This window comes from Odocoileus virginianus, chromosome 5 (genome assembly GCF_023699985.2).
Source record: "Odocoileus virginianus isolate 20LAN1187 ecotype Illinois chromosome 5, Ovbor_1.2, whole genome shotgun sequence".
Taxonomy (NCBI): Eukaryota; Metazoa; Chordata; class Mammalia; order Artiodactyla; family Cervidae; genus Odocoileus; species Odocoileus virginianus.
This window is the reverse complement of record NC_069678.1, coordinates 75,755,826-76,665,426: the sequence shown is the minus strand read 5'-3', so window position 1 is coordinate 76,665,426 and position 909,601 is coordinate 75,755,826. Positions and strand designations below refer to the sequence as shown.

At 38.8% G+C, this 909,601-nt stretch overlaps 6 protein-coding genes, 3 long non-coding RNA genes, 1 other non-coding gene and 3 pseudogenes across 28 annotated transcripts; 9 read left to right on the top strand and 4 right to left on the bottom strand.

Moving 5' to 3' along the window:
- Nucleotides 1-29,018: 29,018 nt before the first annotated feature.
- DMRTA2 (DMRT like family A2) lies at nucleotides 29,019-34,938 on the bottom strand. 2 transcript variants are annotated; one of them, XM_020907233.2, is made up of 3 exons: nucleotides 34,590-34,938; nucleotides 32,493-33,056; nucleotides 29,019-31,174 (listed from the first exon to the last, which is right to left on the bottom strand). In XM_020907233.2, exons 2-3 carry the CDS (start codon nucleotides 33,046-33,048, stop codon nucleotides 30,123-30,125), a joined length of 1,608 nt encoding a protein of 535 aa, XP_020762892.1. In that variant the 5' UTR covers nucleotides 33,049-33,056; nucleotides 34,590-34,938; the 3' UTR covers nucleotides 29,019-30,122. The 2 variants fall into 2 exon arrangements, with proteins under 2 accessions (XP_020762892.1, XP_020762893.1); XM_020907234.2 differs by having other exon boundaries at nucleotides 34,594-34,937.
- A 217-nt stretch (nucleotides 34,939-35,155) lies between these two features.
- LOC139035240 (uncharacterized) lies at nucleotides 35,156-36,232 on the top strand. Of its 2 annotated transcripts, none has more exons than XR_011487879.1 (2): nucleotides 35,156-35,226; nucleotides 35,882-36,232. It is a non-coding gene; the product is annotated as an uncharacterized lncRNA (long non-coding RNA). The 2 variants fall into 2 exon arrangements; XR_011487878.1 differs by lacking the exon at nucleotides 35,156-35,226 and adding an exon at nucleotides 35,356-35,602.
- A 15,121-nt stretch (nucleotides 36,233-51,353) lies between these two features.
- FAF1 (Fas associated factor 1) lies at nucleotides 51,354-552,164 on the bottom strand. 3 transcript variants are annotated; one of them, XM_070468181.1, is made up of 20 exons: nucleotides 538,742-538,874; nucleotides 495,020-495,091; nucleotides 492,154-492,222; nucleotides 407,244-407,290; nucleotides 392,272-392,477; nucleotides 354,488-354,579; nucleotides 345,124-345,215; nucleotides 320,567-320,672; nucleotides 275,676-275,762; nucleotides 221,438-221,533; nucleotides 201,255-201,381; nucleotides 200,247-200,310; nucleotides 199,046-199,127; nucleotides 183,922-184,076; nucleotides 162,302-162,438; nucleotides 155,737-155,825; nucleotides 118,921-119,001; nucleotides 117,322-117,399; nucleotides 101,594-101,809; nucleotides 51,354-51,606 (listed from the first exon to the last, which is right to left on the bottom strand). In XM_070468181.1, the coding sequence occupies exons 1-20, from the start codon at nucleotides 538,745-538,747 to the stop codon at nucleotides 51,523-51,525; spliced, it is 1,986 nt and encodes a 661-aa protein (XP_070324282.1). In that variant the 5' UTR covers nucleotides 538,748-538,874; the 3' UTR covers nucleotides 51,354-51,522. The 3 variants fall into 3 exon arrangements, with proteins under 3 accessions (XP_070324282.1, XP_070324281.1, XP_070324283.1); XM_070468180.1 differs by lacking the exons at nucleotides 495,020-495,091; nucleotides 538,742-538,874 and adding an exon at nucleotides 551,677-552,164 and having other exon boundaries at nucleotides 200,247-200,385; XM_070468182.1 differs by lacking the exons at nucleotides 492,154-492,222; nucleotides 495,020-495,091; nucleotides 538,742-538,874 and adding an exon at nucleotides 551,677-552,164 and having other exon boundaries at nucleotides 200,247-200,385.
- LOC110146395 (uncharacterized) lies at nucleotides 485,662-488,734 on the top strand. Its single transcript, XR_002316538.2, has 2 exons — nucleotides 485,662-485,797; nucleotides 488,353-488,734. It is a non-coding gene; the product is annotated as an uncharacterized lncRNA (long non-coding RNA).
- Nucleotides 514,913-515,783, top strand: LOC110146394 (succinate dehydrogenase [ubiquinone] iron-sulfur subunit, mitochondrial pseudogene; annotated as a pseudogene).
- Nucleotides 552,165-552,292: 128 nt separating the features above from the next.
- On the top strand, nucleotides 552,293-554,948 carry LOC110146396 (uncharacterized). Its single transcript, XR_011487877.1, has 2 exons — nucleotides 552,293-553,503; nucleotides 554,218-554,948. It is a non-coding gene; the product is annotated as an uncharacterized lncRNA (long non-coding RNA).
- Nucleotides 554,949-558,738: 3,790 nt separating this feature from the next.
- Nucleotides 558,739-564,773, top strand: CDKN2C (cyclin dependent kinase inhibitor 2C). The gene is made up of 3 exons (XM_020907235.2): nucleotides 558,739-559,980; nucleotides 560,435-560,574; nucleotides 564,019-564,773. Exons 2-3 carry the CDS (start codon nucleotides 560,446-560,448, stop codon nucleotides 564,394-564,396), a joined length of 507 nt encoding a protein of 168 aa, XP_020762894.1. The 5' UTR covers nucleotides 558,739-559,980; nucleotides 560,435-560,445; the 3' UTR covers nucleotides 564,397-564,773.
- Nucleotides 564,774-686,225: 121,452 nt separating this feature from the next.
- LOC110124938 (proteasome subunit alpha type-3 pseudogene) lies at nucleotides 686,226-687,080 on the bottom strand (annotated as a pseudogene).
- A 1,196-nt stretch (nucleotides 687,081-688,276) lies between these two features.
- C5H1orf185 (chromosome 5 C1orf185 homolog) lies at nucleotides 688,277-731,724 on the top strand. The gene is made up of 5 exons (XM_020907237.2): nucleotides 688,277-688,332; nucleotides 698,984-699,089; nucleotides 703,800-703,935; nucleotides 729,385-729,421; nucleotides 731,005-731,724. Exons 1-5 carry the CDS (start codon nucleotides 688,317-688,319, stop codon nucleotides 731,397-731,399), a joined length of 690 nt encoding a protein of 229 aa, XP_020762896.2. The 5' UTR covers nucleotides 688,277-688,316; the 3' UTR covers nucleotides 731,400-731,724.
- Nucleotides 731,725-751,817: 20,093 nt separating this feature from the next.
- LOC139035301 (U6 spliceosomal RNA) lies at nucleotides 751,818-751,924 on the top strand. Its single transcript, XR_011487972.1, has one exon. It is a non-coding gene; the product is annotated as a U6 spliceosomal RNA (small nuclear RNA).
- Nucleotides 751,925-757,327: 5,403 nt separating this feature from the next.
- On the top strand, nucleotides 757,328-790,405 carry LOC110146405 (serine/threonine-protein phosphatase 1 regulatory subunit 10 pseudogene; annotated as a pseudogene).
- Nucleotides 790,406-802,550: 12,145 nt separating this feature from the next.
- RNF11 (ring finger protein 11) lies at nucleotides 802,551-843,511 on the top strand. Its single transcript, XM_020907251.2, has 3 exons — nucleotides 802,551-802,858; nucleotides 840,229-840,398; nucleotides 841,565-843,511. The coding sequence occupies exons 1-3, from the start codon at nucleotides 802,736-802,738 to the stop codon at nucleotides 841,734-841,736; spliced, it is 465 nt and encodes a 154-aa protein (XP_020762910.1). The 5' UTR covers nucleotides 802,551-802,735; the 3' UTR covers nucleotides 841,737-843,511.
- Nucleotides 843,512-850,868: 7,357 nt separating this feature from the next.
- Nucleotides 850,869-900,789, bottom strand: TTC39A (tetratricopeptide repeat domain 39A). 15 transcript variants are annotated; one of them, XM_020907239.2, is made up of 18 exons: nucleotides 900,683-900,789; nucleotides 884,007-884,111; nucleotides 876,380-876,511; nucleotides 875,433-875,509; nucleotides 874,144-874,211; nucleotides 871,894-871,958; nucleotides 869,723-869,822; nucleotides 868,344-868,409; nucleotides 866,319-866,427; nucleotides 865,833-865,900; nucleotides 865,691-865,750; nucleotides 864,582-864,743; nucleotides 859,478-859,641; nucleotides 857,470-857,590; nucleotides 855,315-855,426; nucleotides 854,783-854,897; nucleotides 853,183-853,299; nucleotides 850,869-852,669 (listed from the first exon to the last, which is right to left on the bottom strand). In XM_020907239.2, exons 1-18 carry the CDS (start codon nucleotides 900,733-900,735, stop codon nucleotides 852,546-852,548), a joined length of 1,818 nt encoding a protein of 605 aa, XP_020762898.1. In that variant the 5' UTR covers nucleotides 900,736-900,789; the 3' UTR covers nucleotides 850,869-852,545. The 15 variants fall into 15 exon arrangements, with proteins under 15 accessions (XP_020762898.1, XP_020762902.1, XP_020762903.1 ...); XM_020907243.2 differs by lacking the exon at nucleotides 900,683-900,789 and adding an exon at nucleotides 900,391-900,548; XM_020907244.2 differs by lacking the exon at nucleotides 900,683-900,789 and adding an exon at nucleotides 893,857-894,061.
- Nucleotides 900,790-909,601: the final 8,812 nt, after the last annotated feature.

Sequence of the window (909,601 nt, the reverse complement as noted above, 5' to 3'; positions counted from 1 at the left end):
CAGAACAGTGAGGCTGGTGTAGGAAAGTGAGCTTGGGGCTCCCTCAAGGAGACCCTGCTAAGCTCTGCTGAGCCCGCTGGTGGCCAATGGCGCACCAGCCCTCAGTCTCACAGATGATTTCAGACTCTGCCTGTCAGCTGTGGCCCCAAAACAGATGGCCTTCCCCCACCCCCGCCCCCCTGGCTTTCCCCTTCACCAGTTGCCAACATCCTCCACCATCCTTGCCCCTGTCCTTCTGTCCCTCCAAAAACCGGGATCCTTCGTCCTGCCCAAAGTCACCCCGCAATCCATGCCCCTCTTCATCCATCAGCTCCTTCGTCTCTGGACACCCCCTCACACCTGCCCCCCAACACCAGCAGGTCACCCTTCCCTGGTCTTTGCCTCCTCCACACAGCTTGCAGCGTTGCAGCCCACACTCTCTTCTCCCGGTTCCCTCCCTCGGCTTCCATCCCCGCCCCTGACAAGAGTCCTTGTCCCCTCCTGTCTCTGACCCTCTCTGGAAAGCTTTGTGAAGTTTTTCAAACAAGCAAATGAGACAAAACCTGGTTTCTATTTGCTAAAGCAGCCCCTTGGCAGCCTGTGGCAGTGATGACCTCCCTCCTTCAAGAAGGTCCCATGTCCCCTTGATCAGGTCACCCCAGGTTTCCCTCCTTCCTCTCCAGTCACATCTCTGCTTGGTAGACTCTTCCCTGCTGACAATTTCCGAAATCTCTGTCTCCAACCCAGAGACCTCTCCTAAGCACAGATTCACATGCCCAGATGCCCCATCCATCTCCACTTGTGTGTCCCACAGAAACCTCCAACTCAAAAGGTTAAAACCTGAGCTGACTTCCACCCAAACTGCTCCTCCTCTCTATCTCGGACATGGCCATCTCCACACCCTCTATCAAATAAGCCCCAAACTTCAGCATAACCCAGCACTTCCATCTTTTACTTGCCCCCAACCAATTCACCTTTACCTCCTGACAGCTCCTCTCCCCAACTCCCTCAAGTCCCTCTTTCCCCAGACAACCGGGGACTCCCAACCCCCCTCCCGTGGGAAGTCTTTCCTGCCACTCCAGGAGCCACTAGCAGCTCTGCCTGCAGCTCCCCTCCCCTCTGTCATGCAGGTCCCAAAACCAAGGGTGCAAACTGGCAACTCAAGGACCAGGGTCAGCCTCCAGAAGTGTTTTACCCACCTCCACGGACTCAACACAAAGCTTTTAAAAATGAGCCACTGTCAACTGTATTACTTTCTGAAGGCTGCCAACAGAGTATTACAAACTGGTTGGCTTAAAACAATAGAAATTTATTCTCACAGGTCTGAAGGCTGAAGTTCAAAATCAAGGTGTTGGTAGTGCCTTCCCCTCCCATTGCCCCACCACCAAAGGCTCTAGGGAAGCCTCCTCTCTGAATTAGGAGGGGTGGCAGCGTTGATCTCCCTCCTTCAAGGTCCCACGTCCCCTTGATGATGTTGCTCCAGGATTCCCTCCTTCGCGTAGGGCTTCCCAGGCGGCTCAGTGGTAAAGAATCCGCCCGCTAATGCAGGAGACACAGGAGAGGCAGGTTCCATCCCTGGGTCGGGAAGACCCCCTGGAGAAGGAAATGGCAGCCCACTCCAGTATTCTTGCCTGGAGAATCGCATGGACAGAGGAGCCTGGTGGGCTACCGTCCATGGGGTCGCAAAGAGTCAGACACAACTATGCACACGCTGGTTGATGCTGACAATCCTTGGCACTCCTTAGCACGTGGCTGCACAGGTCCAGTCTCTGCTTCTGTCTTCACGTGGCCATCTTCCCTCTGTGTGTCTCAATCCTTGTTTTCTCTTCGTATAAGGACACAGTCATTGAATTAGGGTCCGCTCTAAACCATAGGACTGGGACTTCCCTGTTGGTTCAGGGGCCAGGGCTCCACATTCCTGTTTCATTCCTGGTCAGGGAACTAGATCCTGCATGCCACAACTAAGAGTTCGCAAGCTGCAACTAAAGACCCACAGGCCACAGCAAAGGTTGAAGATCCCACATGCTGAAACTAAGACTTGGCACTGCCAAATAAAGTAAATAAATAAAAATAAATATTTAAATAAATAAATAATAAACCATAGGACTCCATCTTATATATGCGAAGCCCCTATTTCCAAATAAGGTCATGTTCAGAAGTACCAGATGAACACGAATTTGGCAGGGACACTCTTCAACCCAGTGTATTTAAAATTGGGAGATTATACATAAATATCTAGATCACCACCTTTCTTTTTAAAAAAAGATCTGACCCCACATCATTCTCATACATTACTTTGCCAACAAAGGTCCATCTAGTCAAAGCTATAGTTTTTCCAGTAGTCATGTATGGATATGAGGGTTGGACTATAAAGAAAGCTGAGCACTGAAGAATTGATGATTTTGAACTGTGTTGTTGGAGAAGACTCTTGACAGTCCCTTGGACTACAAGGAGATCCAACCAGTCCATCCTAAAGGAAATCAGTCCTGAATATTCAAGTGGCCGGAGCAGAAAAGTCTTCTCATTCCCACATATACTGGGCACATGATCTCCACCCACCACAGTCCCTCCACCGAGGGGTCTAACAACTTTACAGCAGGCCAGGATTAAAGACCACTCCCCTACACACACCCTACCTCCTTGAGACTAGCAGTGACGTTTTATCAGAGTAAGAGGGAGTAGCAAAGCAGAAGGTATACAACTGTTTAAGAGGCAACCACCCTCCACCCAAGCATTTCTCTCACTGGCATTACCTATCTGCTCCTTGGAGTTTTCAGCTGGAGCCTGGCTGTACGTTAATGACATGGTTATGTGAGTGTCCATGGCTGGAGGTGCCACTCTCTCTGCACACCCCCACCCACAGCCTTTGTCCTAACTCCTCCGCCGCCAGCATCTCCACCGCTTTCCCGAAGGGCTTCCTCTGGCTTCCGGAGCCCATTTCCCCACCCCACCCCCTTGCTGGTCCTCAACTGCCTGACTGAGCTCCTGCATAAAACTCCAGCCCCCTCACCCTCAGCGGAGCGCTCTAAGGCGCACGTTCTCCACGGACTTCCCCAGGGTTTCCCAGCTCGGAGTGAGCCCAGCTGCTCACTGTGGGGACAGGGGCTTCAGGGACACACGCCCAGGGGGCGCCCCGCCTCACTTCCTCTGTGTCCCGGGGAAGTGCCTTCTGGATCTCCCCTCAGATCGCCTGTCTACACGAGAGCCCTTACCTCAGGGTCAGCTGCGGAGGAACCCAGAGTTGAGGGCGGAGACGTGGTCCGTCTGCTTCGTTCGTTCAGCTCCACCGCGCGCGGCACAGTGCAGGCATACGTCTCGTCCGTCAGCCGTCTCCTTCCGGCCGGGCCTGGCTTCGGTGCTTCGAGACAGTGATGCGAGCCCCACTGTGTTCCGCCCTCCGGGAGCTTCGATCCAAGGAAGAGATCAGAGATGGCTGCCTCCCTCGAAGCCGACCACTTGGCCATGGAAAAAACTTAGGAATGTGGAAAAGGGGGGAAACAGCACAAACTAGCAAAGAGTGAGAACTAAGATGAATGAGCTGATCCTTCATTCACCTGGCAAAAATCCACCGAGGGATATCCTGACAGGTGCACAAACACACGAACAGGCCAACAGAACACCAAGGGGGCCATGGCCTGATAGGAGCAGGGAGACTGCGGCAGCACCAAGGGGGGCTAACTCAGCCTGGCAGGGCAGGAGGACTCCCGAGAGGAGGTGTCTCCTCAGCTGAGCCTTAAAGGATAGGAAGATATTTGCAAGATATTAAAAGGAAAAAGCATTCTAAACAAAGAAACCGCAGAGAATGGAAAAAGGTATGAAGACGGTTCTGTTTAGGGAAACTGCAAGTGGCTTCCTATAGCTGAGATAAGGGGCGGGGGGGGGGGGGGGCGCTCAGAGGGAGGAGGGGCCAGGGGTAAGATTATGGACACGTTTCTCTGCGCTAGACAGAGGCATTCAAACCTCTTTGGGACACAGTCTTCCCCTCAGTGGAATAAACATGACGAGGCTCTTGTAACGATAAGACGTACTAATGCAAGAACAGACCTTTATACAATAGCTGGCATTTCACTGGCTCTCAGGGAACTGCAGCTACTTCATTCTGAGAACCATGAGAAGTCACTGTAGGATCTGAAACAGCACAATGGCGAGGTCAGCAGGAGCCCTGGGAGGCACCAGGGAGGACGTTGCTGGGATCACAAGGGAGATGTCAGCTGCCTGTTGCCCTACCCTACCCTAAATAGTGCCAACAGCCTCTTATGTCTCTGCCTGAGAACTCTCTAGCACTGCAGTCTTCCCGGCTACAGGCAGGGTAGGCCAGAAATGCTGAGGAGTTAATGCCCTGGAAACAACCTAACCCAAGAAGAGTTGGGAGTTTCTGCTAAGTCCTCCTGCCTCCTGGATCTCAGAGGGTCTTCATTTATTCTGAGCTCCAGGTGATGCCAGAGGCAACTCATTATTAACTTAACTTTTATTAGCTTTCTCCATTTCCTGACTCATTTCTGTATTCCCTCATTGTGTCTCCTATAATCATCTTCCAAATAAATGACTCACACCACAATTCTTGTCTCAGGATATACTTTCAGGGAAATCCAAACTGAGTAGTTGGTAACCGACCACCCCCCCTCCCCAGAAAGCAAATGTCAGCAGGAAATTCCAGAATTAAATGGCTAGCCAGCCAGATGGCAAAAAGAATCCCATTTCTGGTGGGAAGTGGGAGGTTTTAGCAGCATCACAATTCATGGCTCTCACCTGTGATGGGTGGGCTGGACAGATATATAAGTGGAAAGGGAATCCAAGCTATGTAATAGCTCCAGCAAGTGAAAGATATGGAGGCAACGTAACTATAAGGATCATGGAGTTGATTAATTTTTGTTAGCTGCCACAAGCAGCCTCAAAGAAAGATAATCTGACAGGCTTAGTAAAGTCCACTAGCAACTCAGAGCATATTATGAAAACTAGAAGGACTCCATGGCACAAAGAAACATTTATCTCTTACAACTGGAGGATGGACTATGCCAAAAATCAGCCCAAAATTTGATTGTAAGCAAGGCCAGGTTACAAAAGAGGCTGAATCCACAGGCCCAGTAAGTTGTAGGCTAAAGTTAGGGTCCAAAGGGCAGAAGAGACCCTGAGACTTGGGATTCAGATTTAAGAACTTCAGACTGCCACATTCTCCTGAACCTTGTAATGGTGTCACAAATACCTCCCTTCCCCTCATAGACAAGGGAAGCTTCCCATTGCCAGGAGACCTTGCCAAGTCCTCACCCAAGACAAATACTTTCCAAGATAATGGTCTTCCTCCTGCCTCCCACTACCCCACTCCACCCCACCCCACTGCCCATGACACCCAGTCCAAAAACTCGTCTGATCTCATAGTGACTAGATGGAGTAGTCAGTCAGTTCAGTCGCTCAGTCGTGTCCAACTCTTTGTGACTCTATGGACTGCCGCACACCAGGCTTCCCTGTCCATCACCAACTCCCAGAGCTTGTTCAAACTCATGTCCATCAAGTTGGTGATGCCATCCAATCATCTCATCCTCTGTCATCCCCTTCTCATCCTGCTTTCAATCTCTCCCAGCATCTGGATCTTTTCTAATAAGTCAGTTCTTTGCATCAGGTGGCCAAAGTATTGGAGCTTTGCTTCAGCATCAGTCCTTGCAATGAATATTCAGCACTGATCTCCTTTAGGATGGATTGGTTTGATCTCCTTGCAGTCCAAGGGACTCTCAAGAGTCTTATTCAGCAACACAGTTCAAAAGCATCAATTCTTTGATGCTCACCTTTATTTATGGTCCAACTCACACATCCATACATGACTACTGAAAAAAATCATAGCTTTGACTATACGGACCTTTGTCGGCAAAGATGGAGTAGTACTGGCCCTTATATGGAAGATAACAGATTATTCATCATCAAAGCTACAGAACTGACAAATAGTTTCAGAAGCAACTAGAAGATGAGGGTGTTGGACCATGGTAGAAGAACACTGTAAGGCTGGGTAGGAGATAGTTGTTGAAGTGGGTGATGCTGTTACTCAAGACTTCATAGCCTGACAAGGATGTTCAAAGTCAACCTTAATATGTTGCTAGAGGTGACAATGGCCTCCAATAAGTGAGGTGTAAATACTATAGCTACCTTGGCAGAGTGTTGTGGAAGAGGTCAGAGGCTCAGAGAAGTGGGCATTCTAGAATGGATTTATGATGTAAGGCCAGACAGCCACCAATGGACTAAGTCCTGTAGGAGGGTTAGAAGACACTCACTTTACTAAGAGGAGGGGCTTCCTTGATAGCTCAGTTGGTAAAGAATCCACCTGCAGTGCAGGAAACCCTGGTTCAACTCCTAGGTCCGAAAGATCCACTGGAGAAGGGATGGGCTACCCACTCCAGTATTCTTGGATTTCCCTGGGGGCTCAGCTGGTAAACAATCTGCCTGCAATGCAGGAGACCTGGGTTTGATCCCTGGGTTGGGAAGATCCCCTGGAGAAGGGAATGACTACCCACTCCAGTATTCTGGCCTGGAGAATTCCATGGACCGTATAGTCCATGAGGTTACAAAGAATCGGACACGACTGAGCGACTTTCACTTTCACACTTACTGCGTGGATGTACATTGTAGAATAATAAGGGATGTACTGGAAGAAACTCAGTGGTGGCTTTCCTCTGTAAGCCAAGTTGATAGTAAGGATGCAGCCATGGAACCGGTCTACCTAGTGGTGGCAGGAATATAGAAATCTGAACTCTCAGAGGCCAAATGGTAGCATTTAAACATCAGAGGCAAGGTTGATGGGCCACTAAAGTAGAATGGTAACCCAAGACTCTGACCCACCAGGGGTATGTTGTGATGACTAACAGATCACAGTGTTCCCAGAGATGAGATAGATGGGCAGCCATATAGAGTATAGACTTACAAATAAAAAAATACAAGAGCATGGAAGCTGGAGACTGATAATCAGTTGTCATGGTGAAAACTGATGGTCCCTTATCTGGTTTCTAGACTTGACTAGTCCATTAATTTAATGAGAGGCCAGATCCCTTTGAGGAAGGAGCTGATGTGTCATAGCAAATATATATAATACATATTACCCCCTTTCCCCAAAAGCCCTATAACCAGTTACAAGACTAACTGCATATTGAAGAAAGGGAACACTCAAGTCCCTTAAGAGCTATTGAATAAAGTGCCTGAACAGGCACTCTTACCAGGGAACCCAATATGCCATAATGGCTCCCTTGTTGGACTGGGATTATTTTAAGGCCAGATGACACAGGGAGTCCTGGCCCAAGTTCATCTTATAGTGAAATCCATCCTACGAGAAAAGGTCAAGTGACATCCCCTGAAACTGCCCCCTGCTCTGGCCAAGAAAAGGAATCAGAAGCAGTGCTACATCATGGGTAGGATGGCAGGAGTTAGTTCCACCCTCAGTGAGTTAAAGGCTGCCAGGTGGTGGCTTTTACTACATGTGTGTGTGCTCCGTTGTGTCTGACTCTTTGTGACTCCGTGGAACTGTAGCCCACCAGGCTTCTCTGTCCATGGAGATTTCCAAGCAAGAATACTGGAGTGGGTTGCCATTTCCTATTCTAGGGGAATCTTCCCAACCCAGGGATCAAATCTGTGTCTCTTTCGTCTCCTGCATTGGCAGATGGAGTCTTTACCACTGTGACACCCTGGGGAGCCCCATTTTTATCATCTCTCTCTCTCTAATTTACCATTACATCCCCTGCAAAAAAAAAAAAAAGATCACGGTAGACAATAGTGGACTATCGGAAATGTAACCAACCACAGCCATCATGCCAGATATGCTACCTCTGCTAGAAACAATCAGTACCTGGTTATGGAGCTACTGGTTCCGCACATGTATTCTTTGCAGTCCCCATCAAAGAGGAAGATCAGCAGTTCACAGTTCTCATTTCACAGTCACCTAGGATGAGCAGCAGTACACCCTGATCTTCTAGCTTGAGGGCAGTGGTAATCCTCCCTTCTGTCTCAATACATGTCAGGGGAACACAGATCATTCTGACACTGCCACAGAGTATCATCATACCATCCACCCTGCTGATGGCATCATGTTAATCCCATTACAGAGGCACTCTTGGAAAGATACTTGTGTGCCAGAGAGTGAGTAGATTAACCCTACAAAGATTAAGGGGACTGCCACATCAGCAACACTTTAGTAGTCTAATGGCAAAGGGTATTGGAGGACATCCCACCACCCCAGAGTAAAGGCTGTTATTGTACTTTTACCTCCTACAACTAAGAAAGAGTCATAGCCCTTAGTAGGTCAGCCTACACTTAGGTAAACTGCTCTAATCTGTTTCTGGGTGACTTAGAAGGTTACCTACTTTGGGGATTCTCTGCCAGTGAAGAAGACACAGGTCTGATCTTTGCTCCAGGAAGATCCCACATGCTGTGGAGCAACTAAGCATGTGCATCATAACTGTTGAGCCTGTGCTCCACAGCCTGGGAGTCATAACTACTGAGCCCACGTGCCTCAACTACTGAAACATCAGGAGGCCAAAGTATTGGAGCTTCAGCTTCATCATCAGTCCTCCAATATTCAGGACTGATTTCCTTTAGGATTGACTGGTTTGATTTCCTTGCAGTCCAAGGGACTCTCAAGAGTATTGTCCAGCACCACAATTTGAAAGCATCAATTCTTTGGCACTCAGCTTTCTTTATGGTCCAACTCTCATATCCATACATGACTACTGGAAAAACCATAGCTCTGATTGTATGGACTTTTGTCAGCAAAGTGATGTCTCTGCTTTTTAATATGCTGTCTAGGCTTTTCATAGCTTTCCTTCCAAGGAGCAAGCATTTTTTAATTTCATGGTTGGAATCACCATCTGTGGTGATTTTGGAGTCCAAGAAAATAAAATCTGTTACTGTTTGCACTTTTTCCCCTTTAATTTGCCATGAAGTGGTAGGACTGGATGCCATGATCTTAATTTTTGAATGTTGAGTTTCCAGCCAGCTTTTTCACTCTCCTCTTTCACCCCATCAAGAGACTCTTTAGTTCCTCTTGGCTTTCTGCCATTAGAGTGGTATCATCTGCATATCTGAGGTTGTTGATATTTCTCTGGGCAATCTTGATTCCAGCTCATTATTCATTCAGGCTGGCATTTTATATGATGTACTCTGTATATAAGTTAAATAAATAGTGTGACAATATACAGCCTTGACATACTCCTTTCCCAATTTGGAACCAGCCAATTGTTCCAGGTAAGGTTCTATCTGTTGCTTCTTGACCCGCATACAGTTTCTCAGAAGACAGATAAGGTGGTCTGCTTCTTCCATCTCTTTAAGAATTTTCCACAGTTTGTTGTAATACACACAGCCATAGGCTTCAGCATAGTCAATGAAGCAGGTTTTTCTAAAATTCTCTTGCCTTCTCTATGATCCAATGAATGTTGGCAATTTGATCTCTGGTTCCTCTGCCTTTTCTAAACCCAGCTTGTACATTTGGAAGTTATCTGTTCATGTACTGCTAAAGCCTAGCTTGAAAGATTTTGGACATAACCTTACTAGCATGCGGAGTGAGTGTAATTGTATGGTACTTTGGACATCCTTTGGCACTGCCCCTCTTTGGGACTGGAATGAAAACTGACCTTTTCCAATCCTGTGGCCACTGCTGAGTTTTCCAAATTTGCTGACATATTGAGTGCAGCACTTTCACAGCATCATCTTTCAGGATTTGAAATAACTCAGAATTCCATCACCACCATTAGCTTTGTTTATAGTAATACTTCCAGTCAATCCTAAAGGAAATCAACCCAGAATAGTCACTGGAAGGACTGATGCTGAAGCTGAAGCTCCAGGACTGTGGCCACTTGATGTGAATGGCAAACTCATTGGAAAAGACCCAGATGCTGGGAAAGACTGAGGACAGGAGGACAAGGAGGCAGCAGAAGATGAGATGGTTGGATGGCATCACCGACTCAGTGGACTTGAGTTTAAGCAAAATCTGGGAGTTAGTGAGGGTTTCCCAGGTAACTCAACTGGTAAAGAATCTGCCTGCAATGCGGGAGACCCTGATTTGATTCCTGGGTCGGGAAGATTCCCTGGAGAAGGGATAAGCTACCCACTCCAATATTCTTGGGTTTCCCTGGTGGCTCAGATGGTTAAAAATGCACCTGCAATGCAGGAGACCTGGGTTTGATCCCTGGCTTCTGAGAATCCCTGAAGGAGGGCATGGCAACCCACTCCAGTATTCTTGCCTGGAGAATCCCCATAGGCAGAGGAGTCTGGCGGGGTACAGTCCATTGGGTTGCAAAGAGTCAGACACAACTAAGTGACTAAGCACACACAGGGAGTTAGTGAAGGACAGGGAAACCTGATGCACTGCAGCTCATGAGGTCGCAAAGAGTCAGACATGACCTAGCCACTCAATAACAACAATGCTTCCTGAGGCCCACTTGACTTCACACTCCAGTATTATATTTTTAATTTATTTTTATTGTAGTAAAATATACATAAATGCTACAGTTTTAACTATTCTTAAGTGTACAACTCAGTGGCATTAGTCCCATTCATACTGTGGGGCAAACATCACCGTTATCCACCTTCAGGACTTTTCATCCTCTCATACTGAAATTCTGTACCCATTAAATAGTAACTCCCCATTCTCTCTTCCCCTCAACCCCTGGTAGCAATTGTTCCACTTTCTGGTTCTACAAATTTGGCTATTCTAGGTACTTTTTATAAGTAGCATCACACAATATTTGTCCTTTTGTGACTGGTTTATTTCACTAAAGTACAGTGTCTTGGGCTTCCCTGATGGCTCACTGGTAAAGAATCTGCCTGCAATGCAGGAGACCTGGGTTTGATTTCTGGGTTCAATCCCTGGGTCCAATCCCTGGGTCAGGAAGATCCCCTGGAGAAAGAGATAGCAACCCACCCTGGTATTCTTACCTGGGAAATTCCATAGACAGAGGAGCCTGGTAGGCTACAGTCCTTGAGGTCGAAAAAGTCAGACACAACTTAGAGACTAAAGAACAACACAGTGTCTTCAGGCTTCTTTCATGTTCTATCATGTATCACAGTTTCATTATTTTAGTCTTTTCATTTTCTATTTATTATTGAAAGGGAGCTATTGTAGTCTCCCACTATTATATAGAACCGTTTCTCCCTTTGATTCTATCAAGTTTTCCTTCAGATATTTTAAGGAACTGTTATTAGGTGCATAAACTTATTATTATTATTACTATTATGCCCTCACAACAAACTCTGAGGGAAGACTATTACCATCCCCATTTTGCAGATGAGGAAAAGAAGTTAAAGTAAATGATTCTTTTTAAAAATGTATTTTTAAAATATATTTATCATAATTGGAGACAGCCAAGAAGACAGTGAAAAAGTTGGCTTAAAACTCAGCATTCAGAAAACTAAGATCATGGCATCTGGTCCTGTCACTTCATGGCAAATAGATGGGGAAACAATGGAAATGGTGAGAGACTTTATTTTCTTGGGCTCCAAAATCACTGCAGATGGTGACTGCAGCCATGAAATTAAAAGACACTTGCTCCTTGAAAGAAAAGCTATGACCAAACTAGATAGCATATTAAAAAGCAGAGACATTACTTTGCCAACTAAGGTCCATCTAGTCAAAGCTATGGTTTTTCCAGTAGTCATGTATTGGATGTGAGAGTTGAACTATAAAGAAAGCTGAATGCTGAATTGGAGAAGACTCTTCAGAGTCCCTTGGACTGTAAGGAGATCAAACCAATCAATCCTAAAGGAAATCCGTGCTGAACATTCATTGGAAGGACTGTTGCTGAAGTTGAAGCTCCAATACTTTGGCCTCCTGAAGCGAAGAACTGACTCATTTGAAAAGACCCTGATGCTAGGAAATATTGATGGCAGGAGGAGAAGGGGACAACAGAGGATGAGATGGTTGCATGGCATCACTGACTCGATGGACATGAGTTTGAGTAAGCTCCAGGAGTTGGTGATGGACAGGGAAATCTGGTGTGCTGCAATCCATGGGGTCGCAAAGAGTCGGACACGACTGAGCAACTGAACTGAATTGTACCCACTCCTAAGTCTGAGTACTGTCAGTTAACAGGAAAATATAAGGCTTTTAGCCTGCTTGTTCTACTCAAACTGCCTGTCAAATTGCAGACAACCAAGTACCCTTGGCCAATAAGGAAAGGTTTTTCCTTACAAAAGAATTTCAACTAGAAAATGTTGATGGAATGATGGGATTAGAAAAACACTTTTTGCAAGTCCTCATGGACTTGAAAAAGTCATCATATTCTAGATGATGATGAGCAATGGATAAAAAACATTTGATCAAAGTTTGGTAGATGTATTTTCTATTGCTACTGTAATTACAAATAGTGGCTTAAAGCAATATACATTTTATTATTTTACAGTTCTGGAGGTCAGGAGTTTGAAATGAATCTCAACGGGCTGAAAATCAGAGTGTCACAAGGGCTGCGTTCCTTACAAGGCCCTAGGGAAGAATCTGAGCTGGGTTCTAGAGGCCACCTGCATTCCTTGCCTAGCTGCCTCTTTCTCCTTCAAAGCCATCAGTGTAGCATCTTCAGAGCTCTTTCAGACTTTGAGCCCTCCCTCCCACCCCTCCCTCTTCCACTTTAAAAGACCCTTATGCTTCACTGGGCTTGCCTGGTGGCCAAGACAGTAAGGAATCTGCCTGCAATGCAGGAAACCTGGGTTCGATCCCTGGGTTGGAAAGATTCCCTGGAGAAGGGAATGGCAACCCACTCCAATATTCTTGCCTGGAGAATTCCATGGACAGAGGAGCCTGGCGAACTATAATCCATGGAGTGGCAAAGAGTCAGACATGACTGAGTGACTAACACTTCCAACTTTGTGCTTACACTGGACTCACCTAGATAATCCAAAATAATCTCTTTATCTTAATTTCAGTTGATTGACACCCTTAATTCCATCTGCAGTCTTTCATCTTTCTAGGTAACATATTCATGAATTCTTCCTATCACAATAAGGAACTAGATGCTTGCAATATATCAAATTATCAACTTACTTAGAGGTCATAAAGGGGGAAAACACATCTTATCAATGAAGGAGTCAGATTGTCTCCAACTAAACCCACTGATCAATTTTAACATCATTAACAGATGTGGTATGCATTTTGATGTTACGTGGCATGAAATAAAAGGCATCACCTATGAAATATTCTTAACAGGAATGTTTTACATGACTTTAAACAACCTTTTGTAACTAACTTCCAGTTTATCAGAAATACTAGGGATGGAGGACAAAGTTAAATGACATCACGAAGAAGCAGGAAAATTGTCTCCGTTTCTTTAGTAAATCACTGACCTAAAAAAAAAAAAAAGGCCCAATGGCTGTTTAGAATGGAATAATAATGGTTCCCCCGGAAGCAGACCCCCATATATGTGGGAAGTACTAGAGTACCAGTAGAGATGCAAGGAAGAGATACAGGGAAGGAAAGGTGTTGATACTGGGTTTACCATTAAGCCAGCTACCACAGTGGGCAGCTGAGTCTCAATCTCATGGGGAAACTCTTGGAAATGACACAAAACAAGATTCAGAGTTACCACACCCCCTCAAAAAAAAAAAAAAAAAAGAATTACCACACCCAAAGTGCAAGGGAGCTGGCATAGCTATATAGCAACTGGCAAAAGTCAGTTGTAGAGAACTGGTCCCTGGGAATGTTAATTCCTTGGCATGCAGCAAGCAAATAAAGCAATCTTGTACAGTGGTATACCTAATATATTTAATACATGCAATGGATCACATTTAACCTCTTTCACAACATGAAAAAATTGTTTTCAATAATTAGTATGGAATAAGATGAAAAATAATCAGATGGTAAATGCAGTGAAAAGTTTCTTCTGTTGAACTTTGTACAACCATGCCATTAAAATGTAAAATAATAAAAAATTAAATAAATAATACAGTAACAAGAAGGAAAAAGAAAAATAAAGGCTTTCTAAATATATCAACATAGTTTTTGAGAAAGGGGGAAAACATACACCCTATTGATATATTGAAATAATGAGTAATAACAATAAAATTTATTTTTAAGCCTTAACTTTTACAAATTTGCCAGTGACTTCATCAAAATTATCTTCTTCACATATACATGTCAAATAGACAGTATAATCTGTCAATCTGCCTTTACTCCTTTATATCAGTTTTAATTTTGACAAATCTCTTTTACATGAAGTAACCCATAAATACTTCGATGGAGATTCTTAAAAATCTATTTCACAACAAATTCTGGAAATTGTAACATCACATACTACTTTGATTTTGGAGAATGATGCTAGTGGATTCTAATTTGTCTCCAGAGTCAAAGTTTTCCACTAGAGTATCTTCACTATTCTACTATGCTTGGTAATTTCCATTTTTGTCCTGCAAAATAAGATGACGTGGCTAAACAACAGAAAATATTGATATTACTTGAGTCATTGTTTTAGAATGAGTGTCCAGTTATTGGTCAAAATGATCAAAATATTCAAACATTGACTTTTTGTTTCTTCTGGCATCTCTTGTCATTTCTCCTGGAATTCTTCAAAATTTGATCCTATTTTTCCATGTAAACGTTCATTCCTTTCATTTTGTGTTGTATAGTCAGTGACTTTCTCCATGATTTTTATGTGTCAATATTCAATCGTGAATTTTACCATACATTATTCAAGGTTGATTCTGGACCTTTGCAAACATTAGTTTCTTATTAACCTCATCTAAAATTTCAAACCAAATAATAAAATATAATTCAGAAAACAAGTCATGTAGGACAGAGAACAAATTATGAGTTGACCCTCTTATGTGGATGCTTTCTTTTAGATTGCACAGTATCTCAAAAGTTAACATTAACTTTCAAACTTTGTCCTTATTGTGGACACAGCTTCATTTGCCTAGAATAGGCTGTTTCACTGATATCCTCACATGTAGCAGAATTTTTAGTAGATTAGGTGATATTGAAAAGAAAGAATAATTTTTCCCCAAAGTTTATTAAAAAAAGTCACACATTAAAAAGGACTTCCAAAAGTGTGAACTTCATAAAAGTTCAGAGAATATTGTAAAAAGCGTAAATAAGGATTTGGAATTAATATCTTTGATTTTTACCTGAACTACACTATGCTCACCAAAAAAAAAAAAACACACCTCAAATTTCACACTTTGTTTTACTGTTTTAAATTTCAAACACAAACAAAAATCTCCAAGAGATCACATGAAGTGACAAAATTAACTCAAGTTCTGATTATTTTTTTATTTTATCATCATTTATTTCAAATCTGCTGTTTAAACATGGGAATATGTAGTTCTACAGAAGTTGGAGTATTGAACTACACCCTAAGTAAGATCCAATGATTCAAAACCTTTACTAACTTAGTTTTGAAACAAATGAAAGTAGCTTTGAGTTTTCATTTGTTGGGGACTAACTGTATACCTTTAATTGCTCTGAATTAACTTACAAGTAGAATACAAGGCTTGTTAAAATAAATAATTAAAAAGAAACTATTTGGTTCTGGTTCCAGTTTAGTTTAGTTCCATTTCACCATCTCTCTCCCATTGTATGTAACCAAAACTTCCCAGAAAGGACACATGGACCTGTTATCTGTGGACTCTGAAAAGTAAATAATAACAGGAGGGTTGAGGAAGGAAACCAGAACATGAAGAACCACTAACCCAGTGGTGGGTTTTCTTCTTTTACTCCTCTAATACCCACCCCCCCAACCCCCACCCCCAGCCTGGACTTAAAGTTAGCCTGAAATCTAAAATAGTACATCCAGAAATAATGGTAAAAGACTAAATCTTTCCATCCTAAGATTAAGATATGGCAAGGAAAAAAAAAAAGATATGGCAAGGATCTCTACTCTCATAACTTCCATTCAACATTGTAGTGGAAGTAAAACTATCCCTACTTAAAAGATGAGATAATGATTTATGCAGAAAATCCCAAGGAGTATACAAGAAAGCTCCTAATAAGTGAATTTAGCCAAGCTGTAAGATACAATGCCTGCTTATAAATATCAAATGTATATATAATAGTAATGAATAATTGGAAACCAAAAATGTTTAAAAGAGCACTTTCGATGGTTCCCCCCACCCCCCACAAATGAAAGAGGTATAAATCTAACACAACACATTCAATATCTGCATGCTGAAAACTATGAAAAGCTGGTGAAAGAAATGGAAGGAGAGCCATATCATGATCATGGGTTCAAATACTCAATATAGTTAAAATTCAGTTCTTCCTCGAAACTGAAATTAAACTATCAGTTCAACACAACTCTAACCAAAATTCCAGCAGGAATTTTTGCATATACAGACAAACATATTCTAAAATTTATAAGGAGAGCTAAAAGGAACTAAAATAATCAAAGCAATTTTTAAAAAACTGAATAAAGTTGAAGGATTCATGGCATTCAGTTTTAAAGCTACAGTGAGGAAGATAATGTGTGATTAACAATAGGATAGATACATAAATCAATGGAACAAAATAGAATCCATAAATAAATGCACATGGACATGGCCAATTGTTCCTTCAACAAAGATACAGAGACAGTTCAATAGTGAAGCAACAGTCTTTTCAACAAATAGTGTTAGAACATATGTTCACCTGTATGCATAAGCATGAATTTCAACCTGAACTTCATGCATTTTACAAAAATTAACTCAAAATGAGTCATGGGTTGAAAGTTAAAATGTAAAGTTATTAAAATTTTAGAAGAAAAGATAGAAAATCTTTATGACTTTAAGCAGTTTATAGATATGATACCCCAAAAACAATTCTTTAAAAATTGACAACTTGAACTTAATGAGAATTTGAAACTTTTCTCTGTGGAAGGTACTGTTAAGAGAATGAAAAGATAAGCTACAGACTGAAAGAAGATACTTACAAATTACATATCCAACAAAGGACTTGTATCCAAAACATACAAAAACAAATGCTCAGTCTTGTTCAGTGGCTAAGTTGTATACAACTCTTTGTGACCCCATGGACTGCAGCACACCAGGCTTCCCTGTCCTTCACTATCTCCCAGAGTTTGCTCAAATTCATGTCCATTGAGTCAGTGATGCGACCTAACCATCTTATCCTCTGTCATCCCCTTCTCCTTTCACCTTCAATCTTTCCCAGCATTACGGTCTTTTCCAATGAGTTAGCTCTTCACATCAGGTGGCCAAAGTATTGGAGCTTCAGCATCAGTCTTTCCAATGAATATTCAGATTGATACCCTTTAGGACTGACTGGTTAGATCATGCAGTCCAAGGGACTCTCAAGAGTCTTCTCTAGCACCACAGTTCGAAAGCATCAATTCTTTGGTGCTCAGCCTTCTTTATGGTCCAACTCTCACATCCATATATGACTACTGGAAAAACCATAGCTTTGACTATATAGATCTTTGTCAGCAAAGTGACGGATGTCTCTGTTTTTTAATACGCTGTCTGGATTTGTCATAGGAGCAAATGTCTTTTAATTTCATGGCTGCAGTCACCGTCCACAGTGATTTTGGAGCCAAAGAAAACAAAATCTGTCACTGCTTCCACTTTTTCCCCTTCTATTTGCCATGAAGTGATGGGACTGTGTGCCATGATCTTAGTTTTTTGAATGTTGAATTTTAAGTTTTAAGAGTTTTTATGTTTAAGAATATATAAAAACAAATGCTCAACATTCAATAATAAAAAGAACAAACCAAACCCAAGGCAAGTAGAGAAAGGAAATAATAAAGATTAGAGTGAAAATTAATGAAACAGAACATAGAAAAACAACATGCAAAATAAAATTATACATTATTTTGAAGATAGATAGAGTTGACAATCTTTTAGCTAGACTGGCCAAGAAAAAAGACTAAAGATTGAGGAAAAAGACTCAAATTACCAAAATCTAAAATGAAAGAAGGGCATTGCTACTGGTCTTACAGAATTCTTTTAAAGGATTATAAGGGAATATTGTAAACAACTATGTACTAACTAATTAGATAACTTCAATGAAATGAACACTGAAATTGACACAAGAAGTAACAGAAAATTTCAATAGATCAATTATAAGTTAAGAGATCAAGTTAGTAATCAGTAAACTACCCTCAAAGAAAAATCCAGGCCCATGTTGTTTCACTGATGAATTCTACCAAATATTCAAGGAAGAATCAATACCAATTCTTCACAGACTTCCAAAAAATAAAAGAGGGCACAATATTTTTCAACTTATTAGTTTCCTATGAAACTAATATTACCTTGATACCAAAATCAGACAAAGACATCACAAGAAAACTACAGCCTGAAATTCCTTATGAAAATGATGCAAAATTTCTCAATAAAATGGGTTGAATCCAACAACATACAAAAAAGGATTATACACCATGACCAAGTGGGATTTACCCCCAAGAATATAAGGTTGTTTTAAAATCAAAAAATTGATTAATATAATAATTAACAAAATAAATGATAAAACCATATGATTATCTCAATTTATGCATTAAAAGCATTTGAAAAAATTCAACACCCCTTCACAATAAAAACACCCAACAAACTAGAACCAGAAGGGTACTTTCTCAACCTAATTAGCACATCTACAAAAAATGCACAGCTAAGGTTGTATTTGGGCTGCCCTGGTGGCTCAGATGGTAAAGAATCTTCCTGCAGTGTGGGATACCTGGATTCCATCCCTGGGTTGGGAAGACCCCCTGGAGGAGAGCATGGCAACTCAGTCCAGTATTCTTGCCTGGCAAATCCCACGAGGAGCCTGACAGGCTACAGCCCACGGGGTCGAAAAGTCGGACACGACTGAGCGACTGAGCACAGAAGGCGGTAATTGATGATGAAGGGAAGATGAGGAATGAAACAGGAATGGCCAGCCTGGTGGCTCTATCCAACATTTTGTTGGAGATTCTAACCAGGGAAATTAGGCAACAAAGTGAAATGAAAAGTGTTTACATTGGAAATGAAGAAGTAAAACTATCTGTTTACAGATGACATAACCTTACATAGAATACTCTGAGGAACTGACTACAAAAATCTATTAGAACCAATAAATGAGTCAACAAGGGTGCAAGATACAACATTAATATACAAAAATCAATTGCACTTCTATACACTTGTAATGAACAATCCAAAAATGAAATTAAGAAAGCATTTTCATTTACAATAACATTAAAATAATAAAATACTTAGGAATAAGTTTAACAGAATAAGTTCAAAACTAATTTCTTAGAAACTACGAAACATTGTTGAAAGTAATTTTAGAAGACCCAAATAAACAGAAAGATATCCCATGTTCATCAATCAGAAGACTTAATATTTTTATGATGGGAACGATTAAATTAATCTAACATATTCAACACAATCCACATCAATTTTCTGGCTTTTTTGTAGAAATTGACAAGTTAATTCTAAAATTTATATGGAAATTCAAGAAACACAAACTAGAAAAAGACAACAAAAGTGAAGGACTCACACTTTGCAATTTCAAAACTTACTACAAAACTGCAATAGTCAAGACAGCGTGGTACTGACATAAAGATAGACATATCAACAGAATAGGACTGAGAGTCCAAAGTAAGTCCTCACATTTATGGTTGAGTTTTGACAAGTGTGCCAAGATAATTCTGTGGGAGGAAGAAAGGTCTTTTCAACAAGATTGGGACAGTTAGATATCCACATGCAAAAGAATGGGTTTCCAAGGTGGCACTAGTGGTAAAGAACACTCCTGCCAATGCAAGAGACATAGAGACACCAGTTTGGTCCCTGGGTCGGGAAGATGCCCTGGAAGAGGGCACGGCAACCCCCTCCAGTATTCTTGCCTGGAAAATCCCACGGACAGAGGAGTCTGATGGGCTATAGTCCATAGGGTTGCAAAGAGTTGGACACGACTGAAGCGACTTAGCACTCACGCACACAAAAGAATAAATTAGGACCATTATCTCAAACATATACAAAAATTAACTTAAAGTGGATCAAAGACTCAATGTAAGAGTTAAACCATAAAACTCTTTGAAGAAAATAAAAGTGTAAATTTTCATGATCTTAGTTTAGGCAGTATTTCTTAAATATAATACCCAAAACACAAACAGCAAAGAAAAAAACAGATGAGTTATCCCTTATCAAAATTAAAAACTTGTGCTCCAAAAGACACTGTCAAGAAAGTGAAAAAATAACACTACAATGGGCAAAAATACTTGTAAATCATCCAGCTGATAAGGGGCAGTATCTCGGATATATAAAGAATTTTTACAACTCAATAGCAAATGGACAACCCAATTTTAAAATGAGTGAAGTACTTGAACAGACATTTCTACAAAGGTGATATACAGATGACCAAAATGCATATGAAAGATGCTCAATATTATTAGTCATCAGGAATATGAAAATCAAAACCACAATGACATACCACTTTCACACCCACTAGGGTAGCTAAAATTTTAAAAAAACAAACAAACAGATAATAACAAGTGTTGTCAAGGATGTGGAGAAACTGACACCCTAATGCAATGCCGGTCGGATTGTAAAATGGAGCAGTGGCTGTGGAAAACAGTTTGGCAGCTCCTCAAAAAGTTGAATAAAGAGCTATGATCTAGCAATTCTGCTACTAGGTATCTAATCAAGAGAAATGAAAATGTATATTCACAGAAAAACTTGTACACAAATGTGCATAGCAGTATTACTCACAATAGCCACAAAGTGGAAGCAACTCTTAACTTCATGGCTGCAGTCGCCATCTGCAGTGATTTTGAAGCCCCAGAAAATAAAGTCTGTCACTGTTTCCATTGTTTTCCCATCTATTTGCCAGGGAGTGATGGGACCAGATGCAGCCATGAAATTAAAAGACACTTGCTCCTTGGAAGAAAAGCTATGACAAACCTAGACAGCATATTAAAAAGCAGACATGTTATTTTGCTGACAAATGTCTGTGTAGTCAATGCTATGGTTTTTCCAATAGCCATGTATGGATGAGAGAGTTGGACCATAAAGAAAGCTGAAAAAAAAAAAGAAAGCTGAGCACCGAAGAATTGATGATTTTGAACTGTGGTGTTGGAGAAGACTCTTGAGAGTCCTTTGGACTGCACGGAGATCAAACCAGTCAGTCCTAAAAGAAATAAGTCCTAAATATTCATTGGAAGGACTGATGCTGAAGTTGAAACTCCAATACTTTGGCCACCTCATGCGAAGAACTTACTAACTGGAAAAGACCCTCAAGCTGGGAAAGACTGAAGGCAGGAAGAGAAGGGGAGGACAGAGGATGAGATGGTTGGATGGTATCACCAACTTGATGGACATGAATTTGAGCAAGCTCTGGGAGTTGGTGATGGACAGGGAAGCCTGGCGTGCTGCAGTCCATGGGATTGCAAAGAGTAAGACATGACTGAGGGACTGAACTGAACTGGAAGCAACTCTAATGTCCATCAACAGATGAATGGATAAACAGATGTGGTATATTCATTTGACGGAATATTATTCAGCAATAAAAAGGAAGGACATATTTATCTATGCTACAATGAACCTCAAAAACATTATACTAAGTGAAAGAAGCCAGACACAAAAGATCAAACATTGTATGATTCCATTTATGTAAATTTTTCAAAACAGACAAATTTATAGGCAGAAAGTAAATTAGTAGCTATGTAGAGTTAGAGAGTTTGGGGCAAATGGGTAGTGACTGTCAATGAGTATAGAGTTTCTTTGGGGGATGATGAAAATATTATAAAATTGATTATGGTAATGTTTTCATAACTATGGGAATACACTAGAAACCATTGAATTGTGCACTTTAAAAAGTGAGTTGTATGGTACATGAATGATCTCTCAAAAAGCTATTATTTAAAAATATACAATTGTTAGAAAACAACTCAACTTTTAAAAAACTGGGCAAAATAGTTGAACAGACAATTCAGCAAAGATATATATGGATAAAATATAAATACATGAAAAGGTGCTTAAGGTCATCAGTCATTAGGGAAATGCAAATCTAAACCACAGTAAGATACCTCTACACTACAGGGAAGCCTGGCGTGCTGCAGAAAGGCTATCAGAAAGGCTTAAAAAAAAATGAGCCAGACAAAGCAAGAGTGATGATGCAGCAACTCTCATATGTTGCTGGTGAGAATGCAAAATGGTTATACCCCTCTGACAATATAAAGTTAAACATACACTCACCATATGACTTGGCAATCATACTTCCAAGTATTTACCCTGGACAAATGAAAACTTGTGATCACGCAAAAGACTGTTCATAGTTTATAGCAGTTCCATTCATCCATTCAAAATCACCAAAAATGAATCCAAACGTCTTTCAACACTGAATGGATTAGCAAACTGTAGTACATCCATTTAATTTGATACTATGCAGCAATAAATACGAATAAACTACTGGCATATGCAACAACTTGGTTGAACCTTAAAGGCATTATGGTGAGTGAAAGAAGCCAATCTGAAGAGGTCATATACCGTATGATTCATCTATATAACACTCTGGAAAAAAAAGAACTGTAAGGACAGAGAAGAATGGGGGCCAAGGGCTGGAGGTTGAGGAAAAGGTTTGATCATAAAGGAGCAGTGTGGGCAGTTTTCTGGGCTGATGGAGATGCTCTGAATCCTGACTGTGATGGTGTTTATGCAAATCTATTTGTGCGTTCCACCACTTAGCAATGTACCACAGAACAGTCAAATATTAAAAAGTAATAAAAATAAAAAATTTTAAATAAGGAAGAAAGAAATACATGAATATACATGTGTGTATCTATCTGTATACACACATAGTCACTGCAAGGTTTGTTTAGGATTTTGACCACCAACAAATTTTTTGAGGTAAGTAATATTTTCTTTCTGACATTTTTCAGAATTTCTGGGCTCTGGTGATAATTTAAAAGGCTGATCAACTTGTCAGTATTATTACTGTTTTGAACTCTCTACAAATCATGTACCCACTCACTGCCTACTCTGGAGAAAAGGCTCTCACTACCCCAACCCTGGTGTGCCACTTGCTTCTGTAATTCTGAACTTAAAGCCCTTACACATAGAGAAACTGTTTCTGGAAGCTGGAAATAAGTGAACTAAAAGGTCCAAGGGATATAAGTGGGACTCTGACAGGATCTGCTATAGATAATCAAATCCTGGTTCAAACAATCAGTAAGTTATATGTTATATGTATGTGCATGCATGCTTAGTCACATCTGACTCTTTGCAACCCTATGGACTTAGCCCACCAGGCCCTTCTGTCCATGGGGTTTCTCCAGGCAAAAACAGTAGAGTGGGTCACCGTGCCTTCCTCCAGGGGATCTTCCTGATTCAGGGATTCAATCCAGGTATCTTATGAGTTCTGCATTGGCAAGCAGATTCTTTACCACTAGTGCCACTCTTTACCACTTAAACAAACAAGTAAGTCTATCCCCAATGGGGTAATTGGGTAAATCTTAGTACATATTGAGTATTAGATAATACAAGGGAATTATTTTTATTATTGATAGTGTAGTAACAATACTGCAGTTGTGTAAGAAAATGTCTCATGCTTTAGAAATGCACACTGAAGTATTTCACAATGGAACTACAATGTCAGTAATTCATCTTTAAATACTTCAAAGAAAAATTTAGACCAAACAAATATGGCAAATGTTAGTAATTAGTAAAGTTCTGTGATGAATATGTAAAGACTTATCATATTCTTCTCTCAACTTTATTAAATGCTTGAAATATTTCATAATAAAAGGTTTTCAAAATAAAAGTGCACCAGAAAATCCCAGAAATGTTGTCTCTTAGTCCCTGAGTCAATGAACTCTGCAATTAGACCCCATGGTCAGATCGTGGTATATCCTGAGATGAGTTTGAATCAGAGAAAGTTTAGAGTACTTCAGTGTCCCTTGGAAACGAAAACGGAAAAGCAAGTAGCATGTTTTATATAGCTCCTACCCTAAAATGTTAAAACAAAAACTAGCAGGGCTAAAATAGACATGTAACTGTCCTGAAAGCTTGGTTTTCCAGAGGCCCTATATCCTGCAGAAGCCTTGGTAACTGAGGACTGGTTTCAAGGTGGATGTCAATTATCTCTTTTAAGTTAGTGTGACTTGGGTGTCAATCACTTGCATTAGTAGAGTCTTGTTACATCCCTTGATATGTAAGGCTAGATTGTAAAGGGCCACACAGCTTTCACTTTGTTCACTGAAATACCTGCTCTTGGCACCCTGAGTCAACTTGTGAGAGTCTGATACCCTGAGGCCACCTTGACAAAGGGCTGCAGGTAGGTGCTCCAACCAGTGTTCCAGCTAAGCACAGCCTTCCTGCCATCCATGCAAAGGCACCAGATGTGGGACTGAAGCTGTTACCCTCCAGACCAACACATCCGCCAGCCGAATACCACTAAGAGATCTCCATCAGCACTGCACGGAACAGTTTTTAGGATGATCCAGCCATGTACTTAGTCGCTCAGTCATGTCTAACTCTTTGCGACCCTTCGGACTGTAGCCTGTCAGGCTCCTCTGTCCATGGGATTTCCCAAGCAAGAATACTGGAGTAGGTTGCCATTTCCTTCTCCAGGGAATCTTCTCGACCCAGAGATCGAACTAATGACTCTGGTGTCTACTGCATTGCAGGTAGATTCTCTACCCGCTGAGTCATCAGGAAAGCCCAATAAAATAAAACAAAAGACACTGCATATTTTTACCGGAGGCCACGGAAGAATTCCAAGCTTAGATGTGCTGTGTTATGATAGTCGCTCAGTTGTCTGTGACTCTGCCACCCCATGGACTGTAACTCACCAGGCTCCTCTGTCCATGGGGATACTCTAGACAAGAATACTGGAGTGAGTTGCCATGCCCTCCTCCAGAGGATCTTCCCAACCCAGGGAGTGAATCCAGGTCTCCCACATTAAAGGCAGATTCTTTACCCCCTGAGCCACCAGGGAAGCCCATGCCCTGTCCAAATTCCTGACCCACAAAATTATGAGGTAATAAAATGATTACTGTTCTAAGTCACTAAATTTGGGGGCATTTGCTATGCAGCAATAATTAACAGAAAGAGGAAACCAGAAGGTGTAACCAGTGTTGTGCAGTAGCAGATGGAATTTTTAATGGAGCCTGAAACTTTAAGACAAAGAAGCCACTTGACTATGTGCACAAAATGCAAGACCTTGGAAAGAATGTGTACAGGTGAAGAGTCTTAAAGTTTAAGTTTTAAGCTCCATTGTGTCACAATAGATCCAGGACTGACTGCCCAGGGCTCTGCCCCAGGACAATGACCTTTAAAGGGTGCAAAGTTTTAAGAGAATAATTTTAATATGCCGGGCTTCTTGGCATGAACACAAATGGTGAGAGGCAGAACTTCCAATGTCTGGATCTTGACACCCTTCCCTGGTCCATGGCCTCTACTAAGAGAGTCCTGTGTCCTATGGGGTTGGGGGTGGGGGGGGAGGTAGTGCTGACCCATTCATCCTCCCAGGCCCTGCCGCCACTCAAATGTTGACTCTACCATTTTGGTGTCCATTCCTAGAGGCCCGATAAGTCCTTCCAAGTCCTGTAGTTTGAATATTGAAAAAGTGTTCCTCACCCTCCAACCTTGCCTCTGTTTCAGAAGCCCACATTCTGAGTATCACCCTCAGTGAGTCATCCAGCCCAGACATCTGCAAATCAGCCATGAGCTCTCCTCTCGGCTTACTCCCCACATTGGATCACCAGTGGAGAGTCTGGCCCCAGCAGTGCTTGCAGTCAACCTCTCTCTCCCTGTTCCTGCTCCCTCTAGTCATTTTTGGTGCTACCATCTCTCACAGCTCCTCCTCAGAGATGTTCAGCCTTCCTCCTAACAACCTATCCAATCCAGATATTCCCAACAAAGGTTGAATCTTCCCAACACAGGGATGGAATCCGGGTCTCCTGTATTGCAGGTGGATTCTTTACTGCCTGAGCCACCAGGGAAGCCAATACAAATGCAAATCTCACCAGGCTCTGCTATCTGTGTCTGCCGGTACCGCACTCTGAAAGCCAGGCCCCTTAGACTGGAGTTCAAGGATCTCCATGACCTAACTTCTAACCTCTAATCAGAGCCTGCCCCCAACTCCTTCCTCTCCACCTGCTCCTTTACAGGGACACTTCACTCCCTCCCTCACCAATTTCCTTCCATGAATTGCAATGCTGCCCCTCATCAAGCTCCTTGGAACCCAGTTGCAGCCTTCCCCTGTCTCAGAAGCATCTCCAGAACCCACTCTCTTCAATCTGATGACCTTTCTCTGTGGCCCCTTGCCCTGGGCAGAGTGTCTCCCATAACTCATGACACTTTAGAGAACTTATAAGCTGAATTTGTCCCAGTCACTCGATCCCTCTGAGCCATTTCCTCCTCTGTGAATTGGGACAACGTCCATACCAAAGAATCTGAGAATTACAATAACAGAAGCCTAGGGAGTAGGCACTGCGCAGTGAGTTCCTACAGAGCTAAGAGTTTTGTGCACAGTATCTCATTTAATCCTCACAGCACTCAACGTGGCACAGGCTACCACAGCCCTATTTAACTGAGAAGGAAACTCAGGTGAAGCACCTTGCCTAGCGTGCCTTTCATTGGCAGACCTCCCTGAACTCCCTGGCAGACCTCCTTGGCACTGGTCAGCACACCCTCCTTGCCTGCTTAGTTGTCTCCTGATTCGCAACACAATTTTTATTGGGTAAGGATGGCACCTGTCTTGCACTGGGTTTGGCACTCAGTAAGCACTGAGTAAATACTTGCTGACTTCAGTGATCTGTGAATGAATAGCCCTGGCCAACGACAGCCTGGATCCCAGCTCTTGGCTCTTCCTCACCTTCCCCAGCCCTGCAGGGTCCTTGGTTAGTACAGGTCCTTGCTTAGTGCAGGTAACTTGCTTAGTACACGTTCTGGCACACAGCCATGGAGCTGCTGCTGTTGGGCTGGAAGTGGAGATAATTTTTAAAGACTACTATTTCAGTGATGTTTCCCGCAAGGAAGTCCAGCCCAGGGTCGGCTCCAGCAGGCTTAGAGGAGGGTTTGGAAATAAACAGCCAGTATAGATCAAGAAGGGAACTCCTGTCCCATCTTCCCCTCCCGAGAGAAAAGAGGTTATGCTCCCATCTTTGTCCTCTCCATCAGGGGAGAGAGCACCGCCCAACTCGAGAACCCCAAGCTCTTCCCCAATGCGGATCCCAGCGACCTCAGGCCCCAGCCCCCTCCAGCCCACCGAGGAAGCTCCCTGAATCCGAGGTGCCTCCTCGCCCACCCCTGCCACTCCCACCGGTGCAACGCAGCAACCTGGCCTGGGCGTCCTGGGCTCCTCGAAGATGTCCGACCCTGAAAGGGTCACTGTTTAGTCTTCCTGACTGCTCAGTGGGCCGTGGAGTCTGGAGCGCCAAAAATATAGGCCTTGCCAGGCGCCGAGGCCGTGGCTGACTGTCCTGGGTTTCCATCGGGCCAGCGAGAAGAGGAACCTTGAAACCCCACTACCCCACCCCCTCTAACTTCCACCGCCTGAGAACCGTTCTGAGCTCTATGAGAGAAGACGTTTGAACCTAACGGAGGCCCCGCGGCCTCTCTGGGCGCTAGCAGCGAGTCGTTTCTCCACTCTGGACCGCGTGTGTACACAGGAGCGCGATTTCCGCATAGTCCCCACAGTCGGCCACCTGAGACCGCTTCAAGAAGAGGAGGAGGAGTAGGCCCAGTGGGAAAATGAAAAGGAAAAGAGATCCAAGGTCCCCGGATGGGTGGACAAGTCCCTGGACTACTCTGGATCTCAGTTTCCTGATGATTTGCCTGTGAGGATGAACTAAAACAATGACTTTGGAATCTATGAAGTTCTAGGTATTTTAGAGAATGGGTAACACGGGCCCCTAGGCCTGGCTTGAGGACCATCAGGAACCAAAAACTTCAGAGCACCCAGTATAGATCCCTTCTGAAACCAGGAGATCAAGGCTGATCTTAAGTTCACCTCGAGTGGGGATGAGGGCAGATGCTGAGGAGGGGTGGCTGGAACCCGGAATGAGAGAGACCTGAAGGCATCCGAAAACCTGGAGTTGGGAGGCAGGAGAGCACAGCCTTGAAGCACAAGCAAGTTCACACTTCTAGAAGCTCCGCTCACTTTCTCCTGCCTTCCTCTCTACTGCCTAGGTAACTCTTTCCTCTTTCTTTTCTTTTTCCCCCCTCTCTCCTTTCCTTATCTTCATTGCCTGTTTCGAGCGATCTCTCTCTTGCCCCATCTTTCTTCTCTCGCTCCTTCTCACCGCCCCCCACTTCCAGCTCTCCCTCACCCTCTCACTTTATAACCAAACAGCGAAACCCCTTTCCAATTAAAGTGGAATTAGGCAACTCAATCAAATTAGTTCCCTATTAAAGCCCTTCTTTATTAAACCGTTTTCTTGTCCTGCTATTAAGTTTCACCGCCTGGCGGAACTCGAGTCGGCCCCAGAAGTTTACCTTGGGAAGTCGCCGGCCCAGCCTAGGGGAGGGGGCGCGCCCGGTTTCTCGGAAAGGGGGAGTCACCCAGCTGGGAGCTGAAGGGACGCGGGAGGCCGGAGGAGGGGGTCGGCCCGGAGCCGCCAATTTCCTCCGCTCCGCTAAAGCAGGGAAGGAAAAAGGGGTGCGGAGTGAGGACTGAGGTCGGGTTGGAAAGCGCGTCATCACTGCCGCTCCCACATTACACTGCCTAGGGCGAAGGCAGCACCCCGCCACCCCAAAATAACTCCCAGGCCTCTGACGGAACACGGTCTTAGCCTTCCCGCCCCAGTCGCAGGGTTGTGCCTCGGCTGCAGTACGTTCCAAAACCCAGCAGGGAGGCGCGCGGTGGGCGCCCAGATCTGCGCCCAAAGGAGAACAGGAGCCGCTCTGCCAGCCTCGCAGGATTCCAGGAACAGACAGCACTGGCCAGGCGACCCCGCCGCGGGAGCTGGAGGGACACCAGGTGCCACGCGAGCAGCGGGCGCCACTCCTCCTGGAGGGCTGAGCGCACGCCTCTCCCGGGCGCGGCTGGAAGTCTCCTCGTCCCGCACCCCCGAGGGTCGTAGCACCCGCCGGACCTCGGCCGAGCTTCTCCCGGGCACCGCGGCTCCCGCGAGAAATTAAGATTTCTCAACCCGGCCGCCCGAGAAGCGGGACGGGATTCGATGTTGTTTTCTTAGAAAATAACATTTATTTCTAGCTCATGTCTATGCAAAGGAAAGCACAAAGTGAGCCGTTCTCTGCAGCAGCGTTTCCCGCTGCCGGCCCTTCGGCCGAGGTGTTTGGCGAGTCCGGGGAGGCGGGGATGGGCTCCAGCGGGCGGCTCTGGCTCAGTCACACGTCACTCCGCTCCTGCTTTGGGGCGCACCTTGACCGTTCCTTAGCGAGAGACCGGCCGCAGGCAAGAGGGGCGGGTGGGCAGGATTCGTCTCAAGTTTACGATATATTTCATCTATAAAACCTGATAAGTACAAAGCGCGCATAGTCTAATTTTTTCCGTTTTGTCCTTTTTTTTGCTTGTTTTTGAATATTTTTCACGTTAATACCGAGGTCACCTACAGATTACAATTAATAACTTAGAATTCCATTTTATAACATTATACACTGGCTTGTATATATATGTATAGTTTATATATAGATTTATACATATATAAAAACTCACACTGCACCAAGGAAACCCATGCTTATCGGCATAAGCAACAAAGAGAGCGACAAATACCGCAACGAGGAAAGTGCACCTTAGAATTTGTTTCCTTTTTTTTTTTTTTTACAATTGATATCGATATATATGTGTGTCCCAAAGACTCGACTCAGTGCCAAGAGATTTATACATCCTAAATTTATATTTGTTAGAATATTTAAACTTTTTTAAGGAAAGGGGAGACACATAAAGACAGACTATCCTGCCATCCTTTTGCGAGCGTGTGGGCAGGTGGTACGAGCATAGAGACACGAGAGGCAGGAGCTGGCGCGGCGGCTGCAGCCTCTGAATTCGCAAGAATTCCTGGCCTTTCGAAGGGCTGGGGAGCCTTGATGAGGGGGTCGGGGTCGAGGATCTGGGCGGCTCATCCCCTCCTAGAACATCTGCACCCGAAGCTGCTCCTCTCTACTCGGCTCTCCCCACCCACTGTCCAAAACAAAACTGAAAACCACCATGGAGCGAGAGGACCCCAGAAGGGGCGCAGAGCGCGCGCCAGGCGAGGACTGGCCGGCGGCCCGCGGGGACCAGGGTGGTCCCTGTTTGGGGGCCGACAGGCTCGGGGCCGCTCGCCCTACTGCTTCTCAGGGGCGCCGTTGACCATGGGCCCGTACAGGCCGCTGCCGTAGGTCGGCTCCTTGTGCACGGCTGCGGCGGCGGCCGAGCGGTCGCGCATGAGATCGCTGAAGGCGTAGTCCATGGGCGGGCGGAAGCCGAGGGTGGGCACCAGGCCAGCGGTGGAGTAGGGAGCCATGAAGGCCAGGCCGCGGCTGTGCGCCGCCGCCGCCGAGTAGGCCAGGCGCAGGGGGCTGAGGCCGAGCGGCGCGCCCAGCGGGTAGGCGCCGGCATCGGCGCCGAAGTGACTGGCGTTGGGCTGCAGTGGCGAGAAGGCCGAGCGGCTGCTCAGCGAGCCCAGAGCCCCGGGCGCCATGGCGCCGGCCAGCAAAGGTCTGTGGTGCGGAGGTGCGGCGGGGCCCGCCTGCAGCGGCGCGGGGAGCCCCGGGCCCCCGGCGGCCGCGGCGTCTACGCGGCCTGGCCACGCGTCGTCCGCGGCGCCTACCGCCCCCACTGCGGCCTTGTCTGGGGGCACGGTGGGGCCGAGGCTGGCCGCCAGGCCCCCGCGGTGGTGGTTGAGCACCTGCTCGATGGCCTGCACCACGTCGCCACCGCAGCCCTGCAACACCAGCTCCAGGACGCCCCGCCTGTGGCCCGGGAAGACGCGCGTCAAGATGTCCAGCGGCGTCCGCTGCCGTGGACCCGGGCCCCCGCCCAGCCCTGGCGCGGGCGAGGCCTCCGCCTCTTCTTTGTCGGCCTCGGAACCGGATTCTGAACCCAAAGGGCTGGCGGATCCCGGGCTGTCCTCCTCGCCGCCACCTCCGGGGCCAGCACTGCCTGGGCAGCTGCCACCTGCCTCTTTGGAGGCCCGGGCCAGGGGTGACCCCGAAAAGGACTCTCCGTCGCCGTTCTCCGAGCCCGAGCCCGGCCGCACCTCTGGGGACGATGTCCCAGGACCCGAGTCCGCGCCGTCGGGTGATAAGGGCTTTCCCGGCTGCGGCTGCGGGCTGCCTGGGCGGCCTGCCTGAAGCAGCGTCTTGGGGAACAAGTCAAACTTCTGTAACTTGGCCTCTAGGAGGGGAGAAAGGGGTATGTAAGGAGGGGTTAGCACGGAAATGACCGCACCCTGTGGCACCTGAGCCCCAGCTTCCTTTCCCTCTGAGCCCCACGACCCTCATTCACTGAGCTCCAAAGCCCGTCTTTTTGCTCCAACATTCCTTCCCCTCTGAACTCCTAGAACTCTCTTTCCAGGCTGTTAGAGCACTCTCTTTCTGTACCCAGAACCCCAACCACCTATGCCCTGTAAACTTAATGTCCAGGGACCCTCTTCCTACGACTGTGCCTAACGTCTTCACTCTTCCTAGTCTTGCTCTGCTCTGGAGAAGTGGCCTGACCCAAAGTTCAAAAAGCAGCCAACACATGCCGCACCTGTACCAGCACGCTGTACAGAAAGCCTCACTCTATCCCTGTGATTCCAAGAGCCAACCCAGCCCCGGGTGCTCTCTGGCCCTGGGCAGCACAGCCTGTAAGGGAAGGTACCCTGGGCGTTCATAAGATCCCAAACCTCTCTACAGGCAAAAGTAGAGCCTCTGTTTCTAATCCATCCTCTCCAAAATCAAGAGCTTAGAAGTTCTTCCCTCCCAAGCTGGAAGCTGAAACCCCCACTGGCCTAATTCCCAGCCCTACCAAAACAGCCTAAGGAGTCTCAAAAAGAGTAGGGCTGGACAGGGGGTAGAGGGGGAAAAGGAAACGGGATTGAGAGAAGGGAGAGGGCGCATACTCTGAGAAAAGGGAGACAAGTGGGGAAAGAAGCTGGAAAAAAGGAGCAGGGTGGTTGATCAGGGAACACTGGAAACAGAAGAAAAGGAATCTCGCCCCGGGGACTGAGGGGTGGAAAAGGAATTCGGTGTCTTCAATACCTAGAATAAACGAAGCGGGGCGGGGGAGGAGATTTGGAGACAGTGGGATTTCTGAAGAGAGTTGGGAAGGAGCGGGGCGAGGGCGGGGGTGGGGAGATTGGGGGTGGGGTGGGTAATCTGCGGCGTGTAGAGAAGCGCAGAAAGAAGGAAAAGATAAGACGCGTGGGTTTTGGCGCTCGGGAGATAACCCAGTGAACTAACCAAGGAAGCTGGGACATCTTTGCGTTTGAGTAGAGGCGTTAAGATTAAAACCTTTACCTGGGGCCTGGGGTGGGAGAAAGGAATAAAGTGCAAATGCTTCAGAATGGGGAGAAAGGAGAGTTTTGTGTGTTTATGCCCCAAATTAGGAGCTGGGTGCGCGGCCAACTCCAGCAGTTTGGGCACTTGGAGAACGGGATTCTTCTCTTTCAGTACCGAGATTAAGTCCCTAAGGCCTCGCACCCGTGGACCCATCCCTGCTCCCTTCTCACCTGAGCTCCCCGCGCCCGCGGCGCCGCCCCCGGTCCCCGCGGGCGCTCCAGCTCCCGGCCCCCCGCCGTCGGCTGCGCACACAGAGCCAAAGACCTCGTAGGCCGGTCGCGGCGGGATGATGCCATTGGCGGCGGCCAGCGCCAGGCCCTCGGCGGTGCCGTAGAGCAGCTGTAACTCGCGCGCCTCGTTCTCTTCCTGCGCCTGTTGCCTGCGCAGCGCCACCTGCGCCGCCATGACGCGCTGGCGCTCCGCGATGAGCGTGCACTTGGCGCACAGGCAGTCCTTCCAGCGGCAGTAGCGCTTGTGGCCCTTGAGCGCAGACACCACGCCGTGGTTGCGGCAGCGCGCGCACTTGGGCGTCCGCGGGTACTTCTCCGTAGCCCGCAGCAGCAGCGGCGGCGCCCGGAGCAAGCCGCCCGCCACGCTCACCGGTAGCGAAGCGGCCGCCGCCGCCGCCGCTGCCACCGACGCCACCGAAGCCACGGGCGGCCCCGTCGCTGTCGCCGCCGCCGTCGCCGCGCCGGGTACGCTGGGCAGCTCAGAGCGCAGCTCCATGGCAGGACCTGGCGTGGAAGACCATGGGAAGAGAGGAAAAACTTGCGGTGAGGAGCGCACGGTGCATTAAGCTAAAGCGCACCCTTGAGGAATCCAGGTTTAGAGAGGGGCATTTCGGCAGCGGACAGTTTGGCTAGCAGTTACCAAATTGCTGGGAGGAGTTGCTTTGTAGCCTCCTGGTAAATGCCCAGCTCCTTCACCCCACTCCCTTCAGAGTTCTTCTTATAACTCATTTATGCACTGTGGGTAGATTTCATTTGAATCAGTGGTTCCGCTGGGGAAAAAAGTTTGAAAGTCACTGGTTCAGATGACTGTAACGTGGGTTCTTTTTTAAAAAATACCCCCAAACTTTAGCATAACAGGTTAGTCGGGTAGAGAAGAATGTTTGTTTGATGGTACTCGGATTAGAGAGAAAAATTTGACCCAACAATTAGACTGATGCCAAGACCAACCAAGACAGGGAAATCCGGAGCGAAACGTTCTGTTTTGTAGAAGGGAGAAGAGGAGGGAGGTACTAAACCATGGAGATCAGCTGGTGGGGCTGGAACAGTTTTCGCTGGTGAGGGGTGAATGAGAGAGAGAAAAAAAAAATCAAGAATAGAAAGAACAAGAAAAAAAAAAAAAGCTCTAGGAAGTGGAGTGAAGGCGAGGAAGTAAACTCAGGGGCAAAGTTAGGCCCAGGGGCCCGTGGGAATGTGGAGGCTCCAAATTCCAAGGTACGAGCCTCCGGAGAATAAAAGAAAATGGTTGTGAAGCTGAGTTTAGGAGACCTGGGGATGAGGATTAAAGAGAAAATTCAGAGCAAGAAACTTCTCTTCAATAGGCAAAGAAGATTACCATGAGAAGCGAGAAAAACAGCGAGTAACAGGTGATATTGGGGTCTGGGACCGAGGGTCCACGCGGGAGAGAGGTGTGTGAGTGAAAAAAAGAACCCTCAGGCATAGGCTGGGCTGGGGGATCGAGTAAAAACAAGTTTTTAGCCTTGAAGTCCGGAGAAGTCGGGGAAGAAAAAGTATCTTGCAGAAGTCAGGCATTGCAGAAGAGAGCCTTTTCGCTGAGCCACTCACCCAGCCCACCCCTCCCCTCCTGGTTTAGGGATCCAGTCGTCAGACACGCCCTCCCCATCCTGGGGCCCCGTGGGACCCCGCTCGGGAGCAGATTTCCCAAGTTCTGGTCTCGGAGTTGGGTTCGTGGGACTTGAACGGCCCAAGCTGGCAGGACCGAGGCGTTGGGAGTCGCCTCTGGAACTGGGTCTCGGAGAACACAGGAGTCCCCCCTGCGCCTTGGCCTCTGAAGGCCCAAGAAGGCCCAACTCTAAGCTTCCGCCGCGGCCTCCTCTGGGTCTCGGGATCCCGGCCTGAGCCCAGGACCGGATCCTGGTGTCTCCGCGCAAGAATTCTGGACCCCGTTCCAGTGAGCGTTGCCTCTTCCCTCAGGCCCCTCGAGCCGCGAAGTCCCTAAAGCCAGAGTGGCCCGGGTTTCGTCAACAGGGGCGGAAGGCCGGGCCGCGTCCCCCCGCCCTCCTTGAGGCCCTCAACTACCTGCCTTGGGCTCGGGGATCCTCCTCCGCGGGCGCTGCGCGCGCCTTCCAGCTCCGCCCGCGACGCTGGCGCTCTCAGCCTCTTCCCCTTGCCCCCGGCCCTTGATCTGACCACGTCACCCTCCTTCAGTCACCATGTCCGAACTTCCGGACCCCTCTGAACGCCGCGCAGTCCAACCCTTCCGTCGGAAATCGGAGCCGGGGGACCGTTTAGGGACCGACTGGCTGGAACCCGCGACCCGGCCCTCGCCGCGTCCCTTCACGGAGCGCGCCGGACGCTGCGCACAGCCGGGCCGCAGTTGCCCGGCTCTGCCAGACTCTCAATGAGCCGCTCGCCCGCTCTATTGTTGCTCCTTAGGGCTCCATTAGACAGAATTGGACAACAATGTGGCGCCTGCCATTGGCCAGGGGAGGCAGACGGCGCTCTGATTGGCCGGGCCCGCGTCCGGGGAGCCCCGCATTCTACAGTGTCCGAAAGATTCGAAACTCCAAAAGCTTCTCTGAGCGCCTCGGGGAGGGGAGGGGGCGCGCCAGGGAAGGAGTGGAAAAAAGTGGGCAAGGAGGAGCGTTGAAAATACCGTGACAAGTAGTTTCCGTGTGCCCGAGAGCGTGTGAATTGCGCCTAATTACCGTGTCCGGTGCGCCTCTACGTAGACGTGTGTAACCCTTCGGTTTCTGGGGCGCGGGCTCCGCAGCGCCGCTCTCACTGGCTAGGGGCGCTTGGCAAGGCCGACATTCCCAAGTAGCCCTGGCGGCCGGGGGCGGGATGGGGGCAGGTGACAATTCAATTACCGCGGCCGGGGTGGGGGTGGAACGGGAGCACGGGGGTGGAGAAGGGAGGGTGCTCATGGCATAAATGCCAGGACGATTTTTCCTGCCTTTATCCCTCTCTGTTTCGGCTTGCTCCCAAGTCCGAGGCGTTTGGGGTAGCTGAGACAATTTTTTCCCCCTTTGCCGCCTTTAAAATGCAGGTCCTTTATTTTAAAAGTCCTGATACGATAGGCATCACGGAGGGTAAGTGTGGCTTGACGATTTTCGTTTTTAGAAAGGAGCTGGGAGAGGAGAAAGATTGCGCTTCCTGTCGGCGCCCGCCCGGGCGGTGCGCTCTGCGCCTTTCCCCTCCCAGCCCCCCTACTCCGTCCTTCTGCCCCATCTTGCGCTTTCTTTTCCTCACTTTTGCAGCATCCAGATACCTTTTCCGTGGTGGTGGGATTATTTTCGTCGTTGTTTTAAGTTAGCAGTTTGATTTTCTTTTTTAAACGAAAGTAAAAAGTGGCCTCTCCGACTCCCCAGATCCCCTTGGACGCAGGACGCACATCAGTCTGTCCTTCCGGTCCGGAGACAAGGTCGCCGCGGGCCCCCAAGAGTAGTTTTAAACTTTGGTCACACTCTCCCGTCCTGACGTCACGGCTCTGAGGAACTGCTTGGTGCGCTGAGGTAACAGGTTTCGGATTTTATTTCCCTTTTGAATGGCAACATCTGGAATTAATGCCGCGGTCCTCGGGCGGGATCGCTTCGGGTTTTTCTGGCTCTGACTCTTTCCCTTTTCTTTCTGTCTTTTCCTCGTTCTAATGTTCTATCATTCTTTTTTTCTCTTTACTCCGAAAGTAAAGAAAATTCATTTAATTCATGAAAAAAGAAAAATGAATTTCCTGTCGTTCTCTCCACTCCCGACCAAGCGTTTCCGCGTTGCTTCTTCGAACTTACAGGGCCCCAGGTTCTGGCCCGCCGTCCTGGGCGCGGAGATTCGTCCGGGAGCCTCCGGACGCAGCCCTTCCCACCTGCAAGGTCAACTGCTGCCAGCGCAGCCGCCTCTGAGCCCGGGGCTGGGCAGCTGGGGTGGGAAGGCTAGACGCGCGGGGTTGCCACCGCAAGGCGCAGAACATCGCGCAAGCTCCTCCGCGAAGCCAAGCCGGGGACCCCGGCAGGGGAGGGGCTGGTGCGGGAAGCATTGCTTCCAGAAAGTTGACCAGGCCCGCGCGCGACATTCTCAGACCTTGACGGTCTTTGATAATGACAGAAACCGGGCTGTTCGCCCCCAGCAAATTCCACTCGCTGGAGCTGAGAGAGAAAGGCGTCAGCCCCCGTTGGGTCTCCCGCTCCGAGAGAGAGTAAGGGAGTGAGTCTGGGCTAACAGTTCCGCAGGGGCGTGGGACCCAGACCCCCACCTCCAGCACCTTGAGGTGGTGAGGTTAAGGAAATCTGTGCGTTAACTGCCCCCTAGCAGGGGGGGGCGGGGGTGGCTGGAGGAGAGAGAAGAGAATCTGGCCCCGGAGGCCAGGCGCCTCTCAGAGCTCCCTTGGATAAAGTTTTCGAGTCATTTTTAAACCTCAAACGAAAAGAAGTATAGACGTCCGCCTAGTTTGGGAGGGGGAGGGGAGGGCGTTGAGGCCAGGCCGCTGTGAGATTCCCCAACTCCCGTCCCAGTGATCCTGCGGCAGCCAAGGGTCAAGCCACGGGGTTTGGGGTCCCCGTGTTTTATCCTGCTGGTGTAGAAGGAATCTCATTTCCTTAAGAAGGGGAGAGGACACAGCCTGGACCCCTTCTCAACCAGAGGGAACCTGCCCATCCGGAGAGCCTGGCCTCTCTCCTCGCATTCACAACCCAACAGGTCCGGGACCACAACCTTTTCTTTAGATGTCTCTGAGGCTCTGATGTCCCCCTGTGCTCATGTGAGTGCGTGTGTCATGGAAGGAGTCAGAGTAACCGTCCTCCGACGAGGTGGCTGTACTCACACCTCCATAGGCCACTTCGAGCTAGTCCTGATTTGAGCTATGCTCTCAGAGGGGAGCAGACCGGAAGGTGGTCACTGGACCTAACCTCCAAGGGTGGGGAAAGCATGCCCAGATTGAGGCATTGGGGGCCATGCCCGTAACACGTGCCAGAGTATGGCTTCACAGCTGGACACACAATCTGCACGTGTGACCTCATTCTGCACAAGTCTTGGACACACCCTCACACCTGAGCACCTCAGGTGGTGGTGGTGGTTTAATTGCTTAGTCGTGTCCAACTCGTGACCCCATGGAATGTAGCCCATCAGGCTCTTCTGTCCATGGGATTTCCCAGGAAAGAAAACTAGAGTGGGATTGCCACGTCCTTCTCCAGGGAATCTAAACGCATCTCTGACGCTGCTCTCCCACCCCAGAGGACTCGTTCCGAAAGTTTGATGGACTTCACAGGCCTCTCATAAGCATGTTCTCATTCTGACACATCCACTCGGTGTGTGACCTCTCACCCTGAGGTCCACAGACTCCCACCCAGGTGACTGAACACTCAGATCGGAGCATACGAACTTGCACCTGGCTCGTCCAAGGACCTATCCCAACTACTACAGGGCCCTGCGGGCCGCCAGACCCTGGGCAGAGAAAGTCAGACCTCTGGGACAAATGAGGTGCGGAGAGCAGAAAGCCCGTCTTCACACAATCGCACACAGACACACTCGCTCACACATGTCCTCTTAGCTCAAACTCTTTTGCACACAGTTCTGCTGTGCCAAGATGTGGGGGCCCCGGGTGAGCCTGTCTGAGACTGGCCCCCAACCTTCGCCCCCGCCCGGGCAGCGGTGGGGTACAGAGGGATGGCCCCGCTGGGGGCCCAGGGGGAGACCGGGGGTGGGGGCTGTAGGAGGGCGCCGAGAGGGCTGGGGGCGGGGCGCGCTGGCGCTGAGTAGGAACCCGGCCGGGACGCCGCCGATGGGGGACCCGGAGGCACTGACTTTTGCGCTGTTTGCCCTCGGCCGCGGAGCGAGCAGACGCCATCTGTTTGCCGGCTGCGGCGCGTCCCGTTTAATTACCCTCCCGGCAGCCTAATAGAGATGATATTAAACTAAATCTTTCTGACATTAAAAGTAATTATCCCCAAATCAGTGGCTTCGGGACGGAATAGCCCCTCCCGTCCCTGCCCCTCCCCTGGCCGCGCCAGATTCCGTTAGTTTGGCTGAAACTCCTTACCGGGAAGGGGGCGCGGGGAAAAGAGGGAAAGTGCCTTCGGGAGAAGGAGTCTACGCGGGCCGCCCCAAGCACGCTGTTTCCAGCACAACTACAGACGCTCTTGTGCATATGACCTGCGCATGGACACACACACCTGCACACGCACAGACACACAACGACATCTTCCTCCGGATCAACTCGCGAGCTACGTTCATTAAGACTGTCTGCCGCGTGCACCCCCAGATGGACAGGGAGAAGCGCAGCCTGGTTTGCAGTCCTGGTCCTCAGCCCCTAAAATGGGCTTTTTGCATGGTCGAGGCCTCGGATCTGGCCTAGGCCAGGACCAAAGACCCAGATACAGGTTTGCAGCCACAAAGACCCTCTGCCATCGTGGCGCTTGACTTCTCAAGCTTCCTTCACGTGCGTTCGTGAGTCACAGCACGCTCTGCCTCTGAGAGGCAAGTCCTGTTATCCCACTTGACAGATGAGAAGACAGACTCAGAGAGGTGAGGTAACTTGTCCCACATCTTACAACCAGTACGGGACATAGCAGAATTCGAACTCGGGTGTACCAGGGAAGCCAGAGTCCAGGTTCTGCCGGATTCCAGGCGCGAGCTGGGCACTGTGGATGTCTGGGCCTGAGGCCCCTCTCGGAACCCTTACCCTGGCGCCCGCAGGACTGGCCTCTTCCCGGGCTCTCAACTCCCCCAGGGAAGGCGTGAGTCGGGGACCTAGCTGCAGGCGGAGGGAGCGAGGTCATCCACGCGGAGAGCGCGGCCGGAACCCCAAGGCAGAGCCTCAGGCGCCGCCCTCCTCTGGTTCAGGCCCTTGCCTCTGCAGGTCGCTCCCAGGAGGGGCGGCTGCCCTTTGCCGCCTAGCTTCCTATCTCCACATCCTTCTTGTTGAGCGCATCTGAGCCGGGGACAAACGCGCAGAGTGATGTTCATCACCCTCCTACTTGCTTCTAGTTTTGAGTGCCTACTATGTACCGCTACTCTGCTAAACGCTTGGTGTGTGCTGTCTTGCTTGTTCGCAGTCCCTGGGGGAGGTGGGACGTGCCGCCTTTCCGGATGAGTCGGCCGAGGTTCCAAGGTTCGGCGAGGCGACATGACTTGCACGGGGTTGTAGTGCTGCTGAGCCCAGAGGAAGACCGGCACCCAGATCCGACTCCCATTCCCAGGCGTTTTTCTTCTCACCTTCAGTTCTGGGCTGGTAGGGTCAGACCTGGGAGCTTTCAGTCGATTCCATTCTGTTCAACTCACTGGTTATTCACGGAAACGTGAACGTTGGTCATTCATTCATTTCATTCATATCGAGCACCTTGTAGTGCCTGGCCCTGAGGACTGGAGATAAATCAACCGCGATGGGCCCTTAAAGAGTTCATTGGCCAACTGTGGACCCAGTCACCCAACATTGACCTCGCAGGGAGGACAGGGCTGAGGTGTGAGTGGGCCAAGAAGGGTGAAAGGAACCTTCTGAAGACAGGGACCCCTGCTGCAAGACTTTCGCTTTCCCAGATGGAAACATTATTGCCTGTTCTGATAAGTAAAACATTTTAGACATTCCAGCAAAGTGTATCTGAAATATTTTTGTGTGCCTCCATTTACAACAATATACTTTTTGTTATTTTTTAAAATTTGCAAATATGATAAGCACTTTTCACACCAATCAATATATCTACATAATCTTTTAAAGAACTGCTTAATATTTCATTGTATGAATATACCCTAATTTATTTAGCCAGTTCCCTTTTAATAGGTATTTAAGTTTGTTTCCAATATTTGCTATAATAAAAAAATACAATGGACATCCTTTATGAGTTTGCCTAATTATTTTCTTAGGATAAATTCCTAGAAATGAGATTGATTAGTCAGAGGGTCAGAGGCTTTTTTTCAGTTTTTGATTGCTACCTGTCTGCACTCAGGAAAAGTTGTATCAGTGGACACACCCAACAGCAGTGCATTTTGCTGATCTTTTTAATCTTTGCCAGTTCAAGCAGGAAAAAGGGATCTTATTGTCACTGTAATTGGCATTTCCTTAGTTTTTCCCATATGAGTTATTCACTCATGTTTAAAAAATATGTGTATGTCTTTACTTATTTTTCTAACAGATAGCTTCTCTTTTCCTTAATCTGTAATTGCTTTATATAGTAAAATCAGCAGTATCCTCTTATCTGGACATATGCTGCATTTCTCCATTTTTGTTGATCCTATGTTGCTATTGTTATACCAAAACTAACATTTTTCATGTAGTCACATCTGTCATTTTTTCTTTATTCTATTTACAGATCATACTTAACAAGAGTTTTTTCAAATCCAGCTATCCAAAAGCATTTACTTATATTTTATATTAGCACTTTAAAATTTACATTTATTTACATTTTTGAAATTAATTTTCAAATATTAATATGGAATACGTGAAGTGAGTTTGTGGGTTAATTTCCCCCCAATGATTCGTCAGTTATTATAGCACCGCATAATGACTCACCATGTCCCCACTGACCAGATACCACACTCTGCCTTCTCAGGTGAACTCAGGTCCTCTCTGCGCTTTCTCATCTAGGGAGCTATTTCCTTTTGCCCTAGTCTCACCCTTTTAATTATGGTAGTTCTGTAATGCTTGAAAGGGCGAGTCACTTTCTGATTCCTGATTCTTTCCTCCCTCCCCAAATTCTCATAGTTATTTTGGAAAGACAGTCTTCTAAATAAATATTTTAGAATTTTTAAGGCTAGTTCCAAAAAGAAAGTGAAAAATGTTAAACCCTTTGGAAATTTGATTTAACTGCCTTTAGACATTACTTTGAGGGAGATTTTACATCTTCCAAATATGCTATTTTTTCATCTAGGACCCAGAATGACTTTCATTTATTCACAACTTTTACAGTCCTTTGTAAATTGTTGTGTCCCCCCTCCCCCCGTAGTTCTGTTTCTTAAGCATTCCTTGGCATTTTATGTGCTCTTGTGAATGAAATCTTTGCTTGCATTACAATGTCTAACTAGTTATGACAGGAGCACAAGAAAGTTGTGGGTTATAGTATATTTATCTTGAAACCAGTCTCCTTTCTGACCCCTCCCCCCTTTAAATTAGTTCTCACAGTTTCCTGGAGCTGAGTTTGGAAGGACCTGGAATTGACCAGGCTGAGGAAAGGAGGGAGGGAGAGGCAATTTGGCAGAGACAAAACAGTGCAGAGGCCCATGTGATTTGCAGGTCTTCCTGGGACTTTGGAGACGATGTTCACCCGCAGGGTGGTGTCGGGAGCTTTTTTCTCCTAGTGTCCATCTCCCAAGACGGTCTTTGGAAACAGCAATTGGGGAATCAGCCCCAGGGGCGACAGGTGGCCCAGAGTTAAGCCACTGCTGTGCTATGTGACCCACTCTGGGCTCGCCTCCTGGCCACCCTAGAATCAGACTACCTGGAGGAGGGTAGCGGCCAGGCCACCTCATTTCACGGGAAGAGAATTTGAAGAGGACGGGCATTAAGGCTAGGATGTCGCCTGGATCTCTGTTCCGACTCCACTTCAGAAATGTGTGGAGGAACATGTGTTAGCCGGCGTATGCACCAAGCCTGTAATCCCCAGGTCTCTGACCAAAATGAAGATATGAGGGAGAGATGGGGCTTGGAGGAAAGAGACCTAACCCATTCTCACTGGCAGCCCCAGCCCCCACCCTGGGCCTCTTTCCCTCAGATAAAAAAGTTCTGCTACTCTAACTTCCATCCCACAGCCCCACTGCCCATTCCCTCCACCCCTTCTTTTGCGCTAGGACCGCCCTAGTCTTTAAACTGTGTATGGTGGGTGAGTTCCAAGCTGCATGACTGGCTCAGGACCCAATACTGGTTGGCCTGGAGCCCAACATGTTAGCTCTCTTTCCTGGCGGCGGTGGTGGCAAGGTCGGGGGCAGGAAGCTGGCTCACAAATAGGCCTTTGTGCCCCAGTGGGTGGTTCAGACTCTAGGCTTGAGGTGATAACTAGGTACAGACCACCAACCCCACCCTCCCCGCTTCCAGGTTCCTAGGCCCAGGCCAGTAAGTTACCTGGGAATTTCTACTGATGCTCTAGTACCCAGCCCCTTGGATGCCTTACCGTCCTTGTCAGAGGCACAGTAGGCACAGTGTGACCCTGCAAGCTCTCCAAGCGCCTCTGCATTCCCCTCTCCCCTCTCTGAAGCAACACAGCCACATCATCTCATATCAGAGGAACCTGAGAGGGGAAGTGACTTTTCCAGGCTCATCCAGCTAGGCACAGGATGGGGAAGCAGGGTTGGGGAAGCAAACTCTTCTTTGCCTCTACGGAAGACTGGTTGGTGACTTGGAGGAGAGTTGAGGCCACTTTTTTCATCCTCATTTCTCTGAACTGATCCTCTGGGGATGGGGGAAGGGGGGGATGGAGGAAGGTGTTGGGAGCCCCTTCTCTTGGAGCTTTCTTCACTCCTTTCTGTGCACCTAGAACCCCCCTTCACCCCTCAGGATGGACCACACTGTGCCTCACTGCTGGGCAAGACTCCAGCACCACCTTTCACGCATCTTCGGCACCTTTGGTCACAAGGCCTGGCTGAGCAGGGCTGCCAGTATGGAAGTGAACCTAGGCTGGAGTCCTGCTTTTGTCACATTTCCTCCTTTTTGTCACATGCGAGTAGAACTAAGGCTTTCATGGGAGCATGGTGAGGCTTCAGTAACACAAGTGATGTAAAGTCCTCAGTGTCTGACACGTAGTGGACACTCAGGTGTACTGGATATTCTTATTCGTTAGCAGTTGTTGGATGAATGATTTTCTCTGTCTTCAGAGAGGAAACCTGTTCCTTTTTCAGTACTTTTTTTTTTGCCTCCATCAGAAGGACGACTGGGGAGCTGGAAGTTGGTGACAGGAGGTGCCTCCACACTTGAATCAAAATCTGAAAACCCCCTCCAGAGTCAGAATTCTGATGGATCTGCATGGCTCAGAGAGCTTGTAGCAGGCCCCGGTATTCCCTTCCTCAGTCACTTCATCCACTCTGCCCACCACCTTCTCCTGGGACTCCATTAACCACAGCATGTCTGCTACAAATCACAATGTGGTACAGTGTCAGTAAGAAAGAAGCAGCCCAGCTCAGGGCACACCCCCAGCCTCTGGAAGCATCCCCACCTTTCTCTTCTCAGGGGCCTCCACTATTTGGAGCACGCCTGGCACTGCTGATTCCTAGGAGAGCTCCCCTAGTAGGGCTCTGGACCCCCATGGCACACGACCATTCTTATTCCACAGAACCTGTTCTTCATTATGTGTTCATGACTTCCCATAGCACATAAAAAAGCTCATAAAATGTACTCCTTTTCGTATGAAGAAATGGAGGCATGTAGGCAATAACTGTGCAAGCCAGTTCCCTACTGATGCTTGGTGTGGTTGAGGAGGCCAGAAGGGAGGCCTTGGCCGAGTCACTTCATTGCTCTGGTCCTCCATTTTCTCATCTGTTAAATGAGGAAAGGTAGGCCTGCTGGTCTGGAAATGCTCTGAAATGAGAAAAGGACTATGCAGACCCTGCTAGGAAGATGGTGATTCCCACGTGGGATGCGCCATCCTGCTGAGGCCCTGGCATCCACCTCAGGAGCAGAGCAAATTTCCTGGCCTCCACACCTGGTTTCCCATGCATGTGCTTCCACCTGACCCCCCAAACAGAAAAGTTTCAGTAAGACTCTCCTTGTTGCCACCTCCTTGGAAAAGTCCTACGCAAATGTTACAGTGTGTGCCCTAGGAAGGCAAGAACATTTCCAGGGCCTGGAGACCTGAGCCCAGAGGGGCAGATCTGATCCCTAGGATGCCTACCTTCCGTAACTCTGGGATCTGACTCTTGGGCTTGGGCGGCCCATTCATTACAGAGGGGACTCTGGCCAGAGCTCCTAGATGGGGTTCACCCCTCCACAGAGCCCCTTTGACTGCCTGCATGAGGGCCTCCTCTGGGGTCCCAAATCTCCTGGCACTCCTCTAAGCATTGCCCACACTGCCCTGGAATTGGTGGCCCCAGGCCAACCTGGGACTTCTGGGTCAAGAGTAGAGGCTGCAAATCTGTGTTTAACAAAAAGCCTAAATGAATGGATGTGTGAGTCAAAACTGACCCCATTTCCATAAGGAAAAGGGCACTTAAGTGCCCTTAAAAGTACTTCAATTAAATGCTGGTTTGATGAAAATGCATAATGGAAAAAGCATTTATCTTAGAGCTAGAGTATGCTATATAGTAGTTGTGAGACTTTGGGCAAATGATTTAACCTCACTAAGCCTCACTAAGTTTATCAATGTAAGAGACAGGGATTGTAGATCCTGTATATTTCACCTCAGAGGGCAGTTTTGTAACTCATTCATGCATATAACATTGACTGTGTCGTATGGCAGGCCCAGTGAGGACACACCTGTCATGGTCCACAGAGGAGACTTCTGTGTAAATAATCACAATAATATGATAGGTGCTCTACTGGGGGTAAGCACAGGGATTAGAAGGGACCCTAACTTGTCCTGGGGATTCCATGAGGCTACCTGGAGGAGGAGTAGTGGGGTGGAGTGATCATTGCCTGAGTTCTGGAGACAAACTGCCTGTGTTTGAATCTGACTTCTTGGTTTACCAGCTGTATGGCCTCGGGCAAATTACTTACCTAATCTCTTGTGCCTTAATTTGCCTACCAATAAGTGGGGATAGTAATATCAATAGTTCCTACTTCATAGGATTGCTGTGAGATGTGAATGAGTTACTACAAGTAAAGCACTTAGCGCCTGGCCTAGTGATATAAATATTCACTATCGTAACAGCCATCTATCAAGCACCTACACAGTGCCAGGCCTGTGCTAAGGGATCAGTCAATGATCAGATTGACACAGACTCTACCCTCATGGAGGCAAAATCTGAACTGAGTATCAAAGTACAAATTGCTTCTTATCTAAGGAAAGTTTGGAGCATCAGAAGGCAAAGGAAGGAACTCAGTGGGTGCTGACATTTCGCAGGCAAGCAGAGCAGGAAGACTACAGAGCGGACAGAGGGGGCCTTTTAGAGAGGTGGGAGGGAAAATAAAGAAGTGCAGAATCCTGGAAGGCAGAGGGGAGTGGGTGAGAATGTTCACTATATTCCACTATCTGTGGGCTAGAAGTCACAGCTATTGAAGGGGCTCATGGAAGGAGCCTCCCTGATGAGGGGACGCAGAACAGGCGTGAGGGTTGGGCTCCGATCCAGACTGGAAGGTCAGCTTCATTCCCCACTTGGATGGGGTCACAGTGTCTCCGAGCCTCAGTTTTCCTGTTACATAAGGGGCAGTAACCGTAGGGCCCTTACAGTGACGCTAAGGCACTCGTGGGAGGACAGTGCACAGAGCCCCCCGCACCATGCAGGGCTCACCTGTGCACTCAACGCCAACTTCTCTACTCTTGTCTCTCCTCATCAGCGCCAGTTGGTTTTGCTCCAGTTCCAATTAATTAACTGCTTCAGTAACTACTGGGTGCACGACAGCTACGTGCCAGACCCTGGGCTGGCTCAGGGAATAAACAGATGACTATGATCTGGTCTCTACTCTCACAATGTTCCCAGAAAGGCTGGATGTTAGAGATGGAAGTGACCGCCTTATTAGTATTGATACATGACCATCATTATTTCTTTGTTTGAAGTTGGTTAGTAAGTCCAAGTTTACTGTGTGCTTACTTCGAGTCATTCTGCTAGGCCTTGAGGATATGAAGTAACTCAGACTCTTTGGGGAGCTCACAGTCTGGGGTCAGGGGGAGGGAGAACATGTGAGCTGAGAGTTTTAGTTCAGAGTGATTCAGTGCTGCAACAAATCCAGTCTAGCTCATCACAGACCCTAACCTAACCTGAGTTTGTGGGGATGTGGCTATGGTCTGGTGAGCCATCATGGAGGAAGTAAAGTGTAAACTCAAAGTGAGGGCTGGATGGATGGGTGGTGCAAGGCGTCTCATGGTGATATAAGAGCAGTCAGGGGAGAGGGACTAGAAAGGTGATGCTTTTAGGAAACTGCAGGTATTTCAGGATGTGTGTTGAGGGCGTGGCTGGAGATACAGATGGGGGAGGGAAGTAGGGACATATGACAGACGGTTTAAATCCAAGCCAAGTTTGGATTTATTTGGAGGGCAATGGGAAGCCTTTGAGGGGATCGAAGCAGGGGTGTGGCTTGGTAAGGCAGGTGTTTTAGAAGGCTCTTTCTGGCAGTTAGGTGGAGACTGGTCCAGAAGAGAAAGGACTGGAGAAAGGGAGATCAGTTAGAATGTAGTTTTATAAGCTAAGTAAGAAATGAAGGTCAGTAGGGACAAAGGATGAAGGAGTAGGGAGTGGAGTTTGGAGATGTCAGAGGCAGAAGCTATGGAAACCTTCTTAAATCACTGCATGTACTTAAGAGGCAGTGTTTAAATTCTGGCTCTGACGCTTTGGGGAATGAGTCATTTTGGAAAGCTGAGTTTTCTATAAAAATGTGACTTTTTAATCCCTCTTGGCATCCACCAACATTTAAAAGATGTTATTATTGTAACTATTATTTGAAATGCTTTAGTTGTATCATACTTCATCTGAAGGTGGCACTGAACTTTCACAAGCATAGAAACTTTGGCATTGAAGATCTGGGTTCCAGACTTTTCTCTGCCCTAGCTCTAGAGCTCAGCCAAGTCACTTCATCACTTTGAGTTCGCTGCCTCTTCAAAGTGGGGTCAAGATCATCCACCTAGCAGGTTGTTGTGGTCTTTGGGGAGGTAACGTACACAAAGCTCTAGGCATAATATGGGCATATCCTGAGTGCTCAGCAAGTTAGTCCTCCTCCCTCGTCTACCTTCTCGTGATGCCCTGGGCTGATCCTACGAACACTTTGTGCAGGGCTCTCTGACCTTCTCTGAAGGACCCCGGAGCAGTGCTTCTGGACTTCTTGTGTCTGCTTTTCATGTTTTCTTTCCATGTCTTCCCCCATAACCTGCCATTTCGTACTGCTGTCATCACCCAAATAATAGTTGTTCTCTAACTCCCTTACATGTTAGTTAAGTGTTAATAATTTAATCTTTACAACTTTATCAACCAGGTACTTTTATTATACATTTCGCAGCTAAAAAGCTGAGGCACAGGAAGGTGAAGTGATTCCCAAGGGCACACTATTAAGTAGGGGAGTGACTTGAATTCAGGCAATATGTCTTCAGAGGCTATTCTCTTAACCACACATTATGCCACAGTTAGTTGACTGAAGACTGGAGAGCAGGTCTCTTTTACTGGTGTTTCCTTTCAGGGCACTTTCAAAATGCAGGAGATGTATGGCCAGTTGGGGTTGTTAATGGCAATCTTCCAAAGCAGACTGAGACAAAGGAGAAGCATTCTAAAGGTAGAGGCAGGTTCAAGGCAGGAAGCCTGGTTGTTGCATCTTATCCTCTTTGTGGCTTTTAGATTAAAAATAAAAGGCTTGATGAGAAGAATGGACAGATTCAACTTCCCAAATGGTCTGATGTTGTTTGCATAATGTAAGTGGGGGGGGGGGGGGTCGTCAATCGAATCCACTAACTATCTGATACAGATTCTCCTTCCAGAATAGTACAAATTTAACTTTTTGTATACAATTGTAGGGAATTCCAAGGTCTGTGTTTGGACATGAAACTTAGAGGTTCTTTATGGAAGAGCTATGGACCTGAAAATCAGAGCCTGGGGCTTGAGTTTACTTTTCTACTGCCATTCTCTGCGACTTCAGGCAAGCATCTACCCTCTGAGCCTCATGTATAAAATGGAATGATCATGCCTGGCCTGCTTCCCTCGCTGCAGTGGACTGTAATGATGGCTGTGGAAGGTGTGGTAAAATGAAAAGTGCTGTGCAAATGTTATCAGCACACTGAGGTTCAAAGAGTACTCACCTTGGGTCACATAGCTATTTAGTGGCAGAACCAAGGTTCAAACTGAAAGACACTGTAGTCTCTGGAATGTGTGTGTGTGTGTTTAGGTCTCCTCCAAGAATCTGAAAAAGGATCAAATGAGATAATGCACATGCAAGGGTTACTTAGACTGTAAAGTGAATTACTCCTGGACTGAATTTAAGATTTCACATCCCATCTGCCTGTGGGATTCAGGACTGGTCGAATGAAGGGCTGAGGGGGATGGTGGAAGTGTGTCAATCAGAGATGCTGCTTATGGAGACAGTTAAGACCCCCCTCCCACATCCAGATGAACTTCTGGACTTTCAGGGAAATCTGCTGGAGCTCTGCAACCTCACTGACCAGCACATTTGACTCAGCATGTCAAGCTTTGAGAGTAGAAATTTTAATACAACTGCAGACTTATTTAATGTTTTTAATGTCACCAATAAAATCTATAAAAACCTGAATCCTCTTACACTGAAAAGTAAAGACTCTATCAAAGAACTCAGAACTTGGATGCTTGCAATTCAAAAATGAACACCTGTGTGTCCCAAAAAACTAGTGGTGCCCGAGCACGACACCATTGTAAACCAGCAAACTCCAAGCTGCACCTTCTGAGAGGTAGCAGGAAACTGGCAATACTTCCTTAAACCTTCAAACAATTTCTCCAAACAGAAATGATAATCCAAGAAATACAAAGGAGTGAACTGGATTGAGGCAGGGATGACTACAGCCCTGGAATGTCACTCTAGACAGCTGGGCAAGAACAGAGAACACGTGTTCTGACTGACACACTTCTGTGTCTGGAGGCTGGGGTATAAAGCCCAAGGAAGCAGTAAAGCCAATGGTAGGAGGAAGAATTACAAAGGACACTGCTGTCTCTGTGGGGACAGTAAGTCACTTAATGTTTTTCTTGGATCCTAACTTTATATGTCATTTTAACATTGTGTTTGTAAGAAAGGACTTAACATTGCTCTGGCCTCCTGTTCTAAAGCTCAGTAGAACAGAATGGCATGAGTGGACAGTGATAACTAGCTGAGGTGTCTCCTAGCAGAGGGACCAATACGATAGGATTTCATGAGACCGAGCAAGAACTTTTCAAGGCAGGGTTGAAAAAGGGTGTGTAAACTTCATACAGGTTCAAGTAGCATTTAATAACTTTTATGAAATCGGTTTCAGAGTAAAGTCTATATTATTGGAATACAGAAGTGAAGGTGATAGAGGGGAACAATATGATGAAGTCAAACCCAAATCAGATGGAACAGGTCATACATGAGAGTGAACTCAGAGTCACCACCCTCCAGTCCCCACCCACACCATTGCTGCTGGTCCTGAGTGTGGCCTGAGTTCAGGGCTGTTGCTTCTCCACAGCAGCTACAGAACATGGGCTCCCTGGAGAAAGAAGAGCTGGCACCCGAGTACATCTGTAGCATTGGAAATGATCATCTTGTGGGGCCATCAGTTTAGGAAGGTGGGAGTGGAGCTGGAGAGGAAGTGCTCAGGTTGAACTACCCCGCTTTGGGCCTCTTTTCCTTACAGCCTCCCTTGAGAGACCCCTGGGGCCAGAGAAGGCCTGTACACAGGCAGATGTGGCACTAGTCTGTTAGGAACACACTTCTCTTAAGAGAGTGTTCAGGGGAGGTCCCTGGTTTGCGTGTCAGAGAAAAGACACAACGTGGAATTTTCCTGGCCAATGCCCATTTCTGGGCAGAGGGAAAATGACCAGGCATATCTCAGGCTGTTGTTAGAGTCTCCTGAGAACCCCTTGGTTTGGGTCAGGGGGATAAACCCAGCACTTAAGACTCTTCTGGGCATGTACAAAATGTCAAATCAGGGTCCCAAATCCTAGGATAGAGACCACAGGTGATACAAAAACAGATACGGAAAAACATTTCAAGACTGAAAAGAAATCACTAGTGGTGAAGGTATAAACAGTTCTTGCAAGAACTAAATTCCCAACCCCAAATCCATAGATTATTAAGAATCCACATTTACTAAATCATCCCAAATTATTATATGTAAGTTCAGGCAATACATGTCTTCTGAGCTGAGCCCCCAGGTTTGCTCTCTTAAATAAATAAATGAAATCAGAATTTTCAGCCACAGAATCCCTTTCATTTGAGATAGGAGTCTACAATCTACTACTGAAACATTAAAACAGTGAAACAGTGGGGCAGGTTCCTTATTAAAGCCAGGCTCAGAGTCCATGGGGTGGCTGATCAGATTTTGGCGACAGTCAAGGTGCTTCAAACACCAAGTGACAAGGTCCAAACATATGATGGAGTAGAGGGAGAAAAGAGCAAGAGAGAAGTTGTGTTCACTGACCGACCAGCAACCTGGGGGCTGGTGTCCATGAGGCTCTACCTGCCCAAGTGCAAACCTAACAGCAGCTTCCTGCAGCTGGGCCAGACACTGCAGTCCTGGTACTGGTCCTCTTTACACTATCTCACATTCACATGGGGAGCTTAAACAGTTTCTCACACTGCAATGGAACAGCAAATAACTCCCAGATGGAACCTGGGGATCCAAGGCAGCAGCAATAAATAAATATCTTGCTATATATGTCAGATGCAGTCCTCGAACACAACCTTACATCTTAGTAAAGGAGTCAGGAAGTATCAACAAAAATGATATGCCTTTTGTTTTCCTACAACAATATTTAATCTCCATACCAAGAAGTCCCATTTGACTTTCTCCCCCTGCCTCTTAAAATTAGGTGACAAAGTAGAAATCCAGTCATGAAAAGAAAAAGGCAGGGGTGTATGAGCCCTGGCTCAAAGAGACATATCATGTACACCTGGTGGCACAGGTCAGGCAGAATGGTTCCAGACCCTGTGTGGAGAAGATGGGTACTGGAGAGGTAAAAATCCTACTTCATGATCACTCACACTTTAACAGCGCATTAGTCATTGAACAAACGTGAGGTGAACGGGGTCAGGGTGGAAGAGTTGTAATTCTCTACAATGAGGATTGGGAACATATACTCGTGGATGGGAAATTTTAAGTAGCTATGTTTATTATTACTTTTTTCCAGCAATCTTGCAAGAGGCAGAAGTGTGACATTGAGTTGAGTGAGACGAGCGTGTAAATGGGTTGACGAGGAGCCCTCCTCTTGATGCAGGCCTCTGGCTTGTCAAGGAATGGCTGGTTCCACCGCTGAGCCATGTTTACTCTTTTGCTTCAAGGAAAAGGGTTTCTTGAGGGAACAACTTTACCTCCAATAATGACTTATTTGGGTCCAGCTGGGTTACCTAAAAAGAAAGAAAATATATACTCAAAAGACTGGAAGAAGCACTATTTTCTCTCATGGCATTCAGATCCTGTCCTGAACTTTGACTCTGAGCCTACTATGTACCAGCACGAGCATTTTCACACCTACTATTTCATTTGATTCTCAAAATAACCCTGTGAGGTAGGTGGTGGTGTCCCCATTTTATAACCAAGGAAACCAGGGCTCAGAGAGGCCAAGTCTCATAGTTTAGTGGAAGAACTAGCATTTGAACTCATGGTGTTGCTTCAGAAGCTGGAACCTCTTCCTGGGCAGGTGGAGACCCACAGCTCAGCTGGGGCGGCAGAGCAGGAGGGCCTTCGGAAAGGGTGCTGGTTAAAAAACCGACTGGCATTCCAGAGGACACATACTTGTTTAACTCTGAACAGCAGGGAGGGCCTTTTCTGTTTGGTGGGAGAGAGCCAAGCTTTTGGGGTTGATCTTCCTGCTGAACACACCTGCAGCAGAGACTACATGGTGCCCACCCCACGGGCCCAGTAAGGAGCAGCTCCCCTGCTGAGGAGAGGCTCCCTAGGGAGGCATATCAGGCTCCCTGTTGGTGGCGTTGGTGAAGATATTTAGTTCCAAAAAAAGGAGGAAGTTGATGCCATAATATGACTTTATATTTTAGAAATAAAAATTACTTTATAAAATGAACTAGTACAGATAATAAATCTAGACAGAGTCTTCTCGGCTCATTGGGGTATGTTAATCATACCCAAATCAAACCCTATATTAGGTTTTATGGCTTCCTTGGTCACCAGCAGGGATGTAATGTAGAGGTTTTCTGAATCCAACAGTGAGAGAAAAAAAAACCCCAAACTTTCCTAAAGGAAACATGAATTTTAAAAAACTGAGACATACTAATACTAATCTAGTGATGAGGACAATGGGCTGTGACTCCAGAAAGATTCTGGTTTAAACCACAACTGCGTAGCTATTAACTTTGTGGCTTTGGAGTTAGTATCATCCCTGTAGGACTGATATGAGGATTAAGTGAGGAAAAACATAATTAGCACAGTGTCTGGTACAGAGCAGGTATTCAATGATGGCTGCCATATATGTGAGTAACTATAAGGGTGGATGATGGCCACAGAGATAAACGGACAGCTCCAAGTGTGTGTGATGGGAGGCCGGGCAGTCTGCTTTGGGTACAGTCAGATTTGTGCACAGGAGCTCTGGGCCCCTAGGCAAAGACTACAGCACCTGAGATGGGCAATCTTGTCCTCTGCTCAACTCAAGCCACACCTAATGAGATGGCTCTGCTCTCTTCTCCAAGGTGATGGGGAGGGGACACCCTGGGGGCCTGAGTGTCACAGGCAGGCTGGTGAGCTGAAGAAGGGAACACTATCTTTGACTGTATCCAGATGGAAACCTGGTATGCCCAGGAGGGTCACTAAGGAGACACATCCGCCTCCGGAATCCTCCGTGCTTACAAGGAGCCCACTGCAAGGCTGCTCTACTGATATCTCTTGGGCTCTGGGCAGACAAGGTGGTGGGGAGGGCCTAGCCTGCTGTCTGTCTTCCAATGCACAGGGGGTAGGGTGGGGGGTGGTGCGGAGGGGGGGCAAGCTGCAGGCAAATGTTTACCCACTTCCCCAATTAACGTACAACACTGCGCTGGCTTCTGTCAACAAACAGAGCTATGCTGCCTCTGCTTCTGACTCGTTGGTATTTTCTGCCCAGCTGCTTCTGCTATTGTTCTTAATTAACAAGCCAGAGCTCTTCCGGCATCTTCTACTTTGTTATTTGTGGTTTGTAAATATGATGTTTGCTGGGAGAAACCAAAATCATAAAAGTGCCAGAGCTGTGCATACCAGCAGAAAGATAGGCTAAGAAGCAAAAGAGGCTGGGAGATTGGAGCCTCGAGGCTGTATTATCAGTATACAAGGTTAGATGTTCGGAAAACACACCCAGTCTTCACTGTGTCTGATAAGTTGAGTGATTTTTCCCAGTCACTTTAAATGGAGAGCTGGGATTTGAGAAGGAGAAAACTAATTTCTTGAACACCTATTACATGTTGAGCACTTTAAATATGTTATTTCATTTAATTCCTAAAAAACTATGCAAGGTAAGACGGAGATGACAGAATTGAGGCTCAACATGGCTGCCACTTGTTTAAAGCTACATAGTTAGTGAAGGTCTGTCTATATAGTACAGTAGTTAAAAAGAGTGAAGTAATAGATTCAAACTCTAGCTCTGTTACTTACTACTTATATGACCTTGAAGAAGTAATACAACCCAAGAGTCTCAGTTTTCCTACCTATAAGATGGGAATAGTAAATTTCTCTTTTATAGGTTGTTGTCAGATTGATTATATTCTTTGCAGCCAAAGATGGAGAAGCTCTATACAGTCAGCAAAAACAAGACCGGGAGCTGACTGTGGCTCAGATCATGAACTCCTTATTGCCAAATTCAGACTTAAACTGAAGAAAGTAGGGATAACCACTAGACCATTCAGGTATGACCTAAATCAAATTCCTTATGATTATACAGTGGAAGTGAGAGATTTAAGGGACTGGATCTGATAGACAGCCTGATGAACTATGGATGGAGGTTCGTGACATTGTACAGGAGACAGGAATCAAGAGCATCCCCATGGAAAAGAAATGCAAACAGGCAAAATGGTTGTCTGAGGAGGCCTTACAAATAGCTGTGAAATGAAGAGAAGCAAAAAGCAAAGGATAAAAGGAAAGATATTCCCATTTGAATGCAGAGTTCCAAAGAATAAGAAAGGACAGATAAGAAAGCCTTCCTCAGTGATCAGTGCAAAGAAATTGAGGAAAACAACAGAATGGGAAAGATTAGAGACCTCTTCAAGAAAATTAGAGATACCAAGGGAACATTTCATACAAAAATGGGCTCAATAAAGGACAGAAATGGTATGGACCTAACAGAAGCAGAAGATATTAAGAAGAGGTGGCAAGAATACACAGAAGAACTGTACAAAAAAGATCTTCACGACCCAGATAATCACAATGGTGTGATCACTCACCTAGAGCCAGGCATCCTGGAATGTGAAGTCAAGTGGGCCTTAGAAAGCATCACTATGAACAAAGCTAGTGGATGTGATGGAATTCCAGTTGAGCTATTTCAAATCCTGAAAGATGATGCTGTGAAAGTGCTGTACTCAATATGCCAGCAAATTTGGAACACTCAGCAGTGGCCAGAGGACTGGAAAAGGTCAGTTTTCATTCCAATCCCTAAGAAAGGCAATCCCAAAGAATGCTCAAACTACCACACAATTGCACTCATCTCACATGCTAGTAAAGTAATGCTCAAAATTCTCCAAGCCAGGCTTCAGCAATACGTGAACTGAGAACTTCCAGATTGTTCAAGCTGGTTTTAGAAAAGGCAGAGGAACCAGAGGTCAAATTGCCAATATCCGCTGGATCATCGAAAAAGCAAGAGTTCCAGAAAAACATCTATTTCTGCTTTATTGACTATGCCAAAGCCTTCGACTGTGTGGATCACAATAAACTGTGGAAAATTCTGAAAGAGATGGGAATAGCAGACCACCTGACCTGCCTCTTGAGAAACCTGTATGCAGGTCAGGAAGCAACAGTTAGAACTGGATGTGGAACAACAGACTGGTTCCAAATAGGAAAAGGAGTACGTCAAGGCTGTATACTGTCACCCTGCTTATTTAACTTATACGCAGAGTACATCATGAGAAATGCCGGGCTGGATGAAGCACAAGCTGGAATCAAGATTGCTGGGAGAAATATCAATAACCTCAGATACGCAGATGACACCACCCTTATGGCAGAAAGTGAAGAATAACTAAAAAGCCTCTTGGTGAAAGTGAAAGAGGAGAGTGAAAAAGTTGGCTTAAAGCTTAATATTCAGAAAACTAAGATCATGGCATCTGGTCCCATCACCTCATGGGAAATAGATGGGGAGACAGTGGAAACACTATCAGACTTTATTTTTTTGGGCTCCAAAATCACTGCAGATGGTGACTGCAGCCATGAAATTAAAAGACGCTTACTCCTTGGAAGGAAAGTGATGATCAACCTAGACAGCATATTAAAAAGCAGAGACATTACTTTGCCAACAAAGGCCTGTCTGGTCAAGGCTATGGTTTTCCCAGTGGTCATGTATGGATGTGAGAGTTGGACTGTGAAGAAAGCTGAGTGCTGAAAAATTGATGCTTTTGAACTATGGTGTTGGAGAAGACTCTTGAGAGTCCCTTGGACTGCAAGGAGATCCAATCAGTCCATCCTAAAGGAGATCAGTCCTGGGTGTTCATTGAAAGGACTGATGCTGAAGCTGAAACTCCAGTACTTTGGCCACCTCATGCGAAGAGCTGACTCGTTGGAAAAGACCCTGATGCTGGGAGTGGTTGGGGACAGGAGGAGAAGGGGACGACAGAGGATGAGATGGCTGGATGCCATCACCGACTCGATGGGCATGAGTCTGAGTAAACTCCGGGAGTTGGTGATGGACAGGGAGGCCTGGCATGCTGCAATTCATGGGGTCGCAAAGAGTTGGACACGACTGAGCGATTGAACTGAACTGTGCTAGTTAAATGGAATAATGGTGATGAAGGCTCTGGTACAGAGACTGAGCCAGCAAGTGGTAGCAGCCATTACTAGCTGGAGCACTGCCTTGGGTGGGGACTGGATCTGCCTAACTTTAGCTGAAGCTCTTTCCCCAAAGTTTTCTGGAGCCGAGGCCTGCACTAGTCTCTCTCTCTTATTTCCGTCTTGTTGCTCAGCAGAAGGGCTCTCTTTTCTCTGATAGATCAATGTCTCAATACTTGGAGAACCCCTTCAGTAGGGTTGTGCCACCAAAAGACTGCTCACATTAAATGTGGTTGTGTTGGGGCTGCTCCTTCTGGTGCCCCATATCACAAGCAATTTTTTTCTCTGAAGGTCATTTCAGACAGAAATTTAAAGTGAACAAGGACAATTTTCATTTCCATTCTCATCTGCCTGGAGTAGACAGAGACTGTATGGAACCTAGCGAGATGCAGGATGCCATGCCTTTCCCCAGCAGGAGTGGCCATACTGTGAAATGATCCTGAAGTGTTCTGGGCCCCATTCAAGAAGGACTGGGAGTGTGCTGGAGGGACCTCCTGTTAGGGAGGAATCTAGAAACCATGTTTCCCAACACACATCTGAAAAATGGGGTACACCTTCCTGCTGCAGTAGGGGTGAGGAGGGGGCTGTGTGCCCCCTTGGAATATCTGCAGGGCTGGCAAGGAGGCCAGGCAGACAGAGCAGATGTGCTCTCTGCAGCTCCAGTGAGCAGAGACGGCGATGATGAGGTGGAATTGTAGGGGAGCAGAACTCAGCTCGTCAGAAAATACTTTTTAATAGAGCAGCAGGTGCTGGTGTGGCCACTACTTCTTTTCCATCTTTCTTCACTCCCCTCTTGTCCTGTAATTTTCTTTTTTTTTTTTTCCATTTATTTTTATTAGTTGGAGGCTAATTACTTTACATCATTACAGTAGTTTTTGTCATACATTGAAATGAATTAGCCATGGATTTACATGTATTCCCCATCCCAGTCCCCCCTCCCACCTCCCTCTCCACCCGATCCCTCTGGGTCTTCCCAGTGCACCAGGCCCGAGCACTTGTCTCATGCACCCAACCTGGGCTGGTGATTTGTTTCACCCTAGATAATATACATGTTTCAATGCTGTTCTCTTGAAACATCCCACCCTCGCCTTCTCCCAGAGTCCACAAGTCTGTTCTATACATCTGAGTCTCTTTTTCTGTTTTGCATATAGGGTTATCGTTACCGTCTTTCTAAAGTCCAAGAGGGTGTGGAGAAAAGGGAACCCTCTTACACTGTTGGTGGGAATGCAAATTAGTACAGCCACTATGGAAAACAGTGTGGAGATTTCTTAAAAAGCTGGAAATAGAACTGCCATATGACCCAGCAATCCCACTTCTGGGCATACACACCGAGGAAACCAGATCTGAAAGAGACACGTGCACCCCAATGTTCATCGCAGCACTGTTTATAATAGCCAGGACATGGAAGCAACCCAGATGCCCATCAGCAGACGAATGGATGAGGAAGCTGTGGTACATATACACCATGGAATATTACTCAGCCATTAAAAAGAATTCATTTGAATCAGTTCTAATGAGATGGATGAAACTGGAGCCCATTATACAGAGCGAAGTAAGCCAGAAAGATAAAGACCATTACAGTATTTTTGTTTTTTTTATCATCATCATCATAGTAGCAATCATCAGTTCCAGTCAACTCTTGAACAACCTGCGGGTTAGGGGCATCACCTTTCTAAGAAGTGGAAAATCACATAATAACTTGTAGTCGTCCCTTCATATATGCAGTTCCTCCATATCTGTGGTTCCTCTGTATGTGGTTCTGCATCCACGATAAAACTGAGAATGGCATATTACTGAGTATTTGTTACTGAAAAAAAACTCTGCCTGTAAGGGAAACTGTGTAGTTCAAATTCATGTTGTTCAAGGGCTAATCATATTCAGTACCTACAGTATAGCTGGAACCACGCTAAATACTTCATATAAAATGCTTTTGAAGTAGTCCTCAAAACAGCCAAATAAAGTATGTATTATTACCATTTTAAAGTTGAAGATACCATGGGTTATCTTACCCAAGGTTGCAGATTGAATAAGGTTGAAAACTCAAGTCTGCCTGACTCCAAAGCTAATCATAACCAGAGTGCTTCTGGCCTACACGTTGACAGGCTGCCCTGGGACAATACAGGGGTCAGGAGGGGAGGGGAAGTGTTCAAAGAGGGGTTTATTTGAGGAAGAAGAAGATCATGATGATAAAGCTAACATTTATTGAGCATTTAATTTGTACCAGCCACATTCTAAGCACTTAACATTTATAAAACAATTTAATTTTCATAATAACTCTCTGACATAGGTACAATTGCTATTTCCATTTTATAGATGAGGAAACTGAGCCATGGAACATATTACCACTTGCTTAAGTTCTCAAAGTTGTTAAGGGCAGAGCCAGAATGTGAGTCAAGGCAATTCAACTTTGGAATCCATATGTTTAACTATTGGACTATTTTGTCAGAGGTGCTGGTAAGCGTAGAGTCCACACAGAGAAGAAGTTGGATGACATAACCCTGAGGCTGTTTCTAACCAAGCTTCTAGGATATAAGATCTTCACTTTAAGAATGGCAAAAGGTCAAGGGTCAAGGAAAAAATCCTGAAATGTTTATAAAATACGAATACAAAAATGCAATCTGAGCTTATGTCCTGCCATTTACTTGGGATTTTACTGAATTATTGACTTTCTAAATCAACAGAGAAACCCTCCCTTTGGGACCCTCTGGGGGAGGAGGGCCATTCTCAGATAAGAATTATGGCCTGACTTTGTCTATGTTAGAAAAGGAAAGTCAACTTTCTTGATACTTTATTCATTATATTTAGGAAACCTGAAAAAAAAATTCTCATTAAGTTTACACTTTAGCAAACTGGCTTTTGTTTATGTTAACAAAAATGAGACATGCTTTCTGCCAAAGAGAGTTATTCTTTTCTAGGTCACTTTTCTCAGCAGTTTGAACTTTCATGTACATTGTACTTCTATTATTTCCCTGGGCTTTATTTTTTTTTTTCCTGAAAAAATATAATATCGCTGCTGAAAAAATGTGAATCAATATGACAGTTTTTCATCCTTAGGCCATACTGAGTGAGTCCTACAATGTTAGGGTGGGAAAGCTCCTTAAATGCCAAATGGTCCAAGCCCTTCATTTCTCTGTGGGCAACCTGAGGCTCAGAGAGGTCACGTGACATGGCCCAGATCACATGGTTGATAAAGCACAGATACAGTGCTCTACCTGTTTCTGACTTCTGATTTGAGGTTCTTTCTAGTCACACTATTTTGCTTCTGATTTAACAAAAATGCCTGAGCACAAATATAACACTACTACTAGTCTGGGAGCTACCTGAGAGTAGGGGCTGAGTAATACTAAAAATAACAGTAACTGCAATATATGAATAGTACTTTATAGTTTGTAAGATATTTATACAAACATTAAATGAAAATCTTGTAGGGTTGGTATTACTAGTCTTTTATGTTTTATTTAGCTTTCCTAAGGTAAGCTTTTATTTTAAAATTGAGTAAAGGAAAGTCTGGATCTAATATTTTCACAGTTAGAAAAAAATGCTAACTTCAACAACTGGTTTTGGAACTGAACATCTGCATGCAAAAAATGAATCTAGATGCACAGACATTACAGCCTTCACAAAAATTAACTTGAAATGGACTGTGAACTTAAATGTAAAACACAAATATATAACATTCCTAGAAGACAACACAGGAGAAAATCTAGATGACCTTGGGTATGGTGATGGCTTTTGGGATACAACACCAAAGGCACGATTCATGAAAGAAATAATTGATAAGCTAAACTTCATTAAAATTAAAAACTTTGCAAAAGACATTGTCAAGAGAATGAAAAGACAAGACAGAGACCAGGGGAAAATATTTGCAAAAGACACAACTGATAAAGAGCTTTAATCCAAAATATACAAAGAACTCTTAAAACTCAACAATAAGAAAATGAACAACTTAGTTAAAAAATGAGCCCAGAACCTTAAAGACACCTCAGTAAAGAAGACTGACAGATGGCAAATAAACATATGAAAAGATGCTTCTCCAACAGTATATGCCATCAGGGAAATGCAAATTAAAACAATGAAAACCACACACCTATTAGGATGGCCAAAATCTAAAACACTGACAACACCAAATGCTGACATTCATTTACTGCTGGGGGAATGCAAAATGGCATAGCCACTTTGGAAGACAGTTTGATGGTTTCTTACTAAATTAATCATATTCTTACTATATAGTTCAGTAACGGCACTCCATAGTATTTACTCAAAGAAGCTAAAAACCTAAGGTCCACACCAAAATCTGCACACAGATGTTTAATAAGCACCTTTATTCACAACTGCCAAAACTTGGAAACCACCAAGACATTCTGCAGTAGGTAAATAGGTAAACAGATTGGAACATTTTATTCAGACAATGGAACATTATTCAGGGCTGATAAGCTCGCCAAGTACCCTACCATATATTATCTAAACCTTAGAGCTATCCTAAGAGATCGGACTAAATTATCCTCATTTTCATGGATGAGAACACCAAAGTTCAAATAGGGACATTACTTGCAGGTGGTCATACAGCTAGAAATTGGTGGCGCTCAGGTCTTCTCATTCCAAATCCTGATCTCCTTCTATTCTATGAGGTAGCACAAAGGCCACATATGTAAATCCCCATATTATATTTAGTAAACCTGAATACATCTGCCCTTGGTTTTGTTCAAAATTAGCATTTGCTTTGAACTTGGAAGAACAACTTGTCTTTCAGGTAAGCTATGAGTAACATATTCTGTTAGCTATGTATGTGTGCTCAGTTGTGTCCAACTCTTTGCGACCCTATGGACTGCAGCTCGCCATGCTCCTCTGTCCATGGGATTTCCCAGGCAAGAGTACTGGAGTGGGTTGCCATTTCCTCCTCCAGGAGATCTTCCCAACCCAGGGATTAAATCCCCGTCTCTTGTGTTTCCTGCACTGGCAGGCAAGTTTTTAACCATTAGTGCCACCTAGGAAGCCCCAACATGTTCTGTTACCTACTCTATTAAAAAACATGCATATTAATTATTACAAGTTTAAAAAATAATTGTCAATGTCATCACTATCAAAAAATTTACCATTTATTTGGCAAAGTGTCAGGCACTATACTACCTGTTCTATATATTACCTAATTAAATGGTCACAACCTATGAGGTAAGTGCTCCTGTTATAATGCTCATTTTATAATGAATTCTCTGAGGTGAAAAATGGTTAAGGGATTGGCCCAAGATTACACAGGTAAGTAGAAAAGATAATGCTGGAATTTGCAGCCAGGTTTGTGAACTTCTAGCCTGTATCTGATGCACTGCACTTCACTTCCTTTTAACTTCTGATCCTTCTTCTAAACAGGGGACAGCTAATGTGACTAAATGGCTTTTCTTGGCCATAAAGAAAGCAGGCATTCTGCAGCTGTCCTGGCTCATGTCCCTGTTGTGGCACAGGCTTTGTTGTTCCCCAAAGGAAAACAAGCTAACTTTTGTTACTATCAACTTGGTCCTAACAGCTAATTGTCCATTTTCTTTAAACACCTTTTGATGAGATGGGAATCCTTAAAGAGGGCAATTATACCCACAAAGTATCAGAGGAAGAACTTAAGACCCAATCTGCTGGTTGTGTGCTGATCAGGGTGTGAGAAGGCTTTGGTAACTGTAAAGTCTTTTGCAAACGTAAGGGACTGATCATCAACATCATCCACAACACCAGTTGTTAGCTCCTAGCAAATTCTCCTCTACATTTGCTGCAGGTGGTAATGCAACCTCAAAAAGAATTTCCATTCTGGAACGGTTGCACTATGGGGCTGGGGCTTCACTATGGCTTACTTACATCCCAGCTTCCAGTATAGTTTCTGGACCAATCTGTCTCACAAGATCACAGAAAAGAGTGGCACTGGGGTGAGGATTTCCAGGAAAGAGTGAGAGATGCTATTCTTCCCATTATTAAAGTGTGGTAAAACAACTGGGGTGCTAGAAGTGAGGGTGGGTGGTCTTCTGTGGCTGCAAAGCACAGGAATGCCTATATGACACCTTATCTTGATGTTTTTAGGTGGGAAGAAGAGAGAAAGAAAGGAAAGTTAAAGGAAGAACAAAGGGAGAGAAAATTAAGGTTCAGGCTGCCCTATGTTTTTTTAATAATATTATAATGATAACAACAGTTAACATTTATGGGAACTTACTAGGTGCGAATTGTACCAAGTACTTGATAAGTACTACACAACCCCATGAGGGAGGTACTATTATCTCCACTTTAAAATGAGGAACAGAAGCTCAGAGAGTTTATATAACCTGCCTAAGATCGCACAGGTGGGAAGTAACAGAGCAAGGATTGAAAACTAGGTCTGGTTTCAAAGTCTGTTTTCTTAACCACCACATTAGGTACTTCTAGTACTGTAGTCATACAATGCACTATTTGTTCTTTGTGTCTTGCTTGGAAAGACTAAACCCTTTGTGTAACTGAAGCATAAATTTCCCCACAACGGAGTATATTACCAACTCAGGCACTTGGGCAAATTTCATTCATAGCTCCTCAATTATCACAGAGCTAGCGATTGTTAAAGCTGGAGGGCCTTTAGGAGTCCATTTCTGTAATAGATGGGGAAGGAAAAGCCCAGTGAGTGGAAAGAACTTACCCAAGGTTACTCAGCACTCTCAGCAGATCTGGGACCAAATCTGGATTCTTCATTCCCAGCCTGTGCCTTTAGACAGGCTATTTAATGAGGATACCAATTCTAAAGTGTTCCAAGTAATAAATGACCTCAAACTTGGTGTACTGTCAGGGAGATCCTAGGCACCAAAACAAAAAATGTGACCCCCTCCTTGCACTGCTATTCCTGACAGTGGTTTTGGTCACTGTACCTTTTTTTTTTTAAGTTTAAAGCAGGTTTTTTGAGAGAGACACATATTCCATAGGCAGAATGCAGTCCATCTCATAAGGCGAGAGTGGCCTGGTCACTGTATTAAAGGGTAGTGGGGAAGACCCACAGGGAACAGAGGGACTTCTATCAGGAGAGGTGGGGGGTGGGTTGGGGAGGGGAAAGTCTCTTCAGTCTAGAAACACAAGAAGATCCAAATTGGCAGAATGAATATAAAAAGCATAAAAAGAATAGAAGAGGCATGCCTCCTCACCCTGGGAAGCCTAAGATTAGTCCTGTCCCTCCTGGGCTCTGGAAGACACAATTTCAAATAACTAAAAGAAAGTACTGCTTTACACAGAGGTTTGCAAGCTCAGTTTCTGAAAGCTTAATAAACAGGGTATAGGCAAATTCATTAATGAGGATTCTGGACTGTGGCAAGAGAAAGCCAGAGCCATTCAGCCTTGCTGGTGTGGGTTATAGGTGTACCAGGACATGGGTCTCATTCCTGAAAGCAGCCAGGATCCTGAGGGGTGGGTTACCTTTGACCCTGAGCGCCTTGTGTGATTACCCCCAATGAGGTGCACAAACATTTGCAATGCATGTTCTGATCTGAAACAGTCTGGGAAACACTGATGGAGGGGACATGCCTCACTTTCAGAGGCCCATATCATGGAAGGCAGCCAGGATCTTGCACAAAAAGCTCCTGGTATAGAAGCTCACAGAGTTTGCCTCTGATAAAAGATGGGTCCACAACACTAACCACTGTGTTGAAACATGGCACTAAGAGGCAAATGAAAGGAGAGAAACCTGTTAACTGTTTAGATTTAGAACTGCTACTTCGGCTTAAATACTCTTATAGAAACTCTGATTATTGTTCTTTAGTAGACATGGATTAAGTGCTAATTAGGGAGGCAGTAAGAAAAAGGTCTGGTGGGTTTTGAATATTGGTTCTGCAATGGTGCTCTTGAGCAAGTCACTAGACCTCCAGAAGACCCAAATTTCTCACCTGTAATGACAGTATCATTCAATACCTAATAAGCTCTAACAGACCATTTCTCTCTGGGTTTCTCCTGTCACTCGAGAGAGAGTTGAACAAAATATCTGAGCCCGTCTCCCTCCTACTTAAAACACCTACAAGATTCCATACTACAACAGGATAGTTCCTTTTTGCTTTGATCTCTTTCCCCCCAATTTGTAAATGGGTAAGTTTCCTGGCAAGGCTCAGAGTATGCCAATAGTGGAAGGAATGGCTGGAAAGACAGTTTGGAGATAGACTGTGAGGGACTCAAACGCCATATTATGTTTAAACTTCTTGGAAAAATTTTTCTCTCAGGCGTAAGAGAGACCTGGAATAGCACACTAGATGCACTCTTCAGGCAGAGTGTCTGGGGAGAATGTAAGCATCTTGAATGCATTTTAATACTCAAGCAGAGCCATGCGAGCTGGTGTGTGCGTTAACTCTGCACGCCAACACAGCTCAAGAGCTGGAGCTTTGAACAGGAGTTAAAAGAGTTGAGTCCCTAACGACATACAAAAGACTCGCTGGTGTGATTTATTCTGATGTATTTACTTATCCAATTACCAAAACAGCAGGAGATCATTAAATTTTCTAGTTACCAGATGCAGCACGTTCAATATCTTAAATGTTACCAAGGCTCTCTCTGAGCTATTTTGATATTACATTTCATCTGCCCAAAGCTTATGAAACTGGAAAGCAAGAATCATGAAGAGAGCAGGTGTTTTCTTTGAAGGCTGGTACAGTGGGTGTTTCTACTGCACCAAACTTATACCAGCTCCCAAACTCATGGATTTAAGGAAAAGTACTCTGATGAGAAACAAAAGTATTTAGGAGGGAAGATGTTAAGAAAGTGGAGATATGCATTTTACCTGGCCAGAACTTTCTTCATGCTCATTTCCTATCACTTCAGTTCCAAGTCCACAGAGGGTGAGTCAGGCCTCAGAGCAGAGGAGAAGAGAATGGAATGAACACCCTCTGAGTGACTAGAAACTTCACCACTAACCTTAGCATACCCGTGTGAGCTTGAACAAGTAACTTTTCCTTCTCTGAGCTTGATACTGACATCTGATGCAGCATCTTACACGGCTGTGATGAGCGTCATCACAGCTTGTCTTCACACAAACATTTCCTGTGTAAGACTGAATAACTTAAAAAGGCAGGACTGTTTCCAGTTTCTGTTATTTCCAACATCCAGCAAAGAATCTGGTATATTATATGCTCTCAATAACTGCTTGTTGAATAAATGGCCAAACCAGAGAATGGACATTATGGAATATGAAAAAATACATAGCAAGACTTTATTAATGATATTTTAGGAGTAAGTTGCAAAATAGACATTCTATTTTCTTTTGAAAAAAATATCAACAAGTAGAATCTGGGTCTACACTTTTTGAAAGGGTGTGGTGGCTTGGCCCCAACATTCTTTACTATTTTGATCTCTAAATACCATCCCTTCAAAGATGTTATGCTCTGGTCAACCAAAGCAGTTTGCTATTCCCCATTTATAGCTTTTGCTTCTCTTCCCTGAACATTTGTTTATGTTGTTCCCACTAGTGGACCATCCTTTCTCCTCAGTTTCACATGTTGAAAGCATCCTTCAAAGCTCAGCTTAACTGCTACTTCTCTCATGAAACCAGATCTAGGTGACAGAGCGTCTTCTCCCGTTCATGGGGTCATGACTCCTGTTGACAAAGGGGCCATATATGTTCACTGAGGTCTCTCCTTCATATTCCTACTCCACTGCCCTGCACCTGATGAATTCACACTTGCTTAACTAATACTTTTGTTTCCCCTTAGGTTTCTCAGACAAGGTGGCTTCAAGGGTCTGCTGGCAGACAAGGTTAGTGTTTAAGCTGGAAAACAGGCACAGGTAATGCCAACCTTGTCCTTTGTTAAAACAGTACTCCTATACATGGTATGCCTATACTTTAACCAACCCACTTCTGAAGGACCTACCCCAAAGGATCAGCTCCTGTCTCAGACTAAGTTATCTGTCTCTTCTGTCTTTCAAGCTATACTGCAACTGTCTATGAGTCAGTCTCTCCAGTTATATTGAATTCTGAGGGCATAAAATGAGGTCTTACTGACTTTTTATCCCCAGGGCTATTCCAGTAGTAGACTACTGGAAACAGTGTGAATTCAACAACTGTTGGCTAAAAGACTGACCTACTGAATGACTGAGTGGAGGCTCCCCACTACCCGCTAAAGCTTCCACCAATCCAAAATTAAAAGAAGCCACATCCTCAGACCTCTTCCCCTAGACTCACTCCAATGGCAGGGAGAGCCTGCCAGTGATGCCACCAGAAGGTCACCCAGGCAAGTCCTCTAGCTCTGGACTCTCTCTGGCCTTTGCCTCAGTCAGCCCTGCTGCATAGACAAAGGGAATGAAAATAAGTTTGCATCTGTTGCCCTTTCAGAAGGGACAGATTTTTCCCTGCCTATTTAAACTGCTGTTGGAATTGCATAATTAGAAGGATTTAAAAAATCTTAATACTCTAAACAGAGAAAACAGGTTCTGAATTATTAAGCAACATTTTCAATGCATGTGAATAACCTTAAGTGACTTAACTGCCACCTGATCCTAAGCTCTGGCTCAGATAAATAAATGTGAAATATTGTCAAAGCCCCAGCTTATAGGAACTTCCAACTACAGTAAATAAAAGCTTAAGTCCCCATAAACTGCTGGGGACAGAGACATTCTCATATAAAAGGAGTAAGAGAAGATGATCTTAAATAAAGCCAGTAGGACTGGGAAGCCAATGGTTTTGTTTTAGTTTTCAGAAGACAGTTGTCAACAGGGTAGGTATTATCCATATCCAGGTCATTTAATTATAGAATCACATAGTATCAGAGCTGACAGAAGATTAAGAAAGCACTTATTTTAATCTCTTCATATTTCAGATGAGGAAAACAGGACCCAGAACTTACTTCTCTAGTAATTACCTTCCTTGAGATCATACAACAAATGGCTGGAAGAGTAAAAATTCTGTTCTAGGATACATGACTCCCAGCTCAGTCCCCTTTCCATTACATTCCATTCATCTGAGACTATCCTACTGGAGATGTCAAAATAAGAGGCTGACTTAAAAAACACCTGAAACATTTTTTCCATCTCTTCATTTTTAATCTGTGTGGATGGTGCTAGTGGTAAAGAACCAGCCTGCCAATGTAGGTGACATAAGAGATGCAGGTTTGCTCTCTGGTCTGGGAAGATCCCCTGGAGGAGGGCATGGCAACCCACTCCAGTATTCTTGCCTGGAGAATCCCATTGACAGAGAAGCCTGGCAGGCTGTGTCCATAGGGTCGCACAGAGTTGGACACAACTGAAACAACTTAGCACGAACATCCTTTGCCCTAAAATGGGTCTCTTGTAGGCAACATATTGTAGACTCTTGTCGAAGGTTCCTTAAAAAGGTAAAATAGAGTTATCACATGACTCAGAAATCCCACTCCTGGGCATATATCTGGAAAAGATGAAAACTCTAATTTGAAAACATACATGCACCCCGATGTTCACAGCAGCACTATTACAACAGCAAGACATGGAAGCAATTTGTGTCCATTTGACAGATGAATAAGATAAATAAGGTGTGGTATATATACACAGTGGAATACTACTCAGCCATAAAAAGAATGAAATAGTGCCATTTATAGCAACATGGATGGACCTAGAGATTATCATACTAAGTGAAGTAAGTCAGACAGAGAAAGCCACATATTATATGATATCACTTAGTTGTAGAATAAAAAAAAATGATACAAATGAACTTATTTACAAAACGGAAATAGACTCACAGATATAGGAAACAATCTTATGGTTACCAAAGGGGGAGGGGGGTGTGCGGGAGGGATAAATCAGGAGTTTGGGACTAACAGATATATACTATTATATGTAAAATAGATAAATAAGAAGGACCTAGTATACTGCACAGGGAATTACATTCAATATCTTGTAACAACCTATAGTGGAAAAGAATCTGAAAAAGAACATATGTATATGCACATCTACATGTCTGAATCACTTGCTGTATACCTGAAACTAATACAACAATCTAAATCAACCATCCTTTAGGAAAGAACAAACAAACATGGGGGAAAAGTAAAAAACAAAACAAAACAAAAAACAACTAAAAATTTAACTACATGCGTGACTTCTTGAATTCCAGAGACTCCAGGCTTTGAAGTTCTGCTTCCATGACTATGCGGGGGGAGTGGGAGAAAACCAGAGAGGGAGAGGGAAAGAAAGAAAGGGGAGGGAGAAGAAGGGAGTGAGTGAGTGAGCAAGTGTACAGCAATGTAGAGGGGAAAAAAAAGGAATAAGTGAGGGTGAATGCCACTATAATGTGGTCCCTCTCTTGCCTTCCTCAACCATGAGGATACCATAAATTACACATGAGTTTCTGCATGGTGAGATGAGAAATACAAAAACCAAACAAAAACAGTAGATGCATGAATGGGTAGGAATATTTTATTTTCTCTCATTTATTTACTAGACAAATATTTCCTGAGTGTTTACTATGAAGTCAGAAATCATGCTGGGCACTGGGATAGAATGGTGAACACAGCACTACCTCTGCCCTCAAGGAATGCAGCATCTAGGGCAGGATGTGCAAGAAATCAGCCCACTGCAATTCAGAACAGTAAAGGGCTACAGTATGGAAGAAGGCAGCGGGTAGCACAAGGAAGGTAAACACCTGACTCAGTCCTAGTGTGTCAATTAACTCTGTATTGCTCTCTCTTCTTTGTCTTATTCCAGTATGCACAACTGTTTCCCACAATCTAATTAACCATTCTACTGACTTTCAGATACAATAAACTAGTATTACTCACTTAGTATGTGCTAAGCACTGTACTAGGGAAAATTCAGATGAATCAAACATAATCCCAAATAATTTCAGATTTCATGTGTACAAATTTCTTTTTGTTTAAAAAACGTACATTTTTGCTGTTATTGTGTCTGACTCTTTGCCACCCCATGAACTGCAGCACATCAGGCCTCCCTGTATCTAACCACCTCCCAAAGTTTGCCCAAGTTCATGTCCATCGCAATGGTGAAGCTATCCAGCCATCTCATCTACTGATGCCCTCTCTCCTTCTGCCCTCAATCTTTCCCAGCATCGGGGACTTTTCCAATGAGTTGGCTGTTAGCATCAGATGACCAAAATACTGGAGCTTGAGTGTCAGCATCATTATATCTTACGCTAATTCTGTGACTATGTAAACTAGGGTTAACCATTTCTGCTTTTGGTGTCTGGTTTTTCGAGGCCTTGATCAAATTTTTTTTTTCTCAGCATCTTGGTTTTCTTATCTATAAAATAAGGATTTTCTGCAGTTCTCACAGCCTAAAATGCATGCATGAGGAAAGCCTGTTCACACAAGGAAGGAAAGTGGAATAAACTTGGAAATATCAAGAATCTTCAGGTTTGGGATTCAGCCACAGACACTAAACCTGAAGCCTGCAGGGCTAGATTCTGGATGAAAAGCAGGGTGTGGTCCAGGTGAGGTAGGCTAGGCCTGCTGCCAGAGCTGTAACAAGCACTACAGTGAGGCCCAGGGGAACTGGTATGTTGATGCATGAGCTACTGCACTGTGAAACTCCAGCACTAGCTTTGAAAATTACAAGGAGTGTCTAGAAAAGGTTAATCTGCGCATATACACGTTTGCAGTTGTTTGTATTTACAATGGGGTTATTATACAGACTTTAAGTGAGCAAAACGTGTCTGCAGAAGCACCTGGAATACTGAGCACAGAACTAATGATTTTTTATTTATGGCCGGATGGAGCCAGATTGGATTGTATGTACAGTCTTCTAAAATTTATTTTATTTCTGATACTGAATGGTATAGTGCTTTATAAGCACCTTATAAAATTAAGTTCTGGGGCAAAGTAAGTTAATTTTGGAAAGGTTTAAATACATCAGCCTATCTACACACAATCCTAACAGTCACTGCATTTTATGTTCAGCATGGTATAGGGAAAGAACCTGGATTTTATAATAAAATACTGGTATTGACATTTACTATGCAACTTTGAGAAACTTAAGCTCTCTAAGCTTCTGTGTCCTCATCTGTAAAATGGAGATGATACGCATCTTTCAGATAACTAATATACTTGATTGTGCATATAAGTGGCATAAAATAAATGGCTTTATTCATTGTTATAACCCCCTACTGTTCCAAGTACTTTGTAAATGAGTTAGAAAGGGGCAAGGGCAGATTTTATTAAGGTTTTGAATCCCATTCAACTTTCATAAAATGGCTGTAATCACCTCAAACATATTTTAAAAACTCTTTTGTGTACCCCTTTGATCTGGTGAGGAGCATTCAATGATGGGTTTTCTTACAGAGTATCACTTGGTCTCTCAATTCTTTTGTGGGTTAGCAAGATCTTTTCTGCTCCTTGCCATCAACTTCATCACAATGGCTTAGGTATACTGAGCATTTACTACATATTGATACTAGTGCTTTATAAGTATCATCTCATTGCATTTTTCCAAAAGCGCTGTGAAGTAGGTACTAGCATTATCCTTCTCTTATAGATGAGGAAATTGAGCTACGTAGAGGTTAAGTAATTTGCTGAAGATCAAAAAGCTAGGAAATGCAGAGGTGAGAATCAGCTTGGGACCCCAGAACCCAATCTTTCAACTACTGCCTTATACTGTCTCTCTGTCCCTTATCTCCTTCAAATCCACTCCAGTTACTGCCAGGGCCAGTTTTTGGTACTGAGCCAGTTTCAGTTTAAATCTCTTTGTCCTCATCAGAAAGCACCACCTAGACTTTCTCCTGGCACCTCAGACTTAACAAATTCTAAAGTGAACCTGCATCTTCATCAGTCTTCTCTGATTTGCACACGGTACCTCTAAGCACCTTTGACAACTCCTTCTTCCTACCATCCCTATCCTGATATAGCTAGATAATCACCAAATCTCATGGATTTGTGTTTCTTCTTGATTCTGTGTCTCCTCTTCATCTCCACCTCTGTCATCTTAGTTCTAACTCCCATAAACCTGTTGTCTTGTATACTTCAAAACAAGTATCTGGTTTCCCTTTCCCAGGCTCCCACTACTCTGATCCTTTCTGATACAAATAATCAACAGGTTTGAGGCAGTAGGGGAAAAACACAGAAATATGTAATCAGATGAGATCAGGCATGGTTAGGGTGGCATGATGTAGACAGAAATGTGGACTCAAAAGACCTAGCTGGAGCCACTGCTCTGCAACTTATTAGCAACCCAATTTGTTAGCCAACTGACAACAGCTCTAAGCCTAAATTCTGCATCCTTACACAAGGGCCAACATCTACTTTAACTAGTTAAAATTTCCACTAGAATTGGTTTCATGAGGGTAAAAACTTTATTTAGGCTATTCACTACTGTATTCCCAATGTCTTATGATAAATCAGAAGTACTCAAGTGTTCGTTTAATGCAAAGAGAACTCTCCAGTATTTTTTACCTCCCATCTCATTTTTCTCCACATCCAATTTCATATCCTAAAATCTAGTTACAGCAAACTGTGAGCAATTCCCAATCAATGGCTGCTAAGCATAGTGCTGAGGTGTTACTTAGCATTCCTAAGTGTAGGAAGGCTGTGTGTAGGAAGGAGAGACTATGTCTATGTTAGATAAGCTGTGCTTAGGCATGAGTTGGTCACAAATTCAATGTTAACTAACCAACATTATACGTCAAGTAAGTTGTCTTTAAAAAGAAACACACATAAGACAAGGTTATATATTGATCAGTTGATGAAAATTTGTGATGAGAGGCTCATAGTAATTTAACCCTCTACTTCACCTAGGGGCAACAATTGAGTATTTGCTTCTTTAGTGCTTGTGACAACTTTATACAACATAACTACTACAAATTATAAGAACTGGCTACACCTCTCAGTTCTAAAACTAACAGCCCCATGGCCTACAGAATAAAATTGTTAATTTCTTAGCTTTAGTTACCTCTCTAACCACAACGTGCACTCCCGACACAGGTATTTTGTTTGGTCAAATCAGGGTATGCTTCTGTGCCTCGCTTGGTGGTATGTGCCCTATGCCTGCTAAGGTGATCTCCTGCCTTATCGCCCCTACAGACTTGGTCTTCTAGACAAAGGCCATGTTATAATTGTCATTACATTCTCCCCAGTGTGTGTCATCCACCTACACTCCACCTACCCACAGGTCAGGGAGCCCCTACTCTGAGATAGGCCTGTGTGGTCAGAAACAGGGGTCACAAAGGCAAATAAGACAGTACAGCTACTGTCCGATGTGAGTTTACACAGAGTCAGCCCTGGAGGACCCTGATATAAATGTCATCATGAGGAAATAAGCCTGTCTCTCACCCTTGGAAAGATACCATAAACTAATTCAGGAATGTTTCCAACTATGAAAGAAATCTGCTGTTTTGGTAAAACAGAATGCAGATATTAAACTCTATATATTTCTACCTGAACACTCCTTAACCTTATGTTATTGGTCATGCAAGGTAGACTGTTAAACATCTTTCCTGTAAAAGCTGATAGTTTCTAAACAGTTAATATTGGATAAAGATTTCTTGTCTTCTTAAAACCAAAACAGAAAAGAAAAACTAAGGATAGGAAAGAGGGTGTGGGAGTGAAGTGAGAAATAATCACCATTACATCATATCAGTTACCATTATTAGATTCTTACCCCGTTAAATGCTATATCTTTATTAAACATGTTACATTTATTTTTTCACTTAATGTTCACAACAACCCTTTAAAGTAGACACTGTAACTCCCATTTTACCAAGAGATTAAGTAATCTCTCTAAGATCACTCAGCGAAAAGTTGATCTAGATTCAAGACCAGGTCCATTTCACTCCAGGTCTATGCATGCTCTTGTTTCAGGCTGCGGTGCCTCAGAAATGTGACTGAAAAGAAGTAGTGTTAAATAAATCATCCTTACAGTGTTGATTTATATTTACTTATAAAACAAGCAAGGAAAAATAAATACCAACAACTCCCTCTATATTTTAAGTAGCCAGTTTGAAGAAAGTAATTCTCCCTCTGTGGTGAGGAAGTGTAGCTGTAATCTCAAGAACAACTGCGGCCGCTCTGAGCAGACCAGTACAGATTTGGGGGCAAGTTTATATTGAATATGTTGGCACTCTAGAAACTAGGTGACGACCATCTCTGGCTCAGGTTCTCTTAAAAATCTCCTTTGAAAATACAAGGTTAACTGATGCCTGTTTGTATTCTGAGGTTACTTTTATCCTTCACTACTGGACCAAGTTCTGCTACAAGTAAAGATGAGAGGCAAAGTCAAATGCTTAGAAGTTTTCCAGTTTATGGAGTTCTACCTACATATCTACTAGTAAACCCCAGAAGTAAACTTGAGATGTGACTATCTTAAAAAATAAAATTATATGTGCAGAGAAGAGGCCTGATGACTTTGAAAGGTTTGCTTACAAGGTTGGCATCTGGGAACCTGGCTTTTAGGAGGGTTTGTACGATTCCCAGAACTGATAATTGTGGCTTACTGTGCCTAAACAGTTTGTACAAAAACCATGTTAACAGTTTATGCTGAACATATTCTTTTCTTCCGGGATTCTGGATTTTTGGTGTATACAGGCAGAGTATCTACGTGATCAGTTTCCAGTGAAACCCCTGAACACTGAGTCTCTAATAAGCCTCTGTGCTTGGCAACATTTCACACATGTTGTCTCAAGTCATTGCTGGGGGAATTAAATCCATCCTGTGTGACTTCCCTGAGAGAGGACCCTTAGCAGCTCTGCCTGGTTTCTCCTAGACTTCAATCTATGTGCCTTTTCTCTTTGCTGATCTTGCTTTGTTTCCTTTTGCTGTAATAATCACAGCTGGGAGTATGACTACATCCTGAGTTATGAGTTTTGCTACGGAACCATGAAACTCTGGAGTGGTCCTGAGACCTCTTCCCCAGACAGTGTCAGAAGTGGGATTCAGAAGCCCAACCAGACTCATCAAAATATGGTAGAAACACTGCTTTGGGGGCGGGGGGGGAAGGATGAAGAAGCAGAGAATGATGAACATTTTGTGCTTGAGTGGATACAGAGTCATTTATACATGGTATGAAACAGAAGCTGAGCTGATGGTCTGTTGTGAGAGGTAAAAGCTACCTTAACAGATCCAACCCAGGAGAGTTGGCTTACTGGCTCCCCTGACTGCTTTTGGCTGTACTGGCTAAAGTGAGGGGAAAAAGGTGAGTCTTGTATGCCTTCAGCTTTTGTTCTCTCTTTCAGGTGGCAAGAGATTGGATGGGCCAAATATGTTAAAAGTTTGTACTGTTCTCACTTTTGAGTGTGAGGGAAGAGAAAGTTATGTGAGTTCCTGGAACTGGAGCACAATTTTAGATAAACTAGCAGGAAAATTAAGGGAGAAGAATATTTCAGAAATTTCTTGTTTGGCTGCTGTTACCCTTGTTGGGCTTCCTTGGTGGCTCAGATAGTGAAGAATCTGCTTGCAATGTAGGAGACCTGGGTTCGATCCCTGGCTTGGGAATATCCCCTAGAGAAGGGAATGGCTTCTTATTCTAGTATCCTTGCATGGAGAATTCCCTGGTGGGCTACAGTCCATGGGATCACAAAAGAGTCAGACACGACTGTGTGACTAACACAACACACCCTTGCTGCAGCAGCCTAGTATGGTTCCCTTCCTGACTTCCTTCATGTTGTATAACAGGTCTTCCCCCAGTAACTTTAACATTCGAATTTTTGTGGTGCTGGAAAAGACTCTTGAGAGTCCCTTGGACAGCAAGGAGATTAAGTCAATCAATCCTAAAGGAAATCAACACTGAATATTTATTGGCAGGACTGATGCTGAAGCTCTACTATTCTGGCCACCTGATGTGAAGAACCGACTCACTGGAAAAGACCCTGATGCTAGGAAAGACTTAGGACAGGAGGAGAAGGGGGCGACCAGGGATGAGATGGCTGGATAGCATCTATGGACACAACTCAATGGACATGAGTTTGAGCAAACTGTGGGAGAGACTGAAGGACAGGGAAGCCTGTCACGCTGCAGCCCATGGGGTCACAAAGAATTGGACACTACTGAGCAACTGAACAAAATGCTAAATTTATTGCTGGAGGGTTAAGTAAATTTTCAATGAGGAAAAAAAGGAGAGACTAAAAAATAATGGTTTTGTGGCTACTATATTTGGGTATATAGTAAAAATTGATATAAAACATTATATACCTCTAATTTCATAAATGCTAGCGGAATGAGCTTAACTGGGGAAAGCTGCAAACAAAAAGTGTTAGCAGAACACAACTGCCTTGCTCTTTGCTGCTGGTGAGTGGGTTAGAATTTAAACTCTTTGAATAACAGACCAAATCTCCAGAACAGTTTTTGCCTATTAGAGCATCTGGAGAAAGAGAGACAACGTAGAAAAGAGAGGCAACCTCCAGACAGAGATACACATTGGGAATTTTTAAAAAGTAGTTTTTAGTTTACTCATCAGCACTTAAAAAATCAGATGTTTAGTCTTTAGAGGCTTATGATTTTCCAGGTAAACGGTGCATATTTTGAGTAGGTAAATTTGGACAAGGCCAAAACAGCGTAGGAAAGTCTTGCTTGCCATTTGAACTCGGAACACAGCTGTCTGTCCCTATAGCATCTTGGCTTTGCTGCTGCAGAAGAAACGTTGCTGGCTTCTGTTGTTCAGTTGCTAAGTTGTATCCAACTCTTTGTGACACCATGGATTGCAGCAGGACAGACTTCCTTGTCCTTCATTATCTCCTGGACTTTGTTAAAATTCATGTCCATTAAGTTGGTGATGCTATCTAACGATCTCATCCTCTACCACCCCCTTCTCCTCTTGCCTTCAATCTTTCCCAGCATCAGGGTCTTTTCCAATGAGTTGGTTCTTTGCATTGGGTAGCCAAAGTATTGGTGCTTTAGCTTCAGCACCAGTCCTTCCAATGAATACTCAGGGTTGATTTCCTTTGTGACTGACTGGTTTGATCTCTTTGTGTTCCAAGGGACTCTCTAGAGTCTTTTCCAACACCACTACTGGAAAGTACTCAGCCTTTTTTACAGTCCAACTCTCACATCCACACATAACTATTGGACACCATAGCTTTGACTAGATGGACCTTTATCGGCCAAGTGATATCTTTGTTTTGTCTAGGTTTGTTGTTGCTTTCCTTCCAAGGAGCAGCTCAGTTCAGTTCTGTCTCTCAGTTGTGTCCGACTCTTTGCAACCACATGGACTGCAGCATGCCAGCCTTCCCTGTCCATCAACAATGCCTGGAACTTACTCAAACTCACGTCCATCAAGTCGGTGATGCAGTTCAACTATCTCATCCTCTGTCGTCCCCTTTTCCTCCTGCCTTCAATCTTTCCCAGCATCAGGGTCTTTTCCTATGAGTCGGTTCTTCACATCAGGTGGCAAAAGTACTGGAGTTTCAGCTTCACCATCAGTCCTTCCAATGAACATTCAGGATTGATTTCCTTTAGGATGGACTGGCTGGATCCCCTTGTGGTCCAAGGGACTCTCAAGAGTCTTCTCCAACACCACAGTTAAAAAGCATCAATTCTTTGGCACCCAGCTTTCTTTATAGTCCAACTCTCATATCCATACATGACTAGTGGAAAAATCATAGCTTTGACTAGATGGACCTTTGTTGGCAGAGTAATGTCTCTGTTTTCTAATATGCTGTCTAGGTTGGTCATAACTTTTCTTCCAAGGAGTAAGCATCTTTTAACTTCATGGCTGCAGTCACCATCTACCAGTGATTCTGGAGCCCAAAAACATAATGTTTTTGTTTCCATTGTTTCCCCATCTATTGGCCATGAAACGATAGGACCGGATGCCATGATCTTAGTTTTCTGAATGTTGAGTTTTAAGCCAACTTTTTCACTCTCCTCTTTCACTTTCGTCAAGAGGCTCTTCAGTTCTTCTTCGCTTTCTGCCATAAGGGTGGTGTCATCTGCATATCGATCTTACTGATATTTCTCCCCACAATCTTGATTCCAGCTTGTGCTTCATCCAGCCCAGCACTTCTCATGATGTACTGTGCATACAAGCTAAATAAGCAGGATGACAATATACAGCCTTGATGGACTCCTTTCCCTATTTGAAACCAGTCTGTTGTTCCACGTCCAGTTCTAATTGTTGCTTCTTGACCTGCATACAGATTTCTCAGGAGGCAGGTCAGGTAGTCAGGTATTCCCATCTCTTTCAGAATTTTCCACAGTTTGTTGTGATCCACACAGTCAAAGGCTTTGGCGTAGTCAATAAAGCCGAAGTAGATGTTTTTCTGGAACTCTCCTTGCTTTTTTGATGATCCAATGGATGTTGGCAATTTGATCTCTGGTTCATCTGCCTTTTCAAAACCAGTTTGAACATCTGGGAGTTCATGGTTCATGTACTGTTGAAGCCTGGCTTGGAGAATTTTGAGCATTACTTTACTAGCGTGTGAGATGAGTACAATTCTGCAGTAGTTTGGGCATTCTTTGGCACTGCCTTTCTTTGGGGTTGGAGTGAAAACAGACCTTTTCCAGTCCTGTGGGCACTGCTGAGTTTTCGAAATTTGCTGGCATATTGAGTGTAGCACTTTAACAGCATCATCCTTTAGGATTTGAAATAGCTCAACTGGAATGCCATCACCTCCACTAGCTTTGTTTGTAGTGATGCTTCCTAAGGCCCACTTGACTTCACATTCCAGGATGTCTGGCTCTAGGTGAGTGATCACATCATTGTGGTTATCTGGGTCATGAAGATGTTTTTTATACAGTTCTTCTGTGTATTCTTGCCACCTTTTCTTAATATCTTCTGCTTCTGTTAGGTCCATACCATTTCTGTCCTTTATTGAGTCCATCTTTGCATGAAATGTTCCCTTGGTATCTCTGATTTTCTTGAAGAGATCTCTAATCTTTCCCATTCTGTTGTTTTCCTCTATTTATTTCTTTGCACTAATCACTGAGGAAGGCTTTATTACCTCTCCTTGTTATTCTTTGGAACTCTGCATTCAAATGGATGTATCTTTTCTTTACTCCTTTGCTTTTTGCATCTTTTCTTTTCTCAGTTATTTATAAAGCCTCCTCAGACAACCATTTTGCCTTTTTGCATTTCCTTTTCTTGGGGATGATCTTGATCACTGCCTCCTGTTCAATGTCACGAACCTCCGCCCATAGTTCTTCATGCACTCTATCAGATCTAATCCCTGGAATCTATTTGTCACTTCCACTGTATAATCATAAGGGATTTGATTTAGGTCATAACTGAATGGTCTAGCAGTTTTCCTTACTTTCTTCAATTTAAGTTTGAATTTGGCAATAAGGAGTTGATGATCTGAGCCACAGTCAGCTCCCAGTCGTGTTTTTGCTGACTGTATAGAGCTTCTCCATCTTTGGCTGCAAGGAATATAATCAGTCTGATTTTGGTATTGACCTTATGGTGATGTTCACATGTAGAGTCTTCTCTTGTATTGTTGGAAAAGAGTGTTTGTTATGACCAGTGCGTTCTCTTGGCAAACCTCCGTTAGCCTCTGCCCTGTTTCATTTTGTACTCCAAGGCCAAATTTGCCTGTTCCTCCAGGTGTTTCTTGACTTCCTACTTTTTCATTCCAGTCCCCTATAATGAAAAGGACATCTTTTTTTTGGGTGTTAGTTCTACAAGGCCTTGTAGGTCTTCATAGAACCATTCCAACTTCAGCTTCTTCAGCATAACTGTTCGGGGCATAGACTTGAATTACTGTGATACTGAATGGAATGCCCTGGAAATGAACAGAGATCACTCTGTCATTTTTGAGACTGCACCCAAATACTGCATTTTGGATTTTGTTGACTATGAGGGCTACTCCATTTCTTCTAAGGCTACTCCATTTCTTCTTGCCCACAGTAGTAGATATAATGGTCATCTGAGTTAAATTCACACATTCCAGTCCATTTTCGTTTGCTGATTCCTAAAATGTGGATGTTAACTCTTGCCATCTCCTGTTTGACCGCTTCCAATTTGCCTTGATTCATGGACCTAACATTCCAGGTTCCTATGCAATATTGCTCTTGCAGCATCGGACTTTACTTCCATCACCAGTCATATCTACAACTGGGTGTTGTTTTTGATTTGGCTCTGTCTCTTCATTCTTTCTGGAGTTATTTCTCCACTGATTTCTAGTAGCATATTGGGTACCTATTGACGTGGGGAGTTCATCTTTCAATGTCCTATCCTTTTGCCTTTTCATACTGTTCATGGGGTTCTCAAGGCAAGAATACTGAAGAGGTTTGCCATTCCCTTCTCCAGTGGACCACATTTTGTCAGAACTCTCCACCATGACCCGTCGTTTTGGGTGGCCCTACACGGCATGGCTCATAGTTTCATTGAGTTAGATAAGGCTGTGGTCCATGTGATCAGATTCATTAGTTTTCTGTGATTGTGATTTGAAAAGAATGAAAATCCAAGGAGCAAGCATCTTTTAATTTCATGGCTGTAGGCACTATCTGCAGTGATTTTTGGAAAAAAATTCAAAATCAAAATCACTAATGCCTTCTATTGGAATCCTAAACCACAAATCCTAATGGCCCAGACCTGATTTTAACCTAAAACCTGACTGTCTGCTATGAGCAGCTTCAGCATCAGAATGTACTACAAGTGCTGAACTGCAAGCAAGCATAGGTTCAATGAACAGGACTCTGAGTCTGGGACCATTGTAGATTTAGGATACCTCTGGGTAGGGCCTGAAATTGTGGAACATTATGAACATTGTCTGTACCATCTGGGTCACATACAAATGCCAACGGCAAAGTGTTTGTTTTTTGATCGGACCATCCAAAATCAAGCTGCTGATGGGCTTATATTTGATACGGAGACAGAACTATCACAAAGAGTGTGACCCCTTTGCCCACTCCTGACAGAATGGACTCCTGACTACCTCTGGGGGATATCTCATCACTGTTGAGTGTGTTCAACTTCCCAGAATAGTTGCAGTGAGAAACAATGGACTAGTAAATAGCCTGACTCTGCTTCTCTCACTTTCTCTGGGAGCACACACCTTTGAAAGACAATTTGATTATTAAATGCTACTGTTCTCAGAAAGGGATTGATCTTTTCCAGGCTGCTCATGGGATAAATGAACAGGACAAAAGAGTGGGAGGTTATATAAAGTCACTTTGAAAATTTTTCATAATTCAGGATTTTGTACTAACCAAATCCTAAACATGACGTGTCTTTCTGGTTTAGTTGTATAAAAACGATATTCTATAAAAATCTTTTTTCCCTGTTGCATATACAGTCCTTCCTGAGGAAGGGTCTGGATGAGAGCAGGGGATAGTTTTTTAAAAAAAATTATGACTGCTGAGACACATCAATTTTAAAACAAAGAAGAAAAAACGAAACAAAAACCCTGACACCTGCTGGTGGTGGTGGTGGGTTTACAAAGGAGGGAGAAACCATTAAAGATCTTTGCTTTTAAAAACTGTTCCTGGATGCTTTCCCTTCTTCCTGAAGGAAAACTCTCCATGTTGCCTTTGCGAGCTGCTGCAAATGCTTTGAATTCAAACTGACTGCTGAGTCTACAATCACACATGGCAGTGGTGACTATGAGACAGCAGGCGGTGGTCTCAGCTCCGTAAGTTCCAAACAGAATGTCTCCAGATGCCATCCACGTTCAGTAGGTGAATGAACTGGTGTCTCGCATAAGCAAAACTGTTTGAGACAGCCTTAGGCAGTCCCTTTGAAATCAAAGGCTGAACTAACTGACTGCCTGAGAACCCAGCGATGGGAGGTATCACAGTGGGCCCAGCTAATGCATGTCCTGCTTGGGGTGCTCTAACACTTGTAAGCTTTGTTTCCAGGGGTATCATGACCGTCCTCTGTGATTGCACTTCTGGTGTGTACCTGGATATTGTGACACTGCCTCATCCCTGGAAGGAGCTTCATGTCGGCTTCAACTAGTTAGTTGTGCTGTACCTGAACCGATGCCTTGGGCCAGGTGAGAGAAAGGGTTAACACATAAACTTAAGGAGGAATCCATCTGGCTTTCTAAGACAGACTATAATGGTTAATGGGATTTGTTTTAACCGGCTAAGTCCAGGATCCCTAAAAAGCATAAATAATTGAGATCAACAACTATAGGTTTTTCTCACCCTGTGTATAGGTTTCTACTGATCATAATTTTTCTGTAAAGATGCCTTGGACAGGAGCAAAGGGTGATTTCTGCAGAAAAGAGTTAACATAGCAGGCCCAACTTCTATTCTTTGAAAGGTTTGCTTACAAGGTCGGCCTTTGGATGGTGTCTGGGAACTTGGCTTTTAGGGGGGGTGCCCATTATTCCCAGAACTGATAAGAGTAGCACACTAAAGTTACTTAAATGGTTTGTGCAAACAATATAGGTATGCTAAACACCTGCTTTCCTTCTCAGATTCTGGAATTTTTGTATGTACCAGGCAGAGGGTCCTTATGCAATCAGACCCCTATTAAGCCCCTAAAAAGCTTCCTTGATTGGCAACATTTCACATGTGCTGTCCCAAATCACTGCTGAGGGAATGAAGCTCATCCTATGTGACTCCACTGACAGAAGACCCTTGGAAGAAGCTTTGCTCGATTTTTTCTGGACTTGGCCCCATGTGCCTTTTCTCTTTGCTGATTTTGCTTTATATTCTTTTGCTATAATAAGTCATAGCTGTGACTAGGACTATGCTCAGTTCCATGAGTCCTGCTAGAATATCACTGAACCTGGAGGTAGACCTTGGGGACCCTCCTGACAGGTTATACGAAAAAGCTTTCCATTTAGGATAAAAAGCATAGGTTTTGGATGTTCAAATCCCAATTATGTCAGTAACCACGTATATGACCCTGGAAATAATACTAAATGTCTTGTAGCCTCAGTTATCTTATTTGGAAAAGAGCCATTATCTATACTTTAGGATTTGTATAAAGACTGAGAGAATACTTTCTAAAGTGTCTAGCACAGCATAGCACAATAATAATCATTATTATCCTTGACTGAGTGAAAACTGGGAAAGGCTGTAAGAACTGAAGAGATCACCAAATCAGGCATAAACATTTCAAAGAAAACTTTTACATCAGCATCCACTCACTTTCGGAAGGCTCAGCTCACCTGAAACTAAAGTAAAAAATTGTGCCAACAGTTTTTACTAAAAACCTCTCTGTTGTTTAGTCACATTTCCATGCAGTCCTAACTAACAGGATTCTGCTTTATGGAAACAGTGGTGTGGAAGGAGGAGAAGAGAATGAATATACTTCCCTAAAGGAAAGTCTGACTAAAAGTGACATGGTGTGGTTTCATCCTACACACAGTGCCTTACCCACGGGGCATGGCCATGGTGAGCTATGTCACTTCTTCCCAGCATAAGGTCTACACATCTTGGAGCCTCACATATCCTGAGTATCTACTATGTGCCATGTCTGTGCTCTCAAATCACCTCATTTAATTCTTAAAACTGCTCGGTAGGTGGCTATTATTATCTACCTTCTTATATGTGAAGGAACCAGTTTACAGAGGTTATGTGACGCATCCAAGGTCCACCTGATAATTCGTTCTTTATACACTACAGCATCATGCTGTCTCCCCCACTGTGACTGTCAATGCTCCGAACACATTTTTCCTATACCAGGGGAACTACAATAAACAGTGGACTTTTTTTTCCAAGAAAGGGTCTGTTATAATCCAAGTGACAAAGTGCAGGTCACCCTCATATTAAGAATGAGGAATGTGTCTGTAAAAATTTATCTTTTAAAAGTTAGAGACAGGTCAAAAGCAATGACTTGCCGGAGATGGATCAAAGAAACTCAGCATTACCAAATCAAATGGCATGGCCCTCTGCCGTCTACCAAGTGTTCTCATTATCACTTTTGATCTTATCATCACAGTGTATCTGTGAAGATGCACCTTATCCTCACTTGAAAGATGAAGTAACTGAAATATAGAAAACAAATCATTTACTCAGTGTAACTCAGCAAATGGACAGAAGTGCCAACATGAGAACGAAGATCTGTCTGACTCCAAGTACAGAAAAGGCAGGAAGAGCTGTGGAACCATTTATCACAATACTTACAGTCTAAGCATTAGACTTTACACAAATACAACCATCTCTCTAGTCTCCCCCTGTTTAGTTGCATTTTTATCAGTCTTATTTTAAGTATTGTGACATCCCCTGACTATTCTTCTGGCTTCAGTTTTTCTCCATGTCAATTCATCTCTCCAAACTGCCAGTGAGATACGTAAGAAAAAGAATAAGGACCCTCATATTTAATTTCCAGCTCTGCCACTCTCTGGTTATGTGATCTTGGTCAAACACTTAAAGAATTTCAGTTTCTGTATCTATAAAACAGAGATAATATATGCTTGATATAACATATTCTGGACCTGGGTTTTTAACTTGGTTCTTTATGCCTTTAATTTTTTCAATTATAAAATAATGATAATAAGCAGTCTCATAGGGTTGTTGTAAGGATTCAATTAAATGATATCTGTCCAGCGCAGAGCATGGCTGCCCAACACACAGTGGGAACTCACACAGTGGTAGACAGTATTATTATCACTTAACAGGTTGTTTGTCTGCTTTATTCAATATAGTTATTTACTGAGTACCAATTAACTTCCAGGTACTGTTCTAGGTGCTAAGTATACAGCAGTGAACAAGTAAAGTTCCTGCCTTCAAAAGCTTTCATTCTGGTAGGGTGTAGACAGTAAACAAGTAAATACCTATTATTATCTATGTCAGATAGTGATCAGTTCAGTGTAGGAGGAAAAAAAGCAGGGTTAAGAGGCATAGGGATTGCTATTCTGGAAGCTTAGGGAAGGTGGGGACAGAGAAGAGGGAAGGAGAACTGTTGTTTTATGTAAGTTGGTGAGAAAAGGCCTCAATGGAAAGGCAGTATTTGAGCAGAGATCTAGAGGAAGTAACAGCATGAGTACTATGGATATCTAGAGGAAGAAAACACAAGTGCAAACACCCAAAGTGGGAAAATGTTTCATGGTTTTAAACAAACAACAAGGATGCCAGGGTGACTGCAAAAGATTGAGTGGGGTCAGAGGAATGCCAAGGAGTCGCATCAGAGAGGGCCTTTCAAAAACTCAGAACTAGGTGGGAAGCCGTTACAGGGTTTTGTAAAGAGAGATGACATGATCTGCCTTATATTAAAAAAAATAATAACTGTTACTTTTTTCAGAAAAAGAGACTGAAAGGGGGAGGGTGCATAGGTGGAGGCAGAATGGCCAGTTAGGACACCATTACAGTAAACTAGACAAGAGGTGATAGCGGTTTGGACTAACATTTATTTGTAGAAGCAGTGAGAAGTAGATTCTGAATGTATTTTGAAGGTAAAATCAATGAAATTTGCTCATGAGATGGATAGCAAAATGAGAGAAAGAGAAATCAAGGATGAATCCAAGGTTTCGGGACTAAACAAGAAAAATGAAGTTGTCATTTAATGAGAGAAGGATGACTATGAGAGAAGCAGGTTTGGGGGAGGGAGGAAATCAGGAGTTTAGTTCTGATTGTTTAATTTGAGATGCCAATCAGACATAAAATAGAGATGTTGAGCAGGTTTAGGAGAAAGCCTGGGCTGAAATACGCACTTCAGAGTTGTACCTGTATACAAAGCATTTGAAGCTACAAGATGAATGAGATCACTTAGATATTGAGCATAGATAGAGAGATTTGACACTTACTGAGGAATGCCAAAGAATGCTCAAACTACTGCACAATTGCACTCATTTCACAATTGCACTCACCACCTCACGCTGGTAAAGTAATGCTCAAAATTCTCCAAGCCAGAGTTCAGCAATACGTGAACTGTGAACTTCCAGATGTTCAAGCTGGTTTTAGAAAAGGCAGAAGAACCGGAGATCAAATTGCCAACATCCGCTAGATCATCAAAAAAGCAAGAGAGTTCCAGAAAAACATCTATTTCTGCTTTATTGACTATGCCAAAGCCTTCGACTGTGTGGATCACAATAAACTGTGGAAAATTCTGAAAGAGATGGGAATACCAGACCACCTGACCTGCCTCTTGAGAAACATGTATGCAGGTCAGGAAGCAACAGTTAGAACTGGATGTGGAACAACAGACTGGTTCCAAATAGGAAAAGGAGTACATCAAGGCTGTATATTGCCACCCTGCTTATTTAACTTGTATGCAGAGTACATCAAGAGAAACGCTGGGCTGGAAGAAGCACAAGCTGGAATCAAGACTGCCGGGAGAAATATCAATAACCTCAGATATGCAGATGACACCACCTTTATGGCAGAAAGTGAAGAGGAACTAAAAAGCCTCTTGATGAAAGTGAAAGAGGAGAGTGAAAAAGTTAGCTTAAAACTCAACATTCAGAAAACTAAGATCATGGCATCTGGTCCCATCACTTCATGGCAAATAGATGGGGAGACAGTGGAAACAGTGGCTGACTTTATTTTTCTGGGCTCCAAAATCACTGCAAATGGTAACTGCAGCCATGAAATTAAAAGATGCTTACTCCTTGAAAGAAAAGTTATGACCAACCTAGACAGCATATTAAAAAGCAGAGACGTTACTTTGCCAACAAAGGTCCGTCTAGTCAAGGTTTTGGTTTTTCCAGTGGTCATGTATGGATGTGAGAGTTGGACTGTGAAGAAAGCTGAGTGCCGAAGAATTGATGCTTTTAAACTGTGGTGTTGGAAGAGTCTTGAGAGTCCCTTGGACTGTAACAAGATCCAACCAGTCCATCCTAAAGGAGATCAGTCCTGGGTGTTCATTGGAAGGACTGATGTTGAAGCTGAAACCAATATTTTGGCTTCCTCATGTGAAGGGTTGACTCATCGGAAAAGACCTTGATGATGGGAGGGATTGGGGGCAGGAGGAGAAGGGGACGACAGAGGATGAGATGGCTGGATGGCATCACTGACTCGATGGACATGAGTTTGGGTAAACTCCGGGAGTTGGTGATGGACAGGGAGGCCTGGGGTGCTGCGATTCATGGGGTCGTGAAGAGTTGGACACGACTGAGTGACTGAACTGCGCACCTACTATGTGCCAGGGAATGTGAATTTATATATTATGGAGTAATGTAGGGGTAATCTTACATTGAAGATAACCATGACTACCAAGTCCTTCCTTTGTTCAACAAACTACTCATGGAATAAACTCCCTTTCTTGATATTTGAGGTTTTGTACAATCCCCCATCAGTCTTTTCTTAGAACTTTATGATACAAACTCCATATTTCAATCTGTTCTATGTGCCAATGCCTAGCCATGCATTGAACTTTCCAACATTAGTTTCTCTCTTCAAGCTGGCCCAAGGGCCAGAATGTTTTCTCCCCATCAGCCTACCAAAAATCCTATCATCTTAAAATTTCATTTATCTGCTTCCTCCTTTACAAAACTTTTCTTGGTCATCTAGGCCAGCTCTGACTTCTTTTGCCCTTTCAGTCTGAAATACTCTTAGGACTTACTATGTGAACCACACTGTGAGGATTATTTATATGAGAGGTCAGAGTATTCTCAAAGGAAGGACTGTGCTCCATTCCTTAGCATTTAATGCAGTGCCTGGATAAACAGAGTAAGAAATGCAACTAAGTGTATATTTTACCTACATCTGGCTGTGTCTCAGGAATAAAAATTACAAGGATAATATAAAGAAATCAGAGATAACGAAACTTTCCCAAATGTATAAAACCTGGCTTCATTTACACGTCGGAAGCATTTTTTAGACTATAAACTATCTCACTAATTCATTCCTTACTTGGCTCAGGAGGCATGAGAGCAGTTTCTAGAATCATACACACTTAGGTTTATATTCGGTTCGGCTATTTACTATGACATTGGGCAAGGTACATAACCTATTTTGTGTCTGAGGACAGTATGAATACTGACCTTTAGAATAATTTTTTGGATTAAGTGATAATGCATACAAAATTGGGAAAGGAGTACATCAAGGCTGTATACTGTCAGCCTGCTTATTTAACTTATATGCAGAGTACATCATATGAAATGCTGGGTTGGATGATTCACAGGCTGGAGACAAGAGTGCCAGAAGAAGTATCAACAACCTCAGATATGCAGATGATACCACTTTAAGGGCAGAAAGTAAAGAGGAACTAAAGAGCCTCTTGATGAAAGGAAAAGAGGAGAGTGAAAAAGCTGGTTTAAAACTCAACATTCAAAAAACTAAGATCATGGCATCTGGCCCCATCACTTCATGGCAAGCAGATGGAGAAAAAGTGAAAACAGTGTCAGATTTCATTTTCTTGGGCTCCAAAATCACTGTGGATGGTGACTGTAGCCATGAAATTAAAAGACGCTTGTTCCTTGGAAGAAAAGCTATGACCAATCTAGACAGCGTATTAAAAAGCAAAGATATCACTTTGCTAACAAGGTCCCTCTAGTCAAAGCTATGGTTCTTCCAGTAGTCACGGATGAATGTGAGAGTTGGACCATAAAGAAGGCTGAGTGCTGAAGAACTGATGCTTTAGAACTATGGTGTTGGAGAAGAGTCTTGAGAGTGCCTTAGACAGCAAGATCAAACCAGCCCATCCTAAAGGAAATCAATCTTGGATATTCATTGGAAGGACTGATGCTGAAGCTGAAACTCCAAAACTTTGGCCACCTGATGCGAAGAACTGACTCATAGGAAAAGACCCTGATGCTGGGAAAGATTGATAGCAGAGGGAGAAGTGGGTGACCGAGCTTGAGGTGGTTGGATGGCATCAACGACTCAATGGACATGAGTTTGAGCAAACTCAGAGAGATAGTGAAGGACAGGGAAGCCTGCTGTTCTGCAGTTCATGGAGTGACAAAGAGTCAGATATGACTCAGCGACTGAACAACAATGCATATAGGAATATAGGACATCGTTAGCCCTCAATAAATACTATTAAAATGTTTTTATGCTGAACACTTGGTTACTGAAGAATCATCATGATCATCACTATTTTTCATATTTGGACAGGATCTCACAGTTTACAAAGCACTTTTATACACATTGCCTTATTTGATTTGCTGTGGTCTGGGAAAAGCAGAATTTATTGCTTCTATTTTATAGAGAAGAAAACTGGTATATAGAGAGAGGGTGTACTTTGTTGAAGGTTGTGTAGCTAATAATCATGTGACTCCTAGTCCAACGTTCCTTATTCTATACCACTGTTTTCCCTCTATTTCTATGTCTTCAATCATTCCAATGATAAAGTAGAAGCCCCTAAAAGCTATGAGTTTTCAAATTGGTTCAGCATGGAAGGTACTGTTAAGGCATAGGATGTTTCATCTCATTACTCAAAAAAAAAAAAAAAAAAAATTAAAACTTACAATTTAGAAAAGAACAGATTTCTTAAACAAAATGATTAATCTGAAGAAATAAAACCACCTTTGCTAGAAAGAATATTTTTCCCTTGAATTAGTGTGCTGTTATGCCAGATTAGAGATTCATATATATACTGATTTAAGAAGCAGCTATACTATTATTTTAAATCTTTTGTTATTTAGTTTCTTTTCTTGTAAATATTATGTAAACAGTTTACCAAATGACTTCAACCTATAAACTCAAGTGTCCTGTGGTCAAAATATTCCAGAACCATTTTTCCTTACAAAGTTACTTTTGGACATAGAGCATTTGAGAGGCCTGGGCTGCAGTCCTGAGTGGTCATTAACTGAACGTGTGCTCTCAAGCAAGCCACTGCACGCCAGGCCCACACATCTGTGAATGGCCCAACTACTGCCTATCTTGGTACCTCCCGAAGCTGATAAGAAGAGGAGTGAAATAACTGTGAACATATTTGCATCTGAGTAAGATCTCTTGGTTTCTTTCAGTCAATAAACCAAAGTTTATTGTAGCTAAATGGTGGGATGCATATGGCAGTAAAGTAATGGAGGGAGTGAGAATTGAGGGGTAGGGGATGGAGAAGGAGATGGTATGAGACTATGTAGGCTTTCATTTGCTTTGGTAAGGAGTTTTTTTTTTTCTTTTTCCTACAGGTCATTAGAATCACTGGAGGCTTTTAAGTAGGAGAGAGAGATGTGTGTTAGTATGTGCTCAGTTGTGTCTGACTCCCTGCGACCCCCTGGACTGTAGCCTTTCAGGCTCCTCTGTCCATGTAATTTTCCAGGCCAGAATACTGGCGTGGGTTGCAATTTCCTTCTCCAGGGGATCTTCCCAACCCAGGGATCAAACCAATGTCTCCTGCATCTCTTGCACTGGCAGGTGGATTCTTTATCACTGAACCACCTGGGAAGTCCCAGAGACAGATGAGATATCATCAAACATTAAGTTTCAGAAAAACAACTCGAGAAACAGTAGAAGGACTGGTAGGAGGCGGGGCAGGTAAGATTGGAGTCAGGGAGATGAATTAGGATGCTGTGAGGTTTCATCTGGGCTATGAAGACTTGGCCAGTATTGTGAGGGGAAGGAAGAAAAGAATAGATTTGAGAAAAGTTTAGAGGCAGGTCAAGAAGCAACAGTTAGAACTGGACATGGAACAATGGATTGGTTCTAAATTGGGACATAAGTACATCAAGGCTGTATATTGTCATCCTGCTTATTTCACTTATATGCAGAGTACATCATGCGAAATGCTGGGCTGGATGAAGCACAAGCTGGAATCAAGATTGCCGGGAGAAATATCAATAACCTCAGATATGCAGATGACACCACCTTATGGCAGAAAGCAAAGAGGAACTGAATAGCCTCTTGATGAAAGAGAAAGAGGAGAGTAAAAAAATCGGCTTAAAACTCAACATTTAAAAAACTAAGATCATGGCATCTGGTCTAAACACTTCATGACAAACAGATGGGGAAACAGTGACAGACTTTATTTTCTTGGGCTCCAAAATCACTGAAGACGGCGACTGCAGCCATGAAATTAAAAGATGCTTGCTCCTTGGAAGAAAAGTTATGACCAACCTAGACAGCATATTAAAAAGCAGAGATATTGAGAATGTTTGTTGTAGGTTTATTATATATGGCCTTTACTATGTGGAGGTAGGTTCCTTCTATGCCCATTTTTTTCAAGAGGTTTAATCATGAATGGATGCTGAATTTTGTCAAAGGCTTTTCCTGCATATATTGAGATTATCATTTGGTTTTTATCTTTCAATTTGCTAATATGGTGTATCACATAGATTGATTTGCCTATATTGAAGAATCCTTGCATTCCTGGAATAAATCCAACTTGATCATGTTGTATGAGCTTTTTGATGTGTTGCTGAATTTTGTTGGTTAAAATTTTGTTGAGGATTTTTGCATCTATGCTCATCAGTGATATTGGCCTGTAGTTTTCTTTTTTTGTGTTGTCTTTTTCTGGTTTTGGTATCAGGGTGATGGTGGTCTCGTAGAATGAGTTTGGAAGTGTTCTTTCCTCTGCAATTTTTTAAAACAGTTTTAGAAGAGCTTAAGAGTTTTTAATCAAACATTCTCTAAATGTTTGATAGAGTTCTTCTGGGAAGCCATCTGGTCCTGGGCTTTTGTTTTTTGGGAAATTTTTGATCACAGCTTCAATTTCAGTGCTTGTAATTGGGTTGTTCATAATTTCTATTTTTTCCTGGGTCAGTCTTGGATGATTGAAATTTTCTAAGAACCTGTCCATATTTTCTTGCTGTTCATATAGTCTGTTCATGAAAGTCTCTTATAATCCTTAAAATCCTTTGTATTTCTGCACTGTCTGTTGTAATCTCTCCTTTTTCATTTCTAATTTTGTTGATTTGATTCTTCTCTCTTTTTTTCCTGATGAACCTGGCTAAAAGTTTGTAAATTTTGTTTATCTTCTTAAAGAACCAAATTTTAGTTTCATTAACCTTTACTATTGTTTCCTTCATTTCTTTTTCATTTATTTCTGCTCAGATCTTTATGATTTCTTTCCTTCTACTAATTTTGTTTTTTTTTCCTTTTGTTCTTTTTCCAGTTGTTTTAGGTGTAAAGTAGGTTGTCTATTCTGTGTTTTTCTCGTTTCTTGACGTAGGGTTGTATTGCTATAAACTTCCCTCTTAGGACTGCTTTTGCTGCATCCCATAGGTTTTGAGTTGTCATGTTTTCGTTGTCATTTATTTCTAGCAATTTTTTAATTTCCCTTTTGATTTATTCAGTAACCTGTTGGTTACTTAGAAATGTGTTGTTTAATCTCCATGTGTTTGTGTTCCTTACACTTTGCCCCTAAAGATCAGGAACAAGACAAGGGTGTCCACTTTCATCACTATTATTCAACACAGTTCTGGAAGTCCTAGCTGTAGCAATCAGAGAAGAAAAAGAAATAAAAAGAATCCTGATCAGAAAAGAAGAAGTAAAGCTCTCACTGTTTGCAGATATCATGATACTGTACATAGAAAACCCTGAAGACAGTATCAGAAAATTACTAGAGCTAATCAGTGAATTTAGCAAAGCTGCAGGATACAAAATCAATACACAGAAATCACTTGCATTTCTATATACTAACAATGAAAAATCAGGAAAGATAAATTAAGGAATCAATCCCATTCACCACTGCAACCAAAAGAATTAAATATCTAGGAATAAACTTAACTACGGAGACAAAAGAACTATACAAAGAAAATTATAATACACTGATGACAGAAATCACAGATGACATAAACAGATGGAGAGATAATCCATGTTCCTGGGTAGGAAGAATCAATATTGTGAAAATGACTATACTACCAAATGCAATCTACAGATTCAATGTGATCCCTATTAAAAAGGGCATTTTTCACAGAACAAGAACAAAAAATTTCAAAATTCATTCAGTTCAGTTTAGTTTAGTCGTTCAGTCATGTCCTACTCTTTGCGACCCCATGGACTGCAGCACACCAGGCCTCCCTGTCCATCACCAACTCCCGGAGTTTACTCAAACTCATGTCCATTGAGTCAGTGATGCCATCCAACCACCTCATCCTCTGTCATCCCCTCCTCCTCCTGCCTTCAATCTTTCCCAGCATCAGGGTCTTTTCAATTGAGTCAGTTCTTCGCATCAGGTGTCAAAAGTACCGGAGTTTCAGCTTCACCATCAGTCCTTCCAATGAATATTCAGGATTGATTTCCTTTAGGATGGACTGGCTGGACCTTCTTGCTGTCCAAGGAACTCTCAAGAGTCTTCTCCAACACCACAGTTCAAAAGCATCAATTCTTTGGTGCCCAGCTTTCTTTATAGTCCAGCTCTCACACCCATACATGATTACTGGAAAAAATCACAGCTTTGACTACATGGACCTTTGTTGGCCAAGTAATGTCTCTGCTTTTTAATAGGCTGCCTAGGTTGGTCATAGCTTTTCTTCCAAGGAACAAGCATCTTTTAATTACATGGCTGCAGTCACCATCTGTAGTGATTTTGGAACCCCCAAAATAAAGTCTGTCACTGTATCCACTGTTTCCCATCTATTTGCCATGAAGTGATGGGACCAGATGCCATGATCTTAGTTTTCTGAATGTTGAGTTTTAAGCCAACTTTTTCACTCTCTTCTTTCCCTTTCATCAAGAGGCTCTTTTATAGTCCTTCCTCGTTTTCTGCCATAAGGGTGGTGTCATCTGCATATCTGAGGTTACTGATATTTCTTTCTCCTGGCAATCTTGATTCCAGCTTGTGCTTCATCCAGTACAACATTTCTCATGATGTACTCTGCATATAAGTTAAATAAGCAGGGTTACAATATACAGCCTTGATGGACTCCTTTCCCTATTTGGAACCAATCTGTTGTTCCATGTCCAGTTCTAATTGTTGCTTCTTGACCTGCATACAGATTTCTCAGGAGGCAGGTCAGGTGGTCAGGTATTCCCATCTCTTTCAGAATTTTCCACAGTTTGTATGGAAACACAAAAGATCTTGACTAGCCCAAGCAGTCTTGAGAAAGAAGAATGGAGCTGGAGGAATCAACTTTCCTGACCTCAGATTATACCACAAAGCTACAGTCATCAAGACAGTATGCTACTGGCACAAAAACAGAAATATAGACCAATGGAACAACATCGAAAGCCCAGACATAAACCCATGTACCTATGGCTACCTTACTCTTGACAAAGGAGGCAAGAATATACAATGCAGCAAAGACAGCCTCTTCAATAAATGGTGCTGGGAAAACTGGACAGCTACATGTAAAAAAAATGAAATTAGAACACTTCCTAACATCATACACAAAGAGAAACTCAAAATGGATTAAAGACCTAAATGTAAGACCAGAAACTATAAAACTCTTAGAGGAAAACACAGGCAGAACACTTGATGACATAAATCAAAGCAAAATCCTCTATGACCTACCTCCGAGAGTAATGGAAATAAAAACAAAAGTAAACAAGTGGGACCTGATTAAACTTAAAACCTTTTGCACAGCAAAGGAAACTAAAAGCAAGGTGAAAATACAACCATCAATGAGAGAAAATCATCTCGCACTGGTCAGAATGGCCATTATCAAAAAGTCTGTAAACAATAAATGCTGGAGAGAGTGTGGAGAAAAGGGAATGCTCTTGCACTGTTGGTGGGAATGTAAATTGATACAGCCACTATGGAAGACAGTATGAAGATTCCTTAACAAACTAGGAATAAAACCACCATATGACCCAGCAATCCCACTCCTAGGCACATACCCTGAAGAACCCAGAGTTGAAAAAGACACATGTACTCTACTGTTCATTGCAGCACTATTTACAAAAGCTAGAACATGGAAGCAACCTAGATGCCCATTAACAGATGAATGGATAAAGAAGTTGTGGTACATATACACAATGGAATATTACTTGGTCATAAAAAGGAACACATTTGAGTCAGTTCTGAAGAGGTGGATGAACCTAGAACCTATTATACAGAGTGAAGTGAGTCAGAAAGAGAAAGGTAAATATTGTATTCTAACGCACATATACAGATCTAGAAAAATGATACTGAAGAATTTATTTTCATGGCAACAATGGAGAAACAGACATAGAGAACAGACCTATAGACATGGGGAGAGGGGAAGAGAGGGTGAGGTGTATGGAAAAGAGTAGCATGGAAACTGACATTACCCTATGTAAAATAGATAGTCAACAGGAATTTGCTGTATGGCTCAGGACACTCAAACAGGGGCTCTGTATCAACCTAGAGGGATGGGATGGGGAGGGAGATGGGAGGGAGGTTCACAAGGGAGGGACTATATGTATACTTATGGCTGATTCATGTTGCACTTTGACAGAAAACAACAAAATTCTATAAAGCAATTATCCTTCAATTAAAAAAAAAAAAAAGCAGAGACATTACTCTGCCAACAAAGGTCCGTCTAGTCAAAGCTATGGTTTTTCAGTAGTCATGTATGGATGCGAGAGTTGGACCGTAAAGAGTTGAGTGTGGAAGAATTGATGCTTTTGAACTGTGGTATTAGAGAAGACTCTTGAGAGTCCCTTGGACTGCAAGGAGATCCAACCAGTCAGTCCTAGAGGAAATCAGTCCTGAACATTCACTGGAAGGACTGATGCTGAAGCTGAAGCTCCAATACTTTGGCCAACTTATGTGAAGAACTGACTCACTGGAAAAGACCCTGATGCTGGGGAAGATTGAAGGTGGGAGGAAAAGGGGACAACAGACGATGAGATGATTGGATGGCATCACCAACTCAATGGACATGAGTTTGAGCAAGCTCTCGGAGTTGGTGATGGACAGGGAGGCCTGCTGTGCTGCAGTCCATGGGGTCACAAAGAGTTGGACACGACTGAGCAAGTGAACTGAACTGAACTAGAGGCAGAAATAATATTATAACCTACTAGATACTAGATGCATCCCATTCCACAGTCATAGTTCTTATTCTCTGAGTCTCGATTACTTAGAGATACTAGAAAATCTCAAATTAGATATGGTGATGTAAAGTATCTGAAGGGAATGGAACAAGCTCAGCATTGCAACCTTCATGCATTTCATTGATTAGAAGCTTCATCTTGCTTTACCATGAAATCGATCCTTTTAAGATATATAGATAGTTAAATGGCATTGAGGTTTTTCCTTCTCTTTTTTGGTTTATTTGTTTGTTTGTTTTTAATCAAACTCAGTCTAACATAAAGTGAAAATCGACTCAGCTACAATGTTAGAGCCACTTACATATGAAAGTCACTGAAGTACAGAATATTTTAAAATATTGGTGCTTGGAGTTAGAATTTACTGCATTTACTAGGTGGTTTCTAATGTTGGCTTTTAAAAGTTCTAATGTCCTTTGGCTCTAATTTTAAACTGGAACTCTATAATCTATGAACAGATTTATAAAAGGAGCCCATGACCTTAAAGAACAATGGCCATAAGAAAACATGGGTTTTAGTGTCAGATATGTTATTATAATTGACCACTGACTTAAGGAAAGTGTGTAATTTTACCATGCTCTGATTCTACCATCTGTAAAATGACAGTTGGCTTTGATATCTCTGAGATGCTTTTCAAATATGAGCTATTATAACTCCAATGATACATTCTTTTGTCTGGTTTAGAGCATTTGGTTATTTTAAATGGAGACATCCATCATTGCTCTAGAGGAAAAATTCACTGCTATCCTGCTTACTTTAGCTGTAAGCCTTTCCCACTCTGCCTCTCTCCACATAGGACAATGATTTGAGCAAACTCTGGGAGTTGGTAAAGGACAGGGAAGCCTGGCGTGCTGTAGTCTATGGGGTTGCAAAGAGTTGGACACAACTGAGTGACTGAATAGCAACAACTGTTTCTTACATGGTAGGGATGCTGTTTACATTCACTTATTTAATCACAGTTCTCTGAGCCAGGTATTATTATTCTCTTTTAAAAGTGAAAAAATAAAATTTCAGCAGGGCCATGTAAGTTGCTCAGTGTCATAAAACAAGTACGTGATGAGGTGGGATTCAGATACAGGTCTAACTACCACTAAAATTTTTATTAAAAGCATGACTTTTAACTAATATACTTCATGTTCATTGACCCAACAGCTCTCTGTGAAAGGCTCAGGTCAAATTCATTTCCTTTATGAAGTCTTATCATTGCAGGCTGAAATTACCTATCCTTCCAACTGCTGGTATGATCTGTAATGCAGTTTGCTTTACATGTGTGTGTTTTTACTAGAATGTGAACTCTTCATGGTCAGTAACAATTCCTTTATTTCTATGTCATTAGTGTCTGGTATGGAGGCTGGCTGAGTGGTTGCTCAGCAAATGTTTTACCCTATGCAAGAATGAATAGAAGAATGAAATGCCAATTAACCTATTTTTATTTCCTTATGGTGGTAAATAGGATATCCTTGTATTATCAATAAAGTCTAAAGCCATCTAGCAGTAGCTTGTGGATACAGACTGTTAAGTTTGATAAGGGTAAGAATTATGTCATTGTTTTTTAATACTGTGTTCTCAGTACTGAGCTTAGTGCTTGGTGCTTAGTGTAGTAAAGGGGGATGGGTGACGGAGAAAGGAATCTGTATACCCTAAATTTGTAAGGCTTTCCTCCCAGCTCATTTAAACAAACCTTCACTGGGGGATTCATAGCTACAGATCTAGAGGAAGAGATGTTCTTGGGGCAAAAATGGGGGCTGTGTGACTATGTAAGTGGCAAGGCCCACAGGTCACCAGTCCTGAAGCTCCGCTGGCATCCCCATCCTCATTTTGCAGTAGTCTGCACTCATCTGATAAACAGTAAGACCTCACATTCAAGTTGCAGGTGGATATGAGCAGGGAAAAGAAGGAAAATACAGGAGGCAGGAAGGAGAAGAGCTGTGGGATTAAGAAAACAAAAAAGAAGAAAGGGAAGAGTGAAAACAAGGAGGAGAGGGTAATAGGGGTAAAATGTGATAGGAAAGAAGATGGAGGGGTGGGAAAGAAAGGAGGCGAGAAAAAGGAAGAGGAAGGCTGGGGGATACTGACAACTTTACCCCGAGTGGTGCCAGACAACTGCAGAGGGCAACGGGGAGCTGGCAGGGATCCCTTACTTCGATTCCAAGGCAGGGTGAGGAAGAGTGGGGGTCAGAGTCAGTCTTCAGCATTTAGACTCAATTACCTCACTGCCAGGATATGCCTGAGTAAGGCAAATGGACCAATGATGTTCATTTGGCTCAAACATACCCATGAGGTAGGGCCTAATGATGGCAGCTCGGAAATGAATATTACTTCTCTTAGTAACTGCCATTAGCAAGATGGAAGACAACACAACTAAACAAACAAACTCAGTGTTCTCAGCATCTTGACAATCAGCTTCTCCCAGGAAGGCCTCTGTCTGCTGCTGTTTTGATTGTCCCACAGCACTCGGTTCAGCGGTATACCCAGCAGACATTTAGTAAATAGTTGGGACAGCTGGGAAATCTTAACATGAAGTGTTGTTTTGATTGGGGGAGCGGGGTTGCAGAAAAATGTTTAACAGGTCCTTTGGTGAGAAACCCATCTCTGCTTTGTGGAGAAAAGGCTGAAGACACAATAAGACTCCTAGAGTTAAGTCTTATGTTATTTGTTATTAAAAAGGCAAGGTCTTAAGATGTGCTTTTTAACAGTCTTTAGTTTGGCTGTAATTTAAGATGACTTTTACAAATTAGATCCTAATCCTTGCAGACACAGATGGCTGTTACAGAATAGCCTTGCAAAAACACTAGTCATTTGACTTGAAAGAGCATTCAGAGAAGGATGAAGGGCCATTAGCTCTCATCCCACCCCTGGCTCTAGGAGGTCTAATGAGTCCTGGGTGGGCTTTCTGGGTTTAGGTGTGGGTCTGGAATCTGGGTGGGCCTATGGCATCTGTTCTCATTTGGAACAGCCTCTCTAGTTCACTCTGGAATCAGGGATTTAGGATAAATTATACTTGAGGTCATTAACACTTGACAACATTAACTTGAATGCTTATGTGTGAGTCATCATCATGCTGGTAACTTCATTGGGATAGATACAAACATGATAGGACAGTCTCTGTATAGAATTATAGAACAATAGGACAAGTCCTATAAGAGAGGAATGTATAATCTAAACTGCATTGGCTACATTGGTGAGGAGCTTAAGAGAAGGGGAGGGCTTCCCAGAGGAGGTAACATTTGAACTAGGCATTAAAAGACAAGTTCAAGTGGGTCAGCAAGTGGGAAGGGTGGATATTCAAGGGAAAGAGAACAAAGTATATACAAAAGCACAAAGGCATGACAGTCTCTTGTGTCTTTAGTGAAAAGTGAGCAATATCCTATCTCCTGGTGACAGAATTAAGTAAGGTGAGGCAGGATTTAAGATGGCTCCAGAGGTAGGATTGTTGGCCAGATTGTGATGAGTTTTTAAAAACCATTCTAAAGGGTCTGTACTTATCCTAAGGGAGTAGCGAGCTACCAAAGATTTTTTAAATAAGAAAAAGAATGATCAGAGTGGGGTTTTAGAATAATCATTCTGTGGCAGATAATTTCAGGTTGACTAAGGACCATAAAATGGACTTTTGATGAATACTGGGAAGCTCTTGATTTCTTCAATAAGGAACAAGCTTTTTTGGTTAGACATTTTCTCTGAGCAACTAGGCCAAATTTAGTCTAAACTGGCCTTCGGATGTAGAAAGGGATCAGGGAGAAGAGACTGTTAACCAGATTGAACAGTGTTCTTCAACAGAGTAAAACAAATGCGATCTAAGAATAAATTTTTTCTAAGACCAAGTGACTGACCCTCCATTTAGGGCAAATATATACTGACACTTAATATGGTCTACACTGAAAAGGTTGAATGAATGGTGACTAGAGCTCAATGCAGGCAGGGGGCAAGCCTAAGAACCCTCTGCATTTCATGTCTCAGTTGCCCTGATTCTTTTTAACAGAAACTTTTCACAGTCCACATTTTTATCCTATGGGAAGAAGTTATTAGTGTTGATCATAAGACCCAGCTCCTTTTAAGAGACTCTTCCTCTCACCCCACTCCCAGTAATCAGGTTCAAAAATTAATCTGAAAGAAAGGTTACTTTTAAAAGCTAGGAAGGTCCATAGATTTCATTTCTTCCAGTACTTTCATTTTACAGATGAGGTTCAGGAGGGTGACTTAAAACCAAGTGTTGGAAGGGGCTAATTTGACCCCTATGTCATACAAGTTCTCCAAGGTGAGATGTTCATGGTCCAGCATAGCCTGAAAGATGCATGAGAGCCAGGCTGATCTTGAACCCCTTGACAGTGCCTCTTTTCTAAGTGTTCACCCATTTAAAGTTCAACTTCAGCCCTAGAATTTAAGGTAGTTTCTTACTTGGCCATGTGGTCCACTGAGCATGTGCATGCATGTGTTCCATTATGCATATTTTGCATCTTATATAAGAAAAAAGAAGAGGTTGGAGTAGTAGGTGAGGGCAGTGAGAGAAGGGACAATGTCCAGCACATGAGGTCCACTTTAGTCTCCTTGGCTTAGAGATAGTTGTTGGATCTTTATCCCACTTAGGAGATTTGTGGCAGTGGTGGAGCTAAACATATACTACTAGCTTCTGTTTCTATCCTGCAAATCCAACAGCTAATGTGAGGGACTAAGTTGGTGAAGGACAGGGAAGCCTGGCGTGCTGCAGTCCATGGCGTTGTGAAGAGTCAGACATGACTGAGTGACTGAATGATGATGATGTAGATGAACCTTACCAAATTCTTGGTTGAAGTCTATGCTATTAAATCTCACATTAGCAGATCATAATGTCACAGAATATCAAGATTTAAAATGTATCTTAGAGATAAGCTAGTCTCAGCCCCGTTTCATATAAAGTAGGAACACCAGGAATGACTCCATATATATCCAAAGAGGGATAATTCAGTAGTGCTTTGTTAACTTCAAAAATAGAAAAATCACTACCTCACAACACAAAATATTCTTTTCTTAGAAAGGCCAAATTTGCCTCCTAATAACTTTCAACTTACTGGTCCTACTTTATTGTTGAAGTCACGCAAAATCAGATTCCAGTTTTTATTGGCAGGCTTTCAAACAGCTGAAGACAACAATCACATCTCCCATGGCCATTCCTTCTCTAGAGAAAAATATTTCCCCAAATGATATGATTTCCTGTTTCCTTGTCTTCCTAACTGCCCTGCTCTACATAAGCTCCTATTTCTTCAAGTGACAACAAGAAGTTTCAGCATGGAGTCTAAGGACTACTCAAAGGTAGTTTATTTTTGTGCAGAGTTGACTAGGACTTAAGTTATTCTTTTTTTTTTTTTAATTCATAGTGCACTTTTGTTTTTTTTTTCCCCCATTTATTTTTATTAGTTGGAGGCTAATTACTTTACAATATTGTAGTGGGTTTTGTCATACATTGACATGAGTCAGCCATGGAGTTACATGTATTCCCCACCCCGATCCCCCCTCCCACCTCCCTCTCTACTCAATCCCTCTGGCAAGGATATACAATGGAAAAAGGACAACCTCTTTAACAAGTGGTGCTGGGAAAACTGGTCAACCACTTGTAAAAGAATGAAACTAGAACACTTTCTAACACCATACACAAAAATAAACTCAAAATGGATTAAAGATCTAAATGTAAGACCAGAAACTATAAAACTCCTAGAGGAGAATATAGGCAAAACACTCTCCAACATAAATCACAGCAGGATCCTCTATGACCCACCTCCCAGAATATTGGAAATAAAAGCAAAAATAAACAAATGGGACCTAATGAAACTTAAAAGCTTTTGCACAACAAAGGAAACTATAAGCAAGGTGAAAAGACAGCCCTCAGATTGGGAGAAAATAATAGCAAATGAAGCAACCGATAAGTTATTCTCTTGATGGGATTATACCTCTAAAAATGCAGCTGGCTTTTTGATGGCAGTCATAACACATTATTAACATATATTCACCTTAATTTAACCATAATAACCTCTATTCAAGCATGATTTTTCCATCTCAAACTTCAGCAATTTGTTTTCTAAATCTATGCAGGCATCTCTTTCCATATGTATATATTTCTATAAAATTTTTCTAGGTTTTACTATTTTAAGAGTTTCCTGAATCTTGTTTTTCATAATTTATAAATATGATAATGTCTTCGTTTAAGTTGCTGATAAGTATGGTGAATAATTAGATGAAATATAGAGCCTTTTGGTTCCCTCCAGAGAGAGGACAGTCTCTTAGTCAGCAGTTTCTGGACACATCTATTTTAATCAGTAAAGAATCTACCTAACTGTCGATTTATATCTCCCTACTTTCCTCCAGAATATTGTGAGAGACTATCAAAAGCCTTACTGAAATACAGATACACAGTGAATTCAGGTCACCCTCCCTGACTTCCCAGGCTAATAAGAACTATCAAATTACAAAACAGTCTTGGTTTAGCATGACTCTTTCATGGTGAACCTATACGCATTGACCCTGATCTGAGTGTTAAGGTGTTCAGCACATACTTCTCAGATCTCCTATGGGATACAGTGATGAGATCTTGGGAAAGCCTGTATGAGTGCTGGAATAGGGGGAAATAGGAAGGAAGAAAGACCTGGTACTTAATTCCTTACCTAGGCTACTAGGCACATGTCTGCTGGCCTGTGAAGCCATATCTTCTCCAAAGGCTGAGGAGAGAATGGTATGCAGAACAAAGAAGGACTCACGAGTGCTTGGTTTTGTGGTAAGGTGTGCCATGGCACTTTGCTTGGACTACTTTGTCCAGGCTTAATGATGTGTTATCTCCCATCTGGACGTACTTCCCAAGACAGCTGTGGGAACTTACATCTCTCCTAGGAAAGGTACTCAGTAACTTGAATTCATCCCATGGAAATCCTTTGGAAGCTACGAAATCAAAGACGATCTGGAGCTTATTGCTGGCTAGGAAACGCCGCTCGAGGAACTCGCCGCTTGGGGTCCGGATCCGCAGTTTGCTTACAGGCTCAGCATTTTCTTCCTTTGGCTCAGGAGGCAAGGCCTGCTCTAAGGAGAGCCTGATGGCCTGAAGAAGGCAAAAACCAGGTGTTAAACTGTTGATAGATGAAACTGTGGAGGGTGGGGGAGGGAGACACTAGAAAAACCTGCTGGCTTCTAGAAACCCATCAAAAAGTCATTGCCCATTTATTAACTGAGCCTAATACTTGAACAACAGAATCATGTGTTTTTCACCTTTTAAAATATTAGCCCAATATGCAAGTAATTAAAATAAATCCCATCATGATGACATTAAATTGATAGGTAACAACATAGAAAAGAAATTAAAATTTTTACTGAAAGGCTCAGTATTTGTGATTGAGGAAATAGTTATCAAACACCCAATTGCTTCCTTTCTGTGGTATGAATTAGGCTATTAGAAGCATTTGCAAAAGCATGCATGTGTGTGTGCACGCGCATGCACACACACACAGATGGGGATGTGGAGGTGCGGGGAGAGAGAGAACGAGAGAGAAAACATACATTTCCCAAGTAGAAATGGCTGAAGACTTTGTAGAATTCTGGATAAGATATTAACAATGAAATGGAGGAATGATTCTGCTTGGGGTGATGAAAATTTTTGGAAATAGTTGTGGTGGTTGCAAAATTGTGAATGTAATTCATGCCATTTAATTGTAACCATTTAAAAATGGTTACAAAGGCAGATTTCTGTTATATATATTTTGTTTCAATACAAGAAAATGGAATGGAAAGAAAAGAAATTAAAATATCAAGTTTATTGGAGCAGACTATGGTCCTAGTTCCAGCCTTGCCACTAAATTGCTGTCAGATTTGGCCAAGTCCAGATCTCTGGATCTAGAGATGGCAGATTCAAACACCTGAGGGTAAACTGTTGGGAGATCTCATGGCTAGGGTTAGGCTCTAGTTCCTAACCTAGTGTTACGTTGTTGCACATTCAAGATACTCTAGCAGAAGGAAGTTAGAGGTCTCTGATATCCTTGCCTATGGCAGAAACCCACTAAAACCATTTTGTTCCTAGCACTGGGGGAGGTTCCTTAGACAAATAAGCCTGGAATTGGCATGCTTAGCTTCACAGAAAGTAACCAGTTGTGTTCCAGATTACTCTCACTTTTTCATGTTCCCAATTTTCATCAACAGGAAAAATAAAAATTTCCCCCAATTAATTTACAACTATTATAATCAAGTAATGTGAGAGAGAGAAATTGGGATATACATTTTCTAAAATCTCAACACAATTTTCCAAGTTGGTGTCACTCTTCCCTTTGGAGAAAGAACAATCACAAAAAAAGACTCTATTAAACAACTCTCAGGTAAAAGGGGAAATGTAAATGAAAACTACAGACTATCTAGAAAACAATGACTATTGAAATTTCATATTTATATTAGAGTATATGGGATTCAGTTAAATTAGTGCTCAGAGGAAATTTGTAACCCTAAAATTCTTATATAATTCAAAAGGAAAGAATAAAAATAATTAAGAATGAGGCTTAAAAAACTAGGAGAAAAAAAAAAAACCCTAGTAAGACAAATGGAAAGTAAGCTGAGAAGAAAATAAAACTAAAAGCATAAAGTAATTGCATTAGAAAAAAAGAAGAAAAACATAACTAGTAACCAATAAATAGGCTGCTACTTTGGAGAAAAATCAATAAACTTACAAAGTAATAAAAGAAACACAAAAATGGTAACCTACAGAGGTGGGGTAAACAGGGTGGAAGAAGAGACAGCATTTTCTGAATACCCTGTTTAATATTTTTACTTCTGACTTATATAAATGTATTACCTGTTAAAATATATTTAAAACAACTAATAGCAGAACAAAATCTGCTCAGACTCTAGTATGAATAAAAAATTACTTTCTGTGTTATTTAGACAATCTGGTTGGGTCTTACATTGAAGTATTTTCAAAAAAAGCATTCTGTACTGTACAGAAAATCCAGTCTTTTCTATGATACTGAGGTCATTTTCCTCCTGGAGGCACTGAATTAATATCACCTACTTCATCCTGTGTGCTCAGTCATGTCTGACTCTTTGCAAGCCCATGGACTGTAGCCTGCCAGGCTCCTCTGTCCATGGAATTTTCCAGGCAAGAATACTGGAGTGGGTTGCCATTTCCTTCAAAGGGGATTATAAACATGGGATTGTATACACAACATATGCAAAGTTCCCAGTGTTGTGTCTGAGACTTAACAGGTTTTGGTTAATGGTTGCTTAGGGTTACACAGGGGGACTTCCCTGGTGGCTGACAGTAAAGCGTCTGTCTACAATGCAGGAGACCTGGGTTCGATCCCTGGGTCGGGAAGATCCCCCGGAGAAGGAAATGGCAGCCCACTCCAATACTCTTGCCTGGAAAATCCCATGGATGGAGGAACCTGGTAGGCTACAGTCCATGGGGTCGCAAAGAGTTGGACACGACTGAGCGACTCCACCACCACCAGGGTTACATGGAGAAGGCAATGGCAACCCACTCCGGTACTCTTGCCTGGAAAACCCCATGGACAGAGGAGTCTGGTGGGCTGCAGTCCATGGGGTCGCTAAGAGTCAGACACGACTGAGCGACTTCACTTTCACGCACTGGGAAAGGAAATAGCAACCCACTCCAGTACTCTTGTCTGGAGAATCTCAGGGATAGGGGAGCCTGGTGGGCTGACACGTCTATGGGGTCGCATAGAGTAGGACACGACTGAAGTGACTTAGCAGCAGCAGGGTTACACTGGCTAAATAGTCCTACACTCTCATTTTTTTTTTCCATTTATTTTTATTAGTTGGAGGCTAATTACTTTACATCATTACAGTAGTTTTTGTCATACATTGAAATGAATTAGCCATGGATTTACATGTATTCCCCATCCCAGTCCCCCCTCCCACCTCCCTCTCCACCCGATCCCTCTGGGTCTTCCCATACACTCTCATTTTTTATATGGTGAAGTTGATATTCAGAAATGGAGCCAAAAATATTGTTTAAAAACCAGAAGAATAGAAAGTTAACTCAGTTACTTCTTTTTTTTTGATACCATAAGTAGAAGTTTATCTAATATTAGTGTTCTGAGTCAGCAATGAGTTTCAGCAAAATATTTTCAAATATTAAACTATTTTAGTAACACTGTCATATGTTAAAAACCCAATGAAAAGATGAACCTATGTACATCAAAATTAAGTTCCAATTATGTCTATCATAGCTTTCAGTATACTGTGTTATTGATACTTGTTTGTTTAATGTCTGGCTTTCCCACTAGCCTTCAGGCTCTGTAAGGATGTGAGAATATATCTTACTTTTTATTATAACTATAGGGCATAGTACAAAATAGATGCTCACTATATGTATTTGATAACAGAAGCAATAAACTAACATGTTAACTGAAATACTGCATGTAAAAGTGTTTAGTATGGAGATAAGCACATAGTAGGTGCTCAGCAAATGCTAAAAGAATCTGAATATCATGGCTTCTATTTCTAGGAACCAAGAACTGAACACCCTGAGTTTCCTTTCTTTGAGGTTGACTTCCTCCAGCATCAACTGTTCAGATTAAGTTTCTACATGTGTCCTACAAGGGCCAGCTAAGCAAGAGTTATTTAAAGGGTAAACTACCCTATGGATTAGCTATATACATTTTCTAAACTATTTTTCTTGATTATTAATATAATATACATTTACTGTAAAAACTAGAGTAAGTGATAAGAAAACATTACTAATTAAAATCTAGATTCACCACCAAAAGATAGCCACCAGTGGCATTAAGTATATTCATAGTGTTTTGTTGCCATCACCACTATCTATTTCTAAAACTTTTCATCACCTCAGAATCTCTTCATTAAGTTTCATTTAAATACACATTTTAAACTTTTAAAAATAAATTTTGAATCAGTGTTATACACAGCTGATACACAGTATCTTTTGTTAAGTATACAACTTGATAAATTTTCAGTAAGTGAACATTTCTGTATAACTAGCACCCTGATCAAAGTTCTCAGAATCCTTTTGTTCCCTTCCTGAGAATTACCTTCCTTAAAGTTAATCACCATTTTGACTTTTAACACTGCAGTTTAAAAAAACTTTAATCTATTCAATGTAATATATGGTGAGAAAACAGGCTTTTGGTATGACAATCAGAGGTTCAAATCCTGGCCAATAGGCATATGACAGTCTTTATGAACTTCAGCTACCCTGTTTAACAGAGCCAATAATATCTTCCACATAAGGGTTCTTGTATAAAACGCAGTCAAACTTAGCAAGTGCTGACACGTGGTCAGCACTCAAATTAGTCAGACGTGCCCAGCAGTGAAGCTCGTGCCATCACACTGTGCACAACAGATGACAGTCACTGTTGCTGTTGTTATCATTATCCCTTTGCATCTACTTTAAATCAGAACTTAATGTGATATTTCCTGGTTTTTCCTCCTGTTTCTCCTTTAATCCACCTGTCTGCCTGCTTTCTATTTTGACATTTCCCTGCACAGTATAACAACAGATGCTACATTATTATCTGAACTCAACCAATTATACTATAGACAAATAAACAACAGTAGCTCATTACCCCATTCACTGTGCAGACAATGTCTGCTCCTCAATGCACCCAGTCTCCAGGGCTTTTCCCCAGAATGAAAACAGACCTCAGATATCCCTCACCAGTGATCCAATGTGGAAAACAATGGAGAGATACTAGGTAAGTCAGCAACATTGGGATCTGAATACCCAAGTTTTACTGGCAAAAAAAGAACAAAAATACATCAGTAGCTCAGTTTCAAACTGGCTAAAAGCAAAGGCCTTGTGTAAGTAAATACTATGGTAAAACAAATGACATAAAGGACAGCTACACTTGAATAGCAGTCATAGTAAATATTATTGTTAAACTTTGGTTTGCTCAACAAATACAGTTTTTTATTTGCATTATTTTAGGTTTGTAACAAAACAAGGAAACCTAGTGTAAGTTGGAAATATGAACTGATCTTGGGTTTTTTGTTTCACTAAAGTCAAATGAATATTCAAAGCATTCACATCTGAGGGATGAGAAATGAGGACTTTTTGAAGTGAAATTAAGCAGTGAAGATAGATATAAAAAAAAAAGATTGTTTCTATACAATTATGTTTTTTAAACAGAAAGCGTAGGATACACCTACACCTGCAATGTTGTAAAGTAATTAGCCTCCAACAAATAAAAAAAAAAAAAGAATAATTCAAGACTGGCATAACTTACACCCACACATGCATACATAAATACATGCACATGCACACTCTCTTCTAGTCAGTTATGAGTACACATCAAATAACAATTTATAGCTGGCTGAAGCAGTGTGTGAAATAAGGTAAAGCTAACATTCATTAATTCCATGAACTCTTAAAATGAGCACCTCCTGTGTGTCACCTCCCATATAGAGGATGGGAAAATAAGAGGGAACAAAACAGATAAAATATCCTGCTTCCACGAGGCTGACATTTTAATAGGGTGGAGAAAAACAACACATAGGAAAATACAATTTGTCACATAATGATGAGTACTATGGAGAAAAGGGCAGGAAGTATTGGTAAAGGGAGGAAGGGGAACATTAAACACTGTAAACCTCGGTACAAATATAAATACAAATACCATAGGTCTCAGTGAGTGGAGGCCTAAAGGAGAGAAGGAGTCATACTTAGATCTGAGAGAAGTATTATAGGCAGAAGTCACAGTAAATGCGAAGCCAGAATGATTAGGTGAAGAGGGGTAGGAGTTGGAGTCAGAAAGGAAGTAAAGCAGAGGAGTGATTAGATCGTATGTCTTGAGTAGCCCACTTAAATGATTTTTTTCCCATTTAAAAAATTAGGTATAATTTATATATAGTAGCTCAGTTGGTAAAGAATCCGCCTGCAATGCAGGAGACCCCAGTTTGATTTCTGGGTCAGGAAGATCCACTGGAGAAAGGATAGGCTACCCACTCCAGTATTCTTGGGCTTCCCTTCACCTGCAATGCGGGAAACCCGGGTTCAATTCCTGGGTTGGCAAGATCCCCTGGAGAAGGGAAAGGCTACTCACTCCAGTATTCTGGCCTGGAGAATTCCATGGACTATATAGGCCATGGGGTCGCAAAGAGTCAGACACGACTGAGTGACTTTCATTTTCCTTTTCCTTGAAGAAAAGCTATGACAAACCTAGACAGCATATTAAAAAGCAGAGATATTACTTTGCTGACAATAGTCCATCTAGTCAAAGCTATGGTTTTTCCAGGAGTCATGCAATGATGGGAGAGTTGGACCAGAAAGAACACTGAGTGGCAAAGAACTGATGCTTTTGAACTGTGGTATTGGAGAAGACTCTTCAGAGTCCCTTGGACTGCAAGGAGATTAAACCAGTCAAACCACTTTCATACACACACATATATAGTAAAACTCATCCTTTTAAATGCATAATTCGATGAGTTTTGATAAATGCATTTGTCTAACCATCATCACCCATCAAGATAAAGAACAATTCTATCATCTACCTCCCAAATCTCCCAATCTCCAGGCAACCTGTTTTCTATCCCTGGTTTTGCCTTTTCCAGAATGTTATATAAATTTGGTTATAAATGTCATACAAATGGCTTCCTTCATTTAATGTAATGCATTTGAGATTCATCCATGTTGTTGAATATATCAGTAGCTCACTCCTACCTATTGCTGATTGGTATTCCATTATGTAGATATATTAGTTTGATTACTCTTTCTCCAGTTGAGGGACACTTGTCAGTTTGGGGTGATTACAAACATCTGAGTACAGACTTCTGCATAAAAACACATTTTTCTGTTAGTTTCATTTCACTGATATAAATACTTAGGTGTGACTGCTGGGTCATATGGTATGTATATTTTAACTGTATAAGAAAGTGCCAAATTATTTTCCAAAGTGGATGTGCTATCATTAATGATTCCATCATTTTATATATGAGCATTCCAGTTGCTCTTTATCTTTGCTACTACTTGGTATTGTCCTTTTTTTTTTTCCTAAATGCTATTCTATTGATAATTGGTATGTATCTATTGTGGTATTAATTTGCATTTCCCTAATGACTAATAATGTTGAGCATCTTTTCACATCCTTATTTGCCCTGATGTATATCTTCCTTGGTGAAGTGTCTGTTCAAATATTCGGCCCATTTTTAAACTAAGGGTTTAAAAAAAAAATTATTGAGTTTTGAGAGTTCATTATATATTCTGCATATTAGAAAACATACATTTAGGTTTATGACCCATTTTGAGTTAATTATTGAACATGATGCAAGATATGGATTGGAAGTGTTTTTACTGTTTTGTCCTCAATTTTGTTTTGCATATGGATATCCACTAGTTCGAAGCATCATTTGTTGAAAAGATCATCCTTTCTCCATTGAATTGTCTTGGCACTTTTATCAAAAATCAACTGACGATCCACACATGTGGATCTACTTCTGGATTCTTTGCTCTGTATAATGGATATATGGGACAATCATTTTGGCAATCCCCACACTATCTTGATTATACTGTCTTGAACTCTAGTGGTGTATATCCACTGATCTTTTTCTTTCAAAAATGATTTTTGGCTATTCTAGTTCTCCTGGCTTTTCATAAAAATTTTAGAATCCATTTGTCAACATCTAGAAAAAGAAAAAAATCCTGCAAAGATTTTGATTGAAATCACTGTAAAGATTTTAGCTTTTGAGATATGAAAACAGGTGACATGAAATGATATGATATGCCAATTGTGTTAAGAAGAATGTATCAAAAGACATACAGGAAAGGCAAAATGGAGGCATGGAGTCAAGTTGTGAGGATACTAAAGTAATCCAGGTAACAGAAAATAGTTGCTGAGGTGAGGGTAGTGAAGTTAGTGAGAAGCATCTGAGCTCCACATATATTTTGAAGGTAGAGTCAACAGGATTTGCTCATTAAATATGGACATGAAAGAGAGAAGTCAAGAGTAGTTCCAAGGTTTTTGGCTCAAACAACTGGAAACATTTTCCACTTATTATGATAGGGAAGACTGTGGAAGGTAAGATTGGGTGGGGAGAGTAAGATCAGTTGTTCAGTTTAAGACATATTAAGTTTGTGATGCCTATTAGACATCTAAATGGAGATGCTGGGCTGGCAATTATACATTCACGTCTGGAGTTTGAGCAATGGGAGGAGATGGAGATATAAATTTGGGTGCCAAATGTATAGACAGTACTTAAAATCATGATAATACGCAGCACTGTTTATAATAGCCAGGACATGGAAGCAACCTAGATTCCCATCAGCAGATGAATGGATGAGGAAGCTGTGGTACATATACACCATGGAATATTACTCAGCCATTAAAAAGAATTCATTTGAATCAGTTCTAATGAGATGGATGAAACTGGAGCCCATTATACAGAGTGAAGTAAGCCAGAAAGATAAAGACCATTACAGTATACTAACACATATATATGGAATTTAGAAAGATGGCAACGATAACCCTATATGCACAACAGAAAAAGAGACTCAGATGTATAGAACAGACTTGTGGACTCTGGGAGAAGGCGAGGGTGGGAATGTTTCAAGAGAACAGCATCGAAACATGCATACTATCTAGGGTGAAACAGATCACCAGCCCAGGTTGGGTGCATAAGACAAGTGCTCGGGCCTGGTGCACTGGGAAGACCCAGAGGGATTGGGTGGAAAGGGAGGTGGGAGGGGGGACCGGGATGGGGAATACATGTAAATCCATGGCTAATTCATTTCAATGTATGACAAAAACCACTGCAATGATGTAAAGTAATTAGCCTCCAACTAATAAAAATAAATGGAAAAAAAAAATAAAGGTAATTACAAACAAACAAACAAAAAAAATCATGATAATAAATGAGATCATCAAACTAGGGTAATGGATCTTATACAGGTACTGCTGATCTGACCCAATCCTGTAGCTATTCTCTGCTCCTGGCAACCAATCATCCATCTAGAGGGTATTAAAAGCACACTAAAAATACAGCCTCACTGCTGGATAAAGTAAATCAAGGCAAATGATCATATTTCATAAACTAATATTCAGATATATGATTTTGGGGCTGCTTCTGCATATGAAGAACAGGCTGCAGGTAGTAGTTTGGGTACCATGAAAATGAAATTTCTAGTTTAATGGTTCACAAGGCTAGCAGCAGAATACTTTTAATTGGAACTACCTAAGCAATAAGTCTCTATAATTATAGTAAGGTGTATTTATATATTGGTACCTTCCTTATTAAGTTGTTGCAGAGATTCAATAAGTTAATATCTGTAAAGTGCTCAGCACAGAGTTTAGGAAACATTAACTGCTCAACAGATAGTGATATGCTGATGGCAAAACTGATTATCATTATGGCCCAGTGTAATGGTATTATCTATGTGAAAAGAAGCAACTTACCTAAGATGAAAACACAAACTATAAAAAACAGTTTTAGTTTAATAACCTATTCATGGTACCACCTTCATTCTTCCTGTGTAAAGTAATAGGTAAAAAGAATACTGGATCAGAGTTCTGGTTCTGCTTTTGCTAGACAAATGCTAGGTAAGAATTTTAAAATAGGCTTTTTAATCCTGCTACAATCTTATTTTCTTCATCTGTAAGATGGTAATGGTTGTATCGCCCATAATCCATTTTGTAGGAAGGTTGAGAAGATTAAATCAGAGAATTGAAGAGAAGTGCCAATGTTTCTAATTCCATGTTCTTCTGTTCTCTCATCTAGTGGTCTTTAATATTGCTTAGGATTTTCTACTTGAAGAGGCATAAAGATCGAAAGGAACCAACTCTGGGTAGACAGGCAAAAACACAACGTTAAAATTTTCTGTTTAAGGAAACCATCAGCAAAAGGGAACAGCTTTGTGTCCATTCTTTCCTACCCACGATTCCCTAAAACTTGGCCTTCTAGCACTTAGCTCTAATGATTAAGACTGTGTTCCAAATTTGCCCATTTACAGTTCTGAGGAAGTCCTATGCCTTTTTCCCTTTTTTCATGATTATCCAGCCCATACCTTTTGCCATTCGTCCAACCACCCACCTATTCAATCCACCCAAAATACTCTTCTACTTCATCTTTAACCACCAATGTATTATCAGTCCTCCAAAGCTTTCTTCCTCTGTTAAGTCTTCCTCGTTGCCTTCCTAGTCAGAGGTCATTTTCCTCCAAACCTGCTATTCTAATGGTTTTTACAGTGTATATTATGTTTTTCTATAGTTATTTGGTATTCATCTACCCCCCTGTACTAAACGGTGAGTTCCTTGAGGGTACAGGCTGTCTCACACTTGCTATATAGCACCCACAGTACCAGATTCGTTGATCTGTACACACAAAAACCTTAACAAATATTTGCTGAATACTGGCTGACTAAAAGACTCGGAAGTCAACAATCATAGTTGAAACCTTCTCTACTTACTCCAAACTCAGTGGCAAAAAACAATATTCAGGAAAGATTTCTTAAAGGATATGTAGTTCACACATTTCTTTAAAAAATTTTTTTTAATTGATTTTTTGGCTAAGCTAGGCCTTTGTTGCTACACAGGCTTTCTCTAGCTGTGGCATGCGGGGGCTAGTCTCTAGTTGCAGTGGCTTCTCTTGTTGCAGAGAATGGGCTCTAGGGTGCGCAGGCTTCAGGAGTTGTGGCACGAGGGCTCAGTAGTTGTGGCTCCTGGGCTCAGAAGCACAGGCTCAACAGTTGTGGCACATGGGCTTAGCTGCTCTGCTCCATGCGGGATCTTCCCAGATCAGGGATTAAACCCATGTCTCCTGCATAGTTACAGAGTCTTTACCACTGAGCCACCAGGGAAGCCCCATACATTTCTTTAATTATGATAAAATCCATTCTTTAAACTGAACTATCAGAAAAATATATTGTTTGATCTTTTGCAGAGATGCTTTCATTAAATTGTGCTCTGGTCTTATGGCTTTAAAGTTGAAAGTTGTAAGAAGCTGTTATATATGACTTGCTGTTGCTATTATAGCTACTGGATACAGTTGAGTACAGTATTCACTATACTGCACAGTTTCCTCTTGGACAGGAACCGCATGGAACACTGCTCTACAGTCTTTGTGCTTGAAAAATCTAGGCACCTTCTGAAGGACTGTAACATCAGCTTTTATCTGATATTATAGACAGAGTAACACCTGTAAACAATCATATTTTCCTTTAGCTCAAGAGAAGCAAATAACAAATTCTGTGGCAAATGTACAGAACTCAGTCATATGCATTTGGTGTCTCTGCTGGATTATCTGTTGTCAACATATTAATCTTATCTTTGGCTTTATCTTCCTTAATTTACCTTGTCTTGATTTCTTATCTTTTCTTTTGCTTTTAATCCATTTGAACTGAATTGCAGGTATTTATGTCAGTTACTTGAAATTCATTTTGGAAAGAATAAGTAGATATATAAATTAGCAAGACAGCACAAATTATTGTTGTCATTTCTCTTTGTTCCCCTTCAGAACAGTCTTACAGACTTTCACCTTATCATGGCCAAGGACCAGATCAAAATGCATTCCTAGATTTTACTTCAGGACTTACCACAACAAAATAAAATCAATCCCAAAGGAATTTTCCTGTAACCAAGGTGATCTAACTATTCAGTACTTAATTTTTCTAAAGAATTTTGTAATACTTAGAGATAAAAAAATAATAAAACCATTCTTGTTCCTCAGTGCAATTACACAGGTTAGGTTTTCTGGTTAGAAAGGGATGCAGTGTTTTTCAGAGGTTTCAAAATACCAGCTTTTACCAAAGAGATATTTGTTATACACTAGTGTGCTGAAAGGAGAAGGCAATGGCACCCCACTCCAGTACTCTTGCCTGGAAAATCCCATGGATGGAGGGGCCTGGTAGGTTACAGTCCATGGGGTCGTGAAGAGTCGGACATGACTGAGTGACTTCACTTTCACTTTTCACTTTCATGCACTGGAGAAGGAAATGGCAATCCACTCCAGTATTCTTGCCTGGAGAATCCCAGGGACGGGAGCCTGGTGGGCTGCCGTCTGTGGGGTCGCATAGAGTCAGACACGACTGACGTGACTTAGCAGTGTGCTGAAATATGTTAACTGGTGCTCCACAAAAAAATAGGAACAACTGAGTCTGGATAGCACTGAATTAAATTGAGATAGGTGCTCGTGCTCAGTTGTGTCTGACTCTTTGTGACTCCATGGACTGTAGCCCACCAGGCTTCTCTGTCCACAGGATTTTCCTAGCAAGAATACTGGAGTGGGTTGCTATTTCCTCCTCCCGGGGTTATCTTCCTGATCCAGGGGTCGAATCCGTGTTTCCTGAGTCTCCTGCGCTGGAGACAGATTCTTTATCCCTGAGCCACCAGGGAAGCCCAAACTAAGATAAGCAGAAGATTAACAGTTTCTCAGTGGTGGCATTTATAAAAGCCATTAATGCAACTCTCTGAGGGAGAGTATAGTTTAGCATTACCTGAAGTTGGTTTTGGGAGTACACCAAATGACAAGTTCAAGTAGTGACTAGCTGCAAAGTATGACTTATTCTTTCTCCCCCTGCGTCCTTCCTCACACATGTTTACAGCTGAAACATACTTTCACTGTAGTATGCTAAAGGATATTTATGGGGTTTTCTATGAGAGGACAAGCTTTACCAACATTTGGAAAGAGAAAATTTTAGCCAAGGGTAAATATGGTAAATCATCAGAAGAAAGTATATGTATATGCTACCAAGCTCAAGATCCCCTGAAGATGGGAAAAGCTACCCACTCTAGTATTCTGGCCTAGAGAATTCCATGGACTGTATAGTCCATGGGGTCGCAAAGAGTAGGACGTGACTGAGCGACTCTCATTTTCTAGGTCTAAAACAGGCAGTTAATTGTGTACACTTGGCATCTAGCAAATATATGTTGAAAATATACTATTAGAGAGAGAGAGAGCGAGCACATTTATGAAAGAGCATGAAAGTACTAATATTTTAAAACTCTATTTCTTGGGACTTCCCTCATAGTCCAGTGGCTAAGACTCCACATTTTCAATCCAGGGTTATGCTTAGTCACTCAGTTGTGTCTGACACTTACGACCCCATGGACTGTTGCTTGCCAGGCTCCTTTGTCCATGGAATTTTCCAGGCAAGAATACTGGAGTGGGTTGCCATTTCCTACTCCAGGGCATTTTCTGGACCCAGGGCTTGGACCCAGGTCTCCCGCTTGGCAGGCAGATTCTTTACCAGTGTGCTACCTGTGAAGCCCTCAATGCAGGGGGCCTGGGTTCAATCCCTGGTAAGGAAACTAGATCCTGCATGCCACAACTAAAGATGCTGGAATTAAGACCCTTTGCAGTCAAATAAATAAATACTTTTTAAAAACACTGTATTTCTTGAAATAGCCTAAAAGTATAGTGACAAATATTTTATCCAAACTTTTATGAAACTCTACACACATGATTCCTATGATCATACACAATGAAAAATGACCTTGTACTGGAATGGAGCAAGCAAAAGAGCATGAGCTTGGTACACAGTCATAAAGACCTAAGTGAGAATCTCAGTTGTTCCCATTTCTATGTGTGACTTCTCAATGAGCTTCAGTTTTCTCACATGTGAAGAGAAATCTCTAACCTTGTAGCTTGTTTTAATGGTCAATAAGTAAACACAGGTAAAGTAGCTGGCAGAGTACTTGACACACAGAAGATGTTCAACAGTTATTTCTACCTTCCATTATTGAGAGTCTTCAGCATGTACAAAGACTAGAGTTTGTCAGGTATAGTATCTTGCACATATGTGATAGGCACTCAATAAGTGTGTGAACATGAATAAACTCTGATTTCCAAACAGTGAAATCTTACACATTTCTCAAGACCTACCTCAAATATCACCTCTTCTATAGTGTTCTCTGATTTCAAAAGCTGTGAAAGATTTTTATTTTGCCCCTAAACTCGTAAGTATTTTGCTTTTATTTCTCTTATGTTATTTAGCACCCTTTTCCTTGATCTGCTGTTAATTGTAGACATGTTGCATCTTCCTTACAACGTGTAATCTCTTCTTGCAGGCAGAAAATGTCTTTCTGGCCTTTGTTTCTCTTTCAGTGCTAAGCATAATTCTTATTCAAAAATCATCTGTTGATGCTGGAGAGGGTGTAGAGAAAAGGGAACCCTCCTACACTTTTGGTGGGAATGTAAATTGGTGTATTCACTATGGAGAACAGTATGGAGGTTTCTTTAAAAACTAAAAGTAGAGCTACTATATTATCCAGCAATCCTACCCCTGGGGATAATATTCAGAGAAGATTAAAAACTCTAGTTTGAAAAGACACATACACCTCAGTGTGTTTACACTGAGGTGTAAACAGCAGCACTGTTTACAATAGCCAAGACATGGAAGCAACTTACTAAGTGTCCATCAACAGATCAATGGATAAAGAAGATGTGCTACCTATACACAATGGAATATTACTCAGCCATAAAAAAGAATGAAATATTGCCATATGTGGCAACATGGATGGACCAAGAGATTATCATACTAAGTGAAGCAAGTCAGACTAAGAAAGACCAATATTATGGTTACCAAAAAGGAAAGAAGGGGAAAGGGATAAAATAGGAGTATGGGAGTCACACACTACTATATAAATAATAAACAAAAATAATTTATTGTATATCATAGGGAACTATATTCAAAACCTTGTAATTATCTATAATGGAACAGAATTTGAAAAAAAATGCGTGTGTGTGTGTGTGTATCTGAATCATTTCTCTGTATACCTGAAACTAACACTATGTTGTAAAATCAACTGTATATCAATTTTTAAAAATCTGCTGAGTAAGTTATGAGGCAGCATCCTCTGACAAAGAATGAAGACTAATGGAGTTTTCCTCAGCCCAAGTTAGAGTCCTCCAGGCTTTTCCATCACTTGCTTCCTCTTTTTATAAATGAATCTGGCCATTAATTTCATGTCTAGCAAAAAGTTCTAAAAGTCCTTTTCTGTGAGCCATCCAAGGAAGTCATTTGATATCACTTCCTTTTTTTCCCCATTGCACTTCAGGTAAATCACTAGAATAACTTTTACAAATATTATATAATTTTATAAGACTATGAATTTCTGGAGGGGAGGACCCATATCTTTATCCCTGTTCCCAAAGATTTCAGACACATACTAAGTAGTCAAAAAATATTTGCAAAACGAGTGAATGAAAAATTCTCTGTTATCACAGACATGATATGAACTCAAAGGGGAAAAAAAAATCAGCCAAGCTAAATGGACTTCTCATAATTAGGGGCCCAGTGCAAGATGTTGCAGGAGTAACTCTGTTTCTTTGGGTGATTACAGTGAAGCCTGGGAAAAGGGAAGAAAATATAGTCTTTGTGGGGTGAGACAATATTTAGGAAGGATGGGAGTATCTGTCAGGCAAGAAACGGAGAGGAACTGAGAAGAATAGAAAACCATGAATCTAGTACAAGGTAAGTTTTCTAAGAGTTCAACAACGTAACAGATCAGAAATGATTCTTCTTAAAAAAAGGTTAGTTTTCCATACTAAAATGAGTTTGGGAAAAGTGGAAAGAATTAAGTTATAAGAAATATTAACATCCTTAGTATCAAATGCAATGGAAATATATGCATTTTAATAACTTTTCTAAAAATTATGTCTTACCTCACGTTCTTCTTCTTGTTCTTTTCGAATCTGTTCCAAACGAAATTGTTCTGCCATCTCTCTCTCATGAGCTTCCCTCTGTTGATAAAAGAGAATGAAATTCAACACTCAATAAACACTGATCTACTTAAAAAAAGAAAATATCCATTCTCAGCATGGCCCAGAGGTATACTATAGTAATGAAAATGTTTCTCTCTGGAACAAAATGGAAATTAAAGCAACAACAAAGCATAGGTCTCTGTTCATGTTTAGGTTCCTACTAAACTTATGTTTAGGTGCCCTGGGTAACACAGCATTCAAGATCCTTTAGAGCCTTTCTCTGGTCATCCTTTCTGCTACCTCAGTTCAGTTCAGTTCAATCAGTCGTGTCCGACTCTTTGCCACCCCACAGACTGCAGCATGCCAGGCTCCCCTGTCCATCACCAAGTCCTGGAGCTTGCTCAAACTCATGTCCATCAAATCGGTGATGCCATCCAATCATCTCTTCCTCCCTTCAATCTTTCCCAGAATCAGGATCTTTTCAAATGAGTCAGTTCTTTGCATCAGGTGGCCAAAGTACTGGACCTTCAGCATTAGTCCTTCCAATGAATATTTAGGACTGATTTCCTTTAGGATTGACTGGTTTGATCGCCTTGCAGTTCAAAGGACTCTCAATAGTCTTCTCCAACACCACAGTTCAAAAGTATCAGTTCTTCGGCACTCAGCTTTCCTTATGGTCCAACTTTTACATCCAGACATGACTATTGGAAAAACCATAGCTTTGACTAGACGGACCTTTGTTGGCAGAGTAATGTCTCTGTCTTTTAACATGCTGTCTAGGTTTGTCACAGCTTTTCTTCTAAGGAGCAAGTGTCTTTTAATTTCATAGCTGTAGTCACCAACCTCTCCTATACCCAAATATCAAACCAGCCTCTGTCATGAACCCCTGCTTTGTGCCCTTCCTGCAAGCATATATTACTTCCTCTCTTATCTCTTTCTCTGTCTGGTTGGAATAAACAGCCTTTTCTACAAAACCCTTCCAAGTACATTCCCACTTCTTGGCTGTCCATAAAAGTTTTCCACTGGAAATTCTGTTCATTGAACTCTGACAGAACTCAGGGCTTCCCTTTTGACATTTAGGATCCTTGCCCAAGTGTTCCAGCTATCTGTGCTCTTGAGTTAATCTACTCTCCACCACAATGACCCTTCTTTTGAAGGGTAAGAAACTATGGCTTATTCATTTTCCTCTTGTGGAAGTGTATGCTCAAAAGCACTAAATAAGCCAGTGATTCTCAACCCTGACCGCAAATTAAAATCACCTGAAGAGTTTTTAAAACATTGCTAAATTTTACCATAGGCTGATTAAAGAACAAATGAAGTACATACTAGGCCCACCATTTGTGTCTTCATGTCTCATGATTCTTGAAAAAGCTGTATCTTGTCAAAATGAACCATGCTTTAATAACCAGAGGCAGAATTATATTCTTTCTGTTAACTGAATCCAGCTTTTTCCAAGGCAAAGCCACTTCTCATGGATCAAGATGATTAAAGGACTGGCACTTAAATAAAGACTATTTAGGATTGATGTCTTTATCCCAGAAGTCCCTTGACCAAACCTACCTTTGCTCTGTCAGCCTCAAGTGAAAGGCGATAGGCCTCATCTTGTTCTCTCTTCACATTTTCTCTGGCTTCTCGTTCATCCTTATTAAGAAAGGAAAATATTCAATGCATTTTACCACATTACTGTTTTTTAAAGAAAAAAATAATAATCCCTTGTCTTATCCCTGTATAAATTTATTATAATTAACAAGGTACTTATAAAGTGTACAGCATAAACAAGTAATAAGGTGCACAGCACAGTATACAGTGAAAATAAAAAGTTTGAAGCCGAGTGCCAGCACTTACAAATTGTGTGACCTTGGGTAAGTTATTTAAGTTCTCTAGGTCTCAGTTTTCTCAACTATAAAAAAGAAATAACACTTGTCTCATAGGGTTGTTGTGAGAATTCAATACCATATTATATGAACTACTAATATCTAGAAAAGTACTTGACATTTAGTTCATTTTCAGTGATTCGTTCGTTTCTCTTTTCCTCCTGATTTTTCTAAGATAAACCTGGAGACTGTCAGAACTGGGCCTAAGGGCTGGGAGACAGAAACAGACTAGGAAGTAATCCCCTGGTCAGCACATAAAGAGGCTGAAATCTCACCGCTAAAGCTTGGTTGTGCTGTGCTGTGCTGTGCTCAGTCGCTCAGTCGTGTATGACTCTTTGTGATCCCCTGAACTGCAGCCCACCAGGCTCCTCTGTCCATGGAATTCTCCAGACAAGAATACTGGAGTGGGTTGTCATGCCCTCCTCCAGGGATATTCCTGACCCAGGGATCGAATGCAGCTCTTACTCATTGCAAGTGGATTCTTTACCATCTGAGCCATCAGGGAAAGTATTTTCCCATAACATTCACACTCATGAAGTGTACATAATGTAGAAATTATTTGAGTTGAAGATCTTTTAGAATACTTTTAATGTCAGAAGTTATTATGCCATCTGCCTACATTTAAACTGTGATGTTATATGAAGTTAAGTTAATTCAACTACCAGAATTTATTTGTTAAATTCTGGAGTATAGCCAATATATCAATGTGCTGTGCTGTGCTTAGTCGCTCAGTCACATCCAACTCTTTGCGACCCCATGGACTGCAGTCCACCAGGCTCCCCTGTCCAGGCAAGAATACTGGAGTGGGTTGCCATGCCCTCCTCCAGGGGATCTTCCCAACCCAGGTCAAACCCAGGTCTCCCGCATTGCAGGTAGATTCTTCACTGACTGAGCCACCAGGGACATATATATCAATACATGTACTTAAATTTAATAAATACCCACATTGGTTGACATTAGAATATAGCTTCCTTTTATGGTTATTTTGCAGGGTAGGTTAAATCATATACAGTCATCAATATTTGCTGGCTTTTGACCCATAAAAATGGACATTTCATACGGTTTCACTTAATTCTTCTTTTTGTCTCCTCAATTCAATATGTGTTTACTCAGGCTGAGTATATGCTCAGCACTGTCTTAGGTGCACCCTCTGATATCTACTCACGGTTGGCCTTCTCCCTGAAGTCTCATACGCCTTTTGGTCTCAATGATCCCATTAACTCTACAATCTCTGGTATGAATAGTAACATTTAATTGATTCCTAGTCTTTCAAATAAAAAATTATAAAGAATTAGATGTTGCTGTCCTGAAGTTAATTGCAATACTATCTATGATGAAGAAGTATGCCAGGGAAATTTAATGTTACAATAAAATATCAGGAACAATGTTTAACCTGAGAGATCACTTAGATTGCAAAGTAGTCAGAATAATTTACAAGCCATGTAATATTACCCATGAATAAAACTAGGTTTTAAAAACTTCTACTTGGAAACTTAGTACTTAGCTATTAGTATTTTCATTTTAAAGAAATAGAAGCATATTCCTTTAAAGAGATTTTCATTGATTCCAATGGGTATTTCCCACTTTGGTCTACATACTACAGTTTTACTATGACCAGGTACAACCAGCCTGATAGGACTTATTTTGTATATTTCTGTTTATATTTACATTTGTCTAATTCATTACTCTGTAAGCACCTCCCTCCCCCAGTATACAAGCTTGTACAGAGTGGACACTTAATAGCTCTTTTGGCCATGGCAGATCTATACTTGATGTATAATATCTTATCTTTTTACCAAGAGAGGTAATGAGAAGATTAGTAGACCTGTGTTCAAGTTCCAGCCATGCTATTAGCAAGCTATGTATTCTTGGGTAAACAGTGTCTCCCTTTTCAGTCATTTATTAAGTCGAAGAATAGAATTTTTAAGGATTCTGTGCCTTTCTGAACAAGTCTATCTTTCCAAATTTAGATATCCCTAATATTATCAACAACCTATAGGTGTTCTCTTTTAATATTTCAAATAGGGAAATATTTAAGATGCTTAAAATTTTAACTGTAACATACTTTTTGATCCCATCAGCAAATTAGTTTAGATTTCTCTTGTAACATCCTGTACTTTCCCTTTAAAAACATTTATCACAATTGTACTGTCATATGATTGTTTATTTAATGTGAGAGTCCCCCATGACAACTGTAAGCACCATAAAGGCAGGGACCTTGTCCATATTACATACCTTTATATTACAAGTGTTTTGCACAATGCCTAACTTTTGTGAGGCATTTAACAAGCATCTGTTGCATAAATGAACTGCCTTTCCAGGCATAAAACATTTATTGTCTACTGTAAAAATTAGGGAGGAAAATGATACAGCTCATTCACAAAGCAGCTCCATCTGAGTCAATGAAATTGACTAGCTGGGCAGAAATGACCTGTTACGACACTATGTACACACCACAAAGGGATCTTCTAAAAGCTCTCTGAGCACAAATACAGTTTATAATAGAAGTGTTCTAGGTGAACAGCTCTGTTTTAAAACAGACTGTTGCAGATATGAAAGGTCATTGAATACAGGGATTCATGGCATAAAATGTGGCACCTGTTGTGACAGGACTTCCTAAGCCAGCTAACTTTCTTCCTTCCCCCTACCCTCTTCTCCCTTCTATTTCTCTGCCCTTCTTTCTTTCTTACAAATATTTACTAAGCACCAATTTTACTTTAGGCATCACACTAACAGTGTAAAGCAGGAATACAAAATACAGAAGCAGGACACAGTTTAATAGAGGAAGACAGATAATTATACATGGACCACCTTCATCATTATTTTAGGCATCTACTGATTTACTGTGACAAGTGCAGTGTTCAAGTTTTGCATTATTTTCCTTTTGTTTCTTAAATAACATCACTCTTACCACCTGGAAAACGTCTTGTTCCATTGGCTGTATCCCTCAAAATCACAACAGCTTTTCATATATTTTCAGAAATATAAGAGACCAGTATACAGATAAAGAAACTGAAATCACATAAGGGTAAATAATTTACACAAGACCATTAAATTAGTGGCAGAACTTAGATTTGAATCCAGATCAGCAATATTTTCCTCTCTTCTTCTCTGGTAATTCAATGTTCCTTTCCTTACTCACAATGTCCCTGAGTATCAGACAGGGAGACAGAAGGACTGGCTCAGGGTCAATTTTCCTAAATTCCATCATGGTCATAGCTGCTTGCATGCTTGGTAGTTGCTTGTGAATGACTATCATCCACTTTTTTTTCTGTCTTGTAGATTTTATACTTGCCTCTCCAACTGTCCTACTCACAGTCATTTACAATTTGGGGATATAGAGAATGTTGCTTAGCCTTTCCCCCCATTATCCTATGTTGCTGTTGTTGTCCAGTTGTTAAGCTGTGTCCAAATCTTTGCAACCCCATGGACTATAGCCTGCCAAGCTCCTCTCTCCATGGGGTTTTTTCAGGCAAGAATACTGGAGTGGGTTGCCATTTCCTTCTCCAGGGAATCTTCCCGGATCAGAGACTGAACCTGCATCTTTTGCAATGGCAAGGAGATTCTTTACCACTGAACTACCTGGGAAGCCCATATTAGGACCAAACTTTTAGGATAATTTCAGGTACTGTGGTTAACAGTTCATGTATACATTTGTTTTCATAAACTGTGCTTCTTGGAACTTCTGTGTCCTACAAATACTGTCTCTTGCTACATCTCAGGGGATGCATCAGACAAAGCGATTAGAAATACACTGTTGATTAGGTGGAGGCAGAACAGCTGGATGATCTGGTTTAGGAACAGGTTTCAGGTGCTGCCTGATCTATGACTTGGGCTACTTAATATAAAAATACTTCCTGTTATAGGAAAATGAGAAGCTGGATTGCTCAGAACTAAGCAATAACCTCTGCTGGTGCTTTCACCTGTAGCATACTTGTCACTGCTCCCATGCTGCTTTGTGGCACACTCAGCTGTGTATCTGTCTCACTACTCCCTACTTGAGCTGTAAACTCCCTAAGGGAAAGGACTCTATATATTCTATAGCATCTAGGCTACTATCTTATACACAGCAAGCATTTGATACATATTTGGTAGATGAATGAGTGGAATTATCAGTGTTCACCAGTTTTACATCTGAAGTTCTTGAACTTCTAAGTATTCTTTAGACTAGTGATTTTTTTTTTACATAAGCATTTTTTTTTTCTGAGTAGTATAATTACTTGCAAAGAAGTGCTAGAATTCAAATTCAAACCCAGTCTTCTCCTTCTGAAAGCCTATGCCTTTTTCCCACTGTGGCTCTCTGAGTTGCTCAGCAGAGTTTTATATCTCTGAAACAGTGACCACTGAATTAGATGTCTCTACAACTCATCAAAAATAATGAACACATTTTATGAGCTATCAAATGGTTCTTAAATGAGGAAATGAACCAGACATGGAATTTAAGTGCAACTTGTTACTCTTCCTTGTTTAAAGTTAGTAATCATCAGTTAATTCTCAAGGACTAATGCGAAATTTCACATTACCAAATTGAAGCAAGCTATAGTGATTAGGCTAATTTCAAATAATAACCAAGTGTATACACAAATACCCACATACATATATACATATGGTATTTATTTGTTCCTCTGAAAGCCCAGGTTAAAATGTACCTTAATAAGAAGGCCTTTGAAAACAAGGAAATGATGCTGGTCTGTCCCTAAGGAGATATGGACCAAGATAATGTGAAATTCTTTCAATATAAATACTTAGAAATAGTATATAAAATATAGCAAAAATGTTAAAAAATATTACTTAGCATGTGAGAAAGGAAAGACAAAGGAGAATTCCTAAGTACCAGAAATAAAGAGGAAATTATATATCAGCACTGTAAACAGTGAGGTAATACGGAACCTGACAGGTAGATTATCCATCTTGGTAACCTAGAGGCCCAGTTGGAACCAGAAGATTTTATCTTGCACTCAGCAAGGTAGCAAGTTGGAAAAGTTATCTATGGGATAACTTTTGGTAATCTAACATAAGTGTAATTGGAGGGTGGAAACAGGTGCAGGGAATAGGGAAAGAAAAATTATTTTAAGAAATAACGGCCAAAAATTTTTTGAATTTGATAACTATAAAGCCACAGATCCAAGAATATAAATGAATATGAGACAAAATAAAAATGAAGAAAGCTACACAAAGGCACATGATAACCAAATTGCATAAAAGTAATATTAAAATGAAAGTTCTTAAAATCTATCAGAGAAAAGATATAATATGTATAGGGAAAAAAAAAAAAGATGAGATCAGACTTTTTATCCAAAACAGTGCAAATGAGAAGACAGTGAAGCAACATCTTTAAAGCACTGAAAGAAAACAACAACAAAACTTGTTAACTTAGAATTCTATACCCAGTAAAAGTATCTTAAAAATTGAAGGTGAAATAAAGACTTTTTCAAATGTATAGAGAAGCTGAATTAACTACTATCGTATGTACTACAATAAAAGTTAAAGGAAGTCCTTTAAGGAGAAGGAAAATAAGTCCAGTCAGAAATCTGGATCTACCCAAAGGAATAAGGAGAACTGAAAATGAGCATTTCATGCATAACTTAATAGACATTTTCCCCTTACTATTTAAATCTCTATAAGGAACAACTGAGTGTATCTCAACAGCATTTGTTACAGAAATAAAAAATCCATTCTAAATTCACAAGAGAACTCAGAGGCTCTAAATAGTAAAAAAAAAAAAAAAAAAAAAAAAAAAGAAAGAAAAGAAAGAAAGAGCAGAAAAAGGAGAACAATTTTGACAACTCACATTTTCAAAACTTACTACAAAGTTAAAGTAACCAAAACCTTCTGGTCTAAACCAATGCAACAGAACAGAGAGCCCAGGAATAAACTTTCATATAGGGATGCCAAGACCATTCAATGGAGACAGGTGAGTTTTTTCAATAAATAGTTCTGGGGAAACTGGATTTCCATATGGGAAAGAATGAAATTGGATCATCACTTTACACCACATATAAAAATAGCAACTAAAAATGAATAAAATATCTAAAATTAATAAGTTAAAACTATAAAACTCTCAGAAAATAAAGGTAAAAATCTTAATTACTTTGGATTAGGCAATGATTCCTTTAGTATGACATAAAGCTCAGGCATTAAAAAGTAAAAATAGATATGTCAGATTTCATCAAAATTAAAAACTTTTGTGTATCAAAGGACATTATAAAGAGAGTGAAAAGACAATCCACAGAAAGGAAGAAAATATTTGCAAACCATATACTTAGTAAGAGTTTAACATACAGAACTCCTATAACTCAACAACAACAAAAAGAGCAAACAATCCAATCAAAAAATAGGCAAAGGATTTGAATAGACGTTTCTCCAAAGAAGATATATAAATGGTCAATAAATACATATTCATAGTAGCATTATTCACAATAGCCACAAGGTGGAAAGAATCCAAATACTCATCAGTGGACAAACTGGATAAACAAAATGTGGTATATATACAATGGAATATTATTCAGCCATAGAAAGGAACAAAGTTCTAATACATACTATAATACAGACAAGCTTTAAAAGACATTATACTAAGAAGTCAGACACAAAAAGACAAATATTTTGTTTCCACTTACATGAGGTACTCAGAATAGGCAGATTCAGAGAAAAGAATTATTAGGGGTGGGGGGAAAGGGTGAGATCATTTATTAGACTGGCTAGAATCTCCAGTTTGGTGGTGGTGAATAGAAGGGACAGGAACAAGCATCCCTGCCTCTTTCCTAATTTTAACAGGAAAATATTCAGTCTTTCACCAGTAAGCAAAACATCAGCTGATAGGTTCTTTAACAGATGCCCTTTATCATGCTCTAATCTATTCCTATTTACCGAAAGTTTCTATCAGAAATGGATTAACTTTTTGTCTAATGCTTTTTCTGCATCCATTGAGATGATTGAATGTTGAACATAATGACCGATTTTCAAAAGGAAGGCAAGAAAAAGAAATAAAAGACATCAAGAATGAAAAGTAAGAAGAAAAACTCACAGATAAAATGATTATGAATCTGGAAAATACTGTGGATTCTACCAAAAAACTATTAAAACTAATAACTGACTTTGGTAACAATGCAGGATATAAAATTGACATACAATAGGCAACTGCACTTCTATACACTAACAACAAATAATCAGAACTTACAACTTTTAAAATGCCATTTATAATAGCATAAAATATATGAAATACTTAGGGATAACTTTGAAAAAAAGATGTACACTGAAAAACTAAAACATTGCTGAGAGAAATTAAAGACAACCTAAATAGATGGAGACATATAACCTTTTTATGGATTAAAATAGTTAATGTTTTCTTTGTCAATTTTCTCTAAACTAGATTCAATGCAACACTAATAAAAATACCAGCAATATTTTTTTTAAATAAATTCACAAACTGATTATAAAACTCATATGGAAATGCACAGGACTTAGAACAGCCAAAACAACAATGAAAAGAGGAACACTTAGAGGACTTAACTACTTGATCTCAAGATTCATTATAAAGCTAAAGTAATTGCGTGTGGTATTAATATAAGACAGACAAAAGAATAATAAAATAGAATGGAGTCTAGATATATACCTACACAAGCAAAGGTAATTTAGCCAATAGTGCTAGAAGTACTGAATACCTATGTATCCTTTTACCTCCCAAAAAAACCCTTCAGTCCCTACTTTATACTAAATATGAAATTTAACTCAGATGGATCACAGACCTAAGCATACTATCTAAAGGTATAATGCTTTTAGAAGAAGCATAGGAGAAAATAGTGACCTTGGTTAGTCAATATTTCTTAGATATGATGCAAAAACAGAATAAAAGAAAAAATTCTAAGTTGAATTTCATCAAAACTAAAATCTTCTGCCGTACTAAAGACAGTTGAAAATGATAATGAAAATTAAGCCACAAGTTGGAAGAAAAATCTTTGAAAATTACATATCAAATAAAGGACTTGTATCTAGAGCATATAAAAAACTCATTTAAATATAAAATAAAGAACACAATTTTAAAAATAGGCAAAAGGTTTGCAAATATTTTATTAAAAAGATATGGGTAGCAAGTGATCACATGAAAAGGTGCTTGATCTCATTAGTCACTGGGAAAATGCAAATCAAAACTACAATGAGGCACCACCAAAAAGGTACTATAATATCTAGAATTAAAAGAGACTAGTTATACCAAGTGTTGACATACAAACTGGAGCCACTGGAACTCTTACACAGTGCTGGTAGAAAAGTAAAATGGTATAACCACTTTGGAAAACACTTTGGCACTTTCTTAAAAAATGAAGCATATACCTACCATACGATTCAGGTAATTACCATGCATATTTAAATTTAGAAAGCACTGCTTAAGAAGCTTTATTTAAAAGTAACATATATTGCTTAAGTGACAAGTGGTTGCGATGTTACTTCTGCCTTTAGAAAAACCATAAATGGAGAAAGTTTATCTATACTAGTGCAGAAGAATGGTTAAACACTAGGACCAGGACCTAATTCTTCAGCAGTCAATAAGTCTGGGAGACAAGACCTATGCTTCTGAACAGAGTCCTATAATAGGTTCCCAAATGGACACATAGATTTCTCCTACCTGTCTACTGAGAACATAAACTCTTGAGAAAGGTAGAGAGAGAGAGACAAACATATTTCCTTTCCAGTATGGCAGCCCTGTTACATGGAAAATCCAACTAAATGCTGTGGAGATTTTTTTGGTGCATGTGTGTGCATGCACATGTAAAACAGAAATGATGTAACAGTCTTTGAAAAAAATCTAAACACTACAGTCTATGGCCATTCTTTCTTGAAGGCAGACAGATAAGGAGGAGGAGGAAGGTTACTTTCAATCACAGGTCAGCAAACTGTGGTCTTTGGGCCAAAGCTGGTCTGTGGCTTGTTTTTGTAAATAAAATTTTTAGTGAAACATAGCCATGCCTATTTGCTCATGAAATGTCTATGGCTACTTCTGTGCTGCAGAGGCACAGTTGAGTAGTTGTGACAAAGAGTATACAGCTCCCAAAGTTGAAAATATTTACTATCGAGCCTTTGCAGAAAATAGGTGCCAACCCTTTAAAATCATTATAAATGTTGGTTTCAGCCTTTTTAATTTTTAGTAAGCTGAGAATAAAACCCTAATGAAATTTTAAATTCATAAGTCTAGGGAAAGCTTCAGGAAAAGGTCAGATGGAAAGAATAACTAATTTGTTTATCACACACAAAAAATCAGAAGCCATAAACTAGCTCTGACATCAGTATGAAAGGTTTAAAGTCAAAGGTCTCACAGCAACCTATTACAAGGACTAATAATAAAAGGTCTTGAAGGTGGATCATAGATAAAAATAACTGTATTAAACGTAAGAATCAAAGAGAATTACATACTTGGACAGGTTTTCAGGTATCTAGGAAAAGTAGAGGAATGATTTCTAACTCCAGGCATATTTAGGGGGCAAATCATCTGTCTTAGAGGCTTAGATATAGAACTTTTTGTTCTGTACCACTTGGTATCTTGGCTTAGTTTCAGGCAATGACTCTGTTGAACACAAGGTATGAGTAATACACTAGGCCAAGTATTGTAGGAAAGAGAAAGATGGTAAACTAAACTAGTAGTTGTTAAACCAGTCCTACTTTTAAAAAGTATTTTAAATTTCATCTAAAAGAAAGGGACAAATGATTTCGGGAAGTTATTTTTATGGAGATTTTGTAGTTATATATGGCTGTTATAAAATTTTTATTGTTGAAAGCACAATGTCAAAGACTTACCTTTCTAACATATAAATCACAGTATAATACTCCTTTTTCCTAACCTTCAATGACTTTCCCACACCGTCAGGATAGTCTAAACTTCCTAGCACAGGAGCCCTCAATTACGTTATCAGCTCCGTTACCCACTTTGCCCTTCATACCCTATGTTCTGGCCCTCTCACTGCTCCCTCAACAGACTGGGCTTTGCATCCTTCTGTGCCTTTGCATGGAGAAGGCAATGGCACCCCACTCCAGTCCTCTTGCCTGCAAAATCCTACGGACGGAGGAGCCTGGTAGGCTGCAGTCCATGGGGTCGTGAAGAGTCGGACACGACTGAGTGACTTCATTTTCACTTTTCACTTTCACACACTGGAGAAGGAAATGGCAACCCACTCCAGTGTTCTTGCCTGGAGAATCCCAGGGACGGCAGAGCCTGGTGGGCTGCTGTCTATGGGGTCACACAGAGTTGGACATGACTGAAGCGACTTAGCAGCAGCAGCAGCAGCTGCCTTTGCATATCTTTATCCTTAGCCTGGAATATTCTTCATAACCCCTCCTATGGCAAAATCACCCTTACCTTTCTGGCCCAATGTAAGTCTCCAGGCATTCACAGGTACCTCACCCTGGGTTGAATGGCTTCACTTCTGTGTTCTATTCACACTGTATTATTATAATTATATATTTACACATGCCTCTCACTCAGCAGACCAAGCATTTAGAGGACAGGAATACTGTCCTATTAATTTCTGAATTTCCAGCATACATGAACACTACCATGTTGGCGTTTGATAGTAAAAGTAAACATCCAGTGAATGCTTAGTATATGCCAGACATTCTTCTAATTATTATTTTATTGAATCCTCAGATATATTAAGGGAAGGAGGAAAGAAAAGAGATAACTATACAGATAAAAAGAGAAAGAGACCTAAGGTATCTGCTCCAGGAACTGTCATGGACCTCAGAAGTGGCAAAAGCCTTTGCAAGCGAAATGCTCTTATTTTACTTTCTTCTTGCTACCATAGGGCTTCCCTGGTGGTTCAGATGGTAATGAATCCGCCTGCAATGTGGGAGACCTGGGTTCAATCCCTGGGTTGGGAAAATTCCCTGGAGAAGGGAACAGCTATCCACTCTAGTATTCTGGCCTAGAGAATTCCATGGACAGAGGAGCCTAGCAGGCTATAGTCCATGGTGTCATAAAGGGTCAGACACAACTGAGTAATGTTCTTTCTTGCTACCATTATCCTAACAGGGGTTCTGAGGCTATGGCTAGAAGCATTGAGAGAAATAATAATATAGGCAGGATGGGAAAATGCAAATAGCTCTCCTGAGGAAAATTACAGCATCCTCTTGTAGGGTGCTAGATTATTTTAGGACATGCAAGTTTTTGAAACCTGCCTCTAAAGCTAAATTGATTATTTTCTATAAATACTTGGTTGGTGTGAGACCAGAGGAAGCAGAGATTTTAACATTTAAATTATTCTTAAGGGGCTAATTCATTAGGTACCAAAAAGATGTAAGACTGCCTCAGTTTCTTCTTTAGTATTTGAGAAGTAAAAAGCCTCTGTCTCTCTTTTTTTAAATCTCCAACTTATGGTTTAATCAGGACAGAATTGGAGTTCAGATATTTAAGATCTTATTTTTGAAAATTTCTCAGACCACAGGATATCCTGATAATCTTGTTTATAAACCAAGATATTTAAATAGTATCCCATATTTTAAAGTATCAGAATTAGACATTTCTCCAGAGAAGATGTACAAATGGACAACAACACATGAAAAGATGCTCAACATAATTAGTCATCAGGGGAATGCAAATCAAACCACAAGGAAATACCACCTTATATCCACTATGATGGCTATTATTTAAAAAAAAGAGAGAGAGACAACAACAAGTGTTGATGAGGATGTGGAGAATCCTTGAACATTGCAGGTTGGAATGTAAATGGTACAGACACTGTGAAAACTGGTGGTTCTTCAAAAAGTTAAACAGAATTACCACATGACCCAGTGATCTACTTCTAGGTATATATCCAAAAGAACTGAAAACAGGGACTCAAGTAGACACTTGGACACGAATTTTCATTCCATTATTACTCACAACAGCTAAAAGATGGAAATAGTCCAAATGTCCATTAACAGATGAACAGGTAAACAAATTGTGATGTAGCCATACAATGGAATGTTATTCAGCCATAAAAGAAATGAAGTACTGATATATGCTACAATGTGGAGGAACCTAAGTGAAAGAAGCCAGACACAAAGGTCACATGTTGTATGACTGCATTTGTGTTAAATATCGAGAACAGGTTAAGTCCAGAGACAGAAAGTAGCACGGCAGCTGCCAGAGGCTGGCAGGGAGCCAAGAGAGCTAGGGCAGGGAGCCAAGACTGCTTAATAGGTTTGGGGTGACTAGATAGAGGTAACGGCTTCCCAGGTGGCGCTAGAGGTCAAGAACCCCTCTGCCAATGCAGGAGACATAAGAGATGCGGGTTTGATCCCTGGGTTGGGAAGATTCCTTGGAGAAGGAAATGGCAACCCACACCAGTATTTTTGCCTGGAAAATCCCATGGACAGAAGAGCCTGGCAGGTTATAGCCCACAGGGTCACACAGAGTCAGACGTGGCTGAAGCAACTTAGCACATTTACAGATAGATGTAATAGGTGCACAACACTGTGAATGTACAAAATGCCAGTGAATTGTATGCTTTAAAATGGTTCATTTTCTGTTACCTGAATTTTGCCTAGCCGCTGCACCCCACCACATATCAAATTACAGAGCCAAGAACTAAATAGTGACAAAGTTCTCTATGTGTAAAATGGAAGAAGAATATTTTAATTTTTCTGCATGTTAAGTATAAATGATGAAGGCACTACTTGAAAAGATGTGTTAAGTTAGCATTCAAAAGAAGTACTGACTGGGTAGCATTGGCTTCTCGGTGTACTATGGCCAGGACATTCATCTTCCAGCCAACTTGGATTCTAGTCCTAGTTTCACCTCGATGGCAGAGCAGTACAAGGAAAAAATACAGCTTCAAACACAGATATTTTAGTTTGGTTTGAATTTCAGGTTGGTCACTTAATTTCTGTGTCCTTGGGCAAGTTCCTTGACCTCTTTCAACACTTATCAATTTTCTCTCTAAAATGGGAAAATACCTCCTTGTTGGATTGCTGGAAGGAGGTAGTTAAATGATGAATACCTATCACCTAGCATAGTGGGCATTTGATAAATGTTACCCTAATAATCATCACTATCATCATCACCCTAATAATATTAGTCCTCTTCCTTGTAATAACTAATGTGTAACTTTAGGCCAAACAGTTGTATTTCTCTGAATTTATCCCAAGGACTTCCTAGAGAGAATCTGGGGCAAATCATCCTCATTAATAGCATCATTTTTCAACAGGTAAATTGGCAAAGGTGGAAGAGGATAAACAGGGGAACATTCATAAATGATTATACAGACATGAGCCTCAGGTCTCTGAAGCATCTTCCCACTGTACCATAGCTGAATGCTGTGCCCTACTCTAGTCACTATCTGTGTACCAGGGCTCTGGCAGGGACCCCAGGGGCAAAAAAAAAAGAACATTAGAGGTCTAAAGCAGCCTCTAGAGGTCTAAATTACAGCCTATGTAATTTAGAGGCAATATTAAACTGTGTTCAGAAGTCTGACAAAATTCTAATTTTTCTTAAGACTACTTTGATTTTTCCGAAATAATAAATTTCAAAAAGGTATCTCTCTGTGTCTATATATTTTTCCTATTTGGTGAAACTACTTTGCTTATTTTACAGGTCCTTGGGCTGCCTTTATATAATCACATTTTAAGCTGCAAAGGAGGGAGGTTTTTAATATGAAGGCCCAGGACAGACCCTTAAGTTTGCTCTGCTTCCAAGAGACCCAGGCTGCGAGGATTAAATAGAATACATGGTGGGACAGCGCTCTGAAATGGACTAAGATTCCAGACTGGAAGGAATGATCAATTTGTTAACAGAATTAGGGATGACTTAGAAGGCCTCATGTACTCTGTGGTTAAGAATGAATTTCTTGGCACTAGGCCTAATTTATCACTGATTTCCATTCTGTAAAAAGCTCTCATTTCCTTGTTAATCAAAGTGACCATTAACTAAGTATTTGCAAAGGAAAACATCGTAAGTATTAATAAATATCCCCCTGCCTATATCTTTTATCTAAGATTTTTAATCCTTTAAAGTCTTATATTTCAAGGTTTACAAAACACTTTCACATGTGATACTTAAAATAATTAGGCTGGCCAGGAAGGGACTTTGTTCCCCATTTAGAGAAGAGGAAACAGACTAAGAAAGTTTAACTGATTTTCCCAGGGACACTCGGCTTATTAAAATGTAGGCCACCCATTCTCATTTACAGTTCTTTCTGTCATTTCACCTCTCTTCAACCAACACACCATGTTTCTCCCTCTCTAAATTTTCTTCCTTCCAAACACTGCAAATATATTTCTTGAATCAGTACAGGAATGGTTATGGTATGATTTTCATGGGAATAAACTATTTTTACTTGCTGAATGAATGAAGCAGGAAAAACAGATACAGGTTTAGCTCACTTCATTAACGGACTCTCCACAGAGAAGAGCAAGATACTATAGAATGGATATGTGCCTCCAGTCTTGTATTATCCTGTAGAGTTGTCATCATCTATTTATTTGTCTATTTCTCTCTTCAGACTCTAAATAAACTGAAGAGACTTTCCTTATTTATCTCTGAATCCCTGGTTCTAATCTCCAGCAGTACCTATTACTTTCTAGAAACTTAAAAATGGAATAATGAATGAACATTTTGAACCCACAGACATGTGCATTATAAGTTTAGACTTATTAAGCTGAATTACTTGTAAAATCATCAATGACAGCTCAAAAACAGTGAAATGATTATGGCTAACCTGACACTGGACATTCTTTCAGGTTCCTGAAACCATAAGTTTGGTACCTATTATATCAACGGTAGAGCCTAAATGTTAGACTCACTGGTTATTTCTAAAAATCCAGTTATCAAAAGTCTTAAGCAGAGAAATTTGAAGATAGTTGTATCTGGTATTTATATCATAGTCTTACCATAAGGCTATGAAAATAGAGATGAATTCACAAATGGAAAGTAACTTCCAAGTCCTAACTAAGACTGTCTTGCTTTGCTAGAATGTAAGTCTCTGGAATTTCCGGCGGAGATGTTTAGAAAAGATTCTCTTTCATCTGGATAGAAGTGGTATGTGGGAGTGAGTTGAAAAGCTGGATTTAAGACTGATTTGCTAATTTCTTTAGTGGCAGGATTTCAAATGATGAACTGCGTCTCAGAGTCTGTTTTAGAGGAAGTGGGACAGCTTATGAAAGAAAGAGTTCATGTTAAGCTAAAACAATCCAGAGAATCTACCTACCTGCCTGGTAACCCGGGATGAAACCTGCATATTTTCCAAGTATGATGCCTCAGTTCAGACCTTGGTCATCTCTTGCGACTATGGTATTGGCCTCTTAGTAGATCTCCTAACTTCCAGTCCCTTCCTATAAAATTCATTTATCCAGTCATTCACTTACACATTTGTAAATCATTTATGCTCACCTACTATATCTTAAGAATTTGTGTCAGGAAATGGAAACAGTAAGTAAGAAGTTGTTTCCTTCTCTCACTAGTTGCTGGAAACTGATGTATAAGATTGGAAAGGAAGGCAATATGAGGGCCTATTATGGATTAGTTATTTTATAATATGCTGTTTCTTTTCATCCTCACACTACTACAATTATTATTTCCACTTCACTATGGGAAAACCAAGACTTGACTTGGTTACATAGTGGTTACACTACTTGCCTGCAGTGTCTAGCTTGTATGGGACTGAACTGGCTTTAATACTTAGGTCCGTCTATCAGTTTGTAAAGCCTATATTCTTTCCACTAAACTAATGGTCCTCGAATTTCAAGAGACACAGGAATCACTTGTGAAGACCCAGATTCTCTGGCCTAACTGCAGAGATTCTGATTCAGTAGGTCTAGCATGGAAACTCAAAAGTCTGTACTGTTAACAAACATGTGCTCAGGATCACATTTTGAAAAGCAACGCATCTCAAAAAGAAAAAAATGATAAAATTATAACTCCAAAATAAGTATTATCATAAAGATATGAACAAAATGATTAGCAAATAGCATAGACATCAGAATTAATTGCCTAAATAACATCTAATTAGGTCAATGTCCTGCTTAAAAGAAGAGATGAATACTCACTCTGCCCACAGTTTAAGGTTCAAATGCTATAGCAGAACATAAAAGTATAGTGTGGTCCTAAAGCACATTTTTAGCCTCTTCTTTTCTCTTTTCAAAATGTTCATGCTGTTCATGGGGTTCTCAAGGCAAGAATGTTTAAGTGGTTTGCTACTCCTTTCTCCAGTGAACCATGTTTTGTCAGAACTCTCCACTATGACCCATCTGTCTTGGGTGGCCCTATACTGCATGGCCCAGTTCCACTGAGTTAGACAAGGCTGTGATCCATGTGATCAGTTTGGTACAAGAAGGTGGAGTAGAAGGATGTGTGCTCTTTTTCTCCTGTGAGTGTCTGGAGTCACTGGCGGAGGCATGGGTCAACAGTGGCTGCTGGGTCAGAGGCACTAACTACAACTGTCCTGGGATCCGTGGCGTGCTAGTCAAGACACTTGCTCCTTGGAAGAAAAGCTATGACCAACCTAGACAGCATATTAAAAAGCAGAGACATTACTTTGCCAGCAAAGATCTGTCTAGTCAAAGCTATGGTTTTTCCAGTAGTCATGTATGGATGTGAGAGTTGGACTATGAAGAAAGCTGAGCACTGAAGAACTGATGCTTTTGAACTATGGTGTTGGAGAAGACTCTTGAGAGTCCCTAGGACTGCAAAGAGATCAAATCAGTCAATCCTAAAGGAAATCAGTCCTGAATATTGTCATTGGAAGGACTGATGCTGAAGCTGCAATACTTTTGCCACGTGGTGTGAAGAACTGACTCATTACAAAAGACTCTGACACTGGGAAAGATTGCAGGGCAGGAGGAGAAGTGGAAGACAAAGGACGAGATGGTTGGAGGGCATCACCAACTCAACGGACATGAGTTTGAGGAAGCTCTTGGAGATGGTGAAGGACAGGGAAGCCTGGTGTGTTGCAGTCCACGGGGCTGCAAAGATTTGGATACAACCGAGTGACTGAACGACAACAACAACCTTCCCCTTTCCTCTACTAATAACACCTTCTTGTCTTACAGAACTACTTTACATTTCCCACAGGTCTCAAGTCATTTGATAATCTCCAAGCTGTAACACATTTCCACATTTTTTCAACGTACTGCTTCCTTAATCCAAATGATTACTTACTACTTCTTCAAAACTCAATTTATACATTATTATTGAAAAAATTTCAAAACTACTTACTAGATACCAGGTACCAATCCAAACACTATACATGTATCAACTGATTTAATCCTATCAAGTAACTACCAACTACTAATTGAGGAAACTGAGGCACAAAGTGATTGAGAGTTTTCTCAAGGTTATACAACTGCTAAATGGCAGAGCTAGGGCTTGAATTCAGGCTACATGGCACTTTATATGAAGATAAAGTAAAATAATTATTTTTAATGTATGTTCCTATGAATTTTAACACATGTATAGATTCATGTAACAACCACTGAAATAGGATACAGAACAGCACCATCATCCCACAAATATCCCTGATGCTATCCCTTCATTGTCATCCTCTCTCTTGAGTCTTAATTCTCAGCAACAACTGATTGGTTCCCTGTCCCTAGAGTTTTGTCTTTGCAAAAATATAAAATGGAACTCTATAGTACGTAACCTTTAGAAACCTTTTTTTTACACTAAGCAAAATGCCTCTGTAATATATCCATGTTGCTGTACGTATCAGTAGTTATTTTTTTTTTCTAAATTTGAGTAGTATTCAACAGCATGGATGTAAGCAGTATATTTATTCACTCACCCACTGAAGGTGAACTGAAGGATAATGAAGGTCCTATTTGTTTCAGCTTTGACAATTATGAATAGAGTTTTTATGAACATGTACAGTTTTGCTGTTAACATAAGTTTTCATTTTTCTAGGGATAAGACTGCTGGGTCGTATGTTAAGTATATGTTTAACTTCCTGGGAAACCATCACCAACTGTTTTTCTGAACGGCAGAACCATCTTGTATTCCCAGGAGCAATGAATGAGAGTTCGTTGTTCTTCATCAGGCACCTCAGTTTTCTCTCCCTAACTCACGGGTAATAAGCAGTCCTAGTCCAAGTCCCCAAAACTATGCAAAGCGGTCATGAGTATTTTAGCACATAAACAGTGAATTGCTTCAATAAGACAATGTGTGAAAGTCGCTAAGTTGTGTCTGACTCTTTGGAAACCCATGGACTATATAGTCCATGGAATTCTCCAGGTCAGAATACTGCAGTGGGTAGCTGTTCCCTTCTCCAGGGGATCTCCCAACCCAGGGATCGAACCCAGGTCTCCTGCACTGCAGGCAGATTCTATACCAGCTGAGCCCCAAGGGAAGCCCAAGAATACTGGAGTGGGTAGCCTATTCCTTCTCCAGTGGATCTTCTCGACCCAGGAATCGAACTGGGGTTCGAACTGGGGTCTCCTGCATTGCAGGCAGATTCTTTACCAGCTGAGCCACCAGGGAAGCCCCCAAAAATGGGTACAACTGGGAATTCCAAAAGCAAATCCTCTATTAAAATAGTTTTCTCTAATTTGCTTTTTTCCTAGGATATTTTTCTACATATGTCGAGACATGAACACACACACAAACACCCCAAACAACAACAAAAATTTATAAGTGTGAAGTGCAGAGGACCACTTATCTTTGTGGTATCTACTGCTAGTGTACTTTATGGTAAAAATGGTCTGCAAAGACAAGATGAGTATAATAGGATATGGGAGGTATATATGGTTATTATTAGAGTGAAATATTTAATCTGAAATTAGAATCATTCTTCCCAATAAACCAAGCAGCCCTCATTTACTTATAAAGTGTGTCTCTTCTGGCTGATGATGTAGTCTTCTGATCTAGCCATCTACTAGAAAAGTGCCCTTCTGCAAGACACTGCTCTATAAGTCTACCTGCTACAATGTTGCTTTTTCCTTTATTAAAGTTTCAACTTAAAAGAATTTTCCCTGATGGGCAGATTTAACATCCTACATCCATCTCCATCTCAGAATCATTATATAATTATATATAATTATACTGGGATCCTTTTGCCAACATGTCACCAAACATCTAAAGGATTGTGTCATCCTTATATCTATCTACTGGTGCTTAGCACAAATGTGGGTATATGCTGCTGCTGCTAAGTCACTTCAGTCGTATCCGACTCTGTGCGACCCCATAGACGGCAGCCCACCAGGCTCCCCCGTCCCTGGGATTCTCCAGGCAAGAACACTGGAGTGGGTTGCCATTTCCTTCTCCAGTGCGTGAAAGTGAAAAGTGAAAGTGAAGTCGCTCAGTCATGTCCGACTGGTAGCAACCCGATGGACTGCAGCCTACCAGGCTCCTCCGTCCATGGGATTTTGCAGGCAAGAGTACTGGAGTGGGGTGCCATTGCCTTCTCCAATGTGGGTATATAGTAGGTCCTTAATAAAAATGTGTTGATTTAGAGGCCAAACTAATGAATTAATGGTGGTTTTCCGGGTGAACATCTACATGTCATGTTTTAAGATTCAAATGTTTCTGCCTCTAAGAATTCTTTGTCTCACCTCTGCACTGTGTGTGTGTGTGTGTGTGTGTGTGTGTGTGTGTGTGAAGTTGCTTCAGTTGTATCTGACTCTTTGTGATCCTCTGGACTGTAAGTCCACCAGGCTCCTCTGCCCATGGGATACTTCAGGCAAGAATACTGGAGTGGGTTCCAAGCCCTCCTCCAGGGGGATCTTCCCAACCCAGGGATTGGACCCACATCACATACATCTCCTGCATTGGCAGGAGGGTTCTTTACCACTAATGCCATCTGGGAAGCCCTCTGTATTATTTACTTATTGTCACTGCTGTTTTACATACTATACCATAATTACTGTTTGCTGGTAGAAGTAACTGAATAGTGTAACTGGAGTTAAGGCAAATTTGTAACTATAAGAAAGGTATTTCCCCCATGAGAGGCACAAAAACCAGAGAAAAGTAATTTTGAAAGGCAAAGGTGACTTGTTGAAAATACTAATAGTAGGCAATTTAATTTTCCCTCCTGCTATTCTTTCTACACAAATTCTCTGTTTTATCTAAAATGACTAACATGCCGTCAACTTCTTTACACTATGCCTTTGGTCATATTTTCTCCATACTGTAATGCTCTCTCCTCTTATTTCTGAACAGGCAAGCTGCTTTGTCTTTTCCAGTTTCAGATTCAATCTCACATCTTCAGAGAAGTCTCTTGTGACTACAAATTTCACTCTTTCTGAATTCTTTCAGGTCATATAACTGTTTACTTTTGTAAGGATGTGCTTTAGCTTTCAAACTGTAGGAACTAAGTCCCTTAAAGAAAAGTACTGTCCCTCACGATTTTATTTTTAAAACCTCTCCAAAACCAAACAGTGATAGGCCCTCAATCTGGTAGCATAACACTTCAAGGTAAAGGAAGAATGAACATGTACTTTCAGCTCCTAAATTCCTTCTCACAAACAGCCATATATTTCCTACTGGGAAAGAACAATTTGTGAAGGATATGACTATCTCTAAAGATAGGGATTTAGGTATCATTAAAGATATGAACAGTTTCTTCTGAATCTTTTGAAACTTTTTGGTGCCTGTCAGGCTTATGACATTGGGAAAATCTTAACAGCCACTTGAGAAAGACTTTGGAAGTAGTAGAAGGCTTTAATTTTTATTTAGAGAACACTAAGATAGCTATTTTGAAAACAATGGTACATAAAAGAAAATATAATAACTAGATATACTTCCCCCAAAGCTAGCTAACATTGAATAACTAGAAAAATAAACATACTTTGTTAGACTCTACTGCTACTAAAAACAAAAACTGGACAGGTTGGGCCAGTTGTTTAAAAATTAGTGCCTTTATAGTAATAAATGTTGACAGCCCAAATCAAAAAAGAATGCATTACTGAGATATCATCAATTGTGTTCTGTCATTACAAGGCAGCTCCACCCAGTCTGAGCTTGTCAAAAAGTGTTACTGTAATCCATGAAGAAGTCTCCACCTCAGGCAAAGGAAGGAAAAATGTGATGGGCTGGTTCTGAACAGGTGTGTTGAATTGTAACGCCAATGCTGAGTCATAAATCTCTTTACATTAGCTTCAAAAATGACAAATTATTAACTTCTACACTGAGGTGTCAAGCATGAATGAACAGATCTGTCAGTAGGCACTTTTAAGAGCAACAAATGTAAATAAACAGGGTGTGGATATAACTTTTTAACAGTGAGCATTATTCCATGCTCAAGACAAATGTTTTTATCCTGCTCAAGTGAATATGATATTTGGGAATCTCTGAGTGTCTGACCTATTCTTTGGGTCAGTCCCCTGATTCTCCATAATCTTGATAAGAACACTGCTTCAGTCTACCTCCTGCATCTTTAATGTGAATGTAACTCAGCTTTACAAGGGATGATGAGTGTATGAAAAGCACGTAAGTGTGTATTCTGGTTTTGACACAGCTGTGTGACTTTGGGCAAATTTTTAACTTCTATAAGCCTCACTTTCTTCCTCAATAAAACAGGGATAATAAGTAAGTATCTCATAAGATTACCATGAAAGCTAAAAGAGAATATTTACAGAAATTATCTAACAGACACTCAACACATGCTTGTTCCCTTCTTGAAGGTACTTCAACTGACACCCTTGCTTCCCTAATACGTAGAAGTTAGGAATTTAATCTAGAGTAATAAACTGCTCAGGATGAAAGTTCATGAAGGTGAAGACTGAATCTTTTCCCCTCTATGTCAGTCCCCAGGAGTGTCAGCAAGTATTAAGCCCAAGAATCAACAAGATTGCCAGTCCACAGAATTCTGTATTCCATGCACTCAAAAGTACTAAACATGCTTGTGTATTGTTTTCTTTTATAAAACATTATTACAGTATTTCTTTTTTTAAACAATATTCATTAGAGGGACTGATGCTGAAGCTGAAGCTCCAATACTCTGGCCACCTGATGCAAAGAACTGACTCACTAAAAAAGACCCTGATGCTGGGCAAGAAGGAAGGCAGGAGGAGAAGGGGACAACAGAGGATGAGATGGTTGGATGGCATCACCAACTCAATGGACATGAGTTTAAGCAAGCTTTAGGAGTTGGTGATGGACAGGGAAGCCTGGTGTGCTGCAGTCCATGGGGTCGCAAAGAGTCGGACATGACTGAGCAACTGAACTGAACTGACAGCAAGATATATATAATATACAATTTTACTATTTTAAGTATTCACTTTAATGGCATTAAGTATATTCACAATGCTTTGCAAACTATCACCACTATTTAGTTCCATAACCTTTTCATCACCCTAAACAGAAACTCTATACTCATTAAGCATTAAGTCCCTAATCCACCCCATACCTCCACTCCCTGGGGCTCTGATCTACTTCCCGTTCTTAGGAATTTGCCTATTCAAGATACGTAAGTGGAATCATATAATATTTGACTTTTTGTATCTGGCATTTTTCATTTCAAGATCTATAAGGTTCATCAATGTTGCAGCATGTATCCACACTTCAATCTTTATTGCTGCTGTTGTTCAGTCGCTAAGTTGTATCCGACCCTGTGTGACCCCATGGACTATATATAGCATGCCAAACCTTTCTGTCCCTCAGTATCTCTCGGGGTTTGCCCAAGTTCATGTCCATTGAGTCAGTGATGCTATCCAACCATCTTACCCTTGGCCACCCTCGTTTCCTTCTGCCTTTAATCTTTCCCAGCATCAGGGTTTTTCCCAATGTGTCAACCATTTGCATCAGGTGGCCAAAGCACTGGAGCTTCAGCTTCAGCATCAGTTCCTCCAATGTATATTCAGGGTTGATTTCCTTTAGGACTGACTAGCTTGATTTTGCAGTCCAAGGGGCTCTCAAGAGTCTTCAGGACCACAATTTGAAAATATCAATTCTTTGATCTTTACTATGACTAAATACTAATCCATATAACGCATATAGCACATTTTGTTTATCCATTCATCTGTTACTGGACATTTGGATTGCTTCCACTTTTAAGCTTTTGTGAATAACGCTGCAATGAACATTCATGTACAAGTTCTGAGTCCCTGTTTTTAATTCCTAGAAATGGATTGCTGAGTAAAGTGATAATTCTGTTTAACTTTTTGAGGAGCTGCCAAACCATTTTCCATGTACCATTTTACATTCTCACCAGCAATGTACACGGTTCTGATTTCTCTACATCCTTGTTGACAAGTGTTATTTTCCATTCTCTCAGGTTACAGATATCCTAGTGGATGTGAGATGGTATCTCATGGTGGTTTTTATTTGCATTTCTCTAATGACTAATGTTATGTTGAGCAATTTTTCCTGTGTTCACTGGCTATTTGTATATTTTCTTTGGAGAAATGTCTATTTAAGGCCTTTGTCCATTTTGAATTGTGCTGTTTGGCTTTTCATTGTTGAGTTGTGAGAATTCTTTATATTCTGGATATTAAACCCTTACCATATATGATTTGGAAGTATTTTCTTCTATTCCATAGGTTGTCTTTTCACTCTCTTGATAGTATTCTTTGATGCACAAACATTTTCAATTTTTATGAAGTTGAAACTTACCTATTTCCTTGTTGTGTTTTCTGCGCTTTTCATGTCAGATTCAAGAAACCATTACCAAATTCAAAGTCATAGTGATTTCCCTCTATGTTTTATTCTAAGGGTTTTATAGTTTTAACTCTTAAATTTAGCTCTTTGATCCATTTGGAGTTAAGTTTTGTATATGGTATTAGGTAAGGGTTCAACTTCATTCTTTTGCATCTGGGTATCCAGTTTTCCGGCACCATTTGTTGAACAGACTCCTCCTTCCCATTGAATGGTCATGGCTCTTGTTGAAAAACATTTGACCATACATATGAGGAATACTTCTGGGTTCTCTTTTCTGTTCTGTTGGTCCATATTATTATGCTAGTGCTATACTGTTTTGAAACTCTAAGTCTGCAGGAGTTTTAAAATTAAGAAGTGTGACTCCTCCAACTCTGTTGTTCTTTTTCAAGAATGTTTCAGTGATTTGGGGCTCCCTGAAATTTTGCATGAATTTTAGAATAGATTTTTCTATTTCTGAAAAAATCACCTTTGGGATTTTGATAAGGACTGCACTGCATTCGCAGACCACTTTGAAGTGTCATCTGAAAATCATTTACTCTTTCAATTTCATGAACAGGAGAGGTATTTACATTTATTTAGGTCTTCTAAATTTCTTTCAGCAATATTTTTAGTTTTCAGAGTACAAGGCCTAGGCCTCATTGGTTACATTTATTTCCAAGTATTTTATTATTCCTAATGCTATTGTAAATAGAATTGCTTTCTAAATTTCCTTTTCAGATTATTTGTTGCTAATTTATAGAACTGCAACTGATTTTTAGTTTTATGTTTGGCAACTTTGTCAAATCTGTTTATTAGTTCTAATAGTACATGATGTGTGTGTGTGTGTGTAATCTTCAGGGTTTTCTACACAGAAGATCATGTCATCTGTGAACAGAGATAATTTTGATTCCTTTCAATTTGAATGCCTCCTATCTGTTTTTCTTGCCTAACTTCCCTGTATAGAACTACTACTACTGAAAAGCAGTGGTGAAAGTAGGTATCTTTGTCTTGTTCCTGATCTTAGGGGAAAAGCTTTTCAATGTTTCACAACTGAGTATAAATGTCAGCTGTGGGTTTCTCAAATATGGCCTATATAATGTTGAGGAAGTTCCCTTGTATAAATATTTTTGTTTTTGTTTTTATCATGAAAGACTGTTGGATTTTCTTAAATACTTTTTCTTCATCAATTGAGTCTCAACAATACCATATTTACAGATTATGGTGTATAATAGTATGAATGCACAATATTTGAGGGCATATTTCCAGTTCATTTTTTCTCTTAATTTGTGCAGCTCATAATTCACTGGCAAAGAAATTGACTTTAATTCTTTTAAATACTGAGTTTATGATACTGGCCCATGTGTAAACCATCAACATTAGGAAAATTTCTAAGATCATAATTTTTAGATAATAAAAATAAGCCATAATATTTAATTAAAACTAGTAATAGTTTATTGTCAGTTAAAAGGTAATTGATATTGTTTGCAATATTTCACCAAGGTTATTTATATCCAGTTTGATAACTCCTAGGGCAGCTGTAGTGTAGCTTTCATATCCCATTTATTTTCTTTATTTCTAATAACTTAGAAAGTTCCAATTAGACATTATATTAAGAATGGAATCTAGCTGCTGTTGTTCAGTCACCAAAGTCATGTCAGACTCTTTGCAAACCCATGGACTGCAGCACACCAGGCCTTCCTGGCATTTTAGAATCTAATGTTTATTGACATTTTCAGTTATATCTAAATATCTGGATCAAATAAAGACTCAAATTATAAAGATATTTCTCAAACAGGGCTACTTCCCCTCCACCCCATAAAAAGTGGCAAGTGGGATCTTAGTTCCCTGACCATAGATTGAACCTGTACATCCTTCAGTGGAAATGTGGAGCCTTAACCACTGGACTGCTAGGAAAATCCTCATACATGCCTACTTCAAGTTAGGTCAGACTTGAGTCAATCAGTTTATCACACTTAAAAGATAAAGAGTTGATTGTTTACCCTTGGGAAACAGTGATAAGTAGATTCCTACTTCATTCTTTGGTTGCTCTTGCCCTAAAAAGTATTTCTTCATCATCTGCTGAAGCTTTTATTAGGTATTTGAAATATCCTCTACTACACATAATCAATTTCACTAAAGAATGAAGAAAATTATCAAGTTTTTGGAAAGAATCAAACTCTTGGTAATTAAAGCCATGTGCACCACAGCTCATTTTCTCTTAAGAAATCTTCAAAGTTTATTTTCAAAATTAAAAATTATATTTTTAGCTCTGAAAAATAGGTTTAGGCTGCTCAAGAATATACTGCTGATTTTTGAAATCTGAACAAGACCCTTACATTTTTACCTGTATTATTAGTGTCATGAAAAGCTTTTATGACATGCCTCATTACAAAAACCTATGCTCATACCTTTCCCTTAGAGCTGAGGATTGTGTACTTTATTGTGCAGTAGAATCAGCTACTGGGCTTATTAAAACTGATTACTGGGTCCCACCCTCTTAATTCTGATTCAGTAGGTCTGGGGCTGGGGCTTGAGAAACTACATTTCTAGTAAGCTACCAGGTCACACTCTGAGATCATTGACTCGGTAACCTGTATACTTGTTTGAGAAGGAACGTCTTAGACTCTTTTTCCATTATTTACACGGTCTACCAGAGAGATATCTACTTAAAGCTACCTAAAATATTAACAATTTTCATTATTTTCTTCAATACCATAACAAGATTTGAGGAGAATATTATTAATTATTAGCTAATCATTTCAGTAAAGCAGTGTTTAGACTGACATGCAGTTGCAATCCTTTCATTCCAATAGTCATAATCTTTCTTGCTGTACTTAGTTATTTTTTAAATAGCTTGAGATATAATTCATTCATATCATACAATTCACACATTTAAAGTATCCAAGTCAATGCTTTTTGATATATTCACAGATACATGCAACCATATTTATTAAGATATAAATCATATATAACATATACTTCATACATTTAAAGTGTACAAGTCATAGATGTATGCAACCAACAACATAATCAAATTTAGAACATTTTCATCACATCAAAAAAGAACCACATACCCTTTGGTTATCACTCTCCTATCTTCTAAAATCACTCATTCCCCACACCTAACCATAATAAGCAAGCACAATTCTACTTTCTGTCTCTACAAAGTTTCCTATTCTGGACTTTTAAATGAGTGGAGCCATATAATATGGGGTCTTGTATAATGAGTTCATTAAGCATAACGCTTTCAAAATTTATCTGATATTACAGCATGTATCAGAATTTCATTCCTTTTGGACTTGACTGGTGGTCCAGTGGTTCAGACTCTTTATTTCCACTGCAGGAGGCAAAGGTTCAACCCCTGCTAGGAAAGCTAAGACGTCACATGCCTTGGGGCATGGCCAAAAAAAAAGAATTTCCCTCCTTTTTATGGTTGAACTACATTTTATTGTCTGTATATACTACATATTACTAACTCATTCATCCCTTGATGAATATTTGGGTCATTTTCATGTTCGGGCTATTATGAGTAATACTGCTATAAACATTCATGTACAAATTTTTATATGGACATATCTTTTCACTTCACTTAGGTATACAGCTAGGTATATAGCTATGTTTAATCACTTGTGGAATTGTAGACTGTTTTCCAAAGCAGCTTCACTAACTTATATTCCTACTAGCAGTCTATGAGGGTTCAAATTTCTCCATATCCTGACCAACACTTGTTATCTAACTTTTTGATTCTAGCCACTGTAGTTGGTATGAAGTGGTATCTCATTGTTTTGAATTGCATCTGCTTGATGACCAATGATGTGGAACATCTTTTCATGTGATTATTGGCCATCTGCTTTTTTTCCTTGGAGAAATTTCCCACAATTTTTAATGGGGCAATTTGTCTTTTTTTATTATTGAGTTGTTGGTGGTCTTTTATATATTCTAGATACAAGTCCCTTATCAAATATATGATTTGCAAAGATTTTCTCTCAATCCAAGGGTTGCCTTTTCACTTTCTGGATGGTGTTCTTTGAAGTAATGTTATTCGGTTATCAATAATGATTTTACCTTATCTTTTAAACTCTAACTTAGAGCTTGCAAAATAATTACTGACTAAGTTAAAACTTCTCTGGTAATATACATGTCTCACTAATGAACTGAATGAAAAGTGATGACTATTTCTATCTCGTGTGTGTGTATATAGTTATATATATAAAACAATATACCAAGAATCAATTCTTACTTTGCACTCAATAGTGGTTCATCTAACTGCAAACCAAGATACTGATAACCACATGTAGAGTCATATTCTTGGACTGTTGAAAAAGCGTGTTTGCTATGACCAGTGCATTCTCTTGGCAAAACTCTGTTAGCCTTTGCCCTGTTTCATTTTGTACTCCAAGGCCAAACTTGCCTGTTACTCCAGGTATCTCTTGACCTCGTACTTTTGCATTCCAATCCTCTATGATGAAAAGGACATCTGTTTTTTTTTTTTTTGGTTGTTAGTTCTAGAAGGTCTTGTAGCTCTTCATAGAACCAGTCAACTTCAGCTTCTTTGGCATCAGTGATTGGAGCACAGACTTAGATTACTGTGATGTTGAATGGTTTGCCTTGGAAACAAACTGAGATCATTCATTCATCTTTGAGGCTGCATCCAAAATGCACTGCATTGTGGACTCTTCTGTTGACTAAGAGGGCTACTCCATGTCTTCTAAGGGATTCTTGCCCACAGTAGTAGATATAATGGTCATCTGAGTTAAATTTGCCCATTCCTGCCCATATTAGTTCACTAATTCTACTATGTTGATGTTCAATCTTGCTATCTCCTGCTTGACCATGTCTAATTTACATTGATTCATGGATCTAACATTCCAAGTTTCTATGTAATGTTGTTCTTTACAGCACTGAACTTTACTTTCACCACTGGACACACCCACAACTGAGCACTGTTCCCACTTTGGCCCAGCCACTTCATTCTTTCTGGGGAGCTCATCTTCCAGTGTCATATCTCTGTGCCTTTTCATACTGTTCATGGGGTTCTCCAGGAAAGAATACTGGAGTGGGTTGCGATTTCCATCTCCAGTGGACCACTTTTTATCAGAACTCTTCATTATGACCTATCCATCTTGGGTAGCCCTGCACATCACAGCTCATAGATTCACTGAGTTACACAAGCCCCTTTGCCACAATAAAGTTGTGATCCATGAAGAGAAAATCAGATTGATTGTGTTCTTTGTAGCAAAGATAGAGAAGCTCTATAACAAGTCAGCAAAAACAAGACCAGGTGCTGACAAGCTCAGATCATGAGCTCCTTATTGCAAAATTCAGGCTTAAACTGAGGAAAATAGGGAAAACCACTAGGCCATTCAGGTATGACCTTATTAAAATCCTTTATACAATGGAGGTGACAAATAGATTCAAGGGATTAGATCTGATAGACAGAGTGCCTGAAGAATTATGGACAGAGGTTCATAACACTGTACAGGAGGTAGTGGCCAAAACCATCCCAGAGAAAAAGAAATGCAAGGAGGCAAAGTGGTTGTCTGAGGAGGCTTCACAAATAGTTGAAGATAGAAAAGAAGCTAAAGGCAAGAGAGAAATGGAAAGATATACCCAACTGAATGCAGAGTTCCAGAGAATAGCAAGAAGAGACAAGAAAGTCTTCTTAGGTGAATAATGCAAAGAAATTGAGGAAAAAAACAGAATGGGAAAGACTAAACATGTCTTTAAAAAAAGACTGGAGATATCAAAGGAATATTTCATGCAAGGATGGGCATGATAAAGGACTGAAATGGTAAGGACCTAACAGAAGCAGAAGAGATTAAGAAGAGGTGGCAAAAATACACTGAAAACTATACAAGAAAGGTCTTAATGACCTGTATAACCATGATAGTGTGATCACTCATCTAGAGTCAGACATTCTGGAGTGTGAAGTCAAGTGGGCCTTAGGAAGCATTACTACAAACAAAGCTAGTGGAGGTGATGGAATTCCAGTTGAGCTATTTCAAATTCTACAAGATGATGCCATTAAAGTGCTATACTCAGTATGTCAACAAATTTGGAAAACTCAGCGGTGCCCACAGGATTGGAAAATGTCAGTTTTCATTACAATCCCAATGAAGGGCAATGCCAAAGAATGTTTAAACTACTGAACAATCATGGTCATTTCACATACTAGCAGGTTATGCTCAAAATCTTTTAAGTGAGGCTTCAACAATATGTGAACTAAGAAATTCCAGATGTACAGCTGGGATTCAAAGAGGCTGAGGTCAAACTGCCAACATTCAATGGATCATGCAGAAAGCAAGGGAGTTCCCCATAGCCATCTACTTCTGCTTCATTGACAAGGCTAAAGCCTATGCCTGTGTGGATCACAAAAAACTGTGGAAAATTCTTAAAGAGATGGGAGTACCAGACCACCACCTTACCTGTTTCCTGAGAAACCGGTATGAGGGTCAAGAAGCAGCAGTTAGAACCAAACATGGAACAACTGACTGGCTCAAAATTGGGAAAGGTTGTGTATTGTCATCAAGTTTATTTAACTTATTTGCAGAGAACATCATGCAAAATGCTAGGCTGGATGAACCACAAGCTGGAATCAAGACTGCTAGGAGAAACATTAACAATCTCAGATATGTGGATGATACCATTCTAAAGCCAGAAACTGAAGAGGAACTAAAGAACCTCTTGATGAGTGTCAAATAGAAGAGTGAAAAAGCTGGCTTGAAACTGAACATTAAAAAAAAAAAAAAAAAACTATGATCATGGCATCTGTTACCATTACTTCAAGGCAAAGATAGGGGGGAAAGTGGAAGCAGTGACAGATTTTATTTTCTTTGGCTCCCAAATCACTGCAGATGGTGACTCCAGACATGAATTTAAAAGATGTTTGCTCCTTGGAAGAAAAGCTTTGACAAACCTATACAGAGTATTAAAAAGCAGAGACATCACTTTGCTGACAAGGTCCATACAGTTAAAGCTATGGTTTTTCCAGCAGTCATGTACAAATGTGAGAGCTGGACCATAAAGAAGGCTGTGCACTGAAGAACTGATGCTTTCTAACTGTGGTGCTGGAGAAGACTACTGAGAGTCCCTTGGACTGCAAGGAGATCAAGTCAGTCAATCTGAAAGGAAATCAACCCTGAATATTCATTGGAAGAACTGATGTTGAAGCTGAAGCTCCAATACTTCAGCTGTCTAATGTGAAGAGCCAACTCATTGGAAAAGACCCTGATGCTGGGAAAGACTGAGAGCAAGAGGAGAAGGGGGCAGCAGAGGATGAGACGGTTAGATAGCATCACCAACTCAACAGACATCAATTTGAGCAAACTCTGGGAGATAGTGGAGGACAGACGAGTCTGGCATGCTGCAGTCCATGGGTCGCGAAGAGTCGGACACAACTTAGGGACTGAAAAACAACAAAGCAAGACAGTGAGCACAGTGTGGTCACCGCTCTTCTACAGACCATCCTATTGCCACTGCATGCCATCCAACAGTGCCATATGATGAAGCTACTTCTTTCAGAACTCATTCTGCTTTATTGTTTGGGCTTCTCTTTTTCTTACTGTTAATTTTGTAGTAGCTGGATTTACAAGTTTCTTGGCAACAGTAGAATTTGAATCCATTTTTACCTCAAAGACTGCCATTTGTAAGCAACTTCTCCTCTGTGGTTTGGTTACTTTCCTGAGGTAAGCAATATGATTTAAAAAAATGTGTTAATGGTAAGTATTACTTTTTCTTTTGTCCTGAAAAAAATCTATTGCTTTAACAGAGTGGCAGGTCACTGGACTTTACTTGAAACAAAAACTTTGAAGGCTTTGTGCTTTTAGGAAAAATTTTATAACAGAGAAGCAGTGGCATCAGGGTAAACAGATTGTTACCTATACAATCTATAGTCATATATTTACTTTTCAGTGAAAAGTTTCTTTTATCGAGGCCAGTATGAAATCAATATCAAGAGTCAGTTCCCTTGCATTTTCTATGCTAGCATTAGAGTTCTCTCAATTATGTTTACACTGATGTTAAACTAGTTTCAACTGTCCATACTGATTTACAGCATTTTTAAATAGTTATTTTTATTTTTAGCTAAATTGGGCCTTTGTTACGGCACATGGGATATTTGGTGTGGCATGCAAGATCTTTCATTGCAGCATATGTGCTTCTCTCTACCTGTGGTGTGTGGACTCCAGAGTCTGTGGGCTTCGTAGTTGCAGCATGTGGAACTTAATTCCCTGACCAGGGATCAAACCGGTGTTCTCTGCTTTGGAAGGCAGATTCTTCAGGACCACCAGGGAAGTCTCCTGATTTACAGTATTCATTTATAGTATTTTCATCATTATCTTTATGCTTCAATGAAGCACATGTAAGCCATGAAAAGTTATATTCTGGTGAACTAAGAATATAACTAATTTAAGCAAGAAAATATGAACATAAATTTAACAGTAACACATGAATGACATGAAAGTCCAGAAGCTGCAATCAACTGCCACAGTCAAATGAGTATTTGTCAAGACTAAACAACCAATACAATCCTTGTAATACATGAGGAATTTAATAAATTGTAAAAGATACGATGAATGAAACAGGATTTGGAGGGATACTGCAATTTTCTTACATTTCAAAATAAGAAATAAACATGAACAAAACTGACTACGTTGCTTGTTCAAACTAGCTGCCTGTAATCCTTGACAGATAGCTGAGTACACCAGTAATCTGGGAAACACAGTGAAAAACATCGCTTTAGAGATTAGAACTATACCTGGCATGTAGAACAAACCTGGAGAATGACTACTATTATTACCTTATTTCTTGTCTCTTCTACCTGCCTCTTAGCTTGCACTGGCAGTATGCAAGAGCCCTTCTGTGTGCTCCACGTCAAGCTGCCTACACAGCATGCCTAGCTCGCCCTGGATAGGTGCTCCTGGGGCTTCATCTACCTGACAGCACCATAGACTTATTGGAAATGCTGGTAAGTCCAAGGACCCTGTCTGTCTTGCTACAGCTGTGTTACTGGTACCCTACATCTGGTGCATAGAAAAAGAATATGAAATGAATATACAAGCAACATGACACAAAACATCATCTGCTGTGATTGGGGACTAACTATGTAGAAAAGTCACTGGATGAAGAACCCTTTTAAAGTATGTATCCCAAAAAAGGAGCACCTAAATATTCAGTTGGCCAACCCAATACATAAAACAAATATTAACAGACTTAAAGGAAGAAATAGATAGTAATATAATAATACACTACTTTATTTGTAGATATTTTTGTTAATGGTATTAATTTGGTTTTCTAAGTGTTTACTGAGTATCTATGAAAGATACAGCTCCTCACTAGAGCAAAGTACCTCTCTGTCCCCAGGACCGAGCCCAGTGCTGTACTTTTCATAGATGCTCAGTAAACACTTAGAAAGTCAAATTAATACCATTAACAAAAATATCTACAAATAAAGCTATGAAGAGGTAGTTCTGTCAAAACAGAGGCTCATGTACTTTATACTTCCTGGTTAGAGACAGAACAATTAATGATATAAAGGTTAGTTCCTTCTGAGCCACTGAAGAATGAGTCATTAATATATAGTTTGTGCTTGGTTCTATTTAATAAAAGCTTTATAATATAGGCATTTCTGGTTGTACTAATACAATGGAATCATTGAAGTGATGAATGTAAGTGAACCAAAGTTAAGTTTAAATAAATTCAGGCCTAGGAAGTCATCCTTCAAACCTGCTCACAAATTCCATTTTAACTGTATGCTTAAGTCTTATTTGAAACTTTTAAAGAAGTAAAGCCAAATTCACAATTACAAGAGACAGTGTTTCTTATCACTCACTCAGCAGATACCAAATCATGATCTGTGCATAGTTCAAGAGAAAATTTTAAACTTCGAAAAGTTTTTCTTAGGAATTCTATTTATGACCTGAAAGATAACTTTCATGAAGATACCCTAAAAACAAGAAGAAACCCTTATCTCTTGCAATTAAATTTCAATAAAAAATTTCAATTATATGGAGTCTTAGACATTTCCTGTAACCTTCATATTAAATTTTGTGCTCAGTATTAAAGGAATTAAAGTCAATTTTCTTACCAATGAATTATGAGGAACACAAATTAAGATGAAAGCATGAACTGGGAATATGCATGCAAATATTATACATTCATATTATTATAAGCATAATCTGTAAATCTAGTACTAATGAGACTCAAGATTTAAATGGCTGAAGAACGCATTTAGTGCATTATTGTCAATCAATGCCTCTATTCCAGGATAAATGTACTCTTGAATGGCAACACACCAATTATTACAAATTCCTAACTAAGTACAGTACTTCATAATTTCAAAATGTCAGTGTCAATTTGTAAAGTAACAAACATCTTTCTACCATATATCCAATTACCTTTCCCTCAGAGTAAATGAAACACTATTAGGAAAAATTACAAACAAAATTTTTACAGCAACAAAAGGAACCTATTGAGTATTAAAATTCTAGTTATAGCACTCTGAACTTTCATATTTGTTAATGTGGATACATCAGGTTTTATACCACCGTAATTAAGTATTATTCTTTCAAGTCACATTATTTTATATAAGTTCTTTCAATAATTTATTTATTTAGTCATTTAACAAACATTTTTTAAGTACCTACTAGCGACTGAACCGAAGTGAACACTGTGAGAAGTTTGTTATTGTTTAGTTGCTAAGTCGTGTCCAAGTCTTTTGTGACCCCCATGGACTGTAGCCCACCAGACTCTTCTTGTGGGATTTCTCACAGAGGAAATGGGAATTTCCCAGGCAAGAATACTGGAATGGGTTGCCATTTCCTTCTCCAGGGGATGTTCTAGGCTCAGGGATCAAACCCATGTCTCCTGTACCGGCAGGCAGGTTCTTTTATCACTGAGCCACCAGGGAAGCCCAAACTGTTACAAGACAGAGTTACAATATGAATATGATATAACCCTTGCCTTTAAACTCAGTCTAACAGAAGACAGAGACAAATAAAGTTAAACACAATATTAAAGGTTATACTGAAATTGTTCACATGTTTTCCATTTGTAATAGCCAAAGGGTATTGTATTGAAAACACTCATTATACCAATTTACATTATTGCTCAAAAATCAAACTCTCCTTTATTTGTTCTATGTAACTCTTTCTTTAAAAATTAAAAACAAAGAAAAATTAAAAATAATTTGATATATGAATTTAGCATCTCAAATTAATATGATAAAATTTGTTTCATATTTTACCTTTAGATTGCTTTTCAAATCCAGAAATTTCTTGACTGATAAAGCACTAATAATTACTTGAGATTAACATAGATCCTACTAGCTGTGTGACCTTGGGTAAATTAACCTTTTTGATTCTCACAGTTTTCTCATCTGAAAAGTAGAGATGACAGTAGCAATCTGTGTTGGATTATGTTCCATTTGGCCATCCAGTTCCTGATGGCTCAGATGCTAAAGAATCTGCCTGTAGTGCAGGAGACTCAGGTTCAGTCTTTGGGTGGGAAAGATCCCCTGGAGAAAGGAATGGCAACCCACTCCAGTATTCTTGCCTGGAGAATTCCATGGACAGAGGAGCCTGACGGACTACAGATCATGGGGTTGCAAAAAGTTGGACAAGACTGAGCAACTAACACTTTCACTTTTCTTTCACCCATGCTCTACCTGAACTTCCCTGATAGCTCAGCTGGTAAAGAATCTCCCTGTAGTGCAGGACCCAGTCAATTCCTGTGTCAGGAAGATCCACTGGAGAAGGGACAGGCTACCCACTCCAGTATTCTTGGGCTTCCCTTGTGGTTCAGCTGGTAAAAAAACCCAAATGCAATGTGGGAGACCTGGGTTTGATCTCTCAGTTGGGAAGAGTCCCTAGAGAAGGGAAAGGCGACCCACTCCAGTATTCTGGCCTAGAGAATTACCTGGACTGTATAGTTCATGGGGTCACAAAGAGTCAGACATGACTGAACGACTTTCACTTTTACTTCTCACTTTAATGCTCTACCTAGTTTTTTGCCCAGGGAGGTTCTCTTGCCTGCCTTTCAGTTGCTAGTTGGGTTAGGTCAATAGAAGGTACTAGCAGGAGATCATAAGTATAAAAGGGAACAGAAGCTATTCCTTAGTTTCCTCCTTACCAGCTCAAAAGGGCTGACCCTGAAAGAAGCAATCGTCTCCACATACTACCCTTCCCTAGGCCTTCAGGCCTAAGCGTGGTAATGGCTCCCTTTAGCCCTAGAGCATAGTATCTATTGATGACTCCTATAAACTCTGCCCATATCTTTATAAATAGTCACCTTATTAAACTCTTCTCAATAATCTAGTTTGAAAGCATCACCTGTTCTAGCCAGAATTCTGAATTATATACAACCTCATGGGATTGTTTTAAGAAAATCACATGAGATGATAAATGAAAGGTGCTTTGAATAGTGCCAAGTATTAATACATTATAAATATTCAGTAAGTGTTGACTACTATTGTATTATCAATATTGCTGTTATTATTATTCTATTTTATTTGAGGTTCCATGCCCATGTCATCTATGCCATCTAAATGTTTGAGAGACACAGAAATTCTGGTGATCTTTTAACTAATTTTCACAGTGATTCAAAAATATGTTCAAATGTAAAATGTGCTTATTGGTAATCAATCTCAAAAAGAGTAATAGGACCTTAAAAGGGAGTGAAATACCCATATAATAGTACTGGACTATATAGCTTCTCCTGTAAGCATGCTTCAGAGTTTGTTTCCTATAAATTGCAAATCTAGCAAAGTATAACTTCATAAAGTTAAACAAACTGTTGGGTCTTTGGGTCATGAAAAGAATGGACTGAAAGGTAAATTCAGTGGCATAAAAATCCTTGATTCATGTAGAAATGCATCTTCATCAATGCCTTGTTTATCAATCATGACATAGGCAAACATCACTATTTGACAAATTATCTCATCAAAATCCTATTAAAGGTCCACTTAACCTTTCACCTTACCTCATCCTTTATATCTTCCTGTTGCTGGGCTGTGAAGATCTCCATTGCAGCCATGAGTCTCATCATTAACTCATCCACTGTTGTGTTACCTAGCAACACACCGAGATTGCCAAACTTTACATCAAGGTTAGAAAATGGGAAGCTGCTCTAGAATTTATCAGTATGGAACAACTACAGTCTAAAAAATTACAGATTAGCATGTCAATAAATGAAGAAGGAAAGGGCAACCCTCTCCAGTATTCTTGCCTGGAGAATCCTATGGACAGAGGAACCTGGTGGGCTGCTGTCCATGGGGTTGCACAGAGTCGGACATGACTGAAGCGACTTAGCATGCATGCATGCCAATAAAGACTTTCATGCTTGCATTGGAAAGTTTATTTTCAATAACAAAGTAATGCAGTACACTGGCAGTTGAAATTTCAGAATACTTAGATTTGTGAGAACAGTCTCTTCATAAAGATTTTTTGGCACTATTTAGAACATCCAAGTCACAAGGAAAAAAGTATCTTTCAAATTAGGAAAACATATCTACTTAACAACACTGGCAACTACTACCATTTGTTTGTAAGCCGGTGATTAGGTTAAATGATTAGGTTTATATATATATAATCTCATTTAATCTGTATAACAATTCTATGAAGGCTCATTATGATTTTGATAGTAAAGAGAAGGAAAATGAGGCTTACAGAGCTCAAGTAACCTGACTAAACAAGGTCAAGTTGGTTAAGTTATAGGACCAGGATTTGAAACCATATGAGTCTGACTCAAAAGCTTGTCTTCTTTGCCACTTTAGCACACTGTTTACTTAGAATTATCTCCTATTACTAAAATTTCTTTAGTGAAACAAACAGTAATTCAGTTTCTGGGGAAAAAAAAAAAGGTTTTTTTCCCCTGAATGTTATTTTTCCTTTTTAGCTGATTTCAAATAACTATGCTATACAATCTTTATGGACAGGATATTTAAAATGCTTGATCTTCTTGAATGCTATTTTATTCTCTTTCCAAGTCCATAACAAACATATAGCACATATATGCCATTTTTTGCATTCATTGAGTCTTGTTATTTGCTTTGGATGCATCTACAAGAGAGAAAATCATGAAGATCCATAAAGATATAGCAATTTTTCTCTTCTTTCAAACCAACAGGCAAAAGAGCCTGTCTTTCTCCAAGGCCTCAGAAGGTGACTTCTAGTCCCACTAATGGAATGGCTACCAATGAGACAACACATAACAAGCATTCTTGCTTGTATTATTCCAGAGTACCATCTGCCTAACATGATCCTTCAATGGTCCTTTCCCAGTTTTCTTTATGATCACTGGCAACATGGCAGTTTTGGTCTCTAGTCAAAGAAATAATCTAATCTGGCCACATCGAGCACTACTCTCTCCATAAATCAGCTAGAGAACAAATATTATCTTGGTGTGATATAACATTACCAAGAAGTAGAATTGGTTTTAGAGTCAGAGTTCTAACCCTAGTTCTACTTCTTACATGATCTAGTACCTAGAAACTGCCTAGCACATGACAAGGGCTTAATAAATACTCACTTAGTAAACAAGTGAATAAGAAAAGAGGGCGTGACTAGCTCTGAAACAATCAATTTTCTTATCTGCAAAATGAACATAAGAACCCTCTGTAGGGTTCTTAGAAGGATTAGAGATAATATAAAGTACCTGGTACCAAGAACACACAGTATCACTGTGTGTGATAGATACAATAAGCAGTAGAAGTTTAATAAGAGTAACTTCAATGTAGATTTCCATACTGGGAAAATCTTTGGGTTTCCATTTCTTATTTGTAAACTATAGTGACTAAGAGAGCATGGGGCATGAATACTTTGTAATGGTACCAGAACCATCATTGGGGAAATATAATTTTATTGTTGTTGTTCAGTCGCTCAGTCACGCCCGACTCTATGCGACCCCATGGACTGCAGCATGTCAGGCTTTCCTGTCCTTCACCATCTCTTGGAGCTTGCTCAAACTCGTCCATTGAGTCAATGATGTCATCCAGCCATCTTGTCCTCTGCTGTCCCCTGAACAGGTGACTATATCATGGTCATTAATTTTAGGCTTAAACACAGTCATCAAGACAGTATGGTACTGGCACAAAGACAGAAATATAGATCAATGGAACAGAATAGAAAGCCCAGAGATAAATCCACGAACCTATGGTCACCTTATCTTCGACAAAAGAGGCAAGGATATACAATGGGAAAAAGACAACCTCTTTAACAAGTGGTGCTGGGAAAACTGGTCAACCACCTGTAAAAGAATGAAACTAGAACACTTTCTAACACCATACACAAAAATAAACTCAAAATGGATTAAAGATCTAAATGTAAGACCAGAAACTATAAAACTCCTAGAGGAGAACATAGGCAAAACACTCTCCGACATAAATCACAGCAGGATCCTCTACGACCCACATCCCAGACTTTTAGAAACAAAAGCAAAAACAAACAAATGGGACCTAATGAAACTTAAAAGCTTTTGCACAACAAAGGAAACTATAAGCAAGGTGAAAAGACAGCCCTCAGATTGGGAGAAAATAATAGCAAATGAAGCAACAGACAAAGGATTAATCTCAAAAATATACAAGCAACTCCTGCAGCTCAATTCCAGAAAAATAAATGACCCAATCAAAAAATGGGCCAAAGAACTAAACAGACATTTCTCCAAGGAAGACATACGGATGGCAAAAAAACACATGAAAAGATGCTCAACATCACTCCTTATCAGAGAAATGCAAATCAAAACCACAATGAGGTACCATTACACGCCAGTCAGGATGGCTGCTATCCAAAAGTCTACAAGCAATAAATGCTGGAGAGGGTGTGGAGAAAAGGGAACCCTCTTACACTGTTGGTGGGAATGCAAATTAGTACAGCCACTATGGAAAACAGTGTGGAGATTCCTTAAAAAGCTGGAAATAGATCTGCCATATGACCCAGCAATACCACTTCTAGGCATACACACTGAGGAAACCAGATCCGAAAGAGACACATGCACCCCAATGTTCATCGCAGCACTGTTTATAATAGCCAGGACATGGAAGCAACCTAGATGCCCATCAGCAGACGAATGGATGAGGAAGCTGTGGTACATATACACCATGGAATATTACTCAGCCATTAAAAAGAATTCATTTGAATCAGTTCTAATGAGATGGGTGAAACTGGAGCCCATTATACAGAGCGAAGTAAGCCAGAAAGATAAAGACCATTACAGTATACTAACACATATATATGGAATTTAGAAAGATGGTAACGATAACCCTATATGCAAAAAAAGAAAAAGAGACTCAGATGTATAGAACAGACTTGTGGACTCTGTGGGAGAAGGCGAGGGTGGGATGTTTCAAGAGAACAGCATTGAAACATGTATATCTAGGGTGAAACAGATCACCAGCCCAGGTTGGATGCATGAGACAAGTGCTCAGGCCTGGTGCACTGGGAAGACCCAGAGGGATGGGGTGGAGAGGGAGGTGGGAGGGGGGGACCGGGATGGGGAATACATATAAATCCATGGCTAATTCATTTCAATGTATGACAAAAACCACTGCAATGTTGTAAAGTAATTAGCTTCCAACTAATAAAAATAAATGGAAAAATAAATAAAAAAAAAAATAAAATAAAATAAAATAAAAAAAGAAAAAAGAAAACCCACTTACAGTTACCAAAGAGGAAATGTGGGGGTGGAGGGATAAAGCAGGAGCTTGGGATAAACACATGCACACTGTTATGCACAGAGATAAAGCCTGAATATTCATTGGGAGGACTGATGATGAAGCTCCAATACTTTGGCCACCTTATGTGAAGAGCCAACTCATTGAAAAAGACCCTGATGCTGGGAAAGATTGAGGGCAAGAGGGGAAGGGGGCGACAGGATGAGATGGTTGTATGGCATCACCAACTCAATGGACGTGAGTTTGAACAAACTCTGGGAGATAGTGAAGGGAAGCCTGGTATGCTGCAGTCCCTGGGGCACAAAGAATCTGACATAACTGAGCAACTGAACAACAACAATCACTACAATATATAAGACAGATGACCAACAAGGATGTACTGTGTAGCACAGGGAACTCTACTCAATATTCTGGGATAACCTATATGAGAAAAGAACCTAAAAAAGAATGAATATATATATAACTGAATCATTTTGCTGTATATCTGAAAATAACAGCACTGTAACTATACTCCAATAAAATTAAAAGAAAAATTGTATATGCTGTCAATTATGCAAATAAAAATATTCTTTTTGATGATGAGAAAAAAAAAAAATAATTTTAGGCTTAAAGCCACTGCCTATCAACTATGCTTCGACCCTAATTTACGGATTCATTGCCAAACTACTTGAACGTACTTTATACCTAAGTCCTTAATGATTCAAGATGCAGAAAAGTATCAGTTAATGCAGTTCAGGGACAATTTATTTGTTATAGTTTATTGCAAAAGAATTTATTTATATACTTAAAAGCTGTTGAGATCCCTGAAGAAATTTTTACATGGATATGGTTACCAACATCCACTGTGTTGGACATTAAAACTGAAATATCTAAAACATAGTTATCCACCCATTTAAAAGTAACAATAATAAACTCATAATTTGCTAATATAAACATCATGTTTTATGAAAAATGACTATATGTTCCAAAAGGAAAGATTTACTGAGAAGAATGTCATTGTTTTAACATTTTTGCAAATTTCTCTAATGTTAAGCTTAATAGAACACAATTGGATTCTCATATCTATAGCTACATTAAACTAGCTATGTGTCATCCTGGTTAAAATTTATGAAGCAATTGTGGCCTCACACAGATACGTAGTTCGAAAAGAGGGGAGTGTTTTAATAGGTAATTATAGATTTTTTTATTTAATATTCCCAAACTGACAAGTGGGATTTTTTTTTAAGATTAAGTATGTGAGGAACTGGAAACTGTATCAGTGAACTTACTGTACTGTGTTATATTAAAATCCATTGGTTTATTTTGCCCTTTGAATAGGTCTGTTACCCATGCATGAGTTTATAACATTATGCACTGGTCATCTGGAAAATATTGGTTCACTGAGTCATTCATTTCTTTTGAATGCTGACACAGCTAATTTTATGATAAAAAAAAATCACATTTATTAGTACCACCACTGATGTCACCAGGAAAGTATTTAAGCTGTCAGTCTTAAATGGTGGAGGACATTCTAACTTTTTGCTTAAAAAACCAAATTTCTATCATTGGCAACAAATGTTAGTTCTAAAGCCTGAAGTAACAGGCTGTCGCTTTGTTCATTTTAGAGAAATGTCTGCCCAACTATGTCACATAAACTATAAAAAGGTTTAATATTTAATAAAATAATTTTTTAAAAATGTACATACATGGAGGTGGAAAATATGACCACTAGTACAGTTCTGGGTCATGGCCCTGATTTGTGCTAAGGTGCCAGCAGTTTCAAATGGCACTGACTTTGTGCCATCAGTGCAAATGTCAACACAGTAAAACACACACACACACACACAAGTATACTACTATTATGAAAACATTTTTGACCCTGTAGATGCCCTCAAAGGGTCTAGGGGACCTTCAGGGTCCATGGACCATGCTTTGAGAACCACTAGCTATTGTAACATTGCCCCTGACAGGAAAACTGAAATGAAACATTATCTATTTAATCTATGTAATTTGTCCCTCCAGCAGGTCTTCTTTAACACTGTTTACAAAAGTGAATGCTCTAGTTATAGAGAAAACATAAAATACTGGAGGTTTTGTTTTATTTGAGTTTGAATGGCACTAGAAGTTATATCCCTTCCTTATTGCATTATCTACTATCGAACTTTTAGCTTAAATAGGGGCAGAAATTAAATATTTCAGACAAAAGCTTTAGCTTGGAGCACTTGAAACATCGTTTTCCCTGTGGCACAGAAAAAAGAAACTGTTTTCAATTTAAGCTTTGCCATGAATAAGGTAATTTTTTTATGCTAATCTTTAGGGTATGTTAGTAACATATATGTTAGTAACACTCATTTTTTTGGTAAAGAATGTGCACTGTGATTAAATTGACAGGCATTCTATAGCTTCACACCTCAAGGTTGCATTCTAGACATAGATTCACACAAATAAGGAAAAATAACTGCTACAGTGAACTATTCAATTCACAATACCCAGTCACAAGTTTTTCCAGATAACCAAATATAAGGATTTCCTTCAACCAATGAAAATTAAAGAAAGAAATATACATACGTATACATAGACACACACACGCACACAAATGACATCATCTTTGATGACTGATTATGACTTAATTTCTATTTTAGAAAACTTAGCAATTTTGAATATTTAACATGATTAACCTATATCCCAAGGGCTGTGCAGTTTTATTAAGGTGTTTCGATTGGATTTTCATGTAGTATATTTCATATTTCATAGCACCTATACTTTTTGAAGATATTCTTCTTCAGGATGTTCTATATTTCAAAATGCAAAGATATTCACCAATACAGAGAATTTAAATATTATAAGGTTATTACATAAATAAGGAGACACTCTACTCCTCTTATGAATGTACTTTACCTTGTATCACATTTAACACTTCATTAGATGATCGCTTTCCCATAATAATCAGAAAAAGTGGAAACTGATCTGTTTTTTGAGTCCGAATGGTTTGTGCAACAACACTGCCAAAGTGTCTATTGCACATTGTCAGAAATCTAAAATGAGACAAAATCCAAAGTTAGCTTCATTTCAGAATTTAAGAAATTTACTACTACCCAAAGAAAAAATTCAGTCTTATTATAATTGTAATATTATAACTGAAAAAATTCAGTTATATTAAATTAGACAGTCTGCCTGATATAAATACATAAAATCTTACTGTATTAAATTTTCAACTACATCATAAATGGAATAGAAATGATTATCAGAAATCAATATGAGAAATTATTATCAGAAAACAGAAAATCAGGCGGCACACCCTAAGTGCTGAGTAGGACTGACAGCATAGGATCCTGAGTTTTAAACACGACAAGCTGTATTACCCTAAACTATCAGAAAAACAAACAAAAAGAATTTTATGAAGAAAGAATTTCTTCAAGAGGACAAATACTGGGTGGTAAAAGTTAAATTGACCAGCTGCATCCTAGTCTAAACAGGATTCAGCAACATTTTTGCAGGTCCTTAGAATAAAGAATTGTACTTTAGAATTGTTGTTTTCTCCAGTAGTAGCAGGTCTTCTAGTTTCATACTTAGTATGGGATAAAAATAATAATTCTAAGCTTTTGACCAAAAAAAGCTCAGAGATATTAGCATACCGAAGTCTAGCATTAGTATTCTTAACACGATCTGGAATAAATGAAAAAACTGATAAAGCTTTTCTCTTCTATTAGAGGACTGTTTGAAATTAGCATTTCTTTCAAGAGAAAAGGGTAGCTTATGATATGTTTTCAGATCTGATGGTAAAAAGTAAATGTCATAATAATAATGAATTATGAAAGACCAAATGCAAATATAGAATGCTTTAATAAGATCCAATTTAATAAAGTCTGTAAAAATAATGGACTTTTAATAACACAGGTCACAAAAGGCAAAACAGTGGAAATTCTGGGGACTGGCCACTGGTACTGGCTTATTAATTCTTAATTATGTTCATGAAAGGCAACTTAAATCATGTGTTTTCTCATGCCTTATGATAATATTTTAGGTAACAACTCCTCTGAAATGTATGTTCTAGCTGATGAGCAAAGTTCTGTCGTCACATGCATTAGAAAGTAAATCCATTTGAAAAGACAAACGGCATTAAAATGTCATGTGCTCAGATTCATTTGATATCCAAATTCAAAACAGAATCAAACCACTTAATTTTTAAAGCCAATATATTTCTTGTGTATAGAAATTTATCCCAGAAATTTAGGCTGAATCCTCCACAAAAACCTGTGCTGTGACTACACACAGGGCCACAAGAACTGTTGGTAAGAGTGTCAAGACAAGTTAGCACCACTGCAATAAGTTCATTGGGAGTTAGGTTCATACACACGTTTAGAGCAGCAATAACCAGATCTCATGGCAATCTGAAATGACAAGGCCTTAAAAAACCCATTGTTGACCATGAAATATCAGTGCCCCCATGAAAATTCAGATCTTCACATTCCACACCTATTATGGGATAAAAGGTGCTGATGCAGCCTAAGCCTCTATACCAAAATTCACACCCATACAGCTTTAATTCATTAGTCAAGATGTGTAGATCAGGAGACTAGAAAGTTAGATCTCATTTTTCTTTCTGCTTACTACTAAAATATTTCAAAGTCAATCTTGACCCTCATCTGATCACTGGCAACCTCTGAAATTAAAGATGTCAAAAAACAGTTAGAATGCTGTTTCCTACAAAAGGGAGAAAATAAGTCCTTGTTGCTTTCACACTAATGGATTAAGTGGATATTACAGAGTAGATGCCCATCACAGCATTTGCCTCATGAGTGATATTAAATACTAGCTAAAGAGGAGACCTGGCAAAAAGTGAAGGAAGGAAAGAAGCCAGGAAGGAAGGAAGAAAAGGGAGCCAGGCAGGCAGGCAGGTTGGCTTAGTAGTTTTAGGAATTCGATTTCAAGACAGTTTTGCCTGGAAATTGTGTATGTCCCAAATCCTCTTTTTGTGAAAATGGAGATGGGAAAATAATTATGAAAATATAGGTATTTAATTGGGTTTAAATTTACAACATAAATTTCAAAACTATATAAAATATTCAAGGGAGGTACAGACTTCAAGGTCACATTAACCATTAAACCATTCAATTACTATAAAAAAACAATCAGTTTTCTACCAGGTATTAGCAAATCATTCCAATCATTTCTCAGCAGGTGAGAAATATTAAGGGATCACATAGTCAGTTGATGCTTTCTACTGGCCTTAACTAACAATTTGTTGAAATCAGAGAAACTTTGTTAAAACTTTAATTAATCTGATTAATCTTCCTAAGAGCTGAATTATGCAGATATTAATTAAGAATTCAGATCTTGGCTCCTAAGATCTTCCTAAGATTTGAAATTTTCAAATTGCAATCATCAAGAGACCATAGTGCCAATGGACAGCCCCCAATTAAAAAATTCCTACTTGCCAGTTCCTTCCTTTACAATTTACAAGAACTTCACAATGCAAATATCAAATCTTTCTCATGGGTGGGAGGCCCTGCTTCTTCTCAAAATCATTCACAACACAAAGTTACCATTCACATCACACTATGGGTAGCAGAAATCTAGTTCAAAACCTTACAGCAAAATCAGACATGGGAAAAACAAGTGGTTTTAAGAGAATAAATGCAGTTCTCTCATAATTGTGGTATTTTCTTCCTTTGAAAACACAAAAGTATGTCAGTACATCTAGAGGCATGCAGTTCTCTCATAATTGTGGTATTTTCTTCCTTTGAAAACACAAAAGTATGTCAGTACATCTAGAGGCAGCAGCAAACTTGTCTAACTACCAATAGTGCTCATCAGAGTCAGGTGCCATGAAGAGATAAATGATTTCCACAGCAACTGAAATGCTGCAATCTCAAACACCAAAGGGGGAAGCAATGGTAACCATTCTGTGGCAAGAAGAAATGACTTTGTTTTTTGATTGTAAGATATTTTAATAAATCAAACAACCTATGTATTACAGACTGACTTGAGGAATGGGAATAACAAATTGCAAAATCAACCCCCCAAAGCCAAAGGCTAAAGTAACAAATTTGAAAAGACAAAGAATGTTCTTATTAAGGGGGTAAAATGAGGGAAAGAGGGAAAGAAGAAGGGCAGGTTGAGAAAATGAATGAAGTAAAATGGTTAATAACAAGTCAGAATTAATAAAGCAACTCACTGTTCCCTGGGGCATGGGTGGGTAGGTAGTGGTGGAAGTGGTGGGGATAGGAAGTGAAGCCTTAAACTCTGGCCTTGGTAAAGAAAGTGTAAGTGTTCGTTGCTCAGTTGTGTCCGACTCTTTGTGACCCCACAGACTGTAGCCCACCAGGCTCCTCTGTCCAGGCAAGAATACCGGAGTGGGTTGCCATTTCCTTCTCCAGGGGATCTTCCCCACCTAGGGATTGAACCCAGGTCTCCTGAATTGCAGGCAGATTCTTTACCATCTGAGCCACCGGGGAGGCCCAAGAAAATACAATCAGAAGCTTATATTCACCAATCTTGCTATTAGGGGTCTAAATTGGAAAGATAAGAGGCAGTGGTTTTAATCTAGAGTTTGAGGAGAAAAATAAACAGAACATCTGATGGCTAGCATATATTAATCATTAGTAAAATTTTCAGTCACTGAAGCAGAGATCTTTTCTATTTTGTTAATGGAAACCAGGATTACTAATAAATCAGATATGAAAAAAAGTAATCTCATTTTAATTCAAAACATGATATTATAATTACATATGTCATCAACTTTAAACTGTATTTCAACAAAAAATATATACTAAAAGAAACACAAAGTTTAGGGAGAGGGTGATGAAATTCTACATCTACTGTCTACCTACTGTATATCAGGTAATGTAAAGAGGCACATTTGCTTAAAAAAAAAAAACACTGCTAAATACTCCGTGTGAGGCTTCCTGATTATTACATTTCAATGTGACATCCATAAGTTTAAAGAAGCCTTGTATATAAAGTGGAAAAACACATCTTTAAAATACTTAACACTCTTATGATATACAGAAAGCACTCAGAACTGTGCTTAGAACATGGTAGACCCTTAAAATTGGTAGCTATTTGATCATTATTAAATTCATAATTATATTTAAAATTTTTATCATTTTTTCCACGATTAAAATGATAACTCATACCTATGGGCCAACACTAAAAGATATTTTTGTGTATTAAGACACAGCATAAAAGAATTGTTGACGAAACAAATACAACCACTGGTATTACTCTCAGAGAACAAAAGGGCAGGTAATGATATCTGGGAAATAAGGAAGTACAACTATAAATGCTGCAGTTGTGTAGTACTCTAAAACTTTACACACTTAAAAGGGAATATGATTTAAATAATCTGGAGTAAGAAATGGCAACACACTCCAATATTCTTGCCTGGAAAATTCTATGGACAGAGGAGCCTGGCGGGCTACAGTCCATGGAGTTGCAAGAGTCATACTTGACTGACAGCGTTTACGCATGCTTGTGTGCATGCACCTGTGCGTGCGCGTGCACACACATACACACACACACAATGTTAACTAATTTGAAACCAAGAAGCATCACAATTTCTGGCTGCTTACCCTTGAACTATTAAACACATTAAATGTCTTTCTGATAATGTGTGAACCATTTTTCCAAAACAAAAGGTTATCAAGTAGAAGAAATTCACATTCAACAGTAATACAGGACTTTTCCAGTATGGGTTGCTGAGTGGTTTTTTGTTTGTTTGTTTGTTTGTTTTTTTATATTATATCTCTTGAAATCACTTTAAGGAGGCTCTTCTTTTTAAAGCAAGCCAAATTTGGCTTTTGCTATAGTAGTAAGCCTCATTAGTTATACATATTCATTCATGTGTTCAGGGTTTGTTAAAAAACATGTATACAGCTCAGCAGAAAAACCAGAACACAAAATACACAGAAAGGACCTCAGAGATCATCTACTATCTAGCCAATACAGAATTCTCCCTTCTTTTTTGCCCTTAATAGGGAAGTTAAAGCCAAGGGCCTATAACATGTCAAGTGAGACCTAACAATGTTGCTAGCAATGTCAAGCATACGAAAAACAGCCAAAGACTACTGTATCCTACCACAACATCATTTCTCCAAGTCTGCATGCCTATCCATTGTGCAGCTCATTTCAGGAGATGATCTTCAGCACCACTGGCATATGAACCTTTGTCCTTTAAAGGTGGCTTTGAGGTTTTGAAATAGTTCTAAGTCTTTGGGTCAAAATAAGTTAGGTAAACAAGCTGGGAGACACTGACTATAAAGGCAGTGATTTTCAAGCTTTAAAGGCCTAGGAATCATCTATGAAGTTTATTCAAAAGGAAAATTCCTCGGTCCCATCGCTGAGAGATTCTGATTCAATAGATCTGTGGTAAGGACCAGGAAATTTTCTTTTTAATAAGCTCCCAACTGTCTCCCTCCAAGGTGTTTCTGATTCAAATGTTTAGTGGGACACACTTTAAGAAACACTGCTTTTAGGAGGCAGGACTTCTTTCTTTGAGAGCCTTTAAGCTTTCTCTGAAGGCAGCTCTTAAAGAAGTGTCCCCTAAATGTTTTGGGCAATGGCATATTCACTGGACCTAGTTTCTAGGTCTAGTCTCCTGAGGTAATGACATTGGAGATAATTCCCACTTGTTTCATCTGTACACTGCTGCTACTGCTAAGTCACTTCAGTCATGTCTGACTCTGTGCAACCCCATCCCTGGGATTCTCCAGGCAAGAACACTGGAGTGGGTTGCCATTTCCTTCTCCAATGCATAAAAGTCAAAAGTGAAAGTGAAGTCGCTCAGCCATGTCCGACTCTTCACAACCCCATGGACTGCAGCCTACCAGGCTCCTCCGTCCATGGGATTTTCCAGGCAAGAGTACTGGAGTGGGGTGCCATTGCCTTCTCCGTCATCTGTATAGGTGAGGTGTAATATGATGTGAGACAAAACTAAAGTCTGTGAGCTCCAGGTGATGGAGGAAAAACAAGGCAGGGAAGAGGTGTTGCAATATTACATAGAGAAGTCAACTTAAAAGTTGATGCTTGATCAAAGATTCAAAAGAGGTAAAGGATGAAGTGGAACACATATCTCTGGGAAGAGAATTCCAGGCAGAGAGGACAGCAAACACAAAGACCTTAAAGCTGGAAAGCACCTAGCATATTTGAAAGGTGAGTACAGTTGAAGCAGAGTGAAGCATAAAAGAGAAAATTGATAATTTTGAGTTTTTACATGGTTAGAAGAAAACCAGAGCTAGGCCAAAAAATAAATTATGAACTGGAAAAAAATTCTGAATTTGAAACCACAGAAAAAGGGATATATTTCCCTAATGTATAAAGGACCCTTAATAACTGGGAAAAGATCAACAAAGAATATCTGTCTGCTTCCAGAAACAGAAACAGTAATGGCTCATAAACATGTGAAAAGATACTCAAAATAATTCCTAATGACTTCAGTTCAGTTCAGTCGCTCAGTCGTGTCTGACTCTTTGTGACGCCATGAACCACAGCACACCAGGCCTCCCTGTCCATCACCAACTCCCGGAGTTTACCCAAACTCATGTCCATTGAGTCAGTGGTGCCATCTAACCATCTCATCCTCTGTCGTCCCCTTCTCCTCTTGCCTTCACTCTTTCCCAACATCAGAGTCTTTTCAAATAAGTTAGCTCTTCACATCAGGTGGCCAAAATATTGGAGTTTCAGCTTCAACATCAGTCCTTCCAATGAACACCCAGGACTGATCTCCTTTAGGATGGACTGGTTGGATCTCCTTGCAGTCCAAGGGACTCTCAAGAGTCTTCTCCAGCACCACAGTTCAAAAGCATCAATTCTTCTGAGCTCAGCTTTCTTTAGAATCCAACTCTCACATCCATACATGACCACTGGAAAAACCATAGCCTTGACTAGACGGGCCTTTGTTGGCAAAGTAATGTCTCTGCTTTTTAATATGCTGTCTAGGTTGGTCATAACTTTCTTTCCAAGGAGTAAGGGTCTTTTAATTTCACGGGTGCAGTCACCACCTGCAGTGATTTTGGAGCCCAGATAAATAAAGTCAGCCACTGTTTCCCCATCTATTTGCCATGAAGTGATAGGACCGGATGCCATGATGAGTTAGCTCCTAATTAAGAAACCATTTTTTATCTGTCAAATTAGTAAAGACAAAATAAAATTTGGTAATATCTTGCACTGGCTGGGTTATAGGGAAACAGGTACTACTGCTCACTGTTAGTAGGAGTGAAATTGGTACCCACTCTCTTGTGGGAAATTTGCCAGTGTCTATTAAAATTAAATACACTAACTCTTAACCCAGTACTCCTAAAACTGGGAATTTATTCTATAGATATATTTTCCAGATGGAAATATATGTGCATAGTTATTTACTGTAAGCTTGTAATAGAAAAATACTGGACATGACCCAAATGACAACCAATAGGATCTGGTTAAATAAATTATAGTATATTATGGAATTTAAAGGAATATTATGTAGCCATAAAATAGAAAGGATTTTTTATGAGCCGATAAGAAGTATCTTTTAAGATACAACATTAGTGGGAAAAGGAAGGTGTTAAATACTGTTTACCATTTGTGTAAAATGGGAAAATAATGATATATTTTATACATAAAATAATCTCTGGATGGATAAGTAAGAAGCTTAAGATACTACTCCTGAAAAAGTTAACTTAGAAACAAGGATAAGGAGGAGACTTTTCATTATATACCCTTATATGACTTTGAGTTTTTATTAATATGAAGGTATTACCCAGTCAATAAAGAATCTGAACCTAAGACAGTAACTCTCTTACAAAAACAAAGAAAAATTGCACACAATCCCTAAATTTACCACAATGTTAATCACATTTGTCTATTTCTTATCAGTCTTTTGCACAAGTAACATCTTTTTCTTCCTGTGGTAATCAGTGTTTAGTTGGATACAGTCCTTTGGCCACCTACACAATAGTAATGAATCAGCAAGTTAGATGGCTGAATAACATTCCATTGAGTAGACGTAACATCGCCATATTCATAACTATTCACCTACAGCTAGATTTTTCTTTTTAGTTTTTTTTAATCAGTATAAATAATACTGGGATAAATTCTTAAAGTATTTTTAAGAGAAAAGTCTGTCTGTGAAGTGGAATTACAGGGTAAAAAAGTATAGAATCATTTAATGACTGGTGATACATACTGTCAAATTGTTTTCTAAAAGAATACTGTAATGTCTCTCTGTACAAATGCAAATACTGAATGTGTGCGTGTTAAAGAACACAGCCAAACTAAAGGTGAATTTAAGAAAACACAAGATGAAACTTTGTGAAAATTTAATCTGAAAAGCATCTTTCACTTGTCTGTGGTTTAAGACTAACCAGTAATAGTAAACTGCTAAATCGTCTCAATAGATTAGTAGTCAGAGTTTTTAAAAAAACAAGTATCTCCTTGCTGTCATCTATAAATTATTCAAGTGGAAATGCTTTGAGACACTGACAGTTTAATGACAGGGCTGTAACTAATCTACAGGGACCAATTTATACTAATTTTTTGGAGGGACAATAATCAGATAACTGGCTGTCTTCTCACCATGAGTAAGAATATAAACATTTATTACTCAAAAACATTTAAGTACCCCATTTTAAGTTGGGTGAGAGAACAGAGAACATTTAACTCAATAGCTTATCAAATGCATACATTTCTTCTCTAGCAATGTAAAGAGAAGATTCATTTTCCAGGGGCTATACAAGAGAGCAAATTTATGTTAAATGGCAGATAATATTTTTTCTGTGTTCTGCCCTTTACCAATTGATCAGTATTTATGAGGGTCTACTAAATATGCAAGATAAGACATGGTCTTTGTTCTTAAGATAATAAGACTATTTCGGGCTTGATAAATCAACACTGCCAAACAGGAAACATAATCTGATGTAAAACTGGGGGCGAGATAGAGTGGCTCAGATTAAGGGCTGGAAAAAAATCAGAGAAAGGAATGGGAGCTTAGAAATCATGGAGAACTTTCTGTTCCAAGATAGTGCCTGGAAAATTCCATGGACAGAGGAGCCTTGTAGGCTATAGTCCATGGGGTCGCAAAGAGTCGGACACGACTGAGCAACTTCACTTCAATTGTTTCTTTGGATATCTTAATCTTTCTGAGTGAGTGAGTGAGTGAAAGCCACTCAGTTGTGTCTGGACTACACAGTCCATGGAATTCTCTAGGCCAGAATACTGGAGTTGGTAGCCTTTCCCTTCTCCAGGGGATCTTCCCAACCCAGGGATGGAACCAGGGTCTCCTGCACTGCAGGTGGATTCTTTACCAACTGAGCCACAAGGGAAGCCTAATCTCTCTGAGCCTTTGTTTTCTCACACAAAAAGTGAAGGCAATAATATCTACTCTGGGAGTTGGTCTGTGGATTAATCAATATTACCTCTTTTTCCTCCCTATTATAAACTTTAGAGTCAAAATGGGCTTTTCCTTTCTCTTCCCTTTCCCCCAAATTAAAGATAAGGCAAAATGGTTCCTAAAGTAAGTTATAACAGCACATCTTAGACTCTTATCACTTAAACAAGAAGTCATACATACAATATAGTGCTAAGCACTGTATTAAAAGTTACAGTGCTTAAAAAAAAGTTTCAGTGCTCTCTAACTTCTATGGAATCATCATAAAGTAAGATTATGCCCTACTCTAAGGTGGGGAATGAAGATATATATTTTTTTTTCCATGTTATAGTCTATATTTTTTTTCCCTGCAAAATTTGGAGATTTTGTGATTTTATTATTATGTAAGATTCACTCAGCATTATTTTATAAAAATTTTTCAGAGTTGGCTGGCTTTTCTTGAGACCTTGATATTTATATACAATTTCCTTATGTTTTTGAAAAGAACTATTATTCTAACGGATTAAAAAAATGTAGAAGAACATCAGGCGAAGTCTTATACACAGGAGAAAAGTCTTTAAAAGATAAATGACCAGTAGCACAGAGTATTAGCACTTTAGTCACTCATCAAAGCTTTCAAGTAAGAATTGATTACAACGCAGCACTCGACAAAGGCTCATTTGAGACAGCTGATGTTTGACAGAAAGTTGAACGGTCAGGTTTACTACAAGGCTTTTTCTAAGCTCTATGCCTGTTATGAGTTAGATCATGAAAAGGAGTATTTCAGGGCCGTATTCACTGAAAGAATTACCATCTCTGAAAAAAGACTTAACACAAAGCCCTCTGTTTTTACAGGGGATTAATATATGAAATATCTATTTAAAGTGATTCATCTTTCTACAATAGTAGAAAATAATTGCTTTTTATATTTTATTATATTTCCTAATGTTTCTCAAATTGAAAATCATGCAACAAAATTCTTTGAATTCAGTGCCAGGAAATTTTGACACAAATGATTAGGCTACCTTTTATCAGACAATGAAAAATTTAAATGGTAAATCATAAACTCTAAGGCATAGTACCTGGCACATAAAATAAATATACATTGGATGGATAGATGAATGAATGAGGATATGCCTATCACATTTCCTCTTTCTCCTTTAGCTGCCAGAACTGAACTCAGAACTGAATTCAATGCTTATGTACAAAACCTTGCTTGCACTTATTTTTTTAAAAAATCAGTCTGTGATTGTCTCCAGCAGTGTTCAACTGCAAGGCATGGGCATAGAGAAGGTGAATAGTTTGGGTCAACAAATTGAGTGCAATGGAGGAAGACAGAGATGAAGGAATTTCAAGTACTACAAAGAAGTGATAATGATGAACCTTGAAATTTAAATAGGACAAGGAAGGAAATGAAGACTGGACACAGGAAAGGGTGGATGAGGTCAGGTGGTGGGGCTCAATAAACTGAAGGGCATAATGAGATAAAAACAAAATGAAACAACTTTAGCACTGATGACACTTGAGGTGAGTGGAATAGGATGTGTTCATCAGTCAGATGTTTGAAATAAAAATATATAAGGTGATACAGTTTCTATTGATGACCAGATCTAAGTGTGGTAAACAAAGAGAAGAAAAATTTTTTTTCTCTGGTTGGACAAGTCTGGGAACTGAGAGAATTATCAAGAATAATAACAGGAGTGGAGACAATAAGAAGTTCAGGTATTGTTTACAAGTGATAAAATTTGGGAGAGTTAATAGAACCAAAGCTTCAAAAGATCTTGCCAATCAACTGCATTAGTAGAGAATGGTAGAAATCTGGTTTAATATCAGTAACAACTCAGACCCAGTCCATTCTGGACCACCCCATACCTGAAAAACTGCTGGGGGATTTTAGTTGACTTCCTCAGTTCAATAAAAGCCAATAATAGAGTTATAGACTACAACTGAGCACAGCATCAGACAAATTTCCAGTGAAGTATTATGCTTGATTCTGTGTCCCTTGAGAATGGGCTATGTCTAGATACTCTGTCATATGAGGAACAACGGAAGAAATTAATATACTTAGTTGGAAAGGCAAGAAAATTAAGGCAAACAAGACAGTCAGGGCTAAACAAATAAAAGACTACAATGCAGAAAAGAAGCTAGTCTTATTTCAGGTAATTCTAAGGCCAAAACTAGAACCCAGAGGGAGCAAGTTGCAGAAGTTCTCTATGGGAAAAAGTACATTGCAAAAACCTCTGCCACTCAAAATCTTTTGAAGCTTTCATCTCTCTGTCTCTAGCAGGATTCATGTAGCAGAGTGAAAGTGAAAATGTTAGTAACTCAGGTCATGTCCGATTCTTTGCTAACTTATTTGGGGCCCACCAGGCTCCTCTGTCCATTGAATTCTCCAGGCAAGAATACTGGAGTGGGTTGCCATTTCCTTCACCAGGGAATCTTCCCAACCCAGGAATCAAACCTAGGTCTCCCACATAGGAGGCAGATTCTTTACCATTTGAGTCATCATGTAGAGACTGTAGTAATATCAGTTAGACATAACATAGGGGAAAATGCCTGCACAGTTGCAAAATGGATGTTAACTAAGAATGTTTCTAACCCCCAACTCTTTAAGATTTGGTGAATTTGGTGTTTATTTGTTCCCTAAGCAAAAGATCATGTCTTATACTTCTCTTATACCTCCCACAGATCTATGCACAGTTTTTGTACAATTTGTTGGTAATAATCCAGCCTGACAAGGTCAAGGGACAAGAAGGATGAGGCAGAAAAGCACAGGTAGATCTAGGATTTATATCTGGAACAACCATTTACGTAACCTTGAGTAAGTCACAGAATCTGAGTCAAAACAGCTTCCTAACGTGTGAAATTGGACTTTACCATTGACCTTACAGAACTATAGTTAAGTGGGGATAATGTGTATATAGAGTGAGGATTAAGTGAGCTTATATATAGTGGTGTTAGAGAAGACTCTTGAGAGCCCCATGGACTGCAAAGAGATGAAACCAGTCAATCCTAAAGGAAATTAACCTTAAATATTCATTGGAAGGACTGATGCTGAAGCCAAAGCTACAATCCTTTGGCCACCTGATGGGAAAAGCTGACTCATTAGAAAAGACCCTGATGGTGGGAAAGATTGAAGGCAGGAGGAGAAGGGGACAATACAGGATGAGATGGTTGGATGGCATCACCAACTCAATGGACATGAATTTGAGCAAGTTTCGAGAGATGATCCATGGGGTCGCAGAGAGTCAGACACGACCGAGCGACTCAACAACATATACAGCATCTGACACGCAGTTGGGGCTTAAATAGTGATTGCAATTGCTATGTGTGTGTGTGTGTGTTTTAAAGCAGTATTGATAATCTTGATCTTAGTTACTGACACTCTGTCAGTAAGCAGAAGCTCCCATCACAAATGGCAAGAGTTTGAATGACAGTTCTAAGAATAAGGAAGATGCCTTTATTGGTAAAAGAGATGGGAAATGGTTGTGGTTTCCTTAGCTAGACCCCACTAAGGTCACTCTGATTGCATCACAAGCTGGTAAGGGCAGTATGCTACAATCTACTTACAAATTTTATTAACATTAATTTTTAAAATGAAATCTTGCTTACCTCTCATTTTTCTATTGAAAATTGTGTGTTCACATCATCAGAAAGTTAGAATTTTAGAGGTAAAAAGTTCAAATAGGGTTAGGTCCCCCACATTTCCACAGAAGAAAAAAAAAGGTACAAATATTATACCACCTGCCTAATAACCCCTTATTCCTCATAATCCCAGACTAACTGAGTCTTATTCTTAATTTACCTACATTTTATGATTTACGTATGACTGTCTGCATAAACAGCGAGGAAACAGTTGTATTGAAAATCAGTCTTTTAAGAATAACAGTTAACATATTTAAATGTGAATAGGATTTGCTTTAAGAACTAATAAATAATAGTTGCATAGCTTTCATAATATCCAAATAATAAATTTTTGTTGCTGTGGTTGTTAAGTAACTTATTTGAGAACACCTTATTTGATACTGGGACTGGGAAACATAATTTCTCAGATTGAGACATAAAAGTCACAGTCTCTTTATTGTTCATATAAACTTGCCTCATTCTTTCTGTCGAGAAGTATGTTAAAGAGGACTTTCCTGGTGCTGATCACATACTGAGGAAAGGAAAGATACATGAAAGGTGACAACTTATTAGGAGGATTTTAAAAATTGTTGTGGCTACAGGCTGAATCAGTCAATAACAGATAAACTAACAGATGGCTGTTTAAAAACCACTACAGTTAGCTCTTTATTTGTAAATACATAAAATTGATACTTTTCTCTATTATAATGCAACCAACCAAGTACAAAGATATAAATGTATGCTGAAGTAAAGGATACCAAACGTATTCCCTAAAAAGCTACTTAAACATCTACAAAATAGGAGTTCACCTGATCCCTCAACTCCAGACAAGTAGTTATTTCCTCTTTCAATTTTTGGTGGTATGTTTGGCAGATTCAATCACTAAGATTATTGGGCACTAAAACCTCTTTTGAGCACCTATGTAGACTGAAAGGCAAATAGTGGAAAAGTATCAAAGGAATCAGTTTCCATGGGTGGTTTTACATGGCTGACCTAATATGTTTCTTTTATAGTTTCTCTCAGCATTTTACTATCAGCATTTATGAAAGAGAGAAATATGCTACCAATTTAAATGGCATAGATGACATGATTAGTAAAAATTCTTCAGAAACAACCACGAAAATAGAAATTATCAATACTGGCGAAGCAATTAAGAAAAATCTCTTGAGATCTTATCAATTTCAGGAAAGAAGAAAAGCAAATGATATGAGGGGGTATATTACTTTAAAAATATTTTATTTGGGGAATGTCATCATTTTAGAATTTGTTTCATTTAATAACTCAGGTTTAGTAATCTATATATATAAATTGAATCTAGTTATCTCTGGTAGTTATATTTATGTGAACCTGTATTTCCTAAAATACAAAGATAACTAGCCATTGGAAGTGAATATTTGCACAAAACTATACATGGGAGTCACACAAGAGGTATGGATTTGGCAATACAGCACAAGGGGGTGAAGGCTTGGTATGAAGCTCAAACTTTATATATCTTGAGAATGCAACAATTCTTTTAATTCTATGACTCAAAATCAAGATCCCTAGGATACTCAAAGCACAGAGTTTAGGAGAAAGACCAAGGAAACCGCCAATAGAGTAATAAGAAAAGTCTAGTGCATGAGGAAAATGGGATTTGATAAAAACTTAAATGTGCTTTCGGACTGCCATGTCAACAGTATCACCCTGCAATGTTCTTTTATAATAGTCTTCATGTAGACTGTGAAAACAGATAACTGTATCTGAGTTAAACACATATTTCTTGAATACTATTAATTATTAATAGATGAATGTCAAGGAAGTAAAATTGTTTTTACACAAATGCTTGATTCAGATACAATGCATGCACCACCAGACAGTTATGACTGCAGTACTAGGTAGCAGTGTGGGAAGTATCCAAATCAGAGTTTAAAAAGCTTGTAAAGTGGTAATTTAAAGTTATATCAAAGAACACTTTTAAAAGGATAACTGTCTATTTTAAAAAGTAAAAAATGAATTGTGAACAGTTTAGCCATCATCTATATACAGGCTGGCTTCTTCTCAATTGTAAGAGGCCATCACCTTTTATCCTCTCCCTCTTTTCCTTCCTTTCAGTACTATTAGGAAACTATTTACAAGAGCACCCTTGGACAATGCTGAGCAGTAATTATGACTTGCTGACGAAGAGATATGAACAATTACTGAGCCCATTTTGAAACCCTACACTAATAAAGTCATTAGATGCTGCCCTTGCCATGATCCTTCTAAAAGCTTCTGAAGTTACAAGAACACACAGCATTGTTTGCAGGGACAATTGCTGCTGGCAGAATGCAAACCTTGAGTTAAACCATGCTGCAAATTGATCTTGACATTCTGTTAAGACCGCCACTAAAAATCAAAAGCAGAGGAGAAAAGGAGAAAATGAGTGGGTAGGATGTAATCATGGAACAGGAGGGGTTCCTCCTCACCTTCTCTCCTCCTTCTTCACAAAACAAATCAGGGAGAAAATGACAAACTCTCCTGGTGTTTTGGAACCTTTATTTTAAGGCATTAATTAAGCCTTGACCTGGGATGTTTAGGATGGCAATACATTTCCTTTCTAAGGATTTGGAAGGAAAATGTGTCACAAAGGAAATAAAGGAGTTTGGGGGAAATTATATGGAAATCTGGCATGAAGGCACTCTGGAAGTCTTAATACTCTGACCATAACATGTCCATCTGTTTTTATCAGCTACTTCTGCAGAATCCATATCTGCTCCTAGGGAAGCAGCTGGAAATTAACACTCCTTGTGTCTCCCAAGGAGACACCACACCTGGGCTATATTTGCTGGATTAAATGGAAGCATAGGGTTAGAGTAACATGGTCAGCTAGCTTCAGCCAGGCATGAACCAGCAAGCAGTCTGGAATTAAGAGTAAGCCACTGTGATATGGCTAATTACTGAGATGGAAAGAGCAGGCAGGCAACCTACTGATAATAAGAGATTTAAGCCAATTAACTCTTGCCAAAGATTAAGTAATGTGGAAAACTATTACTTGAATATCAAGGCTAACAAGTACCTGTCAGCACAGCGGCGTAAGTCTACAGTGACCTGATATACTGCACCCAAGGACATTAAGTTCAAAAGCTAACATTGATAGGCAATAGAATTGTCTGTGAACACTGGTACTAACTGTGTAATGCTACATATGTTACACGTAACCTGTGTAACCCAGGCTCTGTCAGTAATTCCTAGGGTTTCTATTTGCAGCTACTCTGAACACCACTTAGAAAGAGCGTGCAATGCCTAATTTAACACTTCGTGGCATATACACTGATGTGCCAAACATTTTCATCTCAGGAAGTTACATATAAGAAGCTCATTCTTCAGCACTCATATATTGTTGATTACCCAGTTTGCACTATCCTAGTCAAGTTCAATGTTTAAATTTTCTATGATGAGATAATCTAAAGCAATATCTACACTGGATGTACTAAGATATTAGCCACGTGGGCCTATTCAGAACAAGTGATACCCATTAACCTACTTATTACTGGTTAGTATGGGTGGTTTATTGTGCCACACGTGTTACATGGCTTTCCCTGATGAAACAACTTCAGTCAAGAACTTGTAGTTCAACACCAAGGGCACTCATGTGTCAATGTCCCCACTACCAGTCCCAAATAGCTCTAATAGAGTTTTTTATATAGTTCTATATATATTTAATTATGATGGTGCCCAGATGGACCTTTGCCTAGCTTCTTGACATACTATACCACCATTCTTATATATCCAATGGGCATATTTATTTTAATCAGTGTCACTACCAAAGCAGAAGGTTCAGAGTACCATCCCAAAGGCCCAATTTGAGAGACCAATTGCTTTAGAGGTATTACAAAGATTTGGTGAGTCTGGGGGAGAAAATTTGGAACCAATGGATAAACTCATCTTGGTTAGAATTCAATCCTCTTTCCAGATGGCCAGTGGGTGACACGAGCTGAGGCCATGACAGCCTGGGGTACTAATGTTAGCAGAAGATGAGGTACCCCTTCTAGTTATTTTTAGTTCATTCTGCAAGGAGAAGACTTTTGAAGGCTTTTGCTTTATTATTCCTATTAACGGCTGTTGGGGAAAATCATACAATAAGAGGGACATGGTAGCATTTCCAATGATATTTCCACTATCCGAGCTGATCTCTCTTATTCATTACGTTTCAAAAATCCTATTAGAGATTATTGGTTTAATCTATCAATATAACACTTATATTTTAAAAGGTGCTTTAATGCATTGACATTACAGACATATCTCCCTTGGGAAGCTGACAACCTAACAGGGAGACAGACAATAAACATTCCATATAATGAATGCCATCAATACAAGTTAGCACAGTGATACTATGGCAGTATACAGAATGTGCATTTTTCCCCAGACTGAGGCAAGGGAAGAATGGGAGTGGATGCAAGGCTTCCTAGAAGTGATATGTGTTCTGAATTTCAAGAAATTATTCTCTCATAGACCATCCACTCACTATATTATGCTAAAAATATTTTTGCTGTTTATGTTTATTAGTTAAATCCACCATGGTTGTTTACATGTTACAAGTCCAAAGGGGTCCTGATCTCTGTTCACTGTCTGTCTATAAGCATATGCCAATCCCAGCATGAATTATTGACAAAACAACTTCTTGAGATCTGTCTACCCCGATTGGTTGGCCTTAATTTCAATTTGGTTCATATCACACAGGATTACATTAGCTGGCCAACTCCTATTTTTTCTCTGCTCCACAGTTCAGACAGGTAATTATGAAGTTTAAAGTACCAATATCCTTTTGTAAGAATAGCAAGTATCTGCAACTCAATAAAGTAAGAATGCTGCTAATATTAAAAAATCTCTGAAGAGAAAGAGTGAAAATCTATTATCACCTTCTGTGTGCCATCTCCTTCAAGTCCTTCCCTGGCTCACTCAGGTAGAGTGACTTAGTATGAATTTCATCTATACTCCCAAGGCATCGTGTATATATTTCATATTACATATTAGCTCTTATGTCAGTCTTACCTACTAGACTATGAGAGTCTTAAGCATTAGCACTGTGTCTTTTTCAACTTATCATCCTCAGTGCATAGCACTGATCCTGGTTCATATTAAACATTCAGTAAATGTCTGAAAAGTAAAAATGTTAATCGTCCAGTCATGTTAGACTCTTTGTGACCCCCTGGACTGTAGCGTGTAGCCATTTCCGTCTCCAGGGAATCTCTCTGACTCAGGATCGAACCTGGGTCTCCTGCACTGCTGGCAGATTCTTTAAAACATCTGAGCCACCAGGGAAGCATCGATGTTTAATAAGTGAATAAACATGGAGGAATATATACCTTTCTTAAGATATTTTAGCCACTTCCACTGGTTTACAAGATCTCTTTGTTTACTATTATCTAGTTGGTTTTCGCTTTTTCTTTACAGTTATATCCTACTGTTTTTATCAGTATCATTGTTTTACTGGATATTTGGGAAATTATATCTTCTAGCACCTTTCAAGACTAACAAGGGCTTTCTGCCTACTGCTTTAAGAAAAAATGGCTCTGAAATGCAACTATACCTGGCAGCCAGTAAGACTATATAGAATTTTCTAAGAGAGAAACTTCCATTTAGACATACAATACTGAAATTAAAAGCAACATTCTTAAGTGTAATTAAATGAATACATTCATTTGTCAAATTCTTATTGAGTTTCTTCCGCAGAATTTTGTAAAGTGCTTTGTTTAATGAGACAAATTAAAAAAGGCCATCATGATTTAGTGAGGGAGAAAAAAGGCAAGTAATCACTACTGTTAAAGTTTGATGTTTTAGTTAATATTTGGACTGTTCCATGATCAATCGAGAAGTTATTCTAATCCATTATACAGATATAGATTGGATAACTTAAGTATTCAGCTTAGAAAGTTACTAGAATCATTTTGGAAGGAGGAAATCCAAACCATCTATATCTTCAGTGGTGTATATCTGTGACATTCTATAGAAATCTGTTTCTTATTTATCCTAGTTTGTTACCGAAATCAGGCATTCTGGATTGTTAGCAAAACCAGGATATCTAACTTATAATATCAATTTACATTCATATTCTTGTGACTTAACCAAAGCATTCACTTAGTTCAATATCCTTCACTTAAAACAGAAGAGATTTACAGTAAATTATGGAGGATTGATGTTTCTGTAGGTTTAATCCAAGTATTTCTTAAGCAAAAATTAAACAGTTTGGCAAGTCCTTTCCTGTCCTGGGCATCAGTGTCCCCAGCTATCCCATCAGAGGACGGTCTCACAGAACCACTAAGAAAGCATCCAGACCAAACAGCTTATAGACATCCTGGAGATGGAAACTCAATTAGATAATTTTATTTAGATGAATCTATGGTAAATGGTAAGAAAACTGTGGCTAAAGCCAAACTCTTTTGGGGGGCAATACATCAGTCTAAGTAATTCTCTCATAATTTTGTATATCAAAAGGAAATCTACTTTTACTCTTTATTAGGAACATTCCATTCCAGCAAATTTTCATCTTGTGTTCATAGAATGTGAATTTTACCATAGACCTTAACTGTAAAAATGAGCAGCTGTACACAAACAGTAGCAACATAATTTTACTTATTACTTTATAGAGATAAATGTAATACCTTAAAATAGTATTTAATTTGTAATATGGATAGAATTTGACTTTGAATAAGGATGCCAAATATTTTAAATCCCAGAAATTATGTTTTCTCCCCACTGCCTTGTTTCTTGTTCTATAAAAGTTTATTAAATTCCTAGATGTTTCTATTTAGTCTTTAATATCATTTCTTTTTATTTTCATAACAGTAACTTAATAATGAGATACCACATAAATGTAGATTGAAATATCCTATCATACTTCATAGTTGGTCTTGCAACTCCTTGAGAAAGAGTTCTAAAACCTTAAACAAGGTCTTTATTTTGTGTTCTAAAAAAGTGTCATAAGGAGTTAATAGGACACAGCTGTACTGGCTCTTTCTAATAAGCAGCTTCTGTCGCTTTGGTCACCACAGGTGTCTCTGTAACCTGCAAACTCTTATTACTAGTGTATCAAAGTTGTGCTACTTAACAGACTTCTTTAGTAAAACATAACAAAGCAATTACATGGCTGTTGATTGCCAGTCATAAAAAAAACCCTCAAACACTGCTTTTCAAAAGAAACTACACTGCAATTTTTTGTCATTGTAAAATAAAAGGAACTAAGGAATTAAATGGAGGATAGAACAAAATAACAGCAGGTAGCCTGCTGAACTTAGCCACTACAGATGGTTTAGAAATAGTGTTTCCTTCTCCATCAAGTTGTGGATAAAAGGAAAGGAGGAGATTCCTTACTGCCAGTGAATGGCAAAAGATTTAGCCAAGTCTCCAGTCTATGTATTTTGCCTCATGAAAGACCTTCGATGCTGCATTTTTATCTGTTTTTGGCACTGCTTTTCATCACCTTTAACTGAGTGTGAATAATAGCCTGATTTAATTTAAACAAATACAGGTGCTAAAGGTTCTTTATTTATGTATAACAGGGAATATTTCCAAGGCAGAACGAAGTCATCCTATGAAAATTCCTAACCATTTACTTAAAGAAATGAAGTATTAGATGAAGAAATTGCTTCAACATTCTTTTGCTTCACTTTTAAGGGAAGAATCATCTTTCTTTTCAGATTCAGATTACATAAGACAAAGTCTGAATGATGAGCAAAAATTCAGTGAGCCATAAAATAATAAAAAGACAAATCAGATGATTTCCAATTGTTCTACAGTCATTTAAATCATGTACCTACAATAGGATTGCCTTGAAATGAATTAATTTAATCTCCCTGTTCATAAATCAGCAGGCTGTGATTATGACTGTGTTAACACCACCCAAAGTTGCATCACAGGATGTTATGGCCACATGTGTAATTAAACAAGATGAAATATATTTCAGATGGTAAACTCAAATAGGCAAAATATGAAGAATTATTCATTATTTACAGATATTATGATTAACAAATTAAGTAAATTTATCCTGACATCTCATTTTTCTACTGAGAATATGGATGTATTGCTGGCTGTGTGCAAAAGAATGTGTGCAATAAAGCGATTACATCAATTAGCATATGCTAGAGTTAAGCTATTACCAACTCCACCGGACTAGTCCAGAATGTCCTGCCTTCATCACTGGAATTATTAAGAATGTAAACTTAGATTTTCCTTGTCTTTTCTAAATATTTTTATTAGAAACAGATTTTAATGTTCAGCAACATATTAGAACATTAGAATATCAGTACAAAGAAATGTATTTTATTAATGCAAAAAGACAAGAACAATGTATTTTGGTTTTGGTTTTTGGGTTATTCCTGAATTTAAGAAATCTTTTATTAGTTAAAGTATTTTTTCACAACTGTAAATAACTGCATACATTAACTACAACAAACAGTTTTTATCTAATTAAATGTAATAATAGAAAACTTAAGCTGAGGATGAAAATGTTTATGATGGTAAGAAATCAAATACAATGATGACTTAAAAAAAAATAAAAACCCAACTTATAACTTATAAACAACAGTATTACCTTGCTCTGTTGGCATCCTTTGTCAGATCCCAAGCCCAGGTTATAAAATTTTGACTCAGATAAGAGACAATAGATTCAGCACAAAGCATTTGTGAGCAGAACACGTTGGTTAATACACTTTCATCATGGTGGAGGTAGATAGCAAGAAGCTTTCTCTGAAAAGAGGAGAAAAGATTGATGAATTAAAATATCCACTAATGTAACATTTCTTGAATTTTGAAAGGCACAGTCAATACAAGCAACAAAGATAAAAATTAAATGCTATTCCCTAAAAGTATCTGACACCTGGAGCTCCTAAAGCATCTACTAATATGAATATGTTTTGCTTCAGATGATTATACTCTTGTCTTACAGACTGCTGTCATAGATTCCTGTTAACATGTGCAAGCCTATCTCAAGCATGAATCAAAATAGGATTGCATTTTCTTTAAAGGAAATGTAATTACAATTCTTCATATTTAGTACATACTATATACGTAAAGGGAAAATTAATTCTGAGCTATTCAACAATACAGAGAAAAAAATACTGATTAAGATTGAATGCCAAAATCTCCTCTTACATAGTTTTTATGTTTTTAACCTGAACACTGAAGAGTCTCTTCTACTTGAAAGAAAAAAGTCTGAAATAACTTTTGTTTTAGTTCCACAGGTAATTTCAAAGTCCTTAATGTTTTCCCATGTCAAAGTCCTTACTTCAGAACATGTGATTGATATCTACTTGCCATTTGAAAGGATGATAGAAAAATGTTTACTTCACTTGAGTTCCTTCTAGTTTATATTTCAGAAAATATCCAATGTAGTTTCTCATACAGAAAATTATTCTTTGCTTTTTGCCTGATAAAACTTGCTTTCAAGAAATGACATTTGCTCTTTTAAACGTACCCTTTGTCAGAGCTAGATAATCAATAAAATAACTGAAACTAAAAACTGATATTGAGCAATATAATTTGCAAATGTCAGCTTTAACCACAGCAAAGATGGTTAAAGAACCTAAATTGTCCTTAACTAATTTTCTGGTGCTACCCTATAGAACACCTGAGTTTAAGAATAGCCAGTTACCAGGAAATGGAAAGGTAAAGTATTATGATAAATACACAAACTAATCTGTGAAATTCTGGTGAAGGACAATTTCAAGGAAGCTTAGAGTCCTTCCCCTCATATTGAAAAAGAATGTGATGATAAGGAGAAAATGCTGTGTAGTAAGATGAACAAAAGAAGGGTTTTTATTCACAACATAGGGTTTTTATTTATCTAACCCATTTATAGAAGAAGGGTTCACGCTGATGAACATCTGAGGCTTGGAATTATGTTGATAAACAATCCTAATAACAACAGTCATCATTATTTTCTTCAAAGGAAAATTTTGTATTAGATGAGGGTAGCCAGAAGTAGATGCTTCCAAAATGAGTGTTAGTCACACACCCATTATCTACTTTAATCCCTAGAACAAACCTGTAAAATAGTATTCTTAACTTTATTAACCTATGAGGAAACTGAGCTTTAGAAACCTGGCTTATCCTAAATTCCACAACTAATAAGTAAGTAGTATATCTGGGATTGGAATCCAGATTGGCTGACTCCAAGCCTAGTGTTCTGTCTTTGATACTACAGAAGTAGCAAAGAACCCAACCACACTACACTCCAGGCTTAGAGAGCTTGTAGAGTATTAAGGCACCAGATGCTCACACATCAGTACTTCTGGGGCCTCAGAGAACAGCATGTAATGTGAATAAGGGCAGAACTTCCGAGTGTAAGTAGCTCCAACAGTAGCTGCTTCCAGGTGTCAATTCATTCATTCAACAAGTATTTGTTAAAATAATCTTTGTCTCAGGGTCAGCAGGAAGCAGTAGTGATGAAACATCGAATAAGATGACACCTGCAGATAATAGTAGCTGGTATCTAGGAAGTCTGTAATCAGATATATTGTGGGAGATTTATTTGGACGATTCCTACTCAACCTTTAAGGCTCAAAGTAAATGCCCTTATGAAGCCTTCCCTAATTCTCCAAGGCAGTGTCAAGCACTTCCTTTTTGGGCCTCTATCTCTTCTGTTAGTATTGTAATTGTTAACCAGTTTCCCCTCTAAACAAAGTCTCTCAAGGGTAAGAACAGGGTCTCTTCTGGTCTTCTTTGCATCCCTAAGTTAGCACAGGTCTTAGCATATTTGAGGAAAGAAACAGGAATGCTGGTATCAGCGACAGCCCTCTGGCCAAGATACCAAATGGTAGCCAAATCACTCTTAGTAAACGAATCTAGAACTACTGCTTTAGGGATGAGAATGTGAACCTGGCAGCACTAACAAGTTCAGCACTAACAAGTCCTCTTCTTAGAGGCTCTCTAGCCCAACCTCTAATTCTGCTTGACTGTATTTCAGCAACTACATTTAAAGAGACACTGGGAACAAGAGAGCCATCCATTTTTGAATCAGCATATTTTTAACCAAACAATAGCAATGGCTAAATCTTTAAAATGCTTATTTCTCTCAAGAACACTGCAATGGAACATTTAGACATTAGGAAAGAGATTAGCAATTTACATTGCTATTTCACTGATTTAATTTGAATGCTCTTCCAAAACAAACACACATATACTGAAGAGGCTACTAAGAAACCCAACATGGAGAGTTCCCTATAAGTGCAGCCGACAGTGTTGACTGAAACTAAACTTGGAAATCCAGGGCACTAATGCACAATATCAAGCAATAAAAAGCATCTCTTTGGTAATATTTAATTTAAAAAAAGAAGAAAGAGGCAGGCGAAGATCAGGCACTGTCTGTTTTGGAGGATCAACCGTTCTGCATTTCAAAGCATTGGTCCCTGCAATATCCAGGTTACTGTGCTAGAATCTCGACTATTATATCGCAGTTGTGAGAGGGAGGGCAAAGATGTGTTTACTCAGTGATTAGGCCCTTAGAATAAGCCTCTAGCTCCTAGAGAGACAGCTCACCACTTATTCATTTGGACCAATTCACAAAGCCTAGGAAGATTAAACATCCATGCTGAGAAGACAAGCGAATGCAGACGGTGAAAAAGAAATAAAAATTCTTTAAAAACTCTGAGATGACTTCATTATTTTTCCACAAGGAAACTTTAGGAAAGTGTTTAGTTAGAGAAAAACCCACATTGACCTCTCTCTAAACCCTTAATCTTTCCTTTGTGGTGGCACTGCTTTGTGGTAAGCGACTGGCTCGCCTCGCCCCTCTTTTCACTGGAAGCTGAGAGAAAAAAGGCTCTGGAGAAACAGTTTTCGTTCCAGGGACATAAACCCCTGACACTGTTAAACATGAGATGCCAGGAAAACATACTTAAAAAAAAAAAAATCTCACTTTAAGCTCTAAACTGTGAGAAAGGAGATGATACAAAGAGTATCAGAGAAGGATCTTCAGGTTGGGGGTACTCCCATAGCAGCTTTCAAAAGAAAAACTGAAAAATCTTAAAATAATCTTTTCTCCCAAACCTAATAACACTTTCAACTTTCAACGAAATTTTTTTCTTCTGTTATTATGACAGTAAAAATAGGTAAAATGTTAAGACTTAATAATATGAAAATGCTACTAAATTTGGGTTACCTAAACCTCTGATTAAATTATAGGCACACCTAAATGAAACCCCCCAGTCTCAGATTTCTGATTACTTTATTGATTCAACTAAACACAGGCCAAAACAGTGAGAACTGGGTTGAGCGTATCAGAAAACTGCTTTTGTGAAGAAAGGGCATTTAGTACATAGAAAAAGCATAGGAAAATGTTTTGTTTTCCATTACTATAACCATTTTTCCCTTTGGCGCATTAATAATTCAGTTCAATAACATTTACAGAGTGCCTATGTGTTAGGCATTGAGAATATAAAGATGAATAAAACAAAGTTCCCTTGCTCTCTAAAAGTTGGGGATCTGGAGGGGATGGCAAATGCGGAAAGCAAAAAATTTAACTGCAGTATCATATGAAAAGCAATAAGATCAGGGCATTTAAAGAATGTACGTTTTATTTGTCCTTTCTAATTTGGCAGAGAGACTGTAAGTCTGGTTGAAGAACAAGGCAAGCAGCCTAGCTATAGTCTCCTCAGACTCCCTCTTTGTGATCTAGGTTTTGGTAACACAGTTAAAGGAAAGCCTCCAAGCATTAAAGTAACAGAAAGCTCTGTGCTAAACCCAGTTTTGCCACTTGCCAGCTGTGTGATTATGGGGGTAAGATGTAAGGATTGTGGATATAGTAGGTAAAATACTTATTTACAATGTGTGGCCCATAGTAGGTGCCAAATAAAATGCAGCTGTTCGGATCAAGATTCTGGAAATATCCATGCAAAATAAAGGATTTAAAGGTCAATTCAAGATAAATTATAGCCATAAAAATACACCTTCTTCATTTCTCCTACTAGTGTTTGGGATGCTTAATTGTGTCCACAATTTCAGGGCTTCACTAATCTTCATATTCAAATCCAGGCGCTAAGGTACTAAGTTGATCCTTAGAAAATGCCAGGCTGACAGCAACCAATGTGACCTGGCCCTGAGCTACAGTAGCTATTGTATTTAGACACTCAGCATCACAGAACTACAGAACATTAGAGCTGGAATAAGCCAGGCACAGAGCAGACACTCAGAAAATATTTACTGATGGACTGAAAAGAAAGTTGTCCAGTTTCTTTTTAGGTACCAGAATATCCATAATTTGTGTGTTCAATGATTTTGAAGTTGATATGACAAATGATTTCTAGAAATGGTATTTCATAGTTTTTTTAGTATAAGAATTAAAACAAATTAAAAATAATTATCTTTGTGTAAATTGGGACCCAATTTTATTTCTCCATTTTCAGTTTCCCTTCTCCTTTTATATTATCACCATAATAGTCAGAATCATCACTCTTGTTTTAAGTTTGGGGATGGTTTACTGATACAAGGCACTGATAAACTGATACAACAGTAAACGCTCTTTATATTTTACCTAGATTGATCAATTATTAACATTTTGCTGTATTTGCTCAATCATTCTTTTCATGCTTCTTTCCCTGAAACATTTAAAGCTGCACATATCATGACACCTCCACTTTACTTTAGTGTCTGTCGCCTGAGAAATAAGGATATTCCCTTACACAATCATTATTTCTTTAATCACACCTAACACATTTAATATTGTTTACAATATTTACAACTTAATATTGTACAGTTATCTAATATAGAGTCCATATTCAAATTTCTCCAGTACCTCATAATGTTGTTTGTAGCTATCTTATTTATTGTTTTAAATCTAGGCTCTAATTAGTTAATGGCCAGTTCTAATTAGTTCATCCCAGTTCACAGTCCATTTCCACAATCTTGTTCCTATATATGGGTATTCACAGATCCAGCCAGCGTCCAACCAAGACTCCAGCACACAGTAAGAACTGTGGCACAGCAGCATGAAGCTACATTGTCTGGAAACAAATTCCTGCTTCGCCACCTCCCAGCTCTGTGACGTTGAGAAAGCTATTTCTCTTTTCTATGCCTTGGTAACACATAGCTTTGGAAGTCCAACACTCTTAGATGGGAGTGGTGACATAACTACTATAACAGAGGGGGTCCTTGGGTCTAGGCATGAACAACAGACAGGTTGCTTCTTTATGAAGGTGATATTTGAGCTGAAATTTAACTTTAGGTGATAGCGGAAAAAAGGAAGAGTGAAAAAAGAGTAAAAGCAAAGAGAAAAGGTTGGGAAAAGGCCCTGTGATGTCAATGGCCTGATGATGTATTCAAATAACTCCAAGCTAGTAATTTTTGAACAGTAAAGAATCAGAGTGCAGACTGATTTTGGAGTGAATTGTGACACTTTGCCTTTTTTTTTTTGCTCCTAAAACTGAGTTCAAGGACCAACTGATAGCAACCAACTAGAGAAGTTCCAAAAGAAAATAGCCACCTAGTGAAGATGAAGAGATGCTAGGATGGTATCTTTTCCCTCTTACTTCCTAAAGCAGATGTTGGAATGGCACTCTTGAAGACACAGTATATGTCTGAGATGTATTTGAATCTTACACTGGGAGATCACTCCTGTGAAAGTCATAGGTTACACAAACCAACCAACCAAAAAGCCTAAAGCAAAATTAAACTGTCTTTGTAAAATAAGCTGGCAAGTGTTCATTGGGTACTGAGCTTTATCAGTTTGCATTGTTCAAACTGTATTACTCAGGTCATAAAATATCTTTGAGAAAGATAGACATGTATCTAAAGTTCTTATAAATAAGGAAATTGGAAGCCTGGGACTTCCCTGGTGGTCCAGTGGTTGTGAATCTGCCTTCCAATGCTGGGGACACAGGTTTGACTCCTGGTCAGGGAATTAAGATCCCACAAGCTGTGGGGTGACTAAACCCACAAACCATAACTAGAGAGCCAGTGTGCTGAAACTAAGAACAGCCAAAAATAAATAAATAACTATTAAAAAAAAAATAAACTGGAAGCTCAACTGATTGGCTGTTACAGCAAACTGACTGTTTTTACTCTTCTTTTCTGTGAAATATTTACTTATATTGCTTGCCCCCACTGGGTCATTGTCCTCTTTTAACTGATTCTTTAGAGTTCTTCATGGGGCTTCCCGTCCTTCTTAAGTGTATATGCTAGAGAAATTAAGTTCCCAATACTTCTAATAAAGATACTAGGCCCTACTTAACATCAGAAATACTTTGATTTTCTTAGTATAGTTATTTATAAAAGACTGTAAATGACAAGGCAAATATAAAACCAACAGATTCTATTGAAATGCTTCAGAGGAAAGAAAGAAGAGAACACATTAGTGTAGGTCTATGACAAAAGCAGTATTATTCTGTTTTGTTAGGCACTCCAAGAAGGGTGTGGGAGAAACAGGATACTAGAAGATACACATGTATAAAAAGGTATACAAAAGCTAACAGGCTGTGAAACACAGGAGTCAAAAAGTTTGTAAACTACACTGCTCTATTATTGTACTATGATTTTCTAATCATTGCCTGACACTCCACAATTACACATATACAAACACACACAGTTGCTCAGTCTCTGCCACCAATTTCTCCCTTTCCATCCATTCTATTGACACAAACTGCCATCACAATACTTATTTCTCTGACAGTGTCACCCTCTTCTTCAGCACTTTCAAACGCTAACTACTACCTCACAATAACAATAGTCTTTAGCTGGCATTCACGGATTTCCATGTTGAAACCCCAGTCTACTTCTCTATTTCAGTCTGATTTCCTACTGCTTCTTTACCTGTACCAATTATGTAGGCCAATTCATCTTCCCTAATATGTTCATCTGAATAACTTGGTTACTATGAAGGTAAGGATTCATTATTCCAAGGTAGGTTAATTGCCAAGATATTTTAATCTCCATTTCAGAGAAAATGTTGGCTTATATAGTCAGTTTCAGGTTCCAGGTTCAAATCCAAATCTGCCTGATTTATTCAATGTCCATCAACTAAAAAGCAAACAATCTTAAAGATGTTTCACAAACATTTTGAAGATGTTTTACTTATATTAATTTCTTGTTAACCTTGTGAGGTATGTACTACAATACAAATTTTTAAGTTGATGCTCAGAGAGATTGAGTAACCTAATTTTAATAGCACACGGCAAGTAAATGGGGGCTCAGAATTAAATATAAGAATTCCCATTGTTTCTCTTTCTACTATATTCTTTATATTTAAATGAAAATGTTTAAGATTAGATATGGAACAAATTTGTTAAATTTACAAATGGAATACTTAAGAGATCCAATTTAGCTTTTTATCCTTTACAAATAGGTAGTATGAGTAACAAATAATTTCTAGGGACAGAGAGGGCTCCTTAAGAGAAACGATACAAATATGACTAAAGCCCACTAATAAAAATCAGCCTTGCTTTTCATATTTTAATAAATTTTACCTATATAGCTTTTTGAATACGGTTATATGGCTCTCAAAAAATGGAGAACAGCAATAAATTGAGAAGAATGTTTCACACAGCAGCATATCTTAAAACTAATTAATTTTAACTAATTAAAAAAATAATTTTATTATAAACATGAATGATTTGTACAATTTTAATTAGGAAGATCTGGTAACTCGGAGAATAAGAGGCAAATTCTAGATAAGGTGCTAACTATATACCGTTTAGTGGAAATATCTAATTACACAACAGCATATTTAGTATGGCTGCACTTCTATAAAACTCAGCAACATTTTTACTGATGTGTATGTTTGGAGATTTTTCTATTTTAAACCACATTTAAAAGTAAAAACATTTAGTAGTGCTTATTTTCAGGTTTAGGATTATGAGGTAACTTAATTTGCTACTTTAAATGTATTTGTATTCTTTTCTTTTAACAAACATTTCATTTATATGAAAACATACTTCAAAAATTATACTAGCATCAATAGTTCTTATCTCATACATGTGCCAGATGCTATCCTAGCTGTCATAAAAAATTACTCTAAAAACACTGTCTGCCTTTAAGGAATTTAAATTGAAAAGAAAACAAAGACATGATGAACAAACTGTGCATATTTTCCAAAGCACAGATAGGTCTGTTTGGCTGATTTTTCTGGATGATAGAGTGCTAGAAGCTTATCAATTGCAGTTCTGGCTTCATATCTGATTAGAGCTTATTTCTTTTTAAAAAACATTGACCAGGGATGGTATTTAGGTTCTTAACCTGACGAAGTAGAAACAGCATTACTTTGTTGTTTCATTGCTCAGTCGTGTCTGACTCTCTGCGACCCCGTAGCCTGTCAGGATCCTCTGTCCATGGGATTTTCCAGGCAAGAATTCTGGAGTGGGTTGTCATTTCCTTCTCCAGCACTACTTTAAAATGGCCCAATTTTTAAAATGAGTGTAATAAAACCTGATAATGAACAAAGTACTGTTAAAGCAAAGCATTCATTTTAGAGCTATAAATGCTCAAATGGGTTCTCAAAATTCCTTTATGGAACTGTTCTTAAAGTTAACAACAGTTTTTTATTATTTTTTTATTGATGAACTGCATAAAAAAACCAGTTCTGGTATTTTTCAGATTATTTTCCATTGCAGGTCATTATAAGATATTGACTATAGTTTCCTATGCTATACAGTAGACTTTATTGCTTGTTGTGTATTTTTTAAATTAGAAATCTAGCATTCTATTCATATTAAGTCAAATCTCTGTATATGTATAAATGAATCACCTTGCTGTGCACCTGAAACATTGTAACTACACTATACTTCAATAAAATATATATATTAAACTAATATATAAATAAATGGACTGAAAAAAACCAAACAGAAAATCGGTTTTGCTATTTTACAAACATTTCTGAAATTTGTCTAAAACTATTTAAAAACACCTTAGCCATGATTCTGGGTACATTCATGAAAATATCTTGAAAGTCGCTCAGTCGTGTCCGACTCTGCGACCTCATGGACTATACAGTCCATGGAATTCTCCAGGTCAGAATACTAGAGTGGGTAGCCTTTCCCTTCCCCAGCGGATCTTCTCAACCCAGGAATCGAACCAGGGTCTCCTGCATTGCAGGCAGATTCTTTACCAACTGAGCTATCAGGGAAGCATTTATGAGGAGATCCCACTTAATCCTTAAAACAACCATACAAAGTAAATACATATTATCATCAACCTTCTTTTTTCTAGATTAGAAACAGGCTCATTACTTGTTTGGGAACACAGCGTTACTAAATGGGAAATCAAGCACTGGTTTCCTTAATTTATGTGTAATATTTGGAAACAGCACTGGATCTGAAGTGAAGATCTAAGGAAGTGTAACAGGATTACTGCTATCAAAGCCCAGTCTCCCAAAGGGTGGCTGGGAAAGGAACATTCTTTCACATGGGACATAAGCCCTGGCACTGGGATTTTTACTGCTGTTGAATTTTAGTCACTTACAAATGTCTAATCATTCTCTGGGGGGCTTTTTGTTGTGAAGAGATCTCAGGGACAGCAGAACTGAGAAGTGGGGAGGCTATAAGGAGAAAAATAAACTTCTTTAGGGGAAGAAAGTCCCAGGGAATCATGGTGTGGCTGGTGGTAACTTCTGCAACTATAATTAAGGAGGCAAACAACTGACTCTTCCTTATCTATAGATAAAATGTAAGCTTCTTTCAACAAATATTTTTTAAACACCAGGTAATGTCAGGACATCACAGATCCCTCTATGCTCCTGTTGATGTTCTCAGCCTCATCATACCAGGCAATCCAACTCTCGGTCTTGCACTGTTCTGCTGTCTTATTTTTTTTTTTTTTTTGGTTGTACCTCCCCTGGTAGCTCAGATGGTAAAGAATCCACCTGCAATGCAGAAGACCCAGGTTCGATCCCTGGATCAGGAAGATCCCCTGGAGAAGGGAACGGCAACCCACTTCAGTGCTCTTGCCTGGAGAATTCCACAGACAGAGGAGCCTGTTGGGCTACAGTCCATGGGGTCACAAACAGTTGGACACGACTGAGCTACTTTCACCCTCAATTACAATCTTCTGGTATTTTCTTATGACCTTCTTTTTGTTTAGAATTCTGTTTGCCTGTGTTATTTATCTTACAAGATTTAGGTCAGAGGTACTTCCTCTAGAAATTTCCGTGAACTTCTAAGGCAGATGAAGTGCCTCTCCTCTTTGCTCCTACAGCATTTTACATTTATGGCATTTTATAGATCTATTTATATATTGTTTTATCTTCCCTACTAGGGCTTCCCAGGTGGTACTAGTGGTAAATAACCTGCCTCCAATGCTGGAGATATATAAGAGATGCAGATTCAATCCCTGGGTCAAGAAGGTACCCCGGAGGAGGGAATGGCAACCCACTCCAGTATTCTTGCCTGGAGAATCCCAAGGACAGAGGAGCCTGGAAGGCTATAGCCCACAGGGTTGCAAAGAGTCAGACATGACTGAAGCGACTTAGCACACATCTTCCCTACTAGACTGTGGACATGTCAAGGACAGGAAACCTCTATATCCTAGGTCCTTAAATTGGCATACAATAAATATTGATGGCCTTCAATTCAATCAATATCCCTAACAGTTAAGGGCAAAGAAGAGATCAAAAAGTGATCAGTCCATTATCAGAAGTCAAAACTTTCCACAGTACACTTAAACACAAGAACTTAGAATAGCTGTTTCACTGAAGTTGGAACTCTGCTTTGAACAGTATTGTAAATTTCTCATGAAAAAGGCAGAAAAGAACTGTGAGTACCCTCACCAAGTGCTCTCAAATGAAATCAGTTTGAAGCAGTTTTCATTAAGATGGATTGAATGTGTATCGTGAGAAACACTTTATCAAATGTAGTGTTTTACTTAGTGATTAACTATATACCAGTTGATGAAGCTCCCCAAATCCTTTGTAATCCCACCACTCCAATAAACATTTAATGAGTATATAAGTTCAAAAAGCCTAGCAGAGGATTTAAACCTTCAATCTTGTTTTTATTTACTCTGGGAACTCAATTTCTCACTTCAAGTGAAGATTGCTGGTACTCAAGGCTCATCTGTTGCCCTGGTAAAATTAATGTGTCTCCCACAGTTTAAATTAAACATGTGATATTTAAGATGAAAGAAATTTAGTAACAATCCCACAGTATCGGTCATACTTCCCTTAAAATGTTTGAACATAATAGGAAAACTCTTTTCTTAAAAATGATTCATTCAGAAGTTTAAAAAAAATATCAAAAACAATTTCTTTTAACTTTCAAATGTGCAGTCTGAAAGAAGAGATGAAGTTTGGTAACTGAATACAGTAGTTTAGCAGTTAGCACTGAAAAGCTTTGGAAGTAAGACGGTGTAGTATAAAATACACTTTTATATGTTAGAACAACTGCACTTTTACTTGGCCTCTACTGCTTACCCTTGATTTGCCTTTGGTTAAGTCATGCAGCTTTTCTGAGCTTCCTCATCTCTACAATTGGAATATTGATATTATGTATCCCTATCTCACTGGTTTGTTGTGAGGTTGAAATGAGATATGCATAAAGCTTCACAAACCATAGTACACCATACAAACCTAAAGCAGTAGTACTATTTCTATACTTTCCAGACAATTGTTTTTAATTTAAAAGAATATGTATATAATTAGGTTGATGACTAAAATAAATGTTCCTTCTCAGATTTAATTTTGAATAACTTATCCACTATGCAGAAAAATCTTAAGTTTAGAGCAATGTAATAAATGATACATAAACTGCTATTGATCTTTAACTTGGAAAAGAGAAATGAAGAAAGAAAAAAAAACCCTAGACAAACAGAAAAAGATAAAGATATTTTAGGAGTCCAAAGAAGTCAGTGGATTTTGGTATTAATCTAATACAAAACAACACACTTAATTACATGAACCAATGACTTTCAGTTGTTAAAATACTAATTCAGTAATCAAAAACAAACAATTGTTTCATTAGAAATACCAGAAATTATTAAGAGTTTATGCTCCTCTGGGGATCAGCAGTCTGAAGAAAACCAAATGCCAATTTACTGTACAAAGACACTCAGTAAAAAGTTCTTTCATCTATTATATATTGTATATTTAAATAATATACCATCACTGAAAATTATAATGTTTCTAATAGCTTTTAAAATGGAATTCAACAGATAACTATGCCTATTTGGGAGCTATATTTAGGTTATAAAAGACCCTTGTATTTTCTGGTTACTCCAACTGCTTAGCAATCTTGCTGGAAAGCAGAGACAAATTAATCCCAAATACATTTATACCCAGGAATGAACTGAAAAAGAGATTACTTTAAAATTATAAATATTCTTTCAAACATATTTATGTTCAACAATAAGTGATTGTTTAAATAGAATAACAACACCATACAATGATGGACTCTAACCATTAAAAATCTGATTATAATAAAGTACTCAGCATTACTTAAAAAGCATTCTTGCAAAAAAAAGAAATTCACCTGAATCTAACAAAGCTTTAAGCCTTAATATCCATTTCTCAGGAAATACAGAGATAGAGGAACAAGTTAAATAATATCACAAGGAAACAATCACACAAATCAAGAATTTAGAACAATCTGTAATCATCCAACATGATTTCCTCAAAAGCAAATGTCATAAAAAACAGGTGGTGGGGAATAAAGGGGGCGTTTGCTTAAAATGGTATAAGAAATCTAACAAACAAATATAATTTGTTATTCTTGAGTGGATCATGGTTTCCCAACCAACCACTGAAGTTTGAATATGCACTGGATACTAGATGATGTTAGCAAATTATTGTTAATTATGTTACAAGCAATACTGGTATTGTGATTCTGTAGGAGAATATCATTATTTTTGAAAAGTGTATGCAGCTGTTTTTATGGGTAAACTATGACGTCACCTTGAAATAGCTTAGCAAAAATAATGAATATTTAAGGGTATCCTAACTTCTGCAGTTTAAGTTTTAATAATTTGAAAAGTTTAACTGCTAAAACTTAAAAAAAAATTTGCAAATTTATATTTCTTTTATATTTGCTTTTATGAATTTTGAATAATAAATTCAAAATTATTTTCTATTCCAGTCAAAGTTTGCAATTTTCAATCAGAGGGACTGAAACAAATATTTACCATAAAAATTTATTAATCAAAATCATAAATCTAATAGCATAAATAATGTAAATAATTAAATTTCAAATGTTGCTTCTTTTTAAGTATGTAGCAGTTAAACTTTTCAAGTTATAAGGCTTAAAACTCTATTAAAACTTTAGGATGTCCTGTATATAAAGAAGCAAATATGGGGTAAAATTTTAGTGATTATTAAGTCTAGGTATAGGTGATTTGAGTGTTTACTGTACTATTCATTTTTTCTTTATTAAAAATTGTTTTAGTAAAAGTTGAAATATTATAAAATATAGTTAAGGGTATGATCATATAATATTTAAAAGGTGAAAATAAGCTGTTTGAACAGGATTATAACATGACCAATTTCTTGTTAAATGTGGGCTCCACAAAATATATATAATAAAAATATGGAAAGAACATGTATCATAAAGCTAATCTGTGTTAGAATGTATTCTTTGTGCTTTTCAGTATCTTCCAAAACCTGTATAGAAACTATAAAACTGTATTACTGTAAATCTATGTCTTCAAAAATAAAATCCATTTAATATAGTTTTAATAGTTAAAAAATTGATAGTTAAAACAGACTTTACATGGGCTATTCAACTATTCTTAGGGTAAAGAACAGTTTATGTTTCTTAATCTACTTCACTGAGCTGTCAATGACAGATTTAAGTTGATCACTAATGACTGTCTTGGAATTCCATTTTTCAAAGTTGTTTTAGATGAATTTTTCTTTAGGTCGTAAGAAGAACTAGAAATTCCAGAGTCATCCTTACACTCTACTCTCAAAATTTCTAATTCCAAAACTTCTAACTCCATCTACACGTTAGTCCTTCCTTCCTCCCTTTTTTCCTTTATTCATTAAACATTCAGAGTGTTTAGCTAACCAGGTAAAGAGCAAGATGAAAGGTATTTTTAACACTAAGGCAGCATTAGAAAAGAGTAACATTATGGGGAAATACAAATGGTACACTGCTGCTACATTAATTAAGTGTAAGGCAGGAAATGGGAAGAGCTGAAGCTGTACAGGTAGGCAAGAGCCAGATAACTGAGGCCTGGACTGCAGTGTCAACATATAAATAGAACAATCACATGGAATCTTCTTGCTCAAAATATAACTATTGATTTCTTGTTACATATTTCAATCTTCTTGATTGTAAGATCACAAAGCTCATTTCTGTATTTAAAGAAAAATCTTATTCTCTAAAATGACTTTTAGGAAAAAATATTACAGTTATTAGATACATACTATTAGATGGAATAATCATTTGGGGAAAAGATTGAAGGACAAATCTCTTAGCAAGAAACTGTCAATCACATAACTAAAAAGAATACAGGTACACAGCCTGGTCCCTTCCAAGCATGTCCACCCCTTTTACCCCCTTAAAAAAAAGAAAAGAAAAGAAACCCTGTTTCAAAGCTTGACAAAGTCTTCTGCAAGAGCCGGTAGTACCCTATCATACTACTGCCCTGTGGCTGAAATGGGCATCTTGGTGATGGTTAGGTTGGGAAATGAACCAAAAACAAAATCAAGTCTTCAATCTGAAAAAAGAGGAAAACATTAAGCACTGCCTGGTGGTAAACCTATGAGATGCACTGTTTAATTAAAAAAGGTAAATTGCACTTACATCTCGGGCTTTCACATAGAAGGCCTCTTGAAAAGCTGCTTCTAATGAGCCAATAAAAAATACAGGATGGCAGTCACCATATCTATAGGAAAAATTGCATCTATTAATTAAAATACATTTCAAATTTACTTCAAGTTTCACAAGTCTAACCAAAGCCTTTAAGTAAATGTTGGGGCTAATGTCTCTTTAAGTATAGAAAAAACATTAAATCATTTCTTTAAAGCCTTCATTAGTTTTTTGAACTCTTCTTGGCCTCTAGATCACAACAGTGGAATTTTAAGTACATTGAGCAAATTACCATTTATAAGTAGTAATTCCTGGTTACCTATTTCCCTAAGATTTCCTAATTACAACAGCCTTAACTTTCCATTTTAGTTCATTTATTCTGGAAGTCCAACACAGAGAGAAAACATGGTCCCTTGTTAAGTTTCCAAATTACATTACATCAGAAAACAGAACTAAAGAAAAATATCATTTACATGAAAATTTAGGTTTAAATATTTAAACACCTTAGGAGAATCTCAAATACACAGAAAAATTTGTATTAGACTATTAAAAGAAGAAACGCTAAATGATTCAAAAAAAAATTAAAAGATTCATTTACATTTAAAAACATTTGTCTTTTTATCCAATATTTGAAAAAATATTTTGTCTGTCCTAGGATATACTAAAAATTCATGTCCTATATACCTAGTCCTTTTGGACTTCCCTAGTGACTCAGCAGTAAAGAATCTGCCTGCAATGCAGGAGATGTGGGTTTGATCTCTGGGTTGGGAAGATCCTCTGGAGAAGAAAATGGCAACCCACTCCAGTATTCTTGCCTGGGAAACCCCATGGTCTGAGAAGCCTGGCAGACTATGATCCATGGGGTCACAAAAGAGCTGAACATGACACAGCGACTAAACAACAACAGCCTAGTCCTTTTGCAAATATCGTCAAGATATTAAATTAGTAATCCATTTATTATGCTTCTATAATGACACAGAGATAAGACAAATACATCTCTGAAGTGGCATAAGTAGTTTATAGTTATCTGATTGGAACACTCTATATTCACTATCAGGACTATATGTATAGATAAATGTATACTTTGAACACTTTAAGGATAAATTTTAAAACAATCTACAATTAAAGTTGTTTCAAAAAAATCATAGTAGCATTAAAAGAACATCAATTTATATAGTTAATGTCCTAACCCTACCTTGAAGAAAACTCTGCTGTAAATTGTAATAAGGCATCTCCTTCATTTTCTGCGTTTTCTGGCACTAAAAAACAAACAAAAGAAAAAACAAAAACAAAAAACCAAAACAAATAGACACAAAAAACAAACCACATAACATCTAATCCCACATATAAGAAATATATTTAATCAATAAAGAGGAAATAAAATTAAACTTTCGCTTCTGTGATTTATCTGAGAAGACATTTTAACTCCAGCTACATTAGAAGATTTTATCAAACCTTAAAAAAGAACCCCCCAAAATGTCATGTTCATGAATTTTTGAAAACTAACTGACACAATCTTGCTAGGTGTTCAAAATATGTGCCAGTCATCAATTATGATTTCAAAGTTTTCTTGAAAATGACATCTTGTAATTAAATTATATAAAAAGGCTCTCAAATTATTTAAAGACCTAATGGGAAAAATCAACTTTATGTAAATATCACATCTATTTCTGCCCATAAAGGTTCCCTAATTTCAGAGTAAACGAGTCATTTATGGGCTTAGTTTAACTATCATCTTGTATGCAGTATCCCTTAAGATCCTACACTATGCATCCTGTCAAGTGCAAGTGAGGGAGATGGTACAGTTTACTTTTTTCCCTCCAAAGATGGGTGAATGGAATAATAATATAACTACTGATAAAACTGGTATCTCCAATAAGATGTGTGGTGATTAAATACAATCACAAAAAGTACAGCTATTTTATCAACTTCCAGGCTTCAAGTAGATAGACAAATTCATACATGTGAAACAAAAGTTATATTCCCTTGAGTTTTTAATGAATTTTACTAAAGTATTGGGAATGGTTGGGCTTAAGATCAAAACTTAAGAGGCTCTAGTTCCAATGCATAATGTCTACTTGCTACATTTTATCTCTTGAAACCTGGAAGTCAGGAAGAAATTTTTAAGTTCATCGTTCCTCATAAGTTTCTGAACTAGGAGGGAGAATCATAATGCTGGACCCAAGGAGCTATTAATACTCACTCATTGGAGATTTTCTCAGGGCAGATGACGCCATGCCGAATACTTCTCCATCATCCACCCCAAATTCGGAAGCATCTTCAAAGTCATCTCCATCACTATCACTAACCATATGAACATCGGTGCTTTGCTATTTAAGAAAAGTCCTATAATTAGTTTCATATTGACTTTAGGAAATCAAATTCCTAACATACAAGTTATATAATCACAATAGGGCATTAGAATTATAAAAATTTTATTAAATAAGAAGCTATTTGCTAGAGTGAAGCTTAATATTTCTCATTTTAAGGCTTATATATATATATAATACTAAATATATTTCTACTCTTGCTATGATACCCCTATACTAAAGGATGGAGGCTAAGGGAAAATGAAGGATGCTTACAAAATCAATAAAGACTGGGGTTTTTTAAATCAATTTTTATCCCCAGCCTATAGTACACAATTAAGAGCACAATAAATGAGGAAATGGGTAAAATCTAAGAGGTCAGAGATAAATAAGCTATACAGGTTATCTGACTTCAGGAAATCAAATTCCTAACATACAAGTTATATAACCACAATAGGGCATTAGAATTATAAAAATTTTATTAAATAAGAAGCTATTTGCAAGAGTGAAGCTTAATATTTCTCATATTAAGGCTTATACACACACACACACACACACACACATATATATAAAATATTCAGTTCAGTTCAGTCACTCAGTCGTGTCCGACTCTTTGCGACCCCATGAACTGCAGCCTGCCAGGCCTCCCTGTCCATCATCAACTCCCAGAGCCCACCCAAATTCATGCCCATTGAGTCGATGATGCCATCCAACCATCTTATACTCCATCATCCCCTTCTCCTCCTGCCCTCAATCTTTCCCAGCGCCAGGGTCTTTTCCAATGGGTCAGCTCTTCACATCAGGTGGCCAAAGTATTGGAATTTCAGCTTCAACATCAGTCCTTCCAATGAACACCCAGGACTGATCTCCTTTAGGATGGACTGGTTGGATCTCCTTGCAGTCAAGGGACTCTCAAGTGTCTTTTCCAACACCACAGTTCAAAAGCATCAATTCTTCTGCGCTCAGCTTTCTTTAGAGTCCAACTCTGACATCCATACATGACCACTGGAAAAATCATAGCCTTGACCAGATGGACCTTTGTTGACCAAGTAATGTCTCTGCTTTTTAATATGCTGTCTAGGTTGATCATAACTTTCCTTCCAAAGAGTAAGGGTCTTTTAGTTTCATGGCTGCAATCACCATCTGCAGTGATTATGGAGCCCCCAAAAATAAAGTCAGCCACTGTTTCTACTGTTTCTCCATCTATTTGCCATGAAGTGATGAGACCAGATGCCATGATCTTAGTTTTCTGAATGTTGAGCTTTAAGCCAATTTTTTCACTCTCTTTTACTTTCATCAAGAGGCTCTTTAGTTCTTCTTCACTTTCTGCCATAAGGGTGGTGTCATCTGCTATCTGAGGTTATTGATATTTCTCCCGGCAATCTTGATTTCAGCTGTGCTTACTCTAGCCCAGCGTTTCTCATGATGTACTCTGCATATAAGTTAAATAAGTAGGGTGACAATTTACAGCCTTGACGTACTCCTTTTCCTATTTGGAACCAGTCTGTTGCTCTATGTCCAGTTCTAACTGTTGCTTCCTGACCTGCATACAGGTTTCTCAGGAGGCAGGTGAGGTGGTCTGGTATTCCCATTTCTTTCAGAATTTTCCACAGTTTATTGTGATGCACACAGTCAAAGGCTTTGGCATAGTCATATATATATACATATATATATATATATATACATATATATATATATATGTCATACATATATATATGTATATATATAATCTTGCTATGACACCCCTACACTAAAGGATGGAGGCCGAGGGAAAGTGAAGAATGCTTACAAAATCAATGAAGACTGGGGTTTTTATAAGTTTTATCCCCAGCCTAGAGTACACAATTAAGAGCACAATAAACAAGGAAAGAGGTAAAATCTAAGAGGTCAGAGATAAATAAGCTATACAGGCCTTTCAAAAAGCTTGTGGATACTGTAATGGTCTTTATCTTTCTGGCTTACAACTACTGGAAAAACCATAGCTTTGACAGCACAGACCTTTGTTGGCGAAGTTATCTCTCTGCTTTTCAATATGCTGTCTAGGTTTTTCATAGCTTTTCTTCCAAGGAGGAAGCGTCTTTTAATTTCATGGCTGCAGTCACTGTCCATAGAGCTTTTGAAGCCCAGGAAAATAAAATCTGTGACTATTTCCATTGTTTCCCCATCTATTTGCCGTGAAGTGATAGGACGACATGCTATGATTTTAGTTTTTTGAATGTTGAGTTTTAAGCCAACTTTTTCATTCTCTTCTTTCACCTTCATCAAGAAGCTCTTTAACTCCTCTTCACTTTCTGCCATTAGGGTGGCGCACTGGCAAATATAAGGTTATTGATATTCTCTTGGCAATCTTGATTCCAGTTTGAGAGTCATCCAGGAGTAGATATTATGGTCATCTGAATTAAATTCACCCATTCTGGTCCATTTTAGTTCACTGATTCTAAAATGTCAATGTTCACTCTTGCTATCTCATGTTTGACCATTTTCAATTTACCTTGTTTCACGAACCTAACATTCCAGGTTCCTATGCAATATTGTTTACAGAATCAGACTTTCACCACCAGACAAATCTACACCTGGGTGTTGTTTCCACTTTGGCTCAGCCTCTTCATTCCTCCTGGAGCTGTTTTTCTGCTCTTCTCCAGTAGCATACAGACACCTACTGACCTGGGAGGTTCATCTTTCAGCATCATATCTTTTTGCCTTTTCATACTGTTCATGGGGTTCTCAAGGCAAGAATGCTGAAGTGCTTTGCCATTTTCTTCTCCAGTGGGCCACATTTTGTCAGAACTCTCCACCATGACCTGACCATCTTGGGTGACCTTACATGCCGTGGCTCATAGTTTCATTGAGTTAGGCAAAGTTGTGATCCATTTGATCAGCATGATTGGTTTTTTGTGATTGCTGTTTTCACTCTTTCTGCCCTCTGATGGATGAGCATAAGAGGCTTGTGCAAGCTTCTTGATGGGAGGGACTAGCTATGGGGAAAACTGGGTCTTGTTCTGGTGGGCAAAACTAGGCTCAGTAAGTCTTTAATCCAATCTTCTGCTGGTAGGTGGAGCCTCAGGCCAAATGCAACCTCTTTCAAAAGGACTTATGCTAGCCTGAAACAAAGTATGTTGACTTGGTAGGCCTTTCCTCCTTGGGCATAACCAAACATTAACGCCCAGACTTGTAACATTTTCCTTCTTATCTTAAAAACAATTTTCCCAATGGTTTGAATAGAGAAGGTACATAATACTTATTGGAAGAATGAAATGAATGACTCTTGCCCTAAGCCTATTCTATTCTGACTTTACCACTATTTCTCACAGAAGCCTTGGTTCCATTTGCAATCCTAATGTTTCTTAAGTGTTTTTGCTTTGTGGAGCCAAGATCTCCTCTTTATTTCAGCAATTCAACAGCTTAAAAATTTAAACCCTTTCTCATATCAAAACAGCGAGGGAGCCTACTCTTCAAAATAACACATTTTCTAGGACCATAACTGTACTTGAATTCCATCTGTGCTTCAGGTAGGCAAATACCTGGAGCATGGACTGCCTTTGAATTTTGAGGCTCAGTCTTTAAACAGATAAAGGCTCAGGATATAAAAGGTCACTATACATTCCTTTAGAGTACTTAGCCAGGCTCACAGGCAGGTGGAAAGAAACAAAAGTCCAGTATGACAAACTTTCTCGTATTCTCAGCCAGCTAAGCTATCATCTCAGCCTTCATTTAGTCTTGCCTATCACTTACCCTCCCTTTAAGAGGCATCAGATTAAGAAGGAGGTTTGGAGGACAGAAGGATAAAAAAGAAAGAAATTATTCTATATATTATCTACCCCCCCAACCACTGTTTTACCTTACTCTCTCACATCTATCCTTTCTCCTAATCTAGTTTTCAGACAAATAAAAACCTCTTTTCATAAAAATAGGACTTGACCTCATACTGGGAAGATGATTTTAATTTTGTGCCTATGTAATGCATTGTTTTTTCTTCACAAAGTACAGAATTTCCAATTCTCTTAAGAGACAGATCCTAGAAAGACAAACCCTACAACAACATCATCTTCAAAGGAGGATATCTAAAAAGCCGATTTTGTTGAAAAAAGTATATTTCAAATATAAATTATTGAACTATCTGCAAGAATGAGCTACTTAATTATGTATAAGGAACTCCCAATCTCTTCACATTTTCTTATCAGCCATCTAACAGGTTAGGAAAAGCTTTGTCTAAAAAATGAGATAAATAATCTTTTCTCTTTAATGTTTGCTGATGAGAATAGATAATCTCTTGGTTCAGTCAAGGGTGCCCTAAAATTCTTTGAATCCAGAGAACTATTTATTCAGAATTTTTAAATAAAGGTAAAAAAAAAATAGTGATTCTATTTTGGCTTACTGCATTCACTTATTTCCTTTATCATTTAAAATATATCCATAAGCCCTACTAAGTGCTACACATCCTAGACTTGGATGAAAGATATATAGTGCATGTTCTCTCATGAAATATAATGTAATATATTTGCGACCCCAAAGACTGTAGCCCGCCAGGTTCCTCTGTTTATGGGATTCTCCAGGCAAGAATACTGGAGTGGATTGCCATTCCCTTCTCCGGAGGATCTTCCCAACCCAGGGATTGAGCCCAGGTCTCCTGCATCACAGATTCTTTACCATCTAAGCTTCAGGGAAGACCCAATGTAATATATAGTTACAGGTAATTATAATAACTAACAATAAATGTAAAAACTAGAGATCTCTTCAAGAAAATTGGAGATACCAAAGGAACATTTCATGAAAGTTGGGCACAATAAAGGACAGAAATGGTAAGGACCTGACAGAAGCAGAAGAGATTAAGAACAAGAATACACAGAACTCTAAAAAAAAGGTCTTAATGACCCAGAAAACCACAATGGTGTGCTCACTCACTTAAGAGTCAGACATCCTGGAGGGCGAAGTCAAGTGGGCCTTAGGAAGCATTACTGCAAACTAAACTGGTGGAGGTGACAGAATTCCAGCTGAGCTATTTCAAATCCTAAAAGATAATGCAGTTAAACTGCGGTACTCAATATGCCAGCAAATTTGGAAAATTCAGCAGTGGCCACAGGACTGGAAAAAGTCAATTGTCATTCCAATTCCAAGGAAAGGCAAAGCCAAAGAATGTTCAAACTACCATACAATTGTGCTAATTTCAAAGGCTAGCAAGGTAATGCTCAAACTCCTTCAGGCTGGGCTTCAACAGCACGTGAATCAAGAACTTCCAGGTGTACAAGGAAAGGGCAGAGGAAATAGAGGTCAAATTGCCAACATCTGTTAGATCATAGAAAAAGCAAGATAATTCCAGAAAAACATATATTCCTGCTTCATTGACAATGTTAAAGCCTTTGACTGTGTGGATTACAACAAACTGGAAAATTCTTGAACAGATGGGAAAATACCACTTTACCTGCCTCCTGAGAACCCTGTAGGCAGATCAAGAAGAAACAGTTAGAACTGGACATTGAACAATAGACTGGTTCCAAAGTGGGAAAGGAGTATGTCAAGGCTCTGTATTGTCATCTTGCTTATTTAACTTACATGCAGAATACATGATGCAAAATGCTGGGCTGGATGAATCACAAGCTGGAATCAAGACTGTGGGGAGAAATAGCAAAAACCTCAGATTTGCATATGATACCACCCTAATAGCAGAAAGTAAGGAGGAATTAATGAGCCTCTTGATGAAGGTGAAGAGGAGAGTGAAAAAGCTGGCTTAAACCTCAACATTCAAAAAACTAAGATCATGGCATCTGATCCCATCACCTCATAGGAAATAGATGGGGAGACAGTGGAAACAGGGTCAGACTTTATTTTTGGGGGCTCCAAAATCACTGCAGATGGTGACTGCAGCCATGAAATTTTTTTAAAAGACACTTGCTCCTTGGAAGAAAAGCTATGAAAAACCTAGACAGCATATTAAAAAGCAGAGACATCACTTTGCTGACAAAGGTCCATAGTCTTTCCAGTAGTCATGCATGGATGTTAGAGTTGTACCATCAAGAAGGCTGAGTGCCGAAGAATTGATGCTTTTGAATTGTGGTGCTGGAGAAGACTCTTGAGAGTTCCTTGGGTGGCAAGGATATCAGGCCAGTCAACCTTAAAGGAAATCAGTCCTGAATATTTATTGGAAGGACTGATGCTGAAGCTGAAGCTCCAATACTCTGGCCACCTGAAGCAAAGATCTGACTCATCAGAAAAGACCCTGATGCTGGGAAACATTGAAGGGAGGAGCAGATGGCGACAGAGGTTAAGATGGTAGATGCCATCACTGAATCAATGAACATGAGTTTGAGCAAACTCTGGGAGATGGTGAAGGATAGAAAAACCTGGTTTGCCGCAGACAAAGAGTCAGACACAACTTAGTGACTGCACAACAACAAATTTTAGCTTCCCTGGTGGCTCAGAGGGTAAAGCGTCAGCCTGCAAAAAAACGGGAGACTCAGGTTCGATCCCTGGGTCGGGAAGATCCCCTGGAGAAGGAAATGGCAACCTACTCCAGTACTCTTGCCTGGAAAATCCCATGGACGGGGGAGCCTGGTAGGCTACAGCCCATGGAGTCACAAAGAGTTGGACACGACTGAGCGACTTCAATTAAAAAAAAATGCTTGAGACAAAAATTTAGAACTCATATATACATAAGGGAAGCTCATAATTAAAGCTGATATTTCTTTCACCAACTACTCACTATGTTAAGAATCTAGTTAAAAGTCTGGGATACAGAGAAAATCCATGGTTCCAGTTTCCCATTTTAAAGCAAGACATATTTGGTTGCAAATATGTGTTTTTCAGTGTTAAGGGATACAATAAAAGTTTAAGCAAAGACTACTGAAGAACAAAGGAGACTGTGCAGGCCTCACACAAATGATAATATTTAACCTATATCTTTAAAAAAGATTATATATTAATGAGATTATCTCTTCAACCATTACCCATTTTGCAAACATTTTCCCCATTTACATTTTCATTTTATTGTGCTTTTGGAGACATGAACTTTTTTATTTTTACACTATTGGACTTTTGCTTCATAGCTTTTCTGTTTGTGGTTAGAAATCCCTTCTCATCCTGACATATCTTGCAGTTTTTGTGTTTCCCAAAGTGCTTAACATAGTGCCATACACATATTGGTTTTAACGTGAATATGAGGTTTTAGGACTGCTGTTGCTGCTGCTGCTAAGTCGCTTCAGTCGTGTCCGACTCTGTGCGACTCCGTAGACAGCAGCTCACCAGGCTCCCCCGTCCCTGGGATTCTCCAGGCAAGAACACTGGGGTGGGTTGCCATTTCCTTCTCCAATTCATGAAAGTGAAAAGTGAAAGTGAAGTTGCTCAGTCATGTCTGACTCTTTGCGACCCCATGGACTGCAGCCTACCAGGCTCTTTCGTCCATGGGATTTTCCAGGCAAGAGTACTGGAGTGGCTAGCTGCTTTATTTTACAGATATGCTTGGGCTTTCCTGATAGCTCAGTTGGTAAAGAATCTGCCTCCAATGCAGGAGACCCTGGTTCGATTCCTGGGTCAGAAAGATCCACTGGAGAAGGGATAGGCTACCCATTCCAGTATTCTTGGGCTTCCCTTGTGGCTCAGCTGGTAAAAAGTCCGTCCACAATGCAGGAGACCTGGGTTCAATCCCTGGGTTGGGAGGATCCCCTAGAGAAGGGAAAGGCTACCCACTCCAGTATTCTGGCCTGGAGAATTCCATGGATTGTATAGCCCAAGGTGTTGCAAAGAGCTGGACATGACTGAGCAACTTTCACTTTAAAAAGATATCAATGTTGTGGAATGTGTGTAATGGAAGATTGTTGGGGAGGTAGCTGTACTCTAGGGAGAGAAAAAACACAAGCAAGAAATTGGATATCTTAAAAAATCAATAAAAAATTACAAAAAATGAACTAAATCATCAGCTCGATGTATGGAAGTGGAATGTGGACTGGCTACAAGGCAAGGAATTTTTTGGAAACTAGATTATAGTACTCAAACTGGCATACCTTAGAAATTTGGACTTTACTCTGATGGCAATAGGGAAATCACTAACGATTTTCAAGGATGGACTGTTCAGAGAACAACTCTGATGGATGGATGGATATGTGTGTGTGTGTGCACGCACGCATGCATGCGTGCATGTCCTTTTGTGGTGATTTGGTAGCATATGGCAGATTAGATCTGAAGACATGAGAAGGGATACTTATTTCATACCTTTTTTATAACTTAATAGCACTGAGAATTTAATAAAGGGGACAAACTTAAATATACTTCAGTAGAACTGATAAGAATTGTTCATCATTTAGATTTAAAGCTTAAAAAACCAAATTTCTAGTTTGGGGAACAGAGTGGTAGGGAAGGTCAGGTCTGGTAAGGAAGAATATTGAGGCCAGTTCTCAGAATACACCTGAGGAAGCTGTAGGACATCCAAGTAAAAACATCTAATAGGCAACTTGAGAAAAAGTCTTTTTAGGAGCTCAAGAAAGAGGTCCAGAAGAGATTTAGATCTGGAAGTAATCAGCAGATAAATAATAGCTGAGGTTATAGAAATGAATAAGATCATTCAGTTGAAAGATAAAAAAAGAACAATGATAAGGATAAAAGTTTACAGAATATATTTCAACTGGTGAAGAAAAAGAGATGAAGTGAAAACTATCAAAGATTAGAAAGGCAATTAAGAGAAAGAATCTGAGATATAAGATCTGAGGAAATCTCAGTGAAGACAAGAAATGTAAACGGATTCAGAAGGATGAGAATTAAGTAAAAGGTAGTTATGGTATGACAAAAAAAAAAGGATAAAGGATCCTGAATTTATAAACAAAAGAACGGGTGTTGAATATTTTGCCATTTTCTATATGACTCTAGGCAACCATCATTACATCACTACTGTAGAGGGTGACTTACATTGACACAAAGGTGGCTGTGAAAATATAAATTTATATTAAAAAATAGATGGTGTAGTATCGCATTTATAAAATAGATTTTTTTCTGTCCCAAACTGTTTTTTTATTGAAGTATAGTTTATGTACAGTATTATAAAAGTTATAGGTGTACAATATAGTGGTTCACAATTATTAAAGGTTATATTCTATTTATATTTGTAATATATTGCCTATATTATAAGATATATCTTTGTAGCTTATTTTATACATAGTATTAGGTTGATGCAAAAGTAATTTAATTTCTGAAAATAAAATTGCCTTTCTGAATATGAGTTCCCCATCACTGGAGGTAGTTACGTAAAATCTCTGTTATAATTTGTTGAAGAACTTCATCAGGAATTAAAGTATTTATGGAAAGTTTTAGTAGAATGTATTAGGTTGGTGCAAAAGTAATTTTGGTTTAGCATTGCTGAACTTTGCCATTTGATATTGGAATGAATATGTTTTTAAATAAGTGTGATTATGTTATACATCATTTTAATGTGCATTTCTTGCTTTATCTGTTTTGCTAATGAATTATTACTTTCTGTTTATTTTATATGCATTTTAGACTATGGAAATGATGTTAGATAAAAAGCAAATTTGAGTGATTTTCTTATTTGAGTTCAAACTGGGTCATAAAGCAGCAGAGATAACTCACAGCATCAACAACACATTTGGCCCAGGAATTGCTAATGAATGTACAGTGCAGTGGTGGTTCAAAAAGTTTTGTAAAGGAGACGAGCCTTGAAGATGAGGAATGTAGTGGCTGGCCACTGGAAGTTGACAACGACCAACTGAGAGGATCATCGAAGCTGATTCTCTTCACAACTACATGAGAAGCTGCTGAAGAACTCAACATATACCATTCTAAGGTCATTTGGCATTTGAAGCAAATTGGAAAGGTGAAAAAGGTCAATAAGTTGGTGTCTCATGAGCTGACTGCAAATACAAAAAATTGTCATTTTGAAGTGTTGTCTCTCTTACTCAACAATGAACCATTTTTCGATCAGACTGTGACCTGTGATGAAAAGTGGATTTTATATGACAACTGGTGACAACCAGCTCATTAGCTGGACTGAGAAGCTCCAAAGAACTTCCCAAAGCCAAACTTGCACCAAAGAAAGGTCATGGTCACTGTCTGCTACCCGTCTGATCCACTACAATTTTCATAATCCCAGAGAAACCATTACATCTAGGAAGCATGCTCAGCAAATCCATGAGATTCACCGAAAACTACAATGCCTGCAGACAGCACTGGTCAACAGAAAGGACCCAATTCTTCTTCCAACAACACCTGACCGCATGTTGCATAACCAACACTTCAAAAGTTGAACAAATTGGGCTAAGAAGTATTGGCTCATCCACCATATTCACCTGATCTCTCACCAACTGACTACCACTTCTTCAAGCATCTCAACAACTTTTTGCAGGGAAAATATTTCCACAACCAGCAGGAGGCAGAAAAAGCTTTCTATGAGTTCACTGAATCCTGAAGCATGGATTTTTATGTAACAGGAATAAACATATTTCTCACTGGAAAAAGTGTGTTGATTGTAATGGTTCTTATTTTGACTAATAAAGATGTGTTTGAGCCTAGTTATAATGACTTAAAATTCATGGTCCAAAACCGCAATTACACTTGCACCAACCTAGTTTCACCTCTTAGTCAGCTACCTGTATTTTGGTCCTCGCTTCTCTCTACTGGAAGGGAAAGGCTACCCACTCCAGTATTCTTGCATGGAGAATTCCATAGACTGTATAGTCCATGGGGTCGCAAAGAGTCAGATACGGCTGAAGCAACTTTCACTGCCCTCTTCCCACTGGTAACCACTAGTTTGCTCTCTTTATCTGTGAGTCTGCTTCCTTTTTGTTATATTCACTAGTTTGTTGTGTGTTTTAGAATACAGACGTAAGTGATATCACATAGTATTTGTCTTTCTCTGTCTTTTTTCATTTAACACAATAACTTCCAAGGCCATCCATGCTGCTGGAAATGGCAAAATTTCATTCCTTACTATGGCTGAGAGGTATCCCATTGTGTGAGTACACACATGTGTACTAAATACTATACATATTAATACATATACACACAAATATATAATGCCAGGACCCCTGGCCTGGGGACCCCAACATGGGGCTCAGAACTCTCAGTCCTATGAGAACCTCTGCAATATAATTATTCTCCAGTTTGTGACTTGGGACTATGAGACTTGATCATATCATGAATCTGCCCCTCCTACCCATCTCATTTTAGTTCCTTTATGTCTTTAGTTGGAGGAGATCTTTTCTGGTAGGTTCTAGTCTTTTTCATCAATGGTTGTTCTGCATATAGTTGTGATTTTGGTGTGCTTGTGAGAGAGGTGAGCTCAGGCTCCACCATCTTAAATGATCTGTCAAAGACTATTATCTGACTCTAACGGTTAAATTCAATTTTAGTCACATAGCAGAAAGAAGCCACACTGTAGTGAGTTAACAAAATAAACAATGAAGAAGAGTCATTCAGTACAGATTACTCTAAGAAGTTTGGCTCTGAATAAAAGAACAGATGAGTTAAAGCTTGAGGGGGAAGCTAAATTTGAAGGAATGTAATATATATATATGTAATATATATTTACAATACAATAATATAAATAAATAAAACATAATATATATTTTTATATAATATGTTTATATATTACATATACATTTAGGATTAGAATATATATATTATACATATATATATTTAGAATGAAGAGAAGGAACCAATAGATAGAGGATCAAAAATGCAAGAGCGAGTTCTCACCCTTTCCATGTTGTAGGGAGAGGCTAGTTGGAGTAGGATCAAGATAATGGGCAGAACACAGACTCTAACAACAAACACTTCAGCTAACAAATTAGGGTAAAAGAATCTGATGCTGATAGAAAAATAACCTAATTTGAACAGTCAAAAGGATCATAAAACACCTTGATGTAGCAGATCAACTGGAACAGTTTCAAAGAATAGCAGGTCCCTCAATGACTGGAATAAACAGATTTTGTCTTAGATTAGCCCCCTCCCTCACTTCCTGCCTGGCTACCCAGTCCCAGTGTGGAGCCCAACACAGCTACCATAAGCTGTTTTTAAGTAATTGCCTTGCCTTGGGAGTGTGGAAAATAAGAAAGAGACTTTGTTTCAATAAAAACCAGTGTGTCTGGTTGAAACTTTTTAGGCATTTCAGTTGTATGCAGAGATCAAAACCTGACTAAAGAGCCAGTTTAAGATGGTGGAGTGCTCATCTCCTCCTGCTAGAGCACCAAAACTGCAACTAGCTGTTGAACAACCACTGACAGGAGGACACTGGAACCCACCAAAAGAGATACTGCACGTCCAAAGGCAAGGAAGAAGCCACAGTGAGATAGTAAGAGGGGCATAATCACGATTAAATCAAATCCCATACCCGCCGGGTGGCTTCTTCATAGACTAGAGAACAATAATACCAAAGAAGCTCTTGCACTATTGTGAAGGTTCTGAACCCCACATCAGGCTTCCCAGCTTGGGGATCCAACAAAGGAACTGGGAATCCCCAAGGAATCTGGCCGTGAAGGCCAACAGGATTTGACTTATAGGCCTTCCAGAGAACTGAGGGAAACAAAGACTCCAGTCGTGGAGGGGAGGCATAAACAAAATTTTGCACACACCAAGACCCAGAGGAAAGGAGCTGTCATCCTCACAGGAGACTGAACCAAAACTACCTGCTAGTGTTGGAGGGCCTCCTGTGGAGGTGTGGGCCGGCAGGGGCTCACCACATAGCGACAGGCACTGGAAGGTCCTCCTTGACATAAACTTTCTTGGCGTTTGCCATTAACCTTACCACAGAGCCCATAACACCAGGGCTGGGTCAAACAACTACCAGGGAGGGAGTGCAACCCTCCCACCCATCAGCAGATAATTGGATTAAAGCTTTACTAAGCTTTGGTTTCCTCAGTGTGTATGCCCAGAAGTGGAATTGCTGGGTCATATGGCAGTTCTATTTCCAATTTTTTAAGAAATCTCCACACTGTTCTCCATAGCAACTATACTAGCTTGCATTCCCACCAACAGTGTAAGAGGGTTCCCTTTTCTCCACACCCTCACCAGCATTTATTGCTTGTAGACTTTTGGATAGCAGCCATCCTGACTGGCGTGTAATGGTACCTCATTGTGGATTTGATTTGCATTTCTCTGAGAATGAGTGATGTTGAGCATCTTTTCATGTGTTTGTTAGCCATCTGTATGTCTTCTTTGGAGAAATGTCTGTTTAGTTCTTTGGCCCATTTTTTGATTGGGTCATTTATTTTTCTGGAATTGAGCTGCACCGAGGAAACCAGATCTGAAACAGACACGTCCACCCCAATGTTCATCGCAGCCCTGTTTACAATAGCCAGGACATGGAAGCAACCTAGATGCCCATCAGCAGACGAACGGATAAGGAAGCTGTGGTACATATACACCATGGAATATTATTCAGCCATTAAAAAGAATTCATTTGAATCAGTTCTAATGAGATGGATGAAACTGGAGCCCATTATACAGAGTGAAGTAAGCCAGAAAGATAAACATCAATACAGTATACTAACACATATATATGTAATTTAGAAAGATGGTAATAATAACCCTGTATGCAAAACAGAAAAAGAGACACAGATGTACAGAACAGACTCTTGGACTCTGTGGGAGAAGGCGAGGGTGGGATGTTTTGAGAGAACAGCATCAAAACATGTATATTATCTATGGTGAAACAGATCACCAGCCCAGGTTGGATGCATGAGACAAGTGCTCAGGGCAGGTGCACTGGGAAGACCCAGAGGGATGGGGTGGGGAGGCAGGTGGGAGGGGGGATCGGGATGGGGAATACATGTAAATCCATGGCTGATTCATGTCAATGTATGGCAAAAACCACTACAATATTGTAAAGTAATTAGCCTCTAACTAATAAAAATAAATGGGAAAAAATAAAAAATAAAGGATGAATTAAAAAAAAAAACAAATAAAGCTTTACTAAGCAAGGCCCTGTCTACCAGAGCAAGAACAAGTTTTTCTCATTGCCAGTCCCTACAATCAAGCTTATACAAGCTGCTTAGACTAATCTATCAGAAGGCAGACAGAAGAAGCACAGTATCACAGTGGCTAAAACAAAAATCATATTATAGAAAGTTAATTACAATGAAAAAGTAGAAAGTTAAGTCCCAGATGAAGGGACAAAATAAAATTCCAGGAAAACAACTAAATGAAGTGGAGACAGAACTCAGAATAAGAATTCAGAATAATGATAGGGGAGATGATCCGGGATCTCAGGAAAAGAATGGAGGCAAAGATTGAGAAGATTCAAGAAATGTTTACCAAAGACCTACAAGAACTAAAGAACAAACAGAGATGAGTAATACACTAGAAGGAATCAACAGCAGAATAACTGAGGCAGAACAGATAAATGGCCTGGAGGACAGAATGGTGGAAATCACCACCACAGAACAGAATATAGAAAAAAGAATGAAAAAAAAAAAGAAGACAGCCTAAGAGACCTCTGGGACAGCATTAAATGCACAAACTATTGCATTATAGAGCTCCCAGAAGGAGAAGAGAGAGAGAAAGGACCTGAGAAAATACTTGAAGAGATAATAGCTGAAAACTTCCCGAACATGGGAAAGGAAATAGTCAACCAAGTCCAGGAAGAAGAGTCCCAGGAAGGATAAACCCAAGGAGAAACACACTGAGACACACAGTAATCAATCTGACAAGAATTAAAGACAGAGATAAAATATTAAAAGCAACAAGGGAAAAATGACAAATAACATACAAAGTAACTCCCATCAGTCTATCAGCTGATTTCTCAATAGAAACTCTACAAGCCAGAAGGGAATGCCAAGGTATATTTAAAATGATGTAAAGGAAGAACCTACAATCAAGAATATTCTACCCAGCAAGATTCCCCTTCAAATTTGATGGAGAAATCAAAAGCTTTCCAGTCAAGCAGAAGTTAAAAGAGTTCAGCACTACCAAACCAGCTTTACAAGAAATGCTAAAGGAACTTCTTTAGGCAGGAAACACAAGAGAAGGAAAAGACCTACAGCAAATAAACCCAAAACAATTAAGAAAATGGTAATAGGACCATTCATATCAATAATGACCTTAAATGTAAATGGATTAAATGACTGGGTGAAAGAAAACATGTCATGTATGCACTTCCACTTACAACATCACTCTGATTGATCTGCCCAAACTGAATGTAATTATTTTATACTGTTAAGCTAATCATGTTCCAATTATTGTTTGCATTTGTAATTCTTTTATTTTTTGTCTGCCTATAGATTGTGAAAACTGATAAACATGTTCTACTACTGTGATTCTGTAACTATTACTCACTTAATACCATTGTATCATGATTGGTCAACAGAAAAATAATAGAACTCTATATCACCAAAACTAGGATAAACTAGGATCTAATAGAAAAACCTGTAATTACTTTTTAAAATCCAGATGCATATCAGAATTATCTTGAAATTTTCTGAAAAATACAAATGTTCAAGTATTACTTTTTCTCCAGAGCTCCAGATTTATGTTTCTAATGGGCAGTCATGTTTAAAACTGGACTATATGATGATCTTTTGCTTTTATCTAGTTTGTTTCACTTTTTCTATTTCATATTCAGTGTTTACTTTCATTTAGTTTATGTTCTCCACTTTCTCCATTTTTTTTTTTGATGTTCTTCTTCAAGCCTTTATCAAATGTAGTAGAAAAGCTTTTGTACACACATACACACATATATAAATATGTATAATATATGTATTTTAGAAAGCTTATGAATTTTTGCCTAACTAAGAAAATTATGACATTTTGGCTGCACTTGTTTGACTTAGTATGAATAGAATGTATATTTCTTATTAAAAAATAGATATGCAACAAGAAACAAAGGTTTACTATATAGCATAGGGAACTACGGTCAATATCCTATAGTCGCTTATGATGGAAAAAATTTTCAAAAATAATATATGTATTTGTATAACTGAATCACCTTGACTAGCACCTGAAACGCTGTAAGTCAACTATACTTCAACAAAATACATATATTAAAAAAAAAACTGAAACACAAATTTTGGGCAATTTATGTGCATTCAATTTCATTTAGTTAGGAACAAGCTCCTTCATGCAAAGACTGTTTTTGTTCATAGCCATATTCCTAACACTTGTGCCAGTGTCAGGGGTAGAATAAGGATGTGACCAGAATTCACTGAATAACTACTGAATAAACCTTTTCTGCCAATTAAGCCAAAATATAGGTATTCTTATCCTCTCCCTTTCTTCTCCCACAGATCCTGTCTGTCACCAGTCCTACTGATTTTCCCTCCAAAATATATCCTGAATCCATTTCCTTCTCTTTTTTGACTAGTGATGTTCTAGTTTAGGATCTCATTATCTTCTGCCTATACTAGTACAACAGATTCATATCTGATTTCTCTGTCTCTCGTCTTGCTTCCCTTACATGTAGCCTCCGCACAGCAGTCAAAATGCTTTTCTCTAAAATGTCCACTTGGGAGAAAAAAAAAAAAATCACCCTCCAGTTAAAAGTCTTCTGGCTGCCCAGAGTTCAAGTTTCCAACTTGAGATATAAAAACCTATTCACCTTTGTCTCATCTCTTATCTTTCTTTGTCTCCCCCTTTATTTTGCACGAACACCAAGCTGCACTTAGGTCTCCCCATTCACTACATCAAGTCATGCTATTTCCTCTGAATGGAATACTACATCCATGTTTCTTCATTTGGCTGTGACTCAATTCTTTTCATTTTCATTTGATTTGAATATAAATTGCTCTAGTTCCCCCTTTCCTTCTCTTTTTTCTTAAAAAAATAAATCATTCACAAAGTATTTATTCTGTGGCTGGTATATACCAGGAGCTTTACTAGGTATTAGAGCTACAGAGGTAGCTACAGAGTTAGACAAGGCAGACAAGGCTTTTGCCTACACACATTCTTCAAGGTTATAGCACCCCTTTCCCTGTGTGTTTCTCTAGTATCTTATGCTTATCTCACCTTTCTCATTAATTACATAATATGAAATTTTCAGTTTATATTCATTTGATCAGCACAGTAAGTATTAGATGTCTGCTTAACTGAAATTACAAATCAACAGCTTTAACATTAACTATATTTTAAATTTGGGATTTTATTTTTGTTGTTATTCTGGGAGTATCCCTCCTACTCTTACACTATCAACTGAGGATTGGCCAACTCTCAAAAAACCTGGGTCTAGGTGGGGTCCCTGTAATGTTCCACCCAAGCAGCCTGGATAAGGAGAGATAGATACCTAGCTAAGGTACCTAGAAATATGGAAAGGTCATTGAAAGGGAGGGGCTTCCCAGGTGGCACTAGTGGTAAAGAACCTGCTTGCCAATGCGGGAGAGATAGGAGATGTGGGTTCGATCCCTGGGTTAGGAAGATCCCCTGGAGGAGGACATGACAACTCACTCCAGTATTCTTGCTGGGAGAATCCCATAGACAGAGGAGTCTTGTGGGCTACAACTCATAGGGTCGAAAAAGAGTCAGACACTATTGAAGCGGCTTAGCATGCACATAAGCATTGAAAGGGAGCTTAGGAACAAGGGGAAGATGGGAAGAAACGAGAAAATATTAATTATAAGGAAAATGTATTTGCAGGGCTAGAGGACGATGTAAGAAAAAAATTCTCCCAGTTAAAGAACACATAAGTACAATGCATAAAATTCAAAACCTGAATTTAACCACTGGTCTCAAATATCTTCTTCCTAACTCAAGGCTGAAGACAGTCAACAGCAAAGTGGTAATTATCTTGAAACACACAAAGTCATGTAAGAGAAGGGTTAAAACAAGAGGAAAGAAGTAGAACCACTGGATTATATACAGTTCCACACAATCATAGCTTCCGATTTAATATAGGGTAGATACCAACAGACATGCTCAACAATGGAACTAGTTGCCTCATGAGGACAGAACCCTGCCATTAGAGATAAAATGCAGATATTATTTTGTGTGAGCTCTTTCAGCACAAAGACTGGGATCCTAATGTTTGGCATGTAGAAGACATTGAAAAAATGTTTAAATAAATGAGGAATAAATGGATGGGCAAGTATAAATCAAATAAAAAATTCCTTCCAGTTTCATAATTCTGTGACAACATAACAATCAAGTCACAGCTCCGTTCCCATTTCTCACCAGCACCCTGGAGGAAGTGGTATATTTACTTAGCCAGGGAAGGAAAAATAATGGACTCATCCCAGAAAATCAGATTTAAAGATATCCTCAAGGCTGTGGCTCTCTTAGTTTTACAAAGCTCCCTAACCCCACTCTACTTTCTTCCTTAATTAATCTAAAGTGTATGCCACCCTCTAATATGCTTTTCCTCAATTTATGGCATTGAATTCCTTCCACTGAAAGTAAAAAATGAAAGTGGAAGTCCTGCAGTCATGTCTGACTCTTTGTGACCCAATGGACTATACAGTCCACGGAATTTTCCAGGCAAGAATACTAGAATGGGTTGCTGTTCCCTTCCCCAGGGGATCTTCCCAATCCAGGAATTGAACTCAGGTCTCCTGAACAGTGGGCAGATTCTTTACCAGCTGAGCCACACACTCCACTGAATGGAATGCCCAAATAACACATATAATGGTGAGGGTGAGAAAAGGAAAGAAAATGAAATGAAACAGGTAACTGTCACCTCTTAAGAGAATAAAATCATTAAGAATTCTGGGTGGAGCTAGTTGGCTTCCTTTTAATATTAGCAGATTTATTCATTAACGGGTTGAAGCATAACTTACTTTAGCCATTAAAAATATACTCAAGCAGTAGAAGGAAATATTTCAATAAATTGTTTTTGGCAGTTTCTGCCAAGCAGTGAAACTCAATATTATTTTTCCTTTCATGAGGAATTAGCGAGATAAAGTGTTGGAAAAATGGTGTGGGCTCTTTAAAGGAAATTAACATTTTTAGAAACCTAAAGAAATAGTATAGTAGTATTTGCGGTGGGGGGAAAACCTCCCTTCTTTATGGATTTCCAAAAATTGAGTAGCAAATTATCATTTTCCCAAGATGATCACAGATTACAACTTTAGTTATTCAGTCCCTTTTCTTTTTTACATATTTAAATGATGCAATTACATATTCAGAGAATAGTGAGAGAGATTTTGTGGCAGCTTCCATAATAAATGTCCAAAATATCTAAGTTTAAATAAAAATTTGCAACCATATTTTGTATAGAAAGTAAATGGAAAAGGTTTTACTGTACTAATATAAACTTTGGGGGGACTTCTCTGGTGGTCTAGTGGCTAAGACTCCATGCTTCCAATGCAGGGAGCCTGGGGTATGACTCCTGGTCTGGGAATTAGATACCACATGCCAAAATTAAGAGTTCCCATGCTGTAACTAAAGATCGAAACTGCCCCCACTGCACTGGAAGCACAGAGTCTTAACCACTGGACCACCAGTAAGTCCCAATAAATACTTCTAAAACTGATAAAGTGCAATGTCCAGGCTGTCTTTCTCATTCCCTTATAACCGAGTCACAGCTGAACACAGTGCTACTGTACCCAAGGAAAAGATTCTGCCTTTTAATACAGTTTCAGACCTGCAAAGACACATGCAGGCACACCACGTATACACACATGTTCACTCTCCTTGCCCCTCTTTGTCTCTACAGCACCCGGTGATGCACTGTTATCACTGCATTGATTACATTTGCCATTATTATTGGTTTACTAGTGTATCACCTTTGAATCTGAGCACCTTGGTATAGGTACACTGTTATTCATCTTTGTTCCCTAGTACTAAGGACAATGTTTGGCACATAGAAAGTGATCCAGCTCTATGAGTTAAAGGACCTTCAGGATGAATTCTAATAAATGTAGTCTACTATTTAGTCAGCAGCTAAAAACTTCCTTTGTTAACCAGAAAATTCTAAGTAAAAATCATTTAAACTGATCCACCCCAGTTCTGTCTGTTTGAAATATGAAACTTATAGAACAAGAAGCAGCACATTAGCAATAATCTTGCTTGGAAAGTTTCTGCCTTTAAGTATTTACTGAGATGTTATTCATGCCACATTAACTCTACCTATTCTTTGCTGTGGCAAATAAAAAAGAATAGTGGGCAGGTGAGCAAGGACAGACATTATGTTTGATGAAAAGCTAGCAAACATGCCTACCTCTTCAGATTGCTCCCGGGTCTGTGCAGGTGAAGATCTTCTTCCCACTGTAAGTCGATGGCAGGGATAAGAGAGCCCTGATTCAGCAAGACACATCTGCAAAACGTAGAATCCACCATTTGTAAACAAAATGAGGTCATATTTTACAAAAAAATTTTTATTTAGACATTTTCTGAAGCAAAATTGAAGTTCAATCCAGTAGTCTAAGCATTACAATCAAAGGAAGGCTTTAAAAATCTGAAATGATTCCACATATGAATGTTACATTGTTCAAGGCTAGTTTTTATCAGACAATAGGCTGGGGCTTCAGGAAACTGCAGCAAGCCTAAAATAAAGTTAATCATATACACCTCCCGATCCTAGCACATCTGCTACTTTTCTGAGCAGGAGAATAACACCTCCGTTTCCCAATTCCCAAGGCAATACTTCATAATCTTGTTTGAAAGTGTATCTGGAAGACTGTTTGCTGAAGGCATTAAAAAACATTTCTATACAATGTAACAATGTCATTTATGATCAAATCAATATTAACCCACACAAGTTCAGATCATTATATGTGATGAGTCTATAATATTTATAAAGTACCTAGCACAGTACCTGGCAAGGATATTTAGTTTTATTACCATTATGATCTAAAACATTAACCAAGTTTAGCCAAACCAATGAAATTAACATATATTAATTTCTCTTGAATTTTATAGTGGGTCAGATATTAAATAACTATTTTGAGATTTAAATTAAATTTAGGGAAATGGGAACATGTTCAGTTCATGTTCAAGTTTAGTTCCATTGCTCAGTCGTGTCCGACTCTTTGCAACCCCATGAACTGTAGCATACCAGGACTCCTTGTCTATCAGCAACTCCCAGAGTTTACTCAAACTCAAGTCCATTGAGTCAGTGATGCCATCCAACCATTTCATCCTCTGTAGTCCCCTTCTCTTCCCGCCTTCAATCTCTTGCAGCATCAAGGTCTTTTCCAATGAGTCAGGTCTTTGCATCAGGTGGCCAAAGTATGGGAGTTTCAGCTTTGGCATCAGTCCTTCCAATGAATATTCAGGACTGATTTCCTTTTGGATGGACTGGTTGTATCTTCTTGCAGTCCAACGGACTCTCAAGAAGTGATTTTGGACTCTCCTCCAAAATCACAGTTCAAAACCATCAATTCTTAGGTGCTCAGCTTTCTTTATAGTCCAACTCTCACACCTATACATGAATACTAGAAAAACCATAGCTTTGATTAGATGGACTTTGGTCAGCAAAGTGATGTCTCTGCTTTTTAACAAGCTGTCTAGGTTAGTCATAACTTTTCTTCCAAGGAGAAGAAAAATTGATGGCTGCACTGATCTTGGGAGCCCAAAACACTAGTCTTTCACTGTTTCCACGGTTTCCCCTCTATTTGCCATGAAGTAATGGGACCAGATGCCATGATCTTAGCTTTCTGAATGCTGAGTTTTAAGCCAACTTTTTCACTCTCCTCTTTCACTTTCATCAAGAGGCTCAAGTTCTTTGCTTTCTGCCATAAGGGTGGTGCCCTCTGCATATCTGAGGTTACTGATATTTCTCCCGGCAATCTTGATTCCAGCTTGTGCTTCATCCAGCCCAGCATTTCTCATGATGGACTCTGCATATAAGTTAAATAAGCAGGGTGACAATACATAGCCTTGACATACTCCTTTACTGATTTGGAATCAGTCTGTTGTTCCAAGTCTAGTTCTAACTGTTGCTTCTTAACCTGTATACAGACTTCTCAGGAGGCATGTAAGGTGGTCTGGTGTGCTCATCTCTTTAAGAATTTTCCACATTTTGTTGTGATGCACACAGTCAAAGGCTTTGGCACAGTCAATAAACCAGAAATATATGTTGTTCTGGAACTCTCTTGCTTTTTCGATGATCCAATGGATGTTGGCAACTTGATCTTGGTTCCTCTGCCTTTTCTAAAGCCAACTTGAACATCTGGAAGTTCACGGTTCACGTTCTGTTGAAGACTCGCTTAGAGAATTTTGAGCATTACTTTGCTAGTGTGTGAGATGAGTGCAATTGCGCAGTAGTTTGTGCATTCTTTGGCATTGCCTTCCTTTGCAATTGGAATGAAAACTGACCTTTTCCAGTCCTGTGGCCACTAGTAAGTTTTCCAAATTTGCTGGCATACTGAGTGCAGCACTTTCACAGCATCATCTTTAAGGATTTTAAATAGCTCAACAGGAGCTACTCCACACCTGAGGTCAGGGGTGGCGGCCGGGAGGAGTTACCCCATGTTCAAGGTAAGCATCAGCAGCTGTGCTTTGCTGGAGCAGCCGTGAAGAGATACACCACATCCAAGGTAAGAGAAACCCAAGTAAGACAGTAGGCACTGAGGGAGGGCATCAGAGGACAGACAGACTGAAACCACAATCACAGAAAAGTAGCCAATCTGATCACATGGACCACAGCCTTCTCTAACTCAATGAAACTAAGCCATGCCATGTGGGGCCACCCAAGACAGACGGGTCATGGTGGAGAGGTCTGACAGAATGTGGTCCACTGGAGAAGGGAATGGCAAACCACTTCAGTATTCTTGCTTTTAGAACCCCATGAACAGTATGAAAAGGCAAAAAGATAGGACACTGAAAGATGAACACCCTAGGTCAGGAGGTACCCAACATGCTACTGGAGATCAGAGGAGAAAGAACTCCAGAAAGAAGGGATGGAGCCAAAGCAAAAACAACATCCAGTTGCAGATGGGACTGGTGATAGAAGCAAGGTTCGAGGCTGTAAAGAGCAATATTGCATAGGAACCTGGAATGTTAGGTCCATGAATCAAGGCAAACTGGAAGTGGTCAAACAGGAGATGACAAGAGTGAACATCAACATTCTAGGAATCAGTGAACCAAGATGGACTGCAATGGGTAAATTTAATTCATATGACTATTATGTCTACTACTGTGGGCACAAATCCCTTAGAGGAAATGGAGTAGCCATCATAGTCAACAAAAGAGTCTGAAATGCAGTACTTGGATGCAATCTCAAAATGACAGAATGATCTCTGTTTGTTTCCAAGGCAAACCATTCAATATCACAGTAATCCAGGTCTATGCCCTGACCAGTAACACTGAAGAAGCTGAAGTTAAACAGATCTATGAAGACCCACGAGACCTTTTAGAACTAATACCACAAAAAGATGTCCTTTTAATTATAGGGGACTGGAATGCAAAAGTAGGAAGTCAAGAAACACCTGGAGTAACAGGCAAATTTGGCCTTGGAGTACAGAATGAAGCAGGGCAAAGGGCAAATAGAGTTCTGCCAAGAGAATGTACTGGTCATAGCAAACACCCTCTTCCAACAACACAAGAGAAGACTCTACACATGGACGTCACCAGATGGTCGACACCAAAATCAGATTGATTATATTCTTTGCAGCCAAAGATGGAGAAGCTTTACACAGTCAGCAAAAACAAGACTGTGAGGTGATTGTGGCTCAGATCTTGAACTCCTTACTGCCAAATTCAGACTGAAATTGAAGAAAGTGGAGAAAACCACTAGACCACTTAGGTATGACCTAAATCAAATCTCTTATGGTTATACAGTGGAAGTGACAAATAGATTTAAGGGACCAGATCTGATAGACAGAGTGCCTGAAGAACTATGGACAAAGGTTCATCACACTGTACAGGAAGCAGTGATCAAGACCATCCCCAAGAAAAAGAAATGCAAAAAAGCAAAACGGCTGTCTGAAGAGGCCTTACAAATAGCTGTGAAAAGAAGGGAAGCAAAAAGCAAAGGAGAAAAGGAAAGATATACCCATTAGAATGTAGAGTTCCAAAGAATAGCACAGAGAGATTAGAAAGCCTTCCTCAGCGATCAATGCAAAGAAATAGAGGAAAACAATAGAATGGGAAAGACAAGAGATCTTTTCAAGAAAATCAGAGATACCAAGAGAACATTTCATGCAAAGACGGGCTCAATAAAGCACAGAAATGGTAGGGACCTAACAGAAGCAAACGATATTAAGAAGAGGTAGCAAAAAATACACAGAAGAATTGTACAAAAAAGGTCTTCATGACCCAGATAATCATGATGGTGTGATCAGTCACCTAGAGGCAGACATCCTGGAATGTGAAGTCAAGTGGGCCTTAGGAAGCATCACTACAAACAAAGCTAGTGGAAGTGATGGAATTCCAGTTGACCTATTTCAAATCCTGAAAGATGATGCTGTGAAAGTGCTGCACTCAATAGGCCAGCACATTTGGAAAACTCAGCAGTGGCCACAGGACTGGAAAAGGACAGTTTTCCTTCCAATCCCAAAGAAAGGCAATGCCAAAGAATGCTCAAACTACTGCACAATTGCACTCATCTCACACGATAGTGAAGTGATGCTCAAAATTCTCCAAGCCAGGCTTCAGTAATACGTGAACTGTGAACTTCCAGATGTTCAAGCTGGTTTTAGAAAAGGCAGAGGAACCAGAGATCAAATTGCCAAAATCCACTGGATTATCAAAAAAGTAAGGGAGTTCCAGAAAAACATCTATTTCTGCTTTATTGACTATGCCAAAGCCTTCGACTGTGTGGATCACAATAAACTGTAGAAAATTCTGAAAGAGATGGGAATAACAGACCACCTGACCTGCCTCTTGATAAATCTGTATGCAGGTCAGGAAGCAACAGTTAGAACTGGACATGGAACAACAGACTGGTTCCTGGAAAAGGAGTATGTCAAGTCTGTATATTGTCACCCTGCTTATTTTTTTTTTTCCCATTTATTTTTATTAGTTGGAGGCTAATTACTTTACATCATTACAGTAGTTTTTGTCATACATTGAAATGAATTAGCCATGGATTTACATATTCCCCATCCCAGTCCCCCCTCCCACCTCCCTCTCCACCCAATCCCTCTGGGTCTTCCCAGTGCACCAGGCCCGAGCACTTGTCACCCTGCTTATTTAACTTATATGCAGAGTACATCATGAGACATGCTGGGCTGGATGAAGCACAGCTGGAGTCAAGATTGCCGGGAGAAATACCAATAACCTCAGATAGCAGATGACACCACCCTTATGGCAGAAAGTGAAGAAGAACTAAAGAGCCTCTTGATGAAAGTGAAAGAAGAGAGTGGAAAAAGTAGGCTTAAAGCCCAACATTCAGAAAACTAAGATCATGGCATCCGGTCCCATCACTTCATGGCAAATAGATGGGGAAACAGTGGAAACAGTGGCTGACTTTATTTTTCTGGGCTCCAAAATCACTACAGATGGTGACTTCAGCCATGAAACTAAAAGACCCTTACTCCTTGGAAGGAAAGTTATGACCAACCTAGACAGCTTATTAAAAAGCAGAGACATTACTTTGCCAACAAAAGTCCATCTAGTCAAGGCTATAGCTTTTCCTGTGGTCATGTATGGATGTGAGAGCTGGACTATAAAGAAAGCTGAGTGCAGAACTGATGCTTTTGAACTGTAGGATTGGAGAAGACTCTTGAGAGTCCCTTGGACTGCAAGGAGATCCAACCAGTTCATCTTAAAGGAGATCAGTCTTGGGTGTTCTTTGGAAGGACTGATGTTGAAGCTGAAACTCCAATACTTTGGCCACCTCATGCGAAGAGCTGACTCACTGGAAAAGACCCTGATGCTGGGAAAGACTGAGGGCAGGAGAAGAAGGGGACGACAGAGGATGAAATGGTTGGGTGGTATCACTGACTCGATGGAAATGAGTTTTAGTAAGCTCCAGGAGTTGGTGATGGACAGGGAAGCCTGGCGTGCTGCCTTTTATAGGGTTGCAAAGAGTTGGACAGAACTGAGTGACTGAACTGAACCACTAGCTTTGTTCGTAGTGATGCTTCCGAAGGCCCACTTGACTTTGCATTCCAGGATGCCTGGCTCTAGATGAGTGATCACACCATCGTTATTATCTGGGTCATGAAGATCTTTTTTGTACAGTTCTAGTGTGTATTCTTGCCATCTCTTCTTAATATTTTCTGCTTCTGTTATGTCTATACTTTCTCTGTCCTTATTGTGCCCATCTTTGCATGAAAAGCTCCCTTGGTATCTTTAATTTTCTTAAAGAGAACAGTTCTATGAAGACCTACAAGACTTAGAACTAACACCCAAAAAAGATGTTCCTTTCATTGTACGGGACTGAAATGCAAAAAGTAGAAGTCAAGAAACACCTGGAGTAACAGGCAAATTTGGCCTTGGAGTACAAAACAAAGCAGGGCAAAGGCTACCAGAGTTTTGCCAAGAGAACGTATTGATCATAGCAACACCCTCCTCCAACAACACAGGAGAAGACTCTACACATGGACATCACCAGATGGTCAACACTGAAATCAGATTGATTATATTCTTTGCAGCCAAAGATGGAGAAGCTCTATACAGTCAGCAAAAACAAGGCTGGGAGCTGACTGTGGCTCAGATCATAAACTCCTTATTGCCAAATTCAGACTTAAATTGAAGGAAGTAGGGAAAACCACTAGACCATTCAGGTATGACCTAAATCAAATCCCTTAGGATTATACAGTGGAAGTGACAAATAGATTTAAGGGATTAATTCTGATAGACAGAGTGCCTGAAGAACTATGGACAAAGGTTCATCACACTGTACAGGAAGCAGTGATTAAGACCATCCCCAAGAAAAACAAATGCAAAAAGGCCAAATGGCTGTCTGAGGAGGCCTTACAAATAGCTGTAAAAAGAAGAGAAGGGAAAGGCAAAGGAGAAAAGGAAAGATATACCTATCTGAATGCAGAGTTCCAAAGAATAACAAGGAGAGATAAGAAAGCCTTCCTCAGTGATCAATGCAAAGAAATAGAGGAAAACAACAGAATGGGAAAGAGTACATGTTACTTTTGTCTATAAAAAGGAACTCACACAACACTGAATAGCCAAAAGATGCATTTTTTCCTTGGTGGTAGTAAAATGACACCTATTTAATGTAATGATTTTATAAAGTTTCTCTATATTATTATTAGAAATAAAATAGGGTATCCATTAGCACACTGGAAACATCCACTGTAACTTTTGGAGAGCTGTGAGTTAAACTGACATATGAGGAAACCCAAATATCTGCTAATTCATAGGTACCAGACTTAATAGTGGGTTAGTTCTAACTACAATTCAAACATGTGTTATAATTAGGCTAATTATCTGAAGACAAATACTGGAATGGAAAACATAAATGTCACCTAAATATCTACATAGTTTCAATCATGTGCAGTGCATGCTGTCATATGGATTATACAAAAATCGTGTCTTTGATTATTGTTATCTTTCTCTTATCCTCATTAGTGGTTTTGTTTGTTTGCCTTTGCATCTAGATATTTTGGCAGTGTACTTCACAAATGCTAGAAGGCCTGATTAACACAACAAACAAATAAAACTTCATTGATTCTGTCATTTTTATCCACCAACATAATTATCACAATTAGCTCAATTTATTTCATTTCAGTACAAATAAAAGCAAAGCTAAGTTGGATAAGAAGCATAAGCTAAATTTCAAGCCACACTGCCTTCATTTTTTCATTTGAAAAAAGTTCTCCTCCCCCACTCTGAAATCCTCTGGTAATGAAATAGTAATGACGGTAAATGTCACTGTTAATCAGAATCAGTGTAGTGTCATGGAAAGAGACCTGGAGGAGCCAGAAAAATCTCAATTTAAGTACTGCCTAGCCTCCTGATCTTGGAATAGTCATTTCTCTATTCTAAGCTAGAGTTTCCTCTTTTATTAATTGAGGTGAGTAATCCCTACCCTAACTACCTCAATGGACTCTTGAAAGGGTTAAATAGGATAAAATAAATAAAAGACGGCTTTGAAACTATATTGATATAGCCAAAGAGCTTTTTATCACTCCAACAGTCATTATTTTTAGGACTGAGGGAAGAAAAATAGTGATTAACTTCCACTGTGATTATCACTGCATACAGTTCAATTGTAAATCAAAAGAGGATATATTTTAGGAGGAACTGGAGAAGGCACTCACTAACAGTACCTGGCACTACAAATGGACTGGCTCTTTAATGGGCTTGTCTCCACAGTTATCAACATTAACCTTCTCCATTATTATTTGTTTAGTCGCTAAGTCTTGTCCGATTCTTTTGCAAACCCATGGACAGTAGCTCACCAGGTTCATCTGTCCATGGGATATTCCAGGCAAGAGTACTAGAGGTTGCCACTTCCTTCTCCGGGGATCTTCCTGACACAGGTTCGAATCTGAGTCTCCTGCATTAGCAGGCAGATTCTTTACCACTGAGCCACCAACTTTCCCCATAGCTACTAGTAATTCCTGAAGATAAGAGGACAGTGGTCAGTACTTTCTCCTCAGTCTACAGGTGACCAGGTAGGCCTCACTCTGCACTGAGGAAATTAAAGGGTCAGGAATTTTTAAGTTACTAGGTGCCCAGTGTTGATTAAACATAAGGCATGATGTCTATTTTAAAGGAACATATATACCAGTTGGGGAGATTTACATAGGAACAGAGACAGAAAAAGGATAATTACTGCAGTCTTAGTAGAGCTGGGGACCCCGTGGAGGGACAAGTTACTCAGACAGTCATTTCAAGAAGTTAGCACTACAGTTTTGTTATGTTTCATGACAAAAACTTATAACAGAAGTTAGAAGGCTGAGGTTCCAGCCTAGCTAAAGCCCTCAAATCACCCAATGATAATGGGCAAAATCACTTAGAATTTTTGTACTTCAGGTTTCTTACTTAGAAAATGATGTAATACAATCTGTCCTTAATTTATAAAATAGGGTAATACAATCTGTTCTCTCTCTCTCACAGATTTGGTATGAAGATCCAGAAAGATAATGTATGTGAAATCAAAGATAATGTATGTGAAATCAAATGTGATATCAATATTTTATCACTGGAGTATTTATTTTGCAAGAAACTGGAAAAAGAAAAAGATTAAGGCTGCAGGTTTGTTTGACTTTATAGTTTAAAATTTTACATTTAGATATACATACATCATAATAATTAATCAACCTCTACATAAAGGTAATCTTTCAATCACAAGATTGCTTTAACCTAATACAATGAAGGATTGTGACTCATTTCAAAATCTGTTTCAAGTCTTTATTCAGTTTTTTCTGGTTATGTTAGACTTAACTCTCTGACTTTTCATCATGGCAGATGAAGAGATTCAAAATGGGTTAAAAAATTCAACACAGAATAAAGTCAAGAAATTTTTATTTTATTATTTAATTCTATACAATTGCCACAAATACACTAAAGGATTGAGAAGACTGACAGAAAAGTAGAATTTTTATGACTAAAATATCACTGGTATCACTCATTGCATATTTTTATGCTAAAATGGGTATGTTGTTGAATGGGTTTTGTTGAAAGGGTTGAATGGGCATAGGATTTTGTTATATATGTATTAAGACTTTTTTTAAAAGAGTAATTTTAGGTGTACAATAAAATGGAAAGCAAAGTACAGCAGTTGCTCAAGTTATTTATATAAAATGGCATAGTATAGTCAGTCATATATACAGTCTTTTATCTGCAGGTTCAGCATCTGTGGATTCAAACAACTGCAGATTGAAATACACAGACGGGAAGGCTGATTGTTTGCACTTCAAGTTCATCTATGTCTTGCTATGTCTTAAAAGTTCATTTACTTTCAATGTTGAATGGTATTCCTGGATTTGCCATAGTTCATCCATTCACCTATTGAAGGACATCTTGGTTACTTCCAGGTTAAGGCAATTCTGAATAAAGCTTATATATAAAGTGGAGAGGACAAAAAACTTGTTAAGTCTACCACTGCAGTAGATTCTATGAGGGCAAGAATGGAGCCTGTTTGTCTAGTTATTGCCTCAGTTTATCATTAAGAAAACTGTCAATAATAATTGAGTGAAAAAAGAAAAATGTCTCTGAGATGAAAATAAATGGCTATAATGCACATGGGAATCAGATATGACTATTATAACACCTAAAAAAAACCAAATTGGAGGAGAGACACAATTAAAGAAATTCCATAAGACACTTATATCCCTAAAACAACAAAGTACACGATTAGGTTTTATATAAAATTCTCTCACTGAAAAGGTTTACAAAACTTCTCATATTTCAGGGTGCTTCCTCAAATACTTAAATTTTAACAACAACAGAGTATTTGGGAAAGATGAATTAGCCTGAAATAACACTTCCCCTCTCCTGTCAATGATGCTTGAGATGCTTACAGAGCTCTGTCAGAACTGGTTACTAAGGGCGACAAGGATACTTAATACCAACTTCATGATTATTCTTAGAGGTATGATCTCACAACTGCAAGTGTTGGAAGTCCTTACAAATAAGTCTTTAAAAGATATTTTGAAGAATGTCTTGGCTTCCCTGGTGGCTCAGACAGTAAAGAATTCACCAGGGTTGGGAAGATTCCCTGAAGAAGGGAATGGCAACCCACTCCAGTATTCTTGCCTGGAGAATTCCTAGGACAGAGAAGCCTGGTGGGCTATAGTCTATGGGGCTGCAAAGAGTCAGACATGGCTGAGCAACTAACACTTGGGAAGATGATGATATATACCTAATAGGACAGATGATAACAAACAAAAAACCCACAGTTGCCCTAACGATACATAATAGAAATGGTATTAGACTAGCACTTTTTCACAAGGTAGGGATAAGGCCGAGCTAATATGTGTAAAGCATTAAGAACATTGTCCAGCCACAGTAGATGCTCAACAAACACTCTTTTTGTGTTCTGTGAATGAGGACTTGTAGTTTGGGATAAAATGACCAGAGAGAGTATGAAAACAATGATTCAAAATAATGTTAAATTAATGAGTTAATTTGACAAGTATATATTCTACTACATTAACACAAACAGTTTATATATTTAAACTGTTCAACAAACTCTCCTCTTTTCAAAACTAAGGGATTTCACAGTACTTTTATTTCAAAAATAAGATCACATTTTTAAAGCATGATAGCCACAGTAGGCAAGAATTGAAGCTGATTCTTCCTGTCAGCTGATGACAAAAGTGTAATATGGTAGAACAAATGCAACTCCATATTGGATCTGTTTCTTTTACTTTAACCTCTGTATTCTATTGCTTTTTTTAAAGTTAAGAATGTTGCCTATAGCCTGAAAATATACAGGAAAGAACATTCTCAAGGTTCTGACTTTCAAAGGTATAGTATTTTTCTATTCATATAGAGATAAAAAACAGCAGAACAGAGAGTAACATTTGTCTTGTTGGAGGTTTACAGGAATATTGTAACCTGACCTACCTATGTGGATAGCTGCAAGAACAAAGGATTCTGGCACCAAGAAGTTCGCAACAACCAATCACATGCCCTCTCCTTTTAGTATAAAAGAAGCCTCAATTCTAAGTCAGGTACGATGGTTCTTTGGGACACTAGTCCACCATCTTCTCAGTCTGCTGGCTTTCTGAATCAAGTCACTATTACCTGCTTCAACAACTCAACTTATCGGCCTGTCATGTGGCAAGCTGTGTAAGTTTGAACTTGGTAACACTAAAGACAGCAAATTTGTTTTTAAATTAAAGAAAAATGACCCAAATCAAATAAATCTGCTGTGTTAATGTTAATAAGTAATCCAAGGAAAATGCAGGCATTTAAAAATTCTGGTGAATAGTTAAAGGAACTCATTCAATTTAACAACAGGGGAAGGTTGAATGTACCATGGACTTTTTAAATTAATAATACACATTTGAAGTTCATCTATGTCTTTTCATGGCTTGAGAGCTCATTTCTTTTTAGAGGGGAAGAATGATAACCCATTGTCTGCATGTACCATAGTTTATTCATCCATCCACCTACTGAAGGACATATTGATTGCTTCCAGGTTATGGAAATTAGGAATAAAGCCTCTATAAACATCTGTGTTTAGGTTTTTGTGTGGACATAAGTTTTCCACTCCCTTCGGTAAATACAAAAGAGCACAAATGCTAGATCATATGGTAAGAGTATATTTTGACATGAATCAGCCATGGATTTAAAAGAAACCAAAAAATAATAAAAAGAAAAGTATATTTATTTTGGTAAAAAACTGCCTTCCAAAAAACTGTCTTCCAAAGTGGCTGCACCATTTTGCATTCCCACCAGCAATGAATGAGAGTTCCTGTCACTTCACGTTCTCACCAGCAGTTGGTGCTATCAGTGCTCTGGATTCTGGCCATTCTAGTAAGTGTGTAATGCTAGTAAGTGTGTAGTGCTATTTCTTTTAATTTGCACTTCCTGCTGACATATAATGTAACATCTTTTCCTATGGTTATTTGTCACTTGTGTATTTTCTCTGGTGAGGTGTCTCCTAGGGTCTTTGACCCATTTTTTTTGAGTTGTTTGCTTTCTTGTTGAGTTTTAAGAGTCCTTTGTATATTGTGGATAACAGTCCTATATCAAATGTATCTTTTTGAAGATATTTTCTTCCAGTTTGTGGTCTGTCTTCTAACTCTCTTGAAAGCAAAGACTTTAAGAATAAGAGTGTCCTCTATGACCCACCTCCCAGAATATTGGAAATAAAAGCAAAAATAAACAAATGGGACCTAATGAAACTTAAAAGCTTTTACACAACAAAGAAAACTATAAGCAAGGTGAAAAGACAGCCTTGAGAATGGCAGAAAATAATAGCAAATGAAGCAACTGACAAAGAATTAATCTCAAAAATATGCAAGCAACTCCTGCAGCTCAATTCCAGAAAAATAAATGATCCAATCAAAAAATGGGCCAAAGATCTAAACAGACATTTCTCCAAAGAAGACATACAGATGGCTAACAAACACATGAAAAGATGCTCAACATCACTCATTATCAGAGAAATGTAAATCAAAACCACAATGAGTTACCATTACACACCAGTCAGGATGGCTGCTATCCAAAAGTCTACAAGCAACAAATGCTGGAGAGGGTGTGGAGAAAAGGGAACCCTCTTACACTGTTGGTAGGAATGCAAACTAGTACAGCCACTATGGAGAACAGTGTGGAGATTTCTTAAAAAACTGGAAATAGAACTGCCATATGACCCAGGAATCTCACTCCTGGGCATACACACCGAGGAAACCAGATCTGAAAGAGACACGTGCACCCTAATGTTCATCGCAGCACTGTTTACAATAGCCAGGACACAGAAGCAACCTAGATGCCCATCAGCAGACGAATGGATAAGAAAGCTATGGTACATATACACCATGGAATATTATTCAGCCATTAAAAAGAATACATTTAAATCAGTTCTAATGAGATGGATGAAACTGGAGCCCATTATACAGAGTGAAGTAAGCCAGAAAGATAAAGACCATTAGAGTATACTAACGCATATATATGGAATTTAGAAAGATGGTAAAGATAACCCTATATGCAAAACAGAAAAAGAGACACAGATGTACAGAACAGACTTTTGGACTCTGTGGGAGAAGGCAAGGGTGGGATGATCTGAGAGAATAGCATTGAAACATGTATATTATCAAGTGTGAAACAGATCACCAGCCCAGGTTGGATGCATGAGACAAGTGCTCAGGGCAGGTGCACTGGGATGACCCAGAGGGATGGGATAGGGAGGGAGGTGGGAAGGGGGTTCTGGATGGGGAACACATGTAAATCCATGGCTGATTCATGTCAATGTATGGCAAAAACCACAACAATAATGTAAAGTAATTAGCCTCCAACTAGTAAAAATAAATGAAAAAAAAAAAAGAGTGATCACTTTTGCTAGTCACTGTGCTACTATTTACTTGAATAAATTTTACATCTCTAAGTTCAGTTTCTTCTTCTATAAAAATGGATAATATTAACTCTCCTAACAGACTCTCTGAGAGGATACATTTGTCACATGTAGATACTCCATCATCTAGTTCAGCTCAGTTCAGTTGTTCAGTCATGTTCAACTCTTTGCGACCCCATGGACCGCTGCATTCCAGGCTTCCCTGTCCATCACCAACTCCCAGAGTTCACCCAAACCCATGTCCATCGAGTCGGTGATGCCATCCAACCATCTCATCCTCTGTTACCCCCTTCTCCTCCTGCTCTCAATCTTTCCCAGCATCAGGGTCTTTTCCAATGAGTCAGCTCTTCGCATCAGGTGGCCAAAGTATTGGAGTTTCAGCTTCAACCTAAGTCCTTCCAATGAAAAGTCAGGACTGATTTCCTGTAGGATGGAATGGTTGGATCTCCTTGCAGTCTGAGGGACTCTCAAGATTGAATCTTCTCCAACATCACAGTTTAAAAGCATTAATTCTTTGGTGCTCAGCTTTCTTTATAGTCCAACCCTCACATCCAAATATGACTATTGGAAAAACCACAGCCTTGACTACACAGACCTTTGTTGGCAAAGTAATGTCTCTGCTTTGTAATAAGCTGTCTAGGTTGGTCATAACTTTCCTTCCAAGGAGTAAGCGTCTTAATTTCATGGCTGCAATCATCATCTGCAGTTGTCTTGGAGCCCCCAAAAATAAAGTCTGTCACTGTTTCCACTTTTCCCCATCTATTTGCCTTGAAGTGATGGGACCAGATGCCATGATCTTAGTTTTCTGAATGTTGAGTTTTAAGCCAACTTTTTTACTCTCCTCTTTCACTTTCATCAAGAGGTTCTTTAGTTCTTCTTCGCTTTCTGCTGTAAGGGTGGTGTCATCCGCATATCAGAGGTTATTGATATTTCTCCCAGCGATCTTGTCCAGTCTGTGCTTCATCCAGCCCAGCATTTCTCATGATGTACTCTGCATATAAGTTAAATAAGCAGGGTGACAATATATAGCCTTGACATACTCCTTTCCCGCTTTGGAACCAGTCTGTTGTTCCATGTCCAGTTCTAACTGTTGCTTCCTGACCTGCATACAGATTTCTCAATAGGGAGGTTAGGTGGTCTGGTATTTCCATCTCTTTAAGAATTTTCCACAGTTTGTTGTGATCCACACAGTCAAAGGCTTTGGCATAGTCAATAAAGTCATCATTTAGTGAATACTCTTAAATCTACTTGAAGTTTTTTCTTTTCTTCTTACAGAAAGTATTTAGTATTTTCTTCGGAAGACATTAACTATCCCAATTAGTTCTCAAAGTATGGTGTATAGACACAAGGTTCTCTTTAGTTTGGGTTTTTTAAATTTCTACAATGTTGTGTTGGTTTCTGTCATACAACAACATGAATCAACCATAATTATACACATATCCCCTCCCTCTGGAGCCTCCCTTCTTTCCCCTCATCCCTCCCCTCTAGGTCATCACAGAACACCAGACTTAGCTCCCTGTGTTATATAGCAACTTCCTACCAGTTATGCATTTTACACATGATAGTGTATATATGTTGATGCTACTTTCTCCATTTGTTTCACTCCCTCCCTCCTTCACCGTGTTCACAAGTCTGTTCTCTACATCTGCATCTCCATTCTTTCCCTGAAAATAGGTTCATCAATATCATTTTTCTAGATTCCATATACACATATTAATATACAATATTTATCTTTCTCTTTCTGACTTAGTTCACTCTGTATAACAGGCTCTAGGTTTATCCACTTCACTAGAATTGACTCAAATTCATTCTTTTTATGGTTGAGTAACATTCCACTATATACATGTACCACATATATTCTTTATCCATTTATCTGTTGATGGACATCTGGGTTGCTTCCATTTCTTGACTACTGTAAATAATACTGCCATGAACATAGGGTTACATGAGACACACGATTTTCAAAAACCTTTCAGGGTTTCCATTAAATCAAAATAACTTTTTAAACAAACACACAGATAGTATTTGATTTTTTCACTGTGTTTACACGGATAGTAAAAAATCAATGGTGTGAAAACTGCTGATGTGTGTGTTAAGTCGCTTTGGTGTGTGCTAAGTCACTTCAGTCATGTCCAACTCTGCACAACCCGATGGGGTTGTAGCCTGCCAGGCTTCTCTGTCCATGGGATTCTTCAGGCAAGAATACTGCAGTGGTTTGCCGTGCTCTCCTCCAAGGGTCCTTCTTGACCTTGGGATTGAACTTGCGTCTCTTACCTCTACCAGCACTGGCAGGCGGGTTCTTTACCACTAGTGCCACCTGGGAAGCCCCAAAACTGCTGATAATCTTAGCACAAACCAAAGTAGTGATACTATATTGTGTCAAAGTCTTCAATGCCATGTATTAACTGTAAAAATGCCTCTTTCCCTTAAGAATGTTCCTGTTGAATGGGCAAATTTTATTAGTTTTAATTAAGCCTGACTTGAGTACAAGCCTTTTAATATTCTCTGTGACAACTAGGAAGCATGCATAAAGCACTCGTGCTGCACAGCAGAGAATTATGATTGTGCAGAGGGAAAAGCACTTATGTATTATCTGAGTTGTGTTCTGAATCAGCTACTTTTTCCATGGAACACTATTATTACTTAAATAACTGGCAAATGAACTACGGTTATTCAGATTTAGGTGTTAGGATTTTCCACCAAAATGAACAAAGCAAGTTTGTTATTTCAAGTCACGAATCTGACAATATTAAATGCCAATGACAAAATCTGAGTTTTCAAGATTAAAAATTAAAATTTTGTAAAACCACCAGGTACCATGCAATCAATATGCTCCTTAATGCCTAAAGACTTTTCTAATGAGAGTGGAGGTGATGTTAACAGAGTGATTTTTTTGACATTATATAATGTACTCTTTCAACATTAGAAACTCTGTGTAATTCAGAGGACCAACACCCTCCAAATAACAATGAATGCATGACATTACAAAATTATGCATGGATAAAGGATATACTCAAAGTGTGAGACTGATCAACGGCTCTTGTAACAAAGTACAAAAAATACACTGATATGGTTCCAGATTCCACATTGAAACTAACCTTTAGAAAACTATCACGTGTCAAGTTCTAGTTTAGTATCAAAGAAGAATATCCACAATTGTCTGAAAAGACTATTAAAATACTCCTCCCTCTTCCAACTACAACTCTGTGTGAGGCCAGATTTTCTTCATATACTTCAGGGGTCCCCAAACTCAGGGATCTAATGCTTGATGATCTGAGGTAGACCTGATGTAATAATAATAGAAATAAAGTGCACAATAAATGTAATGTGTTTGAATGATCCCCAAACCATCACTTCCCACCCCTCAGTTCATGGAAAAATTGTCTTCCACAAAGCTCCCTGGTGCCCAAAATGTTGGGGAATGCTGATCATACGTCAATGAAAACAACATATCAGAATAGGCTGAATTCAGAAGCTATGAGAATCTAATTGTCTTCAATTAAGCTAGACCTTAAAGAGATTTATAAAAGTGTAAAACATCACTCTACTCATTAATTCTAGTTTTTTTTAAATATAATTACTTTTCATAAAAAATGCTATTCATACCAACATGTAATGAGTTTATTACTATCTTAAACATTTAATTTTTCTCAATTTTAAATATGGCAAATGTCAGTAGATATAATTCTGACTTTCTTAAGGGTACAAAAGGATCCTGAGACCAAAAGTTGTGAAGTGCTAGACTATGCAAGGTGTACAGGTGAAACTAATTTTCATAAATAATCGCAATTATTTGAAACAACTGAGAAGGCCCCAAAGCATATTCTTCTGTGAAGTCTGAGAATCTTCTCAATGTTTCCTCTTATATAATTTCCTTTTAAATAAATTAAAATGAAATACTAAAACAACATGTAAAAGACAATTCCTATAACCCATCATAATTGATCACTGGTTATTTCTGACAAGTATTCTTATTGTTTCAGGGTGTTTATTAGGCCCTTCTTAATAATGCTTTTTCTAAATATATGAATTAGTTCTTAAAAGTAATTTTGTTTTGCAGCCAAATTTTAGCTTTTCCCCAAACACCAACTTGTAGCCTTTCTTTACTCCTTACCATTAATGACAGACTAAGACATTTTTAGAGTACTGCACAAGAATTTAGGAGACCAAATTATGGGACCTTGGGATAGTCATCAGGAGAACCAACATTCTCTTTTGTAAAATGTAAGAACAACCCACATGATTTATCTCTCAGATCCCTTACGATTCTAATGGACTGTGATCTTAGTAAGAGACTGAGAAAATTCAGTTCAGCCACCAGCAGGATCTTCACCCTGCATGTGACACACTCAGTAACAAAAACAACAACAGTTCTGAAAGCATAGCTTCACTTCACTATGTGCTGTGCTTAGCTGTTTAATCGTGTCTGACTCTGCAACCCCGTGGACTGTAGCCTGCCAGGCTCCTCTGTCCATGCAGATTCTCCAGGGAGCAATACTGGAGTGGTTTGCCATGCTCTCCTCCCGGGGATCTTTCCAATCCAGGGATCGCACCCATGTCTTCCACGTTGCAGGCGGATTCTTTACTGTCTGAGCCACCATGGAAGCTTTACTATATGTATCTTTAAAAAATCAGTTTGTAAAATATAATTCTCTTGTGCTTAAAAAAAAAAAAAGAAAGCTTTTTAAAAACTATGTTTTCAAGCTTGTCATCATCTTGATACTAGGATAATTAATTTCATCTGGGTCTGGGAATGCTACTGGGCACCAGGCACTGAATACAATCAACACTATGCACACACACACACACAGATGCACACACATCGTTGAGTACTGCTCTGCTGTTGTTCAGTCACTCAATCCTGTCCGACTCTGTGACCCCATGGACTGCAGCACGCTAGGCTTCCCTGTCCTTCACCAACTCCTGGAGTTTGCTCAAACTCACGTCCACTGAGTCAGTGATGCCATCCAACTATTTCATCCTCTGTTGTCCCCTTCTCTACCTAACTTTAATCTTTCCCAGCATCAGGGTCTTTTTCAATGAGCTGCCTCTTTGCCCGTCCATGGGATTCTCCAGGCAAGATACTGGAATGGGTTGCCATTTCCTTCTCCAAAATATTGCTTTATTGAGGTAAAATTGATCTACAATAACTACACATACTTTGAAGAGTATAATTTGGTGTTCTGAAATATGTATATTTACCCATGAAACTACTCAGGAGTTTAAAAATTATTTTTAAAATAACAGCTATTATTGAGAGTTTAATATGTATTGGTATTATATGAAGTTTTTAGATGCATTACTCCATTTAATTCTCACAATAACCCCACCAGATAGGTATTATTATAATCCCCCTTTAAAAGATGAGGCTACCAAACCTTATATAGATTAAGACGTTTGCCCAAAGTCATACAGTTACTAAGTAGGAAACCAAAATTAAACTTAGGCAGTCTTACCTCAGAGCCATTTAAAAATAATTCAATCAAACAACTATTAATGCCCTACTATATGCTGTCTCACAGTCTGATAAACAATAATCATTTTCTTTGTCTTATTTACAATAGCTGCTTCTCGATATCATCAATGTGCCAGGCACTATATAGAAAATGCTTATCATACATCTACCCTACATGACAATCCTGCAAATCAAAGGCAATCATGATTGTATAAATCACAGCCTTTTGAGAGGCAGAACAACTTATCTAAGATGAGTCAACTACCAAGTAGCAAAGTAGATTTTACTCCAAAGGCCATGGGGTTTTCGACTACATCATATTTCTGAGCAACACAAAGCCTTTTTATGGAGTCCTGAAGATGACTGCTGGAACACTCCTTTAAAAATTTCAGATGCTCACTGTTTAGCTAGACAGATTATTAACATAGTTTAAGCCAAACTGAATCATGAGGCTGAAGTTTCATTTATTGCCAACCAGAGTGCAAATCAAAAAAGCTTATTTATTTCACAATTCAAGCTTTTTTTTTTTTTAATCACTTATGTGCTAGAAAAATCACAGAGCTTTTAATTTGTGCAGGTTGAAGCAAGCTTATTAAGAATGTTAGTTACCAAGTGCACCTCCACTTGTCTGGACTAGTCCACTGTCACATTCTTGTAGCAGGGTTAAATAGCAGTTTAGTCACCTCATAAAAAAACACACTGTTAAAAAGGATGTGACTAATAATAAGCTGGAACCAATGGAATATCATAAGCGATGTATAGGTCAAGATCAATTATCTACAAAACTCCTGTGTAAATAGCTAAAAAACTGTATTCTTTGCCTGGCCTTGTTGTGCTAATAGTACTTAGTTGATTTGGCAAGTTAGTAAGATTTAATGAGATAAACACCAACAGTAACAAATTGTGGTTTTTTTGTTATGTACATAAATATGAATGCTATCAGAAAACCACAAACAGAGCTGGAAGAAACAAGGAAGGCTTCCTACAGACGGGTTCACTTTAGACTCATAAGATACGAGAGTTGGAAGGGTCCTCAGAATTCATCAGATGGCATTCCAAGCAGGACACCACAGATCTTGAAACCTTAACTGTGTTAAGCATTGCTGCCATACCCTCCCTGTCAAGCATCCCCAGCTCCCTTCCAAGCTAGAATTGAGAATCTCCAGAGAGAAATGTATCAGCAGCTGATTCTTAAACTTCTTCTATCAGGAGTCGCATCATCCCCAAAAGATTCCGAATGAAAAGCAGTTTTTTCTCACAAGAAGGTCTGGTCTAACTCTCCCATTTAACTGGGAAAGAAACTGAGATGCACAGAGGTTTAAGTTGCTTGTCCAAGTCACATATTACTTAATGACAGCATAAACATATTTTCTTGACTCATATTCAATATCTTTCTACTAAATAATGTTAATTGTGTGTTCTTCAGATGTTACAGGTAGTTGTAAAATACTAATAACTATCTTGATTTAATAACATCAAATTTCTAAATAATTTTAGGAATATGTATGAAAATAATTTTAAAAAAAGCTTCTGACTTGTTCTTTGTTTGCTTATTTCTTTCAATCTGCTAGGGAGCTCCAAAACACATTTTAACTGCTCACCTTTATGCTTCTTTGAACTGCTCAAAGATTACCTTGAGTTCTATTGAAAAGAAAAAAAAAAGGGGGTGCTCCATATACAAGTTTTTTTTTTAAAGAAAAAATCTTCTATTGCACCCCAGCCCTTAAAATCAGATTACATCATAGAGAGATAAAAAGTTGCCCACTGCACCAGAATTAGATGTATTTTTATTTAAACATGTAGTATTTTTATAAACTAGATATACAGGCAATAGCAGCATTCTTGAACCCTTTTATTGATTCTAATAAGTACACTTGGAAGAGCATCTGAAAAACTTCAGGATACTAGAATAAAACCAAAGAGCATTAAGTTATGCAAGAAATATTAACCCTCCATAAAGATACTAGCACAGGCAGGCAGACAAGTTGTTATTTGCAAGGCAACTTTAAACCAAAGAAACTATTTCAGCTGAATTCTGTTTTTTTTTTTTTAATCTTTATTTTATTTTTTTTTTAATCTTTATTTTATTTATTTTTTTTTTTAGTTTTTTTTTTTTCAAATCTTTATTTTATTTATTTTTTTTTTCATTTATTTTTATTAGTTGGAGGCTAATTACTTCACAATATTGTAGTGGTTTTTGAATTCTGTTTTAAAGTCAGCTATTTTGCACAGGGGCCAATAATCCATGCTGTAAATTAAAATGGTACTGATTTCTCAGTTTCCCTTTCTATGGCTTTCTGTCATTTAATTGCTTATGAGCACCCTCTGGTGGAGGGCAGAAGAGAGAAAATATTGCTTCTAACCCACAAGACTGGTGACGGGGAGAAAGTAATCTGAGATAAGAGCAGATCTCTCTTGACTTTTCTCTTCTTCCTTATAATTAGTTTATAATTTAGAGTTAGCTGTTGAATAAACTTCATTAACCATATAATCATCTAGAGTCTACAACTTAGTCATTCAATAAACACTTATAAAGTTCCTATTATATGCCAAGCACTAGGATGCTTGGCATCCTAGATAACCTGGTCTAGGATCCTGGTTTTGATATTTACTTTCATTTCCCAGGTAAGCTGTTTAACCTCAAAAGACCTCAGTTTCCTCAAATGAGAAATAAGGATAATATCTTGGTTGACAACATTAAAAAGACGAAAAATGAAAAGGTACCTTAGAAGAGTGGACTTAATTTTGCAATTTGAAACACACACACACACACAACTTCATCTTTGGCTCTTTGACAGAGGAAAGGAATATCATATGGGTGTTTTCAAATGCATTACACAATTATTTCTTTTAAGAAATTTAAGCCTACTCACAAATATAGGGAACAAACTAGTGGTTACCAATGGGGTGCAGGGCAATTTAGGAGTGAGGGAGTGAGAGGTACAAACTATTGGGTGTAAGGTAGGTTCAAGGATGTGTTGTATATCACAGGGAATATAGCCAATATTTTGAAATAACTGTAAATGGAAAGTAACATTTAAAATTGTGTAAAAAAATTTTTTTTTTAATTTTAAAGAATTTAAGCCTAGATGCCAGTGTTGGAGTTTATTGGTATATGCTGTTTTATAGCACCTTATGTCAACTATGTATAGCTTAGTTAGTATGTATCCTGAAACATACACAGAGCAATAAAAAATATTAATCTTTTCCACAGCAAAAATATCCAGAGGTTGATCAATACTTGGTAAACTACTTTTTTCCTAAGTGAAAAAAGTTTATTGAGGTATTTCTCATCTCTTCTCAAGAGCTTATATGACATTCTTTTACGTGCCGCCCAGTGGCACGCAATAAATATGTTTATTTAGATGTATTTTGGCTCTCAGTTTGTCTAAGAGTTCATCTCTGAAATTCACTATCTGCTTATGACTGGTATTTTTAAAAGTATATCCTATAAGTGATGTCCAAAAGTGGAACTTGTTTAACTCATGAGATGAACTTAATGAAGACTGAGAGATAGGAAAACAGGTTATTGAGGGTACAGAAAAGTCACTGCTGCAGTGAGTTTAGGAGGCCAGTTAAGCCTACTGAGAACTTTCAGCTTAAATACACTTAACTTAGAAGAGCCTGTAAGCAACTTCCTTTCTGTCACCACCATTAGAGCAAAGCAAGTATTGTTCTTTTATGTCTTAAGACTGCAATGGTGACTTTTTATGACTTTCTCCCATCAATACTGCCTGTGATATGATTCCATGTGTGTAAAAATATTTGTGGAGCACTGTGGAACACAGATAAAAGGACCTGGGTAAAAATCCTAACTCTGCCTCTTACTAAAGTTATTTCCAAGTTCTTTTCTCTTACCCTCAACCAATTTTTCAAGGCTGTGACATGGCCCACTTTTCCAGTTATTATCTCCCACTATTTTTTATTCTATATACAGGTGAGAAGGAAGGAACTACACTACTGAATAAGGAAGGAGCCTCATCCCCTATATGTACCCAATATCTTCTGAATCATTTATATCTGTGACAAGGAAGTTTCTGGAAAAAAGTATGTCACTGTAGGGTAAATTCTTTGCTAATTAGGTGTCACTATATTTACTTGGAGAACTATATAAGAAGAGTGATTATGAAGTTGACTCCAAAGCTACACTGCCAGTGTTTGAAAGCCTAGTTCTGTATGCCTCTGAATAATTCTCCTATCTTCCAAGTGCCTCAATTCCCTCCTCTATGAAGTTCTTAAGTCAAAATCTTGTAGTGAGGCAAGTAGTAGACTCGGATATATAGAACAAACTAGTGCTTACTGGCATGGGAGGCAAGGGGAGGGACAAACTGCTGGGTGTAAGATAGGCTCAAGAATGTATTGTACAACTTGGGGAATACAACCAATATTTTGAAATAATGGTAAATCATAACAAATTTTATAAAGCATTCAAAAGAAAAAATTAAGATTACTGTGAGGATTATAGTCTATATGTATACATTACACATATGTAGATAGATAAAGAAGCCTGGCAGGCTACAGTCCATGGGGTCACAAAGAGTTGGATATGACTGAATGACTAACACTTTCATTTTTTCATGCTGCTGCACTCAATACATCAGAGACTTAACAAGACAGCCAGGTTGGCTCACATCTAAAGTGGAGGTGAAAAAAAAAAAAGTGGAGGTGATACCACTTTTTTTTAAAGAGCTAAGAGTCAACATACGTTAGTCCTGACTCTGCTCTGTTTATTGGCTCTGAGATATGGGGTGAAAACAGGAGCTTGTTTTCTTTTCTATAGAATAGGACTGTAGCAAACTATGCCAAACGCATTCTCATTTAGGATATAGCAAGGACCAGGCATACCAAGGATTAGGTATACCAAGGATGAGGCTGGACAGGGAGGCCTGGCATGCTGCAGTCCATGGGACTGCAGAGTCAGATATGACTAAGCAACCGAACTGAATTGAACTGAAGGATTAGGTACAGCAGAATAAAATACAGGTAACATAGTCTACAGTTCATTCACAAACCTATAGCCTAGAAAACCATTCACTTCATCAAAGTAGATACTGTTCACCATTGGTGGTATTCTTGGCAAGCAGCTGAGATCTAGGCACATACTAGATGCTCAGATATGATTAGTGAAGTGAATTTTTAATATATTTAGCACTTTGCTTGAAACAAATTCAGTACCATCTATTTGTCTTTTCCTCAGAATTATATTCTAAAATCCTTACCATCGACCATATATCTATATATATCTTTACTTATATCTGCTGCTGCTGCTTAGTCACTTCAGTCACATCCAACTCTGTGAGACCCCATGGACTGTAGTCTGCCAGGCTCCTCTATCCATGGGACTCTCTAGGCAAGAATATGGGAGAGGGTTGCCATTCCTTTCTCCAGGGGATCTTCCTGTCTCAGGGATCAAGCCCGAGTATCCCGCATTGCAGACAGATGCTTTACTATCTAAGCAACTAGGGAAGTCTCACAGCAACATGGTAAAGTTGAATTATTAAAAAAAAAAAAAAAAAAAGGTTTCTAGATGTCATTAGATCACCTGAAACCATAACTCTAGAAAGGCAATTAAAATAAAGACAGCAACTTATATTGCAAAATCTCATCTGCTTCTTTGCAGTTAGCTTCTATAGTCTGGAAATTTATGAAGAAGAACCATACTAAAACTTCTCTATATTTCTCAGGTTAGATAAACAAAGTCATATGTCATTTGAATTATTTTGTAAGTAAATTAAAGGTCTCCTGCGTTGCAGCACGGACTCTTTACTGATTGAGTCACTAGGGAAGCCACCTTAAAAATATTACTGTCAAAAGAAAATGACAATGGATGGTGCTTGAAGAACAGATGAAAAAGATTGATCAAATCTCACCTGGGTCCTATTTCACTCAGGAAGTATACTGCTGCTATACTTCTCCAAGGAAGCATGTGCAGCACTGCTGATATGATAACTTGCATTTCATTCACCTCATTTCGCTTTGTATGGGCAAGTCCAATATACTGAACACCTCTCAAAGTATCTGAAAACCAAACTTTCAAGTAGTTTTTGGTGCTAGTTGTAAAAGTATCCTTTCCCAGAAGACAATATTACTTTCTATAAACTACTTGAGGTTTCAGACCATAATGGCTTGCTAAAACAAGAAGCATGAAAAAAATTTACCAAGACTACTAAAAAAAAAAAATCCCAAAGAAATCATGTGTTAACCTAAAGAAGCAAATGCATGTCTTCCAGCAATTTATATTTCATTATAATAATTAAGTTATTGTTTAATTAGGCTCCATGAAAATACCTCTTGAAAGGTATTCAGCAGTTTATGTTAAATGGATGAAAAAATCTATCTTGGGCCCAGTGTGTTCAGGTTATAAAAGCACCAGTGCTTATTTTATCTCCCCACAAAGTGTTGCTGAGATAATTACTGCTGACAGCTTTATTCAAGGTTCATTTCACTTTTTCTGCTATTTTTCTCTGGTTAGAAGTTCAACAGAGCCCATGGGAAGCCACACCCCTCACACCTGTTAGGCTTCTTCATGTTACGGAGGGCCAGTATGGACATGTCACTTCAAATTAGCATTGTACCAGGGCGCTAACTGTGACAATTACTTATCACAGGTTTAACTAAAAAAAAAAAAAAGTTTCTAATTCAACCACAAAAACAGTGTGACAGAATGTAATTTAAACCTGTAAAAGCAGGTTGCATTAAAAACATTCAGAGAGCAGCAGCAAAAGTTCCCAGGGTTGAGCTTTGTGCCATATCTGAATCATGCAGGAATGCTCTGCAACTGAACATTTCCTTTAAAACAAAACCAAAAAGGTAAACAAGGAAGACTACCAGTAAGCAATGGTGGTAAATGGGCCTCTTCATGTTTCTCTCTCAATCTTGAATATTTTATTCATTTTGCCAATTCTTTTGTCATGTAACTAAATCAATAATGAAATTTCCAGCTGAAGCAAAGCTGCTACTTATAGATTTACCAAAGGAAAAACATAGCTCGATAACTTGGTAGGAAAGAATACTCTCTTCAAATATTTGCTTTTTTTTTTCCCCACTTGCAAACCATAAAATTATTAGGGAGGGCAGACATTAACTCAAAAAGAAAAAGGAAAAAACTCACACTCTTAAATGTGTTTCAAGCTAATTATTATAAGTCTCTCTGTTTCAAGTGCAAAATAATCTCAGAATCAGGCCACCTCTGAAAGACCTGGGATGGTTGGAGGTGGTTAATATGGACTGCTGGGAGGCTAATTGTGGATCTTAAGTTAATTACTGTCTCCTCATAGGGGATTTTAAAAATAAATAAAATGGTCTTTTACTCAATTTTTGCTTCAGTTTGGAGTTAAGGAAACACCAATGATGATGGTTAAGCTCTGGATACTTCACTATTTGCTGCTGTTATTTAAATGAAGAAAGTCTGTGAAATAAATATGTCCACATCATGATCAATTCTAATGTGCACTAACAAAACAATAGAGAATGTATCTGTACTTGCCACAGCGTGCATGACTTGATTCACAAATGCCCAGTGTCTGTTACCTGGGCACAGTTAAAAGGAACTCAGTGTTGTATCTCACACACATACACATATCCTCACATGCATGGATGCACATATATACATGTTAACAATCTGGCTGGAGGATGCAAAGCCAAAGCTCATGGAGACTTCTTTGAAAAAGAATTTAGAAGTATTAAACACTCATAAAAAGCAAAGTACAAAATAATGATGCTAAGCAGGAATTCAATAGAAGAAATCAGTCGCAAATTTATAAGAAATTACATCTATTGGTGAATCCATCATAATTTTAGTACGGCAACATAATTTCAATACCTTAACACTTCCAGAAATTAAAAAAACATCATATACATTAATGGTGCATTAAAAGTATAGAATTTCTCTCCATCTAAAATACAGACAGGGTATCTTATGTAGAAGAAAAAAAAAAAAGAAACTCCTCAAAACATTTTTCTTCATTTTTCCAACATTTAGAAAGTTAACAAAAGCATATAAAGTCAACATAGGAAATATTCATCATAAGGATCCAAGATCTTATCAAAACAAGTTCTTTGCCTTATTCTATAATCAGAACATATTCACAGGCAATAAAGACAAAATCTTTGGTTAGAAAGGTGCTTTTTACCTCAAGCTGTCTCCTCATTTAAGTTTGATGAAGAGGTACCATTAGTAGAAAAACCTCATTATTTTAGAGAGCTACTGTATTAATCAGTGGTGACTTCAGCTCATCATAACCACAGAAGCTTTAAATATACAAGGATACATCTCAAGTCTGTTTTGTATGCATAGAGAGTACTAACCAGCCATTTGGCACATATCTAGTCAACAGTGGGATGCCATTTACTCCACAACACTGTGGAACTCTTTGGATAGCAAACATAGTAACTCTGGATATTTTTCCAGCAGCATCTAATTCCTTGGCAAACTTGGGCAGTTATGCTAACAGCTTTGGTCTCAGCACATGGACATAATGCTCCTGGGCATCTTGTCACGGCTCTTCCTCCTTGGAAAAATAGCCTGAATTAACTACACAAAGTTAGACACAGCACTATAAATGGGTGCTATCTAGAAACTAGAAAGAATGTCCCCTCGCTCGTTAATGCATACCTGGCCCATCCCAGCCAAGTGATTTTTCTCCTTTTGCTCAACTCCTATACCCTTATTGTAAACTTCTAGAATTCTTAGTCTGTGGTCCTTTTAACTCTGCTTGTGTCTATGTTTAGATCCTAAAGTCCTTGAAGAAAAATCAGTGGTCTCATTTTCAGTCCCCATTGGGCTTAGTAAGTTGCTTTGATAGGCCAGCCATGTAATAAATGTCTGGCATGGCATGTGTGCTCAGTTGTGTCCGACTCTTTGTGATCCCATGGACTTTAGCAGTCCAGACTCCTCTGTCCATGGAAACTTCCAGGCAAGAATGCTGGAATGGGTTGCCATTTCCTACTCCAGGGGGTCTTTCTGACCCAGGGATTAGGGTTAGGGTTAGGACTGAGTGATTAACACTTTCACTTTCAGCCTAAATAAAACACAAAAAGATACTTGTAATTTTCTGGAGAAAAATTTATATCTACCTGGGGAGGGGCTGTGCCTGGAAACTATTTCAAAGTGAGATGAGAAATGCTAAAACTATCACCAGAGTACTGTTTTAGTGATCTCTGGGTTTGAGTGAAAAGTATAAGGCTCAAAAGGATTCTGACATAAAATAGGTTAAATTTAATTCAGTAGTCACTGATAACTTGAAACAACTAGTCAAAATAAGTAAAATACAGACCACTTAAATTCAACATCAATATAATTTGAATTTAGACATTTTCATTTTTTTAATATAAAGGCACATTAAATAGCCAAAGTAATCTTGAGAAAGAAGAAGAGAACTGGAGGAATCAACCTGCCTGACTTCAGGCTCTACTACAAAGCCACAGCCATCAAGACAGTATGGTACTGGCACAAAGACAGAAATATAGATCAATGGAACAGAATCGAAAGCCCAGAGATAAATCCACGAACCTATAGACACCTTATCTTTGACAAAGGAGGCAAGGATATACAATGGAAAAAAGACAACCTCTTTAACAAGTGGTACTGGGAAAACTGGTCAACCACTTGTAAAAGAATGAAACTAGAACACTTTCTAACACCATACACAAAAACAAACTCAAAATGGATTAAAGATCTAAATGTAAGACCAGAAACTATAAAACTCCTAGAGGAGAACATAGGCAAAACACTCTCTGACATAAATCACAGCAGGATCCTCTATGACCCACATCCCAGAATTTCAGAAATAAAAGCAAAAATAAACAAATGGGACCTAATGAAACTTAAAAGCTTTTGCACAACAAAGGAAACTATAAGCAAGGTGAAAAGACAGCCCTCAGATTGGGAGAAAATAATAACAAACGAAGCAACAGACAAAGGATTAATCTCAAAAATATACAAGCAACTCCTGCAGCTCAATTCCAGAAAAATAAATGACCCAATCAAAAAATGGGCCAAAGAACTAAACAGACATTTCTCCAAAGAAGACATACAGATGGCTAACAAACACATGAAAAGATGCTCAACATCACTCATTATCAGAGAAATGCAAATCAAAACCACAATGAGGTACCATTACACGCTAGTCAGGATGGCTGTTATCCAAAAGTCTACAAGCAATAAATGCTGGTGAGGGTGTGGAGAAAAGGGAACCCTCTTACACTGTTGGTGGGAATGCAAACTAGTACAGCCACTATGGAGAACAGTGTGGAGATTTCTTAAAAAACTGGAAATAGAACTTCCATATGACCCAGCAATCCCACTTCTGGGAATACACACCGAGGAAACCAGATCTGAAAGAGACACATGCACCCCAATGTTCATCGCAGCACTGTTTATCATAGCCAGGACATGGAAGCAACCTAGATGCCCATCAGCAGACGAACGGATAAGGAAGCTGTGGTACATATACACCATGGAATATTATTCAGCCATTAAAAAGAATTCATTTGAATCAGTTCTAATGAGATGGATGAAACTGGAGCCCATTATACAGAGTGAAGTAAGCCAGAAAGATAAAGACCAATACAGTATACTAAGGCAAATATATGGAATTTAGAAAGATGGTAATGATAACCCTACATGCAAAACAGAAAAAGAGACTCAGATGTACAGAACAGACTTTTGGACTCTGTGGGAGAAGGCGAGGGTGGGGTGTTTTGAGAGAACAGCATCAAAACATGTATATTATCTATGGTGAAACAGATCATCAGCCCAGGTTGGATGCATGAGACAAGTGCTCGGGCCTGGGGCACTGGGAAGACCCAGAGGAATCGGGTGGAGAGGGAGGTGGGAGGGGGGATCGGGATGGGGAATACATGTAACTCCATGGCTGATTCATGTCAATGTATGACAAAACCCACTACAATATTGTAAAGTAATTAGCCTCCAACTAATAAAAATAAATGAAAAATTAAAAAAAATATATAAAGACACATTAGTTTCACTTCATATTTAACATTTCTGCATAATTATCTTTCCATTCTAAAGTATTACATTCTATGTACTACATGGAAAGTAGAGTAATTCAAATGTCACTTAAGCTCTACTCTGTAAACATGGTAACACTCAAACTTATGAGGATACATAATACAGCTAATAAAAACGTTTTCAGGTGTAGAAACTACTCAGTAATGCATACTATAAGCCAAAATGCTATAATACATTTTAAATGTCTCATATAAAAATAATAATATACCATAATTATGTTACTATTATATTTTTTAAGACTTGCACTAGATAAATACAAGAACCAGTAAGTCATCCCTCTCTTATACATGTGTTTATGTTTCTTACTGGTCATTGGTTCTTCTATGTACACACACAAGCTCACACACTCACACACACACACCAAGAATAATATTTTGTATTAAAAAATAGGAAAATCCTCAAATTCAATAATGTTTAAAAAAATATGTGAAACATGATAGTGTTCCTTCCCTGAGTCAAGCACGTCTTCTGTGGGCAGATTCATACCTGCAGCAGTTACTTATAGCAATGCCAAAAAAATTACTGTAAAATGAAACTGTGCTGAAGTGTTAATTCTCCAAACAGGCAGTAATCACTGTAGGATACTAAGTCTTATTTTTCAAATAACTACCTGTGAAAAGAAAGCGAAAGTGTTAGTCACTCAATCATGGCCAACTCTTTGTGATCCCATTGACTATAGCCTGCCAGGCTCCTCCGTCCATGGAATTCTCCAGGCAAGAATACTGGAGTGGGTCGCCATTCCCTTCTCCAGGGGATCTTCCCTACCCAGGGACTGAGCCTGGGTCTTCTGCACTGCAGGGAGATTCCCTACCATCTGAGCGATCAGAAACTTCACTTTAAGCTAAGTAAATTTGCTGAAAAGTACTACAGTTAAAAATAAGTAAATAAACTTTAAATAAATAAAAAATTATTTACTTTAAACAAATAAATGTATTAATAAATAAACTTTAATGTGAGTATAACAAAACTAAACAGTAAAGATTTTTCTCCAGACTAGGAATAGTTCATTTTATACAAAATTAGTTTGATCAACATATCAACATACAGTAATAACGTTAGCAAAATGAAAGCAAGAAATGATTAAAGAATTTAGGAAAGTCTTATTTTTAAAAGAACATTAACACAGTTGTCACTCGGGAGTCATTTATTATTTGAAATTTACCTACTTTCAGTTGATCTATTTCATTTATTGAAGACTTATGTATAGAATTGCCTAGAATTAGAGAATTTTAGAGTTGGGGACACCTTGGAGTTGGGGGTAGGGAAGATGATGGGAAGGTAGAGGATTCCAATATTTATTGAGCATCTACTATGCACCAGGCACTTTAAATTCATCTTCCCACTTCCCATTAATACAAGGGCTCTATGAGGTAGAGCCCTTTCCAGTTTCAGGAAATAGAAGTCAGGAGGGACTATATACTCCTGATGGGGTTGAGATTTAATTTTAATTAGAGATGCTCTGATTCTAGAATCTGTATTTGTTCACTCATATGAAAGAAACTGACTTTTATTCAGCCAAGCAATCCATATTCATTAACACATTTAATCCTAAAGCTGCTAATATTGACACATGACAGATGAAGAAATACAGGCTTTGGAAAATTAGTAGATATGTCTAAAGCTACTTTAAGATCTATTATACCTGATCACATACATATTTTCTAATATATCTAATTTTTCTGCTCAGAAAATCAACATTCAGAAGACTTGCATGACTTTTCCTAAGTCAGTAAGATGGCAAGTTACAGAGGAAAGACTATGACATGGCTCTGTGAGCTTCAATGTGCCACTTTTTCCTTTCTTTGTCATTCAAGATACACATTCCACCACCACTTAATCCAAGAGCCTCATAAATGATGTCATATAAACTCTTCCCCAGCAAAAATGACATTCAAAACTATCTGACAAGATCAAAATCACACTACCCAAACTTAGTTATCTAATTTCCTAACACTAAAACTTTTACCCAGTTATGGCCTGGGAGAAAATAATACCATGCTGAAGCCAGTGTTAGGTGAAGTCTGCTAGGAAAGCAGGATAATGTAAGCCTCCTCCTGCTTTGCTAACTCAGGAGGCATTCATCAAGGTTGGCTCCTTGGAGCTTAATAACCAGCAGGCTGCCATTTTGGACACAAACAGGAAGCTAAGAACAAGTGGCAATGAATGATTCCCTTTCTAGAGTTGAATGTCCTCAGAGATACCATGAGGGGAGGGGAATCTGGTTCTCCTGGGGAACCTTTGACTGTACAGCTGTGTCTATATGGGAGCAGTGTTAGTCACATTTGGGCACAACTAGGAGGTAGCCTAGAACTTCTACAGTCTATCCCTGTCCCCTAAATCCCCTTCTAGGATCTGGATCTCTCCTTCATCATCTTAGACTTGGTAACTCCGTACTGTACCCTCATCTCCATACCTTCAGTTCAGTTCAGTTCAGTCGCTCAGTTGTGTCCAACTCTTTGTAACCCCATGGACTGCAGCATGCCAGGCCTCCCTGTCCATCACCAACTCCCGGAGTTTACTCAAACTCATGTCCATTGAGTTGGTGATACCACCCAACCATCTCATCCTCTGTCGTCCCCTTCTCCTCCCACCTTCAATCTTTCCCAGCATGAAGGTCTTTTCAAATGGGTCAGCTCTTCGCATCAGGTGGTCAAAGTATTGGAGTTTCAGCTTCAACATCAGTCCTTCCAACGAATATTCAGGACTGATTTCCTTTAGGATGGAATGGCTGGATCTCCTTGCAGTCCAAGGGAATCTCAAGAGCCTTCTCCAACACCACAGTTCAAAAGCATCAATTCTCTGGCACTCGGCTTTATAGTCCAACTCTCACATCCCTTCATGACTACTGGAAAAACCATAGCTTTGACTAGACGGACCTTTGTTGGCAAAGTAATGTCTTTGCTTTCATAGCTTTTCTTCCAAGGAGCAACAGTCTTTCAATTTCACATCCATACATAACTACTGGAAAAACCATAGCCTTGACTAGAAGGACCTTTGTCAGCAAAGTAATGTCTCTGCTTTTTAATATGCTGTCTAGGTTGGTCGTAACTCTTCTTCCAAGGAGTGTCTTTTAATTTCATGGCTGCAATCACCATCTGCAGTGATTTTGGAGCCCCCAAAAGTAAAGTCTGTCACTGTTTCCATTGTTTCCCCATCTATTTCCCATGAAGTAATGGGACCACATGCCATGATTTTAGTTTTCTGAATGTTGAACTTCAAGTCAACTTTTTCACTCTCCTCTTTCACTTTCATCAAAAGGCTCTTTAGTTCTTCTTCACTTTCTGCCATAAGGGTGGCATATCCTTATGGATGCCACTTTCTGCATATCCAAGGTTATTGATATTTCTCCCAGCAATCTTGACTCCAGCTTGTGCTTCATCCAGCCCAGCATGTCTCATGATGTACTCTGCATACAGGTTAAATAAACAGAGTGACAATATACAGCCTTGGTATATTCCTTACCCAATTTGGAATCAGTCTGTTGTTCCATATCTAGTTCTAACCATTGCTTCCTGACCTGCATACAGATTTCTCAAGGGGCAGGTCAGATGGTCTGGTATTTCCATCTCTTTCAGAATTTTCCAGTTTTTTGTGATCCACACAGTCAACGGCTTTGGTGTAGTCAATAAAGCAGAAATAGATGTTTTTCTGGAACCCTCTTGCTTTTTCGATGATCCAATGGATGTTGGCAACTTGATCTCTGGTTCCTCTGCCTTTTCTAAAACCAGCTTGAACATCTGGGAGTTCACAGTTCACATACTGTTGAAGCCTGGCTTGGAGAATTTTGAGTATTACTTTACTAGTGTGTGAGATGAGCACAATTGTGCAGTAGTTTGAGCATTCTTTGGCATTGCCTTTCTTTGGGATTGGAATGAAAACTGACCTTTCCAGTCCTGTGGCCACTGCTGACTTTTCCAAATTTGCCCTTTTAATATTATCTTCTCCTACACCATGACCCTGCTCCTCTTACCATCTCCCAACTGTGCTGAACCTTACATGTGTTGAGTTTCATCTTTTCAGTGTTTTAAGTATCAACTAACTCAATAGATGCACCAAGCTTGAACCAGCCTATATCAAGTAAATTGTTGCACCTGGAGACTTTGCTAGATTTACATTCATTCATTTAGACTATGCCTGATTAAAAAAATATGAAAGAAAAATAAGTCAGTTCATGTGAAATGACTTTAAAAACCAGAACAAAAATAGATGATTGATTTTATTTCTCAACATTTACTAGGTTCATCCTATGTACTATATAACATGTGGCTTCTCAGGTGGCTCAGTGGTAAAGAATCCGCTTGCCAACGTAGGAGATGTGGGTTTGATCCCTGGGTCGGGAAGATATCCTGGAGGAGGAAATGGCAACCCACTCCAGTATTCTTGTCTAGAAAATCCCAAGGACAGAGGAGCTTGGCAGGCTACAGTCCATGGGGTCACAAAGAGTCGTATATGTCTGAGCGTGCACACATGTACACACACACACACACACACACACACACACACACACACACACTAAAACATGAGCATTATCATATCTGTAACTTTTGGTATGTGCTCACCTGGTTACTTTATAAGCCCTCAAAGTAAAACTCAAGTGCCATACGGTAAGCATATGTACAACAAAAGCATACGACTGTTAAGCTGATCTTGATGACGCAGTAAGAACTCTAACTAAAGTTCAATGCACTATAACTACCCCTCGTACACAGCACTAGCATCCTGCAGCTGACCTCAGTCTTCACAACAACAGTAGATGAAATCCCCTATGCAACATGAATTAGGCCCTACATATGTTCCCATACTTTAAAATCTGACCATTCCTTATTTGTCTTGGTCATTGTTCTCCAATCACCCTATAAATAAAGTAACCGTTATATGTCTATGGATAGAGTTTAAAAAGAATAGCATCCCTGCCCTTGAAGGGTTCAAAACAAGCAGTCAAGTGTACTTGTACATAAGAAGTGTAAATAACCTATTTTCCCAATATGGTAAGTCCCTTAATAGGTGCTTTGGGAAGAAATTACTAGTTTGCCTGAGAACTTAAGAGAAAATGTCACAAAGGAGTACCAGCTGAATCTTAAAAGGATGATATGATTAAGGAATAGACCAAGAGCTGTACAAGCACCTAAGAAGGAATGTGATATAAGCAATGGCAAGAAAGAAGGTAACACATCTAATAAATAAGTAGTCTAGTATTGTTGGAGAGCAAGCAAAGTAAAAAATGGTGAGGGAGACAAGTAGAAGGGAAGGCATAGGTCAGATCACGGAGAGTCATATATGCTCCATTAAGGACCTTAGACATTATCCTATAAGCAATGGAAAACCATACAGTGATATGAAGCAAGGGAATAACATGATGCAAATGCATTTAATAAAGATAACTAACTGAAGAAGGGAGAAAGGACTAAGGGAAGCAAGAAAGGAAGATCTGGAACAGGGAAAGCAGGAGAAAATGATGAGAGTCTGAACTATGGCAGGAATGATAGAACGACCATGGAGACAGATCAATAAACCAAAAGAATGAGAACTGAAACCACAATAATTTCTGCCATTTATTTGCATAATCCTATATCATAGCAAGATTTAACATTTGAATCTTGAGTAGCAAGAATCTATCTGCTTGGGCATAATAACATCAATTCCTTACATTTCTTTAGAGCGTTGTATTTTAGGGTGTGTTTCCACATATATTATCTTATTTGAACCCTACAACAACTCTGAATAGCTGCTAAGAATTGGAAACTGAGGCTCACAAAGGTTTATTCATTCAACCAATATTTACTGAGCACCTTCTATCAGAAGGTATTAGTTATATAAAGCTGAACAAAAATAAGATATTTTCCCTATGAAACTTAAAACGTATGTGGTAGATAATCACGTAAATGAAATGTAAAATCACAAACATGGGAAAAAGGAATGAAAAAGCAGCTTCCATGGAGAAGTGACTGAGTTTGAAGAATGAGTAAGAAATATACAAAAGAGACTGAAGGGAAGATGACTGTTCCAGGTAGAGACAATAGCATTGCAAAGATCCAATAATGGTAATTAGAAGAATTGATAGAAGACCAGTGTAGCTAGGGAAGAAAAGGCAGTGTAATATAGACAAACACTAAAGAAGCAAGCAGGAATCAGACTATACAGTACCTAGTGAGTTATGTTAAGGATCTTGGTGCTTATAAGGGAAAATTTTAACACGGACATTGCTTGAGTAAATATATTTACTCAATAAATATATAAAATATATATATATATATATATATATATATTTTAAGGATTATCCTGATTCAGTATGAGGAGTAGTTTGAAGGGAAGTGACAGCGGTTATGGGAACCCAGATTGGAGATTGTTGCAACAGTTCAGATTCAAAAAGTTGGTACCTTATATTAGGGTGATGACAGTGGAAATGGATAGCAGAGAATGAATGAGAGATATATGAGCTAATATTGACAGAACTTGACAATTTGGATATGGTCAACATGGGAAAGCTACGGAGAGTAGCTCCTATTTGGCTTGCAGAGCTGGTGGGTGGAGGTGCCATTCATGGAATTGGGGAACTTTAGGAAAAAACAAGGTATGGCCAGGGAAGAACATGGATTCAACACTAGTCCCAACACTTATTATTATCACTCGATGAGGCAATCAAACAGAACGCCTAAACGCAGGCCTTTACTTCCTATTTTATACACTAGCAGGTTCTCTTCCACTACTTGTTGCACTAGTTTATCTTCAAAATATTACTGGATCTTTGGATATGTTGAACTTGAAGTCCTTTGGGACCTTTAAGTGGAGATGATAAGGCTCTTCCGGATCTGACGTGGGATGACTGGGCCAGAAATATATTTGTTAATTGCCATCACATGGGTGATAATTTAAACTATAGCTGTGATAAGAATGTCAAGGAAGAACACACAAAGTAGGACAAAATGATTGCATGGGGCTGAGCCCTATGGAACTCCAATATTTAGTGACTGGGTAGAGAATGATGATGGCTCCCCAGATGACTCAGTGGTAAGAATTTGCCCACCAATGCAGGAGACGCAGATTTGATCCCTGGGTCAGGAAGGTGCTCTGGAGAAGGAAACGGCAACTTGCTCCATTATTCTTGCCCGGGGAATCCCAAAGACAGAAGCCTGATGAGCTACAGTCCAGAGGGTTGCACAGAGTCGGACACAACTGAGTGACTGAGCACGCATGCAAGCAGAGAAGGATGAGCTTCCAAAGGAGATAGAAAAGGAAGGAGCATCATGAGGGAAGGGGAAAAACCAGGACAGTGTCATTTCCTGGGAGCCAAGGGAAGAGCACTTCAGGAAGGAGTTTTCAACAGGGTCAAACCCTGCTGAAATCTCTTTAAAATAGCCCAGCAGTAGAAACTACCCAAAGACCCCATCAACAATAGATGAAATGAATAACATGGTATATCCACATGATGGAATACTATAAAGCAATGAGAATGACTGAACTATAACTACATATAAGAGTATGAATCAATCTGATAAACATAAGGTTGAGAAAAAAAGGAAGGAAGGAAAGATGGAGAGAGGAAGAAAGGAAAGAAGAAAAAGCTAGACAAAGAATATATACTATAAGGCTCCATTTACATAAAACAAGACAAAACTAATCTATGGTCTTATCTCCTAGATAAAAGAGACATGAAGGAGTTTTTAGATGCTAGAAATGTTCTTTTTCTTGGTCTGGATCCTGGTTACCTAAAGGTATTTTCTTTATGAGGATTTATCAAGCTGTACATTTATGATTTCTACCCTTTTATGAATAAATGTATTTCAATAAAAAAGTGGTTTTTTGTGTTTTAAAATGGTGCTAAGAGGCCAAAAACAATGAGATAGCAGTCACTGGTAACTGAAGAAAAACTATTCTGGTGGAGAAATGGACTGAGGGCCAAAGTGGCATGAATTGAGGAATTACTGGAAGAGAAAAAATTAAAGATATTAAGTACAGATAATTCATTTAAAATTTTGACTGCAAAGAAGAGAGAAAGTAACAGCTAAACTCAAGAGAGGATTTTTGTCTTTGTATTTACTGCGTGTACATATGTGTTTCTTTCAAGGCACGAGGCTTTTCATGTTTAAATATGGACAGAATATCTACTATGGATTAGTAAAAAAATATTAAAGTAGAGATTATTGATCACAGTAATTGATAATTATTAACAGTGCAGAAAATACAAAAGGGAGTGGGGCACAGAGCGCAGGTAGAGGAATAGTCTTACTCAGCTTGGACTAGAAACAAGATTTTCTGTTCCCCAAGTTCAGTATTCTTTTTCTACACATAGTTATCTGATTGGAAGTGTGGGCTGGGGCTAGAGGCAATAGTCTAATCTTCAGTGTAAAGGAGTTTCCAAGTTTTAATCCTATTTCTGTGGCCTTAGACAAATTTTTAAATAACTAGCCACAGTATCTTCCACGTTTAAAAAGAGGATAAATTTAATAACATTTCTGGAGTCTGATGATCAATTTGTAAACCATCAACCAATATTGCTTTACAGATGAAAAAAATGGAATGATGATACTTTCTCCTTCTTGGAAGTTAAAGGGTTATTAGTAATTAAACAACTGTCTCTAGACCAGTGACACAAAAAGAAAAATGAAGAGAATAGGCAGACTTGGTGCATACTATGGTTACGCTGCATTGTAAATTATAGAAGGATCCAGTTTCCATTTCACATTTCATAAAAGTGGAATTATGGCCACAGTGAACGTGGTGAGTTTATCCTTGAGTTGCTCCACAGTGAACATTACAGCATGGTGAAGAACAAAGATGATGGATAGGTTTTCACATATGTCCTGTCACTGATCTTCCTCTGCTATTACGAGAGGCATAGAGTAAGACCATGAACTCTGTTGTACCTGAGTTCAAATACCATTGCTACTGATTATAAGGTCATAGGAATATGCCTCAGATCATTCATGTGTAAAATGAACAAATAATAACCTTTACTTCATGGGGTTGTTAGGCAGATTGAGTCATATTATTAATTGTATATTGCTAAGGTAATATATATACTTTGTATATAGTAAGTATTTTTAAGTACTCTTTACTGTTATTCACAGAGACATACGTCTAAGATGAGCCTAAGGCAATGGAACAAATCTTATGGGGCTAAGATAGAGTAAGGAAAATATCTAAAAGTTCCTAATAGGTAAAACTGAAGAATTATGCTGGGGAAGGAAAAATAAGTAACTGGGGTTTAAGGTCCACAAGGAAATCCCTATGGTACAGTGCAAAGAGATAGCCTTTAGAGTAAAACTTGGGACAGTATTCCCTTCCCACCACTTCTCTGTGCGTTGCTGGACACTAAGCCACTCTAAGCTTGAGCTCCTTCATGTGCAAATGTGAGATAATAACATCTACCTTTCAGAACTGATTAATACAAAGACTAGAGATAAAAACATACAAAGGTCCAGAAAAGTACATAGACAAAAGCAGGATAAATAGATACTATTCCTGTTATTATTATTAACAACAAAATATTTATAGAAATAAAGAGAAATGGTTAAATTTCATCTAGACTTTTTATTTTACTTCCTATAGTCAAGTCACAAAAGTATGTAATACTGCATCTTAAAATAAAAAAACTGCAATTTTTGGAAGTTATTTTAGTGCACGATAAAATTTGTGATGTCATACTGCAATGGCTACTTTTCACTGAATTATTTTTGACTTTACAGTTACCTGAAAACAGATAAACATCAAAGACAAAAACTATGATGAAATTTTTGAGATTCTGAATTCAGGGGACAGGGTGTTATGTTAGTAAGAAGAACCAATCTCCTTAATATAATAACCACTTTTTAACACGCAGTCAGCATACTTTTTGAGAGCCAACATGCCCTTTTCCTCTATTCTGTAGGTTTCATTCCTTTGGTTTGTTTGTTTGCTTGTTTTGTGTTTTTTTAAAGTAACAATTATAAGCTGATATTTATCAATTCTAAAACACTGTGGGAATGATATGGTCTTAAAGACCATTTCAGTGGATGACTAAGTTTTGAGAGAGACTCTTAAGTGGATAACCACAGCACCAAAAAGCACATGACATAATAATACAACTCTTAAAAATTTCTCTTTTCTTTTCCTTTTAACATAGCTAAACAGATAACTGAAGATCAAGTTAAACCATAAGAAGGAATGCAATGAACATCACAGGGTAACACAGTGTTAATAAAAGTCTACTAAATATCATTTGAAAATGTCATATTTATTTGTCACTAGTCTGAAGGTTACCCTTTTTGTCTGACAAATATTTGAATTTTATGAGTGAGTTTATATCTGCTCAAAATGAGCCTAAAAGGTCAGAAAGTAACACAAAGTAGAACGCCAGCTTTTCAACTGTACAACTAATCTAAGATTTTTTAGGCCAAATTCTCTTCTGAGCCCTCATTCATGTGCTGTCTATTTGCCGGTTCATCTAGCATGGTTCACCAGCAATTCTGAAACTGAGGAACACATCTATTGTTTTTCATGTCTTCGTATTCTCAAGTTAACATCTCTATTTGGCTAGTTCTACTTGCTCCCTATTTAGCCGCAAATTACATTTCAATTTTAGGAGTAGACATTTAAGTGTTTCATACCTCCTTTCAGATTTGCATAGTTTAATTTAGGTTAATGTTCCTCTTCTTTTTGGTGTTGTTTATTGGCCTCTTTTAAATAGTATCAACCATACAGTCCAGGTGTCAAAGTATCCTTTACTTACCCAGTGTTTCCAGAGTTCTCTTTCTTGCAGAATAACAAATATTAACTCTCCTAGCTTTAAGAGTCTGGGAGGATGGGGGATGGCTTCTTAAGACCTCTGTGTTGTTCCAGGTAAGATTCCGTTTTCTCCAGTTATTTCTTGAAATGTACCCTCCCTTCAACCCACCATGTTTCATCATCATAGTGTTTTCTTCTGTATAAGCTTCTGAATAGCTTATACCATGATATGTTATTTATAAAACATTGATTTTTAATTATTACACTGAGAATGCTGAAAAGAAAGTATAATTATAATCCTAAGAATGTGTCCTAATAAACCTACCTGCCTCTAAACTACAAAATGTGAAAGCAATGGTTTCAAATGGGAAAATGATATATAGAAATGAAAGACAACTTTTAAACGCTGAGATGTAACAGCTTCGAGATGTAGCATGGTTCATCAAGTAATTTAAGTCAGATGCATTTACTTAGCAAGTGCCTAACTACATCATCCCTAATAGCTGAAAATGTCCAAATTAATTTGTTACATATGGTTGTGAAACATGAATTAGCACTTTAAAGTTTTATTTGTAGTATCAGTCCTGTATTTTCTAACCTGTTATAATTAATTCACTCCCCTTGCACTTTGAAATCTCCACAATAATAAGAACTCTATCAGGCTGGTGTTGGTATGAAGTGGCACAGCAAACTGAAATCCCACCGGGAGCAGTCCACAGACTTCTCTTCTAAGCAGCAAAAAGCTGTTATCATTTTCTGAATTACAGGAACTATAAAAGGACACTCTACTCAAGCTGCCGCTGAATGTCACCTGAAAAGCAATCACAAAAGGGCTCTGTCTTGGCTTATCTCTGAGCTCTGTCACTACGGCAACCAGCAGGGAATAAGTATCTGTGGGTCTATGAATTTCAGAATCCCATAAAAGCCAGGGCTAAAAAGGCATGTGCAGCCTCTCAGAGATTGACTGCATTAATACATTAGCAAATACTGTGAAACACTGGATAAATGTCAGCAATTATGGAAAAAGCGTCTAATAACGATATTCGTTGCCTGTCAAACCCCCGTGAGGTTTGATATGTAACTGCCACTCAAAGCTGTCTGTAATTTTATCTCTTTTATACATCTGAATCCACAGCATTCAAATTTGTACTTTGAAAGTAATAAACTGTAAAGCAGTTCATTCCGTGTTGATCACAACTGTCAACAAACATACAATAAAAGAACAAAAAGACTTTCTTTGGCTGTGGGAACAATCAGTACCAGCAATCTCTTGTGGCTGTTTATCAAAAACACCCTTATATATTCTACATGTAGAATATCAAACAAAGTCATGATGTGGGGGCAGCAATTGATTCGACTGTTGATCAAGGCACCTGGAGCTCAAATGGCTACTTTAACATGCATAAATTTTCATTTTAAGCCTTCTCTTCGGGCTACAAAATTTGTAAGAATTTAGCCAATTAGACACAGTTGCAAACATCCTTTTAATTGCACATCAAAAAATGCCATGGAATCTGTGTTAGCCAAAACAGGCTGTAATGCTCTCTTTACGATCTTTCTCAAACAGAGAATTATGGACAATTGATTACATCTAAACCCAAGGATCTAAAGTCCAACTTAACAAGCTGGGAATACTGCCCTTCATATTCGTATTTCTATTGCTCAAGAAAAAGACTTATTAAGAAATCTTATCACATATGTTACAGCTGTTCAAATGTAACAGACAGCATGTTAACTTCAAAACACAAATGCCAGAGATTAAGTACTGCACATATGTATTATAAACAACCTTCCATTTCTCAGTAATAGAATAGGGTCAAGTACAAGAGTTCCAACAACTTCTTTCTCAGTTAACAGAGAAAAAGAGCTTGCTTTCTTGAAAAAGAATAGGGGTGTCTCCGAAGAAATTAATGATATATATTGGAGAATTAAACTAGCAGTTGTTTATTGCAATTTAGCGCCAATCACTTGACTTTTCATTGTTAAGTTTAACATAAACACAAGAAACCTTTACTGAATGTTTATTTTGTGCCAGGGGCTTTGCCAGGCACTTGAGACACAAAAATGAATAAGACATGCTTTCTAAGAGGTAGCTATTAAGAAAATATGGTTTGAAGAAACTCTGAAGAAAATTTCTCAGATAGTAACATATTCCACTGTACACTATTTCTATCAAAAATTATTTGTAACCTATTACTTGGCTCAAATGAGATCATGCATATGAAATATGCTTTGTAAACTAAAATCATTACATAAATGTCTGTTAATATACTCACCAACCACTATATTAAATAACTATGAGTACCAAACTATGAATAGAATCCTGTTGCTCATTCTCTGCCACATTAATGATATGGCTACTATTCAAGAAGACACAAGCATATAATCCAAAGTGCTACAGTGAAAATTTTAAGTTCACTTATCTTCAAAGACTGCTAGTGTCAACTTAACAAAGGAAAATAAAGGCAAAGTTTGTTTCTCTGTTATTGTCTTTTATGAATAACTTTAAAACTTCAAACCAGCATGAATACAATTCTGGGGAAAAATTAGACTGAATATTTCAAAATTGGAACTATTTTGAGCAACATGGAACATACAAGGACTAGCATGGTACAAGAGAAAGAACATTGGCATCAGAGAGCAGGCAGATTGCGAGATGAATACTGGTTCTGCATTTCACCTTCTCATGTACCAGTTACAGTTTTAGATCAACATGTTCATCATAAATCACTAGTTAAAATTAATTGAGATCTAGTTACCTATAATAAAATGCACCCATTATAAATGTACAGTTCAAGAGTTTTGGCACTTCTGACTACCACCACTACAATCAAGATTTCAAAAAGCTCTATCACTCCCCTAAATTGGCTTGTGTTATTATTTATTTGTAAGACTTTTTTATGTAACAGGATAGAGGACCTTTGCCAAATATGTTTTCAGATATTTTCTCCTTACTCTTGAAAAGCAGAGATATTACTCTGTCAATAAAAGTCTGTCTAGTCAAGGCTATGGTTTTTCCAGTGGTCATGTATGGATGTGAGAGTTGGACTATAAAGAAAGCTGAGCACAGAAGAATTGATGCTTTGGAACTGTGGTGTTGGAGAAGACTCTTGAGAGTCCCTTGGACTGCAAGAAGATCCAACCAGTCCATCCTGAAGGAGATCAGTCCTGGGTGTTCATTGGAAGGACTGATGTTGAAGCTGAAACTCCAATACTTTGGCCACCTGATGTGAAGAGCTGACTCATTTGAGAAGACCCTGATGCTGGGAAAGACTGAGGGCAGGAGAAGAAGGGGACGACAGAGGATGAGATGGCTGCATGGCATCACTGACTCAGTGGACATGGGTTTGGGTGGACTCCGGGAGTTGGTGATGGACAGGGAGGCCTGGCGTGCAGCGGTTCATGGGGTCGCAAAGAGTCGGACACAACTGAGCGACTGAACTGAACTGAATAAATCAAGGAGAAAGTAAGGGAATTCCTGAAAAACATCTACTTCTGTTTCTCTCTCTATACTAAATTCTTTGACTGTGTGGATCACAACAATTCTTAAAGAGTTGGGAGTACCAGATCACCTTACCAGTCTCCTCAGATATGTAGATGATACTAACCTAACCTAAATGCAGAAAGCAAAGAGTCTCTTGATGAGGGTGAAAGAAGAGAGTGAAAAAGTTGGCTCGAAGCTCAACATTAAAAAAAAAAAAGCTAAGGTCATGGCACCAAGTCCTATTGCTTCATGGCGAATAGAAGAGGAGAAAGTGGAAGCAGTGACAGATTTTATTTTCTTGGTTTCCAAAATCACTGTAAACAGTGACTGACTACAGATATTAAATTGAAAGACACTTCTTGGAAAGAAAACTATGACAAACCTAGACAGCGTATAAAAAGCAGAGACATTACTTTTCTGACAGGTCCAAATAGTCAAAGCTATGGTTTTTCCAGTAGACATACACGGATGTGTGAGATGAATCATTAAGGAAGGCTGAGCGCTGAAGAATTGATGCTTTTGAATTGTGGTCCGGAGAAGTCTCTTGAGGGTCCCTTGGACAACAACGAGGTCAAACCAGTCAATCCTACAGGAAATCAACCCTGAATAATCATTGGAAAAACTGATGCTGAAGTTGAAGCTCCAATACTTGGGCCACCCTATGCAAAGAGCAAATTCATTAGAAAAGACCCTGATGCTGGGAAGATTGAAGGCAAAAGGAGAAGCAGGTAGCAGAGGGTGAGATAGTTAGATAGCATCATCGACTCAATGACATGAATTTGAGCAAACCCCAGGAGAAAGTGGAGTACAGAGAAGCCTGGTGTGATAGAATCCATGAGGTCTCAGAGTCAGACATGACTTAGTGACTGAACAACAACAGCAATCTGATACTAAGTTCATTGGTGAAATTATCATTTCAGATATTATTTCTCTATCCTTTATATATTCTATTCTTTCATCATTAAATTCATGTTTTCCTTTAAATCCTTGAGCCTATTCACAATATTTATAATAGCTAAAGTCCCTATCTGTCAATTTCATTATGTAACTTCTATGTCTATTTTTTTTTTAACTGATTACTCTCCTGGTTAAGGATTAGATTTTCCTGCTTGTTTGTATATACAGTAACTTTTAACTGGATGCTGGACTCTGTTCTTAGAGGCATTTACCTATTAATCCTTTTAGTCCTTTTGGAAACTGTTTCTAAGCTTGTGGAAGGGAAGTCCTAGAGTAGCCTTCACGCTAAGCCTTGTTTATACACTGCACCAAGGTGTGATTCTCTTGTGAGTATCTCCTATGGTGCTCCATGTATTCACTGAGGTGTCTCTACTATGGCTGGTGGAACTCAAACTATTCCCAGCACTGTGTGGGCTCTAAGTACTGTTTGCCTTACAGCTCCCAGTTAATTGTTCTTTTTCCAGGCAGTAGTTCTTTCCCCAGTCTCCTGGAATTTCACTCTATGCATGGCATGCATGGATTGGTATTCAGCTAAAAATCAGGAGAACCATACAGATTTCTGGAGTAGTTTCTCTGCTGGTAGTTTTATCTTGCAAAGTCTAGCTGCCTTGACCTCCCTAAACTCTATTTCAGTCTCTTCAACTGCAATATAATCACCAGATTCTGTTTTAGCTTTCTCTCCCTGTTACGGGGTCCAGGAACTGCTTCCCGGCAAGGCTCATTTGCTTCCTTCTTCAGAGTCCAGAGCTACCTGCTGTCTAACATCTGAGAACAGCTGTTTCACACAATATATCCAGTCTTCTAGTTGTTCACAGAAAGAAGACAATTCCCATAGCAGTTACCTCTTCATGGGCAGAAGCAGTATTGTACACGTTTGAGATTTTAATACAATGAAGTCAACATTCACAACATCAGATCTTAGTGTTTGTAAATTTCCTGTTGAGGGCTGTCTCACTTTGTGTTCTCCCTCTTATTTACCAAGTAAATACGTCCCTTGAGTGCTTCACCCACCCTCCTGAACTTCTCACTCTCACTCTTCAGAGTATAGTCTATTTTACAACTTTCTATTCCTTTTAAACTTAAACTTTCTTCTACTGCTTTTAAACCTGTTCTTTCTGTCTGTTTAGTCTTTGCCTGTGTTATTTGTAAAAGAATCTATATGTTGACAAGGGCAGTGAACCTTCTGAAGCCACTGAGTCTCACCACTGTTAGAAGCAACATTATCTATGACCTTGTCAAATAAAGAAAAAGCCAGTGAAAATGTCCAAAGATTGCCTGAATCTGTCTGACCTAGGACAGGCTAACAAAGTAATCTAAATAGCATAAGATGACCCTGAAGCTACTCAAAGAATACTTCTGATTCTGCATGCATATGTGATATAAAGAAGATGCTTATTTAAGGGAAAAGAAGCTAACGTTTGTTGAATGGCTACTCAATGCCAAACATTACACCACAGATTAGCAAACTTTTTCTGTTAAGGGTCAAACAGTAGATATTTTAGGCTTTGTGAGCCATGTAGCTTTGTTGCAATTAAACATCCCTGCCACTAGTTATACTGTAAAAGCAGCTGTATATAATACAGAAGCAAATGGTGTGACTGTGCTCCAATAAAACATTGTTTACATTCATCTCAGTGTTGAATTTTTTTTATCTGACTCTAAATGCAAAAATAAAAAGTGGGACTACATCAAACTAAAAAGTTTCTCCATAACAAAGGAAACCATCAACAAAATGAAAAGGGAATCTACTGAATGGAAGAAAATATGTGCAAATGACATATCCAAAAAGGAGTCAACATCAAAGAGTAAGAACTCAAACAACTCAACAGCAAAAAAAAAAAGACAAACAAAAAAACAACATTTGACAAAAAAAAAAAAAGGGCAGAGGATCCAAACAGACATTTTTCTAAAGAAGATCTACAGATAGCCAACAGGCAAATACAAAGCTGTTCAACAACATTAATCCTCAGGGAAATGCAATTCAAAACCACAAGGAGATATCACTTTACATCCTGTTACAATGGCGATTATCAAAAAGGCAAAAAATAACAAGTTTTGGTAAGGCTATGGAGAAAAGGAACCCTTGTGCACTATTGGTGGAATGTAAATTGGTACAGCCACTACAGAATGAGGTTTTGCAAAAAATTAAAAACAGAACTACCATATGGTCCAGCTCTTCCACTTCTGGGTATTTACCCAATGAAAACAAACATACTATTCAAAAAAGACATATGCAACCCTACGTTCATTGTGGCATTATTTACAATAGCCAAAATATGGAAGTAACATAACTGTCCATCAGTTGGTGACTAGATAAAGAAGATGTGGTGTGTGTGTGCGTGTGTGTGTGTGTGTGTGTGTGTGTCTAATACTATTCAGCCATAAAAAAGAAGGAGATATGGCCATTCGTAACAAGATGAAATAGACCTTAAGGGTATTATGCTAAGAGAAATAAATCAGATAGAGAAAGACAAGTAACATCGCTTCACTTATATGTGAAATCTAAAAAAAGAAAAAAAAAAAAGAAGAACAAACAAAACAAAATGCATAGATACAAAGAACAGTCTTCTGGTTACCTGAGGGAAAGGTGTTTGGAGGGTGGAGGGGGAAATGGGTGAAAGGGGGCCAATTTTATGGTAATGGATGGTAACAAGACATTATGGTGATCACTTTGTAGTGGATACTAATATCAAACTGTTACACCGTATATCCAAACTAATATAATGTTTTATACCAATTTTGGGGCTTCCCTGGTGGCTCAGATGGTAAAAGATCTGCTTACGATGCAGGAAAAACAGAGAGTAGAATTTGGGCTGAACTGCTAAATTCTGCATTATATAATATAATAAGCTATACATATTAGGTAAAACCATATGGAATGGCTAGTCGTGTCCTTTAAAAATGGCAGTTTCATACAGTTCAAACTATTATGTTAATCCATTTAATCTTCACAATAGACTTTCAAGGGTGTTAACGTCATCTTCATTTTGCAGATGAGGAAAATGAAGGTCATACAATAAACAACTTATCCAAGTGATAGCAATGTAGGGATGTGATGAACTTGGACTGGTCTGCTTGTTTCTTTCACATACACATGCACGCACACAATTAAACACATGCTAATATAAATTCTCTTGATATAGTGGCTCCTCACCTAAATTTGCTAGTCTACTTACCAAGAAATACTGAGTTTTGATCATTTTTATTAGAAAGAAGATAAGCCTGATTCTCAGTTTATAAAGTCACTATATCATACCAATTCATCATTTAGTTCTTTATTGTCACAGATATCAACCTTGAGGAGCTCTGAACAACTCAGATGAGTGAATGTATAAAACACTATATTAAAAAAAAAACCACTACACTTTATCCTGCAGTGCATACAAAAATGAGGAAGACAGTTCTTACTCTCAATTTTTAGAATTTACATAAGCAAGGAACACAGGATACAAATTAAAATGTAGTTTAGACTTGTTTAATTTAACTTAAGGGGTATTTGGTTCCTTATTCTGGGGAGCCATTTTTTCACGACACCATCTGCTAGAGAAATTAGTTGTTTCCTCTTCTATGATTCTATGTTTTGCATTTATATAAACTTCAATCATCACTGTTTATATATCTGTCTCACATTATACTTTGCAAACCCTGAGGAACAGAACTTCATCCTTGGAACTTTAAGGTCCAGTGTGTTTACTGATGTAAAAGAGTTTTTTTCACAAATGTCAAATGAATGAATAGATATATGGATGAAAAAAACAGTAATAGCCAAAGGTTAACCATGTATTGGAGAAGAAAATGGCAACCCACTCCAGTATTCTTGCCTGGAGAATCCCATGGACAGAGGAGCCTAGTGGGCTACAGTCTACGGGGTCGCAAAGAGTCGGACACGACTGAGAGACCTAGCTTTAACTAACTAACCATGTATTAGACATTATCTAGTACAGACTACTTCAATCTTCAAAATAAATAAAAAAGTAACTATATTTGTAACTACTGGCTCTTAGTTTTTACAAAACTCTAGTAGGAGTATTATCTGTGTTTATGGTTACAGAGACTGAGACTCAAAGAGGTTAATCAAGTTATTTGCAGTTACTCAGATAAGTAATGGAGCCAGGTGGAAGGGAATGAAAGATGAAAATAACAAAAATAAGGAAAAATAGAAATAATTTAAATAGAGAAACAAATAGAAACTAATTTCTAAGATGGTTGGAGATGGTAGCATGGGATACAGGCAAAGTTTCGGAAGGAAAGGTCTTGAAGAAAAGAAATAATTGTTGCAGATATTGTGGGTAGAAGGAATAATATGATTAAATACAGGAGTAGAGAACCAAGTATATCAGAACAGCAAAATGAATATTTAGCTTAAGTGGAGATATATGTGGTATCATATTCAGTACTTATTCAAGAAACATTTATTGAGCAATTTCTCTAGGCTTGTAAGGGAAAATAAACCCAGAAGGGAAGTTTCACACTAAAGAATGAAGGTTGTGAATGACAGCATAAAAATCTGTACATAAGTCAGCACATACTGGGTTGCCATCGAATATAAGTAAGTAAGGCTGATAGTGTGGTAGGTATGTGGTAATAGGGAGAGTCTGTACTGGGACAGCAGCTGCTATACAGTGGAGGGTAGGGATCCGGTATAAGGGGAATGTTTATAATTTGACACCTGCCAAAAACAAACCATTAGGAAGAAGTTACAGGAGAAAATAGCCTCCATCAGAAGGATGAAAGTAGATGGCATTCCTTCATTCACAAATTCTTTTGAATAGTAATAAAAAAGGAATAAGTCATGTGTGTGACTTTTGTTTTATTGTTATTTCACAGAAAAGTCACTAGGTTTATTCTGTTTATAAATGATCTCACTTTCAATGTTAAAATATTTAATATTTAGTAAGTAGTTTTCTGACTCCTAACATATACTTAAAGACCTCTGGTCCTAGAATTCCTAATTTCTCAAAATCTGACTTAACACTGCCTAGCCAATGACGAAACTACAAATAATTACTATTAAAGAAAAAAGAGCAGGGGAGCACAACACAAAGTATTGAAAATGAAGGATTTTTCTTTCTTTGTATAAGTATTACTAAAACCTGGAATTTTAAAAACTACATCTATTCAAATTGTCTGCATTATAATCAGGTGCCTTGACATAATTCATAGAGTTAAAATCATTTCTACTCTCTGGAAATCAAGAGTGTCCCTGTTAAAGTGTAAAATGAGATTTTGCCTACTTGCAACTCCTTGTTCTCACAGCTGAACTGTCACAGCATGAAAACATTCCCCTACTGGTGAAGCTTTAGATACCTATTTCCCTGGTGAAAGAGCGCAAAAAGGAACTAAAAGAATTATTGACAATTCATACAGTATCCCATGTCCCATTAGAGTACAACTATAAGCAAAGAAAATATTTTAACTCTGAAGAGAGATGGGGCAACAATGCTTTAAATGACTGTTAAATTCACTGAGTAGTATTGGAAATATCAAAAGACTGTAGTCTATCACGTTTGTAAGAGACTCAAGATTATACAAGAATCTAATTATAAGAAGTCTCTTTCTTTGTCCTGTTTGTTAAGTCAAAGGTTAATGAGAAGTACATTGAAGAAAACACCTTCTGCATTACTGCAAAGTATTTCTCATGGAACATACAAATGTAAACCAAGAAATATTTTAATATAGCTCTTCACTAGTATCCTTTAAAAAATAGCTTTACTGAGATATAATTTACATGCCATAAAATTTATTTTTTGAAATGTTTAATTCCATGATTTTTAGAAAATTTACACAGTTATACAGTCATCATCACAATCTAATTTTAGAACATTTCCATCATCCCAAACTATTAATTTCTTGATCTCAGATATTTCCATTAATTCACAGAAGCCACTGTTTCTAAAACTATTATATATTCAAAGCAACAGAAATTTCTGCAACTGAGCAGGAAAAGTATAAACTAATCTCACCTTTAATGACCTTTATAACCAATCCTCTACTCTGGCATTGGGAAGAAAATGTTCAGGTGCTTTCTCTGAAAGTTAAACCATCCTAAATATTCAGTTATGGCACACTGTCTTGGAAAGAAATTAATTATATTTTTGTTGGTAACACATTTCAGGCTGTTTACACAGCTGACATTTCTCAGCTGCACCCAATTCATGCCCTAAGCTGTGAGGACGATCTTATTTTGTAGCAGATGCCTCCACTTGAGTGATTTAAATAAGTATAAAAACACCATCGCCTGCAACAATATAGATTACAGGCACCAGCTTTATGAGTTTTTAATAGTTCTAATGAAAGAAAGGCTGCATGACATTTCTTTGGCTAGGATCTCCTTAAAAGACTACAATTATAAGCATTTTTTGTCAAGACTCACGCACTGGAGCTAGAGGATCTGCTATCACACCGATTAAAAGCAGCCTGGCCTTAAACATCTTTGTTGTATCAAATCATGCAGATCAAGGCAACATCTTGCCAATGTGGCAACATATGCTCTGGGGAGGTACAGGCAGGCATCACTTCACCGGTTCTGGGACAAGGTGCAAATATGAGAAATGAGGCAAAAAGAATCAGGCTTCTTAATGGAGACTCCCTCTTTACTGGGATTTCTAGTACCAGGTAGAAGCACAGACGGGAAAAGAATGGTCCAGTGGTAAAAGGCGGTAAAAATCTGCCTACCAAAGCGGGGGATCCAGGGCAGGCAACTAAGCCCATGCTCCACAACTCCTGAGCCGGCACACTTTAGAGGCCATGCTCTGCAACAAGAGAAGCTTCTACAGTGAGAAGCCGGAGCACCGCAACTAGAGAGTAGCCCCTGCTCATCACAACTAGAAAAAGCCAGTGCATAGCAACTGGCTATGCCAAAAATAATATAGCCAAAATAATATAAATAAATTAAATTAAAATATATTAAGTACTATGTTACAGAGGAATATGTTGCATTTCACTGAAATGCAAAAATAATAGCCAAAAATAATATAAATAAATAAAATTAAAATATATTAAGTACTATGTTACAGAGGAATATGTTGCATTTCACTGATTTGCCTACCACTCTTGGAACTTGCTCTGATAAGTCCATTTCAGCTTGGTATCCATAAAAATGGGGCACATGAGCAACTAACTTTTCCAACGCTATTAAGTCCCACATTTCTGGACTTCATTATCTTAAACCAGACAAGTATTTCTGTTTTAAACTTGCAGAAATTTTCAAATGTATACAAAACTTGAGAGTATAATATAAAAAAATCAAATATACACATTAACTACCTTCAACAATGATCAGTTTGGATTTATGAATATCCCCACTCACTCTTCCAACACAAGAGGTTATTTTGAAGCAAATCTCAGGTACCATTTCATTTATGTAAACCAGTCAACACTTGCCCCTGATCACTCTGAGTTATGTTAATATTAAGTTACAGTACTGACTCTCATTTATTGTCTACTATGAAGAGAGTATTTGTATTATTGCTAATACTCATTACAATGCTTTAAATAAGTGAGGTATCTGAAACTCAGTGACATGCTCCATCTTAATAATTTTCTTCTATTAATGTTATAAATTGTAGCAGGAAAAATAAATAAATTGTAGCAGATTATTAGGCAATGCTAAGAACATTTCTGGTTTCTTCATATCTTCTCAGGTAAACAAAAAGCTACCATTTATATACTTAGTTTCTTAATTTTATAAAAATAAATGTATCATATTTTCCATCAAATTTCTCAGTCTAACAGGAAAAAAACACTAAAAACAACAACCACATTCTTACCACTTAGCTATGGACAACCATCAATAATTATAATGACATACTATAATGTCAATGTCAAAATTAACAGTTTATAAATAAGTGTATGTCCCTATATATAAATAATCTTTTTCTGAAGGGTTCACTTAAAAAACAAGTTTTGCTATTTTCTGGTTATTTTTGAAGTTTCATAATCCACAAAGCATTTTCCAAAGGCACAATGTTTAGACTGTGGAATAATTAGACTCAAATGGCATCTACATAAACAAATTGTTTAAAAATGTTACTGTCTTCTGCAAAGAATTCCTTTAGACTAAAGTATATGATGGTGGTGCTAAGAGAGAAGTGGTAATTATTATTATGACAAAATGTAATATTATTCTGACAAATATAATATTTAGAACATAAGAAAACATAATTAAACTCCTAGCCATAATCATTATTTGGATATTTATTATTGTAAGATGTTTACAAAATCTTAGCATCTTTTTAGCCATATTTATTTTAAAAATAACTCACTTCAAAATTCTTGAAAGATTCTAATTTTTTCCTTAAAAAAACTGATTAGAACAATCAAGATTGTGGATAAAAGTAGCCAAATGGCCTCCTCAATGATAAAATTTACTCTCTTAGAAAATAATCACTGGAAACAAGATAGAGGTAGGAAAGGTTTCAAAATTTACAATAGGAAATTATTATGAGTAGATGTAATAATAATTAAAAATTACAGACTAGGTCTTTTCTTTCAATTTTTTATGGCAGTGGAAACTATGAGAGTGTTTAAGAATAGAGTGCTATTAACTATAAAAATTAACTTTTTAAAGTATAGGTCTAACTGGGAAATGTAGTTATAAAATTAAATAAAATGATTAAATCGATTTTGAAGTATCTGTAATTTAGGAAAAAAATTATTGTGTTTGGGACATTTCATTAGCAATATCTGAATATTTGTATTTTTTTTTCATCAAGGAAAAACTTAAGTCAAATCAAGCAGCATAAAGTTCCTGATACTGATATAACATTATCAAGAGAATGCTGATATATTTGGCTTATGACACTAGTTCTGCAAGTGAATGCAAATGATTTACAAAAATTACTTCCATGGATACAAAGCATTTGATTTCTGCTTAATATCACTGCCAATTAGGCTGAAAGTGGCAAAAGAGAGAGGAGGATATAAAACTGACAATTCAACTATCACTTACGGAGTCATCTGTGGCAGAAGTTGGCCAGCCCTCCCATAACTGATGGCGAACAGGGATACTCGTGAGGTCATACACATTTCTCTTTACCTATAAAAAGGAAGAAAACAATTAAAATAGGGCTTCCACATGACTTATGATAGCTGCTAGTCAATTTATGGGATACACTGTTTCCTCTATTCTATTCTAGAGTTAAAACAGTTAGAATTTGAAACTAGGAAAACACAAATCATAAAAAATTTTATTAAAAAAAACTAAACCAAATTTAAAAGCAGATTCTCAATGAAGGTTAAATGAAATAACAGTTCAAGCCATATTCTCCTACCTCACCCTGCTGATTATTTTTATAATCCTGGATGGCTTCAAGTTTCTTCAGTCAAAAAAGGGTAGTAGTTTCTTACCCAACAGGGTGAAAGGAAAAACCTGGAGTTTCCTTCACTGTTTTATGTACATTTCAAGGATACAATAACTTAATAATAAAGCTGTACAGGATATATTTTTCTGAAATCACCCCAAATTAGAAACTATTTTAAGAAAATATTTATTAACTGAGGGCTATCCATTAATATATTATTTAGGCCCTTCCCCCAAAGAAAATATAGTACTGCTAGTTTTTATTTTAAATAAGACAGAAGTTGAAAAACTATTTCTTTCAACATTTAATATTATACTTTGAAACTACTTATTTATTTATAGCCATACCACACAGCTTGTGGGATCTTCTCCACCAGGGATCAAACCTGCACCCACAGCAATGAAAGCATGGAGTCTTAACCACTAGACCGCCAGGGAATTCCCAATACTTTTTAACTTTAAAGGAGAGGACACAAGTAATTATCAGAATGAAGTGTTGGAAGGTTAAACTCTTATTCAGTAATTACCATATCCTTTTTTAGCTTTTTTCTCTAAATAGGTTACAAAAATTCTCTTTCATTCCATATTTCCAAATAAATGATCAAATCATAAGAATGAATAGATCATCCATCTTAGCTAACTCTTCATGTAAGTTCCAGGCTTAACATATCGTAACAGTGAAACTAATTTTGAAATGTTGCACATAATACATTCTATAATATGATTCCCATGTGGAAAAGAAGCAGTGTTCATTCATGTTTTTAAAATGCAGAAGCCTGAAGTATCACATGGTCCAATTGCAGCATTTCTGTATCACATTACTGTTTGTTATACATAAGCATATCTAAGTTACACTTCCAGTGAAATGGAGAAATATATTCACTGGGGAAAGAAAGAAACAAAACAAAACCTGGAACTCAATCTATTTTTATCTCTAATGTACACCTGTGAAAAAAAGACTTAGTAAATGAGAACTGTGGAGCTTGGGGGCATGGCTTGATCCCCACTCAATTCAAACAAACAGCTTTTTCCCCCAAGATTCTTAGCAATGGCCAGTCTACCATGCAGTATTTTGTTTATGGTCAGTCACATCAAGTTTGGAAATTTTCGTTAGTCATTATCAACCCAACAATTTAACCAAATACAACTGGACTAACCTCTTACCACCTGCACTAGCTAAGACTATTCTGTCATGCTTAAACATTAGTGCTCTTAAGAGGAAAGGTGTTTCCTAAAGCCGAAGTATTATTATTATTGTTTATTAATAAAAGAAAGGGAGAGGACAGAAGATGGGAGTATGAGGAAACTTTAAGCCACAAGGCAAAAAATTCCTTTCTTAAAGTTAGTTTTAATTATGTTGTCTAGAGACACCAAGGGTCAGCAGTTATTCTTGAAGGTAAAAGGGAAGGCAGGGCAAATATTTACATCTGTTGGAAAGGTGGCAAGGCTACCTCTGCACTGGAGAATATACACAAATACTATGAGTGAATATATAAACGAATAACTCTGGAGTGGCATTCTTTAAATTCCATCTTAATTCCAAAACATAACAATACGGTATTATGAAATAAACAGTATTTTTCTTCTTTCATTAACTCATCTGTAACTGCACTGAATGAATAACATTCCTTTGCTATTCTAAGCCTGAAAAGCATGTTCTGGCTATAGTGTTATGTTGGTATAAAGCACAACGCCAGACTGATGTGCTGAACAAAAGTGATCAAAGTTAGAGTAATGTTAGCCATTGCACAAGTATTTGGCTTCATTGTTCTCCCCAGAATGACATCTGCTAAGCAACTTGTCATAGAATAAACTGGTTAATGCAGAAAGAACTTGGCTGAGAGGGTACAACATAAAGCATATTAGGCTAATGTTTGATTGTTTCAACGGAAAAGCTAAGTTCACAGTGTTTCTGAAATTAAGCCGAAAGAATCTTGTGTTAAACCATAATCACTAAACAATATACCTGAAAACAAATTAGTTTTTCAAAAACAATTTCATGTTCATCAGTGCTAAAACCATAGGCAGATTTTACTAGTATATGGAAGAGAGACAAGTGATGAGACAGCAAAGGTACAAAATGAGTGATGGTTTTATTAATAGAGATGAAAAAATTCTATTGTCTTTATTGATGACTTTAAATTTTCAGTGACAATCCTGCAGGAAATAAAAAATCAGAAATATATACAAAGTAAAAATTATTCTTTTAAAAAATTAGTATTCTAGGAAAGCTGAAGGGAAAAATATACCTAATTATAAAATGATGCAGATGGATTTAAGGTCATCATGAATCAAATGCAGGACAGTTTTCTCAGAGAGAGAAGGATGAAGGAATGGAGGAAGGAGAGAGGAAAGACTAAAAGCAAGGGGAGAAGTGAGGGGCGAGAGGGGGGAAGATTGAGAGACTGACTGATTTGAGAGATTTAAGAGCTCTTCAGAGAGGTAGAAAGAACACACACACAGGCTAAGTTGCTGTGGCTGGCATGCTCAGCTGCCATTACTGTGCTACTTCTGATGGAGTTTCATCTTTAGAGATTTGTGTTAAATTCCAGTTAAGGACAAGTGGCACTTCACAGGGTAACATTTCCTAAGGGCCCTTTTGTCTTACATACTTTCTTTGATCAGCTTTGGCTCAAGAGCATTCTGAATCTTCATAATCTTTTCAATTCTTGTTATGCATTAAGCTCTAAATCTATGAGATTTTAGGCTGCTGAACTACGTAAATGCTTCAATTAGTTCTGAAAAAATTTAATGAAAGCTTTGATTACCAGCTGAACATTAAAATTATGTTACAAACTACACTGTATTTGGATCAAAGGTTCTAGATTGACAACAGATTTTCCACAGCTTATTTTCCAGATTTTCTAAAAGAACAGTTTCATTTCTCCGCCTTCAGTTGTTTGTGACTAAGAAAAACATATTTCAATCAGATTACCCTGAAACAGTACAGAATTAAAGCAGTATTGATTCATTTCCTTATTAGTGCTTTTCACTGTTAATAAACATCTATTTATATATAATAAATAATGTAAGCAATGATCTCCACTTCAAACTTCATATTTCCTCACTGTGGAAACTTCCATGATACACACAGCACTGGGAAAAAAGATTATTATGACCTGTTCAATATAAAATTATATAAGACATTCATCTCCCACAAAGCTTTGAGTTCCATATATTTTTAAACAGTTTTATACTTTGGTTAAATTTTATCAGAATTTCTTAGAAAATAATTCTTAGAAAGTTCCTCTTCTAAAGGCTAGATTTTGAGGTTGAGGTTTTAGATTAGCCTTAAATGAGCCGTTTGCAGCTATTCAAACTGAAAAATATAAAAACTGGTAGACAACTTTGTCAGCTATATTTTATAGCAAAATGTTGTGAACTATATGTTAGACACACTACTGAAAAATATTTTAAGGAATTTTAAATTTCATTCAGGTATTATTCAAGTGAAAGAAGATTCTGATAATGTTATATAAAAGTCACAAAATTTGAGTTACTGTGGCATAATAAGAGACAGAAAACTAGATTTCTAGTCCCAATTCTACCCAGCTGTTACTGTGGTGCAAACTGGTAGAAACTGAGACCTAGTTTATTCAATATTAGAAGAGAACAAAATGAGCTCACTGCTAACTTTCTAAGCTCTAAAATTCTTTGATTTTTTTGAAAATACTGGAGTTAATCCTAGGTACAGGAAAAGAAGAGCTAACTATATTTAAGATACGCAAGTAAAGAGGGAAAGTTTAAAACCATTAGGGCTAGAAAATGAAAGAAAAATAGTAAAGAGTTAATAAATACAACCCATCAAAAAGGAAAACTGCAAATAATTTCAGTTAAGAAATCCAGACATATAATAAACATTTTAAGTGAATTTTTTTCTTGAGTAAAGAAAAGTCTTAGTTTTATACTAAAAACTCTTAGTGTTTTTTTTTTTTTTTTTTTAAAGAAAAGACTCAATAATAAGAGATCTGATTTAAAAGTCAAGCTTACTGGTTTACTTACATACTGGTTTCCCACATAATTATTTCATCAACCAAACAGGATAAGTGTTGCCTGAATACTAAAAGCGGAGTGATACAACTGCAAAGTTCTACTAATTTATTTCAGCATTTAAAAAATTTTGAAATCTGGCCTATGAATTTTCACATATCAAATAGTTTAAAATAGCCAAAAGAAACAGATACAAAATATTGAATTGCCATGGGTTTAGAACAGTTATCGGTTTGTTAGCACTTTAGTTTCTAGATTTTCTGAATTAAGAATACCTTGACAAATTACAGCCCTTACAAAAGAGCACCCTGAAACTACATACATTTATCTCATTCTCTTATCAATCTTAGAAGAGAAGGCCTTTGGAAATATTAGAACCTAAGCTTATTCAAATGTTAAAAGTATCAAAATCTGAATTGCAAGTAATTCACACCATCAAATGATGTTCTAGTTGAGTTTGCTAAATAATAACTGCACCAAACAAATAAGTATCTGTGTGTGATTAAAATAAGACACACAGACCAGGCTTAGTTCCAGTTTCTTAGCAATCACTGGTGCTCAGAAAGGCTTATAATAGGAAACCAATCACTTCTGATCCAGACTGAGTTTTGAACATGTACTTCATATCTAAGGACTTTTTTCTTTCTTTTCTTTTTTAATATACTGTACACTTGATGCAGTTGCACATTGATCTGTTTTACTATGACGCAAATTAAAAATCCTCCTAAAAATACTTCTTGAACAAAAACACTTAAAACCGGATGGTGCAAGGGGAATGAGAAGGTGGCATCAGTAATCAAATGTTAATTAGCAAGCTTTTTTCCCCTCTTCCCTCAGGGCTGGCCTGTGTTAGAGAATTCAAATCAGAAATCAATGCTCCAAGTGTTTAACTATTACTTCTTCTCATTAACCATTTAAGAGACTCAGCAATTCTTTCCTCATAAAAAAAGTAACTCGAGACATTTCTTTTTTTCAAATACAATCTTTCCAGAAGACAATGAAGATGTTGTTTGAAGAAAACTATAAAACTGGTGGCTTTCCATCAGGCTTTGGACTGCATTCTGTTCTATTAAAACATTTTTTTGGCTGTAACTGAATTCTTCATTCCAACAACTGTAACTAAGTTTTGCTTTGTAACATACTTTAAAAACTTATTTCACCTCTTATTTGTTTGTAAAGAAATCTAATAACTGGCATCTTAAGCAATTACTGGGAATGATGACAATAAAGCTAATCAAATATGGAAACTAATTTGAATACATATAGTTAGACAGATTTTATCCAGCCTGATAAACTATCAAGGGTAAGATTTAACACTTTCAACATGATTATATTCATAATATCCTATTCTAAAAGTTTGGTGTGGGTGAAAATGATACAAAAATTGCAGTGGTAGATCATAAAATAAATGAACTAATGGTCATAAAGTTATTAAAATTAATTCATATATATATATATTTAGTGTTCTTGCCTGGAGAATTCCAAGGATAGAGGAACCTGATGGGCTATAGTCCATCAGGTCGCAAAGAGTCGGACATGACTAAGTGACTATATATACATCTTTAGTTAAAGGGTAAGCCTGGATTTTAAAAAAAGAGAGCTTGTAAAGAGTGAAGAAAATGTTTATAAATGACCAAGGTTAAGTATGTTTCACAAATAGAAAAGATGCTAAATTTTAAGTCTTTTGGGGGGGGAAAAGGTTTAGAGAAATTGTGAAGTTACAGAAGTTGAAATTATAACCACCACCACAAAGGGGAACAATCATTTTTCTGCATTTGTGACTCTAAATGTGTGGTGCCTGATACTATTAGTATCACCTGGAAACTATTAGCAATGAAAATTCAGGGAATCCACCCAAGGCCTAGTACACTGGAAATGCTACGACCCTACAGTACATGTTCTAACAAGCACTCTAGGTAACTCTAATCAAAATTTGAGAGTTACAGGCTCTCCTAGATGGCCATACCTTTCTAATTTACTGATTCTAGAGTTCTTTGAACTCCTGCCTGAGGTAGCTAGTCCTTTTGAAAATGAACATGATTAATAATGATTTGTTACAGAAATTCTAGAAATGCTATCATTTTTATGGTGATAAAATAATTACTTTTAGTCTAAGAAAGTAATGCGAGATGGTACTATGTCACTACAGACTCCACAGCACTGAAATAATGGATAAATAGTAATCTTCATCATTGAAAATCTGTGTTAATCTTCAGTTCTTCTGCTTTAAGTTTAAGTGTTATTGCTTATTGCAATATAATATATATTTGGGCACTATATATAATTATTATATGCACTATTATATGCACTATAATATATACTTGGGCATTGCAATAAAACTGCAAATCCACAATAAATGAGCTACTGGTCATACTAAATAAACTCGGGAGGCACCTGTACCTGTCAGTTGAACTGAGGACATGCCCCTGAACACCAGAGAACTGAAGCAAAGGAAAGACTAAACAGTTTTTGGTTTGTTTTTTTGGTCTCTCTCGTGGGCAAGCTGAAATAAGACCCACAGGAAAAACAGTGGGAGGTTAACCTCATATCAGTCAGTAAAGACCTTATCCTAGAAGGTAGTATTTCCTCTCTGTACCTTATGGAAACAATGAAAGAGCGAAATCTTTCCAACAATAGCCTAATAGATACCAGAGAGGTGAATGTTTTTTATTGTCCTCAATGAATAAAACATCAGGCACTCACTGAATGCTCTTAAAATTTCTCCTTTTAAAATGAAGTAAATTAATTTAAAAATTCTTTCATGAAGAAAAACACTAAGTAAAAAGTCAATCTTAGAAGTAATGGAGTAATTATAAGAACATTTTAAGGAGTCCTACTTTAATCTTAAAATGTTTTTACAAAGTTCAATTTTATGTACAACTTTAAAAATTGGTCACATAAACCAAGAAATACTTGTATATCAGCAACATTTTGATTTTTAAGTCTGAACTTTAGTAGATAAACCATTTGCTATGTCAGAAGCACTATATGAGTTAATGTTTAAGGACATAATCATACATGTAAGCCAAATATTTAACTACAAAGATATTCATTGCGGTCTGTTTATTATTACACACACACATACAAACAATTGGCACAAATTTAATATCTGATAATGAGATAGTTAAATAAACAAATACCATGCAGCTATTAAAATGATGACGTAGAACTAGGGTCAGCAAAGTGCAGCCTATAGGCCAAATTCAGCCTGCTGTTTGTTTCTGTAAATGAAGGTGTATTGGAACACCAAGACCTCCATTTGTTTACATACTGTCTGTGGATGCTTTTGGCACTACCAAGAGGGCAGACTTAGTAGATGCAACAGAGATCACATGCCCTGCAATTCCTGAAATATTATCTAGCCCTTTGTAGAAAAAGTTTACTGACCCTACCTAGAAGAATACTTAATAACATATAAAGTTGTTATGTATTAAAGAAAAACCAAGTTACAAAATTATGCCCATTTCTGTCTATTAAGTTATACACATTCATATATGAAAATGAAAAGTGAAAGTGTTAGTTGCTCACTAGGACTCTTTGTGACCCCATTAGCTGTAGTCCCCCAAGCTCCTCTATCCATGGAATTCTCCAGGCAAGAATACTGGAGTGGGTTGCCATTTCCTTCTCCAGAGGATCTTCTCTCTCCAGGGATCAAACCTGTACCTCCTGTGTTGGCAGGAAGAGTCTTTACTGCCGAGCCACCAGGGAAGCCCACCTGACACATGACTGTAATGTGCAAGAATTCTCCGCTAAGACCACTTACACTTACTCTAAATGGTGAGCATCACACAGTAACAAAAGGGATCAACCGAGGTTACTCTCTCTCATAACTGAGCCTTTTCACACCTGTTGTGCTGTAACAGGCAACGAAGAGCAGTCACAGGCTGTCAAGGCTGTGCTCTAAGTGCTGCAGAGGAAGGACAATGCAAGAACTGTGCCTTATTGTTTCAGTGACTGAATGCTGCCTTCACAGTAAGAGGGCAGTTCCTGGTGTCACACAGCTGGGAAAGAAATAGCAAGATAAAACATATTCAAGGAAAGTAAGTCAAGGTTAAAGAAGAAGAATACTTAAAACAGTAAAATAAACTTTATCGTGTGAGGGTTGGCAAAGACTTCCTTATATAAACTTTTGCTGAATGCCTTCTGAGTTTCTACCCAACACTAATGTTAAGAGTTTTGTCTGGAATAATATAGGAAGACTACTGCTTCTACTTTGTCTATATACAGTAAGTAAATCAATTACATCCTATCTTGTTATTCCAGTTTTTCCTTCTGTCAACAACTGGGCACTGTTGCCAATTCCTCTTCTGTGCTTTGGATCTGGACAAGTGAAACTTTGATCAGATATTTATTTGCAACCTCATTAAGTTCTAAAATGAAATTGCATCTATAGGGAAGATGATATAGGGCAATGCTATTAATCTATTCTGCCAATTTGTTTTTCATAGAACTATATTTTCTTTTATATTTTACACACAGATAGATTAAACTACTTGCCTTGCAAATGTCATTCACTTAGTTAATGCCTACGTCAAGATGATAATGCAAACTTAGAAATATCTTTTTAATCTATTTCTTGTTAACAAATTTTTTTTCCCCCTTTAAAGAACCAATGCCTCTATAGAAACCAAAATTTTTCAGATGCTGGCAACCTTACTGTTTTGATGAAGACTCATCTTTATATTTTGATAAAGACTGTATGTATCCTCCCCTACTCTGGTAGCACCAACAATGATGCTTAGACATAATGTTTATGTTTGCTTTGCTGCTTTCTGTTGCCTATCCAGGACTTTGCCTTTCTCTGAGACGCTGAAAAAAAGTGGTGGGAACTATCAGCAATGGAACCTCAGTCTATAATCAGGTCTCTTATAATTTTATCTTTTCTTGTTAACAAAAAAATTCAAAAAACAAAGGCAACAAAGGGACTTAGTGTTGGGGTCTGCCATGAATACTAAAGTGCCTGGGGGTGTGGCTCATCAAGGGAAAATAAACCATTCAAGTCACCCACATCAAGGAGAAAGTTTGGGAACAACTAGGCCAGTGTTTGCATTTGAGGCCCTGGAGTCAGGAGACTTACATTTCCCTTCCCTCTGCTTAACCAAGGCACCAGAGACAACCTATTTAACCTCTCCTTTTGGAAATATTAAGCAGTCACCAAAGAACAGCTCTGTGAAATATTTTAAAATGAGTCTAGTCAGGTTTTCTGATTTTAACTTGCTATTCTCCAAGATCAGCTTAATGCTGGCATTACTTTCTCTGAGAGAAATGTGGTTGGAAGAGCAGGAAGTGTATCTTAAGAAAAGTAGCTGCCTTGGCCAAGAGCAAAGTTACATTAAGAGCATAGCCACCAAAATCACAAAACTAGTTAACTGTAGATGAATGAGGAAGAGTTAGAAACTGGTTCCAAATAACAATTTAAATAAACCTTTCAAAGTGAATTGACATCATGAATGAAAATCTAATATAGTACAATAAACTTTAAGGACTGATGATGCCAATGCTCAGACACTCCATACAATTGGCTTTTAATTAAGGCAGTTAAAATCGCACCCCAATGATTTCACTGTTAGGACTGACCCTGAAATGTAAATGCAATTATTTTATAAAAAATAAAACAGGGATACCTTAATGTATTAAGATCAGAAAATCTTTAATCACATGATTTATTAAATAAACAGGCATTCTAAACAGCCTGAAGTCTCTTGTTTAAAAAAAAAAATTTACTCCTATTTATTCATTAACAAAGCTATTGCTTAGCTCATCCCTGCCATAACCTACTCTATTCAAAACCATATGGGAAAGGACATTAAAAAACCGCCACAAACCATGGACTTCTGGTATTAGTGCTACACATTGCATACCCCCATTCATTATTCTACCTCCCTTGTTTAATCTATCATTAAGATTCAGTGACCCTACACTAAATTTAAAGCAGATCCTTCCTTCCTCCCATGCCTAAATTCACATACTTTTCTAGTTGGGGATGCCCTCAAGTATTAACAACTCTACGGGGTTTCTCTAATCTCAGCTCTGAACTATGTCATGCTATAGAACCAAGAAATTGCTGTTTTACATCTCTAACTATGAAGACTTCCATAAAAAAGGACCATATAATTTACTTAATAAGATAAAGGGAGAAAAATCACCATTTAATAAGTATTTTTTTTCATTGACTATAGTAGAAAAGGCACATGGAGACATTATTATACACTGTGTTGTCTTAAAAGTGAATAATACTTCAACTGTATTCATCATTGAATTTAGAGATTTAAATAATGATGAAAATGTCAGGTATTGACTATCTTAATAAATGTGAAAAATATATTGTTTTAAATTTATAGTTGATAAAATAATCATTTTGGGGGCAAAGAGATTTCATGAAATTAAGCGAGATAATATTTCTAGGACATATTCAATTTCATTTTCAAATTACAAACAAAATATCTAACATACAACGTGGCAAAATAAGGGATAAGGAATTGTGTATATGATAGCCTACCAGCTGCTAACAGAACTTTTTGTGATGACAGAAATGTTCTGTATCTGTCCTATCCAATAGGGTGGCCATCAGCCCCATGTGGCTACTGAGCACTTAAAACACACCTATTGTGACTAAGAAAAATGACTTCAAATTTCATTTCATTTTAATTAATTTAAATTTCCATATGTGGCTATTAGACAGTGGATTAAGAAAGTAGAGAACATAGACCCACACAAAAATGTACCATTGATGTTTACTATACTATATATAGGGCTTCCCTGGTGGCTCAGTGGCAAAGAATCCATCTACCAATCTAGGAGACATGGGTTTGATCCCTGGGTCAGGAAGATTCCCTGGAGAAGGAAATGGCAACTCACTTCGGTATTCTTGCCTGGGGAATCCCACGGACAGAGGAGCCTGGCGGGCTACAGTCTATGGGGTCACAAAAGAGTCAACACAACTTAGCGACTAAACAACAACAACATACTTTATATACAATGTATACTATGTATACATACTATATACTTAAACATGCTTTAACACATTATTTCCTTACAGTCGTTTAGGCATAAAGGTAGAAACATTGTGCTAAACTAATTTTTCACTTATTCTTTTATTCTTTTTAATAGGAATTATATGCATTAGTACCACAAAATTGAAAGAGTAATGACAGAATACATGTAATCATAACTTGAGAAAAAGAGCAATAATAAAATACATAATAATTAAACATCAAAGACAGTAAAAATACTCTGTAGTTAAATAACTTTATAACTCACATAGCTGCCACATTATATTGGTCTAATTATTCATCAATTCATGCATTCATTTACAAATGGTTACCAGGGAACAACTACAATGATGTAGATGTTACTAAAATAATTCATGTTAACTGTGCATCTGGCAGGTTTTTTTTTTTATTTAAGTGAGTGATGATTCAAACTTAATCGTTCTTTTGGGAGGAATTCATAGGAGCAGAGCAGGAAAGACAGGTGTGATGGACGCCCTAACAGTGCCAGTCACACTCTGCCCCTGACTGACTCAGCAAGTTCTTACCAGCATCTACCACTTAAGTCCTTACAACACAGCAAAGAAAGTGGTGGGCAGACAAGATGCAGACTTCCACATTCCCTTCAGGGACCAAATCTAGTTGAGGAGAAAATGTGTAAACAGTTACGTACAACTCAGATACACTTGCTACAGGATTTTTATTTTCAAGGTAAGACTTTTATTTTACAAGTGAATAACTGAACATATGAGTGAAAAATTACAGATGGGACTGAGAGTTAAGATATACACATAGAACTCTTGCCTCCTTACAAAAAGCACTTCATTCCTTATATTAAGTGCTAAAAATTAGGGTGTCAGTGAAAAATATTTTAAAAGAAATACGTAATCTACTGCTAACAAAGTGCCAGGAGAATCTCTCACTGAACTTATAAGCAATAGATAAACAGGTTCTAGTCTAACAAGTACATTCACTCAGTGCTAATAATTCATGAGCATTCATTTAGTTGGCTACCCAGTCAACAAATATTTATTGAGTGTCTACTAAGAGGAAGGCACTATTTTGTAGTGGTTACTGAGAAAACAAAGTCTCTGCCTTCACGGAGCTTACATTCATTCTATATAGTAGGTGTAAGGTGAAGGGAGTGGTGAGAAAGGAGAGAGAAAGAAATATGAATATATAAACAAGATAATTTCAGAATTAGGTAAGTTCTATAAAGAATGACATTAGACTCCTTCCAGTCATTCTCTATTTCTTGGATGGGTTGAATCCTGAATGAGAAGGCACAGATCCCAGAAAGAATGTTCCAGGCAGAGAAAACATGAAATGCAAAGGTTCTGTGAGTTGTTTTACATATGTGTATATATTCTCTAACTTTTACTATCAACTTCAATGCAGCTTTTATTTATTTTCTTTACAGAAAATGCAACTGAGGGTAATAACTCTTCAAGTAAGAAGCAGAAGCAAAACTCAAAAGGGAAATTATGAGATGTGAGGCACCTACTCTTTTTTAACTATTTATGATATTTTCCTCCAAAACTAAAACTAGACAAGTTTTCCAGCACATCATTACTCCACCACGACTCCTTACCAAAGAAATGTTACCCACACTTTTCACTTACTTGGCTAACTCTTCCTTCACAGATTTGGGACATGCATCAGTACAACTAAATAAACATAAATCCCAAACTACTGTCAGGTATAAATAATAAAGTTTATTATACTAATACTAATTCAAAGGGATATTTCAGAGTTCTGATCAAAGATTCCTTGTCTTCAAACACAGCTGGGTGTTGTTTGTATGTTTTGCTTGAGTGGAAAAGATATTGCCATGCATTCCAAATAAAATGGCAAATGCATTTGATCATATTTTACTTTTTGTCAGGTTTCAGGGCACTACACCAGTAGTGAATACATTTGAGGATGTCTAGTTTTGAAAATGTGGCAGTCTAGTAATCACATCCAACGAAAGCCAGTTATTTCAGAGCATCATTCTCTGACCATCGCCAACATTACCATTACTTCCTCATGCTGTAAATTGAAAAAGGTGATGGGGATAGTTGTTGTTAAAGCACAGCTAGATCCTCATCACTGGGGCATTTTAAAGTAGATCGAGTAAACCTTCTATACTTGTTTATGCTTAAGGTTCTTTCAATCACTCATTTATTCAACAAACATTTGTTGAGCGCTTTCTAAGTTACAAACAGGCTTCCCTGATGGCTAAGACGGTAAAGAATCTGCTCGCAATGCAGGATATATCCGGGTTCGAACCCTGGGTTGGGAAGATTCCCCTGGAGAAGAAACTGGCAACCCACTCCAGTATTCCTGCCTGGAAAATCCCATGGACAGAGGAGCCTGGTAGGCTACAGTCCATGGTGTCACAAAGACTCAGACATGACTAAGTAATTAACAAAGTTACAAACTCTCTGTCAGGAGAGCAGCTTTCTTAAACACAAGTATCTAGAAAAGCAGACAGAAGATGAGTGAAACTTAATGGACAAAGGGCATTCAGCTTTAGTCCTGAGGAAGCAATGTTCAGGTGTTGAGGACTATGGCAAACAAGACAGCATGCCTCTTGAAGGAGGCAGCTCTACTCCGGAACAATTCATCACTGCCACAGAAACTCTGGAGTTCAGTATTGCTGAATTTTCTGATTCTTTGAGAAAAGCTAGAAGCCAGGAATCCTGTAATGTTCTGCTTTATCTTGAAATGTGAAGCTTTTAAACTTTTAAATGTTGGCAACCAGTTCAAATTTAAAACACTCTGGGACAAAAACAGGTAGCTGAACAAAACAGTGTTGTATTTAGTAGTTGGCAGTTGCAAACTCTGCAGGAGAGATATGAAGATAGAGGTGATACTCTTGCCTTTAAGAAAGTCACAGCCCAGTGAATATCTGTCACACTCAGAAACAAATACTCATGGTACAATGTGATAATTATAATGATAAAGATACCAATAACGTATTAGGAGGGTAGAGAAGAGACAGCTATAATAGCTGCAACTATCATTTATTGAGTGCCAAGGCACTGATTACCCATTTTGCATGTGTTACTACATTTCATGCTCACATCATCCCTGTGTATACAGAAATGACTTTATTAAAGTGGCAGACCTAGATTTGAACTCCATTCTTTCCAACTGTAAAAATCTGTTTTTGTCCTACCATATTACACTGGTACCCACTGCTCTAAGTAAAAGTCTTAGTTTCTAAAGAACAACCACATGAACATGTGAAAATGAAGCAAATTACTTTTTCACCCATTCTTCCTCATTCCAGAAAAAAAGAGAAATCTTTTTTCTTTTCAGTTTAACAATCACGCTGGAAGATACTTACAAAATGCATTCTTTAAGATGTAATTTTCAGACATTAACATTTGAGTTGTAATATATTTGCATCAGGTTTTATCAAAAATGCTGAGATTCAAGTGTTTGAAGAATTACATGTACTCAATATGGAATCAATTTAATTAATTTATTTAGCAGATATTCAAATAGTACTTACAGGCACTAATCTAAGCACTTTGAAAATGTTAACTATTTTAGTGATTTTTCTTTTATAAACCATTTTACTGAAGTATGATTAAAATATAAAAAGCTATACATATTTAGTATATACAACTTCATGGATTAAACCTGTGAAACTATCACCAGAATTTACACCATAAATCTATCCATCACCTCCAAAAGTTTCCTCCTACCCTCTTTATTTATTATCATTATAATTACCATTACTTTCTGACAAAAACACTTAACATAAGATCAACCCTCTTAGCAAAATTTAAGTATATAATACAGTACTGTTAACTATAGACACTGTGTTTTACTGTAGATCTCTAGGATTTATATATTTTGTATAACTAAAACTTCATATCCTTTCACTAATACCTCCCCATTTCCTTCTTCCTTCAACATCTAGCAACCACTATTCTATTTCTGTTTCTATAAATCTGATTATCTTAGATTCCTCATATATGTAGTATCATGGAGAATTTGTCCTGTGTCTATTTCACCTAGCACACTGTCCTCCGGATTCATCCATGTTACTGCAAATGGCAGCATTTTCTTCTTTGTTAAGGATGAATAATATTCCATTATATTTATAATTTATCTTTATTTATTATTTATTTTTAATAATCTATAAATATATTATTATTATTTTGTTTATTAATCTAGAGATAAGGCATCTGAGGCACAGAGATGATATGTAACTTAACCAATATCACATAAGTTCTGGAGGCAGTATTCCGGTCCAGGCAGTCTGGCTCAACGATCCATACTTTTAACCACTATGCTCTTCTGCCTCTCTACATTTTATTTCAGTAATGATATATTGAAAAGGGAACTAAATTAAACACTACAACATATCCTTGCTCTAAAGCAAAATTAACAATGTGAATCAAGGGTGGCAGTGTCATTGTAGTTTAACCATTACTATACACATTAACTAATCACCACTAATTCAATAAATACTAAAATAACCTGACTTGGAAACTACTATAGTATCATTAAGATAATGACACAGAAAGAAAAATGTTTACTTTTTGAGTAATTAAGGAAATGCATATTAAAACAAACACCATCACACCTTTCAATTCAGTTCAGTTGCACAATCATGCCCAACTCTGTGACCCCTTGGACCACATGCAGTATGGCAGGCTTCCCTGTCTATTACCAACTTTGGAGCTTGCTCAAATTCATGTCCATTGAGTTGGTGATGCCATCCAACCATCTCATCCTCTGTCACCCCCTTTTCCTTCTGCTTTTAATCCTTCCCAGCATCAGTGTTCCTTCCAACGAGTCAGTTCATCGCATCAGGTGGCCAAAGTATTCAAGCTTCAGCTTCAGCATAAGGCCTTCCAATGAATATACATGATGGATTCCCTTTAGAACTGACTGGGTTTGATCTCTTTGCAGTCCAAGGGACTCTCAAGAGTTTTCTCCAACATCACAGTTCAAAAGCATCAATTCTTTGGTGCTCAGCTTTCTTTATGGTCCAACTCTCATATCAATACATGACTACTGGAAAAACCATAGCTTTGACTAGACTCACTCTTGTCGGTAAAGTAATATCTCTGCTTTTTAATATGCTGTCTAGGTTTGTCATAGATTTTCTTCCAAAGAGCAAGCATCTTTTATTTTCATGGCTGCAGTCACCACCTGCAGTGATTTTGGAGCCCAAGAAAATAAAGTCTGTCACTGTTTCTATTGTTTCCCCATCTATTTGCCATGAAGTGATGGGACCAAATGCCATGATCTTTGGCAGTTGAATGCTGAGCTTTAAGCCAATTTTTTCACTCTCCTCTTTTCACTTTCATCAAGAGGCTCTTTAGTCCTTCACTTTCTATCATAAGGGCAGTGTCATCTGCATATCTGAGATTACAGATATTTATCCCAGCGATCTTGATTCCAGCTTATGCTTTATCCAGTCCGGTATTTCATATGATGTACTCTGCACAGAAGTTAAATAAGCAGGGTGACAATATACAGCCTAATACACTCCTTTCCCAATTTGGAACCAATCTGTAGTTCCATGTCTAGTTCTAACAGTTGCTTCTTGACCTGCATACAGATTTCTCAGGAGGCACCTAAGGTGGTCTGGTATGCCCATCTCTTGAAGAACTTACCACAGTTTGTTGTGATCCACACAGTCTAAGGCTTTAGCATAGTCAATAAAGCAGAAGAAGATTTTTTTATGGAACTCTCTTGCTTTTTCTATGATCCAACAGATGTTGGCAATTTGATCTCTCGTTCGTCTGCCTTTTCTAAATCCAGCTTGAACATCTGGAAGTTCACGGTTCACATACTGTTGAAGAATCATTTGAAGAATTTTGAGCATTACTTTGCTAGCCTGTGAGATGAATGCAATTGTGCGGTAGTTTGAGCGTTCTTTGGCATTGCCTTTCTTTGGAACTAGAATGAAAACTGACCTTTTCCAGTCCTATGGCCACTGCCGAGTTTTCCAAATTTGCTGGCATGTGGAGTGCAGCACTATCACAGCATCATCTTTTAGGATTTGAAATAGCTCAACTGGAATTCCATCACCTCCACTAGCTTTGTTCATAGTGATGCTTTCCAAGGCCCACTTGACTTTGCATTCCAGGATATCTGGCTCTAGATGAGTGATCACACAATTGTGGTTATCTGGGTCATGAAGATCTTTTTTGTATGATTCTTCTGTGTATTCTTGCCACCTCTTCTTAGTATCTTCTGCTTCTGTTAGATCTATACCGTTTCTGTCCTTTACTGTGCCCATCTTTGCATGAAATGTTCCCTTGGTATCTCTAATTTTCTTGAAGAAATCTCTAGTCTTCCCCATTCTATTGTTTTCCTCTATTTCTTTGCACTGATCACTGAGGAAGGCTTTCTTATCTCTCCTTGCTATTCTTCGGAACTCTGCATTCAAATGGGAGTATCTTTCCTTTTCTCCTTTGCTTCTCACTTCTCTTCTTTTCACAGCTATATGTAAGGCCTCCTCAGACAGCCATTTTGCATTTTTGTATATCTTTTTCTTGGGGATGGCCTTGATCACTGCCTCCTGTAGTATGTTACAAACCTCTGTCCATAGTTCTTCAGGCACTCTGTCTATCAGATCTAATCCCTTGAATCTATTTGTCACTTCCACTGTATAATCATAGAATATTTGATTTAGGTCACACCTGAATGGTCTAGTAGTTTTCCCTACTTTCTTCAATTTAAGTCTGAATTTTACAATAAAGAGGTCATGTTCTGAGCTAGAGTCAGCTCCCGGTCTTGTTTTTGCTGATTGTATAGAGCTTCTCCATCTTCGGCTGCAAAGAATATAATCAATCTGATTTCAGTATTGACCATCTGGTGATGTCCATATGTAGAGTCTTCTCTTGTGTTGCTGGAAGAGGATGTTTGCTATGACCAGTGCCTTCTCTTGGCAAAACTCTACTAGCCTTTGCCCTGTTTCATTTTGTACTCAAAGGCCAAACTTGCCTGTTACTTCAGGTATCTCTTGATGTCCTACTTTTGCATTCTAGTCCCCTATGATGAAAAGGACATATTTTTTTGGTGTTAGATTTAGAAGGTCTTGTAGGTCATCAAAGAACTGTTCAACTTCAGCTTCTTTGGCATTAGTGGTTGGGGCATAGACTTGGATTACTGTGATACTGAATGGTTTGCCTTGGAAACAAACAGAGATCATTCTGTCATTTTTGAGACTGCATCCAAATACTGCATTTTGGACTCTTTTGTTGACTATGAGGGCTATTCCATTTCTTCTAAGAGATTCTTGCCCATAGGAGTAGATATAATGGTTATCTGAATTAAACTCATCCATTCTGGTCCATTTTAGTTCACTGATTCCTAAAATGTCGATGTTCACTCTTGACATCTCCTGTTTGACCACTTCCAATTTACCTTGATTCATGGACCTAACATTCCAGGTTCCTATGCAATATTGTTCTTTACAGCACCAGACTTTACTTCCATCACCAGTCACGTACACAACTGGGTGTTTTTTTCGCTTCGGCTCTGTCTCTTCATTCTTTCTGGAGTTACTTCTCCACTCTTCTCCAGTAGCATATTCGGCACCTACCAATCTGTGGTGTTCATCTTTCAGTGTCATATCTTTTTGCCTTTCAATTATGAAAACAACTAAAAATACTGATATAACCCACTGTTTGGCATGAATACAATGTAACACTCATACTTAATAGTGCTGATAGGTGAAGAAGTAGGTAAAGATTTTTTGAGGGGGGCAATCTGGCAATATCTATCAAAATAAAGTGAAAGCAACCTTTAACAGCCACTGCATTTCTAAGAAGCTATTTTAGAGAAATCCACACAACTCACAAAGTAGGACTGTCATCTTTTAATTTTTAGACTCCTGAGTTCCTGAAAATATTATTTATTATTTTATTATTATTATTATTTTCCATGAAAATATTATTCATGTACTTTTTGAGTAATTAAAAAAATAACATTATGATGGAAAAACTGCTGTTTACTTCTCAATGTCAAACTTAAGGGATACTTTCTTCACTTAATTTCACACTAGTAGATTTTAAAAAGTATGAATTATAGAACAAATCTAGGCCACATATGTAGACTACAAAATGAAAATAATTAACTTGTATTTTTTGATAACTTAAGACTATTTGAGACAGCCGCTATCCATTCAAAATTAAGACCTGACATCAGGCCCTTTCCCTTCTATAAGCAGCTTTAAACAATCCCCAACCCCCCACCTCATCCTATAAGATATTTCAAAATACACAATCTAAAAGCTGCATTAAAAATGGAATTTCCCCAATCTCTCATAAATCCAAATAGCATTAGCCTCATAAACAAGCATACAGGGACTAAGTAACCAGGCAACTCTATACTATTGAAACCACAATGTCATTTTTATTTAACTCACGGGTCAGGCAATGTCAAACATATATCTAAGGGCAAATTCATTAATATTTGACTGGGGTATTATAGGGACTCCTTTTCAACTCTAGCCTACACATTTCACGAAATTCACTGATTCTTAACAGTAAAAACAGAAGTAAGCAAGAACTAGACAACCTGATAAATTAAAATTAGTTGCTTTTTAAAAAATACATTTTCCTACAGCAGATTCTTTATTAACCAAATACGATAAATCAACACAGGGTACAATTCTTTGTAACTGCTAAATGTGGCAACAAAACTACAGAGGGAGAGTAAGCCAGTTGCAATTTGTTAAAGGGTGCAGTTATAAGGTTTTAAATATCAACTTCATTCATTTAGTCCTTCATTCATTCAACTAACTATTAAATGCCACATGTTCTATACATTACCACATCCCTCAGTATCCCTATTAAATATATAATATTTCCACTTTAAAGATGAAAAAAAATGACATCTAAGGATTTGTCCAACTGATATACCTGTTTATCCACACATTTTAAAGACAATGAAAAGGTAACAGCCAAAGCTAAATTATCATCACATTCAGTCCTCTTTATTTCCAATAAATGACATTACCATGCACTCAGTTACTCAAGTCAAAATTTCAGGAATCATCTTTCATTTTCCCCTTAATCTCACCATCCATTCCCTTTTAACCCATATTCAAAACATGACTACCATAATCTATTAGCTGGACTATGGCAAGAACCACTTCACTAGTCTAGGTGCTTTCACTTTCATTTTCTGCAATCCAGTCTACACACAGAACAAAAATAGTATTAAAAAAAAAAAATAGGTCATACCATTTCTCTATGTAAAACTTCTAAAAGCATCCCATTACACTTAGAATGATTTGGTCCCAACTTACTTTTCCAAATTAATAATTTATCCTCTCTCCCATCAAGTTATTTGTTTAAAGATGAATATATGACCCAAGCTGGGCCATTTAATTCAGCAGCAAGAATTCTGCCGTAACCATGAGAAAGGCAAACTTCACTGAAGTTAAAACTCAGAGCTCTATAGTAGCCACTGTATCAGTACTTTGGAAGCTACTGACTATGAATAAAAATATTTCAGAAGAAAATAGAAGCAAGAGATGGACACAGAGAATCATTTATGCTGACTTGTACTAGACTCACATCACTTCATTTATTATTCAAACATTAACAACTTACTATATGTTAAGCATATGTGTTGTGTGGACCCTGACAGGATCTGAAGATAAAAGAAATCTTTTATATATATATATATATATATATATGTATCAGAAAAATAATGTTTCCTTAAAACACAGTTACTTTCATGCCTCCACACTTTTTCCTCTTGTCCCTTAGAAAATTCTTACTCATTTTTAGAAGTTCACCTCAAATACTGCCTCCCGAGAAGGCTTTCTTCAATCCTGCAGGTAAAGTTAATCCCAGTTCCTACAATTCTTCAACACACTTCATTATAATACTTACTAAATCATCTTTAATATGTATGGGTTTATCTCAGAAAGTCCACATGCAAACTATCTTTGTGCTGTCGGCTGTCAGAATGGTGCTTAGCATGTGGTAGAAGCACCAGGAATATGTGTTGTATATATATGTGTGTGTGTATATTACATGAGGAGATGTTTATACAAATGTCAGAAATTGCACTATTAAGTATCAAAAGAAAGTAATTCTATCTCTATGAAAGATCAGCAATAGTTTTATAGAGGTGGCACTTTTCAGCATGGATCTTAAATACTTTCTAGGTATGGACATGGAATGTAAAAACAATGAGAGCAGAAACAGTGTGAGTAAACAAAAGTACAAGGACTTGAAGAAGTGTGTGTCAGAATGCAGAGCAGCCCGGCTCAGTCAGAACCTCTGGTGAACAAGGGAGAATAAAGGTGAAACTGTTACTAGCTCGTTACAACACTCAGACATGAAGACAGCAATTATCGTTACAATGTAGATACTTAGGGGATAGAATCAAGCATCAAATGGGTGTTGAATTAGACTTTAAATTGCTACAGAACACTGTACAGTAAATCCCCTATATATGAACCCCCGAGTTGCAAATTTTCAAAGATGAAAACATGCACCTGTATGTCAGCTGTTGTACTGTACTGCTGTACTTTTCAAGGTACTGTACTGTAAGATTAAAAATGTTTTATTTACTTTTTGTGTGTGTGTTTTATGCATTACTGGTATGAAAAGTATTATATATCTATTACATTACAGCACTATATAGCCAATTGTATTAACTGGGTACCTAGGCTAACTATTTGTACAATTTGGACTAATAAATGTGCTCTCAAAACATAACTCATTTGTATATAGGGGACTGACTGTACTAGATAAAGTAATATATACAAGTAAGTAAGACACACCCACTATCCTCCTGAAACTTACAATGAAAGAGAGTAATGGATACAATAAAAAAAAGAGTTTCACACAATCCAGGCAATAATACATCTTAAAATAACGTTATAGCATGTATTGAGTGCTTATTACATTTTAAGCATTGTTACGAGTTTCAGATACACTAGTAAAGTTAATCTGCATAACATACCCGAGACTGATCATCATCTCAGAGAGAAGTAAACTGAGGCAGGAAGAGGCTAAATAACTCCCAAGGTCACAGAGTTTCTAAGTGGAGGGTCTAGTACAAAGTGTTACATCAGTATAGGAGGCTAGATTTGACTGGAAATGTTTCTTAGAGGCAGTAAAACTGTGTTGTAGATATTGAACTAGGTGCTTGGATTATGCCAGGGAATGGAACAACATGGTTTTACTCCCGTGAAGCCTACAGTCTAATAGGAAAGACAAGTAAACAAATATTTAATTACAACTTGTGATCAATCCTATGAGGGAAATAAACTAGATTTAGTAATGGAAACTAACAAAGGAGTGGAAACCTACTTAGACTGGGGGCAGGGAGGAATGGTGGCAGAGAATGTCAGACAATATTTAAACTGAGACCTGAAGAATGAAGAGCCAATCATAAAAAGAATGTTTCAGACAGGACAGTAAGAGGCAGGCAAGAGACTTATGTGTTTAAGTAAAGGAGGCAATGTGATAATTCTCAGTAAATAATTTCATAGTAAATTATACTTTATTTCTATTAGTTATATTTCAATTTAGTATTGCTGAAAACATATTGCTGATTAACAAACTCATAACTCTATGTAATTAAAATGTAAAGTACATAGTAGGAAAATAGAAAATAAAAAATACTGCTAATTGCTGTATCACTCCACATGTATTTGTAGGTCACAGATATTCTAAATGCAAATACTAAAAAATAGTTCTGTAGCATCTGAACCACACATCTTGGCAGTTAATACATCTAATAACAACATCAAATAGATCAACAATATATTCCATATATGATTAATGTCCTAAACAGGAATAAGTTCTAGAGCCTGGAAATTATATCTTTGCTTCAAAGTAAGTAATGTTTTGCCTTGAGATAAAATCTAGCTAAAAAAAGGAAAATAATTTTCACTGTGATACAGCTAGCACACATAGTAGGTGCTCAAGAAATCAGTTCTGTTTCATACCAAATTAATGACGATACAGAATTAGGTAATGTTAAAAGATTAAAATAATGTCTTCCAAGTTGAAGCAATGTCAAGCTCTGATGGTGTACAACAGAGTGGTAATATGGATAGCTAATTAATGTTTTCTAAAACTAGTGTTCAACTGTTATGACAATTAGTTTTATCACTTGAATTATATTTTTTAGTCTGTTCCCTGCTATACATTATTTAGATTTTATCAAAAGTATGCCTCTGAAAGAGAAGTTATAATGCTCTATCACATTATTAAGAAAACACTTTGAAAATCAACAGATTAAGCCAAAAGTAACCTATGGGATCATCTAGTCAAGACATCTATTCAATGCAGCAGTCTCCATAATGAAATTATCTAACTGATGAGAATTTTGAGAGAATTTCTAACCCTCTCCAAGACTCTCAGGTCAACTTAAGGTACTTCTAATTTTCCCATTCTTGCAGTGTAGAACACTTACCGAATTTCAGCAAACCCATCATATGCAGACTCTGCCGAAAGCTCTTCTCTAATCTCAACAGTTGCTCTACAGACAGAAACTGACTATGTGTTACAAACTACAGACACTACATTAAGATTTCCAATTATTTCAATGAAATGCCTGAAAAAAACGAAAACTCTGAGTTACATGCTTAATTTGTGATAACCATGACTTCGTCAGAAAAAAGTAGTTAACTTTTTGTTTTGATTTATTGTAAATTTCAAGTATTCTAAAAATGTTTCACAAATATTCTCCCCTACATACACTTCAAAAGAAATCCTAACACAGTAAAGTTTTTAATCCAAACAAGAATCTCCCATTTTTCTGAACAGCTTGTATCTCTTAACTGTGCCATACAAATAGGTAAGGTTTTATTAAGATGTCATCACTCCATTATTATTATCCTTGAATCAAACATCTTCAGTATCTGTGGTACATTAACTCCATAAAGCACAGAATTTCAACGTGCAACTGAGTAGCTGATGCTGAAGATGTACCTCCAGAGATAGAGTGCACTTGCACCTAATTAAAACTGTTTGAAATTTTTCGCACATTCAATAAAACCAACAAATATGCATGTTGTCTAATGTCATCTTCTGTTTGTCTTGATTTTAACCAACAAAATATTTAACTTTTTGTGTAAAGTGAGAGCAGAATGTGAAAAACAAAAAACTTTGTTGATAAGTCTATTTATTTAGCTCCTTGATCAAAAGAGTGAATCTGTTACACATCTAATAAGTACTGGGACTTTCTATCTTTCTAAAACATATTAAAAGTACTATGAGTCACATAAAATACGGTGTACAGAACATAAAACTTACAGAAATCTTTAAAGAGTAAGTTGCTATATTTCTATTCTTTTAATGATTAGTGTTGAGATCTTAATATAGTGTTGATAAATCTTCAAATTTTAAAATAAATTAAAAATGGTTTCAAGTTTAGATGGTAACAGATGGCACACAGAATGGCCAGAAAGCTAGCATTATTTTTTTAAAAACTTCCATACAACATCATTATGAAGGATGTTTTATGAAAAAATTAAAAAGTCAAGTGACTGTTAACATCTTTAAATTTCATCTTATATACTACTTTTGATAAAATCAACAGAAAAATTAATAAAACAGTAAAGCTGTATTAATATAGAATTTTTAAAGTAAAATTTTAAGGTCCTAAGACACTATATTTGCATTTGTTAGTATCTGGAACATGTGACTAGAGAAAAATCAGTTTGTTACCTCATATAAATATGAAAAAAAAATTTCAGCTAATTTGAGATGGTTCACACTCTTGGCTTTCAACTTGGAAATTAAAAAGTTAGTCCATTAAGCAATAGATGCCCTAAACTTAGTAGGTAGCAAAGTCATAGCAAAAGTAGCTTAACAAGGTGATAATGGACAGAAAGGCCATCCTAACTGTGCTATTGAAACATGTGTGTTTAACAGCCTTGATTTCCAACAGACACTTTTTTCTGGTTTAAACTATGAAGCAGAAAGAACACTGCAGTCCATGACAATGGGTCATTTTGGAACTTGGTCTCAAAAAATATATTAGATTCTGAAATTTAGTTTCTTACTAGCAAGAGTTAGCAGTACAGGAATAAGGCAGTTGATATATTCAATCACTTATTTATTCACTAATTCAGCAAACAGCTTTCCTATCACAGAACAGGCACTGCAGCAGAGATGAATCTGAAGGAGTTCATAATCTGCTGGGGGTTAGAGACACACAACCAGCAGTGTGCTGATAAACCTGGATCTCCAAACAAAAGACTGTGATTTGAAAAGATTGCTGATTTCCATGGTGTAAATACTCTCACTGTGGCTGATTTCAAGCAAGCAACAGTTTGTCAAGTTCACAAAATTCCTGAGTATCTCAGTTAATTTCAACAAATACCTTTTCTTCTACTACTATTCTAAAAGCATTCTGTTCAGTTCTATATAGAGGAAATAAAAAGATGAGAAGACATATTAATAGTATAATCCCTCTCTTCTCAAAGAGCATATAGGCTGGACAATGGGCTAAGGCATCTACACGTTAAGTATGGGACACAGTGACACTCCATGGCATACGAGGACAAAATCAACAGGTAAGGAAAGGTTACATTCACAGTAGGACAGAGGACTTAAGGTTTCCCACAGGGTGTATAAGCTAAGTGTTGTCTTCCTGAAACATACAGGGGTGGCTGAACAGTGTGAAGAGAAGGGGTCAAGCAAAAAGAGAAGAGTCAAAGGAACCTTTTTAAAAGTAGTGGGGTGTGAGACAATATTTAGTAAAATCTGAGGTACATGGAAAGTAAGACTAACTCCTTTAAAAAGTATTTTAGAATGAATAAAGTTGTATTCAACCTTATTATACCACTTTCATGCTCACAATTAAATATCTGCCAGGCAAGTAATATTATCACTATGCTAATTTTAAAGATGAGGAAAGAGTTTATGTAGAGACAAAAGTAGGGTGAAGTAGGTTATTCCTCAAAACACACACTGCTAATGGATTAAAGATTTAGGGAATGGAATCACTGAAGGCACTACAACTCATACAGTGAGGAGAAGTAATGATTTTATTGGAGACTCTTAAAGACCACTTATCTACAATCTGCATTAGAACCTCTCTTTATTCAGCAGGAAGAGTTGCCATAAAATCCTACATTCACATGCTCATTAAGACCACAGCTTTCAGGAGGTGCCATTTTCAACCTGTGTAACTATATGCACTAGGCCTGACACTAGTAGAGTCTATAAGAATCAAATGAACTAAGGCAGAAAGAAGAGAATTGAAAACTGTAAAACACTAACCCAATGTGAACTTCCTCCTTCTTCCTCTAAAGAAGTTATCAACAACTTTAAGGTTAATAAGCAGAATATCACTGACTAGAGGTGTCTCCACAGAAATTCATCCAAGAATTTGAAAAAGAACAGACACATGTATATATTTAACTGAATCACTTTGCTGTATGCCTGAAACTAACACATTTTTATTCAACTCTTCTGCATTATAAGTGTTTTAAAAAAGAATTAAAGCCAGTTACACTATTGAAAAGAAAAATACACAAACAAATCCAAGTAACACTGGGGAAAGTTGAATAAGGAAAAAAAAAAACAAGACAGAAATTCACTCAAATTACTGTGAAATAAAAACCATTCTAGTTTTTAATGAGGCTCTACTAGATTTTAGATGACAGATAATAATTTCCCACAAGAATGTTTAACAGACTAACAAATAACAAAGAAAGGAAACATCAAAGAATGCTCAAACTACCACATAATTGCACTCATCTCACATGCTAGTAAATTAATGCTCAAAATTCTCCAAGCCAGGCTTCAGCAATACGTGAATCATGACCTAGATGTTCAAGCTGGTTTTAGGAAAGGCAGAGGAGCCAGAGATCAAATTGCCAACATCTGCTGTATCATCGAAAAAGCAAGAGAGTTCCAGAAAAACATCTATTTATGCTTTATTGACTATGCCAAAGCATTTGACTGTGTGGATCACAATAAACTGTGGAAAATTCTGAAAGAGATGGGAATACCAGACCACCTGACCTGCCTCTTGATAAATCTGTATGCAGGTCAGGAAGCAACAGTTAGAACTGGACATGGAACAACAGACTGGTTCCAAATAGGAAAAGGTATATGTCAAGGCTGTATACTGTCAACCTGCTTATTTAACTTGTATGCAGAGTACATCATGAGAAACGCTGGGCTGGAGGAAGCACAAGCTGGAATCAAGATTGCCAGGAGAAATATCAATAACCTCAGATAGCAGATAATACCACCCTTAGGGCAGAAAGTGAATAAGAACTAAAGAGCTTCTTCATGAAAGTGAAGAGGAGAGTTAAAGAGTTGGCTTAAAGCTCAACATTCAGAAAACTAAGACCATGGCATCCAGTCCCATCACTTCATGGCAAATAGGTGGGGAAACAGTGGCTGACTTTATTTTCTTGGGCTCCAAACACTGCAGATGGTGATTGCAACCACGAAATTACAAGACGCTTACTCCTTGGAAGGAAAGTTATGACCAACCTAGGCAGCATATTGAAAAGCAGAGACTTTACTCTGTCAACGAAGGTCCATCTACTCAAGGCTATGGTTTTTCCAGTAGTCATGTATGGACGTGGGAGTTGGACTACAAAGAAAGCTGAACACCGAAGAATCGATGCTTTTGAACTGTGGTGTTGGAGAAGACTCTTGAGAGTCCCTTGGACTGCAAGGAGTTCCAACCAGTCCATCCTAAAGGAGATCAGTCCTGGGTGTTCATTGGAAGGACTGATGTTGAAGCTGAAACTCCAATACTTTGGCCACCTGATGCGAAGAGCTGACTCATTTGAGAAGACCCTGATGCTGGGAAAGATTGAGGGCAGGAGGAGAAGGGGACGACAGAGGCTGAGATGGTTGGATGGCATCACAACTCAATGGACATGAGCTTGGGTAGGCTCCAGAGTCGGTGATGGACAGGGAGGCCTGGCATGCTACAGTTCATGGGGTTGCAAGGAGTCAGACATGACTGAGTGACTGAATGGAACTGAACAATTAATAATAATAATAATAATAATAAATATTATTATTAATAATACTAAAGAATAATCTTTATTCTAGATACAAAGTATTCACTCCATGCTCAAAAATGCATCAACGTAACAGAATAATACTGATGGGGAATTTCCTGGTGTCCAGTGGTGAAGACCATGCACTTCCAGTGCAGAGGCTGCAGGTTCAGAACTAAGACCGCATACGATGTGTGGTGTGAACAAAACAATACTGATGAAAAAGTTCTATGAAAAATTAAGTCACAGAAACTCTGCATGATGAAATCATCAGGACCACTTAATAGTACTGTTCATGTTACCACCATGTAAAGAAATTGGTATTAATCCACTTGGGATATTGTTCTAGTCATGGCAATAGACTTGCCATAAGGACAAAGTAAGAATCTGTTCCCTTTTAAATATTTACCAGAAATGCTTATGTGATTCCATAAATCTCTCCAATCCTTAATAATATCAAACTCAAGGAAAATTCTCTCCAACATTACCAAGTCTGTCTGTTTCCTCTTGACTTAACTTCAATAGAAAGGGGGGCATGGAGGGACATTTAGTTACTATCTCAAAAATAGTTATTTAAATTCTCAGCAAACACCGGTAAATCGAAAACTAGTGTCTCATATATTGGGTTGGCCAAGAGGTCAGTTTCTTTCTCTGTAAGATGGCTCTAGTAGTATTCAAAACAATTTTGTTAGAGTATAGTGTGATGGCTGTCGTATCAGTGTACATTTTAAAAAAATAAAAACTGGTGAATTTTTGTGTAGTTATTTTAATAGAAGAAAAACTGAAGACAGAAGAAAAAGCAACACTTCAACATATTATGCTTTATTATTTCAAGAATGGTATTAATATAAATGCAACCCTAATGCAAAAAAAGATTTGTAGTGTGTGAAGAAGGCACTGTGACTGACTGAATGTGTCAAAAGTGGTTTGCAAAGTTTCATGCTAGAGATTTCCTGCTGGACAATGCTCCAAGGATGAGTAACCAGTTGAAGTTGAGAGAGATCAAATCAAGACATCAATTGAGAACAATCAACATTATACCATATAGGAGAAAGCCAACATACTCACAATATACAAATAATGCGCTGAAAATCACTTGCACTAGTGCGGTTATGTTCATCACTTCGATGTTTGGGTTCCACATAAGTTAAGTGAAAAAACTTTCTTGACCATATTTCCACATTCGATTCTCTTAAATGTAAATATTCTGTTTTTAAAACAAATTGTGACAAGCAATGAAAAGTGTATACTGTATAGACACGTAGAATGGAAGAGACTGTAAGGCAAGTGAAATGAACCACCACCAACCACACCAAAGGTCAGTTTTCATCCAAAGGTGATGTGTATATGGTGGGACTAGAAGGGAGTCCTCTAGTATGGAGTGTCTTCTGGAAAACCGAACAGTTAAGTGCAACAAATAATGCTCCCCAACAGATCAACTGAAGGCAGCAACAAAAAGTGTCTGGAACATAAAAAGGATAATCTTCCATCAGAGTAATGTAAGAACGCATGTTTCTTTGATGACCAGGCAAAAACTATTATAGCTTGACTGGGAAGTTCTAATTCATCTGCCATGTTCACCAGACATTGCACCTGCAGATTTCCATTTATTTTGATTTTTACAAAATTCTAATGGAAAAAATTCCAATTCCCTGGAAGACTGTAAAAGGTACCTAGAACAGTTCTTTGCTCAAAAAGATAAAAAATTTGGGGAAGATGAAATTATGAAGTTGCCTAAAAAACAGCAGTAGGTAGTGGAACAAAATGGTGAATATATTTTTCTGTGAAGTTCTTGGTGGAAATGAAACATGTGTCTTTTTACTTTAAAATTAAAGCAACTTTTTGGCCAATCCAACACTTTATCCTGGTGGCATCATCCCCAGTTCTTTAATCTTCCTTTTTGGTACAATATTTCAATTAGTAGGTGTTGCATTCTCATAGGCTCTCAGTTCTTGATACTCATTTTTGTTTAGTTTACTTTACTATTTTTAAATGTACAGTTCAATGGGTTTCAATAAGTTAAAAAACTTGTGCAACCATCATCAATAATGAATTCCAGAGTTCATCACCCCAAAAAGAACCTCCCCCAAAATGGATAATTTCTCCAAAGAATATGATATACAATAGCCAATAAGCACCAGACATAATGCCAAGTCAATATCACCAGCCATTATGAAAATGTAAATCAAAAACCAAAATGAAATACCACTCTACATTTACTAAGATGGTTTTATTAAAAAGACAGAAAATAACAAGTGTTGGTGAGGATACGTTGAAATTGGAGCCTTGTGCATTGCTGATGGGAATGTAAAATAGTGTAGCCACTACAGAAAACAGTATGACAGCTTCTCAAAAAATGTAACCCAGAATTACCATATGACCTAAAAATTTCACTTGTGATATACATCCAAAAGAATTGAAAGAAGGGGCTTGAACAGATATTTGTCCACTCATGCTCATAGCAAAATTATTCACTATAAGTAGAAGGTAGAGGCAACCCAAATATCTTGTCAATGGATGAATGGATAGAACAAAATGTGGTACAAAAAATACAATGAAATATTATTCAGCCTTAATAAAACCATAGAAAAATCATATATATGGCAAATTCATATATTTTTAAATTTTTATCCTTTTAATTTTTTTTAAATTTATTTTTTAATTGAAGGATAATCGCTTTATGAAATTTTGCTATTTTCTGTCAAACATCATCAGATTTTTTTTAGAAAGCAAAAAATACTTTAGAACTCTGAAATTTCACTTAAGTAGGAAGAGATATGCACACAAAAGCAAATGTGTACACAAATAAATATGAAGATTTAAATTGGCTTTCCTAATTTCTTAAATATTCTATGGGTACCCATATGAAGACCACTGTGTTGTATTTAGATTATATTATATTTCTCATCATGAAAAGATGTTGCATGTAAATAAATACACAGTTAAAGATATTTAATATTCTAATGGACTGTTGTATACCTAGTAGTTTATTAATAATGAAACACAAAAAACAAAAACAAGACAAAGGAAAACAATATCAAAACACCTAAGTTCATTAGTAGCCATGACCCATTCCCCTTTCTTACTCAGCAAGGTGTCCCTGACAACCATAAATCTAATTAAAAAAAAATTTTTTTTTTAAATAGGCTGTAATTTTTAGAGAAGTTTAGGTTCACAACAAAATTGAGCAGAAGGTAGAGTTTCCACATACCCCTTGCCCTGACACATTCACAGCCTTCCCCATTATTAACATACCCTACCAGAGTAGTGTATTTATTACAACTGATAAACCTACACTGACATGTCATCATTACTCAAAGATCATATTTTATGTTAGGGTTCTCTTTGTGCTATACAGTCTATGGATTTGGACAAATTTATGGCATGTATCCACCAATATAGTATTATACAGAGTAGTTTCAAGCCCTACTAACCTTACGTGTTACCTCTATAGATTTGCCTATTTGAGGCACTTCATATAAATGTAATCACACAGTATGAGGACTTTTTGTATTTGGCTCTTTCATTTGAATAATTTTCTCTTTTCTAATTTTTTTAGCAAGTATTGGTATCTCATTATGATTTGGGTTTGCAATTCCCTAATGACTAAAGAAAGTGAAGTGACTAGTGCCTAAAGAAGGCAGAAAGTGACAAAAGAACTAAAGAGCTTCTTCATGAAAGTGAAAGAGGAGAGTGAAAAAGTTGGCTTAAAAATCAACATTCAGAAAACTAAGATCAAGGCATCTGGTCCCATCACTTCATGGCAAATAGATGGGGAAACAGGGGAAACAGTGGCAGACTTTATTTTGGGGGGCTCCAAAATCACTGCAGATGGTGACTGCAGCCATGAAATTAAAAACGCTTACTCCTTGGAAGGAAAGTTATGAACAACCTAGACAACTTATTAAAAAGCAGAGACATTACTTTGCCAACAAAGGTCCGTCTAGTCAAGGCTATGGTTTTTCCAGTAGTCATGTATGGATGTGAGAGTTGGACTATAAAGAAAGCTGAGCGCCAAGGAATTGATGCTTTTGAACTGTGGTGTTGGAGAAGGCTCTTGAGAGTCCCTTGGACTGCAAGAAGATCCAACCAGTCCATCCTGAAGGAGATCAGTCCTGAGTGTTCATTGGAAGGACTGATGTTGAAGCTGAAACTCCAATATTTGGCCTCCTGATGCGAAGAGCTAACTCATTTGAAAAGACCCTGATGCTGGGAAAGACTGAGGGCAGGAGGAGAAGGGGACAACAGCGCATGAGATGATTGGATGGCATCACCGACTCAAAGGACATGAGTTTGGGTGAACTCTGTGAGTTGGTGATGGACAGGGAAGCCTGGCATGCTGCGGTTCATGGGGTCGCAAAGAGTAGGACACAACTGAGCGACTGAACTGAACTGAACGACTAAAGATTTAGAGTAATTTTCACATGCTTATTGATTGCACAGTCTTCCCTGATGGCTCAGTAGGTAAAGAATCTGCCTGCAATGTAGGAGATGCAGAGACACTGGTTCAATTCCTGGATCAGGAAGACGCCCTGCAGGTCTTCAGTTTACCTTCAGTACCCCTACTCTAGTATTCTAGCACATAAGCATGAACTTTTCCTCATTTTACCGTTGGGTTATTTTTCTTTTTGAGCTGTAAGAGGTTTTCACACGTTTGAGATAAAGTCCCTTACCAATGTATGATTTGGAAATATTTCTTCCACTCTGTGAGTTGTCTTTTCACTTTATTGATTCTGCTCTTGGAGGCACAAAAGTTTTTAATTATGATGAAGCTCAATTTACCTACTTCCTTTTTGTTATTTATGGTTTGGTGTCATATCTAAGGAACCATTGCCTAACCCAAGGTCACAAAATCATTTCTATGTTTTCTGTTATAAGTTTTATAGTTGTAGCTTTTACATTGAGGTCTTTGATCCAAGTGCATTTATTTTTGTATATGATGTGAAGGAATAAGCCAATTTTATTCTTTTGCATGTAGATATCCAGTTGATTCAGGTTATTTCTGGGCTTTTAATTCTATCCCACTGATGTATATGTCTATTCTCATGGCAGTAACTTAGCCTTGATAGTCACATAGAATTTTTTTTTTTAATTTTTTTCTACTAGTTGGAGGCTAATTACTTTACAATATTGTAGTGGTTTTTGCCATACATTGACATGAATCAGTCATGGAGTTACATGTATTCCCTATCCCGATCCCCCCTCCCACCTCCCTCTCCACCAGATTCCTCTGGGTCTTCCCAGTGCACCAGGCCCGAGCACTTGTCTCATGCATCCCACCTGGGCTGGTGATCTGTTTCACTATAGATAATATACATGCTGTTCTCTCTAAACATCCCACCCTCGCCTTCTCCCACAGAGTCCAAAAGTCTGTTCTGTACATCTGTGTCTCTTTTTCTGTTTTGCATATAGGGTTATCATTACCATCTTTCTAAATTCCATATATATCACATAGAATTTTAATTCTCTTACTACTCTTAGGTAGTTAGAATAGGGAAAAGGAGTCCAAAATGGCGGTGGCTAAAAGACAAGGAAAGGAAAGCCCATGAAAATAGAACAGAGGAAGGTCAAAAGGTCAGAGGACAGAAATGAGGACTTCAGGTAGAACAGTACTGCTGTCTAAGCCCAATTTGCATAGGACAGGCCCAGGGGAAGGGGAAAAAAAACACAAAAAGAGGCGCCAAAGGGCTCTCTCTCTCCCTCGTGTGTACACAAAAGCTTTCTCTCTCTCTCTCTCTCTCTCTCTCTCTCTCTCTCTCTCTCTCTCTCTCGCTACCCCCCCACCTCCCACTCGCCCCAATCATGTTCTATTTTTTATAGATGAACCACCCAGAGTAGTTAAATGAACTACCCAAACTCATATATGGAGATAGCAAAATATCAGATATTAGAGTCTAGGTTTCCAAATTTCTTTTCAACCACTGAATGCTAATTAATGTAAATATTTGCTCATTCAACAGTCATTAAAAGGCACTAGGCACTAGGCTTAGTGCTGTAACAGGAAGACTAAATGACTGAGATCCTGCCCTCAAGGAGCCTACCTTGAAAAGGAAAACAAACATAAGGCAAATAGAAGGACAAAAATGCTACAAAAGAAGTGTCTAACAAGTTCAATGAGACACAGAGACTTTACACATATTTTAAGGTTCATTTTATATTTTCACTAGCAAAAACAGCTTCTGCAGTCTTACACTGAAAAATCCAAACAAACGAAAAAGAAATACCAGGCCACTCAGGCCGAGATGATCATATAGCTTTCTAGTGGCAGGGGGTTGAGACCTCAGATTCACTATATTATAATGCAATAATCTTTCCACTATCACAAGTTAATTAATTGCCAACTGAGAAATACGGTGAGATTAAAACCTATAACACTGAATCTTGGATAGACATTCACTGTACTTAACATTAGGCTCTATCTCTACCAGAGAACAAAAAGAATTACATAAATGGATACAGAGTCATACTTTCACAGTATGACATATTCAAGAGGTACAGCAGGTATGTAAAAATTCCAGAGTTGTTTGGGTTTAAAATCTACAAAATGGAAGTTTCAGTCTCTTTCATAATACGGTTTTTCTCCTTCAACTTCATGGCTTTCTTTCTTTTTTTTTTATTTATTTTTAACTCTCTGCTTACAAAACAAGGAGAATTTTATCAGTATCAATAAATATCTTCCTTATGGACAACTTGAAAGCAATTCAGATTATTTCAGTCAAATAGGAAGTCATGGTTCCTTGATCTCTAATAATGAAAGAGAAATTACATTTATAAGATAGTTTTATTTAGAACATTTTCTTGTCTTCTCACTCAATAATTTAATCCTGGACTTCCTATGGTATAGAATTTATGCTGTCCTCCCAAAAAACATAAATAAAAGTTTGTACTTTCTCAAATGGAGGTTATTTAATCCTAAATATCCCTCACAGATATAAGCCCAGTATTTGTTTTGGAGACAGAAAATAATTCTCTCTTGGATGCCTACAATCATTTCTAGTCATTCCTAGCTAAAAGTTTAACTAGGAAGTTCCTCTCTCACCTTCTGAAATTGGTGCAATCATTTATTTCTTCACTGTTTTTTTCCCACCTAATGTCTCAAAATCAAACAGAACAAACATCTGGTTTTTATACTAATACTTTTAATTATTTCTAATTTGTGGGCATCTGACTTTTGTAGCATAAATTTTTAGCAAATTATTCTATAATCAATGTGTGGAATAGCTGTGGCTAAAAAGGGAAAGATTTCTGTCTTGTGTTCAGTCACATGGATTCCATACCTCTAGACACCGAAGACTAAAACTCTGCTGGCATTTTAAAAATTCTATTTTGCACTCTATGTGCAAATCTAATTGGTTTTCCACTGTCACTTATAAGTCTTTCCCAGCATTATCCTTTTCCAAAGTACCTTCCTTCCTCTTGTTTCCTTCATCCTTTTCCATCAAGTGTCCATGTTCAATATTATTTCTTCCCCTGCTCTCCCTCCACCCCCATGTATTAGCTGTAAAATAGATGTAAAGCTTGGTGTAAGTCCAAAAATTTTATGATCAAAATACATACTTAGCAAATTGTTTGGCTAAATCTTTCATGTATGATGAAAGATTATTACCACAATTCATTAGCAAATTATAGACTTTGAAATGTAGGCAGACAAATATTTGGCCCTGTATCAATCAATTTGGACCAGCTGGGTAGAAATTCACACAATCCCAGGAAACCCAGAAAGTGAGGTGCTCTTTCATTTTTCATTCACTTGAAACATTAAAGAAAAATTATCATTCTATAAAAATGTCCACTTCTCAGGATTTTAGCAGAGCTATTTTAGACTGAGTTTTATTTTCAGTCAATTACTACTTTAGTGGCCAATAAACTGATCGTTTTCCCTGCAACTGACTGCAGAATAGTGCCTAATGCATACACAGGCATCTTGACTATTTATATTTCGGTTTAAAACCTAAATATTTAATAATGATTCTATTGCCCTAAAAAGCAGGTGGGGGGAGAAGCTATGGGGATTCTACATATACTAAACCAGCCTGGAAACTAATTTTGCAGTTATTCATGATAAATAATATCATTAACATTCTTCTTCTGAGCCTCTCTTGCCTAGTGAGGTGACCCTTGTACAAAGATTCTGATTGATCCTGTGTGTCTGTTTTATGGGGACAGCTGCACTTTGGGAGCAACTTAAAACAAATTTCATCTGAGGGGCATCTAATCCAGTCCTTGGTACAAGACACATGGAAAAGTCAGTGTCAAAATTAAACAATGCCGTCTTTGCAATGAGCAGATGCTTTTGCCTTGCAGCTGTAAAAACCTTACAACAATCCAGTACTCTACTGTCTGGTCACGCAATGACCACAAAGCAAGGAATACATTTTGTCATTTACAGAAAATGTTTGCTATGAGCTTTTAAAGTCTTTTTCTTCTAAAAAAATGTTTAAGAAAATAATAGTAGGAATACATTGAGGGTAATAATAAGGTAATACAGCCCTAGACTGAGCAACAAAATTTTTTAAAGTATATTTGCTAAAATAAATATGTTTGAAAAAGGGTAATGACTTGCTAAATAGTATTAGGCCACACACAAGACACATTAGGACAAAAGAAAAATTACCATACGCAGACATTTTAAGAGGTTATAGACAAATAATGTTTGGTAAATAGATAAACATGTAAATATTTCCTATATGCAGACCTTATTTTTATACACCTAGTCTTAGTCTAGCTTATGTATAAGCACTTTATGTTCATTTACCTACCCACACTTTGATTTGCTTCTTTGTTTTTGTTTATGTTTTTGTTGGGGGGAGAGTGGGGTGAGGAGGAAAATATAATTCTCTTTTATATTTTTATAATTATATAAAGGAGGCTATATAATTCTCTTTAATATTTTTATATCTATATAAAGGAAGCTATATAATTTCTTATTTTATGGCTAGAGGATAGGAAAATGTTAAAACACGTCTCAGCTTAAGTAATGTGGTATTTACCAAGGTATATAAACCACAGTATTTTCCAACCTTTACCCATAGAAGAGAATCTTGTCTCTGACATTCAGGAATCTAGGGGTTAATATTTTAAAACTGAAATAAACTCTTCTTCATGAGGAGAAAAGCTCCAACTACTGTGTGTGTGAAAGCAAAGACTGAGCCCCACCTAAACAAATGACTGCATGGTCATGATCAATCCACTTCTGCTAAATGAGGGTCTGGCTTTAAACACAGCTTTTTATGGTACCTACAAGAAACAGAATCTAATAGTTTTACCTTTATTTTAAATAGTCTACTGCAAAAAAATTTAGTCTACTGCATAAAACATAGGTTTTTATGGTACCTACAAGAAAGAGAATCTAGTAGTCTTACCTTTATTTTAAATAGCCTATTGCAAAAAAATTTTTTCAGTAAGTTCCCCTAATCATTCAGATTTTTTCCTGAAATCTCTTTCCCCCCAAGGATATCAATTCATTAACACCTCATTGCTTATAAATTTCATTGGATATTTTGTCAGTTGAAAGTCTGGGGATTTCCCCTTATATTCCTCTCCAGCCTACAATTTATATTTGAATGAACAAGTCCCAAAGTAATGACTGCATTAATAGGAAATTAATTTAATTTAATTTAAATATCAAGCAGCAGGCTATCCTCTTCATTAAAGGTCTTTGAAAAGTAAAATTCTAAATGATTTTGTGGTTGTTTTTATATTTCTATATTTTATTTTCTAAGAATATAACTAAAACATATTGACATCTAAAGCATATTGGCGCATTATGCCAAAATGTAAACTCTAGGCATTTATTTTTTTGTAAAATGTTTATAATTATCATACTATTGGTATGATTCTGTTGTTCGTTGCTAACAGCTATATTTAAAATAAACTTGATTACAGTGTAATATGTGCCATTAAACAAAAGTAAACTGTGGAACAAAAATATATCATAAGAGAATTATGCCTGAAAAATAAAAATGCATAAAATAATTTGCATGTGATCCTTTGTATTTAAATCCATATACCGTAGAGTAGGAATTATTTTACACTGTCAGTATTCCAAGTTACAATTGTACACAAACAGCTTTAAGAATAAAAAATAACTATAAATTTGCACAAACTGGGTTTGCTTATACTTTCTCTTTTATTTTATGATAATTTTGGTTACTAATCAGAATTATGCTAAGCAGAGCTGTGCAAAAACAATTTATTTGGAAGTCCATTTGAACTTAAGGTTATTAATTACACAAGTCCAATTTACATTTAATGGATTTTAATATATTATATATTTTTATGGCACCATGTGGAGATTTGGAAAAATGGTTGGCTCAAATAAATGGTTCTCTTTTAAGTGCATTTTATCCTTTTGGGTTTACTCAGTAACAGCGATATATTTTTAAAGTATATATTTTACTCAAAAAATTCATAAGTAAGTCACAAACCAAAAGCTAACAGATGTGTGACTTCTAATTAGTTATAATAATCTCTGCTTCAATGCCATTAGAATGAGCCTTTCTTTTCTTTTGAAAACTAAAAAAGCTTTCCTTTGAATTTTAAACTGTCAGGGTGCTTCAAAGTCAATGTACAAAATCTGCTTTGATTAAAATTTTAGACATCTACAGTGATAACTTTATGAAAGGAAAATATTAAATTATAATTATCCTAAACAGACACAGTCTTGTGAAACTAACCCTACATTCATGTTAAAACACAAAGAGTTGAATATAATGAATTTGATTCATCCTTGAACACAAAGCTTCACCACAGTAAACTCAGTCAACTGTTGCTCTTGCGCCTATATTCATAGTGCTTAAATAGCGCACTTTAAAACAAAAAAAACTCCAATTGGCTTTTCAGACATCCACCCTCCCCAAAAATAACGCACTTGAAAAACTCAAATGATATGAAAGGCTTCAAGGCCTCTTTTCTCCCTTTCATACCCTCTTTTTTTTTTATTTCTGTTTGCAGTAATCTGCCTTTCTCTTTCTCTCTCATTGCTACAGAGCAAGCGAGGAGGCTCGGAGCTTTGAAAAGGGGGCTCAGTGTGTAATGGGTCTACTAGAATTAATTTACTTGCACCAAATCCATTGAGCACAGAGGGATTTTTTTCCCCCCTCTCTCTCCCCCTCTCTCCTCAAATCATTTGGAGTCGAACGCAGCCCCCCAGCCTTTGTAATTCTAGTAAAGCACTTAAAGTGCACAGTAGGTGTTCATGAGGACCATCTGGTCAAAAGCAAAACAAGCTGCTGATTTTGCCTTTGAATAGAATGAAGCAAGTGTGAATTAGTCTCTTCAATTAGCACTATTACAACCTGTCAAGTGCATATTGTAAAACAGGATTATTACAGTATTGGTCACCAGTGCAATTATTTACTCTCTGCCTTTTCTTGCATATAAAAATGTCTTATGTTTATTAGTTTCTGATAACTGAACATAATATCTCTTACCCCAGGCATTTAAAACCTACCAACACACAAATCACAGATTATGAAATACAGTTGGCCAAGTTGTTAGGATACACGTACCTTAAGTAACAAAGGTCTAAAGCACTGTCAACTTTTTAACAAAATTTCATTGTTTCTATCTTCTTGAAATGTAGGAGAAGAAATACTTACATGGGCTAAAAAAAAAAAAAAATGCCCAATAGAGATTATTTTATAATACTTTCAGAGGGAGAGAAAGACTTGTCAGTTCCAATGGCTGCATTGTAAATATTAAATGTATATCCTAAGGAGATAATTTATTAAGCATCAGAGAAAACCCCAATATTTATAAACTGATCATTACTGATTTGTTCATTCGAAATAACATAATTGCAACACATCTCTGTTATAAAATGCAACTTGAAATTTATACATGCATATTTAAAAGAAACTCATAATCTCCTTTTCTGAAAGCTGAATAAAGGCTTGAATTCATTGCCCAGTTGCTTAAGAAATTATCTTTTATTCTTGCTTAGATATCATTTGTGATTTCAAATTTTAAAAAATCAGACTATGATACATGCTAATTAAAATGGGTTCATTCTAATTGAGCTTATATGTCATTTATCTTGCAATAAAAATAAACCACTTAAACTTTTAATTAAATAAGCACACAATTTAATTTATCCTATTGCATATGAACATTTTCATCTCCCTACTCTTCAGTTCTGTTCCAGCCCCTACACTCTCCATACTGGAAAACAAACCAACCAACAAATAAACAAACAAACTATATCTAAAACATATATAGAAAGGGCATATTAGTTAAGAAGTTACAGTCAATGCACTACTAGAAAATTGCTCCTTAGTATAATCTGTAAAAGACTACATATTTAATTACTGGTACTAACCTCTAGCACTAAAGGAGGAGAGTTTGAAATATATGTTAGTCAAGCAAGTTGAGAAAGTAGGAAAAGAAAAATGCACACAAAACCCTAACAGGAATTTCAAATTTGCAGAATCAGAATTAGCCTCATGATTTCACAGTTATTTAGCTGACATTATTTTCAAGGACTGGTATGAGTTATTTAATTTACTTCTACTTGCTAATTCAAACTTGTAGCTTCCCACTTAACAATCACTAGTATTAGTAGTAAAATGTTCTACTATTTCATATAAGATGTATCTTTATGGGTTGTCAATTTTTCCCTTTAATTCCCATTAAGAAATATATCAACATTAACAAGAACAGTGAGAATTTTAGGATAAAGTGAAACTCAGAAAAGAATGTAAATAATTCCAATAGCTATTCATCATGCCTTCTGCTGTAAGAGACATGGAATACTACTCCATGATTCAGAACCAAAATTACTTAGTTCCCTTAATTTTGTTATCCTGGGTCATATGTATATTTCTTAAGTTTGTATGACATCTACAAAGCAAAATGGATATTTTGTCTAACAGGAGCTTCTGCAATAGCAAGATGGACAACAAAGAATTAGTTTCCAAGAAAAGTTGGCTTGATTTCAGGGACTTTTCATCCTTTTCCACACCTGGGATTAGGATTTGCAGTAGGCAAATCAATCTTTTCTTTCCCTTAATTTAACCAATCCCAAGTGCATTTGTAACCATAGATCTTTAATAGTATTTGAAGACAGAATTATTTAGATCTATACAATTAACTGTTTAAAAAAATCTAAATTCTCAGGGTAGAAAATTCATTAAATTAAGGTAAGCTTGTTTAAATTTTCTTTTTTTTTTTTTAGCTTGTTTAAATTTTCAAGGAAAGTCACTACGGTGTGCCAACCAGCTAACTGAGGACCCCAAAAGTAGAACTGTCATGAAATTATTGTTACATTATTTGATAATTTTTATAAACTATCTTGTCATAGTGGAAAAGGATAATGGATTTTTTATTCTTATGACTACTTGCAAACCTCATTTTGACCTTTTTATACTAATATTGCCTTTTCCTCAAGTAGGAGGATAATGTAAGTGGAAGGATTTGTAAAGAGCTTAAAAAAATAACCTCAATATCTAACTAGCTTAAATTAAAATCTAGAGCACCCAAAGGACATAAGTCATGCATTGTGAGGCAAGAGACCACAGAGCCAGAATGAACAAACACTTGTACAACTATTGGTTTATCACCACTAACTTGCAGGAACATATGGTCAGTGAAGAGTTATTTAAAATTCAAACTGCATCTAAGTTCTATTTTCCAAGTCAGTATTTTTTAAAATGTATTTTGTTAATTAAAAGTTGAAATTATAGTGCCTTTTTCGACCCTATTTCATTTAACAGAACTTTCCCTTTAGAGGGTAAATATTACAAGAATTTTCTTTTTAAAATACAAGACTTTCAAAATGCACCCAAAATGACATTTTTCCCACCTAAAACAAAAATAATATACTATTAAGTGAAAAATAAAATCAAGTTTTAAAAAAATTTCCTTTCTCTCATATGTTGCTTAGAATTCTTCTTGAACCTTTTAAATACTGAAAAGAGATTTCTGAAACTGGTGACAAAAATTAGTTTACAAGTTAGAATATATGATATCATCAAGCTTCCACAGTAATAGCAAAATTTCTAGCATTTATAAAGTAACATTGTAAAATCATTTCAAGATTATATTTTTGTTGTGTTGCAATCTGATTTTCCATCAGGCTACTGCAAAAAAATACATGTATTAAGTGTCACTGTGGGTTGCAAGGCTGTAGCATAAGAGCATTTTGTCCTCCTGAATCCCCCTCCAGGTGTTCCACAAGTTGAAGAAAAGTCTTAGGGTTAGGCCTACAGAGTAGGACCCAAGGCCTAAAGAGTATAATCCACGTTCCTTTCTAACCTGTACAGAATAAAAGAGCCTATGTGTACCTGTCTGCCCACAGATATTAGAAATGAAAGTATTTATTTTCTTCCTGGCAACTAGTATTTCAAAATATTATTTTAGGTCAACTTTTTAAAAAGAAAACAAAGAGAGAGAGAGAGAGAGAAGGAAAAAAAGAAAAAACCAAACTCTTGTTAAGAAATACATTTAAGAACATCCATCTGTAAAAATATTTTTGAGACATTTTTCATTTAGAAAATGATGTAAAAAGATTTACTGTTTTCAAGTCCTTGAAGCTAAAATATATTTGATAATCTTAATAGCAGGCTACAGAGAACAGTTTCAGCCAACTGTGGCATACAATGGCACATTTACAGAATTTTAAGTATTTCTTTTAATAATTGATGTAGTCATTTTGAATCATTCTGCATAGGATATCAGGTGTGAGCAGATTGCATTAACGCTGCTTAAACATTTCAACTTGTCAGTATGGCCAACTCGATTTCGGAAATATTTGCAGTATTTTCCCATCGAAACAGTAATAAAGGCAAAATAAATATATGCCACTACTTTATAATCACCGAACATTAATGAATATTTTATGTCTTTTTAAATCTCCCTGTTTAATTTAAAAGGGTGAAATTAAGTCTCCTCCCTGCAATGTGCCAATTATCTGTAAATCAAACAATAACTTGGCCATTATGCTCCTTTTTGTTAATATAAGAGAAGCTAATTTGAAAACACTGAATGGCATTTTTAGACTATCAGTTTAATAGTCCTCTCTGCCCTCTTGTGGGAGAAAGTTGAAACACACTCAAACTATAAAGACTGGGAATGTTAAAAATACAAAAAACAAAAAAAGGTAAAATTTTGGCTATAAAAATCTCAATCAAAAAGAAAAATAGGGCAGTCTATATTTATCCTCCATGTATTATACTAGTCTTCAACTTAAAAAAGTAAATCAATAACAATGAAATTTATCTCTCATTATCTGTGCTTTTCTTCATTAAATTGAGGTTATTTATTATCAAACTGAATTTCTTATTTAATTTTATTCAATATATAATTTAAATTTCATAATCATGAGGTTCCAAGAATAACTTTCCAATAGGGCCAGAGTTATTATTTTTATTTTATTATTTTTAACATAAAAACAACAGTGATTCTTCAAGGAATTAAAATTTTAAATTCAGAGAACAGAACATCCATTTTAGAGATTTTAAATGAAATGGCAGTTACTGTATTTAAAATCTTAGAAAAAAATCAAATAATTTAAACCTAAAATTCAAATCAGGGGCCAAAAAAATTTTTAAATATTAGTTACTGGTCAATAAATTATTCAAGTGATAAACAGAGAAAATAAACTTCATGTAATGAGTTATTTATGCCAAACTCAGCAGTTGAAATTTATTGATAAAATGAAAAAAGAAAATCATTAACTGTCCAGCCATTTTGGAAACAATTCATATACTTCTGAAATATGATTAGGGTGGAAACTTGTTCTTTCAATATGACATTAATAATTAGTTTAAGCAATGTAGTCCAAAAAAAAAAATTTATGAAATAATCCAAGATTAAACATGATTAATAAAAACATGATTAGACACATGATTGCTGTCTTCATATCCTACAAGAGGTAATGTGACATAATTATCATTCCACTGTTTCTAAACACAAGTCTCATCATAGCCTTACACATATCTGCCCCGCCCCATCCAAGGAGATAAATTACTAGCTTTTAGGTGGGTGGGGCCACAGACAAGAAGTTACCTCTTCTCTCTTGGGGAAGGTTCTTTTTTGAAACAGTGGTGGTGGTTGGCTCCACTGAAGAAAATATTGACACTATAAATAGATTCTTATTAGACACTCTGAGCGAAATGACTGGGTTCCTACAGCTTCTCTAGAATACTGCCCAAGGCTGGAATTCAGCTGCTTAAGAAAAGCCTCTTCAATTCCTTTTGGAAGCAGGCAGATACACATTATAAATAATATATTTGAGAGCAACCATTCAAATAAAATATAAGCATGTCTGAAAATGCATGCTATCAATAATTTCCAAATTAGTATTCTGAATAATTACTATAAAACTGTGAAATATATAACAATGAGTTATTTTAAGAACGATTTTAAAAGTTGACTATTTTAAGAATTATCAAGAGCTTTCATTTACGACATCTATCTTTCTAGGTCAAGTAATATATCTACAGTAATCATTGATGCTCCAGTTAATTAAAATTAAGAAGCCAATAATGAAACATAAAGAGAGTTTCCAACCAGAACAGATAAGCCCTCTTTAACAGGGTCAACATTAGCTATAATGAGCTACCTTTATTCCTTAGCTGTGAGACATAACTCACCTCTTGAATGGTACTGCTTCCTGAGAAGTTCAGGTTGTACTCCCGCTGGACTTCTCGGTGGGTGATGATCAGCATGAAGTTTTGATTTAATGACTCCTGCAGGGCACTGAAAGGGTTGAAAGAAAAACAAGGAACTCTGAGATGAACAAGTTCTAGCTTGCTTTACAGTTAGCTGCAAAAACCCCAGGAGTACCATAACCTCCACACAGGCATGTCCGGGCCCAATGTTATCATCTTTTCAGCTCCTAAAGGCAAGATAGCATGCTGAGAACAACCAAGGGGAGCTAACTTGTTAACTCCTTCTCTACCAAGGTGTTTTTAGACTTCAATTATAAATACATTGCATACATAAGAATTTCTACAAGTCATATGCTATTGCCTACATATGTATTTTCACCAAGAGAAGCAAATGTGTCAACTATATTAAATTTCAAATATGCTACTAAAATGTACACTCAAAGACTCTGGTTTCCAAGAGAAACAGCAGTTCTGGAAGAACAGAAATTTGAAACTAAACTCATGAGCATTGTACAGGAACAGAAGTACAGCTTCAGTAAAAATTGAGAAAGCATTGAAATCTACAGAATTTTAATTGCTATACCATAATTCCTTCAAAATAACATGCTTTCACTAGGACTCAGAAAACCCCAGTATTTAGAAACTGGAGAATTCAGAGAAACATTAAACTCTGTGCCAAAGTTCCAAATAGTAAGAAATGTGCCAGAATCACAAATAATAAATACACTTAGCCACATAAATTAAGAAACATAAGCCATGGTTCGATTTGTTTATGATAATATTAAAAAGCACTAACAGCAATAAAAATTTTTAAATGTCACCTTTACATATGAACAATCTGTATTGCTAGTCTCAAGTGTAATTATGCCATGCTTATGGAATAAAAAATAACATACGATTCTGGCATTCATCACTCCTCCTTTGCCAATATGTAACGATGGTATAGATATACGTACAAAGTAAGATTAGAATTAGGCAGTTATCTGTATCTTGGTGTCTCCCATAGGGTTCACAGGTTAATTACAGATTCAAAATATCTAGGAAACACCAATATACAGCATGAACTATTTTAATCAAAATCAAAGAAAACAATACAGTTTCTTTGGGCAGGGACCTTTGTCATTGTAGCCTTACCACTTAAGCGTAATGTCTGGCACACTGCAGATAAATATTTGTTTAATAATGAATAAATTATAAATTCACAAGGCAAAAGCAATGTTATCTTCTGGTAAACTACCATGGGAATCAAGATTCTGATTTTTATTCACTTGTTTATCAATATTAACTGAATGTGTTGCATTATTCCAGATGCTAAGGAAACCAACCCAAATAACATACAGTTCCTGTTCATGAAAACCTTCGCAATCTAATGAGGGCAGACAGATACATAAACAGCTGTAGTATAACGTAGTAAGTAAAACTAAGAAATCGAAAAAAGTACAATGAAAACTGAGAAGGAAGTGCTTAATTGTGCCTTACTGGAAGGGTGAAAGGGCTAAGGAAAAGCTTCAGAGGAGAAGAAAAATATACATAGAAACTTAAAGGGATTATTAATTTATTAATGAAAAGGGATGAAATATTAGGTTTGGGGAAGAGAGATGGGTAGCACTTCTTGGACAATGAAATAACACATGGAAGAAAACAGCATGTTCATTCATTCAGTCAATATGTATTTATTAAGCACCTACCTACGTTTATGACACCATTCTAAGAGCTAGACACATGAACAAAAAAAACCATGGTCCCTGCTTTCATAAAACTTATATTCTAATAAAGGAAACAGTACTCAAGTAAATGAATAAGTAACTTTAGAAAATGCTATAAACAGGATTGTAAAAGGCAGCAGAGGGGCAGGGGGAAGGGAATTATTTTCAGTAGAATAGCTGGGGAAGACATCTCTGAGGAAGTGACATTTAAGTTGAGGCTGGTGTAAGGAAGAGATAGCAGGAGTCTGATCATGTAGGTCCTTATAGACCACAGTAAAGAACTTGATATTTATAGTAATTGCAAAGGAAGGCCATTGGAGAGTTTTACATTGGGAAATGGTTAAGATCTGATTTACACTTACATTTATACAACATCATTCTGGTTGCCCTGGCTACAGTGTGGAAAGAGTCAAGGTACTGCTGGTCTCAGAAGAAACGCTGGTGGCTTATGCTAATGAGGGTAGTAGAGGCAGAGACAGTGAAGAGTTGCCAGGTTCAGCTGTATTTTAAAGGAAGAAACCGGACAACTCACTAATGAAATATAAGAGAAAAACATAACTCCAAGGCTGTCTAAGCAAATGGAAAGATGAAATTGAACTTAACGAAGAATCAGGTTAAGAACAGGTTGCATGGAAAAACTGAGTGAAATTTTGTATATTAAAGTTTAAGGTACCTACTTAAGATCCAAAAAGAGATATGATGCACAGTTGTGTATAAGAATTGAGTGTCGAATAAGACAGCTTAGAGCAGGAATCAAGATTGCCGGGAGAAATATCAATAACCTCAGATATGCAGATGATACCACCCTTATGGCAGAAAGTGAAGAAGAACTTAAGAGCCTCTTGATGAAAGTGAAAGAGGAGAGTGAAAAAGTTGGCTTAAACATTCATAAAACTAAGATCATGGCATCTGGTCCTATCACTTCATGGGAAATAGATGGGGAAACAATGGAAACAGTGACAGACTATTTTTGGGGGCTCCAAAATCACTGCAGTTGGTGACTGCAGCCATGAAATTAAAAGATGTTTGCTCCTTGGAAGAAAAGTTATGACAAACCTAGACAGCATATTAAAAAGCAGAGATATTACTTTACCAACAAAGGTCCATCCAGTCAAGGCTATGGTTTTTCCATTAGTCATGTATGGATGTGAGAGTTGGACTATAAAGAAAACTGAGTGCCAAAGAATTGATGCTTTTGAGCTGTGGTGTTGGAGAAGACCCTTGAGAGTCCCTTGGACAGCAAGGAGATCCAAACAGTCCATCCTAAATGAGATGAGTCCATCCTAAACAAGATCAGTCCTAGGTGTTCATTGGAAGGACTGATGTTGAAGCTGCAACTCCAATACTTTGGCCACCTGATGGGAAGAACTGACTCATTTGAAAAGACCCTGATGGTGGGAAAGATTGAAGGCAGGAGGAGAAGGGGACAACAGAGGAAGAGGTGGTTGGATGGCATCACTGACTCAATGGACGTGAGTTTTAGTAAATTCCAGGAGTTGGTGATGGACAGGGAGGTCTGGAGTGCTGCAGGCCAAGGGATAGCAAAGAATTGGACACGACTGAGTGGCTGAACTGAACTGAACTGAGAGCAGGAAAGTTGATAGCACACAAAATAGCATCCCCCTATCCTCAGTTTCCATTTCTTCAATCCTAGTTATCTGCAGTTAACCAAGGTCCAAAAGATATTAAATGGAAAAATTCCAAAAATAAACAATTTCTAAGTTTTAAATTGCAGGTTGTTCTGAATAGTGTGATGAAATCTCATGCTCTCCTGCTCCATCCCACCTGGGTCATGAATCATCCCTATGTCCAGAAGTCATTCAGCAGTTATCTTGGTTATCAGATCAACTATCATGGTGCTTACATGCAAGCAATCCTAATTTTACTTAATAATAGCCACAAACCACAAGAGTAGTGATAGTGGCAATTTGAATACGACAAAGAGGAGCCATAAAGTGCTTCCTTGATGTGAACAGGTAAAAGTTTAAAAAAAAAAATGTATACTGAGTTTGCTAAACTCAACAGTAAGAATGAATCTTCTATCCATGAAATTGTAATGAAGGAAAAAGAAATCATACTAGTCACAGTCTCACCTCTACTTCCAAAACTTATGGCTACAGTGTGTGAAAGCACTTAATTAAGATGGAAAAGGCATCGTATTTACACAATAAGATATTCTGAGAGAAAGTCCACATTCCTGTAATTTTTAATACAGTATATATTGTTATAATTTTTCTATCAACATTTATTGTTGTTTATCTTTTACCTAATTTAATACTGTGCCTAATTAATAAATTAAACTTTATTATAGGTATGTATGTACAGGCATACCTCATTATATTGCGCTTTGCTTTATTTTGCTTCACCATGCTTTTTTTTTTACAAATCGAAAGGCTGTGCCAACCCTATACTAAGCAAGACTATCGGCATCATCTTTCCAAAAGCATTCTTTTTTAATTAAGGTATATATATTGTTTTTTTAGACAGAACTCTTTTATATACTTAACAGACTACAGTATAGTATAAACATAAGTTTACATGCACAGGGAAACCAAAAAATTCATTTGACTTGCTTCATTAGTAGCTCACATGGTACAGAATCTGCCTGCAATGTGGGAGACCCAGATTCAATCCCTGGGTCGGGAAGATCCTGTGGAGAAGGAAGTGGCAATCCACTCTGGTATTCTTGCCTGGAGAATTTCATGGACAGAGGAGCCTGGTGGGCTAGAGTTCATGGGGTCGCAAAGAGTCAGACATAACTGAGTGACTAACACTTTCACTTTCATTTCATTATGATATTTGCTTTATAGCAGTGGTCTGGAATTGACTTTAAAATATTTCTGAGGTGTGTGCCTGTATAAGGCAAAACACAGTATATGTAGAATTTTGTACTCTTTGTAGTTTCAGGCCCACCATGGATGGCAGGACTACTATAGACAGTATTTAGATTTTGTAGCCCAGCCACCCCCCAAAAAAGAAATCACCTAGGGAACCAGAGAAAGGAGAAAGGCCAAGATGGAGCCCTGTGGCATTCCAACAATTCAGAATCAAGCAGAGGAAGAGAAATCAATGAAAAGGAGATTGATAAATGGCCAGTGAGGTAACAAAAACCAAGGTAGCCAAAAGACATAACTGCTTCAATTAGGAGGGCATAAACAATTATGTCAAATGATACTTGAGTTTTACATGCAGTAAGGCCAGAAAAAATGATCATGTTCAGGAAATTGCAGAAAGCTCAGTGCAACCACAATAAAGGGTATACAAAAGGAGTATGGTGAGGCTCAAACAGTAGGCCTTAGGTCAATGCTGGAATGGGTAGCCATTCTCTTCTCCAGGAGATCTTCCCAAGCCAGGGATTGAACCCGGGTCTCCCACATTGCAGAAGGATTCTTTATCATCTGAGCCACCAGGGAAGCCCCTCAATATACATACATATGTCAAATGAATCTGGAGTCGAAGTGGCAAGACTGGAAAGTCTACTTGGGGTTTCAAGGTCTTGCATGGGTAAACCTATTTCACAATTATTCTCTAGAATTCAGCTTTTGCTCTAGAGCTTGGTTGACTTCCCCTCATACCAAAAACTTTACACCAAACTCACTTTGATCTCGATTCATATTGTTTGCATCCTTCTTTACACCCCTCTTCTCCCAAATACTACACATATACCTTATTTAATATTTATTTATAGTGTGTTTTGTAAGGTTTGCTTTGTTTCATGTGTGGAAGGCCTGAATTCAAGACTGCAACCCTTTTGAGGGTAAGTATTTTACCATTCATCTCTATTTCCCTTGGCATTACCATCTAAAAAGTGATTCAATGAAATCCTATAAATATATTTTTTTTAATTTTTATTAGTTGGAGGCTAATTACTTTACAATATTGTAGTGGTTTTTGTGATACATTGACATGAATCAGCCATGGATTTACATGTATTCCCCATCCTGATCCCCCCTCCCACTTCCCTTTCTACCCGATCCCTCTGGGTCTTCCCAGTGCACCAGGCCCAAGCACTTGTCTCATGCATCCAACCTGGGCTGGTGATCTGGTTAAGAAATAATTCTGCATATAGTTTAAAAACCATATTTGATTCTATGTTCTTTGTATACCAGCATTCTATCTCCCCAATAGCTAGGCTGTTTTGAGGATGTAGGAGTTCACAACTCCTCCACTCTTTCTATAATTATTTGATTCTTATTTGTAATAATATAGGAATCAAAGACATAATCACTGACCTCAAAACAGACCAGTCTGAGTTATAACATGTGAGGGAAAAAAAAAAATAAAACGTGAGGATTTTGGAAAAGTGAATGAGTACTTTGAAGTACTATGAAGAATAGATGGTAATTTTATCAAGTAGATAGATAATGGAAGTGATTTCAGACATAGACTAGTTTGAGCAGAGACAGCGACTGGAGAATATAGGGAAGGGTGTAGAAAGCAGTGAGGAAGAAGTATAAGAGTATGTAAAGAAGGGTTTCTGAAAGAGGAAACTTGAAAAACATTAAAAACCAACATTATGGGAGCTTCAAACGCTAGGCTAAGGAATTCAAAATTCCAGAATTCTTGATTATTATATAGACAGATCCTCTTATCTTTACATATGAATCTACACAATGCTTAATACCCTTAGTTCTTGCCTTTATGCAATTCCTTAGATACGTTTCTTGATCTTGATTTGCAAACTTGTCTAATAACTTTGGAAAAAGGTTTGCCAGGACCAGCACTGACTGCCAGAATAGATTAGACACCAATTTAGTCTAGTGCTACAATTTTCTAGTAGCCCAGGGGAAGGGTAAGTTTGGCAAGAAAAAATATTTATGGCTTCCAACTGTTTGAGAGTCAGAGAAAGATTTGAATTCCTGCTTCATTACCTGCTAGTTGTTGTGAGTTGTCCCCCACCCCCACAATAACACATTCTCTGAATAATATTATTATGGCACCATATACAAGGCCTGTAGTTGAGACACTTAACTACTCTATAAATTTTCAGTTTCCTCTTCAGAAAAAGGAAAATAACTTTTACTTGATAAAACTATGAATATTAAATTTTAGAAAGCCAAGTCAGAATTTTTATTACATATAAGAGTTATGGTGGTCTATTATTAAAAACTAGAATACTTTTGAGGGGTACCCACAATTTAAAATCTTACAATGACAGTAAAACATTGACCAGAGGATCTTTGGTACTGTTGAGGCAGCTATTTTTCATGTTTTAGTTCTATTTTTCTGTAGGAATTCATAGATGGTAAAACTTTTTAATAAATTTTTATTTTATGTTGGAGTATAGTTGATTAGCAACGTTATGTTAGTTTCAGGGATACAGCAAAATGACTGTTACATATGTATCTTCTTTTCCAAATTTTCCCATTTAGGTTGTAACAGCATATTGAGTAGAATTCCCTGTGCCATACAGGCTATTTATTTTAAATACAGCAGCATGTACATGCCATCGCTTTCCTGATGGCTCAGATGTAAAGAACCTGCCTGCAACGCAAGAGGCACAGGCTCAATCCCTGGGTCACAAAGATCTCCTCAAGGGTATGGCAACTCAATCCAGTATTCTTGCTTGGGAAATCCCATTGACAGAGGGGCCTGGTGGGCTACAGTCCATGGGGTTGCAAAAGAGGTGGATATGATTTAGCGACTAAACAGCAACACATGTCAATTCCAAACTCCCAGTCTTTCCCTCCCCTCCCAGGGAATACTGGAATGGCAGCCTAACCCTTCTTCAGGGAGCTTCCCAACCCAGGAATGGAAACGGGGTTTCCCGTATTGCAGACGGATACTTTACCAGCTGAGCTACCCATATGATAATCTCCAGGTAAAACCATGTCTGATGCATGAAATATAAGTGCATATTATGCCTAATATTATATAAGCTTATAGGTTCTTTTTAGCACAGATCTTGTTTAGTATTGATACACCACATTCATGTTCCCTGTTTATTATTTGAACCTCAGACTCCAGCCTGATTCATTCACTTAGCCATCTGGCTATTCTTCAATGAGTGTAGACAGTAAAGAATCTGCCTGCACCGTGGGAGACCTGGGTTCGATCCATGGGTGCAGAATGTCCCCTGAAGAAGGGAATGGCAACTCACTCCAGTATTCTTGCTGGGAGAATTCCATGGACTGAGGAGCCTGACAGGCTACAGTCCATGGGGTCGCAAGGGGTCGGACACGACTGAGTGACTTTTCATGCTAGGATAGTTAGCCACAGTTAATCTACTTTCAAGCAAGTCTTCTTTCACCTTCAAAATGCAAAGTCATTCATGCTACTTCAACTTGACCTTCAGAATAGCTATAAGGGTAACTGCCAATCAAAGTAGGTGGATGAGAAATAACACAAAACAGTCTTTTGTTTCCCTTAATGGCATGTTTTCTCTTCAATTAGAGGGAGAAGGAAAGTGTTAGCAAATGTAGAAAGTTTTCAGAAGCAGCTGAATTTTATCTCAGTGCAAGAATGGTTTTAAATAGAAATCTATTCTCTCCTCACTGGTTTTTAATGTATTCTTCTCCATTGTGATTTTCCTTTCAGTTTTAATAGCTGCATTTACCAACAAGGAGATGGCTGTTTCTACAAACAGACAACAGTTATTAAAACTTACCATTACTCTACCTTCAAATACAAACTGAAATTAATGTTTAAAATATAATGAAAATCATATACATCGTCCCCAAGCTTCAAACTGGTGAGTATATGCAAAAACTACAACACAATGTTAATATTTTAAAGCAGTTAGTGGCAAAGTGCACATTTACCATCTCATAATTTTCCAGCCAGTTTCTTAATATTCAAGTTGAGGGGAAGGACAGAAGGAGGGAGGTACATTCTAAGAGAGGGAACTATAAAAAGACAGGTGAATAAATAGATATCCACCTCCTTATAATTTTCAGTATGATAACTAAGCATTAGTATCTAATACCAACAAAATTCTAGAAGTAGTTTCAATAGAACATCCCTTCTCTACTTTCATTTTTGTCCACAAGTCTTGGCCTTCCAGTGCTCTTTCATTTGCAGAATGTCCATCTCTACCTGGGGGGGAAATCCCATTCCAATTTAATTATGAGCATTTATCAGGAACAGTGAAGTCATCTGTAAAATATCTGCCTTCTAGTGAATAACAACTTCATTTTAATTCACTGACTTAGTTTAATACATTTTATATTCCTTTCTAGTTTTTTTGGGGGGCTGGGGGGGGGGCATGGTGGAGATTGACCATAAGGAGAAAATAGCATACAGCAAATCTTAACACAGGCCCCAGTAAATAAATCTGAAGTTACAGACACTTTTATACCTGTGAACATAAAAAGTCATAAATTACTGGCTTCCATATGTCAAGTATGGATAAAACAACATTAAGAAAATATATATAACAGCCTTTGCTGTCTTGACTTTATTTCACATTGAGAGAGCACTTTAATGATTCACTAATACAGAAAGCATATGGATACTTTAATATATATGCCACAGTGATTTTTCAAGGTTAACTTATGGTTGAATTATGGTAGCAAAACAATCATTTGATCATCATGTCACTATATACATGTCATTAATTCCTGATTAAGAAGAGGAATGGCTTCTTTATGACAAAGAGCAGCAGGCCCATAGGGTGGAACAATAGAAGGCAGGGTGTTTTGCATCAAGGATATTAACAGTAATTTTAAGGATTTCTTCTCCAGAAATTCCTTGAATCAAGAATTTCCTCTTAAATCTTCAGTGGACAGAAGATTTGGTCAGGCTAAACCATAGCCTTTCTCTTATTAATAAAACATAAACAGTTCTGTGAGAAGCCCTCATTGTTATAAAGTATAAATCCATCAAGATTAAACAACTAGACTATGAAGAACAACACATTTAGACTTGGGATTCAAGGCTGTTACAGAATGAATGTTTGTGTATCCCCTCAAATTCACATTCTGAATACATAACACCCAACATGATGGTATTTGGAGGCAGGGTCTTTGGAAGATGATTACATTTATATGAAATCATGAGGATGAGACTCCTAAAATTAGATTACTGTTCTTACAAGAAGAAGAGAGAACAGAGCTTGTGCTCTCCCTCTGTTAAGTGAGGACACTGAGAAAGTGGCCATCTGCAAGCCAAGAAGAAGCTCTCACCATGAACCAAGTCTGTCAGCATCGTGGACTTTCTAGCTTTAAGAACTGTGAGAAAGAAATGTCTGTTGATTAAGTCACCCTGTCTACGGTATTTTTTATAGCAGCCTAAGTTGACGGATACGAATTTTTAGGAGTTCTGTATTCACAGCACTCAAGTAAACAGACACCATCAATTCAGCACAGGCTATCTGTTTGTTAAATACCTGTATACACACATCCAAATTAACATCCCACTCATTAAAACCCACTGTAGAAAACAATAAGCATTTGTCAAATCTCATGTAACTGGGGGGCACTTAAGAATTATGCATTTATTGTATGTAAATTATATCTCCATAAAAAATTATAAGCCATAAAACATACTTCAACAATTGGATAACTACTACTTGCACAATCAAATAAGTCCTGTATTTTTAACCTCAAAAACACACTTTTAATCAAGGTAAACGGAAACTATGGATTTTTTTCTCCAACACTACTTTATAAGAGTATGTGACCACTGACAGATACTGGTTGTTGTCTGTGAAATTAAGTTTCTCAAATCAATGTTGTATAAGTAGTTCAGACGAGTAAAATATTAACATCAGTACAGAGATAGAAAATCTTCTGTTTCATTTCTGCTCATGTGTGTATGCTATTTCTTTTCTTGCATTAGATATTTTAAACAAATATCAATGAAAAATAGGTTTAGAAGGTTCATTTCCATTAACTTTTTAAAAAATATGACCTAATACTGAAGCCAAAAAATTAATTTTTTCAAATTACTGATTTCTTTTTAAAAATAAAATAATCTTAAGAGTGTGTTACTGAATTTTTCATTAATATTTTACAATTTATGTTTTTCTAAAAAGCTCTACAAAATTTTCTCTTCTTTGTCTCTTTGGGAATATTTTATGATCTACAATGATCTTTTTATCCTTTCAGATATAGCAAGCTTTTAAATTAAAAAGCATGACACATGGCAATTTAAATTTCCATTCTAAACTTACAGAGTCATATGAGCTCTTGTCAACAAAAGCCCAAATTTACTATAATTATGGATTATTTACACTAAAACAAAATAAGAAATCAATATGTAAATGTAATGTTTGTTGTAGCTAATGCAGCCAGCAATGACAGATTAGGTTCAAATAGCAATCAGTTTGAAAATCTGGCACATATGTAAATGAGCTAGGGACTTGATGTTTACCTTTGACTGTATTTCATTCAGGATTTTTAAATTGTCTCAGGAACAGCACAAAAATAAAATGTTAATCTTTCTACTACAAATACAACTTGAGCCCTCATCATAACTGAAATTAGGTTTTGTTCCTGTCCGGCTAAACTAACATGTGATATTAATAATTCTGACTTGCAGATTACATCATTCTTAATTAACACTCTGCTACAGTTGTTAACATCCTCCAAGACACCATGTTATCATCACCACAAGTTCTGTAACAATCTTAAAACCACATTTAACAAAGGTTGGCCTCTTACTCTGGAGCTACTTTTAATTGCTTTCTTTGCTGGCAATTAAATATGTCTAGATAAACAAACATTTGGTTTCACATAATTCTTAATAACATTTTTCAGGAAGATTTCAAAGTTCAGGTGTCCTTATGTCTATAATTACTGTTTATCAATATAGAGATATATTGGATTCAGCAAAATGTACTAACCAAGGTATATAAGATTAATCAAAATGTGGTAATTAGCAGTGATAGTGATATATTGTGATCCAGCAAGTAGTTCATAGCAAAACTGTCAAAAGATAATTCTATCCATTTAGACAAACCATGAAGAAAGAAAAAAAATTTACAGATACATCGATTTTTGTTTCATGATTTAGTGACCAAGTTCCCAACTTTCCATTAAATCAACCACAGAGAATACCTGTAGTTCTTTTTCAAGGTGTGATTTTAACAAGCTAATCTCAGTAGTCACTGACCTATCAATAGGCAGTTAACTATATATATGGGTTTGGTACATCAATCCAATTAGATGTGTTGTGATCTCCATCAATGCTATAATTGGGGACAAGTTTCTTTTATCCAGAATGCATAACTTTAGGGAAATGTTGTCTTCTTAAAATAAGTCACTTTTTAGTACCCTTTATTAAGACACACTGACTAATCTAATACTTCCTAATATCACTTTTACAAAATGTAATAAAAATGCTCACGAGAATTGAAGTTAAACAGTAATCACAATAATATACTTGAAACATTGATTATACTATATTAAGAAATGATGAGTTGCTTTAAGAATGATATACATCGAACTGTTATCAAATATCATAATTCTTACAGCACCAGTAAAACATTTTCACAGATGAATATCATTTGTGAAAACAACAAAAAAGTTGTTTTGTAAAGCATTTTGGAAGGAAAAAATTAATCAACCCATTCAGAACATTTACTTGCACATGGAAAGTTACATCTTTCTGTACCTCAGTTCTCCCAGTCATAAAATGGGACTGGATTTGATGACTGCTTTAAATCCTTCCAAAGATTATATCCTAGAGCTGTCACCTTATTCTAAGTCAGAGATCTCAAAACTGTGACTACTGCATTAAAGGAGAACACCAAAAATTGAAATAGCAGGACACAGACAAAAAGAGTGAAAAATATTACAAGGATTAACATCTGTGCAGAGATTGTGAGGTGGTGGGGAAACAGAAGTAGGATGAGAGCTATCTGAAAGCATCCTTAGAGTGTTCTTATAATAAGTGGACCCCAAGTAGTTCTATGAGACTTCTCAGTAATCTTTTTAGTTGGGATAATGAGGGTGCATGAGTATCTTGAATGGCCTCAGAACAGGGTGGGAGATATAGGGGGGAAAAACAAAAAGAAAAAAGTAAACTGTCTGTGTAAGTATCCATATCCATACCACCCAGAGGTGTCACCTCTTAGTTAAGACCAAAGCTAGGAACATAGCTGCATGCTTATTACCACAGCTAGTTATAAGAAGCAGGGGCAGAAGAGGAATACTTCCATTTTCCCCTTGTTAATGCCATTCTTAATGGATGTGGGAGGGGCATATCCCAAGCACATTGGAAGAGGCCTCAGGGATCATGAGAACAGTGTTCATTTGCTTTCCTTTAAACTTCTGCCTTTGCTCACAGGTAAGTACTGTTTCTGTCCATGCTGCTTCTCTTCACAAATGAAAACTTTTAATAAGAACACTTGTGGCATTCTTTCCAGATTCTAAACTTTCTTCTTCCAGAAGAAGAGAAAGGACTACTGCAACTATTCACACAGTCACCGTGTACTAGGTTAGGTTTCACAGAAGGTGAGGATGAGATGAGCAGCTTTGTCCCCCATTTCCTATGCCCTAGTGCACTAAATTACCTTCCACCTTTTATCCTCTGTCGTAGATAGTCCTGGACAAGGTTTGCCATGAGCTCTCTAAGCTATGTATCCTGCTGTGACCAGGTCAGTGAGGCAGGCTGACTGCATCAGTCCTTAAGGCTCTGAAAACCCAGTCATAACTTTCTGTAGGTCACTTGAGGGCATGCCAAAGTGAAAGTGTTAGTTGCTCATTTGTGTCTGACTCTTTGTGATAAGCTCCTCTGTCCATGGAATTCTCCAGGTAAGAATATTGGAATGGGTAGCCATTCCCTTCTCCAGGGGATCTTCCCGACCCAGGGATCGAATCTGGGTCTCCTGCATTGCCAGGAGATTCTTTACCATCTGAGCCACCAGAAACGTGCGTCCTAAGATTTAGGTCTGGAGTGAAAGGTAAAAGACCTCACGAAGAACTCAAGTCAAAGCCACATGATCTACTTGGTGCTTGTCTGGTTACTAAAGCAGTTTCTTTTTCCCAATCATGGAGCTTCTTTATTTTCTGGTAGCATCTGAGGCCCAGAGCAGAAGCGTGATCTGCCCTATCAAACAGTGATTCTGTGGGAGAGCTGGGGCTAGAATTCAGACGGGGCTGCAACTCAGATATCTTGACTCACTACTACTCAATTTTCTTCCACAGTATCCACTGGAAAATATAATACCCTACTCTAGATAAATTCAAGGCTATTGTTACCTGATTTCCCACCAATGGTTTTCCAAGAACAAAGAAAGGCCACGTATTTTAACACCAGTGGTTTACTTAACTATCACAAGAGTCTCAATTAGTACCCTGAATTTACTCAAGCTTGCACAAATAGCAGCTAACTCAAAGCCAGAGGAGGCCACACAAGAGAACCATATGCTAGACTGTATGATCAGAGTTCAACAACACCCTCACAGAAACCATCGAAATATTAATGGGAACCATCCTCCCAGTATAAAAAGGTCAAAGTTCAATAGCAAGACTCAATTACTACTTGTAAAAAGGGACAACTATATATAAGGGATACCTTATTTTCTGTCACCCTGCCACAAAAAAATTGAGACAATCTATGTAATTATAATGGAGCTGGACATTTTTATTACTGAGCATAAGACCGGGAAAAATATCAATAACCTCAGATATGTAGATGACACCACCCTTATGGCAGAAAGTGAAGAACTAAAGGGCCTCTTGATGAAAGTGAAAGAGGAGAGTGAAAAAGTTGGCTTAAAGCTCAACATTCAGAAAACTTAAGACCATGGCATCCAGTCCCATTGCTTCATGGCAGATAGATGAGGAAACCGGCTGGCTTTATTTTTCTGGGCTCCAAAATCACTGAACATGGTAATTGCAGCCATGAAATTAAAAGACGCTTACTCCTTGGAAGGAAAGTTATGGCCAACCTAGACAGCATATTAAAAAGCAGAGACATTACTTTGCCAACAAAGGTCCGTCTAGTCAAGGCTATGGTTTTTCCAGTGGTCATGTATGGATGTGAGGGTTGGACTATAAAGAAAGCTGAGCACCGAAGAATGGATGCTTTTGAACTGTGGTGTTGGAGAAAACTCTTGAGAGTCCCTTGGACTGCAAGAAGATCCAGCCAGTCCATCCTGAAGTAGATCAGTCCTGGATGTTCATTGGAAGGACTGATGTTGAAGCTGAAACTCCAATACTTTGGCCACCTCATGCGAAGAGCTGACTCATTGGAAAAGACCCTGATGCTGGGAAAGATTGAGGGCAGGAGGAGAAGGGGACGACAGAGGATGAGATGGTTGGATGGCATTATCGACTCGATGGACATGGGTTTGGGTGGACGCCGGGAGTTGGTGATGGACAGGGAGGCCTGGCATGCTGTGGTTGATGGGGTCGCAAAGAGTCAGACATGACTGAGCAACCGAACTGAACTGAAAGCAAACTGAAAAGACTATACTTTATTACCAAGGCACCTATTCAGTCACTAGTTATTTGGCACTAGTTATTTCCCTTGCTTAGAATACTATTCATTCTGCTCTTCACTTTAATAGTCTTTAATCATTCATGTCTCAGCTGAAATAGTACATCTTCTGAGAGGCCTTTCCTCATCATACAACTTACAGGAGTTCCCCAGTTACTTCTTATCCAGTCATTCTATTTCAGTTTTCTGCAAAGCACTTATTACCATCTGATGACTCTTCCTGTTTGATTTATAGTTTGGTGCCTGTCCTTCCACACTACCCCCATGTCTACACATATATTGTAAATTCCATGAAAGCAGGTACCCTGTCATCTGGCTTCTCATTGTATCTCTGACACCTAGAACAAGGAACTAACACACTGTAAGCAAGATGGTACCCAATCTGTATCTGGTAAATGAATGAATAATTGACATCCTATAAGAATAAAATGAGATGGACTCTCTGTATATCTGAAAAACAAAATTAACAAAACAGCCAATGGAGAGACTATATGTGTATGGATGAAAACTAAATCTCTCAATTTGTCATGAAACTTTTCATATTCATTAACAACAAATGTTTATTAAGGGCTTCTACATAGATGGCCATAAATGAGCTGAGGGAGATGCTCTGAAAGAATGCTCTTGTTTTCACAGCTTGGGATCTGGCTGGAGAAAGAGTACAGCCATTTATGAAATAATACCGGGGAAACTAAGACTCACAAAAGAAAGGTGTTGCTGGAGGCCACAAAACCAGTGGGACAGACACAGTATAAACAGTGTCTGACTATAAAGCCAGAGTTCCTTCCATTATCCCATACTTCAGTGGAAAAAAAAAAAATCAAAAGGAACACTGGAAAAAAATGCTAAACTCAGGCCAAGGAGTGAAGACTGCCTAGTTTATTACACTTATGAAACACTTGTAAGATCTTCAGCTCCCCAAATATCTTCTATCTGTTCTGCATGATGCTTGATATTCCACACTAGACCTTTACTCATTAGCTTTGGTCTCTCTTAGGAGGCAAACATTCTCAGGGATGTATTACTTCACAGTATTCATTCCATTAATATTTCTAAGTACTTACAATGTTTCAGGCACTCTTTCAGCTGCTGAGGATACAAGAGTAAACAAAAAAGGTCCATAATTTCTTGTAGCTTTATACTATGATAAGGAATACAGATAACAAATATGAATATATTACTAATATAATGCATTTTGTAATAATGTAAGATAAAGGGAAAGAGTATAACAGAGGGGCTATTTTAGCCAGGGGAATCAAGAAAAATCTATCTGAGAACGTAACATTTGAGTAGAGGACTGAATAAGGTAAAGGAGTGAGTCAAGTTGATAACTGATGAAAGAACATTCCAGGTAGGGGAACAGCATAGTGCAAGTGTCCTGAAGTTGATGAAGCACACTTAGAATGTTTAAAGAAGAACAGGGAGGCCAGTGTGGCTGGCAAGAATCAAGCCAGAGATGAGAATGATAAAAGATGAAGTTGAAAAAGTCAGGGACAAGAATATGCAAGTCCTTAATATACTTTGATAAGAAATCCGAATTTTTCTAAGAGTAATGGAAAGCTAATGGTGGGATGTGAGCAGGGGAAAGACGCAATCAAGCTACGGTTTTGATTCATGTGTATCTTAGACCATTTTAATACAGGGAGAGCTGCCATTTGAAGGTAGTGGAATAAGGACAGGGGAAAGAAGAGGTCATTAAATGGTAAGACTGAGAGAAAGTAAAGGAAAATTTAACTACTCATTTTTATTATCTATGATTATAAGTAAGAAATACACACAATTTTTTCTTTATTTTTTTCCAGTTTTGATAACAAGATTACACAAACATTATAAAATAAGATAGGTAGCAGTCCCACAGGGAAGTTTGTGTAAGATTTCTTTATGGAAATCCTCTGGGCTAGGGGAAGAATATAGCATGCAAAATTTTATACTGTAAGTTCAATTTCTGTAATGGTTATTACTTTTTCAGGTTATCTAAGTCTTATATTCATTTTACTACCTGATAGTTTATACAAAATTCTCCACTTCAACTAAACTTCAGATTTTACTGCCACAAAGATAAGTTTATTACTATTCATGTACACTTTTATTTTAGAACAATTTATTAATTTTTTATGTTTAGCATTAACTTATTTAATAACTATTATACTAATCCAAAAATCTCCTCTGAATCTGTAGTTAAGTCCTTGTTTTCACACCTAATATTTTTGTGCTTTCTCTTATCTTTTCTTGGCTAGCTTTTTCAAGCAGTTATTATTTGTTGATTACTTATATCATTAATTGCATGCGTGCTACTCATATTTGACTCTCTGTGATCGCATGGACCATAGCTCGCCAGGCTCCTCTGTCCACACAATTTTCCAGGCAAGAATACTGGAGTGTGCTGCCATTTCCTACTACACTATCACTAATTATTGCTTTTAAATGTTTCTTTCCTTCTATTTTCTTCAGACTTATTCTACTGTTATTTCCATAATTTCTTAAGAAGAACATAAAATGCAATTATTTTCTATCTCTATTATCTTCTATTTAGTGGACTTAATATTACAAATTTCCCTCTAAGTACCACTTCTGCTGTATTCAAAGTTTCAATGTATAGAACTCTTAACTGTTCAGTTCAGTTCAGTTGCTCAGTCATGTCCGATTCTTTGCGACTCCATGAACTGCAGCATGCCAGGCCTCCCTGACCATCACTAACTCCCAGAGTTCACCCAAACTCATGTCCATTGAGTCTGTGATGCCATCCAACCATCTCATCCTCTGTCGTCCCCTTCTATTCCTACCCTCAATCTTTCCCAACATCAGGGTCTTCTCAAATGAATCAGCTCTTCGCATCAGGTGGCCAAAGTAATTGCACTCATCTCACATGCTAGTAAAGTAATGTTCAAAATTCTCCAAGCTAGGGTTCAGCAATACGTGACCTGTGAACTTCCAGATGTTCGAGTTGGTTTTAGAAAAGGCAGAGGAACCAGAGATCAAATTGCCAACATTCGCTGGTTCATCAAAAAAGCAAGTGAGTTCCAGAAAAACATCTATTTCTGCTTTATTGACTATGCCAAAGCCTTTGACTGTGTGGATCAAAATAAACTGTGGAAAATTCTGTAAGAGATGGGAATACCAGGCCACCTCACCTGCCTCTTGAGAAACCTGTATGCTGATCAGGAAGCAACAGTTAGAACTGGACATGGAACAACAGACTGCTTCCAAATAGGAAAAGGAGTACATCAAAGCTATATACTGTCACCCTGCTTATTTAACTTATATGCAGAGTACATCATGAGAAACACTGGGCTGGAAGAAGTACAAGCTTCTTCCCAGGAATCAAGACTGCCGGGAGAAATATCAAGGACCTCAGATATGCAGATGACATCACCCTTATGGCAGAAAGTGAAGAAGAACTAAAGAGTCTCTTGATGAAAGTGAAAGAGGAGAATGAAAAAGCTGGCTTAAAGCTCAACATTCAGAAAACTAAGATCATGGCATCTGGTCCCATCACTTCATGGCAAATAGATGGGGAAACAGTGGAAACAGTGGCTGACCTTACTTTGGGGGGCTCCAAAATCACTGCAGATGGTGACTGCAGCCATGAAATGCAAAGACGCTTACTCCTTGGAAGGAAAGTTATGACCAACCTAGACAGCATATTAAAAAGCAGAGACATTACTTTGTCAACAAAGGTCTGTCTAGTCAAGGCTATGGTTTTTCCAGTATTCATGTATGGATGTGAGAGTTGTACTGTAAAGAAAGCTGAGCACCGAAGAATTGATGCTTTTAAACTATGGTGTTGGAGAAGACTCTTGAGAGTCCTTTGGACTGCAAGGAGATCCAACCAGTCCATCCTAAAGGAAATCAGTCCTGCATGTTCACTGGAAGGACTGATGTGAATGGGAAAGACTAGAGATCTCTTCAAGAAAATTAGAGATACCAAGGGAACATATCATGCAAAGATGGGCTCGATAAAGGACAGAAATGGTATGGACCTAACAGAAGCAGAAGATATTAAGAAGAGGTGGCAAGAATACACAGAAGAACTGTACAAAAAAGATCTTCAAGTCCCAGATAATCACGATGGTGTGATCACTCACGTAGAGCCAGGCATCCTAGAATGTGAAGTCAAGTGGGCCTTAGGAAGCATCACTATGAACAAAGCTAGTGGAGACGATGGAATTCCAGTTGAGCTATTTCAAATCCTAAAAGATGATGCTGTCAAAGTGCAGCACTCAATATGTCAGCAAATTTGGAAAATGCAGCAGTGGCCACAGGACTGGAAAAGGTCAGTTTTCATTCCAATCCCAAAGAAAGGCAACACCAAAGAATGCTCAAACTCTTATTTGTGCTCACTTCTAAATTACTAGTGGTTGTTATTATGATTTCATTTTTACCCATAAATTATCTGTAGTATCCAAATGTCTGGAGGACCTCAGAGATATCTTTTTATTACTGCTTCATTTTTAATTTTACTGCAAAATGGCCAAAGAATGGATCAGCATGACAGTGATTCTTTGGTAGTGATTCTTAATCATCCTACTTGGAATACACTGCAGTATTTTGTACCATTACCACTGTATATTTGAGACAAAAAATACAGGTAGTAGTACAGATTTCTCAGGATTGTCTCAATTTAGAGATGTAAGACTGAATTACAAATAGGACACACATACCAGTGAAAGCTCAACTGGCAACTAGGAAACAGATGTTTATAGAGATTTATTATTTATATATATTTGGAAAAATAAGCACTGAGAGGAGATGTCAGGGAAAATGTACAGTAAGAGGGGCTGCTGAAAACAGAACTCTAGGGGACACCAACTTTCCAGCAGATGAAGAAAAGAGGGGCTTACAGGATGAAACAACCTGAGTGGCAGATAGAACACCAAGAGTGTTGGAAAGTTTCTTAAAAGAGATTAATTTTTTAAAAGTCACAATATGTCAATGACTAGGTTGTAAGTACCTAGAGGACTAGCATGTTTTCATCTAGTAGTTAATCAATAAATCTTTGATAGACTGACCCTTTCCTATGATACGAAACAGGTGTAATTAACAGTTCCCCTCTTATAATTTTATTGTGATTGACAGTACAATCTGAAATTGTGCCACAGGGGTAACTGCATCACCTTTGAATTAGTAAGTGAAATCTGATCTATTTTAAAAAGCTTAAAAACACTTTTCAACTGTTAAAAGGATTATGATTAAAGAGTTTGCTCTTAAATTCTCAAAAAGCCTGAAATTCTATTTTCTGAAAAACAAAAACATAATTTACTTTAAAATAGTTCTAAATATAAGGTTATAGACACTTATATGGTAATTCTGCTGCTCTTAGCTTTTTAAAAAATACTGTAAATACAAAATGAGATTCAATTACCAGGCACCCCCTAGTGGCAGTAAAATCAAGTTAAAAAAAAATTTCATAAGGCATGGTTTAATATATAGCTCTCCCCAAACCTTGAGAATAAAACTGTTTGCCAATAAACAATTTAAGAGCATGTTATTTTACATCTATATTTTACTAGATGATGAATAGTATACAGTAACTAAAAAGTTCATTCACACACTAAAATTTCATCAATATTCTTGAAAACTACAGTAACTGAAATACATATAAATGAACTTCAAGGACTATATAATGAAAAATTACAAGATTTTAAAAAAAAATGTCATTATAGAAAACAGCTTCCAAAAAAGAAGTCATCTTTGGAACAAAGCTTTATAAATTTCTGTCAAGAAACTGGAAGCTAGACAGAGATTCAGATGAAGATATCAATAACAGAAGTATTATTCACTGTTGACCTTAAACCAGTTGCAAAACTCTCTTAAAAACACCTCAATTTCCTACTTTATAATATAGATATCAATATCAGTCTCTGTATTCTTACAGAGGTGCTATAAAAATGAAGTGAGAGCTGAATGAAAAAGATTATTACTGGTATTTACTAACATAAATGTTTTAATAATTATGCTTTGCAATTTGTGCTTTTGCATATAAATGTACCTCTTCTGTTTAATGAATTTTTATAACCACCCTGGCAACTAAAATCAATGTTTCCTATTTTATATAAGGAGAATCTAAGACCCTAGATAAACAGGGATTATAATCTGGGATTTTTCTCTCTAGATCTTACCTTTTTTGCATGGATAGATTATAATCACATTACTTTTCTGATTTGGTTATAATAAACTTTGTTTAGGAATGACACCGTAACATCAGTATTACCCAGTTCACTGAGAGAAGACTGATACTCTAGAGAAAGAACATAACCTTTGCCACTGCACTGAAATTGGAATGGTGGAACCCAGCAGCAGAACCTTGTCATAGTTCTGCACTACAATTAACAGGCAGTTTACTACCCAATTTCTCTCAGTCTTTCTACATCCACTGACTTGTGTCAGAGAAATAAAAGAATAAAATCAATTTAATATCAAACCAACCACCTAAATCAAATATACCTTTAAAAAAAAATACCAAATCTGAGGAAAAGGATGGGGTGGTATGTACATAAAGTTTGCTATTTTCCTCTATCAGTTTTGAAGTTTTTCTATTTATTTGCCAATTCTCAAATATAACAATCAGAATGATATTTTCTCCTTTTTAGATCATAAAGTGGGTTACAAATTACAAATAAGGCTTGTATGAATCCACCAACTATAACAAAATTTTGCAAAAACCAATCAACTTGATTTATTATGCAATTTAGTGCACAGATATTGTCTCCCATATTTGATAATATGATATGCTATATAACTCAATATTAAATTACTTTTGGGTTCCATTATACAGTTATGATATAAAAATTATTTTTGTTTGATAAAACACAAGTAAAAATCATAAGTTAAAAATAATTATTATCATTAGCTTTTAAAATTCTGTATGGATTTTTTTTTGTCTCTCATGAAATGAGAATTTAAGATATATATATTATAGATTAAAAAAAGAAAAATAATCTCTAGCTTTATAGAAAGATATCTTAGATTAACATATCTAAAAGAAATACACCATAACTTTTATGCACATTAATAAACTTCTTCATCAGCAGGAGTCTCTATGCTCCTCCTCTCACTAGCCAGATACACTGTGTTTTTTCTATCTTTTATTTGAATTTTTATGTCTTTCTTATCATTCCAACATAGGAAAAAGCACCATTATAACTTGCTAAAAATCCATACAGCCAACTAAGGAAGACTACTTTGAAAAGTGAAAGTGAAAGTCACTCAGTCCTGTCAGACTCTTTGTGACCCCATGGACTGTATAGTCCATGGCCAGAATACTGGAGTGGGTAGCCTATGCCTTCTCCAGCAGATCTTCCTGACCCAGGAATCGAACCAGGGTCTCCTGCATTGCAGGCAGATTCTTTACCAGCTGAGCTACCAGGGAAGACTACTTTAGTATATAAAGTAGTCATTCTCCAACAAACACTGCATTTCAAGAAACACTGTAGGCCCCTGCCTGCCTAGGGACTGAGACACATGGCAGTGAACATTTCCATTAGCCCAGGAAGACATTTTTGAGAAATCCATTTAAACATACTACTGGAAAGCAACAGACTATAACCAATGATGTCTCCTATCTACATTTAATTATGTGGATTACATACTGGATGACATTCTTAACTAACCTAAAAATAATGTTGTACCTGAGTAGATACAGAACCCATACCTATAATCTCATCTGGCATTTAAATCAACATTACTATAAGCATAAGGACTGTAACTACTGTTTCTCATAGTATGTGAATGCAAATTCCCATTTATATATGATCTGAACATAAGATACAGAGCAACCCAAGAAATCTTTAAATTCTCAGCCTAAAACAAACCATTAACAGACTATCAGATACAATTATATCAGATTTAACTTTCTTTAGTTCAGTGATTTCTACTTTGGTAAAGTGAAATTTACTTTTCTTTTTGTTACTATCTACCTGTGATGGTATGAGCTATCAGAAATACACATTTGGTTTTCTTCCCCACACAGAGCTCCTAAAATCTTTGCAATTTTTTAAGTAATAAGAGTGATACTCTAATGAGCTTCTATCCTGGTTGCCAGGGGAACCAACCTCATGATTAGAGGGTTAGAATGTTTAACCACTTCTCCCTCCCACCCTACTCTGTGAAGAAGAGAGGAGCTGGAGGTTGGGCTAATTACTAATAGCCAATGATTCAATCAATCACGCCTATATGATGAATCTCCATAAAAAATCCTAGTTGAAGAGCTCTGGAGAGCTTCCAAGTTGGTAAAAAAGAAAGCATCCATGTGCTGGCAGGGGAGCACACCTTAAACATTACAAGCACTCCTCTGCTCGAGACCCTTCCAGATCTCATTCTATACATCTCTTCATCTGGCTGTTCATTTAAAATATGTTTTACAATAAACTGGTAATAGTACATAGAGCATTTCTGAGTTCTATGAGCCATTGTCTCGCAAATTATCGTACACAGAAGGGAGTGGTGGGAAACTCCAATCCACAGCCAGTTGGTCAGAAGCACAGGTGACAACCTATACCTGCAATTGGGTCTGATGGGGGGCAGTCTTATGGAGCTGAGTCCTAAACTTGTGGAATCTAATGCTATCTCCAGGTAGGTAGTATCAGAATTTTGTTAAACTGAAGAATATCCAGCAGGTGTTGGAAGACTTGGCAGGTAGGGGACACATTTGTTAGCCAGAACTGTTCCATGGGTAGTACAGTAAAGAAAACAGGACTTTTTTCCTTTCACTACACTAATAATAAAGATAGTGGTGGGAAAAAATTTGACAACATTTGAAGTTTAGAGACACCAAGTTGTATTAAATTTTAAAAAAAAGAAAATGTGCAAAAACTTGTGAAAATCTAAGAACAATTTAAAACACAGTTCCAGAAGGATACTGTGCTCAGGAAAATTATGACTCTATCACTAGCTTAATGATTCACTTTAGATCGGGTTGCTTCATTAGGCAATAATAATACAATATATAATTAAGTATTGAAATCACTTATCATTCTACAAATATACTGAGTTTCACTGTAAAAACTGAAAAAAGAATGTGGCTCTCTATTCCAAAAAGAAAGAAAATCTTAAAAATTTTATATCAATGTATTTCAAGCTGTATTCTCTAGAGCACAAGAAATTTCCTCAAAGATACACTGCTTCAGCCATGGGAGAAACTAGAGTTCCAGTTACTCAGTCTCTTCCCTCCAACTCCCGTTCTTCCCTTCAAACAGAGAAGCACCATTTATGACTCTTTTATTATATAACAAAGTTTTGCTAGCCTTTCTTTGTAAAAAGATTCCATCATGAAAATCAAATAAACATCCAAACCAAATAGTTTGAAACTTTATATAGTTAATAGTTGTTAGTAAACTAAAACTTCAACAAGATTTTGATTTGACTTAATTTTGATATTTATATGCAGCTTAAAGAAATTTAACAATCGAACTTTTCATTTCCTATTTCCAGGAAAAGTAAACACCTTACCCAGCATGACTAGATGATGAAGGTGGCGGCAAATCTGGTGTAAGGACATAAAGACTGTTGTTTTTTGGCAAGTGTAGTGATTTTAAGACCGTCTGAAAAAGAAAAAGTAAAAACAAAAAATAACTATTAATTGTGCATTATTAATCTTTTCCTATAATTCTTAGAAAATTATTGCCATTGCAGTTTGACTTTTCATCTTTTGACAATTTCCTAAATAGGATAATATAGAAGAATTATTGATTCCAAATAAATTTGTTTCTCCCATGTATAAGTTAGCATAAATGAGTATTAAAATAAAATACAAATTCTTTAGCTCACAAAGAGATACAAATATACACAGTTATATACACAGTTGAAGATTATTAATTACTTCATTGAAGCAGCATAACCTTGCAACTAATATCTGTTTCATTCAGGATCATTATAGCAAAAATTAGCAAGTTATGTTTTCAGAGATCATTAGACCTAGAAAAGATGATAGAGAATCTCTCAAACCAAAGATTTTATAAATGAGGAGCTATAGCCTAAGAAGTGAAAGGACCTGGATGAGGTCTCTACTGAGTGTTACCTGGGTTACTTAACTCTTCCTCCAGATAATCATCATCATGTGTTTGTGTGTGCTCAGTAGTGTCCAACTCTGGGACCCCATAGACAGTAGCCTGCCAGGCTCCACGGTCCATGAGATTTCCCAGGCAAGAATCCTGGAGTGGGTTGCCATTTCCTCCTCCAGATCTTCTCAACCCAATGATCAACCCATGTCTCTTGTATCTCCTGCACTGGCAGGCAGATTCTTTACCACTGTACCACATGTATGATAAAAAAACATTTTAACATGAAAGTCAGTGCTGAAGGTTCTTCAGAGAGGAAGGACTGGAAATGGAAATGAGGAACAAGGAGGACACATATTTTACCAGTTAGTCTAGTATTATAATGGCTACTAGACTTTTAATTTAAAAACAATTAAAACTGAGAATCCTCCAGAGAAACAATATCCTCAGGAAGGCAGATTTCAGTCAGAGGTAGATGGTGAAGAGAATGTATAGGCAAGAGTTTGGCAATAGAAGGAATTTTGCTAATGATGAAATTAGTTCCATAGGGCTCAGGAAAAAAGTTTCAAGCAGAGGAGAGCAAAATGAAGAGAGACAGATATGGGCTGTACAGAGGCTATGGAGATTTAAGTGAGGGATAATTTGGGAATCTGAGACTCCTTGTGGTGACTGGCATAAACAGTATAAAAGGCATAATGAAACTGGTTCTGGTTGAATCAAAGCAAATAATAATGTCAAGGCTGAAGGTATTGGAAAGAAAGGTGGAGTGGATATCTAGGAATCACTTTTAACCCTGCATATGAAAGCAGGAACACCTGCGGAGAGCTGATCTTATCCTAGCATATGACCTAACGAATTTTTTTTTGACCCTCCATTAAGAGGACCCATCTTATCTTCCTTCACAAGCTTTGGGACTTATTTGTCATGCCTTAATACTCATTATTTGCAATATATTCTGACATCCTTTATCCTATTTCCTTTTCTTTTAATGCTGGATATAACCCACTCAATTAACTTTACAACTCACTAATGGTTTGTGACCCGTGGTTTGAAAGAAACACTGTAATAGGCAATTAATCATAACTTCACAATTATCCAGGAAGCCTTGAAGTTCTGAATCTTTTTGTCAAATATATGCAAATTATTCTGAAATCGATATGTGTTGCCTTGCAAGAGTTAACATGCAAACAAACAAAAAAAATATGGCATACAAACACAGGAAAGTTACTTTTACTATTTTTTATTTCATTACCTTACTTTGATGATTACTGATAACAGCTTGGTCTTACCACTTGGTCATTACTGTCATTACTGTCATGATCCAAAGATTTTCCAATAAATCTTCGTTCTCAAACCACATATGATATGATTAAACATACTTTAAGTAGGTCAGTCATTCCACAAACATTTGTTTGATGCTTATTATATCAGGCACTGGATATCTAATGATGGAAGAAACACCATTTTTTATGGTGTTGTGATAGAAAACGCAGGGATGGGAGCCATTTTACAAAATACAAACATCTGTTAGAGAAACTAACATTTAAGCTGACACTTGAAGGATGAAAAAGTCACCCACGTGAAGAACTGAGGATAAAGCATTCCAGGCAGCTAAACAGCATCTGTCAGATAAAGATGTAAAGAGCTTGAGCATTTTAGAAGAATTAAAAGGTTCTATGATTGCAGCTTGGAAAGTGAAGGTATGAAAGGTTGAAGATGAGGTTGTAAAGGTGAATATCAGGTAAATAATACAATACCTTTTAAACCATGGTGAGTAGATTGAATTTTATTCAACATGCAATAAAAAGTTATATTTTACCAGGAGAGTGATATAATTTGAATTATGTTTTTAAAAGAACACTGTGGCTCCTCTATGGAGAATGCATAGGAAGAATCCCCCCAAAAAAGCTGGAAAAACAATAATGAAGCTATTACACTGGTCCAGGCAAGATATGCTAACAGCATGGATTAGGCCGTGCGATAACAATACTGTAAAGTGGCTATGGTTGAAATATATTTTGAAAACAGACTCTATAGGAATTACTAAGGATTAGGTACTCTTGAAATTTAAAAAAAAATTATTTTATTGAGGAACTCTCTGGCAATCCAGTGGCTAGGACTTAATGCCTTAACAGTCATGAACCAGGATCAGTCCCTGGTTGGAGAATTAAGATCCCGCAAGCTGCAGAGCATGGTCAATTAATTTATTTATTAAAATTTATTTTACTGATGTATAGTTGATACACAATGTGCTGTGTCAGTTTCCGAGGATTAGGTGTTTTTCAAATGGGAAATGATTAATGTCCACATTTTTGGATTTAGCAGTGGTGATATGGTTCTGCCATTTACTGGGGAAGACTGGTAGAGAAATGGCATGGGAAGAAAAATCAAAAGTTCCATTTTAAATATATTAAGTTAAAAATGCCAATAAGGTATGCAAGAATAAAAGTGAACTACCAATTTGGTTATATGAATTCACAGAATTATAACCCAGCAATACATATTTGGGAGCAATCAGAAAATTAATGGCATAGAAATGGCAAATATCACTTAGGGAGAAGAGCATATAAACAGCCCTCTGGATCCAAAGGTTCCACACCCAAGGATGGAAAATACTCATAAAAATAAAAATTCCAAAAGCTCCAAAAAGCAAAACTTGAATCTGCCACACATCAGCAATTATTTACATAGCATTTACAATGTATTAGGTATTATAAGTAATCTAGAGATGATTTAAAGCATATAGATGATGTATAGGTTATATGCAAATATGGTGCCATTTTATATGGGCCTTGAGCATTCAGAGATTTTGGTTTGAGGCGGGAGATGCTGGAAGCAATCTCTTACGACTACTGAGAAACAACTTATCAGAACACATTGCTTTAAAAACATTTTGAAAATGTTTGCCTTTCTTTTCACAAGGTACCAAAAATGCCAGGTAGGTAATTCATATCCATGGGGTTCCCAATAAATTAATGGATAAAAGATATAGCTATGTAAATTAATGCATTTTGCTGTTTTATTTCTGCCAAGGTTGTTGATTTACTCAGTCAGCACTTCTTTTCATTCTTTTTTTTTCCATTTATTTTTATTAGTTGGAGGCTAATTACTTTACATCATTGTAGTGGTTTTTGTCATACATTGAAATGAATTAGCCATGGATTTACATGTATTCCCCATCCCAGTCCCCCCTCCCACCTCCCTCTCCACCCGATCCCTCTGGGTCTTCCCAGTGCACCAGGCCCGAGCACTTGTCTCATGCACCCAACCTGGGCTGGTGATCTGTTTCACCCTAGATAATATACATGTTTCAATGCTGTTCTCTTGAAACATCCCACCCTCGCCTTCTCCCAGAGTCCACAAGTCTGTTCTATACATCTGAGTCTCTTTTTCTGTTTTGCATATAGGGTTCTCGTTACCATCTTTCTAAAGTCCATATATATGTGTTAGTATACTGTAATGGTCTTTATCTTTTTGGCTTACTTCGCTCTGTATAATGGGCTCCAGTTTCATCCATCTCATTAGAACTGATTCAAATGAATTCTTTTTAATGGCTGAGTAATATTCCATGGTGTATATGTACCACAGCTTCCTCATCCATTCGTCTGCTGATGGGCATCTAGGTTGCTTCCATGTCCTGGCTATTATCAACAGTGCTGCGATGAACATTGGGGTGCATGTGTCTCTTTCAGATCTGGTTTCCTCGGTGTGTATGCCCAGAAGTGGCATTGCTGGGTCATATGGCAGATCTATTTCCAGCTTTTTAAGAAATCTCCACACTGTTTTCCATAGTGGCTGTACTAATTTGCATTCCCACCAACAGTGTAAGAGGGTTCCCTTTTCTCCACACCCTCTCCAGCATTTATTGCTTGTAGACTTTTGGATAGCAGCCATCCTGACTGGCGTGTAATGGTACCTCATTGTGGTTTTGATTTGCATTTCTCTGATAATGAGTGATGTTGAGCATCTTTTCATGTGTTTTTTTGCCATCCGTATGTCTTCCTTGGAGAAATGTCTGTTTAGTTCTTTGGCCCATTTTTTAATTGGGTCATTTATTTTTCTGGAGTTGAGCTGGAGGAGTTGCTTATATATTTTTGAGATTAATCCTTTGTCTGTTGCTTTGTTTGCTATTATTTTCTCCCAATCTGAGGGCTGTCTTTTCACCTTGCTTATAGTTTCCTTTGTTGTGCAAAAGCTTTTAAGTTTCATTAGGTCCCATTTGTTTATTTTTGCTTTTGTTTCTAAAATTCTGGGATGTGGGTCATAGAGGATCCTGCTGTGATTTATGTCAGAGAGTGTTTTGCCTATGTTCTCCTCTAGGAGTTTTATAGTTTCTGGGCTTACATTTAGATCTTTAATCCATTTTGAGTTTATTTTTGTGTATGGTGTTAAAAAGTGTTCTAGTTTCATTCTTTTACAGGTGGTTGACCAGTTTTCCCAGCACCACTTGTTAAAGAGGTTGTCTTTTTTCTATTGTATATCCTTGCCTCCTTTGTCGAAGATAAGGTGACCATAGGTTCGTGGATTTATCTCTGGGCTTTCGATTCTGTTCCATTGATCTATATTTCTGTCTTTGTGCCAGTACCATACTGTCTTGATGACTGTGGCTTTGTAGTAGAGTCTGAAGTCAGGCAGGTTGATTCCTCCAGTTCCATTCTTCTTTCTCCAGGTTACTTTGGCTATTCGAGGTTTTTTGGATTTCCATACAAATTGTGAAATTATTTGTTCTAGTTCTGTGAAAAATACCGTTGGTAGTTTTGATAGGGATTGCATTGAATCTAGATTGCTTTGGGTAGTATAGCCATTTTGACAATATTGATTCTTCCAATCCATGAACACAGTATATTTCTCCATCTGTTTGTGTCCTCTTTGATTTTTTTCATCAGTGTTTTATAGTTTTCTATGTATAGGTCTTCTGTTTCTTTAGGTAGATATACTGCTAAGTATTTTATTGTTTTTGTTGCAATGGTGAATGGTATCGTTTCCTTAATTTCTCTGTTTTCTCATTGTTAGTGTATAGGAATGCAAGAGATTTCTGTTCGTTAATTTTATATCTTGCAACTTTACTGTATTTGTTGATTAGCTCTAGTAATTTTCTGGTAGAGTCTTTAGGGTTTTCTATGTAGAGGATCATGTCATCTGCAAACAGAGAGAGTTTCACTTCTTCTTTTCCTATCTGGATTCCTTTAACTTCTTTTTCTGCCCTGATTGCTGTGGCCAACACTTCCAAAACTATGTTGAATAGTAGTGGTGAGAGTGGGCACCCTTGTCTTGTTCCTGATTTCAGGGGAAATGCTTTCAATTTTTCACCATTGAGGGTGATGCTTGCTGTGGGTTTGTCATATATAGCTTTTATTATGTTGAGGTATGTTCCTTCTATTCCTGCTTTCTGGAGAGTTTTAATCATAAATGGATGTTGAATTTTGTCAAAGGCTTTTTCTGCATCTATTGAGATAATCATATGGTTTTGATCTTTCAATTTGTTAATGTGGTGTATTACATTGATTGATTTGTGGATATTAAAGAATCCTTGCATTCCTGGGATAAAGCCCACTTGGTCATGGTGTATGATTTTTTTTAATATGTTGTTGGATTCTGTTTGCTAGAATTTTGTTAAGGATTTTTGCATCTATGTTCATCAGTGATATTGGCCTGTAGTTTTCTTTTTTTGTGGCATATTTGTCTGGTTTTGGAATTAGGGTGATGGTGGCCTCATAGAATGAGTTTGGAAGTTTACCTTCTTCTGCAATTTTCTGGAAGAGTTTGAGTAAGATAGGTGTTAGCTCTTCTCTAAATTTTTGGTAGAATTCAGCTGTGAAGCCATCTGGTCCTGGGCTTTTGTTTGCTGGAAGATTTCTGATTACAGTTTCGATTTCCTTGCTTGTGATGGGTTTGTTAAGATCTTCTATTTCTTCCTGGTTCAGTTTTGGAAGGTTATGCTTCTCTAAGAACTTGTCCATTTCTTCCAAGTTGTCCATTTTATTGGCATAGCGCTGCTGGTAGTAGTCTCTTATGATCCTTTGTATTTCGGTGTTGTCTGTTGTGATCTCTCCATTTTCGTTTCTAATTTTGTTAATTTGGTTCTTCTCCCTTTGTTTCTTAATGAGTCTTGCTAATGGTTTGTCAATTTTGTTTGTTTTTTCAAAAAAACAGCTTTTAGCTTTGTTGATTTTTGCTATGGTCTCTTTAGTTTCTTTTGCACTTATTTCTGCCCTAATGTTTAAGATTTCTTTCCTTCTACTAACCCTGGGGTTCTTCATTTCTTCTTTCTCTAGTTGCTTTAGGTGTACAGTTAGGTTATTTATTTGACTTTTTTCTTGTTTCTTGAGGTAGGCCTGTAATGCTATGAATCTTCCCCTTAGCACTGCTTTTACAGTGTCCCATAGGTTTTGGGTTGTTGTGTTATCATTTTCATTCATTTCTATGCATGTTTTGATTTCTTCTATGATTTGTTGGTTATTCAGAAGCGTGCTGTTTAGCCTCCATATGTTTGAATTTTTAATACTTTTTTTCCTGTAATTGAGATCTAATCTTACTGCACTGTGGTCAGAAAAGATGACTGGAATGATTTCAGTTTTTTTGAATTTACCAAGACTAGATTTATGGCCCAGGATGTGATCTATTCTGGAGAAGGTTCCGTGTGCACTTGAGAAAAAGGTGAAGTTGATTGTTTTGGGGTGAAACGTCCTATAGATGTCAATTAGGTCTAGCTGGTCCATTGTGTCCTTTAAAGTTTGTGTTTCCTTGTTCATTTTCTGTTTAGTTGATCTATCCATAGTTGTGAGTGGGGTATTAAAGTCTCCTACTATTATTGTGTTACTATTAATTTCCTCTTTCATACTCGTTAGCATTTGCCTTACATATTGCGGTGCTCCTATGTTGGGTGCATATATATTTATAATTGTTATATCTTCTTCTTGGATTGATCCTTTGATCATTATGTAGTGTCCATCTTTGTCTCTTTTCACAGCCTTTATTTGAAAGTCTATTTTATCTGATATGAGTATTGCGACTCCTGCTTTCTTTTGGTCTCCGTTTGCGTGGAATATTTTTTTCCAGCCCTTCACTTTTAGTCTGTATGTGTCCCTTGTTTTGAGGTGGGTCTCTTGTAGACAGCATATATGGGGGTCTTGCTTTTGTATCCATTCAGCCAGTCTTTGTCTTTTGGTTGGGGCATTCAACCCATTTACACTTAAGGTAATTATTGATAGGTATGGTCCCATTGCCATTTATTTTGTTGTTTGGGGTTCACGTTTATACCACCTTTCTGTGTTTCCTGTCTAGAGAAGATCCTTTAGTATTTGTTGAAGAGCTGGTTTGGTGGTGCTGAATTCTCTCAGCTTTTGCTTGTCTGTAAAGCTTTTGAGTTCTCCTTCATATCTGAATAAGAACCTTGCTGGGTAGAGTAATCTAGGTTGTAGGTTATTCTCTTTCATTACTTTAAGTATGTCCTGCCATTCCCTTCTGGCCTGAAGGGTTTCTATTGATAGATCAGCTGTTATCCTTATGGGAATCCCTTTGTGTGTTATTTGTTGTTTCTCCCTTGCTGCAAGAGGCTCTTCAATTCCTCTTAGTTTTCTGCTATTAGGGTGTTGTCCTCTGCATATCTGAAGTTATTGATAACATTATTATAATATCAATAACCTCTAATATAGCATATCACTAATTTGTACTTAAATTTATAAATATCTTGCCAACCTGAAATTCCTATAAATAACTAAATGAAGTACTCAGAATATCTCCATATATCAAATGAACTCACATACAAATATTTATAAGCACAGTGTCTACCAGAAGCTGTTGACAGAGAGTTGAACTGAAAGTTGAAGATTTTAAGTTTATGCCTGGTATTTAAATATCAACTCAGTAACTAATGTGAAAAGATTTAGTTATTTCTATTTCAAACACCTAAAGCTTTAGTTAACTCATTTCTTTCCATCCCTTACCACTCTGTCAGAAAAAGAATGTGCATAAAATATTTTATGCCTGAGGCTGCAAATGGGTGCTTGAGAATAGCAACTACTAGCTTAAAATTGCAACATTGTGTGCAAATTCTTAAAACATAACTCATCCATGCACCTGACCCTATCCACAGAACAAAGAAATACTCTTACCATTTAAGTGTCTAAGTTAAAAATATTTCCTATTACCTTTTTTGTTCCATATAAATACTTGATATAAACATATATGGGCTTCCCTGGTGGCTCAGATGGTAAAGAATACACCTGCAATGCAGTGGCCCTGCAATGCAGGGTTCAATCCCTGGGTTGGGAAGATCCCCTGGAGAAAGGAATAGCTACCCACTCCTGCACTTATATATAGTATTATATATGTACAGTATTCTTGCCTGGAGAATTCCAAGGACAGAGAGCCTGGTGGGCTACTACAGTCCATGGGGTTGCAAAGATGGAAACAACTGAGTGTCTAACACTCACTTTCATAAATGTATATATACTGGGTATGACTTCTTTCAGGCCAACAAGTAACTGTTTAGAAAATTATTATTCCAAATCAATTACTGACAGCATATGAGGTTTGAGAAAAGGATAAAATGCTCTCAAAAAAAGATGTCAAGTTGACATCTATAAAATACTTATAAATAGGAAAAGTATGACAAAGAGTGATTTTACTTACATACCTAACGAATGTTGCTGATTATGAAATGTTTTAACTTAAAAAACATTGTTTACTGTATTCTTAAACTAAGTTACTATTACAAAATCTCCATCTGTCATATGTAACATTAACAAAAAACAATTTTATACTTCAGCCAATAGCATAACTTAATTTTATTTCTAGGTAATTATGAAACTCACACTGTCTTCCACGTCTCCAGTCTTCCAGCCTTTTAACAGCATTTTAGACATAGGTATCTGAAGTTCATTTTCTAAGATCTGTTTAATTTCTCCTGTACAAATAAGAAGAGACCAGATATTACTAACAAAATAATACAATCAATATTTATTCATATCCAAAGCTAGTACTAATATCAGGCATATTGTCCTCAAGTCAATGACATTTGTTTCATGAATGAATATGAAAAATTTCAGTAGCCCAAACTTCAAATCTTGATTATACAACATGATGTCCCATTGAAGAACTAACATTTCAACAGTATAATAAAAAGTTAACAATTAATTAATTAAGCAGCTTTTAAAAAAGAAACAGATATCAGTGACGGGGTTTTGAATAGAAACAATCTATTTCAAACCAACCAACAAACCAATATGTGATGAGCATATGGTGGGAGTAGTCAGTAAAGTATAAAACTTGAGGCATTATAGTATAAGGAAAGCAAATTGTTCAGTGCAATTTGGGGTTGAAGTCTTAGCTTAAAGAAATAAAATAACTTGTCTATTCTTAGTTTCTGTATCTGTAAAATGGGGAATAATATTGTCTATCTTATCTACCTCTAAGGTTCAAGGATAAGAAGAGACATGAAAGTAGCTGGAAACAAAAAAAAAAAAACAACCAATGCATATACTCTAGAAGACAATTTAAACTGTCTTAAAGAGAAAAGGAATAGAATTTAAGAAAAGAAAAAAAAGTTATGAAGGATCAAATAGAGAAGGCTTTGTGAGACAGATGCAATTTAAACTCAGTTTCAATTGTAGCTGGATTAAAACCAAGCATGAAGTATATTAGAGTTGTGAAGGAGAACCAAATCAAAGGAAAGGATATGCTATTTGGTGAAGAAGAAGACCAAAAGGTAAAAGCAAAAGTGAAAATGATGCTAATCAGAAACAGTAAGGAATCACAATTTTTCCAGTATGCTACAAAGTACTTTCCAGGAATCAAGTCTACTAATTAATTAATTAACTGGCTCATTTCTGGTTCTACAGTATAATAAACAGATCATTAAATCAGAATGTACAAATGTTTCATGTATATGCTTTTATTAGATTGGTTAATCTATATTTTAGATTAACATGTAATCCAATTCCATTTATAATAAGTGATTAAACACTACAGAAAATGATCATACTATACATTAAAAGAAAAGTAATTCCATGCTGATAAAGGAAAAGAAGGAAGGTGGACCTTACCCTACATAAGTTATATGGAATCACAGTGGTCTAGGTAAGCAATGCTACAATCGAACCCTTCATGGCCTTCAGTTCAGTCAGTTCAGTCGCTCAGTCGTGTCCAACTCTTGGTGACCCATGAACCGCAGCAAACTAGGCCTCCCTGTCCATCACCAACTCCCGGAGTTTACTCAAACTCATGTCCATTGAGTCGGTGATGCAATCCAACCATCTCATCCTCTGTCGTCCCCTTCTCCTCCTGCCCTCAATCTTTCCCAGCATCAGGGTCTTTCCAAATAAGTCAGCTCTTCGCATCAGGTAGCCAAAATATTGGAGTTTCAGCTTCAACATCAGTCCTTCCAAGGAACACCCAGGACTGATCTCCTTTAGGATGGACTGAATGGATCTGCTTGCAGTCCAAGGGACTCTCAAGAGTCTTCTCCAACACCACAGTTCAAAAGCATCAATTCTTTGGCACTCAGCTTTCTTTATAGTCCAACTCACATCCATCCATGACCACTGGGAAAGTGTCCTTAGTGACTTTTTTTTTTTTTTTGCTTTCCTAAGAAAATTCTTATCTGGGCACTTTGGATAGTGATTAAACATCATAAGAAGAATTCTGATTCAACATTATCTTTTAGAAGCACAAAATACATCAACTTTGACCTTCAAAAATATCACTGTTGAAAAAGGATTGTTCTCTTCATAGAAATAAGAGAAAGGTGAGCTATATTTCTTATATGATTGTGATTATGCTAAGTCACTCAGTTGTGTTCAATTCTTTGCAATCCCATGAACTGTAGCCCACCAGGCTTCTCTGTCCATGGAATTCTCTAGGCAAGGATACTGGAGTAGGTTGCCATTCTCTTCTCCAGGGGAGCTTCCTGACCCAGGGATTGAACCCAGGTCTCCTACATTTCAGGCAGATGGCACTGCCACTATAGTACCCCTATATGTGAAAACTGTGATGATATGTAGATTTCATCAAGGAACACTCCACTGACTACCAAGCATATATCTGATATGGGTTTAATATCCAAAATATGGAAAGAATTCACATAACTCAATAATGAAAATCCCCAAATAATCCAACTAAAACTGATTAGACAGCTTTCCAAAGAAGAAAAAAAATGGCCAAAAGGTACATGAAAAGATGCTCAATATCACTAAATACTACGGAAATACAAACAAAAAGCCATAATGAGGTATCATCTCACATCTGTTAGAATGGCTACCATCAAGAAGGCAAGAGATAAGTGATGGTGAGGATATGAAGACAAGAGAACCATTGTGGGGTTGCTTCCTTTTATTTTTATTTTGCTTAATTTACTTAAGTTTAATCACTTAAAATTTTTTTAAAAATAAATGCAATTTTAATTGATTTTTAGTCACTAAGTCATATCTTTTGCAACCCCAAGGACTGTAGCCTGCCAAGCTCCTCTGTCCATGGGATTTCCCGGTCAAGATTACTAGAATGGGTTGCCATTTCCTTCTCCAGGAGATATTCCTGACGCGGGGATTGAACCTGTATCTCCTGTATTGGTGGTGGATTCTTTACCACTGAGTCACCAGAGAAGCCAAATATTGTTAAATATTGTCAAATGCTTTTCCCTCCATCTATTAAAATGATCAATATATTTTCTCTCATTCATTGTACTAATATGGCGAATTAATAATGGGATTTATATAAACTGTTAAACAAGCCTTGTATTCCTGAGTAAAGCCCACTTGACCATGAGGTATCATTATACATATCTGTATTTTTTTTACATTTAATGAGTTCAATTTATAAATATTTATAAAGGATTTCTGCCTCTAGACTTTAAGAAATATCAATCTATAATAGTTTCCTTTTCCTATGTCTTTGGTTTTAGTATCAGGGTTAATGCTGATTTACATAAAATAAATTAGGTAATAGTTCATCTTTCTCTATTTGTGAATGATTTCTAACACTGCTTCCTTAAATATTAGACAGACTCTACCAGTGAATCCATCTGGGCTTGGGGTTTGTTTGTTTGTTTGTTTGTTTGTCTGAAGGAGGAGGAAGTGGGGAAGGGAGCAGGGAAGGCTTTGATTGTTATAGCTTTATATATTAGACATAGAGCAATTAAGATTTTAAATTTTTTCTCTGTCAGTTGTGGTAACTTACACCTTTAAAATAATTTTTCTAGCTTTTAAAGTGTTTTATGTAACTTTTAAATTTTCTAGCATGAATCTATTCTTAATGTTGCCTTATAACCCATTTAATGTTTGTAGGTACCTTTCATTCTCAATATGATTAACTTGTGTTTTCTCTCTTGTTCTTATTCGCATTAATAAGAGAATTACCACCTTTATTGATCTTTTCAAAAAAAAAAAAAAGCTTTAGGTTGTATTCATTTTGTTCATTTTCTCTATAATGTTTATCCATATTCTGCTTTATTGATTTCTATGCCTGTGTCTATGTATGTATATGTTTTTCCTTCCATACTTACTTAGGGTTTGACTTGCTCTTTTCAAAAAAATTTAAGTGTTATTATGATTGGTAAAAAACAAAATACACATATTCACAATCTGTGATTTGGTAAGTTTTAACAAATATATAAAGCAGTGAAACCATCATCATAATCAAGATTATTAATTTATTCAGCAACCCCAAAAAGTTTTCTTATACACCTTGTTAACTCTTCCACACTACCCCTTTCCATATCCTCAGGGAACCAGTGATTTGATTTTGGTGATTATGAATTGGTTCAAATTATCTAGAATTTAAGATAAAAAGAATTTCAGAATATACTTTTAAAATATGGCTTTCATTCAAAATACATTGTCTGAGACTCTTCCGCATTGTTACATGTAATGACAATCTGTTTCTTTTATTACTAAATAGTATTCCATTGTATAAATGTAAACAATTTGTTTATCCATTCACTGGCTTATGGACATTTGTTGTTTTCCACAATTTGAGAGTACAAATAAATATTTGAGGTTACAAATAACATACATGTCTTTGATGGGACATATGATTTCATCTCTCTTGGGTAAATACCTAAGAGAATAGTCAGTATATTTTTAACTCTGTAGCAAAGAGTCAAACACTTTTCCAAACTGAGTTTTACTGTGATGCCTTCAAATTCACTAATCTTTTCTTCTTCAGTGTCTAATCTTCTGTTAATCCTACTTTATACATTTTTCATATCAGACATCATATCATGGTCTTAACCTCTAGACATTCGATTTGGGCTATTTTTACATTTTCAGTCATTTATGATTTGAAATCTTTTCTCTCTCTTTCTGAACTTAAGAGTTATAATAATTGTTTTAATGTCCTTATTAGATAATTTCAACATCTAAACCAATTCCAGGTTGTTTTTGGTTAACTGATTTTCTTTATGGGCCAGGCTTTCCTCTTTCTTGTATGCCTGGTAATCTTTATTGGATGCCAGACACTAAATTTTACCTTGATGTGTGCTAAATATTTTATTTTTCCTATAAATATATTTGAGCTTTATTTTGGGAGACAGTTACTTGAAAATAGTTCTGTGCTTTTGGGTCTTTGCTTTTAAGATGTTGTACCACATGAGTGGTATTTAGGACTAATCTTGACACTACTAAGACAAGAGCCTTCTTAGTACAGTTAACTCTTAAACAACACAGGTTTGAACTATGAGGGTTCACTGATACGTGGATTATTTTTCAACAGTAAACACTACAGTATTATATAATTTGCAGTTGGTTGAATCAGTGGATGAAGTACTGCAGACAGAGAGGAAAAGGGTATACAGAGGGTTGACTATAAGTTATATGTGGATTTTAAGTAGTGCAAACGGTTGGTGCCCCTAACCCCTGAGTTGTTCAAGAATCAACTGTACTCTACCCAAAGCCTCGTGAATTATGAGGTTTTCTAGTCCAGTTGGTAAAGGTATATTTGGTTCTCGAAAGCAGAAGGGTGGGGTAGAGTGGGGACACTTTCCTTGTTTCTCAAGTGGAAGCTTTGATCATAGATTTCAGAACTTCCTTCTTATATAAATAAGCATGTGAACCATAAATTTCCCTTCCATACCAAATGTTGATATGCAATGTTTCCATCATAACTAAAAATATTTTCTAATTTCCTTTGTGATTTCTTTGTTGACCCTTAGTTTACTTAGAGATATACTAATTACCTCCAGTATTCTTGCCTGGAGAATCCCATGGACAGAGAAGCCTTGCAGGCAAAAGCCCATAGGGTCCCAGACAGTTGGACATGACTGAAGTGACTTACAATGCACACTTGTATGTTAATTACCAAGCATATCAGAATTTTCAAGTTTCCTTTCATTTCTATTTTAATTCCACCAAGTCAGAGAACATACCTCACATGACTTTTTAAGTCACTTTGGGTCACTTTCTGTGACTTGTTTCATGGCAGAGCATTTTTTTTAACCTTAATGAATGTAGCAAATGCAGGTGAAAAGAATATAAATTTTCCTGCGGTTATGAGAGGGCTTCCCAAGTGGCTCAGTGGTAGAAGAATCCACCTGCAGTGCAGGAGACCTAGGTTTGATCCCTGGGTCAGGAAGACCCCCTGGAGAAGGAAACGGCAACTCACTCCAGTATGCTTGCCTGAAAAACTCCAGGCACAGAGAAAGCCTGGTGGGCTATAGTCCATGTGGTGGCAAAGAGTTGGACATGAATGAGTGACTGAGCATGTATGCATGGTTTTAAGAAGCATTTTATCTATTTCAAGTGAGTCAAATTGGTTGATATGCTATTCATATTTTCTATCTGTTGTTCTGAACATTACTATGAGAAAGGAGTGTTTTTATGCCCAATTACAACTGTAGTTTTTTTCCTTTTATCATTGCAGTTCTAGTGATTAGTTTTTGGTACACAGACTTTCAAAGTTGTTATTATATATACACACATTTAGGATACTTATGTCTTTAAGATTAACTGACATTTTCACCATTATGAAGTGTCCCCATTTAGCCTTCATAACAGTACTTGAACAGAATTTTAGTTCAAGTATTAACATAATATGTGATTAATAGAATACATATATTGGTTACTATTTTCTTACTTATATTTCAATCTTATATGTTATATTTAAAGTGGATTTCTTATACATATATAATTGGTTTTCCTAGTAAATGACCCAATCAAAAAATAGGCCAAAGATCTAAACAGACATTTCTCCAAAGACATACAGATGGCTGACAAACACATGAAAAGATGCTCAACATCACTCATTCTCAGAGAAATGCAAATCAAAACCACAACGAGGTACACAGCCCAGTCAGAATGGCTGCTATCCAAAAGTCTACAAGCAATAAATGCTGGAGAGGGTGTGGAAAAAAGGGAACCCTCTTACACTGTTGGTGGGAATGCAAACTAGTACAGCCAATATGGAGAACAGTGTGGAGATTTCTTAAAAAACTGGAAATAGAACTGCCATATGACCCAGCAATCCCACTCCTGGGCATACATACCAAGGAAACCAAATCTGAAAGAGACACGTGTACCCCAGTGTTCATCACAGCACTGTTTATAATAGCCAGGACATGGAAGCAACCTAGATGCCCATCAGCAGACGAATGCATAAGGAAGTTGTGGTACATATACACTATGGAATATTACTCAGCCATTAAAAAGAATTCATTTGAATCAGTTCTAATGAGATGGATGAAACTGGAGCCCATTATACAGAGTGAAGTAAGCCAGAAAGATAAACACCAATACAGTATACTAACACATATATATGGAATTTAAAAAGATGGTAATGATAACCCTATATGCAAAACAGAAAACAAGACACAGATGTACAGAACAGACTTTTAGACTCTGTGGGAGAAGGCAAGGGTGGGATGTTCTGAGAGAACAGCATTGAAACAAGTATACTATCAAGTGTGAAACAGATTACCAGCCCAGGTTGGATGCATGAGACAAGTGCTCAGGGCTGGTGCACTGGGAAGACCCAGAGGGATGGGATGGAGATGGAGGCGGGAGGGGGGATCGGGATGGGGAACACATGTAAATCCATGGCTGATTCATGTCAATGTATGGCAAAAACCACTACAATATTGTAAAGTAATTAGCCTCCAACTAATAAAAATAAATGCAAAAAAAATAATTGGTTTTCCTTTGTTATACAGTCTCACCATCTCTACCTTCTCATAAGGATGTGAAGGAAGTTTAATTATATGCTTATTATTTTTTTCTATTTGTCTTGATTTTTATTTCTTTTATCATCTTTCTCTACCTTCATTTGCAAATATTGAATATTTTAGGTATTTTCATTTCATTTCAACTCTTGATTTAATTATTTTTATGTGTGTTTCATTGTTTTAGGGATTGGTCTAGGGTTTACAATATGCATATTTAATTTCACACAGTCCATCTTCAAATAACACAGGACTTGTCTTACAAAAAGATACTTCCATTCCCCTCTCCTGTTCATTGTGTTCCTTCCATACCTTTACATCTATAAAGCCAATTATCTTTTAAAGAAATTTAAATGAAAGAAAAAATATACCCATACTTTTACCATTTCTCTTTGTTTCTTTGTGTTAATCTAGTTTCCTATCTGGTACCATTTTCTTCAGCTCGAGGAACTTACTTTGATAGTTTAATAGTTCTTGTAGCTTTTCTATGAAAAATAAAATCTTAATTTAGTTTTCATTTCTGAAAGATACTTTTGTTGAATATAGCATTCCAGGTTGACATTTTACTTCTTTGGCACTTAGAAACATCATTACATTGTCTCCTGGCTTGCACTGCCTCTATTAACGAAGAGTGTAGTCATTATTTTGAAGGCTTCCCAGTGTCTCAGTGGTAAAGAATCTGCCTGCCAATGCAGGAGATGCAAAGATGGGGATTTGATCCCTGGGTCAGGAAGATCCCATGAAGTAGGAAATGGCAACCCAATCCAGTATTCTTGCCTGGAAAATTCCATGGACAGAGGAGCCTAGCAGGCTCAATGAATGTCTGTATTCAATGGTTTGCCTCTAAGGAGTGTAGAAGTTTATTTTGATGGGTTCTTAAATTTCATGCATATCAGGTGGATCCATTTGAGACTTCTTTACAACAGTATTTTGGTGGGTCTAAAGCAGTGATTCTCCAAAGTATAATTCATAATTTTGGGGAACTCCTTGAGACTGTATAAAATTAATGATCATTATGTTAAAAAGCATTATCTCAATTCTATCACTAAGTGACTATTAGTTACTGACCCAATTTATAGGCCCTCTCTGAGACTTGAATTCCACATTAAAAAAAAAAAAGCTAAGAATGTATTTCATATTAATGTCACCTGTTGCCATTTTTTAATGAAAAAAAAAAAAAAAACTTAACACAACATGGCACCAAAAAGTAAAAACTGCCCCTAAAGAAAACTGAGACTTAGTCTCCCAGTAAACACAAGAGAATCAAACCTGTCACCTAGAAAATGAGAAATAATATGTGACTTTCTCTCAAGCACAAATCTCAAAAGTGAGTTTCTGCCTCCTTTGTTCAAATTACACTTTTTTTGGTAATGTCAGAAATCTTCCAGTGCCTCCATTCATTTCCTTATTTTAAATACTATAAGCCATCAACACCTACAAACATTTGTTTCAACTATGAAACTGCTCTTTTGGAAAAAATCTGACTAAGATTCTGTAGCAGAAGCAGCATATTACATATTAGATATTCAGGGCTAGAAAGGACCCAGCTGACAGGCTGTTTAAAATCATCCTGGGATACGACTTACCCACAAACAACTTGTAAGTTAACGGCAGAACCTACAATGCAATGTTCCATTGCTTTTCCCTCTATACATTTTCACCTCAGATATTCAAAGATGCAGTCCTTGTATATTTTGCTGCTCAAACATAAAATTTAAACAAAAAGATCACTACTGTAACACCTATAGTCATCAACAGAATCATAAATATGTGACAACTTACAGAGTCTGAGACAAGAGGGTTCCAGAAAGTGCTACTCAGTTTTAGGTTATTCACAGTATATCACTGGGTCCTACAGGATTTGAGGTTACAACCAACAATGCACACAAAATACTCTATCAGATCGCTCTAAAGACCAATGTTTAATTGTGTCTGTAAGATTAAAAGGCCTTTTTTCCTAAACATCTTTTTTTTGTTTGTTTAGTTGCTAAGTCGTGTCTGACTATTTTTGACCCCATAGACTGTAGCACACGAGGCGTCCCTATACTTCACTATCTCCCAGAGATTGCTCAAACTCATGTCCACTGAGTTGATGATACCATCCAACAATCTCATCCTCTGTTGCTCCCTTCTCTTCCTGCCCTCAAATTTTTCCCAGCATCAGGGTCTTTTCCAATCAGTCGGCTCTCTCTATCAGGTAGCCAGAGTATTGGAACTTCAGCTTTAGCCTTAGTCCTTCCAATGAATAGTCAGGGTTGATTTCCTTTAGGACTGGCTAGTTTGATCTCCTTCCTGTCCAAGGGACTCTCAAGAGTCTTCTCCAGCACCACAGTTCCAAAGCATTAACTCTTCAGCACTCAGACTGGTCCAATTCACATGTGGCTCAGACGGTAAAGCATCTGCCTACAATGCGGGAGACCTTGTTTCAATCCCTGGGGTCGGGAAGATCTCCTGGAGAAGGAAATGGCGACCCACTCCAGTATTTTTGCCTGGAAAATCCCATGGATGGAGGAGCCTGGTAGGCTACAGTCCATGGGGTCAAAAAGAGTCGGACATGACTGAGTGACTTCACTTTCTTTTCTTTCTTTCACTGGAAAAACCATAGCTTTGACTACGCAGACCTTGGTTGATAAAGTGACGTCTCTGCTTTTTAACACACAGTCTGGTTTCCCAAGGAGCAAGCGCCTTTTAATTCTGTGGCTGCAGTCACTATCCACAGTGATTTTGGAGCCCAAGAAAATAAAGTCTGTCACTGTTTCCCCATCTATTAGCCATGAAGTAATGGGACCAGACACCATGATCTTTGTTTTTTGAATGTTGAGTTTTAAGCCAGCTTTTTCACTCTTGTCTTTCACCCTCATCTAGAGGCTTTTTAGTTCCTCTTCAGTTCAGTTCAGTTTAGTCACTCAGTTGTGTCCGACTCTCTTTGCAATCCCATGGACTATAGCACGCCAGACTTCCCTGCCCATTACCAACTCCAGAGCCTACTCAAACTCATGTCCATCACGTTGGTGATGCCATCCAACCATCTCATCCTCTGTCATCCCCTTCTCCTCCTGCCTTCAATCTTTCCCAGTTATCAGATTCTTTTCAAATGAGTCAGTTCTTCACATCAGGTGGCCAAAGTACTGGAGTTGCAGCTTCAGCACCAGTCTTTCCAGTGAATATTTAGGACTGATTTTCTTTAGGATGGACTGGTTGGATCTCCTTGAAGTCCATGGGACTCTCAAGAGTTTTCTCCAACACCACAGTTCAAAAGCATCAATTCTTCAGCACTCTAATTTCTTTATAGTCCAATTCTCACATCCATATATGACTACTGTCTAATCAAAGCTATGGTTTTTCCAGTAGTCATATATGGATATATGGATGTGGGAGTTCCTCTTCACTTTCTGCCATTAAAGTGGTATCATCTGCATATCTGAGGTTGTTGATATTCCTCCCAGCAATCTTCATTCCAGCTTGTGATTCATCCAGCCCAGCATTTTACATGATGTACTCTGCATATGAGTTAAATAAGCAGGGTGACATTATATAGCCTTGATGTATTCCTTTCCTACTTTGTTCCATGTCCAGTTCTGTTACTCCTAAACATAAATGTTCCATTAATTCTAACAGAAGCCTAATAATTATAACTAGAAGGGGAGTATTCAAAATAACTTTACTATGAGCAAAAGTTCCAGTCATTTAGGAAGCATAATGATCAATAATGATTGTCAAATAATTTTCATTGGCAACTGTGTTTTCTGTTTACCTCTTTGCTTCTTATATCATTGAACCTTTACCCAACTAAAGATACTCTGTGTTCACCATCCATAAAGCAGAATTATTTTAAGTTCAGTGGAGAACAGACTGGGCTAAAAGTCAAAAGACAGCGACTGGCTGTTCTGGAATGTGCTACTAACTACCTTGGCAGGGTAGCCTCCCTAAGCTTTAAGTTCACAAACCTGTAAAATAAAGCAGCTGGGTTAAACACCCTAAGGGCTCGTCCAATCCTAAAGCCTCATGCTCACATTACAGCCAGTATGCGTATGGCGCTATGTTAAGCACTTTGGGAAATAACAAAATCTGAAAGATATGCCAAGATGAGAAGGGCTTCCTAACCACAAACAGAAAGAAAAGCTATAAAGGTATAAGTCAAATAGTGTAAAAATTTTAAAAATTCCACGTCTCCAAAAGCACAATAAAATGAAAATGTAAACGAGGAAAATATCTGCAAAACAGGTAATGAATAGGTAATGAATGAAGAGATAATCTGATTAATATATAAGAAGTTCTTATAAATTTTAAAAAATTTTAAGGAAGTCACAGTAGAAACATATAAGCTTACATAGAAAAAAGCCAATAAACCAAGTGTATTAATTAATTAAAAAAATTTTTTAAATTGAACTGAAAACATAACATTTCCAAACTGACAAGACTTTTCTTTTTTCTTTTTTACTGTAATAAAATATTCATACCAAATGTACCATTTTAAAGTATACAGTTCAGTGACATTAAATACATTCACATTATCCAACTACAACCACTATCCATCTACAGAATGTTTTATCAATTCACAATGCAACTCTTTATTCATTAAATAACTCCCCATTCCCACCCCCTCCCAGCCCATAATAACCTCTATTCTACTTGCTGAAATTTAACCATTATAAGTACCTCTTACAAGTGGAATAACATGTATTTGTCCTTTTCTGCATCTGGCTTATGAAACATTTAGCCTAATGCCTTCAAGATTCAGCCATGTTGTAGTAAATAGCAGAATTCTGTTTCTCTGTAAAGCTGAACAATATTCCACTCTATCTACATACCACATTTTGCTTATCCATTCATCAGTTGACAGTCAGTTGGGTTGCTTCCACTTTTTGTTCTGCTTTTCTGTAAAAGCTCTCACTTTCCATTATTTTGGATATATACTCAGAAGTGGAGCTGATAAGATTATGTGGTAATTCTATGTTTAATTTTTTAGAGAACTGACATACTATTTCCCCAGCAGTTGTACCATTTTGCATTCCTACAAACAATGCACAACGCTTCCAATTTCTTCATACTCTCCAAAAAAGCAGATTTTAAAGCATCGAATTGCCAACATTTGTTACTTTTTGTTTGGTTGGAGTTATTTTTTATATATATATAAGTCATTTTAATGGGCATGAAGTGGTACCTCAGTGTGGTTTTGATTTCCACTTCCTTAATGATTCATGATACTCAGCATCTTCTCATGTGCCTACTGCTCATCTGTATCTTATTTAGGGAAATACCTAGTCAAGTCCCTTTGCTTATTTTAAAAAATTTTTATTGTGATATAATTGACATAGAACATTGTATAAGTGTAATGTATACATGTGCTGATTTGATATATTTATATACTGAAATACAGTTACAACTATAGGATTAGCGCTATCACATCATATGGTTTTTTGTAGTAGGAACTATTTTAATTGGGTTTTTTGGTTGTTGTTAAGTCATAGGGGTTCTTTGTATTCTGGATACTAATCCCTGATCAGATATATGATTCACTAATATTTCTGCCATACTGAGTAGCCTTTTCATTCTATGGACATTGTTCTTTCATGCATAGCTTTTTAATTTTGATAAGGTCTGATTCACTTGCTTTTTCTTTTGTTCCTGTGCTTTGGTGTCATAAATAATAAATCGTTCCCAAACCCACTGTCATGAAGCTTTTTCCCAATGTTTTCTAAGAGTTTTATAGTCTCAGTTCTAATGCTGAAGTTTTAGCGAGAGTTCTGTTTTTTTTTTAATATCACAAACTACTGGCAAGACTACAAATTAGTATATTATTGATGGCAATTTAAAATAAGATTTCTCTAAAGAGTAATTTGGTAGAATATATCTAAAACTTTTAAAGTGTGTATCACCTCTCATGCAGAAGTACACCCCTAGGCATCTTAACAAAGAAACATAATCACTGAGATTCAACAAAGTTCAATACAGCATACTACAGTGAAAGATCAGAAATGAGAGGAGCTCAAAATAACCAGCAAAAATAAAATGGTATAAGTCACAGTACAGGTTTTAAAAATTATATGATTCAATGGTATTTTAAAATACAGAAAATGACCATGATGTAATATTGCAAGGTTTTTTTAAAAAAAGCAGATTTTAAAGCATCAAACATAGTCTATCTCAATTTTATAAAACATTTATTTATACAAAAGACATAGAATGAAACTGGGAATAAATGCAGCAAAACATTAACTGTAGTTAGAAGTAGAATTAGTGGCAATTTTTACTTTTTCCACACTTTTATTCAATTCATAAACATTCTATAATCAACATTAGAGCAGGAATATGGTTGGAAATGAATTATTTCAAAATATAGCAAGGCAATTTCTATCCCAGGGTTCAAGAAAGAAAGGGGAGACAAAGAAATTACTATCTACTGAAAGTCTCTCTTTTAAGTGCCAAATCTCAACCACGTATATTGAATAAGGAACTTGTTACTTTTTCAAACAAGAAAATCTAGCAGTAGAGCAAAGAATTAAAAAGGAAACAGAAGAGAGGAAACCTATTAACCAAGGGTATTAAAACAGCAAGATAAGAAATAGTAAAAGAAGGCTTAAACTGCTTATGTTGAAAATGGAAAAGGTGATGCACAAGACAGTAAGCTGAAAAAAAGACTCTTTAAGCAGTGTTTCTTAAGATGTATTTCTTCAATTTCATCAGAATAATCTACTATTTGTTTCTAAAAATGCAGATTTGTGGGCTCTACCTTGTTACAGAATTAGAATCTTAATCTATGGAATGTAACCCAGTACTTATACATTTAATCAACCCCCATCCCCTTTCCAAGGTGATTTTTATGCATATAAAATTAGTAACGTTCTTATGGAATTTAATAACTAGTAGAACCTGAGGATGACAGGGATGAAGGAACAGAAGAAAAGGTTGAGCTATCAAGCATGCTGGTACCAGCTCCATGTTGCTGTAGACTCTTCATAATCCACAGCCTTGGCACAAAACTGCTGCTTTATACTTACTTTACCCTGACAATCACTTTTGCCTAAAGTCAGTTGCTTTCCATCATACTACCTAATCACTTAATTTGTTCTTTAGGGAGTACATTTTATTAATCTCTGAAGTTGTTTACCTTAAAACTTCATAAGCATTTTAATGTCAAGCCTATCCTTAAGGGACTAGAAGAGCACTTGAAGGCATACAATGAAATCAGAACCAGGTATTTATAAGGTAAGGAAAGCAGTAGGGCTAGAAAGGTAGGATAAGACCAGATAATAAAGGGTATATGTTTCCATACAAACTATGAAATTATTTGTTCTAGTTCTGTGAAAAATACCATCGGTAGCTTGATAGGGTTTGCACTGAATTTATACATTACTTTGGGTAGTACACTCATTTTCACTATTTTGATTCTTCCACGAACATGGTATATTTCTCCATTTATTTGTGTCATCTTTGATTTCTTTTGACAGTGTAGAGACTCCTTAAAAAACTGGAAATAGAACTGCCATATGACCCAGCAATCCCAGTGCTGAGCATACACACTGATGAAACCAAAACTGAATGAGACACATGTACCCCAATATTCACTGACTCACTGTTTACAACAGCTATGACATGGCTGTTGACGCACTGTTTACAACAGCGACCTAGATGTCCAGCAGCAGACAAATGAATAAAGAAGTTCTGGTACACATACACAATGGAATATTACTCAGCTATTAAAAAAAAGAACACATTTGAGTCAGTTCTAATGAGGTGGATGAAACTGGAGCCTATTATACAGAGTGAAGTAAGTCAGAATGATAAACACCAATACAGTATATTAACACATATATATGGAATTTAGAAAGATGGTTATGATGATCCCATATGCAAGGCAGCAAAAGAGACACAGATGTAAAGAAGAGACTATTGGACTATGTGGGAGAAGGCGAGGGTGGGATGATATAAGAGAATAACATTGAAGCATGTATATTACCATATGTAAAACAAATGACCAGTGCAAGTTTGATGCAGGAAGCATGGCACTCAAAGCCAGTGCTGTGGGACAATCCAAAGGGATGGGGTGGAAAGGGAGGTAGGAGAGGGGTTCAGGGGTGGGGTGGGGGCAGAGTGCACGTGTGCACCTGTGGCTGATTCATGTTGATGTGTGGCAGGGGCCCCCACAGTGTTGTGAAGTGACTGTCCTCCAATTAAAATTAAAAAAAAAAAAAAAAGGTATACGTATGCTAGGCTAATGCACTAGAACTTAGCTGCAGTTAATCTCTTAACTCCGGACCTGATTTTTTTTCACTAGTTTTACCTTTTCAGAACGTTATATAAATGAAATTATAAAGATTTCCTTCTGTATCTGGATCCTTTTACTTAGCACAATATTTGAGATTCAACCATGCTGTAACCAGCATCAGCAGTTCATTCCTTTTTATTGCTAAATAGTACTCCATTGCATTGCTGTACCACAAGCTAAGTAGAGATGGACAGTTGAGGTATTTCCTGTTTGGGGTCATTATGACTAAACCTTCACTGAACATTCATGCAGAAGTCTTTGTAGGGAAATGTTTTCATTTATCTTGAGTAAATATCTAGAAATATAACCACTAGGTCATATGGGTAAGTATGTTCTAATTGATAAGATTCTATCATATCAAACTCCAAAACGTTTTCAAAATTGTATCTATCTGCATTCCTGCAGCAACATATGAAAATTCTAGCTGCTCTGCCTCCATGTCACCCTTTGGCATTCAGTCTTTCTAATTTTAACCATTCTAATAATTGTCTGGTTGTTTCTCATTATGATTGTAGTTTTCATTTTCCTAATAACTAATAGTACTGAATTTTTTTCACGAGATTATGTTCTACCTCTCCAACAAAAAAAATTGTTTTTAAGATTATTTTTTACCTATGTATTCTTTGATAAAGTGTTTGACAGCCTCTTATGCCCATGTTTTATGAGCTGTTTATCTTCTTCAGATTGAATTTTGTGAGGGCTTTCCTTGTGGCTCAGCTTGTAAAGAATCTGCCTGCAATGTGGGAGACCTCAGTTCAATCCCTGGATTGGGAAGATACCCTGGAGAAGGAAAAGGATACCCACTCTGGTATTCTGGCCTGGAGAATTCCATGGATTATACAGTCCATAGGGTCCCAAAGAGCTGGACACAACTGAGCAACATTCACTTTCACTTTAGATATCCTGGATATAAAACCTTTATAAGGCATGTGTTTTGCAAATATTTTCTCCCAATATTCTTCAGCTTGCCTTTTCATTTCTTCAAAGAATATCTTTCAAAGATCAGAGGGTATAATTTTGATAAAGTTTAATATTTCAAATTTTCCTTTAGATTTGTGTTTTTCTGTCCTAGGGAACAAAGGGAACTTGGCCTAGCCCAAAATCACAATGATCTTCTTTCAGAAATTTTTCAGTTTTAGCTCTTACATTTCAGTTGAGTTTAGTCACTCAGTCATGTCTGATTCTTTGCGACCCCATGAATCTGTTGATAAGGTACATGATTTCCTAAAGCAAATCAACCCTAAATATTCACGGTAAGGACTGATGCTAAAGCTGAAGCTCCAGTACTTTGGCCACCTGATGTGAAGAGTTGATTCATTGGAAAAGACTCTGATGCTGGGAAAGACTGAGAGCAGGAAGAGAAGGGGGAGCAACAAAGGATGAGATGGTTGGACAGCATCACCAACGCAATGCACATGAGACAGTAAAGCACAGCAATGCCTTGTGTGCTGCAGTCTATGGGGTCTCAAAGAGTCAGACACAACTCAATGACTGAACAACAACAAGGTACATTAAATTTTTTTCAATCACAGGAGTGACATGATTCTAATTCTATTCGTGATAGGTAACTTTTCATAGGTTGCAATTTATTTTTAATGAATTGGTTATGTCTATATCCCTTACTAAATTCTATGAAGATAAATGTTATGCCTGTTTTTTTCTCCATCTTCTATCTAGGATCAAATACAATACCTAGATCAAAGTAGAAAACACATATTGAGTGAATAAACAACGTGTAAGCAAATGCAAGATCAGCAATTGCTATTAAGAAACAGCCAGAACGGAGAAAGACCAAAAGTGGAGAAAATAATGAGATTATCTCAATGAGGGTTGATATTTCCACAATATCAAAGAGTAGTTAAGGGGTAAAGGATCTAATCTGATTAGGAAAACAAAAAACAAAGAAAATTTTCAAAATTTCTACATGCCCAAGATATCTGGAGAAATTTAGGCTGATACAGCAGTCTATATCAATCAGGGTGTGAGTTTTGTCATCACCAAACTAGGAAATGAAGGCCAGAAATCTGTTCTATTTCTCTTTGGTTACCACATATACTTGAATTAACCTAAAATTTTAAGTTTCCTTGATCCTCTCCAAACTAGAATTTATTTTCCAAGCATATAAAGGAATTTCCAAACCAAATCTGTTTGTGTATCAGCTTGAAAAGTAAAAGTGAGAGTTGCTCACTCGTGTCTGACTCTTTGTGACCCCATGGACTATACAGTCCCTAGAATTCTCCAGACCAGAATACTGAAGTGGGTAGCCTTTCCCTTCTCCAAGGGATCTTCCCAACCCAGGGATCAAAACAGGTCTCCTGCATTGCAGGCAGATTCTTTACCAGCTGAAGCACAAGGGAAGCCCAAGAATACTGGAGTGGGTAGCCTATCCCTTCTCCAGCTGATCTTCCCAACCCAGGAATCAAACCAGGGTCTCCTGCATTGCAGATGGGTTCTTAACCAACTGAGCTATCATCAGTTTAATATCCTATAATAGCATAATTGCCTACAATGGGAGAGAATGTCAGAAGAAGTATGCAAAACAAAGGATAAGTTCAAAAGTACAACAATCCTAAAATACCAAGATATACTAAGATTTTTATTTTTATTGAAGTATAGTTGATTTACAATGTTGTGTTAGTTTCTGGTGTATAGCAAAGTGACTCAGTTTATACATATACAAATATTCCTTTTCATACTTTTCTCCATTATGGTTTATTGCGGGATATTGAATATAGCTCTCTGTGCTATATAGTAGGATGTTACTGTTTATCTATTTTATATATAGTTATTTGTATCCTCTAATCCCAAACTCTTCAATTATCTCTCCCTCACCTCCTTTCCCCTCTGGTAACCATATGTTTGTTTCCTATGCCTGCAAGTATGTTTCTGCCTTGTAAATAAGTTCATTTGTGTCATATTTTAGATTTCAAATATAAGCAAACCATCACTTGATAACTGTCTCTGTCTGACTTACTTCACTTAGTATGGTCATCTCTAGGTCCATCCATATTGATGACAATGGCAACGTTTCATTCTTTTTATGACCGAGTAGTATTTCATTGGATATACCACATCTTCCTTATCCATCCAAGATACATTACATTTACAAGAGATTGTTGGGCTGATAGAAGAGGTAATAATTAAAAATGCCTTACATTAAGGGCATATTCCTTTTGCTTTTTCTTCTCCAGACTTTAGCCCACTAAGATGGTAAACAAGTTGGCCTTTGGAAAGGCAAGAGAATGGTCTGAGCAAATCAGAAATTAAAGCTGCATATGGATTAGAGTTATAGGAAAGGAAATTCTCATCAAAAAAAAAAAAACCAGAAGAAAAGGAAAATGGACAGGAGAAGATACCATTAAAGTTTAAGTATCATATCAGTATCATATCATTATCTGATAAATGCACTCAACAAACATTTAACTAACACCTACTATTGCCAAGCACCAAGGCACAATAAAGATAAGAAATTATGTCCATCTTCAAGGAACTCACAATGTAACAGAAAGATAACTTGTTAAGAAACCATAAAACAATTGCTATATATAAATATATAATGGACAGAAAGAGAGCACAGGGCAAGAACCAATCACCATCTCACTGTGAAACTCTGAAACACCTGAAAAGGAGGTTCCAAAAGATACATCCTAAAATGAACCACGGATCTAAAGTGTGAAGCTATCTGGAAGTGATGCCTCACAAAGAATGTGCTATTTCCAGTTTTACTGAAATATAATCATTATATAACATTATACTGGTTCCAAAGTACCCAACATAATGATTTGGTATGCTGCTGCTGCTGCTGCTAAGTCACTTCATCGTGTCCGACTCTGTGCGACCCCATAGACGGCAGCCCACCAGGCTCCCCCGTCCCTGGGATTCTCCAGGCAAGAACACTGGAGTGGTTGCCACTTCCTTCTCCAATGCATGAAAGTGAAAAGTGAAAGTGAAGTCACTCAGTTGTGTCTGACTCTTAGTGACCCCATGGACTGCAGCCCACCAGGCTCCTCCATCCATGGGATTTTCCAGGCAAGAGTACTGGAGTGGGTTACCATTTCCTTCTCCAATGATTTGGTATATGTACTGCAAAATGATTACCACCATATGTTTAGTTGGCAATCACCTTCTTAAAATTTTTTCCATGCCATGAGAACTTTAAGATCTACTCTCTTAGCAAATTTAAAATACAGTGTCACTAACTAGTCACAATGCTATCCATTATATCCCCATAAAGCACGCATTTTAATTTCAACACAATTCTATGCAACGGCTGAATGAACTGAAGATGTTTAGCCTGAAGAAATGGGGGAAAATAGAACTGTCTTTTAATATCTGGAGAACTGTCAGGAGAGGAAATGTATCACTTTGTGTATTCTTTCTCTGAAAACAGAATGAGATCAAAGTAGAATGAGGTCAAAGTGGTCACTTAAAATAAGAAAAAATTAATACATTTAGCTGATAGCTCTGTTTTGCATGTGGTTGATGAAGTGTTTTTATTTATAAAATTTTAGTCAGAACTGCTGAACAATGGAATTACTTCCTTAAAGTTAATGAGCATCCGATTGCTAAAAGAATTTAGGCACACACTAGATAAACCTAAAACAAAAATGTGGAAAAGACCACTTACTTAGTGATCAGCTAGACTAGCTTTTACAGATCCTTCCAAAACCATTAATCTCCATGAACCAATAAGTCACTTACTCACTTATGTCAGTTCTCACATCTATAATGTGGGGATCCAGGTTCTGGCTATCTGAAAGTTAACATGAAAATAAGTAAGTCAATGAGTATAAAAGGGCAGGGGCAGAAGCGAGGCAGGATCAGGAGAGGGAACTACAGAATGAATCTGTCATTGGTAAAAAGGAGAGGTTCTATACTGGGAGAAAATCTGTCACTGGTAAAAAGGAGAGGTTCTATACTGGGAGAAAACTAACTTCTCAGCTAACTGAAGACCACAGCCCCACCTTTATGCTCACGATTGTATATTCCACCAGACACGCCATTGTTATTCCTGCTTCTGTGCTCTTCCTTGCCTAGAATAAACTCCTATGTCCACATGACATATTTTAACTCATAGCCTGGTTATTTCATTTCCTGAAATATTTCATAGCCTGGTTCCTCTGTAATCTTTCTTAATCACCCTCATAACTCTATTTATTCCCTTTCCATATTTCCAAGTCACCAAATAAAACTGAACTGCTTCTTTTTTAACAGTCTCACAGTACTCTGTATGTATTTTCATAACCGACACTGTTTTATTGGAAAGATCATGAATTCTAGATGTGTTTAACACTAAATCTGTGGTTCAGGAACTCTCTGAGCCTCAGTTTATTCCTCTTCAAAACAGTTATAATAACATCTGCCCTACAGTATTGTTGTAAGGGTTGTACAGGAATTGAGTATAGTCAACATAGTAGCTGGTGTACAGTAGTTAATTATGTTTGTGTGTGTGCATGTGTGTAAATGAATGAATGAATAGATGAATGTCCTTTTTTCTATGTCTTCCTCTCTTTATCCAAATAGATGATGGAGTTTTCTGGGGTAAGGAATTCCTTATTTATACATAGCCTAAGACCTTAGCATAATAGTAAGCATAAAGTAATAAGCAAACATCTATAATAAAATGACCCATTCTAATTGCACAAAAGTTTTTTGAAATTTACTTCCTAATTTTCAGCAGTAATTGCTAAACATGAGACCCTGGGAAAGTACAACATTATTTACTATTGCTATTACCTCATTTTATTGCACTTTGCAAGTTATTTCCTTTCTTACAAACTGAAGCTCTGTGGCAACCAGGAAATCTACTGGTGCCATTTTTCCATCAACATTTGCTTATTTCATTCCTATGTCATATTTTGATAAGACTCACGAAACTTCAGACTTCTTCATTACTCCTTCATTCGTTATGGTGATCTGTGATTAAATAACCTCTGATGTTACTAGAGAAATTGTTTGGGGGTACTAGGAACAACGCCCATATAAGACTAGGAACTTGATAAATACTGTGTGTACTCCAACTGCTCCACCATTAGGCCATTCCCCTTTCTCTCCCTTTCCTTGGATCTCCCTAATCGCTGAGTCACAATAGTATGGAAATTAGAAGAATTATTAACCTTACAATGGCCTCCAACTGTTCAAGTGAAAGAAAGGATCATATATCTCTCACTTTAGAATCAAAAGCTGGAAATGATTAAACACAGTGAGGAAAGCATGTAGAAAGTCAAGACAGGACAAAAGCTAGGTAGGCCTTTTTCACCAAGCATTATCCAAGTTGTGAAAAGGAAAAGTTCTGCAAGAAAATTAAAAGCACTATTTCAATGAATACACAAATGAAAGAAAGTGAAACAGCCGTTATCTGTGACACAGAGGAAGATTCAGAGGTCTGCACAGATCAAACTAACCACAACAATCCCTTAAGCCAAAGCCTAGTTCAGAGAAAGGTCCGAACTCTCTTCAATTCTAATAAGGTTGAGAGAGGTGATGAAAGTACAAAAGAAAAGTAGGAGGCTAGCAGAGCTTGCTTCAAGAAGTTTAAGGAAAGAAGCCATCTCCATAACAAGAAAATGCAAGGTAAAGCTGCAAGTGTTGAGGCAGAAGCTAAGGCAAGTCAGTCAGAACATTAGTTAAGAAAATTAATGAAGGAGGATACACTAAACAAGATTCTCATATAGACAAAACAGCCTTATATTGGAAGAAGATGCCATCCAGTGCTTTCACAGCTAGAGAGAAGTCAATGTTGTTGTTGTTCAGTCACTGAGTCATGTCCAACTCTTTGGGACCCCAGGGATTCTAGCACACAGGCTCCCCAGTGCTTCACTATCTCCTGAAGTTTGCTCAAATTCATGTCCACTTAATCAATAATGCCATCCAACCATCTCAATCTCTGTCATCCCCCACTCCTCCTGCCTTCAATCTTTCTCAGCATCAGGAGCTTTTCCTATGAGTCAGCTGTTCGCATCAGGTGTCAAAAGTATTGGAGCATCAGGTTCAGCATTAGTCCTTCCAATGAATATTCAGGGTTGATTTCCTTTAGGATTAACAAGTTTGATCTCCTCATAGTCCAAGGGTCTCTCAAGAGTATTCTCAGTCAGTTCAGTAACTCAGTCTTGTCAGACTTTTTGCGACACCATGGACTACAGCACAGCAGGCTTACATGTCCACACCAACTCCAGGAGCTTGCTCAAACTCATGTCCATCAAGTTGGTGATGCCATCCAACCATGTCAACCTCTGTCGTCCCCTTCTCCACCTGCCTTCAATCTTTCACAGCATCCCGGTTATTTCCAATGAGTCAGTTATTTCCACGAGGTGGCCAAAGTATTGGAGTCTCAGCTTCAACATCAGTCCTTCCAATGAACACCCAGGACTCATCTCCTTTAGGATGGACTGGTTGGATCTCCTTGCAGTCCAAGGGACTCCCAAGTGTCTTCTCCAACACCACACTTCCAAAGCATCAATTCTTCAGCACTCAACTTTCTTTATAGTCCAACTCTCACATCCATACATGACTAATAGAAAAACCATAGTTTTACCTAGACTCACCTTTGTCAGCAAAGTGATGTCTCTGCTTTTTAATATGTTGTCTAGGTTTCTCTCTGCTTTCTTCCAAGGAGCAAGTGTCTTTTAATTTCATGGCTGCAGTCACCATCTGCAGTGATTTTGGAGCCAAAGAAAATAAACTCTGTCACTGTTTCCATTGTTTCCCCATCTATCTGCCATGAAGTGATGGGAACAAACGCCATGATTTTAAGTTTTCTGAATGTTGAGTTTTAAGCCAACTTTTTCACTCTCCTCTTTCACTTTCATCAAGAGGCTCTTTAGTTCTTCGTCACTTTCTACCATAAGGGTGGTGTCATCCGCATATCTGAGGTTATTGACATTTCTCTTTTGAGATACTGATACTTCTTTGCATAGTATCATGCGAAATGCCAGGCAATCTTGATTTCAGCTTGTGCTTCATCCAACCCAGCATTTCACATGATACTCTGCATACAAGTTAAATAAGCAGGGTGACAATATACAGCCTTGATATACTCCTTTCCCAATTTGGAACTAGTCCATTGCTCCATGTCTGGTTCTAATGGTTGCTTCCTGACCTGCATACAGATTTCTCAGGATGCAGGTCAGGTGGTCTGGTATTCCCATCTCTGGAAGAATTTTCAACAGTTTGTTGTGATTCACACAGTCTAAGGCTTTAGTGTAGTCAATAAAGCAGAAATAGATGTTTTGTAGAACTCTCTTGCTTTTTCTATGATCCAACAGATGTTGGCAATTTGATCTCTGGTTCCTCTGCCTTTTCTAAAACCAGCTTGAACATCTGGAAGTTCACGGTTCGTGTATTGCTGAAGTTTGGCTTAGAGAATTTTGAGCATTACTTTACTATCATGTGAGATAAGTGCAACTGTGCGGTAGTTTGAGCATTCTTTGGGAAATTCTTTGCATTTCCTTGGGATTAGAATGAAAACTGACCTTTTCCAGTCCTGTGGCCACTGCTGAGTTTTCCAAATTTGCTGGCATATTGAATGCAGCACTTTCACAGCATCATCTTTCAGGATTTGAAATAGCTCAACTGGAATTTCATCACCTCCACTAGCTTTGTTTGTAGTGATGCTTCCTAAGGCCCACTTGACTTCACATTCCAGGATGTCTGGCTCTACGTGAGTGATCACACCATTGTGATTATCTGGGTCATGAAGATCTTTTTTGTACAGTTCTTCTGTGTATTCATGCCACCTCTTCTTAATATCTTCTGCTTCTCTTAGGTCCATACCATTTCGGTCCTTTATTGAGCCCATCTCTGCATGAAATGTTCCCTTGGTATCTCTAATTTTCTTGAAGAGATCTCTAGTCTTTCCCATTCTGTTATTTTCCTCTATTTCTTTGCATTGATTGCTGAGGAAGGCTTTCTTATCTCTCTTTGCTATTCTTTGGAACTCTGCATTCAAATGGGAATATCTTTCCTTTTCTCCTTTGCTTTCCACTTCTCTTCTTTTCATAGCTATTTGTAAGGCCTCCTCTGACAACCATTTTGCCTGTTTGCATTTCTTTTCCATGGGGATGGTCTTGATCCCTGTCTCCTGTACAATGTCACAAACCTCCGTACATAGTTCATCAGGCTCTCTATCAGATCTAGTCCCTTAAATCTATTTGTCACTTCCACTGTATAGTCATAAGGGATTTGATTTAGGTCATACCTGAATGGTCTAGTGGTTTTCCCTACTTTCTTCAATTTAAGTCTGAATTTGGCAAAAAGGAGCTCATGATCTGAGCCACAGTCAGCTCCCAGTCTTGTTTCTGCTGACTGTATAAAGCTTCTCCATCTTTGGCTACAAAGAATATAATCAATCTGATTTCATCAAACAAGCAAGCAAGTTCCAGAAAAACATCTATTTCTGCTTTATTGACTATGGCAAAGCCTTTGACTGTGTGCATCACAATAAACTCTGGAAAATTCTGAAAGAGATGGGAATACCAGACCATCTGACCTGCCTCTTAAGAAACCTATATGCAGGTCAGGAAGCAATAGTTAGAACTGGACATGGAACAACAGACTGGTTCCAAGTAGGAAATGGAGTAAGTCAAGGCTGTATATTGTCATCCTGCTTATTTAACTTATATGCAGAGTACATCATGAGAAACGCTGGGCTGGAAGAAGCACAAGCTGAAATCAAGATTGCCAGGAGAAATATTAATAACCTCAGATATGCAGATGACACCACCCTCGTGGCTGAAAGTGAAGAGGAACTAAAAAGCCTCTTGATGAAAGTGAAAGAGGAGAGTGAAAAAGTTGGCTTAAAGCTCAGCATTCAGAAAACTAAGATCATGGCATCTGGTCCCATCACTTCAAGGGAAATAGATGGGGAAACAGTGGAAACAGTGGCAGACTTTATTTTTGGGGACTCCAAAATCACTGCAGATGGTGACTGCAGCCATGAAATTAAAAGACGCTTTCTCCTTGGAAGAAAAGTTATGACCAACCTAGACAGCATATTTAAAAGCAGAGACATTACTTTGCCAACAAAGGTCTGTCTAGTCAAGGCCATGGTTTTTCCAGTGGTCTTGTATGGATGAGAGAGTTGGATGGTGAAGAAAGCTGAGCGCCGAAGAATTGATGCTTTTGAACTGTGGTGTTGGAGAAGACTCTTGAGAGTCCCTTGGACTGTGAGAAGATCCAACCGGTCCATCCTAAAGGAGATCAGTCCTGGGTGTTCATTGGAAGGACTGATGCTGAAGCTGAAACTCCAATACTTCGGCCACCTCATGTGAAGAGCTGACTCATTGGAAAAGACCCTGATGCTGGGAGTGACTGGGGGCAGGAGGAGAAGAGGACGACAGAGGATGAGATGGCTGGATGGCATCACTGACTCAATGGACATGAGTTTTTGTTTTTGTTTTTTTTCATTTATTTTTATTAGTTGGAGGCTAATTACTTTACAACATTGCAGTGGTTTTTGTCATACATTGAAATGAATTAGCCATGGATTTATATGTATTCCCCATCCCGGTCCCCCCTCCCACCTCCTCTCCACCCCATCCCTCTGGGTCTTCCCATTGCACCAGGCCTGAGCACTTGTCTCATGCATCCAACCTGGGCTAGTGATCTGTTTCACCCTAGATATACATGTTTCGATGCTGTTCTCTTAAAATATCCCACCCTCGCCTTCTCCCACAGAGTCCACAAGTCTGTTCTATACATCTGAGTCTCTTTTTCTTTTTTTTGCATATAGGGTTATCGTTACCATCTTTCTAAATTCCATATATATGTGTTAGTATACTGTAATGGTCTTTATCTTTCTGGCTTACTTCGCTCTGTATAATGGGCTCCAGTTTCACCCATCTCATTAGAACTGATTCAAATGAATTCTTTTTAATGGCTGAGTAATATTCCATGGTGTATATGTACCACAGCTTCCTCATCCATTCGTCTGCTGATGGGCATCTAGGTTGCTTCCATTGGACATGAGTTTGAGTAAACTCTGGGAGTTGTTGATGGACAGGGAGACCTGGCGTGCCGCGATTCATGGGGTCACAAAGAGTCGGACACGACTGAGCGACTGAACTGAACTAGCATGAAATGTTCGCTAGGTATCTCTAATTTTTCTTGAAGAGATCTTTAGTCTTTCCCATTCCATTGTTTTTCTCTATTTCTTTGCATTGATCGCTGAGGAAAGCTTTTTCATCTTTTTTGGTAAGAGTCTTCTCTGGTACCAGAATTCAAAAGCATCAATATTTTGGCCCTGAGCCTTCTTTATGGTCCAACTCTTACATCCTTACATGACTACCGGAAAAACCATAGCTTTGACTAGACTGACCTTTGTCGGCAAAGTGTACCCTCTGATTTTTAACATGCTGTCAGGGTTTGTCATAGCTTATCTTCCAAGGAGCAAGCGTCTTTTAATTTCATGGGTATAGTCACTATCCACAGTGATTTTGGAGACGTCACTGCCTCACTACAAAGCTACAAAGGACAGGCTGACTCTCTTGTTGGGAGCTAATGCCACCAATAGTCATTTTATCATTCTGAAAATCCTAGTACCATTAAGAATCACAGTAAATCTACTCTGTTTGTGCTCTATAAATGGAACAACAAAACCTGGATGAAAACACATCTGATAACATATTTGCTGAATATTTTAAGCCCACTGTTGAGTCCTACTGTTCAGAATAAAAAGATCCCTTCCAAATTATTTCTCTCCACTGACAACGCACCTGGTCTTAGAAGAGCTCTGATGGAGATGTACAAAGCAATTCATGTTGTTTTCATGCCTGCCAACACAATATTTATTCTGCAACCTATGGATGAAAGAGTCATTCCAAATCTTACTTTTTGAGACATACATTTCATATGGCTATAGCTGCCATACGTAATAGTTTCTCTGATGGATCTGAGCAAATTAAATTCAAAGCCTTCTGAAAAAAATTCACCATTCTAGATGCCATAAAGGATAGTCATGATTCATGGGAAGAGGTCAAAATATGAACATTAACAGGAGTTTGAAAGAAGTGGATTTCAACCATCATGGATGACTATGTGGAGTTCAAGACTTCAGAAAAGGAAGTAACTGCCAATGTGGTACAAATAGGAAGAGAACCAGAATCAGAATTAGAGCCTGAAGATGTGACTGAACTGCTGCCATCTCATGGTAAAACTTGAACAGATGAAGAGCTGCTTCTAATGCATGAGCAAAGAGAGTAGTTTCTTGAGATAAAATCTACTACTAGTGAAGATGCAGTGAAGATGCTGCAATGACAGCAAAGGACTTAGAATATTACATAACCTTAGTTGATAAAGCAGTGGCAGGGATTGAGAAGATTCATTCCAATTTTGAAAGAAGTTCACTATGGGTAAATTGCTATCAAACAGCATCACACACTACAGAGAAATCATTTGTGGAAAGAAGAGTTAATTGATATGGCAAACTTCACTGTTGTCTTATTTTAAGAAACTGTCACAGGCAAGCCAACCTTCAGCAACCGACACCCCAATCAATCAGCATTCATCAGCACTGAGACAAGATCCTCAACCAGCAAAAAGATTATGACTTGCCAAAGGCACAAATGATGGTTAGCAAATTTTAGCAGTATTTTTAAGGAATGTGGATTATTTTCTTAGAGATAATACTACTGCACATTTAACACACTACAGTACAGTATAAACAATTTTTTAATGCACTTGGAAAGCAAAAAAGTCATGTAATTTGTTTTATTGTGACAGTCACTTCATTGCAGTAGTCTTGGAACCAAACCCACAATATCTCCAAGGTATGCTTGTATATGTATGTGCAAGCCTTTACTATGTATGATTATTCCTTTAAAAAGGAAATAAAGCTATTTTATAGTCTTTCAAAGGAAGATGATAGGGAACTATCAGAGGAAGAGGAGATTGAAAGATGAATGGAAGAAAATAAAGATGTTAGAAAACTAAACCCTAAGCTTCTGATCTTCACTGCCTTGCTATTAAAATATGACAACAAAAGTCACATGAAGAATGAAAGTTAACTGAGTAACCATTATTTCCTGATAAAGACATTTTATAAAATGTCAAACTTAAACCACAAACCAAACTGACAATTGCATGGATTTAAGAATCAGAGGTGGCTCAGACAGTAAAGATTTCACTTGCAATGCAGGAGACCAGGTTCGATCCCTGGGTCGGGAAGATCCCCTGGAGAAGGCAACGGTCACCCATTCCAGTACTCTTGCCCGGAGAATTCCACGGACAGAGCACCTGGTGTGCTACAGGCAGAGTTGGACATAACTGAACAACTAACACTTCGACATTTTTACTTTTGAAGAATTAGAGAGAGGGAAGGTACTTTTTGTTCTTTATATACATCTCTATTTTAAAAATGTTTACTAAAGTGCAGTATCTAAAAATGTGAGGCTAAATTTTTTTAAAAGTGCTAATGCATAAATAAAAATAAATTATGCACAGTAAGACCAGTCTGGGATGCTGCTTATTTAGATTTTAAATTGACTTTATATGATGTATGTAACTCAAATCATTTATGTGTCACACCTTAAACAGTGCTCTATGTCAATTATAACTCAATAAAACTTGAAAAATGATTTTATAAATAATTTGGAGTACATAATTATTAACATGTTGACAACAGACATGAGTTTGCTGATGGACCAAAGAATACTACTACTAATAGACAACATTTGCTATCTTTCCTCTTCAAAAGTACAAGCTATGATCAGTTCTTTTGCTTCATGATGATTCATATATGTGAGGTAAAAAAGATTGCTACTATTTCTTTCCACATGTACTGACAACAACTAACAACAAAATTACAGAGTTTATCTGCATTTAAGAGTCAAGACCAGAAAACAAATTCATATATTCAAGACAAAAACTGGTTTGAAAGATTCCAAACTATTTTTTTTTAGGTTCAAATGCACTTGGTAATGTTTTAACTCTTTCCATACTCAATCAAACACTTTTACACTAAAATGGCAACCAACATAATAAAAGGATTAAAAGCTCTTTAAGAAAGAAGAGTAAAAATAAAGCATATGGTTCAACTCACAACAAACCTATTTCTGCTACACTCCAGAAATGGAACTTAAGGCTATGCTGAACAGGCCCAGCAAAAGTAGGTTTGCAGACAGATTTTACTGAACAAATTGTATTGAACAAATACCTGTTTGTCCATTGCTAGATTTTAGACATAAAAATATACAATAATTCCTATCTTCAAGGTGACACTACTTCAACTAGATAGTATTAGTGCTTTAAAATAATTCTTTAAATTTATTCAAGAAAATCCAGAACAATTTTGTAATAAAATGAAACTACAAAGGACACAAAAATATTAACAGATCAATAAAATTACCACTAGGTGTCACTCTGATATAAAGTTCTTGGCTGCCTTTAGGCTTACTTTTATATTTTGTAAAGTCTTCCTGGTAATAACATGGGAATGGCATTATCTTATTTAGCATCTCTCTGTACTTTAGTATTTATTTACATATAGATAGACAGATAGATAGATAGATAGATAAACAGATAGACAGATACAGGAAAAGTAGTATTTATCCAACTCCTTAGTAACAGTAAGATGGACAACAGCTGAAAACTAACAATTACATTGTAAGTCGCATAAAATTTCATGTGTCTATTTTTTAAATTTCCTGCAGTAGATGAATTAATGTGCATACAAATTTATACACATGCTCATTAACTGAGACATAGATTTTCTCAACTGATGCTACTCTATGCCAAACATTGCATTTAGAGGAAGAATTCAGAGAAAAAATAGAACTTGGTTTCTGAGTTTGAAAAGTTAACATTCACAAGGGAAAACCAAAACACAAAAAAAGAGTAAGATGTTTTAAAATCAATTTTGAAAGTATACACAAAATTTTATTATATCAATAGGAGATGAATCAAAGTAACTATGTCCATGGTGGTTAGGAAGGGCTTCATAAAGGGAGATATTTACTCATGGTATTGAAAGATGAGTGTAAGCTTTCTAGAAAACTAAAACAAGAAAGGACAAAGTCAAACAGAATATAGAAAGTAAGGTACCAACAAAGGATATGAGGAGATTTAGAAAGATTATAAAAGATCACCATAGGAAAACTATGTAAGATACAGATTAGAGGAAGGAAGAAACGGAAAGAAATCGAGGAAGGAACTGTTACAATAACTAATGAAAGAAATTAATTCTTGAACTGCAACATAAGGGATCAAAATAAAGGAGGAATTCAAGTGATACCATGAAACTAAGAGAACTTAATCAAAAGCAGTGAAAGAAATCAAAGAAAAAAAACTTCCAACAATTCCAAATATCCCTGAGTGTGCCTTCCACAGTGATGCATATCAACAAACCAACAACGAACAAAGCAAAAATGCATGATGTGATTCTTTAACTGGTATATAATTCATAATAAGAGAATAACTATAATCCAGAACAAGTCAAAAATTGGAACAGTGTGGACAAGTAGGAGAAAGATACATATCACACAATAATAGTATCTAGCTTACAATTTATTTGGAACCAAGTTTCATTTACAAAATGTATGTAGCTACTTAAATTGTATTTGTTTTCAAAATGAATGATAACACAAATGTTTCTACTCTATCATACTTCAGCAGAAGTCCATTTTTACAGTAAATTAAAAGACTGAGTTTACAAAATGTGACTCCTAGAAACTCTATCATATATTTCTATAACAAAACTTTAAAATAGCTCACATTCTCCAAACTAGGATAGAATTAAAGTATAATCTTAAAATATATAATCAAGAAGTGAACACTTTGATCACCATCTTTGAAATGAGCAGGGACACGAAACTGACTCCAACTGAGTGAACCAATAAAAAGTGGTTCAAGTGATTTAAATATCCATGAACTTTCACCATATCCCAAATACTTCAACAACAAAAAAGTGAAGTCGCTCAGTCATGTGTGACTCTTTGCAACCCTATGGACTGTAATCGGCCAGGCTCCTCCTCTATCCATGAGATTTTAAAGGCAAGAATACTGGAGTGGATTGCCATTTTCTTCTCTAGGGGATCTTCCTGACCCAGGAATAGAACTCAGGTCTCACAACAAAAAGATCAGGTCAATTTGAAAGAAACACTATTAACTACTCAGTCACATGCTATACAATAGAAGTTAAATTTTATTTAATACAGAACTCTATTCTAGTATTCTTAAAATAAAAATTTGAGACAATTTTATGATTTAAAAGAGGAGAAAGTTGGCTTAAAGCCAACCACCCTTATGGCAGAAAGTAAAGAACTGAAGAGCCTCTTGATGAAAGTGAAAGAGGAGAGTGGAAAAGCTGGCTTAAAGCTCAACATTCAGAAAACTAAGATCATGGCATCTGGTCCCATCACTTCATGGCAAATAGGTGGGGAAACAGTGACAGACTTTATTTTTGGGGGGGGCTCCAAAATCACTGCAGATGGTGACTACAGCCATGAAATTAAAAGACACTTGCTCCTTGGAAGGAAGTTATGACCAACCTAGACAGCATATTAAAAGCAGAGACATTACTTTGCCAACAAAGGTCCGTCTAGTCAAAGCTTTGGTTTTTCCAGTAGTCATGTATGGATGTGAGAGTTGGACTATAAAGAAAGCTGAGTGCCAAAGAATTGATGCTTTGGAAGTGTGGTGTTGGAGAAGACTATTGAGAGTCCCTTGGACTGCAAGGAGATCCAACCAGTCCATCCTAAAGGAAATAAGTCCTGAATATTCATTGGAAGGACTGATGCTAAAGATGAAACTTCAGTACTTCGGCCACCTGATGCAAAGAAATGACTCATTTGAAAAGACCCTGATGATGGGAAAGACTGAAGGCGGGTGGAGAAGGGGACAACAGAGGATGAGATGGTTGGATGGCATCACCGACTCCATGGACATGAGTTTGAGTAAACTCCAGGAGTTGGTGATGGACAGGGAGGCCTGTCATGCTGCAGTCCATGAGGTCGCAAAGAGCTGGACATGACTGAGTGACTGAACTGAACAAAAAGAGGAGAGACTAAAGCAGCAGAGGTTTTGTATATAATTGGTTAGGTTAAAACAGATTGTAGTAACTGTAAGATGTCTTATATAAACCCAATGGAAACTACAGAGAAAATACCTAAAGAAGACACACAAAAGAAAGTGAATCAAAGAATGACACTACCCCCCCCAAAAAAAAAAATCAACAAAGGAAGACAGTAAAAGAGGAAAATAGAGATAAAAAAGCTACAAGACAGAAAGAAATAATTAACAAATGGCAACAGTAAGTCCTTTCCTATCAGTAATTACTTTAAGTGTAAATGGATAAAACTGTCCAATCAAAAGACATAGACAGGCTAAATGGATTAAAAACACAAGGTCCAACTATATGCTGTCTATTGTGTATATGGCTCAGCTGTGTCCAACTCTTTGCAACCCCATGGACTATAACCCATCAGGCTCCGCTGTCCATGGGATTTTCCAGGCAAGAGTACTGATGTAGTTGCCAAGGGTATCTTCCTGACACAGGAATCAAACCCACATCTCAGGCATCTCCTGCATTGGCAGGTGGATCCTTTACCACTGAGCCACCTGGAAAGCTCATATACTGTCTATAGGAGACTCTAGATTCATGAACACATACAAGATGAAACTGAAAGAATGAGAAAAGATATTCTGTGTAAATGGTCCAAAAACAGACAGCTGGATGAATGAGATCCCTCACTCTCCCTACCCCTCCCTCCCGCTCCCCCCAAACACACACACACACACACACAGACACACACGAGTACTACTCAGCCATAAAAAAGTACGAAATGCTGTCATCTGCAGAAACACGGATAGATCCAGAGACTATTATACTTGGTGAAATAAGTCAAGACAGAAAAAGACAAATAATATATGATATCACTTATATGTGGAATCTAAAAAATTTAATACAAATGAATGTATATACAAAACAGAAAGAGACCCAAAGACATAGAAAAACTTATGGCTAAAACTGGGAGAGGGAGACAGGGAAGAAAAATTAGGAGTATGGGATTAACACACTAATGTACATGAAATAAATAAACTGTATAGCACTGGGAATTACACCCAATACATTTTAATAATCTATAGGGGAACATAATCTACAAAAACACTGCAACACTATACGGTACACCTGACGTTAACACAATACTGTAAATCAATTATACTTCAATTTAAGGGGAAAAAAGGGGAAAATGTAGCAAGAAAATACTATATAATGCTAAAAGAAGCAATTCACCAGGATGATTTCTCAATTATGAGCATATATATACTCAACAGCAAAGAACCCAATTTACAAAGCAAACAAGGAAAGAATGAGGGGGAGAAATATACAACACAAAAACAGCAGAGGATTTCAATAATGGATAAAACTTCCACAGAGAAGGTCAGTCAGGACTTGAACAAAAATTGTAGACAAAATGGAACTAACAGACATGTACAAAATTTAACACCGAACAGCACCATAATACACATTCTTCTTAAGCACATATGGAACATGATCAGGACAGATAATAAATTTAAGAAGAAAAGCATAAAGGAAAGTGCTGCTGACTTTCAGTTTCATTATACAGTGGTTGGAAAATATACGTGGGAAGATTTCAGTCTTCTTTAATCTGTTAACTTGTTTGTAACCTAATACGTCAGGATACCCTGGCAGCTCAGAGGTAAAGAATCCACCTGCAAACACAAGAGATGCAGGTTTGATCCCTGGTTCGGGAAGATCCTCAGGAAAAGGAAATAGTAACCCGCTCTAGTAATCTTGTCTGGGAAATCTCATGCCATAAAGGAGCCTGGCGGGTTACAGACCATGGGGTCACAAAAGGTGGACATGACTTAGTGACTAAACAACCACCACCACCTAATATGTCCTCTATACCAGAAAATTCAAAAATATGTAGATATTAAACAATTTAATGCTTGAACAACCAACAGGCCAAAGAAGAAATAAAGAAAAGTAGAAAATATTATCAGACAAATGAAAACATAACATTACCAAAACTTATGGAAAGCAGTACTAAGAGGAAAGTTTCTAGCAATAGATGCCTACATTTTAAAAAGTAGAAAGATCTCAAATAAAACAATACTAAAATTCATATGGAACCACAAAGGGCCCTAATAGCCAAAACAATCTTGAGAAAGAATGAAACTTGAGGCTTCACACTTACTGACTTCAAGAAATTTTACAAAGTAATCAAAACAGCCCAGGATGGCATAAAGAGGAGAATAAAATAAAGTCAAAATAAAACCCACACGTAAGTCAGATGATCTTTGACAAGGGTACCAAGTCTACATTATACGAATCTCTTTAACAAATAGTGTAGGCAAAACTGGATAGCCACATGCAAAAGAATGAAATTAGACCTTTATCGTACACCATACCCCAAAATTAACTCAAAATGGGTTAAAAATCTGAAACTGCAAAATTCATAGAAGAAAACATAAAGACAAAACTCCATAATATTGACCTTGGAAATGATTTCTTGGATATGACACCAGAAGCATAGACAACAAATATAAAAATAGACTAGTGGGACTAAATTAAACTAAAAAACTTCTGTACAGTAAAAGAAATAACAGAATAAAAGGAACCTAGAGAATGGGAGAAAATATTTGCAAACTACGTATCTGTTATGGGGTTAATATTCAAAACAAAGAAATTCACAACTAAACAGCAATAAAGTTAAAGAAACCCAATTTAAAACTTGGCAAAGGACTTGAATAGACATTTCTCCAAAGACATACAAATGATCAACAGCTATATAAAAAGATGCTCAATCATCATGAACTGCAAATCAAAACTACAATGAGATATCACTCATACATGTTAAGATGATCATTATAAAAACAGAAACAAAATATCAGAAAATAACAAGCGCTGGTAATATGGAAAAATTGGAAGGAATCCTTGTGTACAATTGCTGGAAATGTAAAATGTTCAGCCACTATGCAAGAGTATAGAAGCTGCCCAAACATTAAAAAGAGAAATAACATATGATCCAGCAAGGCCACTTCTGTGTATTAATCCAAAAGAACATACCTAAAAGTCTATTGACAGAGGAATGGATAAGGAAGATGTGGTACCTATATACAATGGAATATTTGTTGTTGTTTAGTCCCTAAGTCGTGTCTGATTCTTTGCGATCACATGGGCTGGAGCCCACCACGATTCTCTGTCCATGGTTATTTCCCAGGCAAGAATACTGGAATGGGTTGCCATTTCCTTCTCCAGGGGATCTTCCTGACCCAGAGATTGAACCCATGTCTCCTGTACTGGCAGGCGGATTTTTTTACTGCTGAGCTACTAGGGAAGCTCTAGTACAATACTATTATTCAGCCATATAAAACAGTGAAATAATGTCATTTGCAGCAACATTGATGGACCTAGAGATTATCATACTAAGTGAAGTGAGGCAAATATCATATGATATCATTTATATATGGAATCTACTTTTTAAAAAAAAAGAAATGAATGTATTTACAAACCAGAAATGAACTTACAGATACTGAAAGCAAACTTATAGTTAGTAAAGGGGAAATGGGGAGGGGTGGCAATAAACTAGAACCCTGGAATGAACACACATACACTACTATATATAAGATATTAACAGATAACCAACAAGGATCTACTGTATAGCACAGGGAACTCTACTCAATATTCTGTGATAGCCTATATGAGAAAAGAATCTTAAAAAAAGAAAAAAAGAATATATATATACACATATAACTGAATCACTTTTGCTGTACACCTAAAACTAACACAACACTGTAAATCAACTATACTCCAATAAAATGAAATATAGAAAACAAAAACAAAAAAACAGAGGAAAAAACCAACACACACACACAAAGAATTGAAAGTAGTGTCTAAAGAGATACTTGCAACCCCATGTTCACGGCAGCCTTATTTAAATAGCCAAGAGGTGGAAACAACCTAAATTCCATAAACAGATGAACAGACAAAGAAAATACGGTACATACACACAGTGGAGTATTACTCAGCTTTTAAAATGGAAATCCTGTAATATGCTACAACTTGGATGAACCTTGAGGATACCATACTAAGTGAAATAATCCAGAAACACAAATGCTGCATGATTCCACTTATATAAGGTATTTAAAGTAGTCAAACTCATAGAAGCAGAAAACAGAATGACACCAGCCAGGGAACTCAGCAGTAGGGGAAAATGGGGAGTTGCTTTTCAGTGGATACAGAGTTTCACTTCTACAAATGAAAAAGTTATAAACATCTGCTGTACAATGTAGCTACTGTTAATGAAACTATACTGTACATATCTCATTTACATGTGGAGGAATTTAGGCAAAGAAAAGAACAAGTCCAAATACCCTATTGGGTATAACCTATTCAGTGAACCAAAAAAAGTCCATTACAAGTTCGGCATGGTGAGTAAGAAGGGGTGATAATAGATGAAAACTAGAAATACAGCAGTATCTGGTCAAGCAGGGACTTACAAGCCATGTTACAAGACTTGAATTTTATCTTCCCAACAGTGGAAAGTTTCTTAATGGATTTAAGTGAAGGACTGATTAGTTTTAACAGCCTTGCTTTTCTCTTAATGTATTTCAATTAATAAAATTAAATAAGAATCTCCCCAAAAAGGAACAAAAGCAAAATTTCAGAAATATCTAAAATTTTAGAATTAAGGCAAAACTCTTATTAAAATAGAAATTAATACAATTTCTGGTTCTGCAAGAAACATGGATCAAATAATCTGAATCGAATATGAATTCAACATAGTTTCTCTACAGAATTTTGGTAAAGTTTGTCTTAAAATGGCAGGCATACATTTTGAATCTCCTTTGAAAGAATAACGCTAAAGCATTTATTCAGCCGCCATGTATTAAAAATGAGGGCACTTTAGCTAAAAAGTCTGATGTCAATGTACTTAATAATTCTGTTGTCTTTTTAAGCTCTGAGATGTTTGATTTGTATCTTCCCTGAAACAGCTTCATATACCATTCTGTATATGTAGAACAAAAAAACTTTCTTCCCAAACTTACCTCAATCTCAAGACAGTATTTAAAATTAGAACACAATAATCTATATGGAACAATATCAATCTGGTTTCTTTTCCCATTCTTGGTATAGCAGTCAACTCAAAAGGAAAGAATATGAGCTGAATGTTTACCTAATAAATTTTTTATTTGTGAAGGCTATGTGGTAGGAAAAACCTTACCAACAGTACAGCTGTCTTCAAGTACCACATCAACATTCCTGTCTCTGTACTCAACCCTGAAGTCCAGCATCCGCGGTTGCCTTTCTACAATTTGCCTAGATGGCATTACAGGTCGAAATGCTGAAGAGGAAGAGGGAGCAGGAGCTGGAGCTGGATGACTTGCTGGATCAAATGCAGGTCCTGATATAGTCTCACCTCCATAGTCACTGAAATATTGACAAAAAAGGATTATCATCAACCAAATCACTACAAATTACCACTTAAGACCTACTCCATACTTGGCTTGTGTTATTCTTCACATCAAATTTAACTACCCTTGCATCAAGGACTAACTTAAGTTCTAATTCTTTCACATAATCTCTCTCACTGACTGAAAGCCACCTTACTTTCCCTCTTATAATAGTATCACACATATCATTCAATTATTTTTTTGGCTTGTGCTCTTACTACATTGGTAAAACATCTTGTGAATTACAGTGTTTTCTTAACCCACTCTGATTTACTTACCCAGTCATTAACTAACTACACTTTACACAAAAACTATTCTGAAACTTTCCCATTCCTAAACCAAATAAACAAACAGCCTTAACCATTCCTTCTAAGAACAATCTTTCCTTCCAATCCCATCCCAAAATTTCACGTTTCTTCTAGCTAATTAAATTTATCATTCATATCTCAGATTGAATATTTTTCAACTCAGAGCATGTTTTACTACCTCAGACTAGTTCTAACTTCTCACCACTGCCAATAATTATGAAGCTCACATTTGTGTTTTTATTGGCTGTATCATCTACCAAGTTCAATACTTTATCACAGAAGATACACATTCAACAAACCAATGAGAGGAGAAATAATTCTAAAGAATTTGGATTACTTTCTCTGACTTAATGTATATTTTACATATATATTTTTTTTCCCACTGTTTTTCCCCCTCAGTAGGAACAGTAGTGGAGGAGCATAAGAAATGCTCCTGTTAAATATCAATATTGTATAATTTTTCTCCAACATCAGAACTATAAGCTCAGTTCTAAAATACCTTTCTTCTCACCCCGAAGTTAAAGTAAATTAATGGGTGGGGGGCTCAAATACAAAGAAGGACAAGAATGACCAAAAACAAGCTAGGTTAAGTGTTGTTTATACAATTAAGGAGGAGAAAATATTTACATTTACTTCACATTTTAAAGGACAGAATTAGAGTAAGACTAAGAATAGACTGGAAGAGAATAGAATAGAAAAGAAATTATCAGTATGTTTAATAGTTAGAACTAAGTATTGTTTCAAAAAACTTTTGATACTGGGACATATTTGTAATATGTGTTTTGGATTCCAAATATTTCTCACTGTAGGTCACTCAAAAAATCTTAACATAACTAGTTTAGATCTTAACTGAGTTCAGGCACTCTAGTAATCGCTGATTCAAAGACAAAAACCTACCCATTCTCCCAGTTGTTACAGTCAAAGAAAGTAATGTGGGAAGGAAGACCTGAGAATAAAATGTCCAAGCAGGAAGAATGTCACTGCTGGAATCCAAAGTGAGTTTCTAAGTATCTAAGAAAAGAATCTGTGCAACAACTACACCCATCTAAATGTTGTCACAATGTCTCAGAACTTAAGAAAAACAGTAGCTTAGTCACTGACTTATTGTTTCTTAACTCCAAATTAACCCTTGTATCAGTTCAGTTCAGTTCAGTAGCTCAGCCTGCCAGACTCTTTGCGACCCCATGAATCACAGCATGCCAGGCCTCCCTGTCCATCACCAACTCCCAGAGTCCACCCAAACCCATGTCCATCAAGTCAGTGATGCCATCCAGCTATCTCATCCTCTGTCATCCCCTTCTCTGCCTGCCCCCAATCCCTCGCAGCATTAGGGTCTTTTCCAATGAGTCAACTCTTCCCATGAGGTGGACAAAGTATTGGAGTTTCAGCTTCAACATCAGTCCTTCCGATGAACACCCAGGACTGATCTCCTTTAGGATGGACCGGTTGGATCTTCTTGCAGTCCAAGGGGCTCTCAAGAGTCTTCTCCAACACCACAGTTCAAAAGCATCAATTCTTCGGTGCTCACCTTTCTTCACCATCCAACTCTCACATCCATGACTACTGGAAAAACCATTGCCTTGACTAGACGGACCTTTGTTGGCAAAGTAATGTCTCTGCTTTTAAATATGTTATCCAGGTTGGTCATAACTTTCCTTCCAAAGAGTAAGCGTCTTTTAATTTCATGGCTGCAATCACCATCTGCAGTGATTTTGAAGCCCAAACAATAAAGTCGGACACTGTTTCCACTGTTTCCCCATCTATTTCCCATGAAGAGATGGGACCAGATGCCATGAACTTAAGTTTCTGAATGTTGAGCTTTAAGCCAGCTTTTTCACTCTCCTCCTTTACTTTCATCAAGAAGCTTTTTAGTTCCTCTTCAATTTCTGCCACGAGGGTGGTGTCATCTGCATATCTGAGGTTATTGATATTTCTCCTGGCAATCTTGATTCCAGCTTGTGCTTCATCCAGCCCAGCATTTCTCATGATGTACTCTGCATATAAGTTAAATAAGCAGGGTAACAATACACAGCCTTGACATACTCCTTTTCCTATGTGGAACCAGTCTGTTGTTCCATGTCCAGTTCTAACTGTTGCTTCCCAACCTGCATACAGGTTTCTCAAGAGGCAGGTCAGGTGGTCTGGTATTCCCATCTCTTTAGAATTTTCCACAGTTTATTGTGATCCACACAGTCAACGGCTTTGGCATAGTCAATAAAGCAGAAATAGATGTTTTTCTGGAACTCTCTTGCTTTTTCTATGATCCAGCGGATGTTAGCAATTTGGTCTCTGGTTCCTCTGCCTTTTCTAAAGCCAGCTTGAACATCTGGAGTTCATGGTTCATGTACTGCTGAAGCCTGGCTTGGAGAATTTTGAGCATTATTTTACTAGCATGTAAGATGAGTGCAATTGTGCAGTAGTTCGAGCATTCTTTGGCAGTCCCTTACTGTGGGACTGGAATGAAAACTGACCTTTTCCAGTCCTGCAGCCACTGCTGAGTTTTCCAATTTGCTGGCATATTGAATGCAGCACTTTCACAGCATCATCCTTCAGGATTTGAAATAGCTCAACTGGAATTCCATCACCTCCACTAGCTTAGTTCGTAGTGACCCTTGTATAGTCTTCTGTAATTTAGGAGCTAGGATTTCTGAAAAATTTTATTTTTCCTTTAAGGTTTCCTGATAGACTTTGTCAAATAGAGGATACTAGATACAAATTAGTAACTAGGAGGAGGGCAAGAAAGATTTCCTCCTTCCTGTTTACATGCATTTCCATTAGCATCACCCTGCAGCTTTCAGTCTCATGCTTTTTTCAGCATTCTTACAACCAGCTTCTTGTCATTCCCTCTGAGATACCAGTTAATGGCTAGACAATAAACATCCCACAGAAGTCTGATCCTCCATTCCAAAGAGCCCTTCTGAGATTTAAAGTTCTGTTAATTCCTTACACCTTCAAGTGGTACCTTCCGAAAGCAATTATTATACCTAAGTTACTTCAGTTTTACTTTTTTGCTCTTTTAGTCCTCCCAAACCTGTTTAACTGATCATACACTGTGTGCTTAGTCATTCAGTCATGTCCAACTCTTTGAAACCCCATGGACTGTAGCCCACCAGCCTTGTGGAATTCTCCAGGCAAAAATACAGGATTCTTGGATTCTGAATTCATGGGATTCTCCAGGCAAGAATTCTTAAGTGGGTAGTCATTCATTCTCCAGGGGATCTTTCTGACCCACAGATCAAACCTGGGTCTCCTGCATTGCAGGCGGATTCTTCATCATCTGAATACCTCTGTTAAAAATACCCTGGAGTGTGGTTTCATTTTCTTGACAACGAAGGTGTCCCAGGAAACACAGGATTCAGGAACTGCCTTGATTATGGCCTTGACCTTCAATGCACTATTTAGCTCCTTGCCAATGGAAAATGGGATATTAGTGATTCAAGCCATACATTGGCATAATGATTAACTATCACTATTGAAACAAGTGCCTGAAGGAACCAAATGATGATCTGACCTGACCATTATGGTAGTAATAATGATAAGAAGAACTGTGAGTAGGCTGCTTCTGACTCCAAGGGAGAGCTTACATAACAGAATGACACACTAGGGGGGTTTTAACATTTCATTCATTCATGTTAAGAATGTTACAGAGTTTCTGAAGTGGCACTTTTAAAGAAGTTTCTTATTTCTTGTAACCAAAGGTATGAGTCTCCTAAAAATCAGACTCAAAATTTAAGTTTTCAGCTCGCATAGCTATAGTGAAAGTTGAATATACACGCTTTTTAAGTCTCTCTTGTGAAAGTTAAGGCACTGTTGTGGAAGAAGTAAGGACCTAAGATGTGGAATGGGGATGAAAGTGCAAGCTGTTCAGTCATGTCTGACTCTTTGTGACCCCATGGACTGTACAGGGGTCGTATCAGTTCAGTTCAGTTCACTCGCTCAGTTGTGTCCAACTTTGCGACCCCATGAACCGCGGCACACCAGGCCTCCCTGTTCATCACCAACTCCCAGAGTTTACTCAAACTCATGCCCATTGAGTCGGTGATGCCATCCAGCCATCTCATCCTCTGTCATCCCCTTCTCCTCCTGCCCCCAATCACTCCCAGCATCAGGGTCTTATCCAATGAGTCAACTCTTCTCATGAGGTGGCCAAAGTACTGGAGTTTCAGCTTCAGCATCAGTCCTTCCAATGAACACCCAGGACTGATCTCCTTTAGGATGGACTGGTTGGATCTCCTTGCAGTCCAAGAGACACTCAAGAGTTTTCTCCAACACCACAGTTCAACAGCATCAATTTTTCGGCACTCAGCTTTCTTCACAGTCCAACTCTCATAGGGACTGTACTCTCCAGGCCAGAATACTGGAGTGGGTAGCTGTTCCATTCTCCAGGGAATCATCCCAACCCAGGGATCGAACCCAGGTCTCCCACATGGCAGGAGGGTTCCTGACCAGCTGAGCCACCAGGGAAGCCCAGAAAATGCGGATACCTGGGTGGATTCAGATAAAGGTTGGAACTGTGAATCCCTTGAGTCTCTCTGAGCCTCTTTTGTAAGCAGAAACAGCTCCTCCTCCCATGGCTGAGAAGACTATTAATATTATTACCTGAGACAGTTCCCTTGAAAGTAGATGCCTATTCTTAAAACCTACCTCCACCATTCCTTACTACCTCTAAAGTTAGATGTAGGCATGCACCACAAAAACAAGTACAACATATTAACTGAGAAAAGATAGCTTATATCCAAAAGTAATCATAAGATTTTGATAAATTATATCAGCAAAATCCTAGGGAATAATTGTGGAAATAAATTTGAAGTGAGTTTGACAAAAAGAGTTTGGATAGGGCCAAATATAATATGTTTGCTTAAGCAGCTGTAAGAACCTCTAATAGTTTTCTTGTTTACTGAAGGAAACTTAAATCCCAAATGAGTCTACATTTAATGAGGATGAAATGCCCTGGCAAAATGTAGAAGAAATCAAGATGCTTAGAAAAACACGAATGCTGGAGTGGACTGATTAATCATGTACAACCTGAATATATACACATCATCCCACGATATTATCCATGAGGTCCCAGAGAACACTGCCCTAAAGCATTGAAAAAACACATTAGTAAGGAAATCTATATCCTTGAAAAACTCTGTAGTAGCTATCTTCTGTGGGTAGGGAACAAAACAGGTGTTTCAGGGCTAATGACACCACTGAAAAAGATTCCCTAATAGGCATGATGGGATCCCAAAGTGCAGAGGTCACACAGCAGAGTTCAACAAGAAAAAGGTGGAAGCAATGATGTTAATAGACAGCATGGATGAAAAATAAGAATCAGGAGATTTCAACCTGCAGAAATCTTTAATAATACTTCATTCAATGTGGTACTTCTAAGAAACAAAATTGAAAGTCAGCTGACTAAAATTACTTCATCTATAAACAGTAGAAACCTAGATCTGACAACCTAGATCCTAACTTCCATAACTACACTGGAGGGTCATAGTTACTCTCAGTTTCCAAACACAAAGGAAAGTCCTTGGTCCCCTAAAAACAATGCAAGAAAGCCACCATAAGTATTGTAAAATTTCCTCTAAGAATTCCCCTAAGAGACCTGTAGCTATTTACTAAGGGTTGGTGTACTGATTAAAGGAAAATCTAGATCTTTAGGAGATTACTAGATGCTAACTCTAAATTCCGGGAATATAAAAATGGAAGATTATAGTGGTAAATGAAGTTTTGGCCTAAATCTAATCACACAAAGTTCATTTACTCTCTTCAACCTACCCTGCAGTTTTCTCCCCAGATCCCGATAGATAGCTCATATTGACTTCCTGATCCATGAAATCAGGGATATTATGTAGGAGGAGAGAACAGGAACAACAACTCCTTGTTTTGTTTTTATTTGTTTTAATTTGCAAGCACCATGACAAGCATTTTGCTTCCTCTCAGCACGGTAAACAACATGCCTTCACTGTCTTTTCCTGAAAATTAAATCAACTCTTGCTCTTTGTCATAATAATCTAGTGGACAGATCTTGATCACCCAGGTATCCCACAAAACATTATAGTGATGACAATGCAGACTGGCCCTGAAGCACAAAAGTAGCAAGCATTTTGATGCTTTGGCAAGATACATGGGCAACTTCCCTGGTGGCTCAGACAGCAAAGCATCTGCCTACAATGCAGGAGACCTGGGTTCCATCCCTGGGTCAGGAAGATCTCCTGGAGAAGAAAATGGCAAACCACTCCAGTATTCTTGCCTGGAAAATCCCATGGACGGAGGAGCCTGGTAGACTACAGTCCATGGGGTCACAAAGAGTCGGACACGACTGAGCAACTTCACTACTCACTACTATGGGCATGCTAGACATTAAGAGACACACATCACAAAAATGCAGGGCCCTTCACCTTGGTGAAGTTTCAGGGTCCAGGGGTCAGAAGCTGGTTACTGTACCTTATACTCCCATCAATGCCTAAGAGATATCTAAATTAACTGAGAAAGAAAAAATTTGGACTGGGAAAGGAAAAAATGATTATGTTTAATATGCTGGTATCAATCAAAAATAAACTGCTGAAACATTACAACCCTAATCAAAGATATCCCTGAAAGACTTCCCTAGTGGTCCAGTGGTAATGAATCTGCCTGCCAACGCAAGGGACACAGGTTTGACCCCTGGTCCGGGAAGATCCCACATGCCTTGGAGCAACTAAGCCCAAGCACCACAACTACTGAGCTCACATGCTACAACTACTGAAACCTGTGCAACTAGAGCCCATGCTCCCCAACAAGTGAAGCCATCACAATGAGCAGACCACACACTGCAACGAAAAGTAGCCCTATTCACAGCAACTAGAGAAAGCAACTAGCACACAAGCAACAAAGGTACAGCACAGCCAAAAATAAAAAACAAAATTTTTAAAAAGATGGTAGTGAAAGTGAGGAGAACTTAAGGTTGTAACACAGGATGATCACTTCATTTAGACAGAGAAATAACTTGAGATACAAATCTACACTGAATCACATGAAGTAGTTAATGAATTGGCCAGTTGATCAGAACTTGGAAAACATAAAAAGAAAACTGACTCACACAAGAGTCTGAGGAAGAGGAATAGAAATGGATCATTTAGAGTGGACACAAAATGTGAATATACGTTACTGGGTGACTGCTGTCTATGAAAATTAAAGTAAAAGTCGCTTAGTCATGTCCGACTCTTTGCAACCCCAGATACTAGTCCATGGAACTTTCCAGGCCAGAATACTGGAGTGGGTAGCCATTCCCTTCTCCAAAGGATCTTCCCAACCCAGGGATCGAACCCAGGTCTCCTGCATTGCAGACGGATTCTTTACCAACTGAGCCACCAGGGAAGATATCCAGTTTTAAAAAAGGGGGGGGACTCTCAACACAGATAAAATGGCATTGTTCTGCTGATGTCAGTGAGCTTTATTCATTTGTACCCCAGGACTATTCAATGCTTTAAGGTACAATCTGACCATGCCGGTAGGAGTGATGGTTAGGCACAACAACATCAACTTACCCTCACCAGGTCTGAATCTGGCTAGGGAATCTACAGAATGCCTAAACTGCAAACAAGAGACCAATACGGAACCCTCAATACAACCCCATTCCTCAGGGGTCTGGTAATGGATCATTTCTACCATGGAGGGGGCAGTCAGTGATCTGTTACCACCTAAGATACTTTTCTTGATACATAGTTGACTTCTCTGACAGCAATCCTTCTGCCAGCACCACCATTCATGGATTTAAGGAATGCCTTATTGATCTATGGCTTTCCATGCAACACTGGTTCTAACCAAGGAACTCATTTCACAGTAACAGAAGTTCAGCACTGGTATCACTGGCGTATATCATTACCCAGTTTGAGATGTCCCACCAAATAGAGAACCTTGACTATTTGAGGTACTGACAGAGATGAATGGAAGAACAAACCAACCACGGCTATATGACCAGGAAATAGAAACAAGGACAGTAACAACATGTGTGTACACACACAAAATTCTGTTCTTACAAGTTTACAAACTGATCCTATCAACACTACCCTAGCAGTGACGGCACCATCAATGGCACCCACTTTGTTTCAGTCAATCACTGATGTTAGCTTCTATTTTCTTTCAATACTTTGAAACAAACTTCTGCATCCTGTCAGAAATATCAGTATCAGCTGAGCAAGATTTCTTTCTCATGCCTGGTGCTAAAAGTTCCTAGGGTCCTTCCTCTGAGTTCCAAAATTCTGCTAACTTCAACCTCTCCCAAAATCTTTCTTTTTTCCCTCCAGTACAAGGAATGACCTTGTGCACTTCAGTGGTCAATAGGGGGTTCTTCTGGGTAGCCTGTCCTAGAGCAAGCTCTCTGGAGTGGGTTCCACAGATCTGCCCCATACAGTCCCAGCTCTGCCCACCCTTCTCAGAGGATGCCACAGCTTTAAGTTTTCTCTGGCCCTAAGCTCCCTTCCTCATTCACCAGGAGAACACACCCAATCTGGGCCTAGTGGTGCAGTTTTTTCCTGCAGTTGTTACATCCAGATTGTTTTAAGTATCCTTTTTTGGCTCCTTCAACCTACACCACATCTGTGTAACTATGCACTACATGAAAGACCCTCAGATTTGAAATTCCTAGTGTGCTGCTTTTTTCTCTTTACCAAACCCTAACTCAAGGACACAGTTTAATATTTCTAATCCAAGCAGGCTATTTGGTATGTTTGCTGGTCACAAAGGACTTTTTTTAAAGTGACCACTTTAAAATTTCCTTATTAGCTATAATTTTTCTATTTCAAGATCAACAAAACATAATGAATTTACATTAGAGTTTCTTACTAGCAATCAAAAAAAGAGAGACAGAGAGGAAAAAAGGTCCAGTTAATGAATGATCTTATCAGTTGTGACTAATGTTCAATAGCATCCAAAGAGTGCAAAGGTATCCAAAACTGTTGCCTCAAAAACTGTATTTGTAAAATTTTCATCTATGAAGATGTCAATCCTATAATCTGACCCTCTCACTACTCTAGTTAACCAATAATTTAAAAGAAGAAGAAGGAAAAAAAACAACATACACACACAAACACACTGACTGGTTAGGGAAACTCTATGGAGAAAACTATTTTAGATCTAAACTTCAACTAAAGTTTTTTTTATCCTTAGTCAACTTTCCTCTACAAACCACACAGGTCCAAGGCAAAGCAAACAGAGACTCTAACCTTGTTATTTTCATTTTGAAAAGTTCACCCCTTGATAAAACTTCTAGGTACAAGATAAATAAATAAAATGTGCCTTAAAGATAAATGTCTTTAAAAAAAAAAGCCAGATTTTTTAAAAATCTAGCATCAGAAAAGATAATAAGTAGAAACTAATTAGCCAAAATGGACACTTTCTAAATCAGAAAACCTCAGCATCTACCTATTCTGAAAGCTATTTATAATAATGCTCAAGATCTGAAAACAAACCTCTCTTCTCTAGGCTTCCTCAATGAATAAACAAAGAAACATACAGTACATATGTCTGGATCACAAAATAAAATAGTTGATAAATACCATTCAATCAATGAGCAAAATTACACAGAATTAATTCAAAAAATTTTTAGAAAACATAACATATACTGGCCAAAAATACAAGTAATTTATTAGTGCATATTTCTAACAATAACTATCTCCAAAAATACTTTTTTAAAAGTGCAGAACAATATCCTGAATAAATAAAATACTTTAAGAAGAAGGATTAAATATACATGTATATATTTGATGTTTGTTAATGAATAAATGAATGGTTTAGACTCTGACTGCATTAGTTACAAACTTTATTCAGTTCAGTCACTAGTTGAGTCCAACTCTTTCCGATCCCATGGACTGCAGCACGCCAGGCTTCCCTGTCCTTCACCAACTCCCGGAGCCTGCTCAAACTCATGTTCATCGAGTCGGTGATGTCATCCAACCATCTCATCTTCTGTCATCTTCTGCCTTCAATCTTTCCCAGAATCAGGGTCCTTTTCAATGAGTCAGTTCTTTGCATCAGGTGGCCAGAGACCGGAGTTTCAGTTTCAGCTTCAGCATCATCCTTCCAATGAATATTTGGGACTGATTTCCTTTAGGATTGACTGGTTTGATCTCCTTGCAGTCCCAGGGAATCTCAAGAGTCTTCTCCAACATCACAGTTCAAAAGCATCCATCTTCGGCGCTCAGCTTTCTTTATGGTCCAACTCTCACATCCATACACAACTACTGGAAAAACCATAGCTTTGACTAGACAGCCCTTTGTTGGCAAAGTAATGTCTTTGCTTTTTAAAATGCTGTCTAGGTTGGTCATAGCTTTTCTTCCAAGGAGCAAGAGTTTTTTAATTGCATGGCTGCAGTCACCATCTGCAGTGATTTTGGAGCCAAAGAAAATAAACTCTGTCACTGTTTCCATTGTTTCCCCATCTGTTTGCCATGAAGTGATGGGACTGGATGCCATGATCTTAGTTTTCTGAATGCTGAGTTTTAAGCCAGCTTTTTCACTCTCCTCTTTCACTTTCATCAAGAGGCTTGTTAGTTCCTCTTCACATTCTGCCATAAGGGTGATGTCATCAGCATATCTGAGGTTATTGATATTTCTCCCGGCAATCTTGATTCCAGCTTCTGCTTCATCCAGCCCAGCATTTTGCATTATGTACTCTGCATATAAGCTAAGCAAGGTGACAATATACAGCCTTGATGTACTCCTTTCCCAATATGGAACCAGTCCATTGTTCCATGTCTGGTTCTAACTGTTGCTTGGACCAACATACAGATTTCTCAGGAGGCAGGTAAGGTGGTCTGGTATTCCCGTCTCTTGAAAAATTTTCCACAATTTGTTGTGATCCACACAGTCTAAGGCTTTAGCTTAGTCAATGAAGCAGAAGTAGATGTTTTTCTGAAATTCTCTTGCTTTTTCTATGATCCATCGGATGTTGGCAATTCGATCTCTGGTTCTGCTGCCTTTTCTAAATCCAGCTAGAACACTTGAAGTTCCCAGTTCACATACTGTTAAAGCCTCTCTTGAAGAATATTGAGCATTACTTTGCTAGCGTGTGAGATGAGTACAATTGTGCAGTAGTTTGAACACTCTTTGGCATTACCTTTCTTTGGGATTGGAATGAAAACAGACCTTTTCCAGTCCTGTGGCCACTGCTGAGTTTTCCAAATTTGCTGGCATATTGAGTGAAGCACTTGCACAGCATCATCTTTTAGGATATGAAATAGCTCAGCTGGAATTCCATCACCTCCACTAGTTTTGTTCGTAGTGATGCTAACTAAGGTTCACTTGACTTTGCACTCCAGGATGTCTGGCTCTAGATGAGTGATCATACCATCATGGTTATCTGGGTCATTGAGATCTTTTTTATATAAATTCTTCTGTGTATTCTTGCTACCTCTTTACATGAGTTCAAAAGTAGAAATTTTCTTTTTTTTAATGTACCCGTAAGTTAAAGACAAAGAAAACTTTTTTTTAATGCTTAAGGTATTATGTTAGGTAATTGACATAGTTTTCTTTATTAATGCCCATTAAAACTCTTAAGAACCAAATGCTCATATATCATAGATGAGGAAACTCAAGATTAGAAAATTTATAGATTCACCAAATGCCACAAATGTAATAGGTGGTAAGGTCTGGATTTTCTCATTTTAAAACCATGCTCTTTCCTTTATACCACTCTGTCCTCTTGAAGTTATTAATCTAGTCATGTCATAACTTTTAAGACTTTTTTTCCTTGGGATAAAGAAGGTAAAATTTAATGCATGTATATAGCATCTTTCTTCTACAGCTTTGTTTTTACAGTTATTATTTTAGTTGTAAGCAAGCATATTCTGTATTAGCAATGTATTTTTATTGTTATTATTATTGTTAAATAAGCCTTGGAGGATGAGGCAGAAGACTTGCTTATGTTCCTGACTCCATCAACATCATGCTGTATTATCTAGTCAAATCACTCATGCCTTATTCTCTCTCCTTTAAAGTGAGAGATAATAATACCTGCATTTACTTGCACAACTGAAATAGTGAGTGTAAAAACAAAGCTCTAGAAGAAAGATGCTATATACATGTGTTAAATTTTAACTTCTTTACCCCAAGGAAAAAATTCTTAAAAGTTATGGCATGACTAGATTACTGACCTTCAAGAGGCCAGATAGGTATAAAATAAACAGCATGGTTTTTAAAATGAGAAAATCCAGACCTCACCACCTACTACATTTGTGGCCTTCAGTGAGCCTACAAATTTTCTAATCTTGAGTTTCCTCATCTATGAGATATGAGCATTTACTTCTTAAGGGTTTTAATGGACATTAATAAAGAAAATCATATCAATTACATAGCAAAATACCTTAAGCATAAAAAAAAACTTCTTTGCCTTGAACTTACGGGTACATAAAAAAAAATTCCCACTTTTGAACAAACGTGAACATCTCATTTCAAGAAAAACTATAAAGTACAGAGATCAGGTTCTTTTCCCCAAAATAATTTACATATTTTAAAAAACACCCTTTCTTGGTAGCTCTTTTCTCTGTTGAGGTATAAACTGACAAATTGAGGTAGTTGTTTTCACAGACTATTGTCAATTTATTACAAAATTCAAACACATAAAACAAAGATTCTGCCCATATATACCATTCCTAGCATCGTATCTTACACTTTCAGTGTTAAATCCATGAGAAAGTACAAAGAGCTCTCTTTCATTTCCTCTGGTTGCAGACATACAAGAATGTTCAGTTCTGTCAAATCCACAGTGATTTGAAAACTAAAGAACAAAGTTAGGAAGGAAAATAGTTGAAAACTATTACTTTCTTCTGTGGACATATGATTCATTCCCTTAACAAGCAAACAAATCAAAATAAAATCCATTCTGATGAAAGTTAAACCCCAAATATTATAGTAACTTTATTAGAAATCAATTCAGTACTGAATTTCTAGCTATAAATATATATTAAGCAAAAAGTATATTCTGTGACAGGAAGTTGGGATGTTTCCAGGGATGAGGGAATTTCTACAGTTCACCTCTAGCAAATACTATTAATTATAAGATATATCCAATATGTACTCAGAACCTAGCAGCTGAATCCACAAGGGTTTAGCAAGCAAAAATTCTGGCACAAAAAGTGACATAACATTTACTCAAGAATAAAACTGGAGCCATATTTAGCAGTCTAAAACTTTCTAAACCAAGGGGAAAAAATAATCTTGAAGGAAGCTCTTGTAATCATCTGGTTTGCTTTCTAGACAAGGGTTTCAATAGAACCGAATGCTTGTGAACTTAAAAAAAAAAAAAAAAAAAAACTGAACAAACCAACAAACAAAAATTTGGTACAGACTGTGGAAATCAGCCACATTTACTCTGGATGAAATTCTGATAGTCTTCCAAAAAAAAAGAGAGAGTGGGGAATAGGTCTGTTTATCACTGCTTTGACCTAAAAACCATTAATCACAAAGGGTGGTACAGGTATCAAACAGAATTTTTCTTCCTTTCTAAATATACACAGTTTCCTATAAAGTACAGCACATTCTGCAGTTCATGGTGAATTTTTTGATGTTTTTGCAACAGTGCTTTTCTTCCTCTCCAAAACAACCCTCATTCCTAGTCTGCTGTTTCTGTTTGCCTCATCTGCACTTAGCAGATCATGCTTCAGTGACTTACAAATCCCAGCCACCAAAATTCAAGCCAAAGTTTGAACTGCAAGGAGAGAGGAGGAGTAGGGGGAATCAAGTAATTAAACTATACTTGGAAGGGAGAATCGTTTACCTCCTATGACTTTGTAATGTGCTCTCTCAATCCACAACCAGTCTCCAATTTTAAGAAAAGAAAGTTATAAATTTATTTTTAGTTTAGGGAATTATTTTATAACTACTATAGTTCTCTTGGCATCATCTTCCAATTTTACCTTTTGGCAATGACACAAAACCACGAAGACTATTCCACATGTTTTACAGTGGATACTTCAGGCAAAATAGTTCAAAGCTCTGGGAAGTTTCATTATTAAGGACTTACTCAAATTGTTGCAAATTAACAAAAATTTAATTTAGAAACCAAAGAGAAGGGGGAAAAAAAAGAATTAGTAAGGCTGGAGATAAGCCTGTATAGTTAAATGATAACCATGCCCTAGAGTTACTGAGCCATGTCTGATTTTCTCACCACTAACTAAGCTTGAAGGATTCAATGCCTTTCATCTTATGAATTAGAAGATGACCTTGAAAAGTTTTCCTAAAAATAAAATCATCTTTAAAATTGGTATCACTCAATCTGAAATAACATTACAGTTAAACACTAGAGACTTTCAGAAATTAATATAACTAATCAAATGTCTGAAAGAAGAACAACTGTATCAATAACTTTAAACACCAAAGATCAAATGCTCTATGAAAAAGTGAAACAAAAAAAAATATTAACCACTGTCTCTTTTTTTGCTTTAAATTCTCATCATCTTATAACATACCTTTGCAGAATGCCGTTTTCCTGGGGTATTACACCATTAATAGCTGCCTGTAAACAAAAAACAGAGAAGACATTTAAGGAAATAGAAAAATGCTCCGGGGGGGAGTGTAATGGGGTGGAAAACACTATAAAGAAAAATAAGTATACTTTGAAATTTTAAACAAAATACTAGGTGTTTCCTCAGTGATAAAAAAATTTTCTATTAAATATTTTTTATACATTTCTATAATAAAACTGTATTTCAGAGAATTTTTTAAAATGCATTTGGCATATAATATTCCCAAATCTTGAGTCATAAAAGCTTAATTCCATAGTCCTCATTCAGGCAAAACACCCACAAAATGAAGGATGTTTAAGGATGTTAGAACAAGTAAAATCAGTACCTTAAAGTTATCTTTCAATATTATTTCCTTCCTCAGATTGAGAGGAGAAAGATACAGAATCACAAATGAAAAATGCCAAGAATTTTAAAATTTGCTCAGGAATTAAAATTCATTGTGTTGTTACAGTCATTATTCCTAAAGAAAAGAACAATCAGGAAAAAAAAAAATGTAGGGGCATAAGGTGTCTGATAAACACACCACAATTTACAAAGGAGCAGGAGCATCACTGGGGAAGTCTCCTTACATAAAACATTTCTGAAATTAGTCTCTAAGCTAACAAGTCACCAGTCACTTAAGAGACAGAACAAATGTGACATGATATGGACATTTTTAAAGACTACTAAGCAAACAGGTTGTTACATCCTGGATTGTGGGCAGATCATTACAGGGTAATAGAGAAGATTCTCTGAAGGAAAAAAAAAAAATGATTCTTTCAACTTTGCTTTTGCATCATAACGACTTCTTCCCTCCCCTTTCCCACACATCCACATCAAAATGCAGATAAACACTTCGATGTTTTATCAGCTGTGTGGAGATCAATTGCAAAAAGGAGTTTGTGTGTTTTGTGAAATATGAGTTTAAATACTTGCCAGAGGTAGGTCAAGTTTACAAAATTATACCATTGAATAGAAACAATGTAGAATATAAGACACTTGCTATGAATTTTCAAAGTTTTAATGCTTCACAGGCAAAAGCCAAAGAAATCCACATATTAATATAGATAGTGGATACCATAGAACCCTGACAACTCTGAAGGCTCATAAATCCTTTGAGTCAAGCAAACCCTAAAATCAGTTCTGAAAGCCACAAATTCAATAGAAGCACCTCTTCCTGGTGCCAGGTCAATTATCCCTTTTCTGTTGACAGCAATGGTTCCACATACAAATATCTTCTTTGTTAAAAAACAGAAAATGGTAAGAGAATGTTCTGTGATGTTGGAAAAGAAACAAAATACCAGAGTTTGGAAAGATTTTGTTCAAATTTTCACTAGAGAATGCCAAGGTATAATGGAAAGAACACTAAGGATTTATAAAGTCCAAAGTTTGAATCTAGATTCCCTGACTTATTGCTTTGATGACCTTAGTATATATTCTTCATTCACTGAACTTCCTTGAGCCAGTTTCCTCATCTGTAGAGTAAATACTACATCTTCAGTCAAAGTGGACTTGCCTTTTTGTTCCTTAAAGGTATCAAGTTTTTATATCTTGGGGCCTTTTAAGATATTGTATCTGCTTGGAATGCCCTTTTCCCTATGCCTGTCTGGCTGAATCTTAATTAATCATCCTGGCTTCTAGCATGGAAAAAATTCCATCCAACAATTAATTTTACCATGAGAAGTTCTGGTAATATCCAAAGGGAGACAAAAAGTAATTTTAAAATTACCTCTCTTTAAATTAAAAATCAGAGCTAGATTAAGAAAAACATCTGTTTAAAGGCAAATAAAATGAAGCTCTGGAAATATTTTAATTCCCTCCCTCTCTTTCTTCTTTGGTGAAGAGAAGTGAGACAAACAGAATCCTGGGGAATTCATATATGTAAGAAAAAGAGAAGAGAAAGCTAAAACCAAAAACAAAACAATAAAAATGGAAGGGTTAGAAAAGAGGGGAAAGAGTAGGTATATGTCATAGAGAGGGCAACAAAGATACAATAAAGAGGGATTAGACAAAATAAAAAAATATGAAGTCAGTCTAATATAGTGAGGCCTAATAAGAGACTGTTAGACATATGTGAAAACAGTTTTGGTAAAAACTGTATTATGAAAGACTAAGAAATATATAGGAAATAAGAAAGTATAACTGATCTTGAAACAACACAAAAAGTAAAAATATAGGACCTGCAAGAAGAATGGCTACAATAAATTTTTGTTTGTGTTAAAAAGAAAAAAAAAAGGAATAGTGATTTATTGAGTTCAAAGAGAATTTGTTAGAAAAGGGAACAGTAAAGAATGAAGAAATAAAGAGTAAAGTTAAAAGTTCAGTTCAAAAAACTTAACAAATGCCTATTCATTTCCAGGCACTATGCTAAACTATGGGAATGCCTGGGATCTATCTAGGGCTCAGGAGAGCACAGATAGAAAGGATACCTTTAGGAAAGAGACTAGATTTAGAAAAACCTACATTAGAGGCTGGGCTTCCTTAGTGATCCTCATCAGACTGCAATATATTTCAAAAACAGCATCTTGCCTTGATCTAGGTTTTGGTAGTTTGAAAATCCATTTTGGTATAACTATTACTGCTTTTATGCCATTATGTCAATGACATTTTTAATCCACTAATTTACCACAATCAGAACCCAGCTTCTAAGTTCTCTTTAGCAAAACTTGATGACACTTGAAACATCATTTCTCAGAGTCCACTGGAAGATAGGTGAGGTTATGTTTTAAGTATAATGGAAATCAACGTCAGAGGTGGCTGTAAGAAATTTATCTTCAGCTTTAACAGATGGAGAAAATGATGAGTCATGGTGGGCCTTAGACCTTTTGGGGATGGGAAACAGAAAAATTCCTGTAGATAGTTTTACATTGTCAGATATGAAAGAAAAACAAGCCACTGGTAAACTGAAGGATTATAAAACTATGGCATCCAATAAATAAATAAATTTACAGCATCTAATGCAAATCATCCCCTACACATACAGTAAATCTTGACTTTGGGTTTCTTTATATTTAAGAAAATGCTAATAAGATTTCTTCAGAGGGGAGGGAGATGATATTATCCAAAAATTTCAGTGTCAACTTCTGCGTAAAAGAGATGCAGCAATAATAAAGGTAGCTAACATTATGTATTAACAGTTCTTACTAGGTGTTATGCATTCTCTAGGTGCTTTACTCGTGTGTGTGTGTGTGTGTGTGCGTGCGTGCGTGCATGCTCAGTCATGTCTGACTCTTTACAACCCCGTGGACTATAGCCTACCAGTCTCCTCTGTCCACGGAATTTTTCAGGCAAGAATATTAGAGTAGGTTACCATTTCCTACTCCATGTACTGTTACCTACCAGGCTCCTCTTGCTTGGAATTTTCCAAGCAAGAATAGTAGAGTGGGTTGCCATTTCCTACTCCAGAGGATCCCCCCGACCCAGGGATACAACCCTCATTTCTTGTATCTCCTGCATTGGCAGGCTCAAACTAAATCATTCAACTTTCATATTACTCCCTCATTTTACAAATGAGGATACCAAGAAAACACAGTAGAAAATGATAGGCAAAGATGAAAGAAAAAAATGATGAATATAAAATTTTTAAATGTTTGCTCTTTGAAAGACACCATTAAGAAAATGAAAAGGTAAACCACAGTCTGGGAAAAGTATTTGCTACATATACATGTCTGAGAAGGGATTTATATTCAGAATATTAAAAAAAAATTCTTATGACTCAAAAATGACAAATAATAAGATTTGAACAGAAAAGTCTCAAAAAAAGATGTATAAACAGCTAATAAGCACATAAAAAGCTGTTCAAATTAAACACTCATCAGAGAAAGGCAAATTAAATCCATGGTAAATGACCACCACATACCTATTAAAATGGCTAAAATTAAATCAGATGATACAAGTTTGGACAATAATGTTGAACAATAGGAAGTCCCATATATTGTATAATCACTTTCAAAATTGTTTTGTATATAAAGGTAATAAACATATAAGCTAGCAATATTACTCTTAAGTATTTACCTAAAAGAAATAAAAACTTTTCCCCAAACAAAACAAAAACTTGCATACTATAATATTCATAGCAGCTTTAATCAAAATTCCCAATAACTGGAAGTAGCCCAAATGCCCAACAACAGGCAAATGTTGTTTGGGGTATAACACATTGTCTGGATACAATGGAATACTACCCAGAAATTTAAAAAAAAAAAAAAAAGAACATACTACAAATACTTTCAACTATACGGGTACATCTCAAAAACATGATGCTAAATGAAATCAGACACACATGAGAAAATACTACATGATTTTGTGTATATGAAATTCTAGGAAAAACTAACAATATCTAGTAAAAGAAGGCAGATCGTGGATTGCTTAGGATGGATGGGGAATGACACAGCATTAACAATAGAGCAATTAGGGATAATGACTTTAGTGGTGGTAGTAATATAGATTCATACAAAACTCATCGAATTGTACATTTAAAATGGGTCCATTTTACCATCAATAAACTTAATTTTTGAAAAAGAACAACAAAGAAATCTGCTTCAAACACACTAAAATGGGTGAAATTAAAAAGACTAACGTCACCAAATGGTGGTGAGGATTTGACGCAGAGGAACTCACACACTGCTGATGGCACAACTACTTTGGAAACAGTTTGAGAGTTTCATATATAAAGCTAAACAAACACTTAACATACAATACCACTTAGGAATTCATCCAAGAGAAATAAAAACATGTCCAACAAATACTAGCATACAAATATTCATAGCCACTTCATTCATAATACCAAAACACTAGATACAAGCAAAAATGTCCTGCAGCCAATGAATAAGCAAGACTGTGGCATATTCACACAAAGGACTGTTACTCAATAATAAAAATGAGCTTCTAATACCTGCAACAATATTGACTCATAAATATCATGTCAAGTAAACAACGCCAGACACAAAGACTACATACTATAGGACTTCTTTTACATGAAGTTTTAGAACAGACAAAACTTTCAAAATGTAGTGATACAAATCAGATCAGTGACTGCCTGAAACAGGGTTAGGAGTTACTGAGGAGAAAGGAAAAGATTTTCTAATGACAGAAATCTTAAAGGGATGGGGACTGGACACACAATGTATACATAAACAATGTAAACATCATCAAAACTCACAGAACTGTATACAATTAAAGTTTGCATATACATAGAGTCATTTTCAAAGCTGATTTAACAAAAGAACAATAAAACTCTAATTCAGTCTCATGGAACACTAGAAAAATGTCATCTCAGATGTATATATTGTCCCATTAGCTACTATTGTACCCTACCTGTGGTTTGTACCCACCCATCATCACCTCCCTCTTTATTTTTGATTAAGATCATCTGTTTCCTTTAGAGAACTACGCATGCCTCATCCCATGTGATACTGAAAATGTGTTAATCATGGTGACCCAATTTAGACCAATCAGGCTCTCCTGGGAATGTGGATCTTGAACAAGTAACTAACTGGTTGAAGCTGTGTCCTGACAATAGTGCTCAGAGGCACTTTTCACAATAAGCTTCTGACAGAGCAATTCTGTTTACTAATTGTCCTAAGACTTGGTTGGTCAAGCTTTCTTTCAAATATGTGAGCAACCTTCCAATAAACCCTGCTTCTTATTCTCCCTAATTCTACTTTGCAGTCAAAGACTGATAAACCAAGATTCAATGAGGTTACATGACAAACTCAATACACATTAAGTTATAGATCACCATTTTTCCAGTCTTCAACAACTGTCAGGATTATTAGCTTAATTCTTGTAGCAGCCTCCTCAGCTGGTCAATCTCCAGATTAACTATTAATTACAAATCAGTGACACTAAATACATTTCAAATACAAGAATCTATAAACAAGTAGAAAAAGAAAACCTGTTAAATTTTAAAATTTATGAAAACAGAAATGACATATACATTTTCATTATATAATCATACACACACACACATACACACACACACAATCTCCAGATAGACTAGTATAGGCGATCCTGTATATTTTACATGTTTGGGAAGCCTGTGAACTAGGGTAATAATTATGATCATAATATTAGCATTGTTTCCATCTCCTGAAAATAGTTAGAGTATAAAAAATGCTTTCTAAATTAGTGCACTTTTGTTAAACTTGAAATCATTACTCTACGGTATGTCAGATTTCAGGTATTTTCAAAATATCTTAATAATAGGTGCCAGACCCACAAAGTACTCGTATTTTAGCATTCACAACTCTGATCTTGCCATCAAATGAATTCCTCCAACAAAATCCAGGCTTTCTCTTCCCCATTATCAAGGCAGTGTTTTAGACACTGGAAGGAATACAAGGATGACAGACACATTGATCCCAAGTTGACCAGTTAAAAGAAACAATTAATGGCAGCCCAACCTGAGAGACAGTATGGAATTTAGAAAGGAAGGAATGCCTATTATTGATTATTAGAGCTCAAGACCAGACCTGAATCATTTTCTCCAAGAAAATTTAACTGACTCACACTACATTTTTCTCAATTTTTCCACTGTGTTGTACTTACATAGCAATCATTCATCTTATACATGCATTTGAATATTCCATTCTTTCACTTCACCATTAACCCATTCAACAAATATTTAATTATTAACTTGGAACTATTCTAAATACTAACTAAGGAAATGACTGTTGTGAATAAGACACAATCATTCTCCTCTCATGTTCTGCCGTAAGTTGAGTCAATGAAAAATTCTGAAAAGATCATCATTCTACAGCTCTGAACTGTGGAATTCTCACCTCTGACCTTGTACGGGGGGGAACATGCTCCTTGCCCTGTGTCTCCTCTATTCTCAAGAGTCTACCACAACTCTTACTTCATTTCTGACAGCCTTTGTGTAGATTTGCTATACATCAAGCAATTCTTTAATACCAGGAAAGTATCCATACAACTTAAGTCTGACACCATCTTCCTGAAGATAGATCCCACAAGTTAACGGTTCAGTCCCACAAGACAGTTTCTACTTCAGATGCTAATCACAATTGCAAGTTGTCATCTGTGCTTCTGATCAAACGTCTATAAATCAGGTTTCCATGATCCTTTCCTCAATTCAATTAATTTGCTTAAGTGGCTCACAGAAATCAAGCAAAGGTTTTACTTACTAGATCACTAGATTATTATAAAAGGATATAACTCAAGAACAGCCAGATGGAAGAGATGCATAGAGTGAGGTATTTGGAATGGGACATGGAGATTCCATGCTCTCTCCAGGCATGCCACCCTCCTATGCATTCACCCAGAAGCTCCCCCAACCTATACTACTGAGATTTTTATGAATGCTTCAACATGTAGGCATAATTAATCATTAATTAACTCAATCCCCAGTCCCTCTCCCCTTCCTAGAGGATACGGCTTGGTCCTTCTAGTGTCCAGACCCTTTCCTGAAGCTGTTCACAAACCCATGAGTTTCATTAAAACAAAAGACACTCCTATCACCCAGGAAGTTCCAAGGGATCTGGTAGCTTTATGTTAAGAACCAGAGTCAAAGATCAAATATTAGAACAACAACAACAAAAAAAAAAATGCTAACTCTTATCACTTGGGAAGTTACAAGGGTTTCAGAAGCTCTGTGCCTGGAACTAGGATAGACCAATACCAACATCTATTACTTCACAAACCTCATTAGAATTATGTTAATCAAGTGATCTATTTTGGGATGAAAACTTCCCCAGCTACTGGTGTAACAGATCAAAGAAACAATAGACTTAAATGTCCACACTAAAAACGGCTGTAAGATTATGGCTGAAAGCCAATGAGGTCTCAAAAAGATGCTTAATACCATTTCCTTCTCTTTCTGAGCAGAGAGAAAAGTCATGTTTAATAAATATTTAATTTTTCTTATCCGTAACAGCTATTTCCAACCATCTACTATATTAAGGAGAAGGAAATGGCAACCCACTCCAGTATTCTTGCCTTGAAAATCCCATGGACGGAGGAGCCTGGTAGGCTACAATCCACGGGGTCGCAGAGTCAGACATGACTAAGCAACTTCACTTCACTCACTTCATACTTTATTACTGGAGAAGGAAATGGCAACCCACTCCAGTATTCTTGCCTGGAGAATCCCATAGACAGAGGAGACTGGCGGGTCATGGTCCACGGGATCGCAGAGAGTAGGGCACGACTGATGTGACTAAGCACGCACTGTATTTAAATGCTTCTAAATGTACCTTCAAATTCATATTTTCCAAATACGTTAATCATTATGATATTCTTCTCTAAAATTTTTCTAAAGGACTCCACTGCAAAGCTAATCTCCATTTATTATGGACTTCAATGGAGAAATACATAAGATATTCTAAAGGCAAAACAGTGGCAATAATCTGAATGTTAGGAGAAAAGCTGGGAAGAAAGGATGATTATTTGAAGCAAGTATTAAAACAAGGCTCTTGTAGGGAAAAGGAAGCTGAATGAAAGCATTCAGGGACAAATTTTCTTTCTTTCAAGTGAATCTACTTAATTTACCCAGGAAGGTCAAAGTAATTCTGTGTGGCTTCAGGAACAGTTTACATTAGGAGGCAGTGAGAGGCCAGCTGGAAAAGTAAGCAAGAGTTAGATTATGAGATGTGGGATAAAGGTATTAAAAGTTTTGTTTAACCTGAAGATAAGGGGGAGGCAACTGCTGCAACTCAAATTTGCCCTTCAGGAAAATCATTTTAGTAGCATGTGAGATATGAACTGAAAAGGAAAAAACTGCTGAAAATGAAATCTGGGCTTCTGACTTGAGTGAGGAGAATGCTCCTGTTACAGTTCTCTCAATCACTAAAAATCACAAGCAATTCTAATGATTCCACTGTTCAATTCAAATATCATACAATCATCCTCGATTCCTTTCTTACTCTCTTACTTCACATTTAAGCTACGAGGAATTCTTCATTATATGTCTAAAATGCAGATTTCACCAATGTTCTCTGCTATCATCCTGGTCTAAATCACCATCTTTCCTCTGGCGTAGTATTCCAACAGTCTCTGAACATCCTTGCTCCACACTGCCTATTCACACAGCAGCCAGCATGATGTTTATAAATGTCAAACCAAATAAAATCCCTTTCCTACTCAAAACTCTTAGGCCTTCACATATCATCAGACTCTAACTCAAAGTCCTTATTTGGACCTTAGAAGACTCTATATGTTCTTGCTCCAACTCTCTCTCTCTGACATCATCTTCTACTAACCCTACCAAGTTGTTCTGGTTTCCTTACAATTTCTTGCACAAGCTAAGCATGCTCCCACATTAAACTACTTAACTTATTCTTCCCTTTGTGTGGAATGCTATTCCTTTAGATAGCCACATATCTCACTCCTTCACTCCAGTCAAGTTTCTACTCAATGATCACCTAAGAGAGGCCTTCCTTAACCAACCTACTATTTCCTTGTTTGTTATCTGTCTTCCCTCACCAGAATATAAGCTCCAAACATCTTTATTTTGTTCACTAATGCACCATCATCAGGATCAATGGTACCTAGTACCTACGTAGTATGAGTTAACATATACTAAATGTTCAAGTGAAAAAAACAAATGAATGCCACAGAACATGAGCAAAGGAATAGGCTAGTAAGGATAGGGAGGTTCAAGGCTTTCAGGTTTAGGCATGTTGATTTTGAACTACACATGGAACATTCATAAACAGATATCCAACATATCGTTAAGAACCTAAAATGTGTGAGTTTGAGATACTGAGTTTGGAATCATGAGACAATCATGTGTGAGTTTGAGATACTGAGTTTGGAATCATGAGACAATCACTTAAAAAGTATCTAGGGGAAAACAGTGCTACCAAATGATCCAGCAATTGCACTTCTAGTTAAATATAAAAAAGGTCTCAAAGAGATAGTTTTATACTGACATTCACAGCAACAATAACCAAGAGACAGAAGCAACCCAAATGTCCATCAATGGTAATAGATTTTTTTAAAAGTGTTACATAAAAACAATAAAATATTATGCAGTCTTAAAAAGAAGGAAATATTGTCACAGACTACAACATGGATAAATCTTAAGACATCATGTTAAGTGAAATAAGCCAGTAAAAATTAACATATACTATCTGATTCGACTTACATGAGGTACCTAGAGTAGTCAAATTCATAGAAACTGAAAGTACATGGAATGGTAGTTACCAAGAGCTGGGGGAAGAGGAGAGGGTTATAATTTAATGGGTAAAGATTTTCAGTTTTGCAAGATAAAAAAGTTCTGGAGATCTACTTCTCAATAATGTGTATATATTTAATGCTATCAAACTATATACTTAAAAGTGGTTAAGATAATATATTAAGTCTTTCATATCTCAATATTTTTTTTAAGTATTTGCAAAAGTCCTAGGAGTGAAGTCTACCCAAAATGAGAGGTAGTGTGGACAAAGAAAATGCCTCAAGATGGAACCTTTGGAATGCCAACATTTTAAAGTAGTATGTAGGAAAAAATCAGAGACAATATTAAATAGAAGTATCAGAGTAGAAGGAGATAACATGTACATCTGAGCTTCAATACAAACTTCAGCTACAGTTATATAGCTATGCATCACAGTTATATATATATATATATATATATATATATATATATATGCATGCATCAACCAAACTGTTAATACTGAAATGCTGGCCTTAGAGAAAATGCCAGTATGGTAATTTACTGCCATTAATAGAAAACGCATAAAAGGCAGATGGCATGCAATCACTAATTTTTATATTATTCATTTTATATCTTTGTTTCTAAGCAAGAAAAAAAACTACAGCAACAATTCATATTTGGTATTTAGTTCTTTATGACCTGTGATCTACTATAATTTAACTAGATCAATTAAGGGAATTCCTGTGTTCCATAGTCTGAGAAGTCTGTTCTCAAACCCTGCCTCTATCATGTACTTATTACCTGTGTGACTTCCATCATGTTAATTTGACTACTGTAAGATTTAGTTTCCCATCCATAAAGTAGAGACATAATAATATCAACTTATTTCACAAGGCTGTTATAAGGATTAAATGAGATAATACAAGAAAATACTCCACAAATATTAGCCACCATAATTATCCATCCGTATTACGTGGTTTTATTTTAATCAGTTTTGTTATGTTATGTGCAATACATCAGTGGTACATAAATGTCTGCCTTATGCTAGACTAGAAATTCAGATACATAAAGTCCTGATCCCAGTGATCCTACTTCAGGTGGTTTGAAATAAGACCCAGAAATCTTTCTTCCTGCCACAAACTCCTCAAGTGATTCTGATACACAACAAGATTTGAGGACAACTATAAAGTATTTGTGGACCTCCCTGGTGGCCCAGACAGTAAAGAATCTGCCTATAATGCAGGAGACCCAGGTTCGATCCCTGGGCCAGGAAGATCCCTTGGAGAAGGTAATGAATATTCATTCGGTCCAGTATTCTTGCCTAGAGAATTGCAGAGACAGAGGAGCCTGATGGGCTATAGTCCATGGGGTTGCAAAGAGTCAGACATGACTAAGCAACTAACACTTTCACTTTTTCACTTTTCATAGAGAATAGAATCTATTATTTCCCCCAACCCCCTTATTATTTCAGAAATTACTTAATGTCTAAAAGAACAGATTCTTCATAAACTTTCACATGTTGTTAAATATGCAAGAAGTGAGGGCTCTTGAGCCAGAAAGCCACATATTCCAGTGCCATCATTACTAGTTGCATAATCTTGAGAAAGTCTACTTCTCTCTGGTTTAGTTCTTTCAGCAATAAAATGCAGTGGGGGAGGGGCCAGCAGTGATAACAGTACTTGTTCACTGGGTTTTTATGAAACTTGCTAACACACATAAAGTGCTTAAATGATGCTTGATACATAGTAAAATACCCAATGAAGGTGAACTGCTTTTAATGTAACTGCTGTCATATTGAAAGCTACCCTTGTTTGAAATCACAGATTTTAATCAAAAAATTCTGAATGCAAGGAAAGGACACTATTTAAAAATAGAGAATTTCCCACTCATAACACTTACCAATTGCAGACAACATATTTCTGGAGATGCTTCCTCCCTCTCTTCACTGTTTACATAACGATCCACCATCATCAAAATACTCTAACAGTTACAGATAAGATGATCAGACCAAAGTAGAAGCAAAAAGTTTAACATCCTTACCTAACTCTAAACTCAATTTCTTTTTATTAACCTTGCTGTTTATTATTGCAAATAGAAAAGAATTCCAACTGGCAATCCTATAATAGATCTTAACAGCTAAATATTTGGTTTTAATAAGTTCTGATTTGATTTTTTTCAGGGGAAAAAAATGGAAAGCAAAACAATTTAAGAAATGTAACCACTCTACAATTTGCTCTTAGTCTAATACAAAAAGAAAAAAAAATGCTCACTGAATATTTCCAAACAGATATCACTAACAACAACCCAACATGCAGAATCAAGACTGGTGCAAATCAAAGTAAAGACAGAGGAATACAAGGCAAGTCCTAAGACTAATAATGGTACCTGAGAGACTCACCCTTGTCAAATATCTATAGATGAAAAAACAAACAGCAAAAACAACATAGCTAAGATCAAAACAAATGGAACACTAAGATCTCATTTACTAAAACTGAAATGTAAGAAAGGTGGTTTCTGGTACAGTCACTTCCCTTCCCTGGATTCTTGACTCTTCCTTAGGCAACTGGATGGTACTTAGACTTTAGTCAGCATCACATAAAGGGCTACTCAACCTCTCTCTCCTGCCTATTACACAATAATTATTTTCAGCTCTATCCAATGACTGTGGAAAGAGAAAGGGCAAGTTCATTAATCTGCCTTTTCTAGACTCAACTGGCAAGCTAAAACCTAAGAGACAGAAAGTCTTAAGGTTAGCAGTTTGAAAGTTTTATAAAGGTAGACATCCTACAGTATTCAAGGGAAGACTTTCAGTTGGTTGAGCAAAGCCAACAAACCAGATACACTTTATACTACAAGTAGCAACATAAGGAAAACACTTTCTGGTTACTAGCAGTCCTGAATACAGCTACCTCCATTTTGAGACTGATGTTCATCTAAAAAAATCAATTTAATCCAGGAAGTAGATTGCAATTACTCTGTACAAAGAATTGTGCCAGATACTACAGATAACAAACAGGCAAGACAGCCCCAAACTTTTGGAAACCAGGAGGACAAATAACAAAACAACATTAAGAATATAGAAAGTTTCACAACCTTAATAAATGGCAACTCCATTCTTCCAGTTGGTCCAGCCAAAAACCTCAGAACTATCCTTGACTCCCTTTTTGTCTCACTATTCCCTCCTTCTCTACTCATTAGCAAATTCTGATTTCGGAAAAAACATTCAGATTCTGATCATATTTCACTGCTACCACATTCCACTGCCACTCTGGTCCTAGTCTCCATCTTCCTCCTCCATTATTATAATAGCCTCCAAACTGATTTCTGAGCATTGCACTTCCTCACTTCCAATGTATTCTTATTTAATAGTGAAGTTATTTGATCAAATAAAAGCTCTACTCAAAATCTTCTACTGATATGCTCCCTAATATAAAAAGACAACATCCTTAAGATGCATTATTCCTCCCTCACTCTCCTAATCTCTCTAATTTGTCCATCTCCTCTCTTCCCGAGCCATACTTGTGTCTCCTTGATGTTCCTGGGAAAATGTCAGACCTTATATCTCACTTCAAGAATGTTTGTGGTCACTATTACCCCAGCCTGAAATGTTCCTGCCCCCAGATACAAGGATCATTTGTTAACTCCCTTCTTCCAGGTCTTTATTCAACTATCACTTGTCTACTTTTTCTTAAAAAAACAAACAAAAAAAAACACTGCAGAGCACCATCCAACATACTTTAGCCTTCTTCCCTGTTTTATTTTTTTTCCCTTAGAGTTAACATGTTCTGATACACTGTATAATGTTATTTATATCATTTATTTCTGTCTCCCATTAACAATATGTAGTTCCATCACGGCAGGGATTTGGATGAAACTATTATTTCCCTAGCACTGAGAGGAGAACTTCGCATACAGTAAAAGCTCAAAAATATTTTCTGGTGAATTTCTGATTGAGTGTCAAGTGAATAAATCTGCATTATTATATGTGTTTTGGGACTTAAAAAGGAATGAAGAAGAAAGGGAGCATCTGTCATGTGCAAGGCATAATTACACATCATTACCTATCTCGTTTAATCCTCACTCTATGAAGTAAAGCATGGTAACAGATGAAGAAAAGGACATTCTGAAAAATTAAGAGATTCCTCCAAAATCACATAGAGTAGCACTCAAACTGGGGCCTCTTTGACTCCAAAAAGTCTATCTCTTTCCATCATAAAGCAAGCTGGGGTCTATTTCTTAACAACATAGAAGGGAGGAGGTACTTTTGAGTATCAGATCAATACAGTACAGATCTCTATGATTTACTTGCAATACTAAAATTTACTATAGTTCCTTAGGTCACTAAGTCTGTTTTAGGAACTGGGAAATCAATCTACCTCTCATCTGTGTCTATGTGGAGGAAGGGAAGGTGATGGCTGGGTTGGACGGTGAGGTGGAGGGGGGACATGGAACTGACTGCTACCACCAATATGATCATTCCGAGAAATCTCTGAATTCCTTAAGGCTACAGAACACCTTTCCAGAGTAGTGCTATCCCACAGAACTTTCTGTAATGATGGAAATATTCTATATCAGCACTCTATGATATTGTAGCTACTAGTCCCATAGGGCTATTGATCATTTGAAATATGGCCAGTGGGACCAAGGAATTAAATTATAATTTAAATACCTACATGGGGTTAGTAGCTTCTGTATTGAACAGCACTGTTCTAGACTCTCCATTCCACTTCAACCACCTCCTTCGCCTAACTCACTAGCTGACTTGTAATACTTTGGTCAATTTTACATGATGACACTGAATATAGGGTTAAATTTGTCCCCCAAAACTATCCCAAAGAAAGGAGGAAACTGCCCTATAGCTGAGTCTTTACATTATTTTATTTTTTAAGAACAAAAAGCGATTTAGAAAAGACAGCCTAAAGCAACTGCAGAAAATACTAGTTCTGGGCAATGAAGGCAGGTTACCATTGAACTCAGTCAAAAAGGACGGCAAAGAAACTCAACAGATTTCATATTTATTTGGCAGAGTGGGGGAAGGTATTGGCTCAGAATTAAAACTTCACATATCATTATAAATAAGCCTGTTAAAGATTACTTGAAAGGGTTTCATTGTAAAGCTCATGAATAGCAGATAAGTTCTGGCTTGATACTAAAATTTCCAGAAAAAGTATCATATCCAGATTTTTTAAGTGCTCTAATTTAAACCACTTAAACAAAAATTAAGATCAGGCGTTCTGGAAAAATACGAGACTAATTTCAGTAATGGGGAAGACACTAACATTTAAAATGTGTGTGAAGTGTTTGAATATCATTGTTTCATTACATGAGTATTTTTTAAAAGCAACATTTCTAAAGTAATATTTTATATGACTTAAAACATGTATATACAAGTTAATAAGCTAACTTAATGACTATTTCATATACAAGCTTTAAAAAGTTTATAGGGCTTCCTTGGTGGCTCAGTGGTAAAGAACCCACTTGCCAATGAAGGACACACATGTTCAATCCCTGGTCTGGGAAGATCCCACATGACACAGAGCAACTAAGCCCATGCACCACAACTACTGAGCCCCACATACTGCAACTACCAAAGCCCACATGGCCTAGAGTCCTCGCTCTGCAGAAAGAGAAGTCGCTATCAAGAGAAACCCAAGCACCACAACTGGAGAAGAAGCCCCACTCACTGCAACGAGGGGAAGTCCATGCAGCAACGAAGACCCAGCACAGCCAAACACAAAGAAAATTATTTTAAGTTTATATATTCAGGCTAGCAAAACTATTTTTATCTTGTCACTGAAAAATGAGAATTACGTCATATTCAGACATATACAATAAACCCCCATATTTATTTTAAAAGCTAAGCTCACCCACTCCAGTCAATAGTCATGAGACCCAATTCAAGTCTCTGTTCCCTACCCTGAGCATTCTCATGCATTCTCACATTCTTTCAATTTTTACTGCCAAAATATATTTGAATATGGTTATTTTCATATTCATATGGTTATGATCCATATTTTGAATATGGGTCACTCACTTAGCACACAGTAATATGTTTTGCCTTATAATGTTAATCCTTTTTCTCCCAGCTATATGCTCTATATGTTCCAGATATTCAAGCTGGATTTAGAAAAGGCAGAGGAATCAGAGATCAAATTGCCAACATCCGTTGAGTCATTGAAAAAGCAAGAGAGTTCCAGAAAAACATACTTCTGCTTTATTGACTACACCAAAGCCTCTGACTATGTGGATCACAACAAACTGGAAAACTCTTCAAGAGATGGGACTACCAGATCATGAAATTTCTCCTGCCTCCTGAGAGATCTATATGTAGATCAGGAAGCTTCAGTTAGAACTGGACATGGAACAGCAGACTGGTTCCAAATTGGGAAAGGAGTATGTCAAGGCTGTGCTGGATGACACACAAGCTGGAATCAAGATTTCTGGGAGAAATATCAATAACTCAGATATGCAGAAGTGACACACCCTTATGGCAGGAAGCAAAGAAGAACTAAAGAGCCTCTTGATGAAAGTGAAAGAGGAGAGTGAAAAAGCTGGCGTAAAATTCAACATTCAAAAAACTAAGATCATGGCATCCAGTCCCATCACTTCATGGCAAACAGATGGGAAAATAATGGAAACAGTGACAAACTTTACTTTTTTGGGCTCCAAAATCACTGCAGATGGTGACTGCAGCCATGAAATTAAAAGATGCTTACTCCTTGGAAGAAAAATTATGACCAACCTAGACAGCATATTAAAAAGCAGAGACATAACTTTACCAACAAAGGTCCATCCAGTCAAAGGTATGGTTTTTCCAGTAGTCATGTATGGATGTGAGAGTTGGTCTATAAAGAAAGTTCAACACTGAAGAACTGATGCTTCTGAACTGTGGTGTTGGAGAAGATCCTTGGGAGTCCCTTAACCAGTCCATCCTAAAGGAAATCAGTCCTGAATATTCACTGGAAGGACTGATGCTGAAGCTGAAACTCCAATACTTTGGCCACCTGATGGGAAGAACTGACTCATCCGAAAAGACCCTGATGCTGGGAAAGATTGAAGGCAGAAGGAGAAGGAGATGACAGAAGATGAGATGGTGGGATGGCATCACCAACTCAATGGACATGAGTCTGCGTAAGCTACAAGAGTCGGTGATGGACAGGGAAGCCTGGCGTGCTGCAGTCCATGGGCTTGCAAAGAGTCGGACACTGAGACTGAGTAACTGAACTGAACTGACTGATAAGTTCTATGTCCTCAATTAAGAGTTTAAGCTCCCACAGGCAAGGACAATGTATTACTTCTTTGCATTCATCATAGCACTTACAGCTGACTGATTTTCTAGAAGACAGAGGGAAAGCTGTGTATCAGGTACCCCAAACATACTAAGTAATGACAAAATAAAATTGCCTTCAATCTATTACACAATAGATCTGCAAGACAATTACCTCAAGTTCAGTAAACTTGAGTAATTTGCACAAGGTAAGTGCTACTAAAATCTAGGGTCTTTCCAATCCCAGTTCCCAACTGTTAATCCTTTACTGACTGATCACCATCTTATTTGTACACTTTAAACATTAGCACTCAAAAATCAAAATGCTAAAGGAGCACAAACCATTGAATTGGTTATATTTTTTCCTTTTTTAGTCCTATAAACTAATAATGAGAAAGCTCCCTTTGTAACTATATGAAACTGAAAGTAATATGCAACTTAATGCTCTGCTTCAGTTTAGTTCGGTTCAGTTCAGTCACTCAGTCGTGTCAGACTCTTCACAACCCCATGAATCGTAGCACACCAGGTCTCCCTGTCCATCATCAACTCCCGGAGTTTACTCAAACTCATGTCCATTGAGCCGGTGATGCCATCCAGCCATCTCATCTTCTGTCGTCCCCTTCTCTTCCTGCCCCCAATCCCTCCCAGCATCAGGGTCGTTTCCAATGATTCAACTCTTCGCATGAGATGCTCTGCTCACTTTCACCTAAATTAAAAACTTCTTCCCACCACCACCCTCTCCCCTTAGCCCATTCTACTGGCACTACAGGAAGGGAGAAAAGGCAAGAGAAATAAGATGGAAGAGAGACAATAAGGGTTAATGGCAGCAGAAAATTTACATGTGTCCATGGAATATAATTTCATGGTAGAAGCATCCACTGCAGAAATGTCTTGACTACCAACAGTCAGAGAACAGCCTAGATATTTTCACTCAGGAAAGAATCAGTATGAACAAAAGATATGGGATCATAAATAATTAACACCTAAAGGTAAGCTGTATGAAATCACTTATCGTGCCAAACCAATGAAAGGAAAAGGCTCCAGGCTGATGAGAATCAAGAGTTCACTAAATCCAAATCACTTCTTCCTTGCTTATTATTAGTAAGTGATGGGTATAAAAGAAATATGCAGAGAATGTAGCACAATAATTACAAATCCCAATCCCAGATACAGAGATCTAAATTCAGATAACAGGTCTGCAGCTGACTATGTGTGTCATCTTAGGCAAGTCATTTGTCCTCCAAATATGCAAAATTAAAGACAATAATAATAATAAGACTTATTTCCTAAGGCTGTTGTGAAATTTAAAGAGAAAGAAAAATACAAACTACTTAGGAAGGACCTGATGAATGGAAAGTACTCAACATGCTTATTTTTTATTTGAAGTAGGAGAGGGTGAGCTTTTCCACCTGGTTTTATAGCTTTAGGCACAGTTGTTTCAGGTAATAAGACTGCTGAATTGGAAACCAAGAGATGGATTCATATTGTGGCTTTCTCAATAACTTGATGTTTGATCTTGGTCAATTTCTTTCTCTCTCTGAGTCTTTATGTTCCCAAATCTATAAAACCAAAGGGGTTGGCCTAAACGATCTTGTATTACTCAGAGCTCTCCAGAGAAAGATAATTAATAGGATGGGGAGAGAGAGAGAGAAAGAGAGAAATTAATTTTGAAGAACTTGCTCATGCAGTTATGGAGGCCGGCAAGTCCAAAATCTACAAGATGGGTCAGCAGCCTGTATACCTATGAAAAAGTCAATGCTGCAGTTGTCATCTACGACATAATTCCCCCTTGCTCAGGAGATGTCAATCTCTTTTCTGTCCAGGACTTCAACTGACTGGATGAGGTCCACCAATGTTATGAAGGGCAATCTGCTTTACTAAGTTCACCAATATAAATATAAAGCTCAACCAAAAGCATTCTCACAGAACATCTAGCATGCCAGATCAAATATCTAGGCACTATGGTCCAACCAAGTTGACACATAAAATTAACCATCACAGATTTCCAGGGTCCTTTCCAGACCTAAGATTCCATAACCTCTGACTTCTGCATCTGTAAAAATATTTACTTCATAAAGTCTACTGATGTATCTCTATGGAATTCTGAAATTAATAACAATAACTACACATACATATATATACATACATATGCATGGATACATAATGGAGGAGGGCATGGCAACCCACTCCAGCATTCTCACCTGGAGAATCTCAAGGACAGAGGAGCCTGGCAGGCTACAGTCCATAGGGTGCAAAGAGTTGGACACAACTGAAGCAATTTAGCATGCATGCATGCACATATAAACATACATAATTTGTTAAAGTGGTTTTAACTTGAACAGGATAACGGACAAGAATTGAAACTAGAATAGATGTAAATCTCCAATGACTGTACACTTTTAAAACTAGCCACAAATTCGTGGATAATACTCCCATCAAGCAGTGGGCTCTTAAATCTATGTAGGGCCGTGTGAGTGCCTTGACCATCTAAGTACAGTAGTATACTTTGTGATTTCTGAAGCTAGGTAATAAAGGGCTACAGATGGTAACTTTCCACATGGTTTTCTTAAAAGTTCACTCTTGGGAAACTCCTTTTCAGAATTTAACCCCAAGCTATGAGAAAAGCAGATACCACATGGAGAGGTCATGTAGAGATGATTTGGTTTACTATCCTAGCTGAGCTCAGTCTTGTAGTCATCCCAGCACAGGTTCCAGACACATGACTGATGAAACCATCTTGGAAGCAGATCCTCTAACCTCAGATATTCCAGCTCCCAACAAGGAGTCACTCTAAGCCATCCCAGCTAAAGCTCTGGACATCATGGAGCAGACATGCCATTCCTACCATAATCTTTTAAAATTTCTGATCCATGGGATCTGTGAACATAATAAGGTGTCCATTTTATGCCACTGAAGTTTTGGAATAGTTTATTTATACAGCAATAGTAACAGGAACACTTTTTCATATCTAGCACTCAATATCAAATCAGATTCAATATGACAAACACATTGCTAGGCACTTTCCATATGTAATATTATTTATTAATCCTTATAACCTTGTGAAATAATTATGATTACCTGAGGATTAAAGTAGTTAATTTACCCAAACAGCCATACACTTACAGTAAATATCAGAACAAAGACTGGGATGACTACAAGACTGAGCTCAGCTAGGATAGTCTTTAGGCATTATGTCTACTATTATAATGCCACCATTTTCTTAAGCATGATGTTGAGAGAAAAAGTAGAGCTAAGGTACTGAGATAGATACGTGAATAAGTGAAACAGAACCTCAAAAAATAGGAATGTCGACTTAAGGCAATTATAGACTGAATGACACAGTGAACCAACACCCTTCAACTTCAACGTATTCTCTTTAGTGTTCTAACCAGATATTGAAAGAAGCTCATAAAAATTACAACTTGGTTGGAGGTGCAACAGGGCTCTGCAACAAGTTCCCCAGGTGATTTTTAGCTCACTGAAGTTTAAGAAGCACTGATTCCCAAACTAATTAGACAATGTCAAGGAACATTGTCTTGAACATTGAACCAATATGCCCATGGTTTCAAATTTCACCAGGGAAATCTATATCTTCCCTGACATGATTTAATGGCTTACCGAAGAAGTCCTCAAAACAAAATACCAAATACTACAGGTGAAGGAGTAAAAGTGATGCTCATTTGAACTTCACAAATTACTCACACAGTATATTTTTGTAAGGATGAAACTATTACACTGGATTAGGGTAGGATTGGAGTGATTTTAAAAAAATATTAAACCCTAATGATTAAAACTCTGATAATCAATAGATATAGGTAAACAGACTAAGCAAAGGCAAATGCTGTCTTTTCCCAACTAAATAAATAATACAATCATTTTATATATACATAAAATATAGTGAAACTATTCAACATTTGAAAACGTCCTGGCCACACAGAATCAGTTCAGTTGCTCAGTCGTGTCCAACTCTTTGCGACCCCATGAACCGCAGCACGCCAGGCCTCCCTGTCCATCACCAACTCCCGGAGTTTGCCCAAACTCATGCCCATTGAGTCGGTGATGCCATGTAACCATCTCATCCTCTGACGTCCCCTTCTCCTCCTGCCTTCAATCTTTCCCAACATCAGGGACATTTCAAATGAGTCAGCTCCTTATATCAGGTGGCCAAAATATTGGAGTTTCAGCTTCAACATCAGTCCTTCCAATGAGCACCCAGGGCTGATTTCCTTAGGATGGACTGGTTGGATCTCCTTGCAGTCCAAGGGACTCTCGAGTCTTCTTCAACACCACAGTTCAAAAGCATCAATTCTTTGGCGCTCAGCTTTCTTTAGAGTCCAACTCTCACATCCATACATGACCACTGGTAAAACCATAGCCTTGATTAGACAGACCTTTGCTGACAAAGTAATGTTTCTGCTTTTTAGTATGCTGTCTAGGTTGGTCATAACTTTCTTTCCAAGGAGTAAGCGTCTTTGCATTTCATGGCTGCAGTCACCATCTGCAGTGATTTTGGAGCCCAAGAAAATAAAGTCAACCACTGTTTCCACTGTTTCCCCATCTATTTGCCATGAAGTGATGGAACAGGATGACATGATCTTAGTTTTCTGAATGTTGAGCTTTAATCAACTTTTTCAGTCTCCTCTTTCACTTTCATAAGAGGCTCTTTAGTTCTTCTTCACTTCTGCCATTAGGGTGGTGTTATCTGCATATCTGAGGTTACTGATATTTCTCCTGTCAATCTTGATTCCAGCTTGTGCTTCATCAAGCCCAGTGTTTCTCATGATGCACTCTCCATATAAGTTAAATAAGCAGGTGACAATAAGCCTTGGCGTAATCCTTTCCCTATTTGGAATCAGTCTGTTGTTCCATGTCCAGTTATAAATGTTGCTTCTTGACCAGCATACAGGTGTCTCAAGAGGCAGGTCAGGTGGACTGGGTATTCCCATCTCTTTCAGAATTTTCCACAGTTTGTGGTTATCCACACAGTCAAAGGCTTTGGCATAGTCAATAAAGCAGAAATAGATGTTTTTCTGGAACTCTCTTGCTTTTTCGATGACCCAGCAAATGTTGGCAATCTGATCTCTGGTTCCTCTGCCTTTTCTAAAACCAGCTTGAACATCTGGAAGTTCAAGGTTCACATATTGCTGAAGCCTGGCTTGGAGAATTTTGAGCATTACTTTACTAGCGTGTGAGATGAGTGCAATTGTGCGGTAGTTTGAGCATTCACTGGCATTGCCTTTCTTTAGAATTAGAATGAAAACTGACCTTTTCCAGTCCTGTGGCCACTGCTGAATTTTCCAAATTTGCTGGCATATTGAGTGCAGCGCTTTCACAGCATCATCTTTTAGGATTTGAAATAACTCAACTGGAATTCCATCACCTCCACTAGCTTTGTTTGTAGTGATGCTTCCTAAGGCCCACTTGACTTTACATTCCAGGATGTCTGGCTCTAGGTGAGCGATCACACCATTGTGATTAAGGTTGTGAAGATCTTTTCTGTATAGTTCTCTCTGTATTCTTGCCACCTCTTCTAAATATCTTCTACCTCTGTTAGGTCCATACCATTTCTGTCCTTCATTGAGCCCATCTTTGCATGAAATGTTCCCTTGGTATCTCTAATATTCTTGAAGAGATCTCTAGTCTTTCCCATTCTATTGTCTTCCTCTATTTCTTTGCATTGATCGCTGAGGAAGGCTTTCTTATCTCTCCTGGCTATTCTTTGGAACTCTGCATTCAAATAGGTGTATCTTTCCTTTTCTCCTTTGCTTTTCGCTTCTCTTCTTTTCATAGCTATATGTAAGGCCTCCTCAGACAGCCACTTTGCTTCTTTGCATTTCTTTTTCTTGGGGATGGTCCTAATCCCTGTCTCCTGTACAATGTCACAAACCTCTGTCCATAGTCCATCAGGCACTCTGTCTATCAGACCGAGTCCCTTAAATCTATTTCTCACTTCCACTGTATATTCATAAGGGATTTGATTTAGGTCATACTTGAATGGTCTAGTGGTTTTCCCCACTTTCTTCAATTTAAGTCAGAATTTGGCAATAAGGAGTTCATGATCTGAGCCACAGTCCGCTCCCAGTCTTGTTTTGCTGACTGTATAGAGCTTCTCCATCTTTGGCTGCAAAGAATATAATCAATCTGGTTTCGGTGTTGACCATCTGGTGATGTCCATGTGTAGAGTCTTTTCTTGCATTGTTGGGTTTGCTATGGCCATAAGAATAAATAGCTGCAATTAATAATGCTGAATTCATTTAATTGAGCTGTGATAACAGAGATATTTTTCAATCAATAAGAATATAGAGTACAATTCTTTAAGTTTTCTTTAAATTTATTTAGTTATTTATTTTTGGCTGCAATGGGTCTTCGTTGCTACATGGGTTTTCTCTAGTTGTGGCAAGTGAGGGGCTATTCTCTAGTTGCAGTACACAGGCTCTATTGTACTAGGGCTTCAAAAGTTGCAGCCTGTGGGCTCGAGAGTACAGGTTCAAAAGTTCTGGTGCATGGGCTTAGTTGCCCTGTGGCATGTGGAATCTTCCTGGACCAGGGATCAAACCCACATTTCCTGCATTGGCAGGCGGATTCTTAACCACTGGACCACTGCTAAAGTCCTAGAGTACATTTCTTTACAGGAATGTGGAAATTCTATAAATGATTTCATAAAACACTCAAATACACTTGTTCAGGCCTTAAAATTTTTTTGTAAAGCTTCTTGAACTATAATCCATACAAAACACCATGACATTTTTGCTTCATCTATCCTTTTAACAATACAAAAAGACGGCAAAACCTTATCTGCCAACTGGTACACAGATGCTAGTCACAACAGCAATGTAGCACACCTGAACATTTAACCACAGTCTTAAAACACAAACAACATAAACTGCAAAATGCCCAAATGATACTCCTGGAGCATGCTGAAAAAAGTAGCTATCATCTCCCGTATTTTTGGCACATAAGGAAAAATTAAAAATTGAGTTAGCTTTTCCTCTAGTTGCTTTTCAATCACACTAACAATTTTACAGCTTAAGTCTCATATCAAAGCACTGAGATAGCAAAAATTACAACCAAGCATTCTATAACACTTGGTTGACATTTGATCTCAAATCATCTCTAAAGGACTTCCAGCCACTTTTTCTACTTTCCCAGCTGGTGCCATCTTATCACTGGGCATGATAAAAGAACAAAGTAAATCAATAAGATAACCAGCAAGGACCTACTGTATAGCACAGGGAACTCTACTCAACATTCTGTAATAACCTAAATAGGAAAAAGTATTTTGAAAAGGATAAAGGTACTTGTATATATATAACTGAATCACTGCTATACACCTCAAACTAACACAACACTATAATCAATTATACTCCAGTATAAAATAAAATTTTTTTAAGTTAATGGTAGAATCTAGGTGACAGGGTGATAGGTGTTCACTGTAAAATCCTTTAAATTTTTCTATGCATTCAAATATTTTCATAAAAAATATTGAACTTTTTTTTAAAAGAAACCAAATTGAAGTTCAGCAAAAGACACTTCCTCCCTATCTATTACTGCGGGCAAGAATCCCTTAGAAGAAATGGAGTAGCTCTTATGGTCAACAAAAGAGTGCGAAATGCAATTAAAAGTGAAAGTGAAGTCACATAGTCATGACAGAATGATCTCTGTTCATTTCCAAGGCAAACCATTCAATATCACAGTAAGTCTATGCCCCAACCAGTAATGTCAAAGAAGCTGAACGGTTCTATGATGACCTACAAGACCATCTAGAATTAACACCAAAAAAAATGTCCTTTTCATCATAGGGGACTAGAATGCAAAGTAGGAAGTCAAGAGATACCTGGAGTAACAGGTAAGAATGGCCTTTGAGTACAAAATTGAAACAGGGCAAAGGCTAACCAAGTTTTGCCAAGAGAATACACTGGTCACAGTAAACACTCTTTTCCAATAACACAAGAGACAGATTTACACATGGACATCACCAGATGGTCAATAATGAAATCAAACTGATTATATTCTTTGCAATCAAAGATGTAGAAGCTCTATACAGTCAGCAAACACAAGACCGGGAGCAGACTGTGGCTCAGATCATCAGCTCCTTATTGCAAAATTCTGGCTAAAACTGAAGAAAGTAGGGATAACTACTAGACCATTCAGGTATGACCTACATTAAATCCCTTATGACTATACAGTGAAGGTGACAAATAGGTTCGAGGGGTTAGATCTGGTAGACAGAGTGCCTTATGAACTATGGACAGAGGTTTATAACATTGTATAGGAGGCGGTGACCAAAATCATCCCAAGGAAAAAGAAATGCAACAAGGCACACTGGTTGTCTGAGGAGGCCTTACAAATAGCTGAGAAAAGAAGTGACAGGCAAAGGAAAAAGGGAAAGATATACCCAACTGAAGTAGAGTTCCAAAGAATAGCAAGGAGAGATAAGAAAGCCTTCTTAAGTGAACAATGCAAAGAAATAGATAACAATAAAATGGGAAAGACTAGAGATCTCTTGAATAAAACTGCAGACATCAAAGGAACATTTCATGCAAAGATGGGCACAATGGACAGAAATGGGAAGGACCAAGCAGTAGCAGAAGCAGAAAAGATGTCAAGAATATACAGAAGAACTATACAAAAAAGGTCTTAATGACCCAGATAACCACAATGGTGTGGTACTGGAAAACCTGTTTTCATTCCAATCCCAAAGAAAGGCAATGTCAAAGAATGTTCAAACTACTGCACAGTAGCACTTATTTCACACACTAGCAAGGTAATGCTCAAAATACTTCAGGCTAGGCTTCAAAAGTACGTGAAATGAGAATGTCCAGAAGTACAAGATGGATTTACAAAAGGCAGAGGAACCACAGATCAAATTGCCAGCATCCAACGGATCATAGAAAAAGCAAGAGCATTTCAGAAAAACATCTGCTTCAGTGACTATGCTAAAGCCTCTGACTGTGTGGATCACAACAAACTGTGGAAAATTCATAAGGAGATGGGAATACCAGACCGCCTTACCTGCCTCCTGAGAAACCTGTATGCAGGTCAAAAAACAACAGTTAGAACCAGATATGGAACAATGGACTGGTTCCAAATTGGGAAAGGAGTAAGTCAAGGCTGTATATTGTCACCCTGCTTATTTAACTTCTATGCAGAGTACAGCATGCGAAATGCTGAACTTGACTCACAAGTGGAATCAAGATTGCCAGGAGAAATATCAACAACCTCATAAGTGCAGATGCTACAACTCTAATGGCAGAAAGCGAAGAGCAACTAAAGAACCTCTTAATAAGGGTGAAAGAGGAGAATGAAAAAGCTGGCTTAAATCTCAGCATTCAAAAAACTAAGATCCTGGCATCCAGTCCCATCACTTCATGGCAAATAGAAGGGAAAAAGTGGAAACAGAGACAGATTTTATTTTCTTAGTCTCAAAATCACTGTAGATAGTGACTGCAGCCAGGAAATTAAGATTTAAAGGAAGAAAAACCTAAACAGCTTATTAAAAAATAGAGACATCACTTTACCATATAGGTCCATATAGTCAGTCCATGCTATCATTCTTCCAGTAGTCATGGATGGATATGACAGCTGCACCATAAAGAAGGCTGAGTGCTGAAGAACTGACGCTTTCAAACTGTGATGCTGGAAAAGACTCCTGAGAGTCCCCTGGACAGGAAGATCAAACCAGTCAATCCTAAAGGAAATCAACCCTAACCATTCACTGGAAGGATGTGATGCTGAACCTGAAGCTTCAATACATTGGCCACCTGATGCAAAGAGCCAACTACTTGGAAAATACCCTGATGCTGGGAAAGGCTGAAGACAAAAGTAGAAGGGTGTGACAGAGGATGAGTCAGACAGCATCACCGATTCAATGGATATGAATTTGAGCAAACTGTGGGAAATAATAAAGGATAGGGAAGCCTGGTGTGCTGCAGTCCATGAGGTCACAAAGAGTTGGACATGACTTAGCAACTGAACAACAACAACAACAAAATTATGCCTCAATTTAAAAAAATGTTTTAAATTATAAAAGAAGCCAGAGAAAAAGAGCAAATTAAAATCACAGGAATGCCATGAGACTGGCCCACTAAAAACAAAACAGAAAGGCCAGAATATAATGGAAGAATGATATCTTCAATTAATGTGTTAAAGGAAAATAACAACTAATTTAGATTCTATACCCAGGGACAATATTTTTCAAGAATAAAGGAACAAGGGGAAAATGATGCTTCAGACAAACTAAACTTGGAACCTAATCATCAAAACGACATAATCACTTTATTGTTGTCACTCACACTTGACAGAAGGATACTAAACAAGTGCATGAACATATAGAGGCAGAAATCACCAGGTGCCATCTTAGAGTCAGTCTGCCACCAAAAATATCAATAAACTGCAAAGGACTGAAATCATACAAAGTGCACTATCCCATAATGTTATAATTATAGCAGAAAACAATAACAAAGATTAATTTCTTAAAAAACATATATTTGAAATTTTATACATATATGCCCAAATATATCCATTTGAACTCTAAATATATCCATGTTAATTCTAAATAAATCCATCTGAATTTGTTTCTATGTTTTCATTGCACTGCTTAAACATTCCAAAGTGTCATATAATAACACTTTTTAAAAATTCTTGCCTGATCATTGAAATACATGGATACCCCATGGATCTGTTTCTATCGTGTTTCTCTTGGTCTTCAGTACAAAGTTTACTTCTGGGGAAAGAAGAATGGTACAGAACCTTTCATTTAAGGGGACAGTACTAGCATTTCCTAAAATTGACAGACATCATCAAGACACATATCAAAGAAATCCTATGAACTCCAAGCAAAATAAATAATAAAAAAGCCACACATAGGTACATATTAGTAAAACTGCTAAAAACCAAAGACTATCTTAAAAGCAGCCAAAAAGAAAAGTTTTCCTTTCAGGAATAAAACTAAATCTATAGTTGTTTTCTTCTGGAAAGCAAAAGGAAAATGTTTTCAAATTAATGAAAAAGTAGATAAATTTTCCAATCCAGAATTCTATATTCAGTAAAAAATACTCTTCAATAATGAAGGAAAAATGAGATTATAAATACATTTCTGAAAATATTCTTTTCTATTAATAGACCCACAATAAAGTAAAAACTAAGAGGTGTTCTTCAAGCAGAAGAAAATGGTACCAGATGGAAGAAAGGAAATGCAGAAAGAAATTAAAAGCAACAGAAGGAGTAATTAGAAGGTAATTCTATAGACACATTATAGTATAAAACAATAATAATAACCTCTTATAAACTATAAATGCATATAGAATTAAAGTAAATAACAGAACGGGCTTCCCAGGTGGCACTAGTGGTAAAGAATCCACCTGCCAATGCAGAAGACACAGTGATGCGGGTTCAATCCCTGGGATGGGAAGATCCCTTGGAGTAGGAAATGGCACCTCACTCCAGTATCCTTGCCTGGAAAATTCCATGGGCAGAGGAGCCTGTCAGACTACAGTCCGTGTGGCTGCAAAGAGTCAGACACGACTAAGTAACTGAGTACACACACATACAACAAAATACCTAGAACATAAGAAGCAAAGAATGCACGTCGTGTTGCTCCACTGTCACTGCTTTGTTTGGAAAGAGGTAAAACTCTTCATATATATTATGTTTTAAAAAATCAGGGTTACAATGTTTAACCTCTATCATAATCAGGTTAAAAAGAATAAAATACCCAATATATAAGATTTGAATATCCTTGCAGGATATAGGTCAATATATAAAATTAATATCTGTCCTATATACCATCAATGAATAATCCAAATTTTAAATTAAAAACATAGTATAATTTACACTAGCACACTCAAAATGAAATATTTAGCTCTAAATCTAACAAAATTCCAGGCATAGATTGCTTCACGGATAAATTCTACCAAATGTTCACAGAAGAAAATACCAATATTACACAAACTCTTCCAGAAGAAAAGAGAGAGGCAACATTTCTGAACTTACTTGTGCTGCCAGATAAAATACAGTACACCAAATTAAATTTAAATTTCAGATAAAAATAAATATTTTCAGTGTATTATTCATGGGATTTTTATTTGCTATATATGGCAGGCCTTTACAGTCAGATAACCTTGATATCAAAACATGTTAACATTATAAGAAAAAAATTTTTTACTTTACTAAGTTACTTTCTTAAGCACAGATGTAAAATTCCTAAAACATTAGCAAAGTATATCTAAAATTAAATGGAAAAGAATAACATAACAGCCAAATATTAATCAATCAATGCACAACATTAATAGAAGAAGAAACTGTCTGCCACCATTTAAACCTATGAAGAAGTATTTAGTCAACCTCAATACCAATCATAATCACTAAAAGATAATTTATTTATAAGAGAAAAAAGAAATTTCATTAGGCTGATAAAAAGTAGCTATAGAAAACCTATAACTAACACCACTTTTAAACACTCACTGAAATCTCTACCTCTAAGAATGGGAATTATTCAAGGATACTCACTAAATTACTCCTTTCAACAGTATAAAAAAAGATCTTAACCAGAACAATATGCAAAAAACAAAAGTCACAGTATTAACAAACAATGAATAAAAATTTTAAAACACAGCATTTATATCACAATCACAAACTTGAAGTGTCTAGAGACTCTCTAATGAAAAATGTAAAAGACAGCAACAACAACAAAAAACCCAGAACCCTGAGACATTGAAAACAAGTTCAATAAATAGGAGTGATATTCTACATTCATGGATTTGAAGATTTCATGATGTAAAGATGTTAATTCTCTCTAGATTAGCCTCTAAATTCAATATAAACTCAACTATAATCCTGGCACAATTCTTTGTTAAAACTGATAACCTGACTGTAAATATATATGAACATGCAAAGATTCAAGGATAGCCAAGACAACCTTGGAAAGAACAAAGTTCAAGGACCTATTCTGCCAGATTATCAAGATTTTTTAAAAATAAAATATAGTAGTAACAAAGCAAGGGTAGATGAATATGGCAATGTAACAAAATAGAGTTCAGGAAACAGGTCTACACATCATAGGTGTAGTCGATTTATGACAAAAAAGGCACTGCTAAGAAGCAGGGAAAGAATAGTATTTTTAATAAATGATAGGATGCAGGAGACAAGTGCTCGGACCTGGTGCACTGAGATGAGCCAAAGGGATCAGGTCGAGAGGGAGGTGGGAAGGGGGATCGGGATGGGGAATACATGTAAATCCATGGCTAATTCATGTCAATGTGTGACAAAAACCACTACAATATTGTAATTAGCCTCCAACTAATAAAAATAAATGAATAAATAAATAAATAAATGATAGTCAAGCATATATTTGTAAGAAAAAATAAAACAAAAAACTTGAGCCTATCTAATACCACACACACAAAAATCAACTCCAGATGAAATATAACTCTAAATGTAAAAAGCAAAAATGGTAAAACTTCTAAAAGAAAACATCTGTAAGAACAATTTCATTAATTTAGGATAGGCAGAGATTTAAAAAAAAAAATCAAATTCAATAAAGGAAAAGATTAATAAACAGAGCTACATTAAAATCAGTCATTCCTGCATTAAGGATCCCACAAGAAGAGCAATAAGGCAAGCCACAGAATGGAAAAAGATATTTATAATATATACAACAAAGAGCTTCTAAATTGAAAATATGCACAACTCTTAAAAAGCCAAGCGGAAAAAGACACAATCCAATTAAAAAAAAATAAGTAGGTTTGAAAGAGCCAAATGGCCATCAGTAATCGGGAAAGTGTAAATTAAAACCACGGTGAAATGCCCTTATATGCCTAAGGCAAAGATAAAAATTAAAAGACTGATAACACCAAAGTACTGGCAAGTACGTAGGACAACTAAAACTTTCATACTCTGCTACCTGTAATAAAATTGGTGCAAACACTTAAGAGGTAATGTGACACAATCATTATGTAGAGGGGAGTGCGATATGAAGGTGCATTCCTACAAGGAGCTTTATTCCAACTTGAAGGTGAAAAATGGAACCAAGCCAGTCAGAAGGGTGGGACAAAATATACCTAAAAGGTCCTATCCTTATGCACTTTGTCAACAGTCTCACAACTTGGCTTTCACAGTGTTTGCTACTATGAAACACTAACACCGTATGCTGTAAACTATAAATTGATTCACCCTCAGCTAAACAGCCTCTCATTAGAACCTAACCTCGCCAATGCTGACACCCATCTGTTGCCTTCCTCAACACATTCCCAAAGTGGAAAACAGACATGTGTGCCAGGGTAGGTAGGAAACTGAGACTGCTGCTCAGAATTAAAAGCAGTCAACGGCAACAATCCTTCCCAAAAGTCCATTCCTCTTTCAGAGTATTTTGTACTACTGAGTGGAAACATCAGGAAACCAAGAAACTACCCACACACCATTCTCTTTTTTCCTGTTCCACTTGTTTCTTCTAAATCTGGGCAGCTCCACTGCATCCTGTAACTGAGCTGCCAATTATTGACAAACCAAGGGCCAGCATTTCAGTTGTTTAAACCTCAGGAGCCAAATTACTTTTGCAAGTGAGTTAAATAAGGGAAAAAAAATTATTACAAATAAAAGGCATTATTAGTAGCTTGAAAGAAACTGTGAGGTTACAAAAGTAACAACAGGTTGGTCATTAGAATCTGCCCTGCACACAGCACAAAAACCTTGGTGACACAGACTATTTTTTTTAAAGGTTGTTCTTACAAATTTGATCATTAAATCAAAAGAGAATCAGTACTTCAGCAACCATTTTTTATAAAACATTTCCAAGTTTTACCAACGTACGTTTTATGATCTGAATAGAAATTGATACTAGTTTATCATAAGTTATTCTATACTGCGACTTTCTCCAGGGCTCAAAGTCTTATTTACCAATTCCAATGGCTTCTCATATCACTTTAAAATATGAAATAAATACAACTAAAACTTTACTTAAGAAAATAAAAAGAAAATTTGAATATGTGGAAAGCTACCCTGAATGGAAATATTATTGCAGTGATGCCAGTTCTTCCCAAGCTACCTTACAAGAATAAAGATATCCCAATAGTAATAGCAGTTTTCCTTTTGTAACTTAAAATAATTCTATATCCAATCCAAAGAAAAAAGAGTCTGCTGAAAACAAGCAAAACATTTTATAAGAGGAGTATAAGGAAAATATATTTGTCTATCAGATGTAAGTACACACTATAAAGCTACCTTAAGGAAACCAACTTGAATCTACTTCAAGAATAGATTTAAAAAATTAAAGGGACCACCATATGTTCCAACAATCCCATTCCTGGGCATATACCAGGAAAACATCATACAGTAAATCCCACACATACAAATTTCCAAAGATGTAAATGTGTTTTCATGTAAGTTAGTTCATGTGTCTAGCATACATTGTCACATGCATGCATCCTCTACAAGTGGTTGTGCTTTTGCATACTGTACAGTACTGTATAAAGTACAATAGTACAGAATTTTTATTTGAAGCCGAGGATGTCCAGAAGCAAGTATAAAAGAAGCAGTGATACAGCTGGTACTGGTAAGAAGCACTAAGAAATGACAATGGAAACAAAAGTGAAAATAATTGAGAGAATGGAGCAAGGCAAAAGGATGGTAGACATTGCTTGTACTTGTACAATGAATCATTCAGCCATCGGAACGATTCTAAAGAACAAAGACAAGATCATGGAACACATAAAGTCTGTTGTCTAAAGAACAAGGATGAGATTGTGGAACATGTGAAGTCTGCCATTTCAATGATGTCGACAGTAACATCAAAGATGCATGGAAAAGTGATGGAAGAGATTAAGAAATTGCTGTGTGTGGATGTAGGGTCAGCATCACTGTCAGGCCCCACCTGGGTTAATACTGATTCAAGAGAAAGCTAGAAACTTTTATGAAGATGGGAAGAAGAAATATGGCGAAGAATCAGGGGGCACATCTTTAACACTAGCCACGGCTGTATCATCAGTTCAGGTTTACAGCCAACCTTCACAATGTTAAAGTAAGTATTGACTGCAAAAACAGTTGCTGCCCAGGAATTTCCTGAAATGCTTCAAGAAATTGTTGATGAGAGGCATATTCACCTGAGCAGGTTTTTAATGTGGGTGAAACAGAACTGTACTAGAAGAGGATGCCAGACTGAAGTGACATCAGTAAGGAGGCAAACTTGATATCAGACTATAAAGCACCAAAGAATAGGCTAACTCCAATATTCGGAGGCAATACATCTCTGCAAAAAAATGTACAAGCCAGAAGGCAGTGGCATCATATTTTTAAAGGGCTGATAGGATAAAACGTAAAGCCTAGGATATTCTACTCAACAAATTATTACTCAAACCTGTCCCAAGAGATAAACAAGTTCTCAGACAAGCAAAAACAAAAAGAATTAATCAACAGTAAACTGACCCTGGCTTTGTAGCCATAATGGGTGTCATCACTCACCTAGAGTCAAACATCTGGAATGCAAAGTCAAGTAGACCTTAGGAAGCATCACTACTAGTAGAGCTAGCAGACCTGACGAAATTCCAATTGAGCTATTTCGAATCCTAAAAGATGATGGTGATAAAGTGCTGCACTCAATATGCCAGCAAACTGGAAAACTCAGCAGTAGAAACAGGACTGGAAAAGGGCAGTTTTCATTCCAATCCCAAAGAAAAGCAATGCCAAAGAATGTTCAAATTACCGCACAATTGCACTCATTTCACACGCTAGCAAAGTAATGCTCAAAATTCCCCAAGTCAGGCTTCAACAGTACGTGAACTGTAAACTTCCAGATGTTCAGGCTGGATTTAGAAAAGACAGACGAGCCAGAGACCAAATGGCCAACATCCACTGGATCACAGAAAAAGCAAGAGAATTCTAGAAAAACATCTGCTTTATGGATTATGCCAAAGCCTTTAACTGTGCAGATCAAAACAAACTGTGGAAAATTCATCAAGAGATAGGAATACCAGACCACGTCACCTGCCTCCTGAGAAACCTGTATGCAGGTAAAGAAGCAACAGTTCGAACCAGACATGGAACAGACTGTTCCAAATCAGGAGAGCAGTATGTCAAGAAGGTATATTTTCACCCTCTTTATTTCACTTATATGCAGAGTACATCATGCAAAATGCCTGGCTGGATGAAATACAAGTTGGAATCAAGATTGCCAGGAGAAATATCAATAAACTCAGATATGCAAATGACACCACCCTTACGGCAGAAAGTGAAGAGGAACCAAAGAGCCGCTTGTTGAAGGTGAAAGAGAGTGAAAAAGCTGGCGGAAAACTGAACACTCAAAAAACGAAGATCATGGCATCCAGTCCCATCATTTCAAACAGATGGGAAAACAATGAACACAGTGACAGACTTTATTTTCTTGGGCTCCAAAACCACTACAGATCGTGACTGTAGCCATGAATTTAAAAGACGCTTGCTCCTTGGAAGAAAAGCTATGACCAACCTAGACAGCATATTAGAAAGCAGAGACATTAGTTTGCTGACAAAGGTCCATCTAGTCAAAGCTATGGTTTTTCCAGTAGTAGTGTATGGATGGGAGAGTTGGACCATAAAGAAAGCTGAGTGCCAAAGAAATGATGCTTTTGAACTGTGGTATTGGAGAAGACTCTTGAGAGTCCCTTGGACTGCAAGAAGATCAAACCAGTCACTTCTAAAGGAAATCAGTCCTAATTAGTCATTGGAAGGACTGATGTTGAAGCTGAAACTCCAATACTTTTGCCACCTGATATGATGAACTGACTCATTGGAAAAGACCCTGATGCTGGGAAAGACTGAAGGCAGGAGGAGAAGGGGATGACAGAGGATGAGATGGTTGGATGACATCACTGACTCGATGGACATAAGTTTGAATTTAGCAAGCTCTGGGAGTTGCTGATGTACAGGAAATCTGGTGTACTAGAGTCCATGGGATTGCAAACAGTTGGACACGACTGAGGGACTGAAATAAACTGAAACTGACCCTACATAAAGTGTTAAAGGGTCTTCTCTAAGTGGAAAAAATGGCTCAACAATAAGTAAGACTTTATAGATATGGAAAAATCCAACTATCAAAGGCAAATATATACTAACGTCTATACTTCAATCACTTAAAGGACTGTAGCTCTCAGGCTCCTCTGTCCACAGAATTCTCCAAGCAAGAATACTGGAGTGGGTTGCCATTCCCTTCTCCAGGGTATCTTCCCTACCCAGGGATCAAACCCAGGGGAAATTCTTTACCATTTGAGCCACCGGGGAAGCCCAGCATGAAGACTAAAAGACAAAAATTCAAATAAAAAAATTTGTATCTATAATAAACAGTTACAGGAAAATATGCAGATGTAAATAAGATATCAAAACACAAAACTTGGGGAAGGGGAGTAAAAAATGTAGATCTTTTAGAATATGTTTAATCCCAAATGACTATCAATTTTAAAAGAGTAGATAGTTATAAGTCAACATATATGAGCCCCATGGTAACCACAAATCATAAACCAACAAGAATTATTTCCCTGGTGGTCCAGTGGTTAAGAAACAACCTGCCAAAGCAAGGGACATGAGTTCAATCCCTGGTCTGGGAAAATTTCACATGCAGCAGGGGAACTAAGCCCATGAACCAGAACTACTAAGCCAACACTCTAGAACCCATGAGTCACAACTACTGAAGCCTGCACACCCTAGAGTCTGTGTCCACAAGAGAGCCACTGCAATGAGAAGCCCATGTACAAGCAACTTAGAGAGCAGCCCCTGCTCATCACAACGACATAAAGCCCATGCAGCAGTAAAGACCCAGTACAACCAATAAATAACAACTGAGCCCGTGATCTACAGCCCACAAGCTGGAAATACTGAGCCCACAGGCTGCAACAACCTAAGTCCCCTCGCTGTACAGCCTGAGCTCCGCAACAAGAGAGACCGCAGCAAAGAGAGGCCTGAGCACCGCAACTAAAGAGCAGGGCCCGCATGTCACAATTGGACAAGCCCATGCACAGCAACAAAGACCCAGCACATCCAAAAATAGATCAATAAATACCAACAGAAGTCGCTCCGTTGTGTCCGACTCTTTTCGACCCCACAGACTGACTATAGCCTACAGGCTCCTCCATCAATGGGATTTTCCAGGCAAGAATACTGGAGTGGGTTGCCATGTCCTTCTCCAGATCTTCCCGATCCAGGGATTGAACCCAGGTCTCCCACATTGTAGGTAGACGCTTTACCGTCTGAGCTACCAGGGAAGTCAAAATACCAATAAGATACACATAAAAACTAACAAGAAAGGAACACAAGCATACCACAAAACAAAATCATCAAAGCACAACAGAAAAAGACTAAAAGACGAAGAGACCAACAAAAACAACCAGAAAACAAGAAACAAAATGGGAGTGAGTACAAACCAATCCACAGACTTTATTTTTTTTTCAATAATCACTTTAAATGATAATGGACTTAGTGCTCCAAACAAGAAACACAGGGTGTAAAATCACATTTTTTTAAAAAATACCATTTAAAGAGATTGACATCAAAACTAAAGACACATACACACTAAAAGTGAGGGGATGAAAAAAGGTATTTCATGGAAATGGAAACAATAAGAAAGCTATGACAGCAATACTCATACCAGACATATTAACCTATAAAACAAAACTCTATAACCAAAGACATAGAAAGGCCTTACATAATGATAAAAGGGTCAACATAAGAATAGCATATAATATTAATTAACATATATGCACTTATTATACAAGCACCTAACTATATAAAGCAAATATTAAGACAAAAAGGAAGAAGTTTACATTAACACGATAAATACTATGGACTTTAACATCCCATTTACATCACTGGACAGATTATCCACATAGAAAATCAGTAACAGTGGCCTTAAAGGATATATTTTTAAAAAGCTGGACTTTAATAACCAAAAGCAGCAGAATACATATTCTTTTCTAAGGTTCTATGAAAACCAATAAGACCTCTTAGAACTAACACCCAAAAAAGAAGTCCTTCTAATTATAGGGGACTGAAATGCAAAAGTACGAAGTCAAGAAAAACCTGGAGTAACAGGAAGATTTGGCCTTGGAGTACAGAATGAAGCAGGACAAAGGCTAAAATAGTTTTCCCAAGAGAATGCACTGGTCAAAGGAAACACCCTCTTCCAACACCACAAAAGAAGACTCTAAACATGGACATCACCTATGGCCAACACCGAAATCAGACTGATTACACTCTTTACAACCAAAGATGGAGAAGCTCTATACAGTCAGAAAAAAACAAGACTGGGAGCAGATTGTGGCTCAGAACATGAACTTCTTATTGCCAAATTCAGACTTAAATTGAAGAAAATAGGGAAAACCACTAAACCATTCAGGTATGACCTAACTCAAATCTCTTATGATTATACAGTAGAAGTGAGAAATAGATTTAAGGGACTAGATCTGATAAAGAGTGCCTGAAGAACTATGAACAGGGATTTGTGACACTGTACAGGAGACAGGAATCAAGACCATCCCCAAGAAAAAGAAATGCAAAGAAGCAAAGTGGCTGTCTGAGGAGGCCTTACAAATAGCTGTGAAAAGAAGAGAAGTAAAAAGGAAAGGAAAAAAGGAAAGATATACCCATTTGAATGCAGAGTTCCAAAGACTAGCTAGGAGAGATAAGAAAGCCTTCCTCAGCGATCAGTGCAAAAAAACAGAGGAAAACAATAGAATCGGAAAGACCAGAGATCTCTTCAAGAAAACCAGAGATACCAAGGGAACATTTAATGCAAAGATGGGCTCAATAAAGGACAGAAATGGTATGGACCTAACAGAAGCAGAAGATATTAAGAAGACGTGGCAAGAATACAGAGAAGAACTATACAAAAAAGATCTTCACAACCCAGATAACCACGATGGTGTGATCACTCACCTAGAGTCAGACATCCTGGAATGTGAACTCAAGTGGGCCTTAGGAAGCATCACTACAAACAAAGCTAGTGGAGGTGATGGAATTCCAGTTATTTCAAATCGTAAAAGATGATGCTGTGAAAATACTACACTCAATATGTCAGCAAATTGGAAAAGTTCAGCAGTGACCATAAGACTGGAAAAGGTCAGTTTTCACCCCAATCCCAAAGAAAGGCAATGGCAAAGAATGTTCAAACTACCGCACAATTGCACTCATCTCACATGCTAGTAAAGTAATGCTCAAAATTCTCCAAGCCAGGCTTCAGCAATACATGAACCGTGAACTTCCAGATGTTCAAGCTGCTTTTAGAAAAGACCGAGGAACCAGAGATCAAATTGCCAACATCTGCTGGATCATCAAAAAAGCAAGAGAGTTCCAGAAAAACATCTATTTCTGCTTTATTGACTATGCCAAAGCCTTTGACTGTGTGGATCACAACAAACTGTGGAAAATTCTGAAAGAGATGGGAATACCAGTCCACCTGACCTGCCTCTTGAGAAACCTGTATGCAGGTCAAAAAGCAACAGTTAGACCTGGACATGGAACAGACTGGTTCCAAATAGGAAAAGACATCTGTCAAGGCTGTATATTGTCACCCTGCTTATTTAACTTATATGCAGAGTATATCATGAGAAATGCTGGGCTGGATGAAGCACAAGCTGGAGTCAAGATTGCAGGGAGAAATATCAATAACCTCAGACATGCAAATGACACCACCCATATGGCAAAAAGTGAAGAACTAAAGAGCCTCTTGATGAAAGTGAAAGAGGAGAGTGAAAAAGTTGGCTTAAAGCCCAACATTCAGAAAACTAAGATCATGGCATCTGGTCCCATCACTCCATTGCAGATAGATGGAGAAACAGTGGAAACAGTAGCAGACTTTTATTGTTTTGGGCTCCAAAATCACAGCAGATGGTGACTGCAGCCATGAAATGAAAAGATGCTTACTCCTTGGAAGGAAAGTTACAACCAACCTGGACAGCATATTAAAAAGCAGAGACATTACTTTGCCAAAAAAGGTCCGTCTAATCAAGGCTATGGTTTTACCAGTAGTCATGTATGGATGTGAGAGCTGGACTATAAAGAACGCTGAGTGCTGAAGAATTGATGCTTTTGAACTGTGGTGTTGGAGAAGACTCTTGAGAGTCCCTTGGACTGCAAGCAGATCCAACCAGTCCATCCTAAAGGAGTTCAGTCCTGAGTGTTCATTGAAAGGACTGATGTTGTAGCTGAAACTCCAAAATTCTGGCCACCTGATGTGAAGAGCTGTCTCGTTTGAAAAGACCCTGATGCTGGGAAATATTGAGGGCAGGAGGAGAAGGTGACGTCAGAGGATGAGATGGTTGGATGGCATCACCGACTCAATGTACATGAGTCTGGGTAGGCTCTGGGAGTTGGTGATGGACAGGGAGGCCTGGCGTGCTGAAGTTCATGGGGTTGCAAAGAGTCGGACACGACTGAGCAACTGAACTGAACATATTCTTTTGAAATGCACATGGAACGTTCTCCAGGATAGATGACATGCTAGACCACAAAATAAGTCTCAACAAATTTAAGAAGATAGAAATTATGTCAAGCACATTTTTCAACCAAAATTGTATGAAACTACAAATCATTTACAGGACGAAAATATGGTACAAACACTAACACAAGGAAACTAAGCAACATCCTACTAGGAAATGAAGATGAAGAAATAAAAAATAAATACATGAAATCAAAAAGTAAATCAGAAAATACCTCGAGAAAATAAAAATAGAAGTTTACAAAATTTATAGGACATAGTAAAATCACTCCTCTGAGGAAAGTTTATAGCAATAATGGCCTACCTCAAGAAAAAAATTTTTTTCAAATAAACAACCTAACCAAGTATTTAAAGAAATTTTACAAAGAACAAAGCCAAATGTCAACAGAAGAAAGGAAATAATGGAGATCAGAGAAGAGTTTTTAAAAATGATAATAATAAAGACAAAAAGATAGAAAAAAATTAGTGAAATCAAGAGTTTTTTTTTTAAATAAACAAAACTTCTGAGACTTCAGTTAGGTTCATTAAGAAAAAAGACAGGACCCAAATTAAATAAGAAATGAAAGAGGAGAAAGTACAACCATTATCATAGAGATAGGAGAATAGGGCAAACAGTTATATGCCAATGAACCAGACAACTAGAAGAAATGGATAAATTTCTAGAAACATATAATTTTCCAAAACTGAGTCAGGAAGAAGTAGACATTCTGAATAGATGAGCAGTGCAACTGAAAAGTGAAAGTGTTGGTCGCTCAGTTGCATCCGACTCCTTGTGATGCCATGGACTGTAAACTGTCAGTTTCCTCTGTCCACGGAATTTTCCAGGCAAGAATACTGGAGTGGGTTGCCACTCTCTTCTCCAGGGATCTGCCCAACCCAGGGATCAAATCCTGCACTGAGACAGACTCTTTACTGTCTGAGCAATCAGCGAAGCCTGCAGTGCAATTGAGCTAGCAATCAAAACACTCCCAGCAAACAGAAGTCCAAGACTGATGGCTTCACAGGGGAAAGCTACCAAACATACAAAAGAACTAACATAAGATCCTTCTCCAACTATCCCAAAAAACTGAACAGGAGGGAACACTCCTAAATTCATTCTATAGGTCACCATCACCCATACCAAAACCAAAGATAGTATAGAAAAAGAAAACTTACAGGTCAATACCTCTAATTAATATAGGTGCAAAAATCCTCAACAGAATATTAGCAACCAAATTCAACAATATATAAAGAGGATCATACAGCATAATCAAGTAGGATTTATTCTGGGAATGCAATAATGGTTCTATATCCATAAACCAATCAACATAATATAGCACATTAACAAAAAGAAGGATAAAAATCACATCATCATCTCAATAAATGCAAAACAGACATTTGACAAAATTCAACATCCATTCATGATAAAAATCCTCATCAAATTTGATACAGAAGAAGGATATCTCAAATGAATAAAGGCCATACCTGACAAAACCACAGCTAACATTATACTCAACAGTGAAAAGCTGAAAGCATATCCTCTAAGATAAGCAACAAGATAAGGATGTCTGCTGTTGCCACTTCTATTAACATAATACTGGAAGTCCTAGCCACTGCAATCAGATAAGATAAAGAAATATAAAGTATCAAAATCAGAAAAGAAGTAAAAGTGCTACTGTTTGCAAATAACATGATACTACACATACAAAATCTAAAGGTTCCACCAAAAAAGGTTTTAGAGTAAGTGAATTAAGTAAAGCTGTAGGATACAATAATAATATACAGAAATCTGTTGCCTTTCCACACAGTAAAGAATAAACTATCACAAAGAGAAATCAAGAAAATAATCCCATTTAAAAATCCTTTCAAGACTTCCCTGGTTGTCCAGTGGTTAAGAATTCACCTTGCAGACCAACCCACAAGAGAGCCTGTCTGCAGCCACCCTAGCTGAGCCCTGTAGACTCACTACAGACTCACTAGGAGCAGGAGTGGACGTTATGAACACCATCTGTGGGTGAGGATGGTGCTGCTGTACATGGCAGAGATCAAGCCCTGAGTCTTTGGAGTGGGAGCACTGACTCCAAGACCCTAGACTACCAGAGAACTAACCCAAGGGGGTATCAAATAGTGAGAACTCAAAAAAGGAAACCACTGGAATACAAGACCCAGAATCACCCAACCACCAATAGCACCCTGTGCATGATGCCTCATCTAAACAACAAACAGAACAAAAATACAAACCCAATCATGAGCAGACAGGATTACCACCTCACTCAGCCTTGCCCATCAGAGGAAAAGCAAAAAAACAAACTCAGCACAAATCTCACCCTATAAGAAGCTTACACAAAGCACTGGAACAACCTTGGGAGGGCAACAACCAAAAGGAAGAACGAACTCAACCTTGAAACCTTGAAAAAAGTAGACCACAAACACAGTAAGTTAAAAAAAATAATAAAATAATGAAAAAGCAGAGAAACAATACACAAATGAAGGAACAAACTAGAAACACAGAAGTCCAATTAAATGAAGAGGAAATAGGCAAACTATCTGAAAAAGAATTCAGGATGATAGTAAAGATGACCAAAAACCTTGAAAACAAAATGGAGAAAATGCAGAATCAACTAACAACAACCTAGAAGAATTAACAAATAAACATGCAGGGACAAACAACACAATCACTGAAATTAAAAATACTCTAGAAGGAATCACTAGCAGAATATCTGAAACAAAAAAAACGAATCAGTAAACTGGAAGATAAAATGGTAGAAATAACTTCTGAAGAGCAAAATAAAGTAAAAAGAATGAAAAGAACTGACAACTGTCTCAGAGATTTCTGGGACAGTATCAAACACACCAACATTTGAATTAATGGGGTCCCAGAAGAAGAGAAAAAGAAAGGGAATGAGAAAATTTTTGAAGAAATTATAGTTGAAAAGTTCCCCAACATGAAAAAGGAAATAGTCAAGTTTCAAGAGACACAAAGAGTCTCACACAGGATAAACCCAAGGAGAAACATGCCAAGACATATACATACTAATCAAACTAACAAAGACTAAACACAAAGAAAATTAAAAGCAGCAAGGGAAAAGCAACAGGTAACATACAAGGGAAACCCCATACATTTAACAGCTGATCTTTCAGCAGAAATGCTTCAAGCAAGAAGGGAATGGCAGGATATAAAGTACTGAAAGGGAAAAATCTACAACCAAGATTACTGTACCTGGCAAGGATCTCATTCAAAATTGATGGAGAACTAAAAAGCTTTTCAGATAAGCAAAGGTTAAGAGAATTCAGTACCACCAAACCAGCTTTACACCAAATGTTAAACGGACTTATATACTCAAGAAATACAAAAGAAGAAAAAAGATCTACAAAATCAACCCCAAACAATTAAGAAAATGGCAATCGGAACATATGTATCAATAACTACTTGAAATGTAAGTGGATTAAATGTTCCAACCAAAACACACAGACTGGCTGAATGGATACAAAAACAAGACCCATATAAATGCTGTCTACAAGAAACGCACTTCAGACCTAAAAACACATACAGACTGAAAGTGAGAGGATGGAAAAATATATTCCATGCAAATGGAAAGCAAAAGAAAGCTGGAATAGCAATCCCCATTATCAGACAAAAAATACAGAAGATTACAAGAGGTAAGGAAGGACACTACATATTGATCAAGGGATCAATCCAAGAGGAAGACATAACAGTTGTAAATATCTATGCACCCAACAGAGGAGCACCTCAATACATAAGACAAACACTAACAGACAGAAAAGGAGAAATTGACAGTAACACAATAATATTAGGAGACTTTAACACCCCACTCACACCAATGGATAGATCATCAAAACAGAAAATTAATAAGGAAACACAAATCATAGATGATATATTAGATGAAATGGATCTCATTGATATCTTCAGGACATTCCATCCAAATGCAGAATACACATTCTTCTCAAGTGCACATGGAACATTCTCCAAGATAGACCACATCTTGGGTCACAAATCAAACCTCAGTAAATTTAAGAAAATTGAAATCATATCAAGCACCTTCTCCAACCACAACACTATGAGACTAGATATCAATTACAAGAAAAAAAAAAACTGTAAGAAACACAAACACATGGAGATTAAACAACATGTTTCTAAGTAACCAACAGGTCACTGAAGAAATCAAAAGGGAAACCAAAAAATTCTAGAAACAAATGACAATGAAAACACGACAACTCAAAACCTATGGGATGCAGCAAAAGCAGTTCTAAGAGGGAAGTTTATAGCAATATAATCCTACCTCAAGAAACAAGAAAAACATCAAAGAGACAACCTAACTTCACACCTACAACAACCGGAAAAAGAAGAACAAAAAAAAAACCCCCAAAATTAGTGGAAGGAAAGAAATCATAAAAATCTGAGCAGAAATAAATGAAAAAGAAATGAAAGAAACAATAGTAAAGATTAATAAAACTAAAAGTTGGTTCTTTGAGAAGATAAACAAAATTGACAAACCTTTAGCCAGACTCATCAGGAAAAAAAGAAAGAATCAAATCAACAAAACTAGAAATGAAAAAGGAGAGGTTACAACAGACAATGCAGAAATACAAATGATTATAAAAGACTATTATGAACAACTATATGGCAATAAAATGGATAACCTGTAAGAAATGAACAGGTTCTTAGAAAAGTTCAATCTTCCAAGAATGAACCAGGAAGAAACAGAAATTATGAACAACCCAATTACAAGCACTGAAATTGAAGCTGTGATTAAAAGTCTCCCAAAAAACAAAAGCCAGGACCAGATGGCTTCACAGGAGAATCTGAGAATTCTATCAAACATTTAGAGAAGAGCTAATGCCTATCCATCTAAAACTCTTTCAAAATACTGCAGAGGAAGGAATACTTCCAAACTCATTCTTGAGGCCACCATCACCCTGATACCAAAACCAGACAAAGACAACACACAGAAAAAGAAAACTACAGGCCAATATCACTGATGAACACAGATGCAAAAATCCTCAACAAAATTTTAGCAAACAGAATTCAGCATACACCATGATCAAGTTGGGATTATTCCAGGAATGCAAGGGTTCTTCACTATATGCAAATAAACCAATGTAATACACCACATTAACCAATCAAAAGATAAAAACCATATGATCATCTCAATAGATGCAGGAAAAGGCTTTGACAAAATTCAGCACCCATCTATTATTAAAATACTTCAAAAAATGGGCATAGAGGGAACCTACCTGAACATAGTAAAGGCCATATCTGATAAGCCTACAGCAAACATTATTCTCAATAGTGAAAAACTGAAAGCATTCCCCCTCAGATTAGGAACAAGACAAGGGTGTCCACTTTCACCACTATTATTCAACATAGTTCTGAAAGTCCTAGCTGCAGCAATCAGAGAGGAAAAAAGAATAAAAGGAATCCAAATCAGAAAAGAAGTAAAGCTCTCACTGTTTGTAGATGGCATGATACTATACATAGAAAACCCTAAAGACAGTATCAGAAAATTACTAGAGCTAATCAGTGAATTTAGCAAAGTTGCAGGATACAAAATTAATATACAGAAATCACTTGCATTTCTATATACTAATAATGAAAACTCAGAAAGAAAAATTAAGGAATCAATCCCATTCACCACTGCAACAAAAAGAACTAAATATCTAGGAATAAACTTACCTAAGGAGACAAAAGCACTGTACACAGAAAATTATAAGACATTGATGAAAGAAATCAAAGACTACATAAACAGATGGAGAGATACTCCATGTTCCTGGGTAGGAAGAATCAACATTGTGAAAATGACCATACTACCAAATGCAATCTACAGATTCAATGTGATCCCTATTAAATTACCAATGGCATTTTTCACAGAACTAGAACAAAAAATTTCACAATTCATATGGAAACAAAAAAGATCCCAAATAGCCAAAGCAGTCTTGAGAAAAAAGAATGGAGCTGGAGCAATCAGCCTTCCTGACTTCAGATTATACCACAAAGCTACAGTCATCAAAACAGTATGGTTCTGGCACAAAAACAGAAATATAGACCAACAGAACAAGATAGAAAGCCCAGAAATAAACCCAGGCACCTGTGGTACCTTATTCTTGACAAGGGAGGCAAGAATACACAATGAGGCAAAGACAACCTCTTCAATAAATGGTGCTAGGAAAACTGGACAGCTACATGTAAAAGAATGAAATTAGAACACTTCCTAACACCATACACAAAGATAAACTCAAAATGGATTAAAGACCTAAATGTAAGACCAGAAACTATAAAACACTTAGAGGAAAACATAGGCAGAACACTCAACATAAATCAAAGCAAGATCCTCTATGACCCACCCCCTAGAGTAATGGAAATAAAAGTAAACAAGTGGGGCCTGATTAAACTTAAAAGCTTTTGCACAGCAAGGTGAAAAGACAACCGTCAGAATGGGGAGAAAATCTTAGCAAAGGAAACAACTGACAAAGGGTTATTTCCAAAATATATAAGCAGCTCATACAACTCAATACTAGAGAAACAAACAACCCAATCCAAAAGTGGGAAAAACAACTAAACAGACATTTCTCCAAAGAAGACATTCAGATGGCTAACACACACATGAAAAGATGCTCAACATCACTCATTATTAGAGAAATGCAAATCAAAACCACAATGAGATATCACCTCACACGGGTCAGAATGGCCATCATCAAAAAGCCTACAAATAATAAATGTTGGAGAGGGTGTGGCAAAAACGGACCGCTCTTGCACTGTTGGTAGGAATGTAAATTGATACAGCCACTATGGAAGACAGTATGGACATTCCTTAAAAAACTAGGAATAAAACCACCATATGACCCAGCAATCCCACTCCGAGGCATATACCCTAAAGAAACCAGGATTGAAAAAGACACATGTATCCCACTGTTCATTGCAGCACTATTTACAATAGCTAGAACATGGAAGCAACCTACATGTCCACTGACAGATGAATGGATAAAGAAGTTGTGGTACATATACACAATGGAATATTACTCGGCCATAAAAAGAACGCATTTGAGTCAGCTCTGATGAGGTGGATGAACCTAGAACCTATTATACAGAATGAAGTGAGTCAGAAAGAAAAAGATAAATATTGTATTCTAATGCACATATATGGACTCTAGAAAAATGGTACTTAAGAATTTATTTATAAGGCAGCAATGGAGAAAAAGACATAGAGAATAGACTTATAGATGTGGCGAGAGGGGAGGAGAAGCTGAGAGGAGAGGAGAGGAGAGGAGAGGAAAGAGTAACATGAAAACTTGCATTACCCTATGCAAAATAGATAGCCATGGGAATTTTCTGTATGGCTTAGGAAATTCAAACAGGGGCTCTCTATCAACCTAGAGGGGTGGGATGGGAGGGAGATGGGAGGAAGGTTCAAGAGGGAGGGGATATATGTATAAATATGGCTGATTCATGTTTAGGTTTGACAGAAAACAACAAAATTCTGTAAAGCAATTACCCATCAATAAAAAAATAAATTAAAAAAAAAAAAAAAAAGAATTCACCTTGCAATCAAGGGACACTGGTCTAATCCCTAGTCCAGGAAGACACCACATACTGCAGAGCAACTAAGTACGTGCACCACAACTACTAAGCTAGAGCTCTAAAGCCTGCAAGCTGGAACTGCTGAAACCTGTGCACCTGGGGCCTGTGGTTCACAATAAGAGAAGCCACCACAATGAGAAACCCAAGCACCAAACAAAGAGTAGCCGCCACTCACCCCAACTAGAGAAAGCCCATGTGCAACAGTGAGGAGTCAGTGCAGCCATAAATAAATAAATAAGAAAAAGTAATAATAATTTAAAAAATCACAAATAACAAGTGTTGGGGAGAATGTGGAGTAAAAGGGAACTGTAGAATACTGCTGGCGGGAATGTAAACTGGTGCGACCATTATAGAAAATAATACAGAGACTCCTCAAAACACTAAAAATAGAAATACCCTAACTTAGCAACTTCACTCTTGGGTATATATCTGAAGAAAATGAAAACATTAATTCAAAAAGATATACAAACCCCCCATATTCATAACAGCATTATTTACAAAAGCCAAGGTATGGACACAAACGAAGTGTCCATCAACAAAGAGAAAGATGTAAAATATGTGCGTGTGTGTAAAATATGTGTGTGTGTGTATATATATATGCATTTATATATATAATATCAATGTGTGTGTATATATATACACATATGCATGTGTATACCACCACACACACAATGGAACCATACGCAGACATAAAAAAGAATGAAATTTTGCCATTTGCAATACTGTGGATGGACCTACAGGGTATTACGCTTAGTGAAATAAGTCGGACAGAGAAAGACAAATACTGTATGTTATCACATAAAGAATTTTTAAAAAAAAACTAATATATATGACAAAACAGAAACAGACTTATCAGATACAGAGAAAGAAGCCAATGATTACCAACGGGAAGGGGAAAGACAAGAGAGGAGGGACAAGATGGGGTAGGGAATTAAGAGACACAAACTAACATGTATAAAATCTATAAGATACAAGAATATATTGTACAGCACAAGAAATATAGCCAATATTTTATAATTTCAAATGGAATACAATCTATAAAAAACTGAATCACTATGTTGTACACTTGAAACCAATACAATACTGTAAATCAACTATAAGCAAATATAAAGATAACATACTTACTTATCAGACTGGCATATATCTATTTATACACACACAAATATAGTATTGCTAAAGACATAATGGAAAGGACTTCTTATATATTGTTGGTGGGATTGCAAATAGATGCAGCCTCTTTGGAGGCTGGGGCTTCCCTAATGGATCAGATGGTAAAGAATCTGCCTACAATGCAGGAGACCTGGGTTTGATCCCTGGGTCATGAAGACTCCCCTGGAGATGGGAATGACAACACACTCCAGTGTTCTTGCCTGGAGAAGTCCATGGACAGAGGAGCCTGGCAAACTACAGTCCATGGGGTCACAAAGAGTCAAACACAACTGAAGTGACTGAGCATGGTCTCCATGGAGGTTAATATGATGTAGTAGTATCAAAAACATTATAAAGGGTCAGGGAAAGAGATCCTTTTAAATCAACAAATCTATCATTAGGTATTTGGTTTCAGGAAATAATCAGTAGTATTTGATGTGGTTTTTCTACCTGGATATTCACTCTGGTGTTTATATTATAAAAAATTAAAACAAACCAAGTGAACAGAACCTGGATCTACGTTTCATGATAGGACCTGGGGTCACTGAAAATCACACATGTATACATCATACATGTATACATGTATAATGTATAAAAATATACATTATAACACCTTAAAAGAAATACTAAAAATAAAATAATGTATAAAAGAATCATTTGAGGGACAGACTTTAGCCAAATTATTAACTGGCTTTATTATTAACTTATTATTAACTTAAGCCAAATTATCATCCAGTACTGATAACTGGATGGAGAGAAACCTACTCTATATTTTTCTAAATTTCATAAAATGAATCTTTATAACTTTTATAATTATAAAAGAGGGTAAGTTTGAAATATGTAACTGCATTTGAAATATATTTTCAGCCAAAAATGTAAAAGTAGCAACAAGCTTCCTCTGCCATTTTTATTTTTAATTTGGGGAGATATTTAAATGAAATTTTCAACAATTATGTCAGGATAGTATATGCTGAAATAACAATACCCCAATTCTGGTGGTTTAACAAATCAGAAAGTTTATTTCTCACTCACTCATTAAAGAATGCACAACTCTCCAGGATAGCTGTCTTCCATACAGTAGCTCAATGATTTAGGCTGCTCCGGTACTGTTGCTCTATCACATGAGCAGAACTTCATCAATGGCCACAGCTTAGAATGAAGTAAAAAAGAAGGGAAGGAGGAAAAAGGAAAAGAAAGGAGGGGGATGTCCCCCTGTAACTTCAAAACGGCTAGAAAAAACAACTTTTCTTTTTTCCCAGGAAAGAGTCATGAAAAAAGAGATTTTGGATAAATTTATTATTTATAGGCCTTTGCCCACAGTGTGCATAGGATTACTGCAGTCCTTGATCAGGAGTCAATGTTGTCAGAAAACAGAAGTTTTATTATTTGTTCTCATTCCTCCATATGCATTCTATGATTCAGTGATACTTTAAAATCTATAGTTTCCTAAGCCACTCCCTTTCAATTTACAGTGCCTTTACACCTGATCCTTGTCTTCCTTCAGGATAAAAATGTTACCTCTTTAATCTTACCTCTTTCCTGACTCTCCTCTTACCTCTTCCTTCCTAGGTCCCTAAACAGCAAATACAGAATGAATACAAACAGGTATTCAGCACCTGGTATAAGCCTCCATCACCCGGTTTCTCATACTGCACTGAACAGAGTCTATATATCTGCTTTCCAACTACACGGGAGCTCTTGAAGAGCAAATAATCTAACTAGTCCCTGTTCTCTTGGACCTACTCCTGGTACGGTGTTAAGAGTTCAGTAAATGTTTGTTAAGCAAATAAGGGTGAATATGATCAAAAGGAAAGAAGGTCTCTACCAAAAAGTTTTTAAATTACCAGCACTTCTCTGTAGTAGGTTGAACAATAAGCTAAATTTAAAAAATTTCATTTCTACCTATAACCTAAAAGTGTAACCTTATTTGATGCTAGGAACCTTACTGATGCTGGGAAAGATTGAGGGCAGGAGGAGAAGGGGATGACAGAGGACAAGATGGTTGGATGGCATCACTGACTCAATGGACATGAGTTTGGGTAGGCTCTGGGAGTTGGTGATGGACAGGGAGGCCTGGCATGCTGCAGTTCATGAAGTTGCAAAGAGTCAGACATGACTAAGTGACTGAACTGAACTGAACCTTATTTGAAAACAGGGTCTTTGCAAATGTGATTCGATTAACATAATACAGAAACAGGGTGAGCCCAGTATTTTTGCCGAGGAAATCCCACGGACAGAGGAGGCTCGTGGGCTACAGTTCACAGGGTCACAAAAGAGTCAGACACAATTTAGCAACTAAACAACAACAAATCCAATGAGAGTATTTTTATCAGAGACAAAAAAAAAACCCACACAGATAAGGTCACATGAGGATAGAGTTACGCTGCCACAAGCCAAAGAACACCAGGAGCCATCAGAAGCTAGAAGAAGCAAGAAAGGATTCTCCCCCTAGATCTTTCAGAGGGAGTGTGGCCCTGCCAAGACCTTGACTTTGAGTATCTGGCCTCCAGAATTGTGAGTAAATTTCTCTTGCTTTAAGACACCAAGTTTGTGAGGATTTGTTAAGGTAGCCCTAGGAAACTAAAATACCTGCTGTCAGAAGCATGAACGTGCAGTGTGACAGGGAACATATGAAGGATGAAACTGGAAAAAACCAATACATTTCCTCTCAACATATCTGCAAACCCAGCGGAACCATTATTTAGAAGTTCTAGAGTAACACAGACATTAGCATTAGCTGTCTCAACAATTGTTACCAGAGTTCTATACTGCCACAGAACCCAGCAGTAGTGATAGCAAGAGAGTGATCCATCACCCACTGCACTTCTTATACTTAGTACCAATTTTGATACCAGAGAGTTTTCCAGATTTCTTGACTGTCTGGAGGAATAAAAGCCAGTAGCATCCTTAGAATAGTTTTTTTAATTTTTTTTTCCATTTATTTTTATTAGTTGGAGGCTAATTACTTTACATCATTGCAGTAGTTTTGTCATACATTGAAATGAATTAGCCATGGATTTACATGTATTCCCCATCCCGGTCCCCCCTCCCACCTCCCTCTCCACCCCATCCCTCTGGGTCTTCCCAGTGCACTAGGCCCGAGCACTTGTCTCATGCACCCAACCTGGGCTGGTGATCTGTTTCACCCTAGGTAATATACATATTTCAATGCTGTTCTCTTGAAACATCCTTAGAATAGTTTTAACAGCTTCCTGCAGAACAAGTATGAGAGTACAACAAATACTAAATCTAAGTGTGCAACTGCAATAACAAGGAGACTTTCTCCACAGTGTATGTTCCATAAGAAAATTCTCAAAACCAAAATTTATAGCCTTTGAACTCAATGAGCATGTTTAGAGAGTTGTTTCTTTTTTTCAAAATTAGTTTTCTCTTTTTTCTGTCTTCAAGCTGCTTCTAATAACCCTCTCTGCTTTTAGGGAAAACAGAACCTAAATTGGTTTTTAGGGAACCAAATCTTCAGGTGGGAAAAAATACATATATTCTGTATAAATCTGGAAATGACTACATCTCTGGTTTGAAGTTCCATCTTTTATTCTCTTTTGACACTAAGGCTGAAAATAATTTAAGCTATTTACTCCCCTAGTTGTATTTCCCTCAACACAGAAAATCCAGTTTCTTACCGAAGAAAGAAGTATCGTCATGCCCTCTTCCAGGGGATCTTCCCAATCCAGGGACTGAATCCACATCTCTTCTGCTTACAGGCAGGTTCTTTATCACTAGTGCTACTGGGAAGCACAATCTACCCTACACATTCTGCCAAGGTGGAACTCGTACAAAACAACCGTCATTGTGTCACATCTTTGCTCAAGAACCTTCCAGATGAAATAATAAAATCAGAGTGACTGAGAAAGATGGATTTGTGGGGTAGGGAGGGGCAGAAAACATTTAATTCAACCTGTCATTAACGGGATGAGGTAACAGAGGTCTAGAAAACGAACACTGACTTGCCTAAGACAGTGTACCAAATACCAGAAATCAGGTTCTCCAATTTACCATTCCAACACCGAGGATGAACACAATAAACATAAAAGTCACAACAACTCTGAGAAAATCTAATTTTTCCAGCTCCCCGAGGCAAAGGTAGTTTTACAGTTTTACTATTAGATGGTGGCCCATCAACATTTACTGACCCTAGAGTTCAGAGTTTTAAAGCAAGGCATGAAAATGTAGTTCTATAACAGAAAAACACATAGAGCAAAGAAAAAGTACCTAATTCAGCCAGCAAAGGTGTACAAAGACTTCAAGTAGGAATTTATACTTTAAAATCTTGAATAAGTGTGAGAGATAATGTGGCTGAGAAGACAGCGAGGGAAATAACAAATATGAAGGCATGCAGTCACAAGAGACTTGTTGTCGATGTTGTTCAGTCGTTCAGTCACGTCTGACTCTTTGAGACCCCATGGGCTGCAGCACGCCAGGCTTCCTTGTCCTTCACCATCTCCCAGAGCCTGCTCAAACTCATGTCCATTGAGTCGGTGATGCCATCCAAACATCTCATCCTCTTGTCATCCCCTTCTCCTCCTGCCTCCAATCTTTCCCAGCATCAGGATCTTTTCTAATGAGTAGGCTCTTTGTATCAGTTGACCAAAGTATTGGAGTGTCAGCTTCAGTGTCAGTCCTTCTAATAAATATTCAGGGTTTATTTCCTTTAGGATTGACTGGTTTGATCTCCTTGCAGTGCAAGGGATTCTCAAGAGTCTTCTCCAGCACCACAGTTTGAAAGCATGAATTCTTTGGCACTCAGCCTTCTTTATGATCCAACTCTCACATCCATACATGACTAGGAAAAACCATAGTTTTGACTGGACAGACCTTTGTCAGCAAAGTAATGTCTCTTCTTTTTAATACACTGTCTAGGTTTGTCATAGCTTTTCTTCCAAGGAGCAAGCGTCTTTTAATTTCATTGCTGCAGTTGCCATCTGCAGTGATTTTGGAGCCCAAGAAAATAAAGTCTCTCACTCTTTCCACTGGTTTCTCCATCTATTTCTTAAAGTGATGGGTCTGGATGCCATGATCTTCATTTTTTCAATGTTGAATTTTAAGCCAGCCTGTCACTCTCCTCTTTCACCTTCATCAAGAGGTTCTTTAGTTCCTCACTTTCTGCCATTAAGGGTGGTGTCATCTGCATATCTAAGGTTATTGATATTTCTCCCGGCAATCTTGATTCTAGCTTGTGCTTCCTCCAGCCCAGCATTTCACATGATGTACTCTGCATAGAAGTTAAATAAGCAGGTGACAATATACAGCCTCGATGTTCTCCTTTCCCTATATTGAACCAGTCCATTGCTCTATGTCCGGGTCTGTTGCTTCCTGACCTGCATACAGGTTTCTCAGGAGGCAGGTAAGGTGGTCTAGTACTCCCACCTCTTGAAGAATTTTCCACAGTTTGTTCTGATCAACACAATCAAAGGCTTTCGTGTAGTCAATGAGCAGACTATAGCAGCTGCAATTCAGCTCTTCATTGCAGCTGGAAACTAGGATAGATGTGAGAAGCATGTAAAGATGAGGAAAGAGAAGTCCGTAGGGACTAGCTGGTATGAAGTGCTTTGTTTGCTATTTTCATGCTATCAATGAAGAGAAGCAATATGGCCAGACTTGCTTTTGAAAAGGCTCACTCTTCAACAGCTTGGAGACTTAACTAAACAAAATGGGGCTGACAGGAGAAAGACTGATTAAGTAGGCTCTTAAGGCAATCAAAACTGAGACTTAAACAATGGTAGTATCACTGAGAGTAACAGAAAAGGTCTTAACTTAGAAAACTGGAGAGAATGAAGTCCTTAGAAACTAGAAGTATGTGTATTTGTGTGTATGTGTGGGACTGTGTGTGTGTGTGTGTGTGCGTGTGTGTGTGTGCACTCAGCCACTTAGTAGTGTACAACTCTTTGCGACCCCATGGACTGTAGCCCATCAGGCTCCTCTGCCCATGGGATTTTTCGGGCAAGAATACTGGAGTGGTTGCCATTTCCTCCTCCAGGGGATCTTCGGGAGCCAGGTATCAAACTCATGTCTCCTTCATTGACAGACGGTTCTTTACCACTGACCCACCAGGGAAGCCCCAGAATACTGAATAAGTACATGAAAAATACTAGCTCTCTTTCCCCGTTTCTTCTTCCCCTAAAGACAATTACATAAAAGGATAGTGATTGTAGGATGATACCCAGGTGCCTGGCAGATTCACCTAGATAGATCAAGGCACCCCTAACTATGGAAAATAAAGAGAAAGGAATAAGCTTATGACACTTTTCATTTAAGATATCTGTGTGATATCTAGATGTCTCATGAGTAATTATAAAGAGGAACAACCTCAAAATTTAGGAGAGAAATCTGAGCATGAGGTAGTTGTCTATGACCTTAGGCATATTTCTCTAAGCATTACATTACTCATCTGTAAAGTTAAGAAAACATCATCTACCTTACCTAGTTCACAAAATGTAATACAGTGTATATAATCCTTTATATATATTCTTTTCAGAGTTACCATATGATCTAGCAACCCCATTCCTGGGCATATATCCAGAGAAAACCATAATTTGAAAAGGTACATGCACCCCAAAGTTCACAGCAACACGATTTAAAATAGCCAAAACATGGAAGCAAACTAAATGTCCATCAACAGCTGAATGGAAAATGTGCTATATAAATAATGGGATATTATTTATACTCATCCATATTATTACTCATCCATTAAAAAGAATGAAATAATGCCACCTGCAGCAACATGGGTAAACCTAAGATCATCATAATAAATGAAGTCAAACCAAGAAAGATGAATATCATATGCTGTCACTTATATGTGGAATCTAAAAAAAAAAATTATACAAATGAATTTATTTATAAAACATAAACAGACTCAGTGACACAGACAGAAAACAATCTTATGGTTACCAAAGGAGGTAATGAGGGGTAGGGAGGATTAGCATTTGGGGATTAACATGTACACACTACTATACATAAAACAGGTAAACAACAAGGATCTGTATGTAATATATAAAGAATATAAAAAGAATCCCTATAATAAGAAAAACAATACAAATATAATGCACAAAAGATCTGAATAGACACTTTACCAAAAAATATAAATAACCTATAAACAATGGAATGTTTCCTACAGAATCTTTCTGTGACAGTGGAAATGTTCTATATATTGACTGGAGGCATTAATTACACAGATATATAAACTGTCAAAATTCATCTTACTGCATACTTGAGAACTATGCGTTTCACTTATAAAAATTATAATAAAAATATTCCATAATGTGTAGTGTTAGTGTGTAGTTGTTATCTATAAATTTCCCAAGTGCAACTAGGCAATTCATATAGTTTGAGCAATTTCACTTCTAAGAGTATATCACAAGGAAATCGTCACACAAGTAAATAGGAAGGTATTTACTGCACCTCTGTTTTGTTTACAATAGAGAAAAATAAGCAAGAGCCTAAATGTAAGTCAGGAGAAGATTAATTATATAAATTATGGTACATTCAACAATGGAATATTATTCAGCTGATAAAAAAATTACACAGTGGGTTATTAAGACTGGTACTGACACTGCATATTACTGAAACTTAGTCCCTCTGGACCCAGTCACTTGGTACATGGGTGTCATATTTGACAGAAATAGCTAACATTGGACATGATTATAAGAGAGGAACATCCCAACTATAGTATTACCATGACCAAAGGTATGGAGTACAATGGCTCTACTGCAGAAGAATAAGATCTAAAAGAATAAGGTTTAGCAACACATAACAATAAGCGAAAAAAATCAGTGCCGATACACTGAATCCTGAATTCTCCTGAAAATATATACGAAACATTGTGTTTTAACTGCTTTTTCTTCATCCGTAAGTTCCAAAATATTTTAAGATACCTGTGACCCAAAACAGTTTAAGAAAAACCAATACATATGCAAACATGCTTATACATAAGCACAGGATGGGGGAAAAGGACAAAAAAAATTTATCAAAATGTCAAACAAAAGTTACAGTATCAAATGATTAGTGACTTTCTCCTCATTGCTTTTACATAGTTTTCAATTTTTTTAAATAATATGTATTGTTCACTAAACACAAAATATTTATATCATAAAATTATATAGTAGTAAACTCAAAAGAAACAGACTAAACCTAGATGTGCTTTTCATTTGTTTCTTTGCCTTTAAGGTTTTAATAAAAGGAAGATAAGGGTAAGAACTCAAGGCCTTTGCCTAGCAAAGGGGAAATAAAAGAGAAAAAGATACCAAGTTATTTGAAAAGCTATATTTTTAATTAGCCAGTCAATTAATGTAAGAGAGAATGAAAGGCCAGATAGTAAAAGATTTTTTAAAAGAAGTTATTAAAGCAAAAAGAAAAACTCAGATTGACACATAAAATTTTAAAGAGATTGATCCAAAGCAGGGCTTGAATAAATTAATGATTCCAAAACTTCACTCTGACCATTTATTTCTATTTCCTTTCCATCAAACCTTCATACCAGTTGCTAAGCAGTATCCAGCTAAGTGCTGGACTGTTATACTTCCTGACCAACTAGGAATGCTGGATCATTACATTTCCAGACTAAGTAAGAGATTTGGACTCCATTACATTTCCTGACTGACTAGGAATGCAAGGGCCTCATTATATTTTCTAACTTACTTGGAATTCTGGACTACATTTCACTTATTGACCAAAAATGTAAGATCCTGTTATACTTCATCTAAGTATACCAAGTTTTATTACCCTAAATACGGTTGCTGGGTCCAGACACATTAATGTACTAAGCCTCATTATACTAAGAGTACTTACTTAACCACTTCACACCTACTGACCAGAACCAATACTTACTTTCAGTCGTGGATTTTGAACTCTTAGATCACTGCAGATCGAAAAGTGAAAAACAGGTAGGTACAAAAAGAACTCAGCATATGAGAAGTGGTTTCTTCAGAACAATAATAATTTCGTCCCATTGTTTCTTCATTGATAGATATTATATAACTTGTCATTTTAAGAAAACACTATTTTGTAACCCAAACGAATATGATTTTCTATCATTCTTAAGCATGCCTTTAAATGTTTCATGTATTAATGAGAAAGTAATGTTGGGGTTATGAGTTGTCAAGCTGAAATTTTGTTGATACACATAAAATTTTCATCTATGCCCAAAGATGGGCCCAATAAAGGGCATAATGGTAGAAACCCAGTAAACACTGAAAAGATCAAGAACAGGTGGAAAGAATACACAGAAGAACTGTACAAAAAAGAACCAATACTATGATGGTGTGGCCAGCCAGCCAGAAGCCAGACATTCTGGAGAGCAAAGTCAAGTGGGTCTTTGGAAGCACTGCTATTAATAAAGCTAGTGGATGTGACAGAATTCCAGTAGAACTATTCAAAACCCTAAAGGATGATGCCATCAAGGTATTGCATTCAATATATGTCACCAAATCTGGAAGATCCAGCAGTGGCCACAGGACTAAAAACGGTCAATCCTCATCCCCATTCCCAAGAAGGGTAGTACTGAAGAGTGTGCTCCCCATCAGACAAGTGCACCATCTCCCATGCTAGGAAGGTCATGCTTGAAATCTTGCACGCTAGGCTTCAGCACTATGCAAACCAAGAACTTCCAGATGTCCAAGCGGGGTTTAGAAAAGAAAGAGGAACCAGAAATCAAATTGCTAACATTCTCTGGATCATAGAGAAAGCAAGGGAATTCCAGGAAAACATCTACCACTATTTCATTGACTATGCCAAAGCCTTTGACTGTGTGAATCATAATAAACTGTGAAAAGCTCTTAAAGAAATGGGAATAGCAGATCATCTTACCTGTCTCCTGAGAAGCCTGTATGCAGGTCAAGAAGCAATAGTTAGAACCCTGTATGGAACAATTGATTGGTTCAAGATTGAGAAAGGAGAATATGCTGTCACCATGTTTGTTTAATCTATAAACATCATGAGAAATGCCAGGCTGGATGAGTTACAAGCTGGAATCAAGATAGGCAGGAAAAACACCAACAACCTCAGATATGCAGATGATACCACTCTAATGGCAGAAAACGAAGAGAAACTAAACAGCCTCTTGATGAGTGTGAGGAAAAGAGTGAAAGAGCTGGCTTAATACTAAATATCAAAAAAACTAAGATTGTGGCATCTGGTCCCATTACTTCATAGCAAACAGAGAGGGAGAAGGTGAAAGTAGGGACAGATTTCCTCTTTTTAGGCTCAAAAATCACTGTGGATGGTGACTGTAGCCATCGGCAGGAAGGCTACAACAAACCTAGGCAGTGTGTAGAAATGCAGAGACATTAATCTGCCGACAAAGGGCCATATAGTCAAGGCTATAGTCTTCTCAATGGTCATGTACAGTTGTGACAGTTGGACCGTAAAGAAGGCAGAGTGCCAAAGAATTGATGCCTTCAAATTGTGGTGTTGGAGAAGACTTCTGAGAGTCCCTTGGACAGCAAGGAGATCAAACCAGTCAATCTTGAGGGAAGTCAACCCTGAATACTAATTGGAAGGACTGATGCTGAAGCTGAAACTCCAGTATTTTGGTGATTTGATAAGAACAGCTGGCTCACTTGAAAAGTCCCTGATGCTGGGAAAGATTGAGGGCAGAAGGAGAAGAGGGCATCAGAGTATGAGATGGCTGGATGGCATCACCAATGCAACAAACATGAACTTAGACAAACTTAGGGAGGTGGTGAGGGACAGAGAGGCCTGGCATGGGGGTCACAAAGAGTCATGCACAGCTGGGCAACTGAACAACAACAATAACTTTTAGATTATGAGTTATCAAGCTGAAATATTCTTGCTACACATAAAATTTCCATCTATAGAGTCCTACAAATTCGAGTCCCTATCTCTTGTTCTGCCTTCTTATTATCTCTTCCCTTTGCTAACTATAGCCACACCAGAGTTCCATCTCTTCCTCAAACACATGCTGACTCTTACCTCAGGGTCTTTACATTTCCTCTTCCTTCTGTCTCTGCAAAACTTTTTCCTTGTATCTTTACATAACTGGTTCCTCATTCCCAGGTATCAACTAAAATGCTACCCAATAAAATAACGTTACTTGAATCCACAATATAAAAGAGCCCTCTCTATGTCTCCAGTCCTGTTTGGTTTTCTTTCTGTTTGGTATTACTTTCTAAAATTATATTGCATGTTTACAAATTTATTTACAGATATTATGGCTCCCACCCACCCAAGACTGCAAGTTCCAGTAAGACTTCCTGGTCTTATTCACTGCTATATTCCCAGTGCCTAGGAAAAGTGCCAGCACACAGTAAGGGCTCAATATATTTAACCAATTAATAAGTGAAGCAGATAAACTCACTTTGGGGTTATATATTAGCTTCATAGAACACATCATGGCAGGTGGTGGGAGCAGAGAAGCAATATCAATTATCTTTGATTAAAACCAAAGCCTAAAACTGCTACTTGAACTTCATTACTAGTGAACACAATTGATTTTTAAGACACTCCGAAATAAATGTGGTTACAATGAAAAATATATGTCCATGGTAGGTATTTAGAAGCACTTGTATCACTTTTTCCTACTAAATCTGGACATGACCTCAAATCTTAATACACTTCTTTAGTCAGGCACTATCAACTGCCTTTGCAAGTAGAAAAAAAAAAAAAAAAAGAAAAATCAACAGAATTGGGTTAACTCAAATCATCTGCTGTCTCTAGTATAGTGAAATCTAAATCCAGCATCAGAAAACCTGGACAAAGTTCTGATCCTCCAGCAATGTCAATGTAATGATGGAAGTTAAAATTTTAGTCGAAAAAGATAGATACACAAGATTTGAAAAATAGTGTAAAGGTGGCAGAATCAATCAATTATAGATCCTAGTGTGCCTGAAGGACTTTCAAGTCTAGTTATTAAAGGCGTGAGAAAAGAGATAGAGATAGGCGTGGGAAAGACAGATCTCTGAAATTAAGATTACCAGGGATGGGGCAGTGATTGGTAATAAAATGGTTAAGAAAAAGATTATAATAAGAAGGTGCCTATGGCAGGATAAATGTTTGACATGCTGAGAGGAAGGAAAGGTTTGAAGTACCAAGTGATGGTGTGGCAAACATAGGATTTAGTAAGAAAAACAGGGTACAGATATGTAAAATTTGGTGAGACTTCCAAATAACTTAAGCCAACAATGGCTGCTTAACTATCATGCAATATTTCTTTCTGTGTTATTTATCAATTTATTGACTCTCAGATCTGAATGCACATTTCAATTATGTTCTATGATGGGGCTAAATAGGAAAGGAACAAAACAAAATGGAACGAAATGAAATTCCTTTAAATATCTCTTTTTTAAAGGAAGCACAAATCTTAAACTTTCTCAGTAGAGAGCACCAGAAGGATACTCAGAGGAAACAGGCTCTCCTGCAGTTTCCTGCTGCCACACAGGAGCTGGCAATGTGGAAATAAGGACACCCAGTGGACTCTGCCCCAGACATGGGCCCAGAACATAGTCTTTCTGTAACCTTGCAATCTAGGCCTAGAGATAATTTTTTCATGGCCCTTTCAATATAAAAACCAGTGTTCAAAGATCTCTTGCCTACCCACAACACCTTGACTCCCTCTACAAGCCCCTGTGAACAGCCTGACTGTGGTCAGAGGGTTCACACCATGCCACCCCTCCTTCAAGTCTCCAGTCCACCACATGCAGCGTTCCTGTGCCCAGAGGATCTGCAACTCCATGCAAGCTCACTGTACACCCATACTAACTGATTGCTGATTTGCTCCTCCATTTGCACACCAGGGGGCTTCCCAGGTGGCCCTAGTGCAGAACCTGTCTGCCAATGTAGGAGACGTTAAGAGACTTGGGTTCGATCCCTGGGTCAGGAAGATCCTCTGGAAATGGCAACCCACTCCAGTATTCTTGAATGGAGAATCCCACGGACAGAGGAGCCTAGCAGCCTAGAGTCCATGGGGTCACAAAGAGTCGGACACAACTGAAGTGACTTCACACACACACAGCTCACCAGAGAGTGCCAATTACTTGCCTAGTTAATACTAACCATTTCTGGCTTGGTCAAACAATGAACATTTCTTCTACTGAGTGAGCTGAACAACTTCTCAATCAAGGTATGATTCCCTTCAAAGTATGTCCATCCTTGGGTACACTCCCTCAGTACTACACAGTACAATATGGAGTTTCCTCATATCTTAGCCTTACTGGTTTATCATAGTTAATAATTTATTATATTAAACTTCACCTGTTTAACCTACTTTGTGATTATATACATCCTGATTGAACCCAGACTATTATACCATACATAACAATACTGTTCAACAAGGGGAAAATAAAGCTAAACAAAGAGAATATTGAAACTTCAAAAACAACTATGAATAAAAAAAAAATTACCAAATCCTAGTGCCTGATCTCTAATGTTCCTGGTCCCACCCCTACCCTACCAAAGACATAACCAGAAAAAAATGAGAGAAACACAGGAGAGGGAAGCTAGGGAAGGAGATTAAAACTGCTCTAAAACTACTTCCTGAAAGCCTAAGTTCAATCTGTCTTGTAAACATTAAAAAGAGTATATCGACAGATCAGAGCAAAGATCACAAGAAAGGAACTTCAAAAAAAAGCACAAGTTAAAAGGGGTAGACATGACCTAAAAGACAAGTTAAGACACATGTATACTATCTAAGGTGAAACAGATCACCAGCCCAGGTTGGGTGCATGAGACAAGTGCTCGGGCCTGGTGCACTGGGAAGACCCAGAGGGATCGGGTGGAGAGGGAGGTGGGAGGGGGGACCAGGATGGGGAATACATGTAAATCCATGGCTAATTCATTTCAATGTATGACAAAAACTACTGCAATGATGTAAAGTAATTAGCCTCCAACTAATAAAAATAAATGGAAAAAAAATTTTTTAAAAATAAAAAAAAAGAAACACATAGCTTCTGCAAAGAAGAAAAAAGGCAAAAAGAAAGTGAAAAGTTCCCTACAACAACCAAGTGGTAAAAGGGAAAAGAAGCAAACGACAATCATAAAACCAAAGCACTTGTTACTCCTTACCACCCTCACACATAGTAAAACAAATCAGCCAAAAAACTAGCTAAATATCTGAACTTTGACAAACTGACAGAAGAGGGCGCCATTAAATAAAAATCACACCATTTATAAATCACACCATTACGATGAAAATACAAAGATATAAGATGTATTGCAAAAAGAAAAAAACCATGAAATGAAATTACACACATTTCTACTAAGAAAAATTCCTTCCCACAAAATAACCATGAAGCAGGAAAAACCTGTAAATCAAATAGTATATTAAATATACTTATATATTAGTTAAATAAATTTATATTAGTATATTAAATAAATTCATAATGACTGACTCTGAGACATATTCTACTAAAACATACTTCAAATAGTATATTAAATATACTTAAATTAGCATTTGAGGATATGAAAATTCACCTTGAATTAAAAAATTCAAAAACTATAAATAACAATCCCCCCCCAAAAAAGGCATGGAAAAATGGAAGAAAGTTGATGTTACCAAGAAAGAAAAGAAAGAAAATTATCTTCGAAATGAAAAAACAAATCACAAGATGCCAAAGGGAAAATACATGCCAACAAAATTTAATGTGAGGCACTGAAGAAAGGCAAGAAACCAACCAAGAGAATGAAAATAACATAAAGGTAAAAAGGATCAGAGAGAAAGTAGTGGAAGTGGTAGACAAAGTAATAATATTCACATTGTCAAATTCCTAAAAAAGAAAAACAAAGGAATGGAATAGATCTAAAATTCAAAACTACAATCTTCCCAGCTGGCACTAATGGTAAAGAACCTGCCTGCCAATGCAGAAGACATAAGAGAAGCAGGTTCCATCCCTGGCTTGGGAATATCCCCTAGGAGAGGGCATGGCAACTCACTCCATATTCTTGCCTGGAAAATCCCATGGACAGAGAAGCCTGGCAGGCTCCAGTCCATATGGTCGCAAAGAGCCAGACACGACTGAACCCACTTAAATAATCTAAGAAAGCTTTCCAGAAATACAATAAAGACAAGACTTTATATCTTGAAGAGCTCACTGGATGCCTCAGAAAAATTCATAATGAGACATATTCTACTAAAACTATTAAATTTCAAAAATAAATTCCTCAAGGCCTCCAGGAAAAGATCAATAATTTACAAAGGCAAAAGAATAAGAGTAGCATCATTCTTCAAACCAATATATAAAACAAAGCAATAATGAAGCAATATGGGGAGGGGAGGAAGAACCAAAAGATTTTCACATACAGAAGAGCTGTCTTTCAAATTTCAGGGTGACAGAAAAAGTTTTCAATAACACAGGAACTTAAAGAATTATGCTTCAATCAGCCCTTCTTGATAAATCTACAAGAAAAACAGCATCCAACTGATGACTAAGAAACTTTAAGTAAAAGGATCAATGACAAGTATTTTAAAAATATGTGAGTATTTTTAAATACAAATAAATATACACCACTAAAACAAAGGTGGGATGCAAGTTGAAAGGCAAATAGATAAATCTTCATGTTCTTAAAAAGTATAAATAATGTAATTATAAGTGAAAGAAGGACAAGGGAAAGGAAAATAAAATAAGTATATTGATGGCTATACAGGCAAAGGTAGGCTTAAAGAATACTTGAAAATTGATAAATCACATAGTATTTCATAGCAAGCATAGCAAATGCAACAAAGTATGCAAGTTACAAAATATTATAACAGCACTGACCAAACACGTCAATTATATTTAGTGAATATGAATGTTCTAAACTATTAAAAGAAAAACATTTTCAGTTCAGCTCATGAAGCAAGACTCAACTACATGCTATACATAAGAAATACAACTAAAACAAGGTAATGACTAAAAAAAAATTAAAATATCAGGTTAACGGAAACAGAGTAGGGGTAGCCTGCTGATATCAGGGAATTTAAGCCCAAAGCATTATATGTGAAAAGGTCACTTTCTAATGCTTAAAGCCATATTTCACAATAAAAGTTATTACTCTTACGAATATGCATGCATGAAATGAAGCCATCAATTTCATGAAAGAAAAACTATAGGAAATTTAAAAAGACAAAAAATATACTAAATAATGAGGCTAAATACACTCACTACTCTCAATAAAAGACAGATCAAACTGACAAAAGAAGGTAGAACATCTTATGGATATATACCCTGAACTCTTACATTTTATAACACAGAACACACCTTGTCTCAAAAGCCAAAGACACATCCACAAAAATCAGTTATATGTGAGATTATAAGAAACATAATAGACACAAAATAGAAACATTATTAGCTGATACTCCTGAATGCAACAAAATGGAACTAGAATTTACTAATAAAAAAAGAACAGAAAGGACTTTGCATCTGAAAATTTTAAAACCATCTATTAAACCTTTCTTTGGAAAGAAATACAAACTGAAATTACAGTGATTTCTCGAGGTAATGACAATGAATCATTAGATAACTGGAAAGTATATTGCTTCCAACCCAAATATGGATATCTTACCATGGATAAGACACACAAGCTATTACTTTTGCTGGAATCTGATCCCAACGTCTATTCTCTACCATTAGTGGGAATATAAGTATTGCATTACTGATAAAAACCTCTTCAGCCATATATGTATTTAATTGTATATGATAAACATGTGAATCATTCGTACTATGATTATGTCATTAATACTTGGATGACCGATCACCTTATAAGACTTTCCTGGTGGCTCAGATGGTAAAGCGTCTGTCTGCAATGCAGGAGACCTGGGTTCAATCCCTGGGTTGGGACGAACTCTTGGAGAAGGAAATGGCAACCCATTCCAGTACTCTTGCCTGGAGCATCCCATGGATGGAGGAGCCTGGTAGGCTACAGTCCATGGAGTCGCAGAGAGTCGGACACGACTGAGCAACTTCACTTTCTTTTCTTTCTTTCCAGCCTTATAAGGGAAAGAGCAAGAGCATATAGGTACATGACTTTTCTGAAACCCATCAGAAAATAAGATCACAAGGCAAAAATTTGGCCCAAAATCTAAGACAGGTTAACCCTGTCAGACACAGACAAGATGTGAGCACCAGTTTACTAAAGTAAGTTACACTAGGATGACTGACAAATTGGTAGAGGCTAGCAATGTACTGGTGAGAAAGTTAAGACAAGTATAGGGAAGGGGTCTGCAAGTTCCTGCAGGCTTTTACTCTTTCAACACTACAAAGTGCTCACAGAAAGGAAAAAAAAAAGAAAGAGGAGGAAAAAATAAAAATAAATGGCAAAGTCCTAAGGGACTCTCTATTATGGTGCAGAAGAAAGAAAGAGGACACTACGAGAGGGACACGAAACTCTACCAGGATTCTAGCGCCTCTTTCACAAAATAAAAGCCTTAATCAGAGAGGAGAAGGGCAACAACCATTGTCATCTTGGTGCACTTGTGATATCCAAGTAGAAAAGGGAAAAAATCCTGTGCCCCAGGAAGAGGAGCAGGAAAACATGCTGGGCTCAGAACTATATCTGGAGAGAGACATGAGCTTTGAAAAGGTCACAAATCCAAGGCCCAGGGACTCAATGCCTGCAGAAGCTTGAAATATTATCAGAAACAGAGAATGCCCCTCCAGTTCCCATAGTCAGATGGCAAGCAGAGTAACAGGCAACTTGCAAGAGATACACCCTCTCTAAAACATGATGCTGTGAAAGTGCTGCACTCAATACGCCAGCAAATTTGGAAAACTCAGCAGTGGCCATAGAACTGGAAAAGGTCAGTTTTCACTCCAATACCAAAGAAGGGCAATTCCAAAGAATGCTCAAACTACCGCACAATCTCACTAATCTCACACACTAGTAAAGTAATGCTCAAAATTTTCCAAGCCAGGTTTTAGCAATATGTGAACCATGAGCTTCCAGATGTTCAAGCTAGATTTAGAAAAGTCAGACGAACCAGAGATCAAATTGCCAACATCTGCTGGATCATCAAAAAAGCAAGAGAGTTCCAGAAAAACATCTATTTCTGCTTTATTGACTATGCCAAAGTCTTTGATTGTGTGGATCACAACAAACTGTAAAGAGATGGGAATACCAGACCACCTGACCTGCCTCTTGATAAACCTGTATGCAAGTCAGGAAGCAATAGTTAGAACTGGACATGGAACAATAGTCTGGTTCCAAATAGGAAAAAAGAGTACGTCAAGGCTGTATATTGTCACCCTGCTTATTTAACTTATATATAGAGTACATCATGAGAAACACTGGGCTTGATGAAGCACAACCTGGTATCAAGATTGCCAGGAGAAATATTAAAAACCTCAGATATGCAGATGACACCACCCTTATGGCAGAAAGTGAAGAACTAAAGAGCCTCTTGGTGAAAGTGGAAGAGGAGAGTGGAAAAGTTAGCTTAAATCTCAACATTCAGAAAACTAAGATCATGGCATCTGGTCCCATCACTTCATGGGAAATAGATGGGGAAACAGTGGAAACAGTGGCAGACTTTATTTTTGGGGTTCCAAAATCACTGCAGATGGTGATTGCAGCCATGAAATGAAAAGACACTCACTCCTTGGAAGGAAAGTTATGACCAACCTATACAGCATATTAAAAAGCAGAGACATTACTTTGCCAACAAAGGTCCATCCAGTCAAGGCTATGGTTTTTACCAGTAGTCATGTATGGGTGTGAGAGTTGGACTACAAAGAAAGCTGAGCACTGAAGCATTGATGCTTTTGAACTGTGGTGTTGGAGAAGACTCTTGAGAGTCCCTTGGACTGCAAGGAGATCCAACCAGTCCATCCTAAAGGAGATCAGTCCTGGGTGTTCATTGGAAGGACTGATGTTGAAGCTGAAACTCCAATAGTTTGGCTCCCTGATGCAAAGAGCTGACCCATTTGAAAAGACCCTGATGCCTGGAAAGATTGAAGGCGGGAGGAGAAGGGGACGACAGAGGATGAGATGGTTGGATGGCATCACCAACTCAAGGGACATGAGTTTGGGTAAACTCCAGGAGTTGGTGATAGACAGGGAGGCCTGGCATGCTGTAGTTCACGGGGTCTCAAAGAGTCGGACATGACTGAGCAACTGAACTGAACTGAAGCACAGCTCAGATAAAAAACCAAAAATTAAGGGCAAAGTGAGCATTCAAAAAAATAAAATCTCAGAATTTTCTGGTGGACTAGCGGTTAGAACTCCATGCTCTCACTGCTGAGGGTCTGGATTTAATCCCTGCTTGGGGAACTAAGATCCCACAAGCTGCGTAGCCCAAAAAAAAATAATCTCTACCAAATCAGTTGACACCCTAAACACTATGTATCAGGAGAAGATTTTTTTTTTTTAATGTTTATTTATCTGGCCACACCAGGTTACTTGTGGCACACAGGACCTTCAAACTTTGGGGCAGCCTGTGAGATCTAGTTTCCTGATCAGGGGTCAAACCTGGGTCCACTGCAATGGCAGCACAAGAGTTCTGGCCAGTGGACCACCAGGTAAGTCCACCTGAGAAGAATTTGAAGGCCTTGGTATACTGAGCAAAAGCCACTGGAGAAATGAGTCTCAAGCACAACCCAACTCAAAATCAGATCACAATGTATGACAAAAACCACTACAATACTGTAAAGTAATTAGCCTCCAACTAATAAAAATAAATGAAAAAAAAAAGCAAAAAAAAAAAAATCAGATCAATTCAAACACCTGCACTAAAGTCTTAGCATTAAGAAAGGCATGTCAATTTCCAGACATAAAATACTGGGTTGGCCATTAACTTTGTTTGGGTTCTTCCATAACGTCCCAAAAGAACTTGTGGCTAACCCAAGATTTACCTTAGTCTCTACTATCCTAGCAGTAAGTCAAGATGGCAGAGTAGAAGGGCATGCGCTCATCTTCTCCTGTGAGAACACCAAATTCTCAACTAGCTGCAGAACAACTATCGACAGGAGAATGTTGGATCCCACCAAAAAATGATACCCCACATCCAAGTGCAAAGGAAAAGTCCCAACAAAACAGTAGGAGGGGTGTAATCAAGTTTAGAATCAAACTTTATACTCAGCAGAGACAAACAAAACCTTGTGTGCACCAGAACCCAGGGAAAGGAGCAGTGACCTCCACAAGAGACTGAGCCAGACCTGCCTTTGAGGGTCTGAGGGTACCCTGGGCAGGCATGGGTCAGCAGTGGCCTGCCTGCCACAGGGTCAATGACACTGACTACAGCAGTCCTGGGGGCCGTGACATGTTGGCATAAGACCTTTTGAAGGAAGTCGCCATTAGCCAAACTATAGAGACCCCAAACAGACAACCCACAAACTGGAGAACAATTATACCAAAGAAGTTCTCGCACTGCTGCAAAAGTTCTAGAGCCTGCAACAGATTTCACAACCCGGTGATCTGGCAAAGGGACTGAGAAACCCCAGGGAATCTGACTTTGAAGGCCAGTGGGATTTGACTACAAAATGACCACAGGACTGGGGAAACAGACCCTTGTAAGGCACAACAAAACCTTGTTGGAGCAGGACCCAGGAGAAATGAGCAGTGATGCCACAAGAGACTGGGCCAGCCTTGCCTGTGAGTGTCATGGAGTCTCCAGTGGAGGTGGGGGTTGACAGTGGCCTGCTCTGGGGGTCAGTGGCACTGACTACAACAGTCTTGGGGGCTGCAGCATGCTGGTCCAAGTCCTTTTGAAGGAGGTCACCATTACCACCAACCCCTACCCTAGTCTGGCCTCAGGCCAAACTACAGGGAGAGAACAAAGCTCCACTCATCAGCAGAAAACTGGATTAAAGACGTACTGAGCATGGCCTAGACAACCAGAGCAAGACCCAGTTTTCGCCACAGCCAGTCCCTCTCATCAGGAAGCTTGCACAAGCCTCTTATCCTCATTCATCAGAGGGCAGACAGAATGAAAACCACAATCACAGAAAACTAACCAAACTGATCACATGGACCACAAAACTATGAGCCATGCCGTGCAGGGCCACCCAAGATGAATGGGTCATGGTGGAATGTTCTGACAAAACATGGTCCACTGAAGAAGGAAACGGCAAACCACTTCAGTATTCTTGCCTTGAGAACCCCATGAATAGTATGAAAAGGCAAAAAGGTATGACACTGAAAGATGAGCTCCCCAGGTCAGTAGGTGCCCAATATGCTACTGGAGAAGAGCAGAGAAATAGCTCCAGAAGGAATGAAGAGGCTGAGCCAAAGCGAAAACAACACCCAGTTATGGACGCATCTGGTGGAGAAAGTAAAGTCTGATGTTGTAAAGAATAATTCTGCATATGAGTCTGGAGTGTTAGGTCCATGAATCAAGGTAAATTGGAAGTGGTCAAACAGGAGATGGCAAGAGTAAACATCAACATTTTAGAAATCAGTAAACTAAAATGGACCAAAAAGGATGAATTTAATTCAGATAACCATTCTATCTATTCCTGTGGGCAAGAATCCCTTAGAAGTAATTAAGTAACCCTTATAGTCAACACAAGAGTCTGAAATGCAGTACTTGGGGTCCTTTAATGGACCAGAACCTGGTGGTCCAGAGTTGACGATAAAAAAGTGAGAGAAAGAAGCTAATATTCCCTGGGTTACGCAGAGAACTAATAAAGCCCTAGGACAGGGCTTGTACTGCTCACAGAGGCACAGGGCACCCTCTCGAGGAGGTCTTGAAAGCCCGGGCAGGACAGTGAGCTCGGCAGGTTTCCTCGCTCCAGAGAATTAGCCAGAGGGAGGGGGGCAGAGAGAGAGAGAGAGAAAGAGAAAGAAAGACACGGGGACCCAAGTCTCTGGTGGAGCAAGGGTGTTTTAATGATCTTTTTGTGAGTATACATAGGCTGTTGTACAAGGAATTTCTTTTGACAATGATGAAGATCAGAAAACCAAATGTACAGCAACGGTTATCAAGGGAACAAGGAATTAACACCAGTCATAAGGTCAGAAGACAATTCATATCTCAAGAAAGAGGGTCATGACTAAGCAGTTTTGCCATAAGGAGAATGTTTACTGAAGGAAATCCATGCATGTGTCTCATCCTATGACCTCAGTCCTGGGGGCAGCGAGCCATTCCACTCATTCCTGTTACCAGGAACTGATAAGGAACAGAGGATTTATGAGAGACAGAAAACAGCACACAGGAATCCTCCCGTTAAACGTTTCCTGACAGTACTCAGCTGCAATCTCAAAACAGAATGCTGTTTGTTTTCAAGGCAAACCATTCAGCATCATAGTAATCCAAGTCTATGCCCCAACCACTAATGCCAAAGAAGCTGAAGTTGACCGGTTCTACAGACCTTCTAGAACACACACCAAAAAAAGATTCCTTTCATCACAGGGGACTGGAATGCAAAAGCAGGAAGTCAAGAGATACCTGGAGTAACAGGCAAGTTTGGTCTTGAAGTACAAATGATTCAGGTCTAAGGCTAACAGTTTTGCCAAGAGAACACACTGTTCATAACAAACACTCTCATCCAACAACACAAGAATCGACTATACACATGGACATCACCAGATGGTCAATACCAAAATCAGACTGATTATTTGCAGCCAAAGATTGAGAAAATACACACAATCAGCAAAAACAAGACCAGGAGCTGACTGTGGCTCAGATCATGTACTCCTTATTGCCAAACTCAGACTTAAATGGAAGAGGGTAAGGAAGACCACTCGACCAATTAGGTAAGACCTAAATCAAATCCCTTACAATTATACAGTGGAAGTGACAAATAGATTCAAGGGACTAGATCTAATAGACAAGAGTGCCTGAAGAAATATGGATGGAGTTCTGTAACATTATACAGGAGGTGGTGATCAAAACCATCCTCAAGAAAAAGAAATGCAAAAGGACAAATGGTTGTCTGAGGAGGCCTTACATACAAATCGCTGAGAAAAGAAGAAAAGCAAATGGCAAAGGAGAAAAGAAACGATATACACATCTGAATGTAGAGTTCCGAAGAATAGCAAGAAGAGATAAAAAAGCAAAAACGTTCCTAAGTGATTAATGCAAAGAAACAGAGGAAAACAACAGAATGGGAAAGACTAGTTCTCTTCAAGAAAATTAGGGATACCAAAGGAATATTTCATGCAAAGATGGGCACAATAAAGGACAGAAACAGCATGGACCTAACAGAAATAGAAGTGATTAAGAACAAGGGGAAAGAATACACAGAAGAACTACACAAAAAAGATCTTAATGACCCAGATAACCACGATGGTGTGATCACTCACCTAGAGCCAGACATCCTGAAGGGTGAAGTCAAGTGGGGCTTAGGAAGCATCACTCCGAACAAAGCTAATGGAGGTGATGGATATCGAGTTGAGCTATTTCAAATCCTAAAAGATGATGCTGTGAAAGTGCTGCATTCAATATGCCAGCACACTGGGAAACTCAGGAGTGGCCAAGGACTGGAAAAGGTCAGTTTTCATTTCAATCCCAAAGAAAGGCAGTGTCAAAGAATGTTTAAACTACTGCACAACTGCACTCATTTCACATGCTAACAAAGTAATGCTCAAAATTCTCCAAGCTAGGTTTCAACAGTATGTGTACTGAGAACTTTCAGATGTTCAAGCTGGATTTAGAAACGACAGAGGAGCCAGATATCAAATTGCCAACATCCAATGGATCATAGAAAAAGCAAGAGAATTCCAGAAAAACACCTACTTCTGTTTCATTGACTATGCTAAAGCCTTTGACTGTGTGGATCACAACAAAGTGTGGAAAATTCTTCAACAGACGGGAATACCAGACCACCTTACATGCCTCCTGAGAAACATATATGCAGGTCAAGAAGCAACAGTTAGAACCAGACATGGAACAATGGACTGGTTCAAAACTGTGAAAGGAATACATCAAGGCTATACAGTGTCACCTTGCTTATTTAACTTATATGCAGAGTACATCATGCAAAATGTTGCGCTGGATGAAGCACAAGCTGGAATCAAGATTGCCAGAACAAATATCAATAACCTCAGATATGCAGATGACACTATTATGGCAGAAAGTGAAGAGGAACTAAAAAGCCTCTTGATGAAAGTGAAAGGGAGAGTGAAGAAGCTGGCTTAAAACTGAGCATTCAAAAAACTAAGATTAGCATCCAGTTCAATCACTTCATGGCAAATAGATGGGAAACAATGGAAACAGTGACAGAGTTTATTTTCTTTGGCTCCAAAATCACTGCAGATGGTGACTGCAGCCATAAAATTAAGACACTTGCTCCCTGAAGAAAAGCTATGACAAATCTAGATAATGTACTAAAAAGCAGAGGCGTCACTTGGCCGACAAAGTCCATATAGTCAAAGCTATGGTTTTTTGAGCAGTTACGTACAGATGTGAGAGCTGGACAATAAGGAAGGCCGAGTGTCGAAGAACTGATGCTTTTGAACTGTGGTTGAAGCCTTGGAGAAGACTCTGGAGAGTCCCTCTGACTGCAAGGAGATCCAACCAATCAATCCTAAAGGAAATCAGTCCTGGGTGTTCACTGGTAGGACTGATGTTGAAGCTGAAGCTTCAATACTTTGGCCACCTGATGTGACGAACTAAGTCGCTGGAAAAGACCCTGATGCTGGGCAAGATGGAAGGCAGGAGGAGAAGGGGAGAACAGAGGATAAGATGGTTGGATGGCACCACCAACTCGATGGACAGGAGTTTCAGCAAGCTCTGTGAGATGGTGAAGGACTCAGAAGCCTGGCGTGCTGCAGTCATGGTGTCATAAAGAGTTGGATATGACTGAGCAACTGAACAACTACTATCCTACATAAAATGTCCAGCTTTCAACAAAAATTGCAAAGCATGCCAAAAGGCCATGTAAAGCACATTTGCAAGTGACAAGCAATAATCAGAAACCTACTTAGATAGGACACTAAAATTGACAGGGAATTTAAATGCATATGATCGAAATATTAAAGGCTTTAATGGGAAAAAAGGACAACATATAAGATCACATGAAAAAAAATTTGGGGGGGTTAAAACAGGAGATAGTTAAAAGAGGCTATGTTAGAAATTTTTTAAAAAATGATAATACAGTAACAGATGAGGAATATCTTCAACAAGTTTATCAGTAAAATTGACACAAGGAAAGAATCAATGAACTTGGAAGACAGGTCTAGAGAAGCTACTCAAACTGAAACATATAGAAAAAAAAAATAGGGAAAGAACAGAGCATTAAAGATGTGTAGAACACCAAATTGCACTATTTAATATATGCAACACAGAAGGATAAGAAAGAAAGAAAAGAGCAGGAAAACATAATAACCAAGAATTTTAAAAACCAACTAAAGAGAGCTGGTGGTTGCACAACACTGTGAATACACTATATACCACTCAACTATATACTTTAACTGTATGTTACATGAATGTAGTCTCAAAAAGAAAAAAATCTTCAAAGTCACAGATCTAAGAACATCAAGCTGTATTACAAAAGCTACACACACAAACACACACACACATACACACACATACCCCATTGGGTAGATCACAGTCAAACTGACGAAAAACAAAAAGAAAATCTTGACAGCCACAGGAGAGGAAAAAGACTTTACAAACAAAGGAACAACTATAAAAATAGCAATGGACTTCTCTCCACAGACCAAGCAAACTAGAAGATAACAGTATGGCATCTTTAAAAAGGTAGAGGGTAAGGAAAAAAAAAAAATTCAGTCCAGAATTCCATACCAGTGAAAGAATCTTTCAAAGAATCTTTCAAAATAAAGTCTTTCTCAGACTGAAAAAGCTTATGAGAATTTATTGCCAGCAAACCCACACTACAAGAAATAAAGGAAGTAGTTCAGGCAGAAGTATGATACCATATAAAAACTTAAACCTACAGAAAGAAATAAAACAAATACAATTAAAATTTAATTATTTTTCCTTATATTTTATTGCTCTAAAAGATAATTATCTGAAGAAAAATTGTAGCAACATATTATTTGTTATAGCATATGCAAAACTAAAATATATGAGAAGTTAAAGTCACTCAGTCGTGTCCGACTCTTGTGACCCCCATGAACTGTAGAGTCCATGGAATTCTCCAGGCCAGACTACTGGAGTGGGTAGCCTTTCCCTCCTCCAGGGGATCTTCCCAACCCAGGGATCAAACCCAGGTCTTCCACATTGCAGGCATATTCTTAACCATCTGAGCCACAAGGGAAGTCCAAAAACATATGAGAACAACAGTACAAACAATAGGTGAGAAGAATTGGAAATACAATGGTATAGGACCATCACACTACACATGAAGCAATATCTTTTTATTTAAATGTAGATTTTGGTGGCTTAAAGATTGTATTTTAAAACCTAGGACATCTACTAAAAAACCATTTCAGAAGAGATATTACAATAAATCAACAGAGGAGAAAAAATTAGTGGGCAAAAGTTTAGTGAAAAAACAAGATATGTGTATCATCTCAATGTATCTCCTCACATGGTATTGACTAATTACAAAGGTGAAGAAACCTGGGAGACATCATCTTAACCAAGTGTCAAAGTTAACACCATCAATAATAAGACACATTAACATCATGTACCTCCTGTTGCACTGAGAAAGGCACAAAATTACATCTGTGGTATTCTTGCCTAGAATGTATAAGCTTAGTCTATCATGAGAAACATCATACACATCTAAACTTAGCAATATATTGCATGATATCTGAAATGTCATGGTCTCCAAAAGTGTCATGGTCATGAAAAAAAGATCACAGACTAGAAAGGGCTAGAAACACATGAAAACTAAATGCATTGTGGAATTTAGATCAAATACTGAACCAAAAAAAGTACATTAATAGAATATCTAGTGATATTCAAATAAAGTCTGTTGTTCAGTTAATAGTATTGTATCAACAGTATAATAGTACCAAAATATAGTACTATACCAATTGTATTGTGTTTATGCAAAATGTTAACATTAGAAGTCTGATGAAGGGTATCAAGAACACTGCAGTATTCTGCAACTCTTCTGTAAATCCCTAGTATTTTTAGATGTTCTTATGCCCTTTATGCCCTACACACGTTGTTATACATGCTCCAGAGTTATGGAAACTCATTCATAATGAAATTGTTTAGTTTCTAAGTCATGTCTGACTCTTTTGCAACCCCATGGACTGTGACCGACAGGCTCCTCTGACCATATGATTTCACAGGCAAGAATACTGGAATGGGTTGCCATTTCCTTCTCCAAGGGATCTTCCCGATTCAGGGATCGAACCAATGACTAACACAGAGCATACTTAGTCTTCAGTTCAGTTCAGCTCAGTTCACTCACTCAGTCGTGTCTATTTGCGACTCCATGAACTGCAGCACGCCAGGCCTCCCTATCCATCACCAACTCCCAGAGTCCACCCAAACCCATGTCCATTGAGTTCATGATGCCATCCAACCATCTCATCCTCTGTCGTCCTCTTCTCCTCCTGCTCTTAATCTTTCCCAGCATCAGGGTCTTTTCAAATGAGTCAACTCTTCACATCAGGGGGCCAAAGTACTGGAGTTTCAGCTTCAACATCAGTCCTACCAAGGAATACCCAGGACTGATCTTCTTTAGGACGGACTGGTTGGATCTCCCTGCAGTCCAAGGGACTCTCAAGAGTCTTCTACAACACCACAGTTCAAAAGCATCAATTCTTCTGTGCTCAGCTTTCTTTATAGTCCAACTCTCACATCCATACATGACCACTGGAAAAACCACAGCCTTGACTAGACGGACCTTTGTTGGCAAAGTAATGTCTCTGCTTTTTAATATGTTGTCTAGGTTGGTCATAACTTTCCTTCCAAGGAGTACGCGTCTTTTAATTTCATGCATGCAGTTACCATCTGTAGTGATTTTGGAGCCCAGAAAAATAAAGTCCGCCACTGTTTCCCCATCTATTTCCCATGAAGTGATGGGACCAGATGCCATGATCTTAGTTTTCTGAATGTTGAGATTTAAGCCAACTTTTTCACTCTCTTCTTTCACTTTCATCAAGAGGCTCTTTAGTTCTTCTTCACTTTCTGCCATAAGGGTGGTGTCATCTGCCTATGTGAGGTTATTGATATTTCTCCCAGCAATCTTGATTCCAGATTGTGCTTCCTCCAGCCCAGTGTTTCTCATGATGTACTCTGCATATAAGTTAAATAAGCAGGGTGACAATATACAGCCTTGACGTACTCCTTTTCCTATTTGGAACCAGACTGTTGTTCCATGTCCAGTTCTAACTGTTGCTTCCTGACCTGCATACAGGTTTCTCAAGAATACCTTAATATCTCAGGAACTATGAAACAATGTTTGTCACTGTTTACTATGGAGAGAGTTTAAGCTTGGCTATCATTTTTTTCAAAACATACAGCAATTCTGTGTTTGACAGTAATCTGCCCACAAGAGAAAGAAGTATTAAATGAGGACCCCAAAATATATAGTTAAAAAATTACTAAGTTATCAAGTTAAACAAAACCTAAACCAAACAACAAAAGCCAAAAATAGATTATTAAAAGATTGAAGAGTAGATCATCAGCATTCTCACCTCGGAAAAAAAAATGTTTAATAAGAAATATAAGTAAGAGGAAATGAAGAAAATGCAAACCACAGGATACATAGGAAGGAACTATAAATGCTTTTATGTGAACATTTTAAGCAAAATTTTACTTAAAGACAGAAATACAACTAAACTTTTTAAGAAACTATATTGCCATTAAGTAGCAAATTATTTAAAAATTGTCAGTATAAATACAAAGTTCTAAAGATAGTAATTTAAAATACCACATTACTTTTTCTTTCCAAGCACACACTGATTTATGTCAGCTAATCCTTGAAACCAGCAGAAAGAACAGCAAGTCATCACATTTACAGGTGTAATCACCAGACCACTTATTTTGTGCTGCAATGATATTTTGTTCAAACCACTTCCAGTAAATATTACTCAGTCATTAAAAAGAATACATTTGAATCAGTTCTAATGAGGTGGATAAAACTGGAGCCTATTATACAGAGTGAAGTAAGCCAGAAAGAAAAACCAATACAGTATACTAACACATACATATGGAATTTAGAAAGATGGTAACGATAACCCTATATGTGAGACAGCAAAAAAGACACAGATGTATAGAACAGTCTTTTGGACTCTGGGAGAAGGTGAGGGTGGGGTGATCTGAGAGAATAGCATTGAAACATGTATATTATCATATATAAAACAGATCGCCAGTCCAGGTTCGATGCATGAGACAGGGTGCTCAGGGCCGGTGCACTGGGATGACCCAGAGGGATGGGATGGGAAGGGAGGTGGGAGGGGGGTTCAGGATGGGGGACACATGTACACCATGGCGGATTCATGTCAATGTATGGCAAAACCACCACAATACTGTAAAGTAATTAGCCTCCAACTAAAATAAATAAATTAAAAAATAAAAAATAAATAAACCACTTCCAGAAACAGAAATAAATTAGTTACATATAATATCAAGGCATTCAGTTGAAAATAAACCCATTTTTCAAATGAAGTTAACTTGTAAGTTAGCAAGCTTTGTAAAATATCAAGATCAAACTACATCTAATTGAACTGAACAACTTTAAAAACAAAACCATGTACATTTTTACTTTCTTTTAAATGTTCAAGTCATAGCCTTTGGCTTAATTTCATAGCAGTAAGGGGACTCCTTACTACATGCTCCATTTGAAGAGTGTACCTGTGTTCTAAATCATAGGTTAGATAAGTAGTACCAGAAATCAATAAATATTAAGCCATATTTCCAAATTTCACTTAACAATGGGCATATCATTCCCTGCTGGGTGATTAACATACCACATTCTCACCAAGTCTTAAACCCTCTGAACTTTCATCTATCATGGGTTTTATAAAAGAGGAGATGTCTGTAATAGAGTATGTATGTATGTAATGAGAGTAGTTCTAGAACTAGAACTAGATTACATCCAAAGGAAAAGTAACATATGAAGCAAAAGCCAATAAAGCAGTAAGCAGAAAGCTAAGCTGCAGTCTGGGGGAAAATGTGGGCCTCAAACAGTTTTGACTTAATCATGTGAACCAAACTGTAAGTCTAGTGAACTGAGAATTTCATGTTTGTAAAAACTCAAGTTTTCCTTTGAGAGGCAGAAAACAATTCTTTCATATCCACTTAATGATACATTAAGTAGAACTGATCTTTTATCACACTTAGTTTTCTCCTGAGAGGCAGAACTGTGAAAAACTTCAAAGAGGTTGGATTAGAGCTTTCTTTACAGTAGAATAGTACAACCAGAAATAAATAGGAGACAAAAAATTATTTTTGAGATGCCAAGAAAAAAACTTGCAAAGAAAAGGATTTCTTTGTGAATAATATTTCTCAAAAAGCCACAGCAGGTAGAAACCATCTAAATTTTATTCACAAGATAATGAAATCAGTCCAATCTATTCCTTATATAACTGGGCCTCCCTCTTTCCCTCTTTCCTCAAATCTTATGTTTGCCAGATAAGGAAGACTGACAGCAATAAGAGTCACAAGTCTGAATAGCAAAGACTTTTCCAATATCCAAATAATGGAAATGGAAAACAGACTTAAAAATAAGTATGCTAACAATATCAGTCAAACATTTTAGTAAGCAACTACCATATGCTAAAGCAAAATTAATAAGAAACATACTTTCTTTCCTCCAGAATATTAGAACCTATTTGAAATCAGAGCATAAACATATTTAAATTACCACTATGTAATTATAGCAAAAGCTCTTTCATTTGACAACGTGAAATAAGCTGTGAGTGACAAAAAAGTACAGGAGTTCAGAAAAGATTAACACACTGCAGAAAATCTAGTAACCTTAAAACTACAATATTAAAGCTATTAAAATTTTAAAGGGGAAACCCAAGTTCAAAACCACAGTTTTACCCCTTATCAGCTGAGTGAACATGAACAATTTACTTAAAGCACTGGGCCTCAGTTTCTCATCTATAAAATAAAGATAATATCTATCTATCCACCTTAAAGATAATATCTACCTGCTGGGAAGATTAAATGAAATAATGTAGGTAAATCACTTGACATGACACCGAGCACAAAGCAGACCCTCAATAAAAGGAGAGAAGGTAGAGGTGGGTGGATGATGGTCAAATTACAAACTGAGAAACTAAAAACTTCTGTAGAATTTTAAAGCGCTTATAGTCCCATAAAACCAGGGAAACAAAGAAGGCTACAGCAAAGGAGGAGAAACTGATATGATGAGGTATTCCTTCACAGTAAAATCTCTTTTGTCACAGCAAAGATCTGTGCAGATATAAGCCAGTGTCTAATGGCCACTGATGAAGCCCAGCACTCAATGCTTGGCTGCTTTCTGACGATGACAGAGACTCATTATGTCACTGGTTAGACTGGTTCATTCATAAAACTGCAGGTGTTCCTAACACTGTATAAAGTAGCAAAGCAATGCACATTCGAGGAACTCTATAGCCACATCTTGAGTAAGGTAGAAGAAGAAATTGTTCTATCACATTTCAGGATAATTATTAAAACACATTTCTTCAAAAGTGAAAATTGATAGAATGGAAATGTCTCAAAGCACCTCAATGAATCTCAAAATGAGACAGATGATGTGCATAATTTTCCTTGGGTTTGACTCCTTAGATTTACTGTCTTTACTATAAACTTCTATTAATACAAAATTATCTTTGAAGACTACAAATTCAGTAATGATCCAAAATTGGACACGGTGATTTGCTTCACTTTTGCCCTAAGTTGGGACATGTAGTTAAAGATAAATACAAGCACTCTGAATAGAGCCTTTCTTCAACAAAGCAGCTATGTCAGCACAGGCGGCAAATTAGAGCAGAAACTGAGTGCAAAGTTCAAAAATCATTTCCAAAGAGCATGGAGTACTTAAAATGCAGTATGGCTAGGTTAATGTTTACTTGTACTTTATTTCACTTAGCATTGGGTTAAGTATCCATCAAATAGCTTCCCCTGGATCTCCTAGAGCTCAGTGGAAATATTAATTTATTGAAGGAGTTTCATATGTATAGACCTTCCATGAAACAACTAGCACAGCATCTTGTCCGTTATCTATGTCATAAAGCTGTTAAAAGGATTAATCAAAATGATAATATGCACAAGTGTTTCAAACTTATCAAGTTCCATTAAAATATTTACTTGTACTATAATTCATAATTGACTGTTTTTATAGAATATTATTAGAAATTAAGAAATAAGTAGACTCTTCATAAATATTTAATGTTTCAGAGATCTTGAGTATAAACTAGTCCAAATTCCTTAATTTTATATGATGTTCTAAGAGAAGTAACTTGGCCTAGGCCACACTGAATAAAATTGTAACAAGAAGTTTGAAAGTCAGAGTCCTTGATTGAAGATGAATGCAATGAGTTTACCATGATAGTTAGCTGCCTCATATTTTGATTACTCAAAATAAACACAAGCTGCACAGACTACTACTCTCCACTGGCCCCAAATCTTCTATACTGAAAACAGAATATGAGCAATGGGTCAATACTGGAGCCCAGATTTATAATTTATAATATACAGTGATCATGCAGCATGCTTCCATGTAAGAAGGCAATTCTTTGGTAAAAGATTCTAATTCATTGCTAATAATTCTTCCTTAGGTATTCACCTTCCTGGATGTACATTGAAAATACTTGTCTGCAAAGGAGGAATCACTGCAATGACATTAATCTTAACTAAAAATGCATAACAACGTGAAAAATGTAGTCTGAAGTAGATAGAGATACCGGGAGTAATACTACAGGATTCACATCAAGTGGATCAGTATCTCAAGATGCTTACCAATATTATTAAAGTTGATGTTATTTTGTTTTCAGAATTTAGCATATATAAGCCAAACTGCAGCTGCCCCCAAAATAAGCAGTCAATTATAGGACACTTAAAACACTGGGTTTGGAAGCACTGTTCTGTGGACAGCTATATAATGAAAATAATGTACACGATCAGAGAAAGTGACTAATAATTAAAGTTGCTAGGACTGGGCTTTCATACAAAGTTCTTTTTTATTTGTATGTTTAAATCTATAAAATGGCAACAATATTTGCAATCATTACTTTTTCAGGAAATTATACCCATTTCTGAGTATAATATGCATGTATAAAAGACCACCTGTCTTACCAACTTCTCAGTACACTTCAGACACCATATAGTGTTAACATGTTTTTAAGCTTCCATTGTATTGCGCGTAAATCTGGGTAAACTGTAAGCATTCAGTACCAACAGAATGAGTTTTCTGTTACTGAACTTTTAAATTTCATTACAATTCCAGACCGTGATGCCCAACTTACATTCCTCTCCACACCTCTAGTAAAATATGCACAAAAACACTGGAGGAGATGTCTAACTGATACGTATAGCAAATCTGAAATACAAACATGTCCTAAGTTAACAACTTAAACTATGCAACCTCTTCCACAAGGCCCATAAAATACAAAGTAGTGATAATCATAATTTAAAAACACAAAATACAATGCACAGACAAAATATATAAAACACCACATAAAAAGTTTCATCATCCTAATGAAAGTTTGAACTAGTAATGGATTATTCAAAATACTTGCTTCGTTCATTAAAAGCCACAATGTAAAGTGAGTTCTACATAAAAACAATGTAAATGAGAACTTTTAAGGAGTAAGATAGTTACACAGCACAGCAATCGTTTACTGTGAATAAAAGTGGATTATGTGCAAAGAAAAGCCAGCTAAGACAAATATTTCAAAAAAAAAAAGCCAGTTTAAAACTGTGAAAGATAACCCAACAAAGGATGTTTGGGCCCAACAAAGTATAAGACTGCATTTCTGCAGAAAAGACAGCATCACTGTTTTTAGCCCAAATGCTATTTGAATATTTTTCCAAATTTTAACTCACAGTTGGAGAATTTCTGTACCATTCCATTATTTAACTACCTGGGAAAATCCTCCTCTTGCAATATTCTAGATTATTGGGTTGAGAAAATAGCCAGATTCAGTAAGAATTTGACCTTCAAAACTAATGAAACAGACCAATATGAAGCAGACAGGAAAGAACTTATAGCCATTCCCCCAAAAATTGTAATTCTTACTTCAAAGACCTGTAGTCCATTACTCCCAATATACAACCTCCCTTTACTCCAATACCATGCATGAGTGGCTTGGTGAGATTTTTAACCTTAACCAGTAATTTGCATTGGCCTCTCCAAGAGATACTCTAAAAATATACATACTAAATAAAGCAATGTTCTTGCTATTGCAAAAGAAATTGCAAGACAAGAAACCTGGTGATATTATTTCAAATAAGCTACTGTCCTTTCCTCCTTCCACCACATAGAAATCAGGAATATGTCACCTCTATCATGCTTTGTTAAGAGAATCACAGTGGTGAAAGCATGGTTTTGAAGTCAGGCCATACAAATATTTATAAACTTTGACAAGTGCTAAAACATGAAAAAATAAGATAATGAAACAGGCAACCCTAAAAATGTATATAAGTCAGTAGAAATTTAAATTAGCGCAACCAATCTGGAAGGTAATATAACTATAATTATCCAAAAGACTAAAAATATGTGTATAATTTGACCCAGAAACTCAAATTATTAACTGAATTTATTCACTGTCTTCCAGGAAAACAGTAGGTTAAATATGCAAGGATGAATGTACAAGAATATCCTCTAACATATATAATTCCAAAATATCACAGAAATTCTAACTATCTAACAACATAAGACTGACTGGTCAAATTACTCTGCTATAACCACACCATAAAGCACCAGCCAAACATTAAACATTAGAAAGAATGATGAACGGTCACATTTACTCAAACAGAAAGACATTCATGATAGCCCATTCAGTGAAAAACTCAAGACTACAAAACAGTAGGAGTAGAAAACTTTAATTTGCATTAAAAAAAATTTAAATCATATAATTAAAATAAAACATTCTGGAATAACACAAAAAAGTTAAACAATAACTATCTCTAAATGATGGAATTAAATGTGATTATTAATTTAGCCTTTACAAATTACTAGTGGCAAATCTACACAAAACATATAGATAATTAAGTTAATTATATAAATCTATGTATGGACTTGAACATAGCTACGCATGTAATCTCAGCTCTATTATTACCCTGAGTTTTGACTTTTGAAAATTAGCATTTCTTCAAAATTCTAATTTAGACTTCTTTAGGATTTCAAAGGCACTGAGAGATATGTGTCATCCCAACACAACCAACACTGTTCCTATACTACTGTACAATTTATTTTTAGTTTGCTTTGCAATTGTAAATAAAATACAATTTTGTCAGTGTGCAGTGCTATGCTGGGCCTTGCCTTCTGAGTTACTGCCCAATCCCTCTCCAAAAAAAAAATTAACCACTTCTATAATAAACTGCCTGAAGTCCATAAGGTAAGCCACAGCACAATGCCACTTCTTTAATAGCTTTAGAAAAGAGTAATCATCAGTAAGGCCCCCCACCTCCACCCCAAGAGAAGCAGAAACATCAAGTAGACTTATTCAGACATTCAAGAAGTCTGACTTCCCTCTCCTTCCAAACATCTCTACCACAATACTACAAGGGAAAATGAAGCTTAATATACAGTAAGAGAAGTTCAAAGATAATTGAAATTACCTAAGATTTCATAATAATTTAGCAATTTAATACTGAAGTAAATATGAACTTCATATTATATGTATGACATTTAGATTGTCCTCATTCAGATTAGAATTATAGATGGACCATGTATGATATGCTGAACCACCTATAAGTAATGCTAAAGACATTCCAGAATTCATAAAATTTCATTGTCAAGATAAAGAGTTAGTTGCTCAGTTGTATTCAACTCTTTGCGACCCTATGGACTACAGCCCACCAGGCTCCTTGGTCCATGGAATTCTCCAGGCAAGAGAATTGGAGTGGGTTGCCATTTCCTCCTCCAGGGGATCTTCCTGCCCCAGGGATTGAACCCCCATTTCCTGCACTGCAGGCAGATTCTTTACCATCCTAGCCACCAGAGAAGCCCAAATAAAGAAAAAAGCACTTGAAATAAGTCAGACAGTGAAAGACAAATACTGCATGATTTCACTTATATGTGTAATCTACAAAGAAAACCAAATCATAACAACAGAGTAAAGTGATAGTTGCTAGGTGTGGGTGGAAAATGGTGAAGGTGGTCAAAAGGTTACAAACTTCCAGTTTTAACATGAATAAGTCCTGGGAGTCCAATGTACAGCATGGTAACTATAGTTATAATACTGTATTACATAGTTGAAAGTTGCTAAAAGAATAATGTGTTGACTAACCTTACTGTAGTAACCAGTTTGCAATATATATGCACATCAAATCATCACACTGTATACTTTACACTTACACAATGTTGTTTCTCAAGTATATCTCAATAAAGCTGGAAAAAAGAAAAAAGCACTTACCACTAAGTCCCAATTATTTTGTTCAAGCAATGTAATAGCTTCATCAATATTTTCAATGCCAGTACATGCCTGAAAACAAAGTAAGAATTTTAGATAGAATTTTGGGAATGGAGAGCGTTGAAAGAAATAAACAGCATAATGTGCAATTTAAGTTTAAACAGGTATGTGAACAAAGCCAAGACACTAAATGCCTAACACTTCTAAGCATTTTACACGGTTTGAAAATTGTTCATTACAATATAACTTAACATTACACTGAAGTAAAAGACAATAAACTAATAAAGTATATTTAAATGCTGATTGGAGCCCAGGATGATCACTACATCTCTATTGGCCCAGGACAACTTCTATTAAACAGCTTCTGATGATCATGTGTTTAAAAAAATGAATTTTGATCCATACTTTGCACTTTATTCAAAAATTAACTCAAAATAATAACAGACAAAATACTCACTGTAGCCACTGCCAGAACCACAATGCTGAAAGGAAAGCAGCAGCAGCAGCCCTCATTGCCAGAGCAGGAGGAGACTGGAGAGGGCTGAAAGTCCATCAGACTACCTAGCCTTTGAGGCCCTCCTGTCATGGCAAGGAAAACCCTGGTGACTCCAAGTCAGCTCTTCACGATGATTCCAGCACTGCTCAGTCTCCCATCTCCTCCCTGGGGCAGGGAGAAGGGTTAAGCCTCAGATCTGGCTCACGTGGTCACAGATGGTAGGGGGCCAATGTTGAACTGCCTTTTCCTGGACCAGGGCACAGGGATCCCTCCAGGGAGGCTTTTACAAAGAAGGGAGAAATCCTCGAAGTTTCACAAGCTGGTCTCTTACTAAGAATACCTGCCCATCCACGGATGGACCCCAGGTTATGAAAGGCAAGATTCAACTGCCCTGTCTGCTGACGCTTTGCCAAAAAGGTCCACTGTTCATATCATATGGGGACTTAGCTCTTTGTCTTCTACCACGCAGGCATCAATGGACCCCCTCTGTGAGACTGTGCCTTCCCACAGTCCTCTGTAACCTACCAGCCATATACTTCCCTGTGGCCCTGTAATGGCTAGTGTGGGGCTGTTCCAACAACCAGTCAGTGACACCCACTCCCATGTCCACCTCCCCTACTTGGGGTCCAAAGTTGTGTTTCATCACTGGTGTGCAGTGTACATACTTCTGATCAAGCCTCCAGAGACTTATTTTCAGGACCCCATCTTTGCTCTGTTCAACTGCCTCATGGATCCTCTTCACCCTAGCCAATGACTGCTGAACAGGAAACTTCTTTGGTGCTGTTTCTTATTCATCTGTCTACCCAGCCTCCAGAGTTGCCCATAATTCCTGAGAGGCATAGGGCAGTTCCCTTCTAGCTGCTTGTTTTTTAAGTTCTTTATATGTCACCACCCCTACACCCAATAAAGTCAGCGGCTCTGTGAAACTGACCAGGTGGTCCGATCCCGGGTCAAGTTTGAATGACTGGCAGTCATGCTCTCTGAATGGCTATACTTCATGTTTTCAAGTTTCATAGTCTCTGCACCAATAGCATGATCCCCACTACTATGGTCTCTGGTCAGTATACTTTCTGAAACTGAGCGTCCCCTCATAGCCGTTCTCAGTGTTCACACAATCTTTGTCACTTTCGACAGTATAGTACTCGTCTGCCCAACTGAGTGAGGCCACTGTACTGTCTAGACTTTTCCCACCTCCCAACATGGAAAAATTATGAAACTTCACACAAGACTGCCTTTCTGGCCCTCCCCATTCTTCTAGTGCCAATCTCTCTGGGTCTGACACAGGCCCAAGAGGTGCCCTCTGAGCATCAGACGGGCCCACCCTACATCCTCTTCCACTTTCCTGGTGGCTCGACGGCAAAGCGTCTGCCTGCTACGCGGGAGACCCGGGTTCAACCCCTGGGTCGGGAAGATCCCCTGGAGAAGGAAATGGCAGCCCACTCCAGTATTCTTACTTGGAAAATCCCATGGACGAAGAAGCCTGGTAGGCTACAGTCCATGGGGTCGCAAAGAGTCAGACACGACTGAGTGACTTCACTTTCAGTTTTTCTTTCTTTCTTTTATATCCTCTTCAGCCCATTTTACTTAAGATTACATCTCTGTGAGGTCACCAGCCCTTTTGCTTGAATTCTGTGACTCTCCCCCTGGCCTATCTTTGGGTAGAACCTAGACAGTACTGTTGCCCACTCCCAACCTTCTTTCCCTACATCTGTGTCACTCGTCGTCGTCTGTGAAAATGGCAGTGAACAGATTCAGTTCTGAACTGGCCCCAAGGAAAGAGGTCGGAGTTGTATGGGCAAAAGGGAGGAATAAGAGCCACTGGAGAACTGGGAATGAGCTACTTTAACTTTTGTTATATTAGTAACAAATACAGTGGAGATAAACACATACATATCTAAATAAATAAATAACAGACATAAAGCAAAACCCCAAGCTACAAAGCCTCTAAATTTGTGCCGCTGGATATGGTAGCTACTACACACATATGGCTGGTGAGCCCTTGAAATGTAGTTCAACTGAGTTAAGATGTGTTGTGTTAAATAATACCAGCGTAGGACTTAGTATAAAGATTAAAATAGAAAGTATCTCATTAATAATTTTTCTAATGAACAAATGTTGAAATAATCATTTAAAGTATATTGGCTTAAAGGCTTCCCTGGTGGCTCTGTGGTAAAGAGTCCACCTGCCAATACAGGAGACAGGGTTAGATCCCTGGTCAGAGAATATTCCACATGCTGCAGAGCAGCTAAGCCCACGCAGCACAACTACTGAATCTGTGCTCTAGAGCCTAGGAACTGCAACTACCGAAACTCATGCGCCCGAGAGCCCGTGCTCCTCAATAACAGAGGCCACTACAATGAGATTCTCACGCACCTCAATGAAAGAGTAGCTTCTGCTCCCCGTAACTAGAGGAAAGCCCATGCAGCAACAAAGACCCAGCACAGCCTAAATAAACAAACGATATTATAAAAAATAAAATATATTGGCTTGAATAAAACACACTTAAATTTATTTTACCTGTTTATTTTTTCTGTTTCTTAACGTGGACACTAAAAAAATGTATTACATATATGATTCATTCTATTTCTAATGCTATATTAAGAAGAAAACATAGAAGGAAATCTCCGTGACATTTAGAGACAAAAGCAAAAGTACAATCCAAAACACTGATAAAATGGACTTTATTAAGAACTACCACTCACGAAGACCAAAACAGACATTTCTCCAAAGAAAACAAAGAGATGGCCAAGAGGCACACGACAAGATGTCAAACATCACTATTTGTGAGAGAAATGCAAATCAAAGTGACAATGAGATATCACCTCACACCAGCCAAAAAGGCTATCATCAAAAAATTCACAAACAATAAATGCTGGAGAGGGTGTGGAGAGAAGGGAACCCTCCTATACTCCTGGTGGAAATATAAATCGGTACAGCCACCATGGAGAACAGTGTGGAGGTTGCTTAACAACTAAAAACAGAGCTATCATATGACCCCTCAATCCATTCCTGGGCATATATCCAGAGAAAAACATGATCCAAAACGATATATACACCCCAATGTTCACTGCAGCACTGTTAACAATAGCCAAGACATGGAAGGAACCTAAATGTCCATCAATAGGGGAATGGATAAAAAAGATGTGGTACATATACACAGTTCTTACTCAGCCATTAAAAAGAATGAAACAATGTCATTTGCAGCAACATGGATGGACCTAGAAGTTGTCATACTGAGTGAAATAAGTCAGACAGAGAAGGAGAAATATCGTATGACATCCTTTATATGTGGAACCTAAAAAGAAATGATACAAATAAACTTACAAACCAGAAAGAGACTCACAGACTTAATGAGAACAAACTTATAGTTGTCAGGGGGAAGGATGAGGGAAGGGATAGTTACAGAGTGTGAGATCAATAGATACACACTGCTATACTTAAAATGAATAACCAACAAAAACCTACTGTATAACACAGGGAACTTTGCTCAGTTATGTGGCAGCCTGGATGGGAGGGGAGTTTGGAAGAGAATGGATACATGGATATGTATGGCTAAGCCCCTTCACTGTTCACCTAAAACAATCACAATATTGTTAATCAGCTATACTCCAATTAAAAGTTTTTTTAAAAAAAAGATACTGAAAAAAAATAAAAGAACTACCACTCATGAGAAAAGGGGATGACAGAGGAATAGATGGTTGGATGGCATCACCAACTCGATGAACATGAGTTTCAGCAAGCTCTGGGAGTTGGTGATGGACGGTCAGGGAAGCCTGGCAAGCAGCAGTCCATGGGATCGAAAAGAGTCAGACATAACTGAGGAACTGAACTGACTGACGGACTGCTCACGAATTCCCTGGCAGTCCAGTGATTAGAACTCAGGACTTTTACTGCTGAGGACCCATGTTTGATCCCTGACTGGGGAACTGGATTCTGAAAGTCACATAGTGCAGGCAAAAAAGAATAAAGACAAGTTTTGAAAAAAAGAAAAACTACTGCTCTTTGAAAGGCACTGTTAAAAGAGAATGAAAAGGCAAGCCACACACTGGGAGAAAATATCTGCAAAATACATGTAACAGAAGATGAATAACCAGAATGTAAGAATTTTAAATTCTTAAAATTCAGTTTATACAATAGCAAAACACTTTAACAGAAACTTTACTAATGAAAATATACATGAGAATAAGAACATGAAAAAATATCCAACATCATTAGTCATTAGGGAAATGCAAAACAGAGAGATATAATATCCATACAGTAGAGTGACAAAAATCCAAAGTACAAACAATATCAAGTGACGGGAAGAATGCAGAAGAACTGGAACTCTCATACACTGCTGGAAGCAAAATTATATAGCCACTTTGAAAAACAGTGCCAACAGATTAGCAGTTTCTTAGAAAGTTATGACACAGTAATTCCACTCCTAAGTACTTATCCAAAAGAAATAAAAACTTATGTTCATATGAAAATTACACATGTTTATAACAGCTTTATTTATAATCACTGAAAACACAACACATCCCAAATAGCCTTCAAAGTACATTCATACATTAGAAAATGACTTAGCAACAAAAATGAACAAATTATTAACGGCACAAAACAATGTGGATAAATCTCAACTGTTATGTAAAAGCCAAACTCAAAAGGCTCCACACTATATGATTTCATTTATATGACACTATAGAAAAGGCAAAGTTATAAGAACAGGAAACATACTAATGATTACCAGGGTTATCAGGTGGGAATAGGGGCTGACTACAAACATCAAGAGGGAATTCTGGAGGGTAAAGGAACAGCTTAAATCCTAAATTACATAAAAAAGCAAAACAAGCAACACATTTAAAAATGGAATCTTCATTTTAAGCTACAGGAGAGACAGGAATAATACAAAGGATCCAAATACTAATAAAAGCTACTAAAAACAAGACCGGGAGCTGACTGTAGCTCAGATCATGAACTCCTTATTGCCAAATTCAGACTTAAATTGAAGAAAGTAGGGAAAACCACTAGACCATTCACGTATGACCTAAATCAAATTGCTTACGATCATGCAGTGGAATTGAGAAATAGATTTAAGGGACTAGATCTGACAGACATAGTGCCTGATGTACTCTGGAAAGAACTTGGTGACACTGTAAAGGAGACAGGGAGCAAGACCATCCCCAAGAAAAAGAAATGCAAAAAAAGCAAAACTGCTGTCTGAGGAGGCCTTACAAATAGCTGTGAAAAGAAGAGAAGAGGAAATCAAAGGAGAAAAGGAAAGATATTCCCATTTGATTGCAGAGTTCCAATGAATAGCCAAGAGAGATAAGAAAGTCTTCCTCAGTGATCAATGCAAAGGAATAGAGGAAAACAACAGAATGGGAAAGACTAGAGATCTCTTCAAGAAAATCAGAGATACCAAGGGAACATTTCATGCAAAGATGGGCTCAATAAAGGACAGAAATGGTATGGACCTAACAGAGGCAGAAGATATTTAGAAGAGGTAGCAAGAATACACAGAGAACTATACAAAAAAAATCTTCATGACCCAGATAATCACGATGGTGTGATCACTCACCTAGAGCCAGACATCCTGGAATGTGAACTCAAGTGGGCCTTAGGAAGCATCACTACAAACAAAGCTAGTGGAGGTGATGGAATTCCAGTTGAGCTATTTCAAATCCTAAAAGATGATGCTGTGAAAGTGCTGCACTCAATATGCCAGCAAATTTGGAAAACTCAGCAGTGGCCACAGGACTGGAAAAGGTCAGTTTTCCTTCCAATCCCAAAGAAAGACAACACCAAAGGATGCTCAAACTACCGCACAATTGCACTCATCTCACATGCTAATAAAGTAATGCTCAAAATTCTCCAAGTTAGGCTTCAGCAATACGTGAACTGTGAACTTCCAGATGTTCAAGCTGGTTTTAGAAAAGGCAGAGGAACCAGAGATCAAATTGCCAACATCCACTGGATCATCGAAAAAGCAAGAGAGTTCCAGAAAAACATCTATTTCTGCTTTATTGACCATGCCAAAGCCTTTGACTGTGTGGATAACCATAAACTGTGGAAAATTCTGAAAGAGATGGGAATACCAGACCACCTGACCTGCCTCTTGAGAAATCTGTATGCAGGTCAGGAAGCAACAGTTAGAACTGGACAAGGAACAACAGACTGGTTCCAAATAGGAAAAGGAGTAAGTCAAGACGGCATATTGCCACCATGCTTATTTAACTTGTATGCAGAGTACATCATGAGAAACACAGCTTGGATGAAGCCCAAGCTGGAATCAAGGTTGTCAGGAGAAATATCAATAACCTCAGATATGCAGATAACACCACCCTTATGGCAGAAAGTGAAGAAGAACTAAAGAGCCTCTTATGAAAGTGAAAGAGGAGAGTGAAAAAGTTGGCTTAAAGCTCAACATTCAGAAAACTAAGATCATGGCATCTGGTCCCATCACTTCATGGGAAATAGATGGGGAAACAGTGGAAACAGTGGCAGACTTTATTTTGAGGAGCTCCAAAATCACTGCAGATGGTGACTGCAGTCATGAAATTAAAAGATGCTTACTCCTTGGAAGAAAAGTTATGACCAACCTATACAGCATATTAAAAAGCAGAGACATTACTTTGCCAACAAAGGTCTGTCAAGGCCAAGGTTTTTCTAGTAGTCATATATGGATTTGAGAGTTGGACTATATAGAAAGCTGAGCACCAAAGAATTGATGCTTTTGAACTGTGCTGTTGGAGAAGACTCTTTAAAAGAGTCCCTTGGACTGCAAGGAGATCCAACCAGTCCATCCTAAAGGAGATCAGTCCTGGGTGTTCGTTGGTAGCACTAATGTTGAAGATGAAACTCTTAATAATTTGGCCACCTGATGCAAAGAACTGACTCATTTGAAAAGACCCTGATGCTGGGCAAGATTGAAGGCCAGAGGAGAAGGGGACAACAGAGGATGAGATGGTTGGATGGTATCACCAACTCAATGAACAAGAGTTTGAGTAAACTCTGGGAGTTGATGATGGACAGGGAGGCCTGGCATGCTGCAGTCCATGGGGTCACAAAGAATCAGACATGACTGATCAACTGAACTGACCTGAACTGACAGTTAAGACAGAGCAGAAGTTACACAGGAGGAAGTAGAAAGAAAAACTACAGGAGTAGAGAGCAAGTCTAACCACAGAAATTACCAGAAAGCACAAGAAAAATATACCTCTTCAATGACAACACTATTTTTCTTCAAAAAAAAAAAAAAAAAAGGAAAAAAGTGGAGGAGGTAGTTCTAAGAGCCCATCCCTCCATAGAAACATACATCAACTGAGCAAAACCTGTCAGAATCAAATTTGCCAAAACTCTGAAAAGTGGTGAAAGCTTTATGTCAACCAAGCAAATACTGAAACAAGATAAAGGTGACTTAAAAACAATATGAAAACCTTAAGGCATTTCTATTTCCCCCTTCTTCATTCTTCGGTCAATAACAATCTTGAATGCACCAGCCCACATTCCAATGGTTGGACCCTCAACCCTAGTTCTACAGGGAGCAGAGTATACTTTGTTTTCAAAGAATTTGTCTATTGTGACCTGTGTGGGGCTACCTCAAGGACTGATTGAAGGCATTCTCCTTTGATCAATTTGCATCTCTTCAGACAGAAAAGTAGCTATCAAGGGGCAATTTTTTGAAAAAAAATTTAAAGAAAATGAAAAATCCACTACCAGAACTTCCCTGGTGGTCCAGGGGCTAAGACTCTGTGCTCCCAATAAAAGGGTGGGTCCATGGTTCAATCTCTGGGCGGGGAACTAGATCCCTTATGTCACAACTAAGAGTTCATATGGTGCAACTAAAGATTCCACGTGCCACAACTAAGACCCAGCAGAATCAAGTAAGTAAATAAAAATAAATATTTTAAAAGAAAAAAAAATAAAATTCACTGCCTTTTGGGACAAAATATTACAGTTAAGTGAAATAAGACATGTCTAAAATCTGGAGAAAAAGCTGCAAAGTGAATTTCTTTGGGAAATTAGGGCACTGAAAAACATTTGGGGAATTTAGAAGGACATGCACATGTCCAAGGTAAGACACCTACTCACAGAAAACTACTGGCTCATCTCTAGGCTTAGCATAAGCAGGAAATAAAGGCTAACATGGAGTTTCACACAACCCAGCTGAGTGTTAGAGTGCTCCAACACAGAGCCAGCCTGCAAAGACTAAGAAATAATTTCCTTTCTTCCTTTTCTCTCTTTCTTCTTATTTTCTTTGTTAATCTAGGTGTTCAGGAAATCTCTCTCATAACACTAGCAGGTCACAGCTAAAGAAAAAGAGATTTCAGATACTGTTACACACAAAATGTTTATATCCTCCTAACCCCTTTCAAACTTATATGCTGAAGTCCTAAGTGTGATGATGCATGGGGATGAGCCTTTGGAAGGTAATTAGGTTTTGCTGTTCTTCAGTCACTCAGTCGTGTCCGACTCTTTGAGACCACAGGGACTGCCGCACGCCAGACTTCCCTGTCCTTCACCATCTTCTGAAGCTTGCTCAGACTCATGTCCATTGAGTAGGTGATGCCAGCCATCTCGTCCTCTGTCGTCCCCTTCTCCTCCTGCCCTCAATCTGTCCCAGCATCAGGGTCTTTTCTACTCAATCGGCTCTCCCATCCAGGCGGCCAAAGTACTGGAACTTCTGCTTGAGCATCAGGTCTTCCAAAGAATACTCAGGACTGCTTATCTTTAAAATTAACTGGTTTGATCTCTCTGCAAGTCTCTCTCAAGAGTCTTCACCAAAATCACAGTTAGAAGACATCAATTCTTTAGCACTCAACCTACTTTATGGTCCCAACTCTCACATCCATACATGACCACTGGAAAAACCATCGCTTTGACAAGACGGACCTTCACTGGTAAAGTAATGTCTTTGCTTTTTAATACACTATCTAGGTTGGTCATAGTTTTTTCATCCAAAGAGCAAGCACCTTTTCATTTCATGGCTGCAAACACCATCTACAGTGATTTTGGAGCCTAAGAAATAAAAAGTCTCTCACTGTTTCCATTGTTTCCCCATCTATTTGCCATGAAGTGATGAGACCGGATGCCATGATATTAGTTCTCTGAATGTTGAGTTTCAAGCCAGCTTTTTCACTCTCCTCTTTCACACTCGTCAAGAGGTTCTTTAGTTCCTCTTTGCTTTCTGCCATGAGGGTGGTGTCATCTGCATACCTGAGGTTATTGATATCTCTCCCAGCAATCTTGATTCCAGTTTGTGCTTCATCCAACCCAGCATTTCACATGATGTACTCTGCATCCAAGTTAAATAAGCAGGGGTAACAATATACAGCCTTGACGTACTCCTTTCCCAATTTTGAACCAGTCCATTGTCCCATGTCTGGTTCTAACTGTTGCTTCTTGACCTGCATACAAGTTTCTCAGGAGGCAGGTAAGGTGGTCTGGTATTCCCACCTCTTCAAGAATTTTTCAGTTTGTTGTAATCCACGCAGTCTAAGGCTTCAGCATACTCAATGAAGCAGATTTTTTACGGAATTCTCTTGCTTTTTCTATGATCCATTGGATATTGGCATTTGATCTCTGGTTCCTCTGCCTTTTCTAAATCCAGCTTGAACATCTGGAAGTTCTCAGTTCATGTACTGTTGAAGCATAGTTTGGAGAATTTTGAGCATTACTTTGCTAGCATGTGAGAATAGTATAATTGTGCATAGCTTGAACATTCTTTTGCATTGCCTTTCTTTGGGATTGGAATGAAAACTGACCTTTTCCAGTCTTGTGGCCACTGTTGAGTTTTCCAAATTTGCTGGCGTATTGAGTGCAACATTTGAACAGGATCATCTTTTAGGATCTGAAATAGCTTAGCTGGAATTCCATCACCTCCACTAGCTTTGTTCATAGCGATGCTTCATAAGGCCCATATGACTTCACACTCCAGGATGTCTGGCTCTAGGTGAGTGATCACAACATCGTGTTAGGTTTAGACAAGGTCATAAAGTTGGAGCCCTCATGATAGGATTAGTGCCCCTTACAAGAGACAAAGAGAGCTTGCTCTAGTTCCCTCATCTGTCTCTCAAGGCCATAGGAGAAGAAAGTGAGAAGCTGGTCATCTGCAAATCAGAAGAGAGTTATCAGAATTCAATTGTGCCGGCGCTGTGATCTCAGAGTTCTAGCCTTCACAACTGTGCAAAAATAGATTTCTGTTTTTCATTATTTTGTTTCAGTAGCCTTAGCAGATTAAGACAGAAACCCCTCATAACCAAATAAAATACAAAAATAGTTTATAAAGTCACTAAACAAACAGAAAACTACAACCCACAGAAAGCAACAAAAACAAGCCATGAGTAATGGGGAAGAATCTTACTTCCCAAGTTACCAAGCTACAATATTTTAAATGCCACTTTTCAAAATAAATTATGACACATGCAGGTAAACAAAAAGGATGGTCCATTCAAAGGAGAAACAAATAGAAACTATCTATAAGGAAAGAACAGAAATCAGACTTACTAGAGAAAGACTTTTAATAACTATCTTAAATATGCTCAAAAAACTCAATAAAAACCATAAAAAAGGAACTAATGAAAACCAGCAAGAAGACGTGTGAACAAATAGAGAATATCAATAAAGAGATAAAGATTATTTTACAAAACAACAAAAAAATCTAGAACTGAACAGTACAATAACTGAAATGAAAAATTAGCTATAGGATTTTAAGAGCAACTTTAGTCAGGCACAAGAAAGATCAGAGAACTTGAGGATTGGCCAACTAAAATTATCCAGTCTCAGAAACATAAAGAAAAATGAACAGAGCCTAAGAGATAATATGGGACCACAATAAGTGTACCAGTACATGCAGAACAGGGAGTCTCAGAAGGAAAAGAAAGAAGAGAAAAATATTTTATGAAATAATAGCTGAAAACATCCTTAAAAACTTCCTAAATTTGACCAAAGATAAGAAACCACATGTTCATTAAGTTCAATATGTTCCAAGAAGAATAAATGAAAGCAAAACACATTATGATTAAGCTGTGCATGCTTAGTCGCTCAGTCATATCAAACTCTTTGTGACCCTATGGACGGTCGCCTGCCAGGTTCCTCTGTCCATGGGATTTTCCCAGCAAGAATACTGAAGTGGGTTGCCATTTCCTCCTCTAGGGGATCTTCCCGAGCCAGGGATCAAACCCATGCCTACTCACATCTCCTGCACTGCTGGTGGATTCTTTACCAGTGAGCCACCAGGAAAGCCCATGATTAAGCTATCAAAAGCCAAAAAGAACCTTAAAAATAACAAGAGAAAAGTATTTCATGTATAAGGAATCCTCAATAAGATTAAAAGCTAATTTCTCATCAGAAAATATAAAGGTTAGGAGACAGTGTGATAACATATTTAAAGTGAAAAACTAAAACTGTGAACCAAAGGAAAAAAACTGAGTAATATTTTCCTAGATAAACAAAAGCTGAAGGAGACTATCACTACTGGATCTATGCTTCAAGAAACGCTAAGTGGGAAATGAAAAGACACTAGATAGTCACTGGAAGCTATACAAAGAAATAAAAACACTGGTAAACAGGTAAATATTAAAGCCAGTATTATTGTACTTTTCATTTGTAACTCCTCTTTTTTCTATATGATTTAACAGAAAAATGCACAAAACAATAACTATAAATTTATGTTAATGGGCACATAATATATAAAGGCACAACATGTGATTACAGCATAAAGGAAGAGAGATAGAAGCATAGCTGTATACTGCTGAAGCTGGTATTAATTCAAAACAGAAAAACTTAAAAATATACCAAAAAGGAAATTAGAAAGGAATCAAGTCAGTACAATATAAAAAAGTCAAACACGAAAGGCAATAATGAAGAAATAGGGCAGCGGGTAGGGAGAGATAACACATTAAAAAAGCAGCAAAATGGCACAATTAAATGTTTCTTTATCAGTTATTATTTTAAGTATAAGTGGATTAAACACACCAATTAAAAGGCAAAGATTAGCAAAAGTAATAAAAAGACATGACTCAACTAAAGGTGATCTGCAAGAGACTAACTTCAGATTCAAAGACAAAACTAGGTGGAAAGTAAAAGGACAGAAAGATATGCAGGCAATCACTAACGAAAAGAGAGCTTGGGTGGTTGTACCAATATGAGATAAAATGGGCTTTCAATTTAAAAAAAATTATAGGATAATTAAAAGGGTATTATATACTGATAAAAGGGACAACCCTCAGAAGATATAAAAACAATATACATACAGATAATAATAACAGAGTCTCCAAAATGTACTAAGAAAAAATTGACAGAATTTTTTGACAGAAAGGAGAAACAGTTACACAATAATAGTTGGAGATGTTAATACCCTACCATCACTATGGAACAGAACAACTAGAAAGAAGATCAATAATGAAATAAAAACCTTGAAAAATATTATAAGCCAACTAGATATAACAGACATTTGCAGAACACTCCACTCCCAACAGAAATATGTATTCTTCTTTAGCGCATATGGAATATTCTCTAGGATAACACATTCTACAAAGCCACAAAGCAAGTTTCAATAAATTTTCAAACACTAAAATTATACAAAAGATTTTTTCACTACCAAAAATGAATGTACAGCTATAGATATCTTCATTTTAAAAGACAAAAGATCTCAAGCCATTAATCTAATTTTATACCTTAAGGAACAGAAAAAGAACTAACTAAACCCAAAGCCAGCAAAAGGAAGAAAACAATAAAATTAGAGTAAAAATTAATAAAATACAGAATAAAAAAGGTAAAATTAACAAGACCAAATGTTGCTTCTTCACAAAGACTAACAAAATTGACAAACTTCTAGCTAGACGAAGAATAAAAGAGAGAAGACTCAAATTACTAAAGTCAGAAGTGAAAGTAGGGATATCACTACTGACTTTATACAAATAAAAATATAAAAATAATGTTATGAACAATTACATGAAAATGAATTAGGTATCCCAGATGAAATGGAAAAATCCCTAAAAAACAAACTGCAGAAACTGACTCAAGAAAAAAATAGGAAATTCAAATTGACTTACAACAAGCAAAAAGATTGCATCAGCAATCAAAAGGGTAATCTAAAGGCTTCCAACAAAGAAAAGAATGAGATGGCCTCACTGTTAAATTCTACCAATCATTAAGAGAATTAATACAAATTCTTCTGTAACATTTCCAAAAAACTGAAGAGGAAACACTTCCTAAGTCATCTATGAGGTCACTATGACCCTGATAACAAAGTCAGACAAACAGAGCGCAAGGAAAGAAAACTAGAGACCTATTCACGTTACAGAGAAAGGTGAAACGCCCTCAGCATAACACTAGCAGTATGGAATAAACTACATATAAGGAGTATATGGCATGATCAAGTGGAATATTACAGGATTGCAAGGGGGTTCAACAAAGAGGAATCATTATACCACATTCATAAGCTGAAGGAAAAACAAAACAAACAAAAAAATATGATCTGTTCAAATGGTGCAGAAAAAGAATCTGAAAAGCCAACAACCTTTCATGATAAAAAATACTTATAGACTATGAATAAAAAGGAACTTCTTTAACATGATAAAAGACACTTATGAAAAACTCAGAACTAAATCATACTCAATTATGAAAGACTAAAAGCTTTTATTTACCCTAAGATCAAGAACAAGATAAGGATGCCTACTTATGCCATTTCTACACAACATTATATAGAAAATTCTAGCAGATCAATTAGGCAAGAAAAAGAAATGAAAAAAACATCAAAACTGGAATAGAAGCGAAACTATCCATATTCCCAGATGACAAGATCATATACAAAATCCTAAGGAATTCACACACACACACACACACATACCCCAAACAACCATTAGAGCTAATAAATTCAGCAAAGTTGAAGGATAAAAGATCAATGCACAAAACTCAGTTATATTTGCTATATACACTAGCAAAGAACAATCTGAAAAAGCTCTTAGAAAAATAATTCTCTTTATGATGCGGTCTAAAAGAATAAAATATCCAGGAATAAATTTAACCAAGGAAGTTAAAGATTGGTACAGGGAAAACTACAAAATATGATTAAAAGGAATTTTAAAAGACCTAAATAAGTGAAAAGACATCAAATGTTCACAGATTCTAAGATTTACTTTCATCAAGAGTACCCAAAGTAATCTACAAATTCAATGCAATCCCTATCAAAATTCCAACAGCTTTTTTTGTAGAAATGGAAAACCCAATCCTCAAATTCATACAGAACAGCAAGGAATCCACAATAGTTATAATAACCTTGGGAAAAGAAGGACATGAAAGACTCACACTTCCCTATTTCAAAACTTACTATTAAAAAGAACTGAGAGTCCAAAACTGAACACATGTATCTATCAACAACTGCTTTCTTAAAAGTGTGCAAAAACAATTCAATAGGGAAAGAACAGTCTATTCCACAAATAGTGCTAAGAAAATGATATTCATATCACATGTAAAATAATGAATCTGGACCCCTACTGTACACCATACACAACAACTGACTCAAAATGAATTAATAACGTATATATAAGACCTCAAAACATTAAACTCTTTGGAAAAAATTAAAGGGTATATCTTCAAGACCTCAGCTATGGTAATGAGTTCTTAGACATGACATTTAAACAATAAGCAACAAAATTTAAAAAGGAAATACCAAAATTCATAAAGATTAAAGTATCTGTGTGGTAAAGAACACTAACAAGAGAATGAAAAGGCAACCTACATGAGAAGAGAAAAATATTTGTGAGTCACATATCTAACAAGAGCCCAGTGTGCTGTGCTCAACAGGCCAGCAAATCTGGAAAACTCAGCAGTGGCCACAGGACCACCAGAAAAGGTCAGTTTTCATTCCAGTGCCAAAGAATTATCAAACTGCCATACAACTGTACTCATTTCGCATGCTAGCAAGATAATGCTCAAAATCCTTCAAGTTAGGCTTCAACAGTACATGAACCGTAAGCTTCCAACGTACAAGATGGATTTAGACAAGGCAGAGGAACCAGAGATCAAACTGCCAACATCCACTGGATCACAGAGAAAGCAAGGTAATTCCAGAAAACATCTATTTCTGCTTCACTGACCATGCTAAAGCCTTTGACTGTGTGGATCACAATAAACTGTGGAAAATTCTTAAAAGAGATGGGAATCCCAAACCACCTGACCTGCCTCTTGAGAAATCTGTATGCAGGTCAAGAAGCAACAGTTAGAACCAGACATGAAAAATGGACTGGTTCAAAATTGTGAAAGAAGTAAGTCAAGCCTGTATGTTGTCACCCTGCTTATTTAACTTTTACGCAGAGTACATCATGGAAATGCCAGGCTGGATGAAGCACAAGCTGGAATCAAGATTGCTGGGAGAAATATCAATAACCCTCAGATATGAAAATGACAACACCCTTATAGCAGAAAGCAAAGAGGAACTAAAGAACCTCCTGATGAAGGTGAAAGAGGAAAGTGAAAAGGCTGGCTTAAACTCACCATTTAAAAAACTAAGATCATGACAGCCAGTCCCATCACTTTATAGCAAATAGACAGGGAAACAATGGAAACAGTGAGAGAATTTATTTTCTTGGTCTCCAAAATCACTGTGGACAGTGACTGCAGCCAAGAAATTAAAAGACACTTGCTCCTTGGAAGAAAAGCAATGACAAACCTAGACAGTGTATTAAAGAGCAAAGACATTACTTTGCTGACAAAAGTCCATACTGTCAAAGCTATGGTTTTTTCAGTAGTCATGGACGGATGTGAAAGTTGGACCACAAAGAAGGCTGAGCATTGAAGAACTGATGCCTTCAAACTGTGGTGCTGGAGAAGACTCTTGAGAGTCCCTTGGACAGAAAGGAGATCAAACCACTCAAGGCTGAAGGAAATCAGTCCTGAATATTCACTGGAAGGACTGGTGTTGAAGCTGAACCTTCAATACTTTGACCACGTGATACAAAGAGCCAACTCACTGGAAAAGACCCTGATGCTGGGAAAGAGTGAAGGCAGGAGGAGAAGAGAGCGATGGAGGATGAGATGGTTTGATGGCATCACCAACTCAATGGATATGAGTTTGAGCAAACTCAGGGAGATGGTAATGGACAGCAAAGCCTGGCTTGCTGCAGTCCATGGGGTCACAAAGAGTGGGACATGACCTAGTGACTAAACAAGAACAAATAGTTGATTTATAGTATCATGTTAGTTTCAGGTGTACAGCACAAGGATCCAGATAGATAAGATTCCTTTTCAGATTCTTTTCCTTTATAAGTTATTGAAAAATATTCAGTATAGTTCCCTATGCTATACACTAGGTTCTTGTTGGTTATCTACTTCATATAGAGTAGTGTATATATGTTAATGACAATCTGCTAATCTATCCCTCCTTCCAACCTCATTTCCCCTTTAGTAACCATAAATTTGTTTTTTATGTCTGTGAAAACTGCTTTAATAATTAAAACATTTTTCCCAACCCTGGAGTAATTCCAGAGTCCTTATTCTGTGTGCAGCACAGGCATCCCTGTCCATCACCAACTCCTGGAGCTTGCTCAAACTCATGTTCATCAAGTTGGTGATGCCATCCAACCATGTCATCCTCTGTCGTCCCCTTCTCCTTCTGCCTTCAATCTTTCCTACCAAGAGGGTCTTTTCCAATGAGTTAGTTCTTCACATCAATATTGGGAGCTTCAGCTTTAGCATCAGTCCTTCCAATGACTGTTCAGGACTGATTTCCTTTAGGATTGACTGGTTTGATCTCTTTGCAGCCCAAGGGACTCTCAAGAGTCTTCTCCAACACCACAGTTTAAAAGCATCAATTCTTCGGTGCTCACTTTCTTTATAGTCCAATTCTCAAATTCATACATGACTACTGGAAAAACCATAGCTTTGACTAGAGGGACCTTTGTCAGCAAAGTAATGTCTTTGCTTTTTAGTATGCTATCTAGGTTGGTCACAACTTTTCTTCCAAGGAGCAAGCGTCTTTTAATTTCATGGCTGTAGTCGCTATCTGCAGTGATTTTGGAGGCCAAGAAAATAAAGTCTCTCACAGTTTCCATTGTTTCCCCATCTATTTGCCATGAAGTGATGGGACCAAATGTCATGATCTTAGTTTTTTCAATGCTGAGTCTTAAGCCAGCTTTTTCACACTCCTCTTTCGCTTTCATCAAGAGATATAAAGATTTCCATAAGAATGTTAGGTCGGTTTTATCCATGATAGTCAAAAAGTAACTAACAACTCAAATATCCACTAACAAGTGAAGAGATAAATGAAATGTGAGATACTTATATAATACTCGTTGTTGTTCAGGCACCAAGTTGTGTCCGACTCTTTGTGACCCCATGGACTGCAGCACACTAGGCTTCTCTGTCCCTCACCATCTCCTGGAGTTTGCCCAAGTTCATGTCCATTGCATCAGTGACACCACCCAGCCATATCATCCTCTGTTGCCCTCTTCTCCTTCTGCCTTCAATTTTTCCCAACATCAGGGTCTTTTCCAATGAGTTGGCTATTTGCATCACATGGCCAAAGTACTGGAGCTTCAGCTTTAGCATCACTATTTCCAACGAGTATTCAAGGTTGATTTCTTTTAAGATTGACTGGTTTGATCTCCTTTCTGTCCAAGGGACTCTCAAGAGTCTTCTCCAGCACCACAATTCGAAAGCCTCAATTATTCAGCATCTGCTTTCTTTATGGTCCAGCTCTCACAACTGTACGTGACTACTGGAAAGACCATAGCCTTGACTATAGGGACCTTTGTTGGAAAAGTGACGTCTTTGATTTTTAACACACTGTCTAGGTTTGTCATAGCTTTCCTGCCAAGAAGCAATCATCTTCTAATTTCATGGCTGCAGTCACAATCCACAGTGATTTTAGAGCCGAAGAAGAGGAAATCATAAAATATAATACTTGTTGTTCAGTCACCAAGTCATGTCTGACAATACTACTCAGTAGTAAAAAATAATAATAATAATACTTAATTTCTGATACATGCATCAATGCAGATAAATCTCAAAAACACTAAGTTCAAGTAGCAAATACAAAATGTATATGCTACATGATTCCATATACATGACATTCAAAACTAGAAAACACTGATCTATGGTGATAGAAATGAGGACAATAATTGCTTCTGGAGGTGAAGAACTGATGGGTCAGAGATATGAAAGAACTTCTTAGGGTGACAGATGTGTTCTTTATCTTAATCGGAGCTATGGTTTCATGAGAATACTTTTGTTGAAATTTATCTGTATTACTAAAGGTATACCTCAACAACAACAAAAGCTACTAGGGAAAAATTTAATGAACGATTGGTCTCCCTAACCCTATCTCACTCCATGCCTTCATTCACTCACTCAACAAATATTTATGGAGAATCAACTACATTCTAGGCACCGGATTAGGGCTGGGGATACAGTGAATAAATATAGAAAACTCTGCTTTCATTACACATGCATTGTAAAGGGAGGATATAGACAATAAACAAGAAATATAGTTTAAATACATACATATATTTAAGATAGTTAATAAACTGAGTATTAAAGCAAGGGGAATGTGCAAATTTAATGATTTATTATTAGAATAAAAACTGAAATTTCTGATAGGTTGACCAGTGAAGACCAACGGTAGGAAGATAACTTTGGGGCTTGTATCTATGACTTGGTTGTATAAATGGAGTGTAACTAGATACGGCATTATAATTCTGAGCCTAAGCCTTCAGTTATCATGAGTTTCTGCTTGTTCCCTTACATCTATGTCAACATCACAAATGTTAGCCCAATCACTGGGTTATCTGCAGTCCCCTAAAGAGGATCTTAAAATGAATACGTACAGGACTTATCTGGGCCCATCAAGAAGCCAAGTTCAACTAGATCTGTACCTTGAAGCATACATCAGTCAACTCACAGCAAGTGGCTGAATAAGAATAAGTAATTGTTGTTTTAAATTACTAGGCTATAGGGTGGTTTGTTGCTTAGCAGTAGCATTAGTTTGGAGGAAAACACTATGTGTGAGATTTACATTTTAAAAAATACTCTAGCAGTACTATATAATTACAAAAATTGTTGTATAAATTACAAAGAAGAGACTTCAGAATGTATCCTTGAGTGAAGAAAAATAAGTTGTAGAAAGTTTGTGTAATATGCTATCAACTATTTAAGATTAATATGAATATGAGGGCTCAGTTGGGAAAGAATCCGCCTGCAATGCAGGAGACGCTGGTTCGATTCCCCGGTCAGAAAGATCCACTGGAGAAGGGATAGACTACCCAGTGTTATAACCTCACGCATAGCAAACTGCCTGGCACATAAGTAGACCACTCTAATAATATTTGTTGAAAGCATCAATGGATGACTTTTATACAAATACATTTCTCACTCACTGTTCAAGCATTTTGGGCACATTAATTCATGTTTCATCATCCTTACAAGATAAAGTATCACTGATGAGAAAACTTAAAGAGATCAAGTCATACATCCAGTTGCTCAACTGTTAATACTTGGTGACAGAACTAGAGTCTAAATCTACAGCCAGAAAACTAAAGCATTCAACCTTTCCACTACAATCCTGAAAATTTCATCAAGGTATTAACATTAAAAAAAGAAGGGTATGTATAGTACAGTCTCAGGAAGGCTTGGGTTGTTCCCCAATTTCCTCAAGAAGAGCAAACTGTCACTTCTTTTTCCTCTTCCAGAGACTGTATCAACAGGCATTCAGGACAGTCCAGTGTTTGACTTACCATTGTAGGCTGTCCTACAATACAGCCTTTAACAGAACCAGGATGTCCAGAAGATCCCTGGTAATTGTTTACCTTTATACTAAGAATGCTGGGAAAGAACAAAAATCTGCCCAGGCAGACTCCAAGGAGTTTGCACTGTGAGACCTACAGTTCTTGAAAGTGAAAGTGAAGTCGCTCAGTCGTGTCCAACTCTTATGCCACCCCATGGACTATAACCTACTAGGCTCCTCCGTCCATGGGATTTTCCAGGTAAGGGTACTAGAGTGGGTTGCCATTTCCTTCTCCAAATCTTCCCAGAGCAGGGATTGAACCTGCATTGGCAGGTAGATGCCTAACCACTGGAAAAAGTTTCATTTGTTAAAATTTCACTTTCTGACTCTGTACTTGTGCTTTTAATATTTCACACATCGGTTTTCTGCCCCTTGATAAGGAAAGGGAACTTGATCCTGTCATGGACACATTTAGCACACATGGAACCACCATAGGCCTGGCTGATATGTTTTTTTGTTTTTAGACAACCTCTAAGAACTGTAGGGGTCTCCCTTGTGGCTCAGCTGGTAAAGAATCTGCCTGCAACATGGGAGACCTGGGTTCAGTCCCTGGGTTGGGAAGATCTCCTGGAGAAGGGAATGGCTACTCACTCCAGTATTCTAGCCTGGAGAACTCCATGGTCTGTATAGTCCATGGGGTTGCAAAGAAATTTAAAAAATGAAACTTTTTTTAAGACTTGCCCAGTGGTCCAATGGTTAGGGGTCTACCTGCCAATGCAGGGGACACAGGTTCAATCTCTGCTCTGGGAAGATTCCAATGTGCCAAACTACTGAGCCCACACGCCGCCACTACTGAAACCTACCAGCCGTAGAGCCCATGCTCCGCAACAAGAGAAGCTACCACAATGAGAAGCCCACAAACCGTAACTAGAGAGTAACCCCTGGTCATCACAATTAGAGAAAGACCACACACAGCAACGGAGACCCAGCAGAGACTAAAATAAATAAAAATTAATTAATATTTTTTAAAGTTAGACCTTCTCCATTTACTTTCAACTACACCAAATGGAATTTTGCTTTTGATGCCACAGGCATATAAATAAGTATACAAAATTAGGCCAATAAACATCATTTTTTACTCTTAAGCTAAATTTCCCCCTAAATAAGTATATGATAATAAAGAGAGTGAACTAATGCTCCTCTCTAGTGTCCAGCATCAGTTCTTCAGACTTAGCTCACTGGCAAACTGCTTTTCCAAAACTACTGTAATTAGAGTATCGAAACAAAACAAAAAATCTGAGTGACTTACTTAGCATTTAATCACATTCCATTTTGAAATGTGGGAGAGATAAAGCCAAAAGATGACTTGGATTTTAAGCTGTAAAGGCTTAAAGTCCCTCATATATGAAGTCCTGGAAAAACACAATTCTTTTCTGTTCTCTTATGATTCTCTGCAACAATCACTTTGTATTTAATTCTACTCTGCCTTATACTACCATTTGCCTCATAATGCTATTGATGAAATTTAGGGCATCTCAAACATAATGCCACTTTTCTGGTAAGTAAGATTTACTAAATTATAAGCATCCTCAGGTTAAAAAGTTAAAAAAAGGTTAGAAAGTTTAAAAAAAAAAAAAAAACCCTCTAAAGAAATGAGCATCCTTTTTGGCAGTCTTACAAGACAAAACTTACACTCAAAAATAGCCAGGGGGCAAGGCCTCAGACAACACTCCAGGCAGGCTCTAAGGCAAAATAAAAAGGCAAGACACAGACTAGGATAAAAGATTCATAATACACGTATCTGATGATCCTCAAAAGCATTAGGTTGGGGGGGGGGGGGGGGAGTCAGACTTAAAAGACTGCATGCTGTATGATATTGTTTACATGAAGTTTAATAACAGGCAAAACTAATCTACAGTGATAGAAGTCAGACCTGTGATTTCCTACGAAGGCATAGGGACTGACTGGATGAGGCCTTGGGGGAACTTTTCTAGAGCAAGGAAAATAATCTATATCTTTATTAGGATAATGGGATACTACATGGCAATAAAAACTACATATATTCTCACATATGGATGAAATGCAAAAGACTGCATGCTGTATGACTTCATTTATACAAAGATCAAAAAATGGCAAAACTAATTTACCATTATAAAAACCAGAACAGTGGTTCCGGACATCCCTGGTGGTAAAGTGGTTAAGAATTCAACTGCCAATGAAGGGGACACGGGCTCACCACAACTACTGAGCCAGAGCTCAAGATCCTGCGAGCCACAGCTAGTGACCCCATGTGCTGCAACTACCGAAGTCCGCAGGTCTATAGTCTGTGCTTTGCAAAAGGAGAAGCCAGCACAATGAGAAGCCCCGGCACTGCAACTAGAGAAAATCCATGTGCAGCAAAGAAGACCCAGAGGAACCAAAACAATAATAAAGTATTTTTTAAAGAAAGAAGAGCCGCAGCTAGCGAAGCCTCGATGGGCCCTGGCATGGGGCCCGGCGGAACGCTACGTCGGGCTCGAGGGGTGGGGCTCGACGGGTGGGGCTCGACGTCAGGAGCCAAGATGGCGGTAGTGGTCGCTCTCTCCTTGAGGCGCCGGTTCCGGCCGCAGCGCTCGGCGGGGCCCGCCTGCAGACCTGCCATGGGGCCCAGACAGCTGCAGCCGCAGCACCGAGAATCAAGAAATTTGCCGTCTGTTTATGGGACCCAGACAAGACTGGAGACAAACCTCACATGCAGACTTATGAGATTGATTTGAATAACTGTGGTCCTATGGTGTTGGATGCTTTAATCAAGATTAAGAATGAAACTGATTCTACCTTGACCTTCCGAAGATCATGCAGAGAAGGCATCTGTGGCTCCTGTGCCATGAACATCAATGGAGGCGACACTCTGGCATGTACCCGCAGGATCGACACCAACCTCAACAAAGTTTCCAAAATCTACCCTCTCCCACATATGTATGTGACTAAGGATCTTGTTCTTGATTTGAGCAACTTCTATGCTCAGTACAAGTCCATCAAGCCTTACTTAAAGAAGAAGGATGAGTCCCAGGGAGGCAAGGAGCAGTATCTGCAGTCCATAGGAGACCGAGAGAAACTGGACGCGCTCTATGAGTGTATTCTCTGCACCTGCTGCAGTGCCAGCTGCCCGAGCTACTGGTGGAACGGAGACAAGTACCTGGGCCCCGCGGTCCTCATGCAGGCCTATCACTGGATGATCGACTCCAGAGACGACTTCACGGAGGAGAGCCTGGCCAAGCTGCAGGACCCCTTCTCTCTGTACCGATGCCACACCATCATGAACTGCACGCGGACCTGCCCCAAGGGGCTGAATCCTGGGAAAGCTATTGCTGAAATCAAGAAGATGATGGCAACCTATAAAGAGAAGCAAGCTTCTGCTTAACTGTGCCATGCTCAACCTGACTGTAGCCAGCTCAGAATGCAGTTTACCTCCGCGTTCCTTCAGAGGTCGTGATTTCCCACAAATACATCAAGTACAATAAACAGTCTACGAAAGAAATAAACGTTATTCTAGTTTATTTTTAAAAAATTAAAAAAAGAACAGTGGTCTCCTATGAGGCAAGGGGATTGACTGGAATAGAATATGAGGAAAACTTTCCAGAACAATGAAAATACTATGTATTTTCTTATGGTGGTGGTTAAAGGGGTACTGTCCATGTAAAATGCATTTCAATGAATATGCATTTCACATAAATTAAAAATTTTTTTAGTTATAAACAGTAAAATAAAATTTAACTTATCAAAAGAAAAAAAGCAGAGTAATCAAACTGTGAAATAGCCAAGACTTAATTTTCCTAATGAATTTCTTCAATACTCTGCCAAAATGTTTTAAGTACCCAGCACAGTTAAGTTTACCACTACTTATAACTCCTTAGTAAAAAATTAATATATAAATAATTAACAGGCAAAATAAATTTTCAGATAAACAAGAGCTGAGAGTTTCCCACCAACAGATCTTTCTTGGTACAACAAATAGTTAAATTTTTCATGCTGACGGGAAATGATACCAGAAGAAACTTTTACATCAAGAGTGCCAAAAATGGTAAATATATAATATTTTTTCTCATTTCTTGTATTCTTTAAAAGAATTAACTTTTGAACTTCCTTGGTGGTACAGTGGATAAGAATCAGCCTGCCTATGCAGGGGGCACTGGTTGGATCTGCCACAGAGCAACTAAGCCCGTGCGCCACACCTGCTGAGCCCATGTGCCACAACTACTGAAGCCCGAGCACCCTAGGGCCCGCTACAGCTCATGAGTCTGCGTGCCGCAACCACTGAACCCCACAGGCCAGAGCCTGTGCTCTGCAACCAGAGAAGCCACCGCAATGAGAAGCCTGTGCAATGCAACCAAGAGTGGACCCTGCTCGCTGCAACTAAAGAAAGCCTGTGCACAACAACAAAGACCCAGTTAATCAATTAACTTTAAGAAAAAAGATAATTAACTCTTTTTTTTTTGCTTTTTATTTATTTATTTTTATTAGTTGGAGGCTAATTACTTTACATCATTACAGCAGTTTTTGTTATACATTGAAATGAATTAGCCATGGATTTACATGTATTCCCCATCCCAGTCCCCCCTCCCCACCTCCCTCTCCACCCGATCCCTCTGGGTCTTCCCAGTGCACCAGGCCCGAGCACTTGTCTCATGTACCCAACCTGAGCTGGTTATCTGTTTCACACTAGATAATATACATGTTTCAGTGCTGTTCTTTTGAAACATCCCACCCTCGCCTTCTCCCAGAGTCCACAAGTCTGTTCTATACATCTGAGTCTCTTTTTCTGTTTTGCATATAGGATTATCGTTATCATCTCTCTAAAGTCCATATATATGTGTTAGTATACTGTAATGGTCTTTATCTTTCTGGCTTACTTCGCTCTGTATAATGGGTTCCAGTTTCATCCATCTCATTAGAACTGATTCAAATGAATTCTTTTTAATGGCTGAGTAATATTCCATGGTGTATATGTAACACCACAGCTTCCTCATCCATTCGTCTGCTGATGGGCATCTGGGTTGCTTCCATGTCCTGGCTATTATAAACAGTGCTGCGATGAACATTGGGGTGCACGTGTCTCTTTCAGATCTGGTTTCCTTGGTGTGTATGCCCAGAAGTGGGATTGCTGGGTCATATGGCAGTTCTATTTCCAGCTTTTTAAGAAATCTCCACACTGTTTTCCATAGTGGCTGTACTAATTTGCATTCCCACCAACAGTGTAAGAGGGTCCCCTTTTCTCCACACCCTCTCCAGCATTTATTGCTTGTAGACTTTTGGATAGCAGCCATCCTGACTGGCGTATAATGGTACCTCATTGTGGTTTTGATTTGCATTTCTCTGAGAATGAGTGATGTTGAGCATCTTTTCATGTGTTTGTTAGCCATCTGTATGTCTTCCTTGGAGAAATGTCTGTTGAGTTCTTTGGCCCATTTTTTGATTGGGTCATTTATTTTTCTGGAGTTGAGCTGGAGGAGTTGCTTGTATATTTTTGAGATTAATCCTTTGTCTGTTGCTTCATTTGCTATTATTTTCTCCCAATCTGAGGGCTGTCTTTTCACCTTGCTTATAGTGTCCTTTGTTGTGCAAAAGCTTTTAAGTTTCATTAGGTCCCATTTGTTTATTTTTGCTTTTATTTCTGAAATTCTGGGAGGTGGGTCATAGAGGATCCTGCTGTGATTTATGTCGGAGAGTGTTTTGCCTATGTTCTCCTCTAGGAGTTTGATAGTTTCTGGTCTTACATTTAGATCTTTAATCCATTTTGAGTTTATTTTTGTGTATGGTGTTAGAAAGTGTTCTAGTTTCATTCTTTTACAGGTGGTTGACCAGTTTTCCCAGCACCACTTGTTAAAGAGGTTATCTTTTTTCCATTGTATATCCTTGCCTCCTTTGTCAAAGATAAGGTGACCATAGGTTCGTGGATTTATCTCTGGGCTTTCTATTCTGTTCCATTGATCTATATTTCTGTCTTTGTGCCAGTACCATACTGTCTTGATGACTGTGGCTTTGTAGTAGAGTCTGAAGTCAGGCAGATTGATTCCTCCAGTTCCATTCTTCTTTCTCAGGATTACTTTGGCTATTCAAGGTTTTTTGTATTTCCATACAAATTGTGAAATTATTTGTTCTAGTTCTGTGAAAAATACTGTTGGTAGTTTGATAGGGATTGCATTGAATCTATAGATTACTTTGGGTAGTATAGCCATTTTGACAATATTGATTCTTCCAATCCATGAACACGGTATATTTCTCCATCTGCTTGTGTCCTCTTTGATTTCTTTCATCAGTGTTTTACAGTTTTCTATGTATACGTCTTTTGTTTCTTTAGGTAGATATACTCCTAAGTATTTTATTCTTTTTGTTGCAATGGTGAATGGTATCATTTCCTTAATTTCTCTTTCTGTTTTCTCATTGTTAGTGTATAGGAATGCAAGAGATTTCTGTGTGTTAATTTTATATCCTGCAACTTGACTGTATTCGTTGATTAGTTCTAGTAATTTTCTGGTAGAGTCTTTAGGGTTTTCTATGTAGAGGATCATGTCATCTGCAAACAGCGAGAGTTTCACTTCTTCCTTTCCTATCTGGATTCCTTTTACTTCTTTTTCTGCCCTGATTGCTGTGGCCAACACTTCCAAAACTATGTTGAATAGTAGTGGTGAGAGTGGGCACCCTTGTCTTGTTCCTGATTTCAGGGGAAATGCTTTCAATTTTTCACCATTGAGGGTGATGCTTGCTGTGGGTTTGTCATATATAGCTTTTATTATGTTGAGGTATGTTCCTTCTATTCCTGCTTTCTGGAGAGTTTTAATCATAAATGGATGTTGAATTTTGTCAAAGGCTTTTTCTGCATCTATTGAGATAATCATATGGTTTTTATCTTTCAATTTGTTAATGTGGTGTATTACATTGATTGATTTGTGGATATTAAAGAATCCTTGCATTCCTGGGATAAAGCCCACTTGGTCATGATGAATGATTTTTTTAATATGTTGTTGGATTCTGTTTGCTAGAATTTTGTTAAGGATTTTTGCATCTATGTTCATCAATGATATTGGCCTGTAGTTTTCTTTTTTTGTGGCATCTTTGTCTGGTTTTGGAATTAGGGTGATGGTGGCCTCATAGAATGAGTTTGGAAGTTTACCTTCTTCTGCAATTTTCTGGAAGAGTTTGAGTAAGATAGGTGTTAGCTCTTCTCTAAATTTTTGGTAGAATTCAGCTGTGAAGCCATCTGGTCCTGGGCTTTTGTTTGCTGGAAGATTTCTGATTACAGTTTCGATTTCCTTGCTTGTGATCGTTTTGTTAAGATCTTCTATTTCTTCCTGGTTCAGTTTTGGAAAGTTATACTTCTCTAAGAACTTGTCCATTTCTTCCAAGTTGTCCATTTTATTGGCATAGAGCTGCTGGTAGTAGTCTCTTATGATCCTTTGTATTTCAGTGTTGTCTGTTGTGATCTCTCCATTTTCATTTCTAATTTTGTTAATTTGGTTCTTCTCCCCTTGTTTCTTAATGAGTCTTGCTAATGGTTTGTCAATTTTGTTTATTTTTTCAAAAAACCAGCTTTTAGCTTTGTTAATTTTTGCTATGATCTTTTTAGTTTCTTTTGCATTTATTTCTGCCCTAATTTTTAAGATTTCTTTCCTTCTACTAACCCTGGGGTTCTTCATTTCTTCTTCCTCTAGTTGCTTTAGGTGTAGAGTTAGGTTATTTATTTGACTTTTTTCTTGTTTCTTGAGGTAGGCCTGTAATGCTATGAATCTTCCCCTTAGCACTGCTTTTACAGTGTCCCATAGGTTTTGGGTTGTTGTGTTATCATTTTCATTCATTTCTATGCATATTTTGATTTCTTTTTTGATTTCTTCTATGATTTGTTGGTTATTCAGAAGCGTGTTGTTTAGCCTCCATATGTTTGAATTTTTAATAATTTTTTTCCTGTAATTGAGATCTAATCTTACTGCACTGTGGTCAGAAAAGATGACTGGAATGATTTCAATCTTTTTGAATTTACCAAGACTAGATTTATGGCCCAGGATGTGATCTATTCTGGAGAAGGTTCTGTGTGCACTTGAGAAAAAGGTGAAGTTGATTGTTTTGGGGTGAAACGTCCTATAGATGTCAATTAGGTCTAGCTGGTCCATTGTGTCCGTTAAGGTTTGTGTTTCCTTGTTCATTTTCTGTTTAGTTGATCTATCCATAGTTGTGAGTGGGGTATTAAAGTCTCCTACTATTATTGTGTTACTATTAATTTCCTCTTTCATACTCGTTAGCGTTTGCCTTACATATTGCGGTGCTCCTATGTTGGGTGCATATATATTTATAATTGTTATATCTTCTTCTTGGATTGATCCTTTGATCATTATGTAGTGTCCATCTTTGTCTCTTTTCACAGACTTAATTTGAAAGTCTATTTTATCAGATATGAGTATTGCGACTCCTGCTTTCTTTTGGTCTCCGTTTGCGTGGAATATTTTTTTCCAGCCCTTCACTTTTAGTCTGTATGTGTCCCTTGCTTTGAGGTGGGTCTCTTGTAGACAGCATATATAGGGGTCTTGCTTTTGTATCCATTCAGCCAGCCTTTGTCTTTTGGTTGGGACATTCAACCCATTTACATTTAAGGGAATTATTGATAGGTATGGTCCCGTTGCCATTTATTTTGTTGTTTGGAGTTCACGTTTACACCACCTTTCTGTGTTTCCTGTCTAGAGAAGATCCTTTAGTATTTGTTGAAGAGCTGGTTTGGTGGTGCTGAATTCTCTCAGCTTTTGCTTGTCTGTAAAGCTTTTGAGTTCTCCTTCATATCTGAATGAGATCCTTGCTGGGTAGAGTAATCTAGGTTGTAGGTTATTCTCTTTCATTACTTTAAGTATGTCCTGCCATTCCCTTCTGGCCTGAAGGGTTTCTATTGATAGATCAGCTGTTATCCTTATGGGAATCCCTTTGTGTGTTATTTGTTGTTTCTCCCTTGCTGCTTTTAATATTTGTTCTTTGTGTTTGATCTTTGTTAATTTGATTAATATGTGTCTTGGGGTGTTTCGCCTTGGGTTTATCCTGTTTGGGACTCTCTGGGTTTCTTGAACTTGGTTGGCTATTTCCTTCCCCATTTTAGGGAAGTTTTCAGCTATTATCTCCTCGAGTATCTTCTCATGGCCTTTCTTTTTGTCTTCTTCTTCTGGGACTCCTATGATTCGAATGTTGGGGCGTTTCACATAGTCCCAGAGGTCCCTGAGGTTGTCCTCACTTTTTTTGATTCTTTTTTCTTTTTTCCTCTCTGCTTCATTTATTTCCACCATTTTATCTTCTAACTCACTTATCCTATCTTCTGTCTCTGTTATTCTACTCACGGTTCCCTCCAGAGTGTTTTTGATCTCATTTATTTCATTATTAATTTTTAATTGATTTTTTTAAATTTCTTCTAGGTCCTTGTTAAACATTTCTTGCATCTTCTCAATCTTTGTCTCCAGGCTATTTATTTGTAACTCCATTTTGTTTTCAAGATTTTGGATCATTTTTATTATCATTATTCTAAATTCTTTTTCAGGTAGATTCCCTATTTCCTCTTTTGTTTGACTTGGTGGGCTTTTTTCATGTTCCTTTAGCTGTTGGGTATTTCTCTGCCTTTTCATCATGTTTAGATTGCTGTGTCTGGAGTGGGCTTTCTGTATTCTTGTGGTTTGAGGTTCCTTTTTATTGTGGAGGTTTCACCCAGTGGGTGGGGTTGGACGATTGGTTTGTCAAGGTTTCCTGGTTAGGGAAGCTTGTGTCAGTGTTCTGGTGCGTGGAATTGGATTTCTTCTCTCTGGAATGCAATGGAGTGTCCAGTAATGAGTTTTGCGATGGGTCTCTGTGTTAGGTGTGACTTTTGAGAGCCTGTATGTTGACACTCAGGTCTATGTTCCTGCATTGCTAAAGAATTTGCGTGGTATGTCTTGTACTGGAGCTTATTGGCTCTTGGGTGGTGGTTGGTTTTGGTGTAGGTATGGAAGCTTTTGGATGGTCTCTTATTCCTTAATGTTCCGTGTAGTCAGGAGTTTTCTGGTTTTCTCAGGATTTGGGCTCAAGTCTCCTGCCTCTGGATTTCAGTTTTATTCTTCTAATAGTCTCAAGGCTTCTCCAACTATACAGTACTGATAATAAAACTTCTAGGTTAATGGTGAAAAGATTCTCCACCGTGAGAGACAACCAGAGAGGTTCACAGAGTTACATGAAGAATAGGAGAGGGAGGAGGGAGATAGAGGTGAGCAGGAGGAGAAAAAGGGGACTCAAGAGGAGAGAGACAGATCTACGCAGTTATCTGTTCCCAAAGTGTTCTCCGTAGCCCAGACACCCACAAAGATTCACAGAGTTGGATTGGGAAGAGAAGGGGAATGGAGGAAATAGAGGTGTTCTGAGGGAGAATAACAAAGATTGAAAATCTAGTGTAGAGGTTAGACTCTTTGAAATACAATATTTAAAAACAAAAACACAAAAAAAAATTTAGAACTGTATATGAAGTTCAGTTTAAAAATAGGGTTTCTCTCTCTTTTTTTGTGGCAAGGTTATAGTGAAATGAAAATGAAAGTTAAGGAATAATAGAGGAGTATTAGAGGACTCTAAAAGGAAATAGGAGAGAAAAACAAGAAAAAAAAAAAAGAAGAAAAAAAAAATTTTTTTTCCCCCCAAAAAAATCGTAAAAATATATGAAAATGAAAGTTGAGGAGTAATGGGGGAGTAATAGGGAATTATAAAAGAAAATGAAAGAGAAAAAATAAAAAATTTTAAAAAAAAAGGGAAAGAAAAAAAATTTTTTTTTTTAAATTAAAAAAAAATGTACATATATATCTAGGAATTTCTCTGAGGTTGTTGCGGTCAGCGTAGGTTCAGTTCAATTTCAGATAGCTCCTCTTTCCAGCTTACACTTCTCGATATCTGTAGGCCCCTTCCCGTGTAGTCGGTGTTACCTTCAGGGATTTTAATCTGTTGCACCGGTCCTTTCTGAAGCGGTTCCCTTTGTTTATTTGGCTTCTGTTAGCTGTCTCTTTGGTGTCTAATTTCCGCCCTGATACAGGCGGGCGGAGGTGATCTCTTATTTAGGTTCTCTAGTTCAGTTCAGTCCTGCTACGGGGAGGGCGGGGCGCTGCAGACAGATACCGCTCTGTGTGGATAGCGCGCACCGTGTTCCGGCCACACTGGGTTTGCCCCGCTCACGGGTGTCAGTGCTTTCGCCGTCTACACTGCTCAGGCTCCCGGCTGCTCTATATGGAGCGGGCCCTGCGTTGAGTGCGGTTCCAGTTTTCGGGTACTCCACAAAAGCGCAGATTCGGTTGCTCCTGCGTTTTGTGCCTTCCCCGGCCTGAGCGGTTCAGGCAGCCAGAGGCTTGGGCGTACTCTCCCGGGTGCAGCACGCTTTTTCTCTCCGCGGCGAGCGGCCCAGGCAGCCAGAGGCTTGGGCGCAATCTCCCCGGGTGCGGCGCGCCTTTTCCCTCCGCGGCCCCAGCACGCACCGCCAGTCGGGTCTCAGGAAGTCTTTAGCTAGAACCCGGAGGCCTGTTTGCAGTGTGGGAGGGGGTGGCTTCTCAGGGGCTGAGTTTGCCCTTTTCCCCTCCCCCCTGCCTCCTACCTCCAGCGGGGATAGGCCAGCTCTTCTCTGGAGATTCTCAGTCCCTTTGTTTTGCGAACCGCCGGCAGTGTGTTTGGGCTGGTTAATTCTGTCCCTTGCTATCCCACAGTTTAAAAAAGCCCCCTCCGATTGCTCTCAGGGTCTTCGGGCCGGACCTCACCCTAAGCAATGCCGCCCGCTCCTCTCCGTTCCACCCCGCTTGTTGCTGGCGGGTACGGGCGTCTGGGGTACTTTTCTGCTGGGAGTTGCTTTTAGGCACGTAATCTGTGGGCCTTGTTTAAATTTTTCCTCCCAGTTAGAATGCAGAAAACTTCCCCCAGTCCCGCCTGTGAGAGGGTTTCCTGGTGATTGGAAACTTCCTCTATTAAGACTCCCTTCCCGGGACGGGTCTCCGTCCGTAGCTCTTTTGACTCCCTTATTATCGTTTATATTTTTTTGGTCCTACCTCCCTTCGAAGACAATGGGCTGCTTTTCTGGGCGCCTGATGTCCTCTGCTAGCGATCATAAGTTGTTTTGTGAAATTTGCTCAGCATTCAAATGTTCTTTCGATGAATTTGTAGGAGAGAAAGTGGTCTCTCCGTCCTATTCCTCCGCCATCTTGGCTCCTCCCCCCGATAATTAACTCTTTAAAGCAAAAATAACAGCGATGAATTGTGACGTCTTTAACACATGTAGAAGCAACAATATATAAAAATAAAACACAGGCAGAGAGGAGATAAATCAAAGTATATTCTTTAATTATAAAGTCCTCTCATTATATATACAGTGGTATAATTAAAGTTAGACTGAGTTACTTAAGCTATGTATGTTGTAAACCCCAGAACAACAAGGTGAAAAAAGTATGTAGGTGGTATGGCAAAATGGTATCAACTGATCTCAGACTCTATCTAAGTTGCAACCACATTAATGAAAATTTCTTCTGAGTAGTTTCAGGTCAGGAATGGCCATAAGAAAAATATGTGCAAGATTTAGAAGGCAGAGAGAAACAGCAAACAAACTACCCTCCAAAAGTCTAGTTATGGCCCAAAGTGTTACTGTAACCCATATACACTGTTACTGATCCACTGGCTCACCTCATGAACATGCAACAGAGAGAAGGTCCACAATTTCTCCAGATCTGGATTAATTTTCCTCATGAAAACAGATGCAAAAACCCTTAACAAAACCAAATCCAGGGATGTATAGAAAGAATAACACAACATGACTAAGTGGGGTTTCTTCCAGCAATGCAAAAGTGGTTTAACATGAAAGGAGCAAAGGTATCTTTTAACATAAATGACTGTACATAGAAAATCCTCTGCATTCTTTAAAAAGAAAAAGCTTCCAGAGTGACAGATAAATGTTTAAGGTCACAGGATACAAAATATATGACAAAAGTCTACTATATTCTCAAAAAACTAAACACAGAGCTACCATTTGATCCAGCAATTCTACTTCTGGGTATATACCCAAAAGAACTAAAAGCAGGGACTTGAATAGATTTTTATAAATTTGTGTTCATAGCACAATAAGTCAAAAGATGGCATCAACTCAAATGTCCATTGACCAATGAATGGATAAACAAGATGTGGTATGTACATACAACAGAATAATATTCAGTCTAAAAAAGGAAGGAAATTCTGACATATGCTACAATAGGGATGAACCATGAGGTCATTATATCAAAATAAGCCAGACACAAAAGGACAAATATTGTATGATTCTACTTCTATGAGGTACCTAGAACAGTCAAATCCATAGACAGAGAAAGAATGGTGGTTGCCAGGGGCTAGAGCAAAAGGAGAATGGAGAGTTAATGTTTAATCAGTATGGCATTTAGTTGGGAAAGATGAAAAAACTCTGGAAAAATGGTAGATTTATGTGCACAATAAAGGGCATGTACTTAATGCCACTAAACTGTACACTTAAAAATAGTTAAAAAGATAACATTTTAAGAAAGCCTACACATAGTTTCACACATACAGTGTTTTTCAGGTAAAACTAATATATATAATATTAGATTCAAAGTACTGGGTTTTCCTAGAGCATGGGGGACAGCGCAGGGAAGTACTGACTGGAAGGAGACTTCTATATTTCTACTTAAATTGTTTTCTTAATCTGAATGTCGTTTTCACAGACATGTTCATTTTGTGCAAGTTCATGAAACTATACTTTTACAATTTGTGTTCTTTACTATATGAATATTATACCACAATGAAGTTTTATTTTTTGTCTTAGTTAATGACAGGTAAATTGTGATTTTTCTGATTGAGGACTGCATCATGCTTCATATCTAGATAGGTTTCAAGAACACATACCAGTCTAGCAAATGAGCCCAAATATCTATCTGGATGGGTGGTTTGGAAGAAGATGGATTCATGGATATGCACAGCTGAGTCCCTTCACCGATCACCTAAAACTATGACTACATTGTTAATCGTCTATACTCCAATACCAAATAAAATGCTTATATGAAAAAATAGTCTGACATCTATACTACAGTAAACATTTATTGCATGCTACCTGTCTTTGGCACATAGAGTATAGTTTTTCTCAAGAGGTGAAAATATTGCTTCTGTTTCAAAAACAGTCTAAAATGAAAGTCAACTTCTACTAATAACAACAGAAGTAAGTAGAAAATGAAATCTCACAGTGTAATATGAAAGTCTCTAAGTATATAAAGAAAAGAATGTTAAGGACATATATCTGTGTTAAAAAGATTTTTCTACATGTGAAAGTATTTCCAAGGCCCAGATGCTTATTGTCTCAGTTGGATTAAGTCTTTAGAACAAAAATATTATGTATTTAAAAAAAAAAACTGTCTGGTTAGGTCTTCTAATATTGAAAGCTATAGAAGACAGGCAAATTGATTAAGTTTTTATTTTTACTTTGTTCAAAACAAGTAATGATTTTTAACACAGGAAATAATAGTCTCAGTAATACTCTCATAATATACAAAAATATCTAATGTGGTTTTAGAATTAAAACAAAAAAATTATTTTCAAAATTCTAATTTATATGCAGAAAATTAGAAAGAGTACACTTAAAAAGTGCTACTAAGTTCTGGATTGAATAATAATTTACAAACTTTATCTTGGACATTACACAGTGATACTTGAACATGAATTCTGTATGTTTTAGGAGTGTACATGAACTAAAAAATTTACAGAGTTGATAAAGTTGTATGAATTAATATCCTTCCAAAAAGAGAAAAAAGTTGATGTTTTATATACTATTTATGGTTCATCTTTTAAAAACAAAACTAGAGAACAGACTTATTATAAGAACTTATATTCTCCTTTATATCCACAAGAGGGAGCAAACATTTAATAAATCTTTATAGGAACTGCATTACATACTAATTTTTACATAAGACTTTTGGGAACAATAATCAGAAAAAAATAATAAAACTACCAAAAATATTTGAGTGTCTACCACATCCCATCAGAGTCTGGAAATACACCGGGTAAAAGATATAGTCATGATCTCAGATTTCACAGCATATCAGGCAACAAAGTACATCTAGAGACTTGTAAGATATTTTAATAAACACAGTGATGCTTTTTATAGCATCACTGTAAACTAAAGTTTATAAGTATTCAGTCTGACCAGAAATTACAAATGTGATGAAAAGATTAAACAAGTATCAGTAATGCATAGCCTACAACTCTAAGAGGCAAATAATATGCATTATGCAACTTATCATATAAAGAATGCACAACAGGCTACAAAATGCCAGTATCTTTTTACTAAGCAGACTTTGATGATCTAAACTACTTTGTCTTTCCATTAAGCTTAATCAAAATGAAAGCAAATTAACACTGACTTAGGGGAATGCTGGGCCATAGTTAAAGTATTTCAGGAGAGGTATCTTTGAAATGTACTGATTAGTAGTATAATCATAATGCCAGCACTAAAAAAAAATAATAATAATTCAACACTAAAAAGTCTCAATCACAACCTATTAATAACATTTGAATACAATTATTTTTATATTACTTAAAGAAGAATGAGTTCAAAAAGGGCATGATTAATTAGGTAGTAATAATCCAGGAGATATTCCAATTAGGTATGCCTTTTAGAAGCAAAACATATAGAGATACAGTCCTTTTCAGGAAAGTACATTTTCAGGAAACAATGTATAGTGAAAAAAATCAAGTCTGAATCAACACAGAACCAGCAGGACTTCCCTGGTGGCCTGATGGTTAGGACTCCATGCTTTCACTTTTCCGTAGACCCAAATCCATCTTTAGCTTAAAGAACGTGCATCAGTATTTCTTATGAAGGGCAGGTCTGCTGGCAATAAACTCTCTCAGGCATTATCTTCTGACAATGTCTTCACTTTCACTTTTGAAAAATAATTTCACTAAATGAAACTCTATTTTCATTTTTTTTTCAGTACTTAAAGATATCATTTCATTGTCTCCTGTATTCCATAATTTGTGATGAAATGTTAACTAACATTCTTGTCACTGTTCTCTTCATAGAATGTCTTTTTTTTCCCTCTGACCATTTTTAAGACTTTTCTGTCTTTGGTTTTCAAGAATTCAGCTGTTATGTGCCTATGTGTCAGTTTCTTTGTAATAATCCTACTTGTTCTCAGCTTAAATCTGTAAATGTATGTCTTGCACCAAGACCCATCAAAGCTACTAATGAATTTTCCTTTTTTCAGTATAAGGCTAGAATCACTTCAAAAGAGGGGGAAAATAGAAAAATTAAGGTCACTATTACTTTGCTATCAATTCATAACAAATTTTAAAATAAATTCTTGAAGAGATGCTGGCCAATAGATCCTCAAAGGGTAACTATTATCATTATGAATAAATGATGATTAAATGAATGATGAATAAATAACAAATGATTTGACTTGTATGTCAGGAATATAACTATATCTCATAAATCTGGATTTCAACAAGGCAACTGACAAAACTTCTCTGATTTATTCTGAAAGATTAAATATAGAAACAAAGACTTCCCTGGTGATTCAGTAGTTAAGACTTCACCTTCCAATGCAGGAGGGTGTAGGTTCAATCCCTGGTTGAGGGGCTGGGATCCTGTGTGTCTCACAACCAAAAAATCAATATATAAAACAGATGTAGTATTGTAACAAACTCAACAGTCTTTAAAAGTGGCCCACATTTTTTAAAAAATCTTAGAAAAAAAGTACAGAAATAAAGATGAATGTTACTAGTCATGCTGAAGCTCTAGAGCATGAATACCTTCATCTAATTTCAACTTGACTTACTTGTGTTCAATAAACACTGGTACCCTGATATTCAGCAGGCACTGTGGTAGGTACTAGAAATACAGAGGTGAATATGATACAATTCCAAATCTCAGGACACTCAAGAGTCTTAACTAACACACTGACATTCATTTACATATACAAAAGACACAAAGCTAAAGTAGCTAATATTCTGATGACAAAATCAGGATCCAAAATCTCGTGCATATGCTTCTCATCATACTTTATCTTATTTCAACAATATCAAAACTAGTTCAGTTCAATTTAATACTCAGTGAGAATATACTTTGTGCCAGAAAGTATGCTAATCATTAAGAATACCAAAATGAAAGAAAAAAAGAATACCAAAATGACTGAGATCTAGTTCCTGGCTTTAAAGAACTCACAAATTAATACGAAAGACAAACAGACATTTTAAAAGTATGTGAAAGCTGCAATGATAGCTATTATGTATAAGAATAATAGATACAGAGGAGGAAGGAATAAGTAAATGTCAGGGAAGACTTCACAGGAGATAATACCTATGCACAAGTCTCAGGGATAAACAGAAGACTGAGATGCAAGCAATTGAGAGAAATGGCAGAGGCAAAGTGACATGACATGATAAAACTTCACAAAAATTACAAGTATCACTATACAACAAGTCATTGGGAAAAGTATAGGCTACCTTGGGCCAAATCACAAGGGGCTCTGCTAACCATGTCAATTAAGGTGACTCAGCCTACATAAACTAATCGAATAGAGAGTTCAAGAGATGTTAGGAATGAGGCTGCTGCTTTGGGAGTCAATAGCACATACATAAGTGAGTGAAAGTCACTCAGTCATATCCGACTCTTTGCAACCCCATGGACTATACAGTCCATTGAATTCCCCAGGTCAGAATACTGGAGTGGGTAGCCTTTTCCTTCTCCAGGAGATCTTCCAGTCCAGGATCAAACCCAGTTCTCCCACATTGCAGGTGGATTCTTTACCAGCTGAACCACCAGGGAAACCCAAGAACACGGGAGTGGGTGACCTATCCCTTCTCCAACGGATGGATATTCCCAACCCAGGAATTGAACCGGGGTCTCCTGCATTGTGGGCGAATTCTTTACCAACTGAGCTACCAGGGAAGCCCAGCACACACATAATGGATGAAGTGAAGTGAAGTTGCTCAGTCATGTCCGACTCTTTTCGACCCCACGGATGGTAGCCTACCAGGCTCCGCGGTCCATGGGATTTTCCAGGCAAGAATACTGGAGTGGGCTGCCATTTCCTTCTCCAGGGGATCTTCCCGACCCAGGGGTCGAACCCAGGTCTCCTGCACTGCAGACAGACGCTTTACGTCTGAGCCACTAGGAGCCCAACATAACGGATAGTTAAAACCAAAGAAAAGATGATCATCCAAAGAGACCGTACATGACAGGGAAGGATGGAACGGAAAGGGAACAAGGAGAGACCCTTAAGGGATACTGATACTAACACTTAAGAGAAAGACGGGAGTGGGAGGGAGAAATGGAACATTCAGATAGGACAAAGAATCAATAAAGCCTATTTTGAAACTGAGAAAAACTTAGCAAATCTTTAAATTGAAAGTGGGGTCAGAAACATGAGCCAGTAGAAAGGGAGCCACAAAGCCAAAGGAAAGGTAATGAAAAACTGATGTGGTGCAGATTGCTAAAGAGATGATTAAGAACAGGTAGAGGAATGATAGTTAAAGTTTAATGATAAACTCCCAAGCTCCTCCTTTGAAGTGTGCCATTAATAAGTAAACACATCCAGAAAAAGCAACCAAGTGATAAGACTGGTGGAAAGAACTGGAAAATTAGGGCTCAGATAATAAGAGTTAACAGTGACATAGCTGCCTTCATGTGGTGGAAAAATAAATCCTGTAAGGGTCTAAAGTAAATCAGTACATCCTGGAATGCGAAGTCAAGTGGGCCTTAGGAAGCATCACTACAAACAAAGCTAGTGGAGGCGATGGGATTCCAGTTGTGCTATTTCAAATCCTAAAAGATGATGCTGTGAAAGTGCTGCACTCAATACTCCAGCAAATTTGGAAAACTCATAGTGGCCACAGGACTGGAAATGGTCAGTTTTCATTCCAATCCCAAAGAAAGGCAAGGACAAAGAATGCTCAAACTACTGCACAATTGCACTCATCTCACACGCTAGTAAAGTGATGCTTAAAATTCTCCAAGCCAGGTTTCAGCAATACGTGCACCATGAACTTCCAGATGTTCAAGCTGGTTTTAGAAAAGGCAGAGGAACCAGAGATCAAATTGCCAACATCCACTGGATCATCGAAAAAGCAAAAGAGTTCCAGAAAAACATCCACATCTGCTTTATCGACTATGCCAAAGCCTTTGACTGTGTGGATCACCATAAACTGTGGAAAATTCTGAAAGAGATGGGAATACCAGACCACCTGACCTGCCTCTTGAGAAATCTGTATGCAGGTCAGGAAGCAACAGTTAGAACTAGACATGGAGCAACAGACTTGCTCCAAATTGAGAAAGGAGTACGTCAAGGCTGTATATTGTCATTTTAACCTGCTTATTTAACTTCTATGCAAAGTACATCATGAGAAACACTGGGCTGGAGGAAGTACAAGCTGGAATCAAGATTGCCAGGAGAAATATCAATAACCTCACATATGCAGATGACACCACCCTTATGGCAGAAAGTGAAGAACTAAAGAGCCTCTTGATGAAAGTGAAAGAAGAGAGTGAAAAAGTTGGCTTAAAGCTCAACATTCAGAAAACTAAGACTATGGCATCCAGTCCCATCACTTCATGGCAAACAGATGGGGAAACAGTGGAAACAGTGGCTGACTTTATTTTGGGGGGCTCCAAAATCACTGCAGATGGTGATTGCAGCCATGAAGTTAAAAGATGCTTACTCCTTGGAAGGAAAGTTATGACCAACCTAGGTAGCATATTGAAAAGCAGAGACATAACTTTACCAACAAAGGTCCATCCAGTCAAAGCTATGGTTTTTCCAGTAGTCATGTATGGATGTAAGAGTTGGACTATATAGAAAGCTGAGCACCAAAGAATTGATGCTTTTGAACTATGGTGTTGGAGAAGACTCTTAAGAATCCCTTGGACTACAAGGAGATCCAACCAGTCCATCCTAAAGGTGATCAGTTCTGAGTGTTCATTGGAAGGGCTGATGTTGAAGCTGAAACTGTAATACTTTGGCCACATGATGCAAAGAGCTGACCCATTTGAAAAGATCCTGATGCTGGGGAAAATTGAAAGTGGGAGGAGAAGGTGACGACAGAGGATGAGATGGTTGGATGGCATCACCGACTCAATGGACATAAGTTTGAGTAAACTCCAGGAGTTGGTAACAGACAGGGAGGCCTGGCGTGCTGCAGTCCATGGGGTCGCAAAGAGTCGGACACGACTAAGCAACTGAACTGAACTGAAACTTTTATTAGCTATCTTAGTTGCATTATGAAGTAGTAATCTCCCAATTACTAGTACAATGCCTGGCACAGAGTAGGTATTCAGTTTTGTCAAGTGAGTGAAAATATTCATGAAGACAGTTTCAGGTAATATATATTTTTCAGTATTCTTCATATACTCACATCACAATATATGATATGTAATAAGAATTGAAGCTTCTATTCATTAATCCAGGACTATCACTAATACCACCAAAACTCCATGATACTCCCATCTCTTTTACTTCACTCATCTAACCACAGTAACAACCAGACGAGACATATCACTATTTCTGAGGAAAGGCCTTGATGGGCAAGATCAGAGCATCCTATCTGGGATAAGTGAAAAAAGCAGCCTAAATACATGACTCTATAGTTTTATACTTTTCCATGGGTGATGAACAGCAGCTGCAACTGTGAGATGTAGCCTGGCCAGCAGGGAATTCCTTGAAAGTATCTTCATGAAGGTCTCCTAAAAACTCAGGAGGACTGCATATGGAACTGAGTCCTAGGGCCAGCTATGTATGTTACCACTGCCCTTTAGTCAAAGGATGACTCTACATTCATGTTAAGTCAGTATATCTTCAGGATCCATCTCTTGGAAATGCCAAGGCTCTTCTTTAATTCTCTGTCTCTCTCAAACACACACACATGCACACACGTGCACATAAAGCATAGATTTAAAAAAAAAAGTAAAGACATAAAAATCCTGTTAGACATGCCAGGAAAGTATGTGGTTGTTTCTTGGCATATTAATATTTTTATCTTGGCAAATTAAATTACTCCTGGATTATGGACAGGATTTATGATCCAACAAAATCTTTAATCTTAGCAATAAAACATACTTCATTATGTCACAATCTACATTTTAACTTTACATACTCTTCATGCCTGCTTAAGTGGGAAGACTAATAGCTTAAGCAGTATTTCTCTGATCTTACAACAAATCCACATTAAACATGTTTCATGAGGCCAGCATTACCCTGATTGCAAAACCAGGCAAGGACATCACACACAAAAAAATTACAGGCCAACATCACTGATGAACACAGATGCAAAAATTCTTAATAAAATATTAGCAAACCAAATTCAACAATACATAGATAGGATTATATACCATGACAAAGAGGAATTTATTCCAGAGTTGCAAGGATGGCTCAATATGTGCCAATTAGTCAATGTATACACCACTTTAATATAACAAAGAGGGGAAAAATCAAATGATCACCTCAATAGATATAGAAAAGGAATCTGATAAAATTCAATATCCATTTATAATAAAAACTCTCAATAAAGTGGGTATAGGGTGAATGTACCTCAACATAATAGAGGCTACATATGACAAACCTGCAGCTAATATCACACTTAACAGTGAAAAGCTATAAGGAACAAGACAAAGATGCCTATTATTGCAATTTTATTTAACACAGTGTTTGAAATCCTAGACACACCACAGCAATTTGACAATAAAAAGAAATAAAAGGAATTCAAATTGGAAAGGAAGAAGTAAAACTGACATTATTTGCAAATGACATGATACTATATATAGGAAATCCTAAGGACCCCATCAAAACACTACTAGAACTAATAAATAAATCCAGTACCCATAGGATACAAAATTAATATACAGAAATTTGTTGCATTTCTATACACTAATAATGAATTACCATAAAGAGAAATTAAGACAACAATTCCATTTACAACTGCATCAAAAATAATAGAATGCCTAGGAAAAAATATTACCAAGAGAGGTGAAAGACCTGTACACTGAAACGTATAAGACAATGATGAAAGAAATTGAAGAGAACACAACTAAATGAAATTCCACACTCATGGACTGGAAGAATATTGTTAAAATGTCCATACTACCTAAAGCAATCTACAGATTCAATGTAATATCAAAATTACAACAGAATATTTTATAGAACTAGAACAAATAATTATAAAATTTGTATAGAACACAAAAGATCCTGTTTAGCCATAATCTTGAGAAAGAATAAAATTAGAGGTATCATGCTCCTTGATTTCAAACTACATTACAAGCCATAATGGTACTCACACAAAACAGATTCAGAGCTCAATGGAACAAAATTGAGAAAATTGAGAACCTGTAAATAAACCTACAGATAAATGGTCAATTAATTTATGACAAAGAAGGAAAGAACATACAATGGAGAATGGATAGTATCTTCAATAAATTGTGCTGAGAAAACTGGACAGTCACATGCAAAAGAATCAAACTAGACCACTATGTGGGCTTCTCTGATGGCTCAGCTGGTAAAGAATCCGCCTGCAATGCAGGAGACCCCAATTCGATTCCTGGGTTGGGAAGGTCCGCTGGAAAAGGGATAGGCTAATCACTCCGGTATTCCTGGGCTTTCCTCGTGGCTCAGCTGGTAAAGAATCCGCCTGCAATGTGGGAGACCTGAGTTCAATCCCTGGGCTGGGAAGATCCCCCGGAAAAGGGAAAGGCTACCCACTCCAGTATTCTGACCTGGAGAATTCCAGGGACTGTATAGTCCATGGGGTCACAAAGAGTTGGACAGGACTGAGCGATTTTCACCCTCACTTTCAGACCACTATCCACACCATACATAAAAATCAACTCAAAATGGAGTAAAGACATGAATGTAAGACCTGAAACCATAAAATCCCTAGAAGAAAACATAGGTTTTAACCTCACTGACATCAGTCTTAGCAATGTCTTCATGGATGAGTTCAAAGGCAAGGGAAACAAAAGCAAAATAAACAAATGGGACTACAGCAAGCTAAAAAGCTTCTGCACAGCAAAGGAAACCATCAAAATGAAAAGGCAGCCTACTGAATGGGAGAAGATATTTGTGAATCATATCTGATAAGAGGTTAGCATCCAAAACATACTTTAAAAACTCATATAATTCAATAACAAAAAATAAACAGTTGTTGCCAAACAATAATTAAGAACTGGGCAGAGGATCTGAATAGTTATTTTTCTGAACAAGACATACAGATAGCTAACCCATACATGAAAAGGTGCTCAATATCTCTAATTATCAGAGAAACACAAATCAAAACCACAATGAACTATTACTTCACAACTGTTAAAATGGCTATTAAAAACACAAGAAATAAAAAGTTGGACAGAATATGTAGAAAAGGAAACCCACGTTTGCTGTTAGGGGTTTTGTAAACTGGTACAGTAACTATGTAAAACGTATAGAGATGCCTCAAAAAATTAAGAATAAAACTACCATATGATCCAGCTATCCCACTTCTAGGTATTTATCCAAAGAACACAAAAATATTAATTTGAAAAGATATATGAATCTCTATGTTCACTGCAACATTATCTACAATAGCCAAGACACAGAAACAACCTAAGTTTCCATCAGTGAATGAAAGGACCAAGAAGACGTGGGGCGTGTGTGTGTGTGTGTGTGTGTGTGTGTGTGAGAGAGAGAGAGAGAGAGAGAGAGAGAGAGAGAGTGTGTGTGTGTGTATGTCTAAATTATATACAATGGAATACTATTCAGCCATAAAATAAATTTTGCCATTTTTGACAACACGGATAGAACTTGAGGATATTATGTTAAATAAAACCACAAGGAAAAACACAAATACCATATGATTTCACCCATATGTGGAATCTAAAACAAAACAAATGAACAAATAAAACAAAAACAGTCTCACAGATACAGAGAACAGATCAGGGGTTATCAGAGTACGGGAGCTGGAGGTAGATGAAAAGGGTAAAGGAGGTTAAGTACATGGTGATGAAGGGTAACTAGAATTCTGTGGGTGACCACTTTGTAGTACATAAAGATCTCGAATTATAATGCACCTGAAGCATACATAATAAAAATGAAAGAAAAGGACAGAAAGAAAAAAACATATTTAAACATTATCATCACTTGCTATTCTACTGGGACAACAAAGGCAGAATGAAAAGTAAAAGGGCACTGCAAAAAGCAGATTGTATCAATACACAGAAAATGACACATCACTAACTGGCCTTTATCTTTGGCTTAATATATCTTTTGTACTTAGGTTTCTGATTTTATTTAAATATTGCTTTAAAAAAAGAAAAAAGCTATTAGCACCTCTTTGCCAAAATAACTGATCTTTTCAGTTATTCAAATTTAGCACACAAAGTTAATTTCTTACAAGTTTCTTTCATTTTAGTTAGAAAATTGATTATTTTCAGGAAACCTTTATTCTAAGATGTCAGCTAAGGCTTTTAAGAAAGAAAATTTAACTAGTAAGCTACTTTAAATTTTACACTTAAGACGAAAATATAGACAAAAATTTACCAACTATATTGGTAAAATGCTAGAATTACATAACATTACTATGATTGTTATAACTTCCTTGTAATAGTCATATCCCTATTCCTCTAATCTTACAGTCCATTAGAACATGAAGATACTATCTTAAAGCTTACAATCTCTCTGAAGTTACTTTTATTTTGGCAAAACATCTTTTTTACTTTTTTATGAAAAAGATCTAGCACATACAAGAGGAGAGGTTAACAGTAAAATGAACAACCATGAACATAACAGCCTCATCAACAAGTACCAAAACACGGCCAGTTTTGTTTTATTCCCCATCAATCTACCCCCAAAGACCTCTCAGAGAGTTCTGAAGTAAATTCCAGACATTATATCATTTCATCTGTAAGTATTTCTGTATATTTTTCTAAAGGATAAGGACATTTTTAACATAACCTAATACATTATCATATTTAAAAACCCTAAGTATTTAATTTCATCAAATATTCAGTCAACCCTGGCAAAATATATTACTACATTATCCCAAAATAATCACTAAGTAATGTTTTTCTTTTTTAAAAATACAATGCAAAAAAAAAAAAAAAAAACCACAGTGTAAAACAAAGTTCATGTATATCATGAACTTGGGGTCAACTTGATTGATTCAGTGGAATCAAATCTATTACTCTTGCCACTATGTCATTACAGTATCTATGGATGTGAAACCTGTAGACACAGAGGGCCCACTGAATTCACTGTACTAGGCCATTCTATATAAAGGACTTAAACATCCTGGGATTTTGGTATCTTCAGGGACTCCTGGAACCAATCTCCCATACATAAAGAAGGACTTTAGTTTCACATCCCACTACCAGGACCTCACAAATATACCCAAACAGACAGCATGCCCCAAAATGATGCAAATTTACTTAGCATAAATATAGATTGCTATTAACACAATACAAATACAGATAAATGCAAAAATGAAGTAAAAAAATACCAATGACAGGATAATCTCTTGCTAAAGTACTAAGTAATCCCAATAGAAACCACTGCCACACACAATTTCAAGATAAGTCAATGAATACCAGTTTTTTTCTTCTTTGATTCCTCTATTAGCCTCAGTAAATCCTGAGACACCAGAAAAACCTTGTTATTCATCCTTTTTGTGTTTCACAAAGCTATATACAATAAGATGAAAATCAAAAATAACCGGAGGCATCTCTGTTTTTTTTTAAGGCTAACTTGTAAAATGCAGTTTTTATTAATATTTTCCTCTACTGTAGTCAGAATAATAGAGGAAAACATGTTCTCTCGTGGAAGGAGGGGAGGAGATGACCCAAAGAAGAGCAGGCCACATTTTTACAATTTCTTTGAAATTTCCTTTTCTATTTAAAATTCATTCAAATTTTATATTTACTTCATGATAACTGTCTTTAATTTTTTTAAAACATATATTTCTTTTATTCTAGTAAACTGGTCCTACAAAATGTGCATATTTATTCTGTAGCTTTGAGTATTCCCTAGCATGCCCATTTAAGAAATGTGGATATATAAGATCACAGATGAGAACTGAGTTCCAAAACCAGTCTTGTTATGACTACCTGTCATTAGATAATTACTGAACCTCTTTACACCTCCATTTTTTAATCTTTAAAATGGGAATAAAAACAAGAGCTACCACAGATTAGATGTCATATACCAATTAGTTTGGATAATGCAGATAAAACACATCACAGACACCAGTAAAAAGTAATGCTCAGTAAACATTAGTAGTAATTACAATTATCTCCAAACTCAATCTGTACAATGAGGGATTACCAACCTTTCATGGTGGTAAGAACTAACCCTAACCCTAATAATCAAATATTACTCTCAACTTACTTGCATGCTAACAATGCAGCCTGTTACAATTTCATGAATGCTGGAGGAAGACTCAGTAGTTGTGGTACACCGGCTTTGCCTCACGGCATGTGGAATCTTCCCAGACCAGGGAGTGAACCCGTGTCCCCTGTATTGGCAGATGGATTCTTATCCACTGGACCATCAGACAAGTCCAAACATGAATCTTTTATCGTGGACAGTAAACATGCCCACTCTTTGCTTTGTTTATCTTTATTTTCTAGGCCATAAGCAAACTTGCCCTTTGGTCTGGAAGAGGACATGTGACCATGGCTGGCCACAATCCAACACCCTTGAAAACAGCAGTTTGGAACAACCAGTGTCTCTATTCATAAGACATGCAGAAGTAGAAGAGACAGAGAGAGAACTGTCCCCCAACAGTATCTACCCCTCAATCCTAGCCATCTCTGCCACTGAAGAAAGTTTCTCATGGTATACCACTCCAACAGCCACTGTGATTAATCTGACTGGCAGAAGCTAGGGCTAAATCTATCTAATTTGTCTCGTACAACATTTAATTAAGGCAACGATCAACAGTCAGCAGGATGACGACAATTCTCAAAATTTATTTCATCCATGTTCCTCAGGGTTCCACAACCAAGTAATATGACAAAATCAGGTAAGTCACCAGGGTCTACCTCAGCAGAGTGTGTGGGGCTTCCCTGGAGGTCCAGTGGCTAAGAATCCACCTGTCTATGCAGGGGACACTAGCTCAGTCCTACCTGCTGTGAGGCCTGTGAGCCACAGCTACTGAGCCTAGTGCTCCAGGGCCTGCGCACGGAAACCGCTGCGTCTACACGCTGCAACCGCTGAGGACTGCGCACCTGGCGCCCACGCTCTGTAACAAGAGGAGCCATCGCAAACAGAAGCCCGGGCACCAGCGCCAAGACCGGCCCGCTCACCGCAACTGGAAAGAGCCTGTGCACAGCAAATAGGACCCAACCCAGTCAAAAAATAAAATCTTAAAAAAAACCAAAAAGTCTGATAGCTTTCTCTCAAAGTTTCTGTATTAACCTTTCCACTTGGCCCAAGGCATTAATCTAGGAACAAGGGAATGAATTAACAATTATAAAGACTCTGCCCTGACCCACAGGAAAGAAGTATAGGGCAATTTTATCAACTCTGGTCAGTGACTTGTGGCTGACCTGAATGCTTTCCAGGGCCAAGATGATCCACTGATCACTTCAGCTAAAAAGTCAGGAACAAATTTTGAACCACCTATTCTAATTGAATGACTTCCCTCAGAGAGATAACTGTCCACAGGGTGCACATAAATAACAAATCAGAAATCGCTCTGCGAGGCTTTCCCAAAGATAGCCTCATATCGGAGAGATCTTGGAGTCATATGGAGGCTACAAGATCTACCACTGATGTTTACTTAAATATTCAAAAGGTGAAGGAGTCCATATTTTTTGCAGGAAGCGGAATTAATGCCTGGTTTCCACACAAGAAATACAGTCCTGAAGGCAGACACAGTGCACCTAGAAAGAGTGGGTTGTTCACAATTGTTGGTTCCTTCCAAGTGGGACCTACATCAGTCTGGAGGCACTATTAACTTGTGTCTCAACATGATGTCCCATTTAAGTGGTGGCCCTTAGGGTTCCCAATTCAATTCCTACAATTGAGCTTAATCCTTGTTGTTGACAGGAATTAATGAAGGCAGCTAATCCAAACTGTCCCATCTGACCAGGCCCACCAGTAATCTGCCCCACAGAATCTCTAACTGAAGGCTATGGTATGGGGCTGGGGTAGGCATCAGGAAGTGCTGACAAGTATTTTGCATGAAGGTAAAGAATCTGGAGGCCAACTCCTGGTATTTCCAATAGACCTCTCCACAAGATTAAGAGGAATCACAGGAATGACAATCAAAAAGCTGTGAATGGTAGACTGCATGAAAGGTCCCTCAAATACCTTGACTGTCAGCTCACCACTGACTTTTGCAATAAAAACTGCACCACTGTCAGACTGCAAAAGGTCCACAAAGATGGAAAGTAGAGCACAATTAGTTTCAAGAGCCAAAATGGCGTAGCCAGTCAGCTAACTGGACCAAGAACAGTGAAGCACCGCTGATATTTCAGAGAGGGAGGTCAAGGTCCAATTTATTTAACCTGCCAAAAGCAAGCAGGGGCCACATCCCATGCAATGTGGCTTCTCTCATGTGACAAACAGGTCAACTTTTGGCAGGAGTCACAAGCCTGGCATGCAATGGTACCCTCTGCATTAGAAATACAGTCTTTTACTTTATACACACTTTATGATAGTTGATATGTTGTCACATCTGATATGATGATGGATCCTGGCAACAGTAATGGCTCTGGGCAGTACAGGCTCAATCAGAAGCTTGATTCCAGGGGGCTTCATCAGAGAAAAAGCCCTATACTGTGGGCATCTACATGAGTGATTCAGACAGTTTGATCAGCAGCTATAATTTGTTTCCATAGCACAGCTTCAAAGAAAGCTGTCTTTAATCTGTCAGTCTATGGTTTCCAAGTGGCAGACCAAATAGCTGGGCCACTGGCTACAGGCCAAGGGTCAATAGAAATACAACAAGTCTCATGAAGGAAAGGACAGGCCAGACCCATGAGAACACTCTTTGAGTTCTATCCACTGAACACAGCAATTACAGTCATTACTAGTCTGCATAGCTGGTGCAAAGGCTGAACAGTCACAAAAGACAAGCAGACACAACCCATTTCAGCTTGGCTGAACCACTGGTGAACCAGGTCCAGGTTGAGGGAAACCTTAATTGAGGACCTCACTGAGTCACTGACTTTGCTTTAGATAACAAAGTTGGGAATAAAGCTTCCTCCAAAGGAGGGGCTGAGCTACAAGACATTATGCACCCTCATTCTCTTATCTCTCAGACAAATCAGTGAAAGTTCTAACAATTCTGCTTTCTGTCCACCGTGACTGTAAATTTGACTCCTTTCACACTCAAATGTAGGTGTATATACATCTGTAAATGTCTGAAAGGAGGCAGAACCTTCTGCCCAGCCAGGACAAATCTTAGTGCTATTTGCTACATTGTGGAACGTCAGAACCTGAGTCTGACTGAAAAATTGGTGGAAAACATTCTCTCCATCCGAGAGGATATTTGAGAGTTGTTGAAAGTTAGCCACAACCAGTGAAGAGGGAAACAACAACCCACTCCATAATTTTTACCTAGGAAATCCCTAAACAGAGGAGCCCAGCAGGCTATGACAACAGCAAGCTACAACCAGAGGACTGTTTGGGCAGCTGTCTTCACACCTATTTCCTGGTACTCAGTCTGCAACCACCTACTTACTTCCTCCTCATTAATAGGCAAGAAAGTAGAGAACCACTCAGTTTTGTCAACATATTTGCTACCAATTCCCAAGGACTTCCCTCAAATTATTAACCAGCCCATAAGGCCCTCACTCTTCCTCTTTCAGAAAGTTATGTGTCTGTCAACATCCCATCCTTATTGCTAGAACTGTTAAGAGAATTGAAGGATATGTGATTTTCACCCTACTTGCAAACAAAGTTGGAGCCTGCCAGTTTAATGGATGCTGACAGAAGACCTAGACTCCTGAGTTGGAGACAATGAACTTTATGATTCATGGCAATATTTGTAGTCAAAATATCAGAATTTTCTTGCACAGTTTCCTAGTTCCATTTCCCACTGGGTGACACCAACAAAGCAATCCAAACAATACCTGCACATACAGTGGACTGTATTAGAGAAGGAACCCAGAGCCTGAAGCACCGAATTCTTTTTTAAATGGACACTGTGTGTGCTTGCCCTTTGCTCCAGGGAGAGCTATTACCTCTATCTTCCAACGCTTCTCACTGCACAAATATCCTTGAAAATATAATCAGAAACAAAAGTATCAGCAGTCAGAGCTCTGACAAGTCATACAGAAACCATGGTTATCTCTGAAATCCAAGACAGGGCTGCTGTAGAATTTAGATGTTAAGAACCTAGCACAATATCTGGCACATACAAACCAGTCAAAAGCTATATGCTAATATTATTATTCCTTGCTCAATAAACCTAAAATAAAAACGATCAATTATGTCTCCATCTCGCTTTAAAGATGCCAAAGAATACAACTAAAACTGACTTTAAAAAGAGTTTACCCACTACTCATCCCTTGAGAGAAAGAGAGTGGGACGCCAGGAGAGCACAAGAGACAAACTCTCCTCTGACACTTTTCTATTACAGCTCCGTCACTAGAGCGCACGAACCCTGGGATGGAGGGGAGGGGTGGAGGGAGGGGGAGCGGACTGGAACCTGCCTCGAGTGCCATTAAGGGTGTGCATAACCTGTAAACTATTCTACTTTTCTTTACCATAACTTGATATCTCATTCTATCTCAATTTTTCCTCTATGGTTATAGAGGAAATAAGTATACAAATAAGTATAAAAACAGGTACAATTATTCTGTTACTTTTGCTTCTCAAACTTACCTTACAATCAATGACTAATGATTTAACATGGCAAGAAACTATGATTTGAAATTAGAATTTCTGCCTTAAAAACAGTTGAGTGAAAATGTAATCAGGTAGAGTGGTAACATAAGGCAATTCAGTGATAGCATTCAAATTTTACAAAGGTCATAGCCTCAAGCCCTATATTTTGCCACATTACCTTACTGAGTCCTCGATAAAAGCTAACACAGAGGGTAGGTGTTTTGAACTTCTTTATAAATGGGTCACCTTGAAGTTATAACCCTCAATTCAATAAACAAGTCTAATTTTTACTCTCCCAATGACAGATTTACTTATTCAAAACCATGTCACAAAACAGTAGGCACTTAAAAATACATGAAAATTTACAATTTTACTCCATTTATTTGTACCATAACAGCCAATATTCATAATATTCCTTCAAAAAATATTCACTGAGCACCTCTTAATAGATACTACAGGAACAGTGGTTAAGATCCAGGCAACTGTTCACTCAAACAGCTGAGAGGAAAGAAACACGGTAAGTGATTAGCAACTATCTGATATAAGAATCAAAAGAAGAGAAATATGTACAAGATATTTAAGAAGAAATGATTAACACTAACTGGGCATAGAATATTGATGTAATTAAATAAGAAAAAAGTAGATGATGCTTTTGAAAGACAAATAGAAGTATTCCAAAAGGATATGAGGGTTTCCCAGGTGGCTCAGTGGTAAAGAATCCAACTCCCAATACAGGAGACACAGATTCAAACCCTGGTTTGAGAAGATCTCCTGGAGGAATAAACAGCAACCCACTCCAGTATTCTTGCCTGGAGAAACCCATGGACAGAGGAGCCTGGTGGGCGATAGTACATAGGGTCACAGAGACAGACATGACTGAGCACACACGCACTCAAAGGGATGTGAAAACTAAGCCTTCAAACATACAGACTCAAGAAACAGCACATTTTATGACGAACATCAAGTATACACTGAAATGCTCAAATTTTCCTAAGTCATAAAAAATGGAAGAGTACTTAAGATCACAAAATCAAAGAATCACAGGAATGAATGTAATGTCAAAAATCATTTAGTTCAGTTGTTCTCTAGTCCATAGATCCAACAACATCAGAATAACCTGAGAACCTGGTACAAATGCAAATTTGCAGAGTACCACCCACGATCCACTGAATCAAAGAAATCTGGTCTCTTGTGATTTAACAATTCCCCCTGGGTTTTGGTTGTTTTTTTTTGTTGGGTTTTTTTTTTTTTTTTTTGCTGTTCCCTGGTGGCTCAGTTGGTAAAGAGTCTGCCCACAATGAGGGAGACCTGGGTTCAATCCCTGGGTCGAGAAGATCCCCTGGAGAAGGAAATGGCAACCCACTCCAGTATTCTTGCCTGGAGAATTCCATGAACAGAGGAGTCTGGTAGGCTACAGTCCATGGGGGTCACAGAGAGTCATTTTCTTTCCCAGCTATTTTTATGCAAGCTAAAGTTTGAGAACCACTAATTTAGACCAGTGGTTTTCAGCACTATTGAAATTCTAGGGCAGATAAGTCTTCATCATTGTGGGATGTCTACTGCATTGTACAATATTCAGCAGAAACCTGGCCTCTATCCATGAAATGTCAAGCAACCCCCAGTTGTGACAGTCAAAAATGTTTCTAGAAACTGCCCAGTGTTCTTCAGGGGACAGAAAGCATCCGAAGTTGAAAACCACTTATCTAGACCAGGGATAAGTAAACTTTCCTGTAACAGCCAGGGCTTTGCAGACCATGCAATGTACTACTCAACTCTGATAACAAGGGCAAAGTGGCCGGAGACAATACATAAATGAATATGTATAACTGTCTTCCAATAAGGCTTTACTGACAGAAAAACAAAAAGATGGTGATTCGGCACTCGGGATGTAGTTTGCTAACCCCTTATGCTAGATAAGGGCTTCCCAGGTGGCACTAGTGGTAAAGAATCAGCCTGCCAATGCAAGAGACATAAGAGATGCGAATTTGATCCCTGGGTCAGGAAGATCCCTTGGAGGAGGGCATGGCAACCCACTCCAGTATTCTTGCCTAGAGAATTCTATGGACAGGAGACTGACAGGCTACAGGCCGTAAGGACGCAAAGAGTTGGACACAACTGAAGAGACTTAGCATGGGGTTCGTTGCTAACAGTCAGACACGACTTAGCGACTAAACAACAACACAACAAAGCTAGATAAACTACCTAAATTATATCTGAATGTCCCCAACCTCAAGTAATTATCCAGACTCTATCTGAACACCTGATCTAGTCCAATCTTTTATGTTCAAGTAGATAGGGCTCTAAGCAGATCTCCATCTTGTATTCTGTGTAACTGATATCCAGAAGGGATAAATGACTCGCTCAGAAAACCACAGCCAGAGCAAAAAAAAAAAAAAAACTAGAGCTCTAACTGGCCTAAGTGCCTCCTATAGAAGAATAACCATGTAACGTGGCCTGTGACACATTCGAATAGTCTCAATTCAGAGTTACTAAAACCTAGAAAGAAAAGTACTGATATCATGGGGTGGGCTGAGGGGGGGTGATATGGGAAAAGGTAGATAAGTTTATCCTGAAAGCCCAGATAGTAAATATTTTAAGCTCATGGGCCATGAAGTTTCTGTCTCAGCTTCTCACCGCTGTCACTACAGGAACAGAGCAGTCATAGAAAACAGGTAAATGAATGGGTGTGGCTGTGTGTCAATAAATCTTTATTTATAAAAACAGGCAACCAGCTTATAGATTACAGTTTCCTGACCCTTGAACTACAGAGTCCATAAGACCTGTCTGGCAAACAATAGGCATCCACCCAACCATACTCAACAAATCTAAAATCTCTTCTTCTCCATGGTTTCTGACCACCTGGGAGGTTAGAAGCATGGCACTGGACTGGACTGAATGGCAGTCTAGGGAGATCAGTCCCTCCCTTCCTCCTCCTTTTCTTTCCTCCCTTCCTTCCTTCTGGCATGTCTGCTATATGCCAGGAACTGTTAATTTATTTATACACAAGTTTTGTCAATTTAGAGAAATTTCTAAGTGGTGGATCTTGTTTTCCTTTGGAAATTCAAGCTATCTGACAAATTAAGCTAGAAAATGAACACTCTTATGTACACCTGAATAAAACCTTTGTTTCAAACCAGTTCATGACCTTGGACAAGTCACTTCCCTTTTGTGTGTCTCAACTTCCACAAAAGGAAAAATGAGAAACTAGAAATAGATGATCTCTGAAGTCCCCTGCAGGAAACAAGTGTGTACCTTAAAACTGTTAACAGTGAAAATAACAGCTAAAATTTATTAAACACTTTCTTTATCAGACATCTGTTCTAATCACTTTAACTCATTTTTCCTATGGGAAAACTGAAGCAAAGTGGTATGAAGTAACTGGTCAAAAATGACAAGATGAGTAAGTGGCAGAGCTGTGATTTTAATCTAAATAATGGGACATCAAAGTCCATTCTCTTAACCACTATCTACTAAACTTTAACCAACATGCCAAAACCTTATTTCCACAATGACCAACCATCCAAACACAAAACAATATGATTTGTCCCTCTAAAAATAAAGAGGACAGTGAAGAAAAGGAAAAAGAGTAACAAGACTACTTCCTACCATAGCACTCAATCTCACTCAAGAGAACTTCCCAGATGATGTTCCCTGAAGACTTAGTTTGTAAGTATTCACAACATCACAACATCACCAAGGAAACCTGTCTGTCTGATTGGTACCAATTCTACTCACAGTCTGATATCCTCTTTTGTAGAAGATAACTCTTAGTATCAAACTGAAAAAGACAGGAGAGGGATTCACAGCTTTATTTAGAAGGAAAAAATATAATGAAACGGTAGACCAGTAGTGTCATGAAGAGTTCATGCTTCAGAGAGGAGATGACGGGCAAATGAAAATTTATTATACTCCATATAGGTAATCCAATAAATGTAAATGTACAAAGCAATTTAGGTAGCAAAGGTATTACTAGCTGGAAAGACCAGGAGTAGAAAATAAACACACAATTGTGTCATCCAGGATACACAACTGAAGTAACATCAAAATCAGTGCCAAATCAGAGAAGAAATAAAGGTCTTATTGTGACCAACAGAACTAGATTCAGAAAAAAATCCTTTTTTAGCAAGGTAGATGAGTTTTGTTTAAGAAAAAGTCTAAAAGAAAATATTACTACTAGTTAGACTTGCTTTTGCTTCACTTGAGTAGAAGTCTAATCTATGTGTCTGTATTATCAGTTACCAAGAAATGGGAAAACATGAGATGCACATGTGACACTAAATTGTGACACCACTCATTTTGCTCTCAAAAAATGAAAATTATAAGTAAAAAAAGTATCTGAGAGGAAAAACATTTTGGCATAGTATTAATTGAAAAGTTAAAGTGATGGGGAAGGGAAAAGACTCATTCTTTTGTTCATCTAGAACTAAAGTAAAAGGTAACTAATTAGTTATTAAACAGCAACTATAATTTTGTTTGCAGTCTTCTCATCTGTAAGCAAATCAAATACAGTATCAAGAGTTTGTTTGATCAAATGATTTTTGTTCTATACCTCAACCTTTAAAAAAAAAATCAAAGAATTATACAATTACAAAAAGATTTGGAACTTTCACCTGAATGCATCTCTCTGTTATAAAAAGACCTTAAGAAAAAAAAAAATAAATAAAATAAAATAAAAAGACCTTAAGAAAGGAAAAACACTCACAATTCTTCAGCGCCTGCCTGTCTTTTAAACCCAGGAAATTCCTTTACGCCCCCTCCTCATTCTGGTCAGCCAGAACTGTAGGTGTGCCAGTCCACTCATTCATTTACCAGTAATATACTATGCTAACACTATTTACATTTAAAGCTGATTTTTGTTAGACTATTTCAAGTTCCAAACTTACTTGGTCAGAGTGGAATTTACAAATAATTGATTAAACACTATGTTGTCATTCTCTCCACTCAATTTTGGTGATGCAACCATTATGGAAAACAATAGCAATTCCTAAAAAAATTAAAAATAGAAATACAATATGATCTAGCAATTCTACTTCTGGGTATATATCCAAAAGAATTGAGAACAGGGACTTAAAGAGATATTTGAACACCCATATAGAACATTAATGATTCACAATAGCCAAAACGTGGGGGAAAAGTGTCCACTGGCAGATGAATGGATCAACAAAATATGGTACATACACAAAATGGAATATTATTAATATTCCATTATATTCCATATTCCATTATATTATTCCATATATTCAATAATATTAGAAAGGAAGGAAATCCTGACACATGCTACAACATGTATGAATATTGGGGCCATTATTCTAAGTGAAATAAATAAGTCACAAAAGAACATATACTATATGATTCCACTTATCTAAAGTACCTAGAGCATTCACATTCACAGAGACAGAAAGAATGGTGGTTGCCAGAGGCTGGAGAGAAGGAAGAATGGGAAGTTATTTAATAGAAACAGAGTTACAGTTTTGCAAGACAAAAAGAGTTCTGAATATGGCTGGTTGCACAACTGTGATCATACTTAAAGCCACTGAACTGTCATCCACGCATCTATATCTCAAATCTCTTAACTTGAAAATAGTTAAGATGGCAAGTTTTATCTTATGCATATTTCACCACAATTTAACATTTTTTCCAATTGGTGGCTACTTTTACTTGGCGGGAGGAGGGGGCGAAATCTTTTAGAAGACAATTCGAAATATATTTGCTTTGTAATTAGTTCACTCACCTACAAAATCTCAAATCTATTCCATTAAATGTGAGCTGTAATCTTTCATCCACTACTTATCCTATTAAAAGAAACCAGGCAATTTTTTAAAATTATAGCCTAAGACTTGGAATGTAGATGCTTGAATGATACATGCTTCTTCTATAACTGGTCAAATCAATTTCCCTACCCAAAACTGAACATAGTAAAATTATGTTCTATTTACCTCATATGATTGTTAGCCACCCCTCCACTGACTTCACCAGAAGTCCTTTCTTTATTAAGTTTAAATATTTAGAGAGAATGCAAAATCCTTCTCAAGAACTTTCCCACATTTGGACATCGTATTTATAAGAACCTATTATCCAGCAATAATCAATGTCATAAACTTAATTATTTTAAATTTTAGTCACATTTTAAAATCATGTCCTTGTCTACAACGGCAGCAATGAGCTCAAAACTATTATTAATTTTCACAACCATATGAAATAAACAGAACATAATTACACTATGTTCACTTTTGCTGCGGAAATCAATTTGTCCAGTTACAGAAGAAGCCAGTATCATCCACGCATCTATATCTCAAATCTCAAGCTATAATTTTCAAAATAAATTGACTGGTTTCTGGTAACTGCATAAACGCTATTTTTTAGGTTAATTCTATAAAACTTTTACATAATATTATTTAAAAGAAAAATTGTTATTTTTGTTTTATATTGGAGACAGCTGATTTCCCTGGAGAAGGGAATGGCAACCCACTCCAGCATTCTTCCCTGGAGAATCCCATGGACAGAGGAGCCTAGAGGGCTACAGTCCATGGGGTCACAAAGAATCGGACAAGACTGAGCAACTAACACACACACACACAACTGATTTAAAATGCTGTGTTAGTTTTAGGTGTACAGCACAGTGAAGAATAATCCATTTTAAAACCAAGTCCACTGGAGTAAACTGATCTGGAATCATCATTTGCAAGAGGAATACAAGGTTCCTAAAATACACAAAAAGCTAATGTGCTTGTGTATGGTTTTCTAAATAAGTTTATTCTACAATAATATTCTCCTGCCTATGTGATAATATGAAATTAACTCTCACCATTTGGCAAACAATTATTTGATGCAGATGCCATAAGCTTTTTTTTTTCCATTTGTAAACAATTGTTCACAGCATTGCCATTTGTTTGAAGAAAAAAACTTACCAGAATGTTTTCATGTGCTCAAAATAAAATCTGAAAAGCTTGTCAGGAAATTTTACTTTATCTCTGAATACAAGAATTCTAAATTTCTGGACCAAAACCAATACATCTAAGCATAATAATTGTCACAAATAATGAGAGAAAACAGCTACAAGTTATAATGAGTATCCTTTTGTTGTAGTCTAAACTATCCTTTTTGTTGTAGTCTAAAGCCATTCCTACCAGAGCAGAACAATTTTACAAAAGGATAAAACCATTTCTAGATATATAGAGTGCTTTGTCACATAATCATATTCCACATTAAGTAAAAGACTGAATTAGAGAATGAAAAAAGGTGAAATTAGGCAGAAAATCTCAGGCCAATTCTAATCCTACAAAGCACCAAAAGCTTGTGGTCAACTTTTATTTTCAGAACCTCTTTCTGAGTTTGAAAGTTACAGTATAATGAAATGCAGATACATGCATTTTCCTAATGTAGCAGGTATCACTTAAATAATTAAAAGAGCAAACTCTGGAAATGGACATCAGAATATAAAGTTGTAAGAATAAGTAACTTTAAAAATCAAAGAAAGAAAAGCCCTACAAAATATCAGTAAGAAAAAATACTGCCTATTAAGCTAATGTTAGACCATATGCAATAATGACAGCATTAAAGGAAGGAAATGTCTGCCTATATGTAACTGAAGCTTCTAAGTTAATGCCAAAATAAATGATTAAAAACATCTCACTACAACATTTTCTTCAAACATCAAAAGACAAAAGTGGTGCTTACAGGGTATTCTAACTCCAAGTGCTTCATGAAGCATACAGCTCTACTTTCAAAGGATCTCCCTAAAACAATTATATGACAGTGGCACTACAGTTGGATTCATTAAGAAATACTCTTAGCTAATCCTTTAAATTATTCCTGGAGAAAGAACACCAACCAAGTAATTCAAATCTGTAGAGGAAGGGAGTCCAAAAGCATGAATTGGTCATTTACCCGACTTGTGAATTCACAGCTTGTAAATTCACTTTGATATATACACTCCTCATCCTCCTATACCCAAAGATTCTAATAAGGTATCAAAGTCTCAAATGTTTATTTCTCCTTCAAAACCAGCACAATACCCTGCTACCCTTACCACCTCATCATTCTTTTTAACTCTCCCCTTAATACACCACACCCACAACACCACACCCACACTCCACACAGCACACTCTCCTCATAAACAACCCAAACTCCTCACCCAAAGCACTTCATACTTAGAAGCCCCACATTTAATACCTTCAAACTCTACGCTCTCTTCATATAATACAAGAAACAATACACAGTCCACACACAAAACAACCCAACCCAATACCACCTCACCCTATAAACCACATTCAAACCGTACATAACACATTCTACACACCCCCCAACATAACATAGTCCCCCACAGTTCACAACACACACACATCCCAAGCCAGGTACTGTATAAAAAAACCTAAACCACATAGCACTGCTGTGCTCAAACAAACGCTGGGAAGAGGCCACCCTTTGGGCACTGGGAAGCAACGAGGCTGGAGATGGGAGGATAATTGGGCCCAATACTTCACCTGAAAATCCGCCAGGATCATCTCCCGGTCCATGTTGGACGTCATGGCGGCCGCCGAGTTCCGCGGCTCCGGGAGCGAAACGCGCACCTGGGAGGGAGACTGCGCCTCCTGCGGCCGTCGCCGCCGCCGCCGCCGCCGCCGCCGGGCGCCGAAGGGCTGGCGGGCGAGCCGGCGGGCGGGCCGGCGGGCCGGCGGGAGGGGCAGTGCGGGAGGCTAGGCGCTCATGCACTCGGTAACCTTCAGGCGCCTGGGCCGCCCGCCTGTGCCCAGTAGAGCCCGCTCCGCAGCCGCCGAGACACGGAGCTTGGTAAGGATGTGGGTCCGGTCTTACTGTCGCCGGCCAGGATGAAGGCAGGTTGCGACAGCGCGCACCCGGCTCTCTTCAGCGGCGGGGAGACCGGCGGGGGCGGAGAAAGCGAGCGAAAAAGCAGGCGGGCAAACGCCACGGCCGCCTCCGCCTCCTCCGCTTCCTCCCAGGCCGCCGCCTCCGCCCCTGGTTGGCCAGAGCCAAGGCTGTCGCACATTTTGCCTGTCATAGAGGTCGCAAAGCGCCGCTTTGCGGCTGCCACGTGACTGCTCTCCTGTCAAGCGCTGGGCGCGCGACTACCCGGCGGGGATCTGCGCGCGGCTGGCGGAGACTCCAGCCTGAAACTGCGGGAGCTTGGAGTCCCGCAACAGGTTTTTCCGGTTTGAATTAAGCAAAGGCCTGAGGTACCGCCTCCCCCTGGTTGGGCTGGCAATCAGTTTCTGCTCCTTACGTTGTTATATAGTAGCATACATACACGTCAAGCCTCACAAACCAACTCAGCACAGTCACAACCCGTCTGACAGCATTTCATAAATGTACATTTTCTCTAACAAATGTTAGTTTCACTAAAGTACAACTTCATATACAGTCTTTTACGTCAACCTGTGAAAACCCACTTACACACTGTCACACTCGATCCCAAGCCCTGACGCTTGCATCCTCAGACATAATGTATAAAAGAGGACGCCTTGCATCCTCAGACATAATTAACAAGGAGTAAGAAATAACCAGATTCCCACGGTAGTTATGGGGCAGACATGGAAGCTGAGAAAGGTGAGAATATCCATCCCAAGACAAAGATAATCAGGCTTTGAGCCAAAAATAGACAAAGACTATGTACAGTGAAGTGTGATAGTTTGTAATTGTCGCTGGAGGAAGAGTGACAGTAGAACTGGTTCAACTTTGACTTGGGAAGATAACATCTTCTGGATTGAAGTAGAGCTTGTATTTGCCTTGGAAAGTATATAAAATCCTGAAAATGTAAAGTAAGATTGATAATTTTGTGCTGTAGAGTTAAAATAGATAATAATTTAATCACCATATAGAATCAAGGCCTAGATTTTTGTATTCCCTGAACACGAAGAGCACTGTGGTGTTCCAAAGATCTAGGTTTATTCTGTGGGTTTTTTTCTTTAAATGAAAATAGTCTGGCCTACAATTCTCAAGTAATAGTCTGTATTTAGACCAGAATTAGCTAGATAAGGAATAGAACCCTCCATAGTCATATGAATTGAAGGGTTTCCTGGTTAATTGCCACCCACCAAGGAAGTAATTCCAAGATAAAGCATGAATGTGAATCATGAGGTGAAACATACTACCAGCAATTTAAGTCTGGCAATTCACTTGTCCCATTCATATATGTCGTTCTCAGCACAAGGCAAGTGAGCAAATCCTGCAAAGTTGAGATTTTTCTCCGTGATGAAATGTGTATCTGAGCCAATTCAAATCCAGTATTGCTCTCCTTCTCCCTCCCTTCTCTCCATCTGGAAATTAAAAGAATGTGGTAATGTAGAAACCGGGTAAGAATACACTAAACATTCAGGAATATGGTTTCTAGTACTGCTTTCCCAACCAATTAGTTAGGGGAAACTGGATGGGTCACTTAGACTCTCTGACTTCAGCTTCTGACATGACTATTTAGGTGATGAGAAAACAATTATGAAAATGCATGGAAGCATAAAATACTTTCACAAAACAAGCACAGACTGCTTAGCACTACTAGGCTTGAGTTCTAGTTCTGCCCCTTGACAAGAACAAAAAACTTCTCTGAGTCTCAATTTATTTCTAAAATGGGGCTCATAAAACTTACTTCATAAGGTGATTGTGAATATTGAGTGTATAATGCTTGTAAAATCTTTTCAGAAACCTTAAAGCTGTCCAAACATATTAGTTGCTATTTACTTGTATATATGCATGTGCACTAAGTCGCTTCAGTCATGTCTGACTCTTCGCGACCCCACAGACTGCAGCCCGCCAGGCTCCTGCAGGCAAGAATACTGAAATGGTTGCAATGCCCTCCTCCAGTATTACTTGTACACCAGTTCCTAAGTGCTTTTCTCAGGATAATCTTTCATAAAACTTAAGCCAACAAGGATTCTCTTCCTTTCTAGTCACTGCTCTATGATCTTTACAACACAATTTAATACTCTGTAATTAAACTCTGTAATTTTTTTGTCTGTTTCATCTATGCATTTTTTAATATTTATTTTTATTTGTTTATTTGGCTCCTCCAGGTCTTAGTTGCAGCATGTGGGATGTAGTTCTCGATCAGGGATCAAACCAGGCCTCTACATTGGGAGCTCGGAGTCTTGACCACCAGGGAAGGCCCTATGCATGTTTTAATCCCTCCTCAAAGTCTGAATGTTCTTGAGATTATAAGCCGTTTCATTCCATGTGTTTTTATATTCACCATAGTTCATTCATGGCAAAGTCTTGGGCATATAACAACCAAAGCTTTTGAATTTATTAATTTTTATTGGATGTCTAGTATGTACAGGTATTTTACACATTTTATCTCATTTAATGCTTACAACAGAATAAACAGATAAAAAACTGCTCTGAGAAGTTAAGAATGTGCCCAAAGTCATGCTATACAGTGAGGCTAGGTCAAAACTATTGCTCTTTCCACTTACCCTGTTGCTTCCCTGCATTTTACCCTCCATAGTGTATAGTTTCTGAAGAGATTGATTCTTCTCTATGACCTAATTATTCATGACTGGAGATCCAGAGTAATTTTCTACTATAAAAATAAATGCTGAATTAATAGAAAATTCATTTTGCCAGAATTCCTTCCTTAAAACAAACAATTTCATTGCAGTGTCACAGACTAAGACAATAAAAATGTATAGATTCTCTGTCCATAAGCATGAGCAAAGAAAAATGGTTTTACTATATCCATTCTCTTAGTTCTACTGCATTAACTCATGGAGCTCAGTCTAATTCAAATAAAGATCTTTTTCTAGAATCTCCATGTTCTTTGATCTTACCATTCGTACTTTCAAAAGGAAGTTTTATTTCATATTTTTTGAAATATATATATAATATAGTCTACTTGTAGATATTTTGCTAAATTTTTAGTTGTAAAAATTTTCAATTTATCTAATACTTGCAAACATAGTACAGAATGCTCCTTTAATCCAGCATCCTCTAATGTTACTGTCTTACACAACCATGGTACTGCTATCAAAACTAAGAAATTAACATTGGCATAATACTGTTATGTTTCAGAGACTCTATTTAGATTTTTACATTAATGTACTTTTTCTGTTCCAGGGTCCAAACCAGAATTCCACACTACATTTAGTGGTTCTGTTTCCTTGGCTTCTTACAATTGTTGACAATTACTCAGTCTTGACTTTTGAAGAATAGTGGTCAGGAACTTTATAAATGTCCCTCAGTTTGGGTTTGTCTTATAATGTCTTCTCAGAATTATGCTGAGTTTATGGATTCAGGGGAGACCATAAACATGATATGTCCTCATCACATCATATCAGGGACACATGATATCAACATGACTTATTATTGGGGGTGTTAACCTTGATCTTTCAATTAAGTTAATGAAGTTTTTAAACTGCTACTCAATTATAGATCATGAGATTAATGCTACTACAGTTAGATCCACACTCAAGTAATCAAAAACATATTACATATAATGATTTAATGTTCCTTAGGACACTAGTGCCTGATCCTGTCTGGTTTTTTTTTTTCTTTTATTTAAATGTATGATTACAACTTATTACAGAGAAAGGGGAAAGGATACAGGCCAAAACCAGCCAATGGAAGAAGCATTTAGAGAAAAATCTCGAAGGGTTCCGAACACAAAGCTCCCAGGGTCCTAGTCTCTGAAGTAATGGACAAGGCCTAACATTTGGGAACCCAAGATCTGAGTTCAAATCTTATATCCACTATTTACTGGCCTTAGTCACAATTTCTATAAGTCTCAATTCCTTCACCTGAAAAGAATGAGGGGATAGTTATATTTACCTCCCAGAGGTGTTGTAAAGATTAAATAATGTGTACATTGTATGTTATAACCAGGAAGCACTACACAAATATTAATCATTGCTATTAAACTTTTGAGTTGCTTACTGTGCATTTTTTTCTCACTTTACAAAAAGACTTCCATAAGTGGTATGAGAACCCATATGAAAAAGCCTACTGAATCTCAGAAATAAAATGCCAAATGCCATTTCATTATGCCACAATAATGAAATGATGAAAAGTTCCCCTGAGTGTACCAACCTGTTTCCTACCTCCCTTGGATCTATAAAAATAACAAAAGGAAGATTTTGAAACTATGTAAAGAAATTGTACATACCATATACACATAACCATAAGTTACTCATTGAGAAACTATGCATACTTAAGTCAAAGAGGGGAAAGCACAAAATAATTTGATTATAGTCTTTCTATAATCCCTTTAAAATAAGTATGAGCTGCTGAAAAGAAAAAGATTTCCATGACTATTTGTATTTTATACCCAACTAAAAGGCTCTATTTCAGTGTTTGAGATATGTGCCATTATTGTGTTAAAAGACAAACTACTATTTTCAATATAGCAGATACTTAACTGTAAATCTTTCTTGTATACCATGTTAGAATGTAAGCTTGTTGACAGCAGAGATACTCACCTTTGAATCTATTTCAGTGAACTAGCAGTCAACATGAGATTTTCACTGAGGGTCCTCTGTAGTCTTACTTATGCTTTATGAACTAAGATTGTAACTTCTGTACCTCTGTGCTGCCAGTTCTGGGTTATACGATAAGCAAACAAAGCATATGCTTTAGGACACCAGCAAAGCCAAAGTGAAAAAAAACAAACAACTTCCTTAAATTGTTTAATATTTCAGCAAAATCACTAAAGTAGTCAAGATGGGAAAAGTCAGAACCTTGTTGGACTTCTTCACACTTATTTTTTGGTCTTGTATTATTTTTGTTTACACATTAGGTGAATTGGTGAGACATCAAAATCTTTTCAGTGCTTAAGATCTCCAGAAGTCTTAATCCAGCTCTGTAGCCATCTTAAATTACCCTAAGTTTTATTTCTTGTTATTTAGCAAAAAGAATTTCATGAAAATTATAACCCATGTATACCTATACTTTACATGAATACAATTTAAGAATCTTCATTACACTGTCCTCTCTTAGAAACCATAATAAATGCTAGACAGAAACTCTCATAAGTTGTACTAATGCCAGTTATCTTTTATCAGCCAACAATACTACTATATCATCACACCCTCCAGCTGTACTGAAGGATTACATACTAATTTCCCAGAATAATCGAAGTAAATTATATTATTTACGGTGTTTACTGGTATATATGGAATCCTAAAAGTTCTATTTGAAATGTCTAAATACACGTTAAGAAACAAGAGGAGTTAATTCCTTGTGTTGTAGTTCATGTTTGATTCACATTTCAAGTTTAGTTACCTAAGAAACTAGCTCTGGTTATTTTTTCTGTCAACAAGTCCGTTAAAGGAAACACCACCAGATTGTTCAAAGTTTGAACTCTCCCTCTACCTACCAGGCAATCTGTTGCTAATGACTCTCCAGATGTTGTTGGTGTGTTTCGTTGCTAATACTTACAGTGTACCTCAAGGAGTTCGGTATAGATGTTGCTTGAAAATATGCTTGCTAGAGGCCGGTAAAAATTAGACCACCTGTCACTTTTTGTTTGGTTTCATTTTGCCCACTGGGTGCATCATGCAACCGTGTTGGATATTTTTAAGAGCAAAAAATATAGAAAGCAGTAATTAATTAATCTTACACAGCTAAATAAGGAAGTAAAAGTACAGAGACGCGGTGCCTCGGACGACTGAAATAAACATTAGGGAAGACACTATTCCTTTACATTTAGACACCCCTCCCCCACCCCAAACAAGTCCCATGGAAAGTAGTCAGAGAGAACTTTGACAAAAACAAATGGCCTTGTTAGAAAACCCTTCCCAAGACCTACTTTAAAAAAAATTTTTTTTTTCCTTTAAAGTTAATGCTTTTCTCCTTTCCCCAAAGAAATGGAAATTTCCGTTTCAAGTCTCTGGAACATTGAGGCTTCAGAGTTCGTCGTGATTTCTTACCTACACCATGCCTTTAGTTTTCGTTACAATCGGTCTAGAAAAGACTTTTGCTTTTTCTGAGCACAGTTTTTTGCTGTCAGTCAGGTCTCTCCCTTCATCCCCGCGGCCACCTCGGCCCACCGCGGCCCTGGGCGTGGATCTGGCAGGTGCGAGGCCGAAGCGCTGGGCTGAGAAAAGAAGGCCGAGTCTGCACAGAGCGCGCCGCGGAGGTGGCAGCGGCAGCGGTAGGCCTGGCCTCCCGAACTTCGAGAGCCTGGCCGGGGAGCGCTGAGGCGGGCGGCCTGCCCCGCCAAGGCCGGGGAAAGACTAGCTCCGCGCCAGCCTCCTCTCTGCCTTCTAACAGTCAGCGCCGCCGAGCCTCCAAGGCCCTGCGGCTCTCCGCACCCTTAATTAACAAGCCTCTTTCCCCCCACCTCGGTCCCCGCCGGCCTCAGGACTGCTCGGGGTTTCACGTCGCAGCCTCCATTCCGCCCGCCAGCCAAAGGAGGCCAAACCCGGCTTCGCCGGGCCGAAAGCCGCTCCAGCCCCGGCCTGGCCGCTGGGCTGGCGGGTGGGAGCCAGCGCAGGAGACAGCGAGGGAAGCGGAGAGCCGGGAGGCGGGAGAAAGGGCGCGGGGCGGGGGGCGGGGCGAACCGGGCTGAGAGCTCGAGCGCCACCAGGGCGGAGGGCGGGGCGTGGGCGGCGCCCGGCCTTCCCGCTCCCGCGGTGCTGCAACTCCGCCGAGCCTCCTTAAAACTCTGCCGTTAAAATGGGGGCGGGTTTTTCAACTCAAAAAGCGCTCAATTTTTTTCTTTTCAAAAAAAGCTGATGAGGTCGGAAAAAAGGGAGAAGAAACCGGCACCGTCTCTGCAGCGGCAACAGAAGCAGCAATTGTTTGAGCGAAAAAAGAAGCGAGGGAGGGAAGGAAAATACCAGAAAGGGGCACGACGCGCAAGTGTCTGTAGGGGTGAAGGCAGCAGAGACCAGTGATTTGGGGGGGACAGCTACAAAAGAAACTGTCACTGGGAGCGCTGCGGCTCGGGAGGAAGCGGTGCTACCCGGCTAGGCTCCTGGGCACAGCTGGCTGGCGGCCGCTGCCCTATCGGCGGCACAGGCTGGGGGCACAGGCCAGGGGACTGCGAGAGGTTGGCGAAGTGGCACAGGGCGCCGAAGCCGTTGAGCTCTCGCCGAGGGCGGAACTGGCTGCGCCCTGGAATTGTGGCGACTCGCAATACTCAGAGCTTGGCCTGAGACTTCCTAGGACCCTCCCGATCTCTGAAGCCCTCAGAAAACCGGGAAAGGAAGGAAAAGAAGCGGCGGTCGCTCAATGAGCTTCTACATTAGGAAGTCTGAACTGGCTCGGTTGTAGGCGGGAAGTTACCGGTGGGCTGCCCCGTGCAGCCGCGATGCTGCAGCGCGCTGCCTCAGCAGCCGGGGCTCCATAGACACTTCCCGCATCTCTCTCCCCCTTCCTCACGCTGCTGGGCGTCCCAGGACCCGGTGGGGCCGGCATGACCGGCTTGCCGGGGGCCCGCCGCGCGCCCGGCCGTCTCCGGAGACGCGCGCCGAGCCTGGCTCCCACGGCCTCTCAGGCTCGGCAGGGCTGCGGTAGCCCGGCGGGCGGGCTCCGGAGCCCTCCCGCGCGGGGTTAGCCCGCAGCTCGGCCTGGACGCGGATTAAGACTCATCCGGAGAATAGAAGTCCACGGAGGAGTCGTTACGACCTGTAACTTGAGGGCCACGGAACTGTTACTCTCGTTTGATTTTGGCGATCATCTTTAACCCCCGGAGCACATCAGCATCCAGCCACCGAGGCGCTCTCCCTGCAGCGGAGGACTCAGAACTACCCCTTCGGCGAGACGGATGGAGACCGAGCCCCTCCGAGGACCTGCCCCTGCGGTACTGGCTCGCGAGGCTCAAGTCACTGCTGTGAACAAGGGTGGGTTAATACCTTTTCTTCCCCCCAATGTCTCTTTTTCCACGGTATTTTCTGCCCTAACCTAGTCCCTTAAATCTCCGCATACATTCCTCCCGTAGATCTGTAGTGTAGGTACGTGCCTGCTCTGCCTACATTTTACGTCCAGAGTAATTTACCAGGAATATATATGTGTCTGTATATCTCTCAGTTTAATCACCAGAATTCTTCATAGGGGTTAAGCTAAAAAGCGAGGAGCGGAGCCCCTCTCCAATGGCTCAGTTTTGCTGAATAATCACGTGTGAATCGAGGGGCGGGCTTTTGGCAGGCAGATCTTACTAGTATTTACTACCAAGCTCTACTCCAGATTAACCATCCCAGTCCTTCTGTCAGTCTCCGATGCCATCATGCAGCCTGGTTAGGAGCGAAGGAAAAGGGAAAAAGAAAAACAACTAATTCATCTTTTCCCGATCGTCAGGACCCTAAAGAATGGCCGAGCCTTGGGGGAACGAGTTGGCGTCCGCAGCTGCCAGGGGGGACCTAGAGCAACTTACTAGTTTGTTGCAAAATAATGTAAACGTCAATGCACAAAATGGATTTGGAAGGACTGCGCTGCAGGTTGGTATCCAGAGAGGTGGGGAAAACAGGTCAACAACGTTGCCTACGTGACCCGGGTTTCTAGAATAATAGCTTTCAAGCTTTCAGGGGTACTAAATTTCACTGTTTTTAAAACTAGTTGGTTGCCATATTTTATATCTTTAAGTGGATCCAACTCCCCAAAATGACGTACTTTGAACAAACTCGTCAAATCCAATAACATCCTCTATATCAAGTGGGTTCCAGGTTTGGTCTTAATTTTTGGAATGTTTTTGTGACTGTGGGGATTGTGTACCAGTCGTAGCAGCGCCGAGTTTTTTGGTTTTTTTTTTTTTTTAGACAGTTCTGTAAACACGTTATTATGATTATTATTTGAAGTAAATACACTGCTATTAGTGGTTTCCGTACTTTGCTCCAATAATTGACTTTAACGTTAATTTTCTTGACTACTGGCGAGGGTATTTTTTCTTCAAATGCTTCAAGTTTTGACAAACGACCTTTCCTCGTTTGGAATGGGTGGCCTGGGCACGGGCACAGGATGTACATTTCACAGTTAATATAATACCATCCACCTATTCAGGATTGAGGAGGAATAAAAATTTGAATTTTCTAATCAGAGCTCAGTTTATAGTGTTTTTGTCTCTGCGGTCTTACCGTGGTATGTTCTAATTTTTAGTAATTAGATTTACAAGCAACAAATGAAACATGTCCAGCTGCCAAGTATTTTACCTGATAACTTTTTTCCTCCTCTTAACGTTATCATGTAACTTGGTTGAAAGGCTTAGAAACAGAAAAATGGCAAAGTAGTCTCAAACAGTTGCTTTATCTGAGTTCTGATGATATTCTTATGAGCAGTTCGTATGTGAAATGCAACACTTAAAGCTGTTTTTGAAAATCCACTGGTGAGAGGGTTTTTAGAGTGCTTTGTTTTTAATTGCAAGAATTAGAAATTTAAGTGACAGGAGATGTACTACTAACAGACGAAGTCCATACACCCTGTATATTTTAAATCAGAATACACTGACTTTGCAAAAATTTCAGTATTAAGGAAGCTTATAGATAGATACTAAATTATTTATCTTGTTATTTCAGGTATATTAAGTGGGGAAAGAATTTTTTTTCTTTTTCCACCTCGTAGTTTTTAACAGGTATTGTGATGATAGCAATGTCACAAATTTAATATATTGAAATTTTTCCTATTGAACATTCAAAATATTATATAAATCTCACAAAGAATGAGCCACTTAACCCTGTAAGAATAGGATCTTGCAGGACTTGTGACGAGCAGGAAGACTAGGAGATTAATACTGCAAAACAAAAGTTTTGACAAACATTTTTAATACAACTCTGCAGTCTTGTTTATATTAAACATGCTTATCAAGATATTAACACCCACTTATTGTGGCTTAGTCCTAGTACATATAATGAAACACACACAAACAGGAGTCTCAAAGCTTGTTTTCAGTATGTATAATCCTGACTCTGAAGTTGTATCATAACTCAAGAAAGAACTTTCAAAACAGTTTCCAGCATTGCTATTATTTTCTGTGGAATATGGCAAAATTTCTCCTACAGTAATGTTTATTTACCTCAATTACAAAACGTTTTTCCCTCTTCCTAGTGTTAGCCTCTCAATCAGGATAATATTAAAGGCCCTAATCGTACATTTGCTTTACAAAGATCCAAGGTGTCTGTCTCCTATTTTTCCCAGTTCAAGTCCTTAAATGTAACTAAATATTTAGAGGCAATTGTGTAAAAACCAGATTGTGTTAATTTTTAATAACCAAAAAATGTATTTCATCTAAGTTCTTGGAAAATAAATTATGTATCATTTTTAACCACTGCCCCAAAGGAAGGGCTAAAAGTCAGCAGAGTTTTATCAACAGGGAAGCTTAACATCTTGGTCATCTATATAGTTTGAATTTATAAAATATTATTCATTCTAAATATATTTTATGTTACTTAATTTGTGATTTTTAAAGCAAACATTCTAAAAAGATAGATCAGCTTTGTATGTTTTTCCAGGATGTATTTAATTTCACAAACATTTGAGTGTCTACTATGCAATCTATTTACTATAAATTTAGGTTATTATGAATATACCTAGAAATAAAACAATTAAAATACTGAAATTTCCTTGCATATTAATGAGACTGTATTTTTTCACAACTAGATTATATGTATTGTATAATTTCATGCTGCTGTACAAAATACTTTATAATTATGAGAGCCTAATAGAGACCTCTTATTAGAGTGAAATATATTCAAACACCAGTACATAAGTCTTTGTCATGTAAATTAGTTGTATGTTGATAGCAAATTTTAATATCAAATTCTGGCTTTTAAAATATTGGCAGTTTAGAAATAACTATTCCTAAATGCCTGATAATAACTGCAAAAGGAAATAAGATGAGGTCACCAGTTGATTAACAAATGGGCTGAAACCACAGACAAAGCTTTCTATGTCCCAAAATATACGTTAAATATCTTACTTTCTCTTCTTTTGCTCAATTGAAAATTAGGAAGCTAGCTAGAACTTTTTAGGAGACAGTAAGTAAAATAGTAGAATAACTGTTCCATTCCTTTTGAGAACAGTTGCCATACAGTCTTTTCCTATCTAATACAAGGCATATCATGAATATGCCTTATGTTTTTGATAAATCAGTATCATTGGCAATGTAAAAAACACTGTTGCTTTTTAAAAAAAAAAACACTTCAATATTCAATAACATTTTAAATTTTCAAGTGGAGGATTCTAAGCACTAAATACACCTAGTAACCCACATGAAATAATTGCAAAGAAAAAAAAACATTTAAAAATTACTTGGAAACTTGGGGCTTATCTGTTTGGAAAAAACTTGTGAAAATCAATAATTTAAGAAAATACCAGGTTTGGATTTTTAAGAGATCATTTTTACACTAGTAAAATCAGACTAGATGGAGTCTGGTGTGTGGAAATATTTCTTTGAGGATTTAAAGAAGCTCATTCTCCTTCTTTTTAGCTATTTAGAAAAATTTTACCCACATTTAATTTTACAGAATCAATATCCCAGGCACATTTTATGAGCATGACCAACCAAACAGAAGACTTACTTAAATCTCAAGTTCCATTTCTTTTATTTTAATAAATTCATGAAATGACACAACTCTTTGTGGGAGACAGAGAGCTGGGTTGTCAGTGAATTTTGTACAAATCGCACTCATTCTATTTTTATTAATCAATATATCCTACTTTGGGCCTTGTTTAAGATATTCCATCATAGAAGCTCAATTTTTAGAAGTTTTCTTTTACTTATACCTAATAGTACTCATTTGCGGCAACTGAGCCCTTCAAACTCCATCACCTGGGTCTTCCCAAAGCACTCCTTCACCAAAAAAAGTTACATAAATAGAAAGATGGATATTCTAAAATAGTCTTGTAGTAGGAGCGCTTGAAGGATTCTACCGTTTTTTCTCCTTTTCTAGGTTATGAAACTTGGAAATCCGGAGATTGCCAGGAGACTACTACTTAGAGGTGCTAATCCCGATTTGAAAGACCGAACTGGTTTCGCTGTCATTCACGATGCGGCCAGAGCAGGTTTCCTGGACACTTTACAGACTTTGCTGGAGTTTCAAGCTGATGTTAACATCGAGGATAATGAAGGGAACCTGCCCTTGCACTTGGCTGCCAAAGAAGGCCACCTCCCCGTGGTGGAGTTCCTCGTGAAGCATACGGCCTGCAAAGTGGGGCATCGGAACCATCAGGGGGACACCGCCTGCGACTTGGCCAGGCTCTACCGGAGAAACGAGGTCGTTAGCCTGATGGAGGGAAACCGGGCGGAGGGAGCTGCGAATCTGCAATGAATGTGGGGAGGGCTCTCCCACACTGCCTTCTGTTTTGTCAGTTAATTGATTGGCTGTCCTATTTTAATATCATTTGTTAAAATTCTGTTTTGTCATATTTTAAGCAGCTAGTTAAAGCCTCTGAAACTGCTAAGTGGAAATCTTACTATAGCTTTATGAATATATTTAAGCAACATCTCTTTCACCTGCAAAACCCTGAGTTCTAACATGTAATTGCAAAAGCTTTGGCTTTCTTCTGAATATTTTATCTTTCCCTGACTTTTCTCCTTGCCTCTCCCTTTGCCAGTCTCAATACCCAACTTGGAGACTTTGTTTTTAAAATGGTTTGTCCTGATGCTTCTTTTGCCTGATTAAAACACATTTTCAAAACAGGACAATGTTTTCTGTGATTTCCACTCCTGTTATAATCCGCAGGTGACAAGCCTCTTGCTAATGAGAACTAAACTGAAAGATCATGGTGTTTTAAGTCTTGACATTAGAAAAAGTAGACCAACTGAAAAACTAGACATATTCTATTGATGATCCAGTTAAGTGCTTTTCTTTCTCTCCTCATGCCTCCCAGCAAAGATTTTACTTGATGCCTACTATGTCTGCTTTAAAATAGAGTAACAACAACATTTTTTTGGAAATCAAACCTGAAATTACTTCAGTGTAAATTTATCCTAATATTTGATCTTCCTTTTTTCTCAAAGTAAAGTTAAATCGTTAAAAAACAGGTTTCAGAAATAACGATCTGGAATCAAATATATGTTAGCCCTAAAAGCCACTTCAAAAAGAAATTGCCATTAAAAAGTGCTTCCCATTTGCTGACTTTTTTTAAATCACAAAATGAAACAATTGGTTAAATTGTATATTTCCCAAAAGTATACCATAAGTATGCTAAGTGTAACAATGGCTTTTTCTCCCTGAAATACCAGAAGTGTAAAATGATAAAATGTCTAAGTATTAAAATGCACTGCAAATACCAATATTGAGGTGATAAAAAGCTTAGCAAGAACATACATATATTACATATGTGTCATTACTTATTTAGGGGCTATGGTATAATAAATATAGAAACTTTTACAGTAAATAAATAGGCCAATCCTACACAGAGTACTTGATTCCCTCAAGACTTTTTAGTAAAGGCATATAAAACTCTTAATAATACATTTAGCTAAAAAAATTTGTGAATGAAATGGAGATATCAAATTTCCAAGGAAATTTTCCAATATCTACTACTTACTGTTATTTTAAAGATTTCACCAAAGGATTTCAATGCAGTTACCTCTTATAAATACTTTATTCATCATCTCCCACATGAACAAAAATGTTTTATGTAAAAGGCCCCTCCTCCTGTTTCATAAGCTCCCTGCCCTCACTCCAAAAAGAACAAAATACTTGAAGGTTTATTGAAGGACATGGTTCTGATGTTTGCCCTAACAAGGATTGGAAGGTTGCAGACAAGTGGTTTTCGATAATTTATTTTGCATAGTAATATAAAAGAATATGCAAGAAAAAATCCTTTTCATTTGGCATTTTAAGTTCACCTTCCCTATGTCAAGTGCAACAAGACTTCAACTTCTGCCATCTCAGACCACAAGTTACTGAATAAATTTATTTTTGACAACATGAAATTAAATGTAAAACACTTATTTTAAAGTTTAGAAAAAAGTAGAAATTGAGATGATTTTGAAAGAAAAAGGTGTATTTTGGATTTAAAAACTAGAATCAATATACAAAATACACTGCTTGAGTAAGCTGAATGCTTTCTAAACACAAGACTATTACTAAAAATAAAAGTAATACTTCTTACAAGTTGCAACTGTAAAGATAAATGTTTCTCAAAGTCGATTTAATGGACTTTTCAGTATCCACCAAGCATAAGCATTAAAATCGCTCTTTAGCTACTTCGAATATAGGATGTTCATTGAAGAGAGGTACTTCTGCGCTTGCTTTAGTCTCAGATGGTTGGAGCACGAAGTGGGGAGAAGGAGCTCTATCTCTCTTCATCAGCCTAAAACTTACCTAGACAATAAAACATCGCCACATTTCTTTGGTTCTTCGCAGGAAGTAGCTTTGCTAATCTAAGTATTTTAGAAATGAGTTGTGTGGTCCTCTCTAGGAAATATGAAAAGCCAGTATTCAATTTCTTAAAAACCTCGACAATATTCAGTAAGACAAATATACCGAAATGTATAGGATGGAAGAAACGGTACTGCAGAGTTTAACGGGGTTTAATTCACAGCCAGCTGAGACCGGAAAGGATCTGAGCTTTTTCAGATGCAGAGTAGAGAGGCAAGTGCTAATCAAAGGAGTGACCAGGGCCTCAGGGGACGAAGACACAGAAAGAGTGGCCCGGCAGTAGGCAGAGATGCGTTTCTCAGTTATTCTCTGAGCCCGCATCCACGTCGGGAAACTCAGGCTTAGACTTTGCTCAGTAAATTGAACCCCCGGCTTACACCTGGGGCAGAGCAGGGCCGGAGAGGGGTTGCGGGGAGGGTGGGGGAGAACACCAAAAGGACCTCAGTCCACGTTCTGGTCTCCAAGCCCCCAAGCAAACTGCATTTTATCATTTTTTAGTAGTAAATCAATTGTTCTCTGATAAACAATACGCATCTCCTAATAGTGTGATGAGCTTCTACAAACACACACCAGTCTGGGTGACTAATAAATGGATAAAATATTTCTGTCCCAGGAAAGCATTTCAATTAGTAATATTGTAAATGTCCCTGATAATGTGGGTCAAACAAACGTTGTGGAATCCGTAGCCCCGGACTGGTTTCGAAATCTCAGTTCCCAAAAAGGTGCTTTCGGCTTTTGCCGGGGGAAGAAGTAATCGTCCAGAAGTGCTGAAAGAGCACAGTGCTGGAGCGAGAAAGGGTCGTACTCACAGCCTTCCTGGCTGCCCTAAGCGACCTTCATCAAAAAGGGGGGTTAGGCTGGGGGGTTGGGGGGGGGGGGAGTCCGTGTCTTGGTCTATGGAGACTGCTTTGATTTTACACCACAATTTCAAAAAGTCAGATTCACGTAGGGACCTAATGAGAGGCTGGAGACAAGCTTCCAGCCTAAGACCCGGGGTAAAAAGCCTCTGCTCGTCGTCAACCCAAGTCCTCTATGGAGGGGCTGCAGAGTCATCCTTTCTGTTCCTTCGAAATTCTCCAGACTCCAACCGCAGCTCCCGGCTCCCTAGTGAGGAAGCTGGAGCCCAGAGCTCCCTCAGGGCGCGCAGAAAAGCCCGGGGTGGGGGTGGGGGAGCTTCAAAACCGTTAGCTCGCGTTGTGCTTTTTTTTTTCCCCTCCCTCGCTAAGGTTTCTTTTCTTTTCTCTTCCTGTCCAAATATTTCAAATTTCCGCGCCTTAAATAACAGTCTCCTTTTATTTAGTTAGTTTCCTCGGCAGGTTTGGCCGCCCGCTTGTCTCTGCCCCCCAGCGGGCCCGGGGCGCCTTGGACGCCTCGGTGCTGCCTGCAGCCCCTGCGCGCTGCCCCCGGCCCAGCCAGCGCGGCCCGGAGCGCGGCCGCCGGAGCCACAGCCCCCTCTTGCCGCGACCTCGCCTGACCCGACTCTCCCAGCACCCAGAGCCAACTAAGGCCGCCCCCCGCCCGGACGCTCGTCTGCTCCCAGCTCGAGACTTCCCTCCCCGGACTTTGGAGTCTCTTCTGCTTTGGGGTTTGGAACCCGGTCGCCCTGAAGCGGCTGAAGGGCCGCGGCGATAGGAAGGCAGCGGAGGAGGCCAGTGGCCGGAGACTGCCCCAGCCCCCACCCCGCGGGTAACCTTGGAGGCGCCCTCGGAGTGAGTGTGTGCGCTGCTGCGCCAGCCGGCTGGGGCAAGCGGGCGCACGGCGCGGCAGGCAGGAGGCGGGAGCGGGGGCGGGGAGGGGGAGCGGGCCCCGGTGCCTCACTGCAGCCGCCACAGCGCCCCGGGTGCTACGGGCTGCCAGGGCGGCCAGGGTTCCCCGGCCCTGGCCCTCAGGCAGCGGTCCCTGAGGAGGCGGCGGCCATCCCTCTGGATGGTTCCGGCGACCTAAGCCTGAGGACTGGGGCCGGAGGGCGACTTGGGAGCAGGGGCGAGCGGGCCGGTGAGCGCCTAGCTCTCCGCAGAGGTGAGCTGGCGGCGGGACCGGGCGCGGCGGCTGGAGCAACTCCATGCCCAAAGCCAATGCCAGCACTCCCTCCCCCTCCCCCCGTGACAGCTGAGGACAGCCGGGCTCCGAGCCTCACGTCCAACTGCGAGGAGGCAATTGCCTCTCCGGCTTCTCACCCTCTTCGGCTGTCCGAAAAGTCCTGTGGTGTTGCCTTTACCCCCACAAATTATTAGACGTCCGGGACTGAAAATGCACATTCATTCGGAAAGACCCTCAGCTTGAAACACTGAGAATTGCAGGCCCGTCGGGACTTTGGGTGGGGCTGGGGTGCGCAGAACACCTAGAAGTGGTCTTGCTTTTTCAACCCGGAATAGAGCCGAAAATCCAGTATGGATCTTCAGCGTTGCCTGAAAAGATTAAAAACTCTCCAGATCTGGATATTCACTTGGTAAATCAAGTTTCCGGTGAAATGTTTTGCCATCTGCTATAGAAACATTGTGCGAGCTTCAGGTGTTAGGATGTGGGTTTGGAATTTTCTGTGCTGTCTGTAATCCTCAGAGACATTCAATAACAGCATGGTAACACGCCCCGCAAAGGAGCAGAGCTTATCCTTGGCACCACAGCACCTGCAAAAGCACAAGTGGGTCTCCTTCCTAAGTTCTAAAATGGCTTCTGGACGGTCCAGAGGTATCAGCACATAGGAGGAGAGGGACCGGGGGGCTGGAGGACTTTGTATATTTTCTAAAGCTACACAGATACTATTATACTAAGAGTGTTTGACCTCATCTCTCCTCTCTCCCAGTCACCATTGGTCAAGGAAGATTTTCAGTGTAGGCCTATTCAATAATTCTACTTACAGACTTTTTCTCTTCCCTCCCCCTTCCCCCCCCCCAAAAAAAAAAAACCACAGTCAGCCAAAAACATCAGCTCTTTGGGGGAGGAAGTAAAAAAACCACCAATCCTTATCCAAACTACCCGTCATTTGAGCACTAAGAAGAAATCCTACATATAATCTATACTGTGAAAGAAAAAATAATTTACCAGGACCTCAGATGCATTCAATTGATATAATTAAAGTGATATTAATTGCCTTTTAACATTAAAATAATGGGACAGTTTCTGGAATTGATAGGTGAAAAGCTTAAAAAAACTACATTGAAATGTTTGGAGATGGGAGCTTCTGCTCTCCTTTATATTTCGTAAGTACAGTAGTTACTTAGGAAAAAACCTGATACTTTATCTTGACCATATAAAGCAGTATCATGCTAACTAATTTTATTTTAGTTATATGCCTTAGTTTTTCAGGTTAGTTATAAGCAGAGTGCAAGTTCACATATAAAGCAAAACTGACATCTTTAATGTTAAAAGTTTAATTTAGAAATGCAACTAAATTATCACAACTATACTAAAGTACAGTTCACTCCCTTGTTTCTCCTAAGTGTACAGTTTGTACAACTTGCTGGTAAAGAAGTCTGTCCTGGGTTTAAAATGTATGCCTTAGAAACATAATATCCTAAAGTAAAAAATAACTCACTATGCTTTAAGAATGACTATTCTATAATTTGGCTATTCTGTACTATTGCTAATGTAACAGTGTCTTCTTTTATATTTTGGAACTATTGTAAAAGCCATTTGGGCCCAAATTGTTCTTGTTCCAAAGTTTTCTTCCTCGGATATTTTTACTAAGAAGTGGCTGTCCTTAATGATGCAGCAGCATTCTGATGCCCATTCTGTTAATTCATGAACTTCATACTAGACTTATATATGCATTTAAAAAGAAATGTGCTTTTCTTCTTTTGTCCAAGTTCAGAACAGATGTGGATGAACGTTAACATTTGAAAGGCCTAGAATAATTAATTTGCAAATCAGTTATTACACTGTGATGATGAAAGATGAAATTTTTAAAATCTCATATGTCAAAAGAATAAGTGGGATCACATTATTAAGTTAAGCAGCATTTGATGTTGATTAATAGGTCAGTATTACCTATCTCAAATTCAAATAAGTGATAGTGTGGATTGTGGTATGATTTTTAACTGTGAAAGACTGTTATGTAATACTCCTCTGCTATATAAAAGGGGTTGAAGTCCGGAATATCTTTTTCAATGTTACATAAGATATAATTAAAATACATTAGTTTAAAAAAAAACTTAACTACACCATCACCTATGTTTTTGGTTGTCCCCATATTTCTTTCTTTCTCTTTTTTCCAACTTCTTTTACTTTTTTGTCTCTACATCATAGGTGATGAACAAAAATAGCATGTAGAAAAAGGTTCCCAGTTCTTTATTCCTGCTGCCTCAGTCATCTACTTCTCTATTCACAAACATGACTTCAATTTTAAAAAGCCTGTTTTGTGATGCTAAAAAGTAATTATTCCCACTAATTAAAATTTATCATAGGCCTATGAGTGAAAAAACACTGTCTGTATTTTATTTAAAATAAAGTTAAGTGAAAAAATGGGCATTAGGTTGTAGCAAGTGTATATTTATGTTTTGAATATAAATTAGTTGGAATCTTAAAATACATTCAAATTTTGACATATGCTAAAGTTATAATTTTAGAATCAAGATCTTGAAAATATTAAATTTAGTTTCTGGTCTTTGCAAAATAATTTATTTTAATTTGCCACAGTAAGATAAGGCTAATTGTTTTAACTAGTGAAAAGTTAGAATGTTGATACTTGGAAAATATGAAGAAAGGACTATGATATCAAATCCAAGGCAGTGTTTTCTTTTTTTAAATAAATTACTCCTACTGGTAAATTATATACTTTAATTGTAGTGATTATTATTTTATAATTAAATTTTACACTTGGCAGATGGACCAAAGTTCTGTGTTTATCTATAAGCATATATTTGGTTATGCAGGTAATCCAAATAATACTTTGTAGTCCTGTTATATATGAGCATTTTTATGTATGTGTGTGTATATTTAGATATTTCTTACTAATGTTCAATACTGAGTAAATAGCTATTTTGAACAAGTACTACAAATTCACTTCCTATTGCTGTTTTTTAAGATGATAAATTATGATTTGCTTCAGGAATATAAGCTGATAATGTTTTAGATATACATGAGAGTCTTTTCACTAATGATCCCGGAAAGATATAAATTAAAACCCTGGAACTGAATACACTGACGCAGGTCTTAGTTCTGTCTAGTTTATTGTTTCAAATTCTTATCATGAAGCAAATATATATGAAAGTCACTTAACATCCACAATTAATATAATCAGATTTGAAATATTAGAAACAGAATTGTGGTAAAGATAAGAGGAAGAATGGACGTTTCAAGTGTTTTGGATAGCCATGCCTCTGAATTAGCTTAATATCAATTACATGATGGGCAATTTGCTAAATAATCCAAAAGCAAGGACAAAGCAAGACCAGTAAAGACATTTGCCCAATAATTCAAAAGTGGGGCAAAGACCAAAAAACAATTTTTTCTCATTACACCACCATGGGAAATAAACAAATTAATGTACTTGTATGGATAATTTTACAGTTTCCAGTGAAGTTTTCTACTATTTCACTTAGATAGTGTTTTTTAAAACACAGCTGGAAAGTAACCACTTATTATATTTGGTCATATTTTAAAATTACATATATGTTTTACTTAAATACAGCATATACATATTCTGTCCAAAAATAGCAAGTTTAACACCAATCTGAAAGGGTGAATGGATACAGTTGGACATCTGGACTAGACTGAGGAGCTGTTTAATGTGCAGCCCGAGTAGGGCCACATGGGAGAGAGTACAGAGCTGACTGAATGCTGGCTAATTTGCTTAAGAGTAATCAAAATGGCTCTGAGGTAGTATAAATTTCCTACAGTTTTTAAATACACCATGTACCTGATGAAAAAGCAAATAACTTTATACAAAGACAGTTAAAAGAAGGAATATATATATGTTTTTTGCATCCATAGGGACATCACAAATGTCATAGGGAAGTATCAATGTAATATTAATATAAAAGAGAACTGTACATAATAACATCAGCTGAAGGTAAATGACTGCTTTCATTTCTTTAAAAAGGCTTATCTATTATATTTTAAAATTTTTAAATGTACAGTTCTTCAAACATATGGGTAATATCTATAAAATATAGTGCACATACTAATTTTTGATATTCTAATTTTTAAATTTTTCTCAAAAATGTTGTTCAAAGTACCTTTTAGTTCATCAGATCCTATTAAGAGATCATGTACCATACCCTAAAATCAGCACATAAAGTTTGAGGCTTAGCCATATAAAAGAACTGTAAAGATCAGTGTTTTCTAAGGAAAATGTTCTGTCTCAAATTATCAAGATAAAGGTCTGGGAATCTTCGGTAGCAGATTTCATCTTCTATGAACAAATAGATTATATTTAGGATCAATGTAAGGTTTATTTAATATTTCTATAGTAAGGTAATATTTTAATATCATCATTTTGAGTTTAAATATGTAGAATTTAAACAATGGAACTCTGTACAGACATTGCAAGGTTTCTCCTTATTTAGTAACAGAACAGATTAAAGAGAAATCAGATCAAAACATAAAATTCAGACAAAAGATTCAAGTTAAAGAACAACAATGATATGAAATCAACAGAAATATTGTCTCACCTGAAAATCTTCCATTAATTTGGGGAAAAGAAATGACAGGAAAAAAAAATTTGAATCCTTTTCCATTAGATTAAAAGATTACTGATTTCTTACCCAATATTGTTGGAAATAAAATCCTAAATATTTAGAAAAAGGGATATGACCATGCTAAAAAGCAAGTGAGTTTCTGTATAGGAAGTGTGATGGTAATTGACCTGAGAGGATTTTCTGAAACTATTTTAATAGAGCTATGAACATGTTAGCATATAAAAAGTACTAAATATACTGAGATTTGTCATCATCCTGTTAAATTGTGTACACAAAGAAAGTAGGAGATGCTGTAATAATTGTCTCTTCTTTTTGGTACTTCTTAATTTATAAATATATTAATTCAATGTACATTTTAGTAAAAGGAGAGAGAAGAAAACACAAAATCAAGCATGTTAATAAGTCAATATCCATTATTTAGTCTCTGTATAACCTAATTTAATATTCATAGCCCCTTCATGGATTGAGCTTTATTCTCCCATTTTTACAAATCCACAAACTCAGATTTAATGATGTTGAATAACTTGCCTATGTTACAGGCTTGTAATTTATAGCATAAGGATATGAACCCATGTCTTTTGTTACTTCATTATAGCCAGATGAAAAGATCTTTCAGGGAAATAAATCAGTCAACTCAACAATCACATATTAAGGATCCATCATTATAGTAACTTAATAGGTTTATAGCTTTGAGACCAATTATATCCAAAGCTTTCTACATCTGCAAAATGGGGGTAATAATACCTAATTTGTTGTGTTTACTGTAAATGAAATTTGTGTAAATTTCCTGGGACTCAGCAAGACTTTACTAACGGGAACTATTATTATAGGGAATACAAAGGAACAGAAAACCCATTCTTGACCCCAAGGAACTTAAAAAACTATTTGGGTAAATAAAGTTTACATGTGGCATACATATAACAACTAGAAAGCAAGCAAGATATAAGCAAGTACATGGTAGTATGTGGTATAGCTTATACCATCTTATTAGACTTAGGATACTGATTTAAATATCCTATAGTGGAAAATTTCCCTCATTGAGAAGAAAAGGGAAAAGCCGCTTCAAAATAATTGATTTCTTCTAGCATGTGCGCTCTGGAGGTGTCTACATCTAACAATATATTGGGTGAACAATGGAAAGCAACTGCATGGACAGAATATATATAAAAAAAAACATGTGTAAGTAGGTATTTTGAAAGGTATAAATGAAAGACATTATTTTAGAAAAAGTGACTGTGATATTCTGATTCAAATGGGAATAGAAATGCCTAGGAGTTTCAAAATCATTAGATAATGGGATCCCTAATAAGCAGTAGAGGATAGTGAGTGAACGACTTTAGGACCATTCACTATTCAAAATAAATAAATTTTATTTCTGACTCTGGTAGATACTACATATCTTACTTTGGAACAGGCACTTAACCTTTCTAATCCTCATTTTCTCATTTGTAAAATGGGCATAATAATAACAATTACTTTACAAAGTTGTAATAATCAGGAATAATATTTATTAATAAATCATTTAATACTCTAACATAGGAAGCTTGAAAGGCTATACACTAACAGGTTTCCTGAGATTTAGAGTTAGTTATATTAATCAGAAAGAAAAGAAAATCCCTCTTCCATTAGTACAACCTTGAGTAACACAGACATTTGTGGATTAAGAATAAAAACTTTTAAAGTCATTACTCCCAAGTATCTATGCATTTGACCCATATGTAAGTACTTTCAGTTTAATAACTATATTTATTAAAAACCCATTATATGTGAGGTGCTTTTTCCATATGCTGAGGATGCACATCATCTTAGCCCTGAAGAAACTAGAAATTTAATGAGAGAAATAAAATATCTTATATGGTGTATAGTAGGATATTAGATATAATGAAGTAATAAGTTAGATTTGGAAAGTAATAAGTACCTTTGAGACACCAAACTCCATTTTCAGAAAGTTACTGTGGAAGAGTCAAGTAGATTTTCATTTCCAAGAAAATGAAGACTAGATTTCCTGAAAAATCTTCCCAAAGCATAACAAATAAATTGCTGGATAAAATGTTTTTTACAATATATTTTAGAATTCAGAGTTGCACTGATAAGAAGGTAAGGGAAATCTGCAGAGACCAAACATGAGGGAAAGTGAGTCTTGAAGCCAGCAGTTCTGGGGGGCATCCACTCTTCTCTAGTATGTTACTTTCCTGGGGCTGCTGTAATGAAGTGTTACAAACTGGAGTTGCTTAAGCAACAGAAATTTATTGTCTCACTCTTAAAGGTGAGAAGTCTGAAATCAAGTTAGCTTCTTCTGAGGGCTGAGGGAAAATCTATTCCATTCCTTTTTCCTAGCTTCTTTTAGCCTCAGGTATAACTTGGCTAGTAGATGCTGTTCACCGTGTTTTCTCAGCCTTCCCTTTATATGTATCTGCATTCAAATTTCCCGTTTTTTATAAGAATACCAGCCATAATGAATTAGAGCCCACCCTAATAATCTCATCTTAACTTGATCATCTGCTAAGACTATTTCCAAACTAGAACACATGCACAGGTATTGGAGGTTAGGAGTTTGACATCTGTTAGAGGGACAAAATTCAACCAATAACATTTGATAACATCAAGTTTTAGTTTTAAAGAGACTCAAGGAGAGGAAAAAAGGCAATGCTTAGGGCAATTGTGACCAGGGAAGACTGACAGAAGGCCCCTTGACAAAGCCAGAACTGCCAAAGGATAATACACTCAAGGCAAAATTAAACTAAATGTCAAAATATTTTTACTACTTTATTGTTTATTTTCTTATTATTGAATTTTGAGAGTCCTTTGCATATTCTGGATACAAGTTTTTTATCAGATACATGTTTTGTAAATATTGTCTCCTAGACTGTGGCCTGTCTTTTTGTTTATTTTGAAAAGATGTCTAATTTAATGAAGTACAATTTATCAATTTTTTCTTTTTTGGTTCATGCTTTGCCTGATCCTAGAAATCTTTACCTAAACCAGGGAAATAAAGTTTTTCTCCTAGAAGTGTCATAGTTTTAGAATTTACATTTAGACCTGTGATCTATTTTAAGTAAATTTTTATACATGGCGTGAGAAAGGGTTAAAGGTTTTGGGGTGTTTGGGTTTTTTTTTTTTTTTTTTTGCTATAGGTAGATCCAGTTACTCTCGGATCATTTGTTGGAACTACTGCCATAACCACTGAATTATCTTGACATCTTTGTGGAAAAATCAATTGACCATCTATGTGTGTAGGTCTAATTCTGACTTTTTATTCTGTACCACTAATCTATATGTCTATCATTATACCAAAAAAAATTTTTTTTTGTATAGGCTGTACAGATTGTGGGGTCTTAGTTCCCTGAACAGGGATTGACCCTGTGCCAGGACAGCAAAAGCACAAAGCCCTAACCACTGGACCACCAAGGACATCCCTATACAAGTATCATCCTCTTATTATAGCTTTACAATAAGTTTTGAAATCAAGTAGTGTGAGTCCTCCAACTGTTCTTTTCCAAATTTAATTTTGATATTCCATGTCCTTTGATTTCTATATATATTTTCAAATTTTAGGTTTAGCATGTCAAATCCTCAAGAATGATTAGGATTATGTTCAATCTATAAATTAATTTGGGGGGAATTGACATCTCAGCAATTTTGAGGATTTTGACCATGAATATCTCTCTAATTATTTAGGTTTAAATATTTCTTTCATTAATACTGTGCCATTCATAGTATACAGATTTTGCATGCATTTTGCCAGACTTGCTCCTATTTCATATTTTTATGCAGTATACATTTCAATTTGCAATTGTTCATTGCTAGCATATAGAAAATCAATGACTTTGTATTTTAACCTTATATCCTTATAATTTTGCTAAACTCACTAATTATTCTAGCTTTTTTTTTTTGTAGATATTTTTTGACTGTCAACACAGATAACCATGTGTCTATAAATAAAGACAGGTTTCTTTTTTTTCCCCTGTCCAATCTGTATGCCCTTTATTTATTTTTCTTGCCTTACTGCACTGGCCATGAGCTCCAATACAGTGTTGAATAGGAGTGGCAAGAGAGCACTTTCTTCCCTTATTTCATTTCTGAACTTAAGGAGAAAGCTCTCAGTCTTTCACCATGATAAGTTCAGTTCAGTCACTCAGTCATGTCCAGCTCTTTGTGACCCATGGACTGCAGCATGCCAGGCTTCTCTGTCCATCACCAACTCCTGGAGCTTACTCAAACTCATGTCCATTGAGTCAGTAATGCCATCCAACCATCTCATCCTCTGTCATCCCCTTCTCTTCTTGCCTTCAATCTTTCCTAGCATCAGGGTCTTTTCCAGTAAGTCAGCTCTTCGCATCAGGTGGTCAAAGTATTGGAGTTTCAGCTTAGCATCAGTCCTTTCAATGAATAGTCAGGACTGATTTCCTTTAGGATTGATTGGTTGGATCTCCTTGCAGTCTGCAAGACTCTCAAGAGTCTTCTCCAACACCACAGTTCAAAAGCATCAATTCTTCGGCACTCAGCTTTCTTAATAGTCCAACACTCAATCCATACATGACTAATGAAAAAAAAACATAGCTCTGACTGGATGGACCTTTGTTGGCAAAGTAATGTCTCTGCTTTTTAATATGCTGTCTAGGTTGGTCATAGCTTTTCTTCCAAGGAGCAAGTGTCTTTTAATTTCATGGCTGCAGTCACCATCTGCAGTGATTTTGGAGCCCAAGAAAATAAAGTATCTCACTGTTTCCATTGTTTCCCCATCTATTTGCCATGAAGTGATAGGACTGGATGCCATGATCTTAGTTTTTTGAAAGTTGAGTTTTAAGTCAGTTTTTTCACTCTCCCCTTTCACTTTCATCAAGAGGCTCTTTAGTTCTTCTTTACTTCCTGCCATAAGGGTGTCATCTGTATATCTGAGGTTATTGATATTTCTCCTGGCAATCTTGATTCCAGCTTGTGCTTCATCCAGCCCAGCACTTCTCATGATGTACTCTGCATAAAAGTTAAATAAGCAGGGTGACAATATACAGCCTTGATGTACTCCTTTCCTTATTTGGACTGTTCCATGTCCAGTTCTAACTGTTGCTTCTTGACCTGCCTACAGATTTCTCAGGAGCAGGTCATGTGGTTTGATATTCCCATCTCTTTAAGAATTTTCCACAGTTTGTTGTGACCCACACAGTCAAAGGCTTTGGGGTAGTCAATAAAGCAGAAGTAGACGTTTTTCTGGAACTCTCTTGTTTTTTTGATGATCCAGAGAATGTTGGCAACCATGATACTAGTTCTAGATTTTTCATTATCAGTTTAAGAAAGTTTTCTCCTATTCCTAGTTTGCTGACAGTTTAAAAAAATCATAAATGAATGTAATTTGTAAAAATTTTTCCTGCTCTTCTTGAGGTGATTTTTTTTTTTTTTTTTTTAGCTTCTCATAGAGGTGAATTACATTGGTTTCCAGATATTAAATCAACCTTGGGTTCCTAGAAGAACTCTCAGTTGGTTTTTGTTATTTTACTTCTTACATATTGCTGGGTTTGATATGCTAATATTTTGTTAAATATTTTAATGTTTGTTTTCATGAATGTTATTGGCTTATAGTTTTGCTTCCTCTTGACATCTTGATATGGATGGAATATTTGTGTCCCTGCCCAAATTCATATGTTGAAGCCTAATGCTCGATGTGATGGTATTAGGAGATGAGGGCCTGTGGGAAGTGCTTAGATCAGGAGGGCAGACCCTTCATGAATGGGATTAATGTTCTTATGAAAGAATGCACCCCCCCCCCCCCCAGAGCTCCATAGTAACTATCACCTATGCACCAGAAAGCAGAGCTTCACCAGACATTGAACCTACCAGAGTCTTGGTCTTGGATTTCTCAGCCTCCAGAACTCTGAGAAATAAATTTCTGTTGTTGAGAATTCCCTGGTAGTCCAGTGGTTAGGACTCTGACGCTTTCACTCATGAGGTCTGGTTCCATCCTTGGTCAGGGAGCTAAGATTCCACAAGTAGTGTGGCACAGCCAAAAAAAAAAAATCTGTTGTTAATTGCAGCCTGAAGAGATAAGATGCATCTCTCTCCCCCTCTGATTTTGGTAGTATAATAATGCTGACCTCATAAAATGAGTTGGGAAACGCTTCCTCTTTTGTTTTATGAAATGATTTATGTAGAATTGGTATTATAACTTTCTTAAATGTTTGGTAGAATTCACTAGTGAAGCCCCCATGGCCTGGAGTCCTCTTCATGGCAAAATTTTTGTCTACAGATTCAAATGGATACAAGGTTATTTAGGTAATCTATTATTTAATAAGATTTGTTAGTTTGTGTTTTTAAAGGAATTTGTCTATTTTATTTTTGTTGTTAAATTTATTGAAAATACATTGGTCATAATATTGCTTTTCTTTAATGTCTGTACTATAGATAGTTATATACTCTCTTACATTCCTGATGTTGACAATTAATATCTTCTCTCTCTTTAATTCATTTATTTTGATCAATTGAAGATATATCACTGTATTGAACTTTTCAAAGAGTCAGTTTTTGGCTTCATTGATTTTCTTTATTGCTTTTTTTTGCTTCAGTTTCACTGATTTCTGCTCTTACCTTTATTATTTTCTTTCTGTTCGCTTTCAGTTTAATTTGCTCTTATTTTCCTTTTTAAATAGAAGTTTAGCTGATTTACAATATTGTGTTAGTTTCAAGTGACAGCATAATGATTTATTATTTTTCCAGATTATATTCCATTATAGGTTATTTTAAGATAATGGGTATAATTCCCTGTCTGTATAGTATAGCCTTGTTGCTCATCTATTTTATATATAGTAGCTTCATCTGTTAGTCCCACACTTCTAATCTGTCCCTTCCCACTTCCCTCTCCCCTTTGGTAATCACGAGTTTGTTTTCTTTATCTGTAAGTTTGTTTCTGTTCTTCATATAGATTGTTATTTTTTTAATTTTAATTTTTTTCATTTGTGTTATTTAAAATTTTTATTTATTTATTTTTGGCTGCAGCACCATGCAGCATGCGAGATATTTAGTTCCCTGGCCAGGTATCAAATCCTTGTGCCTTGCATTAAAAGCATAGAGTTTTAACCACTGGACTGCCAGAGAGGTCCCTGTGTTATTTTTTAGATTCTGCATGTAAATGATATCATACAATATTTGTCTTTCTTTGTATAACTTATTTTGCTAAACATAATATTCTCTAGGTCCTTCAACATTGCTGCAAATGGAAGTATTTGATTCCTTTTTATGGCTGAGTAATATTCCATTGTGAATATGTACTACATCTTAACTGAATGATCTGTTGATAAGTACTTGGGTTGTTTCCATGTCTTGGCTATTGTAGATCATGCTGCTATGAACATAGAGGTGCATGTATCATTTCAAACTGGCATCTTTGTTTTTTCCTGATATATACGCAGGAGTGGAATTGCTGGGTCATATGGTAGTTCTATTTTTAGTTTTTTAAGGAACCTCCATAGTGGTTGCACCAATCTACATTCCCACCAACAGTATATAAGGAGGTTCTCTTTTCTCCATATCCTCTCCAACATTTGATATGTCTAGACTTTTCGATGATAGACATTTTGACCACTCTGATATGACACCTCCCTGAAGTTTTTGTTTTTAATTTTTTGAAAGATTTTAAAATATTTATTTGGTTTTGGCTGTGCTGGGTTTTTGTTGCTGCAGCTGTACATGGGCTTTTTCTAGTTGTGGCTAGCAGGGACTACTTTCTAGTTGTGGTGCATGGATCTCTCATTGTGGTGGCTTCTTGTTGCAGAGCATAGCCTCTAGGCATACAGGCTTCAGTAGTTGTGGCACATGGGCTCAACAGTTACAGCTTGCAGGCTCTAGAGAGCAGGCTCAGTAGTTCTAAGACATAGGCTTATTTGCTTTGTAGCATGTGGGGTCTTCCTGGACCAGGGATTGAACCCATGTCCCCTGCATTGGCAAGCGGATTCTCAAGCACTGGATCACCAGGGAGGTCCCCTCATTGTAGTTTTGATTTGCATTTCTCTAATAATTAGCAGTGTTGAGCATCGTTTCATGCACTTGCTAGCCATCTGTATGTCTTTGGAAAAATGTCTATTCAGGTCTTCTGCTCATATTTTGATTGGTTGTTTTTTATATTGAGTTATATGAGCTGTTTGTATATTTTAAATATTAACCTCCTGTTGGTTGCATCATTTGCATTATTTGCTCTTATTTTCTTAAAGCAGAAGCTTAGATGATTGATTTCATATATTTCTTATTTTCTAAAAGAATCAGTTGCTTCCCAAATTTCCCAACATCCAACAAATTCTGATATACTCTGTTTTCTTTTTTTTTTTTTTGCTCTGTTTTCAATCAATCAAAAATATGAAAAAGAGACTCAGATGTATAGAACAGGCTTGTGGACTCTGGGAGAAGGCGAGGGTGGGATGTTTCAAGAGAACAGCATTGAAACATGTATATTATCTAGGGTGAAACAGATCACCAGCCCAGGTTGGGTGCATGAGACAAGTGCTCGGGCCTGGTGCACTGGGAAGACCCATAGGGATCGGGTGGAGAGGGAGGTGGGAGGGGGGACTGGGATGGGGAATACATATAAATCCATGGCTAGTTCATTTCAATGTATGACAAAAACTACTGTAATGATGTAAAGTAATTAGCCTCCAACTAATAAAAATAAATGGAAAAAAAAATTTAAAAAAAATATTTCTAATTTTCCTTGTGACTTACTCTTTGATCCATGGGCTACTGGTACTATGGCCAGAAAATATACTTTGTATTATTTCAGTTGATATCAACTACATCAGCCATATCAACAAATGTGAATGGCCAAAAATCATTACATGAGAAAAATGAGGAAACTTTAATATTTACTGAAGACAACAATACACAGTGAAGTTATAAAAGTTATGAATTATATGAACCAAATAACAGCATCTTCATAAATAATTTATCATTATAAATTAGTACTTACATGAGGTGCAAGGAAAAATAGACAAAAACATACTAACATATGATTCTTACTCCAACACATGTCAATTTTAACAAAAGATGTAAGACTCAAAAAGTCTTAACACAATAAATATGATAGCCCTAATGCATATATCAAACTTTACTCTCTGATAATAGAAAATACACCTGCTTCTCAAGTGCACATGAAGCATTTATGAAAATTAGTCACATAGTGAACAAAAAAAAAAACCTCAACAAATATTATAAAGTAAATATATTACAAATAAGATTCTCTTATTTCAATTAAGAAAACTAAAAATAAATAGTAATTTTTTTGGTCTCCAGGAAATGTTTTATGTAGCTGCTGCTGCTGCTACTGCTTAATCGCTTCAGTCAACTCTGTGCAACCCCACGGACTGCAATCCTCCAGGCTCCTCCGACCATGGGACTCTCCAGGCAAGAAAACTGGAGTGGGTTGCCATTTCCTTCTCCTTTTATGTAGCTGTGCAGCTTAAATATTTTGTTTGTTTTGTCATTAGAGAGTGTAGAGTAATGACCAACAATTCCTTGTTTCTCAGACCCTCTATCTTGTGGCATTAATAATAATGGCAGTTAACATGTATTGTAAACTGTGTGCCAGATACTGTCATCTTTTTAAAAATTTTTTATTTTACATTGGAGTACAGTTGTTTAACAATGTTGTGTTAGTTTCAACTGTATAGCACAGTGATTCAGTTACACAAATACATGTACCTAATCTTTTTCAATTTTTTTTCCTGTTTAGGTTATTATAGAATATTGAACAGAATTCCCTCTGCTACACAATAGGTCTTTATTGGTTATCTATTTTATTTTATTTATTTATTCATTTATTTAAATATTTTATTTTATTTTATTTTATTTTGGCCATGCCACATAGCATATGGGATCTCAATTCCCTGACCAGGGATCAAACCCATGACCCCTGCAATGGAGGCTTGGAGCCTTAACCCCTGGACTGCCAGGGAAGTCCAGTTATATATTTTAAACATAACAGTGTGTACATGTCAACCCCAAAATCCCAGTCTGTTGCTCTCCATATCCTTCCCACCTGGTAACCAAAAGTTTATTCTCTAAGTCTGTGAGTCTGTTTCTGTTTTGTAGATATGTTCATTTGTATAATTTAATTTTTAGATTCTGTATATAAGTGATATCATGTGATATTTGTCTTTCTCTGTCTGACTTAACTTCACTTAGTATGATAATCTCCAGGTCCATCCATGTTGCTGCAAATAACATTATTTCCTTTTTTTTTTTTTAACTTAGTTCTTTATTTTTCCTCAGTTTTTAAAAATTTATTTATTTTTTAATTGGAGGATAATTGCTCTACAGAATTTTGTTGTTTTCTGTCAAACCTCAACATGAATCAGTCATAGGTATCTGCTCCCTTTTGAACCTCCCTCTCATCTTGGCTGAGTAAATATTCCATTGTATATATGTACCACATCTAAAGAAAGCTTCTTCCAACTACATATTTTATAAGTTTCTCACAAACAACTCTTGGCTCTAAAGGAAAATAAAATTGAAAATCCCAAAATTTCTCAAAAAATAACAATAATGTGTAGATGTCAGAATCTCAGTGACATAATTAAAGTAGGGGTCAGAGGGAAATATCCTTAAACACTTATATCAATAAAAATGAAAGCACATGAATTAGTTTTTCAATTTAACAAGCTAGAAAAAGAAAAATCAAATGAAATCAGAGGGAGGACATAATATGTAAAAGCAAATATTGAGGTAGAATACAGAGAAACTGTACACAAATAAATTAAAGCTTATTTTTCTTTGGGGAATGTCAATAAAATAGAAAAATCACTAGCTTTCCTATCAAGTGGCAGAAGGTATACATATGCAAAATAAGAAATGACAAATGGGAAGTAAACAGTGATACAGAGAATATGAAAACAAATAATGAAGAACTACTTTTCACAACTCTATGCAAACATTTTGAATATAGTTAAAAATACATAATTTCTAGTAAACAAAATTTACTAAGATTGACCTCAGTGCAGATAAAAAGCTTAAATAGGCCAATTTCCACACGGAAAAAAAATAGAAAAAATTATCAAAGAAGTAGCTCTCAAAAAAGCAATATTATATGTTTGACAGGCAAATTTTACCAACTTCTCAAACACAAATAATGACAAGCTTACTTAAATTATTCCACAACATCATAAAAAAGGAAAAATTTTAAATGCTATATTTGATAAAGATAGGAACAGAGAGAAATACTGTGGTAGATTGAGTTATATGACCAATTACTCACTGTTACCCGTATCTATATGCTTTGCCAGGTGAATTTACTATTCCTCTCATAAGAAGCAGACTATATTTTCCAGCCCTTTATATTTAGGCTCAGTCATATGATTTGTGTTGGCTAATAGGATTGTTAGCTTTTGTTGGTTAACCGACCACCCAAAAACTTAGTGCTTAAAACAGTAAGATTTATTATTTACAATGGTTCTGTGGGTTGACTAGAGGGTTCTTCTCAATTTGATCAGTTTACATAAAGTTGGATAGTCTAGAATGGTTTTTAAACATTTGAAAAAATACTCAATTTCATTTAAAATTATATAAATGAAAGTGAAAATATAATTCTCATTGATAACTTTGGTAGGAAAAATTTAATTTGGTAAAAAAAAATGAACAGTGCATTCTGTTGGTGAGGCTAAGGGAAAACAGGCACTCAAATCATTATTGGTGGTAATAAAATAGTGGTACAACCTCTCTGAAATAAATCTGGCAACACATAACAAATGCATTTGAATAAATGGATAAACAAATTATGATATATTCATAAAATATAATATTTTCAGACAAAAGGGAAAGAAGTATTGATATATGGTACAACATAGAGGAACCTTGAAATGAAAGTGAAAAGAAGCCGGGCATAAAAGACTACATATTGTGTGATTCCATTCATATAAAATGTCCAGAATAGTCTATACACACAGAAAGTTGTCAGGGGCTGTTGGAGGAGGAAATAGGGAATGACTGTTAAAGGGTATAAAATTCCATTTAGGAGTGATAAAAAAGTTCTTGAACTAGATAGTGGTGATTGCTACACAATTTTGTAAAAATGCCAAAATCACTGAACCATTCATTTTATTAAAAGGATGAATATTATGGTGGGTGTATTATATATAAAATTTTTTTCAAAGAGAGACAAAAAAGACAAAATCAAAACCCAGAATATATCTATGCCTTTACTTGATACAAAATGATGATAAGTCTAAATAGAATATGTTCTTTAGTTTTGAAGTGCTAGAAGAGGCTGTTTCTTTATTTCTCTCAATGTCAATGGGGAAATGTATTTCTTTTGGTTACCTCACTACCCCTAATTCCTACCATAGTGCCTAGAACATGGTAGATACCCTGTAAATATGTGTTGAATGAAAAAGGAAAGCAGAATGAAGGAGAGAGTTAAAAATGTTATTTTGTAATCACCAGTGTAATAGTACTTAGCTAGAAATCACTATGTGAAAGTTTTCTGGGTAACAAGATACTTATGAAACCAAGCAGGACCCTGCGAGACTCCTGGGCACAGAAACTTTTCTGTGTCCCTGTTTCTTTTTTCAAAATTAATTAATTTATTTTAATTGGAGGATAATTACAATATTGTGATGGTTTTTGCTATACATCAACATGAATCAGTCACAGGTATGCATGTGTCCCCCCCATTCCTGAACCCTGCTCATAGCTCCCTTCCCTCCCTATCCCTCTGGGTTGTCCCAGAGCACTGGCTTTGGGTGCTATGCTTCATGCATCAAGCTGCCACTCGTCATCTATTTCACATATGGTAATGTACATGTTTCAGTGTTAATCTCTCAAATCATCCCACCCTTGCCTTCTCGCACTGATTCCAAAAGTCTGTTCTTTATGATTATGTCTCCTTTGCTGCCCTGAATGTAGGATTGTAGGTACCATCTTTCTAAATCCCATACATATGCATTAATATACAGTATTGTCTTTCACTTTCTGACTTACTTCACTCTGTATAATAGGCTCCAGGTTCATCCACCTCATTAGAACTGACTCAAATGTGTTCCTTTTTACAGCTGAGTAATTAATATTCCATGGCTTCCCTGGTAGCTCAGCTGGTAAAGAATCCATCTGCAATGCAGGAGATGCTGGTAGACGTGGGTTTGACTCCTGGATCAGGAAGATCCCCTGGAGGAGGAAATGGCAATCCACTGCAGTATTCTTGCTGGGAAAATCCCATGGGCAGAGGAGCCTAGCAGGCTACAGTCCATGGATTTGCAAAGAGTTGGACATGACTGAGTAACTAGGCATGAACAGCTTAATAATAATGTGTTTTGCTATGGATGACATTCATTTACCCTTCTTGGAGCATACTGAACTTCTTGAATACATAGTTTCTTATCTTTGGTCAAAAAGCACAGGAAACATTTCATTGTGTATATATACCACAACTTCCTTATCCATTCATCTGCTGATGGACATTTAGGTTGCTTTCATGTCCTAGCTGTTGTAAATAGTGCTGCAATGAGAAATGAAAATCAAATGCAAATGAAAACGACAATGAGGCATCATCTCACACCGGTCAGAATGGCCATCAACAAAAAGTCTACAAACAAATGCTGGAGAGGGTATGGAGGAAAGAGAACCCTCTCACACTGTTGGTGGGAATGCAAACTGGTATAGACATTATTGAGAACAGTGTAGAGATTCCTTAAAAACCAGGAATAGAATTGCTATACAACTCAGCAATCCCACTGCTGAGCACATTCCCTGTTTGTTTTAGAGAAATGACTCCAGCCTTCATGATCCTTGCTGAGTTCCAAAGGGCAGATTGAACAGTTGCTAACTAGACAAGGGAGGGGGATACAGAAATAAGGGAGAAGCAGAAACAATAGTGCAGCCTTGGGGGCATTGTCCTGATGCTACCTCAAGGGATACACAATACAATATCTTTGACCTCTTTGTTGTTGTTGTTGTTGTTCAGTTGCTAAGTCCTGTCTGACTCTTTGAAACCTAATGGACTGCAGAATGCCAGGTTTCCCTGTCCTTCACTATTTCTGGGAGTTTGATCAAACACGTGATGACTGAGTTGATGAGGCCATCCAACCATCTCATCCTCTGTTACCTCTTCTCCTGCCCTCAATCTTTCCCAGCATTAAGATCTTTTCCAATAAGTGGGCATTTCCCATCAGGTGGCCAAAGTACTGGAGATTCAGCTGTAGCATCAGGCCTTCCAATGAATATTCAGGGTTGATTTCCTTTAGGATTGACTGGTTTAATCTCCTTCAGTGCAAGGGACTCTCAAGAGTCTTCTCCAGCACCACAGTTCAAAAGCATCAATTCTTCGACACTCAGCCTTCTTCATGGTCCAACTCTTACATCCGTACATGACTACTGGGAAAACCATATCTTTGACTATATGGACCTTTGTCATAAAAGTGATATCTTTGCTTTTTAATATGCTGTCTAGGTTTGTCATGGGCTTCCTGATGGCTCGTGTATGCATGCGTGCTAAGTCACTTGTCATGTCTGACTCTTTGCAACCCTATGGATTGTAGCCCGCCAGGCTCCTCTGTCCATGGGATTCTCTGGGCATGAATACTGAAGTGGGTTGCCATGCCCTTCTCCAGGGAATCTTCCCGATCCAGGGATCAAACCCACACTTCGTATCTCCTACACTGGCAAGTGGGTTCTTAACCACTTGCACCTGTAAAGAATCTGCATGCAATGCAGGAGACCCTAGGTATGATCCCATTCAGTTCAGTTCAGTTCAGTCGCTCAGTCGTGTCTGACTCTTTGCGACCCCATGAATCGCAGCACACTAGGACTCCCTGTCCATCACCACCTCCTGTAGTTTACTGAAACTCATGTCCATCAAGTTGGTGATGCCATCCAGCCATCTCATCCTCTGTGGCCCCCTTCTCCTCCTGCCCCCAATCCCTCCCAGCAGCAGGGTCTTTTCCAATGAGTCAACTCTTCACATGAGGTGGCCAAAGTACTGGAGTTTCAGCTTCAGCATCAGTCCTTCCAATGAACACCCAGGACTGATTGATTACTTCATGGCAAATAGATGGGGAAAAAAAGGAAACAGTTACAGATTTTATTTTCTTGGGCTCCAAAATCACTGCAGATGGTGACTGCAGCCATGAAGTTAAAAGATGCTTGCTTCTTGGGAGAAAAGCTATGACAAACCTAGACAGTGTGTTAAAAACAGAGACATCACTTTGATGACAAAAGTCCATATAGTCCAAGCTATGGTGTTCCTAGCAGTCATGTACAGATGAAAGAGTTGGACCATAAAGATGGCTGAGTGCCAAAGTATTGATGCTTTCAAACTGTGGTGCTGGAGAAGACTCTAGAGAGTCCCTTGGACAGCAAGTGAATCCTAAAGGAAATAAACCAGTGAATCCTAAAGGAAACAAACCAATGAATCCTAAAGGAAATAAACCCTGAATATTCACTGGAAGACCTGATGCTGAAGCTGAAGCTTCAATACTTTGACCACCTGATGTGAAGAGCCAACTCATTGGAAAAGGCCCTGATGCTAGGAAAGACTAAGGGCAGGAGGAGAAGGAGGTGACAGAGGATGAGATGGTTGGATAGCATCACTGATTAAATGGACGTGAGTTTGACCAAAGTCTGGGACATAGTGAAGGACCAGAAAGCCTGGTATGCTGCAGTCCATGGGATCATAAAGAATCAGACACCACTGAGCAACTGAATAACAAAGGTTTGTCATGGCTTTCCTTCCAAGGAGCAAGTGTCTTTTAATTTCATGGCTGCAATCACTGTCAACAATAATTTTGGAACCCAAGAATATAAAATCTGCCACTGTTTCCACTTTTTCCACTTCTATTTTCCATGAAGTGATGGGACTGGATGCCATGACTTTAGTTTCATGAATGTTGAGTTTTAAGTCAGCTTTTTCACTCTCTTTCACCCTCATCAAGAGGCTCTTTAGTTCCTCTTTGCTTTCTGCCCTAAGAATGGTATCATCTGTATCTCTGAGATTGTTGATACTTTCCCAGCAATCTTTATTCTAGACAAAAACTCTCAAAAAAGGGAAAATTCTTCACCAGAGAAGAACACTTAAGAACAGCTAAGATTAAAGGAAATAGAGAACCTCATCAAGAGACTACCTGAAATCAGATCAAAGGAGTGCAGATTCTGTACACACCATAATCCTTATCAGCAATCCTGCCCTTGAACCATTACTATAAAACTTCTCCAAAATCCTCCCAGGTGGGGACTCATAGTTTTTCAGGACATGAGTCAGTATTCTCTTCTGCTTGACAATGAAATAAAGCTATTCTTTTATAAAGTAAATGTTAGTCACTCAATTGTGTCCAACTCTTTGCGACCCCAGACAGTGTAGCCAGCCAGGCTCCTCTGTCCATGGAATTAGCCAAGTAAGAATAATGGTGTGAGTTGCCATTCCCTTCTCCAGGGGAATCTTTCCAACCCAGGGACTGATCCTGGGTCTCCCACATTGCAGGGAGATTCTTTACCATCTGAGCTACCCCAAAACTCTGTCTCCAAGATTTGATTCAGCACAAGTGCACAGAGGCCAAGTTTCTGGCATCATTTATATGATCTCCAAGTATCACCCTTAATATTGCTTATTAATCACAAAAGGGAATCATATAATTATAATGGAGATCTCTTGAACATCACTTTAATCAAATGATCAAACTTAGCATGACTGTAATGGAATGAATTGATATTAAAGCATCCCCTGATAAGATACAGGGGACAAACATAATTGTTCACTCAGTTGTATCCGACTCGGAGACCCAATGGACTGCAGCACGCCAGGCTTCCCTGTCCTTCACTATCTCCCAGAGCTTGCTCAAACTCATGTGCATTGAGTTGGTGATGCCATCCAACCATCTCATCCTCCGTCATCCCCTTCTCCTCCTGCCTTCAATCTTTCCCAGCATCAGGGTCTTTTCCAGTGAGTCAGTTGTTTGCATCAGGTGGCCAAAGTATTGGAGCATCAGCTTCATCATCAGTCTTTCTAAGAAATATTCAGGGTTGATTTCCTTTAGGATTGACTGGTTTGATCTCCTTGTTGTCCAAGGAACTCTCTAGAGTCTTCTCCAGCACCACAATTTGAAAGCATCAATTCTTTGGTGCTCAGCCTTATTTATGGTCCAGCTCTCACGTCTGTACATGACTACTGAGGAAACCCTAGTTTGGACTACATGGACTTATGTCAGCAAAGTGATATCTCTGCTTTTTCATATGCTGTCTAGGTTTGTCATAGCTTTTCTTCCAAGGAGCAAGCATCTTTTAATTTCATGGCTGCAGTCACTGTCCACAGTGATTTTGGAGCCAAGAAAAATCTGTCACTGTTTACATTTTTTCCCCATCTATTTGACGTGAAATGCTGAGAGTGGATGTCATGATCTTGGTTTTTTGAATGCCAAGTTTTAAGCCAGCTTTTCACTTTCCTCTTTCACTTTCATCAAGAGGCTGTTTAGTTCCTCTTCACTTTCTGCCATTAGAGTGGTATCATCTGCATATATGAGATTGTTGATAGTTCTCCCTGCAATCTTGATTCCAGCTTGTGCTTCATCCAGCCTGGCATTTCTCATGATGTACTCTGCATATAAATTAAATAAGCACGGTGGCAATATACAGCCTTGACATACTCCTTTCCCAATTTTGAACCAGTCCATTGTTCCGAGTCCTGCTCTGTTGCTTCTTTACTGCATACAGATTTCTCTGGAGAGAGGTAAGGTGATCTAGTATTCCCATTTCATGAAGAATTTTCCACAGTTTGTTGTGATCCACACAGTCAAAGGCTTTAGCATAGTCAATGAAGCAGAAGTAGATATTTTTCTGGAATTCCCTTGCTTTTTCTATATGATCCAATGGATGTTGGCAACTTGTTCTCTGGTTCCTCTGCCTTTTCTAAATCCAGCTTGAACATCTGGAAGTTCTCAGTTCACATACTGTTGAAGCCTCACTTGGAGAATTTTGAGCATTACCTTGCTAACATGTGAGATGAGTGCAATTTTGTGATAGTTTGAACATTTTTTGTCCTTGCCTTTCTTTGGGACTGGAGTGAAAAACTGAGCTTTTCCAATCCTGTGGTCACTGATGCATGTTCCAAATTTGGGGGCATACTGAGTGCAACACTTGAAAAGCATCATCTTTTAGGATCTGAAATAGCTCAGATGGAATTCCATCACCTCCACTAGTGTTGTTTGTAGTGATGCTTCTTAAGGCCTACTAGATTTCACCCTCCAGGATGGTTGGCTTTAGGTGAGTGATCACACCATCATGTTTGTCTGGGTCATTAGGATCTTTTTGGTATAGCTCCTCTATGTATTCTTGCCACCTCTTCTTAATATCTACTGCTTCTGTTAGATCCATACCATTTTGTCCTTTATTGTGCCCATCTTTCCATGAAATGTTCCCTTGGTATCTCTAATTTTCTTGAGGAGATCTCTAGTTTTTCCCATTCTATTGTTTTCCTCTATTTCTTTGCATTGTTCACTTAGGAAGGCTTTCTTATCTCTCCTTGCTACTCTTTGGAACTCTGGATTCAGATGGGTATATCTTTCCTTTTCTCCTTTGCCTTTCATATCTCTTCTTTTCTGTTATTTGTGCACAGTGCTACTTACATATTGTATGCATTATATTACTTATGAAATTTCTTGCCCAAAAAGTTTAACCAGGTTCTAATTTTGAAAGGCAATCAGACAATAAATAGATTGGGAGATATTCTATGGCTCAACCCTTTAAAAATATCAGTGTTATCAAAGAAAAAAGAGATTTACAGTGACTAAAGAGATGATATATGCAGTAACATGCATGGTCTTGTCTTGGATCCTTGACTGAATTAAAGACAACTTTAAAGAACATTTTTGGACAACTAGGGAAATTTTAATGTGGACTGTATATTGGACAATATGAATGTATCAATGTTAAATTTCCTGGGTAAGATAATAGCAATGTGATTATTTTCAAGAATATCCTTGCTAGAAGATACCAAAAGCTGGCCTTTGAATAGGTTAAAAAATATTCATAAACCTTTTAGCTAGGTTGATCAAGAAATAGATAACGTAAAAATTAACCACTATAGATTTTTAAAGGAAAAAAGAAAAATTATGAACAAATTTATCTTAATAAATCCAAGAACCTGAATGAAAAGTACACATTTCTTCTTGGAGATAATAGATAAACAAATTAACAAAATTGAATCAAGAAGAAATGTAACTTGATGAGTTGCATAGTGTTTTACCTATTAAGGAAATTAAATTCTTAGTTTAAAACTTTAATGCTAAAAAAAAAAAACTTTAATGCTAAGGTAACTCTGGTTCCAAATGACCTCAATGATTTGACTTCATAAAGTTTTAAGGACTTCATAAATCTTCATAATGCTAACCCTGCACAAACTCTTTCAGAAAACAGTAGAAATACTTTCCAATTGATTTTATGACATAAGCATTACCCTGATACCAAAACTGGGTATCAGAAGAAAATAAAGCTATTGAATATCTCTCATAAACATGGATAATACACTTCCTAACAAAATATTCACAGTTAGAATTCACTAATATATAATATAGCCTGAGGAAGTAAAGTTTAGCACAGAAATGCAAGGTTGGTTTAACATTCAAAGGTCAGTCACTTTAATTCACTATGTCAGCAAAATTCAGGAGAAAACGCATATAATCAACTCAACAGATGTAGAAAAAGCATTTGTAGATATCCATGCATTATAAAAAGTAATACTAAAATGGACGTCTTTAACCTCAACAGGGCATCTATGCAAAAATTATGACTAACCTCATTTTTAATTATTAGTCTCATTGTTTCCTCCATCAGATCAGGAGCATGGCAAGGATGCACATTCTCACCACTTCTATTCAATGTTGTATTGGTTATCCTAATGAGTGAAATAAGCAAGAAAAAGAAATAAAAGGCATAGACATTAGAAAGGAAGTTACTTTTTAATGTCACAAATTATTTACTGATGAACTTAACAAAATATGTGCACAAGTTATACATTTCAAACCACAAACATTGGCAATAAATTTTAAAAATAAATGGAGAGATGTAGTGTAATAGACTCATGGATTAGAAAAGTCAGTAGCACTAAGATCTTAATCTTCTCAAATTGATTAATGGAGTCAACAGAATCACATTCAAATGTCTTTGTTAGAAACTAACAACTCGATTCTATAATTTGAATGAAAATGCAAAGCTCCTAGAAGAGTAAAAATAATTTTGAAGAGAACAATAATGTTGGAGGACTAACTCTACCTGATTCCTAGGTGTACTATAAAACTTCACAAATATTTTACACAGCAAAGGAAACCATAAACAAAACAGAAAGACAACTTATGGACTAGGAGAAAATATTTGCAAAAAATGCAACCAACAAGGGCAAACTCAGGGAGATAATGAGAGACAGGGAAGCCTGACATGCTGCAGTTCATGGGCTTGTAAAGAGTTGGGCACGACTTAGCAACTGAACAATAACAACATACAACTCAATGAGAAAAACCAATTCTATTTAAAAATGGGCAGAAGATGTAAATAGACATTTATTCAAAAAGGGCATATAGGTGGCCAACAGGTAGATGAAAATATGCTCAACAGCACTAATTTTTAGAGAAATACAAATCAAAACTACAACAAGATATTACCTCACTTTGGGGAGAATGACCGTCATTAAAAAATCTACAAAAGACAAATTCTGGAGAGGGTATGAAGAAAAGGCAACATTTGTAAACTGATGGTAAGAATGTAAATTAGTGCAGTCACTATGGAGAATAGTATGGAGGTTACTCAAAAAACTGAAAAACATATTTCCATATGATTTAGCAACCCCCACTACTGGGCATATGTCCAGACAAAACTATAATCTGAAAAGATATATGCATCCCTATGTTCATAGCAGCACTATTTATAATAGCCTTAGACATGGAAACAACCTAAATGTTCATCGACAGATGAATTGATAAATAGATATGCCATACACACAGACACATACCCACAAGAATATTTAGCCATTAAAAAATAATGAAGTCACTTGCAGTTACATGGGTGGACCTAGAGCTTGTCATAGTAAGAGAAGTCAGTCGGAAAGAGAAAGGCAAATATCATGAGATATCACTTATATTTGCAATGTAAAATATGACACAAATGAGTATATCTCTGAAAGAGAAACAAACTCACAGACATAGAGAACAGACTCATGGTTGGCAAGGAGAAGGAGGAGTTGGATTGGAAGTATGGAACTAGCAGATGAAAAATACTATATTTAGAAGAGATAAGCAATGAGATCCTATTGTATAGCAAACTATATTCAATATGTTGTAGTAAAGCATAATGGAAAAGAATATGAAAAAGAATATTCTGTATACCAGAAACTAACACAGCATTGTAAATCAACTATACTTCAATTTTAAAAAGCCATAATGGAAAAGAATTTTTAAAATACTTCAGAAATAAAAGATATACAAACTGGAAAGGAAGAAGAAAATTATCTCTGTCTATAGATGATATGATCTTATATGTACAAAATGCTAAAAATTCTACAATCACACACACTTTAGAGTTCGTAAATCAATTTAGCAAAGTTTGCAGGTTACAAAATTAACACACATAAACCAGTTGCATTTTTATACACTATCAATGAACAGTTTAAAAAGGAAATAAAAATGTAATTCCATTTACAATAGTATCAAAAAAGAATAAGATGTTTAGAAATAAATTTAACCAATTTTGTACACTGAACATCACTGAAAGGAATTTTTAAAAGGAGTTAAGGAAGACATAAATAAATGAAAAGACACCCCATATTTATGAATTGTAAGACTTAATACTATTAAGATGACAATATTATTAAGATGACAATACTACCCAGAGTACTCTACCAATTTGATGCAGTTCCTATCAAAATCCAAACATTTTTTCATAAATAGAAAAGCTCATTCTAAAATCCATATGGAATTTTAGGGGACTCCATATAGTCTAAACAACTTTTTAAAATAAGAATAAAATTGGAAGACTCACACTTCTTGATTTTAAAACTTACTACAAAGTTACAGTAATCAAAACAGTGTGGTCCTGGCATAAGGATAGACATAAAAATCAATGGGTGGACTTCCCTAATGGTCTAATATGCCCGGCATTGCAGGAGACTCAGGTTCTTTCCCTGGTCTGGGAAGGTTCCACATGCCATGGAGTACTACTGTGCACCACAATTATTGAGCCTGCACTCTAGAGCCTGCAAGCTGCCACCTCTTAGCCCATTTTCCCTAGACCCCATGCTCCACAACAGTGCAGCCAAAAGCAAACAAAAGGAGCAACAGCAACAAACACCACACAGTGGACTAGAATAAAGCCCCTCCCCGAGAAAAAGAACTCAGAACTATACTCTCATGTAATGGTCAAATGATTTCAATACTGCTGCCAAGATCACTCAACGAAGGAAAGAAGAGGTTTTTGTGTTTGGTTTTTTAACAAACTTTACTAAGAAATCTGTACATCCACAGGCAAAAGAATTAAATGAGAATATTGCTTTACACCACATAAAAAATTAACTCAAAATGACTCAAAGACCCAATGTAAGAGATGAAACCATAAAACCCCTAAAATAAAACATAGAGGGAAAGCTTCATGACATTAATTTTGGCAGTGTTTATTTGATACAACATCAAAAACACATGCAACAAAAGAAAAAATAAATTGAGCTTCATGAAAATTAAAAACTTCTGTGCACCAAGGGATGCTGTAAGGAGAATGAAAACACAACTCACAGAGGAGAAAAATATTTCCAAATCATGTAACTGATAAGGGATTAATATCCAGAATATAAAAGGAACTCCTACAACTCAACAATAACAAAAAATCCAGCTTTAAAAGGGGCACAAGATTTAAGTAGTCATTTTCCCAAATTAAAAATACAAATGGTCAATAAGCAAATGAAATGATGCTCAACATCACTGATTGTTAGGGAAATGAAAATCAAAACCATGACAAAATCTCACTTAACACTTTTCAGGATGGTTATTACCACTTTTAAATGAAAATGACAAGATGACATCGATAAAATGGAACTTTCATGCATTTTTGTTGGGAATGTAAAATGACACAGTTGCTGTGGAAAACAGTTTTCAATGTTCCTCAAAACATTATAGAATTACCAGATGACCCAGTAATCTATTGCCAGATATATACCCAAAAGAATTAAAAGCAAAGAATCACACATTCGTACCATGATCACAGTAGTATGGTTGTTTTTTTTTTTTTTTTTTTGGCTATGCCAGGTCTTAGTTGCAGCACTTGGGATCTTTAGCTGTGGCATGTGGGATCTAGTTCCCTGACCAGAGATTGAATCTGGGCCCCTGAATTGGGAACACAGAATCTTAAACACTGGACCACCAGGGAAGTCCTCACAGTAGCATTCTTCACAATAGCCTGAAGGTATAAACAACTGCCATCTCTAAATGGGACATATAAATCCAATGTATAAATTAAATAAACAAAATGTGGCGTATACATACGATAAAACATTACTCAACCCTAAAAAGGAAAGAAATTCTAATACATGCTACGACATGAATGAACCTCAAAAACAATATACTAAGTGAAGTCAGCCAGACACCAAAAGATAAATATTGTGTGATTCCAATTATATGAGGTCCTTAGAACAGGCAAATTCATAGAGACAGAATGTGGAACAGTGGTTACAAGGGGCTGAGGGAGCAGGGGATGAGGATTGATTGTTTAATAGATACAGAGTTTCTGTTTGGAATGATGTAAGAACTCTGGTCAAGGCTATGGTTTTTCCAGTGGTCATGTATGGATGTGAGAGTTGGACTGTAAAGAAAACTGAGCTCCAAAAAATTGATGCTTTTGAACTATGGCATTGGAGAAGACTCTTGAGAGTCTCTTGGACTGCAAGGAGATCCAACCAGTTCATCCTAAAGGAGATCAGTCCTGGGTGTTCACTGGAAGAACTGATGCTGAAGCTGAAACTCCAGTACTTTAGCCACCTCATGTGAAGAGTTGACTCATTGGAAAAGACCCTGCTGCTGGGAGGGATTGGGGGCAGGAGGAGAAGGGGACGACAGAGGATGAGATAGCTGGATGGCATCATTGACTCGATGGGCATGGGTTTGGGTAGACTCCGGGAGCTGGTGATGGACAGGGAGGCCTGGCGTATTGCAATTTATGGGGTCGCAAAGAGTCAGACACGACTGAGCTATTGAACTGAACTGAACTGAAGAACTCTGGAAATGGATAGTGGTGATAGTTGTACAACATTGTGAGTGTAACTTAATTCCACCTAATTATGTGTATAAAAACAGTTTAAATGGCAATTTTTGTTGTATATATTTTACAATAAAAAGAAAAGGTAAACATTTATTAATAAAAAAAATTGTGGTCTTGGTGTAAGGGCAGATACAAAAAACAATGAAACAAAATCTGCAGAAATACTCCCATGTAATTATGCTCAATTGATTTTTATTTTTAATATTTTATGTATTTTTAAAAAAATTTTGTTGTATCAGGTCTTAGTTGTGGCAAGTGGGATCTTCCATTGTGGCATTTGGGCTCCATAGTTGATGCTCTGGTTGTCCAGTTGTAGAACATGCACAGACTTAGTTGCTCCATGGCATGTGGAATCTTAGTTCCCCAACCAAGGATCAAACCTGTGTCCCCTGCATTGCAAGGCAGATTCTTTACCTCTGGCCACCAGGGAAGTCCAGCGGGTTTTCAACATACCAAGATAATTCAAAGGAGTAAGTTTAGTATTTTTAACAAATGATATTTATTTGGAATAAATGAATCTTGACTCTTACACCATACACAAGTTAACTTATTATAAAAATAGATTTTAAGGAAATATATGCAAATCATATATGTGATAATGGACTTGTATCAGAATATATAAAGAATTTTTACAACTCAATAATAAAAAGACAAATGACCTAATTTAAAAATGAGCATAAGTATTTTAATAGATATTTCTCTAAAGAAGATATGCTAATGGTTAATAAACCCATGAAAATATGCTCAAAATCATTAGCAGATAAATAAGGAAAAAAACACACACAGGGAGATACCACTTCACATACAATAGGATGGCTTAAATCTAAAAAGACTGTAAGTGTTGACAAGGATGTGAAGAAATTGAAATCCTCATTCAATGCTGGTAAGGATGTTAGTTAGTAGAGCCACTTTAGAAAACAGTTGACACTTTCTCATATTGTTAAACATGCAGTTACCATATGATGCAGACATTCTACTTTCAGTGCATAAATATATCAGAAAAAAATAAAACATATGTTCAAAAAATTATGTACACAAATGGCCATAGTAGCATTTTTGAAAGGAGCCAAAATAGTGGATACAACTCAAATGTCCATTAACTGATGAAGGAATAAAAAAAATATGATATACCCATACAATAAGTAAAATTTTTGTTTTGATGAAGCCTTTTTATAATTGTTCTTCTGTCATGATTTTCAGGATCGTCACTGCAAAAACTTTGCCTAATTGATGATCATGAAGTTATTTTCTTTTTTCTTATTCTAATAGATTTAGCTCTCATATTTAAATCTGTCATCCAGTCTATCAGTGGTTGACACATGGCTATTGAAGTCTCCAGCTGTAATTATGGATTTGTCAATTGTTCTTTCAGTTCTATCAGTTTTTACTTCTCATGTTTTGTAGATCCACTGTTTGGTGCATATATATTTAGTATTGCTGTGTCTTCTTGGTGGATTGATCACTATATAATGCATCATACAATCAGAAAAACAAGACCAGGAGCTAACTGTGGCATGAACTCCTTATTGGAAAATTCAGACTTAAGTTGAAGAAAGTAGGGAAAACCACTAGACCATTCAGGTATGACCTAAATCAAATCCCTTATGATTATACAGTGGAAGTGACAAATAGATTCAAGGGATTAGATCTGATAGACAGAGTGCCTGAAGAACTATGGACAGAGGTTCGTAACATTATACAAGAGGCGGTGATCAAAACCATACCCAGGAAGAAGAAATACAAAAAGGAAAAATGGTTGTCTGAGGAGGACTTAGAAATAGCTGAGAGAGAGAGATGCAAAACTCAAAGGAGAAAAGGAAAGATAAATCCATTGAGTGCAGAGTTCCAAAAAATAGCAAGAAGATATAAGAAAACCTTCCTAAGTGAACAATGCAAAGAAATAGAGGAAAATGATAGAATGGGAAAGACTAGCGATCTCTTCAAGAAAATTAAAGATACCAAAGGAACATTTCATGCAAAGATACGCACAATAAAGGACAGAAACAGTATGGACCTAAGAGAAGCAGAAGATATTAAGAAGAGGTGGCAAGAATTCACAGAAGAACCATACAAAGAAGATCTTCATGACCCAGATAGCCATAATGGTGTGATCACTCACCTAGAGCCAGATATCCTGGAAAGCAAAGTCAAGTGGGCCTTAGGAAGCATCACTACAAACAGAGCTAGTGGAGGTGATCAAATTCCAGTTGAGCTTTTCAAATCCTAAAAGATGACGCTGTGAGAGTGCTGTGCTCAATATGCCAGCAAATTTGGAAAACTCAGCAGTGGCCACAGGACTGGAAAAGGTCACTTTTCACTCCAAGCCCAAAGAAAGACAAGGACAAAGAATGTTCAAACTACCACACAATTGCAATCTTCTCACATGCTAGCAAAGTAATGCTCAAAACTCTCCAAGCTAGACTTCAACAGTACATGAACTGTGAACTTTCACATGTTCTAGCTGGATTTAGAAAAGGCAGAGGAACCAGAGATCAAATTGTCATCTGATGGATCATGGAAAAAGCAAGAGAGTTCCAGAAAAATATCTACTTCTGCTTTATTGACTATGCCAAAGCTTTCGATTGTGTGGGTCAAAATAAACTGTGGAAAATTCTTAAAGAGATGGGAATACCAGACCACCTTACCTGCCTCCTGAGCAATCTGTATGCAGGTCAGGAAGCTACAGTTAGAACTGGACATGAAACAACAGACTGGTTCCAAATCGGGAAAGGAGTACATCAAGGTTGTATATTGTCACCCTGCTTATTTAACTTATATGCAGATTATATCATGAGAAACCCTGGCCTGGATGAAGCACAAGCTGGAATCAAGATTGCTGGGAGAAATATCAATAACCTCAGATATGCAGATGAAAGGGAAGAAAAACTAAAGAGCCTCTTGATGAAAGTGAAAGAGGCGAGTGAAAAAGTTGGCTTAAAACTTAACACTCAAAAAACTAAGATCATGGCATCCAGTCCCATCATATCATGGCAAATAGATGGGGAAACAATGGAAACAGTGACAGACTTTTTCTTTTGGCTCCAAAATCACTGCAGATGGTGACTGCAGCCATGAAATTAAAAGACACTTGCTCCTTGGAAGATAAGTTATGACCAACCTAGATAGCATATTAAAAAGCAGAGACATGACCTTGCCAACAAAATTCTGTCTAGTCAAAGCTATGGATTTTCCAGTAGTCATTTATGGATGTGAGAGTTGGACTATAAAGAAAACTGAGCGCTGAAGAATTGATGCTTTTGAACTGTGGTGTTGGAGAAGACTCTTGAGAGTCCCTTGGACAGCAAGATCCAACCAGTCCATCCTAAAGGAAATCAGTCCTGACTATTCATTGGAAGGACTGAAGCTGAAGCTCCAACACTTTGGCTACCTGATGTGAAGAACTGACTCACTGGAAAAGACCCTGATGCTGGGAAAGGTTGAAGGTAGGAGGAGAAGGGAACACAGAGGATGACATGGTTAGATGGCATCAGCAACTCAATGGACATGAGTTTGAGTAAACTCTGGGAGTTGGTAATGGAAAGGAGGCCTGGCCTGCTGCAGTCCATGGGTTCACAAAGAGTCGGACACGACTGAGTGACTGAACTGAACTGAAATGACATCTGACTCTCTTTGGTTATTGAGATCCTCTTCTTCGCTTAACTTTGTCCCATACCTGTAAATATTCTTTATAATACTGTCTTAATTTATTTACTTTTGAGCATGCCATCCATTTAGTGCAAGGGCTATAAATGATTTCAACATGCACTCCAAATGAAGGTTGATGTTAGAAATACTCAGATTCTGATTAGAAAGTGAAAGTCTCTCAGTCATGTCCGACTCTTTGTGACCCCATGGACTGCATGACGCCAGGCTTCCTTGTCCCTCACCAACTCACAGAGCTTGCTCAAAGTCATGTTCATCAAGTTGGTGATGCCACCCAACCATCTCATCCTCTGTCATTCCCTTCTGATATTGTCTTCAATCTTTCCCATCTTTTCTCATGAGTCAGTTCCTCACATCAGGTGGCCAAAGTACTGGAGTTTCAGCTTCAGCATCAATCCTTCCAATGAACACCCAGGACTGATTTCCTTTAGGATGGACTGGTTGAATCTCCTTGCAGTCCAAGGGACTCTCAAGAGTCTTCTCCACAGTTCAAAAGTATCATTTCTTCGGCACTCAGCTTTCTTTATAGTCCAACTCTCACGTCAGTACATAACTACTGAGAAAACTCTAGCTTGGACTATTTGGACCTTTGTTGGCAAAGTGATGTTTTTGCTTTTTAATATGCTGTCTAGGTTGGTCATAGCTTTTCTTCCAGGGAGCAAGTGTCTTTTAATTGCATGGCTGCATTCACCATCTGCAGTGATTTTGGAGCCAAAAAAAATAATGTCAGCCATTGTTTCCACTGTTTCCCCATCTATTTGCATGAAGTGATGGTACTGGATGTCATGATCTTCATTTTTTGAATGCTGAGTTTTAAGACAGCTTTTTCACTCCTATTTCACTTTCATCAACAAGCTCTTTAGTTCCTCTTCACTTTCTGCCATAATCGTGGTGTCATTTGCATATCTGAGGTTATTGATATTTCTCCCAGCAATCTTGATTCCAGCTTGTGCTTCATCCAGCCCAGCATTTCTCAAGATGTACTCTGCATATAAGTTAAATAAGCAGAGTGACAATATACAGCCTTGACGCACTCCTTTCCCAATTTGGAACCAGTGTGTTGTTCCAGGTCCGTATCTGTTTCTTCTTGACCTGAAAGCAGATTTCTCAGGGGACAGGTAAGATGGTCTGGTATTCCCATCTCTTTAAGAATTTTCCACAGTTTGTTTTGATCCACACAAAGGCTTTGGCATAGTCAATAAAGCAGAAGTAGATGTTTTTCTGGAACTCTCTTGCTTTTTTATGATTCAGCAGATGTAGGCAATTTGATCTCTGGTTCCTCTGCCTTTTCTAAATCCAGCTGGAACATCAGGAAGTTCTCAGTTCACATACTGTTGAAGTCTAGCTTGGAGAATTTTGAGCATTACTTTGCTAGCATGTGAGAGGATTGCAATTGTGTGGTAGTTTGAACATTCTTTGTCCTTGCCTTTCTTTGGTGTTGGAGTGAAAACTGAGCTTTTCCAATCCTGTGGCCACTGCTGAGTTTTCCAAATTTGCTGGCATATTGAGTGCAGCACTTTCACAGCATCATCTTTTAGGATTTGAAACAGCTCAGCTGGAATTCTATCACCTCCACTAGCTTTGTTTGTAGTGATGCTTCCTAAGGCCCACTTGACTTCTTACTCCAGGATATCAGGCTCTAGGTGCATGATCACACCATCATGGTATCTGGGTCATTAGGATATTTTTTGTATAGTTCTTCTGTGTTTGCCACCTCTTCTTAATATCATCTGCTTCTTTAGGACCACCAAGGAGTTCCCTAATATTTAAATATTTTACTTGCTTACTTGCAGTCTTCTCCAGTAGACTGTAAGCCTAGAGCAGAAACCATGTTTATTTTTGCTGCACTGTATTGCTTGTTTCTAGCATATAGCAGATTATTAATACGTATTTGCTTTTCTACTTATTTAACAAATAAACGTTAATTGAAGACCTATTGTGTTCCAGGCCCTATTTCAATTTCTGTAATCAGAAAAAATAAAGCAAATTCCTTCTCTTATAAAGTGAATAAATAATTTGCATTCCAAATATCAATCTATGGGTATTAATAGCTCTTACATCACAAAAGCATTTTACAGGCAAATGAATTTAGGAAACAGTTACTGAAAATTTGTATTAAATTTTTTGTTGCAGGCTTTATCAGTTACTTTAATAAGCAAGCATGATTTTTGCAAGAGGATCTTGATATATATTCACTGTGTCTTCAGCTCTTCTATCACAGAGCTCCCTTTTAAATGAGCAGTCAGAGATACAGATTTTAAAGTAGGCCATAATTTGGCCGTGGGGTTTGGGCATGGTTGTTGTTTTAGATTTTTAAAGTGAAGTCGCTCAGTCATGTCCGACTCTTTGCGACCCCATGGATTAATGTAGCCCACCAGGCTCCTCCGTCCATGGGATTCTCCAGGCAAGAATACTGGAGCGGGTTGCCATTTCCTTCTCCAGGGGATCTTCCCAACCCAGGGCTTGAACCCAGGTCTCCCGCATTGCAGGCACATGCTTTAACCTCTGAGCCACCAGGGAAGCCCTTAGATTTTTAAATAGGTCTAAAAAGTTAGAGATTTAATTTCCCTATCTAATCCACTCTTATTTATTATCTAATCCACTCCTATTTATTTCCCCACCAGGGAAGCCCCATTGTCCTTTAACCAGCTGATTCAAAATGTATAACATAAAATGATTTTTTTTGATGTAAGACATGATATATCTCTTTTAGAAGATTTAAATTTAACATTTTTTCAGGTGATTCATGGAGTGATGTATAATTTTTTGTCTTTTTAAATTTATTTATTTCTAATTGGAGGATAATTGCTTTACAGTGCTGTATTGCTCTCTAGCAAACATCAGCATGAATCAGCCATAGGTTTACTCATATTCCCTCCCACTTGAACATGATTAATAACAAATTTTCCATAGAAAAGTTTGCTCCTCAAAGAGGAGCAAATTTATCCATGTTTTCTTCAGGGTCATGCCAAAATAGCCTTTATCAGTTTTACCAATTCACAAGATGGCCTACTGGGAAAACCATGCACCTTCTCATTTCTACCTCTTAAATGCTCTTTTCTCCCAGAAGAAGTCATAGTTCCATCTCTTAATCACTGTATCTTTGGAAAAAAGAGCTCATCTTTGAACCCCAGTTCTCAACTATAAAATGAGATAATAATTGCTATCTCGTGGGAATAAATAAGATTTTACATATGTGTATATATGTATGTGGGCTCCCCTGGTGGCTCAGTGGTAAAGAACCCGCCTGCCAACCCAGGAGATGCGGGTCCAACCCCTGAGTTGGGAAGAGCCCCTGGAGAAGAAAATGGCAACCCACTCCAGTATTCTTGCACGGGCAATCCCATGGACAGAGGAGCCTGGCAGGCTACAGTCCATGGGGTTGCAAAAGAATCAGACAAAGCTTAGTGACAAAACAACAACAAATATATTTACATATATATACATACATACATTTCCTCTAATGACGGGGAGGTTATAGAAAAGTCTGAGAAAGAGACTAGAGTGATAAATGGTAATGGATTCAAGTTGGCCGCAGAAGTAAGAAAGCATGTTTGATTAGTATAGATACAGATGAGCAAATATAGCATGGATCATCTTCTGTCATCAGAATGCAAGGAACTGTTCAACACATACACATATTAGTGGGACATTTCAATGGGGCATAGGAGCCAAATGAAAGAATTCCCAGTGGTCAGAGTTGGAACAATCTAAGCACTATTCACATATAAGTAGGATTGGATTATAACCAAAAGTGTAAAATAAATATTCACAAACCCATATTGATATAAATAAATGACTGAATACATTCGTAAATGAAGGAGAACAGATAAATCTCCCATGCAGAAGAATTTCAAATAAATTATGTAGATGCTGAAACTTAAAGGAAGGGGAGAATATGTTCCCACTCTTTGAGTGTGGGCTGCATATAGAGAATTTCTTCCAAAGAGTACAATATGGAAAGGAGGGAAGAGAGAAGAGCCTTACAGTGGAGAAGCCTGATGAACATTACTCCAGTCAGGTGGTCAAAGTCAACATCAACAGTCTTAAGTAATGGTGGTGGTATGTAACTTTGATATGGTATTATAAAATGGAACTTCACATTTGTAATCTTCCTCCCCAAACTCCCTAATTCATACCATTACACACCTATTAGAATGGCCAAAATCTAGAACTCTGACAATACCAAATTCAGGCAAAGATGTGGATCAATGGGGACTGTGACTCATTGCTGGTGGGGAAGAAAAATCATACAACCACCTTAGAAGTTTGGCAGTTTCTCACATAACTAAATATACTCTTACTCTTTGATCCAACAGCTGCATTCCTTGGTGGTGATGGTGGCAGTTTAGTCGCTAAGTTGTGTCCGATTCTTCTTGACCCCATGTATACCCAAGCATGCCAGGCTTCCCTGTACTTCACTATCTCCTGGAGTTTGCTCAAATTCATGTCCACTGAGTCTGTGATGCCATCCAACCATGTCGTCCTCTGTGGCCCCCTTCTCCTCCTGCTTTCAATCTTTCCCAGCATCAGGGTCTTTTCCAATCAGTCGGCTCTGCATCAGGTGGCCAATACTGGAGCTTCAGTTTCAGCATCAGTCCTTTCAGTGAATATTTAGGGTTGATTTCCTTTAGGACTGACAGGTTTGATCACCTTGTTGTCCAAAGGACTCTCTAGAGTCTTCTCCAGCACCACGGTTTGAAAGCAAGTAGGCCTTAGGAAGCATTACCAAAAACAAAGCTAGTAGAAGTGATGGAGTTCCAGCTGAACTTTTTCAAGTCCTAAAAGATGATGCTGTTAAATATACCATCAATATACTAGCAAAACTGGAAAACTCAGGAGTAGCCAAAGGGCTGGAAAATCAGTTTTCATTACAATCACAAAAAAAGATAATGCCAAAAAATGTTCATATTACTGTACAATTGCACACATTTCACATGCTAGCAAGATTATGCTCAAAATCTTTCAAGCTAGGCTTCAGCAGTACGTGAGCTGAGAAATTCCAGATGTACAAGCTGGATTTAGAAAAGGCAGAGGAATCAGAGATCAAATTACCAACATCCGTTGGATCATAGAAAAAGCAAGGGAATTCCAGAAAAGCATCTACTTCTGCTTCATGGAGTACAATAAAGCCTTTGACTGTGCGGATCAAAACGAACTGTGGAAAATTCTTAAAGAGACGGGAATACCAGACCATCTTACCTGCCTCCTGAAAAACCTGTATACAGGTCAAGAAACAACAGTTAGATCCAGACAAGGAACAATGGACTGATTCCAAATTGGGAAAGAAGTATGTCAAGGTTGTATATTATCACCCTACTTATTTAACTTACAAGCAGAGTGCATCATATGAAATGTTGGGCTGTGTGAAGATCAAGTTAGAATCAAGTTTCTGAGAGAAATATCAATAACCTCAGATATGCAGAAGGCACCACCCTAATGCCAGAAAGTGAAGAGGAACTAAACAGCTTCTTGATGAAGGTGAAGAGGAGAGAGAAAAAACTGGCTTAAAACTCAATGTTCAAAAAACTAAGATCATGGCATCTGGTCCCATCACTTCATGGCAAACAGATGGGGAAACAGTGGAAACAGTGGCGGACTTCATTTTTCTGGGCTCCAAAATCACTACAGATGGTAACTGCAGCCATGAAATTAAAAGACGCTTATTCCTTGGAAGGAAAGTTATGAACAACCTAGACAGCATATTAAAAAGCAGAGACATTATTTTGCCAACAAAGGTCCGTTTAGTCAAGGCTGTGGCTTTTCCAGTAGGATCAGAATTTAGAGGTACCCCAAATGTGCAGCCAGTTTATCTCATGGGATTTTTTGACAGAGTGAATCAGAAAGCTGGGGGGCCTGGGCCAGGGAGGCAGAAAAATGTTCAAGGTGTTTAGGAGACAATGAATGTCATTAAGGTGAATCAGTTCAGGTGAGTCAGTCATGTCCGACTCTTTGCAATGCCATGGACTGCATCATGCCAGACTTCCCTCTCTCATCACCAACTCCCAAAGCTTGCTCAGACTCATGTCTTAACTGATAAAAAGATTGCAAAATAACAGATTCAATAATTTCAGGATAAATGCAAAGATAACATTCCCAGATAAAATTTAGTAAAATTGCTGAAAATCAAAGGAAGGAAAGCTAAAATTTTTAAAGCATCAGAGAAGAGAGGTAGCATTTCCTTTAAAAGAGTAACAATAAGATTTCTAACTGACTTCCAGTAGAAGTTGAAAAGATCATGGAATAACACCATTAAATTGTTAAGTGAAAATATCTCCCAACCTAGAATTCTGTACCCAACAAAAATAATCTTCAAAATGAGGTAAGATAAAGACAGAAAGCAAGCTAAAAGAATTTGTTGCCAGAAGGCTCACAGAACAGTAAATTCTAAAAGGTCTTCAGGCTGAAGGAAAATTATATAGAATAAGTACAGAACTGCAGAATGTAATGAAGTATAAATACATGGTTTACTGCAAAAGAATACAGGTTTTTCAGAAGGCAACACTAACAATAGTATTGTCTTGTGGGGTATATTACATATATTGAAATAAAATAAAATATATGGTAACAATGCCACATGGGGAACAAGGGAGATAGATGGGGCTAAACTCCTGTAGATTTTGCTATTGTGGTAGAAGTTTTTATTTACTTTGTATTTACTGACTTATCTACTAATGATTATAAACCAAGGATTAAAACAGAGATTTCTAGAATATTGCCCATTTGATAGCCAGTTATATGTGGCTATTAAATACTTGATATGGCCAGTTCAAGTTGAGATGTACTGTAAAAGCAAAACACAGGTTTGGAAAACACAGTATAAAAAAGAATGTAGAATATTTTATTAACAATTTTTACATTAATTATATTTTGAAATGGTAATACATTGGGTATATTTTGTTAAATAAAAACATTCTTTAAAGTATTTTACTGCTCTCTGTTTGCTTTGTTAATGTGGCTACTAGAAAATTTTACATCTGTAACTTGTATTATATTTCTATTGAACTAATCTAGAACAGTGGTTCTCAACCAGGGTTGATTTTGCCACCCCAGGGAACATTTGGTAATGTCTTGAATTTTTTCGGATGTCACAATCGTGTCAGGGGGTTTGGGAATGTCCTGCCACTGCATATAGGTCAGATATGTTGCTGAATATCTTATAATTCACAGGACACAAGAATTATCTGGTCCAAAATGTCAATAGTGGAGACTTCTCTGGCAGTCCAGTAGTTAAAGACTTTGCCTTCCAATGTAAGGGGTGTGGGTTTGATCTCTGGTCAAGGAGCTAACATCCCACATGTCTCATGGCCAAAAAAATCAAAATATAAAAAACAAGTAATACTGTAACAAATTCAATAAAGACTTTAAAATTGGCCCATATTTAAAAAATCTTTAAAAAATCTCAGTAGTGCTGAGATTGGGGAAACCACGTTCGAAAGTGATCTTTAATGTAATAATAAAATAAAGTATGTAACCAAAAATTCACCAGTACAAAAGAAGATTATGATCACTACCATAGAAAAGGAGAAATAAGAAAACAAAGATTGGATGAAACAAATAGGAAACAAAAAGAAATATGATAGATTTAAGTCTAAATATATCAGCATTTACATGTATATCGACACTGATTAAAAGACACAGACAGAATGACTGAAAACAACATCCAAATATATACTGTTAATAGGAGGCATGTTGTGAAGATAAAAATAGATAAAGGTTGAGAATTAACTCTAGTCAAAAGAAAACTATCATAGCTATATTAATGTGAGAAAAAGTAAAGTTTAAGGCAAGATGTGTTGCTAAGTATAAACAGACATTTGATAATGTTTAAAGTATTGGTTCAAAAGGAACATGTAACAATCCTAAATATAAGCATTTAATATCACAGCTTCAAAATATATCAGCTCAGTTCAGTTCAGTTGCTCAGTCGTGTCCGACCCTTTGCCATGCCATGCATTGCAGCACGCCAGGCTTCTGTGTCTATCATTAATTCCTGGAGCTTACTCAAACTCATGTCCATCAAGTCAGTGATGCCATCCAACTGTCTCGTCCTCTGTCATCCCCTTCTCCTCTCGCCTTCAATCTTTCCCAGGAACAGGGTCTTTTCAAATGAGTCAGTTCTTCCCATCAGGTGGCTAAAGTATTGGAGTTTCAGCTTCAGCATCAGTCCTTCGAATGAATATTCCAGACTGATTTCCTTTAGGATTGACTGGTTTGACCTCCTTGCAGTCCAAGTGACTCTCAAGAGTCTTCTCCAACACCACAGTTCAAAAGCATTAATTCTTTGGCACTCAACTTTCTTTGTACTCCAATTCTCATATCCATACATGACTACTGGAAAAACCATAGCTTTGACTAGATGGATCTTTGTTGGCAAAGTAATGTCTCTGCTTTTTAATATGCTGTCTAGGTTTGGTGACTCAAATGGTAAAGCGTCTGCCTACAGTGCGGGAGACCCGGGTTCAGTCCCTGCGTTGGGAAGATCTCCTGGAGAAGGAAATGGCAACCCACTGCAGTATTCCTGCCTGGAAAATCCCATGGACAGAGGAACCCGGTAGCTACTGTCCACGGGGTCTCAAAAAGTCAGACACGACTGAGCGACTTCACTCACTAGGTTTGTCATAGCTTTTCTTCCAAGGAGCAAGTGTCTTTTAATTTCATGGCTGCAGTCACCATCTGCAGTGATTTTGGAGCCCAAGAAAATAAAGTCTGTCACTGTTTCCATTGTTTCCCCATCTACTTGTCGTGAAGTGATGGGACTGGATGCCATGATTTTCGTTTTTTGAATGTTGAGTTTTGAGCCATCTTTTTCACTCTTTTATTTTCATCAAGAGGCTCTTTAGTTCCTCTTCACTTTCTGCCATAAGGGTGGTGTCATCTGCGTATCTCAGGTTATTGATATTTCCCCTAGCAATCTTGATTCCAGTGTGTGCTTCATCCAGTCTGGCATTTCACATAATGTACTCTGCATAGAAGTTAAATAAGCAGGGTGACAATATACAACCTTGATGTACTCCTTTCCTGATTTGGAACCAGTCTGTTGTTCCATGTCCAGTTCTAACTGTTGCTTCCTAACCTGCAGACAGATTTCTCAGGAGGCAGGTAAGGTGGTCTGGTATTCCCACCTCTTTAAGAATTTTCCACAGTTTGTTGTGATCCACACAGTCAAAGGAGGCTTCCCTGATAGCTCAGTTGATAAAGAATCTGCCTGCAATGCAGGAGACCCTGTTTCAATTCCTGGGTCAGGAAGATCTGCTGGAGAAGAGATAGGCTACCCACTGCAGTATTCTTGGGCTTCTTTTGTGGCTCAACTGGTAAAGAATCTGTCTGCAATGCCAGAGACCTGGGTTCGATCCCTGGGTTGGGAAGATCCCTTGGAGAAGGGAAAGACTACCCACTCTGGTATTCTGACCTGGAGAGTTCCATGGACCATACAGTCTACGGGTCTCAAAGAGTCAGACAAGACTGAGCGACTTTCACTTTCACACAGTCAAAGGCTTTGGCGTAGTCAATAAAGCAGAAGTACGTGTTTTTCTGGAACTCTTTTGCTTTTTCGAGGATCCAACGGATGTTGGCAGTTTGTTCTCTGGTTCCTCTATGCCTTTTCTAAATCCAGCTGGAACATCTGGAAGTTCACAGTTCATGTACTGTTGAAGCCTGGCTTGGAGGACTTTGAGCATTATTTTGCTAGCGTTTGAGATGAGTGCAATTGTGAAAAGTAGTTTGAACATTCTTTGGCATTGCCCTACTTTGAGATTCGAATGAAAACTGATCTTTTCCAGTCTTGGGCCACTGTTGTGTTTTCCAAATTTGCTGGCATATTGAGTGCAGCACTTTAACAGCATCATCTTTTAGGATTTGAAATAGCTGAGTTGGAATCCCATCACCTCCACTAGCTTTGTTCATAGTAATGCTTCAAAATATATAAAGAAAGTGAAAAGTAAAGAAGGAAAAGGAAAGAAATCTGTAAAGAAACTGTGTTCAAAATTAAAACTCTTTCCACAAAGAAAATTCCAGGCATATATGATTTCATTGGTAAATTATTCCTCACATTTAATGAAAGAAATAATACCAGTATTAACACACTCTCTCAGACCATAGTGAAAGAGTAAACAGTTCCCAACTTGTTTTACATAGCCAGCATAACCCTAATTACAAAACCTAACAGCGATATTATAAGAACAGAAAATTATAGGCCAGTATCTCCCAGGAAGCTAGATGCCAAAATCCTAAACAAAGTATTAACAAATCAAACCCTGTGATATGTAAGAAGAATATCATATCACCAAGTTAGATTTATTCCAGGAAGCAAGCATGGTTTAAAATTAGGAAAATTAATTAATTTACTACTTTAACAGAATAAGAAGGAAAACAATTTGATCATCTCAATTGCTGCAGCAAAACCATTTGCTAAAGTTTGACATGCATTTATGATAAAAAAAAGAACTTTCAGCAAACTAAGAAAAAAAGGAGAACTTTAATAATCTTATAAATGTTATTTATATTTCATCTAAACCTTCCTCTAAACTTTGGAAGATAACATCAAAGTTCACTACTCTATTCAACACAGGCGGGCCTAACTCATTTTATTGCTCTTCACTTTATTACACTTCACAGATACTGTGTTTTTTTACAAACTGAAGGTTACCCTGTGTTATCAGATGGTTGCTAGCATTTTTTTAACAATATATACATTTTTATAGACATGATGCTCTTTCAAACTTAATAGATTATAATATAGTGCAAACTGGTGGCTCAGATGGTAAAGAATCTGCCTGCAATGCAGGAGACCTGGGCCCAAACCCTGGGTTGGGAAGATCCCCTGGAGAAGGGAATGGACTACCCATTCCAGTATTCTTGCCTGGAAAATCTCAAGGACAGAGGAGCCTGGTGGGCTACATACAGTCCATGGGGTTGCAAAGAATCGGACACAACTGAGTGACTAACACTTTCACTTCACACATACTGTAAACATAACTTTTACATGTACTGGAATACCAAAAAATTTGTTTTATGTGTACTGAGAAACCAAAAAAGTCTGGGATTTCTTTACGGCCTGCAGGCTCAAATGCTCCAGGCTCCATAATTTCTGACTTGAACACTACAAGGATGACACTAAATTTACTTCCTTCAAGAAGACGTTAAAACGTAGAAAGTTAGACTTCCTTGGTGGTCCGGTGTTTGGGAATTGGCCTGCCAGTTCGGGAAACATGGGTTTGATCTCTGGTTTGGGAAGATTCCACATGCCTCGGGGCAACTAAGACTGTGTGCCGTGACCACTGAAGTCTGTGCGCCTTAGAGCCCAGGCTCCACAACAAGAGAAGACATTAAAATGAGAAGCCTGTGAACCACACTTAGAGAGAAGCCCCCTCTCTCTGCAACTAGAGAAAGCCCGGGTGCAGCAACAAAGACCCAGTGCAGTCAATAAACAAATAAATAGATAAATAAAATTTTAAAAAAAGATTAACAAATGTGAGGTGTTAGTGACAAATCAAATTAAGATTTAAAAAACACAGAAAGCTGTTCATATTCCCAGAAACAATTTTAGTAGGTGATTTAAGTAGGGGACAGATGATTTTCCCCAAGGCAGGTCCGGCAATCAGTAGATCTACAATCTTTCTTTAAGAGTAACCATGAGAGCAATAAAAATGGGCAAATCAGGCCAGCATAGCTCATTCTTATGTTCATTCATCAGGGGCTTCCCTGGTCACTCCGTGTTAAAGAATCCACCTGCCACTGCAGGAGACATGGCTTCGATTTCTGATCCGGAAAGATCCCACATGCTGCAGAGCAACTATTGTGCTCTAAAGCCCGGGAGCCATGACTAATGAAGCTTGTGTACCCTAGAGTCTGTGCTCTGTAACAAGAGAAGCCACTGAAATGAGAAGCCAACGCACTGCAAGGAGAAAGTAGCCCCTGCTTGCTGCAACTAGAGAAAAGACATCACAGCATGCGAAGACCCAGCACAGTCAAAAATAAAATAAATAAATAAACAAAATTTTAAAGAATGAAATATAATGGCATTAAACATTACATGCAACAAAGGACTGGTTCAAAATTGGGAAAGGAGTACGTTAAGGCTGTATATTGACACCCTACTTTTATTTAACTTACATGCAGAGTGCATCATGAGAAATGCTGGGCTGCATGAAGATCAACCTGGAATCAAGATTGCTGGGAAAAATATCAATAACCTCAGATATGCAGATGACACCACCCTTAAGGCAGAAACAGAAGAGGAGCTAAATAGCTTCTTGATGAAGGTGAAAGAGGAGAGAGAAAAAGCTGGCCTAAAATTCAACATTCAAAAAACTAAGATCATGGTATCTGGTCCCATCATTACATGGCAAATAGATGGGGAAAAAGTGGAAACAGGGGCAGATTTTATTTTCTTGGGCTCCAAAATCACTGCGGATGGTGACTGCAAATTAAAAGACGTTTGCTCCTTGGAAGGAAAGCCATGAGAAACCTAGGCAGCATATTAAAAAGCAGAGATATCACTTTGCCAGCAAAGGTCCATATAGTCAAAGCTATGGTTTTTCCAGTAGTCATGTATGGATGTGAGAGTTGGGCTATAAAGAAAGCTGAGAGCCCAATAATTGATGATTTCAAACCGTGGTGCTGGAGAAGACTCTTGAGAGTCCCTTGGACAGCAAGAAGATAAAACCAGTCAATCCTAAAGGAAATCAACTCTGAATATTAATTTGAAGGACTGATGCTGAAGCTGAAGCTCCAATAGTTTCGCCACCTAATACAAAGAGACAACTCATTGGTAAAGACTTGGATGGTGGGAAAGATTGAAGGCAAAAGGAGAAGAGGGTGGCAGAGGATGAAACGGTTAGATAGCATCACCAACTCTGTGGACATGAGTTTGAGCAAAGTCCGGGAGATAGTGAAGGACAGGGAAGCTTGAAGTGCTGCATTCCATGGGATCGCAAAGAGTTGGACATGACTTAGTGACTGAACAACAAAACATTAGAAAGTGTAGTAACGACTGTCTTCATAGTACTTTTTTTTATAGCACCTTAAAGTTAATTTATCATATTTAAAATTTTGAAAGTAACCATAAACAGAATAGTATATTCCTAAAATATCACAGAATTATATAGGATTAATTACCTTACACCAATCTGATGGGCATTCAGTTGATAGTTTATACAGGTATACCTAAAATTCAGTCTCATAGTACTATTACAGTCACAACACTCTTCATCTTTAAATCAATAAAAGATGTCTCAATATCACATCAACACTTACTTGAAACCACTTTTTAGTCCCTATATTCATGATTAAAGTAACTTCTAAATTGTAAAACATTAATACAGCAAAAATATAGTCAAATGCTTTTACAAGACTTGGTATTGCATTTATCTCATTGTAAACTATTTTCTTTTTAAATTAGAAATTGAAGTAAAAATTCTCAAAAGATGTAAATTGGCAGCCACCCTCTCAAATATTAATGTAACATCATAAATTAAAATCTAATAGTTGCATATTTTAGTTTAATTTATATTTGATATTGTCTCATCCATTACATTCGCATTGGTTTTGATAGTGATCTGATGTAAAGTTTTCACCAATTTCTAGAACAGTTTCTGGCACAGTTTAGTCTGAATAACTTATGATGTTTTAATAGCAGGAAATCCTGTTGCTAAATTTGTTAATATTCATCTACTACTAGGATTTTAATGGTAATTTGCTCTTGTAAACATAAGGTCAGAAATATTATTTGGGAATGTGTACGCAAAACCAAGTTTGGAAGAAAATGTACCACAGTAAACTTTTAACAGAAATGCAGTTCAAGGATTTAGAAATTTATCATTTTAATGACACAAGAAATAAGCATTTCTCCTAAGAAGCCACCTGTAACACATTAAGTATAAATCATAGTTTCTCAAGTGCTGTTTTGGGACCTTTATGTTGCAATTCCAGATGCATAAGTTAGGTTGATTAAGCAAGGGTATTGTATTTGGAGTGAGCAAAAAGAAAGTGATGAAAGGCAGGCCTTAAAATAAGTTAAGGGAGAAACACTTTGGAATTTAAGCTTGATATAGAGTAAGTGTGGTGAAAAATAATATAGCATAAAGTAAGTAAACTTTAAATTTATAAACATCTATATAGCAGAGGAACATTAGTTTACTGGCCTTATTAGATTTATTGTTCTTAAATCGTGGCTTGGAAAGATTCCCTCTTATTAAAAAATATAACAAAATAGCACCAAAAGGCCTAAATTAGACGAAAAACTGTATTTTAACATGTAAGTATCCATATAAAAAATAGAGTTCAGTCTTAACCCTAGAACCTCTTAAAACTTTTGCTAAAATTCCTCATTATTTTCAACAATACTTTTATAATAATTACAAAGTACCAGTTACTATTCTAAACACTTCATAAATAAGAAATCATTAAATACTTATGGAGAAGGCAATGGCACCCCACTCCAGTACTCTTGCCAGGAAAATCCCATGGATGGAGGAGCCTGGTGGGCTGCAGTCCATGGGGTCGCTAAGAGTCAGACACGACTGAGCGACTCCCCTTTCACTTTCATGCATTGGAGAAGGAAATGGCAACCCACTCCACTGTTCTTGCCTGGAGAATCCCAGGGACAGAGGAGCCTGGTGGGCTGCCGTCTATGGGGTCGCACAGAGTCGGACATGACTGAAGCGACTTAGCAGCAGCAGCTTAGCAGCAAATACTTATAATAACCTCATGAGTTAAGTACTACTATTTTCATTTTAAAAACAAGGAAACATGATACTTGGGTGAAACCTCCAACAGATTAAACTTTAGCTACTTGTCCAAGGTCACAAAGTTAGTAAGTAGCAGAACCATACCTAAACCCAGACAATCACTCCAAAGACTATGTATGATCCTATCTACAATATGCTATATTGTTTCCCCAATGCTTAATATGAAGTCTTCAGAAGATTAACTGGTATCAGAAAATAGTAAATAATTTTGAAATTTTTTTAATTGAATGAAATGTCAATGAATATAAAGGCTAAGGGTATGAACTATTAGGTTGGTGCTCTCCTAGTTAATAAAAGAGTCTGAAATGTAGTACTTGGATGCAATTTCAAAAACTATAGAATGATCTCAGGTCATTTCCAAAGCAAACCATTCAGTATCACAATAATCCAAGTCTATGCTCCAACCACTAATGCCGAAGATTAATGGTTCTATAAAGACTTACAAGATCTTCTAGAACTAACACCAAAAAAAGATGTCCTATTCATCATAGGTGACTGAAATGCAAAAGTAGGAAGTCAAGATATACCTGGAGTAACAGGCAAGTTTGGTCATGGAGTACAAATGAAGCAGGACAAAAGCTAACAGAGTTTTGTCAAGAGAATGCACTGGTCATAACAAACACTCTCTTCCAACAACACAAAAATTGACTCTACACATGGACATCACCAGATGGTCAACACCAAAATCAGATTGATTATATTCTTTGCAGCTAAAGATGGAGAAGCTCTATACAGTCAGCAAAAACAAGACTGGGAGCTGACTGTGGCTCAGATCATGAACTCCTTATTGCCAAATTCAGACTTAAATTGAAGAAAGTAGGGAAAACCACTAGGCCATTCAGGTATGACCTAAGTCAAATCCCTTATGATAATACACTGGAAGTGACAAATAGATTCAAGCAATTAGATCTGAAGACAGAGTGCCTGAAGAACTATGGATGGAGGTTCGTAACATTGTACAGAAGGCAGTGATCAAAACCATCTCCAAGAAAAAGAAACGCAAAAAGGCAAAATAGTTGTCTGAGGAGGACTTACAAATAGCTGAGAAAAGAAGAGAAGCTAAAGGCAAAGGAGAAAAAGAAAGATATATCCATCTGAATGCAGAGTTCCAAAAAACAGCAAGAAGAGGTAAGAAAGCCTTCTTAAGTGAACAGTGCAAAGAAACAGAGGAAAACAATAGAATTGGAAAGACCAGAGATCTCTTTAAGAAAATTAGAGATACCAAAGGAACATTTGGTATCTCTAATTTGGAAGGACTGATGCTGAAGCTGAAACTCCAATAAGAACTGACTCATTTGAAAAGACCCTGATGCTGGGAAAGATTGAAGGTGGGAGGAGAAGGGAATGACAGAGGATGAGATGGTTGGATGGCATCACTGACTTGATGGACATGAGTTTGAGCAAGCTCTGGGAGTTGGTGATGGACAGGGAAGCCTGGCGTGCTGCAGTCTATGGTGTCGCAAAGAGTTGGACACGACTGAGCAACTGAACTGAACTGAAAGGAACATTTCATGCAAACATGGGCTCAATAAAGGACAGAAATGGTATGGACCTCACAGAAGCAGAAGAGATTAAGAAGAGGTGGAAAGAATACACAGAAGAACTATACTGAAAAGGTCTTAATGACCCGGATAACCACAATGGTGTGATCACTCACCCAGAGCCAGATATCCTGGAGTGTGAACTCAAGTGGGTCTTAGGAAGCATCATTATGAACAAAGCTAGTGGAATTGATGGAATTCCAGTTGTGCTATTTCAAATCCTAAAAGACGATGCTGTGAAAGTGCTGCACTCAATATTCCAGCAAATTTGGAAAACTCAGCAGTGGCCAAAGGACTGGAAAATCAGTTATCATTCCAATTCCAAAGAAGGGCAATGCCAAAGAATGTTCAATCTACTGCACAATTGTACTTGTTTCACATACTAGCAAGATAATGCTCAAAATCCTTCAAGGCTAGGCTTCAGCAGTATGTGAGCTGAGAACTTCCAGATGTTCCAGCTGGATTTAGAAAAGGCAGAGGAACAAGAGATCAAATTGTCAACATCTACTGGAGCATAGAAAAAGCAAGGGAATTCCAGAAAAACATCTACTTCTGCTTCATTGACTATGCAAAAGCCTTTGACTACATGGATCACAACAAACTGTGGAAAATTACGAAAGAGATGGGAATACCAGACCACCTTACTTGCCTCCTGAGAAACCTATATGTGGGTCAAGAAGCAACAGTTAGATCCAGACATGGAACAATGGACTGGTTCCAAATTGGGAAAGGAGTACGTCAAGGCTGTATACTGTCACCCTATTTATTTAACTTATATGCAGAGTACATCATGTGAAATACCAGGCTTCATGAATCTTAAGTTGGAATCAAGATTGCTGGGAGAAATATCAATAATCCCAGGTATGCAGATGACACCACCCTTAAGGCAGAAACTGAAGAGGAGCTAAATAGCTTCTTGATGAAGGTGAAAGAGGAGAGAGAAAAAGCTGGCCTAAAACTCAACATTCAAAAAACTAAGATCATGGTATCTGGTCCCATCACTTCATGACAAATAGATGGGGAAAAATTGGAAACAGGTGCAGATTTTATTTTGGTGGGCTCTGAAATCACTGCAGATGGTGACTGCAGTCATGAATTAAAAGACTTTTGCTCCTTGAAAGGAAAGCTACAACAAACCTAGACAGCATATTAAAAAGCAGAGACATCACTTTGTCAATAAAAGTCCGTATAGTTCAAGCTATGATTTTTCTAGTTTTCATGTATCGGTGTGAGTTGGATGATAAAGAAAGCTGATGCGGAAGAACTGATGCTTTGATCTGTGGTGTTGGAGAAGACTCTTGAGAGTCCCTTGCACAGCAAGGAGATCAAACCAGTCCATCCTGAAGGAATCAACCCTGAATATTCATCAGAAGCACTGATGCTGAAGTTGAAGCTCCAGTAACTTGGCCACCTGATGCGAAGTGTCAACTTATTGGAAAAGGCCCTGATGCTAGTAAAGATTGAGGGCAGTAGGAGAAGGGGGTAACAGGGGATGAGATGGTTTGTAGGCATCATGGACTCAATGGACATGAGTTTGAACAAACTCCAGGAGATAGTGAAGGACAGGAAAGCCTGGCATATCGAAGTTCATAAGGGTCACAAAGAGTCAGACATGACTAAGTGACTGAACAGCAACAAAAGTAATTATGGTTTCATACCCTGAATTTTTAAATTATTATGAGTAGTCTCAAACACATATTTATTAATCAAAATAGGAACCATTACAATCAACATATTTTTGCCAATAAGATATAAGTTTGTTTATTCTGGTAGCATAAAAAATCCATGCTTCAGGATCTGACAAACTCTTGGAAAGCATTTTCTGCATTCTGCTGGTTGTGGGAGCATTTCCCCTACAAAAAGTTGTTGAGATGCTTGAATAAGTGGTAGCTGGTTGGTGAGAGATTAGGTAAACATGGCTGATGAGGCAAAACTTCACAGCCCAATTCGTCCAACTTTTGAAGCATTGGTTGTGTATTGTGCACTCAGGCTTTGTCACTGAAAAGAATTGGGCCCTTTCTGTCGACAAGTGCTGGCTGTGGGCATTGCAGTTTTCAGTGCCTCTCATCGATTTGCCGAGCACACTTCTCAGATGCAATGGCTTCGCCGTGACTCAGCGAGCTGTAGTGGCTCACACCAGCAGCAGGCTACCAAAGAGTGACCATGACACTTTTTGGGGGGGTGCAAGTTTGGCTTTGGGAAAAGCTTTGGAGCTTCTTCTTAGTCCAACCACTGAGAAGGTAGTTGCTGGTCATTTAAATAAATTCCACTTTTTGTCACTTTTTGTCACAGGTCACTATCCGATTGAGAAATGGTTTATTGTTGTTGAGTGGAGTAAGAAAAGAGGACAGCTGAAAATGATGACTGTTTTGATTTGTGGTCAGTTCATGAATCACCCTCTTATCCAGCTTTTTCACCTTTCCAATTTGTTTCAAATGCCAATTGACCATAGAATGGTCTATGTTGAGTTCTTGGGCAACTTCTCGTGTAGTTGTAAGATCACTTTCGATGATCTTCCCAGTTGGTTGTTGTCAACTTCCAATGGCCAGTCACTGTGCTCATCTTCAAGGCTCTCATCTCCTTTGCAAAACTACTTGAACCACCACGACACTGTATATTAGCTAGCAGTTCCTGGGCCAAATGCATTGTTGGTGTCGCAAGTCATCTCAGCTGTTTTACCATTTTGAAATCGAATAAGAAAATTGCTCAAATTTACTTTTTGCATAACATCATTTCCATAGTCTAAAATATATATAAAATAAACAGTAAGTAATGACTCATTACCAAAATATATAAAGCAAGAAATGCACATTAAAATGATGTATAACATAATCACATTAATTTAAGAATGCATTGATATCAAATGGCAAATTTCAACAGTGCAAAACCAAGATTACTTTTGCGCCAACCTAATACATTCTATTAAAACTATGCATAAATACTTTAATTCCTAATTAAGTTCATCAACAAATTTTCATAGAGATTTCACTTGAATACTTCCTGTGACAGGGAACTCGCATTCAGAAAGACAACTTTATTTTCAGAAATTAAATTTTTTCTGAACTGTGTCTACTTTAATTTTTTTCCTATATCTAACTTATCTTCTGAAGTCATACACAATTAATCTTTTGTACATCTGCTCTTCAAATATTTGTGAAAGAACTAATTATATTCTAATTCCCCCTGACCCAAGCTAAACATTCAATTTCCTTCAAAATTTCTTTTTGTACAAGGTGAAATTTCCTCACACTTCTACTGTTGTCCTCTGGACACGCTCCAATTTGTCTTGTATCACTTAACTTGTAGCAGTCCCAAACAAATTTCCATATTCAAGAAGCATTTTGGCCATAATAGAGTAACAACATTACCTTTCATTGTAAATATTGTTTATGTAGATAAATATTGACTTTTTTAGACAGCAAAAATTTATAGACTTTACATCAGGTTTATTATAAAATAAAACCTCTAAGATTTTCTTTCACATATGCTTCAGTTAACAAACATAATTTACTTGTACAATTAACTTTTGGACATAAATTCGAAATAATTTAACTTCATGAAATTGGCGATCAGCCTATCAGTCTGTTGAGATCTTTTAAAATCTTGGTTATCCCTTTAAACAAATGAGCTATCTCTTCTCATTTTTCTCAATCAAACTTGGTTTGGACACTATCAGTGCTTATTCAACATAGTAAGTTATATACCAAACATGAAAGAAACAGAGCTCTACTATTAGTCATTTAGAAATTTATTTATTAAATAATCTGTTCATTTTATAACGGTTTTAGATATAGGGACTGAGTACAATGATAGTACAGAGAGATATACCCCACCCTACCACTAACTTTTAATACCAAAGACTGCCTCCAGTTTAAAACATCTATGATTCTTATTACTGTCTTTGAAAATGAAAGTGAAAAGTGAAAGTTGCTCAGTCGTGTACAACTCTTCACAACCCCATGAACTTCTCGGTGAAGTCCATGGAATTCTCTAGGCCTGAATACTGGAGTGGGTAGCTGTTCCCTTCTTCAGGGGATCTTCCCAACGCATGGATCGAACCCAGGTCTCCCTCATTGCAGGCTGATTGTTTACCAGCTGAGCTACCAGGGAAGCCCATTATTGTCTTTAATAACTATTTTTTAAAATAAAAATTCACTTTATTGCATAATTATCAAGTCAACATGCCTATGTTATCCACTATCTATTGTCAAAAGGGATTAGGTGTAAAGAGTATTAGCTGAATTCCAAACATAACATATAATGGTTTCCTTCTTCTAATAAAGGTCTATTAATACTTTCAAATGACATTATCCAAAGAAAATAAGAGGTTCTTCTTACTGAACACGGGCTATGTAAAATTATGACTGAAAAAGATTAAAGAACAAAGTATCAGAACCTGAAAATAAATCAATTAATTAAAGTTGTTAAATATGCAAATAAAATCTTAGCATCCAGAAGTACAGGACAATATGTGGCAAGCAATCTGTACTTATTCCTCTTTACACTGGGTAGATATTACGCTGCTGTGAGCTAGCAATAAATTCTATAATCTCAAAAAACCAGGACTTTTAGAGACAGTAATGTAAATGATGAAAAGGTTGAGAAGTAGAAAGTAACAATAAAGGTTAAAGTCCACCTGAAACTATCACAACATTTTTAATTGACTATACTCCAATATAAAATAAACAGGTAAAAAATAATAATAGAGGTTAAACAACTATATTAGTCTAGGGAAAAGACATATACAGTTATTTAACAGTGCTCTTAAAGACTAAGGCACTTATCTTTCTCTAGTTGCTTTAGGTATAAGGTTACTTTGTTTATTTGTGATTTTTCTTGTTTCCAGAGCTGATTGTATTGCTATAAACTTCCCTCTTAGAGCTGCTTTTGCTGTGTCTCATTGGTTTTGGATTGTCAAGCTTTCATTTTTCTCTAGGTAATTTTTTATTTCCTCTTTAATTTCTTTAGTAATCCATTGGTTGTTCAGTACCATGTTGTTTAGCCTCCACATATTTATGTTATTTACATTTTCTTTAAATAGTTTACTTCTAATATCATAGCATTGTGATCAGAAAACATGCTTTATGTGATTTCAGTTTTCTTATATTTATCAAGGCTTGATTTGTGGCCCAAGATGTGATCTATTCCAGGAAATGTTCCATGTGCACTTGAAAGTGTTTTCTGCTATTTTTGGATGGAATGCTCTATAAATATCAATTAAATTTATCTGGTCTAATGTATCATTTAAGGCCCATGTTTCCTTATTGATATTCTGTCTGTATAATCTGTCAATTGAGGAAAGTAGGGTGTTAAAGTATCCTACTATTATTGTATTACTGTTGATCTCTCCTTAAATAGCTATTAGTATTTGCCTTATATAGTAGGGTGTGCCTATTTGGGGTGCATATATATGTACAATTGTTTACCTTCTTCTTGGATTGATCCCTTGATCATTATATACTGTCTTTCTTTGTCTTTTACAACATCTTAAAGTCTATTTTGTCTAATTTGAATATTGCCACTCCACCTTTCTTCTGATTTTCATTTGCATGGAATTTCTTTTTCCATCCCCTTTCTTTCAGTCTGCTGTGTCCCTAAGTCTGAAGTAGGTCTCTTGTAGGTAGTATATATATATGGGTCTTTTTTTCATATTCTTTCAGCCAGTCTATGTCTTTTGGATGGAACATTTAATCCATACATTTAAGGTGATTATCAATATGCATGTTCTTACTGCCATTTTCTTAATTGCTTTGGATTTGTTTTTAAAGGTCTTTTTATCTTCCCTTCCTCTTTTGTTCTCTGCTATTGTGGTTTGATGACCAGTTTTAGTGTTGTGTTTGGATTCCTCTTTCTTTTGTGTGTGTATACCTATTGTAGATTTTCAGTTTGCAGTTCATGAGGATTTAATATAAAGGGCCCTGATGGCTCAAATGGTAAAGAAACTGCCTGCAATGTGGGAGTTTGGGGTTCAGCTCCTGGGTCAGAAAGCTTCTCCCAAGGAGAAGGAAATGGCAACCCACTCAAGTATTCTTACCTGAAGAATTCCAAGGACAGAGGAGCCTGGCATACTATAGTCCATATGGTCACAAAGAGTGGGACAAAACTGGACAACTAACACTTTTACTTTGATATAAAAGTCTATATATAAACAAGATTGTTTTAAGTTGCTGGGCTCCTAATTTCAAATGCATTTCCAATATCCTGCATTTGTGCTCTCCTCTTTCCACCATGATTGGTTTTGTTATCGTATTTGTATGTAGATGATATCCTACTTTTATTTTATGTTTGCCTTTGCCTTTATGGTAAGCTTTTCCATTCATAATTTTCTTGTTTCTTAAAGTGGCTTTCTCTTTTCTGCTTAGAGAGTTTCCTTTAGCATTCATTCTAAAGCTAGTCTGGTGCTGCTGAATTCTCTTAGGTTTTGCTTGTCTGTAAAGCTTTTGATTTCTCCATCGAATATCAATGAGAGCCTTGATGGGAAGAATATTCTTCTTTTTTAAAAAAAATTTATTAATTTTATAATTTAAGGATAATTGCTGTATAAAATATTTTTGTTTTCTGTCAAACATCTGTTGTTTTCTGTCAAACATCAACATGAATCAGCCATAGGTATAGGTAGAATATTCTTGGTTGTAGGTTCTTCTCTTTCATTGCTTTAAGTAGAACGTGCCACTTCCTTCTGGCCTGCAGAGTTTCTGCTGAGAAATCTGCTGATACCCGTATGGAAGTTCCCTTGTATGCTATCTGCTGCTTTTCCCTTATTGCTTTTAGTAATTTTTTTAATTTAATGTTTGTCAGTTTGAATACTATGCGTCTCAGTGTGGTACTCCTTGTGTTTATCATGCCGGGGACTCTGTGCTTCTTGGACTTGGGTGACTATTTCATTTCCCATGTTAGGAAAGTTTTCAGCTATTATCTCTTCAGTTGTGCTCTTTGTCCTTTTTTCTCTCTTTTCTCCTTCTGGGACCCCTAAAACACAAATGTTGGTGTGTTTAATATTGTCCCAGAGGTCCCTTAGACTATCTTCATTTCTTTTCACTGTTTTTTTCTTTATTCTGTCTTGAGGCAGTGATTTCAACCATTCTGTCTTTCAGGTCACTTATTTGTTCTTATGCCTCATTTATTCTGCCATTGATTCCTTCTAGTATATTTTTCATTTCAGCTGTTATATTGTTAATTTCTGTTTGTCTGTTCTTTAGTTCAAAGTCTTTGTTAAACATTTCTTTTTTTTTTTCATTTATTTTTATTAGTTGGAGGCTAATTGCTTTACAATATTGTAGTTGTTTTTGCCATACATTGACATGAATCAGCCATGGATTTACATGTTTTCCCCATCCCGATCCCCCCTCCCGCCTCCCTCCCCATCCCATCCCTCTGGGTTTTCCCAGTGCACCAGCGCTGAGCACTTGTCCCATGCATCCAACCTGGGCTGGTGGTCTGTTTCAAAATTTCTTGAATCTTCTCAGTCTGTACCTCTATTCTTTTTCCAAGATACTGGATCATCTTTATTATCATTACTCTGAATTCTTTTTCTGGTAAATGCCTATCTCCACTTCACTTAGTCATTCTTTTGGAGTTTTATCCTGTTCCTTCATCTGGGACATATTCCTCTGGTGTCACAGCTTGTCTACCTTTCTGTGACTACTGTTTCTCTTCCTCAGGATTCAGGGTTGTAGTTCTTTCTTCGCCCGTCTTCCCTCTGGTAGAAGAGGCTGTCTAAGAGTCTTTGGCAGACTTCCTGATGGGAGGGCCTGGATTCTGCTCACTGTTGGGTCTTGTCCCTCTGGCGGGTAGGCCCATGTTCAGGAAGCTGCTTATTTGCTAATGGATGGGGCTGTGTTACTATTCTGTTGGTTGTTTGGCCTGAAGCATCTGACCACAGGCCTACAGGCTGTTGGGTGGGGCTAGGTCTGGGGGATGGTAGCCTACAGAAGGGCTTGCGCCAATGAGTAGTTGCCAGACCTACCACTGCCAGTGTCTTTTTCCCTTGTAGTGAACCACAGCCATCCCCCACCTTTGTAGGAGACCCTCTAATACTAGTAGTTCTGGCCCAATGTCTTAGGAGCTCACTTCTTTTTTCCCTTTGGTCCTGATGCACACTAGACCTTGGGTGCAACCAGCTAAGAGCGGAGTTTCTGTTTCCCTCAGTCCTGTGGAATTCCTGCAATCAAATTCCACTGGTCTTCAAAGTCAGGTTCTCTGGGGGCTTCTCCTCCATTGTCAGACTCTAAGGCTTGGAAGCCTGCTGTGGGGCTCAGGACTTTCACTCCTGTAGGAGAATTCTGTGGTATAACTATTTTCCAATTTGTGGGTTGCCCACCTGACAGGTAAGGGACTTGATTTTATCATGATTGTACCCCCTGTTATCATTTCATTGCACCTTCTCTGTCTTTGGGTGTAGGGTATCTTTTTTGGTAGGTTCCAGCATGTTTCTGTTGTTGTTTTGTCAATAGTTGTTCAGCAGTTGCGATTTTGGTGTTTCTGTAAGAAGCAGTGAGCTCATGTCCTTTTACTCTGCCATCTTGCTGGCAAGTCCTCTAAGACAGTCCTTTCAGTGCCCAAAAGCAATTTAGAGATTATATTGACAACACTGAAATCATTTGATATGGTACTTTTAAATTTTTAAAATTTTATGCTGGTGTATAGTTGATATGATATAGTCAAGGAAATCAGTCCTGAATATTCATTGGAAGGACTGATGTTGAAGCTGAAACTCCAATAGTTCAACCACTTAATGCAAAGAACTGACTCATCTGAAAAGACTCTGATGCTGGGGAAGATTGAAGGCGGGAGGAGAAGGGGACGACAGAGGATGAGATGACTGGAGGGCATCACCAACTCAATGGACATGAGTTTGAGTAAACTCTGGGAGTTAGTAATGGACAGGGAGGCCTGGCATACTGCAGTCCATGGCATCGCAGAGTCGGACACAACTGAGTGACTGAACTGAACTGAACTGATAGTTGATTTACAATGTTGTGTTTGTTTCAGGTGTTCAGGTTTTAAAGGAACTTCCATATTGTACTTCATAGTAGTTGTACCAATTTACATTCCCAGCAGGAGTATAGAAGGGTTCTCTTTTCTCCACATAAAATGGTGCATTTTTGAAGAGAACATAGGGTACCTTTTTTTGATTCTAACTCGTGAGTCTCTCTAGAGATCAAATTCAGGATGCAATTAATTTAATTAATTGGAAGCTTATCCAAAAATAAAACAAATCTGAAAACAACTTATTATTTTTTTTTCAGAATTTCATTACTTTTTATTATACACCAACTAGTTTATATTTTAGTTCTTTACAAAGAAAATGCTAAGAAAATTATAACCACATGTTATATGGTTTTAAATCCTTTGCGTGCATACATACCTCATCAGTGATTATACATACCTTGCCCACTTCTAGAAACAGCTGTGCTCACCTCTTCCTGCTTTGTGCCTTGACTAAGGCTATTGACCCTAAATTTCTGAAAACAACTTATTATTGTATAACATAACCTTTGAATAGTATCTAAAGGACTAAAATATTTACTTATAGGTCATTTTAGTCAATTGTTTTATTCCCAGTTTAAATGTATACTACACAGATATCATAGCTTGCAGTTTTGGTGTAAGGCCATGAAGGCTTCTGATAGTCATAGCTAAAGCATAGAGAAAAAAGTAAAAACTAAAAGGTACTAATTTGAAAAGGAAAATACAAAAGCATTATTATATGCAGATAGATAATATGATCAAAAGTGTAACAAATCTAAGAAAATCAACTGAAGATTTTTAGGAACATGAACAACTTTACTTAGATTTACTAAAGAATCTAAGAAAATCAACTTAAGATTTTTAGGAACATGAACAACTTTACTAAGTTAACTGGATACAAAATAAATAGGCAAAATTACAAATTTCACTGTATATGATAATAAAACCATTATGATGACAACCATTATGGGAAAATGTTTCTTTAAAAAACCAACCCAAAGAATTTCCAGTTATGAACTTGACAAGAAATGTAAGAATTATGTTGAAAAGCATAAGCCTGATGGATATAACGAAAGCTGATTCAATGGAAAAACTGTCTTAAACAAGCATAGAAAAATTCTATTGGTCCTTTTATTAATTTGTGCATTTAATATACTTAATCAAAACAATTTTTTTGGAATGAAATAATTCCAGTTGAACTATTTCCAATCTTAAAAGTTGATGCTGTTAAAGTGCTGCACTCAATATGCCAGCAAATTTGGAAAACGCAGAAGTGGCCACAGGGCTGGAAAAGGTCAGTTTTCATTCCAATCCCAAAGAAAGGCAAGGACAAAGAATGTTCAAACTATTGCACAATTGCATTCATCTCATATGCCAGCAAAGTAATGCTCAAAATTCTCCAAGTGATGCTTCAACCGTACATGAACCATGAACTTCCAGATGTTCAATCTGGATTTAGAAAAGGCAGAGGAACCAGAGATCAGATTGCCAACATCTGTTGGATCATAAAAAAAGCAAGAGAATTCCAGAAAAACATCTACTTCTGCTTTATTGACTACACCAAAGCCTTTAACTGTATGGATCACAACAAACTGTGGAAAATTCTTAAAGAGATGGGAATACCAGACCACCTTACCTGTCTCCTGACAAATCTGTATGCAGGTCAAGAAGTAACAGTTAGAACCAGACATGGAACAATGGACTGGCTCCAAATTGGAAAAGGAATATGTCAAGGCTGTATACTGTCACCCTATTTATTTAACTTATATGCAGAGTACATCATGTGAAATGCCAGGCTGGATTAAGTGCAAGCTGGAATCAAGATTTCTGGGAGAAATATCAATAACCTCAGATACGTAGATGACACCATGATTATGGCAGAAAGTGATGAGGAACTAAACAGCCTCTTGATGAAAGTGAAAGGGGAGAGTGAATAAGTTGGTTTTAAACTCAACATTTCAAAAATGAAGATCACAGCATCTGGTCCCATCACTTCATGACAAATAGATGGGGAAACAATGGAAACAATGAGAGACTTTATTTTCTTGGGCTCCAAAATCACTGTAGATGGTGATTGCAGCCATGAAATTAAAAGACACTTGCTCCTTGGAAGAAAAGCTATGACCAAACTAGACAGCATATTAAAAAGCAGAGACATTACTTTGCTGACAAAGGTCCATCTAGTCAAAACTATGGTTTTACCAGTAGTCATGTGAGAGTTGGACAATAAAGAAAACTGAGCACTGAAGAATTGATGGTTTTGAACTGTGGTGATGGAGAAGACTCTTGAGAGTCCCTTGGACTGCAAGGAGATCCAATCAGTCCTGAATATTCATTGGAAGGACTGATGCTGAAGCACCAATACTTTGGCCACCTGATGTGAAGAACTGACTCATTGGAAAAGACATCAATGCTGGGAAAGATTGAAGGCAGGAGGAGAAGAGGAAGACAGAGGATGAGATGGTTGGATGGCATCACCAACTCGATGGTATGAGTTTGGGCAAGCTCTGGGAACTGGTGATGGACATGGAAGCCTGGCGTGCTGCAGGTCCATGAGGTCGCAAAGTGTTGGACACGACTGAGTGACTGTACTGAACTGCATATCATTCAATTCTTCTGAAAAAATTAATATATAAAAGATCTTCTTCCAGCTAAGTGTTGGATTATACACTGGAAAGGTTTCCCTATTACATTATAATGGCATATTGGGTAAAATATAGGCATTCTGGATAAACCACAAGACTTTTTTTTTTTAATTTTTCTGAGTTTTCAGTATAGTGAAAGAAATTTCCAATAACCAAAATAAAGGCACAGTAATATGAAACCTGAATTGTAAGAAGTTAGTGAGTTCTTAAGAGAAGTTTCCATTGGATTTAAATGTCAATGCCAACACTGACATAGGGAGGCAAATATAGATCCTGCTCCAAAGTAAAGGAACTGAACTTGAGACTCCAATAATTAATCAGAGTTCATGAACAGGCTAAAGTGGTCTCATAGCATCCCCAGTTATTATTAGAAACAAGCCAAATAACATATTTTCCTCTTGGAAATCTTAATTTAGACCTTCATGATTCATATATATTGAATTCAATAAATTATGTGAACTCAAAATATCAAACAAAGAAAGAAAAATCCCATGAGGAATAGTTAGCAACATGGTAACAAATTTAGACTTCCAAGAAAATCAGATAATGATTATAAAATATGTAAATTACTGATATGATATTTTAAAATGTCAAAATACACAAGATACAATCAAAATGATCAGGTAAATTTGAAAGTAAGTAAAATTTCTAGAAATGAAAAATAAAATTTTAAACATTAGTTGTTGAGTTAAACAACAGACTAGCTACAGAAAAGTAATGGACAATAAACATGAGGTAGAAAGGAAGATGGATATGAGGCAATCCCCAAGAATGAGGCACAAAAAGAGTAAGAAAGAAAATAGGAAGAAGAATTTAAGAACTAATATGCATATAAGAAGATTTCAAGAAAGAATGGAGGCAATATAATAGTCAAAGAGATTATAGCTTGGAATTTCCAGAATTAATAAAATACGTGAACATCTGGCTATAAGAAACACGATATGTACCACACAGGATAAGCAAAAACAAAACCACCCAAATCCATTCCTAGATATACACCTGAGAAACTTGAAAAAACACCATAGGTTTGGAAAAAGATAAATCTTAAAAGCAGCCAGAAAGAAAGGACAGGTCACTTATAAAGGAATAATATATAGGGCCAGAGCAAAAACTTTTCAGAAGCAATCCTGGAAGAGGAGAAATGGAATAATATGTTCGAAGTGCTTAGAAAAAATAACCTTCTAAAGTTGTATAGCAAATTTTTACTTCAAGAATAATGGCTTTTGGTCTTCCCCGGTGGCCCAGTTGTTAACAGTCCACCTTGCAATGCAGAGGACACAGATTCGATTCCTGGTCCAGGAAGATTCCACATGCCACTGAGCAGCGAGGCCCAGATACCGCAACTACCGAGCCCACACGCTACAACAATTGACCTGTGTGCACCGAGGGCCTGTGCTTAGAAACAAGAGAAACAGGCAACTAGAAGCTTGTACACCTCAACTAGACAGTAGCCCCAGCTCACCAGAGCTAGAGAAAGCCTGAGATCAGCAGTGGAAATCCAGCATCGCCAAGAAGAAATAAAATTAAAATTTAAAAGAGAATAATTCTTTTTAAAAAACATATTTTTAGATTAGCAAAACTTATGAGAGTTATCTAGCGAGAAACCTAAACTAAGTCTTCTAGAGGATTCATTTCAGAAAAAAAAGGAAAAATGACCCCAGCAGGGTAGTCGACAATATGTAAATAAATAGTGAATATATATAAATATGTAGAGAAGTTTAAATGAAAACTGCCTGATATCAACAATAACAAAAAAAAATTTGCTTAGTGGTGTTAAAAATAAAGTATTAAGAGGGAAAGAGTTACAGCTGTAACAGAATGAAAAGTTTGACAATTTTTTTTACCACAAAACAACTTAAAACTGGACGAAATTGAAAAATAAAACATTCACAAATCAGAGAGAATTAACAAGTAAGAAATATTTGTGGAAACCTGCTAAATAGTAGGGAGAACGTAGAATTCTTGCATTCTCATACAGACAGGAAAATGTGACTCATTCTTAGGGTGGTTGTAGGTGTGTTATAATGTTGCATTTAGTATGAAATTATTTCAAAGCAGTTATGAGTTCAGAGAATTAAAGGGACCCATATTTAAATTAAAGGAAAATATAATCACAATAAGTGAATAGGGAGTATTCATATAAGTAGAAATTATTTTAAAGGGACCCACATTTAAAGATTAAAGGAAAATAGAATGACAATAAACAAATAGGGAATATCAATATAAGCAGAAATTATCTAAAAGAAGCTAATGGTGATTTGAGGATTGAAAAGCAATATAATCAAAACGAAAAATTCAATTTGCATAACAAAATATTTAGGTGCTAAAAAAATTAGTGAACTTGGGTTAGATCCATAGAAATACTAAAAATTTATGAACATAGAGTAAAACATTGACTAAAGATTAACAGCACCTCAGAAACCTGTGGAACAGTATCAAATGTACCAGCATACATGGAGTGGATGTTTCAGAGAAAAGGAGAGGAAGAAAGGGGAGAACAATTATTTGAAAAACAGTGGTTGGCTTCCCAAATTTGATTAAAAGGAAAAAATGTTGACTTAGACTTTCAAGACGTTTGATAAGCTAGAGAGAAAATCTTTAAAGAAGTAAGAGAAAAAAAGATTCAAGTACAGTCACACTTAAGTGATATTGTGGTTTCAATTCCAGACCACCACAATAAGGCAAATATTGCAGTAAAGCAAGTCACACAAAATATTTTTGTTTCCCGTTGCATATACAAGTTATGTTTATATGTTTATACTATACTGTAGCTTAAGTGTGTAATAGCATTATGTCAAAAACAACAATGCACCTACCTTAATTTTATTATCACCTGGAATTTTTGTATGTATTTAAAAAATATTTTTTACTGAAGCATAACTGATTTACAATGTTGTACCAGTCTCTGCTGTATACCAAAGTGACTCAGGTATACATACATACATACATACATACATACATACATACATATATACACACACTCTTTTTAATGGTTTATCATAGGATATTGAATATAGTTTCCTGTACTGCACATTAGGACCTTGTTTTTCATCCATTCTAAATGTAATAGTTTGCATCTACCAATCAGAAGTTCCCAGTCCCTCTCTTTCCCTCCCCCTATCCCCTTGGCAACCATACATCTGTTCTCTGTGTCTGTGAGTTTGTTCCCGTTTTGTAGATAAGATTCAATTGTGTCATAGTTTAGATTCAACATATAAGTGATATCATATGATATTTTTCTGACTTACTTCATTTAGTGTGATAATCTCTAGTTGCATCCAAGTTGCTGTAAAGACATTATTCCATTCTTTTTTATCAGTGAGTAGTATTCCATTGTATATGTATACCATTTTTTCTTTATCTAGTCATCTATCTGTGGACATTTAGATTGTTTCCATGATTTGACTATTGTCAATAGTGCTGCTATGAACATAGGGATGAATGTATCTTTTTGAATTATAGTTTTGTCCAGGTATTTTTCCAGGAGTGGGATTGGTGAAACACGGTAATTCTATTTTTAGTTTTCTGAGGAACCTCCATATGGTTTCTCATAGTGACTGCACTAATTCACATTCCCACCAACAGTGTAGGATAGTTCCCTTTTCTCCACACTCTGTTCAGCATATGTTATTTGTCAACTTTTTCATGATGGCCATTCTGACTGATGTGAGTTGATATCTCATCGCAGTTTTGATTTGCATTTCTCTAATAATTAGTAATGTTGAGCATCTTTCCATGTGACTACTGATCATCTGTATGTATTCTTTGGAGAAATGTCTATTAAGGTCTCCTGTCCATTTTTTTATTGGGTTGTATTTCTTTGTTGTTGAGGTTTATGAGCTGTTTGTATATTTTGGAGATTAAGCCCTTGTCTGTTGTATCATTTGCAGATATTTTCTCCAATTCTGTATGTTGTCTTTTCATATCTACCTTAATTAAAAAATATGTTATCGCTAAAAAATGCCTACAGTCATCTGAGCCTTCATTGAGCTGTAATCTTTTTGCCAGCAGTGGGTCTTGCCTTGGTGTTGATGGCTGCTGATTGATCAAAGAGGTGGTTGCTAAAAATGGAAATGCCTGTGGCAATGTCTTAAAATAAGACAACAACAAAGTTGGCTGCATACATTGACTTTTTTTCACAAACCATTTCTCTGTAGAATACAATGCTGTTTGAACATATTTTACCCACAGTAGAACTTCTTTCAAACTTGGAGTAAGTCCTCTCAAACCCTGCTGCTGCTTATCAACTAAATATATGCAATATTCCAAATTACTTGTTGTCATTTCAACAATCTTTACAGCATCTGTACCAGGAGTATTTTCCATCTCAAGAAACCACTTTCTTTACTCATCCATAAAAAGCAACTCCTCATCCATTCAATTTTATCATGAGTTTGCAGCAATTCAGTCGCATCGGCAGGCTCTAATTCTGATCCTAATCCTCCTGTTATTTACACCACATCTGCAGTTGCTCCTTCAATGAAGTCTTAGTCAACCATGAGAGTTGGAATCAACTTCTTCCAAATTCCTGTTAATGTTGATATTTTGATTTCTTCCCACGAGTCGTGACTATTCTTAATGGCATCTTGAATGGTGAATCATCTCTAGAAGTTTTTCAACTTATTCTGCCCAGATTCATCAGAGGAATCACTATCTATGGCAGCTAAGCCCTATGAAATGTATTTTCAAAAAAGATTTGAAGTCAAAATGATTCCTTGATCCATGAGTTGCAGAATAGACATTGAGTTAGTAGGCATAAAAATAATATGAGTGTCATTGTACAACTCTATTTAGAGCTCTTGGGTGACCAGGTACACTGCCAATAAGCAGTAAGTTTGGGAGGAATCTTTTTTCTGAGTAGTAGCTCTCAAGATTGGGCTTAAAATATTTAGTAAACTGTATTGTTAACAGATGTACTGTTATCCAGGCTTTGCTGTTCCATTTATAGAGCACAGACAGAGTAGATTTAGCATAATTCTTGAGGGACTGAGGATTTTCAAAATGATCAATGAGCTTTTGCATCAACTTAAAGTCACCAACAGCATTAGCCCCTAGCAAGTGAGTCAGACTGTTCTTTGAAGCTTTGAGGTCAGATATTGACTTCTCTCTAGCTATGAAGATGCTATGGCATTTTCTTTCCATATAAGGCTGTTTCATATACAGAGAAAAATGTGTTGTTTAGTGTAACCACCATCATTAACTTTCTTAGTGAGATCTTCAGGCTGACTTGCTATTTCTACATCAGCACTTGCTGCTTCACCTTGCACTTTTATGTTATTGAGATGGCTTCTCTCCTTAAACATGAACAACAAACCTCTACAAGTTTCAACCTTTTCTTTTGCAGATTTTTCACCTCTCTCGTAAAGAGTTAGGGTCTTGCTCTGGATTGGCATAAGAGAATGCTGTGGTTAGATTGACCTATGCAGACCTCTAAAACTCCAGAGATCACCAATAAGCCTGATCTGGTTTCTTACCACTCATGTGTTCACTAGAGTAGCAATTTTAGTATCTTTTCTTAAAAAAGAAAACATTTTTAATCTTTTAGTACAGTACCTTAAAAGATGCATAGTATAGTATGACACGGAGAAAGCAATGGCACCCCACTGCAGTACTCTTGCCTGGAAAATCCCATGGACGGAGGAGCCTGGTGGGCTGCAGTCCATGGGGTGGCGAAGAATCAGACATGACTGAGAGACTTCACTTTCACTTTTCACTTTTATGCATTGGAGAAGGAAATGGCAACCCACTCCAGTGTTCTTACCTGGAGAATCCCAGGGATGGGGTCGCACAGAGTCGGACACGACTGAAGTGACTTAGCAGTAGCAGTAGCATAGTATGACTGCTGGCAAATAGGAGTTGGCATCAAGTGAACAAGCAATAAGAGTTACTGGCTGGAGGACAGACAGGAGGTGGGAGATGGGATTTCACTTGGTTTTTTGTTTATTGAGTTGGATGAGCTCTTTGCATATTTTGGATAGTAACCCCATTTGTCACATTATTTGCAAATATCTTTTCCCATTCTATAGGCTGCCTTTGTTTCATTGATTGTTTCCTTTGCCAAGGCATTACCAAATTCCTTTTCCAAAGATTATTTCCTTTTAAGTTTGATTAGGTCCCATTTGCTTATTTTTGTTTTTATGTATTTTGCCTTGGAACACTGATGTAAGAAAATATTGCTATGGTTTATGTCAAAGAATATATTGCCTATGTTCTCTTCTACTAGTTTTAGTGGTATCATGTCTTATATTTAAGTCCTTAAGCCACTTTGAGTTTATTTTTGTGTATAGTGTGAGGGAGTGATCTAAGTTTATAGATTTACATGTGGCTGTCCAGCTTTCCCAACACTGAAGAGTTCTTTTCACCATTGTATATTCTTGCCTCCTTTATTGTAGATTGACCATAGGTGTGTGGCTTTATTTTGGGGCTCTCCACCGTGTTCCATTGATCTATATGCCTGTTTTGGGAACAATACCACACTGTTTTCACTCTGCGGATTTGTAGTATTAAGTGTGGAAGGGTTATGCCTCCAGCTTAGTTCTTTTTCCCCAGGATTGCCTTGGCAATTCTGGGTCTTTTGTGGTTCCATATAAATTTTAGGAATATTTGTTCTAGTTCTGTGAAAAAAAAAATGTCATAGGAATTTTGATGGAGATCACATTAAATCTGTAGATAGCTTTGGGAATTATGGCCATTTTAACAATCCAATTCAATGAGCATGGCTATCTTTCCATTTCTTTGAATAATCTTCAGTTTCCCTTATCATTGATAGTTTCTAGTATGTAGGTCTTTCACCACTTTGAGTAAGTTTCTTCCTATTTTTTTTTTAATGGAATTGATTTTTTGCTTTCTGCCTATATTTAATTGCCAGTGTAAAGAAATGCCCCAGATTTCTATGTATTATTGTTGTATTCTACTGCCTTACTGAATTAATTTATTAGTTGTAATGGTTTTTGTGGGGAGACTTTCAGTTTAGTTCAGTCGCTCAGTCATGTCCAACTCTTTGCGACCCCATGAATCATAGCACGCCAGGCCTCCCTGTCCATCTCAAACTTCCAGAGTTTACTCAAATTCATGCCCATCAAGTCAGTGATGCCATCCAGCCATCTCATCCTCTGATGTCCCTTTCTCCTCCTGCCCCCAATCCCTCCCAGCATCAGGGTCTTTTCCAACGAGTCAACTCTTCGCATGAGGTGGCCAAAGTATTGGAGTTTCAGCTTCAGCATCAGTCCTTCCAATGAACCCTCAGGACTGACCTCTTTTAGGATTCACTGGTTGGATCTCCTTGCAGTCCAAGGGACTCTTAAGAGTCTTCTCCAACACCACAGTTCAAAAGCATCAATTTTTCAGCTCTCAGCTTTTTTCACAGTCCAACTCTCACATCCATACATGACCACTGGAAAAACCATAGCCTTGACCAGACAGACCTTTGTTGGCAAAGTAATGTCTCTGCTTTTTAATATGCTATCTAGGTTGGTCATAACTTTCCTTCCAAGGAGTAAGTGTCTTTTAATTTCATGGCTGCAGTCACCATCTGCAGTGATTTTGGAGCCCCAAAAAATGAAGTCTGACACTGTTTCCACTGTCTCCGCATCTATTTCCCATGAGGTGATGAGACCAGATGCCATGATCTTAGTTTTCTGAATGTTAAGCTTTAAGCCAACTTTTTCACTTTCCTCTTTCACTTTCATCAAGAGGCTTTTTAGTTCTTCTTCACTTTCTGCCATAAGGGTGGTGTCATCTGCATATCTGAGGTTATTGATATTTCTCCCGGCAACCTTGATTTCAGCTTGTGCTTCTTCCAGCCCAGCGTTTCTCATGATATACTCTGCATAGAAGTTAAATAAGCAGGGTGACAATATACAGCCTTGATGTACTCCTTTTCCTATTTGGAACCAGTCTGTTGTTCCATGTCCAGTTCTAACTGTTGCTTCCTGACCTGCATACAGGTTTCTCAAAAACAAGACCGGGAGCTGACTATGGCTCAGATCATGAACTCCTTATTGCCAAATTCAGACTTAAACTGAAGAAAGTAGGGATAATCACTAGACTATTCAGGTATGACCTAAATCAAATCCCTTACGACTATACAGTGGAAGTGAGAAATAGATTTAAGGGACTAGATCTGATAGAGTGCCTGATGAACTATGGATGGAGGTTCATGACATTGTACAGGAGACAGGGATCAAGACTACCCCATGGAAAAGAAATGCAAAAAGGCAAAATGGTTGTCTGAGGAGGCCTTACAAATAGCTGTGAAACGAAGAGAAGCAAAAAGCAAAGGAGAAAAGGAAAGATATTCCCATTTGAATGCAGAGTTCCAAAGATTTGCCAGGAGAGATAAGAAAGCCTTCCTCAGCGATCAGTGAGAAGAAATAGAGGAAAGCAAAAGATTGGGAAAGACTAGAGATCTCTTCAAGAAAATTAGAGATACCAAAGGAACATTTCATGCAAAAAATGGGCTCAATAAAGGACAGAAATGGTATGGACCTTAGAGAAGCAGAAGATATTAAGAAGAGGTGGCAAGAATACACAGAAGAACTGTACAAAAAAGATCTTCACGAGCCAGATAATCACAACGGTGTGATCACTCACCTAGAGCCAGACATCCTGGAATGTGAAGTCAAGTGGGCCTTAGAAAGCATCACTACCAGCAAAGCTAGTGGATGTGATGGAATTCCAGTTGAGCTATTTCAAATCCTGAAAGATGATGCTGTGAAAGTGCTGCACTCAATATGCCAGCAAATTTGGAAAAGTCAGCAGTGGCCACAGGACTGGAAAAGGACGGTTTTCATTCCAATCCCTAAGAAAGGTAATCCCAAAGAATGCTCAAACTACCACACAATTGCACTCATCTCATACGCTAGTAAAGTAATGCTCAAAATTCTTCAAGGGGAGACTTTAGGGTTCTCCTTATAGAGTATCATGTCATCTGCAAACAGTGACAGTTTTACCTCTTACTTTCCAATTTAGATACCTTTTATTTCTTTTTCTTGTAAGATTGTTATGTGAAGACTTACAATACTGTGTTGAATAGAAGTGGTAAGAGTGGGCATCCTTGTCTTTTTCCTGAATGTAGTGGAAAAGCTTTCAGCTTTTCACTGTTGGCTGTAGGTTTTTTGTAACTGCCTTTTATTATGTTGAGATATGTTTCCTCTATAGCCACTTTGGTGAGAGTTTTTATTGCAAATGATGTTGAATTTTGTCAAATGCTTTTCCTACATCTACTGAGATGATCATGTGGTTTTTGTCTTTCCTTTTGTTAATGTGGTATATCATACTGATTGATTTGTATATGTTGAACCATCCTTGAAACCCTGGAATGAATCTAACTTGATCATGGTGTACAATCCTTTTTGTGTATCATTGGGTTTGATTTGCTAATATTTTGTTGAGAATTTTGGCACAAATATTCATTAAAGATACTGGCCTGGGATTTCCTTTTTTTTTTTTTTTGTAGAGTGTTTTTCTGGTTTTGGTATCAGGGGTGATGGTGGCTTCATAAAATTAATTTGGAAGTCTTTCCTCCTCTTCAACTTTTGGGAATACTTTGAGAAAGACAGGTATAAGTTCTTCTTTGCATGTGTGGTAGAATTCCCCAGTGAAGTTGTCAAGTCCTGGACTTTTGTTTACAAAGAGTTTATTATTATTATTATTATTATTATTATTATTACAAATTCTATTTCACTTCTAGTGATTTGTATGTCCAAATTATGTTTCTTCTAGATTCAACTTTGGTTGGCTGTGTGTTCCTGGAAATGTTCACTTTTTTATAGGTCACCTAATTTGTTAGCATGTGACTATTCTGTGTGACTTTCTGAACTTTTGTGGTATTGGTTGTACACTTCCCTTCCCAATCTTTCATGTGACTTCCCTTCTCTATTTCCCATCTCCAAATGCCTGTGTCAAAGAGTAGAATTTTATAAAAATATCAGAGGATAGAATATAGAAAAGAGGAACATTAATTATTTTTATGAGGCAAGGAAAACTTGATAGAGCATCCCAACAAGGATAGCATAAGAAACATGCAAGCAAATTTCAGTTATGAAAATACCTATAAAAATCTTAAATATTAGCTGGATGAATCCAACAGTATATATTAAAAATGCAATATGATCTAATGAAACTTAGCAGTGTTAAAAAATTATCAAAATTAGCCTCACTAATGCTCAACATTGCTTATTATTAGAGAAATACACATCAAAACTACCATAAGGTATCACCTCACACTGGTCAAAATGACCATCATCAAAAAATCTACAAACAATAAACGCTAGGTGCAGGAAAGAGAACCCTCTTGCACTGTTGATGGGAATGTAAACTGATACAGCCACTATGGAGACGAGTATAGAGATTCCTTATAAAACTAGGAATAAAACTACCATATGACCCAGCAACCCCACTACTGGGCATATACCCTGAGAAAACCATAACTGAAAAAGACACATAATCCCCAGTGTTCATAGAAGCACTATTTACAGTAGCCAGGACATGAAAGCAACCTAGATGCTCATTGATAGATGAGTGGATCAAAAAGTTTTGGCACATATATACAGTGGAATATAATGCAGCCATAAAGGAATGAATTTGAGTCAGTTCTTGTAAGGTGAATGAACATAGAGCCTGTTATACAGAGTGAAGTAAGTCAGAAAGAGAAAAACAAATATTGTATATTAATGCATACATGGGCTTCCCAGGTGGCTCAGTGGTAAAGAATCCACCTGCCAATGCAGGAGACTCAGGTTTGATCCCTGGATCAGGAAGATCACCTGGAGTAGGAAATGGCAACCACCCCAGTATTCTTGCCTGGAAAATTCCATGGACAGAGGAGTCTGATGGGCCCTGGGGTTGCAAAGAGTCATATACTACTGAGCACACGTACACAACACACACATACGGAATCTAGAAAAATGGTACTGATGAACCTATTTGCAGGGCAGGAATAGAGGCTCAGGCATAGAGAACAGACTTGTGGACACAGCAGGGGAAGGAGAGGGTGGGACAAATTGAGAGAGTAGCATTGAAAGATATACATTACCATGTGAACAACAAACACTGAAGTGTGATTTATAAGGTGAAAGTGAGATATATATCAGTTAGCGGTACCTCTGGTCTGCTGCTGCTAGAAAGCAAGTTTTATAAATGTGCAGTCTTCTGAAAAAGGATTCCAGTGTCCATTATCTATAAGTAAAGAAACAACACAGCAATGCTTTTGCATTGGAATTTATACTTTGTGATCTCTAGTTTGCCATCTTAGAGACTCATTCTTTGCTTTCTTGAGTATAAGAAACTATTGTGGCAGCAGCTTCTTAAAGCATAGATCCTGTGGCCTCAGTGGTAGTTGTCACTTCAGACTTATTCTAGTAGTAATCCTAGGATGCTTATTCAAGAAACCACTCCTTTAACTCTCTGAAGATTCTGTAAGCACTTAAGTCCCTGTATCAAGTTCCTTCCTGCATGAAATATCAAGTCTTCTATCTCTTATCTGGAGCAAACCTAAACTGATAGAGTTTTTGGTATCAGAAATGGATGATGCTATAAACAAAATTACTCAAAAATGCAACATCTACCTTTGCTGAGTAGGTGGAAAGAAAACAAATGTATGCTGAAAATTTAATTATCTCATATAACATGGAAAGACATTTGGTAGAATTGTTGTCTCTGATATCTTGGAAGTAAAATTATGCAGTAATAGAACCTTGAGCTCTAGATGAAGAAGTTACAAAATACTAGCATATGGTATGTATTGGCTATTCCTTGATGCTGACAGTAAGATATTACAACAAATAAATCTCTTCAAACAAGAATTGGTTAATTTTCAAGCATAAATGAAAAAGAATTCAGTTCTCTTAAGAGAGATTCTCTCTGCCTGTGGGTTGACTCATACCCAGCGGGGTTGGAAAACTCCAACCAGTTATACTCCTCCAGGCTATTTTATTTGGCTCCAGATTTTTCTCAAGCTTCTTCCCTTAATACTTCCTTTCTATAAAATGGAAGATAGAGCAAAAATAGATTAAGAATGATATTTTCCTTCCCAAGCCTGTTATTAACTTAACTGGACTCAGCAGCAAAAATAAATGTAAATAAGTTAGTCTCAAGAAAACAATTTGCACTGTGATTATTAGCACATAGAATTGTCTAGAAGTGTGTCAGAAACTTGCTAAATATTTTAGGGAATTGAGATCCCAAAGAAACCATAATTCAAGTTTATAGAAAACAATGAGTATATCTAGGTGGGGATATCTTTGAGTTTATCCTTAACTGGAACTTGTTTAGCTTTTCTGAGGTGTTGATTAATGTGCTTCACCAAATTTACAAAATCTTTGGCCAAAATTTTAAGTATTTTTTTCTGTTCCTTTCTCTCTCTCCTTGCCTTCTTGGACCAACCTTATGCACTCTTCATTATACATACATACTATTATGCATATAGGAATGCATAATTGAGATTATCCAGTCTGAGGAACAGGAAGAAAAAAGAATGAACAAAAATTAACAGAGTCTCAGAGACCTGTGAAATACTACCAGGCATTTCAACATGTGCATAATTGAAGTCCCAAAAAAAAAGGCAAGAGAAAAAAATAAAAAGAAAAGGCAAGAGAGAAGGAGCATAAGAAATATTTTAAGAAACAATGCCCCAAGTCATCCAAAATTTTGATGAAAAGCATTACTCTATACATCCACACAGCAGAATAAATTCCAAGTAGAATAAACTCAAAGAAATCTACACCCAGACACTTCAAAATCAAACTGCTGAAAAAGAGAATTTTTAAAGCAGCAAGGAAGATGCAACTCATTAAGTAAAAATATCCTAAACAAGATAAATAGCTAATTTCTAAAAAGAAATTATGGAGGCCGGAAGTCATGAGGTGACATATTCCAAACACTCAAAAAAAAAAGAAAGAAAGAAAAGAAAAAGAAGACTGTCAAACAAAAACTTTGTATCAGTGAAACCATTCTTCAGAATGGAAGGGGAACTTAAGACACTCCCAGACAAACAAAAACTGAGAGGATACATCATGAGCAGAAATACTAAAAGGAGCCCTTCAGGCTAAAAACTGCACTGTGATATCATTTCTCACATACCAGATTGGCCAAACCTCACAAGTTTTTCAACCCACTATATTGGTGAGGCTTTGAGGAAAGAAGCAGTTTCATATGCTGCTGATGGGAATGAAAAATAGTGCATTTCCTATACAGGTGAATATAGCAATATCTAATAATTACATACATATTTATACTTTGACCAGCAACTCCACATCTAAAAATTTACCTTCAAAATACATATCCAAAAATAAGAAAATACATATGCACAGGGCTATTCACTGTTCCATTATCTGTAATTACAGAATACTGAAAAAACCTAAATGCTCATACATAGGAGACTGGTTGAATAAATTATAGTATATTTACACAATAGGGTATGCAGCTGTAAAACCAAATGAGGAAGATCTGTATAAACTGAAATGCAGGGATTTTTCAGGATATACATAAAGTGAAAAAAAACTGTAAGAAGAGCAAATTTTATATGCTATCTTTTATGAAAGCAAAAAGGGAAATAAGAGACTATATAATACATATATCTTTCTGATTTTTATAAAAAAAAAAAAAGTAGCACAGGAAAAACAAACCACTAACCAACGTAACTGACAATGCAATAAATGTAATGTAAACTGATATCATCATTATATAGTATTTGATAAAATGAATAATCTGAATGTAATTGTGAGGAGACATCAAAATGTAAAGAATATTCTGCGTAACAACTAGTCTATACTCTTAAAAATATCAGTTTATGAAAGACAAAGAAAATTTGAAAAACCATTCTATGTATTAAAGGAGACTAAATGAAGACAGCAACAAAATGCAATGTATCATCCTGGAATGGATCCTGAATCATGTGGAAAATTCCATAAGAACATTGTTGAGATAACTACCAAAAATTGCATATGGACTCTACATTCAATAGTACTGATATATCGATGGAAATTTCCCAAATTTTGTAATTATATTTTGGCTATATCATCATTTGTTTTCTTGTTCTTAGGAAAACATATGAAAGTTTTTAGGGCATTATGTCTGTTAACTTCCACTCTCAAATGACTCAAAGAAATTGTATATATATATATATACACAAATACATATACATATATACTCATGATCTAGCAATTCCACTTTGGATCTGTAACCAAAAGAATTGAAAGCAGAGTCTCTAAGAGTTATTTCTACACCCGTGTTTATAACAGTGTTATTCGCAATAGCGAAAACATGGAAGCAACTCAAGTGTCCATCAATGCATAAATGGATAATCAAAATGTATATATATATAATGGAATAATAAGCATCTTTTAAAAGTTAAAAAATTCTGAAATTTGCTACAACATAGATGAAACTTGTTGCAAATTACATCATGTTAACTGAAATGTTAGTCACAAAAGATAAATATTGTATGATTATACTTATTTGAGACACTTAAGAGTAGTGAAAATTATAGGAATGGAAAGAATGGTGGCTTCCAGGTGCTGGGAGGAGGGTAGAATGGGGAGTTATTATTTAGTGGGCATAGTGTTTCAATCCTACAGGATGAAAAGAGCTATGGAGATAGATATCTCCCTATCTCCATAGCTCCATCTCGATAGAATGTGCCAGTTGCATAGCATTATGAATGATTTAATACCACTGAAGCACACACTTTAAAAACTGCTGTTGTTTGCTTAGTTGCTAAGTCATGTCCAACTCTTTAGCAATCCAATGGACTGTAGCCCACCAGGCTCCTCTGTCCATGGGATTTCCCAGGCAAGAATACAGGAGTGGGTTGTGCCACTTCCTTCTCCAGGGGATCTTTCTGACCCAGGGATTGAACCTGAGTCTCTTGCAATGGCAGGCAGATTCTTTATCATAATTGCTAGGGCTTCCCTGATGACTCTGGGAAGCCCTAAAAATCATTAAGATAGGTAAGTTTTATGTCAACTGTATTTTACCACAACAGAAAATTGAAGAATGCATATATGTATGTACATATGTAGAGAGTGAAAGAATGGTAATAAAAAAGTAGGAAAACAGTAAAAATTAGTGAATTTGACTGAAGAATATAGAAAACTTTGTACTATTCTTATTACTCTTTTTTGGGCTTGAAAGTATTTGAAAACAAGTATTTAAAAAGATGTTGATTAACCAAAGTCATCAATTTTTTTAACCAATGTCTGCATTAGATGAAAATATGATTTGATGATGAATAATGAGAAATTAAAGAGCCTCTTGATAAAGGTGAAGGAGAAGCGTGAAAGAGCTGACCTAAAACTCAATATGAAAAATCTCAGATCATGGCATCCAGCCCCATTACCTCATGGCAAGTAGAAGTAGAAAAGGTGGAAGTAGTGACAGATTTCCTCTTCTTGGACTCTAAAATCACTGCAGATGGTGAGTACAGCCACAAAATCAGAAGATGATTCCTTCTTGGTAGGAAAGCTATGACAAATCTAGGTTCTGTGTTGAAATTCTTACCCTGCTGACAAAGGTCCATATAGTCAAGGCTACGGTCTTTCCAGTGGTCATGTATGAGTGTGAGAGGTGGACCGTAAAGAAGGCATAGCACCAAAGAATCAATGTCTTCAAAGTGTGGTGCTGGAGAAGATTCCTGAGAGTCCCTTGAATGGCAAGAAGACCAAATCAGTCAATCTCAAGGGAAATAAACCCTGAATACCCATTGGAAGGACTGATATTGAAGCTGAAACCCCAGTCTTTTGGTCATCTGATGCAAACAGTTGACTCATTGGAAAAGTCAGCTGGGAAAGACTGATGGCAGAAGAAGAAGAGTGTGTCAGAGGATGAGGTGGCAGGATGGCATCACCAATGCAAATGAACATGAACCTGAGCAAACTTAGAGAGATGGTGAGGGACAGGGAGACCTGGAGTGCTGCAGTCCATGGAGTCGCAAAGAGTCGGACACGACTGGGCAACTGAACAACAACAATGAAAAATATCTATTGGAAGACAGGAGGAAAGAGGCAGTAATTGAAAGACTGCAAAATTTAAAATAAGTCTAAAAGAAAATAAGATTTCTAAATAGTTATATCACCAAAACAGAATCCACAAAAGGCAATTCTTAAGCAATAGATTATATTGGAAGTAGAATACCAGATTAAAATCTGAGATGGTATATAAATTTGTAAAAAGAACCAATTAAAGTTCTTTTTTAAAGGTTTCTAGATAAATAATTCAGAAATGAGAAAACATATTAGACCTATTAAACAGAGAAAGAAATGGCAAGATCTTGTAATGAAAAAGTCATGAAAAATACCAGACTAATCAAAGAAGACTTTGAGTACAGCTAACTAATAATAATTGCACACCATAATAGAAAAATGCAAAGAGATAAGAGTTTAATGATAAATTTTTAAAATAATTTTAGGTGTTTGTAGGGAATCCAGTCAGAGTATTTTCATACTTCCACTTTTCCACATATTTTTTCACTTCACTTTTACCCATTTCCTAGCTTCCCTCTTGAGCTGCTTTCTTAAATTTCAGCATATTCTTGCTGTATACCTCTGACTATTTTAACAAATTCTCCCCATCCACTCATCAAATTCTCCTTTAGATTTTCCTTCAAAATACACCCTTAAAATGATTATATTAGATATTTCATCAACAAAATCATTATTACTACAGCTATGTGCTGTGTGTGTGTTAAGTCACTTCGGTCGTGGTCAACTCTTTGAGACCCTGTGGACTATAGCCCACCAGGCTCCTCTGTCCATGGGATTTCCCAGGCAAGAATATTGGAGTGGTTTGCATTTCCTGCTCTAGGGGATCTTCCTGACCCAGGGATTGAACCTCTGTCTCTTATGTCTCTTGCATTAGCAGGCTGGTTCTTTACCACTAGCGCCACCTGGAAACCACTACTGCTACGGTGAACCTAAATTGGAGCAGCCTTAAATATTGTTAACAATTATATATGGTTAACTATAAATAATAGTTGATTGTTATAAACTGTATAAATTTCATCTACTGTACAAAACATGCATGATTTTTAAATAATTTTTCTGCAGTTTTGGTAATTTTTATTGTTAATGGTTGTTTTAATCTGCTCAAACCGCCATAACAAAATACCATAGACTGAGGAGCTTAAACACTAGACATTTACCTCTTATCACAGTTCTAGAGGCTGGAAGCCCTAGATCAGAATGTTAGTATAATCAGTTTCCAGTGAGAATTCTTCCTGGCTTGCAAAATGCTACCTTCTGGCTGCATCCTCAATGGTGAAGAGAGAAAGCTCTCTGGTGTCTCTTCTTATAAGGGTACTTATCCCATCATGAGGGCCCCCTTCCTGAGCTCAGCGAAACCTAATTACCTCCCTAAAGCCCCATCTCCAAACACCATCACACTGAAGGTTAAGCCTTCGACATACGAATTCTGGGGGAACACAATTCAGCTCATAGCAAAGACCTAGCCTATATATAAAATTAACTGATGTTAGTTAATGGAACAGCATTTGGATATTATTCTTGATTTTGGCAGTAAAGATGGAACATGAGATCATTAAAAACATATCCATTAATTTGTAAAATATAAAAGGTCCAATTGATGTCTCTTTTAGCAACTTTGAATATCATTTCATTGTTTAATATTCCTTTTGAAGAAACACACATTTATAAGGAATAAAACATCTTAATATTAAAATGTAATAAGTTGAACATGCAAAATGCATTAATTAATATTATTATAGAAAACAAATGAAAATTTAGTGGTAATTTTGTCATATACAACAGTGTGTCAAACACTTTCTCCTTTATTTTCAAATTTCTATGTTAACATGTTAACCATGGCACCATCTTGTGGATATTTATCAAATAGCTGAGCTTTTCAAACATTTTTCTGAAGGTACTAAAAATGAAAGTATTTATGAAGATATGAAAGTTTTAAAATAAAGTTTAGGTTAATGAAATAAAAAGTTGGCAAGTAATCTTCCTCAATCTTTCAAAGAGCTTTAATTATATAAATAAACTCTTGAACCAACTCCAGCATTACTTTTTCTTTTTAAAGCATCTTCATTAAATGCTTATATAAAATTTCTAACTTGCCACTTGGTTCTAAATACACCAAGTAGATTGTATTTTAGTGTGTATAGTATGTGCACATGTATGTTTATATAATTAAATATAAATGGGTATGCTACTATAATTTTATATTGATTTAAGATCATGGTTTGTTAAAAAATAGGAACTGATACAGAGTAGGTTTTTTTTAAAAGCAAAACAATATTTAATAAATTTAAGTTTTGTTACTCACTGGCTATGAACCACCTCTTTTAAATCTTATTTTTCTGAGCTAGAATGAAAAATACAGATAATTGTCAAATTTTAGAGGAGATATACCAAAACACATTAAGCTCTGACAATGTCAAATCAAAAAGTATATGCTATTTCACAATAGGATTTAAATATTTACTGACTGTAATAGGAAACTATACTAAATGGGGTATTTTAATTAGAAAAGTCTTAATCACACAATGTTTTAATGACTTCTTTAGAGAGTATACAGGAAAATCATTGGTGTAATTAACGTGATTTTTCAAAAAGATTACTGAATGTGTTTCTGTAGTATCTTCATTATAAAGTTTTAGAATTTAGAGTTCACAATTACACTTAATTGTAGCATTTATTATAGATCTCACTATAGGCTAGGCATTTTGGTACATTATCTAGTACATCCTTCCAACAATCTTTTGAGTCCATACTATTATTTTTACTTTGCATGTAAAGAAAATTGAGACTGAGTAATTATATAACATTTCATGAAAAGATGGGTACAACAAAGGACAGAAATTATATGGACATAATAGAGGCCGAAGATATTAATAAGAGGTGGCAAGAATACACAGAACTACACAAAAAAGATTTTCATGACCCAGATGACCACTATGGTATGCTCACCCAACTAGAGCCAGACATCCTGGAATGTGAAGTCAAGTGGGCCTTAGAAAGCATCACTACAAACAAAGCTAGTGGAGGTTATGGAATTCCAGTTGAGCTATTTCAAATCCTAAAAGATGATGCTGTGAAAGTGCTGCACTCAATATGCCAGCAAATTTGGAAAACTCAGCAGTGGCCACAGGACTGGAAAAGGTCAGTTTTCATTCCAATCCCAAAGGAAGACAAGGACAAAGAACATTCAAACTATGGCATGATTGCACTCAACTCACAGTCTAGCAAAGTAATGCTCAAAATTCTCCAACCTAGCCTGCAACAGTACATGAACTGAGAACTTGCAGATGTTCAAGCTGGATTTAGAGAAGGCAGAGGAACCAGAGGTCAAATTATCAACATCCACTGGATTATAGAAAAAACAAGAGAATTTCAGAAAAACATTTGCTTTATTGACTATGCCAAGGCATTTGACTGCATGGATCACAACAAACTGTGGAAAATTCTGCAAGAGATGGGAGTACCAGACCACCATACCTGCCTCCTGAGAAATCTGTATGCAGATCAAGAAGCAACAGTTAGAACTGGACCTGAAACCATGGAATGGTCCAGATTGGGAAAGGAATACATCAAGGCTGATATTGTCACCCTGCTTATTTAACTTCTACGCAGACTACATCATGGAAAATGCCAGGCTGGACAAAGCACAAGCTGGAATCAAGATTGCCAGGAGAAATAGCAATAACCTCAGATACTCAGATGACACAATCCTTATGGTAGAAAGTGAAGAGGAACTAAAGAGCCTCTTGATGAAAGTGAAAGAGGAGAATGAAAAAGCTGGCTTAAAACTCAACATTCAAAAAACAAAGATCATGGCATCCAATCCCATCACTTGAAGGCAAATCAATGAGGAAAAAATGGAAACAGTGAGAGACTTCATTTTGGGGGGCTCCAAAATCACTACAGATGTTGACTGCGGCCATGAGATAAAAAGATGCTTACTCTTTGGAAGAAAAGCTATGACAAACTGAGACAGCATATTAAAAAGTAGAGACATTACTCTGCCAACATAGGTCTGTGTAGTCAAAGCTATGGTTTTTCTAGTAATCATGTATAGATGTGATAGTTGGATCATCAAGAAGGCTGAGCACTGAAGAATTGATGCTTTTGAACTGTGGTGTTGAAGAGGACTCTTGAGAGCCCCTTGGACTGCAAGCTCAAAGCAGCCAATCCTAAAGGAAATCTACCCTGAATATTCTTTGGAAGGACGGATGCTGAAGCTGAAGCTCAAAATACTTTGGCCATCTGATGTGAAGAGCTGACTCATAAGAAAAGATCCTGATGCTGGGAAAGACTGAAGGTAGGAAGAGAAGTGGGCAACAAAGGATGAGATGGTTGGATGGCATCACTGACTTGATGGACATGAGTTTGAGCAAGTTCTGGGAGTTGGTGATGGACAGGGATGTCTGGTGTGCTGCAGTCAGCCATGACTGAGCCATTGAACTGAATTATATAACTCACCAAGGTCACACAGCTAATAAGAAGTCATAATTTTAACCCATCTTCAAAGCCCAAATTCTTGTCACAACACAAACTTGCTTCTCAGAAATTCAGGTAAATATCAGGTAGGGACTTCCCTGATGGTCACTGGTTAAGAATCTGCCTTCCAATGCAGGGGAAGTCAGTTTGATCTCTGCTCAGGGAACTAAGATCCACATGCCATAGGCAACTAAGCCCGTGCACCACAGTGGAGAACCTGTGCTCCACAACCAAGACCCAGCATAGGGGAAAAAAAAGAAAAGAAATTCAGATAAAATCAGATATTTTAATCCAGACATCAATAAAGAATTTAAAAATCTGTTTACTGAAAGTCCCAAGGTATGCCAAATTAAAACTGCTTTATTTTACACATGCAATTTTTAATGCACTAAATTTAATATTATTGCATTTTGAAACATAATTATCCTAATAATATAATACCATGAAGTATAGGAATGTAAGGTATATTATTAATTCTCTGTGTGTGCTAAGTTGCTTCAGTCATGTCCAACTCTTTGTGACCCTATGAACTGTAGCACACCAGGCTACTCTGTCCGTGGGGATTCTCCAGGCAAGAATACTAGAGTGGGTGGCCATATCCCCCTCCAAGGGATCTTCCCAACCCAAGGATCAAACTTGTGGCTCTAAAATCTCCTGCATTGGCAGTCAGTCTCTTTACCACTAGCTATATATGAGAATAGAACATAAATAGAAATTAAGTTTTCTTAATGGTAATCCTTAAGAATTAATGGTAATTAATGGTAATCCTTAATATCCACTTCATCATTATCTTCTTTTATTAAATACTATAGCATAAAACTCTTCCCGAGTCTTTTAAAATAAAAATTGATAGGAACAGTTAATATGAGACCTACCCTCAACAAAATTTAAAGTGCTTAATATAGTATTGTTAACTACAGGCACAATGCTGTACAATAAACCTCTAGAATATACTCATTTTGTGTAACTGAAACCTGATACCCACTGAACAATTCCCCATTTCCTCTCCATTTAGCCCCTGGTAACCATTCATTATCACGGTAATCCAAGCTTATGCCCCAACCAGTAACGCTGAAGAAGCTGAAGTTGAACGGTTCTACGAAGACCTACAAGACCTTTTAGAACTAACACCCAGAAAAGATGTCTTTTTCATTATAGGGGATTGGAATGCAAAAGTAGGAAGTCAGAAACACCTGGAGTAACAGGCAAATTTGGCCTTGGAGTACGGCATGAAGCAGGGCAAAGGCTAATAGAGTTTTGCCAAGAGAACAGACTGGTCATAGCAAACACCCTCTTCCAACAACACAGGAGAAGACTCTACACATGGACATCACCAGATGGTCAACACCGAAATCAGATTGATTATATTCTTCGCAGCCAAAGATGGAGAAGCTCTATACAGTCAGCAAAAACAAGACCAGGAGCGGAATGTGGCTCAGATCATGAACTCCTTATTGCCAAATTCAGACTTAAACTGAAGAAAGTAGGGAAAACCACTAGACCATTCAGGTATGACCTAAATCAAATCCCTTATGATTACACAGTGGAAGTGAGAAATAGATTTAAGGGACTAGATCTGATAGAGTGCCTGATGAACTATGGATGGAGGTTCATGACATTGTACAGGAGACAGGGATTAAGACCATACCCATGGAAAAGAAATGCAAAAAAGCAAAATGGTTGTCTGAGGAGGCCTTACAAATAGCTGTGAAAAGGAGAGAAGTGAAAAGCGAAGGAGAAAAGGAAAGATATTCCCGTCTGAATGCAGAGTTCCGGAGAACAGCAAGGAGACATAAAAAAAGCCTTCCTCAGCGATCAATGCAAAGAAATAGAGGAAAACAAAAGAATGGGAAAGACCAGAGATCTCTTCAAGAAAATTAGAGATACCAAGGGAACATTTCATGCAAGGATGGGCTAGATAAAGGACAGAAATGGTATGGACCTAACAGAAGCAGAAGATATTAAGAAGAGGTTGCAAGAATACACAGAAGAACTGTACAAAAAAGATCTTCACGAGCCAGATAATCATGATGGTGTGATCACTCACCTAGAGCCAGACATCCTGGAATGTGAAGTCAAGTGGGCCTTAGAAAGCATCACTATGAACAAAGTTAGTGGAGGTGATGGAATTCCAGTTGAGCTATTTCAAATCCTGAAAAATGATGCTGTGAAAGTGCTGCACTCAATATGCCAGCAAATTTGGAAAAGTCAGCAGTGGCCACAGGACTGGAAAAGGACGGTTTTCATTCCAATCCCAAAGAAAGGCAAAGCCAAAGAATGCTTGAACTACCACACTATTGCACTCATCTCACACGCTAGTAAAGTAATGCTCAAAATTCTCCAAGCCAGGCTTCAGCAATATGTGAACCATGAACTTCCAGATGTTCAAGCTGGTTTTAGAAAAGGCAGAGGAACCAGAGATCAAATTGCCAACATCCACTGGATCATTGAAAAAGCAAGAGAGTTCCAGAAAAACATCTACTTCTGCTTTATTGACTATGCCAAAGCCTTCGACTGTGTGGATCACAATAAACTGTGGAAAATTCTGAAAGAGATGGGAATACCAGACCACCTGACCTTCCTCTTTGGAAACCTGTATGCAGGTCAGGAAGCAACAGTTAGAACTGGACATGGAACAACAGATTGGTTCCAAATAGGAAAAGGAGTACGTCAAGGCTGTTATTGTCACCCTGCTTATTTAACTTATATGCAGAGTACATCATGAGAAACACTGGGCTGGAAGAAGCACAAGCTGAAATCAAGATTGCTGGGAGAAATATCAGTAACCTCAGATATGCAGATGACACCACCCTTATGGCAGAAAGTGAAGAGGAATGAAAAAGCCTCTTGATAAAAGTGAAAGAGGAGAGTGAAAAAGTTGGCTTAAAGCTTAACATTCAGAAAACTAAGATCATGGCATCTGGTCCCATCACTTCATGGGAAAACGATGGGGAGATAGTGGAAACTGTCAGACTTAATTTTTTGGGCTCCAAAATCACTGCAGATGGTGATTGCAGCCATGAAATTAAAAGACGCTTACTCCCTGGAAGGCAAGTTATGACCAACCTAGATAGCATATTAGACGAGATTGGGCGCGTTCAGGGTGGTATGGCCGTAGACAAGATAGCATATTAAAAAGCAAGAGACATTACTTTGCAACAAAGGTCCGTCTGGCCAAGGCTATGGTTTTTCCATTGGTCATGTATCGATGTGAGAGTTGGACTGTGAAGAAAGCTGAGCACTGAAAAATTGATGCTTTTGAACTGTGGTGTTGGAGAAGACTCTTCAGAGTCCCTTGGATTGCAAGGAGATCCAACCAGTCCATCCTAAAGGAGATCAGTCCTGGGTGTTCATTGGAAGGACTGATGCTGAAGCTGAAACTCCAGTACTTTGGCCACCTTATGTGAAGAGTTGACTCATTGGAAACAACCCTGATGCTGGGAGGGGTTGGGGGCAGGAGGAGAAGGGGACGACAGATGAGATGGTTGGATGGCATCACAGACTCGATGGACATGGGTTTGAGTAAACTCCGGGAGGTGGAGACGGACAGGGATGCCTGACGTGCTGCATCATGGGGTCACAAAGAGTCGGATATGACTGAGCGACTGAACTGAACTGAACTACCTTTGTACTCTCTATTTCTATGAGTTTTACTATTTCAGATATCTCATAAAAGTGGATTTATGAGTTGTATTTGTCCTTCTGTGCCTGGCTCATTTAACTTAGCATAATGTCCTCTAGGTTCATCCATGTTGTTGCAGGATTCTCTTCTTTTTTAAGGCTGAATGATATCCCATTGTATGTCTATAACATGTTTTCTTTATCCATTCATCTGTTCATAGACATTTAGGTTTTTCCCACATCTTAGCTATTGTGAATAGTACTGTAATGAACACTGGAGTGTTCATTTGAGATCCAGATTTCTCTTTTTGATATATACCCAGAGTAGGACTGCGAGATCATGTAGTAATTCTATTTTTACTTTTTAAAGGAATCGCCATACTGTTTTCCATAGTGACTGCACCATTTTACATTACCACCAACACTGTGTAAGCATTCCAATTTCTTGGTAACAGCCATACTAACCAATGTGAGATGGTATCTCATTGCAGTACTGATTTGCCCTTCCCTGATGATTAATAATATTAAGCATCTTTCCATATACCTGCTGGCCATTTGTATGTCTTTGGAGAAATGTCTATTCAAGTTCTTTCTTATTTAAAATATGTGTCATTTTATTTTTTTGCTGTTAAGTTGTGAAAGTTCCTTGTATCCTTAAGACATGAATCTCCAACAGACACATGATTTGCAAATATTTCCTATTCTATAGGTTGCCTTGTCACACTGTTGATTGTTTTTTGTTTTTATTTTTGCTCTGCAGAAGCTTTTTAGCTTTACATAGTCCCACTTGGCTTTTTTGCTTTTGTTGCTTGTGCTTTTGGTGTCCTATCCATATCAGTAGCATATATCAATCATTACCAAGCTCAGTGTTACAAAGCACTTTCCCTATGCTTTCTTCTAGGAGTTTTACAGTTCCAGGTCTTATGTTAAGTCATTAATCCATTTTGAGTTGATTTTTTACTATGGTATAAGAGTTTCATTTTGTTCTTTTGCATGTGGATATCCAGTTTTCCAAACATCATTTTTTGAGGAGACTGTTCTTTTCCCATTGTATACTCTTGGCTCTCTTGTTGAAAATCAATTCATCATATATCTGCACATTTATTTCTAGGCTCTCTATTATGTTCCATTGTTATGTATACATTTGTTTTTATGTAAGTCATACTTCTTAAAAATAATTTTGTTTATCTATTTATCTTTGGCTGGGCTGGTTTTTTACTGCTGCTCGGGCTTTTTTTTTTTTTTCCCCTAGTTGCAGCGAGTGGAGTCTACTCTCTAGCTGCAGCATGCAGGTTTCTCACTGCAGTGGCCTCTCCTGCGGCAGAGCACAGGCTCTAGGATGCGTGGGCTTCAGCGTTTGTGGCATGTGGGCCCTAAAGCACAGGCTCAATAGTTGTGGTGCTTGGGCTTATTTGCTCCACAGCATGTAGCATCTCCCTGGATCAGGGATCAAACCCACGTCTCCTGCATTGGCAGGTGGATTCTTTAACGTTGAGCCACTTGGGAAGCCCAGTCATAACTATTTTAATCACTATTGTTTTATAATACATTTTAACATCTGAAAGAGTGATGCTCCAGCTTTGTTCTTCATACTTGAGATTGCTTTGGCAACTAGGGTTGTTTGTTTCCATATGAATTTTAGGATTGTTTTTTTCTATTTCTTAAAAAACTGCCATTGGGATTCTGATGTAGACTGCATCAAATCTGTAGATTGCTTTGGGCAATACAGACATTTTAATAATATCAAGTCTTCCAATCCATAAATACAGGAAGTGTTTCCATTCATTTGTGTCTTAATTTCTTTCATCAATGATTTATAGTTTCTATAGTATGAATCTTTAAACTTTGGTTAAGTTTATTACTTGGTATTTTATTCTTTCTGACACTACTGTAAATGGTATTGTTTTCTTTTTCCTTCTCAGATGATTCATTCCTAGTGTATAAAAATACAACTTATATCTATATATTGATCTTGTACCCTTTAATATTATTGTATTCATTTATTAGTTCTAATAGTTATTTTTTTGGTGTGTGTGTGTGTGTGTGTGTGTGTGTGTGTAGTCCTGAGGATTCTCTGTACATTAGATCATGTGATTTGCAAATAGAGGTAATTTTACTTTTTACTTTCTGATTTGGGTATCTTTTATTTCCTTCTCTTGCCTAATTATTCTGGCTATAACTTCCAGGATTATGATGAAAAGAAGTGAAGAGAGTGGACATCCTTGCATCAATCCTGACCTTAAAGGAAAAGCTTTTAGTTTTTCACTCTTGAGTATGATCTTAGCTAGATAGCATATTAAAAAGCAGAGACATTACTTTGCCAACAAAGGTCCGTCTAGTCAAGGGTATGGTTTTTCCAGTGGTCATGTATGGATGTGAGAGTTGGACTGTGAAGAAAGCTGAGCACCGAAAAACTGATGCTTTTGAACTGTGGTGTTGGAGAAGACTCTTGAGAGGCCCTTGGACTGCAAGGAGATCCAACCAGTCCAACCTAAAGGACATCAGTCCTGGGTGTTCATTGGAAGGACTGATGCTGAAGCTGAAGCTCCAATACTTTGGCCACCTCATGCAAAGAGTTGACTCATTAGAAAAGACCCTGATGCTGGGAGGGATTGGGGGCAGGAGGAGAAGGGAACAACAGAGGATGAGACAGCTGGATGGCATCACTGACTCGATGGACATGAGTTTGAGTAGACTCCGGGAGTTGGTGATGGACAGGGAGGCCTGGCATGCTGTGATTCATGGGGTCGCAAGAGTCGGACACAACTGAGCGATAGAACTGAACTGAATGATGCTAGCTGTGGGCTTTTCACACTTGTCCTTTACTATGTTGAAGTAAATGCCTTCTGTATCTACTTTGTTGAGAGTTTTTATCATGAAAAGGTGTTAAATTTTGTTAAATGTTTTTTCTGGCTTTATTGAGATGATCATGTGGTTTTTATTCTTCAATTGCCTAATATGGTGAATCACATTAACTGATTTGCATGTGATGAACCATCCTTACATCTCAGGGAAAAATTTTCTTGGTTATGATGTATGATTCTTTTAATGAGCTGTTAGATTCAGTTTGTTAGTGTTTGTTGTTTGTTTTCAGAAATTTTACATCTATATTCATTAGGGATATAGGTCTGTAGTTTTCTTGTAGTCTTTGTCTAACCTTGGTATCAGAGTAATTCTGGCTTCATAAAATGAGATTGAAAATGTTCCCTCTTCCTCAGTTTTTGGAAAATTTAAGAAGGACTGGTGCTAATTATTAAATGTTTGATAGAAGTCACCAATGAAGCCATCTGGTCCTGGGCTTTTCTTCATTGAGAGTTTTTTGTCTTTTTTTTTTTTTTCAGTGATTAAATCTTATTTGATATTTGTCTGCTCATGTTTACTAACTCTTAATGATTCTGTCTTGGTGAATTATATGTTTTTTAAAATTTAGCTATTTCTTCTGGGTTGTCCAGTTTGATTGCATGTAACTGTCCATAATAGTTACTTGTGTGCTCAGTCACTTCAGTCATGTCCAACTCTTCGCAACCCTATGGACTGTAGATCATCAGGCTCCTCTGTTCTTGGGATTCTCCAGGCAAGAATACTGGAGTGGGTTACCATGCCCTCCTCCAGGGGATCTTCCCAACCCAGAGATCACACCGGGGTCTCCTGCATTACAGGTGGACTCTTTACTGCTGAGCCACCAGGGAAGCCCATAATGGTTACCTACAATCTTTTAAATTTCTGTGCCATCAGTTGTAATTCTGCTCTTTCATTTCTGATTTAGTTCAGTCTTCTCTTTTTTTTCTTAGCCTAGCCAAGGGTTTATCGATTTTTAAAATCTTTTTTAAAAACCAACTCTCGGATGGGGAACACATGTAACTCCATGGCTGATTCATGTCAGTGTGTGACAAAACCCACTACAATATTGTAAAGTAATTAGCCTCCAACTAATAAAAATAAATGGAAAAGAAACCCAACTCTCTTGATTATTATTTATTTATTTTGGCCACACCACATGGCTTGTGGGATCTATGTCAATCATGTCAGTCAGTATGTCACGTCAGTAGGAAGTGAGATCGAAACCAGCCCCGTGGGTGGTACACTGAAAGACTGCTAACTTTGGGGGCGTGCTACGTTCTTTCCCCTCCCTTTGAGAAGCATCACTCATATGCCTCTTTCAACCTTGCAGAGCCACGCCAGCTGCAGAAATGCTGTTCATTCCTCAGCTACAACAGACGACTGTGTTATGCCAGTTCTCTCTGTGAATCCTTGTGAAATGAGACTGACGCGGGTCCCTCTGGGAGTCCACTGACAGCAGAGATGTAGAAGTTTGTCCTACTTTTTCTCCCTCCCTCCAGAAAAGAGGAGTCACAACCTCTCTTCGTGCTTAGTTGTGATACAGGTAAAGAAAAATTGCTCTGTGTAACCTCTCTCCATGAAGCTGATCCCAGCCTTGTGCTTGTCTGGAGTACTGTAACTTCTTAACTGAATTATATACTGCTCATAAGGATATTTTGTTACTTATGTTATTGTTCAATCTGTGTATCTGTGAGGAAACAAGGACTTGCCATCTAGTTGATGTCACTCCATCCTGTCTTTTAGACACAAATTCTCTGACTCATTTATTATGAAAATAAATGTACTAGAGATTTGATAGAAGTTGTTCAATTTTGCTCTGTTACGTGAACAGCTAGGTCACTGCTGTCATCATACATAGATAGATTACTGTTCCTTACAAATCTCCCCAATTCTTTTTTGGAATTTTTTTCAAAATAATCTAAGAATTTAATTTTAGACATAAGTATTTTCTTGTCTACAATATCATTTAAAAAATTTCTGGAATTCACTTTTTTTTTCCTTTAAAATATCTCCAAGCAACAGACAGTTCGCAGAAATAAAATACAAGCATTTTAAATGCATTAAGAAAGGGTGCTCAGGGCCAGTGCACTGGGACAACCCTGAGTGATGGGATGAGGGGTGGGGGTGGGAGGAGGGTTCAGGATGGGAGACACATGTACACCCATGGCTGGTTCATGTGAATGTATGGAAAAAACCACTACAATAAAAAAAAAAAAAATTAAAAGCAGAGACATTAGGGAAAAACTTCCTAATAATAAGAAAAAATAACTTAAAACTACACTGTGATATTGTTTCCTTATAGTGACAAAAAAATTGAATATGATACCACTTTGTGAAGATGTGGAAAAACAGAGGCATTTTCATACACTGTTTGAATTGAGTATTTTGTATGATTCCATTCTTCCTCTCTCTGGCTGCACTGCATGGCTTGTGGGAATCTTAGTTCCCTGACCAGGGATTGAACCCAGGCCCTTGGTAGTGAGAGTATGGAGTCTTAACCACTAGACCACAAGGGAATTCCCTCCATTTTCTCTTTCTTAGCACATCAGTTATTCTTAAAAATTTGGTTTTCATGATTGCTTTAGAGTTTGGAATACATATTTACATCTAAGTCCACTTTCAAACAATACTGTAACACTTCATAGGTAGTAGGAGTACCAGAAGAAAATAATCCTAATTCCCCCCTCCCATTTTTTGTATCATTTTGTTATTCATTGTACTTATACGTAAGCACACACACACACATAACTAAACACATTGTTGGTACTATTTTGAACAAATTTTTTTCCTATTAGATAAATGAAGAAAAAGAAAAACTTTTAATTATTCCATATTCCTTCTCTGATGATCTCCCTTTCTTAATGTAGATCAGAGTTTCTGCCCTACATGATTTTTCTTCTCTCTAAAGAACTTCAATTTTTTTTAATAGTGCAGATCTACTATCAACAAATATCTCAATTTTTGTTTGTCTGAGATAGTATTTCTCCTTCATTTTTATAGGATACAGAATTCTAAGTTGTTGTGTTTTACTATTAATGCTTCAAATATTTCTTTCCACTCTCTTTTTGCTTGTATGGTTTCTGAGGAGAAGTTGGATATAACTAATCTTTGTTCTTTTATAGGTAAGGTTTTCCCCTACTCTGGTTTCTTAAAGAATTTTTTCTTTATCTTTAATCTTCTATAAGTCATTAAAAAAAAGTTTCTTGGCATTCATCCTGCTTGATGTTATCTGAGTTCCTGGATCTGTGATTTGTTGTCTGACATTAATTTGGAGAAGTTCTTAGTCTTTATTATTCTAAATATGTCCTCTGGCCCTTTCTCTTTATTCTCCTAGTATTCCCATCACACATACATTATAGCTTCTGTAGTTGTACAACAGTCCTTGGATATTCTGTTCTGTTTTTGCAGGCTTTTCTCTCTTTTCAGTTTTAGAAGCTTCCATTGCTTTATCCTCAAGCTCAAAGATGATCTCTTTGGTCATGTCTAATCCACTGTTAAGTCCATTAAAGGCATTCTTCATTTCTGTTATAGTGTTTTTGATCTTTAGTATTTATTTTTGGTTCTTTCTTAGGATTTTCATCTCTCTGCTTACACTGCACTTCTCTGCTTGCAAGCTGTACTTTATCCATTAGAGTCCCTAATATACTAGGACTTCCCTGGTGGCTCAGACGGTAAAGCGTCTGTCTACAATGCGGGAGACCCGGGTTCGATCTTTGTTTTAAATTACCACTCTGATAATACCAAAATCCCTGTCACATTTCATTCTGATTCTAGCTCTATGTGTTCAAAGTCTGTTTTGTGCCATTTAGTATACCTTGTAGTTTTTTCTTGATAATGAGACATGATATGCTAGGTAAAAGGAACTGTTGTAAGGAGACTTTTAGAACTACGCTAGTAAGGTGTAAGGGGAGGGGAAACAGTCCTATGATTAGGTCTCAGTCTTCCAGTGAGCCTATGCCACTGGACTGTGAATTTCACAAGTATCTCAGTTTTTTTCTCCCCTCTTGGGTGAGGCAGAATGGCTAGAGGGAGCTGGAGTTGAGCATTTCCCTTCCCCCAAGAATAGGCTCTGATAATATCTCAGCAGATTAGGCTCTGGTTAAACAGTTTTCCCTGATGGCAAGTCTTGACAAAAAGAATAGAATAATATGGCATATTTCAAACCGGTTCATTTTTCCATCCTCATGCTGGAAACATGAAGGGATTTTTCTCAGATATTTGCTGTGGGAACTTGGTTGGACTCTTGGTTGAACAACATTGTGAGTGCTCCCCTATGACTATATTCCTTGGAGTTTTTAACTCCCAGACTTGCCCATGTTGAGGCTCCAGCAATTTATAATTACAGTTCCGGTTCTTCTACCCTGACATTGGTTTCTGGTTCATTTTCTGTTTAGGCAGGAGTCTCTGCTCTGATAAACTGTGACACCCTGTATTTAATTGTCTTTCTGATCTTGTGTCCTCAGTTTTCTATTTTTTAATCTGTCAGCTTTTTACTTATTGTTAGGATGGAGTGGTGACTTCCAAGCTCCTTATATGTGAAACTGCAAGTCCTCATATATTATTGAGGGAGGTATATGGTGGTATTTCTATGGAAGACAGCTGGCAAAATCTATTAAAATTACAAATGAATATATCCTTTAACCCAACAATTTTACTTATGAACTTATCTCATAGGTTTATTGATATATATATGAAATGACATATATAAAACGTTATTCATTGCACCACAGTTGTATTAGCAAAAGATTAGAATCAACTTGACATTCATCAACTAAGAGCTTGTCATGTCCACATATTCATGGGATGGAAAACTAAGCAGCCATACATATGAAACTGCTGACACCAGTTGCTTGAGTAGAAGGGAACCATAACAGAAAGTAGATATTTCATTATTCACTCACTTGTACCTTTCGAGTGTTGAATCACCTGAATTTGCAGGTGCTTAAAAATAAACAATGGAGTTAAACCCCTGCTCCCCAAGCCCTCTGACCCTGCTTTCCCTGATTCCCCAATGATCTTAAATCTGAGATGGGAATGTCTAGAGTGACATATACTCACTCTGGATATCCAGCTATTAGGTTGGTGCAAAAGTAATTGTGGTTTTGCATTGTTAAAGTCTGCCATTTGATATGGAGTACATTCTTAAATAAATGTAGTTATGTTATACATCATTTTAATGCACATTTCTCATTTTATGCTTTTTAGCTAATGACTTATTACTTGCTGTTTATTTTTTATTTATTCTAGAATAGAGAAATGATGTTAGACAAAAAACAAATTCAAGCAATTTTCTTTATTTGAATTCAAAATGGGTTGTAAAGTAGTGGAGACAACATGCAACATCAACAAGGCATTTTTACCCAGGAACTGGTAACAAACATACAGTGCAGTGGTGGTTCAAGAAGTTCTGCAAAGGAGACAAGAGCCTTGAAGATGAAGAATGCAGTGGCTGGCCATTAGAAGTTGACAGTGACCATTTGAAAGGATCATCAAAGCTGATCCTCTTACAACTACATGAGGAGTTGCTGAAGAACTCAGTGCCAACCATTCTAAGATTGTTTGGCATTTGAAGCAAGTTGGAAAGCTGAAAAAGCTTGATAAGCAGGTGCCTCATGAGCTGACTACAAATAAAAAAAAAAATCATCATTTTGAAGTGTTGTCTTCTTTTATTCGCCACAACATCAATGAACCATTTCTTGGTCAGAATGTGACTTGTGACAAAAAGTGGATTTTATACAGTTACAGGTGATGACCAGCTCTGTGGTTGGACTGAGGACAAGTTCCAAAGCTCTTCCCAAAGCCAAACATACACCAAAAAAAAAAGATCATAGTCACTGTTTGGTGGTCTGCTGGTGGTCTGATCCACTACAGCTTTCTGAATCCCAGTGAAACCATTACATCTGAGAAGTATGCTCAGCAAATGGAAGAGATGTACTGAAAACTGCAACACCTGCAGCTGGCACTGGTCAACCAAAAGGACCCAACTCTTCTCCAAAACACCCGACTGCACGTTGCTTAACCAACACTTCAAAAGTTGAATGAATTGGGCTGCAAAGTTTTGCCTCATCTGCTATATTCACTTGACCTCTTGCCAGCTGACTACAACTTTTTCAAGCATCTTGACAACTTTTTTCAGGGAAAATGCTTCCACAACCACAGAAAGCAGAAAATGCTTTCCAACAGTTCGTGAAATCGCAAAGCATGGAATTTTATGTTAGAGAAATAAACAAACTTAATTCTTGTTGAAAAAAATGTGTTGATTGTAATGATTCCTATTTCAATTAATAAAGATATGTTTGAGCCTAGTTATAATGATTTAAAATTAACAGTCTGAAACTGCAATTATGTTTGCACCAAGATAATATTTAGAGAGAAATGAAAACAAAACCACAACATACCAAAACATGGGATGCGGAGAAAGCAGTGCTAAGCAGGAAGTTTACAGCTATAAATACTTAAATTAAAAAGCAAGAAAAATATGAAATCAAGAACCTAACTTCAAAACTTAAGTAACTGGATAAAGAACAAAGAACCCCAAAGCTAGCTTAAGGTAGGAAATAATAAAGATGAGAGCAAAGATAAACAAAATAGAAAAAGATAAACACAATAGAGAAATCAGTGAAACCAAAGGTTAATTATTCAAAAAGATCAACAAAACTGACAAATCTTTAGGCAGATGACTGAAAAAAAGAAGACTCAAATTTATAAAATCAGAAAAGGAAGCATTATTATTGATCCTATAAAAATAAAAATATTATAAGAGTACTATAAAAGATCATATGGGAAAAATTTGGATAACCTAGATGAAATGGACAAATTCCTAGAAATACAAAACCTACCAAGACTAAATCACAAAGAAATAGAAAACCTGAACAGAGCTATAAGCAGACCCTGAACAGACCAGTAAGGAGACTGAAACTATAATAAAAAATCTCCCAACAAAAAAGGCTCTGAACTTGATGGCTACACTGGTGAATTCCACCAGACTTTTAAAGAAGAACTAATTCCAATTATTCTGCATATCAAATCCTTTTTGTACATCAAAAGACACTACCCAGAGAGTAGAAAAGCAATACACAAAATGGGAGAGAAAATTTGAAAACAATACATCTGATAAAGGATTTACATCTAGAATAGAGAATTCAAACTCAACAACAAAAAGCAAACAATCCAGTTCAAAAATGGGCAAAGCACTTGAATACCAACATTTCTCCAAAGAAGATACATGAATGACCAATAAGTATATGAAAAGATCTCAACATCGCTGATTAGGGAAATGCAAATCAGAACTACAATGAGATACTGCCTCACATCAACAGAATGGCTAGTATTCAAAAACAAATGAACAGAAACCAGAAAATAAGTGTTGGTGAGGATGTGAGCCCTTGTGCAATGCTGATGGAAATACAAAATGGCACAGCCACTGTGGCAAATGGTATAAAGGGTCCTCAGAAAGTTAAAAACAAAATTATCACATGATTTAGCAATTCCCCTTCTGTGTAGTTACCCAAAAGAATTTTAAGAAGGGTCTCAAAGAGATATTTGTACATAAATGTTCATGGCATCATTATTTTCAACAGCCAAGATATAGAAATAACATAAAAGTTTATCAACATATAAATGGATAAAGAAATGTGGTATATACATACAATGGAATATTATTCAGCCTTTAAAAGGAAATTCTACCATATATTGCAACATGGATAAACCTTGGAGACATTACACCAAGTTAAATAAGCCAGTCACAAAAAAAGAAATACTGTATGATTCTATTTACATGAGATACTTAGTCAAAATCATGAAGAAACAAAGTGTAATAGTATAGTGGTTGGCAGGGCCTAAAGGGAGAGGAGAATGGTAAGTTATTGTTTAACAGGTACAAAGTTTCACTTTTACAAGATAAAAAGAGTTATGAGGATAGATGATGGTGATCGCTGCTTATCAATGATAATGTATTTAATAATACTGAACAGATAAGATGGTAAATTTTATGTGACATATATTTTACAACAACAACAACAAACTGAGGCAAATTAGCTTACTCATCAGTTCAACATCCTTCAACAGTTTTCATCTCAGAATAAAAGTCAAAGTCCTCATTATGACCCACAAAGTCTTTCATGATCTAAACTCTTTCCCTTTATCACTCCAACCTCATCTTAATATCTACCTCTTCCATATTCTGTTCCTGCCACATTGGCCTTAGGGTCTCTGCACTTGATATTCCATCTCTTCGCATGTATTCCCCACACGTTAACAGCTTGATTCTTTCTCCTGTCTGCTTTAGTTAAGGTCCTCCTTGGCTATCCTACCTAAAAATGCAACAGTCCTTACCACATACATCTTACCTCTATTCATTACTTCACTTTTATATTTAACACTTAGCCTCTAACATGAAACATATTTTACTGATTTATATTTATCTTATTGCCTGCATCTCCAACCAGAATGTAAACTTCATGAAGACTAGGATTTTGGTCTGATTGATCCTCTGTTTCACACAAAGTAAGAGATCAACAAAATTTATTGTATTGATCAATGAAAGTACATGAAAAATATGAAGTAGTAAAGAAGTTAATCTACTTCTGTTTATTTGAAAATGATTCATGTATTTTAACCAGTCTATAGAGTTTTTCTGTTAACAGTAACTAAGTGCCAGCCTGGGCATGCTAGTTATAACTTAGAACACTGTCTATTTTACTAGACAGCCTTCTCCTCTATGCCATAAATGGAGCTAAATGAACTTGGAAGCAAAGGCCAAAAATACATAGAAATATGTAGACACAGGCTTTGGAATCAGACAGACCTTGATTTACATCCCAGATACTCCACTTGATAGGGTAGGGTTTTTAACCCCTATGTGCCTGCACTGCTATAAAGACAGTGTGAAATACTGGAAAAAGTATGTTGGCTTAGGAATCAGAGTCCTGGACTCCACTGTAGTTGTAACTTTGAGCCAATGTAGTTGTAACTTTGAGCAAGTTATTTAACAGATTGCTCAGTCTCAATTTCTTCATCTACAGAATGAGGATAATATTTCTTTTGTAGGGTCCTTGTAAAAGTGTAAGGTACCTGACACAGAAGATTACTAGTAAATGTCCATTTCTGTTACTAATGTGGGACAGTCATTAATTTTCTGCATGAGATAACTTTATTCATTGGTAAGAAGGCATCCACCCTAGAGGCAGTTTTTTTGTTTTTGTTTTTTGTCATGACTACTACTTTCATAATGAGCTAGGATGATTGTTTGTCAATATTACTAATAACCCCTATGGTTAGAGACCAAAGCCAGAAATGCATTTTTATTAGCAAAATTTTACCCACAAATATACATTCCTAAAGAAATGGAAGGCAATGCAAGCACTGCCAGCTTAAAACATTCATTTTGCATCCACTTTCTGTTTTCTATTACAGGTGGAATTTCATTTTAATGAATACCATTTTAAACATCTGTATGGACATGGTGAAGCTATTTTTGTGTTCTAGGAGATGAGCCACAGGAACTGTGCTTTGTTGACTTGGCTAAAGCAAATTCTTAAAAAAAAAAAAAATACAAGGACTGTCAATACAGAAATAGGTATTTTAATAAGAAGCAATTATCATTCATAAGTTAAATACCCTGGTCTTGGCTACTTCCAAGAAAACAGAACAAGAGCTGGTGAGTAGAAGGCAAAGTGAACTGGAAAGCAAGAGAAAATGAGAGAAAATGGAGCAAAGCACTCAACTGAGACCTGTTAGAAAGTTCAAATCTTAAGCCAGAATTCCTCTTGTAAACATAACCCCTCCTCTTCTCCTGCTTACAAGTTACCTCCTCTACAAAGCGTTTTCAATTCCCTCTAGACATACAGTTCAGTTCTCTGTCTCCTGTAGTCCCACTTGTTCCGAATCTGTGCATAGGATTTACCGTTATTCATCTTATCCCTTTAGAGATAATCATTTTGTGCTCTGTCCCTTTCCCCCACCAAGACTCAGAGCTCAGATCTCTAAGACAAAGATTGATTCAACTTCCTATGACCAAAACCTAGAACACAGCTTAGTACATAATAGCTATTTGATAAATTCTCATTGAATTTAATGTATATTAAATACATATAAATATAATATATATAGTTGTTGGTGAAGCTCTCAGGACAGGCACTTGGAAGGGTTTAACACACTGTTGGGGTTTCACAGGCTGCAAGAACATGTTACCTCGTAAGAACCGAAGGCCAGAACGGGGATTGAGAAATGGACTTGAAGGGGCTGTCTGGCAGCACATTAGAAGGCTTGGTCCCCTTCCCTCAGATAACATCAGCTCAGGGTCTGGTGCCAACGCGACCGGGCTATTCTGAATGAGGTTCCAACTTCCAACCTCCCTGCCCCAGGATTCTCGGCCTCACATCTTGACTTGGCGCTGCGTGCTGGGTCCGAGATTCCGGGCCTGCCAGGCTCCTGCTTCCGGTTGCGAGACTCTGGCTTCCGGCCGGCAGCTGAGGCACCGCTCAGTCCCGAAGGCGCGCAGTGGGTGCGGCGCTGGTAGTTGGTGCCGCGATGGCAGTTGGTGTTGTGAGCCTTCTTGCTCCTCCCTTCCCTAGAAGATCTTTCCTCTTTCTCTCTTTCTGGTGTTCCAACAATCGGCAGACCCTATATTTAAAAAAAAAAAGCCTCTGCGCCTCTAGTTCCTGTGAAGTTTGGCATCAGTGGAGTCTCCTACTGCAGGGGTGAGTTAACGACCTGGCACCCATTTTCGCCCCCATTTTCTTTTGCTCCCTTTCTTTGGCAGCCACTAGGCTTTAGGATTTTGGAGTCGACTTCCCTCTAGAGTTCTTGAGAGAGCCCTGCTTTAGTTGACTCTAGTTTGCAACGTTTTCCCAGGTGGCGCTAGTGGTAAAGAACTCGCCTGCCAGTGCAGGTAGATATGAGATGCAGGTTTGATCCCTGGGTTGGGAATTCCCCTGGAGGAGGGCACAACAACCCATTCCAGTATTCTTACCTGGAGGATCCCCATGGACAGAGGAGCCTTGACGGGCTACAGTTCGTAGGTTTGCAGTGAGGATCCCCTTGCCATGTTTGTAAAGGAAAATCAGAATCTTAAAATGATGAAGAAACTCAGTTCAGTTCAGTTCAGTCCTCAGTCGTGTCCGACTCTTTGCCACCCCATGAATCACAGCACGCCAGGCCTCCCTGTCCATCACCAACTCCTGGAGCCTACCCAAACCCATGCCTGTCGAGTTGGTGATGCCATCCAGCCATCTCATCCTCTGTCATCCCCTTCTTGTCCTGCCCCCAGTCCTTCCCAGCATTAGTGTCTTTTCCAGTGAGACAACTCGTCGCATGAGGTGGCCAAAGTATTGGAGTTTCAGCTTCAACATCAGTCCTTCCAATGAACACCCAGGACTGATCTCCTTTAGGATGGACTGGTTGGATCTTCTTGCAGTACAAGGGACTCTCAAGAGTCTTCTCCATCACCACAGTTCAAAACCATCAATTCTTCAGTGCTCAGCTTTCTTCACCGTCCAAGAAAATGGACGGTGGAGTACGGGAAAAACCATAGCCTTGACTAGACGGACCTTTGTTGGCAAAGTAATGTCTCTGCTTTTAAATATGCTATCCAGGTTGGTCATAACTTTCCTTCTAAGGAGTAAGCGTCTTTTAATTTCATAGCTGCAATCACCATCTGCAGTGATTTTGGAGCCCAAAAAATTAAAGTCTGACGCTGTTTCCCCATCTATTTCCCATGAAGTGATGGGACCAGATGCCGTGATCTTAGTTTTCTGAATGTTAAGCTTTAAGCCAACTTTTTCACTCTCCTCTTTCACTTTCATCAAGAGGCTTTTTCATTCCTCTTCACTTTCTGCCATAAGGGTGGTGTCATCTGCATATCTGAGGTTATTGATATTTCTCCTGGCAATCTTGATTCCAGCTTGTGCTTCTTCCAGCCCAGCATTTATCATGATGTACTCTGCATATAAGTTAAATAAGCAGTGTGACAATAACAGCCTTGACGTACTCCTTTTCCTATTTGGAACCAATCTGTTGTTCCATGTCCAGTTCTAACTGTTGCTTCCTGATCTGCATACAGGTTTCTCAAGAGGCAGGTCAGGTGGTCTGGTATTCCCATCTCTTTCAGAATTTTCCACAGTTTATTGTGATCCACACAATCAAAGGCTTTGGCATAGTCAATAAAGGCTTTGGCATAGTCAATAAAGCAGAAGTAGATATTTTTCTGGAACTCTCTTGCTTTTTTGATGATCCAGCGGATGCTGGCAATTTGATTTCTTGTTCCTCTGCCTTTTCTAAAACCAGCTTGAACATCTGGAAGTTCATGGTTCACGTATTGCTGAAGACTGGCTTGGAGAATTTTGAGCATTACTTTACTAGTGTGTAAGATGAGAGCAATAGTGTGGTAGTTCAAGCATTCTTTGGCTTTGCCTTTCTTTGGGATTGGAATGAAAACCGTCCTTTTCCAGTCCTGTGGCCACTGCTGAGTTTTCCAAATGTGCTGGCATTATGAGTGCAGCACTTTCACAGCATCATCTTTCAGTATTTGAAATATTTCAACTGGAATTCCATCACCTCCACTAGCTTTGTTCGTAGAGATGCTTTCTAATTCCCACTTGACTTCACATTCCATGATGTCTGGCTCTAGGTGAATGATCACACCATCGTGATGATCTGGCTCGTGAAGATCTTTTTTTGTACAGTTCTTCTGTGTATTCTTGCCACCTCTTCTTAATATCTTCTGCTTCTGTTAGGTCCATACCATTTCTGTCCTTTATCTAGCCCATCCTTGCATGAAATGTTCCCTTTGTATCTCTAATTTCCTTGAAGAGATCTCTTGTCTTTCCCATTCTTTTGTTTTCCTCTATTTCTTTGCATTGATTGCTGAGGAAGGTTTTTTCTTATGTCTCCTTGCTATTCTCTGGAACTCTGCATTCAGACAGGAATATCTTTCCTTTTCTCCTTCGCTTTTCACTTCTCTCCTTTTCACAGCTATTTGTAAGGCCCTCTCAGACAGCCATTTTGCTTTTTTGCATTTCTTTTCCATGGGTATGGTCTTAATCCCTGTCTCCTGTATAATGTCATGAACCTCTGTCCATGGTTCATCAGTCACTCTATCAGATCTAGTCCCTTAAATCTATTTCTCACTTCCACTGTATAATCATAAGGGATTTGATTTAGGTCATACCTGAATGGTCTAGTGGTTTTCCCTACTTTCTTCAGTTTAAGTCTGAATTTGGCAATAAGGAGTTCATGATCTGAGCCACAGTCCGCTCCAGGTCTTGTTTTTGCTGACTGTATAGAGCTTCTCCATCTTTGGCTGCAAAGAATATAATCAGTCTGATTTTGGTGTTGACCATCTGGTGATGTCCATGTGTAGAGTCTTCTCCTGTGTTGTTGGAAGAGGGTGTTTGCTATGACCAGTCTGTTCTCTTGGCAAAACTCTATTAGCCTTTGCCCTGCTTCATTCCGTACTCCAAGGCCAAATTTGCCTGTTACTCCAGGTGTTTCCTGACTTCCTACTTTTGCATTCCAGTCCCCTATAATGAAAAGGACATCTTTTTGGGGTGTTAGATCTAAAATGCCTTGCAGGTTTTTATAGAACCGTTCAACTTCAGCTTCTTCAGCGTTACTGGTTGGGGCTTAGTCCGAAACTGCTGACTCTAAAAAGTTGCAGAATGGTCTTTGGAATAGTGAGATAACTCTTTTTTTTGCCTCCGTATGCCTGAACACTCTGGCAAGAAACTAATTTCCTACCACGTGCTAATTGAAGTAATGGTCAATAATCTCTCCTTTGTGTATGACCTTACTTTTGCAGGGGCTGTAATGTAAATGATGTGTAAACTTTCAGCATATAAAATAATATGTGTGGCTGACTTATTCCAAAATTAAGGTTTGGTGAATCTTAGGAAAGGTGTAGATACCTCAGAGATACTGCAGGTTCAGTTTCAGACTAGACAATACAGTGAATAGAGCAGTAAAGTGAGTGGCACGATTTTTTTTTTTTTTGATTTCACAGTGCATATCAAAGCTATATTTACACCATACTGTAGTGTGTTTAGTGTGCAATAGCATTATGTCTAGGAAAACAACATATGTAACCTAATTAAAAATGCTTTATTGCTAAAAATGCTGGGCATCATTTGATAATGCAGGATTGTCACAAACTTTCAATTTGCCAAAACAAAAAAAGTATGATATTTGTGAGCACAATAAAATGGGATATGCCAGTATAGCATAGAAAGTGAGAAAAGCAACCAATTCTACTTGAATATATTTTCTGTTATTAATCCATCAGATTTATTTTCCAAAATGTAATTCATTTTATTCTCTGTCAGAAATGTGTATTCAAAACTAGTATTCTTTTCTTGAACGTTTATAGGCCCACTCTAAGTTTATACTACATATAAATTTAATTATGGGCCTGACCAATAGGAAAGAGAAAGCTCAAAACAAGTTAGGAGGTGATATTTAGGAAAAGAATACGTCAAGCCTAACTTGAAGGATTTTGAGCATTACCTTGCTAGCATGTGAAATGAATGTAATTATACAGTAGTTTAAACATTCTTCAACATTGCCTTTCTTTGAGATTGGAATGAAAACTGCCCTTTTCCATCCTGTGGCCACTGATGAGTTTTCCAAATTTGCTGACATATTGAGTATAGCACTTTAACAGAATCCTCTTCTAGGATTTTAAATAGCTTAGCTAGAATTCTGTCACCTCTACTAACTTTGTTCATAGTAATGCTTCCTAAAGCCCACTTGACTTCACACTCCAGGATGTTTGGCTCCATGTGAGTGACCACAACATCATGTTTAATTAGATCATTAAGACCTCTTTTTGTATAGTTCTTCTATGTATTCTTGCCACCTGTTCTTAACCTCTTCTGCTTCTGTTAGGTCCTTCCTGCTTCTATCCTTTATTGTTCCGTCCTTGCATGAAATGTTCCTTTGATAGCTACATTTTTTTTTTAAGAGATCTCTAGTCTTTCCCATTCTATTGTTTTCCTCTGTTTCTTTGCATTGTTCATTTAAGAAGGCCTTCTTGTCTGTCCTGGATATTCTCTGGAACTCTGCATTCAGTTGGGTATATCTTTCTCTTTTTCCCTTTTTCTTTTCTTCTTTCCTCAGCTGTTTGTAAAGCTTCCTCAGACAACCACTTTGCCTTCTTGTAGTTCATCAAAATTGAACTTTTATAAGTCTGTTCCTTCCAGAAACTTAAGTAAAAGAAGTACAGCACAGATGATGAAATTCTCACAGTAACTTGGTAGCCTAGATCACAGTGTTGGTATTAATTCTTCCAATGAATGAATAAGGTACATCTTTCCCTCTATGTGTGTTGTCTTCAGTTTCTTTCCTCAGCATCTTAACAGTTTTCTGAGTACAGGTCTTTTACCTCTTTAGTTAAATATGACTGTCTTTTTGATGCAGTTATAAATGGGCTTATTTCTTTAATTTCTGTTTCTGATAGTTCAATATTAGTATATAAAATGCAACAGATTTCTATATATATCAGTTTTGTATCCTGCATCTGTACCAAATTTATTGATGAGCTCTAGTAGTTTTCTGGTGCCCTCTTTAGAAGTTTCTATCAGTAAGTATACAATCATATCATCTGCAAACAATGACAGTTTTACTTCTTCCTTTTCAGTTTGGATTTCTTTTATTTCTTTTTCTGTCTAATTGATATGGCTGTGACTGCCAATACTATGTTGAATAAAAGTTGTGAGAATGGAAATCCTTCTCTTCTTCCTGATCTTAGAGGAAGTTTAAGATCTGATACCATGAAACCCCTAGAAGAAAACATAGGCAGTAAGCTCTTTCTTATAAGTGTTTTGTGGCTGCACTGGGTCATCATTGCTTTTGCGTGGGCTTTCTCTAGTTGCAAAGAGTGGGGGCTACTCTTCATTGTAGTGTGAAGTCTTCTCATTGTGGTGGCTTCTCTTGCTGTGGAGCACAGGCTCTAGGCGTGCAGGCTTCAGTAGTTGCGACATAAGCTCAGTAGTTGTGGATTGCAGACTTAGTTGCTCCACAGCATGTGGAATCTTCCTGGACCAGGGATCAAACCCATGTCCCTTTCATTGGCAGGTGGATTCTTATCCACTGAGCCACCAGGGAAGTTCTTGCAGCAAGCTTTTTGACATCAGTCTTAGTAATTTTTTTGGATATATCCCCTCAAACAAGAGAAACAAAAACAAAAATAAACAAGTAAGAGTACATTGAACTAAAAAGCTTTCACACACATATATACACACATACATGTAGATATGTATATGTGTGTGTGTGTGTGTGTGTATGTATGTATAGATATAGCAAAGGAAACTATCAACAAAATGAAAAGGCCACCTATTGAATGGGAGATATTTGCAAGTAATGTACCTGTTAAGGGAGGTAATAAGCCAAAATATACAGAGAACTGATACAACTCAACATAAAAAAAAAAAAACAAGTTAAAAATAGGCAGAGGATCTGAACAGACATCTTTCCAAAGAAGACACACAGATGGCCAACAGGTAAATGAAAAGATGCTTAACATTACTAATCATCTCAAAAGTATCATAAGAATGCTCTGGTTAAGAAAATGAAAACCTAATTTGAAAAGATATGTACCCCTATAATTCATTTCAGCATTATTTATAATAGCCAAGATATGGCAGCAGCCTAAGTGCCCATTATTAAATGCATGGATAAGATGTGGTATATCTGTATATACATATATATGTATATATACGTGCCATGCATGCTGCTCACTTGTGTCTGACTCATTGCGACCCCATGGACTGTAGCCTGCCAGGCTTCTCTGTCCATGGCATTTTCCAGGCAAGAATACTGGAGCAGGTTGCTATTTCCTACTCCATGAGATCTTCCTGACCCAGGGATCAAACCTACCGCTGTACTACCTGGAAAGTCCCAAGTTGAACTAGTGGTTAAGAATCCACCTGCCAGTGCAAGAGACTCAAGAGATGTGGCTTTGTATTACTCAACCGTAAAGAATGAAATCTTGCCATTTGCAACAACATGGATAGACGTAGAGGGTATTATGCTAAGTGTATAGGTCATATAGAAAGATAAATACCATATCAGTTCAGTTCAGTTGCTCAGTCATGTTTGACTCTTTGCAACCCCATGGACTGCAGCACGCCAGGCCTCCCTGTCTATCACCAACTCCTGGAGTTTACTTAAACTCATGTTCATTGAGTTGGTGATGCCATCCAGCCATCTCATCCTCTGTCGTCCCCTTCTCCTCCCGCCTTCAATCTTTCCCAGCATCAGGGTCTTTTCACATGAGTCAGTTCCTCGCATCAGGTGGCCAAAGTACTGGAGTTTCAACTTCAGCATCAGTCCTTCCAGTGAATATTCAGGACTGATTTCCTTTAGGATTGACTGGTTTGATCTTGCAGTCCAAGGGGCTCTCAATAGTCTTCTCCAACACCACAGTTCAAAAGCATCAATTCTTCAGCACTCAGCTTTCTTTATAGTCCAACTCACATCCATACATGACTACTGGAAAAACCATAGCTTTGACCTATGTTGGCAAAAGTAATGTCTCTGCTTCTTAATATGCTGTCTAGGTTGGTCATACCTTTTTCTTCCAAGGACCAAACGTCTTTTAATTTCATGGCTGCAGTCACCATATGCAGTGGTTTAGGAGCCCAAGAAAATAAAGTCTGTCACTGGTTCCATTGTTTCCCATCTATTCTGAATGTTGAGTTTTAAGCCAACTTTTTCACTCTCCTCTTTCACTTTCATTAAGAGGCTCTTTAGTTCTTCTTTGCTTTCTGCTATAAGAGTCATGTCATCTGCATATCTGAGGTTATTGATATTTCTCCCAGCAATTTTGATTCCAGCTTGTGCTTCATCCAGCCGGGCATTTAGCATGATGTACTTTGCATATAAGTTAAATAAGCAGGGTCACAATAACAGCCTTGATGAACTCCTTTTCCTATTTGGAACCAATCTGTTGTTCCATGTCCAGTTCTAACTGTTGCTTCCTGACCTGCATACAGATGTCTCAGGACGCAGGTAAGGTGGTCTGGTATTCCCATCTCTTTCTGAATTTTCCAGTTTGTTGTGATCCACATAGTCAAAAGCTTTGGCATAGTCAATAAAGCAGAAATAGATGTTTTTCTGGAACTCTCTTGCTTTTTTAGTGATCCAACGGATGTTGGCAGTTTGATCTCTGGTTCCTCTGCCTTTTCTAAATCCAGCTTGAACATCTGGAAATTCTCAGTTCGTGTACTGTTCAAGCCTGAATTGGAGAATTTTGAGCATTACTTTGCTAGCATGTGAGATTAGTGTAGTTGTGCGATAGTTTGAGCATTCTTTGGCATTGCCTTTCTTTGAAATTGGAATGAAAACTGAGCTTTTCCAGTCCTGTGGCCACTGCTGAGTTTTCCAAATTTGCTGGCATATTGAGTGCAGCACTTTCACAGCATCATCTTTTAGGGTTTGAAATAGCTTGACTGAAATTCCATCACCTCCACTAGCTTTGTTCGTAGTAATGCTTCCTAAGGCCCAGTTGATTTCACATTCCAGGATGTCTGGCTCTAGGTGATAAATACCATATGATCTCACTTATATGTGGAATCTGGAAAAGAAAATAAATGAACAAGCTGAAATATGACAGAAACAGAGTTATAAATACAGGGAACATTTGGAGGTCCCCAGAAGGGAATGGGGGGAGGTGGTTGGGTGAAATAGGTAAAGGGAATTGGCAGGTACAAACTTGTAGTTATAAAATAAATGAGTCATAGAGATGTAATGTACAGCATAGGGAATATAGTCAATAATACTGCAGTAACTTTGTGTGATGACAGATGGTTACTAGATTTATTATGGTGATAATTTCATACTGTATAAATGTTGAATCACTGTATTACACACCTGAAACTATTATAATGTTGTATGTCAATGATACTTCAATTAAAAAATAAAAAAAAGAATGCCCTTGTGACTCTCTAGTCTGGCTCAGCACTTGTTTTGTACTGTGGTTTTGTTGTCTGTGCCCAGACAGCAGCTGTGATTGCTTCTCTGGTTAGAATTTGGAGTTCCCTTCTTGATTTGTAAGCATTTGAGTCCCTCTTCCTTTATACTTACTCTTAGCTTATGCATCCATTAATTTCTGACTTCAGTTCATCTCCTCTTCAGTTATTTATTATAATAAGCATATATGATGGGTCAGCCACACATACTTCACTCTCCTGGCATTCTACCACTATCTCTGGTACTGGAATCTCAGGGCTTTTGGGTGGGTTTCCAGTTAATCCCACTGTCATGACTTTGTTCTCTTGAGACCCTTCCCCTTATTACAGGTTCTCCGTGGAAAGCAGCGACACCTATAACTAGAAGAAAATAGAGTTCAGAAATGAAAAAGCACTAATCTCCAAGTTTTGCTTATATGTTCTTTTATAGATTACCATTACCTAGTTATGAGATTGGATTGTAAAATATCCTGTAAAAACTAAGAATCTTTGCTATTTTATAAATTATGCTGTTATATTTCATCAATTTTGTATCACTTGTTAGAAACAAATACATTTTTTGTCCCATTGGATAAAATTGTATTAAATAGCTTATTTTACCTTTTTCAGTTGTGCTTTTTAGTTTTTCTGAATAGGTAATAAATGTACATGTGATGGAAGTAAAAATATAAAAAGACACAATTAGAGAATTTAAATCGCATGAGAAAATTGTTTTCCCATCAAAATTCATTTGAATACTTTACAGAATAATGTATTAGCATTTATTTGTAGTAGTGTCCTTATTATTTGTACTTGTATAATTGCGTATCTCTCAGATGTATGTTTGCCAGTAAGCACTAACATAATACTTTGCGAAGTTGATAATTTAATGAAGATAATGAAGTACCAAATATTTTATTCCTGTGCTAAATTCCATAAAAGCTATTTCTCAAAATCTGTAAAAGCTTATTTCAAAGGTTATCAAATAAACTAACCTCCACCAGAGGATGCTGCAATTGCATGAAGAAGAGAAAACAGTGGGTTCAGTGATATCATACCTACCTGATTCAAGTCAGGGAGATTAAAGTGCTTATCCTAGCCAGCGACACATGTTTATCTTTTGACTTAATGATCTGCTTATCTTTTGGACAGAAGGTTACAGTGTAAAGGACCTGGGAAAATGCAGAGAAAACCTAAGAAATAGAGATAGAAGGCTCTTCCTAACCCAGGAATTGAACCCAGGTCTCCTGCATTGCAGGCAGATCCTTTACCATCTGAGCCACCAGGGAAGCCCAATAGAAGGCTACCTTTAGGAAAAGTCAACAGACTTCTCTGTTGTTTGTATAATGAACTTAAATAACATAACTGCTTATGTTATTTTGATGCTCTAATAATGTTCAACATTTTCTACTTCTAAACCTTAAACAAAACTCCCTAGCATTGTTTTTTTTTTTTAAGTGCCCCCAGTAGTTGAACTGATGACAAATATAGGTAGTATCCCTTTTAAATTGACAATTCAGATTTTTTTATGGATAATAGTACAAAAATACACATTATCTTGAGATATCCTTTCCAATTTCTGACTCATTCTTAAGTGATTTCTTTAAGATCTTTCTTACTCTCTAAAAGTATTATATTTGCTTTGTGTTTATTCTTTGTCCTCTCTTACTAAAATATGAGCCCCAGGACCCTCATCTTTTTCATCATGGTATCATTGGCTTCAGAATGTGTCTGGCACATGGTAGGTGCTCAGTAAATAATTATGGAATTACTAAATTCCATTCTTATTGTGTGGGAATTCTTCAAATTGTAATATGAACCATTCACAGTTCTATCCCTATTGGTTACTAAGCTGTAAGCAGAATTCAAGGATCAATTTTAAAGTGCCCAGGGACACAAAAGTATGGGACACTTTTTGAAGCACTAACAAAGTTCTAATGAATTTAAGAAATGTATGACTTTTTTACTTTCAGAAAGAATTTAAAGTGGTTTTCAATGAAAGTCATATAATAGAACTGATTAAGATATAAAGTTAAAAATTGAAAGGAGAAATAGAAAAGTCCTAATTTAGAAATTTTAGTTAGCATAATTCTCATAATCAAGCTTGAATTTTAGTCTAAACTTTCTTGTATTCAGGGCAAAGGATAACTGGGTGTATACTTCTTAGGTCTGGACAGTTGAATGCATTATCATTTGGTCTAAAAGACTGCTTCTTGATATTGAATTCTAAAAGAAGTTTGTCATAAACCTTTAGCCAGCTTGTCCAACAGAAAGAGAAGATCCAAATGAACAAAATAAATGCAAGAGGAAAATTAGCAACCAATACCACATAAATACATAAAAGAACACTATGAACAGTTATGTACCGACAAATTGGACAGGCTATAAGAAATTGACAAGTTTCTGGAAACATAAAGCCTACCAAAATTGAGTCAAGAAGCACTAGTTGTGAAATAAAAATCTGTAATAAAAAAAAATTCCTTGAAAACAAAGTCCATGACTAGATGGCTTCACTGGGGAATGCTACCAAACATACAAAGGATTTATACCTGACCTTCTCAAACTATTCCAAAAAGTTCAAAAAGAAGGAACACTCCCAAATTCATTCTATGAAGCCACCATCACCCTGGTATCAAAACTAGACAAAGACACTACAAAAAAGAAAGTAACAAGCCAGTATTTTTGACGAATATAGATGCAAAATTTCTCAACAAAAATGTTAGCAAACCAAATCCAACAATACACAAAAAGGACCATACACCATGGTCAAGATGGATTCATTCCAGAGTCTCAAGGATTGTTTAACATATGCAAATTAATCAGTATGATGCACCACGTTAACAAAAGGAAAGACAAAACCCACATGACCATTTCAATAGGAAAAGAAGAAACATTTGACAAATTCAACCTTTGTTCATGATAAAAACTCTTACAGAAGAGGTATAGAGTGAATATACCTCAACATAACAAAAGTCATTTTTGCCAACTGCACAGCCAACATAATACTCAAAACTGAAAATCTTTCCTTTAAAGGTAGAAACAAGACAGAATGCCTACTCTTACCCTCTTGCCACTTCTATTCAACATAGTATTAGAAGTCCTAGCCACAGAAATCAGACAAGAAAAAGAAATAAAAGGTATCCAAATTGGAAGGTAATAGGTAACACTGTCACTGTTTGCAGATGACATGGTACTCTATAGAGAGAACCCTGAAGTCTCCCCACAAAAACCTTTACAACCAATAAATGAATTCATCAAGGTAGCAGGATACAATAATAATGTACAGAAATTGTGGCATATCTTTACACTAACAATGAAATACCAGACAAAGAAAGCAAAGAACCAATTCCATTTTAAATTAAAAAAAAAAACAAAACAGGAAGAAACTTTGTCAAGGTGGTGAAAGACCTACACACTAAAAACTATCAAACAATGATAAGGGAAACTGAAGGTTATTCAAAGAAATGGAAAGATAGCCATGCTCATTGTTTGTATTGTTAAAATGACCATACTTCCCAAAGCTATCTACAGATTTAATGTGATTTCTATCGAAATACCTATGACATTTTTTCACAGAACCAGAACAAATATTCCTAAAATTTATATGGAACCAGAAAAGACCCAGAATTGCCAAAGCAATCCTGAGGAAAAAGAACTAAGCTGGAGTCATAACCCTTCCACACTTAATGCTACAAAGCTGCAGAGTGAAAACAGTGTGGTAGTGGCCTCAAAACATACATTTAGCTTAATGGAACAGAATAGAGAGCCCCAAAATAAAGTCACACACCTACAGTCAGTCTGTGACAAAGGAGGCAAAACTATACAATGGTGGAAAGAAAGTCTGTTCAGTGGTGTTGGGCAAGCTAGACAACCACATGTAAATCAGCACTAAGTTCAAACACTCCCTCACACTATACACAAAAATAAAGTCAGAGTGACTTAAGGACTTAAATATAGTACATGACATCATAAAACTAGGAGAGAACATAGGCAATACATTCTCTGACATAAATCATAGCAATATTTTCTTATGTCAGTGTCCCAAGGCAAAATAAACAAAAACAAAAATAAACAAGTGGGACCTAATAAAATTTAAAAGGAAGCAATCTTTGGAAAAGAAATTTGGCAATTCGGCAAAGGAAACAACAAATCAAAAACAACCTACAGAATGGGAAAAGATATTTGCAAATGATATGGTAAACAGGGGATTAATATCCAAAATAGCAAACTGCTCATTCAACTCAATAAACAACCCAAGTAAAATATAGGCAGAAGACCTAAATAGACCTCTCTCCAAAGAAGACATACCAGTGGCCAACAGGCACATGAAAAGATGCTTTAATAATCACTAATTATTAGAGAGATGAAAATAAAAACCACAATGAGGTATCACCTTCATCTGTCAGAATGGCTATCATCAAAAAGTCTGCCAATGATAAAAGCTGGAGAGGGTATGGAGAAAAGGGAATCATGTCTGTTGGTGGGACGGTAACTTGGTACAACCACTATAGAAGATAGTGTGGAGTTTCCTTGAAAACTAAAAGAAGATCCATTGATCTCACTCCTGGGCATATATCCTGAAAAGATGAAAACCCTAGTTCAAAAAGATTCATGCATCCCAGTGTTCATAGCAGCTATATAAAATAGCCAAGACATGGTAACAGCCTGAGCGCACATCAACAGATAATTTAAGAAGTGATATAAGTGTGTATAGTAATACATATATATGTGCTACATATATGTTAGTACATATATGTGTATTGATCAACATAAAAAAGAATATTGCCATTTACAGTACCGTGGATAGACCTAGAGAATATCATCCTGAGTGAAGTAAGTCAGAAAATGTTTTTCGTTTTATTAGCTAATATAATCTTTCATCCTTCCCCCCCACTCCACTGCTGAGTTTGATACCATGAGGCTGAATCAGAATTTAGCTCAGAATTTCTGCTTTGAAGTCTGGTACCTTTCTCACTAGGACTTGCACATCTTCAAAAACAGATGAGTCCCGAGAGTATCTGCAATGATGACAGATTTGTGTGTGTTTATTTGTGTTTTTTGTTTGTTTACTGCTATTTTCTTGTTTTTGATCATGGAATAGATTATTTAGGCCTGGACTTTTTTTCTGAAAGAATTGTTATAGTTTGGCCTCAGTCATTAAAGTTGTTCAGTGGCTAAGTCATGTCTGACCGTTTTGTGGCCCTCATGGACTATAGCCTGCCAGGCTTGTCTGTGCATGGGGTTCTCCAGCAAAAATAGTGAAGTGGGTTGCCATTTCTTTCTCCTCAATCATCAAAGACTTGCTTATAATTTTCTGCCCATCTGATTTTTATTTTATTTTATTTTTTCAATTTATTTTTATTAGTTGGAGGCTAATTACAATATTGTAGTGGTTTTTGCCATACATTGACATGAATCAGCCATGGATTTACATGCATTTCCCATCCCGATCCCCCTCCCACCTCTCTCTACAGCCGATCCCTCTGGGTCTTCCCAGTGTACCAGGCCTGAGCACTTGTCTCATGCATCCAACCTGGGCTGGTGATGTTTCACCCTTGATAATATACACGTTTCGATGCTGTTCTCTCAGAACATCCCACCCTCGCCTTCTCCCACAGAGTCCAAAAGTCTGTTCTGTACATCTGTGTCTCTTTTTCTGTTTTGCCTATAGGGTTATCTTTACCATCTTTCTAAATTCCATATATATGCGTTGGTATACTGTATTGGTCTTTATCTTTCTGGCTTACTTCACTCTGTATAATGGGCTCCAGTTTCATCCATCTCATTAGAACTGATTCAAATGAATTCTTTTTAATGGCTGAGTAATATTCCATGGTGTATATGTACCACAGCTTCCTCATCCATTCGTCTGCTGATGGGCATCTAGGTTGCTTCCATGTCCTGGCTATTATAAACAGTGCTGCGGTGAACATTGGGGTGCACGTGTCTCTTTCAGGTCTGGTATCCTCGGTGTGTATGCCCAGGAGTGGGATTGCTGGGTCATATGGCAGTTCTATTTCCAGTTTTTTTTTTTCCATTTATTTTTATTAGTTGAAGGCTAATTACTTTACAGTATTGTAGTGGTTTTTGTCATACATTGAATCAGCTATGGATTTACATGTATTCCCCATCCCGATCCCCCCTCCCACCTCCCTCTCCACCTGATTCCTCTGGGTCTTCCCAGTGCACCAGGCCCAAGCACTTGTCTCATTTCCAGTTTTTTAAGAAATCTCCACACTGTTTTCCACAGCGGCTGTACTAGTTTGCATTCCCACCAACAGTGTAAGAGGGTTCCCTTTTCTCCACACCCTCTCCAGCATTTATTGCTTGTAGACTTTTGGATAGCAGCCATCCTGACTGGCGTGTAATGGTACCTCGTGGTTTTGATTTGCATTTCTCTGAGAATGAGTGATGTTGAGCATCTTTTCATGTGTTTGTTAGCCATCTGTATCCATCTGATTTTTAATATCATGTCCAGATAAAGCCTTCAGAATGAGCTGGCTGTAAAACTTAAAATTGTGGCAAGTGAGAGCTACTCTTCATTGTGGTGTGCAGGCTTCTCATTGTGGTATTTTGCTGCCAGGGCCCAGGTTCTAGGGCATGCAGGCTTCAGCAGTCATGGCACACAGGCTCAGTAGCTGCAGCAAGTGGGCTCTAGAGCACGGGCTCGGTAGTTGTGGCACACAGGCTTAGGTGCCCTGCAGTATGTGCAATCTTCCTGAACCAGGAATTGAACTTGTGTCCCCTGCATTGGCAGGTGGATTTTTATCCACTGTACCACCAGGGAAGTCTTCTATGTAAACCTTCTTCCCATCCTTCCCTGTCCCCCATCTCTAAGCAATCACTCATCTTCGTTCTGTCACTGTAGACTAGTTTGCATTTTTTAGAGTTTTATGAAAACGAGATCATACAGTTATGCAGCCTTTTTTTTTTTGGCTTTCAGAAGAATTTTAAAATTTATTCGTGTTGTGTGTATCAATAGTTTATTTCTATTTATTAATGAGAGGTTTACATTGTATGAATATATTTCAATCTGTTGATGGTTGTTTGAGTTGTTTCTGGTTTGTAGTAGCTTTCTATCTCTGCATAACAAGCTGCTACAATCTAAACTGCATATAACAACACCCATTTATTAGTTTTTAGTTATTTAGGGTGTAAGTCCAGGTACACTGTGGCCAGATTGATCTGCTTACAGTATTACAAGACTGAAATCAAGGTGTCAGCCAGGCTGCATTTCTTTCTAGTGGCACTGCGGAAAAAATCCACATCCAAGCTCATTTTGGTTGTTGACTAAATCTAGCTTCTTCTAGTTGTAGAACCGAGGCTCCCTTTTTCTTGCTGGCTTCAGTTAGGGACTGCTCTCAGCTGCTATAGGCTTTCTTCATTCTTTGCCACATGGCTACCTCCATCTTCTGACCAAGAGCAGGGAACTTTTTATACATGAATCTCCCTCATGCTTCAGATCCCTGACTTTACCAGTCTGACCTCTAGACCCAGATATAAAGGGCTCAAGTGATTAAGTCAGACCAACTCAGATCATCTTCCTATCTTAAATTCAGCTAATTTGGGGCCTTAATAACATCTGTACAATCTTTTCAAAGTAGTACCTAGAGTATTCCTTTTAAAATACCTGGGTGAAGGTAGGTGCATATATACCAAGGGCCAGGAATCTTGCAAAGATCTTAAAATTCTAGGCAACACACAAGTTTTGGCTATTACAAATAAAGCTGCTATGAAAATTGTATGGATGTATATTTCTTTTTCTCTTGGGTAAATATATAGAAATAGAATGGCTGAGTCACATGGTAGGCATATGTTTAACTTTTCATGAAACTGTCAAACTATTTTCCAAAGTGATTGTACCATTGTTCATTCCCTTCAACAGAATATAAGAGTTCTAATTTCTCCATATTCTTACCAGACTTTGGTATGGTCAGTCTTTAATTTTAGCTGTCCTGTAATGTATTTGTGAATCCCAATCTCCCAGTTTTGGATGCCAAGTCTTAGTTAGTATATGCTTTGCTGAGATTTTCTTCCAGTCTGCAGATTGAATTTTCATTCTATTAGTAGTGTATTTTGAAGAATATGTGTTTTAGAATTTTATTTTTAGGACTTTCATGGTGGTCCAGTGGTTAAGAATCCACCTGCCAAAGCAGAGGACACAGGTTTGATCCCTGGGAACTAAGATCCCACATACTGTGGTGCAGCTAAACCCGTGAGCCACAACTACTGAGCCTGTACTCTGCAACTACTGAGCACATGCGTCACAACTACTGAAGTCTGTGCTCCCTAGAGACCATGCTCCACAACAAGAGAAGCCACCGTAATGAGAAGCCTGCATACCACAACTAGAGAGTCACCTCTGGTTAATCACTACTAGAGAAAGCCTGCACACATCAACAAAGAGCCCATGGGCCACAAAAAGACCCAGTGCAGCCAAAAATAATAAATAATTCTTAAAAAGAAAATAAAATTTGATTTGTCCATCTGGTTTTTTTTTTTCTTTATTTTTGGTTGTGCTGGGTCTTCACTGATACACAGGCTTTGCTGCATAGGCTTTTCTCTCATTGCGGCAAGCAGGGGTTACTCTCTAGTTGCAGCCATGAAATTAAAAGACACATACTCCTTGGAAGGAAAGTTATGACCAACCTAGATAGCATATTAAAAAGCAGAGACATTACTTTGCCAACAAAGGTCCGTCTGGTCAAGGCTATGGTTTTTCCAGTGGTCATGTATGGTTGTGAGGGTTGGACTGTGAAGAAAGCTGATCGCCGAAATATTGATGCTTTTGACCTGTGGTGTTGGAGAAGACTCTTGAGAGTCCCTTAGACTGCAAGATCCAACCAGTCCATGCTAAAGGAGATCAGTCCTGGGTGTTCATTGGAAGGACTGATGCTGAAGCTGAAACTCCAGTACTTTGGCCACCTCATGCGACGAGTTGACTCACTGGAAAAGCCCCTGATGCTGGGAGGGGTTGGGGGCAGGAGGAGAAGGGGACGACAGAGGATGAGATGGTTGGATGGCATCATCGACTCGATGGGCATGGGTTTGAGTAAACTCCGGGAGTTGGTGATGGACAGGGAGGCCTGGCGTGCTGTGATTCATGGGGTCGCAAAGAGTCGGACACGACTGAGCAATTGAACTGAACTGAACTGAACTGAGTTTGTCTTTCAACTCATGAGCAAGGTATGTGTCTCTATTTATTTAGATCATCCTTAATTCCTCTTAGCAATATTTTTTAGTTGGCTATGCACAGCTTTTTCACATCTTTTATCAGATTTATGCCTAAATATTTCATATTTTTAGGCTTCCCAGGTGGCTCAGTGGTCAAGAATCCACCTGCCAATGCAGGAGACGCTGATTGGAGTCCTGGGTCAGAAAGATCCCCTGGAGAAGGAAATAGCAACCCACTCCAATAGTCTTGCCTGGGGTATCCCATGGACAGAAGAGCCTGGCGGGTTACAGTCCACAGGGTTACAACAGAGTCGGACACAACTTTTCATGTTAAGTTGTGAAACAACTTTTCATACTTTTATGCTGTTGCAAATGGTAATTTTTAAACATTTCAATTTCTAATTGTTTTTAATAGTATATAGAAAAACTTTTTTCTACTTTTTAAAAATAATTGTATTTTATTGTGGTAAGAACACTTAACATGACATCTATCCTCTTAAATTTTTAAGTGTGTAATACAGTACTATTTTCTATAAGCACAATGTTTTATAGCAGATCTCTAGAACTTATCTGTCTTGCATAGTTGAGATTTTATGCCCACTGATTAGCAACTCACCAGTTCCTTCCTTCCTCCAGCCCCTGGCAACCACCATTCTGTTCTTTGATTCTATGAATATGATTGTTTAATATACCTAATATATATATAAGAGGAATCGCACAGTATTTGTCCTAATGTGTTTAATTTATTTAACTTAGGCTAATGTCCTTCAGGTTCATCCATGTTGTCATATTTTGAGGATTTTCCTCTTTTAAAGGCTGAATAATATTCCATTGTGTGTGTGTGTGTGTGTGTGTGTGTGTATGCTTCATTTTCTTTATCCATTCATACATTGATAGATATTTAGGTTTTATCCAGTTTTGGCTACTAATACCTCTTTGAGATCTTATTTTCATTTCTTCTTGATAAATACCCAAAAATGAGATTGTTGAATCATATGGTAGTTCTAATTTTAATTTTTTGAAGAATGTGCATTCTTTTTTCCATAGCAGCTGCACCATTTTGCATTTCAAGCAACAGTGTACCGGAACTCCCAATTTCTCTGCATCCTCTTTTATGTTGTTGTTGAAAATAACCATTCTAACAAGTGTGAGATTATATCTCCTTGTGGTTTTGATTTGCAGATCCCTAATGGTTAGAAACTTTGAACATCTTCTCATATGCCTATTGGCCATTTATGTGTTTTCTTTGGAGAAATGTCTGTTCAAGTCTATAGCCCATTTTAAAGGTGGGTTCTTAGTTCTTTTGCCACTGAGTTGTAGCTTTTATATTTTGGAAATTAACCTCTTATGGTTTGCAAATGTTTTTTCCATTCTCTGTTGTCTTTTCACTCTGTTGTTTTCTTTGCTGTGCAGAAACTTTTTAGTTTGATACAGTACCATTTGTCAATTTTTGCTTTTGTTATCTATGCTTTTGGTGTCATATTCATGAAATAATTGCCAAGGCTGATGCCATGAAATATTTTTTTCTGTTTTCTTCTAGGAGTTTTACAGTTCCAGAAAACAGTTGATTTTTGTGTATTGTTCTTATATTCTGCAGTCTTATTAAACTCACTTAATTGTTTTACTGGTTTATATAGAATTGCACAGGATTTTCTAGGTAGATGATAATGTTCTCTGTGTGCCTTAGTTAATTCAAGCTGCTATAGCATAATACCACAAACTGAATGTATAAACAACAGAATTTTATTTCGCACAGTTCTAGAAGCTGTAAATTTGAGATCAGGGTGCTTAAACGATCAAGTTTTGTGTCTAGTGAGAGCTCTCTTCTGGCTTCTTGCTGTGCCCTCGAATGGTGGAAGGGGCTAGGGAGCCCTGTGGGATCTTTTTCTTAAGAGCACTAATCCCTTCACGAGAACTCCACTCTCATGATCCACCCAGATCTTGGAGGTCCCACCACTTAGAACTATCACATTAAGCATTAGGATTTCAACATATGCATTTCAGCAGCAGAAAAACATTCAGACCAAAACACTGAGAATATAACACTTATTTTCTCCCTTCTTAATCTAGATGACTTTTTACTTTTTCATGCCTGCTTGCACTGGCTAGAACCTTCATTGCAGTGTTCAATAGAAGTTGTACAAGTGGACATCCCTTTACTGATTTTAGGAGGAAAGCATTCATTCTTTCACTATTAAGTCTGATTTTTTATTTTTTTTTTCGTTATAAGACAAAAATTTAATGAAAATTGGTATGTAATAATCCAAAGGGCTAAATAGTTACATGGGACTGTATTAGAAATTTAATATACAAGCAAATGTTACATGTTATCATCATCTGATTCATCTTCTTCCTTCAAAGATTCCTTGGCATATTTCTCTGCCTCTTCCCTTATATCTTTAGGAACTATTTCATGTCTTCCATTAGTTATTTCACCAACCCAGCTGAGCTCTAGTTCAAAAGCTTTATCCTTAACTTCATCGTGGACTATATAAATTATTTTTGCAACTTCTTTAACAACATCACGGCAGGTCATTTCTTTCATCTGAAGTTTTTCAATTTCTGTCTTTGCAGCCTGCCTGGCTTTGCCAATGGCACAGCCCCAATAACCACATGAAACACCCGATGGGTCAATCATGTAGAGTTGTGCACCGTCATTCACACTGTAAGACCCTAACATGAAACTGCAGCCAAAAGGTCTAACAGCACTGTAGAGTGTATACGCGTGTACATACATGGCCACTCTGTCTGCAAGATGTTTTAGTGGAATGTTATATCCAAAGTTAGATCTAAAGTTGGAAGCCTCTTCTTTTGCAATGTCTGCTAAAGAACGAGCATCTGCCAACAAACCTGCTACTGCCATTCCAACATGTCGATCAACATTAAAAAGTCGTTTGTTGGAACCTTCTTCATAAAGTTTAGACAGGATTAATTTTTCTACCCCAAAGACAACGCCGTCTTTACATCTGATTCCAATAGCTGTACTACTATTTTCCACAGCCTTCATAGCATATTCAACTTGAAAAACTCTTCCATCCGGAGAGAATGTAGAAGCTGATAGATCATACCCGGTGCCGATTGAGCTCATCCTGCTAAAATCACTTGGACGCTTACGGCTTCAGGCCTAAAGCGATCCCCCCCCCCCGATTTTTTAAAATAAATGAACTTTATCAGCTTGGGGAACCTGATAACTAGGATTGAGATACCCTTCTGCCTAGTTTCTGAGAGCTTTTATTAAAAAAAAAAAGAAATCAAGAATAAATCTCAAAAATTTTCATGTCTATTGACATAGATCCTTATTAATCACATAGATTTTCTTTTTATTTTGTTTATATGGTAAATTGCATTTATTTTTTAATGTAATCCAACCTTATTTTCTTGGGATAGACTCCACTTCATCACCTTTTTAACATAACGTTGGATTTAATTTGCTTAAGTGTTGTTTAGAATTTTCCATGTTCATAGGTGCATTTTACATCTATGTTCAGTTTGTAATTTCGTCCATTTCTCTTTCTCTCTGTCCTTTATTCCTAGTTTTTGTATAGTCTCATAGAATGAATAAAAAATTCTCTTCAACGTTTTGGAGCAGTTCTGTAGAATTAGTAATATTTTTTCCCCTTAAGTGTTTGGTAGAATTTACCAGTGAAGCTCCTGGACATAGAGTTTTCTTTGTAAGAATTTTAGATACAATGTCAGTTTTTTGAAAAGATGTGTGTCTATCTATGTTATCTGTTTCTTCTTGAGTGAACTTTGAAAACATATCTTTTAAGGAATTTTCCATCTAAGTTTTAAAATTTATTAGTGTAAAATTATTCATAATATTGCCTTATTATTCTTTTAATAGCTATAGTATCTGTAGTAATGTCACCTCTCTCATTTCTGATACTGATAATTTGTGTCTTTTTTCTTATTAGTCAATCTAGCTAGAAGCTTATCAATTACATAGATGTCAAAGAACCAGCTTTTTGTTTCATTGATTTTCTCTATTGTTTTTCTGTTTTCTATTTCATTGGTTTCCATTTGGTTTTTTTAATTTTTTTCTTCTGTTTTCTTTGGTCTTAATTTACTTATTTTAGTTTTTAAGGGTGTTTCACATTTTCCCCTTATATTACAGTTTTTTAGTATTGATTTTCCCCTGTATGTTGCTTTATTGGCATCCCACATATCCTGATATGTTGTGTTTCATTTTATTTGGGTTGAGTGTTCTGTAAATGTCAATTAGATCAATGATGACACTTGGTTTCCAAAGTTTCCTTGGAATCATCTCCATCCCAGCCAAGCCTAAAGGAAGAAAGATTATGGAGAAATGTATGTGGGAGGTTTTTATGACATCACTTTCATTCAAATTCCATTGGTTAGAACTCAGTCACATGGCTTCATCTAATGGTATGGGAAGCTGGGACATGTAATCTAGTTTTTACGTGGGAAGAAGAAAATACATTTGGACAAACAGCCAGAAATCTCTTTCTGTTTTCTGGAAAAGCTTGTATAAGATAAGAAATATTTGTATCATGGGTATACAGTAGAAATTATAAAGTTATTGGGGCCTGCTCTTTGGGGGAAATTTTGTAACTGCTGACTCAATTTAATGTATACATGTTCATTTAGGTTTTCTATTATTTCTGGAGTCGTTTTTTGTAAGTCACTTTATAGATATATATAATTTAGTGTAAGTTTTAGAATATACTAGCATCAATTTGTTGAAAGTATTTTATTTTAATCTCTGCTATAACTGTAATTATATTCTTTCTTCATTTTTGAAATTGTTCACTTGTGCCACCTTTTAAAAAATTTAGTTACTAGACATTTCTTCATCTTATTAGTCTTTTCCTAAAATCTTAATTTTTTTCACCAATTTCTGTTCTTTTCTATTTCCTTCTTCCACATTATTTAGGCTTACTTTTCTGGTCTTTTTCAGCTGGCAATTTGAATGCTAAGTTCATTATTTTTCACCCTTTTTTCCTAACATAGCATTTAGGGCCATACATTTTCCTGGAATTGGTCATCAGCTTTGTTGCTGCAAGCATTTATATATCAATTCAGTTCAGTCACTCAGTTGTGTCCGACTTTGCGACCCCATGGACTGCAGCATACCAGCCTTCCCTGTCTATCACCAACTCCTGGAGCTTGCTCAAACTCATGTCCATTGAGTCAGTGATACCATCCAACCATCTCATCCTCTGTCATCCCCTTCTCCTCCTGTCTTCACTCTTTCCTAGCATCAGGGTCTTTTCTAGTGGGTCATTTCTTCACATCAGGTGGCCAAAGTATTGGAGCTTCAACTTTAGCGTCAGTCCTTCCAGTGAATATTCAGGACTATTTTCCTTCAGGATTGACTGATTCACTTGGTTTTGCAAGAGTCCTTGCAGTCCAAAGGACTCTCAAGAGTCTTCTCCAACACCATAATTCAAAAGCATCAATTCTTCGGCGCTCACTTTCTTCCAAGGAGCAAGCATCTTTTAATTTCATGGCTACAGTCACCATCTGCAGTGATTTTGGAGCCCAAGAAAATAAAGTCTGTCAGTGTTTATGTTGTTTCCCCATCTATTTGCCATGAAGTGATGGGACCAGTATTTATATATAGCGCTTCATTATTGATTAGTCTTATGTATTTCCAAATTTCCATTCATTTCTTCTTTAATGAATAGTTATTTACTGTGTGATTTAAAATTTTCCAAGTATAGGAACTTTTCTTAGAGTATGTGTCAGGTTACTAATTTAAAATTAGTTGCATAATTGTCAGAGAGTGTGGTATGTGTAATAATGATTCTGTAAAACTTGTTGAGTCTTGCTTTATGGTCTGGTATACACACGCTGTTTGAGATGTCTTTACTATGTTAGTAATTCCTTGCAACATTATCTTTTTTATTCCTTATTCTAATTCTCTGAGACAAATAATATGACTCCCATTTTTCAAATAATAATGTTAAAATCCAATCAGCATAAATATCTCTTCCGAGTTCACAGATCTAGTTAGTTTCTATCCAGTCATAGCAGCCAAAACTAAAAAAATTGGTGTGATCAGCTTTTTATGCCAGTTGCATATGAGGCTTACTAATAATTTCATTATAAATTTTTAAGCCTCAGGATGAGGATTCATTATGACTTCAGTGACCTTTTATCCCTCACTTGGTGCCTCAAACAATATCTCACACATATGGGTTTTCAATAGGCATTTGTTGAATTGCAGTAAATCTCAGACTGAAATCTGAAACCCTAAAAGAATATAATAAAGAGGTAATTTGTAAATACTCAGAAAATAAAATTGAACATTCAGTTCTGGAATCACTGCAAAATATAATTTGGAAATACTCCTGGCACAAAGGTATAGTAATTCTGGTTAAAGATATCAGGCATAGATACAGATATGTTATATCTACATCTAATGTCTGTATGTATCTATGTTGTTTGTATATCTATGTATAGCCCTATTTAGATATGTGAAAGGATACAGCTAGATCTTCCTCTGGAAGGATAGATAGACTGAGGAAGTTGAGGAAGAAGGACCTGTAAAAGCAATAAAATTATAAACAAAGAAAAGGGAAGAAAACCAAGTGAATTTAGGTTACTTATGCCCAGATAAGAGAGTGAGAATGGACAATAGTGACCTTTCAATTTTGTGTTCATGAAATTATTAATGACCTTTGAAATAGAACTTGTGAAGTAGAAATTCTCATTTTAAGAGTTTTGGCTGAAAAATGGTTTAAAAAAAAGCATCAATTGTAAGCTATAGCTTAATGTGCATTGAGAGAGTTTTGTTTACCTTAAGATGAAAGAATCATACCCTAGTTTAAGATAATATCTGGAAATTTATCTCTTACTCATTCTGTAAGATTCAGCTCTGGTGTTCCCTTAGAAACTGGTCCAGCACTTGGTCAAACTGCCTCTGTTGTCTTCTCTGTTGTCCGACTCTTTGCAGCCCCATGGACTGCAACAGGCTGGGCTTCCCTGTCCTTCACCATCTCCCAGAGCTTGCTCAAATTCATGTCCACTGAGTTGGTGATGCCATCCAACTGTCTCATCCTCTGTTGTCCCCTTCTCCTCCTGCCTTCAGTCTTTCACAGCATCAGGGCCTTTTCCGATGAGTCAACTCTTCACATCAGGTGGCCAAAGCATTGGAGCTTCAGTTTCAGTATCAGTCATCCCAATGAATATTCAAGGTTGATTTCCTTTAGGATTGACTGATTTGATCTCCTTGCAGTCCAAGGGATTCTGAAGAGTCTTCTCCAACACCACAATTTGAAAGCATCAATTTTTTGGCACTCAGCCTTCTTTATGGTCTAACTCTCACATTCATACATGACTACTGGAAAAACCATAGCTCTGACTAGAATGTTGGCATTCTAGTAAATGTCGGCAAAGTAATGTCTATGTTTTTTAATATGTTGTCTAGGTTGGTCATAGCTTTTCTTCCAGGGAGCAAACATCTTTCAGTTTCATGGCTGCAGTCACCATCTGTATTGCTTTTGGAGCCCAAGAAAATAAAGTCTGTCACTGTTTACAATGTTTCCCCATTGATTTGCCATGAAGTGATGGGACTAGATGCCATGATCTTCATTTTTTGAATGTTGAGTTGTTTTTTTTTTTATTTAAATTTTTTTTTCCATTTATTTTTATTAGTTGGAGGCTAATTACTTTACAACATTGCAGTGGTTTTTGTCATACATTGAAATGAATTAGCCATGGATTTACATGTATTCCCCATCCCGGTCCCCCCTCCCACCTCCCTCTCCACCCCATCCCTCTGGGTCTTCCCAGTGCACCAGGCCTGAGCACTTGTCTCATGCATCCAACCTGGGCTGGTGATCTGTTTCACCCTAGATATACATGTTTCGATGCTGTTCTCTTGAAACATCCCACCCTCGCCTTCTCCCACAGAGTCCACAAGTCTGTTCTATACATCTGAGTCTCTTTTTCTTTTTTTGCATATAGGGTTATCTTTACCATCTTTCTAAATTCCATATATATGTGTTAGTATACTGTAATGGTCTTTATCTTTCTGGCTTACTTCGCTCTGTATAATGGGCTCCAGTTTCACCCATCTCATTAGAACTGATTCAAATGAATTCTTTTTAATGGCTGAGTAATATTCCATGGTGTATATGTACCACAGCTTCCTCATCCATTCGTCTGCTGATGGGCATCTAATGCAAATTAGTACAGCCACTATGGAAAACAGTGTGGAGATTCCTTAAAAAGCTGGAAATAGATCTGCCATATGACCCAGCAATACCACTTCTAGGCATACACACTGAGGAATGTTGAGTTTTAAGCCAGCTTTTTCACTCTCCTTTTTCACCTTTCTCTTCACTTTCTGCCATAAGGGTGGTATCATTTTGCATATCGGAGGTTAATGGTATTTCTCTTAGCAATCTTTATTCCAGCTTGTGCTTCATCCAGCCTGGCATTTCACATGATATTGTGCTGTCAAAATGTTATTATCATAACAATTAGAACATTATAATGAATATTCTACTTAAATGTTGTACCCTCCAGATTTTAAATTCTATGACCTTGTGTTACTTATCTTTGAATCACCAATTCTTGGCAAGGACTTGGCAATGAAAAGTTTTCAAAGCATGTTTCATTAGACTATGTAACTTTCAAAAATTTTTTTCTCTTATCTTTTTATAGATCTTTCTGTATCTGTATTTTGTATTTATTTCTTCCACTATAATGCCTATAGTACCTTTTAATTGCACTTATTCTTTTTCACATGTATGACCTTCCTGCTAAACAACATACCTAAGGACTTCCCTGGTCATCCAGTGGTTAAGACTTCATGCTTCCACTTCAGGGGACATGGGTTCAGGCCCTGGTCAAGAAACTAAGATCCTGTATGCCACATGGCACAACCAAAAAAAAAAAAAAAATCCCACATATCCATGTTACCATTTTTGTACTAGCATCTAGCACAGTGCCTATCATTTATTCATTGAATAGTCAATCATCTTTGAGTAACCAACCATTATTCTAACCTCATAGAATACCAGTGAAAAAGACCTATCTTCAGTTGAAGACAGACATTAGTAAACTAATAAATAAAGAAGATTATTTATTATAATAATTATTAAGATGAAGAAACAAGGTGATGTAATAAAGTGACTGTTGAATGTGAGGAGTCATTAGATAGCATACTTAAGGACAGAGTCAAGAAGTAAAATTACAGCCTTTGTATATGGTGTTTCTTAAAATTACATATTGCCTAAATCTTCAAAGTGAGATTTTAAGAATAACAGAATCAAGACTTTTCATTTTACAGATTGTTTTACAGATAATGTGTGACTTGGAGGTATCAGAAAATATGTAATTTGTCTTTCTGTTGGTAAATTGATTTGGGGAACTTTTATATTCTTTATACCTCATTGGAATTCCTCTTGAGACGTAAATGGCCCACTGACACCAAGGACTAGAATGGTGTTTTACTAATTACAAAAATGATAAAGAGGAGGAAGGAGATCTTCAGTAGGAGAAAGCTAAGTAGGCTATAAAACAGTGATAACAATAAAGAAAGTGCTACAAGGAGACTTGTACTGTCTAAGTAAAGGAATCAAGAATTCATATGAAGATTAAAAATTTTTGTTCCTGATTTTTCTAAGATACTCATGGTAGAAAATCTAATTGTACAGTAAAGTCTGGAGTAGAAAATTATAAGTAAGCCCTTACCCCAGAAGTAGCCAGTATTGGCCAGTATTGATTATTTTCCTTATACAAGTATGTTTCTCCCTTTTTCTTCTTTTTTTCCCTTCAAAATTGAGGTTATTGTTTATATTTTTTACATTTGAGATAACCAGGAAGGTGAAAAGAAAAGCACAAAGAATAACAAACATTCATGTAATTTTCTACTAAATAAAAATTTTTTTGAATATGTAAACTTCAGATTTTTAATCTTTTAAGGAAATCTACAGATAGTCTTAAGTTTATATTCAATCCACAGTCCCATTCCTCTCATCTCCTCTCCAGATGCAATTAATATGGCATATTTTAATATTTATATCACACTTTTTAAAAAGTATTATTGATGTTTTCTTTTAATGTACATAAATGGAATCCGTATGATTGTTAGAATTGAATATAAATTTATGGAAATTGCCTTATTCACTGAACACTAGGTTTCCAGTTCTGTTTATGCTGATACATATAGATCTAATTTATTCAGAAGTGTTAAGCTTGAATTTTCACTGAACACACCTATATAATCAGCACCCAGTTCAAGAAACAGAACATTAATTACCAGCATTCCTGAACTCCTTCTGATGTCTGTCTTTGCCTCTTTTGCTCAACATTATTTATGAAATTATCCACTTTGTTCTGCATAGTTATAGTCTGCTCTTTCCCATCGGTATATATTTTGTTTCCTTAAATCAATTAAACTTTTAAAATTTATCCATTAACTATTGATGGGCCTTTGCATATTTTCCAGTTTGTGTCTGTCAACATACAGACACAAAACTGATGCTATCAACATTTAGTATATAATTTTGTGAAAATATATATGTACTTCAGTTTGGTATTTGTCTGAGATTTGCTGGGTGATAGGGTATGTATGGAGAAGGAAATGGGAACCCACTCCAGTACTCTTGCCTGGAGAATTCTGTGGACGGAGGAGCCTGGTGGGCTACTGTCCATGGGGTCGCAAAGAGTTGGACACGACTGAGGTGACTTAGCATGTATGCATGCGTTGGAGAAGGAAATGGCAACCCACTCCAGTATTCTTGCCTGGAGAATCCCAGGGACGGAGGAGCCTGGCGGGCTGCCGTCTGTGGGGTTGCACAGAGTCGGACATGACTGAAGCGACTTAGCAGCAGCAGCAGCAGGGTATGTATATGTTCAGCTTTAGTAACAGTGACACGAACAATTTTCCAAAGCATTATATAAAATTACGCTCCCACCAACAGTGAATGAGAATTCAGGTTACTCTGCTTCCTTGACAACATTTGATATTTTCTCTCTTTTTCATTTTAGGCATCAAATTGTCATATTAACTCACTGTGGTTTAATTTGCACTTCTCTGAGTATTAGTGAAGTTTTCATATATTTATTGGTCATTTAGATATTCTCTTTTATGATATGCTTCAATATTTATATTCATACTTAACTGTTTTTCTAATAAAATCTAAAGATATTCATTGCCTCTATTAGATAAGGAAGGACCTTAACGATTTTTTAAATTATTATTGTTCCCTTACTTATTGATTGTATGCCTTTGAGCAAGTTACTTAACCCCATTTTTGCCTCATCTGTTTCCTCATCTATAAAGTGGGGAAATAGAGCTGTTGTGAGAATTAAATGAGTTAATATAAACACTTTGAGTAGTGCCAAATAGTGTTGTATAGTATTTGCTCTATAAGTAATATGTTGTTATTCATGAAAGGGAATATATCAAGGGAACAGAATACAGAGTCCAGAAATAGACTGACACAAATATAGCTAATTGATTTTTGACAAATGTACAACAGCAACTCTATGAAGAAAGTGTAGTCTTCAACAAATGGTGTTCAAACCACTGGAAATGCATATGCAAAAAAGACCTTGACCCCTATCTCACACCTTATGCAAAAATTAATTCAAAATGAATCAGAAATTAAATGTAAAACATAAAACTGAAAATATTTTATAGGAAAACATAGAAGAAAAGCTTTGTTGCCTGGATTAGATATAGTGCTCTTAGAGAAGGACCCATAGCACAAGTCATAAAAGAATTGGTTTCACTAAAATTTAAGTTTTGCTTTGTGAAAGACATTATGAAGGGAATTGAAAAGACAGCCTGCAGCTGGGAGAAAATATTTGCAAACCACGTATCTGACCAGGAACTTGTATCCAAAATACATAAAGAATTCTAAAAATCTGCCAAGATTTGAACAAACATTTCGCTGAAGAAGATATGAATGGCAGATAAGCATGTGGAAGGATGCTCAGCATAACTGACTAAGGAAATGCAAATTAAAACCACAATAGGATACCACTGTGTATCTATTAGAATGGCTGAAATGAAACTGACAATACCAAGTGGTTGCAATGATACAGAGCATGGGAAACTGTTGTATAACATGGCAGGAAAGCAGGGCAGAGTGGCCACTTTGGAAAGCAGTTTTGTAGTTTCTTATAAATTTGAATATATGCTTGCTACATGGCACTACTGAATTAAAAATTTATGTTCAAACAAGCACCTGTATGCAAGTGTATAGTATGCCTTATTCCTAACAACCCTGAACTGGAAACAACCAAATGTCTGTCTGCTGGGGAATAAATTGTGGTCCATCTATAAAATGAAATGTTAGTCAGAAATAAAAAGAAACAAACTACTGATACACGCAACAACATGGATGAATCTCAAATGCATTGGTAATAGTTTAGTTCCTAAGTCATACTCCACTCTTGAGATCCCATGGACTGTAGACCACTAAGCTCCTCTGTGCATAGCATTTTCTAGGCAAAAACACTGGAGTGGGTTGTCATTTCCCTCTCCAGGGGATCTTCCCCACCCGAGGATCGAACACAGGTCTTCTGCAGATTTTTTTACTGTCTAAGCTAACATAGAAGCCCCTCGAGTGCATTATGCTAAGTTTAAAAAGCCAGACTATTTCAATTTACACGAAATTCTGGAAAACCAAAAGCATAACGATAGAGAATAAGGATGGAAAATAATCAGTAGTTGCCAGCAGTTTGTTCTTGACCTCTAAGAGGCTGTTCAAGGAAATATTTTCAGGTGATAGTTTTCTGTAACTGGGTTGTGATGGTGATTAAACACTTTTTATATTTGTCAAAACTTACAGAATTGCATACACACGGTGAATTTTACTATGTCTAAATTGAAAAAAATTTTAGAAGAAACCTTCTTAAGCTGTATCTCTGAATATTGCTTCCTTTCTACTTCTTTATTTTCTCTTTGGGGACCCCTGTTAATTTTTAATCTTTTAATTAATTTACTTTTTATTGAAGGATAATTGCTTTACAGAATTTTGCTGTTTTCTGTCATACCTCAACATGAATTAGCCATAGGTATACACATATCCCCTCCCTTTTGAAACTCCCTCCCAGCTCCCTCCCCATCCCACCATTCTAGTTTGATACAGAGCCCCTGTTTGAGTTTCTTGAGCCATACAGCAAATTCCGATTGGCAATATATTTTACATATGTTAGTGTAAGTTTCCATGTTACTCTTTCCAAGTTTTATGCTGTATGTTCATCTTTTCTGTCTCATAATTTATCATTTTTTTCACTTTTTTAATGTAATTGGATGGACTCTCAGTATTATCTTTCATTTCATTAATTCTTTGTGTTTAAAGAAGAGTTTATTCCATCTTAAAATTTATAATTTTGTAATTTCCAAGATTCTTCCTTGGTCCTTTTTTGAGTTAGTCATTCACTCTGCCAGAGGATGACTTGGTCTAGTTGTTATCTCATTGGTTTTCTTTGCTTCTTCTAGTTAATTCCTCTTCCAGATTTCAGAGCTTAGCATGCCTGTGGTTTAAGCTACTAATTGTTTCTCTATATTGCTTTTCTTCTTTTGGTCATAGAAATATTTATCTTATTCTACTTGCTTTTATCATTTAATACTATCTGATGTTTCCTTATACCACTATACCTACAATTCTCAACTGAGGGTAACTCTGCCCCTGAGAATACTTTTGATAACACCTGGAGGTATCTTTGGCACAATGCAGAGGACAGTCCCTCAGACCAAGTCTCCGATCCAAAGGATCTGTACTTTTTTCATAAACACCATCATAGTTTAATTGACTCCCTATATGGTACTGGGAGGTTTTTTTGGTTTTCTTTTCCCCAATATTATATCACTTTGATAAATAGTCTTATGTAACTTTTTTACACCATTAATTAATCCCCAAATGTAGATATTTCTGAATCCAAAGAAAACTAAGATTTGAGAGGCACTATCTAGGAAGTTGAAAATCACTTAGAAAACAAAAGTCTTTATCATGTCGTTCCCATAGTGGAACTTATAATACACATTCACACATAAAGATCTTCTATTAGTTTTAGTTTTAAACTCCTTCCCCCCACCCCAAATATACTCCTAAGTTGTCTTGCATGCGTGCATGCTCAGTCACTTCGGTCGTGTCCAACTCTTTGCAACCCCATGGACTGTAGCCTGCGAGGCTCCTCTGTCCATAGGATTCTCCAGGCAATAATACAGGAATGAGTTGCCATACCCTCCTTCAGTAAGTTGTCTTAAGGCGCTTCAGATTCTATGTAGGCTTCCTTGCTTTATGCTTATGTAGCAGATTTCAGAATCTTAATGAATGCTTTACCAACCTAACTGTAAATATATCATGCTTTCTTTAGTCTTAATTCTTTTTAATACAGACCAGTATTAAGATGCTTGGTAACAGGGATACAATACCTGCTAAGATAAGAGGACTGCCTTTAATTTACTGCTTGACCTAACTTCACTTGCTTCTCTCACCTAGGCTTCAGTTTTACCATATGTAAAATGAAAGAGTTGTATCATCTAATTCCCATAGGCTTTTCCACTTATAAACCTGTGATAGTTATTATTTACATTGCTTTTATTTGCCTTTGACTATGACCCTTTACTGTTCCTGAGATAGAGATAAAATGTTTAAAGATTTCTAAGATCTTGAAAAATTCCTCATATTTGGCCTTTACCATCCTTATCTCCCTCCTGGTAGTGATTGATAATAAAAATCTTAAAATGGAAATTGTCTTATGTTGGAGAACTACAAAGGATGGTGCTGGAAAAATAGCATAAAAATTCACAGCTGGATTGGAAAGGGAAAAAACTAGATAAGGAAAAAGGGGGTAAAACTAGGTCTCTAATTTTAGCAGGGTCAAAGAAATGTGTCTTATCTTCATTAGCCCCCATGTAATTCTCAAACTCAGGATCTTGAAATTTATTAGAATTACACAGGACTAGAATTCAGGTCCCCCAACCTCCTAGTTAATATCTTAAACACTACACTATGTAATACCATTTGAAATATTATGGCATTTAATTTTACATAGAGAATGAAAATACATGCATGAAATAATCTTTCATAATTTATTTGTATAGGTTTTTTTAACCACTTAACCTATTTTCTGGCTGCTGGTGCTGTTACTTTGGGAATTGGTTTCTTTGCTTTGGCATCAGCCTTGTGGTTCCTGATTTGCAAACGAAGGTAAGATTTATTAGAGCATTTGACTTTTTTCTTTTAAAAATTCGATGAAAGATTTCCTCAAATGATATTAAACTTAAATAACTCTAAAGACATTTTATAATTTGACTGGGGAGAAAACTACTTGTTTAAAGTAGCCTGAGCAGAGAAGTCCTAGTAGTATAGTAGTCTGAGTAGTATAGTAGCAATCTTCATGCATGAAAATTTTAAGGAATAATGAGATGTGTTTTATTCTGTAGAAGACATGAGTTTGAATTATAATAAAAGGCTAGAAAATTTTTTAAATTTTTGATTACTAATTTAGAGATTAAAAAAGTTACTGAAAGAAAAAGACTCTCTTCCTTTAGGAGATAATCTAAGAAAAGAGCTGACAGAATGCTCTGGTATGATCTAAGTGTAGTCTTTTGCCAGAGATGGAAATAAGAAACTTGATACCTCAGTTCCTTTCACCCCTAAAATTTGGTGTTTTTCATTATTTAATTGGTTCGGTATTTGCTTTGGCTCATGTTAAAAAATGTAATCTTCCCACACACTCTTCCAGTATTTCCTATTTCAGCAAGTGAATATATACTGTCTACTCACTTGCATAAGTCAGAAAATCAGAAATTATTCACTAATCCATTCTTTCAACAAATATTTATTGGGTGCCTGCCATTGTTCAGGGTACTAAAGATATAGTTGTGAATACTTGCAGTGCCACTGAGAGGAAACAGATAATTAACAAAATGGTGGGGAGAATGCGTCTTCCAGTGAATAATATTTAATCTGAGACTTGGCTTAAAAAAGGAGCCAGACATGTGATAACCCTGTGCAAGAGCTTTTCTTTATGCTAATGGAATAGTAAGTACAGGGATTTCAAGCGGGAATGATCTTGGTATTGTTCAGTAAACAGAAAATGTGAATAGATCAAGTGAGAGGAAAATAATGATGACATTAAAGAGGTAGATAGGGGTCAGATCACATAGGAGTTTGTAGGCAAGAACATGGAATTTAGATTTTATTATTTTTGCCATCAGAAGGTTTTAAGCAAGAGAATGGCATTATCACCATTATCACAGCTAAAATCAGGTATTTACTACATACTGTTCTAAGTGATTTATATGTTCTTATCTTCATTTAGACTTCATAGCAGCCCCATGAAGTTTCAGTAATATTATCCCCATTTTAAAGACTACAGTGCCACCTATAGATGATTTACATTTTATTAAAAACTTGAGATGCAGATTTTAAATATATAATGAGGAATATCAACAAATATATTCCCATGTAATCACAACCCCATTGAAGACACAAAACTTTTCTATCATCCTGTAAGGATCTCTCATCCTCTTTTCCAGGAGTTACTCCCCACCTCTGACCCATAAGCAGTCATTATTCTGATTTTTATCACCATAGATAAATTTTACCCATTTTTTAACTTCATATAAATGGACTTTTTACATTTGCTTTTCTCACTCAGCATAATATTTTTTAGATCCATTTATGTTGTTGAGTTTATCTTTTCATTCTTTTCATTGTATAAATATATCTCAGTTTGCTTTTCTGTTTTTCAGTTAATGGACATTTAGATCACTTCCAATTTTTAGCTCTTAGGAATATGGCTGCTATGAGCATTCTTCTGTAAATCTTTTTGTACACATATTTTTAACTTCTCTTGGGTAAATACTTAAGAGTGGAATTGCTGAATCTTATGATTAGATTTATAAGAAACTGCTAATCAGTTCTCCAAGGTGGAATTACACTCCCATTCAGCAAGGTATGAGAGTTTTAATTCATATTTGTAAAAGATTTTTCTTACATCTCTCTGGCTTCTGTATTTTAATGGAGTAAGAATAAAATCTGAGAGGCAAGTTAGGAGGCTACTGCACAGTCTAGGTTAAGGATGACAGTGTCTTAGACTAACATGGAAACAGAGGATATAAAAAAATGGAGTTGGATTGGGGATAATTTTGCAGGTAAAGTTAGGAGGTCTTGTTGATGGATTGGATGAGGCAAAGAAAGATAAGTGAAATGGCAGAGATAATGCTAACACCTACGTTTTTACCATGAGCAGCTGAGTATTTAATCATGCCATTTACTGAGATGAGGAGGTAATGGGGGGGGCACAAATTAAGGGAATAGTGATAAACTAGGAGTTGTATTTTGGAGGTAAATTTGAAAGCCTATGAGACATCCAAGTTAAAATGTTAAACAGACAGTTGGATATACATGTATGAACTTCAGGAGAGAAGTCAGGGCTAAAGATTTAGGTTATTAATGTATGGAGGGTATCTGGATGAGACTAACCAGGCAGTGATTTTTGAAAGAGAAGACTGTATGACTGTTCTCTTCAGCTCACCAACATTTAGAAAGCTAGAAAAAAGAGCAAAAAGAATCAACAACATCTGAGAAGGAAAAGCAGAAAGGTATGTGGTGTCAAGGAAGCCAAAATTAGAAAATGTTTTAAGAAGGAGGCGATGACCAGTTATGTTAAAAGTGCTTAAGAAGTTGAGAAAAATGAGGATAGAGAAATAATTTTTGGATTTAGCAATATAGAAGTTACTGGTAGCCTTGAATAGTTTTGGTAGAGTGATGGGTTCAGAAACTTACTTTTGAGTAAAACCAGGAGGTGAGAAAATTAAAACGAATACATACGTTCTTTTAAGAAGCTTTTTTCGGCAGGGGTGTGTAGAGAAGTTGCTAAAGGGGGCAGAAACTGGAAGAAAATGTGAGGTAGAAAGAATTTTTTTTAAAACATCTATTTTAAGAAATTATTTCTTTATTTTTGGTTGCACAGGGTCTTTGTTACTGTGCTCGAGCTTTTCTCTAGTTGCACTCTTGTTGCCGAGCACCGGCTCTAGGCACATATGCTTCAGTAGTTGCAGCTTATGGGCTCAAGAGCCTGGACTCAGCAGCTGCGGTGCACGGGCTTAGTTGTTCTGCAGCATGTGGAATCTTCCCAGACCAGGGATCGAACCCATGTCCCCTGAATTGGCAGGCGGATTCCTATCCACTTTCGCACCAGAGAAGTCCAAGGAAAGATTGTTTTGTTCTTCCTCGAAACATGGAAAGCATGTTTGATATCTCCACCTCTCTTTCGCACCCCTACTAAACTTGAACCATCACCATGTTCTATTTATTTTACCTCATAAATTGTTCAAATCTATCCATTTCTTTCCATTACCTTTGCCACAACCTTATCCCCCATATAGACTCCTGCAGTAGAAGTTATAACTGACCTTTACCTTCACTACTGACATCATTTAATCTCTTCTCCACACTTCAGCCAGATATTTTCCAAATGCAGATCTGATCAAGTCACCCTACACTTCCACCCCATTCCCACTGTGAAGGATATCCCATTGATTTTAGGATAAAGATAAAACAATATGACTTTTAAGGCCCTCCGTGGTCTCCCCATGCATATTCTCAAATTTCATTTCCCACTTTCCCTCTTGCTTTCTGTACTTCTGCTACACTGTCCTAATGTGGCCACTGGGTCTTTGTACTTGATATTCTCTGACTAGAATGTTCTTACTCCTACATCTTCCCTCCTCCACTCTTTCTATCTAATAACCCTCCCATTTCTTCAGATGCCTAATTCAATCATTTCTTCCTCAGAAAAGCCTTCCCTGACCTTTCTAATCAGGTTAATTCCCTTTCTTATGTACACACAGAGTAGTGGGTAGTTTTCCTTGATAGTACTTTACATAGTTGTAATTTTTTCATTTTTTTGTGTTTATTACTATCTGTCTTCGTTGCTAGTGTTTAAGCTCCATGAGCACAGTGACAGTTCCATGAGTGTAGTGGCTGTGCTTTTTCTTCCCTGCCACTGTATATAACACCCAGCATAATGCCTGGCCCATAGTAAGTACTCAGTATATATATGTGAAGTAAATTGAATTCAATAAGTGATGGCTTTTAATTGTTAATACTGTATTAAGTAACATAATATGATCTCTTGAATTAATTTGGAAAATTTCTAGTACCTCAGAAAAAAGAAATGGAAATCAGCATTATTTTTTAAATTAAATCTAGAATTACTGTTAGAAACTACAATCCTTTATATTTAACTGTCTTCAGTCAGCTGGAGTTTTACTTGCTATTTCATTATTTTAGAAATAATGTGGCTACATGCATAAAGATCACAGGTATTCTTCCCTTATAAGTCATTAGTTTCAATTCAGTTTCCTTCTACTTACTTTTGCCAGAGATGTCATTAAATATAAAAATGGCCAATGAGTTTCGTTCATTTAGAAATAATGCGGCTGCATGCATAAAGGTCACAAGTATTCTTCCCTTGTAAGTCATTAGTTTCAATTCAGTTTCCTTCTACTTACTTTTGCCAGAGATATTATTAAATATAAAAATGGTCAATGAGTTTCATTCATTTAATTTCCTATGCCATTAAAGGCAGTTCTATGAAAAGCCTAATTGACTTTAAAGTTGATTATCTCACAGCCAGAGAGAGAAGATTATAAAAAACTAATGGTTGATCTTCAAACTGGAAATATTAACCCTTTGAGGAAGTAGCTTAATTTACATTCTATGAACAAAATATATGTTGTGAAATCAGTAACATATGAGAAGAGAATATATAAGTTGATTTGCACTTTTGAAAGTAAATATGTAATAATATATTCTGATTTTAAACCATTTATATAGAACTGTTGGAAACAATAATTTTGTTTTATAATTCATGTTTAATAATGTTCTCTATAAAATATTTTTCAGAGAACTATTTCAAGACTCTAAATTTAAAGCAGTTGATGAGAGATGCAGACAAAGACCATCAAAGGCGAAGATTAAATCTCATCCTCAGTGTGTTTTTATTTCTCGTAACTTTCATACTGGAAGATTCCAATCACAGGTAGTGTATAATATTTTATAGCAATCTTTTCAAATAATTTCTTGTGACACCATGTCATTAGCATTTTTGTCTTTATTTTAATTATCCACTACTGTTTTTAAATTTGAGGGACAATAACATGGAGCTAAATTTAAATTACCCAGACTAGTTAGAGTTTATATTATAGGAAATTGAAAGGCTAAGTGAAAATGTCTCCCGTAGTTGCCTCCCTATATCTCTAGCTTGAGAACCTACATTCCCCGTGTTGCAGTTGTTATAGGCTTGAAGATAAATGGAGTAACAGAAGCAAAACAAAATTGCCAAGCCTATGAAAAGAGAGATTTGGAAATAAGAGGATACTCAGATAACCAAAAAATCTAATCAAACCAACTAATTGACATTAAATACAGTTTAACAAGGATTTATTAAGGCTTCATTACATTCTGAGCTCTTGGCCCTCCCTGTTGATAGTAAGATATGAACCTTACCTTCAAAGTGCTAGTGTAGTAAAGTGGAAAAGACTGACACATAATTAACTTTCTGTTATATGGTATCAAAATAGTGTTGTCTGGACAAAGTAAAACAAGGGAGACACCAGTAGAAATTTAAAACTATGGTATAGCTAAACAATGTTTTATTAATGTTTTTGGATTCCATGTCTAATATATTCTTCCTTTTTCTGTTATATTTCTGAGCCTCATCCAGATTGGTGCATATACTGATTATTCATTTTTTTTATTATGTGGTGTTCTGTTATATGAATATGTCAAGTTTTATGTTATAAACATTTAAATTGTTTTCAGCTGTTTTTTTAAGGAAATTTCCATGGTGAATGTACCTAATATTGGAATCACTGACTCATGAGATTTGTGCATGTTTAATATTATTAGATAAATTCAAATTATTTTCCAAAGCAGTTCTGTCAACATACATTCCCCTAAGACATATAAAATTGCTAGGATTGCTCCATATCAACAAGACCTGATATTTTTAGGCTACTAAGTTTTTAACAATCTGATGGATGTGTAATAGTATCTCACTATAGCTTTCTCTTAGTAGACTTTATTTTTCCAAGAGGTTTTAGGCTTACAACAAAACTAAGAAGGAAGTATAGCATTTTCATATACTCCTTACCCCTACTCAAGTACAGCCTCCTCTACCATCAACATCCTGCGCCAGAGTGGTACAGTTGTTACTACTGATGAATCTACATTGAGACATCATCACCCAGAGTCCATTGTCTGTTATGATTCACTCTTGAATCCTACATTCTATGGGTTTTGACATGTATGTAGTGACAGAAACACACACACACATACACACACAGAGAAAAACAGGGACAGATAGAGAGAGATATGTGGGCAACATTATATTAATAGCATCACACACAATAGTTTTACTACCCTAAAGATCTTGTTCCATGCTTGTTCAAAGGAAGGATCATCCAACCAGCAGTCATTTAGCGGTTTCCATGTCTTTGCCTATTCTAGGATGTCATATAGTTGGAATCATACAGAATGTAGCCTTTTCAGGCTTCTTTTTCTTATTAATATGCATTTAAAGTGCTCTCTGTCTTTTCAAGACTTGATATCACATTTCTTTTGGGCACTGACTAATATTCCATTGTATGGATCTGTTGTTGGTCAGTGGTGTCCGACTCTTTGCAAACCCATGGACTGCAGCACACCAGGTTTCCCTGTCCTTGACCATCTCCCTAAGTTTGCTCAAACTCATGTCCATTGAGTCAGTGATATCATCTAACCATCTCATCCTCTGTCATCCCCTTCTCCTCCTGCCTTCCATCTTTCCTGGCATCAGAGTCTTTTCCAGTGAGTAGGCTCTTCACATCAGATGGCCAAAAGTATTGGAGCTTCAGCTTCAGCATCAGTCCTTCAATGAATATTCAAGATTGATTTCCTTTAGGATTGACTGGTTTGATCTCCTTGCAGTCCAAGGGACTCCCAAGAGCCTTCTCCAACACCACAGTTTGAAAACATCAACTCTTCAGTGCTCAGCCTTCTTTATGGTCCAACTCTCGCATCCATATATGACTACTGGAAAAATAAAAAGACATTTACTCCTTGAAAGGAAAGTTATGACCAACCTAGATAGCATATTAAAAAGCAGAGACATTAGTTTGCCAACAAAGGTCCATCTAGTCAAGGTTATGGTTTTTCCAGTAGTCATGAATGGATGTGAGAGTTGGACTATGAAGAAAGCTGAGCACCGAAGAATTGATGCTTTTGAACTGTGGTGTTGGAGAAGACTCTTGAGAATCCCTTGGACTGCAAGGAGATCCAACCTGTCCACCCTAACAGAGATCAGTCCTGGGTGTTCATTGGAAAGACTGATGTTGAAGTTGAAACACCAATACTTTGGCCACCTGATGAGAAGGGCTGACTCATTTGAAGACTCTGATGCTGGGAAACATTGAGGGCGGGAGGAGAAGGGGACGATAAAGGATGAGATGGTTGGATGGCATCACCAATTCAATGGACATGAGTTTGAGTAAACTCCAGGAGTTGGTAATAGAAAGGGAGGCCTGGCGTGCTGCAGTCCATGGGGTCGCAAAGAGTTGGACACGACTGAGCTACTGAACTGAATAGGCATGTAATTGTTTTTGTTGTTTTTATTTTTCATTTCCCTAATAATATATGATGCTAATAATCTTTTCTTTTTTTTTATTTTTATTAGTTGGAGGCTAATTACTTTACATCATTACAGTAGTTTTTGTTATACATTGAAATGAATTAGCCATGGATTTACATGTATTCCCCATCCCAGTCCCCCCTCCCACCTCCCTCTCCACCCGATCCCTCTGGGTCTTCCCAGTGCACCAGGCCTGAGCACTTGTCTCATGTACCCAACCTGGGCTGGTTATCTGTTTCAATCTTTTCATATGTTCATTTGCCATCTGTATATCTTCTTTGGTGAGTTGTCTGTTCAGATCTTTTGCTCAATTTTTAATTGGGTTGTTCATTTTATTATTGTTGAGTTTTAGGGGTTCTTTGTACATTTTGAATAACAATCTTCTATCAGATATATCTTTTCCAAACACTTTTACCTAGTCTGTGTCCTGTCTTCTCATTCTCTTGATATCTCATTATAGTGTTAATTTGTATTTTCCTGCTAAAAAATGAAGTGATTGTCTTTTCTAAAGATCATTGGCCATTACTAATTTCTCTTATGTAAAATGCCTGTTCAGGTTTTTTACCCCTTTTTCTATTTATCTTTTTTTAATGAAACTTTAAAAGTTTATATTAATATAAATTTATATGTATTAATATAAATTATATAAATATCATATAAATGGATACCTATTCCTTTGTCAGTTATGTGAATTTTGATACCTTCATCCACTTTTGGCTTTTGTTTTCACTGTTTTTTAAAGTGAAGTATAGTTGACTTACAATATTGTGTTACTTTCAGGTATCCAACAAAGTGATTCAGCTTATATACATATATTTATTATACATTAAATTTTCAGATTATTTGCCATTATAGGTTATTAGAAGATAATAATATAGTTCCCTGTGCTATTCATTAAATCCTAGTTGTCCATCTATTTTATATATAGTGGTGTATATCCGTTAATCCCATACTCTTTTTTTAAAATAATTATTTGTTTTGTTTTTTAATTAAATTAATTTATTTTAACTGGAGGCTAATTACTTTACAATATTGTAGTGGTTTTTGCCATACATTGACATAAATCAGCCATGAGTGTACATGTGTTCCCTATCCTGACCCTCCCTCCCACCTCCCTTCCCATCCAATCCCTCAGGGTCATCCCAGTGCACCAGCCCTGAGCACCCTGTCTCACGCATCGAACCTGCACTAGCGATCTGTTTCACATCTTATAATATACATGTTTCAATGCTATTCTCTCAAATCATCCCACTCTCGCCTTCTCCCACAGAGTCCAAAAGACTGTTCTTTACATCTGTGTCTCTTACTGTCTCACATATAGGGTCATTGTTATTTTTCTAAATTCCATATATATGCATATATATACTGTATTGGTGTTTTTCTTTCTGACTTACTTCATTCTGTATAATAGGCTCCAATTTCATCCACCTCATTAGAACTGATTCAAATACATTCTTTTTAATGGCTGAGTAATATTCCACTGTGTATATGTACCACAGCTTTCTTATCCATTCATCTGCTGAGGACATCTAGGTTACTTCCTTGTCCTGGCTATTGTAAACAGTGCTGTGATGAACATTGGGGTACACGTGTCTTTTTCAGTTCTGACTTCCACGGTGTGTATGTCCAGGAGTGGGATTGCTGGGTCCTATGGCAGTTCTATTTCCAGTTTTTAAGGAATCTCCACACTGTTCTCCATAGAGGCTGTCCTAGTGTGCATTCCCACCAACAGTGTAAGAGGGTTCCCTTTTCTCCACACCCTCTCCAGCATTTATTGTTTGTAGACTTTTTGATAGCCTCCATTCTGACTGGTGTGAGATGGTACCTCATTGTGGTTTTGATTTGCATTTCTCTGATAATGAGTGATATTGAGCATCTTTTCATGTGTTTGTTAGCATCTGTATGTCTTCTTTGGAAAAATGTCTGTTTAGTTCTTTGGCCCATTTTTCAAATGGATTGTTTATTTTTATGGAATTGAGCTGCATGAGCTGCTTGTATATTTTTGAGATTAATTCTTTGTCAGTTGCTTCGTTTGTTATTATTTTCTCCCATTCTGAAGGCTGTCTTTTCACCTTGCTTATAGTTTCCTCCATTGTGCAAAAGCTTTTAAGTTTAATTAGGTCCCATTTGTGTATTTTTGCTTTTATTTCCATTATTCTGGGAGGTGAGTCCTAGAGGGTCTTGCTGTGATTTATGTCAGAGAGTGTGTTGCCTATGTTTTCCTCTAGGAGTTTTATAGTTTCTGGTCTTACATTTAGATCTTTGATCAATTTTGAGTTTCTTTTTGTGTATGGTGTTAGAAAGTGTTCTAGTTTCATTCTTTTACAAGTGGTTGACCAGTTTTCCCAGCACCACTTGTTAAAGAGATTGTCTTTTTTCCACTGTATATTCTTGCCTCCTTTGTCAAAGATAAGGTGTCCATAGGTGCATGGATTTATCTCTGGGCTCTCCATTTTGTTCCATTGATCTATATTTCTGTCTTTGTGCCAGTACCATACTGTCTTGATGACTGTAGCTTTGTAGATAGTCTGAAGTCAGGCAGGTTGATTCCTCCAGCTCCATTCTTCTTTCTCAAGATTGCTTTGGCTATTTGAGGGTTTTTGTATTTCCATACAAATTGTGAAATTATTTGTGCTAGTTCTCTGAAAAATACCGTTGGTAGCTTGATAGGGAGTGCATTCAATCTATAGATTGCTTTGGTTAGTATATTCATTTTCACTATATTGATTCTTCTGATCCATGAACGTGGTATATTTCTCCATCTATTTGAGTCATCTTTGGTTTCTTTCATCAGTGTTTTATAGTTTTCTATATATAGGTCTTTTGTTTCTTTAGGTAGATTTATTCCTAAGTATTTTATTCTTTTCGTTGCAATGATGAATGGAATTGTTTCCTTAATTTCTCTTTCTGTTTTCTCATTGTTAGTGCATAGGAATGCAAGGGATTTCTGTGTGTTAATTTTATATCCTTCAACTTTACTATTTTCATTGATTAGCTCTAGTAATTTTCTGGTGGAGTCTTTAGGGTTTTCTATGTAGAGGATCATGTCATCTGCAAACAGTGAGAGTTTTACTTCTTCTTTTCCAATCTGGATTCCTTTTCTTTCTTTTTCTTCTCTGATTGATGTGGCTAAAACTTCCAAAACTATGTGAAATAGTAGTGGTGAGAGTGGGCATCCTTGTCTTGTTCCTGACTTTAGGGGAAATGCTTTCAATGGGTTTATCACATATGGCTTTTATTATGTTGAGGTATGTTCCTTCTATGCCTGCTTTCTGGAGGATTTTTATCATAAATGGATGTTGAATTTTGCCAAAGGCTTTCTCTGCATCTATTGAGATAATCATATGGTTTATATCTTTCAGTTTGTCAATGTGGTGTATCACATTGATTGATTTGTGAATATTGAAGAATCCTTGCATCCCTGGGATAAAGCCCACTTGGTCATGATGTATGATCTTTTTAATATGTGTTGTTGGATTCTCTTTGCTAGAATTTTGTTAAGGATTTTTGCATCTATGTTTATCAGTGATATTGACCTGTAGTTTTCTTTTTTTTGTGGCATCTTTGTCTGGTTTTGGTATTAGGGTGATGGTGGCCTCATAGAATGAGTTTGGAAATTTACCTCCCTCTGCAGTTTTCTGGAAGGGTTTAAGTAGGATGGGTGTTAGCTCTTCTCTAAATTTGTGGTAGAATTCAGCTGTGAAGCCATCTGGTCCTTTTGTTTGCTGGAAGATTTCTGATTACAGTTTCAATTTCTGTGCTTGTGATGGGTCTGTTAAGATTTTCTATTTCTTCCTGGTTCAGTTTTGGAAAGTTATACTTTTCTAAGAATTTGTCCATTTCTTCCAAGTTGTCCATTTTATTGGCATATAGTTGCTGATAGTAGTCTCTTATGATCCTTTGTATTTCTGTGCTGTCTGTTGTGATTTCTCCATTTTCATTTCTAATTTTGTTGATTTGATTCTTCTCCCTTTTTTTCTTGATGAGTCTGGCTAATGGTTTGTCTATTTTGTTTATCTTCTCAAAGAACCAGCTTTTAGCTTTGTTGATTTTTGCTATAGTCTCCTCTGTTTCTATTTTGCTTATTTCTACCCTAATTTTTATGATTTCTTTCCTTTTACTAATCCTGAAGTTCTTCATTTCTTCTTTTTCTAGTTGCTTTAGGCGTAGAGTTAGGTTATTTATTTGATTTTTCTCTTGTTTCTTGAGGTAAGCTTGTAATGCTATGAACCTTCCCCTTAGCACTACTTTTAAATGCTAGGTTTTGGGTTGTTGTGTTTTCATTTTCATTAGTTTCTGTGCATATTTTGATTTCTTTTTTGATTTCTTCTGTGGTTTGTTTGTTATTCAGAACCGTGTTGTTTAAACTCCATATGTTTGTATTTTTAATAGTTTTTTCCCTGTAATTGACATCTAATCTTAAACTGCGTTGTGATCAGAAAAGATGCTTGGAATGATTTCAGTTTTTTTGAATTTATCAAGGCTAGATTTATGGCCCAGGATGTGATCTATCCTGAAGAAGGTTCCATGTGCACTTGAGAAAAATGTGAAGTTCATTGTTTTGATTTGAAATGTCCTATAGATATCAATTAGGTCTAACTGATCCACTGTATCATTTAAAGTTTGTGTTTCCTTGCTAATTTTCTGTTTAGTTGATCTATCCAGAGGTGTAAGTGGGGTATTACAGTTTCCCACTATTATTGTGTTATGGTTAATTTCCCCTTTCACACTTGTTAGCATTTGCCTTACATATTGCAGTGCTCCTATGTTGGGTGCATATATATTTACAATTGTTATATCTTCTTCTTGGATTGATCCTTTGATCATTATGTAGTGTCCTTCTTTGTCTCTTTTCATGGCCTTTATTTCAAAGCCTATTTTATCTAATATGAGTATTGCTACTTCTGGTTTCTTTTGGTCTCCATTTGCATGAAATATCTTTTTCCAGCCCTTCACTTTCAATCTGTATGTGTCCCTTGGTTTGAGGTGGGTCTCTTGTAGACAGCATATACAAGGGTGTTGTTTTTGTGTCCATTCAGCCAGTCTTTGTCTTTTGGTTGGGGCATTCAACCCATTTAAGGTAATTATTGATAAGTATGATCCTGTTGCCATTTGCTTTGTTGTCTTGGGTTCAAGTTTATACACCTTTTCTGTGTTTCCTATTTAGAGAAGATCATTTAGCATTTGTTGAAGAGCTGGTTTGGTGGTGCTGAATTTTCCTCAGCTTTTGCTTGTCTGTAAAGCTTTTGATTTCTCCTTCATATTTGAATGAGATCCTTTCGGGATACAGTAATGTGGGTTGTAGTTTTTTCTCTTTCATCACTTTAAGTATGTCCTGCCATTCCCTTCTGGCCTGAAGAGTTTCTGTTGAAAGATCAGCTGTTATCCTTATGGGAATCCCCTTGTGTGTTATTTGTTGTTTTTCCCTTGCTTAATATTTGGTCTTTGTATTTGAGCTTCATTAATTTGATTACTATGTAAATTGGGGTGTTTCACCTTGGGTTTATCCTATTTGGGACTCTCTGGGTTTCTTGGACTTGGGTGGCTATTTCCTCCCCCATTTTAGGGAAGTTTTCAACTATTATCTCCTCAAGTATTTTCTCACGTCCTTTCTTTTTGTCTTCTTCTTCTGGGACTCCCATGATTCAAATGTTGAGGCCTTTGACATTGTTCCAGAGGTCTCTGAGGTTGTCCTTATTTCTTTTAATTCTTTTTTCTTTTTTCCTCTCTGCTTCATTTATTTCCACCATTCTATCTTCCACCTCACTTATCCTATCTTCTGCCTCTGTTATTCTACTGTTGGTTCCCTCCAGAGTGTTTATGATCTCAGTTATTGCATTATTCATTATCTCTTTTTTATTTCTTTTAGGTCCTTGTTAAACATTTATTGCATCTTTTCAATCCTTGTCTCCAGAATATTTATCCATTTTGTTTTCAAGATTTTGGATCATTTTTACTGTCATTATTCTGAATTCTTTTTCAGGTAGACTCCCTATCTCCTCTTTTGTTTGGTTTGGTGGGCATTTATCATGTTCCTTTACCTGCTGAATATTTCTCTGCCTTTTCATCTCATTTAGATTGCTGTGTTTGGGGTGGCCTTTCTGTATGCTGGAAGTTTGTGGTTCTTTATTGTGGAGGTTCCTCCCTGTGGGTGGGGTTGGACGAGTGGCTTGTCAAGGTTTCCTAGTTAGGGAAGTTTGCGTCAGTGTTCTGGTGGGTGGAGCTGGATCTCTTCTCTCTGGAGTGCAGTGAAGTGTCCAGTAGTGAGTTTTGAGGTGTCTGTGAGTTTGGTATGACTTTTGGCTGCCTGTATTTTAATGCTTAGGGTTATGTTCCTGTGTTGTGCAAGAATTAGCTTGGTATGTCTTGCTCTGAAACTTGTTGGCTCTTGGGTGGAGCTTGGTTTCAGTGTAGGGATGGAGGCTTTTGGATGAGTTCTTATCAATTAATGTTCCCTGGAGTCAGGAGTTTTCTGGTGTTCTCAAGTTTTGGATTTAAGCCTCCTGCCTCTGGCTTTCAGTCTTATTCTTATACTTCTTGAGAAGTCTCAAGACTTCTCCATCCATACTGCACCAATGATAAAACATCTCCTTTTGAAGACAATGGGCTGCCTTTCTGGGTGCCTGGTATCCTCCACCAGCATTCAAAAGTTGTTTTGTGGAATTTGCTCAGCATTCAAATGATCTTTTAATGAATTTGTCAGGGAGAAAGTGGTCTCCCCATCCTATTCCTCTGCCATCTTAGGACCGCCCCTCCTCTCCAAGGCTTCCCGCCTTTATGATCTCCACACCAGTCTCCAGTCCCATACTCTTAATTTATCCCTCCTCCCTACCCCCTCAACTTTTCCCCTTTGGTAGCCATAAGTTTGTTTCTATGTCTCTGAGTCTGATTCTGTTTTTGTTTTCATTATTTTATGGTGTGTTTTGATGAACAAAAAGATTCTTTAACTTTTAATGTAACCTAATTTCTCAGCCCTTTCCTTTATTATTTATTTCTTTCCCTACTGCAGAGTCATAAAGATACTCTTCTATGTTGTCATCTAAGAGTTTTATTGTTTTTTCTATATAGATCTTTAATCAATCTAGAATTTATTTCTGTGTTTGGTATAAATAGCAACCCAATTTCACTCTTTCTCATATGTTTGCTCAATTGCCTAGTAGCACTTACTAATATTCTTTTGGGATTTTGAAGGAAACTCTAGTGCAATTTTAGATCAATTTGAGAAAAACTGGTTTTAATATCTTTAAATAAAACTTTAAAATCTTGCACATCTTATACTAGCTTTTTTTTAAGTTCATTTTTCATTGAAGTATAGTTGAATTATAGTGTTATATTTATTACTACTGTACATCAAAGTGATTCAGTTATATATATGTATATGTGTGTATGTATATATATATATAGTGTATATATATACACACATTCTTTTTCATATTCTTTTCCGTTATGGTTTATCACAGGATATTGAGCATAGTTTCCTGTACTATACAGTAGGACTTTGCTGTTTATCCATTCTGTATATACCAGTTTGCATCTGCTAATTCTAAACTCCCAGTCCAATCCTTTACTGGCCTATACTAGTTTTTATTATTGGAAAACATTTTTTATGTTTTTATGATATGGTTTTTAAGTAAAGTCTTTTGGAATGGTTTTTGATTTATAGGAAAGTGACAAAAGTAATACAGTATAGAATTATCTTGTACTTTACCTATTTCCCCTGATGTCAAAAATCTTTTTGCCATGATATTTTTGTCAAAACTAAGAAACCAGTGCAATGGACATGAGTTTGAGTAGACTCTGGGAGTTGGCAATGGACAGGGAAGCCTGGCATGCTGCAGTTCATGGGGTCTCAAGGAGTTGGACACGACTGAGCAACTGAACTGAACTGAACTGAAGAAACCAACATTGATACATCACTAGTAACCAAGCTCCAGACTTTGTTTGGGTTTCACCAGCTTTTACATGAATTTCCTTTTGCTCTTCAAGACCTAATTCAGGATAACACACTGCATTTATCTCTAATTTCTTCCACTCTGTGACTGTATCTACATCTTTCCTTTTTTTATCTGAGCCTTATAACTTTGAAGAGTACTGTCATGTATGTTGTACAGTGTTCCTCAATTTTGGATTTATCTGATATTTTTCTCATTATTATATTAGTTATGGATTTGGGGGGAAGAATACCACTGAAGTCAAATTTGATATGATTTTTAAAATATTTTATTGATGTATAATTGCCAGCAATAGAATGCAAGACCTTAGGTGTTCCACTATTGTATATGCATTTAAACAACACTAAAAACAAGATACAGAATATATTTACACCTGAAAAAGTTTCCATATGTCCCATTCCAGTCAGTTCCTCTAACTATTCCATGCAAGCACTTTCTGATTTATATCAGCAAAGTTTAGTTTTAATCTGTGCATGCAAATGGATTTGTATAATATATACCTTTTACATATGGCTTTCACTTAATACAAATTTTTAGGATTCACCTATGTTAATTTATATGTTAAAACTTTGTTCTTTCTATTGGTAAGTAGTGTTCTATTGTACTTTGGCCACCTGATGCAAAGAGCTGATTCATTGAAAAATACTCTTAGGCTGGAAAAGATTGAAGGCAAAAGGAGAAAGTGGTGGCAGATGAAGGTTAGATAGCATCACCAACTCAAGGGATATGAATTTGAGGAAACTCTGGAAGACAGTGAAGGACAGGGGAGCCTGGTGTGCTGCAGTCAGTCCATGGGGTCACAAAGAGTGGGATACAACTTAGCAACTGAACAACAATTCCATTGTATGATTATATAATAACGTGTTTATGTATTCTTAGTGAGGGACATTTGAGGTTTTTTTTTTTTTTTTCAGTTTTTGTCTAGTATGAGTAAGGCTTCTGTAAATATTTGTGTACTTTTAGTAAAAACTTTTGGTATTTTTCTTGGAAAAATACCTGGCATGATAAAAGAAATTTGTATCTAATAAATATCTACCTTTCTAAGTTTGCAAAAATAGTCTATATTTTCTTTTGTCTCAGCTATATAGTGTAGGGTTTTATGTTTAGGTCTGTGAAGTACAGGTCAAGTTGCATATCCAGTTATTCCAGAAAATTTTGTTAAAAAGACGTTCTTTCCCCATTGAACTAGTTAGTCACTTTGAATGAAAATCAATCTACTCTATATGTATTGGGTTATTTGTTGAACTCTATATTCTTTTTAGAAAACTATTTGTTCTTAAACAATACTCTTCTGTCTTGATTACTGTAGTGTTATGTCATAGAATCAAATATAGTAAATCCTCCAACTTTGTTTTTCTTTGTTCAAAAATATTTTGACTACTCTAGGTGAGTTGTTTTTCCATAAAATTTAGAAAGCAGCTTGTTTAGTTCTTTAAAAAGGCCTGCTTGAATTTTTATTGGACTGGCATTGAATCTATAAGTCAGGAAGAATGGATATCTTAATATTATTGATTCTTCTAATCTATGAGGATATTATTCTTGTTGACTTCTTTAAAGTTACTAATTCGATTTATTGAGCTAAGCTTTTATTTTAGTTCATTGTTTTCAGTATAGAAGTCCTTCACATTTTTTTAGATTTATTTGTAAGTATAGGTATTTTTAATATAATTTTACTTATTTTTGGCTGCACTGGGTCTTCATCACTGTGCGGGCTTTTCTCTAGTTGTGGCAAGAGGGATTGCTGTTCGCTGTGGCGCATGGGCTTCTCACTGCAGTGGCTTCTCTTGTGGAGCACAGGCGGCAGGACACGGGGGCCTCAGTGGTTGAGGCCCGCAGGCTCAGCAGCTGTGGCTCCCAGGGTGTAGAGCGCAGGCTCAGCGGCTGTGGCTCCCAGGGTGTAGAGCACAGGCTCAGCAGTTGTGGCTCCCAGGGTGTAGAGCACAGGCTCAGCAGTTGTGGCTCCCAGGCTTTAGAGCACAGGCTCAGCAGTTGTGGCTCCCAGGGTGTAGAGCACAGGCTCAGCAGCTGTGGCTCCCAGGGTGTAGAGCACAGGCTCGGCAGCTGTGGCTCCCAGGCTTTAGAGCACAGGCTCGGCAGCTGTGGCTCCCAGGCTTTAGAGCACAGGCTCGGCAGCTGTGGCTCCCAGGGTGTAGAGCACAGGCTCGGCGGCTGTGGCTCCCAGGGTGTAGAGCACAGGCTCGGCGGCTGTGGCTCCCAGGGTGTAGAGCACAGGCTCGGCGGCTGTGGCTCCCAGGGTGTAGAGCACAGGCTCGGCGGCTGTGGCTCCCAGGGTGTAGAGCACAGGCTCGGCGGCTGTGGCTCCCAGGGTGTAGAGCACAGGCTCGGCGGCTGTGGCTCCCAGGGTGTAGAGCACAGGCTCGGCGGCTGTGGCTCCCAGGGTGTAGAGCACAGGCTCGGCGGCTGTGGCTCCCAGGGTGTAGAGCACAGGCTCGGCGGCTGTGGCTCCCAGGGTGTAGAGCACAGGCTCGGCGGCTGTGGCTCCCAGGGTGTAGAGCACAGGCTCGGCGGCTGTGGCTCCCAGGGTGTAGAGCACAGGCTCAGCGGCTGTGGCTCCCAGGGTGTAGAGCACAGGCTCGGCGGCTGTGGCTCCCAGGGTGTAGAGCACAGGCTCGGCGGCTGTGGCTCCCAGGGTGTAGAGCACAGGCTCGGCGGCTGTGGCTCCCAGGCTTTAGAGCGCAGGCTCGGCAGCTGTGGCTCCCAGGGTGTAGAGCACAGGCTCAGCCGTTGTGGCTCCCAGGGTGTAGAGCGCAGGCTCGGCAGTTGTGGCTCCCAGGGTGTAGAGCACAGGCTCAGCCGTTGTGGCTCCCAGGGTGTAGAGCGCAGGCTCGGCAGCTGTGGCTCCCAGGGTGTAGAGCGCAGGCTCGGCAGCTGTGGCTCCCAGGGTGTAGAGCGCAGGCTCGGCAGCTGTGGCTCCCAGGGTGTAGAGCGCAGGCTCGGCAGCTGTGGCTCCCAGGGTGTAGAGCGCAGGCTCGGCAGCTGTGGCTCCCAGGGTGTAGAGCACAGGCTCGGCAGCTGTGGCTCCCAGGCTTTAGAGCGCAGGCTCGGCAGCTGTGGCTCCCAGGGTGTAGAGCACAGGCTCGGCAGCTGCGGCTCCCAGGGTGTAGAGCACAGGCTCGGCAGCTGTGGCTCCCAGGGTGTAGAGCACAGGCTCGGCAGCTGTGGCTCCCAGGGTGTAGAGCGCAGGCTCGGCGGCTGTGGCTCCCAGGGTGTAGAGCACAGGCTCGGCGGCTGTGGCTCCCAGGGTGTAGAGCACAGGCTCAGCCGTTGTGGCTCCCAGGGTGTAGAGCGCAGGCTCGGCAGCTGTGGCTCCCAGGGTGTAGAGCGCAGGCTCGGCAGCTGTGGCTCCCAGGGTGTAGAGCGCAGGCTCGGCAGCTGTGGCTCCCAGGGTGTAGAGCACAGGCTCGGCAGCTGTGGCTCCCAGGTGTAGAGCGCAGGCTCGGCAGCTGTGGCTCCCAGGGTGTAGAGCGCAGGCTCAGCAGCTGTGGTGCACAGGCTTAGTTGCTCTGCAGCATGTGAGATCTCCCCAGACCTGGGATCAAACCCATCTCTCCTGCTTTGGCAGGTGGGTTCTTTACTACTGAGTCACCAGAGAAGCCCTATTTATAGGTGTTTTTATGCTATGATAAGTAGTATTGATTTAAATTTTTTATTTCCCAATTCTTGTTGTTGGTAAATATAAATACAATTGATTTATTTTATCTTATTCTGAATTGAAAATCAAAAGTTGCAAAAAAATTGCAAAGATGCCCTATATACCAATTACCCACTTCCCAAAGACAACACCTTGTATAAGTATACTTTATGAAAATTATACCTTTAAGTATACATTATCAAAACCAGAAAATTTAGATTACAGACCTAACTCAAAGTCTACCAACTTTTGCACATACTTACTCTTTGTTGTTTTTGTATATATTTCTATGACATTTTATCATATATATAGATTTGTATAACCACCATGACAATCAACATACAGAACTGTTCCATTATCACGAAGAAACTCCTTCATACTAGCCTTTATTGTCACACCCTCCCTCCTTTTCCTTAACCTGTGATTCTGTCCTCCATCTCTCTAATTGCCTCATTTCTAGAACTTTATATAAATGGAATCCTATAGCTTTATGGCCTTTTGAGCTTGGATGTTCATCACATAGCATAATGCCCTTAACATCCCTCCATAGCATTGCATGTATCAATATTTTCTTTTTTAATTGCTGAGTAGTATAACATTGTGTGGATATACCACAGTTTGCTTAACCATTTATCCACTGGGGAATATTTGATTTGTTTCTAGTTGTGAGCTATTACAAGATAAGCATGCCATGATTGTTTGTGTACAGGCTTTTCTGAAAACATTAGTTCTAGTTCCTCTAGAATAAATTCCCAGGAATGCAGTTGCTGGATCATGCGGTAAGTGTACTTTTTTTTTTTTCTGGCTGTGCTGGGTCTTTGTGCTGTGCATGGGCTTTGTCTAGTTGCAGTGAGCTGAGGGTATTCTCTAGTTGCTGTGCATGGGTTTCTCACTGCAGTGGCTTCTCTTTGTTGCAGAGCACAGGATGTAGGGCATGCAGGCTCAGTAGCTGTGGCGCACAGACTTAGTTGCCCTGTGGCATGTGGAATCTTCCCAGACCAGGGGTCAAATCCATGTCCCCTGCATTGGCAGGCAGCTTCTCAACATTTGGACAACCAAAGAAGTCCCAATATGATTACTTTTAAAAGAAGTTCCCAGATTGATTTGCAGATGGTACCATATTACATACCCACCAGTAATGTGTAAGAGAATCATGTTTCCACATCCTCATTATCATTTGATACTTAGCATTTTAAATGTTAGCCATTTAAATTTGTTTGTGTGTATGCCATTTCCTCAGTTGTGTTCAACTCTTTACAACCCCATAGAGTATAGCCTGCCAGGTTCCTCTGTCCATGGAATTTTCCAGTTAAGAACTCTGGAGTGGGTTGCCATTTCCTCCTCCAGGGCATCTTTCTGACCCAGAGATCGAACCCATGTCTCCTGTGTATCCTGCATTACAGATGGATTCTTTACCCACTGAGCCATCAGGGGAAGCCCATTTAAATATGTTTAGTGATTTTAACTTTTATTTCTTTAATGGGCAATGATGTTGAACAGCTTTTCATATTTTTATTTGCCATCATGTATCTTCTTTGGTAAAGAGTCTCTTCAGCTTTCTTGTGCATTTTCTAATTGGATTATCTTTCTGTTTAATTTACAGTGTATATTCTGTATACAAGTCTCTTTTGTCAGAGATGTGATTTACAAATATTTTCCCCCAATTGATGACTTGTGCTTTCATCTTGTCAACAGAGGAGTTTGCAAAGCATAAGTTTTTATTTATCCATTTTTCCTTCTTGCTTTGTTTTTATTGAAGGATGGTTGATTTACAATGCTGTTTCAATTACTGCTATACAGAAAAGTAATTTAGTTATACATATTTGTGTGTGTGTGTGTGCTCAGTCGCTCTATACTTTCTGACTCTTTGAGACTATATAGACTGTATCCTGCCAGGCTTCTCTGTCCATGGAATTTTCCAGGCCAGAATACCAGAGTGGGTTACCATTTCCTACTTCAGGGGATCTTCCCAATCCGGGGATTGAACCCACATCTCTTTCATCTCCTGCATTGGCACGTGGATTCTTTACTACTGCACCACCTAGGAAGTCATAGCAAAATGATTTAGTTATGCATATATACACATTCTTTTTAATATATTTTTTTCCATTGTGGTTTATCATAGTATATTGAATATAGCTCTCTGTGCTATACAAAAAGACCTTGTTGTTTATCTCTTCTATGTATGAAAGCTTACATCTGCTAACCCCAACCTCCCATACCATCCCTCCCTCATAATTCCTCCCCTTTGGCAACCACTAGTATGTCTGTGATTATGTTTTTGTTTCATAGGTTCATTTGTGTCATATTTTAAATTCCACATAGCAGTAATATCATATGGTATTTGTTTTTCTCTTTCTGACTTGCTTCACTTAGTATGATAATCTCTAGTTGCATCCATGTTGTTGCAGATGGTATTATTTCATTATTTTTATGACTATTATTCCATTGTATGTATGTACCATGTCATCTTTATCCATTCATCTGTCATTGGACATTTAAGTTGTCTTCATGTTTTGACTATTGTGAATAGTGCTCCTATGAACATAGGGGTGTGTGTACTTTTTTGAACCGTAATTTTGTCTGAATATATGCCCAGGAGTGTGACTGCTGGATCATATGGTAATTCCGTTTTTAGTTTTTTGAGAAACTTTCATACTGTCTTCTACCAGTGGCTGTACGAACTCACATTCCCACCAACAGTGTAGTGGAAGGTTCCCTTTTCTCCATATCCTCTCCAGCATTTGTTACTGTAGACTTTTTAATGATGGCCATTCTGATTGGTGTGAGATGGTACCTCATTGTAGTTGATTTGCATTTCTCTAATATTAGCAGTATCGAGCATCTTTTCTTGTGCCTACTAGCCATCTTTATTTTTTCCTTGGTGAAATGTCTGTTTAGGCCTTCTGCTCATTTTTCAATTGGGTTGTTTTCCTTTTTGTTGTTGAGTTATACATTTTTCATTTTTGGATAACGCTTTTAGTGTCATATCCAAGAAATCTTAGCCTAACCCTAGGTCACAAGAATTTGCTTCTAAATTTTCTTCTAAAAGTTTCTTACTTTAGGTTGTTTTGTTGTATATTTAACAGCTTTACTGGTATAGTTCACATAATGTATAATTTGCCTTTTTAAAGTGTATACTTCAGAAGTTTTTAGATATTCACAGAGTTGTAGAACAGCCTTCACAATCAATTTAGAATACTTTTATCACCTCTAAAAGAAACCCCATACTCTTAGCAATCACTGACCCTCCATTTTCCTCCAATCCTCCTAGGCCTAGACAAATACTAGTCTACTTTCTATATCTATAGATTTGTTTATTCTGGAATTTCTTATAAATATGCAATATATGGTCTCTTGTATCTACCTTTTCATTTGGCATAATGTTTTCAAGGTCCATCCTTGTTATTACATATATCAGTATTTTATTCTTTTTCATGGCTGAATAATATTCCATTGTATGCCTATATCATATTTTGTTTATCTGTTTATCAGTTGAAAGATGTTTGAGTTGTTTATACTAGGTTGGTGAAAAAGTAGTTGTAGTTTCAGATGTGAATTTTAAATCATTAGGCTAAAACAGCTCTTTTTTAATCAAAATAAGAACCATTAAAATCAACACATTTTTGCCAATGAGAGATAAGTTTGTTTATTCCTGTCTTGCAAAAATCCATGCTTCGGGATTCAATAAACTTGGAAAGTATTTTCTGCCTCCTGCAGGTTGTGCAAGCATTTTTCCCTGCAAAAAGTTGTTAAGATGCTTGAAGAAGTGGTAATCAATTGGCAAGAGATTAGGTGAATGTGGCAGATGAGGCAAAACTTTGTAGCCCAATTCATTCAACTTTTGAAACATTGATTGTATGATATGTGGTTGGGTAGTTATTGTGGAGAAGAATTGGTCACATTTTTGGTGGCCAGTGCTGGCTGTAGTTAGTTAGTTCAGTCACTCAGTCATGCCCGACTCTTTGTGACCCCATGGACTGCAGCACACCAGGCCTCCCTGTCTATCACCAACTCCTGGAGTTTACTCAAACTCATGTCCATTGAATTGGTGATGCCATCCAACCATCTCATCCTCTGTCATCCCCTTCTCCTCCCGTCTTCAATCTTTCCCAGCATCAGGGTCTTTTCAAATGAGTTAGCTCTTCGCATCAGGTGGCCAAAGTATTGGTGTTTCAACTTCAGCGTCAGTCCTTCCAGTGAATATTCAGGATTAATTTCCTTCAGGATGGACAGGTTGGATCTCCTTGCAGTCCAAGGGATTCTCAAGAGTCTTCCCCAACACCACAGTTCAAAAGTATCAATTCTTCGGTGCTCAGCTTTCTTTATCATCCAACTCTCACATCCATACATGACTACTGGAAAAACCATAGCTTTGACTAGACAGACCTTTGTTGGCAAATAATGTCTCTGCTTTTTAATATGCTGTCTAGGTTGGTCATGACTTTTCTTCTAAGGAGCAAGCATCTTTTAATTTCATGGCTGCAGTCACCAACTGCAGTGATTTTGGAGTCAAAAAAACTGAAATCTCTCACTGTTCCCATTGTTTCCCCATCTATTTGTCATGAAGTGATGGGACCAGATGCCATGATCTTAGTTTTCTGGATGTTGAGTTTTAAGCCAACTTTTTCAGTCTCCTCTTTCACTTTCATCAAGAGGCTCTTTAGTTCTTCTTCACTTTCTGCCATAAGGGTGGTGTCATCTGCATATGTGAGGTTATTGATATTTCTCCTAGCAGTCTTGATTTCAGCTTGTGCTTCATCCAGCTCAGCGTTTCTCATGATGCACTCTGCATATAAGCTAAATAAGCAGGGTGATAATATGCAGCCTTGACATACTCCTTTTCCTATTTGGAATTAGTCTGTTGTTCCGTGTCCAGTTCTAACTGTTGCTTCCTGACCTGCATACAGGTTTCTCAAGAGGCAGGTCAGGTGGTCTGGTATTCCCACCTCTTTAAGAATTTTCCGCCATTTGTTGTGATCCACAGTCAAAGGTTTTGGCATAGTCAATAAAGCAGAAGTAGATGTTTTTCTGAAACTCTCTTGCTTTTTTGATGATCCAGAGGATGTTGGCAATTTGATCTCTGCTTCCTCTGCCTTTTCTAAAACCAGCTTGAACATCTGGAAGTTCACGGTTCACGTATTGTTGAAGCCTGGCTTGGAGAGTTTTGAGCATTACTTTGCTAGCATGTGAGATGAGTGCAATTGTGCGGTAGTTTGAACATTCTTTGGCATTGCCTTTCTTTGGGATTGGAATGAAAACTGACCTTTTCCAGTCCTGTGGCCACTGCTGAGTTTTCCAAATTTGCTGGCATATTGAGTGCCACACTTTCACAGCATCATCTTTTAGGATTTGAAAAAGCTCAACTGGAATTCTATCACCTCCACTAGCTTTGTTCATAGTGATGCTTCCTAATGCCCACTTGACTTCACATTCCAGGATACTGACTCTAGGTGAGTGATCACACCATCGTAATTATCTGGGTCATGAAGACCCTTTTTATATAGCTCTTCTGTGTATTCTTGACACATCTTCTTAATATTTTCTGTTTCTGTTAGGTCCATACCGTTTCTGTCCTTTATTGAGCCCATCTTTGCATGAAATGTTCCCTTGGTATCTCTAATGTTCTTGAGGAGACCTCTAGTGTTTCAGATTCTATTGTTTTTCTCTATTTCTTTGCACTGATCACTGAGGAAGTCTTTCTTATCTCTCCTTGCTATTCTTTGGAACTCTGCATTCAAATGGGTATATCTTTTCTTTTCTCCTTTGCTTTTTGCTTCTCTTCTTTTCATAGCTATTTGTAAGGCCTCCTCAGATAGCCATTTTTGCTTAGATAAAGATTATAATTGCGACTTCCTTCAAAAGGTCCCATGCATGCACCGCTACACTCAGTGCCCCTAACCCTGCAACAGGCCACCACCACCCCACGCCTCCACCGGAGACTCCTGGACACTCATGGGCAAGTCTGGGTCAGTCTCTTGTGGGGTCACTGCTCCTTTATCCTGGGTCCTGGTGTGCACAAGGTTCTGTTTGTACCCTTCAAGAGTCTATTTCCCCAGTCCTGTGTAAGTTCTGGCAGCTCTATTGTGGGGTTAATGGCGACTTCTACCAAGAGGGCTTATGCCATACCCACATCTGCTGTACCCAGAGCCCTTGCCTATGTGGCAGTCTACTGCTGACCCAGACCTCCACAGGAGACACTCAAACACAGTTCTGTTTCAGTCTCTGTGGGGTCTCTGTGTCCTGGTGGGCGCAAGGTTTGTTTGAGCCCTCTGACCATCTCTGGCAAATATGGGGTTTGATTCTAAATGCAATTTCACCCTTCCTACTGTCTTGCTGGGGCTGCTCCTTTACCTTGGACATGAGGCATCTCCTCAAAGTTGCTCCACTTTTTTTTTGTTGACCAATGCTGGCTGTAGGCTTTGCAGTTTTCAGTGCATCTAATTGATCTGTCCCTTGGACTGCAAGGAGATCAAACCAGCCAATCCTAAAGGAAATCAGTCCTGAATGTTCATTGGAAAGACTGATGCTGAAGCTGAAACTCCAATAATTTGGCCACCTGATGACTAGAGACCTCCTCAAGAAAATTAGAGATATGAAGGGAACATTTCATGCAAAGATGGGCTCAATAAAGGACAGAAACGGTATGGACCTAACAGAAGCAGAAGATATTAAGAAAAGGTGGCAAGAATACACAGAAGAACTATACAAAAAAGATCTTCATGACCCAGATAATCATGATGGTGTGATCACTCACCTAGAGCCAGACACTCTGGAATGTGAAGTCAAGTGGGCATTAGAAAGTATCACTACAAAGCTAGTGGAGGTGATAGAATTCCAGTTGAGCTATTTCAAATCCTAAAAGATGATGCTGTGAAAGTGCTGCACTCAATATGCCAGCAAATTTGGAAAACTCAGCAGTGGCCACAGGACTGGAAAAGGTCAGTTTTCATTTCAATCCCAAAGAAAGGCAATGAATGCCAAAGAATGTTCAAACTACCGCACAGTTGCACTCATCTCACACGCTAGTAAATTCACTCACATGCTCAAAATTCTCCAAGCCAGGCTTCAGCAATATGTAAACTGTGAACTTGCAGATGTTCAAACTGGTTTTAGAAAAGGCAGAGGAAGCAGAGATCAAATTGCCAACATTCGCTAGATCATCAAAAAAAGCAAGAGAATTCCAGAAAAACATCTATGTCTGCTTTATTATCAGTATAGATTCATGGATTTCTATTTTATTTAGCAGATTATAATCCATCACTATCATTAATTTGTTGCTCAAATTTTCCTAAACTTAACCAGTGAGCCACTTGTTCAAGATTATTCCTCTGTCTTTTTTATATATCCTGATCATTTTTAGAGTTTTACTTCTGATCTATAGTATCATTTTTGAAAGAATACTCATTTTACTACTATCTATATATCCTTATATATTTAAATATTTCCATACTCTTAAAATTTTACATTGTAGACTTTAAAAATGCTAAACTGTGTTGTGATGAACATTCTGGTAACTGGGTATTAACATAAATCCAGAATTATTTACCTGGCATAATAATTTTCTAGAAGTGGATTTGTTAAATTGCCCTCTAGAAAAATTGTACCTATTTATATCAGTCAGTTCAGTCGCTCAGTTGTATCTTGACTCTTTGTGATCCCACAGACAGCAGTGCACCAGGCTACCCTCTGCATCACCAACTCCTGGAGCTTGCTCAAACTCTTGTCCATCGAGTCAGTGATGCAATCCAACCATCTCATCCTCTATGGTCCCCTTCTCCTCCTGCTTTCAATCTTTCCCAGCACCAGGGTCTTTTCCAATGAGTCAGTTCTTCGCGTTAGCTGGCCAAAGTATTGGAGTTTCAGCTTCATCATCAGTCTTTCCAATGAGTATTCAGGACTGATTTCCTTTAGGATGGACTGTTTGGATCTCCTTGCAGTTCAAGGGACTCTCGAGAGTCTTCTCCAAAACCACAGTTCAAGAGCATCAGTTCTTCGGTGCTCAGCTTTCCTTATCATCCAACTCTCACATCTATAGATGACTCCTGGAAAAACCATAGCTTTGATTAGAGAGAACTTTGTTGGCAAAGTAATGTCTCTGCTTTTTAATATTCTGTCTAGGTTGGTCATAACTTATCTTCCAAGGAGCAAGCATCTTTTAATTTCATAGCTGCAGTCACCATCTGCAGTGATTTTGGAGCCCCCAAAAAATAAACTCCACCACTGTTTCCACTAATTCCCCATCTATTTGCCATGAAGTGATGGGACCAGATGCCATGATCCTACTTTTCTGAATGTTGAGCTTTAAGTCAACTTTTTCACTCTCTTCTTTCAGTTTCATCAAGAGGCTCTTTAATTCTTCTTCACTTTCAGCCATAACGGTGGTGTCATCTGCATATGTGAGGTTATTGATATCTCTCTTGGAAATCTTGATCCCAGCTTGTGCTTCATCCAGCCTGGCATTTCGCATGATGTACTCTGCATAGAAGTTAAATAAGCAGGGTGACAGTATACAGCCTTGAAGTAGTCCTTTCCCTATTTGGAACCAGTCTGTTGTTCCATGTCCAGTTCTAACTGTTGCTTCCTGACCTGCATACAGGTTTCTCAGGAGACAGGTAAGGTGGTCTGGTATTTCCATCTCTTTAAGAGTTTTCCACAGTTATTGTGATCCACACAGTCAAAGGTTTTGGCATAGTCAATAAAGCAGAAGTAGATGTTTTTCTGAAACTCTGTTGCTTTTTCAATGATCCAACAGATGTTGGCAATTTGTTCGCTGATTTCTCTGCCTTTTCTAAATCTAGCTTGAACATCTGGAAGTTCATGGTTCATGTATTGTTGAAGCCTGGCTTGGAGAATTTTGAGCATTACTTTACTAGAGTGTGAGATGAGTACAATTGTGCTGTAGTTTAAATTTTCTTTAGCGTTGTCTTTCTTTGGGGTTGTAATGAAGACTGACCTTTTCCAGTCCTGTGGCCACTGCTGAGTTTTCCAAATTTGCTGACATATTGAGTGCAGCACTTTCACAGCATCATCATTAGGATTTGAAATAGCTCAACTGAAATTCTGTCACCTCCACGAGCTTTGTTCATAGTGATGCTTCCTAATACCCACTTGACTTCGCATTCCAGGATGTCTGGCTCTAGGTGAGCGATCACAGCATTGTGATTATCTGGGTCATGAAGATCTTTTTTGTACAGTTTTTCTATGTATTCTTGCCAGCTCTTCTTAATATCTTCTGCTTCTGTTAGGTCCACACCATTTCTATCCTTTATTGAGCCCATCTTTGCATGAAATGTTCCTTTGGTATCACTGATTTTTTTTAAGGTATCTCTAGTCTTTCCCATTCTATTGTTTCTTTTCTCTCCATGCTATTCTTTGGAACTCTGCATTCAAATGTGTGTATTTTTCTTTTTATCCTTTGCCTTTCGCTTCTCTTCTTTTTTTTTTTTTTTCGCTTCTCTTCTTTTCTCAGCTATTTGTAAGGCCCCCTGAGACAACAAATTTGCCTTTTTGCATTTCTTTTCCTGGGGGATGATCTTGAGCCCTGCCTCCTGCACAGTGTCACAAACCTTCATCCATAGTTCTTCAGGCACTCTGTCAGATCTGATCCCTTGAGTCTATTTGTCACTTCCACTGTATAATCGTAAGGGATTTGATTTAGGTCATACCTGAATGGTCTAGTGGTTTATATATTTATATATATAGCATATAAGAATGCCTATTTTGTCATTCCCTAGTTTGGGTAGAATTTTAATATATCGAGGACCTTACTCTATGGTTCCCATACTAAGAATATCAGCACTACCTGGGAACCTGCTAGAAATACAGAATCTCAGACCCCACCCCAGACCTGTTGAGTTAGAATCTATATTTTAACAAGTTCCCCCAGGTAATACATAGGCACATGAAAGTCTGAAAAGCAGTTTCAGATATAATTTATATGTTTTTCAGTCTCTCAGTCATCTCTAACTCTTTGCAACCCCATGGACTGTAGCCCACCAGGCTCCTCTCTCCATGGAACTCTCCAGACAAGAATACTGGAGTGGGTTGCCATTTCCTTCTCCAGGGGATCTTCTCCACCCAGGGATCAAACCCACGTCTCCTGCATTAGAAGATGGGTTCTTTACCACTGAGCCACCAGGGAAGCCCGTGTGTAGGCATGAGCATAGAATAGTCCAGAACTTGATTCCAGAACTTCTTAGATTAAACTGCAGGCCCATGTGGGAATATTGACTTGATCCTAGATCCAGGCAAGGTAAGTCAGGAGCCTATACTGACACTTGTATTAATAAAAAGTGAAAATAATCAAAAAGTAAAGTAGATTCCCAAAAATGTGCTTATGTGTTATCCTATCTATATGTATATTCCATATATATGTGTGTATGTGTGTGTGTGTGTGTGTGTGTGTGTGTGTGTGTGTGTGTATCTCCTAATCAAGTCTTTTTGGCAAACAGGACAATGAAGGTCAGCACAGAGTACCAACACTGTTCCCTATAACAGGAGACAGTGTTGTCTCTCTATCTTCACCCACTGCATACCAAACACTCTATGCATTAGCTCATCATTTATCTAGTAGTCTAAGGAAAAACTGAATCAGATCACTTATGGAGTGGTTTACAGTAGATACTTGTAAGCCCTACTGCCTGATAATCTGTTTTAGTGGTCTGATATTATGTCTAAGAAACTGCATTTTAATAAACATACTGGGTGATTCTGATGCCCTAAGTTTGAGAATTGCTACACCACTACACTTTCCAGAACATATCTGAAATGTATTTTTGATCAGATGTTTTATTGACTTCAAAATAGTCACATTTTTATGAAAGCTTTCAGCCAGAATTTACCTTTTTGTTGTTATTAGTTAATAGGATGAGTAAGTCTAGGAATTGTAATTACTTTTTTTGTCATCACTAGTTCTAACCAAGCAACTCTAAGTTAGTGAGAGTAGAGAGAAATAATCCTGTTGAACTCTATTTCACCCTTCATTCCCTATCCTGGAGACTGCCTTCTTGAGCCAATTCACATTCTTTTCAGATGATACCTCAACACATTTTCTTTTCTGTCAATATAGTTTGGTGAGATAAATTCATATCATGGAAAAAACATGATTCTATCAAAATTTTATTATGATGTTAACATATATTATCACATAAGTATATATCAAGTAATTTTTTAAAACTATTAATTTTTAAAATACAAATAATGTTTTTTATGTAGGAGGAGCAAAGAAAAAAGGAAACAGCATGTATAAAAGGTACTTTTTCTCAACAGTTTATTAGAATAAATCATAATCAACTTTTAGCAATTCACATTTTAAAGAATCAAGAGGCTATCTTAAATATATACTAAATATTTTTAAAATCGTGAAAACTCAAGGGAAATATCTATTTATTAGTATATGAATAAGCATTTTTTTAGAAAACAAAATTTGCAGTGTCCTATCTTAAAATGTGAAATTTTAATTTTTTTTTTTTGCCTCTTATTTATACCTAAAGGTACAGAGTCAATGCCATAGAGACATGATGGAGAGTCAAGAGGCATGAGCATTTTGTAACCCTTTAGATACTGACTTAGTACCTCAAAGCCTTACTCTCCTATGTCATTTTAGAAATGCTGAATATAGAATGTAATAAGGTATTTAAAACAGCTTTAAAATTAATGTTACATATTCACATCAAAATTATGTAAAATATAACAAAAGATAGTTTAGGATATTTTGTAAATGTGATGTTTTCTGAAACTTAACATTTTTATTTGCAACTGTACAGCATAAATAATGTAATGGGAGAAGCATGGAATTTAGAGTAACACAGATCTAGAACAAGTCTGTTTTGTATCTGATTTTGGTGACTCATTTCTCTAAGTCTCAGTCTCAGTAATATCTTTTGTGAAGTAGGGCTGATAACTACCTTGAGTAATAATTGAAAGGATAAATGAGATCTGGAAGTATATCGAACTGCTATGTAAATTCTAAGGCATTATATATGAATGCTGATTTAGTTGTTACTTTAATTGGTATAAAGCCAGGTTGAACCCATGGTGGACAAACATTTTGTAATTTAGCTGCTTTGACCCCATGAATTGTAGGCTTCCGCTCCTCTGTCCATGGAATTCTCCAAGCAAGAATACTGAAGTGGATAGCCATTCCCTTCTCCAGGGGATCTTCCCCACCCAGGGATCAAACCCGAGTCTCCCATATTGCAGGCAGATTCTTTACCATCTGAGCCACAGGGAAGTCCCAATATATCTGCTTAAGGAGACATTTTTAAATTTATTTTTTTTCTCTTACTTTTCTTTTTTTTAATTGAAAGATAATTGCTTTACAGAATTTTCTGTCAAACCTCAACATGAATCAGCCATAGGTATACATACATCCCCTCCCTTTTGAACCTCCCTCCCATCTACCTTCGCATCCCACCCCTCTAGTTGATACAAAGCCTCTGTTTGAGTTTCCTGAGCCAAAGTTTATTTTTTAAATAAGATAATATTTAGCCCTAAATAGTTAAACTATCTGCCATTTCTGATTTTAAGGGACATTCCAGAACTGAGCTTTCTAGCCTGTTTAGAATCTTCTCTTGTTAAGACAGGTTGATTTTATTTAGAATAGATTTTTCTACTCTGGTTTATCATGAAAACATTACTGATTCCCCATTATATATTTAACATTGTGTAGATGTTGATAGCAACTTAGAATTTTCACTGTTGCATTATTCTGTTCCTAAAAACCCTAAAAAGAGTTTGAATTTTTGAAAGTAACATTATCCTTACTTTAAGATTTGGTTCATGAATATGTAATATTCATAGTAAATCTGTTTTGTTTTGTTTTGTTTTTTACAGCAAATAATGTTTATTCTAAAGATGATTTCTGCCTTGCAACGAAAAAAGTCATCTGTGACCCCTCAGAGTCTAGCTTGGCAACAAATCCCAGCAGTGTTACCTTAAGCTTATCAACATTACCATCTGATTTTTATTACAGCCAAAGTGTAGAAATAGCTGATGACTGGTATTCTGATGATTCTCAAATGAAAAAGAGCCCTCCGATGCCTTTTCTCGAGGAGCCTCTAATGGAAAAAGTATTTTCATACTTGACAACCATTCCATCAGAGCGATGTACTGAAAATGTACTAAATATGACACTTTGTGATGATCAAAAAGATGATAACCTTAAGGAAATATTTTCACGAAGAAATACAGAGGTTGAAATACAAAACCTTCAACATAATACTGAATGACTTTTTTCTTTTGAAACTTTGTGTACCCTGAAATCATGTAAAGTTAAACTGAATTACCAGCTTCTGAGTCTCTTAACATGTCAATGCTAATATTATTTCTTTTGTTCTTTACTATAGAGTGGTTCTACTTCCCTTTCCAATTATTTGTAGATACAAAATTACAGGAAGAAGTAGAGTGATATCATAAACATTAAGTTTAACTCCTTGTATCTCATCAAAGGATATAATAAATAATACAAATGTATTTTAACACATAGGAGAAATACTTTAAGAAATCCTCAGCACAAATACATTTTAAATAAAACATTTGCAGCATTTCTTTATACTTCTGACATTTTCAGGTTTTTTTTAAATGGCATTACTTTTATTATTTTTTTTCATTTATTTTTGTTAGTTGGAGGCTAATTACTTTACAGTATTGTAGTGGTTTTTGTCATACATTGACATGAGTCAGCCATGGATTTACAAGTATTTTCAGTTTTATTTCAGTGTGGGTAAGACTGGGCAGAATACTCCCATCAGCTATTCTGATTTTTAAATACATCAATCACCTACCATTTAAATTTTATTACGCCATGATTTTCATAAGCAATATAACTTTGTTCCTCTAGGGGAGCCTGGAACACTGAAGAATACACAAAATAATTTTCTTTGCCCTATCCTGTATCTGTTTCTCTGAATGAACCTCTGACGCTTACCCCACTATGATGAAGATATAAGCAGTTATGTTCATAAGCATCTGACTCAAGCTAGGATGAACCAGAATTTCTCTCTAGTCTGAGAAACCCTTGGTCAAATTTCAGTTTATGGCTCTGAGGGATTTTTGACACCTACCCTGTAATTAATCATTTTTTCTTTCTTTCTCATAAATACTCTTCATGTAATTAGGCCCTATTTTTCTTTCTCTTGGGAAAAACAATGAAATATACCATTACTTTTTGTGCTTAAAACACTCATACTGGGACCTGTGCATATCTTTCCAAGAGATAAATCATGTCTATTATAATAAATGAAAGAAAACTTGTCTCAAATATGGTGGTAGCATTATACAGGCCCATCACTTCTCTCCTAGAAAGGATATTTAAAAAGATTAGAACACCTCTCTCTTTTGAAGCATCTGATCATATCTGTTGATTAGATTGTGAAAATAACTCTCTATATCTTTCTACACCCATTCCTAAATCAAAATAAGCCATTTCAGTTAGAGGTTTGTAAAGAATGGTAAAAAAATTGGTCTCTATATCTTGGTTTTCTACCAACTTCTACCTTACTGCCTATCCCAGAGAAGAAAGTCATCTCTAATTTTGGTAAGATTCTAAAGCTTCCCTAGAAATTTGGGGTTAGAGACAACAGATTCTAGCCTTGTTCTGACTAATCTCTGAAATAGAGGAGACATAAATTGGGGAGCAACAGATTCTAGCCTTGTTCTGACTAATCTCTGAAATAGAGGAGACATAAATTGGGGAGCTATGGGTTGTTGCCATGTCCCATTCTGTGGTTTAGGAAGAAAAGGACAGCAAATCTGCAGTAAGAGAGTAGTGAAGTATTTGCAAAGTGAAGAACAGAGATGAGAGATCAGAAGAATGTGATCTCTGGCTTTCTAACAGTGCTCTATTCCCTTATTCCAGCCCTTCTTGCATCCTGCCCTTGGCTTAGTAAGGCACCCTCATATCTTAATTATAAATTCCCCTTTTTGCTTAAGCTAGCAGATTTGATTTCTGTTACTAGCCACGATCACTGAGGCCTGTTTTTAACTGTTATTTTTTAGCTTTGGTGAGGTACCCTTACAATTCTTTAATAAATTATCCTTTTTGCATTAAGTAGAGTTTTTTTTTCCTGTTACTGTAACCAAAGCATCCTAACCAAATGCTTGTCATTACGAATGAGAAATAAAGAGAACCATACATTTAAAGCACTTATCACACACTGTTGTGATAGAAAAAACTGGGTTTATATCTTCAGAACCTAATTCATTTGCTTGTTTATTAAAGTGTTACTTTGTATCATAGGTATATACCTTGTTCTCTTTGAAAAGTGTAATGAGCAGTATATGAAATTACAGCATGTCTTTTAAAGTGAAAGTTCCTCAGTTGTGTCCAAGTCTTTGCAACCCTATAGACTATACAGTCCATGGAATTTTCCAGGCCAGAATACTGGAGTAGGTAGCCGTTCCCTTCTCCAGGGGATCTTCCCAACCCAGGGATCGAACGCAGGTCTCCTACATTACAGGCAGATTCTTTACCATCTGAGCCATCAGGGAAGCCCACATATGTTTTAGGTCAGTGACAAAGGACGGTTTATTGTTCATAGCAATAGCCAAAGTGGCATTATTTTTGCCTCATTTCTTGAACCCCAGTTCCCACAAGGCAGTGAAAAGAGGCCCAAATAATGACTGCACAGTGGATTGCATAACAGGAAAGAACACTGAATTAATGGAAGCAAGTGTTTTATAATGAGCAATAAGCATGCCTGCCCTTTGTACCATAGGAAGCCATAATATAGTCTAAGAGTGTTTTGCTCCATATACACTGGTGAAAAGAGTTTGGCGTTCTGTGTGTCTGCTCACAGGCAGGCAGAAATACAAGAGATCTGTTATTAACACTGCCATAGGGTATTGGTTACAGTTTATTTTTAAATCACAAATACCTGGAAACCGACACAGGTTAGCTTTGGAAAAATATTTTTATTTGTAAACAGAATTCAAATAATGGTTAAGCGACTAAATACAGAAAGCACAAGAACATCTCTTCTTGGGTCTCAAGAACAGATGGAACAGGCTCAAAGTCCATCAAGACTATTTCTGTTTTTACCAGTCAAGTTTTGATGAGGGAAAAATGAACCACTATCATGTATGAGAAAGGAGATTTTTAAGATCTGTATCTTAAATAGTTGTAGAAGAAGCTGCGGAAGTGAAGGTTTAGGAGAGAAGTTGGAGGATCAGAGAAGTCACCAGTTACATAATCTGAGAAGCCACCTTGTCCGGCTGCCACAGGGAGCCTGGGGAAGGGAGGAGGAAGGCTTGTGAGAATGCCTAGAGGAAGATGTGCCTCTTAGTAGCAAGTGCCTTGACAGTATTTTGTCAACCATCTGGTGGTGACCCTGGGGCCATTGTTTGTCAACAGGGTCAACAGTTAGGAAAATAAAGCTGTACACTGGGGGAATGAACTGGAAACACAGCAGAGGAGAGGGAGGACAATTTGGAGCCTGCTGTCCTCTCTGCCGATACCACATGTAAACATGGTGGCCTTCACAGAATAATGGCTTCTGCTTGACGTCTGCCTTCCAAAGAGTGCACAGACTACTTTCTTGGCCAACTCTAACCCAGAAGTATACAGGGGAAAGGATGCAGGTAAACATAATATAGCGTAAGGCGTTAACAGTATAAACTATCTCAGTCCACTCATCAATTTGGCATTCATTTGCTAGAGTCCCAAAGAGTTGGACACAACTGAAGTAATTTCGCATGCATGCACACATGCACACATACTTTAACAATATTTAAAACTTCTGCACAAAGAAGTAGCAATTGTGTTCTCATGTTCCAAGATCAGACAATGCAAGATACCCCCTATAACAAACAATGCACCTAGACTCTCCCCAGTGGAGGATACAGAGTCCCACATGTCACTTTGTCCATTTTTGAGTGATGTTTCTCTTTTAGTGAGACAGATCCACATTGAAATTCTGTAACCTAAATAATGAAATATAAGGTTAGCCACCATTCACATGTAAGAACTAGTATATATTCATTTCAAGGTAGGAGTGAAATGCCTGTAACTACTGCCATCGTTTTTGTAATTTGTCACATGATCATTGCTGAGACAAAATAAAATATTCACCTGGATTACCAGGAGTAATAGAAGAGCCACTCTTTTTTACACCCTTTCTCTCTTGGACCTGAGAATCCTGGCCAAGAGATAGAGAGACCTCACTATATCTTGGTGTGGAACACATCTATCTGGGCCATGAAAAGTGTTGCCACTAAAACTGGGTCTTCAAAAAGTCCCCTCCCCAACCCCCATACCATTCTATCAGATTCATGCTTTGGGTAAAAGGGAAAATGGTAAGAAAAGTTAATTCCATGAGCACAACCCTACTGACACACCTCATTTGATGTTAAGTAAAATTGTTTTCTGGTCAGAAGCAATCTTTTCAGATACCATGATGGTGAATCAGGTACCCTGAAGTCCAGGGATAGTGGTAATGGAAGGAGCTCTGTGGAAGGAGGTCTGGAAAGGCAAATCCATATCCAAAGTAAAATTCAAGTGAGAACACAGGTAATAATTTTCTCATGGTAGAAGTAGTCTGGTGTAATCAACCTGTTACCAGATGGCTGATACATGCTCCTCCCAGGAAATGGGGAACCAGTGTTAGTCTCAGCTTTTTGCAAGTGGGGCTCTCAGAAGTGGCTGTAGTCATGTCAGCCTTAGTGAGTGGAAGTCCATATTCCTAAAGCCATAATTAACTTGCATCCCTTTCAACATGGCCATTTTCTCCATGAGTCTATTGGGCAAGGACAAGGGTAACTGTTGGAAGAGGCTGACTGACATCCATGGAACAGATCATCTTGTCCACTTGATTATTAGCATCTTCTAATATTGCCCTTTGGGAAGCATTTACAAGGGCCTCCAATTTATCTTCACATTTTGTGCCCATTCAGAGAAATTTACCTACAGGTATCTTCCTTGACTCCTTATTGGTGATTTTCCAATTGAACTCCTTACAAGTTCCCAGCTATCCCCCAGATCATTAGCCACTGCCAATGAGTCAGTGAAAATCTATACATCTGAATGTATAGTTCTTCCAGTCTATAAAAATAGGTCAGTGCTCAGAGTTATGCCTACTGAGACTGTCTTTCACTCCTGACCATCAGAGTCCTATACATGAGCAGAGCTATGGTACTCCAACTCTGAATTTTTGTCTTATGCTGGCTCATCATGCAGAAGTATCTGTGAACCAGGGTCAAGCATTTCCCTCCTCAGTCAATTGGTGACAGTCCTGGGTGTTCAGTGGAAGGACTGATGCTGCAGCTGAAACTCCAATACTTTGGCCACCTCATGCGAAGAGTTAACTCATTGGAAAAGACCCTGATTCTGGGAGGAGTTGGAGGCAGGAGGAGAAGGGGATGACAGAGGATGAGATGGCTGGATGGCATTACCGACTGGATGGACATGAGTTTGAGTAAACTCTGGGAGTTGGTAATGGACAGGGAGGCCTGGCATGCTGCAGTCCATGGGGTCGCAAAGAGTCAGACACAACTGAGCGACTGAACTGAACTGAACTCCACTTGATCTCATAGATACAATCTGAGAGAAGACCACGTAGCAGAAATCAGAGCCCCAAGAATATTAACCATTTCCTCATACAATTTCTTTGTGCCTTCAGAATCTACTCAAATTCAGTTTTACATGTCTTAATCTCATTTTAGATCTACCACAGATCTGTATGGCTAACTTTATCTATTAGTGAACCAGACAACATCCAGTTCATGGTGAGCAGCTCATTTCACCAGTTCTAGCTTGAACCAGTTCAAGCTTGGTGGCCATGGTCACATATTAAGTCTCTACTAGTCTAATGGCAAGCTAGGTGTTGTTTCCAAAAGGCGAATAATGATTGGCAGGTGATAACATAGCTTTGTTTGGAATCCTGTAAACTCTGATTAACCTTATTTGCCTACTGAAGTCTCCATACAGCTTCCTATCTGATAGATGCTTCAAATAGCATAGATCTGCTGGGCCATATGGCCCAAGGGGCAGAACAACTAACTTGGTAAACTGGACCTGTTGCAGAGCCTTCTATTCTTTGGGGCAATACTCAGAACTGGAACTCTTTCAAGTTAACTCAGTGAGTCAGAGTTGCCTCTGGTATCCATTGTACCTCTTAGTGCTTGGAGAAGTCAGATGCAGCAACTATTTTTCCAACTTGAAGCATCTTGTCCATTTCCATCTGGACATGCTCCAGACCACTGATGCTTAGAATTTACTGATACAACAAGCCCTTGTATTTTGTGCAATTTATTTCCACCTTCTGATGTGCATATATCTTATCAAATATCTAGAATAGTTACTAATTCTTATTCACCATGGACAATCAGCATGATACCACAAATATCCTGTGGTGTCCATTCATGTGTAACAAAGAAGATCAAGACCAATTTGGACTAGATTATGATGGAGGGTTAGAAAAACAATATAACCCTTGGGTGGAACAGTGAGGGTATAGTGCTGATCCTTCCAAATGAAATAAAACTGCATCTTGTTGTTCATGCTAACAGGAATAAAGGCGGGGGAGTATTTGCCAGAGGAATAGCAGATACAAGGGACAGTATAGATTTTTTTCCAGCAATGAAGCAACACATGAACGGCAGCTTCAATTAGAGGTCTATCTGAATAAATCATTTGGAACAATCCTCTTTCATCTTTTAGAAGCTATTTGTCTTCTGCACAAGCCAGAGAAGCAAGGTGAAAGAAGATAAGAATCACCATCCCTGCATCCTTCAAGCAACATTAATCTTTCTCATCTTTCTATGTGGTTTTGCTTTTGGTTTCTTATTTTGGTAGGGAGAAACACAGTGCCTTGCCTTTCTTTGGTTTTTGCTACCATAATAACTCTCATTCCATAGGTTAGAGAGCCTACATGGAGATTTTGTCATTTGTTAAGTATGTCTATTCCAATTATGCTTTCTGCAACTGGAGAGAAAACCATGGATTGGGTTTGGAATTCACTGGACCTGTTGAGATGGACCCAAACCATAACTACATTAGTGACCTGACCTCCGTGAACCCCTATTTGACTAGTGAACTACTGTGACATTTTAAAACTCCAGTAATTAGTATCAATTCACAACTGCTGTCTCCATTTAAAAAATCTGGTTATTTCCCTTAGCCCAGTGCACCATCACACTGGCAAATGGTGGTACTTATTTGGAAGCCTAGGAGAAAGATTCACAGTGTGAATTTTCAGCAGAGCAGCGGGGTCCTTCCTCAAAACCATCTTTTATCCAAAGGGCTCTGGGTCTGAGAAAAAGCTTAAATCTGGGATGTAGTTGAGGAACCACAACTCTATACTGTAGAGATTCAAGCTATTTATCTAGCTAGAGCTTTTTCTCTCATTCAGATCAAGGTAGCTTTCATAGGTTAAATCTGTCTGCACTGTGGTAGACAACAGCTGAAGTGTCTGCTTGGCTCTTTCAGCTCTTGTTTTGTCCCTGGGACACCTTGGATTATCACCTATGTAACAATTCATGTTACATGGCAGAGGATCGAAGATACAGTTTCCCAAAGACATACAGATGGCCAACAAGCAAATGGAAAGTTGCTCAGCACCACTAATCATCAGAGAAATTCAAATTGAAGCCACAATGAGATGTTACCTCATATCTATTAGAATGGTTGTTATCAAGACAAACATAATAAGTGTTAGCAAGGATGTGGAGAAAAGGGAACACTTGTGCACTGTTGGAGGGAATGTAAATTGGTGCAACCATTATGGAGAACAGTATGGAGATTCCTCAAAGAATTTAAAATAGAACTACCATATGGTCCAGCAATTCTGGATCATATCCAAAGGAAATGAAAAGCTATCTCAAAGAGGCATTTGTATCTTCATGTTCATTGTAGCATTAATTACAATAGCTGAGACACAGAAACAAGTTTCATCAGTAGAGGAATGGATAAGGAAAATGTGGCATATATAGACAATGGAATAGTGTATAGGACTATGTAGTGAATATCTTGCCATTTGTGACGTTGATGGACTTGATGGGCATCATGCTAAGAGAAACCAGAGAAAAACAAATATTGTATAGTCTCACTTATATGTGGAATTTCAAAAAACAAAACTCAAAGAAACAGAGGACAGATGAGTGGTTGCCAGAGGCTTGGAGTAAGGGGTGGAGATGGTCAAAAGTTACAAATTTCCATTCATAAGACAAATAAGTTCTGGGATATAATATACACCATGGTGTTTTTAGTTAACAATACTGTATTATACATTTGAGTGTTGCTAAGAGAATAAAGTTCTCATCAAAAGAAAAAAATTGCAACACTTTGGTGATGAACTTTAATTATACTTGTGGCAACCATTTTGCACTGAAATCATTGTGTTGTATACCTTAAACTAATATTGTCAATTACATCTCAATAAAACTGGAAAAATTTTAAATAAAATAAAATTTAAAAAATATTGAGCCCCGAATTGCTGGGGCATTTATATGCAGATTTGGTGTTCCACATCCATTTTAGCAGTCACCAATAGATGTGGTGTTGGAGAAGATTCTTGAGAGTCCCTTGGACTGCAAGGAGATCAAACCAGTCAATCTTAAAGAAAATTAGTCCTGGGTGTTCATTGGAAGAACTGATGCTGAAGCTGAAACTCCAATATTTTGGCCACCTAATGTGAAGAGTTGACTCATTGGAAAAGACCCTGATGCTGGGAGGGATTGGGGGCAGGAGGAGAAGGGGACGACAGAGGATAAGATGGCTGGATGGCATCACCGACTCGATGGATATGCGTTTGAGTAAACTCCAGGAGTTGGTGATGGACAGGGAGTCCTAGCGTGCTGCGATTCATGGGGTTGCAAAGAGTTGGACACAACTGAGCGACTGAACTGAACTGGAACTGAACTGAATAGATGAAGGCACTTTTGTGGAAGTCCAGGAATCCAGTGTAGAAGTTCCAAAATACCACCAAAGAAAAATCTGAGAATAAATATTTTTAAAATGGAAAGATAAGAGTTTCACTTTGCCCATATCACCTCACCCTCAAGGTAGCAGGGCTTGGTGTCAGGAGAACCCCACAGCCTGTGATTTTGCCCACAGGAGAAGAAGAGAGCATGTGAATGAGTACCTGCTTCTCCCAGCTGTGCAGGATGCTGACCACGAGATGCTTTCCGTTCTCATCCAACTCAGTTTACTGAAGTGATCTGCAAGACTGTGCAACTGGGGGAGGCTGGGAGCGCAGGGACACCATTGTGTCCCTTTAATGTACTTATATCAAAGGGACACAACTAACAGCTTCACTCTTCTTCCTACCAGCTGATCTGTGGATTCTATCAAAAAGGCCAATCATGAGACACTGGGAATGCCTTACCCTAGCTGGATCATGAGAGCTCTCAACTCTGTGCATCTCCGCCATACCTACAACCTCCCCAGGCTGGCTCCCAGCATGAGCTTCTATGTACAGTGAGAGCTAGCCCTTGCAGATGGCTAGTAAACAAGCACAGAAAGTCATCCCAACTCTGTGGGACTCGGAAAAGGGTTCATAAACTTCAGTGTTTCAGGGTAGTGCTAAGGGGAGGGAGGCAGGAGGCTCTCAGCACCCAGTCTGTCTTTGAAGGATTAAGAAAAGGCATACAATTTTTAGAATTCCTCCTTAAGAGGAAGCGCAAAGTATAGATTGGGCATATCCATAGGAAAAGTCTTTAAAAATCTCAGAATTTCTTAGCTGTACTAACAGATGAAGGTACTCTCTCCTGAAGTCAGTCAGTAAATAATGGAAAAAATGCTTCTTCAAATGTGGATACAGCAATGCAAGACTTTAAGAAATAATAAAAAAAAAATCAAAGAAATATTGTGAATCACTGTCAAAGGAACACAATAATTTTCTAGTAACCAATCCCAAAGAAATGGAGATCAACAGATTGCCTGGCAAAGAATTCAAAATTCTTATTAGTATTACTTTTGGCTACACTGCATGGCATGTGGAAACTGAATTCCCAACCAGGGATCAAACTTGTGCCCCCTGAAGTGGAACCACAGTCTTAACCACTGGACTGCCAAGGAGGTTCCTCAAAATAATCGTTTTAAAGACACAGTGAGCTGAACAGAAGACAGATGATGAAATCAGGAAGACAGTGCATGAAAACGGTTCAACAAACAAAATAAATTATTTTTTAAAATTCTGCAACTAAAGATACAATGAATAAAATAAAAATTGTGATAGCATGAACAATATACATAATCAAGCAGAAGAAAAATATCTGTGAATTCAAAGAGAAGTTATTTGAAATTATCCATCCCTCATCACAGGAATATATAGTTTATTCCAGCTATATAATTTTATACCTCAAGGAACTAGAAAAGAAGAACAAACAAAGGTCAAATTTAGCAGAAGAAAGAAAATAACAAGGATCAGAGTAGAAAAGGGTACAGACCAAAAAAGGGGGGGGGGGGGGGCGGAAATCAATGAAACTAAGAGCTGTTTTTAAGAAAAAACAAACAAAATTGACAAGCTTTCAGTATGACTAAGGAAAAAGAGATTCAAATAAATCAGAAATGAAAGAGAAGACATTACAACTGATACTGCAGAAATACAAAGGACCATAAGAGACCATTATGAACAGTTTTATGCCAATAAATTGGACAACCTAACAGAAACAGATAAATTCCTAGAAAGATAACCTGCCAACTCTGAAGAGATAAAAATTGTGAATCACTATGTTGTACATCTGAAACTAATATAATAGTATTATAAATCAACTTGTACCTCAATAAAAAATGTTTAAATGAAATAAAATTTTATTTAATTTTTTAAAAAACTGACTCATGAAAAAATAGAAAGTATGAATAGACCTAAAACTGGTAAAAAGATAAAATTAGTAATCAAAAATCTTTCCAAAATAGAAAAGTCCGGGACCAGATGGTGTACCTGGTGAATTGTACCAACCATTTACAGAAGAATAAAGCCAGTCCTTCTCACTCTTCCAAAAAATTTAAGTAGATGGAACACTTCAAAACTCCACTTGCAAGGCCAGCATCACCCTTACACCAAAACCAGACAAAAAAAGAAAGTTACAGACCAACATCCATGATGTACATAGATGCAAAAATCCTCAGCAACGTATTAGCCAACCAAATTCAACGATACATTAAAATAATCATAAACCATAATCAAGTGGAATTTATTCTGGGGATGCAAAGATGTTTCAGTATTCACAAATCAGTAAATGTGATACATCATATTAGCAAAATGAACACTAAAAATCATATGATCATCTCAATAGATGCAGAAAAAGCATTTGATAAAATTCAACATTCATTCATGATAAAAACTGTCATCAAAGTGAGTACTGAGTGAATGTACCTCAACATAATAAAGGCCATATATGACAAGTACACAGCTTACATCATACTCAGTGGTGAAAAACCAAAATTTTTTACTGTTAAATCAGGAATAACGCAAGGATGCCCACTCTCACCACTTTTATTTAACATAGGACTAGAAGTCCTGGCCAGACAAATTAGGCAAAAAAAAAAAAAAAAAGATATCATATATAGAAAACCCTAAAAAATAAAAACAATTGTTAAAACTAAGTTATCAAAAAAAAAACCTGTTAGAACTAATAAACAGATTCATTAAAGTTGCAAAATACAAAACAAACATACAAAAATCACTTGCACTTTGATATGCTAAAAATAAACTGCCTGAAAGAGACGTTAAGAAAGCAGTCCTACTTACCGTCACATTAAAAACAATAAAATATTTAGGAATAAACATAATCAAGGAGGCGAAAGACTTGTACACTGCAAACTGTAAGCTACAGATGAAAAAACTGAACAAGATACAAATGGATTGAAAGAACATCAATAAAACATCCATACTCCATAAAATGATCTACAAAATCCAATGCAATCTTTATTAAAATTCCAGTGGCATTTTTCACAGACACGGGGGGAAAAAAAATCCAAAAATGTATATGGAGCCACAGAAGATCCTAAAGAGCCAAAGCAATCTTAGAAAAACAAAGCTGGAGCCATAACACTTCCTGATGTCAAATTATTTTACAAAGCTATAATAATCAAACACTGTGGTACTGGCATAAAAACAAACAGAACAATGGAATGAAGTAGAGAAGCCACAAATAAATCATGCAAATACAGCTAATCTTTGACAAGGGCACAAAGAACACACAATGGGGAAAGGCTAGTCCCTTCAATAGTGTTAGGAAAACTGGATATTCACACGCAAAAGAATGAAACTGGACCTCTATCTTACGTCACTCACAAAGATTAAAAACTTAATGTGAGACTGGAAAATGTAAAAACTCCTAGAAGAAAACAGGAGAAAAACTCCTTGATGTTGGTCTTGGCAATGGCATTCTATATTTGACACAAAAAGCACAGCAACAAAAGTAAAAGTAAACAAGTGAGACTATATCAATTTAAAAGGATTTTGCACAGCAGAGGAAACTGTTAGAATGAAAAGGCAGCCAGCGGAATGGAAGGAAATTTTTGCAAACCACCTACCAAATGGAGATTAATATCTAAAACATATAAGGAACTCACATATCTCAATGCAAAACACAAATACTCAAAATTTTAAAGTTAGCAAAGGATCCGAATAGGCATTTTTCCAAATAAGACACAGAAGTGGCCGATGGTACATGAAAAGATGCTCAGCATCTCTAATCATCAGGAAAATGCAAGTCAAAACCACAGTGAAATGCTCCCATCAAAATGGCTATTATCAAAGAGAGAATACAAAACAAATGTTGGCGAAGATATGGAGAGTAAAGAACCCTGTGCACCGTTTGTGGAATGTAGATTATTTGAGCCATTATGCATGTAGTTTCCTCAAAAAATTGAAAATAGAATTTACAAATGTCAACAAACCCAATTCTGAATATATATCTGAAAGTGAATATCTTGAAGAGATATCTCACCTCCATGTTCACTGCAGCATTAGTTAAACCAAGCTATAGAAACAACCTAAGTACCCATTGATGAATGAGTGGAGAAAGAAATATGGTGTGTGTGTATATATACATATACACATAATGGAATATTATTCAGCTACAAAAAATATCTTTCCATTTGCCACAACATGGATGACCCTGGTGGGCATTATGCTAAGTGAAATAAGCCAAGTAGAGAAAGTCAGTTTCTATGTAGTATCACTTATACATGGAATCTAAAGGAAAAAAAATGTTACATTTGTAGAAAGAAAGTAGAATTGCATTTGCCATGGATTGGGAAATGGAGAGATGTTGGTCAAAGAGTACAGACTTTCAGCTATAAGATGAATAAGCTCTAAAGATCTGGTGTACAGATAGTGACTGTAGTTAATAATACTGTATTACATGCTGAAATTTTATAAGAGTGGATTTTAAGATTTCTCACCATACACACTCAAAAGAGTGTAGCTATTAAGGTGAAGGACATGTTGATTAAATTAATTGTGGTAAATATTTCACAGTGTGTTAACATATCACATCATCATGTATACCTTAACTATATACAATAATAGTAAAATTATATTCAATAATTATATTTGATAATAGTATTCAATAATTATATGATTATAATCAATTATGTTTGAATGATATATAATACATGCATATGATGTATATATTATATACAATATGTTCAATTCAATACAGCTAGAAACAAAACATGTCCCAAAGTTGTTTCATTAAATTCTATGGCTTCAAGAAACTGTCAAATGCTCTTGAATATCATGATAATATCTTCATAAGCACCCCAAAGATTTAAAAAAATAAAAAGAGAACAAATTTGTGTTCTTTGGGAAAAACAGTATTATCTGGTGTGCTTGTTTTTGTATTTTAAAATAAAGAAAATTACCATAAAATTATAATAAAAAGTCATGTGTAAATTCCCAAAGTAAAAAAATATTGATGTTTTCTCAAAAAAAAAAAAAGTGATTTATTAGGTGGCATCCAGATGAGCCTGTAGTCTAGACCTAATGTAAAGCTCCACTCCTAAGGCATTCCTATTCTCAGAACGCCATGTGATGCCTCGTGTAATATGATGTCTCCCCACTCCGGCTTTGCACACAGAAATATCCCCAGCCCTGGGTGAATGTGGAAATTGTTTGGCCTACTGCTTTCTAAGACCTTCCTCAGCCTCAGGTAGTTTTCCTCATTTGCTTTCACGACTTAATGCTCACCCAGGAACACAGGGGGCACCCTCAGCAGATCTCCCAAGTTTTCTCTGAGTGCATTCTGCCTAATTATAGCTGTCTTCACCTCCAAAAACTCCAGTATCTATCTCCTCAACTCCAGACCACCAGAATCTGAATTTCCCTTCTCTGCACCGCACTGTAGAGACTTCCTCCAGGGGGTAAGTTGAGGAAATGAAAGGATTGGCTTCCTTATTTCCCAGTTCTCAGGGTTTTCACAGTTCTTCAAGGCCAGTTCAATGTCTAAAACATGTTTCACTTAGTTTGTCTGATTTTCTCTTTATGTGGAAAGATAAGTCTAGTCCCTATTACTACCTCATAGCTAGAAGTGTAAGTCCCACCTAACTTGGGTTTTGCATTCCTCAAATCTATCTTCTTCCTTATAAAGTCAGAGTGATATTTTATAAATGCAAATCTAATATCATCTCTCCTCACGTAAAGCCCCTCAATTGCTTCCACCTGTCACTAATCCCACCCTTAAACTCTAGGTTCCCGTCATCCCTAAGTCCTGGAATTCATCAGGCTGTCTCATGCACCTATTCTTATTTTACTCCCCACTCCTTTAGCCTTTAAAAGATAGTTCTCTGTGGTCAGAGGGTAAAACTTCCAGTTACAAGAAGAATAAGTTTGGGATATCTATTGTACAGCATGGTGATTATAGTGAATAATATTGCACTATATACTTGAAGTTGCTAAGAGATCTTCAGCATTCTTACCATAAAAAAGAAATATTAGTATGTGAGATGATACAGGTATTAGCTAACGCCATGGTAGTATTCTTTTTGTGATATAGAAATGTATCACATCAGTATGTTTACACCTTAATATTACACAATGTAATATATCAATTATATCTCAAAGGGGAAAAACAAGGACTGCTCTCTAAATCCTTCATAAGGACTTTTTTAACCACTCCTTGCATCTCAGTTTAGCTCAGCCACTCAGTCGTGTCCAGCTCTTTGCGACCCCATGGACTGCTGCACGCCAGGCTTCCCCGTCCATCACTGTTTCCCAGAGTTTGCTCAAATTTATGTCTGTCGAGTCAGTGATGCCATCCAGCCTCTCATCCTCTGTTATCCCCTTCTCCTCCTGCCTTCAATCTTTCCCAGCATCAGGGTCTTTTCCAATGAGTCAGTTCTTCGCATCAAGTGGCCAAGTATTGGAGTTTCAGCTTCAGCATCAGTCCTTCCAATGAATATTCAGGACTGATTTCCTTTAGGATGGACTGGTTTGATCTCCTTGCAGTCCAAAGGACTCTCAGGAGATCTGGCACAGTTAATTCCTTCTTCATTTGTACTGACATTTTATCTAGTACTAAATTCAATTGTTGTTATTATTACTATCTGTTACTACTACCATCTGTTCATCACACACACATATATTAAAATTAATTGTGGGCAGGTGCTACAGAGAGGTGGAGGAGGAAATGGCAACCTACTCCATTATTCTTGCCTGGAGACTCCCCATGGACAGAGGAGCCTGGCAGGTCACAAAGAGTCAGATATGACTGAAGTGACTTAGCACACAGCAGAGAGAAATAGAGGAGTGAAACCCGGGCACCTGATGTTCCTGGCCCTGTCTTCTACCTGTTGGGCTGGACTGGCCGCTCCTGGGGGCTCTGCACTGCCACCAGACCCTGGATACCTGTGGGGCACACATATCCCCAGAGCTTGACCTAGGACGAGCAGAAGCTCCGTGTGGCCAGGTTGGACTCTACGCATCTCCATGGTCCTGGCCCACTGACCTAACTGCTCTGGCCAGAAATACCAGTTGTTGATGGTGGTCGGTGGGGGTGACTTGGGCAAGTTGGCGTTCACCACCCAGTACTCTTTTTGTAATGGACTGTGAACCAACCATCTGCTTTGTGTTTATGTGATAAATGACAGAGCCGCCCAGCTAGATATTCTGGTTACAATGGGAGAAGAAGTCCTGAGCTGTAACAGTTCCTGAGAACTGGTGAGGGTTTCCTATTGCTCTTTTCAGTCATGGATAGAGGGAGTTTTGAAAGTATCTATCAGTTTAAAGGATAGACTCTCAGAATAAAGAATCATGATAAGTTTCAGTGATTTTAATTGCAATAAATCAGACTTGGATCATCAAACTCAGGTAACGCAGGAAGAACAGCAGTTGGCTCACAACTTGCAGTAACACACCCTGGAGGTGTCAGCAAAGATGAGGCTGAATGTAGACAGATGAAAGGAAACACTAATGATGCTTCAAAAATCATCTGATAGGGACTTCCCTGGTGTGGGCTTACCATCTCGTGGCTCAGATGGTAAAGGCTCCGCCTGCAATGTGGGAGACCTGGGTTCGATCCCTGGATTGGGAAGATCCCCTGGGGAAGGGAATGGCTACCCACTCCAGTATTCTTGCCTGGAGAATTCCATGGACATAGGAGCCTGGCAAGCTACAGTTCCATGGGGGTTGCAAAGAGTCGGACATGACTGAGTGTCTCACTTCACTTCACTTCCCTGGTGGTCCAGTGGTTAAGAATCTGCCTTCCAATGCAGGGGACGTAGGTTTGATCCCTGGTCAGGGAACTAAGATCCCACATTCTGCAGGGCAGCTAAGTCCATGCCACAACGAGAGAGCCCACAAGTCACAACGAAAATCCCATGTTCCACAACTAAGACCCTACGCAGCCAAATAAATAAATAAATTTTAAAAAATTATCTGATTCCGTATACAAAATATACTCAAACTGGAATGAATTAAAGACTTATGTTCCTGATTTGAGATACTAAGTGGTATTGTATAGTTGTCACTTTACTGAATGTGTACAACAGTCCCATGACATCTGTAAAGTGTACACTTGTATGGCTTCAGGTTCTAGAACTAAAATTGATCTGTTACCACATATTAAAAAAATTATTTGTGTATCTGTCCCTACTGCTAAATTATGAGCTTCTTAAAAGTAGGGCTTGTCTCTTTTTAGTGTTTCTATCCCCAGGACTTAACATAATGCATAGCACATAGTAGATGTATAATAACCATTTGAGAATTCAGAATCAGTCCAGTTAGCTTCTACCTCCAAAATACATCACAAGTATATTCTTGTCTATATCATCTGCTGCTACTCTAAGTCATTATTTTGCCTTGCCTACGTTACTACAAGTCTTATAACTATCTGCCTGCTCTTTTTTCTTGGCCTTGAACAATTCGTTCTCTACACAACATCCAGAGTAATATTTGGAAAAATAAATCAGATTATCATGATCCCCTTCTCAAAAACTGTCAGTGCCTTTCTGTTGTGCTGAAATTAATTCCTAACTCCTTACCATGTCCTGTCCAGCTTTTTATGAGGCGACTCCTCCCTACCTCACTGACTTCATTTCAAACCACGTTTCAGTAGCTCGGTGTGTTCCAACCACTCGAGTCATTCTGCTTCTCAAACATATCACACATTTCTGCTTGGGGTCTTTGTGTTGTTCCCTCTGCTTTTAATGATCTGCTTCCAGAGTTTCGCATGGCTGGCTTCTAAATATTATTCTGATTTCATCTCAAATATCACTTCCCTAGAGAGACCTTAGCTGATCTTCATGCAGAAAAAGACCACAGAATTTAAAAAACCATGTAATGTGGTACTAGTTTGGAGTTACAGGTATCCATATATATGTATATGTATTGTGTGTTTGTATATTTATTTATTTCCACTGATACCTCTAATCTTGTTATTAGTATTAGCGTATTCATATTATATATGTTCATCCTATATATGTTAATACTGATATCTCATTCCAGTGGCAGTAAGCACAGTTAATGCTCAGATCTTGGTTTCTAAAAACTATTCCCCACTAAGGGAAACAGTGTTCCTTGAAGAAATGGCTAATTCTAGGGCAAGAAAAGTACAAAATGAACCTCAAACATTTTCCTGTGCCTAAAGTAAGGAAGTGCTCATAAATTGATAGCACCAGGCCAAAAGGATATCTGAGCCAGCTTGAAGGGGCTCCCACTGGTCAAATGTAGGAAATTTTGAAATAAAAATGAATAATAATAAGCTATAATGTATTGAATAAAAAAGAATCTATGAGTCCATATTGATAACGGTTTTAAAAATTTTAAAGGAGGTTATGACAGAAAGCAAGTAGTAAATACAGAAAGAATGATAAAATTAGGACATCACCATTTTGCAACCTCTTTAGCAATAACTAACAATTGTACAAGTCAATGTATACTAAAATGCTAGGTTTAAGATTGTTGAGAATATGATATTCACAGTCTCAAAGAATCATCCACACATTATGTATAAAAAGGAGAAGTACTTTTGCAATGAAAAAAATCTAAAAATGATGAAAGTGATCAAAATTGTATCACCCAAAATGGGACCAGTTACCATTGTTTGCCTCCTGATAGGTTTGTGCAGAGAAGGACTCAGCAATTCCTATGTAGTATTCCTGACTTCCTGCTCCCAAATTAATCTGCATGTAATCATGGAAGTGAAAGTTGCTCGGTTGTGTCTGACTCCATGTGACCCCCATGAACTACATAGTCCATGAAATTCTCAAGGCCAGAACCCTGGAGCGGGTAGCCATTCCCTCCTACAGGGAATCTTCCCAACTCAGGGATCAAACCCAGGTCTCCTGCATTGCAGGCATTAGAAACCAATAAAATAAATGTAAATTAAAGGATAGTCTGTAATACAACTGACCTGGATTCTTCAAGAATGCCAATGTCACTTATGGCTGATTCACGTTGTTGTATGGAAGAAGCCAACACAATATGGTTAAGCAATTATCATCCAATTTAACAACAAAAAAAAAAAAGAATGCTAATGTCTTGAAAGACTAATGAAAGGTTAGGGAATTTTCCTTTTTTTTTTTTTCTTTATTAAATGAGACTAGGAGCTTTGCTTCCCTGGTGGTCCAGTAGTTAAAACTCCATGCCCCCAATGCAGGGGGCGTGGCTTCAACCCCTGGTCAAGAAACTGAGATCCCACATGTCATGCAGTGTGGCCAAAAGAATAATAATAATTAAGACTAAAGAAACATGTCAACTAACATGTGGTACTTGGTTGGATCCTGGATCTCCCCCCCAACACACACACACATCAACACATACACAGCACTATAAAGAATATTATCCGGACAGTTGGGGAAATTTGAATATAAACTGTAAGATAATATTGTATCAATGTTCAATTTCATGTGTGATAATTATATTGTGAGAATGTCCTCATGCTTCAAAGTCACATGTTGAAGTGCTTAGGAATGCTGTATTTCCCACATTTATAACATAATTTCACCTGCAATGTAGGAGACCTGGGTTCTATCTCTGGGTCGGGAAGATCTGCTGGAGGAGGGAATGGCTATCCATGCTAGTGTTCTTGCCTGGAGAACTGCTTGGACAGAGGAGCCTGGTGAGCTACAGTCATTGAGTCACAAAGAGTCAGACACAACTGAGAGACTTTCACTTTCATAACATAATTGTTTAATTTAGTATTTTGAACTAGAAGCCCCAGTCAGTAACTGATAATAAAAGGATTTGTTGTTTTTCAGTTGCCAAGGATCAGTCCAGATGCCCAATAAAAGGATAAAATAAGATTGGTTTAGAAGTGATATGCAAGATGGACTGCAGGGAAATTATTTAAGAACTTGCTCTGTTATACTAGAAGCAATCTGAGCTGAATCTTGATCTATCACCAGTGTTTTACTTGGCAGAGAAGTAGGAGAAGAGTAACACAGGCAGAATAGTCAACATTACAGCAAGCGGAGCAGGGCGTTTGGTTGAGGAGGAAATTGTAGTCTGATGCAGCTTGAGCCAGAGCGTGGTAAGGGAGCGAATGATGTGAGATAAGACTAGAAAAATAAATTGCAGCCACATTGTGGAGAGTTTTGAATGCTCAGCTTATGTTCTTAAGGCAATAGGTGACATAAAATATTTTTAAGAAGAGAAAGATGTTTTGGAGTGAAAATTATAAAAGAGAGTATTGAAATGCTCAATACCCAAGGTCAAAATTCAAGATAAAGTTTTCATTTTCCTAAATTTGGAGGTCATAAATGACAGTGTATGCTTTAACAAAATAAAGTTACAAAGAAAATTCCAGGAAACTAATAATTCCTAAGGAGATCTAAACTTGCCATCTGGTTTGTGTCTCTTCAGATAGGTATATCAAATATAAATATTTTGTACCTTTACTTGAATCTGCTAAGGATGTATTTTTGAGTCTTAAGCTTGGTTATTTTTGTAACTCCTGCGTTTTTAGACTTATGTTTCATTTGCAGTGTTTCTGAGTTCAGAGGGATAATAATTATTGTCTTAGATTCTTGTTTTTTAACTCTTCCATTCAAAACCACAAAAGAGTCTTTGTTCCAGTTTTGGCAATGTTATTTTTATTAAAATTTTTCCAACATGCTTTTCTCTTTGCTGGTGTTATTCTTACACACATACCTACAAAGGCTAAATCAACAAAAATACAATGAAAGTGGCATTTTAATTTACTAAATCAGACAAGAGATTTTGAATTGTAATAAAACATTTTTTTTTCATAGAAATCAAATAGTACTGCTCACTTCGGCAGCACATATACTAAAATTGGAACGACACAGAGAAGATTAGCATGGCCCCTGCACAAGGATGACACGCAAATTTGTGAAACATTCCATATTTTTTATAGATCAATGGAACAAAACAGAAAGCCCAGAGATAAATCCACACACCTACAGGCACCTTATCTTTGACAAAGGAGGCAAGGATATACAATGGAAAAAAGACAACCTCTTTAACAAGTGGTGCTGGGAAAACTGGTCAACCACTTGTAAAAGAATGAAACTAGAACACTTTCTAATACCATACACAAAAAGAAACTCAAAATGGATTAAAGATCTAAATGTAAGACCAGAAACTATAAAACTCCTAGAGGAGAACATAGGCAAAACACTCTCCGACATAAATCACTGCAGGATCCTCTATGACCCACCTCCCAGAATATTGGAAATAAAAGCAAAAATAAACAAATGGGACCTAATGAAACTTAAAAGCTTTTGCACAACAAAGGAAACTATAAGTAAGGTGAAAAGACAGCCCTCAGAATGGGGGAAAATAATAGCAAACGAAGCAACAGACAAAGGATTAATCTCAAAAATATACAAACAACTCCTGCAGCTCAATTCCAGAAAAATAAATGACCCAATCAAAAAATGGGCCAAAGAACTCAACAGACATTTCTCCAAAGAAGATGTTAGGATGGCTAACAAACACATGAAAAGATGCTCAACATCACTCATTCTCAGAGAAATGCAAATCAAAACCACAACGAGGTACCATTACACGCCAGTCAGGATGGCTGCTATCCAAAAGTCTACAAGCAATGAATGCTGGAGAGGGTGTGGAGAAAAGGGAACCCTCTTACACTGTTGGTGGGAATGCAAACTAGTACAGCCACAATGGAGAACAGTGTGGAGATTCCTTAAAAAACTGGAAATAGAACTGCCATATCACCCAGCAATCCCACTTCTGGGCATACACACCGAGGAAACCAGATCTGAAAGAGACACGTGCACCCCAATGTTCATCGCAGTACTGTTTATAATAGCCAGGACATGGAAGCAACCTAGATGCCCACCAGCGGACGAATGGATAAGGCAGCTATGGTACATATACACAATGGAATATTACTCAGCCATTAAAAAAATTCATTTGAATCAGTTCTAATGAGATGGATGAAACTGGAGCCCATTATACAGAGTGAAGTAAGCCAGAAAGATAAACACCAATACATTATACTAAAGCATATATATGGAATTTAGAAAGATGGTAATGATAACCCTATAGGCAAAACAGAAAAAGAGACACAGATGTACAGAATAGACTTTTGGACTCTGTGGGAGAAGGCGAGGGTGGGATGTTCTGATAGAACAGTATCGAAAACATGTAGATTATCAAGAGTGAAACAGATCACCAGCCCAGGTTGGATGCATGAGACAAGTGCTCGGGGCTGGTGCACTGGGAAGACCCAGAGGGTTGGGGTGGGGAGGGAGGTGGGAGGGGGGTTCAGGATGGGGAACACATGTAAATCCATGGCTGATTCATGTCAATGTATGGCAAAAACCACTACAATATTGTAAAGTAATAGCCTCCAACTAATAAAAATAAATGAAAAAATAAAAAATAAATCAAATAGTAGCATATGCAGCTGCATAGAAAATAAGTTGGATTCTTTCCTGGATGATGAAAAGAAGAACCAATAAAATCAGGCATAGGTAGAATAATAAGTTGGGATCTTCACCAATTTGCAGTCCTCCAAACAATGAAGTACTTAAATTATTTAGTTTCCAAGTTATCTTGGAATTATACTCTTCATGTTTGATATGTGTCTTATACATTATATTCTACAGCATTATATATGAGTGATGTAGATAGTACATGACTTAGCATTTTAAAGGGTAATTTTGAGTACATTCAGTTTTTGGCTTAGGCCTAATTTTAAATACAATTATTCTGTCTCCCCATCTATTATTAAGATAGGATTTAAGTGTTTCCTTCTTTCTTCCTAAAAGAATTTCATTTAATTTGTTGATTTTGTATGTGTGAAACATTTACTTCCTGAGGAATTTATTTTCTAAAGAGAAATGCCAATTTTTATTTATTAAAGTAATAGCAATACTGTTTAAAATGTTTATCTGCTGGAACTAGAAATGTATTATTGCTTTTCAGATGCTCATTGGGTTAAAACTCTTGGCATTACTTTGGCGGGATGTAGATGCTATCTTCACTCAGGTAAATATGAATAATGATAAACAAAGAATATTTGTTAAAATAATACTCATCTTAAATATTACAAACCAAAATGCCTTTAAAAAATCAAAAGACTTCCGGATGAAAGAGTATGAGACATGATAGCAATACCTGAAACACTTAGAAGTAACATTATAATGATTGAGCACAAGCAGATAAAATAAAAGAAAAGAAAATAAAAGAAAGCACCACTGTTGTTATTATTATTGTTGTCATCAAGGGGAAAAAGTACAACCCAACATTTTATATTAACCATGATTATTGTTATATAAAATCACAGCATATAAAGACTTGAAAAGATGAGAAGAAAAGGAAAATACTTACTGAGTTAGGATTTAGAGATTGTTTTTATTTCTAAAAAAATTTGCAAGTTTCATTAGAAATAAGCATATTAGCAGCCTAAAAAGCCAGTTAAAGGTCAGTCTTTATTTTGTCATGTTAAAGAGAGAAAATATTTTAAAACTTTTAACCATATTGAAAATAACAGAAAGTAAACTCTTAAAAATATTCTTTTAAAAAACACTTCAATCAAACTATTCTTTTAATCAAAGAAACTGTCGATCTTCCTCAGGGGTGGGAAGAAAACAAAGGATTGAGATGAAAGCACTCTTTGATTTGTCCAAAAAAGGATTTAGGCATTTAAAAATTCCATATGCTTTTATAACCTTTTGATTTATTTAGTCTTATGTTTCTTGGCATAGTTCAAACTTCCATAGCTGGTCTTCATAAGAGGTGTGTGTCTACATTAATAGAAGAAAGGAACATGTGGTAAAAAACTGCCACATTAATTTTCCATTTTGAATACTTTTTAAGAAGGCTGATAATGCTTTTTTTCTTCATTCAAGAACTTTTGAGATAAATTTTGCAACTTTTCAAAAGACTAAAATAGTGTCTTGAATGCAAAGTTTGAATTATGTAATCAATAGTATCAAGTTTTCAGAACCTTAGGCAAAAACCTGCTTCTGGGGCCCAGCTATGACAGGGACAGCAGCGATAACCTCAGACATGGAGAGGAACCAGCTACCTTTGAATCTCCTAAGATCTTTATTGACCCAGAAAGTCAATCGCTGTCCTCAGTCAAAAGACTGAAGGAGATACCCTTTTCATTTTGACATTCTCCTTTGCCTCAGGTGAGATCGTTCAGGATTATCCCTGCCCTGTATTTGGGGAGGTGAAGAGGGCAGACATTTGGCAGGAAGTTGTGAGACCGCGGAGACATGGATTACACTGTTCTAGTTTCTTCTGGTATGATGCTAAAGTGAGGACCTTTCTGGAGATGGAGACAGTAAATCCTCCTTCTCAAAGGAGGAAAAACGCAGGTACAGTAAATATATTTCCACATGACTGCTGAGCCCTTTGTCTCTTTGAAATCTCTGCCAGTTTCAGCCCTTGCTATAGGGATTTGCTGGCCATGGCTGCCATTAGGTGACCCTTCCTTAGCATCCTTTAGACTACTACAGAACATGAGATCAGAGTTCACACCTGGTCCAACTTGAGTCAAATTCTTTTTCTCTTAGAAATTTCAAATTGGTATTCAAAGTTGATAGAATTCAATTGGGAAAACCAGAGGTTGTCTGAATGTACTCCCAAATTGGAGGGTTGCTGGGCTTTTTCAGGATGTCAGTGTGAGGGTGAGAGCAGGTCAGGGCAATTTAAGGGCACGCATTCTGAATTTGAATTCCACCTCTGCCACATACTCAATGTGTAACACTGGGAATATTAATCCTCTCTAAGATTGAACTTCCAAGTGAAAAAAGATGCAGTTAAAGGTGCTTACCTTGCAGCACTGATATGAAGCTCAAATGAGATAAATGATGTGAAATCAATGTGACCATGAGCAATGTTTTTGTGATGAAATTGAGTAAAGTAGAAAATATAACACTATATAACACATAGTAAGGGTTAGTATTATTTCATGAAACTCTGTCATATATATATATTCACATATATGTATGCGAAACTCTGTCATATATATATATATATATACACACAAACACACACACACACACACAAATTTGTGTGTGAATTGGATCATGCTATAAAGTGTATAAAGTGTATTACTAAAAGTTGTAGTATTTTTTTTCTTACGTTTGAAACCAGTGCTACTTAACATATATGGTCCAGAGACATCTACATTAGAATCATTTGGATACCTGTTAAAAATGCAGATTCTTGAACTCCACTGCCAAGAATCAGAATTTCTGAGGGTATAATTCAGGAATCTACATTTCAGCTACTTCTCCAGATAAGTCTCACACACACTGAAACTTGAGAATCAGTGCTTTAAACCTACAGAAAGTGTTCAAATATTAGTTGTTTTTATTATATAATTAAGTTCATTCCTGCCTTCAAACACAACTGTACTCCATGACGGGCATAGAGGAGGAGGCAGTTAATCTATTTTGAGTAGTGTAACATCTATCAACATAGTGCTCTGGCATTTTGGTTGATCTGATATGTTTTGTTGCATTTGACTTCTTGTTTACCAAAGACGGCTAACTCTACGGCTAGAACTCCCAACCTCTATACTGTACTTCAGAAATTTCACAGATGTTCCCAAGGTATTGATTCCCCCAGTTCTCAGAAACTTGAATATGAGAAGCCTTCTACATTTACTCTAGTGTGTCGTTTTTGGAAGCACTAACAAAGGCACAGATGGTAAAAAAAATAATAATAATAATTTATGGTCAAATGTAGATTAGAATTCATGTACACTAGAGCTACTACTCCAAATGTTGTTCACAGGCCAGAAGCACTTACATCATCTGGAAGTTTGTTAGAAATGCAAAATCTACCTAGAGGAGTGGAATGGGGTGGGAGGTGGGAGGGAGGTTCAAGAGAGAGGGGACATGTGTATACCTATGGCTGATTCATGATTCAGAAACCAACACAATATTGTAAAGGAAAGATTCTCCAATTAAAAATAAATAACTTATTTTAAAATGCAGAGTCACAGGCCCATCCCAGACCTACATTATAGTTTGAGAAGCACTGTACTAGAGGAAACATGTAATCTGTTACCTAATTTTCAGCAACAATTTCATGCAAAGGTAACAATTTTCTGAAAAATAATTATTTAAAGTATACCCACTACCCCATCAACAAAAATGCCGGTATTTTGTAGGCAGTGTTTGCTGGCTATAAAATCATATGATCATTGTAGAGATGTTTGAAAATTTAAAAAGTAGGAAAATTTATCCACAATGAAATATATATTCATGGAACTTCCCTGGTGGTCCAGTGGCTGGGAGACATCCTTGTGAAGAGATTACTGCAATATGGTGTGGTAAGTAACAGAAGAGCATTCAGACTGTGAATGAGGCAAGACTTCTGGGATCCTGGAACCTATTGGGTAAGAAGGGAGTTAACAAGATAAAATCCAAAGTAAGAATAAGGCAGTTTTAGAAAACATTCTAGTCTGGGCTGGTGATCTGTTTCACCATAGATAATATACATGTTTCGATGCTGTTCTCTTGAAACAGGATCACTACAATAAAAGACACAATAGTGAAAAATAATACTAAAAATGTACTGAGAATTTATTGAGCCAGGCACTCTGCTATTTATCATCTTTTTCATCTTCACAACCCCATAAGGTTGGATTTGTCATAGGAATGATAAAGATGCCATTGGAGGGTCTTAAGCAGGAGAGTAATGTGATTGTGTACTTTAAAGGTAAAGAATCACTCTAGGGAATTCCCTGACAGTCCAGTGGTTAGAACCATGTTTCCATTGCAGAGGGCATGGGTGCAATCCCTGGTCGGAAAACTAAAATTCTTCATGCTGTGCCAAAAAACAAAAAAGATTAAAAATAAATAAATGAAAGAGTCATTACAACTAAAAAATAACAACAAAGGGTCACTGTGCCAGTATATAAAGTGCTTTTTTAAAAAGCCACTACATGTAGGCTGTCTTGAAATACATGTAATTAACAGCATTCCCCAAACCCAATTTCATAAGTGAGATCCCAGATTCCCATTACCACTTAAAACCAAATTGTCCAATACCTTAACTCTTTTATTATATTTCTTCTTTTTCTCTCTATTCTGTTGACTTGCTAGCAACATACAACACTCTGTAAGGAAATTGTTATTAGGTTTTGTAACATGGGCTCCCTCTGTTGACTGCGTAGCAATAAAACAGCAACCATTCGACATCCAGCAGAAACAATTGCTTTGGATCTTTACAGTAATTCTTCTTTTTTTTTTTTTTTGCTTTTAGGAAAATCAGAGGTCTTTGCCCCTAAATTATGTAACTTATAAAGCAATCGAGTGCATTTATGACCCAATTATTGGGTCATTTACATTTTAACCAAAGAAATATTTTCATACTCATAGTCACCATTTTCACTGGCATTGTTCCATTTCTTCATCAAAAAGCCATTTACACTCATTAAGCTGAACAGCTACTTGAATCTCATAATAGAATTATTCAGACTTCAATTTCCTATTATGCCCATAGTCACACAAATGAACTTTATTATTGCCACTTATCAGTAATAATCGCTCATTAGGAGTGTCATTTCTATACAACTTCCAGATCGCCTAAGTCCATAACAGGTTGGCTCCCAACAGCTCTGAATGAATTCCTGGCAGAGACTGCAGTAAGGGATTCACCATGTGGGCTTCCCCTGTTGGACTGTAGACAGAGTCATGCATTCATTTAACAAATACCTACTGGTACGTGCTCCAAGCCAGCTCTGTGCTTCAGAGGCCTATTGTAACATCGACCCTGAACCCAAGATTCCCGTGGTCTAGTGAAGGAGATATTTGACATCTGAAGCAGTGCCTCTACCTTGTAGTAGAACTTACATGTAATTCCAGTGGTACTACATGCCATAAAAGCAGAAGGAGTTATTAATTATGATTGAGAAAATTCTGAAGGATGCCTTGGAGAGGATACCATTTGGCCTGAAAAGGACATAAGCGCCATGATGGCAGGATTATCTTCCTGTTTTGTTCAGTGTTTTATCTGAAGTTCCTACAAATAACGACTGGCACATAATAAGTGCTTAATAAATAGCTATTGAATGAATGGGTTGATCTTGAAATCAAGAAGAATTTTAGTGACAAGCAAAGAAAAAGAATTTCCTTTTTGAAGAGGCTTCAAAGCCATGATTATTACCTTTAGTTTACTCTTGACTTTCCATTACTTTTAGGATAAAATACTGTCCCCTGTCCTCTTCTCCAGAGTTATATCCACGTATCCCATTCCAAGCCATTAGAGTCTGCAGATGTCTGGTGAGGAACTGGACAGTCTATATTTCATCTATCTGTCCAAGAAATAAAAAATACAAAATATTTTATCTTGGCATGAATCACTCATGTACCAGCTATAATGTAAGTTATTAATGAACATACTGATCCTGTATATATGTGTTTCAAGTTGAAATCCACAGTTTCAATAAATAGAAAATCAAATTAAAATTTGTTTAACCTAGTGAAAGGATTTATTGTCAAATGTAACTGAAAGCCAAGCAATAGGGCAGAGTTCAGAGTGGTTCAATCGGGGCTTTTCCTCAATTGCTCTTCAGCTGTTTCATCTCCAACTGCTATGTATATAGCCTGTAATCCTCGCACTGGCTTCTGTAGTGGATGCAGATTAGAAGCTAGCAGAAAGATTATGTGCTTTCTTGCTCACATACAAAGGAAGACAGCATTGCTTCTTAAAACTATTAATAGTGAGTGAAAGTTCCAGACTTGACTAAATCCCAACTGAACTGCTTTCTGTAGCCAGAAACTGCCAGATTTGACTGATTTATGCGTGATCTACCAGAACGAATCGTTGTGGCTTAAGATTACTTGGCTTCTGTCGGTCAGAGCCCCTCTAGAACTGGGATTGGAGTCAACGACACAAGGAAGAGGGAGTAGCGCCCAGAGGAAAATATGAGTGTGGTAATAAAGGGAGAATAGCAGAAAGTGAAGAGGAACTAAAGATTAGATAGCATCACTGACTCAATCGATAAGAATTTGAGCAACCTCCGGAAGTCAGTGGAGGTCCGAGGAGCCTGGCGTGCTGTAGTCCATCGGGTTGCGAAAGTGGGACATGACTTAGTGACTGAACAACGACAGAGGAAGGGACGAGGGAAGGTTGGTGCTGGATAGGCAACTGATGAACCTCTGATGTGTCACCTTTTTGATTGGCAAATATGTATCAACTATTGCTGGAATTTTTATTGAGTTTATCTGAAATTTCTTCTGGCTGTAAAACTTCAAACAGACCTGAGCTTTTACCATTGCTCCATCACATATTCAGCTCTCTCTCCCCAGAAACCCCTTTTCACCCAGGAAACTCTTATTGACCTTGAAGAACGACTCTTCCCTGAAAAGGCTTTTCTGACTCTCCATCTGGTTACGCACTGACACAAGGCTCTCGTGGTCCCCTGGTTTCCTCCAGGGCAGCAGTTGACATACTGTGATGTATTTGTTTCCATATCTGGCTCTCCCACAGGCAGGGTTCTCCTTGAGGATAGTGTTATCAGATGCTTTGACTGCAAATAACAGAAACCTAATGCAAACTGACTTAAGCAATAAGAGATTTATTATTTATCAAAATGTTAAGTGTTTGGGTAGGGCAGGCTCCAGGATTGGTTGATATAGTGGTTCAACAGTATCATCAAGAGCTCATCTTCACACTCTCCGACATAAATCACAGCAGGATCCTCTATGACCCACCTCCCAGAATATTGGAAATAAAAGCAAAAATAAACAAATGGGACCTAATGAAACTTAAAATCTTTTGCACAACAAAGGAAACTATAAGCAAGGTGAAAAGATAGCCCTCAGATTGGGAGAAAATAATAGCAAACGAAGCAACAGACAAAGGATTAATCTCAAAAATATACAAACAACTCCTGCAGCTCAATTCCAGAAAAATAAATGACCCAATCAAAAAATGGGCTAAAGAACTAAACAGACATTTCTCCAAAGAAGACATACAGATGGCTAACAAACACATGAAAAGATGCTCAACATCACTCCTTATCAGAGAAATGCAAATCAAAACCACAATGAGGTACCGTTACACGCCAGTCAGGATGGCTGCTATCCAAAAGTCTACAAGCAATAAATGCTGGAGAGGGTGTGGAGAAAAGGGAACCCTCTTACACTGTTGGTGGGAATTCAAACTAATACAGTCACTATGGAGAACAGTGTGGAGATTCCTTAAAAAAACTGGAAATAGAACTGCCATATGACCCAGCAATCCCACTTCTGGGCATACACACAGAGGAAACCAGATCTGAAAGAGACACGTGCACCCCAATGTTCATCGCAGCACTGTTTATAATTGCCAGGACATGGAAGCAACCTAGATGCCCATCAGCAGACGAATGGATAAGGCAGCTATGGTACATATACACAATGGAATATTACTCAGCCATTAAAAAGAATTCATTTGAATCAGTTCTAATGAGATGGATGAAACTGGAGCCCATTATACAGAGTGAAGTAAGCCAGAAAGATAAAGATCAATACAGTATACTAAAGCATATATATGGAATTTAGAAAGATGGTAACAATAACCCTATATGCAAAACAGAAAAAGAGACACAGATGTACAGAACAGACTTTTGGACTCTGTGGGAGAAGGCGAGGGTGGGATGTTCTGAGAGAATAGCATTGAAACAAGTATACTATCAAGGGTGAAACAGACCACCAGCCCAGGTTGGATGCATGAGACAAGTGCTTGGGCCTGGTGCACTGGGAAGCCCCAGAGGGATGGGATGGGGAGGGAGGCAGGAGGCGGGATCAGGATGGGGAACACATGTAAATCCATGGCTGATTCATGTCAATGTATGGCAAAAAAACACTACAATACTGTAAAGTAATTAACCTCCAACTAATAAAAATAAATGAAAAAAAAAATAAATTGATTGAAAAAAAAAAAGAGCTCATCTTCTTTCCCTCTCTCTGACATCTTCAGTGTTTAGCTTCACCTTCAGGCTGCTAACAGGATGGCTGAAAAGTTTTAGGCATCATATAATTCAGAGAAAGAAGAGGAAACTTCTATTTCTTTGGAATAAGGAAAACATATTCCAGAAACTCCCGTGAAGACTTTCCCTCACCTTCTTAGCCACCTCTACATCAGTCACTGGCAAGGGGAATAATGTTATCACAGAGTTTAAGTTAATCATCCAAGGCAGGGTGGAAACTGGTAAATGTTTATGCTAATTACTATAGTAAAGTCTTGCTGTCACCCCCACATCCCCTGAACTTTGAGATTCTATGGCTCTGTGCATCTGCCTTTGTGACTCCATTTTCCACCCCAGCCCAAAACTTACCAACATGGTCATATCCTAGACCATATCCTTACCAATAAATATACCCCTCCATAATTTCACTTTGAAACATCTTACTCTCCTACTATATTTCCAGCTCACTTTCTTTAATACTGCAACTCCACTTTCAGCCCCACTCATATTCCAGTAACAATTGACATATTCCACCAATGTTCCTACCACCTTTTCACCATCTGTCACCCACTTAATGTCCTCATTTCTCTTCCTACCCAACTTAAATTTCATGGTCCGTGATTATGATCACTCCCTTGCATATACTACCAACACCCTTGCCCCACTTCATTTCATGATAATTTTTGGGTAAGGTTACAACCCTACCCATACCCTACTCAGCTTATTCTGTGCACCAAGACCTTTGTGTGTGGCTGGAAAAAAACACATGACATTGTACATTAGTCTTTCAGTTCAGTTCAGTTGCTTAATCATGTCTGACTCTTTGCGACCCATGAACCGCAACACATCAGGCTTCCCTGTCCATCACCAACACCCAGAGCTTGCTCAAACTCAAGTCCATCAAGTCTGTGATGCCATCCAACTATCTCATCCTCGGTCATCCCCTTCTCCTCCTGCCTCCAATCTTTCCCAGCATCAGGGTCTTTGCCAGTGGGTCAGTTCTTCGCATCAGGTGGCCAAAATATTGGAGCTTCAGCTTCAACATTGGTCCTTCCAATGAATATTCAGGACTGATTTCCTTTAGGATTGACTGGTTTGATCTCCTTGCAGTCCAAGGGACTCACAAGTGTCTTCTCCAACACCATAGTTCAAAAGCATCAATTGTTCAGTGCTCAGCCTTCTTTATGGTCCAACTCTCACATCCACATGTGACTACTGGAAAAGCCACACCTTTGACTAGATGGACCTTTGTCGGCAAAGTAATATCTCTGCTTTTTAATATGCTGTCTAGTTTGGTCATAGCTTTTCTTCCAAGGAGTAAGTGTCTTTTAATTTCATGGCTGCAGTCACCATCTTAAGTGATTTTGGAGCCCAAGAAAATAAAGTCTGTCACTGTTTCCATTATTTCCCCATCTACTTGCTGTGAAGTGATGGGACTGGATGCCATGATCTTAGTTTTTTGAATGCTGAGTTTTACTTAACCATTAGTCTTACTTTACTCTTAATAGATTTTTACTGCTGAACTGTAAAGCTGCTCAACAATCACAATACATTTCATTAGTCTATTTTGTCTTTCATTCTCCTAGGTGAGCCTCCATCTCTGAAAACCTACAACATCTCCTTTCATGTGCCAAATTTAATTGCCTACTCTGCTTCTTATTTTATTGAGAAAACAAAGGTGACTAGAAGAGAACTTCCTTAGATTCCTAACACCACATCTAGCCATCCAGCTACATCTGTGCCGATAACCTCTGCTTTCTCTGTTAATGTGCATTCACAGTCTATTAAACAAATGGACCCATTCCTCTTCTTATGCCATAGATCCAAATCCCTTCTCACTTACTCAAGGATATTGCTCCAGCAATTCTCCCATTTTCTGTCTGGCATCACCAATATTTTTTCCTACTAAGTCAGTGGTTCTCAACCATGGGTTATTTTTGATCATTCCTCTGCCTCATCTCTCAGGGAACACTTGGCAATGTCTAGAGTCCCTTATGGCTATCACAGCTGGGGAGATTGGGGAATGCATAGAGTGGATAGACTGCCAGGGATATTATGTTCAGAATCCTATAATGCAAAAGACAGCCCTCCACAACAAAAAATTATTCAGCCCAAAATGCCAGTAGTGCCAAAGTTGGGAAACTCTAAACTAGATCATTCCTATAAGCACACACACATAAATTCTAATATTTCTGTCATATTAAATCCCCAAACTCCCCTTCCAACTTCAACCCTGTTGCTATTTTATTGTAGAAGTCCTCAAATATCTTATCTAATCTCACTGTGCCACTTCCTTTCCTCTAAATCTCACTTAAACTTTTACAGTCTGGCTCTGCCCCATCAGAGCCAGACATTCCATCAGAATTTCTCTTGTTAAGTTCAACAGTCAATTCTCAGCAGCACATAATTGAGTTGGTCACTCTATTTTCCAAGAAACATTGCTTTCATTTGATTCTTAAAATCTACCCTCTCCTGGTTTTCTTTCTAATTTTAATAATTCTTCCTCAGCTTCTTTTCTGGTTTCTTATGTCCTGACCTTAGCCCAGAGCTCAGTCCTTGGACCTTTTTCTTGTATATACTCACTTCGTTGCTGACTTCATGTAGCTTCAAATAATCATCTACATGCCAATGAATCCTAAATTTTTATCTCTAGCCTGAGCCTCTTGCCTGAACTCCAGATCCATATATCCAGTTGCTTATTCATCATCTCCACCTGAATATTTAAATGCACACAAGGCTTGGCATGTCCAAGCTTAGCTCCAGATCTTTCCCCTTAAAACCTGCTTCTTCCCAGTCTTATTCACCAAAGTAAATGTCATCCATGACTCCATTCTTCCGCATCTCCATCTGATCCATTAGCAAACTTTATAAGCTCTACCTTTAAAATACAGTATGTTCAGAATCAGACCACTTGTGCCTCTGCTGCTATCATCCTGATCCTAGGCACCATCATTTCTCCCCTACAATACCACCTATCAGTCTCCCAACCTCCACCCTTATCCTCCTCCCATCTATTATCAACACAGGAACCAGAATGAAAATGTGACATCATAAAGTAGATCATATCGCTTCTTGGTTCAGAAGCTATCCAATTGTTACCCATATCTCTCAGAATATGAGTCAGAATTCTTATAGTAATTAGTCTGCCCCAGTTTCACTAGCCTTTTTGTTGTTCCTGGCTCACACCAAACACACTCCAGCCTCAGAGCCTTTGTACTTGCTCTTTTTTCTATCTAGCATGATCTCCTTTTTGTGAAAATGCAAGGTCTTTGCTCAAAGGTCACCTTCCCAGAGAGGCCTTTCCTGATCTTGCTATCTCACTGATTCTTCCTGCCCTCCTTCCATTCTTTATTTTTCTTCCTGACTTTTAACACCTTCTAAAACTCTGTATATTTCACATACTTATTTGTCCATCTCTCCCTAATAGAACGTAAGCTCCATGACAGCATGTCTGTCTTGTTTAAGGTTGTATCTGTAGTGCTTAGAGCAATGCCTCAAACATGGTACCTTCTCCATACTTATTTGTGGAAAGAATGATCCAGCCCCAGTGACCACTGATGGGAGGGACCATATGACTTGAATCCAAATCCATGGTGCCCAGGAGAGGCACGCAGTAGGAACTAATAAAATAAAGGAACCGTCTTGATTGTTTTGAACAGTTGTGCCTGTCACGTGTTTCAATGCTTTCTTGATTCTGATGGACAGAGTTTCTCCTCGTCTGCACTCTTCAGATATTCCTGTGGGGAGACAGAGATTTCTCTGGGCACTCTTTCTAAGTCCCTTGGTATCTGGGAGTCTTTCTATTCCTTTTGTCCTCTTCCTGAAGCTTTTATCCCATGACTCTGTACCCCAGCCAAGCCCTGGGCGTATCTGACACCATCACTCCTTTGGGCTCCACTCTTGGAACACCTGCACTTTCCACCTAATTTTGGGTGCCTGACACCTTTGTTAAAGGTGATATTGACTCTTTTGTGTCCCTATTATTTAGGATAGGGTCTAGAACATACTAGGAACTCTATTATTGGTACTTGGACTAAGCCTTTGCCTATTTCTACTTTTACTTACTGCCATTCAATAAACCTCATTCTTACCATACTACCACATAGTCACCATGATACCTTAGTAAATGTATTAGTAAACATCTGTGGTGTTGTAATTAAGAGCATAGTTTTGGAATCCAATATACTGAGTCCTGGCTTTGTAACTTGCTGGTTATAAAATTTGGGGGAAAAAAAGATATTTAACTTCTGTAGCTTCTCTTTCTCTACTGCTAAAATGAAAAATAATAATGCCAGAGAAAGTTATGGTGAAGATTAAATTCAATACTGTATACTAAGCCCTAGCACTCTGGAACAAAGTAGCTCAATGAGTGATAACAGTAATATTCTCTAGTGTATGACAATAATAATAGTACAACTATGAGTATCTTGAGGATAAGGGACTATATTTTTAGCATCTAGAATGTATAGACCTTGTGAAGGATGCAGATGGTGAGAGGTGGGGCTGTTGATGCCTGTTGGGGCCACATTATGAAGGGTTAAGCCTTTATTCTTTAGATAATGAAGAATAATCAAAGAGTTATATAACACCTTAAAGCAAAGAGCAAGTTAAAGATGATATTTGTGAGTACCAAATGAGGAAGGCCAGGAGAGCTGCATGGGGCCATGTTAACAACTCATTGAACTTTATGGTGACTGACATCAGTAATGCGCTCAGGCTATAGTTACATGATGTCAGCCTTCAGATGAAAACGGAAAACTTCAGTCAAACATCTGGTTGTTTAGTCTACCCAACATCAAAGACCTGGCTGTTCTGAAACTTTCAGATGTTTGGCGGAATGGTTTAGTTTTCATCTTCATCTAAGGGGCCTGGTAGACACAATCACTATGATTTTTGTCAGCTTTAGGCTTGAGGGTTCTTTTTTTTTAATTATAAAAACATTTTTATGGTAACATAAAAGGATTTTTTTAAAAAGAAAAACAAAACCTTCCTAATTCTACCATGCTAAAACCACTGGTTTTATTTTTGTATATTCCTTTTATAGCATATAAAGTTTATATTGCTTACCCACAGTGAACATATGTTTGTGTCCTTTCCTTTGCAGTTAGTGTTATATTGTAATGTTTAATGTTAATATAATTCATGTTGGAAAATAATTACTATATAATATTATCAACTCAATAAACTGGACATCTACTGAATTTTAACATCTTGAGACTGTTGGAAATTTTTGTTCCTTCTAATTTTTCATTAAAATGTATAACTTTTTTGTTATTAAACTTCTCCCTCTAAAAAATTTCATAGGATAATCAGTTAAAGGTCAAAGTGTTTTTATGACTCACAATATATTTATATATTCCAAAGGAATTTTATTAATTTATGTTGATAACAATAATGTATGAGTTCTCTATTTTACCATAATCTTATCAGCATCATTATTATAATTTCAATGCTTTCAAGTTTGGCTAATTGAACCAGTTCTAACATAATAACATATAAGTAATACATTATATATGTAACACATATGTTTTATATATGTGTGTATTATAATCTATATTTGTCCTTATCTCTTCTTCTTTCCCACAACATCAATAAAAAGAGAAAAAATGATTTTTTTAAAGGTATCAACTCATAGTTTAAAAAAATACAAGAGAAGTTGTCAGTGGGCACATTTTTAGAAGTGGAAAAGGTTAGCAGAGTTGAGAAATTTGAAATATGCTGAGCAGTGAATCCAGTGGGAAGCTACAGAAATGAATAATATTAATAGTAATATCTTACAACATATCTTCTTAAATATCAGGCATTGTTCTAAGCATTTTATATATATATGTATAAAATCATTTAATTCTCACAACATCCTTTGAGGTAGATAATATTATTTTTACCATTTACAAAAGAAGAAAATGAAGTATGAGGTCAAATAATTTGTGCAGGGTCGCATAGCCAAATTTCAAGCCCAAGCTTTCTAGGTTCAAAGTTTATTCCCCTGACTACACATTGTACTGCCTCTTGATAAAGCCTCAGTAATTTGAAGCACAGAGAACCATCGAAGGCAGGGATGAGGTATGGAAATTGATTGAAAGTCTGTGAAGAGAGACATTAGACTTGCAGTTCTCTTCCCCAAATGAATAAAACAACCTGGTGTATCTCCATACCCTGGCAGGAGACCAGACATTTGATCAAAAGAAAAATTGAGCCCTAGAGGCCAAAGCACAGATTTAGGTCCTGTGGGACCTGGAGAGAAGGGCCAAGTGAAAACAGGAAAGTTAAGTGAATGTCTACTTACTGAATGCTGAGAACTTTGGCCCCCATGTCTTGTTCAGCTTAGAGTACTTGGATAGTCAAGCAGTCACACTTGCCTCTCTTACCCAAGAGAAGGGACTGGAGAATCTGACCAGCTTCAGAGAAAAGAACTACAAATACTGATATTTTGGGATCCTCAGCACACCAGTCAAGTAATCTTCCTATTACTCTACAGTGAAGCCACCAATCAACAAATTCCATCTATTAACACAGAGCTTCCAATTGACTTTTTAGTAAATTAGTGTTAAATATGAAGAGCTGCAAGATTTCACCAAATATTTGAAAAGAGATTCCACAATGAGAGATGACAAAAGAAACAAACAAAATTAAACTCACAGAAAATAAATTAGGAAACAGAAGAAAATTTTGAAATGATCATTAATATGAGAAGGGGACGACAGAGGATGAGATGGTTGGATGGCATCACTGACTCAATGGACTCAATGGACGAAGTTTTGAGTAAACTTCGGGAGTTGGTGATGAACAGGGAGGCCTGGAGTGCTGCAGTCCATGGGATCGCGAAGAGTCGGACACGACTGAGTGACTGAACAGAACTGAACTGAATTGATACTTAGATAAAAATAGACATTGCATTCATGAAATAAGACTAGGATGCTTTCTTTTTTAAAACGGGAATAATAAAAGATGAAGAACTCATGAAAATTAAACCCATGATAGCAGAAAGAATCAACAAAATGTTTAGAAATTAAAGAAATAGAACAAAAAGAGTTTGACAACAGAAGAGATAAGGAAACTGAAAAAAACAATTCAGGAGATCTAACATCCAAACAACGTGAGTTTCAAAAAGAGAATGCAAAAAGACAAAAGAAAGAAAAATTATTAAAGAAAGAATACAAAAAAAAAGATTCCAGATTAAAGAATATATATTTCCAGTTTATAAATGCTTATCAAGGGTGGAGCACAATGGATTTAAAAAAAAAACTATGTCAAGGGGCATCATTAAGAAACTTCAGAACACTAGGAGATTAAAAAAAAGTATGCTCAGTCTCCCAGGGGAAAATAATGGTATCATATAAGTGATTGAGAGAATATTGAAATAACATTAAATTTCTCAACAACAAATACTAGAAACTAGAATATGAAATAGCAATGCCTTAAAACTTCTGTGAGAAAATTATTTTCAACCAAGAATTGTTTATCCAGAGAACTACCAATCAATTGTGAAGGCACAATTAAGGCATACTGAGACTTGCAAAGTCTTTTTAAAAAATTACTTCCCATACCTTTTTTCCAGGAGGCTACTACAGGATATATGCCACCAAAATGAGGGAGTTAAAAAAGAGAGAGAGAAACATGGGATTGGTAAAATAGGAGATAGAACAAAGGAGAGAGGCAAAGAGAATCCCCATGATGCTTATAAAAAGGAATCATAGAACTGAGAGAGTAACATTGACATAGGTACATGTGTGCATGCTCAGTCATATCTGCTTCTTTGTGACCCCATAGACTGTGGCCCACCAAGCTCCTCTGTCCAAGGAATTTCCCATGCAGGAATACTGAAGAGGGTTGCCATTTCCTACTCCAGGGTATCTTCCCAACCCAGAGATCAAACTTGTGTCTCCTGCCTTGGCAGGAAAATTGTTTACCACTAGTGCCATCTGAGAAGCCATATGTAAAATAGCTCAAAGGAAGCTACTGCAAAGCGCAGAGCTCAGTTCTCTGTGATGACCTAGAGGGGTGGGAAGAGGGAGTGGGAGAGAGCCTCAAGAGGGAGGAGAACATATGTATGTGCTATGCTGTGCTCAGCTGTGTCCAGCTCTTTTCAAGCCCATGGACTATAATCTGCCAGGCTCCTCTGACCATGGGATTTCCCAGGCAAGATTACTGAAGTGGTCGCCATTTCCTTCTCCAGAGGATCTTCCTGACCCAGGGATCGAACCCACATCTTTAGCATCATCTGCATTGGCAGGCAGATTCTTTACCACTGCACCACCTGGGAAGCCCAAATATATATATAGTTAGTTAGTTCAGTTGCTCAATCGTGTCTGACTCTTTGCAACCCCATGGACTGCAGAACCCCGGGCTTCTCTATCCATCACCAACTCCTGTAGCTTGCTCAAACTCATGTCCATAGAGTCTATGATGCCATCCAACCATCTCATCTTCTGTCGTCCCTTTATCCTCCTGCCTTCAATCTTTCCCAGCATCAGGGTCTTTTGCAATGAGTCAGTTCTTCGCATCAGGTGGCCAAAGTATTGGAGCTTCAGCTTTAGCATCAGTCCTTCCAACGAACACTCAGGACTGATCTCCTTTAGGATGGACTGGCTGGATCTCCTTGCAGTATAAGGGATTCTCAAGAGTCTTCTCCAGCACCACAGTTCAAAAGCATCAGTTCTTCAGCACTCAGCCTTCTTTACAGTCCAACTCTCACATCCATACATGACTACTGGAAAAACCATACCTTTGACTGGATGGACCTTTGTCGGCAAGGTAATGTCTCTGCTTTTTAATATACTGTCTAGGTTGGTCATAACTTTTCTTCCAAGGAGCAAGTGTCTTTTAATTTCATGGCTGCAGTCACCATCTGCAGTGATTTTGAAACCCAAAAAAATAAAGTCTGCCACCATTTCCATTGTTTCCCCATCTATTTGCCATGAAATGATGGGACCAGATGCCATGATCTTCGTTTTCTGAATGTTGAGCTTTAAGCCAACTTTTTCACTCTCCTCTTTCACTTTCATCTAGAGGCTCTTTAGTTCTTCTTCACTTTCTGCCATAAGGGTGGTGTCATCTGCATATGTGAGGTTATTGATATTTCTCCTAGCAATCTTGATTCCAGCTTGTGCTTCATTCAGCCCAGTGTTTCTGCATATAAGCAGGGTGGCAATATACAGCCTTGACGTATTCCTTTCCCAATTTGGAACCAGTCTATTGTTCCATGTCCAGTTCTAACTGTTGCTTCTTGACCTGCATACAGATTTCTTAGGAGGCAGGTAAGGTGGTCTGGTATTCCCATCTCTTTAACAGTTTTCCACAATTTGTTGTGATCCACACAGCCAAAGGGTTTGAAGTAGTCAATAAATCAGAAGTAGATGTTTTTCTGAAACTCTTTAGCTTTTTCAATGATCCAACAAATGTTGGCAATTTGATCTCTGGTTCCTCTGCCTTTTCTAAAACTATCTTGAACACCTGGAAGTTCACAGCTCACATACTGTTGAAGCTTGGCTTGGAGAATTTTGAGCATTACTTTGCTAGCCTTGTGATATGAGTGCAATTGTGTGGTAGTTTGAACATTCTTTGGCATTGCCTTTCTTTGGGATTGGAATGAAAAATGACCTTTTCCAGTCCTGTGGCCATTGCTGATTTTTCCAAATTTGCTGGCATATGGAGTACAGCATTTTAACAACATCATCTTTTAGAATTTAAAATAGCTTAGCTGAAATTCTATCACCTTCACTAGCTTTGTTTGTAGTGATGCTTCCTAACACCCACTTGACTTCGCATTCCAGAATGAAGGTGAGTGATCACACCATCATGGTTATCTGGATCATGAAGATCTTTTTTGTATAGTTCTTCTATGTTTTCTTGCCACTTCTTCTTAATATCTTCTGCTTCTGTTAGGTCCATACCATTTCTGTCCTTTATTGTGCTCATCTTTGCATGAAATGTTCCCTTGGTATTATATTATTCCCTTGGTTCCCTTGTTTCCTTGATAATATATGTATACAACATCATACTCATGATGTATAGCAGAAACTAACACAACATTATAAAGCAATTATATTCCAATAAAAAAGTGGGGGATCGTAGGATGACCACTGTTTAGCATGTACAAAAATTAAAAATGAATGAAGGGCTTCAGAACTTATGTCTTCAGGAAAATAAATGGAACAGATAAATTATCTGATATACTTGATAATGTAGAAACTAATGATACAGAGAACTAAACAAATGAAAAAACTATTAATATCTCCAGTAAGAAAAGTATGTACAAGACAGGAAATATAGTACACTTAGCTTAGCAGTAGGACTTCCCTGGTGGCTCAGATGGTAAAGCGTCTGCCTACAATGCGGGAGACCTGGGTTCAATCCCTGAGTCGGGACGATCTCCTGGAGAAGGAAATGGCAACCCACTCCAGTATTCTTGCCTGGAAAATCCCATGGATGGAGGAGCCTGGTAGGCTACAGTCCATGGGGCCACAAAGAGTTGGACACGACTGAGCGAATTCACTTTCACTTGGCTTAGCAGTAGCCAATACTTACAATAATTTAAAAACTGAATTTTGATTTAGTAAAAAATTATATATTAACTATATAACAGAGAGGAAAATAGGTGTCTAGGGTGATAGAAGAGATGAATACTCATCTTCCACAGTAGGGATTTGAAAGAAAATGCCTAAAGCTGATAAATCAAAAAGAATCAGTATAAGTTGAAATTCCTTTTTTTTTTTTTAATCATGTGTTTACGTGCTGACTGCAAGTTACTTAACAAATATTTCCTATGTGTTTGGTGTCTTGCCGGGCACTGAAGAGAAATAAATAAGCAGAATAAAAGCTTTACCCTTAAAGAAATAGCTCAGAGCACAGGTGAGGGAAAAGATAAATAACCAAGTAGCCATTAAGTAGATGAAAAGTGCTATAATAGAGAAATATGGAGGGCATTATGGGAGAAGAAAGGAGTGCATTGCTAGCTTTGCCTTGGGAGAGGTGTATCTGAGCTGCTTCACAGAGGAGGAAAAGGGAAGGGAGAGCTGTTCAGGCAAATGGAATTGATGTGAAAAGAGTTGGAGGTACCAGCAAATTTCCTTTGTCATGTCTGTTAAGGCTAGAAGATAGGATGTGTAGAATCTGGACTTTCTCAATTTTGTTCAGTTTTATTTGGGTCAGGTCAAGTTTAGGGGTATTCTGTGGACATTTTCAAATCTCAGAAAGGTACCTGCTTTTAAAATCCAGCTGATGTCCTGTCTTTGAGGTAGAAAGAAGGCACATAGCTATAGATGGCACAGTGTCATAAATAGGAGGGCCAGGAAAACACTAAAGTGTTCGAAGTTTTTTGGTACATATATCCTCTTACGGTCTCTGTGTCTGATTTGCCCTGTGTAGAAGACCATTGAATTGTAAGCAGAGTTTCTGACTTTCCAAATATGCTTTCATCCAAGCCTCTCCAAGCAAAACTGGCAGCATTTAATCATCTTTCAAAATATTATGCCTGTCAATAAATAGACATTAGCTATAAGAATAAGCACTAGTCCACATGTTCCTTGGTTCCCTTTCCTCCATCCTCACTATAATCATCCCAGTTCAGGTGTTGAATTCAGACATGGCACCTGATTCCTGACTCCCTTCTCTTTGCCTCCAGCCTCTTCCATTCAGTCTGTTTCTCCTTGGCATCAGATTAACTCTTTCTGAAACACAGACCTAATCATGGCATTCCTTTGATTAAAAAAAAAAAAGAATAAGAAAGAAAAGCAACTTTAATGCCTCCCCATAGCCTACAAGATCAAGTCAAAACTCTTCTGGCTAGCTTCCAGGCCTTCTATTACCTGGCCACAAACTACATTTCTAGCACCCTCTTCTATCATTCTTCTTTCATCATCTCCCTCTACTTCCTACCACACACACACATGTACAATGTTCTTTCTCTAAATTCCCCTAAACTCTGAAATCCTATTCTTAGAACATGGTGAACTTTCATGCCATCAAGTATTGGCATATGTTTTTCTCTCTTAAATGTCCTTTGGCATAGGAATCTTCTTATCTTAAGGCCTAGTTCAAATGTCTCTACTTATGGTTAAGAGCACAATGTCTGATTCACCAGGATCTAACCCAGGATTACTAAATGTGTGACTTGAACAAGTTACCTAAGCTCTCTTTGCTTTAGAAATAAAAGTGGAAAATAATAGTACCTGCTTCACAGGGTGAGATATCAATAGCACATGTAAAACACCTAGAACAATGGCAGATACATAGTTTGAGCTCAATGAATGTTAGCTCCAGTCTAAAATAATAATAAATGAATAATTAATAAAGCAAATTAAACATCCTGTTTTCTAAGAAACTTTATTCATTTATCCAAGGAAAATTGATCATTTCTTCAATTTCCCCTAAGGAAAATTAATCATAAGCAATGCATATTGCCTGTGGTATTTACTTTCACATTTCTTCTATTTTATATAATATCAGTCATATAGAATATATTCAAATGATTTTTAAAATAAAGTAATATTAACTTCTTAAGTTTTTTTAAAATATTGTTTCAAAGCTGTTAGATATGGTTTCATATCCTGGATCTGCCACCTTACTAATAATGTGATCTTATGTGTGTGCTCAGTCGCTTCAGTTGTGTCCAACTCTTTACGACCGTATGGACTATAGCCCACCAGGCTCCTCTGTCCATGGGATTCTCCAGGCAAGAATACAGGAGTGGGTTTCCATGCTCTCCTCCAGGGGATCTTCCTGACCCAGGGATCAAACTCACGTCTCCTGCATTGCAGGTGGGTTCTTTACCCACCGTGCCACCTGGGAAGCCCAATGTGATCTTGGGCAAGTGACAAAACCTCAGTTTCTATGTGTATAAAAAGAAGAAAAACATCATTTATCAGACAGAGGATTCAGTGGTAATTTTCCTTCAGAGGTCCCAAGGTCTGTAGACAAAGCCTAAAACTTTCAGCTAGGTGCACAAGTCTTTCCACCATCTGGCCTTTACCTTTCCACTCTCCCTTGTACTTGCTACTTCAACGATTCTAAAGTGCTTGCATTTCAGGTTTGTCCAGGTTTTTGCATTTTTGTACACGCTGTTCATTCTGCCTGAAGTGTCCTTCCCTTCCCTTCTGCTTACCTAGTTCTTCATCCTTCAAAACTCATTGAAATATTTATTGAGTACCTAACAATATATGTTCTGTGTTCCTCTGGTCATTCTACAGATGTCTAAATGCCATTTGGTGTAGTCCAACTGCCTTCAACTGCATCCAAACTGAAAATCAGAGCTATTGAGACTCTTAGAGATCACCTAACCTAACCCAACACTGCCCAAGCTGAAGAAGTAGTTCTAGAGAGAAGAGACTGACTCACAGTCATGGAGATCTCAGTTATTTACTGCCGTGTAACAGTAATTATCCCAGAGTTCAGCAGCTTAGATAACAGCCATTTTATTATTTCTCATAATTTTGTGAGTCAGGAATCCAGTCAGAGCTAGGATAGTTGCTTATTCTTCTCCACATGGAGTCAAGTGAGATCATGCAGTGATATTCTTTAGGCTTCACTCAATGCCTTGAACCTTGGCTTCATTTGGTCCCCTCTTCCCTTCCAGAAAGGCTTCCCTGGCTTAGCTGGAAAGAATCTGCCTGCAATGCAGAACACTCCAGTTCAATTCTTGGGTCAGGAAGATCCCCTGGAGAAGAGAGAGGCTACCCACTCCAGTATTCTTGAGCTTGCTTGGTGGTTCAGCTGGTAAAGAATTTGCCTGCATTGCAGTAGACCTGGGTTCAATCCCTGGGTTGGGAAGATCCCCTGAAGAAGGGAAAGGCTACCCACTCCAGTATTCTGGCCTGGAGAATTCCATGGTGTTACAAAGAGTCAGACATTCACTTTCACTTTCCCTTTCAGATAGTTTCAATGTGATCTCTTTGCTAGAGTACATGCTAAGTCACTTCAGTTGTGTTTGACTCTTTGAGACCCTGTGGACTGTAGTCCGATGGTCTCCTCTGTCCAGGGGCTTCTCTAGGCAAAAATACTGGAGTAGGTTGCCATTCCCTTTTCCAGGGGATCTTCCCTACCCAGGGATCGAAACGGAGTCTCCTGCGGCTCCTGCATTGCAGGCAGATTCTTTACCACTGAGCCACCAGGGAAGCCCAAATAATAAGGGCATCTCGTACATGCTAAGTCACTTCAGTCAGAGTACATGGAATCTTAGGGCTTAAAGAGAAAATGTTCCCAGAAGACAAGAAGTGGGAATTACCAGCCTCTTAAGACTTGGGCTTGGAAACTAGCACAGTGTCACCTCCGCAGTGTCCTCTTGTTCAAAACAATCATACAGCCCATCCAAACTCCAGGGGAGGACACACAGACCCCATCAGTCACTGGGAAGAGGATCAAAGAATTTACAGCCATCTTTAATCTGTTACCATCTGCCCCCTGGCCACAAATTATTTACATTCTTCCCACAGCACAATACATTCACCTCCTCAAAGGACCTGCCCCTCCAAACTCAGCCTATTATAGCATCAGACTCAGGGTCAACGTCCATGATCTCATCATCTGAATAAGTTCCAGGCGTGGATGAATATCCTCAGATGTAGTTCCTAGGGTGTAGTTTCTTTAGCATTGTTCTTTTCCATTGAAGATCTCTGAACAAAAAGTTACCTTCCCCATATACACCCAACTATTGATTACAATGGTGAGCAGGCATAAAGTAACTTGCTGTAGACACTCTGTTCAAAAGAGGGTGGTGGTGGTGGCGGTAGAAGGAATAGAAGTACAAAGCAGTCACTGGTGCTTAGAAATTCTGAAATCTAGCCAAACACTTGACGCCAGTTCTTTAATTAAGGCCTACTTCTGCTCCCTGGGAATGAGTCTCTGTGACTTTTGGTTCTGCCCTCTGAGTCACCCTTCTTTTTCCACAAGAAATAGCCCATTTTTATAGTTGAATAGTTTTTTCAGCCTGCTCTCTGCCTATAGTAGACTGGGAGTCCAAAGACCTCTTTTCATTTCATGCTGTCTCTGTCAGTTTCAGGCCAAGCTAACGTAATCCTTTTAAAATTTGGGGGATTTCCTGTGTATCGAATTATACTCTACTCCATTATCCAAAACACACACACACAAATCTTTCAGATAGTATTTCTCAACCTTGGTCCCCTGTGAACCTGCTGTGGAATGACACCCTTAAGACTCTTAGAAACCCTACTGTTTAACATAGAATATCCATAAGGCACAGCATTGAGATCCTCAGAAAAAATTTGTTTCCACTAAGAATAACTTTGAAAGCATCTATGAGACACTGCCTTAAATCTTTCTGACCTACACTGTTGGTGAGAATGTAAATTGGTGCAGCCATATGGAAAACAGTTTTGAGTTTCCTCAAAAAAATAAGAATAGAACTATAATATGATCCAGCTAGTCTACTTCTGGGTATATATCCAAAGAATGTGATAACAGTAATTGGAAAAGATATACATACCCCTATGTTCACCGTAGCATTATATACAAGAGCTAAGATATGGAAACAATCTAAGTGCCCATCAACTGATGATCAGGTAAAGAAGATGTGGTATGTATGTGTATACATACACACAGACTTGCACACACACAGATGAACACACACACACAGAAATACCACTCAGCCATAAAAAGACGAAACCTGCCATTTGCCATAACATGGGTGAATCTTGAGGGTATTAGGCCAAGTGAAATAAGTTAGAGAAAGACAAATACTTTACGATTTCATTCATATGTGGAGTATAAAAAAATAAAACTAAACTAAAATAAACACATATATATAGAGACCAAAGCAGTGGTTTCCAGAGAGGAAGTGGTGGGGGGAGGGTGAAATGAGTAAAAGGGATCAACTGTATGGTGATAAATGGAAACTAAACTTTTGATAAGCATGCTGTAATGTATATAGAAGTTGAAATATAATGTTGGACACATGACTGTTATAAACCAATGTTACCTCAATTAAAATATATCTTTCTGAAGTCTTAACAAAAGATCTTACAGTTGCATCTTTGACTTGTTTTTACCTGGTGATGTCATTTTGTCGGCAATACCTTAGATTTGATCTTTACCATGAGGTCATTCTTTACTTTTGAGATTCTTGTGCTGCTTGGAAATACTATCCTGGGTTCTTCTTTAGTTTACTTCTCTCTTCTCATATTTAATTATAAAGAGCTACAAAAAGCCAGTTGACACTTTGGACTTTCTGTCTAGAAACTCCCCAACTAGATCCTCAGTTCATTAGGTACCTTTCTATTTTCCATGTTACCATAGGTAACCTTGTTGTCAAACCTTCCTCTGGCTTCCAATAACAATTTCTTGACTGTTCTGAAAGTGATCTCCAACACCTCCTCCAGATCTTTCTAGCTTTCACTAACAGACTCCTCAAGGTCCTTCATGTCCCTACCCATTTCCCAGTCTCAAAATTAATGTCACATATTTGGGGTTTGGGTTACAGAAGTGCCCAATTACCACTTACCAACTTCTAACCAGTTCCCTAACAAACTGTCCCAAAGCTTAGTAACTTAAAAAAAAATCATTTTGTCTCTCAATTTTGTGTGTCAATATTTGAGGTAAGGCTTGAATGACCAGTTCTTCAGCCCCATATGAAATAAACTGGGGTCAGCTGATGGTATTCAGCTGGCAGTTGAGCTGATCTGAAGGATCCAAGATAGCTTCACTCACATGACTGAGACATTATCAAGGCTAGACTATCCTTCTCTTGAAAGCCTTCTCTTTGTCCGTCTCTTGAAGGCTGGGCTCATTCAGGCCCTTCTCTTCTGCATGTAGTCTCAAAGCCTGTTCATGAAGCATATCCAGAAGGGTTGTCAAACATCTTATATGACACCCAAGAAATTCAAGAATCAGTTTTCCAAGAAAAAGGAAGTGGAAGTTTCTAGTTTTTTAGTCCCGGGCTTGGAAACTGTCAATTTCTGCCATATTTTACTTATTAGCTAGAGAAAGGCAATGCCAAAGAATGCTCAAACTACCACAAAATTGCACTCATCTCACACGCTAATAAAGTAATGCTCACAATTCTCCAAGCCAGGTTTCAACAATACATGAACCATGAACTTCCAGGTGTTCAAGCTGGTTTTAGAAAAGGCAGAGGAAGCAGAGATCAAATTGCCAACATCCATTGGATCATAGAAAAAGCAAGAGAGTTCCAGAAAAACATCTATTTCTGCTTTATTGACTATGCCAAAGCCTTTGACTGTGTGGATCACAATAACCTGTGGAAAATTCTGAAAGAGAGGGCAATACCAGACCACCTGACCTGCCTCTTGAGAAATCTGTATGCAGATCAGGAAGTAACAGTTAGAACTGGACATGGAACAATAGATTGGTTCCAAATTGGGAAAGGAGTACGGCAAGGCTTATATTGTCATTCTGCTTATTTAACTTCCATGAAGAGCACATCATGAGAAACGCTGGGCTGGATGAAGCACAAGCTGGAATCAAGATTGCCAGGAGAAATATCAACAACTTCAGACATGCAGATGACACCAGCCTTATGGCAGAAAGTGAAGACGAAGCCTCTTGATGAAAGTGAAAGAGGAGAGTGAAAAAGTTGGCTTAAAGCTCAACATTCAGAAAACTAAGATCATGGCATCCAGTCCCATCATTTCATGGCAAATAGATGAGGAAACAGTGGAAACAGTGGCTGACTTTATTTTTTGGGCTCCCAAACCACTGCAGATGGTGACTGCAGCCATGAAATTAAAAGACGTTTACTCCTTGAAAGAAAAGTTATGACCAACCTAGACAGCATATTAAAAAGCAGAGACATTACTTTGCCAACAAAGGTCCGTCTAGTCAAGGCTATGGTTTTTCTACTAGTCATGTATGGATGTGAGAGTTGGACTATAAAGAAAACTGAACACCGAAGAATTGACGGTTTTGAATGGTGGTATTGGAGAAGACTTTTGAGAGTCCCTTGGACTGCAAGGAGATCCAACCAGTGCATCCTAAAGGAGATCAGTCCTGGGTGTTCATTGGAAGGACTGATGCTGAAGCTGAAACTCCAATACTTTGGCCATCTCATGTGAAGAGTTGACTTACTGGAAAAGACCCTGATGCTGGGAGGGATTGGGGGCAGGAGGAGAAAGGGACAGAGGATGAAATGGCTGGATGGCATCACTGACTCAATGGACACGAGTTTGAGTAAACTCCAGGAGTTGGTGATGGACACAGAGGCCTGGCATGCTGCAGTCCATGGGGTCTCAAAGAGTCGGACACGACTGAGTGACTGAACTGAACTGAACTGAACTGAACTGACTGAAAGTAGTTACAGAGTCTGCTCAGATACAAAGCAAAAGGATATGAACATCATCTCAATAGAGGGAGCATCAAAGAATTTGTGGTCATATTTAATCTGCCACATAAAGAAAGTTAACAGCAAAACAAAGAGTTGAATCCAGATCTTCTGCCTCCAGATGCATGCATGAGTCATAGCACTCATTCATTCATTCATTCATTCATGATTCAGCAAGCATTTCTGAAATGTCCCTGTCTGTTAGATACTAGATACCATATTAGATGCTGAGACAGGATGTAAACATTGAAAAGGTATAAACTGTATTCTAGAACAGCCCATAGTCTAATGAGATCAGTAGATATGTTAACAAATAATGCTAGATGCTATTAGAAAATGAAATTATTAGTTGCTCAGTCATTTGTCCGATTCCTTGAGACCTCATGGACTGTAGCCCACCAAGCTCTTCTGTTCATGGAATTCTCCAGGCAAGGATACTGGACTGGGTAGCCATTCTCTTCTCCAGGGAAGAATCTGGGTCTCCTGCAGGTTATTTTCCATCTTAGCCACCAGAGAAGCCAGATGCTGTTAGAGAGTTATGCCAAATGCTGAGGGAACACCGAAGAGGGAGGAAATATCTACAGTGGGGTAGAGGGAGTATCAGCAGGCCTCCTAGAGAGGTGACTTTAGAGCTGAGTTTTGTTTTGTTTTATTTTAAAGTCTTCTTTTTTTTTCTCAAGCTTCCTCAGACAATCATTTTGCCCTTTTGCATTTCTTTTTCTTGGTTATGGTCTTGATCTCTTCCTCCTGTACAATGTCACGAACCTCTGTCCATAGTTCTTCAGGCACTCTGTCTATCAGATCTAATCCCTTGAATCTATTTGTCACTTTCACTATATAATCAGTAAGGGATTTGACTTAGGTCATACCTCAATGATCTAGTAGTTTTCCCTACTTTCTTCAATTTAAGACTGAATTTGGCAATAAGGAGTTCATGATCTGAGCCACAGTCAGCTCCCGGTCTTGTTTTTGCTTACTGTATAGATAGCTTCTCCATCTTTGGCTGCAAAGAATATAATCAATCTGATTTCAGTATTGACCATCTGATGATGTCGATGTGTAGAGTCTTCCCTTGTGTTGTTGGAAGAGGGTGTTTGCTATGACCAGTGTGTTCTTTTGGCAAAACTCTGTTAGCCTCTCTTCATTCTTTCTGAAATTATTTCTCCACTGATCTCCAGTAGCATATTGGGCACCTACGATCATGGAATCCGGTCCCATCACTTCATGGCAAATAGATGTGGAAACAGTGGAAACAGTGGCTGACTTTATTTTTAAGGGATCCAAAATCACTGCAGATGTTGATTGCAGCCATGAAGTTAAAAGGCGCTTACTCCTTGGAAGGAAAGTTATGACCTGCTTCATTCTGTACTTCAACGCCAAATTTGCCTGTTACTCCAGGTATCTCTTGACTTCCTATTTTTGCATTCCAGTCCCCTATAATGAAAAAGACATCTTTTTTGGGTATTAGTTCTAAAAGGTCTTGTAGGTCTTCATAGAAACCATTCAACTTCAGCTTCTTCAGCAATACTGGTCGGGGCATAGACTTGGATTACTGTGATACTGACTGGTTTGCCTTGGAAATGAACAGAGATCATTCTGTTGTTTTTGAGATTGCATCCAAGTACTGCATTTTGGACTCGTTTGTTGACTGTGATGGCTACTCCATTTCTTCTAAGGGATTCGTGCCCACAGTGGCAGATATAATGGTCATCTGAGTTAAATTCACCCATTCCAGCCCATTTTACTTCACTGATTCCTAAAATGTCAGTGTTCACTCTTGCCATCTCCTGGTTGACCACTTCCAATTTACCTTGACTGATGGACTTAACATTGCAGGTTCCTACGTAATATTGTTCTTTAAAGCATCAGACTTTACTTCCATCACCAATCACATCCACAGCTGGGTGTTGTTTTTGCTTTGGCCCCCTCTCTTCATTCTTTCTGGAATTTCTCCACTGATCTCCAGTAGCTTATTGGGCACCTACCAATCATGGAATCCGGTCCCATCACTTCATGGCAAACAAATGTAGAAACAGTGGAAACAGGGGCTGACTTTATTTTGGGGGGGCTCCAAAATCACTGCAGATGCTGATTGCAGCCATGAAATTAAAAGACGCTTGCTCCTTGGAAGGAAAGCTATGACCAATCTAGACAGCATATTAAGAAGCAGAGACATTACTTTGTTAATAAAGGTCTGTCTAGTCAAGACTATGGTTTTTCCTGTAGTCGTGTATGGATATGAGAGTTGGACTATAAAGAAAGCTGAGCGCCAAAGAATTGATGCTTTTGAACTGTGGTGTTGGAGAAAACTCTTGAGAATCCCTTGGACTGCAAGGAGATCCAGCCAGTCCATTCTAAAGGATATCAGTCCTGGGTGTTCATTGGAAGGACTGATGCTGAAGCTGAACTTCAATACTTTGGCCACCTGATGTGAAGAGCTGACCCATTTGAAAAGACCCTGATTCTGGGAAGGATTAAAGGCAGGAGAAGGGGACGACAGAGGATGAGATGGTTGGATAGCATCACTGACTCAATGGACATGGGTTTGGGTAGATTCTGGCAGTTGGTGATGGACAGGGAGGCCTGGTGTGCTGCGGTTCATGGGGTCTCAAAGAGTCAGACACAACTGAGCAACTGAACTGAACTGAACTGATGTGGGGAGTTCATCTTTCAGTGTCCTCTCTTTATGCATATTCATACTGTTCATGGGGTTCTCAAGGCAAGAATATGTACCCATTAAAATGAAGAGTTCCAAAGAACAGCAAGGAGAGATGAGAAAGCCTTCCTCAGTGATCAATGCAAAGAAATAGAGGAAAACAACAGAATAAAATCAGAGATACCAAGGAACATTTCATGCAAAAATGGGCTCAATAAAGGACAGAAATGGTACAGACCGAACAGAAGCATAAGATATAAGAAGAGGTGGCAAGAATACACAGAAGAACTGTACAAAAAAGATCTTCATGACCCAGATACTCATGATGGTGTGATTACTCACCTAGAGCCAGACATCCTGGGATGCGAAGTCAAGTGGACGTTAGGAAGCATCACTACAAACAAAGCTAGTGAAGATGATGGAATTCCAGTTGAGCTATTTGAAATCCCAAAAGGTGATGCTGTGAAAGTGCTGAACTCCATATGCCAGCAAATTTGGAAAACTCAGCAGTGGCCACAGGACTGGAAAAGGTCAGTTTTAATTCCAATCCCAAAGAAAGGCAATGCCAAAGAATGTTCAAACTACTGCACAATTGAACTCATCTCACACACTTGTAAAGTAATGCTCACAATTCTCCAAGCCAGGTTTCAACAATACATGAACTGTGAACTTCCAGATGTTCAAACTGGTTTTAGAAAAGGCAGAGGAACCAGAGATCAAATTGCCAACATCCGTTGGATCATAGAAAAAGCAAGAGAATTCCAGAAAAACATCTATTTCTGCTTTATTGACTATGCCAAAGCCTTTGACTGTGTGGATCACAATAACCTGTGGAAAATTCTGAAAGAGATGGCAATACCAGACCACCTGACCTGCCTCTTGAGAAATCTGTATGCAGATCAGGAAGCAACAGTTAGAACTGGACATGGAACAACAGACTGGTTCCAAATCAGGAAAGGAGTATGTTAAGGCTGTGTATTGTCATTCTGCTTATTTAACTTCCATGAAGAGTACATCATGTGAAATGCCAGACTGGATGAAGCACAAGCTGGAATCAGGATTTCTGGGAGAAATATCAATAACCTCAGAAATGCAGATGACACCACGTTTTTGGCAGAAAGCGAAGAAGAACTAAAGAGCCTCTTGATGAAAGTGAAAGAGGAGAGTGAAAAAGTTGGCTTAAAACTCAACATTCAGAAAACGAAGATCATGGCATCCGGTCCTATCACTTCATGGCAAATAGATGGGGAAACAGTGGAAACAGTGACAGACTTTATTTTCTTGGGCTCCAAAATCACTGCAGATGGTGATTTCAGCCTTGAAATTAAAAGATGCTTGCTCCTTGGAAGAAGAGCTTTGACCAACCTAGACAGCATATTAAAAAGCAAAGATATTACTTTACCGACAAAGGTCCATCTAGTCAAAGCTATGGTTTTTCCAGTAGTCGTGTATGCATATAAGAGTTGGACTATAAAGAAGGCTGAGTGCTGAAGAATTGATGTTTTTGAACTGTGGTGTTGGAGAAGACTCTTGAGAGTCCCTTGGACTGCAGGGAGTCCAACCTGTCCATCCTAAAGGAAATCAGTCCTGAATATTCATTGGAAGGACTGATGCTGAAGCTAAAGCTCCAATAATTTGGTCACCTATTGCGAAGAACTGACTCGTTTTAAAAGACCCTGATGCTGGGAAAGATTGGAGGCAGGAGAAGGGGATGACAGAGGATGAGATAGTTGGATGGCATCACCGACTCGAGGGACATGAGTTTGAGCAAGCTACGGGAGTTGGTGATTGACAGTGAAGCCTGGCTTGCTGCAGTCCATGGGATCGCAAAGAGTCAGACATGACTGAGTGCCTAAACTGAATTTCCTTTTTCATTACTTTGCCCAAGCATTTTATTTTTTAATTAATTTATTTTAATTGGAGAATAATTACTTTACAATATAGCGATGGTTGTTGCCATACATCAACATGAATCAGTCACAGGTATGCATGTGTCCCCCTCATCCTGAACCCCCCTCCCACCTCCCTTTCCACCCTACCCCTCTGGTTATCCCAGAGCACTGGCTTTGGGTGCCTTCCTTTATGCACTAAGCTTGCACTAGTCATCTGTTTTACATATGGTAATGAATATGTTTCAATGGTATTCTCTCAGATCATCCCACCCTTGCCTTCTACTGAGTCCAAAAGTTGTTCTTTACATTTATGTCTCCTTTCCTGTCGTCCATGCAGGATCGTTGGTGTCATCTTTCTAAATTCCATATATATGCATTAATATACAGTGTTTGTCTTTCTCTTTCTGACTTACTTCACTCTGTATAATAGGTTCCAGGTTCATCCACCTCATTAGAACTGACTCAAATGCATTCCTTTTTATTAGAACTGAGTTTTAAAAGCTAAAGAGAATTTCCTAAGAAGACAAGACAGTGAAAGACTTTCTAGGCATGGGCTGAGAAGAGGTGGGGTGAGAGAACATGGAATGTTTGGGAAATGAGGGGTTCACATGATTGAGGTGGATAATGTGAGTAGTAGAAACCTGAAATTATTTTAGTGTTTTTTCCTGAGGTAGTCAGAAAGGTACAGGGAGAAGGGGATCGGAGATTTCATTTCAACCTAATGTTTTTCCTATTGATTCTAAGAGTTGTGATTCCAAAGCTTTTGTTTCTATTTGCAACCCTGCCACCCCATTTCTTCATTAAACCACAGCAATAGGATTAGAGGAAGATAAGACTATTTAATGTTCTATATTTACATCCAGTAGCATTTAAACTTCTGTCTTCCAGCAAGAGTGCAAGTCTGGGTAATGGATTGTGTGTCATAAATGTTATTCATGCCTCTTCATATGATTATCTGAAGACTACATATTAAGCCCAACCTTAATCCTTACTGGAGTAGAGATTGATATGGTTCAACGAAGAGGTTATTTTACTTGGCATCAGACTCCAGCATGCTAAGTCAAAGACCTATTCCAGTCCCCATTCCCTGCAATGCCTATGTGAAAATTAGAAAAAAGTACATCCTCTGGGTAGATACAGCCCTATACTAGGTTTCAGTGGCTTGGAGAATAGAGCAGGGTCTGAATTTCAGCTGCCATTTGTTTCCTGCCTCAGGCACCTTTGTGACAGGAACAAAATGTGTGACTCTATGTTCTGGCCCCGCCTGGTTATTGGTGTTCTATTGTTAAACTCAGAACACAGCCTCTGGCCACAGACCAGGGAAGTTAGTTTCTGTCCCCTTCTCCCCACATCCTTTAATTATAACATTCTGTGATTTACTGTTCAAACACTAAGCAAATCTTCCTCCTTCTGTCTTTATTTTTCTCTCTGGAAGCTCCAGAGACTGTTCCTTCCTATATGGAATATAGAGCCCCATTTGTCAGGAATAAGTTTGGCAAGCATAATACTCTATCCATACTTTCATCTGACTCAGGAAAATGATGGGGTTTTTTTAAGTTTTTTTTTTTCAGTGCCTAAATCGTTTTGAAACACTAATACCAGAAATAAAAAGAAAGAGGGAGAGAAAACGTTGCCGACAACCCTGTCTCCTATCATGACTGTTTTCATTTCTCCATATAACCTCGGTGACATTGTCTCCAAGTTCCTAAATTCCAAACTCTGTCCTCATGCATGTCATTTTTTCATTCTTTTAATGAAAGAATACATTTCATTTTATTTTCTGTGCTTTTTACTGAATAGTATTGGACTCCCCAAATTTCATGTTTCATTCATGCATATATCCAACAAATTTTACATAGTTATTATAACTTGCCAGGCTCTATTTTAGATGACAAGGATTCAGTAACAAATATGCCAAAGACCTTATCCTGTGGATTTAATTCTAGTTAAAGAGACATACAACCAACAATGCATATATAGTAAAATGTCAGGTGCTATAAAGCAAATTAAAGCAAGGCAAAGGAACACAGAACAATGTTGTAGGGAGTGACCATTTTAGAAAATGCCTCTTGGAGTAGATACACAATTACTTAATACTGACACCAAATGCAAACATTTAGATCATTGTTTCTGAGATTGCCTATCAGTGAAATACATATTTATTTTTTATTAAAAGTTTCCTTTAGCATAAAACTCTGAAAGAGGACTACTAACAGTTTTAGCTCCTGGTTTTTCCTAAAGATTATAATCACCACATTTCACATGTCAGAAGGCAAAATGTTAGCAAGAGAGAATTCTAGGAAGATAGCAAAGTAGAAAGCACCAGGATTCCATCTCCCTACCTAGCAACAGCTGCACTAGCAGAATCTGCCTCATGTAACTATTTGCAACTCTGGAACCTATTGAAGACTTGCTGGCAACTTCCAGTGGAAGAATTGCTTCTGATCACAGAGGTGCAGACAAAGAGGCAGACAATCTTCGTTGTACCTCCCGCTCTGCTGCAAGCCCCTCTACCCACACCGCAAAATTCCAGGGGATTTAAAGGGCTGGCACTCCTACTCTCCCTCTCTTTTCCTCTGATGGAATTAAAGATAGAAATAGAAGGCTCGATTCTGGGATTTATTTAGAGGTTTGAAATTTTCTCAAGTCGGCCATGAGGAAAAAAGAAACAAGCCACAGCCACATCTGAACCCTTGAAAAGATCCTGAGAGAAAGGGGGAAGGGAAAACAGCAGCCACCGGCCCAACCACCTGTGTCTTCTGCCCCTTCCCACCTGTCTCCTCCACCCTACCAGCACACACTGCCTGGTACTTGAAATCTGTGGCTAAGGGACCATTACCATGTAACTTCAAAAATAATTAACCACCCTTCCTTCCAAAACCCACCCAAATTCACTCATTCAGCACTTACTTTTTTTAATCCACTCAGAACTTTTTTTCTATGAGCCCCTTCTCTAAATGGAGTTGGGGAGGGGAGGATGCATGCTGAGTTGACCTTTATTTTTTTTAAGAGACTTTTTGATCCAATAAGCCCCCCCCCCCCAAATAATTGAACTTTGGGTTCTGATTGGTTGTTTTATTTATTTTTTTCCTCCAAAAGTTTAACCTCCCCCCCACCTGAGCCTGATAAAACCTTGATCATGGCTTTGGGTCCCATAGGCCTCAAAGAGAGTCCTTAAACTTAAGGATGCTGGATAGCTTCCTTAACTGAGATAGGGAACTCAAGAATATGAATGAGATTTCAAAGATATTCAGTCTGATGAAGGAAGCATGAAAGATGGTGAGTCACCGCACTTATTTGAACATTCTGCTACAGACTCATTCACCAGAAATATTGGTCAAGTTTATTGATGCTGATAGTTACAAGTTTCTTAACAATTCGCTGACAAATTAAAAAACAACCAACATTCCCCTCTTGCAGCAAATCCTACTGACCCTGCAGCATCTCCATTCACTGCAGACCATCTCAAGCAGAAAAACACAGCCAAACAGGTGAAGCAACTGAGCAAGCCAAGTGAGAATGAAGAGCTCTGGAAATTGGCTTCAGTCCTTATCAGCGACTAGATGACCGTCATCCGCTCCCAGAGCAGTACACTACCCAGCCTGCTGAGAAAGATAAAAGAAACAGAAAGAAGAGGTTTAAACCACCCCTCCTGAGCAACCGGTGATAGAAGTAAAGGCTGAGACTCAGGCTCAGGAGGCCCCAGGGAAGAAGAGGGAGAAGTCTAAGTCTCTTATAACCCCAGTGCCCAGTCTCACCCCAAATTCCATGGGACTAGAGCTGGAGACCCCGTCTTTGGTGACTGTGAAGAAGAATACCAGTGCAGTGGTGGTTTCTGACAAGCACAACCTTAAACCCGTCCCCCTCAAGTGTCTACACAACACCCAGTGCTACCAAAGAGATCTAAGTGAAGATCATCCTGCCACAGCCAATGGAAAGCCTGGGCTTTCTGGATGTGCTCAATTCATCTTCTGTTCCAGGCATCCAAATCAAGATGAAGGTGCTGTCACCCACAGCTGCCAAGTCAAGCCCGTTTGAAGGGAAAATAAGCCCAGAACCAAGCACAGGCGAAACTTCTTTCTCAGAGCCAGTCAGCACCTCCTTCGGAGGTTATGGACACAGAATGTCCAGAGCCCCAGGTTTCCCCTGCTGAAGTCCTAGAGCTCATGGATACCACCTCTTTGGAGCCAGGAACTCTGGATGCAAAGCCAATTGAGAGTACCAAAGATTCTAGTCAGCTGACTCAGAAAGGCAGGAAGAGGAAAGCTGTGATGAGGCCAGAGGAGGGCAAACTGAGAGAGTATTTCTGTTTTGAACTGGATAAAACTGAATGAGTAAATGTGAATAAGATTAAGGACTTTGGCAAGTCAGCTAAGTGAGAGATACCATCAGAGCGAACACATGTTTGAGATAGGCTGGCACCTGAGCCACAACACTGTGGAGGAGAAGGTGCCCTGGATGCGCACCAGGCCGCTGGTGCTGCTTTTGCCTCTTGTTACCCCTGGAAGCAACAGCAGGTACATCCAGGCTGAGGAGGAGAAGGGGATCTTTCAGGAGCTCTTCCCAAACAAGGGAAGTCCTCATGAGCCTGATCCTGAGCCTTAGGAGCCTATTCCCCTCCCCCTAAACTCATCACCCTAGATGTGGATTGTTCCATTCCATGGATGAAACCCTGGAGCCTAAGGAGCCTGTAGTTCACCTGATGGGGAAGGCAGTTTGAAGTTGCCTCCTATTATGGCCAATTTTATTGGATGCACAGGTGCCAGGAAGAGTCCCCAGGACCCTAGAGCAGGAGGCATCAATGTGCAGGAGAGCCTCTCCTCCATCATGGGTAGACCTAACAGTTGGCCCTCACAGGAAAGCCAAAGCAATCAGACTATTCAGACAAGATCAAGCAGATGCTGGTGCCACCTGGATTCAGGCCTGGTCCAATAGCCAGTGGTTTCTTACTGGAAGGCCCTGAGGGGCCCAAGGCATGCCGCACTTCCTCCCTGAACCTGGGAAACCTATGCCAGGTCCCCATGGAGGACCTGGGTGTCCTGGTAGCCCAGAGAGTCCACGTCCGCTGTGTCCCCCACCCTCTTCCAGGTCGGGGGTGGTGATCCCTTCTGGGATGGCCCATGTGACACCATGCAGGGTGACCTGGTGTGGGGGGATCAGCATCAGGTCCTGGACCCTACCATAGAGGCCATGGTGGCCAAGGAGGAAATGAACCTTCTCTTTCTCCATTCTGAGGGGCCAGAAAAGGTCGCTTTGAAGGAGGACTCCCAAATGGAGGAGGGGACCCTGGTGGGAGTGTGGTTGGAGATGGTGGGCCTCATCTCCACAAAGGCCCTGGCAGTGGCATGGGGGTGAAGGCAGTGGACATTGCCCCCACAGAGGCCCTGGTGGAGGAATGGATGCTGGTGGTAGACACTGGCCCCATGAAGGCTTTGGACATGGGGGACAGACCCCACGGCCACCAGCCTCATGATGTTCCTGGTTATTGAGACCACAACCATTGAGGGCCAGCCCCTCATAAGCACCATAGCCATGATGGCCCTGGCCATGGGAGGAATGTGGGGCCACTGAGGGCATGATGGAGGCCACAGCCATGGAAGAGACTGAAAACTTTTCCCCTAAGATCAGGAACAAGGTAAGGTTGGATACCCACTTTCACCACTTCTATTCAACATAGTACTGGAAGTTGTAGCCAGAGCAAGTAGGGAAGAAAAAGAAATTGAAACATCCAGATTGGAAAGGATGAAATGAAAATATCTCTATTTGCAGATGGTATAATCTTATATGTAGAAAATCCTAAAGATTCCACAAAAAAAGTCTGTTAGAGCTAATTAATTAATTCAGCAAAAAAATCAGGATACAAAGGCAACACAAAAGTCAGTTGCATTTCTATACACTAAGAATGAGCAATTTGAAAAGGAAATTATAAAAACAATCCTCTTACAATAGCATCAAAAAGAATAAAATACTTAAGAATTAACTTAGGATGTTAAGTGCAATGAAAACTACAAAACATTACTGAAAGAAATTAAATGAGACATAAATAAATGGAAACACCTCATATTTATAGAATGGAAAATTTAGTATTGTTAAAAAATGACAATATTGCCCAAAACAATTTACAGATTCAATATGCTCCCTACCAAAATACCAACTATATTTTTTTTTGAAAAAATATGAAAAAGCATACTAAAATTCACATGGCATCTCAAGGGACCCCATGAAGGCAAAACAATTTTGAAAAAGAACAAAACTGGAAGATTCACACTTCTTGATTTCAAAACTTACTACAAAGTTACAGTAATCAAAATAGTGTGTTACTGGCATAAATACAGACATAAAGATCAATGGAATAGAATATAGAGCCCAGAAATAAACTATAACAAATATGGTCAAGTGAATTTTGACAAAAGTCTCTAGACCATTCAATGGGGAAAGAACAAGCTGTTCAACAAATGATTCTGGGGGAAATGGACATACATATGCAAAATAATGGAGTTAGACCTTCAGCTAACATCATATAAAAAAAATTCCTCATGGATTAAGGGCCTAAATGTAAGACCTAAAACAATAAACTCTTAGGAGAAAATAGGACAAAAGCTTCATGACATTGAACTTGGAAATGATTTTCTGTCTATGACACTAAGGACATAAGTAACAAAAGAAAAATTAGACAAATCATACTGCATGAAAATTTTAAAATTGTATGCATCAAAAGGCACTATAACAGAGTAAAAAAGAAAACAACAGAGTAGGAGACTATATTGGCAGATTATTTATCTTTAAGGCATTAATATGCAAAGTATATAGAGAACTTCTAAAGCTCAACAATAAAAAAGCAACCTGATTCAAAAATAGGCAAAGTATGTAAATAGATATTTCTACTAAGAAGATATACAAATAGCCAAGAAGCACATGAAAAGATGCTCAGCATCACTGACTGTTAGGAAAATGTAAATAAAAACTATAATGAGTTATGACCTCACACTCATTAGGACGGTTTCTATCAGAAAAACAGACAACAACTAACATTGGCAAGGATGTGGAGAAATTGGAACCCTTGTTCATGGTAATAACTGGAGAATTATTGTTTAGTAGGTATAGGGTTTCAGTTTTACAGGATAAAAAAAGGTATGGGAATGGATTGTGGTGTTTAAAACCATTGAACTACACACACAAAAAATGGTTAAGGTGGTAAATTTTATGTTGCGTGTATTTTAGCACAATTTTTAAAAACTTAAAAAGGATGTTATCAAAAGTCTAGATATGTTCTGTTTGCAGTTTCCCAGCATGTCATAACATTTCTCTCTACTATTATTTCATCCATATTCTCCTCTCTGCTTGAGTCTTTGGTCATCCCCAGCTGCTCCTAATCATTCTACAAAACTCAAGTGTCAGGAAGATTTTTTTTAACACCCCTAGACCAGAGTTTCTCAAACTTTAATGGGCATCTAAATCATCAAAGGATCATGGAAATGTACATTCTTATTATTCAGTCTTGTATGGGGCCTGAAAGTTTGCATTTCTTTTTTTCCTTGTTTTTTTTTTTTGAGTTGGCATTTTTAAGAAGCTCCCAAGTGAGTTAGGTAGTGCAATCCATGGAACACACTTGAGTGGGGAAGATTTAGAATAGCAGTTCTCAAACTTTTAATCTTAGGACCACTGTATGCTTTTTAAAATTATTAAGGACCTCATTGAGCTTTTGTTTATATAAATTATATCTAGCATGTCTGTCATGTTAGAAAATAAAACTGAGAAATATAAAATATGTATTTAATCCCTTTAAATCACAATTTTAATTCCATTACATGTTAATATAAATAACATATTTTAATGAAAAATAACTACATTTCCAAGAAAAACCTTCTATATTTTTGCAATATCTCTTTAATATTTGGCTCCACTTTGTCAGAAATGAAGGCATCTAGCAGAAAATTTGTAAGCACATATTTGAACTCAACAACACCATCAATCAAACGGGTATACTGGGTATCTATAGACTACTTTATCCAAAAACCAGCAGAATACACATTCTATTCAAGTTCACATGAAACATTCACCAAGATAAACCAAATTCTGGGCTAGAAAACACCTCAACAAATTTTGAAAGAAATCATACGATATTTGCTCTCAGACCACAGTGGAATTAAACTAGAAACCAATAACAGAAAATCCCTAAGAACTTTTTGATTAAACAACACACTCCTAAATAATCTCAAGAGAAATTAAACAATATTCTTAACTAAATGAAAATGAAAACCAAACTTACCAAAATTTGTGGGATGCAGAAAAGCACTATTTCAAAGGAAATTTACAGCATTGAATGCATCTAATAAGAGAGAAAAAAGATCTAAAATCAGTCACCTAAGTTTCCACATTAGGAAACTAGAAAAAGAAGAGAAAATTAAACCCAAAGTTAATAAAGAAAAGAAATAATAAAAATAAGAGCAGAAATCAATGAAATTGAAAACAGGAAATCAATAAAGAAAATCAGTGAAACCAAAACCGTTTCTTTGAAAAAAACCAATAAAATCAATAAACCTCTAAGCCAGGTTAACAAAGAGAAAAAGAGAGGACACAAATTAGTAACATAAGAAATGAAAGAAGGGACATCACTACAGATCTCACTGACATTAACAGAATAATAAAAGAATAATATGAATAACTCTATGCCCACATATTTAATAACCTGGATGAAATGAACCAATTCCTTGAAAAAAAGCAATCTGCCAAAACTCAGACAAAAATAAATAGACAATATGTATAGGTCTATCTATTAAAGAAATTTAATCAATAATTAACCTTCCAAAACAGAAAGCACTAGGCTCAGATGGGTTTACTGTTGAATTCTTATAAATGTTTAAGAAAGAAATTATGCCAGTTCTCTCAGTCTTTTTCAGAAGAGTAGCAGGAATAGATGCTAACTCATCCTATGAGGCCAGCCTCACTCTCATTACCGAGACCAGAGAAAGACATTATCAAAAAAAAAAATAAAATAAACCTGACCAATAGCTCTCATGAACTTAGAAAAACTCCTCAATGAAATACTAATAAATAGAATCTAAAAATGTGTAAAGAAGAATTATATACCAAGTGACATTTATCTCATATGCAAAGCTAATTCAACAGTTGAAAATCAATTAATGTGGACTTCCCTGGTGGTATAGTGGATAAGAATCTACGCGCCCATGAAGGGGGCACAGATTCAATCCCTGATCCAGGAAAATTCTGCAGCCTGCAGGGCAATTGAGCCTGTGTGCCACAACTACAGAGACCACGCTCTAGAACCCACACCACAACTATTGATGTACCAAAGCTACTGAAGCCCCAAGCTCTAGGTCCCATGAGTCACAACTACTGAACCTGAGTGCCTCAACTACTGAAACCTGCATGCCTAGAGCCTGTGCTCTGCAATAAGAGAAGCCACCTCGATTGAGAAGCTGGTGTACTGCAATTAAGAGTAGCCCCTGCTCATGGCAACTAGAAAAAGCCTGTGTACAGCAACAAAGACCTGACACAACCAAAAATAAAATTAAATTTAAAAAAGAATGGTGGAAGACCCAATTAATAAAAATAAGTTAATGTAATCCATTACATTACAATCTTAACAGTCTAAAGAAGAAAAATCACATGATCATATCAATAGATATAGAAAAACTATTTGATAAAAATCCAACACTCATACATGATAAATACTCTCAGCAAACTAGAACTAGAGGGGAACTTTCTTGATAGTATAAAGAATACTACAAAAAACCTACAGTAGCATTTACTGAATGGGGAAATTCCAAGATTGGTAAGATTTTCCACTGAGATACAGAACAAAGAAAGGATGTACCCTCTTACCACTGCTATTCAGCATTGTCCTGGAAGTCCTAGTTAATGCATTAAGACAAGAAAAGAAAATCAAAGCTATTTAGGTTGAGAAAGAGGAAATCAAGCTGACTTTGTTAATAGAAGACATGATCATCTCTATAGAAAATCTAAAAGAATCAACAGAAAAACAAAAATCCCTCCTGGAACTATTAAGTGATTATAGTAAGATTGACACCTCCTGGAGTAAGATGGGAGGATACAGTGTTAATATACAACAATAAATTACTTTTCTATATAACCAGCAATGAACAAGTGGAGTTTGAAATTAAAAATGCAATATCACTTACATTAGCACTCCTCAAAATAAAATACTTCAGTTCAGTCACTCAGTCCTATCCTACTCTTTGTGACCCCATGAACCGCAGCACACCAGGCCTCCCTGTCCATCACCAGCTCCCGGAGTTTACCCAAACTCATATCCATTGAGTTGGTGATGCCACTCAACCATCTCATCCTCTGTCATCCCCTTCTCCTCCTGCCCTCAATCCCTCCCAGCATCAGGGTCTTTTCAAATGAGTCAGCTCTTCGCATCAGGTGGCCAAAGTATTGGAGTTTCAGCTTCAGCATCAGTCCTTCCAATGAACACCCAGGACTGATCTCCTTTAGGATGGACTGGTTGGATCTCCTTGCAGTCCAAGGGACTCTCAAGAGTCTTCTCCAACACCACAGTTCAAAAGCATCCATTCTTCGGCACTCAGCTTTCTTTATAGTCCAACTCTCACATCCATACATGACTACTGGAAAAACCATAGTCTTGACTAGACGGACCTTTGTTGACAAAGTAGTGTCTCTGCTTTTTAATATGCTATCTAGGTTGGTCATAACTTTCCTTCCAGGAAGTAAGCGTCTTTTAATTTCATGGCTGCAATCACCATCTGCAGTGATTTGGGAGCCCCCAAAAACAAAAGTCTGCACTGTTTCCACTGTTTCCCCATCTATTTGCCATGAAGTGACAGGACCGGATGCCATGATCTTAGTTTTCTGAATGTTGAGCTTTAAGCCAAGTTTTTCACTCTCCTCTTTAACTTTCACCAAGAGACTCTTTAGTTCTTCTTCACTTTCTGCCGTAAGGGTGGTGTCATCTGCATATCTAGGTTATTGATATTTCTCCCGGCAATCTTGCTTCCTAAGGCCCTCTTGACTTCACATTCCAGGATGTCTGGCTCTAGGTGAGTGATCACACCATTGTGATTATCTGGCTCGTGAAGATCTTTTTTGTATAGTTCTTCTATGTATTCTTGCCACCTCTTTTTAATATCATCTTCTTCTGTTAGGTCCATGCCATTTCTGTACTTTATTGAGCCCATCTTTGCATGAAATGTTCCCTTGGTATCTCTAATTTTCTTGAAGAGATCTTTAGTCTTTCCCATTCTATTCTTTTCCTCTATTTCTTTGCACTGATCACTGAGGAAGGCTTTCTTATCTCTCCTGGCTATTCTTTGGAACTCTGCATTCAAATGGATATATCTTTCCTTTTCTCCTTTGCTTTTTGCTTCTCTTCTTTTCACAGCTATTTGTAAGGCTTCCTCAGATAGTCATTTTGCATTTTTGCATTCCTTTTCTTGGGGATGGTCTTGATCCCTGTCTCCTGTACAAAGTCACTAAGTATTTACCAAAATACTTAGATACATATCTAATAGAATATGTACAAGATCTATATGAGAAAAACTATGAAATTCTGAATAATGAAATCTAAGTAAATAGAGAGATAGATATCCACATTCATGGATAGGAAGACTCAATATTGTCCAGATATCAGTTCTTCTCAAGTTGATCTGTAGATTCAATGAATCCCAATCAAAATTCCAGCAAGTTATTTTGAGGTTATCAGCAAACTGATTCTAAAATTTTTATGAAGCGGCAAAAGATCCCTTTTTTTAAAAAAATGGGCAACACCTCACCAGTTAAAATATACAGATGGCAAATAAGCACATGAAAGGAAAATTTCAGGTAGATGGAAATTAAACAATGAGATACTACTACATACCTATTAAAATGGCCAAAACCCAAACCCAAACACTGTCAACACCAAAAACTGGTGAGGATATGGAACAATAGGAATACTCCTCCTTTGCTGGTGGTACAGCCACTTTGGAAGACAGTTTGGTAGTTTCTTACAAACTGAACATACTTTTACCATACAATCCAGCAATTGTGCTCCTTGATATTAGCCAAATTACTTGAAAAAAAGTTCACATAAAAACCTGCAAACATATTGTTTGAGGGAATGTAAAATGGTACAACTACTGTGGAAAAACAGTCTGAGTTACTCAAAAAATTAAACATAGAATTACCATATGATCCAGCAATTTCACCCTTGGTGTATAATCAAATAATTAAAATGAGGGTCTTGAAAAGATATTTGTACATCCATGTTCATAGCAGGATCATAGCAGCTAAAATGTGGAAGCAACCCAATTGCCCATCAATGAATGAATGGATAAGTAAAATGTGGTGCATACATACAATGTAATATTATTCAGCTTTAAAAAGGAAGGAAATTCTATAATACGCTACACCAGGATGAACCTTGAAGACATTATGCTAAGTGAAATAACCCAGTCACAAAGTACAAATGCTGTGTGATTATACTTATATAAAATACTTACAGCAGTCAAAATCAGAGACAGAAAGTAGGATGGTGGTTGTCAGTAGCTGAGGGAAGGGGAAAAAGAAGAATTATTGTTTAATGGATAGTTTTGCTTTTACAAGATGAGAAGTGTTCTGGAGGTGGATGCTGGTGATGGTTGCAAAATATCATGAACATATTTAACATTGAACTTTACACTTAAAATGGTTAAGGTTGTATGTTAATGGTTTATGTTGTATATTTTACTACAATAAAAATAATTGGGAAAAAGACCACTATACACAGGTGTTTACAGTAGATTTATCCATAATTGCCAAAACCTGGAAGCAACTAAAATGTCCTTCAGTGGATAAATGAACAAATAAACTATGGGGTAGCTAGAGAGTGGAATATTATTCAGTGATAAAAAGAAATCATCAAGGCATGAATAGAAACAGAGGAAGCTTAGTTTTCACTTAAGTGAAAGAAGCCAATGTGAAAAGACTATATGCTGTAAGATTCTAAATATATGACATTTTGAAAAAAATCAAACCATGGAGACTGCTAAGACATCAGTGGTTGCCAAAGGAGGAATGAATAGGCTGAGTACAGAAGAGTTTTAGGGCAGTGAAAGTATTCTGTATCATGCTATAATGATATATACACATAATTATATATTTGTCTAAACCCATAGAATGTACAACACCATGAGTGAACCCCAACATAAACAAACCTCTTGTGTGATAGCTTACCAGTTTACCAAATGTTTGGGACTTCCCTGGTGGTCCAGTGGTTAAGAATCTGCCTACCAATGCAGGGAACATGGGTTCAATCCCTGGTCTGGGAAGATTCACATGCTGCAGAGTAACTAAGCCCATGGTCACAGCTACTCGGCCCATGAGCCTAGAGCTTGTGCTGTGTAACAACAGAAACCACTGCAAGGAGAAGCCCGTGCACCATAACTAGAAAGACCCCACTCGCCACAACTAGAGAAAGCACACTCGCAGCAACGAAGACTCAGCACAGCCAAAAATAAACAAGCTGGTCTGGTGCAGGGTGTTGATAATGGGGGAGGCTATGCACGTATGGAGGCAGGGGTACGTGGTAAATCTTTGTACCTTCTGCTCAGTTTTTTGATATGAAACTAAAACTGGTCTAAAAAAAAGTGTATTTTAAAAAAATCTGGCTCAACAGAAGATACTAGATTTTCATATCTGTTTCTGCATTAGATATCCCGAAGTCAGAGAAAATAAGAATCAGACAAAGCAGTGAAGGCATATTTTATTCAGTACCTACTGCAATAGGAGACAAGAGTATAGAATTGGACTTCACTCTGTGTGATACAAGAAGGACAAGTGGGAAGTTATGGGCAAGGAACAGGGTGGGAAACAGTGGGTGGAAAATCACATGGAGGAAACATCAGGAATAAAAGGGAATTCTGGCTAAAAACATCGGTAGGATTCCTGCTAAAGGCAGGCCAAGGTGGTCAGATACTAAGGGAGGGGGACTCTGGCTAAACTAATTCAACTAGATTCTTGCTAAAACTGAAATAAGTAGGTCAAGCACAAAGCCCAAAGTTAGAGCCTTGAGGACTTAGAGGAGCCTGACTAGAGTTGGGCCTAGAAGAGTCTTTGTCACTTCAATAGTGCTGGTTACTTTTTTTATTCAAAATTGTTTTGTGATTAGATCACCCTTTCTGGTGTGCAGGACACTTCCCAAGTGTTCCCTTCTAAAACTAGATTAGGAAGAAAGATCATTGAATAGCTACTTCCTTACAAAAGTACACATGGATACTAAAGGCATTGAAGATAAGTCTTACCCCATTCTCTTGTTTTTATACATTGAGAAAAACTATCAGAACGAAAAATGACGTAGTTACCTCTCCCAACCTAATAGAGGTAACTGGTATATAATTTAAGTACTGGCTTTACCCGCTGAGTAGCCATGTGAAGCCATATTTCTTTTTTTTTTCCATTTATTTTTATTAGTTGGAGGCTAATTACTTTACAACATTACAGTGGTTTTTGTCATACATTGAAATGAATTAGCCATGGATTTACATGTATTCCCCATCCCAGTCCCCCTTCCCACCTCCCTCTCCACCCCATCCCTCTGGGTCTTCCCAGTGCACCAGGCCCAAGCACTTGTCTCATGCATCCAACCTGGGCTGGTGATCTGTTTCATCCTAGATAATATACATGTTTCGATGCTGTTCTCTTGAAACATCCCACCCTCGCCTTCTCCCAGAGTCCACAAGTCTGTTCTATACATCTGAGTCTCTTTTTCTGTTTTGCATATAGGGTTATTGTTACCATCTTTAAAAATTCCATATGTATGCGTTAGTGTACTGTATTGGTCTTTATCTTTCTGGCTTACTTCGCTCTGTATAATGGGCTCCAGTTTCATCCATCTCATTAGAACTGATTCAAATGAATTCTTTTTAATGGCTGAGTAATATTCCATGGTGTATATGTACCACAGCTTCCTCATCCATTCGTCTGCTGATGGGCATCTAGGTTGCTTCCATGTCCTGGCTATTATAAACAGTGTGAAGCCATATTTCTATTCCTGTAAAACAGGAATGTTAACACCAACCTTTCAAAACTCAGGCTAATAAATGGAAGTTGTGATTTCATTCATTCTTACATATATATTAAGATATACACACATCTATGTATATACATAGAAATTATGTTAAACTATTCACATAAATAGATATATATAATAGTAATGGATCCCATTTATTTTATATTGTTACATATATTCCAACTAAATGAAATCAAGCACAGCTGTATGAAGAAAGTAGCATCTCAGGGCAGTCTTAAAAGATAGTTGGATTTCAACAAAAGGGAACAACATGGCAAGGGATCAGAAGTAGAAAAGCATAGTGAAAACTGAGGGCATGGTAAGTATTGTGATGTGGCTGGAGTATAGGTTGCCTGGTTGCAGTCAAGAGTCATATAGGTGGGATGGGGAAGGAGGTGGGAGGGAGTCTCAAGAGGGAGATGACTTAGGTATACCTATGGCCGATTCATGTTGATGTTTGGCAGAAACCAACACAATTCTATAAAGCAATTATCCTTCAATTAAAAAATAAATTTAAAATAAAAAAAGTTGCATCAGAGATCAGGATGGGATCAAATGGTTCAAGGCCTTAACGTCATGCTAAATTTCTGAACCGCAAGTCTATGAATGCTCTCTGATTACATTGTTTATGGCAGTAGTGTGAATGGTGCAGAGGCTAGGGCTTCATTAAGAATTTGTCACAACAGTTCGGAGGGGACCAGGAAAATGGCAATAAGAGAAAAAAGGAAAATACCTGAAAATTTCCTTCCAAATGATCCAATAATTTTATTTGTCCAAGCCAGAGAATTAAGCGATGATTCTTGGGGATTTGTGAAAGACCCTGATAACAAACATGGCATTACAGATACACCTATTCAGGTGGAAGCCATTAACAGTAAGTCTTGGAAAAGAGGAAAAATAGCAAAATGGTAACATTTAATGTGTGATATGAGTGTATTCAAATACAATATGTAATTTTACAGAACAAGGACTTCAAAGTTACAGCACTTAGGACATGCCATTTTAACACAGTTCTGCTTCCAAGAAACCTTTCTGATCCTCACCCAATGCTCTAATTACTCCCTCCTCTGCCCTCTAAAAACCTGTCGTGGGGGTGGCAGAAGACCTCACTGTTTACCTATCTTCCTAGCTGGATTCTGGGCTCCATCAAGAATAAGCCAGATTTCCTTAGTGCCTAATATAGAGTCTGGTGGGGGAAAAAAAAAAATTAGTAAATGAAGAATGAAAAACAGACAGTCAAGACCCTCTTTTCCTCTCGCTGAATGAATGAATATTAGAACATCCTCATCTTTCTTATTTCCTCCCTTTACATACATTGCCTCTTGAGCTCTTTGTTATTTCAGTTAAGAAGAAAGCCTACTCTGCCTCCGGCAACGTGCCAGGCCTTGCACAGAGGAGGGGCAGACTATTCAGCTTGATCTGGCTGTGCCAGAGACTCACAGGAACTCAGGGACTGAGAGCCAACAGGAGGCAACTAACCCAGACTGGAGAGTTAGAGGACAGGCTTCCCAGTGGAATCAAAGTTGAGTCCGGGAAGGACAAGTGGGAATATAGTTTGATGGAAGGTGTAAGGTCAGGAGCGGGGAGAAGTGAGTTTATGTCAGAGAAACATTATGGGTAAAGGCCTCAGCCAGAGGGAGTAGTCTTCTAGATAACTGAAAACTAGACATCCTAGTTTTAGACATCCTAGAGTTTAGAATATGTGAGGGAACAAGGCCACAAATGAGACTGGGGAGGTAGCCAGATTTGTAAACCATTTAAGAATTAATACTTCAGTCATAACAGTATTGGGAAGTTTTTAATGAATGTTTTAAAACGCTTAAATTCCTCCTACAGGAATGACATGATCAGATTTACATTTTAAAAAGGTAACTGTACAAATAGTAAATTGAATGGGGGCAATGGTGAACGCAGGGGAAATAGTTCAAAGTATTACAGCAGAGAAATGACGGTAGCTTGTACTATGGTGGTGAGAATAGAAATGAATAATCGGTAGAAGAATTCTTATGACTGTGATGTAGGAGGATTGGGAAGTGATTGGGGAGGTGGTGAGTCTGGACTTTCTTCTGAAGGGATAGACCCTTTAATATTTTAATCATGGGAGTGATCCATTCAGATATGGGTTTAAAAATAGATTACTTGGCAGGTGGTGAGAAGACTGTCAAAACAACGCACAGGTAAGAGCTGGGACAAGCGAAGAGGGAGCAGTTGGCGTGGGGAGGAACCGAAGACCCGAAAGAGGTATCGGAATCGCGTCCCGGGCAGTCAGAGAAGCAGAAACTGACGCAGCACCAGAAACAGCTGCTGGGGACGGGGGAGGGGCGGGGGGTGGCAAAGGAGCCGGGAGCGCAGCCGGAGCTACCCACGCCTCCCAGCGCCGGGGGCGGGACCAGGGCACGCACGGCGGCGTGACGCAGGCCGCAGCTGGCCTCGTTCTGGCCGCCGCCGCCGCTGCGAAGCGGAGTAGGATGAGGCCCGCGGCTGCGGCTCCGGCGTCGGCGGGGCCAGCAGCAGCAGCTGAGGCAGCAGCTGAGGGAGCCGCGACGGCCGCGCCCCCCCCCTCCTGACCTGGATTAGGCCCAGCAGCTCCGTGGCCGCCGCCGCCCCGCGGGGGGGCGGGGTGGGGAAGTGCTTCGTCTCCCCGCCCCCCCCCCCCCCCCTGCCGTCGCCTCAGAGGAGGCAACCGCCGCGACCCCGGGAAACCCGCGGCCCAGCCTTAAGCCCCCAGCCCCAGGGACTGGCATGAGCTGCCCTTCGGCGGCGCCGGGGGCTGGGGGAGCCGCTGCCGCCTGAACCCCGGCCTGCCGCCCGACCCCACCTCGCTGACCGAGGCTGACCGCGGAGCGTGCGAACGACCCCGCCACTGCTTTCTTCCTCCCCCAGATCACAAACCCGAGCCCTGGAAGATGGGGAACTGCCTCAAGTCCCCCACTTCGGATGACATCTCCCTGCTTCACGAGTCTCAGTCCGACCGGGCCAGCTTTGGCGAGGGGACGGAGCCGGATCAGGAGCCGCCGCCGCCATATCAGGTAGGGGAGGGTGTGTGTTGGGGAAGGGGGGTGCGAGGAGTAGAGGCGGCTCTGGCGGAGATTGTGGGGGCTTCGGGGCTGTCTGTCACTGTCCCTGGCCTCGGCAACACCTGGCCTGGGAGGCACTGACCCCTCTTAGGGCTGGGTTTAAGTGTGATTGCTCCCATCGTCAGTTTAGGGGGAATCCTTCACCTTTCGAGCAGTGTGGGGATGGTACTTCTGTCCTTGAGTTCTAGGTTTCGAGTGTGTGATTATATCCCCTTGACCAGTGACTGGTGGCTAGATTGTGGAATTCGGAAGGGATGTTTTCTTGCCTTTATATTTGAATTGTGAGATTCGAAGATGATTTCCTCCTCATCGGCTGGATTATGGGTTCTGGATAAGTGGTTAACCTTCCCCCGCCCCTACCCCCCCACCCGCCGCCACACATACACCCCATTTATACTTTAAAGTGTGATCCTCCTCTCCTCCCTCTCGTCTGTCTGTATTCATTGAATTTAGTAGGCGTTCATTTCTTCCTGTGCTTGGGAGATTTTCAAGTAGTGATTTTGGTTCCAACAACATGGAGTTGCTTCTTTACATATATATGTATGCATATATATGTGAGTGTGTGTTTATATTAATTGTAGGACACAGCTTAGCGACTGAACAGCAACAACAACATTAATTCTGAATCCCTCCTCTTTTTGCTCCACCCCTGTGACACACCTTTTAAACGCGCTGATTTAAGAGAACTTGATTATCTTGAACTTTGGAAACCTTTAAACCTTACTTGAGAAATACCTTCTGTTACTCATGGTTCTCCCTATGTATCAAAGACTTGTCTTCTAAATAGCTTCACTGCTTTTTGTACAGCAATCAGCAGCTCCAGATGTCTTTACATAATTTGTAAAGAGCTGAAGACCTCTTTAGAAAACTCAAAATAGATATGTAGATGTTATAATCCATAATATATATATAAACCTTTCCTCTCCTTTTTCAAGATGTTGATTAAAAACTTCACCAGAAGGACTTGGATAGTTAAGTGGCTTAATTTTTTTTCCTGATTGGGGTTTAATTTTCTAACTGGGCAGTCTCCTTTGTTGTTTCATGTGGTGACATCATTATCTAGTGTTATTCTTTTCTCATTCCTATGTAAATGAGTGTCTCACCACACCAGAAAAACCTGATCACAAATACTGGTTTTCTGAGTAAAACCTATCAGGGGCCTTTGATATGTGCTGGTAAAGTCCTGTCTTTTCATGTGGCATACGGAAGACTCCGTGATTTATCCCTCACATTCATATTCCAGGCCTGTCAAACACAACAGCTTATTCACACCTCTCTTCCTTAGCTCCAGTTGCTTTCTCTGGAACCCTTCCCCCAAGGTCAGCAGGTGAGCGTGTAATCCTCTTTGAGGACTCAGCTGAGATGTATCTGAAGTTCCTAAATTCCCCTCCCTCTCTCCCTGAATCCATCACTCCCTGCTTTGCGTCCCCCATGAAGGAAGTGTCTGCACTTTCAAAAGCAACACATATAACACTTATACGTTGTCCTTGTTAAGTTAGATGTGTGTCTCATTCTTGAGGCATTTCCCTCCTTCTCCAGTATAAGCTGAATGCAGGTAGGAACTCTTGTTTCCTGTTTGTTGTATCCACAACATCTGGCTTCATAGTAGTTGCTCAGTAACTGGAAGAAGGGAAAACTCTAAGCCCTTGAGAACAGGGACTACCCCCAGTGCTTAGTGCAGTTTCTGGCACATAAACACTTAAATGTTGAGTGAATTAATGAGTTTGAATTGAGTATTGCTATGTAAGTTTACACACCCATTTCTTCCAAAGAATTGTCATAGAAGTCTCTAAAAATCCAAGCCAAATCTAAGTGCTTTCCTGAGTCTTTGAAGCAAGTGAATTGTTTCACTCTTACTTTGCTTCAAATTTCACTCTTGATTTCCTTCATAAATGTTATAGGACAGTGTGCTTATTTCCATTTCATGAAAAAAAAATTTTTAGAGGTATGAGTTTTTATTTCAAAATCTCCTATATTCCTTAGTCCTCTTCTAAGCAATTAAAATACCTTCCACTTACTGTACTCTTTCTCTTATATACATATATATCTTATACATTGTTAAGAGTAACTTCTTTAGAATTTATGGAGATTGTACTCAATATTTACCTTTTCCGGGAGGATAAGATAATAAAGAGGTTTTTTGGGTATCATGTAGGAACGTTTTTTTGAACATGTTATTTGTGACAGTAGGAGTTTTTCATGGTTGCCCTTTCCTGAAATGAAAACCCAGATACTGCTAGGCAACTTTGGTATCAATTTGAAGAAAGTAATTTCTTTAAAGATAGAAGTATAAAAAGAGAAACTTTTGTAAAAATTTGTCTTACCTGAAGGAACTGAAATGTTTTAGGAATGTGAAATGTGTTAGGAATGTAAAATTTAGATCGTCTGAGAAACACCAACCAAGGTAAATAAATAATTTATACTTTTAATGAACAGAAGTAACTTATTTTTTCTTCAAAAATAGTACATAATTGACAGCTATAGAAATACTGACTTATTTCTTTAAAGAATAGTTTCAGCTACAAAAGGATATTTTAAAAATTCAGAGAATAACTGATTGTAAAGGAACACAATTGGTATTCTGCAGTGAGTAGTTAAAAAGATGTGTGTACATGTATATGCCAAGAGCTCTATAATAAACTTCAATAAGATCCAGTTATTTCCTATTAGCAGGATCTGAGATTTGTTTTATCTATTTATGCTTGAAAGTAAACATAAACAAATTGTGGTCAAGTTTATGGAAAATACATATTTCTCTCCTGGGTTTCTTTTGTAGCCTCCTCACTGGTCTCCCTGCTTTCACCCTTGCTCTCCCTTTAATCCATGTTTAATCTATCATCCAGATTGTTTCTGGTGAAACAGATCATGACACTCTACCAAACTTTCTGTGAATTGTCATTTCATTCAACATAAAATCCAGATTCCTTAGTGTCCCATAAACCCTACATGATCTGTACTCTCTGCCCGCAAACATAGTTCTCTTTCTACCTACTACTACTCTGCCCTTTGCTGGCTTCTCTTTAACCTCTCTGGCCTCTTTGTTCTAGGATACACCAGAACCTTTGCCCTGGTTGATTCTGTGCCTTTAGTACTTTCCCCCCAAGTATCATCATGGCTGACTCCCTTCCCTTCAAGTTTTTACTCAGATTGTGACAGTTTCTTAAATCCTCTGACCACCCTCTTTATTTTATTTTTTCATTTATTTTTATTAGTTGGAGGCTAATTACTTTACAATATTGTAGTGGGTTTTGCCATACATTGACATGAATCAGCCATGGATTTACATGTGTTCCCCATCCCCATCCCCCCTCCCACCTCCCTCCCCATCCCATCCCTCTGGGTCTTCCCAGTGCACCAGGCCCAAGCACTTGTCTCATGCATCCAACCTGGGCTGGTGGTCTGTTTCACCCTTGATAGTATACTTGTTTCAATGCTATTCTCTCAGAACATCCCACCCTCGCCTTCTCCCACAGAGTCCAAAAGTCTGTTCTATACATCCGTGTCTCTTTTTCTGTTTTGCATATAGGGTTATCGTTACCATCTTTAAAAATTCCATATGTATGCGTTAGTGTACTGTATTGGTCTTTATCTTTCTGGCTTACTTCACTCTGTATAATGGGCTCCAGTTTCATCCATCTCATTAGAACTGATTCAAATGAATTCTTTTTAATGGCTGAGTAATATTCCATAGTGTATATGTACCATAGCTTCCTTATCCATTCGTCTGCTGATGGGCATCTAGGTTGCTTCCATGTCCTGGCAATTATAAACAGTGCTGCGATGAACATTGGGGTACATGTGTCTCTTTCAGATCTGGTTTCCTTGGTGTGTATGCCCAGGAGTGGGATTGCTGTGACCGCCCTATTTAAAATTGCACTTAGCTTAGCACTCTGCTAAGCTTACCTTGTTCTGTTATTTCCCCATAGCATTTATCATTTTCTAACATTATTTATTATCTCTCACTGGTGGTAAACTCCATGAAGAATAGGGGGTTTAAAAAAAAAAATTGTGGTTTCCCAAGTGTCTAGAATAGTGCCGGCACATAATAGGTACTCAGTTACTGGTTGAAGACTGGATTTCCTTTAAATGAATTAATATATTTATTTTGAGGCAGGTGCAGTTGAATGTCTTATAAAAATTATGCATATTCCTAGTGCCTTTTTCCTTTATTGTGGATCATTTTTAAGAAATCAATCCTAAAAATCTAGTCCCAATAATACTAAAAATAGTAATTGGTTTAAAATAATCATTGATAAAATAGTGTAATTCTTTTCAACCCTTTGTAATCTTAACAAAATTTTTATTGTATGAGAAAGAACGTGAATCCTTGTCCTTAAGAAATCTGAGATAAGAGGTTAGAGCTTTTCTTGAATTAGAAGATAAAAAAACAAGAAATTTGACATACCATCTCCTCTTTAGGAAAGGAATTTTTTAAAAGAATACAAAGGAAATCTACCCATCAAGGACAGTCTTAGAAGGGTTGCTAGAGGGAAGATAAGTCATGAAAGGCTGAGGAAAGGGCCAGGTTAAATAACCCAGCCTTGGAAGGTATGTGAACTAATTGGAAAAACCACTAGTCACTCTAAGACCCCCATTCCTCATAGGTTAATTCACTCTGTTTAAAAGTTAATATTAAGTGACTGCAAAAAAGCTCTTTACAGTATTTTATCTGAATAGGTATATATTTGCACAAAGTGGTATCTCTCAGTTTTGCAGCAGTTACATGTTCAGTAGTTTGAGATTTACTGATCTCTTACTTCTGCTCTGCACTTTGTGATGAATACATTTGAGATTTTGAAATCAGAAGAAAAATTATAGCACTGAGTGCAATTGTAGCTCTGGTTTTGGAGTCAGATGGGTCTGAGTACATATCGTGGTTGTTACTTATATGTAGAATATGAATAGGGTTTATCAGATTATGTTATGTCTTGAGGAACTTCTTTCACATATAACAACATTATGGATATTTCAAACTGACTGAAAGTTGTTTTTTTAAGGTGTGGTCTCTCCTTTAGAACTCTCTCTTGTTTAAAAATCTAGACTAAGAAAATACTTATTTTTAAGCTTTCGAACCTGTAATAAATAATACCTAATTTTTTTGATATCTTTATGAGGTTAAGTTCAAGTAATTGAGGTTTTGAGGGTTTTTTTTTGTATTATTATTATTATTTTTAATGTACTAGTGTTTTGTTTACCATTTTGCTGAAAATCACCTCAATGTATCTCACATATCTTACTCTTATTAAACAAATTGTTTAACATATCTTACTCTTATTAATCGAATTGTTTGTGAGATTTTATCCCTCCCCTCTTAAAGTTCTACCTTTTCATTGAGGTGCAGATCAACTCCAACCTCTTTAATAAAGCTTCCGCTTTTTCCCCCTCTCCTGATTTCAAGTACAGTACTTTTTCTGTGTAATATTTATTTGGAAATCATATATTACCTTATTAATTAGTTCTTGATGCTTTAACATTTATTATTTTTCCAGATCACAGTTTTCTTAAAAGTGAGAATGATGTGTTCAGATTTTAAAAGTTTCTCAGCAGAGTGGAATGGCACCTTACACATTATAGACCTAGAACTCTGCCTTCTCCCTCTTATACCATCTGCAACTGAGGTCTTCATGACCTCTCACAATTTACTGTTTAATGTCTCCTCTTCTCCCCATTCATTTCATCCCTTGTTGTTCAGTAGATTCTGTCCAAATCAGATTCCCTTGCCTCTTAATCCTTAAGGATTCTTCATGACTCATCGCTAAAGACCTATCTTAGCATTCAGAGTTACAATCTGGCTTCTTTTATACTTTCCCAGCTTTTTGTAGTCTCATATGAAATTACAGGTGGCACAGTGGCAAAGAAACTGCCTGCCAATGCAGGAGATGCCAGAGATGAGGGTTCAATCCCTGGGTCGGGAAGATCGCCTGGAGAAGGAAATGGCAACCTACTACAGTTTTTTTCTTTTTTGGAAAGGAAAGTTTGCTTTTTTCAGGTGCTGGTATCTGGGGAGGTAGGGTGGCAGACATCTGTCCAAAGGCCAACTGCCCCCCCCCCCCCCCCCCAACACACACACACACTCTAGTCTCTTGCTGGAAAATTCTATGGACAGAGGAGCCTGGTGGGCTACAGTCCATGGAGTCTTCAAAGAGTCGAAGACAGCTGAGCGACTGAACAGACAACACATATGCACATAAAATCTGTACTCTTGTCAGACTGACATTTGCTCTATAATTTGGGTTGGTCAAAAAATTGGTTCGGGTTTTTGAATGATGTTACAGAGAAATGTGAATGAACTTTTTGGCCACCCTAGTATATATGTATGCCTTCTGGTACCCAGCCTCTGCCTTTGCTCATTACCCAGAATACCCCTCTTAATCATTCCCAGTGTAAATTTTAGTTTGCAATGTCCAGCTCAAATGTTAGGAGTCCTTTTCTGATCTCCCCCAACATGAATAGCTTCTTAATCTGAACTCACTTAGCACTTGTTTACCTTTCTTAGGACACTTTACCTTTCCTATTTGATTTTAATTCTTTATAACAATGTTACATCTCCCCTACCAGAATCCAAGTCTGATGATTCATCTTTGCATTGCTAGAACTATTTTCACATAGCAGACACTCAAATACTTGAATAAATGTGAAAATCAGTTACTGTGTTTTAATGTGAGTGTGAAGTTTTATGGTTGTTGACTTCTGTGTAAATTGTTCCCAGAATCCTGTGCTTTAGTGTTTGACTTTTGTACTTTAGAGGGTTCTGCTATTTTTCTCTTCCATGTTAACTATTTTATCTGACTATATTCAGTTTTGTCCCATCACTTCTAATTTATAAAGTGCATAAGCTTTGACAAAGTTAATCTCTTTACTTTTATTTTCATTTGAGTTTGGTCTGTGTTCAGCTTGCCTCATCTTTCTTTTTTTTAAATAAGTAGCTTATTTGTAACCGTTGTTGCAGGAATTTTGTCTGTGCATGATCTCCCACTCTGGATGTCCTTTAATTAAGGCTGATGCTTTGCCATTAAGAATGTATGAGCACCTTTAAGATTAGGACAGTTTGTGTTAGAGTTTAATTCTAAGACTAATTATAGGGTAACTTGAGAAGATAGGGGTAATGAGTACTTGGTACAGAAGATCTGAGTACTTGGTACAGAAGATCTGAGAACTTGACTTTCTTAAAATATTTTTTAGTTAGTACTTTCTGGTACATATTTTTTTAAAACTTTCGTCTTTTAAAAACTCAATACTTAAGATAGATTAGAATATTTTTTTGTTTTTTAATGATCTTAATTTTATTTGGTTCCTTCTACATAGTATAAGTGTCACAGACTGACTACTCTAGGTTCTCCCTGACTTTTTTCTTCAACTTACACCACTACTTTTTGTCTTCACTGTCTCAGCCAACTTCAGAACTTGTAGAAATGAGGAAGGGAGTGGAAAGAGGATGATGTAAATAAAAATTAGGTGTTATATTTCTTTGTCATCTTTCCCCAGGCCATTTCTGAATATAATTATCTTCTATGTATTACCTTTCTTCCAGCAAAGAGTTAGGGATGATATAAAGAGTTAGGGGTGCTGTGTTTCTGTCCTGTATCATAGATTATTTTAAAGACTGTAACAAATTCCCAGGGGTTGATTACTTGTCAGTAACTTTTAATATTGAATTTAACAAGTACTTGTGATATTGTTAACCTGCTCAGTATTCAGGATTTTTGAACTTGTGATATAAATGAAATTAAGAGTGAGATGGTAAAAATACCACAGACTCAGAATGGAAATATAAGTGCAAGATGTAAAGAAAAGCAAGCATATAGATAGGCAAAGTGTATGTGTTTTAATGGCAGAAGAGATTGCTACATGCAACTGAAAAGTAAAGTGATAAGGGAGAACTAAATATATTTTCTGCTCTTGGGGAATCTGGCTGACCTTTTGGTTTTGTATTTGACTTTGTGGTATGTTGCTTTTGAAGTCTTTGAAGAGTTCCTTTTTGTAACCAATTAAAAATATTTTGAGCTCATTTTAATGTGAATGTACATATACCTATCTTTTAATTAAATAGCAAACCTGGAGTGTGCTCCCAGGGGCAGTTGAGCAATTATCTTGTTACTTAATCCAGAGAGCGTACAATAAGGTAAATAAGGGATCTGAAAGTATGGAAATGAAGAAAGCTGTCCTCCAGATGTATTAGTTCCTAAATTTATTAAAACTTTTTGAATTCTTATAGAGCTAACTGACTTTAAGAAGAATGAGACTTTTATAATTGTTCCAGTTAGTTAAAATTGCACATAATTTTGTATAACAATTTAATTATTATATTTGTGGAAAAAAGCAGTTTACCATAAGGCTTTAAGGTTAAAAACCAAGACACTTGATACCTCATTTCTTCTACCAATCAGTAGGTGTGTGTTGGGCACCAAGACAAAAGGAAAAATGACTTCTTTATCCCTAAAGAGCTACTACTTTAAGGAGACAAGATTAATGTGTATACATGAAGCATTTATTCAGTGTGAAACAGTATAATCAAATATTAAACTGTTTCAGACTTTTTAAGTTGGAGGATTGATTTATAATATAGGGCAGTGAATCACAAAATAACTCTTTAGCTTCTGAAGATATCAAATGATGAACATCAATATAAAAAATGAATAAAAGAGAAGAACTGCCCTGATTAAACTATGAGTTGGGGAGCTTGGAGCCAGAAGAATAATCAGTAAGTGGTGAGCATGAATTTAGAGGGAGTCGTATAGTCTTGTACAGTTAAAGTATAATATGTGTGTGTAAAACCTTTTTATTGTTTATATATAATACAATAAAGACTATATCTTTAATAGTATAAATAACAATCCCTTAGCTACATAACCTAGTGAACTTGCATTGCAGGCAGATTCCTCACATCTGAGCCACCAGGGAAGCCTTTACATATTATAACCACCATCAGTATATAGCCAATATCCAACCTGCCAAAAGGCTACCTCATATCCCTCCAACATATAATGCCCCTTCTCCAAAGGTAGCCACTATTCTGACCTCTTAACACCTTATATTGTTTTTACCCAATTTTGAACTTAAATAATTGGTTCAGCATTGTTTGTGAAATTCAGTTACATTGTTTCATATTGGTGGGAGCAGCTCATTATTTTTCGTTGCTGTACAGGATTCAGTTGAATAAATACACTTTTTAAAATGTAGATCATTTTTTAAAAAATCTTCATTGAATTTGTTACAATATTGCTTCTGTTTTTTAATATTTCGGTTTTTTGGCCCCAAGGCATGTGGGATTATAGCTCCCTGCCCAGGCATTGAACCCATTGGAAGGTAGTCTTAACCATTGGACCACCAGAAAGTGAAAGTGAAAGTCACTCAGTTGTGTCCGACTCTTCGCGACCCCATGGACTTTATGGTCCATGGAATTCTCTAGGCCAGAATATTGGAGTGGGTAGCCTTTCCCTTCTCCAGAGGATCTTCCTAACCCAGGGATTGAACCCAGATCTCCCACATTGCAGGCAGATTTTTTACCAGCTGAGCCACCAGGGAAGTCCCCAAATATACTTTTAAAATCCATGTTACTATTTGATGTGTATTTGGGTTGTGTTAGTTTTTGGCTGTATGAATGTGCTATGAACATTTTTTAAAAATATACATAAATACCTATTTATGTATATTCAGGAGTAGAAATGTTGGGTGATGGAACAGTTGCCAGAGTGGTTTCACCAGTTACACTCCTCTATCAACTGTGTATGAGAGTTCTATTTGCTCTACATCCTTACCAGCACTTGGTATTGTCAGTCAAGCTTTTCTTTTGGAGTTAATAAGTCTGTAGAAGTGTTTCATTGTAGTTTTAATTTGTATTTCCCCAATAAGAAGTGCAGGCTTCCCTGGTGGCTCAGTGGTAAAGAATTCACCTGCCAATGCATGTCTTCCCTGGGTCAGGAAGATCCCCTGGAGAAGGAAATGACAATCTACTCCAGTATCCTTGCCTGGGAAATCCCACAGGGACAGAGGAGCCTGGAGAGCTAGAGTCCGTGGGGTTCCAAAGAGTCAAACATGACTTAGCACCTAAAAACATGAGAAGTGCATACCAATATTAATATATGGTCTTTTGTCGCTGGCCTCTTACTTACTGTTCTCAAGATTCATCTATATGAATCTGTGGTATATATCAGGACTTAATTCCTTTTTATTGTGAAGTATTTCATTGCATGGATCAACCACATTTTGTTAGCCGTTCATCATTGATGAATGTTTACACTTCCATTTTTTGGCTCTTACGAATGCTTTTTTTTTTTTTTTTCATTTGTTTATATTAGTTGGAGCTAATTACTTTACAATATTGTAGTGGTTTTTACCGTACATTGGTATGAATCAGCCATGCTTTTATAAATGTTTGAATTAAAGTTTTTATACAGATATGTCTTTTTATCTCTTGGTTTATACACTTCCTAGTAGAATTGCTGTGTCATATAATTCCATGTTTAACTTTTTGAGGGACTGCCAGACTTTTCCTGAACACTCGTAGTATAGTTTTACATTCCCACCAGCAGTACACAAGGGTTCCAATTTCTGCACATCAGCACCAGAACTTGTTATCTGCTCTTTGCTTTGTTTTTAAATGGCCACTCTAATGACTATGAAGTGATATCTCATTGTGGTTTTGCTTGCATTTCTGTAAAAGCTAGTGTTGAGCATCTTTTTGTATGCTTCTAGGCCATTTGTATATCTTTGGAGAAATGTCTATTCAGATCCTTTATCCATTTTTAATCAGACTGTCTTTTTATTTTTCAGTTGTCAAGAGTTCTTTGTATATTCTGATCCCTTGTCAGATATGAGATTGCAGGTTTTATCCTGTTTTGTGGATTGTCTTTTCACTTTTTTAAAATTAATGTTTATTGGAGTGGAGTTGATCTACAATGTTGTGTTAGTTTCTGCTGTGCAGCAGAGTGAATCAGTCATGCATGTACGCACACTCACTCCTTTTTAGATACTTTTCCCATAGAGCTTGTCACAGAGCATTGAGTAGAGTTCCCTGTGCTTTACAGTAGGTCCTTGTTAGGTGTCTGTTTTATGTATAGTAGGGTGTATATGTCAATTCCAATTTCCAAGTTTATCCCTCCCCCCACTTCTCCCCTGGTAGCCATAAGTTTGTTTTTTTATATCTGTGAGTCTGTTTCTGTTTTGTAAATAAGTTCGTTTGTACCATGTTATTTTTATATTCCATATATAAGCAATATCACATGCTATTTGTCTTCCTTTACATAGAATGACCATCTCTGGGTCCATCCATGTTGCTGCAATGGCATGATTTTCATTCTTCTTTATGACTGAGTAATATTCCATGGTATGCATATACCACTTCTTTATCCATTCTTTTGTCCATAGACATTTAGTTTGCTTCCATGTCCTGGCTATGTAAGTAGTGCTACAGTAAACGTTGGGGTGCATGTATCTTCCCAAACTATGATTTCTCCAGACATATACCATATGATTGTGGGATCATATGGTAGCTGTTTTTTAGTCAAGGAACCTTATTCAATTGTCCACAGTGACTTTATCAATGTACATTCCCACCAACAGTGTAGGAGGCTCCCTTTTCTCCATACTCACTCTGAAATTTATCGTTTATAGGGTTTTTTGATTATGTCCATTCTGATCTATGTGAGGTGATACCTCATTGAAGTTTTGATTTGCATTTCTCTAATAGAGGTGTTGAGCATATTTTCATGAGCTTTTTGCCATCTGTATGTCTTCTTTGGAGAAATGTCTATTTGAGTCTATGCCTATTTTTTTTTAATTTTTTTAATTTATTGAACTACATGAGCTGTTTGTATATATATATTTTGGAATTTAATCCCTTGTTGGTTGCTTCATTTCCAAATATTTTCTCCCTTTCTGTAGGTTATCTTTTCATTTTGTTTATCGTTTCCTTTGCTGTGGTCTTTTTACTTTCTTGATGGTATTACTTGAGCACAAAAATTGCTAATTCTGATAAAGTCCAGTTTATTTTCTCTTTTGTCACTTGAGCTTTTGGTGTTGTGTCTGAGCAAGTGCTTAACCCAGGTTCGCAAAGATTTATTCCTGTGTTTTCTTCTAAGAGTCAGTTTTTGTGTACAGTGTAAGGAAAGCCCAAATTTATTACTTTGCATGGACTGTCTTGTTAGAGCACCACTCTTTGAATACTGTTTCCTCATTGTTGTGCCCCAAATTGTCTGTAAGTATTAAGGGTTTATTTCTGAACTTTTCTGTTATGTCCATTGATTTTATATGTCTGTTCTTAATGCTAGGCATACACTAGTTTTGCAGTAAGTTTTGAAATCAGAAAATGTGAATCTTCAAACTTTGTTCTTATTATTCAACATTGTTTTGGCTATTCTTAGTCCTTTGTAGTTCTATATGAATTTTAGGATCACTGTCAATTTCTGAAAATAAGTCAGCTGGGAGTTTGATTGGGCCACACTTAATTTTTTTTTTTAATGAACCTATCCTAAAACATCATTATTATTCAAAATCCATAGTTTACATGAAGGTTCATTCTTGGTGTTGTACATTGCATGAGTTTGGACAAATGTACAGTGACATGGCTCTTTTAATATAGTATCATACAAGATATTTGTCCTGCCAGAAAAATCCTCTGTTTCACATAGTCATCCCTTCCTTCTAACCTCTGGCAAGCACTGATCCTTTACTGTCTCCATAGTTTTTTTGTCTTTTCAAGAATGTCTTATATTTAGAATCAAATAGAATGCAGCCTTTTCACATTGACTTTTAGCATTTAGTCATTTGCAGTCAAGGTTCCTCCATGTCTATCCATGGCTTAGTAAATCATTTCTTTTTAGCGCTGAATAGTATTCCGTTGCCTTGATATATTACAGTTTATTTTCATAAAGGTTGTTTCCGAGTTTTGGCAATTATGAATAAAGCTGCTGTTAAATCCGTGTGTAGGTTTTTTGGGTGGATGTTAAGTTTTCAACTCCTTTAGATAAATACCAAAGGAGCGCAATTGCTGGATTATATAAGAGTATGTTTAGTTTTGTAAGAAGCCACCAAACTGTCTCTCAGAATGGCTGTACCATTTGCATTCCCACCAGCAATGAATGAGATTTCTTGTTGTTCCATCCATATCCTCACCAGCATTTGATATTGTCAAGTGTTTTAGGTTTTCACCATTCTAATAGGTGGGTAGTGATATTTTTGTTTACTTGTTTTAATTTGCAATTCCTAGTTCTTATTGTGTCCACCTCGGCCCCTTAAGGTGAAGAAAAATAGAATGCTCTGACATATATCAAAAATAGTTCCTTTCCTCCTCCTCCTCTTGCGAGCATGAGGGGACTTTTCTAATAATAAAATAATAATTAATAACCTAATAATAAGTGATTCTAATAATCACTGTGAGGACCTGGTATAGCTCATGAAAGTAAAACTTACAAATTTAGTGTGGGGTTCCCCTGGAGTTTATAACTCAGGCTTGTTCATACTGAACCCCCAGCAATCATACAGCTCCCAGCAGAATTATAGTTTAGTTTTTTCTACCCTAGCACTGGTTCTACTTGCATGCTAGATCAGAAACTGGAAGTTGTTAATTTTCATAATAATTATTTGACAGTGAATGTCATTCCCATCTTATAGATGAAGAAACAGCTTAGTTAGCTGTAGAGTTAGTCAGCTATATGAGAATTGAGTTTTAAATGGCAGAAGTAATTGCACAGTATGGCAGTGGAATAGCAGAAGAGTCAAAATAGATATAATACACTAGATTTGGCTCAAAGGCAGTCATGAGAACCTTGGAGTCCTTTCCAGTAGAGTGAATCTGTCAGAAGAATGGGATACTGGAATGAAGTGGGTTATACAGTGATATAATTGAGGTAATGAGGCTCCTTTATAATAAAGTGGGTCTTCTAAAAATATCTCATAAGTCATATAAAGGTAGGTTTTGTATAGCACAGCAGGATTGTGCTAAATTGACAGAAATGTCCCTTTGTGTAACATCTGTTTTGTCATTTGAAAATAAACAGCACTGCCCCTCAGCAAAATGCTAAAGTTAGCAAAGTATTTTTTTTGTTGTTGTTCTAGTGTCCCCTCTTCTATCCTCAATTGGTGATTCCCCTTTCATCTTTCTTTTCTCTCCTGTAAGTGATCAGGGGTCCCTGTCTAACCTTTCTCTCCCAAATCAAAATAAGAGATGGTACATTTGCCATTGATTGATATTAAGGCACCAATTCCTGATTAAAGTTAATTATAGTATGCTGCTGCTGCTGCTAAGTCACTTCAGTCATGTCTGACTCTGTGCGACCCCATAGACAGCAGCCCACCAGGCTCCTCTGTCCCTGGGATTCTCCAGGCAAGAACACTGGAGTGGGTTGCCATTTCCTTCTCCAATGCATGACAGTGAAAAGTAAAAGTGAAGTTGCTCAGTCGTGTCTGACTTTTAGCGACCCCACGGACTGCAGCCTACCAGGCTCCTCCGTCCATGGGATTTTCCAGGCAAGAGTACTGGAGTGGGGTGCCATTGCCTTCTCCTAATTATAGTATAGTATAGTATAGCTCAATCCCTGGGTCAGGAAGATCCCCTGGAGGAGGGCACGGCCACCTCCTCCAGTATTCTTGCCTGAAGAATCCCCATGGACAGAGGAGCCTGGCGGGCTACAGTCCATAGGGTCGCACAGAGTCGGATATGACTGAAGCACCTTAGCACTCACATAGCATGCATAGTATAGTGTGAATGTGTTTTATTTAGCATTATCTCCACTGGTCATTTGTATCCTAGTTTGTTGCTTTTTATTGTGATATTTTTTAAATGCTGAAGTAATAAAAGTAGATTTGAAGTTTGAAAGGGCCCTGAAGCCGTAGGAACTGATAAGTAGTCTATTCAGGGTAATGAAGGAGCAAAGAAACTTAAAAAAACATGACTTGAAAAGATGAAGTATTCAGCCTAGAGGGATGGGAAGGAAGTTCAAGAGGGAGGGGACATACATACACTTATAGCTGATTCTTCTTGTTATTTGGCAGAAACCAGCACAACATTGGTGAAGCAATTATCCTCCAATTAAAAATTAAAAAAATTTTTAAAAGACAGGGTATTGAAATCACACAGGAGTGGATCCAAGTGTAGAAAATCTAACTGCAATTAGATTTAAGTGAAATTTTCCAATTCAAACAATTTATTTTGGATAAGTTTGGGATAGAAAACCTTCTAAAATATATTTTACATTTTTAACATTTTTTTATTCCAGTACACTATCTTTGGTAACAATGTCTTTCTAAGACTGATTCTCAGCTGAGTCAAACTTCGCAACCCACCCTTTTAATTCTTATTCCTTCCCCCATACCATAAATCACTGAAATACTGACTTCAGAGCAGATTTTCATCTCATTTTACTGATTAAAAATTATTAGAAAGATGAGTTTATGATACTCTCTAAGGAATAGGATGATGCCCAGAGTCTTCAATTATGCGGGAATATTTGTGTTACTGAGTGAAATCTATTCTGCTTTTAATTCTTGTAGCTGCATTTTATAATTTTTGTGGGGAGGGGTCAAAAATTTAGTTTCCTTGGCACAAGTTTGCTTAAGTAAAGTTGATTTTAGCAGGAAGTCCATATACATATGAGAGTAGAGAAATAGAGAAAGGGAAGAAGCCTTTAATATTGAGGTAAGCTTATCAGCATTTCATTTCAAATATACCTCCCATTCCTCACTGTTTCATTATCTGGAATTTTCTCTTGTCCCTAGATATTGTTTCTCAAAATCTTTGTGTTTCTTAAAATGTACTTTAGTTACCTAAGACTCCTTATGTATAAATTCTTAAACTCACTGTAATGTTTAGCTTGATAAATACTTACCTTTAAATCCACAGATCTTTTGGGGTCAAGAATAGAACTGCATTTCAGTGTAACTAATTTCCTTGGTAATCTTACATATCCATTCAAAAGCAGTGTCTGAGAAGGGAACCATGACTTTTCATCAGTTTGGTAAAGGTTTCCATGCCACAGAAAAGGTTCAGAATCCCTGAGAGGCAGTCTCTGAGTGCAGATCATGAGCTCATATCTCTGCTGCCAGAAACGGCAAAGCCTTGGGGGTTTGAACCACAGAGTTCTGATAGTTGTGTGATACAGGCATTCGGTTAAATTTTGCTGTTGCAACACTGTTGAGTAAATTGTCATTTAAGACCTCATTTAAGATTGGGTAACATGAAACGGAGCCATTTTTAAATGACTGAAATTCTGAAATCTGTTGAAAATTAAACTTGAGATATAATTTCTTAGTCATAGATGAAAAAAAATTGTATCATAGCAATACAGTAGCATCATAGTTTCAAATTGCTTAGACTTTGGAGTTCAGATTTTTTTTTGACAACTCATGATAGAAAAAATACATTTTATACCAGATTTCAGTTTATAAAAATGGAAACAAGTTTTATAAACAGTATTGATGCTTACCATTATGTATTCTGTATATTGTTTCATTTCCTGGAAAGTCCTAACTTTGACCCTCTAAAACTGATCTCACAACCCACAATGGTTATGACCTGTAGCCCAGAAAGACTCCCAAGATATAGCACCACAAAGATAAGATTACAAAATACATTTAAAATACTTTTTTGTGTCTGTCATTTCAAACAGAATCTCTTAGGAACAAACTTGCCTCTCTAAAAAGAGCATTTTAGAGAGGAGGGTACATGTTTGTGACCTGGGAGTTGTCATTAAGATGCTTGTGCCAGGTCCTTTACATTTATTATCTTTATTAAAGATTTTGAATTTTATCCTAGAAAAGGGGAAAGATAGCCAGTGAAGGGAGAAGGCAATGGCAACCCACTCCAGTACTCTTGCCTGGAAAATCCCATGGACGGAGGAGCCTGGTAGGCTGCAGTCCATGGGGTCGCTAAAAGTCAGACACGATTGAGCGACTTCACTTTTACTTTTCACTGTCATGCATTGGAGAAGGAAATGGCAACCCACTCCAGTGTTCTTGCCTGGAGAATCCCAGGGACAGAGGAGCCTGGTGGGCCCCTGTCTATGGGGTCGCACAGAGTCGGACACGATGAAGTGACTTAGCAGCAGCAGTCAGTGAAGGATTTTAGGTAGGGTTGGAGAAGTATTACGTAAATTAAATTTTTGAAGGAGATCTCTGAGAACAGAGTATATATTCTATTTAGGAAGCCACTGCATTAGCAGATATTGTTACCTGGGATGTTGTCAGTAGAGAAGAAGAATTATAGATGAATTCTCTTGTTATTTGAGAGAAATAAACAGCAGAACTCAGTAATGGATTATATGGTAAGAATTTTTCCCAATAGAAACATCAAGAACATATTATTTTGGGAGGAGATAAGCTCTGAAGGAAGAGAGTGGTATAGGAATAGGCAATAATGGGATGTGGAATGGAAGGTGGATAGATTTTAATGAGAAAGAGGTAGTATAAAGTTTCTGAGAAAGTGGAAGCAGATGGAATCCAACCAGAGGAAGTGGGATTGGCCTATACAAAAGAAAACAATCTTTAGTTTTTAATAATATTAAATAATACACTTAGGTGGTCAAATTCACATGGACAGAAGTACAGGTGAGAAATCTTACTTTTCTTCAGCCACTCAGTTCCACATCCAGTAGGCAACTAATGTTAATATTTTTTTATATTCTTCAAGAAGTTTTATACACATGCAAGCAAATACAAGTAGTCCTCCCTCATCCCTTTACACAAAATGTAGCCCACTGTACACACAATTTTGAACGTTGCTTTTTCTTCCACTATATCTTAAAGCTCTTTCCCTATCTGTATGTAAAAGCTTCATTCTTTAGGGCTGCATAGTATTATTGTGTATACTGTTATTTATTTAACCAGTTCTGTATTTGATGGACATTTGGGTCAGTACTGTTCTTTGGATAATACCTCTGTTTTAACAAGTCAAAAAGACAACTGGAGATAGGTGCACAAATGGGCAGGAGTGTAAGTTTGTAGAAGTTAACGTGGTCCAAATGATCTGAGTACAGAGAGCTAGGTGGTCCATTTTTGGACCAACAGATTGAACTTTAATATTTAGGTTAAATGAGCTGATGTGTGGGGAGTTACTTGGTCAAATAAGCAGGAATTTAAATGCCTCACCTAGGGAAATCTGGCCAGGTCAATAAACCAGATGGAGGTAAGGGAGTCACTGGACCAAAGTTGGAGTCGATACCAGGAAAACTCTTAATTAAACTACATGTTTGTCTGTCAGAAGTCACTTTTAGAAATCCCCTTTTGATGGAGAAAAAATAAGACTATTTTTGGGTAGCCTAAATCAGGACCCTCCATTCAAGGTAAATGGATCTAGCTTGTCTGAAGGTCAAGGATCCCTTTTTAGGGCAAAGACTGTGTTTTGGGTTCAGAAGCTCTATGAAAAGACATTACTGCCTAATTTCCAAGAATTTCCATTCTCTACTGTTTTTCAGTTATAGAATGTATAATTTTAAGCTAAAATAGAAAAACTGATTAAGCCCAAATTATAAATTTGTTTGCAGTGATTTAAGGTACTTGCAAATGGTTATAATTTTTTCAGATAATCTTGGGTGGGTCTAGGAAGTCACTCTTACTATTAGGTACCATGGGCCAAGGATAAGATCAGACTTGAAACAATACAAAGTCGTGGGTGGCAGGTGCTAGAGAAGACTTGCAGTGGGACAGCTAACTTTGGTTGTAGTTGTGAGAGGGCTTGTTTAAGGACTGGGTGTTCAGGTATCAACATGCAAGATTTCCTCTCTTTGAATTTTTAATTTATATTCCTTCAGCTGGTTTTTGTGTTTCCCTGGCAACCATCCAAGTTCACACAAGTGTCTCTTAACCCTTTCATTATTTAATAACTCTTGAGAAGCTGAAATCCATAAATCCTCTTCCTGGGCAGGTGCACAGAATTTTGTATGCAATTTGAAAGAATTTATATACCCACTTCAGCTCAGGTCTCAATTAACAATCTCTGGTCTATCATCTCAAACTTCTGTTCTTACTTTCTTGCATTGCTTTCTTCAATATACCTTGTCTGCTGCTGCCAGGTCTCCTGTTAATAGTGGTTCCTCCGTGCCTGCTATTTAATATAAAGAACAAAAATTTCAGAACATTTGATGTCCTGTACTCTTGGAAATTTTAATGGCTGTGACAGGGTCACACAGCTATTTTGTAACACCACACTGAGCCACGTTTTCTTGACTTGTGGTACACAGTGTATATTGTTGGATTTCATTACATAATTCTAAACTAGAAGTGGTTTTATATACTTTTAAAAGATATTTTGAAATTTATTCTTTTTTTGTAGTTTTACAGTTTTAAGTATAAACAAAAATTTCCACTGATTTGTATACATTTGCACTCCAAAATAACATTGTTGAAACAAAATATTATTTAACTAATAGTATCCTATATACAAGAAAGTCTCAAAATAATTTTATATGACTGATTCACTATATCTTAAAAATGGAGTTGATAACATGCCAAAACATGGATGAAGCTCAAATATATAATGTTCAGTGAAAGAAGCTAGACACCAAAAAAAGAAAAAGAAGCTAGACACCATACATATAGATGTGGCTCCATTTATATGAAATGTCTAGAATAGGTAAATCCATAGAAACAGGCTGGGGAGAAGGAGGAATGGGTGGTAACTACCTAAAGGGTACGGAGTTTTATGATTTTTCCCAAATGTAAATATTTTTAAATATAACATTACCCTCATATTTTTGCATACTTTTAGTTTTTACTTAATGCCATTTACATATTTTCTCATGTTGCTGCAGTCTTGAAAGTTCCAATTTTTAAGAGCCATTAAATCTATAAATCCATTAAGTCTGTATTATGCTCCTGTACATTCAGGGTGTTTCCTTGATATTATAGGATAAGTTTCTTGATTCCTGATGGTGGTAGGAGTGGAGGAGATGGTGAGATGTGTTTCTCATGTAGAAATTGTACCAGGGAGCTTTTATGAAAATGTAGTGTGCTGACAGTTTCAGTTTGAAAATAACTTGTAAATAGCTGGCTGATAGGTGGATAGCCTTGCTTAGGGCAACTTTTACATTTGGATGTTAAGATTAGTAACTCTCTAGTAATCTTAACTTTATTTTACTTATATTTGTATTAGGAAGCCTTTTTTTTTTTTCTTTTGAGGTTCATTAGCAAAAGGACTTAAGAACTCTGTATTCTGTATTCTTTTTACTGGTTAGAAATTTCCTGATGACCTGATCCCTGGAATTCAGCTTGAAGAATCTAAAGATTCAACCTCATTTTCTAGTTTAAGACTTGTAGGTGCTAATATTTGGCATAATCTGAACTGTGTAGTAGAAAAGTATTAGCATCTCAGTATTTATTTAATATAGTCACAACATTGAGATCCAAGATATCTGTGTCTTAAAAAAGGATCACCATATACAAAAAAAAAAAAAAAACCAGAAAAGAAAATAAGATTTGGCAGTGATGTGATAAAATAGGAAATAACCCTCATACCTCCAACTAATAAAAATTACTCCAACTAATAAAAATTAAAAAAAAAAAAAAAACCCTCATACACTTCTGGTAGAAACGTAAAATGGTGCAAGTGCTTTGGAAAACAGTTTGGCACTTGTTCAAAAGATTAAACTTAATTATCATATGACCCAGCAATTCTGCTCCTAGGTGTATAACCAAGATAAATGAAAACATCCCCATACAGAAACTTGTACACAAATGCTTATAGCAGTATATTCATAATAGCTAAGGAGTGGAAACAGCCCAAATGTCCATCAGCTAATGAATGGCTAAGCAAAGTGTGGTACATACATACAATGCAGTATTTTTCAGCAATAAAAAGGAGTGAGATTTTGATACATGCTACAACATGGATAAAATGCTAAGTTGTACGTCGCCAAAGAACTACTGTGTATAAAATAGATAAACAAGGATATATTGTACAGCACAGGGAAATACAGGCATTGTTTTGTAGTAGGGTTAAATGGAGTGTAGTTTATGAAAATATTGAATGACTCTGCTGTCTACCTGAACCTAGTATAATACTGTGAATCAACTCTGCTTCAGTGGCAAAAAGAGCAATGGCAAAAAGCTGTTAGAATCCAAGAAATATACCTCCTAAAGAGTTTTGTAGAATTCTTACAAATGAAGTTTGCTGGTTTTTAGAAGGAATTAGTTTTTTTTTGGTGATGTTAGCCCTGGTCCTTCAAAAATTAACTTTTAAAAAAGAGGGGGGAAAGGTATCTGTTAGAGAACTTAGTGCAGTAAATGCAATAACAGACTTCCTGAGATCCAAAGCCAACCCTTGGCTGCTACAAACGTTCTTTTTGGAATTAATACCTTTTTTAAGCTTTCATCTTTTAACTCCTTAACAGCTGTGTATATTCTAGCTCTGGTTTTGCAGAGAACTCTAAGGCTTATTACTGTTAGCTTTCAGGTAGTCATACATTTGCATCTTATGTTTAAGGATGAAAGATAATTGTCAAAATGTATATTCTTATTCTTTAAGCTGGTAAGATGCTTAAATGAGAAAAATTCCAGTATTTTTTGGCTGTAGCAAAGAAGTGGTTCCAACAATAATTTATGCAGTAAGTCAAAGAAATATCTCTTCGCCTACAACTACCCTGGAAATCAGCTCCACTGGTAAGCAATTCTTCGTCAGTCATTTGGTACCATTTTCCCTCTGGAAACCAGTTTGCTTGTTGAAAAGGAAAAGGTAGGCTAATTTAGGTCTCATTTAGCAAAGAAAACGGTGGTGGTGCTTACGAGACTCTCTACTTTAGACAAAAATTAACTCAGAGGAAATGTGCTTTATTTTAATGATATACACATGGGTTAGAATCAGAAAACTGTAAAGGAACCAAGGCAGCCAGTGTCTTCCAGCTCTTTTACCCAGGGCTTCAGGGTTTTTCATTTGTGGGCTTTCCTAATATCTGCTTTACTCAGCATTTCTAATCTGTCTTTAATACCATCAGTTTCCTCAAAACCTCAGTCTCTTATTAGCTGCTCAGTACCTTTCAGATCAATTAATTCAGTGTTCCAGTTCTAAGAGAAGACAGTCTGTTGGTTCATCCTCTCTTCACTAGTCAGTACGTGCAATTCATCAAATGTTGACTAGCCTGTGGGTCCAGTGAAATGTTTACCTGTCCCAAGAATTGCCAGGTCATGGACAGTTTAGAGAGAGGAGCCATTGGTGTGGTAATCATCTTGTTTGCTATTTCTGTATCCCCTTACTTATAGGGTATTGGAGCTTTATAAGGACAGGCCTCATCTATCTTTGTCACCACTATATCTTCTTTGCCTAAAATAGCATCTGAAATGTGGTTGAGTATTTAAGAAATATTGTAATTTGTGCCTAGTCTCCAAATGTGACCTTGATTTCAGTTGTCTTCAGCTTTATATGGATTTATCTAATGACTTGCTATTGCTGAGTGCCTATAGTAATAATGCCTACCAGCCGTCTACCAATTAGGATACTGTGCTCAGTGAATATTTATATAGTGAATGAAATAAGCCAACTTTTTCATTTCTATAAAAAACAAGCAAGCATATGCAAACTGCCTCCCTGGAAGCCGTGCTCCTTTTCCATGTAGATCACTTTGGTTTGTATACTTTTGCAGTAAACAAAACATATCAGTATAATTGTTATCCTTTATAGTTCAGGAATTGCATTAATGCTAGTCTTTGGGGTTTCGTTTGTTTGGTTTGAGTTTTTTTGGTCAGGAGTCATTGAGCATCAGAGTTAGAATATGCATTGAGATAATTTATTCCAAATCCTCCATTTTATGGCCTTGTTTCAGTCTGGCAAAATGCAGAAAAACATTCCCAGTAGGAGACTGCAGCTGGGGAGGGGGTGGTGCCAGCAGCGGCTTGTACGGTTGTGAGGAGAAAATCAGAAGAACTAACTCTTTTGGAGGAAAGGATACAGATTTTGGTGACAAGCTGCATTCTTTAGCAGTGACTTTATTTTTCCTTTACCACAGACCAGACTTGTACTATTTCCAGCCTCAGCACATTATTTAGGCACTTCCCCACTGCATTGTTTTATTTAGTTTCTGAAATTATATCATAATTCCCTAAACTGGGTCCAATTTTTAATACAGTGCCTTTCAGATAGACATATTAGACTTTGATCTGTTTCTCTCTTTCTTGATTTTTAAATTCCCTGAAATTAGAGCCTATTTTATTTTTCACAACTTTCATAATTTTATAGATAGCTTCATTATTTATTAACAGACAACTGGAACACTTCAGAGGTTTTCCTCATCAGAAAGTCAGACCTTGCTTTTTTGTGTGACTGACCCTGTCTTTTCTGTTTGCCCTGCCTCAGCACATCTTGTAATCCTTTGTTCTTTTTCTGTTCTACCCCTTTCCATGATGCTGCATTTCTTTTCCGAACACATTTTTAATTTAAATTACCCCCTTTCTTTAAGGCAAATACTTTTGCTTGGATTCTCTTTGGCGTTTTGTTGTTTTTGCATGGGATTTTTTGTTTGGTTTTTGCATGAAGACTTACGTGAAGAATTAATGAATAGAGATCATTCTGTTGTTTTTGAGATTGCACCTAAGTACTGCATTTTTGTTGACTATGAGGGCTTCTCCACTTCTTCTACGGGATTCTTCACAGTAGTAGATATAATGGTCATCTGAGTTAAATTCACTCATTCCAGTCCATTTTAGTTCCCTGATTTCTAAAATGTCTGTGTTCACTCTTGCCATCTCCTTTTTGACCACTTCCAATTTATCTTGATTCATGGGCCTAACATTCCAGGTACCTATGCAATATTGTTCTTTACAGCATCGGGCTTCCATCACCAGTCACATTCATAACTGGGTGCTGTTTTTGCTTTGGCTCCGTCTCTTCATTCTTTCTGGAGTTATTTCTCCACTCTTCTCCAGTAGCATATTGGGCACCTACCAACCTGGGGAGTTCATCTTTCAGTGTCATCTTTTTGCCTTTTATCACTGTTCATGGGGTTCTCAAGGCAAGAATACTGAAGTGGTTTGCCATTCCCTTCTCCAGTGGACCACGTCTTGTCAGCAGAGACATAACTATGGCGACAAAGGTCTGTCTAGTCAAAGCTGTGGTTTTTCCAGTAGTCATGTATGGGTGTGAGAGTTGGACTATAAAGAAAGCTGAACGCAGAAGAATTTATGCAACCAAATTGATGAAAGCCAAAGAAACGCTTCTGAACTATGGTGTAGAGAAGACTCTTGAGAATCCCTCATTGCAAGGAGATCAAACCAGTCAATCCTAAAGGGAATCAGCCCTGAATATCCATTGGAAGGACTGATGCTGAAGCTGAAACTCCAGTACTTTGGCCACCTGATGTAAGGAACTGACTCATTTGAAAAGACACTGATGCTGGGAAGGATTGAAGGCAGGAGGAGAAGGGGACGACAGAGGATGAGATGGTTGGATGGCGTCACCAACTCAGTGGACATGAGTTTGAGCAAGCTCTGGGAATTGGTGATGGACAAGGAAGCCTGGCATGCTGCAGTCCAAGGGGGTTGCAAATAGTCGGACATGACAAGCGACTGAACTGAACTGAAAGCATTAAGGAGGAAAAAAATATTTAAATTTATTTCAGTACGTTTGCTTCTCTTACAGTGAATTCCCTCTTCCACAAGATTTAAACTCACAGGGCAAGTACTTGTATGTCTCCTATTGACATTGAGGAAATGGTAGTTAGATAAAGATTATAAGACATTTACCACTGAGCCACTGGGCTTCCCTGGTGTCTCTGTGGTAAAGAATCCGCCTGCAGCGCAGGAGCCACAAGAAACATAGGTTTGATCCCCCGGTCTGGAAGATCCCCTGGAGGAGGGCTTGGCAATCCTCTCCAATATTTTTGCCTGGAGAATCCCATGAACAGGGGAGCCTGGTGGGCTACCATCCATGGGGTCACAGAGTCAGACACAACTGAGGTGATTTAGTACAGCACATAAGACGTTTAAGTAGATGATAGGGCTAAAGTAAAGGCGGGGGGAAGAGATGTCTACCTTGGATGACTCTTGATGTCAGTATAGGAAGGCACAGATATTTGAGCCCCTAGATAGTATATTAAAAAGCAGGGACATTGCTTTGCCCACAAAGGTCAGTCTAGTCAAGGCTATGGTTTTTCCAGTGGTCATGTATGGATGTGAGAGTTGGACTGTGAAGAGGGCTGAGCGCCAAAAAATTGATGCTTTTGAACTGTGGTGTTGGAGAAGACTCCTGAGAGTCCCTTGGACAGCAGGGAGATCCAACCAGTCCATCCTAAAAGAAATCAGTCCTGGGTGTTCAGTGTAAGGACTGATGATGAAGCTGAAACTCCAATTATTTGGCCACCTCATGCGAAGAGTTGACTCACTGGAAAAGAGCCTGGGAGGGATTGGGGGCTGGAGGAGAAGGGGGCGACAGAGGATGAGATGGCTGGATGGCATCATTGACTTGATGGAGATGGGTTTGCGTGGACTCCGGGAATTGGTGGTGGACAGAGGCCTGGAGTGCTGTGATTCATGGGGTCGCAGAGAGTCGGACACAACTGAGCGACTGAACTGAACTGTGGTTCATACATTTTCTTAGTTATTCCTTATAGCACTCTTCTAAGATGGGTATTCTATACATTTTTCTGATGAGAAACCTTAGACTTAGAGGCATTAAGTAACTTGCCTATGGTCACATACCTAATAAGTGCCAGAGGCTGAAATTGTATGATAAGTCTGTTCCTTCCACTGTACTTCTCTGTCATTAACCTAGATAGTGGACATAGAAATTCTGAGTTTAAGAAAAATTATGGGGGTAGGAGATCATTAGTTTGATTTTGGATAAATTTTAAATTGAAGTTCAGTGGGACAAAAAGATAGGTAAAAGTATCAGAGGCAACAAACCAGATCATCTCTTGGATAAGAAATGTTGGTTATAATTTATATTAAGTTTTCCTTTTTGGTTTTATTGTGGCATAATCCAGATCCTTAGAAAAATTTTCATAGCATGTTTACAAAATCCTGATATGAATATATAACATGGATTTCAGGAACATGAGTGCTTTCATTTAAATCATTCAGTTATCCAGTAATGTTTGAATTTCTACTATGTGAATGATACACTGTGCTAGGTGAACAGTATATATTGGTGAGCAAAATGGATATCATCTCTGCCTTTGTTAAGCTTATGAAGTGGTGAAGGAATACATTAGTCAGATAATCACCTTTTCAGCCCAGGCACAAAATACTACTTGAATCATTTTCATAGAGAGGTGAGGACAGTCAAGTGAACCACCCTCAAAGGTTCCCAGCATCTATATTAGTTAGCAGTTTATTACATTGGTGATTTAGATTTTCATAAATCCATTCATTTTGTACTAAGTGCCCTTGTACATTTTAAGTGGGAAGAGCCCCTGGAGAAGGAAATGGCAACTCACTCCAGTATTCTTACTTGGAGAATCCCATGGACAGAGGAACGTGGTGGGCTACAGTCCAAAGGGTCGCAAAGAGACAGACACACTGAGTGACTCACATTGTCAGTGATTAATTTGTAAACATTTTCCACAGATTTTCGAAATCATATTTGGGGCTCACTTTTGGAAGGGAAGTGGTGGACATACTATTAGTCATTTTTAAGGAATATGCTTAGTGAAGCCAAAGCAGCTCTGTAATCCCAGGATTATAGCATATGTATACTAACTATGATAATTATTTGACCATTGACTACGGGTTCCTAAAAATCTAAAGGAAAAAACTAAAATGTGAAGGAACACTGCAGTCAGTTAATGGTTGACTGTTTTAGCTATTAGCAGGTAACATTTTTAGTAGGTCATTTATTCATCTATCCATCCAGTGAGGAGCAAAAGCAGACACAGTTCTTTACATGGATCTTACAGTCTGGTGGGAAAGACAACATTCAAGTTAATGTATAACTAAATATAAAATTACAACTATGACAAATGCTATGAAGGGAAGTTACTTGGTGTGTAAGAGCCTATAATAGAAAAGAACGGTTAGGGAAAATATCTGAAAAAATGGAAGTTAACCTGATCTCTGAAGGAGGAAAAAAAGACGTATCTAAGCAAGAGTCAGCTTCCCTGGTAGCTCAGTCAGCAAAGAATCTGCCTGCAATGCAGGAGACCAGGGTTTGATCCCTGGGTCAGAAAGAACACCTGGAGAAGAAAATGGCAACCCACTCCAGTCTTCTTGCCTGGAAAATCTCATGGACAGAGGAGCCTGGTGAGCTGTAATCCACGAGGTCTTGAGGGTCAGACACAACTTAGTGACTAAACCACCACCAAGCAAGCGTAATGGTGGAAGAGAGTGTTTTATGCAAATACAACTGGTGCTCTGACTTCACATAGAGGAGATCATGCTTCTTTAAAGGATCTGAAAGAAGGCCAGTAAGACTAGAACGCAGTGAGTTGTTAGATGAAGAGGGAGAGGATGAGTGATAGGTAAACTTATGCAAGGCGTTGGTGGTCTTGTTAAGGACTTTGGACTTCATCCTAAGAGCAGTGGGAAACTACTGAAGGGGGTTTTAACGTATGTTGAGGAGAGCATAGTGTTGGGTTTGTTTTTGAAGATGGCTCTAACTTCTAGGTAGAAAACAAATTGAGGTTTTGCTAGCTAATATTGTACATCAGGAAAGAAATGGGAGCTTAGACTGAAGTATTGTCAGTAGACATGGAAAGAAATCAACAGACTTCCATCAGCATTTCAGTAGTTAAGGGAGGGGAAGGTGCCAAGGATGTTTCTGTCTTCCAGAACTAGAAAGGTAGTCATGTCATTTACTGAGATAGGGAAGAGGAACAGGTTTTGGAGGGCAGTTCATTTTTGGACATCAAATTAGAATTGTCAAAGTATAGGCTGGAGTTTAAAAGCGAGATCTAGACTGGAATATAAATTTGTGAATCATTTATATCTAGGTAGTAGTTTTAGCTGTCAACGTGGACATAGTTATTAGGGAAGAGTATAGGGCTGGAGAACAGATCAGAATAAAAAGTCACATTTGTGACTCCAGATGCGATCATATCATGAGGTTCTGGGGGTTAGGATTTCAATATAAGAATTTTGGGGGATGCAGTTCAGCATGTAATACTTCTATGTCACAGATGTTTTTCTCTGTGCTTAATAATAAGTTCAGAATATTAGTTCCTTTGAACTTACTTTGAAAAACAGGAATAAAAAGCAAGTACTGTGTAACTGTCATCGTTAAAACATGTTTTTCACAAAGGGGCATTTCTCTTCTTGCGGGGAGGGGCTGCTCCTCAAAACAGGCAGGGTCTTCGTTCTCACGATCAGGGATCAAATACATGCTCCCGGCAGTGGAAGCACGAGAGTCCTAACCACTGGACCACCAGGGAAGTCCATAAAGAAGCATGCCTAATGAACATCACCAAGTAAACTATTTGAAGACAGGAGAAGTGTCAGTGTAGCACTTACCCATCACTCTTTTGGGGGAGTGGGGGAGGGCATGCCAAGCCTGTGCCCCTGCAGTGGAAGCATGGAGCCCTAACCACTGGGCTGCTAGGGGGGGTCCTTCCGTCACTCTCACCACTAGATCTTCAGTTCCATTGGAGGACTCATAGTTCTTAGCATACAATTGTAATCACAGTTATGATTTGTTATTGCAGGAGAACACAAGTCAGTTGGTGAAAAAAGGTGCATATGTCTATAGGAAAGGCACAGGCTTCTAAGAGTTCTCTCCTGGTGGAGTCAGACAGAATTGTGCCAACATGTGTGAAGTGTTAACTACCAGGGAAGCCAAGAATACTGAATAGACAGTCACTGCCTAGCATACATCAAAATTCTAGACTCCCAGAGGGAAAACATGTTCGGCATAAATCATATTGCTCACACAAAGAGTTTAGGCACAGTGAGCCATCAATTAGGGAATGTCCCAGAATCCAGCCTTTTAAAAATTGCCGTTTTTGTATCCCTGTCCAATCTTCCATTCTAGTCTTCTGGCTGACATGAGAAGCAATATTCTCTTTTGCCACTTAGAAAATACCATTGGCTCTCTAGTTACTTAACAATTAATAACTCATCTTTAAGGTCAGTTTTAGTAAGCATGATGGGAATAAAACTAAGTGTGTGTGGTAAGAAGAGAGAGGCCATCTTTAAAATATTAGGAGTTCTTAGTCATTTCCTTCTCTGTAGAGGGTTTCTGAAAAGTTGCATGTAAACTGAAATTAGAATGGTGAATCATTTAAAATTTCTAGAGGGTTCCTTTGGTTTAACAAAAATAACAAAGAAAAAAATACATCCATAATATGAATAAGAGATTGGAGTTTTGGTTTTGTGTCTATTAATATGCTTCTTCATAAAGTAGAGCTTTCCTTTTCTGTTCTGCTTTCTGTGTTCTCTGTACCCATATGTGAACCACGAGACCAAAGAAATTGAGCCTTTTATAAGCACATGCTTAAGAGACGTTAAGGTGTTTTGGTTTGTAGTATAGGTCTTTTTGTTTGTACTAATAGTAGGTATGTTCAAGGATTAAGGATTCTTATACTACCACAGTATTTATTCCACTGACTTTCGAATTAGTCATATCTCTATGTGGATGGCGGTCAGTTGATCTGGGACTGAGAATAAGAAAAGTAGTCTAAATTGGAAGTCATAATTCAGGGGTTGAAAATCTTAGCTGGCAGGGGTTACAACAGAGGCCAAAGAGTTGCTTGTGTTCAGAGACAAGCCAGAAAGCTAAGACCAAAGCCAGGGGCACTTGCAGTTAGCCTGAAGTGTGCAAACCAGAGGCGCTTGATGATGGGGGGAAGGCAAAGCGTTCAGATAACTTATTCACTGCAGAAAGTATCAGAGACTCATATTTTTCAGACTGAAAATTCCATATTCATAAATGGCAGTATTTTAAAAACTGTTTCATTGATTCCTAGGATTCTGCAAAGGTACCCTAGATAAGAGGGGGTGGGGTGCAGGATTCTGGTTTTTTTTTGTTTTTTTTATCAGCAGTAGAATCTATTTTATGAGACAGTTTCAAGATAGAGTTGATATTTTTTGAAATTCTAAATTCTGAAAGTTGTTGAAATTACAAAACCTTTATTGCAGATGAAAAAAATTTATAACTTTATTAGAAATTCCTACTCTGAAGGCTTTTTTAAAAAATAAAACATTTATTTTTAAGAGTTCAGTAGCTACCTTAAAAAACATAACTTTTTTATTGTTTTTGGGGAGGGCTGGGGGAAGTTATGTGTATTTCTTTTGCTTCAAAGCCAGGAGAAAGCTAACATGCTTTTTCTTTTTAAACAGTATTTGCATACTTTTTCAAATGAATTTATAATAAAACATGTAGACATCCATCATAATCAGATATTCTTAAAAACATTTTAATTTGGATGTACTTTTAACATTATGAGTCATCTACAGTTAACATCTAAAACAAAAAGTAGTTACTTCTCTGAGGCCAAATCATAGTCAATATAGAGTACACCTTAACCAATACAATCTGAAAAGATTTTATGAACGAACCTACAGCTTAGTTGCACAAATCCATATTCCTTTTATTACTAACTTCCTGGTTGACATTGCTAAATCAAAAATAAATACTAGTACTATACTTTTTCTCTTTGTTAAAAACAGAGAAATGATAATTGTATTTCTAGACTAGATTTTGCCAGTAACTAGTTGTTGGACCTGGAACTGGAATTAAGTTTTTCTAGGCTTTAGCTTCGTCATTTTTTTAAATTTATTTTTAAATTGAAGGATAATTGCTTTACAGGATTTTATTGTTTTCTGTAAAATGATGGCTTTCTTAAAATATCATTTCAGTGTAATGCAAACAGACAAAATCCAAATCATTTAACTGAGAGAATCTCCTTGCAGTCCAGCAACGAAGCATGATGTAGTGGGAATTACCAGCTTAAAAGAGAGACCGGAATTCTAATTCCAGTATTGTCAGTAATTATTTGGCAGTTGTTACTACAACTAAGACCTGATGCAGTCAAATAAATAAATATATTTTTAAAATTAATTTCCTAAAAAAAAAATTGCAACAACTGAAGGACACAACACCTGATTAAAAGAGCCTGCCAAAGGCTCAGTAGAATAACAAAAAAAGACCTGCACCAACGCATATCATCATGTTCGAATCTGCGACCCCATGAGCTGCAGCATGCCAGGTTTCCCTGTCCTTCACTATTTCCCAGAGTTGACTCAGATTCATGTCCACTGAGTCAGTGATGCTGTCTAACCATCTCATCCTCTGTTGCCCTTTTCTTTTACCTCCATCTTTCCCAGCAGCAGGGTCTTTGCCAGTGAGTCAGCTCTTTGCATCAGATGGCCAAAGTATTGGAGCTTTAGCATCAGTCCTTCCAATGAATATTCAAAGTTGATTTCCTTTAGGATTGACTGGTTCCATCTCCTTGCTGTGCAGGGGACTCTCAAGAGTCTTCTCCAGCAGCACAGTTTGAAAGCATCAGTTCTTTGATGCTCAGCCTTCTTAATGGTCCAGCTCTCGTATTCATACATGACTACTGGAAAAACCACAGCTTTGACTATGCAGACCTTTTTTGGCAAAGTGATGTCTCCGCTTTTTAATATGCTGAGTTTTTCATAGCTTTCCTTCCAAGTAGCAGATGTCTTCTAACTTCATGACTGCAGTCACTGTTTCCACATTTTCCTCATCAGTTTGCCATGAAGTGATGGGACTGGATGCTATGATCTTAGTTTTTTGAATGTTGCGCTTTAAGCCAGCCTTTTTTCACTCTCCTCTTTCACCCTTAGCAAGAGGCTGTTTAGTTCCTCTTCGCTTTCTGTCATCGGAGTGGTATCATCTGCGTAGCTAAGGTTATTGATATTTCTCCCAGCAATCTTGATTCCAGCTTGTGCTTCATCCAGCCTGGCATTTCACATGATGTGCTCTGAGTATAAATTAAATAAGCAGGGTGACAGAATACAGCCTTGACGTACTCCTTTCCCAATTTGGAACCACTCCATTCTGTTGCTTCTTGACCTGCATATAGGTTTTTTGGGAGACAGGTAAGGTGGTCTAGTATTCCCATCTCTGTAAGAATTTTCCACAATTTGTTGTGATCCACACCGTCAAAGGCTCTAGCATAATCAGTGAAGTGGAAGTAGATGCTTTTCTGGAATTCCCTTGCTTTCTCTGTAATTCAGCAGATGTTGGCAATTTGATCCCTGGTTCCTCTACCTTTTCTAAATCCAGCTTGTACATCTGAAAGTTCTCAGTTCACATACAATTGGAGCTTAGCTTGAAGGATTTTGACCATTACCTTGCTTGCATGTGAAGTGAGCACAATTGTATTGTAGTTTAAACAATTTTTGGCATTGCCCTTCTTTATTTAGGATTGGCATGAAAACTGATCTTTTGCAGTCCTGTGGCCACTGCTGAGTTTTCCAAATTCACTGACATATTGAGTGAAGCACGTTAACAGCATCCTCTTTTAGGATTTAAAATAGCTCAGCTGGAATGACATCACCTCCACTAGCTTTGCTTGTAGTAATGTTTCCTAAGGCCCGTTTGACTTCACACTCCAGGATGTCTGGCTCTAGGTGAGAGACCACACCATTGTGGTTATCCGGGTCATTAAAACCATTTTGGATCGTTCTTCTGTGTATTCTTGCCACCTCTTCTTAATCTCTTCTGCTTTTAGGCCCTTGCTGTTTCTGTCCTTTATTGTGCCTGTCTTTGCATGAAATGTTCCCTTTATCTCCAGTTTTCTTGAAGAGATCTCATAGTCTTTCTCACTCTATTTTTTCCTGTTTCTTTGCCTTGTTCACTCAAGACGACTTTCTTCTATCTCTCCTTGCTATTCTCTGGAACTCTGCATTCAGATGGATGTATCTTTCCCTTTCTCCTTTGCCTTTCACTTCTCTTCTCAGCTTTTTGTAAACCCTCCTCAGACAACCGCTTTGCCTTCTCTTATTTCTTTTTCTCTGGGATGGTTTTGGTTACTGCTTCCTATACAGTGTTAGGAATCTCTGTCCATAGTTCTTTGGGCATTCTGTCTACCAGATCATATGTAACTGTAGGCAAGCTTGGGCCTGTAAAATGAGAAAGTTGTCCTTAAAGATTCTTTTTTGAAATGTTTTACTTCCTTCTGTCATAGTCTGGTCCATTTCTTCTTTTTAAAAAAAATTGTGTTATTTCATTTTCAGCTTTATTGAGGTATAGTTGAAATACAGAATTGAAAATTCAGTCCATTTCTTAAAGTAAATGTTGGAATGCTGTCACATAATAGTGGAGCCACAATAATAGTAGCTAACATTTATTTAATGAACTTTCATATGTACAGTAGTCCTAGTAGAAGCTGGGCAGATGGTCCAGAGAAGGACATTGAATCTCATTGTCCTCCCAGCTTTTTGACCTTCCCTGAAGCCCCTCAAACCATAAAATGGTTTGAGCTCAGGGGAAAAAAAAAAAAATTGCCCACTAGGTATAAAATCTTTAATAGGTAAATATCTAAACTAGAGGTGCAACAGCCATTTTTATTATCTTTAATAACAGAAGGGTCATGTAGGTTTCATAGGACTGAAGGAAAGCGTTCATGCTGTGGTAAAGAAATGCAGTTTTGTACCTCACTTCCTCTTTGAAAGCTAGAATTGACAGCCTCTTCTTGCTTCATGACTGTATTTGTTAACTGAAGTTTCACTGTAGTCTGTTTAATCTTAATTCTCTTATAGACAGACACATGTAATTAAGATGAGGCTAAAGGCAGTGTCTTATCAATATTGGGTGGCAAGGAGGAGGATTGGGTAAAGTTTTACATTGACAAGATATTAATATACTTTGAACCAGTGGACCTGCAGGGGAAAGTAGAGGGAATTGCAAGAACAAAGGCAGTAAGATAGACAAGCTTGAAACTTTTAGGAAACAGCTAATTGGGCTGAAGTAATAGGTAGAGCTCTTCAAATGCAATATTGATAGTTATAAAAGCCACTGTTTAGTGAGTTCCTGCCATTCTAAGGTTCACCATCTTTCTCATTTAAGTTTTAACAGCAACCATATAAGGTAGGGTAATCCAGATAGGTTAAATCTCTTCAACATGGTCACTCTAGTGGCAGAGAAGTAACTTTGACAGGAATCCAAGGTTATCTGGATCCAAAAACCATACTTGATGATAATAAAATATATTCTTTGCATGTGAAATGAACTAAATATTTGGATGAAGCATGTAGTTCTGATAGGTATCCATATACTTAGTTATTATCTAGATGATGAGCTGGAAGTATTAATCATTATTGATTTTATTTGGGAATTTATAAAACATGAAACTTTGAACTACTGGCATTTTACTTGTGTCAGAGAATATAACTTTCATTATTTGATAAGAATTTACCTTTTTTTGGAGATCTTTAATTACAGATTTGTTCTGAATCTCAAAAGAAATAGTCTTGAGTTGAATTGCCTTTGACCAGAAACTCAATAATAACTAGTCAGAAAACGGGTTTACATTACACGCCAGTCAGGATGGCTGCTATCCAAAAGTCTACAAGCAATAAATGCTGGAGAGGGTGTGGAGAAAAGGGAACCCTCTTACACTGTTGGTGGGAATGCAAATTAGTACAGCCACTATGGAAAACAGTGTGGAGATTTCTTAAAAAGCTGGAAATAGAACTGCCATATGACCCAGCAATCCCACTTCTGGGCATACACCCCAAGGAAACCAGATCTGAAAGAGCCACATGCACCCCAATGTTCATCGCAGCACTGTTTATAATAGCCAGGACATGGAAGCAACCCAGATGCCCATCAGCAGACGAATGGATGAGGAAGCTGTGGTACGTATACACCATGGAATACTACTCAGCCATTAAAAAGAATTCATTTGAATCAGTTCTAATGAGATGGATGAAACTGGAGCCCATTATACAGAGCGAAGTAAGCCAGAAAGATAAAGACCATTACAGTATACTAACACATATATATGGACTTTAGAAAGATGGTAACGATAACCCTATATGCAAAACAGAAAAAGAGACTCAGATGTATGGAACAGACTTGTGGACTCTGGGAGAAGGAGAGGGTGGGATGTTTCAGGAGAACAGCATTGAAACATGTATATTATCTAGGGTGAAACGGATAACCAGCTCAGGTTGGGTACATGAGACAAGTGCTCGGGCCTGGTGCACTGGGAAGACCCAGAGGGATCGGGTGGAGAGGGAGGTGGGAGGGGGGACTGGGATGGGGAATGCATGTAAATCCATGGCTAATTCATATCAATGTATAACAAAAACTACTGTAATGATGTAAAGTAATTAGCCTCCAACTAATAAAAATTAAAAAAAAAAAAAGAAACAGGAAAAAAAAAAATAAAATAGTATTGAACTAGAAAAAAATAAATAAATAAAAACTATGCTATATATAAATAATTACAAGTCATCTGAGAAACTGTCGTAGCACCTTGAAGACTTTCTGTCAGTTAATACCTTTTATGTGTATAACAAAGAAATCTAACTTTTGAATCTTAACACTAAAATTATTTAAGATACTGGAATTATGTAAAATATTCTTTAAATGTATGAGAAAGATTGATTCTGGGTAGGAGTATACGTAATAAATTACAAAGCACCTCACACTAAAAAAAAAAAGAAAACGGGTTTATAAGAATAGGGCTGATTTAAAGGAACATAATCGTATCTTTAGGAGATATTGTGATGAAATGTCTTTTTCCTTGAATTGAATATTTCAGTATTTGAGCCTAATGTATATGTATCTGAGACTTGCCCCTAAAATTTCTCTTTAAAAAGCATATTTATACCTGAGCCCTTACAAAGTCTCATTATGGGTATTCTCTGTTATTTTCTTTTGAACCCCAGAAACCATTGACCAAAAACAGCCTCAGCTGATGCTAGTTCTGAATACTTAGGGAGGTTATTTCACAGGTTTTTTTTAAAGTTGTTAAACAGTTTTTTCAAATTATTAAAAAGGTTGTGTCGACAAATTCAGCGATTATTCCTGAAGGCATAATCTCCTACTTGCATATGTTGGCTATCATTGTAAACAAATGCCTAAATTGTAGAAGTCATGAGTAATCCTACAGGATGAATAAAAATAACATTTTCTGTTAACGTGAATAGATAGTTGTGATTTAATGTAAGTTTTCCCATGAAGACGTTATACATAGATTGAAAGTGTTATGTCTTAGTCAGTTTATTCAGTAGAGAGGTTATCTGAAACACCATATTAGGTGGCTCAAAATCGTTTTAGCCACAATGAAATCATTAGGTCAGAGACGAACTATCTTCATTGTATCCATCGATTTGAGATCTTTTCCCAGATGTCTCATCAGAGGTTTTTCTGAGTATCTTATCTAATAACGTAGCTTTCTCCATCAATCAAGGAACTTTATTTTGTTTACACTTCACTCCCCATCACCTAACACATAATAGATACTCAGGTATCTGTTGAAACAATGTATAAAGAGTGTGACTAAAATTATCTCATAAATGTGAGACTTCCCTGATGGCTCAGACAGGAATCCACCGCAATGTGGGAAACTTGGGTTCAATCCCTGGGTTGAGAGATCCCCTGGAGGAGGGCATGGCAACCTACTCCAGTATTCTTGCCTGGAGAATCCCATGGACAGAGGAGCCTGGCAGAAGACAGTCCACAGGGTCTCAAAGAGTAGGACACGACTGAGCAGCTAAGCACAGCACAGCGAGTAGAAAAATGAAGCAATACAGTTGCTTGAACAGAGTTGATCCTTGAACTACATAGGTTTGAACTGCTCAGGTCCACTTATACATGGGTTTTTTTTTTTTCCAGCCAATATGTACTACAGTACTGCATGATTCACGGTTGAGTCCTCGAATGTGTATTCCATTTGGAAGAAAGGTCGGCCTCATTTGTCTCAGTGGATAGTCATATCCAAATATATATCCAAAAGCCTAAAAGGAATTTTACAGGAATTTATTGTGATAATGTCTCATCTTTCCAAATAAACAAAAAACTAATTTTAAGATTATTGTCTATATGGAAAAAAAAAAACAAGTTTGCAAATAAGAAGAATCTGTAATGGCCAATTCTACTGTAAATAATGATATATACCAAGACAAAACTCCCATTGTGGCCTACAGAATATTGAATACAGTCCATTTGGTTAATTAATTACATTGATTTATCTATTTGTGTATCAGGAATGAATATGTCTGTGTTATATGGTTTTCCCATAGAAATACTTCAAGTAACATTCCATGCCAGTTTTACAGTAAAGCTTGTTTTTATATCCTTTAAAAGTAGGTCAGATATGCTAAAGTTAAGGCAGGGTAAAACAGAATTTCATGCCAATGCACATTTGTCCAATCTCCTCCCTCTCCCAAGGTCCCCTCCTCAGCCAAAAAAGGAAGAAACAGAAGGAAAACATTACCCTAGAAAACAGATTTTTTTTTAAAAAAATTAATTATTTTCTCCATTTTAAAAAATTTAGGAACAAGTTCCAGTTCCGGTCTATCATCCAACACCTAGCCAGACTCGCCTAGCAACTCAGCTGACTGAAGAGGAACAAATTAGGATAGCTCAAAGAATAGGCCTTATACAGCATCTGCCTAAAGGAGTTTATGACCCTGGAAGAGATGGATCAGAAAAAAAGATCCGGGAGTAAGTGTTAATTTATACATGTTTCAAAGGTCTGTCTTCAGAGATTTGTTTTTTAAAAATATTCTGTTGCATTTTGAAAGTCACATATTTAATGAATTCTGGGCAAAAATTTGTTTAGATGTGGAAATTAAGAATTTTCATATAAAAATAAGAAATGATGGTACAAATTCTGACCATTTTATAGGTTGTCTGTGTCCATTTGGGTGACAGTTAATGTCAGTTAAAAATTATTTACCTGTGTAATAAGTGTGAACCAGTACCAGCATTGTTGGTGGCCTAATTAATTGGTAAACCCATTTGGCAATATTTCACAGACCTTTAGATCTGAACCCTTTGAGACAGTTAATTCTAGAGATCTATCCTAGAATATGTACCTCACTTCAGCTCCCAGAGTTTATGCACAGAGATAGTTACCATAGTTTTAGTTAGTGAAAAACAATAATAGAGGAACACTTTGGTAGGTTATAGAGAGGTTAAAATTGTTTGCTAAGGATTTTAGTGATAATGAGGAAAATCTTATCTGTTTCTTAACTTATAGAATAATTGTACTAAGTCTGATGAGTTAAATATAAAATTTTACTTCAGGGAGATTTTTCCCTCAGAGTTCGTTATTTTTTGAGAATCCCTGAGAACAGCTATTTTCCTTGTAGGTTAAGAATGATCTTTACCAATGCAGACATAAAGAAATTTATTATTCTGTGCTTGGCTGTTGGAGCTATAGCACCATTTAGGGTTAGTGGTTCTGTATTTACATGTAGTTATTAAAGTGAAAGCTGTCTGGGCTTACACTGAAAACTCAGTTCAAATAATATTAATCTAACATATTTTCTTGTCTACTAAAGCTTCACATTCTCCTTAAGGTTTCTTCTGTAACATGTAGCTGTTTTATAAGCACAATTCTAGCAGTGGACTTGATTTCCTATCTGATACCTTTCTCTTTGTTGATTGTTCTCAAACTCTTCAAATTCCCAGGTGATTGAAATAAGAGATTGTAGCAGGATAACACTAGGAAAAAATTCCGTCTGGATGCTTAGGTGATAGAATGACAGGAAGCCATTTTTGTCTGTTCATATTAACACTGTCTTTGTAATAGGGATTTTAAAGAGTATTCTAGATAGATGACTTGTCTAAAAATGCTTTCTCATTTCTCTCCCTCACCCCAACAGGTGTGTGATCTGTATGATGGACTTTGTTTATGGGGACCCAATTCGATTTCTGCCGTGCATGCACATCTATCACCTGGACTGTATAGATGACTGGTTGATGAGATCCTTCACGTGCCCCTCCTGCATGGAGCCAGTTGATGCAGCACTGCTTTCGTCCTACGAGACTAATTGAGCCAGGGTCTCTCATCTGACTTCAAGTGAACCATCATTTTTGGTGGTTTTGATCTTTTGTCACTGAGCCCAAAGAGCCAGGGATTAGGAATTAAGATCATGCACAAAAGTTTCCTAAAATTTCCTGAATGGCTGCAGATGTTGGGGAAAAGTACGTGATATTTTAGAAACTTAGGGGGAAAAGTAGGATGGTATTTTTATGTAAAGCCTTGACCCAGTGTTTAAAAATATAATTGTATTTAGATCTTGTTATTGCTCCAGTACATAGGAATTGTGTAAAGTGTTACAGCAGCTGTATATGTTTCAATTGTGTGTGTCAAAGATTAGGAAAAAGATAGTGGTTGTTTTTTCCTAAATGAAATAACTTTCTTCTTCTTCCCCACCCAAATTCTTTTCTGAAGTTGCTGGCATTTGGGTCAAGGTTTTATTAAAAGCTACATTTTATAACACTGGCACAAAAAAAGTAGTTTTAAGCTTGTTTGCACAGTTATTTTTTTCCATTGGAAATGGAATTCATTGCCTTAGGTCTTTTTTAAATAGTGTGTTATTATCGTTGGGGCTGGCTCTATGCTTGAAAACCAGTTTATTTATAACCTGTTATAAGTGCTGTATCTGTTTGCAGTTAGGAAATGCAGAATTCAAAGTGATCTCCTAGCTTGTAAGCAAACTGAGATGCACTATCCCTTTTCTATTAAAATAAAAATCAGTTAATGTGTCAAGAAACCAACTCTAGTAAAGTCAGGTTTAATATTAGCCTTTCTTATGTGTTTCATCTAATTATTTTGGTTGTTAATAGGGTGATAATTATTTTGGTTGTTAATATGGTGATAATTAAAAGTCAAGGTAAATTTTAAATATTAGGAATTCTGATTTATTGAGCTTGAATTATGCCACCATGCTTATGTAAAAATGAAAGTGGCAACATGGTTAAACTGAGAAAGTTTCTCAGTTGTAACAATTTTGATTTTTTCTTTTCTGTGACCCTGTTGTCTTGAACCATAGCAAAAGGATACTGCATCTCTTATTGTATTGCTGAGGTTATTGAAGTTACATAAAACACATCTCAGTCTCTGTTTCTTAGAAGGAAAGTCCTGCTAGTTGACTGACAATTCTAAGCAGGGAGAATTAAGATAAATGTGTTTAATTAATGTTTTGCACACAAATGCAGAATTTGTATAACCACATGACATCATAGTTGTGATCTCAAAAAAAGGACTTTCTCCTTTATCTTTTTCTTGCAGTTAATGTAGGAATTCTCTGAAACTCTAAGCTTCTGAAGTGTTAGAGGTAGAGATGGTCTAGCAAAGATGTAGTTTGTAATGTCTTATCCATTTAGCATGTGTTTATTTTTTGTTATGTACTAGAAGGTGACATGTTTGTTTGGCTCAGTGATAATTACAACTAAAAAATCATTTATTAGCGAAAGGAGAAGCAATCTCAACCTTAACAAATCAGAAATGTTTCTTATTATTTTGTATTGAGTTGAATATTTGACTCTTTAACACTTTTCTACATACAAAACACAAGTCATGTCTCTTGAAGGGTTCTTCATAATTATATTATAGAAGAATTTAGTATGTCATAAGCACTTAAAGATTTGACATTCAACTGTAGCAGTATCCATGTTGGTTAATTTTCTTATGAGCCCCATGATGAGTTTGAGAAAAATTGAAAGAAATTATAGATTATCAGGTTCTGTTAAATTGTTACATGTATCTTGCTTAAGTTTTTGTTCATTAATTTATATCCAATTACATAAAGCAAATTTGGAGGAAACACCTGAAGTTGTGCAATATTTTCAGCGATATTACTTTTTTATCTTTGTGTTTTCTACTTAAACATGATGTCTGTCATCAAGTATTATAGTCAGACTTTCTTTTTTTCTAGATTGTCAAAATTGGTAAATGAACATTTTTTTTAATCATCTTCTATGTTGCTGTTAGTCTTTCTTTATTAACAAGGTTTCTTTTACAGAAGTTTGGCAGTAATATTGAGGGAACCAGGATTGAGCTGAATGTTTTTTTTTTTTAATAAGGTACTTTGTATTCTTTCATTTTGATCTCCACATACCATGTTAAGAACCATCAATTTTGGCTTTTACCAAGTTAAATAAAGTTATAATACAGTTGTAAAGGGCTAAAGTTAGAATTGATTACATAAGAATCAATTCTCCCAAGTTATCTAATCCTTTCTTCAGAACACACATGTATAAATTTAATTAATTGCCTTTAGTTTTCTAGGTATATAGATAAACTTTGGGGGAAGTATTTTTTATGGCCTGGCATTTACTATCATCTAATCATAAGTTTAGAAGCTTGGTAGCTTCTAAATTTTCTAAAGCAAATAATAGGCATATTATATTACCCTGTTATCCAGCATAATTGGGATTGGGTAAGATGTGTTCAGGCTTGGCTGTAGAATTTGAAATGTCTGAAAAGCCTGACCAGGAAAAAATAATCTTATTCTTTTAAATGTAAACCAAAGAAGTTAAAATACTTTCAGATACTTGGAGTTTGGTTCGCACAAACTTTTTAAATGCCATGAGTGTTTTTTATAGGACATCTCTTATAACAGGTATTGACTCTCCAAACTATTTTCGGTGTCTATATTACATAAAACAGAATACAGTGAGGATCGAGGTAACAAATTCTCTATGTGCAAAGTTCCTTTTTAGGGAAGCATACATTTTTAAAAAGGATTAACAATAAAGGAGTACAAAGTAAAGCGGCCTGTGGTCCTTAGACTGAAAATGGCAAACAGAAAAGGTAAGTTTTTTGGCATAATTCATATATGTAGCCAGTTGGTGGCCCATGTTTGCTTACAAAGGCATTGGCTAGCAGATCAGTTTCTCACAGTCAGCTGAGGACACTTGACACTTGCATGTTAAATGCGTCATAGCTAATCAGCTAATTTTTTAAGCCTTTAAATTTGAAATCGGTGGACGTGAGAAAAAGTGTATTTTTGGTCAGTATCTCCTGAAGTAATACTAAATTTACTCACCGGAATTTAAAGATCATCTGTTCTTTTACTGGGTAGGGAAGAAGTCAGATCGCTTGTAACCCCTCCTTCTGCCCCCGATGTCGCTCCCCTTTTCTAGTCGGACACTCAGCTGGGCTTCCCTCAGACCCAGGCTTCGGGTTGTCCCATCATGTGAGGATGGCCATGAGAGCCCTCGGTGTCCTATTCATTCTTACTCTGAATGCCTTCTGTTACTCCTTCTGAGGACATAGTTTAATTCCTTCTAATTTCTTCCTCCTGGTCCCACTTCATAAGTATTTTGCCATCATTAAATTAAAAAGTGTGGAGTAAAAATGTCCAGCTACAAAATTTCATCTTTGCATTAAATGTCATTACTAATTGACCCCCTGTTAGGTGACTGACCTGAGAACTATCAAGAAATGGCCTGCAAATTTTTCCTCAGTTCTGTATTGTCAGAATAGACACTTGCTTATGGCCAGGCAGTAGTTTAATTAATGCTCATAATTCAGATTTAGACAGCACTTTAGTTTGTAGAAATTTCAAGTGAAACATAAGCATTTAATGGGAATGACTGTTAACTGCTTGATTACATTATATAAAACACCTTAAAATGGTACTTTTTCTGAGTGGTTTGAAAGATAGCAAGTCCACTTCAGTATTTAGGGAAAGTTAAGTGGACTGTTCTCTCTTCACATAAGTTATTGTTTTTAACTAGAGAAAACATGATTTTTTAGGTTCTAAGAGTTACATTATAACACAGTAACATTTGTATTAAAATGCCATATAGAAGTTAGTATGAATGAGGCACATCTATTTGGGAATATTAAATGTACTTTGTAATGCCTTTTCTGAGAGCCTCTGGGTCTGAAAGCAGCAGTCCTGGGTGATTGTTTATTCAGATATTGATTGTCCCAGTAACAGGTATCCAGACTTTGCTTTTCCATTTATCCTTCATTTTCTTGCACAGGAACAAAAAATGCAGACAAATTCCTTTACAACCCATTTCTTGATCCATAAACCTTTTGTTAAGAGGCTTCAGTAAAATTTTACAAAAGGGGTTTGGACTTACCTGCACCTTTTAATTGTCCACATTGTTTTTCATTACGTTTTCACCCTGAGCAATGTACATTAGCCTAGGACAGGAACTGGATACATCTAATTAATGTTACTGATAGACTGAAAAGAGTTTAAGGAAACTTTAAGAGGTACTAACTTCTCCATTTTTGTTTTTTGAGAAAAGTTACTGTCCACTGGAAGACTTAGTCATCTTGGATGCTTTCCACAGGTAGTTTGTTTTGTCTGCATAGTGAATGAAGCAGCATTATTAATAAGGTACAGATTTTAGGCATCTAAAACTGATTGTGATCAAATGATAAGCAGTGCCTGTTTGCCTTGAACACATTCTAAGCAGTGCTTATTGACTGTGTTTCTTGGTGCTGAGAAAAAGAAGTTGAAAAGCGCAGCTGAGGGTTTACTTCAGGAGTCTGGTCATAGCAGTGAACTCTGAATGATTATGGGAAAATTTAGTTGGCTAAGCAAGTGCTGGGTCCTTTTCTCTGGGAGCCATATAGTAGTTAATCTAATCATTTTGGATCCGAAAGCAGGTTGTAGGCATTATGTGAATTGGGAAGCCTGGGCTATCTTAGCAGAAAGACATTGAGATTGGCTTCCCAGCAGTATCTATACGAGAGGTATGGGAATAAGCTACATTCTGCCAATTCCAGAATCAAAGCCAGTCTCACCTTTGAAATAGTGCAGAATAGTGATCCTCTTTCCGTGAGGGTAGCTGAACTCAAGCACAGATAAGTTAATTGCTACAATTTTAGAGTATGCGCTGAAGGGAAGTTGTTTTTCATAAACTATTTTCCCTCATGGCCTTTGACAATCACTATAATGTTATTTTGATATGAAGAATAATAACCATTCTTCTAAGTAGTGAGATGGATCCTAGCTGGGCATTTTCAGATTGAAGGTATCTTTAAAGTAAGAAATCACATTTATGGGTCTGGATTTCAATAAACTGCATTGCTGATTTCTCATGAAGAGTAGAGAACATGAAATGCCAACTCCCATGGACGCTTAGAGCCTGATTATCACTTAGCATATTGAAAGTGTTTTTCTCCCCCTGAGTGTCATAGCTGATGAAGAGAAGATGAGGTGTTTTAATGGCAATTCACACGAAGCAGGAGCAATTGGTGGTGTTGGCATTTGGCACGGCATTGGGTTCCCAACTTCCATGCTTAACCTTATATGGTACATTCTTCACACAGCAGTTAAAATAGTTGAGTAAATTGGATGATATCGTTCATCTGCTTAGAGCTTTTAATTGCTTTCTATTGTGTGGAGAATAAAATCCAAGCTGCTTAACGGAGATAGTAGATTTTCTGCCTCTCTCCTTTCATAGTACTCTACTTTTTAGACTTTTTGTGCTTTTTAAAATGTCAAATTCTTATCCTGTCTCAGGTCTGTTGTAGTTTCTGTCCTGCCGTGCACTTCCCCAGATTGTTTGATGGCTGGTTTCTTATCCTCTGTACCAACAGGCCCTGTTTATTCCGTGGCTCTAATTTGTTTACTTTCATTTGTTTCTATGAGAGCAGGACATTTAGGTTCTCAGCAGATATTTATTAAGTGAAGGGAAGGAGAAAGCAGGGTGTCTTAAGCATTTCTGATGGAGTGGAAGCCACCATCCCCATTAGAAAGTGGGGATCTTATAAAGATTTTTGAGGGTGGCAAGAAGGACAAAGGCAAAGCTCTACCTGAGTGGGCAGCTTGCTGATAAGCCTTGTCTCTAATCAGTACTGCCCCTTCACCTGGGAACCAACTTTTGAAAGAAAGGGCGTATAGTGGATACATGTTGTTTTTGTCTGCCAAGTACCCCATGTTTTTTAGAAATAACTCACAACCAATTGTGTAACCCACGATGGACCAATTGTACTACCTCACACCCTTTCCAAGGTAGTTCTCACACTTCGTTGTGCATCAGATCCACCTGGAGGACTGCAATTGTTCAACCTCACCCCTACGTTGAAAGGAGGGGACTTGATAATTTGCATTTCTAACAAATTCTCAGATATCTAATGCTGGAAAGCCACCAGCCTAAGGGAAGGACATTTGAGCCAAGTCAGACTAATCAGGAATCCTTATGTGGGGATTTTTCATACTAGGGTTAGGGCAAGGAGCCCTTTTCTTCTGGTTACAAAGCTATAAGGATGTAAGGTCTGAACCACCATGCCGAAGAGTCAGTTCGAGAGAATCTAACACAAGAACAAAGTGAAGGGTTGGAAAAGGCCTAATGGATGCACTTGAGCCATTGATTCAGTCGTCCCCAGGCCAAACTCACCACTGCCTTCCCACAGTTCATATGGGGCAATACATGTACCTTAATATACTTGGGGCTGTTTGTTTAGTTAGGCTGTTTATTTAGTTGATTTCTTTTTATCTTAAGCAGGCCTGTGAAGCAGTTGACATTAGCCCTATTTTATAGCAGAGTAAACTGATTCTCAAAGCAGTAAAATAATTTGAATTCAAGCTGTACTTATAGCCACTATCCCATGTAGTTAATAGAATTTAAAGTTGCCATTTTTAGTAGATCAGGCTCTTCTCTTATGTATTTGCTCACTACCTCTTTTCCATAGATAGATATCAGAAAGTCACCTCTAGCCCAAGGGCAACAGATTTCTGGGCTATGAACCACTTTGACCCACAGATGTGAAATGTTTGGCCAGCCAGCACTGTTAAGCACTTAAAAACTTAAATTCTAAGAGTGTCTTCAGCATCATATGCTTCTAAGTTTGCCAGTGTTTCTGCCTCTTAGTGTCTTATACCAAATCTCTTCTAGCATATAGTTTAGACTCAAGCCACAGTCCAGGCCTGAGCCTCTGCATCAGTTCACTTTCCATCTCTGGAGTAGCTGGCTGGAACTCTGCCTCTTTAACTGGGATTAGCTCATACATTTTACTCCAACATCCTAATTTTATGAGCAAATATGGTTGCTTAAGAATTGCCTTTGTCCAACTTAGACCCTGCCCCTACCTCATGATGCCAAGTACCATGTGGGGAACCATGCCACACAGACATAATTCCATGCACTCCAAGCCAAGGACTTCTAGTGTTTGAGTTGTTAGCCAGTACCTTTTCCTTACTTAACAGTGGCCCGAGTCAGTTAAATCAGATCCAACTTGAAGCTGATAATTGGAAAGCTTGACCAGTAGTTTAGCAAAGCATGAGCTTTAGAGTTCAACTGCTTGGCTTCAAATATTTCTGATGCATAATAGCTGTGTGATCTTAGGCAAGTTGTTCAACCTGTGTCTCAGTTTTCTCCATCTGAAAAATGGCAATAATAGCACTACTTCATAGAGTGGTTTTTGAGGATTAGATACTTGCAGACTACTCAGACTCACAACTGGTAAGTAGCACTTAATAATATTTAGACGTCCACAGCAATCTTCTGTAATTCTGTATCTTACCCAAGGTAGGGGCTCTATTATATTTTGTCATTTTAAGAGCTAAGTAAACGGTGGAAGCAACTCATAGACTGCTTACTTCGAAATGGATTTTTAAGGCCCTGAGGCTCCTTGTGTGTGGATTTACTTCACCCTGTCAGACAGTGAACTTTGCACCAGATTTCCACAGAACTATGCTAACTCAAGCAGAAAGGCACTTTCCTGCCTTTGGAAAACTGCATCTGAGGGTGAGGGTGAGAAGTTCCCATTTGCTGCTTGGTTTTCAGAATCCAGACACCTCACATTTATTAGTGAATTAGTGTGATGGTGCTAAGGACATAAAAGAACTGTTGAGAAGGCACACTGTTGGACTAAATTTGAAGCAAAGAGGAAGACTGTTTTCCACTTATCATCTTAGAAGAAATAAACTTGGGAGTCACTCCAGAGAAAAGCATCTTTGGATTTTATTCCCTTATTGAATGATTCAGGCACTCAGCAAGCTGGGGCTTTCTAAAATCCCCCAGTGCTCCCTTCAGTTGCTGGGAATCTCCCACTCGGACCTGAGCCAAGTGTTTGGTTGGCGCTGGCCTTTTAGAGTCCTGGCTTCGCTGTCAAGTCATGGCTTTTTTGCTGTGAATGACGACAGCTGTCTTGGAAACGCTCCTATTCTGACTTGAGAGATAAGGAATAAGGAATCCTGCCAACATATGGGAGAGCTGATAGGGACATAGCACACTGCTGGAAGCTCAAGGCCTGGGACCAGTGAGAGGCAGAGTAGACTTGATTGCCAAGAGCCTGATCAGAGCATGTTACACAGGACAACTAACAACTGCTCCCTAACAACTGAGTTCTTCTGTGTGGCAAGGATTTAGACTTTCTGCAAATGAGGATTAATTGCTCTCTGGGTGTCCTGGACCACTGTAGAGGCCCCTGATTGAGGGAGTCTATCATCACTTCTGGTAAGCCACCTGGGGACAAAGCCTTTGACCAAAGGTAGGGAGGTATAGATCAGTTGCCTCTTTTTGGAGATGAAAGCCCAGAAACAAGACTTGACCAGAATTAGAACTGTTGACAGCAGGAGAGAGCCTTAATCTAGTTCAAATTGCTAAATTTTAGAGGCTCCATGACTCCCAGGGTCACGCTGAAAAAGCAGTAGTAGCAAAGTAGGGGCTGGAATTAGGTCTCCCTACTTGGAGGCCAGAACTCTCCCCACCTGATCAGCTGCCTTTCTAGGGCAGATGTGCTAGGAAGGTGCAGTGTTTGAGAAGCAATGATCAGAAATGGCTCAAGACACAGTGAGAAGCCCAAGACAGCATTTTCACCTTCAGAGGCCTCTGCACAAGGATACAGTGGTGTCAGACACCCAGCCTTTCCACCTTCCTTCACATACATGTTTGTTTTTGGCCATCCAGCTTGTAGGATCTTAGCTCCCTGGCCAGGGATTGAATCCCAGCCACATCCGTGAAAACACCAAGTTCTAACCACTGGACCGCCAGGGACCTCCCTCACAAGCATGTTTTTGAGGGAGGAGCTCAAGCTGCAGGTAGGATAAAGGAGACAAAACTGATAGCAAGACTGCAGCCAGGGCAGCAGATAGACGTTAAGGTGCTGGAGGGCTAATGCGTGAAGCCCAGAAGGAAATAGCAACAACTAGGAAATCACCCTGGCATAAAAAGTTTAAAAACACCTAAAATGAACACTGAAATGAAAGGTTTTTGTAAACGGCAATTTTATGTTTGGTGTGCGGTGACCAGTGCTGCTTTTATACTGTGATGGGTAGCATTCTGATATGTGAGGGGGCCAAGAGGCCACCCTGTTCAGCAGCCTAGCTCTAGTTCAACCCTTTCACCTGCCCTGCTGGGCTGGGCTCCCAGCACCCAGGCTGTGGAAGAGAGAGAGCCTGCCCTTTGTGGAAGGCATCCTTTTGTCTAGTTCTGACAAGATAGATCTTTCTTTCGGTACCATTTCTTTCTGACGGTACACTAAGTGCAGAAGAGTATCTTTGGACTGTCTTTTCCTAATGAGAACATGCTTTACCTAAAACCTATAACTCCATTCAATATCAGTCATAGGAAACTTGATTGTATATTAATAGATTAAACCACCCTGTCCCTAGCATATGCTGAAAAGTGTTTGCTAAATACAGCAGGCTGGAAGATTGGAAGAGTTGTCTGTGGTCCTTCCCTTACAGAAGCTGCATTTGTGTGTTTGAGTTAGACACTTTTAGGGGCCAGAAGGATAAGCGTTGAAAAGAGTTTCTACTCGGGTCCAACTGATTGTTGCCTTGTGAGAATGAGGCCCAGTATTGCCAGATTTTTAAAGTAAGAAGCCAGAAACCAGATTTATTTGTGAAGTCTCCCCATTTTTAAATGTTTGTTAAATTATTCTGAAAATTTTAAAACATTAAGCTGTCTAAATAAAACATGCTTGGGCCATATGGCTTCTGATTGAAACTTTCTGCCCTGCCCAAGAATTCAAGCAACAATGTATTTTACTGAAATAGATGTTGCATGATCTCTGAAGTGTATAAGTTTTATTACTGAAATATAGCTTTTCTCTTAACTGAAAAATCTAAAACATACATAAACAGACTAACCATTCTGTTACTAAGAAAAATGCTATCAGTAAATAAATGTACTGAAGTATAGAAGATTTTTTATCTTTCATAAATCATTCCCAGTGGTTTCAGTTTGGCGTATAGCAGACCAGTGTCTGAGAAACTTTACCTGCCAAATTTCTTGGCTTTGGCACAGAAAGGGCTCCCTTTCCTTCAGGCCTCGATATCACCATTCCTTGGTAGTGGGAATTGATGTTTTTTTCCTACAAATGGACTCAAGATTATCTCACTAAAAAGACTTTTTTTTTTTTTTCCAATTGCAGAATTACAAAGGGGCTGTAAGAAGTAAGGTAGTGGGATTGTGTGAAACCTCTGTGTTTAGCCCTCAGAAATCTCGAAGCCTGAGATCCAGATCCTCTTTTGGGTCCTTCCAGCCCTGGAAGCTGAGACCTCACTGAAGTCTAACAATGATTTACATACAGGTGGTTGGTTGGTGGTTTTTCTTCCCCCAAAGCCAACTTTGATTCCATCAGTGTATTTCTAAGGAAAATGTAAACTGTTCATACATTCTCTTAACATCACAGTGAAAAACAAGTACCCGTATGTGTGACAGGGCAGGCAGGGAGCTCCACCTGCTCTGGCCTTGACAGAAGCCCTTGGCCGCACTGGTGAACATGCTGGCTTCACCTCTGCACAGACACCTAGGTCGTGCTATCCCACTGGAGCACCGGTGGACCCCAAAGGCAGGGCAGGGGGCGGGGTTCTTTTTGAAATGTTTCCAGGAGTTCTGTCCAGCTGATTCTGTCTTCCAGCCTGGGACTGCTGCACAAAACTACAAGGACATTGATGAGACCATAGATCTGTTGCCTTTTTCTAGGGAAGACTTGGCTTGGAGTGTGGCTGCCTGGATTCGAAAATGTGTCCTTGACTCCATGGAATAATTCTTATAGTTTTGCCTGGAAGAGACCAGAGAATCAGATACGTGAAGCTGCTCCAGGTTGTGATTTTTCCCTTAGTCTGAGCTGTGGGAACCCACTAGCCAAGGAATACTTTTAAAGGCTAATCCCTATCTCTGTTTAAAGAAAGAGTTGGGCTTAAATTTAATAGGAATTATCTGTTATCATGCCCTCTGGAACCACTGTTGGTCCTTTGGGGCCCAGTGTGAAGGAATGATTTCAAGATCTGTGGGCTAGAAGGCAGGAGAACTGCATCTTCACACCAGCCCTGTAGCTTGTGGTGTGACCCCAGATAACTCAGTCATTGAGTCTTGAGATTTCAGTTCCTCTTTGGTAAATTAAGGAAGAAGACTCCCTACACCAGGTGAAAGCTGGGTTCCCCCGGGACATGGGCCCAGCCTCTGGGCTGCCTACATTGCCTTTGCCAGCACCCTCTCACACTGCTGCCTGGCACCTCTGCCTCCCCTGAGCTCATGGGGAACAAAGGCCAGACCAAGGCAATTCAAGCCTTACTTGGCAGTTTCCAAGAGTTTGACAGCCTCTTCATTTCTGCCTTGCTCCATAAACAGCAGGGCCAGCTCCAGCAGGGCATTTGGGATCAAGTAGTGGTCGTATTTAATCCTCTTTTCACTGTAGGACAGAAGAAAACACAGCTTACAGGCTCTGCTTTTGAGCCATCCTTTGGGCACGTCTGCCAGACTCCTCCTGAGCATCTCCCAAATGGGAGGATCCAACTCATGGTCTCATGGGGTTTTCTGATCTGAATTCCAACTTGGAAGGTTCCCACTATTTAGCCCTAGAAAGACTTAACCACATACATATACACCATGGAGTATTACACAGCCATTAAAAAGAATTCATTTGAATCAGTTCTAATGAGATGGATGAAACTGGAGCCCATTATACAGAGTGAAGTAAGCCAGAAAGATAAAGACCATTACAGTATACTAACACATATATATGGAATTTAGAACGATGGTAACGATAACCCTATATGCAAAACAGAAAAAGAGACACAGATGTATAGAACAGACTTTTGGACTCTGTGGGAGAAGGCAAGAGTGGGATGTTTCAAGAGAACAGCATCGAAACATGTATATTATCTAGGGTGAAACATCACTAGCCCAGGTTGGATGCATGAGACAAGTGCTTGGACCTGGTGCACTGGGAAGACCCAGAGGGATCGGGTCGAGAGGGAGGTGGGAGGGGGGATCGGGATGGGGAATACATGTAAATCCATGGCTAATTCATGTCAATGTATGACAAAAACCACTACAATATTGTAAAGTAATTAGCCTCCAACTAATAAAAATAAATGAAAAAAAAAAAAAAAAAGAAAGAAAAACATACCAGAAGCAAAATGTTGTTAAAAAAAAAAAAGAATTAACCACAGCAAAGCCTTCCAGTCCTCTGCACCCTGGGCCCCAAGTCCCTGACAACCTATGGTTCACGTCATGTCCTAGGCCCACCTCCACCTCAGTCCCCAACCCTGCCCCCCACCGCCACCCTCTATTTCATCGGCAACCCTTTCCCTTTACGACTTCACCTAAGCAGGGAAGGACTGACTGCTGTCACCCGACCTCAGGTGTCTCCCGTGTCCAGGCATTAGCACATGATCTCCCTGCTCCACTTAAAACTCCTCTTTCCTTTTTCTCTGCCTGATAAACTTGCCAGTTAAAGTGGCATTGCTGGAAAGCCTTTCCTGGTGTCTAGCATTTGGTTTAGGTCCCTCCTCCTGGCACCTGCTGGCCTCTCTGCTTTCCTCTAGCACAGCCCTCACCATACCAGATTAAGTTATAGCTGTCTCTAATATCTGTACTCCCCAAGGACAGAGATCCTAAGTTACAAACTCCAGGGGGCACCATTCACAGGAAACACTGCAGACAGGCTCCTGTCGCTGGACAGTCTGGTGGCCCTGGAGGACAAGGTCTGAATGATCTCGGCCTAGAAGGGTCCTCGCACAAAACAGAAACCAGTACATGTGAAGCAAGTAGGAGTCGGCCAGAGTCGGCACTGTGCATGTGTGCATATGGAAAGAGAAACCCAGAAAATGCTACCCTGAAGCCCCAGGCCCAGGGGGCCATCTGGAGAGAGAGCAGCCAGAGGCACTTACTTGGCAGAGATGCTCCTGAAATTCTCCTCAGCCTCCTGGACACGGCCCAGATATTTCAGACACAGGCCTTTCAGCAGCTTCACCAAGCACTCATCATCCACTGAGTACTCATTCTCTGAGAATAGGGGAGTGAGGGAAGACAGCTTTGTTCATTTTCTCAACAGTTACTCATGGAGCCCCGACTCTGTGCTGGGCCCTGGGGACACAGAGATGGCTCACACATGGCCCCCGTCCTCAGGGAGCTCACATCAGGGGAGGAAAGACGGATACTGAGACAATGACAATACAGTGAAATCAGGACCGACTCAAGGAAACTCAGGGCTTATGGGAGCCCAGCAGAGGCCCTGATGTTCCCTGGGGGACAAGGGACAGCTTCTTGGAGAAGTTGTCACTGGAACTCAGCCTAGGAAGGCAGAGGACAATTACCAGGGTGGAGAAGTGAGGAAGGACATTTTGGGTAGAGGGAACCTCCAACTGTAAAGACCTGTGGTCAGACCCAGCCGGGCCAGTTCAAGGGCCTGGGGGTAGTCACCTGGGCCCTTTTCCAGCGTCTCTTCAGCCTTGATGATAATCTCAAGGATCCCATCTGTGAGTTCCGGCTGCTTCCCAATCACAGCGTAGCCATTCCAAATGTACATCATTTCCTAGGGGCAGGGGAGCAAGTCAGTCCTGGGTTTCCTCCCCAGTGGGGCCTCAAGTTTCTCCATCTATAAAATGTATAGCGCAGATGAGGATCACTAAAGGCCATCCTAGCTCTAATCTTCGATGACAAGTCTCAGCCCAGCCTTTGAAGCTGTAGGCTTGAGGGAGTGATGGGGATTCTTAACTCTTACTTACTGAGATCTCTCCTTACCCCTGTGAGAATTTAAGATGGACCCGTATTCTCACTCTTCTCATATAGTTTTCAATTACGTTTCTGTTCCTGGATCCCTAGGGCACTAGTCTGCACTCTCCCAATCTCTCTGTCCAAATTTCCCGTCCTTTGAGAACAAGGTCATGCCCCGCACTCTCCAGGGAGTTATCTTCCTTGCTCCAGCTAACAGGGCCTCCTGTACCAGAGGAATCATAGTTGACGTAAGCTCTTCAGGGGCTTAAGACCAAGTTACCTTCTCTCCTATTTCACTAAGGCAGTGGGCCTGAATTTCTATCTATGAAACATAGGATTTCTTTCTTTGCCTTAACTGCCAGGAAGCTCAGAATACTAAACTTTCATTCTAGTAATTCTGTTAGCTTAGATTAGCATTTCCTAAACTATCAAACCCAAGCAATGGACATGACAGTGACTTGTATACATAAACGTCTAGAAAGACTTTTTATAGTTTTTGTTATGTTCTAGGGAGGAACTTTAAGTTTTGAGAAGTACTTATTAAATCATTACATCGTCTAAAAGAGTTCTGTGGCTAAATAACGGAAAATCTGCATCCTTAAGCTTCTTCTCGGAGACCTACCGTGCAGATGAGCATATAAAGGCTCCAAGAAGGTCTACAGTATATAAACTTTGTTCAGGCCGTCTTCCCTAAACGTATTTAATCACAGAAATAATTTTATGCACACAGAGCATCTTGCAGGTTACAGTTTTGGAAATTTTCCCCTAAATATCTGGTTAGGTGTTTTCCCTGCCCCTCCTTACAACATATGCCCCCATCTGATGACAGCTTTATTGTATATTTTGAACTGTAAAATAGTTCAAAATTTACTTAAAGATATTCAAGATATAAGCTCAAATATTGAACTTTTTAATTTCTGTAGTATTTAATAAGTTTTTATCAGCAGATTTTCATCCCTGCTCTATGAAATGGGCTAGGTAGATATTTACATTTAAGGGAAAGGGGACCCTATATGCAAGGTAACACAGTGAACAGCAGAGCCAGGTCTCTGAAGCAGCACCCTTCCTACCTTTCTGGCTGCCTTATTATTTGAATAACAAGGACTCGTAACAAACTAGAACCTGCTCTGATCATGCATGGAATTGTCATCATAACTGTGATTCAGAATATGGGCTCCAGAACCATACTGCCTGGGTTCAGATTCTAACTCATCAGCTATGGGACCTGGACAAGTTATTTCATCTTTCTACTTATATCTTATCTATATTTTATCTTCCTACTTATCTGTTAGGCCTTATCATCCCCTTCTGTAAAATGGAGATGCCACCAGCACCTAAGAGGATGCTTATGAAGATCAGATGAGGCAATAGGCAATGGGTGTAACGAGCTTTGAACACAGCAGGTGCCCAGCAACAATGCCAGCAATTACTGTTATTTCAGAGTTGACTGTAACACAGGTCCCAGCCTCAGAAAAGCTTGGGGCAGTGATGGGGGAACAGTATAAACAATAATTAAAATCATGTGACAAGACGGAAACAGACAGGATGGCAACACAAACAGCTGAGAGATGCCTATCTAGGAGCGCTGCGTTTTCCGCTTTCAGGCATCTGCAGCCTGCTCACCTGTCTTCCCACCCCCATCCCTAGTAGACCAGTGCTTTCTCAGAGGTTGAGGTAGGCTCAGACTCATGTGTCCCTCACCCAGGGCCAGGTGATTTGTAAACTCCTCTCCAGGCCCTGGGGTCATGAAGGTCTCTGTCCTCCATCCACGCCCTCCAGGGTCACTGGCTATATCCCTGACCCTCAGCTAACCCCCACAATCCCAAATGAGTGCAGGACCAGTCAAGACCCTCCTACCCACCAGAGCAGGGATGGGCAATGAGATAGGTTTAGGGGAGAGGTAGCGTCTGGACTTCCGGATGGCAAACTTCTCTGTGGGTAGAGATTTCCCAGCAATCTTGAGTTTCAGGCCTGGCACAGCTCTGTGGAAGAGATAAGGAGGGTGGAGAGAGGGCAAGAAAATGCTAGAACTGAGTCCCCAACCTATCCAGCCTCTGCTTGACCCCTCTCTGGACCTCATTTTCCCCATCTATATGATGAGAGTGTTGGATTCATAGCCTGCGGCTACGGCCTAATGTCGTACGCCCTGCCGCAAGATCTGACCACTTCCTGTGGCTCGGCAGGCTCCTCTGCACCAGTAGCTGGAGGTGAGGCTGTACATGACCACCACCCCTCAGGCCTGCTCTGCCTTGCAATCGTCCCTCTCTACTCCCAGCCCCCATTTCCTGAGGGCCCAGCAGAAGTCTGACCCTAGTTTCACAGAGGAGATTAAAACTCATAAAGGGAAGGACCTGCCCAAGAGCACACAGCACAAACCTTTCATAAACTCTGGCCATGTGAGCTGCGGCCTCCTCAGCTGTTTCCCAGGGTAGAGTAAAATGTGGCATGCAGCTGAGCAAGACTACATCTGGGGCCCCATCTGGGGCCCCATCCACCCAGCCCTGCCTTGCCCTGAACTTCTGCCACAATCATGGGGGTATGGCTGTGACCTGAGCCATCCAGGCCCAGGAAACAGCTGGACCTAGTTGTGAGGTCCCCACCAAGCACCTCTGCCACTTATTCACTGTGGAACCTGTCTGGGCCTGCTTTCTCATCCCTAAAATGGAGACAATGATATGAAAAGGAGAAGTTGCTACCCCCAAATATGCATCTTTGGCATAACGGTTATTTTAGGCTGATCATTTTTAAGAAAACAGCAAACACACAAAATGCTCTGAAAATCTAGTAGAATTTAACCTTTTTGTAAGACATTTACAAGGGAAATGTCCATGTGTAAGGATGTCTTTCTCTGGACCAGAAAGAGGAGAAAGACTAAATCTCTAAAAACTTATCAATGAAGAAGGCGGAGACTAAAATCTGCATAACAACCATATACCTTCTTTTTTATCTGAAAACCTCCCATAACTGGCTCCCCATCCAACTAAATCTTCTTTTTTGCTTTAGCCAGAGATGGCACTTAAGGTAACAGCTTGGGCCATTTCAGAGAGTCAACTCAGTTTTCCTGGGCCCCTCCCATACAGGAGTTATTAAATTTCTGTTTGCTTTCCCAGTAATCTTATTATGAGGGTCTCAGCCAAGAATCTAGAAGGATGGAGGAAAAATAACTCTTATTTCCCCACACTCTTCCCCTCACAGATCTTCTAGAAAAATTATGTAAGATGCAGAGACTAAGTCACACAGCATCCTGTGACTGACGGCCCAGGAAGCAATGGTCACACTCACTTCCATATCTGCAAGTGGGGGCCAACCCTCACCGGGACTGGGGGAAAGCCTGGGGCTCCCTCTTCAGCCTGCCGTGGCTGAGTCCTGCTCTAGGCCCTTCGCTGAAGGCAAACACAGCAGTGCAGGGAAGAATAAAAACAGTCACCATTGATTGGCTCCAGGCCCTACTGCAGACTCTTTAAATCTGTTCTCTATTTGATTTGCAAAACAACCCTGCACAGCTGAGTTTGTTATTCCCATTTTATAGATGCTGAAACTGTCCCAGATGACAGGAACAAATGGCATAGGCTAGACTTAATCCTGCTTACGTTATTCCAACTCTGCTTTTCTGAGTGTAATCAGGTTAACTCGGCAGAAGGAACCTCTCTGGACCTGTGTCCACATCTGTGCTACACTCTGGATGAAAGAGGCACAGTGGGAATGATGCTGACAAAACCACGTTTGTGAAAGAAAACCTGAACAGATTCAAAGGGATCCAACAGCAGCAGCAAGAGTAGGTGGGGGTGGGAGACAACGACAGGCGTGGGGTGGGGGGAGGACTGGGGAGGGCTGGGGGTTCAGGGCCCAGGGGATGACAACCCCCTCACCTCCCGCTGCTCAGGGTGGCTGTGGGCAGAGCCTGGCTGAGACCGACAATGGAATGCAATGGCTGGACCCACCTAAACAGCTCCACTTCGTCATCTCCGAACGGTTTGTAGTCCTCCTTCCCAAACATGCTGAGGTAGGCGGCCTTCATGTAGATGTAGGTGGCCTGTGTGAGGCAGAGCAATGAGCAACCTGCCCTCCAAATCACAGTCCTAAACTGGCACAAATACCTCACTGGAACCTCACTACGGACCAGCATAGTATTATATTATCCCCAACCCGCAGGGGAGAAACTGGGTGAGGAAACAGAAACAACTTGAGGACATGACCTAGGAGTTACATCCATGAAGGGCCATGTCTAAGCACCTGACCTCTCCACTTTGAAGCAACTGGGCAGACTAAAGCAGGCGATGCTGAGGACAGGGTGGAGATGCAAAGACGGGGCAGCAGGGGCTTCAGGGAAGATCAAAGGGAAGCAGCCACTTCACACCGGGCCCTTGAAGGCCAATAGGAAGATTCACAGAAAGAGAAAAAGGACCTGCCACGCAAGGGGAGCATCCTGATCAAAGGGAGGGCAGAGATGCGTGTAAGCGGGATACAAATGAGTGGGTAGCATAAAGCACGGAATACACACAACGTGTGAGGCCAGGAAGGGCAGAGACCTGGGTTGGGGCTCAGCTCAGGGTCCCTTGGTAAGACTGCCTTGCTGTGTACCAGGCACTTTACAAATGTCACTTGATCGCAAAGACAATGCTTCCTGGGACGACAGGGCTGCTAGGGGCAGAGCTGGGAGGGGCCCCAGATTTGTGTGGCTTCAAGGGCCTACCCACTGGATCCACTGACAAGAAAGGGATGGTTTGCAGAGCCCCAACCTCACCCCCATCTCAGAGATCTATCCCTGAAAGCCGCTCCCCTTTGCCTGAAGTTCAATGCCAGAGGAGCCTGGCTCTGTGCTGCCCTCCAGTGGTCGAGTCTTGAACCACAGCTCCTGCCACCTGGGGCTGCTACCCAGCAAAGTACAGCAGGTAGAGGAGGGAAAGGCATCCTGGAGTCTAGTCTTAGGAGGAAGTGGAAAGCAACCTCCACCTGGGAGCCCCATCCACGCTGAAACTCAGGGCTGCTCCCAGTTCCAGTCTGCCCTTCACAACATGAGGAAAACCTGGTCTTTGCGGGGTGTGCTGAGAAGATGCTCCCTCCCCTCAGTGATATCTGTTCCCCAACCCGTCTTTAACCTCTTGGTATCACTGTGCCTGCTCCCTCTCCCTGGCCCCAGTACTGAGCCACCAAGCGCTCAGGACTTTCCTCCCACAGAGCTCTTGAGTCCCACTGGCCTGGCCCTATCACCCCACACCGTATCCCCACTCCAGGCCTCCAGGGTGGTCTTCCTACTGCCCTAGTCCATGTGGTCTCCTCACTGAGGTCCTGTTCCCACTCCTGCCCCCCACCAGCCATTCTCCACACCACCGCCATGCGGACCTTTTAAAATGAGGTCACCGCAGTCCCTCTTTGACTCACGATATCCCATCACAGTTAGGGAGAACGTCCACATTCCCTGTCATGGACTGCGAGGCCTGATGCAGCCTCCCCTCAATTTCCCCTCCAGCTTCTTCTCCACTGGTGCCCCCTCACTCTAGCCACACTGGCCTCCTCTGAGCTGTTTGCAGAATGTATCAACTCATGGCTTCAGCTTCCTTTTACACCTGTCCTAACATCTACCAGGCCTGGAACATTCTTCAGGGAGATGTCAGCCTGGCTTGCTCCTTCACTCCATTCTGATGTCTTCTCAGGCAGGCCCCTCCTGACCACACTGTTCTCCACATCCTGCACCCACAACTTGCCTGATTTTTCTTTATCGCACTTAACCAGAACCTGACGTTCTCTTACACTGCACATCATCTATGTTTCCTGTCTCTCTCCCCACTAGAACACGAGCTTCGAAGTCTTTACTTTGTTCAGTTGTAGATGACCCGCCCTAGAATAGGACTGGCATGTGAGGGTGCCCCGTGACTGCAGGACAGATTTCTACAAGCACAAATACAAGCCACAGGCAACAAGGGCTCCCCCACTGTTAGGCTAAAGCCCAGACAGCCACTCACGGCCCTGGAGACCTGCTTCTCTGGCTCCTCCTCCGGGCCACTCTTCCCCATCACTCCCTAAACTCACCTCAGGCCCCTGCCTGTGCTGTCCCTTCTCTGCCAGACTTATCTGCGGGCTTCCTCTCAGAGCTTCTGCCCCAGCCCTGCCCCCTGCCCGGACTGAGTCAACAGGAATTAGGATGGATGCAGTGACCTAGCGTGGTGAGAGCCACGGGCATCCAAGTCACTAAGGGATGTTATGGGGCCATGCTGCTGAGGGGGAGTCCTGTCTCCCAGAGTTACCTGTTTGCCTATTGATTCCACATATTTATTTTGCTGGATTATTCAACTAGCTTCTGTGCAGGCAGACAGTTCTTGTCCCCAAGAAGCTTCAGTGTGTGGCTTAGAGGGGGACGATCCCTCCACAGTCCCCCTGCATTCCCACCCACAAGCGCTTCACCTGGTGAAACAGGACCTCCTGGCAGCCCTGAGCTTCCCAGTCTGTGCCCCTCAGTTCTCCTGGCCTGGGGTGTCCTTCTGCCGCCCTAATTCCTCGTCCTTCAAGACTCTCAGTTGAGACAACTCCTTTTTCAGAAGCCTTCCCTGTTCTCCTAGCTGGGCTGCTCAGGGCTGCCTCTGAGCTCCTCCAAGATTTCCCCATTACATCACTGAGCACACAGTTGTCACCACCTGCTTTCTGGCTGCAAGCGCTAGGGGATGGACCCACAGGGATGAGCCGGCTTAGCGCAGGCAGACACAGCAGAGGGCCGGCACACGGGGCAGCGGAAATTAGGGATGAATGAGGCCCCAGAACTCGAGGTGCCACAACCCCTACCTACTTTCACAGGAAACCCTTTTGAGAAAAGCATTGCAGAGAGAGGGGGGCTGACTACTCCAAAGCCACAGAGCTGAAGACTGAGCCAATTCACAGCCAGACTTGCTGACACGTGGAGGCCTGGCCCTCCCTCTGCTCCTCACAGCAGCTGTGTGGCCACCTTAGGTCTCTTCTTCCTTGTGCCCCACTTCACAAGAAGGCTTCCAGATCACTTTAAAAAGGTTCCCGGAGGCTTTGTTGGGAGGGCGAGGGATGAGGGACGAATGCTGAGCCCACAGAGGCTGGGCCTGAGGAAGTGCCTTCAACAGCAAGGGGGTCTTGGGGCAAGCGGGGCCTACTCAGGGGAATTGAGGAGCAAGGGAAAAGCAGAGGCCTTGGAGTCACACAAAACTGTCTTCAGATCCTGTGTGTGTCACCAACTGCTGTGTGGCCCAGGGAAGTCTCTCAGCCTCTCTTAGCCTCGGTGTCTCTCATGTACCTGATGCAGATAACATCTACCTCGCTGGGTGTAATGTGGAGGAAAGGACAAGCGCTGGGCACACAGTCAGAGCTCAGTGAAAGCCCACTCCTCCTCCCGGCCCTGCCTGCCCTGAGCCAGTGAAAGTGAAAGTCACTGTTGTGTCCGACTCTTTGTAACCCCACGGACTGTAGTCCACGAGGCTCCTCTGTCCATGGAACTCTCCAGGCAACAATACTGGAGTGGGTTGGCATTCCCTTCTCTAGGGGATCTTCGCAACCCAGGGATTGAATCCAGGTCTCCTGCACTGGCAGGCAGATTCTTTACCGTCTGAGCCACAAGGGAAGCCAGCCCTGAGCCAGAGAGTCCCTTTCAGTTTGGGCCCTAGGCAGGGTGACTGAAGAGGGGCTTTCATGCAGAGGTGGGCAAAAGATGAGAAAATCAGGGTCACTGAGACATACGTGCTATGGATTTCACAATAGAGGATGTTCTCGGATGATGTAGATGATTCTAAGACTCTTAGTTCAGAATTCTGTGCTATCATTACTCTATGGTGATAATGGCTTATACTTATTTCACCACTTACCATGATAATACTTTGGCCACCTGATGTGAAGAACTGACTCGTTGAAAAAGACCCTGATGCTGGGAAAGATTGAAGGCAGGAGAAGGGGACGACAGAGGATGAGATGGTTGGATGGCATCACCAACTCGATGGACATGAGTTTGAGCAAGCTACCAGGAGTTGGTGGTGATGGACAGGGAAGCCTGGCGTGCTGCGGTCCATGGGGTTGCAAAGAGTCAGACACAACTGAGTGACTGAACTTAATTGAACGATAAGCATTTATGCTGAGCATCTGTTTTGTTTTGCCTCCATGGCATCTCCTTAATGCTCACTCCCAACAACACTTATTCTGGGGCATCACCTCATTTTTCTTCTAGGGAATCACCCCTCTCCTACTTCTAATCCATGAGGGGTCTTCCCACCCCTGTTTCCAGGCACTGGCCTGTGATCTATGCAGACCAATGAGGCTCTATCATGGGACTTGGGTTGAAACCAAATGGGAGAGATGATATAGGAGCAGGCAGCCCATAGCCACCCTGCTGGCACATAGAGAGAACCTGCCTGTGCAATGAAGAAGTCACAGAGAAGAGCACAGTCCCAGCCGGAAAAAATAAACCCAAATGACAGAATTAGAATTCCTGGATTCAGCCCAACCTGAAATCAGATGTGCCTAGAATTTTCAGTTATATGAACCAATAAGCCTTTGCGTTTACACCTGCATAGTCAGGTAACATGTCCACTAGCTCCATGTGACTTTTTACATTTAAATTAATTAAAATAGAATAAAATTGAAAACATCCAGTTTCCCAGTTACAGCAGGCACATTTCAAGAGCTTGGCGTGCACATGTGACTAGGGGCTCCCACATTGGACAGCATAGAATGTTTTCACTGTAACAGAAAGTTCTGCTGGGCAGCACTCGCGCAGACCATATGAGTGACACTTCTGTCCATTGTGGCTAAAAATCTTGATACCTTGTAGTTCTAAATGTCCCCTGTTTTCTGTGGTCTTTAGCCCCTTCCAACCCTGAGGTCTAATAGAATTTGTGGTTCTGCTTAAATTTTAGCTGAGATGTCTGTGTTCAGTTAGGGGTGTGGTCCTGGCCTGGGGTCTCATGGCCAGTCTAAGCTGGTCTTCTGGTCTCCCTGTTCCCCCAACACATGGTGTCAACCCACCTTGGACCAGGAGTTCTCCTTGCTGAGCAGGTCTGCGTAGAAGTAAGCCATCTTCCACTGGCCCTTGTAGGTGAAGCACCACATCAGCTCCCAGTAGCACATGTGGTGGAACTGCTTCCAGTGCTGCTGGGCCTCACAGCACTCTTCGAACCGCCGGATGGCCTGTGGGTACCTGCCACTGAGCCTCTGCCAGCATCCCCCAGCCCCAGCCGTCTGCCCCAACCCCCGCCATGCCCTCGGTCCACCCCCCCCCACCCCCCGCCAAGCCCTCCATCCCCCCCCCACCCCAGCTCCACAGCAACCCGAGCCCCATGCCAGGCTGCATCGGGGAGACAGTGGGTGTGGCCTCCAGCCCCGGTTCTACCCTCAAAGTCTTACATGACCTTGGGCCCAGTTACCCTCAAAGTCTCACATGACCTTGGGCCCAGTTACTAACCCTCCGAGGGACTCCAGTCTTTCGGCACAAAGCAAAAGGGTGTGGGACAGAGCTATAACAGAGGCGTAATAGGCAGTGGGAAGTGTTAAAGTGACATAGTGATGTCTCTGCCTGAGAGCAAACTCCAAAGGTTCCAGCAGCTTCCACAAAGTGACCTGACCCCGGGGCATCTGTCCTTAGGCCTGAGGAGCCACAGCCAGGACCAGTGGGGGGCGCCAGAACTCCGAGTCACGGAGTCTGTGCTGGGCCTTGGCTTAGTGCTGGGGATTCTGCCAGGGTGGTGAGCCTCCCCCCCTCATCCCTTCCGCGGCTCCCTCCCACCTCGGAGCCCAGACCCTTAGTCAGGCCCTCCGGATGCCTGCTTCACCCCCAGCAGCAGATTCCAGCCTGTCACCCTGCCCCAGACAGTGGATCCTCCCACCTCTCTGCCTTACCCAAGGGTGCTGGATTCCTCCCTCTCCCTGTCAAATCCCACTCACCGCCACCGCCACCTCCTCCCTCGCCCTCCCAGACTGTCCCGTCGTTGGCAGCGCCTCTCCTGGGCCCGCTCCCTTTGTGGGTCTTCTCTCAGGCCCCCTCCCGGTCTGCCTGTTATTTGTCTGTGTGTCTGCAGCCCGAGTGACCTGGGAGACCTGAGGTGCCTCCAGCACTGGCTCAGACCCCCGTTACTTACGGCATCAACATTGCCTTTAATGACTTCAATCCGCCCGGCAAAGAACAGGAAGATGGCGCCCTACAATGACACGTATTTGGGTTTGTGGGGGGTCCACAGGGCACATGTGAGCTGGAGGTGTCTGCCAGGAGGTGAGGCTCACCTTAGGGTATCGCTTCAGGTAGGGTCTCAAGAGCTTCTCTGCCTCCTCGATGTTGACGTTGCCGGTGCCTGAAGGAGGTGGGGACACATCACAGGACACATCACCATCCTCCCTGGTGATCCTCCCGGAAACCTACCAGGGGCTTCTCAGGGTCTCCACTTCTGCTCTGTGAAATGCGGACGATAACTCTTCCGTCTCCAGGGTGATGTGAGGACTGAATAAGACGCTAGGGCCGACAGCATCCTCATGCCCTCTACAAGGTGGGCAGGACCCACCCCCATTTCACAGATGAGAAAATCGAGTCTGGAAGAACCCAGTCACACTGTAAAGAAGTGAGTGGTCCACTGGCCAGGCCCCTGGACAGTTGCGGTTCTGCCGTTTCTGGTTTCAGGGCCCCCTCCCCAGTCCTGGGGGCCCAGCAGCCCCCTGCCCTCAGAGACAGTCGAAGCCCAGGGGCCCCGGTGCTCACAGGGAGGGTGCGCCTACCGAGCACGAAGGTGAGGAACGTGTGGTAGCAGAGCAGCAGCATGACGCAGAGCGCGGCGCGGAGGCTGTGCCCCGACGCCCCCTCCTGCAGCTGCAGCAGCCCGTAGTCCTGGCGGAAAGACGGGGACCACTGAGGCCCGCCAGGCCTGGGCTCCCCCGGCGCTGCCCCAGGGCCTGGGGCAGGGGTGGGGTGGGGAGGTCCCTGGACAGCTGTGAGGGCGCACTGCTGCGAAGGGGCCAGAGGGCGCTGGGCTCCGACTCCGGAGCCCTGGAGGCTGGGCCAGCTGCTCCCAGGTTTGCAACCAGGAGCGAGAGGCTGTCCCTCTCTTGCTGGGGGCAGAGGACACCTGCCACGGCCAGGGCAAAGGTGAGGGTGTCCCCTATCTCCCTCATAGCCCCTTCCCCATTCCTCCCTGCAGCCACCTGCTCAGTCCCCAGGGTGGGCGCCAAGGCCCTGAGCAGCCCCAAGTCTGGTGGGGGACTAGAAATGACAAGGAGGCAGATGATCCTAACCACAGGATCGGGACACAGACAGGGCCATAGGAACTGCAGGCTGGGAAGGCTCCCAGGAGGAGAAGGCTCCAGAGCCTGCCTGGGGAGGAGCAAGGAGCCAGACCACGCTTGTATCACCCCCGGCATTTTCTGCCCCACTGCCTATCCTAGAGTGCATTCCTGATCTTTCTAATAGAAACATCTGATTTGCCTCACCCCTGCTGCAAAGCCTCCACAGCCCCCTTGACTTTGGGATAAAGACGAAGCCGGAGCTGGTGGGTGCAGGAGGTCCCTCTTGCTCTGGCCTTGCCACCCTCTCTTCCTGGCCAGGCCACCCTGTCCCACCTCTCAGACTTTCTCACGTTCTTCCATCATCATCCTGCGATCCTACTTAGGACCCAAGGGCCTTCTTATATAACAAAACAAAAAAACCCCAAAAAACTGAGAGGGACTTTCAGAGCCTCTAACGAGTGTTTCCCTGGGCCCAGGCCATAGATCACAGATGGCAGCCAAGCCTGTACACGTCCTGGGACAGGCGAAAAGAAGCGCAGGGTCCCAGGTGAGGAGCGGCCCTTCCCAGTTCTCGTCTGTCCTCAGGGCACAGGAGAAAGCCTCCGTGTGGTGCTGGAGTGTGCAGCAGTGCCCTGTTCTAAGCTGTCTTTCACTCAAAGAGAAACAGGCTACACAATCTGCTTGGTCCTGTAGTATTTATTGTTACGATCGTGCTCTTACCATGCCACATAATATGGGTTCTCTGTGTAGTAATGTTCCCTTCAAATAAATTTAAGTTAACAAAAATAAGAACCACATTTGAGAAAAATAATACATAAATAACAATATAGAGACCTGTGGACATGGCAAAAATCAGGAAAGGCTGGAGAAAGTCTCAGCTGGAGAAACACTAACTTGATCAGTGGAGAGGGCAGTCGGTGGTCCTTGCTCAGAGTCACAAGAAGCAGGGGATGAGGCTGGACAGACCCAGGGCTCCTGACTTCCAGGTTAAATCTCCTTGTACCCAGGTTAATGCTCTGGGTCTCCTCCACCAGGGAGCCCTCCGTGATCCGCTACCTGGCACTCAGGTTCCTGCCCTCAGTAAAGCCTCTGGGTTCTTGAGTACTCTGGTTTCCACCTCAAGGCCCAGTGCATAGCAGGGCCCTCCAAGGGCATCTCCCAGGCAAGAAAATGGTCCCCAGGGGAGGGGCTTGCTCAAGGCTATCTGAGGGGAGAAGGACCAGGTTCCTAACACCTGCCAGATGACCCCAGGCCCCTAAAGGACCCCAGGAGCTGCTCTTCATGCCCAACCTCACCCTAGAGCCTCTCCACCCTGAGAAGAGCCTGGTAGCAATCACTGGTCCCATTTGCAGGAGAGCAGTCTGAGGCCTAGAGAGGCCTGAGCCTTGTCCAGGGTCTCACACTGGGGGGAGCTGAGCCAAGGCTGGCACTAAGGCCCCACAGCCCCTCAGCCACACCCTACCAGCTGAGCTCCGGCCCTGGGGCTGAGAGGACTGGGTGCCCCAGGAGGGAGGTGGTTACCTTGTTTCCTGAAAACCCTACGAACTCGAGCAGCCGCAGGATCCTGGTAGGAAGCATGGACAGCGTCTGAAGAGAAAGGCAGAGACCCATGAGGGATGGGGGCTGCCCCACCAACTGCAGACCTCCATAGTCCTGGGGGTGATCCCTGAGGTGCAGGCCCATCTCTGGAATGCCCACGAGGCTGCCCCCAGCTCCTCCCAATGGAGAGAAGCACTATAGCGTAACAATAAGGAACAGACTGCGTCTCGATCCTAGTCTCACCACTCCCAGCTCGGTCACCTCTCTCTGCCTCAGTTTCCTCATCTGTAAAATGGAAATAAAAATAGCCCCTACCGGACAGATCATATTAACACACATGAAGCACATAACGGAGGTTGCACCTAGCAGTTAGCTATTGTTATTACACTTAATCCCTGCTTCGTACCAGGATCTCTGCCATTGCATTGAATCTCAGAACAGTCTTGCAAAGAAGGGATTTACTGCTATGTTTGACAGAGGGAGAAACAGAGGCATAAGGTAAGTGACAGAATATGCCCAAGGCTCCACAGATCAGAAGTGGAGCCACTTCTTGAACCCAAGACAGTCCAGCTAGAACCTGCTAAAGTATCTGATGCAGTCTGCAGCTTGTATTACTCAGCACTTGGGCCAGGATCACTGTTCCCATCTTACAAATGAGGAATCTGAAACCCAGACAGGGGCAGGGATCCCCATCTTAACAGGCTTTGCCCTATAGGGGAGGAGCCACCGCCCACCACACACACTTTGGGGTAAGTCCCCAGCCACCCAAGGCCAGGAGTCCGAATCATCTGAGAGCAGCTCCTCCTCCCAGGAGCAGGCACACCTCTTCTGAGCCTCCCTGACTCAGCTCACACTGTTTCCTCTGCCTAGAATGCTCATTCCGCCTGGAGAACTTCCCTTGCCTGTGGAGCCTTCAAGATCCAGCTCAAATACTCTCCGCTCCCCGGAACCTTCCCCAGCTCCCCCAGAAGGAAGTCCTGGCTTTCTGTTCCCCAAGGGTCACCAGTTGTTTCCAGGCCTGTTTCCTTCCCGGTCACTGGTCAATGTTTAACCACCAGCTTTCTGGGGAGGACAAGGCCCTGATGTCTTGTGTTTGTCAATTTCTGGTGCTATAAACACTGTCGTCATAGTGATTTCAAGCTTCAGCTTGCCTGGGGAAGAAACGTACAGAAGGGACCATGGAGCCACGGCCAGCCCCCACCCCTTCCCAGCTGTGAGCTGCCCCCAGGCTGGCAGTGTGTCTGCTCCATCACTGGGGCCCGGGACAGTAGCCCGGCAGAGACCCAGAGTTCGGGAGTGATGTGCAGGGGAGATTAATCTTGAACCCAGATGCTGGACAAGGGGAGGGCCTGCCCACTCACCAGGTTGAAGGCTCCCACGCCGAGCTTCACCCCTCCTTCAAAGTGCCTGTGGTTCTCCCCCTTGCAGTACTGTGAGGACTGCACGAGGCTGTCCAGCTCCCTGCAGAGGGAAGCAAAGCCTGTTTCGGCCGCATCTGGAGGGCGGGGTCCCCTTCCAGCCGGGGCCAAGTGGCCCCCACTTCTTACTGATCTCAGAACTCCCTGGTGGTGGATGTGGAACTGTCTGGCAATCCAGAGAGCTGATATTCGAGGAACCTCTAGCCCCATCTCCCACCGTAATGACACACCCTTTGCTCTTGAATTTCAGTTCTATCAGCTCTCGCACAACCCCCTCGTCCGACCTCTAGGCATTGGCTTGTGCTCTGCATTCTATCTAGAGCAGCTTCTCAACCTCGGTACTACTGATAGTTTAGGCTGGATAACTGGACAATTCTTTGTTCAGACTCGGGGGGAGGGAGGCTGTCTTGCACGTCCTAGGAAGTTTAGCAGCATTCTTGACCTCTACTCACTAGCTGTCAGGAGCAGCCTCCCCCAGTATGACAAGCAAAATGTTTCTGGACATTGCCAAATGCCTTGTGGGGGGGAAACTGGCCCCAGTTGAGAAACACTGGGCTAACTCCAACAGCACCTCCTTAAGGAAGTCTTCCTGGAGTTTCTTGGTCGGAATGCAACCCTCTTACTTCTGGTCACCCATAGCTCTGAGCACATACATATGCCACTCTGCCTGGGGCAGGACAGGGAACTTAAAGAGGTACCTGCCTCCTTCCCAGGCCATGAGCATCTTGAGAGCATTCACTCAGCAAACACTGACTGAGCTTCTCTGGACGGCAGGGCACAAAGCCGTCAAGCTGCTACCTTCACAGCTCTCCCCTCTCAGGGACGGACCCGCATCAAGTCACTGAGAGGCAGAGGGGGAACCCTGGAGCCTGACCTCACTTGGGGTGCTGGGAAGGTTTCCTCAAGGGGCTGACATCTGAGCTGAAACCTGAGGAACAAGGAGCTGGTCTGCACAGAGCGTTCCTGGCAGAGAGAACAGCATGTCCAAAGGCCCTGAGGTAGGAATGAGCTGGCAAGTTTGAAGAACTGAGGGAAGGCCCAAATGTCTGAGGCGGAGCGGGGCAGGAGGTATGGTTACAAAACTAACAGAGCTCCCAGGAGTGACTCGGCAAAGACCTGGGCCTTTCTTCTAAGAGCAAAAGGGGTCTTGGGAGTTGGCAGGGAGTGCCCTGACAAGGTCTGTGCTTTGAAAACATCACTCTGGCAGCAGGTAGGGAGACTGGAGGGGCCAGAACACACGTCCGGTTTCCTTGTGCAATTCCAGCAGAGACCACACAAAGGAGCATGGTATCCATATACTACATGGCGTGTTACACCCAGTAATAGCTTGAAATCAACCTCACAGTGTCTCCACAGGGAAACTGTCACATTAAGTGTGCAGGGTAATGACGACAGTCTCAAGTCAATTCAAGTCAATTTTTAATGGAAAAGGAGTTTCAATGCCAAACTGGGGGCGGGAGGGAGGCTTACTTACTTTCAGAGCTTTCCTGGTCTGGGAATTGCAGACAAGGACTGCAGGACCATGTTGGGCAGAAGTGCTCTGGATTAAGTCTTCACTCTTTGCTCCATAAACACAGCCCTATGCGTGGCCCAGTGCTGAGCCAGCACGGAAATAACCCATCCGGCCCTCAAGGAGCTCCTAGTCTGGGGAGGGGGTGTGTGTATATAAGCACCGTTTCTATGTATTGGAGGGTTCAAGGAAGGCTTCATGGGGAAAGTGGCATTTGGATGGGGCCTTAACGGATGTGTAGGAATTCTATTGCTGTTCTCAAAATGATTGTTCCTGCATCTTTCTCCTACCCCAACCAGACCAAGCAGCTTGTACAGAATATGTCTTATTTTTCCCTAGTTCAGAGTTAGGCACAAAGATAGCACTTGGGAGGACCGAATGAACAGATACACCCAGAAAACCAGGGGAATAATATTCCAGAACACTGAGGTCCTGAGGTTGCAGAAATGTGAGGTCACATAGCCTTCTAGGTTTCCTGCCTCCAGCCAGCGCCCTCTGCCTCCCACAGTGCAGCCTGAGGGGCACAGGACAGTAGGTGCTGCGCTCTACTGTGCCCCCCGACCCCCACGTCCACCCCCCCCCCCCCCCGGCCAGTCCCACTCACTTGTACGTCTGGTAGCTGTTTCGAACTTTGATGCCGCCCTTGATGAAGCTCACCATGTTCTCATCCTGCAGGAGGGAGACTTGCTAAGAGCCAGGCCTGGGTGGTTAGCCACAGGCTTGAGAGAATCATCAAAGCTCCAGATCCTTCCTGGCTCTCTCTGGGCCTCACTTTATGAGGGGGCCTGCACGGGTAGGCGTCCGAGGTCAGCTAAACTGGACCTCCCCACTCTACCCTGGGGACTTAAGACGAGGGTCTTGCTTGCCAAACAAGCCTTTCAAAATGCCCAGGGCTGGACCACAACCTCCTTTACCAGGCTCACATGTACATGTTCTATGTGCTTGGAGAAAGGCCTGGAGGAGATGCTCCCACCAGTTAACCACATCTCCTCCAGGTAGAGGAACTGTGGGGAAGGAAGGGAGACTTTCGTTTTGGATTGTGTTTTTTCACAACAAGCAGGTATTTATCACATTTGTAATTTAAAGCACCAATACCTGGGGACTTTCCCGGTGGTCCAGCGATTAAGACTCCACACTTTCACTGCAGGGGGCATGGGTTTGATCCCTGGCTGGGGAACTGAGATTCCACATGCCACACGATGCAGGAAAAAAAAAAGAAGCATCAATGCCTACAGCCCACCTGGCAGTTCCACTCCCAGGTATACACCCAACAAGAACGGATGTATTTCAAGAAGGCTCACAGCACCACTGTTCACAGTAGCCAAGAACCGAAACAACCCAGATGTCCTTTAGCCGGAGAATGGGTAAACAAACTGGCATGTTCACAGCAGGGAGTATTAAACACAGCCTCTTGTGATTAGGTAAAAAAAGAAGCAAGTCCCACACAGTTTGAGGCCTGAAGAAACTCAAAGGCAACCAAAACATAGTGTTGGTGTTCAGACATGAATAGGAAGCTGAGAAATCATTTTTTAAAAAAATAGGGTGGGGATGATACATACAAAACTCCAGGTAGTGGTCTCCCGGCGGGGAAGGGAGGAAGGAGGCAAGGAGGCTGGCCAGCAGGGTTCTGTTCTCTGATTGGGTGGGGATGGGGGGGTGGCTCATGGGTGTTTATTTATTATGTATAATAATAGAGTACACAAAGGAAATAGAAGGCCATTCATGGTGATCCTGATGAAGAACTAAGATTAATCCAATTCTAATCATGAGGTCCAAAAAGATAGAAATATCACTAACGAAAATAAAGAACACCCCAACAATAAAATGTATATGTGCCTCTCCCACCCCAATATGCCTGTTTACGTGATGATTGCCTGCAATGCAGGAGATGTGGGTTCAATCCCCAGGAGGGGAAGATGTCCTGAAAGAGGGCACAGCAACCCACTCCAGTATTCTTGCCTGGGGAATCCCGTGGACAGAGGAGTCTGGCGGGCTGCTGTCCATGGACTTGCAAAGAGCTGGACACAACTGAAGAGACTGAATACATACGCACATATATTTATAATTATACTCCAGGCTTTTTGGTAAAACCAAGGGGTCATGAGTCTCACAATTTCCACTATGGTGAAGAGCACAGGCTCTGAGTCATCCAGAAGGTATGCGCTCAGTCGTGTCCAACAGTTTGTGACCCCAAGAACTTTAGCCCACCAGGCTCCTCTGTCCCTGGGATTCTCCAGGGAAGAATACTAGAGTGGCTGCCATTTCCTACTCTAGGCTGAGTCAGCCAGACCTGCTTTAAACCCCAGCTCTGCCATGTGTTGGCCATATGACCCTGAGAAGGTGGGTCCTTCCCCCTAACTCTCCCCTTCACAGGCCTGAGGTGATGGTTAAATAAAATATGCAAATGTAGGTAGAAACAAATATGCACTGTGTATAAGGTATGTAAGAACCACAACCCTGCAATGTGTATACAAAGCATGGTGTTGCAGGTGCTACAAGTCAAGTTTTGAATGAATCAAGTTTGATTCATTCCGACTTGTCTGTTGAATGAATCAAATGTGAAGCAGGCTTTGTGACAATGTTTGTTACCCCCGCGACACAAAAACAGCAGGAAACAGCAGTCACGAGGTGGACATGCATCCTGTCAGTGGGTGGGAACATGGGTGCCCCTTGTGGAGGGGGAAAGCCTGTCACCTCTGCCACAGAGCCTGCCCAGGGCCAGGAGTGCTGGGGAAACTGTGCCTCGGTCCTCACATCAGCCACAGGTCCTGGCTTCTCTAGATCCTTCAGGCTAAGATGTGGTGCTCCACCCTCTGAAAGCCCCAGGCTGCTTGTACAGGAAGCGGGTTCCTACCTGTAGGAAGGTCAGGGCCGCTCTCTGCAGCAGGCACTCTGCGTAGCAGACCTCAGCATGGATTTCCTCTGCGGGGAGAAAACCAAAGCCCCATGGCCTCCTGAGACTCTTGGCAGGAGACTTGGATCAACTCCTCATCTCATTTCCCAAAAGGCAAAGGCAGCACCTGCCCACTGCCTCCTGCGTCCCATCACCAGGTTCCTTCACACATGCACTCCACACTGTCCCCAGTTAGCTTACATTCCCCACACCCACATCCCCCTAGAAGTCAGCGCAGGGCCCTGGGCCGCCTTCTCCTGCCCTCCAGGCATCACTGTAGGTGCGGTGCACCAACACTCCTAGGGCACTGGGATGAACGGATGAAACCAGGGAAGCCACGGGCTGTGGGAGCGAGGAAGGAGAGCTGACGCAGCCGGAGGAGTCAGGAAAGACTTCCAGGAGAAGGATACCTGAGTTGAAAATGGGATGGAAGCATGAGGCAGGAAGAACTTTCTTGCCGGAGGCCCAGGAAAGTCAAACAACTCAGATGCTTGGGGACAGCTGAGCCACAGAAGGTTGAAATGGGGTGAAGCGGGGAGAGACTGAGGGGACAAGGAAAATGAGGGGCAGAAGTCGGGCTGAAAGAGCCCTATACACTGGTGGAGACTTACAGATTTGGTCCTGTGGGCAGCACAGAGCCATGGAAAGTTTGAAGGAGAGAGACACCATCGAGGGCAATGTTTTGTGCTGGAAACGTTGAGGGCTCTTGAGGTGGGGATGGCCATTTGCCCCCCACTCCCACTAAAGGGTCCCCAAGTGCTTATGGTTGGCTGCTGCTGCCTCTAGGACTGCCTCACGTGGTCACGGCACAAAGATGCGAAGTGCCAGACCTCTGCTACTCCCCAGAGCTGTTTCATCACAGGGTGTCAGGCTCTAAAACCACAGCCCCCTCTGGGACACCTGAGATCACTACGGTCTTTAAACCATTAAAACTAACTGCACACGCAGCCCTAAGTCCACCCTAGCCTGAGGAGCAAAGTGATAGCTCCTTTGACGGCATTTTCTTTCCTCAATTTGCAGGCCTCAGCAGGTAATGCCGTAAGGTAACTGAGTCTTACCCGCTCCCCACCCCACCCCCACACAGGAGAGCAGGCCTCAGAAGGCCCCAGGTCTGACCCGTCAGTGTCTCAGTGCCTGGGCCAGGGCCCGGGCCGACAACGAGGAGGATAGCTGCCCCGTCCCGCCCCTTCCCGGGCCTGGAACAGGCGGCCTGGCGTCAGCGGGCTGAGAGGACGCCCTGGACGCCACACCTTCTGTGAACTGGTCCATGGTGGGGCGGTGCACCAGGCTGCTGAAGGAATCGGTTACGGAGGACTTCTTCCGGTGCCTGCAGAGAATAACAGGGCCTCGCGTCACTCAGGGAGCAGAGCAGGGGGCCCAGGCACCTCCAACAGCATCCCCTGCCCCTCCCAGAGGAGCCCACACACTTAGCTCCTGGCGACTCCCCCAAATCCAGGCTTTCTCATGCCCTTGCCCCTGCTGCTGCCTCTGCATAGAGCCCCCTCCCCTGCCCCCTCTAACCTGACCTGTTCCTGGTCACCCCACAGGACCCAGCTCTGATGTCATTCCTCCAGGAAGCCTTTCCTGCTCCTCAGGCTGTCCCCCCACGGCCCCATGAGCTGCCCTGCATCATGCTGAGCTGTCACTGTGCCTGCGTCTCCCTGATCAGGATGTTCAGGCATCAGAGGGGCCAGGATCTGATGATTATCTGGGTGAACAGAGCCCAGCACAGGGACTGGCCTACATCAGGCTGGAGTGTGTCCCAGTGAATGATGACTCTACCTGTGCACAAACACGGAGGGTCTGATGGTTCATGCATTCAAGCAGTTAATGTGCACTGAACACCAACTGTGCAGTTCCCACAACAACTGCAGTTCCCACTCTATCATCACACCCATTTTACAGATGAGGAAAATTGAGTCCAGAGAGGGACTTGCCCAAGGTCAGAGAATTATTAGGTGACCAGAGCCAGGATTCATCTCCTCCCAATCCAGTCTGGCCCTGGAAGCCCTCAGTGAGCGGCTTAGACAATGTGGCTCCTGAGGCAGTGCTAACAGGGACAGCTTTGAGCACTTGGGGACACACTTTTGAGCCAAAAGGAGCAGGACTAATAGTGGCATTTTAGGCACTGGGATAGGCCAAAGTGACAAAAGGATGACTTACAACCCCTCATCCCTGCCTGCCCCATGGACCTGACCTCTGACAGAGCGACTGCGCCTCCTTCATCATGTTGCCGGCAAGTAGAATGTCCTGGGGGTCAAAGGTCATCATAGCCTGCATCTCCAGGATGGTGGCATAAGTCAGCGAGTGGTACATGCTTTCCTTGGTTCTGCCAGAGAGAAGGGACATAAAAGCATCAACCCCTAGAACTTCAAGATAGCTGACCCCATGTCATCATTCACCATCCCCTCCCCCATTGTGCATAGGGGGAACACAGGTCCAGAGAGCAGAATGGACTCGCCCAACAGCTGACCCTTCCACTGCTGCTCAGGCGGCGTTGGATCCCAGCTCCTCTTCTTCCTGCTGCATGGCCCTAAGTGACTCTCCAAATCTGAGCTTCAGTTTCTCATTCATTCTATACAGATGGCAGCAGCAGCATGCTGACCTGAGGCGGTACTTCCCTGCGCCAGAGCCATCTCTTGCCTTCTCCCCTATCCACCACAGGCCAAGCCCAAGTCCTGTCTGCAGGGTCTCCTTTACCCTCAAACCCCAACCCAGGCTTACCCATCTTTATGCCTGGACTGCCCTGGCCTCATTACCTCCTGCCTCTCCCCATCCCGTCACCTGATCACATCACTCTCTGCTTGAGCCCACCCGGGGCTTCCACCTACCATGAGATAACTCTGGGGGTTGAGGCCCTGCCCACCTCTCCAGCCCAGTTCTCCTATCACTTCTGCTCCTGCCTCAACATCTGCTCACATTCAAATCTACCCACACTGAACCATACATGCTTACCTCAAGAAAATTCCATCTTTCCCTCCTGCAGGCCTTTGCCCTCGCTGTTCCCACAGCATGAAATGCCCATTCGCTCCCCCACACCCCCTGATTCATCTGTAAAGGTGCTCAAATGCCTCAAGGGCCACTGGGGCTCCCACTCCAGGGAGCATGCATCTATGCCTGAGGTACAGGCCACGCTGAGTTTACATCAGCAGACGCTCAGCTCTCTCCCAGACGGTGGGCACCTCAAGGACAGAGCTGTGTGGGTTTATCTCTGTCTTAGCACCAATCTGACAGTGCAAGCTGGGTTCAGGAAGCCTCCCCCTCCTCTCTCCCTGCTCCTCCATGGCCCCAGACCTCTCATCTAAAGGGTGTTGGGAGGGAGAGGGATGGCATTTAGTCTAACACATGCAGAGAGCAACCGGCAAGGAAGGATGGGACCCAGTCCCTCCCTGTACCTGGGGAAGTCACAACACATCTGGGCCTTGATTTATGGTTCTGCAAAATGGGGACAATAACGCTGCTCCACCAGAGTCCCCATGGGACTGGCCAGGGATTACCCTAGCCTGGCACACAGCAGATGCTGACGCAGTCTCCACTCCCTTGTTAACTATTTTCCAAACTCCTCAGTGCCAGGCTTATGCTGGGAACTTCACAGGAGACAGAAATGACTAAGGTTTATAGGCTGTTTATAGACTGTTATAGATTATACGACTTCACACATTTTCCTGCCTTTCTCATTCATAAAACACCTCTGTAAATTAAGTTGCTTTCCTACTTCTGGGTGATTCTCAGGTGATATTATCCTCAGAAGTCAAAGGTTTATGAAGAGAACCAGTCCTAGTAGCTGTCAGGACACCTCCCAGATCTTTGCTAGAACTGCTTGTTGGAAGGCAGTGGCTTGTGGAAAGGAAGTCACAGACTGTTGTGGGGACAGAACTCAAGCTTCAGAATATCTCAGACACAGGCACTAGTTACCAGCTGTGTGATCCTGGTGAGTTCTGTAGGCGTCTCTGAGACTCGGGTTTCTCCTCTGTAAAATGGACACAAAAATTCTCTCCCAGGACTTTTGGGTATCCAGGCTGGGGCCACAATGCTAATGCTCAATAAATATGAGCCTAAGTCCCTCTGTGTCCTGCCAAGGTCAAGGGTCATTGCCCTGCATAACAACTTTCTCCTTTAGGAAGGGTTTCCCTGGCAGCACAAAGACCCACATCCCAGATAATTCCCTTCCTCAGGCCTCTCTAACTCTCACTTTCCTTACCCTCAGGTAAGAAGACTTACTCAGGCTTACTCAGGACTCAGGTTCACTTGCCCAGCCCAGTAGGAGGGACCCTGCCTGGGCAGTTGGCAGGCAAAGTGGAATTTCAAGTCTGTAGTCTGGACTGGGATTCAGGGCACAGAGGTATAACACAGCCCCCCAAGACCTCAGGCACCCCAAGTTTAGTTTGCATTCCACAAAGTTCTTATCTGTGCCTATGGTGATGGGACCGCCGGAAGCAGTGCTCCCTTCCCTGTGAGCTAGACCCAGCTCTAGGACACAATGCCCACGGGGTCTCTGCCAGGCCTAGACCAGCTGTCGAGAGAAGGAGAGCATTGAGAGCCGCACCTTGGGATCGGGGACTCCTCGGCCACTGGAGGTCCACTAAGCCCAGTGGCCTCCAGCCCTTCCCTCCCCCTGCCAGTAGCCATGACTCGCGCCCTTGTCAGCTACTTGTCAGCCATCTCTGTCCTCACCATCAGGCTGACCCTGCTCTTTCTGGGGACCCCCCTGCAGTCCCAGTCTAAACCCTGACTTCCAGAGGACCTCTCTGGGTGAGGCTGCTCTAGGCTGGAAGGCAGACAGACCCCCACCCCTGCCTCCAAGCCACTTTCCTTCATCTTCATGAAAGGCCCCCAGTGCCTCTCAGCCCCACCTTGCTGCCCTCCTCTCCGGCCCACTCACCTCCAGGGGCAGTTGTACCCCCAGTCCACCTTCCACCACTCTGCCCTCACACTTCCGGGACCTACTCCAGCTCTCCCCACCCCTGCCAGGCTGAGTGTCTCTGTTCCTCAAATACACTCGGCCCTCGTTCTCTGCCTGGCTTTTGCTCAGGCTGTTTCTCTGCCTGGAAGTGCCCCCTCCATCTGGCTGACTCCTTCTCACCCAGCCTATCTCGCTTAAGTTCACTTCCTCCGGGCAGACTTCCAGGGCCGGCTTCACAGGGGTGCCATCCGCACGGTCACACAGGGGCCACGCTTGGTTTAATGCTGTGCTGTCGTCGTTTTGAAATCCTTAACAATTTTTGAACAAAGGATTCTACATTTTCATGTTGCAATGTACCGTGGAAGTTATGGGGCTGGACCTAAAGCCTTCCTGACCAGCCCCTTCCCACACAAGTTGGGGTCCTCGTACAATACTCAGCCACCCTTTACTGTTGTTCACTGGTTCCCTGAGGAGCTCTGAGAACAGCCCATATCTTGTTCAATCCTGCAGCCCCAGCATCCCACACATTGCCACGCACACGAGGTTACTCATGAGGTGCTGCCAAGTTAAAATGGTCATGGGTGCCCAACTGCCGCATCCCATGGGTCATACCCTGACCTCGTCGTCAAGCCACAGAACAGCTCTGCTTCTGGAGTCCTGCATGATACACCCACCTTCCCAACCACAAACTCCCCACCTCTGTGCGCTCTCTCTCATCACTCCCACTGCCCGATCCTCCAGCCTGACCCCTCAAGCTTCCTCACTTCACCCACTTTCTGGTCAAAACCCTCACTGCTGAGCCTTCCAGCCCCCTGCAGCGCTTGTTAGGAGCCCAGGCCCAGAAAACAAGAAACTGCCTACTCTCTCCACAACGCTGCCACTGAGCAATAAGGGAGGAAGCCGCCACCACACGGACAGGCACATCCTGAGCTGGATCACCAACCTCAGCCCATCACACTGCTCATCAACTTTTCCTCAATCCCTGTCAGCCCCTACACCCCACCACCAGCCTGGGCCCTTACTCTCAGCAGGGGACTTGGCTTCCCCTCTCAAAGGAATCCTAGGGGACTCCCCTGGTGGTCCAGGAGTTAGGTATCTGCCTTGCAATGCAGGGGACGTGGGTTCAATCCCTGGTTGGCGACCACAATACCCTGCCTGGAGCAACTAAGCCTTGGCACTGCAACTGCTGAAGCTCCTGCACCACAACTAGAGAGTTCTCAAGCTGCCACAAAAGATCCCACGTGCCGCAACTAAGATCAGATGTAAACATTCGAGAAAAGGAATCCCAGGACAGGGCACACCACCCTCTCCCCGACAGGCACACCCCTATTCTACCTCCTTCCTTCCCACCTGGAAGAGGAGGCAGGCGTGAGGCCTCTGTGCCAGATAAACTCCTCCACCTGCTTGAGGTCCAAGATGGCCCAGGAGGCAGAGTGTGGCTTGTGGAGCTGAGAGGGGGCTGGATTTCAATTGTGGTTCTGCTAGTTATCAGCCATGACCAATTTTTTCATCAAATGAGTGGAGTAGTGACCATGTTCCAGAGACAGTGCTCAGAGGCAGACATGGAGTGAAGTAAAATAAACTAGAAGCCACCCAAAAACGTGACAAAGGGAAAGCAAAAACTGGGGGGTAGGGGTTGGAGTGGGAAGCCTGGTGAGCCCAGTTACTCCCCGAGGGCAAAGTACGGGTAACAGTAAATGAGGCACTGTGTGTGCAGCAGGAAAGGGAACGAAACGGACCCCCAACGTCTTTCACAGCTTCAGTGGCTACGACTGGGCAGGGGAGGTCATGTGTTAAAGAATTATTTTCTAGACCAATGGTTCTTAATAGTGATAGAGAAAGATATTTATTATACCTCCCCACACCTCCCTTCTGGAAACATTATTTAGGTGTCACAAGAAGGGGTGAGATGTATGCTAATGACGAGCACTGTTTGGTGGAGGGGGAGGCTCTTAAACACAGAAAGAAAGGAAAGACCCTTTTTTAGAATGGGGCAGGTGCTGAGATAAACAGAGGCTACAGCGTCTCTCGAGTGAGGTAAAGGTGGCCTCACAGGAACTGTTCTCTCTGCTGCCTCTGGGGGCCTGAGTTCAGGACTCCCTAGGAGAGCAGCCTCCTGAGGTGAGGGAGGGCGAGGCAGCCCCTCAGGGAGGAGGGGGCTTCGGGAGGGAAGAGGGCTTTGGGGGTGAAGTGGCAGAGAGGAGCTGCTTAGGGACAAGTAGTGACCAGGAGGGAAGGGGAGCCAGGGAGCCTTCCAGAAGTACTGGAAGGTACTCAGTGATGGGGCAGGATGGAGCCTGGCCTGCCTCAGACGGTGGCCACACTCTTGAGCAGAACTGGTCCTGCCCCACCTCAAGCCAGATCCTCTCAGAGGGTGGGCTGAGGTGTGGGGGCTGCTACCAGATGGACCGCTCTACGACTCATGCCCACCAAGCCCCAGAAGTGCCCCCACAGAAGCTGGGCCGCTGACCCCAGACAGGAGAACGATGGGTCAGTCAGGTCTAGAGAAGCCGAACAGGACTGGCATGAGGAAAGCAGTAGCCCTGCCCCAGCACTCCGTTTCCTGGAGGAGATTGGGGGAAGGCAGTTCTGGTGGGGCCAGCTGTGGCACAGGACAACCTAGAGCTGAAAAGAGGGGATTAGGCCGGCAGGCGGCAGACGTGATTACACCTCACCCCGACCCCATCTCAACCCCAGGACCCAGGCTGCCACGGCTCTCTGCCCATGTGGAAGAAGGTGGGGGGGTTGGGGCGGCAGTGTTCTTTTCCTGAAATGCTAACATCTGGGGCCCACTCTCTGCCAGCTCTCTCTAGCCCAAGGCTACTTGGGCTAGACCTTCCCATTGGATTTTGAGTGAACTTGCTCTTAAATATGACCAGCCAGCCAGCCAGGGACCATGGTTGTTTCAGGAAAGCCCCTCCCCACCACGGGGAGAGGATTCTCCCTATAAAGAAAAAAGAAACACAGAGAAAGCCAAGATTATGTAGGAAAAAAATAAAATATTTTTAAAAGAGATAATTATTCTGTGATAATAATAACAGCAATAAATACTCATTAGAATGCTTACTACATGCCAGGCCCCATCCTCAGGACACTTATATTTTAAATATAGATGTAAAGAACACAGTGCACCCATAAACCAAGAATAAGATGTTTTAGGGACATTGAGGAGTACTAGGGAATTAATCATATGATTACACAAAAAAGAAAAGTCAATGGATTTAATGATAAGGTTGAGGAACTCTCCCAAAAATCAGGAGGAAAAAAGATAAAGAAATGTAGGGGGCAGGGAACAAATAAATAGCTCAGAAGAGGACTGGACCAGGAAGCCGAGTGACTGATGTAAAGAAAGTCCAGGAAAGAGAAACAGAATATGGAAGGATCAAACGAGAGAATTTCCTAGAACTGAGTTTTCAAATAAAAAAATACCAATTAAACAGACCTACATTCCAGCCCATCATTGTGAAATTTCAGATTTGCAGGAATAAGAGAGAAGATCCTAAACATGTCTGGAGAAGGAGAAAAGATCCCATGCCATGAAAGAATTAGGATTCTCCCAGCTACAGTACCTGCCAGGAAATAGGGCAGAAAACAATGACTTCAAAATTCTGAGCAGGAAAGCTTATATTCATGCAACTCTCTCTTAGGAAACTTCTAGAGGATGTGCTCTAACCAAAGGAGGGAGGATATGGATGTGAGAGAGAAAAAGCCAGGCCAAGCAAACTGGAGAGAAGTAAAGGGGATTCCAGGAGCCGGCTGGAAGGTGGCCAGTAAACAGGCCTGTCCCCCAGGGGACAGGTTTCCAGAAAAAGGAGGGACTGAGGGTTTCCTTGATATATGTGAGTATTTAGAGAAAACCTCATGACTTCACGAGTAGTTTTAAAGAGCTCAGGATAAACATATAGCAAACTAGGCAAATGAAAAAAACAAGACAATTACTAACTCCAAAAAGAAAATGTAATCTTACAGTGTAAGGCTTATCTCTGTGATGAGCATAATTATACAGTTATAATAAAGAAAACACTGATTACTAATTTAGCCAGATATTGTGATATAATGATAGGAGCAGGAGGAAGGAAGGGAGGTGGGGCAGGGGTTTAAGAAAGCTAAATTCTTGTCAACCATTTGTTGTTCAGTTGCTAAGTCGTATCTGATTCTTTTGCAGCACTGTGGACTGTAGCCTGCTAGGCTCCTCTGTCCATGCGATCTCCCAGACAAGAATACTGGAAGTGGGTTGCCATTTCCTTCTCCAGGGGCTCTTCCCGACCCAGCGAATGAACCCGTGTCTCCTGCCTTCCAGAGGGGTTCTTTACCACTGAGCCACCTAGGAAGCCCCTTGCAACCATTAGATGATATGTAAAAGTAAAAAGTAACAGGAGTGAGTTTTATGGTATGTGAATTATATCTCGACTTAATTTCAGTTTTTAAAATAAATTGAAAAAAACAGGTAAGTAAAGAAAGAAGAGTCCAAGTATATCATTTAGAAATAAGGCAGTCGACACTAGAGGAAATGGCTAAACTACTAACTGTCGTCATCGCCCTAAAGGCTTCAGTGAGAGCAATTCGTCTTTAGTACTCTGGAGAAAAATAACTAAAAGGGGCTGTTTTAGAGCTGGATTCTGTGGGAACAAAAAATCAAAGTGGAAGAAGCCACAAGAACCTGAGGAGAAGGAAGTCACAGTGACCTTGAGGAGGGCTTGGCTGTTCATGGCTGTGGAATGGGGATCCTGAGCCATTTTTATGGAATTCTCAGAGGTCAGAGTGACCTAGAAGGCCAAAGGCATTTAGCTACATGGGATTCCTCTCACATAAGACTTCTGGTTCTCCATCTGACACCCCCATCCCTACACTCACATATGTGTGCGCACACACACACACACACACACACATCCTCCACCCCCAATCTGGGCTTAAGCCTCACCTGGGCTTGAGGTAGTTGAGTGCTTCTGAGAACTGGTTGGTGAGGAAGAGGTCAAGGGCGGTCATGCACTGGTCCAGGGCCTCATGGAGGCTGCTCACAGGAGTCCTGGTGGGAGAGACACGAGCATGACCTGGAAGCTCTCAACGAGCCTCGGTCGAGAGGTTCAACCGTCCAGGCTGAATCAGAGCCTCCTAGCGCCCGTTTGACCTCCCTGGGAATCCTTGGATGCCTGTCATGAGCTCCTCCAGGCTGCCGCCTCTGTACTAGGACACAGGACAATCTGAACCTACCTCTGAATATTCCCAAAGGTGGGAGGCGGGAGTGGAAGGGAAACGTCATCTGAGATCCAGCGGGGGGATTGGGAAGGGCATGAGGATAGGGTGTTGGGGGTTGGTGCAAGGAAGCCTCAGGAATAAATTTATCTTACCTCCCATGAGGGTAAAAGGAGACTCTGTGCCCCTTTTGACCCATTGGACTTCTCTGCCCCCACTTGGGGGGCATAGGCCACCCACTAAGGCCCACTTCAGTCCTTTTCTTCCTCCTCCTTCTCTAGGCCTTCTCGTGGCTTCCTCTGACCTGCACCCCAGAACCCCACAGGCACTGTCACAATGGGTTGGAATGGGCAGCCACCCTGTAATAGCTACTGAAGGGGGCTTTATGTTCAAGAGCCACCTTCCCAACAGCATCTTTAATATACCTGGCCTCCTCCCAGTCTTTACACCTCTTTTTTAAAAATAGTTATTCATTTTTATTTGGCTGCACAGGTCTTATTTGCAGCATGTGGGATCTTCAATCTTTGTTGTAGAGTGAGAGATCTTTGGTTGTGGCATGTGAACTCTTAGTTGTGGCATATGGGATCTAGTTCCCTGACCAGGGGTTGAACCCCAACCCCCTGCATTAGGAGCACAGAGTCTTAACCACTGGACTACCAGGAAGTCCCCCTTACACCTCTTTATAGCTCTTATCACTCTGTGACCTTTTTTTTTTTTTTAACTTATTTTTGGGTTTATTATCTGTCTTCTTCCACTAAAATATAAGCTTCCTGAGGGTGGGAATCTTCATTTTGTTCACTACTGTATCACCAGCATCTAGTATCTGGTACAAAATGGGCTTTTGATAAATGTAGGTTGTCAGTGAATGAATGAATGAACAAATGAATGAATAAGTGAAGAACCCTGGGTTCCGAGAGCAAATTCCTTCTTTCTGAACCTGTTTCCTATCTGAAGGATGAGAGATGGTCCCCAAAGTCCTGTCTGAGTTCCTGTGAATATTTCTTCTCAAGGGGTCTCTTTTACGTAGAGAAGATTCCAAAAGAGTTTCGATGATCTTACTGAAAAAAGATCCTTAAAAGTTAAAGTTCATTCTCCACCAGATAAAGTCCTACACCTATCTTAAGGCCCAGATCTAAGGTCTGTGTGATGCAGCAGCAGAATCTCCCAGGCAAAATGAAGTATGCTTTTTGGTCAAAACTGTTTCTTCTCCCAAATCTGTTCTCCAGATTTCTCATCTCAATTAAACAATATCCCTCTATCAAGTTTCCCAAGCCAGAAATATTAGTAGTCATCCCAGACACATCCTCCTGCTGGCCTCCGTCATCTGCTCCATCAGTAAGTCCTATCAGTTCTACCTCCTGAAAATCTCTTAATTCACGTCCTTCTATACCCAGTGGCATCCAGTCCAGGCCACTACCATCTCTACCTAGGTCTGATGGGAGACTCCACATTCTCCTCCTGTCCATTCCTAACTCTTCTGTTACCTCATTTTATTCTGTGCTTCCTTTCACTTCTTGGCCATCTCTTTCACTCACTCTATTAGATATAGAGTAATTTCTTTAGATCTTTCATTTCACTAATTCTCTTTAAGTATGTCTCACCTGCTGCTTATCCTGTCCACTGAGTTTTTTTAAATTTCAATGATTTTATTTTTCATCTTCATAAATTCTACTTGGTTCTTTTTCAAATCTGCTTGGTCATTTTTGGCAGTATTTTGTCCTCTGCTTATTGGTGCAAGTCCATCTTTGATTTTTTCCCACATTTTAAACACAGTCACAGTGTCTCATCACTCTAGGATCGTAGACTCTAATTCTGCTATTTCTTGCTTCTGGTATCTATTGCTCACAGCACCTCGTTTCCTTGTATGCTTCATAATTTTACCACAAGCTCCTGTCTGACTGATCCCAAAGGGATTTTGAAATGAGAATCCACTTCTTCAGAGAGCATTTTCATTCACTTCAGCCAAGTTCCCTGCGGTGCTACCACCCTAAGACCACTTATGTTACTTTTTTAGTTTAGCGTTTTCAGGACCACAGAGGTAGTGTATATTCAAACCTGAAATTTGTGTGAGAGCTGGCTGGTATGCATAATTTTCTAGGGAGCCCCTCTGTCCCCACCAGAACTGCTGTCTCCCTTTGTGGTGTGTGGGTGTTTTGTTCCTAGTCAATATCCTTACTTGCTGAAGACACCCTTGAGGGTGGCATGTTCATGCAGTGGTAGGGTGGTAGGGAGGTAGGTAGGTAGGGAGGGAGGCAGGGTGGTAGGTAGTAGGGAGGATAAGTTCCGACTCCTCACACTGTTGGGTAGCCCCTCACACTTGTTTCCCATTCCTTGTCGTTGTTGTTTAGTCACTATGTCATGTCTGACTCTTTTGCCATGCTATGGACTGGAGCCCACCAGGCTCCTTTGTCCATGGGATTTCTCAGGCAAGAAAACTGGAGCGGGTTGCATTTCCTTCTTCAGGGGATCTTCCCGACCCAGGGATCGAACCTTCATTTCCTCATCTCCTGCACTGGCAAGTGGATTATTTTACCACTGAGCTACCAGGGAAGTCCATTCCTTAAGTGTCATTAAAACTCCAGATTGGTTTCTGTAACTTGTAAATACCACCAGGTTGCTGCAGCTTCATCTTATTTACCGGCCTGATTTCAGCTCCCTTGGCTTGACGGATTTGTTACTTCAGCAGACTCTCAGGAATGTATGTTAAAGGATGAATATTGTAACTCATCCAGCCTCTGGGTAGTTTTACTAAGGGATAATGTAATAGCCAAGGGTATCTTTTTAAAACCCAAATCTGACCATGTCATTTCCAGGCTTGAAAGCCTTCACTGTCTTCACTCTTGGGATAAAGCCAAGAGTGTCTTCCTTTGCGCCCAAGGCTTAGCCTAATGAGTGGGGTTCAGTCCATTCATCCCTGCTGGTGAATCAGTCATAAGGCAATGCGTACCTGATGCCCCAGGCACTTGACTGGCGTCCTCTCCTTGAGCGTTCACAAAGTTTTGTGAAGTGGGATTACTCTCTCACTTCAGAAGAGGAGACTAAGGCACGCAGAGAGGTGATTTGGCCAAGATCACATGCCCGAGCATGGCTTCTAACCCAAGTTTCTGCCTAAGCCAGTGCCCACCAGCTCAGCCCCAGGGAGTCAAGTCCATTGTCCTGGATTCTGTCCATCTCTAAACAATTTCAGAGACAAGAGCCTACCTTCCCCTTCTGTACACACCCCACTGCCACTCCCACCACCACCTCTACCTGCATCAAGAAAGAGGTTCTGCTTCCTCAGTCTACCTGGAGAGAAAGACGCACAGACAGACAGACAACACAGAGGCACATATCCCCTTCTCTGGCAGCCTCAGCACCCTCTTCCCCTTAACTGTGGTGAGGCGGGTCTGCGGTGACCTCTCCAGACCTGGGGCTGGACCCTGGGGAAGAGAGACTGCACCCAGACCTGGGCCTGCCCTGAGGGCTACACGAGGCAGAGGCATGGACAACCAGAGCTACCAGGGCTGCGCTCACGGGCATCACCGAGGGCTGACAAGACCAGGAAGTGAGGGTGGGGCAATCAAGGAAGTTTTCTGGGTGCGATGGCCCTGAAGCGAACACTAGATGGAGAAAGCAGTCCCAGAAGGGGAACAGAGTGTGAGCAAAGGGCTGGAGGCATGGCACCATAGTGAGGGGGGGTGCCAGCCACCATGGGGTAAGTATGGAAGACAGGCTTGGCAAGGCCTATAAGTGAAAGAGTGAGGTGGGGGCATCCCAGCTGGCTGGGGAGCTCAGGCGGGCTGGAGACATCAGCCCCACTGAACTTAATAATAGCACTAACAAATACCCGTCACTGCCAGGAGAATATCACTTCAAGTTATCTAAATTGATGCCTGCATTATTTCACTCAATCCTCCTACCAGCTCCAAGAGCCACAAGTTCTTATCTGTTTGACAGATAAGGAAGTGAAGACGGTGAAAAGAGGAACCTGGTTTCCTGCTCCCAGGAACCTGGGAGAAGACAGAAATACTTTCTGCAAAAGCAACCTGCCAAACCTTTCCCTTCCCCTGGCTGTGACTGAGGTCCCCACTTCTCTGTAGGCTGTCCCCATGTTTTTAAGGCCTTTCTGCTCCAGGCTCCTTGGCTCAGGCCAAAATATTCCTGGGCTCCCAAGTGGTGATGGTGGCCTCTTCTGTGCTGCAGGTGGGTGGGTGGGGATGTGGAGCTGGATGGAGTGTGGAGCATGGCTAGTGACAACGAACACCAGGATCTTTAGCATAGTGGGGAGGGGGCTTGAAGTCAAAGTGAGAAGAGAGCTGAAGGGTGGGAGGGGGTGTCCAGCCTGGAGCCATCCCTCTCTCCCCTTCCTTCCCACTCCTCCACTTCAGTCTGCCGGGAAATCACTACCTTAGTGTGTGATGGGCAGAGCTGGGGCACCCTCACACCTGCTGAAAACAGAAAACCCTCCTACCCAGCCCTCAGTCAGGATGAGGTGGGTGGAGGCAGGGCAAGGCGGCCACTCAGAGCAGACGGGAGTCAGAGCTGGCCTCTGCTCCAGCATTCAGGGGGAACTCTGGCCCAGGGGAACCCATCTGTGGGGGACCTGTTGCTTCCACAATGACCCTTCTAAACTGCAAATATGATTGGGACTCTGCTTCCAGAGTCACCCTTAGCTGTGCAAAAAGCCAGTACCACGTGGCAGGGAGTGATGTGGTGTGGCCTAGGTAGTGTGGAGTTTTGAAAGCAGACAACCCTGGACTATAGATGCAGCTTAGCAATCACTTGTTGGAAAAACTTGAGAAAGTTCTTTAACCTCTATGAGCCTCAGTTTCCTCATCAATGAAATGGGAATGACAGTAGCTACCTCCCAGTGTTGCTGGTAAGAATGACTGAGACAGTGTAAAGCACAATAAAAAGTACTCACGAAATGTTAGCAATTTTTTTCCCTAAGATGTTTCCATCATTTCTTTTACAGAGCAGCACCACTTTTATAATGAAACTAAGTAACTTTAAAAATTGAATGCACATGTCCTACTACTGGGCAATTCCACTCCTACCTGGGAACCTGGAAGAACACTCATACATGTGCAAGACAATCACTTGAGAATATTGTTTGAATAACAAGATCCTGGGAACCATCTCAGGTTCAGGTGGACCTTCCTTCCACCTCAGGAAGGCTGGATAAATAAATAAAGAGTCCCTACATCAGGTGGCATACCATACATTGGAAGGCAAGTGCAGACCAGAGTTTCAAGGATCAAGAGACCTTGATCTCAGAAATCTGAAGCTGAATGGGTAAAAGCGAGTTGCAGAATGATTTATGCTGTATGACTCCATTTACAGAAAAAATTTAAAGAACTACATAACTTTTAGGGTTAAACATACTCAGTAAAAGAATAAAAAGACAAAAATTATAAAACCAGAAAAAAATTCAGAAAAAAATTGTGACTGTCTCTGTAGAGGGAAGGGTAGAGGTGGTCCACAGGGGCTTTGACCATCTTTGCCATGGTTTATTTCTTTAAAAGAATATGAAATAAATGGGGCACAATATTAACATCTGAAAAAGCTTGCTGGCAAGGGCATAGAGTTCATTTTATTATTGGCTATGCTGTTCCAAAGGTTGAAAATATTTCATAATTTTTGAAGTGATGGAGATGTAAATGTTGGTTTGTTCACCACTGACCCTCACACATGGAGCTGGGCTCAGAGTAGGCCTGGGAGTTTGTTGAGTCACTGAATGAGTGTCTGTGGTGAAGGAACTGCTTTGCCCCTGCTCTGCTCAGACCCCACCAGAAGGCACTGACTGGGACCAGATGGAACTTGAGGGCACGCAAATGGGCAGGTATGGTTTAGTAGAAGGTGACCTGCCGGTGCAGAAGGGCAAGCTCATTGCCCTGAAGGCCCCAGGAGGGGCCCCAGGAGCCTAGAGTTGTAGAGAGGACTCAGGCAGGGATGTGAGGTGCAAGGAAGAGGATGAATGAGGGTTCTAGTCTGGGGGTTCAGGATTCTTCGATAGGTGCCCTTGCTCCACACCTGCCTTTTCTCCTGAAAATCAATTTTCTTGGCCCAGTGGGGGTGATGCTCAGGGCTGGGCAGACAGACTTAACTAGCTTCCAGATTTACGGAGACCGGCCCAGAGAAGGAAGGGAGCAGCCAGCCCAGTCTCCCTGTATTTTCCAAAGGAGGGACCAGAAGTCTAGAGAGGATAAAGGACTTGGTCAAAGTCACACAAAACGTTGCCTGACTTACCAGGCAACCCTCCCCTAGGACAGGGAGTCCCCCCCGCCACCCAACTTCCGAGCCCTCAGTCTGGAACATACAAGGGCCCTGTGGAGGCCGCCAGCTGACAGGTGGCACGACCCTTGTCGCCTCCCTATTCGTGTGTTAGTCCTGAGGCCCTACGCAAATACGGTCCTGTTGGCCAGGCTCCAGGCAGAATGGCACCCCTCCCAGCTCACCTGGGCCGGATCTCCACCCAACGACTTCCTAGGAGCTCTGGCTCCCAACCCCTAGCAGCGGGGCCCACGAATGGCGAAGAGCCGCTCACTGCTGCGGGCAGTGTAGGGCCCCACCGGTTCCTCGGGGGGTGCAGTGGCGATGGACACAAGTGCCACGTTGAAAGTGACAACGGCCACCTTTACTCCCGCTGTTCCTGTCATGCCCAGGGGGCCCGGCCGCGTCCTCGCTTAGCCTTTTAACTCCTTCGAATACGCCTGAAGATGAAGTAGTGCCTGGCATCAGACCCTGCTGGTTTCAAATCTCAGGCCCACTTCTCACCTCCTGGGAGACCTAAGACAAGTCATCTAAGAGCTACTGGCTAAGGTCCCTCACCTGTAACGGAGGTGATGACGGTGGGCTCAGGTGTAAACGCCAGCAGGGAGGGAGGAGGCTCTGACGTGGCTGCGGCCACAGCTTCCGACAAAGTTGGGGCCAAGAGGGGAGTGCCCGACCCAGGGTCCCCGGGGCCTTCACCCTCCCCGCGCAGCCCCCTTCCCGCTCCCCGGCTGCGGCGGCGGCGCCCGGAGGCAGGGGCTGGAAGCCGCAGTGCGGGCCGTTGGGGAGACCGGGCCCGGCGCCGCCCCCCGTCCCGACCCGGCCCGGCCCGTGCCCCCTCGGGCCACCCCGCCGCTCACTTACCCCGCAGGTGGGGCGCCCGAGGCGCCGGCCGTGGTCATCGCCGAGGGGGGCGGGCAGCGTGCCGCCGAGGGGGGCGGGCAGCGTGCCCCCGCGGACGCCAGCCGCGGCCCAGGTGCTGCCGCCGGAACCCCGAGCGGGCGCTGTGCGGCCGAGCCGCGGACGCGGCGCCCGGGGAGGGGCGCGCCGGGGGCGGGGAAGGCGGCGGGGCCGGGCCGGGCCTCGGTCTGCCCACCCGCGCAGTGGGGCCAGGCCGCCGCCCGCCCGCGGCCGACCGCAGACGCGGGCCCTGCGGCGGGCGCGGGTGGGAGGGTTGCCTGGGGCCGGCGAAGGGCGCCCTCCACAGCCCCCATCCCCGCTCTGGCAGTGAGAGCCGGGGCGCCCAAGGTCTGCCCTGCCCATGCCCAAGAACCCTTTGCGCTCAGCCCCCGGGAGGGGGGGCTCACGCCTTCCTCACGGAGCCCCACCAATCTGGGCCCAGAAAGTTCTCCTAGACCTGAGGTCCACCTCCCTGCCACTCTCCCATCCCCACAGCGCCCCCCTCTCAGCGCCCCTGACCTGAGCCCTTCATCATCCTACTGCATTGGTGGGGGGCAGTCATGCAGAGAAAGACCTGAATTTTAATCCCACCCACTTTCCCACAGCTTGGCTGTGCTTGCAGGAGACCAGAAGGCAGAAAATCATGCCATTTAGCACTCACTGCCAGCCAGCAGTTCACACTTGCCTCCCCAAAGAATCCTCACAACTGCCATTTTACAGATGGGGAAACTGAGGCACGGAGTTCCTGTGACTTGCTCAAGGCCACTCACCTAAAAATGGCAAGTCGTGATCGGAACTCAGCCCTCCTGGCTCCACACACTCTTGCCTTCTTGGTCTCCTCTCCCCTGAATCCCCAGGGCCTATGTGGGGTCACCCATAACACTTCTGATGCCTACTGTGTGCCCAGGCCTCAGGCATATGTCTAGGACCAGAGTTAAGTTAAAGCCGACCAGGCCTCCTGGCAGAAGAGCCACTGGCCCATGAAGAGTTAACCAGCGGCCACCTCCAGGCTCCAGATGCTGTTGATCATGACTCATCAGAGCACGTGGCTGCCATTAGAGCTGTCCCTTCACAAAGGCAGGGGACAGAGGGAGGAGGGGCTCCAGCACCCCTGGATCAGCCCTGAGCTCCAGGATGTCAGAAAAGGAAATAGGAGGAGCCTGTAGAAGCAGCCATGTTAGAAAGAGGGCTTGGACTAGGTCCTGGAGGAGCCAGGCAGATTGGGCCTGGTGGCAGGAGGGGAGAGGCTTTGGGGGCAACTGTTTGAATCTAAGCAGGTTGCCTGGAAAGGTAGTGGGTTTTTATTCTGTCCATATGTGAGCAGAGGCCAGATGTTCACAAGCAAGGGCCATCACACCTCTGGGATTCTGACATAGGCATGAAAAAGCTATTTAACTACAAGGAGCAGACTATGATAACATCCACCATCATCTTTAGAAGTCTGAGTAAGGGAGAATGCTACAGAAGCTGGAGGCTTACTAGAGAAGGTGGACACAGAGTTGAGTTTTGAAGTTTGTATTGTTTATACACAAGGAAGTTGTAGAAAGGATGTACCAGATGGGTATATGGATCAAAGAGCGTGGAAGTGGCAAAGGCACATTGATGACAGCTGGAGTTTGTGAAGCTGGTGAGAAGCCCAGCAATGTGTTAAAGAGGAGCCTGGGTGAGGAGGCTGGTGGAGGAAACTCAAATGGGGATGGGGGGTGGGGAGTGTCTTGTCACATGCCGTGCACTTTCAGGTCTCTAGGCACTGGCACATGCAGTTCCCTCTGCCTGGAACACACGTTCTTCCTTGTTATGTATTATTCATTTGTTTAACCAAGGGACAATCCAAAAGCATATAATTGAAAGGCTTCTTTAAAAAAAAAAAAAGAATACAAATTTATCAATATAAAATTTAGAGGGTCCTCCCAGAGCTTTGGAAGGGGCCAGGTAAGTGAGGTGTTCTGAAGCTTTATGCTACCTTATCTTCAAGGTAAATCTTTAGTTGTATTTGACCAACATTTATTAAAAACCTGCCATGTGTGAAAGCTCCTACTCACCCTGAAAGTTTCAGTTCAGATGCCTCCTCTTCCAGGAAGCCCTTCCTCCCTAATGGGGGCAGTAGCTTCCTGGGCACACACTGCTCTAACCCATTCTGACCCCCCCATGACCTGGGGCAAACACCATCTGTGTGGTCGGGGTGGGGTGAGGTTTGTATGTGACTGTCTATGCCATCAGACCGGAAGCCTCTGCGTCTGGTCAGACATCTCTGTGTCAGTGCCCAGCTAACCACCAAAACCTTGAAACTTGGGCTTAGCACTTTACCATTTTCCTCTGAGGTAATGATTACAATAATGACTGACATTCATCACCGGCTTATTATGTGCTGTATATGTTAAGTATATAAAGTGGATTATCTTATTTTAATGTACACATTTAACTACCTCTCGGAGCCTCAGTTTCTTCCTCAGTAAAATGGAAATTCTGCCTGCTTCACGGGGTCATCTTGAAGATTAAGAATTCCTCTGTGTAAAATGCCCAGGATAGTGCCTGGCATGTGCCTTCAGCACTATTTAAGTGCTCTGATGCTGGTTGTGGTGGGGCCAAGGTAGATGCTATTATTCTCCACCTTGTAACAGATGAAAACTGAGGCTCAGCTCTGCCTTCAGAACTGGAACTCTGTCCACACCACAATAGTAGCAGTGATGCTGGAGCCACTCACCTGGTGAATCAGAGCATCAGAGTGGCCTACCCTTCAGGAGGGTTCCACCCAGGCAGTTCCCAGCCCCCAGGAGCTCTGGCTCAGCCCCAGACCTGGGGAGCCCATGAGTCACCATTATTTCCATCTCCCAACCCAGGTGACCTTGCTCAGGTCACCTACTTATTACCAGGGGACCAGAAGAGCATCTTGAGTCCGGGGTTCCTTCCTCCCTTGCCAGGGGACCTTCTTTCTGCTGCTTTGTGCCTAGGAAATGGTAGGCCTGCTTTCCTCTCTCATTTTCTCCCCAACCAGCAAAAGCAAACAACTGGGCTCACTGCACTTCTCAGTGGCCCTGAGAAGCCTCATATAGACTGATTTCACTGATACCATCTCTCAGCTTAAGACGACCTTCAGGGAATTCCCTGGTGGTCTAGTGGTTAGGACTCAGCATTTTCACTGCTGGGGTTTGGGTTCAGTCCCCGATCAGGGAACTTGTTTTTCAGTTGCTAAGTTGTGTCTGACTCTTTGTGACCTCATGGAATGCAGCATTCTAGTCTCCTCTGTCCTCCACTATCTCCTGGAGATTGCTCAAATTCATGTCCATCAAGTAGGTGATGCTATCTGACTAATATCCTGCAAGCTGCATAGTGTGACCAAAAAAAAAAAAAAAAAACCTTCAATAACTAACCTCTCAGAATGCTCTAGAAAGTTCCACAGTAGCTTTATCTCCCATCCTACAGATGAGAAAACTGAGGATTGAACCAAGTATGACTTGGACTCAGGTCTGCTGCTGCTGCTGCTAAGTCGCTTCAGTCGTGTCCGACTCTGTGCGACCCCATGGACTGCAGCCCACCAGGCTCCCCCGTCCCTGGGATCCTCCAGGCAAGAACACTGGAGTGGGTTGCCATTTCCTTCTCCACTCAGGTCTAGACATGTCTTAAACCAAATCTCAACTCTATCCTATAGAGAAAATGTGTGGAAATGGGTGGGGGAGATGTCACACAAATAGGGGTCTGAGCGTGTGAAAAGTGATGTCGTTGTATAAGGAGCTTAAGCTGTGGAGTCAGCTCTGCCTCTGCCTTTCTGAATCTCAGTCTTCCCATCTGTAAACCTGCGGTAACAGTGCCAGCCTCTCAGGGATGCTCGTAAGCTTACCAAGCATTACACAGGTGACCCCTGGTCCCCTTCCCTCTTCACAGCTGCCTTCTCAGTGCCTTTCTCCAGGCCTCTCCCTTACATGAAGCATCCCACCTCCACTGTCTCTAAAACCCAGAATTACCCCTCAGACCCTACAGCCCTCCTAACCCAGCTGAGCTGGCGACTGTAAAGCTGGTTTTCCTTAAAGTGAGTGAGTGAGCTCCACCCAGCAGGTTACAGGCTTGAGCTCGTTAATAATTCACAAGTAAACAGGCTCATCCACAAAGGGCCCTGGAAGAGGGCCAAGCCAGTCACAGTTCTTCAATACTCCCTGGAGAGGGGCCCTTAGGGGGACTAGGCCTGCTCCTTGGGCCTCCCCCCTTCCTCCCCACGGACCCTGGTCCTTACTAGCTGTGTGATCTTGGACAAGTTACTGCCTTACTCTGGCCCTTATTTTCTCTCTCCCCACCAAATATAAAAGGAAGAGAAGGTTGGACCAGGAGGTCAAGGGCCCTCCCTGCTCTGATGTTCTTGGTTTCTGGGATCTGAGCTCTTTTTCAAAAGTCTGGTCCCCCAGAGCTACCAAGGGTGGGTCTAAGAAAGGGACACCCCATCAGGCACAAAAACCAAGAACAATTTTGAATGAAAAGAAGATGCAGAATGCTAATGAGCGGTTTCTGGCATTGAGTGGCATCCTGTCAGAGGTCAGAGCTGCAGAATCAAGAAGATACAGCTAGACTCCCAGCCCCACCATGTCCTAGTTGTGTGGCCCCCAAGCAAGTCACCCTACTGGCTTCAGTCAGGGCAGGGAGGGACTGTTCCAGAGAGCAGGTTTGCAAGCTGGGGCTTATACCCCACCTCTGACACCCTTGACCAGTGATTTTGTCTTTGAAATGGGGATGTTGACAGCACCAACCTCACTGGCTTGTTGTAAGGATTAAATGAGTTAATAGACATAAAGTCTTAGAATGGGCCTGGTCGTTATTCTTTGAGCTTTGGTTTCCTCACTCATAAAGCAGGGATAACAAGACTGATTTGAGCAATAAAATAAGCAAATGGACCTGAAAGAGTTTTGAAACCTGCAAGGCTAGCCAGAGAACAGGGACTTCCCCTATGACATGCACCCAGACCTGGCCAGGACCACAGGGCAACACCCACTGGACACCTGATACCTCCCTCAGGGCAAAAGTGCCACCTCACTCACTGCTGGTGGGAGTAGAAAGCGGCACTATCTTTCTGAAGGGTAACTGGAATTATGGGCTGAGAGCCTTAGAAAGATGACCAGTAACACCTGGGCAGCAATCATATCTTAAGAAATAATCACAGACACAAAGATCTATGGTACATGGATGTTCATCATAGTGTTTGTTATAATAAAGATATAGCTGGAAATCATTTAAATGCCCATAAATAAGGAATTGTTCAATGAATTATACTGAACTATTCTGCAGATACTGAATTTATAGGGAATTTATTTGCCTGGATGACTGCATTGTCCCCTGTTTTCTCTGCTCTTACCCATGTCCCTTTATTGTCTACTCTCCACACAGCCCCAGCCCTACGATCAGATCATATCACTCTTCTGTTCACACCTTGGCACTGGCTCCCCATGGTGCTCCGTGCAAAAGTTAAAGTCTTCACCAGTCCTCCTGCCCTGCCATCTCTCTCTCTCTGGCGTCATCTTCCTTTATTCTCTGATTCAGCCACACTGGCCTCCTTGTTCTTCTCCGAATATGTCAGGCATGCTACCACCTTGGGCCATGGTATCCTCACCAGAATCGAAGGGGCCACATGGTGCCTCCCACATCAGAGCCCTCTCCCACCCCATGCATCTGCCCTTGGCCACAGGGGTAAATCAAAATCCTGGGGTCAGTAGCTTCAACACCGTAAAACTTGGCATTTTAAATCATGAGTCTGATAATCACAGATGCCTCAACTCACAGGATCTGAGAATCCCATAGGTGAAAATTCAGCACTGGCCTTGAGTCCAGATCCAAAGCCAAGGAAGGGACCCCATAACAGTCCAAGGATTCCAGTCATCAAATTTGACACCCCCTATCTGGAGGCATCTTAGAGCTCCTTGAACTCAGGCTCAAACTGAGAGCAGGAAATCTGTCAACAGCAGCCGCAGCAGTCCCCTGGCCTTTTCGGAAAGGTCCCTCCATTCCCGGGGCAGCCCTCTCTCCCACAGCAGCTCTGCCACTGAATTACTCTCTCAAAAGCATCCTGCCTGCTTGCACTTCCTCTCCTACAGGAGCAGCCACGGTGGGGAGCATGTACTGGTATGACTGGTAAGGCACCTTGTTTATAGGCCAAGTAGGTGGCCGTCACTATATTAAGATGAACAGGCATCATTTCCCTCTTCTAACAGTTCCTGGCTTCCCAGTTCTGGTGCCTGCAATCACACCATTGGCTCCCAAACCTTCCTTTTTTTCCCTTTTTTTAAAGATTCATTTATTTATTTATTTATTTTAGACTGTGCCGGGTCTTTGTTGCTGCACACAGGCTTTCTCTAGTTGTGGTGAGTGGGGCTCCTCTTCATCGTGATGGCTTCTCATTGCAGTGGCTTCTCTTGTTGTGGAGCATGGGCTCTAAACACACAGGCTTTGGTAGTTGTGGCATGTGGGATCTTCCTGGATCAGGGGTTGAACTTTGTCCCCTACATGAGCGGGCAGATTCTTAACCACTAGATCACCAGGGAAGCCCCTAAATCTTTCCGAATCCTTTCTGTTAAATGCAAATACCATAGATGGAGGATTCCCTTGTAGCAGTGAACTCACATTTACTGATCACCAAATCTGCCCCAGTGGCTGGCTGTCAGGTCCTTTACCAACGTGGCTTCACCAGGTTTTCCCACAGCTCAGTGAGCAGCTGTTGTTTTCAGATGAGTAAACTGAGGCTCACGTGGGTCAGGCAGCTGAATCAGGGTCATAGCGCCAGCATGTATGGTAAAGTGGGGGCTGAGCACCTTCCCAAGCCCTTTACCCTTTTGGCCAGGCTGTGAGAGACAAGGCAGTGTGGTGGGTGAGGGCCGAGGGTGAAGAAGTCACAGGTCCTGAGCTGAGAGAATGGAGATCTGGTTTGTTGCCTCAGGTGAGAAACTCTGTAAGGGCATCTGGGAGTCAGAATTCTCTGGGTATTTGTGTCCAGCAAGTTCCAGCTGAGGTAGAAAGCCAGGCGTGTTCAGGTCCTCACCTACACTCTTCACAAAGGGGGCTACAAGACGGAGCACAACTTGGGTCTCACAGGAGGGCAGGCAGGCAAGAAAGCCACGTGGACTGGGCTGCTCCTCATCCCCTCAGCCAAGCGATCTCACCCTCCTCAGAAATCATTCCCCCATGTTCTCATCAAAACCCAAGCATACTGTGCTGGGCTTCAAGGACATGGGGGTAGATGAACCCTGTCCCCTTTTCATATGTAGAGGGGAGACAGAAGGGGGTGACCATGACGCAGTGTTAAAATGGTCTGTCTTCTCAGCAATATCCTTTCTCCACGGGTAGCAGGGTCAGCTTTAAATATGTGAATCCCCTCCCTAACGCCCTCTAGTGGCTCTCAATACACAATAAAATCCAAACTGCCCTCTTCTGTAGTTTGGATCCTCAATGACACACACACCTCTCTGCTCTTCAGACACATCTCAGGCTTTGACAGGAAATATCCTCACTGCTAGAAATGCTTTGGGCATAATGGATTTTACTGTCCATCACATTGCTCTATTTTAAGCCACATATACGTGTGTGTGTGTGCGCATGTGTTTGTGCTCAGTCATGTCTGACTCTATAACCCCATAACCTCCAGAATTATGTCCACAGGATTATCCCAGCAAGAATACTGGAGTGGTTTGCCATTTCCTCATGGCTGAATCACTTTGTGTACACCAGAAGCTAAATACAACATTGTAAATCAACTCTACTTCAATTAAAACAAACACACAAACAAAAATACCCAGAAAAATCAAAGCTATGGTATTAGAAGTCAGGATAGTAGTTACCTTTTTGGGCTTGCCCCTGGGAGGGCACCAGGGAGACACTGGGGGCTGGTAGTGGTCTGTGTCCTAATCTGGGTGCTGGTTACATGGGTACCGGTTACCTTGTGAAGAGTCATGGAGCTCTGTACACTTAAAGTGTGTGCATTGTTCTGTATGTATGCTACCCTTGAATTAAAAGTTTAAGAGTAATATATATATATATAAAGAAAAGAGATCATCTAAAGTTGAATCTTATGGGGTGACTGTCAGGAGTGGTAGATGGCATTCCAGGCAGAGGTAGCCCTGAGCAGCTCAGCACAGTTGTGAATTCTACAAAGCCAGCCATTGTTGCTGGAACAGAATGAGGGTCAGGGAGTGATAGGAAGTGGGCCTGGGCAGGTCACAGCCCCTCCCCTGGAGAGTCTTTACCTCTCACCACTAAGTGATAGAAAGCCATAGAAGAGTTTTAAAACAGAAAAATGACATGGTCTGGTTTTTGATTTAGAAAAGACCAGTCTGCAGGATGGTCAGGAAATGGAAAAGTTAGGGGCTGTTGCAATAGTCCAAGGGGAATGAACAGCTTCGAGAGTCATCAAGAAGCTAAAATCAGCAGAACTTGGAGACCAGGGTGGAGGTGAGGGAGGGAGGTGACAGAGATGACTCCCAGATTCCAGGCTTGGGCAACTGAGTGGATGACTATGCCCTTCATTGAGATGGGAACACAGGAGGAACAGGTTTGAGGGTGGGATGTGAAGTCTGATTTGGGGCTTTCCGAGTTTGATGTGCCAACAGGACAGTCAGATGGAGGTGTTGGGAGGGCAGTTAGATTGCCCTTCTCCAGGGCGCAGGAGGGTGAACTTTAAATATACAAAGGAAAGGAATTAGGGGTCAAAGCTCAGAAGAGAGGCCAGGGCTGTCCCCTCTCCCCCTTCTCATGAGAACACGTCTGGAGATACCCACTCACCCAGGAGTTGGGGGTGACACCAGAGGTGATGACACAGCCCTGAAGGGCTGACTAGGAGGAGCTGTGTGCACATGGATGCCCACTGGGACACAGGATTTCCCTCCACACTGCTGCCCCGGATGTGGAGGGTGAGGGGTGTGAGCAGCCCTGCTGGAGGAGAGGCGCAGCTGCCCACACCTGACTCCCAGTCCGGCCCAGGTCCAGCTCACCTGAGTTGCCCTCACAGGTGAGGCACCGGAAGCGGCGTTTGGGCGATGGGTGGTATCTCTTCACTCCCAAGCCCAGCCCTGCAGGGGGCCATAACACGCGAGCAAGCGACACGTGGGGCGGGCGGTGGTGAGAGGCAGTGGGCTGCCCCTGCCGGGGCCCTCCGGCCGTTACCCCGCGCCCAGCAACCCGCACGCTGCCGTCTCCAGCTGCGTCCCGTCAGTTGTCCCTCTGTCGGCTGCCGTCCGGCAGTCCCACCCGCGCCTCCAGCCGAGTCCCCACCCGGCCTGGTACCTGTAGTCGCTTTTCCCGGAGGCCGCCCCCTTCCAGGCGGTCAGAAAGGCCATGGACGCGGGCCCGACTCGGAGGGGGCGCGGGCGGCCCCTCGCGGCGGCGGCTGCCGTAGCGGCGGCTCTGGTGGCCGCACCTGGACGGGGTGGGCGGGGCGGGCCCCGCGGCTCCTCCCCGCCCGGCCGGGCGCCTCCCTGCCTGGCAGGGGCATCGGTGTCCGAGAGCCGACCTGCGGTCCCCGGGCGAGACCACTCCCGTCCACGGTCGTCGAGACAATGAGAAACTGAGCCCCCTTCCCCCACCCCAGGGATTTGTCCAAGGTCACACAGAGAGCCAGTGGCAACGCCAGGACCTACCCCAGGCCCCTCCACTCCCAGCATTGAGCCTGTGCTCCGTATCGAGGAGTAATGGCGTCACCAATGCCTTTCCCACCTGCCTAAGTGCAGAACCCGCCTTGCCGGGGCTGTACCTGAATGGGGTCAGGGGCTTGGGGCTGCCCTCAAAGTGCGTGGGCACAGAGCAGGAGGGGCCGGCGAGGAGCGGACAGGAGGAAAGGAGCTGCTGGAGTGTGGGAGTGCAGGCTGCTGGCCGAGCACCGCACTGAGACACCGCCCTGCTCACAGACTCTGGTTCCCAGCCCCTGCGGGTGGTGGGAGACAGAGGAGAATGAACCTGTCTCCAGCACAAACTTTCTTTGGAGCCCCATATTTTGTCTTAGGTAATGTACATTTTAACAGTAATAAATAGAAGAATCAGCTCTGGAGCAAGTGAGCCCCTGGCAGTGCAGCCCAGCAGGTTGCATGGGGGTGGGGAGGGTGGGAGCTCGACTAAGGGTGAGGAGCAAGGGAGCAGCTTGAGGAGGTATTCGAGAAGGATCACTCCAAGGTGGAGTGTGTAGGATGGATTCAGGGGTCCCTGGAGACTTCTGTGAGGGAGTGGGGGGTAGGGAGGTGAACACAGGTCAGGGGGGCAAGATGGCAATCTGTCTCCTTTTGGGCTGGGTCTGTATCCTACGTCTTGAGCAACACAACTGATGCATCAAATGGTGACTGACTGTAATGTGCCAAACCCTAAGCTAGGTGTTTTATACAGATTCTCATTTAATTTCATCTTATTAAATACTCACCCCCATTTCAGTTGATGAAGCTGAGGTTCAGAATGGCTGACTTCCCCGAGACCAAGCCTTACAACCAGATCTGTCTGCCCCATCTGGTGCTCCCCCCAACCCTGCCTGTGGCCTACAGGTGGGCAGGGCACGGAGTGGGAGTCCTGGTCAAAGCAGAGGGCAGAAGCCTCAAGGCTCACCTGGGCAGTTTCTCTCACTTTTCCTTAATAAGCAGCAGAGAAAATACAACCTTTTCCCTTTTCTCTGAGCACTCGTGTCATGGTCTTGGCAGATCAACAAGGGCCCAAGAATGCAGCCTATCTGACCACAAAGCTAGAGCTTCCAGATCTGGAAATTCCAGTTATAGTGTACTCAGGAACCCAAACCCCTCAGCTCACAGAGCTTTGCCCAGTCTGTCAGCACTGGGCACTGCAGATAGCCAACTTCCTCCTGGGCTCGCAGGCATGAATACCACAGGAGCAGAGATGGCCTGGTCTCCTATAGGCACCAAGCCAACTAATCCTGAGTGGGACTGAAGTCCCACCAGGCCTCCAAGCCCACAACCACCACTACTTCTTATCGGAAGCCTTCCTGTATCTCCCAGTGGAGGTCTAGCTCCCTCTTCAGAGATTAATTTTCTCTCAGCACTTAGCACTATATGTATTTTTAATCCTTACATTGATTATCGATGACCATATTAGTCCCACTCTTCAGATTTCTATCTGAAGGTACAGAGAATGTCTCGCATTTGCATCTTCCACGGAGCCTAACACCATTGTTACACATAGTAGATGCTCATTACTGAGAGAATGAGGGACCTAATATTTATCAAGTTTCTATTCAGTGGCAGACATTATGCTGAAGGCATTTACATACACTACTTCTATTCTGGGCAACTCTGCTTTGAGAATATTTGAGTCAGTTTAGAAATGTTCCTGAGATCAAATTAGGAACTGGGGGGAATTCTCTGGAGGTTCAGTGGTTAGGCCTCGGGACTTTCACTGATGGGGGAGGGTTCAATTCCTGGTCAAGGAACTAAAGATTCCTGCAAGGTGAGTAGGGTGGCCAAAGGCAGGGGAGAGGGGGAAGAACTGGGATTCAATCCAAGGGTTCTCAAACTTCTCGGCTTGTTTCCTGTTCTTCTTTGACATCTGGACAGCTTCATCATCATATTATTTTCATCACCATCATTTGCTTAGAACTTTGTTAGGCATTATTCTAAAACCTTCTTATGTACCAACTAATTGCATCCTCAAAATAATCCTATCAGGTATGTCCTTTTACAACCTCAATTTCTATAGTTGAGAAAATGAAGCAGAGGATTAAGTAATCCGCTGAAGATAACAAGGCTAGTTAAGTGGCGGAGCTAGGACTCAACCCAAGCAGCCAGACTAGAGTCTGTATCTTAACCCCAGTCCCAGTCTGCCTGCCACCCAAGATCTTAGAATACACATAGTATTTATGAACCACCTTCCCAAAGTTTATCTTGAATCTCACGTCCCCACCCCCCACCCCTCAAGATATAGCAGGTTTTATTAATATTCTTTCCCGTGCTCTGAAGCCAGACTGCCTGGGTTAGAATCTTGGCCTAACCACTTGATAACTGCCTTTGACTTCAGGCAAATTACTTAACCTCTCTGTGCTCCGGTTTTCTCATCAGTAAAATGAGGATAACACCTACCACAAGTGTTGTTGTGAGGACTACATGAATTGATGCAAACAAAAGAGAATAATGCTGGACAATGTGGGATAGTTTTATCCAGAACCAGTGGGGAACATTTAGTATCAATAAACTTTCAAGATAACAACTTTATTTCAACAACTTTATTCCCTTAATCATATACAGACATTTTCCTAAAATATTTTTTTCTGTCTTCTTAAAACACAGACATGACGGCTCTTACTTGAATATCTGCCATGTAGCAGGAGTGAAAACTTTATATTCATCATCTTTAATCTTCACAACAACCCTGTGAAGTAACTGTAATCCCCACTGAAGACCAGAGAAGTTAAAGAGATTTACCCAAAGTCACACAGCTAGCAAACAGTAAGGCCAGGAACCTTCTCAGGAGGCTGAGCTGCTCGGGGTCTTCTTTGAGAACATCAGTTCTTGCTTAGGGGCCAGGGCTGCTGCATTTGGTATCTGTTGACACTCAGGCTCAAAGGGCATTAGAAGGCCAAAGAAGCAAAAGGCAGCCTGGTGTGCTGGAAGAACTGGTCTCAAAGTCAATGCACCTAAGCTAGGGTATTGGCTAAGTCATTTCCATCTCTCTATACATCATGTTTTCTATCTGTGATAGTGTTGTGAGCATTAAGTAGGGTAATGCATACTGAATGCCTTAGAGACAGGCTCTAAGAGATGGTTCTTAATGTCAGCTACTTTTCCTTGTCTCTTTTCCTTTTTACAAAATAACTCAGTCCTCTCAAGTTTTGACTCCAGAGGAAATAGAAAGGAGAGGCTGAAATTAATCTCTCAGGTCTTGGACAGCTGAACACATTCTGTACACGTACTGCAGAGGAGAAGAAAAATAAGTCGGGTCTTTCAGCAAAGACACACCTTCCCTCCATAAGATAATCCTTTACATTATTAACCTGTATATACATGAGGACCCACATTTCTTACTTGAAAAGAGACACTTAAAAAAAATGACTTTCATTTTATCTTGTGACCTGGTATATATTAATAACAAATTCTATTTCACAATTTTTTAAAATTCTGATTATTAATATACTAAAAAATCTACAAGTGTAATATAAGGTTTGCTTCAACATAATCTGAAAGGGAACTGGGTAGGAATATATATAAAATAAGATTGGACATGAACTGGTATTCATTGAAGCTGATTATTGGTACATGGGTATTCATTCTAATTTACAGGCATACCTCATTTTACAGTTCTCTGCTGTATTGTACTTTGCAGATATTATGCTTTTTATAAATTAAAGGTCTGCAGCAACCCTGCGTGGAGCAAGTCCATGGGCTCAATTTCTCTACAGCATTTGCTCACTTTGTGTCTCTGTGTCACAGTCTGGCAATTCCTGCAACATTTCAAACTTTTTCATTACTATTACACTTGTTATGGTGATCTGTGATCTTTGATGTAACGATTGTAAATTGTTTTGGCATTTCTTAGCAATAAAGTATTTTTAAATTAGGGTAGATACTTGTTTTCTTAGATATAATGCTATTGCACATTTTAAAAATAAACTACAATGTAGTAGAAACACAACTTTTATATACACATGTGATTCACTTTATTGTGATACTCACTTTACGTGGTCTGGAACCAAGTGCCTATACTACTGTTTCCATCTTCTCCATGCTGCTGGCTGCACTAAACCGACTTCACAACCCAACTAAGAAATTACAACCTACTTGTTGAAAAACATCAAGTTAGAGAATAAAATTACGCACACTCTATAAAAGGATTCTATATACTACAATCATATTAGAGTGGCTGTGTTTCCTTTAAGTGGCATTTTCTCAAGATTTGTTTAAAGGGAGTAAAGAAAACACATCTTATATGGTCAAGCTATTACTGATTCAATACCAGTCAGAACTTGAAAGTTATTAAGGAAAAGCCTTCAAGGGGTTAGGCTACGAACCTTAATATGACGGGGATCAGTGGATGTTTTATTACAGGGGTGATAGGGCAGATTTCGAATCTATAAGAATCTGACTGCCACATGGAAGATGGTCTGGAAGCAGAGAAAAAAACCGAGATTGGTGGCAAGGAGATTTGGAAGCTTAAGCAAAAACCTGCAGAGAGATGATGGAGACCTGAGCTGGGGGAGTGGCGCAGGGGACAGATTTGAGAGATACTTAGAAGGCAGAGTTGTGAGGATGGTTTGGAGGAGGATGAGTCAAGGAGAAAGCCTGGCACATATACATTCAATAAATGATATGATCAAAAAGAGGGTGAGGTCAGAGCCCAGGGAGTGAGATGTTTCACTAAGAACTCAGAAACTGGGGAAAGTCAGCCCTAGGAGGAGCTAAATACATAGTCTATATATGTGACGAAAGCAGGAAATGCCAAGTCACCCCAAAAAGACTTTATAGCTACCCAACCAGCCAAACCAGGCTGTAGCCTGATTAAAGACATTAGTCTTAAGAACATGTTCATCCCAGGAGGCTGCAGAGTGAGGAGCCTCACAGGCAAGAGGCATTCAAGCACAGGCAGAGAGAAGGAGTCTTACTCAGCTAAGTGTGGGCGCCACAAGCCCTAGGGCAACGTCGACTGGAAACTGACATTTTGGTCTTTACAGCAGTCCCCGAGAACTTGCTTAATATGAGCTCTGTCTCTTTTACTGATGAAAATCAGGTTTCTAAACTTGAAGGGCAGACCTTGGATTAAGGTTGAATTCACGAAGTAGCAAATGTCCCTTAAATGAGGCTTTCCAGGAGACTGTCTGCCAGCCTTTTACAATCAGCAGAGCTCTGCCATCAAATGGTGTGGCCTTGTTAAAGCTGCGCTGTTTGTTGTTGTTAAATTTTGACAGTTGCCACCTATGCTTTTACTAAATACTGTGTCCTAGGAATACCCTGTCTGGGGAGTCCTTCCCAATCCTGTCAGAAATATTCTCTCCTTCCTCTGGGTGTTCCAGCACTTCTATCGTAATCTTCACTGTGCAAACAGTGCCGTGAGTTTAACTCTAAGTAACATCTGTCTCCCCTACAGACGTGCTGCACCCTGAGGGCAAGGCTCTGACCCAGCACAATACCCAGAACACAGTACACTTTAGCAAAGGTGAATGAAATGATAATGATCTTCTCGCTGTACATTTCCAAAACTCAGATAATGAGGGGCTTTATGGCAGTGAGAGGTACACTACTGAGCCATACATCGAAAGTGTTTTAATGTAAGTTTTGTTCAGCAGACCCCAGGGATTGAACATGGATTCTGGAGCTAGACTGCCTGGGCTTTAATTCTAGTTCTGACACTTTTTAGCTCTGTGATTTGGGCAAGTTGTACCTTAGCTTTCTCATCTGTAAACTGCAAATAACAGCAACTAACTTTAAGGAGTGTTATGGAGATTAACATGAGTCAGTAAACAGACCTTCCTCGACTTATAATGGGGTTATATTCCCATAAACCCATCATAAATTGGAAATACATAAGTCAAAAATGCATTTAATACACTGAACATCAGAGCTTGGCCTAGTCCACCTTAAACATGCTCAGAACACTTAATGTAATGTTAATGTAATGTAAGAACACTTAAGTTTACCTACAGTTGGGCAAACTTGTCTAACACAAAACCTATTTATAATGAAGCATTGAATATCTCATATAACTTACTGAATATTGTAGTGAAAGTGAAAAACAGAATGTCTGTCAGGATACTCCATGGTCTTAAGTGTATTGGTTGTTCACCCTTGTGATTGTGAAGTGGACTGGGAGGTGGGCTGCTGCCCAGCAACATGAGAGGGGATCATATAGCACATCAATAGTCTGGGTAAAGGTAAAAATTCAGAATTCAAGGTATGATTCCTACTGAGTATGTATTACTTTTGCACCATCTTAAAGTAGAAAAACTGTTAAGTTGAACCAGCATAAGCTGGGGACTGTCTGTATATTAAAGTGCTTCAAATAGTACTGGCATATAATAAGTGCTGTGAGCTTGCAATTATTTTTAAAAACTCTCTTTATGCACAAGAAAGATGAGAGGTACTTCACACAATGAGGCAGAAGCCACAGGTCAAGAACAGAGTGATTATTTGCAACAGCACTGCAAACTCAGTGAGTAGATCTATTAATAACAAGACATGTATATGGACAAAGAGACCTGGAAGTCAGCCTCTATTGTGCCGCTGCTGCTGCCAAGTCGCTTCAGTTGTGTCCGACTCTGTGCGACCCCATAGATGGCAGCCCACCAGGCTCTTCCGGCCCTGGGATTCTCCAGGCAAGAACACTGGAGTGGGTTGCCATTTCCTTCTCCAGTGCATGACAGTGAAAAGTGAAAGTGAGGTCACTCAGTCATGTCCGACTCTTCACGACCTCATGGACTGCAGCCTACCAGGCTCCTCCGTCCGTGGGATTTTCCAGGCAAGAGTACTGGAGTGGGGTGCCATTGCCTTCTCTGCAGCCTCTATTCTAATGGTTCTCAAAGTGAAGTCCCTGGGCCAGCAACTCTAGGTTTATCTGAGAACTTCTCAGAAATTCAGATTCTTAGGTCCCACTCTAGACCTACTGAAATCACAAGCTTGTGGATGGGGTCCATAATCTGTACTTGAACAAGGGCTGATGCTTGCTGAAGTTTACATCCACTCCTTTTCCCTCACCACCCACATCTAATCAAACTCTGTGTGCATACTAAGTCGCTTCAGTTGTGTCTGACTCTTTGTGACCCTATGGACTGTAGCCTGCCAGGCTCCTCTGTCCATGGGATTCTCCAGGCAAGAATACTGGAGTGGGTTGCCACGCCCTCCTCCAGGTGATCTTCCCGACCCAGGGATCAAACCAGTGTTGCTTTTATCTCCTGCACTGGCAGGCGGGTTCTTTACCACTAGCACCACCTGTAAGGCCCGTTTGTTCTCTTAAATAAGCCCTCTTCTCTCAGGTCTCAGCCACAGTCATATTTTGGGTACTTATCATCTCATGTGAATGACTCCAATAGCCTTCACCTGCTCTCCCTGCCTTACCTGGTTTCCTCCTAAAGTAATCCTCCAGATTACCACCGATGAGTTCTTTCTACACACAAACACTTCACTTTTGGCCACAAACCTACTCAACCCAGACTGAACTAGACTTCAACATGTGCTGTTTGCTGGCACACTTTACACAAGTGTGGCCTCTGCCTAGAATGCCTGTCCCTTCATCTGTGTGGCCAACTCTCCAGAATCTACTGCCTTTGCCTACCTTTTAATGCATTCTTTAATGCAGAGTTTTGCCAGCACCAAGAAATCAATTTTTGTTTTTACCAGTTTCATGGCTTTGAAATTTGTACTTTTTTAATAAAAGAAAGGCTGCTCTCGTCCCTGTGTTCGTATTTATCATTTGTCATACTGATGGCTAAAAGTTGTTGAGTGCTTTCATGTGTCAAAAACTATTCTAAACCCTGGTAAAGATTAAATATGAAAATGAATTGGGAAATGTTTTATAAGATGCCATGTGGTATATAGTAGGTTTATTTCATTAATCCTCAAGAGCAGAGATTACATGGATTTATTCTATTTATGTATTTCTCCTCTGAATTCTCACCTTTAACAGGAATAGAGAACAGTGGTTGAAACAGTACAGCCAGTCTACTGGGTTCAAATTCCAGCTCTATCACTTACTAACTACGTAACGGTGGCCTAGTTAGGGCACCTCCTCTGGAAAATGGAGACAAAAACAGTACCTATACATTACCAGGTTACTTTTTAAAGGATTAAATGAAATAATATATGTAAAGCACTAAGGATTCTGCCTGAAGCTCAACACATGTTATCTGGTATTATTTATCATGCTCTGTTCCTAGAATTTCCTATAGGCAATTTTTTTCATACAAAATGAAGACAAAGCACAGTAACCTGGAAGACTGTCATGTTTTAGAATCAGAGAGGCTAAAGTTCAATTCCTGGCTCATCTACTTATTAGCTGTATCATCTGAATCACATTATTGTAAATTTTTTGAGCCTCATTTTTCCTATTTTTAAAATAGATGCTGAGGACTTCCCTGGTGGTCCAGTGGCTGAAACTCTGTGATCCCAATGCATAGGGCCCGGATCTGATCCCTGGTCAGGGAATTAGATCCCACATGCCCAACTAAAAGATCCTGCCTGCCACAACAAAGATCTGAAGATCCAGCATGCCACAACTAAGACCCAGTGAAGC

Bases quoted from the DNA above. Each gene is read 5' to 3' on its own strand.
- DMRTA2 (XM_020907233.2), bottom strand. From the start codon at position 33,048: ATGGAGCTGCGCTCTGAGCTGCCCAGCGTACCCGGCGCGGCGACGGCG. The intron at 31,175-32,492 runs GTGAGAAGGGAG...CTCCCCTCCTAG, and splicing joins CGCGGGCGCGGGGAGCTCAG to AGGCCAAGTTACAGAAGTTT.
- FAF1 (XM_070468180.1), bottom strand. From the start codon at position 551,721: ATGACGTCCAACATGGACCGGGAGATGATCCTGGCGGATTTTCAG. The intron at 354,580-392,271 runs GTAAGGTTTTTC...TTATTTGTACAG, and splicing joins TGAAGACAGCTGTACTGTTG to GAGAAATTAAACAGATCTTA. The intron at 117,400-118,920 runs GTAGGTTTGGTC...TTTTATCAACAG, and splicing joins TTGAGGCTGACAGAGCAAAG to AGGGAAGCTCATGAGAGAGA.
- CDKN2C (XM_020907235.2), top strand. From the start codon at position 560,446: ATGGCCGAGCCTTGGGGGAACGAGTTGGCGTCCGCAGCTGCCAGGGGG. The intron at 560,575-564,018 runs GTTGGTATCCAG...CTCCTTTTCTAG, and splicing joins TTGGAAGGACTGCGCTGCAG to GTTATGAAACTTGGAAATCC.
- C5H1orf185 (XM_020907237.2), top strand. The intron at 703,936-729,384 runs GTAGTGTATAAT...TTTTTTATGTAG, and splicing joins CTGGAAGATTCCAATCACAG to GAGGAGCAAAGAAAAAAGGA. The intron at 729,422-731,004 runs GTACTTTTTCTC...TGTTTTTTACAG, and splicing joins GGAAACAGCATGTATAAAAG to CAAATAATGTTTATTCTAAA.
- RNF11 (XM_020907251.2), top strand. From the start codon at position 802,736: ATGGGGAACTGCCTCAAGTCCCCCACTTCGGATGACATCTCCCTGCTT. The intron at 802,859-840,228 runs GTAGGGGAGGGT...TAAAAAATTTAG, and splicing joins AGCCGCCGCCGCCATATCAG to GAACAAGTTCCAGTTCCGGT. The intron at 840,399-841,564 runs GTAAGTGTTAAT...TCACCCCAACAG, and splicing joins TCAGAAAAAAAGATCCGGGA to GTGTGTGATCTGTATGATGG.
- TTC39A (XM_020907238.2), bottom strand. From the start codon at position 884,507: ATGCCCCCCAAGTGGGGGCAGAGAAGTCCAATGGGTCAAAAGGGGCAC. The intron at 864,744-865,690 runs GTAAGTAACGGG...AGGTACCCACAG, and splicing joins TTAAAGGCAATGTTGATGCC to GCCATCCGGCGGTTCGAAGA. The intron at 854,898-855,314 runs GTGACTACCCCC...CCCTATTCTCAG, and splicing joins GACGCTGGAAAAGGGCCCAG to AGAATGAGTACTCAGTGGAT.